Here is a 1,153,433-nt window from a genome sequence, read left to right as displayed (position 1 = left end):
AACTAAGTTGAAATAAGAACCTGTCAACTTGCAGCTATATTCGTATTCTCACTAGAATCTGAATTAGTACATAAACTCATGCTTTCCGACTGTATAGCTGAAATAATTAAACTGCTGACATGGCCTGTGGTGCTGGAATACTCATTTCACTACACTGGCACACACTGAAAATGAGAAAAAAATATTAAGGAAAACCCTCATCTTGAAAATGCAGATCTATTTAATCAGACATTTACAAGAAAAGATTGTTTTGTTTGTTTTGTTTTTTTTCAGTTAAAAGCAATTTCAGCAAAATATCTTCTGTCTTTGCTTCCATCTTTCAATGAAATCCTAATTTCCACTGTGAGTCTTCCAGCTATAGAATGGTGCAGAGCATCAGAATAAAATCAAAGCATAATGATAGTCATGAAATCCTAAAGTCACTGAGTCACGTTTATCATGAGAACCGTTACATCTTAAACAATTCCTCAACAGTTCAGAGTTCACCTTTCAGACAAGAAAACAAAATCATGTGTGGAGCAGAGCTGAATTCAGTGCCCGAATATGTCATATCCATCTCTGAGACTCTGCTGTCAAGTTCAGTGCAAATGAAAAGAACCAGGTCCTAAGCTGACAGGAGTCAGCAAGAGTTCTTCCAAATGTAAATGTATGATGCTGCATTGCAATAGCTAAGGGAGCTACCTGAAAGGTATTTAAATAGCAGTCTGATTTTGGACAAGGTACGGTGAGAAGTGTTTGACTTCATCCCAAGCATAATGCCATGCACAGCTATGTATTTTTTTTTTTTTCTGAGTGCAGACTGGAACATCTTAATCATTTTACTTTGCTCAAAATGGGCTGTATTTGTCTTCAAAAAATTATGAAGACAAATGACATGGATGTCTGATCTGGAAAGCTCCTTAACATAGGAGATCAAAAGGGACTTATAAGAAAGAAGGGAACAAACTTTTTAGCAGCGTCTCTTGTGATAGGACAAGGAGTAATGGCTTTGAACTAAAAGAGGGTAGATTTAGTCTAGACAGAACGAAGAAATGTTTTCCAATGAGGGTGGCGGAACACTGGAATGGGTTGCCCAGAGAGGTGGTAGGTGGCTGCCCCATCCCTGGAAACATCCAAGGCCAGGTTGGACTGGGCTCTGAGCAACCTGATCTGGTTGGAGATGTCCCTGCTCCTTGCAAGGGGGTTGGACTGGATGGCCTTTAAAGGTCCTTTCCAACCCAAACTATTCTGTGATCCTATGATTCTGTTATAAATTGTGCCCAGACAGCACACATCTAATGTGTGGCCACTGTCTGAACCAGACCAGCCATTTTATTAAAAAACCTTGCAGACAGTATATCTCATGTTCTTCTCCTATTTTGCTCTTGTTGATTTACTGCTGTAGCAAACAAGAACTAAGAAAAAAAGTAATTAGGAGAAGAGAAAAGGAATGATCGGATACTTCCTCTAGACTGTACCTTTGTCTGCAAGTGCCTCCACTCCTGCTATCTGTAGTGACATCCAGTCTCTGTTCCCTCTTTCCTGAAGGGAGGACAGTGTAAAGAAAAAGTTTCTGGGAAAATTTTCCCCCAGTTTGCTGCTGGTATACTGGTGGCACCCTGATTTTGCTGTTGAGCTAGGTGATACTGTTTTAAAACATATCTTCTACATTCTATCCTCATTTCAGTTTTAGAATCATAGAATCATAGAATGGTTTGGGTTGGAAGGGACCTTTAAAAGCCATCTAGTCCAACCCCCCTGAAAGAAGCAAGAACATCTCCAACCAGATCAGGTTGCTCAGAGACCCCTCCAACCTAGCCTTGAATGTTTCCAGGGACGGGGCAGCCACCACATCTCTGGGCAACCTGTTCCGAGTTTTCTCTGAGGATTCTTGGTGGGGCCATCTCTGTGGTGATACTGTAAGGTGGAGTATATGCTGTACTATCTTAGGGCAGATCAAAGTGCCCCAAGTGCTCATCATATCGCATTGTAGATCCCCAGAAGTCTTTGCTAATCTGCAAGTGGTCACTGAGCACCACCTCAGACTTCCCAGCTCTTCCTAGCACACCTCCTGCACCCTGCTCTGTGTCCCAGCCAGTACTTGGTTGAGTGGGGCAGGCCATGCAGTACCATGGTAGATCTAAAAGAATTGGGCAACTGCTTGTTTCCAGTGCCCAGCACAAAGCTCCTGCTTCTCAACACAGATTATTTATAGGAGTCAACAGTTAGAACTGACACCATAAGCTGCAGATTTTAAGTATTGAGCAGTCTTTGCCTCTCTCTTCAGGATATCGGCAGCTGTAGTAGGGTGTGAGAAGTAGCTGCCCTGTGATCTGGCTGTCCTGGTGCATGAAGCTTGCTCCACTGCTCCAAGGGTGTAGGGCCAAGTAACACTGCTGTGTATTTTCTGTCCATCTTCCAACTTCAGAGTTACCTGGGGCATGGATTCATTTTCTGAAAGGTAACCAAGAGCATAGCAACCATTCAGGCAAGTAGCAGCCAATGTAACAAAACAGAACACACCCTTCCACCCTCCCACCTCCACCATAACCCCCCAGAATTTTAAGATTGTTCTCACAGCTGCCGAAGCAGCAATGCTTTGTCTGGAACGTTATGATCTTATAAAAAAAGGCCAGCTAGAGAAAGAGTATTTCACTTTTCTGCCTCTTGGGCTAGGTTCTGGGTACAACATGACACACTTTCTTTGACTTTAAGCACTTCCAAATTTATTTTAACAAGGTGTTTTACCAGTGAAAAGGTTGCCTTCTGCTCAGATTGGTGATGTGCAATAAAATGCACAACATCTGAAAACAGAGCAAGATTCGTAACTGCTGCTGGTACAGCAATTCCACAGGCTTCACTGCAACTCATACGTCTTTTTTGTTGACATCATTTCTGTCCCTAGACATATGCATCAGAAGCATTTTAAAGACTGTAGCATCTCCTCTCCAGCATGAATGAGAACTGAAAGCATTCACCTTTGCATCCATTATATTTTCTTTCTCCGAAATGAATTCATCATCATTAGTTGACCATGGCATAAAACCATTCCTATTGCATGAGGCTTTAACAAGATGGAATTTCAATTTTTCAAGTTTCAAAATCTGAGAGATGGAATTAACTGTTTAGAAAGCATTTTTGAACTAATTTAAATTGTTTGGGGGGTGGTGGAGCAGAGGAAGGACCAAAAAGAAAATCTGCATATTTCTAGATATATCCTGTAGAAATGTCTTGTATTCTTCTGTTTTCATGCTCCCTTTTCCAAACAAATGTTTTAAACTTTCTAAAACACAGTGCCTTGGAATCACTTGGCCACTGAATGTTCAGCAAGTTCTCTTGTACCTTTAATCATGGTTCTGGTCAGTAAACTCTCCCATACAGGGAGGGGGACTCTGAACTCTTTGAGTCTGTCTCTGCCTCGTGGCCTGGACTTCATGGGCTTGCAAGTAACTGCAAATATTTGTATGGTTGAGAATATGATGAGGCTGTCTTCTCTCTCTGTATCCTGTAGGAAAATGCAGATTAGTTGAAACCCCAGCTTTTTCAGACAATAAATTCTGTTTCAGTGCATTTCTCATTTTAGAAATGCCTGGAAAGCTTTTGAAATGATGGAAATGTTTCTTCTGAGATCTCAATTTTAATCTCTCTGAAATACCACATTTTCTATTTTCACAGTTAAAATGCTCATGTTTAAGGTGAAACACTGAAACTAAATAACCAATCTGAACGCACTCGTTTTATTCTTTCTGATCTTTGATTAAAAGCAGACATTTTTTTCCTCAATCATATCTTTAATATTTGTACTGGAAATTGTATGATTCCTGCAGCTGTTTTGTTTGGCACTAGACATTGTGAAAATCCAATTCATTCTGTGGGATAATCAGAGATACCAGAGTAGTTGCACTTTAGAATACCAAAGAATTAAATATGAGGAATGATTAAATATTTTGCTGTGTTTGTTTTCTATATTCTGAAGTTTATTGAATGTCTCATGAGTTGAAATCCCATTAAAAGGTAATGGACAGTTTCTAACCTATTGTTCTGGAAATCCTACTCTGAATATCTATTATTTTAGGGTACATGTCACTTGAAAAGACGATGAAAGATGCTGGGAATTACAAGTTTTCTTCTTTCATGTAGAATACTCTTGATCCTATTTTTTGCTGGCCTCTCTTTATGCTCAGAAAAGAAGGTAATAACAAAAAAACAGTGGGATTTTCCCCCTTTCAGTGAAATGTCTGCTTTAGGTCCAGTTTCTACAAACATTTATTTAAGCAGGGTAGCTCTTTATCTCATCAGGAATTAGGTAACTCAGTTGGATTCTCAGGAATAGCAGTTTGGTGTAGCTCCTGTACCCCACACTGGATTTATGGCCATCCACAGTAGCTGTGTGTATATTTAAAGCAGTAAATCAAAAGCACTTTGGACTGTTCTCAGTGTGAAGGCAAATACACCGAATTGTCTGTGTCCATGTCTCTAAACTCTGTTGTCTCCCAAATCAGGTGATCACATCAAAATTTCCTTTGAGAAAGCGGTTATGCTCCAAACAGGTCTAAGAATCAATGTTTATGCCCCAAGCAGGTCATTTAGGGTAAGTATTATTTAGCTGAAGCTAAAATTTAGCTGTAGATAAAAGCATGTAAGGGACTAACAATTTAACAGCAGAGATGTTGTATGGAGTATTCTCTGGCACTGCCTATGGTGCTGGTCTAGGTGGGCACGAGGTTCTTCCCCAAAGGACACATGGCACAAAAAGTGCTGTCCTCTCCCTTATCTGTGATTACACCATTGCACGTGGTACTGGTGGCAGTAGTTTTCCTTTTGGATGGAAATTAATTACAAATGCTTTTCAAATCATCTTGTAAATAGCACTTGTATGATTGGCAGATAGCAGGGCTGACTTACAGAGGGAAAAAGGAAACTGAGGAGTTGTTTCATTTTGTTTGCAGTAAAGAAGTATGTTCTGTTCTGCAACAGTTGAAAATTAAATACTAACTCAAGGGTACATGTAGTTAAATGATCATCATAAATATATCACACCTGGCGCTCCAGCACATAAGAAATGTTAATGTTGACCTCCTCTCATCTCCATCCTCAAAAAACAACTGCACCAGCCCATGTGTGATAGGATACACATTTCTCCACAGCTCCACTTGAAACTTTCATGCATACAGAGTGCTGATTTAACTGGGGGAGAAGGGAAAGGTAACTAGTGTGTACTTTGATGATGTGTGTGCAGCCAGATGCCTTCTGGACACAAATTGATTTGGGGGTGTATGTCGTATCTCATTCATGATGTAGCCTGAGATGTGATGCTTCGTCTTTGTGCCTGTAGGTAGGCCTTTCCCTACACTTCTTTTACTGTCTTAGCTGACATTTTGTGGCAATTGTCTCATGATACCTACTTTTATTTAACACCGCTAATTCTTATTTTACGGGCATTTCTTTCATTGGCCCCAGATTAATAACTTTGCTGGCTTTTACTCTTTCTGTCATTCTGTTATTCATGGCACTGCAGGCTGCAGTTTTGTGATTAAAGGCTAATAATGGTAACTCAAAGACCCAACGAGGACCGGGGGAACAATGACAGGCAGAGGAGCCCTAATAACCTAACCAGTGGAAATGGACAACCCAGCTGCTCCCTAAGACCATCCAAGGGATGGGGGAAGGATTGTCGCTGGAGTGAAACTGATCCAGATGAGTTGGTGGGGAAGGACCAAAGCTGGGGAAAGGGATGGATTAAGGTGGATGGGGGAAGGAACAAAAGTGGAAAAAAAGAAGGCAAAGGGGAAGAGGAGGCCAAGTGAGTGTAAAGGACAGCAGCTTGTCTGACAGAGCCTGTGCTTGATCAGCACAGTCTGTCCTCTATTCTACCTAAATCTGATTTCTGACTGCCTTCTATGCGGTTGTACTCTCTGCTTAGAGTGTATTTGTGCGAACGCTAGCAACCCTTAACCCACACTGTCTGGTGAACGTGAGCGGTCTGTGCACCAGCAGCTGGGATGAGCCGTGAACCTCAGGGGCTCTTGCATGCTGGTGCCCTTAACTGGAGCAGGGCAAGGGCACTGGGGGCTGCTCCTGGAGAACTGACAAGGCCAACAGCAGCAATGACCTGTATAGGAATACATTGAGTCTTACTTATAGACTATTACTTAACTTCTGAACAGCAGGGCTCCTTCCCAGCTGTTCAGAAGCCAAATTCTGGCTCCCCAGGAGCAGTAATGTGTACATTTCATTATAAATCAATTTAAATAGATTTCCTTTGATAGAATAGCAATGTCTGAAGTGGAATGTTAACATCTAACAAGAGTATCTATTGCCTTTAAAGAAAAAGTGAATCCTGGATATAGATCAGCTTTGGTGAGTGGATTTATTCACAGAAATAAAAAAGATAAAAGAGATTAAGAAAAGCATTAAAAAGAAAAATACAGGACTCATGACTAAGTGAAAAAAAAAAAAGGTTATTTGGATATGTTTAGGAAAAACTTGCCTGTGATGAGAACTTTTTTCATGCTTGACCATTTAACCCAGATTCCATATATTCATAGGGAAATGTAAGATTGTTCAGTGGATTTACTGAAAGATGTGGGGTTCACATGAATTAAGTAAAGCATGTCAGATTTCTGTGTAAAGTTCTCAATGAGATATCAGAAAACTTTATTTTCTGCCTGGGAGCTAAATTGCAGCATTTTGCCCCAGTGATCAGTTCCAGTGACTAGACACAGTTAGTTTCACCAGGCTTGGACTATAAGGTCCTGAAGGGAAGAGACAGAAGGGCTTGAAACCCTGCTGGATCTGTGTGAGAAAAAATAATTGTAAGACTCTGGGGCTGCACACCAGGAATTTAATTAAATGCATCAGTTTATCACAGAAAGGATAATAGGAGTCCATAAGAAGATAATGCCTTTCAGATACACCTGTCAGATTTTCTCAAACAGTAAGAGTGTCCCTGGCTGTGATTTACTCTTTATGGGAAAAGGTATATGTATGATTTCTGCTGACTGTTTAAAGTGATTTCAACAAATCCACCCTTATATCTTAGAAAATTCACCATGAGTGAAGCTATCAAAGTCAGAATCAAAAGCAATTCGCTGAGATACTGCATTTCAGTGTGTCCATAAATCATGTCTGTATGATTTGCAGGATGTTGATATTGCGACCCAGGTTTTTTTTAACCTCTTCTGCTTAGAGCAATGGATACATTTTGTTTATTATTTGGGAGTTGTTATTAACTTATTTTTATGTTCCCTGAAAGATTTGTTCCATATGTGATCACATTGAATAATTTGATTGGAAAAATAAACAGGACAAAAAAGAGACAGAAGAGGAAGGCTGAAAATGTGAAAGAGAGGCAGGAGGCATTGGAAGGGGCACAAACTTAGAAGGGGAGAAGGAAAACTAAAATTGAAGAAAAGAAAGAGGTGAAGAAAGAGAAGATCAGATTCCTTAGTAAGAGAGAAGGAAAAAGTGGTCCAAGCAGAATCAGTGGAAAGAAATCAGAGAGCCCAGCAAAAGCACATGGGAAAAGTCTGAAAACAAATGTAAAGGGACAGAAAATTACCAAACATTTATTTAGAACAACTTTCATATGAAAGCAGTAAATGTAAGGTTTCCCAAAAATTCAGCTGAGTGACTTCTAAAGCCAAAAGGTCTAGTTTCATAATCTTGATAATCTCTTTAGTATAAGTTGTTTTTCCTGAATGTGTTCCTGGTTTAATACCTTAATGAAAAAAAAAAAGCCAAATATCTTAATTTAGAATGTTTGTAGTAAAAGCTCCAACAAAAGTCTTGAAATTTTTTTTTCAGAGGTTTATTACACTGGTTTTATATCTATTTCAGTCTAAATTGACCTAACTTCATTTTTAACTCAAAGCCCTGTCAGGCAGATTGGGGAGCCCTCTGTCAGATTTCAATCCTGACAAGGTACTTAGGCTTAGATGAAGTAATTTCTACGATAAGAAAAATGGTTTAAGTTTTCTGACTCTTGGCATAAGGCTTCTTTTACCACCTATTTCATTACTCCCCTCCTGCTCGTGATTTCATTCTGCCTGTTTGTTAATATCCTATTTCAAATAGACACAGTAGTCTGGTAGCAGGCAGAGATGAGAGTCTTGGGGTTTCTACTCAGCAACCCCCAGCTTACACACCTAAGTACAGCACTAACCTTTTAGCCAAGGATTTAGGTGCAGCCCAAATGCTGCTGGAGACAGCACTGGGTCTAGGATTTGGGTTACGATCCTGGGTGACTGTGGCAATGGCTGCGAGTGTGGCTGTTGACTGAGCAAGTTGAGGGAGAAGCCATTCATGTTCATTTACATGTGCACCTGTACACCATGCTGCCTTCCCAAATCCTTTACCTAGATATTAATTTTGAAGTAGCAATGCTTGTCCTGGAAGTATGGCATCTAGACTTTATCCCTGAATAGATGTCTTTTCACTTGGGTCTTCCTTTTTCTTGGTGTCAGGCTGACAAGTAATTTACAGCATTCTATGGCATTAATACTATTCTCTTTGCCAACAAACTTTTGATTTCAGAATCAATTAGTCAAATTAATTTGACTACAGCTTTTTTTTTTTTTTTTCTGTAAGCTGCTGCAAATCTTTAACTGTTACTTTCCTTCAATGTATTTAGCTGATCCGGTTTCAGCAATTCCATTTATCTCTGTCAGAATTGACCAATACCAGTCTGAAAGATGTACAATTATGCATTCACCCTAGTGAGTCTCTAAAAGGGATGCTTCAAATGTCTCATATCTCCAGCGCTTTGGATCCTCCAGAAGGTTCAGAGACATACTGAAGGTTCTTGTTCCTGGCTTAGAAAGCTCACTGGCTGTCACTTCAAAGCTCCTCATATGAGCTCTCATGCCCAGTCTTAGTCATCACTGCTTTGTTATCCTACTGAATTCCTATTAAATTACTGTCTTTATCTTATAGTATTTTTGTCATATCGAATATTTCTGCTTTCTTTCATTTAACTAACAGTTCTATAATTTCTATTTGTTGTGGTCATTAACATTAGCAGAATTTATTTTCTTTCTCTTGAACATAAATATATTCTATTCTTTTTAGCCCTGTTTGCCTTTGATTTTGTCTTTTTTACTTTTTTTTTGAGGGGGGTGAATTCACTACAGCTACAATGCTTGAATAGTTCTAATTTTAATTCCCAGTTAAGTAGATTAAGCAAACTGTTGTCCTGTAAAGTCTGCATATGTTCATATCCTGATAGCCACTGCTATCCTCTTTCTTCATTCTGAAATATATCCTTTGCTTAAGTATGGTTTTGCTGCAAAGAAGTGTTTGTTTTTTTTTTTTTTTTGTAGCGATATTATTGTTATAACTCCCTTGTCATGCATTCCCTTTATAGAAGATCCAGAGCCAATATTTCAGCTGCATTTCATAGGAGAGTAAGGATAGGAAATGGCTCAGGTTTGAGAGATGAACAGCAAAAAAAAACCAATGCCCATGGAAAAAAACCCTATGGATTAGGCATCCTTTTGCACAGCAAAAGCATGAGGCAACTTTCAGGACAGAATAAGGAGAAGAAGGAATAAGGACATTTAGCATTAAAACCTCTCTGACAGAGGTACTCATGTCCTGGGTGGTGAACAAGGGTGTGTCATTATGTCTTGGACTCACATGATAGGGCTCTTAGGCATAGGTAGCCCTCAGGTGAAGATGGGAGCTATCCTTGTCCACTCTCCCTTGAAAACACTGCAGTGTCAGGCTGTTCTTAACATCTCCTGTGAGATACAGAGGATGAGATGCACGATAAGCTTGGAGTTTTTCTTCTTTTTCTTTCCGACATCAGCATCAGAGTCCGTTAATGCTCTAAACTATCATTTTACAGGGGAAACTTATTGATGCTTCTAATAATTTTCTATTTATTTTATTTGTGGTTTTGATCAAAAAACCCACAAAACCATCCCACAAATAAAGAGGTAGACAGTAAATGTAAGGCTCCTGCTACCTGATTTAGCTTATCTACAGAGACAGTTTCCCACTAGTGAATCTCACAGGCAATTACAGAATGTAATTGTGTGTGCAGATGAAGGAATCAAGTACCTAGTACACAGAGAGGGAGTGAAAAGTGCTACGCCTTGCAATCAAGCACTACCAGAGCTTAAACTGTGTAAACTGTTCTTTTATAACAAGTTATCATAAAAAAGCAATTAACGTAATTTCTCATTCTCTTTAAAATGGAAAGACCTGTGTGACATTTACAGTGTGCCCAGTCAAACAGCTGCAATATAATGACTTGGGAAGTGAAATAAGAGTCTTTTTATTACTTTGTGTTAAATATGTCAATTTCAATTTAGAATGAAAAATGTCTGTAATTCACATATGATACTCATACATTTAGTGTTGTAGCAAATAAGTAGGTAGATTTGGCACACGTCTTAGGATGCTAGTGAAAGTGATTTCCAGAGATTTGGTATAAAAAAAAAATTAATTTAATCTCATTATTTTTATCAGAGTGCAGAAAAGTCTTCTTTTTTCCTCTGAAACATGAAATAAGAGTGGATGAGATAAAAATTGCACTGACAGTGAGAAAGAAAGTGGTTTTTGGATGAGTAGAGCATTACTGTTAGCAGTAGACTATCATATCTCAAAGGAAGCAAAGGGTAGTTTCCAAAATACAATGTACTATTTATGAGGGGGCAGCATAACCCATCTGGGAGACGGGACAAAAGGAAAGGTAATTTGGAAAACAGTAGCATACAGCAAATGATCCCTGTTATAACTCTCTGGATTTCACTGGGTAAATTCTAACAATGACTAGTCCCAAAATCCTAAGACCGCTGAAGGTCCACTGTGCAGGAAACATGAGATGGGCTTATAGACTTTGTTTGCTTCTTCAAAATCCAGAAGGTCTGTTGAGTGAGACTGAGGTGGCCCAACCAGACCTTCATGTCTGTGTAGCTATTTCCACCTACACAAAGGGCAGTCTAAGTTCTCACGTAACTAGAAATACTGGTGCCAGTTAAGTCTTGTTTCACGGCATATTTGTCTGCAAAGTGAGATCAACAGAGTATAATGAGCAAACTTCAACCCTGAAAGAGTACACAGCAAAAAACTTACAAATGTATACCACATCAAGTACTCATGGACATCAAAAGACTGACAGTATTCTATCAGTAAGATGACACTGTGAGTCATCCAGATTTGATAAATAAGCAGAACATTCTTAAACAACAGTAGGTGTTGGCCAGGACAAAGCAGTCAGTCAAGGTCAGACTGCTAGAAACAAGGCAGTCTATCACTTGATGAGAAGGCCTTGACCACCTGATGAAGCTGATTAGGCAATCATCTAACAAGGTGATAAAAGAGCCTTTTTCTCCTTCAGTAAACCTATGGTCTAGAACAGCAGGAGCAGCACAGTGAGGCTGATGGAGAGGCTGCAAGTAGCCTTCATCTGGTGAAGTGTCTTCACAGTGGGTGGAAGAGAGACAGGCAGAATGGTCACAGGTGTGTTTAGCTTCTGTTCTGCTATTTACTGTTTCACTATGTAGTCTTTACAGTCTCTCTTAACGAGAGAATAGCTTTTCAGAAATTCTATGCAAAACATATTTGTGTGATGTGCTTTACCTTCTGTGTATCTCCGAGGAGGTAACCTCTGAGACCCTTGGGTCTCATGCCGTGAATTCCCAAGTATCAGTGCTGGAGCTTAGACACCCCATGGGGCTTTGGAGATCAGGCAGGAAGAGCACTCCACCTGTGCAAGATCAGACACTTCCAGGTGGCTATAAGGTCTGATTACTACAATTGAGGGGAAAAAAAAATAAAAATAAAGCAAGATCTATTCTGTGAGAAGGTCCCTAGCATTTGAAAACTTTGCAGCTTTTCATATGCAATTCCAGCTGCTGCTTGCCTACAGTCTAACTCCCACCAATGTCTTCACTCTCATTAGATAAGAAGAATCCAAAAGGATCTCTGGCTTGGGATTCAGACTCGTTTGACTTCATCGGGAGGATGCATTTGCTTTTTAATTGGAAGGAGTGCTTGTTTTGGCTCCCTTTCTGGCAGTCATCTGACTATAAATATAGGACCTCTTTCAGCTGGAAACTAGGAGGCATTTCCCTGAAATGAGAGTGGTTGCAGCAGTTTAAATCCCTTTGTGGAAAGTGAATTGTTTCAGCCCAGATCCCACTTCATATTGACAGTGCTGAGGGCAAAACTGAAGTTTCGTTTAGCTCACTAAGAAGGAAGCACTTGCAACTATCCCTGATTAAAACACTGTTCTGAAACAATACTAGTAACTCGGCAGTCTTGAAAGAGCAAAGCCAAAAATACTGTAGCAGCTGTCCCATTGATCAGCTTATACTTATTCAAATCTCTGCAGATCTGACATTTAGTACAAAAATAACCCTTTCAGAGTTCATTCACAATAACCTAGGGAAGTTGGGTAAACTTGGCAACGTGTGCTTGTAAATAAACCTCCTTACCCCTGTAATGAAGCGTTCCTGATAAGTAATTAGTTAAATATTAAGTTCTACATCTTGAAAATATCACAGCTTTGCCAGGAGCTGAGCATTATCCATATCCTGGGTTACTTCCATGTTTGCTCATTTGCTTAAGCAGTCACTATTTTGAATCTAGATCATGCCATCTATTCTGGGATTGGTACCTTTTCTAACTTTATTATGGAGTGGAAATTACCTTCTTAACTGCCACACAAGGGAAAATAAGTTTCATCTTTAAGCAGAGGGACTGAGTAAAAGTGGCAGGATCTCAGGATTGAAAAATAGTTTTGTTATTACAAATAGACTTTTCATTAACTTTGCTTTCATTTGGTATTTAGGGTATTTGTCAGTTACCAGCCATCTTTCTTGTTCTTTCTGTTTACTGCTCACAACTTTGCTTCTTGTATGTGACTTCTTTTTTGTAAATCTATTTCAAAATAATTCTTTATCTCTCTAGCATGACTGTTTTCTGTTACCTATTAGGCTGCAGTGTGTATTGCTCCGTCCATTGTTTCTGCTCTGTCTCTATTTCTCTTGAAGAAGCATGTTGGTCCATGGTTGAAAGGGGAGGGCATGGCTGCCAAGTACAGCGCTTTTGCTTTCATTTATCTGGTCAGAATTTCTTCTTAAACATTTATCTCTGCCCTATAAGGATCAGTTTGTACAAGAAAAGTACAGGCTGTGTGATGATGAAGACATGAACATGTGCCCAGTGGTCTCCAAGAGCTGTCCAGGAATGTACTTCACCACAGATGCTAAAGGAACAGCCTCTTCTCTACATAATGCCAATGTACTCAGACTTGTGCACTTCCAATTTTCTTCTTTTTTCAAAGTCTATGTTAAAAATGAAGAAGTGTTTTGAGATCTTGAGAATTCTGCTCCTTTTTTTTCAGGCAGCTGTCCCTCAACACAGATACGTTTGTGCAGGAGGCTGTAAATCTGTGTCTGACAGCAGAACCCACAGCTCTTTAGTGCCAGTGATAAGAAGATCTGATTGAAGTCAATAGGCCTGTGGTATTCAGTATCTCAGTTTTTATGCATCTCAGTTTTTATGCACAAATGACTATAAGTACTCTAGCGTTTTATCTAAATATTCTGACTTTACTTAATCTTTTCTGTTTCAGCTGAAGCTCAAAACCATTGAGCTACTCCTTTTATAACCGTCAAGGACCTGTTGAGTTCCAGTAACTCAAGGACAATGATCAGCTGTTTCAAAAACTCTGTGTGCGTTTTTGTGTGTGTGACAGTGCAGAAAATGTTTCTCTTCTATCAATTACAACAGAATCTGCTTATCTGGAAAGTAAAAAAACCAGCGCTCATATGTATTAAGAAATTATGAAAATACTTTGGGGAAAAAAGGATAAAAGATGGATTTGGAGTACAGTCAGATCACAGTGTTTAAGGGCTCTCCTAGTGTCTGAAATCTTAGTCAAAGCTACTGTTACAATTTACGTCCAATGTCAGTGCAATATATGCACTGCAATAATATGAAATAAAGATATATGTGCAACATTATATGACAGATATTCCCCTTTGTTCTTGATAAGTAGGTAAGTTATAGACATTGAGAACCGATTCATAAGTTCTGGGATATATACACATTCCTTAGCTTTTAACTTGGAAGATTGTCTTTGTTTTCTTGTAAAGAATTTTGAAGACTGAAGTTTGTGTGTATCACAATGGAAGACAGCCATACAGAATGAGACAATATGATTAAATGACAGCAAAGATTACTGTGTAATTAGAAAGCCTGTTCTCCTTACTTACATGAAATATTTATTTTGTGGAAAGCCACTTTGGCCTATCTTTTTCAGTCTTTCCAGACTAAACTGTATTACCAGGTATTTATCTCTGCTCATCCAAGGCATTATTTAAAAAAAAAAACTTTATTTTCTCTGTGCAAAACTCCTTCTGTCTTACCCCCTCATCTTATTGTTGACTTGGAGATACTTCTTGCTTTGTATTTTTCATTTACACCTAAAATCCATTTCCTTGTGTCTGTTGTTACGAGTGGCTTTCTTTTTGCTGTTTCTTCAGCATTTCTGCCTTACTTCCACTTGCTTCACCTTTTTTATTCTTAACAGTGGCTAGTTCTTGAATCAAACAATCAAAACCTCTTTTGCTCTCTACCTAGATAGTTGTTTTCTACTTGTTTGGAATTTCTTTAACAGCTTTAGCCTAAATGAATGCACTTGAGACTCCCAGCTTCCTGCTTGCCCCAAATGTATTTCTTTGATGTATCCTTCAGTCTCATTTCTACAACAGTGTAGAGCCTGTATGATGAAATATGGAGAGTGAAGAGCAGCAGTCCAGAGGAACCAGGAAACTATAAACTTGAGCTTTGTCTGAAATTGTTTGTTCCAGCTGCATGTGATGGATTCAGGGCTAGAAAAAAGTAGCACTTGTACTTCACAGCACAGGCCCATGTCCTCAGTCCCTCCTCTGCCTCTGCACAGCAAGCGTGTACACTGATAATATTCTTCAGGCTTATTGCAGAGGTACAGAATAGCTGTGTGTACATGGACAGCGTATCTGTTTGTTTTGAATGTGCATGGAAGGGTTCCCTTGCGTGTGCATTCGATGATGGTGGCCTCTTCATATGTCACCATTTACATGGGATCCAGAGTCAGTGTAAGCCTCCAAAGGCAGCCTGCCTTTAAAGAAATAAATGGTTGTGCCTGTAACTGTTTCCTACAGAGTGCCATAAGAGCACAAGACCAAAATAAAATATCTTTCTCCAAAAAAGTCAAACCACATTTCTCTTGCATGTAGAACAGCCTGTCTGCTGGCTTGGATGAGGACAGAATATGTTTTTCCTTTGAAAGCTCTTTTGGGAACGTGACATTGTTTGAGGCAGAGGGAACAAGGTAATGGAAGACTCTCTGCATCACACTCCTCTGGGAGAGGAGATTTCTAGGTTAGTCCATGCTCTTATTAACATTTCTGTATTTTTATCCATTGACTGAAGAGAAATTCCTTTTGCTTGGCTTTTGTTTGTGCTTTGCTTTTTTACTTTGTTATGGCTAACTACATAGGACTCTTCAATCAGTCTCCATTGTATTAGCCACAGCACCCAAAGGGAGAAATTGCGAGTACTTGAGTCAGGTCAGTGACGCAGAGATAGCCATAACCTAGCAAGTTCACTAAGCAGGAGACCTGCAGGATTCAGCCTTTGGACAATAAAGACAGAACACAGTTTTGCCTGAAGCTTGCAGGTATTTCATAGGATATCCTTGGTGACAGTCCTCAGTGTGAAGACTGCAGATCTGAGGTACCATGGTGCAATTTTCTCCTGGCTCACTTTCTGTGGAAATGAGGGAGAATGATGATGTAGTGGGATTTTAGGATGAGAGGAAATGGCCTCAAGTTGTGGCAGGGGAGGTTTAGATTGGATAAGGAAAAATTTATTTACTGAAATAATGGTCAGGCACTGCAGCAGGCTGCCCAAGGAAGTGGTGGAGTCATCATCTCTGGAGGTGTTCAAAGAACCTATAGACATGGCATTTCAGGACATGGTTTAGTGGACATGGTGGTGTTAGGTTGATGATTGGACTTGATCTTAAAGGTCTTTTCCAACCTTAAAGATTCTATGATTCTATTTTGCCCAAGCATAGGATGAGAGTGCACTCAGGGCGTGCATCCAGGCCCTGAAGCTGGGAGGCCCTCAATGGCCACAGCTAGAAATGAAGGAGAAGGGCAGAGGGCTGCATTCAGTTTAAAAATCCTCATTTTTGACAGAATGTAAATCCCAATACATTTTAGTGCTCAACTTCTCTCATTTGATGACAGATATTTGAAGAGACAACTTGTTCTTGTCTGCTCTGACCCACAGGCCCTGTCTATATTCTCATGTAGGGGTTCAAAGATGTCTGTGCCTGTGATGTTACGCTCCCTGCCTGCTCTGCTTTTCCTTTTCATAGGCTGTGCTGTAAATCGTCATGCAGTTGGGCAGTCTGTGGAAGCCCTCTCTTCTGGGGCTTTCAATATGCTGGTGTGGCAGGCAGTCGAGCAGCTGAGGCTTGGCAGTTTTGGCAGAGGTTTTTGTCTCTCATTACAATAGGACAACGGCAAGTTCAAAAGTTGAGCCTGAGGCTATGCTGAATAAAAGGCCTCATTACTCTCACAGCTGATAATTTTTCTGTATGGTAGTCTGGTGAATTCTCTCACTCTGTCTCCTTTGAGTGCGGATGTTGGAGACACAAAGGCTTACAAATATTTCCAGATCCAACTCAACAGCAGCAAACCTCCCATAAACCTGTTTACTCTCTTAAAAGGAGATGTGCATGTTTCCAAGTTGCTGTAAAGCCGTTTGTCCTTTTTCTCTGTGGATGTGCAAACTGTTGCTCTGACCCTTACAGGTTTTAGCTTCTCTTCTCACAAAATACCAGCACATGTCCAAGCTCATCTGTTCACTTATGCTTATGCTTGATGACTTAGTCATCCCTCTCTCTTCCTGTGAGAAGCAGAAACTTTTAACTGCAGCTTTGCCCTTGTGCCCAGTTACCCTCAGCAGCCTGGAGTATTTGCTGTCCTTCACACCACCTCACCTTGCACTTTATTTGTCAGGATATACACACAAACTTCACACTGAACACAATTTTGGGAGGAGGAGAAATGGTAAACAAAAGAAATCAAACTGAGCTGCAAAAGCTGTTTTTATGTCACTAGCAAAAGTTTATGGGAACAAGGTGAAAGGAAGCACATAACAGCTTTATTTTCAAGATCTACACATGCTGACAATTTTTTTTGAGCCTTAGACAAAGAGCAGTGTAGCCTGTCCTTGAGTTGCAGCCGTAATCACAACTATAAATAACTGTTTAAAAATCAATTCCAGGAAAATCTCACGTATTTGGAAAGGAAGGAAAAATGCTCTTTTGCACTTCTACCTTGCATGGGAGCAAAACTGAACTATGAATAGGCAAGAAATATATAACACTTCATCGTGTTGATCTGAAAATGTCTGAGTTCATGGGGATGCTATGTCACCAAAAATAAAATCTGCTTCCACAAACAACATAAATCAGAGAAATACAAAACTAAAGATAAATAAACAGAGCTTTCTCACCAACATCTCCAAGTGTCCGAGGGAGATGGATGCTTATAATGTGTGATTCTGCCCTAAGAAGAATGAAAAAATCAAGCCACATAAAGCAAGCAAAGCAGGTGTTTTGCAATACCAAAGAGAAGAAATGAAATGTGTTTACAATTTGGCTTCTGAGTCGAGTCAGCAAAGAGCTCCTGGCAATGGTGCATATCGATACTGATGAGAACTTCAGAGGATATCTTAAAGATCATAGCTCCTTTCAGAGAGGAAGAAAGGGTGACATGTAATCTAGATTCACTGAGAAACCCATCCCATTAATGTTTCCTCCTCTTAATAAATAGTATTTATTAACAAAAAAAACATTGGGACTGTGAGTTTCTGGTGCCTCTTAACTATTTATAAAAGAGAAAAACCATAAGAAAATGCGTGCGTGATATTGATTAATGTAAATAAGACACTTTGATGAGTGTAAGGACTGACATAGGTTTACACGTGCTTGTACTTGGAGTGTTGTCTTTTAAGTGATGAAGTAGGACACTCATGCGGTTGCAAACAAGATGAGGTTCCTATCTGACAGGCAATACAACGTGTATGGATTAATTTAATGGTGTAATTAACCCTATAAATACTTTTCATAGCTGTTTCATCTGTGTTGTTTATAAATTAATCACATTTTAAATAAAGACTCTAGACTTCAGGTACTCTATGTTCCCTTCTAAAGAGATTTCAGTAAGAAGTCTGGATCTCAAAAAAAGGAAATTGAAAACCAGCTGAAGTTTCCTATCATGGTCACAATCCAAGGGAAACTGCTTTTCTCCTGTATTTACCAGTCAAATTAACCTTCACTTCAAGTTGGCGCCATACACAAGGCCTGTGAAAGATGCCTTCTCTTTTTCAGTGTTAGATATTTATCTTCTGGGTTGCCAACAATTAAGACAAAGCTAGACTCTTGGAGGTTCTTGTTGGAAGGACGAGAGGCAGTGGATACAACCTGGGACACAGTTGTTTGTTTTGTTTTGTTTTGTTTTGTTTTCCTTTCCGTGAAAGTGAGATGCTCCATGCTTGGAATGATCTTGTGCAACTTGCTTTTACTAGACCCACTATGAGCAGGAGATTGGGTTAAATAAGTGAAGGATGTTCACTTACAAACTGCATAGTTCTGTAATCCCTAATAAATAGTTAAAATATGACAAGGTTACAATAATTTACCTGAATCAAGTGGTGGAACTGCTTGTTTAAATATTCTTTAACATCTGAAAATGCCCTCTTTATTAATGTATTAAAGCTTTCTTTTGGAAATAGCGAGTCATTTATTGCCTTACAGTGTAACTTTCAAGTGTACCAGAAGAGTCAGTGACAGTTCCTTGTGACAGCGATTGGTAATTAAAACATTTGTTTTTGTAGTTAAAGAATCTGAGCTTCACTGTAATGGCTCTGACAAAATGTCTGTATTGCTCTGTGTTGTCATGCTGTAAGTGGTAAATAAGAGAACAAGACTATGAGAACAGGACAAGTGCTTGCTGGAGGCTTGGGAGAGTGTCATGGGTTGATTCAGAAGCATTGTCTTAGAAGTTTTTTGTCTTGTATGTGTTCAGTCACTTTCTGAACTCATATAAAATTTTAGCATTCACAGTTTCCTAGGGTGAGAAGCTCACAGCTTGTTGCACATTATGTAAAGAATTGCCTCCTTTTGAATGTTTTGGACACACACGCTGACATTTAACTTAATGGCCTCTAGTTTTGGTACTGGAAGAGACAGGGAACAATTTACCTTTCACATTGCATGTGTGGTTTTACAGATCTCTGTTTATCAGTAGTCTTTGTTCCAGGTTAAGGTGTTTTAGGCTGTTCTTTATATAAATACATATATATATATGTGTGTGTGTGATGTCTTGGGAAAGATGGTGACCACTGCTATGGGGTGGTGTTGATGTCTACTCAGCAAAGACACTCTGATGGGAGTAGTCTTAATTCCCAGAAGTCAGCAACTGCCAACACTTTAACATTTGTATTTATTTTTTGAAGCCTGGCAGGAGGTATTTCCCAGCCCATGAGCCTCCTAAACTTACTTCATTGAGAGAGTTCTTCCGTATTAATACAATCTACCATCTCTGAGGAACCATTGAATCCTGCCTGTGCTGGTTTCACAGTGGTAGTCTTTGCTCTACTGAACCAGACAGGCTTTCCTATAAGCAAAACAAATGCCTGTTTATCATGAATTAAGGCATCAAAGTGCAAATTTAATCTACAGACTTAGCAAAAAAAAAGTAAACATAAAATGAAGCTTTACTCTATGCTTACAAAAAAGATGCCTTTCTAGCACTTCTAGTGTCTCTGTCAAAATCTGTGACCTTTCCTCCTCCTTTGATCTGCCTTTCTTCCTTTTTTTTCTCCTCCTTTGGTACACCTTTCCCCCTCTCTCCTTTCCTCCTGTGATGTGCCTTAAGTTGCATATCCCTCCACTCATGCAATGGGTAGTGATGACATCTGAACTTAACTTTAAATCTCTTACCCCTGCCTCGGTACTGTCTCTTTTATTTGATACAACAGAGACTTTTTTTTCTAAACATGGTTCTTTTGTAGCAGCCACACTTGGGGACTGGGACTTCAGTTCATATTTTTTTCTTTCTATCCCTGAATGATGAATGTGAGCAGCTGAGTCGTAATAATGAGTTTTGTAAACAATGGGCATGCCAAATCTATTGATCCATTACAGCTTATACTGCAGTAAGCTAAAATGTGAAGCACTATGACTCCTGAAATAAACAGCTTTCTGAAAGTTTTTCTCCTTATAGCAAAATGTAATTAATTCTGTAACAGTAGAGTACATAGAAAATGTGTGTCTTTCTCTGTTGATCATGGGGTTTCTTTTAGGATTAGATGCATGATTAAAAAGCATATCCTTTGGCAGGTAATGGTAAAATCTAGACTTTTTTTCTTTGGTCATTGAGCAAAAAAAAAAAAAACAGTGATGGTCTTCAGGAGCAAAAGAAATATAATTTCTTTTGTTGGCTCAAGCTCAACCAGGAAGTGCCACAGGACAAGATGGATGAGGGGAGCGGTAATGAGATACATAGCTGTTTATTTCTAGGTCACTTACTTGACTCTGATCCAGGTCAATACCGCTTGAAATTTCTTGCAAATTGATAGCTGTTTAGTTAAACATGAAATGAGTTGGCATTGCCCCCGCTACATTATAATTTCTTTATCTTCCTTAATTTTTGAAGCTGAAATGACAGACATTGCACAAATAAAACCAACCGCGTATCAGTTTTGCTGCAAGTGGATGGATGCCAAGGTTTTATCACAGAAGTCATTCCCAGCAAGCACTATCTGCAAGATTGACCCTGCAGCCAGGTCCTAATGTCCCTGCAGAGATGGGAATTTTTTTAATTGCCTAGATAAACAACTCTTAATTGCAGGGTGAGGTACCTGTTGACAGGAAATTCCATTTTGGAAAGGTCCCTAGCAGCTGCAAGTGTATTCTCAGGGTAGATGCCATCTGGACTGCCATTTCATATGAACACTCTTAGAAGTACAAAGCATCTAATTCAAAGCTCTGCAACCTGTTTTCATAGCACAAAGCCTAGTTTTTCTCACAGTCCTCACTCCAACCAGTGTTTTCAGTCCTTAAAGGTATCTGGCTTTTTTGTCTACTAAGAATCTGGGTGGGGTTTCCCTCAAACCCTATTTGCATTCATCAAAGGTTACTAAGCTGGTGATGTTTCGAATGAAATTTTGTTTCACTGGAAAATTTCTGACTAGCTATTCTCCCAGCAACCTCTGTTTCTAATGCTGCCTGTGTGAAGCTCTAATCTCTCTGAAACTGATGATCCCAGGTGATGGATGAATACAAAATAGTGGAACTAATATGGTGCATGCTAATCTTCTTGGCTCAAACACTTTAGTTTTTGATGTATTACATCCTCTAGCCATCATCGGATAGCTGTCTATTTTTGCCATCTATTTCAATTGTGAGCTCTTTCAGGCATAGATGTCTACCTCATTTTTCACGCTCAGCACTTTTTAAAACTGTATGAAATAATAATTGTCCTTGTAACTGTCTTCCATGGAAGCCTTGTGGGTAAAAGGAGAGAATGTTCTGCTCTGGCTTTGTGCTCCAACTCCAGCAGCACTCAGTGCCTTTCATCCAGGTGCATCTCATCTACTCAGCCTTTACGTATGTTAGATTACAATAGAGGTAAGAGAATATTTATAGCAAATAATTAATGTCTAACATGGAATTTACTTGTTCCTGATCTGATATGGGAGAACATTTTCTTTAAGACCTTATTCAGGTGCAATTTGCATTTCTCCACAGAGTTACCATTTGCTTTCTACTGGGATAAGAGTGGAATAAATTTGCTGATGTTGCAGTTCTTTCAGTCTACCAAAAATAAAAAAAAAAAATACAGAGGGAATTATCAGTTTAGAAGTGTTCTACTGGTTAGTGTGGATAAAATAGTGGTCTCCTCTAAAGAATATCTATAATTAAGATCCAGAACCTGGCATTTTTTACAACAGCCCAACCATGTTGATTTTATTATCTTTGCACATAATTTTCCAAATCTTTGTCCTTTCACAAGGCAGGCTATGCAAGCAAGCTCAGGCACTAGCTTTGTGCTCTTGTTTTTCAGTTCACAAGTAATGTGAATCGCAAATGATTCCTCAGAGGGAATTTAGGATGACCAAAATGTTTTTAGTATAGGGCTAACAGGGAGAATGGCTATTAAAGGTGATTTTGTGTGTGCACTGAGAAAAATAAGTTTTGTACTTGATTATTTTATTTTCTGCAAGATCAGAAAAGCTCTGAACTATTTTATTTAGTACAAACACAGCAGAAATCTTAATAATGAAAGAAGACTGCAATACATGACAGATCTCTGTATTAAAAAAGTGGTTTATAGTTTGAAGAATATGTATGAACTTCAAAAGCTGTGTACACCAAGTCTTGTGGGTCAGAGTCCCAGCTGCTAGAGGAACGTACCTATACTGGGGACCATCACTGGACACATAGGCTAGTGCCTATGTTTATCTTCCCCATGATAGAGTTCCAGGACCCTGGAGATAAACATAGTTGAACTTTTAAGAATGTGATGGCCAATGCTAGATGCTCATAATCCCACAGAGGGTATTATAATGTTATTGAAATATAGCATGCAGAGTGTTTTACAATACCTTGCAAGTCCCTTCTTTTCATAAAGAGATGGAACAGGCCATCAAGTATGGAGGATGTTGGAGGGGTATATGTATCATCATAAGGGCTCAACACAGCTGTGAAAGATCTGATCCAAAATTGTTTTTTCTCCATGAGAACTTCTTCAGTAGGAAATTTCATGCTTCGAAATCCAGCAACCTGGAACTGACTGAGAGCAGAAATGCTGCAGAGTCCTCCTGTCTTGTGTGCACGGCTTGTTGCTGGGTCGAAAAGGCCCGGTTTGTATTCATTGGCAAAGATAAGATAAACTTTATTGGTACTGTCAAGCTGTTTGATTAATTTTGTACAAATAAAAGGAGGGTGATGGCCTGGTTTTGGTGAAGAGTTCATGGCATTTTTCAAGGTCTTGGTGTGTTTTCCAGAACAAAAGGTAGCTTAAGAACTCATATGCTGGCCAGTGACCTGTAACAACACAGCTCAGTCTCAACCATGGTCTGGCCTGTCCTCACACAGTGAGGACCCTGTGGGCTAAGCTATATATAAAGATGTTCAAGCTGATCAAAGATCAGAAATTCAGATGTCACTTCTACTCTGGAGTGACTTCCATAATTTCATTAAAAGGCAGATTATTAAGAATTAAATTGCTGAAAAAAAATATGAATCAGAAGAGAGCAAACCAAGTGGTGTTCACCTTTTAGAATCATAGAATCATAGAATGGTTAGGGTTGGAAGGGACCTTCAAAGGTCATCTGGTCCAACCCCCCTGCAAGGAGCAGGGACATCCCCAACCAGATCAGGTTGCTCAGAGCCTCATCCAGCCTGGCCTTGAACGTTTCCAGGGATGGGGCACCCACCACCTTTCTGGGCAACCTGTGCCAGTGTTCTATAACTCGCATCGTAAAAATTTTTTTCCTAATTTCTAATCTAAATCTACCCCCCTCTTTTTTAAAACCATTACCCCTCGTCCTATTGCAACAGGCCCTACTGAACAGCCTCTCCACATCTTTCTTGTAGGCCCCCTTGAGGTACTGGAAGACCGCTATCAGGTCTCCCCGGAGCCTCCTCTTCTCTAGGCTGAACAGCCCCAACTCTCTCAGCCTGTCCTCATAAGAGAGGTGCTCCAGCCCTTTTATCATCTTTGTGGCCCTCCTCTGGAACTTCTCCAACTGGTCCATATCCTTCTTGTGCTGGGGGCTCCAGAACTGGACACAGTACTCCAGGTGGGGTCTCACCAGGGCAGAGTAGAGGGGGAGAATCACCTCCCTCGACCTGCTGGCCATGCTCCTCTTGATGCAGCCCAGGATGCAGTTGGCCTTCTGGGCCGCAAGGGCGCATTGCCTGCTCATGTTAAGCTTCTCATCCACCAGCACTCCTCAGGGCTGCTCTCAATCCATTCCCCGCCCAGCCTGTATTTGTGCCTGGGATTGCCATGACCCAGGTGCAGGACCTTGCACTTGGCCTGGTTGAACTTCATGAGGTTGGCACGGGCCCACCTCTCCAGCCTGTCAAGGTCCCTCTGGATGGCATCCCTCCCTTCCAGCGTGTCGATGGCACCACACAACTTGGTATCGTCGGTGAACTTGCTGAGGGTGCACTCTATCCCACTGTCCATGTCGCCGACAAAGATGTTGAACAGGGCCGGGCCCAGCACGGACCCCTGAGGGATGCCACTCGTGACCGGTCTCCACATGGACATTGAGCCATTGACCACCACTCTCTGAGTGCGGCCATCCAGCCAACTCCTTATCCACTGAGTGGTCCGTCCATCAAACCCATGTCTCTCTAGTTTAGAGAGAAGGATGTCATGCTATAAACTATAAACTGTGCAAATTTTTCAAAATTTATATGTATGTCTTAAGCCAATATCAGAATATTGCCCTGTAGAGTGCCAGACTTATTCAAATATAGGACATGAATTTAATAACTTATTCTCTTCCACCCTCTGTAGGTAATGCAGTTTACTGATTTGAATTTGGTGTAAATCCCAACCTGCATCTATATTCAAACATTTATTGGAAATGCTAAATTGTGACCTTCTTATTGATAAATACTTTAGTTAATAGTCCCATTGAAGTAGAGGACTTCAAAGTACAGCTGTGATTAGAGTGCTTCTGAGTAATTCCAGTGAAACACAAGTCAAGTCAGAAAAATAGATGCAATAAAAAAAAATTCCTATCTTCATTCTCATTTTCTCATTAGCAACTGACCATAATTTACTGTAATATCATATTTTGTTATCTTCCAGAAGAAAATGTGCATATTCTCTGAAGAGTAAAGAAGGGGAATTAATGTTTTGCAGACTTACGTTGTCGAAATCAAAGACAAATTCTTCAAATTATTAGGCCTCTACTTTTTAAAATTAATGAATAAACCATAAAGAGAAGATGAGAAAGAATAACTCAGTCTGCTGAAACCTTGAGAACAAAAGGAAAAGATGCCATAGTGCAATAGGCACTGCTTTTCTTTGAATGTGAGTTGTTGCATTTTCAAACTACTGACGTACCAGAGCATAAGGAAGATGCAATTCTCATCATGTTACTAAAGAGTGTAGCGTAAGTCATGAATACTTTCCTACAAAAGACAGTAATTCTTTTTTTTTTTTTTGCATTATTGAAAATTTATTAACTGCATGCAGCTACTGTGTATTTTTTCTGTTGCTGCTTCTTTACTATCCTGAGGCATTCGCCTTCACAAGAAAGACAGTAGGGAAACTTCAAACAGCCATCCCATTATCATTTTCAGGAGAAGCTCTTCCCCATTTCATAGCCAAATCCTGGAGGAAATAGCTGGGAGCTGATGAATACAGAGGGCTGCTGGTTGGATACAGAGATGCTCAGGATGGTGAGTGAACACCAAGGAAAAGGAAGGGGGGAAGAGGGAAAAAGTCTTGTTACTGGGAATAAAAGAGAAAAGGGAGTTACTGTGAGGGAAGGAGAGCAAATTTGATTGCATCTTTTTAGTACTGTGAAGTTTCACGTCTTTTCCCTATGAAAAGAAAGAACAAAACCTCACTCTAGTAATGATTCACAGTGCATTAAAAAGAATATCTGATTATACATCTCCAAGACAGTGAGCAGCTGTGCTATTGGAATTACTTAAAAAACTGAAAGGTATATCCAAATGGTCCTCTCTAGCCAAGTAATGGTGCTATTTGTATTAAACACAATGTTCCATTGATGTATGCTATTTAATTTTATGTTAAAAGATTTGTACAGTCATGATAAGTAGCCTAGGCATTTGTCTAGACAAGGAAGAAAGGACCTTGTAGCAGGTGAAGAGACAATTGCAACAATGTGCACATTACAGCTCTAAGAATAATTGATTATTCTGTTGCTGACAAAGTAGAAGTAGAAAACTTAAAACATTCCCATTGTGGGGAAAAAAAGAGAAATATTTCCAGAAAAGAAATCCCAAAAGATTGCTCCAATTGAATCTTTCATCCTCTTGTTTTAGTTGAAAATATTCACTCTATCAGTAGCAGCAGCGGAGGTGAGACACCTCAGAGGAGACAGTGAGGCCAAGAGATCACATCGAAAGACAGGTGGGGTGGTCAGTGGTGATTTATGGTGAGGGAGCTTTGGAGAGTCAGTGAGGAGACAGGGGCTAAGGGTATGGAAAGGAAGAGTCACTAAGCTATTTTCAGGGAATTTTAAGGAGTTGTCTTGGATGATTTTCCTATAGACTATTACCCTCCCTTGGTACCTACCTGACCTTAACTGCTGTGAGAAGCCCACCAAACATTTTTTCACGGAAAGAGCCAAGACTGCAGCTGGGTGAGGCTGCCTCTCGCTAGGGAGAGGGCAGGGGGGCCAGAGGGTTCCCTGGGGCTCAGCTGCCCTTGCTGGGGAAGAACAATGTGTGGGAAGGTCCCTGCAGACCTCCAGCCCTTCCCTTGGCAGTGGCAGGGCTGTGGGCCCTGCAAGCACTGCTCGTGCAGGTCCATGACTCTGTTCGCTGCTCCTGTTGGCCCCATCAGCCTGCTTGATATTTTGCATTGGTTATTCTGGCTCTGATGAATCGTAGAATTGTAGACTCATTAAGGTTGGAAAAGACCTCTAAGATCATCAAGTCCAACCATCAACCTAACACCACCATGCCTACTAAACCATGTCCTGAAGTGCCACGTCTACAAATTTTTTTTACCACCTCCAGGGATGGTGACTCCACCACTTCCCTGGGCAGCTGGTTCCAATCCTTGACTGCTCTTTCAGTAAAGAAATTTTTCCTTATATCCAATCTAAACCAGCCCTGACATAACTTAAGGCCATTTCCTCTTGTCCTATCACAAGTTATTTGGGAGAAGAGACGAACACCTGCCTCCTTGCAGCCTCCTTTCAGGTAGCTGTAGAGAGTGATAAGGTCTCCCCTCAGCCTCCTCTTCTCCAGACTAAACAACCCCAGTTTCCTTAGCTATACTCAGTGTAAGGACAGATCAGTCTGGATAACATGCTGATGACTATTTCAACTAGAAAAACATCCTGTACCAATTTCAACCTGTTTAATGCATCATCTTCATTTATTTAAAAAGCATCAAGATTTATTTATTTTGTCTTGTAAAGCTAGAAAGTATTTTAAACTTTCCAATTTGCTATTTTTCCCATCTCACAAAGGAGCAGGAAAGAAAGTCCTAAAGATTTCGTTCCTGTTGCCTATCTACCGCTTACTATTAGTTTAAGAAAATTAATCTAATTTTGCTTGTATGGAATTGTTTTTATTCAGATTCTTCCAATATTTACAGAAATTAATAGGTAACTTTCCAGTTACCTTTCTTTTAAACACGAGGGAATATCCATCTTTTATAGTAACAGAAAATGAGAACCTGTTAAATATTCCTGGAAACGTGTATTGCAGGTGAAAAGAGCACTTCAGTTTGCTGTTTTTCATTGTTGTGTTTTATGTATCAGCTTGCTTAAATCAGTTTATTCTTATTTTTTGACATGTTAATGCTCTACTTTGTCTATGCTATTGAAAATGCAAACACTGTCTTCTGGGTCAAAGTGAAGAGGAAGGACATAGCTCCACTAACTTGTAAGCTGAGATTTCACTCCCAGAGATTTAGACTTATGACTCTTATTGCCTTCCATGCAGGACACAATGCTCACTACAATTACTTTTGAACAGGTAAGCTAAAAAGGCTCTCTGTGGCAGAGCTGGGAATTTTACCTACAGAAGTGTGCATGTCCATATTACACAATATGTACAGACGTCATACATTCACAAATTACTTAAAAGAATACAAAAATGTATTTTTGGCTGCTCATACACATGGTTATCTGATTTGTACTGAAATCATAATTACTATTCTGTACAGATAGGCTTTTTACGTCTCTCAGGTGACATGGTTCTCTGTAACTTGCATCTTTTTCTTTTTTGGTATTGAATGTTTCGTTTTCTTGTCTGTGAAGAAGCTTCCAGGGACAAAATAAAATATGTCACCATTTCTTCTTACACTGTTAGAGTGTATTGATCCTTCCTGAAAGCCATCACATGTAGCAGTGATGTGCTGTCTTTTATTGCTTTCTTACTCCATCCTTATCTTCAATCTGTGCTAATAGAATTGTACCAGGTACTTCTGCAGTGATTATTTTACCATATAACTGAGCAAATAATTACAGGTTTTCTTGCAGAATTTACTGTGTAAGGAAATTACTACTACAGCCTGGCCTGGGGCTAGATGAATCAATGTTGAGGGATATGATTTAGCTGAGAAGTATTGGTGATGGTTGGACTGGATGATCTTTTAGGTCTTTTCCAATCTTGATAATAATTCTGTAATAAGCTTTATCAACTGCTCTATACAGAAATCTTAGTTTGGCTGTCAACAGTTTTTAATCTGAGAATATTTCATAAACGGTAGATGATGTGGACTATCTTCACCCTTACTAAATGAATATGGCATAAAGCAGACCTGGATTGCAAGCTGGAATTCAGTGCCGCTGAAAACCCAGCTACAAGGAAGCAATTTTGCAAATAAATGCTTAGTGATTGCGCGTATGTGAGTTCACACACCAGAGCTTTCTTTCAGTAAAACTTTGAAATTGCCTCCATTCTTGGGTGTAATTGCATCTTTGGCATTTTCCATTTTATCTTCTCAGGGGCATGCAAGAGAAACAGTGCAAACTCAGTTTTAATGCCAGCACAGTGTTTCTGGTTGTAAGAAGTGCTGGCTGGCCATCGCAGCAGAGCTGCAGGGGAAGAGAGGGAGAGGAGTTCAAGTTCAGCTGGGTTTGGAGCTGGCTTTGCTTTGCTGCTGACTGAGGAGGCTGCCTCCGTATCTTCAGAATTGTCCTTTGCAAGGGACCAAAATGCAAAGATCTCAGTGCACAGGTGCATATGCACAGCATATTCCAGTGCTGTATGAAAACTTCCGTCCATCCCAAAACCACAGCAGTGCACCCGGTGAGGCCGGGGAGCACTGCCTCTCAGCTGGCGAAGGGCTGAGGGGATGCACCAGTTGTGTTGTCTGTTCCAGAGCTACCTTGGCTCATGCCGCATGGAGCATTTCTGCACTTCATTATATCTTCACATGATGGGTTACAAATAGAGACAGTTTGAAGTGGAGAGCAATGCTGGGCTGAGTTTTGCAAAGTTGTTAATATTACACTACTTGACTGATTTCAGATAGATTGTATATGTAACTTCCAAGTTCTATTTTGTTTGGGTTTTTTTTGCAAGTCAGCTAAGCTAAAAGAGAAGTGGAATGAAAGTGTAATCACCACAAACAAGGACATATTTACATTTTTTTGGTTCCTGAATAGAAATAAATGAAGCATCCACTGCTAATAGAAGCTAAACAACCTCTTACAGCAAATTAATTAATACACTGGAAAAAAGTTGTGCAATTCTGAAAATTTCCACTGTGATGGCAGAAAAATGCCAACAAAGTAGAAATGCCCAAATCACTGAGCTGTTCAAACATACTATAATGCATGATTTGCTTTCCTGAAGTGTTTAAGTAAATTGTTTTAGGTGCTCATGAGACGTGGTAGTTGCACATGGATCCAGCATGTGGGACATGGAAAACCTTTAACTGAAAGGTGATTCATCACGTAAAGGTAATCCATCACATGAACTAGAATAAGATTTATATTCATATTATTTATATTTATATTTGATGCTTTTCTAGCCATTGCCTTGCTAAGGCAATCTGATGGCATGAGCTTATAAGTTTTTGAAATAGTTTTTGAAATATTTTAGATCTATTTCTTCAGCTGTGAGTTTTGCTTTTCAGGAAAGGGACAAAGAATCATAAAATTTATCCAAATGAATTTTACTAGTGTGGAACGTGGTGCAAAGGACTAGAATCTTAATCCTTAAACATATAACCGGACAGGTTATGTATGGAGACAAGAAGGAAAACTCAAAGTTTCAGACTGAGACTGCAAAACTGATCACTTCCATATGTCAGACAGATCTATGAGCAGCCTACTCTTTCCCAAACCTGTTTATCACAAACCTAATCCGAAGGGGAGATTTCTCAGAAAGTAATTGGCATGCAGCTCTCCTGTTTGGTTTTTTTTTGTTTGGTTGGTTGGTTGTTTGTTTTTTTTTGTTTTGCTGTTTATGTTGAAAGCGAGCAGTCAGGGCTGAGCATAATGGTCTGATCCAGGCACAATGAGTGCTGGAGAAAAGCACAGTGGAAGACATTCTGCCTGAGAGGTCCACAGTTGCCTGAATAATGTGTGGGCTGCATTCTCATGAAAATTAATGGAAATTTCTGATCCAAACCTCCAAACTGTAATTTTTAAAAAATATCCCAATATGTGTTTCTAGAGACCCTTTATAGTCAACGACGGACTGCCTTTACTATCTGCTGGTAGCTGATGGTGGGCCTGAGGTTTGTTATGCCTACCCCGTAGGTCAATCACCCTATTTTAAAAGTGAAGCACAAGTTTCAGAAGAATACACTGATCTGCTTTCAACACAGCAGGGTAAATTTTTAGCAAGGTAACTGTCACTGCTCAGGCATACGACAAAAACACTGAGCCACTTTTGCTATGTGGTGCCATTCAGCAGGAGTTAAAACACAGCTTTTGAGAACGTCAACAGTTCTTTAGAGACTATTTGTTATTTTGCAGAAGTATGCCTATGTGAAGTTACATAAACCCTAATTCTTCAAGATATGCACCCTCAGCTGGGTAACAGTTTCTAAAATGACCGTGTCCCAGTGGCTTTTAACAGGGCTTTTGCTCTTAAATCATCCATATGTTTTTGAAAATATGACCATATGGTGCCTAAATATAACCGTAGGAGTTTAAATTTAGCTCCCTGTTTTTTAAATGTTTGCCTTCACTCTTTTAATCCCTCACTGAGACTACTTTCTCTTTTAGCTTGAAGGTATAGACCCCTAGGATGAGCAGGTTCATTCCCCAGACACCCTCCCAGTTTCACAGCAATAACTGTGCATTTGTTTGTACTCAGCAGTTTCTGTCAAATAGGTTGAGATTGTGTCATACCTTTTCAATGTCTAATTAAATGCTTTACTGTGAATTAATCAGTATCTACTCTCCCAGCTCTTGCATATATATTCTCCATGGCTCTTCCAGTCATTTAAAAAGCCAGGGGCCATGTTGCTGGTAGCCTGCTGTGCAGCAGCATCATGGGAATGGAGGACAGGGAAGGACCTGTGGGTCAGTAGCTCCAGACGCCTGCCAGCACCTCCTAAAATCTCCGTAGAAAAATTTTCAGGCTATATCCTAGAGGCTGGATAGATATTCTTGTCCTTATTCCTTCTATGGGGAAGCTGTTACAAAATGCTCTGTTTGAAAAGTTATCCTTTTAATTGCCAGTTTAAAATTATTTATGTCCAGTTGCTCAGCTGCCAATGTAGTAAATACACATTTGCAGTTCCATTGATTGCTATTTTAAACTGTTTTTTTTTCCCTGTCTGGTTTGTACCTGGACATGTTAGTGGAATAATGAAATGTTTTTGTTTTACCAGACTGAACAAGGTTCTCCTTCAGCTATTCTGTAGCTTATTCCTGGGCCTATTGATTGATTATAGGCCTGTTCTTGGAATGCATAGGCTGTGATTTTCAATACTTATGGCTGTAGAGGGTTTAGAACCCAAGTTGTCTGGCCAGCTGTGGTGCTGCCTGACTGCTGGGCTATCATGGGAAGATGGGAGGCAGCCACTGCTTTTCTAAAGAGTGAAAGGGACCAGTTGTTTGAACAAAAACTTATCAGTGTATAAAAGAATGGTTTTGAATACTGATTTCTCATAGACATCTGGGCATAGACAGCTAAATGGACAGGAGATCATGGGGGTGAATTTCAGGCACATGCATTCTTCCATTCATCATTTTCTATTGAGGCATCCCACGAATTAGCTGGCTGGATGTCAGAATCACATCCAGCTCCTTACCTTTCAATGTACACAGAGTTCAAGCATTTAATGCAGCCTTGTGAATTTGATTTATGGATCTGGGTGTGTAATTTTGTCATTGTATTGAATATCAAAACACATGAATTCCTGTTTGGATGTCACCTTGGTGAGTATGGGCCTGTGCTGTGTTATTTAATCCATCTTTGGTGAAGGCTAGACCCACATCCTTCCTGGTCTCTTCTTATTTGTGTCTGAATAACCTTTTGATAGCTTGTTTTGGGGTTTTTTTTTGGTTTTTTTTTTGTTTTTTTCCATCTCCTCTTCTTGCTTTTCTTTTTCTTTTTTTTTTTCCTAATCTACTGTGACCAACAGTGTTTATTATTTTTAAAGATTTCTATTACTCTTATTTCCCAAAACATTTCCTCAGGGGGCATCCATTTAGGTCAGTCTGTAGCCTTGCTTACATTTTGAATTTTATTATTTGATTGTATGTCCCTGCACAAATTGCTCTGTTTAATGAGAAAATTATCTCTCTCTAAACTGGTTATAGTGATATTTGGGAAATAGGGGGATTCATGAGACTAAATTAATGACTATCCAAAAACTAGCTGAGAATTTGCAAATGCAAAGGACTATATAAAATTACCAAATGTTACTTCTGTGGGATAATTATGGCTAAAATTTGGTTTGCTTGTAACAGAATTTGTTCATATATTTGTTGGCTTTTTTTTTTCATAGTGTTCTGTGCCTTGCTTATGATGAAATTTACATGACATTTGTGTGGTTAATCCAGTTTAGAAAAACCCAGACTAATTTTTACCATCACAGAAAGCACTGCAGCAGTCTTCTGGAGGACTACACCTCCTAATTATGCAGTGCTTATAACTTTGTGATTAAACTAATATCAGTCACAGCATAAAGCAGTTTATTCTAGAACTTTTGAAGTTTCTCTTTCTTCTATAATATCTGTTTTAGTACTGTGGATTGAAATGACATTAAGAAGAAAAAGCTCATATGGAAAACACGTGCTAGAGCACATGAAAAGGCTTGGAAGGGTCTATCATGACTGAGTTACTGGCTTTATGCACTCATAGGTCAAAACAGAATTACTCTGGATTTACACCATGGTAATTGAGTGCAGGATCCATCTCATGAGTGCCTTGAGACCAAATACAAATTTATGTACCATTCACAAGACATTGCAGTGAAGGAGAGGTTGATTAAATGGCAATGAGACAATCATGTGGAACGATGAGAAAACTTGGTTGCTATCTGTTGCTGGTTATAACATTTACTTGTCTATCAGTCATTTTAAGGTAATAAAAACAAACCATTACCATAAAAAATGGAACTTATTGGGACAGTGCTGCTGATGGGAATGAACGATCTTTGTAACAACAAACTTGAGCAAACCCTGAAACAGATCATAACGGGAATTGACATGTAGGCAGAAAAAAATTAATTTACTTCCACTAGGACCACAGATTTCCTATTTGGTGTGTGGAAGTTCAGTAGCTGCTGTACATTGTACATTACCCATGTTGAAGCTGAGAGGCCTCACTCGAACCCAGAGAAGACTTAGTCTAACCTGAACGAGAGCATCTTGATCCAGCCCTACCCCTACAGACAGCGTAATTCATAGGCATGTCTACTCTCTTCAGGGAAATGAGATGGCTTTTGCTTGTTTGTCTGGTTCTTTTAACTCAGACAACCAGAAAAACATCCCTGGGTGAGACTTCTGAACACAGGGATGCTGCTGCTTCCAGACTGGTGCCAGTGTTCCTGTGCAGCACTGTGTTGTGCCATGGTGGATGTATTAGCTCAGTTTGTTTCCTGCTCTGCATTCTCCATTGGTTCCAGTCTTTGTGACGCGATTTGGATACTGTTTATGCTAATTCCTGTTATTTTTCTGCCATCTGCCAATGGCAGTAAAAGGAAGAAAAAACCAATAAAAATGACATTTTTCTTAGTCCATACAAAACCTGTAAATGAAATATTTCCTAGGAAAGTAGGAATTTGAGATAAACTATCTTCAGTGTAGAGTCTTTAACTGTACTGGAGACTAAGATCACTCATGCTTAAGATTATTTCAATATAATGAATTTAAGCACCAAAGTACTACAACATCCAATGTAATTCTATGTCTCCGATGCATTGTATTTAGATTTATTTGCCATTGATGGGAGAAATTGCTTGCTCCCGACATGTTTTTTCACTGTATTACGGGTAATGTGGCTATTTATTGAGACAGTACAATGGTGGAAAAAAAATAAGGGTCTGCTTCATCATTGTCTAGTCCTCTTTAGAGATACTGGCTCTGACTGAAATATGGTGAGGATATCTGTACTTACTTGTAAAGACAGGCATGTTAAATATGAAACGTTTGCTTCTGGCTGCTCACATGTTGTGAAATCCTCTCAATCACTGGACTTTGCAAAGAATTGAGCACTGACACCTCCACTAGCTTTGTTTCAGAAAGTGCTTGCCTGGAGTATCAGGAAATCAGATCAACAGAATAGTTCAGAGATTGAGTGAATATTAAACGAAAATGTTTTGTGGAGTTCATTTATTCTAGAAATCAATGCACTGGAAATAAATTATGAATGAAAACTCAGTGCAAATGTAATTGACTATTATCTTACTACTGTAAAATACTGATGTATTTTAAAAATAAATACAAAAATAGACTTGACAAATCCATTGGTGAATCATGTTGTATGGCTGGGTAAAGCTAAGTATGTCCTTGGAGAGTGGGGATTAAAAAGAGACTTTGGAACAAACAGTGACAGCATTAAATGAGCTATGCACCTAGAATGTGCAGTCCAGATTGCTCCTGTCCCATGGGAAGGAGTGATCAGTGGACATTCACAGAGGCAGATGCCAGAAAAAGCAGACAAAAGTCTTGAGGTAAAAAATTCTGGATTTTAAGTACTTGTGCTGTGAAAAAGTATTTCCTTTTGAATTACTTAAAGTAACTGCCTGTTAATTATATTGGATGCCCTTTTTGCCTTGTGGCATGAAAAACAGTGAATAACTCTGGCTTGTTTATGCTTCATCCTCATGTCATTCATGTTTTTATAGCTTTCTGTCATGTTCCCCACCAGTTTTCTCCCTTCTGTAGGCTGTAGAAGCTGTTTTAAATCTCTACTCATCTGAGCAGTGTCTCTACAGTTTGGTGGGTTTTTTTTTGTTTTTTTTTTTTTTTTTTTTTTCTGAGATACAGAAAACAATACATGTCATAATTTATACCGTGGCAAAATACAGTTTTCCTCTGTTCCTTCCCTAATAAATTACAACATTTTGTTTGCCTAGTGGCACTTGGCACAACACTGACACTTTCAGGGAACAGCCCATGTCCTGCAGGATTTCTTTCTGTCTCTAACAGCTAGTTTGGAGCTCACCACTGCTTAAATTTACAGAGCACTGGTTTTCCACAGTTGTGTTTCTTTGTTATTGATGATTAATATCTTCTGTCATGTGTGTGGCATGGGAAAGGAGCATGGGGAAATGTAGCAGTGATAGGGAGAAACCTGTTAGCATTGGTGGAAGATTTCAGCTGGTCTAGCTGAGCCCCTGAGCTTTACTCCAGCCTGAATTATCCTATGACCTTGGAAACTTTAGAGTGATCTCTGTTGTTCAACTTTGCCGCTTAATCCAAATGCTTATTCCTCCTGTGAGATGCTGGCATGAAGCAATGAAGGCTTTAGTAGAAAGCCCCACGGTATGGAGGACCGGAAAACACAGTTCAAAACTAAAATCCTGGAGATCACCTTTTACTTGGCTGAGAAATTCTAAATGTCCTTGTGTTGTGGTGTTGCAAGCTCACTGCTTGCTTCCTGAGTCCAAGATCAATTTCTAATCTTTTACTTTTAGCATTAACGGTCATTTTATTTTATGTGTTAATGAGTTAGGTGATCTGACCTTTTCAAACTCGTTGGTCTTTTAATCAAAATTGTGTTCATCTTCTCATGTTTAGCATTTCCACTTTATTAATCTTTTCTACTGCCTCTGGAGCTTGTTATGCTCTTTTGTTGTGGTTTAGCCCCAGTCACCATACAGTTGCTTGCTTTTCTTCCCCCTCCCCAGTGGGATGGGGAAGAGAATTGGGAAGAAAGGAAAACTTGTGGGTTGAGATGACAGTTCACGAGAATAGCAAAGGAAAATGACAATAATAACAAAATACAGGGATACTAAAATATACAAAATGAATGATGCAAGATTTCTTACCACCCGATGTTCCAATGTCCAATACAGCCCATCCTGAGCAGCAATCATGGAAATGAAAGTGAGCAGCAAGCAAAGAAGCAAGAGATTAATATCCCCCCAGCCAACCCCCACTTATATACTGAGCATGACCTTTATGGCATAGAATACTTTCTTTGGCCAGTTTGGCTCAACTGTACTGCCTATATCCCTCCCAGCTTCTTGCACCCGCACATTAGCGAGACCTGGAAAGATGGACAGTGTCCTTGGTCTCATTAGCAACAACTCATACCATCAGTGTCTTTATCAACATTCTTCACACACAAAATCCAAAACACATCAGCTACTGAGAGGAAAATTAACTCCATCCCAGCTGAAACCAGGACATCTTTGTTGTGTATTTGAGAGCACAAAATACTTCACATAAATACAGTAGTGCTCTGGTGGAAATAAGCCATTTTAAAAATCACCTCTTGGCGTAAACTAATTTAATGCTCCTTTAACTCTCAACTCTCAAACCCGCGTAACACCTGTACTTTAATTTTGCATACAATTTTTTCCTAAATGCATTTCTGCCAAATCTCTTGTCATTAAATTAATAACATGTGGTGTAACCATTGCTTCTGAGAAGCAGTAAGAAAGATTTTCTTCCTGAAAGAGTAATTATTTCCACATGGTTTGGATACATTAATGTATACAGCTGATTAATATAAATTCCAAAGAACCTGGGAATATAAATTTCACTGAAATTCACGTGGATTTTCCTTTTTATAAAAGTTTTTTTATTGTTTTATCCTGGCCCTTGGGTATTTTGGACCTGAGGCAGATGGGAATGTTAGAATAGTTTGATTTGTCCAGATCAAGGCTTATCTAGCTTCATATGCTGTCTTAGTGGCCCACAGTATGTTCTTGGGAGGAATAAAAGACCAGGGCAAACATTTCACTAAGCGTCCCAGACATAAACTTCCAGTTTCAAGAGACCTCCAATTTAAAGGTTTGTTTTGGTTTAGATTTGTTTTTTTGTTGTGGGTTTTTTTTTTTGTTTGTTTGTTTGTTTGTTTTAACTGGAGCTGGTATCTATGGTTTTCTGTTATACCCTCATCACTTTTAAACCGTACCCTTTTTGGCATGTGTGCAACCTATGGCTATGTGTTACAGAATTTACCATCTCATGTTGTGGAAAAACTTTCCTTTAACTTTACTTTTCATTGTTTTCAGCTACTTCTTGAGCACTGAAGTGGCCCCTAATTCCTGTCCTTGGACGGTGCACAGTCATTTTCTATTTACTTTCTCCAAGCTGTGATTTCATGAGCTCTTGTCACTGGTTTCTTTCCCTCTTGTTTTCAGTGACTTAGGACTGCTGTGAGTTCATTTTCTTTAATGGAAAAAAGTAATAATTTACATTGGAAGGATGTAGAGGAGTGGTGGACTTCAGATTTAACTTGTACCTTTCCAATATCATAACAGTCAAGTCAGCTCAAACAACAAGTTACATTCTGTTCTTTATGGGCTTGTTAACCTCAGGGTCTGTGGTGGGCTATGAGAAATAGCACAGGGGAGATTGCTTTTGTAGTCTGTATGTCGATGAATACCATTTCATTTAGCAAGTTAAAAGTGACATTAGATAAACAATTCCAAGAAACAACGGTTAGTAATTTCTGAGATATCTGCTGGAATATCTTTTGAGGCTTTACAGAGTTTTTAAAATATATTGAGTGTTTGCACAGGAGTTACCAATGCGATAGGGTTTAGATAGAAAAATATTACCTAAATGGCAGTATGACTCTGTACCTGCAATTTTGAATTTAATGGATTGAATGTGTACTCCTCTAGTCACAGGATCATCCTCCAGAAAATACACTTTTGAACTTCAGTTTATAAGATATGGCTAAAATTGACCTGATTAGAAGTTACAAGAATTTACAGTAAATTTTCAGTAAAATGGGCTCCATTCACTGCTTTAATTAGCAAAAAATGTTCTGTTGTGAGAGTGGCAATTTTGATATCAGCTTTCACTTGTGCTAACAGCCCCGAAGTTGGGTTAACACACAAAATGGCCCACTTACATCCATCCAGACCAATACACCATGGATTATCTGCGGTATAACACCTCCTACTTGAAGGAGTTGAAATGTGCTATTTTACTGCTGGCTTCATGCAGCAACCTCTTGGCTGAGTAACACAATAATAATTTACCTTGGCACACCAAGGTAAATAAAATCTTTATAGTCTCATCTTTGCAACAGCTCCATGTCAGGCAAGGCCTATCTTCCCCCAGGAAAGAAAATGCTGGCGAGGTTCTGCAGTGCCACTGTGTTTCTCATTTCTTACCTTTCCCTCAAAGATTGAAAATCCTGCAGCTTTTTTGAGCTTTTTCTTTCACACAGATTTTTCAGTCTTCCAATACTCAGCAACTTATGTAACCAATCCTAGCACAGCTTGAATTTCAAATATCAAATTGTGACTATCTGTCCTAAAATATTTATGAGATACCTTGTTGCAGAAGGGTAAACCCATTTGTGAAATGCTGTTGGCTGCAGCACTTCTCAATGAAGTTTTTTAACCAGGTTTTAGATAAGAGCCCTGCACCGTGACAAGAATAAAAAAGTAACCTGGGAGAAAATGTTGTACACCCAGGTAGTGCCTTTGAACAGATGAGAGACAATGTCAAGTTAATATATAGCTTGCTGTGAGTTATTAATTTAGTTTTAGGATAAAAAAATCATGGACAGTCTATAGAATTCCACAGTATCAAGAAAAAGGGACAGTAAAAGCAGAAACCAGTTCAGTATTTGTTCAATCTCTGTCAAACCAACTGATTTGTCCTGTTTTAATTAGGTACCGAAGGAATAAGGTTAAATCATTAGCTGTTTTTGGCTCATCACAGAGTTGTTTGAAAACTGGTTTTTAAAGTCTCTGTGCTCTGCAGATAGAGGGAAAGTGTTCCATATTTTTATAAGTTATCACTTGCATTCTGAAATTCAAGATAATATTTCATATTTATTGCAGCAAATGTTGCCAGAGTGAAGCAGTTATTGAAACTGTAATTGACAATACAGCTCAGAAGTATTTAAAATTGTTTATATTCACAGATGTTCATGCATATGCTGATTATTAATAAAGAGAAAAACACTATAAGAGTTCTCGTGCTTTCGTTATATTAATTTCTAAGGTAGTGAATCTGAAGTGGTTATATGTACACACAGACAAATGTACAGATGGTAAATAAGCCATCAGTCCAAGCTTCATTCATTCATAGGTGCAACTACTGGGACCTCCTTCTGAGACTGCCTGTTTCTCTCTGGCTTTAAACAGAGCCTAGGGCGAGTGACTCGGGTGTAGACGTGTCCCTGTAGGTATCTGCAGCATGCCATCCCTAGCATCTGTTCAGTGTATGCCATTAGCATCTCTCCTCCCTGAAGACTATTATCTTTGAAAGTTAAAGCTGCCCAACTCCTGTGGTTGTTTTCTCAATAAGTTCAACTCTTTGTTCTGCACTCCAGAGAGAACTGTGATTTCTCCTCCATGATATTTTTCATTCTCCTTGGCCAAACTACCAATTCCTCAGCCCTTCACTTTTAATTTGGAAAAAAAATTTTTTTTGAGATCTACATATAGTCAGCGAGCAATCTGATCTCAGGACTATCCCACCAGTTATAGGTTTTGCTATTAGAAAATAATATTTTGTCTTAGCTCTTTCTGGCTGCAGTTGTAGAGGGATTTTAAATATAACAGTTTCTCGTTGAGGCATGGCTTTATAATGAAAGATAAGAATGACAGATTTGTTTCTTAGGAACAAATACCCAAATTCTGGAATTACATCAAATCCAGAGTGTTTTGATTTTTTTTTTCTTTTTCATTTGCATTGAGAGTCTTTACTGTCTTTACAGCTGGTTCCAACACTGGCTCTTGCAGCATAAATTTATTTTATTAATTTGATTAATTAGTTTTGCCTAACTGTGTCCAGGCTAGTAGTCCTCATAATCTATGGAGTATATCTTCTGAATCCTCAACAAAAGCTCCTGGTACCTTAGTGCTCCCTGAAAATTTCTGGTTTTCTTATAGTAAGCTAACATAGGTGTTTACCATGGGCCTTCTGGAATTTTGTTGGATGAGCTCCCCAGAACTACTTCTGCTGCAGGGCACTGTGATTTTTGTCTTTTTCTTCCTCTTTTTTTTTTTTCCTGATTAGATCTAACACAAAAGGCCAGCCATCAGTTTCTCATGAGCTAACATCAAAAGATCCTATCAGAATGGTTTACATGCCGTGTTTTATTTATAACATATTCCTGCACCTCCTTCACACTCTTCCCCATTTCACGCCAGAATGATTTACATGCTGATTGAGGCCTAGGTTCTTCAGCCATCCATGTGTACTAACTTCTTTCAAAACAAGAAAAAAAAGAGTAGGCTTGGAATGCTTTCTTCTGAGATGACTGAAACTATCTCACTCAAGAGTGAAATGACCTTGGTCTACAGCTGCTTGCTTCATTTTTCTAGCCTAAACCTTGTTTCTGTCATGTTTCTCAGTCCATCACCAGGGCCTCTCTTTCCTACTTTTCAGCAAGCTTTACAGTCTGATCTGTTTAATTGCCTGCATGTTACCTTCTAACCTTTTTGCTCTATGATTTGAGTTTACAAATGAATATTTGCTGCTCCCTAAGCAGGTGTGTCTGCTCTGCTTCTTAATCCCACTGTACAAACAATTCGGGTTTGGCTGTTTCCAACAAGTTGAGCCGAGTTTAAGCAGTAAGTGGTCTGCTAGACCCAGCAATACTTCTTATGGCTCTTCCCTCACTTTCACACTTCCCACAACTCGACCCCGAAATGCTGTCATACCTGTATATTTACCTGTGCTTTTTTTTTTTTGTTGTTGAAGACTGTCTTTTGTGGACATCTTTTCTTAGTGGTATCCTCTGTCTTTGATTCCTAATGCAAGATATTAGTCAAGACATCTCCACTGCAAAGCTTTCCCCAGAGCATCAGGGCACGGATAACAGAAAGGTCCCTCTCTGCTGCCTTATTTTTAAGAAAACAGCCTCACTAAAGGCAAAACGCGATTTCTCTTTAAAGTCAGAAGTCTTTAACCCCTGATGCAGATAGTCATGTTGCTGCCATATTTGCATATACCCAAGACTACTAGGGAGACAACAGCTCACTGAGGAGTTAGCCAATTTAAGTGGATATGAGTATGAGTATTAGCTGGCTCCAACTGTTTACAGCGCAGCTGGAAATAGGCTTGAAAACACCCAGTGGGAAAGATTTCTTTTTCCATGATGGAGGTAGTATCTATACGTGTGGTACCATCTGGATATTACTGAGTGATGTTTGCAGAATACATGCTATTGCTGAGTAATAAAAAATCAGTCTCTTGCTTTCAAGACAATGAAGAATTACCCAATTATTTATTGTAATGGTCTTTTCTTACTTGGAAGCTGAACAAGGCACAGGAAGAAATATTTCAAATTCCAAAAATACGTACCTGAATCTAACACCTAATAGGCATTTCTAGATATTTGAAAGATATCAGCATGTAAATAAGGCTACTCAAGTCCATTTCTAATGATTAAATATTGTTGGCATCTCTAGGTGGCCGTCCTGTGTTCATAATATTACTTTTCTATGAGATATATATGCCTTCTTTTTCTATATTTCTGAGGCAGTAGAAGTGCTAGCCAAAAGACTGGGGCAGTTAAGAGGTTGTCTCTGTTTCCCATGACTGCCCCCTTTGCAGAAGAGCAGACATAACGAGTGGTGGCATCAGGTCTCTTGCTTGAAAGAATGCTGTTCCCAGCATGCTGGTCCAGGTGACCCCATGGGCCAGATGGCTCTTGCTCGTCTTCCCCATGGCACCCTGCCTATGAATGATAGTTTTGCTCAAAGGTCGCCTTCACTAACACTGTGGTATAATCATTGCCAAAGTGCATGCTCTTGTGGGTAGGGGTTATCTGTATATTAACATCCTCCTTGAGGTAAAGTGATGTATTGCTGAAATTAAAAAGAACTGGGAAATAAAAATTACAAGGTTAATCTCCTGGAAAAAAAAAGTATTCACATGTAATTTATCAAGCTGTGGATGCATACCTATAGCCAGTTCTGTCCTGCTTGTTCACCATTATGCTCGTATCATGCCAGAGGCTTTTTTCTTTGTTGAACACAAACATGTCAAGATATCTTCCCTTTCCATTCCTCTCATTGGCAGTCCCAGAGTCTTAAACACTGAGCTTTTTTTCAAATGGAGTTTGTAAATGTTCATGGGAGGTGAACGTTAAAAAATGAAACACTTCTTGTTTCAGTTTTAAAGCTCTTTATATAGCTGTTCTCCTTATTTAGTAATAGTATCTTTATGGTGTCCAGGAACTATGAAACAATCTACAGTTTAGTTCAAATAAATATCAAGTATTCATCAGCAATCTTCCTTGTGGTCCTGCAGTAGTTGAGTTGGAATAAGCTAAGCATTTATTTTTACTCAATTCTATTTATATTCCACTTGTCATTTTGAATTTTCTACCTAATAACCCCCCCATTTTTAAATGATGTGACTCCACATGTGATGCAGATGGTCACTTGCAAACTACTGAGGTTTTAAATTATAATTGCTTCTTAAGAAGAGAGAAGGAGAATGAAATGAAAATTAAGAAAGTAATATGATATGCTTGAGGCTGTTTGCTGGTTCAGTTCCTTCAAAATCCCTTTGAATATTTTGTAGACAAAGAGAACAACTACAATATACAGGTATTATTTATTTTTCGGTGGAAATATGCTACATTTGTCTTTTTTGTTAGAAAATGTAAAAGAAAAATTCTGGGAATATACGTCTTAAAATATGTGCTATGTCTTTAATAGATGCAAAACATGGGCAGCTCTCATATTTTCTATGTCTGAAAAAAGGTAGTAAAGTTCACATCATCCTCTGGAGCCTCAAAGGGCAATTGCTCTGCATGCAATGGAGGGTAGATATTGTTGTCATTATGACTGTAATAATATTGTTGATGAGAACATAATGTGAGCCAGGAGCAACTAAAGCAGAGTTTTAGCTCAGAGAGAAATTTTGGCAGGAATTTGAATAATGGAAGTAAAGCAATTAAATCTCCAGACATATTCTCTGCTTTTACCCCTACAACCTGTGGTTTATTGCCCCCTCCCCTTTCCCTTACAGTAAATCTCCAGAACTCTTCTTTGTGACTTGCCAGAATTTAAGGTCATTTTTACTGAATTTATATTCATTGTTAGGAGAGAAAAGTTTGTCAGAGATGAATTGTGGGCAAGATCTAGGAAGCAAAACCAAAAGCAGCTTAGTGTGCTAGGTTTTATAAGCAACTTTTCTAGCCAAAGCTTATTAGCTTTCTCTTCCCCAATATCTCTCAGTGCCAAGGGAGCAAGAAAGTTTTATATAAAGACACAGTTATACCATTTCTGTGCTGTTCAGGAGTCTCTCTGCATCAGATGAAAAGCCAAAGTGGCTTCACAAAGCCTCTGGGTCTTTTGAGTCTCTGTAGAAGGGAAGATTTCCAAATCTTTAATCTTGCTCCATGTTGGTGGGCCAAACACATCAGAGTTTAAAGGGATTCATCAACAGTGATGCAGCCGAAGCAATGGGAAAATGTACTGCAGAAGAGACATATGGTTTATAGGGTTTTGGGTTTTTTTTTGTGCACAAGGATACAGTTTAGGGGAGTAACTTGTCTATTTTTAATACATACTTTTGCATTCCTTCTGCCAGTAGCATTTATGAGCACATAGGTAAGTAATAACAAAATAAAATCCTGAAGTGTTTTCCCCAGGACTGGCTACCAAGAAGTTCAGTTCTTGCTTCCAGTCCCTTGATGCTCGGTGGTATAACTTCCTACTTCTCAGGACCCTTCAAACAGGAAGCAATCCTTTAAAAGCACTGAAGAAATTTATGCTGTGTTAAATATATAGGGTTATTTTTTCACATTACTCAAAATTCTGCATATGATCTGGTTTTGTAGCATCCGTCATAGACTGAAGTGTTTGAATAGTGCAATCAATGAAACCCCAAAATAAAGAGTTGAAATAATCAATCCCGGAAATCACAAAGACCTTAATCTGCAGCATCCGTAGGACTTATTTGCTGACCACAGTTCTTGGACTAACATCATTTCAGGAAGACAAAAGGCAGATCTTATGACATTTTCAAAGTGTTTGTTAAATAATAATAAACCCAACATACAGCCTGCCAGATTTCTGGAGTTGACAATGGTTTAATAATAGTATTGTAGCATGCATGCCAAAGCGGAAGTATTCTGAATGTGCCCGTCAGCTTACCACTATGGTAGAGTGGTGCCTATTTCTGTTAATGAATATTTAGATTTTTGTGAAAAACAAAGTTGGCATATAAAGCATCTGAGGTTTCAATAGCTTGTGGATGATCAGGAATCCTGTTCTTTCCTGTTTTAAGAGTCTCTGGGACAAAATCCTTTCAGAGTTTTCCACAGTACCAAATGCATGTATGTCCACAGCAACAGCAATCCACATCAGTTTCCTATGCTTCTATCAGCATCCAGCTGACACTCATTATTTTCTCTTCCTTCCCAGTTTGTCAGTTCTCCTTCCTGCCTTGGTTATATACTGGGATGCCAGGACTAGGTCTATACTGAAATTAGATAGCCACTTTGGGAAGTTATATAGTCACTGTGGTTTATTTCTTATTCTGAGAGCAATTAACTCTCAGAACTCCATGGAGGAAACAACATCCTATTGGCTTCTGCAGGAATGGCAATGATATGTCCATTACTGAGGTGTGACTTCTAGCTGGGGACTGCCCAGCTGGAAAGTAGCTTTGTGGAAAAGGGCCTGGGAGTCCTGGTGGACACAGGCCAGCAATGTACCATTTTGGCAAAGAAGGTTAATGGTCTCTTGGGCTGCATTAGGAGAGTTTCAAGCAGGTCAAGGAAGGTGATACTTCCCCTCTACTCAGCACTGGTGAGGCCACACCTGGAGTGCTGTGTCCAGTTCTGGGCTTCACAGTACAAGAGAGACCTGGATATACTGGAGAGAGTGCAATGAAGGGATGCCAAGATGATGAAGGGACTGGAGCACCTCTCAGATGAGGAAAGGCTGAGAGAGCTGGAACTGTTTAGCCTAGAGAAGGGAAGACTCAAGGAGATCTCATCAACGTATATAAATACCTGAAGGGAGGATCCAAAGAAGAGGGAGCCATGTGCTTTTCAGAGGTGCCCAGTGGCAGGATCAGAGGTAATGGATGCAAACTGAAACACGGGAGGTTCCCTCTGAATGCCAGGAAACACTTCTTCATTGTGAGGGTGACTGGGCACTGCCACAGTTGTTTGGAAGGGCTGTGGAGTCTCCATTTTCAGACATATTCAAAAGCTGTCTGTATGCAGTTCTGGGCAACTGGGTCTAGGTGTCCCTGCTTGAACAGGAGGTTGGATCAGATGACTTCCAGAGATCCCTTCCAACCTCAACCATTCTGTGATTCTGTGACTTTCACAGACATTACCACCGACCCACCATTGTCAGCATGGAGCCACCTCCATGACAGCTTTTTGAAGGATCCTGCCCTCTCCTACTTGTTTTGCTGAGCAAATCTTGAGTATTCTTCCATTTTGACAGTGTGGTAATAGAGATGGCATAAACATTTTTTAATGAAGCTATGTTGGTACAGCCTGTTTTCCTGCAGTTTTCCTAGGATTTTTTAAAACCTGTAAAATGCGTTATGTAATTATGTTATCAAGGAAGAAAATATGCTAAAAAAAATTGGTAGGTTAGGCAACTTTCACAGATTATATATAAAGAATAGCCAGGTGAAAAATTTGCTGGAGCAGCTAATTAGTGTTCTTAGTAATGTAACAAATATATGCTATCAGGATCCAAAATCTCATTTTACACTGGTGAAAATGAAATGTTGAGTAAGAAATTGTTCATGTTCGTAATTCTAAACCAGGAGATTAGCATCATGCTTGCTTTTAATTTCTGTGTGTGTAGACAAGAATTGGATTTAAGATAACATACATCTACTTTGCTGATGCAGATGGTGGTCAGTTCTTAATTCATGGGTGAGCCTGCTTTGTCATTACTGGATGAATGCCTGCTATAATACCTTAAGATGGCTTTGCCTAATGAGAAACTGTGAGCTGACTAGGTATTTTTCAACATCTTGTGTGTAATGAACTCATCAAACACTTTTGTCAAAGATAAGCAGTGTCAGCACAGCTTGGGGCATCTGTGACTCCTGGAACCTATATCTGCTGATAAGTAATAAGTAATTATAAACAAAAAAAAACCCCTAAGAAATAAAATTAAGTTGTTCATTCATGGAGAAATTTATCCTTGTACAGCATCTTATACTAAATTCATATGCAAATAACAATGTATTTGGCAGGTTTCAGAGCATTCCAGAATTCTACTGGTTGATCAAATATTTTTAAAAGTAGTTATGGTTCTTTAAAATGTTCTTTGGATTTCCAGAGTAGTTTTTTAAAAACCTTGTTGGTTCCATCTCTGTTGCATGTCATAGGACATGTGTACAAGAATAGAAGCCACTTGTTAAGGGCCTAAGAGGTGTTTAATTGCTTTGAACTTTTATGGGCAAGATGTCTGCATTAAAGTGCAAGGTCCTCTGAAGTCCTGAAAAGCATGACATTACTTACTTTTCTCTACTGTAACTGTCTGCCATTGCACCCATGTTTTAATTCCATGTTAGTTCTCTGTGCTGAAGATGCATATCACAGTAGCTCTTCGTCTTGCTGAAGGAGAACATACTAATAACCTAAACAGAATAAATCCCTTGAGAAAATTATGAGGATTCGTCTCCAGCCTTACAGCTTCTAACACTAGGGTAAAAAATAAATCCCTACCATAATACATTTGGATGTAGTGGGACAGCATGCAGTCAGTCACTAACTCTGTTTATTAGTCCTGCACATATTCCTTTCTATGTTCTAATAAATAATTTTCTTAAATGTGAATATTTTGGAGAAACCTCATATGACTCTATTTCTCCAGTTTTAACAACTAATTCCCTTGACAGATTTCTGTTTCCTTCTTTAGATCCCAAGTCCCTCTTTTACAAATACTCTAATCCAATAACATATTCATTACCATCATGGTGCTTAGCCTTCAGAAGTTAGCAGGTTTCATTTCTTTATATTCAACTAGGATTTTATTAGATGCCTTAAAAAGGCCTGATAAGATATATTACAAGGTTGATACTTTTTTTTTCATTGCTTTCTAAAAAAATGTTTCCTTTGTTTACACATAAACCTTATAAAATTAGTTTCTCTCAACAAGAATGAGACATGAAATACATGTTTACCTCTTTTACAAGTGTCCTCTTTAGTTTTATCAGTGAATTCTTTCTGATTTGATAAAATATGGATTTTTTTTTTTTTACACCCCTTGCAAGGGAAGAATGAGAAAGAGAAGCTTCCTTTCAAATCTTAGATTGATTCTCAAATTTCAATATATCCTGAAGCCTTATATGTGGTTCACATAAGTCAAAGTGGTCATAACAACAAAAATGTATTCATATGAATTTAAAATACAGATTTCAAAAAAGTCTGTTAAATGACTGTCCAAAAGCCTCCAAACATACAATATTTTTTTTTACCACAGAGTTGTCCATTTTCGTCTGTCCTATTTAAAATAATGTATGCTTCTATTAGAGTAGATAATAAATCTTTACTTGGTGGAAAATGTACCATATAAATGTCAACTTCATGCTTCAGGCACCTTTGAATTTTATTTTACTTTCTGGAAAATATATTAAAAAAATTAAAATCGTTACTCAGTTTTGACCTGTGTGCATTTTCTACATGATAAGTTAGTAAAGTGTGGTTTTTAGCAAGACTATGAAGAAGATGATAACTTTCGGACCTACGCAAAGAAAAAATGGATTTGAAGAGAATGAAGGATGTAAAAGAAGAGCCACAACATCTTTCCTTTTCATTTTCTGTCAGAAGTGAAGAGCTAATTCAGATAGAAATGGTACTTTCTCTCTTCAACAGTTTATCTGTCAAGGCTGACCTAAAACACAAAGTCACTGTATTGTACATCTCCATTTTTGTCCCTTTCTGTAATCTCAGGCTATAGGTGAGCTTTGAAAAAAGTGTGGAAAGAAAGCAATGCATATTTTCTTCAATGTTTCTGGATTTTTTCTGCTTTTCTTCAATGACAATTTTGATTCCCATCTATGTCAGACGACCTCTGTTCCTTTCTTCGGTTTCAATCCTTGTCTGAAGTGAAAATAAAACTCTAAACAATTTTTCTAAGTATAGTGATTTATGGTAAATAATTACAAGAATATAATTTACTATATATATATACACACTATATATATATACTATTGTATATTTGGATATGTTAGTTATTGTAGCATTGTATGAAATGTGGTACTGAAAAAGAAATATCTTAGTTCAATATCTTTGTCTTCAGCAGCTTCATTGTTAGATATTCTACCTTACAAATAAGTTGGGGTCTTCTGGTTTTGTTCTTTCCAGTCCTGCCAGCTCAGACAAGATTCTGAAGGCAAGTAGGACAAGTAGGACCTGTGTGTGCACCAACAAGAAATTTTCAGAAAGTCCTACGGAACCACTGTCAGGAAAAAGCCAGAGCATTTCACAGTGGAATCTATTTGATTTCCTTTTATGTGCCATTTATGCAATGGTACTGCAAAATAGTAAAATGCAGAAGAAACCCCACATTATTTTAAATATTGAAGTCAGCAGATCAGGTTCTGAGTATATTCTGCAAATATGCCTACTGAGTCAGAAATTATAATGTTTTCTCATTGTTTTGTGTTCCATTTCTGTACCATAAATGCTTGAAATCTGTATTGTAAAAATTCACCTTTCCTTTATGTGCTTCCATCAGAAATAATCTAATAAAAGAAATAAATGGTGAGTTATTGGTTAGTTGTAAAGAAAAGTGAGCAGGATCTCTCCTGAGCATCCTGCTAGGATTACCTTCTGTAAACAAATATATGTTGATTATAATATATTTATATCTCACAAATAGCTGTTGGATTAGAAGTACATGACAAATGGAAAAATAAAAAAATAATCCAAATAAAATAAAATAATGATCTGTAAGTTTAATTAAAGCTGGTGAGAGTAGCTACTTAGGGAGACTGCCAGTACATTTTGAGGAAGAAAAACAGTGGAATGAAGAATGACCTTCAGATTAGAAAAAATAAAAAATCAGAGACAAGGACAAATTACTTTTTCTGCAAATCTTTAGAGCTGTCTTTAAGCTAAAAAATACTTCTGGACTCTTTGATTCTTTGAGTGATACGTAAAGCACAATAGTCGGATTAGCTCTGCAACCTCCGTTTTTAGATTGTCATGTAGATTTTTGAGCATCTTGCCTTCTTAGAATGGGTACATCTTAAAAAAGCAAGAGTTTGTAGTCAAAATGGCTTTGATATTTGAAAACACTTTTAACCGAGAGTCGTGATCATGCTGTGTTGCTATCAAGACTAGAAGTCTCCTAAGCCCATGAACATATTAGACATTTTTGACACTGAATATTAATTTGTGGATGTTGAATCAAGAATATGAGGAATAGTACACAGAAATTATTTTATATAGTTATCAAAGTCAGAACGGCATGATAATTCAGCTTCAGTAGCTGTGTGTTAGAAGTTGACAAACTGAATGTTTTCTCTTCCAGCAGCAAAGCATTTGGGTACAGCATGAAAGCAGTGTTCTCCTGACCTACTATTAATATTCTGAATTCTTACACTTCCAAGGGATAACAGCAGCTTCAGTTATTTGTCTGGATCAAAACCAGATGAATGAAAGTAACTGTGAAGCTTTTAAACTGGGGTGGTCTACTAAGGAATGCATTTTACTTGCTGTTGCTATGAGAATGTCTGCAAAACTCCATGGAATACTGAAAATAAATTTTTTAATCTCTTACCCAACCCTGCTATAGTAAAGCCTTCCATAGCATTTACAAAAGAGGAAAAAAGTTTGTAGAGGATAAATGGTAGATAAAGATAGAACATAAACATGTGTAAAATAAGAAATAATTGTGCATACAATCTTCTCTTGTGCTTGTATTTTCTCTGCAGTTCAGCTTTCTGCTTCTAATGAGCCTGGGTTTTGCTGTGCACAAAGTGGTTTTATATTTTTTGGCTCATTGCTAATGCATTTCAAAAGGAAAATACACTATGTTGTCTCAAATACATTCCCTTTCTTCCTACCTGCTAGAAGTGTGCTTCTACTTTTGTAACATGAAATACCTCCTTGATCCCTATTGGAAAAGCTAATTTTTGAGGATAGCTATGATGGCACTTCTCTTTCAGACAAATCTTGACTATTTTTAGCCATTCCAGCTGTCAAGCTTGATGGAAAATCCACAAATAATAGCCTCAAAAAATAACAGAAGCTTCCTAGAGGTATCAGACAAGTGAGGCATTTGATAAATAAACACAATATTACTTATTTCTTTACTATTGGAAATGAATAGGGATTTTATTTGATCATATGAGGCATAGTATGGATAGTATTATTAAATTTCATTAATGCAACTGTTTCTATGAAAATATCTCTGTGGGTATTAAAAGGCTGTTGTCAACTGCTCTAAAAAAAAAAACCCCTTGAGATTCATTCTCCTGGGAGAAAAACGTTGTCTTACCATGCTAGAGTTGGCAGACAAGCAGTTAAAGGCAGTAACCCCTACTAGTAGGAGCATCATAGTCCGTGTTTTTTCTGACTTGTTTCCAGCTTTCTCTGGAAATTTTCTCCAGGGACAAAAATAGCGTTCTCTTTAAAGGCAAACTGCTGATGCTCAGATCAAGAAGTAGATGTTAAAATGAGACTTGGAGCAGCAAATGGTTTCACAGACTAGATCACTGCTTTTTAACAAACTGCATCACGCTGATCTACAGAAGATTTTAGAGACAATAATGGCCAACATTTTAACACTGACTGAGGTAAATTGAGAAATGTTTTCAAGTGAAATTAAAATCAAGGTGGCATTTTATTGCCTTGCTTTTAAGTTTATAACAGTTTCAATTCAAGGAAAGAAGATTAATTTTTATGTATGTATTATGTAGAGAGCCTGACCTTTCAAGCAGAGAATACTGTTATGTGAAAGCAATGATCTAGAAAGTAGAGTTTTCTCATTATTATAGTAGTGACTCAGAAAAAGTTAGAAAAGATCACAGATTTCTTTCTCCTAAACATGAAAATTTCATCCACAGCTGGAAGAAAAATAAAATTTACAATGTTGATACTTAACAGTCCCTGCATGTATAGTATAGAGAAAAGGTCAAGGACTTAAAGATGGAATAAATTTAGACAAAGACCTTAGAAACCGTTCTAGGATGACTCAGCTTCCTGTTTTTGTCAAAAACATTTAGTGATGTTTTCCCTAAAGCATCCAACATTGATTGCCTGATTCCTGATAACCCCATTATTGGTCTACTAAATTTCACTGTTAGATGTGATGATGATGAAGACTCTGCCTTTGAGCAATTAGACAATGCCAGACCTATCCCCAGAAGATGCAGCACTCATGGAGGTCCAGCGGGGTGCTCTCAAAAGAGCTTTTCTGCATCTGGATTCGACCTGGCTTTCATAGCCTCATGCTGGTAAACGCCACTCGTAATTTTTATTATAATTTTTAATGAAAGCAAATGAAGGAAAACCCGGGTGGGAAGCCAGTGGCTGTAAAGTGAGGATCGATTAAGGGTTAGTGGGATGTATCCCCACTATTGGCTCAGGGACAGTAACCACCGCAACCATTGACCATTTGGTTAATTTGCTGAAATGCTCCCAGCACGCTTGTCATTGCTGAGCGGAGGAAAGACAGACTATAATTTAAGCAGTAACATTTCTATAATATTTCCATGACTGACTGTTTCATATGGGAGTCCCTTGCGCTCGTTATTACTTTGAACACTCATGACTGATGTTCTTGTGGATTTGCACCTCAAAAAAGTGTCTTCGTGTTATAAGGCACACAAGTAAAATACATCTCAGATTTTTATTGGACGCTCTTGCTCAAAGTTTGGCTTTTGCACATCATTGAGTATCTCTGGTCAGTAACACAGTTCCTGGATGTATGTGAGCCATCTTGCTTTTTGATTCTGAGACTGGGCTTAAAGATTAAAGAAAAATAGCTTTGCTTCTGTACTTGCCTTTGTGAAAGAGCCCTACTTCAGTACTGAAATGCATATTTAAGGAGGCAACCAGCAATGAATTAGGGTGGGTAAGATAACTCTTCTGAAATAAAACAATATTCCGTTAACACCTGGACTACAAAATGCAGATGTGCTTGAGCTAGAATGGCCAGTCGAAGTTACCACATCAGCTAGCAGCAGCATATGCTAACTCTTTATCTTCTTATACTATTCTCTGTCTCTCCTTTGTTTCATTTCTTCTTGTCTTAGGTACTTCTTGTATTACATATAAGATTGCATTGTTGAAAGCAGATGTCTACTCTTTGGGCCTGTTCCTCAAGCTTCAGTTCTTTGTCTGCAGTCACGCATTCTTGCCTCTCAACTGAAGATTTTGCCATCTCCCACCCCTTAAAAGCGGCATACAGAAAATGGGCAAAGTGATACATGCACAGTGATTGCAGAAATTTCTGAAAATAAACACGCAGTCTCCATGGAAAGGAGTACCCTACTCATCAAACTGCTTATAAGCATTCCTTGAGTCCCCATCCAAAATGATGACAACTGTGATTTCTTACTGCAGGATCCAGTGTGGTTAGTTAAGAGCACTGCTGGGTCACCCTGGAAACCGTGATTGTGTCTGTACTGTGCATGGATGTGCTCCTCTGGATGTTTTGTGGGACACCGTGGTGCAGAGTTTTAACTCCATTTTTAATTTCAGAATCTATGAAATTCAGTCCTTGATGGAGGACTTCCGAGGCTGAAAGACAGAAAGTGAACTTGAAAGGCTGGCTGGCCCACCTAGCACTGCTTGCAGTCCCGTGCTTGATATGAAGGAATAGACTTAGGGCAGGGTGCAGAAAGAAAGTTTGAGTGTGGAGGAAAGGCAACCATTTTTTCAAGTGATACATTTGTCCTTCTGTAGGAACTTCATCTGCCTGAAGTATCCACAGCTCAGGCCCTTAGGATTTCTTCCCTTTCTCAAAACAAAAAAAAAGCTGTGTTGTAGGCATTCACAATAAATGAAGAAGTTTTCTTAAAAGAAGTAAGGTGGCAAGTGACTAATCTGTAGGCACAGTTTTCATGCATCCCAGTTGAGTCAGTTTTGTTTTGAATTGGCATAATCAGTCCCAGATAATACATTTTTTTTAGCTAGATTTTATCATACAAGCTCTGAATTTCAGAATATTTACAAACAAGAAAAGCTTGTTCCTACTTTATTATGGTGGTTGTTTATGAACTCACCTAATGTAGAGATTCAGCAGAGCTTCTCTCTCTCTCTCTTGTAAACCAGTCCGATCCTTTCCAGCGGGAGCCCAGCTGGAAGCCATGTCCCCAAGTGCTTGACTGTTTCACATCAGGTTCCAGCATCACGAGGTCCTCCAGGGTGGTACCTTTTTCCCCTTCAGAAAACTCAGAGCTATATATGTAAAGGATATATATATGGCCCAGGAGACCAGATTAAATTTATCCAAAAGCAAACGCTCTGAATCACACACAATGGAGATGAGAGGAAGCCTCAAGAACAACCATGTGGATCTACTGCTCTGCTCTTATAACACCAAATCACTTAGTAATGCAAACATTGCCTATAGCATTAATGATGGTTTTGGGACACAGGCTAATTAAATCCTAACTGCTGCTGTAGTGCTTTCTACTACATTAATGCAAGAAAACCTTGAAGGATGTGTTGAGGTACTGATAAATACCATTGTGAAAATAGAAATAAAAGCAGGGAAATACAGAAAAGCAGAGAGGGTAGATTGAAATTTGGTCCTGTGTCAGAATTATAGTTATTTGTAATGTTATATTTAATTTTAGATTTGGAATGTGTTGTAGTTGTTAATGGAAATAAAATATGAAAGTTGGAAGTTCTTCAAAATAAGTTTTTCAAAATAAAGACCAAGTATTTTACTTTAGAAACGCTGAAATAGGAACTGAGGTTCTGTTGCAAACCTTTTATTGTCTGTATTATTTTTGTACAGGTAAAATAGATGTAATATCTAAAACACATATATAGCGACTGAAATAGCATTTTTGCTTTGCACATACTAAATGGGAAAGGAGTAGATGAATCAAGTGAAAAAGGTAAAGGAATAAAAGATGGAGAGAATATGGGATATAAAGAAAAATCAAAGGAAACCGAAATAAATTAGAAGGGAATTGACTGAAGTGTGTGAGGTGGTCAAAGCAGTAAGGCTGCCAGTATGCATTTGAGAGACATAAAAGACATTAGGACAGCCCTGGTGAGACAGTCATGATGTAGCTGCTTCGAACATGTGTATCTCCAGGCACTGATGGATCACTGAGAGGACATCTGAGGGGCAAATTTGTTAATAAGGATGTCTGGATGGTCCATGAGGCCGTTTGTTGCACTATCTGGCAGAGTTGTATAAGCATCTGTGGAGCTCTAATACCTCAATTGTTTGCTCCCAGATTTCAATTCTGTCATTTCCTACAAAATTAGTCTGGAAAGTGCTGCTACTGGGTAGAACCTTTTCAAATTACTTCAAACTGGAGATGAAGAGGTAGCTAATCAAGAATGATAGAGGAGACACTGGAAATCTGCAGATTACTGGGGGGGAAGGAGTCTTTGACAAAATTGAAGGGAATTTGGAAAATAAAAGTTCTTGGGAAAAACTCTGAGAGGTCACCTGACAGGCCTTGTGGCTCTATGGAGGAATCAATGACATGTATTTCAATCCTAGAGAAGTTTATCTAATGTAGTCTTAGAGGCATCCAGTGATGGAGCCTTCACAGCCACCTGCATAATCTATTCTGATGCTTCACAAATCTTTATGATAAAATCACGGTAAATCTTCCTGACTGCAATTCATGCTCATTATCTCATGGGAAATAGATTATTCTCTCCTTCTTTGTAACAGCATTTCATGTCTTAGAATACCACTACTGTGCCATATTGTCCCCTTAAAATTTTCTTCTTTAGGTTAATCATAGAATCATAGAATGCTTAGGGTTGGAAGGGACCTTTAAAGGCCATCTAGTCCAACCCCCCTGCAAGGAGCAGGGACATCTCCAACCAGATCAGATTGCTCAGAGCCCTGTCCAATCTAGCCTTGAATGTTTCCAGGGATGGGGCATCTACCACCTCTCTGGGCAACCCATTCCAGTGTTCCACCACCCTCACGGTAAAAAAATTCTTCCTTATATCCAGTCTGAATCAACCTCCTTCTAGTTTAAAACCATTAACCTTTGTCCTATCACAACAGAACCTGCTAAAGAGTTTCTCCCCATCTTTCTTGTAAGCCCCCTTTAGGTACTGGAAGGCCACTATAGTGTGTCCCCAGAGCCTTCTCTTCTCCAGGCTGAACAGCTCCAACTCTCTCAGCCTGTCCTCATAGGAGAGGTGCTCCAGCCCTCTGATCATCTTCACGGCCCTCCTCTGGACCCTCTCTAACTGGTCCATGTCCTTCTTATGTTGGGGGCTCCAGAACTGGATGTAGTACTGCAGGTGGGGTCTCACCAGGGCAGAGTAGAGGGGCAGAATCACCTCCCGTGACCTGCTGGCCATGCTGCTTTTGATGCAGCCCGGGATGACGTAGGCTGATCCAAACTCTCCTCATGTGCATTTATTTTCCAATTACTGCCCTTTTTACTGTCTTAGTTGTGCTATAGTTTTCTAAAGACTCCAGTAACTCAGCTGTGAAATTGCAACTAAGTCTTTCCAGTGCTATGGAATGGGGGAATTATTTAATCTGTCTTGTATATACAACTCTCTCTACTTCCTGGAATGAGTTTTGCCTTTTTCGCAAAGGCATGACATTTTTCACTTCTGTACAGTTTACAGTTAACCTCAATTATCAGATTTTGTTATTTTTACTACTCCATTAGCCCATCCTGTATTTTGACAGTTTATTAGTCCTGCCCAATTTGTAAATTAAATAATCTACAATAACTTTCTCCTTGCTCCTATTAAATAACATATTTCTTCCCTGTATTTTTTCCTATTTAAATTTTAATTACATTTTCTGTGAAGCTTATTGTACTCTTCAGCTCCATGTAATCTACAACTTTTGTATCTATACATGTGATCTATTCCTTTGTCTTGATTTCAATTAAAGTACTGAACAAAACTGGATCCAGAATAGACTCTGCAGAGCCCCATTCAGCATCTTTTTACTTGAAAGAGAGCCATTGATTAATATTTTCTTTGGTATAATTATTCAGCTGCTTTGTCACTCACCTTTCATCTGGGCCGTATTTCACTAAACTGCATATAAGAATGTAATCTCCAACTATATTAAAAGTCAAGGTACATGACTGTTACTGTATTTTCTCTATTCACAAGGCATGCTACTCCATGATAGAACCAAATTATTTTGAAGACAACTTATTTTTCAGAGATCCATACTAATTGCTGCTAATTTGTTTTCTTCCATATGCTCTTTTTTCCTCATTTTAAATATGGATGCACCATCTTGTCCCATTCTGTTCTCTGGTACGTCTAGTTCCTCCATGAGTTTACACATATGTAATGGCTTCAAGAGCCATTTGGACAATTTTTCAACTATTTAGAAAGAAATTAAACAAGCTTGGGCAACTTAATTAAATGTATATTTCTATCAAATTCTGCCTGGCATGTTCTTTCCCAATTGTACTATGAGACTTTATGCCTTTTGCACTGATACTAAACTGTACTGCTCCACTAAATTGCAACTGACCTATTAAAAACAGATAGAAAAATGCCCTTAACACTTTGGCCCACCATCATCTGCAGTTAGTTTTCCATCCCTGCTGTACAATGGACTAACTTTTTTTTTTTTTTTTTTTTACTGTTAACACATTCTACTTCTCATATTCTTTGTTTTCTCTTGCAGGTCATGTTTTAGCTTTTCTGACTTTCTGTCTACACAATCTACTCATGTACAAGTCTTTTATAATCTAACCTAATTTCCATTTTTATATACTTCCCTTTCTGTGGCTGAGGTCACGGTTCAGCCATGGTCTCCATGCTTTTGTCTGCATGCATATACCTGCTGTGTCATTTCCTCAAGGAAATGTTAGCTTTCTTTAAGGCTTTTTCCTCTTAGACTTTTCTCCTATGAGATCTTACATACCAAATTTCTAAGTTCAGTCTTTACATTAATTGGTTTTATTTTTCTATTCTTCTTCATTCCCTTTCTCTTAACCAGGCACTTTTCCAGTTCATGGGACATCCTTACTGAAGCTGCTTTCTGCCCTGACATTTTTCCCAGTTGGTAAGACTCAAACCCACAAGAACAACCGTCCTAGCTGCTTTCTCCATTTTTCTATCAAACAACTATCATGAGTGCATCTCAACAGTTAAGCAGACATTCTGGATCTGCTGTTTGCCTTTCTTCTATGTTTTTTAATGCCCAAGTCCTGTGCTTTACATGATTCTTTGGGGTATTTGGGAAAAAAAAATCCAAATATTGCTTCTGGGCAAATGGTCTGTATATACAGTCACCTGAACAGTGTTCCTTCTGCATTTTTTTCACTGTGCAGCAGGTTTAGCTCCTAGATTTTGGCCCTCAACTCATGTGTTTGCATCTTCGATATGTGAGAAAATGCCATCTTCCTTATTCATTTCCTAGCCAACTCTTCGTTGGACAGTATATTAATATTCCAAAACCTGCTACATATCCCATCAAGTCTATGTTATGCCGATTAAATCAGTTTTCCTCAGCTTGTTTATTCCCCATACTGTTTGCAATGTTACACAGACAGTTAAGAAGTTTGGCAAATAAATTAGCACTTTTGAGTGACATATTGCCTCAGTCCCATCCACCAGATGCCATTATTACACAAGATAAAATTATCCATAGCACGAGGGCATTGCAGCATTTGCAGGCATGAAGATAACTTCATAAGGGAGGAAATTCTGCTGCTGCTGTATTCAGGCTTTGCTATTGGTGTTAGGTTCTTGACATACAGGAGTTTCAACAGATTGACTTCTGTTTGTGGTCTTGGAAAGGTAGCCCAAGGTGATGAGTTCACTTAAAGTGACTTGGTGATTTGCTGGAATCAAGAGTCTTGGGGTTTTCTTCACCCTTTTGCCTTGATATCACTGAAGAGCCTTCAGCTTGTCACTGAACAGCACACAGATGTCCTGTCTCTCTTCCTGAAGTATCTCCCATCCTCAAACTAGTTGTCCTGGTTGAGCACTTGATTCCTTTTCAGTAACACACTTTGGATTGTGTTCATGTCCTGTTTACTTCCACAGAAGTCAAGCATATGCTTAGAGTTAATCAGGTAGCCAGGTATCTGCTTGAATAAAGAGGTATTGCAGCCTGATTTCAATAGTGTGCTATTCTTAGGCCTCTCTGGAAGTGTCTTAAACTATTCATTATGTTTTCCAAAACTTCTCTGTCAACTATTTCTGTGAGGGAAACAGCCTGTTTCATAGCCTGCACACAGTGGCCTTTTTTTTCACTAAAGCTGCATCAAATTTCTGTCTAACTATTTCCTTGCCAGGTCACAATGTGTTCACTGACAGTGATCAGAAGCTTGACACCCCTTGTGAAGCATCACTGTGCTTCACTCAGTAGTCGGTACCCATTCTCCCATACCTTTCTTTCTCTCAACACAGTTGAATGGTTACTGGTTTCTGAAGTCATAATACCAAACCACCAGCACAATCAGCTGAATATGAACCTTACAATTTTGTGGTCTGTATTTTTCTGTTTTGGCTGAATACACAATGCATTGTCTTTGTTTTTTAATGGAACTTCCAACATCAAAAAAGATAGTGACCAGTGTAAAACTGATAAATAGATACTGTGTGTACTGAACAAAAATATCAGTGTTGTTAAGTCTGTCCTCCACACTCTCTGTGGCATGCATGTAATTGCTGTTCAGACTAAAAAAAAATGACATCCAAACACTTCCGATCAGACTGTAGAACATCTTTTACTTGACAGGTGGGTTTTTACATCTACCCTCTTCCATGGGATTTAGTGGAAGTCTGTATTTTCAGCTGTGGTGTCACAAACAGCAGACTTTGGGTTATATATCTTTAAGTGGTTAAAAAACTTTAAAATTAAATGTACATTCTCAAAACAAACAAAAATATAATCTGTTAGCATATGTTGAGAATTTTCAGTGAATGGCCACATGAATTTTCCCATCTTGTGCTCTGCCAAACTAGTAATACCTGCAAGCAGTATTTCCTTTCCCAGGTAGTATCTAATACTGATGGTTAGCAGCTACGGATATACATTCATGTACAGAGAACATTTTGTGCATTGTAAAATCATAGAATCATAGAATGATTTGGTTTGGAAGAGTTAAGTATTTCTATGAAGACTTGCAACTTTTTCCTCTGTTGATGGTAAATTTGTAAGAAGTATGAAAAAACTGCTTCTAATTTTCATTATTTTCATTACAGAATGTTTTCAGTGCTGTTATGTAACGCTGCAGTGAGCAAAGATTAACAAAATAAAGGAACGTTTTCTGTTTTTATCTTGTTTAAGTGAAGGTAACAAAGTGGAGTTAATGGGAGAAATTATATTTCTGGTAAAACAAAAATGTCAACAAATCTTTGAGAATGTTGTTTCAATGTTGTTTCTGTGATTCTAAGATTGCTGCAAAATCTATTTTGTGGCTACAAATTTGGTATTGTGATGAAAAATCAAAATCAGTAAATCTCATAGAAAGAAAAAGTATTTTCCTCCTTTCCTATTAAGGAAGAAAACAAGGAATATAAATATAAAAGTTAATATAATTTATATTCCTTTCTTTCTTGTGTTCCTATCTAGGTTCAGTTGGAAAATGTACTTTATTTTTCTGGCAGTTCTGATATATTTTGATATATTCTGACAAATTAAGGAAAGAAGAACTGAGGAACGCTGACAATCCTTTGTAAGAACTCCTTTCAGTCTCCATCTCCCTAATGTTGCAAAAAGTTTCAGTAAAGAGTTTTCCAAGTTTGTGACACTTTACACTCCAATACACACATACAAACACACCCAGAGGAAGGGTCATGTTGAATAAAATTAGAACATCCTATTCCTTTTCCCAGTGCCTGTTCCCATCCAGGACAGATTTTAATCCAGATCTTCCTTTTTCTTCCTCCACTGTATGCATCTCCCATGGTGTCATGACTGTTTCCTATAAAATTCCTGCTTCAGTACGCCTCTCTCTAGTTTATTTTCCCCTAGATAAGCCTGCTCTTTTAATCCCTTTATTTTCTATTAGCCCAGGTTCTCTTTAATTGTGTTTTTGTTGTAAAGAATAAAAATTTAATCATAGGTAGGATGTGATCATTTAATTTATGGGAGCAATTTAATTAAGTGTTTCGTAATGTATCAAAAAATAACTTTGTCTCATCCTGTTGAAATGCAGAAATTCTAAGTATAAATCATTATTTCCAGTGTTCAAAAGAGCTTTCAAATTGGGTACTTAAAAAATTGATACAAATCCCTTGGTCATATTTTAAACTCCTGGTATATTTGCAAATATTTTCATTATTTCCAGAAAACTTTCCTTCCCCCTTATGGAGCTGTCAAAGTCACATAATTTATTTGACTTGAAAGTGCACGTTAGACGGCGCGCAACCTTGACTTGTTTCTCTAGGAGCTCAGCAAGTGTGTTAGTTATTTATGTCTGTACAAACCACTTTTAGCATTGCTTTTACAGCCTGATTAAAGCTACCACTCATTTCCCTTAGATCTTTTTATCATCTTGTGATACAGTGGACGCTACAAGTCCATTTTTCATCAGTAACTTAGCTCAGGTATCAAAATGTTCCACTTAATCACAGTGATAGTTTGTCTTTGCTGAGTAATGTTACTGCCACATCCTCAGTTTACTTCAGTTGATGAAAAATAGTTTGAATCTTTCATGTTTGGGTAAACCCAGAAACAAATTTACAGCTATATATGTGATATATTGAGTCATGAGAAAATGAAATGTTTTTTGGCTGGAAGGTAAAATGCGCACATTTAAGAGTGAGACAACATCATAGTTGTTAAGGGTCATGTTATGTTCCACTTCATAGCAACAAGAAAAAATACAAGCCCTTACTTTTAGTGGTAAACTCACAGCTTTTTGATACATTGGACAGATCAAGAGAAGCAAGAAATGGCCCCAAAAAGTTCATTTCAGCATCTGAAATGGCTAATATGTCCCATAAACCAATATGAAAGAGTTAATCAGCTTCTTCTTTGTATCTTAAGTTTTCCATATTATATGTATTCATGAAATCATAAAATATTTGTTAGGAAAGAAACTTTGGGGTTTCAACTCCTCTTTTTCTCCAGTCTCAAGACAGCATTAACCTCACCTTTTATTGCCTATAGCTATTTACCTAAGTGGCTTTTAAAGATTTTCAATGCTTACAAGTCCACATCACCCATAGCTTATTGACTCAAATGCTCTGTCATTGGCACCATTAGAAAGGTTTCTCTTATGTTTCCTTCTGCCACTTCAGGCTACTATTTTTTTTTTTCTGTAATCACAATGCACAGTGAAAACAGATAATTTTCTTCCTGTTTGCAGCAGCTTTTTACCTTTACTGGTATTTTGTATCCACTCAGAGAATCTCCTTCTCTTGTTTAGATTTACATATTCCTTCTTTCAGCCAGTCTTTCCCACAGTCATAGTTTTTAAGCTTCTGACCATTCTTGTTGCTCTTTTCTGGACAGTTGCCAACTGGTAATTGCTCATAAAGTGCAGAACACGGTTCTCAAGCTGAGACCTTACCAGTACAGAGCCAAGTGAAGGGTTATTGCTTCATGTAATTGTAAATTACATGTCTGTTTGCACTCTGAAATGATATTTACCTTTCTTGCTATGTTATTATTGATGTGTTTAACTTGTGGTCAGATATTACAAAGATTCTTTGCCTCTGAAACACTTACTTCCTTATTTATTTTTCATCTTTTATTTGTGTCTATGACTGTACCTACAAAGATGCTTTACTTGCACTTATCGAAAAGCATAGTATTTGGGTTATTTTTTCACTTTCTCAGGAGCAAATTATTCTCTAATATACCTCTTGTGCTTTCCAGGATCGTGCCATCTGCTAAATCAATATGCATACTATTTATTTTATTCTTTAGGATGCTAGTGAAAATCTTGAAGACACAGACTCCCTATACACAGTCGCTTGATCTGTCCTTCCATTTTGCTAAGGAATTATGTATGACACTTTTTTCAACATCACTGTGAAACCTGTTTTGCATCCTTTTTGTAGTTATGGGAGCTACTGCATGTTATCCTAGCTTGGTATCAGAATAATAAAGATTGTATCAAAGGTATTAAAGACAAAATATATTACATTCCTGTTACTCCTTCCACAAAGGAAGGAGTTATCCTGTTGACAAAACAAATCAAGTTTGTCTGAAGCGATTTCTTTTTGACATTTGTCTTCATTTTTATTCCTCCATTTTTTTTCTAGTTACTCACAATCCTTCTCTTTCATTATTTGTATCTTTCAATGTGTTGAAGTAAATTAACTAATCTGTAATTCTTCAGCTTCTCTTGCCCTGTCCTTTGGCTGCTTGTTACCTGGCCTTTCTTCCATTATTTCTTGAGGGTAACTTTGAACAGCCCTGAGATTTATTCACTCCTCCTTTAATTTTCCTAATATTCACCAAGCCAGTCCGAAACATTTTGCTTCCATCTGAACTCTCCAACCTATGTTCCTTTACCCTAAGCCTAAAATTTTTTTAAGGAATTGTCTTGATTTTAAAGATTCCAGTTTGCATGACACTATTTTTTTATAGACTTTCTTCTGTGTTGGGTAACATTTTCCTCAGTTTATATAACTATTTGTTGATATCTTAATATCACCTGCAAGATGTGCTTCAGTTTGTATCTTGGCCTGTTTGATTTGTCTCTGTATACATACAGTATTTATCTATAGTTTTTATGTAATCTACTGTACTTTCCACTTTCTGTATGCTTCCTTGAGGTTGAAATCATAGAACAAGACATTTGATCTGATTGTGACTATATATCTCAATTCTTCCCCTGAAGTAGGATAGGTTATCTTTCATCCCTGGTTTGTTCCTTGGAGGAACTGCCAGCTTTCCTTAATCTCTTTTGTCATTAGACTTCCCTAACAACTCCCTGAGTTTATTGATGTTTATTTTGCAATAAATGTTCTGTTCCCTTTATTTGTAAGGACTAGGAGCTAAGACATTTTTGGTCACTCTTCATTAAATTGCTTTAATTTTAATACTGTAATTCATGGAGAGGCTTCAGTCTGAAAGAGTCTCCCATCTATTCACTTTCTTCATCTCTGTATCAAAGGGCATCCTAGGACCTCAAGGGATATGCTCTGTCTAGCTCTGCCTACTCCATAAGTACAGCTAAAAATTATCTCTCATTGGTATGTCTTATTTATAGTGTTTCTTCTGGTTATGCATAAAAATTCAAATTTTTATAATCTTGTAGCTGTGGCAGCACTTATGCCTTTCTCGTGCATTCTCATTGCTCTTATAATTCCTGCAGTCTGTAATAGAACAGAGAACTTTTCTTGTTATATACTTCCTCCCTTATTGACCTCTCCTTCTCCTGTGGAGACTTCCTGATCTTTTGTGTTACAACATATGAATAATCTCATGAAGGTGCTGCTATGACAATCAGATATAATTTTCAGATTCTGTTATTCCTTCTAGTCCCTTTCATTCACCTTCTATTTATTTTTAGATATCTACAAATTTATAAGATCTTTGATAGACTGACACACTATCCTATTGATTGTCCTATGAAACTTTTACAAATAATCTAAAATCTCACTCCTAATTTTAATAATCTGTGTGAGATCAACATCTAATATCTCTGTGAAATATGGCATCTTGGTAATGAATTCAGGCTTGTTAGCCTGGTCAATATGATCAAATCACTGTGATACTCTGATATGAAGTTCATAGCATAACTTTAGGTGATACACTTTTCTGAAAGTGAACTTGACTTAGAGTGAAGTCTCCAAACTTGATTTACTATCTTGTTGTGGAACAGGCATGGATTTGGACCATTTCAAATGTAGAAACAGCCTAGAATTTAAAGAAGTCAATGAGCAGGATAATAAGCACCAGACATTTTAATTTCCTAGCACTTTTCAGTGAAATAAAGGCCACAATTTATTTCCTGGGAGGTAAACACAGAAGAAGCATCTTTAAAAAAATCCTTGAATGCAAAATACATTCCCTGTCTGTGACTCAAAACTAATTGGTTTTATAACTGTCAGCTTGATTAAGAACAATGTCATTTGTTTCCAGGAGTTTCTGTAATCTTTTCTTTTTCTTTCTCTCTAAGCCTAACAGTGTTAATGTTATACTTACTGTTTCTTAATTTTACTCACATCTTTGTGACACTGACTAATCCTCCAAACACTATCTGCTACTGTGCCAGAGCCTCCTGGGTAATAACAGTGCCAATGCTTGATAAGTGGCTGCCAGGTAAAGTGTGTGTTGGTTCAGGAGAGGCTGTGCCAACTGTAATGCAAAAAGCAATGAATAAAGACAGCAAAGACCTATAAAAATTACTTTAACTTTCGGTTATTGAAACTCTGCATGTTCAAATATATCAAATGCTTCAAGAGGCAGTGCAGCCTAATTTTATTTCCTATCAAATGACACAGCAACTGAAAGAATGCTATTTTTCTATATATCAAACACTCTGTTGGGACCTGTATCGATTAAGTCTTTGCTATATATGGCTATTTTACTATTTGTAAAAGATGAGTTGGTAATAGAAACCCATTTCTGAGTGAAAGAAAATATATATAATTTAAAAACTTGACACAAAGCCAATAAAGAAAGAAAGACGTGGAGATGGAATAAAAATGTCTACGTGTTCTAGATCAGAGTGTCATGGTTAATCAGAAAGAACTGTGGTGCAGTAAGATTAGAGCACTTTTTTTTAAAAAAAAAAAGTGCTTTGGAGGGAGGTGGGATACGAGGAGGCCATTGAACTGGATTCTGTACATAAGCAGAAGATAACTTCCTCCACATAAGCTTATGAATCGTTTTTTGACAGCTTTGCATGGACTTAATGAGGGGTAAGAACTTAGGAATACTTCCTAATTCAATGTATTTGCCTTTGTAAGAGAAGATCCACGAACTCAAGGAACATGGATCATTCTGTGCGTGAAGGTCACTTAGTTCAGGACATCCATACAGGGCATGTAGAAAATGTCTCCTGTTTTGACAGTTGTATTGGGGCCAGGAAGACAGTCATCCTAGATTCCTTGAATATTGAAATTACTGGGTAGTTGAGCAAATGAAGTACTAGCATGTACTCCAGGTTGTTCCGCCTAGCAAAACTGTGCTCGAAAGGATTGCAGGAGCAATACTTTGAGAACAGGTAGCAAAGACAAGGAATGAGGAATGATATATGTGAAAGAGAAAGTTACTTTTGAAAGATTTACGTTAGACTTATACATTACTCTTCAAACATATCAGGGTAGACTGGTCAGGGGTAACAATGTCCTTTTAATAGCTGCTCTGCTGTCCTATCAGTAAACAAGATGAACAGAGATGGAAGTTTCTGCTGTAAGCAGTGTTACAATTCATTCACAAAAAGACAAAACTGGTTCAAGAACAGCAAAGTTTGCTATGGGAAAGCTGCATGGTCTTTGAGTGAAGGCTTCTGCAGAGTCCATCTATGTTCTTAGCTAGAGGAAAATAGCTACGTTTGTTTTGAAAATGTGTTCTAATATTTTCTCATTTAAGTTTTTATGTCATTTGAGTTTTTAAATCAGATTTTAAAATTAAATCTCATATGAGTTTTTAAATCAGGTGGAGGTGGTGCACTGGGGTGGGTCAGATCCACTTCTATCTTTTTAAGAGCACGGAAAAGTTCCAGAGGCAGCATCTGCTTAACATTTCCCATTGCTTTTGTGGAAAAGGATGATATTTTTTTTGCATCCCCCAGTGTGCTGGGTATTACAAGTGTTATAAATTTAGGTCTCCTAATCCTACTTTTCTGCAAATCAACTACTCTGATATGTATATTACTAGGTAGCTGGGGTAATTGTTATGTTGGACAGACCAGTAAAATGCAGTGAAGCATGCGACAATAGCCACAAATGGCCATCGTTAGATGTTTTATTACTGTTTTAAAGCATTTAATTTGTTTGCCTGTAAGGATAGAATCTCCTCTAGGCTTAGTAGAGTCTTGACTTAAATGCCTCTGGGGTCAAGTATATGTCATGATTAAGTTCAGCAGCCCTATGAAGTCATCCAGCTCCCATCAATCAGTTTGACAGAATGCAGCTCCCTCCACTACCACTTTTCCCTTATAGTCTCTGCACTTAAATTATTAAGTGTTCTCTTTCCTTTTATTGCCCTCATTAATGACTTTTCTTATCTCATCAAAACTGCAGTGTGGTGAACTTTGTATCTGCCTTCTCATTGAGTTCCCTAGGAACAAATCCTGTCAAAAGTGCAGGATGAAGGAGGCCATCATGTCTGTCTGTAACCTGTTTTTTTTTTCCCTTGAAGATTTTGCTATTACAATGACGGAAACTTTCACAAGTCACATACCTGTAATACCACTGAAATCTACTGTCCTCATGCTGCACATCTTTTGTACTCGCTAGGCTAACTTAAGGATGGCAAAAGAGTCCCTTTTCACTCAGTGAGGCCCTCTCTGTGCGCATGTTCATGCTCATGACATACCCTGGTTCTCTTAATGATTGTGCAAAAATATCTTTAAAGCTTTTGGAACTAGAGTACCAAGTGAAGCCAACATCAGGCTATCTCCTGTTCTAGCCATCTCATTATAGGCAGTCTTCACAGTGGTGGGAGGTTACCAGCAGGAGCCCCTAAAATCAATATTAAATCTAATTGTAAGTGTATTTTTAAATTGTTTTGAAATGCAAAAGAAGGGTGGAATGACCTATTTTGTAGATAATATAACATTTTTCAGGTAGTCCATCTAAAGCAGATAATGAAGAGGGGCATACATTTCTTAGAACACTGTCTGATAAAATGGCAGCTGAAGTGCAATGATGACAAATGCAAAGATCGTGGAACACATCCTAGTGGCCTATCTATCTATCTGTCTATGCATACACACACACATTACATTCACAGCGTGCGATCCCAATTTTGCTCTCACTGTAATCACTATCTTGTGCTGATACTGTGGCTATTAGGAAAAATATCAAATTTTTCTGATTTTTTAAGCAATACTAGCTTTTCAACTAACCCTCAGCACATCCTTTCAGAAACTGTTTATATTTAACCATTAAAGGCACAAAATAAAAGTTATTATATTTTCGTTGTGTGGGAAGATCAACATTATTTACTCTGACAAATAAGAATGAGGTGTTTGGGGTTTTTTTGCCTTACAGAGAGAGTAAAACTGAAGCTACCTAATTTACTGCTAACGAGTACTGGTATAATGTTATGCTTATGCCGCTCTTTGTATTGATTCTTTCTGTAAAATTTGAGGACTCTGAACGTTACATTTCTTTTCTTGTTCTAGACTATTAGAACAGACTGAAATATTTTATTTAGATGAACATTAACAAAAAGCAGGTGTTTTTCTCCTCTTTACTGCATTCTTTTGAATGCAAAGCTACTGAAGTCACTGAGTTTGAATACTCTTTCGACTCAGACCAACAGGCATAAAGTTGTTTATTTGCATTTAGGAGAACCTGCATAACCTGGAACTGAAGTTCAGCTTCAGCAGATTGGCTACTGCTCTGCTGTCTACTTTTGGCCACGCTTTTTGAAGCAAACTACTGAATATGCTTCTCAAGTTAGAGAAGGTCTATGTTATGTAAGAAATGACCCAATCATGTTTTTACAGTCATTTCAGTGGTTACACCTTTTGCTCTGAACAAGATCCAGCTGCTGTAGCCACACAGGTGCAATCTGCTCTCCGTAATGTCTACAGGTACCAGATGGAAAGCTGACTATCAGGAATATGGTGGTGTGACTGTGACATATTTTTCCAGTGGCATCTATCCCCGCTGCTCTTAACATGCAATTGTTTACTGCCTTTCCTTTATAATTCATGATAAAGTTTACTTTACTTACAAATAAATTTGTTTGAATGATTTGCATTCTGGGTGAAACCTCTCCTTCTGTTTGTCAGAGCACATAAGACAGTGTCTTCAGAGTCTGAAAAACTGGCACTTGACAAGTTGCTACTGGGTGTCATAAAGTTATATTTTGCTGATTAATCCTCCTATCTGTCAGCACAGAATCATTCAATTTTTTATATCTAATTGTGTGTTAATAATCTAAGATTATTTTTATTATTTCTTTTAGGGCACTTCACTAATTTGTATCTAATGGTACCATTTTTCACTAATACTCTGTCAAAGGTTGGCATTGCTCTTTCCCAGTCTCATTTTTTTTTTCTCAGTCAGTTGCACTTTGTGCTATGGGAACCTTCTTGCTTGATCTTCTAAATGTTCCATATGCTGTGCTGTTTCTTTAAAACTAAGCATTCCTTAAAGAGGAATCATGAGAGGAAAAGAGAAAAAAGCTCTAGAGATAAGGGGAGATGGTAAGTAGATAGCAGCTTTGCAAAATACTTTATTTGTAAAAGTATCTTGTTTGTCAGAGCAAAAAATAATATCTTTCTGTGCTTCTATATTCTTGTTTTTACTCACGTCTGTTGATAATACTTACTGGTTAAGGACCTTTTAAAGAAACAGGCTCTGGAAAATGAACTGGGTAAGATGATGTATAGATTTGTGGTGCCAGAGCATCGGTGTTATAGATTGGAGGTACCTATGGTGCCTTTTCAGAGGGGGCGAAACACTGTCAGCTCAATTTTATTCAGTCCTACGAATTCAGAAAATTATCAATATTTTAAAAAAGTCAAGTAGAGGAATGGAATTGAATGAATTTTTAATTTAAGACAACCACAGATACAGAATATCAAAGGGATTGTTCCCATCCAATTAGTTGCTAGGTAGCAAAAACCTCACTGCAAATCTCTCTGGCAAATCACTGTTAGGTCATGGTCAGCAATACCTCTGACAATATTGAATGCAATGATTAATGTACAACTGTGGAGGTGACATTTTATGTCAAAAGATAAGAGCAATTTTAGTATATCACTGCCTTTTTGGCTCAAATGATGGTGATGGATTCCATTCTCCAGGAATACTTCCAGCTGTCACAAGTCAATGCTTGGCTCTTTCAGGAGGAATACTGAAATAAATCTAAATAAAGTATTTAGCTGAAAAGAGGGAAAATTAATGAGCTCTATTTCAGGTGGGACAATCACAGTGTCTAAAGAAAAAGAGATGATCTTGCCCACTGATTGCTTGTGCCATGAGCTGCATAGCCAGAATTATAACAGGCTTCATTGACATGCAATACACTATTTTACAAATCTGAAGTATAATGATCTGAGGATGTGGCAGTATGTAAAAGAACATGGCATGTGTATGCAATGTAGAATGTGGAAAAGTAGAAATTAGAAAGTCAAAAAAGCATTGCCATAACTGCATAGAAAGCAAGTTGTGATTGTGTCCATGTTAGGCTCCCATGAGAAAGTGACCTTTGTAAGAAAATTACCCACCCAGAGCAAATATAGATGATACTATAATTAAAGAAACACATCAAAAAAGTGCATAACACCAGTTCATGGTCATGCTAATCAGGATGCTATTATTACTGCTGCACTGGAAGCTGCGGTATGACATCTGAGAGACAGAATGAAGGATGTTGGTGAGATGCACAAAGAACACTGCATAAGACTGGCCATGCAAATGAGTTTTCAGATATTTTAAGCAGACTCTATATTTGTCCTGAAGGTGGGTAATGTAGGGAAGTATGCTGTTCTATTACCAGAACCCACAGCCAGCAGGCATTGCTGTGGCATTAGTCAGAGACTGTGCTGTAATAAGATTGACATTAAGTGAACTGAGAGAGAGGTCTTTGTGACAGGATTTAAGTTTCATTACGAAATGCAGTCATTCCTTGGATTTGACCAGAGGCACCACATAGCTAAACTAGTTATAATTCAAGCTTCTAAGATAGAAAAGATTATGAGTTTGCTGGAGAAGAAACATGAGTTTGATAATGAGCCGAGCTTCCTGCCTGCATACATTTCCATCACTTATCAGTCCTATGTGTGTTGTATAAACCCATGTCTGCTACCAAATACATCTCAGTATCTGTGCTAGGAGATTGTACTCTCTATTCCGTATAGATTGGAGGATGTAAGAAGACTGATTTGCTTAAATGTGCTGCAACTCTACAATATTGTCCAGAAATAGTTGTTTATTCATGTCTTTCTTGGTCAGCACAACCTAAAAAACACATGCCCTAGAAAATGAAACGAAACGCAGGAATATGAAATATATGAATTGTTCATATATGTTGTGGTTTTGTTTAGTGAGGGGGGGGCTAAGGTGGTAGCTTCTGTAGGAAGCTGCTAGAAGTCGCTCCCCTTTGTTCAGTGGACTCAGCTAGGCCTAGGGCGGACCTGCTGCTGGCCAAGGCTGAGCCGACTGGTAGCAACACGTTCCATGATAACGCCTCTGCGATAACATATTTAAGAAGGGGAAAAACAGAAAAAAAAAAAAAAAAGAAGAGAAGATATAAAGAAGCTGAGCGGGGGCAGAGGTGGAGAGGGGGAGGCGCAGGCCTCATGGGCCTTGCAGGCCTCACCCTCTGGCCTCTTGCCAGGCGGCCGACTGGGCCCGACTCGGCCCGGTCCAGCTGCAAGAAGTGGACAGGAGATGAGCGGGGTGATGTGAAGAGATTCTGAGAGGGGTCTGCCAGCCTGTTGTGAAGAACTTGTCTTGTGAGGGGAATGGCTGCAGATGCCAAGGTCAGTTCAGAAGGAGGGGGAGGAGTAATGCGGCTCCTGGCCAAGATTCCCCTGCAGCCTGTGGTGATGACCATGGTGGAGCAGGTTGTCCCCCTGCAGCCCATGGAGGTCCACGGAGAAGCGGAGATCCACCTGCAGCCCGTGAAGGACTCCACACCGGGGGAGGCGGATGCCTCAAAGCGGCTGTGGCCCATGGAGGGCCCGCTGGGACAGCCGTTCTGGAGAGACTGCACCCCGTGGAAGAGATGACCCATGCCGGAGCATTTTCATGAAGGACTATGGCGTATGGGTGGGACCCCACAATGGAGCAGGGGAGGAATGTGAGGAGTTCTTCCCCCAGCGATGAAGCAGCAGTGCAAAACAATGCGTGATGAACTGACCGCGACCCCCTTTCCCTCTTCCCCCCTGTGCCACTCGAGAGGGGAAGGTAGTAGAGATAATGTTAAGCTCGGGAAGAGGGAGGGGTGGGGGGAGGTTATAGAATCATAGAATCATAGAATAGTTAGAGTTGGAAGGGACCTTCAACGGTCATCTAGTCCAACCCCCCTGCAAGAAGCAGGGACATCCCTGACTAGATCAGGTTGCTCAGAGCCCCATCCAGCCTGGCCTTGAACGATTCCAGGGATGGGGCATCCACCACCTCTCTGGGCAACCTGTTCCAGTGCTCTACAACTCTCATTGTAAAAAATTTTTTTCTAATATCTAATCTAAACCTACCTCCTTCTAATTTAAACCCATTACCCCTTGTTCTATCACAACAGGCCCTACTGAACAGCTTCTCCCCATCTTTCCTGTAGGCCCCCTTGAGGTACTGGAAGACCGCTATCAGGTCTCCCCGGAGCCTCCTCTTCTCCAGGCTGAACAGCCCCAACTCTCTCAGCCTGTCCTCATAGGAGAGGTGCTCCAGCCCTCTGATCATCTTTGTGGCCCTCCTCTGGACCCTTTCCAACTGGTCCATGTCTTTCTTGTGTTGGGGACTCCAGAACTGGACACAGTACTCCAGGTGGGGTCTCACCAGGGCAGAGTAGAGGGGCAGAATCACCTCCCTCGACCTGCTGGCCACGCTCCTCTTGATGCAGCCCAGGATGCGGTTGGCCTTCTGGGCCGCAAGGGCGCATTGCCCACTCATGTTGAACCTCTCGTCTACCAACACTCCCAGGTCTTTCTCCTCAGGGCTGCTCTCGATCCATTCTCCACCCAGCCTGTATTTGTGCTTGGGATTGCCACGACCCAGATGCAGGACCTTGCACTTGGCCTGGTTGAACTTCATGAGGTTGGCACAGGCCCACCTCTCCAGCCTGTCCAGTTCCCTCTGGATGGCATCCCTCCCTTCCAGCGAGTCGACGGCACCACACAGCTTGGTGTCATCGGCGAACTTGCTGAGGGTGCACTCTATCCCACTGTCCTTGTCGCCGACAAAGATGTTGAACAGGGCCGGGCTGTCTCATTATCCTGGTAGTTTTAGTAATAAATGAATAGTTTTCCCCAAGTTGAGTCTGTTTTGCGCGTAATGGTAACTTTAAGGATTTTCTCCCTGTCCTTATCTCAAACGTCAAGGTGTTTTTTCTTATATTATCTCTCTCTATTCTCTCGGAGGATGGGGGGAGTGAGAGAGAGACTGCGTAGTCTGGTCCCGATCGGGAATGTTGTTACATGCACCAATGGCAAGTCTGCCTGCAAAAAACCAGAGTTTCTTCAACGCCATCTTCTTCACCAACGTGCCCTTTGGTGTCCATGTTACAGTTCAAGGGGTATTTTCTTTAGTAGGAAATGAAGGTTACCAATGTACATAATCTAAACTTCAGAAAATATCCTCCCAATGTCTTACTGTGATTATTTCCCCCTCTCCTGTGTATTTTGCCAATACACAGGGTGGTTTGCAGCCCTAATTTTCACAGTCATTCTAAGGTAATGGCTCCACAGTACAAAATCCTTCATTTATTCATTTCTGCTATATTTTTGTTGACTTATTATATAGAATTGAAAATATTTTTTGAGTAACTGCAGCAGCTAGAGCAAAGCAGTGATTAATTTCTCAGTCAGGTTCACAAACCTGTCCATTAGGTATGTGCATGAGGTATGTTAGGTTTTAGAAGTGCCCAGCCACCACACCTAAATGGGAGAGTACTCGGTTCCATTATGAAAAAAATACTAGGCTAAGATATGGTTTTATTATAAGTTTGTGAAGGTGAACCTGTTTCACATTCCAGCAGTAGAGACTTCTGAGTGTTTCGTTTCTCAGCTGCTGATGCTGAAAGCGCAAGGGAAGATAAACATTGCAGCAGAAAATCTCCTTCCTAATAGAGGGTATTTTGTGGCTTGAAACATTATAATGCTTATACTGTTGTACTAAGCTGTCCTTATTTTGCCAGGATCCAGCCCAAAATACCAGCTGTGCAAACTTATTAACACATCCTTTTGTATATGGTGACTCATTACACAGGGGCAACATATGAACAATTACCTTTGTTAAAGAAAGTGCCATTCTGTTCAGTTTAATTGTGTGAGATTTGATGTAGACTGATCGTTGTTGCAAATGAGGACACAGGGACAGCAAGAGTCTAAAAGCATGAAAGAAATGCATGCACATCCACATAACTTCTACAAATCACTTTGCTGAATGGTAAGAACATTTCCGTATTGTTTTGTGTATGTATTGCCTACTCTACCTAAATGACAATGTAAGTTCTGCTAGTGGTCTGTTGGAGCCATTTGATTGTAACGTACATCATGCACTTTTCTGGCAAACTAACATTAAATACAGCTTAAATTGTGGATTGTCAAGGTAACCACAAGAGATATAGCAATTTCTTTTGAAGAGATGACTAACAGAGTAGGCAAACTATGCTTACAGTGTCAGTCAGCATAATTACAAGAATTCATTGCAGGTTTTGCCATGCCAGAGTAGAACAATTAAGTCTCCCACCATGCTTTTGGCAACAGATAATATCTGATACTTCGGTTGGAGAAGAAAAATCACCCTGTTCTACCTGATCAGTTCAACAATGGTGTACAAACAACCTGAAAGAAATGCCAGGAAGGCTTAGCCCTTCCTGAACAAAATTCAGCATGAATGTCTACTGAATCTTTTTCAGCTGAGATTTTCACCAGATCACCCGAGGTTACTTGTTGATCGGGTTACCGTCGGCTCCTGGCTAGCTAAGTAAGAATTCAATAGGCCCTTCCAACAACATGTTACTAAGGGCTAGGAGGTATCAGGCTTCATTCTTTACTGCCTAGCACTCTTTATGGTTATTCACATCTATCTAAAAGCTTTAATGAACACTTTCTTCAAGTTACCAGTGTTTTATCCCCTACTATGTTAAGAGACAGTAGGATGATGAAGAATGATGTCCTTTGGTTCTAATGTACAGGTAGTTTCATGGTAAGGAATAGGTAATTTTTACTGCAGAGAATTTTTTTTTATACATGAGTAAGCATTCAGACAAAATCTCTATCAGCTTGAAATAAGAGAAATGGAGTTGTACTTTTATATTATTTTTCTGACTTTTTAAAAAGCTGGGCATCAGGAGATTAAAGTTCATTACCACATTCATCCCAAGAATGAATAAAGCTATATAGGATGTCTTTCAGCTTCCAACCATTCAAAGTTTCTTTTGAGTTACTTTGAGGAGTCTCTGTTACTAAGAGACGAGTGGATGACTAATCAGACAGCACATCAGAAAGAACTGAGCTCTTCAGCATATCTTTTCCTCCATACCTCAAATAGAGTAGCAAAATGGGGAAAAGATCAAATATAATAAAACAAAAAAATCTGAGCTATGCTTTGTAAGGAAAATCTTTATATGTGCTTTAGATCCCCCCATAAATTCTGCTCACTGCATTCCTTTCCCTCTGTGCATCATCCTATTGTTACTCTCTGTAAAAGCTTTTTCTCAATTAGGATCTATAAGGCTATATAAGTCCTTTGTCCATACTAAGTCAGTGTGTTCCATTAATTATATCTGATCCTACATCACTGTACTAAAAGCAGAACTTTTGTGTGTAGGACAGTTCAAAGTCCTTGAGCCTAGGGAAATCTTTCTATTAGCTACTGTGACTTACTACTATACAAACTTTACATCATATTGGTGGGATAATCCAATTGAAGCCTTCTGTCTGATAACTCCTTAAATTCCACTATAAGCATAAGTATGTATCCATTTGGCTCAAAATTCAGGAAATGATTGCTGTGATACTTGAGGCAACCCATTTAGTAAGAAGGCTTATATAAATCTAACAGGCTTTTAGGCATTAGGGCTGTCTGTCCTTTCATTTAGGGTCAACTAAATCCCATTAAATTGCTACTCAGGCAGTTTAAACAGCTGTGATAAAATTCCTGTGCTGCTGCAAAAGAAACTATAGTCACGGAGCTATCTGAAACTGTGTCAATGCTTGTCAGTAAGCAAGATAGCTTCTACTGGAATAAAATGATGTGTCAAAGCATGTCATTAAACACTGCACCATATTACACAAATAGAAAAAGAAAATTTCACAGACAGTATAATTCTGGCATTTTCAAACTATGATTCTCTTAGAAATTAATCTCTAAACAAGGTTTGTTTATTTATTCCCCTAGACCTGCAAATGGTTGTTCCATTGGAACATCTGTGTCACATGCAGAGCAAAGACAACATGCAGGTACTTCTAAATGTATATAAGGACTTAGCTGTGTTATACAGGAATAAAACAAAAAAAAAACAAAAACCCAACCAACCAACCAAAAATAAAAAATGCAGTGGAAACATTAAGGGATCAATTAATTTTAATTTGCATGTAATTAAATTATAAATATAGGTTAGAGTGCCAAGTGCTTCCTCTGTCAAGCAAGGAAATGATTTACAGTAGCCATAAAAACAAGTATGGGAGAACCAGTTAGACATGGTGGAATTATTCCCACAAGATTTTGGAAGTGCCAACTACTAACACACTTAATACTATTTTCGTAGGGTATCTGTGAGCACTTGTGAAAGTTTTCCTTGGTTCAGATACAAATGTGTTACTATACATTTCTCACATTATTTTTCATTATTGTTATTTCAGATTTCTGCTTTGAATATTTTAGAGTAAAAACGTGGGTTTTTTCCCCTGCCCCTACAGATCTTTGGTTTTGTATTTAGTTAGGGCCTTTACCTCTCTTAAAAATTTTCTTTCTTTTTTCGTATGTCGTGTCAAACTTCCATGCTGGTTGGGTGGCAAATGCTAATGGAGATGGCTGTGGAAGTGTGATAGCTCTGAGCAGTGGAACTGACAAAGCCTGGCTTCCTACAAATGGACTTTTTGCTGTTTCTGGAGCTGCTAACTCCACATGAAGTTTTTCATGCTGCTGGAGTGCTTGTACTACCTCTCTCTTATGTGGCTCATCAAAGTCTATAACAAAATTAATACCATGCTCTTTTTCTTGTCAGGGCACTAATAGGGTCATTCATCCAGCCTACAGTCATGGCACTTGTAGGTTGTTAATGCATCCAAAGCCACTGTCCATCTGTCAAATTGGCTGAAATTGTACAAAAGGTGTTAAATGGAAAATGTCGATAGAGAGATGTATGTTTGTTTATAAAAATCCGTGAAAAGTATGATTTCATGAGCCTCACTCGTTTTGATAGCTGAACCAAAAACACAATCTAAGGTAAGATACAGAATATATTTTCCAGAGGAATAAACTTTAAGAAAACATTGAAAAATGGGGAGAGGGAGAGATGGAGGGCAGGGTGGGTCTGTTGCCTAAACATAAAAATCAAATGCTATTTTAGAAACCTAAGCGTATCCTACCTGGCCTCCAGCAGTCTCTCCCAAAGTGTCTTATGTAGCTTCTGTTTATAACTGCCTCTGCAGCTTTCTTTGATAGCCAGGTAATCTGAAATAATAATAAATGCCTATGTTTAGGCAATTGGATCAGTCCCTTAGAATTCTGGTTCTTCAAGACAGTGTCTGTCTTCATAGAGATAACTGCAAAGTGCCTGTCTAACTGGTACTGTTATGGAAACAATAGCAGTAGCAGTCAATACAACTTTGCCCCCTGTCATCCCAACAGGGACATGGAATTTGAGGCTTCTGAAAACAAGGATTTACAGATTTTCTAAAACCAGGCAATATAAATGGATGATCCTGTTAATAGCAATTTCCTGCCCCCTTTTGCAGCTCTTAATTTCTTCCCTTCCTGTGAAGGCTTTAATTCAAAACTTAGAGCACTTAAATACAGGAAAGATTGCAAATCCTGTCCCTCAGGCTGAAAGTGGATGGTGCCATCCATATAGGATACTTCCTTATTTATTATCTCTTCAGTTTTCAAGTAACATGACTGGATAGAGGGGACATTAATCAAGTTGTCACCCTCCACTTTTCCCTCAGGTCTGTAAATCGCACTGGCATTGACATGATACACTTTAATTTTGTAGGCTAAGAGCTCTCTTAGGAACTCTCCAGAGACAATGGGTCCTGGAAAGCTGCTTTGCTAACTCTGCTTCTATTTCAATTTCACCTTTAAAAAAAAAAAAAAAAATGAAAACTGTGAGTGTTCAGATGAAAATGGAAACATCTTTTTCAGAAACAAACCAAATCCAAACAAAACCAAACAACAAAACAATTCACCCTTCCTGTTGAAATATTTCTTATTTGGGGAAGAAGATTTCTGAAGATCACTGAGTGAGGAAGAATAAACAAATGAGCTTGACTTTCCAGGCTGAGGGAGTCATCTGGGTGATACATTATATAGATATACATAACTAGAATGCTCTGAATAAAATTTTTAATCCATAACATTTGTCAAAACCCAGGTCTTCTTCTCACCCTCCCAGCAAAGTCCCTTAGCACTGGTAACTTGACCCACTCAACTCTTGGCTTGGATTTGTAGATTCCATAATAAGAATCAGGCAACTAAAAGTTACATGTTATTGTTAGATATGTGAGCCTAGGCACTATCTGAGACCAAAATCTTCTTTAAAACATTCTCACTCACAATATAGTCTCACAAATCATGGTGGGGGTGACACATTCTTCAGACAGTGATAGAAAGTCTTTCTTCACATGACTTATTTTTGAGAAAATACAATCTATGTCTATGAATCCTAGTGAGAGTAGTAAACCTGCAGCCTGCTCTCCCTTTATTTGTGGCACAGAGACATTTCAATAAATCAGCTCTACAAATGCAAGAACATGCTAATATACCTACATACTAATAAAATGTTAAAATAAGAGCAATGAAAAGTTAATTCTTAAGCTATGTTATTGTCGTAGTTCAGCCCCGATCGGAACCAGACTACGCAGTCTCTCTCTCGCTCCCCCCACCCTCCGAGAGAATAGGGGGAGATGATATAAGAAAAACGGCTCAAGGTTTGAGATAAGGACGGGGAGAAATCCTTAAAGTTACCGTCACGGGCAAAACAGACTCGACTTGGGGAAAACTATTCATTTATTTCTAAAATTAGCAGGAGAATGAGACAGGGAACAAGATAACCTCCCCCCACCCCTCCCTCTTCCCGGGCTTAACATTATCTCTACTACCTTCCCCTCAAGAGCGGCACGGTGGGGGGAAAGGGAATGGGAGTCGCGGTCAGTTCATCACGCGTTGTTTTACGCTGCTGTATCATCGTCGGGGGAAGAACTCCTCGCATTCCTCCCCTGCTCCAGCGTGGGGTCCCTCCCACGGGCCACAGTCCTTCGTGAAACTGCTCCGGCGTGGGTCATCTCTTCCACGGGGTGCAGTCCCTCTAGAACAGCTGTCCCAGCGGGCCCTCCACGGGCCACAGCCTCCTTCAGGCCTCCACCTGCTCTGGCGTGGGGTCCTCCACGGGCTGCAGGTGGATCTCTGCCCCTCCGTGGACCTCCATGGGCTGCAGGGGGACAACCTGCTCCACCATGGTCTTCACCACGAGTTGCAGAGGAATCTTGGCCAGAAGCCGTATTACTCCTCCCCCTCCTTCTGAACTGACCTTGGCGTCTGCAGCCGTTCCTCACAACAGACTGGCAGACGCCTCTCAGGATCTTTTTTACATCTTATCCACTTCTCATCTCCTCTCCACTTCTTGCAGCCAGGCCGGGCCGAGTTGGGCCCAGTTGGCCACCCAAGTGGGAGGCCAGAGGGTGAGGCCTGCAAGGCCCATGAGGCTCGCGCCTCCCCCTCTTTGCCCCCCGCTCAGCTGCTTCACATCTTCTCCTCCTTTTTTTCCTGTTTTCCCCTACTTAAATACGTTATCGCAGAGGCGTCATCACGGGACATTCTGCTACCAATTGGCTTGGCCTTGGCCAGCAGCGGGTCCGCCCTAGGCCCGGCCGAGTCCACTGAACAAAGGGGAGCGACTTCTAGCAGTTTCCTACAGAAACTACCGCCTCAGGCCCCCCCTCACTAACAAAACCAGAACAGTTATCTTTGCATTTATGTCAGTAAGATGTATTAGAATGAAAAATATATTGTGTCTGTAGGTCACTGATGTGCGCTGTAACTTCCCCCTCTTCTCATCCAGACAGCGTATATACATGTATTTTATAGCTTGAAAGCATCTCCAGCAATTTATGTGCTCAGCTGAGGAGGGCCACAGGCCTGTCTTCATTGGGTCTGTGAAGAGGCCGTTATTGTACACACTTTCTGAAGCAAACTCAGGCTTACTGCTTCCAACTGCTTTTGACGTTGTTTTTGTAGCAGTAATACTCAGTGATGCTCTTTGGTGCTCCTATCCCCCATTTATATTTGACCTTCATTACAGAGCTTTTTTCTTAATGAAAACCACTGCAACTATATATTTGCAAGCTGTAATCCTCACAACCATTTTCTCATGTTCAGGTGCTTTCGTACAGTCTTTCAGGTTTGCTCATTGTTTCATAATTAGACTATATGCTTTCCTTTCTCGTAATTTTCTTTTTCAGACTTGTTCTGTCCCTTCAGCTACTCTGGAAGGTTTTAATTCTGTGTAGTACTATTGTCTTCTCTAAGACTCAATCTTGGCTTTAAAATCTGTTCTGCTGATATTTGACCATATTACATTATTATTCTTTGTTTATGCTTAAAGCATAACCTACTTCTTCAGTTGCTCAGATGCCCACTGTCAACCAATGGGACTTCCAATGTTTTATTGTAGGCTCTAACAAGAGGCTGAAAGTTCCTGAGTCTTTGCTTGTCTGTAAAGATCACTTGAACTTAAAACTACATCCAGTCATTCAATATCATTTTGAGCTTACATCTCTTGAATAATTCAACATTTTGGCCCAAAACCTACCTGATTAATCAAGATGCTTACTGCTCAACTAAAGTGCAAGAAGAAGACCTACAAGCCATAGAAATAAGAAGATGAAAAAAAGAGAGACATCTAAAAATACTGTTGGGACACTTGGGGCTGAAATCAGGAAGGCCAAAGCCTTTTAGCAGGAGATGTAACTTGTGAGGGATAGAAAAAATAACAGAAAGTTATTCTACAGTCTGTCCAGAAAGACCTCAAGCACTGGACAACTTGGCTAGCAGAAATCACATTCACTTCAAGAAGTGCAAATCTCTGCACCTGGGACAGAGTAACCCCATGCCTCATTGCAGCTGGGAAGGGAATGACTGAGTAGGAGCTTTGCTGAAAAGGACCTGATGGACACTAAGCTGAACATGATCCAACACTGAACTCTCATTGCAAAAAAACCAAACTGTACTCTGGCTTACAATGGAGATATATGGCCAGCAGAATGAGGGAAGCTATTATTTCCCTCTGTTCACTGCTGAAGAGACCACATCTGGATCCTGGGTCCAGTTATAGGCTCTCCAGTTCAAGAAAGAAAGTGAGGATTTGAAGAAGGTTCTGCAGAGAGCTACAAGGATGGTCAGATACAACTTTCCAAGGAGGACATGAGGGTATGGGCCTGATTATTCCTGCAGAGAGGAGGCTAAGGGATCATAGAGTCATAGAATCATAGAGTATCTCAAGTTGGAAGAGACCCATGAGGATCATCAAGTCCAATGCCCTGCTCCTCGCAGGACTGCGTAAAACTAAACCATGTAACTAAGAGCATTGTCCAGATGCTCCTTGAACTGTGACAGCCTTGGTGCCATGATCGCTTCCCTGGGGAGCCTGTTCCAGTGACCAACCACCCTCCCAGTGAAGAACCTTTCTTAGTGTCCAATCTGAACTTTCCCTGACACAGGGATGGGAAATCTTACAACCTACACCTACTAGATTACAAAGACGATGAACCCAAGCTCTTCTGAATGGTGCCAAATGATGTAACAAGGATGGGTCACAAATTGCAGCTTGACAGGTTGTATATCCTCCACCTGTGACAGATTTTGAGATTTGGCTAGACAAAGCCTAGACTGACTTGTCAGCGTTGGCAATACTTCTGCTTTGAGTGGGAGATGGGCATAGACAACCTTCAGCTTTCTCTTCCAACCAGCGTTTCCATATGCTCTATTGCTATATATTGCTTTTCTCTGTGGAATGCTGAACCAAGACCATGGATTTTGATGTGTTTTATCCTGACTGGTTTTTTAAAAATTACCCTTTTCATTGCTTGACAAAATGCTATTTAATGAGAGAAATACACTACTCTGCACAGTTCAAGAATTTTTTTTTTTTGCTAATTAACACAACAAAGCCAGTGCAATGGGGCCGCATATTCTTGTCAAACCCTGAGTGTTGAGTCGTGTTGACTATTTTACACGTGATATTGAATGGTTTCTATCACCTTAAATGTAGTTCCTGATGTGATTGCCAGGAAGGCAGATTAGGTCATTTTTCAGTAGTGGAAATATAATTGGAAGTGTTCTCTTCTGTAGCTCAGACAAATGAGATGTTTGCATATTATTACTTTCTGGGAAATCAGCACAACTGCGTGCCTCTCTGGAGTGCCTGTATACTAATACATGCAGCACAGGGAACACACAGGAGGAATTAGAGGTCTGTGCGCAGTTACAGTCTCACTAGGATCATAGAGGTGTGGTGGGATAGCTCACACAAGCTTTGCGATGGTTGGATACTGGCTCTTAGGAAGGACTATCTGGGATAGTGAGGAGAGAAGTAACCCTGTTTGTGAGACAGCAGCAGGAATGCATGGAGCAGTGCCCTGGGGCAGATGGAGAAACAGTTGAGGGCTTATAGATCAGGATTAACAGGCAGATCAATGTGGTGGGTGTCTGCTACAGACTGCATGATGAGGAAGAAGCAGCAAATGAAGCCTTCCTCAGGCCACTGGAAGAAGCCTCATCTTTGCAAGCCCTGGTCTTCAAGGAGTACTTCAACCACTGCAATATCTGTTGGAGAAGCAACACAACAGAGTATGAGCAACCCAGGATGTTTCTGGAGTGCATCTGTGGTAACTTCCTGACAAAGATGATCAAGGAGCCAATGAAGGAAGTTTCTCAGCTGCACCTCACACTTACAAATGAGGAAGAACTGGCTAGGGATGTGAATGGTGGGGATAGCCTTGGCTGCAGTGACCATCAGATAGTGAAGTTCAGCTCCTGTTCAGGAAGCTGCTTGGAAAAAATTACATGGGAGATTGCAAATGGTTGGTTTTTAAGGATCACATGCTCCAGGTTAAAAAAAAATTGTCCATCTGGACATGCAAGGAATCAAGCAAAGGTGGTCAGAAGCCTGTGTGGATGAACAAGTCCCTTCTGACAAAACTCAGATATGGAAAGCATAGAAGATGTGAAAGGGACAGATGACCTGGGAGGAATATAGAGAGACTGTTGGAGTATGCAGCGATGGGGTTAGGAAAGCCTGGCAAGGGATGTGGTGGCCAATAAGAAGGGCCGCTACAGGTAAATTGATAGCTACAGGAGGATTTGGGAAAATGTGGGGAATGGGACAGGACACCTGGTGACAAAGGACATGGAGAAGGTGGAGGTACTTGGCATCTTCTTTGCCTTGACCTTTACTGGTAAGATTTGTTTTCCATAGGTTGAGGCGCCTGAGGCCCTTGGGAAAAGTCTGGAGCAAGGAAGACTTACCATCGGTGGAGGAGGATCAGGTTAGGGAGCATTTAAACAAACTGGATATATACAAGTCCATGGGTCCTGATGGGACACACCCAGGAGTGCTGAGGGAGCTGGCTGGTGTGAGGCTACTCTCAACAATCTTTGAAAGATTATGGTGACCAGGGGAGATTCCTGAGGACTGGAAGAAAGCAAATGTTGCTCCTGCCTTCAAAAAGGACAAGAAGGTGAGTCTTGGAATCTACAAGGCAGCTGGTTTCACCTTGATCCTTGGGAAGACAATGAAGCAATTAATTCTGGAAACCCTTCGCAAATATATGAAAATCAGGAAGGTAAATGGGAGTAGTCAGCATGGCCTGATGAAGAGGAAAGCATGCTTAACCAACCTGAAAACCTTCTATGATGACATGACTCTATTGATGGATGAGAGGAGAGCAGTGGATATTGTTTATGTTGGCTTTAGCAAGGCTTTCAACACTGTCTCCCATAACATCCGCATAGACAAACTAATAAAGTATTGACTAAATAAGTGAACAGTGAGGTGGACTGAAATGTGCAGCCATGCTCAGGTTGTTGTGATCAGTGACACAAAGTCCAGCTGGAGACAAGGCACTGCTGGTGTTCCTCAAGGCTTGATACTGGAGCCAATACTGGTTAACATCTTTGTTAATAGCCTGGGTGAGGGGTCAGAGAGTATTTTCAGCAAGTTTACAGACAATATAAAATTGGGAGGAGTGGTTGATATGCTGGATGATTTTGCTGCCGTTTGGAGGGACCTTCAACAGGCTGGAGAACTGCACAGAGGAACCTCATGAAGTTCAACAAAGGGAAATGCCAAGTTTTGCTCCTGGGGAGGAATAACGCCATGCATCAGTTCAGACTAGGGGCTGAGTGGCTGGAAAGCAGCTTGGCAGAGAAGGTCCTGGGTGACCTGGTGAAGAGTGAGCTGACCATAAGCCAGCAACGTGCACTCGTGGCAAAGGTGGCCAACAGCCTCCTGGGCTGCATTAGGGGAGGAGCAGGTCCTTGAGGACCTTATGTGCATGAACACCTGAATGAGGGTGGGGGATGCAAATAAGATGGAGCTAGACTCTTCTCAGTGATACCAAGTGAAAGGACAAGGGGCAATGGGCACAAACTAAAATACAGGAGGCTGTGTTTAAGCATAAGAAAGAACTTATGGTGGTCAAACACTGGAACAAGTAACCGAGAGAAGGTGTAGAGTCTCCATCCTTGGAGATGTTTAACACGTAACTGGACACAGTTGTGAGCAAGCTGCTGTAGGTGACTGTGGTGTACAGGGGATCAGACTGGGTGATCTGCGGGGGTCTCTTCCATCTTGACAACTCTGTGACACCCGTGATTACAGGAAGTGAGAGTCTCTTAAGGAAGGCAAAAAAAGATTACTGGCAAGTTTCCATTGATGCAAACCCCGTGCAGACTACTGTTGCGCAGTCTCAGTTTGGATAGTCCCTGTACTGCCATATATTGGTGCCATATTCACCAGAAATAAATGAAAAAGAGAAAAATTAAGCCATGGACTTTGGAGATATTCATACATGAATAACTGACTGAAATGCAAGTTGGTGTCTGAATTTCCAGCATGTTGGAGACTTCGCGGTAGCAGGCAGGGAATATTTTCTCTGCAGCAAACAGGACTGGTTGAACATTTCTAATAATGGGTATGCATACAGGCAACTGCCAAAGAAAAAAACAGTAGAAATCCAAACCCTTGCTTGTCTTATGGTCACTTAATCAAGTAGTTGAAGAATTTTACTGTCGGTATTGCCAGTTTGAGCTCTAGGGCTGGCACTGAGAGGCCCTAAGGACATAATTATATCCTGTAATGGCAATATGTAGTTGCTACAGAGGCATTTTGGACCAAATGCCTGGAATGTTTAAGATCCAAAAAGCATATTTTTGTAAGTCATTTACATGTGTTTGACTGCTTCAAAAATGGTTCTTAAAACTGGAGTGAGCAGGTTGTCTAAGCCAATTTTCTCAATGCCTCTTGAAAGTACTCCTGGGGAGAGGACAAAGCAAATATATTTCAGAGCCAATCAGAAGTTCAGCAATAGCTGCACACATGCTGGGTATCAACCCTTTAGTCACATAGTGGCACTTGCAATTTCAGTAAACATAGAAGAGGAAAATAGAAATTAGGCTGTTATGAGAAAAGCTGAATTCCATTTGCAGTCTGGATAGCCCTGCTGTTTTCAAATAGTCATCTTAACTAAGTAGCTGTTTTGCACTAGGAGATACTGGTCCGTTGTGATCCCAGTAAGAAAGGCACTCAGGCTCTGTAAAGTATCCTTTAAAATTCTACTTATTAGAGCTAACACTGTAAAGAAAGACAGACTACAGATAATCTTGCATCCCTTTAGATACTGGGAGCCCTGAGTTGTGCAGCTTTGAAGAGGCCTCTGATCCATGTGCAGCACACTGTGCAGACCCCAACCATGAGAAGAGTGACCCCATTTTGGTCATTTGAGTTACTACAGGATTTTCTTAAATGAGGATAACTCTCTTCATCATGTCCACTGTCAAACAGAAAGGATGCTCACATAAGAACTTCTTGCTGCCCTTTTGCCAGCATCTTACTAAAGGAAGATGCTATTCTTATATTGTAAGTATGCAAAGTCTCATCCTAAGTTATTGAGCAATTATCAGAAAATAAAGAAACAAAGATTACTGATAGGAAAAAATATTGTGTATTCTGTGAAACATTAAAGCTTCTCAGTGATTTTGAACCTTGGCGATGAAGTACTTCTGAGGTAAACTTTCACAGATGTTTTGTCCTCCCTATGTGAAATATGTATAAAAAACCAAGCTTATTTAAGATTTATTAGCTTGTCACTATTAATTGCAATAGACACAGTTGCTCTTTGATGGACTAAGAGCATCACTCCAGTGTAAGGACAGTTGCTTCTAATGGAAGTCAGTTCAGGTAACTTCATTTTAGCCTTTTTTGAAGATTTTTCTCAAAAGCTGAAGAGAGTAACAAACAAACAAAGAGATCTAAGCAGGTGACAGAAAGACCAGAGAGAGGAGTGAAAGAAATATGACATTCCCCATGTACAGAAAGGACCCTGGGCAATCAGTGAAGATACCTTTTATAAAACTTCTCCAAACACAGAACAAAGCAAGGAAGGCCTGTGTAAGGCAGCAGCCAAACTAGAGACACCAAAAGCGAGGCGAATCAGTATGTCGATTGTCACAGTTGGCCTTTTTTTTTTGCCACTGTGAAAGGTTGCTATAGAACCTGAGCTGTGTTTATTGCTGGTTTAAAATAGGGATCTTTCAGAGGCTAGGGGAGCATGCCAGTTGCTACAGAAATTGAAGTGTTCAAGCTTTTTAAAGGAGGATGAAAGCACAAGATTTTATTTGCTATGAAGGTGAGTGCAGAAGTGGTGAAAACAGATAAAAAGGAAAAGCTCTAAGGGGGAGAGCTGTTGGTGTGTATTAAGCAGGAATGGGTACTGGTGGTTTACAAGTAGAAGTCACTATGAAGAGCCAAGAGTTCATTTCAGGCCAACTTAGAGATTTGTGGAGGACTTGTCACTTTTGAGGCTGCAACTGGCCTCAAAAAAAGGTCTATCTTGTGCAGGAGGTAGTGGTGGAAATATCTGTGTTTGGCTTATTCTTTGACCTTTTCATGTTGCCTGAGGCTGAGCAAAACAACTGGATGGTGCAATATTGAAGGCCTTAATTTTATTATTGTGCTTTGGTATTTTTTTTTTCCTCCCTATGCTGTCCTGGTCTGTAAGAGCTGAGAGGTGCTTGACTGTGGAGATGCTATCTTGGCTGAAGTAGTAAATCTGTTCTTCAGCATCCAGACTGCTGGCACCCAAATAGGAAAGGTATGAAATGATTCTGGCGACTAAATTTAATCAAACATTCACAGTGAACATCTTAGCCCTGAGAGCAGTCCACAGCCAGAGGTACCATTTTTGCTGCTCATGAACAACCTCCTTGAGTGAATGGCCCTGCCCATCTTTTGACAGTTGCTTTACTGGCAGGCAGATGATAATGTATAATCATTCCTTAACACAGCAAATGAAAGAGCATCATGGAGTGGTGAAAGAGTTACGCGTTTGACTTCAGTTAAGAAAACTGAGTGTGCACTACCAACTGGGATTGTGTGCTGTGTTTCTTAGTCCAGGGACCAGTTCTCCTTCAGAAAGCTAGAGATCATGAAAGAGTATTTTTTTATATAGCCATAGTTAAAGGCGATGGTTTACAAAGTTTTTCAATCAACTGAAAAGTTCCACAAGAAGGTGCTTCAAAGAAGAGACAACAGTAAGATTTTTTTTTTCAGGCTTCCACAGTTGTTGTGTTTTAAATGAGCTCTTTCTTGTACCTTCAGAAGGCCTGAAGATGTGCAGCACATCAACATTAAAAAAAAACCAAACAACCAAAACCAAGCTGTGGAGGTAAAATAAGCCTGGTGTTTTATCAGTCTTTGGATCCCCAGTAAGATGAATCATCCATTCTTCACTTTAAAATATGTACATCATGACCAACAAAATAACCCCTTGAAACTAATCCTTTTGTCACCTGAAGCATATTTTTTTCATTAACAAGTCACAACAACAAGAACAAGAGAAAGTGCCATGGTTAGGCGATCATACATTCATCGTGTCTAACCAAGGACTAAAAGCAAGGTACTGATCCTTTTGTCTTTCAGCCAAGCCAGAACTCCATATCTTCAGGATAGCAAGCAGAAATAAAGTTGTTTCTTTAAGACTTCAAAATAGAAGTCTTTGATATATGAATCAAATTCAATAACCAGTGGTCTCCAAATTTCTCCTGGCAGAGAGTAATGAGAAAGCTCATTATTAATCACCAAAAACAATTTCAAAGAATGGCTAGTGGGGAAATTCAACAGCAACTTCAGAGACCTGAGGTTACCATTTAGTCTCACCTAAAAATAATGCAGTTCATGCACTCCTTGACTCACTTCTTGAAGTGAATCAAAGCACGGTAATGCAAGTGAATTTGTTGATTTCTGCAGAGAGGGGGCACTTCTTTCCCTTCAACAGAGCAGCTCCTGTAGCTCTTACACAGCTCAACCCTTCCCTCAGCTGCACAACCACAGTAATGAACAATGGCGGTAGGAATTGAATGTGATAGTTCAGTCTGGAAGAGCCCGTGTCATCTCTTGAAACACTGGCAGTTGTGCAGGTCATTGTCTGCAGCCTGCTGCCTTAGGCAGTTGCTTCCTCATGCTATTCTTCAAGCCAGGACTGCCTGTGTAATTGACTTATTTTATAACTCAGAGTAAATAATTGTCATTCTTAACTCAGTACTGCTGTGGCTGAACTGATAGGAAATGTAATAATCCATATAATTTATAGCATTATATATCATTTTATGAGAGTTTTCCTGTCTTCCTTGCAATTATAAAATCAACAGCCTTGCTGTGATTGTTTCGTCAGATCCAAAGGGCAAAAACATCCTTTCATAGCTGAGATAATTTCTTTTCATCTGTTTCATTAGGACCTCCAGTCATCATTTTCACTTTTAAGTAGCTTACGGTTTTAGCAGTGTTGGTTCCTCAAATTCCAAATTTTCTAAACTTTTACAGATTAAATATTGAATGGCTGGGTTTTGTTTAATATTCATTTGAATCAAAACCTCCATTAAAATATTTGGTCAACATTCTGGTTACCTTTTAAGCTTAAATTTCAGTGCACCTCCAAACATTTAGTTCTTTGTGTGTGTAAGATTATTCGTTATTTTATGCTTCTTTACATATATGTGTTCATGTTTCAGGACCTCAGATAGAAAGATTGAGAGCTTAGGGCTTGAAGGAAATCCTTCATGTTTGGTATAAACTCTTTGTCCAGACTTACTATCCCATCACTGTCTTACTATGAAAATATTTTTTTTTCCCAAAGAACTATAACTTGTCCAGATGTGGGTATTTCTTTTTTTTTTTTAAGCTAGAATCGCAAAAGGCCTATTCCTGGTACAAAGGATGAACCTGACAAATTCTGAAATACAGATCCACTGCCAAAGTCCTGAGGGGGAGGTTATTTTTTAGTGTGGAAAAAACCCATTCTATTTCTCTGGTCTTGAAAATGTCTAGAATTTAACTGGAAAAAGTAAAACTACGGAAAACAGCAAATGAAAAATTGGATCCCAAAGTTTTAAAGTTCAGGTCACAAGTATGCCAAAATTGTAAGGCAATTGAGAACTGCACCTCAAAACCCAGGCTATAATAGCCATAAATATAAACAAGGCTACCAGCCTTGCCTCTTATTCCATTGTATTCGTTGCTCAAAAAATACCAGACTGAAACAGCAAAATGACTGTAGAAAATCGTTAACCTTTTTGCCAGGTCCATTCTTCATGATTAATTAGTCCAAAACATCAGCTAGTTGTTTTAAAATTAGTTACTCCACCATTCTCCTGCTAGATACAGAATTGAAGAAATAATGAAGGGTGGTGGTCAACATTAAGGCCTTTCAGAAATGGTATACAGCTTGATAAAGTGACTTCTTACGTTTAACTCATCTCAGCTCCTGCCGACTGTGCTGCAGTTTGTCCTGAGTTCTTCAAAATCTCTCTTTGAGTGGGAACATGCTTTTTCTGTGGGGAAGTATGCTGGAAGGTAAGAAGACAAAAGTGAAGGTATAGAATCTGGATGATTATTGCCTGTGTCCCAGCAGAGGCTGTAGCTGAGTGAATGAGTTCACTGTACTTCATGCCTGGGAGCGAGAGCTCGTGGCGCTGGTGTACAGAAGCAGCGTTTGCTTTGCTGTGCAGGCATAATTTTTTTTTGTGAACGACAACTGGGGGTGGCATGTTCTGGCTCCCATGCCCTGGAAAATGACACGATCTTGTACAGAGAAGATAATGTCTCCCAGTCTGTCTCTGCAGAGATGGAGAAATAAATATCTGATCTTTAACTATATTAAATCTAAACTTCAGAAATTCATAGGAGCAGACTATGATGCTTCTCATATCTACTTGTCCATAATGATTCCCACACAGTCCAACAATTTTCTTCATTAATGAAATAGCTTGAGTTTTGTGCAAGTAGGCAGGAAAAAGTATAAAGGACTGGAAATAAAAAAGACAGGGAAGAAGAAAGCAGTAATGGAGGTAAAACAGAGGTAAAAAATACCAGTACACAGAGAGAAGAAGAGGAATGATGAAAAGGCAAGGAAAAAGAGACAAGGACAATAATACTGAAAATACATTTTCATTAATGTATGAATATTTTTGTATAATCATTTATAAACATCAAAATATTTTTTTTTCTCTCTAGAACAACACACTGAATATTAAGTAAGGGAAAATAACTTTGGGAAGATTAGAAATTAAGAGAATTTGTAAACAATATTATAAATAAAATGTTTTAAAATGTCAAAATTGAGTGCACAGTGTAACATTTAATTAAGGAACCTGAGCCACAGGTGCTGTGTTTTGGTGGCTTTCAGAGGTCTCAGAACAGTTCTGAATCTCGTGAGGCAAGATTTTGGGGGGGGTGCTCGTCTGGGTGAAACTAGTGATAAAGCTGGAGAAAGCAAAAGAGCTCTTCGACATATAAACACTTCTACAGCTGTAAGTGTTTTCAGACCTCTAAAAATTCAGTAGTTAGTTTCAGTCAAATAAAACTTGAAAATAAGGAAAAATTGAAAAGCTTGAGTTTTTATTTGTGTTTGTACTTGAATTAATTTGATCGGTAGCACTGAAGGGCTCCTTCACAGAGCTAGAAAGGGAAAAAAAAATGCTGTGGCTGCCTAATCCATGCCAAAGCCTGCAGCCTGCCCTCAGCCGGCATCAACAAGAGCATCAGTAGCATCAGCCTCTTCCTAGGACAGGCTTGCAGGTATCACCACAGTGGCTGGGAGCCAGGGGTTTCACGGACATACATTTTTGTGCAGATTGCAGTAGCACCAGAAAGCTTGGAAATCCAGGGGCTTGGCAGTTCAGTGGGGCCATACCAGTGGAAGTGTCAGGGCACCCACTGAAGAAAGGATCTGGTTTTCACTTTAACAAGTGCTTGAACGATAGCACCAGCAGTGAAATAAATCTAGGTGGATTTCCTCTGCTGTTCTTGGCATTTTCATTGCAAGTACAGCCTTTCCAGGCCAAAAGTGTTTGCTTCTGTTTTTATTATGCTGTGCATATGTGTCAAATGCGAAATTTCTCTAGTTCATAGTTGGGAGAAATTTGCTATGCCATTGCACATTTAATTCCTCTTCTTTCAAAAGGCTCTGCATATGTGAAGCCTGTGCTTTTCCCCCACTTCTCCCTCAGTTTATGAACTCAGCTAACTGAAACAATAGGATTCCATTGTCTTAATTTTTGTCACAGAGGCAGAAAATAGTGCTGTCCAAGGGGTGACTCTGTCCTGATATTTTGGCCTGATATTGCCTCTAAGGATCTCCAAGCTTCTTGCAGCTGCTTCTTGCAGCTTCATTTGAGTCTACTTTGAATATCTAGAGGAGCTTCAGATGGAAACAGCAGGTTTTCTGTTGGCAGCACAGAGGCCAATCATTCAACCACGGAAGTGAAAAAGCCATCTGAAAACAAATACCTTAAAGGCAGACAGATAATGTGGCTGAAATTAATCTTTTTTTTTCCAGGCTCTCTGTTAGGTCTGTTCATCACTGTGTTAGCAGGAGTCCTGTTCTGCAGCATTGTGGTTCCCAGCCGAAGCTACAGTACCAGCCTGGGGAGTAGGCTGGCATTCTCACCTTTGCTGATGCTTTCCAGCTCCATCCTTTCTGTGCTGTTTTCTCCTTCTTCCTCTTGTCTCTTGTTGTACCTCACTGTTTTGTCAGCTATCCCCATATCTCCCTCCCTTCATTTATCCAGGATATTTTGATTTATAACTAGTGTTTGAGTACTCTGCTTTTAACTCTGCTCCTTTTGTGTGGTTGGGCTTCTGGAAAAATAGTGCAGAGAAAGAAGATAACTCCTTCAGAGATCTCCAAATTGCCACTTTTCTTTTATTCCTTAATTTATTTCTCCTGTGCAGCTTGAGCAGAAAATTTGTTCATCTATTTAATTTCTAAGACTGCCAGTATATTTTATAAATCACACATCATGAGAAGGATACGTGCCTCAAATCAATCCACACCTGTTGGATCACTGTCAGGTCTTCTGGGAGACCTATACATTGCAGGATAATAATATAAATGATAGCCTTCTAATGTAAACTACTTTTTCTAAATAATCTCTTATCTGCTTTGCCCTCCTCTGCATTTTGCATCAGTTTTAGGGCTGACTGTTACAGTAACCAAAAAAGAAAGACTATTTTTGTTTACCATATCTAAGTCTTACATTCAAGCACTACTTTTTTTTTTTTTTTTTTTTTTTTTCAGATGGGACATAAGCATCAGCTTTAATTGGCAAAAAAAAAAAGAAAAAAGAAAATTGTCCACTAAGATATTTCCACAATGATGTTTTCCAGAGCTGGAGAGTACACTGTGTAAAGGGCCGTTTGATGTGTGCAACATTTTTTTTGTGCATTTCCTAGGAGAATTGACAGCTATCCTCTGTTATAGGTGCAATGCTTTTAAAGGTAACCTAAAACTGGTGCTTAGCAATCTTCCCCTACTTGAAAAATATTCAATCTTTTTAATGAACTACCATGTTAATTGGCTGAACCTTCTGCTGGAATAGCATTTGTGTAATATACCATTACTTTATACTAAGTGAAAAATCAGCTTTTGGCTTATTGACATTTCATTACCATCAAATTAAAAATTTGCCTGAAGCACTGTTTATGAGACTTTATTCGAATCTCATGGTAAACAAGCCACTTACAGTGACTGTGATCAGAACTAGCCAAAGCATTGTGTTACTCACCAGGGCTCGTGTTACCCTGGGTGTTTAAGCTTTGGTTGCTCTGTATCTAATGTTGATTTAGCTTTGGTATTAACAACTCCTCATCAGTTCCACTTGACTATGTAGTTACTTAGCGTCTATGATAGGGATTAAGAGGCTGGTCAGCTTTCACATAGTATGAACCCCCCATTCCTGGATTATTCTCAACTCTATTTTTATGCTGGAATGGTGCCCAGGTACGTGTTATCATGTTCTTTCTTCCTAAGCCCTTACTTCCATGAGAGGAAAACACAAGGAAAGAGACCATAAAACAGTTGTTCAATTATCCGAACAGATAACTGAGCTAGATTTGAATGGCACAGGCACTCTAGGGCATGTGATGCTTTACAGCTCCCTGCAGTTTAGGTATTGCTATTTTGTACAATAAGGCAAATTATGCTTACTAATATGCCTGCTTTCTCTCTGTTCAGTGAGGTCTTGCAGCCCAACATGGTCTGAGAAATTTTTCTTCTCACATTGGAATTAGAATTTCAAAGGAAGACTCAAATTTTCTGCAAACAATTCACTTTTCCTCAATCATCATGAGACACAGTAACAGCTTGTTTTCTCTTTTTTTCTTTTTAAAGTCCCTCTGGCAAATTTCTGAGGTGCTCAATTTACTGAGTAAATGTAACATCCTGAGAAGGAATAAATTTTATATGTTACTTCTGTAACACTGTTTCTGCTAGCTGACTGTCTGATGTCTCATTTTCCATCATTTTATAGTTGGTTTGACTAATATAGCAGAGCAAATTTTTAAAAGTAAGCTTTTAAAACATGCTTTCCTCTCTAGAGAAAAAAACATTTTTTTTTCCCCTCAAAACTTTAATTCCTGAGTTCTCCAGGGTAAATGATGCAAGGGAGCCTTGCCAGTGAAAAAAAATAGTGTTGGTTTATTGCAGAACAATGAGATATTTGCTGCAGCCCAAAAAGAAGTAAGCCACAGTTGCCTTTTCACATTCACAATGTGAAGGGATGTTCAGAGAGAAAAAACCTCTCAGGGTGGTACAATTCCATGCTTGTGGTGATGGTCTTCTCTACTTGTAATCAGAGCTGAACCAAAAGGTCCACCTGGTTTCCTAGAAATTATTTTCTAGTTGAACTGAAACTGTGCAATCTCTATTCACGGCCTTCTAAACATAATTCGGGTTCTTCTAAACATAATTCTATTGCCTATCAGCCTATCAGATGTGTCATGGTGCAGTAAGGAACTGGCAGGAGGTAAAATAAAAGCTTAGTCCACTGACATGCTTGATGTTCCTTATAAATAAGGAAAACAATTCTTCAGGCTTCATTTGAATCTTTGATCTTTTAGAACAACTGAGTTGAAAAACACTGGGGTCTTGCTGAACTTCAGCTACAACAGCATTTCCTGAAAGAATCCTCTGTAAGTCTTTCATAGTCATATGCAATTTTGTGGTTTGATCTCATCTCTTTCTCTGATGGCTGCCTCTGAGAAAAACAAAAACAAAAACAAAAAACAGCCCCCCAAAAAACCTCATCACCATTAAAATCAAATTAAATTCAAATCTTCAGAGTCCTGCAGACAAATTCTTTGTGCTCTGAAAGTATCCAGTCACCATTTCTTTTTCCCATAGAAAGAGCTAGGTCAATGTATTTTGATTGCATTTTTCTTTCATTAACAGGCCCCTCTTTGTCTGTCTCATTTCAAAATTTAGGGGTAATTTTTGTATTCTGTTCCTGGTGCTCTACTTATTTTGATAAAAACTCAGAAAAGTCACAAGGGTTTTTTAGACTAAGCTCTAGGGATCAATAGTGCACTTTTAATTTTTCTGACTGGGGTCTGGAAAAAAATCAATCACTAGTCCATTCCCCTTTAGCAGAAGTTTTTCCTATTTTTTACATGTCCTAACAATATGAATGACAAGGGACACATGAACATTCAAGTGGGTTCCAAGCAATGTTATTTTCATCTGATTAAATGCGTATTTAAGCACCAACTTACAGCTGTTCCATATGTAATTAAACTTTCTTCTATCAGATGTTCCAATATTAAGGCTCAGGTTCATTAGCCAAAGCAGTAAAGTGTATTATAACACTTCAAAACAGCAGTGAACACTGAAATCTTATGGCTATCCATACTGCCCAAAGAAAATAGAGCCCCTTCTGTCCAGATATTCAGATGGTAGATTTACTGAGCACCCAGCCGGGCAATTATCTGTGCTAATGCTCATGAATCTGCATCAAGGTCTGCAGATCATCAAGAGAAATACTTCAGGCTAAAATAAATATGTAGAGGCAGCTTGGTGTAGGAGGATCTCTGAGACACGCGCTAGCGAGACAGCCTGTGGAGTACTGGAAGCCCATTCATTCATACTGAACTATAGAATAATAGAATTATAAAATCATAGAATCATTAGGATTGGAAGGGACCTTCAAAGGTCATCTAGTCCAATCCCCCCTGCAAGGAGCAGGAACATCTCCAACCAGATCAGATTGCTCAGAGCCCCATCCAACCTGGCCTTGAATGTTTTCAGGGATGGGGCCTCCACCACCTCTCTGGGCAACCTGTTTCAGTGTTCCATCACCTTCATTGTAAAAAATGCCCCAGCCATCTCCTCATCCAGATCATCAGCTGCCTTTTGAGAACATGGCTTCTGTGGCATTTCTTATATAATTTTCAAATCAGCTTTGTTTCATCCACAACTAAAGGAAGGAGTGTGCAGAGAGCAAAGTATCTGAGTTTGTGAAGTTAATTTACCTCTCTCCAAAGGATTGTCAAAGACAGACAAATTTGTATCCCCACCCACACCCCCCACACATCCTGCTGAGTTAGTTCATTAGACCATATATTCTTTCAAATTTAAATGCCATGAAGACAATATATATGATCAATGTTTAGTTGAAGGAAGTCCTGCCAGTGCAGCACAACTATGTTTAGATCAACATTCAGTTCAGTCTGAAATAAAACCATATGTTTTAAGTAGCAGAGAAAGATACAATATTGTGGAGAAGGCCTGAAAAAATAAATGTTGACACTTCCTTAATGTTCTGCTCAATAAAGATAAAGAGCCACCACTGTGATATGAAAAAAAAATCTTGAACTGACTATAACACTGTCGCCAAGCATTAAGCAAAATCACCCTAAAATGTAGTAACCCCAAAGATGTAAACAATGTAGAGGTTCCTGAACATGTCCTATTACTCCCATCTTCCACAAGTTTATAACAGAATGAAAATGAATGCTCAGTCATTGTCACATGACTCCTGGGGCTGAAGTTCCCAAAGTAGTCTGGATGTCTGATAAAACTGGGCAAACTATCAGTATGCTGGGCAAAAGAATCAGACTCAGATGTGGAGGTGGTAGGGGACCATCACGTCTCGCATGGCTGGTTGCTCAAGGGAAAGAGCAAGACATTGTACTACAAGAAAGGATATCTGAGGTTCTTCACCAAGCCCCAAATTTCTGCCAACAGAGGCACCTGCTAACCCCTCTGAGCACCTCTGTGGTTCACTGAGCACATTGAACGTGCCAGTCTGCCTGAATTTATCTGTCAGAGAGGTTTCTCCTTATTCAGCTTCTGCATTTTCTTCTTGCAGCTTCTGTCGTCCACACAATAATAATACGAACCCACACTGCTCTTGTCAGAGTTTCTTTTTCCCTTTCTGTTAAATAAGAAATTAAAGTGGGAGCTATATGCCTCTATCAGAGTTATTAAAACCAAGACTAGAGAGAGGAACAACATCAATCTCCAAAAGTTTCAGCGGAGAAGGAGAATGGATGACTGCTACATAAGGATAATACCTGCTGATAACAGACTTGCAGAGTTTGTGCATAGCTGAAAGCTGTTTGTAGCTGCTTTAGCTGATATCTGGAGCCATTCTTTAGCAGGAAGCACACACATAGCAATCATAATAGCCCACATTAGCCCCATCAACCAGCCTGGCTCACATCTGGTGTCAGAAGGGGAAATGATTCATTTTATCTTGCTCTTCAGAGGTGCAGGGGTGGTAGCTGCTCTGAGGCTAGGCGCAGAGGACAACTGTTGGTTTCACAACTGTAATAAAATCTTCCCAAGTTTTCTGCCAGCAGGCAAATCAAAATCCAAAAGTACATTCAGCCTAGAACAGAATACAGATTTTCCCCACAGACATGACAGCAATATCTCTAACATTCGGGTATAACATTTTAAACATGCTGTGCTTGCTTGGTGTTTGAAAGAATATGAAATTAAAGTCTTCATTAAGCTGTGTGTTCAAAACAGTGAACACTTAAACAACACCTGTGCTTCTGCTGCTTGACTTAAATTTAAGAAGTCCATTTGAACATTTCTAATCTTTCATTTTTCTGGTGTTATATCCCATTAACTTTTTCCATGCTCGAGCACTGACATTAGATCATTTTTATGGCACTTGATTTTTCTAACAGCATAGCATTATATCAACTTTTCCTGTAAACTTATGGAGAAAATAGATAAAAGTAAATATTTTTAAAATTTAAATTCTATTTTACATACATCTTTCTATTTTATAGCTCAGAGTAATAATAACTTAACTGGATCTTGGAAAATTTTATAAAGAAATTAATTATTTTTTTTTTTTTAATAAAATCATTGCAATGTCTGAAACTTGTCTCCACAGAGATGATGGTAATATCATCTGTCTGCTGGTTTGTGGGAGACAATAAAAAAAAATAATTTAATTGAAATTGGATCACAGATTTATACAGCAGAAGTAATTTCAGAAGAAATTAGACCTAGCGGGAACTATTCAGGGGAAAACATTCATTTTGTCAGAAAATATCACTTTCTGAAAACTAGGACTTGTAATGAGAAAAAAATATACAGCATACTTTTCACATCAATATTTTTACAGGGCTTCATCTTCCTAACATATCTGTCTTGTATTTCAAGACAAGATATTTTATTTAAATATAAACTAATTACACTTTATTCAAATTTAATTGTAATGGAAATCTTTAAAAGTAAAAATTGAAACAATGCTTTGAAATTCCCTGAATTTTTTTTTTTACATAATTCTTCTTTCATTTGATTTGGTTTTGACTTAGAATAATTTTATGATAAATGGATAAAAGATAAAAGTTATATCCAATGAATTAGCATAAGCATTCAGAGAACACTTTCCAAAGAATAATGAATGTAATGTTATATTAAAAATTATGATTACAGAGGGAATTGGAGTGAAATGCTAACTGCTTTTTTCTTTGTAAGTAAAAGTGCAGTTTTATGATAGCCATTTCTTATTCTCAAAGAAAGATGTCTCTGTGAAGTATAAAATAAAAAAGTCCATTTAAAAGTAGTTATTCTTTGGTGAGAATTCAAAGCAACTGCACATAAAATGATTTACTGGGTCAAGACAAAATTGAAGAAAATGAGGGTATGCCTTATATAATCTTTTTATAATCTTTGGTAAACATCATAAAGTCAGCCCAGTAATCTACTTACTCCTTAGCATCTCTGATTTAATTTCTCTCTAAGGCAAGGTTCTGGGCAGCGCGGACCAAAGAGCAACTGCACGGTTTTGTGGAGCTGAAGAAACTCGTCCTTTCCTAAGGTATCTATTTAAATCATAATGATTTGTACACCTAATCCCAGAGAGAAAATAAAACAGACTTCTCTCTAATGTCTTTGGGAGGTGGGTGTGGAAGGTCTGCCTATTTATCATTTTATCTGAAGGTCTATCTGAACAGGGTAAGAGAGATCACTGCAACATATTTCTCAAAGGGTTTAAAAAATGGTTTGATATCATGTTAGATCCTTTCTCATTTACTGTCAATGCAAGAGGTAGCAGAATAGAAAAACAAAAGCAGTATTTGCCTTTAGAGAAAGCCTCACTTAAGCATCTAGAAGGATGTGTGGGTCAGAAATCAACTCTTCTTTATCTTGAAGAAAGTTGAATATTCACCAGCACAGTCTTTGATCCACCATGCTACGTTTGATCCTGTTCTTATAGGATCCTGTTCATCAGAGGAAACCTTGAAACAAATCAATTCATAAGGGTTAAGAGAGGAAGACCTTCAGTTTGCAGCTGGGCAAACAAACGAACAAAAAATGGTACCATGGATGTGTGTGTGTGTGTATCTATACCTGTGCGTGTGTAGAAACAGAAGAGCCAACATTAACACCCGTACACTTTCCTCCAACTCAAGGCCAGTGAAAAATTATACACCATACCACACTTCTAAGAATAATAAGTGCGTACCACAGCTTTTCAGAAAATAAAGTACAAGCAAATAGATTGCAGAATGGGACTAGGAAATGTTCTCTTAATTTCCAACTGTATAGTATGTGACTAAGCAAAGTATGTTAAAAGCTTACTAGTGTACACTACAGTTGACTTCCAAATAATCTTCCTCTGTCTCTAATCTTCCATTTGTATCTTATATCCCAGGTCTAAATCTCCCTTTCTTATCTAAGATTCTTTCTGTATTTCACAAGGAAATGACTTCCAGCAATTAGCTGCATGAGTAGGTTTGCTTTCTGGCATATACATCCATGGGCCTGCACTTCTAAAAATTCTGAACTGCTGCTCTTTACCAGCTGTGGACCGCATGTAATCATCTGTTGTACAGAAGGGAAATGCAAAGTTTCTAGCATCTTAGCTACATTTTTTTTCCAAAAAGAAGAAAAATAATACTATTAGTGTAATCCATGTCCTACCATCTCAACTGGCCTCCACTGAATTAAAAAGCTTGTTCTGGCTGCTTTTATGTTTTTATCCCAGGTTTTTTTTTCTTTTTTCCTCATTTACTCTGTCCTTGAGTTATTTTCATGTCTATGACACATTGGGCTAAATAAAGTGCTCTGTGCAAAAATAATTAGATTTCCATGTAGCAAGTGCTGCTGCCATTTACAGAGCATAATAAAGAATAAAATGAGTAGAAGTTTTGTATTGAAGAGGAATCTAGTTTTACCATGGTAAATTAGTTTTTCATATTTTGTTGATTACTCAAGAATAAAAGAGATGGGAAAATGTCTGGATTATACAGCTGCGTCACTTACTATAACGAACACAAATGAAAAAAAAACCTCTCTTCTCCCATGCATATATAGTAAAGGAAAACAAGGCTCAGCTCTTGACTGAGCTCTTGGAAATATCACTACATCCGTAAGAATTGTTAAAATTGAGTTTCATGATCATGTTAGATTCAGTCTGGATGTATAAATGGTCTGCCTCATGAATATAGAGTAACTTCTATCTTCATCACAGATATCACTTCTCTTAATTCAAAAGCTGTCACTGCACAAGAACTCACTGTGATTTTTGCATTTTATCCAGTCTACAATATAGGCTGAAAGCCTTTCCTGAAGTAATTTCTAGTTGAATGTTAGATGAGAAAATTATCAAACTAAGAATATTGACAGTATTGATGTGTAGCCAAGAGGAGTCCTTATCTGATGAAGGAAAAGAGCATATGACAGTAACTGTGGCCTTTCTTGTAGATAAAGATGCTTCAGCAGATAAATAGTATTTAGAATTCTAAATATGTTTTTGGCATCTTTCCTCATCATAGAATCATAAGCTGCCTTTGAAGTACTGAAAAGCTGCAGTAAGGTCTCCCTGGAGCCTTCTCTTCTCCAGGCTGAACAGCCCCAACTCTCCCAGCCTGTCCTCACAGGAGAGGTGCTCCAGCCCTCTGATCATCTTTGTGGCCCTCCTCTGGACCCACTCCGACAGGTCCATGTCTTTCCTGCACTGAGGGCTCCAGAGCTGGACGCAGTACTCCAGGTGGGGTATCACCAGAGGAGAGTAAAGAGGCAGAATCCCCTCCCTCAACCTGCTGGCAATGCTTCTTTTAATGCAGCCCAGGATGCAGTTGGCCTTCTGGGCAGTGAGCTCACATAGCCACCTCATGTCCAGCTTTTCATCCACCAGCAGCCCCAAGTCCTTCTCCTCAAGGCTGCTCTCAATCTCTCCATCCTCCAGCCTCTATTGATGCCAGGGGTTGCCTCAATCCATGTACAGGACCTTGCACTTGGCCGTGTTGAACTTCATGAGGTTTGCATTGGCCCACCTGTGTCAAGCCTGTCCAGGTCCCTCTGGATGGCACCCCTTCCCTCCAGCATGTTGACTGCACCACAACAGCTTGCTGAGGGTGCACTCTATCCCACTGTCCATGTCGCCGACAAAGATGTGAAACAGCACCGGTCCCAGTACGGACCCCTGAGGAATGCCACTCATAACCAGTCTCCACTTGGATATCGAGCCATTGACTGCAAATCTTTGAGTGTGGCCATCCAGCCAATTCCTTATCCACCAAGTGGTCCATCCATCAAATCCATGTCTCTCCGATTTAGAGACAAGGATGTCATGCAGATCAGTGTCAAATGCTTTGTACAAGTCCATGTAGATGATGTCAGTTGGTTGTCCTTTGTCCACCAATACAGACCCAACCCATCACAGAAGGCCAACAATTTGGTCAAGCACAATTTGCCCTTAGTGAAGCTATGTTGGCTGTCACCAATCACCTCCTTATTTTCCATGTGCCTTAGTGTAGTTCCAGGAGGATCTGCTCCATGATCTTGCCAGGCAAAGAGGTGAGACTCACCGGCCTGTAGTTCCCCAAGCCTTCCTTATTTTCCCTTTTAAAAAATGAGGGTTATATTTCCCCTTTTTCAGTCAGTGGGACCCTCACTGGATTGTCATGACTTCTCAAATATGATGGATAATGGCTTAGCACTTCATCCACCAGTTCTTTCAGGACCCATGGATGCATCTCATCAGGTCTCATGGACTTGTGCACCTTCAGGTTCCTTAGATGGTCTCAGACCTTCTCTTCTCCTATAGTGGGCAGTTCTTCATTCTGCCAGTCCCTGCCTTTGCCTTCTATGACTTGGGTCATGTGGCCAGAGCCCTCGCTGGTGAAGACTGAAGCAAAGAAGTTGTTGAGTACCTCAGCCTTCTCCATGTCCTGGGTAACCAGGTCTCCCATTTCCTTCCAGAGAGGGCCCACATTTTCCCTAGTCTTCCTAATAAGGAATAATTAGAGATTATTGAACAAATCAAGATGCTACTGGAGAAAGGGAACATAATTTTTGTAGATTCATAATTCATGAAATGATGGGAAGGGAAGAGCAAAATGTCAAGATAACTAATAAAGAGAGGTTGCTAGAAGAATTTCAGAGATCTATGCTTTCAAATGTATATATAACTGATCTAAAAGGATGTAGATAGTGAGAGGACAAAATTCACTGTTAGTATTTTAAAATATTACAACTAAATCTGTCTTTGAAGGGGTGAAGACCATGCCGATTGAGCAGATAATAAAATGATAGAAACCCTGTGTAGTCCACTAGGAAATATCGTAAATGGGAAAAAGTAGTCTAAACTAGACATAAACAATAATGACACTAAAATAACTGTTCTACCAAGGAAGTAAAACTCCTGGTCAGGGCAGATAGTTCTGTGAGAATGTCAGGAGAGCCCTCAGTTATTGCTATAAAATCAGCAAGTAGAGTAATATGAATCATTAGAAAAGAACTAGAGAACAAATACAAAACATCGTTGTATCATTGTAAGTGCCTTTGTTTCAACAGAATATTCTTCATATTCTCTATCTGAATGATGCTGTGGCAAAATAAATGTTCTGGTTCTGTCTAGGACAGAGTTAATTTTCACAGGGATGGGGATAGGAAGGGATGCAGCTGGGATAGCTTACCAATTAGCCAACAGCTGGGATAACTTACTCAAATTAGCCAAAGGGATATTTGATACCATCTGACATCATGCTCAGTATATAAAGTGGAGACAGCAGTAGAAAAGGTTTTTTGCTGCTTGGGTGTGAGCTGGGTGTCTGGGTTGACTGTGAGCTACTGTATAATGAATTGTGTGCTTAGTATATTTTGTTATTGTTTTTATTTTTCCTCTCTGTTTTCTCTTATTTTGCTGTTCTATTAAACCGGTTTTATCTTATTCCATGAGTTTTGTCTTTATTTTTTTCCTCCTGATTTTCCTCCCCATCCTATTGTGGGGGGTGGAGAGGCAGGGCGTGAGTGAGCAGCCATGTGGTATTTTAGCTGCTGAATGTGGCTAAGCCATGAGAGTAGGAAAGCCATGCAGAAGGACAGCAAGGAGATGACTTCTAAACTTCTAAGGAGACTATTTTTATTAAGAACTCTTCAACTTGGTAAAAGACCCCACAACTCAAGGCAGAAATGACAGGAGTCTTTGAAGCAAGAGACTATACTGAGGAGGTGGTGGGGATGCTTCTGTGCTGTTTCTCAAAATACAGGAAGTGGGGGGCACCACAGGAGGTTTATGGAGAAAGGCAGGAAATACTGTTAAATATAGCCTATGTAGCACTTGACAATTTTTTTTTTTGCTTTAGGATGTTTTGGAAGATCAATATATAAAGAGATTGAAAGAAAACGGGCCATTTCATGGAGCATATGTCTAACTTGTCTATACTTCAGTGCAATGGTCCAGATACAGCTTCCACAGCAGAAACTGCTGCTCTGCACTGGTCTTCAATTTTAAATTTTCTGCAGGCAAGCAGTTTGCTGTTGGCAAGGACAGGATACAGACTGACTGACTTCTTGTTTGGGGCAGTGACTCTTCTACTTCTGTATACTATTATCAAAGGCAGTGCAAAATTCTGATCATGTTTTAAATTTATAGTATGACAGCTTGCTATTTCTTTGCTGGTCTGTAAGATTAACTCTAGTTAAGGCACAGAGTATTTGGTGTGAAAGGATACATCGAACTCACAGAGCTGCCCATCAGCATTTTCAAGAACAGGGTATGAAACAGTATTTCACACTGCAAAACAGAGCTCCAGAAATGCTTCCTTATTTTTGCTGCAAATACTTCATACTACCATGGAAAAGCTGAAGGAAATTACAGCGCAGAAAGTCCACCCACTAACATTTGTTCATAAAACTTATGAAATAGTTGGCTGTAACACAAGCAAGATAATAAGTATTTGTTATTTAAAAGATTTTAATAGGAAAGATATACATTGAGGGGTTTTTTTTTTCTTTTGTCCTTCTGCCTTTTCTCTGGCATCTCTGAATTTATAAAAATACTTTTTTTTTTTTTTTTTAATTGGACTCATAGCATCTGCTGACAGCTCCTTTCTCTGGCAGTAGGAAGCAGCTAACAGGTTAGCTCAGAAGTGATAGATTAGAGAAATAAGAGTAAAAGATGTTTCCAATGTCATAGCTACCAATAAGAAAACATACATTGCTAACAATAAAACACTTCTGTAAAAAAGCAAATGCTTTCTAACTTGAGGCCACCTTATACCTCAAAGGACATCCAAGTAAGCATATTTGGATGGAAAGGATGCTGAATGTGCTCGGCAGATGTTGGCTTTAAGGAGTCTGCAGGAGCAGCTTACGGTGAGCAGGAAGATTGCTCCACAAACCAGTTGTGGACAAATGTGAATCTGGACTTTCGGAAGAAGCATATGAAAAGGGTAAATGGCACTCAGAGTGGTCTCCAGGGATGCTTTATGACAAAACATACATAGTTTTCTGCAAGATAAATAACTCTTTCAAAACTAGTAAAAAGTTCAAAATAAGTGCTAATGTGGCCCTGACAAAACTTCTGATGTGAGTGGCACATCCCCTTTCTTCACAAGTTAAGAGAGGATAATAATAGAGAAGAAAGATTGTGGAAATGTTTGAAAAAGCCTTTGTGATCTCTTAGGCTACACATAGCAGTCTGTGTCCTCTTAGGATACTGGTATTGAAGAACAAATGAAATGATGGTTTAGTGCCAGCTACTTTCTTACACGAGCAACTGCGGTATTTCTCTTCTGCGCCCTGCTTCAAGTCCAGTGCAGGCCCAGAACAGTAACCCACTGTTGCTATGTGCACATCATGGAAACATGTGGCCTGAATTACTGAATGTATATATTTCTGCTGAACAGCTTTTTATTTCATTGTAATTTCATTTTATGTTCCATTACCCAACAAAGCTGAGCTCTGATCTTATAGGATCTATCTTAACCACTAATTTTTGGTAGCTAAAAAGTCTTAGAACTAGAAATGAAAAGCTCACTCTCCATCAATTAGCATGTACGTTAACACTTAGGAAAATATTTGAGATTGCAACTCTGTTCTCTGACCTGCGCTGTCCTTATGTTAGCACAGACTTCTCTTCAATGTCATATACTCTGGACAAGTTCTGGCAGGAACCACCAGGATAGCTACCCAGAGAGTTGTACAGAAAATGCTAAAAATTTATATTGCAATATTACCTGTAAACTTGGCCTCACTAACTAGGCAACTGCTCAGGGTTTTCTGATGACTTCATCATAGGAAATTTTACTAACTTACTGCTTGTTAGAGCAAGTATGATAATAGGCAATGGAATAAGTCAGCTAGGGAAGGTGTTAAGAAGCCAGAAAAAAATACACTTTAAAATATCCTGTCAAAGTAGTTTAAAAAAAAATTAAATTAGTTTTCCCATAATACCAGGAATGAATTTGAACTGGTCCATTGAAAGTCAGTCTGCTCTGTGTTTAGGAGTCAATCAGTTTGTTAAACCACATTTCAGATATAACCCTTCATGTGTCATTCAGTTGTCACTAATAATTTGGCCAGCATGAAACATTTTGATCGTATTGCAGGAGAGAGATTGAAAACTAATTGAAGTGGAAAAACATATTCCTTTCACTGGGGAAATAAGGGAGGAAAGGAATATTAGGTTTCTTTGTGCTGTTGTTCTCTGAGCCTTCAATTTTAATAAAACAGACCCTTTAGAAACAATCAAATTTGAAATGTAGCTCAAAGATCAGACATTTTCCATCTTCTCAAAAAAATTAAGGTTAACAGCAATGTTAAATTAGCCACATCTTGAATCCTTAACATAAACAAAAAATGTATTATATTACGGAAACTAGTAAAGTAGAAATAAATTAAATTACAGAAGTACAATCTGATACTTTTCATGTAGAAAAACTAATTTCTGAGAAGCAGCTCCTAACATCCTATGAAAATCATCATTTGTGCCTAATACCAACAGAGATCCAGATTCATATATGCAGGGTAACAGCCTGTGATTTTCTATTAGATGCCTAGGGGCATCTGTGTCATTCCAGACGCACACAGGACTTCTGCTGAAGGAAAGGTCAAGGTTTGAGCCCAATGTGCTGTGCAAGCAGGCACTGCTTCCCAAGGGAAGCAGAGGCAACTGCTTCCCTGGGGGCAGAGGCAACTAAAAGCTGGTAGAGAAATTCTGCCAGAGGAGAAGAGGTCTTCCAAGTTTTAGACAACATTGAGAGAAAGTTTGGGCTGCAGTGCATTTCTGCATAACTTAACAGGAATCAGAGGTTGGGGCAGAATAGAATTAGTCTACTGCATGAAGTCCTGAACCCCACTGAAATCACTGCATTTTGGTATTGATGTACGTATTACACTCAAAATCTTGTTTATGGGCAAAGCAGAAATACGAGTTATACATATGCCTAAAGCCAAGAAATTACCGTTAGTTAAGTGGAAATCTTCAGAATGTACTATTTTTTACTCCAGACCTGGATGTTACAGAAAAAGAAAAAATAATAATACAGTTTTAGAATTTTTATGCACACACTTCTTAGCTTCCACCCTGGTGTTTATGCTAGCCCTTTCCTGCTCGTCTGAGTCCTAACATTGGTGGTTTCAGTCCAGTGATGATAGGGGGGGGGGTGTAATGGTGAGTTGCTAGCACCTGGAGTCCTTTTCTGGGACAAATGTAAAGTTCCTTTTGAAAGTTTCTTTTTCCTCTCTCTAGGATACTCCTGGAGTAATTTCTGTGTTTGCTATCACACTTTTAAGCCCTTTTTTTTTTCTTGTTTGATCTACAGCTCTACATTGCACTTGAATTGTCTGTATATGATGCCGTATATGATGCCTTTTATGTATGCTAGATACAATTTCTTTGTTCTCTTTGTGACATTTAAAACCAATTTTGTCCAGTTCTGCATTTTTAAGTGTCTACAGGTGAGCTATTTATAGCTATGGAATTTCCAGTATCAAGTATGTGCTCAGTCTTTTCTCACCCCATGACTGCCCTCCTCTGTGCGCGTCCTGTGGCTTCACCGCTCAACAACCCTGTTGTTGTACCAGGTCTGTGTTTCTCTATGCTACATCCTTTATGTCAGAGTCATAAATACCTCATTCTACATAGAAAAAAAATTGTAGTTGCTGCTACCTATGTAAAAATATGGTTGTTCCATACAAAGATGACAAAAATAAATAAAATAAATCAGCTATAAACATCAGATCAGTTACAGAATTATTGTCACAGTTAAAACCAGTAACACAAAGCTGCAACAGGTCGACAAAAGTTTGGACTGAGCAAACTTCTCAAGCCTCAGTCCTGAGACCTTGCAAATTCATGACAAAGCTTGTAGCCTGTTACTAGTAATGGCAATATCGTGCTGCAGGGTTGCACAGGGCTAAGATACTGCCCTCTTCAGAGAAACTATCTTCTGAGCAGAGTGAGATTTTTATTTCTGCAATTTTATTTATGTTTTTTATTTCATGGTTTAATTAGCTATGGAAAGACTGCATAGAAAAGAGGTTTTTCATACAAATTAAATGGCTGTTTGGGAACTGTAATAGCTCTGGAGGATGCAACAGGTATCCGATTTTGTGCATTTTTACTGTAGAAGGGAGAAAGAAAGGCAAAGGTCTCTCTCAATGCCATCGTTTGCAGATGATTGGTGAGAGAGCCGAAGCTCTGCAGTGGTGAGCCTTGGTGATGTAGCGTTTCTCCTAAATCTGCAGCACCACTGAGGCCCTGGTCAGCACTGCATGAGCACATCAGGACCTGAAGCAGGAGGAGTCTATCTCTGTACGAAATCAGCTAAATTAATTTACTCTGTCAGGGCTCAGACCACTTCTTGCTGAAGTTAACAGAAAGCCTTTTATTAACTTTAGTTGCATCTGGATAGCTCCCACACTGACACTTGGAGAGACTTGGCGGTAATATTTACTAATCCATTTTGCACTAGCACAATATAAAATAATGAACAGTTATTTGTTCTCCACAGTTGTAAAACTAAATCACATCATAAGCAGATCTTAAAGGACTTCCAGCAGTAACTGATGTGTGGAACAAGCCTGAAAATGTTTTTAAACCTTGAAAATAAAAATCTGACCAAAAGGAGAGTTATAAGGCTATAAGATCTTAACATGCTAGCATCGAATTAGGAAAATAGTATTAATAACTATTAATATTTTTATATTAACAAACAATAAAGAATTATAAGGAAATAATAAAGGTCCATGACACCACCTACTTTAAGTCTTTATTACTCACTTAACACTAAGGAAGTAACACAGCTCAAGAGATGTTCTAAAAGTATAAGTCGCAAAGAAACATCATGCACAAATATTCTATATTACTCCCTAATTCTTTCTGTTCCTTTCTAAGGAGTCTGAAAACCCATTTCTATCATAGCGATTTTTCAAAAGCTTATTTTGATTTCATATAAGGAACATACCATTCATTTTGACTAACTACTCTTTGTCCAATGGATCAGAATTCCTATGCAACTGTAAATCATAGTTAAAATGTGTTGCTGTAAAAAAAAAAAGAAAAAAAACAGTCCAACTTAGGTGTTCCTGTTCTCTTCTTACTCCTCCAGGCATGCAGCAAATTCCAAGTCATCTTTAATTCTCTTTCATTGCTTCATTGGCATTAAGATGATCATATTATTATGTGAGTTGTTTCCCAGAGTGTACTCTATTCCCTGGTGGATGAAAGTTTGGTGAGGTGAGCAGAAATACAAAGTATTTCTGAGTAACATTGACATAGATGATAAATGTATCTTATAGGTTTAGTATTACCGAAGTACAAATACCTCCAAGCAGAGTTATACCTATAGGTAAGAATGTGCCATCTTTACATTGGCTTCTGCCAGAATAAATATGTGAGTGAAGCCCTGAAGTTCAAAACTTTGCCTGTTGAAATGGGAGCAGCAAAAAAATTGGAGTTTCTGATCTGCTGGGATATGTGGTTGCACAGCATCTCTCAAACATCGCCTAGAAATCTTTGAATTGCAGCAATTCCTGAGGCATGGTACCAGGCTCCCTGGCTGCTGAAGTTCTCTCAGAGAAGCATTTTCAACCCTATCAAGAAAAGGCTTGACGTACTTTTGAAGAACAACTTGAGGTTTGTTTTTTTTTTTCTCTTGAAGATACCTCTGCAATGGCAGATAGGATCAAGTGGCTAGGATGGCGGAGACAAGTGAGCCCTGGGAGACTGAAGACACAGAAAGGGTCAGCATAGCAGATGGCAATCACCGAACTGTTACACCTCCCAGCCTAGTTTGGGCTTAGAGTACACACTGCCTATTTCTGACAGCAAAGCAAATGATGTTGACCAGAAGCGAGATGATTTTTTGTTTTGTGGAAGAATACCAATATTAATTTCTGAAAGAGAGAATAAGAAGTAACTGTCCTGTCAGTAAACTTATGAAACCAAAAGCCTGTTAAGATAAGTCTCCATCTCAGAATTTCTCATTAAAAAAAAAAAAAGGAAAACACTGCCTTTCTAGTACTTAAAAACTAAAGAAAGAAAATTTACTGTGATCTTTTTGCTCTTTGTTACCGGAATTTGACCATTTGCTCTGAGATCAGAAGACTATTGAGACACCTCCGTATACCGGCCTCCGTTGTCTGTTTAGTAAAGATGTGAACCTGAGATGACATTATATGGTATCTGAAATGCAAGGAAAAAAAATTAAGGCGTTTTAGACTTATTTTCCTGCAGGTTTCAAATTGGCTGTAAAACAGCCTAATAAAAGTCTGTCCTTATCAGGGAAAAAAAGTCCTACTGTCTTCACTATGTTTTGCAACTAGGCTTTAGGACTCCAAACAGTGATATACCAAACAATTTTTAAATCATGAATATAGATTTCTCTTGCCAGAGTCACTTGAATCTGTGGCACATGGCGATTTAAAAGTGCACAGCCCATTATTTTTCAGACCTTCCAAAGAGAAGCTTCAAAGTGTCATCCTACAAATGGAATTAATTTGGCCATTTGTAAAGCTGCACTTTTAGGGCAAGGAATGGAAATTGAGATTGGGATTGTTTTAAATGCCATAAACCATTCTGTTTGATGGTAACTCCTCCCTCAGTTTCTCTTAACTTGTTTCCAAACAAGGAAGGCTGTAGAAGTTAAATCCCAGATTACTTCCACCAGTAAAAAAATTTTCCATACCATACAGCCCTTTCTTTCTAAAAATAAATTATCTTGCTGGAAAATAATGGGACACTGTGTTGTTAGGCAAACAGTTCTGAATCTTACTCTTTGGGACTCAATTAGGTTCTGTCTGGAATAGGGGAGAATCTTGTTTTCTCCTGTATACCTGTAGTCTGTGGCTCTTCTCTTGTCTTTTTCTTCATGTCTTTCTCAAGTGATAGAGATTCTGGAAGTAGTTGGTCAGGGCTTTCATGTCAATCTGCCTCTCCTGCAGGGGTTTCTAAAGAAAGTCTAAAGGCCTTTAACTATAAAAAGCCAAATTCTGTTGCATGAAGAACACTTTTCAAATAGCAAAAATGCAGAGTAAGGAAGATAAAAAGGAAAATTTAAATTATTAAAATTCATGCATTTCCATCCTAGTCCACAGTGAGTGTCCTTGCTTCTAGGGAGTTACACAGCAGCTTCCACATGGCAGCAAATTACTACCTGGAGAGTTTCTTTCACCCTGTCACCTTTTCCAGTCCCTGAGATTTACCCTACATAAACACATCAAACAGCTCTAGGGAAGACTCCTGGGCACTGGGAGTCATGATTTACATGGCCAAACTGCTGGAGCCGTCACTGATTGTGCTTTGTGTTCACCAAGGCCATCCCTGACAAACCACAAATGTGATTCCAGAGCCAGCATAGCTGAAGACCATTCCCAAAAGATGCACTGGACTCAACCACCCTGTTTCAGAGAGTCAGACAGTCTGATAGTGCAGACAGGAGCTGCTTCATGCCAGCTGCATGCAGTGCCAGAGAATGATATAACAAATATTAACATAGGCTTAATCTCCACAGAGATTCTTAAGTCTCTGCAGAGCCTCTTAGCCTTGGCCACCCCACAGGAGCTGGTGGATCTCAACTCCACATTGTGCTTCCCTGCCCATCACACCTTGCAGTCCCTTCCCCTCCTCAGCAGCCTCCAGGGCAATCTCTGTCTCCAGTCTGGGTGCTTCCAGCTCCAACAGTCTTTTTTTTTTAAATTGACCTGGCAACGTAGTGGACAAAAATCAAATAAGCAATTGCTGTTTCTTTATATATTTTTACGTATATATCTAAAATCAAGGTGAACAGTGAGCACTGCGGGTCAGTTCTGCAACACTGAGAATCTCTGCAGCCCATAGCTCACTTACCCAGGCAAACACTGGGTGCTGGCTTTGCATAAATACGGAGATTTTCTCCCAGGCTTGGTAAACATTGTGTGAGGAAACAAAGAAGGAAGAAGAATTGCTGTGTCAGACACAATTTACCTACTGGGATCATCTCACCGTAACAGTTTTCCAACCATGAAGAGTCCTAAGGTTCTGATTGTACCTTGGTCTGTCTTTACCTACAGCAATTTGAGAACTGAAACATCTGGGTTAAATAAATCTTTAGATACTACGAAGTATTTATGTGAACCTTATTGACCTGTGGTATAAGGGATCAGACTAGATGATATGATTTTGCCATCTGTCTCTTACTTCAGCAAGACTAGAAAAATATGATGTTTTAAAAAAACATTTTGCTTAAGATATATTTGAAGCACAGATGAAATCTCCTTACGATGTAACTCTTCGAGGAGGTCTCCAGGCCAACCTGCAGTTATGCGTTTGTCATAAAACAAGCACCTACTTCCAATGAATATTCAGTTAGGTGACAGCACACAACAAAAGAAAAGGCTAACATACCTCACTTCTCAAATCAGTTCCCCACTGTGAAAGATAAATGACACTTTTTCAGGACTCTGGATTTCTGAATAAGTAAAAAGACGTGAAAGCCTATGATAAATAATTTAGTGTAGAGGATGGAGTCTTAACATGACTTCTGAGCATATGTATATGCATTTTATATTAATTTTTCTTTTACCTTTTCCTCTTTCTTGAATCTTCTCTGACATGTAATGGACATAAAAGAATTTTCATTAAAAATGAACTTTTTGAAAAAAAATGAAAAGGTCTTTTAACAAAAAGTTAAAAGTAGGAAATTGTGCTGCAACTGTAGCAGAGCACAGCTGTACACTGTGTTTTAAATAAGAAGAATTATGTAGGTATAAAGAGAAAATAAGATGAAATGCTGACAGAAGTGTCTGGAAAAAATCTCTTTAAAGGTCAATGTATCTATTCTTTAGGGAAATGGATATTAACTCTATTTTTAAATGGTCTTGCTTGTTTCTTTTGCTTATACACTTGTTTCAGGTTAATGGTTCTCCAATTCTTGAATGAAGTACAACATTTTTTCTTGTATCTAGTCTAGGCTTCCAACCAAACAATAAAAAAACCCACACGTTGTGGTGCAGGGAATGGAAAAAATTCTTCCTATGGTAGAACTTAACCTTAAAAAGAATATAAAGCACAAAGTAGGAGAGCACTTAAAAGGGGAAAAGGAGCTAACTGAAAAGTCAGAAAGGGAGAAAAAGAAAGAAAATATAGAGAAAGCACAGGTAGAGACAATTTTTCAATATAAGAGATTAACATTTCAGCAAAAGAATTGAAGAAAGGAAGATAAAAACTTTATTAGGGATATGAGAGAGCACATTTTGCAGGCCTTGGGCATACTGAAACTGCAGAATTTTAAACAGTGGATAAATTTTCCTCAGTGTAGATCAAATGTTGAAACCTTAAAACTAAGCTGAAAAACAAGATGATGTTTGGACAGGTCTGCAAATAGTCCCAGAAAAGTCATGTGAATTCAGACTGAGGGGCTGGGTTGCATGTTAGGACATATTTTACAGGAGCTATTTTGTATAACTTTGAAAAATAATCATTGAGAGGAAAAAAAAATTAAAACCCTTGGTAAAGAGGATCTTGTGTTTTGGAGGGAAGTTGGAAGAAATTTTCAGGAAGGTAAAATTTGGTGAAAGAAATCCCTGCGCCAAGTGTGGGAGCTGTACAGCAACAAGTCCAGCTGATCAGTAACATCCTCTGTGACTAACGACAGAGGAGTAAGACACATGGCTCAGGGGACCCAAACCCTTGTATGTACTGAGTGACAGTGTTAAGAAAGGAGGCTTAAGGAAGCTCTTGAGGTCTGCTCCCACAGGGATGCTAGGAAGGCTGCGGGCCATTTAGCAGTCAATGCTTTTGTGTTCCTACCTGAAAATGGGCATTGGTGCAGTACTAAGGTGAAAGAAGCCTCTTTGAACAGAAACACTGTGCATTTGGGGAAAGAAAAATTAATGAGATTAAATAGACAACAGGAACAGCAGACTGAATCATACAGTACTTAGAGGCTTATATACACACAATTATCCATATATCCACTGAGTTTGGCTTGGTAAAACTCTACCACCCTTGCCTACTTCCATAACCACCAATGATCTTGTCTTCGCTGAATTAAACTTAAGATGTCTTATTTATTGAATTCTAGGGGATCTTCTTTTGTTGTGAGTGTCTCAGTGGAACATCCTTCAACACTGTGTGGTACTTAATCTTTGATATTTTTAAATGGAGGAAGGAGACAAGATAACAAATAGTTTGTATTGCAACACAGAAGAGAGGACTTATCTTCTCAACCTTCTGAATATGAGGAAAATTTTCAAACTCTCTGGAAAAGATGCAGAGGAAAATTCATGAAGTAGGAGGTAGAATAAAAGGAGAAATTGAGAGAATACAATATAGGATTAATCTAATTTTAACCATAATAGTTACTGTATAAAATTAGTTATAGATTTAATATATGCTTAAGTTTAATATCCGTGAAATTAGAATACTTAGAATCATCGAATCATAGAACAGTTTGAGTTGGAAGGGACCTTTAAAAGTCATCTAGTCCAAACCCCCAGAAAGGAGCAGGGACATCTCCAACCAGATCAGGTTGCTCAGAGTCCCCTCCAACCTGGCCTTGAATGTTTCCAGGGATGGGCATCCACCACCTCTCTGGGCACCCTCAGTGTAGAAATTTTTTCCTTATGTCTAGTCTGAATCTACCTCTCTCTAGTTTAAAACCATTGTCCCTTGTCCTATCACAACAGACCCTGCTAAAGAGTTTCTTTCAGTACCCTTTAGGTACTGGAAGGCCACAAAAAGCTCTCCGCAGAACCTTCTCTTCTCCCAACTCTCCCAGCCTGTCTTGATAGGAGAAGTACTCCAGCCCTCTGGTCATCTTTGTGGCCCTCCTCTGGATTCACTCCAGCAGGTGCATACTTAACTAGGAACAAAAAGGCCTAAAGTTTAAAGACTTTCCTGGTAGACTCATGAGTTATAACTGAAACATGGTACCTGAAACCTAGGACTAAAGACAATTTGTAAGTCACAGAAGCTACAATACTTAAATTAAGTCTATGAAGAAATAAATTGAAATAATTTCTAACAAGATGATTAAAGTGCTTCTACTCTTAAAATTAATGCAATTATGCCTATATCACAAGGTCTGAATGCAGAAGAGCTGGCACTGTATGCCATCTACTGAGGATGCTTATCAAATAACAGCAATGATGCTAAAACGAAAAGTTCTGGCTGCACCTGGTAATATCCCCTAGAGGCAAACAGCAGTGAATTAAACTAACACTGACCAGAAAAGAAAAGTGAAATAACTTTCTCAAGGTGTGAGTAGCATACTCAGAAAATAATTTAAAATAGGCATGTACTCAAGGCTACTTTTATACCATTTTGCTCTCTTTAACTTTTTTATTTGTTTGCTACTATTTTCTTAAAATGCATATGTCTGTGTGTGTTGTTCCATAATGAGAATTTTCCATGCTTACTCACAGTTTTCTTGATTTTAACAAGATATACCATTATGAACTGATTTTAAGCTCACTGCAGAGATTTCTCACTAAAGGCTTTTTAGCACTCTGTGCATAAAAAGACCCTCATTTCCAACAGCCTTGTGAGGTTATTCCTACCTATTTAAACTCTGTGAAAATGCTACTAAATCAAAATAATGCAAAAAACCTAAAAAAGGTACAAGGCTGTGGAGGATCAGACATAACATCTGATGTTTCATTGAGCTTTGTAGTCAAGAAAGATATAGCTGCCATTCCACAGTATCTATAGAAACATCAACCAGATTTCTTCCTGCAGAGTATTGACTAAAAACACACTTACCCAGTGAAACACAATTTAGCAGCAATATGTCATCAGATTTACTCTTACCACTTGATTTCTGATACCAAAGACTAAAATATTAGACTAGAAAGTAGTTAAAGTTGTGAACAATTATACCTTCTGAATCATTCTGATTTACTGTGACCAGAACCAGGGACTTTTCCAAAGTCCTGTACACAATTTTGCTTTAAATTAAGTAGTCCTAAAAAGAAAAAGGTAAAAGGATATAAAATTTTGTTGCTGCCATTTTTCCTGCATGGATGGAAGTAAGAAACAGTCATCAAGTCTTTTGAAAAGCAAAAAGGACAACATTGAAACCATAAGAATCATTATCCAGCTGTGGAATTTTGAAATTTAGTTTTGGGATAAATTTATTTTGAAACTGAAGTCAGTGCTATTCAGTGTCCATTGCTCTGATTTCCTTGTCAACTTTATGTTTAATGAAGAGTATCATTATAATGTAATTAATTTTGATAACTCAAAACTGTCAATCAAGAAAGAGCAGTGCTACTTCTATTATTGATTATTTTTTTTTCTTTAAAATGGTTACACTATATAGCTCTCTTTCAGTTATGGATGTGTTTACGTTTCCTGGTAATTTCAAATGCCAAAATACCCTGCACAAAATCAGGGACTTTTAGACAATTATTGAATGTATTGGATCAAAGCCACATTCTGAGCTTGCTCTGTGCACTGAACACTGTTATTAACGGTACAGACCTTTGACAGTTAGTACAACTCATGTCATTCTTTTTAAATTACTATAATCTAGATTGAGGGATATAATTTATACTGGTCTTCAACACAGAAAATAAATGAAGGCTTCAGGTTTTATTACGTTTTCATTGATAAAAAAATACTTTAAATATTCAACAAGACTGTCTGCATTATACTGAAATTGTACCACTTAAGTCGAACTCTGTCTAATAGTACTCTTCAGCTACAGTAATTCATGATAAAAGGACAGAAATAGTTCTAATGGTTAGGACAGAATAACAGGACATTCTTTTCCTTGCTTCTCTTCCTGGCTATGTTCTTATCCGCTGATCCTGCTTATGTTGCTTAATTTTTCTAGTCTTGAATTTCCTCTGCTGTGTGCAGTGTGTCATCACCCACATCCTTGCGGAGAGGATTTAAGGCAGAACTAATGCAGCCATACTGGACGTGAAAGGTGAGAGCAGAGGCAGGTTAAATACCTGCAGGGCTGACTGACCTTCATGCTATAAAGAAGGTGTATCCTGCCAAGAGCTCCAAATGCAAGGGTAAATCTCACTTACGTTGGAATTCCTGGCCCACATCCAGCACTAACGTTATTCTGTGTGCTCTCTGCTTATCTAACTCCAGACACTATGACAGGCAATTTCTAGCTCTCGAGCCACTAGACTACCTACAGACTTGGCCAACTTAGTCTCTGGCTTCCCCACATGATACAGGACCCCTGCCTCAAGGCTCACAACATGCATCTAACCTCTTCGGTAAGTGAAGCAGACAGGTTTCACAGGGGGATTTCTAAAGTGCAAACATAGTTGTTTTTTAAAACACCAGAGAATTTAGAAATGCATCAGGAAGAAACAACCAAACTAGCAAACTAGCAACAGAAATTAGGTATGTAATTTCTGCTGGTTTGTATCACTGTGACTGCAAGTCCTGGGGTTGGTCAAAAGTTAAAATCTGTGAAGTTCTTTCTGTCTTCTAGATCTGGTCTACTGGCATGCAGCAACTGAAGAGCTTCCACCTCTCAGATGGTGATACAGCTTTTTTTTTTTTTTTCCAGCCAGGTAGCATTTTCCCCAGCCATGGCCTTCAACAAGGTAATATCAACCTTCACTGACAATTACAGGCTATTTTATTTCACTAGAGAAAAGTAAATGATAAATTAAATGCTTTGAAATGTTGTTAATTTGTGGATACCAGCCACAAAATGAGAAGGATGTTCTAACTGAGAAAAAAAAAAAGGTTATTATAGTGAAGACTGCAACAAACAAAGCAGTCTAAATATAGCATGCTGTTCACAAAATAAAATGGTGCTCACAGTTGCATTCAGATTGTTCCCAGCTTGTTGCTGATAGCAAAAAGAGCAATGTCACCATTGATAATGGATTCAGTAGCAAAGAAATGGAGCTGAGTCAAGTTTTATTGGAAAAAAAGGACCGTATATAATTAACTGGAAAAACGATTTTTTTTTCCTTTTTTTTTTTAAATTTTACTGACCAGAGTAAAGGCAACCTTCATCTTCTTACTAAGATGTAGCTCTAATAGCAATGAATCAATCCAAACTGGTCTATCTTTATAACAAACTGTGCAGTTTGCTCCTTTCTAAAATATAAAGTTCTTTTGATCTTAGTTAATCTTAATGTTAGAGCAGGAAAGGAGAATACTAATTATTATTACTAATAAACTATGCAGAATGCTTTTTTTTTTTTTTCTGATCTGGTCACTGTTGAGATGACTCTAGCTGTGTTTATCATTATAGTTGTATTTTAAGGGCTGGAATTCTGCATTTTTTTTTCTGTTCAGAAACTGTTAAAAAAAAAGAAAAAGAAAAAGAGAAATATAAGCAGAAAGATTATCTTTGGTGCAAATAGTTTACAAGTTAAATAAAAGGGGTAAAAAAGGCAGATAATGAGTGTTGGGAAATACTGAGATAACATTCACTAGGTAACTGCTTAAAAGTCTTAGGATGCTGGTAGGTTGATACTTGAATGATACAAAAATCTTGGATGATTCTTGCTCAAGTTTCAGAACTAACTAACTGACAATCTATGTCATCTATGGATGACAGTGGTTATCTTCTGCTATTTACAGGTAAGTATTTCCCTGTTTATATTATTAGGAAAATACAAAACTGTTGCTGTCATTGTCCAGGTATTTTTACTAGTTCACTTTGGACAACATGTGCAAATGTACCTTTGTTGGATTATTCCTTACGGTGAGACATCCAAGGCAGTACTCTTCTCCCAAGGCTGTCAGCCAGTGAGAAGTCACAGCAGGGTCTGCCACCTAGATAATCTCTGCTTTCAATAGTTTTTGTTAAAAAGTTAATTTTGAGCACAGAAATCTGCAATTTGTGTGATTTTGAAGAATACCTTGATCCCAGAAATATTTTCTTAGTCTGTTTCCTTTCAAATCTTATTGCTGTTTCAAATATTATCCATAAGATACATTAATATTTTTCTTCATCTAGCTTCAAATGATGAAATATCTGTCCTGATCATCCCTATGTTATTATGTGGAATGCAAACTACTTTCAGTTCATTCATATATAAATATGTGCAGCTTTACAAACTGTATAAAAGGCAAAACTGTGTCAGGGCTTTACCTGAAAATGCCTATATCTGTGTAGATATAAACCCAGTGGAAAAGAAAATCCATCAAATGGGGTTTTTTTTAGAGACAATGATGTGAGTTGGCTCTTCAGAAACCAGTCTTTCTTGTTTTGCTGCTCTTTCCTGAATATAAAAGACTTTATCACTCCATAGTATTTTACTAGACAAAACCAAGATTACAGTTTTGCCCCAGTACTAAGATAGCCCTTGGGCTGAAGTGCAAATGCAAAAGCTGATCATGTCTTTGAGTGCTTTCCCAAACATATTATTTTTTTCTGAAGGTTTAAAGATATTTTTTTTTCATATTCCTATTTCAAGGACATTGTTCCAATCTGATTTTAGACACAATGAAGTTTAAAGATTTTGGTTACTGTTTAAAAGATTTATATGCCTTCACTGTACAGCTTAAAACATTTCCTCAAGGATATTTCCAAGAATTCTTTTCACAAGGGGTAATTTATGGCTCTGGAGACAGTTTTCAATCTGTCTACATTAACAAGTAAAAGTAAAGATAATAAGTTAGCACTAGCAAGCATTAGTTTTTCACTTTTCATTTCATTTCCCCAAAATACAATTTCACAACTGAATCTTTTTCAATCGTGTTTTATTATAGCCACAAAAGATACTCTTCAGATATCTTTTAGAAGACATTTTCCATGAGTGACAATTGCCAAGTACAAAATGGTGGAACCACAGATATTGCAGAATGTCTGGGCCATCACCCAGTCCAACCCCCCTCCACCAGCCACAGCCAGCTGCAGCAGGTTGCTCACAGCTGTGTCCAGTTGGGCTTATGGATCTTTTGAGGAAAACCAGCTGTGCACAGATCATCTCAAGCCAAAAGTGAAATATTCATGGAGGCAAGACTTGTCATCTAGCTCATTGCTTTTCATACACTTGAGCTGCAGTCTGATTAAATATTTTCTCTCTTTTAATTAAAAGCCTAGCAGGACTCAGGGTTCTGTTAAGTAAGTAGGCCTCTTTCAGGGATTTAAAGTTCTAGCTATGTGAGATTCAGTGGTGTGGTTTTTTTGTAATTCATTCACATGTGCACAAATGAAAATGGCTTAAAACAGTTTTCTTTTTGCAAACACTCTTTCTAACAGGGAAGTGAATTTTCCCTTTGAGAAGTGGATGATAGGGAAACCTGTATGTTCTTTACAGAAGAAGGTAAATTCACACTTTTTTTTAATCTTACTGAGTTATTCTCACTCATATGCAAGTATTTATTTTGTCTGTACTGAATATTGCCCTGATTACTGTGAGAATTGGGCTTTTTGATGCTGAGATAAATTATTAGTGAAGATAATTGGTTTTTACCACGTGGTTGTTTTGAATGTGAATGGATGGATTGAACTCCAAAAGGTTATGTTCTCTGTTCTTGGTATGAATCCAGTCTTCTGCAGAAAAGACTGGCAATGAAGTTACTTGATGCCTTGTCATTCCCATGATGGTTTTGGTTGTACCAATAATCTACGTTACTTGCTGAGGAAAAAGTAAGAGCTGTCTGTATTTAACAGAAATAATCTTTTTGTTTCAGAGGTAACTGGTTGATACCTGGCAATAAGTAAAGCCTTGCACAACATTAAATTGCTACAGACTTGAGAAAAAATATTAAAATAGGAATAAAGTGCAGGAAATATTTGCAATTGTGAAAGGTTCTCAATTAATGAATATGCAAAATGTTTAAAAGAATGGATTGCTCAGAAATGAGAACAATCTCCTTTCATTGTCAAGATTTTACTCTCTTGACAGTTGCTGTAGTCAAGGCTGACAGCACAGTCATGGTGTAGCTCTACAAAATGCACCCTCGGTGGTTCCACCTGGAGATTCCTCTCTCAGTAACATCTGCTCTGCTCACAAATGGATCCCTATATGCAGCATGTGCATCCACCTAGGAGAGCATAAGGCACTGGTGACTAGTAACATTCCTGCAGGCTTTACACAAACTTGCTGAGGAAGCAAACACTGGAAATTACATCGTAAGCTGGGTAAACCAATATTTCTGTACTTGTTATATCATGTTTTCAAATACCAGAAAAAGGGATAAAAAACCCACAAAACCAGAGAGAAAAAAAAAAAGGAAAGAAAAATCCTGTAGACAATTTCTAAAACAAAATATTACTTAATTTGAATAAAGCAGCAGATTACGTACCAGAATCTGGCCACATGAAGAGTTGGGGTTTGAGGTCGGAAGTGTTTGTAGAAAGATAAGAAAGGGGAATCTGTGTCTTTTCTCCTTGTGCAGGGCCATTTCACACTCTGCAAGTGGAAGCTCAGGGAAGTAAGAGAAGATGGAGAATTCCAGCAGAAACAAATTATCACCTTGAGGAAGCAGAGTGAGAAACCATAGCTCCCTGAAGCTCCCCAAAGTGCCTCTTTACTTCCAGGAGAGCAGTGAGCCATGCTCACCTGAGACCTGTCCACTTCTTTTGTGTATAAATATTGAGGCAGTACAAAACTACATTTTCTCCTGTCTTGGGTAGGGAAGTGTAGGTACAGAAAAGCTAGGGTGGAATTAATCTCCTCCAATTTTAGCCACCTAACGGGTATCTAAGCTAAGCTGATTTTACAGGCTTATTTTATTCTAAGAGGTGAAACAGAGAAGGGAGGCCTTGCCCCAGTGTAGAAGTCTCATTACTCATGGAGTGTGACTACAGAATGAATCTGACTTTCAACCATTTACCATCTTTTTACTTTGATTGTTGTGCTATTATTTATGTAGATTTTTTCTTCTCTTTGTTTTTATACATACGCTAAAAGGTACAAATGACAGGATTAGGAAAAACATGTATTAATTTAAAAGTCTAATAAATTTAAGGAAATACTTGAGTTTAGGGGAGCAGTCTCAAAGATGCTCATTGCACAGGACTGTCATTCAAATAAATGGAAATTATATGTTCTTAAAGCTGCAAAAAACCCTGAGGTCTGATTATAGGCAGCTTAATCACTTCTACTAACAGCACTCTGAGAAAAAAAAAATGCAATATTTTCTAGGACTGCAACAATTGATTCAAAAATCCCATTAGAATTTGTTGAAACAAAAAGGCAAACTTTCGGTATTTCTTGGATCAGGAGGCATTTATTAGTGGCAGGTTATGTTACATGGAAATAAAGTTTTCATAGCAATTTTCAGACACTTTCCACTCTCAAAAATTAGAATGTAGCTTTCTGTAAGTGGATTATAACACAAAATACATTAGCAATGGCTTATTTACCACCAACATTTTGCCTACTATGCATTAAGTACTATTCACTATAACAAAATTTAAGAGGTTTATAGAGCTTCCTGGTAGTGACTGGGAAAAAAATTAGCTCCATCTCAGCTGAAACTAGGACAAATGATTTTGTATTTGTAAACAGGAAATATTTTTATTTATTCTGAAGGACAAACACAAGCTATCTCATAGAAGGTTAATATCAGGTTTACAAGAAAAACACTGTGGTATAAATTGATTAGAGAATGAAGCCCTCACTCCTCTTCCTCCCTCTTCCCTCTTCTCTATAAAAAGAAAATACGTTTTGGCAGTAAGAAGTACTCCATTCATTTTCTAGAAGAGTAGAGCAGGGCAGGAACAGGAATTAATATTAAGGGCATAATTCTCTTTTATATCCACAAGAACGTCAGAGGGCTAGGTTCTGCTTTCCTAATGAAAGATACTCCAACTCTTTGTTTTGTTCTTTAAGACTACTCTTACGATTCACCATCATATTTTAACTATGGAAGCAAGTAGGCTCAAAGGGAGTGACTAACCTAGGAGAAACAAATATTTATGCAGGATTCTCTTTTCTTCATTGCTGAGGGGGACAAGTTTTACAATTTTGCTTGACTTCTTCATTTTTTTTCTATTTAGTTCTACATCATACTAAAAAGAATCTCAAATCTAGTTGGTTTTTAGGAACAAAAACACATCAGTAGAGAGTCCTCAATAGGTGTTTATGTCATTAGTTACCTAAATATTTGCAGGAACATCTGTAAGATCATTTTTGAGATGATAAGTAGTTTTGAGTCCATTAATTCAGTTGTAACAGGTTTTCAAAGGTCTATGTTATTATGTAAACTGAATTAATCCAACCAAAGTTATCTTTGTGACAGATCCTGTAAATATGGCAGATGATAGATGTAACCTGACTTCAGTAACACTTGAGACTGTAAGTAAAGTCAATATTACTATATGTAGACACCCACAGTCTAGACATCCATATTCAGTTTAATCATCCTTTTCAGAGTTAATGGTGAAAAATAAGTATTTCTAGAAAGCAACTCACATCATCTTCAGAAAGTTATTTAGAAGAGAGCAGAGGAATTGTGCACTTAAAGTCCCTGCTCTTTGCTAACAGTAAAGGCAACATGTAGTGAAAAGACATTTGTATTGAAGACATTTAAATTGAAACATGTTGAATTGAACCCTGCCTCACATGATAGTCTCATAAGCAAAAGAGAGTGATACAGTACAAATCGAAGAACTGTTGAAGTGTGGAAACTAGGTAGAGAAAAAGGAATACAAAAGTTGTTGGAGAACTGTGTTCTAAGTGTAATTATTAAAGGTTTTCTGTTTAACTGGGCTTATTGAGATTCTGTATATATTTATCATCAAGAGAGTACTATTCAGTACTTTCCCTACTGACTTTGTGATGTGCTACTGGACATTCATTACATTTGCAAAAGACGCCAAGGTGGGAAATACTGCCAGGACAATGGTAGAATTCAAAGTCACCTTAGCAAATTCAGAAGTGGTCTGAAAAAACCATGAGATATTGAGAAAGGACAAATGTGAAGTTGTACACTTAGGTAAGAAAGTACGCACCTACGTGAGCTGGAGAACAATTGATTGGACAGCTCTTCTTCACAACAATATCTGCTGGTGACATGAATTACAAGCTCTAGATGAACCAAAAAGCTGCTACTCTTCCAGTGCAAACACAATGTTGGAATACTTTGACAAGACTTGTATTAGTTTGGTGAATAAATCTCTCCACTTTGTTGGCACCAATAGGGATTTAGCCGGGGTAGTGTACAGTGTGGAACAGTTCTGGGAAGCTTTTCCAGGAAGCACATTGACTGGAGAGAGTGCGAAAGAGAGAAAAAGCTCAAATCTAGAAACTATTATCCTTGAAGGTGGACTGAACGAACTCTGTGTTTAAAGGTAGGTAGTTAACTTATTTATGGAACTTCACCTATCTCCCATGAGTTTTTAGGACAACAGCTAAAGACACTAAGATTGCTTTTGTCAGTTCCAGAGACAACATCTGTTTTGGTGACAAACTTCTCTACTGTGGAAAGTTTCCTGTCAAAACAACTTCTATGTGTAATTTTTCCGTAATTTACAGATTATTTCTGAGCAAAATATCTAGCAAATAACATAACCAGAGTGGGCAGACCTTGACAAATTCCACATGGTGAAAAAATTGTGCTGGTGTTAACTTGCTCTTAGCCATGAAATTTTGAGCTTACTCTTAAAGCAAAGAATTTTCTTCAGAGCACATTAATGTCTCTTCACAGGTACAGAATGAACAGAATGGTCTCCTCATGATCACTGTGTTTCAGGTAGTTTGTTTGATTTGAAGACTGAAAATACAAAAACCAACACGAACTATAGTTGGAAGTCTTCAAAAACTGACAGAAAAATTAAGTAATAAAGCATGTCAGCATGTACCAATATTCACCCCATGAGTCCAGCTACCACCTCTATTTTCTTTTATGGTGAAAAAGATTTCAGCTTGAAAAATATCACATGGTCATAACCAGATGCTCTAAGTCAGATTCCCTGCTGTTGGGAAACAGCTGGGTGCTAACAGAAGCACAGAATAAGCAGTAGATGTTGTTTCATTTTCACCCTATAAAATAGAAGTACTTAGAGAATTTAGAAGTAGAGATGGTCCAAATGTTTCTCATTTTGAAAAAATTTCCATAAAATTGAGGAAATATTTTTGTGAAAATTATTGTAAAATGTCTTGTTTTGTTCTTGGTTTTTTTTTTTTTTATGGGATCTAGACTGCGAGGCCTAGATAATGCCATGGTTATTCATGTTTAAACAAGGAACTTTTTCCAGTGATAGTGGTCCTGGAATAATTTAATTTTTTAGTTGGTTAGAAGATTTTTTTTTCCCCGAGAGTAAAGTAAGGAATTGTCAAAAAGCAAAGAGAATAATTGGATTACATAATTTAGGAAGAAACTTATTTAGAAGTCAGAAGACAACGTTAGTCTCACCTCTGTACCTGGCAAGGTCATGGAGCAGATTCTCCTGGAAACCGTACTACAGCATATGGAAAATAAGGAGGAGATTGGTGACAGCCAACACAGCTTCACTAAGGGCAAATCATGCCTGACCAATTTGGTGGCCTTCTGTGATGGGGTTACAGCATCGATGGACAAGGGACGAGCAACTGATGTCATCTGCCTGGGCTTGGGCAAAGCATTTGGCACTGTCCCCCACGACATCCTTCTCTCTAAACTGGAGAGACATGGATTTGACAGATGGACCACTCAGTGGATAAGGAATTGGCTGGATGGCCACAATCATAGAGTTGTGGTCAACAGCTTGATGTCCAAGTGGGGACTGGTGATGAATGGTATTCCTCAGGGATTTGTACTGGGACCAGCCCTGTTTAACATCTTTGTCGGCAACATGGACAGTGGGATAGAGTGCAACCTCTGCAAGTTTGCTGATGACACCAAGCTGTGTGGTGCAGTCAACATGCTAGAGGGGAAGGATGCCATCCAGAGGGACCCTGACAGGTTGGGGAGGTGGGCCCATGCAAACCTCATGAAGTTCAACACGGCCAAGTGCAAGGTCCTGCACATGGGTCGGGGCAATCCCAAGCACAAATACAGGATGGGAAGAGAATGGATCGAGAGCAGCCCTGAGGAGAAGGACTTGGGAGTGCTGGTGAATGAGAAGCTCAACATGAGCCTGCAATGCATGCTTGCAGCCCAGAAAGCCAATTGCATCCTGGGCTGCATCAAAAGAAGCATGGCCAGCAAGTCGAGGGAGGTGATTCTGTCCCTCTACTCTGCTCTCGTGAGATCCCACCTGCAGTACTACGTCCAGCTCTGGAGCCCCCAACATAAGAAGGACATGGACCTGTTGGAGTGAGTCCGGAGGAGGGCCACGAAGATGATCAGAGGGCTGGAGCACATCTCCTATAAGGACAGGCTAAGAGAGTTGGGGCTGTTCAGCCTGGAGAAGAGAAGGCTTGCGGGAGACCTTATAGTGGCCTTCTAGTACCTAAAGGGGGCTTATAAGAAAGACGGGGAGAAACTCTTTAGCAGGACCTATTGTGATAGGATGAGGGGTAATGGTTTTAAAATAGAGGGAGGTAGATTCAGACTGGATATAAGGAAGAAATTTTTTACAATGAGGATGTTGATACACTGGCACAGGTTGCCTGGAGAGATGGTTGATCCCCCATCCCTGGAACCATTCAAGGCCGGGTTGGATGGGACTCTGAGCAATCTGATCTCATTGGAGATGACCCTTCTCCTTGCAGGGGGTTTGGACTAGATGACCTTTAAACGTCAGTTTCTTCCCAAACTATTCCATGATTCTATGATTCTATATTACATTATGCTTCTATAATTATATTTACAGCTAGAGAAATCCTAAAGTACTCACAGAGGGGAAACAGTTAAGATAATGGCAATTACTTTGTTCCAAATGGAAAAGAATAAAGGGAACTTTAATTTGTTTGTGCTGGACAGCTTGTCTTCCGGTAGACCAAGCCATGTATTTTCCTCCAAACTCTCCAGGTGATACAAAGAAGGAAAAGGCCAACAAGTTAAAGTTCTGATCTCTGAGACTTCTATGTGGAAATGTACCCCAATGACGATGTGGTAAATGTTTCTTTTTATTTCTGCTTCATTTTGCTGGAGAATCTTGCATGGCTTTAACTGTCCTCCCTTCAGTTTGAAAAGCCCTGTTCATTTATTCTCTCAGCTTTATAATTCCTATCTCTCATATTTCTATATGACAGGGATTCAAACAGTACTATCATTGACTGGAGTGAATAAGAATTTCTGAGCTCTAATGGCAGCTTTTATTAAGTTCAGATGCATGTCACTGGTGCTGAAGTGTGTCCTTTGGCAGTTAATCATCTTGACTGGAAAGCTAAACTTCCTTCTGTGATAAATAAAGGGTGTGAAGAAGAAAGCCGTAGCATCTCACATGGACAGCATTTCTAGACTTGTGGGTACAGCTGCTTCTCCAGCAAACCACCTTTAGATCCATAACAGTTTATCTGATTGGTGCTAGAAAAGACATTTCTAGGCACGTCTTGCTCATGGCCCAATAACTACACAAACCAGGGCAGTGTAATCATATCAGCAACTCTGAAGTTAGGAGCAGATCTTTTGGAGTCTTTCCTGGTAAGGAATGAATTTAAGTGAGACATTGACAGGACACTATTTTCTCTAGACAATAGAGATGTTTCCTTTTGTTTCCACCCACCTCACCTATTACATACTGAATATCTTTGGTAATTTCAATTCTCTGTCATTCAACAAGTCTAGCTTGCTGCTCAGTTTTGAAAGTATTTCCAGAAAAAAACTTTCAGATCAACAAATTGCTAGTGCTTTTAAGCAACTTACTTTTCACAGCTTTTTTGACATCTCTAAAAATGACAAGCAAAACAAAACAATTTTTGTTTCTTCTTTTTTATTGTTTTTTTCTTTGTTTTAATGCTGTGAATCTAGGTAGTGAAAGATGTCAGACAAGTGAAAGAATAATTCTGTTTTCATCTGCCTTTAGACACAGCTCTATATTTGAAAATTTTCTCCTAAAACAAAAGAAAATGAAACTGCTTAAAGTAAAGGAAGCTGAATTAACCTAATGGTGAAACATTTCTTGCTGTCATTTTCATGGATTTAGTCACATGATACCTATTATTTTAAGATATTTTAATTTTCATGTGGCGCATCACCCTTAGAGTTGGCATTTAAGGAAAAAAAAAGTCCTAATATTTTAGTCTTTAAAAATAAGATATTGAATGCATAACATCCATTGGATTTAAGGTAATCTGTAGGTGTTCAAAATTTTGTTGAAAGGGAGTTAGGCAGTACAGGATCTGTCTGTCATGGAAACAGGAGAGAAAGAAATGGCAGTTAAGGGAGAAGAGGAATGTTCAATTTAAAAATTCATCAAGAAATACATACAAAATTAAAACGTGCTGCATAAAATTCACAGTGGATGAAGAATAACAGTAATGTTCATGCTAGGTACAGTGGAAATGTCAGAGTGACTAAAAAATGAGTGTGAGAGAAAGAGAACATTGCTTGGCAGTTTCATATGGAGGAAATATTATTCTTAACAGATTATATGATTTTTAAAAATCTTTATTTTAATAAAACACAAAAAGGAGATAGAGAAAGACTGATATAAACAGCTTTCTCAATGAAAAGAAAACTTTGGAGGAACAAGAACAAGGTTTGAGTCAGATGAGTTCTGCGCCTTTGCAAACTACACTTTGTAGTAATTGTAGTACCAATAGATTTAACAATTGCCTATCACCATGTTGAAAAAATGGAAAACATAAGTGAAACACATGTAGTAGAGTGATTGAGATGTGTTGAGGTGCAAAGAAGTAGGGCTTATTCTAGGTAGCAAATGGCAGAAGACCTCTGCCTCATGCTGTGCTCCTGATGGTTCTTTTACACCAGGTAACATCTGTCTGCTCACAGCTGTGGTGCTCCTGGACAGACTCTGCAGCAGACTGAGCAGGACTCTTTCTTCCTCTGACAGCTTTAGAGGATGAGACATGTTTGCAAGTCCTCTTAAAGACAATGCATTGCCTTACAAGTCATTCTTTTTCTTATGGATGGCAGTCTTACCACCTTGTAGGTGTTTCTGGGACTATGGACTGGCACACCTACCCAAAGTCTCCAAGAATACAATTTCCTGCAGTATAATATTTGAGAACATTATTACAATATTTCTCCCAAGAACAACGAGCATCACAACCCAGGATTATTTTAAATTTGCCAGTCTTGCTTCCTTTTTGAGGATTACGATCTTTAGGGAGATCCAACAGTCTTGGTATTCCTCCTAGTGTGGAGAGCACGTGGAAAGATAATCCACTGGGTGACAAGACAAGTTTTTATATTAACTGTAGCATTTATTGAGTTTTCTGGGATATAAGTGAATAATTTTGGTAAAAAAGTGCAAAAATTGAGGTTCTTTGAAAATTGTTATTGGAAAGAATCTGCTCATAAAGTAGAAAACTCTTATTTACAAAACAATGAATTATGTTTAACACATGAAGATCAGATGATAATCATAATGGTCCTTTGTGACAATAACATTTGTGAACGTATTTCTTTTTCCTTGAGGGGAAAGCACATTGATTGATTCCACACATCACTGTAGATTATCATCCTTATGCTATACCTCTTGTTCTTTCTGGACATGTATTTCTTAGATTGCCAGCTTATTTGCAGCTGTTCTGGTTTTGTTTAGTAAGGGAGGGCCTAAAGTGGTAGCTTCTGTAGGAAACTGCTAGAAGTCGCTCCCCTTTGTTCAGTGGACTTGGCCGGGCCTAGGGCAGACCTGCTGCTGGCCAAGGCCGAGCCAATTGGTAGCAGAATGTCCCGTGATAACGCCTCTGCGATAACATATTTAAGAAGGGGAAAATAGGAAAAAAAAAAAGAAGAGAAGAAGTGAAGCAGCTGAGTGGGGGCAGAGAGGAGGAGGCGTGAGTCTTGTGGGCCTTGCAGGCCTCACCCTCTGGCCTCCCACCGGGCAGCTGACTGGGCCCAACTCGGCCCGGCCTGGCTGCAAGAAGTGGAGAGGAGATAAGAAGTGAATAAGATGTAAAAGGATCCTGAGAGGCGTCTGCCAGCCTGTTGTGAGGAACGGCTGCAGACACCAAGGTCGGTGACACCAAGGAGGGGGAGAAGTAATGTGGCTCCTGGCCAAGATTCCCCTGCAGCCTGTGGTGAAGACCATGGTGGAGCAGGTTGTCCCCCTGCAGCCCATGGAGGTCCACAGAGGGGCAGAGATTCACCTGCAGCCTGTGGAGGACCCCACGCCAGAGCAGGTGGAGGCCTGAAGGAGGCTGTGGCCTGTGGAGGGTCCGCTGGGGCAGCCGTTCTGGAGGGACTGCACCCGTGGAAGAGATGACCCACACCGGAGCAGTTTCACGAAGGACTGTGGCCCCCCCACGAAGGAGCAGGGGAGGAGTGTGAGGAGTTCTTCCCCTGACAACGAAGTAGTGGCATAAAACAACGTGTGATGAACTGACCGCGACCCCCATTCCTTCTTCCCCCCTGTGCTGCTTGCGGGGGGAAGTTAGTAGAGATAATGTTAAGCCTGGGAAGAGGGAGGAGTGGGGGGAGGTTATCTTGTTCCCTGTCTCATTCTCCTGCTAGTTTTAGAAATAAATGCTTTTCCCCAAGTCAAGTCTGTTATGCCCGTGACGGTAACTTTAAGGATTTCTCCCCATCCTTATCTCAAACCTCAAGCTGTTTTTCCTTATATTATCTCCCCCTATTCTCTTGGAGGGTGGGGGGAGTGAGAGAGAGACTGCGTAGTCTGATCCCAATCGGGGCTGAACTACAACAGCAGCATTCTCCTAGACCATCATGGTTTTTCCTGACATCCATTTTAACTTGTTTTTCTAGGGGTTTTGTATTTTGCTTTTGATGTCAGTGCTCAGAAATGGGATGAGTCAAGTCTACTCTATTTAAACTTTGCAAGGAAGACATAAGACTGATATCTTGATACTTCATGAGCCATCCCACATAAGTTTTCAAATAATGTCCTTTCTATAATATTATGTGTACGCTTTTGTGTAAAATCTCCAAATTACAAACTTTGTACACATAAAAAAGCCACCTTCAAAAATTTCCTTCCCAAGTTATTTCTCCATTAAATCAATTATTTGTCCCAAATCTTCTACTCTTCATATTCTCTGCCTGAACTCTCATCTGAATATTTGTGGTGTTAACTCAAAAGAGGGGTTTGTTTTCTGAACTATTTTAAACCAGTTTTACATTTTTGATACCTGTAACCACTAGAGACTATTCCTTTTAACTTTCTCTACTTTTTTTTTTTTTCTGAAGGGTAGTTTGGAGCAGATTCTTCTTGGGTTCCTCCAACGTTAGACCTGGATTTTGAGCTGCCTTCTCCTGGAAAGATTTACCCCAGAAAAGAACAGCTATAAATCCTAACCAGGCATTATAAGGAACTGAAGCAACAAAAGCCAGAGGCAGTAGATCTTCTAACAGCCTTTTCCAACAGCCTCATCCTCTGTTACTTTTTCATATCAGTCTTGCTGCCATCAAGATCTTCAGTTCAAGGGAAAATCTTTCTGTTTATCTCTATTGATTTTGCAGAACTTCTCAATTTTTCTGTAAATTTCTTATTTACCTAGTTTTTGGGTCAAAGTATTATTAAATTTAAAACATTCTGCAGTTTCCTTAGCAGTTTTTTTGACCATTCTAAGGTACACAGCAAGCTTCTGGCAAATAGATTGGGAGCTCCCCTATTGAGTGCTCACCTGTTTTCAAGACATCTTGGAGAGCACTTGAACTGTTGTTTTCTAAAAGACAAGTATGCCAGCATTTGTAATTTTCTCCAAATGTCTCCAAAAAAGATACAAAGGCTTTTGGGCGCCTGGCAAAGTTCCTCTAGACAGTAATAATCGGACTAATCAGGCTGTCCAACACTTAACCCCCAGACAGCTGTGGCAAATGGCACAGCTAGTGCCTAGGAAAATCCCTCCCAACCATTTTAATGCAACAGAAGCAATTATCTCCATTAGCATGACTGGATCTGTCTACACTTAGAAATAATCAACCTAATTGTATTCTAAGAGAATGAAACCCTTTTGATGAAAAAAAATGCATCTCAGAGGCACGTGTTGGTTGGCACTTTGGGGAAAAAATAATAACCTGTTGGGTAAAAAATACATTGAGACAGAGCTGAAGTACGCTTGTAGTAACCCTCAAAAGAATGTAAAGCAAAACAAAATTTTCTGAGTTGTTTTAAATCCTAAAGCAAATTATTAATATATATTTAAATTATAATATTAATGTCATTTAAACTACAAGAAAAAGGTTTATTTTCCCTTCATGATTCCACAGTTCTTCAGTTAAAGCAATTCAGAAAGTACTTGGTATCAAACGAGCAAAGGTTCATACTCCCTTTAAAGACACTGCCCAATGTATGGTTTGGCAGATGAAACACAATACCTGAGAGCTCCGTGTCTTTCTTATGTAGCATTCCCTCTGAGACATAGGTGGTTTTATGTACAGTCATATCCAGTGATGTAAGCTGAGCAGCCCTATAAAATGGGAAAGTGGATTTTTAAGTAAGAAGCATCCTCCTGGGGCTGCCTTGTAGATCACTAATACATTTAGCATTGTGTTTTGTGCTATCAAACATGTCAAACATTTACCCTAACACCTTCACATAGATCTTGGAAGAAAGGTCTTTTTAGATAATCTTACAGGCTCCACAGGTACTGCTGAATAAAACAGAGACAGAGCAAACTGTCAGCAAACTTCAGACTGCCTGCTGATTACCCGTACTGTCTAACACAGTTTTGGACCATGTAAACTATCATTCTCTCAGACAGTGCATGGACTTGAGCCAAAGCCAATACCCTGTGTAGGTATACACTGCCAAGACACAACCCAAATGGCCTTTTTCCACCATCTTCCAACACTATACTTTATACTTGCTAATACACAGATTTGTACACATGCCAAATTTGTATACATGCAAATTTGTACACCAAGGCATTTGACACGTACTCCCAGGTTTATGTTAGAAATCTTTACAAGCTACTCACATTATCTCAGACACTCTGAATTGTCAAAGAAGCCATCAAAAAGTGATAGTATATTGCGCCTACAAGGATGACATGTAGAACCCATGGGAGACTCAGTGTTGTTTAGTACGTGCCACTTGGCTTCAAGGCCAAAGAGTGATCCCTGGCTCTATTTTATTTAGTGAAATAGATGCAGCTATGCTTATTTTCCTTCTTTCTCAAAGCTTTGCACATCTGATATCTTCTTTTGTCCAGAACCACGGCTACAAACCTCACCTTTTTACTCATCTTGCATAGAAGAGACAATGTAAGATAAAGATGTCAACTTGATAATCTTGCTGCACTAAAATAAGACATTACAACTTCTCATAAATTATTGTACCCAAAGGATCTGTGTTTGCATACTTACTGAGCTTCATATTAAGACTTTCACTACCAGGTCTCTTGCAGTTCTGCTCCACCACTTCATCTCTCACACATCATCTGAAAGCTAAGGTGACTTGTGAGGATGCTTTCAAGAAAATGGATATTGAGGAACCAATGAATTGACACCTATGGATAAGGACCACTGCAGAATCCACAAAACCGTGAATACAGTGGTCATGTAGAAGAATAAAAAGAAAGTGAAAGTGTTTTTCATAACTGAACACTAAAAAAAGGTATGAACAATTTTGAAATGTTTACTTTTTAATTATAAACTATGGAAAAAAAACAATTAAAAATATTTTGATATATCATTCTTTCCCCCTAACTTTTGTGTCATTTGACTTCATTTTCAAAAGCAAAAATTTTAAGTAAGAAGGTGAAGGGAAGAAAAAAAATAAAAAAGAATATCAGGAAAAAGCCCTAAAAATTAAAATATTCAAATTCAAGAAGTGTTCAAACATGTCATGCTCTCTCAAACCTCAGCTTAGACATGTTCTTTTATTTTCCTTCTTCTGACCAATTAACAGCATCAATTCAAACCACAAGCTGAAAAAAACCTACTCAGTGATTGAGCAAAGCTTTCAGAAATCCCATCTCTAAACCTAACTCAAGCACATATATCAAACAAGACTTAGAGAAGAATTTATTGTTATCTTCTCACTAAATACCTGATTATGCCACCTTTCATCATATCAAAAAGTTCTTCATTTCAGAAACGTCATTAATAACACATTGAATTACCAGCAAGTTAAGACCTCACTCACCATAAGGCAAGGAGGTAAAATGAGGCTGCTAGAAAAGACATAAAGCTGAAGGAACAGCCATCGTATGTTATTGACTCCAATCTTTGTCTCTTCAGGCTATGATATCCTTAATTAGCCTGATGTCAGGAAGCATTATTTTTCCCTTTTCCCCCTTGTATTTTAAATCTTCTACCTCTGCTACCCTTCATTGTTTCATTTAATCAGAATTACAATTTTTAAAAACCTTGTAAAAGTCTTCCTTGCTTCTGGCTTTAATAGTTTGGAATTTTGTAAAGTGGAGAGAAAGAGAGAAACCCTTAGTTAATATATACGAATATGTATCTAATGGAAGAGATACCACTATGATCACTTAAACGGGATTTAGTAAGAGGCAATTTAGATGGGGCAAATCATATGAAAGTACACTACATGCATTTTGAAGTAGCAGTCATCCAAACTCACTATGTCACAACAGACAAATCACATTGAATAAATTAGCAAATATCAAATACAGTTCTCCTCACATCAAAAGAAATGGCTGAATTAACATCAGGCTACTGCAGCAAGGACAAGAAACATCCAGCTGGCTCTTGAATTATACAAAGACACATTATCATCTCATTATGAATGTGAAGTAATAACCGAGAAAAACTAATTTCAAGTGACAATACATAAATATTCAAATTTTATTTGTATGTTCTGAAAATAGTGATGAGTAAGAACTAGAAGAGATTAGACTATAGAGAAAATTATTTTAAAGAATAAAATTTATATTTACCTCTTGAAATTGTCTTGAAGTATAAATCACGTTCTATAAAAAATTGAATGTTTTCATCTTCAAAGAGTATATTTTTAGCCAAAAAATCAGTTAAAAGAGAAAATGGAGAAACTGCTTGTGAACATCTCTTCGAGCAAAACAAGATTTTTCCTAATGTTTTATAGGACTAACTTTATTCACACAACATGAATCATTATTTTTGTTCAGGAAAGTATCTCTTGTAAGAGAAAATGTCACAAATGTTTGGTCAAGACTTAGTTTACATTGGTGTTTGTGTATCTAGTCTTAACCTTTTTGAAAGGTAAAGAGTATTCTAAACAGAGTGCAGAAATAACACAATGTAAATTAAGTACCACGTAGCATAAATAGCAAATTACTAAGTACACTTTTACAAAGTGAAGTATGCGGAAAGTACCATGTGAACAAATCCAAGGCTAAATTCTACAGGCACAAACCCTACCTAGCATCACAGATGATAAACAAATGTGTCATCAAAGCTTAATCACTAATTATTCATGACTGGAAAACGTGATTTTGTTTGTCAAGTTGACTGCTGTGAGTCATTTACTCACTGTGATTGAGTGGAAAAACATAATGAAGGCATTGTTGCTTAACTTAAGCCAGTATTTGCTGAAGTCAGTGAGAAGGATGTGGAAACAGGTCCGTGTGACACTTTACTACAATGTTACCTTAAATTTCTAAGTATGCACCCTCAGTTTGTGTAAATTGATTGGATCTTTGGGACTGTATTTTGGAAAAGGCTCTATTTCATTGTTTTCATAGAAATGGAAACTCATCAAGAAAAAATGAGAGCTGTACGAAGGGCACAGATTAAGCTATACCCCAAGATGCAGCAGTCTGTAAAGTGACCTGGATTCCTTTGTGTTTGAAGACAACAGATGAACCTGGTGGTTCGCTCTCCTGGCGCTGTCCTGGATTGGGGATGTACCTGAGCTCTGAATGCTCTGGTATTCACCCAGGGCATACTGCAATAGGGTTCATCTCTTGTGGCTGAAGGAAGAAAAGAAATCAAGCACAGAGAAGGACTATCATCTGTGAGGCCTGTAGGTCCACAGAAAACCCTGGCAAAATCTTCATATCTGCTGGTGGATCACTGTTTCTGCAGAGCATGGTGGTGCACCGGAGCAAGGTATCAAGTGTATGATCAGTTTTTCACACAGCAGGGTATGCAGCAAGTGACAGCAGTGACGAGGCAGTGCAGAGTGTCCAACCTCAGGTTAGGGACACTGCAGAGTGTAATAAGTGCTGTCAGAATTAGCTATACAGCCATCAGAAGGTGATGGATGCCTTCCTATTTGCAATGGCAAAACACGAAAAGGGCACACTATGGGAAACTGCAGCCCCTTCAGGGGCTAAGCCAAATTCTATAATGCCACAGCACGCTGTCCGGTTGGAAGGCAGTGGTATTTCCCATCAGCCCAAAAGTTTTTGCATGGCTCTTGCTGATGACATAGTGCTTAGACCAATTTCTATGGGTAACTTAAACAATTCATTTAGACTTCCTCAGTCTCAGGTGCATCTTTGGGCATGAACTGTGGTTTTAGCACAAACCATACTTAGAGGAAATTATGTAAATCAGAAATAAAGTTTCTGCATCTTTCAGCTTCTTTGGTACTCTGGGAATGGCTTAACCTTACATTCTCTAACTTACTTTTCAACTACCTGACAGAAAAAGAACAGTTTTAGAGAGTACTGAGATGCTTTTAATGTGCACTCCTCAAGGGAGTTGAAGAAGAGAGGTACTGAAACACACAGCGCAGTCTGTCTCTCATTCTGTTGCAATACTGCAGGGTGTGTATGTCTGCCTGAAGTGGCACATCATTCCCATTGACTCATCAGATTACACAGTCAGTCTTCGATAGAAACAAAGTGAATTAAAACGCAGTAAGTGTCAAGATCATCAAATAGGCCTGCTTCACAGTTGCCATGAAGTCTGGTGGGATCTGTCATTGACAAAATGCACATCTCATGAAAAAAAAAAAAAGGGAAAAAGTTTGACTCAGGATTCTGAACTGAAAATTAAAACTCGACTCTATTCCTCAGGTTAAGAATATTCTCTCCACTAAAGAGAGATAAAAATATCTATTGCAACATAATAATTCACTGTTCATTGATTAGATACTTTTTATGAAGGGAAGATACTTGTATTGATTTATTCATTTTGGAGCAGCCACAGACATACAGTATTCTATTGCAAACAATCCTGACATCTGTTTTTAACCTTTTTACCACACAGTTCCAGCCAGAAGCGGTCAGCAACGTGTAGGATTGCCTAATGGATATTTTCTGATCCGAGAAAAGTTTTGTATTGGAAATATTTTCAAAGTATGATTTTTTGCACAATGCAAGACTCCTCTTTAACAGCATGTGGATACAGGGCCTTACATTTAATAATAAAATAAAAAACATGAATGGAATTATTAATTAGATTTATTTTAATGCTATTTTCTTCCATGAATATGCTTTGTTTCAAAAGGTGTTATTCCAAGCACTGTTATTACATGGGCATTAACTCACTTTGTTTTTATTAAAGTAATTGATTTGTTGATTGAAAAACCTCTGAGGTATCCAGTGGAAAAGAAAAATTAAAATTATTGTAATGTTTAGAGTTATACTGAACAGATTTATAATAGATAAAAGCACCATAATACTTCTCAGAAAAAAAAAAGATAAAGATTCATATTTATTTATGATAACTCATGAAAGCAGAACTCTCATCCTTTTTTTTTTTCTCTCTGAAGACTCCTTGCAAATTTCACGTGTAACTTTGATGTCAAATATCTCTTGACTTTTGGACATTTTCCTCTGCACTACGTCTTCCCGGCCTTGTAAATTCTGTCTGCCATTTGTAACTTCAAACGTTCAAATTACAAAGGTATTTCCTAACTATATGAAAATAATGAAAGAATTACCTATGAAGTCTCTATTGTACATTTCTAAAGATTATTCAAAATTCTGTTCATTAATTTGAACATCATCATGTTTTGGAGCGAATCTCTGTACACACGAAGTTACTCATGTTCATTCAAAATACTAAGTGTATGTGAACCTTAGGATGTAACTGTCCAAACAAGCAAAAATAATCTTGAAAGGAAATAGGAAACTCTCATTGGATATTTTAAGATCCATATCTACTTGCATATGTAATATGTTCCTATAGAATACTCTGTCTTTAAAAAGAGAGGCTGCTCTTCTTTATTTCAGCTTGTTTTAATTTTATATCAGATATCAAGTACTGACTAATTTAATGATGTTTTGGAGATGATGTTCAGCAGCAGCTATCCCATCAGCTGGGCTCAATTAAAAACTAACTGTTATTAGGTTTAGATATTACAGTAGAAAATACGTATGCAGGAAAGCGTAATGTTTAGTCAGTATTATAGACTCCAAACGTTGTCATATTATGCTTGGTAGATAGGGTAAAACCAGCTAAGACACCAAGAATCTTTTTTTTTTTTATAAAATGAACTGAAATAAATAATAATTTTAGCAACTAAGAAAATTAAAACCTGTGCTTAGTCTATAGGTGGGCAGTTTTTAAAAGAAAATGCAGCATCTTCAAAAAGTTTCAATTAATATCTTCTGGAAAAAGGAAGCCATGTGACTACCAGAAGTCCAACTGCCAATGAAATACAGCATCTTTACTGATATTATCAAAGGCAGTCATAAAAGGTCACTAGCAAATATTTATATTCACTGTCATCTTGACAAATCTCTTAATAAGGTTTCTACTGCTGAAGTGCAAATGGTAGACACCTATAGAGATCAAAAATAAAACCAAAATATATATTTTTTGGGGGGAGATTAGAGCCTAAATAAGTTTGAGGCTTAAAGCTTCCTAAAGTTAGATTCAGCTTTAACTCTGTGTGTAAGCATACAGACGTATATAGACACAGATAATAAATTCTTGAAGATAATTTACAGAAACCTTTGACAATTGACATGAGATATCTATGCCTGCATTGGCATCTGTATAATTTCAAATGCAGTTTACGTGCCTTCTTGTTACAGTAAAGGCACGGACTCCGTGGATGGTGTTCTGGAGACCTTTATTGTCCGTCAGCATAAGTCTTTTATATCTTTCCTAAGTTACACACGAAATACACGCGCTTAATCATCTAATTCAATTGGTAGCAATATATTGTTCACGCACCTTAAACTTCATTTGGACTGGTTATAGATTTTTAGTTCTCTTTACTATTTTTGCCTTTGGTATTTACTTATCTTGTTCTAATTGCTGGGTTTTTTTTGTTATTGAGCAAGTCGTGTTCAAGGACAAAGCTCAAATTCTTCAATATCAGACAGCTGTGCTGCACTCTCTGTTCCCACATCTTCTCATTCAATATCAGGAGCTACTATGCAAAAGAAGACTTGCAGAAAAATCAGACCAAGACACTTTGGTGATTGTCTATCTCTTCATTTATAGAATCATAGGATGGTTAGAGTTGGAAGGGACCTTCAAAGGTCATCTGGTCCAACCCCCCTGCAAGGAGCAGGGACATCCCCGACTAGATCAGGTTGCTCAGAGCCTTATCCAGCCTGGCCTTGAACGTTTCCAGGGATGGGCCTTCCACCACCTCTCTGGGCAACCTGTTCCAGTGTTATACAACCCTCACTGTAAAAATTTTTTTCCTAATATCCAATCTAAATCTACCCCCCTCTATTTTAAAACCATTACCCCTTGTCCTATCGCAACAGGCCCTACTGAACAGCCTCTCCACATCTTTCTTGTAGGCCCCCTTGAAGTACTGGAAGACCACTATCAGGTCTCCCCGGAGCCTCCTCTTCTGCAGGCTGAACAGCCCCAACTCTCTCAGCCTGTCCTCATAAGAGAGGTGCTCCAGCCCTTTTATCATCTTTGTGGCCCTCCTCTGGACCTTCTCCAACTGGTCCATGTCCTTCTTATGTTGGGGGCTCCAGAACTGGACACAGTACTCCAGGTGGGGTCTCAGCAGGGCAGAGCAGAGGGGGAGAATCACCTCCCTTGACCTGCTGGCCATGCTTCTCTTGATGCAACCCAGGATGCAGTTGGCCTTCTGGGCTGCAAGGGCGCATTGCCAGCTCATGTTGAGCTTCTCGTCCATCAGCACTCCCAAGTCCTTCTCCTCAGGGCTGCTCTCAATCCATTCTCTTCCCATCCTGTATTTGTGCTTGGGATTGCCCCGACTGACGTGCAGGACCTTGCACTTTGCCTTGTTGAACCTCATGAGGTTTGCATGGGCCCACCTCTCCAGCCTGTCAAGGTCCCTCTAGATGGCATCCTTCCCTTCCAGCGTGTCGACGGCACCACACAACTTGGTGTCATCGGCGAACCTGCTGAGGGTGCACTCTATCATTCATCTTCTGTATAAAGTAAACAGATAACCTACAGCGGTACAACAGTCAGGGAATTAACTTCCAGAGGAAGGACCTGGAGAGGACAGGCATCTCGGAATAAACTGGAGTGACAAGCAATACTGCTATCTAGTGGCGAGATTTGAGTCCTACATTGTACGGTGTGATGGTGACCTGATAAACCATGTCCACAGAGTGCCCCTTGCATTTGACTCACCAAGTCAATACCGCCGTCATCTCCCAAAAATGCACACAAGGCAACTGCTCCCTTCCACTGCCCCACTATGTCTCCTCTTCAGTCTGGGTTGTTTGGCTTTGAGCTTGAAAGCATTTGCCAGCAGAAAAGAGCCTCAAGTGTCCAATGTAATTTATGTGTCACTTTGGGTATATCCAACCTCCTCCATTTTGTCATCTAGAATATAAATGTAATATTTTTTACCAAAAAAAAAAGTGTTGTATGTAAGATATGCTTCATTGATGTCTTAAAATTACTTTGAGGTCCACAGATGGTAAGTGATAAAATGAAATCAAGTATAAATTTGTAACAGTAATTTTTGGGATAATAGTTCTTCAAATCCCATGAAAGCTTTTGACTGATGCTTTACTTTAAAAATAAATGCATAGGTAGTTGTGATTTTCCCCAGTTTCCATCTCCTCCCAAATGTTCTTTCCTTTTAAAAGCACACTAGTTTTTTTTTTTTTTTAAACTCTAATGTGTGAAAGACATGAATTGTCCTATTCCTGTCTATCTATCTGTAGCTGTGCTAAATTAGTTGAGAGCAATTATATTATAGTGCAGTTCTTGTGCATGTTCTTCATGGCTCACATTTGGAAAAAAAAAAGAGGAAAAATAAAACAAAATTACCTTTGAAATATTCACCTACAGTCTTGGCCAATTAGGTTTTCTTCTTTTACATGTTTACATTTCAGGAGAAGACATAGACTTGAAAGACAGTATTTTCTGGCTAAATTAATTCTGTTTCTTCACAAAGTTTGTCTTGGAATTGTGAACAAACCTCTAATTAATTAAAATATATGTTTGTTATTCTGCATGCAAGTAGCTATGGGAATTAAAATACAAATTTCAGACACTGCAAGTCCATACATGAGTTTAAAGTCTTCAGGAAAATTGCAAAATTTTCCTGACATATGCAGGAAAAGCAAATTAGTAGAGGAAAGGAGCAGTAGAAGAGGTAGAGCAGATAAATTTCCATAGCTGGCAGTAGATATACACCTAAAGATTGCGAGAAGATCTGAGAATAAGCACCTGGAGAGGCTAGGTTATTTTATTTTTAAAAAACCCCAACCAATCTCACCCCACAACAACCAAAATAATCGTTAAAAAACTTTTAATTTAGAAGCATAACTTCTAAATGTCACCACACAACAAATAAAGATTATGTTAAGCATGACAGTCAGAACGCCATTCTTCCCACAGGGCACACCACGAGATCACTGAACAGATAAGTACCTTTTCTTCTCTGGTGAATGTGTGGCCCAATTTTCAAAGGGTATTTATATGACTTTGGTGGCTGTTCCTGAGAACCTCACAATCTTCAGTGGTTTTTTTTCCACCACACACCTGGAAGAGATGCTTGGTGCACTTGTGTGAGCAGAGATCTTGCCCTGGAGTGGTGTTACGAGGCATGTATCCAGTATCAGAAGCACTCCTGAGTTCTTCATTTAGACATAACCAGAAGGACTACAGTGAAAAAAAAATGTCCTAATGTCCTGGTTCTGGCCAGGATGGAGTTGGTGTTTGCCTGAGCTGGGTGGAGGGCTGAAGCTGGTGGCCCCTATGGCTGGGATGGTTGACTGGTTGGCTAACAGCTGGGGTTAATTTACCCAAATTAGCCAAAGGGCTATTCCATCCCATCTGACATCATGCTCAGTATATAAGTGAGGAGGGTGCTGAAGGGAGGCCCTCCTAGTTGGAAGAGACTGGATGTGGAGATCTGTTGTGAGCTATTGTACTGTATTTGTGTTCCATCACTCTATTGTTTTCTTCTGTCATTACTGTTAAATTTACTTTTTGTTCAATCTCAACCCGCGTGTTTGGTTTTTTTTTTTTTTCCTGGTTTTCTTTTGTTTGTCAAATCTCCCCCTATTCTCTCGGAGGGTGGGGGGAGCGAGAGACAGACTGTGTAGTCTGGTCCTGATCAGGGCTGAACTACGACACCTAATTGGAAATGCTTTTGCTTTTTCATGCAGTATAGCAACATACAACTGTTCACATCTACAAATCAAACCTGGTATTTGTTAGGGGGCTTAGGTTTGATCAAAACCAGGAAAAATTTCAATTTATGAATAATATGCACAGGTCATATAATTCCAGAAGTTTTTCTGCCTAATTTCAGTTCCTGTCCCAAAGAGTGGGCTTTTCAAATAGAAAAAAAAAAAAAAAAAAAGAAAGAGAAGAAAAACAAAAAAGTATCAGCAGAGATTTTGAGATGGAGATACCTTTTTGTCCCGTATTCCTTTTTGGAAATGCCTGAAGCATATTGGTTGAAATTACAGTCATCAGCACTACTTTACGATAATCACCAATTCATGCTGAGACAGTCTTCTGGCATAGAATATTTCAGCCCAAATGACTCAATTTCAGAAAAGGCCAATCCCGTTGAAAACAGGATCTTGGTGAGTAATGAGAATAGGCAGTGCTAGCAGCCTTGTCAATAATATGATTAAGAGTATTACAACTAAAAGAAGTTTAGAAAAGCGGATTCACTTTACTGAAGTAAATTACATAAACTTGCAATTCTGTTGATTTATTGCAATGGTACCTTGTAATGTTTCTCAATGTTGTAGTTACTTCCTCCAATAAAAAAAGGGCTCAAGAAAGCATTTGGGTTGAAATAGCTGTAAAATAGCTACCCTTTTAAGGAAAATGCTGGAGCCAGGAAGAACAGAACAAGGACAAAAATTGCTCTACTGCTTTAATTTAAAGTAAGTCCATTTCTGTTCAGGTTTACTGCCTGCTATTGGACATTTGACATGACTCATAATTTCTTCCTTTCAACCAAACTTTTTGCAGCAGCAAATCTAATTATACCTTTATAAGGTATAATTAGAACTTTAGAAAGAAATATATGATCTGCCATTTTTAATATAAAAAGTAAGACTTGAAAAGTAAAGATTAGGAAGATGAGAAAAAACATACTCCCAAAACATGAAGATTTTGACAGCTTTTTTTCTTAATACTTATTTCCACATACTCTGGTGCTATCAGAAGGTGAAACCTCTTGACTGCTGAAAAAAATGTTATAAGGGGTAATGGAAACTTGATTTCCCTAGTCTGCTTTGCTACCAAACCTCTTGGGCTAACTCTGAGTCTGATCTAGACCAGGAAATAATTTTTAAAAATTAAGAAAACAGTCTTTTGTCATCCTCAGAGCAATGGTAAAGAATATAAAGCACTTAGCAGACATAACCCCAGAGTTTTATAAAAGACTCTTGCACTCGTAAGTGCCCTGTAGCTGAATGAGGTCAGTTTTTCTGAAGCTCATGACCGGAAGAGTGGAAGTTATTTGCTAATTTGAATTATTTAGTGTTTCACAGGGAAATTTAAGTTGTAACTTCCTGCAGCCTTCCCTGTGGCATACTCATAGCGGCCTCTTCGCATCTGTCATTTCACACAACTGCATCCCAGTGCTGCTGTCTTGGCTTTTGCAAAGCATCAGCTGACTGGGAGTCCAGGATTTGTCATCTCTTTTTCTTCATTGGCAGACATGCAGAATTGTGGCTGAAATAGGTGCAAAAACTCCTGCTGACTTCAATGGGATCAGCATTCATCCTGGTTAAAATGTCGAAACTTGCTTCAGAGCACAAAGGAGCTGAAGAGCTAGCCGCAGATGGTGAGGACAAGCCTGCCTAATCCCAGCTTGATGCAGTTATCAGAAACATTGCATAATGCAAGAGTTTCAGGATAAATTAAGGAGGAATTCATATGAAGTAATTCAGGAAGATTACTATTGTTGTTATTTTTCATGCTAGTGGACATCTTGCTATCTATGAAACATCTGTGCATGATTTTTGCCCAAAAATGTGATCTTATTTATGAGCAAGCACTTACCATAACACTTCTCAGTAGTGAATGCAAAATCAGGGCTGGAGCTCCAAGGGCTTCCTTCTAATCTTTGTGTAGAGCAAATTTCTTGTCTGCCTGGAGCTAGATTGCTATAAAACCAGCACAGGTATCAACCTCACAGGCTGAGGTCAGGCAGGGCTTGTTGCACGCTTTTAAGCTGTGAGGAAAGGCCATCTTCCAATATATGTTGTTCTGCTTCCCTCTTCCGATCTATTTTAGCAGCCATCCTCATCAGAGGTCTACTAGAAAAATCCAGGCAGCCATGACAGTTCAATGGATTAGAGGAAAAGGGTTCAGAAGACTGTAAAAGACTTCAGTTTTTGGCCAGGAACAGTCCTTCCTTCCTGGGTCTGGCTGGAGAAGTCTCCCTTGGCCCAAGTCTCCAATGTGATGGGTGTTGTGCACCTTAAAGATGTCTGAAGGAGCTTCTCACATAAAGGAGGACTTTCCAAAACCCTCAGATGAGAGCAGACTGTCTTCTGGAGCCCACTCTGAGCAGGCACAGTGCCTGGGGAGATCCCACTGGTGCAGGAGGCCTGGTTTGCAGTTGGCCAAGCTGGCACAAGCAGTGACCAAGGCTGCTAGCTGTTGGAGATGGGTGTGCAGGAAAGAGCAGAGAAGAGGGCTTGGGGGCTCTCACAGCTCCTGACATATTTTAAAGGATTAAGTTCATGTCATTCTCAGCTAGTGCAGTGTCATTGCATCCATGCTGCCTTTAAGAAGAGGGTGTGAATTTGAGGCAGGCCACCTCCTGTGTTCAAGTGTCCTTGGGGACCAAGGCAACTGGGGCATTTTAGAGAAGCCAGGATGAGAAGAGCATGAAGGCAGTGCGGGAGCCTGGGACTGATCACAAGCTCTTTCTTCAGGTAATAGAGTGCCCCAGGCACTCCCTGGGAGACTGTCGTAGTTCAGCCCCGATCGGACCAGACTACGCAGTCTCTCTCTCACTCCCCCCACCTTCCGAGAGAACAGGGAGAGAAAATATAAGGAAAAACGGCTCAAGGTTTGAGATAAGGACAGGGAGAAATCCTTAAAGTTACCGTCACGGGCAAAACAGACTCGACTTGGGGAAAACTATTCATTTATTACTACAAACAGCAGGATAATGAGACAGAGAACAAGATAACCTCCCTCCACCCCTCCCTCTTCCCAAGCTTAACATTATCTCTACTACCTTCCCCCCCCCGAGCGGCACAGGGGGGAAGAGGGAATGGGGGTTGCAGTCAGTTCATCACATGTTGTTTCACGCCGCTGCTTCATGGTCGGGGGAAGAACTCCTCACATTCCTCCCCTGCTCCAGCGTGGGGTCCCTCCCACGGGCCACAGTCCTTTGTGGAACTGCTCCGGCGTGGGTCATCTCTTCCACGGAGTTCAGTCTCTCCAGAACAGCTGTCCCAGCGGGCCCTCCACGGGCCACAGCTGCCTTCAGGCATCCACCTCCCCCGGTGCGGGGTCCTTCACGGGCTCCAAGTGGATCTCTGCTCCTCCGTGGACCTCCATGGGCTGCAGGGGGACAGCCTGCTCCACCATGGTCGTCACCACAGGCTGCAGGGGAATCTTGGCCAGGAGCCGCATTACTTCTCCCCCTCCTTCTGAACTGACCTTGGTGTCTGCAGCCGTTCCTCACAACAGGCTGGTAGGTGTCTCTCAGGATCTTTTTTTACATCTTATTCACTTCTCATCTCCTCTCCACTTCTTGCAGCCGGGCTGGACCGAGTCGGGCCCAGTCGGCTGCCTGGCGAGAGGCCAGAGGGTGAGGCCTGCAAGGCCCATGAGGCCTGCGCCTCCCCCTCTGCGCCTCTGCCCCCGCTCAGCTTCTTCACATCTTCTCTCCTCTCTTTTTTTTCTGTTTTCCCATTCTTAAATACGTTATCGCAGAGGCGTTATCACGAGACATTCTGCTACCAATCGGCTCGGCCTTGGCCAGCAGTGGGTCCGCCCTAGGCCTGGCCAAGTCCCCTGAACAAAGGGGAGCGACTTCTAGCAGTTTCCTACAGAAGCTACCACCTTAGGCCCCCCCTCACTAAACAAAACCACGACATTCCACCCCTCGCCTCTGCGAATTACGTATTTAAGAATTCTAATTAAAATACACACACATCAACAGAAAAGAAAAAGAATTCCCCGCACCAAGAATCAAAATAATATCCTCAAAACACCAACAGTGAATATACCATGCAATTTACACACAATTCACCACTTATCCCTTCACCACAATCAAAACATAAATTTCCCCTAATCATTTTGCTCTTTTGTCAAGTTCACTCACTGTTTTGCCCATTACCGCTCCCAATTAAACTCAATCCTTATCTCAAATTCCTCGAGCCCCACGTTGGGCGCCAAAATAACTATCGTAGTTCAGCCCCGATCGGACCAGACTACGCAGTCTCTCTCTCACTCCCCCCACCTTCCGAGAGAACAGGGAGAGAAAATATAAGGAAAAACGGCTCAAGGTTTGAGATAAGGACAGGGAGAAATCCTTAAAGTTACCGTCACGGGCAAAACAGACTCGACTTGGGGAAAACTATTCATTTATTACTACAAACAGCAGGATAATGAGACAGAGAACAAGATAACCTCCATCCACCCCTCCCTCTTCCCAAGCTTAACATTATCTCTACTACCTTCCCCCCCACCCCGAGCGGCACAGGGGGGAAGAGGGAATGGGGGTTGCAGTCAGTTCATCATATGTTGTTTTACGCCGCTGCTTCATGGTCGGGGGAAGAACTCCTCACATTCCTCCCCTGCTCCAGCGTGGGGTCCCTCCCACGGGCCACAGTCCTTTGTGGAACTGCTCCGGCATGGGTCATCTCTTCCACGGAGTTCAGTCTCTCCAGAACAGCTGTCCCAGCGGGCCCTCCACGGGCCACAGCTGCCTTCAGGCATCCACCTCCCCCGGTGCGGGGTCCTTCACGGGCTCCAAGTGGATCTCTGCTCCTCCGTGGACCTCCATGGGCTGCAGGGGGACAACCTGCTCCACCATGGTCGTCACCACAGGCTGCAGGGGAATCTTGGCCAGGAGCCGCATTACTTCTCCCCCTCCTTCTGAACTGACCTTGGTGTCTGCAGCCGTTCCTCACAACAGGCTGGTAGGTGTCTCTCAGGATCTTTTTTTACATCTTATTCACTTCTCATCTCCTCTCCACTTCTTGCAGCCGGGCTGGACCGAGTCGGGCCCAGTCGGCTGCCTGGCGAGAGGCCAGAGGGTGAGGCCTGCAAGGCCCATGAGGCCTGCGCCTCCCCCTCTGCGCCTCTGCCCCCGCTCAGCTTCTTCACATCTTCTCTCCTCTCTTTTTTTTCTGTTTTCCCATTCTTAAATACGTTATCGCAGAGGCGTTATCACGAGACATTCTGCTACCAATCGGCTCGGCCTTGGCCAGCAGCGGGTCCGCCCTAGGCCTGGCCAAGTCCCCTGAACAAAGGGGAGCGACTTCTAGCAGTTTCCTACAGAAGCTACCACCTTAGGCCCCCCCTCACTAAACAAAACCACGACAGAGACCACAGCAGCTGGAGTAATTTAAATAAGCCTTCACTCATTTTCAGGATATTTTTACAGAGTCCATGTGATTGTCAAATTAGTGTTTAAAATTAATAGTTCCTAGGCTCTACCCAAAGTATTGAGCACAGAATTTGCATAGCCAGAGATTCAGACAATAGGAAAATATATGAAAGTTTCCATTTTGCCATTTTCCAGCTGAAGATTAGTAAAAATGAGTAGCAAATTTTGCACCTCTCCCTGTTTTTTACTGATGTTTGTGACTGTTAGGCAATGCAATAACACGTCTGCTGAAGAAATTGAAATATTCAACCACTATCAACTTCCTAAGCAGTACCAGATGGGTTATATTCAGTCAACTGGCTTACACTTGGCTTATCATTGCTATTAAGCATTTTACAGAGAATAAATTATAAAGGTCACTAAGCCTAGTTGGATTTTAATGGCAATGAGTGCAACAACCTTGTATTATCAAATCATAATTCTGTATGTGCGACCAGATACATTTTTTCCAGTTCCTGATAATAGTATTTTGCAAGCACTGATAAAGACACATATTCCACTTACTTTCTTTTCATGTAGACAAGATGTAGAGATTTCCAGCGCCTTCAGGACAATGTGCTGCTGAGTGTGTTATAAGATTGAGAATGTTTGTGGCTCTGATCTGTTACTCATGGATTAGCCCAAAGGAAACAACATTTAATTGATCTGCATACTAAATGCAACATCCATTATTCACACTTCTTCAGAGAAATAAACATAAAACTTCTGACTTCTGGAATAAAATTTTCTTTGAGATAACTTGTGAATTCTGATAGCAGTTTATGGTACAGATACTACTCATCATTCTGTAGGCTTTGACAGGACTTTCTGAATTAGGCAAAAAGAGATGAACAGGCTAACTTAGTGAAGTCCTAAGGTGGGATCTTAGTTAATAAACTTGGAAAAAGAAACTGGCCAATTCATCTAACATGTGCAACTTCAGAATAAAAGCTCACAGGAAAGCTGTGAAACTTTATGTCTAAAAGAAAGAAATAAATTGCTTACATCTAACAGCTTCTTCCAAATATAGACTCATAGAATCATGGAATAGTTTGGGCTGGAAGAGACCTTTACAGGTCATCTAGTCCAACCTCCCTGCAACAAGCAGGGACATCTCCAACCAGATCAGTTGCAATGCACTGCAACAAAATATATAATAAAAAGGAATTCATTATTTAGTGACTTTTAAGACTTTATTTCTAAAAGGACAAACGTTAAGGAGTATTTTTGTTTCTTTTTGAGATGGGATGTTTTGTATTTAGAACATGTAGTGTGATAGCATGCAGGAAAATATTAAAAGGCTTTACAGATAATACAATCTTAAAAAAACCTCAAAGTTTAAAAGTAAAAATCTACAATAAGTTACACAGAATTCTATTAGAATTTTATGTATTTGGTAAGGGAGAATGTTATTTGTTTTTGTTTTTTTTTTTTTCCCGGAGAAAGAAAGAGAAGGATTTTGTACTTAAGGAGAAGAGCTTGGGACTCACTTTGCTTTTCCCAAACAACTGGTGGTTTGAAAGTATTTTAGCTTTATAAAGGAACACCTGGCATTTGAATCAATTGCCCATGCAATGTACCTGGTACCTTCTGAGTGCTCTGGGATATCCCAGCTACCCTCCAACATCTAGCACTCTCTGTCTTTAACTCCAAGGAAGGATCCGTTGCCCAGGTTTGACGTGACACACCTGTGCAACCTGGGCTTACGACTGCTGCAAAAGAGATGTAGAAAGGTAAAAGCTAAGGACAGGATAGGACCATTGAGATGGGAGCATTTGTAGCTCAAGCAGCCAGAGGCACTCACCCACCGAGCACTGAAAGAGAGTAAATAAGAGGAAACAAGAACAACGCAGAACTCTATTTACCTGAATGTTTTCTTAGCAAAATTAATAAGAACTTACATAAGGAAATAAGAACTTTCCATAAGGAAAGTCATCTCCAAATCTCACTCTGTAAGCTGTAATGAATTCTGTGATGACTAGACCACAAGAGAACCAAATCTGCTGTTTTAAGATAAAAATGTAGGCTTGGAAAATGCAGCCAGAATCTTCAATACAAGTTATTTCAGGGATATTTCAGAACTGCAGGGAATGCAGTTCTCCAGAGTGTGGACTTGAGAGCTCAGAAACCCATACATATGCTTCACAGTAGTTAATTTATCTATGAAAATAGTGCACAGTGCAATAAATCCAGAGGCTTTCCTAAATACAGCTTTTTGTAGATTTTGTTTAAGGAAAGCCAATGCCAAACATGGGATATTTTGTCCATTTAACCTTTATAGCAGAAATTTTTAAGGCATTGCCCCCAGTTTGCACATTATAGCAGAAACAGTCAGAATCTGTTAAGAATTTACAAAAGCAAATGTAACATACAGGACACTTAGATAATCAATATGAAGGACAAGCTTGTGAAGCTCTGAAACCAGTCTACAGTTTAATAGATGAATATATCACCTCAACTGAGACCCTAGTCTGCTGTCCTGGAGTCTCAGCTGAAGGGTGCAGGCTCTGCACGATGCTCGGTAGAGACTCTTGAGAGAGTTGTCTGCTCTGTGTATGAGCAATAACTTGAAGTTTTCATTGAGATCTGGGGTTCACATAAACTGAAAATTTAGGAGAAAGATATTAAGAATAAGATATAATGGCAAAAATATTAATATAGTAGCTTTTGGATAGCTAAACAGATATTACAGATAGATAGCTATTTCTATAAAAACAGCATAACTCCAGATTAGAGGATGTATTGTAATACAATTACCTTCAGAATAAAATGCCATCAGCTATTTTTAAATTCTAAAATTTGTATCAGAAACAGTTGTCAGTGTTGCCAGCACAATAAAACTGCTCTGACAACACCGGTCACATCAGTAAAAAACCCCATAGGAAAAAAAAAACAACACAAAGTTAATAAATTAATTAATAGGTCTGCTTCTATTAGAAATTACATTGTATTTTCTTTATCCTTTTTAAACTTCCTAGTGGGTTTTTTTGCATTTCATTAACTGCCAATGTTATTATAAATTTGCCTGAATACTGTAGTCAGTAGAGGAACATTCTTCTGGTGGAAAACACGTATTTAGTTTGATTTTTACTGATGTTCTCATGAGACACCAGCAATGCTCTTTCAACCTAATTATTTGGAGCAATTTTCTGTGTTTTCTTATCTGGGAACAGCTGCTCCTGTTTGTCTTCCAGAGATTCTACCAGAGTTTTTATTCGGTGATAAGAAAAGGACCAATCTGCCAAATGTTATATTTAATAAGGATGCTAACATTTCTGTTGCTGAAGGATTTTTATTTTGTTGTGCTCTAATCTGGTTGAGGATTCCTTCTGCCTTTGCACATGATCTAAGTGCTAAGTAAGTCTGGCAGACAATCAGGTCTTCAAAGACATCTAGACACCTTCCTGGGATTCAGGATCAGGCTCAATTCTGGACACAACAGCAGTACATGCATCAGTTTCTCTACTGTTTTCAACTATTTGTGCGGCTCCTATGTGAAGCAATGGAACCTCTTAATCTGCTCTGACTCCCAGCATTTCTACAAAATTTGTCCTTTCCTGTGACCTGACTTGTTCATTTTAGCTTCAAGTGCTGCTCCAGTTTCAGCATCCATTTACGACTTTCTAATTACCAACAGGATCCAAAATCCTTACTGCCCTTTTTGCATGTTTTCAATTTGCCTTTAGCAAGCCTGGAAGCTTCTTTCTTTTTCAAATTTAGTTCCTTCATTAAGCACAACTACCTTCCCTTCCTCTTAGTTTTCAGTTGTACAGATAAAGATTTGAATTAGTAATCTGGGTAAATAACCAGGCAAAAACTCACAGCAGAAGTCTGTGATTTTGGGATCTCTGTTTTAGCATCTGGGGCTTTCAAAGCAGGAACTACTCTTTGAGAATTTCAAGTTGGACAAAGGGATGAAAAAGATTTATTCACCAAAGATACTAGTGTAGCTAAATAGAGCAATTGAGGTGGAGGAGCTGTTATCACCAGCTCTAATCTCAGAAAACTTGAACAACTGTTGCTTAACTGTTTCTGAGGCCACAGCATTGGAAACGTGACAGACCATGCAAAATATCTATTACCACTCACTCAACATCATATAACAGATTACTAACAAGTATTTAATTTATGTGATCAGTCTGTCCATGATTCAAAAATCCATTTGTATTTACTATTGAAAAGAGAGACCTTAACTCAAGGCTTTCAGAGCACCAGCAGAGGAGCATAGCAGAGTACCTCATCAGCCTGGAGTATGGGTATATTTCATGAAGCACAATGTAGTCATCTGCTATAGGTAGTCTGGTCACAAAATGCTAGGGAAACTTGGGCACCAAAGCAAATAGGAAAACATTCAGATTCTGCCTGTTTCAAGGTTACTTAATACAAAACCAGAACATTTCATGAAAAGAGTTCAAAGCTAAACCAGAAATCCTCAAACCAACTTTTTCCACAACTGTCTTGGCATCATATCAGTTATGTAAGTGTCCATCTTGCCAAATGCCAAAAAATTCTATTTGATCAACCTTGAATAAATAACTCCCCTGGAGGTTTTGTGGGATTTTTTTTTTTTTTTAGAATTTCTTCCTGATCCTAAACTGTGTTATCAGAATGACTTTGAGTGCCTAATCAGAGACATCAGTCAAGCACCTTCAAGCACTGTGCCACTTCGAAGTGGGTACCCCTCACTTAATAGCCAGCTGCAGTCAATTGCCAGTGCTTCAAAAGAAAAGATGCATGTGTAAAGGAAGAGGAGAATTTACAAGTCAAATTATGGCCCTGACTCTTAAAGCTGATCAGCTGAAGCCCTGAAGAATGAGATCTGATTATAATCACAGTCCTGTGCAAAGCTGGAAGTGTTATGAGGGCATACTGAGGGCAACAAAATCTATCCTACTCTATTTGGGCATCGTGGATGAAAAAGGGGACAGAATGACTCAGTTCCCATGTGTTTTTGGATGCAGGCTGAAGAATACCTCCTCAAAGTGAGGTTAAAGAATAACTCTGAACAAAATGTGGCCTTGCTTTAAGGTTCTGAATTTAAAATACACATGTTTCTGAAGATGGAAAAAGAAAGGGGGGTTCCATGCTAATTACATGAGTATTTCTGTTGTTTTCTCATCTTTAATTAGGAATGGGGACAGAGTAACTGAAGGAGGAAAGAGCTATATTCAGAAAATACGTTAGGGTCTTGAGTTTGAAGTTTGAAATCCTTGATATTTTGAAACTGGCTTCTCTGTTTAATTCTGGCTTTAATTGTTGCTTTGACACTGCATGTTTGAGTTGCTACTTGTTTGTGACTGTGCTCTTGACCTGTTCTGTTTGTTAGCGCTATTTAGATGCATCTCTCCAACTGGCACAGTAAAGAGGAAGATTTTCCTCTAAGTAATTATTAATTAGGCTATTATTATTTATGTTAGTGTAGTAAACAAGAGACATCAGGTCTGGACCAGCACCAGGAATTGTTAGCATTGCACTGAGGCATGACGCATAAATCATCCCTGCTCCAGAAACTTTGCAGTCCAGTCATGAGACAAGAAACAGGCAAGGACAGATGAATAACTGAGATAGTTAAATTATTGCTCATGCAGTTCAGTGTGCAGAGAGCACTGTTTATCTGTTGTCAAGAGATTTTTAGGGATTTTTCATGTGTTTCAAGCCTATTTACTATTGAAATTAATTAGACTTGAGAAGAGCTGTTTCTAATGGAGGCCAGATATAAACAGAATATAGTGGATTTTTTTTTCTCTTAAATTGTTTTTTTTCAGAAAATTATGTCCTCCTTTTACCACTCTCCTTTGAGTAACGTTTGTGCCAATATTTATAATAATGAGGGATAATGTATTTTTTGAAAACCCCAACCAGAGATATCTGTTCTTCCTACTATTCGTCGCACCAATTACATTCATCTTTTGTCAGCTTTTGGCCAATCTGTTGTTCAAAACATGCCAGGTGGATTTTAATGCCAACTGGCAGTCATCTTTTGAAACAATTTATCCAGGAAAATGCACTATGACACATGAGCAGATGTACGAGCAGTCATCCAGCCACATATCAAAACCATTAGGAATCAAGAGTCTACCTAATAGCCTTTGCATTGTGCTGCTTGTCTTCAGGAGCTAGAAGTCACTCCCCTTTGTTCAGTGGACTCGGCCGGGCCTAGGGCGGACCTGCTGCTGGCCAAGGCTGAGCCGACTGGTAGCAGAATGTTCCGTGATAACGCCTCTGCGATAACGTATTTAAGAAGGGGAAAACAGAAAAAAAAAAGAGAGAAGAGAAGATGTGAAGAAGCTGAGCGGGGGCAGAGGCGCAGAGGGGGAGGCACAGGCCTCATGGGCCTTGCAGGCCTCACCCTCTGGCCTCCCGCCGGGCAGCCGACTGGGCCCAACTCGGTCCAGCCTGGCTGCAAGAAGTGGAGAGGAGATGAGAAGTGAATAAGATGTAAAAAGGATCCTGAAAGACATCTACCAGCCTGTTGTGAGGAACATCTGCAGATGCCAAGGTCAGTTCAGAAGGAGGGGGAGGAGTAATGCGGCTCCTGGCCAAGATTCCCCTGCAGCCTGTGGTGACGACCATGGTGGAGCAGGTTGTCCCCCTGCAGCCCATGGAGGTCCACGGAGGAGCAGAGATCCACTTGGAGCCCGTGAAGGACCCCACACCGGGGGAGGTGGATGCCTGAAGGCGGCTGTGGCCCGTGGAGGGCCCGCTGGGACAGCTGTTCTGAAGGGACTGCACCCCGTGGAAGAGATGACCCACGCCGGAGCAGTTTCACAAAGGACTGTGGCGTAGGGGTGCGACCCCACAACAGAGCAGGGGAGGAATGCGAGGAGTTCTTCCCCCGACCACGAAGCAGCGGCGTGAAACAACGTATGATGAACTGACCACAACCCCCATTCCCTCTTCCCCCCTGTGCCGCTCTTGAGGGGAAGGTAGTAGAGATAATGTTAAGCCTGAGAAGAGGGAGGGGTGGAGGGAGGTTATCTTGTTCTCTGTCTCATTATCCTGCTGTTTGTAATAATAAATGAATAGTTTTTCCCAAGTCGAGTCTTTTTTGCCCATGATGGTAACTTTAAGGATTTCTCCTTGTCCTTATCTCAAACCTCGAGCCGTTTTTCCTTATATTTTCTCTCCCTGTTCTCTCGGAGGGTGGGGGGAGTGAGAGAAAAACTGCGTAGTCTGGTCCCGATCGGGGCTGAACTACGACAATAACCCAGGACAGTCACAAGCTTGTAAAAATACTAGTCATATTATGCCAAAAGTGGTGGCAGAATAACATTGTCTTTCTTTGAGAAATGTCTTAGTGCGGCCTGGATATCCCAACACAGTGTCAAAATAGGGATCGGTTCCTGTGAGACTTCAAAATCCTTAACCAGCCATTACTTGTCTGCTTATGCTTTATATTCATACTTCAGGGCAAACTCTTTAAAAAGGGAGCTTAAATGCATGAAATAAAGACATAGGTTTTGTTATTAACATGTTAGTGACCCTGTAAGGTTACAGGAGATAGCAATGACCAAATGGAAAAGGGTCCTGGTCCAACCTTCTGCTTGCTTTTTCTCTTGGGATACTGAGTCACAGGTATCACAGAGTGGCTGAGTGGGAAGGCCCCTCTGGAGACCATCTGGTCCAGCCTCCTGCTCAAGAAGGGTCACTTAGAGCAGGTTGATTAGGGCCGTGTCCAGTCTGAGTTTTACTGCCTCCAAGGATGGAGACTCCGTCACCAGTCTGGGAAGCTTCTTCCAGCATTCTACCACCCTCACAGTAAAAAAGGTGTTGTCTTGTGTTCAGACTGAATTTCCTCATTTTTAATTTGCCCCCTTCGCCTCTTGTCCTTTCACTGGGAATTACTGAGATGATTCTGACTCCCTCATCTTCATTCCCTCCCATTAAGTATTTATATACATTGATGAGATCGCCCCCTGAGCCTGCTTTTCTCCGGGCTAAGCAGTCTCTCTGTCAGACTTTCTTCACAGGAGAGGTGCTCCTGTCTCTGTGTGGCCCTTCATTGCACTGTCTCTAGTACGTCCATGTCTCTCTTGTACTGTGGAGCCCAGAACTGGACACAGCACTCCAGATGTGGCCCCACCAGTGCTGAGTACAACACAGCCTAGTCTTTCTCCATACAAGAGCTACTACTACATTCAAAGTACTTTAAGGATCGTGCTTATATAAAAAATGTTTTCCTATTACTTCTTACTTTTTGAAAATAGTAAAATAATTCTATGGTGAGGCGCAGGAAGGTCTGTCTCTACAATAATTACAGTGTACTTTCAAAATAGTAACACCCATTTTTCACAGGGTGTTCTGAGAAAAATAAATGTGTATATTGGTATTTCGGGTACCATCAATACCTCCAGAGCAGTCATATTTCCTGTGTTTATTTTTGCAATAAAATCATAGGTAACGATCCATCTAGGTTTTGTTTCATAAATTACTTACATTCAGGTGTAACAGTTAGTCTGACATTTCCTTCAGGTGATGAGGCCATTGACTTGAAGTTAAAAAGATACCTATGCAGAAGTTCTGGATGTTTTGCAGCAAAGCTTAACCTCATTGCCCACAGGAAGCCACCATTCGAGCAGGAACAATCAATAACTGAGTTTGGACAACTAACCACATTCACAAAGCTCCTTTTCACTGCTGTGCTCAGGGACATCAGGCAACATATCCATGGCCTTCTACAAAAGCCCTACCAAATACCAATAATAGCTGGAGCTGTTGTAAGAACTGGTGAATCACTGATGGAGAGAAGATATTTATCTGTTGTGTTCCCACTCTCGATGCCAAGGCAACCTAATAGAGAAGTGCAGATAAAGTGCATTCATTTCCTCTAAACCAATGGATTTTTATTCAGCTTTTCTTTTTTGCAAGTTTCACCCTGATGTTGCAGATACCGTTCTGACTGTAGCTTTGGCCTGTCTATGATGCTGGGTAGGGAAGGTGCAGAGTGGATTCTGCTGCCCTATTTATCATTGTCTGCTGGTAAAACACTGAAGATTTTTGGAAATTATTTATCAGTCCCTTTGCTGTCAGGAAATATGGGATTTTGCTACGTCAAGTTGTTAAATGTTTACGTATACCCACTATGTCATGGTCTTTGCCTGTCCTTGGTGTGCTGGTTGAGGAAGTGTAGTTGGTCTGCTCCATTAATTTTTAGAAATATTGATTTAAAACACAGTACTATAAAGGTTAGTAGAGACTGCAGTCAAGACCATAGTGTTTTTCAGGCAATAAATACTTTTTAACAAATGCTGAAAGAGTGCTTTATATAAAAGCTTTTGAATTTAGTGAGCCATTGTAAGTACCAAATAAGATTCTGGACTGGGAAAAGCTTGAGAAAGTCCTGTTATTTTGTCTTTTGTTTTTCATACTGAAAGTTCTCCAGAGTGTAAAAAGCCTCTTCATCCAGATGAGGCATAGGACCACAATCTGTGTAACACACTCCTTGGGAGTGGTTTCCTTTTGGAACAGTGCAGTACAGGGGCTATGACTTATTCCTTTTTTATTTACTTTTCAAGTCTCTGAATGCAGAGATTTGCTGTGGTGTAACATTTATTTAATAGACATCCTTTCTACTTAGTGGGAAGAGGAACAAAATATGACTTCAATATCCAGTAATAAAATAGATTCAGATTATTTCACTAGTACATCTGAGTTGTAAAAAAAAAAAAAAGAGAGAGAAAACAAAGTTCTATTTTTATCAAATTTTGAGCATAAATTATTTTGGGATGACTCAATAAAAAGAACGGTGCTTTGATTCACCGCCTTTGCAGAAAGGAGTATAATGCCATTAATCTCAATTTTTTACAGAATAACAGTGTGTTGCTCTATGAAACATACTGTTTCATATTAAAATACGACATTAAATTTCAGACACTTTCATATTAAAATATTACACTAAATTTCAGAAAAATAGCTGTTTGAAAATTAATTAAGATTGCAAAATGTAAGATGGCAAATGACAAACAAAGCCTGTAAAATGTTTAGCTCAACCCTTTGTGCACATCTCAGATAAGCAGTTCAGTAGCAGCGGGATGATGAGCTGACTTTCCACAGCCCTGGGGCAGAGCACACCTGCAGCTGAGCTGCGTATCTGTGGGAAAGCTTGTGCTTGTGACATCCTCACCTACAGTGCTCCTCTTAGCAGAGAAGTATTTAGGGAATTAAACCAATTTCGTAAGAAGACGAAGCATGATCTTAGGATGAAATACTTCAATACTGCCCTAAATTGTATGGCTCTCATAGCTGTACAGCTATGGCACAATCGCAGATTTTGGGCCCAAAGCAGTTTTTAGCAACTCCTCATGAGTCTGTGTCTTTGATTTTCTAAGAATTAGCTAACACATACTTGGATGTTGACAGTGAAATGGCTTTATATTTTGCAAAAATTATTTTGTTAAAGTGTGACTAAATAAATGTTCAATTTGCAGTGAGATGAGAACTCCCTAAACATCACTAAGTTTTAAATATCTCAACTGAAAAGTCATAAATACTCGGTAGCTTTCGAATTTTTAATTGATACTGTAACTGTAATTTCTCTTCTGGAAAATAAGGATAATACCAAAACTTCTCCTCTTTAAGGTGAAGTATGAAGGGTTCTTCAGTTCTTCTGTTTTCTTGGTCAGTCTCATTTAAAGAGAAAAAAAAAGGACAGAGGGGGAAAGGGAATACAGGAAAAAGAAGACTTTAAAATCACTGTAGTAAATAAGGCATGGGAACCTAAGCTGAAGAACAAGTATAAAGCAGAATAATTAAAAGATATTTAGTCACTTACAAGCTTGTCGTAGTTCAGCCCCGATCAAGACCAGACCACGCAGTCTGTCTCTCGCTCCCCCCACCCTCCCTCTTCCCTGGCTTAACATTATCTCTACTACCTTCCCTTCCCGAGCAGCACGGGGCGGGGAAAAGGGAATGGGGGTCGCGGTCAGTTCATCAAGCGTTGTTTTACATCGCTGTATCATCATCGGGGGAAGAACTCCTCGCATTCCTCCTCTGCTCCAGCGTGGGGTCCCTCCCACGGGCCACAGTCCTTCATGAAACTGCTCCGGCATGGGTCATCTCTTCCACGGGTTCAGTCCCTCTAGAACAGCTGTCCCAGCGGGCCCTCCATGGGCCACAGCCTCCTTCAGGCATCCACCTGCTCCGGCGTGGGGTCCTCCACGGGCTGCAGATGGATCTATGCCCCTCTGTGGACCTCCATGGGCTGCAGGGGGACAACCTGCTCCACCATGGTCTTCACCACGAGTTACAGAGGAATCTTGGCCAGGAGCCATGTTACTCCTCCCCCTCCTTCTGAACTGACCTTGGCATCTGCAGCCGTTCCTCACAACAGGCTGGCAGACGTCTCTCAGGATCCTTTTTACATCTTATTCACTTCTCATCTCCTCTCCACTTCTTGCAGCCAGGCAGGGCCGAGTTGGGCCCAGTCGGCTGCCCGGTGGGAGGCCAGAGGGTGAGGCCTGCAAGGCCAATGAGGTTCGCGCCTCCCCCTCTCTGCCCCCCGCTCAGCTGCTTCACATCTTCTCTCTTTTTTTTTCTGTTTTCCCCTACTTAAATACGTTATCGCAGAGGCGTTATCACGGGACATTCTGCTACCAATTGGCTCGGCCTTGGCCAGCAGTGGGTCCGCCCTAGGCCCGGCCGAGTCCACTAAACAAAGGGGAGCAACTTCTAGCAGTTTCCTACAGAAGTTACCACCTTAGGCCTCCCCTCACTAACAAAACTAGAACAAACCTCAAGCCGCGAATAGGCAAACCTGAACAAAGTGAAGCCTAATTCATAATTCTGATAATGCATAATTTATTAAATATCACTATTTCTGTTAGTGCTGCGTTAGAGTCAGTATTATGAGAACCAAAAAAAAAAAAAAAAAGAAAAAAAAAGCATTTTTTTCCAAGACATAATCAACTAAACCTGAAAAGGCATAGAACCATTTCAGACCTGCTTCCTAGTATCTTGGAAGTTATACAAATGCACTGTATTCCAGCAACTTTTATGGCAGTAAAGAAAAAGAAAAAAAACCAACCATATTTATTTAATTTAAATGTTTATTTCATATTACTTTTTCTTTTTTATATGTCAGAGCACATCCAGCATACCAATAGTCTTTTAATGTGGTGCAACACAATTCTTGGATTCTTACTTTGAGACAAAGATGGGGACAAAACTATTTTTGAAGACTTCTTTAAAGAAAAGACCTAGTACAGGAGATAAAACTTCTTCTACTGAACATATTTCTGCATTTCCAGATGAGCCAGTTGGCAGTCATGAGGTTTCCAAATTTGTCTGAACACTTCCCACCAGGTGTGACCATTTCATTAGTTCTTTTGTCATTAGTATTTCTAATAAAAGCCATATGCAGAGTCCATCAGGGAGACATATAATTAGATGATGGAGCCATTACTTTCTCTTAGGCTATTAAATACGGTAGTCTGAGCACTGCCCAGCATTAAGTTTCTTTTTCACCAACATAGTGGTGAAAGTGGGAAAATAAAGTAATGTGAGCCGGGTAGATAGACTTCTCAAGTGAAGCACAGGCTGCTGCACGAGCCTGGTGTTGCCACCTTCCCTTCTTCATCACAAGTCAGTAGTTGTTTTGCAAACTGAGAATGTGTGCTGGAGAACAAAAATGTGGTAGTACCAGCAGTTGCTGCACTCTTTAAAAACTGTACAACTGTGCAGAAGTCTTTAAGTAGTATAAATCCACAAGGTCTCTAAGGTAAGCATGGAGGCGTCATCCCTGTTAAAGGAGATGTTCAAGAAATAGCTTTTCACTTTCATTTTACTGATGATTAGCCACTAGCACATTCTTTCCCTCGACTGGATGTACTGATTTTGTCTGGGAGAGAGTTAAATTTCCTCACAGTAGCTAGTATGATGATAAGTTTTGGATTTGTGACCAAAACAGTGTTGATAACACAGGGATGTTTTAGTTACTGCTGAACAGTGCTTGCACAGTGCCAACATATTTTCAGCTTCTTACACCACACCACCAGAGAATGGGCTGGGGGTGCACAAGGTGTTGGGAGGGGACACAGCCAGGACAGCTGACCCCAACTGACCAAAGGGATATTCCATACTGTGTGACATCATGCTCAGCAATGAAAGCTGGAGAAGGAAGAAGGAAAGGGCGTTTGTCTTTCCAAGTAACCGTTATTTGTGATGGAACCCTGCTTTCCTGGAGATGGCTGAACACCTGCCTGCCGATGGGGACTAGTGAATGAATTCCTTATTTTGCTTTGCTTGTGTGCACAGCTTTTACTTTACCTGTTAAACTGTCTTTTTCTCAACCCATGAGTTTTCTCACTTTCACCGTTCTCATTCTTTCCCCCATCCTGCTGGGGGGAAGTGAGGTTTTGTGGGGCTGAGTTGCCAGTTTGGGTTAACCCACAACACAGGAATCACATTGCCGGGATAATTGCGTTGCTGACATTTCCGGGCAAGATCCAGTCATTAATACTAGTGGTAAAAAAAATTTCAGAATAATTGCATTAACTTGCCCAGGAATATTTAAAACTATGGAACTGAAATCAGATGCTGTCATGGACCAGTGTGGAAGAGCTGCAGGGACTTCACTTCTCCATCCTCCTTTATACAGTACAAGTCCAGCTTGAGTGGTCTCTCCAGCATTGGAGCCCAGCGTCTGTCACCTATCAGATCTATCACTTCCCATTTATCCAAATAATCCAAAACACATCAGCTACTAAGGGGAAAATTAACTCCATCCCTGCCGAAACCAGGACAAATACCAACTTAAAAATTACATTTGATCCTTGGTAGTCTATCTTGAAATATGTTTCTTATTACTTCAAAGCAAAACAGAAAAGCAAACCATTAGGGGTGTAGATTCTTAGTCCACAAGATAATCAAAAGCACATAGATCTGCTGCCCATGCAGAAAAACATTTAAGCATGTACTTTTGAACATGTGCAGAAAAACAACTGATTTAGCTCCTCTGAGCCCAGATTGGGGTACACACCATCATAAGAACATGGATCATCATATGCTATTACCACTTGCAAACGAGACTATTGCAAATAAACCGCTACTAGATAAAATATAACACAAATGCAAGGTAGAAGAATCATAATAAATTAAAGCCAAAGACGAAGTTTAGTGTTTATATGAAAGGAGAAAAGGGAATTCATAAGACAGTATGCAGATTTGCAACTATATGCAGATTATGAAAACAAACATGCAGTTTCGGTGTCAAATCTGGTCACAGATTCTTTAAGATAGAAATTTAAATCTGTAGTTATCCTGCTCTGCAGTACAGCACAGTTCATAGAGGTTCATACATGCAAATTTTCCAGATACATAAGCTCAGTAAAAACATACTTAAATATTGAAGATTCTGTATAGTGATTTGTCTCTCTCTTTTTTTTCCTATTAATTTGTTTTTACCTAATCTATCCTCAACCGATGTAATATATGAGGGATTTAGGTATTCAATGGAAAGAACCATCAGTGGCTTGCAAATGTCTTAGCTTAAGTTGTGTTTTTTTTCTTTTTTTCTTTGGTTAATGTCAAATTTTCTAATCTGACAGAATAAGTCTGTTGACCTTCTTAGTTGATTTAAGAAAACAGTAAGACAAGCAGAAAAATAAATATGTGTACACACTGAGAAAATGTACTAAGCCTATTTAAGAAAACAAAATTTGGCCAGTGGAAAGTTCATGTTATACTTACATTTTGGATTAAATTATTAGATTTAGATGATCAAATTGTTATCTCATTATAGAATAATTAAATAAAATTAGATTGTGAAACTTTAACAGGAATTATTTTGTGTTTATTTTTAATTTTAAAAAATGTACTGAGGAAGACTGAATTTTCTTTCCCTTTGTTCTGGTTTTATTTAGTAAGGGGGGGGGCTAAGGTGGTGGCTTCTGTAGGAAACTGCTAGAAGTCGCTCCCCTTTGTTTAGTGGACTCGGGTGGGCCTAGGGCAGACCTGCTGCTGGCCAAGGCCGAGCCAATTGGTAGCAGAATGTCCTGTGATAATGCCTCTGCGATAACATATTTAAGAAGGGGAAAACAGGAAAAAAAAAAAGAAGGGGATGTGAAGCAGCTGAGTGGGGGCAGAGAGGAGGAGGCGCAGGCCTCATTGGCCTTGCAGGCCTCACCCTCCGGCCTCCTGCCAGGTGGCCGACTGGGCCCAACTCGGCCCTGCCTGGCTGCAAGAAGTGGAGAGGAGACGAGAAGTGAATAAGATGTAAAAAGGATCCTGAAAGACATCTACCAGCCTGTTGTGAGGAACGTCTGCAGATGCCAAGGTCAGTTCAGAAGGAGGGGGAGGAGTAATGCGGCTCCTGGCCAAGATTCCCCTGCAGCCTGTGGTGAAGACCATGGTGGAGCAGGTTGTCCCCCTGCAGCCCATGGAGGTCCACGGAGGGGCAGAGATCCACCTGCAGCCTATGGAGGGCCCCACGCCGGAGCAGGTGGAGGCCTGAAGGAGGCTGTGGCCCATGGAGGGCCCACTGGGGCAGCTGTTCTGAAGGGACTGCACTCCATGGAAGAGATGACCCACACCAGAGCAGTTTCACGAAGGACTGTGGCCCATGGGAGGGACCCCACGCTGGAGCAGAGGAGGAATGTGAGGACTTCTTCCCCTGACAATGACGCAGCGGCGTAAAACAACAAGTGATGAACTGACTGCGACCCCCTTTCCCTCTCCCCACTGTGCCACTCAGGAGGGGAGAAGGTAGTAGAGATAATCATACAATCATAGAATGGTTAGGGTTGGAAGGGACCTTCAAAGGTCATTAAGTCCAACCCCCCTGCAAGGAGCAGGGACATCCCCAACTAGATCGGGTTGCTCAGAGCCTCATCCAGCCTGGCCTTGAATGGTTCCAGGGATGAGGCCTCCACCACCTTTCTGGGCAACCTGTTCCAGTGTTCTATAACTCTCATCGTAAAAATTTTTTTCCTAATTTCTAATCTAAATCTACCCCCCTCTATTTTAAAACCATTACCCCTCGTCCTATTGCAACAGGCCCTGCTGAACAGCCTTTCCCCATCTTTCTTGTAGGCCCCCTTGAGGTACTGGAAGACCACTATCAGGTCTCCCCGGAGCCTCCTCTTCTGCAGGCTGAACAGCCCCAACTCTCTCAGCCTGTCCTCATAAGAGAGGTGCTCCAGCCCTTTTATCATCTTCGTGGCCCTCCTCTGGACCTTCCCCAACTGGTCCATGTCCTTCTTGTGTTGGGGGCTCCAGAACTGGACACAGTACTCCAGGTGGGGTCTCACCAGGGCAGAGTAGAGGGGGAGAATCACCTCCCTCGACCTGCTGGCCACACTTTTCTTGATGCAGCCCAGGATGCGGTTGGCCTTCTGGGCTGCAAGGGCGCATTGCCTGCTCATGCTGAGCTTCTCATCCACCAGCACTCCCAAGTCCTTCTCCTCAGGGCTGCTCTCAATCCATTCCCCGCCCAGCCTGTATTTGTGCCTGGGATTGCCATGACCCAGGTGCAGGACCTTGCACTTGGCCTGGTTGAACTTCATGAGGTTGGCACGGGCCCACCTCTCCAGCCTGTCAAGGTCCCTCTGGATGGCATCCCTCCCTTCCAGCGTGTCGACGGCACCACACAACTTGGTGTCGTCGGCGAACTTGCTGAGGGTGCACTCTATCCCACTGTCCATGTCGCCGACAAAGATGTTGAACAGAGCCGGGCCCAGCATGGACCCCTGAGGGACGCCACTCATGACCGGTCTCCACATGGACATTGAGCTGTTAACCACCACTCTCTGAGTGCGGCCATCCAGCCAACTCCTTATCCACCAAGTGGTCCGTCCATCAAACCCATGTCTCTCTAGTTTAGAGAGAAGGATGTCGTGCGGGACAGTGTCAAAAGCTTTGCACAAGTCCAGGTAGCTGATGTCAGTTGCTTGCCCCTTGTCCACCGATGCCGTCACCCCGTCATAGAAGGCCACCAAATTGGTCAGGCACGATCTGCCCTTGGTGAAGCCCTGTTGGCTGTCACCAACCACCTCCTTGCTCTCCATGTGCCTTAGCATGGTTTCCAGGAGAATCTGCTCCATGACCTTGCCAGGCACAGAGGTGAGGCTGACCGGCCTGTAGTTACCTGGGTCTTCCTTATTCCCCTTTTTAAAAATTGGGGTTATGTTCCCTCTCTTCCAGTCATCGGGGACCTCACCAGACCGCCATGACTTCTCAAATACGATAGCCAGTGGCTTGGCAACTTCATCCGCCAGTTCCCTCAGGACCTGCGGATGGATCTCATCAGGTCCCATGGACTTGTGCACCTTTAGGTTCCTCAGATGATCCTCAACCTGCTCTTCGAGTACAATGGGCAGTTCTTCATTCTCACAGTTCTTCATTCTCCCTGCTTGCACCTGCTACAGCTTGGGTGGTGGGACAATAACTATTGTCGGTGAAGACTGAGGCAAAAAAGTCATTGAGAACCTCAGCCTTCTCCATGTCCTGGGTAACCAGGACACCAGTTCCCTTCTGGAGGGGGCCTACATTTTCCCTGGAATGTAGGGAATAATGTTAAGCCTGGGAAGAGGGAGGGCGGGGGGAGGTTATCTTGTTCCCTGTCTCATTCTTCTGGTAGTTTTAGAAATAAATGAATAGTTTTCCCCAAGTCGAGTCCGTTTTGCCCGTGACGGTAACTTTAAGGATTTTCTCCCTGTCCTTACCTCAGACCTCGAGCCATTTTCCTTATATCATCTCCCCCTAATCTCTCAGAGGGTGGGGGAAGTGAGAGAGAGACTGCGTAGTCTGGTCCCGATCGGGGCTGAACTACAACACCATTGAATACATCAGTCAGAATTCTCTTCAGCAGATTTCATCAAGTTACTTGTGAAAAATCTTGTAAACATAGGCATCTCTAAAATTATTTTGTCTGGCGCATGATGCAGTAGTCCTGCACACATACAGGAACTACCAACCTTTTGAGATTAAAAGGGTTTGATCACACTAGTAACTTCGTCCTGTTCGATTTTTGTAATAAAGAAATACTTGATATTGTTGCATGAAAATGACAACTGCAAGTTGACACAATGTAAAATAATACTATGACAGATTCAAAAATGGTCATCATGCTAGCTAAGAGAAAGTCTTCAAACTTTAAAGTAAAACCAAATTAATTAATTGAGGAAAATGTATTATTTATTTTCACATATATAAAATAAGATTTTTCCAATATATTTAGCTGAGCTTTTGGGAAGTAGAATATTAATATAGAACATTAATATTTTCACTCTTATGAGATAAAGGAACACTACTGAAAAGTTGATCAAATAAGTATACAGTACCTGCATTGCAAACATTCAGACCTACTTGTATTATTCTGAACTTCCAAGACTTCAGTACAAGAAGCTCATTCTGTTCATTAGCCCCAAAGCTGAAATGGAAGCATATAATTTCTTTTGGTTTAGAAGTGATTTTATTTGGTGGTGAGGCAAAGCTCAAGTGTGGAAAGAAACCACTATGTACAGCTGCTGAAATGAAGATTAAACATTCTGTGTGTGAGCCAGATAAAAAACCCTTGCCGTTGGGAAATGAGAGTTTCATGCTTAGTTTTAGCATCAAGTTAAATTAACTTCCATAGAACATATAAAAAGTTTTCCAACCACTGCTAACATGTCTATAGAAAGTCACATGTGCCACAAGCAACTATTGTGACAATCCATATTTGAAAAGAGACCTTGTCAAATAAATTACACTTCAAAACTTTTAACTGTTTTTTAGGGCTTTCTTTATAAAGGTAATAGGCTGAGTATAAATCACTTTGAAAGATTTTCCAATTTTGTAAACAGCCGTATGACTCATTCTGCAAACAAAAGAGTGGTAAATGGAAAAGTCTGAATTTCATTATTTTCTGTTCACGTAATTAAGCAATTCTATATAGTTAAATGTGGCAAACACTGGGAAAAAAAATTACAGATAGTCAACAACAGCATATAATAATTTTTAGAAGTCTGTAATTTTGTAATTTCCTTAAACTCCTAAGATAGCATACACCTGTAAATCATGAAAAAAATATATAGTAGTTCAAAGCCTTTTTGTGGACCAATAAATTCAACAGAACTAGTACATCTGATTTTAAAAGGTTTGAGATCACTCTATGACTTGTTTTCTTCTTCTGTTCTGTGAATGTATGCTATATGTCACAACTCAGCTAGAACTATATATACATCTAACAGTTTGGTGGATATCTCTCAATGTGAATCAATAAACATACATTGCAGAGAGGCTTTTTTTCTAGCAGTTTTCAGGCCATAATGTCAAACAGTGGACCTAATTTTACAGATGTCCACATGCTTTTGTAACTTTATCAGTAAGGCTTTCCTCTGGGTAATATGGTTGCTCAGGAAAATTGCTCACTGAGAAAATCATCTGAGAACTGGGTGAACAATGCTCACTTTACAACACCACGATCATCTCTGCCTGTCAGCTGCTTCCAACCTCTTCCGTAGGTAGACAACATCAAGACAGTAATGTGGACTGTATTAAGCAGATAGGCACGTTGCCCAATCCTACTTTAAATTCTTCACCAAATTTAACTTTTTCTCTACTGAGAACATGAAAGAAATTGTTAGATTTGCAGATTCAGAACAGGAAAATTATTTTAAATGTAAATATATTGTAAATGTAAAATTAAGATGTATGTTAAGAAAAAAATATCACTCTCACTACATTACTTCAGTCATTAATAGACAGCCCCATGAATAAATGCTAAAAGCAAGTGCAGCATTTTAAATATGATCAAAATATAAATAATTTCTTCGAAAAGAGACACATGAGGCAAAAACTCCCAGATATATATGTGGGACATTCATATACAATACATCATAGAATCATAGAATCATAGAATGGTTAGGGTTGGAAGGGACCTTCAAAGGTCATCTAGTCCAACGCCCCTGCAAGGAGCAGGGACATCCCCAACTAGATCAGGTTGCTCAGAGCCTCATCCAGCCTGGCCTTGAATATTTCCAGGGATGGGGCTTCTACCACCTTTCTGGGCAACCTCTTCCAGTGTTCTATAACCCTCAGTGTAAAACTTTTTTTCCTAATATCCAATCTAAATCTACCCCCCACTATTTTAAAACCATTACTCCTTGTCCTATTGCAACAGGCCCTACTGAACAGCCTCTCCCCATCTTTCTTGTAGGCCCCCTTGAGGTACTGGAAGATCACTATCAGGTCTCCCCAGAGCCTTCTCTTCTCCAGGCTGAACAGCCCCAACTCTCTCAGCCTGTCAGATCAAATAGTAAAGCAAAAAATTTTTCATTATGTTAAATATATTTTGATTGTTTGCATCCAGATAAATTGTCAAGTGCAATAACTTGATGACTTTAATGGTAACTCTCAGTTGTTCTCTTTTCCTCCCACTATCCAGATCTACACATATACTCCCACTCTACATTTGATCAAAAAACTTTTTATCTTCCTGGATATCTTTCATATGCATAGAACTTGTACTCTTTCCTTTTTTTTGTCTTGCATGCCCAGATTGTCTATACAGCCTTTAATTATAGCAAACTCCGAACCAAGACAGAATCACAATAGTATTTCAGAACAAAGATCTCAAACAAACAGTCAATTTTGTGTATCACTGGCATAAGCACACTCATCTTCTTCCTACTTACCTTCGCCTTTGGGTTAGTGCAGTGCATGGAGACTGCTGAGTCAATGAGTCAGACTATTTACACTGAGAGTGTATTAGGATGGCCTGGGAGAGAACATTAGGATTTTTTTGGCACATTAGTGGACGAATAGGAACAGGTTAGGGGCAGATCTATGAGGTGACTAGAGACTGGTCAGAGATGATAAAATTTGTACCTGAGAAACACGACAGGAGGAGAAATCAGAGGAAAGTTTTTATTTATTTTAAATCAATTCACAGCAATTTTATCTTGCAGATAAATGGAGCAACTAAAACTTGGCAAGCAGAACTAAACTTCATTTAAAGCAAAATACTTGGCCTAAAAATAAACTATTACCTGATCTTTAAAAACATCTCAGAAGAATATTCAGTATTACAAAATATTGTATTCTTCTAGATCGAAGTAGTATATTGAGGAGCAATATACACAGCACTGAATTTCCGTTGAGGAATTAATTCAAGATATCATACATTTTTACAATCCAAAAGAACACGTCAAATATCAAATGTAAAGTGTTATCTGTGCAGAACAGAACTATGATTTATCTACTGTCTGTACATCGTGCCCTGAAGACAAAATGGCAAAACACAATTATACATAATGTCATCAACCCAAACCCCCAGATCTCTTTCTGCAGGGCTGCTCTCCAGCCTCTTGTGCCCCAGTTTGTATGCATAACAAGGATTAACCCATCCCAAATGAAGAATCTGGCACTTGCTCTTATTAAATTTCATATGGTTGGTGATTACCAAGCTCAGTCTATCAATTCTCTCTGTAAGGTATTTCTACCCTTGAGGGAGTCCGCAGCTCCTACTAGTTTAGTCTTATAGGCAAACTTACTTAATGTACATTGGATTGAATGTACAGGATTCAATGAAGCCAGATTCTTCTCAGTAGTGCCTAGAGACAGGACAATAGGCAATGGGCACAAATTGAAACACAGGAAATTCCATTGAAGCTTAAGAAAACACTTTTTACTGTAAGGGTGACCAAATGCTAGCACAGGTTGCCCAGAGAGGTTGTTGAGTGTCCATTGTTGGAAATATTAAAAATCCAATGGGACATGACTGTGAGCAACCTGCTGTAGGTGATGACACTGGTTTGTGCAAGACTAGGCACTAGGAAAGGGGTCCTTTCCCACTTCAACCATTCTGTTATTTCAAGTTTAAGATCAGAGGTGAAATTAAGAGTTTCAAAGTGTGTTATTATTAATAACTAAAAAAAAATTACAGCTAAGAGTAAAGAAATCCTCTTTGATGTCAAGGAGAATGTTTTACCCTTATGCAGTAAAGGATTTTATTGTGAAGAAGTTTCAAGGCTTGTAGTTAAAATGATGAATGGACTTAATCAATTTAAGATGTAAATTTATTTAGCTGGAGCATTCGAAGTTTTGTAAATGTTCAGAGATCATGATAGTTTTTTTGAATGGGCTTCTGGATGTCATATAGTCCAGCCTCTCACAATCTATCAGTTTTGCATTGATTTAAACATTATGAATGTCACAAATACTTCTATATGCAATAAGAGTTCTCTGAGCAACTAAGAATACATTCATCATTAGCCATCAAGCTCTGCATTAGGTATTAAATTAAAACAATGAAAAGATTCAGAGGAAAAAATTGCTAAAAAAATATATTTTGCTTTGTTGGGCCAAATTGTCTTGAATAATGTCACTTTCTCTTCATGTATGGACTAACAAAAATTTGATGTATATTCTGAAATAATGTTTTTTAAGTAATCTGAACAGAACATCATTTTCTAATGTGGACATTTCTACTGTCTAGGTTTATCATTCTTATTTGATTTGCAAACAGTTAATACAATCTGTGATGAGGATAGGGAAGCTGGTCTGTGCCAGAACCAGTAAGTGAATCCATATCTAGTCAGGTTTGGCAAGCTGGATTTATGACAAAAAAAAAATAAATACTGGAGATGGAGGAGGCAGATTCAGCATTATATGGTAGAAAGTGTAGGAGAAAAGAACAGAGAGCACTAGAAGCACAGCGAATTGAATGGATTGAAATAGGCCAGAGATAGAAAAGGATCAATATTTTCAATGAGCTGCTGAAAGAGAGTTGAAAAAGTCTATGTCTATTAGTAAGCACATGTTGAAGCGTTTTTCCGAGGAGAGATTGTCCTGTCACTAGTTAATAAAAATGCAGAATAATCCCACTCACATTGAGAGAAAGTCACTATGATATTCACCATAAGATAAGAAAATCCATGCACAGCCAAATGCTCTGTGATTAATAACGCTTTTCGTTAAGGTGTTGGAGACAGACAGTTATGTATCTGTGCAACTCTAGGCTGTAATAAGTGAGAAGCTGTATTCAAAGAACAAAGCTTGACATTTATCTTATCTGAAAAATACAAAGATTGAAAGCAAATAGTTTTTTTCTTGACAGCATTGAAACCCCTTCATCATTAGCCGGAGAAAGAAATTAAATATCATTAAAAGGTCATAAGAACTTGGACGGTTTGAGAACTAGGAGGAGCACAAATCTGATAAAAAGCCTTGGTTAAAAATACTGTATAATTAAATATGTTAACAGATAAGATTCTGCTTGGAAAGCAGGCACTGATATAGATGAGGAAGCATAAGTTGCCTTTCATTTTGTTTTGAAAAAATCTTTGTATAGAAAAGAAAGAAAATCTATCATGAATCCTCAAGTACTTTTAAAGTAACGTAAATAGTTGCTATGAATATAAAATCAGCCTTCATTTTGCTACAAACAGTGACATTTCACAAATAATAAATCAATATTTAATAAAACCTCCATCCCCCTGAAATGCCTTAGTCGTCCAGAAATTGCAGAAAGTATTTGTTTTTCAAACTATCTAATGATAATTTCATGGATTTTGCACTACATACTATTTCTTTGTACAAATATAAGCCCAACAACTTATTATTTTGATTGTAGATATAAAGATGTTTTGACACTTTATTCTCTGCAATTTATTTCAGGTTCACCTAAAAAAAAGAAGAATTTTTATTTTTTCAGAGATTCCCAGTCTTTTCTCGTTTAGCCTGGGTAAATATCTTTCTTTTTTGGACTTAGGAGGTAGAAAAATTAACTCTAAGAACTGGCAGTTGCTGGAAATTTAAAACCTTTACATTAAGTACTGGTTTTTTTCCAAACAAAAAAGCGTCGGGCTCTCTCCTCATGAGGTACCTGTTCATGCTCTATTCCCTTCATCATTCTAATTGTGCTTCTCTAACTCACAAATATGTTTCCTGAAATGCATGGAGCAGAACTGCATATGACACCAAGATGCTGACACATGAAAATTTTATATTGCAGCAAAAAGGCCCCCTTCTCCTGGTTTTCAGTACCCTTCCAGATGATGGGCAGCATTGTCATTTTGATTCTGCCATACGTTGATCTTTTGGTTTCTGAAAACTGTCAATGGCTCAAAGACCTATTTCCTGAGTTGCAAGTACCAGTTCCAAGTTAAGCATTACACAAGAATGATTTTTGTTATTTTTCTTTAGTTACACTGCTTTTCATTTATCTATACTGAAACTGTTTTTTCACCTCTTGCCCATTCAGCTTTCCGAGGTTCTTCCAAATTTCTTCTCCAACAGTGCAGCAATCAACTGCCAAATATAGTTTAGCATCATCTGAAAAAGGTGGACCTTTCATTGTTCTCTCCCTTCTCTAGATAACTGAGGAAGAAGTGAAATATGCCCCCACCTCCCCTTCAATGATGCATCCCTAGTGGGTCCTTAGCAGATAACAGAGCTTAACTTTTTAGACCGGATAATAATGGCTAAGGAAAGAAAAAAAAAGAATATGCTAAGATGTGAATTTGAAGAAGTGGTAAAAGATCCTTTCTCAGGCTCTTTATCTTGCAGTTCAGTGCAGTCAAAGCTATAAGTCAGTTGCTATGATTTCAGTTCTACAAGGAATCATGATGAATAGGTTTCCACCGCTACATAGTTTTTTTAATTGGAAAACACCTCTGGAAAGAGTGACAAAAAAGGATCTCAGCAGCTAATCAACACAAATCTGTTTCCTCATTTACTTACTCATTAAAAAAAAAAAAAGAAAGAAAGAAAGAAAGAAAAAGGGAAACTTAAATTTTCAGTCAGGAAAGTTTTCTGAAACAAACTCATTTTAATTTTTGTAACCTCTCTCCTTTTGAAGCCTTAACTGACTGAAAAGATCTGTGTGACTGCTTTTCTTTCCCAAATATTCACTACAACTCTTACTTCTACAGAAGAGTCTGGAATTACTCTGAAATTACATCTGCTCAATTTGAAAGAAGGTTTATAGTTAGTTTACGGTTATACACGCTAATCTACATTTCTGAGTGTCATTTTATTTCTTTGTACTATATGCAGCCTATCAGATTTTCTGCTAGCTGACATGCTTGTGATCTCAGTAAATAAACTGTTGATTTTATTTATTCACCACAGGTGAAAACTCCCCAGCAGTCCATAAAACTGATCATGACTTGAAAATACTGATCCCAGAAGGTTTTAAACTGATCTCCCCACAGACTAAAATCTATTTTGCTAAACAATTTTTATAGAAATACTGATTTTAATTAAATGCTTTGCTTTCGCTTAACATTGCTAAGACATCTGTTGATTCAAAAGACTCCTGCTATGTAAATAGGAAAATGTTATCTCTGTTTTTCAGATGGAAAAATGAAAAAGTTGAAGAAGCCTCCTAAGGCCATAGGGTAAGATAAGGACAGAGCTGGCACTTCAGATCTCCAGCGCTTGGCTTATAGTCGAGAATTATAAATGCCAAATATCCTACATAGTTAACACATAGCTGATAGTTAGAATAATAGTAGATATGTTTTGCTCATTGAGAAAATATAAAATAAATACAAAAATCTAGAAAATTTGATATCAATCAGTTACTATATCTGACATTTTGAACAGATATTCAAGGTGTGGAAAGAGAAGGAGAAAGATAATTTTCATCTTCTTGTCAGCAATAGTCAAATTGCCTTTTTTCACTGTCTGCAGGCTTAGATACTTTACAGAGTTCGGTTCTTAGGGAAATTTTCTTCCTGACTTCTTTCTTCTCATTCATATTAAAAGATTTTCATTCTTTCATTACAGTTCTCAAGTGTGAACTTACATGTTATTGAAAAGTATCAGTTTAACACCCTTGGAGAATAAATTTCTTAGTTATACCGAGACTGGATACTGTGCAGCTTTTTAAAAAGCTGGTTAGCTATATGATTAAAAGTGACCTAGATCAAGAAGTAAAGCAGTGATCAAAAGATTGATTGTGTCTTGGACTTCCTACAGGTACTACCTAGCAAATATTCAAACTTTCTTCTCAGTTTAGAAATGAGATACCGTGGTTTATTTCCCTTGTAATGTTGTTTGACAGTATTAGCTTTTCCAGAAAGACATGAGGGAGCAAAATTTAGCTGAAGCACCCAGAACCACCTTTGCATAGAACACGAGGAAATGCAAGAGTCATTTAGTCAAAGCTCCATCCACAGAAACTAGGTTCACTCTCACACCAGGGATCAGACCTGACCAATATTCCCCTTAGGAAAACCATTAGTAATCTTTATAATAATTAGCCATTATTATAATAGCTATGAACTGATTACTCTAATATGGTAACATGAGCATTATTGTTTGCTGAGATCTAATTAGTTCCAATATTCTGAGGATGAAACAAAAGAAAAAACCACCACCCACGGGAAAAAATACTTGCATAAATGAGCACAAAGAGGTAATGGAATAATCTCTGGAACCAAAAAGAAATTGAAGGACTGTATGTTAAGAATAATATTAAAAATAAATACAAAAGAGTAGATGAAAGAACTTGGAAAAGTAAAAGAAATGAACTCTTTCCACTTTAGATACTGGTCAGCACAAAATGACCACCTAGTTTTTCCACATATTGTGAAAGAGGGAATCTCATTCTAGTATATACAGGGGAACACAGATGATGGCAAAGCATGGTTCTACTTGTCATTCGTAGTTGTAGGCTATTGAAGGGCCATGCTGGAAGAAAGAGAAACATGGACCTCACAGCTCCATGCAAGTATGCTCATGCTTTGGCAGAAATACCGTAGATGTGGGAGTACTGCATACTATTTAACAAGTACTGAAATAGGTGCTGGATGGTATTTCTTTTCTTATTTTTTGAACACCTCAAGGAGGGGGTGCAATTTGAAGTATGTAAGAGAACGGACTTCATGGAAAAGCATCTTAATGTTGCTCTTGAAGCGTCTAAAAAAAACCAGGACTGTTTTGAAACAACCTTTTCAAACTTGTATGCCAATGTTTATCTTTGTAGAGCATCATACAAGTTCTCCACTTGTACAGCACTTCACAAGTGCAACTTGACATATGTCCAGAGTCACGGATAAGTACATTCCTCTAAAGAAACTTATTGTAGATAAAGTGGTCATTATGGTCAAAGTCCAACTACTGAACTGCAGAAAAAGTTTTCACAGTGGCAAGTTGGAGACAGCAGAAAATTCTAAAAACTGCACCACAGGAATTTGCTTCTGTCATTGAATTATGGCCAAGGTATATAATATCACTACAAGTGTCTCATTAAGGACTTGTCTATGAGTGTGAGTGAGACTTGATCTTGCTTATCTGTGGTATTTGATGAGATACTCATTTCTTGTACCAGGATCTGTTAAGAAAGACAGTGTTGAACGTACGGTCTTTGGTAACATTGATAACAGCATCCTCCTAGTGTTTGTCAAGGGTGGCATGTTCTTCCTGAATATAGAATATAAACATTCATAGACTTACTGTGAGTCTCATAATAATGGATCAAGTATGTTTTCCTATTTTTGACTAAAACCTCTTATTTTGTCTTCTTCCAAACCATGGAGTGTGTATACGTTCACATTCTGCACCTGAGGATACTTTCTCCTCCTAATGAAAATTACTGTCATATTCCTGCAATAATATCCTTCACAGTAACAGGAATAACAACTTAATCACCTTACATAGATGTCACTGAGAACAGAATTTAACATGAGCAGAATTTATTTTGTTTTAAGCAGATACTGTTGCATGGAGCGTGTTGCAGAGCATTATAAAACAAACTGAGAGTACTTAATGATAATAAAAAGAGCTACAAAGTTAACTGCACGCAGTCATTGAATGTCTCTTTGTTAAAACTGATGTGCCATTGTAACAACATTTCTGTTTGGGTCGCCAACACTGGAAGGCTTTTGCCCACCATGAACATTTACTTAATGGCATGTAGGTTGGTTCAAAGCAGTATTTGCTCTTTGATTAAGACATAAATTATAAAAGACATAATTCATATCAAGGCCAATTAGAATTTTTTCAGTATGTAGTACATAACATATTCTAATAATATTAGTATTTTCATCTATTTAATCAGAGGCATTAATCTCGGAATTAATTATTCTACTTAAACAGTGTAAAGGGCCTCAAAATCAAAGGATACACCAAAATTCAGAATTATACTCTGCATCAATAGTAAATGTCTGTCTATGTTTAAGATATCTTTTGTAGTACTTCAGTTGGAAATTATTTTGGCATTATGATAGGAATTAGGTGGATAATTACTCTGTTCTGGCATTGAGTTTGACTTTTAAGAAAATCAGTCAAGACACATTAAAATTTAAGAAAGAAATAATGAAATAAAACTTTATAGTAATGTTAACGGGAACAGTAATAATAAAAATGATGTACCAACATGATAAAAGATCATTTTTAAATATATTCTTTCATTTAACTGATATGATAAATAATTGAATTATCCTATTAATACTAGTACAACTTTATAAATTCTAAAATTCTGTATTATGTAAGAGAATGGTCAAAAGGAATTCCCTTCCTGCCTCCTAAAATGTTAGTTAATAGATAACGTGCTTATACAATGTGCAAAAAGGAGATATCTTGGGTTAACTTTTGCATCCTTTGTTAATGCAATGACTTTGAAGAAGGATCCTACAGCGTAAATATAGTCTACTCAACTTCTCGTAACCTCCCAGAATTACTTCTTTTAATAATTTTGGTCATGGTTGGAACTCTTTGACTGGATTTCCTTTGTGATTTAAAAGCAGTATTACTACTTTCCTGGTTTGATTTTACATGCATTTCTTGAAAACTTCCTGTGTTTACTTTCTCTACTGCTATTTACTTTCAAGGTGACACTGGATTTTTTTAAAGATAAAAACTGTTTTAGAAATTCATAAATGTTTTCTGACATAATGCCAGCAACCACTGAATCTCACTGGGGAATCATTAAACACCTTCAAATAGCCTGAAATATTATAAATGTTGTGATGGTTTGCTTTTGGCCATGAAATTGAATTGCTTGGGTTTTACTCACTATTTAAAACTAATAAAATACATCTAATAGGCGTGGATTAACACTTTCTGTGAGTATACTGTAAGCTGGTGTATACAGATAGGCTCTAGAAAAGAGTAAGTGAAGAGCCTTTGTTAGCCCAAAGAATTTTTACTGTACATGCTGTATCGTCACCCTCTGAATGTCAGCATAATTGCTACTACTTTATGAGTAATTAACTTATGCAATATCTATCTTTATTCTCTTCTGTCATCCTTATCTTTCATTTAATTGGAATTCAATTAGTCTCATTTTAGTGCCAAATGAATGATTCATTGGTAAGTTCAGATAAATAAATCTTCATTTCTTAAAATAAAACCAGGAAGTGCCTCAAAATGCTTTAATATGGGGTTAGTCCCTGAGAATAAACACAATCACATAATCTTCATGTTCATAAGACTTTGACTGGATAGAAATCCTTAATCCTATGTAGACATACAGCGGTCATCTGCTGAACTGAATCTTTTTCTGTAGTCATTCCACTTAGGTGCATAGTATTTGGACTTTGTATCATACCAAGGATCTGCACCTATTCTTCAGTCATCATGATGCAGCCCAGAGAAAATTGTATGCTAAATTAGAGCCTTCTGGTTGTCTATGCATATCCTATGATTAGGAGATGAGTGGTCCGTTATTTAAACATTGACTGTTCCTCTTGTTTTAGTGATACAGGAGCTAAAGTCATTAGATACAGTAGACTGTAGTAAATCAGAAATGAAACAGAAGATATAATTTCCTTGGACCTTGGGTTCTGGTCCCAGAATTAAGTCTCTGCCAAGGGATTTGGAGTAGGCTGGAGGACATTTTATACTTGGAGCACTGCACCACACTGCACTGATGACAAACAGCCTGCGTTCCTTCTTACAGAAAACATGCCAAAGGAAGGTAGGAATGAATAGGATCACATTTTCCTTGCCACAGGGGGGGTTTCCCACCTATCTAGAAGTAGTCAGTTAGACAGAAAACTATGTGCTGGCATTTTGTGCTTTCAACTGGATCTCACCTAAAGAAATAGAAGAATAAAGGCACATGATTAGAAAAGCAGCTAAGGGGTAGGTCAGACTAGGGAAGACAACCCCTAGAGAATTTTGTTTGCAGCCCTTGAGATTAAACACTTGTATCAGGCTCCCAATATGTTCATTAAATGGACTTGTCTCCAAACCAAAATCTTTCATGATATTCTTGTATCCAAGTGAATTACTCGGTATAAAAATTAGGCAAGGAAGAATCCCAAGAAGACTGAAACTGAAGAAATTTGCGGATTCCATGCCTTTCTAGTCCTGTGTCATATTGTATTGTGTGGGAAAGATTAAACTTTGATGTCTGGAAATGCACTTTCTCTGCTTTGTTACCTCCCAGATTACTTACTGTGAACAGCCAGTGACAGAAGTATAATTAGCCTTATTTGGAAAGTGGAAGCTACAATGGCAGCTGTCCATGTGTATAATCAAAATGTGTTTTAAGGGAAAACAAAATACTGGTAAAATATCCCAAAAGTGTTTTAGGAAAATAATGGATTACTCATTATATATTATAAACCACCACTAAACTCAAATAATGGAAAATATGGGTTTAGGGCTTTAAAGAGCTGTTTATACTACTAAGTATATAAATATCATATACCATTCTCTTGCTGTAATTGAATTTCAGATTTCTATTATTTTAGAGTTTCTAAGATGGACTTAAATGGAGATGTCAGAAGAAAAAGCAATTTAGCTGATGTTAATACCTTTCCTTTTGTGTTTAAAATATAGTTCTGACAATATTTTCTTCTCTAAGGGTTTTTTTTTTAAACTCTTAGATTATATGGTATAAGATATAGTATAAACAAAATGGGTCTCTTTTGCATTATTTTAATACTGATGTATTGAAAAAGAGTTCAAACTAAATAAGCAGAAAGCCTGTAGTCTTTCAGTATTATAAAACCAAATTGCCCAGACTCACATAATTTATTTCTACGAGGTTTTGTTTTGTCACCCTTCTCTGTCCCAAATATGGCACTATTAATATTATTGGATTAATATTAAATATGTTTGCAGGAAGAGGAGTGATTAACTAGTCAAAATTAAAATTATGAGTAAACTAAAATGTTCACAGAAAGATTCAGAACTAGCATTCAAAAATGAGTATTATATATTGGGCTGAAGTGGTTTAAGATACAGTTTTAAGTAGTTCCAAGAGGTAAAAAATATACAACGTGAGCTCATTTGACATTCAGTACAAATGACACATTTTGGCAGCGCAATAAAGCAGACTTTGGCACTCCTTCTACCCAATCAAACATGTTGCAGCCACAGCAGCTGGTGTTGGTTCAAGGTCACTCAACGGCCAGATCAGTTCATACGATCAAGCTTTTTGCAATGCCAAGTAACATCTGTCCACAACAATGAATCTTTATCAGATCAGGTTTCATATGTCTTCCTACTGCCATATAAAGCCATCATAAACTTTGATTCATGTGCTTTAATATGCGCGAATGCAGTCATATGTATCCACAATTGTTTTATATCCCATTGGCTCTGCAGCAGAGTTATCTGTGACTGCTCAGGTCTCATTTTACAGTTGTGGAACATGGGAGTATGGTAATTTAGAACAGATGACAAAAAAAAAAACCCACTGCAATCAACAAGAAGAAAGATGATGTTGCCATTTCAATCTTGTTTCCTGCTTTCCTATCTACTGGTTTTACCATTTCTTCATATATGACTCTATTACTTGTCCTGGCTTGTACAAGTGTTGTACAACTATGTTGTACTAACATACAACACAGTTCAAGGTCTGAATAATGACGTCCTCTGCAGTTGTATCTCGTCATTATGAAGTTGAATTTTGTCCAAAACGTATATATATAATCAATATGGTTTGAACAAGGACGAGGGGCAATGGTTTTAAAGTAGAGGGAGGTAGATTCAGACTGGACATAAGGAAGAAATTTTTTACACTGAGGGTGTTGGAACACTGGAACCAAATTGCCCAGAGAGGTGATGGATGTCCCATTCCTGGAAACACTCAAGGCCAGGTTGGATGGGGCTCTGAGCAACCTGATGTGGTTGGAGATGTCCCTGCTCCTTGCAGGGGGGTTGGACTAGATTACCTTTGAAGGTCCCTTCCAACCCTAACCATTCTGTGATTCTATGATTCTATAAGTTTTAGTGTTATAGAAAAATACTGTGTCAGTAGAATGGAGTAAAAGACCTTGCACTTCTTGTTAGTGCTGTAACTGTAAATGCCCAGCTGAGCATTATTAAGGACTCACCAGTTGTTCTTGGACTTATAGCATATGCAAAAAGTCAACCATTCTAATCTGTCCCTGCACTTCAACCACATATCTGAACTAATGGAGAGAAAGAAAAGGGTATTTCAAAGTGGAGACTCATTAATTGTAGAAATGGTTAACGGATACATTGAAACTTTGAAGGTCACAGACATGACATCCACATTTTGGTTCTAATGGTGGACAGATTAATGTGGCTGCAACATTTTCAGCTCTCCTAATCCACACTCCTCTCTCTCAACTGGTAGAATAATCTTGCTAGATCTACCAGAGAAATACTTTAGTATGTGTCTTTAATAATGATAGAAATATCCATGTCTGAAAGTTGAAACAGTGGATGTTCACAAAGCAAGTTATACAATGTGCCGTAGTTGCCCTAAATTTACTAATGCTATTTCAGTATGTGAACAATATATCAACTGTTCTACCAAAAATTTGTATGCACTGAACTAGTACTGAAATACCATGGTAATCACCATACTCTGTCTTTGCCATTTCCCAGCCACAAAGTCTAACAATTTTCCAGATACTGTTTTCCTTTTGTACCCAATTACATTTTCACGCTTTGCAGATAAATTAATTTCATCTCTGGTTTTTCTTCTAGAAAGACTATGTCTTCTTGTCTTGCCTATGAGATTCTATTGTCTACATATATATATGTTTGTTGTTTATGGTAAGTCCACTTCAGAGACAGTTTATTTATTTTAATTGTATTTTCAGGAAGAACTTTGGTTCCTTGAAAACACTTACAAGAAAAAAAAAAATGCCTCTTCAGTTTTTAATCTATAGGCTAGCTCATATCAACAATCTAATATGCTGGTAGTCTGTTTTACTGAGAAAACTCAGGAGAAAAAATGAGTCAGGGTTTCCTGAGCCACAAGAACTTGTGGTTATTGAGTTTTCTGTGTCATAATTAATATCAGTACAAAAAAATGCCAAGGTAACTAACTTGATGGAAGTTATATGCTAAGTAACTAACTTGTTGTAAGAATTTACCATCTGATATAATTTTTAGATTGTTATTCATAGTGGGTTAATCTTAGCTGGATGCCAGGTGCCCACCAAAGCTGCTCTGTCACTTCCTTCAGCTGGACTAGGGAGAGAAAACGTAACAAAAAGGTTGTGGGTCAAGATAAGGACAGGGAGAGATCCTTCAGCAATGATCGTCACAGGCAAAACAGACTTGACTCATGGAAATTTAGTTTAATTTATTACCAATCCAATCAGAGTAGGATAATGAGAGCTAAAACCAAATGTCAAAACAACTTCCCTCTACTCCTCCTTTCTTCCCGGGCTCAACTTCACTCCTGGTTTTCTCTACCTTCTCCCCCACAGTGATGCACAAGGATGGGGAATGGGGGTTGTGGTCGATTCATTACATGTTGCCTCTGCCACTCCTTCCTCCTCAGGAGGAGGACTCCTCATGCTCTTCCCCTGCTCCAGCATGGAGTCCCTCCCACGGGCTACAGTCCTTCACAAACTTCTTCAACATGGATCCTTCCCAAGGAGTACAGTTCTTCACGAACTGCTCCAGCATGGGTCCCTTCCATGGGTTGCAGTCCCTCAGGAACAGACGGCTTCAGCGTGGGTCCCCCATGGGGTCACAATCCCTGACAGCCTGGACTCCTCTCTCCACAGAGCCAGAGCTCCTGCCAGGAGCCAGCCCCAGTGTAGGCTTCCCACAGGGCCACAGCCTCCTTTGGGCATCTGCCTGCTCTGGTGTGTAGTCCTCCACAGGCTGCAGGTGGATTTCTGCTCCTCTGTGGGCCTCCATGGGCTGCAGGGGGACAACCTGCTTCACCGTAGGCTGCACCACAGGCTGCAGGAGAATCTCTGCTCTGGTGCCTGGAGCACCTCCTCCCGCTCCTTCTTCACTGACGTCTGCAGAGTTGTTTCTCTCACGTGTTCTCACTTTCTTTGACTGCAGTTTCTCTTATGCCGTTGTTGCATAATGGGCTCAGCTTTGGCCAGCGAAGGGCCTGTCTCAGAGCCAACTGGCATTGGCTTTATAGGGGAAGCTTCTGGCAGCTTCTCACAGAAGCCACCTCTGCAGCCCCTCGGCTACAAAAAAACTTTGCCACGCAAACCCAATACATTACTCTAGTGAACTTCAGGCTGTCTTGATGAAGCAAATTCTCTGTGAATATATATTCCATTAAATGCTTCCATTTAAGCGTAAGAAATCGCTTTCCTACAGTTTACCCAGAGAGGCTGTGAAGTCTCAATCCTTGAAGATATTAAAAATGTGACTTGGATTTTGTAAGTGACTGTGCTTTGTGCATTGGATTAGGTGGTCTCCAGTAGGGCCTTCTCACCTCAGCTACTTTGTGATTCTGTGAACTGCAGATGCTCTGCAAATCCTCTGACTCTGTCACTAAAGGACAAGAGAATATTATGTTGCCTCTCTAGCCAGTTTTGCTGTTAACCAAATTCAAGGGAATCATTGCTTCAAAGCAGCCAGCTTTGTTCAGGAATAAACCACCCGTCCAAAGGGAGAAAAGTTAAAACTAAAAGGGATCTAAAAAAAAAGCCAATAAGTAAGATTTAGACTAACTCTTGATCTTCTTTACCATTTCATACTGAAAAAAAAATCTTCATGAAAAGACTTTGTGTTCTTTTCCCATTAGTTCTTATATTTTTTTCTTTTTCCTAGGAGACAACATTTTTATCATTTAGACATCCTTAATGGAAGAAATCCACAGACCAGAGAGAAAAAACAGGTGACAAAGTAAATTGCATAATTGGAATAAGAGAACACAACCTTTGCCTCTAAATTCTTCTTTTGTCTCCTTATCTCCCTCTTTCAGGCTTTGCATAGTACAAAGCCCACTCCGAATTCTGGCTAAGTCATAGTAGAAAGGCAGAGATAAGAGACAATTGATCATGGGGTTATCCAGAGCTGAAGGATTCCTCTGTATAACAGGATGTGTTAATTTCAAAAATAGTAAGCTTGTGCTATTCAAGTATACTATAACATAAAATGTTTTGGACATTTGCTGAGATTTGGAGGTTCACCTTGCTATAGCTTACAGCTAATGCAGAACAGAAAGAGAAATGAACTAGGAAGCAAAAAGTTGGGAAAATGCAGAAGAAGATATAGAGAAAGGCAATAAATTTTCATCTGCTAAGATCAGAGCATCATGCTAGTGGGAAATCACTCTTGCATTAGAAATTTAGCCTGATCTTCTGTGGTCACATGCTTTACTCTGCTATGATACAGGTGAACAAATTTAACAAAATGCTACCGGAACAGACAGGAAAAATTTGCACTGTCTGCATAGAAGAGGCAGCTGCTGCTGTCCTGTTGCATGCTTGAAAAGAAAAATATTCTGTCCCATTTATTTATCTGTGTAGAGCCCCACGGAAAGCAATCTAGATTACTTTATTAACTTGTGCTCATCTGGTCTAATTCTCCATAGCAGGCTATATAGATTCTTCAGACCCTCCAGGGCACAGTGGGATTCAGCATGGGAATGGAGAAAGGGTAAGCAGAAAGAGGCAGGGCAGCAACGTGAGGCTGCTCTCGCCTATACTAGTATTTTCTTCGGCTCATGGTAGAGGGCTTGAATGTTATTTGCAGTGGCAGCTGACAGGACTCAGGACTGAAACTGGGAAGAGAGGTGAACCTAAGCTGAGCGCAATGTAGGAGAACAGAACAGAGAGAACAAAAACAGTCAGGGGACCGTAAGTAGTAGGAGGAACAGGGGAGCAAGAGAAGGAAAACAAATGCAATTCTGTATCCTTTCTGTAATAGTCAGAGACACTCTTCTTCAGAATTGTGCTGGGACTATTAGACCATCAGAAACAATTCTTTCTACTCAAAATAGAACAAACAAGAAACAACATTTAATCAGCACCTTTAGCCTATATCCAGTTAAGTTACACTTCAGAAAGTTCTTAAGGTAAATAAAAGAACTCTGGTGTAAAACTTCCCATTTAACAATGGATGTTTGAAGAGCAAGTAACTTATAATTAGACACTGAATCAGCTTAGCAACTAACATTATAATATTAACTCTTCTGAGACAACCTTTTTCTAAATCAGACAGAGGGACAAAGGACAATGCAGATGATATCAAGCATTGCAAATGCAACATAGTTACACTTCAAGTCTTTATTCTCAGGTTTTTTCTGAGATCCTTCTCTATAACACATACACATTATTTCAATGTCCATTAGAAGTTGTTGACAGAAATGTTCTCTGCTGAGTTAACAGCATTCTTCCGAAGATAATGAATACTTTGTCGTCTACCTCCAACTTTATTTGTGTCTAACATAACTCTTCTGCCTCCTTTCCACTGCTGTAACTTTTTCAGAAATAAGACACCAGCAAACAGCTGGTTAATAACATAAATACTAATTCCATGCAGTTGGATTTATCATTTTCCTTATAATTCAGTGACCAAACCCTTGTTCCTGTGAATAGCCTTGACAAGCAGTTCCTTTTCTAAGCTCTCAGACACAGTCCCAAAGGCTGCTCGATTGTTGGTGACTTCCACTTCACTTAGGGAAAGGCTTTTCTGGAACCTCCTTTTTTGATGGTTAGAAACATTCTGCTGGTTTTTTGTGTCAATGTTGTCTCTCACATCTCATCTTCCTCCAGAGTCACTCTTAGCATCCTTTTTGCCAGGTTACACGGATCACAATACTTCAGTCTTATCTGTGCCTAGACTGCCCTAGTAGATCTTCTCTGCACCGGCTTCCATTCAAATTGTTTTCTCTCAACATGGCTAAGTAGCACTGCAAAGAATATTTATAATAATATTTTCCCAACAACTTACATGACAGTACTTTTTTTTTTTTTTTTTTTCACTATACTGTTGATGTGAGCAGCCATAAAGGTGGCTTGGTTAGAAAGGGACAATTATTGATCAGAAGAAAATATCTGCTGGAAAATACTGGCAGGGAAACTGCCTGCCAACCTAGGAGCTGGGAGCCTGGGAACCAGGCCTGTGAGCCAGAAACATCCTTGAAAAGTGAAGTTGGCCTCTTTGAAATACAGCTGGGGTACCAAGAATCCAGGGATATCCTGAGGTATCATCAATAAGGGCAAAACGAAGAAACCGTAATAGCAACTTATCATCTGAAAAAGTGGAAATGGTCTGGGAAAATAAAATTAGTCTGAAAGAATAGAAAACATCATCATTTGTTTATTGCCTATTACAGGTGAAAAAATGTGAATTAACAGCATGTATCAGCTGCCTGAAGTAGTGGTGTCCTACACCCTTTTATGTCTCTAGGATATATAGAGACTTAATTTTTATCCAAAATGGAGCTTCTGTCTCTGAGAGCTTCTCATGCTACCTATACTTTTCCTTTCCTAAACAAGTTGAATTCTGCATTAACTTTCTACAAGATCTTGAACTCTCACCAGGGATGCACAGCTGACTCCAGACTCTGTGACACGGACCCTCTTTGAAGTGAGACTCTGTTATCTTATTGGTCCTACTTTGGGCCCACTTTGGGGTCAGCTCAGATTGTACTCCCAGCTCCGGGATGGTTGGGTCCCACTCTGGGACTGATTTGTCCTCCCCTTTGGGATGGTTTGGCCCCTTCTGAAATCTAATTCACCTGATACCAGTATGATATATCCATATAAGTAGTCTATCATAAACATGTCTACTGTTATATTGTTGGTAAATTACTTCACTAATAAGTTTGTAGTAAACAGTAATATACCTACTTGGTTGTTGCTATTACATTGATTGTTACTACAATTGGATGCTGCTGTCATTGATTGTTGCCATGTTATTGATTGATACTATGTTATTGATTGCTGATAGTAATTTGTAATATCTTGATATTTGCTTTATTAATCATAGGTATATTTGCTAGTGGTTATTTGTGTGGTTTTTGTGATAATCTGTAATAAAGTAGAGAAATCTAGAGGAGAAAAGCCTCCACGTCTTTATGTGTTACGGAATCCTATGAACCCAGGGCTGCATCTCTACACATCCACAGTATTGGGTAACCCTTTACGTTATGACAGCTATCTGTATGACTACCCACATCATATATCCATACACTTTATATGACTTTTTTTTGGTGTTTTGTTATGTCTTTCTCTGCTCTTGGTAAAAAGAGATAGGAACTTACAAATCTAAATGGTGAAGCTACACCAGTGAAACTGATGTTTAAACTGCAAATTTGAATTTTGCTGGCTGAGACTTTGATTCAACCTGTTATAGGTAAGCTGTGCATTACAGAGCCAGAATTTGATAAGCTCCTCCATTCTATTCTCTTGTTTGCTCTTGCAAATAGGTGTCTGATTTGGGATCATCCTGTTTCTATCCAGTAATTAAGTGTAATTAAGTGGAAAAAGGAGTGATTGAAAAATGTTTATCTGCAAACCTGGGTTTTGAGCGGACCTGCATGACATTTAAAATACAGTTTCTCTGACCCCTCTATTCTCCAAGCACAGCACCATATTGCAGTGAATACTATTTTGATCAGTGCAACAGACCTCAGGGCAGCTGTAAGAAGTACCTTATTCTATGCCGTCACATTCATCTTTGCAGCAGATTTTTAACTAGGAGTTAAAAAATGAATGCATTAATTGCACAGAGAAACTGGCTTGCAGGCTGTAGGGCTAAAATCATGTAACTATAAAATCGTAATTCTCTATGTGGATTCTTCATTTCACCTTAGTTGTTCCATTTCAGAAGTCTCTTATTCAGAAATTTTGTCAGCAGAAAAATTTTGTCCGTGTTGCTATGCCATAAGGACAAAATTACTTCTACAGCATATTTCTCTTTAAAGACTTTTGGTTTGTCTTTTCAGTAGTAATGCAAGCTTTTGATATGAACCTAGGTAAGTATCTGTTTCACTATTTTACAGGAAAAAAAAAAAGAGAAGAAACAGCTTATCTGAACTGTAGCATATTTAGGAAAATATCTTATATTTGATGTTTATGAAGTTTGTGTTTTGCTGCTATATTAGAAATAACTCTGAAGAGAAAATGACAGTAATTGCATGTTATGATGAAACAGGAAATCCATAAACTAGAAACCAAAGAAAAGGGACTTGTCTACTCCCTTGATGTTACCTTTGAGATCTCAATAAAGTAGCAATGAGTAAAACTGCAAATGTTCAGAACTGGTTTCTTTGTAGCTGCTCTGAACTTTTCCGCCCTTACAGAATCTAAGAAGAAAAAAACTCCAAGATTTTTCTGTACTATATAACAAGTTTGAAATAACCTTGAAGCACCACTTTCCATTTTATATAATTAACTCCATTTCAAGAAGGAAATAATAAGTTTGGGCTTGCTCTAGGGGAATATTTTTTAATCTTTGCAAGCTCTAATGTTTTTTCTGCAGACAAAAAAAAAGACAGTTTCTTCTAGTTGAGGGTAAACTTACAACATATAAATTAGCTGAATCATCTTACAGTTTCTAAATAGAATCCTACATATAATAAATACTATAAATTTACATATGATAAATGAAAGTAATTCTGATTAAAGATGTGGTAGTACAAAAATAACATCAGAGATGTTAATAGAGGTGGCATACTTATTCATGTTTGTACAACATTTCAACAAGCTATTGTTTGTTGCTGTAAGCTGTCTCTTACATGCAAATAAAAATCGCTATAGAGTTCAGTCCAGTGCTGTGACCATCTTCTGTGTGGAATCAGTTTGTGGTTAAAGTTTTCAAACAAGCATCATTTAAATATCAGATACTTAAATCTGTAAAGTAATGACTTAAATATAAGATTGTATGAATTTCATCATATTTTGCAAATTATTTTAGAAGAGTATTAGAAGATCACATACATGATGAGAAAATATATTTATTTATGCACTTCTGTCTTGAAGCACAGTTTTGATGACTGACAGAAAGAAATCTCTGCAGAAGCATGTGTACACTCAGGTCTAAACAAAGCATTTCATGTGTGGAGATCTTCACGTGCTAAACTACCTACAGTGAGTGCTATTACCCACAATAAAAGAAGATCAGTTAGAGAACATTGAAGCAATGGACGTGTAATTACATGCATCTAAGTTGAAGCTGGTCAATGTACTTGTAAGGCTGCACTCTACATTTTTTTCAAAAGGCCATGTAAATAAGAGGAGATTCTGGGATACTGGGAAAAGACAAAACATCAGGTCTGCCTTCAAAGAGTAATGAGATGACTGTGAGGAATTACAGGCTGGTCAGCCTTCTGCCAGTCCCTGGAAAGATTACAAAGCAACTCCTCATGGAAATCATGTCCATGCATATGAAAGAAAATGTCTGAGAACAAGCAGTAATGGTTTAGAAATGGCAAATATTGCCTGATCAACCTTAGTTCTTTCTAATGACATGATTAGGGATAAAATGGTGGTGTTTATCTTGGCTTTAGCAATGCTTTGGCATTGTCGCCCATTTTATCCTTGCAATAAAATTACAAAGATAGCTTGGTGACATGCAGAGTGAGTGGAAAACTGACTGACTGGACCATCAGGCTCAAAAGGCTGTGCTCAATGGTACAAAATCCGTCTGGCAGCTAGTTTTGAGTGACACTCCTAGAGCTGATATCGAGGCCAATATTGTCTAATATAGCCATTAACAATCTGAATGCTGGGACATAATGTGCCCTTATCAGGTCTGAGGATGGATACTAAACTGGGAGGAATGGTAGATGTGCTAGATGGTAGGACTGCCAATCAGAATCATAGAATCATAGAATGGTTTGGGTTGGAAGGAGCCTTTAAAGGTCATCTATCCCAACCCCCCTGCAAGGAACAGGGACATCTTCGACCAGATCAGGTTGCTCAGAGCCTCATCCACCCTGGCCTTGAACGTTTCCAGGGATGGGGAATCCACCACCTCTCTGGGCAACCTGTTCCAGTGTCCTACAACTCTCAGTGTAAAAAATTTTTCCTAATATCCAATCTAATTCTACCTCCCTCTATTTTGAAACCATTACCCCTAGTCCTGTCACAACAGGCCCTACTGAACAGTCTCTCCCTAGGCCCCCTTGAGGTACTGGAAGACCGCTACAAGGTCTCCCCGGAGCCTCCTCTACTCTCAGCCTGTCCTCATAGGAGAGGTGCTTCAACCCTCTTATTATCTTCATGGCCCTCCTCTGGACCATCTCCAGAAGAACTTGTGGAGAAGGCTGGAGAAACCAGTTGACAGGAACTTCACAAAGTTCAAGGAGTACAAATGCAGAGTCTTGCATCTGTCACAGAATACCATGAAGTAGTACAAGAAGGGGACAGACTGGCTAGAAAGCCGCTCTGTAGAAGAGAACTTGGGGGACAAGAAGTTGAACATCAGTGAGCAGTGAGGCCTTGCTGCAGTATAAGTTCACTTCATACTGCCTTGTATTAACCAGCAGACCCAGTTCTTTATTCAGCCATTGTGGAATTGCACTCAGAGTACTGTGTTCAGTTTGGGGCATTCAAGAGTAAATCCAAGAGAGGCCACCAAGCTAAGTAAGGGTCTGGATCACATGGCATGTGAGGAGAGGCTGAGAATTCTGTGCTTTCTTAGCCCAAAGGAAAAAAAAAATGAGGAGAGATGCTATTGCTCTCTACAACTGCCCAGTAATGGATTGTAGAGAAGACTTTTCTTGGAAGTGAATGGTCAAAAGCCAAGAGACAAGGACACGAATTGCAGCACAAGAAGTTCTGGTTACACATTAGTAAAAGAGTGAGGGTTGTCAAACATCAGAACTGGTTTCTTGGAGAAGTTGTGGAATTTCCAGCCCTGGAGATACTCAACTTCATGTGAACCGGAGCAACCTGATCCAACTTTGAATTGATTTTACCTTTGAAGCTGGGCTTGCCTTGACTTGGGGATTGGACTTGGTGATTTCCAGAGATTCCTACCAACCTAAATTATTCTATTATCACATCGTAAATTTGGAGTCAGGTTTTGAGACATAGTTCAAAGGCATACAGCTTGAGACATGGAATTTGAAGCAGAGGGGAACACTAAGCAACCAAGCAGCACTTACTGATATTAAACAAGACAGTGTGTGCAATATTAGAATATTTCTGAAGAAATTGTCTGCTCTCGTTATGGATAAAAGAGTGAATCAGTATTAGAACAGTTGGTGGGTGGAACTGTGGTTAGCAATAAAGTGGTTTCCTCACTTGCTTTGGCACTGAGAAGTTTGTAATAGTTATAGATCCATGTTGTTTCATGCTAAAATAGAGATTTACCTACATATCCTTATGTAAATCTGAATATTATATTGGCACTCTGTTGACATGATTTATAAATGTTTGATTATAGCTGTAGCTGGCTGATGGAAAGAAGTCTTTGCTGAACAACATGTCATCACTTCATCTTTGTGATTTGTGGTAAGAAATAGGTTCAATCTATTTAAATTATTTGACAGTAAACACTATCAGATGTTTGTCCCTGATGGGCTCATTATCTCAAATGACAAATTTAGCCGTTAACCGACAATGCACTCAGAAGGATTTCGAGAAGTCAAGGTAAGGTGAAAAGGTACTTTGTGTAATGAGCAATCTTGCAGGATACGAAGAAGATAGTTTTCAGACCTCTTTGTGTGAGTACTTGTGGGTCACCTATGAACTACAGTGATAGCAAAGAGAAAGATGAAAGCAATTCATTTCCACCTGTTCTTATATATCAGCTTTTTCTATGCTGTTTATCGTCATGATATCTGAAGCATACTGACATGTCAGAGGCAGAAGTTGTTAATGTCATGGCAACTAGTCTAGTGTGGAACAGCCACACTCCTAGCTAAGGTCAGAAATTAATGTAAAGGACCTGAGAGAACAAGATAGGTAACTTTTTTGAAATGTCTGAGGAAAGTTCCTCAGTGGAACTATGAAGACTGATCTTTGCCTAACGTATGTTTGCTTTATCTGTGTTATTGGAAGAGCCCACGAACAATAAAAAGCTTTCACAGAATTCTGGTCGTGTACAGCAAAAAGGCAGGGTATGAGCAGTGGAAACATGAGAAACTCAAACATAAATGTGTTCAGATCTGTGGGAAGGGTTGCAACTTATTTGGTATTTAGGGGGAGTGGTGTCATTGATATTCCATCCCCTCTTGTTCCAAGTCCCACTGAGGATGTCTATCCAACAGCAAACCCAGGGCTACTGTTCTACCCTCCTGAAATAAATATATCTGACAATATCACTATTTATCTGCCTGTAAAGGCCTTAGTCACTTTGACTGAGTTCTCTGCATGAAATTAAATCCATTTAGGATGTGGGCAAAATATTTATCTATATTTTCCATAGGTTTGGTTTTTTTTTATGTTCCTTGAGGGACTATCTGGTTTAAGAGCCCAAATCTGCTTGCTTAGTAGCTTGATAAAAAAGAAGGTGTGAGGACATTTCTCAGCAATATTATACATGCAGTTTAATTTATCAATATTGGAAAAATACCATATGTTCTATTTGATGCTACTGCTAAAAGCAGTAGCATAATATTTACATTATGAGCTATGAAATATTCTGCCAGTTACGAAGGTATCAAAGAAAAGGAATGAATGAGCCAACTACGTTCTGTCAACTGCAGGAAATGGTACCTAGATTGGACAGTGAGTTATCCTAAATTCTTTGAAAGAAGTTTTCTAAAGAATTTATTGAAATGTATAGCTGCCTTACCTGGAATATGTTTCTTCCAGGATAATGTGAATAATATGGACATATATTCATATGATTAACACCGTAAGAAGAGATTGAGAGGCAATATATCTTATATTTCAAATGCTGAGAAAACTTTTTCTTTCCTGTCATTTTCAGGATTACACTTTCTGCAATGGAAATGAGGTAAGCATTATAAAATTATTTTGAGTCCTACTCTGTAGAATCCAGACTAAGCAATCAGTCGAAAGTATTTCAACCCCTTTGATAGACATATTTGGATAACTGAGACATAATCAAGTAACACTGCTGTGCAAGTAGTCTGAGACATCTCTTCTGACGCCTTAAACTTTCTGGTTGCTATGGAGACAGGCCAGGGATACAGGTCAGACTTTTACAGAGACATTTTTGGTTTTGTCTTCTTTCCCTGGCTGTGTGGATAGATGACTTACTTAGACAGCAAACAACTTGCGAAAACCAGTATGTCCTCTCCTTGCCACAGTTGCCTGTTTTACTTTCAGTGTAGCTCCAATTCATTTTGCATCCATCTTTTTTTTTGTCACTCAGCAGAGAAGTTGTGTTGCTAAGTAGTGCATAGCTGTAACACTCAGTCTATGCACAACCAATATATTTCTCCATGAGTGGACATCTCTCCATTTTAATCAAGGGAAAGAAAACCTTACATCAAAAAAATGTCTGGGTTGATAGTGGGGAGGGAAGTATAGTGTATGCACATGCTAGGATGAGCAGTGAGAGGAAGGCTGAAGAAGTGCAAACTCAAGAGTTGGCAAAAAAAGTTATTAAAGTAAAAATGCAATAAATGTGGAAGAAAGGAAAGAACAAAGACAATTTTTTGGGGAAATGGAAATTTGGCAAGAAAACAGTGGAACTAGGTGGTTGAACAGATTTAGGCAACATTTCAGAAATAGCACCAAGTTACAAAAGAATCTCAAGGTTTTGGTTAATAGAATGAGAAATTTACTTACCAGTGTGCAGGCCCTTGGAAATGACAATATTAAAAAAAATTAATATATTATCCATAAATGTAACTTAGGCACTGCTTATCATAGGTTAAAAGTATATAGTCTGAAATTGCTGGGAACTGGGAGAAGTCAGAAACTTTTTATGTGAATGTAGAAGAGAAAAATCTCTTCCACTACCGTAAAGTATCTGTGACGTCAAATGTGCTGATTACTTCGTTTAATGTGACACAGAAAGCTACTAGCATGCTACTGTTAAGAGGATGATACAAGACCAACACAGACTGATTGAAAATGAACTGGTGCTCTTCTTCAAAGTCAAAGTGCAGGATTTGCAGCACAGGAAATCTGTCTGCATAACAACATGCTTCAGTCTGAGATTCAACTCCTCCAAAGAGAAACTGCCAAGAATTAAGCTCACAACTTACTTGCGCTATGCAATTCAAGTAGAAAAATAATGTAACTCTGACTAACAAAGTATTATGTGTACAGACATCCCTAAATCTTTTTCAACACATTAAGTCTTATAGGTCCATAGACAAATATGTTCAGTACCTTTTAAAGAATATGTTAAAATAATCTATCAGAATTTATTATGTATTCAGACTAGAGTAATTCTCCCATTAACAGAATTGCAGATGTCAAACTGTTTCACCTGTCAAAGTTGGCTGTTACTGTACATTATAGAAAAAGAGGACAGCAAGGACAGCTTTATTTACAGAAGATGCTTTACCATATAAAAGTATAAATCTTTGAAAATCCATGTTCTTCTTAACAGACATTTGAATGACCTGTATGACAAGGACAGGGGTTAAGGTCTTGGGAGCCCCACCAGCGCAGACTGTCCCTGCCCAGCCCCCTAGGGCTCCTGCATAGCCCAGGACCCCACATCAGCCCCCGGAGCCATCAGCCCCTACCCCAGTGACACCGCAGCAGGAAGCTCCAGCTCCCATAGCCCTGCCCTGCTCAACCACGGGCTCTGCTGTGGCAGGCCTGCCAGTGGGCCCAAGTCCCAACCTGGCCTCAGTCCAGCCCCATGGAGGTGCCCAATGCCTGGGCTAGGGCTACCCTGGTGTCCTGGCTGCCTGCTCCTGCCTGGTGGTGGGACAGGCCCTGGCTGCCAGGCCCTGGCTGATCATCCCCATGGGGAGCCCTCGGGGAGCTGCTGGCCTTGGCGGTGCCCTGACAGTTGGTTCTGGCAGACCAAGTAGTCATAAATGTTCTTCCTTCTCTAAGAAAGACAGCAGGGTAAATATCTATCTACAGAGGATGTTCAGAGATCTGATGGGAAGTGACGCTCTGGAAACCACATCCCTGTGTTGTGTACTGCTGAAATGGTTTTAAGAGGAACTCTGATCACAGTTTTGTTTATGTTAGGAAAACATAAAACAAGAAAACAGCAGGAATTGTGATTTTGTAAAAGATTTTATTCTAAGAACACTTTAAGTAATAGTGATTGAATGGAAAAAAGTAACTGCTGGTAAGAAAGTTTCTTTGTTCTGTAAAGGTCTTGAAAACCCAGGGCATTTTTGAAGCTATTCTTTGGTAGTTTATGACTATTTCAAGGATGATTTTATGCCTCTATTTTTTTCTCTTTCTATAGAGAGAGGAGAAGATTGCCCTGATCTCCATCCAGTCTGTACCATACTTCTTCCTTGAGTCTCTTCCTTATCTTTCTTCAGCTCTCTGAGCAAGAGCAAGGCTGTCCTCACTTTAGACCAATACAGGAAAGAAATAATGCAGGGGTATTTGGCTAGTGAAGAAGTATTTCCATTACTCTCCTTGTGACTGTAGTTTAGAGTGCATGGTGTTTCTGTGTGTGCAAGGTCTTCAAAAACACCATCATTATTATGACCTAGGGTTTTCCTGCCACTGCAGTGGCCATCAACCATGGAAAGAGCATCTATGTTAGAAAATGCAGAATTATCTGCATTATTCTGGTGTGAAAAAACCAGAAATATGAGGTTTGGTGTACATATTTCTAAACTATACTGGCTTTCTTCGAATGCTAGGTTGGGATTCACACAATTGCCTTTTTTAAGGACATTTTGAATCCTTAACAATACATTTTAATTCCTTGACAATGAGGCCATTATACTATTTTCACAGTTGTCATTCAAATATGATATATTACTGAAAATACAATCATTTTGCATTTCTATAAAATAATACTTTACAGGCCAATATTACTATTGTTCACAGTGTTAACTAAACAAAGAGTTATAATTAACACTCTTGATATTACATAGGTATCTATCATGGAAAATAATTCATTGGGAAATAGAAACTAAAGAATAAAAAATAGCAAGGACTGGATTCTTACCTTCCAAATGAAGGTACTAAAATACATTCTATAAGACAACAAAACAGCACTCCAGAACAGACATTCCAGGAAGGCAACATTCCATGAACTATTTGTCTCTCAGATGCTTTATTTAATTGTTTACAACTAGATTGTTTGAAGCCAAGACTGAAGCACTGAGAAATAAAGGCATGCCCTTCCTTTGGAGTGAATAAAATAGTCCATTCAGGAAAGCAGAACTAGTTACGATCCGGTTTGAGGACACATGCAACTGTTGGAAAATCAGATTACATTTACAAGAACCTCTTCTTCCTAGCTAGCATTTTCCAGGAAGTTATCAGGTGCAATTGACATACATTAATGCAGGTGTAAGAACTCTCTCAAGGTAAGAAATGAGGATTAGTTGTGATCTGGATTCTAAATGTCATTTCTGATTTCTTCATAATTTCTTTTTCTTTTTTTTTTTTTTTTTTTGTGTTTACTTACCACCATTGTCTTCTTCAGGTTATATATGCTGGAAATAGCAAGAACTTTTAAATGAAGATAAAACAGAATGCTATTTCTCTGTCTTTTTGATGTCAAATTTCTCTTGCTTAATGAATCTTCTCCTCATCCACTTGAATAAAAAAAAAAAAATGTTATTTTAATTTTCACTTTCTCTGACAGCAGTGAAAATGCTATAAGCTTTTCTTTTATGTAAGCCAGCATTTTACGATGAATACTTGGACCACTTCTGTCAAAGACAGGATCAACAGAGAAGAAGGAACATAAAATGCTTCTTAAAAACTAGGGCAGTGATGAAAAATTGTTGAAAGATCAATCCATGATGACAATTATTTTTCTAAGGAGCCATTCAAGAAAAGTGGAGTACATATTCTCTTACTCTGAGGCACAGATGAAAGTTATCTCATTAATGGTACCTTAATTTTAATAAATTTCAGTTGAAAGTATTAAATGTTTAAGAGGCCAAAATCAATCCATAGACATAGAATTCAGATGAGTCCTTAGAAAATTTTGATCTATTCAGATCTATTGATTTACTATTAGCTGTTAACTTTAGTACATAATCCTATTTCTATAAACACGTATTAGGAATTTGCTGCATATGTTAGAACTTTAAACAAAGATTAGTTTCAATCAAAGTCATAGATCAGGTGATACTTTTTTTTCTGTTTTTTGAATGAGCATAAAATGTACATTTAAAATTGTAAAATATAGTTTTTCTGGGAATATTCCATTTCCATACAAAGCAGATAGAGCTACTAATTCAGAATTCTCAAAAAAAAAAAACCTCAATGCAGAAAAGATATATAGCTACAGGTAAAATAATGAATGCACATGAATGTCTTTGCAGCTCCTCAGTACAGTGATAAGGAGACATGCAGGCAAGAGTAGAAAAAAATGAAACTGAAATCAAAACCAAAAAGATCTCAGGCTTTTATTTTTTTAAGCTATATCTTAATTGGAAATAAGATGTAGTATACATAATAAATACAGTTACTCTTATATATATTATTGAGTAATTTAGTATTAATGCATTCAAATGTATTTTGCAAAGATAATACAGGAAGAAAATACTTACCTCTTAAAAGTTAGACTATTATACATGTGTTTGTCAGAATATTGCATTTCTAAACACACACATTGTTTGTCTAGTATTGTATTTCCCTCCTAGCTGTTTCTAAGGAGTGTTTACACCTTCTGTTTTTGTAGACAGGCTGAAAAACTCTGACATTCTTGGATTTTCTTTTCTGCAGTCTTACTCTTCAGCTATTACTTTTACCAGCCAAAGTCTAGATATAGCTTTCTTACTTCCTTTCCCTTGAGTAACTACTTGAATAATTTCTGAGCTCTGCTGTCTAAACTGGCACCCAAGGTAAATTAAGGGATAATGTCATGGCTACTTTTCAAGTAAATCTAGCTCAGAGTTTCCTAGCAGTGTAGGCAAAACACTGTAGCCCTAAGGTTACAGGAGCAGGATTAGGTCATGGCCACAAGACTCCAGCCCAGAGTGCCAGTAGACCATGGGAAGAAGCAGAGTTTGGATGCACGGAGCGGTGGGTCTGCTCTACCACTACAGGCAAAGACTTGAGCTGCAAGGGAGGGCCAGCCCAGCTCTTTCTGTGAATGTATGGCTTCTCTTCCCAGTGTGACAGCCAGATAGACTTCCTGAGTTCTGCTACAGGTGAAGTACACAGCAGTTGATAGTTATTTTGCTGTAATACAATCATGAAATTCCCTTGGAAACTGTCCATTTTAGCAATTACTAGGACTGATCCTGGCTATCATTACTTAAAAGCAGTTTTAGCACTGTTACTAAAACCTCAGAGCAATGAGAATCTGCCCAGAGATGGGTACAGCATTCAAATTCATTCTTACTTTAAACTAACCTTTAAAGTAGAAATAATATTTCAACATTTCTAATCATCTTAAAAGACAACTCTTAATCTAGCCCAGCCATGAATGATAGCCACGAGTTTGGTACTATATATCTGTAGAATGGAAGCCATATTTTCTTCTAAAACTTGGTGTCTGAAATAAGCATTAAAGCATGTTTTCCATTTGAAGATAGCTTGATCAGCCACAGCACTTTAGAATTAAAAATTAATAATGCAGAAAATTACTTATCCACCCACTAGACTAAGGAAAAAAAATCAAATCATAGCACAAATTCACCTAAGTACTTTTTGTATTTCATTTCAGTTCCTTAGCAGAAATGAGAAGGAAATATTTGGGAAATGTAGTCTTCCATTTTAATTCCAATTATAACAGAGAACAATTCAAGAACTAGGTTCAATTACCTTAGGCCTGTGTCTACAGGCAGTTTAGAGTATTGCATTATCAATGAATTTAAGGATATCATAATGAGGTTAATAGAATAGGAAGAAATATATTAGTCTGTTACAGTTTATTAAAAAAAAAGACTGAATAAAACCAAAAGCAGACAAATCCCAAAGAGAGGCAGTCTTGGGTTCCCAAAAGCTTCTATTTTTGTTCCAACTCATTTTACTTCACTAAACAGAAGATACTACTTCTTCCTGTAATCCTTGTGCTATTGCAATATGAGAAGGATACCTCAATTACCAAATGCAGGATCACTGTTGCGTCACAGAACCTATGAGCTTGCACGTTATCCTGGCTAGCACTGAGGGTAGTTTGGTTTCACACTGCTATCAAGGAAGTTGTCTCTGAGAAACCTCGGGGAGTATCACACGCTAAAATGCAGCTCGTGGTTCTGTTTCCAGCTCTCCTTGCTCTTCTGTCCTTGTCAGGAAGTGAAGGTGGTCACCTCCTTGGAGAAGCTAAAGCAAATACATACAGTGAAAAGTGAAAATCCTCACAAGTTCTTTGTAACTGTAATAAGCAAAACATTTTATTTTCCAAATAAATTTGTATTTAAGTCAGAATAACAAAATTACATGCTGCCATATCCCTGACTGACTAAAACTTGTAACTTGTGAGCATAGCGTCTGGTTGTTTCTTCAAGTAAGATGTTCATTTGTAATACAGTGCATATGTTTTAAGGCATGTAGCTGGAATCTTACACCTGTGAACTGGTTACTATGAAGAAAATTTTTCAATCAAATTACACTAGCAGATCTAGACAAGAGTGGATAACAGTACCATACAGGTCTGATGGACTTCCTCAGTCTCTACTAATGCCAAATTTACCATCCTATTCTGAAGAAAAATATTACTACTAAAATCAATGGAAATATTGAATATGAATTATTTCTTGGTGAAGATTCTTTATTTTGTCTTTAGGCATGCAGGATAAATGAATTCCCGTGGGACCAAGTTTAATCTCTTACAGCCTGATAAAGTATTTAGAAGTGAAAATGTAGGAGATCAGGGACTGCATGGTATTTTAAAACTAGCCATTCATTTCCAATCAAAGGAAAAAAAGTCTCACAGCTATGGCTGCCTAAACCCCCTAATATAACCCTTACTGGTGAATTAGGAAAAGCTTAGAAAAATTGGTTTGGTTTATTGCTGTATTTACATATTTGTTCTGGTTTTATCCAAGACTTATATGAGACAAATTAGAACAGTGCTACCATTTAGTCTGTTCTAAATAATTCAAGATCCAAGTACACAAATCTGTCCCCTGTAGAGACAGGTTTTGGAACATACATAATTCACCTCCTGTTGGGGGGAATGAACAACCTGTCACTGCATTTACAAATACTTCTTTATTGTCAGGCTCATAAAAAATATGTTGCTTGACATTCTCAGGGAATTATGTGCCACAATAATTCTGAGCTAGTATGAAATAACTTGGCTTTTGTAACTGTTATGAATACATATCTGTAAGGCTGAAAAGGTTGGGGTTTGTGGGTTTGGGTTTTTTTTGGAGTTTTTTTCTTTTTTTAACTTAGTATTTCCTGGTGACTGACAGCACAGTTGCCTCATTTTTGAGCTCTGCTTTTTTTTCATTTAACATAACCAATATTAAATAACTCTGTTAGAACTGAGGCTGTAGGCAGGGCTGAAGGAAACATGAGCTGCCAAAGTCGTCTTCTTGTGAGTGGCTTCTCCTTGATCACTTAGTCAGTTTTCCACCTATCCCAGAAAGCAAACAACACGGGATAAAGATACAACATATCAAACATCTGTGAGCTGTTGTGCAGTTCTACTGACAACAGAAATGTTGGGCAAAAAAAAATACATGAGGACCTGACTCACTTTCTGGCTTTTCTGTCAAGATGTGGCAAAAGAATAAAATATGACTTGTTACCCTTTCACATTCTTTGCCTTCAATCATAAGTAGGGTCAAAAAAATGAGATAAGCATCAGAATGTTATGGACAGCTGCTCAAGTCAGACAGAAAAAAAAAACCCCAAACACAATCAGCTGGAAAAGGATATACTCAGTGATACTGGCAAACCTGTTTACCGTGACTTTAGGTGTAAAGGAATGTGGAGAGGGAGTATCATTGTTATCCTTTGTACATTTCTAAATTATATACTAGTTGGCTGAAAGACGCTACTGGGATCTGGCATCCAGATCATGCAGGAATACAAAGAAAATTGGATTATTGGATTATTAATCTCTAACTCTGAAAATACAGGTTTTCTTGCTATTGTTCATACACACTGTGAGTATTCATGTGTAGGTGTATGAACACTTCAGGGAAGCCCTCTGCTTTCACACAGGTGACTGTGGTGTGTCACTGACACAGACACCATCTTCCATATAGAGGCTCACATGTACAGAAATATTTTATTTCCATTCTTGCTCATTTCTATGGGATACCATACAAAGGCACAGTAGAGCATAAATTACAGACTTCATTCCATGGCTGCAGCAGCTACTGTAGGATGGCAAGTCTCTAGTGAACTGAATAAGCACTACTGGATATACTTTTATCTGAGGGAAAGGATATACTCAAGGACTTTCTTAAAATCATTGTTACTGTGACTGTTTCAGCTCTGGTCAGTTAGAGATTCTGGGCCAGAAAGACAAGATCAGAGTGGTGGGACCACTTCTTCTCAACAGTGAGGCAGCCATCACTGTGAGAGAATCTTTTGGGTACTGAGTAAAATGGACAAGACTATTCGTCATGGGTTAGTTACATAGGTTTAATTCCTGTTGGATGAAACTTCAGAAGCCTACGCATTTATGCAACAGCATGGCTATTGTCCTATGAATCCTTTCAACTCCCAGTTTCTTCCAGTCAGTGACTAATCAATTTGGAATGGGAAAATCCATCACGGGCAAAGTCATGATCAAGGTCTCTAAGGCCATCTTTCACATATACTTTAAAAACCTGTTCCAGGCTTTCTTGGAAAATACAGGTGGTAGGGGTCAACAAACTCATACAATCTTTCACCCTCCACTGGTTCCCAAATTGTTTAAGGACAATTTACAGTGTATGTATTTCCATGCAGTAACCATCCAGTTGCTGCATTATGGGAATCAAAAACCTTAAGGCTAAGACTTCCTGTCATCCTTTAAAAATACACAGATAAATTAAAAGAAAAAAAAAAGTTAAAGCTGTGCTAGGAGTACCTACTATTGCTCTAGAACAAGAGATTGAAATGGATAATGAAATGGAAATGGCATATTGCAGAAATTTTTTTGCTTCACAGACAGCTATCCATGAAGATGGAGAATCCGCCTTTTGAACTGGGAACTCTTAGTTCTGTTCAAATTCATTTGGCTTCGACTTCCAACTATTGGTTCCTTGCCAGAATAAACTGCCTTTCAAGACTTTATAATTTCTCGCTGTGAAGAAAAAATAAATTGTAATTGTGTCTCATTAATCTTCTCTTTGATAATCTGAATTACACCAAGCTCATTAATTCTTTCTGTAATACCTTTTAAGCTATTTCTTCACTTCTTCTTTTCAATGTTCTTTTAAAAATGTGGACATCCATGCTGAATGTAGCATTGCAGAATTAGTCTCATCAACATAATAAGCACAAGTCATGCATACTTTTAATCATAACTTTCCTGTTTGTACAGAGAAGAGTCACATTATTCTTTTTGCATATTTTTATGATCTTGCCTTTATGATCCCAGGACCTCCATCAGAATCACTGTTTTCTGTTTTCTCTTTTCTTTCACTTTTATGATTTATCCTCCTCATTCCTGAATGCAAAATTTTGGGGGTTTTTTTGTGAAACTAAATCAGTTAGTTTTTTGAGTGGGCACAGCTTATGAAGAATGATCTGTGTAACTGAGTCATCATAATCACATTTACTGTTCCGGTAATTTCATGTCACTAATAGTGATATTTCTGCAGCAATTTTGTATAAATTCTTCTCTTCATCCTGCTGTGATAATTATTCTTTATAAGCCAAGAACACAAACCTTCCATTTTGCTCTTTATGTCTTCTAGGCTCATCTTCAATTTTTTTCTCATGTCCTTACCTTTATTCTTTACTTCTTTAGAGTGGGGATTTGGGAACCATAGAAAAATCAAGTGCTGAAAGATCAGAGAAAGAACAATGTTTATTGAAAATGAGATTCATTCATTCTGGTAAATAGAGTGGGTTTTGGGATTGAAGGCCAGGCATTCTAGTTCTAGCTGAGCTCCTTATAACAGCAGATATTACCAAAAGGAAGGTTAAAAGGAGAAGGAGAGTTCTGTTGAAGCTACTAAAGGAAAAAGCTGAGGATGAGAAACTAGTAAATGCAATTTGATGGTTCAGGGATTTACTGAGAGAATTTATCCCTCCACTTCATAAAACAGCCCAATGATATGCTTGTTCTAGTCATCAGTGTGGTCAGCCATGTTGATACTCAACCGTTAAATCTTATTGAAGAGGCATTGGCATGGCTAGTTGTTAAGTTCTAATTACACTCACATTGCAACTGCTACGCTCTATTTCCAGCCGCCTGTGCCCCTTCTGTGGACTCATCATACAAAATAAACCATGTGCAATGGAGCAAAACCTAAGAAAGTACTGAAGCAATTCTGGGGCCAATTTATTTTGCAAATTCTTCCTTTTTCTTCCTCTTTTCATTCTTTTCAAGTGTTCATCTCACTGTGAAGCAATCCCTTTTTCAGATATCTCATTACTTTGTGTTCAGTGCTGATAGATTTTTAAATTGAAAACAGACCCTTATTCTGAACAAATATAAGAATTTAGATCACCAACAAATCAAATATGTGGACCAAAAAAAGTATCTAGTAGTTTAAATATATAACAAAATAAACATAATGAAAGAAAAAGAGAGTTGAAAACTCCTGCACTTCTCCTTTATTTGGATTTTATGGAAGCCCAAATGGAGAAAGCAAAAGAAGGCATGACTCTCCTCTGTTCCACTCTCCAACAGGCAGACACCTAACTGGAGACTTGAGTGTCAAATCACAGCACAAAAGACATGCAACTTTTGGTAATATTTTACTGGACTGGCTTCCCATACATGGATGGAATAAAATAAATGTATTCTCTCATTTTAAAATCTTGCCCAGTGATAAAATCTCTGAATTACCTGACAAACACAGAGGAGTTCATGCTTTCGGGAGTGACATTCACTCACTGGACATACTTAGCAAAGCTCTGTCAACCACATGAACTTACTCCTTCAAAGCTAAGGCATGTGCTTTCCAATGAGCCATGAAAGCTGGGGTCCTAAATGGTGATATCAAATGTCAAAAAGTATCCTGAGGTGTCTCTAAGAGCAAGCCTTAGCAAGAACCTTTCCAGCATACTGTAAGAGTGGAGTGAAGAAGCTTGAAGGAAAATAGTATTCATGCCCATGGAACCCATATTCAGTTTTCACTCTTCTGACTTGTTATAAATCTATACAGGGAAAGTAAGTAAGATATTAACAGATGCTCTGTTTTCACACTGTTGGACCTGTTGAACTCTATTTTTTTACTGTTTTACTCTCCTGATAGCAGTGATTTAGACACAGCATCTGTAGTCACAGAGGCATAGCTTCAGATACGCTCTCTTCTGACCTGCCTGTGTTCCCGAATTCAAATTACCAAAGCAGTACAGGGAATATTTTCTCTGTTATATTCCCTCTGGTTACAGAAAGCAAACAATAATTAGGAATCAGCAACAAGCCCTTGTCTCTCCTACAATACAGCACTGACAGCAAGACAGTAGTTTTCAGGGAGATGTCAGATCAGACAAAAGCAGAGTAATACCCATGTTCCTAAAATGTGATCTTTGCGGCAAGTCCTATACTCCAGCAATCAGAGCACTTAATAACATCCAATTCTAAAGCATGTAAAGTGTGAAAACAGACGTTTGAACTTTCAATGTGAGACCTGATATGTAGCAAAAACTCTAGGGCTAATTACTCAATCCATAGTTATAGGGAGATCTTGTTAATTAATATAAGTAACAAGGTTACCTGGATTCATCTGCTGCCAGTCTTTCAATTTTCCAGAAGCTGTGTTTCTTTCCTTTGACAGCTCTTCAGAGGTGTTGTCTTCTGTTTTTCTGTTTCTGCAGAACACAAGACAATTGCAGCTCTTGCAGCAAGCAGGCAGAGATAACTTCATCCACAAGTCAGAGGAGTTTTGAAGTGAGAGACAGCATATGAAGGGGAGGTCAAGCATTCCAAGTGACTCTTCTGAAAAAAAAATCAGGTGGTGGCTATTAAATGAATTATTAAATTACTGAATCTAAGAAGCTAAAACATATTTTTATGGGTGCTAATAATCATGCATACACACACAATAAAAGCAAAAGTACTTACAGACAAGATGGACTGCATCCTTGGAAAGCAATAATAATAAGGGGAATAGTCTGATGTGCTGGAAGGCAGTTATGCCATTCAGAAAGATTTTAATAGGTTGTAGAATTGGTCTGACAGCAGCCTTATGAAGTTCAAAAAACGCAAATGCAGAACTGAGCACCTGGGACAGAATAATCTCCTGTAGCAGAACAGGCTGGGCACTGAGAAGTGGAAAACAGTTTTGCAGGAAAGGAGCTGCAATGAAGAAAGTTAATTTCATATTGGGCTGTATTAAAGACTGTAGACAGCAAGTCAAAGAAAGTGATCAATCTGCTCTGTTCAGCATTTGTACAACTGCACGTGGAGCCTTTGATCCAGTTTTGGACTTCCTACATTGGAGTAAGTCCAATGGAGCGTCACCAAGGTGAGGGGCATGTGATGTACAAGACGACACAGAGAAAAATGTGATTCTTCACTTTAAAGAGAAGTCTAAGAGGGGATCTTGTTACTGTTTTCTACTATTTATTACGTTATGAACAAGCAAGGGTCAGACTTTTTGGATGTGAACAGTGAAAGTATGAGAGGCAATGGACACAAGATGAAACAACGGAAATTCAGTAGATATTTTTTCACACTTTGAAGATGTTCCTAACCTTGCAATTTGCCCTCTTTTGGATCAAATGGCCCCCAGACTTCCAAACTGTTCTGTTCTACCTGAATTTCTACCCCATTTATTCCATGCTTCTCTTATGTTAAAAAGAAGTATTTTATATTCTGGATGGTATTCTTGGTGCTACAATGAAGGAAACCATATAATATTTTTATCCTTCGTCATGGATACATACAGAGTTGTGTCTTTATTTTGAGCTCAAATAATCCCCGGTTAATGGCTTTGAAAATTTTTCAAAACACAAAAAGGTGAAAGAAAGTTAACAAAAACACATGATTTGAAGGAGGAACCTCTGAAATATTTTATGAAGTTGGTACATGGGAGGGTGAATAGTTCCTAGAACAGGGAGGTTTATTTTGAAAGCTACAACAAAAGAAAGGTTCCTAAAAAAGGAACTGCCAAATGGTTTCTTGGAAAATAGGACCAGAATATAACAATAATTTGTATACCACACAGTCAGAGCTGAATCAGAGAGAGTAAGAATAGTGTATAGAAAGCTGTACCTCTGTCTCTCCAATAGGTCAGACAGTTCTGGAACTCTAAATGGGTGCCTCAAATCACCTTTTGTTCATAGGTAAAACCTCATAACCTAAGGTTTGAGTTCTGCTCAGGAAATGCTGAACCAGAAGTTAACATCAGAGCCCTGGCATCCCCATAGAGGCACGGGAATGTAAAATAAAATTCTCAAGACGCGAGCAATAATATCTCTTGATTGACTTCAGTCATATGAAAATTAGACAGACCAATAGCTACCATGTCACACTTCTCTCAGAGGCAATAAATTAAGCAGCTGGAAAATATCTTCCATTTCTACCCTACTTGCCCCCTTCCAAACCTTAGAATCATCAGAGGCAAAGAATAAACCATTGACAAAGTTGCATCCAGCAGGAGGATGCATCCAGAAAATTCTCCACCTGAATTCTCACCATCTGACAGATTTACTTTAGAGATAGAAAAAAAGGATGAAAAATGGATTATTAACAGAAGAATATTTTGTGCTGTCTGGATGGGCTTAAGATTTAATAAACATGAAGTCTGAACACAAATTCACCATGCTTGATACTTCCATGTTATTGACCTAAGTAATTCAGTGATACATCTGTAAAGACATAATCAGAGTGTTTAAGTGTACAGCCAGAAGATAGCAGCTTATTAGCAGGAAGAAGCACTGAAACATGATGAAAGATTAGCCAATCCATGTTGCAAGATAGAGTTATTCAGTTCTGTGTAGTGCTACAACAGTAAAAGGAAGGGGAGTAATACATTGTGCTAGAAGTATCATAAATAATTTTTCTTAAATACAGTGACAACATGGATAGTTTGTATTTTTTTTTCCTAAGAGAAATACAAGCAATTAAAAGAGTGTTTTTCTCCAGCATTGCTCACAAAAATTTTCTTTCTGTCATGCTGTGCATCAAATACCATGCAGAATTTTTTTCATATGTTCAAGTCATTTTTTAACTGGATAGTAAAGATATGTACCCTGGTTAAGATGCATTTCAGGAATTTCTAGGACTGACATGCAGTCTGGAAAATCTTTTCATGGCAAAATAGATCTTCCCTTCTACCTTATGTAGGAATTAAAGCAGGAGTTTTCACAGAAGAAAGGCCATCCACTATTCTCTGGATTTTTAGGTTAACTAGTCTATGTAATTTTCCTTCTATGTATGAATATTGGTACCTTGCTTCTCTGAAGTCATAGTGTTGGAGATAAGCAAAAAAAAATATGCCACTGATGCATAGTGAACTCACAGATAAATCACAGCACTTTTACAGTACTCAGAAGCACAGGACATGCATTCTGTTACCTCCTATTTTTATGACCTCTACACTGGTGGGATCAAATAGTTCAGTCTCAACACACACAGGCAGTGTGGAAGGGGGTCTTGTGAACCTTCCAAAATATGACACACAGGCAGTTTGGAAGGGGGTCTTTTGCAACCCTCTTGTTTCACAGACCGTTTTCCTTTGAAACCACCTGAACCACTTCTCCTTCTCAGTTCTGTCCAGCCACTGCTCAGGGCTCAGCCAAGGTGCTGGACTCTCCTGAAGGCAGCAGTTCAGAGCAACAGGAAACATTGCAGCACCTGTGGCTACTACTCCACACTCTTTGTTCCAAGCTCATGATACAGCCAGCTGTGTCTGAGGCGGCATGAGCGGGTGCTCTGCCAACCTGTCTTCTGCTGCTGCTGCTGGGCTTGGTTTCAGGAGCCTGTGAACTGAAGGGGTCCATGGCTGTCCCTGCTAATGCCGTATTTTCTTCCCATCTACCCTGTCCTCAAGCCAAGCATCTATCAACCCACGCTGGGCTGATTATCACTCCTAAATCACATATCGCCAGGAACCCATTTCACCATTAACTCTGTGCATTATTAGGCTCATTTCAGACCATCTGCCTTCTCAATACACTGGGAGCCGGTAGCAAAGTTGCCTGATTTGAATTTTACTGTCTCTAAGCACACACATTGCTGAGAGGAATTAACTGGAATTGACCTGGCAGAACAGTGGCTTCCTGTCTCATTGTACATCCTGGTCTTTATCTGCAACCTGCACATGCTAAGCTTAATGAATTATTGGGAGCACGCGCCTGAAATACAAGAGATGTAATGTCTGCTCAGCCCTATTTAGCTCTGCGCTCTCTGGACTTTAACGACTTGGAATAACTGTCGTAGCAGACCTCATGCCTGTTGCTTTTGAAATGAAGCACATCAGTACAGGCTTTAGTTCCCTTACATCCCAATGGGACCATGATTTACCATGAAGTTTACATTGACTAGTTCAAATTTTAACAGCCTTGCAAAAATAACAATAACATTCCATAGCTACTTGAAATATAGACTGGAACTTGTTATGAAATTTGGAAAATATGCTATTTTTTCAATTTAAATTCGTTAACATCCCCTACCTCCCCCAAATCATATTCACAAATGTTCAGATAAGGTCAATCAAAATAGTTTATTCAGAAAAATTTTAAAATCTTTCTGTTGGTTTCTAAATACTTTTGGTAAAATGTCCATTTTACTTACTCACTTACCTTAATGCTAAAGTTCTTTTTAAATAAAAATCTATATATGTTTTTCAAAATTACAATAGGAAAATAAGAGTACTCCAAGAAAACAATCAGTCTAAGTTCCTCATCAGCTTTATTTTCAATACTTCGAACAGTTTTATTTCCCTACCTATTTAGCATGGTAAAAATAAGCCTTTCTCTTCCAGATAGGGATAAATGCTCTGATGTAAGCTTAAAAATGCCATTCTCTTATCAGTTCTGTCCTTGAAGTAACGACATAACGACTATAGGTATTATTTTAATGACATAAGACGTTCTGCTATTAATAAAACTGTCAGATGTTTACAGAATGTTTCATTTTCAAAATTAATTTTAATCAACTCTTTTAGCAGGTAATGTGTAAGAAGCACATAGAGGAAAAAATATCACTTTTCAAGAAACAAATATTTGCAGATTAGCAGACTTCAACTTTGCTTCACTACCTTGTCTTTTCTAGCTGACAGTCTGTTAAATCTCCGTAGCAAAATTATAGGCACTGTCAACAATTTTTGGGGGTTATTTTTTCAAGAAGAGTGACTGAATGATTAGTAACAAAGTAAGAGCAATGTTTGAGCAGAAAGGTTTTTTTAAGATAATAACGTGTCTTATTGTTAAAACACTTTCCTCTTGTAAACCTTTTCAGCTATTTAGTTATTTTTATTTTAAACTTTTCTGACTGTTCTTTCTTTCAGCTTTTTTGGTTTCATTGGTTAGGAAGGAAGGTTGGTTGCCATCCATTCATGTTCTCAAGTCTAAAGGTTTTCTGCACCGTGGTTGCTGCAGTCCATCAGTCTGTCCCTCTGGATGAGCCTGGCTTAAAAAGACCTGCCCATCTCATACAACATATAATTCTGTATAGGGGTCTTTGCCATAAGCTGATGTTTCTAGTGATGAAGACATTGATGACTAAATACAGTTTGTTTGCACGTATAAAAATAGTTACTGCAGCACAAGAAGATGGGAAACGTAATACATAAAAAGGAAGAAGGATTGATGATTTTTATTTGCACATTTCTGATAATAAAGATTTTGTGCTTAGTTTCTGCATGCTTATTGTGAACAGGAAAAAACTTTGTTATCTTATTATCAAAGTGTGGTAAATTGTGCATTAACAAAGTAGAATAACACTGTTTTGTGAGGATAGGCGTCATTAAAATCTTTTCAGACATTTTGAGCACACAATTTTAACTAGACATTGACACGGATAAACCAAGTAACCACTATCAAATCAATCAGAAATATAATTGCCAATTAACATTACTAAATGTTAACAGTTTAAATTTTGATACACAATCTGAGGTGCTGTGTTTTTTAAAGGTAGCTCTTCATGTTTAGCAATTTCATCACATTGCACTTTAAACAAGTCCAGAGAAATCTGTCGTGAAGGGAAGGAACGGGTTTTAAGAAATTTTATTATAGCACAGCGTTACTGTTGATTCTATTGGACACCTGGAAGAATGTGTGAGAGACAGAGAGGGAATTTTCTAAGATGTATTTCCACACAGTAAATCTTAGAATGTATTAAAAAAAATCTAATTAGAAAAGATAACTAGTTAGTTTTATTTAAAATAAAAGAGTACAGCGTCTCCTTGTAATTTGGTGAATGATTAAATTCAGGGCCTAATTATGTTATTTCTTTGCAGTTCCAGTTGCCTCTCTCATTAATGTCTAGATTATGGCTAGCTATTAATTGAACAGTAATGAGATGAAAGGCCTCCAGAAGTCCCTTCCACTAATTCAGGCAATCATCTCAGCGTTGTTTTTCCCTATGAAGTGCCTGCGCTTTGCTAAGAGTCTGTCTGTCTCTCAGTACATTTTTGCAGCCTTGAAGAGCTGACTGCAGCTCTAAATTGTTCAGACCATTAATTTTCTCCCAGTCTTATAAAAGTCAAGGAGCAATAAACTGTACGCCAGCAAAGGGCTGCAGTGCCATCTGACTTGCCAAAATTCTGCATTCAGAACCAGAAACCTGGCCCATCACTGAAATCATGAGAGTCTTACACAAACGGCTGTGTTGGTGTTGTCTTATTTGCCAACTCATGCCTCAGTCTTTTTCATTTACATACACGTGAATAAATCAATATTTAAGAGAGGCCAGGGTGGGTGTTCTGGAACATAGAGGTTATCATAGAATCTCAAAATGGTTTGAGTTGGAAGGGACATTTAAAGATCATCTAGTTCCAACTCTCTTGCTCTGTGTGGGGCCATCTTTCACCAGATGAGGTTGCTCAAAGCTCTGTTCAACTTGGCCTTGAACACTTACAGGGATGGGGCGTCCACAACTTTTCTGGGCAACCCGTTCCAGTATCTCACCACCCTCATCATAAAAATTTCTTCTTTAGAAGAAGTTGTCTACCTGAAAGTCAGATTTCATTTTAGGACTAATCATAAATCATCCTGATGCCCACTTTAGTCATCATACCTGAACGTATATTGTCACACACCTAAAGAACTGGACAAAAAAAAGGAAGTTCAGACAACCCAAAAATTTTCTGGTTTTTACTAAAAGAAATTGCATGGGATAATTGTTCCATGCATTGGTTAACCATTTACTTATTAAATAAGATTGCTTCTAATTGCTTAATGCCACATTAAATCTACTTAGGACCAGTTAAACAGAACTATGTTTACAAGATCAGCTTTAGCAGCATTTCTCAAACTCTCAGACTATGTCTATCTCAGCAAACTTAAATTTGTGGAGGAACGTTCCTGGGCTCTCAAACACAACTTCCCGTATTCTAGGAGGCTTCTGGAATCTAACAGAAAGCCTTAAATACAGAGTGCTTCCTGGTGCCTGTCTCTGGAGATGTACAGAATACAGCATGCCTGAAAGACATATCTTCACAGTGTCCTCTATGCATGGAGAGACATGTTATAAATTAGCAATAAAGCCGCTGCAGAAAGTTCTTTCTTTTGCCAGCTCCCACCCTACAGGACTGTGCAAGGATTCTTCAGATTATAGAGTCTTCCCTGCCTTTTCCTCCCTGTCTTTCTCAGTTATCTTGCTCTCTATTGGCAGTGGGGAGGAGCAAATAATGGCTGGCTTATGCACTTCTCACTTCTTTATAAAGTTGTTGATCTTATGCAAAAAAAAAAAAAAAAAAAAGGCAAAACACTTCAGCAAGCTCTTGAAAGCCAAAGATAAAACACAGTCTACCATGACATAAGTTTAGCAGGGGTTTCACACATTTTAAAAGAGACTAATGTCCCCTGATTTCCCAGTGGCACATTTTACAAGTCTATCTTTTTGGAAAACATTATTTCTACTTTAAAAAAAAAAATGCTTAAACCTTTCCCATTTAGAAACTCTGTCTTTCTCCGCAATAAGCAACAGCACAAATCCTATGCATCATTCATAAGATCCATTTGGCTGTCAGAGTGGAAATACTCATTGACACTAAAATTCATGTTCCAGATTAGAGTCAGTGTCTATCCAGTCATTGATCTAACATAGGCTAGCATCAGATGTATTAAACTAAAGGTACAAGAAACCCTTGTGTAATCAAGACAGGATTCTCTTTTGCTCTGGAAAATCTTTTTTCTTTATTTCTTTTTCTTTTTCTTGTTAAATGAAAATTTAGTGGAGATGCAAATGATCCTTGGAGAATTTTTTTCTGGGCCTAGGTCAGAGCACACATCAAACCAGAGGCTATCTTAAAAAGGATGCAAAAACAGCCAAATATTCTAAATTCCATATGTCCTGTAAATGTGTGCAAAGAAATAAATGGAAAATAAGCTAATGTAAATGCTAATTAAATGGAGACAATATAAGGTTAATATGCATAATTTAAAGAACAAAAACAATGATTCATATATTTTATGCATCAAGATTGACCTACATATTTGGATTAGAAGAAGCAAATCTGTCAGAATAAAAATGAAAATACTCCCCCTGCAAGAATATATTAAGAGTATTTGTATCTCTATATCATTGAGATTGCTTTTTCACTTGTTTAATACAGTGGAAATTTTGTGTCTGTCCTTATGTCTAAGTGATCCTTTCAAGGGAGACTAGATATGTCATAAATTAGGAAAGAACCAACAAAAATTACAGAGATATTTTATTCCTCTCAGTTTTTAATCTAATTTTATTTTTCTGTAAGCTTTAGTTCTATATTTACAATGAAGGATGTTTCCTTATCCACTGTGAAACACAGTGTTCCATATCACACAGTGAAGACTCTGCTGAAAGGCCTCAAATAAAAATTACTATTATACAGGAATAATTTTTTTTTTCATCTTAAAAAAAAACCCAAACCCACAACTTTTCTTTTCCAAATATTTCTTAATTTATTTTAAGGAATTTTTGAAAAAATAAGGCAAAAATCAACATCACTTAATTTGTGGATACTGAGGGTGTTTAAACTCTCAAATTTTTCTAAAAGAATATTGCTAAAATTATTTTAAAGACAATGTGGAGGAAACATAATCTGAGAGAAAGATTTTGGAAGTTTTTATCTGCTTAACTGGAAATTCACATAAAAAAATTAGACAAAGACAATTACAAAGATATAATAAACTTTTACTGTAAGAGAAGTATCTTTAAAGTTATTTCCCATGTCTTCTTAAATCTTAATCTAAATTTCAGATAATAAGCAGTGTGTGTCATATGAAACTATAGGAAAGGAACAGAGAATATTCTACTTAATTTTTGGCTCCTTAGGAAGTAAGTGATGCTTAAAATCTAAATATGATTCTGTATTCTTGTACAAATCCTCAAACAGATACTCTCAATAACAATTAAATGCTTTCGAAACAAATATGCAACTCACTGTCATAACATATTGAGACCAAATATCAAAGTATTTGTTAAATAAGACAAGACTTCCAGAAAGATTAGTGAATTGTATAATGATGGGGTTACTAACATTTATGAACACAAAGAGAAGCTGCCATCATTCTGGCTTTTTACACATTTCTGTATTGATACATTGTATGATACAGCTATCTGTGTTTACTTGTCTCTACTATTCTGGCTAAGAATTATTCTAGATACTCATGCCATAAATATTAAGCTATATGTACCTTCTCCCCATGCACATATTCTAAAAGTTGGTGAGAAGAAAAAAAATTACTTAAGCCCTAAGAAACAATCATGGAGAAAAATATCACACTTTTCAGTAGTCACTATAGAAGATGGTATTGTGGAGAATTGGTTAGATAGAGCTCTGCCTGGGATCTAACACAACCTTAGAATCATAGAATCATAGAACAGTTTGGGTGGGAAGGGACCTTTAAAGGTCATCCAGTCCAACCTCCCTGAAAGACATCTTCCACTAGATCAGGTTGCTCAAAGCCCCATCCAACCTGGCCTTGAATGTTTCCAGGGATGGGGCATCCACTATCTCTCTGGGCAACCTGTTCCCATGTTCCACCACCTTTGTAGTAACTTTGCTCCTCAGTACATGTATACTTACACCTAATAAAGTGCAGACCCATAATTTTTTATCTTCAGCATCCACTTGTGTAAATGATACGCAGCTGACTCATCGCTGCACTGAATTGCCAAGCCATTATGGTACTCCTAGCAGGAAAGATGAGGAAGGACCCAGAGAACAGTGTACATGCAAATACACGTGCCCCCTGGGTTTGTATATCAACTACCATGGAAGGCAAGACACAGATTCCTGAATACTGAGGAAAATTAAGCACTGGAGAACTTTACCAAGGGATATGAATGAATCTACATCACTCTTTATAATTAAATAGAGATTCAATGTCTCTGCAATGCATACATACACTCTATTGCAAACCCAAATCACTGGTTTCAACTCATTGGTTTCAACTACTGATCTTTAGTTAATTTATTCAGTATAAAAAGTTAACATAGTAGACGCTTTCAACCTTAAAATACGTCACTGATTTCTGTATATGTCATAACTGTGTATAACGATTTACTAGAAAAAAAATCATTTTTTCAAAGAAGGCATAGCTTTTTGTAATTTTAGCAATTTATAATATTCGTGCTTATTTTATTTTCAATCAATGTCAGTGTCACCGATGACGAACTGTTTTACAACAAAAAATTGAATTAAATTCCAAGCTATTTCATCAGCCTTTCTTCTCTGTATAATGTAATCAGTAAATTCAGGACCTCAGAGTGTGTTGGCCATAGAAGAAGTCAGACCTACTACACGTTGAGAACTTTGAACCATACTTTTTCCACATTCCTATTGTGTAGAATCCCATTAGAGTTACACTGATCATAGATAAAGCGGTGGAAAAAATTTATGTGGGAGGCAAGTAGTACATGATAATGTAAATCAAGATAATTTCAGATCAATAAATTCTTGTCAAGCTTAATAATATAAACAAGACTAGCAAAAAATAAAACAAATAGACATTTCTTTATACACCTTACTTAGCACTACATCATATTCTAATACAATCCACATAAAATGGATGCAGGAAATATTAAGTGCATATATCAAACATGGAGAAACTGTCATCCGCTGAAGAATATCTAAAAGGATTTCAAATAGATTTATGCCCTAAATTCTCTAAAACAGCTGCAAAATAAATTGAAAGAAGGCATAAGTAAGATTGCAGATTATGTGGCTTGATGGAACACCAAAGACAGGGAAAATATCCATAAATATATGATAAGTATTACTAATCACATAAATTCAATGTGAAACTGCAAAATGTAAGGCAGTATATCTAAGAGTGGGAAATATATAGCTTGTATGTACAAGATAGTAAACTGAATCCTTGAACGGAACAAGTCAAAAATTATTTAGGAGTCATGAGAGATGAATAACTGAATATAAGGTCTGATTGAGATTCCATAATTAAAAGGAAGAATATAATCCTTGGAAAGTTATATTTATCATTATATCTATCATTCATGACATCATTGTTAGAAGTCCGTGTTCTTTCCAATGTCAACACTTAAATAAATGTGATTATGAATATCTGTGGATTCATAAGAATTCTGAATATTGCCAAAATGCTCAGAAGATTGCCTGACAGGAGAAATTTTAAAGTCAATTTGTTCAACAAATCAAAGAAAAACTTAAGAGCTTATACACACCTGCATAAAAGAAGTTTCTGGAGGACAGTGGATGCTTGGATTCAGCAGATGAGCACTAACAAATCTAAAGGGCGAAGATTTAAAAAAAATAGCGATATATACCAGTGTTTGTTTATACAAGTTTTTAGAGTGTATCAGGATGAATTATTTTACTAATTTCCATCACTCTATACATTAAAATGTTTATCATTTTGGAAAATGTTATAGCTCCTCCAAAAAACATAAAAGAAAATTAAAAACAAAATCCCCACAACCCTATAGATTTTTGTAGCAGTCTTCAGGTGAAGTTCCTGAGCAGTACAGAAGTTTAACTGTATGATGATAGAGGTCTGGCATCTCCTTAAAAATTAATGAACTAAATCTATTATAATGTAACAGGTATAGCAAAGCAGTTAGATGGTGCTCTCACTCCATACTATAATAAGTATTAAATATCTAGGTATCATGACTGCATATTGCAATAACATTAACTTTACTGGAAGTCCTAATCTTCACTGCTCTTTTTTTCGTTCACATTTAGAAAATGAAGATATCTGTGAACATTCTCATGTGTCATGAAGTAAACTTTAATTTGAATCTGAATTTTCCTTGTTTTGTTTGTTTTGAACTTGAAACAATAAGCTTATAAAAATGGCAGACAGTATTTGTGGTAAGAATATAGAAAGCAGCATTATCTAAAGTTAATTTACCTATCAAAAAGTATCAATAAATTAGGCAAAATACAAACAATGCAAAAATATGTACAAACATTCTCAGGTCTACAACAAATTTATGATATTATGAAGATTTTATTTTTGTATTCCAGCTAATAACATTAAACCCTGATATCTAATATGTGTAAAAAAATTCATATTAACAATTGTTCTGAAATCTTTTTTAGCCACTTCTCAACTTTTCTTGACATCCCATGCTTTTCTTACGGGTTCATATCTTTTTGCTTGATTCAAGCAGAACATTGCTTAAAAAATCACCCACTCCATTTTTCAGGTAATTTAGAAGACTTCCGTGAGAACTGGAAGATGTATAAATGTACTTCTTTGTTACTGTAGTAAGTTTCCTAGTTACATTCCTCTCATGAAATTCAGTGAAATGATCACATCCTGATTTTTTGAATTAGTGCAAGATTAACTGCATGTCGATGGAATTACTCACACATTTTCTTAGAAGACAGGAAGTTCAAGACTTTTTGTACCAATAAAGTTCTAGTCCACTTCAATTCCTCATGTTCATGAATTATCACAAAAAACATGTGTCAAGGTTTCAAAATATCTAAAAACCACCTTTGAGCTCTAGAATGATATTTTGAGGAGAGTTTATAACAGAGAAAAAAGGCAACCACAAGAGGATGGTTTGCTTAGAATTTAATTTTATTTTCATTTTTTCAGTACATTTCAGAGTAAAGTTATTTCTTTCTGGACTATCTGAGTCTAATTTCAGTTCATCTGAGGTAGTGAGACTTAAGTATAGTGAAAGTAATTTTAACAACCCTAATTTTTTCAGGCTAAATTGTAGACCGTAAGTGCCGATTAAACCTTATTGCATCACAGAGTTCAGTCGATGTATAGTCTTAGAGACACATTCTTTCTTTCCTGGGATACGGTTTAAAATAAGAAAGTGTGTTTTCAGGCTTCTACATAGATACAAGTGGCTACTTAGCCTTCCTGTTTAATCATAAAATTCAGTCTACTACTGAGATGCATTTACGGTTGTCTTTTCTGCTGTCAACAACATATTGGGCATGTCTTAACTAGCGAGAAGGAAATAAACCTGGGCAGCAGAAGTCATCCAGCTACAACAGTAAATCCAGACTATTTTAGTCTCGTTTTGGAGCTGTGCACTCTTCCTTCCAGAGCCTGAGATCTATTACTAAATTGCTATGTGTACTCAGATAAATTCCAACACTCTTTGGTTATCTCTATTTTGTAATGCAGTGATCAGTATAACCACATTAGGAAGGAAATGTTAATTGAAAAAGGCAAAAGTTATTTTTAAGTAGGAACCTGTTTCGTATATGTGTTTCTGAGTGAATCTAATGGTTTTAGACATTTCATTACAAGTATGTTGTGCAGATCATGCTCCTTATTAATCTGAGACATGGCTGCTGGTTTATTGAGAAGTCACCAACTGTCTGAAATCAACTGGAATGATGTGTTTTGAGGCTATGTAGACTTAACTAAGCACCAATTCTTTTATACAATACTTCTTGTCCCATTAAACAGTAACTGTGGGTCATTAAGTGATCATAAAGACTAATTTATAAATATCATAAAATTCTAAACTGCAGCAATCTTAAAAATATTAAAAGCATAACCCTGTCACTCGTGGTACTCGAAGCATTTGACCCATTTGAAACACTGCTGTACTTTAAACTTGTTTTTAGTGCAAACCGAGACATGCTACCTAGAACGTGGAGATCAGTACTTTGACCTCTGAAATGCTTTTCAAGGCACCTCGTGCTGCTGAAGCTTGATGTTGGTTGGTGATAAGCAGAGTGAAAGAAAATACAAATAGTTTTCAATATGGGATCTGGGCTGAAACTTCACAGAATGATTTATAAGAGAGTAAGTGTTTGCTTTGCATTTAAAAAAAAATCTCATATCTAATGTATGACCAGACTGACAAGACCAGCCTGACAAGACCAGGAATTTTATCTGCATCACAGAGGGTGAAAGGAAATTATGTAAAGATCTGTGGCAAATTGCAATATCTCTCTGTTCAGGATATATCTTCATTGGGACCAGCAGAACTTATGTTTATTTTAGTGCTTGTGGCTAAGCTGTTTGGAGCTAAGGCTGCTAAGAGCTGCTCTTTATGGCAGCAGAAAAAAAAAAAAAGCACATTTGGCAATTTGAGTGGTTAACAGAAGCAGAAACAGAAACAAAGTTCTGATCTTTAGCAACAGACAGATAGCAGTGTGTTAACCATCTATCCAGATGTAGACCATACAGATGACAGAGATTATTTACATGATACACTTGTTATACATGATAGACATTTTATAGATATAGAATGAATGAAACAACATTCATTTTGTTTTTATAAATACATGCAAGATTGAGTGCCAGACAAAAGGAGAACAAAAAAAAAAAAGAAAACTGTATTTGGTTTTGATTATTTTTTCAATAAAAGCACATTGATTTTCATTTTCAAATTACTTCATTTATGTATTTCATTCTGGTTTGTTCCTTTGAAAATATTCGGAAATCAAAGGAACATATGATTTATAAACAAGCAAAACACAGATTTGTCTTCTCGAATGATACTTCTGTGCTATGATAGCTATATCTGTTTTCAGCAGTTATATGTAAGGACTCATAACATTTAATAAAGGGATTTTCCAGAGGATTTTCCTTCTCTCTTTAATTTTTAATTCATTGTTCTTCTTGAACAGAAGTAAAGCAGAATAATTACAGGAATGATCAGTGATACTACCAAGCAAGCAGATCAGATAAAAAGAGACATCTAGAATATGTGCTTTGAAAAGGGAGTATTTAGTGTTCATTTGCCCAAATTGTTAACAGAGGTATGTTAAAGACTGGTGTGGTTTAACTATCTCAATTTTCAGATGTCAAATACCTATCATAAGCTAGGAAATTAAACTAATTTAACCTGATTTTGATTCTCTGATACCCAGTTTAGGTCAGGAAGGCTTTACCCCAAATGCTACAATTGCTGAAAGGTCAAGTACAGCAGGGACTGGTGGGAGTGGGTACTTCTCTCACGATTTTGCCTCTGGCAGGGTCCACCACTGAGAAGCTAACGGCTGGTATCTCAGCTCTGCAAGCCTTAAACTGATTTCCCAATAGCAAGACAATTCTCCAGTGCATGCCTCCAGCCTATTTCAATTCATTTTATGCAACTCAGTCTTATCTGGCAAATTGGTGACTGCAATTAATAATTTCACTTATTCCATAATAAGATCAGTACAGTAGCCTTTTTTGGGAAGGTCAGGATTTTTTTCTCACTGTTGTCTTAGATGAAGGATGTTCCTTGTATTGTAGACCTTGGTTATTTTCAACCCTGCTTTTTCTACCTGTATAAATAAGAAAGATCTAATTTCAGTTTATTCATCAGAAAGATGAAGAAGATTTCAGTTTATTCATCTCTGTGGCACAGATTATGTGGTGATGAATACAGCAGGTGCTATATTCTTAATGTGCAAGCCTTTTGCTTCCTTTAGAGGAGGTAAAGACACTGTCATCTTCCAATTCCTCTAACAGTGAACTGAAAAAATTATCTGGGCTACCTGCCTAGTAAGTTTCAGCATAGCCTTTGATAAGATCAACAATTTCTGTGCTTCCAGGCAAATAGCTAGTAAGTTAAACTCTCTGGGAAAATATTATAATTTTAATTTTTTTTTTAGTGGAGAAAAGTAAATTAATCCAAGATTGCTTTCTGACAGTGAGAAAGAAATGGGCTACACAAGCTCTAATGCATCAGTATAAACTGATCTTAAAGAGAGATTGGTCTCTGACAAACTTCAAGGCAAGTAAGAGCATCTCTTTTGCAAACAGACTGTATGTAAACCAGCAGATGATTAGCTGATCCAGCTGGGCAATATGAGTAAGATCCTGGACCAAGGCATTAATCTTACATTTTGACTTATCAACTCCACCTACTTACAAAGGCCACTTCTACCTAGGAAGTTTGAATAGAGCTTATATCAATGCCAATGTCATACTTTTCTAGACAGAACTCATACTGCCAACCCACCAAGGAAATAGCTGTTTATAATGCCCAAGCATCAAGAACAACAAAAAAGCTGTTGACCTAAAACCATTCCTACATACCTGAAACTGCTTTCATATATTGGAGAGAGCCGGTCACCACTTGGTCCTGTAGCATAGACCAGACTGACCAAACTGTCCACCAGTCGTTCTGCTGCTCAGACAATTCTGCAGTGTGCTCTAAGCCCTATTGCACGTCTAACTGTTGGTATCTGAATTGGCTGCTGTTAAACATGTATATGCTACTCTCATCCAATCCTGGGCATTCCTCATGCTAGCAAATACAAAGAAAAGTATTGTCCATACAGGCCTATCCTAGATTTTTATTTTTTTAATAAGGGTTTGATCACACAGCCTGCTGCTTCAGGTATTTCCATGTTGCAAATGTTCTAAAAACAGGGCTTGTTTTCTAAACCTTATTTTTCCTCAGTCTTAGAACATGACCAAAATAATGCTTTCTCAAATATAATGTCTGGGAAATTCTCATTCATTGTAGGTCCCAAGAACTCAATTTTCTTTGTTGAATATGACTACTTCACTCCGATATCCAGTATGAGAATCCACATCAAAAGTTGACCAGCTGAGGTAAGCTCAATGTGAAATTATTCCAGTGCTAAATAATGCCCCTCCTATAAGGAAAAAGAATAAGAGAAAAAAACCAAAAAGATAAAGTAGTATGTCAATGATATATAGAAAATGACCTGTTAAGCCTGGTTTACTGACAGTTGCTATCTAAGCAGCCAGCATCAAAAGCCAAAAAAAGTCTTATCTGACACTGACGAATGTTAAGAATACTTAATATGAGTATTTGTTGAAGTAGTCTAGCTTTCAGTATTTTTTTTAATTTATCAATTAGTGAGTTCAGCTTCTCAGTTCATAGTCCATTCTTGATGAATTAACTTCTGATTGAAATATTATACTTCCTTTGCAAAAGCAAAGATTCCACTCTAGAAGAAGAGACAAAACAGGATAACTTTTCATAACCGATCCTTATTTTACCCAGCTATCTCTAGACTGTGACCAGCAGATGAAAGAAAACATATTAGCTCCGCATTCAGATGAATGTACAGCAAGTGCGTGTGGATTGTTGTGATTCACCATTCATAGAACTGCTCACCCAAATAATAAAAGAAGGGATGTGTTCCTAAACTGGATGACCCCACAACAGCCACACATTGCTATTTGCCTGCACAAGTAAAGGTGACTATTGCGGCATCCAGGATGACTGGGACAACAAAATTGAAACTGCAGCAAAGGGAACTGCAGCTCTGTGGGAAAAGAAGAAAGTTGGTGGACATCCAGGGAGTGCAAAAGAACTGCAAAAAGTTTGATATGTTTTGGAATAAGGTTCTGGCTCTGGGACAAAGCTGTAAGACTTCAAGGACGTTTGGGATGGAAATAGTCTGAGCCCCCATCTCCTGAGGTATATTCCATTTTGGATCTATTCTTCCTCTGCTGCTTTTCTGGTACAAGATCCTCCACAGCCCTGGAACATTTCTTCACCTTACCCACTCAGTGCAACTACCTAACCACAATTACAGCTTCTCTTGCAAGGAGTGTTTTCTGTCTCCAACAACAGCATTTACCAAACCAGTCAGGTTGTGGTAAAGTAGGAGAGAGGTTTAGTGTAGGAGCTGAGTTTGGAGTTTTTTCTTCCTGCTATTTGTCCTCCTTGCAGGACCACCAGCTGGTATGGCATACCATATTACTGCCCCTGGCAGCAGCAACCATACCACCCACAGACAGTTGCCTGTACCACAACCCGTTTTTCTGCCCAGGTAACAGATGCATGGAGAGAGGCTGTTCATACTGGAAGAGATGATCCCCATTTGTGCCAAAATAGAGAATGTGACATTCCCCAGACAACTAGCCATTCAGTGAGCCTGAGCTGTTATTAACTTCCAGTCGAAAAGTAATTTGCTTGCAGAAGAATACGATGTTGAAACTCAGCAGGTGGTCCTATCTCACACCTCAGTGAAAGCAGGTTTTTGACAGAGGCTGAGAATCACCATTAGATTTTGCAGAGTTCAGAGTCCTTGAAAATCCAGTACTGGAAAATCCCTGTGTGTCCTTACTGATCTGAGAGGACTGGAAGGATGCAAATCATAGAGGTTAGCTGCCCATATGGAAATGGTTCTGTTCATTCACAATGGCAGTAATACAATATGAGCATGTTCTTTTGGTATTACTTCTTTGAATTGTACTAAAGTAAGGTGAACATAACTAGAAGCATAGTTATGCTTCTAGTTAAAAAGTAGTGCTTCTAGTATAAAAGATGAAAAAGGTAAAATAATTCCTGTAAGGAGTATTAAATTTCAAAAAGGGGAAATATTGTTAAAATAAATCAAGAAAAAAAATAATGAGCAGCGTAAAAGTAAAATGCTTGCAGGTAGCAAAGACAATGTCTAGATACTCTAAGCAAACATGTACAATGCATAGACACATAGAATAGTTTGGATTGGAAGGGACCCTTAAAGGTCGTCTAGTCCAACCCCCCTGCAAGGAGCAGAGAAATCTCCCACCAGATCAGGTTGCTCAGAGCCCCAATTATGATGGACAATGGCTTGGCAACTTCATCTACCAGTTCCCTCAGGACCCTTGGATGCATCTCATCAGGTCCCATGGACTTGTGCACCTTCAGGTTCCTTAGATGGTCTCAAAACTGCTCCTCTGCTATAGTGGGCAGTTCTTCATTTTCCCAGTCCCTGCTTCTGCCTTCTGTGACTTGGCCAATATGGCTAGAGCCCTTATTGGTGAAGACTGCGGCAAAAAGTCATGGAGTACCTCAGCCTTCTCCATGCATAAAGAGTTCTGTACAATACATGAAAAGGTCTATTCAATGGGCTAAATGCCATTACTAAAACAAGGAAGGATATTCTTCAGAAAGTAGAAACTGTGTCCACCTGAGAGAAATAGAGAAGAATTAAGAATTTTTTTTCAGATTATATGCAAAAGCATAATAAATCAGGAAGAAAGATATCTCAATGACTAATTTTCTAAACTCACAAAGTTTAATAATAATGTATTTTTAAATACTTATATGGCTGAGAGCTTGCCTCTAAGTGAGAGAGTTAAATATTTAATTGTGACATAAAAAGACCACCCAGTGGTGCTAAGGTCACAAGAGAAAAACAAAATTAACTATTTGGATCAGTATTCCTTATTGAGAAACAAAAGAATGTTCCCAGACCAAAGTAATTTTATATTCAGAATGAGTCAGAGGTACCATCTCAAACATGAATGTCATTAGAAAAGGTTTTAGAACATGGTGGCAAAGTGAATAGCAGTGATTTGCCTAAAAGATCTATGTAAATCTAATATAAATTTATCATCTTATGACCTGTGCTATGTAACCTCCTTCTTATATAAATATCAGTATGTGAGTAACAGAGGGTGCCAAATAAAATGCCATTTTCTATAAAGGGCTCCACAAGAAACTATCGTTGAATAAGTTTGATTTACAGACTAGTCAGGTTTCTTTAAACCATGGGAAATAATATAATTAATGAATTAAGCCAGGAAAACATAGCAGAGGACAGTTTCTTCATTTTTTTTTTTTGCAGGAACAAGACACAAATCTATTATAACTTTTTGAGGAATTCGTAGTCATGTAGGAAAGCATGATCCATCCAACACAACAGACTTCAACTACTAAAATCCTTTACCAAAAACTCAAGGAAACAAGATTGGCAAAGAATAAGATAAAATCTCAGAAGTTATAATAATGAGTACAGTTCTTATTGGTCTTTTCTCTCCTTCCTTTCTTCTTAAAAGAAGATAGAATAAAAGTAGAGAATGCATAAAAATAGACTGCAAGAATGAGCAAAATATCACATGGTATCTACTCAAGAAGAGGTTTCTAGAGCTTCCTGGAAAAGCAAGAACTGTGGGAAATGGCAGTGATTTATGAAGTCATGAATGGATGGAAAGTCAGTAATGTGTATTAAGTGAAAGTATTTGACAAGTTTAAACAAGGTTACTATTTCTTTGTACAACGCGTTAAGAGAGGTCATTAGGAATTGCAGATGTCAAAATGATAAATGGGATTAAAAGGGAGTTAGGTAAATTCATGAAGGAAAAGGGGTTATCAATATTGCAAATTCTGGCTTCCAGTCAATGGGTTGCTGGAAAATAGGAGAGGATGCCAGACAAATTAATAGCACATGCTTACCTTGTGTATAATCTTCCATGGATCATGCTCCTTTGAGAGCCCCCTCTGTAGACAAAATTATCTTAGTACCCAAAGACAGACTGTCAGGGTGACAGTCAGCATTTTCCACTTTGAGACTTGGGGAGCTGCGTAGCTGCTGCAAACTATTGCTAGAACTGGGTGAATCATGAAAAATTAATCTGTGAAACTGCTTAGTGCATCAGACTTTAATCCTTGTTTACAGTTCTGTGAGCCTTCAGAGAATTGCATCTTTTTAGAAAAAGAGTTGTGAAGTATCTTTTTGTGTGTATGCAAATATGAGCAGTTGTATTCAAAACTCTATAAAAATACTGAAAACACTCAGAAAGCCACACAAAATATTTGGCAGTGAAGTTGGCATATTACAGTCATGTAATAGATATCAAAATAAAAACAACAAAAAGATTCAACAACCACCAATCCATCTGTTACCCTTAGCTGAGGGAAGAGTAGCTATACTTAGGTCTGACGTACAAGATACATCCTAAATACAGGAAAAGAATAGTTGAAATTTTCAAATGGTCTGCTGACTTCTATGTTCCTGTGGGTTTTTTTTGGTCTTCCTTTGCAGTGTCTATAAAGGGGACCAACTTCCAGAAGAAGCTGAACCTAATTCTGTGAATTAAGTCTGAGTCTGAGCACTCAACTCAGCTTCAACTCAGCAGCTTCTGAAAAGTTATGCTGCTCATCTTTATCATGAAAGCGGGAAAAAAAGATATAAAATTTCCTCAGCTTGTTACCATGTTTTATGCTGTACTCTCAAAAGCTTTTACATTCCTCTGACTATCCTGCAGGAACTGCTCGTAATTTCACCAAGTCACACACCTAATTAACTGACTGCATGCTACAAAGACTAAATAATACATGCTGAATATCAAATACTCAATAACTCTTTCTAAAAATGTGTAGAAAATTAATTCATAGAAACATTTCATTGATAAATTTATGAATAAACAATTTTCACAGGGACTGCAGTCGACAATTTGGCATTTTGAGTATGACCTTACCTCCTGATTACCTCTTGAGGCTAGTTTGAGAGGAAAGACGTGACTAATACAAGTGACAGTATCAGTACAGTAGTATTTTATGAATAGATGAACAGATTATGATTAGAACAACCTGAACAATTTACAGGTCAAATGCATTATTTGCTCCCAGACAAACCAAGTAACAAAAGTAACAAACCAAGAGTCTTCAGCTAAAGAACGGCTGCTATAAACAGGGCTAATCAGTAAACAGCGTTGACCTTCCTTCTAGATATTCTTTAGCTTTTTATTTTAAAAAAGATTCCCTCCAAAACAAAAATTCTTTGTGTAGTTTGTTCTGTTCTGCTTTGGGGGTTTTTTAAGTAGAATTTAGATATTCCTTAGAAGATAGATACTTTCCACATGTAATGCTCTTGTCAAAACCAATTTCCCAAGAAATAATGCTATGCAATTTTTTAACTAGCCATACTTACAGAGCCTCCCCTTGAAGGCCTTAGGTGAAATTAGATTCCCACATATCATCCGCAGTAGGTAAATCAGTGTCTTAGCAAAATTAGCCAAACAAAATTCCCAGGAAAAGAAACTTGAAGTCTCTGGTATAACAGATCTGCCAAGAGTGTCTGCCAAAAGACCAGATGCTCTGGCTGGGAAACAGATATAAATTACAGTACTTGCCAGTATTTTCTGGTTGATTTTTTTTTCCCACCTGACAGTGAAGAGTGAGATTTCAAATATTTATTCCTATTAGAACAGAAAGTTTTAAAGCAGCCATAAAAATATTTAGAACACCACAAGGTTTTCTTCATAGAAAAATCTTAATAGAAGTGTATTTTAACATTCTTGTCAGTGGAAAAGTAAACAACTCAAAATGTTTTCCTAGCAACACTACACATTCCTAGCTAATTAGCTTTACTGTACAGTTAAAATTTTGCAGTATGATATTGAGGACATCCATATTAACAATTAGCAAATTCTTTGTGGTTTATATAGACAGCTGTCAAAAGGACAAAAATGTTTGTGTTTTCAAAGTAGTGATATTTTGATCAAATCCTTTATGAAGCATCAAAAAGTATGCTTATTTGGCTTTCATACGCCAAATACTCTCTATGTTCTGTAATTCTGGCTCCTCATTTAAAAGTAGAAAAGTGTTACTCGAATGTATCTCTTATAAGGCATAACGATTAAATGCAGGGCACAGTTCTGTTATGTTTAATTTTCCTAATTCAAAACTTTAACTGAAGAAAATCCTGTGTAGATATATTCTATGTACAATTCTGTCATAGAGAGAACTTACTCTATGGGAAAATGTGTCTGCATAAAGATTACAGAAACCAGTAGCATAAACAGTGAAAGAATAAATATTTTATTGCATATATTTACTTTGATGTAAATTTTTGACATGGTAAATCAAATGCTATTCAAATTAAGAGCAAAAATTATTACAGTAAGCCCGTAAACAGAAATTGCACAGTATGTCCAATGTGGTAAATTTATCCCACTGCTTTATCAGAAAAATAAATTTTATGGGTAACTCAATCAAAGTTGCCATAACAACACAATAGAATAACTTAGGCTATAGAGTGCCCAATATAATAAATTAGAAACAAATCCTTCAAGTATTTGGAAATGCTTTTGTGTCTTATATGCATTACACTTTAGTATATTTTCCCTTCAAGGGCAGTAAAAAATGCTCAGTAATTTTCCTATTAAACTCAGTAAAGGTATTTCTCCTTAAAGAAAGGCAATGCAATTTCAAATCCAGAAAAAAAAAAAGCCAGAAATTGTTTCACCCTTATTATATTATTTAATATTATCAAGAAATAAGTGGTTCATACTCAGTAGAAAAAAGCTACCTCACATATATTGCTACTCATCCTTGGAAGAGTAAAACATCCTTCTTGTTTTAGAAAGACTGAGAAACAGGAATGGTTAACTAAGGAGAAATACATCAAATTCTAGTGGAACTGCCCAGAATACAACAATCTTTTAGTTCAGACAAAGTTCGTATAGGCTGCCTTTTCTCAAACTATCAATTTAGGTTATTGGAACATTTCTGACAGCTTATGTATATGAGCTTGCAGGACATAATACATCTAAGCTCTTCCTTAAAACTCCACATCCATCATCTCTATTGTGTGGGAGGAGAGAGTGCAGCTGGAGTGGGGGTGTCTCATTGCCTTACTGTGTACAAGGAAGCACAGCCTTGGCTTCCCCAAGATCACTGCATAAAATAAAAACACATGCTGTTATAGTTCTGCCCTTAGCCTAGCTCATTTCTTTCTTCTAAACAGTTATTAACGAGCAGCACCTCCTCCAGGAACCTTCCGGACCTCACCAGGAGTGTGTTGACTTTCATCCCATTCAGACTTTCAAAAAAGTTTTCCTCCAACTTCAAGAGAGCAGACACAACACTGAGTGCCTCACCTGGCCCAGGCCTGTTTGTCTTCCTAGAGAGCAGGAACCCTAGCAGAAGGCTTTCTATGTCTCCACATGCTGGCAGAGGTGCACCTCAGCAATCTGGGGGTAAGGTACAGGATGAGGGGTAATGGTTTTAAAACAGAAGAAGATAGATTCAGACTAGACCTCAGGAAAAAAATTTTTATAATGAGGGTGGTGGAACACTGGCACAGGTTGCCCCATCCCTGGAAATGTTCAAGGCCAGGTTGAATGAGGCTCTGAGCAACCTGATCTGGTTGGAGATGTCCCTGCTCCTTGCAGGGGGGTTCGACTAGATGGCCTTTAAAGGTCCCTTCCAACCCAAACCATTCTATGATTCTATGATTCTATGATTCTATGATATGTGTCTGAGAGCTTAAGGTACATGGCAGCCTCTCTGCATAATCTACCTGTGCCAGAGTGGTGACAAATGCTTTTATTGGTTTCTTTATCAGGAACCCTTCATCCTTACATGAAGCACAAATACCTTACCTGGCTCTTCTGTTACGTGAACCTGGTAAAAACAATAGTAAAGATGACAATAGCAGTGGTGTCATAGAGGATGGTTAAGGTAGTAGCCAGAAAGAAGAGGAGAAGGACAAATAGTGGATAACATCCCTAAATGACCAAATTTTTGCACCTATTTGGAGACTCAACTTAAAAAAATCCTTTAAGCATTTTCTAAGAACAGCAGTTATCAAGATGTAGCCTCTTTCATTTTTTTAAAAATTTATTTCAGTAATTACAGACATTTTTCTTGATCAGAAAATGATTACTGAATTAATAACTCTTTCAAGAAAACAAGCTCTTACGAGTAATTGTACAACTCAGTACTTATGAAGATCTGATCTTCTGAAAGTAAAGAAATACGGTAATCAGCAAAAACATCTGTCACCACTCAACCATGGATGAATTATGAATTTTTTAAGAAGTGGAATATTTTTTGAAATTGAAAGACATCTAGCCATTATACTCTTGAGGAATTTACCTTCCCTCTCTCTTGCTAACAAAAACCCCAAAAGCTCCATAGACAGTCTGCAAATCCTCTTTTGTTGTTGCTGCTTTTGTAGACTGTAACACAAAAACAAAATAAACTGAAATGTAATTAATATAACAACAAAATCTTACTGTTTAATTCTGGATGACAGAAAAAAAAACCTCAGTGGCTGATTTGCAAGTAAAGAATGTTCCTTGCCTAAAGGCATATTTCTGGGTGAAGGACTGTAGGACAACTGTTATTGATGAGAGCTTTACTCTTTAGGAAAAGAACTGATCTGATTATACTAGAGAAGCCTACAACATTTAAATATGAAAACAAGGAAAACCAACAAAGTGACTAAGAAACTAATTTGCGGTCATGATTTCTGCAGCTCCCAAAAGCATAATTGTAGCATGATTGAAGGATCATCATCACTTATATATAATTTCTTTTTTTTTTTTACTAGACAGCTACCTAGCATAAATTTTTCCAGTTGTTATTCCAAATTCTCTAAGTTCATGTTTCAGGCATTGAAGAATTTTACTCTCTTTTTTTTTAAGAAAGAGAAAACTTCACAAATATCTAAAATTGTGGCCTCGAATACCCTCTCTGATTTGTTAAGGTGAACTTTTGACAGTAGTAATCAGGGAATTGTCTGTTAGCTGTGTCTATACTAATAAACTGATCATGCCCAGCAATGTCACTCTCACTGAGGTCAAAGTACATACCAAGTCTGTATCATCTAATCTAAAAAAACCTACAAAACAGAGTGACTTCATGTACTCTTCCTTTTGGATGGATCTCACAGTTCTAATTTCCCTAGAAAAATGCTAGTTGAAATAAACCAAAGTAATGATGTGGACCATTCTAGCAATTTTACTGTACAAGAAATTGAGTTCCTGCACTGGAAGATTTCTCTTGGCATGGTATGTTTTTCTGGCCTGGATGAAGCCCATCAGTCTTTGACCCACAACCCTATTTTGCTGTATGTCCTTTTACTTCTAAATTGGACAAAATGAAAGTAGTTTAGTAGGGCAAGTCATCAAGTTTAAGTAGCTTTGAATTTACTCTCCTGTCATACTCATTTTAAGGAGATTCTCTGCTTCAGACAAGGGAAGCCTTTTAGTGTCTAGTCATTTCTAACAATATTTCTTCATCGTTTGTTGATCACTGATAGAAAGCATGAAGATCTCCTAGTGCTGTGTACTGTGTGTTTTATGATTCATAACTAGTCGTCCTCCTAACAAAGAATCTTTCCCTGCTGTGAACTGGAATGATTAGATAAAAGATAATCACAATTTCTGATGCATTTGAGGGATTGATCTACTCTCTAAGGGTGTCGACAGGCTTCAGAGCTTTCACTGCATTCACCTCCTTTGCCATGAATGGCTTCATCCCCCAGCTTAAAGCATGCCTTACAAATTAGGGACTTTTGGGAGATAATGGCAGAAACTCATATATCTCAAAGGTCCTGACTGACTGACTGATTGTATCCAGCTTCATCGCCTTGTCTAGGTGGAGGCTATTCTAAGCAAGATCAAAGGTAGAATTTGAACTGCTAAAACATTTTCTGGAAGAAACGTTAACATCCACTGAAGCAGAGAACTCCATTCAGTCTCAGTGGGTCAATAAAACTCACATTTGAATTTGGCTATATTTACAGCATTTGATTTTTTTTCTCCCTTGGTGTCACAAAATTTATGCATGTTACTTCAAGAGAAAACTAACCTTTTCCAAAAGCATTAACTCCTATGTACAAAATCACTACTGGTTTCCTGGGTTTTGTTAGTTTGTTTGGTTTTTTTTAATAGAATCATAGCATCATTTAGGTTGGAAAAGACCTTTAAGATCATCAAGTCCAATCATTAGCCTAACACTGCCAAGTCCACCTCTAAACCATGCCCCTAAGCACCACATCTACACATCTTCTAAATATCTCCGGGGATGGTGACTCAACCACTTCCCTGGGCAAGCTGTTCCAATGCTTGATCACTCTTTCGGTGAAGAAATCTTACCTAATATCCCATCTAAACTTCCTCTGGTGCAATTTGAGGCTCTTTCCTTTTGTCCTATCACTTGTTTACCTGGGAGAACAGTCTGACACACTCCTTTCTACAATCTCCTTTCAGGTAGTTGTAGAGAGCTATAAGATCTCTCCTGAGCCTCCTTTTCTTCAGACCAATCAGTCCCAGTTCCCTCAGCTGCTCCTCATAAGACCTGTGTTCTAGACACCTCACCAGTTTGATTACCTTTCTCTGGACACACTCCAGCACCTTAACATCTTTCTTGTAGTGAGTGGTCCAAAACTGAACACGATATCTGAGGTGCAGTCTCACCAGTGCCGAGTGCAGGGGGATGATCGCTTCCCTGCTCCTGCTGGCTATGCTATTTCTGTTACAAACCAGGATGCTGTTGGCCTTCTTGGTCACCTGGGCACACTGCTGGTTCATATTCAGCTGACTGTCAGCCAACACCCTCAGGTCCTTTTCCACCAGGCAAATTTCCAGCCACTCTTCCCCAAGCCTGTAGCATTGCACGGGGTTGTTGTGACCCAAGTGAGGGACCCAGCTCTTGGCCTTTTTGAACCTCATACAGTTGGCCTCAGCCCAGTAATCCAGCCTGTCCAGATCCCTCTGCAGAGCCTTCCTACCCTTGAGCAGATCAACGCTCCCACCCAACTTTGGAGTGAGGCAAAACTTACTGAGGGTGCACTTGGTCTCCTCAACCAGATCATTGAAAAAGATATTAAACAGAACTGGATCCAGTACCGAGGCCTGGAGAATACCACTTGTGACCAGCTGCTAACTGGATTTATCTCCATTCACCACAACTCTTTGGGCTCAGCCATTGTCCTGGTTTTGGCAGGGATGGAGTTAATTTTTCCTCTCAGTAGCTGGTATGTTTTGGATTTTGTGTGTGAAGAATGTTCATAAACACCCTGATGATACCAGTTGTTGTGAATGAGACCAAGGACACCGTCCTGCTTTCCAAGTCTCGCTAATTTGCAGATGCAGGAAGCTGGAAGAAAGGCAGACAGCATAATTGATCCAAACTGGCCAAAGAGAGTATTCCATGCCATAAACGTCATGCTCAGTATATAAGTGGGGGCAGGCGAGGGTGGGTATCTGCCTTCCTGGCATCCATCTTTCCTGCTCGTTTTGCTGGCATCGTTCCCCCTACCTTGCTGGCTCCCTTTTTGCTCCTTTGCTTGCTGCTCGGTTTTGTTTCCGTGATCGCTGCTCGGGACGGGCTGTATCGGTCATTGGGACATCGGGTGGTGAGAAAACACATATTGTTCACTTTGTATATTTTTAATATTCTTATATTCTGTTATTATTGTAGTTTTCCCTTTTATTTTAGTAAATTGTCTTCATCTCAACCCACGAGTTCTCCTTCCTTCCCAATTCTCTCCCCCATCCCCCTGGGGAGGGGGAGAGTGAGCGAGAAACTGTGTGGTGATTTGGGGTAAACCATCACAGCCATCCAGCCATTTTTTTACCCAGCAAAGAGTACACCCATCCACACTATGAGCAGCCAGTTTCTCCAGAAGAATGTTGTGGGAAATGGTGTCAAAGACTTTACTAAAGTCCAGGTAAACAACATCCAGTCTTTCCCTCATCAACTAAGTGGATCATCTTGTCATAGAAGGAAATTAGGTTAGTCAAGCAGGATCTACCTTTCATAAACTCATGCTGACTGGGCCTGATCACCTGGTTGTCCTGTGCGTGCTACAGGATGGCACTCAAAATGATCTGCTCCATAACCTTCCCAGGCACCATGGTCAGACTGACAGGCCTGTAGTTCCCCAGATCCTCCTTCCACCCTTCTTGTAGATGGGTGTCACATTTGCTAACCTCCAGACAACAGGGACCTCCCCAGTTAGCAAGAACTGCTGATAAATGATGGAAAGTGGCTTGGTGAGCACTTCCGCCAGCTCCCTCAATACCCTTGGGTGGATCCCATCTGGCCCCATAGTCTTGTGTGTGTCTAAGTGGTGTAGCAGGTGACTAACCATTTCCCCTTGGATTACGGGGGCTTCATTCTGCTCCTCATCCCTGTCTTCCAGCTCAGGGGTTTGGGTACCCAGAGAACAACAGGTCTTACTATTAAAGACTGAGGCAAAAGCGGCATTAAGTACCTCAGTCTTTTCCCCATCCTTTGTCACTACATTTCCTCCCTCATCCAATAAATGATGGAGATTTTCCTTAGCTCTCCTTTCATTGCTAACATGTTAACAGAGACATTTTAAATTGTCTTTTACAGCAGTAGCCAGATTAAGTTCTAGTTGGGCTCTGGCCCTTCTGATTTTCTCCTTGCGTAACCTCATGACAACCCTGTAGTCCTCCTGAGTTCCCTGCCCCTTCTTTCAAAGGTTGTGAACTCTCTTTTTCCTCCTGAGTTCCAACAAAAACTTTCTTTTCAGCCAGGCTGATCTTCTTCCCAAAAGAAGATATCCTTCAACTCCACCTCAGGAATCTTTTAAAGAATACATAGCAGAGATTATTTGGAATTAAAATTGACAATGTTCTAGAAATTGCATCTGTTTCAATCTTATAGCATTCCCAGTTTAAGACTGAAAATTAAAGGTTGCAGACCCTGTTTGTAGCAATGGTAAGTGGAAATAGAAAAGTACGTGCTGAAAATTAAAATTTAATTGAAAAAATAAATACTAAATCTTCAGACAAATCTAATTTGGACATGTCTATTGTCAACAATAGTTCAGTACAGAGTACATTCTCTTTATCGAGGAACAGCAGCTGCTACTGAAAGCTACCTATAGGAAGGGTTAATAGCCCTTAGAGACAACCTGCATATCAGATAAGTAGTTGTTCATCTTCATGAAGCTCTGGGAATGTTAAAATAAATACACCTACCTCTAAATTCATCAGTCTTTGCAAACTGTACTATACTGCATCTTATTAGACCTTCACTTTGTGCTGTCTTACGTGAATCATGGGAAAAACAGAGATCCTGCAAGACAACTTGCACACTTTTATCACGTCAGTCCTAAACACACAAGAAGAATGAGGACTCAGCTACTTTCTTAGTTTCAATTTTCTGTCTTTGTCTTTCTTAACTCTTCTTTGAGGAAATACGAGTAAGCTTAACAAGGTTCCGAAATTTTGAGGGCAGTAATGTGAGCTGTGAGCTCTATCCCACTCTTGAGAGATTTGCCTTTCATGGTATCAGCTGTTAAAGACATAACAGGTATCCTGTTTGAATCTGATATAATTTCATCTAATCTAAGAAAAAAAAATATTCCTGTGATAAGAAGAATATTGTTCAATAAGAACATTGAGAGTTCTGCTTGTTTTGGCCTGGTAAATTTAATTTTTCTTCATAGTAGCTACTATGGTGCTATGTTTTGGATTTGTGCTGGTACCAGTATTGATAACACAGGGGTGTTTCTGGTACTGCTGAGCAGTTCCTACACAGAGTCAAGGCCTTTTCTGCTCCTCACACCACTCCAGCACCAGGTAGGCTGGAGGTGCAATGCAAAGTTCAGAGGAGACAAAACTGGCACAGGCAACTCCAACTGACCAAAGGGATATTCCATACCATATAACATCATGCTCAGCAATAAAACTAGAGGGAAGGTTGACGGAGAGACTACTGCTCAGGGACTAGCTGAGTGTCCGTTTGTTGGTGGTGAGCAATTGTTTTCGTTTGCATCATTTGCCTTTCTTAGATTTTATTTCCTTCTCTTTGCTATTTTCCTTTTCATTATTACTATTATTATTACTATTATTATTATTTCTTTTTCTTTTCAATTCAATTATTAAACTGTTCTTATCTCAACCTGTGAGTTTTCTCACTTTTACTCTTCCAATTCTCTTCCCACATCCTGCTGGGGTGGGGGTAGGAGTGAGTGAGTGGCTGTCTGGTGCTTACTTGCCAGATGGGGTTAAACAACAACAAAGTTTAGGTAACACTAATGGTTAAAGAGGTACTAAAATTGTCTAAAGTGTAGTTCATTATGACCTATGGAGCATCTTGGATTTGATGGTGGTTCTCTAGGAGGAAATTGAGCTGAATAGTGTAGGAATATTTTTTATATACTGAATCACATATTACTGAGACATTTTTAATGGAACACTTTTACTACTGGTAAGTATTTCAAGTCATCATAACTTTCCTCATCAAAGATAGGATAAGAATAAATTGAGAATCCCAATTAATTTATTTCAAGTGTACTTGGTTTCAAACATATGCTGGACTACAGATGAACTGATGAATTTTTGATCAAACAAATTCCACTATCTTAATTATTTTCAGCACAAAGATTCTCTTTGAATATAAAGAGTGTCTGTTAACTGCCATGATTAGCAGAACATAATTTCAACTGTAAAATTGTTACTTGTCAATATACAACACCTAGAGCTTTAATGAACTGCTTGTGATTTCAGTGGAACCAGGATAATTAATCATGTCTAAGAATCAATATCTCATATCAGCAGAAATAAAAAAAAAATCTAGATATTTCATGAGGTGTCAATACTGCAAAGAAAGTAATTAGTATCTCTCTTCATTAAATCACACTAAGTAGTCAAGTATTCCTTAAAATACTTTATTGATTTGATTACAGCAACAGTGTAAAAATTAAAAATCTAGGGGTTTTTAGAGTATAGCATGACAGTATTATAGGCTGTCTAGACATTTTAATTGTTCAACCCCAACTTACTGTAAGAAGATTACTGTCATAAGGGCCAGGATTTAATGATACCAGCTGGTTATATTGCAAAGGCCATGGTGAAAAGTCAATCTCATGTTGCCTGGGACTGCAAAACTTCTTTAGCCAGAAAAATATTTGCTGTTTTTCCAGCTGGCAGAATCGAACAGACATTGCTTGTCCTAGACTGTTGATTTGCAAGACAATAATTGAATGACATAGCAACCTTATATTCTACAGCAGCACTATCTGATATTTCTTTACATTCTGTGAAGAATGGGAGTTCAAGGGCTGTAACGAGCCAACCTTCAGAATTACAGAGTATATTTTAATTCTTATCAGAAAAAAAAAAAAAAGAAGTAGTTTTTATTAGTCTTGACAGGAAAGCAAAGGTTTTAGTACTATACACTATGAATAATACGCTCAATGAAGATTTGAAATATATATTCTACTTAGGCATTTGAAAACTGTTCCACATCATATCCTGGAGATTCAACTGCTGCGTTTGGTTCCTTACATGCCTCTTGCACGCATTTGTGGAATATACATAAGGCATTTAAAAAGTAGGACGCCTGGTCCTTCAAAGGTACACACGTACAGATCTCAGGCCTGTGCGAATAACTGTTCTATGCTTAAAGTGTTACCGTACACACTTTTTAGATTAAAATTTTTGTACAAATTTTAAAATCTCATTATTTTCCTGGTAACACATTAAGCAGAGTCCATGTGAGTGGAGTTACTTTAGTTTAGTCCTGAGAATAATGTTTTGTATTATTTGTACTGTTCTTAGAAACAGACACTTTGATAAAGCCAGAAATATTTGAGTATGTACATTTGATTGTAAAAGGTCATTTTGTTCTCAAGCAGAAAATTGGCTGAATACTAGTCATCAGCACCTGAATAATCTTTTCAGAAGATTCCAGTGTGTTAATGTTGTGGGACAGAGATTGTTTACCTCATCTTTACATTTTTCAAACTGTGTACAGAACTTCCATCAAACTAATGTTTACATTAAAAATTTTTACATAAAAGTCTGCCAGATGATGTGATCGACCTGTTACTTCCCAATCTGTCTTGATAAAACAGATTAGTTTTGCTGTACATCCCCTGAAGATCAGAGGGCAGCTTAACCCACCAACAACAGAGCAAAGAAGGAAAAGACAGCAAATGCTGAAATCCAGCAAAGAGTGGCAGGCTCTATGAGAATCAGTCAGCCACATTTTCTGCATAATGTGATGGGGAGGAAGAACACCACTAGGTAGATTTTATGTGTGAAAATTGCTAAGAGAGGAAAGGATATTTAAAATGGTTATTACACGTGTAGGAAGAAGAGGGGAGGAACTGCAGAGCAAAACATTCCCTGATGGAAGCTGAGACCAGAGAGAAAAGTCAGAATAGAAAATGTTACAGGATATAGCCTGCTCAAATTTCTAAGCCTTTAAATTTCTTATCACAATAAAGGAAAGAAAGATGTCAGACTGGTGTTTCTTGGACGCTTGGACTGAAGAGAAGTACCTATAGCTGTGGATACAAGAAGTGGGACTCTGTGGATGCTTGATCTAGCTTTTAGAGAGAAAAGGGGATTCTAGGGAAGAATTACTAGAACTACTAAGGAGGTAAGGTGTTGCCAAACATAGTTTAGGGTTGCAACTCCATATTTCCTGATTTTGTAGTCATATTTATAATCCAAAAACTAGAAACTAATTTTATGTCTTTCTAAAGGAAAGATTTGTCTGTTTAGAGCTGGAGGGAAGGCCACTTGAAAAGAACCAATTTAGTGTCCTCTTTCCCTTGCAGGTAACAAATAATCCAAATAAAAAAAAGATTATAATCTCACTAATTTGCATATTTGTTACTAGCTACACATATACAGTATATAGAATACGTGATCCACAATAACCTCAAGGTACTGCAGTCTATTGATTACTCCCACTTCATTAACCCAGCAGAATTGAATCCTGTTTATTTAACCTTAATGCTAACATGTCCTTATTATGAAGGAGTCCTCTTTACCCCATCTGAACTACAAGTTCATAACATCTTATCTATTGAAAAATACAAAGTTCCTTTTATAATCTCAAACAAACTCTGGTGCGACTCACACCAGACTGTAGCCTTACACCCTAAACCCTTTGCTTTCTAGGGTTTCTTATCCTATTTCCTAGCAAACGGGGACAATTCACCTTTCCTATTAATTCCATATAAAAGCTTGATTTTTACTCTCCTGAATAAGCAATCGTTTGTCACTGGTCTTCTTTTAATAAAATCTTATAGAGAAAAGCAACCTAACGGTTCCTTCACAAGCAATTCCTTATCACATAGCTCAGTTTGTAGCAGTATATCCACCTGAGTGGCAATTAAGATAAAAAAAAAAACAAAGGGCCCTGAAGAAGGAATGCTAATACTTTACTTTTCCATATGCCAATATGTGTTCTTTTCATCAGAAAATAGGTTTAAACACGTTTATTTTGTTTCAACATCCTTGTTATTGAATTCTAAGTGAAGACACTCATTTATATTTTCAAAAGGATTTATATAATTAGAGTCACTCATTTCATTTGGGAAAGTGTTCTCATCTACTTTAAAAGTGACATTTGGGTGACATTTAAAGTTACTGAGTCAATAGAATAGATTTTTTTTTTCTTTCCCTCAGAGTGGAATTTTGTAAAACACCTATCTGGAGAAAAAATAAAAATGGAAGAATGATAAAAATAGGCTTTGTCCGGTTCATTTGCAAAAATTCTGCTATTTTTTCTGTCAGAAACTGTAAGTTTGTTCCATTTTCATAACAACTTTAGCTGATAAGACTAGGTCAAAATCCAACCCTGACGTAACAGGGTCTCACTAACACCTACAAATTTGAACAACAACACTTTAAAGCACTTTTAGTTTGATCTACTCAGATTACCTGACGTAATACTCAAAACACTTTTTAATGAGACGGAGATAGGAAATGTTTGCAAACCGGTAGATAGGAGGCAAGTGGCACAATACTTGTGCAGAGGCTATCCTAAAAGGTTGGGGTTTAGTATTTATGACTATCCATGAACTTAAATTCTAGCCAGCTGCCTTCCAGGTGCTCAGGCCTGTACTTCCAAAAGCTCTGTCTTTCCACTTAACCTTGGAAGCACTTAAGTCTTCACCTGTTATTTGAGTATCTACACTCAGTTTTTTGGACACAGTCAAGGCATTGGCAGTTTGAGCACTGAGCAGGCCCTGTTTAGTAAGGAAAAGCCACCCATTGCCTTCCATCTGTGGTGGTAGCCATGCTGGGTCTCATGCAACACATCAGACCAGGTGAAACCTCATGAGGCAGGGATCTCCTTCCTGCCCTACTCTCTGTTACACCTATGACACTGGAGGTCTACCTCACCCCATCTCCTGGGAAGGACTGAAAGCTGTAGCTCCTGCTTCCTCAGGTGTGTTGCAACCACAGGGTATACTGGGGCATGGGGTTGTTCTGCACCTTTTCTTTTAGCTGAATTATTTTCATCTGTTCATAAAGTATGAATCTTCAGCCCATTGTTCATGGCATTCTCTGAAGGGGAGAGGAAACTTCAGGTTTTGCTCCGATGAAAAAGCTCAGGACATATAACACCAGGAACAGAGCTGTCTTAGTCTTCTTCAGTGAGAAAGAACAAAGCAAAAATGTACAGAACACTAAATTAGCATGTCATTACACACAAAAATAAAATCATGCCAGTGTCACTTGGAACATCAGTCTCTGAAATGACTTGTTAACAAACTATTCTTCTAACCTCAAACTTCACATTCAGCTACAGCTTAGGAAAGAAAAAGACTTTCTCATTTTTTTTTCATACCTCTAGTCTCCTTCTGCTTGAGTTTTATTAGGCTGAAATATCTGTATTTTCTAGACTAACGGTTTCTCTTACGTTATTGTGGAAGAAATGCTCTCTCTTCTTTTCTTCTATCTAGTTGCTGCCAAAAATATAAGTTTGCTGAAGAAACACTATTATAATTCAGAAGGATGAGGAATTGCATGCTTTCTTCCCTTTTCCACTTCTACTAAATGCCAGCGAACATCAAGCTGTGGATAGGAAAGTAAGTTACCACTTGCGCAGCTTGGTTTTCGTGCATTTAACAGAATGCTGCTTTTGACATGTCTTCAGATGCTCCTTTCAGTTATTTTAGATTTTAATGTACATTTATATTTAGGCTATTTATAAAGTTTCTTACCTTAATAGATAAGTAATGGTATCTACAGGTGGGTTGCCAAGCTATTGGACTCCCATTAGAAAATAGATTTGTATGCAAAATAAGTTTTGTTATAAATGCCATCAGTGAGATTATGGCACAGATGGGAGGGAGGCAGAACTTCCTTCCCCTGAGAAGTCCCACAGAAGTAGGCCTGATGAAAAGCAAGAGAAGTAGATGGAAGACCATGGGAAAAACTGAGGTTGGAAACTAATGTGGTTACCATAACCTTGTTATTGTCCACAGAAATTTTCTGTATGTCAGCTCAAAGTAAGACTTTAATTTTCCAACAAATTACCTTTACCCACTCTTTCATACATATGTACACACACACACACATTTTACATATATATATTTCCCTAGAATAAGACACACAAGTTTATTCAAAGAGGAAAAAAACTGTGAAGTCCACTGGGTAATAAGACTATTAAGTATCTCCTTTTTTTTTCTTTTCTTTTTTTTTTTTTTTGCTTTAAAACACTTTATTTCAGTTTTGTACCATTTGACATTTCTAAAATGCAGAAAAGTTAAAAAAATAAATCTACTTAAAATTCCACTGTATTTTCAAGCTGCTAACTGGCAATTAGGGAGAAAAAGCTGTATACCGTGGGTAGGACTGAATGATTTATTCATTGACAAGCAATGTAGTGTTAAGAGGCATTCCAAGAAAACAAAAATATCTTCAGAAACTACAATTCCTCCTTTTTCTTTTTTCTTCCCCCAGAGATGGATGAAAATGAGTGAAAGAGAATGGGAAGAAGGTGACAGGCCTGGATAGGTTGTCAGTGCCATTGATATCTTTGTCAAATTCTGACCTAAACAGGATAGACAGGAACAAGATGAGAACCAAACCTGATTCTAATCTCAGAGGCAAAGCAGCAGCCTTGTTCAATAATAAATCTTTCAAACCTTATCAAAACAGTAATACATTTTACCACCGAGGATCATCATTGTTAGAAAAATACACCAGATTTTATACTAAACAAAAAAAAGGTTTTAATGCCTTTATTATTCCATAAAGAGTGGGTAATGGAAATTTAGGAATTATTTGGGATTTAAGAACAGTTACAACTTTCTCTGACTGTAACTTCATAGGTATGTCTAAGCCCGCAGTAGAACTTAGCATCTTTCATAGACTCATAAAATCATAGAATGGTTAGGGTTGGAAGGGACCTTCAAAGGTCATCTAGTCCAACCCCCCTGCAAGAAGCAGGGACATCCCCAACTAGATCAGGTTGCTCAGAGCCTCAGCCAACCTGGCCTTGAACGTTTCCAGGGATGGGGCTTCTACCACCTTTCTGGGCAACCTGTCCCAGTGTTCTATAACCCTTATTCTAAAAAATGTTTTCCTAATATCTAATCTAAATCTCCCTCCCTCTATTTTAAAACCATTACTCCTTGTCCTATCGCAACAGGCCCTACTAAACAGCCTTTCCCCATCTTTCTTGTAGGCCCCCTTGAGGTACTGGAAGACCACTATCAGGTCTCCCCGGAGCCTCCTCTTCTGCAGGCTGAACAGCCCCAACTCTCTCAGCCTGTCCTCATAAGAGAGGTGCTCCAGCCCTTTTATCATCTTCGTGGCCCTCCTCTGGACCTTCTCCAACTGGTCCATGTCCTTCTTGTCCTGGGGGCTCCAGAACTGGACACAGTACTCCAGGTGGGGTCTCACCAGGGCAGAGTAGAGGGGGAGAATCACCTCCCTCGACCTGCTGGCCACGCTTCTCTTGATGAAGCCTTCTGGGCCGCAAGGGCGCATTGCCTGCTCATGTTGAGCTTCTCATCCACCAGCACTCCCAAGTCCTTCTCCTCAGGGCTGCTTTCAATCTATTCCCTGCCCAGCCTGTATTTGTGCCTGGGATTGCCATGACCCAGGTGCAGGACCTTGCACTTGGCCTGGTTGAACTTCATGAGGTTGGCACGGGCCCACCTCTCCAGCCTGTCAAGGTCCCTCTGGATGGCATCCTTCCCTTCCAGCGTGTCGACGGCACCACACAACTTGGTGTCGTCGGTGAACTTGCTGAGGGTGCACTCTATCCCACTGTCCATGTCGCCGACAAAGATGTTGAACAGGGCTGGGCCCAGCACGGACCCCTGAGGGACGCCACTCGTGACCGGTCTCCACATGCACATTGAGCTGTTGACCACCACTCTCTGAGTGCGGCCATCCAGCCAACTCCTTATCCACCAAGTGGTCCGTCCATCAAACCCATGTCTCTCTAGTTTAGAGAGAAGGATGTCGTGCGGGACAGTGTCAAAAGCTTTGCACAAGTCCAGTTTCCGTATAACTGATTTCTGAAGGACAAAAAGCATCTGTAGAGAAGACCAAGTTACGATGCAAATTAAATGAATATTCATTTTGCCTGAGTTTTCCATAAAGAAATTGCAGTAGAGAAAAGAAGACTAGCTTGTAAGGTTGAGTAATGAGAAATTAGTGTACTTTCATGTGAGATACAAGCAGAACAGAGCTCTACAAATTAGGTTAACTAAAAAGCCTCTACCTCAAAGTATTAGTCAAAATTTTTAATAGCATCTGTCCAACAGGGCATGGGACGCTGTGACCATAATTACCCGAAGGTGACCTTAAAACATTACTTATAGTTAGTGACTTAGAAAGACTCTTAATCTCAAATCTTTATTTCTGCCAAGTCTGTTATTTACAGTCCTCTCATTGTTATACATAAACAGCTGATCTCTGGGGTTTTTTTTATAACAACCTTTTCAATATTAGAAAAATATTATGTTCCTTTTCCTAGGCTAACCATGTCTTTTGACTTTTCTTCTTAGGTCAGACATTTTAAAACTTACATATTTGGTTTTATCTGCAGAGATGTCCTCTAGGCAGATTATGGTATTTACCACTATGATGTCTAGTGGACAATGAATGACAATGAGAAATATGAAAGAACTGAGGAAGGGGGATATTTAAAGGACTGAGCGGAAGCCCCTGAACGTTGTCCCAGAAGCAAAAAGTCATCTTTAAGTCTATTAACAAAGACACAGGCAGGTTACTTAACTCTGGAGCATCTTCATAAACGACAGCAAAAACGACCAGACTGATGCTACTACCTAGAGGTGTAGCTTAGTCTAGAAAAGGGAATATGAAGCATAATCATCACAGTGGACTCCAATCTGATATAGGAAGCATTTGTTGACTGTCAGCTAGAGGAAAAAAAAATGATGCAAAATGTAACAGTACAAAGTATAAAGTCATGGCTGTAAGGACTAATAGCATTGTATGGTGTTAGAGGAGGAGAAAGATCTAGATGACTTGAATAGCTGTGGAAAAGAAATGTGATCCTGGGATGTCTCTCTGAAATATATTTAGGAGCAACTGGGAAACATTAATGTCATTGTGTAAAGACATCCTAACTCTGCACCTGCTTAGGTTTACATTACACACCAGCACAGTCTCCACAGGCAGTCGGTTGCCTCCGGTATATCAGTCAAGTACAGACATAATCATTCTTTCTTCAATATGGTTTAGTTCCCCCGTATGTATTATGTACCAATGGTAAGCAGTTGTCTTAGTTCCTTAGCACGTTCCCCTTCTTAAATAATGGTTTTTCACTCTTAAGTGTTCCAAGCTGGTATTTTGTTTCTCCAGTGGTCAGATGGGATCTCCTCCGCAGCAGCAAGGGACCGTTCAGGGATGAACAGATACATATGTCTGTTGGGAATACCATCTTGAGTCTATATGTAGTATACAGGAGAACATCCTGTGACTGAAAGTGTTGGGAAGGCTCAGGTCTAGGATTATCTCCTTGTCCTATCTCTACAGAACAACTAAATCGCAGCTTTTCTTTATCTCTCAGGACATCTATAGGAGTTAATTGGGACATATATTCTAATATGTCCATTAACCTCTTCATTATAAAGGTAAATAGCATTCTTTGTTTCCTTGGTTACTTGATTTGAAATCATAAAAAAGTATTAGATGTCTGTTCTGCAAATTTAGTCTTTTCACATAAAATGTAGAGTGGGTTTATGCAGTAATGGTAAGGTAATTAAAAAATATGGAAATAACTTTATTACAAACTCAGTATCTCTGAGTCAGATGGAAAAAAAAAATGCAACAATTAGATGTATTTGGGCCCTCCAGGGTAAACATTCTGCAAAAATAATTGCTCTCTTTCATCTGCAGCTAAAACTGAGACAAGCAGTAATGTCCATAGTAATTATCAGTGGGTTAGTCATCTGCAAACACCTCTGGCAATCAGAGCTGAAGTTCCTAAGAAACAGTTTGAATCTCTCATGGCTCCCTCCTTCTAGCTGGGGAAACAGCTGCTTCAATTGCTCAAACATCTCTGGAGATCCACTGATAATTGCATAGGAGCTACTGCAGCTTCCAGTTCTAGAAAACTTGATCTTCCCCAAGGATGAACTTGGGAGCTATGTTTATTCACTGCTAACCACTACTTGGGAGCAATTCAGCCCAGGGTCCCTTCCTGCCTCTACCTGCAAATAACAAGGCCCTCCCCAGCCATGGCTCTGCCGGCCTTCCAGAAGACACAAGGCTTGACCTGTACTGAGTTTAGTTTGAGTTCAGTGACCCTTTAAACAAAGTGACCCCTTAAACAAAGTTCATGCTCTAGAGTACTGTGTATTCTTGTCTAGAGTTAAAAATGATTCTTTGTGACAGATTAATAAAACATTTATACTAAGTTGATTGCACTCATCTCCATGCCAAACCCCTACCTCATAAAGCAGCCAAGATTTTTCACACATAAAGTGCATTCCAGCTTCAGCTGCTCAACATCAGGAGGGTTGGTATACAAAACAAAGGATGAGAAAACTCACAAATCACAGGAAAACAAACTTCTGGGAAATCATTACTATTTAAACTACATGTCCTTTTTTTTCTTGTAGCCATGATAAATCCTAAATTAAAAAAAGAACTATTTAAATATTTGAACTGGTGTGGATCCGTAATTTACTACCATGACAATGATTAAAGCTTAAACATCTGATGGAACTGACCAAATCTTTACTGACAGGATTTTTGGTAGAATCAAAATTTTAAACAAGAGCTGACTGTTTCAAAACATTTAATGGGAAGAAATGAAAGCGTTTAATTTTCCTGGTTTACATGCTGACATAAATATTTCACATTAACATATGAATTGCCACACTGAAAGGTCCATGTGAAGGTTTTGCAGAAAAGCTATTGGACAGGAAAAGTTGGCTCCTCATTCTGTTTTGAAATGCCTCACAGAATAAAACTTTCACAAGCTCTTCAGCTACCACTACTTCTAGCTGTAATGAACAACAATCACAGGACCTATTGGCTAGCCATTTATGGAAATGACCCTTTGAAATATTCCACAAATGCTTTTTACACAAATTACATGTATGTAGACCTGGGTATCTGTATGGAACAACTTCATTCAACCAAAGCATATTGTTGAAGACAGCAGCACCGATCACTTGGAACAGGACTATCTTCAGGAAAATGGGTTATACTGACTGGTAGCCTTGACACTGACAGATTCTAAGACTGCTTCAGAGCCCAGTTGAGTAGTAAGCCAAGTAATTTCTCTGTTAGATTTGAACACCTGAGTCCACCTTTACAAGGGCTATGTTTTTATATCTATGGGATATAACTGGAATTTTGGCATCTCAATCCAAATTTATAAATCTCCAATACCACTTGTCATCCAGCACTAGATGTTATTAAGTTCCATCTAAGTCCCTGGATCTGGCTGCAAAAACCCACCTTTTACAGTGGAAGACTGGAATGACAAGAGCAAGTAACGGCTCTTCTCTGGGTACCTGCCTCTCCACTGCTCCTGGAGAGTCTTCTTGCTCACATTCTAACTTTCCCACAGTGTTCCTAGCCTGACCATTGTGATTTATTTTGAGACTGAAAATAACATATTTCTGAAACTGGAATCATCAGTGCTCTTTTGAACACCTTAGATGATTTTACAAAAATTTGCCAACTGTCTTAACTTTTTTCATGTATCGCCTTGAAAATGTATTTGCTTGTCTAGGGGTAGAGAAGGTAGCCTTCACTTTACACAGTAAATTAAAGAAATTATGCCTGGTCTTTTCTGATTTTGTAGTTTGCCTGCAATAACCCTTTTTTTTCTTTTCCTAACAGAGCTATTTTCTAAGCCTTCTTCTCATTTTTCTTCCCTTAATGTAGCTCAGAGGAGGCATGGAACAGTAATTTTTCTTTTGGGAAACTAATTTTTGACTGTTCATGAAAAAAAAAGTTGCATGCTAAAGCTGAGTGTTGAGTAAACTAGGGCAATCAGCTTGCTTCTTGGTTTTAAAGGGAGTTTATTCACCAAGCAGAGAAGGGAAAAAAAACACATAGGACTGCTCTAGTGACAGAGGCAGTCTGTGATACAGGATATCTGCATTTAATTCTGGGTTGTACTACAAATTTCCTCTGTGAACCTGGACAAATCACTTCCCCTTTCTCCCGTTTTTCCTTAATTATAATACCAAGTTACTCCCAGTTAATTATACTGCCAAGTCACTCCAGCTCATTATCGATGTTACCTAGTCAGCCTCTCATGAATTAGAGGCATAATTTGTCCCTTACTATGTACCGGCTTTGCCCCTGTTCAGCACTGGGACGCAGCAATAATCATTATATATTAGTTCCGTGAGATACTAATTTAGAGTTCATTTCTGAAAACAGTTTCAAAAGGCATCCCTGATGACCACAGAAACAGCTCTTACGATTCTGAGAATACAAGACCTTCATCTGAGATAATAAACCTGGATCTTAATCTAAGTTTAATTACATTAGATACCAAAACTTCATCCAGTTTGTTTTCATATATTTTTTCACTGCGTGCAGAGAGCGCTAAGGCTGCATAGACCATCCATATGTTTTCCCCTAAGAACTGTTTAGACTATTAATGCTTCATTAGACAAAAAAAACCCCAACCTTAATCTCTTCTCTGTCATTCACGTGAACACAAGCATTTTGTAAAATGCTTCTTAAAGATGAAAAAACAGGCGACTTGAGTATTTTCAGCGGTATTATCAACTCTCTCTGACATTAAGCAGCTGTGAACAAACATTAAAACAATCTCAGAAGGTTCTTTTATCTACAAAATCAGTAAGCATACATATTTCATACCTACAGGAAAAGTGGGTTGTGCCTCAGTGTTGAGAGAATAAGCTCAGTCATCCATTTAAACATAATGAATATCAAAACAATGGTTTTTTTTTTTAATTTCCAGGAATTTTTAAAAAGGACAGAAAGCTTTGTGCAATTTTAAGTGAATCAATGACCTGAAACTAGCTACCAGCTCAGGTCATGGCATTAAATCGCTGAGACAAATTTTGAGTAATAACTCCAAAGTTATCTTACCAAAAAAAAATTATGGTAGAGTTGTTTTTATTTATTTCTTCTAATTCATCTTCTATGAGTAAAATGCACTTGGTTTTCTTTTTTCAGGAATGAGGTTTAGTCACAGCAGCACATCGCACAACCTTGAGCCCATGTGGCCAACCTATAGTCGATCTCTGTAAACATTTTACAGCAAAACGCAGTATAGCTAATGGATGTTTCATACCTGTTAGCCTTGTAAATTAAAATTCTTAAATTCATTCTTTTTCTCTCCTGAAAATCCTTCTCTCTCAGCAACATAAGTCTCTTCCACACCATATAGCTCCATATTAGAGTCTCCCACTACAATGCCAATGCTCTTTTTTTTTCAAAAAGATATTAAAATAATACTAATACTTGAAAATAAACCTATGGATTCTCAAAGTTTCCTCCTGTCTTCTACAGTCAAATCATGCTGTCAAGAAATGGCATGGGCTTAGTGATTTCTTTTCTGTGCTCATGATGTTTTCCTAAGATTCTGAAATTAGTATCACTAATAAATACTCTTTATTAGCATATTAGTACTAACCACACCCTAGCATGTAAGAATAATTTGAATGCTGTAAGTTCTTTGCTTGACTCGGTGCATGTGTGTCTCTCAGATAGCTGTGGAACATTGTTGTACAGACTGTGATAAATAAAACAAACAGCAACTAGATCCCAAAGTCCTTGTTGGTTCAGATTCAAAGTAACTTTTTGCAACATGTGCAAGAATTAATATTTAGACCAAGACATAAAGAAACCTGAAACATATCAAGAATTGTGTCTAGTAAACTCTCATGATCTTCTGCTGCTGCAAATGACAGCACATCATCATTAAAGTGCCTCTCTTACAGACTCTCCATATTTTGACTGGTTTTATTCTTATTATTCTTGTTTGTATTGCTGATTGCCACAGGAAAAATAATTTTGAGGGGAATGAAGATGATGCAATTTAATGTATTTTGAAATTTAAATTAAAATAGTAAATTGATTTTCCTTTGGTGCTGGTTGTCAGTGGAGACCCATCTGTTTGTTATTGTGTGAGAATATGACATTTGACATTTTTCTCTTAGCTGCCAGGGAATGAAGAAGAAAGAAGCTGCAGTAGCATTGTGTGCTGCCTTCCCAGTGCTCTCCTGTGAAATCAGCTATTTCAAAAATCAATTGTTAGTTAAGGTTTTTCTTCCTCTTGACATTACTCTACCCAGCACGCTCAAAATGCATTCTGGAAATCCTGAAGGGCTTGGAGCTACATGGTGTAGCAGATTTTAAACTTCCAATTGATGCTTTTATGTTCCCACTGTGTCTTTCTTTTACTGCTATGGAATAGTTACCTCCTCACAATGTAGACACTTCTGTGATACTTGGAATCAATACCTCAACACGCAGATGGGAAGAGGGTAATCAAGTTTCATCGTGTAGTAGTTGAGGTAAGACTAGTGCTTAGAGTATAGCACATATTGTGTTTTCTGAGTTAAAACAACATAGCATTTCAAAAGCAGATGAATGCTAATCAAGCATCTGGCCCATAGGCTCTAGAGAGGAGGCAAATCCTCACCAGCTTCCCATGACACTGATATTCTAGTCTCTGCCAGCATAACTGCATTAGCACGATGAGGTTTCCTTTGTCCATGTCAACGCAACTAACAGAAGATCCCTTTTTGCATCATGACGTTTTGAAGCTAAACTTTTCTCAGAAAAAAAAAAACCCTTCAACAGAAGCAGTGTAAGTGTTGCCTTACTTGAGATAAAGCTACATAATATTAGGCAACAGCATTTAGAAAACCAACAACAAAAAACCCCAAAATGCAATCTTCGCCATCTGGAAAGATTTTAAATGAAACTATAATCTAAATTGATTATCTGAATGTGAAACAATTCCTTAAAAATCACAGTAAAAAAAAATATATATATTCTTGTCCTCCAGTAACATCTTTATTCTTTACTGGATCCTGCTCTACAACAGGACACACACCCACTGACAAATTTGAGACTCCATTATCACAGCCCTGAAACACGGCCCCAAAGATACAGTTCACTCTCTCACATATATTAAAACAGTCAATCTGCCACATCTCACCCTTTACAAAACTTTGCCACTATCTGCTTTGACCAAGAGAGATACTTTTCAATCCCATAATCTCTTGACCCTTGTACCAGGAAGCTGAATTAGCCATTGATCAGCTTTTGTGCTTGTAGAACACATAAGTTTAATTTCCCTTATTCTTTCAATAGGACAAAATTTATCTTATCCTTAACCTGCAGTATTCTGGGAGTTGAATAAACATCTTACTACATTAATCTACAGCATCCCTCTAAGATTTTTTTCATGAAGCACAGAAGTAAAGAAACCTTTTTAGGTTGGTGATGTTTGAGTTTGGTTACTCTAAAACTCTTAACTAGAATGAATAAAACTGACTCCCTAGTTCTGGCTTAGTAAATGACAACAAAGTGTTTGAGGTGTTGGTTAAGAAGTGCAACCTTTTTTCTGGCTACCTCCAAATGGGGGTAGAAGCCAGCACTGCCTGGATAAACACCCTCCATAAACATCATGAAAAGGAGAATTCAAAGCTCTGGCAGGGAAAGGACACTTGATTAGGAAAATACAGTTACAGAGCTACACCCTTTTGTTGAGGAAAAGGAGACACAAAGGAACTGTTAGTGAACAAAACTTTGTGAAAGATCAAAAAAGAGTAAAGGAAGCTGCTGACTTGCCACTTCCTGCAATGGGTCAAGTACTATGTTCTGTGAAAACCCAAGTGGTGCCAATAACTGTATTTGTAATATTAAACAACCCACACTAAAGAACTGGGAAAACCCATACCTGTATCACATGTGCTTGAGAAACTAATGAGTTGTGAAAGACTGCAACTCTGAGACACATTATGCTAAGTTTTCTACCTGTTAAGACACGTAAGTATAAAAAGTGTAAGCTGAAATATTTTATGGAGCACTGTATTATGTGAATGCTTGTTTATCAAATTCTGTTCTTTATCTTACCTTGTTAGGTAATTTAAAGTTTATAATAATTTTCTTTTCTGTAATCTGAAGCATGTAAAAAGTCTGTGTGCAAGAGTTCTTGGATTAAACCTCTTAAACTCTAACAAATGGCATGCCAGTGTATATGCTAGAATTAGCCATTTGTTTGTAGGTGTAGTGGAAAAATTATTGCTAACTGTCTTTTCAGTGCTATACATAAAACACAAGGATAGAGGCTGGGGAAGACAGCAGTCTACTCATCCACCTTGCAACACTCTCAGATTTACACAGATGTAATTGAAAGAAGAATTGGTGCTTGGTGCCCTGGGCTCAAGACATAGAATTTAAATAAGTGTCATGTGCTAACTGCAGTAACCTAAAGGCACTCAGTTCTATACATTTGGTAATTTGACCAACTGTTCAAGAAACTAGGAAACCCTGTGAATACTGCACTTGCTATACATGTGACTTTCCCCTGGCTGTCACAGCTGCCTCTCTGATGAAAGGCACACTTGGAGATCTCTTGCATTTTTTACTCATACTACTGAAGCAAAAATTCTACACTAAATGGAATATTTCTTTGTAATGGAGTCCAGATCACTGTCCCAGTCAATCATGTTTCAAAGATGTGCGCAAAAATGTGCAAGCAAAAATGCTTCCAGCACTTTTATGTAACTTGCTGTCATTAAAAAAAGACTCTCTTTTGATAAGCCATCCTGAAGCTCTTTAGCTACATTGATGTGTGCTGACTAGGTTATTGCTCATTAACTTCCTGTGCATCCTAATTTAGTGTCATCAAGCTTAAAATCTCTTCCTGAATATTACCAAACCTACCACTGAAATAGAAAATGGCAAAAAAAAAGTAATGATTCTGGACAAGGTATTTTGAGAGCTTAATGATCAGAGTGAGTGACTAGGGAACACCTATTGCTGTCCACCTGGTCTCAGGCAGTCCCAAAAAAACCCCCATAACACGTTTCAGTCACAGATTTGTTTATTAATTATTTTAGTATTTCTGAACCACAGTTTTCAACAAAGTATGAGGGAAAAAAAAGATTCTAAGGGGACTTCAACTCATTAATGAGTTGAAACCCAATGCTTTTATAGTTCTTGTGTGAAAGACTTAAGTCCCTCATTGAAGGACTTTTCCCTTTTCTTGTGTGTATGTGTTTGTGTGTTCACACATGTGCACCTCACTCTGGGCTTTAGAAGCCTTTGCCATGGTTTTAAAGAAGTGGCTTTGCTGTTCTTCCAAAAACTGATGAATAATTTCTGCTGTGACTTTATCACAATGTATAGTACTCATTGAATTGCTAAAAATATGTCCATTTCTCACAAATGGTTCTTCCCAACAAGTAGAATAAATCTTTTATTACTCAAGCAATTAACCAAACTATAATTATCTCAGCATTTCTTCCCCCACTATTTGAAATTATGAAATTATATTCATCCAGCAACTCTTGCTTCATAAATTAAAACCATTAAATATGGCTTATTGTGTTACACTTTTGACAAGAGCATTATATATGTATAATAGTCTTTAAGGATGTCATTTTAACTGAATGAATTAATGAAATTGTCAGTTAAAATACTAGAACGTAAATGTTATGAATACACAAACATACAAACTAATATGGTTGATTCATTCCGGTGCTCAGTATTGACAACTTACATTTAAACGGGAGCACAGTAAAGTACTCTTTTTAAAATACACCATATATTACTCTGCAGCTTTTTAAAGAGTGATTCTGCAGAAAACAAATGGGACAATACCATAGCTTCGGCTCTACTCCCTTAAATTGTTCTAGTGTTACCAAAGCCCACATTTTTAAAGCTTAGTAGAGAAAGGATGTGTTCTGTCAGCTATTTCTATTTCTTTTTCTATAAAATTACTTTTCAGCTAAAGATTTTTACTATGTTCTTTTCATGCATCAATTGAATAAACTTTAATTGTTTGCTGAAATAGACAAATGTTGACTTTTCTACTGCTAGGACAGATGAAATCAGTGTGCTTACTGCTTTGTCTTGAATTTACTATTTTGCAGCACTGTGCTGTCTTTTCCTGACACAGTTTGTTAACTGTTTGTTTTAATCACTATTTGTTTCATATGAAACTAAGTAAAATTTCACAGCATTATTTGATAAATCTTAATTAAATAAATTACATTACACAGTCATTACATGGTCTATGCACTCTTCTGAACAAGACTTTTACAAAAACTGAAACATTATCATTTTGCTGGAAACCACAGCTTCAGTTTTGGTAAAGAGGGATGTACACACCTTACCAGACAGCCGTTTATAACATGTAGAAATATAGTATAATTTAAAGTCTCCTTAAAGTGAAGTGACTAGAAGTAACTTATGGCAGTCAGAGTCCCAATATCATCCTCCAACATGTAATTAAGCACTTCAGAATAGCAGCTTCAGCTGGGAATAGTGGGTATTTACTTCAGAGCATTTCTTTCCTATAAGTTACAGCCTAAATATGGAGACAGATGCTGGGAGAAAGGATTTGTTGTCACCTCCACTTAAACAACACTAACACCGAGTAAATGTCTCAGTCACGTTATACCAGAAGTCTGATGAAAACTTTGTAGGACAAAGCAGAGCTTCTGAGCCTTGCTTTGGTTCTGGCATCACTACCAAACAGCAAGAAGCATTTCAGAAGTGCTGCATGGAAAGGTGTGTCTTGGAGCCACTGTTTCTTGAAGAGTATTCCTCAGCATTTTGGATTTATCAGTTGTTAGAGTTTGACTATTCTTGACATGTTTGTTTCATAAAGAATTTGCTTCATATTTCTGTATCACCTCACCTCTGGGAGCCTTTTTCTGTAGTATCAAGGAGCATGTATAGTTTAATTAACAATAGCTATATTAATCCTTAACTTCTGTTTTTCCCAGACATTCCCTTGGTAATGCTTTTGTGGTGCTTTAACACTTTATAATTGTTCTCTTTCTAAATCCATCACCTGATCGTTCTGTGTTCTTGAGTTCCTCCCCAAGTACATTTTTGGCAGCTGACTACACTTGCAGCTTCAGACATTCGCTGTCTCAGTTCTCTTTTGTCAAGTCTGTCCAGTCCAGTTTGTTTATCCACCTGGCTTTACCATTGCTTTTCCTCAGATACCAGTTAGGATCATGCTCCATCCTGTTATAAACTAAATATTTTTGATTTCTTCACAACCTGGCAGTCCATCAAGTTGTCTTCCTGTTTGTGTGGAGTGTGAAATTCAGTTTCTTCTTTTTTGTAACTGTCCTCCAGTTTTGCTCCTCCTCCTATGGCTGTGCTCTCCTACAGCAGTTGTTTGATCTCAATTTGGCTGCTATCGTCTGGAGCAGAAATTGTACTGGACAGAATGTTTTTCAGCTAAACATTGAGTTTTCTGTTTGAATGTTGTAACAGACAAATAATTCCTGATGTTCATCAATTTAGGGGGAACCAGGTTCTACTGTCCAAGAAGCAGCTTGCAATACTGCTCTGGGTGCCTTATGCATGAAGGGTGCGTTCTCTACCTGCTTTGGAGTTTCATCAGAAAAACACCAGTTAAGAGTTTGTATTCAGTTCAGCAAAAAATCATTGAACCACGGGCAGGAGTCTGATGGAAATGTCTAGTTTCCTTGCTAAATGCTGGAGACCTTGGGACTTTTACAGTTGCAGCTGTCCTGCCTTTCTTTCCCATATCAAGTGCTACTATACCTTTGAGGCATGAAAACTGGATAGGTCTCCACATTGATACTTCCTTTTTTTTTGTGACTTCACATAAAGCCTGTTTGATGGGGTATTTTAAACACCATACACAAGCATATTGTGAAATATTAGCATTTTCTGCTGATCAGAAATTCCAGGCTTTAGGCAGCTCTAGTTCATGTCTTCCATATCTGACACATTTGTGGCTTATCTAGTGCAAAATGATTGTGTTTTGATGATGAAAGCTTCTCCAAATTATAATCAGTGTGGAAAAGTTTGCTTTCTGATTTCCTTGTTCAGATCAGGAAATCTGATTGTGGAAGCAAACTGGCAGAAAAATGGGAAAGTGTGTGCACTGCCTCAACTTTCTGAAGGACAGTTTTGTTCTACATGGCAAACTTTGGGCAGAATTGTATAGCCAAGAAGTTAAAGCAGAATTTTATTTTATTTTTTTAACATAAACTCATTGTGCCACTGAGCCTTGAATGACAGACGTTGCCTCTCCACCCTGTATCGCTTTATCGTAGATGGGATCCGCATTCTCAGATGCAGAGAGCGTGTTTCTAAGTCTTCTTGCCTGCTGCTGCCATGGCTGAAGGCCGGCTGAGCGGGCCCTCAGCCTGGAACAGCCAATGTCTCCACAAGGGAAACTCTGGGAAAAAAGGAAAAAAAAAAGCTCTGGGCAAGCCTGTCTTGGCTGGTAGAAAGCCAGCAGAATTATCTTTGCCATAGGAATATTTTTGTGTAATTGTCTCCTCAGGGACTTTTACAACTTTTACATCTTCTGAAACATCTGTTAGCAGGCAAGTCTGGCAGTAAGAAGCTGTATGAGATGAGTGGTTACTCTGATCCAATGTGGCAAGGTAGATGTTTGTGTCGCTGTTAAGCTTGTCACATTCCAGCAAATGAGTGGACATGTGTAGCACGATACATGCATACTACGCAATAATTTCACTGTGCTGAGCTGCTGCAGAGCTGACTAGATTTTCATGGAATGAAAGACAAAATGAAAATCACTGCTAGCAATCTGGCAAAGCTGTTTTTACAAAGAAAGAAGTGAAATTACTGTTAATTCTCAAGTTCAGTTCTAAAAAATGAGACTGCATTGAGGCACTCCACAGTAATAAGACACAGATTACCTTCAAGATAATCCCTAATTCCTTGCTGAATGCATCTGGCTCAATTCTACTCTCAGGTATTATGTGTTAAAAAAAAATTGAATTCAAATAAGTTATTTCTGATTTGTGCTGTGATAAAGGAATTTTGACACAGGGCTCAGGAAAATTACCGGTTTTCAAATGCACATTTTCCAGTTGCAGGTGTGCCTGCTGAAGTTACAGCCCCCAGCTGTTCTTCCCGACTCCCTGCTAGAAACAGCCCTTCTTACCAACTGGCCAGTGTACTGGTTTTGGCTGGGGTAGAATTAATTTTCTTCATAGTAGCTGGTATGGGGCTATGTTTTTGATTTGTGCTGGAAACAGTGTTGATAACGCAGGGATGTTTTAGTTTCTGCTGAGCAGTGCTTACGCAGAGTCAAGGCCTTTTCTGCTCCTCACACCACCCCACCAGTAAGTAGACTGGGGGTGTACAAGATGTTGGGAGGGGACACAGCTGGGACAGCTGACCCCAACTGACCAAAGGGATATTCCACACCGTGTGATGTCATACTCAGCATGTAAAGCCGAGGGAAGAAGAAGGAAGGGAGGGGATGGTCAGAGAGATGGCATTTGTCTTCCCAAGTAATCATTACGTATGATGGACCCCTGCTTTCCTGGAGATGGCTGAACACCTGCCTCCTGATGGGAAGCAGTGAATTAATTCCTTGTTTTGCTTTGCTTGCACACACAGCTTTTGCTTTACCTATTACACTGTCTTTATCTCAACCCAAGTGCTGTCTCATTTCTACTCTTCCAATTCTCTCCCACTGGGAGGGACTAAGTGAGTGGCTGGGTGGGGCTTTGTTGCCATGTGGGGTTAAACCATGGCAGCCACCTATGTGATGTTAAACTGAATGTTACTAATCTGTTCACAATAAATTGTTTGCATGTCTAACTCTTCACTGCTGATCTGTCTTGTTTTGATATGTCTTAGGGAGTGTTTCCCATGAGTAGGCCCAGTAGCGGGTCTGAAAGGAAAGCACCCACCAGTCAAGGACGGGAAGGTAATTTCTTTAGCAAGCACAGCTATTGCCAAGCTAGGACACAGGATAATTTTTTTTTAGCATAGTTGCTTCTTTAAATGTTTATGATGATGTCAAGTTGCCCAGGGAGGTGGTAGATGTCCCATCCCTGGAAACATTCAAGGCCAGGTTGGACGGGGCTCTGAGCAACCTGATCTGGTGGGGGTGTCCCTGCTCCTTGCAGGGGGGGTTGGACTATATGACCTTTAAAGGTCCCTTCCAACCCAAACCATTCTATGATTGTATGATTCTATGATGGTTTGTCTATGGCTGTCTAAAAATTAATCCATTTGCCAGTTGCTGAACTGCAGCCACACACTTACTGGGATAGTGTGGCACCTTTCTAAGTGTACACAGCAGCATAGTGCAGGAGTTATGAAAAAATATATGTAATGCCTCATTTCTTCAAGTTGCACTGGAAATGTAATTACCTAAATAGAAATGGTAGTCAGGAGATTAAATTAACCCTGTCTCAGATGATCAATACACTGCAAACAACTGAACTGAAAATCTATTTGTTAGAATTATATATAAAATGAAGACTCGATCAGAAATTCTGAGTGAGTTTCACACAAACCAGTATCATACATGAAGCTGAATGAAAGTAACAAAGCTTTGAGACCCAATCAATACTAATATCTGCTCCAAGACAACACCTTTGCTTTTAACCTTAGTGTGGAACTTTTCAAAGCATGTGTTCGCTGCTTCAGGTCACCAAAGCAGAATATTTGGTGGAGAAAAGCAGCACCTGTGCTTTTTTTTTTTTTTTTACTGTGGATGATTTGCACAGGATTTACGTCACACAGCATATATATATATATTGCACAGCAATGAGCACAACCTCTTAAGCTCAGAGTCCCTTTAGAGACAGCCAGTCTAGTTCCAGCTGCTCACAATAAGCTCAGGTCTCTTATTTCTTCAGGTCTTGTCTTGCTTTCTTAACTTTACAGCCTCCTAGTAACATTTTGAAAAAGCACATAATGTCTCTGGGTGTTGCGCTTGACAGCTGTCAAAGAATTTGACAAAGTATCTGCTTCAGGTTCTCGCTTACTGTGCAGGCAGAGCTGCAGAGATCTCAGCAAGCAAACAGCACTGGATGCTACCCAGGTCCCTGGGTCAGTCCCTCCGCACCAGATCCCTTCTGCGTTGCCGAGGCTCTTTTACTAGACGTAATGAGCTAGAAAGTTTAAAGCTTGTATATGTCAGAATCAATTGCAGTTACTTGTCTGTTTTGAGTCTAGACTAATTGTCAGGCTTCAATTTTGAAGGTGAAGTGGGCTTGGAGATCCTTTAGAACAAATTTCTGAGTTTGCATGTCATTTTTCCCCTGCATCTCAATAGAATTTGCTTTTCTGCTTAGAGTTCCAGTGTCTGTATTTGTCTAATCTTGTGAAATATAATTGTGCAAATCATAGAATGGTTTGGATTGGGAGGGACCTTCAAAGGTCATATAGTCCAACCTCCCTGCAAGGAGCAGGGACATCTCCAACCACATCAGGTTGCTCAGAGCCCCGTCCAACCTGGCCTTGAATGTTTCCAGGGATGGGGCATCCACCATCTCTTGGGCAACCTTCGCCAGTGTTCCACCACCCTCACTGTAAAAAATTTCTTCCTTATGTCCAGTCTGAATCTACATCCCTCTATTTTAAAACCATTACCCCTTGCCCTTTCACGACAGGCCCTGCTGAAGAGTTTCTCCCCAAAATTCTCACTCTGGTTTGAAATTCTCACTCTTTGGTTATCGTCCCTACCAGAAAAGGTTACACACCACATGAATCTGAAGAAAGCTAGAAATTAATCCTAAAACTTCATATCCTGGAAACTAAATGTTTCCCCCTGTTGCATATGACGTTACCTGGGGAAACACAGACACACATCTCTCCGGATTCTCCTTCCTATTGCCACTCTCAAGAATGCTTTTGCATCAATTAGTGAAAGACAGTATGCTTTAAAGATGTAAGGGTATCAAACTTGCAACTTTCTAAACCCCATGACTTGGGACACAAATCTGCTAACAAAACCAGAACTTTTAGAGCAGCTCCTCTCTTCATGTTACCATTGCACAGGTAAAATGTGTGATTTACAGGTGATACTGTTGTGATCCTGTAGCCAGCATCAGTGTTATGGAGCAATTGCGCTCTGTGAGTACGAGTGCAAGAAATTACAGACATCTCATCTCGGAGTATTATGATCTGTGCTCCCCAGGCATTATGCTTCAGTCCATATTTGTAACCCACCTATATACATGCAAACTGAATGGACACCTGAGGTGCATCATCTACTGCCACAAAACAGCTGTGTGCTAGTCCAGTTCTCACTGCAGCACTGGACAGAAAAAAAAAATAGTAAAAAAAAAATGATAAATCAGAATAAGAGTGGGAGAGAATTAGAGAGAAGGAAAAAAAATAATCATTCTGTGCTTAGTTCCTGTGGAGAAAATCTCCTCAATCAGAATGTAAACTCCTTGCAGCTGCGCTATGCTTGTGTATAAAGTAACTGAACATGATCCACTCATAAGACAGTGATGATATTAACTTTTAACTCTTTGATATAGCAGTGAATTTGCAGTGTCAGCAGCACAGAGTTTAGCTTCTAGAGAAAGAGTTTTCTTTATGACGTCTCTGCATCTCTGAAAAACTCCTTACTGATTCTGAGTAAACTCCTTACTGATTCTGGGTTTAGTCGTCTACTAGAGAAAAAGAAACACCCAGAAACACCTGGCTTCTGTATTCCACTAGTAGAGTTTCTTGTCTATATTCTGTTAAAAAAAAATAATTAAAATTTAGAGGTATCTTCACAGGATTTCGCAGGATGGCTGAGGAGGGAAGGCACCTTTGCAGACCAGCTCCCTGGCTCAAAGCTGGGTCAGCTAAAGCGGGGCACTCAGGACTATGTCCAGTTGGATTTTGAACCTTTTGAACCTTTTGAACCTTTGAATCCCTCTGTTGACACACATCCCTGCTGAAGAACTTTTCTCTGAGTCTACAAACTGAGTAAATCTCTAACAAATTCAGATGTCCACAACTTTGGTTTTCTTAGACCCTACATGACTGTCAGCTTATATTTTGCATGAATACCTTTACCCTAAGGTTCAAAATAGCTGCCATAAAATTAATTATAAAGGTAGAATGTAGTCATTTTTTAAATATATCTAAGATTTATCACATCAATTCTAGTTTTGAAGCCAGATAAAACAGCTTCCTATGAGATAAGCTCTGGTTTGTAACAAATGGCAGCTCCTGTGAGTCTATAATGAGGAGTCTGACACTGAGCTGAAGTTGTCTATATTTGTTTTGTGTAAGAAATGGGTTTCCATCTCATTAAAACCAGTGGGAGTCTTTAGAGAGACATCCAGCAGTGGGCTCAGATCAGAGGCTTCAGAAAATTGACATTTGATTAAGCTAGAAATGTCAAGCTATCAAAACTTGGAAGGAACTGGCTTAAGGAGGTGAGAGAGGCTGCCAGCCCAGTTTCTGTACTATGGACTGGCTATGCAACTATAAACGTGGATTAAAACTCAGAATTCTGTATGCGGTAGTTTTAGAGTTAATGCTGAAAAGTGTGGCATATGGTGAGGCACAGGAACCGGTTAACAAAGATGCGACAGAATGCAAAGTGAGGGTCTGTGCTTGATTTTAAGACCATGCATGTTTCTGTTTTGACTTTAATAACTAGACTGACACAGCAGTCTGAAACTGAAACTTTGAGGTACGTGTAAGAGATAACATGTTAGAAATAGCTCTAACAGGCAGAGTGATGCAATGTGATAAATCACATAAAAGCTGAGAGAGAGGGGATTTGTCTTTTTGTACTTGAAATAATTACCTCATTGATTCACCCTTGGCTTTTAACAGTTCTCCTTTTCATAATATGACATGTGTTGAAAAATGCTGTATGATATCCTACAAATAACAGAAAATATAAGAGGATAGGACAGATTTTAAGATTGCTGCAAAAACTAAAGACTTGCTTTAAACCATGAATTATATCCAGTGTCAAATTAAAGATATGTTGTTCTCCACACATAAAATGTATTTTTAAAATATATTTTTAAGCAGAGTAAATAGATAGCCAGTGTCTTATAATACTTTTTTTGTTGGGTTTTTGTTTTTTTTTAAACTTAACAATAAATCTAATGTGGATCTAATTTTTGTGGTTCTAGTGCACAAAGATTTCGTACATTTTTTTAATGCCTAGCAATTTAAAGCAAGAACCAAAAGCCATAGGAAAATTTCTATCTGTGGTACTATCCATTTTGTGACTGAACAATAGGTGCTCAGCCCTTAAAACACTTGACACCAAAACTCCCAGCCTGTTGGAGCAGGTCCAGAGGAGGGCAATAAAAATGATCAGAGGGCTGGAGCATCTCTCCTGTGAAGAAAGGCTGAGAGAGTTGGGGCTGTTCAGTCTGGAGAAGAGAAGGCTCCAGGGAGACCTCATTGCAGCCTTCAAGTTCCTGAAGGGGGCCTACAGGAAGGAACGGGAAAAACTCTTTCGCAGGGCCTTTTGTGATAGTATGAGTGGTAATGGTTTTAAACTAAAAGAGGGTAGATTTAGACCAGACATAAGGAAATATTTTTTTTTTTAACAATGAGGGTGGTGAAACACTGGAACAAGTTGCCCAGAGAGGTGGTGGATGCCCCATCCCTGGAAACATTCAAGGCCAGGTTGGACGGGGCACTGAGTTGATCTGGTTGGAGATGTCCCTGCACCTTGCAGGGGAGTTGGACTAGATGGTCTTTAAAGGTCCCTTCCAACATAAACTATTCTATGATTCTATGAAATATAAGGATAGTTAAGGAAAAGGGAACTGGAAGGGACCTTAGTAAGTAACTCCTTTTCTTTGGGTGAGATGAAGCATGTTTAGATCCCACTTCACAGACAGTAGCAAAGCTTACCCATAAAGACTGCTAGTGACCAGAAACACAGACTTTTCTTGATGATTTGTGTCATTGGTTAACCTTCATTGTAGTTAAAATATTTTCCCTAATATCTCTGTTACTTTAACTTAATTGCATTTCATCCTGCCTTCTCAGGACCTATCCAACAGTTATCTACCAGCAGGGAGAATTAGTGTGATATTTCCACCTCAGCCTCTCCTTTCTAATTACATGAAGCAGTTCTCGCTTTTATTTTAAATAGAATCTATGATCATTTTTATTGCTTTCCCGTTGATTCCTTCCCTTTTTATTTTTTTTCAAATGAGGAGTGGACCACACTACTTAAAACTGGCCACAGTTCAATGCTTGAGGCCACACCATTACTGGAAGAGGAGAATAACTACAGTTTGTGCCTTAGATATTCCCTTGGTGTTTTATGCATTCTAAAAGGACACTTTTTCTGCATTACTAATTCATTACTGATGCATATTCAGGTCACATACTACTATTATAGCTCCAGATGCAGTATTTCTGCTTATTCCTTAATTATACATTTTGCATAGCTGTGTTCAATTTCCCCCGGGCATGGCATTTTCACCTTACCTTTTATATCCACTGAATACTACTGATTGCAGGGTAATTCTTCAGTTTCTTAAACTCAGCTTGAATTATGAATTAGGTGTCACCTCATAGTTCAGTGTCACCCAGGAATTCAGTCTCTGTGTTTTGTCATCCCACTAGTTAACTGTCTAAAATGTCAGTTAGACTTTTGCACATGACCCCATCTGAAATACCCTAAAATATCCTGCACCACTGCTCAATGAATGACTTTTTCAATCAGCACCAACTTTATAATGATTTCATGTAGATTGTTTTTCCCTAGGTCTCTGAAACCACTAAAATTCATCTACAGAGTCTGAAGTTCCCCCTTTTATGCACTAGGGCAGCTATTCCAGCAAAGGAAGAAGTTAGTCATATTGACGTGATTTACCGTGACATCTCCACACTGACTGCTTCTTATCACTTCATCATGTCTGTGGTTTATACCAATAGCTAAATAATTTATTTCATAACCTTTCTGATCTAATGTCCTCACTTAGGACAAGCTCTGCACCTCCCTTCTGTGGTGCCCTGGGGACTCACCCATGCCTTCTCGAATTGCCAGTTCCTGGGGAATTGTTTTGACCAATGCTAGGGTAAGCAAGGACCTGTCATTGTGAGCACACATCCTCCCAAAGCTCCTGTTCTCAATCACTGTGGTGTCACAGAAACTAAAAAGGGATATCAAACATTTTCAATGTGTTCCTTTGACAGCACAAAGGGTAACGGGATGGTTAAGTCCCAAAGCGAATAAAGCTGCACAGATTGACTTCAGTTGAAACCAAGCAGGTAACCATGGCAACAGGAAAACAGAAGTACAAATTATTGCATCCACAAACACTACATAGCCAGGCTCACTGGCATCCTTTGTCCTGACACTAGGTTTAGTACAAAAGTTTCTCCCCTGTTTCTCCTGGACCAACTGAAAGTGAAAAAGGAAGCCTATAGAGGGTGGAAGTGGGGACAGGTAGCCTGGGAGGACTACAAAGAGGCTGCGCGAGTGGCCAGGGATAAGGTAAGGAAGGCCAAAGCCCTGGCAGAACTGAATCTGGCCAGGGATATAAAATGTAACAGGAAGAGCTTTTATAGGTACATAGGGGAAAAAAGAAAGTCCAGGGTAAATGTAGGCCCCCTCCAGAAGGGAACTGGTGTCCTGGTTACCCAGGACATGGAGAAGGCTGAGGTTCTCAATGACTTTTTTGCCTCAGTCTTCACCGACAAGAGTTCCTGTCCCACCTCCCAAGCTGTAGAAGGTGCAAGCAGGAACTGCAAGAATGAAGAACTGCCCATTGTACTCGAAGAGCAGGTTCGGGATCATCTGAGGAACCTGAAGGTGCACAAGTCCATGGGTCCTGATGAGATCCATCCTCAGGTCCTGAGGGAACTGGCGGATGAAGTTGCCAAGCCACTGGCCATCATATTTGAGAAGTCGTGGCGGTCTGGTGAGGTCCCCGATGACTGGAAGAGAGGGAACATAACCCCAATTTTTAAAAAGGGGAACAAGGAAGACCCAGGTAACTACAGGCTGGTCAGCCTCACCTCTGTGCCTGGCAAGGTCATGGAGCAGATTCTCCTGGAAACCATGCTAAGGCACATGGAGAGCAAGGAGGTGGTTGGTGACAGCCAACATGGCTTCACCAAGGGCAGATCGTGCCTGACCAATTTGGTGGCCTTCTATGACGGGGTGACGGCATCGGTGGACAAGGGACGAGCAACTGACATCATCTACCTGGACTTGTGCAAAGCTTTTGACACTGTCCCACACGACATCCTTCTCTCTAAACTAGAGAGGCATGGGTTTGATGGACGGACCACTCGGTAGATAAGGAGTTGGCTGGATGGCCGCACTCAGAGGGTGGTGGTCAACGGCTCAATGTGCATGTGGAGACCGGTCACGAGTGACGTCCCTCAAGGGTCCGTGCTGGGCCCGGCCCTGTTCAACATCTTTGTCAGCGACATGGACAGTGGGATAGAGTGCACCCTCAGCAAGTTCACCGATGACACCAAGTTGTGTGGTGCCATCGACACGCTGGAAGGGAGGGATGCCATCCAGAGGGACCTTGACAGGCTGGAGAGGTGGGCCCGTGCCAACCTCATGAAGTTCAACCAGGCCAAGTGCAAGGTCCTGCACCTGGGTCATGGCAATCCCAGGCACAAATACAGGCTGGGCGGGGAATGGATTGAGAGCAGCCCTGAGGAGAAGGACTTGGGAGTGCTGGTGGATGAGAAGCTCAACATGAGCAGGCAATGCGCCCTTGCGGCCCAGAATGCAAGCCGCATCCTGGGCTGCATCAAGAGAAGCGTGGCCAGCAGGTTGAGGGAGGTGATTCTGCCCCTCTACTCTGCCCTGGTGAGACCCCACCTGGAGTACTGTGTCCAGTTCTGGAGCCCCCAGGACAAGAAGGACATGGACCAGTTGGGGAAGGTCCAGAGGAGGGCCACAAAGATGATAAAAGGGCTGGAGCACCTCTCTTATGAGGACAGGCTGAGAGAGTTGGGGCTGTTCAGTCTGGAGAAGAGAAGGCTCCAGGGAGACCTGATAGCGGTCTTCCAGTACCTCAAGGGGGCCTACAAGAAAGATGGGGATAGGCTGTTTAGTAGGGCCTGTTGTGATTGGACAAGGGGTAATGGTTTTAAAATAGAGGGGGGTAGATTTAGATTAGAAATTAGGAAAAAATTTTTTACGATGCGAGTTATAGAACACTGGAACAGGTTGCCCAGAAAGGTGGTGGAGGCCCCATCCCTGGAACCATTCAAGGCCAGGCTGGATGAGGCTCTGAGCAACCTGATCTAGTTGGGGATGTCCCTGCTCCTTACAGGGGGGTTGGACTAGATGACCTTTGAAGGTCCCTTCCAACCCTAACCATTCTATGATTCTATTCTATGATTCTAAGTCATAGTTTGAAATCTACACGGAGCCAGGCTTGCATTGGTTTATTAGTACCACATTGTAAATGTCACTCTGAAATCTGTTTTCACACATCTACACTCAGCTCCTGTTTTATCTTTCATCCATCTAAGATTTGCTAACCTCTGCTTATGTTATTGTTACTTTTCAGATGAAACTTTCCAGCTAAGGCTTCTATCTCCCTCATCTTTCTGACTCATCTTTGTAAAGTTTCTCTCTCTCCCTAGGTGACAAGTGCTTCTGCATTCAAAAGGAGCTATGACTTCTGCCACTTTGGGAAAAAGAAAAAAAAAGAAAGAAAAAAATAGTTCCTGAAAATAAATTCCTTAGCTGCAGGCTTACATTTTTCTTTTATTCTTAATTGTGCTCCAGATTGCTAGAGGCAGACCAGAAGGAAGGGAATAGAAATGCCTCAGCCAAGGGATTCTCTAGTAATTGTCCCTGGAGATAATTCTGATTATTTTACAATCAACCAGTCTAAAGAAATAAATGAATACAATAACAATCTTTTGTAGCAGGAATAATTTGTCCTTCCCACATCGTCAGACAGTGAAAAAAATCGTCCTCCAAACTTCCTTTAAAAACAGAAGAGTCAGTCCAAGGCAGGTAGTCATCTCCACTGGATCATGCAGCCCACAAAAATATGTTCTGATGTTTCATTAAAAATAGGTCTCTGAAACTTAGTGAAGGAAGATATCTTAACATCAAATATACTGAAATAAAATAATATACAGTTATTTCTTTATTTTTAGGATCCTGTTCTGAAATTAGCCATTCTGGCAACACTATGTAGTTATAGTGAAGCCATTGCAAAGCTTCGTTAATTCTAGCACAATGAGGAGAAGAGGCAAAAAGTACTCCTCATCATGGTCAGTGTTTCTGGGTGTCCTTTGTGTTGAAATATGCTCTATAATCACTGCTCCTGATACTAAGTATTTTGTATGCTTGAACATCCGTCAAAGCCTCCTATGATTTCAGATCTCACCCGTGGGCAAGATTCACCAGCAGCAAGTCTGGGTATGTTCAACGGTAATTTTTCTCCACACGTAGATCATGATAGGATAAAGGGTCAATATCATAAATATCTGTCTCCTTTAATGCAAATTAACCCTTGTTCTTAATTTATTTAGAGCAGAGGAAACCAGGATTCAGCAGCAGTAGGTCTCACACACGAAGTGAGTGCAAAAAAGCACTGTTAGAGTCAATCAGTGATAAGGAGGGCTGCCTTTACAGGAGTTTTTATCTCAAAAACCCTTGCAGTATGACCCCAAATCTGAATCACCGGTCCTATAGCCTCCTGAGAAACAGCACACTCCAAAGTAAGCAAGTATAAACCTTGTGGTTTTTATATGTCTTAGGACAATTTTTTTTTTTTTTTGGTCAGAATTGAGATTATTATCATTAGCTAGAAGAAGCCTGGTTAGTTTTAAAATAGGCATTTTTGTAGGCATCCCTTGGATAGCTACAAAATACAAATGCAGAAAAGGAATTCTCATTACTTAACAAAGAACACATGAATATATTTGCTATGCAGACTATCATCCCAGCTATTGAATTTGCTGCTTCATGCTAGTAAGGAAAAATTTAAAACAATCTTTTTTCCATATGGTCCCTTGGTTGTTTCACCATCTGTGTGACAGCTGTAGCAGTGAGGAACTTTAAGTAAAAATGTGTCTGTCTTCAATGTATCTTTTTCAAGAAAATTTTCTTAAAGCCTTATTGTTTGACTTTGATTAGAATTGCAGTGATCAAGCACAAAATTTAAACTCAGATGGATTATTAAAAGTTACAGATAAAGAGCATATTCCTTAAGGTCATCTAGCATCTTTGACTATAGCACCAAAATGGCATTATGCTACAAGATATTGTACATAAATGCTCCTAAAAGTCAAAATGTTGAGCTTTATATGTGTTTTGAACCAAGATAAATAATGTATTACAGTTCTTTAGCACCAGACAAGTTCTAAAACTTTCGTATGTCTGACCAATACAGATAAATACTGATCTATACTCTGTGTGTGAAGAGGTATAATTTGAAAATTTACAATAATACATAATTTGTCAAAACAGATCACCCAAAGAGATTCTCTTCTGAAAGACCCGTTAGAGTGGGTCCAGGGAAGGGCCACAAAAATGACCAGAGGGCTGGAGCACCTCTCCTGTGAGGACAGGCTGAGAGAGTTGGGGCTGTTCAGCCTGGAGAAGAGAAGGCTGCAGGGAGACCTTATAGTGGCCTTCTAGTAGCTAAAGGGGGCTTATAAGAAAGATGAGGAGGGACTTTGACAAGGGCATGTAGTGAAACGACAAGAGGTACTGGCCTTAAACTGGAAGAGGGTAGGTTTAGATTAGATATAAGGAAGAAATTCTTTCCTGTGAGGGTGATGAGGCACTGGAACAGATTGCCCAAAGAAGCTGTGGATGCCCCATCCCTGGAAATATTCAAGGCCAGGCTGAGTGGGGCTTTGAGCAACCTGGTCTAGTGGAAGATGTCCCTGCCTCTGACAGGGGGTTTGGAACTGGATGTTCTTTAAGGTCCCTTCCAACTCAAACCTTTCTATGATTCTGTGATTCAAATGTGAAGTACTTTTGCCTGTAATCTTTGCTGAATTGCCTCAGAACAACTTTTGTGAAGAATGGCTTACATATTCTTTAGTTTAAATTTCTGGAGCATGTTTTCAGCTGTAATACCTGAATTTTATTTTAAATTAAACCAATGACTTTCAAATATATTCTAACAGACTAGTAATTCTTTGAGGAGCAGGCAACTATTACCTTAGCTTAGGAAAATTTTACAGCCCTACTGTTCCATAGCTGGGATATGTGAGCATGTTTTCTGATTTCCTGAGAAGTCCAGATGGAAGGAATGGATATCCTAGAGTGACATAAGGACATAAGAAATCGTCTACTTTGTGACTGTCTTACTGTGAGCATCACAAGTGCCAGCCTTCAAATATTTCCGGCAGAAATTTTTCAACTCCCTGCTGAGAAGATGCTATTCTTTTTCTGGCTAGAATGCCACAGTGGCAGATGTGACCACAGGAACTCCAGGAAATTTATAGAAATCTGGAGCAACAGTTGGAGGTAAGGCAAGATACCCAAAGGCTAAAAAGAACCCATAAAAACCTAACTTTAAGAGTCCAAATCCCTTTCAAGGTGTCAATATATTATTATTTATTTTTACTTCTGTCCCTACCACCTTGAGAAAAGTAAGAAAAGTCCATGGAAAGCAGTGAAATACATCAATGATATCACTGTATACAAGATTATGCATTTAATGAAGAGTGGTAGATGGGACGATCCTTTCTTAACCATTGTAATACGCATGAGGAGCATCCTTGTAATTGTTCTCTGAGCGGTTACAAGTTCATTTTCTGAGGCTGTATAACAAGCAGCTGAAAAGTTGAGAAAGATGGAAGAAAAATACAGCAAACTTATGTTATAACTTTGTTTTCTGGCCAGTTATGTCTGTAATAATCAATGTCAACAGTAGTCAACAACCAATAATCATACTAATTTTTACCTCCCCTCATTGCTTTGATTAATGAAAAGGAGTCTCTTCTCTGTATTCTAAAACATTAAAAATAGTCTAAAAATTTTATTTATTTATTATATCCCACTTCATATTCTATCCCATTTTTGAATAGTCTGTATTTTCTCATTTCCAAATTTGAAAAAGCAAAAAGAACAGTTTGTGCCTATCAAAAGGGCCAATCTCACTTCCTACCTGATTCAGTTAACTAATTAAAATAAGAATTGCTCATCACTAACACTTTCTTACTGGCCACAAGAGAAACATACAGCCTGTGCACTAGTACCCTGAGTGGGAATGTGTTCAACAAAAGGATCTGTGTCTCATCAAGAGCACTGAAATTTACAGTAGCAATTTGACAGACTTTGTTAGAAAGATTTGCTTCAATGATTTGGTCACAACTACAGCAAAAGCCCTAAAGGGGAAAGGAATGCAAGGCAAAGGAGTTGTTGAACAAGTGAAATGAGTGGCAATCACAATTGCAATGACATTTTGAATAAACGTCACTTTTGTATAATTTTAAAATGCCAGCTTGATTCTAATTTTCTTCAAGTTCTTAGATGGGTGGTGAAACCTGAATATACAAGTCAAGAACTAAGTTCTAAATAGATGTATCGCAGTTTAGTTGCATCATTCAGGTTGTTCCTTTAAAGAGAAACTGTTTCACCTAGAGATGCTGAAACTGTCTTGGAATGAATATGAAGTGCAAAATCTTAGATAGTCACACACGAAAAATCTGAGCTATAAGACTGAAGGGGAAGTCTGTGTTTAAAACTGGAATTTATGCTTGAGTTTTCTTGTTTAGCTGAATACTTTCACTCATGAACAGCTAAGGCCATTCTAAAGTTACACCCCATCTTTAACATTCCTTATCACAGTGTAACTAAATGCAGATTGTTGTAAATTAATATATCACACTACACTGTACCTGAGCTTTGTGCATGAGTCAGTGCAGAAATAACTAAAAATGAATATGCTATTTATTAAATGATCCCTGAACATTTACAAATATGACCTTTGTGGTAAATTCATAATTTCCTAATTTGTTTTACTATTGCCCACTGTTAATGGAAGTGCAGCTTGTGGCACTTTAATCTACCATCAATTTCTTCATCTTTCTGTTAAAACAGATATTTAATTACATGCAATAAAATTGAATTAAAAGAATATTAAGACACTGAAAGATCATGCACTCCAACTTCATGCTTGCATTTCCTACATTTAGCTGTGCAGTCATAACTTGCCCATTTTGTACAAGACACCACTGTTTTGAGGCCATACTTGCTTTTTAGAGAAACCTTGGCTCATTCAGTGTAGCTTGGATACGTTTTCATTGTTTCCCTTTGTTCATCATGCAGCCCCACTGCTTATTTACTGCATGCTACTTAAATACTGTTGTGAATATAGAATTATTAATTTATCCATGGGTTTTTCTTTGAGATTCATCCATGCAGCATTTGCACACTTCAAAAATGAGTTTAACCTTTCTGGGATATGATTGTTGTATTACATGTTCCAATTTTCCAGAGGGGGGACTATAGCAAAACGACACCCATATCACAAGTGCACGTTAACTTAGAATGACCAATTTGAGATGCTGCAGGACTGGTCTTTCAGGCAACTTAACATTTTATATACTCCAATTACAAATCTCACTGACTGAATCTGCAGGCTCCAAGATGTTCTGCAAATTAGCAATGTTCTAGTGACCTGTCAAACCTACCATTCAATAGTGTCATTTATATTTCTTGTTCAATGTCCCTATCAGATTTGCATTGTAGAAACAAGCATGGAAACCACTTTGCAGCACAGCATTTAGCTGTCAAAATTAAGACATGTCTGATAATCTTCTATCTCATTGACAACTACCCTTCCATTTTCTGCATCTGTTGAGACAGAGGTTCGTTAGACAGCGATGGCTTTGCCTATGAAGCATTGGTTCATTCTCTAAACACTGGCTGCATGCATTCTTGAGAAATGGCATTCTAGCTGCTTCTAACTCTTGAAAGTTTGATTTTGCATGTGTTACTGCTAAAAATGTAGGAAATAGTAGACAAAAATTCATTAAACTTTAGTAGACAGAAATTCCAATACATGGAAAATGACTTGATCTTTCACAGCATTTATCAAAAATTTTAAGATCAGTCCTCAATTAACAAAATAACTGCTAGCAAACAGGAGACTACCATTTCTATGAAACAGCACTTCAAGAAGATAAAGTAAACTTTTGCCTATACTTTTTCATTTATTTGCTGACCACAAAGTAATATTAACACTCAAAACCAGAGATAGCCCTCAGGCTGGCACAGTAAAAAGACTACAAGAACTTCAAATAAACAATGACAAAAAATTCCTTATTTTCTGCCCCAAACATCTTTATCCTGAAAGAGTGCTTTTCTCCTGGTTTCCCAAAAACATCAGCTCAGATACTGGGTTTAGGATTTCTTAAACAAATATTTTCTTAAACAAAACCCACTCAGAACAAAATTTACAAAATTGATCAGACTGATTTAAATTCAGATTGATTTAAAAAATAACTTCTTCTCAATTTAATTAAAACTGATGAAGACCTGGTCATGTGCTGTGCCCAATTTAATATGCACGGGAACTTTAAAGTAAAGGGAAGTGATTATAAAAATCAGGATTTCTATGGTCCTTCCAATGACCTTTTGGTAGTGAGATATCTCACTTTCTTTCAAGATATGTGCACTCTCCAAAAATGATTATTTCAGTGTAAAAAAATTAAGAATTGTTCTGCTTCTTCTTTGAAAGCATTAAAGATCTGAATTTGAGGCCAAACCTTTTATTTAACCCAGTATGAATACTTCCCAGTGACAATTTTTCCAACAGTTGCCAAAAAATAAACTTACTTAGTTACTATACAGCTGTAGATAAAAGCACCTGAAAACTATGTCTTAGCGTGGGTATTAATGAACAGTCTGTACTTTAGATGTCATCATTATCCAGGCTGCCCATAGTCTCCAGAAATACAGAAAACTGATGAAGTCACATCTTTAGGGCACTGAAGTACACAATCCATTGTCTTTGATCTTACTGAGGGGCAGCATAATGAACAAAATCAAGAACCCACTGAGCATTTATAAGGCAATGGGTTCTCTGCAGTCTGTCTCAGAATGACAGAAGCAGAATGAAAGCTACTTGCTGTATTAATATCTCAGTTTCTGAGTCTATATTATAGTCAATTATACACTTTTTATCACTGCACCAAGGCATTTCTTTAGATCAGAATTTGCTTCTCCGATTCTCAAGTAACTTTACCCACAGGGCTAAAGCTGTACACCTCCTGAAAATGAGCAATGTAATGTACAGCCTCTGGATACTCCAGGTTGGAAGGTAACCTCGTTCAGTCCCATGCACAAAGCACAACTGGCTTCAAAGTTGAACTCACCTCAATTTCCTCTGCTTCTCCTAAAGTGTTTGGCTCCAGCTGCCTAAGTACGAGAGTTTCAGCACTGCACCCAGTTTAAAAGGCTGTGAGCTCTGTCTTACACTGATAAAGCACTCTTTCAGACCAATACAAATGATCAAAATAAGTGTTTCAAACTGAAACAAATGTATACATGATTAGCAGGTTCTCCAGACAAACAAGAAAGAGAAACAAAACTGCTTCTACTAGCATAGATGTAATCTGCATCCTGAATTCCAGTACGTTTTGGAAACTGTCGAGATGCTTATGAGCAACGATGTTTCTGACAGCATAAGGCTCATTTATTTAGATTATGAATTAAATGCTATGCAGTAATATGTTTGGTTTTTCTAAAAAAAAAAATTACTGCATTGTTCATTGGAAATAAACTGTAACATTGCGTTGTCAATTCATTTTGTGTCTATTCAGTTCTGTATTTAAATGTTATATGTGGAAGTTAGGATAGTTTTTTTTTTTTTTCCCGTTAGCTTTATTTTTTAACACAAAGCATGAGCTATCCTACTCCAATTAGAGATATGGATATCTTTATCACAGAGTAGTTATGTTCACAACATACTGTAAAATGTTTTCCCTTGTACAGTAGTTGTCTGTTGCATACTGCAACATTACATTAACTCAGTCAAGATAATTGATTTATATTTCAAGAATGCTAAGCATACAATTTATATTATAAAATGAAGTAAAAAATGTAAAATGTAGTGAGCATTTCTATTTAAACTCACAGTCATTCATAGAGTTATATTTGGCAAGACCCTTAAAAGGGGGCACTGTATGTATTTCTGTTGAGCATGGATACCACGGAAATGTATATTATGAAATTAAAGTATATAAAGCAGGCAGGGTTTTCACCAGATGCTATCTCCTTCCATTTCCACAACCTCTCATCTTTTGTTTTTTCATCCATGATGTTTTCATCTGTTTCATTAATACTTCTAACTCATCAAAATTTATATATTTGCTTTTCAAGCTATACTCCAGGTTCAGTGGCTAGGTCAGGTCTGTAAGCAAGTGACTATTTACCTGGAACAAGACTCCAGTTCTCCCACATCATCTGGAACTACTTGATACCTTGACAGTGATACTCAATGGAAAGTCCCCTGTAAGCAGGTCCAGAGGCAACTTAACCCCTCATTGAGATCCATGCTTTGGCTGTCCGTATGGAAAATTCCCTAAATCCTACTAGATGGGAGCTCCACAATTTGATCTCATGCTCCTTTGGAAAAACAGGCCAACATCTCAGACCTAAACCCTCATATTCTTACAGTCCATTTGTTTCTCTAAACTACTTAAGTGCTGCTATACATTTAAGCCAGAAATATTTCAGTATCATTGTATGCTATTCCTATATAATATTATTTCCTATATCTCTTGTGCTTCCCTTTAGTCATCAGGAAAGTGTCTCATTTTGTCTCTCAGAAAGGTCCAGTGATAGATGCTTCTTGCAATTAAAATTATGCATTTGATGCACCAAAGAACTGCAAACATATTTGAAGAGAGATTAGGCTTTGATTTGTCCTGTATACAATTTTGTTGGATTATTGACTTAGGTTGTTTCTTTCATTCTTCATCTCTTGTTCCAAGTTATTATTAGCTTCCTGGTCACAATACATAGCTTTGTGTAAAGCCTATCTGTTTGCTACGAAAACCAACTGAAAATCTGTAAGCACAAAAAATATTGATTTCTGGGTATGGTCAGTTCCGCCCAAAAGCCATGGTCTGCTGGCTGTGCACGCCTGCTCTCCTGAATGCTGTAAATTCACCATGTTTGTTCTATATGGCAGTAAAAGCTATACACCAGTACAAATCCTTCAGCAGATCTCAGTTCACTTGGTTTTTTCTTGTAATACAGCTGTCTGTAGCATTATCTTGTTAATATTAATGCCTTGGTGTGCTGACAGCTGATATAAATGAGTTTTTAATGGAACAGTTAATCATCAGATGAATACTTTTCAATTTAAAAATCTCATAAAAGTTAAATGAGACAACAGCTGTTGTGAAATACATGAAATAGGATTGAATCTGTGGCTGAATATTGCCAAAAGTTCTGGTTATCTCAATTTCAAAAAGCTATAGTGAAAAGAGAAAAGTACAGAAAAGCTTAATAAGGATAATCAGAGGTGTAGAATGACTTCTCTGCAAGATGAGATTGAACAAGTTCTTCATCTCAGAAATGAAATAGTCGAGGTGGCATAAGATAACAACATATAAAATTACAATTCACATGAAGAAGGAAAATAATAAATGACTATTGACCTCAAAGAGCTGAGGGAATCAGATTGTAATACAAGGTGAGAGATTTAAACATTCAGGAAATGTTTTTTATGAAGTGTATAATGACACAGCAAAACTGATTTTTCCAGGTTGTTTTGAATGTAAAAAGTATAAATGGGATCAGAAATGGGTTTTACAAAGTCAGGGAAGTCCAAGCCATGGGAGAAGTGTTTACTAACGTCCAGTAAAGTTTGTGGCAGGAGCAAGGCTAAAAATCACGGGGCGTGTTTTGAGAAGCCTGGGCTCCTAGGGGCGGACGGCGTGCACCTAAATGAGAAGGGGAAGAGTGTGCTTGGACAAAGACTTGCCAGGCTCGTCCAGAGGGCTTTAAACTAGTGTTGCTGGGGGAGGGGGAGCACAGTTCAGCCCACTGCTGTCAGCATGGTGCCAGTGCCAGCACCGAGGATACAGAAGCTGAGGAAGGATCGCAGGTAAGTGCAAATGAACCTAAACTGCGGTCCAACAGAACCCCTGTCGCTCCAGCCAGCAAGTTGGCTTTGTCGGAGGCCCAGCTGAAGTGTCTCTACACCAATGCACACGGCATGGGGAATAAACAGGAAGAGCTGGAGATACATGCACATGAGCAGCGCTACGACCTCACTGGTATCACGGAGACGTGGTGGGACGACTCACATGACTGGAGCGTCAACATGGAGGGGCATAGGCTTTTTAGAAAGGACAGGAAGGGAAGACGAGGAGGGGGTGTCACTCTCTACGTCAGCAATTGGCTGGAGTGTGTGGAGCTCCGCCTGGGGATGAAGGAGGAGCTGACAGAGAGCTTATGGTTTAAGATTAGAGGATGGGGACGGACAGGGGACATTACGGTGGGGGTCTGTTACAGGCTGCCTGGCCAGGAAGGCAGAGCAGATAAGGTGCTCTATAGCCAGATAGAAGCAGCCTCACGGTCACAGGCCCTGGTCCTCGTGGGGGACTTTAACCACCCTGACATCTGTTGGAGAGACAACACAGCAGGGCACAGGCAGTCCAGGAGGTTCCTGGAATGCATGGACAATAACTTCCTCCTGCAGGCGATAGAGGAGCCGACAAGGAGGGGTGCCATGCTCAACCTTGTGCTCACCAACAGGGAGGGACTGGTGGGGGATGTGAAACTAAAGGACAGCCTTGGCTGCAGCGACCATGACATGGTGGAGTTCAAGATCCACGGGGCAGCAAGGAAACTACATGGCAAGCTCTCTGCCCTAGACTTCAAGAGGGCAGACTTCGGCTTCTTCAGGGACTTGATGGGCCAAGTGCCATGGGAGGCAGCCCTGGAGGGAAGAGGGGCCCAGGAAAGTTGGTCTATATTCAAGGAGCACCTCCTCCAAGCTCAGCAGAGGTGCATCCCGATGAAGAACAAGTCGTGCAAAAAGGCCAGGAGGCCCACGTGGATGAGCAAGGAGCTTCTGGACCAACTGAAAGTAAAGAAGGAGGCCTATAGAGGGTGGAAACGGAGACAGGTAGCCTGGGAGGTCTACAAAGAGGCTGTGCAAGTGGCCAGGGATCAGGCGAAGAAGGCCAAAGCCCTGACAGAACTGAATCTGGCCAGGGATATAAAATGCAACAAGAAGAGCTTCTATAGGTATGTAGGCGACAAAAGAAAGTCCAAGGAAAATGTAGGCCCCCTCCTGAAGGGAACTGGTGTCCTGGTTACCCAGGACACAGAGAAGGCTGAGGTACTCAATGATTTTTTTTCCTCAGTCTTCACTGATAAGAGCTCTTGTCCCACCACCCAAGCTGTAGAAGGCGCAAACAGGGACTGCGAGGATGAAGAACCGCCCACTGTACTTGAAGAGCAGGTTCGGGATCATCTGAGGAACTTAAAGGTGCACAAGTCCATGGGTCCTGATGAGATCCATCCGTGGGTCCTGAGGGAACTGGTGGATGAAGTTGCCAAGCCACTGGCCATCATATTTGAGAAATCGTGGCGGTCTGGTGAGGTCCCCGATGACTGGAAGAGAGGGAACATAACCCCAATTTTTAAAAAGGGGAGTAAGGAAGACCCAGGTAACTACAGGCCGGTCAGCCTCACCTCTGTGCCTGGCAAGGTCATGGAGCAGATTCTCCTGGAAACCATGCTAAGGCACATGGAGAGCAAGGAGGTGGTTGGTGACAGCCAACATGGCTTTACCAAGGGCAGATCGTGCCTGACCAATTTGGTGGCCTTCTATGATGGGGTGACAGCATCAGTGGACAAGGGACGAGCAATGGATATCATCTACCTGGACTTGCGCAAGGCATTTGACACTGTCCCACACGACATCCTTCTCTCTAAACTAGAGAGGCATGGGTTTGATGGACGGACCACTTGGTGGATAAGGAGTTGGCTGGATGGCCGCACTCAGAGGGCGGTGGTCAACGGCTCAATGTCCATGTGGAGACCGGTCATGACTGGCGTCCCTCAAGGGTCCATGTTGGGCCCGGCCCTGTTCAACATCTTTGTCGGCGACATGGACAGTGGGATAGAGTGCACCCTCAGCAAGTTTGCCGATGACACCAAGCTGTGTGGTGCCGTCGACACGCTGGAAGGGAGGGATGCCATCCAGAGGGACCTTGACAGGCTGGAGAGGTGGGCCCGTGCCAACCTCATGAAGTTCAACCAGGCCAAGTGCAAGGTCCTGCACCTGGGTCATGGCAATCCCAGGCACAAATACAGGCTGGGCGGGGAATGGATTGAGAGCAGCCCTGAGGAGAAGGACTTGGGAGTGCTGGTGGATGAGAAGCTCAACATGAGCAGGCAATGCGCCCTTGCGGCCCAGAATGCAAGCCGCATCCTGGGCTGCATCAAGAGAAGCGTGGCCAGCAGGTCGAGGGAGGTGATTCTGCCCCTCTACTCTGCCCTGGTGAGACCCCACCTGGAGTACTGTGTCCAGTTCTGGAGCCCCCAACACAAGAAGGACATGGACCAGTTGGAGAAGGTCCAGAGGAGGGCCACGAAGATGATAAAAGGGCTGGAGCACCTCTCCTATGAGGACAGGCTGAGAGAGTTGGGGCTGTTCAGCCTGGAGAAAAGGAGGCTCCGGGGAGACCTGATAACAGTCTTCCAGTACCTCAAGGGGGCCTACAAGAAAGATGGGGAGAGGCTTTTCAGTAAGGTCTGTTGCGATAGGACAAGGAGTAATGGTTTTAAAATAGAGGGAGGTAGATTTAGATTAGATATTAGGAAAACATTTTTTAGAATAAGGGTTATAGAACACTGGAACAGGTTTCCCAGAGAGGTGGTGGAAGCCCCATCCCTGGAAACGTTCAAGGCCAGGTTGGCTGAGGCTCTGAGCAACCTGATCTATTTGGGGATGTCCCTGCTCCTTGCAGGGGGGTTGGACTAGATGACCTTTGAAGGTCCCTTCCAACCCTAACCATTCTATGATTCTATGATTCTCTGGAGGCCTTCGGCAGCTTTATGTAATGGTAAAATAAGATCTCAAGGGTCCACAAACAGAGAGATTTGGAAGCTGACAACATTTTTTCAAGTACCTTGAAAAGGTACAACGGGAGAAAATAATTATCCATAATTGCTAACCTAGAGATAAGTTGATTGAACAGAATCAGCAGAGCTGTGAAAATCCTCCACAGCTGAAGAAGATAAATCTTTTTGCATGTGTAGAGAAGATACATGAACAGGGGTGTGATAGAGGCACTGATTTACAAATGGAAGAGAGGGCTCCGGCACCTACTTTCACATGAACACAAGATGTACAGCAGAAGCTTCTACCTGAGCATTCTTTTCTGTCTTTTTATGCTGCACATATTGAGCAGCAAGTCTCAGATTTTGAGCATTGGTCTGATTTTGAAAAAAGACTGAAATCTGAACTCTGATACCCGAATCCTGAGTTGCAAGGACAGTTTCACACACAAATGCAATGCACATTACAGCGTCTTCTGAACTTCAGGAGGAGGTTGGGCTATCTAATCAGACATAAACCCAAATTCTTCAAACTTGTCATTGTATCATCCAGTTATATCAGCAACACTGAGTATGATGTTCTTCACTTAGAGACTGATTGTTTTTTTTTTCTAAAAACAGACTGCAGTAAATGTTGTTTAAAATTAGCTGAGCCAGTGCCACAGTTACTGCAATGGCTACTAGGATAAACTCCTAGTACAAGTCATCAGCCTCTATTACTCTTCTGCTTTTTCTGATAGCTCTTTAATACTTTTGGCAAGATTGTTCCTACAGAAACTTTAATGATTTGTGGTTTGGTAGCTCATATTTAAAAGCTAATGCTCTTTCAAGCATGGGGATGAAATTTATTTCTTTTATCAGGGTCTAGGCTTACATAGATTATACTGGTGTTAAAAAAAAAATCTTTATTTTTTGGCAGTTTATACTTATACAGTGATATGGGTTTGAGAATAATATTTTTATTTGTATTTTAAATTAGGAGACTAGATAAAGGAGGTGTAAAAGGATTAAAGGACTGCTTCAAGGGTTACACAAAACACCTTCTTCAGATTTACTAGCTTACAGTAAAATACTACATTACAGATTAGTGTTCTGAGTTGTTCCATGTCACTCAGCTATGAGAGTGTTTTTTCCAATTCTTTAAGTGAATAAACACTCTTCAGAAAATAATAGATCCTCTGAAGGAGAGCAGGATATAACAGATCAAATTCTGCTCAGACTTAACAGCTTTTCTGAAGTTTAGCTATTTATTGAAAAATTCCCTCTGTCATAGGAAATCCAGTAAGCAGTCTGAGAGTTTATATCTGTGGAAACTGAAGACTTAGCGTATTGATTGCAGTAGCGTTATTCAAGTTCTACTTTAAAAGTAGAAAAAAAAATATTTTCAGGTGATTCCAAATCATTTTTTATTATAATATTCAAAGGAGGAAATTTCCATCGTTTTCCTAAGGCATATAGATAAGCATGACCACCAAATGTAACATACTAAACGAGTAGTGATATTACCAAGAGAAAATTCAATAAACATGCACTTAGAGGCTAGAAGTCATTTAATTTATTTGTATTTATTAATTTTTAAACATCAGTGATGACTCTCTTAACTTGCACTTTCAGATATTATGTGTAGACACATCTTAGTCTTCTTACCAGCCCCAATTTATTTTTATGGGTCCTTTGACTTGCTTTTAAGTGCTATACCTTTTTAGGTATTATGTCTTTCCATGTCAGATCTTCTGTCTTCATTTTTATTCTTAACTTCCACAAGTTTCACTGCTGCTAACAAGCCACATGAGGTAATTAAAAATAAATAAACCAATAAAAACTCCCACAAGGATACAAGAAACAACTAAGTAGCCATGATCAAGCCCTGAAATAACTGTAACAACACACTGAACTATAACCATCTATATAAGCAAATGAAAAAAAAATTATTCAAGCATGAGGAAAAAGTGATCCTTTTATTTACAAAGCCAATGTAATAAGCCAGGATTAAGACGTAAAGCCTGGGAAAGAGAAGGAGGAAGAACCAGAGTGACTGCTAACAGGAAATTAACTCCAGAACATGATAGTACACTTGGACCATAACCCTACTCTTCAGTAACTTTGCAGTTCCAAACTGAGCATCTGTGCAAAGCCTGAAACAGCAAAGTTTTCACTCTGCTTTCAGTGATACCTTACCCTTGAACTGGGGACTCCATAAAATATACTGGTAAGCATGGCATGATCAACATGGAAATAAACATTCTTCATTCTTTTCTTTTTTTTTTTTTTTTTTTTAGATAGTATGATATTAGGAAGAAATTTTTTACACTGAGGGTGGTGAAACACTGGAACAGGTTGCCCAGAGAGGTGGTGGATGCCTCATCCCTGGAGACTTTCAAGGCCAGGTTGGACAGGGCTCTGAGTAACCTGATGTGGTTGGAGATGTCCCTGCTCCTTGCAGGGGGGGTTGGTCTAGTTGAACTTTAAAGGTCCCTTCCAACCCAAACCATTCTATGATTCTATGTTTTAGCTGCCTAGATACTGGATTTTACAGAGTGATAAAGTTGACCACATGCAGGGAACTGACGCAACCTTTTCTCTGACATTTTAAAAGACAGTGTCAAACAGGCATTGAGGATAATGCGAACCAAAGAAATAATGCGCTCAAAAGTGTGTGGATATTTCATATCTTCCCATGGATCAAAATCAACTGTACTTCAAGTATTTAGGGACAGAACTTTACAGGAGTCAATTGTCTTAGGCCCACAGCACTGACACTTGCAGGGGGATACAGAATCAACAAAGATTCTGCTGTGATTTTCCGTCAGCTGAGGGAATGTGGTGTTAATTGTCACTCGCTCAAAGGAATTGAAATTCCATGTAAATTCTTATAGGGCCTTTTTAGTAAAATCAGTTATCTGTAAAAGGTCTAAATCATTATATTTTGCTATACAGGAAATGCAGGCTGTGATACTTTCTCATCTCATGCCCTGGTATTTCCAAATTATTGTTCTTAAGCAGCAGAAAAAAAAAGGAAGAGGCTAAAATTAAATCTTTCTTTAACAGTATCATCCAATTAATATGTACATATATATTTCCAGACTTCCTTCTGTCAGTCTTGCAAATATGGACCTCTTTAATGGGAATATATTTGACACAGTATAAGACCAAAATCCGGAATATCTACATGATCTAAGTAAGTGGGAGATGTCAAACTTAGTTAACTTTTTAGATATGGGGAATTCCCGTTCATATGAAACATCAGAGGCTTGATTCTTTACTTGCTTATTGTGTAGAAACTCATTATGAAAATAAAGCTATTCATTTCAGTGGGATTTCTCATTGTGTAAAACAATAAACTGCACAAATATAGGAGTACAGCCTAGTCTTTGGAGAAATCCTAATTTGTCTAGAAATTAAAAGGCACTCAAAAAAACTCCAACCCAAAACTTAGCTGAAGGTACCCATGCAAGTTTTCAGTACTAGTGACAGTATATCTGCTGAAGCTTTTGAAATAAATTGTTGTATTCATTTTTCCCCAAGAAGAACTTTCCTTTTTCTCTCATTAAATGAAGGCAAGGTTTTAAACTCTAAAACTATGCAGAAAATGATAATTCCATTCCACAAATGGAACTTCAGAATTTGGATTTATTTCAGATTGGAACAAAGCATTAAAAAACTCAAGTTCTCTGACTGTTCCTGGAGGGTATTAAGAGTAGAGTTTCAGAACCCTGTGCCTAGATGTCATCACAGCTGTTTTTATCAGCTGAATTTGTGATCTTATAACAGACGACACAGGAATAGTTCAACAAAGCCTTTTAAAACTTTACAAACTCATGAAGGCTGCTGTTAATTATACAGCATTAATTATCCCTAATTCTGACTTCTTTTTTTATTGAATACAAATTCTCTCAAGACCTTTCACAGAATCACTGTAGGAATAAACAGTCTGACATCACCAGATTTTCCTATTTACTGTCTCAATTAATATGGCTTTTTTTTTCCAGAGCTCTCATGTTTTCATGATGCACAGATAAGTTTCAAAATCAGTACTTATGGTAGAGAGAACTTTTCCAGTTCTTATAATACCATTAGATGCAAGTTATCTGGCACTGTACATTTAGAAATATTTAACTTTAAGAATTGCTGGTTTATATAATCTGTAGTTACTAATGTGCTAGTATATAATTAATGCTATAAAATAGCAATGTATCATCTTTACTGCCAAGTGTACCATTCTACTGCTTTGCAAGAGAAGACAGAGTTTTTAATAGAGAAAATAAATGGGCATTTTTGAAATATCTGTGTTTTTCATAACATCAGTGACAAGATTAAGATTTCAGATACTCCAGGTATGTATAAGAAGAAAAAATGTTTTTCTAGATGTATATTTTTCCAGTGATAGTTCTTAGCAATTGTTTGTTGCTTTCTTGTACTTATTGCTGATTTTTTTTTCTATTTTTATAATTTCTTAGGCCTGTAACTGAATTGGGAGGCTTTTATTCAAAGAAAGGGCATAAGAGTTGTTATAAACATCTGTCCAGTAGTGAGCAGCGGTTTTTATCTATGTTAGTCAATGAAATTACCTGTAATATAGTTGTTCTATTAAACAATTTCTCTTTCTCATTGAACGTATGGATGGGTTATGGTTTTGGACAGCTAAGCTCTGCTGAGACAGAGTACCTCCTGAGAGTGGTTTATACCGAGTCTTTTCTGATGCTGAGAAAGAAACTCCCATCTCCTTGGAGAGGATTTGGATAAGGAGGTCTTTGAACAGACTTTAACAAAGAAAGAGGCCGTGTTTAGAAGATTTGGCAGCTTCTCTGGAGTTTCCTTTCTTCTTCATTCCAGGAGCTCTGCGATGTGCCCGCATCAGACAGAGTCAACCAGAAAGCAGCCCCATGTCTGCTCCCAGATTCAGGCTCTTTCTGAAGCCAGGTTCAAACCAGCTTCAGCCAGTTTGTGAAAATCACTCCAGCACACTCACTGAACAGATTGCTTCAACCCCAAATCTGTGAATCTCTCTACAGGGGGCTTAACTTTTTTTTCCTCCTAAGCCTTCTGATACTTACTTTTCTTTTCATAAATCTGAAAATTAAATGAATTTCAAAGTAAGATGACTAGTAACCATAGCAGGTGAAAAGGTCACCTGAGGAAATGTCCCATTTCTATTGGCTATATCAGCTACATGGCAGTGCAGATGACTACTTCACAGCTAAGAGGCTGTTTTTCATTCCAGAATGAGAAATAATAAGCCACGCTCTTTGATAGGATTTTCTCTGAGTCAGATCCTTTCCACTGAGTTCTTATCTTCCTCCTCCTGGAATAATAAATAATAAATAGCAGTCACCATTCCCTGCTTAGCAAAGATACTATTTTTAATTTTAAAATAGATTTTTTTTTTACTTCCTAATTTTCTTGCTGTCCTTTGCAGATGAAAGTTGTTGTATGAATGCAAATTTCATTCATTTATTCAATCATTTATCCAGCTCCAGCTTTTGATAAATATGATAAGACTCATCTCGGGGACAGAAGAGAGGCTGACTGATTCCATTTCAGATTTAATGGTTACTAAAAGCTTCATGCAAAATTCTGCAGGAGTAAGCTCTTCAATAAAAAGGAAACACACCACTGCCGTTTCCAATTATGCTTTAATACTAGGCAATGATTTTTTTATTGTGGTATATTAAACAAAATCAGATTTTCATAAAATTTCTTTTATGAATACCCAAAAATATGTTTGTTTTTACATCCATAGTGGAACAAAGAGGCTTTTTCTTTCCATGCCTTTTAATAAACAGTCATATAGTAACGATTACCCTTTTCGTTCAAAAAGTCATTGCTTTTTTTCCGGTATCTATTGGTCAGTTTTCACTTTAGATTTAGCATTTTGACATAAAGCATTAGAGGAATGTTCCTTATTTTGAAATTTTCTTGCATGTCTTTATCCAGTCAAATCCTCTTATTAGAGAATTCTTTTACTCCTATTTTTACCCTGATTTTCAAAGATTTAACTTACATAGCTCGTAAATAAGACAACGGCATCCTGACATATGGATGAGTAAAGGACAGAAAGACTGACTGATCTTGCACTACTGTCATGCTGGAGAAGTGTAATTGGCATCGTGCTTCTTTGGAGTTAGCGAAGTATTACTGGAGACTAAGACAATCTCTCATCCACATTTAAGCAGAAGCACAGTACTGTTGCAGCACATCTTTCATGAGAGTGGCCACCAGCTGAAACCTGCATTTCAATTTCCAAGGAGAAAAACAGGAAAGAAACATCTCCAGATCAATCAGAACTCAGACACCCAAGAGAGCACCTTATTCTGAAAGCACATGGGTCTTAATAAGCCATGAAGTTTCTGTACTGATCACCAGGTGAACAATAGCTTCAGGATTTGCAGGGTGTTGCAGAGTGTCTACATCTCTGGTTTTAGGACTCTTATTTTTACCCTTTCTGTAGTGTAAGTCTGCACTTGGTATTTTTTGGTAAAAGAGATTTTGAGCTACAGCACCATGTGAAGCTGTTGATTTTATCCAGGATATGGGAAGGAGTTTGAGCATGTGATTCCTACAGGAGCTGCAATAAGGACCATACAGGGTGATTAGAAATCTCCTTCAAATCTAAGTATTGTTTTAGTTACACAAGGAAACAACGCAAATAACTGTAAATGCCATTGGATCTTACCAGTTGCCTTCTCGTTGCCTAATGTACACTACACACTTCTTCAGATACTCTGTCAGTGCATCCAACTAATTCCTCCAACAATTATTCCTTTATGAAAAAGACCTTTTTACTGATTTTGATCAGTTTAGGTGCCCAGATATTTCACCTAGGTGTGGTTTTGCAGGCAGTATTTTTGTGGTCACAGAAAGGAGGCATACCTCAAGTTATTTTTATAAAGTTCAAGACCCTTTAAAATTAACTCTTAGCTTAATCATATGGACAATGTTTCAGTAACTGTATGAACTTTCAGAAAGTTTTACAAAGAAGCTTAATTTCTGTTGCAGTATCTACATCTGAAACTTGGAGGAAGATGCAGCAGTATCTTCTTTATCTGATTTGTATTCTGGCCTGGGGAGGTCTTATTCTATCTTCAGGGACTGTGCGAGCTCAAGTACAAAATCCTCAAGCTAAACTGCAAGAAGATTTCAGCCACTAGTTCAGTTCACCAGTCTTTTCCACTGGAGAGGTTCATACATTGCAAGTCCACGGGCAATGATTTATCCCAAAAGTTTCTATATCATACTGTCTTCAAATCTCTGCATAATCTCTGCAGCTCTTGTTTCTTTGGCTCAATAATGAGCTTTGCATCTCCAAACCATAAGGTTTTATTATATGGTGATGGTTGTGATAAAGTTTCCTGCAATGTCTTGCTGTCCATTCGATGATTTTAAAACACTTTATTATCACCAACCTACATACTAACATTAAAGTCAAATATCAATATCACTGATTTCAGTGGAATTTAATTGCTTAACTACTTCTAAAAAGTTTATAGATGATCTCAAGTCACTAACAACAACCTCTTACAAAGCAGCTGAGCTTACACTCTAAGTACACTAAGAAATATGGGTATCCAGAAAAGATCTCTATTTGCAGTAGTCTCCATGGGCAAGATTAATGGTTTTGGAAACTCACTGACACCTCTTTATCCCAGTAATAAAAAATTTTCAAATATTTGCACAGAGTTATATTCTTGTTTATTCTAACCACCCTGGTTAACTCAAGCAACTCAGAAACATCATCTGGCCCTAAAAAGCAACTGAGCTGCAAGAGTTCCTTCCATGGACCTGAGTCTGGTCCACGGCAGCACCCCTCCAAATAATTTCTGAGTTGTGTGGCTCTTGCATCAGGAAATGCTTGAAGAAAAGTTCTTTGCCTCTGACACTCTGGTACACTTATTTCGGCATGGTTCTCCTGAAAGTCTCACAGTCTCATGCTACACCTAACACACTCCCATAATCAAAACTCAGCTTCAGAACAGACCTTTTCTTTATATGAGGATGAAACCACAGAATTACCAGAAATAGGTAGGGTAACCTGGGTCCCCCTGGAAGACAGCTGTCTTCCCTGTACTCTAGAGGAGCTGCAGAAGCAAGGAAAGTTTTTTTTCTAGCTATATCCCCTCTTGTATTACATGCTAAAATGCAGGAGGATGAAGAGAGAGCAAGACCCAGTGATGTGGTAAAATGAATATATTTGAGATGACATATGTCAAGAGTATGTATGTCATAAGACTTATGCATGCTGTATGTCAAAACAAGAGACTACAGACAAAAAAAAAGTAGTTCATGCAGTCCTTGACCTTAGACTGGTGTCAGCGGTCTTCAGTTCTGACCATGTCTTTCTTCTATGGCGTCTTCTATGCTGACAGGGCACCAGACAGCTCTGGTATAGCAAAGGAAAGAAGCAATCCTCCCAGCCACCACAGTGTTTTCCCCCATGCCCTGCTGTAGCAGGAGGGGCACATGCCTCATCTGATGAGTAAAAGACAGATTCAGTGTGAATTCAGTGTGATTTCTCCTCTAAGCCACTATCACACTCTATCCACCACTGCAGTTCACAACCAGTATTCTTTAGGGTTGACAATATCCATGTGAGAATACATTTCTTCACACACTTCTCTGCTTTTCAAGGGCCTTGACGGCAAGGGGCAGAAGGCCTGTAGTTGAAATGTCCAACACCACTGGAGTGGTCCAACAGTGCCCTTGCTCAAGCCATGCAAGGCAGAGAAGATGCCCACAGGCACTGGCCATGTTGGCTTCCAGTCTGACAGTCAGGGTTTGCTAGCTTGTGATCTGCACATCCCGCCAAGAACCTGCAGGGCCCTGTGAATGGAACAGGAAGCCTCTGGTGGTCACAAATAGATGCGTGACCCAAAAACGGGCAAGATATTCTGAGGCAAAGAATGGCTTTCAGACCCTACAAAGGCTAATTTCTTTGGAATGGACGATATTGTTATTCCTTCCTTGCTCATGGAGAATGAAGAGTTTGGAAACTCTGGCAGTGGGTAGGCATAGCCACCTTGGTGGGAACGAGTCTTCCCCAGCAGTCCACAAGAGCTGTTAGCACAAGTGAAGGAGAAGCCTTTGCAAGTGAAATACTAGCAGAAGTCTTGCAAAGAACATCAAACAGGAATGGGAAGGGCATGCACAGCTCCAACAGCATTTCCAAAAAGCAAATTAGTTGTGGATGGACAGTTTGGATGATGCCCAGAGAGGTGGTAGATGCCCCATCCCTGGGAACATTCAAGCCCAGGTTGTATGAGGCTCTGAGCAACCTGTGTAAGGCATAAGACACTGCCAGTAAAAAAAATTCTTCTGCTGTGCTCCATTAGTAGATCCTCCTAATGTACCTCTAGTTTGTGGTGCAACAGCTCAGGAATGCCAACCAGATGGAAAGAGAGCAAGAATTGTGACTACAAGTCTAGAGAGTAAGACCAAATGAGAAAGAAGGAAGAAATGGTTATATTGAGTCTTGAAGAAAGAAGAAAGGAGTCTTTTCTACAGGTGCATACGTAGAAGCTAAAAGAAGAAGAAAATGAAAAGGAAACTTTTCATAACACACAAGTAGGCATAGACTTAAATTACAGAAAAGCAGATTAAAAAGACATCAGGATATTTTCAAATAATAAGTATATACAACTCTAGAACAGTTTAATAAGGAATAATTCTGAAGTTCTCGCTTCAGAACTTGTTAAGAACAAGTTGGCAAAACATCTTTGCTGTACACACAAATACACCTGACCTTGCCTTTGCACAGACGGAATGAGCTGAATGAACTCTCAACATCACTTCTGTTCATATTTCTTATGATTTCTGTGGATGTGTCAAAATCATCATTTGTTTATGACCTTAGCCAAGTAATAAAGCATATATTTTAAAATATTTTTCAAATGTGGTAAAATATTTCAAAGTTTTTTAAAAAAATAAATATGACATATACCTACTGTGAGAGACTGTGTCGAATGTTTGTCTCAACATTGTCAAAGAGTCAAACCACCACCTAAACAATGGTACGTCAGTCAAACCATAGGACTGGAGTCTTCCTGTCTTCCTGCAAGCCGACTCCCTTATCTTGCAAGCCAGTTCCCGTTATCTTGCAAGCCAATTCTTGTTGTCCTGTGAACCTGAATGCAGAGCTGACTCTGCAAAATTTAGCCTTACCCCTACATATGCGCCCAGACCCAGGCCAGAAAAACAGAGGGGCCCAGAGACGGTATTGGGCATGCGTATCACTGCCGGGTGAGGGGTGCAGCCAAGCAAACCCACTCTTGGAATATGTGACGTGAATATGACAAATGATAAAAGGACAGAAATGACCAACATCGGACGGAACGTTCCCCCACCGAGTCAACTGGACTGTCAGGACGCCGCAGCTCTGTGGTGGTAGCTATTGCAACTGAAACTGTTTTCCCTCTTTCCTTTCTTTTTCTCTTTTCTCTTGCATTTGCGAACTTCTTGTCGGGTTAATAAAGTTACCTGATGCTTGACTCCGTTTTGAGTCTTAATTCTGTTCCTGAGAATATGAGTAAAACCTCGCTCCAGTGTGTGAGAGGTTGGTCCAGCTGCCCCTACCCTCCCAGACTTGTCTGAGGTCAGCTAGAACACAAGGGGCCTTCTTCTCATCCGAAATCAGAGCGTGACACCTACCCAGTATTTCTTTTACAAAATGACTAAAAATTAATCTCTTCATATTCCCAGCGCAAATGTAGATGAATGAATTTAAATAAATTTCTAGGGTAATATTTATAGAACATCTGAGATAAACACTCAAACAAAAAAGTAAAGTTAGAAGAAAATTCCACATCTTCACAGAAAGTAACATTTAGGTAAACAAAATGTGTAGGAACATAAGTGATTTTCCATAGTGGATGGAAGAAAACAATTGTCCCTTTCAGAAGTTTAAGTCAGGAAACAAAAGTTTTTCTCTTTTCTGATTTATTTCAGCACCATTTAAAAAATAACCTAAAATGAAGTCAGTTTGATTTATCTTGCCTACATAAGCACTGAAATTGTACAAATCATAATAAAATAATATAACATGATGATCTCCAGGATTCTGCTGTGGTTAGGGAAAACGTAAGTGTCAAAAGGAATGGGAAGTTCTTCTTTCTTACCTCTATTGTTTTCAGCTCTCAGCAGACTATGCCTGATATCAACTTTTTAAACTTCTCTTTGCATCCACAAGGGATAAATATTCAGAGAAAATTCTGTTTCTACTCAAATAAAGGGTAATTTGTGTCACCGTGTATACAAACAAGTTCACATATTTTTAAACAACGAAAACTAACATTCTGCCCTCTGTATATGACCTACGGATAGGCACATGTCCATAGTACCTATGCTCTAATTTGTCTTGTAGCTCAAGTATTTCACTTCATTGCCAATGCTTTATTTTTTTATGAACATCACATCTCTATCTAGTTGAACGCGTTCTATTTTATTACAACTTAGATTCTCATGCTTTAAAAGCTTGGACCAGATACTGTTAGTCTGTTGGAATGGCTCATTTTCAGTAAAGCAAAGAGAACAGGCTTTCCTTATGTCATTTCATAAATATTTCATATAACCATTCACAAAAGCAGTGTACATACTGAGGAGGCCTAATTTGGGCAGCGGTGATTTTCTGGCTGTTAATTTCACTGAATTTGATTGCTGAGGATTATTAGCCAATCTTCTTTAAGGGACATGATGTTCCTTACATCTGTTTCATGCAGTTATGCCTGGTTTTGTATATGGAAAAAGCTATTTCCAATGCTAAATATTATAGTAATTTCTTCACAGAAAGCATGTCTGCATTCATTATCATCTCTGGGAATCTTCTCCAAGATAGAATTCCAAAACTTTACTCTAAAACACTAATAGGTGTTAAATCTGTGAAAGAGAAAATAAAAAAAAAAGGCCAACTATTCCTTTTCAGATATTTCTATTAACATCATCTAAAACTATATATATTCACCTGTAGTCCTAAAGCATGCCGTAGACAAAGAACCTATAACTTCAAGTCTCAGAACAGCAGATATTATTTCGAAGTAAGCAAACACCGCTTCCTAATATTTTCTTGGCCCATCTCTACTGAGTAGATACAGAACTTCACCGAGTCTATTGAAGCTAATGGAAGTTGTCACTGATCTATGAGATCCTAGCTAAGCACAACTGCAGGGGAGAAAGAGTTGAAAAGGAAATGGAGTTTTATGAGCTCTTTGTGATTCTGAGCTCCATGCTTGCACACACCTCACTGTTCAGTCTGAGTGCAGTGATCTTCTCTGTCTTTTCTCCCAGCTCTACCTAACAAATTTTTGATGAGGAACACTATTTCCTAGTCTACATATTCATTATGAAGGAGTAAAAATATTTTGTTAGAATCCCTGTAGACCCACCCATGAGCACACCAGTCACTTGTCTTTCCATGGTCATCTTTTAAAAATAAACCATGGCATTCAAGGTGAAGTTGCTTAATCTTACACCTCAGCTACCTCACTGTGAACTGATTCTCTTTGCTTTAAAGAGAAGTTTTACAAACGATATGGATTTCCTTCATCATTCTCTTGACTGATTCTCTCCCCACAAGTTTTTCACTGACAGTCAGTACCACCAGCAGAAATGTGGAGTGCACTGTAGCCTACAGTGCATGCCTTTAAGACCAGCCCTCTTCTCTTGTGTCCCTATCCAAAAGCCAGTCACAGGAGCTCAGGTTAAGGAGAGCAACCTCTGTATCCCGCCTACCATGATGACTGCTAAAACACCAATTTGTCACTAGAAACTACTGACACTTCTGGTCTAGGCTAAGCGGGTAGCTTAAAAGCTTCACAAACCATTGGTAGCTCACAAACAGCTGGAGCTCACAGTGTGAGCCTAGGGATACCAGGCCATTGCTCAAGACAATCTTGACTGTCCATATCACTCTGGTGCAGCCAGAGCAAGTGCTCATAAGCAGCATATCCTTCACATTCATGTTGTGCTCACATATTCTAGGTAAGGCCACTGTGTCAACTCATCCTGCTGCTTTCTGTTTGTGGTGCCAAGCAGTGTGACTGCTTGCAAGCCAAAATCTCTGAGAAGCCAATATAAAATACAATATCCTAGTTGTAACAAGGAATATGAGGAATGGACACATTTTGTGCAAATTAATCTAAAATCACTTAGAAGTAATTGTGAGGAATGGTTAAAGGACCCACCAGAACACTGTAATCATGGAAGGTTTTTATACTTTATTTCGGTTTCAGGACAGCTCAGCATACGCCAAGTAGATGCACAATCATTACTAGCCAGGAAAACAGCTTCTATGGAAATGCGTCTAAGCTGTGATAATTTAGACACAAGATTAAGGTGTTTGAAAACCCAGAAAGCAAGCTTGAAAGTTGAACAGCAAGTCCATACAGAGGTCGCCCCTGTCCACTTGCATAAGCACAAAGCTATCACTTTTTATTTTCTGCTGAAGCTGAAAAGCATAAAATCCTCTGAGAAAACATCTTAGGTTCAGGGTTCACAGCTAGTGTAAGCACAAGAATGAATGCCATTATAAAAGACTGAATTTCTTTGTTAGTTTTGGTCAAATTGAAAGATTTGCTTCTTACCATACTCATTTCCTTTGTTTAATTATCTGTCGATTTCAATTAGGTTCTCACCAGGTTTGCACCTCTAGGTGAGGGTTTGTTTTTTTTTCTCCTAGGCAATCTGGTTTTTAAACTTTTTTTTCCAGGTTTCAAATCCAATGAAAACCCAAGAGAGCAACAGCAGAAAATTGACTGTGTGCTAGGAAACGAACTACCTATAATCTGTCAATGTGAAATTCCTTTAAAGTCGCCTTCTTCACAGATGGGCAATAGTGGATCTAAAAAGCTGGTTAATTATTCTCATTAAACACTTTACATTCAACACTGGTTTTAAAGTTTAATTTAAAAAGGTGTCCTTCTACAGGAAGGTGTCAGAGGGAAAATATGAGCTTATGGCTAAGGAACTGCTCTGCAATATCAGAGATATATACGGGGCTAACTTTTGTCACAGACCCCCTATGAGATCCTGAGCAAGACAACTGCTTGGTCTTTCTCCTATCTATAAAAGTACGATAAGGCTTGTTCTGTTTCCTGTGGCTCAGTACAGGTAAATTTATTGGTGCAATACTGGTGAATGCCAGGAAAGGCCAAAAAACCAGACAGACAGTCGATTGTGGTCATATTACGTAGCTGCCTTGTTTCTAAATAAGCATCAATACTAATAATGACAATAGTGTACAAAATCTTTGCTTACATAATTTACATCTACTTTCAAAAAAAAATATATTTTATTTCAAGAGTTTGCTTTATTGTAAAATTACATAACCTGAAGCATTTATATCACCTCAGAAATCTTGAAAATTGTGATGTTCAATTCAATCAGATATTTATGAAAATCCCATCTTCATACCTACTACTACATCATCTGAATATTTAATTCCAACAACTCTTATGCTGAATGTTAAAGCTAAATAATGTCTTTAATTGGGAGAAGTCTTCTAGAGGGGAGAGCTGAGAAGAGGTCCATTAAAAGGTAAGAAAAGATCAAAAAGAAGGCTATGTGAATAGGCCAGAGGAATGGTCAGGGCAGATTACTTCTTTGATTGGCTAATTCCTCTGCAGTTTGAAGTTAGGAGGAGCTCAAGTGTTGTATGCAAAGTCACACAGAAAGATCAATGTGAATACAATATCAAAGCTGCATACAACTGGACATTTTCCTAACATATTGCCTCTTATGAGCTACAGTCTAGAATACCTGCATGCGCTATTCATGACTACTGTTAACATTTACAAGTACCAAAATGAGAACTCTTTGCAGATTAAAAAAAAATAAATGTTTTTTGTCATATACACCTCTGCCTTTATAAAATGTTAGCTTCTGTAGTGGTTTTCAAATCTGTAACTTCTCCAAATATGAATAGAAAAACTTGTTATGGTAACTTAGATCACTGCAATATTGCTCTTGAAAACGAGCCTGCGAAGGAAATGAGTTTCCAAAGAAAAATAATTTAAATGTAATGAAGACTCTTAAAATAAACCATTTCTTTTTCTCACTCCCTCCAACTCATACTCTCCAAAGGGCAAAGTTTTTTGCCATTTTGAACAACTTATAATTTGTATCTGTGTTCTGCTAGCTGTTGCCCAGGGCGACCATTAGTGGTTTGGTTCTTTTAACTACAGTCTCAAAGGTTTGCACACAGTTTCTGGTGAAAGACTTCAGTGTATAGCACCTCAGCTAAGAGGCTTTGGAAGGCTGCTAAGAACTGGAGGGGGAAAAAAAATGCATTGAACTTCAGAGTTACTGCTATCTCATCAGTATTTTACAGTTTGCCTATGTATAAACCCCAATATTCCCAAGTATCCAGGCGTGAAAACCGCATAAGAAATATTCTCTGAAACTTTCTGAGTTCTGTGAAAGGTGTGCAGCCTATGGCTAACAACCTACTAGTATTTCAGGATTTCCCTTCCTTTTCATTATTCCATCTGAGAGCCTTTGACTGATTTATCACTTTTACCCCTTGCATATGTTCAACGTGAAACCGCATAAAAGTAATTTCATGACTTTATGAAATATTAATGAAAGCAAGAATAGGCAGACAAGAGTCATTGACTTATAGTCAAAACCTGCTGCAGTTTGCAGAAGTGTAACTGCTCCTTTTGAAACCTGAACACCACAGGAATGCTAGATTTCCTAAATTCTATTTTCTCACAGTATAGAAAAGATGTATCTGAGCTATAATCTCACTTTGCTGGAAAAAATACTGTACTGGTGTCAAAGTTTTTTAATACAAAGTACAGGAAAAGAGAAATTAAACAATAATGTGAATCTATGGCCTTGTCAAGTTAAAAATTTGTACTTCTTTTGTAGTTCTGAAATGCTGCATATCTTAAAAGAACTGCTAAGTACTCACTGGAAATTCATGAACTGTAAGTAAATCAGGTGTGGCAGAGCTGACATTTACTTGAAGATAGGAGAATAAGCAGAGAGTAATCATCAACAGATAAGTTTACCAAGAATCATGTAGAAAAAGTACGTTGTCTACCTTAATCACTGTAATTTTTGAAGGAACTGATTTGGTATTTTGTTTCTACTTGATGATCTATTGTTTTTAGATGTCTGCAATTTCTCCTCTTTGCAAATACTAGGCATGTTGTCATCCTGCCTTTTTAACTAGGACTTTGAAAAGCGGTCAAAGTTTGTCTGAGATCCCTTGATTGAAGGAATAGAGTTGCTGATAGCAAATGATAGCAATGAGTTTCTGTCCTAGTATTTTAGCAAGTATTAACAGAACCCTATGAAACGTTTTCATAGAATCATAGAATGGCTTGGGTCAGAAGGGACCTTTAAAGATAACCTAGTTCCAACCCTGCCCTGCCGTGGACAGGGACATCTTTCACCAGATCAGGTCAAAGATGTAAGAGTCCCATCCAGCCTGACCTTGAACGCTTCCCAGGATGGGACATCCACAACTTTTCTGTGCCACCTGTTCCAGTGTGTCACCACTCTCATTGTAAAAAATTCTCCCTTACATCTAGTCTGAATCTAACCTCTTTTAGTTTAAAACCTTTATCCCTTGTCCTATCACTACAGGCTCTGTTAAAAAGTCTTTTTCCATCCTTCTTGTAGGCCCCCTTTAAGTATTGAAAGGCCTCAGTAAGGTCTTCCCGAAGCCTTCTCTTCTCCAAGCGAAACAACCCCAACTCTTTCAGCCTTTCTTCATGAGAGAGGTGTTTCAGCCCTCTGATCACTTTTCTGGCTCTCCTCTGGACTCGCTTTAACATGTCCATGTCTTTCTTGTGCTGGGAACTCAAGAGCTGGACAGTACTCCAGGTGGGGTCTCACCAGAGCGGATTAGAAGGGCAGAATCACATCCCTCGACCTGCTGGCCTCACTTCTTCTGATGCAGCCCAGGGCATGATTGGCTTTCTGGACTGCAAGCACACATTGCTGCTTCATGTGCAATTTTTCATCCACCAATATACCCAAGTCCTTCTCTGCAGGGCTGCTTTCAATCCATTCATCCCTCAGTCTCTATTGATACTGGTGATTTCATCAACCTCGGTGCAGTATCTTGCACTTGCTGTTGCTGAACTTCAAAAGATTCACATTGACCCACTTCTCAAGCCTATCAGGGTCCCTCTGGATGGCATTCCTTCTCTCAAGCATGTCAACTGCACCGCTCAGCTTGGTGTCATCTGCAAACTTCCTGAGGGTACACTCAATCCAACTGCCTATGTCATTACTAAAGGTAGTGAACCGGTTCTAGTACAGACCCCTGAGGGACACCACTTGTTAGTGATCTGCATTTAGATATTGAGCCATTGACTGTAACTCTTTGGATGCTGCCAGCCACCCAATTCCTAATCCATTGAATAGCCCATCCATCAAATCTGTATCTCTCCAATTTAGCAACAAGGATGTTGTGTGAAACTGTATCAAAGGCCTTACAGATATCAGAGTAGATGACATCAGTTGCTCTTCCCACCATAGAAAGCCACCAGCTTAGCCAGGCATGGTTTGCCCTTTATGAAGCCACACTGGCTGTTTTTAATCACCTCCCTGTTATCCATATGCCTTGACATAGCTTCCAGGAGGAGCTGTTCTGTGGTCTTACAGGCACAGTGGGGAGGCTGACTGCTTGGTAGTTCCCAGTTTTGTAGAAATCTCCCTCAAATAACTAAATTTCATTATAATATTGTAACTCCACAAGCTCTCTAATCTTTCAAAAACCTCTTGGAGCGGTGCAATTTTAAGAAACAGTGACAACATTCCGGCATATCCAGATCATGATGTGGAAAAGACAACAGAAATCTGCATCTTTCTTCCTTTGTTAAGTCTCCTTTACATATCTTGGAAACTGACAGTTCTTGACACAGACCACAACCTCCTAGAGGCTTTCATAAAAGAACAAAGCATCATTTAAAATGTCTCACCATTTTTTTTTTCACACAATATGTTAAATTGTAAATTTCAAAGCTTTAAGGGCTCTCTTGTGTGTCCATGTAGGAGATTAAAGTTCTTTCAAGCTGGTTGCTAAGAGAAAAAAAAAAAATAAAAAAAAACCAACCAAAAAAGGGCAGTTTCATTTCTGTTGTAAATCACTAGTTACACTAATAGCCTAGTATCTTCAGAAATCACATTGTTTTATACGCTTATATATATGTGTAATGCATAGAAATTTTGGCTTAATATTTTTTCCAATCATAATTTACTTTGAAATGTAATTATAATATGAAGTTATTGTATCAAAAGACTTTTTTTAAGGCACACTTTGTGTGGAGTGTCTTTACATATAAACGCGAAAACATACAAAGGAACTACCTAAGTACATCAAAAGAGGCTGCATTTATTCCTTTGTTTACATATTTTATTTGTGTTGTAGCCCTAAATGGTTGATTATAAACTATTCACCTCTTCATTTTTATCTTTACTATCTGCCTTTCTTTATATGATTTCAATTTCTGCTTCATTAAGGTCAGTGTGTTTTGTCCACAATAGTCACTTATGTTCTCTGCAAGTCTTCCTCCTCTTAGGACAGTCTGACCTTCAGTGACTGGGAATCAAAAGAGAAAGAAATTAACTCATGTGTTGCCAGACCCTTTATTAGGATTCTGGTAATAAGCTAGTGTCGTAGTTCAGCCCTGATCGGGACCAGACTACACAGTCTCTCTCTCACTCCCCCCACTCTCCGAGAGAATAAGGAGAGATAATATAAGGAAAAACAGCTCAAGGTTTGAGATAAGGACAGGGAGAAAATCCTTAAAGTTACCATTACGGGCAAAACAGACTCAACCTGGGGAAAACTATTCATTTATTATTACAAACAGCAGGATAATGAGACAGAGAACAAGATAACCTCCCTCCACCCCTCCCTCTTCCCAAGCTTGACATTATCTCTACTACTTTCCCCCTCCGAGCGGCACAGGGGGGAAGAGGGAATGGGGGCTGCGGTCAGTTCAGAAGGAGGGGGAGGAGTAACGCGGCTCCTGACCAAGCGCACGCACCAGGGGTCTGAACCCGCGGTTCCTCTCGTACTGAGCAGGCCTACCACCTTAGGCCCCCCCTCGCTAAACAAAACCACAACAGCTAGGAAAGCATGCTAGGAAGCTAAGCAGAACTTAGTCTTTCTACAAACTCAGATGAAACCTACAGGGATTTTGACTGGCTGTGGCAGGAATCAGGTTCAGTGCTAGGAAATTTTACAAGAGCACTGCAACTGAGAGGTAGGATGACCTATCTCCTCTTCTTCAGAGCCTCTCACCTCTGCTCAGGTACCCATTGGCTCACTGCAGGTGTCTAAGTTGCAGAGTGAGATGAAACCAGGCTATTATATATTTTATTTACTCCTTCAGGCATTTATTTTGCCATCACAGTCTCACTGATCAAAAAATCCACCTTTCAAGGCCAAGTTGTACGAGAAGGCACAAAGTCAAAGAGCAAACAAGATTAAACAAGAAGACGTTATTAATGATGTCTAAGAAAAGCTGTTATCTTTCTTCATCTGTTTATTGTTTAGTCCAAGTTGAACAAGGAATGTTTTCAAGTGAGAAAGAACTGGATAAAGCTTCTCTGAAGAACAGCATTATATTTGACAAATCCAAGAAACACCATTCACTTTCCTCCATCCACTGTTAGGTAGTTACACAACTTCTGCTAGCACAAGAGGTGTTAGCTCACATAGCCCTCTCCTAAAAGACCGGGGAAGGATGGCAGGTCTAATGAGCTCTTCAGGAAGTACTTGTCTGCTTCCCGTTGCAGACTTGAGGTCTGAATAAAGCTGTTCATGTACTTGGGAAGAAGACAGGGGCTTAAACAGTCAAAACATTAGGCTGAGGTGTACGTGCTTCCGCAGTGCTCTCAGCCAAGAGATAAAGTGTTCAGGGAAAACCACCAAAGGAAAAGTTTATGTCTGTTAAAATGGCCAGAGGATGCAAAAGACTCCTAAAAGCCCTGGATATACTGCAGGCAGGCAGACACTTTGGGAATAGCTATGATATTGTTTCTAAAGATCCTTGCCTACCCCTAGAAGAAAGTTTTTCAGGTACAGTCCATGGCCTCTTAATTTCTAGAGTCGCCTCAAGGCTGAACTCTGTAAACCTCCCATAACAGAGATCAGAGAGGAGAATGAAAATATCCTTTGATGGTATACAGTGAGAGTGTCTTCTCCCCACTCTGCCATCCTCTTTGGTACACCCAGGTTTCTTATAAATAAATCAAGCTGTCAGAAATGTCAGCATAAACCAAGAAATGCTCTGCCTGTTTTGTTTGAAACTGAGCTGGATGTCTGGTTTCAAATTACTGGAATCAAGGCTTAGGAGTTTCACAGACCTGTGTTTAGTGATCATCCTGAGGTGCCATGGCTTTTGTGTTATGTTAAAATAAAAGGGGGAAATGCATGGTTACAGGAATACAGAGAATGTTGAATTGTTAGCATAAAGAATAGCTGTGTGAGAGCTAAGGTGGCAGCTGTATTCACACTGTATGCTGGGTGAAAACCTAGTTGAGAGCCAGGGAAGTTGCATGCTGTAATTGTTTTCATGCAAGACCTTTGTATTTCAGTCCTTAGATCTCGTTTATGTCTGCAAACAAAACCTACACGAATTAGGTGATTTTAAAGAACACAAGGATCCAGTTAAAATGTTCTGCTGTCTGCTGACACCCCTGTGCCACCGTGTCTTTTAAGATCAAATTCCAAGAAAAGCATTAAATATTGAAACATTCAAGAGCTCTATATGGATATTTTTTGTCTGATTATTAGTGTTTGTGAAATGAGAATCAAACAGTTCCACAATGTAATCTCCAGTCCTGCTGGCTGATTTAGTTTCTCTATTAATTCGTCTTTTAGGCAGGAAGTTGTCCTCTGTAACAGTCACAACTTCTTAAAGGTATTCTGGATTAGAAGAAGGGAAACTTTTCAAAGTTTTGAAATCCATCTGACAGTGGTCAGGGTCAGTAAAAATAACCTTTAAAAGAACTAACATAAAATACTTCCTCTTGGTTCCCTCTTTAACTGGAGCAGGAAGATCAATGGACAAACTCTTGTGAGAGAGAGCAAGATAAAAAGATCGTCTTGATTACGAAAAGATTTTACAACTTCAATCCATTTGCATTATATCCTCCAAAATAACAACTCTGTTATTCATGTTGGCCTGGAGTGGGTCTTTCTGGTCACCTACATCAAATCAAAAAGCTCGAGTACAAATCATAACAATTCACTGGCAAGATACTGCCAGCAAAATAAAGTTATTTGATTTGACAGAATCATTTTGCACCCCTTGAAGAAGAGAACCAAATAGAACCAAGTAACACTTTCCAATTATATACAAGGGGAAAAAAAAAAAAAAAAAAAAAAAAACCTCAAGGCTGGCAGCAAAACTCAAAGCAATTATTTTGTTTTGGAGCTGATCCACTGTATTTTAATAACAGCCTTTACAATTACATAATGACCCTTCCTGGTTAGCAGCAAATGTTGTTGGCTTAATTATATAAAATTTAGTTCACCTCTTCAGAACTGCCCACACGTCTTGAGATAAAGACCTGCAGTATGATAAAGCATGTAGGACAATTACAAATGGGTAAGCAACATGCTCAGCAGATCTGGCAGTACTTGTCCTACATGGAATGCATTTTACCAGAGCAGTTCTTAAGCTGCGTATGTCAAATGTGTTGTTAATGAGCACATGACCCCAAACAGAACGGCAACCTGCAGGAAACAGTCCAAGCCAGCCACAGACACAGATTGGGTGGAGCATGGTGACAAAAGGGGCTGGACTGGTCTTCACCCTCCCATTAGCTGCCACAGCATCAGCAGCTGATGTGGCTGCTTTCCAGCTCCTTCAGTGCACATGTTAGGTCTGGCTGATTGAGCCATCAAGAGAAAGCAGTCACACAACAGAAGCAGCAATAGTGCTTGTGTACCTCGCCTAATGCGACCACCCAACACTCCCTCCTGCTGTGTCTCCTGTCAAAGGACAGGGGAGAGGAAAAGCTCGTTTTTCCCTTGTCTACACCATTTCCCCTGATCCTGCAGTTCCTCCTGTGTGAGTTTTCCCTTTCTGTCTCCCTATAAAAGTCTGTCTTGTGAACAGCAGTCCATGTACTGCAGCTCAGCTCCATGTCAGCTGCTGGCTCATGACAGCAGCTATCATGGTGCCTAGCCAGAGATATAGAGCCCTCCTGCTGTGGGAGCCATCACTGTGCAATCCCTCTCAGAAGGGCCTTGAGCCTCCTCTGTTGTTCCCAGAGGAGGGGTCTCTCTGTGGGGAAGGGCCACACAGCACTAGACCTCAAAAGGAGTGAGGTAAATCCCATGGTGTTTAAAAATCCAACCAGTTTCAAGATGGCTGTTGCACTCTGGCGCTTGTTTCCTGCAAATCTAACAATAGATCAAGCGGCTAGTTCCTCCTACTCTATTTTCTCCATTTTCTCCTGCAAACCCCTCTCACTTCTTCACCTAGGTAGCAGAGAAGTGTATTATCACTTTTCCTCCTGAGAAAAGATGCTGGTAGCTAAGAAGTGCATGCTGTGAAAGCATCTTTAGGTAATTTGCTTTCAATCACCAATTCACTCCTTAAATACTTTTCCAAATGTAGTTATCCAAAACACATCTACTATCCAGTGGCTTTTGCCTGAAATCTTCCATCTCCATGATTACTTGATAATCACAAAAACAAGCACTGATGACCAATTTGCCACTAGCCCAAATGAGTTTTTAATTTAGAGTCACAAAGTCTAAAGAAATCAATTCTCTTTTACTATTTCAGTTCTCTTTCCCTCACCCCCTACCAAGATCTGGAAAACTGAAAATCACTGCAGCAACTTCTGACTTTTTAATAGACGTTTCCTTGGCTTATAGCCCCCATTACTCAGCCTTAGGAACTTCTTTGTCCAACTGTTTTTCATCCTAGTAAAAACAATCGTTTCAATAATTTGAATGAAAAAGGCAATACTGTACATCTAATCGTACCCTGCAGCTCACACAGCAGGTTTGCTCTGTGTAATAGAGACCTAGGCTTGACTCTGCAGTAAAATGGTTAAATCTCCACATTATAGAACTCCTCTCTGTAGCCATTTTAGCCACTAGAAGAATCTAGTGTTTTGGGAGGAAAGTAGTCTGCTGAGAAATAAATTTTCTCTTCTGTTTAATTTTGTAGTTCAGCATTGATAACTTAAGCTTGTTTATAATAAAGAATAGAAACAATACGAATTATTAGGGTTCTTTCACAGAGTTACAATGCTCTTGAGTTACAATGCTCTTGCTAAGCCTGGGGTCTGTTCTTCTTTTTTTAATGGCACATTTTAAATCTTTCTGGGAAAATCTGGATAGATTGTGGACCTGGAAGCGTTTTTCAGTCCCTGCTGGATTCGAGTGCATCACTCAGTCACATCCCAGCAACACACAAAAGTCAGATCTGGCCTCATGCTCTTTGGTCTTATCCTTCCACTTGTTACAATTACTTAAAGTGTTTATTAACTAAAATTGTAGAATTGTTTTCTTGTAAGGAAATAATACATCCTGTAACATAAAGTCTTACTTCTACTTTGACAAAGTACGAATTATTACGGTTTCCTCCTAGAACAGACAGTGAGGAATTTGCTCTAGTATTTGAAGTTGCTGGGGTTATAAGTATGCTCTTCGACTGCCTAAGCAGTGAGTAAAAAGGGATAGCTCAAGTTCAGTCTTACAGTTTCTCAGTTCTCAAGCTCAGTTTCTTACTAATAAAAATTCAGAAACACTTGAAGAGTCTTTTTCATCCATTTGGGAAACTACGTATTTTCCTATTGAATTTATTGTTTACTGAAGTATGCTTCCAGATTCCTTCCACTCACCCTGAACACATATTTTCTATCTATCCTCTTCTTGCAAGTGTTATTCACATAAAGATTCACCAAGCCTGGATTACAGATAAGAGAAGTCGTTGAAGGGCGGCAGGCATTGTAATACCTATCCGTCTATGTACGCATGCCAGTAATGCCCTCATAGCTCTGCCTATACAATACAGAGATAAAGCTAATGCACCTGTAGCTTTCCTAAACAATTTACTTGTGCTTTAAAATTAAAGCGTCTCCATAGCAACTTCGAGGCATCCAAGAAGGGAGAAGGAGGACAGTATTTTGCAGAAAACATGAAGTGGATTTTGATGTTGTATGTGAGGACCAGTGCTCAGACCTCTTGGTAAGAGTATGGACACACGTCCTGAGATTATAACGGTCCAATATCCGTCTCGGAAAAACTATTCTGTAAGAGGCCAGCACCACTTCTGGCTAGCAGGGAGCAGCAGGAAGAGCAGGGCAGCATCATCCCCAAAGCAGCCAAGCGAGGAGAGCAGAGCTGGATCGGTGTGGGTGACTCACTTTTGAGGTAGGCAAGCATCTCTGGAGTTTCTCAAGGCCTGGCAGCTTCATTATTAAAGCTGGCCCTGAGCCCAGGCAGCCAAACCCTGCGGAGGGGAGGGAATGCCCTCAGGGCCCTCAGTGGCCGCTTATGAAGGCTAGGAATGTGTCTGCAGCTACTTAAATCTTATGAGGGTCAGGGGAGAGATTGCAATGTTTTGTACCTTCCAAAGGATGGTGTGATGCTGCCTGCCTGCTGGGGATGGGCAGTGCTGATGGTTTGCAAATAGCACAGTGCCATCTGCTTCAGGGATGCCACACTTGCTCCTCCGTCATCATTTTTCACGAGCTGAAAAATGCCACTCAGTCTGGAAGTCTGTGTGTTGTTCTACATGTGGGAAAAACAGCTAATAATATAAACAATGGCAGGTGCTTCTAAATGAAAAATAATGTCTTTAATACAATCATTCTAATAAAAACTATATTTCTCCCTACGATGCCTACTAGACTGTAAATTACTAAATAGAAAATATTGAATCTAAGTCTATAACTACCCTGAAGGATAGTTTTGCTTCACAACATCTTCCAGGAGTCTGTCATGACTCCTTTGCAGCTCACAAGACCAAGAGTGTCCTTCTCCACAGAAACCCCTACGCGGTAGGGAGGCTGTTTCCCCAAGGTGGAGCTGAGAACTCCTGACACATCCAGCTCTCAGTTCCCAGTTCCCAATGAATACGCAAGGTGTAAATCACTTCTTATTTGAGAAACAGGCTGGATAAATATTCTACAGCAGAAGAGCAAGGGCTACATAAAATTACCTTAATACAGTTAGAATTAATATATTACGTGTGTCAGTTGAGAATGGGTATTATTGTAGGTAATGCAAGAACTGCAGAACAGCTCACCTCCAAACCAGACTATCTGCTTTGTTTCTTATGACTACAGAATTTTCTTTTTAATTCTCCTTTTTCTTAACAAATTAGGGCTCCACGTGTTAGCCTGATGACAATAGAGTGAACACTACACAATCTGCTCTTTTAGAGGCAGCACTGCACCAGCTGTTTTAACTTTCTTTTGAAGGTAACCCTTCATTAGTAAGACTAGCAGTCCTATTCACTGAGTTATATTTTGTCTACCCCTGGAATTCAGTTTCTTTCATGTAAGTAGACTGTTAGCCCAGACGAAAGGTGCAGGAAAAGAACAAGGAATTCTCAGCCAAAAAAATAAACCCTAAAAAGTACCTGTTGTAAAAGTGAACTGTTTGTTCTTCTTACTATGCTGTCTTCTTTTTAGCTACTGCAATTCAGAACAGGAGTGATGCCTTTCAGCAGCACTGCCATTGCACACACGTGCAGCTGATGCTGCCTGCTATTTATGAGAAAGGCACTGGAGTTCTTTTCTGCTCCTAATTTCTTGCTCTGTCTTGAGGTATGACATTGAATAACTCACATTCTTTGTCTCCACAAAAGAAAATAAAAGTAACTTTTGGAAGCACTTGAGAGTCTTCAGTTGGAAGGCAGCATATAATCACAGCAAGTGATTGTAAAATACTTTCAAGGGAGAGACAGCTGTCTGCATGTATGTAAAGTATTGGCAGTCATAGAGAAGTAGCATATACTTTCATACATAATAGCACTACAGCTCTGCCGCATCTAATTTTGTATTGGTTGTTGAAATTTAGTCTTCATGTTATCCTTTACATATTTCATGCAACTTTTGTGCTTTCCCATCGTGATCTGATCTTTTTGGTGACTTTATTCCATCTGAAGTAAAAATAAAAAGCCATTTTTTGTAGGTTTTGCTCAAGGAAAAATAAAAAGCTTACCATTTCGTTTCTCTCACTTTTTTTTTTGTTACTGTTCATTATTATCAGTGCGATCTATTTCCCACAGCTTCAAACAGATCTCAGAAACTTCTATAGTCTGCATTTGACCTAGTATTATGTTCTTCTGTTCTCTTTCCTCCTCAGAGGCCTTACACAATTCCCATAGAGCTTAGTGGGATTTTGAATTGGTCTTCAGAACTAGAAGAACAAAGCAATTAAATATTAGCCTTTCAGATACTTAAAGCTAATTTAGACATAAACATTTTTATATTCACAGTTAAATAAAAACCTTGAAATTCAATTTTTTATTTAAACATGATCTGGAAATATTTCAGTATAAGACATTGTCCATAGCCTGCAAAAGCAGATGGATGCACAGCAGGAGGCACAGACATTGCCCCCGTGCTGGTGAAGAAGGGGCTGATCTGTCATGGGGCCAGGACCACAGAGACACTTGAGGAATGAGGAACAGCCAAAGGGTCAGTGGGTGTATTCCCCAGAGCTGCTGATTTTTGCCAGTCTAAAGAAAAAGGAGGGCTCATATAGGACAAACAAGTCACCACCGGGGGACGGGGTCCAGGAACTGCAAATGAGGCAGAAAACATCTGCAAGAAATACATGAGGGACAGATACCTCCTCTGACAGAAAAGTTAGACATTTAGAAAGCACTGTGGTATTTTGGTGTCCATAATATAAGCTTCCAGTAAAAGCAAGCTATAATTAGGCAGCACTAGAAGTTATGTGTGTGTGTGGCATCTCTAACGTACGGGTCTCATTTCTGCCAGTAGCAGTCTTTGATCCATCTCAGCCTACTCCCTCCACTCCAGTGTGTCTCCTGCCCCTCCCTTCATATTCCGCAAATGCCTCCCTGTCTCCTTTCCCCAGTCACGCCTCTGCTTTTGTACAGCTTATGTGAAGATGTCGACTATCAGAGAGGCAATTTGTACCCGTGGAAACACAATTGTGGGCTGTCTGCTACGCTGCCATATATAACAGATTAAAAGACCCTTTCTGAAGTAGGAGTATCAGGACAAGCACAGGGTGGTAGGGGAAGAAAATAAACAGCAAAACCAACTATGACAGAAATACCTTTTTTTTTTTCTGCAGGAAATGGAAAGAATATTGAGAATATTGAAATCACAGGACCAGCCAGTTAAAGTTCCCATATTCATATATCTGCCTTAATGTTGTTTGTAGACCACAGAATAGTATTCGCTGCAGTTATTTTTCTCTGAATTACAATAATTGAGAATATCAGGACAATAATTTCCTACTGAATAAAACAAAAGGAGGCATTAGGATAAAACGTCCCCTGACAATGTCCATGTGCTATTAGCACTAGATTCACTGAAAAAAAAAAAAGTATAAATTATTAAAGCTGAAAAATACTGTGCAACACTTAAGGTTATTACACAAAGCTAGCACGGCTCAGAAAAAAACATGAAAAAATAAGCCCCTGAACACTGTATACTACTACATTACACACTCACTTTGCATAGCTAGAAATGGACATTTCCATCAGCTGGCACACGGTCTGTGGTCCAACAGTCCTGAAAACATACTGAAGAAACCTCAGGGTTTTCACTCTCCCTTTTGTGATGAACATTTCCTAACGCAGGAGTACAAATACACATGCATTCCACCTGCTTCTCTTTCTGTCATGTGCATATCACCTCTTCTTTAGGCTGATTACAAGTGGGCTGCGCTGCCCTGAACAATAGGTTTGATGGTAAGTGTTCAGAAACAGGGGTGAACAATGAAAGACTGGCATTATTACTTAGCACACCTGTGTCTTCCTTTTGTTAGCAGCTGATTGGGAAGGACAGTGACAGAAACAGAAATGCATTTAACTTTGAGCATGTTGGGAAAGATGAGCTTTAAGCAAGCAAACGGTAACTGGTGCTGCTTGCTATCAGTTAGAAAGTGTTAAAAATAAGCCTATACGGCAAGCATAGGAAGGTGCTGTTTGATCGTTACTTATCATTTATCTCAGTCTGAAGAGTGTATGGTGTGGGCTTGCAAGATGAGAAGGTGTCTCAGCTGGTTCCTTTCCTGCTTTATCTCTTTGTTAGTTCATTGGTTAGTTCATATGTGTTACAGCATATAAAGACAAGCAGAAATGCTATGACTTTCAAAATCACTCTGGCACCAGTGTCAGACATTCTCAAGTAAAATGACACTCATCCTCTCTCTCATCCTTCTAAAATGCTATTCGTTCCTGTTTCTGACAGTTTGTCAGATTTTCAGCCTTAACTGTTGGCTTTTATTCTGCTATGTCTTCTCTGTTGGTCATAAAGATCTGAATAGATATCTCCCTTCTCAAAACAAATATTTCAGAATCAAGAAAATAAAAATTTCCATTTGGAACCATGGGGAACTCTCAAAATTATCATTTTCCATAAAAGACAGAGGACTGGTCCCCAGAAAAGAAAGCACTGAAACCCACCTGGGCTGTGAGATAGTTTATTTCCCAGCTGTGTGTTCCTAGTCTCAAAAACACATGCTATTCTACTGGCTTATGTTGACTTTGGCCAAAACTGCATCCTGTAGCAGCAAAAGCTCTGCCACCAAAGGTCTCATCAGAATGGTACATTCTTTTAAAAAGGTTCCCTATCAACAAATAAACCTTTTCCAGTGGAACACAAAAAGTCATCAGAAAATTCCCTGACCTCTCCCTATGCCTTTATACAATATGAAATCTTTCAGCGCTGCTGTGCATTGTTTTGAAGTTTTCAGTGTAAGAATTGGACCAAAGCGCCTTTTCAGTTCTGACAGAAAAAACAGAGTTTATTGCCAACATGGCTGGCACCATGACATTTTCTTCCATTCCTTTCAACTTTACTTCTGCCAGCTTCCTCAGCCATCCTTGCACAAGTGGGCTTTGCCTTTTTGACCCTTAAAATAATGAAGGACAAATCAGTGGTCTCTGCTTCCATCTCTTCCCTCATATTTGCATCATCTCTCCTCAGGCCTCTCAAATACTTCACAAATACTAAAATTGTCCTTGCTACTAGCCAGTCTTTAAATTTCTCCTTTGGTTTGGTCTTACAAACGACAAATGATTTAAGCTTTCCTCCCTACTTTCGAAACACTTCAAGAATCCATTGACTCTCTGTCTGGCTGCCAAAGCTATTTATTTTTCTCTGAAAACAGGTCAGTGAAATCTGTGTAACTGATAATTCAGAGTAAATTTTGTCCTAGAGCATGACTAATCTGTGTGCCAGGAAATACGGTGATGGGGATTTCGAGTTCTGGCCATATAGATCTGCTGCTCAAATGGTCTCTTCCTCACTCCCATCTCTGGTCTCTCCTGTTGGCAGCAGGAGAGCAGAAATCCTGAAGGAAGTCAAGTTTCCAAGGGACACCAGCAGCCTTGGTCACTTATCCTTAGAACAGCCAGTTTCATTTATAGTTACGCTTCTGAAACATTTGAACCTGGTTCTGGCTTTTTCTCCTGCTTCATGGTGCAAACAAATCAAAATACAGATTAAAAGAAGAGATGACAAATATATGGACAAATTATTAGAACAAATTATTTGATAAACTATTTGAAAAACAGGTTTCTAACACTGAATTTAAAAGCTGATAGAGCTGTTATTATCCCAATGTCCACTAGTTCAAACAGGGTATACCTGGACTAAGAACTAAACTTGATTATCACCATTCCCCTCCCAGTATCAATTTCTCTAGTTACAGACAGCAGTTGATTTCTAGGTTAAGTGAATGCTGTTGTTTGATGTTGTCGTAGTTCAGCCCCGATCAGGACCAGACTACGCAGTCTCTCTCTCACTCCCCCCACTCTCCAAGAGAATAAGGAGAGATAATATAAGGAAAAATGGCTCGAGGTTTGAGATAAGGACAGGGAGAAAATCCTTAAAGTTACCATTACGGGCAAAACAGACTCAACTTGGGGAAAACTATTCATTTATTATTACAAACAGCAGGATAATGAGACAGAGAACAAGATAACCTCCCTCCACCCCTCTCTCTTCCCGGGTTTAACATTTTCTCTACTACCTTCCCCCTCCGAGCGGCACAGGGGGGAAGAGGGAATGGGGGTTGTGGTCAGTTCATCACGCGTTGTTTTACGCCGCTGCTTCATGGTCGGGGGAAGAACTCCTCACATTCCTCCCCTGCTCCATCGTGGGGTCCCACCCATAGGCCACAGTCCTTCATGAAACTGCTCCAGCATGGGGTGCAGTCTCTCCAGAACGGCTGTCCCAGCGGGCCCTCCACGAGCCACAGCCTCCTTCAGGCATCCACCTCCCCTGGGTGTGGGGTCCTTCACGGGCTCCAAGTGGATCTCTGCTCCTCAGTGGACCTCCATGGGCTGCAAGAGGACAACCTGCTCCACCGTGGTCGTCACCACAGGCTGCAGGGGAATCTTGGCCAGGAGCCACATTACTCCTCCCCATCCTTCTGAAAACGGACCTTGGCATCTGCAGCCATTCCTCTCACAAGAAAAGTTCTTCACAACAGGCAGGCAGATGCCTCTCAGAATCTCTTCACATCATCCAGCTCATCTCCTCTCCACTTCTTGCAGCCGGACCGGGCCGAGTAGGGCCCAGTCGGCTGCCTGGCAAGAGGCCAGAGGGTGAGGCCTGCAAGGCCCATGAGGCCTGCGCCTCTCCCTTTCCGCCTCTGCCCCCACTCAGCTTCTCCACATCTTCTCTTCTTTCTTTTTTTTCTGTTTTTCCCCTTCTTAAATACGTTATCGCAGAGGCGTTATCATGGGACATTCTGCTACCAATCAGCTCGGCCTTGGCCAGCAGCGGGTCCACCCTATGCACGTCCGAGTCCACTGAACAAAGGGGAACAACTTCTAGCAGTTTCCTACAGAAGCTGCCACCTTAGCCCCCCCCTTACTAAACAAAAGCACAACAGATGTCAAGCTAAACCTATCTTAAAGCACATGGTTACCACACAAAGAACTTCTTCATCACGTCTTCTTATCCACTCTCAGCAACTGAAGTGAGAAAAATATTTGCAAATCCCTGCAGCTCAATAGGATGAGTATGACTGGTTTGAGCTGTGCCAATGCACTTGCCGATCCTTCTGAGACTTGTTAAAACACACAAGGTCACATAATTCAAGAAGGCAAACAAACACACAAATCAACATGAAGAATGAAAATACCTCCTGCTACTGCATCCAAATAACTGTATTACAATAAGCTAATTTACATGTCATATAAACAAATGTAGTAGTTCATATTATGGCCACAAGTTACAGTAGCGGAGGTTTAGATGGGATATTAGAAAACACTTCTTTACTGAAAGAGTTATCAGGCACTGGGACAGGTTGCCGAAGGAAGTGGTGGAGTCACCACCTACAAAGAACGTGTAGACATGGTACTTCATGGTGGTGTTAGGTTGACAGTTGGACTTGATGATCTTGGCGGTCTCTTCCAACCTTAAGATTTTATGATATTTGTTGTATGCAGGCTTTAACTCTCTGTGACCCACTTCTTATTTGACAGAATCTCTTATCTATCTGATCTCACGGCACCAAAATATTACCCAGTCTGAGTTCATCTTAACTCTTTTCTGGTATTTCAGATTTGGCTGATGTATAGGACAAAGCTGGCAGCAACCTCACCAACAGTCTTAGCAGATTCTGGTTTAAATGGCTGAAATAATATATTAAGTGTGTCTTGGTAATTGACTGGTCCTAGGCAAGTCACTTCTGAGAAGCCATTGTGCCAGATAAAGAAAATCAAACCCTTATGGGACAGAAATGGATGCAAGATGAGGAAGATTTCCTGCAGCCCATTGAAAAGCCACCTTTGATCAATGACAGTACTGTTTGATACCTTTCATAGTCACAGAATTTAGAGAATTCCTAAACACACTAAAGACATTGTAAAATAGAAAAATAACACAGCATACAGGTACATGGTCACATGTCCTAGCCACATGAGTGCTAGCCCAGTATCAGGTTAAGGTTACTTTTTAACGCTTCTTTTTTTTTTAATTATTTTTATCCTTTTTCATTTTTGGGCAGTAGCTTTAATTTTTATTTCAGCAAAAAGCTAGTTTTTACTCTTCTCTATAATTATTGAGCATAATATGTTTTGAAACATTTCAATTAATGCTCAGGGAAATATTCTGATGAAGAGGAAAGAATGCAGTGTACCCTTTCCAGGCTTACAGTACGCCAAGATGCTACAACTCTGTTTATGATGTATCTGTCTGGTGTTACTGAATAACTGATTACCACAAATGCAACAACAAAAGAAGCTACCTACAGTTATAACCATCAATAGATAAAATCACTTCTACAGTCTTTTTTTTTTCCCTTGAAGAAGGGAAAAAGCATATTGGCTGCAATATGAGGGATTGTAGCGTAATTCCTTTTGGTCCTCATTTACTGAAGCAATGAGGAGAAATTTAGTAGCAGGCAGAGGGTCAGAAGCAATAACAGCAGGAACAATTTAACAATCTCCTCCTCTATCATGGTCTTGCAGCCAAGTTAGAAAGGTTGAAAAGCCAGGCCAGTCTTTGAATACCTTGATATAACTGTCTATATCTAGTGGGATAACACTGAAATATCCTTTCAATATCTGTTGTAAGCTAAATAGTAGCAGAAGGACTGACTTTACTTTTAATTTCAGAAGTATGAGATGTCTGTATTTGGTTGCACATTTTTGATTTTTCATTCTGGAAGGAAAAAGACTTGAGATAGGAGAAAGGACAGCAAAAGGGACACACATACCCTGCATGTAGAACGGCCATGTATTCTGAAAGGGTCAAAAACTTCCTACCATGAGGCTGATGTAAAAAACCACAGACTGAACACAAAGACCAAAACTTAATTGTGAAACCCTCCTTCCTTCCTCCCCTCCAACTCACACACTCTCCTCCCCGCCACTTTCTTTGCACAATTTCATCTATTCATCTCCCCCGGTTCTCTGTTCTGGCTCATTGACGCATCCTTGTCATCAGCTGCAGTTGATGTCTCAATATCTGATCCTGGACAGAGTGAGCTGTGTGCCCTCATGTATCCTTTATTGATGCTTCAGGGTGGTAATACAAAAAAAAAATCAAACTGATATTTGCAGACTACAGAAAAGCAGTTAGAAGGTCCAAGATTGCTTCTTACCTAGCTTTGGACTCACTTAGTTTCTCATTTACAAACAAAAATATTTTACAGTTGACAGGATAAAGGAGGGGATGTGTTTCTCTCAGCAATGCAAAGATTGTTTGCTGTTCTTTTATTTCACTAACACATGACAAGATCTAGAAAATTGAGAGACTGTTGACTTACTTCTTTGCTTCCCTACTATCTTCTTCTGTTCCAATATTTCTCTTTGACAACCACTGCTACAAAATATAGGACCTTGATTTCACAGCTTTCAAGTCTGGGATACAATACATAGTATACAACTATGAGGGAAAAAAAAAAAAAAGAAGTAATCTAATAATATTTAGTTCTGCATCATTTTCAATAATAAGATGCATGAAAGAAGTGAAACTAAACTAAAATTAAATAAATATTTTAACTCAAGCAAAAATCTTTTCCACAAAAACATAAGGTACTTTCAGTTTTCCAATAACTGAATATAATGTATATGAACATTATGTATATGAACATTAGTGTGTGGCTGATTAAGATGTTTAAACTTTCTGTGAGTAGTAAAGAAGATATTAAACAGAATTTTCAATTAAGGAAGAAGAAAACTTATTATGATACCAAAGTCTTGGAAATATTATAAAGGTAACATTCTGTGCCTTTCATTAATTATCTGACCTTGATTATGATTTCCTGCTTCTGCCCTCTTTGAACATCCTAAAAGAGTCAGATTTTGAGGATGAACACAGCTGTGATTGTGACCAATGTATGTGGGCACAATAGGCTCTCTATAGCAACACACACAGTAGCTTGTACACCTCTCAATTTTTGTGAACACAGAAATTAGACATGTTCAAAACTGCATGCATGCCAGGTCATAATGCTAAGTTTAACAATTATTTTTTGTTTTATCCCTTAATAAGAAGACAGAAATTCCAGGGAAAAAAAAATATCTGTTTTGTCCTTTGCCCACAATTACAAAATAAACAGTAAAAATCTGCTTTGAAATGTGTTTCAGAAACTAGCTTTAGTGGTACGACACCATCACCAACTCACCAGTGATCATGAAAACACAGTTCATATCTAATAATACTGGGGGAAGTTGTGCTGTCTTTGTATATACAGTGATGGCAAGTGGACAAAGCTTGCATTATTTTTTAATAACCATTTTGCCTTGTCATGGGTGTCTGGATGGAATTTACTTCTTGTTTTGATTTTCTCACTAATTTAGAATTTTGGAGGTTTCAGCTGGATAATCTTGTTATACAAAGATCTTCACCCAAACACTTCACATATCTTCAACGACTTTGTTTATGAGAGTCTTGTGGCTGGAATCAGTATATGACTGCATATTTGACTAAATGTGCAGAGGCAGGCATCTAATTAACTGTAGTGTTTACCAGACATTTATACAGCCAAATCCTTCTCAGAAAGCTATCAAATGATAACACAGGCTTCACTTTGGCTCAGAGCACAGCATTGCTTGGTATTTTTTAAGGCACGGCTAATCTGTGAAATGTAATCTTCCCTGTTAAGAACAAGGATTTTCCCAGTGAGAGCGGCTCCCTCCCTCATGTGGAGCCCATGGCTGGGCAACCCGGCCGACCGATCCGCCTGCCTCTCCTTAGCCTCAGGCCAGAGCTCAGAACTGTCAAAGCACCAGTAAAACTGGTTTTGATCATGGGAAATGGGAATTATCCAAAACAATGATCAAGAGTAGACCTACTGGCTATGATGTCTTAGCAAGCAGAAACCTGGAGAACTATATTTGAGCTATCCAAATTTTCTAAACATTTTCCCTGAATAAAGCTTTGTTATTTTTCATCTTAGCTAGTTGCATAATATGATGACATGACACGTTTCGCTGAGGAGGTGACAGAACTTTGTGAACAAAGTGATTCAAATTCATATAGTTCTGTTTCTGTGCAATTAGCAGAATAAATAAATACACTGTGTATTCCGTTCTTCTTCTTTGACGAAAAACTTTACATAGGATTGTTATTTGGTGTTAAACGCACAGATCATTTTTTTGACAGATGTCAGTAAACCTGAAAAATCTGGAAAGCTGCTGGCCTGTTAGAGAATAACAATGTTATTGTTGTGATAATGCTACAGACATCTTCCTAGAGTTCCTTCAATAAACGTACAGCTGATAGCCAAGCTAACTGTCCTTCAGGTCTTAAACCATTAAAATTGCTGCCCACAGTAAATGATCATAACAAAAGAAAACAGCTGACCTTGAGCTCATCACCTCCTGTGTCACTTACACTACATTATAACAACTTCATTAAATGACCATAATGGTGCCCCTAGTAATATCTATGCATATGCAAGGTTTTGTTTTGAAATAGAAACAACTCCAGAGTGAAATGGACTCTGATTTTAAAAGGTCAGTAAGTACCTTACTGGAATTAAAATCAAGTGACTCTAGAGCTGTCTCAGAAGATGTGTTGTGCCTGGGATGATCAGATCCCATGACTGATTACATAGACATTTGTCATTTTGAAAAAGAGATTAAATGAACCTGGGGAACAGCCACTATCACTGCACAACTAACTCTGTTCTCCCTTTCCTTCCCTTAAGCCAAATTGCTGAAGTAATAGTACATTTCTTAAAATACTTGATTACTCTTTTTCTATCACCTTCACCTGGGAAGAAAATGTCTTATCTATTTTGCCAGAGCTATTGCTAAAGAACATCTGAAGAAATACATGAAGTCAATATGTGCTAAAAAAGTGGTCTGTGTTTCAGTCTCTCTGCTCACACTGGACGCAAGAGACAGCAGTGGCAAGCAGGTCTTTAATCTAACTTCACTCCCTGTATCTGGTGCAGCTTGTTCAGTGACTTGCCTACTGCCCACTCTTAGGAAGAACAAAAAAACTCTAACTTACTTTTAATTTCACAAGGGCCTCTCACCATAAGGCTGACCAGCCCTTTGAGACATTCTGGTTTAAACTCATTTGCATGGAGTGGACTCCAGAGATTGCCTCCAGATTTGACACAACCAGGAGACCTCCTGGGTTCTCGCTGGGCTGCACACCCACTGTTCCTTTTTCAGAGGAGGAGGTGGAGCAAGGGAGCTCAGCCACACCTGGCTGTCCCGTTGGTGTGGTGTTCATGAGACCATAGGATCATGGGACCTTGACCATAGGACCTTGAAAGCGAACCTGGATCTCATATGGCCAGACATGAACGGAGATCCTTTCTTCCCCTGCTTATTCCTCATAATACGGGAATTTAAATGAGATTCATTTTGGTTTCAAAGTGTCTGATTAGAGTTTTCTTCCATTGCAGTGCGAAAAATGTTATAACACTGTGCCAGGTACCATATGTGTGATAACTCACGGGAAAAAGACCTATGTGATTTCCTCTCCTCAGGAAGAATGATACAGGCCTTTCAAATTAACAGCTGTGTAAAATTAGGAAAGCCTTAAATGTCAGTGAAATGCAGGGCTTCCTTGTTGTTCTTGACCTTTTAGCTATCTTCATGCCGTGAAACTTAAATAAAAGACTTCATTAAAAACTAGCACAGCTACGACCTGCAGAAAATTGAGTTACTCTGTTTTGTTCAACAAATGGATCTCACAATCAGCAGCAAAAGCAAAAGTGAATCAATTAAATAATAGGATGTATACGGTAGCTTAGGGGAAAAAAAGTTACTCTGAGAGAAAAGTAAATCGACTGATCAACTGAGAAATCTGGATGTTCTTCAGAAAGCAATTGTAGCTCCTTTACTAACAGCAGTGAACCATGGAAGAAAGGAACCATTTAGCTACCACTTGTGAAGACATTAGGACAAATTGCATCAATAGACAGATCCCTCCCCCTGGGTTTCCACACAGCCCTCTGTGTTTATCAATTATCAGTAGCTAATTGACATGTGCATCACTCTGTAGTCTAAAAAACTTTATAACAGCTCCATCAAACCTCTCCCCTGCTGCTAGATCTCAGATGACTCCCTGTGACTGAACATGTTGCCCTGGAGAAAAGCTAGTTTAGAAAGGACCTAGCACTTAGACTATCACAACTGTAATTATGTTCTCTCTATCTATAAATTGCCAAGATAGCCCCTTTAACTGGAGTGATAATATCTACAAGTCTGCCAAATTTCTACCTTTGTAAAGTAAAGCAAATGAGTATGAAAAACAAAGTGAATTGAATTTATTTTCTTTTACTCCCATACTAACAGCATCAACATAGTTCATCAGAGTCCTTCTGCTTTTAATAGGTTACACACAGCATTTACAGTGAGTTAGTGCATTCAAGTTAGGTCATTTCTCCTCTCTTCCTGGATTAAGCTATTGTCACTCTCCACCTCAAATAGTATTTTATATAATGTGATTCAACTACAAGAGGAAAACTCAGGGAAAGGCATGGCTCAGCTTCAGTGGTGGTTAGCTTGCTCTGCTGAAATATGAGACTAGGATTTACATTCAGGTTTAGAGATGAGCAAAGAATTGGAATCTGTGTTTGTCTTTTTCCAGGCTATTCAAAGGGAGTCCTTTTCCCCTTCTGATTCTATTTGTTTCAGGAAAGTAAATATGTATATTTACTTTTACTTATAAATTTAAATTTACATGTGGAAATTTAGGGTTTTTGCATAGTGAAGCTTGTCTACTGTCCAGTAAGTTTTCCTCTAAATTCCTCTCGAAATTTGTAGTCCAGTAGAAATAGACCAAAATGTTCCCGATGAGAGTTTGTGTAGTGAAAGCAAAGACCCATGCTTCATGATAAATATGTGCCCCTTGAGTCTGTTGAGAGAAGTACATGGAAACTATCCACTGAGAATGCAAAGTAAAATCTAGGAAACTCAGACCCTTAAAAGGATTAATCCTTAACAACGACTTGCAAGTTGAGTAATTCACTTATTAACAGTGCCAGAAATTTGCATTCTAACTACAATACATCTGTTTTCAGTCATCTAGACATTATCCTAAGGCATGCTGGATAAACATTACACCCATTTCTTTTAATTTCAAGTCATCAGACAAGAAGTCCAAAAAATTATTTAAACAAATGACCTCTTAATGTTGTTTTATGGTATCCTCTCCTTTAAACTCATTAGTTGGAGCAAATAGCAGTATTACCTTCTGCTACAGGAACAGGAATCTCCTGACAAAGGCCAGTATGATGGAGGGAGGCAGATTATATTTTAAATGGTTGCCACAGTTCTATTAGTGTGCCTAAAGCCATGAAGCTGCATCAGACTAGTAGTTGTGCTGAGCTGGGATCTGACAGCAAGTTGATCAGGCTAATGTGCTCTGCTCTGTGGAAAGTCTAAGACGGCACTGGCTGAAAGAAAACATTTTAGCATCAATCAGTACGTTCTTGGAGGGCAATCCATACACCTACAGCTTTCAGGCTGAAATTTCCAAATTTCCAAATGCATTATAATTGAGAGATAAAGATGCACAAAAGACAGTCATTGAAAAGCTTGTTCCAAAAGTACATGGCCTGAGAAAAATTGTAACAGAAGGAAAGTTTGAGCAAAAGGAGGAAAAACAGGATGAAAAGACTATTTTTCTTCAGATCTGGGGAAATGTTTTGGATTTATTTTTCAGTATTTTAAATCATCAAATCAATGGCTTTCTATCCCTCATAAAGTAGCTGACTTACTGCTGGTTCGGAACTGGGAGCATGGAATATCATCAGCTGTTTGCAATCTGTCATTCCCTAACCACAGGGGGAACTTCACATGTCATCAAAAGGGAGGTAACATTTAATCTAATCTTTAGCTGTTTGAATCTCTAAGGTTACATATTGCCGTAAAAGCTTATGTTTGAATTGGTTCTCTTCATTTGCTCCTCTCTAATTCGGGGCTGTGGCACACTTTAAAACATCTACTTACTTCTCAATACTTACTGCAGATGTTGTGCAGAGTTCAGCAATGTGGGGAAATAATTACGTTCAGTATATATTTGCATTAATAAGACTGAGCTGCTTTGTCATACTCTTGTGTTTAGAGGAAGAAAGAAAATAAGGTAATTATCTGAATATTTATAGATAATTTGCTATCAGAGGACATACTGGGCTCTCTCTATAAAGAATTTGCAAAACCAAGTGCTGAGTAGAAACTGTGAATTTCATCTTTCTCCGGTACGGTCCCAGGGAACTGGTACTTCCTATTGTATATATTTATACAAAATAGAATCAGATGCATGAGAGACGTTTGGGGAGTGGGGGTTTGAGATACCTTTTGAGGTGCTTTGGAAATCTATAGTTGGGTAATCTGAAACCCTCATGAATAATGTCTGGCTGGGTCACTAAGTTAATAGTGCCAGCAATCAAGTATTTGTCAGCTGGTGATTTAACATATCCCTTTCAGGAGTAAAAAATCAGAAGAGAAAAAAAGAAATATTCTAAGTTGTATTCTTTACTCTTAGCATTTCTTCAGCCAGTTCATAGTCTACAATCTCAGTAGAGGAGGGCAAAGTAAGGCACTTTCCCAGTACTGTCAAAGAACCGGACTAACATAAGGATGCAACAAAAAAATGAAAGCTAGTGTTGAAATTTGAAATAGAGGATCCCTACAAGGGCATCTGTGTTGCTCCAGAAGAGCCTAGTTTTCCTGGAACCTCTGTGCAGACATCTTGAGTATCCAAAGATGTCTCAGATGGCACTTCATATGTCTGTCCATACCTGTGTGTCACACACAAGTTGACTAGTTCTAGATATTTCTGCTTTAAAACAGTGGCAATGATTTGTACGCAAAGGAAAGTACAAAGCTGAGGTTTTGGACCAAAGGGGAAACTAGTTTTTCTCATACATTCACAGTGTTCAGATCCAATATCTATTTTTCTCATAGAACTTTGAGCCCATTTTTTACAAGAGTCTGGTTTATCTCTACTAACTAATAACTGTCTTGTTTCACCACTGATGAATTCCAATTTTAGTTCAATACAGTCATCCATGGAATCTCCAAGGCATATTTTTGATTTGTTTAGTTAAGCAAACAACCAAACCAAAACAAACAAAAAAGTTGTTTTAGAAATAAACCTATCACAGAAAAATATTTTTATCTTCCTTTACATTTTTAAAGCTTCATTAAAGGTGTCATCTTTCAATCTTCTGCCCAATTCTGCTTATCATCACCAGTTGCACTCTGGCAGGAGCTGGATTAGCACGGCTTCACATCCTTTCAGATTACCCTTAAACATCAGCAGTTGCAGCCTTTGTGCCTCGATGGTTCATACCAGTTCATGCCTAATGATTTTTTACTGCCTCAGACCTCAAAGCTTCCCATGCTGATAAATAATGCATTTATTTTCATTTCATATTTTGGGTGCTCTAGCTGATCACAAACCTCTTTGTAACAGAATTGGTTCTTTCTCCATTTCCATGGGTGTGATTTCCATTGCAGAGGCAAGTGAGATGATGTCAGGCTTCAGAGAGCAAAAGAAAAAAAGAAGATGCACACTCTTCTAGACTGAGGAACGGTAGCAAAACAGAAACTATCCAAATAAGACTTCAACTGTGCAATGAGCTTCCTGAAGCTGGACTGTCTTCAGCTTCGGTTGCATGCTTTGGACACTGTTCATTTCTGGGTGTAAGGATATGTGCTAACGTCAGAGCCTAAGCAAGTGAGGTCCTTTGTGGGTGATACATTTAAGCACACACATCAGAGGATTTTGAACCTCAAGAAAAAGAGAAAGAGGTTCTCTAAAACCTCTGTACTTATCTTAAGTCTCCGATACAACCATGAAGGTTGTACCCTTTGGCTGATAACACAAAAACCCTTTCTGTAAAAAAAAAAAAAAACATAAATAGAACAGTAGCTAGTTGATTTGGTTCCAAACTTGGCATCCAGAGACTCTAAACATTCATGCATGTCTTAATGACGGTGCTGATGACTCCATGTTTCAGAGCAACTTTGCATCAAATAATTGTACATCCGAAATACAATATTGTGCTCATCCAGACTGCACAATTAATCAGAATAACAGCACATAAAAGGTTAAAAGTGAGCCAATTCGAAGATACCTGGTTATTCTGATTGTGACAGGAAAGAGAGAATATCGATTTGGTTCCTTCTCCCTGTTCTTTCTGTGTGAAAAGGAACCATGATTGCTACTGGAGCTGCAGCCCCTCTTTAAATGGACTTACTGTTTGATTTTCTGAAGGAAAGAGAGAAAAGAAAGAAAGAAAGACTAGATACCTTTACAGCTTCATACAACCACCATTACTATTCCTTCATTTTGTTTTCATATCATTTAAGATGGCTTATGCTCTCTGCTTGACCCTAATACCACTTGAGATCTCCTTGTCTTTCTTCTAGTACTTCAGATGAAGTACAGACAGCTACACCCTTAAAAAAGGTATGGGATGCCGTTGTTCAATGAACTGGATTTTTCAAATAGGGAAGACTAATGAGTTTTTCCACCCACCTTCTTACACACTGAAAAATAGTATGTGAAGAAGCTTAAACCACCCCTGCCTCCGGTACAGTGAGTCAGTGAGTATAAAGTTTCTCAGTATCACTCCATAGGAAGGATATAGCTTTCTAGAACGAAAAACATTACTGCTGGCTTTTGGATGGTTATTTCAGAAAATAATGTCCTGTATCTGTCAAGTAGGCATAAAAAATAGATCTGAAAGAGAATACTGTACTTGTAGGTCAGGAGTTCAGCTCTCAAGTGACAAAGTGTAAAAGCCCCAGGTCTGAAGGACTATTTGTACATGTAAATTGAGTTTAGACAGAATCTTAACACTAAATTTGCATTTTCAGTGCTCAGAACTCTCACACATCTAGTATCACTACGCTGTGGCACCTTTATAGTGCCAGTGCTGAAGTTCCCAGGCACCCTAAGAACTATATCCTGCCAGAAGTGCTGGAATCTTGGCACCTTTTCAACCCCTCCATCCCACCATGAACTGAGACATTATTCACCCATATTTCCACAGGGTCAGGTTGAGGACAGCACTCTTGGGCAGCATCTCATGGGGCAAGTATGAAACACAACACCAGCATCTTTCTTTCACTGAAGCACTTCAAGGACTGACAGGAGGGTCGTAAGGAAGACTGGCATTCAATTCCCTTCTCAGCTTCAAGGTGACTTTCTGCCAAGGAGAGATGGTCAAGATAGTAGCTTAATGGTGCATTTATTTGAGAGTCTGGGGAGCAAGAAATCCTTCCTTCCAAATATTTCTTCAAATATACAGCGTGCATCAGACCATCACTAGATAAAATATTTGACTGTTGCGATCCCATGAAGTTTCACAGGACGCAGTGCTGAGGTGAGCAATTGGCAGTTGCCCCAATCTGGAGTAAGACATAGAATGGTCCTTGTGGCATTTTCATGGGAGTCAGGCTTCAAGGGCAGCTGAGAAAAGTGAACCCCAGCCTCCCACTGCTCATGCAAAGGGGAGCAAGGGAAGACTCATATTCTCTTCCCCTGTGTTTGAAAACAGAACTGTCTCTTTCCTCCATATATATTGGGTTTAAGGTTTCAGAGTTGGGGTGTTTTGGGTTTGTTTTTTTTTTTTGAATGAACAGGATCAGCATATAGGTGATCTGAATAGCGTGTGTACATCTGAGGATGGATAGGATTGCTATCCACCCCTGCTCCCCAGGGCAGCTGCCAGTTGATTTAGCATCCCCCTCCTCAGACTTCCCGGGTTCCCTGTGGGGACACGTACTTCAATCACTTTGAGTTGAGGGCCCCCCTCGTCACACCTGGCAGCACACGGTGGGGAGGCAGCACTCTCACCATGTAGGTCAGAAAGCTGTTCAGCATCACATCCCCAGTAAGAAAAAGGCCACCTGTGGCTTCTGAAATGCAAAGCATCAAGCCATGTTGCTCTTACAGGCCTAGGCACAGGCATCCTGCATCTGTCCACTCACAAAAAGTAGGCCCTTGGGAAAGGGAGGCCTCAAGACAAAACAGTCATCAAATATGCAGTGTGACATTTTATTTCAGCCACGACTTTTCCTACGAACAACTGTATGAAAGTGATGGTGACATTGGTTTCAAAAGGATTATCAACATGATTATACTGACTAGAGAATTAATTAATCACTGACATTTGTCAAAAAAAAAAGTAATTGAAATTCTATTACTTCATTATTAGCATAATGAAGAGATCATGTTTGCCCTCTCTGGCAATCAATCAAGCATCTAAGATGCGCTCTAGTGTCAAGGAACTGAACTTAAAACCTGAAGGTATTTGATTTTGAAAAGAGGTTATTTTGCTTGTTTGATGGGTGCCACATGCTATTTTTCAACAGTTGAGTATTTATTTGTGTCTTTGAGGTGATAACGGGTAAAAGTCAAAAGATCACAGACGGCAAAGCAAAATGGTTTACCTACATTAAGGGAATAATTTGGACTAGAGATATGTAGGGTAAAACTAGTCATTTCCTCCATGACTTTTTATCAGTAGATCTCAGAGTGTATTATTAAAGAGATCAGGATCATTATTCTTGTTTATCAGTGGTAAAAGTGATAAGAGAAGTGAAACGATGTGCCCTTAGACAGGTAGCAAAGCCAGGACCTGAAGCTGCCGCTCCTGAGTTCGCTGCTCTATTTTCCAGGTAAATTGTGTTCATTAAACTAGTCTTGACTTTAATGTCATTTTCAAAATTAAGGGGTGAGTTTGACCCTCACTCATTACTGAAGCAAAAACGATATTATTAATGACAGCATACAGTAATATAAGCACAGAAAGCAGTATCTGATGAACTTGCTGCTAGACTGCTGGTAAGAAGCAGTCAGAAGCAAGGCAGCATCAGCAGGGTAATCTGCTTGCGGTCTGGATGCAGACACAGTTACCACTTGCTGCTCATAACCTCACATGTACTTAGCGCTCATGCAGTCAGCAAGTCCTACAACCCAACGTCAGGAGTTGCTTCTTCTGCTGAATGGCAAATGGCCCAGTTGAGCCTCTTGAGCAGCATTCCCTGAACATCCAATTGAAACTGGTTTCCAAATATCAAAGTTTCAGCGGGACCTTATATTTTTTCACATAGCAGTAGGATATGCTTTATGTGACATTCTTCTGGTCTCTCAGATGCATGGAAAATCAGTGAAAACTTGAACCGAAAACAACAGCTGGAGCTCCTTTACTAGGAGACTTGGGCTAAGAGCGACCAGTTGTGTTATTTACAGGGCTGTTGGCTCTTTTTTTCAATCTACAGTGACTGTGGTGGTAGAGATTTATAGCCTATATATCTTTTTTCTTCATCTGCTATACTGAGATGTAATTTAGGTGGTGGACAGGCTGATGAACCTCATCTTACCAATAAAATAGGATAAAACAGATTAAATTTTAGACCTGGATCTATTTTGGATTAAAATCAGATAATCTGTGACTCAGCATGCCTGAAAAAGGGAAACTCCCAGGTTTTTTTAGGGCATAGAATAATCAAGTTCTAGTACTGACAGGGTCCACAGGATTCAAATTAAGCTTCCACATATATACATATGTGTATAGGTACACATTCTATGTAAGAGATGTAATACACAGAAAGAGAAAACACTGCTACATCATTAAGAGGATCTTTGTTTCCTTCTTTCTGAGGCATATACAGTGTTTTTTTGATTTTTTTTTTTTTTTAGTGTTTTCTCCTAAGACTTTTGCAATGCTTTCTGGAGCTTTTTGGATATAGGAAAAAAAGTGTATATCTGGCCTTCTAGATGACTTTGAACAAAATTCATGTCTTTATTCCTGCGTTTCCCATTTTCAAATGAGGGAAATAATACTGTCCTTGTTTGCAAAGCATACATGTGTGTGCGCATCTGCTAGGGTAGAAAGTGGGATCACTGGGATAACCACGTTAATGACTCATAGCTTTACCAGCTCTGGGTAGTACATCCATTCTGGTCTCACACTGGCAGAAGCACATCACATTGCGTTAACATATCTGCACATACGCATTCGCATGCCTGCACAAAAATCCATAGGAAGAGATTACTACAATTGCATGACTAAGCAGGCACTAGCCAGGAAAAGCTGGTACAAATCCTGTATGATGGCCATACAAGCATTCAGGCAGAAACAGGGCCCAGGCAGCAATCTTGGGGATTTCAAGCTCCATTTCAGCAGCTGCTGGTAGTAGAGATCTTCAGGCAGATTGGATGGATGTCACAGCTGGCTCTCTCTGAGGAGGGACTGCAGCACCCCTGGCTGAGCATCACCACGGAGCAGGGCCTCAGCCAGCGGTGTAGGCAGCAGGTAAGGCAGCCAGCGCGGTGTGTCCCAGAGCAAGGCTCACAGTTCAGGGCAGACTGGTGAATTATGATTGTCAGCGGGAGTACGGCTACTGTGGAGTGATGTGTTGGATACTCACCAGCCCTCATTTCCTTGTGTGGCCCCTTCTGATCTCTGCTTGTGCTCATTCTGGCTCTTGGTGTGATAGCTGATGCAGGTCATCCCCTCTCCTCACAATCTTTTTGCCCTTCCTCTTCTATGAGCACAGGCACGGCTTAACCCTTGACTGAATTTCCCAAGTTGCTTTAGGATCATTTTCACTTCTGCACTTTCAAGAGAAATACAGGTCATTGTAGCCTGGCAGGGAAGAGTATTTTCTAATACATTTTACCACTGTACAGTCCTGTCAGGAAACATAAGTCTGCAGTGCAGAAGCTGATGTGAGGAAAGGATGAGGTGGAGGCCAAGTACAAACTAATTATAGTGGTAGAGTAAATATTATTGAAGTGTTTTGTATTTCGTTAAACCTTTCCTTTGAACTGAAAATTTGCATTTCAATTTCAAGCCACAGAAAATTAGTTTTTAGTGTATTCAAAAGCAAATAGGTAAAGAAATAAACTTTGGAGGTCAAGTCAGCACAATGAGGGCAGGAAGAAATAGTCTTTTTGAACTTCAAACTCCTCACTGAGAACGGCTCATTTCCTATTTATCAGAGCCCAAGTTTTAGAGCTTTTATTTTTTACAAAATAAAATGCCATTTCGTAAAAAAAAAAATATTCCAAAACTGAGTGAACATAGCAGTGATAAAAGCAAAGGAGGAATGTTCAACACAATACAGGCCAAAATTAACTACCCACTTAATTAGAACCTGAACAAAGTTTTTGAGGGTACACCGTGGATGCTCTGTGGCTGTCATTATCATCGCAATCCTACGTCTTTCTTTAATCCCATGATAAAGTCTTTGGTATAGATAAACTGGAACTATGAAAACCAATGCTATGTTAGGAGGGGATTTTTAATCCGTGCCTGCAGACACTCAAAGGCTCACTTTGTCAGCCACCTCCCTCACTCCTACAAATGGTCATTAAAGATTTTATTTCATACACTGTTTTTTAAAAGTACATGGGTTTGTACTCTTTTTATTTAGTATTAGTGTTATTGATATTAGGCTTCATACTGCAGTGCACCTATTTTAGAAAATCACTGGAAAGACAGTGCTGTCATCAGTATGGGCACGAGACATGGTTTCCTAGGCAAGACTCAACTCTCTGATGGGTCTTCAGCACTGGTCTTCAGTTCCTGTGGAGTTTGGCTGCTTCTCACATAACTCCCCTGAGCCCCCAGTGAAATCCAGCCATCCTCCCACTGCCCTGACTGCAACATCTGCCAGCTCGTCACACAGCTGCCTGCCACATCTAGCAGCTTCTCCCATCATGTTTGGTAGTTTCTCATGTCCAGAGGAGGGCCACGAAGATGATCAGAGTGCTGGAGCACCTCTCCTGTGAGGACAGGCTGAGAGAGTTGAGGCTGTTCCGCCTGGAGAAGAGGAGGCTCCAGGGAGACCTTATAGCAGCCTTCCAGTACCTAAAGGGGGCCTACAGGAAAGATGGGGAGAAACTCTTCAGCAGGGCCTGTTGTGATAGGATAAGGGGTAATGTTTTTAAAATAAAGGGAGGCAGGAGATTCAGACTGGACATAAGGAAGAAATATTTTACACTGAGGGTGGTGAAGCACTGGAATAGGTTGCCCAGAGAGCTGGTGGATGCCCTATCCCTGGAAACATTCAAGGCCATGTTGGACGGGGCTCTGAGCAACCTGATGTGGTTGGAGATGTCCCTGCTCCTTGCAGGGGGGTTGGACTAGATGACCTTTAAAAGTCCCTTCCAACCCAACCCATTCTATGTCCTGCTCACTTAACGCAGCCTCTGGCCAGGGCCTGCAGCCCCAACACACCGTCTCCATTGGCACATTGTCCGTACCATGAGACCCTGTGGTAGTCTGCCTTGCCAGTTGCCACGTATCCCTGTGCTCACCAGCCACCAGTTAGCCCATCAGTTAAAGCTGATTTCTGGAGGAATCCCTTCCATACTTGGCTTTGGAAAACTGGTTCTCACACCCAAATTCCCAGAGACAGAAAAGAGGGAGGTACGAGGGATCAAGGTTGCACTAAACCTTTCTTCTTGCTATTCATTGCTTATGTTGCCTTTCTGCTTAACCCAGTATCTATGCTTCTTTATTCAGAAGTAAGGAAATGTTGTTATCTTTTGTTTTGTATCATCAGTCTTGAAGTAATTTCAGGTTATCCAACTGGTAACACTGGAAAACCTCTAGTGAGATATTCCTCTGAAGATCAGATAGGGTTGCCCTGAAAGCTGGGGGCATTTTCCTTCAAAATCTACACTCTCAGCAAGATGTTCAAACATCCAGCTTTAATAGAGGACATCACCAAAGAAAAATATTTCTGTTTCTTTTTATTTTTGTGCTTGTTATTCCCCTTTTGGTATTTTTCCTTAAGATCATCGTGCATTATTTTCCCACACCTCATTAAACTGTTTCTAAAGCTTTGTTTTGCTTTGTGAGCAATCACAAAGTTGCAAATTCTCAAAGCTGCTTTTCAGAAACCTCTGCTCTTTAGCTTCCTTCAGCTTTTCTTTTTGTTTATGGCTTGTCGGTTTATTCACACCTTTATAGATATTCCAAAAAAAAAAACAGATAACCTGCCATGCTCTAAAAACTGAGACAGCCATATTCATTTTGTATCAATGCAGCTTTTTTCTTACCTCTTAAAATCTGATCTTCTCTCTGGAAAAAAATGAAGCATCCACTCTGTGACGGAAAGATCTGCCAAAAATGAACAGTGACCTAATGACTCCCTTATTTTTTCTGTGTACTCTGAAGGATCACTTGCAAAGTCGCTGTATACCTCCGAGATAGTCTTTACTAAATGGGGCAGACTACTTTAGGGTTTACAAACTCTACTCTTTGACGTATCAGTGACATTTAGGCTTTGTTCATACATGTGATATGCTAACTCTAAGATTCAGAAAATTATCTGCTATTCTAGAGACAAATAGGGATCATTTTACCCATCTCTATCTTTTTACCTTATCTATCTCTTTTTTTCTCCCATGTATAGCATACTCATTGCTAGACAAAGATATGCTACTTTGACTATTTTATGCTGGGGGGGATGGGAGGGGGGAGTTTTTAGATAGGCCAAGAGTAGAGATGGCATTTCATTTTCCCTCATTTTCTTCTGTCAGAGAGTGAAGTACTCGGCTCTTTCTGAGGTAGATATTTTCCCCTAGAAATGCTTAAAAATATCCCACTCTGAGGAGCTTCATGGCTTTGTGAGCCAGGGAACCAAAGTGCTCCTTAGGATTAACATCTCCTTATGTGCCTGTAAAATAAACAGTAGAGATAAAACATCTCAAAAGGCTACACATGCCAATGCAGGCAGCATTACTATGGGTGGAAATACGGAATTCATTGACATGTCTTTATCATGTATGTACCATCTTTTGAGGTATTTTGAGAAAGCTCACACCAAAATCTCATTTCTGTCTGCCATAGGAGAAAAGGCTCTCATTACTTTGGAAAGAAAAATATTTTTTGATCAGCCAAACCAGAAAGGTAAGAACTACAACACAGTGATGCTCTTTAGCGATGTGCCTTGGCAAGGCTGCACTGCCATATTGCAACTGTGTGTAAAGTTTCCATCAGCTCAACACAGAAGCATCTGGCACTTCTGACTCTTTGTCACTGAGCTGTAGCCAAGGGCTGGGCTTTGGGTAGTTAAACTGATTTATCCAATTCACCAGTTTGTGGAGAGGCATGAAAGTCCCAAATCTCCATGCTTCTGTCTGTTTACCCTCCTTAATGAGACAAAGCTTCTTACGGCAAGAATCATTTCACTTTCCTTTTCTCTGTGAAGAATCCAGTGTGGTTTTGGATGTTATAAAGTCTAAAACACAGGAGCCACTTAGAGGTATTTATCTTCTCTTTAGTTTCTTACTAATCTTGTAGAGCCCTCATGTTTCTGAATATTAAGGCCTGATATTTAAATTATCCTCAGTACTTCCAATCTGAAATGTAAATTCTTCTCAGTACTTTTAATCTGGACAGGTCCTGGGGTTGTTAGACTCTCCCGTTGCAAGTTTCTAGATTATCACCTCTTCAGGCTCTATGCAATTACTTTATTTGTTTAACTTGTTATAAGAAGGGACACTCAGACTGATTTCAAGGCAGGAACCAATTGTTCTACAAATGCAATTTCACATTTTCTTTTAACCTTCTTTTCTTCCTTTCTGTTTCTCAACTATGCCTTTTAAAATAAGAACTGGCCTTCAGCTCACAAGCTCCCCAGTGGTGTTCAATGAAATCATAAGCCTGTTTTTCTGCCAGAAGTCTGCTGCTGAGGCAGAAGTTAAATACCACTGTTTGCTGCACAAATGAAAGGCAAGAATATGAGCTTGAAACCAGAGAGTTCAAAGACAATACAAACATCACTGATCTTTATAAAAGGTAAAAGGAGTGAAATCCAAAAATAGACACCTAGTAAAACAATGAAGACATACTATGGATTTAAACTTGACATATCGCTCAAGACAGAAGCATCTGTAAATTACAACAAGGCTTTGTTTCTCAGTCATCCAGTGAAGAAATATCTGTCTAGAAGATGGCAGGTATTAAGTCTCCAGTTGTAACCAACTGTCCCTTTCAGTTTGGCAGAATACATGTTGAGCCAGAAAGAATGAACAGGTTCTGTTTTGTATGTCCTCTTCTCCCTGTAATCCTGTGTAGGATAAATGATCCAGAATTAAAAAAAAAAAAAGTTATTTTCTTGCCTGGTAAAGAATTGTAGAACACAAATGAGCATCTCAAATGTGGTCTTTTTTCTGTACAGTATTTTGATCCTCAGAAATGTATAATTTATAGTAACATATTAGTTCTTAAGAGTATTTTGATCTTTATAGCTTTTTGTGGAGGGAAACCTGTGGTTACTCTTCAATTGCTGGGTAATCTGAATATCAGACTAAAGAAAAGTTGGCATTTGTCAAACACAAACAGGAGCTACATCCAACATTCAAGTTTTCAAGTCCAAAATGTGTTCGTGTCAATTTAGACCTATTTCATGGACTCATTCTTTTTTTTTTTAACAGATCCATTAATACTACATTTCCCTATTCTAATTACAGAAATCTCATTTCTATTCCTATTGAGTTGAACAGTAATTTTCCTGTCAGATTTAATGGTGCAGTACAAGAATACAGTTCCTCATCAGAATTATGTCCCCTGATTCAACAGCTTTTCTAAATTTATGTGGGTTGAGTATGGCAGGCACAACACATAAAAGTTGCTGGAGTCACTTATTTTTTCCCTAATGATGCAGCATTTTGTGTGTGCTACTGCTCAGCGTTGTTTTATATTTTTAATTAAAAAATGCTCTCTGTGACTACTTTGTGTCATCTTTTTGCCATGTGAGTTACTTTAGAAACAAAAAAAAAAAAACCTCAAATATAATCATTTCATTTATAGATAGTTTTCCCCCCAAAAAAATCTCCAGTATGTTAATTTTGGTACTCAGCACACAGATGAGCATTAAATAATGTGCTGGATGTCAGTGAACATACGTTTTAAATGTGTTTAGTGTGAAACAGATATTCCTTCAAGCATTCATATACCTTAGTATTTGGGCCTGGTATACAACAATTTCAAATAAAGTCTACCACATGCATTATATCACTCAGCTGATGGCACTATTGATTTTCACAGAGGTTGGACTAGATGACTAGATGACCTTTAAAGGTCCCTTCAAACCCAAACAATTCTATGAGTCTGTAAATTACATATGTTAATTACATATATTTATCTATCAATAGTCTCAATATTGTTGGTCACTGTCCATGATAAGAAAATCTTGTATATCTACAGGCATTCTTAAAGTCTTCTTTTCAGTCAGAGAGATAAAGTTCTCTCGTGTCTATTTTCATAGACATTCTTACTACTGTTACTTAACAGAAGGCAGAGGAGGAGCAGGCAAGAAAGGCATACATCATCCAGAAAACATGCACGTACCTAGAAATATCTAAAAGACACAATGGCTTGAGAAATTTGCTTCAAGAATTCAGTGTTCAGTAGCTAAAGATTTTCAAGCCTTATTTTGCTAAAACCAAAAGGCAATTGATTAAAAAAATCCTGCTAAAAGCTTTAAAAAATAGTCCTTGAAGGAGAAAGCAGTTGTCTAGGGAGTATGAAATTATCTATATTACAGAAATACAAACAGGACATGTTTTGAGAAAGAAACCCCTGGTATTTCATGCTGATTTCAATGATTTCATTTAAAAACTTCTTTACAATATATAACAAAAGAAACACTGCGTTGTATTCTTTACTGAGGGTCTTTTCCAAGCCCCACTCCATTGCTCTGATTTTCACGGCAGGAGATGTTTTGTTCCTTTTGATCAGATTATCCGACTACTTGTTTGTTCCGTTGGGTAAGGAGCTGCCCACATCAATCTGCATGAAAGACCTGTACTCCCAAACACAGCAACACATGGAGAGATGCATGTACAACTGTAAATGAGAACTAAAAGCATGATGCACTGAATAACAGCTTAAACTACAGTTTGTCATTTGCTGGTGCTGAGTTGTGCAGTGTGTCTTTCTAGAAGAACATCTGAAACGCACATGCCTTTCTGACTGATGGATGAAGAACTGCAGTGTTTTAGTGCCTTCTTGTGCTGATGCTTGGAAGTGCAGGTAAGTGGAACCTCTGAAGACGGATTTCATTTTGCTCAGATATAATAAAGGGAAAAATTCCTGCCGCATTTTTCAGCTCTTCGCTAATAATGTCCAGTAACAATCTAAAATTTCTCAGAGATAAATATTTTTTTCTTCAGAGGCAGAAAAGCATTTTAACGCAGCCAGGGACCACTCTAATAGCTGTGGCTCAAAAAAAAAAAAAAAATTTCTATTAAAAATTTCTGTGCTGGGAAAAGCTGTTACTTGGGAAGATGTGATGCTAGGGGAATTGCTCTTAGTCCCTCAGGCCTCACAAGTGTCTTTCTGACTGGTACCCAAAGTCAGTTACATGGAAAAGTCTCCCTGCCTTGTGCCCAGAATATTCAGGTCAAGCCACGTAGTTCTCAGCTAGGGACACAAGACAGTTTCATGAAGGAGGAAGGCAAAGATTGTGCCTACCACCACCTAGATCCATACTCTGCTTGCCCCCTCTGCTCTCATTACAGTGCTGGTTTTATTGCAAAAGGCAGCGGGCAGGAAAGAACAGCATATGTCGTCTGGCAAGGAAAGACGCTGGTGAGGCTCATGAATGACATTTAGGCAAAGCTCAGGTCCATATAATCATATGAGGGGAGAAAGCTGAAAGTGAGCTACAAGGATTAAGCAAAGGGGAGCTGAACATTGCTTCTAAAAGCAGAGGATAGCACCGTTTTCCCCTCAGTAGGCTCAGGATGCCGCACTTCATCCTCTCCTTTGGGCATGGCCATGGCAACGACCGGCCCAGTTCACCGCTCCCAGAGCAAGAGTGAGAAGGGACAGAAGGGCAAAGGCGCTTTAGATCCATGTTCTTTTTATTTGTCCAGATAACTGGGAAATGTAGAAAAGTTAAGAGTTTCACAAACTTATGTTTTCATTGCAATATGAGACTAATCTTTCCTTTCTTCAAATCTCTGCCTTCTGATTTCACTCCTGGCTGCACAGAAAAGCTTAAAAATAAGGCCAAAAGGTTGAACAAACAGAATGCAAATAAGATTACCAAATTCATTATTTTACTAAGTCATTTTGAAATCTTCAAGCTACACATCAAGACTTTTACCATTTGAGAACTGTTTACAGTTCACAAAAGTCATTTTCTGCCTCTCTTTCTTGTTATGGAAATTTCCATTTTCTCCTGAAATCTCTTGCAGGGAGAAACAGTGGTGTTAAGGTAACATACCTTTCTGAGGTATAAGGCTGCCATGTACTGCATGAAATACAACAGAAAATACAAGGTACTGATATTACAGGAAATAAAATACACACTGGGTCTGGGAACATAGATCAAATGCATGGTCTGTTGATCTATGAAACTTGTTCTCAAGGAAAATCCCAGAGGAAATTCCAGTTCTTGAATCATTTTGAGAGCAGTGGCATTTTGAAAAGTAGTTTGAAAACTCTGATACGTTGAAGATTGCTGTGGCTCAATTCTTTCCACTTCACAGTCCTAAATCCTCAATAAAGATGTTCTCCATAGCTGTCACCCCTGAACACTGAACCTAAGAGCTAAGGTTCAGGCTAGATTATTTCCACTTTACACATTGTCGGCAGCAATAAAGATTATCCCATGTGAATTACGTCCAGAGAGATACCTCTGACCCCTACACAGCGGGGACAGGTGCAGTCGATGGAGGCATTGGAGGTATTTCTTCTGCAGAGCCATGAGACTGAATGGATCCTACAGCTCAACCTCCCTGCATCCAGCCTTCCTGGGCTACAAGAAGTAAAAAGCAGGAAACACAGGGTTGAGGGTTTTTTTATTTCAGTTATTCAAGAAAATATCTATCTTTTCATTAAAATCATTAAAGGAGTGAACTGCAGTTCTGTGTGGTAGAATGAAGCTATTTTTACAGAGCCACCAAAAATGACTCTAAATTAAATATCCTGAATTCAGCACAGGAAACAGTCATCTGTTCACAGACGGCTGACAAAAAGACTTAATATACATTTCCTGACCAAATTACTATTGTTCTGTGAAGTTCTCTACCAGTTTAGGATGAATTTCAGATGATGTTTTTAAAGAAACAACTTTTAAAGGCTGCACATATTTCAATCAAAGTGTTCTGTCACTAGTCTTCCATCAGGCCTCCAGCAAGCTAATCAATTAAGGGCTCTTTGGAACAACAACAACAAAAAAAAAACAATCCATTTGGGTCACTGTGTGAAATAAAAATGTCATTACTATGGGAGGGCCTTTGTCCAAACGCAGAAACACGCTTCCGCCTGGAGCCAGCTTTCCATAGGTCAAGATGTCAGCTGATGTTGGTTTGAAGCAAGTTATTTTATTCTGCAGTAAAACAAACAGAAGAGATGTCAGTCCTCATAACGAGATGATTCTCTTCTTGCTCGAAGTAAAGGCCTAGCTACCAGTGGTGCACTTCACTACTAATATTCTCAGTATTTTCTTCAGTTCTGTTTTGCACCTCAATAATAAGTGGTTTCAAAAATCGGCCTAAATCAATCACAGGGTTGACCAGCTTCAATGGAAGGAGTTAATCTATAGCTTCACATCTCAACACATGTTTAGACTATTTTCAGGTTAACAGCAAGAAGATAAATTAAGTGCATATATTTTTAGATGCATTTCTATGCAAGATTATGGAATAGTTGGGAAGTGAAATAACACATCTTCCGTTGTTTAGTATTGACCAAGCTCAATCTTAGAAACATCTGCAGTAGCTTATAAATAAATAAATAAATAAATAAATATCTCTCTATATATGCGTTGGACTAGCTGTTAACCAGACCGAAGTATGAGTGCCCTGTAAAATCTCACATTCCCACCCAGTAGAGGGCAACAGAAGTATACAATCAAAAGCCAACATATTATCTAAAGCCAGAGATTTCCTACAGCATCATTCAAGTTGCCAATTACCTAGAAAGAACAAGTAATGTTCTCCTTCCCATGCAAGAAACAGGTGGCCTATGGAGAGGAAGGGAATGCACTGTTCTCCCTCTGCCCTTGAGTTAGCACAATAAGTAATGGGTGGAAATCAGAGCAAAGCAAATCATTCTTAGACATAAGAAAAAAACTTCTAATTGCAAGGACAGTTCAGCATCAGAGTAGACTTCCTGGTTGTGGAACCTATCACTAGAGGTCTCTTCTAAGAACAGGGTAGGCAAATGTCTCTAAGGAAGGAGTTAAGGATCCCCCTTGGGGATAGTGGGGAATAAGCAAGCCCTTGAGATCCCTTCCAGCTATATTTCCTACGACTAATTCCAGGACCAAGTGGTTTCTCAGATATACTATAAACAGGTCTTAAAAAAAAAAGTTCTCAAAATCAGAGTACAAAAAGCCCTTATTTAAATAACCTCCACATCTGATTTTGGAAGGTAAATGCTGTTACTTAATAACCGTATGAATACTACATTATAGAGACATTCCTATACAGGTGTAGAATAGTACCAGAATTAGAAATGGCTGTTGATCTATATATTCACTTAGTTCAATAGAGTTAGACCTAAGTTTATGGTGACTTGTAGCAATCAAGAAATGATCTTTAATGAAAATGGAAAAGTATAGAACTAGGAGATGTGTTAAAATTACTTTCATTAAAGGTCTTTTTGTCCAATCCTTTTTCTGTAAAGTTAAAATTACAGCTGATTGCTCAATGAAATTTTCAAAAGAAGGAGAGAAGAAATAAAATCTCTTATTATTACTCTTTCTTTCAATAAAACCATTGTGAATATAGCATCCAGAATAATGTGTGGGCTATTGCTGATCTCATAAAAGTTTTTGAGTTGGCTAATATATATCTAGAATAAAACTCTACCTTTAGAACTGTAGTATATCAGTTATTACTGCTTTATACAAAGCAATTCCCTCTGCAGACTCAAAGTTATAAGTCAGAGTCCTTTATCAACGTGTCCCAAATCTCACGACATCTCTAAAGAAATGAGAATATATGTATTTTAAGAAATAATAAACTGGGAAAAAAAGAGAAATTATATAATACAGTTATTCACAATAAACCTAGGTAGTCGATCAGTCTGAAAAAAAAAGACATACCGTGCAGAATGTTTTGATCTTAAAGATCTTCTGGAAGGCTCACCATGAAACATTAAAAGCCAAAACCTAGCAAGGTGGAATGGCAATCAAAAGACATATAAAACTATATATGCTATACTTGAATCATAAGATGAGTCTACATTCTTACAGAAGAATTAGAAGGGACAGATATAAATTCTATTTTACTGGGTAAAGTCCGTTCTTTTACTTTGTGTTCTTTTTTATTGTTGTTGATATTCAGAGACCACAAATGCAGGCATAGTGGTAAAAAAGGAGAAGGAGACTTGAGGTCTGGAGTAAGAGAAGCTGAGTAAGTGGATAGGAGAAAGCAAAGGTAAAACAAAGAAAGATAAAACAGCAGGAGCTGGAGAGAGTAGGAAAGTATTTGGTCTCCCTTTAATTCACACCATTCTAGAAGGTGTTCAGGCCCCTGAGGGAAATGGTGAAAGGGATTCATTACAACAGGTATAGCTTATTAATCTACCCTTGGAAGATAAATTGATTTTTCTCAAAGAGGAAGAAAAAATGTAGTTTACAGAAATATATCTCCGTGGAATACAATTTACTCATGGAAATTACTGCTGCAGGCTATTCTATTGGAAAATTGTGCATGATAGAAAACAATGTTCTGTAAAAAAGATTAGCTTTGCAGCTTAGTCTGGTATAGAAAACACTGCAATGGTTACCTGTATCAGTCTTCACAATGCAAAGTATATAGTAATCATCAGCTACCTTCTTCTGTGACATCATGGAACACAATTAAACACCAAATATATGTGTTGCACCTATCTGGAGCATTTCTTCATCAAGAGAACAGAATACCAGGCACAGAGGAATCTGGGACAGGAACAGTAGTGGCTTTGGATTTTTTTTAATTGCTTATGGGGGTGTACATTTCAGAAAGTTATGTTCTTCACATATGAAAAGATTAATTACTTGGGTGCTGAGCCTTCATTGTTCAGGTCGTTCAGGGGAATTCACCTCCCTTAATTTTAGACATATATATGTAGACATATAGTCTGAATTAGTTCTGATTCTCACACTAGTCAATGGACATAGGCAGACATGCTCCTTCAGTCCTAAAATTGGTGGCTAACATACAAGCAATGCCTTTCAGCAGATGCCCTAGTTTCTCCACTGATTACAGGGAGCAGTGTAAGTATTTTAGATCAGATCATGGACTTGTAGGCAATTAAAGGGAGATCAACCATACCCATAAGGTCACATCCTCCTCAGTCACTGAATTCACTTTAAGGCATTATATAATGCCAGAATTTTTTGTTGTCAAAGCACTCCAACAATTTTCCTAATATCTGATCAGAAAACTTCTTTTGAAGTTTGAATGAGATTCATTGCTTTTAAAATTGGAAGCATTTTTATTTCCAGCTTAATTATATTTGAGGACAGCGGATATTCGTGTGTCCCTGCACTGAAAGTTATGTTCTGAAAGATATTTGAATGCACAAAGATTCAGCTAAATATCCAGTTGGATTTTCTAGGCATACATGATTTATCCGCAAAGGATGATAGGAGTTATATCAACTGTTTCTCAGATACCAATTGGAAAATCTGGGGTTTTTAATCCAGGAACGTGCTAGCCTATAATTGAGAAAGTGAGTATGGTAAGCATATTACTCTTTGTATACAGAGGTATACTGAGACCAAACTGCCAGTTGGATGTCATTCTGCTGATTACTGTCCAAACACATAATAAAAAACAGATCTACCAAAAAAAAAATCTCAATCTGGATAGACAAGTTAAAAAAAAAGGCAGCCCTGCCAAGACAGACTTGGGGGTACAAGTGGATAAGAAGCTCAACATGAATCAGCAATGCACGCTTGCAGCCCAGAAGACCAATTGTATCCCAGGCTGCATCAAGAGAAGCATGGCCAGCAGGTCCAGGGAGGGGATTCTGCCCCTCTACTCTGCTGTTGAGACCTTACCTGCAGTACCTGTGTCCAGCTCCGGAGGCCCCAACATAAGAAGGACGTGGACCTGTTGGAGAGGGTCCAGAGCAAGGCCATGAAGATGGTAAGAGGGCTGGAGCACCTTTCTTGTGAGGACAGGCTGAGAGAGTTGGGGCTGTTCAGCCTGGAGAAAACAAGGCTCCAGGGAGACCTTATAGTGGCCTTCCAGTACCTAAAGGGGGCTTATAAGAAAGATGGGGAGAAACTCTTTAGCACAACTTAAAAGTTGTTGTGATAGGACAAGGCGTAATGGTTTTAAACTAAAAGAGGGTAGATTTAGATTAGATACATGGAAAAAAATTTTTACAATGAGCGTGGTGAAGCAGTGGAACAGGTTGCTCAGAGAGGGGGTTGATGCTGTGTCCCTGGAAACATTCAAGGCCAGGTTGGATGGGGCTCTGAGCAACCTGATCTGGTTGCTCCTTGCAGGGGAGTTGGAACTAGGTGACCTTTAAATCATAGAACCATAGAATGGTTTGGGTTAGAAGGCACCTTTAAAAGTCATCTAGTACAACCTCCTTCCAACTCAAACCATTCTATGATAAGAGAGAGACATTAGGGCTCAGGTGGGAGGTGGTTTGTATGGGGTTGTGCAGCAGTCTTCCTAGAAAGCCAGATTTACACGCTAGATCTTCTGTGTCACAGGCTGATTATACCTGATTACACCTAAGACTATGCCTCCTTTCATGTACACTAGTCACTTATTTTCTTCACTTGCCGTATTTCTCTTGGTCTTAATATTTGTGTATGTCATTACTTCAGGAGGTTAGGCACGTATCCTTATAAAGCAGGCAGTAGTTTTTGTGACAAAGTGTCCAAGCTGTACATCAAGCAGCTCCTCTAAGAGACAGCTCCAGCACTAGCACAGTGACATCTCACACAGTGTGTAAAAATCAGTGCAGAGAGATTCAGGAATATGGGATTGAAGAAGCTACTCAATGTGTGTGCATTCACATGTGTGCCCAAGTGTGTGTGCACAAACTCCTGCTCAAGTTCTGTGCAGAAAACAAGGTAAGACTAAATCATTTATAGCTGTGTTCTGATCACTCTGATTGCCAATGGGAACTTGAATTTACTTTTATCCTTGCAAGGATACTTAGTCTGAGAAGTTTGTTCCTTGATTTTCACCATGACTCTAACAGCGTGATAATCCTGATTAGGAAGGGGAAAGAAATATTGTCACAGCTATAACTCATAGATTCTCTTCGTTTCCCAAACCATCATGCTAGGTACAGCAACTCAATAAACATTTATGAAATAAATATACATGAAATATTCTTCTGACATTCATTGAACAGAAAAAAAAAAAACCCAACCAAAAAAAAAGCTGGTTTAAAATATAACACCATAAGTAGAGCTCAGTTATAGGAAAACCAGACATAGAATGAGGAGGAATACACAACTACAGATGACCAGGCAATGGTAACTAAGCGTAGTCTTTCTCCCAACAACAATAATTTTCTGTCTGTGATAATAAGATCCCAACATCTGTCATTAAAACTGAAAGAAAAAGAATGCACAACCCCAAAGTTGCAGTCTGTGTGCAAAAAGACCCCTTACAGTAGAGCTTCTTAAGACTAACTAGGTATTGTTATTTTCATTTATTATTTAAGTAAATACACTAAGCCTGATGCTGCTGAGCCATCTGACGTAACTGGTGTTCATGTTAGGTCTCATGCTGCTTACATGTGTAAACCTTATGATCTAATCTAGTCTCTTGTATTTTGACTATCGTTTTGCTGGAGTGAGATCATTTTTTTGACAGCTTTGTCATTTTCCCAGCTAATGCTAGCCAAATGCCCTAACTCATGCTGTCATGGTCTCATTTTGAAGTTGTTGTTTGAGCTCTAACCTTCCTATTTCCTCTGGTACAAGGGAGTATAAACAACTGATCCTGCCTCTATTCCCAGGATCATCTGAAGCCCACGGGCAGTGAAGACAGCTGCCTACAGCAGCAACATTCAAGGAGAGGCAAATCAACAGGGTAGTAACAATGACATGTAAAGGACAGCACAATCCAAGCAATGGCAACTGTTAAAGAGGGTAGGAATATATAAGTGGTTGTGGAGAGGCAGGAAAAATCCACCTGTGTACCTAGGATGTGCTTTGTTCTTGTACCAGTTTTCCTAGCTGTGGTACGGCCTCCCTCTCTCACTTCCCTAGTCACTCTGTCAGAAGGAGAGAAGGGGAAGGATTCACAAGAACAAAGTGAAAACATCTAGTTCTTCCCTGTATTTGATGCCTTTTCATTTAACAATCTCCTTGTTAATAACACAATCTATTAATTAGACCTGTAAAAGAAGGAGTTTCCATGAAATGGGTTTCTATAGCTACTATATACACTTTATTTTCGTTGCCATCACCACTTAGCTGGCTCAGAAAAAAACTAAGATCAAATTGTTCAACATCATCTGAACATAGCTTGAGCAGGATAAAGGTCATGTTTTGAAATGGTTAAAGCAATGTGTGCTCTGGTCCAAACCTTCAATTTCAAACCTGAATCATCTGCTGAAGCCAGATTTTTAAAGGTCAGAATAACTGTGAAAGGTACATGCAATAGAGAACATTTCAGATAATGTCCCCCTAAATGGGTAGTGAGGAATGACAAACAAATGGATGACTTTTCCTTGATGTTATGTCCTAATGCAGGTGGCATCTGAAGCATTCAATAGATACGGTACTTTCAGAAGTTGACCCCACTTCTGCCTGATCCTGAGTGCCTAAATGGGATCATGGTGACATTTTGTTGCATCTGTGAGTACAACTATCTAAAGATAATTATAATCAAGCCTACTGTCCATTCTACAGAGCCAAGTCCCATTTGTCAGAGCACTTACCTAGTCCACTGAAGACATAGTTGATAAATACTTCTGAAAAGTGCTTCCCTGATATTTCAGGTGCTTTAGATGGCCCTTATTCCATCCACCTTTGAACATGATGTCCAACGTGATTAATTATTTAGAAAAAAAGAGAGGGAAGTAGAAAAAGGAGCGAGGGAAAATTTTGAGCTTCAGCTCCTTTGCAATTTGAATGCAGATCCATCCATGGATCGAAAGTGTTAACTTCTTTTTAAAATGAACAACAAAAATTGGAAACCTTATTGAACAGAATAACCACTGTAACCATGCTTCTCTTTCAGGAGAATCAGAAATGCTGTATTGACTGAAGTATTTCACTCTTTCTCAAGGCTATCACAGACAGGAATCTTATAGAATCTTTAAGGTTGGAAAAGAGCTCCAAGATCATCAAGTCCAACCATCAACATAACACCACATGCCTACTAAACCATGTCCTGAAATCTTCATTGCTTTTTAGTTAAGTAACCAAAGACCATCAAGGACTACAAACCAAAAAAAAAAAATGTACTTTGAAATATTTTAGGAATTGGATTTTGTTGTATGAAAGACACAAAGCATGATAAGAACAGCAACACCTAAGAGTGCATTGCACCCTCAGGAAAGGGGTTAGTGCATGTGCAGAATGAGATCTAAAGTGGCTTCCGCTGAGTTTACTTACTACTCCACTCAAAAGATCAGCTTTTAATGCTTGTTGAAGATAACTTTTGCTCAGCTTTAGTTGTAGCTTTGCTCAGCTTTCTAAGACACTTAAGAAATTACAGCTAAAATTTATAAGAGATATGCGCTTGCCTTCCCTGGAAATACGCTGCTGTTAATATTTCCAAGAGCTTCAGTGCACTTAACTCCTAATATTTTGAAAATCCCAGTGGGTACAAATCTTCATATTTTCATACTTTGATAATTGCGTGAACCTGCATCATAACTGAATTTTCCTAAGCTGAAGAAACTTGCTTTTTAAAGGGCAGGCTATTAGTATCAAGTGCTCAGCTTGAATCATTAATTATTTTTATTAGTTATCTAGTTGTGATCCTCCTGTTCCTTTCTATCTTCTAATTTAAGATTTAAAAATTCCTAAGTGACTACTGCTGATTTAGAGGAAACCAAACTAGTACGTTACTCACGATCCTTCAGAAGATTTCATTGTTCATTGCCAGGAAAGCTGTGATGTTATGTGTGTATGTTTATGTAAGTCACTGTTAAACAGAGGTAACTTCTAAGTCCCTACAATAGTTTTTCATCTGACTGAAGAGAAGACCTTTGCAAGTTCCTGTTGTTACAAATACTGATCCAGGAGCCATGTCAGCATCTTGTACTTGTTGAATTAAGCTAGTTTTCATGGTCTAGCATCTAAGAGGTTCTTCCGCGTGACCCAGCAAAAACTTATCCAATATTAAGAACAGCAGAAGGAGATCGCATAAATATCAGTTAGCAATCTCAATGCACCACTGTAGGGTAAACCCAGGCTGGATTTCTGGAGCATCTTCACTGTGTTTATAGTGGAGATTTTCAGAACATTACAAATGACAAACACTCTATGAAATAGTTTTAATTTATGCATTCTGTTATTTAAACATATTCAGTTAGAAGTGATCATAACATAGTGTCTAAGAGATATTTTCTAACTGGACGACTCTTTTCAATGTTATTAGAACCATGATGTACAGCTGATCCTATCTGTCTCAACTCTGGCTAAGAAACTGTAGCTGTAGCCTTAAATATTTCGGTTTTAGATTATGGCAACCTAGACCACTTTACGTTTCTGTGTCAATTGTTAATGCTTGTGAACATGTTGAGATACACAGTTTAGTGTTAAATTCTGCATGAGTTTTGTTAAACAGTTGAGTCAATGTCTTAGTTTTTATTTTCTTTTCCACATGAAATCCAATGTTTTTGGTTTTAAGCACATAAATTTCCACTCATTTCTTTGACTAAATGTTTCAGTTACAGAAATAAGCTATCATTTTTGTAATTCTGGTGGCATTCTTCTTGTGAGAATTAATTTCAAAAAGCAAGTTGAAAGACATTACTTTCCTCTAAACAATTATTTCTCCAGAATTATGAAATAAACTTATTGCGACAATGTCTTTGGTTGCCTGATGATAGCAATTAAGTCAATATGAGTCACATGAGAAAAAAAAATAGTTTCTAATTCTCAAGGATAATGGCCTGAAATTCTGGAGAGAGACTTTTTCCCACTTAGCATCTAGTTACATTTATAATAGTTTTGGATCAGTAGGCTTAAAAAGTTTTTTAAAAGCTGGCCCAAAACCTTGATAATTTTAAATGCTGATTTTTCAGTAAGTCTTAGAAGAAAAGCAAATTCCAAAGATTTGGAAGAAAAACAATGCTGTGCTGATACTTAGAAAGTGTAAATAGAAATTATCCACCTACTTATAGGTCTGTCAGTCTGATTTTGTTCCCAAAGATATAATGGAACACTTCATGTTGGACTCAGTTAATGAAAAAAGGTCAGAAGTTTAATCAATGTGGTTCATTAAAAAAAAACCAACAAAACAAAAAAAAAAAAAAAAAGGGAAAATTACAAGTTTTTATTATACCGGTAGATGGCAATGTAATATATTTCATTTTCTGGAAGACATTCTATTAAACTAAATTAGACTACAAAATAAACACTGCAAACATTAAATTAATTAAATTTGATGGACTTATTGTTATCTGTTAAGATATGTCAATAGGTAGTAGGAAAGGTGCGTTTCTAACAATCTTCTGCAGGGACTGGATCTTGATCTTGATGAAATTAACACTTTTATCTGTCAATTGGTAGAAAACATACAACCATTACTAATAAATTGTGCCAGTGAACTCAATGGTGTAGTGAATCACTAACAAAGAGTGAGCTAGATTGTCTCTGAAAGCAAGCTAAAGATACATATTTAATGTGGCCAAATTAGAATTCATCTATGTGACAAGGAAGAAAATAACCCATACCTGCAGACATGGCAATTCTAAGAAATGATCTGGGGTCTATGAAGGATAATCAAATAAACATGAGCTTTCAGAAGAGCAGGGCTAACACGCTGTGTTAGAGTCATTGGAGTCTGTAAGTTTACCCTTACTGTGAGCACAGCCGTGACAAACACCTCAGCTGATACTAGGATAATGTGTAACAATAAATAATGAGAAAAGGAGTATGGAAAGGAGATGGATTAATTGAATTCATCCTGAAAAAAAAAAACAAACAACAACCAAACCTAAATCAAAACTGGTGCCTGTTAAGCTCAAACACATTACTCATGGACCAGCAAGGGCCCCAATACAAACATTTGTGAAATCTCTCAGCCATCTCCACTTCCTTCCCCCATGCTGAGAAGCGTGGATGCCTCTCCTGGTCCTGCCTGGACAGAGTGGGCTCCTTGGAGAGGCTCTGCCCAACCAGGCAGGAGCCCACCAATGTGGCAGCCTAAAGGGTGAGCCAGGACTGGAGAAGAGCTGTCAGAGCCAGCTGGCTGGCCTCTGGCATCGCACGGACAAAGATGCATTGCTCTCCCCTTGTTAAATTTTCTCCTTCTTCTTCTTCTGCAGACTTGTTCTTTTCCAAGAAAAGTCAAGAGCATTTTCTGAAGCTGTGCTTTATGGAAATTGTTTCTGAACTGTTTCAATCATACTTTTCATATGTGGCACATAGTACATTAAAGATAACACTTTTGGGTTAATTTCCAAGAAAAGAGGATAGAACTAGAAAGGTTATAATATCTCTGTATTTAGCAGTGATGTGGTTGCAATACAGTCACTGTGCTCATTTTCTGGCAGTTGAAGTGCAAGGAGAGAACATTGCTACATTGGTGAAAACTTACAGAAGATCCACAAGGATGATTAAAGGACTGCAAAACAAGCATTTTGATTAAAGATTAAGAAGAGATGGAATTATGACATGTAATATTATCACAGAGTAAAATTACCTATAGGCATATGGTAATAATAGAATGATTATCAAATTATTATTATAATAATGATAATTTTCAAATTATCATTATCATAATAATATCTTATAATTTTTTTTTGCAATAAACATTTATAACAGCAGAACAAGGAATAACAAAGCTTGGTGAATGGGTGAAGAAGAAGCTAGAGAAATTCACAAATGTGCAAAAAAAAGAAGGAATAAAAAACTCTCTGAGCAGTTGTAATCTATTATTTACCACTGAAAATGTTCAAATCAAGACCATTTCTCCATAAAAGAGATGTGTTCTAGTTCAAACTATATTAGTTACAGTATATACTCCGGTTTTCATCTTATGGATGGTAATGTTACGTCGTGGCTTTCTCAACTAAATCAACAAGACTTTCAAAGTATCTCAACTAGTAGTGGTTAGGGTCTATTGGGAAAGTACACTGCGCTGCTGAAGGAAGGATGGAACCAAATAAAATATTTTCATTTTCTATTTATACTACATGTTTAGCCTAACGTCTGTCTTCACATCTACAGCTGTATGATAGCATCTTGTGCTTGCACAGTACTTGAGAGTGAAAGTGCTGATGTTTGCCCCATTTACACTCACCAAATAGTCCTCCGGAGTTAGCAGGTGACTGCTTAGCCTAATCTATTTAATGACTCATTTAGCCCAACGGATTGATACAAGCTGCATTGATAAACCATTCACTTGCACAACAGTCATCATTATTCTGACGTCGTACAGGCCAATTCACTAATTTTTATCTTTGTAAATACATAATAAATATATCTTTATTTTAAATATACTTGGCCATTGTTCTTACCATTGTAGGTCACACCAATTTAGAAGGCTAAATTCTATTTTCAAAAGTTCTTTACATTCTAATTCTCAAAGGAATTTAAATCTCCAATGTTTATTAATATGATAGGGATGTAATGGGGTAATTATCACTAGTTAGTAAATGAAGTACCGTGCATCACTGTTGAGAATAGGGCTTGGCCATCTGAATCACTCAAGCAACACCAAGTATATAGAAACTGTGATATTAAATTATCTTCCACAGCAGTCTGAATCCAGTGAATTGCACGAGGTGCTAAACTGTACAGAATATGGGAATATGACTGGGCTGAGGGTTCTTTGCTTAATCACCAGTACAACACCACCCACTTCTTTCCTTCAACCTTAGGAGGATGCCAGCATTCTCAGACTGAGCCAGTCTTCGCTTTCTTATTTGTGCATTACACTACAGAATCCTCCATTAAATTGTTATTCCCACTAAGTTTTATTTTTGTTTCAAAGGCAAGCATACAATATTTCCTGATCAAACCCTATTAAATACAAATGGAAGATTAACTTGAATAAGATGGTCAAGGGAATTATGTAGTATTAATAACTCATCTTTTACCTCTAATCCTTCGATTAGATCATGAGTGATTTATTTTGCTGAAATCGTGGCAAAATGCACAATCATACTGTAAGGAAAATATAATTAATCACAACAGAAAATACCACTTCACCTAGGAATTAATATCCAACCCTGCATTCCAATGGAAGATTGATGCAAAAAGCAGTGCCAAGTGGCACCTAAGATTAAGGGAAACACAATTTGCTAGTATTTTCCATCAAGAATATTTGGCTAAGTAGAAAAAGCTTCTAGGTGTCTGTGTCAGGAAAAAATCTATAACCCAGATAACCTGATAATCTATGTTTGAATTTCTGTTGCTTGAAAATTCCACGCCAGAAATACTAGGCAAAGTGAGTGACATTTTTCCACAAGAAGATTTTTTTTAACAAAAAAAAAATCAGACTGAATATAGTTGCAGCATTTTTGTGCATTAGTGTTATTTTCAGTAAATTTATATTAAGGGTTAAAAAAAAAAGCTAAAAATTTAGTAAGCTTGATGTCATGGTTCTTTTCTAAGCAAACAGTTTATTTGTATTACATAAAGGATACCTTATTTAAAATTTATTTTTGTTTTTATTTTTAACAAATGTTTACTAAAGCTTGAAATGTTAGTAATGGAACTTTTTCTACTATGTTTTTTAGTTATCAATCTATAAAATAGATACTGATCTCAAATTCTTTCTTTCTACTATTCAGATCTAAAGTAGAGAGAGAAATATTTTCTACTCTTTTTTTTTTCCTTTTAAATTCCTCTAGTTTTCAGACTATTTTTAAGAAAGAAGCTTTTGTCTCAAAAAAGACAAGGAATTTGCCTGCTCTCTCTTCCAGAAGCGAACTTGTTTCTTTTTCATTATAAATATAAACTTCATTCCTCTGTGTTTATCCAGGCAGATGAATAAATTTAGAATATAGTTACTTGTAGTAATTCCTGTATCTTTAACTAGTATTTTCTGATTGCATTGTTTTAATATCTTTCACCACAAATCCAACTGTAAGGTTTTTAGCATAATAACAAATATTTACATATGCATCATTTAATTCTTCAGTAACAGGAGCTTGTTATTAATCTATTTGTCAAACTGTAGAAAAGTTTAGAATTCTATAAAGCTTGTGAACTTTATTTACTAAAACTTTCAGGTACGGTTCAGGTCACCATTTCAAATAAATATCTTTATCTGAAGTGATGCAGAACTATACATTTACTTATCTGCAAGAAACCAGTGTTCATAATAATAAAATCTCCTCTTGGATAGATGTACACTGCAATATTCCTGTTTCTTCCATCTAAGAATTAAACCCACTTGAAGGTAACTTATTGGTCTTCTCAATCCTGCTTCTGAATAATGAAACAGCAAAGGCCACACATTGAAGTTCTTATTAATTAGATTTTCATTTTGAGTATAGTTGACAGCATTGCAGAACAACATGCCTGAAGACCACACAAGTGTCCTTGTCATTGATACCCTAATTAGATTCAGCACTAAAAGACAAATTAATTCAGAAAAGGAACAAATTTTAAAAGTGCTGTTACCGTTGATGGTATTACTATCATTATTAGAAATATTTTCAGAGAGAGAATAACATTGCCAAAATAGAACGTTTCACTGGTGAGTTTATGCTGTTGCCATCACCTTACAGAGCGTATTGTGGGTCTGTTTCACCCATAGCCCTTCACCAGAAGACTCTCTGATAAAGCAGCCATCCAGGGAACAGAGAAAGTAAACCATTATTCATGTGAGGTTGCACATGACTCCACTGCATAGAGAAATTCAGCATGCTTCGGTAACTAGACAGTGTTTCTGTCCTTGTTTCCCTAAACTTCCATACAGGCTTTAGGAATCAGAATTTGTAGGGCGATGATCTTTTGGCATGATGGAATTAATGATTAATGGTGGCCTGAGACCGAAGGCTCACTTATTGAAAAATTTTTGAGGGTTCAGAAGTTTTGTGCATTCCATATTAGCATGAAAGTAAAGCCTTCAGAAGATTTACCAAAAAAAAAAAAGGAATCATAATGATAGCTCCATTTATGATCAAAAAGCTCTCATCTTTCATGCAAGTTTTCCTCTTTCCTCTGGGAACAGACCAGAGACAGTATGCTGAATTGCAAATAAGTTTTCCATTTAATACGTTACCAAAACTAGTATCTCTAAAGACATTTTTGTTTCACTGGAACAGTATTTTATGATAAAAATAAAAAATGATAAAAATAAAAAATTCTGAAAATGTTACACCTGTTCACTCGACAAATCAGACAACAGCCATGGTGCTTTGACAGCACAGAACCCTAGATATGTTGTGACTGTAATTAGCTAAAATACAGTAACATTTGTGGAATTTGGCTCTGAGATTGTTTGCAATGACTTCATAGGCAAAACAGTATCAAATAGATCTCTCTTTTTAGACTATCAGTAGTACTTGAGACTGGCTGTCATTTTCAAAATGCTCAGAAGTAAAAACCTCAAATGGGATCCCCCAAACTCTCAGTCTGGAGAGACCCTTATTCACTTGAAAGGACTTTATTAGAGCCATTAGATTTGCCATCTATGATACAGTTTCTTCTTCCTCATCTCCTTCGCCATCATGAACAGCCTAATTTGCTTGGAAGTGGCTGACGAATAAGCATGAACTGAGTTTGTGGTCCCGAGAGCCAGGTTGTTCTCCCATTGTTCCTAGAAGAGCAGCTATGAACAAAGCAGCCTTTGCAAGATGTCCTATATACTCACTGTTTTGGATTATTTTGTGACATGGACAGCGGGATAGAGTGCACCCTCAGCAAGTTTGCCAACGACACCAAGCTGGGTGGTGCTGTCAACATGCTGGAGGGAAGAGACTGGTGGGCCGGTGCAAACCTCATGAAGTTCAGCCAGGCCAAGTGCAAGGTCCTGCACATCAGTCGGTGCAATCCCAGGCACAAATACAGGCTGGGCGGAGAATGGATCAAGAGCAGCCCTGAGGAGAAGGACTTGGGAGTGCTGGTGGACGAGAAGCTCAACATGAGCCAGCAATGCATTCTTCAAAAGAAGCATGGCCCGCAGGTCGAGGGAGGTGATTCTGCCCCTCTACTCTGCTCTTGTGAGACCCCACCTGCAGTACTGCATCCAGCTCTGGAGCCCCCAACATACGAACGTGGACCTGTCGGAGCAGGTCCAGAGGAGGCCACAAAGATGATCAGAGAGCTGGGGCACCTCTCCTATGAGGACAGGCTGAGAGAGCTGGGGCTGTTCAGCCTGGAGAAGAGAAGGCTCCAAGGAGACTGTATAGTGGTCTTCCAGTACCGAAAGGAGGCTTATAGGAAGCAGGTTCTGTTGTGATAGGATGAGGGGTAATGGTTTTTAAATAGAAGGAGGTAGATTCAGACTGGACATAATGAAAAAATTGTTTACAATGAGGAGTGGTGGAACACAGGTTGCCCAGAGAGGTGGTGGATGCCCCATCCTTGGAAACATTCAAAGCCACGTTGGATGGGGCTCTGAGCAACCTGATCTGGTTGGAGATGTCCCTGTTTTTTGCAGTGGAGTTGGACTAGATGACCTTTAGTGGTGCCTTCCAATCCAAACTATTCTATGATTCCATGATTATACTGCTGTACTTCACACTGCAAGTTAGACTCCTATGAAAATGAAAGGTGGTGAAGACCTCAGCAGGTCCATTTTCAACAGTGTGCTTTATAAGCACACTAACCTGTGCATCAACCCATTCTTTGCTCTGTTTTCGAAAGAATATTTTGTAGATGCATTTAACAAATAAAGCACAGGGTTTGCTTGTGTAAAGTATTTCTTCCTGGCACGTGTTTACCTTTGATACTGCCACAGCTGAGATCAGAAAAAGACATCTGCCTCTTTTGGATTAGAAGGGACTGCCTGTAGTTCTGATGAGATCCTGCTTTTGGAAGGATGGTTTTCCAGTTAGGTGCCAGAAGTACTAGACATATTATGTCTCAAGATATGCTGCTGGGTCTACCTTGTCTCCCTTGTCTGAAGGACACTAGGGTGAAAGGTTGAAGTAAGCAACATGGAAGGGAATTACTCTCAAATTTTTGTTATACTTGTTTTACTTCTGGGGTCTTGACCTCAGCAAGTCAACTGCAGAGTTTGCGATGTACAAGTCATAAGACTTGGTTAAAGATGTCCAGACTCTGGGACACAGTGTTTTATATGTGGGTTGTTTGGTTTTTTTAGAACTTAATACATAAATTCAACATTATGTTTTATAAATTCATTTTACAAATAAAAGTTGTTCACACTGCACTTTTACGTGGAGAGGGGCATATTTTTGGTTTTAGCTACTGAATGATCACTGAGTTAAGTGGGAGTATATAGGAAAAGATTGTCACCCAAACAGAGACTTTAGGCTTTGATCCTTTGTAGGCCCTATCATTCCACTACCATGCACAGATATTTTGAAAATCACTTAGAAATGAAATGGTGGACTGGGAATGGAAATACTCAATAAGAAACCTGACTCTCTGATGAAACAGAGAAAGCTAACAGTGCAGAGGATGCAAGTATGACTTAAAGTCTCTGCCAATGCAAAATTAGCAGACAAATCCAGACAAGCTGTACCTTATTTACCCACATCATTAATTTTTTTAAGTAATATGAGTGGGCAGTCAATTTTAGAGCACATACACATTCAAAATAAACAGATATATTCTTAGATTGTTGAATGTATCTGGCAATATACATATAATAATTTGCAATAATAATTTGGTAAACAGGTAAAATTAAATTTAAAAGGAAGAAATGTGCAAAGGTATTTAGATTGTTTTTGTTAGAACTACTCAATTTTCAGAGAAGCTTGCTCTTTCAGCAACTGAAAAGTAAATTTGTTCTGAAACTTCTGCTTTCACAGAAAAAAAAAATTAATGCCTGCTGACTAAAAATTCTTGTTTCAGATAAGCTTTATTTTCTTTTTCTCATTCTATGCAATGTCTTTACCACAATCTTTTCTATTGCATTGATAAAAACTTAATAGTAAATTGATAATTTTCCACGATACTCTGAACAACTATAAAAGAATGTGTGATCAACATTTGCAGTGAATTGATCAGAAATTCATAATATAAATAATTACGGTTTAATTAGTTCTTTCAGTAGTCTATTTCTGAAATTTGTTACAGATAATCAGTTGCTATACTAATGCAGCCCAGCAATAATTAACATTCAGCTTTCTGGCACTAACCACCGGAACTGTGGCTCGCTTCCTACTATATTTCCTAGGGCAACCCTCGGAAATAATGTGATAAAGCACTCAAGAGCAGTCAACCAATTAGCGTGCTTGGATGAGTGAGCTTTCCAAGCCATCTGATTTTAAAAGTAAGTGCCTCATGCTGTGGAATATTGTCTCTGCTGGATTTCCAAAAGGCTGTGGCATTGAATGGTGGGAATGGGGAGGAAAAATATAATCAGAATGTATGAACCTGAAAGGAAGTTCTACTGGTCAGCCGAAGAAAAGAGATGCTGTTCAAAAATAAAGAAATAAATAAATAATAGAAATGTCTGGGAGAAAAAAGGTCTAGCTGTAGTCGTGAATTTTTCTTTCCATTCTAAATGCCAGGATTACATACTATTAACAAATATGCAATGAGTAGACACTAATATTAGGTTACAGTCAGCATTAATCTTTTAGAATGTTTTCTGGAATCTAGGCATTTTTTAACTATTCTTAATTCATACAGTAATACAGCATTTCCTTTGCGGAGTGGATAGACAACACTCTCTGTCTCCTTTTGTTTACAATTTAAGAGGTTCAGAAGTGTTCTGGTTTTGTTTAGTAAGGGGGGGCCTAAGGTGGCAGCTTCTGTAGGAAACTGCTAGAAGTCGCTCCCCTTTGTTCAGTGGACTCGGCCGGGCCTAGGGCGGACCCGCTGCTGGCCAAGGCCGAGCCAATTGGTAGCAGAATGTCCCATGATAATGCCTCTGCAATAACGTATTTAAGAAGGGGAAAATAAGAAAAAAAAAAACAGGAGAAGATGTGAAGCAGCTGAGTGGGGGCAGAGAGGGGGAGGCGCGAGCCTTGTGGGCCTTGCAGGCCTCACCCTATGGCCTCCCGCCGGGCGGCTGTGTGGGCCCAACTCGGCCTGGCCTGGCTGCAAGAAGTGGAGAGGAGATGAGAAGTGAATAAGATGTAAAAAGGATCCTGAGAGGCGTCTGCCAGCCTGTTGTGAGGAACGGCTGCAGACGCCAAGGTCAGTGAAGACAGAAGGGGAGGAGCTGCAGCTCCTGGCCAAGATTCCCCTGCAGCCTGTGGTGACGACCATGGTGGAGCAGGTTGTCCTCCTGCAGCCCATGGAGGTCCACTGAGGAGCAGAGATCCACTTGGAGCCTGTGAAGGACCCCACACCCAGGGGAGGTGGATGCCTGAAGGAGGCTGTGGCCCGTGGAGGGCCCGCTGGGACAGCTGTTCTGGAGAGACTGCACCCCATGGAAGAGATGACCCACGCTGGAGCAGTTTCATGAAGGACTGTGGCCTATGGGTGGGACCCCACGATGAAGCAGGGGAGGAATGTGAGGAGTTCTTCCCCCGACCATGAAGCAGCGGCGTAAAACAACGCGTGATGAACTGACCACAACCCCCATTCCCTCTTCCCCCCTGTGCCACTCGGAGGGGGAAGGTAGTAGACAAAATGTTAAACCCGGGAAGAGAGAGGGGTGGAGGGAGGTTATCTTGTTCCCTGTCTCATTCTCCTGCTAGTTTTAGAAATAAATGAATACTTTTCCCCAAGTCGAGTCTGTTTTGCCCGTGACAGTAATTTTAAGAATCTCCCTGTCCTTATCTCAAACCTCGAGCCGTTTTTCTTATATCAACTCCCCCTATTCTCTTGGAGGGTGGGGGAGCGAGAGAGAGACTGCGTAGTCTGGTCCTGATAGGGGCTGAACTACAACAAGAAGTTTATAAACTTCATGTTGTTCTGAAAATGTGTTATTAAAGATTCACATTCGTCAAAAAAAAATTTTCCATAAGCTTTAGGGAAAACTTTCAACATCTTCACAAGACCTAAACACAACAGAAAATTCCTGTTGGTTAATGCATACTTTTAAATAAATAAATAAAGCAGCCAGTTTTGTGTGTTATTTAAATTTTCATACAGTACTTTAAAAAAAAAATCTATTCTTCAAAGTTATGCTGCTAAGCAGAACCTGCAAATAATGGCCTGTTTATTTTCAGGCAGATTTTATCTAATGTGGGTAATTAAGTGCCTGATTTACACATTTGCTTATTTTTAAGTAGTCACTGTGTGGGCACAAAATTGATACAGTATAATACTTCACTATTCTACCCAGTTTATAATCGAGTAATAACACAGTACTCACTAGAAAAATCTAGATTAAAAAGTAATTTTAGATTTTTTTCCTAAAGTACTTGAAAATCATTAATTTATGCTCTAATAGAGGGAAAATAGATCTATAGTACATTATTAGAAACAACGGAGTGATTTTAATCTAGATAATGAAACAAATTTATTTATATCGAATTTTTACTTAAAATAATAAGATGTATGCAACTGTGAACAGCTTGGGTTTGTTTTTTTCATTCAAAAAACCAAAATAATAAAAAAAAGCCTTGAAAAATACCTGTGCAATGAAATACTTTATGTGTGCAAAAAATACTGACTCCCTAACTTGTAATATTTCCTAATTATTCCTTCTAACTGATAAGATTTATGTGATTCTTCCATAGTTTCTTTAAGAATTTGGAGATGTTAGGGTCAAAAGGTATAGAAATGTCTACAAGATTAAAGCACATTAATGGATGCAACTGCTTTACATTTACGTGGTCCTGTGCTGTTGAACTGCAACCCAGCCAGATATCATTAATTTCTAGTTCTATATGGCCACATTCATCTTACTTGCTGCCTTCCATTTCCCAGATCCAGATACATTTCTTGGCTTCATCCTGTACTGGAGCAAGGTTGCCCCGAGAGGTGGTGGATGCCCCATCCCTGGAAACATCCAAGGCCAGGTTGGATGGAGCTCTGAGCAACCTGATCTGATTGGAGATTTCCCCAGTCCTTGCAGGGTGGTTGGACTAGATGACCTTTAAAGGTCCCTTCCAACCCAAATCATTCTATGATTCTATGATTCTATCTGGATGTCATTAAGTCCCACCTGTACTCACACACCTTCGTTTTCCTGCAAAGAACATGAGAGTATGCACTAGGGACAGGAGCTGCTGCAGAACAAATTGAAAATTACATCTAAACAGAGCCTATATGTTCACCTGTGGAAAGGTTGTTTTTTTTCTCTATGTCAAGAAGAAACATAAATCAGGAGGAAAAGGCAAAGGGAGACTGATGTCTCTCAGCACATCAACTAAAAATTGTCAGGATCTCTCTGATACTACTGTGGCTAAAAAGCCCCAGTATGCTTGCTCTATTTTCAGTTAACCAGTAAATTAGTCTTAGCTACTTTGACCAGCAGTGTTTTTTTCGGTCTTTCTGCCCTGATACAACATCTGAATTTCAGAAGCCATCTATAAGTTGCACAAGTGTCTGTTGGACTGCCCACGTCTTATGGGAATCACATCATATGTAAGCTCAGAATGCCTCTGTTGGACTCCCCAGTTGCAGACACAAACCTGAGTTCTCGTAGCTCTCACTATGACTGTTGTGTCCACAACTGAATCAAATTAACTTCACATTTTCCTTTAAAGAAAAAGGCAAAATAGATTTGGTATAAATCATTGTAAGGAGCTAGGATGTGAGATGCCTACACACAGCCCTTCCAATAGATCATGCACTTTCAGAGGTAAGCTTAGTGATGGGGAAGGTCACCTTCAGCTCCTAAAAACTTTGTGAGCTACTGTGAAGAACAGCAGAGATTAAAATGTCAAAGAGCTCCCTGACATCTAGAAAAGCAAAGAAAATTTGCAGAACATTTCTTCTGTCCTGATATCAAATATCTCAAGGCGATATCATACAACAAAAGGCAGGCAGCCATGTGGAGAAATATATGAAAAAAAAAAAAAAGAACCTCCTTCCAAGAATTATAGAACACGCACAGTAGGAGATGCATAAAGTTAAAGTTCTCTTCAGTAATTCTAGCTTCCTGAGAGATGCTACAATTGGTCATACACCTCTTCATCAAAGGAATCCAAACCAGGATTCCTACCTGGACGTACCAGCCCAGTCCTCCTGCCTTCATTATGATCCATGTGGCAAGTCTTGTTCTGCATCTGATAAGAGAACTGAATGGTCTAAGGCATATATTCCCTTTCCTGAGCCCCTTCTGTGCTCGCAGTCAGTCCTGCAGACCAAAGCGGGTAGGTGACAAGAGGCTCCCTCAGTTCCTAACATTGTTTTGATTAATTTCTGTCCCTCGTGTGCACTTGTGCAGAAAAGAAACACATGGGTCTGCTTTCCTACTTTAATCATCCAATCAAGGCATTTCTTTGATCAACATCACAAATCACAGTACATTGCGTATTGCTCAGCAAATAAGCACAGGGTGTGCTGTAGATTGATATACAAATGGCACATAAAAGATCCGCAGTACAGATCAAAGAAGAGAATATTGGTTTTTGGCTGGTCAGTAGTCTTGTGTTGTACTATATTACTCCTTTATGTCTTTGGATAACAAGGCTTCTAAAAACAGGCCAGCTCAATGAGCTCCTATGGGAAAACTCACATTTTGCTCCTTATCAAAGTTATCTGCTGGCTATTCAAGAAAGGTATGATGCAAACCTTTTATTGCCTCTGTTTTCTAATTTGATCACAAAACAGTTGAAGAGACATGAAAATAGGTATCACACAAGGAATATCCGAAACCACCACTGTGCTTTGGGTCACAGAACCTCATTTTTCAGCCCATTAAGTGCTTATATACGGTTTCCATTATCATGCTCCCTCTGGTGAGGCAGGGAAGTTCTGTCATTCCCTTTGCAGGTAGGAAACTTGGGTATATAAAGCTTAAGGTCAACACTGAGCTTCTTTTTGCCCTTTCCTCTCTGCAAGACAGGCTGTGCCGTGCAAGGATCCCACATCAGCTCCCACTCGGCACTCTAACCACTCACATATCGGCGAGGCTGTTCCTACCACATTAGCAGTTAGTCTTTTTGTGGCTCTTCTGAAAACAAAAGGCATGGCTCTCCTGTTCAGTTCAGTTCCTTCCAAAGTATTTGAAGCTTCCTTTTATGCTGGTGAGTATTGGGGGTTTTTTTTGTTTTGTTTTGTTTTTTGATTATTACTATTCTTGAGGGTGTGACTTTAGCATTATTTTTCTTGTTTTTCCATAATAATCCTGTGCTTTTTTTCTCTTCTGCACATTTTAAACTTTACAGACACAGATGGTTCGCTCATATAGTAAAATTAAACACATGAAACAGCCCACTTGCAGAAAGCAAAGAATATACATAACTGTTTGCAGAATCACAGAATGATATAACAGTTCGGGTTGGAAGGGACCTTTAAAGGTCATCTAGTCCAACTCCCCTGCAAGGAGCAAGGACATCTCCAACAAGATCAGGTTGCTCAGAGCCCCATCAAACCTGTGCATGTCATCAGTCCAGAGAGGACTTGCCTGTGGCTCCTGTTGGGAAGCCATACAGGTTGGCACATAGGTAGCCACCAGACACTTCTTTCTTGCTTTTCAGGAGCAGTCCACATCCCAAGGCAGGTACTTATTTGGTAAAGGAGAAAAGCAGGCATTTCTTCCTGTGCTTCTCTTTCTTGGATTGAGACTGGGGAATGCCTACAGTGGGACAAGTAGCTCATGCCAAGTCACAGTGGTAATTTGCATTGCGGTCATCCGGGTGCAAGGCAGGACTGGATGGTGGCTCTCAGAATTAAATACTCTCCTTTTCTTGGGGTACTCAGCAGAGAATGAATAGCTAATTAGTAATTTGCCTTGGTGTTGTACGGTCAATGTGACTACCCTTGGATTTGTTGTTCCATTCAGTTGGGAGGAATTAAGCTAAAATAAAGTGCCTGATGTATTTTTTTTTTTTCCTAATCCATTTCAAACCCTTGAGCTCTTACACAGGGCCTGTTGGCACATCTGAATGCCTTTGTCTGTTTAGCTGTGAGAGTATGATTTCATGGGGGCATCCTTTTACTGAGGTTTGCAGAGACCTCGTACACTGGCAGCAAGATGTGTCCTTATTGGGCTCTGTATTTGCTGATGATTTGCTGATGAATAAATGCCTTATGAAGATGAAATACCAGCACGTTCATCACCTTTTACTGAGCATATTTCCACATTTCACCAAGCCTTCATAAGTACTTGGTACAGAAACAGCTCTGTTTATTGGAGGTGCTTGTTCCCCAAGCTCCTGGGACCGTGCCCAGTTGCAATCACAGCAGTGTTATTGCAGTTCCTTCCTGTCCCTTTGATGTAGCATTTGCTTTTTAAATTCCTGCTGCTTTCACTCATTTTTCTCGGTCTGCTTTTTGGCTTGATTTCTGAAGGTACTGGGGCTCTTTCAGGGAGAAGGCTTTAACAGGGAGCGCATGTTTCTCCCACTCTGCTGTTTCACTAATTCATAGTGTTAAAGCCCGACCGATTTACTAGCACCAACAACCCCTAGAAGCACAGCAAGAACTACATCAAATACAGCATCCACTATATAATGCTTAGAAGGAGTCAGCTTTAATAACCAAGAAACCAAACCCTGTTTCTTTCCCAGCTTCTCTCCTTACTTCATGAAATTACTGCAGGAGTTTAAGGAATTCAGGGCCCTGGAGGAGGCAACTGGTGCCTTGCAGGATGAAGTTATTAAATGTCAAATGCCTTGCAGCAAAATAGTGTAGAAACATAACCATTAGCAAAAGTGAAGGGACTCTCGTGTATGCAGTTTCACGGTCCAAGAAGAGCAAGATGTAGATGGCAAGCCTGACATCAACACTGAACCTAAATGGGTTTTAAAACATTCTCAGTTAGATTGTCCAAGGTGCTGTACATAGTCAGAAAGACTTGGGTTTTACAGTTTTTTATTATAAAGTTGGCAAAGGCTGTATGGCGCCACACAGGAGCCTTACCGTGTCAGAGAGCAATTGGCATTTCTCTCTCTGTATAGAGAAGGAGGATGAGGATATAAAACCCAAACTGAAACAAGAAGGCATTGAATCTAGTCTTTTTCTCCTAAAGTTACTGTAGCTAAAATCTAGCAAAATATGTACTCCAGGTATGCCTGGAGGGATTCATTTTGCCTTACACAATTCTCTTAAACCACCATTTCTTTTCTCAAACACTACATACGAGAGCTCAGGATTTCACAAACAAATTAAAATTTACTGTAAATTAATAGTGGGATAGAAGGAAGACTGTAAATGTTGTGGTTTAATGGACTGAGCATACCTATTGATCTTGATGTTAGGAGTGTTACATCTGCATTCCTGGGTAAGTAACTTATCTTAATGTTTGTAAAATGGAAACAGCACTCGTTTCCTTACAACACATCCCATGAAGAATTAAGGTCACAATTCTACTCCAATGAAGTCTAGTAGAAGGAAGATCCAAGTTCATTTTAGGAAATGTCGGACAAATTTTGCCCTCAGTTAGACCCTATGGACTTCTGTGGGAGTGAGAGGGTGGCATGAGAAGCAGAATTACTCTGTTGTCCTTTCCTATTCATGCTGTGCCAATCATCACAGCATCTGAGCACTTTCCCAAATTAAGACTAAACAAAGAAGACTAATGTCTGTCATGTGAAATTTCCTCACTGTTCCTCCCCCACAGAGAGAAGTTATGTGAATGCTGTGTAGGAGGGATGTTGTGATATTCACATAAACAAAAAAGGTAAATGCATATTAAAAAAAAAAACCAGATATGCTTATTTACTGCCTGTTGGGAAAGAAAAGGCTGAATAAATGAGCTTTATAATTGAACTGGAAAGGCTTCTAGTTTGTTGACATATTGTTCTTTGAAACAGATTTTCAAACCCCAGACCCAGTTTTCATTCACCATAAACTTTTGATAATGAACATTGGGGTCGAGATGAGGGAAGGCTAACAATGTGGACTTATCAGTGGAAAGCATCACTATTGTACACTGAGAAGAATAAAATTAATGTGAAGAGCATCTTCTAATAGTCTGAATTATTTACCAACATTTGCAGTGATATTGTTTGTATTTTTTTAGTAAAGAACAAATAATAATCCGTAATTCATAGAAGGGAGAAACTCTGAAGCATTAGTTCATTTTGGGGGCTATCAACAATGCGGATACAAATCACAGCAGTTGTATTTCTAGCTGTTCATCTCAATACTTAGACTTACACATCCTCAGGTCCAAGTCTTCTGCTGATGTTAATTACTACGCATCCCATCATTTCAATGTCCCTGGGAATCCACCAGTTGGCATGGTGCTTGCGTAGACAGCTTAGTTTGCAGACTTGCAGAAGTTTTGTGGGTGCAAGGGCTAACATCACACAATAAGGAGAAGACAATGCAAGACCAGAAAGGCATACTTCTGGCCAATGTACATTACCGTATCATACATACATAACCTCACTGCTGCACTAACGAACAAATTTCTGCCAATAATGACAGAACACTTAAATAGGATCCTTCACACAAAAATGTTAAGCTCTGCCACAGCAAAGCTGAGTTCTCATCTTCCTGTTCCTTTCTTCTGGAGGGGGGGGGAAAAAGTACAACATCAAAATGTTCAAGCAACACCATGATTTATTTGGAAATGTGGTTAAGAAATTGCTCAAGTTTATAAAGTTTAAGCTCTTTTACACATTTTCCTTTTATTTTTTTCCTCTCCTTTTTTCCTTCTCATCACCAAAATTCTCGCGCTCTTACAATTGCATTAGTTGGTGTTGGTCATGTTGTTATTCTCTAAAATTGGATGTTCTCAACCCTTCCCTTTTTATTTACTTTGAAACACAAACCCTATTTCCAATTCCAACACAATAATTCTACAGTAAAACCCAGGGGATGTTTGAGCAGGTAAGGAATAAAATACTGGTTTCACTTAATAGTAAAATTACCTGGAGCCACCATTTTACTTTCCATACATATTTTATGAAGGAATCACATCCAATAGCCTTTGGTTTCACTGTCAGAATTTTCTGACATTCTCCTACATTTGGACTTATCTTTGGCTCACAGCAGATTGATAGAAGGGGCCAGGGCTTAAGAGCTTTGGTAATTAAAAACTTCCCTGCCATTTTCTGTGCGCACGAGCAGATTATCTGATGCTGCAGAGGTTCTTACAAAAAAAATACTCTAACTGTCAGCATCACCAGTAAAGTCAGACACATTTCCTTGTATTAAGTTCCAAAATAGCATATAATCTAACAGCCTCTAAAAGACTCTGTCGAAGAAGACGGTTGCTGACAAGGTCGAGCCTGGTCATAGCTGGGGAGGTGGGGCTTATCAATAAACAGAAGAGGTCTAGAAGGCAGCTCGGCTTCTAACATGAGCAGATCTCAGGCACAAAAGCAGATGGACACAGCGGCTTGCCCAGTCCCAAGGAACTGAACTGCATCTTCATCCACCCTGCTGGGAAGCAGATCTGAATTTGGCACGTGACTTCCAGAATGAGCTTGTATAACTGAAAGCATGACTTTATCTAAGATCTTAATTTATAAAGGGCTATTAAAAGAATGGCCTGGCCGGTTGCTTGAGTCATTTTTTTCATCGAAATATTTTCTCAGAAAGCCCACAGCACCAAAGGCTTTGTGTATCTGCGCACGCATGTGTAATACCATTTGTATTATTTTCTCCTACGGCCAGTGATTATGTATGCCTCTTAGAGGCTGCTTCTGCATGCAACACTGACAAACAGAGCAGAAATTATTTTTAAAATATAGAGGCAATGCTTATAGTCCTCTTTTCTTACTATTGGCAATATCACAAATCCACTACCTGAGAGAAAAGATTTTATTATTTGTTGTTGGTTTTGGCTTTTTTTTTAAGGAAAAAAAAAAAAAAAAAGACTGTACACCAAAGGTCCCTTTCTTGGATTATGTCCTTATCCACTGAGGAATTTATATGAAAAATAAAGGTTTTCATATTTCTGCCTACGGGATTGAAAATGTCCTGTGAATCCTGTCCTTATTTAAATTAACCTAGCACTACTGCGCAATCAATTCTGTTAAATTTGGTGGAGTTCTTTTAATCTACAGCATTATAACGGAGATCAAATTCTGGCCATGATTTTTACAAAATTATAAGTGAGTTAGAGTGAGTGACCAACTAAAGATGTTTCTAGAAGGCCAGCCTTTCAGAAACTCATGAGCAGACCACTCCTCTTCCCTGCCTTCTCTCTCAAAATGAGAGGTTTTGAGGTGTCTCAGGTTGTTGAGCCAAAATAATGAGTCATTTCTGAAACACGATTCTTTTTCATGTTGGCAACATTATCTACCTGCCTCTGACAACACCCTGGCCATGAGAGCTGCCTGGATCTTGTAAATAACAGTTGGTCAGTGTAAAAGAGGCCCTACAGTTTAAGGTGCTTTGATGTTATTTCATTTTATGCCCCTTGATTTGATTCATAAAGTGGTGCTTAGGAATTCTTTGTAGTGTTCCTCAGTACGATTAAATTTCCAGATGCTTTCCGTCTACTTTGGGTCTGATTATATCTTGGGAACAGGCCTTTTTGGTTAGAGGGTGCCATGTTTAAACATTCATTTTTCAGGCTAAGTTTGCTGTTCAAGGTCTGGTCTGTTGCCTCCTGAATTGTGACAGGCATTGAAACGGTCTTAAAAACAATTATATCATTCTTCTCCAAAAGACTTCGTTTCCTTTTGTTTTTTGTGTCTGAAGTGTTTTACTGGGCAATATCAGATGCATGCCATCTATTGAATTATCAGGCTTCAGACAGGTTTAGTAAACAAGTGGTTGATCTTTAAAAGTTGGATTTTTCCATATGAAAACAGTGGTCTTGTTCATAGTGTGTTTATAGTGCTGCCTTTCTCAGTTTTGAGACAAACTAGAGTTGAGAAGATGTTGGGTTTCATGGACGGGAAGAAAATACAAATTTCCTAGCGATTATTAATTATCTTTTATTATAGAGGATACATTCACACCTAATTTACCACACTACCATTCCATATCGCATTCAATTAAATAGTTTCTCAGGATTCACAGCAATATGCCCTAGATTAGATTCTAGCCAACAATTTCAAAAGGGAGAGTGGGTTTTAGCCGATTTCATTTTAGGAACTCACAGTGATTCTTCCTGAAGAAAAAGTGTGAATTCACACGTCTCTGTACAATATTATTGTCATCATGTTTATGGATTAGATCCATCAGACAGTACAATATTAAACAACTGACACAACGGTAAGCTCTTTCCTTTTTTTTTTATAGTACTGTGGGCATAAGCATTAGAAAATAAAGATGGAGTCTCGCTTAAGAGAAATGACATGTTAATTCAAAATAAGAGCACCAGAAGAAGGTAATAAATACGGGACATTTTTTTTGATGGAGGGAGGCTAAAAATGAAATAATGAGCTTATGTGGCTGTCTGGGTATAATTTTGGAATTGCTTTATCATGTTTAAATAAATATAGACTGGTCTAAAAGTCTTTAAGTAAATAAAGACTAATCCAGGAGTCTACTTAGGGAAGCGAGTTTTGACAGGTACATAACAACCATACATGAATAGCAACTACATGCTCCCTGTTAGCTTCCAGTCACGTGCTCAGCTCATTAAACCATGGTGCCTAGGTGAGTGATAAATTTACAGGTCTTCTTACAATTTGGATTGATGTCATAATTATGACATGCTCAAACATAAAAGCTTTCAGCTGTGCAAGTAAGGTAAATACCTTTCTCTTTCGCCCTCTAAATGAACTGTAAGTTTAGGACATGAAATAGTCCTAAAAAAATCAAGAATGAAGACTAAAAGCATAGGATTCAACTGCCACGCTGCTCTGCTCAGCCTTCGTATGGTTGTCACCACTTGTCAGAGGAGTCCCTGAATATGGCTAAATGTGTAGATTTAATATACATATCCTTTAATATGTACATTTAAAATTATAAATAGCTGAAATAAAGGACCACCACCTTCTCTTGTTAGTTAGAGTGCAGTTCCCAGTCTTCCAAAAGGAGTCATAAAGTCAGAGGTCGGTAAGATTGTAAGAGTAATAACAGAAACAAAAAGATAAACAAGTCCAAATGGAGCCATAAAAAAGCTGTTCTGCACAAGCCAGCATATTTTCAAATCAGGTTTTGCAAATCACTGGACCTACACCCATTGGCCTATTTTTCACCTGCTGCAAATCTCTCAAAAGCATCAGTGATATTGCTGGACCAAACTTGATGCAGCCTACAACTGTGATGCTGGGAGAGGAGAGTGTGGTATACGCCACTGCTGCTCAGCTTGGGGTTGCCTTGCAAAATGACTATGGGGACACAGAACACATCCTATGTACCCAAACATCTGCAACTGAGGAAAAAAACTAAACTGGGAAGAAGCAAGCTATAAAACAGCATCCAGAATTTATGTTAATTTTGAGCTGAGTGTAGAAACACTGCACAGGCATTAGGCTGTTTGTAAAAAATTCTAGATGGTCTCTGATAGGAAAGGTTGAGAAGCATCGTCCTCTGATCGGCTGCATATATCCCTCCCAGACCAACATCATTCTGTTGTTCTGTGAGAAGGACATGGAGGTGACAGATGTCCTGATCTCTTGGCATTTGGATCAAACTGTTTGTTTGCAGACTAAAGGCTAAATCGATCATGCGGGAAAATCCAACAGGAAAACTGCCTCTTGATTTTCAGGAGAGTATTTCAGAAGCCAGGAAATTGCCACTAAGTTTCCATTTTGCTGCAGCAAAGTTGAAGCAAAATGGTAATTTCAATGGAGCTTTGACGAAAGTTTGCTTTTTACTGGCTTTACTGGTGATTATTCTCAGTCAAAGCAAAAAGAAGAAAATAAAAAAGTGGGTGAGGAGGAATGACAACCAAAAAAAAATACAGGCCCAAGATTTTTTGGAGGACACCTGCTAAGAAAGCCACGGTACTTGCATATGGCATGTCCCTTCTGTGAGGGGGATTACATTTGCTCAAAATATTCTCTCTCTAGTAGGTGGAAAACAAATTTCTCTTCTACCTCTGAGCCTCTCACAAGGCTAAATCCATGCCCATCTACAAAGTCTGTTGTTGGCTACCTGACCTCACAGTTGCATCTTAAAATCATGAAGTCACTGATCTGAAGGGACTGATGGATTTTGCTTTCATAACTTTTATTAGAAGGTTGTTTTCAAATAGAAAGTATTATTTCTGTATTATGCAAATTTAAGGCTTTCTGACCAGGGCAGTAAACAGTTCATTGTTCTTACATCATATACAAAAGTTGATGTGACACCTTTTTCCAAATATTTAGACAAGTGATCAGATACAGCCAAAAGCAATTAGTTAAGAAAATAACTCATGAAGGGCCTGAAATCTCCTTGTAGGTAATAGAATAAATAATATCTTGCAATACCTTTTGAGGCCATTAGTTCTGATTTTGCAAAAAGTTCCAGTCACTTCTATCAGACTTTATGCACAAGTACTTTAAACACATTAAATTATCTGAAAGTGTTTGTAGAAGAGCTTAGCAGACAAAGAATGAAGTTCACATTTCCATTTATTATTGGTTTGAAGAGGGATACCACAAAAGGATGTATTACAGAAAAGTTGAGGCATCATTCACCAGGACAATGTAGTGAGATCTGCCTATTCTCGTGGTTACATCTGCTAGTGATTACTTACCTCAGTCACTTCATGTGGATTCTTTGTGACCGTATACACCTTCTGCTTCAAAAAGTTTCATCTTATACATCACAAAGAGGAAACCACAAGTACCAACCAGAGAATGGTGTTGTCCATGAGCAAATACAAATACCAATAGAAAGACCAGACATCCTTGAAAGAGGAGCATGTTTGTGAATACTGAGTAATCTACCGTGTTGAATCCTATCATTAAACTATTTCCCCCCTCAAAGGGCTCTAAGTGCAGACAGGCAGAGTGCAGAGAGGGAGGGCTCTGCTTCCATCTCTTGGTGAACGAGAGGAAGGGCAGCCTTCCAAGATGAGAGTTTTTCATCTGGATCCTTCATTGATCCAAAAGCCAGATGAACAGATGCTTCAAGGGGGAGGACAGCTGTGCTATGACAGGGATGGGAGCATAGATAGAGATTGATTCTGGTAAGCTTTTCTTCCAGGGTGTTCCCACCACTGCTCTGGGACCCACCATAACCGCAGCTATGTCTGGAGCATACCAGCTGTGAAGCCTATCCAAGAAGAGAGGGAAAAGGTGTCCAGCTTGACATAAGGAATCTTTTCACATTACTGTCAGATACCACTAAAATCCATACGACTTTGGAAGGACCCTTCAATAAACACTGACAAAGAGGGAAACAAGGACAGAGAAGTGCCTTTGTCACAGGATGTGGTGTTGACTCCTGAAGCCAACGAGGCTGGCAGCAGAAGGACCAATGCCGAATCCCTCTGGGTGGGCTCAGGAATGCAGCTGCAGGTGACAAGCACAGGGCACTTCCCGGCTGCCTGGAACCGAGGACATCGTGCATGTCTGGGGACTGTGGGAGTACACAAACCTCTGGCACCAGCCTCTAACTGACACCAGAGCCAGGCAGGAAAGTTGCCTCTCAGATGCTCAAAACCTCTCAGATGCTCTGGGCTGAGTTCATAAAGTCCTGCCGCATGTAGTGGCAGGAGCCAGATGAATTTCAAGAGCTACAAGTTAAGTAACTTTCAAAGAGATATCATTATCCTTTATTTCCATAACAGAAATCTCTGTTACGGTATCTCATGGGATCTTTTCCCTTGAAAAAAGTTCTTGTTGGTTCTCAGAAACTCCAGGTGGACACTCATGCGTGCTTCTAATCCCAGCTCTGGTTGCTGCTGACAACTCTGGCAGGACAATTATTATATATTTAAAAAAAAATAACAATGAAAAGAAATGGGGTAATTTCATTACTAGACACAAAATTAATTTCTTGACATTATACTGAACACATTGCCTGTACTTACAATAGAGAACAGATACTACCCAAACCCTTCCATGAAACAAAATATCCAGTTTTATTCCAGCACATGTACCTTGTCCTATATTTATGTATAAATCTCCACCTGAAATGTTTGGCTGTTTTAAGCAGTGGGCTTGTATTTGCCAGTATTAGCTGCTTTCAAGTGCCTGGCGGTTTTAAGGCTAACCATAACTGATTTTTCTTTTTAATTTCCACAACCTAAACTCAAACAATCACTGTTGTGTTATGAGGTGGAGGGGCTTTTCCCTAATATTATTTGCACTCTGACCTTTAGTTTCAGCTTAATTGTGATTTTCATGGAAACATGAAGAAGACAAAACAGAGAAAAACAGAAAATATAAAGCACAAATATTTGTGCTTTCGTTTTACCTTCATCAAACTATATGAAATTATAAACTGTGTAAAAAACAACAGAAAATACAAACTCTCATTTGAGAAAACACTCAAGTATGTGTTATCCTTATGCAACTTCTTAAGTATAGAGTTACCTTTACATCTATTTTTAAGTCTCATTTACTGATAGCAAATACTTGTTTAAAGGCTTTCTTAACACAGGATGAAATTTTAAAACTTTTACTCATATTTTTACTGAGACAAAACAAAGTTTTAGGGAAATGGCATTATGATATGTCCTATGACTTCTAAGAGTAATCAGAGATCAGGTCATCATTAAGGAGAAGTATTAATGAGTTTGTGAATCAGCAAGCTGAGTAAAAATCAGTATTTCATTGTTTCAGTATTTCAATGATTTCATTCATTAATCTTGATTATTTATTGTTAATTTATCAACACTCACAACTTTGGGATTATCACTCACTAGAAGCAGACATGTTCAAAATACTATATACTTCTTGCCATCCAAATGTCATTTCTTGGGAGATATAAGTAGCTTTTCTGACTACTAGCCTTAAAAATTTACTTACCATCCACTGGTCCTTTCTGTTCACTTCCACTTAAAGACCAGAAGTGTTTCGCTGCAGAGTGCTCATATCACCTGGTTACTGAAGTGAATCTCCATCTTTCACTTCTGTGCAGCGAAACATTTCCAAATCTATTCACTCTAGCAGCTAGAGAAGGGGGATAAAATATCTGTAACTCTAGGAATAGTGCTAGGAATTTTTGTCTAGCTGGAGATGGAAGAATACATTTGGGGAAATGGTAAAATGATAACACCAGGTTATTACTGAGCTGGGATCAGGAGACCGCCACGGGAGCGCAAGCCCACAGGAAGCTATCCCAAGCGCCAGAGCTGTAGTTCAGTCTGGTTTCTTCAGTTTAGCGCCAGTGACATTTTTCTTCTCATTTGAGTCAGCAGACTTTTGGGTTTTGGTGGCTGTTGGCACATAATGCTAGCCTTTGAAATACTGGTCGCTCAGCCAAAGTTAACAGAAACAGCTGCAAAACAAGATGTCATTATCCCTGGGTCTTGCTCTGAGCGAGCTACAAGTGCACTGCCATCTGCAAAGAGCAGTTCTTTAATAAGGGGAGTTCTGAAGCCTTTCCTTCTGCATATAAACAAGCCAAACTACACATGTTGCTTGGGGAAATCTGAAACTGGACTCTCAGAGATAGACCCTGCCTTTGTTCGATCTGTTGCTACTGCAAAAATAAATCCCTCTAATACTGAGATGCTGTAGTTCTAGTCATGTTTTGCAAGCCAGCTTTCCATCCAAATAGCCAAGGGAAGATGATCACCTCTTCGACTTATTTGCTTTGTCCCAAAGCGGAAGAGTTAGGTTGGAGTTTTGGTGTGGATTTGATTTTTTTTTTTTAATGTTCATGGTTTTTTTGCATAGCAGCATAGAAAAGTCTGTTTTATTCTTTAAACTCTTCCTCATAGCGTCAAACAGCATTAGACAGTCTGATGGTTATCAATAGCCTTGGCTGTAAAAGAAACCATGGTGTTGCACAGACATAGCTAATAAAGATTCAAAGCAGTATTTTGCATAAAGCAGACTGGAAATATACAGTCATCTCTGTAACTGCAGTGCATTTTTCTAACCCATGGCCTAGTTGATGCTACAAAAGTAAGCATCTTTAAGCTGTTGCAATACTTCTGCTTACAGAGAAAAACATATATATGATCAGTGGCTCAGGCACACTTCAAATAATTCCTTTTCTATCACATTGAAGCAATGTTGGGGACACGAAAGAAGATCATGACTTTCTGATCAGTTTGAAGTCTTTGGCTATTGATTTGTTTTAATGATCCCCCAGCTGAAGCAAAATTATTAGATTTATATGGCATCTTTATACAGAAAGCCTTCTCACATACATGGTGTTCCAGATTTTTACAAGCCCTTTTATAATGCATTGGTCCATCCATGCCTCTTTTCTCAAAAGTCAGTGACAACTCATTGGAAAAACAATGACAACATGTTTTAATAAAAAAAAACAATGAATGCATGGTAATAATCAAATTGTTTGGGTTAAGAAATGCAAACAAGCATGGAACAAGATACATGAACTGGGGAAAGATGACAGAAAAGCCTGGAAGATAAAGTCATCGAGCATAATTGCAGGGCTCCAAAATAGGCACAAGGATTAGGCAGTGGTCAGAACAGGGTGGCTGAACAGGAAGGGAAGTGGATTTATAAACAGGACTTCAACAACAACAAGGAACGGCTTCAGTGCAGGAAACGATGATAAATAGCAATAGCTGGGCTTATTCAAAGCTGTGGGAAACACTAACAGAGTCATAGAAAGTTGAAGTCTTTTATTCATTTAAACATTTTAAGCATAGCATTTTCAAACGTATAATTTTTTTTTCTAGTATATGGATAAAATTACTTCCTTTCATTCCTATCCATTACTCAGTCTCCCTTCTAGGTTGAACACCTGCATACACTTCCTATGTACCTACTAAATCTTTAGGAGAAGACACTTGCTTCGAGAAGACACTTGGCTTCGTAGCTTTCATCAGAGTAGAACTGTCTTCCTAATATTAAGCAGGTGACTGAAGGCTTACTGTCTTCATTGTGAAGTCAATAAGCTCCAACACACGAGCTTAAAGTTAAACAAGTCTTAAAAGTATTTCCTTAACATGTAGGCTTTTCTGAATTGAGGCTTTAGAATAGAACTGGTGCTCTTTAAAGCTGTAGGAAGATACCCAAGCCGTGTTTTAAGCATTGCTGTTAACAAATAAAACCACTGTTAACACTTCATAAATATGTTCTACCCTTTTTAACACTCTTTTGAGCACTATTTCTAAAGAAAGGGAATGTATGCTAAATTTCCATAAAGACTTCCAAATCGCCATGCACTCAGATGTTTAACTTGAAGTTACATCTTTATTTAGGTATGTAACTAAAACTGGCCTGATTTTCTGAGGGCAAGACGCTACGTGTAGGCAGAATTTTTATTAGGACACTGGGGACAGTTGGAAAAAAAAACAATTTCTCAGGCTCCCAAGCTCTTCAAGTCTTAAGCAAAAGCTTAGACATCAAGCTCAATATCAGTTGCTCTCAGTTTAATTGTTGTAAATTAGCTGAACAATTCAAGCGAAGTCTGTTGATACACAAGGAGCAGAGGGAGATGTTTGCCAGGGAAAAGGTGGTAAGGTGCGAGCAACTGTAAGAGGTGATAGACTGCAAAAATTTTGTTTGGACAGAACATGATATAAAATCAGTGACACAAGTGTCTTCCATTAGCCAGTAACCTTTGGTATCAAGCAGAGTTATGACTTCCAGTTCTCGGACTTCTCCTCCACGAGGATCAAGATCAGGAGAAAACAGAAGCGGTGGTTTCATGAGGAGGGACTTTCAGGGAGGTTAACACCGCCTTTGGTCCTTGTGGTTCAGAATCTGAAGCTTCTGTCCCACAAGTCAAGAAGTAAGGCATACAGTCACAACTGCTACAGCCACGTTGTTAAATTGGTTATGTTCTGAACGCAGATTCCTGGGAGCTGAGATGGTTTTGATGTGCCTATGTGCCTTACAGCTCTCATGCAAGTTAGCCCTTCTCGACTGCTTCCAGTCCTTCTAATTTCAGCCTTACTAACACATGTGCACTTCTGGCTTCAGTTTTCATAGCGCTCGACTTTGGGATGTAGACGGGATACGCAGGTGCCTAGATCAGTTTTGTGAAGAGAATGAATAGGAGTTGTTGGCAAGGCACAGGAGCACCTTAATCCAGCCTTGTGCCTTTTTGTGCCATCTTGCCAGATTATTTTGGCGGCGTGGCAAATGCAGCAATGTGTTCTCTCTTGAGATATTAAAATTTCTGGACTCATGGCATGATTTGACAGGATCCAGATGCCAAATATGTATTTTTTTCCAGTGCTGTTGCTTCGTGGCGTATCAGGCTCCAGACTTTTAAGGTGCGGTAGGGAAGCTAAATAATGTTCTCTGTTGAGTCAAAATTTGGAAACTGGAGTTTGGAAAGCTGAGACATACTAACTGGCAAGCCCTGGCAGGATTCAGGGTTCAGAGCCAGATTTTCAGACCATCCTTATCTTGATTCTCAGGGCTGCAACCGACAGATCCATGCTGGTTCTTTATTTAGGCACCGGGCTTCAGGTGCCCGGCATCAAAAAGTTACTCGGCCACTAAATCCCTGCTTCTCACTCCTCTGCATGAGGAGAGTACGAGTTGGATAGTGGTTTATACGCTTCTTTTTTAAATAAATAAAAAATTTAAAAAATAAAATTATTTGGACATACCGATTTGGGCAAGGATACAAACAAGCAGGAGTCCAGCACCGCAAGCGTTTCGCTTTTTACCAGCGCGGCGCCTTGCTCCGCCCGTAACGTGCTGCCAGGCCACGGGCTCGGATGCTGCCCCGGCCCCGCCGCTCGCACACTCCCCGGGAGCCCCGTCTCCCGTTGAGGTGGGGAGGCTCCCCCGGAGCCCGGACCGTGACTCACCCGCCGGGGCCGAGCGGGGAAACTCCCGCAGCCGCCGGGTTCCGCCGCCGCTGGCAGAGCGCATGTGCGGGGGCTGCCTGCCTCCGCGCCGCTCCTCGCACCCTCCCTCCCTGCCTCTCCGCCGCCCTCCCGCCCTCTCTCCCTCCCTCCCCGCTTCCCTCCCTCCCTCCCTCCCTCCCCGCCCGCCGCCGTCTCCGGCTGCCGGCTGGGTGCTGAAGTTGGGCGGATGGCAGCGACCCCGCTCTGCTAGGGAGCAGCCGCACCAGCCCTTCCCGGGATCTTCGCTTCAGCGCCAAACCGCACGCAGCCGGGCGGGGGTGGGTAAGGCGCAGCTCCGCTTTTTTTTTTTTTTTTTTTTCTTTTTTTTTAATTTAAGCCCGGACCTTGGTAAACGGCATCAAAATGTCTGCTTTATACTGATGCGCGGGGGGTGGGGGGAAGGAAACCGCCGTCCAAATGGGGGGAGGAAGAAGAGGGAGGGAGGATGGATGGAGGGCGGTGGGGTGCATCCGAAAATGCATTCACCGCGGGGGTGGGGGGGGGGGACCGGCTGTGTGTCAGCGTGCGTGTGTGTGTGTGTGCGTGCGTGTGTAACAACGGGCGGCTGCGGCGGCCAGGCTGCAAGGTGGGGTGCGTGTGTACGCGTGTGTTTCCCTGCCCGCGATGCACAAAGGGGTGGGGGAAGAGGTGCCGCCGGGCTCTGCCCCCCACCCCCAGCCCCGGTTTGTGTCCGAGGTGCCGCGGCTGGGCCAGGCGATGCCGCGGAGCATCCGCCGCGCAGGGCGATGCTGCCCAGCCCGGGGATGGGCGGGGGGTGAGGAGGGACCGGGCCGCCCCCGGGGAAGCCGGGGCCGTGAGGTGAGGCAGCGCTAGTCCTGCCTTTCCCCTTGACCTTCCCCTCCCTGTAACGCGGGTCTGCTCGGAGAGGGGGGTGTGTGTGTATGTGTAATTATTATTATTGTTATTATTATTATTGTTATTTTAATCCGCGGTGCCGGCGGAAGGTGAGGGTGAGCAAATGAGTCGTTGCTCTAAGATCAAGAGTTGCTTTCCTTTCCCTCCCTTCCTCCCCGCCCCCCGCCCAGTTTCTCGGCTGCGCCCACCAGAGCGCGGGTACCGGCCGGGCGGCCCCGGGCGGCCCCCTGCCTCCCCCCCCACCTCTCCGCCCGCCCTGCCCTGCCCTGCGGCACCGCCGCCCCGCGGCCCCGGCCTCCTCCCGTGGAAATGTCGGCGGGCTCCGGGGCGGGGGGAGCAGGTGGTCGGGCGGGGCGGGAGCTGCTCCCGACACCGGCCCCGGTCTCGGTCCCGGCGGGGGGAGCGCAGCGGCGGCCCCGAGCAGCGCGGGGGTTTCCCTGCGGCCGGGGAAACCCCGGTGCCGCCGGTTGCTGGTGCTGCGGCGGGGGATGCTGTGGCGCTGCCCAGCCGCCGGCACCCGCTGCTCCTGCGGCTCCCCGCCTCTCCCGGGGATGAAACCGCCCGCAGCTGCGGGAGCTGAGGTTGCCAGGCCAGCTCGGCTGCCAGCCCTCTGCTCCACGATTTATAGCCACCTCTTCTTCTGGATTGAGAAGGAAACCTCACCCGCCCTGTCAGGCTTAGAGCTGGCAGGGGTAACATTTAGGATTTTCGGCGTTTGGCTTCTTCATTTCCGCATCTGGATTTTCACCAACGTGTGTCATAGGTTTGCAGCCAGACGCTTTTGCAAGATGGTTGAAATCTCAGATACCCTGCTAGGTAAATATAAGTTACATATCCAATGGTGATAGTGTGATGGGTAACAGGTGATAAATAGCTTTCTACAAATGTAATATTCATGCATTACAAAGGTGGGGAGTTCTAGAAAGGAAAATCATTCTTTTGCACATCAGTGGATGCTAGTGTCATCATCCTTACATAAATCACTAGGGTATTTCCCTGTGGCACAAGATGTTTAGGCAAACAAATTACTTAACCTTTATAAAGAAACAGCGTTACACACTGTTATCAGATATGTATTTTTGTTAGAGTTCATACTCAAAATAAGTAAAGTCTTAATAAAAGATACACGTGCCCCACCCCGGTAAGTTTACGGCCTAAGGCTATACATGCAAGTACTTACCTTCCTAAAATACGCAAGCGTTGGACATTTAAATGCCTTTCTCCATTAGGGCCCTAGATCCTTTTAAGTAGCCAAAATAAGAACATAATTTGATTAAAAGCATACGATCAAAAAAATTGCTATAGTGAGTTGGGCATCTAGTCCAATATCCTGGCTCTGACTGTAGTCATTAGCAGATGCTGGAGGGAGAAAAACGTAAGAAAGAGGATTGGTATACTGCAATCTTTTCCTGGTATATCCTTTCAAATTCCAGCAAACCGTAGTACAGGGATTTCTTAAACTGGGGTTTGCTCCCAGACCATCATATTTAATAAGCCCTTGAATTTCTCTACTCCCTGTTTTTCATCCATTTATACTTTGGTCTCAACCACATTCTGTGGCAATGAGCACCACAATTTAATTACGATCTGTGTGAAAATGTACTTCCTTTGGTTTGCTATGAACCTGCTGCCTGATGATTTCATTCAGTGCTCCATAGCTTTCATGTGTGACAAGGAGCGCGCAGAGTGTCTGTACAAGGTGCTAGGAGCGTCCTCTGGCACCAGAGCAGGTACAGCGCTGGCAGTTCAGGTCCCTTCATTTTATCTGTCTCTGAGCCAAGAGGTGTAGGGGCGTACGGCCATATTCAGCCCTCCGTCTCTATGTTGAAATCTACAAATATGAACAGTCATTCTTTTTCTTGTCATGCAACATGGACACTTGTGCACAAAGAATTGCCCTGAACCCACGGACTCATTTCAAGAAGGCTACTGAAGAAAAGTCTGTTGAAAATTAACTCCTTGCACTATTGATTTGAATTGCAATCTGACTGATAGCTTGGTGAAAAATTCCCTGCCCTAATCCAGTTTTCTCCCTACCCTGAAAAGAAGATTAAATGTTTTATTCTCAAACTGCAATTCTTCATTTTTAAGAAGTATACAAAATACAAAAGGCAAGCTATGTGTCAAGGGACATATATCTATGAACTCTGTACATTTGAATTAGCATAACTTCTGATGGTTCTGTGTAACGTTTGTTACAAGGTTGTGCATGTTTGAACAACATGCATAGTTTCAAAAGTAAAGTTTAAATATCCCATAAAATCTAACTGATTTGGAAGGAGTTGTGACACACATTCTTCTCCCCAAGAGTACTACTGAGTTGAAATCACGCTTGAGGAGCGCTAGCGTCGATCAGACCAACATCATAGAAAGCTTCCCTATCTCACTGGTAGCCTTCCTTAGATTAAGAAGAAGGAGGAATAAGAGACCAGGGGCTACAAAAGCACAACCCAGTCCCAAAGACCCAGAAGTTCTCACAGTTTGAAATCAGCAGCAGACACAACTTGGACCAGTACAATCCACAGCAGAGTGTGGACAAGTGGAGAATGGTAGAAATCCACATGAGTTGTGAAATCCCTCACAACAAATAAAATACTGGGAACCTCAGATGCATTAATCCTCATCTCCCGAAAGAGTGAAAGAAGAGACTGAGTGGTATCATTTGGAAGACAGGATAGGAGGGATGTCAGTCTCAGATTTCAACCAGTCTCAAACTAAATGTGAGAATGATTTTCTACTTATAAGAGGCATATATATGTGTGTGTATATGTGTGTATAAACATACGTGGCAAAACATCTATATATAGTATATACATTTCCTTCACAGGAAATATATTAGCCTGAATACCTTTTACAATCCCAGCATCTTTTAAATCGCCCTTTTCTTGCTTGTATGCTTCACATGCATGCCCTTAAGTACAAAACATATGGAAATTCTTATGAATACGCTAGAAGTGTACTGAGTGAAACAGCATTTGCTCTTACGGAGATGTTCATCATTAGCTCCCTCCTGATCATGCACCCATGATGTCAGGTAGGGATTCATTTTGCACTTGTGTCAAGGTCTCAGCTTCAGCTTTTTTAATGAAAAATATATCCTCACCGTACCTGTAGTGCTTATTCTGTGAATACAGAATGAGTTGTCTAAGAATGCAAAATTCATATGCTAATTGGCTTGAGTTAAAATTAGTTAAAAATTAAATCCTTCAACAAATTTAGCATTTCTGTTGACCTATTCTTTGTCCTAAGTAGTCTTAGTAATGAAATAATGCAATAAGACTTTCCATACTGTTAATTAGTTAAAAGCTTGTGCATAGGGTATAAAAAACAAATGACTAGATTAAGTTGTAATTAAGTTGAGCTATTCAGGTTTGTAGCTAATGGCTGTAACTATACCGGCTGTAAGTGGGCTTGTGTCAGTAGCTTTGCTCCTGGGGCGCTATACTTCACCCTCCGAAGGAGCTCAGCCCTTCAGCTGGGCACCCCTGCGGGTCTTGGCTACAGTGGGTCGGAGATAGGGTTCTGCACACATGTCTCACTCCAATCCTCCGGCCAGTTAGCCCATTCAGAGAGATCTTTTCTGCAAAAATTTTGTGTCGCGACCCAACGTCGGGTACCTGCTCTTGAAAGGTTTCCCTTGGTGCTGCTGCTGTCTCTTAACGTGCGCAAAGGGAGCAGCCACGCAGTGTGACTAGAAGAACCCCTAAAGTGCAAAACCAGAGGAACTTGGGGTCTGCGCTGCTTCTCCTGCCCAGCCACCGCATCACCCGGGCCTCAGCTGAACATGGCTCCTCCAAACCAACGCGGGGGCTTGGTTCCCTAGCGTGCTTTCTCTGCTCCGTGCTGCTCCAGTGATGCAAAATACATGTAAACTCAATTTAAGTGATGGATGTGCTTTGAATAATTTGTGCTCTTCTGGTTTATTAATGAATTTGGGCTTAAATTAAAAAAAAAATGAATAAAAGTAATGCAGTCTATTTAAGATTGATTCTATCAAATCTTCATATAAGTTTTGAGTTATAGCTTTGTCTTTAGGTTCCTTGTTTATCCAATAAGAATGAAATGTTTCTTGTCATACAATTGAATTTTTTACACAATATTTACTTTGTAAGCAAGTGGCAGTAAGTTTTTAGAAATCAGTAAATTTCTAGACAGAATGTATATGGGGAATTACAGGTAGGGAGGTGGAACAGAAGTAAAAGGCTAATGAAATCTTAAATCCTAAGGCCAAGCATTAGGTATTGCTTAAAGACACTCAGACACACTACATCTGCGCTGCATAATCTTTCTCCATGCAGAAATACTGTATACCTAGTCTAGTTTCTTCAGTGAGAGAGAGAGTAAATCAGTGAGCGATGCATTAACAGGGCACTGCAGCCTCTGCAACCAAAGCAGCTTCATTTAGAGCAGCTTGGCTCTTCTTGCCAGTAATGCCAGCCCTGTGCCTGCAGAAATATGAGAGAGAGAAGAGACATCACAAGCTGGACCACTCTATATAGTCCTGACTCCATGCGTACAGACTAGCAGAGAGTATACCAGAGAAAATACTGCCTTTAAAGGGAGACTGCCAGGCTGTCGCGGCTCTCTGCTGTAACAGTCAACTGACTGTGCCACCTTGCTCTGTGATTTTAGTCAAGTGCAGGTCCAAGCAGGAAGGCTGAGTAAGATTTGGGGGGGGTTGCTACCTTGTGTTTTGCCGTGCTGTGGTGTGCCATAACGATGTCTTCATTTATCAGCAACTCATGCCAGTTACAGTAAAATAAGCCTATGAGATAAGGCAGTTAAACCACAGGAGTCACGGGTGAAGGCTGTCACGATGTCCTTGGCACAGCACTTTGAGGCCTCCTGTAGCTCAGACAGCTTTAAAATGACAGAGCTCGAGGTGCCGGGTGCTCCAAGAGGCGACATGTCCGAGGCACATCGCAGCCACAGCACAGAGCTTCAGAAAGTCCTTGTCTTTTTCATAGTACTGCTGGCCAGCCAGTCTCACCATGTACACACTCATCTCCTAAAAATCTGAATTAGAGGGAAATTTTTAATACCATGGTTGCTTTTTATCACTTAAGTGATGAGAGCAACCTTCCAAGATACAGAATTTCTTATCCAGTCCATCTTATTATGACAGCGCTGCAGGCAGCACGTGCTTTCTGACATTCACATTGCACCAGACCTTTGGGTGGTGTAGATGCTGCTTCCTTGATGATTTGCATCATAGGAAAATCAAGAACAGTGAGTAATAACTTCCTGTACAAGTGCTTCACAAGTGGCTCTGTTTTAGTGAATGTAGGAGGGAAGTGTGCTCCTAATTATGCAGTGTCCAAAAGGTACTTTTATCTCCAACTTTTATTATTTTCAGAAATTACAAAATCCTAAAATATTAATCAGATACTTCATAGCTTTCAAGATGGATTTGGGAAGAGAGGAGTGAGACGTATAAGTTATTTCTTATCATTCAGATAAATGGTTTAAAAATATATTCACAAATTATTTTGATGCTTAACTCCAAACTACTTTGTTGGAATGCAGTTGTCGTACAATGGTCTGATAACCTAACTGATACAGCTTGCTATATCTGATAATCTGGTAACTGGAGTTTAATTTGTAGTATTTTTTCACTTTTATATGTATTATAGGCGTTCAAAGATTTTTATAAACACTTACTGACCCTCACAGTGTAAAAAAAAAAAGATTATAATAATCAGAGTCTCAGCTGTATGGTAAGCATCATGTTGACCAGAGTACACAAGGATGTTTTCAAATTCTATGTCTGATTTGATATGTGAAATCAAGTCATAGAGCTACCTGAAAAAATCAAATAATTACTTATGTGGCGAGGATCTTGAAAAGGGTAGAAGGAATATCTCTACCCAGTGAATGCAGCAACTTCATAAATGATGAAGTTATGAAAGCGGCAGCTTTGGGCTGATTGCTCAGGTAGGGCTGAGCATTGGTCAGTGATTTGGTATACAGCGATTCACTGTATGGAAATCTGGCTGTTCTGATCTGTCCTGAGCTCTCTCTGCAGAAGAACCGTCCTATATCAAGTATCTGTCTCAAAGCCTGTGTCTGCACTGCAAATTGCAGGGTAGGGTAGAGGTATCTGGCAAAGGTTGGACACTCTAAAAATCTAGTTAAAGCAACACTGAGCCCTGTGCAAGAAAGTGACCTTATTTTACCTCTACTGTCTGTATGTCGTCTTGCATCCTGCAGTATAGACTATTCAGAAACCAAGAAATCCAGTCCTGAAATTTTTCTATTTTTAAGCTAAATGGCTCTTGAGAGCATTTACCATGAAATATGTTCCATAGTCCTTCAAGCTTAGCTCTTCTTAAACCTGCTTCAATTGATCAATAACCCTCTTCATTTAAGGACATCACAACTGTTGTTTCAATAGCAGTCAGTGAAAAATACAGAAGTAATATGGCTTTCACATGGCTGTCTAAGATTTTGGCTTTGTGTAGCTAAGGTAGCACAGCTCTTTCGGCTGCAGGATTGCACTTAGCGCTCAACTTACTTGGCATGACTCTTGGTTCTTTTTAAGAGTCCCAGGTTATGTCTTCATACAATAACAAAAGCCTGAGCTTGTGCACCAGAACTTGATTGTCTATGCACTAAATCATTACAGTGGTCCCAGACCTGGCTGGAAGGTAACCGCAGTTCAGGGACTGTTCCCAATAAAATGATTGTATGAGGCTGTCCTGTTATTCAGAGCAAGTCAGTCTAATTATATGAATATAACTGAATTGGCCATTTGGCCTCAAAGCCATAGAAGAAGCCCTGGAATTGCTTAGCTTTCCAGTACAGACACATCACATCTCTTGAGGACATAACCCCCAGCCTCTGACTTTGGCCTGCATCCTTTCTTCTTAGGCATATCGTATTAGATTCAGCCAAAGTAAATCCATGTTTGCTGTGGTTTACTTACCAATGGATCCAGATCACCTTAAGTCAGTGATTTGTCCTTGTTAGCTTATATTAGTCCCTTGATATTCGTCTACTACAAACAACAGCATTAGCGATTTTTATGGTTCCTTCTGTTCCATTCATAGTAGAGGGGAAGGTTGTCAAGTTGTATAAAATAACATATTCCTGAAGGATCTAGTTAGAAACACACTTGCTTAATAATTATTCCCCATTTTTAATTTCAGACCAAGATTTATTGGGTTTTAATACATTTTATGTTTATCATGTTGATTTTTATCATGTTTATTCTATCATCACAGTGTTGTGTGTGCTAACAGAAGTCAGCATATTTATCTTGACAATATAGCCATCAACTTTAGCTGTCAAATTGGTAATCTTATATAAAATATTAATATAACCACCTCATACCGATCTCAAATATATAGTTTTAAAATTTGTATTTAGCGTAACTCATATTGAATGGTTTTAATTATATTGAGTTCATTCAAGTCCTCCATGTGTTTATTGCTATTAATATTCTGTCAAATCTGTAGGATGAGGTGGGTGTAATTTATGTTCAATATTCACTTATTTTGTACATTACAGGAGAGAGAACTGTTCAAGCACATTCTGCAAAAAAGTGTAAAGTTTAGGAAAGGGGAGTGGCTCATACCTGTATGTGCATGATAGAATAGGAAAATTATATACCTCGTGTGACTTTACTTCTACTGAGCATTTTTCTTGGTCAGGCATATAATGCTGTGACAGACACTGTGACCTTGTTTCATACAATGTGTAAAAGCAGGTGACATTTCAGGATCTTTAAAGAAAATAGAGAATCCAGAAAGCTCAAATCAGTAAGAGAGGAGTGAACTGTCTTTCATATTATTATTATCTTGAGAATCTAGACCATTTAGTAAGCACTGAGAAGAGATGCAGAACGCACTATGAAAAGGGTTTTACTGTCTTTCCAGATTTCGGGGGTTCAGACCTATCGAGTCTTTTAAGATAATTGTTGCATCATGCCATCTTTTCTACAAGCTCACTTTTCAACCAACCACATCACCTCTGCATGCTGGGACAGGGCAAACAGCACTGCTATTTCACAGAAAAGAAACATAGGTATATATTAATTAAGCAGTTACAGGATCACACAGTAAAATAGTGGCAGATGGAGAAATTAAATATAAGGGGCAAAATTATTGTTAATTTCAAGGGTCAAAATTTAACATTAAGGATCTTGCCTCCCTCTCCACTTGACAGCTTCCCTTTTACCAAAGTAATATTCGTATATAAAACATCAGAGAGAGCTTAAGATCCAGAAAATATCCAGATCAAGAAAATCTCCAGGACAAAAATGAGAATTTGCAGTCGAATCAGAAGTCAGTCTTTCTGATCAAATATCCTTAGACATTCTAAAAATGACCAGTGCAAAACCCATCCAGTATAATTAGGTTGTTCCCGTGAACACGTAACCTGAATATCAGTATGAAAAGTATGAGTTATGGCCATGTTAGAAAAAACATTCCTCAATAAGCAGAAGACTTCAAAAACATGAAGATTTTGAATGGTTGAGCAAGGTAGCCCCACATTTAAAAAATCAGAAAGAGAAAATGGAAGCATATAGCAAGTAGCATGATCCCTTCTGCATATACCTCCTGATATTTAGCTCACCGGTTCTTTAAAATAATCTGAGATTTTTGTGATCCATTAAGCCATTACCTGTATATGTGTCAGCCTCATAAAATGAGGTAACTCCAATACAGTTAAGTCAGTCAAAAAAGACCTGTCCTAGTTTTACCAAATTAAATATAAAAAAAAATTTTGTGCACATTTCTTTTGGCTTGATTGTTAGTTTTTTACGATAAAAGATGCTGTAAGATCACAGTTATAACAGACAAAACAGAATGTTTTTACAGGTAATAACAGAGAGTGGACTAGCTAGTCAACGCATGCCTAATTCTAGAGATGAATGCAGCATAGCTTTTCTAGCACCAGATTAGTCTGAATTTTAACAACACTGCATTCTTGGGCTTGATCAGGGCTTGGTCTAGGGGAGATGCTTTAATCAGTCTATGTCAGCATATACTTTATATGCTTATATATATTTTTTTTATAATTTAGCCTAAGATACTTTGAATTAATTGCCTTCTGCTCACCAGAGTAATAGAACATCTCCATAGGCTATGGCATAAGTTACCACCTATCAACTCCTCCCGTAAATTTGCCCTGAAGTATGCTGATGGCCCGAGTAAATGAAATGTAGTTTATTTTTTAAGGAAAAGAAGTTACTGCGTGTCCCTTTAAATATGGGAGGAAGGTCTCTTTGAATTAGAGTAAATATGGTCTAAAAGAACTTTAATGTAAGAAGACTAAATTTGTCTGGAAGTGTAATTTATTGCAGACCCAGCTGTAGATGGGATTCAGTTGGTTTAAGGTTCAGAGGGGTTTTAAGACTCCAAATAATTGAATTGCTATTAATGTGTAAGGCATTTTTCCATTAATTTAAATGGACTTCTATTGCAGAAACTATTCTTACATGCAATGCTAGCCATCAGTCATATTTCAAACATGTGACTGCAAGGCTCTATTTAGGCTCTGTTAAGTGGAAACTGTTCTGCTGGACAGTGAGATCATATGCAACAAGGAGATCGAAAGCCAGAGACACCTTGACTTTGCACCCTGTGCTGTGAGGTACTAACTGGAATAACCTAAACACAGTATTTTATTTTTTAAAACCAAGTTTGTTTGGTTTTGTTTTTTTTTTTTCTTTTCCCACGTTAAACCCCAAGCTATGTAGGTGAGAGAACACAGACTGGAGGGAACACCCTGGCTAATTGCATCCCAATCTCCAGCTGTTTCCAGCAACAAGTTCTTACCTTTTCTTTCTTTTCTGGATCAAGTTAATATTAAAAGCAGGAAGTTTGGGGTTTTTTTTTACATCTCTTCCAATTCCTCCTTCCAGTCACAAAAACCCTCCTTCAGCACTTTCCCCTCATAACTTCATCTGTGGAGCTCCCTGGCGTAGGAATGCAGTAGACTGCATGACTACTCCATGAGCATCCTCTCACTCCCATTTATGTGAAGGAGATCCCTCGCTAAGGAGCATTCAAGGTGCGGCTAATACCTAAAGAAACCTGCCACTTGAGTTTGTGACACAGTGGCATCTTTGTTGTGAATAGTGGCATCAAAACACATGAGATCATGTGTGTAAGAAGAGACTCACCTACATAAACTTGGGGGGCTGAGGCTAAAAATGCCTTTTTTTTTTCTGTATCCGCAAGATATATTTCCACATTGATCCGAATACAAGAAAGCTTCAGTATCAGTATAATCACTCTTCTCAGACAAAATGGCTTTTTCAAGAAACTGTTCTGTAAGTGAATTATAAGTGCTTAATCTTGGCATCTTGTAGAACCAGATAAATAAGCAAAATAATAATGTAGACACTTAGATATTAGTTTAGAAGAGCAGGGTTCCAATAATAACAACTATGTGATGCAAATGCTTTGGGTCACCTATATGATATTGCACAGGACAAGCAAAAATGTCATCTGTCATTTGTTGCTGCATGAGTCGACTTCAAAAGAAAAGTCAAATCACATGAAAAAAACAAACATTTGTCAAAGAAAATGAAGAATATGGGCCACTAGGATGAATTGACTGATGATTATTCTTAGAGTTCAGTTCTGTTATGAACTAGGTATTGTTGACCCACTTGCAGACTTGAATGGAAACAGATCCTGCTGCTTTATAAAGGTTTCACACTCGGGTCTAAAAAGTTGTCTTTACACCCAAGAAGAGGTTTGAACAGACAATAAGCGTGTTCAGTAGGGCCTGTTGTGATAGGACAAGGGGTAATTGTTTTAAAATAGAGGGGGGTAGATTTAGATTAGATATTAGGAAAAAATTTTTTACAATGAGGGTTGTAGAACACTGGAACAGGATGCCCAGAGAGGTGGTGGAAGTCCCATCCCTGGAAATGTTCAAGGCCAGGCTGCACGGGGCTCTGAGCAGCCTGATCTGGCTGGAGATGTTCCTGCTCCTTGCAGGGGGGTTGGATTAGATGACCTTTGAAGGTCCCTTCCAACCCTAACCATTCTATGGTTCTATGATATCCTTTATTCTGCTTGCTATCATCCTACCTGTTACTATGCACTGAGAAATATACTCAGCTCTATCCCAGGAAAGGGACCTCACTAGGAAATGAAATTTGGCTGTGCGCAAACTTAGGGTGCTGAACAATGACCAAACGTCTGATGTGATCAGCAGGCATCTATGCCCCACTGAAAAATGCAATTATAACATGGCCTCAGTTTATTTTTTATATTAAAAAGAGGTATTGATCAAACAAACATAAAGCCATTTGGAATCTGTCTAAATTTGGCATGTGTCACAAATATTACCTGTGTGTGTCAAAAAAAGAGTCCCCTGATCAGAAAAAGCAATTACCCCAAGGTTGTAGGTATGCATACACTGTTTTTCAAAAGGCAGTCTGGAGCTCAGACTCCCCAAACAATTGAGTGTCCAGTGGATGGTTACTCCATCAGGCACTCCGCATCCCACCCAGGCCTGAGTGCCTGAGCCTTCCTGGCCCTGCTGCTATCATGGTGCCACACACCAGCACAAGAAATCTTGTCATCTTGTTCACAAGACAGTGGTGTGGATGGACCAGGGGAACTTTGCCATGCTTACAGCTGGCAGGGACCTGTGGTTTCTGTCCCCTTGCAAGCAAAGCTTCTTAAAGGCAGACAGAAAGTTTTCACAGCACATGTTTATTCTTGCTAGGACTCTAAATTAATCCGCAACAGCCCAAACCAAAAATGTCAGATGTGGATTTAGACAGAATATTGTTGTTAAGAAGATCTTATCTTGTCAGTCTATCTCCAGATGTCATTGGTGATAGCACCATTATAGCAATAAGACTGTAAGTTAGGGTGAAGCCAGAGAGAGAAAATTCAAGAAGTTTTGAGACTTTTAGATTGTCTTTGAGAAGTATCTATAACTTTTTCCAGAATATTAATGAGAATGGGAAGGTTAGAAGTAGATTTGCAGTGGTATAGAGGGTCCGTGGCCAGACATGGTTTCTGAGAGTAAGAGCAGACATATACTTTCTTAAGTTGCTTGGTGCTACTGCATCCCCAAAGATGGAATAAAAAATATTCTCCACGAAAGTGTCATGGTACTCGCCCACAGGTCTACTCTAGAGAGGAAATGTGTTAGTCCAAATCAATAATTGCAAGGCAAAACTTCTTCCTACGTTTCCACACAATGGAATGATGAACATGAACACAGGCCTCCATCCTAGCAGAAAAATCTGCAAAATCTTACTTTGTGACCAAATATGCAGGCGTTTCAATTTAATTCTGACTAGCTCTTTCTACAAAACTACCAAAAATTTCCCTGCAGGAGGAAGTGCTTGAGTCAGCTCCATAGAGAACAGAAGTTCATCCTTTTCACTAAGTGGGATGAATCTTCTATTGAGATGCTAAATATTGTTTCATTGCCTTCCATACAGCCCTTCCAGAAGATCTAAAGTAATTTTTATGCCACATTTATATTAATTGTGAGCCTTTTGCCCCTGGCTCTCCAGCTGTTTCCCTGCTTGCATCCTGAGGCAAGAACTGCTGAACTTGGGAAGCTGGAAAACTGAATTATTGACAGGGATAGTCTACAGAAAATTTTAGGGAGTGTGTACATCTCAGAACCAGCTATCCAGACCTTCCAGGAAAAGGAACAAGTCTGCAAGGGAAGAAGTAGTAAGCAGCAGACTGAGAGAACACAGAGATGTTGAAAGGACATTTGAAGCGTGAAAGGGCAAGAAGCAGGCATAATAGGCATTGAAATTGTAATAGTAGATAGCAGTGAAGGGTACTGAAGTGAGAACATGAGTCTGGATGCTAGTTAGTGAAGAAAAAAAAGGAAAATCAGTGAAGAAAATGTGAATTAAATGGCTACAGTGATACAATCCTGAAAGTGTGGCATAGGGGAGTAGGATGCCGAAAAGTAAAGGTCAGGGGACAGAGGGAAGCTTTTTGCTATAGAAATGGGAAGGAGAGAGGGATTTCAGAGCTCAGAAAAATGAACAACAGTATTTTGCAACAGAGGAGATGATAAAGGAAGGAGAGGAATTGATGGTGACTGAAGTTTAAAAGAGACAAATTTATTTGAAAGATTGTGGTACAGAATAGAGGGGGAAATTTGGAGGGAGATAAAGACATTTTCTCACTCTCCAATGAATTTAAATGCCAGTGCAACATCAAGGAGAAGACAGCCATTCACCGATGGGTGAGAGGCTGAAAAGAGCAAGATCTCACCAACAGTAAACTGACTACATGGGTGCCAGTGTAAGACTTAAGGCAGTAGGGGAAAATGTTGTGGGAAAACAAAATCCAGCATTAAAGAGCTAGAAAAAGAAGCAGGAGATGCTAAATATTTTTTTAGTAAGGACTGAGGGGAAAGGAAGAAATGGATTATGGTCACTTTTTAAAATAAAAGCTGGTTTCTAATAGCTTTTGATTCTTAGAAGATGTTTGTAGCATCTGAGCAATTCAGTGTTTATAAGGAGATATTTGTTCAAATGAATATTAAGAAAGATATTACTCAAGTCTTGCTTTTTAAAAAAAGTGTTAATAATTAAAATAATTCCTTTATGTACAATAAATAATGACACATAGACAACACCAGAACAACAACAACAACAAAAACAACACAAAAAAGCAGGTTCAGTTTTCCTTTGCTATCTGCAACTAGAATTTCCTCCTGAGGCACTGAAAACTATGTGCCGTTCAACTAAATTTCCTTGATCTGGATATAACAAGAGATCAAAACTAACAATTAGATAACATGTCTATTCCCTCCTCTCCTTTCTGATCCTACCCCACACTCAAAATAAGTAAGATACCTCTGGCTAAGTAAGAGCAGACGACCTTCGTGAATAGAAAGGAGATCAGCTTTTCCAAAGCTCTGCTTTGTTTGGATCTGGAGATCTGCACAGGAAGAGAAAGAAGGCAGACCACTTTTCATTGCAATAAAAGCTCATGCCATTCCTAGATTCACTTTATCTGGCAAATCTAGTGAAGGCCTTTCTTATCCACAGCATGCTTTCTATTACAGGACTAAGGTACTAAGGAAAGAGGTACTATTGAGCCAACCGCAAGTCTCCTAAAGATTTTATTGCTGTTAAAGATAATTCAAAATTTCATTGTATCCTGATCAATACCCTTAACATTTAAAAACTGATTTTGTTTCATTGGTTTTTTAAAAAAAAAGCCATTTTCCACCATCCAAAATTTCCCTGATATTGTTTTTAATCAATGCTGTTTATGGAAGATGCATAAATATTACAGTAGCTTAGTTACTGGCGACACTGTTGTCGTGAGTACCAACTCTGCACATGATCCTTTCAGTCATGTCTGAATATACATTCTAGGATCAAATCTAAGATCTCTCTCACAGGAGAGGTGCTCCAGCCTCTGATCATCTTTGTGACTTAAGTCCAAGCCATTGGTCTTTCGACTTCTGCTTTCTGGAGATGTGTTTCCACTACGTGGTAACGCAAATCAAGCAGGTGTTGTGGCAGAAATCTAACTCTGTAGAAATAGAGACACCTGAGTCTCCTTCAGATACAGAGGCTATTTTTATCAAATGCTGGCAATAAATTACTTTGTTTGATGTGATGATCAAAACATAAACCAAAGGAAATCAGAAACTGAAGCAATATATAAACAGTTAATCATTCTTTAGACATGCTTGGCAAATGTTCCTGGTAAGAATGCTATCACTTTGGAAAATAACTTAATAGACAGACAGGACAGGAAAACCAGTTTGCTTCTAATGGCATGGCTATGGTGTAATGGGACTGAGATGGCTATATCCAAGACAGATGCTATTATTTGTTCTAGTTTTACCATAAGTGACACTATGATATTTCCAAAATCAAGCCTGAAAGCCCATTAAAAACATCTTGCTGGCTTGATTCATAACAAAGTGTAGGAATTGGTTTTTTTCAGTCCTGCTGAATGGAGACGCTTTCAGAACACTCAGCCTGATGATCCCTCGCTTTTATGGCAAAGTACAAGGCAAACTTCGCTGCCTGGTGTTATGCTTTTATCACCCTTTCTCTTTTAATAATGTGTCCTCTTCCATCTGTGTTATTGCAGCAATGGATAGAACTGTTGCTTCCCCATTTATTCATTTATTCCTTTTTCTGGGCATTTGTTTCATTTTCATGAGAGGCTTAAAAAAGTTGGTCAGTCTGTTAGCCTCACAGAAAGGTATCTGCATGGTTTTTTAAGTGATGAAATGAGTTCTGTGCTCCAGGTGCAATCCTGATAATTAGAGTTTAATTTAGCATAAAAACCTCTCTCTTACTGCACTTTGATTTTAACAGTGTTCCCTTACAGTAAGTCATTGTATTCCCCTAACACACCACACCGATGCTTATTTGATTTGTCTTTCAGTTTTCATCTTCACTGCTCTCTCATATCCTAAAATCTGACAGCGTATAAGCAAGACATTCCTTTCAGGAAAAAACAGCAGCACAGAGGTAATGTTTACACTGACTAATTAGAAAATCGGAGGATGGAGATGAGGACATTTTCTCAGTGTGTCCAACTCTATACAGAAGGCAGCAGGCAATCCTGCTATGATTCACATCTGACCAAGTGTCAGCAGCTGAGCCATTTTAAGACTAAGTGTTCAGATTCCACTAAAGAACATAAGCGTTAAACTTTCTACAACAGCCATTCACCACAACTTTATTAAATAGTTAATCAAGGAAGCTCCACTTGTGCTTAAGTCAGGCACCATACCCAATTGATCGGAGACAGTCAAGAAACTGGAGAGGAAAGATAATCGAGTAGCTGAGGGCTATTCTAAAATTTAAGATGCCCGTACAAAGGTGACATCAAAAGGGACGTAACTGTTAGCAGACACACAGCAAGGGGATGCAAGAGATGCAGGTCTAAGTCCCTTTTCTGCTCATCATAAACTTAAACCTTGCTTTCTAAATCCAGGTGGAAGAACAAATGATTGACTGTTGGATGAGCAGAAAGGAGTCTTTTCTTTTCAGAACTCATTTCATCATTTAAAAACCATGCAGATACCTTTCTGTGAGGCCAACAGACTGACCAACTTTTTTAAGCCTCTCATGAAAATGAAACAAATGCCCAGAAAAAGGAATAAATGAATAAATGGGGAAGCAACAGTTCTATCCATTGCTGCAATAACACAGATGGAAGAGGACACATTATTAAAAGAGAAAGGGTGATAAAAGCATAACACCAGGCAGCGAAGTTTGCCTTGTACTTTGCCATAAAAGCGAGGGATCATCAGGCTGAGTGTTCTGAAAGCGTCTCCATTCAGCAGGACTGAAAAAAAAACAATTCCTACACTTTGTTATGAATCAAGCCAGCAAGATGTTTTTAATGGGCTTTCAGGCTTGATTTTGGAAATATCATAGTGTCACTTATGGTAAAACTAGAACAAATAATAGCATCTGTCTTGGATATAGCCATCTCAGTCCCATTACACCATAGCCATGCCATTAGAAGCAAACTGGTTTTCCTGTCCTGTCTGTCTATTAAGTTATTTTCCAAAGTGATAGCATTCTTACCAGGAACATTTGCCAAGCATGTCTAAAGAATGATTAACTGTTTATATATTGCTTCAGTTTCTGATTTCCTTTGGTTTATGTTTTGATCATCACATCAAACAAAGTAATTTATTGCCAGCATTTGATAAAAATAGCCTCTGTATCTGAAGGAGACTCAGGTTTAGTTTGCGTCTAGGTTAGTATAATGGTAGTTGGGAGATTATGGATTATTTACTCTGGTTTTAGAGAAATTCAGCTTTTCCAGAAGCTATGATATGTGAAATTGGTTGCTGAATTTGGGTTTGGGTATTTGGTGTTTTGGTTTTTTAAAACATTGTCCTGCTATCTTTCCCAAAGCAAGCATCCCAGTGTAACCCATGTAACCCAAGTGTGCCCACAGGATGATTAATGTCAGCTAGCACTAAGGAAAATGTTTGAGTGAGCAACAGTGTACACCATTTAGTATGGGATGGAAAACTGTGAATCTCTTTCATCTCATTTTGGCAACAGAATCTGACTTGGTGCTGAAGACCACAGTATTATTCTCTTGGCTGCAGCTTAGCCTCCATAAACTGGCTTGAGCTAACAGACTGTCAGAGCTAAGCTACTAGAAAGGCATAGGTACAGCAGGAAACCAGACTGAGATTATTCCTGAAATCTGAGGTCACTCTGTTAAAACTACATGGCTTCTGAACCTCGCTGACACAAATTGCACTTTCCTGACATGATGATAGAGCATAAACCGTCTTTCTTTTTGCCAAGTGGCTACAAACTGCCACTGGAGCCCTACAGTAGATATCTCCGTGACTGAAGCATAAGCACTCACTGAATAACAATGAAGCAGTGTAGGGGAGGATGGAGCACCGAGAAAGGGAGCAGAAAAAGCAGAGACAGCTGACAGAACTGCTTTTGTAAAGGAAAACAAGGTGAGCACCTCCAAACTCCTGCATCATAGCTGTGCTTGCAGCCCAGAAAGCCAGCCGCATCCTGGGCTGCATCAAAAGAAGTGTGGCCAGCAGGTCGAGGGAAGTGATTCTCCCCCTCTTCTCCACTCTCGTGAGACCCCACCTGGAGTCCCTGTATCCAGCTCTGGAGCCCCCAACATAAGAAGGACATGGACCAGTTGGAGAGGGTCCAGAGGAGGGCCGTGAAGATGACGAGAGGGCTGGAGCACCTCTCCTATGAGGACAGGCTGAGAGAGTTGGGGCTGTTCAGCCTGGAGAAGAGGAGGCTCCAGGGAGACCTGATAGCGGTCTTCCAGTACCTCAAGGGGGCCTACAAGAAAGATGGGGAGAGGCTGTTCAGTAGGGCCTGTTGTGATAGGACAAGAGGTAATGGTTTTAAAATAGAGGGAGGTAAATTCAGACTGGATATAAGGAAGAAATTTTTTACACTGAGGGTGGGGGAACACTGGAACAGGTTGCCCAGAGAGGTGGTTCTATGATTCTATATGCCATCCTCCTGAGCAACCAGTAGAGAGTAAACTGTCCTCTAATTTGCCCAGGAGTAATCCTGGCTCATTTAGGAAACACAGTACATCCAAGCTATTGCTTGGCTTTTGATAGAAATAGTCACTTAGCTTCTGCTTGTTCTAGAGCGATTTGACATCTCAGTTCTCAGCATCAAGCTTCTTGACTATGAAGAAAGTAAGGCAAAAGTCTGAGTCCTATACCATTCCGTCATTCTTCATAGCAGTGAAAAACACAAAGGCTATTGATTCTATGTTAAGAACTTTGTCCCTCATTCCTCCCATTATAAAAAGAAAAGAGGAAAAGCAAACAAACAATCAAAAAGTAGCCCTTTAACTCTATCTAATATGAAATATATACAATTCTAACTAGGGACATCTGAGGGATTCATGAAAACCTTGTGCTCTAAATCCTCACTCAGTGGTTTCCTGTATAACTCTTCAAAAAAAATCCCACTAAACCCTTATGCACTTGCTTTTATGTTTATATGACCAGTTACAGGAAACCAAAACTCATCTTCCTTTCAGGGTTAGTTGGGAACCTGATTCATATCTCAGGTGCTTGGAGGCCGATGGAAATTCTATGGAATTATCATCGAATCATAGAACATAAAATGGTTAGGGTTGGAAGGGACCTTCAAAGGTCATCTAGTCCAACCCCCCTGCAAGGAGCAGGGACATCCCCAACTAGATCAGGTTGCTCAGAGCCTCATCCAGCCCGGCCTTGAACGTTTCCAGGTATGGGGCACCCACCACCTTTCTGGGCAACCTGTTACAGTGTTCTATAACTCGCATCGTAAAAAATTTTTCCAAATTTCCAATCTAAATCTACCCCCCTCTATTTTAAAACCATTACTCCTTGTCCTGTCGCAGCAGGCCCTACTGAACAGCCTTTCCCCATCTTTCTTGTAGGCCCCCTTGAGGTACTGGAAGACCGCTATCAGGTCTCCCCGGAGCCTCCTCTTCTGCAGGCTGAACAGCCCCAACTCTCTCAGCCTGTCCTCGTAAGAGAGGTGCTCCAGCCCTTTTATCATCTTCGTGGCCCTCCTCTGGACCTTCTCCAACTGGTCCATGTCCTTCTTGTGTTGGGGGCTCCAGAACTGGACACAGTACTCCAGGTGGGGCCTCACCAGGGCAGAGTAGAGGGAGAGAATCACCTCCCTCGACCTGCTGGCCACGCTTCTCTTGATGCAGCCCAGGATGCGGTTGGCCTTCTGGGCTGCAAGGGCGCATTGCCTGCTCATGTTAAGCTTCTCATCCACCAGCACTCCCAAGTCCTTCTCCTCAGGGCTGCTCTCAATCCATTCCCCGCCCAGCCTGTATTTGTGCCTGGGATTGCCATGACCCACGTGCAGGACCTTGCACTTTGCCTGGTTGAACTTCATGAGGTTGGCACGGGCCCACCTCTCCAGCCTGTCAAGGTCCCTCTGGATGGCATCCCTCCCTTCCAGCGTGTCGACGGCACCACACAACTTGGTGTCATCGGCAAACTTGCTGAGGGTGCACTCTATCCCACTGTCCATGTCGCCAACAAAGATGTTGAACAGGGCCGGGCCCAGCACGGACCCCTGAGGGACACCACTCGTGACCGGTCTCCACATGGACATTGAGCCGTTGACCACCACTCTCTGAGTGCGGCCATCCAGCTGACTCCTTATCCACCAAGTGGTCCGTCCATCAAACCCATGTCTCTCTAGTTTAGAGAGAAGGATGTCGTGCGGGACAGTGTCAAAAGCTTTGCACAAGTCCAGGTAGATGATGTCAGTTGCTCATCCCTTGTCCACCGATGCCGTCACCCCGTCATAGAAGGCCACCAAATTGGTCAGGCACGATCTGCCCTTGGTGAAGCCCTGTTGGCTGTCACCAACCACCTCCTTGCTCTCCATGTGCCTTAGCATGGTTTCTAGGAGAATCTGCTCCATGACCTTGCCAGACACAGAGGTGAGGCTGACCGGCCTGTAGTTACCTGGGTCTTCCTTATTCCCCTTTTTAAAAATTTGGGTTATGTTCCCTCTCTTCCAGTCATCGGGGACCTCACCAGACCGCCACGACTTCTCAAATATGATGGCCAATGGCTTGGCAACTTCATCTGCCAGTTCCCTCAGGACCTGAGGATGGATCTCATCAGGACCCATGGACTTGTGCACCTTCAGGTTCCTTAGATGATCCCGAACCTGCTCTTCGAGTACAATGGGCAGTTCTTCATTCTTGCAGTCCCTGCTTGCACCTTCTACAGCTTGGGCGGTGGGACAGGAACTCTTGTCGGTGAAGACTGAGGCAAAAAAGTCATTGAGAATCTCAGCCTTCTCCATGTCCTGGGTAACCAGGACACCAGTTCCCTTCTGGAGGGGGCCTACATTTACCCTGGACTTTCTTTTGTCCCCTACGTACCTATAAAAGCTCTTCCTGTTACATTTTATATCCCTGGCCGGATTCAGTTCTGCCAGGGCTTTGGCCTTCCTTACCTTATCCCTGGCCACTCGCACAGCCTCTTTGTATTCCTATATGTATTTATGATTCAACACCTCTAGAAAGCAGCTATGCAAATAATAGATACCTGTCTTGTGAAAGACGTACCAGGGAAATTTCTTCATCTTTGAAGCAGAACTTTTTAGGCAGCAGTCACTGTCTGTCACTCAGTTTTGCATCCCTGACCCATTCAGTTGTCCAGACGGAAAACCTTCCAGACAGTTTATGTGCTGAGGTGCAATCAGGACTAAATACCTTATTATAATATTCAGTAAACTTGATTGTGGTCACTTAATCACTATAGGCATGGACAGCAGTAATTATATGACAATTTAGTGTTCTCACATAGAAGACTTCTTTTTGCACACGTTTACCTTAAACCTCAGAGTATTATAATTATTATAATACAGTATCAGATATTATAATATTAGAATTCTCTGCAGATTTCTTGACTATTTGACATGACTTGACTGAGTGAAGCTCTAGCTTTTCTTCCCCATTATGCTCAGAGGATCCCATTCCTTCAGTTCAATCATCTACTTGTCTACTGTTGTATTCAAAAGGGGATGAGCTAATTAGGAGAGGTAGCCTAGATGTCTGTAACTGAAGAGATTAAATTGTCAAAATTTCTAATTTTTTTTTTCTTCCCATTGTGAGATACTCAGAATAACCAACTTGTTTCTAGCTACCATGTATTTGCTTTAGAGAAAAGAGTACAACCCAGTGCCTTTGTACTTACTATTGCCATTCAAGTGTAATTGTCTTATTAAGTGGAAGAGCTTTGGCAACCTAAACAGCTTTTGTTAGTATTTATTTTAAGTTAAATACATAACTTGCTATGAGGGAACACTGTTTTCTGCTGTAAAATAACCACGTATACCCTACTGAATCCGTAGCAATCAGATAATTAGAGCCAAATTTAAGGTATTTGTTCACATCATTAAAAGGAAGCAAACGTGGTTTGGGTACAAGAACTCTAAATGTATTCTCTAAATATTGGTTTGTTTTTTTCCCACCCAACTATTTACAAATTCTATAACTTGAGCTTTGATTTCTCCTCTGAATTGTTTTCCCATTTTTAGCCGTACCACAGCAGTTTTCCCTATTCATGTGGAAGCACACAGGGTTTTTTCAGCACAACTGCTTGAAAACAAGATGAATTGGATTGCAGAGGAGAATACAACTTTTAAATCTAGAAAATTAGTGGTTTATACACAAGTAAGAAATTAATATTATTATAAAGGGATTGTATTCCACTTCTTACTTGCTGGGGTCTCTTGAAACGAGTTGACACAGAGTCTGGAACAGTTCCGGTCTAGAGGCAGAGACAGAAAGATTTGTCCTGTCCTGTGAGCATCTCTAACATTTTCCGGAATATTCCTGCCCTGAATAGTGAAAAAAAGTCTCTCAAACATAACAACTCTTCCTAAATAGAAAATGCAGGAATTTGGTTGGATTAATTAAAACATTCAGGTTTTGGAATTCCTTTATTTCAATTCCCAATATAAATTGATTAATTTAAAATCAAAGCTTTCTTTAAATGAAAATCTGGCCCCCATTAATACAAAACAAAATAAAACAAACCAAAACCACTTCAGTGAGATACTTTGGCAACTTCCAAACTTTCTTTAATTTTTTTTTTTTTTTAAGAGGACATCTGTCAAAAACAATTGCTTCAGCAGTTTCAGTTTTGACAAACATAGACTCTTCTAATTAATGTTAAATTAAAAAATTCCTGACTAGGCCTATTCTAGATTGACATGGGAATTGGCTAGCAGTTGGACACTGTGCAAAAGAAATACGATATTTGCACAGCCCAAGGAAGAAAAGCAAGCTGGAGAGTGAGAGCATAAAATTAAGGTGATGTTATATAAGGCAGCTTCTTTCCCAGAAAAATCTCATAGTGAGCAGAAAGCATTACTGATTTTGTTTGCTGTGACAGCACAGGGAGCTAGCGTGGCCAAATTGGGATTGCTTCATGCCCTGGCTGTGGAAAGCATCTGCATCTTTTAATATGTCCTCTGCAGGACATAGTAGTATATCAAGGTGCACAGTGCCAATGGTTAAAAAGTTGAAATTTCACAGGAAATGGGAGTTATCAGTATCTAATTTTGATGAAAAAAAAAAAAAATCTAGATTTGCCTTTGCTCCATGCAATAGCCTTAGTGACAGTGATGCCCCCTAAACAGCTTATGTTCTGCTAATTGAAGGGCTACAGAAAAACTCACACATTTGCAGAGCTTCATGTTCCTGTTGTAATACCTTAACAAAATAATTACTTTGCCAATTACAAATTAGCCCTGCTTATAAAGCATCTTCACATTTTCAGGATAAATTGTCAAGGAAAAAAAAAAAGGTGTTCTTAGCTACTGCTGCACCTCCCACCACCTTTGTTGCTGCTGCTACTACCACAGCTGCCTGACTAGCAGAGGAGGTGGTGGGGTGCACTGAGACAGCAGCAGTGCTTGGAGCTGGAGCTGTACCCATGGAGGTGGGAAAAGTGCAATGATAAGAGGAGTATCAAGAGAGTCAGGTACATGTAGGATGAGTGGGAATTTCTGTGCTCCTAGGGAAAGGAAATGAGATGCTGGAGAGATTTCAAAATCTTTTTATTCCTCCAGATCGACTCGTCTTTTTTTTTTTTTTTTTTCTTCTGCTAGAGCACAACAGGACAATAGTGATTACAGTCTCCTTGTGCAATTCCAGCTTTCTAGCCACAGCCATTTGGGGGCCAGATATAATTAATCTTTTCCTCATGCACTTGAGAATGCATTGGGATACTCTCCAAGTCTCATCTTCAGCAGACACCTTTGTTCCCCAGGGAGAATTTATTCACTGCTTCAAATCACTCACTTTGAACATCATAATCGATATGTTTCAAGAGAGTTTGAATAAATGATGTTTGGAAGCTGTAGTGAATCATAGAATCATAGAATAGTTTGGGTTGGAAGGGACCTTTAAAGGTCATCTAGTACAACCCGCAATAATATATAATAATTCTTAATTTAGAAGAAAACAAACAGTCCTTTAGAGGGAATGCACCATGTATAATTCTGGAGCAGAACTGACAAAATGGATGGAGACCCCCTAGGCACCTAATTCACTAAAGCAGCCCAGTCTTCAGTGGGAATTTTAGGGAACGTTAAAACAAAAATATAGAAGATATTCAGGTTTTTAGTATAGTGGCAGAAGTTCTTCTTTCGATAGCAACAATAAAAAGTTACCTTTGCATAGGCCTCATTGACATGAAAGCCCCAGACATACCAAGAGGACAACAGATCTCAGGCTCAACAGGTAAATTGAGCACACTGGGTGTTACTAACCTCTTCTCCTGACTTGAGGACAGAAAGAGAACATGAATGTCAATGTTACAGTAATCCCTACAGTAAAGCCCATAAATTGATTAAATTTCTTCTTCACTTCATCGTGTGTACATGTGCCAGTAGGAATGGGGAGGGGAAGGAAGAATACAGGGAATGCAGTGGCTATAAATTACTTGACCCAGGTCCAGCTTCATTTACTTCAGCCAACCAAAAGGCTGACTGAAATGGAAACTGGGGTTTTAAACTGCCAAACGAGAAATAGGGAGGCACAGAGAAGGAGTCTTTAAAAGTGACAGAGCAGCCGGCATTCTTGACTTGTGCAAGAAAACCCAGGATCACCAACACCTCTGCAAAGTAAGAAACCTGTGAGAGAGTCAACGGAGTAGTCGCATTCACCACCAAATAGAATCTGACCTCTTGTTACTAACGTGGCAGTTCATGAATACAAATAATATTTTCAATATAGGCAATTAAAATAACAAGTGATGTAAGTAGAAAAGGACCCACTCCAGCAAAATCTTTCTTCTGGATTAATTTGAAATTGAAAAGACCACAAAGCTGATAGATGTACCAATGGAGTTTTTCAACCCTTCTTCTGGCTCTAAACCAGAAATCAACTTGGGCAAAAATGAGACTATCAACCCAATGGAAATCTGTCTTGTTTTAAATATTTGTGTTCATCTCAAATAATTGAAATAACTCCGCAAAACATTTCAACTTTGATTTAGAAATACCGAAGTATCATTTGAACAACACAGATTAAAGTATTTTGGGCATTAATTGCAGAATAACACCGTTCCATTGCATCAAGATCTTCTCTACCCACCGCTTCCCATGATGCACTTCCAGTAATGGGATTTCGGTGATACCTTATGGGATTTAGGCAGCAAGCAGAAAACAGTGCATCATAGGAGATACATCTACCAAATGCTCCCAGCATTTGGGAAATTGATGAATCATGGCATCAATGGCAGAGACAGTCTAATGTTGAACTGAACAAATCTGAAGGGGGCAGGGGGATTTCCCCAACCAGAAACTTAGAACACAACCAGCAAAATCTTCCCACCACTACCACACCCCTGGAAACCTGTAATGTTGCAAAAATGCCGTTTTCCAATAGTCACAGGGAAAAATCTGGTTAGTCCTTGGCAGAACCAGATTAAATGTTGTCAGTAATTCGCAGCAAGACACAACTGTTGGTTTCTGCAGAATCTTTTTGCATTTTTTAAACTATGTAACTTGAAAATATCTCTGAAAAGGTTTGTCTACTATCTACTATCATCAGCAGCATTTAATTTGAGTCTATTTTTCTGGGAAAAAAAAGTCCAGTCATAGTTGTGAATATTATTCAGCAATTCACAAGTGTTTCAGGATAGCACAGGTTATTTGGAAGTTTTGTTTATGGATAAATAAATCACAAGTAGGGTACTTGGTGACTTCACAAGAGCCTGAAGAGCGGCCAGCTACATTCCCTGCATAATTTTTCATAAACCATTTGGGTCAGCTGAATTAGCTTTCATGTTGGAGCACATGGTATCAATGGAGTACACGACTTCTAGGTTCCCATCACTTTCATTGACTACATCCAGATTATCTGTAATGATTAATCAACTTGAAAAAAATTGCATGGCAATGTGCCTTTAACCACTTCCTGCTTGTGTGCCATTAAAAGCACTGCCTTTACATGGGAGGGAAGGGTGGCAGATGTATTTACGTACAAATAGAAAAAACAAATCTCCCTCATGTTGCCATGGTCCATGTTCCAATTACTTATGGAGTTATCTCAGCCCGTACTGGAGGACTTTATTCCTGCAGTTCACTCTGCAGAACAGCATCCTTGGGAGGGCTGGGGCTGGGGATGTAGCAGCGTGTTTGGTTCAGAGGAGGGAGGTCACAGAATAGCCTCACAAGGGACACCAACCACAGCCAGGGACCACTTCTGAGTGGTCAGAATAGTAATGGAAACTGTTACCCTACTTTTAGGGGAAGAAAGGAGCAGGTCATCCTCCACTGACAGCTGAAACTCTGGAAATGGGGAAGGCTAATGGAGAAGTTTCAGACATTCCATCATTTTGGCAGGAGTCGGTGCTGTCTGAAAAAAGAAGACGGGTAGAAGCATTCATGTTTCTGAAAGTAGACGGTACTGAAGGATCTGTTGGTTTTCGTTATTTTTGCTAACACAACTAGAGGTACTTAGCCAGCAGGCTATGTTCAAAATATGGGCAGTACACAAAAAATGAGTCCCAGAAACAATGTGTTTTTTATCAAGAAATTACATGCAATTAAAAATGGAGTTAATGACTGGTCTAGCTTTCAAAGGTAGTTTTGGGAAGATGAGTTCAGGTACAAAACCAGACTAGGACTGCAATCTGAGGCAAACCCCTTGGCAAGCTGGAAGATCCAGAATTAACTCTTAGCGGTATGTTTATTGATGGGCAAAGAAAGTGCCTCTGCCTGAAGTTTCAAATGATAAGAAGGACTTTGATACTATGGAAAAGGAGGACAAACATAAAACGCATTTAAAATTACACCTGAAGTAGAATGGCATTCAGAACTCAAAGTCTATTATAGGCAGCACCTTGCAAACAACACAAGGATGGCTGCCCAGTGTGGAAAAACTGAAGGAGCTGTGTTGGAATATGTCCTTAGGAAGACTCTGCAAACTTCAGGAAAGTCAATGAATAGAAGAATGCTTCCTAACAGTCCAAGACAGTCCTGGAATAAAAGATGACTGGATTATTAACCAGTGTATGGAATGCTTAGTTATCCAATGTTGAATGCTGATATGCAAGTCAGTGTAGTGCTGGAAGTGCTGACAGTACTTCAGAAGGAAAAGCAACAGATAATAACGGGTGTCCTCTCTTCAGAAGAGGCTTCAGGTGGCCTCCAAGGGAATGGCAGTCCAGAGACCTCAGCCCCCATGTGCTCTGCACGTGAGGCAGGTGCCTGACACATCATCCGCATTTGTTCCACATCTGTGAGCTCCTCTGCACAGCACAGGTCAATTCTTCTCCATCAGTTGTCTCCAAGCATAACTGAGTAACTCTCCTGGGATTTTAAAATTCTTCTTGTCTATCATGTGGAGTGAAGCCACTTCAAGAGATGTTTATTAGAACGAGCAAGGACTGGCAGACTGGCATTAGGCATGCTGACTTGTGTGCTGGGAAGAAATGCTGAGTTTTGCCTTTTCAGTTGTGCATTCACTGAATCTGCCAGAACTTTGCAAGAGGCATGAGTCAAATATAAAACATAAGATGAAAGCATCATTTAGTTTGAGAGCTCTTGAAACAAAGCAGTGGTCTCTTTTATTGAGAAATATTGTGTTTAATGCCCCTCTGTGAAGCCCCTGTTCTTATTTATCATCGTACTTAGTTGCATGCCATTCAGGTATCAACAAGGAAAGACATAGAGTAGATCTCTGAAGTTGCACAGTTGTGTTAAATATTCATCTTTGCCTCAAAGGATAAGGATTTATTTAGCTGTAGCAAATGCAATGTTTTTTGCTTCATGAAAGAGCTAGAATGTTAGAGGAATATCTAATCCACATCATGCAACCGTAGAAATCACCCATATGAAGCAACCTTGTGTCTAATACTTAAAACACAGATAGGTTTGCAGTAAATCAATTTTATTCCCTGCAGTTTTCTGTGATTTATGCATTTTTAAAGGTTCTATCCCCAAGATCTTTTCTACCTAAGAAGGTTTTAAGAGTAAAAATGTTTTAGAGATGTTCACCTTCTTCAGGGTGAGAGCTTCACTTTCACTTTTCTTCAAATTAGAGAAGTTTATAAGAGTTGGTTCAGTGGATAAAGCATGTTACAACCACTGGATATTTTTGAAAGTCCTATCATACAGAACATGTTGTATTTTTGATAATAGGAAAGATGTGTCTTGGTCCATAACAAGCTCTGCTTGCTACTAGTATTATTCCCTAATGTCCAGCTTACTCAGAAAGGCTTCATTATTCTTTTATTGTAAAGGAGTTTGGAGGAAAAGATACTATCAATAAATAGTGTAGAGATTTTAAAGCAATTGATTCAATATTTATTTCTAATAACATATAAATATTATAGAATGACATACTCTACCCTTTGCCTCAATAGAATCAACTGTTGTGGACTAAAAGAAAAAAATCTAAAGAAACCTTCTTTCTAAATTTTGCCTTTTAAAAAATAAAATGATAATTATAATACAAAATAATATATATTAATGTAATACTAAAAAAAATATAATATTGAACTTCCTCCTTAGCCTGCTGTGAAGCTTGGTAGCTTCAAACATGTTTTCTAGTTTTATTACATAACTTTTTCCCCTCCCCAAAGCATGTGCTAAGCTGCACAATTGGTGGCACTAGATCTAGCCTAAATACTGTTGATACACAAAATAAAACCATGGTAGGATCTGGCTCTGCTTTACTCAGTGTGGCTGGGCTAGAGAGAGAGCTCTATTCTTCTCTTCTGCTTCTGCACCCTTCCCAACACCACCCTTCACCCTTTGCCTCCATGACTGAACATAGCTCCTTGATCACAGCTGTGGCTGGATGAATGGGAATTTGTTATTCAGTGGTGGGCTACTCCAGGCCATACTGCTCAAAGCTCTTTACATTCATCTGGTTTTTGACTTTTCACTCCAGTTTCCTAAGCTGATGATGCTTGTGAGACCTTGCTGTATGTGCCTTCCTGTCCCTCTCCACTACCTACATGTATGTCATTCAAGTTCAACCAAACAACAGGTCAAACTTTCAAAGACAGAAAATTCACCCAGGTGCATGGAATAAAAGCCAGCAGCCCAGTGAAGGAGAGAAGTCCTTCTAAAGCTTGTGTGGGGAGATTTGGTCTGCAAGCTTAAACTTTACTGGCCAACACAGACTTCATATAAATCCCTGCTGCTGGAAGAGCTGCTGTGACAGCTCACTGAGAAGGTCCTCAGAGAGAATCGGTGTGTGAGATCTCAGTACAATTTGGCCTTGTTCCCAAGCTTCCCTCATTCCCCAGCCTCTTACAGATCTCACAGCAATGTCCTATTTTCGAAGAGAGTTTGGGACAGCAGGCAATGCCCAAATCATGATACAGTGGAATAGCTGGGAGAGGGCAAATTGTGGGGAAGGTGGAGCTGTGGATAGCTGACGGGGTCAGCTGTGCCGTGCCCATAGTTCTTTTTAATCCACTTAATGCTGTCTTTTAACACACAGTCAACAGGCTGCATGAAGTTCTTATACAGTTCTTTTAAATTAAAATATTACCTTGTCACTACAGACATAATTTTTCTAAAATTCAGCAAAAAAAAAACCCCTGCCTAAGTATATTTCACTGGCTAGAGGAAATACAGCTCTTCATACAAAGCTCTCTATTTTGTTTTTTAACATTATGAAATACTGGATAAAAAGATGCTGATGTACATCCCTCATGGAGCCTATAGTCTGTGTGGCAGTAAATGAGGACATCAGACAGGCTGCCCTTCCAGTGAGCAGAGCTTTTATAGGAAGAGGAGTGATAGACCAGACATGCACATCAAGCTTCACTCAGTAATCCATCAAGACAGTGTTCCAAGAGGTCTCGTCTGCTCATCTTCAGGGATCTATTAATCTAAATTAAATCAGTTCACTCTATCCCATTGCACACTCAAGTGGAAGAGCTACTTTAATGCCTTGCTATACAGTAACATAGCTGGTGCTTCTAAATCTGTGCTACTGCTCAGTGTAAGAGTAGAGAGCTTGCAAATGTACAGATCTGACTAGACACAACACTTTCATCCCAAAATTAGCATGTTTCCAGAGATTTCAAAGGTTTCAAGTTTTCACAGCATGTTTTCAGTCCCTCGTGTCTAAGCCATAGATTTTTTTTTTAATATTGGTACAATAAATAGACTTGGATTATGAAAAATCAGTAAATATACATTATGGGAGAGTAGTCTCAAGTTCCATCTTTTAAACTTTATAAAACAAAGGTGTTAGATGTTTTATGTAAGACTTTTTTTTGTAATTCAGTTGTAAGTGGTCTTCAAAAGGTTTTTCTGCATTTGGATGTATTTTGCTCTTTTTTTGGGCAGCAAATGATTTGCAATTCTATTTCTCTTCTTAAGCTTTGGAATAAATGCAATAGCACCACAGCATTCCCTAAGCACATACTGCTTCAAATGCACCATCATTCAAAGAAAAGGGGGAACAAATTAACTTCTGAATATTACTTACTATTGGTGCTTGTCCTCCAAAGTAAAATATCCTTTCCCTGAAGGAAAAATGGTGTATTCTTTCTATGCAAATTTGTATTTAGCATTTATAGAAATGCTAAAAGAGTTAACTCACATGCTTGATAGGGTTAAAAAGAAAACTAGGAAGAAAACCTGCTGTCTTGTTTTTTTTAATATGTAAGTTTTCCATAGTGCTATATCTGGTGGATTCTGCTGGAAGACGTAATTTATTCTTTTCTGTTGGTAAATATGAAAGAATACATGCACAGCTTGATGTAAAAAATTGTTTACTGGGGTGGTTGGAAATCTGCATTTTTAAAACTGACACATTAAAAAAATGACTATGAGAGGAGAAAGGAGAGGAGAAGAAATTATAATTGGTTTTGTTTTCTTTCTCTGAACCTCCATACATCCCTTCCAACACACAACATGCTAATGAGCTTTAGGGGCTCCTCACACTGGTTTTGAAACATCTCAAGCCCTCTGCCTCAGTGTGGTATTTTGGGAATCTCTATGAACTTAAAGAAACCACTTTGACTGTTTGGCATTTTCGGTATAATTTAGACATTTATGGCTTTCTTTTGCTGCACATTTGCATAATACCTCTATGTTTAGGGAAGAGAGAATGTGCAACAAGTGTCCCATACCTGATGTTATAAAATGCTAACAGCCACATAAATCTGTGGTAGTCAAAAAGTGACCCATGAGCAGCTCTGGAGAAACCCATTCTTCCAGGCAAGCTAACAAACAAGACATTACGGAGGATTCAGGCAGCTGAGGTAGCTGCTCAGGTGATGAGGTACACGAAGGATGCCGCAGCTTCCTACATGGGAATCCTTCCAGCAAGGGAAGGGATGAAACAAGGACCAGGGAAAGGAAAGAAAACCTCCTTTCTCTCACTGATAAGACAGTGAGTAAGTTCTCGAAAGTCCTTGTAATGGCAAGGAGATTTAACCTGGAAGTCTGATTTTTGTTTTTCTGCACAAATCTCTCTTTTATTGCCTGTGCTGCCCAGTGGCTTTGACAGATGAGTGATAGCGAGTCTTGCTGCAGCAGTGTTAGACACGCATCTGCCTGCTGGATTGCTCTGCGGGTCATTGGTTTCACGGCCAGGGAAAGCCCGTGACCTCAGGAGTGGGAAGGAAAGGAGGCCATGGAAAGGGAGCTGAGCTAAGATGCTGGTGCAGATCAGGAGGAGGCAAGTGGTCCCGTGAAAGTCTGTCACTGTGCTATAGGCTGAGCGCATCCTCTACCACTGCACTGGGTTGTTGCAGGTGAATGCAAATCAAAGCTTGAAGAACACAGTGTCATCATTTTTTAAAACTCTGTCATGCTATTTGCTGCCCTCAGGGAGTCTTAGAAGAAAACAGCTTCAGGGTCTAGAACAGTGGCTTCCACTCCCCAGAGATATGTTAGGCATGGGGTGTGCCTTGACTTTTCCATGAGACGTAGGTAGAATTTTTATATTTTTGACCAAAATAAATGTTGTTGCTGAAATGTTTGCTTTGTTAACAAATACGCACACACATACACACACATACAGATTTGTGTGTCTATTCTATATCTCAAAAAAAGCCTCCCATTAAAATTTTGAAGCCTTTCAAGCCATATAGCTTTGACATCCACTCTAATTTCTTGCTTCAAAATGGTTCTAACCCAAGATTTAGTCAAGTAAATCCATGTCTTCTTGTCTTCCATATTTGTTTGTTGTCTTCCCGTTTTCCCACTGTTGTCAGCTGCCCTTTTATTTCATGCCTGGTTTTCCTGGTAACTTGCTGAAGAGCAGAAAGGGATAAAAGCCCTTGACAGCTCCTCCTGATGACCATCCCATGCTTATGGCTGTGACCAGCAGCTCTCACCTCTCTGTGCACTGGTGAAGCCCCAGCCAAAGTCTCAAAACCAGCAGTGAGGGACACGGAACCTGGGGAGGGGACAGGACCAACTACAGGGATGTGAAGAAAAGTGAGAGTGGCTACACAGGACGTGTGACCAACAGGTAGACAAAGCAGCAGTTAACACAGAATCAGCAAGTATGGTGAAAAAGTCAGACTGGTGGAAATGCGGGATTTTGGACAACAAACCTTCTTCCAGCATGGGAACAATAGCTGCGTCTGTGAAAAGAGATGAGGAAGTGAACGTAAAGCTTTGTAATGGTGTGGGGAGGAGAAAGGGGAGATAGAAAGAGACTAAGACATCGACCTGAAGAATAGTGCCTGAAACACAGAAACAGCAGATACTAAGAAACAGGGAAAAAAAAGAAAGAGGTTTCTTTTCTCTTACTTGTTTTTTTTACCTAACATCTAGGAGCACAGAGGGAACAGACTTACATGACAAGAAGACTGGCATGAGAACTTATGAGAACTGTGGTAATTTTGGAAATTGCTCAAGATGCTGTAATTTGAAAACACACAACTTGGGGAACATTTGATTACAATTTGCAGCAAAGATTTAGGTGGGGATAGTAGATTTCATCCTAAAGCTACAGTCTTAAATGTTCATGGCAGCAGAACCATCCAGGGAAATAATTAATATATCTTCCTAATGTGGAAAAAACGATCTGTATAGCCTTGATGAAAACAGCAACTAAATAGAAAGACATGCTAAGGAAGTTGCAGAAAAATGTGGAAGAAGTCAAGAACAAGCCTGTTTGTTTTTAATTACATGAATGACTGTTAGACCACATCCCAAAACTGAGCTGGCAATCTGGAAGATACTTAGACCAAACTGTGATTACAAGTTTGTTCTTTTCAAAGCACTCTATGCAACAGTATTACTGCACCCATGGCGTAGCACCAGTCCTGGTACCAGTGAGCACAAATTATCTTTACTGATAGTCAGGAAACAATGGAAAGATCTTGTCAGCAGTAAAGATAACCAAGAGGGTAAAGAATGGATGGAGAGTGATCCTCCCCTATGTCATGCTGAATCATCCTTTGTACCTTATCAGGTGCTAATTATAACCCTGGACATATTGATAGGTAAAGACCTGCCTGTTAGAGCCAAACACATCAAGTAATGTTTGACCTCAACAGGCTGGATGGGTGGGCCTGTGCCAACCTCATGAAGTTCAGCCAGGCCAAGTGCAAGGTCCTGCACGTGGGTCATGGCAATCCCAGGCACAAATACAGGCTGGGCAGAGAATGGATTGAGAGCAGCCCTGAGGAGAAGGACTTGGGAGTGCAGGTGGATGAGAAGCTCAACATGAGCAGGCAATGCGCTCTCGCGGCCCAGAAGGCCAACTGCATCCTGGGCTGCATCAAGAGAAGCGTGGCCAGCAGGTCGAGGGAGGTGATTCTCTCCCTCTACTCTGCCCTGGTGAGACCCCACCTGGAGTACTGTGTCCAGTTCTGGAGCCCCCAACACAAGAAGGACATGGACCAGTTGGAGAAGGCCCAGAGGAGGACCACGAAGATGATCAGAGGGCTAGAGCACCTCTCCTATGAGGACAGGCTGAGAGAGTTGGGGCTGTTCAGCCTGGAGAAGAGGAGGCTCTGAGGAGACCTGATAGCGGTCTTCCAGTACCTCAAGGGGGCCTACAAGAAAGATGGGGAGAGGCTGTTCAGTAGGGCCTGTTGCAATAGGATGAGGGGTAATGGTTTTAAGATAGAGGGGGGTAGATTTAGATTGGAAATTTGGAAACATTTTTTACGATGCGAGTTATAGAACACTGGCACAGGTTGCCCAGAAAGGTGGTGGATGCCCCATCCCTGGAAACGTTCAAGGCCAGGCTGGATGAGGCTCTGAGCAACCTGATCTGGTTGGGGATGTCCCTGCTCCTTGCAGGAGGGTTGGACTAGATGACCTTTGAAGGTCCCTTCCAACCCATTCTATGATTCTATGATTCTATGATGTGACACAGATATAATTATAGGAATGCTTAGGAATAAAAGCCCCACAAATCTGAACCTGTTACGACGGTGAGCTGATGGCCACCCGCAGCATAGGCAAGAAACCAAAACCCCAATCTGCCATGGACTCCAGGTCACTTAAAGCAGCTACAGACTTGGGGTGAGCATGGAGGAGAAGAAACCAAAGGCAAGTGTGGAGCAGTAGTAGAAAGTGTCATATACGGATGTACAAATCTGGAGGAAACTCTTGAAAACCCTTAGCTAACATCTAAAGAGGAAGTCAGAAGTGGTAAGATAAATGTGTTATCTGGAGACAGCAGCAAGGTAAACGAGCAGAGAAATAGCAAGGTGGAAGCCAGAACCTTGCCAAGAGCACGGTGCCCTAGACAGAGTCAAGGCTTTGAACTAACTGTTCTTGATCCAAATGCCAGCATGGTGGGAAAGAGCAGGTCCCTTGCACAGAGCAGACACTGGTCTCCTCTCCCTTCCTCAGACCAGCAAGCATTAGCGCTAGCTAAAGGAGCACTCTTTACTTTTGAGGGTGGCTGAGGAAAGGAGGGACAGAACATACAGAGATCCTGTCAGAGGATACCTCAGAAGTCAGTCACTGAAGCTAAAATCAGCATGATGACCAAACGTCCAGTTATTTCAAAAAGCCTACATTAAGGAAGCTTTTTTGAGGCTACTTCTGTTCGAATTTGCAATTTCCATTTCCAGAAGGAATTTGAAAAAAATAAAGTGCCTTGGAAGTAGAGGATGCAAATTTTCATTTTACAGTGAAGAATGCAGATTCTGTCACTTCAAAGACTAGAACCATGTCCAAAGTGGTTTCAGAAAAGCTGTTCTCACTAAAACAATTTTCCTAATGCCTGCCTTTGTTTTTCAGCCTGTAGTACCATGTGCACCATAAACAAAAGTTGTGTGCATTTATTGGATTAAATGCTGCTATTTCTGCAGATGAAAATTTGCCAGAATGGTCTTACGTGCAGAAAAAGTAGTTCACCAGCATTAAAGCTTGTTTTGTACTTGCAAATCTTTTTACCCTACCTTAGCTACAAATTCTTGTGCTGGCTCTATGATTTTTTTCTTAAATTTCTACTGAAATTTTTAGAGAATTATGCAGTTTGCACAACCCCCAAATGACATCTGGCTTTTTACACAGAGAAATGACTTTGAGCACAGGGAAACTTATTTAGAAATTACAGTGCTAATGCATGCAGTAAAGCTCTCTCTGCTCTCGAGAGTCTTCTTAGTGTCTTCTTTATGGGGAACATCATGGACTTCAACAAACAGTTCTTTAATTTTCCAGCAATATGTCACGACTTGTATTTCCTCCCTGTGAGGAAAGTATCTTTTCAGCTTTCTAAACTGTAGTGGCTTCATGTGTCTAAGTCAGCTGCAACCATGCTAGCCACAACACATAGGTAGATAGACGTCGTATAAAATGGGATTTTCAGATGTATCTCAAACACATACAAATAAAAACAATACACTTTAAAAAGATAAAAGGTTTCCTGATGAGTTTTACATTTTGCTTTTCATAAAATGTTCCTGTAGAGTGCTCTTAATCATGATTTTAGTACAGCTCCTTAAAAACCACATGCAGGCATCTCAAACTTTTCAATAATACATTACTGTCAGACTTAATGTTTTGTTACTGAGTGGTAACGTCTGATTCAGAAGTACAAATGCATATCTACTCGATGATGCAAAGGTTTAAGCAGTCTTCCTCAAGACACGAAGTTCACCATAAAATAATAAAAAGAAATCTCAGACATCCTTTATGAGCACAGAAGCTGTCTGGCAAAGTCATAAAGAGAATATTACTGTACACGAGGCAAGGATTTTATAATGTTCAGCCAAATTGCATAGTTTCAATTTAAATGAATATTCACATAGCAGTGTTCTATCCTAATAAAACGCTTAATGTCTGAACACTTTCTACCAAGTGTCCACACAATTTCTTTTTCCTCCTGTTCCATTGATGGACAGAATATTCACTTTATGACCTTCTCAGGGCTTGCTCTGAAAGACTTTAGAAAGAGTCAGACATCTCCAGAGTAGAAGACCTAACAGGAGAAAGATGCTTGGATGGTAGAGGCATACGTGCCTTGAAACTCTGCTGAGTTGCAGTAACTAATAGAAGAGCAAGACGTTTTGCTGTAGACACTCAAGTCTTCAGTTCCGCAAAAGAAGAATTCAGTAGGTGTAATATTCTGTTGTCTGAGCCAAAAAGTATTCCAAACCTGCAATTTCAAAAGTTACTACCAAAAGGTGGTCTGCCATTCATACAAGAAGGATGACAGAATGGAGGCTGTGGGGGGTCTTGGGTAGTTCAAGCTACTTTAGAGAACTAAATTCCCTCCATGGTTCTGCCACCTTGGTAATCACCATGAGATCATCAAAATGAAAAGCAATGGTTCATATAGCTGCTTTAAAAGCAGCCAGGCTTTGAAAGTTAAAAGCTGTAATATATACATACTGAACACAGAACATAGAACGCAGTGTGCACTGGTGTGTATGGCACACTAGCATGGGGTATGTATGCAATATGAAGGTCTAGTTACAAATACATGGGTCAGCTTCTGTTTTGATTCAGACTTTCTTACTCTTCATAAGTTTTTAGAACTTAGACATGGTGCAAAATATAGTTTTTGAAGAACCCATAAAAGTAAATCTGTTAAAATTTGGAGTTATAATTCAAATTCTGACATGACTATTGTTAACCAGAATAGTTTTTAGAAATTACCTTTTGCATTGATCTTTCCTACCAAAACACGAATTCTTAAAAATGCAAACATTTCAAACTTTCCATACTGCTGCACTTAACTGAAATTTGCCATGGAGGCTGTATTTAAATCAATTAAGGTGCAATTAAGGTTCCATTGTTGCAAATGGCTTCTAATTGTTCTGCAGTAGACTATAGATAAGTTAAAATAAGTAAATGGATCCCAAGGTAACTGAATTACACTTCTTCTTCTGGTAGACTTATTCCTCTCTATTACTTTACATGAATTTATTTCTGAAATACTGAATGGTTTTCAGGGCTTGGTGGCAAAAGAGAGAATGTACCTGTGTTAAGGTTTCTTTTGGACAGAGTAACTAGTATGAATGCCATTGCTCTAATAAGACAGTATAAGTGGTCAGCAGCACTTAAAAGGGTTCCCCTGGCTTTGCTGTCTCCATTTCGCTACTCACTCAGCATTGTGAAGGGTGTCTGGAAATCTTTATAGCTCACAGACATCTGATAAAATCTCTTGATCCGTCTTCATTTAGCTTGTAGTACCCTTAAGACACTCCTTTAGATGAATGAAGATGGCACCAATAAAAGATCGGTGTTGTGCGAGGGCCGTCTTTGCACTGCAAGAGCAGCACATGCATCTGTGGGATCCTTTAACTGCTAGGTGCATCCAGGCTGTGTTGCATTCTTCTGGTACTCTGGTAAGTCTGTCCTTGAAAAAAATATGGTTTTGAAATAGCATATCACAGGTCATTAGAAGTAATGTATTATGGCATTCTCTGAGGGCTTTTGCTTAGTGTTTGGAGTTTAAAAGGTGTCTTATATATTAACAATTCAATAAGGCACCTAACTCCTCTGAAAAAAAAAAATATTTCAGGGATATCCCTCTCACTTCTCCCATTGACTGTTTTAGGAAACTAAAACTCAAGCAACCAATCAAAACCCTGTAATTGTCCCCAAACAACCAGTTAAAAAATCAAGGAAGTGCTGATGTAACTCTGTTCTTATAAATGTTGAGATTTTCCTAATATGAGGAAAATTTAAGATTACAGTTGGAAGCCTTGAAACCACAGTATAAAAAGCCTTCCTCAGTGTACATTTATTTCTTACAATGTATCCTGAATGAGGTCTTAAATGAGCAGTATTTATCTTAATGCTTAGGGCTTGAAGGCTTTCAGCATCCCTAAATGTCGTGGTTTTGTTAGTGAGGGGGGGCCTAAGGTGGTGGCTTCTGTAGGAAACTGCTAGGAGTCGCTCCCCTTTGTTCAGTGGACTTGGCCAGGCCTAGGGCGGACCTGCTGCTGGCCAAGGCTGAGCCAATTGGTAGCAGAATGTTCTGTGATAACGCCTCTGCGATAACATATTTAAGAAGGGGAAAACAGAAAAAAAAAGAGAGAAGATGTGAAGGAGCTGAGCGGGGGCAGAGGTGGAGAGGGGGAGGCACAGGCCTCATGGGCCTTGCAGGCCTCACCCTCTGGCCTCCTGCCAGGCAGCCGACTGGGCCCAACTCGGTCCGGCCTGGCTGCAAGAAGTGGAGAGGAGATGAGAAGTGAATAAGATGTAAAAAAGATCCTGAGAGACGTCTGCCAGCCTGTTGTGAGGAACGGCTGCAAACGCCAAGGTCAGTTCAGAAGGAGGGGGAGGAGTAATGCGGCTTCTGGCCAAGATTCCCCTGCAGCCTGTGGTGACGACCATGGTGGAGCAGGTTGTCCCCCTGCAGCCCATGGAGGTCCACGGAGGAGCAGAGATCCACTTGGAGCCCGTGAAGGACCCCGTACTGGGGGAGGTGGATGCCTGACAGCGGCTGTGGCCCGTGGAGGGCCCACTGGGACAGCTGTTCTGGAGAGACTGCACTCCGTGGAAGAGATGACCCATGCCGGAGCAGTTTCAAAAAGGACCCTCTTCCCTATTCTCTCGGAGCGTGGGGGGAGTGAGAGAGAGAGACTGCGTAGTCTGGTCCCGATCGGGGCTGAACTACAACACTAAACTTAACAACAGTTCTTGTTAGGAATCCATGTACCAAGTGAACACTAGTTAAAACAGTGAAATAATGAAGTATAGTTAAGAGATCAGTAGTCACATCTGGGGCTGGTATAAACTGGTATAAGGTCTGAATTTATGTAAGCTACACAGTTGAGGTTTGGGTCTTTTATTGGCAAAGTTAAAGGAAGCAAAGCAATACAGAAGAGCTGATGTGATAGATGACCGAAAAACAAAAGTATCTTAAGGGCTAAGTTTCTTGCCTGCAGAGTAAATCACCCTCGATATCGCCAAGTCACTGACTGCTCCTTTCTGATGCAAGGTGATCTTTCTTGCCTATTGCAGAAATTTGGAAAAAAAAAGACAGATTGCTCTAGCTGGTTCTGCTCCAATTCTGTCCTGAAAGCTAAGCTATTATGTGTCCTACCTGCAAGAAAAGACATAATGCCACTTGCCTGCTGTATAAAATGGTGGTGTGTGTTTGTCCACAGCCTTATATGATATCTCTCTTTCAAAACAGCCATTAGGGAATGGCTCCTGAAGATATGATAAAAAATTCTCAATCCCTGGTGGAGTTTCAGGGTGTTTCTATGACTTCCTAGCACATGAGCTTCTCCAGGGAATGCCATCTTGATCCTGAGAGGGGAACAGAAATGTTTACAGGAAGGTCATGTGCAGGGGAAGCTCCCAAATCAGCAGAGGGGGCTGGATGAGACAGTGCCAAAATTTCAGATAATATGTGGGGCTTTTGAGGCTGGGGGCAGGGTGGGGGGAGGGCAGGGGGAGGTTGCTCTTGCTTCATCAGAGGATAGACATCAATGGAACCACTGAAATGACTGAAATGAGGCAGCCTGTGTTTTGTGCCATGTCCAGCACCTTGGAAATTTCTAGGGAAAACACTCTAAAACCTTAGCACAAGTCCTGCAGGAGGTTCAGAGTCAAGGAGGTGCAACTGCTCAGAAATTACCTTATTTTCATCTTCTACAGGCACTCTGTGGAATTTGAAATGACTGTAGTCAGTATTCAGTAGGGCTGGCCAGGTGTAAATGTAATAAACCAAATGATTCTTCCATCAGTTTTTCCTCTTTGAGCTCTCTTCCCAAGACACTGCTCTGTGCACAAGGGGATTTCTGTAAAAATTACCCCTGAGTACCCAGTGGAATAAGTGGTAATTACACTGTCTAAGCATAGAAATAGATCCTTGTGCCATCGGCTCCACAACTGACAGGAAGCCTCACTCCACATTTCTAAGGGTTTTTTTAGTTTTTATATTCCTCCATGTTCTGGTTTTGTTTAGTAAGGGGGGGTCTAAGGTGGTAGCTTCTGTAGGAAACTGCTAGAAGTCGCTCCCCTTTGTTTAGTGGACTCGGCCGGGCCTAGGGCAGACCCGCTGCTGGCCAAGGCCGAACCAATTGGTAGCAGAATGTTCTGTGATAATGCCTCTGTGATAACATATTTAAGAAGGGGAAAATAGGAAAAAAAAAAGGAAGAAGATGTGAAGGAGCTGAGCGGGGGCAGAGAGGGGGAGGCGCGAGCCTTGTGGGCCTTGCAGGCCTCACCCTCTGGCCTCCCACTTGGGTGGCCAACTGGGCCCAACTCGGCCCGGCCTGGTTGCAAGCATTGGAGAGGAGAAGTGAATAAGATGTAAAAAAGGATCCTGAGAGGCATCTGCCAGCCTGTTGTGAGGAATGGCTGCAAACACCAAGGTCAGTTCAGAAGGAGGGGGAGGAGTAATGCGGGTCCTGGCCAAGATTCCCCTGCAGCCTGTGGTAACGACCATGGTGGAGCGGGTTGTCCCCCTGCAGCCCATGGAGGTCCACGGAGGAGCAGAGATTCACCTGCAGAGCGTGGAGGACCCCATGCCAGAGCAGGTGGATGCCTGAAGGAGGCTGTGGCCTGTGGAGGGCCCACTGGGGCAGCTGTTCTGGAGGGACTGCACCCCGTGGAAGAGATGACCCACGCCGGAGCAGTTTCACGAAGGACTGTGGCCTGTGGGGGGGATCCCACAAAGAAGCAGGGGAGGAATGCGAGGAGTTCTTCCCCCGATGATGAAGCAGCGGCATGAAACAACGCGTGATGAACTGACTGCGGCCCCCATTCCCTCTTCCCCCCTGTGCTGCTTGGGAGGGGAAGGTGGTAGAGATAATGTTAAGCCTGGGAAGAGGGAGGCGTGGGGCAAGTTATCTTGTTCCCTGTCTCATTCTCCTGCTAGTTTTAGAAATAAATGAGTATTTTTCCCCAAGTCGAGTCTGTTTTGCCCATGACAGTAACTTTAAGGATTTTCTCCCTGTCCTTATCTCAAACCTCAAGCCGTTTTTTCTTATATCATCTCCCCCTATTCTCTCGGAGGGTGGGGGGAGTGAGAGAGAGACTGTGTAGTCTGGTACTGATCGGGGCTGAACTATGACACTCCAGCACTGCAAGCCTGAAGATACACACAGCGTTGCAGGGACTCTCTTGCTTTGCAGCTTCTATGAACTACCTGTCTGGTAACTTGTATAATAAACAGTTCCTGTACCCTTGGGTTCCTTTCCTCAGCTGCAGAGTAGGGACAGCAGATGTTCTGCAAAATGAAATCCTTTGTGATTATGGGATTGCTCAGAGGGCCATAATACCTGCCCACCCCCAAGAGAATGAGTCAGTCAAGCAAAATAGAATACTATGCCTATTTCCTATCAGCACAAATGGAAATCATAACACACCACCAAACGGAGGCAAAGAACCAGATGCAAAACTGGCAGAAGAAGATTCTACCTGTGTTGTGGTGGTCTGAGAGGTCATATAGAGTACCAAGGAGAAATAATTGTTCCTATTGGACAAAGGCCCACTTTCACCACCTGGCATTTTACTAAGCTAGAAGGTCTCAGGAAGAATTAAAATGTTGAAAAAGCTAAAAGGCAAACTGAGATCTTGGAGACAGTATGTGCAATTTGTACCTCTATCTTAGAAGGTCTGCTCAATATCAGTTCACAATATTCTACTCCTTCACAGTTATGTACTAACTTTCACACTTAATTACAGAAAAATAATTTATCTCATCACACTGACTTGCTGAATTAAAGATTCTAAATATCTTTTTCATGCCTTGGACCAAGGCACCAAATATAAACCCTCCATCTACATTCAGTCTCTAAATATAGCCAAGAATTAAGATATTCCTGCTTCTGCATCCTAAATAATCTAATGGAATCAATTATGGTTTTGCGTAGCTGACATCTGGTATTTGCAAATACAACATGGAACATGAAATCCAACCAAAATAAGCACGGAAGTAAAGTTTCCACCCATCCTACTTCATCCTCAGTAAACATGTTGTTGTTTTGCATCATGGGGTGGCTTTTTCATATTTATTCTAGACTTCATCTTAGGAGCTCTCCTAACACTTGCAAAAGAAAAGGGCTGATAACTTCGACTTCAGCCAGTGGCTGAACTAGATGAGTGAATATAGTTCATATGTTCACTGAGAACGCTGTCTCATTGCCTGATTTTCAGCCTTGCACTGTTGTTGATCAGCATGCCAGTCACATCAGGCAGAATAACAGTTTGCATTGTCAGATACAGCAAGGTTCAGAGTGAACACCAACATCAGCTGTGGAAAGGACAGAATCTGAAATGGATCAAATACAACTCTGTCCCACTGTGCCAGTAAGAGCTTTGCCCATTGTAAGTGGAAGCTAAGGGCAGTCGCACTACACAGTATCCATGTTATCAACTCATTTAAAAATATAGCCCCTTGCAGCACTCTCCTAGCATCATAATTAATGCTTTAGCCTCAAGTAGCAAAACATACTGTATGAGGACTAGAATGCAAACTATCCGTGGATGTAAGTACACAGAGTTTTGGGAGGGGTTGTTGTTTTGTTTTTTTTTCTTCTTTCAAATACAGCCTAAACAGATAAATGTAACTGTACCTGCAATCATGGACTGCACTCTTCCTCCTCCAGATAGTGCATGGTCAAGAAAGGGATGGATCGTGTCCTTCCCCATGCTCCAGAGCAGAGTCAGAGCACAGGAAAGCAAGCAGTCCCTCTGGAAAGACTGGCAGCCTTGGAGGAAACTGCGTTTCCTCACAACTCTTGTTGCTACCATATACCGCCAGACTTGCAAATCTCTGAAACAGTTGGCCAGGCCAGTCCATAACGAAAGGTGGATGCTGGAGAATTTCAGTGGTAGAAGTTGCTGGGCAGGGCTGAGGACATGGACCATTCCTGTGAAACCACGCTTCTGACTCTGCCTCCCGGCCATGCCATGTGCTGTGTGCTGGGAATTACAGTCACAGATTTTACCTTTCCACAGCTGAGCAACTCCCATCCGTTTCACCATCAGCTCCTGCCAGCACGAGTAGGGACTGAAGGAATTGGTCCCCACGCTCCCTCTCCTTCCTGATGTTTATGGTGCAGTGCTCTGTTTCCTCCCTTGCTCTGGCCCAAGTGCTCGCATCTTCCCAAGGTGAAATAAACTCGGACTTGAACGAAGTTAAAATTAATTTTATTTTTTTATTTCCCCTCTGGATTGATTTTAAATCATGCCTGCTCTTTTATCCAGTTCACCAAGTACCTGCACAAGTGGTGCCAGCAGAGAGAAGGGGACAGCTCAGGTGAAGGAATGAGCTCTGCAGGAGGAAAGGGAGACATTTATTTTGGTGGCACGGCAGCTTGTGCTGTGTTAAAGTTATTGTGAAACTATGGCAAAGTCACCAACTGTCATAATCATGTCTGAATGGATAACCTTCATCCTGCCCCCTTGTATTTATAGCGCAACAGATTCTAGCCATAATACATTTTTTATATATAGCTAATATTGTGTAAGAAATGCATAATTTTAGGTACACGGATGGAATGCATGGGATGTTTTCATTCCAAGATTACAGCCCTACAAATACCTAAGTATGGGTCATTTCACCAGTTTCTGAAATTAATAAATTTTGTGATTTTGTACAAATGTTTCTAGAATCTCTATCTTACTTACAAGAAACAAACATTCCCCGTGAAAATACCTGGCTCTAATTTCTTTAACCCTAGTCATTGCACTTGCTGAAGCAAGTACCATTCACAGCATGACACAGCTATCTGTGAAAAAATTTGACTGCATCATGCGTGGTCAGCAGAAGTTCGGCACTGTGATTTGGAGACGGTGACTCCATACTGTCACTCACTGTCTGAGCTATGTATTAGGCTGCAACACTTTTCCTTTCCTTCCTATCTATCATAAAAATATGGGCATTTTTTCATTATGTCAAAGTTAACAACGTGTTTACAATTGATTTTTAAAAAGGTGGGTTTTTTTTAATTTTAGTCTTCAAGAGCTCAGCAACTACAAACCATAAGAAGTAATATCAATAGCATAAGCAGGTGCCCTCAGCACAGGTAGTTAAATGGTTCTTCGTTGTTTGATTTGACCAAACACTTCAGAAATGACTTGATCCTGTCCAGTGACAGTGTACATGGAAAAGTTAGCTATGCAAGAAACTGAAATAACCATCACCCTTGAGTTTTGCCGTGTGAGTTCCCGTTCTGAAGCTTAGTATCCTTGCTGCATGTTGTTGTGTGTAAACTGTCTGTGAGGATGCTCCTACAGAAGAAGGAGTTTTAGCAGTCATGTAAATACAAACTCTCACAGCTGCTGCTTGGATGCATGTAGACGGCGTAGCACATCTCTTGGTTGTCTGCGCACGATGTATCCATGGGACAAATCAAGCAGAGTCTGCCTTTCCCCAGCACTCCTGGCTGCAGCAGGATGCCCTGGGGCTGCGGAGCACAGCGTGGGTGGCTCACGCCAGGTTATCTTCTATGCACTTCTGTTTTAAACTGGGCTCCTCCACACACTAATCTGTACTTTTTCAAAGCCAAAATGTGTTCTAATTTATATATGCTTGTAATAGCCATTACTCTGGGAAACTTATAGTTGTTTTACAAAGATATGAACCATTAGAAGGATCCTGACATCTAAACCTTCCTAAATAACATAATTTAGCAATAAATGTTTTAACTTCTTTTTAAAACTAAGTAATGTGTGGAATATTACTTCCAGCTGCATATTGCAAGTCACTGGAAAGAAAAATATCTTGGCCTAATAAAACCTAGGAAAGACTGGCAATGAGCAAGAGAAAAACTTTTGTAACCAGAAAATAATCCCCAAGTTGGAAAGGTATTTTGGAAATACATATTTAGCAATCATTTTATTTACAGAGAATCAGTCTTTAGTAGCAAACCTCCCAGTTATGACACTTGTAATAATCTTGGCTCTTAACAGACAGCTATTAGTGCTCGTGATATAGTGTCACTTAGATCAACTTCATTGGCCCAGCATAGACCAGAGAAGTCAAAAATAGAAAAAAAAAAAGATCAGTTTCCAGCTCATGTTTAAAGTGAATAACCATCCCGTTGTATTTTTAGTACAATGGAAAGAGCTGTGATAGTCATATGGTAAGGACAACTCAGTCTCTACCGAGTGCTACACAAGCTGTGTAGCTTGCTGTTCAAAAGGGTAATAAACAGTCCTTTTAGTCCACCCAAAGCCATAAGAATAGATGTGATTCAACGGCACGGTAGCGTAAGCGTGTCACTAAAATGTGGTCTTCTGGAAACTGCTTTTGACACAATAGAACTATTACTCGGCCAGCACAGTTGATGCCACATGCTTTTGTTGCCACAAGCGGTAAGACTCAGTAGAGTTGGAGATTGCTGTAGAAATGTGAATGTGCTTTATGAGGGTCTGTAGTAATTCTTTACATCTCTTGTGTCTGTGTTCTTATAGCCACTTGGGCACTGAAGTAGCTGAAATGAGAAAGAGGCAGCAGTCACAAAATGAAGGAACATCAGCTGTGTCTCAAGCACCTGGAAGCCAAAGGCCCAACAACACATGTTGCTTTTGTTGGTGCTGTTGCTGCAGCTGTTCATGGTACGTCCTGTAGTCTGTTCGGTTCCATATCCACCACAGGTAAACTATGAGAATGGGAAGTGACAAGCACTGGGAACATGCAGACTTCTGGGAGAAGATTGCTACCAAGAGGCACAATTTAACATTTCACTTAAAAATTTGATTAAACAATTCCCTGATTTGGTGGGACATCTTGTGAGGGGGAAGAGGAGAGAGTAGAAAATCCAAGCTATATTTACCCTATTTAAACCGTAACTAAATAAGGAAATTTCAGTTGTAAAACTAGTATGTGTGAATGAGAGACTTGATACTGAACATTTTATAATTTGCATTCAAAACATTTTTAGTTCTGCTTGTACTTTTGATATTGCAGTTCTCTGCATTCAGGAGGGTAAAAGGGAGATGGTCATAAATGTGAATAAATGATGACCTGCTTTACTACTTAGTTGCTGAATATGTATTCTGTAGATCTGAAAAAACAAGCCTTGAATTCCACTTCATCTTTTAAGTAGTGTGGTGCAATGTTAGTGGAAAAAAGGCTCAAAAATTGTGTCTGCTTGTCTCTTCCTAAACAAAGAGTTCACTTGGAAAGTCAAAGAATTAAAGCTAGTTTCAGAAACAGCTTTAAATTCTCAGTATGTTGAGATGCATCAGGTCTTTATTTCTTATTGTCATGAACACAGTGTTGAAATAAAGAGTAATCGACACACAGCACTGTTTGATGCCTCTGCATCCTGTTATGTAAACAGTTCAGTCTTTTTGGAGTGACCATTCCTCTGTGTATCTGTGTTATTTTCACTTGAATCAGTCATCTGCCCCCAGTCTAAAACATGAGGCTCTTTGCCCCCAGTATATTTAAAAATACATATCAGCATGTACGCACGGGCATCAAATGGGACAGCTTTTTCCAAGATGCCACATCCTGAAGGCAGTACCAGGGTGGACCTACTTTGGCCATTACTTCCAGTTCCACCTGGAGGCAGAGGATATTTGGAGCAACGACGAGCGAGAGCTCATGCTTTTACAATCTGTTCAATCCATACAGCAAAGAGAGGGAGTTGTATTAATTGGGAAGAAAAGGGAGGATGTTTTGCCACTGTTATCTCTGTTTTATGACAAGGGCACAATGTGAGAATAGCTATACTGTTACAGGCCAGAGGTTCATTTAGCTCAGTATCCTATTCCAGGAAGTGACCTGTAGCAGATGCCACAAGGAAAGGATAAAACAAGTGGACATGCACCTCCTCAACCGACCCACAGCAAAACTCCTCACAAACTTCTGGCAAGCTGCAACTTAGGGACTTCCCGGCCCAGAGATTATTTCTGTGTGCTTTATAGCCTTGAATAGAATTTTGTTTCATTAAGTTGTCAAACCATTTTCTGAAGCAACTTCTTGAACTCATCTAAACTTTTGGAATCCAGAGTTTCCCATAGCAGTAAATTCTACAATGGATCTGTGCACTCTGTGAACTATTACTCACTTTTATTTGTTTTAACCTACTAGATGTTAATTTGATTTGACGCCTCCTTGTTCTTGTGATTGTGAAGAACAGTGAGTAATTGTTCCCAGGATGATGAAAATTTTAGAGACTTCTCTCATATCCCCCTTCAACTGTTTCTTCTTCCATAGTCTTCTCTATTTTAATCTCTGTGATACAGAAACTGACCTAGACCATGGTTTATCCTTGTATCTCTTCTATCTATCCACTTACCTTGTGTCTCTCTATCTACCTTTCCTGTTCTGCTGTCTCCTGCTTGAGATATGTGACCAGATCTGTTAGATCTGTTGCAGTAGACAAGACATGGGTGCACCATGTTTTGTGTTTGCACACAAATAAATAATCAAGATTTTTTTATTATTATTAATTCCTAGTACTGAGGAATGATAGGAATTAATGAACACATCCCTGAGATGATGTGTTCATAGAATTATCCACCATGACTACAACATGTCTTTACTGAATGTAAATAAAGTCCATCATTGTGCATATACAGCTGGAGTTGGCATTTGCTTTGCATACTGGAATGTGAATGGCCATAAAAGTATCAGTCTAATTTCTGAAATTTAAAGACAACTGATTTTTTAAGCATGCCATAGCTCAAGAAGTCTTACATGACAACTATACTCTGTTTTGAAGCTCTCATGACCCTTGGAGTGCCTCCATTCCTTAGAGTGCAATACCATTATATACTTGAACAGCTTATGCATATTAAATCTAAATTAAAGCAATTATTGCTTTAAAATGTAGGATGTCCCTTCAGCTGCTTTAGTAATTGTTTAGTAATATCCTGTCTTTCAGGGGTTTTCAGCAGTTGAGGAGAGGCATTTTGGTAAAGTAGATTAGACTAAGCATGGAGAAATCCTGTCAATTTAAGTTAGTTTTCAGGATTAAGTCAAAGAATGGGTCAGAGGGGATAGTGACATCACGTGTCTTTCCTAAAATCAAAAAGGTAGAACAGATGATGTAATAAGTCTTTTCCAGCTCTATCTTCTGTGATGGAGTGGAAACTCCGTTACAGGAGAGATGGTACAAAACTTTGAAAAAGGCAATACAAAATGTTTCAGAATCTCATTTTAAATGAAGTAATTTGTTCTCATGCCAATTTTTTTTTTTGTAAATTTGAACTGTCCAGGTAAAGTATGGATTACTGTTCTTGCCTCAATTGTGTACCCTAAAAACACTATAAAAAAAAAAGTAACAAACTTTACTAGTCACTCATTATATAGGGGATTCTAGGTAGGTAATTCTCTAGGGTAGTTCTCTGTAATAGGAGAGCCTAATCGATAATTGTAACAGGTTCTCAGGACCTAATGTAATTACAGGCTTTCCCTTGTTCCACAGGTCTTTGTATTTGAGTAACATGAATTTCTCAAAAGATATCTTTCTGGAAATGTTGCTGGATTCATTAATGCTGATGACAGTGCTTTAACTGTCAATATCAAGATTCGGAGACTTTTATTCTGTTTTTGCACCAGCCGATGTGACTGAGGACAGCTCTCCTATCACTACCCTCTTAGTGCCTCAACTTCCTCATCATTCATAGGAGTGGAGGGGGGCGGATGTGCAGCTTTTAGTAAGAAGCTTTCACTTGTATCTGTTTGAAGACTTAGTTCAACAGTTCATATATCCAAACAAATCATTAGAATTCTAAAATTATGTTTTGTGAATCATATGATGTTTGTTTTCTTCTGTTCCACCCTGTGTTAAAATCGGAGTAGGCATTAAGTCTTCTGTTTGCATAACAGCATAGGCAAATATTCACACCTTTGTTTGGGGCAATAGTACCTTGCCAACAGAGACTTGTTAACAGCAAAAAGTTAGATCCAAAAATTATTCAGTACATCTTATAACAAACTCTTTTTTTCCTCTAATAATTAATTATTAAAGGTAACAAATATTTGGCACATTCCTCCACTGTTGTGGGATAACCCTGGTAGGCAGCTCAGCCCCACGCAGCTGCTTGCTCAGTCCTGCCCAGCGGGATGGGGAAAGAGAACTGGAAGGGTGAAAGTGAGAAAACTCATGGGTTGAGACAAAGACAGTTTAATAGATAAAGCAAAGCTGTGTGCACAAGCAGAGCAAAATAAGGAATTCATTCACTGCTTCCCATTGACAGGCAGGTGTTCAGCCATTTCCAGGAAAACAGGGCTCCATCATGCACAACAGTTACTTGGAAAGACACATGCTACAGCTCTGAACCTTCCCCCTCCCTCCTTCCTCAGTTTTTGTTGCTGAGCACAATGTCATATGTTATGGAATATCGCTTCAGTCAGTTGGGGTCAGCTGTCCCTGCCCAACTTCTTGTGCATCTCCCATCTTGCTCCCTGACAGGGCAGTATGAGAAACAGAGAAATCCTCTTGGATTTCTCCTTCCGTTGTATGGGCTGCTTCAAAGAAAATTTAACTCCATCCCAGGCAGACATGGTACTGATAATTGTCAGGGCAGTAAATTGCTCAGTTTACAAGGACAAAGCAGGGCTGATCACCAAGGTTTGTTCAGCTTGGAAAAGGTGGAGATAAACAGACTCCTTAAGTTGGCCATTTTAGTGTAATAGCTTGTGATCAGCACATTGCCCACCTGGCTTAAGCCCTGAATGGGTGCCTGAGCATCAGTAGTGAAGGAAGCAGTCCTCCTCTAGTGGAGAAAATAAAGTGTTTCTGAAGTCCCCAACCAGAAAAGCTTGTCCACTTACCACAGAGGTAGATGATATATCCCTCTGGAGATCTTCTGTAGGACCTTCCTTTCTCCACTGAGCAGGTGTACTTACTTCAGGACGATCACCTCACTAAATCATCTAACAGATAAATAGCACTCAGGTACCGAAGGTGCTGGACTGAATCTCATCCTATGTCTTAAGCCTCCACAAAACACCATTCCCATAGAGGACAGAAGAACAGGCTTCCTTACTAGGTGTAATTTCAGTCTCTCAGGTAGACTGAGAGTTGCAAAATTTGCAGTAAGACTCCTCATATGACAGTCTATAATTTCCCCAATTACACTTTCTCTGTGCATTTAGTATTTAGTGCTATGGCTTTACAGTTTTGAGCTCAGCCTGGCGAGATAAGGGTAGAAGCCTGCTATTTCACCTCCCCAACCTAATTTATCAATCTGTTACTCCAGCTTCCTGAGCAGACATAAAGCCAGTCATGTTATTCCAAACACTTGTAAATCACATTCTTAAAAAAAAAAAATCTTAAGATGCTAGCACAGGCAGGTTGGCTATTCTGCTGATTTTATTTTGCTTCCTCTTTTGTCTCCCACCCAGTGCAGGAGTCACATTTTTTTATTCTCTCTTCCTTTCATAAGGTGCTCGGTGAATTTTAAAGCTGTGGGAAACTTTGATGCCTGATAATCCCTCTCTTTTTACCAGACACAGAAGGCTCAGAAGGCCTCTAACATCTGCCCTGCAAGAGACCTTAGCAGTGTGGGAGCCTGGGGGACATGAAAAGGCTTCCAGGGGATAAGCAAAGATGATCACACAACTTCACTTGGCTGTGTACGAACATGCGAGCTGGAAGGCCTTTACCTTAGAGGGAACCATTAAAACAACTGCTGAAGACTCTTGTGGAAGAGGAAGAGGGACTGACATGTCCAGCAGCTCCGAGTTGTGCCCTGCACAAAAGCTATGCCTGCCACTTGATTTCTTGTGACTCTTCCATGACTAGTTTCCCACACCCAAGAGATGCCAAGGGAGATAGGGTATCTGCCAGCTTGGCAGTAAACATGAGTTGCTCTTGGCAAGAAACTTCTCTCTTCTAGTTCTTAAAACTTGCCTATGACTGCTGTGAGTTACATCTGAAACTTCTTCCCGGTGGCCTTGTTGCACGAATATTTCTCTCTATTAAAGGGAACTTTTTCTTTGCATGGGTTTAGCAGTAGACTTGGGCCTACAAGAAGACATTTCTGTCACTTGTGCCATGAATATGAGATGATCAATACAGTTCTAAGGACAATTTTAAATTATATTATTATTTTTTCTCTATGGGGTTCAATGTTTTCCTCCTCCTAACAAACAGATAGTGTGCATGGTACTCTAAATGAAAACAAAACAAAACAAAACAAAACAATTATTTTTGCACTTCCCACCTCTGTAGTACTTTGAGATGAATATCTTTTTTCTGGCATATTCAGTGTTAATTTGCCATTGAAAAATTGTGTCTAAGCTTTGCGTGACTCTACACAAGATAATCCCCGAAGATCATAGTCATGGCTGCTTTATCTTATTTAACTATGGTAGAAAGTTTGGAGGCAAGGCAAGCAAAGAAAGGATGGAAACAAAAACCAATTTAATCTAATAAATTATAGCCACATGTTCTGAAATGGTACAAAAAGAGTCACACAGGCTCCAGGATTTTGTTAAAGCTTTCAGCAAGAAAAGAAAATCTTTGTCTTTGAAACAAAAGCTCTCATTTTTAAAAATATTTTAGGCTTTCAATTATTTTTTTTTTACAAACCTAATTTTTTAGTTCTTCTTTTCTTCCCTGAACACATAGGACAACACATCTGAAACAGACGTACTCAACTCTCTGCATTTTACCTTTTCAAAACATCACACCTGAGAAAAGCAAATATGGGAAAGCGGTTCGGGAATTATTTTACTGCATTGCAGAATACAGAAGTGCAGGCTACTGTACTGTATTTTACTGAAACAGAACGTGATATTCTAAAAAATATTTATTGGGAAAAAATGTTCAATTCTGAGCCTTTTTATATTTTAAAACATCACAGGACTTCCTTACATTTTATCATTTGCTATTGCAGAGGTCAAAGATGACAACATTCCCTCTTTTTCCTGGAAAATAATTTCTTCTGAGGGATAGTAGGATAGCTATCATGGGAACTTGTGCTTTGTGCACCTATGGGACAGTGTCATCCGCATCACCACAGTGCAATGGGCAGCACTGGTACTTTCTTAGGAAAGGAGCACCAGTTCTTCTGACAGGTAGAATTTAAAGCTGGATAAAATCCATTATATGACCCGTCACACAAGCTACCAGATGTAATATTCTAGAAAATCAGTCTTAAGTAACCTTGTCTTTACGTCCATGTGTCCTCAGTGCTGAGGCCATGAGAGAAAGCTGCCCGGCAGACATTCTTGTTGTCACTGGAATGCACCATGGGGTGAGGGTGAGGTGAGGATTTAAATACTTAGTCCTCAGAAATAGGCCTTTCAGGGTTTCCTGAGCTACTTAAAACAAGAAATTTAAATTCTCAGGGTTTGGAAAAACAAGCAGAAGATACTCTAAAAATAAATAGCTTATCAGGTATTTTTTGATAGTTTTGTAAGTTATGTTAATGGTAGCTATTAAATAATAGCCAAGTAAAGCGTTTCTTTTTCACTTTAAAGCAAAAGAAAGGGATGATCTCTAAAGTTAAAAAAAAAATCAGAGGTGAGAAGCATGTCTTCTTAATTAGTATGATATTTAATAGGCTCAGTCTCCTTTATAACTCAGACAGGACAAGTGATTTTGCTGGAGTGCTATGGATGTGTAGGTCCTCGGGGCAGGCTGGGGACAGGTGGCTCTATGCCTGCTTGCCTACACGACTCTCTTGACTTGCCCACAACACAGTCTTACTTGCCCACCTCTGGGCTTGCGCCCTTCTGTGATGCTTGTCAGTCTTCGCCTAATAATTCCGGGAAGTCTGCTCTCTCCTTGAGCCAGAACACAAATACGCCTCAGATGTGAGTCAATATGCAGCTTATCCCAGCACTCCAAAGGTGGCGAGTAAAGGCAGTTTTGACCACTTCCTGCACCTCCCTGGGAAGCAGATGTGAAACACTACTGTTCCAAAGAGGGGAGCACATTTCTCCTACATAAATGATGCCACGAGGTGCAAAGGTATGCAAGATGAGGTCTCAGGTATACTAACTGCAGTGAAATACTTCTCCGTAACTTTTCCTGCATCTACTTCTAAAGGCTAAGATGCGAATGCAGGAAATCAAAATGTTGCGGGCAAACCAAAAGGACTACAGAAACAAAATTTACAAAAAGCTAAAATTAATGTAGAATCAACTAAAGGAAGCTTAAAGATAACCTGTTAAATCTCAGGAGAGCCTGCCTTGGTCACTGTGGAGCCCTGTTATAAATTAATCAAATACATCTCATCTCCCCTCGTCAAAAAGCAGCCCAGAAATCCCTATTTCCAAGCTCATCTGCCACCTTTTATCTTCCTCCTTTCTTCTTCTCAATCCCTACCACCTACCTCCACTGCTGGCCTACCATGAAATCATGGTGGAAGTGCAAAGATACACGAGACATCACACAGATGTTCAGCATAGATAAACAATTTTAAGTGAATTTTCAACCAAGAACTCTGGTTTGAAAAAATCCCTTAACACTCTAAACTGAGTCTAACAATATGTAAACTGATAAATGTTTCTGTTTTCGAAGGTATGAGGTAAACTTGTTCCTCCCCATAATAAAATAGAAGTCTACTGCAAAGAGTGGAGCAGTAGCTTCTTATGGAGCTGGTCTGTTAACTTTGATCACAAGCCAGTGGTAGAAATCTCATCAACACCAAAACCAGCCCTGGGATCTCTGGGCCAAGCTTTCCTGTTATCAGGATATTATCCTTAATGTTGTAAATTTTGATAGTTCATTTCATTTTGAGGAACAGGTGGAGGCTCATGTATTTACTGACATTGTTACCCGTCTATGACAAGAGAAGCAGGTTAGAGAATGGGTAGAACATAAACATAATATATTAGCAAATTTTTAATACATGTTTCTGAAGCTTCACAAACCAAACGCGGAGATTCCTATGTGCATAATAGTGCTAAGATAAGAAACCATCATCTGTCTAGCTGCAGAAAATAGTCCTATTTCGAGCAAACAATTCTGTAAAGAAAATTGGAATTCAGAAAAAGAAAAGAACCACAATCCTCCTAAATTGAAGAATAAATACGTGCTCAGAGGGGATTTGGGATTACACAAGGCTCATTCTAATTCAGCCACGCATAAGATGCTGACAGTAGCCCCTTAGAAAGAGATAGCGGACTAAATCCAGTTAACTTTAGAAAATGATCTTGATTCTGCCCTGGCACAGCACACAGAGTGTATTTGGGGACAGCTGCTCTTGAGGAGACTAGAGGGAGAGAAAGCAATGGCAGGATCACCTCCACCAGAGTAAAGCAGCTTGATATCTCCTCAGAGGCTGTTTAAGAGATGGATTGCTTCAGAGCATCAGCATCTTGGCTCTCCCTCGCCACTCATGCCTGTTTCCCACCTGCCTGTGCCAAAACGCTATTCAGCTTGATGTCTGCTAAACAGTGGCTAAAGGAAGATTCGGAATGTCATGACAGATTTTCTGTCACCAGCGCACAGTTTGACTGTTGCTGTGGAAAAAAAAAGAAAAAAAAACAACAAACCAAGAGTGCTGAGGATGCCTGAGTCCAGCTTACGCTGTGATTTTCAGCTGTTAGGAGTTTGGAGCCTTTGAAATCTCCCCTGACAGGGTTTGGGCTGCTTTTTTTTTTTGTTGTTTCCTTATTGCAAATTTGACAATTATGTATTTACACAAAGTGCATTAACTCAGGAGTCTGTGGGAAACCACAGAAATGGAGAAGTGTGTGAAAGGTCAAAATAGGTCTGAGATCAAGATCTAAGTGGAAGAAAGGCATGTTTATAGATGGTGTCATTTTAAAGGCACCAAGGTGGCCTTGTAAATCCTCTGAACTTTATTCATCATGGATTATAATAAAAACTTAAATATTTAACATGCAGAAACAACAACAACAAAATCTTACAGAAATTAAACACACTAGCTATGTGTATCCTAGTAAACGAAGCAGGGCCAGAGTCTAATGTGGGCTCAAGCAGTCAGCCGTGCAGTTAAATTGTTAGCCAGTGTTAACTCCCTGGCAGAGTTTTGGCCAGTGTCAGAGTGCACAGTCTCAGGCAATGACCTGTTGCAGGTGCAGAAACCCTGTTTCGGGTATGAGCTCTGTGGACGGGGGTTACGTGGTGCCAGTCAGCCTCAGGGCCAGAGCACTCTCCCAGTCCATTTTATCTGCAAGAATAAATGCAATCTGTAGTTCCAAGCAGAAAGGGGAAAAAAAATTAGGCTACTTAAATCTGTTGGCAGCAAAATTTCCATCTTACAAAGGTTTGTTTTTTTTTTTTAACCATGTATCATTCCAAATTGGTTTGAAATGTCAGTTAAAACAGGAATAAATGTCTAGCTCTGTTAGGAGAAAAAAAAAAATGAGAGAATGTATCATGGAAATGAGTCTGAACCTCTAGTAGATAACACTTATAAGATGGAGATCCTCTCACTAGAAAAGTGGGTCAGATATTCATTATGCGAGGCAGAAAGGCAAAGGAGATGGAAATTTTGTCTAGTCACCCTTAATAATTCCATTGCACATCTATGTGTTTGGATGGCAACTCTGGCTCTTCTGAAGTAAATGATACCAGCAGATGCTGAGCACGTTTTATGGAGCAATGGACGTCTTCAGCTCCTGCTGACATACGTGTTGAAAGAGCTCCCCACCTCAGGGCCTTGTCTAACAGAAAATCTGGAAACCAGCAGTTGACATGGTTGAAACCTGTCTGTAATACACACAGACTGGCATGGCGGTTCTCAATCTTGTTTGTCAGTTGGACAGGTATTAAGTGGAAGATCCTCCATCTTAATTGATTTTGATGTGGATAAGCATGAACTAGTTTGGTCTGTGCTAATTTCATAGAATATGGTGTTCATAAACATCATGGTAGGAATCACACTTTACAAATACATATAGCCCTCTTTAATTGAAGACCTTTGCAACACCTTATGAGAAGAAAAAAAGTGAATTTAGTATGAATGTTCCCAGGCATCTCTTCCCTTTTGGAAACTGCAACTAAGTCTATGGAAGCAAAGAAGTGACTCTAGTCAGGCTCAATTCTTTAGTCTTGCTGCTATTTTCATCTTTGCAAACCAATAATAATAATAACAAAAAAAAACCATTACAGAAACTGAGACAAGGACCATTTATCAGAATTAATTGAGGCCATTAGGCTTGCTTGCTAGTGGATTGAAGGGCTTTTATTCCTCCAGATACCCTTCTAAAGAATACAATTTCTGTTTCTTTGAACACTAGACAACTGCCACTTTTAATTGTCTCAAATATATGAAGGAGTTGCTTGCAAAATAGCTGTAGCCAAGAGTAAGGACGCTGCAGATTGTCTAGTAATTAGATGTATCCATTGTACAAGATGGAATATGAACGGTAATATTATTCTGAAGGAAGGAATGAAGCTGACAGCCAGGCTCGTGATCTGTTGGGTGACCTGACAAGAGAAATAAACCCTTTAGTTGAATCTTGCCTAAAGCAGAAACCAGCTCTACGGTAATGAAACAAAGCTAGAATAACTCCATTAGGAATCATTGGCAAGCAGACTTTGGCAAGCCATGGATTTCTTACCCATGCAGAAATTACATTCCACATCTGAGGACAAAAATCTCAAAAATTTATCCTAGAAGGGACTAAAAGTTTCCAAAAGTTGTAATAGCTGCTGGTGTGGCTATCATTATGTAAAAGTAATATAATCTCTTTAAAGTAGAATCCAGCAGAAAGCACATTTTCTTACAGGTTTTCAGAAGAAGAAAATACATCTGAGAAAAAGGAGGGTTTAGGAAAATCAGATTGCTTTAAATCACTAGTTCTTTCCTCTCTTGCACAGTTACAACTTTTGCTCAGTGCTAGTCTAATTTTGAGGGAGATACTGTCCTTTTTTTCAGAAGTTCAGGTACAGTGCACACTGGTAGTTTCCACTTGCCTTTGGATGTCTGCTGAGCTGCAATATCTGTAGCTAGGTTGTTTAAATCAGTCACACAAGAACAGAGGAAGAAAGCACCTTCAGCAAGACTGTCCATTAAAAGGACCAGTCTCCTTTCATGAACCTTTTAGCCTGCATTGACCTTGAGAGCATTTCCCTCCTTCACCCTGAAGTCATCCTGAAGTCTACATAGCATTACAGTTTGTTAAACAGCCTCCAAAGAATTTAAGATTCTTAAATTGCGGTCTTTCTTTAAGTATGATTCTAGTAAATGTGTTGGTTGTGGCACTTTTGGCCACACCTGGTGTGTCTAGTTCTGGGCTCTTCATTGCATGAGAGGTGACATACTGGAGAGAGTCCAGTATGGACCACAAGGATGATGAAGGGACTGGTGCATCCCTCCCATTAGAAGAGGCTGAGAGAGCTGGGACTGTTCCACCTGGAGAAGAGAAGGGTCAGGAGGGTCTTATCAATGTGTGTAAATACCTGAAGGGAGGGTGCACAGAGGATGGAGCCAGGCTCTGCTCAGTGGTACCCAGTGACAGGACCAAAGGCAATGGGCACAAACTGAAACACAGGAGGATACCTCTGAACATCAGAAAATATTTTCTTCCTAAGAAGGTGACTGAGCACTGGCGCAGGTTGCGCAGAGAGGCTGTGGAGTCTCCATCCTTGGAGCTATTCAGAATCCATCTGGACATGATCCTAGGCAGCCTGCTCTAGATGGCTCTGCTTGAGCAGGGGAGGTGGACAAGATGACCTCCAGAGTTCTGTCTCTTCCAACCTCAGCCATTCTGTGATGCTGTGATTCTGTGTTTGACTTGGCAAAGACTAAACTCAGATCTTGAATGTCTGCAAAACATTTCTGGATATATTTGTGGATCCCTTTTGTCTGGGGGTTTTCAGCAGGTTAGTTTTTCCACTACCAATCCACTTCTGAACGTTTTCTAAAAAAAAATAAAGAAATCAGTAGAAAAAATTACATCAAAGATCACACTGCAAATAGCAATTTTTGATGGAAGATATATTGACATATGGATTTTCGATTCTATAAGGCTTTGCTTTCAAATTCTTCATGGGATCCAAAACAAAAATGCAGAGTTTGGACAAATTTGAAGACTTGTCTGCCAAATGTATACTGAATTCAACTTTTATGGAAAATACAGCAGGAGAATATAACTTATGGCTTTAAAAAGAGACTGTTAGCCTGACTGTCCCTTATGACCAGAAAAGGTTACCAGATTTTAGATCTATTCCATTTTAAATTATTGAATATACAGGAAAGGGAATAGAGTGGAACACTGCAGATTTGCTAAAACCTTTTTAGGTACTTGCTTTACTGAGCACATCCCTCTATGACTTGCTTTAGCTTAGCATTCATATTTCAGTAAGGATGATCTACCTTCACAGTGGCATGTGGGATGCAATTTAATAACCTTATATAATGATCTTACATAAACTCCAAAATCTTGGCCAAGACTTCTCATTAATGAAGAGATGATTATACTCTTAAGCACTAGATCACTTGGGTTCAATTTTGATTTTACTCAAGCTGTGAAGTAGCCCAACATAAGTAAGACTATCAGGACAGAGCTAAATGTCTTAACTGACTAGACCTTAATAGCCTGAGATGCTCCAGATATCTTAAACCTTAATTTCCACCAATCTCTTTTTTCTTCTACGGTTTATAGTTGAATCTGTAATGACTTTGACCAATTACGCTGAAACCAGCACAGTATTAAGAAAGCACTGCTATTGAAAAGCAGTAAGAAATTCAGCCTGCTCTCCCCCACCTTCAGAATACGGCAAAAACATACAAACTCAGATAAACTGAGAAGCGTCTTATTTTTTACGGGGAAGTTCACAATTCTGAACAACGATGAGCCAGCCTTACTGTAAGCCTTTGAACAAAGGCATTCACGGACCTTAGTCTGGGTTTTCACAAGGAAGAAAGGTGAGACCCTCTTCATCCGTAGTGTTTTTAAGCGTATTTCCTTCTAAACTCTCAAATATCTCACAGGACTAAAAGCTTCACACAGAAAAGTCTACATAGCACTGCAAGAGTAGCACCTACAGCGTAGGTGTCAGAAATACAGCAGTGAACAGGCCAAGATGCTTGTGTGTAGGCACAGGGGATTTTGACTACATCTCTTTATTCCTGTACCACACACTCCACAGCCGTACTGTCAATGTCACTCTTCTAGAACTCTCAAGATTGGTTTAGGGAAGTGAGGATACTTCAAAATAATCCAAAAAACAAATGCAAGTTTTGCCATGCTTCAGGATTTTGATGCTGTAAGGCATTGCTCTTCCAGGCTTCTCTCCACAGTTCTTAGTATAAACGTGATGCTGAGTTGAATGTGGGGCTGCTAACAGTTTGCAGGACTCTGAGAGATGAGGTTCTCCAGGTATCATGAAGTTAAGAGTTATAGCTGCTAGATTTCCTATTGAACTGTTTCCTAATTAGAAAAATTATTTTCTTGTAATCAGAAAGCTTACTGGGAAAAGTATCTACTATGACAGAAGTTAATTTTTCTAAGAACAGTATTTCATTTAATCCATTATTTGATTACATTAACTAGAATTACTTATGAAAACCTAGTTAGAATAACATCTACTAATAATTAATGAAACCAAGACAACTGATTATTTCATTTTAAAATGTAATGATAATTATTTTTAAAACCATCCAAACAATTTATGAAATTTAATTAATCTTAAACTTTTCCAAAAACAGTATTCCTAGCTCCTTGTGAAAATTAACTCTATCCCAGCTGGAACCAGGACAGTGGAAAATCCAATTCAGAAATAAATTATCTTTAAGTGTCAAATTTGTGGGGAACACAAACTCAGTTCGTCTGCTGGATTCGCTATAAAACCCCAGTGGAAGGGCCTGTGAAAATGGCTTCTGCACCCATCCTGGCAGCGAAATTCAAACCAGAAAATTTCCACCTTGAGCTCCCCTTGTCCCACAGGATTTATGGTATGCAGAAAGGTGCATATGGGAGCCAGAAGTCTGCCTGCATTTACTATTACTGGATCCTGAGCAGACACTAAGCTTTTCAGTTGAAAGCACATTCATGGCACACGCAAGTGCCCAACCGTCTGTTACAGACTGTTTCTCAGTTGTATGCTCTTCAAACAAAGAGATGGAAAAAAAGGGAAAAAATCTGAAGTACACCACACTACAACTCAGCAAGTTGAATTGAGGGCAAAAAATACCAAGGAAAATGGGAAAGGAAGAAATAGGATGTTTCCTACCCACTGAAAAAGGCAAGGCATCTATTTTCACCATTTATTTCCTTTTTATTTTACCTTTAGTGACCTATGAGAAGGGAAAAAAAGGCTAGTTATATCTGTGGCTTTTATGGTTACAGGTCAAAATGATGGGACCACAGTGTAAGCTGAACAAAAGGGCTGGGGAGTTTGTGACTACATAGAATAGAATCATAGAATGGTTTGGGTTGGAAGGGACCTTTAAAGGTCATCTAGTCCAACCCCCATGCAAGAAGCAGGGACATCTCCAACCAGATCAGATTGCTCACGTCCCTTCCTCCATCTGAAACTTTGAAATACCGGAGGGTTTCTAGCTGTAATACAAAATCTCCAGGATGCTAACCTTGCACATACTTGCATCATTTTAAAAAACATAACCCAAGATATTTGGGGTTTTTTCTTACAGGAGGTAAAGCTTGCAGAATCAGACCTCAAGTTTATAAATTCTCCTTGCAATCACCTATTTTTTTCACTCTAAAACAGCTGAGTCCAAGGTAGAGTCTATGTGTGTTTCTTTTCAAAACAATTTGAATTATACATGTCTCTTGCACCATCTTCTCACCTAAGGCAAATGTAACTCTGGCTTTCAGGGAACTTCACACCACAGGTACCTGGACTTCGTGAAAGAAGTTTATAGTTTCAGTGGACACTGCCAAGTAGGCTGATTACAGCCTTATGGTAATTGTTGGCTTTTCCCCAACGGGCTGCTTTCCTGTGTCAGTCTGCTCAACACAATCTCCATCATTTAGCTTTAAGCACAAGACAATTAATTTCCTCAGAGAAGATGTAGCTATTTTTCTCTAAAATTCTAACTTATATTCAGGATAAACTTTTATATCCTACTTTTCTGTACTGAATTCAGTAAAGATCTGGAAATCTTATTTCATTAAAGAAATAGGATGGACATTAATTAAAAAAAAAAATCCTTCACAGCTTTTTCATCTGTTTCTTCTTTGGAACAAAACATACCATGTTCTGCTGATTCAGTTAAGACCAGATTCTGATCAGTTTAAGTAAATGTTTCCACAAGCTTCTAACCACCATTGCTCTCCAAAGTTTCTCACAGTCAACCAATTCAGACATAAGGAAATACCAAGTTCACATTTTTTACTGTTTCATGTCTTACTGTGGATGAACTGCACATCACTAACCTGGCCTTGCAGATCTCCAGAGGTCCACGCAAGCCTCTGCTCTAGAATTCATTTAGTGCCACTAATTTGGCTGAAGTTTGCCCTGCACTTCCATGCTTTGCATATACTGGTATTACTACAACAGTCTAGTCTGTCAAGCTGCTCTTACAAGGAGTTAAATTCTCAGAGGTCAGAGATAAAAGACCAAAAGGCTTGGCTTTGATGGCTGATGTATTCCCTTTCCAATACAGCCAGGGGCATGAAGGATATAATGCATCTTCACCTGAGCCTATGAAAATATCTAGTGCAAGGCATCACGCCTTCATAAAAATCAAGACTCTAGCTTTAGTTTTTCTCAGAATAATTATTCTGGATGTTATTTATTTATTGTAACAAAAAGTGAACTCTTTTCCTAACTTTGATAGAAGCATTTTTTTTTATCCTTTACTCATTTAAAAAAAAAAAAAAAGGATAATATTGTTCATGTAAAATTTCATTCTCTTGGATGCCTATTTTTGTGCCATTAAAAGGGAGACAGAATATAGCATTACTGAATAGACTCTAAGTGATTTTGAGATTAACATAGCTATATTGTTCTTTATGAATGGATCATGATAATATTGCAGTTATTTTTCATTATTATTGCTTTGTACAACATAGCAAAATCATAATGTGCCTCTGTTCATAAACAAACACATCCCTGAGTAGTTTTCACTGCCATCAGGCTTAACTCTTCCAGCTGTCAGAAAAACAACATGTCAGAAAATAATTTTATCTTCAGTTTCATAAAAGAAATGAAATATTGCCAGTGTAGTTGTCTGTTGCATTGCCATACAGCATGAGGGGACCACATCCATCTCTGACTTCTGCCAGAGCCTGCCTCAGCATGTAGGAGTGGACTTGCGAACAGAGAAGTGAAAAAAAATTGATTTTTCAATGACTGACTGTTGAACCATAGTAAGGAAGACACTCTGACCAGACTGAAACACAGTCAAAAATGAAAAAGATACTGGCATGCACTTTTCCTGCATGCAAGTTAAAACCAGGAAAAATACATTTCTGTTCATATTGAATGTTTTGTGACAAACACTTATAATAAAATTCAAGGAATCAAAGAGCTTGGAGACAGGCAGGGGCACAACCACTTTGCGTGGAAGAGTGAAGGTATTTACCCAGCTGGTGAAAGATCTAGGGTTGGTGCCCATCTTTGTCTCAGAGTTATCAAAACCTCCTTTCCCTCACTTCATGAAAATGCACTAATCCCACTACAGTCTACCCCACCACAGTCCCACATGAAGGGTATTTTAAATCCTGAATGAGTGCACTCACCCACTTGTTTAAAGGAGGGCATTTCCTCCTCCAAATGACCCTCAAAAATATTTCCTAACTGAATCTATTTGGTAAATTCAAGTTGTGTTTGTCAACATTTTAGATGAATGGTCGTTCTACATCATTTACCAGTGGATTTTTAAAATCACAATTAAATCTTGATCTCTTGTGCTTTTTTGGAGGGAGGGAGTTGTAGGGTTTTTGTTTGTTTGTTTGGTTTTTTTTGTAAGAAAGATTCCATTTAATCTATATCTACTAAATCACCATTATTTAAGTCACAGCGGTCCTGCCTGTAGCTTGTTTGTCCTGGCAGCTGGACTCAAGCATCAACTGGATAAGGAATTGGCTAGATGGCCGAACTGAGACAGTGGTGGTCAACAGCTCAATGTCCATGTGGAGATTGGTGACAAGTGGTGTCCCTCAGGGGTCCATGTTGGGCCCGGCCCTGTTCAACATCTTTGTCGATGACATGGACAGTGGGATAGAGTGCATCCTCAGCAAGTTTGCCAAAGACACCAAGTTGTGTGTGCCGTCAACACGCTGGAAGGGAGGGATGCCATCCAGAGGGACCTTGACAGGCTGGAGAGGTGGGCCCGTGCCAACCTCATGAAGTTCAACCAGGCAAAGTGCAAGGTCCTGCACCTGGGTCATGGCAATCCCAGGCACAAATTTAAGCTGGGCAGAGAATGGATTGAGACCAGCCCTGAGAAGAAGGTCTTGGGGGTACTGGTAGACGAGAAGCTCAACGTGAGCAGGCAGTGCGCCCTTGTGGCCCAGAAGGCCAACCGCATCCTGGGCTGCATCAAGAGAAGTGTGGCCAGCAGGTCAAGGGATGTGATTCTCCCCCTCTACTCTGCCCTGGTGAGACCCCACCTGGAGTACTGTGTCCAGTTCTGGAGCCCCCAACATAAGAAGGACATGGACCAGTTGGAGAGGGTCGAGAGGAGGGCCACGAAGATGATAAGAGGGCTGGAGCACCTCTCCTATGAGGGCAGGCTGAGAGAGTTGGGGCTGTTCAGCTTGGAGAAGAGAAGGCTCCAGGGAGATCTTATAGCAGTCTTCCAGTACCTCAAGGGGGCCTACAAGAAAGATGGCGAGAGGCTGTTCAGCAGGGCCTGTTGTGATAGGACAAGGGGTAATGGTTTTAAAATAGAGTGAGGTAGATTTAGATCGGATATGAGGAAAAAATTTTTTACACTAAGGGTTGTAGAACACTGGAACAGGTTTCCCAGAGAGGTGGTGGAAGCCCCATCCCTGGAAACATTCAAGGCCAGGTTGGATGAGGCTCTGAGCAACCTGATCTAGTCGAAGGTGTCCCTGCTCCTTGCAGAGAGGTTGGACTAGATGACCTTTGAAGGTCCCTTCCAACCCTAACCATTCTATGATTCTATGATTCTATGATCAAAACAATCCTTCTTGGCTTTTGGACCTATGATCTAAAAATATCTTGTCTTTTTATCTGATGATAATAAAATTTCCTAGGAGTAGGATAGGGTGAAGAGTAGGGCCAGTGAGATATACTCTTTGAAAGGGTAAATCCCTGAAAGAAGCATGTCAGAACATGTCAGCCAGAGGCTCTTAACTGAATATTGATTTTCATCTTTAAACCAAATTCTGCCTTTAGATTATGTATGTGCAGCTGACTTCATGTGGCCTTTGGGTTGGAGTAAGGAGGATTTTTGTGTTACAGCGGTGGCTAGAAGGCTCGTGGCCCTCCTGTATGACATACACAGGTTCAGCCCAAAATGTAATCATTGCCCTGCAGGGCTGAGCATCCACAAACTTCTACATACTTCTACATCTACTGCCAAGAAGTAGGAATTGAGCACTGATCTCTTGAATGGCAACCCAATAGACTACCAACTAATTCACAGTGTCCCAGTTTGATTTCTACTCCTTATCTTCATGGCAGCACAAAATAAACCACTACTAAGGCAAGAGGCTCAAATTGTCACATTGTCTTCAATGACAGACATAATTGCAAAATACTGTGGTGATATACTGCATATGATGCACATAATGGAAAAAATAGCTGAGTGAATAGTAACTGGTGTTAGCAATGTATGGGCAGAATATTCATCTTAGCACCCGTCACAATGCCATCATCTTCTTGCCATAGTGGTAACAGTAATTCACTAGTTCGCCAGATTTAGCATACTGCTACATCAGAATCTGACCCTGGGAAGTAATTAAAGTCTCTCTGCATACTTGATATACAGAAAATGAAAGATCAGGTCCAAGCTCTAAATTATTTTCAGTTTCTTAATGGCAGTAGAAGGTAAGTGCAGCATTAGGGATGCTAAGCAGCTTTTTAAAAAGGCTGAAATTACCGGCTGGAAACACCTGGAAGAAGAGTCAGTGGGATTTTGCTCTTAAATTAGTCCAGCTCTCTTGATTATTTTATCCAATTTGCTTGGCTTTTTTATTATACCATGCACCAGTGGCCTGCAATGCTGATGTAGCAAAGTAATTGCTCAACAGAAAAACTATTTAATTGATGAACATGAATATTAACAGCTGAATAATAGTAGCTAAATAAATAAAGATTGGTCTTTTGAATCCCAGTAGTTCTTCTGTAAACACATCAGCAAGGAACCTGGACCAGTTTAACCATATACGTGGTAATTTGTTCAATATGTATGCTTCTTCAGGTAGTCCCCGGTCATTGACATTTTTACTTGTGAAGTTTTTGAGAATGCAAAATAGAAATGGACTTGCTCCAAACACAAATTACTCATGTAATACTGTTGCAGTAGTTAAAGAGATTATTGTTTTTGTAGAAGTCAGGAACCTGAGATAGATTTGAAAGATACATGGAGGTCAGGACACTTGGGCTTACTGACTACTTTTTACCATACCCTCCCGAGCCATAAAATCAGCATAGGAATGGGCAGAACAAACCTTCCACAGGAACAGAAACAAAGCAGCGCTTGTGCTTTCCACTTAAGTTCTGCCTTTAAACACCCCAGACTCTCTCTTTCTATGGCATGAGTAGTTTCATTGTCCTTTTATCATGGGTAATTTAAATCTCTAAATTTTAAAGATATCTGCTGGATGCACTCCAACTAATAAACAATAATGGCACCATATATGTTAATTTGTATCAGATGTCTCTCTAGAACACCTCCCTTTTATTTAACTATGTTTTGATAAGGCGTAACAGCGATTTCCTCTTCTTAAAGCCTTAACAAAGATCATTTTGTTAATCTTTATCCTGTTACTTTTACTCTGTTTGGTTTTACGCTATACAGCATAATTTTTCTGACATAATCAGTTAGCTTCCATGATAAAATAATGTATCAAGGACACCAACTCAAGGTATGCAGGGTGCCTCTGCTGCTGAGGACTGCTTGAATTCCACAGAGAAATGTGAACAGATAGGGTGTTTTCAGCTGAAGGTAGCAACATAGCAAACAGCAATGCAGTGTTGTCATTTTGAGGTAAAAGGTAGCAATCTGTTACTACGATCAGAGTTATTTAAAGGCCGCTTTCAAATTAGCTTTGCAGTCACAAATGTGTAAATATTTAATTTTTTTTCTAAGCGAACATGAACCAGTTCCTTGAGTGAAAACAGAACATGTCTGAATTGAATGTACTTCTGTATAAAAATGACGGTTTCTTTCACAGGAAAAACATAGCAAAAGTAATGTATCCGATGGAACCGCAGCCTTGACAGATGGAGATAAATAAAAGCTGAAATGTAGTGCTAGTGTTTGTCACTGGAAATGTAATGCAGAATTTAGGCCAAGATGTATTAAAAATTTAGCACAGCTTTAAATACAATGCCCAAACTTGAGAAATTGTTCCAACCAAGTGTAACACGTCTTTCTTTAGAGTCTTCCCTGTTTTGCAACACTGACTAACTTCAGCCATTGCACTCCAGCTATGAATGGTGAGATGAAGGAATTAGGGCCACGTGTCTACCTTGCATTGTCACTCTGGTATAGATACCAGAAAACCGCACACTGCATTCTGGGCCCACCATCTGAACTTTTTACCGAGATATAGTCTTGTAGAAAATCAAAATGCATAGGGCCTATCCACTACTCCTGACAGCAATGAAGTCAACATGGCTTTCTTGTCTGTTTTCCTATTTCTCTTTCTTACTCACCACTCACTACTTGTATTGCACCTTCATCAGCCCATGTTGGTTCTCCTAAGTTTAGCAGAGATTTTGCATGAGCAAAACAACAGTTTTTGATCCCAGATATGAAATTAAATGAGCAGTGTTGATTAATGGGTCTCAGATGAGTCACCTTCTACTTCCAGTAAGACTCTGCATCCAAACATTGGAATAAGCCTGCTGCCCAACAAGTAAATTACCTCAGTGTAGCTTAGCTGCTGCTCATGTGATGGAGGAGAGAAAACAGGCAACCTCGTTCTCTTTTGGATGGACTTGGGTGAACACCCTGTTGCATTCCCAGCCTACACAAGCTGTTTCCTCCTGCCATGGTGTTACTCTTCCATGGAACTGAAGGGGGCTCACTTCTCTGCACCTAGCAGAGAAGATAAATGCTGCTCTACCTACGGACTGCAAAGGAGGGAAGGCGGGAGGGAGGGAGAGGGAGAAGCCCTGTGCCTTCCCTGCTTCTCCCTCACCCCAGCTTTGTGCTCTAGCCAGACACAAGGTGACCCTAAGCAGTTACATGTGTGGACTTAAAGATTACAAGACAGAAAGTGGATGGTCCCTTTTTTTTTCTCCTCCTACATACGGAACTCTCATTGGCTTTCCTGGGTGCTCCCTCTATAGACTGACAAGCAACAGGTCAGAGGAGATGGAAAGGCTTTTTACCTGCCAACCCCAGAGTTCAGGATGTGTTGTTTCTCCTGCAGCAGTTGATGACACCCTAACACCTTAGCAGCACTGGAGCTGCATTCCTACGCTGTAACAGGGGAAGCAGGACCAAGGGCCTGAACTAAGGTCTTGGCAGGTAAGTGAAGGAGCAACCAGTATCAAACAGCTTCATTTGAAAGTGTACGTCTTTGTAATGTTTAAGTCTTAATATGTGCTCTGCTTTACCTGGGAGCTTAAACTTCCACTTTTCAGAAGAGAATTTGAAATCACCTACTAACTTTGCCAAGCGCTTGAAAAAATATTGATGAAACTCATAAATGCAGAGGGGCTAGAAAGAAAGGTTATTGGTGCTAAAAATGTCTTAAAGCTGGGATTTCTTCTTAGAGCTGTGCAGAAGTTATTCAGATTAGTGGGGGAGGGAGAAGCTTTATGCTACCAACACATTTTTCTGTATTGCCACTTAGGATGACTGAGAGCATCATTGTATGGTGAATACTAAATATTCAAATATGAGCTCTGTTGGGATTGGGAGGGGGAATTTTTTGCTTGGTTGCTTGTTTTCTCTCAGCTGGACATGTAGGGAACACCTGATGAAGGGACATCTCCATCTCCTTACTTACATTCCACTTCTTAAGCTTAATTATTGGAATTAGGTTTCCTATATGAATACTTATGTTTTTCAAAACATGCTTTATTTCAGTAGTTATCAGGAATTCTGTTTTCAGTGGCAATACTATGTTCCAGAACATTCATACAGAGCACACACAGAGGAAGTCGCTACCACTAAAGCAAATTCAATTAAAAAGATATTTACAGAAAAAAAAATATGTGATGCTAGTTACCAGTTCGAAAGAGAAAAAAAAAAAGAAATTAAAAACATCCTTACATAAAGGAAGTCTTTCTTTTCCTTACTTCCAGTGATATGAGGGTAATGGATGCCTTTCTGTTGAGAGGCCAGTAAGTTTTGCTTTCTGGAATTAAAAACAAATTTGGGTCAGAGAAGGAAATCATAAGGAGGTGCCACACACTAAGTTCTGTACCCAAGCCGTCTACTGCCACCACATCCTGGAGAGATAAAAGGGAACGTTCATAAAGAATGAACAACCATCCAGAACTGGTGGGGCACCAAAGCTTCATCAATGTTCAGATATTCTCATCCCCCCCCTACCCATATTGTTACTAATATTCTCAATTTACTATGACAAATCACTCAAAAAGTTACCTCTAAGTTTATGTCCATCTTTCAGTGGATTAACTGTGAGCTTGTAAAAAATTACACATGCTAATAGCAACTGTTAATAACATTCATCAGAATTAAGGGGAAAAAAGGACATATAAAAATTTCTCTTCAAACTGTGGGTGTAAATTTTAGGAGCAAGAATGAAAAATTACACTTTACATAGGTTTATATCTTTTAAAAGTTTACATTACTATAGTCACTGTTTTAAAATAACTTTCTCTAGACAAAATAAAGTGTTGTACTACATTGCAGCCTCACTGTTAGGAATGAAGATAGAGGAGACAATGCAGGAAGGCCAACACATACGACCAAAATGGAGAGTATCCAAGTCATAGAAGAATGGTAAGTTGGTCAAACTGTTGTCTAGTAAATGTTTTTAATTTGCCTTGTTTTTTATACTTTGCGAATGTCCCTCTAATTACTTTTCTTGCAAAAATTTCTATTTTCTTGCAAAATCTGTCCTGACAATGAAATGCCAACAGAGACATTCATAAGATGTTCATTCACTTACAGTTTCTTATTTGTGGGAAAAGAATGATGGGGAGGAATGGGAGGTGCATGCACAGTTCCATAGATCTATGGTCTCTATAAGAAGCCTCTGCTGCCTGAAGGATTATTTTCTTCTCTTTACCCAGACAAGAAGCAAAACTAATGGGCAAAGGCGTACTTCACAGTCAGATTTTTAACATGGCTTTCATAAAACAGCTTGGACTATGGTTTCATCTGAATTAACCAGGAAACACGTATCTTGAAAAAAGGCTAACACCACTGAAAGTCTGAGCTTCTATGTCTGTCTAAAGCTTGGGCCCATATTTATTGTGTTGGGAAAAATGCTAACCTATCAGTGGCCTTGAGTTCTCTAATCCCATAAAAAGTAAATTGAAACTTAACTCTAGAGGATATGATTGATAGTAAAAGCAACCCAAACAACTCAGTGTCTTCATTACTCGTGGTCATTTATGAGAGGACAATGTTGGAAATTTCCACAAAATACTATAGTGAAGAGACCTTCCCAAGAGACAATGAGGGAGCACAGGTTGCTTGTCAGCTCCATACACCTCAGCAGGTTCTCTTCACTCTCCTCAGAGAGAGGACTTTTCACCTTCAAATCTGTATGTTTATACTTTTTGGTTCAGATTACAATTTTTTTTTGCTGGATAGTTTAAATCTTAAATACTTTATCATTTATTATCAGAGATAGCTTCCCATCATCCAGTCTGCCTTGCATACAGACTAGGAGTTGATAAATGGACTTGAAGAGAAATCATATGGACAAATGTCACTTACCGTGATTACAGAGAAGCTATTAACAACAGCTAGTAAAGCTCTTGTGTTGGATTCTACCAGGAAGGAGAGAGTGAGCGCTCAGAATTAAGTTTGAAGCCATATTTAATTGTTGTTAAGGAGCCTGGAGTATTACCTTCTCAAGCCATTCATTTGTGCATTAATGGATTAGTGATGCAGGTTACATTTCCAGTCACTTATCCAGTACGTCCACTGTTACAAGCTATTAATATTTTCCTTCAGAAAATGGGAATAAGGACTTTTTCCCCATTCCTTCTCTGTCCAGTTTTGCCAGCAACGTCCATCACATCTCATGCCAATAGATCATCATTCAGGTCAATAGCACCAAACAGAGGGACACTTAGCAACCCTTAGGTACAAGCACAGAGAAATATGCTAATTTAAAAGCTCTCTGAATTACTGTTTTGTTGGGCCTCATTAGTATGCTCTTGGCTGCCAAGAGCCTTTTTTTTTTCTTGTCCTTCCTCAACCAAATTGTGTGGCAGCCAGTGACTGGCCGAACACCAGCAGAAGCAGGCAGGGACATCAGGTGTCATCCAAACCCCTCATGAAAGAGAGTCTATTACCAGCTCCCTGAAATCACATCTCCTTTAACTGCAGAGGCAGGAATTCAGAGCAGTTGTGGGATTTTGTCTTTGAGTCTGATGGCTAACAACACCAGTAGAAAACTTGTAGAAAGCCAAGTGAATGTCTCATAACATTAAACATGTTTAGTGGGCTACTGAGATAATGAAAAGCAAAGAGCGAACAAAATTCCCCTGTCACAGCTGAAGCCTTGTTTCTTCCAGTTTTCGCTCTGGACTAAAGTGCAATTGAAAGGAGAATTTTTGGACAAATGTATGAAAACACTGCTACAAAAATAGAAGCATATTTGTAATGATACTTTGCTTTTGCAGCCAAAACCCTACTGCAGATGAAATTTTGTCTTGGGCTCAGAATTTTGACAAGATGATGAAAACACCAGCTGGGAGGAACCTTTTCAGAGAGTTTCTTCGAACAGAGTATAGTGAGGAGAACCTACTTTTCTGGCTTGCATGTGAAGATCTAAAGAAGGAACAGAACAAGAAAGTTATTGAAGAAAAAGCAAGACTTATATATGAAGATTACATTTCTATACTATCACCAAAAGAGGTAAAGCTGTAAATGTTACATTTGCATTTTCTGTTATTCCAGAGCAGAAATATTATATCCTGGATTGTCAGATCGGGGTCTGAAAGTCTGCCTGATCTGTCAGATGAAAGTCTTAGTATGAACGTTAAATCAGGAAAGGGAGGGACAGAAAAAGTAAAGATACAGGTGCCGAGCCACTTAGCATCACTGGACGCAACACCTCAAAGCTCTCTATTAGAAGGGAATAAAAGAGAAACTCCAGAAACAGAAGGGTGAGAAATGGGTATGTTTCTTTAATAATGCCACATGCCTGCCAGAGAGAGGAAGTTAGACATGCAGACTTCTGGAAAAAAAAAGGCACCAAAATTAAGGAATTGAAATCAGAATTGTTATAGATTTATTTGCTGCAACAGCTGTCTGGGAGAAAAATCCAAATTTGCACTGAAGTGAGATCAACTCATCCAGGAATGGAGATCACATATTTTCTCCAATTAAAGGTACGATAATATCTAGGAAATTATATAAAATTTTCTTAAATCATCAAACTGAAATAGATAAAATCTGAAATTACTTCACCTGGAGTAAAGAAAAAGCATCCCCTATCAAACCATGTTTTGGAATAGAGAGATATATAAAGATATAGCACTGTAGAAGAGTCTTTCTTAGGCCACGTCATGTACCTTTACCTCCTTTGCCTTGTCTCTGCGCATTACATCTGACTTTCTGCTCAATGGCTTTATGATAATTTATGCTCACTGTGGACTCTGCTTGCTGCATTTCACTTTTGCGCTCCTTGCAGTAGCAATCTGCAACTTCATTCATATGAATGAAGCCAACAGCAATTTATAGCTCCATTATCTTCTCTTGTGCCGTGGTGTATGCATTTGCTTTGGAGTGAGATAACTGCCAGTTCAGCAATCTAAAAATGCGCATTTCTTACAGTGTATCTGTATCTCTAGTACACATATATGTACTGAATGCTCCATGGTCTTTCTAAGCCAACATGCACCAGCAGTTAGAATTCAAATACTAATGAAGTGTTGTTGCACTCAGGGTTTAACAAAACTGCTCACAAATTTGATGTGCTGGATGTGCGCAGGTGTCACATTGCTCCTGCACCTACTGGAAAACTTGAGGCAAACAAGGACGGTCTGCAACGCTTTGATCAACACAGGAGCTGAAAAGTTCTTGTTCATCTCAGCACCCCATTCCAGATACTACCTTTGGCACAGGAGCTGAAATATTTAGCATCACTTGTCCAGTGATGGAGTTATTGAGGCAGAAGGTTTTTGTGTTTTAAACAAATACCTTGTATACATCTGTTTAATAAGGAAATTAATAAGGAAATACCTTTAGTAACTCCATCTAGTTTTGCCATCTGACTTTAGTGAGTCACTGAAAAACTACAATGTCAATTAATAGAACAAATTTTTTTTCATTCTATAACTGCTATTAATTTTTACTATATTCAGTGGCCAAAAAACTCCCCCACCATCCTACCAAATTTGAGCATTTTATCCCAGACGTTACATTTGATAATGAAGAATCAATTAGCTACCTGCATAAACTGGTTTTGCCAAAATACATGCCTGTGTGTATGCATGTGCATGTCTGTCGGGGAGAACTGCCTGAATCTTTAGTGTGTTGTGTGGTTTAGCCTCAGTAGGCAATCAAGTACCACACAGCTGCTCAAGCACCTTCCCCCTCCCCAGGGGACGGGGGAGAGAATCGGGAAGAAAAGAAAACTCGTGGGTTGAGGTAAAGACAGTTTACTAGGATAGCAAAGGAAAAGATAATTTTATATATATAATTATAGTGATAATAATAATAGAAAAACAGTAATAATAATAATAATAAAACCAAACAAAAACCCAATGAATTATACACAATTTCTCACCACCCGACGACCTGATGACCGATATAGCCTGTCCCAAGCAGCAATCATGAAACAAAAAAAAACCCTGTAAATGATCCCGGAACAATTCCAAACACTGACAATAAAAAAAAAGAGGCAGCTCACCAGCCCACTCCCCACTTAAGTGCTGAGCGGGACATTTATGGCATGGGATACTCTCTTTGGCCAGTTTGGGTCAGCTGTTCTGTCTGTATCCCTCCCAGCTTCCTGTACCTGCACATTAGCAAAACCTGGGAAGCCAGACAGTGCCCTTGGTCTCATTAGCAACAACTCATACCATCAGTGTCTTTATCAACATTCTTCACACACAAAATCCAAAACACATCAGCTACTGAGAGGAAAATTAACTCCATCCCAGCTGAAACCAGGGCAGTGTTCTTTCTGTACTACAGAAATGCAGTGGTCTAAGATTGAAATCTATTCAAATAAATTCCAAAGACGCATGGCTGCAACATTGCTTCTCAAAACTACCACAACACGACATCCCTGGATGCTTTTTTGTCTGAAAGCGGGTAGTCAGTGCCCAAGCAGCCTCACCGGTCTGTTCATTCCTGCTGTGCAGTCCGATCTGCTTGCGCAGCCCAGCTGTAAGGGAGGCACACGGGATGGATGTCTTCTGCGCCCAGGGTGCTGTGTGCAGGCGTAGCCTTGAGCACTCAGATGGAGAGCGTGCATGAAGCAAGTGTAATGGATGCTTGGCAGAGATAGCTCACTTGAGTCATAGGTACAGTTTGCCACCATCAACAGGCAACAGTTTTACTCACAGTTAGGCTGCATCATAGTTGAGCCTTGTGACCCATAACCAAGTAACAGCAAATCTTGGAGGAGAAAGAGCTCACCTGCAGGTGCAGGAACATACTCCTATGTGCCAACAAACCAAAAAATGCCAGACTCTATAGTTGGTACTGAAGATGAAATGACAATGTATATTTACTCTTCACATCATACCATGCCATGCCATACCACTGCATCTCAAAGACTTTGTTTCACAAAGCTCCCACATCCATACATGTTCTGAGTTTGCATGTCTGCTAGCATCCTTCACATATCAAGCTAGCTCAGTACGTGCAGCTTTCCAGGGTTGAACTCAGTCCTTCAGACAATATGAATATCTACTTACCTGGTTGCAGAGTCATGGCATCAGACTGCAACCTGGTATAAATGACAGTAGCTTAACTGCTCTACACTTGGTATTTCTCTGTTTGGTGTTTTAGCCTTTTTCTTCTTAGCTGAGTAAACCCTTGCTGGCCCCAGTGGGCTTCCCTGCTGCTGCCATTTCGTTTAATCCCGAAGGCATTAATCTTACTGTTTTTAGAGCATTTTGTAGATAAGCTGTACGTTCATTCAGACTTCTAAATGATATTCGAAAATCATCTGTGCATTCATCCCAAGCATAATACACCCTTTTCTGCCTAGGCGTGGGAGTTCATTACAAATGGGAAGTAAATGAGAAGCTAAAATTGAAACTTGCTAACAACTTCAATATGGACATATAGAATCATGATATCCTGAAAATCACCAGCTGTTAAAGGGTCTTGAAAAGAAGAACAAATTGGAAATAGTTAATATCAATGGGGAAATTAACATGATAAAAATGACAAAAAAAAACTCTGGGTAGTTTGTGAATAACAAGTGTAGTGTCTGAAAAAAAAAATTGGGAAAAAAAATCTGTAGGGCAGCCAGATGAGAATACTGAATAGAAAGCTTCTAAAGATTTAACCACAAATGGTCAGAAAAAAAAAAAACAACATTTCAGCTCTCTGAATAAGAGTAATTCAACATTAATTTGAGAGAAATAATTTTACATAAGTAAAAACTATTTTTAAGGTAAAATAACGTATTTTGGGAAACCCAGGTTACTGCAGCGCTTTATTTAGTTGCATTGTATTTATTCTGTTATACAGCTGCACTTCACCTTACAGATCTTGAGATGGATGCAAAGATCAAGTCAAAAGTGAAACAGAGTTGATGGTCTCAGTCTGCAATTGTGTGGTGCCTCTGAAAGAGGCACAGAGCATTACTTGAATAAACTGATAAACTCGGTGCGTTTTTTGTGGAGCCCCGTGAAATAAAGATACACACAACAGCCTTTCCGATATTACTGTTTAATGTTGGTCTGTTCTCATCTTCTTCAGGTTAGCCTTGATTCCCGGGTGAGAGAAGTGATCAACAGAAACTTGCTGGATCCCAGCCCTCACATGTATGAAGATGCCCAGCTCCAGATATACACCCTAATGCACAGAGACTCTTTTCCAAGGTTTTTGAACTCTCAGATTTATAAGTCTCTCGTTGAAAGTATTACAGGCTCTACTTCTGAAACTTAGTTTTAATTTTCAAACAAATTAACTTGATTTTTTTGGGGGTGGGTGGGATGGAAGAAAAGTAGTTTAATAACATCTGGAGCTGGGTTCCTGGAGAACTACAGTTTAGCACTACTCAGGCTACTGTGAAGAAAACAAATACATATTATGGTCTCTGTCTACATTTTTACCAAGGTCCTCCTTGCTCGAGATGGCATGGGAGGGGAACAATGGATTTGCCAAAATACATTTGTTTCACACTCCTTTCACCCCACTGCAGTCAAGATTGCAATGATGTATTTGTAGTTTTATGAACAGTCTCCTTGTGTATCCTCACACTGCATGTGCAAGGTAAAACTGCTTCACTTACCACTTAGTTGTTGCAATATTTAATCCAATAACATAAATTATATCTGTATTTAAGAACTTTTTTTTTGTGCAATACAGTCTTAAGGTACATAGAAACAATTGCAGCAAACCAGAAAGAGGCTTGCATTTTTTAACATCACTAACTGAAAAAAAAAGCCAATTTTTAAGGTGTAGCATTACTCAACATGCTCTACTGAGTACAATACACTGACTTTTTGAAGCCAATATTTCTGTACAGAAAAAAAAAAAAAAAAGAGCTATTTATCACTGTTTATTTAAAATAAATCAAGCGGAGGATTCCTCTGGTTGTTCACTGCCAAAACTGTGGCATTTTCATTACAGAGTTTGCAATGTCAAAAAAAAAAAAAAAAAAAAAAAAGGAAGAAAAAAAAAGCACAAACCACTTAAAGGGATCCGTATCTGGGTGACACAGTCTATGCGCTGATATTGTTTGATTGTTACAAGAACAAAGATTTTCAATGTACATTTCAGATGTCAGATACTGTAATTGATTTATTAAAGACTGGCTATCCAGTTCTAACACTGTTGTATAATGTTATGTACTTCAGAAAAAAAAAAAAACAAAAAAAACAAACAAAAAAAACAAACAAAAAGCTTGATAATTTAGTTTTTTGAATAAAGAAATTTAATAAAAGATTGCCTACATGTAGCATTTTAGAGCATTTTAGAACATTTTGATGAATTGCATCTGTCCTGTAAGAGTTTTTTTTGAAAGCTAGATCTGGTAAAAAAATGTTTTTAAACAAAGTAATGTTTTACGAGGTGGCAAGTTAAAGAAGACCTATCTTAGCTTCTAGCCTCATTGATTTTGAGTAACTCCTTGAAAACAAGGGGTTTGGAGAGTAATATTAAACCAAACCTCAAGGGCTCCTAAACCTATGGTCCTTACCCAAGCAAAATGCCTCCAGAAGTGCAACGGGTGTCTTTCCTGGGTAAAGAATCCTGTACTGAGCCCTTAATCAGAGCTAAGGCAGCACAGTATTCCCATCACTTGGCTGCCATGGTGTTTTTAATAGGTGTTTGCTTGGCCTTTTTATCAAAAAATGTCCAATTTTAGGATGCATTTTGATGTTTAAAGAGACAGTGACTTGGAACTTAAAAAACCCCATCGTCATATCAACCATGTACAAGCAAAATGAGCATTAGCATCCCTCACAAACTGCTAAAGATAACCAAGAAATGGTTTTGAATACTTGTTAAATATATATATGCATGTATGTATATATATATATTTAACACTGACAACTCTGGTCTTATACTAAGACTTAAGAGGCAAGGTTCTTCTCACTTACAGAGGACTAAACATGGCATAAGCCCGTTGCTTTTGATGGGACTGGAAGGTCTGGCAGTTGTGTCCTTGAGTGGAATCTAGCCCCAGCACCCTTGGCTCCAACCGCCCAGTTACCCCTTGCAGGCAGCCTCCGGTGCCAGCTCCCACCGGAGCCTCCGCTGCCGAGGCGAGTCTGCCGTGACATAGTAACTGGTAGGATGCAGGTCTTAGTTTCTTTTCTGGGGCTTATTTTTTTCTTTCCTTTGTTTTACTACCTCTCATTTTTTTAATTTATTGAACATGCTTCAAATAGCAAGTCTGGGGAATTTTTTAACCATTCTTTTTACTTGAAACCTGTGTGCTTTTTTTGGATATATATACGAACAATTTAACGAACTGTTTCTTAAACTCATTTGGTTTTGTAATTTATATAGAATTCAGGAGATGATTAAAAGGGCTATTCTCTATTCCCTATGCAAATATTTTAACTGTTGTAGTGTTTGACAAAATGGGATCTAAAAAAATCTGCAAAGTGGAAAACAAATCTGTTTACAGTGGCGTTGCTGACTATCCTACCATATTCAGCACTTTTAAATATTGTTATTTATGAAAATGTAGTTTAAAATGCAAGACAAAATATTTATAAATGTTTCTTTTAATAAATACCTGTTTTGTCTGAAAGTGTTATTGTGTTATGACAACTTTATTCATGTTGGTTAGCTACTTACCATTATGAATAAAATATTCAATTATTATACTGATAGAATAATAGCTATGATGTTTACAGATCCTGAGGGGGTTAAATTCAGTGAGAAAGGACTGCCTCCTTCTACTGTGAAATACTGTTAGAAAAATGAATTTTTCTAGCTTTTTTTCTTAATCACAATTTAACTATGGTCCTACATATGTCTAGTATCCTTTGATTACAGTTATATTTACTGTGGTACTAAACATATACAGCATCATATATGTATATACTTACGTAGGATAATTTCAAGGTTGTTGGTGTTTGAGGCACAGTACATTTAGTCCACACATCTAAACAATGTGTAAGAGACAAAACTGCATGCATAAGTCTTTACAAATGTAGACTTGAATATTATTAATGTTACTATTTGACGGTGACCTGGTAGTCATAAGCTATCTTTATAAGATATTTCACACAGGTAGAAGTTCTTGTCAACACGGACAAGTCATCCTTTCAAGGACAGTTTTAAAGCTAACAGTGCGGGCCCTAAAATATTATCTTGATTTCAGCATAAGATTCCAAAATCTGTGTTTGGAAACTGTTACATCATTTTGAAAAAATATTACACCACTCTTCAGTGTAATACTGCAATGAAATCACGTTCAAAATTTCTTGTCTTAAATCCTCTATTTGGAGGGATTTCAAAACTGAACATAACATATGGAGTTTCTTTCTTGGAGCAAATGCTCATATTGAAATGATTATTATACATTTCATCTATCAGTTTGGGTTTCCCAAATTTTTAATTAAAAAATGGATATGGTCCAAATGGACAACAAATCATGCCATGACATGATCTCATTGCCTATCATACAATTCTTTGAACACAAATTGTAAAACAGCTGAGCTATTAAACTGATTTATTGTGCATGCAGTGTACAATACACTTTGAAAAACTGCCTAAATACACTTATTCTATAGCCTGGAATAAAATAAGTATGTATTTAACTTGTATTTCAGTTTTTCATGAAAATGTATATAGCAAGTGCACTACAAAAAGTGAGTTATGTTTTTGTCATTTTTGCCCAGTGTTTAATCTTTTCTGTCAAATGCAGCCTAATGCTGAATAGCCACAAATAAACAGAGCACTTGAGTACACTCCTAAGACCTTCAGGTTTCAAAGAAATTGAATATATATTGTATTATGCATGTGTTCAACTTGGCTGTTTGCAGTCAACTTTCAAATAACTGAGCTGAAAGTTTGGGATACCCAGGGTAAAACAAAACCAGAGGCAACACTGAAAGCGTTTAAATTAGGTTGAAGGCATACACGGTACGAAGGAGACTGAAGGTATGATGGAGAGAAGATAGGTCAGTGAGACAGGTGGCTGGGCTGCATGTTAACCAGCTGAGTCCAGGCAGCACGGTGCCATGGAAGTGTGGCCGTAGCGCGTCCAGGTCCACAGCCCGTCCGCTGCTTGCCTGAGCACCTGCGGAGTCCACGTAATCCATTCGCAGGACAACACAGGATGGGCACAAACCAGACTTAAGCTGGTAACAGCTCTGTTTTAAATTAAAAGCATGCTAAAGTGTCTGCTAGGCTGTGGTCTAAACAAGCAAATAGAGGAGACCTACACATACAGTCAGGGTTTAAGCTGTCACCCGATGCCAAACCTGCTCCCCTGGACAGCAAATTCAGTCACAAGGAGCATCTGTCTGTGAAAAGTATCTAAAAAAGGAGGGAGGCTCTGTTGGTGAGAGCAGCTTGCTGGACTGACCACATGTGAGCCCGCTCAGGCATGGGCAGCTTCTATATGCAGTGCTTGTGAAAGCCATTTAGCGTAAGTATTCCACAACGCCAATTCAAAAGCAATCAAAGTCTCTCTAACTTCAGCGACTCTCTGCACCACAGAAGTAAAGCTCACACCTCTACAATGTCTGTGAGCCTGCTCCCTGCGGCGTTAGCCCAGCCAACAACAGCCTGAGTCCTTATCAAATCCAACAAAGCAAAAAATTAAAGTTGCACATAGAGAGACAACTGCAATGTCTGCTCCAAGTTGATCTGAACCTCATCTACCTACCAGCTTCAAAACAGAGTTCTTCTCAGGCCATAATGGTGTTATTTTTGGAGAGACCCAAGAGTAACACTGCAGCACATCCTGGGACATGGCTGCAGTGACAAAGGTCCAGACCTGTTCACCTACAGCCTGAGTAAATTTGCAGTGACAAAACATCAGCACCATTCATATAGGTGCTGAATACTCCTGCCAGCAGTAGAAGTGACGTTTGTGGGACGAAAGAACAAAGGAATGATGGTGCCAAAATCAGCCTGGAGAAAATCTGACCTAAATGTTGTATGCGAATTACTTCAACGTTTTACCAAAAGCCAGATTTTACCCCTTCCTCTATCCATAAACTCACTCTGGAAATCTATCCTTCGATTTAGAACAGGGATACAATTCAGCTGATTCAAAGTTTGACCATCATTCATTGACTTAGCCACCTTTTTTCTTCTCAAAAGCTTTACTTTAAAGCCCCCTTACTCTAAATTTCCTGAGTTCTGCACACTTCTCTCACAAGCAGGGTTCACAGAGCCACTAAGATTCTCATAATTTCTTTCACTGTTACAGAACACCAAAATATTTGGTGAATGCATAAATTTGATAATTTTTCCTTTACCCTTCTGAGAGAAGGCTTCAGGGAGCTTCATGGGCAGGCAGCACTAAGCGCAAGGGAAGTTTTTGGTGTGTGAGATTTCATAAGCAAGAGCCTGGGCTTATTTATCAGCACCAGACTAGTCACACAGACTGTACGTTCTCCACAACGCTCTTTGAGTGTGATTTTACTTGTAAATTACTGCTACAGCGTATTTTGCCAGTGAACCTTACTCAAAGTGGTGCATTTAAAATCACAACAAAATGGTTTTATCCAACCATTCATTTTAATGTTTAATATTGGAAATAAATTCTCCCATTGAGCCTTTAGATTTCCACAATGAAACAAAACTTCCAAGTTTTCATTCGTGACTACCAAAACTACGTAGTTGCAGAAGCATTACTCTTGCTTTTGACAGTACACGCACGAAAAGAACAATTTGCTCATGTATCATATGGAAGTTACTGTTATTCCATCAGTGTAATTTGGTTGTAAAGTATGATTACCTAGTTCTGTTTAGACATGAACAAGGACAGAAGAACAGCAAAGACCTGACTTTGACTCCTCCAATGATTGTAATCTAAAATACTGCCTAATAAACTTTTATGGGTAGTTGGACAGTTTTATATTAAAGTATATTTTTCAAACTGTTTTGAGTTCGGCCAAGAATCTCATTTATGATATTATCTAAAACAAGGTTACTGTGCCACCCTGTCTGCATACTGGAGGGGATTTGTCAAGATCATCCCACAACATCCATCACATCACATTTACTAAGTGATTGCATCTTCATTGTGTTCCAGTTTAAAACTTTGACGTAAGGCAGTGTACTCAGATCTGTATTTTATAAATGGGCATTCTGTCAGTCTCACCACTGATCTCTGACATAATGACTCTTTCAATTGACATTTTTTCTTCTTCTGACAATGCATTTCTTTTCCTCTAAATGTTTAATTTTGCAGCTGCTCTTACTGTGGAGGAATCCTTCCACAAGTATTTGCAGCTTCCTCCTGCTCACAGTATTTTAATTCTGAAAATTTCTTCTGGAGTGAGAGGAAAAGACTGGTAGGAGTGACCTGGATATCAAAACATAAAGCTGGAGAGGGACTTCGACAAGGGCATGTAGCGAGAGGACAGGGGTGACGGCTTTATCTGGAAGAGGGTAGATTTAGATTAGATATAAGGAGGAAATTCTTTCCTGTGAGGGTGGTGAGGCACTGGAACAGGTTGCTCCGAGAAGCTGTGGATGCCCCATCCCTGGAAGTGTCCAGTGCCAGGCCGGATGGGGCTTTGGGCAACCTGGTCTAGGGGAAGGTGTCCCTGCCCAGGGCAGGAGGATTGGAACTGGATGAAATTTAAGGCCCCTTTCATCCCAAACCATTCTATGATTCTACGAAACCTTCGATGGAACATTCCCGCCTCCCCTCCCACACCAGGAGGCTGGCTGCAGCGTATGGGGGCCCCAAACTGCCCCGGTGACACCCTCAGCACCCCCGCGGGCTCTCATCCCCAGGAGCCCGGCCTTAAACTTGTAGTATGGAGGATCTGGAGAGGTCTGGGGGCATTTTTTTGTTAGAAGGAACAAAAAAAATCCCACACAACCACCGACGTCAGCCCCGATGAGACATCCTGCCAGGCGCATCGGGGTATCCCCGCCACTGCCAAGCCCCGCCCCTTGGCCCGCCCTGCCCTGCCGGCACCGGCCAATCAGAGCGCGCCTCCCACGGGGCACAGCCCCGCGAAACGAAGGGAGCCGAACCCCTTCGCCCGTTTCCGCCGGGGGAGCCCCGATAATTTCCGAAGTCAGCGCCGAGCCTCTTCGGCAACTTCCGGAGACCCGAAGGGAGGCGGCCGAGCGCGTTCCGGTGTCTCCGGCGGGGCAGGGGAAGGGCAGGGTGCCCGAGCGCCCGCCCCAGCCGGGCATGCGGCTGCTCTGGCGGGCTTTCCGCGCGGCGCAAAGCCGCCAGGCCGCCGTCCTGCCCCCTCGGAGCCCCCGAGCAGCGGCGGCCGGGGGCAGGGCGGCGGCGGCGGCGGCAGGGCCGCGGCGCGGGCTGAGCGCCCGGCCGTGCCTCGACCAGCTGTTCGCCGCCCCCGCCTTGCGCCGCCTGCTGGACGCGCGGGCGCGGGGCGGGGCGGGGCCGGAGCTGGCGGCGCGGGCCCAGCGGCTGCTCGAGAAGGAGCAGGAGCTGCGCGACACGCGGGAGCTGGCGCGGCAAGGTGCAGAGCGGCGCGCGGCCGCGAGGGGCGGGGCGGGCCGGGGCGGGGCGGGTTAACAAACCGGTCAGGTGGGGCGGGGCGCGGTGGGCTCCTCGCGGCTTCCGTTGCCGGAAGTGACCCAAGCCCCCGAGGGGTGGCGAGGGCACGGGCGGTGTCGGTTGGGGTGAGCGGGAGGGGCCGGTCTGCGGGCTCGCGAAGCAAGAGCGGCGTGGTTGCACCTATTTCGTATAAAGTAAAGGCAGTTAATCAGGGATGGAAAACTTACAATTTTTTCCCTTTTCGGATTTTTTTTTTTTCTTGCTGTAAAGACGTGTGTGGCTGCCCGCGTGCGGCCATTTCAGCAGCCGTAGGCCTTGGTATCTGCGCTGCCTCCACGCCGTGGTTTAACTCCGTGACGTGTTACTAGCTGTGCACTTCGTGTAGCCAAATAGCAAATAATTTTTAACCTGAGTCAAACCTGATGTCCCTGCTCCTTGCAGGGGGGTTGGACCAGATGACCTTTAAAGGTCCTTTCCAACCCAAACTATCCTATGATTCTAAACTTCGTTTTGATAGCAGTTAGAAACCAAAATGCAGAAAACAGTACTTCAAGATCAATAAACATTCACTAGATCATTAAATGTCCCCTAGGTCATTTAATACTCATTGCTTTTCTAAATACTGCTTAAATAAGAGTTTTAACAGTGGCTGCTGATTCCAGCTGGTGGAGATGACAAACACTACCAAGAAGCAGGTGATCTCTCTCTCTTTTTTTTTTTTTTTTTTTTTTTTTCTTTCTACTCATTCCCTCCAACCTGAGATTGAAAAAGGCAAACTGTTCCTTTGAATAAATTAAGCAATGACCCAAACTAACTGAATTAAATGGAGGATTTCCCCCCCCCCCCCTTTCAGAACCTGCTGAAAAAGCCAGTATTATCAAAAGTAGGTTTAGAACTTCAACAAAGTGATTACAAGGGTTTAGTCAGTAACTCTGAGCACCTCTCTAGCTCATAGTTAAAAATATTTGTATCTATTATTTTTAATTGATTTTCGGGCTTATATTACATTTGCATTTTAAAGTATTCAGCTGCTATTAAATAGATTATTTCTCAATTTTATCGTAATTGCATTATGAATAGCTGGTTTGATTGCAATCGATTTGCAGTTCTTTAATTCTTATCATTCCATCTGCTGGCCTTAATGACTAGCCCTTGATTAGTCAGTAGTTATTGTAAAGAAATGTAGGTAGTTGAAGATTATCAAATTTATATCAGGTTTAAAGAATTACAGTTGGTCAGCTAGTCAACCGTGACTGCTCTTAGCCAGCTGTAGGTGAAGCATGCTTGTTGTTTGAAGCAGTTTACGCATGACTATCTTTTTTATTTCCTTCTTATAGAAGTGTTTGGGGGCAGGGGTTAATTCACCAATGTTAAACCTAAATTGTAAAGTCAAAAAGTTCCATTTAAAATTGTGCTAGTGAGTAAATACAGTTACAGTGCTGAAAAGGTATAGCTTTTTTTGTAAGAGTGCACCTCCCATCTCAGCTGAGTGCATTTAAAAGCTTGCTGTACACAGAAAAAAGAAGTCTAGCATCTTTCTTTTTCTTCTGACTGTGCAGTTATATGTCTCTGTGCCTGCCCCAGTTCCCCATTTTTCATTGTGTAGCGTTTTCTCTTTTGATTTTTTTTTTCTTTTTTTTTCTTTTTTTTTTCTGGTGAAGTGAGCTGAATCAGTGCAGATCAGAGGCTGCTTGAGGTGTTGGTTTTTTTAATTTGTTTTTTTTTTTTGAGGCAGGTGTGAGTGAAGTTTAATATAGACTATAAAAAAAAAAAGGAACACTTTAACATATTGAAACTGTAGTACAGAAAAACAGGTCTTAATTGTAAAGCATTAGTGTTGATCAGTCAAGTAACCCTTTAAAATTACAAGTTCCTGTTACTATGCAAGAATTCTTCCATACCTTTGTTTTTAGTGATGTCTCAGAAGTTTTGCAGCTGTTCTGGAATAAATTGACAGAGATAAAATACTTGAAATTGCTGCTACTGTCTTCAGATTTTTGCATATGATGATAGGGGTAATAGTCCTTTTCATGAAGAGTGTCAGTTGTGGGGCTGCTGCGCTCTTTAAATCCTTGATGTTCCTGTCACAGTGAAATACAGAAAGTAATTTCTTAGAATCACAGAATGGCTGAGGTGGGAAGGGACCTCTGGAGATCATCCAGTCCAACCCGCTGCTCAAGCAGGGTCACCTACAGCAGGTCACTCAGGATTATGTCCAGCTAGGCTTTGAATATCTCCAGGAATGGAGCCCACAAACTTTCTGGGCAACCTGTGCCGCTATTTGACCACTAGCACAGCAACTGTTGGATTTTTGGTTGGGTTGAGGTTTTGTGGTTTGATGTTTTGTTTTTTCTTTTTTTTAATGTTTAAGTGGAACTTCTTGTGTTTCAGATTTTCCCATGTCTTATACCTGAACGATATCAGAAAACAATGTGTACTCTTCACCTCTGTTACAGACAGTATTATTAATCTCATTTTCTGACAGGTTTACTGTGTTGGGGGCATTTTGTGTGGTGTTTTGGTCGGTTTGTTTGTGGTTTTCTTTTTTTTAATTTGTGGAGTAAATTCTTCATGTGGTTATTTTTCAGAAGGTTTTCTGAGAGTGGCACTGGTATAAGTCTGAGGATTAACCATACTCAAATATTCCAGATGAGAGTGAAGATTTCCGGAAGCTTGCAGAAAGGGAAATCGCCTCCTGTGAAGAAGAGATAGCTGAACTGAAAAACCAGGTTAGATCTCCTTTAGAAGCCTCTGTTTCCTTACCATTCCTAAATTAACAGAGCCATATTGTCTTCTCATCCAAATAAGATGTATACAATAAACTCATCTCCCCATCCCTGCCAATTATATGCCTCAACTAGTGTTTGTTATCTAAGGAAAATGAAAAATGCAGATGGTATAGAGACAGCCTGGAAGTGCGTGCCTACTTGTTTCTGAAATTCTTTGAATCAATAAATTTTTATCAATAGGTGCTGTAGTTTGTCTTCTCTGGATGTACTTTTATGGATGTCCAGTTTTTTATCTCTTGGAAACATTAAACTTGTATAGTATCACACAGAGGAGTGGTCTTTAAAAAAAAAAGTAGTTTAATACTATGTAACTACTTTAGACTGCTACCTTATATAGGTTCTACATAGTATCCATCTCATTTAACATAAAAATAATTATCTTTACATAAACAAACTGTTACATATTCTTGATGTTACTGGCGAAGTAGAAGCTGGTATTGTTACATTCTTTATTCCTTTGACAATGATGTGGTAGTCATTTTATATATATATTTTTGTAAATTCTCATGATTTTACCAAAAGAAGTCATTGTCTGTGGAAAGACACATCACCTAATGCTAGTAAAGGAAGATGGTTTAAAAGCATTTGCTAATCACCCCGGGTTTTGATCTAGCCTGCAAAATTGTGATACAGTTGTTTTGGTTCTAGTGTATCTTTCTTCTGCAGTTCAATATAGGGCTGGCTCTTCCTTTTTAAATAAATAAATGAATAATACAGCTGAGTTGTTGTTGTAGTACTGTCCTCCTGAACATCCATACCTTCTTACCTCTGCAGTTGAGACTAGGTTACAAGGGAATCTGATGGGAAGGAAGATGCTTTGTTGTCTTGCAAGAACTGACATGTATCCTGTGGTGTACAAATGTCGCAGTGCTCCTAATGGGTGAAAATTTCTGTGAAGTTTTGTAGGTCCTGAGAGAGACCTATGTAGCTCCTGCCACTGTGAACAGACACAGGGAGCCTTCCTGCAATGCAGCATCCCCTTCCACCTCTTCCTGACCGCTGCTGTTTCACTGCAAGAGTCGTGAGAAGCCTGTCCTCTGGGCAACCAACGAGTTAGTGCAGGAGAACACAGCCTAGATCGATTACAAACTTGTCTGGCATTTTATAGTATGCCAGTTGTGGATAGCAGTATCAGAGGGAAGTCTTAGCTGGGTGTTTTTGTATTTGCAGATAGTGTTGCTTTTGATTCCTTCAGAAGAAACAGACGAGAGTGATCTTGTCATGGAAGTAACTGCTGGAGTTGGAGGGCAGGAAGCCATGCTGTTCACCTCGGAGATATTTGATATGTATCAACGATACGCTGCCTATAAAAAGTGGAAATTTGAAATATTAGAATACTTTCCCAGTGAAATAGGTCAGTAATGAAAATACTTAATTTTTGTAACTTTTTAAGTTGAGACATTCATATGACACTTGAATTTCCTGACTACCGGACGCTAATTTGCACTAACTTAATTTTAGAAATGGAAGATTGTTTGAATGTCGGAGTACAATTTTCCTCAGCTTCTGTATTTGAGAGTGAAACTCCATTTCAGAAGCACTACTAAAATACTGAAGTGCTAAAAGATAAAACTTGACTTTCAGTAGTTTCAGAAAGTAGAAATGAAACTAAGTACTTGGCAGAAGAAAATTCAGAGAGTGATGCAGATATGTTGGTTTAGCTTTATTTTTTTTACAAATACAGTTTACACATACCCTTTATTTGAATATGCTGTTCTACTTAGTTACTTCATGTTCCTAGTGTTCATAGATCAGTTTGGTGGCAGGTTGAAAGTTTGTTTATTATTATGGATCTCTTGGCAGAGAGAGATCAGTATAATCAAAACTATTCTTGAGATTTAATCTAAAACATCTTGAATTTGTCTGAAATAATCTCAACTGAGGATTTATGTAAGGAAATAGGATCTTTGGACATAGCTCATCTGTAACAGCTAATGGATGAGCAAAGTGGGGGAATTGTTGGTACTTTGAGAGGAAATATAAGAGAACCAGTTATTTATTAAAGTCTTCAGCTAAAATTTCACAGGTAATCAGTTTAACAGCTTGATGCCAATAAAAGCAGATGTTTCTCCTTTCTGCCTCTCTGCTTGTCTGAGCAGTCCAACCTTTTTTGTTTCTTTTTTTTTTTTTTTTCCTCTTTTGATATCCTTTCACTTAAACTAGCAAAGACTTTGCTTTTTATGACTGGGATAGGTTTTTTTTGCCTAGTTAATGTGTTACTTCCCTTCTCATGAGCATTAGGACTAGCATAAGGTAAGCAGCAACATGGGGCTGAATGCAAGGAGCTGGAAAAACTGGATCTTCTGGTGATGATGAGCTGTGAAGTGTGGAACAGCATCTGAAAAGATGAAGATTAGTAGGTTTATACAACAAACTGAGGCAGTGGCACACGTTAGTGTGTAAAGTTGTTTCACAAAGATCAGGCTTTTCATTGCTGCTGACTTCTTTGCATTGGCCATTGTGATTATGTGTCTTTACAGAGTCTCATCACCAAGTTAATTCAACTGGTTGATCCAGCATACCTCCACCCCCCCCACCACCACCTACCCCCCTCCTCCCTTCAATTAGTTTTCAGGTAATCCAGCTCAAGAGAAGAGAAGAAATGCTTGTGGGAGTGGTTGAGGCAGAAGCATGTGGCTACTGCTGGTGGCAGTGAGAAAACCAGGACCTCCTTCCAGGAGTGAGAGGTTCAGTCAACTTAAGCCACCCGTGAAACTGCATTCCAAAACATGAAGGCATGCCCAGACGGTGGCAGGGATTTTGGTTTTTGACTGACAGATTGCTAGCCATGGTTCTCAGCAGGCTGGATTTGCTAAGTCTGTCTGTGTCAACAGATCTGCAGGCTTACTGTCATCCATGCTGTTGTCAGTGAAAGTAGCACACTCACCTAGATTTTGGTGTGGAGGTAATTTATATGTTATAGTGGGTATGGATCGGTAGATGGACACTTGTGCAGTTTGCTGCTTCTAGCTCAGACTGGTTGTGAAATCTCACCCGTATTCATAGTTTCATCAGTATTTTTTTCTTTTTTAGTAAAAATTTGAAGTGGAACTGGGAAAAGCTAGGATGTTAGGATATGCAATCTGGCAGAAAAACTCTAATCTCTTTTTGATCAACAATATAATTGCAGAGAGAATTTTAGCAAGCTTTGAGAAACGTGAAGCATCTTCCAATGCTACTTCTGTTTACTTACCTGAAAATATAATTGAATGTAAAATATGGTGTATCTTGAACATTTTTCAGTTTCAACTGTGTAGAAATTCACAAAAAATAAATATCCACAACTCTTATGTCATTGAGATACTTTACCCTTCTAGTGAGGGTCTTTCTGCGCGCTCAGACACTTTTTGCATAAGTACAGTTTTTGATTCACTGTTATGTAGTGAAGAATTAAAAGAAGGTTCAAAACTTGGACTCCATGGAGGAATACAGTTGGACATCTGTTCTGGTTTTGTTTAGGAGGGGGGGGCAGTGCTAAGGTGGTAGCTTCTGTAGGAAACTGCTAGAAGAACATCATCACAAACTGGGAACTTAAAAATCTAGGTACAGGCTTGATTTGCACCTCAAAAAAACGGAGGTCCATGTCTTCACCTTGTCAGATATGCAGATACAATTTAATTTATTATGGATTTTACTTACATTTCTGAGGTCTTCAAATCTTTCATAGAATTTGATTTTTAAAGTGCTATATTGGTAACATGTTCAAACAAGAACTTTCTTTAGAGTTCTTAGCAGGTAACTAATTTCAAGTTGAACATGAATTCATGTTTTCACAGTATCACAATCTCCTAGAGTGGCTGCTGTTGATTCAGTTAATATAATTTTTAAAATTTCATGAGGTTTGAATTCAGTATTGTATTATCTAAATTTGTTATTAATAATAAACTTTTTTTTTTATCATCAAGAGGTCATTTGTCAAGTTCAAGTGAAGGTAGGGAGAAGAAACAGCATCATGTTACATCGCAGCTTGTTGCTGAAAGAGGAAAGTCATGTTCATCCCTGTTCATCCCCAGGCAAATGTTTTACCTGTTCAGCATTTGAAGCTGACAGAAATCTACTAACTTTTTTTTTTTTTTTTTTTTTAAAGTAAGTTGAATAAATATGATGCAGATTAGATGAGTGTAAACAGTATGAGAGAAGAGTCTGGCTCTTTTTTATTTCATGTACTAGAGGAAGAGGAGAGTTGCCCTTTCCATTGAGACAAGACTTTGGTGGAGTGAACCCCAGCAGTCACATACAACTCCACCTTCAGAGCACAGTTTCACAGTCAGCTAAACAAGGGCTGTCCTGCCTTCCAGCCAGCTGCTAGCTGTATGTTCCTTCGCTCTCTCAGCTGTAGCAGTTTTGAGGCCACAGTGCTAATTGAATCAATCCACTGATTTGGCTTAAAAACTGTCTGTTGTTGAGTAGTTTTAAATCAAGTCTGACTCAACTTGCAGTCCTGTGATTGGAAGAGAAATGGAGTTGTGCTTGACTACCCTTTTTGTGAAAGCTCAGTCCTTGGACAAGGAGCCCACACCCTCAGAGACATTGTCTTTAATGCCTTAAATGGGAAATTGAAGTAGTATGTTAACCTAGTATATACCCAGACGTATTTTCTCTTTGAAACTGATAGGTTTTTAATGAAGATATATTTATTTTAAACTCTTTGTCTTGCTGAAGACCTGCCTGTGCACTGAAATGAATGTTTAAGAAGGTAGGATGTAATTTTGGAGAAAAATAAAGGCAGCGTTAGACTTTGTCAGCCTCTTGCAGTGTGTTTTCTGATCTTGCTTGCGTGACCGCGTATTATCAAAACTGAGAAGCTAGAAATAGGTTGGGAGGTAAGGGTGCTATAGATGGCACTGCCGCTGAAAGGTATGTTTGGACCCTCAGGTTCAAAGTGTCTGTGCTGAGCTGAGTAAGAATGGAGGTAAGAACACTGGGCTGTTGGATCCCATCCGCGCTCCATTTTTATGGAGCACATGAGCAAAAGCAAGGTCCTGCATTAAAACGTCAAACTCCCTTATTTCAGAGAGCTCCAGAATTTGGCTGAAACATGAATGTGAGCATGTGTGAACAAGGTGAATGTTAAACAAAGCTGCAATTAAGAATTGGTTTCAGTCCACTCTTAACTGACTTTATTGACCTACCGCAGGGGATGCCACTGTGCAAAAATAGCACATTCAAGATTTAGTGTGCACATTAAAACAACCCCCCATGTAACTATTTATCCACTGCCTCTCGCCCTGTAGTGGCAGGCAGAGACACAGATATGGGACTTTGTCTCCATCTGGGTATGAGATGCCACATAAAAAATGAGTGCAAGCTCACACCCTTGTTCTATGCACATCAGCTTGCAGAATACAGAGGGATATTTTAATTGAGAGGGGCAAGCATATAGTTAGCAAGAGCTATCTATATTTGATAGGCCTATGACATCTTTGCCAGGGTAAAGGGTTTGTTGAAATTTCATTGGATTTGGCTGCATTTCGTATTAAATTTGTGTTGGTAATAGTTGACCTGAAGCAACAGGATCTAAACACTTGTCTTTTGAGCCAGTTTTTTGGTCATCTCTTGCTAAACACTATGGTGCCACAGGCACACTGTTATCACTACAAACTTAAACTCTCCTGAATGTGTCACAAATGTGGCTGCAGCTCAAATAGACAGACTGTACACATGGTATATATATATTGATGCCAGGAGAAGTCGAGGAGGAAAGACAGACCATTAGCTTTTGCAATGAACTGCTTGTCACATGATTAATACTTGTCAGTAGTGCTGTAGCCTTGTGGACGTTCACATAATTTTTACTTCTGATGTAGCCTGGCTTCTTCCTCGTGTGCAAAGGTTGCTTATAATTTTCTTCAGTACATGCTTTTATATGTAAAGGAGTAAGTAAGTTTTATTACTCAAGTACATTAATTATTCTAGGTGATATAAGATTATTTTAAAGTAAAGAAGAAATATTTTGTTCACTTGAATAGCATTTGCATAGCAGTAAAAAGATTTAACACTACCTGTTAGAATTAAACTTACTAATCTAAACTGAAGGTTTTGATAGATATTCTTATTTGTTAAACTACATGTTTTATAGTCAGATTTGTTCTAAACATGACAGATTTATCTTACAGAATTTATAGTAGATAATGTCTGTAAATGAAATCAGTGAAGCACAGGTACGTTGAACAGTGCATTTGAATCAGTCGTACAGATCTGTACAAGTAGAATCATAGAATGGTTTGGGTTAGAAGGGACCTTTAAAGGCCATCAAGTTCAACCCCCCTGCAAGGAGCAGGGGCATCTCCAACCAGATCAGGTTGCTCAGAGCCTCGTCCAACCTGGCCTTGAATGTTTCCAGGGATGGGACATTCACCACCTCTCTGGGCAACCTGTTCCAGTGTTCTACCACCCTCATTGTCAAATTTTTTTTCCTGATGTCTAATCCGAATCTACCTCCTTCTATTTTAAAACCATTACCCCTCGTCCTATCACAACAGGCCCTGCTAAAGAGTTTCTCCCCATCTTTCCTATAAGCCCCTTTTAGGTACTGGAAGGCCACTATAAGGTCTCCCTGGAGCCTTCTCCAGGCCCCAACTGTCTCAGCCTGTCCTCACAGGAGAGGTGCTGCAGCCCTCTGATCATCTTCATGGCTTCCTTTGGACTCGCTCCAACAGGTCCACATCCTGGACACAGTACTCCAGCTGGGATCTCACAAGAGCAGAGTAGAGGCGCAGAATCACCTCCCTCGACCTGCTGGCCACGCTTCTTTTGATGCAGCCCAGGATGCAGTTGGCTTTCTGGGCTTCAGGCTTTCTTTGCCGGCTCATGTTGAGCTTCTTATCCACTAGCATACCCAAGTCCTTCTCCTCAGGGCTGCTCTCGCCCAGCCTGGTGTTCCCCCAACTCATGTGCAGGTCCTTCATTTGGCCTTTTTGAACTTCGTGAGGTTTGCATGGGCCCACCTCTCCAGCCTGTCCAGGTCCCTCTGGATGGCATCCCTTCCCTCCAGCGAATTGACCACACCACACAGCTTGGTGTCATCGGCGAACTTGACGAAAGTGCACTCTATCCCACTGTCCATGTCGCCGACAAAGATGTTAAACAGGGCTGGGCCCAATACCAACCCATGAGGAATGCCACTCATCACCGGTCTCCACTTGGACATTGAGCCATGGACCACCACTCTCTGAGTGTGGCTATCCAGGCAATTCCTTATCCACTGAGTGGTCTGTCCATCAAATCCATGTCTCTCCAGTTTAGAGAGAAGGATGTCATGTAGGACAGTGTCAAATGCCTTGCACAAGTCCAGGTAGATGACATCAGTTGGTCATCCCTTGTCCACCAATGCTGTAACCCCATCACAGAAGGCCACCAAATTGGTCAGGCACGATCTGCCCTTGGTGAAGCCATGTTGGCTGTCAGCAGTCACCTCCTTGTTCTCCATGTGCCTTAGCATGGTTTCCAGGAGGATCTGCTCCATGACCTGGCTAGGCACAGGGATGAGGCTGACCGGCCTGTAGTTCCCTGGGTCTTCCTTGTTCCCCTTTTTAAAAATGGGGGTTATGTTACCCCTTTTCCAGTCATCAGGAACCTCACCAAACTGCCACAACTTCTCAAATACAATGGGCAGTGGCTTGGCAACTCCGTCCACCATTTCCCTCAGGACCTGCAGATGCATCTCATCAGGTCCCATAGACTTGTGCACCTTCAAGTTCCTTAGATGTTCCGGAACCTGCTCTTCTGCTACAGTGGGCAGTTCTTCATTCTCCCAGTCCCTGCTTTTCCCTTCCCCAACTTGAGTGATGTGGCTAGAGCCCTTATTGGTGAAGAGTGAGGCAAAAAAAGTCATTGAGTACCTCAGCACTCTCCCTGTCCCAGGTAACCAGGTCACCTGTTTCCTTTCGGAAAGGGCCTACATTCTTCCTGGACTTCTTTTTATCCCCAAAGTAGGAGAAAAATTTTAAAAGTCAGAAGGACAAAAGTGAAATGAAAGAGAAAGGAAGAGGCAGTTTAGGCTATTTTCCACAAATGTGACTGTAGAAGGTACTGTATTTTATTAAAGTTACAGAATGTTACGTTTCTGTAGAATAAAAACGTTTGCAAACTTTGTCCATGGAGGTGAAAAACCCAGCCTACATTCTGGCTGATGGTTTTTTTTTCCTGCTCTGTGGGGCATTTTCAGATTCTACGTTGTCTTCATTTTCCTTTTTTAAAAAGCTGCTATCTTGTCCCTGTGGTTGATTTCCTTAGCGTAGAGATAGCCTAAAACAGTATTTCTGAGAAGTATGTGCCTCTTCTTTTCCTCGGCTGTGGTTTCATGTTGCAAGACTTGAACAGCAATACTCTTTCAAGGCCACCTATCTCCTCTTTAATCGTTCCCTTGGCAGACCACCCACCGTGCTGAGAATGGGATCTGGGAACTGAGCTGGATTAAAAACCAAAACGAGTGAAAAATTACATTCATTTATAGTGCCATAACTCCTCTGATCCTTCAGTTATACTGGCGTGACTGAAGGGTTTGCGCAGAGGCAACCAAGGAAGAGCAAGAATGTCATAAACTAGTATTGCAACAAACTTTTCTGTCACGAAACCTTGATGGTATTGGGCTTTACTTCCAAATTCTAAGCTGTTCAATGCTACTTATAGTACATTGCTGTCAAGTGTTTTGCTGGAATTACTGGTATGAGGGGCAGGAGTTGGGAGTTCTGCTCACTCCAAGGGAGCAAAAGATTAAAATGACATGAAATAGCAAAGATGAGACCAGGGGTAGGATGCATAGAGAAGAATGGATAAGAAGAAGAGTTTGAATAATACTCATCCTTTAGTTAAAGAATTGGGTTTTTTTTCCCATTGAATGATAAGGTCCTGAACTAATAATAAAAAAAAATGATGTAATTTCTGAAGATGACTTTCAAAATTTGATCTTTATGTAAACTTACTGCCTGTGTTAGACTTCTACTATGGTTTGTGATTGTATGAGTACATGTATGTACATGGTTCATAGAAAATGTTTGTATAAAAATTGGACTATATAAAAAAGAATTTGACAGTCCTTTACTTGAGATAGTGTGTGAGTATGTATGTCTGGATTTGTTTTTAAGAGTTTTCTTGCGTTTTCGGTATAATTCTGCCTAAGTATTTAAATGGTAAATTCATAATTTTAAGAAACAAATGACAATGATGTCTAAATACACTGCTCGAAATGTAACAGCATAATACCAACAGCTTTTCTTACAGCTTCACAACTGTTCTTCTTCTGTATTTAAGGTGGCCTAAGACATGCAGTTGCCAGTATAGCAGGTCTTGAGGCTTACAAGTGCATGAAATTTGAAGGAGGAGTGCATCGTGTTCAGCGGGTGCCAAAGACAGAAAAACAAGGACGCATTCACACCAGCACAATGACTGTTGCAATATTACCCCAACCCACTGAGGTAATATTTATCTTGTAGTATAACAGACTTTACCGTTACAAATGGTTTTGGATGCCGTATTGCTGATACGCGAGTGTTTTCTGTCTCTCTTGTTTATTCTCTCTTAATTATTTTTTTTAATCTTAGTTTTAAACTAAGTGGTATTTGTTTGTTTATTTTTATTTTTGTCTAGAGGGGTGAAATAAAGAATTTCTGTATTTCCTCATAATCCTAATCTCAAGAAAGACGCTGGCACTTCACTGTAACTTGAAAATTCACTCTGTCTTGCATGTTTTATGGAAAGCTTTACATTTTTACAAAGTAACAAAAGACTGAATTAGTTTACACAGCTCATAGAGATTTTTTTAGCACCTCCTCATTTTTGTAGTGTCCTCGCTTTCCCCTTCCAAAGTACACAGATGATAATTCCTTTTTGCCATATTTGCTTGCTTAAAAACAACTGGCTAAGAATTAAAGCTTTGTTTTGATCTTTGTTTCATGTTGACCTAGGAACTTATCACAGATGTTACTCCTTCCTGTTCTCTCCCAAAGTTTTCTCACTCCTTCCTCCCAGAGACCATCGCCCCATTCCAGAGCCAGCCAAGGGAATATGTTCCATTTTATCTAAAAACCATCTGGTCAAGTTCAAATATTGGTTAACTTTGCTGGAAGAGGGTGCAGAGCTTGCAGAAGAGGAGGAGGATTAATACTAAGGGATGGTTGTGCCTTAAGCTACTATTTGATTTCCTGGCTTCCATCAGGTTGCATTTCAATCTGGCTATAAGGATTTATTAATATGTGAATAAGTGAATGCAAGCTACCACTTACAAACTTTAAGAAGTTTGATCTTGCCTGAGTGTGGCTTATAAAATAAACCAACTATGCATATTTGACATCTGTCTAGAAAGAAACAACATACCTATGTTTGTTTGTTTGTTTGTTTTCTGTCTCCCATGACAGATGAGGCTGCAAATTAATCCAAAAGATCTACGGATAGAAACAAAGCGAGCCAGTGGAGCTGGAGGCCAGCATGTCAATACCACAGACAGTGCTGTACGGATAGTTCATATTCCAACAGGTGCTTAATTTTCTCCTTAGTATAAGATCTGCATTGCAAAACTGCTGTCAGAATTTCTTTTTAAACAATTGTTTTATTTTCAAACCTGGACAACAGTATAGCAGAGTTTTCATATAGTTTCTGTGTGTGTTTATCGTACTGTAAATGCACTATCTTGTGCCCACTCCAATTTGTAGTAGTGAAGACTACTGGCTTCAGTAGGTAAACTATCAATTTTGCCATTGAGCATGATGCTCTAAAAGCATCCAGATCAGTTCCTCTGAAAAAGATTTATTTAAGCTTTCAAACTTCAAGCTTTCAAAATGGAAAAGAAATTGAAAAATAGAATAGGTTACAATCTGATGATTTGCCTTTTCTTGACTAGTCTCTGAAAGAGAGATTGCTCTATTTCCCTATTAAAATGTTGCTTTTAATTGCAGAGTCTACTCAGGATGCCAGCTTCCATTTGTCTGCTGGCTCCTTTCCCATAGGTTACAGGCATAATTAGGAGACCCATCCCCAGGGCTCAGGTTAGGAAATGTAGGAGGGAAAGGATACACCCTCAAATGCCACCTGATTTTAACTATCGTATCTTTTTTTTTTATTGCCATTCCTAAGCTTTTAACTTCCCTTTGAGCAATCCACAACAGCTGCCTTGACTTTCATTGCTTTTTAACTTTTCCTCGTCTCTATCACAAACATTAGTCAGGCTTTACAGCCTCAGGATAATCTTAAGTGCTCTTTATCTTGATGTAGTCAATTTTTGCCACCCATTTATTCATATTTATTGAAGACATTAATCCATTCTACATTTGTTATATCACCTTGGTAAAGCAGAAGGTAAACAGTGGAGAGGATAGAATTCTGTTCAAGATAAGGTGACAAAAAGGTACTCCAGATTCAAAAAATTTTGGATTGCCTGCATGTTTGGGAAAAACCGCACAAACTAAAACCGGCAAATGATCTTGGACAGTTATTAGTGTTTGTTATAGAAATCTTAAAATATGTTGCAGATTTTTTTGTGGTTATGCACTAGAGGTGGTTCATAGAGGGTTTTATATCTCACAACTTTTTCTTATTCTGCCTTTCCCTTCTTCATTCCTCTTGATCTCTCTTCCTTTGCAATTGTCCTGTTAGTTCTTCTAGTTCTCTCATCCTGTTGACAAACCTTCATCAGAACCCAAAAAGTTGTTTGTAAACAAGTCTTTCATAAACTAATACTGTGTAATCTCATAAAAGCATACTGTAATCTTACCAGACTTACTTTAAATAAATCCAAATAACTTAGCTTGTATTGTCTTCTTCTGTATTTCTTCTCCCTACTCCTTTCTTAGGCTGTTCACTTCTCATCTTAACTTGAATTTTATGTTTTGGGGGGACAAACCACACTTTTTTTAAAAACAAAATAGTATCCACTTTTGTATATTCTGATAATTTTTTATATACTCACTATCTCATATGTTTTAGTGCTCCTTAAATCCTAAATTTCCTGGAACTGTGGTGAAAAATTAAAAATATGAAAGGTGTTTTCTGTCAGTCAGATCAGGTGGCTTTTATTTCATTACCTACCTGTTGTTCAATATATCACATTAAATTTCTTGTCTTGTGGCTTAAAGCACCTGTACAACTCGGCCTGCACTTCTCTCCTGTAATGTATCATTAGACGTTAATAGGCCTGGACTTTTACATTCCCAGTCCAAAATACTTATTGAAGAAAGAAACAGCTTATTGTAAAATAATAGAAATCTAGAAATTGCAAAACCCTTTTAGTATGTGTTACTGTTAGGTGTTAAATGTCATGATATTTTTGGCAGGCATCGTGTCTGAATGTCAGCAAGAAAGATCTCAAATTAGAAACAAAGAGAAGGCTATGCAAATGCTATGTGCTAAACTATACAACGCCAAACTGGAAGAAGAAACCAAAAAGAGAAACAGTGTTCGAAAGATTCAAGTAAGTTTCACTCAGTAAAGTTATAATTCTGTACAAGCACGTGTTCTTGGGGTAACTCTAATGTTGAACTGCAGATAGTAAATGGAAATACAGAGAAACAGGAGCCCAGGAAGGAGTTACACGAGGCAAAAAAAAAAATCATATTCTAGTTGAGCAATAAAGGTAATATATTAGCCAGACTTAAAATGTCATTAGTATTTAAATTCTAGAGATCTAGTGAAACAAACTGGATTACTACTGGAAGAACTAGAATAGTATTAGAAAAAGAGACAGTACAATTACTCTTCTACATGCTTGAGAACAATTGCTGCAACTGCTGAACTGGTCTGAGTACTATGTAACTTTAACAAATTTTGGATAATCATGGGAGGAAGAGAAAGCTTTCACTTTAGATGCTTAATCAATATTTCATCCTTTTTATAAAAAGACAATTATGATAAACTGATTCTTTTTGTGTGATAGATTGGGACTAAAGGAAGATCAGAGAAGATCAGAACATACAACTTTCCACAGGACCGGATTACCGACCACAGGATAAGCAGATCAGTGCATCATATTGAGTGTTTCATGCTAGGGGAAGAAATGCTAGATGAAATGATACAAACTCTGAGAGAATATGCTGATTATGAATCTTTAATGGAAATTATTTCAGAAAATGAAAACAAGAATCTGTCCTGAACGTTGCTCTTTGTCAGCCCATTACAAGAGATGCAGACATTTGTCTGCAAAGGAGCTTCCTGGAGCACCACCCAGAAAATGCAGCTGCTTTTCAGATCATGAAAGACACCACAACTTGTTTCTTCATGACTGATACTTTTCTTACTTGCTGAGTAAAAGACTTTATTACCTTCATATGAGAGATTATTGCTGCAGCAGTCCACTTTAAAAGTAAATTTGACTGGGCCAGAAGTAACTGCAGTTTTTAACTTTCTCCACTAAGAAGATACCGATACACCACTCTCAAAAGGTACGCAGTAAAAAATTAGCTATTTCTAGTTGCAGTTTTCATTTAAACAATAGTTTAAACATCAGTACTGCATCAAATAGCTTACTAGAGAGAACAAAAAAGTCCTATTTTGTCTGAGTGATTGGAAGAAAGTGATAAATAAATTACCCCACTACTAATCTGCGTATTTCTTAATCGCTTATACGTGGCATGGGAGAGGGAGTCAAAGTGTATCTCCCTCATGTTTTCATGGCCTTCTGGCCCTTATTAATAAACACAAAAAATTGTTAAGGAATATCCTTTGTTCAAAAAAAACCAAAACAAAACAAAACCAAACCTGTGGAAGCCAAGTGGCAAGTTATATGAATTGTTTTTGAAAAGGATGTTTCTGTTCTCGAGTCAGAAGTGAAAAGAATTGTTACAATATTGTCTGGCTGATATTTCAATCTCCATTTGGCTTCTGTTCAGTTTCTCCTTTATGTTTTTAATTGACTCTTCAGTTTATTGATTTTCTAAATGTTTCATGGTATGAACAACATCTTACTGTTTTTGTCTATTTACCAGCATGTTAAAACATTGGATCTATGAAAGCAAAGTAAAACCTTTGCCTTTCTAATCTACTGATACATGTGCACGGTTGTACCTGTGGGTAAAGACAACTATTAACCTTTATTTTAGACTACATTTTACAATCCCAAATGCATACGGCAATACGGAACCTGCGGCTTCCATGCCACATTATCCCATCATGCATTGTACTTAGGCATATGTGTATGCACACACAGAATGTATGTGAAATATAAATAGTGGGAAATACGAAATTGGAACCCAAGGAAAAATGTTACCAAGAATATAGGGGTGTTTACTTTCAGACGTCTAATTAAAATTAGTGTAAGAAATTAGAATAGGAACAAAGCAAGTTTGCTACAGATAGCTTATAGAAATGCATTATTTAAACACTCTATATAAAAATCAACTGATTGTTATTAGTTTATTACCTTCTTTTATTACATTTGAGACTGCAGTTTGAACCAATGCATGTCAAAAAACCGCATAGAATCATTCAATACCTTTATCAGCTTTGTTTTCTAGGAAATACTACATGGTAACTATGATTAACTTCCAAATCTTTTTAATTAAAAGATGCATACATTAACTTCTGATGTAGGAGTGCCTGAATGCATAAGGTGAGGCACACATATTCCCTGTTGGGAATAGGTAAGACATATTCTCATAACATTCTCCCTAAGCGTGAGACCTGGGTCTAGATTTACTACCAGATTTAAAACTCCCAACTGGCACCTAAGAAAGTAAAAATAAATATTGATGCATTTTGTGCTTAAAATAATCAGATATTGCTTGGAGCAGAAACTAGGACTGAAGTCTTATGTTCCTACCAGATCAGTACTGAAAATGGAAGACTGTAGAGTACATGTGAAAGTCGTCTTGATTTCACCTAAAGCCAGGCTATCTTACGCCATGTGATGGATAGAGTTTGCGATTCCTTCTCTCTAACTTCCGTTCCATATTCCTCCAAACAAATGAGGGCCATTAGCCGGGTGTCAGCACTGTGGACTGCTGCCTGAAACTTATAGAAGCGTTTAGGTCATTGTCACCCTAGACCTTCCCTGCTGGTCCAGCTGGTGGCCTGGCTGGCCAGATCTTGCCTGGCTCGCAGCCTCCCTGTTCCCATCCGTCTCCTGAACGGACACTAGATGTATGGTTCTGGCAGGAGGCTGGCGGTGGTATCCCAAGACTGGCACCTGACAGCCTCATACAAGGTGGACTCCACTTCTTGAGTGGTACCTCCTTGGCCTGTCACGGCAAGCTTTACTGCGTAGAGACTCAAAGTCCCTTTCTTGCTCCATGTTCATTTTAATGCAAGGTCTATTGTCTCGCTGCACCTGCAGCCTCCCTGAGCTGCGAGAACGTCCTCTGGACATCTTAGGAGCTGGGGGGGGATTGCTGGTGCCCAGTCTGTTCCACTCCCAGCAGCATTGCTCCTCAGCAAAGCCCGCTGCAGGTAACGTTGACCACGCTTTAAAGGGCATTTCTTCCACGGGAGGAGCCCGGGCGCAAGATCCCTCCCCGCTGCAGGACCTGGGCGCGCCGTGAGCCCGCACGGATGGCGGGGAGATCCCAGGCGCACCCGTTCCTAAGAGCAAAAGCGGATGCAGGTGGGCGCCCAGAAGCGCTTAGGCCTGTGTCACACCCCCCCCGCCCCCGCCCGGTACCGCGGGAGCCGTTTGTTCGCTGAGGGGAGCGCGCTGAGACCGTTCAGCCGCCGGAGGAACGAACGAGCGGGTGCGCGGGAGGCCACGCCCCGCCCCGGAGCGCGCGCGCGCCACCTCCCCACCACTCGCCTCGCTGCTCGCCGGCCGAGGAGGGAAAATGTGAACGGAGCCGGCTCCGCCCGCGCCGCCTCGGATTGGTCCCCGCCTTCTGCCCGCCTCCCATTGGCCTCGCCGCCCCGGCCGGCGGCGCCCGATTGGCTGGCGCGGTTTTGGATACCAAATTCAAAGTTTTTAAAAGTACCCGGCGAGAGCGGCGGCGCACTCACTGCCCGCGGGCCGCGGTGGAGCAGCTCTGCAGGTGAGTGCGGGCGACTGGGGCTCTCTCGTGGTGCCGGTTCGGAGCAGCGGAGCTCCGCGGTGAGGGCTCAGCGGCGGGCCCGGTGCGGGGCAGCGGGGCTCCGCTGCTCCGCGACCTGGGCTCCGCGGCTGGGACGGTGCGGGGCGGCGCGGGCTGCCGGCATACGTTGCGGCGGGACCGGGGGGCGCTGGAGGTGCTGGCCGCGCTGCGAGGGGCTGCAGGTGGGACCGGGGATGGGGATTCCCAGCGGCCCCCCGGCCCTGCTGCCCTCCGCAGCCTCGCCCCGCAGTTATCCCGCCGGCGGGACGGGACGGGACAGGGGCGCATGGGCGGCCGTGCAGCCCCCCTGTCTCGCCACTCAGCAGCTTGTGGGGTGCGCCCCGCCGGCCACACCGCACCAGCGGGGCCGGGCCAGGGTCCGGGTCCGAGCCGGGTGGGGTGGGGAGCACAGCTCCCGCCGGCGGGCAGCGGCGGACGGGGAGGGGCCGCGCTGCGCTGTCTCCCGCCCGCTGGGCCACGCCGGCGGAGGAGGGGGGGAGGGGGGTATCCCACCGGCGCGCCCCTGCCCGCCCCGCCGCCGCTATTTTCGGAGGGAATCCTCCAACGCGCGGGAAAGCGGAGACCCCCATCCCGCCATCGAAGGCGCAGAGTGCGGTTCGCGGGACCCCGCAGGGCCGGGACCCCTCCTACCTGCCGCCGACCCGGGCCATCTTGAGCGCTGGGCGGGAGCAGCCTGACAGCGCCGTGGGGTCCGCGGCCCAGCCCGCTCCACGGGAGGGGGTCGGGGCCTGCCGGGGTGCCCCGAAACGGGAGCCAAGGGATATTTCCCAATTCTGCAGAGTTTCAGGCCAAAAGCTCCTCTGCTCCCCCGCGGGGCCCCAAGCGAAGGGGGGCAGGGGAGGAGGGGGCTTGGTGGGGGGCCTGCACGCTCCCCCAGCTCACACTATACCAAGCCATAAGCGTTTTGCTCCTTTCTTCCACCAAACGTAGGGAAGAGAAGTAGGAAAAGTAGGGAGTTTTTCTCTGAAACGTTCACAAAACCCATTAATACTTTTTCTTTCCCAAAACTGCTGGAAGTGCTTAAATCCCTTAAAATACTCCCTCAAATGAGGGAGCTTATTTTTCACACGGATTGCAAAGCATGTTGAAAATTATTTTCCCCTTAGATTTAGGACGGCAGAGATGGCTTCCTTTTCCCCTGCGGCCCTTGCCCATCCCCCCGCAATTGTTAATATAGATAGCACCACACTTTGGGGGGAGGGGAAAGAAACAGGGCAAGAAAAGCTCCATTTCCCTATAACGTCTACCGATCTCCCACCCTCTGAAAATCATGCTTGCAAGTAACATTTATTTCACTTGGACCATTGTTTAAGAATCGATGCTTTTCATTGTAATTTACGCACGCATGTGAATGCTTGGACTTTTCCTGTGCCACCCAGCCTCCTCCCCCTTGAAAAATGCCAGATACCTGGCTGCATCAGCAGCATTGCCTCTGGCCTTGGATGCAAACTTCAGGCTGCTCTGGCCTGGCTATACCCCCCTGCATGGGCCTGCTGTCACTCATGGACCCTCTGCCACTGGTGTCCCTTGCAGGGACTGCAAGCCTCCTGAATACATCACTCCATTTAGGGTAGGAAGTGGAGGCACTGGTGTGTCTGAAAGTTATCTGTGCTGGTGGAACAGCGACTAACTAAATCATCCAGTCAATTTTCTCTCCCCAGTTATATGCAGCGTAAAGCTCTAATTTTGAGAAGATCTTGCATAGATTTAATGTGTGACTGATCAAATCCTTAGTTCCACTGTTCCAACTAACTGTTGCGAGCCAGTTAAACATTTACAATTATAATGCAGAAGGCAGGCATGATTGGTTCTTTGTGAGAAAAAGAATTTGTGATGCAGTTTGTACTGTGTTGTCATACTTTCCTTGTTGTTCCTTGCAGGATACAAATAAAGTAATGAAATCAAACCTTAACCACTGTCTCAAAATGAAGTGTGATTTTGATTGTACGTCTCTTCATGCTGGGTTTGTGCCATTGAAGTCTGCTGTGGAGAAAAGAAGACTGGAAGAATCCTGCCCCTCAAATTACAAGGAAAGCTTTTGTAAAAGCTGTGCTGAAGAGCATCAGAAAATACTCCTTAGCAACTCATACCACGAGGCTACTAGAAATCTAGATTTTGAAGATGAAGTACGACCTGTACATAACAAAGAAAACAAACAAGTAACCCAGAGACTTGATGAAGGTATCTATGAAATGGAGGCACTGGAAAACAGTAAATTGAATGAGGACAGTGGTTACTCTTCTATGTTAAGTAATCAATATGCTGATGCAATAGAACATGAGGATAGTATACCTTTGGCTGGGAATCTCTGTGGCACACCAAAGCATTGTCTCATGAAGAACCAAAACCAAGCACAGTTTTCAAAGAAAACTTTGTTGCCAGTAATCCATTATGAAGAAATGGTTTGTTCAACTTTGAAAAAAAGTGGTAAAAGAAATCTCAAGTCTTGGGCTGCAGTAGACAGAATTGTTTATAGGGGAAAGATTGAACTTTGTAACCTAATTGGAAAGAAAATGGGATTAGATAGAATAGACATTCTTGCCGAACTCTTCCAAAAGAACCTGAAGCATATATTAGCAAACATTTTAAGGCATCTCAGTGAGATGGATTTAATAAAGTAAGTATATTGATCTCATTGTATTTCATGGGAAAGTAAACAACCTAATTAGTTGGCTTAAGAATGTTTTAGATGTGGGGCTTGGGACATTTACTCAGTGGTTAGTGTTATGTATCAATATATTAAAACTATCAATGTAAGCCGTGATATACACGGAGAACATGTCTTTCCCCTAGAAGGCCAATTAAAGACTACAACTGTGAACGTATCCCATCTTCTGCATGAAAGAAAGCATGACATAGTTATTCTCGCTATTAAATAAAAAAAAAATTCCCTTTCTTATGAGGTAACCGGTATTGTTTGTGTTGTCGTTGCAGTTTTGCCAAAGTCAGCACAATGTGGCAGAAGATTCTACAGGAAGATAAATGGATTTTCCAATTGTATAGTAAAGCTGTGAAAAACCTTTCTGTAAGTTTCTGCACTTACTAGATATTTCAAGCCTAAACGAGCAGTGTCTTTCTGCTATTTCAGGACTCCTCCCAGCCTTAAAAGATTGTGGAAGAGTTTCTTAGATTGAAAACATGGAGTGCCTGAGTTTGTCCTGTTAGGCTGCCCTGTCTCAAGTGTTGCTAGTCACTTCACTGTCTTTGGAGCCCCAGGAAGGCTGACTGAGAACGTTACCCAAGGAGAGATGCAGATGTTCTTAAGAGCTTCCACATGTTCTGTGTCACAGAGCAAGGCAGGAAGCAGAGGGTCAGCTCCAGCATGGCCCGCTGGCCAAGCTCTAGGGGCTTTCAGCAGAGGTTTGCTTTCTTTAACCTCCCCACTGATTTGGAAGGGAGAGACTGAGAGAAACCATTCAGCTGTGCGACTCGGGTTCTCTGCTTGTACTTTCTAGCAACAGTCTCTGAAGTGCAATGTGTTGGCTACAGCAAACTGAAAAGCTTTTTGCACTGAGCTACTCCTAACGCCTAACTTGTCCCATGAAATAAAATATACACGATCCAACCACACTAGCGTTGTACTTTACCAAGGCAGGACTCTCTTAAAACACTAGAGGTGTTTTTCTTCCTTGAGAGACAATGAAACAGGGCTTATGATCTACCACCGAAGAAGATAGTAAACTAATTTTAATTTTGTGTAGTATTTTATGGTTTGATTTCCTCCCTGCCATTGTATGCTTTTTCTAAGCTGAATTGCAAACTTAGAAAATTGGTGGGAGAAATTTCCCTCTTACAAAGAAAACTTCAAGCATCCCTGTTCACCATAAAGAATTAGAAATATCGCTTTACACTTTAAACATTGCGGTGAGTAGGTTATGTGCTCTGCCTAAATAATGATGATGCATTAAAGTAAGTTGCACTACATAATGGAAGGTGGTTGGTTTTGATGATCTGAGCTAGGAGTCTTTTCTGTGCATTTATAACAGTAGTGACTGAGAAAGCTAGGGTAAAATTAAAATACTACTTAGTATGATGCTTTATTATTGGAAAACTTCTAGCCTGGAGGACAGATCAAAAATAAGTTGTTGACTTCTATTGAACAAAAAGTCAATATTGGATAAGTCTCTTCTCAAATGTTATTCTTTTTTTTTTTTCTTTCCATTAGAGTGGCACTAAGGCATCAGAACATGCTGCAACAAGGCAGTATGTTCTCTACCGAGCGGCTTTAGCTTCCATTCAGAAAGCAACCCCACCAAAAAACTTCAGTAAAAAAGGGACCGGATCCAAAGCGTCTAAGAATCACAGCAGGCTCATGGAGTTTTCTGAGGTAACTGGTGATTTCCATTCATCTTTAGTTTCTCATATAGTGTCTGGCACTTGATCAGCTTGTAAAGAATATTTCTAAAACTAGTATTTCCAATTTGAAGTGCTTGTAACTTTTATTAGTATGGCTGCCAGATTTTGCTTATTGAGCCTATTTTAAGACAAAATCAAAAACTAAGTGGAGAATATTGATAAACTGAGATGCTCTACATATTTTTTTTCTTTTATTTTTTTCCCCTAGGTGTCTAGGTACCCTCACAATGGCTTTGTGGGGTTCTTTTGGCTTAAATTTTGGCTTGGATCAAACATGAAAATGTTTAGTAATTTCCTCTTAGTTTTCATGGGCTTATAATGAATCACATGTTTTCCACATGAGTAATCTCACAAAAACGATCCATTTTGCTTCAACACTGATGGGCTTTTTTTTTTTTTAAAGACCAAAGACAAAGTAGTTCTTTATTTCTTATTTTTAAAAAATGAAACAAATTAATACCTTTCCTGTTCATTCTATGCTTCTTTTTCAACTAATTATCTGACATTGAAATGGCTTTTTCTAACTACATATTTGTAATGTGTCACACATTTGGAGTTGTCAAAAACTAACAGCCTAAGTTTCCCTTCACCTTGTTATTTTTCTTAAGCTTTTGTTTTTCCACATGTAAGTGCAGGTCTATATTGCAAGGGTTTTATAAGACTTTTAAAATGCTTATTGAAAGTCATTGTTCATAAGCAATGGATTTTCCTAATTAGAAAAAGTTTTTACACTTGAACTTAAAAGTTTTATTCTGCAAATTGATGCGATAAGGGAAGAAGACACAATCACACTGGAAAGGATGATCACGCTGCTCTAATATGACTATATAACACTTTGTAGCATTAGGAATCTAAAAGTTCAACTGTATACCGAAGTAGCAGTCTAAAAGTTTTTTTCCTTTATAACATATAAATGTATGTGCACACACATTTAGATTCTAAAAAACAGTTTACTAATTTCCAATTGGCTACCTCTCTTCCAGTCTGAAGTACCTGCAGTTATAAGCTAATTGTTCCTGTTCAATCTCCAGCAGAATTTGATACAACCAGACTAGGGTAAATTTGTAATTTATCTCTCTAGAGTAGGAGAAGTTGTAATATGTTTTGTGGCACTTAAATAGCATCAGTGAATGTTTGGGTGTGTGTATTTACTCTCCACTCATTATTTTCTTTATATGGTTTTTCCAACAGGCTGCCAAGACCTTGAAAAACACTGAAAGCTTTAAAGTCTGCCATCGCTGTGGCTCACCTGCAAAGTATGACTCCTATCTACAAAGAGCGACGTGCAATCGTGAGAGTTGTGGCTTTGACTTTTGCACAAAGTGCATGTGCAGCTACCACAGCTCCAGTGACTGTATGAGTGGCAAACCAGTGAAATCCAGCTCTAAGCTAGGGCCGCTTCCTGGGACTAAGAAAAGCAAACAGAATCTACGACGATTGTGATCCATCCATTCCAATACAGATTGTCAGATGCCCCGTAAAAGTTTTTGTTAGGATATGAAGTTTTCCACAAAGAAAAACAAACAAAAAATGCTTTCTACTATTCCATATTTTTAAAAAAAGTCAATTTTATTATTCCTGTGTACAATTTAGCTGTGTTCATATTCCTAGGAATCACCAGAAATACCCATTTTAAAAAGTCTTTCTAATCTATAACTTCAAAGAAAACTCTGCATATGGATTCCAATAACATTTTAAATATTGTCCTGACAATTTGTCTATTCTGTTCCAGTCTTCAAAACATTCCACACTAATATTGAACAAAACAAAAAAAAGTTTTGGCAAGTAGCCTTCTATGTGTAACCCTAGCAATTCTTGAATGCCAGAAGAGGGAAGCATGAACTGTATTTTACTTAAATGTTTGCTCTTGTTCAAAAGTCTTTTAAAAGCATTTATAGTAAGAATGTCAAGTGAGGTGAGTGATATCCCTTTTACAATAAAATTATGAGGGAGTCTAGATTTTATTCTTTTTTTTCCAAGGCTTTGCCTTCATTTTAAAATATGAAAGTTCATAATGCCATTTTCTCTGGTGGATTACCGTATGGGAATCTTAAATTGTTGCTATTTATTCATTCAGAACCTGCAAATTTTCCTTGAACTGAGGTGATATCCTTTCCAACTTTAAAAAAAAAAAAGTACTGTATCTTGGCTACACTGCTAAAAAAACTTTGCCAGTTTTTCCAAATCATAAGAAATTTTTAATATTTGTATATATTTGTAAATACTACTATAAATATTATTCATGTTTGTCTTGTGAATGTGAAAATAAATTACTGTTCTCAACAACTTGGTTGTCAAATCTGAATTGCCTATTTATCATCTTAAAAGGTTACTTTTCATGCTCATTTCTCATGTTTTCCAGTATGTGCTTCTTAAAAAGGTTGATTTAACAAGGAGCAAATCTCCTGGTTTTGTGTAAAACTTAGTGATCTGTTCTTCTGCTGCATTCCTGCAGCTTACCTAAAGGCTCTTAGCAGTAATTGCCAATAGTTTCTGAACTCATGCATTTAATGGAAAAATTTTTATTAGCTGAATTTACGCTGCTGTTGCGCAACTGGCTCATGGTCAGTGAAGTTCTTGTGATTCTGCAGCAAAGACAGGCAAGCTTTCAAGAAAAGAACTGATCATTTTCTGGAAGCGTGGGGTTTGAGTGGTTGTTTTTCCAGTTACTAAGTAGGTACAGATTGGGAAGAGAGCATTGTAGGTCCTGCTCCTTGAACTGGGACAGCAGCATGGCAGCTTTTCCTGCACTTGTTAATTTTCCATTTGTGAACAGCTGACCATGACCTCTGGTGTTATGTTTTTATGTGGTGAACTTAAGCTCCCAGCCTAAACCTGAGACTTAAAATAAGAGGCTGGCTGAGTTATATAGAGAACTTCGATTCTATAAAATTTTTGTCTGTTTAAGTCTATATATGGATATGCTCAATGAAAGGTAGAAGTATTCCACCATGTTAAAATTTACGCTGACCGTACCACCTTTACCAACCAGTCCTATACTGCAGGCCAGAAGAAGAATGGTGTTTGTATGGGAAGGAACAGCCCTCAACTACTGGATATCGGTGTCTCCAGTATTGTTTGTGAGATGTGGAAAAGGCAATGGTCAGCGGCATGATATGCATGCAACATCAGTGAGACTGTTGGTAGGCTGTAGGCTGAGCACAGATGGGCAAGAAGTGTTATAAGCAAAAGTTTGTTATAAAATTTTCATCTGAGTCTAATGGAATTCCTGTGTCCTGAAGAGCATAGATATCTTAGTATGATCTGGACAAAACTGCCCTTTTGTACATTGATTTTGAGAAATGTGCCACAGGCACCCACGCTTAGTCTGGTGTTGCAGGATATGATACATCTTGAATTAAAATTTGTCTGGTTTGGAGCTGAATGTGGACATTACAAACTTAATAGGTTTCTTTCAAGTTCTGAGCTTACTAAGAGGATCTATCCACTCTCTAATGGGCCTAAATTTGTACACAGAGTGAGCAGGAGCTGCTTTTTTTGTTTGTTTTCTGTAGTAATTGATAAGCTCACACAGAGTTTTGAGGAAAATCCCTTGTTACCTGCAGATAAGGGGGAAGAATTTGACTACATGGCTTCAGTGGTCACAACTGGAGACGAAAAATATGAAGAAACAGGCATTTTTCACTGACTTCTGAGTGATAAGAGGCAACTACCTTCTACTAGAAACCTTGTTGGATAGGTCAGATTACTTGACTTCTAATGAAGCTTTGGCCAAGCTATAATGGGTCAGCTGCAAACCGTTGTGGCCGTTTCTTTCCTCTTGCCCAACCATTTTTGTCTTATTCTGAGCCTCAGATCCTCGCCTACCAGCTTTAATGTTAATTATTAGAACAGACATCCAAAATTGTGGCCTTCAACAGGTGGATGACAGCTCCTTAAATACCTTAACTTCTTACCAATGCTTGCAATTTTCTTATGCAAAACTTCTTAAGAGAAGCATGGGGATCTGTGGTGGCCACACAACTATTTCTTCCTCTATGGTAATCTTGCTCAGCTGTTGAAAATTTGCTCAACAACGCTGAGCATTGGATCTGTGTACCTATATTAGCACTAACTGGTGCTCGACCAGTGTGCTGAGGGGAGCGATGTATGTGCCAAATGTGGGAACAAAGTAGTAGATGCAGATTATTGTTAATGTCTGTGCTGAGCCTATCTTGAACCTGCCTTTGATATGTAATCAACGTGAGAGTCCTACATATCCCAAGAGAAAGGCATGTGGAGATGCGTCCCCAAACACTGCAGCTGTGCTGTCAAAACCACTTTCAGGCTCGACAATTGGCAGGCCCAGTCACATTGCAGGAATGAGATAAGCTTCTTACCCACACTGCATACACCTTTCACATCTACAGAGGGTGATAAATACCTGACAGTCCCCTGCCTGGCTGCTGCAGCAGAATACGGATTTCTCCCAGTTACTTGCTTATCTCCAGGCAGGCCTCTGCATGGTGAGGAAGGGTGGGACATTTCTCTGCTCTGTAAATTGCGGTGGCTAGCGGCTGTTCCCCCTGGCCCGAACAACTCTGGAACCAGACTATTCCTTAACTTCATCCTGATCCTAGCTGCAAGGCAAGCAGAAACAGGGATTCAGGACTTCTGAAATCAATATTGAATATCCACATTTTGCGGCTCTTCTCTCTTACACTTACGATGCTGTCCTGAAAAACCCAGGTTGCTGCTCATTTCCTAACTGAGCAGTTTGAAGAGGTACCTTCATATTTTTGAAAAACGTTAAAGGCAATCTCTCTTGTCCCACCACAGCAGCCAAAGAAGCTGGAGAGAAGTGTCAGATAATGATTAATCTGATGACATCATCACTTGTAAAAACAAGGATGAAAGTGTATGCACTTATCAGTGTAATTTACCCTCCAGCAGCAGCCTTTGTGTTATGAGGACTGGGAGACAGGGAAGAAACAAAACAGAAAAAAAAAAAAAACCCACAACAAAAAAAACCACCCCTTCAACTCTGCAACTCTTGGTGCTTTAGCATAGGACACAACCTAGCTGTTCGCCTTGGAGGATGATTTCTAACAAGTGGCAAAACTGCAGCATGTGTCAGATGTGCTGTCACTAGCCAAAGGCTCCACCGCAAAGAAGCTATGTTTTAGCATGTTGAATGTTTTTTTTTTTTTTTTGAAAAAATGTTTAGAACTCAAAGTTCTGGCAGTGATCACTCTCAAAAAAAAAAGGTCAGAATATTTAATAGTAAAAATATAAAGTCTGCCCTGACTCACAGAGTTTAAAAAAAGGAATCTAGATGAAGATTGTGATAAGAATTCCCTCCCTGCCTCCTCAAATATCTACTCCTAAAGCCAAGGTCTGACAACCCTCTTGAGGAAATTGTGCTGAAGTATAGCAATTTTAAAATATAAAATATGTTATGGAAAGGGAAAACCATAAGATGGTGCTCTTGAAACACCGCATGAAGGCAGCCGGATTCATTGCCTTCTTGCTGTTCATGGAGAGTCTATTTCCCCCACTTCGGCTTACCATAGTTATCCATCTAGTTACTGCTGTCACAGGTAATTGCATTAACCCAAACCTTGAATTTGGTTACTGATTGTAACTTCTGCTTCAGAAATATTTCTGTAGGATATGTATATGTTTGCTAAACTTAAAAAAAAAATGCAAGTGCCTTCCGTAAAAGCTTTATCCTGTTGGTAGATACACATGCCTTCTTCAAGCTGTGACTGGATGTCCTAAAAACATAACTTACTTTGCCTGCCTTGTGCCCCTGTAGTGACAGGTGGAGAGCAAAGCCACCACTCCAAAGCAGCAAGTGCAACCCATCCCACCAAGCCCTCAGCACAGGTCCGGAGATTGCAGTGAACAGAGCTTTGCATGGGATCAGATGTTGTGTTCCTGATGGACTGAGGTTTGGTGAACCCCTCAGCGACGCAACTGCTATGTGCCTCCACTGTGGTTAGGAGGAGCTGGTGTCTTGAGCTGAAATGCCATTACCTGTGTGCAAGGATGGAATGTAAGTCTTCACCTGAGGATGAACAAGTTGTGTCAGGTCCACGCAATTTTAATGTTGCCTTGTCAGAGTGGTTTGTTCTCTGAAGGAGCCCAGGGAACCCAAGAGGACAGGGAAAAACATAGTGTTGATATTCCTAATATAAAATAAAAGCAGCAAGGGTCTACTTGAGCCTGCTGGCACATACAGAAATAGTTGTGAGGTTCAGATGCATGGCACCTTGTAGCCAAATCGGGATAATAATAGTGAATGCTGCCGATGGCCTAGTTCTCTGGCTTCGTCAGCCCACACAGGGCCCACACTGAGAGCATCGCGAAAGTCAGGGTTTGCTCCAACCAAAAGTATTTACTGTGGGCATATAAAGCTCAGGTGGTCCTCAGCTGCGGAGCAGAAGGACCAGGCTCAGAAGACACCCCCCACTTCTGGCCTATGTCTGGCACAGTGCCCCTTCCCGAAACCGGGGAGGGCCCTGTCCAGGGGGTGACTCACCCTGCAAACCTGGTGACACTGGGCCTCTGGGATTTACCTCTTACCTCCAGTGTCATTTTGTGAGGGTCTGCCTCAGCTTGGTTAATTGCATCACGCCGCAGATTTTTCGTTAGTCATATCTGGATCTAATTTTCAAGATTGTTCCTAGATACCTAACGAGGAGAGAAGACACCAATTGCAATTTGCTTACAAACATACTATAAACACCAGTTCACGTAAAAATACACACAATGTTTTCAAAATAAAAAGCTCTGTGTTGCCTTAAAAATACTCGCAACAGGCAGCTCAATAATATATTTACTCTCTGTGATACAGTTACTTACTGTATCCCTAGGTAAAAAATACGGGTGCCAGCACTAAAGCCAGAAAGTTTGTGAGTTGCTCCATGTCCCCGTCGTTCTTTATGGCACATTGTGGTTGTGTAGTAAGTCGTGATGTTAAAGTGCAGTAGGAAAAGCCCAAAGAAGTACAGCAAAAAAAACCCCATGTAAGGTATCATATGTGAAAGGCAAGTAAATCAGTAAGAATACGGCAGGACTTCCAGTCTCACTGTATGCATTTTAGTAACTTTTGGAAAAGCAGCAGTTCATATTTGTTCTGGTCTCCTCACCTCTGCTAAAGAAGTTATGTTCTCATTATTTGTAGATGATATACAAATGTCCCACCACTCTGCAATGAATTAGCCATGAAGCAGATACGGAGCACACTTTTTAATATTTCTTTTTATACTCTCAGCGAGTTAATAGTCACAGTAGTTATTTTTTTGTCAGCACTCATAATATTTTTCAGCGTTGTCAGCACTCTTGTAAATAGATTATACCCTGAAGGGTGACTTTCTTAACAAGACAAAGACAACTCTTTTGCTGTGTTTTGTATACCACAACAGAAGAAAGGTTCTCTTCCCTCGGAGTTTCAACCAAAAGCAAGGTTTTCATTCTTCATACGGAATAGCTTTATCCTCACTGCAGCTAGGTTTTCACAAAGTTTCTGGAATAGCCAGTAATTCAGTATCTTGTTTTATGTTTACATGCCAGCCTTGCATATGATTAAAATGCTTTCAGTTTTCCTGTCCATACATATTGACACTGAGGAAAATTAAATGTCTGTATTTATTCTTTTCCATATCAATTTCTTAAATTCTGGTGACTAAAATCAGAAGTACTGGTTGTGTACATTTTAAGAAGTTAGAGCACATGCACTCCTTCCTCTGGAAATACTATGTCCTGGTTCTGGCTAGGACAGAGTTGATTTTCACCTGAGCTGGAAGAGGAGCTGGAGCTGGTGGCCCTTATGGCTGGGGACACAACTGGGATAGGTTACTAACTAGCCAACAGCTGGGATAGGTTGCCCAAAGAGCTGTTCCACCCCATGGGACACCATGCTCAGTGTATAAAGTGGGGATGGTGCAAAGGGGAGGCTCCTGCTATTTGGGAGGAAGCTGGGCATCAGGATCCACTGTGAGATACTGTGCTGTAAGTTACATCCTTCAGTGTTTTCTGTTACTGGGGTTTGTTTCTATCTCTGTTTTGTTTTCTTCTGTTATTCTCTCAAACTTTATTTTTATTTTTTTATCTCAACCCAAGAGTTTGGCCTTCTTTTCTTTACTAATTCTCCTCCCTGTCCCACTGGAGGGTGGGGGGAGTCAGTGAGAGACTGCACAGCTTGGTCCTGAGCGTGGCTAACTGTGACACATTGAAAGAAAAAGAAACTGTTACAATATATTAAGTAACAATTATATTATTGAAAAACACTGAGTTGTAGGGCAGCTAATGGCAACTCTTGCACCAAGAACTTGATTTCTGGGAGATGTATTTCTTTGACCTGCAGGCTCATTTTTTATTTTGCCAATGCATGACATGAGAAAAACACTATTCAGGGACTCCATGATCTTATCTTGAAGGTGATAGCTGGATCTTCATGGAATGTTTTCCTCCTTAGCATTCACACTAAGCAAAATGAATCTGTGAACAACACAACATTTTTCAGAAACAGTTTTTCAGAATTATCTTAGATTGTTGTAGCATAAAAAAGGCATAGAATCACACATAGCAATACCTAAATCTCATGTCACTTTCTTATATTTAAGTTTTAAAGAAATTCATAAGTGAGATAAATGTTGTTATTCTCTTTTAAATGTAAAGCAATGAAGTTATAGAATGCTTGATCCATGGTCTTGCAGCGGTTCAGTTACAAATACAGCCTGGAGTTTCTAACTGCAAATTCTGCAACTGTCTTCTCCTATCCATACTGCTTTTTGTAGTAATAAAAGTGGTAAATCAAGAAATGCTTTGTATTTTATGATACTTGGTGCTCAAGCAAGCAATGAAACTTTTTAGGATTGTGATGGTTTTTCTACTTAATGAAGATTAGTGTTTAATTTCATTGCTTACGTTGATTAAAAAAAAGACAAAGCAAAGATACACAAACGAGGTGGTCTGAAGTTATAAAACTAGGCACAGCTCATGCCTGAAACACTTAAGACCAAGAGAAGAACAGAGCCAGCAAATATCCTTGTTTTTCCTTCTGAGACAGGATTAACCATTTAAAGCAACTTCTCACTGCAGGTCAGTGATGTCTACCTGCACAGCCCTCCTAAGTCTACATCATGTATTTGTTGCCTATGCAGCTGATTTCTGAAAACAGAAATTTATGCTTCTCTATAAAACAAGGACAAACTTTTAGCACTGCTAACTAGACAGAAACGGTTGTCACTCAAAGTGAAAAAACTGAAATAAATGGAAGAAATACCTAAGACTTGACCTGTGGATTTGGCTTCTAGAAGGTAAAACATGCTAATTGCAAAGAGGATTGTAGAGGGTAACTGCAGCTTTTCCTCTTCTATGTGTCTTAATAAATTAAGTATATAACTTGGTATGAGTTCACAAGGCTTATAAGCTGGAAAGAAAACGCCATCAACCATATTACTATTTATTTCTGTTGCCTTGGTTTGAAATTAATTGGTTTTTTTTCAGAGAAATCAACTCATCATTAAATAGGTTGTAAAGTTTAAAAATACTTCTAAATATTTTCATTGTCTTATTAACAGAAATTCTTTCTTATAAGCCAGCTAAATTTGTATTCAGGGAGTAATTTTAAAGAATCCTCCTATCCCAGGGTTTTGTGTATATGTGACTATTATATTTATCTACGAACAATGTAGTCAATCTTAATGCAAAATATGTTAGACATAAGATATTACATTTTTTAAAAACCCCTATGATTATTGTCAACTATAGTGATAGAAGCTAGTCAAAAGTAGGGAGATCATACCAAAATATTTGAAGCTGTGAGTTTATTATTAATTTGCATAGTTTTAAACAGACTTTTTAACTCCAATTTCTATATTTTGAAGTTTAATATAGTAAACATTTTAAAATATATAATATTATCAAAATATAATTTTCAAAGATTTGACTTGCTAACTTTTAAAATACATGAAAAACATGACTGACAACTACAAATATAACTTTTTATTTGAGAAGTTGCATTTTTTGAAAACTATTTTAGCCTCTTTCTTGCCTTTGCCTTACCTCAGACTCATTCAGAGAAAGGGAGAGGAGAAACATTATACCAGCCCTGTGTTCAATTTTACTTCCATTTTTATTAGAATTCAATGGAAACTATGTTGAAAATATATCTATTGTATAACCTTGTGGCCAGAAAATGGAGAAAGAATAAAAAATTAAATATGTATGACGTGTCTTTGTTTCTAGTGAAGAAAATACGAACTAGAAATAATGTGATTTGAATGAAATTCAGTAAGGCCAAGTGCAAGGTCCTGCACATGGGTCAGGGCAATCCCAGGCACAAATACAGGCTGGGAGGAGAATGGATTGAGAGCAGCCTTGAGGAGAAGGACTTGAGGGTGCTGGTGGGTGAGAAGCTTAATGTGAGCAGGCAATGCGCCCTTGCAGCCCAGAAAGCCAACCACCTCCTGGGCTGCATCAAAAGGAGCGTGGCCAGCAGGTCGAGGGAGGGGATTCTTCCTCTCTGCTCTTGTAACAGGGCTTACAGGAAAGCTAAAGAGGGACTTCTGACAAGGGTATGTAGTGACAGGACAAAGAGTAATGGCTTTAAACTGAAAGATGGTAGATTTAGACTAGATATAAGAGAGAAATTTTTTTTTTTTCCTGTGAGGGTGGTGAGGCATTGGAACAGGTTGCTCTGAGAAGCTGTGGATGCCCCATCCCTGGAGTTGTTCAAGGCCAGGCTGGATGGGACTCTGAGTGACCTGATTTAGTGGAAGATGTCTCTGCCCAGGGCAAGAAAGTTGGAACTAGATGATCTTTAAGGTCCCTTCCAACCCAAATAATCCTACAATTTGGCTTTCAGTTTGTAATATGAGCTCCTAGTGTTATAGGGGAAATACATAGTTATTTATCAGGCAGCTTGAAATAATTAAGGAAATGTTTAATCCAATAAGATAAAAAGTAGCTATTTAAAATATTCATCTTTTAAAATGGTGTGTAAATTAAAGCAGAGTGTTCTCTTTTAGGGCACTACAACTATCACAATTTGCTGTAGCAAGCCATATACCTAGTAGTAAAAGTTTGGAGGATTAGAAATTAAAGTAAGTTGTTATCTGTTTTGGTTACCATTTTTAAGACTTGTTCAAAGCAACAAGTGAGCTGGTCATTTCAAAAATTAACATGGCAGGAAACACAATCCAAAAGGCTTCTCCTTAAGCTTGCCCTTAAGGGCATGAAAGAAGCTCGATACAGGACTGTGATACACAGCTTGTGGGCAAGAAATTGATCCATAAATCTTTGTAAATTAAGCCAGCGTTTGTGTTACTGAAAAATGGATTTCATCTGCTGCTGAACTCGGAACACTCAATAACATTACATATCTTGCGTATGAATTTGGTTTAGAGTTGCTGCCGTATTGCCATAGCAGCTGCTGCAGAATTGCTATGAAGAAATACACCTCCCTGGTTATATTTTCAATGTTCTTCTAGTCTGGATGTGTTTTGCAGGAATAAATGTTAACCCTGAAGGAAGATGAAAAGCCATCATCATCATTTTTGTATTAAACCCCAGTTAGTATCAGTTCATTTTGAATTCAGAGTAGGAGTAGCATGTAGCTTTATTTATGCTAAAATTGAAACAATGTGAAAAGAACATAGAATGTATAATTTAGTAGATCTGAGAAATCATAAAATTTAGTTCAGGGAGTGGAGAACACACTTTTAATGAGACTTCCTTGTCTCCTTTCTGTGCTCTGTGTAATTTTAAATTTGTTGATTTAAAACATTGTGCGATTTTAATAAAGTCATTTGCTTAATAATTCTTGATTTCCATCACGTTATTCCTGCAATACTAATAACAGATTTAAATACTTTCAAGAATATTTCACTATGTTTCATGCTAAGGCTCTCTGAGTCAGCAGACTTGACCTCTCACAAAGTAAAAACAGTGCTTTTCAACAGCACAGAAAAGATTTAGTAAACCTTTCCGCACCCCAGAGAATGCGGAAAAGATGATGAAATGGAATCAAAATTGCAATCAAGAAGTTTGGTATTTGCTGCTGTGCGTCTTCAGTGTAATTTGCACATCATGCACGCTGGTGATGTTAAACACGGTATGACTCAAAAGAGGCCTGAGTCAAGGTATGATTCCTCCTTAGCCAGTAAGTGACTGTTCAAGAGATTCTTTTTGATTGTAACAACAGTTCTCGGGTAGCTCTTGCTTTCAGTGTGAGTATGTGATGAGGGCATGTCAGCACAGTCCTGAGAGCATGTGGTTGAGTTCAGCACTGCTTCTCAGGTTTACTGGTTATATTGGTGAGACTGCAGTGACGTTCATGAACACATCCCCTGTTATGTGCACTCCCTGTTTTGCTTCTGTCCCATCATTCACACAGGCATTGAATTTGCACATCTCCTGCTCTTGTATCACAGCACTCGACCACACAAAGTTCACAGGAGGAACACTGAACATCCCTTCTTGCTAGTCTCCTTAAAGACAAAGGGTGATAAAAGACTTGGTTCCCCTCTCAGACTGGATCATGTTTATAGCAAACAAAAGCCAAGCTTAAAAAGAAAATTTTAAGTAGCTTTGTATTCCCCTATTTCTGGCAACCCTGAGGCAGACAGGAGCAGGCTGGCAGGGAACGGTGCTGCTCACTGTCACTGGCAGCACGGTAGAAACAGAGCTGCAGCTGCACTTCCGCACTCCAGCCACTTTGTCCCCAGCAGCGAGGGAAGTGCAACCACCCACCTTTGCACCACTGGAACCATGGTGCCCACCCCACTTTCTGAGGCAGCTGGAAACTACTCTTTTTGAAAGGCTTTTCATTTTGAAATACTTATTTGGGAAAATTTAATGCACACTTTTTTTAAAAAAGCCCTGTCAGCAGTTTAACATCAGAGCAGAGAAGACAGAGCTGTCTTCTTACCTGCTGTCTGAAGGGATTGGAAACAAGCAGGTGAAAGCACATGCACATACAGTTCCTGATTTTTGACCAGGGTGGAGTTTGAACTTGGTGATTTCAGCTGATGCCTGTGTAGACCTTCCTTGTGGAAACTCTCACTGACACCACCCTGCAGAAACCGTTACACTAACTCAGTGATACTAGAGCTGTTCCTTTCCTGCTGCAAGATTTGCTGTAAAAATCATTATAGTTCATGTCATCGGTGCCATCCCACATCCTTGGTACTAAACTTGGCCCTGATTTCAAGTTTGCTATCATATTAGTTTAACAATCCAACTTTTGGCTATCTTTATATGTATGCTCTTTTCTTTGCACTGTTCTCAGTGCATATAAAATCAGATCTAATCTCAGAAACACTGACAGTTTCCGTGATGCCAACAACAATACCAGCACCCACGCATGCACCTAAAGTAAGGGTCTTCTGCTGAAGAGGAGGAAGGCAAAGAAAAGGTCTTGAAATAAAGTAAGTACCAAAGATTTCTACCTTTCATTAAATATTTGTCATGCATAAAGATTTCAACTCTATTTTGCACTAAATTACAGCACAGTGCTCCTATATTTTGATTATCATTAATCAAAAGTTATTTGAGAAAGATATCAGAGTTCAACATGAGAAAATATAATTGAATTTATCTGTTTATTAATATATTCATGAGTGCTTTTTAAAACACACAGATTTCTTTGATTACTACCTTGTTTTACAGCCAGCACTGGTTAGTTTTATACATCACTTCACTGAAGTTATTTTCCACAATCTTTCAGTTTCTAGTGCTTCCTGTCTTATTAAGAATGTAAAGTCATTGCACAGTACACAGTCTTGCAGGCATGATGAGCTGGATTCAAAGTTAATGAATCTTCCTCTTAATTTTAACCCCTGAATGTAGCCGTGACCTCCTCCTCCTCCAGTGCTGAATTACAACGAGGTTGGGGGTGGTTTAATCTATTGATGCAGTTGTCCATGATGGCATTGCTGTATTACTAATTGCAGACACAGACTACATGTGCATACTCATCCCTTTACTTAAAAAAAGGTAAACTTTTCAAGCTTTATGTAACAGAGACATGCTCTTAGCTTCTAACTGTCCCAGCTTAAGCTTTCTAACTAGAGTATGTGTTTATTTTGTCATGAAATAATAGTCACTGTAGCAGTAATATAATTACACTACAAGGCATTCATAACACAGGCTATATCTTAGGCATCAAGTGTATGAATATGTTACAGAGGTTTAAGAAAGTATTGGATATCTGCTGAGCGTGGTAACAGTCCTGGGACTCAGTCTTAGCCTTGGTCTTCAAGATGCACCTTAGTTTAACAGCCATCCAGAAGTGTCTAGAGTAAATTTTTCTGCTTTGCAATATGAGTGGGTGTCGTAGTTCAGCCCCGATCAGGACCAGACTACGCAGTCTCTCTCTCACTCCCCCCACCCTCCGAGAGAACAGGGAGAGAAAATATAAGAAAAATGGCTAGAGGTTTGAGATAAGGACAGGGAGAAATCCTTAAAGTTACCGTCACGGGCAAAACAGACTCGACTTGGGGAAAACTATTCATTTATTACTACAAACAGCAGGATAATGAGACAGAGAACAAGATAACCTCCCTCCACCCCTCCCTCTTCCCAAGCTTAACATTATCTCTACTACCTTCCCCCCCGCCCCGAGCGGCACAGGGGGTAAGAGGGAATGGGGGTTGCAGTCAGTTCATCATACGTTGTTTTACACCGCTTCTTCATGGTCGGGGGAAGAGCTCCTCACATTCCTCCCCTGCTCCATCATGGGGTCCCTCCCATGGGCCACAGTCCTTTGTGGAACTGCTCCGGCGTGGGTCATCTCTTCCACGGGTGCAGTCTCTCTAGAACAGCTGTCCCAGCGGGCCCTCCACAGGCCACAGCCGCTTTCAGGCATCCACCTCCCCCGGTGTGGGGTCCTTCACGGGCTCCAAGTGGATCTCTGCTCCTCTGTGGACCTCCATGGGCTGCAGGGGAACAACCTGCTCCACCATGGTCGTCACCACAGGCTGCAGGGGAATCTTGGCCAGGAGCTGCATTACTCCTCCCCCTCCTTCTGAACTGACCTTGGTGTCTGCAGCCGTTCCTCACAACAGGCTGGCAGATGTCTCTCAGGATCTTTTTACATCTTATTCACTTCTCATCTCCTCTCCACTTCTTGCAGCCAGGCTGGACCGAGTTGGGCCCAGTCGCCTGCCTGGCGAGAGGCCAGAGGGTGAGGCCTGCAAGGCCCATGAGGCCTGTGCCTCCCCCTCTGTGCCTCTGCCCCCGCTCAGCTTCTTCACATCTTCTCTTCTCTCTTTTTTCCTGTTTTCCCCTTCTTAAATACGTTATCGCAGAGGCGTTATCACGGAACATTCTGCTACTGATCGGCTTGGCCTTGGCCAGCAGTGGGTCCGCCCTAGGCCTGGCCAAGCCCACTGAACAAAGGGGAGCGACTTCTAGCAGTTTCCTACAGAAGCTGCCACCTTAGGCCCCCCCTCACTAAACAAAACCACGACAGTGGGCTAAGAGCATACACACAGTTATAAGCCATGTTTACACTGGCAAAATAAATGTCCAGAAATATTTACAGTAATTGAGGCTGACTAGTATAGAACAGCCCACGTCTCTGCTGACAAAACCCCTGAGTCTCCAAAAGAGGTTGGGTTTGTGCACATGACCTCTTCGTGATGATCTCCATATAGTGTTAGCTTTTGAACAGCACCCAGGAATTATGTGGGAAAAAGTTGGTTGATACAGGCTAATGACACAACTCTTAACACTACAAGACAGTGTTCGAGTGCCCAGGTAACTTCTCGAGTAACTTTCAATTTGCTTTTATAGGGGCGGCCACAATGGACCAGCCAAGCTGCTTTAACACCATCAGTTGATATTTTAGAGACTGAGCTTTAATGAAACTACGACATTTTACAAGTGGTTGGAGTTTGGCCCATGCTCTAAATTAAATGTATGATAGAGACAGAATTTGTTGGATAACAATCAGTTCACATTCAGATCTTTAACCAACGGAGTACACTTTAGGGAAAGAGCTGGAACCCAAGAAAGACAATGGAGAGAACGCTAGACTAGAGTGTTGAGACATCTCCTGGCAGTCTGTGGCCGGCTGTCTCATCTCATTCCTGTTTTAAGAAAGAAGTAAAAGTGTATTATGCACACTCCTAATATTGTAAGCAATGTATGTAACTTCTGTAGTTTCCCAAGGGGGTAGTATACCTACTTGCTAGATGGGTGTACTGCAGAAACTGAAAAAGCAATTATAGTGAATAAATATGTATAGATCTGACCCACCTTTCAGGAAAGATCCCTAACAGTGCTGTGGAAGAAAAGTACTGGAATGATACACATCCTCAGATAACTGAGCTGAGTGGAAGGGACTCTGTTCTGCTTTGCCCCAGGCACATGGAAAGAAAGGGTTTTGTTCTGTTCTTGAAGAAGGAAACAGAGACATGAAAAGGGTTGTGTACTGTGGTGGGAAGGCAGGGGGAAGGCAGGCTTCCAGTCCTGAGCAATGTCAAGAAAGTGGAAAGAAAGCTTCTTTTCTGAAATCCCTGTTGCAGGTTAGGAAGAAAAGGAGATGGCTGAGAGCTGAAAGTATGGCTCTCTAGGGGTTGGACTAGATGACCCTTTAAAGGTCCCTTCCAACCCTAACTGTTCTATGATTCTATACTTACTGAACTTCTTGCATTAGCTATGCCTGAGTATAACTGCAATATTCAACAACTAAGGGTTTAGACTGATAATACATGTGAAATTTCACGTCTGCATGTGAAAACAGCACATAGATTCCGCATCAGCTGAAGCTTCCCAGGGATTTACCTCTCAGATGATGCCAGTAATTTATGTTTGGTGGGATAGATTTTTTTTCAACTGTTGTAAATCAAAACATCTACATGATTCACAGCATCTGAGGATCCAATCCAAATTGTGTATAGATAATTTTTTACGTGAGAAGGATTCTGAGGCCTGTTTTTCTTGTGATTTCTACCAGCATAACTCCAGAATAATCACCAGACTAACTGTAGTGAACCTTAAAATATTTAACCAGGGAGTGAAAGGTGAATTAGCTTCAACATGTGCTTTGCAAAGCTGTAAATGCCAGGTCTGCTAATGCTGTGTCTCTTGCTATTGTTGTCAAGTTTAAAACCTGGCATGTATAGGTCCATAATAGTCATGTTAAATTGAGCCCATCATAGTGTTGTTAATCATGTAATGAATTTGTGGCTAAATCACAAGAGATTATGTTGATTCTGTCTTTTCGGTACTCTCCAGAAGAAAACACTGATTATTCAGTTTAATTTATGATGCTGAAATATTGATAATATTAAAAGCAACAGGCCTTTTTCAAGCACAAAAGAAAAGCAAGTGAACACATGTAATACTCTTAAAAATATGCTGAGATGTTAACGCTTTTAATAATTCGGCAAGGAGTTGTCATCAGATCTGTGGAAGACTTTTATGAGATGGTTCCTTAATTACAGTGTGTTTAGAACTGGTGTTCCCCTGCAGAGTATTTTTTTTGCAACTATTGTACTGCTAACAGTTAACGTTTCCGTCTGTGCAAGGAGAAAAAATTTTCTAGAGCAGCACAGTCCAGCTGGTGACATGTAAAATGGATTTAGACTCCAGGATATTCCTGCCTGGCTCTTCAGCTTGTCCTCAAGGGGTGGTTATTCAAGTAATGCAGGTAGTCCTAGCAATGCACCTAGAAGTGCCCCGGCACAGCACAGTAAGAGGGCTGTCACTGTGTGGGGACAGGTGTTGTCCTGCATCTCCATGTGCTTCACCATGTAGATGTGCTTCTGGAGCGAGCCAGCCCAGAGAGATGTCTCTCAGCTGGGATGTGGCCCTGGTGCTGATGAATATTAGGCTACTGTCTAAAATTTAATTCCCCTTAATATGAGAGTCTGGGAGAAGATGCTTTGGAAGTTGCTTTTCAAGATGCTTGTGTGTGGGTTTGAGAAATCAGACCCAATAGAAAGAAGAGGGAAAGGGTAAAATAGAATTAATAGCCATTTATCAGCTATTCATGAAAGGTGTTGGTCATCATGGTGACTCAAAGCTGACTCTTCTCAAAAGGCTGCAGCTGGCTGCTGTGCTTCCAGCTGTACTCTTTCCCACTGCTCCAGGGAACTGCACAGCTGGAGAAGCAACCAATTTGCCTGTTCTGCCCAAAATAGAAGCCTGGAGGCTGGGGAAGAAAAGCAGGCTGTCAGGACTGCCTTCTTATTCATTCCTCTTTTCCCCTCATGGCAGTAACTCCCTCCAGTGACTAGAAGAACAAAGGTAGTGGGGACATTTCTGTAAGAGGCCACCTTTGGTATTAGAGTTTCACCTGGAGCACCTGTAGGAAATGGTCACCCTTCCCTCACCTGCGACCCAGCAGCTGGTATCTTGGCTGAGTTGCTCACCCTTCCACTGCAGGCAAACCGCAGAGGTCTCAGGAGCCTCAGGGGTTCATGGCCAGCAGTAAGATTTGGTGCCCTAGGATTTTATTAGATGCTTGTATTCACCATAAGGTGTGGACTGCTTTAAAATTTGACAGGCAGCTCTTTCAAAACACCCAGAGGTGGAGAGGAAGGTGGGAGAGTACAGGATGCGCTTCTTTCTCCAACAGGGGGAGAGAGGGAATGAGGAGGTGTGTGACACTGAATCATATCTATGCTTTTTTTTTATAGTGAAAAATAGGCTGAGGAGAGGCCCTGGTCCTGTCATGGGCCTTCTGCCAGTGAGTGCCTGCAGCTGCTCAGAGCCTGTGAAACCACCTCACACAGCTCACTGCCATTAGGGCCCTCATGTGAAGTGCTTCTTGCTAGGTATGTTTGTGTTATGTTTTTATTACTGACTTGTTTCAATTTTAGAAACTGAGGACAGCGAATAGCAGCTGCAATTTAATAGGCCTGGGGTACACAGGGCTGCTGCGTGGCTTCAGCATGTGGCACCTCTGAATGGCAGTGGATCTAGAGCAGCTCTCTTCCCCACTCTTCTTCACAAAGCTTTTTTATTTGGTCACACTTTCTATCCTTCATAATTCTTTTCTGTAGAAATAGTTATATGGCTATTCAATGCTATACCTAATGTTGCTAACTTGCCATTGTCCATCTTGTTTCTGTCCTCATCCTCCCTCCCCAGACTGACCTCGAGCTTTGCTGCTGCTGCAGGTGTTGTTCACTTTCTGTTTATGAAGTACTTGGCACATTTTGGGCTGCCGGGGGAAAATCTTTAACACTGGGACATGGTTTAGTACGCATGGTGGTGTTGGGTTGACAGTTGGACTTGATGATCTTAGAGGTCTTTCACAACCTCAATGATTCTTTGATTCTATTCTATGATCCTCTTGCAAGTTGTTTTTTGACGGTGAAACAGACGTATTGCTGAAAGGAGTGATGGTTCAGTTTCAATCACCCAGCCACATCTGACCGAGGACTGTATGTGTTCATACTTTTCACAGCATGTTGATAAATGATGTCAGCCTTTGTGAGGACACAAGTCTTTCTGTCGATAGTATTTAGTACTAGGCTAGTAGATTTTCATTGTCACTAGAGTTTCATTGTCATCATTTCTGCTGGGGGAGATCTTTACATTTACTAATCTAATTATTTGGTACAGAAATTTTCATTTAAAAAAAACCCCAAGCAACCCCAAAAGAAATGGTTTGTGTATTGTGGACTAATACATACTGAAAAGTATCTTTCTGAGTGAAGTGCTGCAGTCACTAGTTTGGGGATTATGGCAACTGAGTTCAAACTACATGCAAAATTATATTGTACAAAAACAATAGGAGAAAACTCAGAAGTAAAGCTCAGAAGACTTACATACAAAGCTTGAATCGAGACACAATAAACAAAACAGCTTCTAATCTTGGAAAAGAGTTCTTCAACATGCCCACTAACTCTAGCAAAGGTTTCAGTCATTTTAATAATTTAAAGGCTTAAAAATTGCTCGGTCAATTTTGGATTTTTAGTAAGAAAGTAGAAACTATGGCAATCTGCAAGAAACTACACCATTTCCTACTTTGAAACCTCCTGTTTCTGAGTTACTTTACTGACTCTGCTTCAGATTTCCTGAGGAAAGTTTTATTCATTACATAAGCTGAAATTTCAGGTAGGTAGGTTTGTGCAGAGAGAGTTAAATTTAGGGAAAGCTTATTTATATCTGCATTACAAGGAAACTAGAACAATGCATCTGTGAATAAAGAACACTCATCCAAATATTTAAAACGAATTGAGGGGTAAAATGTAATTTCTCTTTTTTTTTTTTTTTTTTTTTTCCCCCCCAGCATAATTCTGCTGACTTCAGTGGAATTATTCTAGCTTCCAGTTACCTAAAAGTGGAAAGAAACAGATGTCCCTTTCTAATTCTTCTTTCTTTCTTTTCTGATACTTGATTCTCGTACTATTTTTTCAGTGTATACTGAGGATGAGGGAGTTCTGTTGCAGTGTTTGAAAAATTCTGTCCAACCTCTGCTGTTTGTCTGAGAGCATGTTGAGTACAGCTCTGCAATGTCAAATGTCTTTGATTTGATTTGGACTGGACCAGATGTCAACAAATTGGAATTTAATGTTATTGAGACAGATGACAATGTAGGAAGCATAAAGGGACTCATTACAAATTATAATTAAAGAAAACATTCAGATGCAGTTGTGCAATTTTTATTCACCACAACTTAGATCAATTAGAAAAAAAATCAGCAATTCTATTTTTCTCACATTCCTTATGAAGAAGTGAATGGGAATTTAGGATTTACATCATAAGGCATCAGCATGGTTTTTGGTTTTTTTTGTTTTTTTTTTTTTTTTTTCATATGAACTGGTATTTTTCAAATAACAGTTCATGGTATATATGGTGACGTTCTTCCTTGGCCCTGTGAAAATACACACATTCTGATTTGCCTGGCAGAAGATTTAGACAGGATCTCAACAAAAGCTCAGTGTTAAGGAGAAAAATCTAAGACTCTAAAATTGTGTTTATCTACACTAGTACAGGTACAGGAACCTGGCAAGGATCTTTGCTAGACCCCAGCAAATATGCAAACAATAGTGTACAAGTGATTGCAAAGCAAGTTCTAAAGTCAGAAATGCGCAGAATTTAACTGTTAAAGCTGCCTGTGTGAGCATTTGTTGAATGATGATGAACTGTTGCTTAACCATCTAGCAGAAAATACAGATGAACAATTAAGAGACTCTCCCTGCGACAGGAGAGCGTCCTCTACAGCACAGCATCTCTCCCTGCAGGACAAAGCTCATTTTCTACAGGATCTCAGTGATGGCAGAGAGGTTTCTTTCTCCAACCTTGGCTTATAAATTGGGACCTCAGAGATGCCTTTCCTCTACCCGCCAGCTCTGCCCTCAGTTTTTCTTTAGGAGAGCAGGCAGTCTGGCTTCCAGTGGAATGGTTGTAATGGGCTGTGGTATTGACCAGTAAAGCTCGGGAAATTCAAAGGAGTCAGAAAGGGACTGGGAGCAGTTTTCCTCAGTCCTGAGCAGAATCATATCCCCCTCCTGATGCAGGCAGCAGTGGGAATTGGCAGATCTGGATGAACGACAAAAAAAAGCCAGATAAAGCACAGGTATATAATTTCCCTTTAGGTAGTGCTCAGGTGAGGGCTAGCTGAAAAAAATAAAGGATCTGGTTCCACCTAACCCTGATTTCCATCCTGGGCAAACCTGATGCAGAATAGGATAGACTTACTTGGGGTGTACAAAAATCTGGGGTTGCCCTGGTTTTAGACATGCAGGTGTGGCAGCCTTGTCTAAGTAAAGACTGAATGAAACCTGATCAGCAGCTGAGCGTTTGACTTGAGGCCTACCTGAAAGATTTTCATTCTTCCACACATGGCACAGAATTGCATTTATTTTCTTTTTTTTTTTTAATAATGAAGGAAAGGAATTTGTCTCTTATGGCCATTTTCTCTATAAAGACTGAAATAGGGGTCCCATGAAAAGGCCCATCACTTTTTCTCTCTTGATGCAGTATGTCGCTCAATGAAAAATTATGATTCTTCTTCTGAAGAATGTTATTGGACTTACATACAGTGTACATATACACAACTTATTTAAAAATATGCATTGATCTTTGCAGAATGGGGATTCCATGTAGAAGCTGGTTTAAAAAATGTCATAGTGATAGGTTAAAAGGAGTAATTGTTAAAAATTATTTTTGATTTTCTATCCCTTCCCTCTTATGAAAAGCATATATAATTTTTCTTTCTTGGTCTCAGTTTCATATGCAACTGTATAAATATTTCCAGAGCTTGTTTTTTTTTCCTGTAAGGCTGTACACAACTCAGACTGCATTAGCTCTACACACTGTGTTAGATGTCCAAGGTTCAATGTGTATTTTTGCTGAATTCAGACTTGAACCTTTCTGAAGTCTAATCTGAGAAAAATCAGGAATTCACAGGATTATCCACACTGTTCCCCATTTTTACTGTCAAGGTTATAAGAAATACTGCTGCTTGATTTTGGAGAGGTCTCTGTAGAAATACTTCCTGGTATGTCTTCAAGAAAATCATGTTACTGAAAAAACACTTGATCCTTTGCCTTTTTTCTTTCAGACAACCGAAAAAAAAAGACATTGGTCAATTATATTCTTGAGCTTCTCTCACATTCTACTTTTAACTAAAGGTTGCAAAGTGGGTGATAAACTCTAAGAATTTTGTCAAGAACACAAAAGTGTGTCTAAGAGTGGTGTCCATCAAGTTTTTACATGAAGTAAAGGATAAGTAAGATTAATAAGTACAAATCTCCCTCATTTCCATAGAATGCCCATTTAGCTTGAGCAGGTGTTTCTCTACAGGCATTCTAGCAAGCTTTTCTATTATATAGAAATACAAATCTGGCTTGAGAATGATCTCAAAAGTTAATTAGACTAGTAAAAGCACCTATTAAATGTCTCTGTTCTCATAGAATCCAATAAAGATTTACTTCATATCAAACGTAAGTGACAAAATCAGCATTTCTTAGATTAAACCTATTGAAGTGCATGAGACTTTTTCAGTGACTGTAATCCTGAGACTAGGATCTGCAATGCTTATACCTGCTTTTGCAAGAAAGAACAGTTCTTGTGATGATCCACAGCTAATTTTCTTCCTCTTCCTTTTTTTTTCTGTATTATGTTAAATATAATAGAAGTGTCTATCTTGTCGTAACTAATTTTATAGGCTTTTTTGAAATTACTTAAAGCATACTCTGTCAGTACCAAGGTACAACAGCACCACAGTTTTCCATGCCAAGAAAAAGTATAACTTTGTCATAGTTCAGCCCCGATCGGGACCAGACTATGCAGTCTCTCTCACTCGCCCCACCCTCCGAGAGAATAGGGGGAGGTGATATAAGGAAAAACGGCTCGAGGTTTGAGATAAGGACAGGGAGAAATCCTTAAAGTTACCGTCATGGGCAAAACAGACTCGATTTGGGGAAAAGTATTCATTTATTTCTAAAACTAGCAGGAGAATGAGACAGGGAACAAGATAACCTCCCCCGACGCCTCCCTCTTCCTTGGCTTAACATTATCTCTACTACCTTCCCCTCCTGAGCGGCACAGGGGGGAAGAGGGAATGGGGGTTGCAGTCAGTTCATCATGCGTTGTTTTACTTCGCTACTTTGTTGTCGGGGGAAGAACTCCTCACATTCCTCCTCTGCTCCAGCGTGGGGTCCCTCCCATGGGCCACAGTCCTTTGTGAAACTGCTCCGGCGTGGGTGATCTCTTCCACGGGGTGCAGTCCCTCCAGAACAGCTGCCCCAGCGGGCCCTCCATGGGCCACAGCCTCCTTCAGGCCTCCACCTGCTCTGGCGTGGGGTCCTCCACGGGCTGCAGGTGAGTCTCTGCCCCTCTGTGGACCTCCATGGGCTGCAGGGGGGGTCAAGGCAGTGTCAGCTCTCAGCTGTGTGCTCAAACAAGGTTGCTCAGCTCTATCTCTGCCCACTGTATCTTATCCTTCTAGTGTGCCTTACTGTGACCATCCCAGTTCTGTCTTAGTGATCTTCCCAGAGGTGCTGGGGAGCTGCTGATAAGTATCCCAAAAGCCATCTCTGCCCCAGGCTGGACCAGCCCTAGTTTCTCAGTTTCCCCTTGCAAGATGAGTGCTCTGCTCCCTGACCATATTGGTAGCCGTCCACTAAACCCACTCCAGTTTATTGATCCCTTTCCTGTATTAGGGAACCCAAAATGAAATGCAACACTTTGCTCCATCTCTGGCTTTTCTTCTGGTCACACAGCCAAGGATGCTGCTGCCTTTCTTTGCTGCCAGGGCAATCTACTGGCTCATGCTCACTCCCTGTCTGCCAGCACCTCGACTATCTTTTCAGCAAAGCTGTTCCCACCAGTGCCTCATCCCTGGAAACGTTCAAGGCCAGGTTGGACGGGGCTCTGAGCAACCAGATCTGGTTTGAGATGTCCCTGCTCCTTGCAGGGGGGTTGGACTAGAAGACCTTTAAAGGTCCTTTCCAACGCTAACTATTCTATGATTCAGTCAAGGCCAGCACCACTGCAGGGAGCTCTCCGTCCCAGGTACAGGACCTTGCACTTGCCCTGTTGTGTCAATAAGTTCAAGCTTTGCTAAATTCCGAGGTGTTTGTAAAACACATCTGTGTGACTCAGGAAGCAAAACCTCCTCCAAACTACGGAGCCTTGGTAGAACTGAACTTTTCAAAGCATTTTCCAAGTGAAAGCCGTGCTTTTTAAAAAATCTCTCTAAGGAACAAAAACCTATTGTGATGTTTGGAGAAACAGAAATACAGCTTCAGGGAGCTAGGCATATATCGTTCAATTAGTAGAAAAAATGTCTTTCTGTTATCTTCCTCAGAACAAAATCTATGAGGCAGTAAAAATATGCAAAGGAAAATTGTTGAATCTTAGAAGAACAGTTCTCAACTGAGAGAACTTTTTCTTTCTGTGACTGAGTAACAGACTACTTCATCAAAATACACACTGAGCATTGCCTACAATCACAGCTAAGAAATGGGATCTTGCAAAAAAAGATAGGACAAACCCACATGACCATCTTTCCTTCTGTTGTAGAAGTCGTCATTGACTCCAAAATGTAATGCAAGCCTATAATGCCCTACTAGATGTAAATTCAGTTCTCTGATGGATGCACGGCTTCCTTAACAGCACCTTGAAGTTATTCACAAGCTAGCAGGTACATTGTGATAATGTGAACTCCCCTTAAATTCCTCTTTGCCTCTTTGTGCCTACAGTTTTGCTGTGGTTTGGAAGCTGAAATTTACCAAATTGTCTAGGGTATTCATCTCTTTGTACCGTGTTCATCACTATGGTTTCTGAACGTTTCTCTGATTATTAAAGCTTTATTGTGTTTCACCAGCATATGATAGGAAGAAAACAAGAGTTATTTCTTACTATCCGAGCTTTAATCTTCAAACAGGATACTAAAACAGGCTAACTGCCTATTACCCATCATCTCAACAATGAGAACTATATGATGGTACTTCAGCTCTCACACCTTTATGCAGTGTAATTATAATTATATTGCTGGAACCTGCACAAGTGCATTCTGATCTGCCCAAGGTAACAAAAGCTTTAATCTTCAATTATTACTTCCTGTGCTTGTTGCCTTCATGTTCCTTCTACAGAGTACATTGGATCATTGCAGCACAAAATTAATCTCTTGAAGATAAATCACTTTTTATTTTCTACTTAAAATATGTTCTTGCTTTGCTATTCATAAACACTTTATTTTAAAGAGGTATATTTTTGTAAAATGACCACAAGGCTTGAACATTTTCAAATAGCTGCCCTTTATACAGACATGTTGGATTAAACCTGCGTTCACTGGAGCTGCTTTGAATAAGAAATTGGAGTAGATGAGCTCTGGAGGTCCCTTGTAACCTACATGATTCTGTGGCTAACCTACACATCCTTGTTTCCTGTAATCTCAACTTTCTCCTGCATTTGTAGGAGATTTCATTTTATTTTCAACTTCCAGTGATCTAAAAAAGCTCTGGAATAGCAGAGGAATAATTTTGATTATGTAATGTCAGGATCAGCTCCTTGTTAAATTTCTAAAATCTTCAGGAGAGTTTCAGAAAATACTGGAAAACATTTGAAAAAGGAGATAAAAATTTAATCTAGGAGCTGCAATTTTTTTAACTTAATATTTTCAAACTGTCACTTAAGATGTAGAAGTTGTTTCTTCTGACTGATAAAAAAAGTAAAAATATTTCTGGATACAGAACTTCAGATTTGTTCTTTTATAGACAACTTAACTGATTTTTTGTTTCATGGGTTTTTTTTTTTTGTCAGCCAGGGCCAGGTAATTATGAAAAAAAAAAAAACCTACTGGCATGTTTGGTTTTTTTTTTTGTCTTGTTGTTAATCAGTAATATAACAAACAGTGCCAAAAGAAGCCAGCGGGAGCTGGAGAATTATCTCTACTCTTATTCTGGAAGTTACAGGAATCTAAAAGCTATTATGTTGAAGATTTTCCTGTTAATTAATAAAAGTGCCTTTGTTTTTTTTTAAAAAAAAAAAAGTTTCCAGTCTTCATGGCTAGCTTCTGGGAACAAATAAATTTTTAAATTTTGATTTAAAATGCAAGAGAAAGATAAAACATTAATATTTAATGTTAGTGGGTTAAATCTGTGTTAACCTTAGTAGGCAGTGACCTGTAAGTTCAAATGTTATAACAAAAAGTAAAGAAAGTTTTAATATATTTGTTTCAGAGTATGCCCCTCTCATCTCTCCTTTGACTAGCAGATAGGCTTCTGAATACTGATAGGTGTAGCAGCTCAAAATATATGGTTTCCTACAGAAATTACAGCTGATTTTTTTTTTATTTTCTGTGTATGTTCTATGTTTGCTTCAGCATATCACTATTAAGCTTTAATAATTTACCACTGGTTTTATAGTTTTAAAAGCTATTTTTCAACCAAATATTTCCTAATGATGTATTGTGCAAACAAAAGTCTATCAGAAAGGAAATTAAAACCGCTAAAAAGCTGTGATGGTAGGGGCACAGAAGTTGCGAAAATCATATACAAATTGTTTTAAAACAGAGTTGGTCATTATTTGAAGTATAATTTGTTGCATGTTTCCAGAGGAGGTTACAATAGCATTATTTCAAAATATGTTGTATGTAGCAAGAGGTATCAGGCAGCATTTTAGAACTCCAGTCTTGCAATAAACACTAGGAGTTCAATTAATTTGCCTGGTTGTACACCCGTGAGGCTCCAGGTTATCTCACCCAGGGCCTTGAGGAGACCCACATCCTTCTCACGTGGCAGCTGGAGGGATGGGAGGATGTGCCAGGCCATGCCAAAGGGTACGAGCTGCCTCTCTGTGGGTACCTGCATGGAGCTGTGCTGGCTCTCAACTTATTCCCCGCAGGGGAGTCACTCTGAGATGCTGTCACTTGTCCCACATGTGTGTGGGGCTGGCAGGTCCCTGGGAGAGATGTCTTGCTCTGGAGCAGCAGCTAGGCAGCAAGTAGGGTATGGTGGAGTAGCTGAAAAGGCACTAAATTGCTATGTCTGAACAGCTGGGTCCTGCCCCAAATGCATGTGTAGACAGATAAAACCTACTCCTTAATTTAATCTGCTCTTTAATGTAGAAAAACCTGTGTAAGTCACTGATTATACCTCTGCGTTAATTTAGGATTCCCATAAACTAATTTCTTTTCTGAGAATTCAGAGGTGTTTTGACAATGGCTTTTTTGCAGTACGGAATTAAAAAAAATAGTGGTGACAGAAATTCACGTGGTTTATTTCCATGTTCCCAAAGCAGACTCACCTGCACTTAAACTGCTCCTGATGGGTGCTTAATCTTGTAATCCTTTAAATGATGGAGATGCTGCAGTTCCCATAGACTACCTATTCTATAAGAAAGCTAAGTATCTCCTGCTACAATTTAAACCCTTACTTATGCTAATAAGAGCAAATAAAAAAAAAAAAACCACCAGCAATTTATTTCTTTCTTCTTTGAACCAATGGTCTAAATGCTTGAAAACCTTTCCTCATAAATGGCATCTTCCAGATGTTTTATTCTCTTCAGCTGGTCACATCTTTCAACACAGGAAAAACATTCACTGCACAAAAGCTTTTCTCCCCTGGTCCCCTACCCCACTAAAGAAAGACCTTTATCATGGTCATGGTGAGCATTGAAATAATCTACATTTGAGAAACATGCTTTTTGTCTGCCTTTGCTTTTGAGGAATATTAACTTCTGAGGTTCATTTCTGAGACCCCTTCAAACTTCTTACAGCAATAACTTCTGCTGTGCTGGGCTTGGGTTGTCTAAGATGCTGTCGGAGTTTTAATTTTGTGTCTTGCTTATGATTTAAGTAGGACTGGGTGATATTTTGTTTAAAACTGTCAGTTCTGGAGGTGCTCTATGTCATAGTGCAGTAAGGGAGCAGCAGACTGAAGCACAAGACCTTTGCAAATCCTAAGTAGGTCATAAACAATTTATTGAGTTTAGCCTGGCTCTCTTCATCGTATGTAAAATATAACTTGAGTTGCCTATGCTGTTGCTGACTTGCCTATACTGTTGTTAGACAACAAATGAGTTAGGAATTTATTTAATTTGAAGAGTATTTTTATTAAAGACCTCATCAAATTCAGAAATATGCCAGATAACTGCCAGTCCACCATCCACACAAATGTGAGGCAGCAAGGGATCTTGGAAGCCAAAGGCTGCTGCATTTTATCAGATCCCGCAGAAAATTATTCTGCTTGTGCTTTGCTAGAGGTGCAAGAGCTTTGGCGTGGATGAGTGTCAGCAATGCACTGTAGCACTGTAACCCACAGAGACTGGGTTATGTGCTCACTAATGGGAGGAGCTTCCCATTACTGGACATACACTGATTTACGCCAGCCAACTGCCTGTCTCTTGATGCCTAGAAAATGATTTTTGAGTTGTGCACAAAACTTTCACAGTTACTTTTAAAAATATATCTCTTCTTATTTCAGTCACTGGACCTTAATGCAGACAGTAGAAGAAAATAGTAGTAGACCACGAGTTGAGGAGCACAGAAACTCGGGGGATTTCAACTGCAGGAGTATGTTTGTCACTACTTTTAAAGTGATCAGATTTTGTCACTACTTCTAAACGGGCCGGGTTTCAGCTTATGGTGTCACGTTAACAGTTAAACAACAAAGTGTGACTGGTGATCGGGTGAAATATTGAACTAATTTGGTGAGCCTGAAATATATAAATCAAAAGGAAAATAGACACTTAAAAATAGTTTGTCAAATTATGGATGAAGATCAGATGAAAGAAATAAAAAATAGAACAGCCTTTGGGATGTCAGTGGGATCCATCAAAGTCTAATCATTATACAGTGCTGGCATTTTGCTTCAGTGTAGGGGGTGCCCCAAGCACTTTTGGTTGGTGGCTTGCTGAGTAAATGTCAGTTTAATGCTGTTCTCCTGTTTTTGTGAAAAATTCCTGTAGGGTATCTCATCAGCTAACCAGTTTTATTACGTCCCCACTGCCTCTAGTCAAGCATAAATGTTAGTTCTAGATGTAGCTGCTTCCTTACCTTGTTTCTTTTCACTCAATGACGTCAAGTTTTTTTAGCAATTGAAGGTCTAAAACCAAGTATTTTTGAACCATGAACTATGGGTATCTTTGATGCTTCTTACAAATTACCTTCCACTTGTGACTGTTGTTGTGTTACATATAGTGAGGGTAGGGGAGGACACACACTTCTCACTTTTCTGAATTTGCAGGGTATATATCTGACCCCGATTGCATGCTATATTTTAAGCTTATCTCTTCTTTTAAATGTGCTTCACACAAAATAGGGAGCAAATATTTTGCATGAGTATCAGTTAGTTTAGAAAAACATTGTCACCTAAGAATAAACTGGTGAAAGTAATGCAGTTCATTATTCTGTTCTAAACCCTGTAAGTGTCCATAGTAACTTAAAATGTGCCATACAGAGAACATAATCACAGTATAGTGAACTTCCCTTGTACATCTATTTCACTGATGCTTAATTACCAGTGTATATATTTAAAACAATAGAATAAATAATTGCATTAAAGATGGACAAAATCAGGGGAGGGAGCTAATTTACTGACCTTTCTTTATAATTACTATTTCATTTGGGGTCAGAATAGGAAGTTTTTCATGAGGTAGAGCAACTTTGTGCCTGGAATGTGGCACAAAGAGCAGAGTTTCAGCAATGCTGCCAGATCTGGTTGGAGAAGTTATGGGCCAACCTTCATCATTCCTTTTTTTTAATTTTTTTTTTTTAAAGGCCCTTGCTAAGGCAAGGTGCAGACATGGCCATGCTTCGGCACACCTGACCTCTGCATAGGTGCTCTGCAGGGTGCTGTGAAAGGTTGAACAGTAAAGCTCTGGGGCTTTGCCCATCTGTGAGTCACAATGGGAGAAGAGGTTCTGTATTTAGACAAACACCAGCTTAGAAGTTTGCTTTTTTCACAGGAAGTCAGTCAACAGAAGCTAAGGTGAAGTTGCCAGAAAATCTCTCCCTATGCCAAAGCATGAATCCATGATAGTGTGATGTGTGTTTTAGTTTGTAGTCTTGTACTCTCACCTGTAGATAATACTTTCTTAGCATTAGAGAGTAAGTTTTTAAAAAATGAGAAAGCAGCATTTCTTTGAATAACTTTGATTTAGCTAAAGTCAGGTTCTTATCATTTTTTTTTATGCTGGAGTTTTTGCACATAAAATATAAATGAAAGCAGCTATTAAGATTCCGCCTTTTTTCTGCATCATAAAGTGCTGCTATTTTTAAATAATCATTTCTTAATGCATCACATGGTTCATTTTCATTAAATAAACATTTTAAATGTGTAAAAGCCATATTCATTAATATTTTTGAAAAAATTCTAAGCCAATAGATATAGCTCCCTATGAATTATTGATATTTGTTTTATCTCCTGTTTCGTATAAAAAATTAGTTAAATTAAAATGATGTTTTTTCTCATTTGTTTAATTCTTCTTCTCTTTAATCTTCCATTTATGTTAAAGTAATTCAAATACACTTAGTCTTTATCCCATTCCCTCTGTTTCTTCTTGACTCTAAGGCTCCAGCTCCAAAGAGCTGACAAGCTACAACCATCTACATATATTTTCAGTCACCACTCAGTGTATATTCCACTTACAACTTTGCCTAGTATCCATCCTTTGCACTTTTCTTTATGGCATCAGGACTCCTCAAACCAGGGCTCCTTGTCAGCCTCTGCAGTTCTGTAAGACCCACACATAGCCAGCGTGCTGCCCTCGGGTCTGAGCCAGACGCCACTGTAGTTGGCAGAAAGGCAGCAGGAGTTGTACAAAACCCCTCCAAGTCAAGTTTTACATGTTTGCCCTCACTGTGTTGCTAGACACCCATTTGTCCTCACTGTGCACAGCTCCTTTCACTGGCTTTGTGCCCGTTTGTGTCATGGGAATCCTCCCCCAGGACCTTCACCTCTCAGCATTTGTTTCTCATCTCTGAAATTCCAGGAAAATTTTAATTTCTTCAGTTTTCTTCTTTTTCTTAGTCGGCCTCTACTGTATGTAACTTGTGGTTTGCAAATCACTCGCTGTCTCTCCTCAAATCCCACCTTATTATCCTGACAAGAGTGCTCTTTTCTATTTGGCCTGTGACCCCAATCCTCTTTGTAATATAACAATCAAATCCTATTCTCTAAATTTCATCATTTTTCTACTTTCAGTCATTCTGCATGAAATCAATCCATTATAATAGCATTCAACTTTACAGTGATTTACTGCGCATTACTTAAGTTGCACACACATAGGCTTTAATCAGCTCTCTTCTGTTGATAAGTTCTGTTCCAGACACAGAAAGACAGAATGTTTTGTTAAGAAGACATATGGTTTGTTAATCAGAAAAGGTACATATTCATTGTGGAGAGACTGAACCATACTTTTTATCAAGCTGAAAGTGAGTCTACTAAGGAATAGCTCTGTTACTTATTCTTCTGGAGTTGTATAGTTATGTTTGTAGTTCTGAACTAAAAAAAAAAGGTTTATTTTTGGACACGGTAGCAGTTGGGATGCTTAATACCTGAATTCTTATCCCTACCCTGCCACCAGTCCTGCAGTGTCCTTAAGCCGTTGTCTTCCTATATGCTTGGATTTAGTCTCTCTAAAAGGAAATCAGTCATTTCAAACTGCTTGAGATCTTCTGGGAAGATCAGCTGCCTAAGAGCAAAACACTGTTGGACCAGTTTTTTCAGTCATCATCCTGGTAACGCAGTTATGTCATTCCTATCGTCCTCACCAAATGAAATCACTTTAACTGCGCTTCACAACGGTTTGTTCTTCAGAGGCAGCGTACCAAACTGAAGATGCATGAAAGTCAGCTCTTGCCTGCATTTTGTTTGAATTCCAATGTAATTAAACAGCAATTTATCAAGTGAAGAAAATAAAGTAAGTGACAGGTGTATTTGTGACACAACACAACCAATGGAAATGCTACTCCTGGACTGCAGAGCTCTTAATGCATGGCCAGTGGTAATGACTATTTTAGCAGTGGCAGTAGGTAGAAAAGAAGAGGATGGAAGATTTCAAGGTCTCAGGCAAAGATTAATGTATTGAAGCAAGTATATTTATTTTCTGAAAAGAAAAAAAAAATAGATTTCATATGTAAAAGACCAAGTTGGAAAATATAGAATTCTATTTTTGAAATGCCTATGTTGAGAACTACGAACAGCTTTCTCTTGTTTTACTTTTGTCTTCCACCCACTATTAACTTCTTGTCAGGAAGAAGTTTCCTCAGCCCACACAGGCACATCAGTTACTGCCATCAGCAAATGATAATTCTTCAGACAAGGAATAGGTTAGAGATCTGGGTTTCTCAAATGGGAATATGGTGGGTTTGGTGGCTGTGGAGCTGAATTTCCACTGAGTCTTGATTGCTATCAGATAATCACTGGTGTTCAACACCCCAATGAATTAGATGGCTTAGGACAGGGTATTTGCAGAATGACCATAGGTGAGGAAGGAGGGATAGCGGTGCTAGATGTTGCTGCAGGGAATGCCTCTTAATAGATCTTTTTTTGAACTGAGGCTCCTGCCATGTAGCAATGTTGCCTTTGCTGGAAGAAAATTTCAAAACGTCAGCATGATATACCAGAGGCAAAAGTATGAGATAGAGTCTCAGTAACACAAACTTATGAAACAGAAGCCTGCTGTTTGAACCTCTTTTTTGAGCACATGAGATATCAGACATAATGGTTTATATCTTCTATAAAAAGGATTTTAAAATAATAGCTAATGGGAAAGCCTTAGCCATCATATTCAGGCTGATCATATACAAATGTCTTTTTAAGCTACTTTGTTGTGGAGATCGGGTAATTCTCCTTTTTCCTTTCTCCCGGTCTCTAAGCAGCCTGGCAGGCTCAGATTCTACCCCACCAAAGTGTTAAACACTGGGTATGGTTTGCAGTGATATGCTTTTTATATACATGTCTGAATTTGCTTTCTCAGGTATTACAGCCTGGCTGCAACCAGGGATTTCAGCTATTAATTGAGCCTTGTGTCTTCTACATGCTAACTTTTCATCTTTCCTCTGACAATCTGACACAAATTGTCAAACATTGTTGTTGTCTCATTAAAGTAAATGCTTAAATCACCAGAGATCATAATACTTTCCATATTCATTTTCTTGTGAGAGAGCTATGCTTATTAATTGTCTTTTACAAAGAATTACAGAATGGCTGAGGTGGGAAGGGACCTCTGGAGATTGTCCAGTTGAACCCCCTGCTCAAGCAAAGTCACCTACACCATGTTGCTCAGGGTTATGTCCAGTCGAGGTTTGAATATCTCCAAGAATGGAGACTCCACAACCTCTCTGGGAAACTGGTGCCACTGTTTGAGCACGATCACAATACATTGAGGGTTTTTTGCATGTTTGTAGAGTATATCCTGTGTTTCAGCTTGTGTCCATTACCTCTGGTTCTGCCACTGGGCATCACTGAAAAGAGTATAGCTCCCTCCTCTTTATACCTTTCCTTCAAGTATTTCTATATATTGATAAGATCCCCCTTGAGCCTTCTCTTCTTCAGGCTGAACAGTCCCAGCTCTCTCAACCTGTCCTTACAAGAGAGGTGGTCCAGTCCCTTCATCATCTTTGTGGCCCATCAACGGACTCTCTCCATTATGCTTATGTCTCTCTCATACTGAAGAGCCCATCATTGGACCCAGTAATCCAGGTGTGACTTCACCAGGACTGAGTAGAGAAGAATGATCACCTCCCTTGACCTGCTCCCAGCATTCCTCCTAATGCAGCCCAGGAGGCTGTTGGCCTCCTTTGCTGCAAGAGTGCATTGTTGGCTCGTGATCAGCTTGTTGTCCAACAGCACCCCATTGGCCCTCTCAACAGAGTTGCTTTCCACTCAATCATCCCCATGCATATACTGGTGCACAGAATTACTCCTCCCCTTATGCAGGGCTTTGCATTTCTCCTTTCTGAACTTCATAAGGTTCCCGTCAGCTCATTTTTCCAGCTTGCTGAGATCCCTTTGAATCGTAGCACAACCCTCGAGTGTACCAGACACTGCACCCTTTTTGCGTCATCTGCAGACTTGCTGAAGCTGTACCTTGTCCCATCATCCAGGTTATTAATGTTAAACACTATGGGATCTAATATTGGCTCCTAGAGGTCCTTTCTCTCAGGATCTTGAAGTTCTCATTTTATGGTCACTGCAGCTAAGGCTGCCCTGACCTTCATATCTCTGACCAGTTCTTCCTGGTTTATTAGTATCAGATCCAGCAAAGCAACTCCCCTCAATGACCTGGTCACCTGATCAGCTCTCAGGCTGTTTCATGTGAAAATTAGTGGATACATGAAAAGTAGATGAGTGGGTGAATTTTCAGTAGCAGGAGATGTAAGGTCTTATCACAGGCTCACAATGCATTCTTAGACATGTTTCTTGTCTATTCTACATTTCGAGAGGTCCAGATACACAATGGAAACTATGGATGTCATTAGAGTTTGTTGGAGTTTTGATTTTAAATTCTTTTCATAAAAATAAATATTTCATTTTCTTAATGTTTTAGATTACTTTAAAAGTTCTCAGTTTTTGAAACACAAACTGATAGAGATTCTTCCTGTCGTTCTATCCTGTATTAATAGCAAAACTGAAGAAGGAAAAGAAGAGAGAGGAAAAAGGAAAAGACCCGGGAACAGCCTTCATATCTATATATTGTGCTTGTTTTTTTTTTAAAGCTATATTTCAAAGAAACATATTTTTCAATATTTGTTTTCTTAGTTCAGTTCTGATATTCATCTTCCTGTGTAATGTACAGATGGAAGTTACCAAATCACAAGAAAGTCAGCAGCAGACTGGAGAAACAGTAAGAAATGCAATATTGTGCTTTCCAATATCCTTGCAATAAATAAGTGAGACTATTTTGAAAGGCAGAATAAACACCATCTGGATTTAAATGTCTGAGGACATAAACGGATCTTCTAGAAATCAGTGACAGACAAGGTACCATGACAGAATTTGTGTCTACGTGCACATACCAAATGATTCCAAATTATTACTACTACTACTATGTTGGAGTCTCATGGTTTCCACACTAACACTACTTCCATGGCTTCTCCATCATCCTAGACAGGGGTGGAAGTGGTCTTATTTTGCCTCCACTCTTTTTAAAAGTGAAGTCTATCCCTTCTGCTTTGAGAAGTGCTGGAGCAGATCTGAGATGCAGTGTTCAAATTCAGGGCAATCCTGTGAAAAGAGTGGTTGTGCTGGGATGGGACTCAGCACGGAGGAGCAGGTCTCGGAGCCCCCAGTGCAACCCTCTGTTTACTCCTCCAGCATGAGATGAAGAACTCCTGGGACACATGCCAGCTCTCCAGTGATGTTGTTTTGGCTGGAGAACAGAGATTTACAAAGGAAGAGAAAGAGAAAACCCCAGCAGCAGCCTCTGCTAACTCCTTGCTCAAAAATATTTAATAGATGCTTTTAATATCTTCATGGAGAAAGACTGAAATGGTAACACATCTCTGGCACTAGGACAGGTTTTCATAGACAAATTTAAACAAATATGGCAGTGTGACAGTGGCCTTTCAGAGACACAGTTAGACAAAAAATATGCCTATATTCCATTTACTTGCAAAATATATAGTTGTTGCAACTGGTGGAATGGTGAAGAAATACAGCTTAAAACACAAGCAAGTTGAAGGCAAGCCCTCTAATGAAAAAAGGATCAGACCTTACAAATGTTCTGATTTAATTTGTTCTTGCCATAGTACCGCTTTTCTTCAGTGTTTTAGGAAACTTAATTACTGAGTAAAAAGAAATGTAATTAATATGTTTAACAGTGGATTAAATCAGAGACTGAATTTTGGCTACTTCTGAATAATTATGAGACGTGATACATATGTGTGTTCTCATACATTCTTATCTCAGTACACCTGTCCAAAAAGTGGATATCTCAGTACGCCTATCCACAGTGTCCTAAAATAATGAAAACCTAATTCTGTGATCACACCTGCCAGGGAGTTAAAAACCCAGTTGTAGACCAGGCTTCACAGATTTCTTGCAAGTAATTTGCTAGTGTAGATAACAAAGCAACTGGCAGTCATGGGGACTAGGGTAGTTTCAGCTCACAAGTTTTCCACAGAAGCGATGGAGGACACATTCTGCAGGGTTCAGGGGTGATTTAGGGTAACAAAACTTTGCTGTTTAGAAGCTAAACGTGAAGTGAACATTTTCTGTAGTCATAGGTATGGGACTGGGTTGGTAGATTCTCATATAAGCCAATAGCAACCTGAGGAAAAAAAAAACAGGAATTGCAGTATCATAGAATCATAGAATGGTTAGGGTTGGAAGGGACCTTCAAGGGTCATCTGGTCCTCATCTGGTCCAACCCCCCCCCCCCGCAAGGGTGAGGGACATCTCCAACCAGATCTGGTTGTTCAGAGCCCCATCCAACCTGGCCTTGAATGTTTCCAGGGATGGGGCATCCACCACCTCTCTGGGCAATCTGTTTTGGTGTTCTACCACCCTCAGTGTAAAAAAAGTAGACAGTGGTTATAGCCTGTGCATGAAAGGAAAGCACTTTCATTCACTCAGTAGGTAAACATGTCCAATCAATTCCCTGTATAATGTTTCCATCATTGTGTGAAAGATTATTACTACTGTATTTTTTCTGTTCTAAAGTGAACCCTAGCATTATACATTGTTCTTTTTCCTCCTCAGATTTGCTTCTATTGTGTATATGAGGTTTTTGAAACTATTATTTTTTTCTCCTGGGGACAGAGAGACACTTACCCAAATCTCTCTGAAATGAGAATAGTGACTCTCAAAGGAAAAGTGACTGAGAATTAGACTAGGAGATTAAAAGCACTGGGCTTTAAGATCACTTGCTTTTTAATTTCTGCTTTGCTTTGAGCAACTCACTTCACTTCTCTATATTCTAATTTTTCCATCAAGTGTTCAGTTATATTTAACTATTACTGTATACTGCCTTCCATTAGGGTAGTGGCTATAATAAATTAATCATGACTTGTTATGCTTTTATGCTTTTTTTTCTTTTGCATAATTGAAATAATTTTTATTTGTGTGACCTTATACATAGTAATACAAGAAAACTCCTATATTGTCCTATTGAATTCTGTAGAAAATAACACATAAACAAACAAACAGTTGTTTCTGATCCCATTCCAAATACTTAAAGGAAGGAAATTGTTTATACAAATGTTTCAAACTCTGAAAAAAAATATTTTTCCAGTTCATAGGAACATTTTTAAAATCCAGTTAGACAACAGACTCACTTTGTGCCAGATCCAGTCTGTGATAATTGCAAGTCCCCATCAGCTGTTTAGAAACAATGTCCTTTATATTCCTGAGTAGCCTTGGTTGAACATCTTGTAATCTTTTTTATTGCATTACTTCGTTTTGAAACCTCTTCTATTTCCAGTCAAACTGGAATAATTCTGTATGTAACATCTATGATGTAGAAAACATTTCTGCTCTCTTCCATAAGGAACATCTTTGCAAAGATGCATGTAGCTTTTCTGCTGTTATCCCTCTTAAGTTCTCCTTTTGCATTTTGATTACTGACCCTGATTAGCTCATTGCTTCTCGTGCTCCTGACAAAGTCTTATTACTATTTTTTATTCATTCAGCTAGATGCTTCTCAGAAATGTTTCTGTATGCCTTATTATGGTGGGGTTTTTTTTAATTAATTAACTAGATTTGATGCTTGTTTTGATTTGATGTAACTTCTCCTTGTTGACAGATTCCATATCAAAACTGGGAGGAGATTCAGATCACAAACCGCAGAAGTTCTCAAAGAATTGCATTCAGAACTGACATATCCTGAAAGTTCACTGTAACTCTCTCTGGCGTAACATTAATTGTGATGCTCAGTTACCCTGATCTATTTCTGTCTTATGTAGAGACTACGTGTTTTAACATTGTCTCTGCAATTTTTAAGTATTTTGGATTTTTCTGCATTAAAAAAATTAAATATGAAGATAGACCATAAACATGAAATGTTAAAGAATTTAAGATTAACTTTCAGCTCTAGGCTCTGAAATTAAGCTTTGTAAAGCCAGACTAGCAGATTATTGACTATTTCAGACTTTAAAGTACAATTGGATTTAAAGCTTGTTGAGAATGAAAAATTACTGCATTTGCCTTGATTTTTTTTTTCCATGTGTAAAAGTGTGTGGCAGGTTGTCCTTGTCAGCTGAGTTCATAGTCCTCACTTTCCAGTAATGCCTACGGAGAACTTCACCTTCTCAGGCATTTACTCCATGCAGAGTAGTGATGAAGTCAATACTAGTAAACTAGAGATTCTGGACCTTAACACAAGACTGCAAGTACATAGGTATATATACTCCTGTACCAAACACTACTACTAAAGACTTTACAGATATTATATGCTCTGGGCAAGTGTAGAACTTTCACTGGTGTCAAAAATGGTAGGTTAAGAATCAGAAATTTTAACAATTAGCACCTGTGGATACTCCCCTTTCATATTTTCTATCTGAAAACTCATAGAAGGATTTCACCAAACATCATACTTATTATGGAGCATATCAACTTTACTGCTGACTGTTGAAATAAAATATAAAGCCCTCATCTGATCGATCTGTCTGAATAGTGCCTCACACAGTAATCTTATATTTCCAAATGGTTCAACTTCTGTAACCGCTGGACCCTGATCTTGTTTTGCTGGCAGCTGCTACTCTGTGCTGGCTCTTGCTGTGCTGGCATAGCATTATTTGCAGGTTCATTTTCTGCTTTCTAAGTGGAAGTGGTGGCAACAACAGCTTATGTTCTTCAAAGCCATGGGTAAGGTGTATGCTGCCAAAATCTGGTTTCCTGAGTTTGCTGGAGAAAATTTCACAGACTGGATCCAATTTGCAGGCCACCAGCTGGACAACCCTTTAAATTAATCAGTGGGAAATGATATGTTTAAAATCAGGCTATATTAACTAATCTATTATTAATTACAATAATTTGGTTAGGGCGATGTTTGTTTGGCTCTGTCATTCTAGTTGTTTCCTTTGTTTCCCATATTTTGTTGCACCACAGGAAATAAACACTTGCTTTAGTTGTTGTTTATCCCGTCCTGAAACAGGAAAGAGAGGAGGAAACCTCTCAGCAGTCATTTCCTCTCTGTTTTCCAGTTCTTTTAGTAGTAACAGCAAGATTTCCCATATGGATGATAGAGAAATCAAGGTAGATACATAATATGTTTTGATGAAATTCCACATGGAAAAGTATAAATTGTTAATACTACCTGAATGCTGCAAAAATTAATTAAGAAGTCTGTGAGACATTCAGGTACTGTTAAATGTGATGTAAGATCTTATTTAGAAGAGAACCTGAATAAGCTCAGACTGTAAATCTATATAAAATGTCCATTGCTCAGCATCATGGGACTCTAAAATGGTTTCTGTTGCAGAAAGGAACAAAACAGAGTTGTATCCTTGTGCAAATTTGTTGAATTGAGTTTTATTTCTATGCACAGATCCCAAGTGGCTCTATCATGAACAGATGTTACTGATCAGGAGAAAGTGATTGTAACAACTCAGTGTTTAATTTTTGATTATCTGCTTATTTTGATTTGGTTTGGTTTGGGTTTTTTTTAGGAAAACCCTGTCACTTTATTTGTTCTGTTGTTTCAGCAGTGAGTGGAACATCTTTCGTCTGACTTTATCTAAAAGTTAGGCATCTTATTTGAGCTCTTCATTTAGTCAAAGTTCAAGCTATCCATCTAGCCAACCCCCTTTAACAAAAAAAGAAAGTCATCTTCTGTAGAGAGCAAATATTCATCTCATAGCGGAATCAAAGTCAAGTCAGATAAATCTTCTTTTCAGTATCCCTGTGTCTCTTCATTGACTCTAGATGTAGTCTTAATTGCTTACCTTAGTCCTTAACTTTTATTTGACTAAAATCAGGAGGAAGAAGGCCAATCTAAAACTCTGCCCATCGTATGAGATGTCCAGAGGATATCCCTAACTATTTTCTAGTTTAATTTTTCCCCCCTCTCTCTCATTTTTGTGACACTATGTACAGCAGTGATACACAGTGGTCCTTTTCCTGTTCCCTGCTTTCTAGGCCCCCATCTTCTTAATCTTTCTGCTATTTTTCATGCAGCTAAAGGACAAAACTGCAGATTTTTAGTATTGGCTTTTTTTTAAAAAAAAAAATCCAATAACTACCTCAAGTAATAGTTTATTTCTCAAAATCTAAGTTTGGCTGCTTTTTGAAACAAAAAGATCTAAAATATTTCTCCAGAAAAGGTTCAGTAGCATAACCTAGCTCTCCAGGAGTTAAAGAAAAAACCTTTGGGCTGGTTATAAAAGTCCACTATTTTATATAAACTTGTCTCAGAGCGTATATTTTGCTCATACTGCCAGTTGTGAAATAAGTACCTGTTGATTTAGAATCACAGAATCATATAATAGTTTGGGTTGGAAGGGAATTTCTTTAATTGCTAAAAGTGAACATCTAATTAGAAAGAGGTAAGGGGATTCTGTATATTAAAATCTATCATGCACTGCATCATATCAGTAATGCTTCATTTGAAAAGTATTTTATTATACTGTGATTAATAACACATCTACTTTAGTTTAGAGAAGTATATATCTTAACTATTTATAGTTGACATACACATCTTATACTTCCATTCTATTTTTTTTTTAAAAATAAATGGAATTCTTTATTTCAATATGTTCATAAACATACAGAGTATCTTTAGAGTGAGATTTGCTGAAAAATAGGAATGCTAGTGAAGGTCTTTTCCTTTCTAACTTCTATAAAGTTAAAGAAGTTACGAAAAGCTACAGAAGGAGAAAGAGGAAAACTTGAAAAGCAGTGGATATTTTTGCCATTACAGAGATGAATCTTAGTTAGAAGTGCTTTGGAAAGAGCTGGTAAAAGTTACCTAAATCTTTGCTTGCAAATGTGCATTTGGGAACTATCCCTGGCAAGACACACAGATAAATTGTATTCTGTTACACCCAGCTGTTTCTTTCGTTGTGTTTATTTGGCCATAGCCAAGGCAACACTGGTCACACTGAAACTGGCCTGTACATTTCTGCTTATGTTTTCTTTGAATCTGCCATGTACACGGTCTTTTCACTCTGCCTACAGGAACTGCTGAACTGGTGAAAGCATTTATCTTCCAGAGAGGGCAGCCAGCTTTCTGGTAAGGCTGCTAATAGAAGGAATTGATTTCATAGTCAGAGCTAAATGGCACCTTTCTGGCAACAGACACGTTGAGTCACATCTGCTATGCATGTAACTCTCTGCTGTTCTCTTGGAAACTCTCCTGTATGGGGTCCGTCTGCCTCTCGGAGCCTAGGCAGAAAAATGACCTTTTCGAACAGTTCATTTCAGGCAGGTTTTCCAGCTACCGAATGTCTGCAGTGCTTACCCTGACGCTTATTTTTGATGCTTTCTGCAATACCCTGCCTTGAAATCAGTATCTTCACTATATCCCACAGGCTGAGCAGGATGTCATAAACCACTATAAACTCCAAAATGTAAATAAATTAACACAAGAAGAACCCTTTTACTTCCTATGCAGCTTTGTGACTCACTGCAGGTACCGTGTGATTTCCCCAGACTTTTTGGAACAACTTTCTGTAATCGAGAGACTGCTTGTGCAAGGTGAGGCAATAGCTGCTTTCAAAATCTAATGGGTACAGGCACATAAAAAAGAGTGAAATTAGTCAGCCAATGAGGTTAAAACAGCAATTAGTTGAAAAGAATCCTATGAGCTGACCTGAAGAGGCAAATCACCCCTCATACGTATTTCTACCTGAAAGGTAAAAAATCACAGAATTTTCTCACTTAACATAATTTCTCCTCTAGACAGTAGAAAATTAATCATCCTCTTGCCCTTTATTAGGTAGATGGAGCTGTGAATGAAATTACACGCTCATTAAAGTAATCAGTTCTTGAAAAAATGCCACTTAACAAATTATGTGGATCATTACATAGCTTTACTTTTCAGATACAAAATGAAGTGTAGTCTAAGAAACTGCAGAGTAATTAGCACCTGTCTTTTCTTTCTCTTCACTCAGTAACTCTGGTCTTTGCCTTATTTCTGTTTTCTTCATGTAATGGAGCTTCTCTGATCTTCCCAGAGAAATCTGTCAAATTATTCCCTGTTCATTTCTTGACATGAATGTCAAATTATTTTTCCCAGGAGTACAAATAGTGATACCAAAGGAAGAAAAAAAAGATAGACTGTCATTAAAAGAATCAAAAGTAGCCCTCTAGAATCGTCAGCGATGAATAATAAAAAGTTACTTCATGTAGTATAAGGTAGATTCCAAGTGGTATGGGAAATTATTTTGAGGTTTAAAAACAGCACTGCAGAATTTCCTGTTATTCCTGTATTATTTCCTATCTTCTTCAAATGTAATATTACTTAAATGATAGCTTGTTTTTTCATTATGTTCAGGAAATACGATTCAACATTTCTACAATGTTTCTTGTAAATGGAAGTAACTGCATGCTTGTAGAAATTATAATGTTAGATATTAATCTCTGTAAGTAACAATTCACATGGAAAAATAAACACAAATGTGAATGGAAAATACTTTCCACTGATTAGACAAAATAAGAAATCAAAAGTATAAAGCAATTCTTTCAGAATACAGAGCTATGTTTGCTTTGACAGAAAAATTAAAGAAAAAAAAATTCTGCAAAAGAAACCAAGAGCTCATCTTGATTTTAAGCACAACATAATCCCTAGAATACTATTAAATTTTGTTTGTTGAGATCAGTTATTTCTTGACAAAATCACGCCTTCACAATAGTATTCAGACATTAAGAGGTGGAAAAAAAATCTAAGTTTGGCTAGTTCAATATCACTGTTTAAAATATGTTATTTGTTTCTCATGTGAATTTAATTAGCTCAAAGCAGGTCTAGTCAGAGCAGGTTGCTTGGGCTCTGTTCCACCGAGTTCAGTCTGAACATCTCCAAGTCCAGTCTGAACTTCTTCAAGGACAGAGAGTCCACAGGCTCCCTGGGCAACCTGTTCCAGTGTTTGACCACCACCACACCCTCATGGTCTCTGATGCCTCCGGAAAACTTTTTGAAAATGTTCTATAAACAGCTATTTCAGATTACTTTTGAGTACTTTAGAAGTATTTATCACATACAGAATTATTATGAACAACACCTGGTGCTACAGAGAATTTTTCAGAGATCAGAGTAGAAGTTTTTTTCATTGCAGTTGTTAAGATACCACCATTCCATGACTAGTAAAGAGACTACTGTGTTATAATTACCCTAAATGACAAAACTTATTTCATTTATAAAAAGAATGGACTGAGTCAAATTTATTTTGGTTGAAAAAGAGTCACCGTGGACCTTATATATCCTACTATAGAGTGACTTGGGTGTGAATATTCACTAAGTTTATGCTGCCTTTCAGGATGAATTAAAATCAATCCATAGTGTATATAAACATATTTCTTTCAAATGACCAACGACCAGGACCTTGTTACACATTATAAAATGGAAAATCTTCCTTTACATAACCTATATGTGGTTTCGTGTAGAGACCTCTGGTAAAGGGGCAAAAAGTCAGAGACCAGAAGAGAAGAACTGGGGAGAGACTACTGAATTAAGTTAAACTTTTAAAAATTTTCTGGAGCTAATAAAAATTATTCTCCAGTCCTTAGTGGTGGGGGTCATCTAGTAATCTTCAGACAAGACTGACATTATCACTTTTTATTTTCATAGAATCATAGAATGGTTAGAGTTGGAAGGGACCTTCAAAGGTCATCTAGTCCAACCCCCTTGCAAGGAGCAGGGACATCCCCAACCAGATCAGGTTGCTCAGAGCCTCATCCAACCTGGCCTTGAATGTTTCCAGGGATGGGGCATCCACCACCTCTCTGGGCAACTTGGGCCAGTGTTCTATAACTCGCATCGTAAAAAATTTTTTCTTAATTTCCAATCTAAATCTACCCCACTCTATTTTAAAACCCCTCATCCTATTGCAACAGGCCCTACTAAACAGCCTATAGCATTTTCATGCTATATGCCTCCACATCAGGGCAAAATCTGGACACAGACGAAAAGTTTATTTTCTATTTTTCTCCTCAGTGTCTGTTTCCATAAGAGGGAGGCTAGAAAGGCTACTCAGACAAATAGTGCTGCTTAATCTAGAGCAAGCCTCTGAAGGAAACAAGACAAGGATAAAGTTTGTCTTTAAGAGGGCTGTGAGAGAAGTTGGAAATTATGGACCAGTTATCTTTAGTTTTTGCAATAATAAAAATATGAAAATATGTATATTTGTAAATACCCCCAAAATAGAAAGAGGATGAGTAATAACTAACACACATTTGTCAAGAACGTATCATACCCCCTGAATTTCCTTCTTTGTTGATAAGAAGTACAAAAGTATATGGAACAGTATATATTGTATATCTTGACCTGAAGTTTTTTAACTGATTAGTGTGACACTTTCATAAACAAAATGGGGAACTGAGGTCTTCATGAAATTATTATTAGGCAGATACACAAATGGTTAGAAAACCATGTTTAGTATTTATTAATGGTTCTTGTTGACCAGCATTACATATTGAGCAGTGTTCTGCAGAGATCAGTCTTGTGCCCGGTTCTCATCAATGTTCTCATTAGGGACTTGAATCACTGAGTAGGTAGTCAATGATTAAATAGTGTAGTGTGCTTATTAGATTTCCAATGACATCAAGCTGTGAGGGTCTGTAAACATATATGAGGACAGACTTTAAAAGATCTTGACAAATTAGGGGAATCATTTAAATAAATTGGATGCAATTCAGTAGAGAGAAATGCAGAACACTAAGCTTAAAAGATCAAACATTTCAAGATAAGCCATAATATGTGAAGCAGCAATTTTACAGATAAGAATCTGAGGGAGACTGAGTGGACTTTTTCCTTAACATTAGATATCCAAAATGCAGTCATCTGTGTCTGATTTATTTGATTTATTATACTTTTATAGTCATCAGGAAGAAATACCTTTTCAGGGAACTTGACTTGTTTTAAAAATCTGCTTAAGATGCCTCAGAAATGCATATATTACTCCAATAATTATCTAAGAAGCCCAGGACAGAAGCTCAGGTGTAGATGTCCATACTGTAGATAGACAAAATTGTATCAAGTATCCGAGCTGGAAAGATTTCTCTTAAACTAAATAAGAATAATATTTTTTTTAATATGTTATTACTATAAAGGATTCAAAGCCAGTTACAGAATAGGAAGTCCTAGATGTAGATTTACCAGTCACTCCTGTTCATTAGCTAGCTCCTCTTTGCCTACTCCCCAACACTGTTTGAATGCAGAATTAACAGAAGTTTTGTATCCCCAAAATCTCACAATCCAGGAAAAAATATTCAAATAGCAGATGTTTGAAACATTATGGGTCAACACAAAACTCAAACATTATAGTGTTGCTGCTACATCTCTGAAGTCTGGCCCAATTTACCCAAGAACTTTAGAGCTCTCCTATCCAGAGCTTATGGCTCTAGATAGGAATCAGTGTGATTGTTCAGAGCCTTAGAGTCACGAAAATGTCATGCTGGCTGCTTTACAAGCTTTGACAAAGCTCCTTGGACACTGTCATAAGCTGTAATAGGTCAGGATGCTTGAACATGTGCAGCCCAAATTTTATTCAAAATGTGTTCCATTTTGGTTCTGATCTATGGAATTGTTTCTGTTGCCCTCCTCCAAAACGTTATGATACCTTCACATCCTGTAGGTTATTATGATGAACAAGAGTTAGTGGTATCTGCATGCTAAAGACAGACTTTTCATCCATAAATACTAATCAGGTGTTTGACAATCTAGTGAAATACATGAATTATCTTCCTTGCTAGCATTGGGACTTTGGGGTAAATTACAGTGGCTTATAGAGGACTATGGATGTGTAAACTGACAAATCCAAAGGTATAAAACCCAGGAATAACTGATAAAGCACTGAAAATCTTCAGCTGCACATCAGATGTAACCAGATTGATTTGGGTTGACTGAAAATGTTTCAGAACTTTTCTGCTGTAGGATTTTGTAGGAAGAATATGACAGCCACTGCTGGATCCCAACAGAGAGATTTTTTTTTTTTTTTAACACAATGTCAAAGGAATTTTCTGCAGCTTAGAGAAGTCTTTATATAGAGTCCTAGGACTCATTGTATTGTTTAGTACCCAGAAGCCCTAGTGACAGTTTGGTACTCACAGAAGTTTAATTCTTCCTTGTTATATCCAAAATAAAATTAGTAATGCTTTAGAGCTACAACTGAAATGCCCAAATCTTCATGGTTTTTTTTTTTCACACTACCGGTGGAGCTAGACAGATGGAATCTGTCAGGAGGAGATTGCATATATTATTTAGTTCCAGCAATAAATTGTTTTTAAAAAGAAAACACAGACTCAACTGAAATGAACAGTAAAAACAGTCAAAAACACGGGATTTCTTTCTTTAATCTGATAGTACTTAGCTTTTGAGGATCTGAGCTTACACTAAGCAGTCGTATGGACCATAAATCTGATATTTGTTGTCACTGTCTTCGTCAATCAAGTGGCAGTGTTATTTCCATCGAATTTATGAGAGTTGTGTGTCCCTGGACACTGGCTCTGAGAGCTGAACTGCCAGCAGCCTAAACCAGGAGAAGTTCAGTGACATTTGGATGAGAATGATTCAGTGCCTGTTTCTTTTAAGGAAGGGGATAGGAACAAATACGTTTATGCATGCAAGAAGCTCTGTGCTCAAGGTCTGTAAACAACGAGAGTCTCTATTTCATAAATGTTGTGTGACACTTTTATTATGAAGTAGAAAGCATGAGGCTGTCCTTAAGCTGATAGACATAGATGTGGACAAACATGCCTCCCAGGGGTGTGATGAGACCAGCAATAAGCAGAGACAGTAGATTCCTTGTGCCCTGTCACAGCCAAAGAAGGTCTCAGCCAGCTGCTGTGGGACTGGTTCCTCTCTGTTGTCCTCCTCTTGCCTCATGCCCTAACACATCCTGGGTCCTAGTCTCTGTCACCTCAGTTGTCTTTTCCGTACCCTCCGGTCACAACTCTGGCGCCTGCTGTGCCCCGTCAGCCCATGGCCAGGTGCTGTTATTGCCCTTGTGCTCAGCCATGTTCTAGATGGACTTGCTTTCCTCCCTGGAGTGAGTTTTCACCTGCTTATTCTCACTCTTCCATAGTTTCTTGGAAATAGTTCGTTACAGCTGCAGATCACAATAAGGTGGTAGAAGCACGGATTTTGCTGACCTTAGTGAGGAGAGCTGCCACAGTGTTGGCAAATGATCTTTGCAAATGTTAAAAAGCTCCTCTTTTTTTTTTTTTTTTTTCTTTAAACTGCCAATGGAATGCTTCTTGAAATATGTCCTTTCAGCTCACAGAAAATATTTCATTTTGATAACATCAAGCTGTTTTGTTCCAAGTTTGACTTCTTATGTGCACAAGTCCAAGTAAAAATCAGAATTGTTTTCCAGAAGGAAAAAGGAAAGTATTTATACTTTATACATAATGAGTTTATTGCCAAAATCTGGGGAGGAAAATAGCTGGGCAGCTACCTTAGTACTTAAATTTGAGGTCACAAAACTAAAGCAAATACATCACTATTATAAGAAGAGAGAGTGAAATACATTAGCTAGCTATAGAGGTGAACTGCATTGACCCTGCCTCAAAAAGGTAATTTACTGCGTAGTTAGCTGAGGAGAGCTGTCTAAACCACAGAAATTATTATGCTTGTGGCAGAATCTCAGAATGGGACATAAGCAAGCTCTTAATCTGCCTACTTTATATCCTTACTTGCAAAAAGGAAATAAAATCAGCCTCAGTTTGCTTTGCTATATGTGTTCCTCTTTGGAAGCATTTGCATTTGTGTACGAATGACAGTGACTGCAGAGGGTTTTCGTAGCTGTTGTCTGCATTGAAAAGCACTTAAAAACTCTTCCTGTAGATCTGATTGTCATCTAATGTGATCCATCCTGAGAAGTCTAACTGCTTAGTTTATATGTGCAAGCCCTATTTTCTCATGCATCTCCAGCCTTATTCTTCCATGTCTCCATGGAACATTATTTCAAGCAACTGTAGGTCTCTGTCACAGGTAAAACATCCTCTGATGTTTATTCAGGAATAACATTCTCTGCTAACTTGCACAGCTGCAGTATAAATATGCCCTCAGAAGAGAACCGTCACAGCTCAGGCCCTTGATCTCAGATTCTCATTATGCAGTCCACCCTCTAATTCACTTGAGGACTTCCTTGATGTTAATTTGCACAATACTTCATTTTGTTAGCTGAACACACAGCATATCTCCCATCATTGAAGAGAGGCAGATACATGAAACAAGTTTTCCATGGAAAGAATCTTGTTTTAATAAGAATATTAACTTGGGCAAAACAAGGGCTAATTTAAAATTAGATCTGTTTCTCTATGGGAGCAAGTATCCTGCTGATTCGGGTATACAAAGGCCTCACTTTTGTTAATTTGGATAAGTGATAAGGTGAGACAATTTTAAGGTGTCCAACAATGTTTTATGCCCCAGACTTTGGAAGATCATCCTCAGCATCAAAACTGTGGTTTTCCAGGGGTCCTAAAATATTGCTATTTCATAAAGGAACAGATGTTTATTCCAAAATTAGAAGCCATAATAGACAGTGTTTAATTGATGGAACAAAATGGCCCTGCAGCTCATAGATGTTGAGTGAGTTCTTCCATGACATAGTCCATCATCAAATATGACAAAACCTTCACAGTCTACTTCCAAAGCCAAAAGACGTATATAAGAGATGAACTGTTTTATTAATCACTACTCACATCAGAAATAGCCTAATTTTTTATCACCAGAGCTTTCAGAATGAGCATAAATATATAACCCGCATGACGATACTGCATTTACAGCGTTCATTTTGCCAGCATGGTACTTGGTAGATTTTTGATAATTCTGGTCTAAACATGGAAATATATATTTTCGCAAGGAAAAAAAGAAATATTGAGATCTTTTGTAAGGGAAATAACAAAAGGGAGTCTTTTATTATAGCTAGCTACATCTCAACATAATTTAGCTTGTAGAAAATGTTTTATGATTCTTCCTAAAATTGATTCCCTTCCTTGAGACTTATGGTTGTTGAAAACTGATTGGTAATAATTATGCACTGAAGTTACATAAAATTAGCTGCCACTGTAACTGATAATTCAATATACGAAGTGCTTATTTGAACTGTTAGTTCTGATTTCTTGGTGCATTGTTTTTGCATAACAATGCATAGTGTGCACTGGAGTGCACTGAAAACCTTCTCCATCTTTATGAATTGGGACTAAGGAGCTGTCACGATAGCCTTGGCTCATCCATTCCCCATCCCTGGGCTGCTCACTCCTTTCTGGGGTACTTTTAAGAAGTAGGTCTGTCTGAGTTCAGTTGTAATGCAGAGACATTTTCTAAATATAATGGTGTAGTGGTTTAGAGATGGGCTAGCTACTTCACTGAAAAATCCTGCTTATTCACTTTGAAGAACCACATTTCCATGTCATTCTTTCTTTACTCACAGTGGATTTCTAAACTAAGAGGTCTCAGATCTAACAACACTTTGCCTTGGATTAAATGTTGTTACAGGAAATAAGAAACTGAGTTTTCTGTCAACTTGCCATTTTACTCTTTTGTCTTTGCCCTACTTTTTAACTACCTTGTTCACTTAGTAACCCTTGTATACTTGTCTCTTTCCGCTATAAATTACGCAAGATACCACACTGAGTGCTCAATAAGATGCTGGGCAGAGCTGTGTGAATGAATGGTGCTCCTGCCTCCAGCTGAGAAGAGCAAAAAGGAGATCTGCATCTCAACACTGCTGTACCCCAAGATAGCAACAAAACAACGTGCATTGTCAAATAACCATGGACAGATCATACAAATGATTTTGCAGGCATCTGTCATATTAGCCTGTGGGTCAGATGTGAAAGGTTTTTGTTTGATTTTTGTATTCTGCACAAAAAGTAGTGGCTCTGTAGACAGCAAGCATGTTCGTTGGCAAGATTTTAAACAGTGCAGCCAGAAGCTTGTCTTCTATCTTTAATACTGCAAGGATATGACATTAATCAATTTTTAGCAAATCTCTGTTTCATGTCTGAGCATGAAAGTTTTACTCTTCCTGGTAGCTGTTCTAATTGCCTTGCTGAATGCAGCAAATCTATAGCCCCGGGATCAGTAACCCTTCAACTCTCTTTCCACAGCTTTGAATTACTCAGTGGCTGAACATACTAAATTCAGATGGCCAGAAACTGTTCTCATTTACTCTGGCTTCCTAAGGAAATTAGGTTTATATGAACGTACTTTTTCACTGGCAGTCAGCCCCCCTCTTTCCCTAATAACTTTTAAATACATTTTGGGTCATTTTCAGGTATACTTGACAATGTCTAGATATCTCAAAGCCGTTCAATTCTCTTCCATCTGACTGCCTAAAAAGAGGATCTAAAGCTGAACAGAAACTCACATGAGACAACCAGGCGACCCCTACAACAGCAAGCTTTGCTGCTGCCCTTCTGGCAGACCAAGTACAGACAGAGAACGCAGGAGGGACAGTTGTTTTGGGAGTGCCATGGCTGAAAAGAGAAAAGTTTCAGAGAGGGCTGAAAAGTGCTAGGACCCAGAGAAAATTGAGCATGCTTGTGAAAAGGCAAGGGTAGAGCTTGAACAGGTAGAGAAAATCTAAGAATACTGCAGAGACTTAAGGGTGATACCCTTACTCCAGCAGAAGACATGGGATGTATCAAGATATTGGAGTGGAGGAAGAAAACAAGGAATAGGGGAGGAACCTGCATCCTGAGGTCCATGACTTTATTGGTCCTGCTGCTTACAAAAAAAGAACATGAGAGTTTGTCTACTGCAATGTAAAATTTTGAAACAGCTCCAAGAAGGTACTTTGCAAAATCCAGTAAAAGTGATTTGTATCTTCAGTTATGGAAATTTGTGTCACTTTCTACAGATCAGAATGTTTCCTTAACTGGAAAATCACATGCGTTTTCTTTTGCTCTTATATCAGGCTGGAAGCGAAAGTTGGATTGTTTTCTGTCTCCTCTCAGAAAAAGTAACAAATTTAACTTCTGCAGCCATCTAAGCATATGCTCCTAAATTAATCTGTACTCATGTTGCTTTCCTCTTCTTCAGTTCTGTTGGCACAGTTCCCTTTTGCACTGACATTAAATCACTCATTGAGTTCTGGACAGGGAGCAAAGCGTTCAAATTCACCCGTTTTTAAAATTCTCTGGTCATTTGGAATGACAAATGGCATAATAAATCAAAGTACCAAACTATCCTTTTCCTCTTACTACTTCTTATATTCTTTTTAATTTCCGTAGTTTCTGCAGTTTCCTTTGGGACAGAAAGGGTCTTCTTAATTTTGCATTAGTGTCATAAACTTGACTGAGGACTGTGCAGAGTTAATCAAACACTCAAAAAGGTAATGCAAGATCCTTCACAGATGGCTCTATTTAATCATTGAAATGCCTCTTCTGAATTGTGTAGACAGTTACTAATTTTTTTCTTTTGATCTACTATTGACACAAAAAATCAGCAACAATTAGTTTGTGTTTTTCCAGCACACACCTACCCCCTGCCAAAACAGCACACAGTAGGGAGTTCATTCTTCCTGAAAAGAAATATTACCTATTCTTTGAAGTTTTTTGATCCTGCTTTATTTATTAGACTTGTTCATCTTTGAAAAGAAAATACACTAATTAAATATTTATTGTATTTATTTAATGTATTTATCAATATCTATTTATGCAAAAATGTGAAATTTTTGCTCTAAACTCTTCCCTAATTTCAACCCAGGATTTTCCAATAATTTCTGTTCTCACAGATGTACATATTTTGATAGGCTAAATTAAGAAAAAGGATCATAGTTTTAAATTCATTTCTATTTTCGTTTTCGCACTGAAATATCATTAGCTTTAAAGCTAATGTTACTCCATCCTTTCTCCTCTCTTGTAACTGGAACTATGTAAAAAACGTGTAGGAGATTGTCACACATGCTACAAAGTTAATGATTTGTGAAAAGAGATAAAAAGACATAGCATTTTCACATGGTTGTTTTCCAAGTTATTCTAAGTTGTCTCCTTTTCTCCTGCTTGTTACTGACGGCTGCCGTTTTGTGACATGCTGCTGAGCGTGCTGGCTGCTCTTAAAGGGCAGGTGAGCCAAAAGCTTGGGTGACCCCAGGTCAGGCTATGCCCTCACCCATGGGCACTATCCCACAGATCCCAAACACAAAAGCTGGGAAACGGGGTCCTTCAACAATTCTAGACATGCAAGGAGGTGAACCTGGGCCTGGGCCCAGCCAGGGGCTCCAGCCCCCGAAATGGTACCAGAGGAAGGACTGTAGACAAGGCCACAGCACATGTCCAGGAGGTTCATCCAGGACACCAGTTACCTGCAGTGTCAGGCCAAGGCCCATCCAGAAGGCAGGGCCAGAGACAGGGTTTGAGACCAGAGAGCCCTTAGTTTGGCTGAAAACCTGAAATTTGCTGAGTGCTGTCCATCCCATCATCTAGGTCGTTAATAAAAATACTGATGAGTATTTGCTCCCTGAGGGATTCTCCTGGTAACCGGCTGTCGGTTGACCTTGTACTGCTGATCACTGCCTGTGAGTGCAGCCATATTTACAACCATTTTGTTGTTCATGTCTTCAGCCCATATCTCACCCATCTGGATAGAGAAACACTATAGGTGAGTGTCAAAGACCTTGCTAGAGTCAAGGAGCACAGCATCCAATGCCATCTTCACCAACTCAATCCTCTCAGCCCAGAAGGCTGTCACTTTGTGACAGAAACTACCACATGAATATGAAACAGCATAATTATTTATTTGGTCTGACCAGCCATTTCACTGGATGTTGGATCAGAGCTTTGGCTACACAAACATTTGTCCTGTGATATCTCAACTAAAAACTACTTTGTCTTGTCCCATATTGTTATTTTTCCGTCATATCAGTCACCTCCCTCACAGAATATGGTTGCATTATACACTTAATATGCTGCACAAAGAACATCAAGGTCCCCTTCCCCAAGTGTTTCAGGTCATCAGTTTTCAGTTACTGTCAGTAATTTGCTGAGGGTATTATCTTGAAAATTCTTTTTTCCCAACAAGTTATGACACTCACCAGCTTCTCTTTGTTGTCTGAAATTCAGTAAAGCATTTTCATGACTGTATTTTCATACATAGTTCATGATCTCTACAAATATTCATTTTAATTTCTTTGTTCCTTCTTCTTCCCTGGTTGATAACCTAGGGATCTGATATGATTTCTACTTACTCTTTTGATGACTGAAAATAATATAAAGAAAAAAAAACCTGGAGATTAAACACTTTACCTGCATATGTTCTCACAAGAAATTGTCACAGCACAGCCTTATGCAGGAAACTTTCTGTTTAAGCTTCTGCAAATCACATCATAATACTGGTATCCATTATGTAGCCATGGTAGCTATTGGAAACCCCCGGGAAGGTAACTTTGAGTTTTGAACCAGAAAAGACCTCTTTTGTTGATTGTATTTTGATGTTGCTGCAGTCATGTGAAACAAAAGGAATCTCAAAATTGCAGAAATTGAATGAAAAAAAAAAGTAATTTTGAGAATTTAATTGTGTAGATAATTATAGAAGATTTTACATTTTGAAAGAAAGAAATGCTTTAAATATTTTTCTTCTCAGGTTGTGAAATATTAACTTTTTATTTTAAACAAATGGATAAATTAAAGCAAAACATGTTGACCTGAAGCCACAGAGGCCATCCAGTCAGATGCCATCTCAGCCTAACTCCAGTTTCAAGTATTTTGGCCTGGAGGGTCAATATGTGTCTAATCAAGAAATTCTGTTTGGTGATTCTTCCTTTTATAGTTAGATTGGAAAATAAGTTATATTTATTACCTCTGTTAGTTTCTCATTTACTTTAGAAGTGCCTCGCTCACTATTCTAAGGTTCTTTCCAGTTGCTTTTTGAGCACTAGCTACACAATTAATGTTGATTTTTTTGGTGATCAGTTAGGTATTTCACTGATTACTACAATCCAAATCTGATTTTAATAGCACTTCCACGAGGCTGAAAAATAGTTAATGTGAAATAAGATTAAATTAATATTATTTGCTCTAGAATAGGTAGTAAAATGTGAATCCGAATCCAAGGTTGTTCCAGCTTTCTTTCTATAACATATATTTGTATTCATATAATAAACCTTGTTTAAATAGCAGCTTCTAGCCACAGTTTTAAAGACTACTGAGCTACAAACTTATGAGAAAGTAGATGATAAGCTTAGGGAACTGGGGATTCTGGTGCCATTTTAGCAGTCCCGAAGACTGAGAGCAGGTGGGTTGAGTCTGATTCCAACTTTCTCTGATTATGCAGGAATGACTCGCTGGTGCTTTTTCTTTCTCTTGAGTAACTGCATGCTCTTTAAGGAGTTTCTAAATTCACCTCCAGCTAATGAAAACACATTCATCATATTATATCTTATTAAAACTTACACTGGACTCCCTGCTATATTTAGTTCTCGGAGGTATTCATAAAATAAGAGAAAATGGTTACATTTTTAAGTTAATTTTTAAATGAAAAAGCAAATCAACAATTTAAAAAGTACTTTAAAATGTCCAAGCCAAACCATTTTATTTCTGAAGTATTTGCACAAAACCACTGGACCCTCACACCAATTTACCAACTTCAACAGCTCCAAATCAGGACCCATCAAAACTGATAATGTTTGTTGCAAACAACAGCCAGAGACCAATTTTTTGAAATCAGCTTACGGTATTTGATTGTATAGAGTAACACATTTGCATTAAAGTATTATTTGTTTGCTTATGCTATTTTCATGAATTTATTTTATCATGGTTCTATTGCTTTTGTATAAAATTAAGATAGTTAACTAATTAGTAGTCCTTGCCAGTGTTGTCGTGACTCATAACAACAATGTGAGTCAGAGCTTCTCAAGCTATCTCTATAAAGGGCATCCACCCAGTCCCAAGACCTACACCCCCAAATGATTAACTAAGTAAAATTAGAATTGGATTAACTTTGGACTGTTTCCCACTGATTGTTGTATTTCTTTCTCCTCTTCTCTCCCCTCCTCGCAGCTACGAGAAATCTATATCAAAATGTCAGCTGTGGAAAACTGTCACTATGAAACAACAAAGCAATTTCCAAACAGTTCTTACTTTTGGTTACTTGACAACTGTCATGCTTAGTAAAACTCAAAGTCCTTTTAATCTATAGTTTTTAACAGAAGGCTATTCTAGATATTTTGGAAGAATAATCAGCCCCCCCCCACGTTAAGTTTCACTGCGTTATTTATTAGTGAGATATTGATTTGAGCCCCAAAGCATGTTTTAATATCTCTTCCAGAATATATTTTTAGCAATAACATTTGTAACTCTGGAATTTTTGCTCTCTGTGTAAATCTACGATTTCTTTTTACTTCTCACTATTACTATTTTTCCTCCAGTGCTTCCTTTGGCAATACGTCCTGCAGTCCAATTATTGGTATGATGAAAATGTGTTCACTTTTATTGGTTTTGAATATGCTACCTCTTCATTGCATAGTGCAATTGTCTGGTTTTGTGTTATGATTCAGGATGAACAGTAATTCCCAAAATATATTCTTTATAATATACAGTATCTTATTCTCTTGTACAAATATTTTAAACCAATTAATATATTCTTAGACTGATGATCACTACCTAAACTAAATGTGTTTGAACCTTTCCCTCTCCTTTTTAATTTTCTGAACTGATTTGGAGATAAAAGTGGCAAAATAACTGGTAGGTAATTCTGTACAGACATGTTATTGCTGCAAGATTTTAAAGTGCTGAAAAAACAGATAAAAACCAGAGACTCTTTTAATAAAAATCCAAAATCAATGGATCTCTGGTCAAACACTGGGCTTGATCCATACCATCATAAGAGTAAGCAAAAGATTTTTATTTCACTGAGTTTTACAGAAAATGGGACGAGCTCCTTGTCAAAATTGCCCATTACTATTTTGTAGCACCATGGCCACAGGCCACCCCTATTACTGATCACTTTTCCTTGACTTTATAACATGTTCTCACAGCCAAAGATAAGAGTCCTATGTGCCTTTGCCAAATAGGATATTTAAAGATTAGATCATTCCATGAACTAAAGACCTTTTTGTTTACTGTTCTGGCTGACTGATGAGCTGTTTATCCTACTTTTTATGACGACATTTAAAAATACACCTGTACTACAATCCATGTACCTAAGGAGTATTTTAAGAAGTTTGTGGGTAGAAAGTACCATATGTGCAAACCACTGCAGAGAGTTAAGAAGATTCTTATTGAAGATTCAGTTGGGTCTTTTGAACTGAGAAAATATTTGTGGGCTTTGTTCTGAAACTTACTAAATTGCCTTCATTATATTTCTGCAGCTTACACAGATGTCTTTTGATATTGTGCTATTCATCTTTTATTAATTATCTACTTAGACATATGAACAGACCATTTGAAAACTATAAGCATTAGCAAGCTGAACTCTTCTGCATTGGATATACTAATAATCTTCCTCTTAGCAAAAATGTCCCTCATTAAAAGAAAATATTCAGGTATTGGGACAATATCCGCTGTATTCATAAACAGCCTAGAGTTGAACTTAAAAACTAACTAATTTTTCTAGTGGAAATCTATGTGTGTGTTGTTTGCATATATTGATGTTTCAAATTTATTCGTCTTTCATTGAGAAATTAATTGACTGCTCTAAGTAGCAGCAAAATTTGTATCATACATATAACGTTTTATATATACAGCACAATAGATCTTAGCCTGGTGTTTTCACCTTAGGTGGGTTCTTAGACATTAAGTTAGATACATTACATCAGTAAGTCATCTCTATATCATCCAGATTTGATATAACATTTTGGGAGATTTACAGTGCAATTTAACAAGCCCAATAAGCATTTGAATCCATGGTGCTTTCACTCCCTTGGAACTGCTAAAGCTGGTTAATAAAACTTTTGAAACATCCATGCACTTACTTTGGCAGGAAAAAAAAAGAGAAAAAAATCTCTACTTTGGGTCCAGCCAATGAAAAAGAAGATCACACTGCTGTAAACCTGTCTTTATAGAATAAAAAAAAAAAAAAAAAGAGAAAAAAACCACCACTCTTAAGAATGACAGTGGTGTACCTCAGATTTGGCTCAGACAGAGTTAAATTTCTTTGCAGTAGCTCATATGGGGCTATGTTTTAGATTTGTGACCAAAACGGTGTTGATAACATAGGGGTGTTTTAGCTATTGCTGTACAGTGCCAAGGCCTTTTCTTTTTCTCATTCTGTTCCGCCAGTGAGTAGGCTGTGGGTGCACAAGAGGTTGGGAGGGGGCAGAGCTTGGACAGTTGACCCCAGCTGACCAAAGGGATATCCCATACCATTGTGCTCAGCAACAGGGAAGGAGGAAAAGGAGGTGGAATTTCACAGTTTAGCCATCTGTCTTCCCAAGTAACCATTATGCACGGCGAACTGTTGATGGGAAGTAGCGAGTAAATTCCTTATTTTGCTTTGCTTGCATGCACAGCTTTTGTTTTATCTATTAAACTGTCTTTATATCAACCCATGAGTTTCCTCACTTTCTCCCTTCCACTTCTCCCCTCCAATCTCACTGAAGAGGAGTGAGTGAGTGGTTGCGTGGAACTGAGCTTCCTCAACCCACAGCATCCCTGCATAAGTACCTTAGGAAATGTTGTCAGATATATTCTGTAAAGAAGGAATTCTGTCCATAATGGCTTTTTAGATTGTTATCCAATTTTTTAAGCCTTGACCTCTACTCCCTAAACACACGCTATTTACTTTGTCTGAAATTGTATTTCGCCAAAGACAGTCCTTAAAACATATTTTGATAGGGAGGAGGAGGATCAAAGCTAGTGAGCTTGGTGGGACCTTTAAATCACATGACTCTACACAAGAAAGCAAGCTGTGTATGAGAGAAAGCCAAGGCTACCAAATTATTCTCTTTACTGTTATGTTTTCAGATAAGAGATTTAAGTTGCTGTGTTGATTCATGTGTTTTTAAATACCTATAAAGTATTTTAAGTTAACAAAGAGTAGACTGTTTTTATTTTTTTCTTCCTGCTTGCTCACTTAAGCCATTGTCCTATACCAGTGAATTTTGTTACAAAACATGAGTGCCAATTATGAGCTTTGCAAAAAAAAAATCAGGAGACAAAACCCACTCATTTCACTTTTTTTTTATGGCCTCTAGGTTTCTGAGTCCTTTTAAAGATTTTTTTTTCCCAATCACCACAACTTACAGTTAAAAAAAGCAAACATAAAATTTTCAAAAGTTGGGTTTCCAAGAAAAAAAAATCCCAAGTATTTTATATGACTATAAGAAAATAAGAATGCCCATACAGAGTTAGATCAAAGGTCCACCTAGTCCAATATCCTTTCTCTGACACTGGCTAATAATAACTTTTTTTAATTATAAGACCAGGGTAACCATACAGTTATTATTCTCCAGACTGTCTCCTTCTCTCCTGCAGCTCAGGTGATGCCTTTGCATTTCATAGTCTTGATAGTTTTTATTCCATTAATTTGGCCAGTTGTGTATTTAATCCATGTAAGATTTTAGCCTCCAAAACACCTCATGGGAAAGAGTTTGACACTTTGCTTGCACATTGTGTAGCAAATTCTCTCTTTCTGATTGTCTGGAATTGCTGTGTCCCAAGGCTGTCTTATGAATTCATGGTAATTGGCAATGTAGCACTCGTGCAGCACCTGAGGGCAACTGCACTCAAGACTGGTGAATAGCATGAAGTGATACAGTGATTTAGAGTGGCAGGTGATACCAGATAAGATTATTAAATGACAGAGCTGCTGAGATCATGGTGATATGATGGGGGAAGAAAAGAGAGCTCCAGTGCCACCTTCTATGGCAGCCTCCACCAGTGGCTGAAGTTACTGGGGAAAAGCTCCCAGCCTCCCAGGAAGATCAGATGAATTACAGATGAGTGGCATGCAGAGGGCACAAGGTGAGAAGACTGGCAAGGGGAGAGGGAGAAAGCACTTCAGATAACCCATATCTCACTGAACCTATCCCAGTTCAGAAAAACAGTTTGGTAATGTCCAAATGTCTGTTAGTAGACTGACACTTCTTGTGAAGATAACATGTATGAACGAGAGAACTGAGGTTCATTATCACTAGAAGAACAGGTCTGTAGAAGTGAAAGACTGGAGCAATTAAACACATTTACTAAGGCTCCAGAAGAAACAAGATAGTGGGAGCTGGACAAGGAATAAAGTTAAGGCTTCCGTGCATAGACAGAAAGAAGAAGAAAAAGAAAAGATACAACAAGAAACAATGATAGAATATGATGTATCCGTTTATGATAGCATCTGAGCTATTTCTTCCTACATGTCTATCCAGAAGAGACCAGAAATCTGAGGGTCTCTTCTGTCCCTCAATTGGAAAATCCATCTTTTTCAGTGTCATTTTTTAGCGTCTTTGTGTAGGTACTAGTAACCCATGTAGCCCTAGTCAAGCAACAGTATATAATGAGAATTTGTTATTTGATGGATCAATAAGGATTTCGGAACACTGAGATGTAGCTCTTGTATCTTTCACAACTGGACGGCATTTGGTTCCTTAGCCTAGTCCTTTACAACCAGATGTGTACCAAGGTATTTAGGAGATGCTATTTTTTGCTTGCAAACAGTCCACTTTTCACATCTATTGGTCCTTGATGAACTACAACTACAGCTCAATGAACTACTACATCAAATGATGTTGTGATAGGACGAAGGGTAACAGTTTTAAACTAAAAGATGATAGATTTAGTTTAGATACAAGGAAGAATTTTTTTTCCAATGAGAGTGGTGGAACACTGGCACAGGTTGCCCAGAGAGGTGGTGGATGCCCCATCCCTGGAAACACTCAAGGCCAGATTGGACGAGGCTCTGAGCAACCTGATCTGGTTGGAGATGTCCCTGCTCCTTGCAGCAGGTCCCTTCCAACCCGAACTATTCTATGATTCTATGCAGTTTCTTAATATGCTTTCACTATTACAGCTTTCCTCTTCGTGCTGCTCCTGTTTCAAACTAGGCAAGGAGAGAACACTCCCTACAAACAGTGGTTGAAGGTAACACCCTGCCTTTCCCGAAATTCTCCTATTTGGTCATGAAAAGGGGCACCAGGCCCTTCTTCATGTCGTGTATTCTGCTGCCATCATGTGGCCGTGTCTTTTCATTCACATCAGGATTTACCAAAAAAACCCTGTAGCTTTTGCACCTCGCGTTAATTGTAGGTACCACACTCTGTCCTCAGATATCTATAAAACTTTGCTCTAAAAATATATTCCTTATTTTTTAATATTTTTCGTATTTATTGATAAATGAAGCATCTGATCCACACTTGCATAACAAATACTGTTGGATGGCAAAAGTTACTGGGCCAAAATACACAAAATTTTGCACAGTCAATAATAATAATAATGAGTGCGCATATCATTTTACAATTCGATAAGCAACTTTTCTCACATGATACTTTCCAGTGAGCTAACACAAATGGACCTACTCATAATGTTTGCTCCATGGCTTAGCACCTTGAGTTGTCTCAAGCAAATTCTACTTTTTTTCCATATACTCCATTTGACTTTGATTTCCAGCCATTGAAGAAGCCCCTTGGATTTATTTTTATCCTATTACATTTGGAGGTGGGAAAGATTTTTTCTATTAGCCTTTTTCCTCTGGTTTTAGTCTTGAAGGTCTTATACAAAAGTGAAGAAGGTGTGCTCAAGGTAGAAAACCCTTTCTGGCCTCTAGATCATGTAACTTGTAATATAATCAGTCTTACCATGTTTGACAAAACTACATTTATTGGTTCAATCTGGAATCACATTTCTGGTGAATAGTCTCCTCATCTGACCAGTCTAAACAGGAAGTATCTACTGCATCTATAAAGCCTTTAAAACACTTTTTTTTTGGTGTGTCTATTGCTCTCTGACCACTGCACCCTCATTAGGTCAGCCATGTAGTCTGAAAAACTGTATGGAACATGAGTATGTGGCTGACTTTTTGGATAAAAGACTTCAATGTATTATTTCTATTTAAAGAGAGGATGGGGGAGGGAATTGTCTATACTTCTGTGGTTGTCAGATTTTTAGCTTAAGCATCAAATGCAATTTTGTGTTAACAAACTTTTCCTGAAACTTGCTGCTTGTATTACCTAACAAGTCAGTTTTAAAGAGATAAATGATAGTAGTTTAAGCAAATGTTAAGAATATAGTGCTATTAAGAACAATAGTGCACGTTAACAGAATTAATAGAACTCCAACTTTCTGCCTAGCATGCTTGGGGTTGCTGTAGTGCCTAAGTTTTAACTTATAAATATGCATAAAAGCTGAAAACTCTGCTGTTCTTTCTGCCTAGGAGCATTACTATCTTGCTGAAGTTGAGCACTACAGCACCTACCTCATGCCTAACACCATCTGGGATTTACAATTTGCCTGATGCTCCCCAAGAGCATTGAATTCAGTACAGATCTAGAGGGGGGAAGATGCTTTTCATAATATGGTAAGCAGAACTTTATAATCCTTACACATTTGCATTTCCCATATTAAGATGTACTTGCCTGTTGCTTTACTCCGTTTGAGACCTCTGCAGTGATAAGCATAGTGAATGTTGTATGTTAAAGTCGTGACGCCTTTTTCCGCTGTTCCAGCGCAACTCTTTTCCTCCTAATTGGTTGAAACTGTATCAAATTAGTTAGGGGTAGAAATTTTCCACACTATATCTTAGTTTAGGTGGGAACCGATTTTTAAAAGTTAGTCTTGCACACCTGTGTGTATACGTCCATGTGCATGAGCCACATGGCTGAAGAGGATTTGTCCATTTATCATCAGTTAGAAACTGTAATTTGACAACATCTGAACTAAATTTCGATAAACTGATATCTTCATGGTGTCAGCTTGGAATCTAAACCTGAGCATGAGGGACAAAAGTTAAGCTGACAGAGTGAATATTAAAACTATTTGTATGCATGTACAGCAGGATTTTTCTCGTTACACTTGAGAATGAGCACGCTGGTGCTCACTGATGTGGGAGAGTTTTAGGCTTTTTTCTGTTCAGTTTAAAGCACCTGCAAGTATTGACTGCACTGGGAAACATTTCAACTTCTAAGAGCTTCAGAGCAGAGAGTAAACAGGAGCAAGAAAGGTGAATAAATATCCTCCCAATATGTGAATCATAGGTCTCCACAACATTTAGACACCCTTAGTAAGACTTGTACAAAGTAGAGGTTATCCCATCTATTTAACATCGTGATGTTGAATTCTCTCTGCATAGTGACCTGGCTTTAATAAGAGGAGAGTGGTCCGCATGGCCAGCATAGGCTTTTGGAGTCTGCTAAGGCATCATGTTTGGTTACCTGTGTATTTTGCCTCAGGATATCCAGATTCCTGTGCTTTGGCCAGAATAAGTGCATGCTAAGCAAGCATGATACAGCAAGCCAACATGTCAGAGTTTTCCTGTGACACTATAAAAAATGTGGACAGCATTACGGAGAGGTGGGAAACGAAGCTGTTAGTTTTTCAAACATCTGTTTAGGAACAGATATCTTAAATTATTATTAGGTTTAATCCTGTTTTGTTTTGTTTGCAAGTGCATAATTTGCAGTGATGAATCTCTTGATAGTTGGAATCCACCAGTCAAAGAAAATGAGATCTTAGCATCCTGGAGATCACTGCAAATTGATTAATCTGGAGGGATGAGTATGTATCATCCAGCTTTTCTTTGCTGAAAAGAAAACTAAAAAAAAACTCCATGGTGTAAATTATTTAGCTTTCTACTAGGAATCAAATTGGAGGAGGAATAAGAAGATGGGAATTTTCCAGACAGCAGCTTTTTATAATCACTGTGTCTTGATAGATCACACACAGATGCTGTAATTACCTCAACTGTGGTATATTAATTTTCTAGCAAGATACCAACACAGGCAACACAGCATTATGATGTTTTTCTGTCTTGATCACAACTCCTTGGGCGTATTTATTTCTAGGATAACTCACATAACCACAAATTTTCCCTCCTATTCTTTCTATTGATAAGCAACTAGGGAAGGCTAATGTTTGTGAAGATGAAAGGTTCTCATTATTATGATTGCAGTTAAACAGAAAAAATGTGAAAAGCATTTTAAAACAAAACTGAGAAGGGGAAGATGAAGTATCGATTATTACTGTATTTCAGTACCAAAAAAAAGTAATTCTCATATCAGTAGTAAAGATACTTAAAAGCTGCATAGAAAAAAAAGTTTGGCTAAGTTTAACATCTTTACATACGAGCTGTGTACAGCGTGGGGAAGGCAGTATGCCTAATTCTCAGAAAGGAGAACTCATCCTTTCCTCATCAGCTGAGACACTAATTTACAGGGTAGGAGGCTGAGAAGAATTCCTCCAACGAAGAATGCTTTTGCAGAGGAGAACATGAGTTTTACCCAAATGCCTTACCATAGAGAGAAGTTCAAATACTAATTGAACCAGAGTACAACACTGCTTTGCCGCAGTCCTTGCTGTCTTCATTCATAGATAATGAATGGGAGCAGAGGGAACCAGGTTGCCTAACTTTAGCACAGCAAAAAGGGCCAGAAAACCTCAGAATTAAGGCACATCAGCTATAGTTTCTATGAGATGATGTCTTTATGTGCCCAAGCTCCAACTGCAGCCAATGCAGACCCGGTCTATGGCTGGTGGAGTGCAGAGAGCGATCCAGCTGTCCACTAGCTGTCCAGCTTAGTACGAGCTGCGTCACTCCATAGCCTCCTTTAAATTGCATGACCAGGGGCAAAATTCAGTTGCCTAAGTGCTTTTTATCATTTTATACACTCTTGCAATGACACCTATACGCTTTTGACAAATGAAGAATTGAGGCTTCAGGCTACTCAGTAATACTGTAGCATCCTGAGTATTGAGCTTAAATTGCTGAGTCCTCAGCACAAAACTCTCCTTCCCTCCTATTTCAGTTTGGGCTTAAAGTGCTCTTTTTCCCCAAAAAAAAAAAAAGAAATAGTTCTTCTCTTCTCCATGCGTACCAGAAAAAAAAAGGTGTTATGCAAACATTATGACCAAGTATACATTGGTCTTGGAACTACAAATATGAACTTAAAAGAGCTCCATAAGATTATTAGACCTATTCCTGTCTGCACAGAAAAGAAAGCCAGCCTGACATGGCTGAGACAGCATAACGTCTCTGCAAATGCTTGTGAAACAGAGTTCTTTGAGGAGTGCACTGAAGCCCACAAGAAAAACCTGTCCTCATTGCACTCTTTGCAGAGTTCTCAAAGTTCACGTTGCTAATGATGAGCCACCACGTCTGAATTAGCATATTACATAAATCATGCTCGATTAGAAGGGTATATTCCCACTCCTTAGCCAGCACAATGAAAATAGAACAGGAAAAAAGAACTGTATGACTGTTTTATTTACGTAAAGAAATGTCATTAAAATTCTTTTGATTTTCCTGAAGGCAATTTTTTTACATTAGTAGGAATACAGATCTGGCCTAATTTCCTCACTGCAAATTAATGAGGATTGGAGATATTTAAAATATAGTCAGTGAACTCAGATGTTTAGAAAAGGAAGTATCTTTGGTAAAAGAGTTGTATGAGGAAAAATACTGCAGTGAAGTTGGAAAAAAGAACTTTTTGTGCATAGGTTGTACAACAATTTTCTATATATAGTGTTAAGATATTTATTTGGAGCAGCAAGTTAAAAGAGGTATTGCAATAGAAACATAAATGGATGTTTGTCAAAGCTGGGAAGAGTTGGATTTTTCTTAATAGTAAGAAGCTATTTTATTTTTTCTCCTCTTTCACATTTACTTCTATATCTGGTTTTCAGCTGAGGTTACATACCCACCCTAACCTGAACTGTCACAGACATTAAGTGACACACTTTATTTCTCCAGTAGTGTACTGGACCTAATTTGGCAGAGCTGCGCAGAGGGAAGTGAACTGGTTCCTGGAGGCAGTGTGCTGTGCAGGCTAGGAGGTGGCGGGCAGCCGAAGAACCTGTGTAACAGCTGCGGCAAGTGCAGCCTCACGCAAATGCAGACCCCCTGTCTATTAGCATCAATGTCTGCAACTTCTCTGTGCTCTGTGGGGAGGCCCTGCGGACATGTGCTGCACAAGCACGCTGCTGTATAGGGTGCTGCTGCTACGCTCTTCCGTTAGAACATGCTTTTGAACCTGCTGGAATCCCAGGCATTTTTTTCTTGTTTTTAAAAATTGAAATTATTCTGGTTTTTTCCTTTCTTCTTTATTGCTTTCTTTGAAATGTATATGGAGGCAGGTTTCTTGAAACACTGATAATTTAAAGCCTACAAATCTGTGAAGTTAGAAAGCTGTGACTTTCGAAGAAAATTCCCATTTTTTTATGATGCAAATTTGCAATTGGATAAAGAAAGCTTAAATCCTTGACAAAAAAAAAAATGGCTGTAATATTGATTTTGATTACCCCTTTCAGTTGTTAATTCTATTAATTTAATTTCTAAATCATATCTACTGTGTGGGTATGTATGTTCCCTTGATATTTTTGTCTCTAGTGTTTCAGAGCAGTACCTTGCTGGCAGCCTATTTCACACAGTCCAGTATTCTACCATTACATACATCTTGCAAAATAATTACTACAGTCTTAGAAACAGATTGCAGAGAAATGAATGATCAAGTGAAACTTGAGGACTAGGTTGGAAAGCAGCGGGGTGATGACAGAAGAAGAAAGTGGGTAAGTTAACTTTTATTGTGTGTACAAGAAATAAACCTAATTGAAATTTTTCAAACTCTGTTTACTCTCATTTAACTTTGATTTAACTTTGATTTTGCCACTACACTTCTGTGCACAGAAGTCTTTTCATGCTCTGAATGCTCTTCAGTAGGCCTAAAGATTTCTTAGTTTTGAGCAAAAAGCATAAATAATCACTTTTCTGAATGTCCAGTATGCCCCCAGCATAAAGACCAAATATTCAGGCTGTATACAGAGATGTGGCAAAGTGGCTTCACTCTCCCTGTACCTATGTGTCCTTTACCTGTTAGTCTGGAGAGAAGCTTTCTCTGCTCCCACTTCTGGGTGACTAAGGGAAGAACAAACTTAGGTACAAGAGCTATTTACCCAGAGAGATTCTGCTTAAGCTTGGGAAATCACTAAAATGAAACACCAACTCAGAACTGTGGAGGTTGACTATTTCCCTGAGAGCTAGAAGTCAGCCCCCAGTGTGGGAGTTTCTGCCCAAGGATCATGCAGATGGCTGATCCTGTTTCCCACCCTGTGCTGTCAGGTAGTTCCTCAACCAATCACTTACTGAAAACAGGGAGGATGGTTGTAAAGCTGAATTAATTCAACCGGAAACCTAAAACTCCTCTGGGTTAAGTGAGGTGAGTCTCTGGCAAGACACTTCCAGACCACGTCTTCTAAGGACTTAATGGAAGTCCTACCATTGACAGCAAGGCATGTGTGGACACTTACTGGTTGCACACTCTGAATTAGTGACTTCTACCAACGTTGCCACCAAGCACTGTATTAGTTATAATGTCTGTGGAGATACAATGTTTCCTCAGTGCACAGGGCTGGAGTAGATGTCTGAGGTCTAAATTTCTTTTATTCCAGTACATTGTTGTGATGTTTATCTCTATACAGGTTTTGTTTACCTGGCCCCTAAAAAAGCGTAGTACAGCATCTCAGTATTGGCAGGTGAGAAGGCATTTTTATTGAAAGCATGCAAGCAAGCTGGCAGTGTTTCTCAGCCTTTAGGAGTGAACTCTCACTAATTAACGATGACCTCTGCTGCTGATGACACATGGCAGAAAGATTATGTGTACATAGTAAGATGAGTAGAAACATTGGCTGGCAAGGATTTTTTGATCTACACATACTCAACCTGCAAATGCCAGCCTACTAGCATCAAAAGAAAATGGAACCCTTGCAAAGACCATCCCTTTCCAAATTTGATCTTCAATCCCGATTGGTTCTTACAACTCTTTGCATGTGTCAGACTGGTGTAACACCCATACCTGGCATCCTCTATAAGAGAATAAATTTGAAAACTACCTGAGTAATAATACTGTGTAGTTATTGCATAATGCAAATGTTAATAGAAGATAAAAAAATAATTAAATCAGTTTAAGGTGTATGATAGGGCTTGATATCTTTGTCACTTTTTGCTATGGAAAAGTTATTTTTTTTACTAAGTGTTGAACCAGTAAGACAGCAGGGAGAACAGAAAAGGGGAAAAACACTCTGTCATATTCATGAAGAATTCACCATGAAGATCTTCAATTTTCTGTAGAGATCAGTTGAACCAGCAAGCACACTTTTACAGATGAGATAAGATTTTATATCTTTCAGGAAAAAACCCATAAATAATTATCAAATGAAAACTGAATGCTGAGAAGCTCACTAAGATTTTGAGAACAACTTGTTAATTGTCTATTTATATAACCTCAAAATGGCAACAAAATATTAAGCACTGCTGTAGTCACAATTCCCAGATATTGAATTAGTTATATGTATTTGTTTATTTAATTTTAAGAATAAACTTATTCATAGTCTGATTCCCAAAGTGTTTAAAGTCATGTCTTCTACATCCATCTTCACCTGGGGAAATTCCCTACAACATATACTGAAGTTCTACTGTTTCAAGAAAACACATGCTTAAGTCCTGAAATGATGACTTAGAGATTTTTACCTCAGGACTTTGTACAATAATTATTAGAGGAGCTGTATAAATAAAAATTAATTAGTTGAAGGAATTTACCTATAAGTCTGTACCAAATGTGAGAGCATTTTCTATAACAAAAAAGAAGTGTCGCAGCCCAGCACAGCCAAGCTCATTCTCCTGTCCTCTTCCTCCCTTGCCTAGTCCATGCTTCTGACTGCTCTCCCAGCAATTGCCCTTTCATCTTCAAAATGGAGGATTTCAAATCTTCTATTTTATCTCTTGCCACCTTTGTAGGGGAGAAGGGCTATCCTGGTTGAGGAACAAATAGACGAAACACGCCCAGGTCCTGGGTGGGCAGAACAAGTCCCACCCATAGACCCAGTAAGGCTTGGGCCAGAGAAGCTGATTTCTGCTGCTCTGGGATTCACAGGTCCCAGTATGGAACAGGGTGAATGCAAAGGAGTCCCAGATCCCTTCTCCCCCAGTACATTTATCTCCCCTGAGCCGAAGGAACAGTTTCGATTTGGCTGAAAAAAGCATGTGGTACAGGAAGGAAAAGAAAATTACAAAATTGGTTACTTTTGTAGTATTTAAGATAAGAAGGATCTGAAGACTAGAAAATCTAATTCATTCTTTCATTTGCGAAGTCATTTATAAAACAGCACACACACATATATATTTTTACATTGTCGTGGTTTTCTTTAGTAGGGGGGGGGGGGCTAAGGTGGTAGCTTCTGTAGGAAACTGCTAGAAGTCGCTCCCCTTTGTTCAGGGGACTTGGCCAGGCCTAGGGCGGACCCACTGCTGGCCAAGGCCGAGCCGATTGGTAGCAGAATGTCCCGTGATAACGCCTCTGCGATAACGTATTTAAGAATGGGAAAACAGAAAAAAAGAGAGAGAAGAGAAGATGTGAAGAAGCTGAGCAGGGGCAGAGGCGCAGAGGGGGAGGCGCAGGCCTCATGGGCCTTGCAGGCCTCACCCTCTGGCCTCTCGCCAGGCAGCCGACTGGGCCGGACTCGGTCCAGCCCAGCTGCAAGAAGTGGAAAGGAGATAAGAAGTGAATAAGATGTAAAAAAGATCCTGAGAGACATCTGCCAGCCTGTTGTGAGGAACGGCTGCAGACGCCAAGGTCAGTTCAGAAGGAGGGGGAGGAGTAATGCGGCTCCTGGCCAAGATTCCCCTGCAGCCTGTGGTGACGACCGTGGTGGAGCAGGTTGTCCCCCTGCAGCCCATGGAGGTCCACGGAGGAGCAGAGATCCACTTGGAGCCCATGAAGGACCCCGTACCTGGGGAGGTGGACGCCTGAAGGCAGCTGTGGCCCGTGGAGGGCCCGCTGGGACAGCTGTTCTAGAGGGACTGCACCCGTGGAAGAGATGACCCATGCCGGAGCAGTTTCACGAAGGACTGTGGCCCGTGGGAGGGACCCCACAATGGAGCAGGGGAGGAATGTGAGGAGTTCTTCCCCTGACCATGAAGAAGCGGCGTGAAACAACGTATGATGAACTGACCACAACCCCCATTCCCTCTTCCCGCCCTGCGCCGCTCTTGAGGGGAAGGTAGTAGAGATAATGTTAAGCTTGCGAAGAGGGAGGGGTGGGGGGAGGTTATCTTGTTCTCTGTCTCATTATCCTGCTGTTTGTAGTAATAAATGAATAGTTTTCCCCAAGTTGAGTCTGTTTTGCCCGTGACGGTAACTTTAAGGATTTCTCCCTGTCCTTATCTCAAACCTTGAGCCGTTTTTCCTTATATTTTCTCTCCCTATTCTCTCGGAGTGTGGGGGGAGTGAGAGAGAGACTGCGTAGTCTGGTCCGATCGGGGCTGAACTACGACATACATGTATGAACACCATTGCCCCATTGGCTGCATTTTGATCTTGCCTATGGTCTCACAAACTTGAGCTGAGTTCCAGGTTCAAAGTCAGAGTGTAAAGTCATCCAACCCATTCAGTTACAGACACTTATAACACGTCAGTTTATTCTGGTGATAAAGCATCACTAATCGTTTGAAAAAAAGCAAAAACTGACTTTTGAGTGTCCTGGGAAATAGCAATGCATGGAACTGCAAATACTGGTAAGTGGAGACAGTAACATGTATAAAGGGTTCCAGAAGAATCAAGATATTGGGAAGACAGAATAAGCTTGGCCCTTCAAATTGCTTTGTTGTGCAGCAACTCTGAGCCCACTGCAACGAAAGCTATGCAGAACAAAATCTGATAGGGGAGAAGCTGGGAGACACATCTCATCCTGCCCATGAAGGCGGCTAAGCACAGAGCTAAGAGGGGTTGCCACTGCCCCCACTCTCTAAGTGAGGCACCTGAGCAAAGTGTATTTGGGAAGTGCTGACCCAGAGCTTCAAGAGAAAGAAAACTGCAACTTCTATGAACCTATGGATCTTGTTAGTCCTGGGCCTTAGTCTCCCAACTTCTCTGTCTCATAATAGACCCTTTTCATCTAACCATGGACAGCAGAAGATAGGGACAGTGCCTATCCGTGGCTGCAACCAGCTGGATGCTAGCAGAGCTTCAGCACATATATTTGAAGATACTGGTCTTAATATAAACAACTTAATTCCTCCTGGATAAAATGGGATGGATACTAAAACATACTTTAGAAAAGCTGGGAAACTGATGCTTTATTTTTAGATATAAATCCTACTGTTGTTAAAGGGATTTACTATAAGAGGTCAACTTGTACTTAGTATTCATAGCTGTTGAGTCACTTACTGAGGTAGAAGGTAGAGTTAGAGCTTGGGTGCTTATTCTTCACCAGCAGCTGGTCTCCCTTACCAGCTGATATTTCATATTAAATTGTAGTCCTCGTGTTTCACCAAAATGAGTTGCAGTTTATATCCTACGTTTACCTCATGTCCTTTAGTCAGCTCATTGTGAAACTGCATAAAAGGAGAGTGAGGGAAGCAGCTGGGATATCTGTGCTCTTCAATGCAGGCAACATATTTGCAAGCAATTACTTTTCAGCATCTTTTCTGAGTTCATATCCTCTCTGCCCATCAGAGATGGCAAATTGATTAATATAATAGGTAGTATAACGTAATAAGAAAACCAAGTATCTTCAAATCTAGAGGTCAGTTTTGGGGATTTTCTGTTTTCCCAAAGGAAAAAGAACAAAGTTTTAAAAGTTATTTCTTTCTTTTTAAGAAGCCCTTCCCAAACAAGCTACATTTTCTTTTTGCTTTTTTTTTTCATTTCTAAGAGATGGAGAGGCCAGATGTGCATCCTGGGACAGATGTTGCCACTTGCCGAATCACCAAAGAATCACAAAAGCAAGCATTAATCTAGCTGTCCAAAATTTAGCACTTCCTTTCATAACTAGTTCTAAAGTTCATAAGTCCTCCCCGAAAGCTTTCATGGCAGGTTTTCCCATTCTTACTTCCTTCCTTTTCATCTTACCAGCTGAGGCTTGCCATGCTGGAAAATAGAGGTGATACGGAGAAGGGAGGGTACACAGAAGTATATGGGAAGTCATAGCTTCCCATACCATGCAGTTGACAGATTATAGGTCTCATCATCCAAGTCTTGTGGAGAAAACTATGTCAAGGTTGCCAGTTTGGAATTTGCCTGGAGAAGGGTATGTTAACACTGCATGAAGCAGCAAGTCTCGAACAATTTCATCAAGCTACATTTCTCTACATTTTGATATAGCCAAGCCTTGAATATCTCAATTTTGATTCCTTTGTATTCACAGAGAGTTTGCATTTTTGTAAGCAGATACCAGCTGTGCCCCAAAATGAAGTTGTTTCTAGGAAGCTTTACTATATACACAGCTTAACTATGTTTCTCTTTATTTTAATCCATCAAAAGAAGATCCAAACTCTCTCTCTCTCTCGCTCTCTTTCAATAACCAAATAACTTTAAACCTCAAAAACATTTGGTTTTATCAGAAAACTTGCAGGAAACAATTTGAAGTAGGACTTTACAAAGGCCATTTGTTTTCTGAAGACAAAAAGCAGGTCAGATATTCACCAGGCATAAATTCATATACATTCACTGACTTAAGATAACCTCAATTATATTGCTGAAGGAATCTGGTTAGTTTGAACCCATATTTACTTCAATAGAAATTAGAAAGAACTCCTCTGAAATCACTCCAGTTACAGCAGTGTATGGCTAGGGTTATGAACAGTGGCGTTTAGAGTTTTGTTTCTGTTCCTGTGGCAATTGATCTCTTTATTATCTCCAAGGATTTTAGGTATAATACGGTTAACCCAAAGAAAAAGCAGACTAGATACTATCTGCCAAGGCAGAGTTTAATGTTAAATAATAGGTCTGAGATCTAGGCAAGAAATACAACTATGGAAATGTCCTATAGATCAACTCTTTCCTGGGGCAGATGTCCAGTCTGTCTTTAGGTGACTGAACATCACAAGCTGCCTTGTTACTGCAGCTTAGGCAACTTCAAAAATCTTGGCTTGTGGTTGATTGATTACTTAAAATCCTTCCCAATTGCTACAATTTGTTACGTATGTTTCTATGTAATTTACATTCTACAACCCAAGAAAACTCATCCTTCAATATCTTATTGCACATTCTAACAGACAAAAGCAACATATATGTCTTTATGCATACAGGTAACTTTTCTGCAAGCTCTCTCAGCATCCAAGATTTGTCAACTAAGACAGAAAATCATGCCAATAGTCTAGGGTTTGGTCTTTGCTTTGAAGTTCATATCATTTTGTCAAGGTGTTGTGTCAGATCAGTCATGAGAGAAGTTTCAGATGCAGTTTATAAGAAAGGCACAATAGGAATTTACCAACTTTGGACTTGTTTATGTCAGATTTAATACCAAAAGGCTCTTTCTCATGTGAATGCTGCTTCTCAGCTAGGCTGTTAGCACATTTTCATAAGATCTTTTTATTGACAACTTTATTATTTGTTTACCAGAAGAATAGTTGCAGTAATCAAAGCAATGGTTCCCTCCTTGCTAGAGAATAAAAATAATTGAAGTGATTTTTTTCTTACTTTAGCTATTTTATTTTATTTCATAGTTCCTCCTTAGTAGCATTGTTGAGAAAATGTGAGACTTAATCCCTAAAAAAAATACTGACAAAGCTTCTAAAAAGAAAACAGGGTACACAATTCCATGGATGTTGGGTGGGTTTTTAATGAAAGAGTTTCTTTCATTTATGTGTAACATCAGTAGGAGAGAGCAGAGTATGTAGGTCCTTTTCTCCCTAAGCTCTGCCCTCAGGGGAAGAATTTGAATTACAAAAAACTGAGGAGATGTGATTTCATTTCCTTTTCACATCTGAAGAACAGTGTGGGGTCAAGAGTCTTTATTTTATTTGCTTAGTGAGTATACAGAAAATGTGCTTTCTGAAGAACATGAACATTTCGGCAAAACAGAGATCCATACAAACTGAATGAACTCTCTTTTCAAAATGAATCTCCATTCGGTGTTTTCCTCCTACTTGGATAAAAATATAAGCCACACTAAAGGTTGGAAACTCAAGAAACCATTAGGCATTTATGAGTTATTTGCCTTGTTATATATTCTGCAGAATGAAGAAAATACTTGTTTTATTTCCCATAAATACGCAGACTTCAGAATGTCTCACTTTTATCCTACCTGAATGCACAGAGTTAGATCAGAGGAAGCTGTTAGTGCAAAAATAACAGGAAATAAAACCTCTGCAAACACCAGGTCCTTCAAAGAACAAAGGTGAGCTGCTATTCATCCTCAAGTGGCACTGGAGAAAAGTGGGAACCAGAAGCAGAATAATCTACATCCAAACAAGACAGTGGCCTGCAGCATCATCATCCCTGAATTTAGGATCAAAGCAAATTTGAAAACCTTATAGATGCTGAGGTTGGCAGAAGGGAGAGCAAATGGGTTGAAAACATGCTAACAGATACTGAGAGCAAGCGAATGGCTGCAGCAATTTGCAGCCAGATTCACAAAGGCAAGGAAGAAGGTAGTTGGCTGGACAAAGCTTAGAGAATCTGGCCAGGAAAGATTGGAGTGCAGGCTGAGTATGAAGCCCATGGCTGTTTTAATCCTTTATGTACTGCATGCATAGAGTGACATAATAAACAACATTTTTGCTTTACAAAGACTGTTTTTGAGTCTCTGAAATAAAATGTTATTGGGTTTATTACACATTTCTGTGATTGCCACATGTTTTTTCTGTGTTACAGTGCTGGAAGGAGAAGTCAGAAGAAGAGCTAGCTGCACACAGCTCCTCTCCTGCAGTGACTGGGCAGTGTCATCTGCGACAAGGAGACTGAAATTGCACCTCTCACTTAATACGTGCTCTTGAGATAAACAAAAGATGTAAAAAACCCACATAACCACAACTGTGACGCTTCCCCATGTGATCCTTCAGAAAAGGAGTGGCTGAGTTCCAGTCCTGGATTTTCTCAGGTAGCAATACCCTCCTTCAACCACAATTAGGGATGTTTAACATTTCATCAGGCATTCGATGAAAGAAAATGCTACACTTCAACACCTGGAAAAGCCTAGGTGAACCTTGGTTCCTAAAGGGTGCTCTTTTTTAACTTGCCATTGTGTTGGTAGTAGTGTGTTGTTATCATACATATGTTCTAGACTCAATGCTTTCATATCAAAGGTAAACTCTCAGCATTGTTAATGGGATTGTTCAAACGAATTTTGAACCCTTCAAAGGCCTTTAATTGTTAAATGCTGCTTCTGTTTCTTAATTTTTCTGTTGCAAGCCAAAAAGTTATGCTATCTATCCAAAATCAGAAAAACTGAGCTAGTTCACAAATTGCATTTAATACTGTAGTGTCGCAGTAAATATATGCTGTGCTACTTTCATCTAGGAAAACGTAGAGTACAACACTCCACATGCCATTCTTTTAACTGTTTATACACAGGATCCTCTGGAGGAATTTGACGTATTTGTTTCACTTAACCCAGTCATGATTCAATTTCTTGCATTCTGAACAGCAGGCACAGATCTATATTTTTTCTTTATTGCATTACTAGCTGATAATTTCATTGTATTTCATTTTGAGATTCATCTCATGAACACAGTATGTGTTTTGCATTCAGCTAGATCTTTCTTATTTTTAGATCTTGCCTGATTCATAGTAAGCTTTAAAAAAAAAATCCAACCACCAAGTACCTTTTGTTCTTGGAATCATTTAAAACCAATTTGTGATCCTCTCCCCTCAATCTTTTTCTTCAAAACTGATAATATTTTCTGCATGAAAATTTGCTGACTTGAAGACAATAATATATGCTAAAACCATAAATGGATTTTTCTTTTTAATTGGTTTTATTATATCTATACATTTTCTTATCACCTTCTTTGAAGATGGGATTCTATCATTAAAAACTCTGTACGAAAGAGCAAATAAAGGGCCCAGTTACTCCCTCTGCAACTGCACTTGCTGGAAAAGAGATCTCAGCTTGGGTAGTCATGTGGAAAAACTCTCCATCTTCCCTTTCTCAGGCTAAGGTAAAAGTCAGATTTTGCTCTCCAAGATTCTGGGAGGAAGAAAGACGATAAGTGTTTTCTTCTTGTGATCTATAACTTCACGAGAAAGCCTCTGTCTTCCAACACATGCAAACTTCTCAGTCTTGTCTAGAGCAAAGCACTCCAAAAGGCGAGGCCAGTGAGTGTCCTTGAATAATTCCTAAATTGAAGCATAAACACTGGGTATCCTATCTGTAACATGCTAATGACAGCCCGGATTCTGGTTTGGGGGTAGCCCAAGACTCACGTCTGCAGCAGCCAGAGCAGCAAAGTACGTGATCCGTGGTGAAGTTTAGTTTCACAAAGACTACCACCAGACTACCTCTGAACTTGTCTCAATTTGCTGCTCATTCAACTCCCCAAAGCTCAGAAGCTTTTACTGTTACAATGGAGGAAAAACAAGATACAAGTTTAGGAGATGCCATGGTGTTTTTTGTTTTTTCTCATCTATAAAGTATGAATGTTTGGAACTGGAAAAGAAAATGAACTAGAAATGGAACCACAAAATTCTACACTCATTCTAATGCGTGAAAGTCACATTGCAGATAAGTGCCACAGGAAAGTAATAATTCAATTAAATATTTGAAATATTGAATATCAAAATATTTTAAGCATAATTCATTTTTTTCAGTCCAGATGTTCTCATTGTAACATATTATGTCATTATAATTTATTAATTTATGGAAGTATTTTAATATTTAATAGTCTTTGACAGCCTAGCAATGATAAAATTTCTCTATATTTTCTATATAGGTTGATATATAGAAGCAATACTGCAGAAAGTATAGCTTGGTTTTCAGGATTCTCACCAGTAGTTAAGATTACTGTTCAGAATATATATATTCATTCATTCTTATACTAGAGGTCAAGCTGCTATAACAATGAAAAAAAAGAAATGAATATAGAGACATTTTCTGAAATGCATTATCTTTACCTATAAATTGATTTACCAGTTGTTCCTTGCAATCCCCAAAATGTTAACCATGTTAAGCTCTCTTTATAAATGGTGCCGCACACACCTCTAGGAGGTTGCATGTGCATACAGCCCCATGAGGTTGTAACGCTCTGTTTTGACACCTCACAGAGCGGTCATGAGGTTTTTCTTGCATCTAGCACTTGAAAGACTGCACTGGGAAATTTAAAAAGTTTACACAAGGTTTTGAGATCCAGAGTACCATTGTTCAGCCCTTCCTTACCATGCAGGCACACTGACAGTGTTTGAATTCTTTGGCACATAAGTACATCCTGAAGAGAAAAATTCTGCAGAATAATTTAAGAATAATTAAGCCATATGGATAGAGATCTGATGCTTAAACCTTTCTCCAGCTCTATTTTATTTAGCAATATGGACAAAACCTATACCTACTGGAGGGTCTGACAGGTGATCTCAAAGAATCACTGTTCTGTGACTTAACTCCTTCCTTCAGCTCACTTGTGGCAAGAGATGCTAAGTACATCCTTTAGAGTTTACGATCCTCTTTGATTTTCTTTTCTCAAAAGATGAATCTTTCATTTTTCATTTACGTAAAAGGACCAAAATGAGTATTCTTTGCAGAGATCTTTCTCTGGTCAACCAACTGACAAGCCAGTTGATGCTTTTATTGTAGAAAATGTAACTTTTGATGGAAAAACCAGAATACACCGAACTACAGAATGCAAGTTGTCACTTCCTTTTCAGGCCTTTGTCTCTATCAAGAGATGTCAGTGGCACTGCTCAGTTAGAACACTGGCAAGCATTTGAAGATGCAACTAATGTAGTCAGTTGTGTCCAAAAAAAGAAACACACACGTGGCTATTGCTAGGGTCAGGCTGTGTATCTTGACTAATTACACCTCATGTGCTATTCATGTTTGCTGTATGCTTATAATCATTTGGCCTCCTGCATGGAGAAGGAGATGTTTAAGAGAATGTTTGAACAGCAAGTTGAGTGGAATAACATTGCTATATAGCATTCAACCATGTAAGGTTACATAGTTATTGATATGCTGAAAACTAGGAGTATAGATCATGTTCCATATATGTGATTGACCTGATCAGTAACAAAGCAAACAGAAATCACATACTCCGAACTGCAACTGTGTCAATTTTAGTGTTTTTACAAAATTCTTGTTACTGTATTATCAGCGCACCTCTTATAGTTTCCTATCAGGTATCAAGGAAATTTTAAATAAAAAAAATCTTCATTGAAAGAAAGCTCTGGGACAGATTCATGTTACAGGACTTCCATACATTAATTGTACTTTATTGGACTTCTTAATGTTAGTGCAAGACCTCAGTAGAAAGAATTTAAAACTAAAGATCATGGCAAGGGGAAAAATATTAGAAATACAGAAGTAAAGATTACAACTGACAAAGAGAGGAAGTTCTCTGAGAGAAGGAGTGTTGGGAGCTCTCACGTCCCCAGTGCAATCTCCTAGTGAATGACCTCTGTCCAAAGCTCCTCTGGAGTCACTGCAGTATGAAGGTACTAGGATTTGTTTCTTTACAGGCATCATCAGTGTGCTTTGCTAGGCGTGCAGTGCTGGGAGAGGGAGCTGTCATTTCGTGAGATCATGAGCAGGGAACAGGAGGGATGGCGAAATCATATCTCCCTCAAATACTATTTAAGAATATAATATATTCAGATGGACTATCATTCTCTGGAGTTTTTATTGCTTTCTGGTTTCATCAATATTTCCCATTGGCACAAAAGGTACAAAGTTGACACATCTAAAATGGGGCACGGACATATGGATTCTGACCACGAACTGCCAACACTGACTTTTAATAAGAATCTTAGCCCAGCCTACATCACGTCTTCAAGTATATTATCCTAGGCCAGTAATTACAGTCTCTTATACAAGACCTATTTTATGGTACTATTTTTATACAATGTATATTTTTATCTTGACTTTGAAAGATCAAATCCTGTTTGTCATGTAAATTCTGCCTTGTGAATGTTTCAGTGACTTAAAGGAACATTGCAGCTCCCAAGAAATTGAAGCAGCAGTATTTTTTTATGATTGCCATGTATAGACAGTTTTCTTCCAAATCCCATTGGTTGAAAAAAAAGGCAAGGGGCAGGGATAGAGAAGAACATGTCATGGCAAACTTACAATAAAGGCCATTCAGAAATGAAACAACTTAAATAGACTATATTTGGCTCTATTTGGAGGAAAAAAAAAAAAAGCAGAGATTTGTGTTTGCAATATACAGGCTGAATGCTCAGTTCAGATGCAGAATTTAATTGAGGTCCTTCTCCCTTTTCTTGTTGTGCCTAGTCTTCCATCTGGGTAAACTCAAACACAAGTATCTTGCCCGAGGGATCCTGTGGTGAGCCACTGATACAAGTATCGCTGCCCATGATCCTTTTGGCTTTTAGGCATACTGCTTCAGTCCTGTTGGGATTGCCCAGGTCTGTGAGCAGTAGCTGATACAAAAAAAAAAAAGTAGTATTTAAAACAGTTGTTTAAGAAATCAAGCAAACAGACAGTCCAAATATCACGTACAAAGCAGTTGTTCAAGACAGATGAATTCTCATCGGTTATGCCAGTTTTCACCAACTGCAAATCTAGGCGGATGGCATTTTTTTACACTGGTACAGATGCTCGGTATAATAGAGCTTTCGCACATGCTCCAGTAACTTAATCTGCTTTACTTCTACTCTGCGTACAGTATCTGCTTGGAATGAAAAGATGCTACAATTGTAGTAGCCCTGGTCTTTGTAAGTTCAGCAGCTGTTCTGAGATGTATACACACTGCTTATTTTTAAATATGCAAAACAACTGGGAGGAGAGCAAAGGAAAATGCAGAATTCAAATTGACTACCAGAGTACGTTATAAATAATATGTAAAACAATGATATGTAAATATACCATGGTATCACATAGTTATAATACATTGCAACAAAAAACTTTATTTAATTACAGAGCTTTGAAAATGCATCTCCAAAGCCAGGCAGAATTTCAGTCAAAGTTAAATGATGTTTTAATGTTTCACAGAAGGGGCAACTGCATTCTCACATATTTCCTCTTCTGAAGGCAAGCTTAAGGCTAATAGAGATATTAGAGTAACAAAACTCTTTCACTTTTGAACAAAGCAATGCGTCTGGGCAAAAATCACATCATTTCCTCTGCACTGTCAGGATTTAAGAGCTATCTCTCAGGTTTAGGAAGACTGCCCAGTTCCACAAGTAAATTACTACCTGTCACACAAGCCTATGGGATTCTGTATATGTTTCAGGCTGATGGTAATGTCTTTGTACTGATCCTGCAGCTGCAACTGTACTGTTGAAAGTGATCTACTTCCAACAGTAAAGATTCAAGATAACAGCAGCTTGGCTATTACATTTACATGATATAGGCTGAACTACGCACACATCCAAAATTCTATAGCCAGGTATATACTCTATAAAAGCAGCTTTCACTGGTATCATCTATGTAAACCCAAAAATTTTGGAAAAAAAACTTTAAATGTATGTATGAATGAACGTACAATTGTTTTTACCTTGTCAAATATAACTCAACAAGCATGTACTTCTTATTCCATACAAGCCTGTGATTTCTTTTCCAGTTTAGGAAAAAGTGATTTGAAATATGGGGTGTACTACTTGGACAGTTGGGTATGTCTATGGATTCACTGTTTGAGTTCCTATTTATGGTATTTTTCATTGCAAAACAGTCACAGTGGATTAGATTTTTCAGAAGATGAAATCCACATGTTGGTAAATTAGGCTGTTACATTTCCTACTTCTTCAGAATTAATTAGCAGTTAAATCATATAGTAAAATTAAAACTAATATTGAAGTTGACAAACTGGTTCCTCAACTACTATGAATCAGTAAATTTGAAATTTAAGTTGCATTTTATAGAAGTCTGTGCAAACAGGCATTGTGCTGAGAACTTTTGATATTATTAATATCACTCACTAATTTGTTTTGATGGCTATCTTTTTTTTAAAATGTGTTTAATGTTGTGGTCAGACGTGAAGAAGACTCAAACAGAAAAGTCTATCTTGGTATGAAAGAGAGGAATCCTTTCCACCAGCTGTTTTAAGTATGGCCTTAAACGTAGCAGTGAGATCACTCCTCTGCCACACTTGAACCTGGACAGAATTTGAAAGAGCATTTAAGATATGCTAACACAATATTTTTACAGCTTTTTAAAAGAAGATTTTCTTGCTACGGTCCATTTTATCTTTGCCAGTTACAAGCTATTTCAGATTGGGGTTACTGTCTTTAGCTCCCGAGGCATGCCAGCTGCCATGCTGCAGTGGAGCACTGACCTCTGGATTCTGGATGGCTCTGACAGAACCGTTCAAGTCATTTGACATTAAAATAATGTTCAGTGACTCTGTCATTTTCAAGCAATTTCCTGCATAATTTCAAATCTATTAATATACAGGAAACTGCTGCTTAACAAAGGTTGGATTCAGTGAATCCAGGAGCACTAGCTAATTATTAACTTCCCTTATTATCTGAAATGAAACCTGCTACGACACAGACTCATTTTCAATACCAGATAGTGAGGAAGATGGAAGCAATGCACATAACTGACATCCTTGTCTGAAAAAAAAATGCAGTGATCTTACACCTTCCTTGTAGTCTGATGTTTTACATGGAAAAAGAAAGTTAGGCTAAATACATAATACTACATCAGACTTAGGAGACTTTGCTCCAAAACCTCATGGAAATACAGAGGGGAATAAAAGCCAAATTGTAGCCCAAGCCTGTACAAATCAGAAAAAGAAATATCTATTTGAGTTTAAATAGGAATTTCTTCTTTACACTTGCAGCTTGACATGTTAATTGATCCTGTTGATTACAGTCACAAAAAGCTCAGTTAACATTTTCTTTCTTTGGCAGTCTTCTTGACCTGAATAAAAACAGAAGAGCTAACTGATCTATAATAGGCACAATCTAGACCTTGTGACTGCTTCCTTCAATGCTACCCTGGTTTTGGTCTCTTCATCTTACTTAGAGACAATATTAAATAACAAAAATAAGCCAACACATATTCTGACTCTGAACTCCCTTAAAAATTATGCCAAATTAATTTTTAACTCACCTATTACATTTTAGATAGCTAACAATTCCAGCTGTGAAGTGTATACTTACTTTTTCCACGGCATCTTAAAGTATATGCACTAAAAGATGTCTGCACCAAGCTACTTTAAGCTTGGTGAAAAGATCATTGCTTCACTGAAGTGACTGACTATATATTGTGAGCCAGTAAGAACTGGATCATTAAAGAGTTTATTTTCAGCAGCTGGAACAAATAATGGTGCTGGTGGATTGAAAGATATGACATATTGTTGTACCTTGATGAATATTGAAGATGGTCTCTTCAAGAAAAATTGAAGACCACAGATATTCCCACGTCAAAAAATAGATAAGCCCAAGGGGAAAAAGGAAAGGGAACCACAGAATAAAAATTCAACTGTTGAAATGTGGTGAGTGAAATGTGATGATTATTGTAGTCATTATAGTGTTGTCAATTAGATTAGAAAGTAGCTCTGGAAATCATACTGGATGAAGAAGTAATGGAAAACTTCTTTTAACTGCAACCAATTGGCTTACAGTAATTACATAACAAATTACTTGGCTCAAAGGTGGTTTTGTTAAACTCTGAGCTTCTGGATAAATACCTAAAATAAGCTGGATCATTCTCTTCTTACAAACAATATCTCTGGAAGGAAGCAAAAAACAAAACAAAACAAAACCAACAAAAAACAACAAACCTCTCAATGAATTTTTCCCAAATAGTTCTCCTGGAGAAATAGAAAATGTGCATTTATCTCCTTCTTTGAAATAGGCAGACTTTGAATGCTCCTTTTGTAGGAACCCCCAGCACTCCCAGAGGAACTCAGAGAAAGGCATCAGGCTTCTGCTCAGGAGACCACCTTTAGCATTTGGTGTAGGGAAAGGGAAAACAATAGAGCAGGACAACTTAAGGTCAAGTGCCTTGAGAAAGGCTGGTCTGAGTCCTCAGTTCAACATACGCAGGCCCAGGACCACATAACAAGAATGTGACCATGTGTAAGGACATGGAAAATTACTTTGTAGTCTTCAAAGCACGGCGCATCTCCTTCTTCACTAGCTGTCCATGCTGGGTGCCATTTGGCTTCTGGCAGGAGCTAGAAATCATGTTTGTAGCTTACATTTGACACCGCTCTACAGAATCTGCCAGTTCTTCAGTATATGTAGTTAATGTTAGGTCTGCAAGGAGCAGGAAAATGTGTCAGAGATGTAGAACAGCTATTAAAACATAACTTCCACTCCTCATTTCCATCTGAAGTTGAGTCAATCTAAATGAAGTTTTGACATTATGCCACGACTTCAAACAAGATAGTACTCCCAGGGATATTCTTAATCTAGTCACATCATGATAGATACGAAGGTCCTTTAGCTCAGTTTTTTAATTTAAAATTAATTAATATAAGCTAGTCAGAAATTTAAATCCATGTATCCGTACAGGCTTTGCATGTGCATAGCTAAGTTATTTTTTAAGTAATGTTAAGTTAAACTGGTACATCTTTTAATACATCTTCTTAACTACTTACTTTGTAGTTTAAAATAAGGCATAGAAAGGTAGAATTTCTGTTGTGTCTGTCTCACATAGAGCAGGAAAGGAAAGCAGTAATGATAGCCATGAGTCAAAGCTGTGGTAGCAGGTTTCAAACTGGAGCATCTGTATATGTTCACTAAAAATATGGCTCTAATAATTACAACATCATTCTGTCCAGTATTTATTACTTTTATTTATTAGTGATGATGTACTGATGACACAGTACAGTTGTGTAAAACTCGGAATCTTTAATTCATTTTTGTTGTCTCTATAGACAGTGGCTACACTTCAACTGCATTACACTACTGACAAATGAGTGAAGAATGCAGAATGCTTTTTCTGTTAGTAGCTTCACAGCAGGGTTTTCTATTCTTACTCTAGCTAAAAAATCTTCACAGCCACGATGGAGACAGGGAAACTGAAATGCTTGCCTATAGCTTCAAGGGTAATTCAATCAGCTGATAATTTTGCATTTCATTCATCTCGCCTTTGGTGATTCCACATATTATTTCAAAATGTAAGTCTTACCAACATTGTACTGAAAATGGAGAAGCACAATGGAAACAGAAGAGTTTGAGTAGAATATAAGCGCATTTCAGCCGTAAATTCTCACCCATTCTTTTGAGGAACCATAAATTGGAGCTTGTTTTGAGTTCATTAAATGCATTTTCCTACAGTTCATTTCAGTTCCTTAGTTCTTGTGGAAGAAATATAAAGTTCTAGAAGACCATCCACTAGTCAGAAAATAGCGCACTGTAGAATAAAGATATTTCTTAGGCCTACCTTAGCAAGCAATTTGGCACAGTAGAAGTAAATCAGTTACAATTTATGTCTAGCATAGTTTGAGAAGGGATGTTCTTTTATAAGTAGACTTAGCCACATTCTTTAGATTAAATGTTCATCGAGCACAAGATGCAAAGGAGATGGTTTAGGCTTTTGTGTTTCCACTAGGGATGGGGATGGAGCTGGAATAAATCTTCCCATGTAGTTTCTCTTTGGTGAGTGCTGGTGGACAAGAAGCTCAACATAAGCCAGCAAAGGGCCCTTGCGGCCAAGAAAGCCAACCGCATCCTGGGCTGCATCAAAAGGAGCGTGGCCAGCAGGTCGAGGGAGGTGATTCTGCCCCTCTACTCCGCTCTGGTGAGACCCCACCTGGAGTACTGTGTCCAGTTTTGGAGCCCCCAACAGAAGAAGGACACGGACCAGTTGGAGAAGGTCCAGAGGAGGGCCACGAAGATGATAAAAGGGCTGGAGCACCTTTCCTATGAGGACAGGCTGAGAGAGTTGGGGCTGTTCAGCCTGCAGAAGAGGAGGCTCCGGGGAGACCTGATAGCGGTCTTCCAGTACCTCAAGGGGGCCTACAAGAAAGATGGGGAAAGGCTGTTTAGTAGGGCCTGTTGTGATAGGACAAGGGGTAATGGTTTTAAAATAGAGGGGGGTAGATTTAGATTAGATACTAGGAAAAAATTTTTTACAATGAGAGTTGTAGAACACTGGAACAGGTTGCCCAGAGAGGTGGTGGAGGCCCCATCCCTGGAAACGTTCAAGGTCAGGCTGGATGAGGCTCTGAGCAACCTGACCTAGTCAGGGATGTCCCTGCTCCTTGCAGGGGGGTTGGACTAGATGACCTTTGAAGGTCCCTTCCAACTCTAACCATTCTATGATTCTATGAGTAGATGGCATGACTCTTCACGTGTCGGTTTCACAAAAGGAATTTCGTTTGTGTGCACCAAAGCTGGTCTTCAAACTGAACCATTAAGTCAGTTCAAAGACCAGCCCATTAAGTCAGGATGACGGGACAACTTGCTTCAGAATTGCACTACTGCTCCAAAGCAAAATCTTAACATAGATGCAGCCAGTGAGCACTGCTCTAATGGAAAAATATAGTAGGCCCAGTATTTGATTTAATTACATGGCAGCATGACTAGTCTATATTTTATTGAGTTTTTATAATCACTTTTTCTGCATCTTAATTCACCTTTTTGTGTGTGTGTGTTACCATTTTTGTTTATTTATGTAGAAAACAAAAATAATGTATTTATGTAGAAAACAATAAGAAAATATACCTTATAGCACACCCTATCTTAACGAATCCCCAGATCCTCAGTAGGCAAGAATTAGGTGCACTGAGATCACTACCAGTCTTGCTGACTAGCTGATCAATTTATCTGTGTTGCCTGAGATTGAGAAGTGTGTTTTTATTCTATATATCTGAACAACACTTAGTACACTCACTGTCAGCACCTAGGAGAACAGTCCTATAAAACATAAAAACTACTAATGTATCATTTTGTAGAAGACAGCAATGTTGCAATCATCTGTAAGAAAAATATATGAATTTTTATTAGATACAATGAATATCTACACTTGTGTCTTGATTATCTGTACAAATAAAAAAGATTATAGTAATTATGTTTGCATTGGAAAGGCTGATAAAGGACACAGTCTTCTTTTTCATCTTTGATTGTTACTGAATGAAAAATATGCAATCACTTCTGTCAAGTAAAAAGGACCTTCGTAGGAGAACAGTAGTTGCTCTTCAGGAATAAGTCAATGGGAGAACATTACCCTTTATCCTTTATCCTGTATTAAAATTAGTTTTTATTGCTGAATTCGTAGGAGTTAATACCGATCATATACATTCCTCAAAATAATATTAACATATTAACAAGAAGGCAATAAACTATGTAACCTAACATATGACCCAATCCCAACTGAAAGGATTAGAAAGACTCCCACTTACTTAAAAAAGATTAATTCAAGTCATTAGGGACGCAGGCTTTTGAAGTTCAAGTGATTTGTTATTAGAAAGAAATTTTCAAACTATCCCTAAATTTAAAAAAAATAATAATAACTTTAAAAAGCAGCATTTAAGTAAACAGCAGAAAACCCGCAGCAAAGACTGGTAATCTGAGTGTAGTTTTTAAATCAAATTTTACTGCAACAAATAACACAATTGATGATACACAGCTCATGGTATAATTGTCTCAAATTACTGATATGGTTGAAACAGAGCAGTAGCTATATACTTCTGCTGCTTCTCTGTCCAAACGCTGCTTCTAAAGTACTACGCACTTCTAACATAACACAGGACAGACTGCTGTCTTTTTGCCAGCCAGGCTGTAGAAATGCTGGAGCTGCCAAAACAGAGCAGTTTATCTATCCAGCCACTAATGACGGCATGTGATACATACTGCTAGGGGAAGACAGGCTGCCTCCACTGCTTTGTGGTGCTTCTGGTCTGGATTGAGTGAATACTCTTCAGAGGAGGAAAAGATGTTTTTTATCTATTTCCTGAAAGCCATCACCAGCTGAAAACAGCACCAGAAACTTGCTTGAAGTATCCAGAGCATTAATGTCAGGATCTTTTCAAATATTTCTCTTAATACAGAGTTTGTTTTACCAAACTGCAGTTCTACAAAGTTATTATCCAGCAGGTAGCGCATGAAAAATAGATGTCTGTGCAAAACCACATTGCAAAGTCCATGGTGAAATGATTAATTTCTTAAACTATCAAATATTACAATGATAGTGATGATGATGTATACCATAACTAGCCAGTCACTAAAGTGAAGTGTAAATAGGACTACCACCACCCACAAAAATATTCATTGATTAAACTTCTTTAGACTGTGGGAGGCTTTCAGCAACATGTAATAAATAGTATTTGCCTGAATCTAAAAGGTTATATGCTATTCCAGTTGCTCATTCTGCAAAGAGTGAGGAAGAGGAAAACTGCATCACAGAAAGAAGAAAAATATTCAATTGCCCTGGATTTATACAGAGCTAAAATTTGAAAAAGTGTAGAAAATCGAACTCTTGCTGAAGGTCGTAACAGAAATTTGTCTAATAGCACCACTTGGTAGGAACTTCAAGCGTGTTTAGTGCGCAATCAGACAAATTAGATAAACAGTTCTGTTAATGACTTTGTACTCAGTTAAGGTTCAGCTAGTTTCAGGTATGCTACATATTTGGTTTGTAATGTAAAAATAGTAAGTGAACTCTGCATTGCTTAGCACTGTTCCACGGATGAAAAAATTACACAGGCTTGGCATACATATCTTGACCTATAGCAGTTTTTCCATCACCTAAGTAATACATGGAAAGTGGGAGGGGTTGGGGAGGAAGAGGTGAGTAAGTTTAAGGTATTGAGAACTTGGTTTGTTGTTTAATAATTAAGGATTCAAATCTAGTAGGCATCACTACAGTGTTTCCTCAGAAGAAGTGTTATGAATATATCTGTATACCACCATCCGCTCAGTACTTCTGTCCTCTCTTTGCCAAGTCCCATTTGTGTGCTCAGCACTGTAAACTGATTATTCCCCAAATCAAGCTAATTGACCAATTAGCTGAAAGTAAAGGTAAATTAGACATTGTAAGTACTGCATAACTAGATTTACTGTCAGTTAATCAACTACTGCAGATACAACACATCCACAAAGGAATATCAGGAAGAGGAATAAAATGGACCTATCTCAAAGTTTAAATTGTTAAACGTTTTCTGCTAAAAAGGATTGTTTTCATTCCTCTTTCTTTTGATTGTTATCAATATTGCTATACTATTATCAATAGCAACCCAGTATACAGGTAAAAACATTATTGTCTTTTCTAAAACATTGAGCACAGGCTGTCTTGCTGAGCAGCAGATCTGTACTACTGATAACTTCAGGTATAATAACTGTACTCTGTTGACACTGTTAGATCTATCTAGCAGTCAACAATCATTTTGAAGTTCAAAGAGGAAAATAAGAATTGCCAAAAACAGGAATTTCAAGGTATATCTAAGCAGCTTTGGATATTTTTTGCAAATAAACAAAAAATCCTGAATACTTGCTCAAAGGTTACAAAAAATGTTTGAGATCATAATCCCTTCCTTTCATCCCTTTGTCTTCTCCACCCTCATTCCTCACAGCTTTTAGCAATAAGCCCATCAAATATCCTTGTTCTCCCCTACTTCTTTTGAAAACATTGCCCACTTACTAGATCAAGATCTTGGATCCCATCTTGGGTGGGATTCGATAAACACAGGGATGCTGGCATCATTGGAGATACCCTAGTGTCATTTGAATTGAATCATCACTGGCAGGTAGAAGCTATGCAAGGCAACTCATAGTGCCTAAAATGGACGTTTCTGTGGTTCCTACATGGGAGCTGACAGCCAGCATGGGCATCTCAGGTGGACCAGAGCACATGGCTCTAGACCCCTCTGTGGGGGGAAATGAGTCATGGAGTATCTCACGTCTAACACTGAGCAGGCAGCAGGACACACATACATAAGCAGTGTCTGAGTTTGGTAGAAGGTCCAAAACTGACAGGGATCTGTGGGAAGCAGGTTCAGGCCCCATTGTCAAGGTGCTTCCCCAGCTGATCAGCATTTTCAGCTGTGAATGGTAAGAAGGAAGGGTGTGATCAAGAAAAATCAATCCTGATTTAGCAGGCCAAAATTATCTATGCATTGTTATACATGTTCAGTGTTTGACCAATTGTATAAAGAATTTGAGTGGATTTTGTTTAATTTTAGTCTCACTTAAAAAATTGTGAATTGTGCCATTCAAGAAGCCTTCAAGTCCTGCTGACTCAGTTTTCTATTGATATGGGGGCATAACTATACTTTTCTCATTACGAGGTGTCTTTTGTGGATAAATGCATTAAAGATTGTGAAGTTATGCAGTAATGTATGTCTTATCATAGTTACTGACTGAAAGCAAATCCATTTCCTATAGAAACTCTGATTATCAGAGGACAGGAAAGGAACCCTACCATTCAGTATCCAGATATTCTGATACTACTACACTGCATCAGAACTGTTTCTTGCTGGCTTTAGTGGCATCTACCTGTTCAACAGTTAACATATTTCCCAGTCATCTTAGAAATTCTCGTTAACTGTCATGGTACTATTTTAAAGTGTACTGTATGGCTTTATAAATTACAGTATTTGCAGAGCTGAGTCTCATACCTATATTCTGTTAATGTAAAGCACTTTTATTAGGTATGTTCTGGGAGTCAGAAGTAAATTCTAAAAGCAATGCTATGTCAGTGTAAAAGCCCCTTTCCCCAAAGGCAAACTCTTGCCTATATTTAGTATTATCTGGAGATATCTGCAAATGTCATATACAGACCTTCTGTTTTCACTTGACCACTCTGAGCTGCATACAAGGTAAATATTTAGCTAAATGCTTTTCCGTTTTTATGAATCCAAACCATTTCCTGCCCAAAGCCCACCTTGTAGCCTCTGCAAATATTTCCCTGTCTGGCTGTGCAAAGAACTTTACCTGACTGCAGTTTAATAACTTTTTACTCACCTCTTTCAAAACATAAAGGTCATTAGTGTGCTCTTTCTTCTTCTCCCTCGTGAGAGAAAAATTATTCTGAGGACAAATTTAAAATAAAAGACCAAAAGAATAACATGACTTAGGGTTCTAATATTTAACTAAGGCTATTAAACTCCTTTTGTCCCATCTATCTCAGAATTTTAGATACAGAGCAGATTCTGCATAGCAGCTGGTGGACTCTGTTGTTGTTCTCTAAAACCGAGATGAGATTTAGGACCACAGGAAAATTAAGGCCAGAAAAGATCTCAGGAGATAGTCCAATATCCTGCTCAGAATAGGGTCAGATGTGAGGTCAAACTAAGTTGTTCAGGGATTTATCCAGTGGGATCTTGAAAACCTCCAAGTCAGCAAAACAGTTTTGGGCAACCTGGTCCAGTGTCTGACTCTCCTTGTGGGGAAAAGGATTTTTTTTCATATACAGTTTTGAACCTTTCATTTCAGCTTCTGCCCATCATCTCATCCTCTTACCATGCCCTGCTTTGAAGAGCCTGGCTCCATCTTCTTACTGATCTTCCCAGAGGTGCTGGGGAGCTGCTGATAGGTATCCAAAAAGCCATCTCTGCCCCAGGCTGGACCAGCCCTGGTTTCTCAGTTTCCCCTCACAAGATGAGTGCTCCAACTCAATGTCTCTCTTGTAGTGAGGAGCCCAAAACTGACCAGAGCATTTGAGATGCGGCCCCACCAGTGCCAAATAAAGGGGTCAATCACTTCCCTAGTCCTGCTGGCCACACTATTTCTGATAAAACATTCAAGGTAAATAACATTACCTGTGTTCCCCTTGTCCACAAATCCAATGATTCTACCATGGAAGACAGGTTGGTCAGGCATGATTTACTTTTGACAAATCCATGCTGATTGTTCCAAATCACTCATTTCTTTCTTGTGTACCCAGAAATGGCTTCCAACAGGACTCGGTCCATGATGTTCCAAGACTGACCAACCTTATTTCCCCGGATTGTCCTTCTGGCTTTTTTTTTAATATGGGTGCAACACTTTCCTTCTTCCACTCATCAAGGTTTCTCCTCTTCCCATTGTCTCCGTGACCTTTCTAAGATGACAGTCATTGTAGAGATAGCGGTCAGATCACTCGGCAACCTTGGATAAAACCCATTTCCTATCATAGACTTGTATGGATCAAATTCTTGCAAGTAAAATTGTGACTCAATCCACATTCATTACTGGTAGTTCTCTTCCTTCAGTAAGCACAAAAGTTTAGTCAGAGAAGACTGAGGCAAAGACAGCATTGAGTACCTCAGCCTCATGTGTCTACTGTCACTAAATCAACCACCCTGTAGGCCCACATTTTCCTTGTTCAGCCTCTCTTCGTGATACTGAACTTCACTGTTGCACGGCCACTACAGACAGGGCTTTTATAGATTACCACATCTCCAATTGATTCTTCCTTATCAGTGGCTAGTGGAGCCAGATGTCTATCAGTCCAATCAGTACCTGTATCAAGAATTTATTCCCAGTCACTGTCCGGAAATCTTGCTAACTGCTCTCGTACTGTGATGTTTCTCTTTTAGCAGATATCAGGGTGTTAAAATTCTCTATGAGAACCAGGATCTGTGATGCACAGACCTTCTTGAGTTGATTAAAAAAAGGTTTTTACCCACTTCCTTTACCTTGATCAGGTGGTCTGCAGCACTAGAGCAATGACAGTTTCCCCCTCGTGAGGGCCGTCTGCTCTGGACCATAGCTGACCAGTTCAACAAGGGCTCAGCCCTCTGAAGTTCCAAGCTTCCCAAATTCCTTTTGAAACAAATGGGTGCTGAAGAACTTTTAGTAGCCCCCACAGATTTCAATAGGGAATTAAAGGTCCTCGGCAGTTCACAGGCTCAACTCAGATAACAGAATAAAACATACGATTCATACATGAGAGGTTTCCTTACAAGGAAATTCTTCCTTTTTTTTTTGTCCTTTTTTTTTAGTACACTCACCAATTAGACAGGTCTCCTCTGGGCTACCAGAAGCACTGAAAATCTTGTGAGACTGTATCCTTTTAGCAAATTAAGAAATACATGGGGGGCTTTCAACTTGCTCCAGAAAGCCCAGTCAATTTCAAAGTTAGTGACTCATGAGCCTTTGCTGAATTTAGTGCAAGTATAAACAGTTGTTTCAAGGAAATAAACAGCATGACAGAAAGTACAAGATTTAAATAGTTTCCTGGAGGGAGCCTGCATACAGATGCTTAAAAAAAAATAATGTGTGCACAGTATAGTTATCTTTCTTTTTTGTATCTTTAAAATCACAACATAACAGTTAAGGGAATGGTAATGTCAGGCTGTGCCTCCTTGAGTTGTGTAAGTTCCAAAAATCTACACAACTCCTCATTTAGTCCTCAGCTAGAGCTATCCAAGGCCTTTTGACTTCACTGAAACTAACACTAGAAAAAGATAGTTATACTGGCAAAGATACCACCCTTTCAGACCAGGTACCTCTACCTCAGTAAGGTAGCTGAACAGAATAGTCCCTGAGTAGTCATTTTCACTTTATAATGTAAAGAGGACCTGGTTTTGTAGTCATTAACAAATTTTACTAGAAAATAAAGAAATTGTAATAACTGTTATATAAATATGTATAATACCATTGAAAATTCCCTTCCTTAGAATAAAAAAACCCTTCCCTTATGCCTTCCAGAATTCCATAAAATATTCATTGATGTTGAAAAGGTGGAAGGGAAAAAAATCTCATCACTTATTTTTGCTCTTTTTCCTTAACTTTTACCTCTCATACTCATTTCTCAAAGATAAAGGTGTTGTATACTGATTCTTCTATTTAATTTCATCTTTAAAAAATTAATTTATTTGCCATTTATAAGAAATATATTAGCTGAATTCCTACTGTTTTCGCTCTGTGGAAGACAGTTATGTCTTTGTACCCACTGGTTGCAGATGAAAGACCCCAGGATAGCTTTAGAAAAAAGCAGTGGAGAGTAGTTGAATGGGTAATTAGACCTATGGCTAAGCTATGACTGTGGCGAGATGTGGTCCTAGACAACTTTTTGACAACATGATGTAATAGAATCATATGAATGCCTCCAAAAGCAAAACTAAACTGGTTTTATCTGTAGTGGACTTGGAAGAAAATATTATCTCTGGCTGAAAAGTTAGCACCCTCTCATCTGAAGAGCAGCATAGTAGCCCTTCATCTCTAATCTGACATCTAATTTGTTCAGTTGTTCCCATAAATTAATTTTGGATTTATTCAGATCTCCCTTGAAATAGGGTGCCTGTATCTAGACACTTTACTTTAGCTGAGCAGACAACCAACACTAGTGCTGTGATATTTGTATCTCCTCATGATCCATATTACATCAAATATGTCTCATGACTGAACCTGTGTGGGTAGATTCCTTCTATCTAGATGTAGCCCAACTGGCCTAATTCATCAAACAAAGGCAGCTGTAACCAAGAAAAGTAGTAGCATCTGAATCAGATTTGTATGGGTTTTAGTGAGATAGGACACATCCTTTATTCTGGAAAGCATTCCTTTCCCTGACTGAACTGACTTGAATTTATGTACTTGTTTTAAAACAACATTCTGGTTTCTTACACTGCTGCTTTAATTTTAATTCCATGTTAGATTTTAGTATAGAATAGTACCAAAATGATAGAGGGAAACATAAGTGTCAGAAGGTTTGAATGGACTAATTTAGTGGTTTTGCTCTGAAAATTATGTCCAGATAAAATTCCCAAGATAAAAAATTCTGGAACTTTTACAGCTAGCCAACATATTTGCAAAGTAAATATGCTCTGTTTATGCTTCTGTAGAATACTTGCAACTCTACCAGTTTTACTCTCTGTCCTTCACCACACAGCCATATAAAAATCTGAATTTACCCCCAGGAAAACTCATGGAATTTTCACATTAGTTTCCATGATAAATTTATCAAACAATTTATGAGAAAATCTGAAAGACATTTACCTGGTTTGGATTTCTAGAATTAATATTTTTAGACAGCCTTTTTAAAAGGCAGAATATTTTGAACCTAATGAAACAGTCTCATCGCTATTAAGGATGAAATCCCATTAAAAGAGTGCTTGCAATGTACACAGAAGGTGGGAAAAGAAATTGAATCTTTAAAAATTAAAAATTAGAAAGAAATAACTTGTTAAATTTAGTTAACATGATAATAATAATAATGCATTATTACTATTAAAAGTTCATAGAATTAAGTAAGTACTTTTCAAACATACTGTGGAAAGAAAATAATTGACAATTTACTGTGTTTTGATCTGTACACTGACAGCACAACAACCTCTTGCGTGTAACTTCTGTTTTAGTTTGGCTGTTGAGATCGTCCAGTCTACTCTGAATAAGGCTGATTCCGTGGTTACCTGATATACCTATCATAAAGTGGAAATCCACTTTTCAGGGGAACTAATCTGTGATAATACCTGGCTTAATATCAAATGCTTTTCCCATTTTTTAGGATCTTTATAACATTTCACTGTTGTCTGAAGGGGAAATTATTTCTAATGTTATTTTACATTAAACAGATTAATATTAAGTGTGGAACACTACAATCTACTCCTCTCATACAAGGCATTACAGAGGGTAAAAGTTTATGTTTATCCACCAAAGCACTCAAAAGCTCTGACAGAATTTAGTCTCCAAGAGCACTGGTACAGATATAACTCAGCTATAGCCCCATGGTATAGCTCATTACATCCTGAGGTTGTATTAACTGTACTTATAATTCTCTACAAATGTTCATATTGCAAGGCCATTTTTTTCATGATCTCTCTTGCGCTTTATGTGGTGAATACTGGTGACCTTTCCCCTCATGTTAATGGAATAGCACAATGGTCTCAAGTTTTATCTATTTACAAATGTATCAAATTTATTCCACTTGCTAGAGACATCAGAAAATATTTACAACCTTATATTAAGTATGAAAAACTGTCTTAATATTCGAAGCAAAGCTTATGTTTGCAGCTTTTGTGTTTCTATATATCTTTAAAGCTACCACTTTTATCTGTGATCTCTCTGTGGATGTTTACAATATTCCCATTAATGTGTCATCAGAATATTAGTTGTGTGAGAATATATCTCTTATGATCCACTGGAATACTTAAAGGAGTGTTCTCTTAGGCTCTAGATGGCTGGTAAGTATTTCTGTTTATTACTGGTTTAATTTATTGTATAAATAAACTGATCTTTGTATTTTTCTTCTCTGGGAAGAAATGATAAATGAAATTCTTCTATTTTAATAAAGATATTTTTGTTAAGCATTTTCACAAGTCAGTGGTGCGTCCTTTTTCAGTGTGAATCCTTCAGACAATTCCAATTCCTCAGTCTTCTCTGTGTAAACAAGAACTAAATGTGGTATCTGCTCTACTAAACGGGCAGCAACAACCCTCTTAAAACAAGGATAGAAACTACTGAATGTGTAACTTGTCTCAAATTGTTAGATATTTATTGTGTGAAATCAGCAACTCCTAAACCTAGTCCATAATATCTCATGGTTCGAGTGCACACAGCTGGATATGATGATTTGAGGGAAAGATGTGTCATAAGAATGGGAAAAACAAAAAGTGCAAACAGCATGAATTACAAAGAGGTTTAAACTCTGTCTTCCCATAAAGATACCCTTGAGAAGGAGTATTTCTGGAGGATACTGAGGGATGAAGTAACTCTGGAAGGCTCAGATGTGTTTACACATTGAAGTAGGAAAAAAAATTAGTTAATCTTATAGTTCCAAAACCACTATTCATTTTGAGTTGAAAATATCATAATTTCCCAGATAGAGACTTTTTAGCAGGAAAGGGTCTTTCCACCTCTCATAGCATCTAGTTAGCTGCCCATGGTTTGACTTCAGATCTCTTGCAATTGCTGACATACAACTTCCCCTAACCTCTTGATCTGAGAAACAATCTCAGATTGTTCTCCATTTTTTATCTCCGTTACAAAAATCATTTAAACAAAATTGTTTAATTTTACATCACAGAAGCGGACCTTCCTGCCTACCAAAGCATTCACATCCTCATGTGACATTGCCTGGATGCTCAGGGAAACTCACCCAAGGTATCACTTCCACACACGACTGAGATCTGCCCTTCCCATAGTGGTTGTAGGAGTCTCTTTCTGAGCAGCACAGTATAAAATTCACCTGTAGCATGTTTTGTTCTGAAGGCGAGGATATTAATATGGCTCTGGGCAGGCTCTTCACATTACTATGATGTAACAAGTGTTTGGAGTGTGCTTAAATTAGAAAATTTTCTAAATTTCTTTCTGCATTAAACTGTTAGCATCCTGTCAACTGCCCACAGAGCAACTGTCCCCCACAGGTCAGTCAGCTGAAAAGTATTTTCAGTGGTGGAACATTGGTATTGAAGAGTGAAGAACAGCGTAACTAGAAAACAAAGAAACGACTCAAAAGAAGATAATGGTTTCCAATTAATATTCCAGCCACACTTCACCCATTGTGCTCTTACTGACAACACCTGATGAAGTACATATTTACTCTTGTTCAGCTGTTGATAATTGCAAGATATCTGAAGTCAAATCATAGGCAGTTAACTAAACGTTTAGAGAAATTAAAAGACTGTTTCCACTTAAAAAGGCTCTGTCTGAGAAATTATGGCATTTTCAAATCTAAATGAACACTTTGACAAATTTCTGGAATGCTTTAGGACTGTAAGATGAACTGCAATGACCTAATGGAAATCGAGTAAAACACAGGCACACAGGCTGAAGGCTCTCATTAGCACAGCTGGGAACACAAAGTGAAATAAAATGTAGAAGCTAGCATTTTATATCAGCATTTTCCCTGTGAGAAATCCCTGTGATATAACCTACATTGCAGTTGTCTGCACACCCCGCAGTGGAGGGGATGACAAAAGAAATTCCCTCTTTCTTTTACTTCACATATATATTTATAATCTGTCCTTAAGCGCAAATCTTTGTTATGTATCATTACAATATTGCCTTTTCAAGTGACATAATCACAAGTCTGAAGAGTGATATAGAAGGTAAAGAAAAACAACAAATAATTTATAATAATAATTATTAGTAGTAGCAATCATTTTCATGATTTGAAACCTCACCTAACAAACTATTCTTTGCTAGGCTGAGCTTTGTAAGCGATGATGACTACTAACAACTGAAGGTTTACAGCTTTTAAATCATATTAAATGAAAAGTGGAAAGTGTCATGTTAATACTTCATTAGAAATAACTGTTGTAGTGAATAGTCAAAACTTCAGGAAGGACACGCCTCTGAGCATAATTAATGGCTGCATTAAGATATGTATCCTGCGCAACTGGGATGTGTGACTGCAGCGCAAGAAGGGATATCAGCCATCTTCAGTCTAGTTAGTGCGTGTGTGAAATAGAACAGCACCATGGCATGCAGACTTTAGTGGAAGCTAGTAAAAAGTATACAGATGCAAGTTCTCCAAAGCCATCCTGAGAGTGGTGCCACTGCATTTGCGCCGCTGTTACCTGTGTGGTTAGTGTGGCAGTGCTCTTCTCGTGCCGCAGCCATGCCCTCAGCTGCAGTGCAGACGTAACTCTTACGATAAGCCTTCTCACACCTATTGCGGTCGCACCTCGCAACTGCACAGCAGGCATACCTTGTTGCTGTAGTTCAGCGCGCTCAGTGAGACTGACTTACGCGCCAGGAGGTTTTTGTTTGCTGGGAAGAAACTCCCTGCCGTGGGTGTTGCTCTGAACTTGATCCTTCCAGGCATCCATCTCTTTTTCTGCAGCTCCATGCTTCCACTTAGAGTTAGCAAATCCTAATGTTACAATATGATCTCTTCTCACAAGGGCAGATAGTCTCTTTAGGTATTTTATTTGTACCATCTGGCTTTGTAGCTTTATCTAAAGAAGCAACATATGGGAAACTTCAGAACAAGTGAAAATGAAACATTATGTGCAACAGGCTGAGGAAAAAAATCCCCCACTTCAATCTCTTACTTGGCAGATCCCTTCCACAAGTCAATGTCATTCAGGAGTGTAGCTGTCAAGTCGAAAGGCTGTCCATGCAGTCCCAGGTGCTGCGCTGCTGGAGCAGCTTGTTTTTCCCAACTGGGCACTGCGAAATGCAGGGCTGGCTCTACTGCTGGAGAGCATCAGGGAAGGGGAGAAAACAAGCTCTGGTAGCATAACTCAGCTTCCAGAAAAATTCCTCTGAACTGATACAAAAATGTTATCTGGGTTTATGCCCTGAAGTTTCTGTTATTGAACCTGCTGTGAAAAGTAAGTTTTGTGGCAACAGATAAACATTCAGCATAGTCCTGAGTTCGGTTTCTGAAAATTTTCATAGAGGCAGAAACAAAGGTGGAAACTCTCAGCGTGGTTCTCCTCTCTCAGAAAGCTTTAAAGGCAAAAAAAAAATGGTTCCAGATTCATATGTATTTTCGTATATGTATTCATATACATGCACTAATTAAATTTGTATAAAGGTACAAATGATTGCAAAGCCAGATGAGGAAACTATGGTAAAAATAGAGTCCTTCTCCCTTTCTTTGGAAAAAGACTGTGGCTAGTAGGATTTGAAGACACTTTGTAGACTTTCGCTTTCTAGCTAAGATTTTGCAGCGGTTCCCCTTGGGGCAGTAGTGGTGAAGCTGGGCAGCGCTGACCTCTTTTCTTCCTTTCCTAGGACAAGACAACGCTTGGAATCCCTTTGCTTTGAATTCAGGGCACCACATCTCAAGTATTGTTAATTCTTTCTCTTGGTCTCAGGGACAGCAGCAATGCCTAAATTTCTTGCACTTCCTCGTGAGCCTCTGGCACTTCAATGTTTATTCAGAGTTTGGTTGACCTCTGCTGCCTTTATGTATCTTTAAAGTTCATTCCTGTGCAACTGTCAATACATCTATTTTGCAGCGTTGAAATAAGAAGCTTTAGGGTGACTAAAATAACGCTTGTAACTATTCAGTCAAGTGTGGTTATGATTTTAAAGATCTTGCTGTTTTCGGTTGACTTTTTACTAATATTGCATCTATTTTAATCTACATCTCTGGAAAACACGTTACATTTTCTAACCACTTTACCTTATGATTCATGAAGCAAACTATAAGGTAGAAATAGAAGTAGTTTCAGGGGACAAAAATTACCTCAAAAAATATTTTCAGGACCAATGTTTTGTTTATGCTTCAATCATTTGTAATTATACAACCAGGCTTTTCCAGAATGATTGAAGGGGTATCATCAGAAAGCAGAAAGTAGAGCTTAAGTAGTGAAGAACAGCTTTAATATGATACTGGAACAGAAGTAAGGCCCTCAGTGCAGACTCTATAAAATGCACAAGTAAATAAACACTGAGACTGAGGTTGAGTTCTAGGAGAGCTCCCAATGAAACCAGGGAATACCATGGCTCAGTTTAATTCTCTGCTGAAAGGAGACAAAACTCTTATCTTATTTGTCACATTATATGTGACATTCCCATCTGAATACAGATGCAGGGTTTCTAGCACCAGCTCTGTTCCTGCTTTTGCCATTATACGTCACTCAAAAGCATGGTGAGTCTAATACAAAGATTTTCAGGTGTCTTTTCCAGCTTAGAACCACAAGAATAAAAGTCTGTGCTGTGCTTTACCTTCGTCAGCCCCATGCAAGGAGTAAGCTGAGAGGGGTGCAAAGTCAATTGACAGCCTCGGGTGGGGTGCAGTAAACTCAGCAGTTGTAGCTCAAAACGAGTCCCATTCTGTTCTCTAGCCTATGGCATGGGATACATTCAGGCTGCACAGATAGCACAAAAAGAGCTGATAAAGGGCATATTTATTGCAAAAAATGTCTATTTTATCCTCAGAAGGCCTTGCTTTTCAAAATTGAGTTTGCAATGTAAAGCTGCCTTGTTTTCTGTCTCCTTGGGGTGTCTTTCAGACTGTCAGGGGAGGCAAAGGACCAAATATAGCCTAACTGGTTTTCTCACACAGATATTTTTTGCCAGTATGGAAACATAGCTCAGCTGTGGACAGCTGTGCTCTGCAGCAGCAGGAGATGGCTAGTGAGCATCTCATAGGATACTTCAAGATAATCAAACCTGGAGACGGTGTAGTCACAAACTCATTCCTAATCAGAGAGCCACAATCTTCCCTCTGAAATGAAAAAAAAAAATCTGCTATTCTTAATGACTCATGCCAGCTGGCTGCCTGCAAGCCCAGGGAACCGAGCAGGCATCTCAGCAGGTTCACCTCACCAGCACCAGGCCAGCCAGCTCCTCCTCTCAGCAAGGCACAATTCAGGGACATTTCCCATTCTGCCAGGCTGTGCAGAGCACAAGCACCTCAGCTACCTGCCTTCCACATTCATCTTGTTTAAATCACAATACCTCTACTGACATTCTCATGCAAATATTTGGTTAGGTATATGGCTTTTCCATCTCATTTGGCTGTTCATGTTATCTGATGCCTCTGTTTTTTACCAAACTAAATAATTTTCTGGAACAGACAACTTCCTTTGGTCTTTTGTCTTTCTTCCTGGTATTTAATCTGATTTTGGTCTTTTAATTTTTTGCTTAGATTCACATTTTTTTTCCCTGTTGTGATATTTCCATTCTCCTCTTTTCGTATTTCTATCTCCGTGCTCTCACAATTCTCTTTTCTCCCTTCTCTTTCCTGCTTCTTTTCATTTCTCTTATTTCTCCTGCAGAGGAACCAACAGATTTTATGAACCTTGGTATTTACAATTTCTTGCGATCAGATTGATAGCACTACATCGTGGTGTTGGATTAATCTATTTTTCAGTGACATTTCCAAGCTGAGAATTTAAATCAAACTAATTCATCTACTATGAATGTAACTCTCTGATACGAATACTTCTGTATGTAGTTCTGACAAAAGACAATCTTCAAATCCAACTTCTTTAGCTAAAGCCAAATGCTGAATTTACAATTAATCCCCTCCCACTCATACATCCCATTTCATTAAACACCTTTCCTCTGCTTAAGGTCATCACAATAGTTTTGTCTCTTAACTTCACAGTGCCGAGTCTAGAATTATTACCTTTTAGATTTTTTATTCTGCTCCTGAGGAGTTTAGTTTGCAGGCAATATCTTTTTTTAAGGCTGATTGAAGGTTATTGTCTGGTGTCCTGTGGTAGATGCACAATCTCTCATTCAGATCCCTGAAACAAACCAGAAATTTAAAGACTTTCTTAAGTTCATTGAAATGCTCTCCACTTTTGTAGCTCCTTTACCAAAAGCAATAGCTAGAATACTAATTTTCCAAGGAATGCTTTTTTCTGTCTCTTGAAAGAAAACAGAACAATAACACCAATCAGGTAGATGTCAGAGTTTAATGCTTGTCCTTCAGTTTCCTGATACCAATGATTTAAAGAGGACATAGCATTTCTGTAGAGTTAGTACGATCTCTAAAGGACTTAACAAATAGACAGTGGTCAAAAAAGCTGCATAATACAGCCTAAGCTCATGTGAATGTCAAATCTGGGTGTCTGTGTCCGTTTGGAAACCCTCAGAGCCCCCATCTGACAGGAGTGAGATTAGCTGTCATCTTTAAATCATCGAAGCCTAAGATCAAACAAGGCTCCTAATCTCAACAATTCCTTTCCTGCATATCTCGGTGCAGTCGTCAAGGTCAGAACCTGCAGCTCTAGTGCTTTTGCTTAACTGCTAAGACAGTAAAGAAGGAAGCTGCAAATGGATGAGAAGCACAGATGGGGCCATGCAGAGAGAAACCAGAGTCCTGAAGGACAAAGGAACACAAATCTTCACATACTCTGTGTACGTTGCATGTGGAAAACAGAATTTTAGCATCTTCTGAGCCTTTTCCTTCCATGAATATTTCTTAACACTTCCTCTGCCCTACACTGGCCTATACCTGCTTACGTTAGCCATGGATGTTCTCTCATCTTATTCTCTTTTACTGGATCGCATTTTATTACAAAAGACACAGCAAAATAAGTGTCAGCTGCAATTAAATACAATTACTACCAAGGACTACTAGGTACCATAAAGATTATTTTCTGATAGCCCTGATCCATACACGTCTCTTCTAGAGAGCTCTGCCCCCGACTCTGAGCAAAGGCCTGAGCCAGACACGTAGGGCACACAGCTGCGGAGGAACAGAAGAAAATGCATTTATAGTTAACAACAGGCTGAAACAGCTCCTCAGGAGTCAATATTCATCTGCAAATCAATATTTCCAGTTTTGAAGTCTCATCTGGAAAAGCCTTTGCTCACATTGAGGGTGAAGGGCTGGGCCAGCCTGTACACTTCTGAGTGGTGGATTTCAGGTAGAATAAATGCTTAAAATATAACGGTTGGGCCAATAAGCCACTCTTTGAGCAAAGCCTAACCATTTCCTTGCGTGTGCACGTAATTCACTTTTTTCATTCTTTTCGTAGAGACAAGCAATGAATTAGTAAGATAACAAAAGCGCATTTCCTGCTGCAGGGGCCAGGCCTGGCACAGATTTATTGTAACTCTGCTGTTGAACAAATAGTGCACTGAATGTTTTTAGATTCCTGTGGCTGGAATTCATAATAGTCCTTCAGTACAGTGGTCTCCAAACTTCTTTCATCGAGGAAAAAGCTTTTGAGTATGCACTCCCAACATATCTACATTCACTTATTTATAGATTATATACATGTACTACTGTACTATATATGATGCACATCATAAATCGTACACAAAAATATAAATTCTAAAAGGAAAGAGATTAAGACAAAATAAAAACTATTTTTAATTTTAAAAATTTTCTATGTTATTCATTAATGGCACAAAAAATATTTTCTTCCTGTTCCCCAGTAGATTGTCTTGCACACATCCTGGGGTTACGCATCCCACACATTTTGGAGACCACTACTTTAATGGATACGTTATAGTGGATTGTCCACCTTCTCAGCAGCAGTAGTAACAGCAGCAGTAACCAAGTGCAACCAAGACCAGGCACTTGAATTTAACATCAGATTCACAAGAATTTTTCAATCTTTCAAGTCTAATTCATCTTCTGATTTGAGTCTTCTAAAATATCTGCAGCTGGTTTGAGTTAAAAACATTGTTATTATGGTATTAGGAAGTGATGAAGACATGACCATAGCTCTCTGCTCACTTCCTTTTGAATAGAATCACAGAAATTAAATAAGATAGTGTTTGTCATGTATTTAATTGTTTGGAAATGACTGTTGATTAAAAAATACTGGAAGAAGGCTGGTATATTTCCAGTATTGACTTCAGTACATGAATCAACATTGTAATCTGAAACACTCTTGCATTTAGACCTGAATGACTGGTATCTCATATATCTTTAAGCATACCACAAACATTACCATTAATTCAAACCTACCATTTAAATTCTGAAAATATTTTAAAATTTTCTTTGGACTTCCTTCTTAAAATATTTGTGTAAATCCTAAAAAGCATTGTTGCTTTTTTTTTTTTTTTATAATATCCAAACATTTGAACTCCCCAGTTTTTGCCAGTAACAGACAGCTACCATCTTTAGAACCGTTCTTCCCCAAACCAAGACTTTGATGTGCAGACAGAGCACCACAGGAAAGGGTGACCTGGGCTGGACTGAACTGCCGTTGCGAAGAACGGACTTCAGCCCTCTGATCTGCTGTCTCTGATGCACAGGCCATTTCGAATCCCACAGAAAATCAGGTGTGGTGCTCAGCTTCTTATTTTTCTCACTGTAATAGCTCCAGTTCCATTTACTACTTTGCCAAGTTGCAACAGTCTGGAGAGAGTCGCAGCTGTCCATAGGTGTTACAAAGGAGCTGCTGAACCCCCAAAACATGGGAAAAAAATGAATAGCAGAAAGTTCATTGAAAATCTTTCCTTGTTTGAGCCAAGTAACATGTAAGCCATGTAAACTTACATGTAACAGTTTTGATTATGTCAAATTTCTGCCACTTTTTTTTTTCTTCTGCAATTTAAAATCATTAAAGGAGTAACCATACTTTATCTCTGCCTTGCAATAACAATACTATCCCTCATTTAAAAGCTAGAAACTATTATCTTGCCAGATGAAGGCAGTCTTCTAATGATATCAGTGATGAGACTGACACTTATTCATTCCTCTTTTGATTTTTGTCAGTGCACAGGTATTCACATTTCTCTCAAGCCATTTAAACACCAGAGGGCCCAATCCTGCTCATGCTTAGGTAAAATAAAGTTCCCACAGAATTAACTGGAAATGGAGAGCAGACCGTGGTCAAAAGCACTGTTGTGTACAGTCATCACAGCAGAGCACCTAGCTGTCAAGATGATTAGCAAGCACATCTGTTCTGAACCATTAAAATTATATAAAGAAATTGCCTTTAAACCACCTGCAGGACAATAATTTCATACAATCATTACAGAGTCATTAAGAAAAGTTAATGTAGAAAAAAAAACTGCTATGGGAAATGTGATCTTTTTCTGTTTTTACTAGATACTCTAAAGATGTGAGCAGAGAACAGTCTGAAAACTATTGTGTCAGATGATTACGCCTTGTCTGCAGAGCATATTGGCTCACATATTTCTTATGTCACAGGTTAGACTACTTTTGACACTTTCAGTCCATACTGGGAATTTCCATGTTGAACATGTAAATATGGCCAAAAACATGTACAAGCCAGCAGGATTTGAGAAGATAAGCCCTGTTCAGAAGATATTCTTGAATTCTGAAAGTGGTGAAGGCCTTTGAATGTCCGGTTTCAAAATTCTTTTATTTACAGTAGAAACAACATCAAGCTGGATATAAGCAATATGGATGTAAAGAAAGATGTACTAAAACTGTGGAGGGTACATAATTATTTGTAGTAGGTTCAATGCAAGAATGAAGGGGAAAAAGTGATGGAGGGCATATAAGAGGGCATAATTGATCATAAGGATTATGTCTAAAATTACACAACAACTGTGTGATTCAACACTGGAATATTTGCTTATAATCCTTTATTTTGTAGATAACATTTATGTGAAGGAAATATAAGTGGAGAAAAGAAAAAATGTTTCTTATGGATGTGTTCATCTGCTCTGAGGTGTAGAAAGCTCTGGATGATAGGCAAGCTGGAGGAGGTATATGGAAAGCACCAGTTGTTGACTTTAGTAAGACTTTGACATCATCTCCATGAAAATCTTGTAAACAAACAATGGAAACACAAGTTTGGACAAAAACATTAGGAGCAGGGAAGTTCCATGCACACAAGGAAAAACTGTATCTGATGTAACACTGTCAATATGCCACTGTTAATTGGAGAGCTACATTGAATGGGATACTTTCCTTAATGACAGAAAGGACAGAATAGAAAAATCTTCTTATTAATTGCAAATAGGATGAGAGGTGAAGGGGCTGCAAGCACATTGGAAGTTAAAAAAAAAATAGAGTGAAAAATGAGCTTGGCAAATTGGAGGAAAGATGTGAAATTAAGAGTGTGTAATTTAAGAAGTACGAGTACAAATACTATATTAAATAAGATAGTCAGCTCCAGTAACTTCACTAGGGTCAACAGATTAAGCAGCAATTATACAGAAAAAGCTCAAGATATTATAATGATTTAATTTTAAAAACACATGATATTGAGATGTATAAGAGGGAGTAAATTATAAGTGTAAAAATATACAATATGAAAAATGTATGAAGTAGTCTTTCCGATCTACCAAAATTCATGTGGATTTTTTTTTTCTGTACTTCAAGAAAGACACATTGAAGTTGTAATCTTCACAAAACAAAATGCAGAGCAAAAAGAATCGTCTAAGATACTGAAAATACAATTGATACAGAAAACCAGGGAGATCTGGTATGGAGAAAACTGAAGGGTGATATACTAGCCATTTACAAAATACTATCTGTAAGATATAAATGTTGATTTTGAAAAAGTAAAATATTGCTGCAATAAGTTGCTCTCCACATCCACTGGGAAGGTTATGAGAAAGTACACTTCAGTTGCAGCAGAGGATGCTTACGTTGGATATCAGGGAAACAAACCATGAGGACAGTTGAGTACCAGTGGACGTTGCCCAAGGAAACTGTGGAATCCCCACCACTGGAACTTTTAAAGTACTGGTTAGTCAAATATTGGTCAGTGATAGTATTGATGTAATTGACAACTCCTTCAGTCAGAATCACGACTGATGTCTCAGGACCCTTCCCCTACCATCCTACAGTGTAGCTACTGCCTGGACTTTTAGAAGAAAGTAATTTATCCAATCCTGACTGACCAAGCCAAAAAGTGAAACATAAAGGAGGGAAAACTGTTGGGGCATCTTAAGACAAAAAAAAAATGACGTCTTTCTCCCATGGGCCAATTCTCATGGATAGCGCAGAAAGAGCTACACATGCCTGCAGACCTGGGAAAGAGTGAAAGGACTTCTTGCTTTCCTGTGCCTAAATCAGACATATCACAGTATTTTGTGGAAGGACACACTAGTGCCATGGTGACAGGTTCATTAAAATAGTAAAATACAGAAGCCAGCCATAGGAGGTGAGCTACTAGAAAGTTCATAGAAACAAAAATGGAAAAAGACTAAAATTGTCTGCAACAGGGAGACAGTTCATAGTATGTGGTGTGAAACTGAGGCCAGTTGCCATTGCAGAGACACCACCGTAGAAATTACCACTGCTGTTTGTCAGCCTCTGTGAAGTGACTTAGAAGGTTTCATTTCAACTCTCTGAGTTCATACTTCCCAAAATTGCTACTTACATTGGCACAGAAAATATCTTCAGAAGACACTACAGCACTTGGGGTCACAATATCTCTGGGAAACCTAGTAATGATACTGCTGGGAAGCCAAAGGACACAACAGATGGGTGAATGACATAGCTTCTCAGAGGTGACAATTTCAGGTGAGGCACCTTCTCAAAGCCCTGTAAGGCACCTTCCTGATGCTGTTAATAGCAGTAGCCAAAGCTCACACTAATTTCAGGGGGACACAATTTTGCCACAGCTGCTGAAGAGGAAGGAGAACTGGACTGGAAGGAGAAGTGGAAGGAGGACTGGAAACGGTCTATACTGGTCTGGAAAGCAGAGTGCCAGGTAAACAAAAGTGCTCTTAAAAAATTGCCATGTAAAATATGTCAGCAAAATGTAAAGCTACAAATGCAATAAAATCATCAAAGGGAATAGATATTCAACAGTAAAAATCTAGTCTTATGTCATTTAAATATACAAGCAAAAAGCCAATCAAGTATTCTGTGAAGCCACTGAGGGATATGCAGAAAGTGGGAAGTTAGTTAATGACATTAGTATTGCTTTAAGCCTGAATAAATTCTCTCCTTTCGTCTTCATGAAAAAAGCCAAAGGTCAGATTCTGAGGATTGGGATATTTTCCCAAGTGGGAGGGAAGGGAATGGAAACGTTGAAAGACTTTGTGAGTACATCAAAGCAAAAAGGCAATTAAAGCTGATAAAAGTTCACATAGAACCAGATACAGATAAATCGCATCCCAGATTTTCTTTTTTTAAACCTAACAAAACGTAGAAAGATGTAGAGATTTCCAGCTCCTAAGAACTAAGAAAGTATAGTATATTTGAGATTCAAGAGCAGATATTCAGTAACCAAATCGGGTCAGCCGTGATAATGAATTTTATTTTTCTGATTATTTATTTGTTTGTTTATTTATTGTTTCAGTGGGACATAAGGGAAAGCGTTTGTTATGAGGCTTAGTGAGGCGAGTTATACATTGACGAAGGAATGAGATAACAGTAAGCATTGATCTGAAATCATCTGTGGTGTTTTCCAAAGTCATTTGCACTTTGTACAGTCTCAGTTGCTACCCTTAAAGTTGATTTGCTAGTATCTTATATTTTGAAGAAATGTATCATCTGAGTCATTTGTGGTAGAATTATGACAAATATAATTTACTGATATTCTATTATGATGATTTCAAATATAATTTGTTTATATCTTATAAGCTCTCTCGAGTGAATGAGTTTAATATTATTTGCTGTCTTCTTCAGCCTATTCTTGCTTTGCTTAGTTGGCCCATTCTACGGAGAATATGACTTTTTTCTTTATAAACCAAAACCACGAAGAACAGCTAAGGAGAGAGTTAAAAGAAGTGTGTGGTTTCCCAGATAAGATGAGTTAGTACACTACCCAATGCCTTCAGTGAGGGGAACTACACTGACTTACAGAAGGAAACTGTGGGATACCTACCATCTACTGACGACTTCACGTTAGCATGTCCAGATACAGTGTCATGCTCTAACCTTTTCGTGATGCAGAGGTTTTCTGTATCGCTCACAAATATGTATTTTATTTCCAATATTATTCAGAATCTTTTAATGTTTTTGCTCCCTCATCTGTGGTACACCATAATTTACTGGAAACAACTTTTCTGAAGAAAGTTCTAAAGTGGTTTTTTTAGTAAAAAGTCAAGGTTCACCAGATGAACCAGTTATATTTTTTAACATAAAATACTAGCACAGAAGTAATTCATTAAAAGATTTATGTTATGAACTGATCTCGTGAATATATAAAAAAACCCAACCATACACTGTGTCGTAGTTCAGCCCCAATCAGGACCAGACTACGCAGTCTCTCTCTCACTCCCCCCATCCTCCAAGAGAATAGGGGCAGATGATATAAGAAAAAACGGCTCGAGGTTTGAGATAAGGACAGGGAGAAAATCCTTAAAGTTACCATCACGGGCAAAACAGAGTCAACTTGGGGAAAACTATTCATTTATTACTAAATCTAGCAGGATAATGAGACAGAGAATGAGATAACCTCCCCCCACCCCTCCCTCTTCCCGAGCTTAACATTATCTCTACTACCTTCGCCCCCCGAGCGGCACAGGGTGGAAGAGGGAATGAGGGTTGTGATCAGTTCATCATGCGTTGTTTTACGCTGCTGCTTCATCGCCGGGGAAGAACTCCTCACATTCCTCCCCTGCTCCATCGTGGGGTCCCTCCCACGGGCCACAGTCCTTCGTGAAACTGCTCCGGCGTGGGTCATCTCTTCCATGGGGTGCAGTCTCTCCAGAATGGCTGCCCCCGTAAGCCCTCCATGGGCCACAGCCGCCTTCAGGCATCCACCTCCCCTGGGTGTGGGGCCCTTCACGGGCTTCAGGTGAATCTCTGCTCCTCCATGGACCTCCATGGGCTGCAGGGGGACAACCTGCTCCACCATGGTCATCACCACAGGCTGCAGGGGAATCTTGGCCAGGAGCTGCATTACTCCTCCCCCTCCTTCTGAACTGACCTTGGCATCTACAGCTGTTCCTCTCACAAGAAAAGTTCTTCACAACAGTCTGGCAGACGCCTCTCAGAATCTCTTCACATCATCCATCTCATCTCCTCTCCACTTCTTGCAGCTGGGCTGGGCCGAGTAGGGCCCAGTCGGCTGCCTGGCAAGAGGCCAGAGGGTGAGGCCAGGAAGGCCCATGAGGCCTGCTCCTCCCCCTCTGCACCTCTGCCCCACTCAGCTTCTTCACTTTTTCTCTTCTTTTTTTTTTTTCTGTTTTCCCCTTCTTAAATATGTTATCGCAGAGGCGTTATCATGGAACATTCTGCTACCAATCAGCTTGGCCTTGGCCAGCAGCAGGTCCGCCCTAGGCCTGGCCGAGTCCACTAAACAAAGGGAAAACGACTTCTAGCAGTTTCCTACAGAAACTACCACCTTAGGCCCCTCCTCACTAAACAAAACCACAATACACTGGCATTTCAGTCAACAAAAATAAAAATGAAAATCTGATTGTTAAATCTGGCTTGTAATGCACAATCACTTAGCTCCATTTTTATTTAGTAACAGACAAAAAGGTGAAAAAATCTGCACAGGAGGTCCCTTTTCCACAAAACTGTTGCACCAGAAACCAGTTCCAAGTGAAAATGGCAAAGGGAAAGACAGAATTCAAGGAAAACCTGAATATCTCTATTACAAATAGCTTGAGACTTTCTTACACGTGTACGGATGGTTTCAATTAGAACTGCCTGAATTTGGCCTGCTTTTCTGTCTTCAGAAATGCTAGTAAAATTTCCTAATTGAGAAAAAAAAAATATTTCTGTTTAAACATTGTATTTTTCAAGAAAAAAAGTAAAAAAATATTTAAAATTTTATAAATAAGTCTTTTTGAAAAGCATTATGGAATATGATATATTAGATTATGAAAAATCTGTGTTAAAAAGATGTGTTTTAAAAGATTGAAATACTGTGTAGCTCTTTGTGTGTGGTTTACTGGAAAAACATTCTCATCTAAAATGCAACAATTAGACAAACCAAAATAATGATTTTATTTGGAATACTGTTCTGTAATGGCATAAATCTGGTTTTAGTTTTTAAAAGACATTTCCGGTAAACTTTTAATCGCTTCTGATTGCAGGCATTTGTACCTAGTTTATTAAAACAGTAATTTTGAACAGAAAACATAAGCAAGATTTTCTATTTTTCAAGGAAATTGAGATATGCAAAACTTAGTGTTGAGGAATTCCATTTTTCATCGTGAATATCATGTACACTTTGCATTTTAATTTATTGAGCTTTGATTAGTAGACTGTGCAATCCTTTCTGCTCAGGGTTTATCAGTGTCAGGGGTTTTCTACAACAGTTGTAACATGAAATGTAGTCTATGTTCCTTTAACATACACCTAGGTATGTGAGCATTAAGCGGACTGTCCTTACAGATTAGTTGCTAAATTCAGTATTTCAATAAGAGCACGATGCCTTGCATTTCAAACCATGCTGCAGCCATCAGCTCTGAGGAGTCGGCATTTTGCAGCTTATTTTTATCTTTTGTTCCAGCTAGAGGAGTGGAGTCGGTCACTGGATGGCTTTCCGTCCTGTTGACACCACGTACTGCTCTGCAGGAACTGCTCACTTGTATCCCTAGTTTAAGCAGTAAGGAGGCTGGATTTTTCAGTGGACGTTTTTGGTCTTTTTTACATGTTTTAAATGTAGAAGACTGGTCCCCAGCTTTCTGGCTTTGTGGGATGTTAGATATGTCACGTGTATTCTCTACTGCTTACTTCCTCCTCCTCTGTCAGATGATTTTAATGATTCTAGCTCTGCTTCCCAGGAGCGTTGTGGAGGAGCTTTAATTAATATCTTTAAAGTGTTCTGAGCTCCTTACCTCACTGTACTATCAACATGAAATATGATTAGATTTGAGAAACAATGAATATCCAAAAGGTTAATAATAACAAGATTAATAGTGTACAGAATTTTATGTCTCCTGTTAGCAGCTTACATGTCAGATAATATGGTTTTGTACCCATACCAGCCTAGAGGAAGTGAGGTTTTGGCTGAAGGTTTTTTCTACTCTATTTTTATTTATCATGTCTAAACCAGTTCTGATAAAAACCTGTCTGTTCCTTTCAGGGATCTCAATAGTCATCAGAGATTTTCTTTTTAATAAGTAACATATTATTCATCACTGAGGTAGTGACCAAAAAAAAGTCCAACACCCACACAAGCAAGTTTTATGAAAAGGGAATTTCATGCTTCTCACAAAATCTCACGTCAATTAAGGCCTTCTTACTGCTTTCTCAGGCAAGGCTGTTCAGTATAGTTTTCACTGCTTCCAGATTTAAAATGTAACTAATTGTGCCGTTTCCCATGGATTCGCAGTTTGAGACTCACTGACATTCAGATTGGCCAAAAGTCCTTGTCATCTAATGGCCAGCCAATGGAGTGCTGAAAATGTTTTTGAATGCCACGATCTTGGCCTTCAGACTTCAGAGAAGTACCTGTCACTCTTGTGTTAAATACTCGCTCCTAGTAGACTTTCAGAAGAAGTGCTAGAGTTACAAGCAGTCACGGAAAGAAAACTGATGTCACACTTTAAATAAAGCCTTCCTATGGGAGGCACACTGGTGGATGGGTACTGAAAGACCTCTGCCTCCACTATCACTCTTTGGTTGAAAAAAAAAGGCTAACAGCACCTTTACATGGAAATGGTCATTCAAAAATTGCCACCAGTAAGCACTGGTGCTACCTGTACACAGCAGGACTCTCAACAGGGCGCCTACAAAACCTGCATGTGCCAAGCAAGGCATTTACTGATCTAGGCCATCCTGATTCAGGGGGATATCTCAAGGACTAGAGCACTTTTCTGAACAATATCAGGATTTATTTTCATTCACTTATATTCATAGAATCATAGAATCATAGAATCATAGAACGGTTAGGGTTGGAAGGGACCTCCAAAGGTCATCTAGTCCAACCCCTCTGCAAGGAGCAGGGACATCTTCAACTAGATCAGGTTGCTCAGAGCCTCATCCAGCCTGGCCTTGAACGTTTCCAGAGATGGGGCCTCCACCACCTGTCTGGGCAACCTGTTCCAGTGTTCTATAACTCGCATTGTAAAAAATTTTTTCCTAATTTCTAATCTAAATCTACCCCCCTCTATTTTAAAACCATTACCTCTCGTCCTATCGCAACAGGCCCTACTAAACAGCCTTTCCCCATCTTTCTTGTAGGCCCCCTTGAGGTACTGGAAGACCGCTATCAGGTCTCCCCGGAGCCTCCTCTCTGCAGGCTGAACAGCCCCAACTCTCTCAGCCTGTCCTCGTAAGAGAGGTGCTCCAGCCCTTTTATCATCTTCGTGGCCCTCCTCTGGACCTTCTCCAACTGGTCCATGTCCTTCTTGTGTTGGGGGCTCCAGAACTGGACACAGTACTCCAGGTGGGGTCTCACCAGAGCAGAGTAGAGGGGGAGAATCACCTCCCTCGACCTGCTGGCCACGCTTCTCTTGATGCAGCCCAGGATGCGGTTGGCCTTCTGGGCCGCAAGGGCGCATTGCCTGCTCATGTTGAGCTTCTCATCCACCAGCACTCCCAAGTCCTTCTCCTCAGGGCTGCTCTCAATCCATTCCCCGTCCAGCCTGTATTTGTGCCTGGGATTGCCATGACCCAGGTGCAGGACCTTGCACTTGGCCTGGTTGAACTTCATGAGGTTGGCACGGGCCCACCTCTCCAGCCTGTCAAGGTCCCTCTGGAGGGCATCCCTCCCTTCCAGCGTGTGGACAGCACCACACAGCTTGGTGTCGTCGGCGAACTTGCTGAGGGTGCACTCTATCCCACTGTTCATGTCGCCGACAAAGATGTTGAACAGGGCCGGGCCCAGCACGGACCCCTGAGGGACGCCACTCGTGACTGGTCTCCACATGGACATTGAGCCATTGACCACCACTCTCTGAGTGCGGCCATCCAGCCAACTCCTTATCCACCGAGTGGTCCGTCCATCAAACCCATGTCTCTAGTTTAGAGAGAAGGATGTCGTGCGGGACAGTGTCAAAAGCTTTGCACAAGTCCAGGTAGATGATGTCAGTTGCTCGTCCCTTGTCCACCAATGCCGTCACTCCGTCATAGAAGGCCACCAAATTGGTCAGGTACGATCTGCCCTTGGTGAAGCCATGTTGGCTGTCACCAACCACCTCCTTGCTCTCCATGTGCCTTAGCATGGTTTCCAGGAGAATCTGCTTCATGACCTTGCCAGGCACAGAGGTGAGGCTGACCGGCCTGTAGTTGCCCGGGTCCTCCTTATTCCCCTTTTTAAAAATTGGGGTTATGTTCCCTCTCTTCCAGTCATCGGGGACCTCACCAGACTGCCACGACTTCTCAAATACGATAGCCAGTGGCTTGGCAACTTCTTCCGCCAGTTCCCTCAGGACCCGTGGATGGATCTCATCAGGACCCATGGACTTGTGCACCTTCAGGTTCCTTAGATGATCCCGAACCTGCTCTTCGAGTACAATGGGCAGTTCTTCATTCTCGCAGTCCCTGCTTGCACCTTCTACAGCTTGGGCGGTGGGACAGGAACTCTTGTCGGTGAAGACTGAGGCAAAAAAGTCATTGAGAACCTCAGCCTTCTCCATGTCCTGGGTAACCAGGACACCAGTTCCCTTCTGGAGGGGGCCTACATTTACCCTGGACTTTCTTTTGTCCCCTACGTACCTATAAAAGCTCTTCTTGTTGTATTTTATATCCCTGGCCAGATTCAGTTCTGCCAGGGCTTTGGCCTTCCTTACCTTATCCCTGGCCACTCGCGCAGCCTCTTTGTAGTCCTCCCAGGCTACCTGTCCCCACTTCCACCCTCTATAGGCTTCCTTTTTGACTTTCAGTTGGTCCAGGAGCTCCTTGCTCATCCACGCCGGCCTCCTGGCCTTTTTGCCCGACTTGTTTTTCATCGGGATGCACCTCTGCTGAGCTTGGAGGAGGTGCTCCTTGAATATGGACCAACTTTCCTGGGCCCCTCTTCCCTCCAGGGCCGCCTCCCATGGCACTTGGCCCATCAGGTCCCTGAAGAGGCCGAAGTCTGCCTTCCTGAAGTCTAGGGCAGAGAGCTTGCCATGTAGTTTCCTTGCTGCCCCGTGGATCTTGAACTCATGTCATGGTCACTGCAGCCAAGGCTGTCCTTTAGTTTCACATACCCCACCAGCGGCTCCCTGATGGTGAGCACAAGGTCGAGCATGGCACCCCTCCTTGTCGGCTCCTCTATCGCCTGCAGGAGGAAGTTGTCATCCACGCATTCCAGGAACCTCCTGGACTGCCTGTGCCCTGCTGTGTTGTCTCTCCAACAGATGTCAGGGTGGTTGAAGTCCCCCATGAGGACCAGGGCCTGTGACCGTGAGGCTGCTCCTATCTGCCTGTAGAGCACTTCATCTGCTCTGTCCTCCTGGCCAGGCAGCCTGTAACAGACCTCCACTGTAACGTCCCCTGTTCGTCCCCATCCTCTAATCTTGACCCATAAGGTCTCTGTCAGCTCCTCCTCCATCCCCAGGTGGAGCTCCACACACTCCAGCCGGTTGCTGACGTAGAGAGCGACAGCCCCTCCTCATCTCCCCTTCCTGTCTTTTCTAAAAAGCCTATACCCCTCCATGTTGACACTCCAGTCGTATGTGTCATCCCACCACGTCTCCGTGATGCCAATGAGGTCGTAGCCTTGCTTGCGTGCACACATCTCCAGCACTTCCTGTTTATTCCCCATGCTGCGTGCATTGGTATAGAGACACTTCAGCTGGGCCCCTGACAAAGCCGACTTGCTGGCTGGAGTGACAGGGGTGCTATTGGACCGCAGTTTAGGTTTATTTGCACTTTTCTGCGATCCTTCCTCAGCTTCTGGACCCTCGGTGCTGGCACTGGCGCCATGCTGACAGCAGTGGGCTGAACTGTGCTCCCCCTCCCCCAGCAACACTAGTTTAAAGCCCTCCGGACGAGCCTGGCAAGTCTTTGTCCAAGCACACTCTTCCCCCTCTTGGTTAGGTGCACGCCATCCGCCCCTAGAAGCCTGGGCTTCTCAAAGCATGCCCCATGATCTAGATACCCAAAGCCCTGGCTGTAGCACCACTCCCTGAGCCAAGAGTTAACCTGCCAGATACGTCTGGCCCTTTCAGGTCCCTGCCCTTCGACCGGGAGGATTGATGAGAAGACCACCTGTGCCCCAGAGCCTTTGACTGTTGTACCCAGAGCCCTGAAATCCCTTTTGATGTTTTTCAGACTGCTGCCAGCTGTGTCACTGGCCCCCACATGAAACACCAGCAGTGGATAATAGTCTGTGGGCCGTATGAGGCTAGGTAGTCTCTCGGTGACATCCCTGATACGAGCCCCCAGGAGACAGCACACCTCCCGAGAGACCGCATCGGGGCGGCAGATGGGTGCCTCTGTACCTGTCAGGAGGGAGTCACCCACTACTACCACTCGTCTCTTTTTCTTGGTAGCGCTAGTTATTACACGAGCTGGGCGCGCTACCTCGCACGGCTCCCATGCCTCCCCCGAGGTGCTGGGTCTTACTTCCTCAGTCTGCAGAGCAGCAGAATATAGATACCGGCACAATTCCCTTTCTCACAAAACTGAATGAGTCTGTATTTTAATACAAAACACTTGAAATAAATACAAAGTCTTTGTAGTGGTACCCAGAATCCATGTTTCTCCCATCTTCATGCATTTTTGCTGTTTCTCTGGCATCAGGAAGGTTTTATTAGCCCGTTTATAACAAAGCATTTTCAACAAGAGAGTCCAAGAGCATTCCTTTTTCCTGGCCATTGTCTGAACACATACATCCTTTTAGCTTGCACAATTTACTAGAAAGCTGAGCTTTAATTTGCTCCGTCATTAGCTGAGGACCCTTAAGTGCTCACACCCCTAGGTTGTTAGAAAAGGGTTAATTTCACTGTTTCTTGGGGATGTGGCAATAAAACTTGGACACTGGTGTGTAGCTGAGTTCAGAGAAGAGCCCTGGCTCAGCACACCCAGGTGCAATAGGCAGCAGCACATCTGCTCTGTGGATACTGATGAGACACAAGCATCAAATCTGTGGTGACTTAAGGGGCTTATGGATTCTTCCAGCAGCAGAACTTAAGACATCTAAGGAAATGTAAAAACTTGAATTACTATAGGTGTCTTAAGCTTTCATCCAGGTTAGGTAAGACCAGAAATAGCTTTTTCTCTTTTTCCTTTTTCTTATTGCTTTTAAGGACTACTGTCTTAAACATGCTTTCTGGCCCAGATATCAATGAAGTTTTGGGACTTAGATCTAAATTTAAAAACTAAGGAATTAATACAGTGAGCTCAGTATTTACCAGCATTGTTTCACTTTCATCTATTGTTAACTACCTTATGATTTCAAGGTCAGGTTGGATGAGGCTCTGAGAAACCTGATCTGGTTGGAGATGGCCCTGCTCCTTGCAGGGGAGTTGGACTAGATGACCTTTGAAGGTCCCTTCCAACACAAACTATTCTATGATTCAGTGATTCTATGATTCTATGATTAGTCTTTTAAATACTTACATAAGATTTTAAGAAATATTTCCTCATTTTACTTTTACTTCCTATATTTTATATATAATTATATGTAATATGTAATTACTATACATTCTATATGTATATAATTATTCTTGCTGCTGACTATTTTAAACTTCAAGTATTTTACCCTCACTGTATTGAGCCCCTTGCTTATTTTTCCCTGATGGAAAACATAAGATGCTATTTATTTTAGCTTGTTTTCAGCAAAAGCATCGCCTTGCATCAGACTTTCAGTGTCTATCAATAATTTTCTTGTTTGTTTTTAATTAAAATATCAGTCATTCAGCATATGACACTCAAAGTAAATGTTAAATCTCTGGCAGAAAAAAATACAATTGGCACTTTATATGCCGCAATAAAATGGCGTGCAACAGTTCGTGTTGTTCAGGAAAAGGAGTGCTTTGCTGGGAAAATGAAGCATGATTATCAGGTATCTGACATTGCAAGCCACTTGGGAGTCACTGGGCTTATAACACTGACCTCAGAGAACTGAAAAGAAAGTGCCTCCAACACACTTGTGGAGAGAGCAGCCTCATCCATGGCTCCCAACAAACCTCTGCACTCGCCACCCTTTTCCATCCTCCCCCAGTGAGGAATCCTGTTGTCCTGCAGCTCCCTCACCACAGCTTCTTCCCCGTGAGAAACCAAAGTGCAGGACTCAGGCTGTTACTGTTCAGGAGCTGCAGATGAGTTACGAGCTATACTTTGGCCTCTCCTGAAACAGATGTCAGTTTTTTTAATAGAACCTTTTAAATAGAACTTTATTTTTTATTGAGAATCTATCAGTATTATTACTTTAGTTTTATTGAGAATCTATCAGTATTACTATCTATCATTGTTACTAGTCAATGTAACTATATGTTGGAAAGTGAACTCAATGATTATGAGCTATCATTTTAGGTTATACAGTTAATAATGAGGAGTATCTACCATGAAGATGCAAGAGAAGGACCTAGGAAACATAGATTTATTGTACGGCTAACCCAGACTGCCTTTGTGTCTTGACTTTGTGGTTGTACCACACTTATCCATTTTTCAAAAGCATATGTAAATATCCATAGAAAATAATAAAATCACACCCTGCCAAACACACTTACCAGGGTTACAGGTTGTTGAGATACCGTACTGCTGTGGATAGGACGTTAGTAATCCTACACACATGCAGCCCTGGCAGGTCCTATAAAAGATGCGTTATCCTCACGACTGCCCCTGCCTCAGCAGTGAGCACGTCTCCTTGCAACGTGTCCGAGAACCAGTTTATATCAAGCTCACTAATCTTTTGTAGTAAGTGTCACCAGTCACCACAAACAATAGTGTTTGATTGAGATTTCTTCTCTTTTGAAGGAATAAAATTGCAGTTTTGTCTTCCATGAAATAAGGCTCACTGGTTTGTGATTAAGACACGTTATACATCATAATTCGTTTCCTTGTTTATATGCCTATATATATGATGTGCTCAGCCAACATTCTGATAAACAGATTTCTTTCAAGAAAAATCTCTCATGCTTTGAGTTAATAGCTTCTTACATTGTTTTCTGGCAACTGAAATTAACAATACCTCTTGCATAAAGTTTAATAAGATTCACTTCCAAACCATTAATGACTAGCAGGTAACACTTGCTTAGAAGGAAAACTTATTTCCATGCAAATAAGTCTTCCAGCTTTTCTGTGCAAGCACAGCTCATGACAGAGAAGATACTAGAGGGTGTACAATTACAAAATGGAGGTCTAATGTTGTGAAAGAGGATTACAATGGGCTGTTTCTCATTTTGCATTCCAACTGACTGTGACTCAGAGCAAAATAGTTTTGCATATCTTGCAATATATGTAAGACGGTACAGTAACAGTTCTTCAGGATTCTGCTATGGTATAGACATCAACCATTTTCAAACCATTCTTCATTTTATAAATAAGCAAAAAATTGACCTTACAAAACCTTTTATTCTAGGAATAAATAGGCAGGGCCATTGAAATAGATGATCTTTAAAGGTCTCTTCCAACACAAAATCATTCTATCAATTTATGACTCTATGATTCTGTGAATGGAATTTACAGTAAGGTAATAAACATATTTATATTAAAACACAAAAACTCCACCCATCCAAAACATATACTCAAAAAAGTGTGTCAAATATAAATTCCAGGAGGGATTTATACGCTTAACTTTATCTCCACTTATGTGAAAGTGAGAGTAAAGTATATTTCGATGTATTAAAATACATTCTTTTTTTCCCAATTGAAACTGACACAGATTTCCCACATCAAATAAAATATGAGAGTTCAGATTTCAATAGTGCTGCTCCTATTTGGTCTTTGACTTTTTATTCTACCTTCCACTTACAGTGTAAACACCAGCAGCATGCTGAATATATAAAAACAATTACTTATGAACAATGTAATCACAATTTTTACATTTTGTATTTACTTATTCCAAACTCTGGGACAGAAGCTGGAGAGGTAGAAAGTGTCATGGTTCCTTCCCCAGCTGACTGTGCATTAAAATGTTGAATCACTGAATCATAGAATAGTCTGAGTTGGAAGGGACCTTTAAAGCCCATCCACTCCAACCCCCCTGCAAGGAGCAGGGACATCTCCAACCAGATCAGGTTGCTCAGAGTCCCATCCGACCTGGCCTTGAACATTTCCAGGGACAGGGCATCCACCGCCTCTCTGGGCAACCTGTTCCAGTGCTTCACCATCCCCATTGTAAATCTCATTATATGTCTAAAACTCCATTTTTTTTTTTATTTGTGATACCAGAAAGATGTATATCATGGTCATTATTTCATGTATATTTATATTAGTATTGTGTCCTTTAAAACGGGACTCTTTTCACTGTAATTTGTTGCCTTGCCCTGGAAAAAAAAAACCAACATACAGTATAAGACAGTTAGGAAAAGGAGCTGAAATTTTCCATCAACCCGTTGATACCTATAATTCTTAAAGTAAGACTAATAAAAACTTATTTCAAGTTTTATAAGAGATGGATTAGCTAAAAAATCCTGAAGCTGTGGAAGATATGTCAGGGGTGTAACCCATTACTCCTGGTCATGAAGTGCATATAGCATAAATTCAAAACTTGCCTGTGGTATGCTTAGCTCACTGGTGCAAAACAGGTATAGTTCCTGTGAAATCTTTGATGTTAAACTAGCATAAAATAAATAAAATGAGTGCTAGGAAGCCTCCTGTTGGAAGGCAACAGTTGGAAAGAAAACTAATCTGACACAGTCAGAAACAGTTGGTTTTGATAGACTGTAAACAGAAAAAGTCATGATTTCTCTCTAAGTCACCTGACACCTTCATTACTGCGATCGCTTATTTAATCCCCCTCACATCAAGAAGCAAATGCAGCTTTATTGAGCAGGTAGTCCAAACTTACTTTTTTCTCTGTATTCTTCACCAGTACTTACCAATTAACACTGTGCATCAACAACCTGCATTTGCAGCAGCTGCTGAGCTGAAAATGTATTCAGTTAGTAGAATAGTATTCAGAAATGTCGTACTCCTTCTAGGAACATGACCAAGTGAAGTTACTATAATAAAATACATTTGGAACTACAGCTATATGGTACCTGAAAGGGAAATATTTATTTGTAGATTTTCCATAGCTGTCTGGCTTCATGAACATTAAACTATATATTTCATTCTGTAAGTTCCTGGTTCTCTTTGCATAAGTTTAACTAAGTAAATATCTCAGGTTTAGTCCACAGGCATCTTACAAAATATTTAATTTTAAATCTTGACTTCTTATGCCACATTGGTTAAGTCATCTGAAGAATCTTGGTGGCAAAGCTGTTGCAACCATAGCAGACAGAGAAAGTAAGAGAAGCCAGGTTTGTAAGGAGAAACAATATCTTTTAATAGATCAACTGTTACACTTTAAATGGAAAGGCAGTCAGACTCAAGCTTTTTTAAAAGTATGAATCAGAAGTATCTAAGAAACTTCTGGGAAACTGCATTTTGTGAAAATACAAAATTCCTGGATTCTGGCCACAGAGATTTGACAATTTTCAAAGACATCATTTTCACAGAGTTTTTATACCAGCTGTAGTTGTGGCTTTATTTAGCTGTATTTCTATAATACATGTTTATTTCCTCTCCAGCACTGAGCCAGATGTCAAGTGGAAGGCTTGGAGAGATTTTTTTCTGTTTCTTGGTTGATTGTAACTTTTTTCTGTCTTTCATCTTCCAATATGCTGGTGCAGGTAAGAACACATTTGCATTACATTTGAGGTACGGTGAAATGTGAATAAAAGACTACAGCCAGAAAGCATGGTTCATGCTTTTCAAAGGAAAATATCATCAGTGCATTGGAACATCATAATATATTTTAATCTTTTAAACAAAGATTTTCATTGACAACATTATACATTTCCTTCAAATTATATGCTATATGTTGTAAGAGAAAATGAATGTGATTTATGTGATTTTTTTTTGTTTTGTTAATTCCCCTTCTTTCTAGGCTGAGTGAAGCAAAAGTAAATATATTCTCTATAGAAATGAAATATGTTCTTTAATCTGTCTTTGCACTCTATAAAAATCATTGACCTACACTTTGAGACTAAATGGGAAGTCTCAGATGGAGGTAAAGGCTCAAATAGAGGCTTTAGAAAAGTGAACATCCACATTCTACTTTTTATCTGAACACAATCTCAAATGTAAAGAATATAGAGCAGGTTGTAAAATGCAAGATCTGAGTCTATCACATGCTGCTCCATTTTTTTTTTCACTTTCCACATTCCAGATTAACAAAAACCTTCTTGTACTGAAATTTTAGTAGAAGAGTTTATACACTAAAAGCTATTTCTGCAAAGAATTATCATGGAGTAGATAATTTTGTATGTGCAAACTGAGCTGTAGTAATTTCTTCTGAACCTTGAAAGATTACAACTCTTGTATTTTATGATCTCAAAGCAGGCAAGCAGCCCTTGTGATCCGAGTCAGTCTCCATTAAACTCTTGTAATGCACACTAATGCAATGTTCCTAAGGGAATGCCGTGGTGATATTTATCCTTGGCCCGCCTGCTAAAAAAATCCCTGCCAAGAAGGAGAGGAGGCATCTGTATGCATGGTTGAGCAGCATTTTTATGTTAGCAGATATTGGAGGGCTCTGAAAAGAATCAGATTCAGTAGGAATCGAGTTTGAGAGGAATACCTGAGGAAAGGATATTTGGATCTTGTTCTTTAGTTTCGGGGCTTAACTTATAGAATCATAGAATCATAGAATAGTTAGGGTTGAAAGGGACCTTTAAAGGCCATCTACTCCAACCCCCCTGCAAGGAGCAGGGACATCCCCAACTAGATCAGGTTGCTCAGAGCCTCATCCAGCCTGGCCTTGAACGTTTCCAGAGATGGGGCCTCCACCACCTTTCTGGGCAACCTGTTCCAGTGCTTTATAACTCGCATCGTAAAAAATTTTTTCCTAATTTCTAATCTAAATCTACCCCCCTCTATTTTAAAACCATTACCTCTCGTCCTATCGCAACAGGCCCTACTAAACAGCCTTTCCCCATCTTTCTTGTAGGCCCCCTTGAGGTACTGGAAGACCGCTATCAGGTCTCCCCGGAGCCTCCTCTCTGCAGGCTGAACAGCCCCAACTCTCTCAGCCTGTCCTCATAGGAGAGGTGCTCCAGCCCTTTTATCATCTTCGTGGCCCTCCTCTGGACCTTCTCCAACTGGTCCATGTCCTTCTTGTGTTGGGGGCTCCAGAACTGGACACAGTACTCCAGGTGGGGTCTCACCAGAGCAGAGTAGAGGGGGAGAATCACATCCCTCGGCCTGCTGGCCACGCTTCTCTTGATGCAGCCCAGGATGCGGTTGGCCTTCTGGGCCGCAAGGGCGCATTGCCTGCTCATGTTGAGCTTCTCATCCACCAGCACTCCCAAGTCCTTCTCCTCAGGGCTGCTCTCAATCCATTCCCCGCCCAGCCTGTATTTGTGCCTGGGATTGCCATGACCCAGGTGCAGGACCTTGCACTTGGCCTGATTGAACTTCATGAGGTTGGCACGGGCCCACCTCTCCAGCCTGTCAAGGTCCCTCTGGATGGCATCCCTCCCTTCCAGCGTGTCGACGGCACCACACAGCTTGGTGTCATCGGCAAACTTGCTGAGGGTGCACTCTATCCCACTGTCCATGTCGCCGACAAAGATGTTGAACAGGGCCGGGCCCAGCACGGACCCCTGAGGGACGCCACTCGTGACTGGTCTCCACATGGACATTGAGCCATTGACCACCACCCTCTGAGTGCGGCCATCCAGCCAACTCCTTATCCACCGAGTGGTCCGTCCATCAAACCCATGTCTCTCTAGTTTAGAGAGAAGGATGTCGTGCGGGACAGTGTCAAAAGCTTTGCACAAGTCCAGGTAGATGATGTCAGTTGCTCGTCCCTTGTCCACCGATGCCGTCACCCTGTCATAGAAGGCCACCAAATTGGTCAGGCACGATCTGCCCTTGGTGAAGCCATGTTGGCTGTCACCAACCACCTCCTTGCTCTCCATGTGCCTTAGCATGGTTTCCAGGAGAATCTGCTCCATGACCTTGCCAGGCACAGAGGTGAGGCTGACCGGCCTGTAGTTACCTGGGTCTTCCTTACTCCCCTTTTTAAAAATTGGGGTTATGTTCCCTCTCTTCCAGTCATCGGGGACCTCACCAGACCGCCACGACTTCTCAAATATGATGGCCAGTGGCTTGGCAACTTCATCCGCCAGTTCCCTCAGGACCCGTGGATGGATCTCATCAGGACCCATGGACTTGTGCACCTTCAGGTTCCTTAGATGATCCCGAACCTGCTCTTCAAGTACAATGGGCAGTTCTTCATTCTCGCAGTCCCTGCTTGCACCTTCTGCAGCTTGGGCAGTGGGACAGGAACTCTTGTCGGTGAAGACTGAGGCAAAAAAGTCATTGAGAACCTCAGCCTTCTCCATGTCCTGGGTAACCAGGACACCAGTTCCCTTCTGGAGGGGGCCTACATTTACCCTGGACTTTCTTTTGTCCCCTACGTACCTATAAAAGCTCTTCTTGTTGTATTTTATATCCCTGGCCAGATTCAGTTCTGCCAGGGCTTTGGCCTTCCTTACCTTATCCCTGGCCACTCGCGCAGCCTCTTTGTAGTCCTCCCAGGCTACCTGTCCCCACTTCCACCCTCTATAGGCTTCCTTTTTCACTTTCCGTTGGTCCAGGAGCTCCTTGCTCATCCACGCCGGCCTCCTGGCCTTTTTGCCCTACTTGTTTTTCATCGGGATGACAACTTGACATTTAAAGTAATAAAACCATCTGTAAAATCATGCCTTGTCCAGGAGTGCCATTATAACAAGATGAACTCTTCCAGATCAGACGAAATAACAAGTTAATTGTGATCTTAATAGATTTCCCAGGTGCTTGCTGCAATCAGACCTACCTTTTTAACAGTCCTCATTTCTCATTAATTACATTTCCTCTCTTAATTTCTCTATTTCTTTCCTATTCCTTGAGGAGTATGGAAACCAGTACAACTAATCACTTCTGAATTATGCATGTGAATCATCCCAGAAACACATGGCTGGAATCTTTCTCTAGGTCAAGAGGCCATTTTAGATATAGAATAATTTCTCATCTTACAATAGGGACTTATTGTGAACTTCAGTACAGCCAGAGGCTGTGTGTACAACTAGCTCTTAGGCAGGAATTTTCTTTCTAAACTAATTAACATGTCCTAAATCCTAAACTACTGTAAATGAGAAATTATTTGAAATGACTGACTCACCTGATAATTCTTTTATTTCCTATTAAACATATTGAAAGTCTCTCACAGCTCTATCAGATGGATTTCAATTAACCTAACACCCTGACTGCTCTGATTAAATATTATTTGGATATTATTTTCTTGTACCATGCCATATTATGACATAAGTTTCAAGTTTAAAGATATTACTTGGTGCAATGTATCGTTTATATATGGTATGATTGCAATGGAGTTGCGATATGTAAATGGGAATACAAATAGGAGCAGATTTGTCTAAAACTGGTGTCTGTTTTCTTTAATATACTAATTCAACACAATTGTTTAGCAAATGATTCATGAAAAGCACTCTACAGAAGACTTCAACATACTGAAATGGCACATTTGGATCCTGATCCACAGTATTTTTTGTTGTCTTTAACGGGATTCAGTTCGGTTTTTTACCTTATGTGAGCCTTTCTTTGGTTTACCTGTGGTCTGTTCCATCTTCATATCTATTCCCATTTCCTAAGCACCAGGGTTTTTTTGGGTTCACAAGAACAATAACATATGTGACCCCGCTCCTTGCACGGCAGGGGGGCAGGACTGGATGACCTTTGAAGGTCCCTTCCAACCCTAACCATTCTATGATTCTATGACCAGAATATAACTTCAGGTTTTGTAGATCAATAGAGTGAGTTATGTATTCTTTATTTACACCTAACTGTGACCTTGCAAGGACTTAGGAAGTCTACAGAGGATCCAAACCTGGACTGTTGCATTCCTCCCTGTGAAACCCAATACCTAAAAATAAATTTAAAAAAAAATGTGCATTTCTTTTTAAGGAATTTTCTAAAGCATAATGAAAGGTGAACTTCAATGATACAGTGACCCACTTCAGTGATGCAGTGAACCTGAAGGTAGCAGGGAACAAAGTGTAGGTTAACCACATTTATGGTTTACACTGCAGGGTTTTCATCTGACTGGCATTTCCACTGGAAAGTCCAAGACCTGCCACGAGTTAGAAAAACAGCTACGTAGGCAAGTGTATGTGGGAATAGACATGCATGTATTGTTAGGTACATTGAGTGAGTTAATAAACATGCAGCAAAGAACATTTTCCCAATGGTATTTGATTCATCATGCAACACTGAAAATGGTAATATGTGTTACATTTGTCTACCTAAAAATGTAGGCTTCCTTACTTTTGATTGATATTTTTATATGTACAAGATTTCACTTTCTCTGGAAGTATTTTGTGACCAAAGACATTGATTATTCTCTACATCTTTGCTTTTACTGATACTTTTAGAAAAGTAAAATCAGTACATGTGCAAATCTATGCAACAAAACAGCCAAAATGAAGCTCAGTTAGGGACTGCCAAATAACAGACATTTATGATGAAAAGCCTTGCTATCTGTTGATATGTGACTCCCTTATATGTTGAATCGAAACAGCACTCAGATCCCTTGGATGTCCAAGACCTAGTCTTTACTTTCATGTGAAAACCCTCCAAAATTATCAAATTCATGAATTTATGAAGTACCAGTTTAAAATTCTGTTTGGAATATCCTTCCAGAATTTCAGCTCTGTGATAGCTAGAAACTTCCTCTCATTTCTCATCTAAATTTATTTTTTGCTAATTTACACAAACTTGATCTCCCACAAGCATGATCCTTTTTGTTTAAATAGCTTTCCTTCTCCTATATGTTTATTCCTGATTAATTTGTGGAGGGAAATTATATCAACTTTATATCAACTTTAAGATGTCCTTTTAATTTGAAGTTGTACCTGAAAAAAAAAAAGAAAAAGAAAATTCGAATTCACCAAAGTACTGTTTTTTTTAATATATATATATATATATTGTACTTAATATAAGACCCCACAAACAAACACAAAAGCAGTGGTTTTGAATACAGCATTCAGTTATAGGAAATCTTCTCTATAACTAAAAGAAACTTAAGTAGGAATATGAAGTATCAGGAAATGTGTGAAATTATTATTTTCATAATAATTACGTGCACCTCCACACAATTATTTTTGACGTAAGTAATAACAGCGTCCCCCACCCAAGATGTGGCCACACCTATTGTACGACTGGAGAAGGAATCCCATTTTTTTCAACATCAGAGAAGTACTGCATGCCTTTGACAGGCTGTGAATGCAGCATTTACTCCTGTAGGCCACAATAATTCAGAGAAGTCATAGATGTGCTGGGTCCTTCAGCGAAGTAGAAAGACAACAGTGTTTCTGGAAAACACTTGGCTTGCAACACATTCTCCAAATATTTTCCAGACTGGAAATGAGTGGTTCATTAACTAAACAAATTGTCTTCTAACCAAATCAAGTTGTTTGAGGCACTTTTCAAAATCCAGTCTCTGGAAGTTCTTGCTTACTGGCGGTCAATACTAGCAAAAGGCAACAAGATTAGAAACATTCATTGGCCTGGATTACAGTGCAACCAGCTCTAGGAAGTCTAAATAAATTGTTGTATGTGTGTTTGAATGGTTCAGCTTAAAACTTTCTACCACTACCAAGTTCCAACAGAGCATAAGCTTTTTTTCCATTTACTTTTATTTGTTTTTATTTTGTTTCCTTGTGCAAAACATCAGCAATATGTTCCAGTTTAAGCTTATGCCTAAGCTGCAGAACGCAAGGGAAAAATGACAGCTAGACAAACTGTCCTTGGTAACTTAATATTTGTATAATTTACTTAAAATTATTGTCTGAATTAAATTTTTTAATCAATACATTTCTGAAAAGTCATAATAGAAGAAACACCTCAAAAAGCAAAAATAAAATTATGAATTAATTTCTCCTATTAGTTATGCCATATCTGGATAATTACTCACAGAGTTTTTTTAGTGAGTCTCTAGTGTATCTAAGCATTAAAAACAGAAGCTTTTTTACGAAATTTGAGCTTAAAATCTCAGGAAATTAGATCTGGCCAAGCCTCTGTTTCTGTAGAAAATGGAAAAAAAAATCTAAATATTTAACAATTCTTAAATTAAGTATCAAATTTGATTTAAAAATGACTAAGGACTTAGATTGCTGTTATTTTTTTCAGCAGCAGATTATTCCACAACGAATTCTACTCCACAAAGTTGTCTCTCTCTTGTAGTGTCACACTTGCATTGTCATTTTATGCAGATAAGCTACAATGAGATGCTCTTTCAAATTCCTTTGTTTATGTCCAGTAATACAAAGCCTAAAATAACAGTGGGTAGTCAGGGAAATCCATAGTATAAAGAAGTGCTCAGCCAGTGCAGAGCTAGCTAAAAAGAAAGCTCTTCAAGCTGTATGTATGTTGTGGGCTGAATTTGGAAGACTGTAGTTCCTGAGCCTGTCAGAGCTCCTCTATCGATGCACTGCTCTTAAAAAAGTGTAATCAAGCAGCCTAGATTACAGTAGCCTAAAATCTTCTTTAAATTTGTCAGAGCCAATGTAGAAGTCCCTGAAACCATAATCTTTTCCACTGTGGTCTACCGTTGCAGCTACAGAGTAAAGCTGGAGCAGGAGTGATTCTCCTTCATTGATTTCTTCACTTTTTAGTAGAAAATAATTTAATAATCTGTATGCATTGTAATTATGTAGCTTGCTTTTTTTTTATGCTGAAGTTTATAATTCAGCAAACATAAAATTAGTATAAAACAGTATGTCTTTGAAGCAGAATTTCTGAAAGATTTCTCTCAGGAATTGTTAAGTGGTAATGTAATTAGAAATATAAAATAGAACATTTGTATGGATTAGTCCCTATTACAGAGATAAATTGTCTATTGGTCATGCACTTATTTATTAATCAGATCTAGCAAACATGTTTATAAAGAATAGCCAAGAAAAAGTCCCATTGAAATGTCATTCTGTCTTTACCAGGTGGAGTTCTGTTTGTTCCATCACCGAAAAGCAATGTAATTATCTCACATATTATTCCAGAACCCTTCAGAGTACTGTAAACGCGCAAAAGCTATTCAGCTGGGCTAAGGCCAGGGAAATGAAATTTTGAATTAGCCATTCTTTGGGAAAATATATTTAAATGGGCCTGAAAGTTACAGAATGGGCAATGCCTAATTAAATGTGATCTTTACAGAATCAAGCCCCTTCTCTATGAAAGAAGGGTACATTAAGCACTTGTATTCTCACCTGTGCTGAACAGAGAATGAATCATAAATCAAAGAGCGATGACCCAAGTAGACCACTCAGCTGGATTTCTTTATTCCTGCACAGCAGTAGACTAATGATCCAGAAGGTAATCCCTGTTGTAATCCTTTAGCTGTGGATGAAAGGAGACCCTCAGCCCCTCGTCGTCACTGGCATTACACTTCAGTGTAATATTTTAATATACATGACATAAATACACAAGTGAGTGCTTGCATGGCTCTCTTCCTTCTTCCTTTTGAACTGTTACTGCTGGTGACAGGCCAGTGTGTAAGCTGTACCACAGGTCCATAGAGCAAGTCAAAAGACATGCAGCTTTCTTTATCCTAATTTCCTCGATAACCTGCTAGGATTTTGCTGTGAATTGACCTCCATTTCCTATTCCTTAAGCTGGCAGAAACCAGCAAAGGACCAGGGGTGCTGCTACTGTCACCTGTTTGCTCAGGATTGCATATTTCAGGAGGGCAGCATGAAGAGTGCATTTGTCGTGTCCCTCAGCTGCAGGATTAAGAAAGCTGTGTTAAAAAATACAAGCTATAGCCATGTAAAAGGATGCATTCAGAAATCTAGGTGAAACTACAGAATGAGTTTAAGAATCTAGTTTTCCTTTATGTACATTTTAGACCAGATTGAGTGGCTTCTATTCCACCCACCCCCCAAAAAAAAAGCTATCATATTTCAAGTGTTTTGTGATTCTGTTTCCTCAGATTTTGGAAACTTGGAAATGTTTGAGAAGCAACAAAAAAAAAATTATCCAGACTGAAATATCAGCTCTTCCAAGGCCCTTGAAATAGAGACCCTCAAAATCGCTAGCCATTTTTTCCAAAATGACTACAATAAAGAAGAAACATTCAGAGTCATTTAGTAATTTTGGGCATGAAGCTGCATCTGGTAAACTGTAATTTAGGAGTGTTCAACTCACTCTGGAACATGACCCCACTGGGCACAGGGCTTCAGCAGAGTCTTGGAAACAGCAAGTCATTTACAAGATGAGACAAGACACAGTTTAGCTTAACAAAGCAAAGGCTGGGAAGGAAATGCAGTCCATAAATACATCTAGGAATACAACTCCCTGAGAAGAGTTATGGTACTCTTACAATGAGGACATTAGGATGGTAACAAATGGTTGGTAAGTTGTCTGTCAACCATTCAGGCAGCCAGTTACAAGAAGCTTCCCAACGAGTACAGCTACTAGATTCAGAAGCTGCTGTGCAGCAGCAGAATTAGGGGACAAACAACCCAGCTCTGCTCCTGATGGAGTTTGTTAAGTTAATGAATGGACTTGCATGATGTGAGGTCCTCTGACAGCAAGAGATGACTCTTTCATTCTTCTTAAAGCAAGAGTCTAAATGTACAGGGAACAAAAAGCCATATATAAACAAGGTTTAACACCAGGTACTTTTTTGAAGACACAGTCTTCATCTGCTCTGTCTCAACATTCACCAGTTTCTTCTTTCTTACCACATCCTTGACTTCTTGAGATTGGTGCTCTGGCACCAGCTTTGTAGTGCCAAGCGCAATGCACTGCTGTAGAAGGGATCATCAGATGGGACTGAAACCATCAGTGCTAAGTCTAGAATTTTTCAAACTCCTCTTACTTTTTAACCAAGATTCAGTCTTTCTGCATAAATTATAAATCCCTAGCTTTGTCATGAAGAGTCTTCCTAGAATACAGCAGTTCGCTTTCCATACCCCCTAATAAGACACAAAATTGCTTGCTTAAAACAGTGTGCAGATGTTCTGGCTGTGATAACGGGAAGAGGGATTGGCTGAAAGACAAAGATGAAAAGCTGTGTTAGAATAGCAACTAATGGTGATAAGGCATCTGTCAAACATACTTGTGACCACTTCCAGTAAAAAGCCGTTCAATAGTACACAAAATAAGCAAACAACTAGGAGCCACCCAGACTCCATGTAAGTGATTTCTTCTCTATCAAAGAGCTGATGTGCAAGAACTTGACACCTCCTACCATTTGGCCAAGTGGCAGCACCATGAGGTTACTTTTCAAGAAAAACTAGAGATGGTTCTGTCTTTGTCCTACCCAGTCTGGCTATTTCTTATGCTACGGGCAAAAATTGCTGCTCTGTGTACATTTCCCAAGTAGAAAGGTCTTCACCCACCCATCTCATCTATACAATAGGAGACAGTGCCTCATTTCAGTTTCTCTTCTGCTTTCCCCCCATGCCAAAAAGAGGGTACGTATTGGATAGGAGCAAATTTTGACTTGACAACTATTAAGTCATAGGATCAACATATGAAAGGCATTTATATCCCATGTTTGGAAATAACTTTGGCTATAAATGCTGTGGTGTCATTGAAATGTGAAATAGAGCTTCTAAATGCCCAGGATAGTTCCAGAAAAGATCCAGAAAATTGATCTTATGCACCAACCTCATGTACACACTTTTAAGTGCATTACCCTATGCAAAACTCTTATCTAGTATTAAATAATTCACCCAGTGGGGAAGGACAAGATCATTTTTCTCCTTTTTTTCCCCCCTCATTATTGAAACAACCCCCATTCTTTCCCAAAAATATGCTTTCTTGAAAATATTGTTCTCACCATGCCAATATTGGTATTTAGATAAGAGAATTTTCTTTTTTTCACTGTACCATTATGATTTATGTAACTTTCAGCTTAATCTTTGAATCATATTTTTATTTACAAATATCAATCAATTAAGTTATTGAAAGTACTTATCCTCGTAAGGGAAAGTTATTTTTGTTCCCTTCCTACTAAGTGGTCTGCATGTGTCTGTGTACAAAACTGAAGTAAAACTTTTCCTGTTTGTTTACCTCAGAAGCAGAATATGCATCAAATCATTCTTTGGACTTTTTAAAAGGTTGACATAAAAGACCAATGTCTAGTTTCCTACCTCCAATCCTAAACCAGCTTATCAACCTGGCAAGCCATTTGTCTGTGACTGTTCCGAAGCAGAAAGGAGAAAAGCTGAAAATATTGTAGTTGCCCGAGCCAGCGCGAGCCCCGGGAGGCCACGTGTTCTGTTTGATGTTTCCAAGGAAAGGTCAGCCTTCTGCGCCAGTCGTAAACCAAATGGGAAATCTCCAGTGGGAAGCCAGGGGCTGTTCGTGAGCAGGACAGGTTGCTCCTGCAAATCTGGTTATGCCAGATTCTCTGCAAAACTCATTTCCATAACCAAAGCTGGCAGTTATTAGATTGCTGCACCGTAAATTTAAGGTCTGGTGTAATTGTTCCTTTCAAAAATGTAGGTAAACATTCATCCGCTAGCTTTGCAAGCCAAAGGTGAGAGCATTAACAAAAAATGGGGAAGCCTGTGGTTAGCAGAGGATGGAGAGAGAAAATAAGGAAAAATAAAAGACGCAGTGGAAAGCACAGGTAGTATCACAAGCAGCAGTGGACAGCCTTTCCACCTACTTTTCCCTAACGCCTTACAAGCAAATAAATTTTTCCTCTATACATACATATCTTCCCAAAAGGTCCTTGGGGAGAATTCAATATTCCTATATAGGAAGTTGTGTCTATACTTTGGATCCAAGACACTCATTTTCATATTTTTAAACAGAAAATTTGTCTCAGACTCTCAGGTGGAACAAATAGTCATAGCCTCTCAAGCACATTTAAAATATCAGAGGAGTTGTTAGTGTTTTATTAATTTTTAATGCATTTTTACCAGCTGTTATTTTAAAATGTTTTGTCAACTTTTGTAATTCTCATGGTTTTATACACAATTCTGAGGGTTGCCTGTGAATGGCTGATGACTGTATAGATGCACACAAGCATGCAAATCCTCTCTGTAGATTCAGGACCAGAAAATATCCCCTTCCAGTGCTGGTAAAGATGCACTTAAAGAGGATTCTGACCCTTTTCTTTAGGAGCAAAATGGGGTATGTCCAAAAAGCAAACCCCACTCAATAAAACAAAAGATAACTAGTTCTGTCCTCTCGTAGATATTCCTACCCTGTTTTAGACATGAAAGTCTGGAGAAACATGGTGAGAAGTTTCTTTAACATATACCCCAATAACCCTTCACTGTTTTGTTCCTTCCTCCAGAGTGGTTGCATTCTCTCTGCCAGTGATGCTCCTCTAAATCTCCTGGGTGTTTGTTTTCCTCCTGGCAGTCCTCTCAACGCTCTTTGGAGCTGCCCCTTTCATTCTCCTAATGAAAGCAACACTTTGATTCCACTCTTATGACATTTTGCAAATGGGTTGTAAGGCTGGTGACATGTCAAGACTCACTGAAAGACTGAAAATTGATCTCATTCGGTGAAATGTTGCAATTTTCTCTTCAATTTTATCATTTAACCTTACCATAACCACTGTGGAGTTGAGGTGAACAATGTTACATCTTCCACAATTAACTAGTCTAAAAGAATTAATTGGGCCTTACATCTCCTATAGAATGCCAAAACTTGCTATGATAAGTTAAAAGCCATCCTTTAACATAAATATCAAGTCAGGCATATTATTCTGGAGGTTAGTATCCCTCCTCTCAGTGCTAGGTTTTGCTAAAATGGACATAAAATTTAGCATGCCTCTCAGAATGTCTCTATTTCCTAACCGTCTGATAAGGCTATGACAGTACTATTTCAGTTATTACAATGAGAGTATTAATTTTGTATTTTATAATATATATATGATTTCCCTACTAAGTGCCCCTTTTTCCTGTAACCCACTCTCCATTGTAACAGAGAAAACACATGTTCTAAGGTCTAAGGTTCTGCAGTTTTCTGTGAGGAATAAAATATTGTGGACATTAAACATTAGACATGGAAGACAAGCCCTTCCATCTGATGCTTTAGTGATAAATTGGAAATAAATTTAACAATGCAAATTTAGGCAAAAAAATAATCTGGAATTGTGGAGTCAAAAGTCTGATCACTCCAATTTTTGTTACTTTAAATTGAGTGAATGTACATTATGTGTATTTAAACAAAAAGTTCTGTGCATGAAGATCATAAACAGCTTTGCTTCTGTTTAATTTTTTTCACTTCCTTTTTTAAAAGATTACTTATCACAGAAATCCTAACAAAGTCCAAACTACACTGAAGAAAATTTCCAATTAGGTACTTCAGCATCAGTCTGTTAGTATCCTTCAAATATTTCCAAAGCCATTTTTGCACTCAAATTTTCAATAAGATAGGGATTGGGAGTGGATCGCCATTAGTACATCACTGTTCAAGAGAAGACTTCAAAATTACATGTAACTTTTCTGAATCATTCGTTGGCTTAGGCAGAAATAAATTCTTTTAAGGCTAGATAGAAACAGCAATAATAGCATCTGATCTGTGCAAGATGGTTTTCTTTTGACATGCAGTTGTCAATACTCAAAAAACCTGCAAATCAGAAGGCTGCATATTTATGAGAACCAGTCTCCATAAATCTCAATTTTATCATGTTTGAAGCTTCCTTTTAAACGGGAACAGTAAACTTGTAAGTGAAAATTGTAAATCAGTTTTATCGCTGTCTATGTGTGCATATGTATGATATATAAATACACTTGAAATTCCAGACTGAACTTGTAAGTAGGTCTGATAAGTTTTTCTACTTCAAATTTCATCTCTTTCTAGGAGGTGGGAGGGGAATCATGAGAGCACTATGGCTGGTATCATGCATGAATACACATTTCACATGTTATGCATGTGGTACCACGCACTTCCCTTACTGCAGTGGAACTATCGGTCCTTAAAACAATATAATTCTTTAGAAAATTATCCAATTCATTAAATCTACGATTTTAATAAAATATTCACAGCAACAGTGAATCAGCTGCAAATTTCAAGTTCCATACTAAGCTACAGTGATCTTAAGGTGAACAAATAGGGACTGGAGGCTTACTTGCATGTTTTTTCTAATATAACATGGTATGCCTTAGCTAAAAAATCTTCCTGTACTACAGTAGATACAGCACTTACTGGGACCTCTGCTGTTTCAGGTACCTGTAGCACTGATTCAAACCAGTAATAGTTTGCTATGATAATAAAATTAGTTATTGTCTGCATATTCTGTAAATGACATTCATTGTGAAAAAATAGTAAAGTGTCTTCAGATCTATTTTATATGTAAGGAATAGTTTCATCATCAAAGCTAGAGACCATTAAATGTAGAATAACCGGTGACTTTAGGCATCAGACAAATCAAGGGATAGCATTTTTGCGTGCTTTGTCAGCTAAAAAGGATCCAAAACACGTCTGGAAAATAAAGGATACATTTCTGGTCTTAATTTAGTTTTTATATTGTGAAATATTGAAAATGTGAACAGGAAGGAAAGATGCCGTCAGAGGTCAAATAATTTGTAATGCTTTTTCATTTTCTCTAGCTGCTTGGTAAGCTGCTAGAAAAGCATTCCCTTTTTCTCAGCTGTAACCTTCAGAGATCTTTGTAAGGCATTTTTACACACTTGGCACACTCTTTTCCTCACTTTTTTACACTTCTTTATGAAGCTATCTGGAAATGTATCCCTATTATCATACAGGCTTATCTGAACTTGTACCCCACCTAAAATAAGCCAATTAATTGGCAATGACGGGCTCTTTTCAGCTGAAAACTCATTTTCAAATGAATTTATTGAAGTAAAGGATTTACAGCATATGGACTCACAGACTTCTCATGAGTTAAACTGGCATCCATATGTACAGCTTTCAGTAGAGAACTCTAGAGTAATATTTACAATGTAAATATCAACTTTTATTACATAAGAAACAAATATATCACAACTTTCACTTCACAACATATTTGTTCTGGTTTGATGACAAAAGTCATCTCTTTGAAATACTATGTGGAACTCAAAAATAACTTGTTCTTGTCACAGACTTTACCAGGTGTCCTTCAGAGGTCCTGAAAAGCAAAGGAGAAACATGTTTTAAAAGCCATTCTCATAAGCAGTTGCATCGTGCTGGAGATGAGAGACAAGAAGTAACATTTAATATAATACAATTGCTGTGCTTGGGGCTGAGATGGAGCTATTCGCAGGAGCTCGGCGAACATTACAGCCAGCAGACAGGGCTGTAGGGCCAGGAAGAAAGGTTGAAGAATCAGGCAAAAATTACAGCTCACTTGGAAAACTGTATCCTTGGAATGGGATACAGGAGTTCAGGTTGCTTGACACAGACTAACTACCTCAGCAACCAGGCACTGCGATAAAGCCACCAGTAACAGTCAATACTGAGTAAGCGATTCACCTATAGGCAGATCTGGATCATCCCTACGGACCATAAAAAAGCACCAAAAATATTTCCAGGAAGACACTCACGACCTGCCGCACCACTATTCGCTCTCACTTAGTCAGTGCCAGAAGTTTTAAAAGGCACAAAATCCAGGAGCAGGTATTTTTGAAATAATCTTCTCTAGAAAGAACATTTCTTTCCTGAATCTCATCACTTGGAAATTGTTTTGTTCTTTGACACATAAGCAGTTTATGTTCTTTCTAATCTTTGGGAACTTTAGAGGAACTGCCACATTTGTGGAAAGGAAAAGAACATTTTCGTTCGGTCTTGGAAGGAAACAACAGTTTGGAGAAATGTCTTTTCTGTCCCCCTGCTCCACCGCAAAAAATGTTATCTTCAGGGGCACTCTTTTTTCTAATTTGTAGTTCAGACACAGCTGAATGCCAAAAACCATCTGTCATCAATGTCATAATACACTTTCGAGCATACCAAGCCCGATTAACTTCAACCCTTTCAATTTGATGTCCCTGTGAGTGCTGTGATGTAGAAGGGTTTACAGCTCAGTAAACCAAAGAAACATATTTTTCAATGACTTATACAAATAGCAATAGCTAAACAGAAAACAGTAACTGCAATATCTGCGTGTCAGACGATCCGTGCAGCATGCCTTAGACGGGAGTCAAGTGCTTTCTTAGTGCTTAGGGTTCGTGTTGCTGATCCTCTTAGTTCTAGGGACAACTGCCTTCTAATGAAATGTATGTTAAACAAAATGTGCAGCTTTTCTCTTTTTTTTTTTTTAATTAAAGGAAATATCCTTGAGGTTGCTCTCTGAAGAAATAATAATCTTTGTAATTAAAAATGAGTCAATTCTGGTTTTATGCCGCAGCGCACACAAGCTGAAACACCCAAGTGAGTTAGGTGCATTATTAACGGTGCCATTTAATTAGGAATTTTCAATAACAGCAATCATGGGATAACTTAATTATTGTTATTGAAATGATTACTATATTCAGACACAATCCCTACAGAAACACGTGGCATTTCATGGAACATGGCTCTGTTTTGCTGATAGGCCGTACTTCACATATGACTAAGCTCATTTTACGAGTCAAGCCAGCCGACAGATAGCAAGAGGGAAGGAAATCTGGGCATACCAGTGGGAGGTGGCTCAGCAGCTCGTCTACGGAATCATAGTTTTCTGAAAAGGAAGGTTCAAGAATTTCTGCTTCATCTCGAAGTTTAGCGGGGTTTAGCTCTTCCTGGCTGTTGGAAATCAGAAACAAGTTTTACTCCTCTCAGAATGAAAAGCAAAAAAGCAAGCGAGTAAGGCCACCTTCTAACTGTAGCTATTGCATGTTTTGTTACACTTACACCAAAGTGTTATAAATCACATGAAACAGCATGTTTAAGAGGTGAAGAGACATTATATTTAAAGCAGTTATCTAAATGAGTGAATATATAAGCAGAATACAAGCTCTACAAAAACATATGCTGGCACTTCTCACCTATACTGATTAGGTCTTCCTGGAACTTCTAAATTTTTGGTTTATGTGCTTACTTAAAGGCAAATTTTCAACAAATAGTGCATTTTCTTTATAAAATTGTTGTTCATGTTCCATAGCTCTGCAGATTTTTCTTTAAGAGGCTTTTTTAATAAATAAAACCATTTTAGGAATCTGTCTGAAGCTGTTTAAAATTGCCAGATGCTGTCTCCTCTTTATTCTTTTATTCTAATCTGATTGTAATGTCTGTTCCAGTCTGGAAGAAAACGCTGTCTGTATTTGAAAACCACGTTATAAACTACATTATAAAGACATTAATGTTTATTGCCTTTTGTTTGTCCTCTCTGTATACATACATGAGTATAAATCTTTTCTGTCTTAATACCATACAAGTATGGAAACATTATATATTTGTTTTCTTGTCGTACCTTCTTTTTCCAGTTAAAACTGAATTTAAGTATTTCTTCACAGCCATCTGCTTTCGAAAGCGGCTGTAGTTGTCAGTGAAGACAGCGTCAGAGTGGCGTTTGACAGGACTGTCCTGGGAGCTGGTAATACAACAATGACAAAGGAAAAATTAATAGATTATATCCATTTAAAAGAAGATACCATTAAATGAGTGCAACAAACTTTACAATGTTGACTAGCTAAATAAAACCAAATTTTCATTTCAGCTTTCACTTCCAGCTATGACTTTGGGTCTTTATTCTGTTGAAAAGCAGCCAATGCTTCCATTGCTTACTACAGATTTTAGTGACAAGGATCAGATCCTAAGGATCGGTATTCGGTCTTTTGGGGCACACCTTCCACTGATTCCTTCTGCTCAACTCTTGGCTAACCCACATAGTTAGGATCCATACTCAATGATTTCTAGAGTCCCTGAGCCAGGAATTCTGCCAGATCAAATGGCTGAGTGTGAATTTCATTACTCCCTCCCGCCTGATGTCACAACCCAGGTTATTCTTTTTAATAAACTGACTTTATTCTGATTTCTATCATTTGTGTGTATTTTAGTACAATGCCAAGGTGCAGAGTGGTTTAAGTCACAGTAAGCTCTTAAAGGTCACTGTTCACATTGAACTCAGCGAGGACAGAGCCTGCCTCTGAGGAAAGTAAGAGTGTAGCATCACATAGCTGCAAATGTTTGTTTTAAGGAGGCATTAGAAGACAAAATACACCTTGTGAAATCCAGACTTGGAGGCCTATGTTTCCTGCACAATCTTGGGAAGCCTCAGTGTGTTCTGATTTAAATGACCTGTGTCAGTTTACAGCACATGAGAAAGTGGCACTCTATGTTCTGAAACAAAGGCAGCATTGACATAAACGCAGGACCTAATTTTTACTCAGCTTTTGAGCATGTGAAGTAGGCACTCAAAGGAACTGTCATATCGGGTCAGATCAAAGTACTCTACTATTCCATTCCCAGGAGTGCCCTTTAGCTGCTGTTTAGGGATAAGAAAAGAAGGGAAGTACACAGCGATCCTTCCCGGCATCCTGCGACCATTAATTTATGAATGTCCTGGTCTGGAAGTTGCATACAGATCCCCTGTCTACGTACTTGACTCATTCTTTTTCAAATCTTTCTATAATACAGCTCTCCCAAACATCCTACTGTTCTACAGTAAGAAAAAAAAAGCATTCCTTTTTTGTTGTCACTGTAAACTAATAATTTCTTAATTTCATTGAGCATCCCCCTGTTGTTGTGTAAGTACCGAGTAATCAATCGGTTTGTATTTACGTTTGCCATTCATCCACCAAGCTAGCAAAAACACTATCAGATAAAAAACTAGCAAATTAGCATGATAACCATTATGATATTGCCAGTATTTAACATCAGTGCTATGTGCAGTGTCAGTTTCTCGACCCCTCACAGCTGTATCAGGAGTAAATAGTAACATACTCATTTAGTAACTAACACCACCATGTTGTTACACAGGATTTTCAGCTCCCCCATTATTATACTGTTTTTTCTTTCATTATCTCTACATCATAAAAATGAGAACTTAGGTACAGAAGGGTAAAAAATTGCTAATGAAGCCAGCTAGCAAAAAAACTCTACCTAATGTAAGTGTCACCTCACCTAACTCGTTTTCTAATAAGCGAATGTAGATATCTCTTCACAGCAAGTTTAGCCAAAAGATGGCTGTAGACAGTGGTGAAAATTCCATCAGCATGCCTTGCATTTCTGAAATGGACAATAAATAAACTCCACAATACAACCTGGGTTCATATCATTTCGATAACGTTCATTTTGCAAACATCCTGCTTTCCTTAAGTTATCTATTGTACATATTAAGTTAAGCTAATTTCATAAAACAACTTCCAGATTCTCACAATACACTTTTCAGCCCTTGCTGGGAAGTGAATGAATTCATCATGCCAGAATGGCAACACAATCAACATTTCTGCAGACATTCCTACTGCTACCAGTATTGAGCCAGAGGCCATGTGACTTTTTTCTGTAATCGATTCTTCCTTTCCTGTTTCTCAGTTTGAAAATGTGACCAATCTTTCGGCATAATTCAAGCAGCACATCATCATTTGCATTTAGGATAACAAAGAAACTCACCTGTCAATAATTCTGGACAGATCGAAATAGAATTTCTCATTTTCAGGTAATGTGTTCTGCAAAATGTCTGATTCAGACTTTAACGACCCGTGGGCACGGTCAGGTTCACTGGCTCCATCAAATGGCATTCTGTTTCCCAGTCTGTTGGAGAAGGAAACCGTGTGAAGTACAGTTAGCTGAGGACACTCAACACTTCACCACAACTTATGTTCTGGTTTGTGTCCAAACGCACATCCACTTACTTTCATCTGTAAGGCATTTTACAGTAGTCTGGATAGAAGAAAAATCACTTCCAGGTATAATACATGCTCGGTGACAGAGTAATCAACGTAACAGATCCTTCTCTCTAATGTGCATTTTCTAGATACACGTTGTCATTGCGCGCAATTTATTCCAGCAAATAGTGCGTAATGTATGGCAATTACAGCTCAAGCGACAACCGTGAGGCTTTTCACAACAGGCATACTTTATATAAACGACGGATGGAATTACCAGCCTCCACCCATGCAAAGTGAAAACAGTTTCCGTGAAGTACTTACCTTCCAATTAAGGCCTAAAATGTGCATTGAAATGCAGTATGAAATGCTTCTTAGGAATTCTCTAAAGAAAGTAAATACACCCTCAGGAACTTCAGAGGAAATATGAATTGCAGCCGTGTATCTCGACGTGACTTTGTTTTCTCATGTTTAAATTCATTTGCCAATTGCAAGTTTAAAAAGTTTCACACTTCACCTTTTAAAATGTATCATGGCAATTGCTCCATATAAACCGATTTATAGTTACTTCATATTTTCGTAAACTGCTGATCCTTACTATGCGTCATGTTTTGTCACGGGCAGCCTGACTGCACAGCAGTCCTTCCTCCTAGCTGCTCTGAGGTTCTGCGGCTGACAGCAGGCTCCCATCGCTATCGGAACCCCCTGCCTACCACCACGCGCAAAAAAACACGTACTAAAATTAGGATAGGCTGCTGTCCTTGTGATTTTACAGGTGGTGTAACTATTAGTACTACTTATTCATCTGAGTCATGTAAGACTTCTGTCTGGTTAAAAAAAGTAAAGTTGTTGTCTAAAATAAGCCAACTCGTCACGTCTTTGGAAAATCTGTCGCTCTGCTGGTTTGCTATACCGCTTTTCACGGGTCTTTTTACTCTTTGCCTTCCCCTTCCCTAAATGCCAAACATACCTTTCTTTAATCTAGTTAGACAACTAATAACAACTTTGACAGTTCAGAGGGTGCTGCAGTGCAACCACCACACCTCAATCTGCCCAGACCGCTTCCCCTCGTTCGCGACGAAGGGATTTTTAATCGGTCGGATTGTGCTGCTGCACATCTCTGCTTTTTGGCAGACACCCCCCCCCCCCCAACTCTGGACTTCGGAGATACTGGAGTTCTGCCCCGAGAAAAACCGGGGCTGTGTCGCGGATGGACGGGCGTCCCGTCCCACAGCTGGCTGGCACGCACACCCTTCCGCGACATCTACACGCAGTGGGGTCACCACTCCCCAGACCGTGGGGCTGCCTCGGAGTGGGGGTGCGTGCTTTGGGGAGGGGGGATTTAAAGGGCAAGGTGTCCCGACCGAAGCCTCGGCGCGGAAGGGAGCGGAGCGCGGGGAGGAGCGCGGCCCTTACCGCGGGACGGGGGGGAAGGCGGGACCCCGCGGGGGCAGCGCCCGCGCCCGCCAGCAGAGGGCGCTGAGGAGGGCGAGGGCGAGAAGGAGCGGGGAGGCGCCGCGGAGCTCCATGGCCGCACCTGCGGAGGGAAGAGCGCAGCCGTCACCCACCGACCCCCACCAGCCACCGACCGCCACCGTCACCCCGGCCCCGAGAGATGCCGCCGGCAGCGGGGCCGCCGTGGCGGGGGAGCTGCCGGCGGGTGGGGAGAGCTGGCACCCCTCCTCTACCCCTCCCGAAGGAGACCCCTGGCGCCGTTCGAGGGGCAGCAGCTCCCCAAGTTTAGCGACCTAAAAAAAAAAATTAAAAAAAATACCCCAAACAAACAAACAACAAAAAAAACCCACATACATTTTTTTTTGTGCAGCGGTAAAAAAGATGGGTCCCTCCCCGGCTGCCCTGGGCGGTCAGACTCGCCACCCGACGGCCTTCCCTGCGTGTTTGGGAGGGAGAAGGAGGAAGAGGAGGAAGAGGACCCTGGGACACCCTCATCATCCCCCTGTGAAGCGGCCGCTGCCGCGGACGGAAAGTTACTCACGGAGCGGCGGATCCGTCGGTGGGGCTGGCGAGGCGGGCGCGGAGCGGAGCGCAGCGGAGCAGAGGGGAGCGGAGCGCTGCTGCTGAGGGGCCTGCGCCCTGCCCCGCTGCCCGGCTACCGGGGCGGCGGCTGAGGAGGAAAAGGAGGGTGAGGAAGAAGAGGAGGGTGAGGAAGAAGAGAAGAGCTCCGTCCCGCCGCACGCTCTGAGCTGCCCGCCGCGCCGCCGCGTTTTATAGCGTTTACACGTTTCTGCTTCCGAAGGAGCAATCACGTTACTGGGGAGACGTCACCCTTCCCAAGGGGACGGCCGCTTTGGTCAGGACAGTCAGAGACTTATATTTAATTCATGAGCAGCCGCGCACCCTACCTCCCTCTCCCCATCCCCCTCTTCCTGCCCCCCCCCCCGTCATTATTTGATTTATATTAATGAGTTGGTTTTGCGGGGAGCAGCGCCCCGTCGGCAGTCTGGTTGGAGAGCAGGCGGGGGTTGCAGGGGACACACCACACCACTCCCCCCCTGCCCGCACCCGGGACGCCCGGGAGGGGAGGCGGCTGCACCCCTACACCACGGGGACCCCCCGCTCCCGCCCCGAGTGCTTCCCCGCGGAGCCCCCTCCCCGGCCCCAGGGCTACCCCATTCCCCAGCTCTTGGCCGGCGCTCGCGGGCTGAACAGGTCCCTCTCTGCTCCCAGCCCTCTCTGCCGGGGGTCCCGGCCCGGGCCGCGCCGTCGGATGGGGCTGCGCGGCGGGGAGCTGCTCTCAAAAACCCAAATCTTTCTACGGGATTTAGCTTGGGTTTAGCGGGCGGCAAGGTGTTGGCCAGCCTTTGCTTTTTCGTTTGAACCGCGTGTGTTCGCGGGGAACGGATCAGCCCCCCACATCCAGGCACCGTCGGTGCTCTGTAACCAGCAGAATCTCAGCGCAGGTACCCGCTGCGCTGGCGCGCAGGAAGCGCGGCCGGCGCGCATGTTAAACTCCTTTGCGCGGAAGGGGGCTCAGCTCCTCCTGCCAACGTGTCTCAAGCCCAGACCTCCGGGGCTGGAGGCACTTGCCACAGCAAGGGAGAATCGAGTAATTTTCAAGCCTTCGATATTCTCCGTCGAGTTTTCCCTGCCTCAACGAGATCTGGGGGCAGCAGGGAAAAGAAACACGGGGGAAGCGGGCGTGGGGCCCGCGGGCAGGGCTGCTCTGCAAACACCTCTTCAGTGTCGCAGGGTGTCTTCAGTGCCTGCCCTGCCCTGGAATATCTGCCAAAGGATCGCGGCAAGAATCTCAGCTGAAGAGGTCATTATCCTCCTTTTTTTTTTTTTTTTTTCCTTCTCCCCTCCTTTGGGTTTTCTTGTGCCTCTAATCCTCCTACTCAGTAAGTAACGATCGTACCAAATCCGTACAGCTGATTTCACCATTTCTTCTTACTTCTAATAAGTTTCTCTGTTTCATGTTTCACTAAAGGTTAGGCAGGCTCAACGCCAAAGATTCTGCGATTCTTAATCACATTTTCTAATTCAGTTACATAAAAATTAAGTTAATTAGATTAAAAATGCCTGGAAATTTGTTTCTCAGATGACAGCTGTGACTAAAACCAGAGTTCCTGCAGTAGTCTAATTTCAGGAAATTTTCCCCTTGTTACTACATAACTAGAGGTCGAAGAAGCAATTCCGCTGTGGAATGGTGAGATGAGCATCAATAGCACCCTACCGCCTTCACCCCTCTGAACATCCCAGCTAAGGGCATGTAGACATTGTGCTGGATGCACGACCTGGGGAAAAATTCAATGAACTTCACCCAAATGCTTGAAAGAAGAGAGAGGAGGAGAAACACCCTCCACCCCCTCAATCTCTTGGCTGCTGTAAAAGCAAACCCTGCTCCCCAGCCCCACTCCCACCAAGAGTACTGCTGCAGGAAAAGCCCAAATCCTGCCTGGCAGAAGGAACTGGAGAAAAGATGAGAAGTTTCCGTTCAGCACGCCCAGGGTAGCGCCGCCTGGAGAGGGGGGGTCTCACAGGAGTCCTGCGGTGAGGAGGGGAGCCACCAACTAAATCTGAGGGATCTGTGATTAAACAAGGCTGTTGTCGGTTGCTATGTGTGAGCTATATGGGTGGCTGCATGCTGTGAGGAAATGTATGTAGACTGCACTGCCAAAAAAAAAAAAGTGAGACTCACTGGTAAATCAGTACTTTTTTACCACACTGTACCATACCACACCACACCGCATCATACCGTACTGTGCTGTACCATACCGTACCATACCATACCCCACCCACTGATTTACCATACCCGGTAAATCTGGTTCGCTGGAACTTTGTTCCCCTTTTCACAGGTAGCACAGTAGACTGGACAAGGGAGTAACATGCTGTAAGGCCAGCTAAAATGGCCTCAGAACCTCTCTAGGGGTGGTGATATTACTGAAAAAAAAAGCCTCCCTATAGCCCCTTTAATGATCTGAGCAATCTTTAGGGCATCTAGTCTTACAATACCATCTATTTTCCATATTCTATAGACGAGAAACTGAGGCATAGAGAGATCAAGTGAATTCCCCTTGTTTACCCAGGAAATTTCCGGTGGAGCTTTGAGTTGAGCCCAGATGTCTCAAGCACTCTTCAATTGCACTAATAATTGTCTGCATTTCCCTTTGACACCCTGCTGCACCCACCGTCTCCTCCTTTTGAATCAAGATAAACTGAAGAAGAGATGCTACCTCCCCCTTTCTCCTTAGTCCTTCCTCTCATTTCTCAGGAGGATTTTCATTGAGGGAGGTTGTTTTGGGATAACGGAGAAGGGCTTAGGGTGGCAATCAAAATTTTCTCTTTTCCATTTTTTTTTTTTTAATTCCTGAAGCTTACATATAGTATTATTTCCACATCATTTGGAGAAGTTTTGATAAGAGAAAGTTGTTCTTTATAAACAGACAGATGGAGAAAAGCCCCTTTTCTGTAGGAGTCCTAAGTAGGTCCTCTAGGCAGATGGACTTTTTCTGGATGGTAACTCCTATTGTCTTCTACTGACAGAAACTTTACCCTTTTAGAAAAGCATGACTTGGAAAAAAAGTAGCGCTTGGAAGCTTCTCCAGGATAACAATTAAACACAGGCAACTCTTGGGAAGTCAAGTATTTTGCAGTGGCTGTTGCAGGAATCCTGCTGCATAGCAGCCCCACATTTACTGAGCTGTTTATCTTTGGTCTATATGTTATCAAATATTTTTCGTTACCTTTCACTCTTGCTATATTTTTGTTAATGTTTCACTTAACAAAAAAAAAACGGTTATAATCATAAAATGGCAATATTTGGGAATGATGGAAAACCAATTAGACAAGATTGAGCAAAGAGCAGAAGCTTGTCTGAAAGTTTCTCCTACCACTCATGTACAAACTTGTGTGATGTATATATAAATCAAGTATTACCTAAAATAGCTACATCGTCTGGGGGAAAGAGATTTGGGAGATTTTAGGTTTGTTAGTTAGATTTGATTACTATTTTTAGCATGTAAAACTGTGCTGGAATTGATGGACTAAAAAAACTCTTAATGCCAAATCCTTAGATGAGAGAAATCTGCTTAGTTCCACAGTGGACCTGCTTAGCATTTACCAGATTTATCATGTAATTGTATTTTAAAAAGAGAAATTACATCAGCAATAGAAATACAGTTTTACTTCAGGAAAAAAAAAAAGAAAAATAATAAAGGAGTTGTTTCAGGACTTGCATATTATATCAGAAAAGGAAACTTCTACTGACTCATGAGCTCTGCCTCACGAATCTTTGGGTCTGCAGAATCTCCCTTGTGCATTACAGCTCATGTTCCTTTAGATGAGTTCAGAAACTCTGCCTTTGATCCCATAGTCGTATCACATTGATCCATGAGTTTTTAGAGCTTATAGAGCAGATTGATGAAGCACTATCATTCAACAGATAGCAAAACAGCTTTTCCAGCTTCCACAAAACAGAGAACAGAAGAAATATCAAGAAACTGTATATGAAGAGTAAAAAATGCAAATAAAAAGTGATAAACTAACCTGTACTTCTCTAATCCTTTAGTGGCATGATTAGCATAATCTGCAGCTTCTGCTCTCAGCACCCTATTGCATTGGTGGGTCCCACTCTCCCATAAATGTTCATATTCCTCAATATCACCTGGTTGGAAAAAATGGATGGGGTCACTTGTTGAAACTTGTCTCAGCTTCACTCTCTTTGCAGCTATCTCTGAATGCTTCTTGGGAGAAATAAGGAGAAAAGCATCAGTTCATTCTTTTAGGTTAGTTTTATTTCAAAAGCACAGTCCCTGTTCCATCATACCTTTAGCTTGCAGACTCAGAAATGTGATAGTAAACAGGATAAAGCACAGACAAATATTTTGCAATTGAAAACTCATTAATTGCCTCCTACAGCAGAAACGTTCAGCAGGCTGTCCAGGGGTCACACAGGTGGAACAGAGGAGCCTTCATTTCCCCTCTCACCCTTCTTGAGCCCTGCTTTCAGGTCACAAGTGTGGATCCTCAGAGCAGAGTCATTAACTGCAGTAAACTCCTGCATCAAGTAAGTTATATTAACAAACACACCTATCACGTACAACACCTGTACAAGTCCCTCCTGTTCCAGGTGGTACCTTGGCATTATGACTCTGTGTGGGCTAACAATTTTCAGAATCAGTTTTCCAAATCACCGGAACATTTGGATTATGCCCATTACTCCCAGCCACCCTTCCACCTCTTGCATTTGTATGTCCTGACGTGTCATTAACACAGACACGCTTGATTAAAACTTCCCGGTAGATACCACCATGAGCAAAAGGCATGCAGGAGAGCTACTGACTCCAGTGGTTCTCCCAGAGGTCTTCTCCACTGGTCTACGTAGGAATACATTTCCATACCCCCTGCTCCCTCACCCCAAAGTGCAATCTCAGCTTCTCAAAGCAGTTGGGACAGACATTTTATTCTCCAGGTGTTTTTGCTGTTTGCTATGTGCTTGAACTACTGTTTCATGTCCATCTGGTTCATGGTATGCAGCTGTCCTAGAAATGTCAGTCCAAATTCCTTCTCATTATTTAGCATGGACTTGATGCTTTTGCCATCCCACTCTCAATGTCACACACATATATTCTGCACTCATTCCTCAGGAAGATCCATGACTACACAAGCTTTAACAGAAGCTTTCGTATTTCTTGTTTTCTTTCAGAGCAATCTCATTTTAAAGCTTCACTTGTTTAAATGATTTCATTCACCTTAAAACCCAGAAAATCATATAATAATACAAAGCTTGTCAGGAGGCAGAGTACTTTCTGGTTTGGTCATGTTGAGTATTCTTTTTTTTTAACAAGCTATCTGAAATATGTCCTATTCCTACCAGGACTGTTATGATCTTCAACCTTCAGCAAAGGATCAGATAATACTTTCATCACCAGAAATGTGTGCCTTCTCCTGCAGCTGTCCCAGCCCATTCTTCTTCTCTGCAAATCTAAAATAACCTCTGTATGTGTCAAGAATGTAGGTCTTTAAGATGCCACAGCATTCAGAATCAACTTCCCACCCATTTTCAGCCGATTGCTTTGCTTCACAGTGTTTCGAGGTTTCCTACGTAAATAAACTTGTCTATACAAAATCAGATTTTCTATGGTGAACCTTTGATGAATGGCTTTATTTTTCATGATATGCCATCATACATAAGTTTTTCTAAGCTTATACCTAATTATCTAAACAGATATTAAGAACAATCTTTCAAACCTCTGTCTCCCTACATTTTCCCCATGCTTTCAGGCCTGTCACCTGTACTATATGACACTTTATGGATGTTCTTTTCCCTCTACCTCTACAAAAGGAACATAAAATGGAAATAACCTCCAGAATCCCTTCAGATTACCAGTTAAAAGCAAAACCAATAAAACAGCATCACAGAAGGAAAAGCCTGGGAGCCTTAGAAGAAAAGCCCAAGAGCAAACATGCCTGGGCCACCTTATCTTACTCTGATTCACTGTTGACACTCACCTTATGGAGTTTGGGTGCAATTTTATCGGAAGCTTGGGGAATCCAATAAATTAATGATGCTAATGACTAGGAGCACATCTCCAGATACAGCTGAGCTGCTAGAATTCCCTTTGCCTTCCAACCTACCTCCTATACTGACTGCAGAAAACTCATAAAGTATCACAGAATTTAGTCCATTTATACATTTCGAACTGTATGACTGGAATGTTTCACAGGATATATACCGTAACATCTATGCTGAAAGGACTGGCATATTTCTCCAATTTTACATAGATCCTTTTCCCTGTGTATAGTACAAGATCCTGGCTCTAGACTGCATGGCCAAATTCTTTTTGTGTTTCCCAGTGAACATTGCTACTATTGCACTGTCTGGAAGCTTGTGAGAGCAGACATATCATCTCAGGATACAGAAAAACCCACGTCACTTGGGCTGGAAGGCACATCTTAAGATGCTAATTATGCCAGGATAACTTTATCCCTTGAACTGACCTAATCATCACAAGTTCTTTATTTACCAAGCTGAAAAAAGCAGCCGTCTAAAAGCTATGGCAGAAACAAGCTAAAAATGCTTCGGTCTCAAGCAATTACCACTATTGTCTTCACAGAAAAAGAGCTGAGGGAGATTTTCTAAAACTGTCCATGTGTATAAAGGGCATAGTGTAACGTGCTGTCTCTTAGCTCTACTCTAAGCCTAATGTAAGTTATTATGGCTGTGAAAATCTGTATTCGCATTTAGTTTCCATGAAGAAGCCACATAGAAGAAAGTATCAACCTATTAGTTTACCATCCTTAATAAATTATATAATTTGGATTTAACAGTTTTCAATATTAGTTATGGAAGAATTTTTGTAGTGTTCATGGAGAAGAGAGACAAGTTCTAACCTAGTTTATCATTTAGTTCAACTCCACAGGTCACTGGAGCAAACAGTAAACTTCTACATCTTGTTTAATTGGTTTCTTGGCCAATACATCAATGGCTCATTATCCTTTTTATCCTGCATGAAGCATTAAGAATGTTCCAGGGAACATAGCACCGCAGTCAATATATTCCTCTTTATTAAGTAGACATAAATAGATCCAATACCAGTAGAATTCTAGGGGATCCTCACTAAGATAAAAGATTAATAGGTACAGCAACACCTTTAATAGCCATCATATGTGCTGTCATCATGTATGTGTATAGTTATAGTCTGCATTTTGGGGGGTTTTTTGACATGATGAATGAAAGTGCTTTCTGCAGAAACAAGCGAAACATTCAGCGCTGGTGCTAAAACAACTAATGCAGTATTTTCATTTCTATTGATTGTTAATATTAAAATGTTGCTAACTGTTGAACCTAAGCCATGGACCTTAACACCTTGAAATTTGCTAAACTTTGTGCTCAAATCATAACAAAGCATGAATTTTTAAGTGATTGATCTGTATTTGAATCTTGCTTCTGGTGATTCTGTGTCAATCATGCAGTTACATTGACAGCTGCACAGTCAAAATAACTGTATAACTCTTTTCCAGCATGTAACCAGAGGATTTTTTATTATTATTTCATAGTAGTAGGTAATTATTTCGTACAAGCTTTAAGTACAGTTCCATCTCTCTGAGTCACAGATAGTTTTTTTTCTTACCTCACAAATTTTCTGGTTTAATAGAAAAATATTCCATAGATGTGGAATTACACAATGGCTCTATAGAAAATTATGTCACACAATGCTGTGTGTGGAAAGCAGAGCAAAGTTCATCTGTCATAGGTATTCTTCCTTGCTCTTGTTTTGAGACATGCTCTCTGGTTGCTTCTAGGTGCATCAGCTCAGGTGGGAGCATTGCCACACAGAGTTTTTCAGAAAGGTTAGAAGTTCATATCCAAAGGGGACTTTTTTGTCTATTGACATTACACAATGAGTGTTGCCATTTTGAACACTGGATTCAAAGGCCTTCAGAGTGAGGAGGCAACAACAATTGACTCAAGGAGGTTTACCCTTCTCTCAGATCTTGGAACAAGTACATTGAATAGTATAACTACGCTTTTTGAGAGAGTGGGTAGCATAAATCCATAGCCCTGTCTTGGCCTCTGTTCCCTTACGCACAATGTTCCATCCAGAGTTTTATGGCTTAGAAAGCTCATCCTCAGCCCAGCTTGTGGCCCAGGTGTCTGTGATCGAGCAAGGTCAAGGATCAGCTCCTCCCAAGCAACAACAAGGGCTGCATCTCCCAACTTGACTGACAACTGTCCGACTAGGAAAAACTTACTGATTATCAACTTGGAAGCTGATGAGATTATTAATTTTCAGTGTAGTCATATTTTACTCCTAGCTACCTACTGTGGACACTACCCAGTAAATAACTGTGTGTACTCATAATGTTGCACACAACTCTGCTTGCAGAGTTTGAGCACACAGTAAAAGATACTCAGATAAAAGTGTCCTAATAGTGAAAAGGATACAAGGTCACTCAGCAATGCATATCATGTACAAATTTAAGAATACGAAAATAATCCATGAGCAGGAGTCACTAAAACAATTCCAGATTCCTTTCTGCCTTGTCCTCCAGACAGCTCCAGACGAAGCTGAACTCAAAGCAAGATCTCTCAGGATCTATCAGAATATAATACATTTTATCAATTCCTCGTGCTGTCTAGAGGCAGTAGAGATTAGAGACAATCTTTCTATAAGTCTGTAGGAGATTGTCCTGCTGGGGACAGTTTGTCTTCAGACAGTTTTGATTAGAAGCAGGATCACTGTAATGTTGGCCTCAACAGCCAGAGGAGAGATTGGCTCTCTGATGCTAGAACTGTCTTTGCTGAGCTTTGCTTTCCAAACCCACCCCTAAAATGTCCCCCCAAATGGTGCCCAGAAGTGATATTTAGCAGAGTGAGACTCTAGAAAAACTTGTCTTTAGTCTTTCTTGCTGTCATCCCGTCTCATAGGCACATCATCCAGAGAGATGAGATGATGCAAAAAACCACCTCTGTTGAGCAACAGAAGTGCCAAGACACGAACAAATCTGTGATTAAGGAGTTTCTAACTCTGCTTTCACATCAAATAATAGAAAGGAATGGCCAAGCACTGATTTACCATGACCTCCATTGTCAGCCCCTCTTGTGTCTGCGTAAGGACGTAAGGATCACAGAACATTTTACATGCTCAAAGAGTGACTGGGCAGCTGAGATGAGCAGAGTAGTCTTTTCACAGAGAGGAAACTTTTAACAAACAGAAATCACTTGGCAGATACAAATTTTGGTTTTAAATTGGGTTTAAACTAGTTCTTAAACTAGAATTATGTGGTTTATGGCATTATATTCTAATTCAGCAGTTATTAAATATATGAGTAATCTCACTGCAGTCAATAATACAGCAATATAGATTAAATAGTCGGTGGTCAGCCAGAGCATTTGGAGGGTTAAGGGTTAAGTGTGAACAACCTGTTTCGATGGATTGGGCCTATGTAGCAAGGACCTCAGTTGTGTGTCTAGCATGCCTCATTTGCAAGTCTACTCCTAAAGAACAGCAATATATACTACACTATATTTCTTACCTTTTTTTTTATTCACTGTTCTCTTGCACCGATAAACGAACAGTTAGCCTTGAAAGTTTTTGACCACTAATGACTGAGATTTTGAGTACAATGTCAAGCTCAAGAAGATTGTCTGAAACACAGGCTGAGAGAGTTGGGGCTGTTCAGCCTGCAGAAGAGGAGGCTCCGGAGATATCTTATAGTGGTCTTCCAGTACCTCAACGGGGCCTACAGGAAAGACAGGGAGAGACTGTTCAGTAGGGCCTGTTGTGACAGAACAAGGGCTAATGGTTTTAAAATAGAGGAAGGTAGATTTAGATTAGATACTAGGAAAAAAAAATTTACAATGAGGGTTGTAGAACACTGGCACAGGTTGTCCAGAGAGGTGGTGGATGCCCCATCCCTGGAAACATTCAAGGCCAGGTTGGGTGAGGCTCTGAGCAACGTGATCTGGTTGGGGATGTCCCTGCTCCTTGCAGGGGGGTTGGACTAGATGACCTTTGAAGGTCCCTTCCAACCCAAACCATTCTATGATTCTATGATTCTATGATTCTTGGTTTGTTTTTAAATCTTTGTTATGCCCAACACTGGAATAAGCTTTTAAATCATCTAGGCATTCAGTGTCTTACAGGCGCCTTGAAAGAAGCAGGATCGTAGTATGCATGCCTCCATGAACGTAGTAAATGCATTTAAACATATGTGATGATATCTAGCCTTCAGCACCCATAAAATGTCTTTGAGAAGGCATGCAGATGCACATGCTTTGTTATGGATTAAGGATGATCAAATCATGAGAAACCCTTTCAGGCATCTTTCTGGAACACTGTCAGGACATTAAACACAGTCACACTTCACTGACTTTGCAAAGCCATGGTAAATCTGCCATTCTCCAACTTACTTGGATTAGTTGAAGCCTTTCTTAGCCTACACTGAGCTTTCTCAGTCCCTGTTTCTCTCCTCTATATTTTTGGGTTTACTGGGGACATTCCTGATGTAGAGCAGGTTTCCTGAGTTGGTGGAAGAGATGAAAATCTGCAAATGCTTAACTTCGATGTCTCAGAGAGAGTTTGATTTTTTTTTAAAGCTAATACATTTCAAACGTGGTTACATGATGTGGCAACATATTTAATGTTCAGTTTCCTTTCCAGAAGTGATTCCGTGCCTCAAAGCATTTAGACACTTCAGAAGACTTTATTTAGTGAATGTGCAAGCACCAAAAAAACCATGGGTTTGAGTATATAGGAATTTTTACAAGAGTCAGTTTTATGTTACCCAAAATGTTCAAAAATATCTGCATTGTGGATTAGTGCATTGTAGAGTTGTAAGAATTTTGCAAGGCAATTCAAAGTTTTACTGAATGGCATCTGTCATTTAGTACTGACAAAAAGGTGTCTGTTTTTTTCCATTACATCTGCCCAAGGGATTACAGAAAAAAAAAAAAAATCAGTGCTTTGATGCTGGCAAACTAGTGCTGGAGAGCTTATTACAGGCAACCCAATCAATTCCTCAAAGTGATGCTCTGGATAACAAAGTCTTCTTTGTTATTTGGCAGAACAACAAAAGAATGGGCTAGAGTGAAGACCTGTATATTTTTATCATCGTATTTATCCATAGAGAGAGATATGGAACTAAATAGAGAAGCACTAAATGAGGAAAAAAAATAAAATTCTACAATCCCTCTAGAAAAGGTTTAAAGGGAATTCTTCCCTCCTACAAAAATAACTTTAAAAGATCACCAGGGTATACAGCACAGGAGCAGAGCATGGGCAAAGAATGAGACTCCTCCTTGCCTCTCCAGCGTGCTGCAACTCCAGCCCTAGCCTGGTCGGTCTAGAGGCTGAAGATTCACCCCATTCCAGTCCACAGCCAGTCATTGGCAACTTTTCCATACATGTCCAAAGAAATGCAGAGTACTTCCAGTTGTGATTTGTTCTCTTGTCAAGCTGGAACAAGAAAGCAGCATCACCTTTCCTGTGTAGTCATCAACGTGCTGCCATAAAATAAAGCAGATCGATACGGATGCAGGTCCGCCCTGAGCTAGATAAGAATAATTTTGCATTCCAGTGCCTTTCCATACTGTCCCTAGTCATAGGCACATCAGACAGTTATGTCCTAAATCAGCAATCCAATTTCCTGCTCTCTCGGTCCCATCACTCTGCATAATCCCTTTCATGATTAAGCTACTCTTGTTTAAAAGAACTCCTTGCTTTAAAATAGTGCAACTGCTCTTTCACAGCCATCAGCACACAATTGATTATGCTGTTAAATAGATGAAAATATGTCTCTGAGGCAGAATGTCACCGGGAAAGCAGACAGGAAACATGTTTACTGAAATAGCTCCGTGATCCAGTCCACGTCTATCAGACACTGCCGCCCTCGTGCAGTAATGGCATCAGAAATCTGATGGGAGCCAAAAAGCTTCTGTAGAAGTTTAAAGCAGAAATGAGACACACAAACCAGACTTCTCTCTCACGTTGCTTCCTCAGGCTGCAAACTGTCTGGGGGCAAAAGCACGGGATAACCCCCAGCCCTCCCCTAGCAGAGCGAGGGCAGAGATCCTCAGTGGTGTCACTGGCACTGCTGCTACAGTGCGAGGCAGAAAATCAAGCTGGAAAAGTTCCCTCTTTCTTGCCCTGCATGCTCCTAAAAGAGCTGCTGGCAGCAGAAGTTCACCTGTTGACTGCTGCAGCAGTTTTCTCAAAACTCTCCAGCCCAGCTGGATGAAAAATACCGAGTCAATTATAGCCACTATGAATAGTCTGCTGAAAAAAATATTAGGGTCTTGTTATCCTTTTCAGCATTCAGAAAGGTAAATAAATCATTCCTCAGAAAGTTATACAGAAAATCCAAACACTCAACTCCTTTGAAAACTCACTTTTATTAAGAGATCCAAATGAAGATACAGGTATTTTACCTGAGTTTTAAAACACTTCGTAAGGCCGGTTTCTGTTCTCTGCTTTGTGAAGTTATATCAACGCTGTTGTCCTTAATCTGCTCGGGACTTGGCAGAGGTAAATTTCCAATTAGTGTTTTCTTTCTTTCTTTTTTTTTTTTTTTTTTCCAGAAGCTCTACTGCATCATAGACATTACCTAATTTTATCAAATGCCTATAGGTCAGGGATCTGGCATGTGTCATGTCACCTCTGAGAGGATATTTCCAGTAAATGAGGTTTTCAGTTTATACTTAAGAATGGATGTTGAGATGACTCAAAACCTTTGTAGTAAATTATAAGCAAACTTTGAAAATTTGATTTGGCAAAGATACTGCGTGTTCGGTGTGCTACAGTGTGATAACCGGTAGCTGCCTGAAGAGTTGAGCAGCAGTTCTTCAGCAGGGAAAGGCCAAGGAATACAGCACAAGCTACTTTTGTACACATGCTGGAACATAACTATTCCCAGACAGAGGGCTGTCAAATTTCATCTTCTGTATGAAACCGGAACTGGAACATTTTTTTTTTCTGCACATGGACAATGATAGAATATTGTTTCTCTTTATGAACAGGAGAAGTAGCTCTGCCCACTGCAGGACAAGGTGTCAGGACATCTGGAGGTTGATCAAAGCTCTGCCTATTACTTCCCGTGTGATTCTGGGAGCACCCTTTCAATCACTGCCTCTCACTGTGAAAATGTATTACATGCGGAATTATTGTGAGGCTTAATTTGTTGCTTGTGAATGCTTTGAAATCTTGAAATCTCCAGTAACACTTTTTTTTTTTTTAATTCAGCTCTTTTTTTCCAGTATTTTAAATTTAAATAAAAGGGTAGAAAAGACCATTACAATATGCAAGTATAATCTTTTGCTTATCAAATAGCTGACGATTCCTGAATCCCGCAGTTCGATTTAGGGGTTGATCCTGTGCGATATGATTTGGTCTTAATGCAATAAAATGTGCATGAGTCCATTTAAGCATGAACCTTACAGTGATTGCCCATCTGCTTAAAGCAAGCATTTGCTCAAACGCTTTGTGGATTGAAGCCTAAGTACTTGGAAACCAGTGGATTTAAAAATCTGTAAGCACTGTTATTTGTGAGAGAAGTTCTCGCTTGTAATCCTTGGAATGTGTTCTCATATGGCAAATTCTGGCTCTGACTTCATGTAACATCTTCAGCTTTGGAGTGTTTCCCCACAGAAGCACAGGAAGGACCAAGTCCTTGTTCACCCTTCCAACTATATCTGTCTGCATAACTAAAGATGATTGATACCCTTCCCTTTAAAGGATCTTTTATGCAAGTCAACACATTTCCCTTTGAGGAAAAACATGAGTTTGAGATTACAACATTTAACTTTATTTCACATTATGAAGCTTCCAGAGTGTTTGCAAAACATTCATTTCAAACATTGTTTGAACTAGTAGTTAGGTATCTGACAGTCATACTGCTTATGCACAAAAAAAAATCTGCGGTTTTAATCTCGCTAATCCAGGAGACATAAAAAAAATGAATCCAGTACAGATGTCAGGAGGAAAAAAATACAGTACATTTAAGCTTCCCTTTCTACATTGTTTACTAAATATAGTGTTATACAAGTAATAATATGCTGTGGAAAGTTCTACTGTAATGTAATGTGCATTTACAATCCAGGAGTAAAAATTTACTCATCTTAAATGATTTCACTCTCAAGGAACAAGCAGTTTTGGCCAGCTGGGTACACACTGTAGGCCCAGTTGTCTCTTCAAACAGTCCACCAAACTCAATAAGCAAAGGGAACGGGCTTGAATTCTGCTTTTCATAGGCACGTTAGAATAGGTGGCATCACCAACCTACAGCCAGGATGCTATGAACACGCTTGTGCATGCAATGAAGTTCACCAGACTCAATAAGACTCTAAATTAAAAAAAAAAAGTATTATTAATGAATGAAGTAACACAACTCCCTTTCTCCAGAGGACTATCATTTTAAGTCCACAGCCTGCGACCGGCCAAATGCCCCTTTGCAGTCTTATCAGCAAGTCCTCAGTGTCCTAGAACCCATAGCATCTGCAGTGAGATGCTCTGTAAACTCTGTAAACGGTTGTTCTTCTAGCAATGACATGTATCTCTCCAGAAGGGAAAATGTTGCACACTAAAAATAAACCCATGAAAGCCAGTCAGTATATACATGCAAAATAATTTGCCTTTACATTAAGGAGTACTTGTGGTTTACAGTAAGTAATGCTTGTAAGCTCAACGTAGTAATATTTGCAAACGGGGTGATAATGGGCTGGAAGATTGCAGTTCAGAGAACAATACCAGCGCTTCCTGAAGGATGCTGAGCTCAGCAAAGGGATGGGATGCATGCTGCCAGTCTCCAAAAGCCTGGAAAGAAAGATGTTAAGCATTTTGCCCATTCTCAAAAGCTGCTGAACCTTTGTGCCTCCCAGAAGACAGATGAGGACTTGTTCTCTCTACAGAGGCACAGGAGCGGCCCCCTCGGGATCAGGAATCCTGCGGCTGGTAGTTGCCCAGCCCTTTGAGGAACAACAGGCTTATTTGTAAGTGAGGAGTAGGACTGCTCCTCTACTTGTGGGAATTCTTTACCTTTCATTTGAACATGAAATATTTAATGGGAAAAAGATACAGTAAGACTTAAATCAGGCCCCATTTGTGCTATTTGCAAACTCTTTACTTCTCTCATGTCAGTGCAATTAGTCTCTCCTAAGCCAGGGGTTAGCTTGGCATGATATACGTATAAGAGTTGACAATATATGTTAACCTCAACTAAATATTCCGTCTTTATCTTCATATTCCAACTAATTGTACAATCCCTGTACTCAGCCACAGATGTCTAAAATCTTGCTTTAGCAAAAGACAAGATTTCAGTGAATAATTTGCCAGGAAGAATGAAGCGTTGGTACAATTTGAGAGAAACAATTTGAAATAAGGAAATGAGTAATCCCATAGCAAAACAGGAAACTTAATTAAAAAAAAAATAGTTGTCAGTCATGCTGCTTATCTTGATAACCAGAACTAGAAAAATGAAACAGGTGGAGTTCTGCTCCCATACAGCCTTACTGGGTATTAAAATGTGACTACCTCTTCTGCTGGCTCCTTATAATTGTTGCCATGCATTTGGTATGTTGTTTGAAACTTCTCTCTATGTGAAGCTTCATATACTTCAACATATTTCCCACACTGTGGGGAATTTTATACAAGCAGCCCTAACATGGAGTCTTTTAAGATCCTCTGCAATCAGCAGAACAGGATACCTATGGCCACAGCCAGGACTGTGACATTAAAACCTCTACAAGGTCTGCATCTAAGGTTCCTCCAACAGAAGCTATTCTCTGGTTATAGGAAGAAGGTGGGTAATGGGAGGTGTTTCCTGGAAATTTGACATCCTTGGGAGAATAATTAAAACCAGATTTTTTTTTAATTTTTTTTTTTAAACCAGAATAGTGAAATTTTCAGAAATATGTATATCAGTAATCCCTAACATGATCTGTGCCTTCAAGAAATGAATTTATTTTGATGTGGCAGTGTTTTCTTTCCTCTAAAGTAGAGACACAATGGTTACTATTAAAGATAAAACACTATAAATATGCAAGCATATGGCAGAGCAGTAAATTAGCGCCAGCAGTGCAAAAAGAAGTGATCCCTTGGACAGCGGGATATTGCTCTCTAAGAAACCACCACTACCTGCCTCTTGGCAATGTATGTCCCCTCTGCAGTGGCAGCTGGAGACCTCTCAGAGATCTTCGTCATGCACAGAAAATTGTTGAGATGACTGAGGTTCCTCTGAAAACACAGGTGCGTGTTTCCAGCAAGGACCTAGCTCAGGAGTCTGGGAAAGCTTTTATGATGGTTTCATAGGCAGGAGGGGGCGTTTGTGTGGAATGGCAGGTGCGGAGGCTGTTGTTAGACCAGTGGAATTCAGGCCGAGTTAAGCTGTTGGTGGTGCTTCCCACAAGGGTTGTGGTGGTATTTGTGGGAGTGAGGGTGATCAGCTGACTGTTCGTCTCCACAGGGAGGGGAGGGCACTGCAGGAAAGGGTGGAAGGTGGACGCACGGAAGCTTGACTTCCTGGGGAAAGAGTTGGCTTGCTCCAAGGAGGCTTGCCGCTGGAAGGTGAGGCTGGCCAGGCTGAGGTTGCTCCGACGTTCACAGCTGCTGTTGCGGTAAAATCCAGTCCTGCTGGCAGAGTGGCCATGGGAGGAGGGTCTAGACCGACGACTGAAGGCTGAGGAGCTCCCCTGGGAAATGTGGGCGCTAGCTCTGCGACGGGACAAGCAAGTGAACAATGCCCAGATGATCCCTCCAATCACCAGTCCGATCCCCATGGACACTGTGAAGGCTATTGTTATCTGCTCTGAAATACAGCAAAAAATATACAGCAAAGTTATTTCCTTAACTCTGAAGGATTTTCCTACCAGAAAAAGAATTGAAGATGGCAGTCTTCTTAAAAAGTGACAAACTCTCAGATCTTTGTTTGTAAGACATGAACTTTACAACACAAACACAGCAGTTCAGATTGCTTTCACTATATGGTGTTTTTTCTTTCATTTGCGTAATTCTACAACATCCAGAAAGTAGCTTGTGTTTAATACCAGTTTCTGTACAAATGCAAGGGAAAAATCTTAAGTCTTTCCCAGAATCAGCCACTGACCAGCCCCAAGGTGTGTTATAAAACTGCCAAGCATTCGCTTCTGTGGGCAAAATGAGCTGTGGATTTAGGCAGATTTGTCATCCTGTTTATAAACATTTATGTTCTGAGCATACACGTTTGCAAACTCACTTATTACAACAGTGATGTAGCTTCTGCCATGTTCTTAATGGAGTAAGCCTTGTACTCATTACAACATGAGAACATGACCCAGCCTTTTGCTGCTGAGTAACAGGTACTTTAAATCCTCTTAGTAATTAATGTAAATGACTATATCCTAAATGATTATGGTCAGAGATAACCATTAGTAAAACTAAGTCTCTTGAATATTTCCCATCTCCAATGTCCAATTTAAAGATGCATTAATCTGCCATTAAGGAAAGCAAATTTCTAGCTCTTTTATAAATGCTTTCAAGAATTAAGAGATCTAAAACCAAAAAAGAGCATGGCTAGGGTTGTTTTCTCCCCCATATGGTTTCACAGTGTGGAGGAATAAGATTTTTTCATTGTCTATTTCTAAGAAGAGGACAGTTACTTCAGAAAACTTTTCTTACTTTTGGAACTGAGCACCAGCTTTATTGCTGTTCTAAAAAGTTCAGAGATAAATTTGTAACCCTGGATAAGGCCTGAAATGAATGCAAAACCTTTATAGATCCCCTCAAAATTCAAGAAGAGATTGGATCTCAAAGAAGAAGGAACACCATGTTGACTACTGGTGGAGCAAAGGGAAAATAAGTGAAAAAGAGCCATGGGACAGCTTGAAACATGTTTGTTCTGTCTGTGCTGCATTATCCTGTTTGTGAAGCAATTCTGTTACAGAGGAAATTGTATTAATAAGAAAGATGAGCAACTTCTACAGCGTACAGAAGCGCAGCCCAGCTAACGCTGTGCCTGCCTGATCACCCTAGCAGAAAGTCACAACTCCAGGACTGGGATGCAGATGTTAGAGCCCCAAAACAGCAAAATAAGACGAGGTTAAAAAATCTTGTTGCAAGTAAAAGCTGTTAAAGAGTTTCCTCTCCATTTATGGTGCAGCACAACCATTCGTCTCTAGAACACAAAACAATGACACAGAGTCCAAGCTGTGGGAATTAGCCAAAGCGGGTGCTGGGGAGGTAAAAAGAGTGAGCAGCCTGAGGGATGGCAACAGAGAGAAGCCAGCACACAGCAGAGGGAGAGGAGAGGTCCAGGCATGGCCAGTGGGACCGGCTTGCAGGCGGAGGCACCCCAGTACACACCAACAGATACCTTGGCTTGAGTCAGGCAAGGCTTAAACGTAGGGCAGGTGACTGCAGGAGTGGGAAAGCAGACATTTGCTTTCCTTCCAGCAGGGGAGATGTAAATGATTATTGGTATAATTGGTAAGAATTAGTTATTATTACCTTCTTTATCTACCTTCTTACTTTTCTGCCTTCAGTGAAAAATGGTTAGCTATGTGATTCATACTCGCAACTGGGGAAAATTAGCTCCTTGAGCACCAGAAAGCTTAGCATAAAGTTTTCTCAGGTTTCTGGGTTGAGACACCAAGCAGAATTAAATCTGAACCCAGCCCTTGCTGGTGCCCATCAAACCCTGTCAGAGGGGCAGTATATTCACCCTACGTGCCTTCGCAGGTGTGGTTCTAGACCGGACCATTATCACGAATTACTGACATCACCATGAATGTCCTACCCATGTCTCTTCACCTTGCATTTTTCAGGATAGACATGAAGTTCCATGAGGCCCAGAAAATTCAAGCTCTAATTAAGCCCCTCATATTTTGGATGGCTATACAATCCTAATGTTGCTTGCTTGCAACCTCGGCTTTCAGATAGGCTTCAGACCTGGAGCAAAGTCTGGAGAGGATAAAGCATAGGATATTGTTGCAGAGCACTACTCCCTTTTGGGAATGCTTTGTTGTCCTTTTATTCAGAGGTGGACTAGAATTGACCCTAAAATGTAAGTTTTCTTTAAGCTCTCATTTTTACAACTAAGAAACTCTTGACGGGGCTTGCTAAAGTGAAAGGGTGATTGTCTGGTCTGCTTTTTGCAAGGACCCACAGGCAGCATCCTGTGTTGCAACTCATGGCTGCAGATCAGAGCTGTCATCATCATAAGCAGACTTCTGACCAGCTCATCATGATTCTGCCCTTTATGAAACGTCTTCAGAGACCCAGCAGGCCTTATTGTGCCCCTTTTGGTCAGGAACAGCCTATTATGCCGTTTCAATTAATTTAATGCATTCTGTTACTGCCAGTTCCTATTCATAGTCCCGAGGGTGGGAAGGGAGAGCCAGGACTTGGCCACCTCCAGCTGAGTAAATCCCAGAGAGTGTCCTAAAAGACACCACTTCCCAAGCTCTGGAGCAGCAGTCGGAGTACCCCGACTTCCATCCTTGTGCGGCTATGGAAAAGTGGAGCAAGAACCAACCCTTTCTCAGGCTGATTTCTCTTGCACCTCAGCTGGAGTGCTAGTTATGTTATTGCATTTTAAGACTGCTAAGGCATCCCCCAGGCACAGGGCTCTGCGCTGGTACCTGAATCCTTGCTCCTGTTTGGGCTCTCGGCTCCAGCGAGGAGCAGGAGAAGGGGATCTCGGCAGGGCCGGAGTGCGAGCAGAAGCACAGCAAGCCCCACAAGCGTACCCGGCTCTGGGGTTGCCATGCGCCATGGTGAGGATTTGTCCCTGCATCCCTCTAGCCATAATTTGCACCACCTGCACAATCAAATCAGCGTTTCAAACTGTTAAAAGCAGATGGCGGAATTGACAAAAGGATCGAGTTGCAGCTCTTCAGTCCTTCCCACGTGCTGTTCCCCTGTGCTGGAGGTACAGCACAAACAATTATCCCTTTGGATAATGTCTTCATTTTCTTTAACTTACTTGATCCTTTTCTTTTTCTACCTCTATACATGAATGCAAAAATAACGGGTCAAATTATTCGCTGGGGAAACTCATCTGGGTTTACACTGACTATTGCAATTGCCATCTACCCCAAATCCTCTCATTTCAATTTGGACATCCATTTAATTCTTCTGGTTCTTATTATAGAAATATCACTAGACTCATTGGTTACAGACACTTTATTCTTTCTATTCCCAGACTCTCCCTGACTTCAGTGGGAACTGTGGGTCACACTAATAGGCCAAACTCACGTTTTGTCTACTCGCTACGGAAGATGAATTTCACTGAAATGTAATTCAGTTCTAAAAACTTACAGTGAAGAATTGTAAATCTATGCCCATTGATTTCCTCTTTAGAATGTCCAGCAATCACAGCCCTGAGGTACATTGGAGAAAATACTACCAAACAGAGGGAAAGATCAAAGGCAGAGTGGGACTTGCTGCACCTGGGATTTTGAGGGGAACAGCTGGTTTTCACGGAGTTGTTTTTCTCTTCCTTAATCTGGGCAGTGCCAGGGCAGAACAAGCCTTTCAGGAGAGTCAAAGCAATACTGACACAAATTGTCTCCCAAGGAGCTCTTATAATATCTTAAGGTTTCCTAAGAGCTGCACATGTAATTCTCTCCTCTGCTTTTAAGGAAAAAAAAAAAAAGGAGATAATGTAGGGATGCTGACAATAACAATACCCCACCCCCCAGGTGCCAGTCTCCTAAATATGTTTTGATCTGTATGTTTCTCAGGCTGCTCACACTGCCCACTTTATTTGATTATGCCACAGCTGATAAGATTTGGTACCCCGTCTCAGTCAATTTTCTCCACTCTCACCTCTAACACCAGCTGAGGTGAAGGACAAAGGTTTTTTTTTTTCAACAATGTAGGACAGACTTTGAGGTACAAAGCCAGAAATAAAGGGATATAAGGAAACAAAGCAACTAAATATCTTAGCTACATTACCTTTCTTATCTATGGTACTTCCAATGTGACCATGCCAAAAAAAGTTGGAGCTTCAGAACCCACAGTAACACCTATGACTTCTGGATGTTACACCCAGATGTGAATACCAAGCTGGCACGTGTCTGTCAGCCCAACATCTATCCAGATCAGATAATTCCTCCCAAAGTCTTTCTGTTCCCTCCTGTCTGATTTCTCCATGCAGTGTTAAGCAAATGCAGTGCTGCAGGTTTGCACAGGGGAGTGTTGCCTCTGCTATGCAATTATTTTTCTTGGTTATTGCAGCTTTCTTTAAGGCTTTTATAACTTTCCATAAACTGTATATATGAAGTGTTAGTATGTATCCTATCAAGTTAATAACCTTTTGCAAGTCCTTAATGCTCTATAGAATCCACAAAGGAGAAATTTGGACATATGATGATAGACTGGCTGATCAGGTGGGTGCTTTTCATAGTTATGGCCCTGAAACAAGCTCTTCCCACCCAGCCTGGACGTCAGTAGCTGGACCAACAAAAGGGGGCTCATGTCAATCTGTAAGTCTTCTGAGAAGAGGACTACATTCTCTCCTTCATCACCTTGGGGTATACTTAAAAATTAGCAATACAGTACCTACCTCGACTTGTTAGTCCCTGAGTCAACCAAACTCTTCATAAAATAGATTTTGTTTTTATGATGGAGGATCCTCCCCCTCACGGAACTTAGCAGGATCCTTGCAGACATACTCCAGTCAATCTCTTATTTTTGCAAGGCTTTCATTTTCCTTTTATGTGCATGGACCGCATCAGATAGCAAGACATCCCTTTGCATTGAGTATTCATTTGAATTTCACTCTGGATTTTGTTCCACTAGAATGTAAGAGTTTCCTGAAGGAATGTCCCTCTTGCTCTCAGCTCTGGCTGTGACAGGCTAGAACAGCATTTTTCTCTCCGAATTCGGGAAATCCTTGGGACTTGCATCTTTCCCTTGGCCTTATGATAAATTCCCCAAAGTGTAAGGTTAAGGTGGGCCCCATGCTCACAAATATGTACATTTGTAAACTTTTCAGCTGGCCAAGTGTATGAAGGGACAGTAGTACCTTTCATGTGAACAGCAGCTTCAATGAGAGCATCTCAGAGCAAGAATCAGGGCGAGGTGGGGGAAGAAGGCAAAAAGTACTGAATACAAAGGAAAGAGAAATGAAGAAGCATCTTTTAGTCAGGCTGTGTACACATGACTTGAATTTGAACTACATCTTTGCCAATAGTAGCTAATGAAACTAATAAAGAGCCAGTTACCTTTCCAAGCATCTATTCTGCCCGTGCTATTGCTAAGCACAAGGAGGCAGAGAACACTCATAGGGTGAGATGATACCTAGATATTTTATTTGATTTTTAGTGTGTGACTTTCAAATATTACAGTCTTCTTTATGTTTTTGACCTCTTAAATTTTTTTGTCATTGTTTTATTAAACTAAGTAGTTTCATCTAAAAGTTATTAGAAGTGGTAAGATATCTTGTCAGTCAAGAATTACATTGTTCAGCATTCAAACTCAGCTTGCTATAGAGACGTTTTACTCATATTATGTTAGAGCAAGATTCTGTTAATTTACTTCAGGAACTGAGAGTAATTTTCCCATTTTTCTTTTCTTCCACCTGCCCAAAACTAGCATGAAGCATTGCACACTTGACATGCAAACTTTAATCCATATGGGCTCCAGCAAGCTTGTATGCAGAATGTACAAGCTCATTGATTTCTGCTCTGTTAGCAAGGAGAAGTATCAGAACATACCACCATGATGTATGGTGGAAAAAAGCTAGTTTTATAATTTCCATCCAAATTTCAGAATTGTAAATTTATTTCCATTTTAAGTCTTTCCTTCTCACATTTTCTGAGAAGGAAAGAATTAATTTCCTTTATATCATGTCATATGCCAGTGACTCAAAACTTGTACAAGTAAACATTCCTCCCCCTACATGCACATGCGCTTACACACACAAACACACATTGCCTTATCCCAAAGCTGAAAAACCTTGATGACTGGTAGAAGGTTTGATCTCAGACACAGAGAAATCCAGCTCAGCCCCTGTCTCACTCTGTATTTTTTTCCAGAAATGAAAGCTCAGTGACAAAAGCTGGTACAAAAAACATACAAACCAGTATGGGAATCGTATCTGAACATCATACAGCTTAGTGTAGAGCACCAGCTAGTGTATTAAAGCATGAATTGCATTTACAAATGACAAATCTAGTAACCTGACTAGTAAGAATGGTTCAGATACTGTTTTACAGGAGTCTCAGTGTCCCAGATTTCAAGTGAGGTTCAGGTAAGTCAGCAGCAGATATTCGTAACACAGCCTCGTTTGTGCAAAACTAGGCAAGAGCAGCCAGGGTCCATCAAAGTTTGAGCAAATTCATAGCATCTTCCTATAGCTGTAGAAAATGTACATCTCAAAGCCAGACAGGCTGCAGCTACTCCTCCTCAAGCATCTCAGGCAGCAAGTTTGGAAAGGAAGAACACCCTGGCCCCAGAGAGCTACCACTTTTTCCTACCACAGAAGGTTTGAAGTGATTTGAACTACTTGAAATGTTATGCCGGTTCTATCACCTCCAAGAAAACTCAGTTTAACGGGGCTGGTATCAGTAGCCAAATCCTGCACTGCTGTTGTCATGTTGAGTCCAAAAAAGCAATTTATCTATATCTGACAAGTGTTGACATTACTATCTTCCCCATTTTTGTCACTAATTGTATTAGCAAAACAGCCTCTCATTAATCATTTATGGGCAGTCCATGATTCAGTTGGGTGGGTGAATCAGTTGCTGTGTAATACCAACCAGCTGTGATCTTAGTCATGGCAAATGTTTGAGAAAGGTCACCCAAGACTCTTGTGGAAAGAGTGAGAGCGACAGGCTACAGAACAAGGTGGTTCAGGTAGTTGTGACGTCCAGAAAACAGACGAGGATGGTGGCATCTGGAAAACAGAATCTGGGGGAAAAAAAGGTGAAGGAAAAGAAGACTGTGCAGGACATGAGAGCTAATAGACAAGTAAGACAGCTAGGCTGGCAGAAATGTCAGTGCTCTGCATTCAGACACAGCTTGCTAGAGTGATGTTTTATTTGACCTGTGCTACTGCGAGATTCTTTTCTGCAGCAACAGAGAGTAATTCTCTCACTTCACCTAATAACTAAACAGTTAGGTTTGTGTTTGCTACAGATAAAAAAAAAAAAGAAGTACTGGGTTTAAAATAGAGTATTGGAAATTTTAAAAATGTGTTTCTATCTGTGAGGACAGGTAAGAACTAGAATAGATAGTCTGGGTAGGTGGTGCATCTACCCCCACGAAAGATTTTAAAAACCAATATCAGTCAAGAGTTGTTGTAATATAGTTAATCCTGTCTTGAAAAAAGAAGGTAGAACACATGACAGCTCAAGGTCCACGCTGATGTTATTTTGTGCAGTTTCTAAGACTTTCTTTGGTCAAGTAAGCAAATAGGTTCCGGAAGTGTCTGAAAAATTATTGAGTAAATTACAAGGGAAAAAAAAAAAGATGTAGTCTGTGTCCTTGGATTAATTCTCCATTTGAAATGCAGAGAGGGGATGGCTGTTTATTAGAGAGTTAACCTCACAAATGAGCAACCTACCTAGGAACAAGATTGCCCTCTGCTGGAAATTTATGCTGAAAATCTAAACAATATATAAAACACATCAATTATAATAAAATAGGGTGTCAGAAAAAGCTAAGGGAAACATTCCAACGAAAGATTACAGAGACATTAACAGTACCTCCAAACTCAGAAAAACTCTGAATTACATTGCCATAGACTCTTAGGACTAGCATTTTGCAGAGACTTTGAAAGTAAGGTAGACTGAGGCACAGCATAAGTGTTCAGAAGCTTAGTGAAGTAAAGCTTGTGCAGTTCTTTGGCTTTGTGCAAATATCTTTGCTGATGGAGAAGCATGAGGCTAAGTCTGTTCTTAAATTCATCTTTTTCTCCATCCACAGTGATGTCCAGAATGATCTCCATGCAGCAGAGTACATTTGCTTTGTTTGCTAATACTGTAATTCGTTGTGATAGAAAGCCAGAAGAGCGGAATATGCCATCTCAATATCCCACAAGCCAACTCAGAGTTAATTATGTTCCCTAGATATTACTGGCAGTTGATTTTTACTGGAATGATAAATAAGGAGTAATTGTAATAATCAGAAGGAAACATCTAAGATAGAGATGTCAGCATGCTTAATTTAATGCCTTTGGCATAACTATGTAAAACAAAGCAAAGATTCCTTTATGCAGACAGAGATAGAAACTTTGTTACCGCATGGTTTCATTATGATTCCTAATGCATTACACAGACAGTAATATAATTTTGATCTTTTCCGCATGTTCAGCAAACAATCCTCTGGCAAGGCATTCTTACCAGCCTCACAAAGCCAGAGCATAGACCTAAGCTCTATGGCCTCTGCATGAACCTAAATCAAACAGTAAATCACAATTTGCCACAGTGCAATATGGCATTATAGCTATTACTCAATTGATAAGATTATTTTACAGGGCCTGAGAATAAAATAATTTCCTATATGAACAGAATATGAGTGACTGGGCTGAAATCTTAAAAACAAGTAGTATTTCCTAAAAGTCTTAAAATTAAGGAGGAAATACCAAAATACATTTGCTACATTTAAGAAAACAGAAGACATCCAGGGTTAGAACAAAGCACAAGATTTTCAGGTTACTGGGAAGAGTGTGGGGTGAGGAATAGATTGAAACCATCCTCAGTTCCACCACAGCAATTCTGTTGTCTGAGGTCTGAGAAGAGCCTGCCCAACCCAGACACAGGCCCTCAAAAAGTCAAAAGGTATTTGTACTGAAAGTCTGAGTTTTATCAGAATATGAAGAAGAACATTTTAAAAGAGACAAATCTCAGTGACAGGGCACACTCTGAGTACCTCGAGACGCTAGGTATACTGGAAATAAAGACAGCATTTCAACCTGCCCAGTACATCCTATGAGTGGTTCCCAACGCAGTGCTTTTCAGATGTGCTGCAACCTCTGCACATTTGCCTCTGGGTCTCAAATGTCTTTTTCCGTCACCCGAGAGGCAGGACTTTGTTTCTGCTCCTTGCTCTTAGCTGTGCAATCTCTCTCCCTCTCCCACTACAACCTGGTCAGCTGCTTCCCAGGAGAGGAGCAATCTCCCCTTCCCAATTCCATCCCCCTTACTCTCCATTTTCAAATGTACATCATGTATGAACATCATATCAACTATCGAAACAGATAGGTACAATGCAGTGTCTTGACAGAAGCTGAAGGAAATATACTGGGGCCTAAAACTTCAAAGTTTCTCAAAAGCAGTCTCTTCTCACTCAGCAATCTACTGCCATTGAAATACTGCCAGAGAGTATTCTGCCAACAGGCCTAACTTAGATATTACTTGCTCAAAAATAGCCACCGATAAAAACAGTGTTTAATGTTCTGTTTTATAGTCTCATTATTTTTTGAGGTTGCTAAAACTAGAGCCTTCCTCAGGAGAAAATTACGAAAGTTGTACAAAGTTGAAGAATGGGAGGAAGAGGAGCTCTTTGTGAACTTTGCTGAACGCTGATCTAATGTGTCCAATAAACAAATAATCAAGGAGCAGGAAGAGATTCTGTATTTAAATCAGATTTTCCTATTTTTTTTCACTTTATTAATAGAGATACATCCAATAATGCAAAAAATCTCCTGCTACATTTTCCTTCTTCGAGGAACAGGTATAATAATGAACATTTTGAGAATACAGAAATATGTAGTACTGTACTCTTCAACTACTTCTCTGCAGTTTAGAAATTTGATCTTTCTTTCTCCCAGTGCTTCCTGTGTGAAGGTCAATCTGCTTCTCTAGTACCAAATATGTTTATGAATATCTACTTCAGTGTGGTCTAGGAGACCTCACTAAGCAGTACTCACAAGAATCTGTGCAACCACAAGCTAATAAATGCTGGTATAAGTTCTAAGTGAGACAATTACTGATCTGGAGGATTAGTCAACTCTTGATGACCCAGGACAGATGATCCAGCCTGGAGACTCAGCATGAAGTGGGACATTGGTGCTTGTCCCACACAAGACAGTGGTGTCTGGGAGGCTGTGTTTGCACCAGGCTGGTCCAGGTCCTGCTTGCTTAGAGACTCCTGCTCCAATCAACGGAGCCATCAGCGGTCTCCTTCTTCTCCTTTATACTTTGCCTGCGTAACTTATGTACCTTGCACAGAAGCCATGTGACTGCTTGGTGGACTCATCCTTCTGTTAACGTGAATAACTGAGAGATGGCATCAATAATTTTTTAAAGCAGTAGGTTTAAAATTAACAGATGTCAGTTAAATGGTCAAATATGCCGTAAGTGTGTGTTAAGATGCTGGACTGTGAATGCAAACGTCTGAAATGGGGAATTAATTTTCTTCTGCAAATAAGATGCCAGAGATGGAAGGCAGAGGTCTCTGCTGAGAAGCAGAAACTGCCCTGGCTATTTGCATCAGCAAGCATGTGTCAGAGCCCAAAAAAGTTTTTGCATTGCATTGAACCAACTATTTTTTTCTTTCCCAATTATTTTGCTGAAAATTTCCTACACATTATTTCATAACAATGCTGTATATATTTTTATTGTTGATGAAGTTTTGGTTGAGGTTATTTAACAGGTAAATCTTAAGTTACCATTGTCTCATTTTCCATACATGAAAATCAAACTCACATAAGTCTCTTTCCCATCTTGTCAAGTAGAAGGGGAATAAATCATATTAGGAGAATAACTTGGGATTGCTTGTTGCAAACATAACTACTGTATAGTAGGTTTCAAAATCTGAATAAGCACCTTTTATTAAGTTTGTATAGGAAGTGAAGCTTCTACCTTGAAAAGCAGGAAAAAACACAGTTGTCTGTACTAACTGCTATTGATAGTCTTTTCTGATTTTCTTTTTTTTTTTCCCTAGACAAAAAGGATAGGGTTATGAAATGAAGATAATCTTACAAAGACAAAAGGGTCAGTCTTGAGTCTTGATTTTACTTAGTGCTTTTCTTTTGTGATTGTGGACATCTCATTCCATCTCCATGCTTCAGATGAATCTTCTGTATAAGGGAGATGGCAACACTCACAGCTCTTCATTTGGCTTACAAAGATTTTTGATTCCTGGTTTAATGAATTACAATGGTAAAATGGGAAGTTGTGTATAAATACAGAGCATTTTCCTTCAATAAGTTCTACAAGAAGAACTGAGGCAGAACCATTGCATCCACAATGTGCTGAGACTAACTGGTCTGAATATGAATCCTGTGAGGCTCTAGCAGCTGAGCATGCAGCTACAGGGGGTTTGTCTTGGGGAGAAAGCACAGCACTAAGCTCCTTTCATTATGTGACACATTCACAGGCCAACATATTCACTGGCGTGGTGCTTGGAAGAAGAAATATACTTTGTTTCCTCAAGACACAATCTCTGTATTTGGTGGATAAATAAAGAACGATGCTTCTGGCAGCTCATGTGACAACGAGCAGCACCACATGCAAAGTTAACAGAGTAGGTGTAATTGCCAAAATGTGTATGTGCTGTGTTTGATTAATATTTAAATAATACTCTGAAGAAACTTTGCCTCTTCCTTCTGCTACCTCAGATCTGTGTCCTTCCTGCTAACTATGGTTAAGCATTAGATAAATCAATGGCTGTATAGCGGGGTGGGGAAAGCAGGAAAGAAGCAGTAATTAGGATGCAACAAAACACAGCCTGAGGATGACAGATTCACTTTAAAAGAATAATTTATATACAAGGAAAAAAATTGTGCTCTGAATAGACAGCATGCAAGAATAAGACGGGTCTCTTCTCTTCATGACATAGCTCATTGCTTTCATCCAGCTACAGTAATACTGTCTTCTTTGAGCTTGACAGAATAAAAGGAAGGAAAAAACCAAGTCCCTCATTAATATTTACTTTTATCTTTCTGACAGACCTGCGCATAAGATCTTGGAATGGATTTACATATTATCTTCCTAAATGTAAGTTCTAACTGTTGATATATTGTGTACAAATACAGAGCATTTATATGTAATCCCCTTTCCTTCAGCAACGGAAGCGATGACTTTCACATGCTTGCCAAATCTTTTACCTAAGTGATAGCAAAATAAGCATAATCATATTAAATTTGGAATAGTTTTATCATTCTGCCCCTTGAGAAGACAGTATATGATTTATCTGATAAATTTTTATGTAAGGTTTATACAAAACAATAGTAGTCCAGTAGTTGATAGAAAATGGTACGTCCAAAAACTAGCTGGAAAATAAAATACAGTGTAAGGCTAAGACACACTTATGTCTCCTGGAGAAATCGGCGTGGGCAGATTATGTTTAGATTTGACGTGTGACCTTAACTCCTGTCCCTAATGAGGCGCAGGGGAAGTGCTGGTTTCTGACCATAGTTTGGCACCAGCATCAGTAGCATTAGAAGATGCAGCGCAGCATCTCTTGCCTTGCTGATTCAGGCTCTCTGCAGCAATTCCGGAAGACAATGAAGCACATGGACACAGCCACTCCAGCACACAGGACTGCCACGTCCACCAGAAACCCAACTGGAAAGCTGCATACAAGTCAGCCCTTCTCAAACACAGCTGAGGGGGAGCAGAGCTGTGGAATATCCTGAAGCTGAGACGGGAAACATGAGCGATGCCTTCCTTTTCAAGTACATCACAAGTCATTGTTTTATGTCTCATTTGGTATAAGAATATTTCTGGAGGACTTCAGAGGAGGAGCCTGGGAGCCTGGGTGTTACAGAGGAATGAGATTCAGTGCTGTCGTGTTGGCACTGAAGGGCTCATGTTCAAACAGAGTTGCTGCTGTTGCTAATGCCTCACCATCACATGCTTTTATCTTCCTTCAGTCAAACCCACACCCTCGTTGCCATTTCTCTCCGTATTAGCACTATTTATATGAAAACTGTGTCCTATTTGAGTCACTAGCCCAGCTGCTCTGTTTCTGCTTTGTGACACATCCCAAGTCAGCTCAAGCTGTGGTCAGGGGAGCTGGAAACAGGAAGATCTTCTGGTGACCTTGGCTGGTAGATGGGACAACATCCCTCTTCCTTGTAGAGATCTAAAGAGGTTCAGGCAGAGGAAAGGTGGTGTGTGTGAATCTCCCTTGCCTCAGCAGTCTTCTAACTACCATGATCAAAATTGTGTGAAATCCTTAAATCAGCTTCTGACCACTTGAGCACTTGAGAAGTGCAAGGGGATTTAGTTATGCAACATTTTTACACCTCTCTCACAGGATTTTCATGTGGATCAGTATCTGATCATATCAAGCACACTGAAGGGGAAAAAATTTTGTCATTAGTCAAGGGAAATCTCTGTTGGTCCAGAAGCCACAAAGCAAAATTTACTCTGATGCTGCTGTGCCTGGGAGGATGCACAACCCTACAGCCCTCTCCAAGCAGTAAAAAAAAAAAAGTCTGTCTTGATACCTATATGGGCAAAGCTGAGTTTTACTGGTGTTACCATTATTTATCTCTGTTTGCGTACTATGTGTTCCAAGGGTCTAGCTGAGATCCCTCTGTGTGGCATTTGTGACAGACAAAACCAAAACTGGTCCCTGTCTTAAAAACTCCGCTGAGCTGTACAGGATTTTTACGGTCCTGATTTCTTCACATCCGCCATGCAGATACATTGCAATAATTCATCATCAATATGAAAACAGTTACCCATTGAAGTTGCTCCTTTGCTTAAGTAATCTGGAAATATGGCATAAGTATTAAATTTGTGGCATCACGTAATATTTCACTGAGGAGCAGGAGGGAAAACCTGTAGGTACACTAGGTTTAAGACTGGTAATAAAAAGGGAAACATTCCAAGGATGTAACATTACCATAAAGATCTCATTGTCTTTCACACTTCTGTTTAAACACATCATATTTTATATCTATGTTGTACATCTACTCCTCAGATAAATGTACTTGGAAAAAAATCAATGTGTTAACAGATTTGCAAAACCAGGACTGGTTTTCTGTCTGATTGTGTCACATTTTACCTCATTGTTTTTCCTTTCACAACATTTCTGTGAAAAAGCACCGGGAAGTTTTATCTATTTTTCAAATTGGGACTTGAAATGTGGAAGAGCCACCTGTGTCATCTTCTAGCAGCCCTACTAAAAATCTGCTTCCCAATATGCTTATTTCCACAAACATCTTGTGGGGGAGCCAGCCTGCTCTAAGGTCTGTAGGAAAATGAAACAGTTCTAGTTTCTCAGTGAATTTGGGAAGTATTGATGTATTTCACTCCATGTTAGGATCTCTACCTCAGGAGTCCAAACACATTTTGAAGTTGATAACAATTTTGTGTGGTGTTGGCAGTTGTCTTGTAGGAGGAGTGGGAGGAGGCTTTATGTCACCATTGCCACTCAACACTGTTACACGGATGCTAAGCCAGGTGTGCTTGCAGGTGTGTTACTTGATAGAATCGGGGAAATCTGCAGCCCCAAGGATGTGGTCTGTCCATACCAGACTGTCACAAAGAGGCGTAAGCATGCTCTACTTCTTTCTGCGCTATACTTTATGTTATGCAGTCACAGCATTTATACAACCAGAAATTTCTAGTACAGAAAACATTTTGCATGTATTTTAGGGGAAAAACTCTCTAATCAGTCCATCTGATCAATATCTTCTGGGCTAACAGAGAAAAACACTCCAAGGCTATATTTTTCTACCAGTTCTCCTAGCCACTTCATGCAGTGAATTCTGAGAGCTTTCTGACTAAACTAGGAAACATATCACTCCTTCCTCATTATTTTATGTGTTAGATTATTTTTATATTGGGTTGTTCAAATTCACATGCCACTGACATATACTAGAACCAATCAATGGAGACATTTGGATTAGATGTTCTTCAAAACAAGCTGGTTTTCTACCATCAGTAAGTGTATGTGTCTGTGAAATGGGAATGAAAAACAAGCTGCTCTTTGTTATTAGAGGTCTTATGGGTATGTCTATGGAAAGGTAGCTTTGGAGATGTACAACTTCTGGGGTTTTTTTTAGGGTTTCAGTTTGAATTAGTAAAGGAGAAAATATTACTCAGAAGATGGAAGGTTAGGCAAGTAATAAAGAAACAGCAGGGCTCTAGAAAATCTATAATAACAAACCTGGAAGTACGAGCCATTTATTTGATTGGAAAAGATAGGTGGGGAGCTGAAAGGAGCGTTTATTCATATGTGATTGGCTCTCCTATTTACTCCATCACAATGGAGACAGAAGTCTGCTCAATTATTTGAGTCTTTTAATATCACACACCATGAGGTAAAGCCCTGACTTGCAAGTCCTGAGCGATGGATCAGTATCCCTGCTAAGCCAGAAGCCAGACTCTGAAATTCAAGTGTTAAGCAAACAGACTTGTAGGTAGTGCATAATAAGGCACTCTGGGAAGTCTGAGCAGGAAAATTGTCTCTGTAGGGATAGCCTATGTAGGCCAGATGGAGACATGCAGAGGCAGTGTGAAGATTGCATTTTATATGTGTGCATATATATATATATATTAAAAAAAATTAAATATATATATATGTACATATGGCCATCTGTGACATGGTGGAAGTATTAGTACAGGCTTCTGGCTGAAGAACTCAGATATATTCTTTCAGATATGGTTGTCTTCACTGAGTAAATATGGATCATCCTTTCCTCTGATAACATTTGTTGGGACCATTCTGCCCTTTTCCCTCTCACTGACCATGTATTGATGAGTTTGGCTTGCTTTTAATTTTAATTCTTGTAAGTTAATTTTATCTATAATTTATATAGTGTTTTAACTAAATTCAAAAAGGCGACGAGGTTAAAGAAATTCAAAATTCACAGTCAGAGTCAGTTGTCACTGGAATACAATTTGTCCCCAGTAGTACTATGACTGGAGAACTACTTAGTCATTAAAAAAAACAGTGTGGTGTTTTGAGTCATGGCAATACTCATATTTGTGCACTAAGAGGCTCTATCCTCAGTTCTAGTCTCAATTTTCCAAAGAGGACAATGCCCTACTGCTTTGGATAAGCACTGGAAGGAATTATTCCCTAAAACACAGGACTGCATCATGTGGTTGGAAGAAAGCATTTTACCTCTCCCTCTCTATATTCTCCCACCTGGCTGCTTCCAGCCACAGGAGCCTGTAAAATCTGAAGACGTTTTACTCCAGCAGAGTGCTTTCAAAAGAAAGAAGCTCATTTCTTCACCTCCCATTTCCAAACTTTTGCAGGCATCAGTGATCTAACCACTGCAGAAAGGCATTATATCTTCTGTGAAGACATTTATTCTGTGTGCTATGAGCACCTTATGATGTGTGACATGCTGCCGAGTATTGCACTTTTAAAACAAACAGAGAGAAGTGACAAAAAAAAAGAGACCAACTGCAAGAAAAAAAAATTGCAGTTGGTGTAGTTAACAGCCTGTCTTCAGTCACCTTGCTCTGTTTTGGCTGATTGCCACTAATTAAAATACCAGGAAGAATATGCATGCTAGGGTGAAACTGCGAAGAGGGAGAAACGGGAACAGAAGGGGAGGGGAGAAGAAAAATAGCAATTCAGGAAATACATCCTTGAGGTTGAATCTGCACCTGAATCCAAGGCTCTGATTTTGCTGAGTCTTCTTCCTACTTTATTCTGCTTTAACTCTGAGGGTTGTCTCTACTAAGAAAACAGTCTTCAGTGGCGTAAAGCATCTGTAAGTGCCTCTACATCATGCCTTCATTCCCTCCTATCTGCCAGCAAAGGAACTGCATCTTCAGCTGACTGAAGTCCTCTGTCCTATTAGGAATGCCCAGTCCAGTGGGGTAAAGACCCTCTGGGGTACTCTGGCTTATGCTGGTCTTTTCCAGCTATTAAGCTAGGAAGAGAATGGCCTGGTAGAAGCTACCACTGCCACATCTGCTGCCAAGTGCTCCACAACTGGCTCCAAATTGTAGCCTTTTTGTGTCAACATCTCCATCAGGGCAGCCGAGGCGGCTCCCAGCGTCTTTATTTGGTGGTGCCAAGGCTAGACTGGAGGGGTACAAAGTGTGTGGAGGGGAGCAAAGGGAATGAGGAGAGATCACTCAGGGGGTATGCTGGAAATGTGCTGACACAGTGATCAGAGTGGAAGCCAACAGGCTTAACCTGGTCACCACACAACTATACAAATGCTGCTTTTCTCACTTGCAAAGATCTGGATGGGATTTGCTGCTGTGGCTGCTTCTCTGCCTGTGAAGGATCCCAGAAGAGTAATCAGGTCCCTTGGCTGTCTAGCTTGGACTTTCCCACGTTTGAAAGCTGTCAGTGTGTCAGTGCTGCCCTTCTCAAGGAGTATTCCAGTTCATAAAGAGAATGACACAAAGTCCTTCACCACCATGATCGCTACACCAGTAGCATGGTATCACCACACAGTGTCAGATGTTAGAATACGCTCATCCGTCATGATCGCCTTTTCCAGCACAGTACATAGTGTGACTTCTTTCAAGCAAACACATTTTACTGAGGAGAAGTCCAGCAGGTTGAGGGAGAGACAAGGCAAAATTTGACATTGCATTTAAAACCATGAGTACATTTGTAGTTTATAAAGTTAAGTGATAATGCTTTAAGTGTTAGCGCAAGGCAGTTCTCCATCTTAAAATGCTGGAAGCCAGCTGATACATGACATTGTTTCCAAATACACTTGGACATAACAAATACTGGACATTGTTTCCAAACATCCTGGATTCTGATGCAAGTAAAAAAAAAAGTTTTTAAGTTATTAAATTGGAATGCTGTATTTTAAAACAGATACTTGTGCAAAACTAGACTGAAGGATTGTCTAGGGATCTATGTTTTTGTTGATTAATATCTGCTTACACTTTTTCTCTCTCCTGCTGTCATATCGATCAAATGTACTATTTAAATTAAATTTCCTGTACTGAAAGTATATTACTATCTATATTGGAGAAATAGGATTGTCTTGAAGCCATTTATTGTATTTAATTGTCTGTAACTGAAAATGCTTTTAGGAATTACAAGAAATGCACTCCTGGTTAAAATGGAAACATCTTTTCTTCCACTGTTAACTTACAAATCAAAATGAACTCGATAATGACTATCTTAAAACAGTAAAAAATGAGATTAGTAGTTGATGGATGGCTACAGAACCCTGAATTTTTCACTCAGCTATTGCTAAACCTCCCTTTGAAACTACTAATAAAATAAAATAGCCCAGATTCTCTGTCTACAGTGCCATGTCATACCAAAGGTGCTGAAGTTCAGCAGCAGATGACTTTAAGTGCTTCTCTCCTACCTCTGCCAAGTACCACACTATGAATTCCCACTGCCAAGTAGGGTGACCAGACGTTACTTAGCTTCACAGAAGCTGGCACCTGAAGGAGATGAGCTCCAGCATCCTCACAGTAGCTCAGACAACTTGTTTGAAACGTGCACGTAGGTCCAAAAAGACTCCATGCAACATCTGTAGTAGGGAGCAGCTCTAGCAAAGTGAGAAGCAGAATCCCAATTTTGTGCTTGTGACACATAACACAGAGGATATTTGCTGACAGGGCCAGGAGATCTATCATCAAACTCATGAATTTGAACTAAAGAGGAGGTTAATACTCCCTTTTTATTTTTCTTTTCTGGCAGATTTTATTTTAGGCAAGCAAAAATACTCTTCTGTTTCTTGTGTTCTACTCTACTGCATAATTTAGCATTTCAGAAATACTGCAGAATGATGACAGTGCAGCCTGAAACCAAAAGAAGAATTAAGATGAGGTACAGCATCAGCTCATTGTCCTGGAACATCTGCAGCTAAGCATGTTATCAGCTCTCCAGGCTGCCACTGACTCTGTACTGATCTTGCAAAAAAGTGTGCTCATCTATTATTATTATTATAATTATTTGTTAAGGGCTTTGCATGAATATAGAGAGAGGATTTAGACTGCTTAGGCAATTCACACGGCATGACTTACATCAAGTTGTATGTATATCTTGTTCTTATGTACACATCTTTATTCATGCACGCTTCCACTGGCCTGGAGCAGTTGTAAAAAGATTTATATGTGCTCACACATAAATAAGTGGAAGACAATTTAATTTGTTCATTGTTTTAAAATTCTTAGAGTCACTTTTAAGATGCTATTGTGTGAAGTTACCATTGGAAACTGGACTGCTTTAGAAAAGAGGATGCCTGTGTATTTTCCAGAGTAGGGAACCAGCTGTTAGACAATAGATGGTTTATAAAATTGTAACAGATTAAATATCATTATGAATAGTTGCTCTAGCAATTTTTACAGCATTGATTTTTTTTTTTCTCACAAAGTTACTCCCTCTCAGCAAACTTTTACACGCATGCTGAAGTTGACACTTTGGCTGGGTCCATGGGAGCTGCTGAGAAATCACAGATGCGTGGAAAAGGATCTGCCTCTTGGTAATGTATTCACACGGACAGCATTATGTGGTGGCTGGCTTAGAAAAGCAGTGACACAGACTGTATGCTGTATCTTGAAAAATCACAGTTTCAAATACTGCATTCCATTTAATAAAGAACTCAATTATATTTATATCTATTACATGCAGTTCTATTTTTACCTCAGGTCATGTATCTCCAAGGATGTCAGAAAATGCACTTCTACCATTTTAAGTGAAGTTTCCTCACAGTGAGCTTGTGTTGGTCGTTGTCTTCTGACACAGACTATATAGCGTCCCTCCCTAGTCTAACACATACAATATTCCTAAAGAAGAGGAAATGCTATTAACTCTTCTAAAATCTATCAGAAAAATAAGAAAAACCTAAGAGGCATCTTCCCTTCTCAGGACCATACAAGCTCCTCACAAAACCCCAATCTGTGAGGCTGATCTGCTGTCAGAGTGTAAGCAAATGGGAGGTGATCAGGGCTGGGGACAGTACCAGTTCCTGCTGGGCCGTCTGGACAATGCTGGTGAACAAGGAGACGCTGGCCCTTTTGGCAGTAGGACAGCTCATGCATGCCCTGCTCTGGGTTGTCAAGTGCAGCTCTTGGTATTGAAGGCCTGGGGCTTGGCACACATCGAGAAGTATCTTAAATGGAACGACAAGAGTAACAGCAGTACCGGCGGGGCCAGCTGCATGCAAAAAAATATGCTGTGGAAATTAAATCTTCACTTCTCAAGTCCCTCTTGTGTGCTTTTTCTGACTCTTTATGAACATGGAGAACACCTTGCCTGCAGTCTGAGCATTACGGTTAATGAAGTCTTAGAGTTTCATATAACTTTGCCATTTCTTGTGTATGTTTTGATGACAGTGAAGGAATTATTTACCTCAGAATAAAAGCAAATCTGTGGTAACAAGTGGCAGCACCATTTACACAAGGATTCTTAAAGTACACGTTGATGAAAGCACTTTCATTTTTGTTCTGAAAGAGCCGTTTTAGAATTACATGTAGTTCCATTCTACAAAAATGATAGTTATTCTCCAGAGTCCAGCAGACAACCTCCAAACAAGAGAGTCTGAAACAGTAATAACAGTATTTTTTCCTCAGTTAATCTGTAAGTATTTCTCAAAGACGTCCAGTATCATTATCCTACATTTTCACCCAAGACACAAAAATGGTCTCCCAGTAGGAAAATATATATGTCTCTGCAGGAAATATGTGAATGGCATTCGACAGCTTCTCATTTCTTATGCTAAGGAAATGAAGGAACTTATTTAAATCTTCTTTTATATTTATTTTCCACTCTTTTCCCAGGGCACTTCTATGCAACAAAAGTCCTGTTTTGCTAATGCATATTTTTTTGTTTGTTTGTTTTAGGTAGTGCACAGATTTTTGGAGGGGTCATTGCTCAATATGAACAGTAAAAGAGACAAAACTAGGTTGTATGATTCACTCTAATGCTAAATGCTAATACATGTTAATGTTAAGCACAGCAAGCAATAGAGCCTTTTGGAGGAAAAGGTTCTCCACAGTGGTTGCACAAAATCCTTTAGTATCAAGCCACTGAATCTAATTACCTCAAATGAATTTCAGTATAACATATACTTCCACCTCACAGTCTATACAATTCAGTTGATGAACTATTCCTGGGTTTGGGTGAAGGAAAACAGTCTTAATGGATAATAATCAAAATACACATTGAGGAAAAAGCAAGGAAAATCTGACTATGAAACAGCACAACAAATTACAAATAATTTTTCATTCTGGAGGAGTAAGAGTTTATTCCAAAGGTTGCAGCATGTTTAGGTTTTGCTATCTCTTTTTCATCAGAAGATGACACAGATCATGTCTGCCTTGTAGGTACATCCATTAAACAGTTGAGAATGTCCACCTGGTCTGAAACGAGCTGAAGTCAATAGGCACCTTTTCAACTGACTCCAGTAATGAACTTTGTCAACAATCAATTCTGCCTTGGCAGTTCCTGCTGTCTTGATTACTTTAAAAACATGATAAAACTTTGTCAAAGAAACATTTGGGAAAAAATCTTTTACACTTCAAGAAATACAACATCTATTCATTACTTCTTTTTTCTGACATAAGACTTTAAAGTATCTAGATTTATTTTTTAAGGCAATCACTGGTAAATCTCAGCATCTACTTTAACAATATTTTAGAAAAAGAAAAAAAATCCTTACCCCAAAACTTCGGTGGCCATGTGATTGGAGAGTAAGTACTGTTTCTATCCATAACATCCAAATAATAAATACGGAATGGTATGTCCACAGAGGAGCAATGGGTTTCTGACCGTTTGAGATTTAGCAGTAGAAGCAATGCTTTTGTGCTACCGGGGAACTGTGTTGTTTGCCTGAAAGGAAATGAATGTATCACATTTCCTGCTTGTGGACTCGAATTAGCAAGTGCTTGCCTTATCTTCGAACACCACATGGTTCCCGAGACAGGGGAATAGTTTCCTTCTCGTCATTTCCTCAACCAGCGCAAACCGACTCAGAACAATATCAAATCTCCTCCTTCTCTGAAACTTTTTGAACCCCAAAATGTCCAGAGATAGAGAAATGAAAATTCCTTTCTCTTTCCTTTAATGGTTCTCTATGTAGAATGCCTTACTTGAACATTCAAAAGCCCTTGTATTCAGTGGGAATTTTCAATAAGGAAGAAAGATGTCAAGAGGCTTTTAATAAGCACCATTTCAGTACATTGACATTTTCGTACATTAATTTAGGGCATGAGGATTGTTAAGTACTCACCATTGTTTCTTGGCTAGTTTGAGGAACTAGCCGGGCCTGACAGCGCAACTGGAGGTATTAACATTTTAATGAGTGAACTTCAAATTTCCTTTGCCACTACTTTTCCTTTCCACACCCCATTCTAAAATATGAGCTCCCTGGAACACAAACAGGCTTTGAGCTAATTGTTTGAACAGTTTTAATACAATGCAATGTTAATTCCCTGTTGGAATTTGCAGATACTGCTGCTAAATATAACAAAGAGCAATAATAACAACCTGACAAAAGAAAATAGCAGAGATATTTAATGACACAGATGCAGAATTAATGGAGAATGTATGGGAACCAATAAAATATATAATTTTGTATTTACGTGATACATTCAGTAGGACTTGATTTTAACTATTTTCCTCTGAAATATATCACAGATAATGGATGTTCATAAAGATTCTGCTGTGAATGTCAAACCTCTATTCTCTGAAGAGTTATAGAGGTTTTGTTTTGCCCATTGTTAAAAAAAAAAAAAAACCAGAACCAGCTACCTCTACTTTTCACAATAAATATCAGGAATGCCCAAAATTTAGGAATATTCAAATCTTAAGATTTGTATCTGGCATAATTTTAATATAGGGTCTTTTGTTTCTTTGTTTTGCTTCGGACTTTTTTTCATGAAACAGTTTTTAAAAAATACTGAGTAAAGATACTGTGGTGGTTGATGGAAGAATGACAGCTTTCAAAGCTGGTGCTTAAAATGACATATCCAAATACTGAGTCAAGCACCTGGCTGAAAAAGATCTGATTTTCAAATGTCTGCAAACAAGATACTACTTGATAAGAAAAGCTGGGATTATTTAGTTTGGTCGGGACACAGATACTAGAGCAGATGATAAAAATGTACAAATTAAACAATTCTATGACTGAAGTTTGTTTTGTGCTCTGAGAGTAGGTGGAAATGCAACAAAACTGAACTATGGTAAACTATAAAATGAAGAAATTTAGTGGGTTTAGTTTACTGAAAACATCTGTTGAGATGATAATTGTAAAACAGAATAAACACTAATCTTAACCTAGTTGAAAAGTAGCTGAGTTCAGACATGGACACTTTTGCAGATAATTAAATCTTCCATATCATCAAGTGTATGAAATATCAGCCTTAATGCTTTGTGAGAAAGTCAACAGCAATGAGAAGCAACATGACAATTTCTCTCTGGACAAGGTATCCCAAGATGGGAGTTGACTCATTTTCCTCAGAAATAAACATCTGATATGGGTAACTGTTAGCAGCAGAAGACCAGAGCAGGCAGACCACCAAAAGTGTTATGTAGGCCATACACTCTGAATGCTTATCAGCAAGTTGTAGCAAATAAAGTTTTAAATGAATCAAGGTGATGTGGGTTTACAGTGACTTGCTAAATAACTTGCTAAGTAACTTGCTAAGTACGAGGTTTCATATTCTCTTTCCACTGTTTACTCTTGCACGAAAAAGAAAGAATTGCAAGTTTGTGAAACAGAACTTATCTAAAATAGATACAATGTATTATATCCTGAGATGTCATAATTAAAATGGAACCTTCTTCACCAAAAAGCTAAAGCAGGTTGATACATCCTAAACCTTGTCTTAATTTATTATTTCAAATATTAGCTTAATTTTGGTTTTGCTCATTTTGTTTCTGAGTATTACAAGAATTTATTTTCTTGGTAACCCCAACAGTTCTTTCATTTTTCTCTACTGAGATGTACCCCTTCCTGAAAAAAAAAATCATCATAACTTGAGGTGCCCTCGTGGATATTTTATCACCACTCATTATACTGGCAAGTATACCACACTGCCACTTCTGACTAGATGGGATGTTAAATACATTGCTAGAGCAAGCTGTTAAATACGTTGCTGATGGTAGTGAGTTCAATCCCAATGAAATGAGCAATCTTCCACTCCTTGAAAAGAGGACTGACTCCCACCCTTAGAGTTTTGGAATGTATTGATTAAATGAGGGGAGGTGCTTTGAATTTACAACAGCACAAGCCCTAATCCCTGAAGAAAAAGAACTTTCAGGGGAAATAAATTTGATGGGTATCGTCACATATTAGAAAAATCATGGGCAACAAAACTGTATGTACACAAGGCAGTACCGGCAGATGAAGGGTTTTCTGCTTCCTTGGCCATGTACAGCTGCAGGATGGGAGGATTTGGCACCATTGCCAGCCTGCTCTGGGGGCTGCAATTGCCTTCTCTGAGACACTTATACTTTCACCGTTGATATATTATGATTCTCCTTCTCTTTGCCCCCCTCAGTAGCCCCTTGAATGGCTAGATGTTTTCTGTTTAACAAAACACTTATAATGGAGAGATACTTTACTGGGTGCATAGGGATTAATTCACTTGAAACCATTTCTTCAGCTGGCCAGGGCTCATGGGGATGATGTTTGAGTATGACCAGTAAGCCCTACAAATTGAACCCAGATCTTAGCTACTGTCAATCACTACCAACAGAAGGGTCATACCACTGTTACTAGAAGCAAAAAAGGAACACTGTGACAGAACTTTAAGGAAAACTACTTTTCAATTTTCCAGTTACTAACTGTTACTGGCACTTCTTGAGGAAACATAGGTATATGTAGAACACTTCTGTGTGAACCCACAAAATATTTTTTTTTCAAATGTAAGGGGAGTTTGTTGAAAAAAAAACAAAAAAGAGTAAAATGAGCATCCACTTAAACTTTTTTTTTCTTTTTTTTTTTACACTTTCCATCTGGAGATTATGATTTAGACTGGGATTTCCTTTAATTGTTTCATATTTCAGCAGCCTCATATTTGTCCTTGGGTTAGTTTTACAGCTCTCCGGATGCATGAAGTAAAACTCAGGAATTTTTGTTCTTTGACCAGTGACAAAAAAATGTTCCTGTCTCCCATCAAAATACTCATTTTAAAGGCTGCTCATAATGTTACAGAAGATAGAGAAACTACAGCTTGAATTTACTGCCTTTAATGACTCACTTCAATCCTCTTCACGATTAAAGAGCAGAATTCTTCAGTTTACCTGTTACAGGTTAAATAGCCCGCTTCCGCCTGCTGGCTTTATCAGAGTACACCTCTCGATATGATATGCCTGCTATGAATGAAAAGAAATATGGCTGCAGTAACATCATCGTTTCAGAAAAGAACTTGGTTTCCAGAAGTGTATTAGCTGTTACTATTTTTTCTCCAGATTTTTCAGAGAAAGAATCGTGTGTAGGAAATGCATGAGAATTTCAGACATTCACTGTCTTTGCAAGGTGTGAAATCCTAGGGACATAATAGAAAAAGAAGGTCCCTCATTGCTAGTTATGTACCATTACATGTTTGGGAAGATAATGTCACTGTGCAGAACGTGACCACACTGGAATATGTACACAATTTTTAGATCACATGCTCAACTCAAAACCCTGAAACCATATTTTTTTCCCTAACATGGAAGTCTTACATAGTCTAGTGAAAGGTGACTCAGAGACATAAAAAGAGAGAGAGGAGAGCCCTCCCCTTCTGCCAGCCAGGCACTTTCAGACTACTGATCTTTTTTATTATATTTGTGATATTGAAGACTGTGTTTGCGTATCTATATATGTGTGGGAAAGCAAGGGGGAAGGAATTTAAAAAGGGTACACAGCAATATGTATTTTATGTTAATGCATTTCAGCACTGGTTAAACTTAAGGCCAGAGAGAGAAAAAATTTGTTTGAGCTAGGTTTATCCATTTCAAATATCTAATGTTAAAAGGGTCAATGGGTGCTGCTGGGAGCAATAGTGGTAAGTTGTGTGGGCAAAAGCCAGTTTTAGGATCTCTGCACTGTATTCCCACAGCCAAGTAATAGCTAGGGAGTACAGTGCTGGGAGTTGGCATTACAAGGTTTGTGTGGGTCCAGCTGCACACCGGGGTAACGGTCCCTTGGGGACACAAGAAGGTAAACGATTCTATGATTCTATAAAAGAGGGAAGGGGCGAAGATGAGCTTTTTGGGGCTAACAGAAAGTCAAGAACTTCCTCTCTCACTGTTTTGTATCTAACAGCTTGCATGATATTTTGTGGTGGCTCATGTGGAGCTAGCAGTTTGGACTCTAACTGAAAAGCCCCAAACTCAAACTTTTGTTTTATCAGAAGACTAAATTGTGAGTAACCATCCCAGAACAGAAGAAGAAAAAGGTACTGTCATTATCTAAGATTTCTTTCCTCACAAGGAATTAATTAGGTAAAATGGAGTCACCTACTTTCAATCTTCAAGTTGAAGTTTGACAAGTTGCTGAAGAAGATTATATGACATGATTGCTCACAGAGGCAAAGAACTGGAGTCAGCAAGCCAAAAAATCCCTCTTGGTTCTCTGTTCTCTTACAAATGCATGCTGTGAACCACATCCATTCAGTAGATGAAAATGAAAACCACCTATATGCTTTCCAAAGGGCAGAAAGTTTTTATCTAATGACCAAATTTGCCAGTTTTGTGCAAATGTACAATCTAGGAAAGAGATTTGCCATTCTGTTCTCAAGGTATGGCATTGCCTTGTTTTCAGCTATGATGCTAGAGGTAAAAGGACAGGGCAATAGACCTCAGAGTCCTTCTATCCAGTTCTGCTCCTGAGACCTGCAGTGCTGAAGCATGACATTTAGTAGACTCATTACCATAATTTGGATCACCATCCTATTCTTTCTACTGCCCATTAAGAAAGGGACCAAGTAAGGGGAGGGGAAGAAACAACACCCAAATACAATTCAGCATGGCAACAAAACTGTATTTTAACACTTTTATAGTAACTGATATAGCTCTACAGTTGAGTTGCAAATTTTGCATCCAGCTGGATAAAATAAAATCATCTCTTACTGTTGTATTCTATCCTACCTGCTGTTAAAAAGATGGAATGAAATGGAATTCATTTCTCCCACTCCATAGGGTGGTGTGAAATTTTTAATTTCATTGAGAAATAATGTTCACAGATATATCTATATTTGTTCACATTGAGAGACACTTCTCTTTCATAGACATCAGTTAGCTGGTGCGAGCAGCAGGTGTCTCATTTACCTTTACAATGCATGAACTGCTAAGGAGCAGAATTGTATTTGTCCCAGGTTGTCACATAGAATTTAATGGACTTGACTCATCAGGTGGCATTGCCTTAGAACAGGAAAAAATATTCCTGCATGCTACTGTTTACACGTGGGCTTGTGCATCAGTAGATCTGTCGTTGAGCACTTCTGCAGTGTTACTGTCCCTAGGTGGGCAGAGACTGTTATCTGTAATCCTTTTGCTGAGATGTAAACCAGGACTTACCATTAACATGGTGTCCTGGTTTCAGCTAGGATGGAACTAATTTTCTTCACAGTAGCTGCTTTGTTTTGAATTTAGTATGGGATTTGGTATGTGAAAAATGTTAACAATACATTGATGTTATCAGTTGTAGCTAAAGAGACCAAGGACCTTTTTTTCAGCTTTCCAGGTCTCGCTAATGTGCAGGTGCAAGAAGCTGGGAGGGGTATAGCCAGTAGAGTTGACTCAAACTGGCCAAAGAAACTATTCCATACCATAAATGTCATGGTCAGTATGTAAGTGGAGGCTGACCAGTGGCCATCTCTCTTGCTCTTTCTCTGGCTGATCGGGATCACTTCTGGTTTCATCCTGTGACTGCTGCTTGGGACGGGCTGTATTGGTCATCAGGTCATCCGGTGGTGAGAAATTGTGCATAATTAATTTTTTATATTTTATTATCCCTATATTTTATTATTATTATAATTACTAATATATGTATCTATCACTATATCTTCTTTTGCTGTGCTAGTAAACTTTCTTTATTTCAACCTATGAGTTTTCTTTTCTTCCTGATTCTCTTACCCAACCTTCTGGGGTGCAGGAGGGGGAGTGAGCGGCTGCATGGTACTAGATCGTTGACTAGGGTTAAACCACGACACATGGTCTTCATTTTATCACACAGTTAGGCATACCAAGAAACATAGCATACTGGACTCAAGGTGTGTTTCTGTAACTCATTTTTATATTCATTTTAGCAGAAAGAGTTCCCTGCCGTCATTTCATTATGTATGTTAGATAAGAGCTTAATCCAAGCACACTGTTGCTAATGAAAATATCGCTACACATGCTGAGAAATCATAATAGGTGTGGAATGGGCAGATAAGCATTTAGAGGGTATTAATATCTCCTGTGTATCTGAAACATCTTCCAAAAATGAGATGAGAAGGATAAGGACAAAATCTTTACTATCCATATGTTTTTAGTAAGTCTGTTTCCAAAGCTAATTCTTCTATAGATTCCAATGCTAAAAAAAAATTCAGAACCACTTTATAACAGGATTTTTCCCAGTCTAATGCATTACACCTGGATTACTTCATTATTTTTTTCCAGATCTATATCTGGTCTACCAGGCTAGTCACGAAAAAATAGTCTTTATGGAATCATATTTCACTGTAGATACCATATTTGTTTGATTTAGGTAGGTTTACTGTGGATATACTGCTTAATTTTCATGACTGCATTTGTTTGATAGATGAACAGATTGAGAATTCTTCTTTCTTTTTTCTAGGCAAATGGTTTATGACAGTAAAAATCTGCTTTCTGAGTCACACCATAGGTAAATGAATAATGTGAAGCAAAACAACAAATACTTGATTATTATGGCTCACTTCATCAGTTTGTTAGTACCATAAAAAATTTTAGAACAACAAAATCTTTTCTGAAGTTCAGAGCAAGAGGAAATCCTATGGGGAAGGTTAAGAATGGGGGCGTGATGAACAATTGAAGGAAATCGCCTTTCAGTAGTCATGAATGTTTAATCTTCTCTTCCTCTGATTGACAGGGTCACACCATAGTCACGGAGTATCCATTTATTCCTATAAATCCAACAAGCTTGGAATGCAATCCATGAGGAAATTAGCTGGACTTGTACTTCTCTGTTACAATACTTCTGATTTGCCTACGGAAAATTAAAACGTACATGATGTCAGAATGTTCTGAAGTATACAAATCCAAGATTAATCACCTGGGAAAGTACAAAGAGTACCACAATACCTCATAACACTGCAAGTAAAGGTTTTGAGGACTATAGAGTCCACGGGCAATGCCCTATATGCCAACTTAGCTTGCTTGGTTTTGTTATTACTTATTATTCTTATTATCGACTCCCCAAGGCATCCCATACCGCAATCACAGCTCTGTTGTATTTAAGTACCGTACAAACAGATTACCGTGAGACTAGGCGATTTGCATTTCTTTGTTGTGCAAATGATTGTTTCCTGTACTCTGCAGGAAAACATCATATTGAAAAGCAAAAGTCTAAGCCTCCACTCATCAATATTTTTTGTTTCAAAGATTTTCTTTGCCCTCCCCCTGAGAGCAGTATTAGAGGTTTAAAGGCATTTCTCAGGGTGTGTATTGTCACGTCTGCCATCCTCGCCTTGCATGTCAAGCTGCAGTTCATTCGAGCAGGCCCACTACTGATTGGTGTGAAGACAAGAGATGCTGGCAGCAAGCTGTTTGTCTCTCTCACCTCAGCTTAAGCAGACAAGTAGCCAAAAGCAAAAGCAAGTACTTGATCAGTTTTTCCTGTCAAGGAATTTCCCTCACCATACCCACAGATCCCAGAGAATTTCTCTCCTAAACTAATGACAGCAATTTTGCTCTAATGAAAGATCGCAGTAGCCATTCCTTCCACACAGCCATTCCTTCTTCCTGCAGCAAATCTACACATCTCAGCACTCTTCAGAGCCACAAAATGTCCAAACCTTTGCCCTCACCCATATCGTAGCCACTCTTGACAATCCCCACCAGTCCCTCTCGCTCAAGCACCCACACAAACATCTGCACTTGTAATTTCCATGCCACTGAGCACCTTAAGTCCCTCAGCAAGCTTATTGGAGAGCTCCACAGAGAATGGAAATGCCATTATGATCCTTTTGAAATTGGGGAATAATTAATATTACCATTTTCTATTGCAAGGCAATTTTTACTGCTCTCAGATGGTTTGCTATTATGGAGAGTAAGTTTAATAGATCTTGAGCTGTAAGGGCCAGGAGTTGTGAATACAGGCATCCAAGCACTGGATGACTGCAGAAAACTCCAGACATAGAAAATCACTCAGCAGTAAGTACAAGGAGCTTGATAGCAGCTTCATGCACACTTTCATGCGTGCTTTCAGTTTTACACCGATGAAACTTTCAGTAGAGAAACTCCTGATTAATTCTGGGAAAGACTTAGGGGATGAGCACTTCTAAGATATAAGGCTTCTGAAGCAGATGTTTAGCATACAGAAACCTGCATCAGTAAATTGAATTACATTGACTTACAATGACGATCTGAACAATTTAGAAGTTCAGGAAAGAAAATTATGACAGATTATGAAAATGTAAGGAACAGACAGCATACAAAAGTGACACATATCACTTACAAAAGTAAAGCACTCAACAGTAAGGCTATTTGGCATAGGCCAGTCAAACTTAAGAAAGCAAGCATTCTCTAAGACTAAAATGTGGAATTAAGGGGCATACACCAGAAATGACTGCTGACCCTTTCAATTAAGACCATCTGATCTTAACCAAAAAGCTCTGGACTGATCAGGGAAAAATCCTAAGGCATAAATAAGACTTTCATGACAGGGCATGGATTGAGATTAAGAAAACAGGCAATATTGTGGAGATTTCATTAACTAGACAACCATCAGAAATAGTAAGGGGAAGCAGTAATAAGGGAATTAATGTCAGCAAGAATGCTTCCACTTTCCACTTTTGAAGACAAAGATAGTAGAGAAAGACAGTCACATGTCTTTTGAAACAATGAGTGTTGCCAGATCTCAGGAATATATTATAAAATATTCTGGTTTGGTGAGGACAACCTACATCTGATCTTCAGATAATGTCAGAGAAAATACCCTCTGACTGGCTTATTAATCACTTACTGCTGCCTTCTTTAGAAGAACAGTCAATAAACTAAGCAGGCAGACTTTATATTACTACTCTTCAGCAACAGAAATAAATCTGTTCAGATTTTTCTTGGGATGGGTTGAGCTGACTGGAGTTGGGCTGGGAATTTTGAGATGAGAGAAGAGGGATTGGAAGTATCTAAGATGATTTTCATCAGAAGACAATAGAAAACAGAAAAATCACAAGGATTCAGAAAGGATCGACTCTTGAGTCCTCCCTAGTCTACTCGGAAAATTATCTATTGTCTCATTTCTAAAGCTGCAAGATAAGGCATAGATTGATGGACAGAAGAATGAGGCAGGCTCTGCCTTACATTCAGGACCTAGAGTTCAGGTTCAGCTGGATCAACAGAGGTTTTTTTTGGGACTACAGAGTAGAAGATCGTTGGACTACCAGATATATTATCTAGTTTGTGATTAAAGATATAGTATTGTTTCAGAGCCTTGTATTCAACCCCATGTTCTGCCACCAAATGGCAAAACAAAAATGCGTTGGACCTGGGCAAGGGAGCTCATGAATGAGAATACAGACCCTAAAAATTAATTTTAAAAGTCTCAGTGTCATTTGGTTCCTCATCATTATCATCTTCATCCACATTCTTCTTATGTTGGGGGCTCCAGAACTGGACACAGTACTCCAGATGGGGTCTCACCAGAGTGGAGTAGAGGGGGAGAATCACCTCCCTCGGCCTGCTGGCCACACTCCTCTTGATGCAGCCCAGGATGTGGTTGGCCTTCTGGGCTGCAAGTGTGCATTGCCAGCTCATGTTGAGCTTCTCATCCACCAGCACTCCCAAGTCCTTCTTCTCAGGGCTGCTCTCAATCCATTCTCCACCCAGCCTGTATTTGTGCCTGGGATTGCCCTGACCCATGTCCAGGATCTTGCATTTGGCCTGGTTGAACTTCATGAGGTTGGCACGGGCCCACCTCTCCAGCCTGTCAAGGTCCCTCTGGATGGCATCCCTCCCCTCCAGCGTGTCGACGGCACCACACAGCTTGGTGTCATCAGCGAACTTGCTGAGGGCGCACTCTATCCCACTGTCCATGTTGCCAATAAAGATGTTCAACAGGGCTGGGCCCAACATGGACCCCTGAGGGATGCCACTCATGACCGGTCTCCACATGGACATTGAGCCGTTGACCACCACTCTCTGGGTGCAGCCATCCAGCCAACTCCTTATCCACCGAGTGGTCCGTCCATCAAACCCATGCCTCTCTAGTTTAGAGAGAAGGATGTCGTGCGGGACAGTGTCAAATGGAATGGAAAGTCAAAGACTGGCCTGGAGTTGTCAAAGCCTGGGCAGAAACAAAACGACCAAAAAGAATTCAGTGAAAAAGGCAGATATGGTCAGCTCTACATAGCTCTTACACTCCCAGTTCTGTAAGCCACCACTGACTGTATCGCTGACTCTTTTCTGTGTCCAGAGGATATGAGTCTGTAGCAAGTCTGCGCTGCAGAGTATTGGTGGCCCAGGTAAATCTGTAGCAGGTTGCCCTTTTATTTCTGGAGTGCTCCACTTCAGAGTCAGAGGTGCTAGTCAAAGCAGTGGCTAGTACAGTCATCCTCATCCCTACCAACATAAAATCAGGCCTAATCTGGTAGTACCTGCTCTGAACTCCCTTTGTACTGATGAAACAGTGTAAACAAAAAAATGTCTCTGTAGGACTCACAATTTATGAAACGTCCAGAGATAAGCACAGAGGAGCTAGAAGCATCCGGGCTTTAATTCCATAGATTTGACTCTGACTCTGACAAGCATCTGCAAATAGCACTAGCAGAACCAAAGTGCGCAGCACTCCCCATAATATGGAGAACAGGTTTTAGAAAAAGTGCTACTGGCAGTTTAAAGGAAAATACTGTAAGGGTGTATATCATCAGTGGGCTGTTTGGGCTTCTCTTGCAGTTGTAAATCTTAACATTTGGAGGTCAGAAAAACAGTTAGGAGAGATTTTTGTCAAGAGAAGCACTTTTCAAAAAACTTGTTTGTCCTCCCAAGCACGTCATATAGCAACAATTTGCTCTAGACAGGAAAAAATACTCAGTCAAAGCACTGAGGTAGCGAGAAAGACTTCCCCTGCGAACTTCATGTCCTAGTGGTGAAAGATACTTACTGAATAATTATTCTGATGAATTTTAACTGCGTTCTGTATTGCTGTATTGTAGCACAGTATTTTCCTGAAATAAATGTTGCAGTGGAGAAGAGTTGTAGTCTTGAAACTACAGCTACTAATTTACTCCTAGTCACAGCGGAATATGGGAGACATGCAGTGAAAAAAATACTCGGACATTGTAGGGATGAATGACTCACATGAAACACAGCCGCCTTCAGGATAAGGCACAACACTGTGACACAGTGGATAGAAACAGTGAAAGCCAAGAGATGCGTAACATACAATTTTGGAAAGCAAAGAAAGACATTTTGTAGGCATGCTAACTTATTCTTTTGATGTTGCTTGGCCTTTCTACAGGCCAATTAGAAATCTTACAATTTCATTCTTAGATTGGATCTATCAATTAAAAAAGTGTTTGTTCTTATTGAAATTCTTGTCTGTTTCTGTATATGAGAGATTTGTGTACCATTATTTTTCACTCTTTCTGTATTCTGTTATACTCTTACTTCTTAAAACTCTTCTTCTAAATAAGTATTTTTTAACAAAAGTTGTAATATTGTTTTAAACAACACCATCTAATAAAAAAGTCTCTCTATGCTTCTGTTTTTCATAGAAAACACCAAGCTTCCTATTCGTTATGTGTTACTTGACAAGCCATAGACTTTCATGCTCTCAAATGAAAACGATTGTGATGAAAAGCAAGGATGTCTCATAGAAGAATCCTGACACTGTTTAGAAGAACTTCTGGTGCTACCTGTCAAGATCAAAAGGTAGGAAATAACATCTGATAAGACTAATTGCACAGAGATGACAGATTTTTGCCCATGGAATTTTCTCATGAATACTGAGATGCTTCGCTTACCTAATAAATTTAAGATATATTCAAAATAAGGTCAGGAAAGACTTTGGATAAATTCTTTCACTCACACTGAATGTGTGCAGTGGCTCAGATACATGCCTTGTCATTTGAAATATTGAATATATTTTAAATAGTTATTTTTAAAATAGTTTCCTGATACATTTTGTATCAAGACCAGTAGAGAAGTCAGAAAATATAGATTTGGAACTGTAAGAATAATGACAGTGACAGAGAATAGTCACTGGCTACCAGTCAGTTGATAGTCAAGTAATGATAGTGATGGATAAGAATCCTAAATGTGTTGATTTCAGGTTGTGAAAAATCATGAGACCAGGGTTTCCTCCAGGTGGATATTGTGTGATCAGGGAGCATATATTGCTTGGAACAACTAAAGTAAACAAAAGAGGATGAAAAAACAATTCTTCTTAAAAAAAAAAAAAAAAAAAAAAAGCTTTCCCAAGGGGTACTGACTGAGTTCATCTTCCCTCTCATGTCTTGGCAACATCAGGTTTAATTCCTGTCAGGTGCTGTAGCTGCCTCAGGTGGCACATCAAGCTTCTCACCCCTTATTAAACACCCTCCTCTTCCTTTCTGTTTAGATGTCCTTTCAGGTCAGACCTTGCAAGGCATTTCTAATGTCCCTGATATTCCTGTGAGCCCTCTCTTCCTACCAGGTTAGTCTTTTACTTTAGTCTCCAAACCATCATTTTATTGTGATCGCTGACATACATAAATGCAGTAAAGAAATGCAATTATTTTGTTTATTGTTACATAACAGGAAGACAATTCACCAAGTTTTTATGACTTTTCCCAATAGAATATTTGTGTGTTTGCTTTAGATGGGTGTCAGCTGAAATTCTGCCCAGCGCTGTTCGAAGGTGCAGTTGACAAAGATGTCTTGCCTCTATCAGAAGGTAAGGAAATGCAAAATAACTTCACTTTTGGTAGTTGAGAGTTTCTTGGGCTGTTCCTACAGCATCTTTTTAGCCCAGCACTAAAGGAAAGAACTTTTTGACGCAGACCACATGGTGGCACCATCCGATCACGTTTGGTCTGAATTACTGCCTCAAGGCAAAAAAAAAAAAGTTACTTTCATCATAGAATAATAGTTTGAGTTGGAAGGGACATTTAAAGGTCATCTAGTCCAACTCCCCTGCAAGGAGCAAGGACATCTTCGACTAGATCAGGTTGCTCAGAGCCTCATCCAACCTGGCCTTGAATGTTTCCAGGGCCAGACATATCTGGCAGGCCAACTCGTGGCTCAGGGAGTGGTGCTACAGCCAGGGCTTTGGGTATGTCGACCACGGGGCGTGCTTTGAGAAGCCCAGGCTGCTAGGGGCGGATGGCATGCACCTAAATGAAAAGGGGAAGAGTGTGTTTGGACGAAGACTTGCCAGACTCATCAAGAGGGCTTTAAACTAGTGTTGCTCTGGGAGAGGGAGCACAGTTCAGCTCACTGCTCACTGTCAGCATGGTGCCAGTGCACTGAGGGTCCAGAAGCTGAGGAAGGATCGCAGGTGTGTGCAAATGAACTTAAACTGCGGTCCAAAAGAATTCCTGTCGCTCCAGCCAGCAAGCCGGCTTTGTCGAGGGGCCAGCTGAAGTGTCTCTATACCAATGCACACAGCATGGGAAATAAACAGGAAGAGCTGGAGATGCTTGCACACGAGCAGGACTATGACCTTGTTGGCATCACGGAGATGTGGTGGGATGACTCGTATGACTGGAGCGTCAACATGGAGGGGTACAGGCTTTTTAGAAAGGACAGGAAGGGGAGATGAGGAGTGGGTGTTGCTCTCCACGTCAGCAACCGGCTGGAGTGCGTGGAGCTCCACCTGGGGATGGAGGAGGAGCTGCAGACAGCTTATGGGTCAAGATCAGAGGACGGGGATGGACAGGGTATGTTATGGTGGGGGTCTGTTACAGGCTGCCTGGCCAGGAGGACAGACCAGACGAAGCGCTCTATAGCCAGATAGGAGTAGCCTTACGGTCACAAGCCCTGGTCCTCATGGGGGACTTCAACCACCCTGACATCTGTTGGAGAGACAACACAGCAGGGCACAGGCAGTCCAGGAGGTTCCTGGAATGCATGGACAATAACTTCCTCCTGCAGGCGATAGAGGAGCCGACAAGGAGGGGTGCCATGCTCGACCTTGTGCTCACCAATAGAGACAGACTGGTGGGGGATGTGAAACTAAAGGACAGCCTTGGCTGCAGCGACCATGACACGGTGGAGTTCAAGATCCACAGAGCAGTGAGGAAACCATGCGGCAAGCTCTCAGCACTAGACTTCAAGAAGGTGGACTTCGGCCTCTTCAGGGACCTGATGGGAAAAGTGCCATGGGAGGCAGCCCAGGACGGAAGAGGGGCCCAGGAAAGTTGGTCCACATTCGAGGAGCACCTCCTCCGAGCTCAGCAGAGATGCATCCCAACAAAGAACAAGTTGGCCAAAAAGGCCAGGAGGCCCACGTGGATAAGCAAGGAGCTCCTGGACCAACTGAAAGTGAAGAGGAAAGCCGATAGAGGGTGGAAGCGGAGGCAGGTAACCTGGCAGGACTACAAAGAGGCTGTGCGAGTGACCAGGGATCGGGTGAGGAAGGCTAAAGCCCTGACGGAATTGAATCTGGCCAGGGATATAAAAAGCAACAAGAAAAGCTTCTATAGGTATGTAGGGGACAGAAGTCCAAGGAAAATGTAGGCCTCCTCCAGAAGGAAACCGGTGTCCTGGAGAAGGCTGAGGTACTCAATGACTTTTTTTCCTCAGTCTTCACAGATAAGGGCTCTTGTCTCACCACCCAAGCTGTAGAAGGCACAAGCAGGGACTGTGAGGATGAAGAACCGCCCACTGTACTCGAAGAGCAGGTTCGGGATCATCTGAGGAACTTAAAGGTGCACAAGTCCATGGGACCTGATGAGATCCATCCGCGGGTCCTGAGGGAACTGGCGGATGAAGTTGCCAAGCCACTGGCCATCATATTTGAGCAGTCGTGGCGGTCTGGTGAGGTCCCCGATGACTGGAAGAGAGGGAACATAACCCCAATTTTTAAAAAGGGGAACAAGGAGGACCTGGGCAACTACAGGCCGGTCAGCCTCACCTCTGTGCCTGGCAAGGTCATGGAGCAGATTCTCCTGGAAACCATGCTAAGGCACATGGAGAGCAAGGAGGTGGTTGGTGACAGCCAGCAGGGCTTCACCAAGGGCAGATCGTGCCTGACCAATTTGGTGGCCTTCTATGATGGGGCGACAGCATCGGTGGACAAGGGATGAGCAACGGATATCATCTACCTGGACTTGTGCAAAGCTTTTGACACTGTCCCGCATGACATCCTTCTCTCTAAACTAGAGAGACATGGGTTTGATGGACGGACCACTCGGTGGATAAGGAGTTGGCTGGATGGCCGCACTCAGAGAGTGGTGGTCAATGGCTCAATGTCCATGTGGAGACCAGTCACGAGTGGCGTCCCTCAGGGGTCCGTGCTGGGCCCGGCCCTGTTCAACATCTTTGTCGGTGACATGGACAGTGGGATAGAGTGCACCCTCAGCAAGTTCGCTGATGACACCAAGCTGTGTGGTGTCGTCGACACACAGGAGGGGAGGGATGCCATCCAGAGGGACCTTGACAGGCTGGAGAGGTGGGCCCGTGCCAACCTCATGAAGTTCAACCAGGCCAAGTGCAAGGTCCTGCACCTGGGTCATGGCAATCCCAGGCACAAATACAGGCTGGGCGGGGAATGGATTGAGAGCAGCCCTGAGGAGAAGGACTTGGGAGTGCTGGTGGATGAGAAGCTCAACATGAGCTGGCAATGCACACTTGCAGCCCAGAAGGCCAACCACATCCTGGGCTGCATCAAAAGGAGCGTGGCCAGCAGGTCGAGGGAGGTGATTCTGCCCTTCTACTCTGCCCTGATGAGACCCCACCTGGAGTACTGTGTCCAGTTCTGGAGCCCCCAGCATAAGAAGGACATGGACCTGTTGGAGAGGGTCCAGAGGAGGGCCATGAAGGTGATCAGAGGGCTGGAGCACCTCTCTTATGAGGGCAGGCTGAGAGAGTTGGGGCTGTTCAGCCTGGAGAAGAGAAGGCTCCAGGGAGACCTTATAGCAGCCTTCCAGTACCTTGAGGGGGCCTACAAGAAAGATGGGGAAAGGCTGTTCAGTAGGGCCTGTTGTGATAGGACGAGAGGTAATGGTTTTAAAATAGAGGTAGGTAGATTTAGATTGGATATTAGGAAAAAATTTTTTACAATGATAGTTGTAGAACACTGGAACAGGTTGCCCAGAGAGGTGGTGGAAGCCTCATCCCTGGAAACATTCAAGGCCAGGCTGGATGAGGCCCTGAGCAACGTGATCTGGTTGGGGATGTCCCTGCTCCTTGCAGGGGGGTTGGACTAGATGACCTTTGAAGGTCCTTTCCAACTCTAACCATTCTATGATTCTATGTTTGATCTGAATTTTTAAAGGCTTGTGTTTTTTGAGCTGAAGCATTATTTAAAAAAAAAAAAAGTTAGGTTATGTTTAAATTCTCATCTCTGCAACACACAGGTGGCTGGAGGCACAGGGGCAGGTGGATCAACCCAAACAATCCACCCAAAGCCAATGGGCAGCCTGCCCCAGCCCTTCCCAGGGCAGTCCCAGTAGGAGATCAGCCCAATGGGTTGGGGGAGCAGTAAATGGGGGAGACTCTCCCCAGCTCACCTTACAGGTGGAGAGGGCTTACTGTCTTTGTAGGACTCATTATGGGATGCAGAGGAAGAGCATCTTGGGGTTGCACAAGACTTGTAGGACCTTAGGGGAGTAAGAAAATGTGGGGAAAGGGAGGGATCATGGTAGATCGATGGGAGGAACAAGGGTGGGAAAACAGAGGGATAAAGGAATAAAATAAGTCCTGTAAACAGGCTGCTGGTCAGTTCACAGGAGCTGCACCTGATCAGTGCAGTTGGCCCAGACTTCTCATTAAACTCATTTTCTAGCTGTTTTCCTGAGTGAGTGCTCCACATGCACGGATGGCACCAACTGGAGTGGGACCAGGGGCTGTAGGGGCCCACGCATCTCAGCTGCCAGCACTTGGAGACTGGACAACGTGCAGAGTGTGCATGGGTGTGAATGCCAATGTATGTGATTGCTAACAAACATCAAACTCTGTCAGCCAGAAAGTAGGATGAGAAGGGGAGAAGCCAAATACTGGAGGGTCTATAATACTGAGAAGACCAGAGGTCTGAGAGTTGTCTACTGGAGGGACCAGGAGATCCAGATCAACTACTGGGAAGAACCTGAGATCCAGTAAGGCCACAGGTCTGGCCCAGCTTCAGGAGAGACCTTCTCGCAGGAGAGTGTGTATGTGTGAGGGACAAGTAGGAGAAGAGCCTGGGGTCAGTGGTTGGAGAGATCAAATGGCTAAAGCCAGCCCTTCGAGGTGAGCATGGGTGTCTGTGTCCGTGTGTCCATGCCCGTGTGTGCAAGGTGGTCCATACCAGCAGGCTGAGTGGGGCTCTGGCCTCAGGAGCTGGCATCAATCCAGTGCCGGCAGCTGGGAAGACTGGGATCCAGGGGCCAGGCCCTGTCATTAGTGTCCACACAAGCACTGTACAGGGTTTTGGTCCCTGTTGAATGGTGCATGCTGTGTGTGTATGTGTAAGTGCGTGTATACAGTGAGTACGTACACCTATTGGGAGCAGGTCCCAGGTCCCCCCCACATGGCAACATGGAGCTGTGGCAGCCTTTCTGCTACTCAACTACTGGATTTGGCAGCTCCTAACAATGTATGTAATTTTCTGCTCGCTTATAACCTTTAAATAACAACCTTTTAGTCCTCTCTTAAACAGTACTGGAGTGTCCACTTTTCAATCCTGTTTAGGCATTTGAGTTTTTAGAAAACTTTTTCAATTTAGTGTAACTTATGAAGCATCAATGAGGAAAAATGGGCACAACAATAAATTCCAAATAGATATGAGTTTCTTGACAATAATGAAGTGACTAATGTTGGTAATAAATGCTATTTGTTTTAGCTCGACTCTTGCCATATGTTAGACTGAGCTCACTCCGTGTATTTACAGAGCTTTAAATCCTAATTAGGCATCTCTAAGCTGTTAGAAATTTGATAACTTCACTTAGAAGAACATGCCATTTACCAAAGTATTATATACTAGTTCAGTAGATTATTTTTTTTTGTTTCCTAAATTTTTTTTCTACTCGCACTTCACTTTTGTGTAATCTCATCCCATTAGTTTCATTCATTTCAGCACAATGCAAGGAAAGTTAAATGGTCTGCTGCTATGCTTTGTGTAATTTAGTTTAACTCATGTTAGAAGGAATATATCCTGTGACTTCTAATTCTGTCTTTAAGTTATTGTCAAAGTTTGTTCACTCAAGTTTTGTTACATTTAAATATAAAATAAACATACAAATATGTTTACTTACAATATACAAACCCTTTATTTAGAAATATTCATACAGTTATACACCTTATACATTTATACTTGATAGAGAACATGAAAGAGATGTCCTGCACACATCTCTCGGGACATGTGTGGCAATGCTTTAACGTTGCACATCGATAACATGTGGCAGTTTAGGACAGGAAGGAAGTGACAACTACTGCTTGCTGCAAAACGTGCAGAAAGAAGGGTATGCTCTGCTGCTCGAACCAGTCTCAGCATTCCCAGAGTTGCACCAAATGGACTCAGAAGAGATCAAGATACCTAAGAAGATACTCTGTTCTGCACCCCGACAAAGTATCAAAAAAAAAAAAAAAAAAAGCTTTCCAGGAAGATGCTTGTCTAGTCTGTACTTCACAATCTCCTGAGATTAAAATTTCACTTCCTCCTTACAGTATGTGGTGCAAAGCTTTACTTCCTCCTGAATTTTTCAGTTCTGATATGGCAATCTCACCTGCTGCAAGGTAGGCATGTTTCTTCTTGCCCTACACACTGTGGGCACTGAGAAGGGATTATTCCCTTCCTTTTGTAGTGCTCCCTTGTAGTTTTGAGTGCTTTTATAAATTCCATTACTTTTTAATCTCTAGAGTAAATACCTATTTCAGTCTTTTCTTTTGGATTGTGCCTTCTAGACCTTCCCCTGTTCTCACGGCTGTCCCCTGGATTGTCTCTACTTGGTTTAGATCTCTCTTGAAGCCTGGTGACCAGAATTAGACCAAGCACACAGTGATACAACAGTGAGGCAAACTCAAACACTTCTTCACCTGCTTTAAAGGCAGTATTTCTCTTCTGAGGGAGAGCTCTCTGAATTCCTCAGTGCCAAAGACCTCACTCATGTCTCAGCTAAAAGCAGCAGCCCTCAGTGGTGCTATGTCATCCATTACACAGAGGCAACGTTGGCATTACTGGCTGTATTTCCTTGTGGTTCATAATGCTTTCCCAGAGTACTTTGAAGAGGAGTTTCTTAGAGGAGGGATGCTGTCCTTCAGCGCCTGGCTAGGCTTGTTCCACCAGGGCTGTGGTGGGACACTGGAACATAGTGGAACAGGTTGCCCAGAGAGGTGGTGGATGCCCCATCCCTGGAAACATTCAAGGCCAGGTTGGATGAGGCTCTGAGCAACCTGATCTGGTTGGAGATGTCCCTGCTCCTTGCAGGGGGGGTTGGACTAGCTGCCCTTTAAAGGTCCCTTCCAACCCAAACCATTCTATGATTCATCTGGCTGCCACCTGCCCTTAGCTGAGGCCTTCTCAACAGAGTGCTCTTGGAAAGTGCGCTGCACGCTAAATAATCTGCTTTGGACACAGTAAGAGGCCTCTAATTATCTATGTTACTGTACTACTTTTTCTTTTTTCTCTTTTCTTTCTTTTCTCTACAGTGGAAGTAAAATTTATTTCTTGCCTTTATCGATGCCAACATATAGCAAAGAATCTGCATTTAATATGACCATTTAACATTAAGCATATTTAAAATCAGAGTGGAATCAAATATATGCTTAGCGTCATTAATGTAAAATGAATAAAAATATCTGAATATGTTTGCAGCTTTTCCTTTCCAAAAATCCCCAGGCATGATGACAGCGCATGCATGGAAAGTGAGGTGGGTGACCCCTTGCAATATATAGCAAATATCATCCCCTTTCCTTCCAGAAGGGCTATCTGCAAACACCTTATTGGCAACAGCTTCAGTTTCTAATTTTTTAACAACTACAAGCAAAATAAGGAAAGCAACAGTGATAAACTGTAGTGCATTTTCCCTAGGATTGTGAAGACTCTTTTCTTTTTTTTTTTTTTTTTTTTTTTTTACTAACAACAACAACAAAAAAATCTATGTAAGTGCAGTCAAGCTTCCAATGGCTATCACCTTAGCTTGGAATATATTTTTCACACAAGGTGTGTGGAAAAAAAAAATCCAGCTTTGTCTGCAGCTGATTATTTAATATAAGAACAACTAGGATGAACTACAGTGACTTTATATTCTCATGTAATATGCAAAGAGCAAAGACTGAAATAAGCCACATCTTTTCTGCATGTTAAGCTCAAAATAGATCTCCAGAAATCAGTAAGGTTTCTGTGGGTTTCCTGCTATAACTGATAGGCAGGATATATGTCAATCATTTTACCTGAGCATTTAAAGCATACAGTGCAGCACACAGCGCTGCAATTTAGAGAATGAAGGAAGCTTACACTAGCAAGTACTCTTCCTGGCTGAATTGCTTCAAATGATAGTAGTATTATTATATGAAGTCTAAGCTTTTATAGTGAAGATGTTCTCTCTCATGTTAATACTCCTACTCTTAACCTAGGAAGGAAGAAAAAAAATTGGCATTTTCTGAAAAAGACAGCAAAGTGAGGAATTTATTCAGCAAAAAGATGTATGTGGAAAGGGGAAAAACAGAAGCACGTCAGCATCCACCTCCTTTCCCATCTTTGATGCTGCAACTGGCATGGGGTAAGACAAAGAAGCAGGATAAACAACAGAGGTAAGAAAGCATCAGATGAAAAAGGCTTTGTGGTTCCCCTCCTGCACAAAAAAAAAAAAACACACCCAAAAAACGAACAAATGAAACCAAAAAACCCACAACCTTCAAGAGGAGGAAAATTTCATGTCCAATATGCCTGGCTACACTCACTATCAGGAAGAGGGAATTTTCGTGGATGGCTTGAGGTGACCTAGATACATATACCCTAGTTTCACAAGAATCCTTGCTGTAGCTCCTGCTACATTGGCTTCTTCCACGCAGCATCCTGGCTCCAGGTGTGTGATTCATAACTGTGTATTGTGTTGGGGCAGGCGCCACAAGTGTAAGGGTTCATATCACAAGGGTAGCACCAGTGTCGACATGACTAGCGCTCAAGGAAGGGACGATGCTGAGTAATCTCTGCTGCCAAACTCAGATTTCATCCATCCACTCAGTGAACACCCTGCATGCTAATATTGTAGAATCACTGCAGCGCTGTCAGAAAAGATGAACACGAAGAGGTATGTTGGCACTATTTCTTGCAACTTCTCCATTTCAGCTCTGCATGAGTGTTTTCCTTTCCTAGTGACACAGAACAGAGACAATCCGTCTCTTTAGCAGAAAGACATTCTCCTGTCTCCCGCATGAAGCTAGCTTTAAGCGTAACAACGAAAATGCAGGCGGGGAAAGAGCATAACCGAGTCTCAGGGTTTGCACAGCGTCTTTCGAAGAGGCAGACCCACGTTTTACACCAGCGGCACAAACACTCTTGCGTGGGTTTGAGCTGGAGGGTGGCAGACCGCCTCGCTGGCTCCTTCGGGTGTTTCTGTCCCGCTGCTGTTACGCAAGTGCCGATGCCCCAGTTTGCTTGCGCAGCTTCCCCGCCTTACGCGCGATGATGCTCTGGAGCCTACGCCAAAGGTAATGCCCTGCAGAACCCTATGTAACGCCAACAATAATCATAGTAATACGACTTGTAATAGTAATTAGCGGCGACAGCTCTACGCAGTCATCCCGGGAAGAATTTTGGCTGATCGGGACTGAGACCGCTCCCTCATCCCCTGGTTCCCAGCAGCAACCTGTCCCGGCCTCCCTGCAGCCGCGGCGGGGCGGGGCGCGGCCCCTTCCGCGATGCGCGCAGGAACCGCGGAGACCGAAGAGGGGGGGGGAGACAGGGAGGGAGTGCAGCCACAGCACGGCCCCGGAGCGAGGAACGCAGCAAGGCCACTGCCCACGCAACGCCCGCCCACGCAGCCCCGCTCACCGCCCTCTTCCCACCTCCCTACCCCCCCCGCCCCCCCGCACCTGCTTCCCCGCCGGCGGGGCGGGGCGCGGCGCATTGGGCTCGGTAACCACGGAGCCGCGCCGGGCGCACCGAGAGGCGCGGAGCGGCGGGCGGAGGTAGGGCGGCGGCGGCGGGGGCCGGTGCGTGGGGCTCCCCGGGGGCTCGCCCTTCCTGAGTAGGGGGGTAGGAGATCCCGGAGGAGGGCTGCGGGTCGCCTGCTGAAGCGCACACGCGTGGGTTGCGGAGATAAAACCCCGTTTTATGCTCCGTCACACGCTGCAGGCCGACATGTAGAGGGTGGGGGAAGGTGGGGACTGTCCGTGTGCGCTCCCACGGAGTCGGTTTTAGACTGGGCTGCGTGCTGTGATGGTGCAAAAAAAGGCAAGTGCGCTGCGAGGAGGATGCACAGGGTCCATACGCGCCCCGCTACCCGTGGCAGCTCCCCAGGGGTAAGACCTGCAGAGATACCGACAGAGAAGGTCGTTACCAGGGTCTTGACAAGCGTATTTTTCAGCCGGGTTCATGCTGAGGGCCAGCGCTTGGAAGGACTACCAGTAATCTGCTGTCACGGAGCAGATTTTGCAAACTGATGAGGAATTACTTACGTAAACCCCTCTACCTGACGCTGAGGGAAACTCCAGGGCTTGTAACTATTACGAGGGATTTACACCTAATGTGGCTTCTAGGGAAATAGGATGCGGGGTTTCTGGCCACTTGCCGGCACTTTTCAAGTGCACTTTCCTGTAGTGGTACTAGTGATGGACTCGCTGCTTTCTATGATCTCTGATAATTATTTTTGTGATTCTTGTGCGTGCTTTCGCACTTAAACAGACCCCAAACTATGAATGCTGATGAGCTATGTTAAAATAGTCTCTGTCCAGTGGCAAGATCAGCATTTTTGTAAACAGAAATGCTTTTTTTTTGTTTGTTGTGCTGTTTCACGTGCTGAGTGGAATGACAAAACCGGTTTATGATGTACAGTGTTAAGATTTGTAGGGTTGCTCACTTTTTTTTTTTCTGGTAGGAGTCTGTATCCATTGTCATATGGGATGTTTCACATATTCCTGAAAGCCCTGAAGTTTCCCCTGGAAAAAGCAGTTCTCCAGAATGAGCACGGTGCTGCACCTTGGAGTGATTGAATTCTCATCTTTGCAAACTCTGCTAGATGTGAAAGTAGAAGTAATAATCTCTCCACTTCCCTCCTGTTCTTTTAATTCCTGTTCCTAGTGACTGGGTTGGTTTGTTTGTTTAAAATTACCTTTTAGTAGTTATCTATGTTAGTGGCAATTCTATGTTGCTGAGTATAAAATACCAATGGATAGGTATTAACCACTGATGAACCCAGATACGTTTGTGACCTCTTAAAAAATATTTATTTTTACTTTAAGTAATTCTGGTACGTGCTAGTAGTGATTTGAGCTGCTGCATTTAATACAAACACAAGAATCTCATCATGACTTTACACCTTCGTGCAGCATTACTTTATTAAAATATGAGAACCTTCAAAGGATTTTTTTTTTATATTTTTGGACCTTAGCAGCATCTTCCTGTCTGCTTCACTAGAGCTAAGCTGACTTACACAGCCTGCCAGCGTGCACACTGCTCAAAGAAAGTAACAGACTGGTACTGGGTCAGGGAGAGCAGAGGTACACAGGGAAGGAGGGGCAGCACCCTGTCAGTATTGAAACATGTATGGGGAGAAGGTAAGAGGAGGATCTTGCTGAGTGAGGTGTGAACCCTTGGAGAACTTCCACGCTTAGTGCAGTGAGAGTGATTGCTGCAGGTCTATGGGGCTCCAGTGAGTCAGGCTCTAAGAGGCATACGCGTACCCTCACCCTTTGAATAGACACCATGATAATCCATCTCACCTACGCTTTGTTAAAGGAAGTCAGTTGTGGCTTTTTTTTTTTTTTTTTCCTTCTGTTTTCAAGTAGTGGCTCTGGTTATTGGGAAAGTACATAAATCAAACCTAAACAATTATTTCCATACTTCCTCGTTACCATGGCTAGTGACAAAACTTTAGAGCTCTTGTGTCTCCTTAGACGTCACAAAAATAACAGCAGCAGTGTACCTCTGAAGCAACTGAACTTTTGCCTTTGTTTCACTCAAAGGCACAGAATTAATGGGGAAAACAGAGGTGTTTCTGCTTTTCCATTCATATGTCAGTTATATCTGCCCCTTGCTCACAAATTATACTTAAGCTGAGCTTTTTTCCTTGGGAGATGTGCAGAAATACCAAAGAACTGGTGCTTTCTTGCTTATCTCAAACTGGGTTTGACCCACCCTTTCCTGAGTCCTGAGATGTTTTAGTGTTTTCTACTGTAGTGGTCTTTTTTTTTTTTGTCTTTTTTTTTTTTTTTTTCCTTCTTCTTCTTCTGCTACAGATGTAACTCTGCAAGAGGCCTCTGCTGTAGGTCATATTATGCCACAGAAGTCCTAGGTGTCATACAAGTATTATAACAGAAAAATCAGAACCGCTCTCCTGCCGTTAATCAGCTTACATCCGAACTTCACTCTGTCCCATTTGCTTGTGCATTGTGACCTCTGATCTTAATCTTGGCCTGTCTTTGTCTGCACAGACAGTAAGCTCTTTGAGGCAAGGATTATATCCTGTGTTTGTAGAAGGTAATGAGCTACTGATCCCAGGCTCCTGCTATTACCAACATCTATATAAACTATAATATATTCCTGCAGAATGTCAATAGCAGGATTACTAAGCTGTAGTATACACTGTATTTAACTTTTCATATCAGAAAGACAGTGAATGGCCTTTCTTTGACTATATCTAACAATGTATGTTCTGCCAATTTTTCTAAAAAATAGCAAGTCTCTGCCTTCTGTTTTCTCCTAGAACGCTTTGCATTTTCTGTTCAAATTGAATTAGAGCTTTAAAGACATGAATCAGAGTTTCACAGTACTGGAATTTTGCTCATGCCCCAAAAAACTTAATAGAAAGTAGAAAATAAAGTGCTCAATTGCTGAAGTGTAAATACATACATAGGCGTGTGCATGACTAGAGTCCTAAAAATAATTTTTAAATACTAGAGTACAATTATAGGTAAAGCATAGAAAAATTGTGTGCCATATATGATATAGATTTAATGTCAGATGTGCAAATTACCTTGAATCTTCCAAATTATTGATTGCTTGACCTTATGAAAAAGTGTTGTTTTTTTTTCAGCTCTAAACAATGCTGAAGCATAACTAGATGAACCAAAATAATCTGGAGCTCTAGAAAGGATTCAAACTTCTCTCTCTTTTCCTCCCCACACTCCCCAAGGAAAAAAAAAAAATCAGTGCCTCCAGGTAACTACTGGACATCAAGTCAGTGTGGGGTCGGATGGTCAGTAAGAACATCTTGTTTCACTGTTCCTGTTTCAGTGTGTTCTTTATTGAAGGTCGTAATCTGTCTCTTTTTCCACCTGTTCTCTTCAAAAGCAATCTGTGCAGTAGGGAAAGGAAGCACAGAGTGACAGTGTTGGGATTCAACTATCAAAAACACCTTTCAGAGCCAAAATTGCGTTTTCCATGATCTTATGTGGTGCGCAGTTATGTCCCGTTGGACTTGGGAAAGTTCCAGCGTGCACTGACTTGCGCTAGGTTGCTGAAACGAACAACCACAGATGTGCACTTCAACCACCTTTAACAATTACCGAAGGAACTCTTCTGTTGGCCTGGATTTTGGAAGACCAGTGAAGAGGTACTGCGTTTTCTTTGAAGATGGTATAAGAACAATTTTGGATCACTCTACCCCACTTCTTCATCCTAGCTCCTAATTTTAATATCTCCAGTAGGCATTACCTGCAGCGTGACAGATTTATTCAAATAAGTTTACAAATGGATTCTCAATTCATCAGCTACAAGTTTTCAGTGTTCTGGGATGCATTTTATCAAGTTTTTCCACTTTTAACTTTGATTTTATTTCAGATGGTGCTGTTTCCATTTCTCTTGTGCCTTTGGCTTTCCGAATTGTCTTCAGTGGAAGAATCGGTATAATACTGAGGCAAATTAATCTTCACTTGATCTTATTTTCTACTTTCCTTTTACTTATCTGACTAAGAACCATTTGCTTGCTGTCTTTACTTCCTTAGTCTAACTCAACTGGTCTTTCAGCAAGTCTCTCTTCGTCCCTGTAGGCAGCACACTCTGTGGCAGAGCTCTTCACTTCTCATCCTTTATTTCCACCCGCTTACTTCTGCGTGATGGCTTTTCTTATTATGTCTGGAGCAGTTTTATTCTGCCCTGCATAGGTGTACAGTTACTCGACCTTGGACTTAAAGAAATCCCCAGCCTGCTTCACAGGGGAGACACTGTGCTCTGCAGTCAGTGACTTCTGTAACTGATTTCTTTTATTTTTAAGCACTGTCTTTTTAAATAATCTCCTGACCTGCTTATATGCTTTGAGTTATTCTTCTAATAGTTTGGACTACATCAATCACTTCTTTGAGCTATTTTCTAAGACTAGCTTTTTTTTTTCTTTTCTCCCCACTGCTGAAACCCAATCTAAAATAGCTGGTTCTGTGATTATTTGATGTTGAAAAATGCAGTTAGGACCTCCAGAAAATTTTGTTCCCTACCTTTATGGGAATCATTTGTTCCTGATTGACAGGAGAGTCACCGCTGTCTCACAGAATTGTGTCCGTTCCAATTGTGTTTTATCACTCTGGTGGCATTTCAAAGGCCTCTTATGGTTCAGGAACAGATCCTGTGGACCAAAGTGGACCTCTAGCACTACAGCAGTACACCGTGCTTGGAAATACTTTCCTGGAAATGTTTTTTTTTTTTACTTGATCAGTTCTGTGCTGCTGTTTCTTACCAGGGAGGTCTGCCTCTTTGTTAATATACAATGGCGCTCCAGCACTTGGCCTTATTTCTGTCGTTTCTGAGATCTTCAGTTCATGTGCTATAGTTATTTTAGTTATTCTTCTGTATTTCCTATATCTAGGTAACATTTGAAAATGACTTCTGGCTGCAGGAGTTCCTTGAATTTATTACTCTGGTTTTTTTGTCCTTTCAAGTATCTTTTTGATATATCTCAGATTAGAAACGGTCCTTTCACTGCCCCCCACCTCTCTGATTCTTGCTCTCATCTATATCTTTACTTATTTATCTGTGTTTTTCCTTGTTTTTCTGGAGTTTTTTTATCCATTGCTGCTATAATTGGAGATTATGGAAGCCTAAAACTCTAGTTGCAGGTACAGCCATGCTTTCACATCAGTAGCGATCTTCTCCAGGCTGCTGTGTGTGGCATCAACCCCGTGTAGTGGAAATCTGCAACAGCAAGGACAGTCAGATAAATTTTTGCCTTTTTTTTTTTCAGTCAGGTTTATCTCCAGCTGTTGTTCCACACCTTCTATGTTGTCTGCACCTAGCAGACATCTCTTTGGTTTTCTGGAGCCACGCTGCTGATAGGGCTGTCTGTTTTCCTTTAACATGTTTTATAAACTTCAAGAACTAAAAGATAAAATACAACCTGGTCTTACCAATGACACTCTAGGTTTATCAATAAAAGGAAAATAGATTCTCTTTTTAAATTGCAGATAATTCAAAGCACTCCTGAGCACAATGAAAAAATGAGAATTACCCTGGGGACTCAGAAAAGTTAACCCATAACAGATCCAGTGTTTTTCTTATCTCTTCCGTAGAAGAGACGTCCTACTTTTCTGGCATTTGAAGAGAGAAACAATACAGTACAGAGAACTGTAAACTGCATATTATGATAGCAGATTGGTAGGCCTAATGGTTTTTATATGAGAGAAGTTAGTGTTTCCTCTTTTAATCTAAAACCAGAGTACCAGGATATTAATATAAGAAAATGGTGTCAGCAGAACTTTATCCATTAAATCCAGATAAATGACAAATGTAATAAAAAAATTATCTCATTTATATGCAAAACCATTTCGTTTCACTCTTGTGTATTCATTCCCTGTATGTTCAGACAAAAAAATATTAATAATTAATAATGAATAATCACTTGTTGAATGCTAAAGCAAGGAATAGCTTGTGTCCTTCAGTTTTAGTTCAGGATAAGATTTGTGAGATTTAAGCTGTACACTTTTCTTAAAACCTGTGCATTTTGAAAACATATCTGTCTCAAGATGCATCTTTGTGTCTGGCACTGAAACGAAAAAGTCATTGCATTTATTATGAATTTGTTTAACAGCTATGAGAATATTTAATTAAGATCTTAATGTTTACAAATCTGAAAAATATAATCTTTCAGATATTTTGTTGCAGGCTTTAGCTAGGTATGGAAGTCAGGATAAGTTTCCCCTCTTCATTCTGTTGAAGGGCTGACTGTGCCTGCAGGTTTCTTGTCCTGCGGAGCGTTACACGTTGGTTGAGGACAGGCGAGGAGGGTGCGTGAAGCTTTGTTTCATCTGTCCCACCAACGTCTCTGCTGCCTGGGCTGTGGTTGTCTGCCTCTGGAGGTGACTGCAATGACATATGAGACATTTCCTTCTCACCTGTAGTAACTTAGTGTCTTCTTTAAATGGGTTAATTCCCACTGCTTGCAAAGGAGCTTTTGAATGAGGAGCCGTATTTAGAACCGTGGTTTCTTCTTATGCAGCATATAATTTAATATCAGCTAGATAAATTATTAATTGCAACTCTGCCATTTACCACTGCACAGTGACTCAGCCTGCTGTATGAGTAGATTGAACATGTATCTCCATTACAATTTCCCAGACACTTTTAACTTGCAGTTGGATCAGCATCTTCCGCAGCTCCCCTAAATCTGCTCATGTACAGCTGATTTGCACTAGCTCTGTCACGGTGTGAGTGGGCTGGTGTTCTGATAGTGTTACTGCTGTTAGGCAAAAACCAGTCAGATGAGGTATTTTTGATACTCCTTGTCGCTGCCCAACAATTAGTCTAGCAGCTTGCTGTTAAAGTTGCTGTACCTTGCTTACAGTACTGCTCAAAATCTTAGCAGGGTTAGTTCGGATGGGGTTAGCCAACCTGATGTTTCATTTAAATATTGCAAAGGAGGCGAAGTTCTCCAAGCTGATGTAGGTAGGCATGAGCAATAGAAAACTTCCTTCTCCTTCTCTTCCTGGTCCACCAAGTTGGGCGCTCTTTAGTGTTGGCTGTGGAAGAGAGCTCTGGTTGCTGATGCCCGGCACGGCGGTTCAGCCATGCTGGAGGATCGCCAGCCCCAGATGGTGCTGCAGCCAAGAGGTGCAATGGTGGCACCTTCCCATGCCTCGCTGTCACAAGGGTGGGACTTTCTAGCTGCCAGGGTGCCTTTCGGTGTTTGGGAGATGGTGGCTGATACGCACTGTCTCTGTGCATCCCAAGAAAGGTGCAGGGCGAAGCCTGGAAGGGAGGAGACGTCTGCAGGAGAGAGCAGGGATATGAATATCCAGATGTCTTACGCAAAAATAGTGATAACATGACTGGAGTGGGTATGGGTACCAGTCTGGCCACAGCTTGCAAGAGCACAGCCTGTGCACATGGATGGACTTCACAGTCCGTTCTACATCTTGATCCATCAGAAGGGTGCTTCCATCAGCTCCTCTAGTTTAAAGCCAGCTGGGGTCTGCTGACCTGAGCAGCACTTATGTATCCAAAATACAGAGCCAACACGCAATAAAAACAGCAGTAAGAGGGAAAGCAGGGGGTTCCTTAGGTCAGGCAAGGTTTGAAGGGTCATAAAGGGAAATGTTGAAATATGATTTCCTCTGGCAGCCCTTACATGTTGACAAAGCTCCTTTGGGACAGCTCAGCATGCCTAAGGCTTGTCTGCCTGATACCAGAGGGCTCTGTGCTCTGACGGGCCTTGGGGCCAGGGAGAGAGGAAAGCAGATGACGCCAGTAAACCCGCTCATACTCATGATATTGTTCAGCTACATGTCATCTGGAGCTGGGGATGCACCCAGTGTGTGTAGTATGAGTACGATTATTCTTGGAGTCTGTACACTCAGTTCTTTCTTAAAGAGGAAGCAGATCTGTACACAACATGTACTTGTTCCTCAGAAGATAAGACGTTATTGATAACATTATCTAAAGAATCTAATTTGACTTTTTTTTTTTTGACCAGATTTATGGTCACATAGATCTTGTTATAGTTACAAGTGTTAAGTTCATGTAGTAGTTGTAGTTCACAGGTTTTGATGTTAAATGACCCAAAATACATCATCATCATCATACACTAGAAAAGTGATTGTAAATACCATTTTATTTAATGATAAAGTCTGTGAATCTCAGTATTTCAGATTAGAGCGCACAGTCCAGTGGTGTTAAGGATTATTCTGATCAATGAGTTATTAGCACATGCTCCTTTCTAGCACGGTGAAATAGAATGAGAGTTGTACAGCTTTTGGATTTTACAAGTAGTTTCATTTTTCATCCCTTATGCCTAATATTATTTACATTAAGAAGTATTACAGAATTACTTTTAATGTGTATAACATTGTTGTAATTTCTAAAACAACACCCACAAGCAACCCCAGGAAAGCATTGATGTCTGGTGCGTTGCCAGTTGTTTTTAATGATTTGTTTTTGCAGCTTCGTTCCGCTGATGATTGCCAAGCCAGCTTTCAGCATTAATTGTGTCTCTGGCTGGAGCATACCGCTCTTTATGTGTTTAAAATAGCCATTAAGAGTCAGACTTCTTAGTCTTGCAGAGCTGGTAAAAGTTTCCTCTAAGCCGTGGTTTTGTCTTTCTCAGGTGCTGAGGTTGCTCGCCGGCACAGTTCCCCGGCCCTGCGAGGGCTGGTGTTGGACTGGAGGCATCTAACTGCCCTGGGCATGCTATGCCAGGACTGAGGGTTGTGCGCTAAAAGGACGCTGTCCAAGACCCTCGTCTCACCGAGGTCAGCAGCTTGGAGGAAGACTTCTGTCAAGGGAAGTGGACTCGCTGCAAGGAGATCATGGCTTCATCCCGACTCGTGGCGAGATCGAGAGATATTGCCAATGTCATGCAACGGCTTCAAGGTAAGAGACTGACTGGGGCTGGCATTCTCTGCTATCCATTCATAAATGGACGTTCCTGGTTTTTACCATAGCACACAGTCAGGACACTATTTTGGAAGTTTGATAACTGTTCTAAACTCATCTACTGGAAAATGTTTGTAGTATCTGGAGGGCTCTGATTATACGAGTCCTTTGGTATAGAATTAATAGTGATGTTTAAAGCTTCTGATATCATGAACATGAATCCATGGGACAGGTCACTGAATTGATGATTGAGACTTGTTCTGTTTCTGCCACGTGACCTGATGATTGTGCGTCAGTTTTCTCATAGAAAATAATAGAAATTTTATCTATCCTCTTCTCAGCTATGGAGTCTACAGGTAGATCTGCTCTGATAAACTAGTATTTTTCAATTTAGCAATACTTGCTGCCTTCAAACAAGAACTGTACCTCATATTGTTAAGCACTGAAGAATTCATAGATCAGTGAGCTAATTATTAGTGCTGAAGTTGGTGACCTTTCAGATAACATATCACAGGATGTTGTTGCAGTATTCATTGGGTATTCTTTTTTTTTTAAGTTCTTACAATAAAGGATTATTAAATAAAGTTACAGTCTTATTATTTTAGAAGTTATACACCTAAATGCTGCAGCTAAAAGCTTGCATTGAGAATGTATGTTTTTGTTGAAATGATACTATAGAATATATATGAAACAAATTGTCAGTGTGGCTGTAGGTTTCACTTCTGTTAACTTTTAAACTTGATCATAAATCCCTGACCTTTTCCTTTCTTGACTCGCTGGCTTCCGCTGACTTCAACAAAAACTCATATGCATGGAACCCTTGATACCCCTTTTGCATCTTCTAAATCTGGAAACTTTATCATCCCATGGTTTTTTCCTTCCATTTATTGTTTTTCAGTTTAAGATATCGGAACTCAGCTTCTCAGCCACTAGATACAGCTAGCATGCATAATTTCCATGTAGCCTCAGTAGATCAATACAAGAATAAATAAAGATGCAGAGTCTGCCCACTTAGGCCTGCTGCAGCACTTTTCGAACCCCAAAATGCTCCTGCTTATGTCCTGCAGACTTCTTTGTACAGTTACTGTCTTTTTCTTTGCTATTTGTATTTGCGTCTGCTAATTCTTAGGCCACAATCTTAAACAGTGGTTGTTCAAAGTGCCCACAAACATAAAGTTAGGAAATATTCCCTGCCCAGAGAATTTGTGGTTTAAACGTTAGGGTAAGAGTGCAAGGGCACAGCGGAGCAACATTGCTTGCAGAACAGGCAGGGATCTTAGTGCATTATCTATGTATCTCAATGTACCATATATTTCAAAGAAGTCAAGTTCTTAATAGGGATCTTAGAGAAAAAAAAAAAAGAGATTTTTGAAGCAAGAAATGAAATAATTATGAAACTGAGTGCCCTACTGAAGAATATGAAGAATTGCACGTGAGAAATGGCAGAGGGGCTTGAAGGTTATGAAGGCACATTGTGAAGGAAGGGATCAGGGAAGATTACCCAGGCTGGTACTCTGAAGCAATGAGTAAGGAGGATGCTACAGGACCTATTTACATGTGGACTATTAATTATCAAACTGTTATTTGCTTATTTTCTAAACATCTATTAAGCTGTTGCTGACAAAATCGCTGTTCTGTTTATTTGCACTTTGGTTTTTTTAACGTAATTGTTTTTCATTTGTATGTATTTTGCTCCATTGAAATCTGATATATAGTTCAGTTAGGTGTATGTGTGTTTTTTTTCTTTTTGGAAATAATTAAGCGACCTCTTAAGCCGTTTTAGAAGAAAATGTCTGAACTAAATGCAAATTTGGCATTATGTGTTAGTTCGAAGTTGTATCTATAGCTGGATTCTTTGCTTCTCAGATAAAATCAATTCAGCTTGGTATTGCTGGGATCTAAGTTTTGCTGCAGAAGCACTATTTCAATAAATACTTCACCTGTGCCAAGACTGGAGTGCTTGGAGCCTAAGCCTTTTCTTAGTCTGTAGTTCTGCATTATGGATGAGCAGGCAGTCTGTGCTGCGGCTACCTTAGCCCTTGTGAATTAAGGTTGCTCTACCATTCTGAAATTGTAGTCAACTGGAATACATACAGAGCAGGTATGAACTTAGGAAAACAGATATTTCTTGGGATGTTTGCATGGCAGCCTAGAATCAGTGCACAGTGCAGTTGGAGCTTGCTGTGTAGCTCAAGGTGAGAATGAAGTTAAGAATATTCATGGTGTAATAGGAACAGAGATGGTTTGGGGGATCCTTGGTCAGTGGCGAGCAGCGGTTGTGCTGTACAACGCCTGCTTTTGTACCTGGCTGTAAGCTGAAGCAGGAGAGGTCGTCTTGTGTGATGCTGTCAGAGTGCTGGAAGTTGTCAGTGCTGGGAATTGGTTGGGGTTGAGGGAGAAAAGTAAAGCAAGCTGTGCTTCCTCCTCCACATCATTGTCTCATACTCGCCTCACAGGTATTTGTGCTTTTGGTTTGTTTTGGTTTGTTTTTCTTAACAAAAAAAGAATTCCAGCCACTTCCCTCTGGTGATCATGACACTTGCAGTACACTCTGTAAATATTACAGAGTTTTGGAGTAAGACTGCATATCATTGCCTTGGAAATCTGCTTGGGACAAACAATCATAAAGATTTGCAGCGTGCTGGGCTGTGGGTTTGTGTGGAACCTGTCTTCTCCTGTGGTGCCCAGGCAAAGGCTTGTTGCAGTATTGCTCTCTCTGCTTGAAAGAATGGAGGATCTACTCCTTTAGTCCAGGCCAAGAAGGGTATGGGAAAGAGGCAGGCACTGAGAATAAGATTTATCATCTCTAACGTAATCATCCCTGTCATCCTAATAAAAATTGAGACGTAGGGCTATTCATTGTAGCTCAGTCTGCATGTAAGGGAGAGAGACACGTCTCTCCAGAAAGAGTATGAACCCTTGTCACTTGAATTTTAATTAATAAGAGTATGATTTTTTAAGAAAAAAATCCTTTCTGTTATGTTTTAATTCTGGGAATTTTATAAGCAGTTCCAGAAAAGAGTGGCATCATCACTTTAAATGGAGGTGGGGGGCATCTCTGAGAAAAGATGAGTTGTGAGCAGGAAGGCAGGTGTAAATACACAGAAGCCATAGTTGCCCTCCATCTCACTCTTTTGCTAAATGCATACCCTGAGCTGCAAGTGGCATCTTTCCACTGGCTTCTGCTACTGCTCATCCTTCCCTCAGCACATGTGTGCGCGCTCGGATGCTACTCCCCTGCTCGGGGGCTGCCAGGTCTGTCCCACCTGGGCTTTCGGGGACATAAATGGTGGCATGACTGCCGCAGGGGATGATGCAACCTGAGGCACGTGCTTAAGAAGGGTGTATTTGATTTTCTTGAAGTGCCTCTCTCTCCTCATTGCCTGCCGGGAGAGATGAGAAAATAAAGAGACGACACTGTTTGGTTTGTGTTGGGTTTTTTTTTTGTTTTTTTTTTTTTTTTTTTGTGGTGCTGAATTTAAGCATGAGGAACCCATCTTCATGGTCCTACAGAATGAACTGATGACATCCTGTCGTGTCATTGGTTTTGCATAATTTATTCCTTGCTAGCACAGTTCAAGGTTTTCTACAGTACCTCATGCCTCCTATTTCACTTGTTTCTGTTATAAACGCACTCACAAAACCTGAGGAGAACTGGTGTACACCACCAATTTGAGTTATGTTCCCAGGAATTAAATGCCAATTGGCACAAAGGCACTGCTCCTTAGCCCATAGACAGTACAAGTTTCACAAGCATTGTAGCTGGTCGTACACTAAAGATTCTTGTAGCATTTTTTTTTAAAAGCTGCAAAAATCAAAGCAAGGAGTGCTAGAAAATAAGCCAGTAAAACCCTTATGTCTTTGTAATCTCTGCTATCATGAAATTCAGTCTTTTCCATAACTACTACCCTGTTGCAGGCAAACTGCAGTCATGCTTATGGTGTTCTGAAAAAATAATCAGTGTCCCATTCTTCTGGACCTTGTCACTCCTCTATGCTGACTTGCCTTTACTGGCTTGTAAGGTGACACCAAAAGTATCATACTGCTACTGCAGGCTTTTCTCGTTCCCACTGGTTCCTCCCTCTAGTTGTTTCCTCCAGTTTTTCATTTAGTAGTCTGTGCTGGTTAGAGATTTTTTTTTTGAGTGGCATTGTGTTCCTTATTGGGCAGTCCATTTAGACAAGCAGGACATTTTTGTTCTTATCTATAGTGAATCACAAAAATTCAGTCTGCGCTACAGTCCTAACGTATATACCGTCCCAATTAATTTGCTCTGGTATCACTGATGTTTTGGAATTTGTTACCCATTTTAACCCTGTTCAATAAAACCAGTTCTAGGGTGTACAAAGTAGGGCAATTTAAAAAGACAATAATTTTGTGGTCTTAAAAAAACTCTGCAAGTGATACGAAAGCATAAGAAAAATTCTTCTCCATCTTCTGTTAGATTCAGAGTTGCACCACTGTTCTTATAAGACTCTTAAACTCATTTTGGCTTGTGGGTATCGTGGCCTTTTGTAAACTTCTGTGGAGAGGCTTCACAGTGCAGGAAGAGCTCTGGTGGGAAAGCAATCAACTTGGCCATTTGTGAAAACTCAGTATGGTGGAAAGGAGCCATACTTGTTGAAGTGACCTTCATACATGCCTGACAAGCCTCAATACACACAGGTCAAATTAGCTTAAAGTCCAGTCCTTGTTTTATGTAAAGTAACCTCCAACTGAGTATCATCTGCAATTTTAATGCCTTCATTACATTAGCACTATCTACATTAGCACTCTATCAAAGAGTGCTGTGGGTTGGTTTTCTTCTGGATTGTCTTTCCTTCCCCCCCTTAAGTTTTGGCTCTTCTTTTCCTTCCTTTTACATCCTAGCATTTCTTTTTCATGCCATGCTAGCAGTAGCCATTAATCAACCAGTAGGGTTTGTTGTGTTTTTTTTTTCTGTTTAAGTGATAGACACTTTGTTAATAAGTACCTTCATTGGCCATTCTTTGGTTGTTTTCCCTCTAAGTCAACAGTGCCAAGAGCCACAGTTTAATATTAAGCTAAGCTCATTTAACAGGTACCCACTACTGAAAGCTACCTTGCTTTACTGCCTGCTTGTTCCCAACTTTCTTTCCACCAGTGCTCTTTCTCCTCGTACCTTAGACCTGAAGCAGCTGAAAACTGATTTGTAGAGGTTGGGTGAGCTCCTGGCAAAAAGGCAAATGGCAGGGTCTCCCCTTTCAGTGCCATTTACTCTTTCATTATCTGCAAAATCAAACTGCAAACTCACGTTTGTAAATGTGAGCGAAATTGAAAAGGTGTGGTTGGTCAGGAGGGGCAACCTTGCACAGTTGAGTTTTACCCCCATGTCATAAATACTGCGGGTTAAGGTTTCCTTCTGTCCAGTTTGCTGGTGTATACTACTTTTATGTAGCCCTGCTGCTGCTGCCTTTTCTTTGCAATCTTTCACTCTCCAGAATGTCCCAGCTTGATTCCTGCAGCTTTCTTGGATTTAGAAGATTCTTGAGTTGCTAAAGACGCTGCTGTACATTAGTAATCTCTGAGGTGAGCAAGTCTTGTCACTTAGGCAATTCATTACACATTGGCAGGACGTTAAGGGAAAATAGACTCTTGTGACTCTGACTCTGTAGCCTGTATGACCTGAAGGCCAAGTAAATCTAAATGATGACTTGGGAATCTGAATAGCATTGTAGCCCATATGTTACTTAACAGGAGGAATTTGAGCAGTGTGAGGAAGTTGAAGTTAATATTACTTCAGAACAAAATACTGAGATAGAGGATTTATGTGTAAAGGTTAAAACAGCTGGAAAAACATCGTAGCTGAAAAGGAAATCATTAAAGAGTAAAAAAAAAAGAAGAAGAGAGATCAAGTGTTTTCATTTACTAGAACAAAAACATATGAAAAGGCTAGGCTGTAGCCAGGGGTATTCAGGTTAAATATTAGTTAACATTGGATGAGAAAAGTTGCTAAGGCTAGCTGTGAAATCATCGTTGCCAGAAGTTTTTAATTCTGGTTTACGCATATGGAAACACGTCCTGCAATAATCCCCTTTGGGGCTTTTCTGACCCAGGTATCTGATATTAATAATCTGATGTATTGCTAGCGGAGGCAAGTTCGGAGCTACCTGTAGATGTTGCAGAAACATAGGGGAAAGGATAACAAAACATTTAACTAGTAGCACAGATGACTAAAGTATGCACTGAATTCCAGGTATCACATTGTATTAGAATGTTTTATTATATAGAGAGGAATAAGTAGCTCTGTGAAAAGAACCATATGATTATCTTTTTTTTTTTTACTTCAGTTAGCTTTCATTTTGTGTTCTCCTCAATGAGAACAGAGTCCTCGGGCAGTCTATGCAATGCAGCATTTGCTTTCATTTTTTAATGCAGCATGGTTCTATTTTTTGATTTTTAGAGTTTTTCCTTTGTTAACAAATTCCAAGTTAGTGATTTAAAATACTTTTTTTTTTGAAGTTAATATTATGATCTCATTGCTTACACTTTTCTACTGCTTTTTCTCCCAAAATTAATAATGTAATGTAAATCAACGTATTCCTACTTACTTTTTTTTCCTTGCTTGCACTTTTGATGATTCCAGCACAGTTCTTACAGGTTGGTAACCTAATCTGTGCTCCTCTCCCCACTTGATTGGTGGTCAGCCAGGGTACAAAGCACTAAAGATCACGTAGGTGATATAAATGGCAAACATATATTATCATTTGAGTTGCTACTTAAGAAAAATCAAGATCAAGATTTTTTTTTTCAGTTTTTGTCTGGGATAAAGTACATATTTAGGGCAGAAAGTGGTTGGCATGGTAGTGTCTCACACTGAGATTGCTTTAATTTAGTTCTGGAGGAACAAAGTTCAAAACCTGAAATTCTTCTCATATGCTACTGTTAAAACACGGAAGACAGGATTCATTAGACAAAATGCAGGGGGCAAAATGCAAGAGGAAAACCCTCCTTAGATCGCTTTATAGGCAGCGGTTAAAAATGATGCTTCTGAAATATAGTGGATACCCAAAATATGTCAGGTGAATTGTGTTTTATACGAACCTGTCTTCAGCAGCTCCACTCGGCTCTGTCTGATTTGACAAGTGTATATGTGGGCATCTACACCACAGCTGTTTAATGTCGGTTGTGATAAAACCCTATTTGAGGCTCAAAAACTGTTTTCAGTTAAGACTTTGTCTTAAAATAACATCTGCCGTATTTGTTACTGGTATGAAAAAGGTGATATTTCAAGAAGTCTAAATAGGAACAATTAAGTGTCAATTTTGAGAGTTTAGTGAAGATAAAGACTTTGAGAAGGAAAATATTTCAGTGATGAGTATTTTTGAGAGTACTCTCTCTGTTCTGGCAGGCTGCTAGACAGACTATTATTTTAGTAATAGTGTGGGGTTGGGGATATCAGGAAGCAGAACTATGATGTCAAATTTTTCTGTGCAGATTGACATTTCTCATTTGTCTGTTTTGTGACTTCTAATTCATTTTCTGTTTATATTAGCACATGCTGCAGGCTTGAAAAATTAAACTTTATCTTCTCACAGCTGTGCTGATTATCTTCCTATAATACATCTTGTACGTTTTGGTGTATTGTTAAATTTTAACATAGCAAATTGTCATAATCATAAATAATCTTCCCTTTTGGAATGCCACCTATGTTGTTTTTTAATACTGGAGGAACAGAAAATTGCAGAAGGACATGTCTCTTATCCTTAGTTACTGATTAATAAGCATTAAAACAATTTTGTAGAGGAAATATTGCTGGCCATGTTTGTATACTGCTGTAGAGACTTCTGTAATGTAAAGGCAAAATATTTCAGTGAGAAAGTTCTAGTATTTTCCTGTAATCCTGTTTTGCCCTTTTGTGGAAGTCAGAAGCTACACCGTCTTTTATTATTATTATTATTATTATTATACTTCAGAGAGTATACTTAAATATAGATAAAAAACACAGGTGAAAAATAACACCTAACAATTATTAGTTTATTCCATAGACCATTTCTAGAATGCCATTTTTGTTTTGTACTTTAGACTTCATTTGCTTAAAAATATCCTGGTTTCTGGCACAAAGCTGCTCCTTGTGAGTCATATCACAGAATTCTAATTTTAGACTCACACTGAGGTTTTTTTAGATGGTAGTTGTATGTATCCTAGTGAATCGTCTATTATTGTGTGCAAGAAAACAGGCTACTTGTTCTGTCTTTCATCTAAGATGAGAAGGAGCTTTATGAGGGAAGTGTCAACAACCTATTAAAAATCCAGTAGTCTATTTAAAAGAGAATAAAGGAAAAAAAAACCACCAACCTCCAAAACCATCAAATAAACCCCATAGTTCTTTGGAATTTATTTCTCCACAGTAAACTAAGAAGAGATGTTTGTAATGTATTAAATGTTGTAGGAAGTTCTAACTGATTACTTAATCACATGGCTAATGTTTGTCGTCAAATTCTGGTTGCTTGTTTTTGGAGGTGTATGTTTTATTTTTCTCATTTGTTAGAAGACTTTTATTTGAGGCCGATCCACATGTATGTTATTTTCAGAAGATGTCGGAAGCAACTAGGGCTAACTGTAAAAGCTAGCCTCCATCCTGTCCATTGAAACAGATCCTGGTTTATTTTGGGTTCTCGGTGATTATTTTAATTCAGTGTCAGAACTGTTAGAGAACTAGTAGAAAAGCATCCCAATGTTTTAGGATGAGTAATCTCCAGGTGAGCGTGGAAGAAGGAGTAATGCCGAGTTACTACATGGTGAAGATAGTTTCTCTTGGCTTCTAGCCCAGCCTGCCAGCAGGCCAAGACCCCACACCTGGGCCTGTTCTCCCCTCTCTCTTGTGCTTTCTCTGCTTGAAGAGTCATCATTGCTAACATATAACATTGTGAAATGCTTTTTCAAGTTCCATTATGTGGAACATAAACATTAAGATATTAAGAGACAGAATTTGCAAAGCTTCTTTTACTGTAATTTCACTAGATTTTATGTAACTACATCTCAGTATTTGTTACATAGTCTTCAGTACTTTTAAGAGGATTATACCCTCACTGATGCACGTTGGTTTAAGTGTCTATGGAGAATGTATGTAGTCTTTTTATAACACTGTTAGGCTTGTGACACAAACCTGCAAAACGTAGGAATCTCTAAGCTAAAGACTATCACCTTATTCACCCTGATGTGAGGTAGAGCTGGAACATTCAATAATGTCTTGTATCTACATAGCCATTGCTGTGGAATGAGAGTTACAATTTAATTTACCCAAATCACTGAGTTTCTTTTTAGCTATACCAGTTTAATTCCCAGGTAAAAATTCATCATCCCCTTACAGAGATGCTGAAGGCCTGTACAAATGTGGTATACTGTTTCTGTGCTTTCTATACATTACTCATACAGGACAGCTGGTGTAGCTTGTCATAACTGCATAGGCTGTCATGCCTCCACCAGCTTCTTTGGAGGTTATCGTTGGCGTACCTGGAGAGGTACGGCTTCTTCACCATGCAGTGCCAAGGACCGTGTGTCGATGTGGACTTTCTGTAGGTTTTTGCTCAAGGCGCAATTGCGAGAAAGCCTCTCACTTCCAGACCTTGTGAATGCAGCAGCTGTTCTGTAAAGGCTTTATCTTAAGCTCATTAAAACAAAGGAAAAATCTTCTTTCTGTAAGGTGAACGGAATGGACTATAACATCAATAGTAGGCAAAGAGTATTACTGTTAGCTTTCCGGTCTTGGAGGGAGAAGAAAACCTTACATATGAGATCACAACATTCAAAAAGAGATGAGGCCAAGCCAGTGTAGCAAAGCAAAGCAAAGCAAAATATTTACTTGCTTATAGTGCCTAATAGATGAAAAAATAAAAAAAAAAAAAGTTCACTTAGGAATGGAGATTGTAGTCTTCAAATTTGACTGTTGGTAAGAAATTATGGTTATTTGTGGTAAATTCAGTTTTTGGACTGTACTTTCATTCTCCCTAGTAAATTTAAGTAAATTATTATTCCAGTTGAGCTCACGTAACGGCCCATCTCTTCATTCTGTTTGTTTTGGCTGGGGTTCCTGTTTATTGTTTCATTTGCTAAGATATCCTTAGGCATTTCCAGGTTCAAGTGGTGCAGCCATTCCTGGTACTGAGTCAGAACTGAGACTGCAAACTGACGCTTGCTTAGTAGACAGTTGCAGATTAATTTTATCTCTTACTTGACTAGTGTTACACAACAAAGATGATGAAAAACCCCACCTGTTTAGCTCCACTGGGTGGTTCAGAAACTCTATGTGGTTTTCCAGGAGAGAATCGAGAATTAGCATCACTAGTTACGAAAGTTATGAGCTACTAAGCCAGTCACTGTACCAGCCCAATCATTCTCTGTTGTACACTTGTTGGAGCAGGTCCAGAGGAAGGCCACAAAGATGATCCAGAGGGCTGGAGCACCTCTCCTAGGAGGACAGGCTGAGAGAGTTGTGGTTTTTCATCCTGGAGAAGAGAAGGCTCCAGGGAGACCTTTTGGTGGCTTTCCAATACTTAAAGGGGGCCTACAGGAAAGACAGGGAAAAACTCTTCGGTAGGGCCTGTTGTGATAGGACGAGGGATAATAGTTTTAAAATAGAAGGAGGTAGATTTAGACTAGATATAAGGAAGCAGTTTTTTCCAATGAGAGCGGTGGAAGACTGGCACAGGTTGCCCGGAGAGGTCGTGGATGCCTCATCCCTGGAAACATTCAAGGTCAGGTTGGAGGGGGCTCTGAGCAACCTGATCTGGTTGGAGATGTCCCTGCTTCTTGCTGGGGATTAGGACTAGATGACCTTTAAAGGTCCCTTCCAACCCAAACCATTCTGGGATTCTATGACTAGTTGGACTGTCAGCACACGAATGCTGTTTTGCAGCCTGGATGCTGCTTTTCTGTTCACACATGGGTGAAGCTGATGTGCCCTGTTACAGCAAGAAGGACAAGAATTAATGGAAGTCACAAAGCTTGTGCTGTCATCCAAATGAGAAGATAAATGTTTGGGAATGGACCTTTTGCTGAGATTTGCAGCCCAGCTGGCATTTTTCCCCCAATGGAGTGCATTGTCACAAAAACTCAGGCCGCGGTGGGGTGGTATTTAAGGAAGCCAAAAGTCAAGCTTGTGGACAGGAGAGACAGAGGTGAGACCGTCCAATGAGCAATCACAAATCCATGGAAAAGCAAACGTGATCAAGCCGCCATGTTAGCCAGAATCTTCTGGGCAAAAAGCTTTGTTAGCAGATGTGAGTTGCAGTAATGAAACATGGGTAATCATACCCTGATTTGAGACTGATTAGACAGGACATAAGGCTAATTAACCTGGATTTCTGGCTGCTTTGCATTACTGAAGTTGTGCAATGCAGGAAGAATAAGATTTGAAAAGGCATTTGGGCACCTAGAGATAGATATTGCCATAGAAAGGTGTGACATACATTTTTTGTACCTCTTTAGATGCCTTTCTTCAACTTCAAAGACTTAAGTACTTTATAATCTGATCTGTAAACATACAAATAAAGTGGATTAAAAATTTTCAATGGTATTAGCATTCAGAAATGATAAATTCATTACTTGTAAATGTATTTAGTACCTCCAACATAAATAAGTGTTTAGGTTTAGAAATACTAGCTTTCAGCAGTTGTGAGCTAAAGTCAGTGGGCTATCCTGGCACTACCCTTTTTGTTCTTCAGTGCCATGTCCATTATGTAAAAATGAAGCCATGTGACAATCTTATTTATATTTCTAAAGTACATATCCATCCTACCAAAAAAAAAAGTAGCCATAATGACAGATTGTATTGCTGCTGTCATTCAAATTAAACCTTTTTTGTTTGTTTTTAATACAAAACTCTGAATCTTGCTGTGAAGCTTCTACTTTCTACTTCCTAAAGAGGCAGAAGTTCATTTCTGTTTTGTGGGTTTTTGTTTGTTTGGGTTTTTTTTTTTGTTTTTGTTGGGTTTTTGGTTTTTTGGTTTTTTTGTTTTTTTGTTTTGTTTTTTTTTTTTCTGACTGGCTGTCTCAGGAGCAGAAAATCTGCTGCTTCTTCATCACAATGTGTTGTGGAATGGGGAAGACTTCAGTTGTATAATCTGCTTTCTTGGTCTTGCTTTCCAGAATCGCCTTTTGTTTGGACACTTCGGAGAGCTTGTACACAGTCTCATTGCATAATTCTTCTTTCGTATTCCTGAGCCTGCCTTTTCATTTGTGTGGTTACTAAGAAAGCTGGAGGTGTGACCAACTGCCAGAAGTTATTTGAATAAATAAAAGGAATCATGAACAGTTAATTGTTGTGTTTACATCTAGTTTCTAAGAGACTAATAGTTCATGTTCACTGTCTGTGTTTGTATTTGAGATCTTGGGCACATTCAAATCCTGTGTTCCCTGGGGAAACTTGTCTGCACAAAAAATTACACTTTGTATTTATATTTGTCAGTAAGAAGTCTTCAGGTTTGAATAGGAAAATACATGCATTTATGAATGAGATTAGATAATAATATGCCATTGTGCTAATTCTTATGTAGTCAGAGTTGAGTTTTTTTCAATTTTTTTTTTTGTTGAATTTCAAAAGAGGTATGCAAGTATGTAATTAAGTAGCACACTTTTGACCTGTGAGGGTGGTAAGGATAGTTAATATCACTTTCCAGATGGGAATTGAAACAGAGGAAGGTCTCATTCTCACCCACTCCTGTGAAAGTGTAGTATGCAACATGACCTTTACTGCAGTCAGGATGAAGAAATCAGTTCCTAAAAGTCTACTGAGCTGGTTAAGTACCGGCTTGGATCTATAAATTGGGTGCAGATCTATCTACCGATAGAAATCAGGTGCACAGGTACCTACCAGTAGCTACTAATGGCTATTTTAGTTAATTATTAATAGCTGGTTGTTCCTAGTGAAGGCCCAGAAGAATAGGAAATGTGTCATTAGGAATAGGAAGAAGCTTGAAATGTGGCTTAAAAATTTTAAGTTACTCATTCAGCAGCATGTTTGAAGAGTCACGCTGTAATTTTCAACAGTATATTTTCTTCACATTTTCTACATTATTATATGTTAGTAACCAAACATTTTGGAAATTGTACTGGCTGCAGTGCTTTTAAAAAAATTAATTTATTCTTGGCATAGTTAAAATGGCAAACCTCATAGTCACAAATATGCAGCTCTTTAAAACAACAGGCATGACAATACAGTGATTGTTCTCTGACTGAAACGCAAACTGCCAGTAGATTTGTATTTTGAGTGAGACGAAATCTGGAAACTATGCCGTTTCTCTTACAGGCTTCAGTGATGTAGTTAATTAATATAACATTAGTGCCAGTGGTTAAGGAGCTGGGGTTATTCTCACAGGCTTATGATGAAGTTTAAAAGTATCAATCTAAGTTACGGTAATATCACAGGTAATGCAAAAGAAAGAGATAAATAGACTTACATGAAAATGTGCATTGAACTTTCTTTGTAGAGAAAGAAAATATTGGAGTCGATTGATCAAAATTCTGGACACTTAGCTACTTCTTGTTGCCAAAGGAGAAAGTGTAAAGCACAGAAATCAGAGCTGAATGGAAGATTAAATGGTCTTAAAGAGAAAAAGCCCATTTCACACACAAAAAAAAATAAAGTAAAAAAACCCCCAACTTTTAATGCTTTCTTTACATCTACCAGGCAAGATAAATTTCAAAGTTAGGTTAAAAGTTCTGGATAATGTTTTCAAGGAAACAGAACAAACTAACACATGGATATATACATAGAAGTGAAATGAAAGCAAAAGGAACTCATGTAGCTTTCTGATAGGTAGAAATGTTGAAAAAAAAATAAGTGAGGAAAGGAGATTAAATATTGAGAACAGAAATAAGATTGCCTTGAAAAATGTAAATGGAGAGAGAAGCTGCTTTACATCTGTAAACACAAAAAATATCGTGGCAAGGGTTTCAACTGTGTTACTGGCTTTGAACTGTCTCAGTCTCAATCAACATCTAAGAGCATGTTTGCCCTGAAGTTTGGTTTTGCTCTAGTAGTTTGTTGTGGAGGCACTGTACAATGCCTGCTAGCAAAAGACGTATCTGTGTTCCTCTGAGGACTTACCTCAGTGAGAAAGCAAACCTCGGTTTCCGACTGTGGTCTCAGTATGCTGTTTCAAAATCCTTACACTCAAAAAGGAGAACTCTTTAATCGGAATTAATCATTTCAGTTCTGAGTACAATCAAAATGTCTATACCATCATTACTTGCCTGCTCTCTATCAGGATTTGACTGTTTGCTAATTACTGGGTGATGGGTGGATGCTGGGTCGCACTTCCCAGATCCTGCAACATTCTCTTGTGCTTGCTCTGGCAATGAGTTCTGAATTATCCAGCAAGAGCTGTTCATTAGTCTGTTATAAAGAAGTACCTCTGTTTCATCGCTCTTCCTGATAAAGGGACCTTGTTTTCTAGGTCATTACTTCAGTTTCCAAATAATTTGAAGCCCTGAGTCCATGTAATTAGACTAGTTTCAGACTAAGCAGTCATTACCTTCTGGTTTTCTTTGGCCTCTTTTACTGAAAATTATTGCTTGGATTCCTTTACACTTTCAAAACTGCCAATTTCATTATGTCTTTTACTAATAAATGACTTGGATGAGAGCAAGTTATTTTAACATTATCTGAACTTCAACATTTTTTACCTTTTTGCTGCAGAACCAGAAGCGAAAAGAATTAAAAGCTTGTAATAGCTGGTGTTTGCATATGATGAAGAATGGTCAGTGGTTATTGGTTCAGATTTATTTTTAGGCATTGTCATTTAGATCTGTATTCTGGCATAGAAACATTTAACCTGAGATGCTGAGATCTAAGGATACAACTCAATAGCTTGTCACTGAAAGCCATATGCTGCATTTACATGACCTCTTTCATTGTGTCTCAAACCAGTGCTACAGGATGCTGATCATCTGTTCTCCTGAAATCTTTTTTCCACAGTGACTGGACAGAATTTGTGGCTGATTGCCAGCACTGCTGGACATAAGCTGCTTTGGCAGATTTACCCTTTTAAAGCTGTGCTTTATTTGGAGGGAAAATTGTCTGCTTTCCCACACACACACACACAAAAGCAAAACAAACAAAAAAAAAACCACCCCTTCAGAATGAGACTGAGATAAACCTAGTGCTAAATAGAAAAAATCACTATAGCAAATGAATTGTAAGCTTAATATTTTTAAGTTCAGTAGGTCTCTGTAACCGCAGTGAGGACTGACTGTGCTTTGCTGTTCACCAATAAAGACGGAATCAGATTAAGTTGTTGGCTAGTGTTAGAATGATAATCTAATAATTGAATTTCTCTAGTTTCCCTTTTTCCTCCCATTTTAGCATCAAAATTAAGAGAATGTATACATCTATACTTTTTACTGCAACTGAGACTCAGATATAGATTGAAAATATAGTTTATATACTAGTATAAGCTTCTTACTGCTGTATAGAAAACATGTAGGGCTTGCAGCTGATGTCTTGTCCTTGAGGTAGTCTGGTGAAGGCTGAGATGGATATTTTGGAGAAGCTAGCACAAGATGCACCAGATAAGACTGTGACCTAACCTGAAATAATTCATGATTGTGAAGCCAGGTTAGTCTGTAATCACCTTGTCCTGAACTCTTACGTAATTTCAGAGTTCAGTCCTGCGTGATGGTGTCTATTTGTGTGCATGGAAAAGTGAGAAGTGGGGTGGAAAAGGCCACAAGGAATCTTTTCTCCATTTGGCAGGTGATACCAGGTTGATTAAAGTAAATGTGTGTGTGTGTGTGTGTGTGTGTGTGTGTGTGTGTTCATAGCTGTGAAAGACTGGATGCCTCTGAAGGGACAGACCTCAAACTCTCAACTGAGCAGTGCACAGTGCATTTCGCTGTTTTTTTTCTTATGCTCGATAGTAGTTGCAGGTTGGGCACAGGCTGCCTCAGGTCATCTAGACAAAAAGTATGCAAGACTGTGCTTGGAAAAATGAAAAAAAAACCCAGCACATAAGGACATAAAAAGGAGGAAGTCGTCCAAATGAACAAGTTCCTCTTACCTCTTTTGATAAGCGGCTTTCATTTTGCAAGTCAAGATTACCTAACATAGGAAATTTAGAGAAATAGCAGAAGTTGCTCTGTTCAAAGGCAACACCTCTCAACACGGACTTAGTGGAGTCTAGATGTAATGAAGCCATACTGGAGGGGAAAGTATTTGGCAGTATCTAACTTCATGCTGTGGAGTTCAGTGTTTTAAGAGCTGCATGCACTCCTGCTCGTTGGCAGGAGTTTGTATGGATGGGAATCAGGGAGAGATCTCTTCCCTGGTTCACCTCTTCTAATCAGGTTTTGGGACAGCTTGAATACTGAAGTTTGAAGATGATATTCAACGTGGTACACACAACTTTTGAACTGATTTTTTGTTAGTATGAATACTGTTCTCCTGCATAGTTCTTTCTTAGGTTCCTGGTGGCCCCTTTCAGATCTTCAGTCTGGAATTAAGATCTCAAGCAGTGTAAAGCTGGAGATTTGATCTAACAAATTCATGTGTAAATCTATGTATCTGTACGTACATACACATGCGTAAGAAGCAACAGACAGATATTTCAAGTCCAGTTGATCAAATTATTAGCTAAACAAAGTGTTTAATACATCCCAAACAAAATAAGAGTACTTAATGGAGTACATAGTTCATTATCTAATTGGCAAAGCCTGAAGACAACAAATGTAAAAATGCTGTGATATTATGTTTAAATTAAGTACTAAAACTGATTGAAAAGTCCTTTTATTCTTTTTTTTTATGAAGTAGAGCTCTGCTGAAAAGAAACAGCAACATATTCCTAGCAAACTCATAGCATTTTATTGCAATTGTGTGATCCTCACTACCGTGTTATTTACGTTTCTCTGTGTTTTTAAGGCATTTATCTTTGCAATATCCCTGTTTGGAAGGCAAACCACCTTTTCTTACATTTGTGGTGTAAGACAGTAAAGACCTGCTTATGAGTAGATCAAATACAAGAGATGCAGGCAGAAGCTGAGAACGTGTAGCTGCAGATTTCCATGCTTTTTATAGTTATGATGTAATAATTATGACCTGTAAATAAACATGATAAACACATTTCTATATTCTTCCTGCATCTCTGTCATGTAGAAATGTGCAGTGACATTTCATGTTTGGGGGGGAAAAAAAAAAGCTATAATGGGAAGTGACATCCCATAAAGAGACTCACAGATCGTAAACACTTAATTGTGGAAAAGGCACTGACCCTTCTCCTGCTTTAAAGAGACTCGTTGCTGAGGTCATAGCTGTCTTTTCCAGTCCATGCGGTACTCCACCCATACGTTGTTTTCATGAAGAACTTGAAATCGTGAAAACATCAGAAGGAAATAATACTTGTGTTGAATTTATGTTTTGGATTTTTGTTTGTTTTCTTGAAAGGAGGGTCTTCAGATGCTGGTTATTTTTAGTGCTTATGAAACCAAAAGACAATGAATGCTGGATGGAGCCAGGAAAGCTGTAAGCAAATATAGTGTTGGTGAAAACTTGCAGGCATAGAATAACTCAGTTGCTTTGTCCTAAGCACCACCAATTCTGGATATTGGCTTCTTTTAAAACAAAACGATCCTGTTGTTGGGAGATTGTGATGTGGGTGGGTGGCCTTTTTTCAGGAGATCATAAATTACTGTCTTCTCTGACCTAAGGCAAATGTAACTATGCCTCTCTCCTCCTGTGTTTAAAAATACCAAGTTCTGTTCTGTTGCAGAACCTTATTTTCTATATGCATTGGGAAAATTAAGCCTCATGAGAATTTAATAGGGCTACAGATTTTTTTATACTATTTTAAAAACAGTTTATGGCATGCTATGCAGTTTTAAATTGCATATTTTTTATACTAAACTGATATAATTTAGGTTTCATAGCTGCTTTAAAGTTCTCAGTATAAAACTCTTCTCTGAAACCTGAAAAGAGCAGAAAATACTATTAGAGCATTACAAAAATGCTGCCACCTCTGATGGTAATGTTGAATTCCTCAAATCAGTACCAACTGGTGAAAAAAAAAATTAAAAATAGAGGAACTGGTAAGGTATCACAAGTTCTTTTGGACAAATTTTGACATGGAGGAGTCTGAATGTAGTGACAACCTGCTCCAGCATCAGTTAGCCACTGGGTCCAGTGACTGCGGTAAAATTTCTGTGAGCATTATTTACCCTCAAATGATATTCAGAGTTCGTCTTAACTAAATTGCAAAGTCTGCATGTACGGGTTCATGTTTTTGTGATTTTTTTTTTGCTAGAGATGATCTGGAAGCATCTTCATCAAATTCTTTGTGCTGTCAACTCTGTAGTTATGAGCTGTGGATGAAAAAATAAGTTTTCATTCAAAGAATCTAATCTGAATTCACAAACTATATGTAGGCACACCAGGTGACTTTGGAGATATAGGAGAATATACTGTCTTGCAAAATTTTTATTGAACCAATGAATGTCATAGATTCTTCGTATTTGTGAGCTTTGGGGAAAGGTAATTTCAAAAGACATTTCAAAGCTAAGAGCCAACTGCTTGATGCTGTTTGAGTCAACCATTTGAGATAGGGAGAGCAGTCTGAAAGCAAAGCAAGAGAAAGAAACTATGTGGAAGATGAGATTGCCGTAAATGGCAGTGTAGGAATCAATGACAATTGAAAAGATTTATGGAGAGCCTTGATTTTTTTTTTTAAATATATTTTTATTTGAAATGGCAGAATGGTATCAGTTAGGAAAATCACATTGTCAAGGTTGCTGAAGAATATTTTAGTAGCTGGATGCCACATCTGTTAGAGAGCACAATGGACCATAGAAGCAAAATGTGAAAAGGAAGATGGAGTTGGGTAGGTGAATAGAGAGACCAAACATGGGCGCATGTATTGGCTCTAGGGGAAGAAAGTCTTTGATATTTCAAGATGATGTGTAGAAAAGGGTGATACTGCAGAATGAAGAAAAGAAAAATCTGTACTGTAACCAGCTGACTAGAGTTAAATATCTCTCCTGAGAAGCTTTGTTGTAGCCATGAGGGACTAATATGCTTTCTTCATTTTACTGCAGCTAGAACACTGTAGAACTTCCTTCAAAGAACTTTGCTCTTTCGACCCTGAAAGCTTTGGAAATGCTGAAAGTGCAGAATGTACACTTCCTCCACAATTTTGAATGATAGTTACTTTTTTCACCTCTGTACCTCTTTTGTGCTTCAGTGTAGCTTATTTTATTGCAGTAGTTTCATTGCCATGGTTCCTCAGGCTGCTTGAAGCAGTCTCTGCTCAATCAGCAGTTATTTATAAAGGTGACCACTTGACCTGCATGGCTCTGCCAAATCATCCTGCCATGGTGCACTACTGGTCTGCCCTGAAATAGAAAGACTGGCTTAGTCTTCAGGATGCTTCCAGTGCATGGCTTTATCATCCAGCTGGTGAGAAGACCAATGCACACGCTTTATCCATCAAAATTCAGCACACTGTTTATCCACAAAAGTGAAAATATAAATATCACTGGGGTTTTTTGGGGGAATTTGTGTTGTTTGGGTTTTTTTTTGGTGTTTGTTTGGTTTTTATAAATAAGATATACACTATTAGAAAATAATGCCTGGGATCTGACAGCACTTTCACTGACACTCTTGGCCACATCTCCGTGTGTATGGATCTCCTTCTGGTAAAGGCCTCTCCTAGGGAAAACTTTTTGAGGCTGTCCTACAAGTCCTTCCCAACTACTAGTCCTGGCCCATGTGAGAATTTAGGAGCTGCTCTTTTAGGGTACCTGTGAGGTCTCTGAAAGATTTCTGGAGGATAGGATGGGTGGGTGGTTTGGCAGCTGCTGCCAAGAGCTGGAGGTGAGGCACCCTATAGGTGAGTCCTACCACCCAGACCAAGTCACAGCCAATTACTTAATAGCTATTTAAGCTCAGAAGCTATAAGTCTGATCCTACATAATATCCAAAGAGGGTTTATTTTAAGTAGTAACATAATGATAAAAAGTTAGACTCTTACTCTGATGAACAGTATTCTTTACTGTGAATTAGATATGAATGGTAGTGTTTCTGCATATTTACATTTTTTAAAACGTGAATATCAACAAAGTGTTTAATAAAAAACATCTGAAGAAGGTAATGTCAGTAATTTATGGTCCCAAATGTGTGCATTGCTACTTGTACAGTACTGATCCTTGGTTACAATCTTCTAATATTCTATGGTTTTTAACTTATTACCGAGAGTCGTTTATGTTTCCCCAGATTTTCTTTATAGTACTGTCAACACAGTGTGTGGTTTGTTCAGGGGAATTTGAAAACTGAGTTATTTCCTGTAGGAAGAAAGCTGTTATTAATGAATCAAAATCTTTAATTAAAATTATCATTTGTAAATTATTTTTTACAAATTTTAAATTCTTGTCGGTAGATTTTGAAGGGGAAGATTCTTTCATACAAAGCAATATTTAAGTTTGTGTTTTTCCCATATTCTGCTTCGGTACTGTTGGAGGCATGTTTTTCTACCTCAGTATCTAGAAACTGATGCAAAGAAGTATTTGTATTAGTCAAGGAGAGAACACAAAGAATTATTTGTATCATCAGGACAAAAGGGGATGTTTCAGCTGAAAATTTTAGTTCATCTGTGTCCACATTAAGTTACAGATAAAAAATGTTTATAATATGCAGGTTCAATGACACAAGACTCACCAAGCCAGCCATATACAAATGTAATTGTATCACAATATGATAACCATAATTGAAACTCTGTCTCAGGGAAGCCTTCTAAGATGATTGGTGGAGAAATTGCTACTGTATGAAAAAGCAGTGACAGAGTAGATGGCCAAGAAAGACAATTAAGAGACATGCACTTAGTTCCAGGGGGAAGTATTTGAAAACAGGACCCCAGAATTGTGGTCAGGAATTAAAGACACACGGAGATGCCTTGCCACTGACAAGATGCTGGCCAGTTTCTGAGATTCAGAAGCCACACTGGGAATCAGAAAAGAAGTACGTATAGTAGGGCAAGGCCCTAAAGAAAATGCAGGTCAAGCTGGAGAAACTTCAGGTGGGTTAAGTGGGTGCAGGGGCCAGATCTAGGTTGACAGAAGTAAGCAACAAAGAAAGGAGAAGCATTAAAACCAAGTGGCAAATTGAACATCTGTGAACATCTGGTGGGATGACTCAGCTGAGGCTTGGGGAAGCCCTCTATTCAGGCTTACAGCCCAGGCGTTGGCTTATAAGGCTTATCCCAGCATTCAGATCGCATTTGTTGATAGAATTTGATTGCTGAGGCAGAGCCTGACAAAGCCTGAAGAATCACCATTACACATTTATCTGTTTCCCTGTTTATTCTTTGTGCAGAAAGCATTTTCAAATGGAAATTTAGGGTGGCTTTTTTTTTTCCCCCTCCGCACTAGAATTCTGTCTATGAAGTATTGTTAACACCGAAATGGTCACTAAAGTAGTTATATCTTTCCCAAATTAACATGTGCTTGTGAACACATATTTATGTTGTATATTCGCGTATACATGCATGAACATATGCATATAAGCTGAAGGATATTACCCAGGAGCACTGGCAGAGACACTGTCATATTTTATTATTCTTGTCTAAAATTTGCTGTGGGGGATGAAGAGGAACTGTAATCAGTTTATTTTGTAGGGACACATACAGCTCTGTTAATTGTATTTTTTTTTCAGTAGAGGATAATTTCAAGGTTACTTAGCCTAGCTGCAATACTTTCAATTTGTTACACATCTAGCTGCTTGTTTTTTAAAGGCTACATTTTTAACTTGGATCTCTAGAGCTGTATCTGTATTTCTGTACCTAAATACAAGTGGCCTCATTTTCAGAAATTAAGAGCACCTTCAGCCCCATTAGACATCACTGAGATTCCTGTGCTTCTCTGATAATAAAAACTGAAAGTACCTGCAAAATGTCCCATCATGCACTCCACAGTAGCATTGAAATAGTGAAGTTTTAATATCCTCTGCCTCTCAGATTGTCTTCATGCAGTGTTATATTGATTCATCAAGAAGGCAGACCAGTTTTGACCTTGGCAGGATGTGACAGCATGTTAGATCTCTTCTTGCTTTTGCATTTGGAAACTACTAAAACCCACCATTTTGCATTCCCTGTTTCTGTGTGAAAGCTTAAGTACTTTTAATTGCCATAGCAATTGTCTATCTGTTTGTTTATTCTTTTGCTGTTTTTTGTACGAGTACACACCCAAAATCTGTGGATATCATCCAGCTTGGCTGCGACTTAGCACAAGATAACTTTTCACATTCAGTTGTTCATATTTCCCAGTTTAGAATTTTTTTTTTTTTAATACACTTCAAAGTTGTGAAGCTCTACTATTTTTTGGCCCAGTGTTGTGATTTAACCCCAGCTGGCAAATAAGCACAACTCAGCTGCTTGCTCGCTCTCTGCAACTGGGATGGGGCAGAGAATTGGAAGAGTAAAAGTGGGAAAACTCGTGGGTTGAGACAGAGACAGTTTAATATGTAAAACAAAAGCCACACGCACAAGCAAAGCAAACCAAGAAATTCATTCACTGCTTCCCATCAGCAGGCAGGTGTTCAGCCATCTCCAAGAAAGCAGGGCTCCATCATGCATAATCGTTATTTGGGAAGACAAATGTCATCACTCCAACCATCTCCTCCCTTCCTTCTTCTTTGCCCAGCTTTACATGCTGAGCATGATGTCACAACGGTATGGGATGTCCCTTTGGTCAGCTGGGGTCAGCTGTCCTGGCTGTGTCCCCTCCCAGCTTCTCGTGCACCCCCAGCCTACTCACTGGTGGGATGGTGTGAGGAGCAGAAAAGGCCTTGACTCTGTGTTTACTTCCTACCCTCCTCATTTTCTGGCTGGTTTTCCAATGTTTGATTGCATTCTATTTTACCTAATGCAATATAAGGATGGAGATAACCTCAGTCAGGGTAAATCAGCATTGCTTGATTTCACTTGAGCAGGGCACTGAGGAGCTGGCCTTTATCATTATGCACGTGCAGCTAATAATATCAGAGGGACTGCTCATGTGTTAAAGTTCAAGGCAGTCCTTTTGAGCAGGCCCTGTGTGTTTTGTCTGTGTCCATATGGCACCTACCAAATGTTTGTATTGCTAGGGAATAATGCTAATATGCATCCTAAAAATATAAATATGCTTGACCAGAAAACTCCCATTTCTAATTCTATAGGCACTCTACTAAGCTAAACATACTGTATTAAGGGCACTAAAGAGAACAATACAGTATGTTGGTGTCCTAGAAATGACTGGGCTTGAATCAATCAGTAATGACGCCTGGTTGAGCCCATGCTCTGGGAAGGTCTCTGTGGAGCACTCAGGAAAAGTTACAGAATTAAACACTTCCTCTCTGAAGCCCTCAGCCATGCTGCTCTCCCAGTCCCTACCCTGCCCCTGTCCCTATGGTGCTGCGTTTGGGGAGAGGGAAGAATAATGTATCATTATCTGATTGACAACTTCTGATTTTGCATTTCATGCAGAGCACTTCCTTGCAGGTCTGCCAGTATAGAAAACCTAATTTAATGATTCTTAAAGGGTTTATGTTATGGGACATGTCCAAGTGAAAACCAGCATGCACACCATATAAGTGTGTAAATCTGTAGACATTCCTGTTTTTTTTTTTTTTTTTTTAATATGTGAAGTACTGAAAACACATTTGCATTTACACTTAATTGTCTAGGTTCAGAACACCTAAATCTGTGGTATGTATTTTTGGTAGATGTCTCTTTTTCTGAGATGTGGATATAGTCCAAAAATCCTGAATTTGGTTATTTCTCTGTGGCTTGATTGCTTACATTTCCTAAGGCAAAGAGAGGTCACTTGCTTAAAACCAGAATTAAATTGACATGAAACTAGATTATAGACCTCAAAAGTCAAACTTTAGAATAATTACATTAATTATTTTTGTACTAATTTTGTTAATACTTTAATAGAAGTTACCCGTAAAAGTACTGGTGCAGTAGTTTTAGTTTACACTATGAAGGTGACAGAGTTATCCTTCATCTGCTGAGAGCCTGAAGGTCCTACTCCTGTCTCTTAACCCTACTAAAAGGTAATCTGCAGGATATCTGCAGATGTTTGCCTTCAGAATTACTCTTTAGTACTCTGCTCATTAGCGTAGAAACCTTACCAGTAAGTTTGGGCTAGTCTGGAGTAGCACTGGGGAACTGAATTTTCACAGCATTTCACTGTTAAGTTTTCTCCAGATTAGGATGCAGGCTTGTACCTACTGAAGTTAATAAAAGCTTCTTGGATTTGGATCAAGGACTTTAAATCTTCAATGTCCTTCAGGAAGTATAACTCCTTTGCCAAAACAATTAGAAAATACTGTGGTATGCAGCTATCTGTTTTTTGAGGGGTAGATCAAGATACTAGGTTGTAGCACGTAATCATTTCCGTCTCTGTTTTACTAGTTTCCTAGTATGAAATAATATCAGTAGTCAAACATCTGTGCCAAGGATATAAAAGCAGAGTGAGCTGAAAACTCATGAAGCAGTTTGTTGTAATGCGGTGAACGTTACGTCCCATTAAGCAGCTGAATGAAGTATTTGAGCTCTGTATGCCATGGCAGACATGTTTGGGCTTGTTTGTTGACCAGACAGTGTTTTTAATTTCTCTCCTGTGTCACAGATAAGAAATACAGCTTTCCCAGACTGCAGGACTAGTTCAAAATTAAGAGGTACACTCTCCGAATGCAAACATTGTCATCATGAGAAGAATTGTAACCCATTGATACAGCAAGAGTTTGTATCGGCACAGTGTGAAACATAGCACTGAATTGGTTGGAAGGAATTCAGGTCTGGCAGTTATTTCAGCGCCAGAGCTCCCTTTAGGAGGCTGAAGGGGTTTGATCCCCTCTCAAGGCTGGCTTCCACCTCCCTCTGATGCCCAGCGCCTGTGCCAGCTCTGGTGCCAAGCCCAGCCACTCGTGCACTGTTGGCTGCTCTCTCCGTGCTGTGCTCCCTGGCCTCCCTGCTCAGGGTGCTGCTACAAATTTGTTGCTTCTAGGAGGATTTACTAGAGGTCACTCAAAGTTACTTGAGCTACGTGTTTCTTCTGGAGTATGGCTTCCCTTCACGAGTGTTCCACCACCTTCACATCTGTTCCACCACGTGGAAACCTCAGCAGTAATTAAAAAGCAAGTGGCAAAGGGCTGAGTTCTCACAAAAGTGTAGAGGTGAGAGGAATTCACCCAGTAATAAATACTTTTCTTTGTGAATAGGATGATTTTTTTTTGTATGGTTTCATGCTGGTCATTTACACCTAAATATTATAATAATAGCTTGTTTATCTTGGCAAAAAATCACACAAGGAATCAAAATTTTACACTGAAGTTAGGAAAACACATGACATGAATACTAGATACTAGATAACATGAATTACCATAAGCAAATATTTTATTTTTCTAACACCATGTAGCTGTTTAGGTATTTAGTTCAAAATGGCCTGAGGCCTCTTCTTCATCTCCAGTAGACATGCACAAAGCAGAATGAGCAGGTGACCCCTAAGGGCAGCACAGACCTTGCTTTGCTTCTGAAACAAACCGGTTGTTATCTTCAGTACAGATGGTTGATAGGCCAGGTACACATTCTTACCACAAACCGCAGAGGAGCTGAACAAATTCATTTTCTTTTGTTTGAATAAGTGTTAACAGAGAAATGCCAGCTATTTGTCCCATTCTTATCATAAGAACAGTAAGAGGCAAATGTCATTTCTGTGTTGCAAGGTCATGTTTAATATGGGTTTTATCGGTTGCCACAGCCTGGTAGGAAATACCTGTTGGTGTTGTAAATCAGATTCGCTTGTTGTGTTCATGAGCCAGCACCACAGTTGCATCTCAGTTACAGCATATGGCCATGCAGTTATATTTTGAAACAGGAAACAAAATTCGGCTCTTGTACCATCCTTCCTGTTGCCGTTGCATGCGTCTGCACCAGCAGTGTGCACGGTGCTTCTGTTGACACCTCTTGAGAAAGTCATACAGTTAACAGGAGTGCCCTTGGCATACGTTAAGAAAAGGCATCATGTTGCTAGAACAGAACAAGGTCACCACCGTGCTGCCTACTTGACCCGTGCCAGAGCCTTGCGAGGCCAGGCCGGAGCCGCCGCTTCCCCTGTGGAGTCAGGGTAGTAGCTACGGCTGGGGGAACAGAAGGGACCTGACTCTTTGGAAGCAGCAGTTGCTACTCCGGCTGCTTACACAGTCCAAGCTTCACAGCGAAGAGGCTGCTTTACTATAATATAGCTGAACTGTTAGATGCTTTGCCCAATAAGCCAGATCTTTTAAAAGTTAATTTGAAACTAAAAGTAAGCAAATGGTTGGGGGATAGTAAATTGTGGTGAACTGTAAGTTACCATTCACATCATCATGATCATGATATTCTGATCTACAGCACAGTCCTAACATTTTGCTTTTCAGTATTCTGTTACCTTTAGACAAAACCGACAAGGGCTCTTATGAATCCTGAAGGACATCAAGGGTTTTGTATACTGATTAGGAAGTTCAGATACCTTGTATCTGTGTGGGTTCTCATTATAATTTTGTTTTGCTATTTTGGGAATACAACAGGAGTATCCTAGGGAGTAACAAAAGGAAAAATACTGATTAAAACAGGTAAATTTTATGTCTGTGTGGCCTGTTTTTCCCTTTCATTTAGTGTGACTTCAGACTCCAAGCACAGTAAGCTCAGCTCACTGTGGTTTTCATCGTGCTCTAATTTACTCTCGTGCAACTCTAATGATGTGAGTGGAATGGCTCAGTGTGAAATCAGAATCACGCCTAGAACTTTTCAGCTTTCTAGGAGGTGGTCTCAGGTATGTCATGAAACAGTGCCACAGAAAAGGAAGAGATATGTGCTAAATATAATGAATAAAACAATAGCTGTAAAAAAAAAAAAAAGGCAAAATATGTGGGTTAGATTTACAGCTTGTTTAAAATTATTTTTTTTTCATATATGATAGCTTAAAACAAAAGGAAGAAACATATCCTAGATACAGTGAAAAACCCACAGCAAAACAAAATATTGTTTTCTCAGAAACTGGTTTAACAAAGATTTACTCAGATGTTTTTAGCCTATGTTTCTGTAATATGTACAAATTTTAGGGAAGATGTTATGCTGCTAACCATAGGCTACTATTTAATCTTCATAATTTACAGCATTTACTTTTAAATAAGAAGTTTGTTATAAATTGCATAAAGTTAGTATCAGTGGATCTGTCCATGTTTTTATTTTGACTTCATTGAATGCTTCTGGCTATTTCTTAGAAGATATATGCTCCTAACAAAACATTGCATTTTTGGTGATTCAGCAACAATATTTTTCATGTTAAGTGACTGTGATGAAGTATGATATTACAGAGTAATAAAGACTTTTTGTTGACTCTACTGAGCATGGAGTAAAACTTGTAAAGAGGACAAGAAGCTTGGAGTCTGCAGTAATGTTTGTAGCTAAGTTGAACATACATGTCCCACACTCGTGGAGTCTTGATCACCCAGAAAATAAGCTAGCTGGGTGGTGTCCTATGTCTTCTCTGATCCTTGCCATTTCCTAATGAAACCAGGCTTAGGATAGTATGGAGTTAATACAGACAAGTTGTCATCCCCTTATGAATTGAGATATGTGCTTACATCTGATGTATTTGAGGACCACCAGGTCCACTAGATTAAATATATTCAATGAGTTTCTGTAACTTTGTTCCTATGAAAGGCAACAATTTAGGTAGAAGTGAAAGAGCTTCTAATTCAGTTCACAGTTAGAGAGCCCACAGGAAATTTGGGAAGAAATTTTGCCTCCACAATGAAAATTCATGCACCCTGCTCTTTTCTGGTCCCACAGATATATGGAAATCCTACAGCATGTGGCTTCTACCATATTCTATCTTAGTTCATGAGTTTACTGTCTCTGTGGTTATGGATACAAGCAGTATGTTGTGTCCATTGGAACACATATGGGTGTTGTTATACCAATTGCTAATGTCTTCTGAACCTAGTTATTGCCATTGATAGCAACCAGCATGTACTTGCACAGTAGGAGTATTATAAAGGTGTTTGAAAAAATAACAAACACAAACTAGAACCATAGAATGGTTAGGGTTGGAAGGGACCTTTAAAGGTCATCTACTCCAACTCCTTTGGAAGAAGCAGGGACAAACTATGCCAGCATTGATTCATCTTTGGATAAGGTCCTTGGTTCAAGGGAACCTACTGTCATACTGCTCCAGCAGAGTAAAATGGATTTAGAGCCTTGAGGATCTGTTAGGGTTTTTCTTTCAGTAAAGAAAAATGCAGTAAATTCAATCCTACTCTACCTTCCCATTCTACAGAGGAGTTGCATCAGGGTAGACCAAAGGCTGGAATAAATACAGCCAGAACAGTATGATATTCAGTGTAACTGTTCAACAAAATAAGAAACATTTCAATAAATTGTTATGGTTATGGTGTTGTAGGCTTTATTGTTTCCCTCACTTGGTTGGACATAGCTACATAGAGTGCCTTATAAAATGCATGTACAAGTGCGTATTTAGCTTGCAGAGCTTCTCTTGAAGCTTGTTATCTGGTCTCAGGTATGAATGAGCTGAAGGAAAATGTTTTGTTTTGTTTGTTTGGTTTTTTGTTCTTGAAAATGTATTCTTATTATATTTTTCTGCTTGAGTATGAATTGGACCAAGACAAAGATTTTTTTTTTTTTTCCCCCCTGACAATTTGTGGCAAATTAAAGTGTGTGCACCTTGCAGGTGCTCCTTGAGACTGATGTCACTTCCTTAACTACTAGCAGTGAAATGTCTAAAATTTACCTGTCAGGTTTGTCTATTCTAGGGCTGGAGATCAAGCATGAGCGTTCCTGGCAGTGGGGAGTATTCATTAGGATTATTTTGGAACCTTACATTAGGTGAAAATTAGATGGACCTGAGAAATGTCAAACTTCCGAGATTCAATAAAATAGCACATTCAACAAAAACTTCTTCAATGTTTGTAGTTGTCAGTACTCTCCTTTTCTGTATGGATGAGTGAACAATCTCGTAACTGTTTTCTGTTGTGCACGTGTGTGCCAGTATGGGATGAACAAGCTTCTGTAAAGCTGCATGTTTGTATGTGTTTTCATAGTTATTGTGCAGCTGTCTGATCTACTGAATGACCTTCACTGGTTTTTGCTTTTATTAGTTGTTTGCAAAATGTGATTTTCATATCTGTTTGTCAGGAGAATGCGAGCCATACGATGACAGGAAAATTTGGGCTGGGAGGAGGTCTGTAGTCCAACTTCCATCTTACAGCTGTGTCAGACCAGGTTGGTCAGGGCTTTGTCTGCATGGGCAGAGACTACACAGCCTCTCTGGGTGGCCTGGTCCACATCTTGACATTCCTCTGGGTGAGAAAGTGTTTCCTTTCTTGAAACATTTCTTGTTTCAGCTTCTGCCCATTGTTTACCATCCTCCTACTATGCCACTGAAGAACCCAATTCCGTCTTCTTAATGACCTCCTCATAGGTACAGGAGGGTTGCAACTAGGTCCCCCTGAAGCAATGTCTGCCCCAGGCTGAACCAGACCCCATCCCTTAGCTTCTCCTTACGGGGCAGATGATGCAAGACATGGATTCCATATGCATCAAGTCCCCTTCCTGGGGTAAATTATTCAGGTTGTGCGTTGTTGTCTGTGTGCTAGTGCCTTAGTTTTAGAATTTTTATGAAAAGCTCCAGATAAAGTTCTGGCACTATTACTATCATCAGCAAGACATCGTGTTACTTCAGTGGAGTGTTTTCCTCCACTGTGTTTCAGATGGCCGTGTAGATAGTCTGCAATCATTCACTTATATAAAAGCTGAAGAATTTTTCTAATTAAAAATATGAATAAGAACTGCTGGGTTTGACAAGGAATATATTAAATGTGAACAGTGCTTAGTCACAGCATAGTTCCTGGGGAAATTTGATATGCCATTGTCTTTACGCATTTTGTGGGATGTTTCTTTTCATTGTGATGATTGTTGTTTTTGTTTTGTTTTGTTTATTGGACAACCTGCTCTGAATATGCTTATCATCTCTTCTTTTTCATACTTTTAAAATATATTTTTGGATGTCCAGTACGTGTGAAATGCCCTGGGAGGAAATATCTTTTTCTGCTCATTTTTATACAGAACAACACATCTGTCAACATCAAGATGCAGTCAGTTTAATTAGAATCGCGTTACCACAGGAGAACAGAAAGAAATTCTTCCTGAGTAGTTGAGGACTTGATGAACCCAGTATATCTTCTGATTTTCAGGCTTCTTGCAAAAATATTATTTCTGGGAAAAATTGATGCTAGGAGGTGGTTAAGTGCAGGAGTTTATTCAGCAGGGCCCAGTAATAGCAAAACTTCTTGTGTGACAGGGAAATACTTTCTCTTTACAAATGCATATGCTATAACAATAATATGAAAGAAGCTTTGTATTTCACATGAGAAATGGTTGCCAATCTGAGTGTATTGGTTTTGTTTAGTGCAGGGGGGCTATGGTGGCAACTTCTGCAATAAGCTGCTAGAAGTTTCCCCTTTGTCCAGTGGACTCAACCGGGCCTAGGGCAGACCCGCTGCTGGCAGGGCTGAGCCAGTTGGTGATGGAATGTTCAATGATAATACCTCTGTGATAACGTATTTTAAAAAGGGAAAAATAAAAAAAAAAAAAAAAAAGAAGATGTGAAGAAGTTGAGCGGGGACAGAGAGGGCGACACGCGAGACCTGTGGGCCTTGCGGCCCTCACCCTCTGGCCTCCCGCCGGGCAGCCGACTGGGCCCAACTTGGCTGCAAGAAGTGGAGAGGAGATGAGATGTTGAAGAGATCCTGAGAGGCATTTGCCTGCCTGTTGTGAAGAATTTCTTGTGAGAGGAACAGCTGCAGACACCAAGGTCAAGAAGGAGGGGGAGGAGTAATGCGGCTCCTGGCCAAGATTCCCCTGCACCATGGTGCAGCCCATGGTGAAACAGGTTGTCCTCCTGCAGCCCATGGAGGTCCATAGAGGAGCAGAGATCCACCTTCAGCCCATGGAGGACCCCACGCCGGGGGAGGCAGATGCCTGAAGGAGGCTGTGACCCTTGAAGGGCTCATGCTCCATGGGGGAGCTGGTTCCTGATGGACTGCACCCCATGGAAAAACGACCCATGCCAGAGCAGTTCATGAAGGACTGTAGCCTGTGGGAGGGACTCCATGATGGAGCAGGGGAGGAATGTCAGGAGTTCTTCCCCTGAGGAGGAAGGAGCAGCGTAAAGCGACAGGTGATGAACTGACCATAACTGGCTGCTCGGGGTGACAGGAATGAGGTAGAGATAATTAAAATTAAGTTAAGCCTGGGAAGAGGGAGGGGTAGGGGGAAGTTGTTTTTGGTTCTCTTCCTTATTATCCTAGTTTGATTTTATTAATAATAATAAATAGATAGTTTTCTCCAAGTCAAGTCTGTTTTGCCCATAATGGTAACTTTAATGATCTCTCCCTGGGCTTATCTCAAACCTTAAGCCTTTTTGTTATATTATCTCTCCCCTGTTCCCTCGGAGTGTGAGCGGAGTGAGTGAGAGGCTGCGTAGCTTGGTCCGGAGTGGAACTAAACTACGACACTGAGGTATAATATCAATGACTTGTTTCATTCACGGGCAAAATTCTCATTAGTTTGCATGGTGCAGGATTAGGCCATGAATGATGACTAAGATCATGGTTATGATTAACTGATTAAGAAAATCATTTATTGCTACCAAAAAAGCCTGGTAGTCCTCTTAAAAAATAACCATCACCATGCAAAATTAGCATCTCACTGCTGTCTAAAGGGCAGTCCTCATGTACCATAAGTGCTTGAAGTGAAGCCTTGCTTGCCCCTGGCTATTAGGGATGGGGAGGATTATTTGCTTGCAGGCCACTGCTGCCTTTCTCTTCACAGCAGCATTATACAGAAGCCCCATACTTTGCTGCGCCGTCTCTCCCGCTGAATGTTTTAAGCTCAGTTCCTGCTGAGCTGGAGAGGGGACTACTGCTGCTACCCTACAACAAGACCAGGGACTTCATCGTTCTAACATGATGGCTGAATTTTGCTTCTTGTGTTTTCAAGTGACGTGGTTGCTACAAATATTCTGCATGGTGGTGCCTGTGACATGCTACTACAGAAAGGACTGTTTAAGGCAAACAAAGTAGTGACAATACTATTTTAATCTACATTTTATATCAAATTGCTTACTGTGGTGTTTCAGAAGAGCATGCCGAATCACATTTAAAAATACTAATCAATGCCTGGACAAGTCCATTTTGATTTGAGCGATATCCAGTTTTATGCCGCAGTCATTCTGTTCAGATCAGTGCTGTTCCAGTGAATAAACTGTCATAGTATACAAATGAATGAACCTTGTGGGTGAAGATGCATAGTTGTTGATTATCAACTTGCATCCTAGGATTTGGGGGTAGAATGATATTCAAAGAACAGTTAATTTTGATGCATGATCAAGTCCATCATACCAAAGATTTGTTTTCAGCTCATTAAATTGTTTTAATGAAAATTAGTAGCCATTTTTACTTTTACAATTTTCTCTTCAAAAGAGTTGGACTTTAGGGATTTTCTTTTTTTGTGCATTTTTTTTCATGAACTTAATTACCCCGCTGTGTTGTATTTAATAGAATTTTCATATCGTAGAGAAGCAGTGTTACAGAAATAGTACAAGGACTGCAAATTCACATGCTTAATCATTAGATCTGGTGAGGAGTGCAAAATTCTAAGCACGAAAACAAAAATTGTTTATTGAACGTTTTCCATTTATGCACCAAAAATGGTAGAGATCATTTGGATAAAACCTATGTGGTTGCGCAATTGAAGACTGATCTTATCACATGTGTAGAAGGGAAGAAAATAAAGTTTGAACAGACACAGTTACATCTGGCATATGTAACTTCTCTGACTTGTCTTGGCAATGACAGTATTATCATATGTTCCAAGACAGATGTTCCGTAGCATAAGCAGATTCTGCCTGTTTCTTTCACTTTTCTGGTTGCCAGTCAGAGGTTTTTCTCATCATAAGGGTACCTGCTCTCTAAGCAATTTACACCTCTCTCCTTTCCTCCTCAGATTCCTCCCTTTAAACTAGCTTTTATCCCTTCTGTGTCTGAAACAGAGAGCTAAATCTAGCTGCCATCACGGGAGTGGGAAGGAAAGTGGGGATAGATATTGAGCATGCAGAAGAGTTTCTTTCTGGGATTACTTGGAGCTGAAGCAATTATGGGTAGTAAAGATTACTTTTTGCTCTGTATTCCCCAAGCTGAAGCATGTTCAGCCGCTCAGTGGGAACAGTCTATGTAAAGTCTGCTTAGTGCTTCGTCAAGGTTATGAAGGTGAGTTGTCAGAGAGTGTAAGTGCTAAAATCCAAGGGTATGTGAGAATTTGAAAAGGCTTGTAATTTGAACAAATTGGGATAGATTTTTGGAGGGATAGCCAGAGCTCTGCTTCCTGCCAAATGTATAACTCTGAAGTTCCTGTTTTTTTCACTCATGCATTGAGAAAAAAGTGAAGAAGCAGCCAATCTAAAATTGAGACCCTTTTCATCACAAATAGCTTGTAGTTAGATAGACAAAAAAAAATTTTATTTCCATTGGCTTGCGAAAGCATTGCTTGCAGTAAATTATAAGCTTGTTTATATTTCTTCACTGTTTGTAACTCTTTATCAGATAGTTTCTTTACTCGTTCCTTTTGTCTTGCCATGGTTGAGCAATTAGACAGCCTTCCAGGCCTTGACAGCCCTTGGTTACCGTAATAGAATTGTCTATAGGAATCAAGTTTTCACTGAAACAAATGCTAATCGAATTGCACTTTGTAGGTCACCAGTTTGTCTTCAAGTTTCAGCAGCCTCTTTTACAGTTGGCTGGATGAATTGAAAACACAGACCAGGCTGTGATTCTTACCACTTTGGGAACTCCTTGAATGTTTAAGCAATTCCATGTTTTCAGTAAGGTATTTGGATGTTTAACTTGAGAGTCATTGTCAGTGAGCATGACAGTGGTCGAAGTTCAAAATGGTTGATCCTATGCAGCTTTCATGACAACAACTCACTGATGGTGAATGGACTTTATCAGACAAGGCGGTCAAAAGAGTGCATTTTTTTTTTTAAGATGTACATGTTTCATGTTACACTGAGAGCACCGAGGCTGCAAGAATGAGGATCACAAAAGTAACTGTCGCTGCAGGGAAATCTTAGTTCCCATTCAGGACATTGCCTAATTTGACATTCTTGAAAATCCTTCAGTTGCAGATAGCTAGTAACTCGCTTTACTGCCTGGGGTTTGTTGGGCGGATATCTGGCTTTCTATATGGTGTGCTATTTTTCATCGTATGCCGTAGCAGGATATATTATTTGGTGCCAGAAAGTTAGTATTACGTTAGCCTTATTACCATGTCTATGTTTCTTTCTTACTGAATTTGAGCTGGGTTTTTTTTTTTTTGTTCTACTCTTTTTATTAATAATAGGATTATTACTAGATTTGTTACTATAAGCAGAAATGTTTATTGTCATTATTGGTGAATACTTTGAATTTATAAATAGCCTACTAAAAGCCCACTAAAATAAAGAAATTGATTATGAGATCACATGTAGAACCCTCAAAAGAAACTGATATTTAGTCCCCATTTCGTCATGTTTATGGAAGCCTTGGAGTACTAAATAACAACATGAGACAGCAATGTGCCCTTGCTGCAAAGAAGGCTGATGATATCCTGGACTGCATTACACAAAGGATTGCCAGCAGGTTGAGGGAGGTGATCCTTCCCCTCAGCACTGGTGAGTCCACCCCTGAAGCACTGTGTCCAGTTCTGGACAGAGAGCAATTACAGTATTTCTGAGAGTAAGCAATCTACACAGTTTTAGTTTTCTCAATATCTTTTCCAGGTGCTCACATTTTTTTGAACATGAGTTGCCAGAGCTCTGTATAATACTCCACGTGTGTGCTTATTGTGTTTGGTACAATAATTTTTATTCTCCAGTTCAGCTGATTATATCTTACCTGATAACATCATGAGATTCCATTTGTCTTTTGTCACGCTAGTGGCTGACATATTTCCTGTAGCACAACTAGAACAGTGTGTCTTCTTCTGTTTTGGTTTCTCTATAATGAGTATAATCTCACAGGAGAAATTTGTGTTACTCCCCGAGTATGTAGCCTTGCATTTTGGGCTTCTTAGTAATAGTAATCTAACTGTTTCAAATCTTCGGTCAACTCAATTTCTTTATTTTTTAAGATATTCTGATTCCATTGTAATGGTGTTTCCCAAATATGAGTAATTGGTAAGCTTTATAAGCATGGTGTAATTTTCCTGCCAAAATAACGTCTGAAAATATTGAAGACTTAGTCTTTGAGGGACTCCAACCTTTGTTCCTACTTATATCAGCGTTTAAGGAAGCTCCTTGATCAAAGTAGCCGTGGTTTTGACTTTTCTACCTGTACATAACTTGCTTCATGAGTAGTTTCAGTGGTAGATAGTGGGACAACTCTCTGAGTTAGGTACTGCTTAGTGCAAAAGTGGCGGAATTTGTCATGTATTACTTGGTAGAGAAGTAGCACATTTGAAATACCAGTGACATAATTTTTTAAGCTAGGGTTTGTCTCTTTGGAAGACAAAGGAAATCAGATAAAGGTATGAAACCATTGTGAACATGCTGAAGTATATTCAAGTCTTTTGTGAAGGCTGGCATTCAGAAACAGCAGATGGTTGTGGCTCTGAGAGGACTAACCACATGATCTAAGGCCATGTTATATTTGTACAAGACTTCTGTTGGAAAGATGGATGCATATACAGCTTGCACTCAGTTCTTCACTCCTAATATCTCTTCAGCACCTGCATCATCCTGTTTCTGGACTGTTTTAAGTGTTAATTTGTTTCAACAGGGTATACTAGATTTCTCTTATTATTATTTTTGTTCAAGGAACAAAAAAAACCATAGGAGTTAGCATTTCCCCCAGAAATGAGCTCATATATATTTTTGTTTTAGTACAGTTCACACTTGGAGGAGTAATTAATTTGTGAGGTCCTGATTTGAACCTGAGTTGAAAGATCTTTGAGCATGTATATAATTTTAGAAATATAGTGAGAAATTCTTATGACTGTTTTAAATAGCATAGCACATTTCTTCCTAAGAACATAGAACAATTTTTCATAAAATTGTAGAGCCAAAGAAGAGGCCAGGCTAGAAGGGTCCTTGAAATATCGTCTGGTCTAACATTTTGTGGGAAAGGGAGCCTAGATGAGATTATCTAGTATCCTGTCCAATGACATCTTGAAAACCTTCAGTAATGGGCACTTTACCACCCTATGGAGCAATCAGTGAATGATTGTTCTCACTGTAAAAGATTTGTTTTTCATATCAAGATGAAACCTCTCCCGGTGCAACTTTTACCCCTTGTCTTCTCCATGTGGCTTCTTTTGAAGACAGAGTCTGCATCCTCATTGTAGCTACCTTTTAAGTGCTTACGCCTTTCATTTACTTCTAATATTGAACCTATTGAGTTGACAATAACTGAATATGTGAGTAAAGAATTCATAATTTAAATGTATTTAAAAGTATCATACATCCAAGCATTCAAATATAGTAATTGCATTCTTTCCCTTAGGTAGATGTTCATAGAGCTTCACATCTAAAACATGTGGAACTACCTTAAAAATTATCTCAAAACTTCTCAGACTTTCTACAGAATAAACAGAGGATTCTACATTTTTTGTAAACCTTTAGTAAACCATCATCATTTCACTGAGCTTAGGCATAAACAGAGCTGAGATATGACTGTAGCACGTCTTTTCTGTAAGACAAGAATAGTTATATATGTTTTGGTTTTCTGCACAGATTTCTGTATAAGTTACAGATACTGCACCCCCACATCCTGATTTAATCTCTTTGACAGTATATGCCTAGTATGTCTCTATTAGTTTTGATTTTTTTTTTAGTAGATTCTGAACTCTTCCATGTCCAAGTCGATTTTTCTCCACTGCTTTTAGGCTCTTGAACTTACTGTAGACATAGAAGAATATTCATCTTGCCATTGGTGGTAGACATTTTCTCCATGCAGTGCATTTGGTGCAGTGAATGTAAGTTTCTGTGCCTTATTAAATAGAAACATTAAACATTCAAATTCAAACATTTTTGCACAAAATCTCTCCAGGTTGTAGTGCTTACTGTTGTGAACAGTCCTATTAATGTCATATAATATTAGCAAATCTACTGAAAATCAGTGACAATTGTTACAGTAATTTGCCTACCTGACGTGGTTGGCTTCAGGAAAACAAAACTTTCCATTGTTTTAGGAGGTCCTGGAAGTGCCATACAGTCAGTAAAAGATGGGATTGGAGCCTGTGCTTTCAATTTTCAAACATATGCTACCATCAATCTGATCTCATTGGTATTTTTTTATAACTGCATTTGAGTACCCTTCTTGACTGTAGAATGACTTCTTAAAGCCCTAACTAACAAAGACGCTTGTACTGCATTTACTGGTACTGATCTGGATTGATTTCAACATTTTTAAAGACCTTCTTTAAATTATTTGATATGAGTATTGCTTGTCTTTAAGATTTCTGTTGAAGATTTCTTTTCTATAAGACATGTTTTGGTCAGTCCAGCTTTATGAAAATCTCTAGGGGAGCGGACCAACAACACACAAAGATTATTACAGACAAGCTTTTCATGTCAATGGAAAGAATTGCTGCAAAATGTGTAAACCGTAATATGATACCAGCAGCAGAACTGCAGTGAATGGAAAAAAAAACCCACAAATATTTGTTTAGACCATTTTTTTTTTTGTTATGGTAGTTGCAGATGCTACTGTAGTAGATAGAGAGTTTATAGGCAAGAGAATGATTTTTCATCAGAGTCTTTAAGTTTTAAGATTTTATGAAAAATTCATTCTTAAACTTGTATACCTGTTTATTAGCATGGATGGATTGAAATTTGAGTGTAATGTAGAATAGTTATTCTTATTAATGAAGTTCACTGGATTTTCTAGGTTTCTAGCTGATTTGTCACCATCCAAAACATCTCTTTTAAGTATACAATTAAGGAAAATAAGTAATTAAAAGAACAAATGCCAAGTTGATTGTGATCAGTTGCATCAAAATATTTTCACCTTGTGTATTGGTCTAGGAAAAGGTAAGATGAGACTAAGTTCACTGTCATCCACACCAGACTGGTGAATAAACAGATACCTGTAGAGCAGCGAATCCTGAATCTTTCAGAAGTCACTAAAGCCATTGCACGTAATCATCTCAAGTGTTGAGTATCCTCATTTTAGTTAATATCTTTGTCAGAGTACTGCTTTTATAGATTAATTAAATGAGTTCATAATAGTTTTCTAATAGGTGTCCTTTTCATTTCTGAGTGTATTCAGTTGAGTGCAGATACTATGAAGGTGAGTAATGTATTTACAGCCACGTGGATATTAAGAAAAAAGTTAATGGAGATGATGAGAATAACAGTAGTGCAGCAACACAGGCAGAAATGCAGTAAATGTAAAATGCAAATGCATTCATTGATTAGTTCTGAATACATTCTGCTTCTACACGTGGAGAACAAAACACAGCCCATCCAGGCAAAATATGGAGCAGAACAATTTAATTATAGTTCTAGTTACTCAAAACACAGAATAGGAGCAACTGTGCTGCAAGGACTGGGCACGGGAAAGATGCACGAAGTCATAAAAATTACATTTTGGGCCTATCTTCTAATCCACTGCAGAAGTCATGCTGTTTTCATTAGTTTTCTCCAAATGCCAAGGGAAGCATTCTGATCAACATGAAGAGCAGTTACGGGCAGTGTGGTTATGTCTGGACTATGTCCTGGCTCCTAAGGATCAAGATTACGTCAGCACACCGTGCTCTGTTCATGCTCTACTGCTTCCCATGAAAACCAGAGTAGAGGAAAGTGGGAGATAATGTGTGTCTGGATGGAGCAGGAACACTTGACACGTGCATGTGGGGATATGGGCACAACAGGGCATGACCTTAGATTTAAGGACTGGAAATCTCCCAAGTCCGACAGGATAAATGTATTTTGTGACAGCCTAAGTGCTGCTGTGAGATGGAGCCAACAGCTGGAGTTAAAGCACATGCTCTGTGGCACTGGCTAAACTTCTGGGTTTCCAGGTTTCAAAAATTTTAATCGCTTGCACAGCAAGTGCTTCTAGAGAGGCTGATAGGCGTGTGTGCTTGTGTAAGAATAAATTGACTAAGAACAAAAGAAGATACATTGATTTGCTTGGTTTATATTTGGCTATACACAGATATTTTTAAAATGCAAGCTTCTTTGTGTGATAAATTGATTCATTCTGTATATCTTTCTAACTGGTGACTGGATAGACACCTTCTCTGTCTTAGAAGTGAAAGGAAAAAATAAGAAATGTGTAAAATCAAAACAGATATTTTGGAAATATGTTTCAGACAGACAGAAACAGCAGAAAGTTCTCAGCAGCCTGCCAGCTGCTGTCCAGCAGCATGCTGCGCAGCAGGCGATGTTTCTGCAGCTGTGAAGCTGCTTCTTCACACTTCAGTTTCCTGTAACTATTCCACTAGTACACGGAGGATTTTTCTCTACTTCTACTCCTCTAAATTACATAAAACCTTTGGCCCCCAAACCACCGATCTAAGGTTGCCTCTAGATTGAGCAATGGTATATACTGGTGCAAATCCCAGAGAGCTGATTCCCATCATTTTCCCTAGTAGAGGTTTGGCCAGGGATGGCTAGTTGCCTTCTAGCCCTTGTGCATGGATTTCCTTTCTGCAGAAACTGATGGAGAGCAGACTGGTGCTCAGTGGTGGAGCAGGCTACAGCTGATGTGTGCACCTGGATCTCAAAGCCTGGAAATTTAGATAACAGATCTGTTAGTGGGGTTGTCTCACTGTCTCTGATGAAGAGATATGCCTTCGAGAGAGGCATGTATCCAAAAGCCACACTTTGACAAATCCTGTCTTTCTCCTCAAAACAGAAAAAATAGAAAAGTCCTAAATGAATGAGGCATTTAAAAATATATTCCCATTCTTTATATCAGTACTGCTGAGTCTTTTTATATTGATAGCAGTGACTGCTAAAATAAATTTTTCCCTCTCTCTTACTTTGTTCCCACTGCCCACAGCTCCCTCATCCTTTTTTCTTCCTGAAGTGTATCGTATTACTGTTAAACTTAGCAACTGACAAACAATATGTTAGCTTTAGAGCTATCACCAAAGTTTTTTGTTTGTTTGTTATTTTTTAAAAAGCAAAACTGTCCTGTTATTGTCCCATAAAAAACGTTAACTGGAGACTTAAAGGAAAGAAAATGAGCCTGTGTTGCCTCTATGCCCGAGTGGGATAATCCGTCTGTTATGGAGGTGTTAATTAAACTATGGAGCTTAAAATATTGCTGCTTTTCATTAGTAGAGTCTCCATATTATTGCTTTGACTCTGCAAGCTTTTCTGTGGCTGCTTTAAGTTAAGAATATCCTTAATAAAGATGGGAATGGCTATATAACATACCTTACTGAAAGCTTTAGAAAATTTATGCTTTACTGCTGACCAAGTAAACTTCCCCAGCAGGGTGCTGTTTGCAGCTTTCTGTGCTGTGTTGTGTTCTCAAGTGACATCTTGGAGCATTGCAGGTGGTTTGGCATGCTTTTCTGCACTTCCAGGTTGTTTTAGCAGTATTCCTAAAGGTGCCAAAGACCTGGAAAACAAAACAAAATGAAACGAGCTCCTTGGTCTTTTTAGGACAGAACTATCAAAACCAAAGTAAACAAAAAAGGGTGCTGAAAACCAGGAGATGTGAGCAACTTGAGTAATAAACAAATCTCCGCAATATTAGGTCAGAAAGTCAATCAAGATGCTTTTGTTAGACATGCGTGAACTCAACTCTGTCGTGTCTCTCACTCTGTGCATGAGACTCCTCCTTGTGTTACCTTGCAGCAGAACCTTGTATTTGCAACCCCACACTGCAGCCGCCTTCTCACCATCTGATCCCCAAGCTCTTGGGGCGAGAGGTGCTTGATGGGCTGTCTGGTGCTGCACACCACAGACCTGTGGCACGTGGAGCTCTACAGCTGAGGAGGGGCTGCTGGGACTGTGCTGCTCTGGGAGCCTGTCTCTAGAAAAGCTCTGCTAGAAAGCGTGCCTCTGCTCTGTCTCTGGATGTATATATATATATATATGATATGCATGATACTAGCAAATACATTATGCATGCGTGGTGAATATTTCATCAGCATATTCGTAACTGACTGAAGGTGCATGGTTGGTTTTGTTCGTCTCTCAAAAGAATTTGTTCTAAATGTTTTTAAGTAATTATATGCAATTACATTTGTCTTTTTTTCTAATCAACCTAAAAATGCAGTCTGTTGCCGGTGCTTTAGCAGAGAAAAGGTTTGGAAAAATATGAAGATACTTCCAGCCAATTGAAGGAAGGCATTTGATTAAGTAGAACCAAACTTTCTTGCAATGTTTCTTTCAGATGCAGAATGATCTTGTCAGAGTCATTGTGTTTCACAAAACCAGGAATTTTAATTTGACCTCTATAACAATACGTTTACTGTCATGGCATACTAAAAGTGGGCCTTTTATACTCATTTCAATATTGTGTACTACTCTGTTAGTCCCTGTGGGTGAACAACATATGAATCTCCACAGTTTCATAACTGCCTTAATTTTACTGGACCAAAACAAGGTCTGCTTAAATGCTCTGGTGCTCTGATTTAATGAAATAGAAAGTCCTGCATATTATCAGAAATCTGAGTATGTTTCAGGCTGATCTAGGTGCACTCCAGAAATTCTCTGCATCCTTACATACGTTTCATCCTCCTTTTACAACAGTTCAAATATATTATTTAAAGCTAAGTGGCCTAGATGTCTGTTCAGATCCATTGCTTCCTATTTTTTCCACTTCACTGTTTCAGTTGCAAAGCTGAAGGACCTCCATGTCTAAACAGAGTACGCAGTGATGAACCGAAGTGGTTGCTTTTGAAAGCTGCTTTCCTTTATATATATGATAACCCAAAAAAGGGCTATGCCATTCAGCCATTTTTATGTTTACTGAGCAGTATATTGTTACAAATGCACTGGTGAGAAGACTGCATCACTTTTTGCAGCCATGCATCTTGCTGCTTTAGGGTATCGGCAGTGTAGCTGGGTTGTCCCGGTCCCTGGATGAATTATTCAGGCTCTTGACATCAGAGGTTTCCGCTAGCGGATTGGCTGGTGCTCGGATAATAAAATCTTTCTGCAGGAAAACAGTGGAGAAGGATGATGGCAGTGAGACCAGCAGAACTGCTACTTCCAAAACAGCTGGCTTTGTCTGGCTGTAGCATCTCTGCAAGAATATTTAAAGATGTTTTTAAGGTCTGGCTTCATTTAAATTCTCCAATAAGAGCAGATGGAGGGGTTTGTGTAAGAGGCCTGCATTTCCAGTGAAGAAAAACAATCAGATTGTTCTTGAAAAATTACTTCTGGCTGTATTCTAAAGAAACGCAGCACACTACCCGCAGCAGCAGCAGCTGCAGCAGCAGCAGCAGTACTTATGGCTCACTACAAAGGTGCTGGTGGCAGAAATGTTACATCGTTAAATCTGCGTCCTGGGTCCTTTCAGTACTGGCAAGGTAAGTGGTGCAAATGGGGAGCTGGCAGTCCTTACAAGTGGGGAGAGTGTAAGAAACTGTATGACACATGCGTCTCGTTGGCATAGATCAACAGTATCTCTGTGAAGACTTTACATCAGTTCGGTTTCCAGGGAAATTTGTAAAAAGCATATTTATCATGGAATTTGTAGAATTGGTTCACTACTTGTATTATGTTCAGACATGGGTTTTACACTGGTAAAATCTGTTCCTTTTAAACCTATACAAAATAAGCGCTATAAAAAGCGAAACTTTGTTATTAATAGTATGCTCTTTATGAGCCCTATTAGTAGCTATTAATAGGGCTCGTAAAGAATATATTACTCACATAGATACTTTTGAAAGGGATTGTTTTGAAAGGCTATTTCTGCTATTTGTTGATATGATTGGAACTGAGTATTTCTTCTGCTGGTAAATGTTTAGAAGCCAGGAGCTGATTCTCTGATTTCCAGGTGGTGTCAGAAGTCTGCTGCTTAAATCATCAGGATGCACTGGAACTGCAAATTAGGGAATCGTTTTCACTTTCTTTGATCAGAAGTTTGAGTTCTAAAGACACACTTCTTTTCTTTTGGCATGCTGTTGTATTGGGGTTGCTGGGGATTTTTAAGTTACAGAGGTGTGAATGAAGCCAGAGCTGGACTGATTCTGTGCATGCTCAATCTCCGTTCCCACACAACCCAATTCAAGTGTACGAGTACTTCTGTTGAAATTAGTTGGGCTACCTGTATATATAATTGCTTGTCAGAGCAGAGCTGACATTTACTGTATGTTACAAGGGAAACATCTTGTTCATGGTTAGAAGCCATACAGTGAGAAATCTGGTTTCCAGATTGTAGAAACGATTGTCACATATAAAGACACCCTTTGCCAAAAATAGTCGGTACTGGATGAAGCACAACACAGTATTTTGAATGATATTTTCCTAACTTGCCTGTCAGTGTAACAAGTAGATTCTGAGAATGTAATCAATGTTTTTAAAATTATGTAAGGCACCCTATCCAATGAAATCAAAGAAGAAGATAAAGAATGAAAAATTATTTTCTTAGACAGGAAGTGTGCTAACCAAATAATAGATTAGCTGAAAATATATGTATCTTTTTTTCCTCTGGTATTTCTTATATTTGAGATATTGTTTATATGTAAAGAAAATATAAAAACCCTAAGACATAAAGCACAAACACTTTTTGGGAGCTCGTACATGGTCAGGGAGCCATTGTTGTCCTGTTTAAGATAACGAATTTTGTGTCGCAGTGTGTATCTTTATGTACCCTCATTGTGGGGCAGCATTATGTGAGCGTAAATCAGGGAGCTTATCAGTAGTAGTACATCAAATTTATTAGTTATCTATTCCAGAGCTTTAAAGGGGATTAAATAATATTCCCTTTCAATTTTACAGATATGGAAGAGATCAAATCACTATTCAGTGCTGCACAAGTCAGTAGCAAAGGCAGTATCTAAAATTAGATTTTCCATCTGTGAGTTTTGGGATGTGCATGTGTTCTTATAAGAAGTAAATACTCAACAGCAGTTTTATTTATTTGAATTTTCTGTAGGGGAAGCAAGGTGCTCATTCAGAACTGGTGATGGAAATAATGTGATTTTTCAGTGAAATAGATATTTGTGTTTATTCTTGAAAGAAGAATCACCCAAATAAATGTTTGACTGCCACTGGTGTGAAATTACTTCATGTATCAAACTCAGTTCCCCACAAGCAAGGGACAGAACTTGGTGGATTGGTTATGGCGCTGTGATTCTCTTCCCTCCGCAGCCATGACCCTGGCTGCTGAAGTTGAAGGAGCTCATTCAGGAGCTATTTTTGTCTATGCAGCTGGCAACAGTCCCTGAGGGTCTATCTGAGAATCAGTTAAATTCGCAATAAATCAGACAAGTGCTTCAAGACAGGACTAAGGGAGGTAGTAAATAGCAGTATAGAAACTGCCTGAGCTACCTGGTGGCTCCTCCCTGTCTTGTTCTTCTAGAGGACAAATAAGCTTAATAATGCAATTTCAAATTTTTAATTCAGTATTATAAACATTTTCAAATATACATGCTAAGAGTATTTTTTCTAAGCCTCTAGTTGATGTTCTAAACAAAAGCAACTTGACCTGCTCATTGCAGGGGGGTTGGACTAGATGATCTTTAAAGGTCCCTTCCAACCCAAACTGTTCTATCATTCCATGGCTGTCAGAGCCATGGATTCTAGTTTAAAAGTATAGAGAGGTTCTAGGTGCTCAGACTTTGGGTAAATATAATATGGACTTAGATGTCAAATTTATCTTGGCATTCAGAATTGAAATGGTATCTTACTGTTCATTCACTCATTAAGACTTGAACTTTGCTATGAAACAATGCAAATAGTCAAGTGTCAGAGCATTATTATAAGAATATGAAATATTTGTTATGACAGGCAAAATTAACTGTCTCAGTGAAACATAGTGGCATTCTTGGCAAATGCAGAATGCATTCTTCCGTCATGTAAATCCAAAAGGATTCAGCAATGTCTAATCAAACGGATTTCCTTTTTTTTTCTCAGATGAGCAAGAGTCAGTGCAGAAAAGGACTTTCACAAAATGGATCAATACTCACCTGGCTAAGGTAATACATGGCTTTGAATGTTGTTTTGTTTTGTTTTTTTTAATCAAACCTTTTTATCTATGCCTGTACAGACCCTGGAGTGTAGAATATGTAAGATTTAGCTGAGCAGAATGGCATAAAGTTAAAAAAGGTTCCCGATTATTTGTACACCAGAGAGGATGAATCCATTTCAGCATGATAGAGGTCAGCTACAGCATTGTGATTGGCGTCTATGGGCAATCGCCCAGCTCCTTTGACCAAAATGGAAAGGTAGCACAATAGCTGCTATTTCAGCCAGAGGAAATGTTTGAAGCTTCTGTCTATGAAACAGAAATGTTACCCTTTTTACATACAGTGTATTTGAATAAAACTCAAGTCAGTTGTTTAGATTGGTAGAGGCATCCTGAACTGGTTAAAAACAGAAATAGTGCGTCATTAATCTAATGCCAAATTATCTGATGCATCTCAAAATTTATAATGAAAGTATTGTTGCTACTTACTACAATCTAAAAATCTTTTTTAGGTTTTAGCAGAATAAAGACAGTGATGTACACACAATTTTAAAAGTGTTAAGTTACAACTGGTAGCAATTTTATATGACAGCATAAGCAGGGAGATTTAATTTGGCATTTCCCAGAGTTTTCACACCGCACAGCTCTAACTGTAGTTATCAATTAGTCCAGTAAATGAAAATATTTAAACACCAGAGGTGCTCTTTCAAATGCATATTTTTAAATAATGAAGATTAATGAACTTGAAAATTAGGCAAGGAATAGCTGCAAAAGCACTGATTTACCTTCTGTGTAAGTAATTGGCTAATAGTGCTCTCAAAAATGAACAGAGCAAAGCAGGAAGCCCATATAATGCTGTATCATGTGATTTGGTCTAATGAGACTCTATGGTAGAGCAACAGCACTTACTTACATTACTGAGTAATGTGATTGAAGAATTTACTGTGAAATGAACTGCACTGACCTTGTAAAATTCAATTGCAAGAACAAGGCTTTCTTCAGGAGTTCTTGACAGTGGATCCTCACTAGGAATGAGGTCTGTCTCTGCATTCTCTTTGGGTTATTTGAAAAAGGTGCCCATGCATCAGAGAACTTAAACGCTCAACATATGTTCCATTTACTTCAACTGAGATGGAAAGAAATTCAGTATTTTCTTAAGTGTTAGGAAAGCAGGCCGTGAACATGTGTCAGAGGAGAAAAAGAACTTTTATTTCTTGTTTTCTACTTCCTAATTGTGTTGTGTCATTAGTAATTGATCAATAATATCTGATAATAATTGACAATTAGATATATGTATATATTGCTAGGTATATATGTGTGTGTGTGTAATGAAAATCTGCTGGTAATAACTGACTAATCCTTGGGAAGAGACAAAGTCGTGGTGATAGCTCAGTTAAGCTGTTTTGCTCTGGATTGAGAGTTGTGAACTCTGCCTTTGCTGTACTGGTCCCTTTGGGCTGTGAGGGCTCAGGTAGACCTTTTCACTTGTGTGATCTAGGCATATTTTTTTTAACAGGTCTGATATTGTAAAGGCTGATCAAATACTCAAGTTCAAACCAAGCAGTTAACCAGCCATGGCCCTCACTTTTAGCTTCCTGAGCTACCTTGCAGCAATTGGTCTGTGTTAATTCACCTTTTGGCAGGAAAGTTGTTTCTATGATACTTTTATTGGTGGCTGTCAACAAGTTTGCCTCACTGCCCAAGTCAGATGCAATAGATTAGCTGGCCTTGCTTCCCATTTACGCTGTTACGCTGCCACAGGAGAAACACTGTTTATAGAGCTTAGATTCAACAGAAGAGAGTGACCTGTGCTGTTAAAATTTTTAAGTCTTTAAAGCTTAAGCTGTTCAATCTTTGTTAGTCATATTTTTGGAAAGTGTGGAAATATGTTTTCTGAGTTCATCACAGCTGTAGGAAATAATGATGGGTCTGTGAAATGCGCAGGACTCCCCTTGCAACCATGTTCCAAATTGTAGCCCAGAAATTTGATAATTAGGTTACTTGATTCTTCTAAAAGACTGTTGCAGTTTTTATTGCCTCAAAAGTACTGTGTCCAGTTCTGGAGCCCCCAGCACAAGAAGGACATGGACCAGTTGGAGAAGGTCCAGAGGAGGGCCACGAAGATGATAAAAGGGCTGGAGCACCTCTCTTATGAGGACAGGCTGAGAGAGTTGGGGTTGTTCAGCCTGCAGAAGAGGAGGCTCCGGGGAGACCTGATAGCGGTCTTCCAGTACCTCAAGGGGGCCTACAAGAAAGATGGGGAAAGGCTGTTTAGTAGGGCCTGTTGCGATAGGACGAGAGGTAATAGTTTTAAAATAGAGGGGGGTAGATTTAGATTAGAAATTAGGAAAAAAATTTTTACGATGCGGGTTATAGAACACTGGAACAGGTTGCCCAGAAAGGTGGTGGAGGCCCCATCTCTGGAAACGTTCAAGGTCAGGCTGGATGAGGCTCTGAGCAACCTGACCTAGTCAGGGATGTCCCTGCTCCTTGCAGGGGGGTTGGACTAGATGACCTTTGAAGGTCCCTTCCAACCCTAACCATTCTATGATTCTATGATTCTAAAAGAAATTGGAAAGTTGTAACATCTCCATGGTCTGGAGGCCTCTGAAATGTGATAAGGAAAAATCCTGGAAGGAGACCCACTTTTAGGCAGCGTTATCTGCATTCTGCTCTTATCTTTTAACCCAAGAAAATGTGGACTGCCTGCCAAAATGGTACCTAGCAAGGAATAACATGAAGCACTGGAGTCAAACTAAAAGCAGAGAAACAGCAACACACGCTTCTGCATTTGGGCCTGTGTCTGTTAAAGCCAGCGATGGCTTTAAAGCTGGTGGCACCTCTGGGAAAGCATGTTTAAGAAAGGGTGAAATGCTGCACAGGCAGTGAGAAGTGAGGGAGAAAGTGTGAGAAACAGCCCTGCAGACACCAAGGTGAGAGCAGAAGGAGGGGAGGAGTTGCCCTAGGCCCCCCAAGCAGGGATTGCCCTGAGGGCCCTGGAGAGCCCACGCTGGAGCAGGCTCATGACAGGATCTGTAGCCTCTTCCAGAGAGGAGCCTGTGCAGGAGCAGGGGAAAAGTGTGAGGAGGGAACAGCAGAAAGAAGCTGCTATGGACTGACCACAACCCCATTCCTCAACCTCCTGCGCCTCTGTCCCCCATTCCCCATCCTCCTGTGCCTCTGGGGGACAGAGGAGCTGGGAGTGAAGGAGTGAAGTTGAGACTACGGGAAAAAAGGGGTCGGTGGGGAGAAGGTGTTTTCAATTTTGTCTTTGTGTGTGTGTGTGTGTGTGTGTTACTGTACTGAGTTTGACTCCAATATATACAGGCTTCAAAATTAACAGTAACTTCACTTCAAATGGACTTTCTGTTTCTTGGCTACTCTTGTAAAAATTGTGGTTTCTCTCCTTTCATTTTGGAGGAAAGTGTAATAGTTGCCGTTTTTACTAATCCAGTAAAATTAGTAATGGAAAAATTTATAGGAGGAAATAAGAAAAAAAACTTAAAAACTTTAACTGAAATATCTGTAACTAACACTATGGCTATCTGAAGAAATGTTCCATCGTGAATGAGTTTGCCTGCTTTTTGAAAAGTACTGGTGAGTAACTGCATGAAACCTCAAAACTAGGAAAAGTTAGTGTTTTCTAAACAAAAATTGGTAGGGTTTCACTACAGCAATTTGAAAAATGGGTTCACTGATGGCAAAGGAAAGGAAATTCTACTAAGGCAGAGTTTTCATCCTTGTACTCTGTTGATGGAGTAGAGCAAAGGAGGATTAAAAAAAGAGCCGTTTCTGACATTGTGAAGGGTAGTGATTTGAAAGAAATGGAAATGCAGAACTGATCTGATTGTATTAGGTAGAACCAAGAACAGTTAATAGCTTGAGAAGGTAAAGCAAGATGTGATAGTTTGTCAGGCTTTGCTATGAGTAAAAGATTCTTCATGGCTAGTCTTTAAAATTTTAGTGTATGCTTTTCTTTTTAAAAGTCATGCTCTAATTGAAACCAAAACTAATTCAATAACTCAGTTAAGTCCATCAAGTAGACTGCAAAAAACCCTTTTTTTTTTTTTTTTTTTGCTTTTTAACTATAAGGTTAAGAATTAGTTTGAGAATATGGATACAAATAAGAATGAACAAAACAGGTAAATTAACTGAGAATACTGATTAATTGAACTTTGTGAAAGAGAGTAGGAGGGAGGAATGATTTTTTTTATCCTGTCTTGTTTTTACAATAGAATGCTACCATTTTAAAATTATGTTTCCTGATTCAAAAGTATATTCTTCCATAAGCAGAGGACAGGTAAAGGACTTGACATCAGCTAATTATGTGACACCTTGAAGAAAGGCTGAGGTAAAACAGCCCTAGCGCAAGCTGTGCCCTCACCCACAGGGTAATGTCCCACAGGGGACAAACACAGAGGAAAAGCTGCAAGTATGATAACTGACAGGTAGTATAAAGCAGCTTCATTTTGGGTCAGCTGTTGGCACTAGGCTGCATCTGTCCCTCTGCTGTCTGTCCCCCAAACCCCGGCTGAATCCATTCTGTAATTCTGACTCAGGAATCTGATGAGACTCAGCAATTGGAAATTGTCTCTTCTCTCCCACTCGCAGAAATCAGAGCGCAAGCTACTAAATGAATGTGATCTGTCTTCTCACTATCCAATTTAATTTTTATGCATCTGTGCAGTTCTGCTAATAATAAATGAGATATACATGGGTAACAGGACAAGAAGTTTTCTAATTGCATGTTATTTATTCATATTTCTCTAAGGTTCTAGAACTGGAGCACTCTCAGTCTCAGCCTTCAAAGACAGAAGTAATTTGAGTATGCTTCTGAGTAGCAGAAGGCATATTTTCAAAGTCTTAAGTTTAAAATACAGAACAATGTTACACCAAATATGTCAAAAAGGAGTCACTAGATGCATTCAGAACAGCAATTACTTAAATGTTCTTCATTTCATTGCTTATGCTGATTTATTAGAGAGTGCATTAAATGAGTAAAGAAGATGAAGAATGTGCCTCTTTGTAAAACAACAGAGGCATATGCCTTTTATTGCCTTTATCATCTTTGGTGAAAGCGTTGGGAAACAGTAGCGTCAAAGCTTTTGAACACAGACTGTAAATTGGTTTAACCCAATCAAATAATGTCTTTGTTCCCAGGTGTAGGGAATAACTTCGGTATTTGCACTCTCCAAATTGGTGGTGTAAACTCACCAAACAGAGTGAACAAAAATACATACTGAAAGAAATTATTATTCATTTTGAATTTCCATTAAAAGGATGCACACACCAACAACTAAAAGCAGAGGATGGGTATGAAATAAAAATAAAACTAAGAATGGGTGAGCACTTTAAAATTATACTTACCCAATGTTTTCATAATACTGAATTAAACCTAGGTGTTAAACCTTACTATAAGGCTTTTGATATTGCAAAGCAATATGTTTTATAGCAAAGAAAGGGAGAAAAAGAAATGGGCATATCAAGATTTACAGCTCTCACACACAATGCTGTCAGCAAGGGTAGTTTGTTCTTAGAATGTAACTTGGTCTTCATACAAGAACCTTATCAGTTTTCATTAATGAACTAAGTAATTGTGTCTTGCCTTCTTTTTCAAATGGGAAAACAGAGGCTCCCAGTATCTTGGTCACTGATACAGAAAAGATTTAAGCTGATATCCATCCTGCCTGCATGATGAGGAAAATCTGACTGGCAGTTTTCTGCTCCAACAGTCTCTGTATGTTTTCATTAGTATTGCATATAATCTCGAATGTTAAACAGTGAATACTAAATTAATTTGTGTGATGAAACTAATAATGTAAAACTTAGGGCTGAGTCCCTCAAACTTTAGTTGTAGAAACAGTCATTGACAGCAAGGAGCATGAAAAACTGTGTGCTTAAGGATTTAGGAGTTAAATTGGGCCTGAGGGGTCAGTCAGCTATTACAGAGTAATATTTCACATTCTCCTTACTATTCTGGTGTGTATTTCCCTGCAGAGACAAATTCAGCAGTTACACAGATTTGTTCCTGTTTGTGCATGTTGATAGGTTTTCATACATTTTTTCATCAGTTTTTGAAACATGAAAATTAGTGTAGGAAAGGTAGTTTCAAAGAATCATAGGATCATATAATGGTTTGGGTTGAAAGGGACCTTTAAAGGTCATCTAGTCTAGACCTTTAAAGGTCCATCTATCCCCTTGCAAGGAGTGGGGACGTCTCCAACCAAATCAGGTTGCTCAGAGCCCCGTCCGACCTGGCCTTGAATGTTTCCAGGGATCGGGCATCTACCACCTCTCTTGGCAACCTCTTCCAGTGTTCCACCACCTTCACTGTGAAAAATTTCTTCCTTCTGTCTAATCTAAATCTACCTCCTTCTATTTTAAAACCATTACTCCTTGTCCTATCCCAACAGGCCCTGCTAAAGCGTTTCTCCCCATCTTCCCTGTGGGCCCCTTTTAAGTACTGGAAGACTGCTGTAAGATCTCCCCAGAGCCTTCTCTTCTCCAGGCTGAACAGCCCCAACTCTCTCAGCCTGTCCTCATAAGAGAGGTGGTCCAGCCCTCTTATCATCTTCATGGCCCTCCTCTGGACCCTCTGGGGGCTCCAGAGCTGGACGCAGTACTCCAGATGGAGTCTCATGAGAGCAGAGTAGAGGGGCACAATCACCTGCCTCGATCTGCTGGCCATGCTTCTCTTGATGCAGCCAAGGAAATGGTACGCCTTCTGGGCTGCAAGTGCACATTTTCGGCTCCTGTTAATCTTCTCATCCACCAGCACTCCCAAGTCCTTCTTCCCAGGGCTGCTGTCGATCCGTACATCCCCCACCTTGTATTTGTGCTTGGGATTGCCCTGCCCCATGTGCAGGAGCTTACACTTGGCCTTGTTGAACTTCATGAGGTTTGCACAGGCCCACCTCTCCAGCCTGTCACGGTCCACTGTTTGCATTGGCATTCATTATGATGCAGATACTGTTGTTTGTGTAATATGATTTAGAGAAGTTAAGTACAGGGTGTGAGGAAAAGATTCATGTAGCAAAGATGCAAATGAGAAATGAAATGCAAGAAAAAGTGTTGGAATAGAAGAGTGAAGCTTAGCAAATATATGTTGATTCCATATCTGAGGTTTGGATTTTACAAAGCTTACTTTACTGCATCAGAAGAGGAATGCCTAGAGATTGTAGGTCTATTATAAATCTCTTCTTTTTTTTTTTGAGACCCGTCAGTCAAATACTTTTCGTATGTACTGATGTTCAGTTCTTTAAATAATTTAGAATATTTCCTAAACACTACAGCAAATTAGATAAGTTTGTAAGAACAAGTTTAAGCAAAGTGTTTCCTCATCAGTTCCCATTTGTGATCAATTCTAAATACAGTTATTTAAATAAATCTTTAATATGGGAAAAATCTGATTCATCAGCCTTTAAGATTCATTCCCAATTAATTAATCTTCCTCCTACAGAGCACATGAATTTACTTGTACTGAGTGTGCCTCCCTCTTTGTGACATGACTCTTCCTAAATATCATTGTTACTACAAACTACACTGCTGTGATTGCATATACTTCAATAAATGTGTGTTTAATAGAATATATGCAATGCGTATGTAGCATATCATTAGTATTATCTTGCTATTTTGCTTTTTTGAAGAAGTTTGTGAAAAAACAAAATCAAATATGAAATCGTAGTGTAGACCTGCAGAGCTGTAGATTTAATGTCCAGTTGTTCATTGACGTATATTCTGAGTTCTCCCAAAGAATTTTGTTTGAGAAGTTTATAAATAACAACTTTTCTTTAATATTATAGGATTTTGAGAGGTTGCTTCATATACTTTTAAATGTTCTTTTTTCCTGGTTTAAAAATGATTTCATTAAATTCTTTGCACAGGCTTTCCAACATTCAAAATACCATGTATTAAGATCATTGCAGTTGGTTGCATTGCTAGAGCTGTATATTTGCATGCAAAAAGCCAAAATCTGGAGCACATTCAGCATTACAAAATTTTAAGTTAATTTTCTTTCCCTTCTTTTGCTCATTTACAGTTAGTATTTTGGCAGTGCATTAAGACTACTAAGTGAATAGATGTTAAGTCCTGTGGAGTATCTAGAACAAAAAGTATTCAATAGGTTTTAACTGAATACAACTTTAAAAAAAAAAACCTTTTTTTTTTTCTCTGAAGGCTAATAAGTAAGCAGGGTACAGCTTCACTTTCTCCTTTTGTTTTGTTTGACATTATGTATGCAGACATGGAACAGGTATTTATCCACTCCAACAGAAGATGTTGTTAATCTCAGTAGAGGATCTGTATGGAAAAGCAGTCAAGTAGCTTGAGCCATCCTGTGCAATGGACCGTATAGAATAAATAAGGGTATATGAACTCCTCAGTATCAGCTAGTTTGTGTATGTCTTCCAGGTTTGTATCCTTGTGGAGAATAAGATTGGTATCTATGGAATCTTTATGTAAAAGAGAATGGATTCCTCTATGTATACCACTAAAAATATAACTCATTCCTCACTTCTGAGAGAGATTGGAGTCATAATAATAGGTTAAATTCTGTGCTGTGTTCCCAGAGTAGTAAAAAAAAAAAAAAAAAAAGGTAGAGTGAGCTTCAAGAGACAAACCTCACTACTGGGGCATTTAGATAGGTGGTGAGACTTTTTAGGCCTTCACCTCCTCTTGGATTAGGATGTCAGCTGCTATAATCCTCTTTCTTTATTGCTGAATTATTTTAGCACAAAATTCTTCAGTATTGTATCGTGCAGTAATACTGGTAAAACCAACGCTGCTCCAAACTTCAAACAAGGGAAGGTGTGAATTGCATTCATATCAACTGCCTGTGATGCAAGACTGGGATGAATTACTCTTCAGCGACCTGTTTGCTCCATTGATTTCTTAGGTGTTATATTAAGGAAGAACATGATTCATTATCTATCACATTGCTAAGAAATAAAAAAGAACTATGATTAAATATACCTTCATAATGAGTTGTAATATTGCTTTATTTAATATACGTGAGAAAATAGATTCTATTATTGTGGCTATTTGAGCACATCAAATCTCAGATGGAGTCTGCTTTCAGCAGAAGAGTTCTTTTTTCACCTCATGCCTAAATTATGTCTTATTGAAGTATTAGTTCATCCAAGCTGAACAATGAAGACAGAGTGTTTTGATTTTGGGAACTAGAAACCTTTGCTTTCTCCTGATTTTTTAATAGCATTTCTCCCTTTTCAACAGCAGTGTTTCATTTCTTAGGTTCAGCTTTTCAAATCTCTGTTTCTACAGAAGTCGTAGATACAGTTATTGTACATTTGTCTCTCTTCAGAAGTAACCTGAAAGTGAATTATTAAACCTACACTAATTAATAATTAAACCTACACTAAGATTTTTGTAGTCTGATTGTCATTTTAGTGGTTTAGCAAGTATAAATATTAGTGTTATGTGAATGTTCACGAACTCATGGAAGCTACAGGGTGTTTATTTAATTTATTTCGCTGGACCAAGTTTAAACTTTTTGTTTCTAAGAGATATTTTGTGATCATTAAAGTACTGACCGGATGAGAGCCATAGCTTCACAAACTGGGATGTATTTAAGAAGATAGAGTTTAATTATGTGACCTTGTTATTAAAAATTCCTAAAACATCATCTGTTTACAGATTTTTCAGTGTTATCATTGTTATGTTTGCAAAGTGTGAAGACATATGTTAAGCCATTTGTCTGAAGTGGAAGCTGACACAGCGCTAACAGCACTGGAAGCCTGCAAGGCCTGGAGGAGAGGAGGGAAAATAGAGCGATGTAGCGTAACAACTGTCAGCTGTGAGATAGTAGCAGCGTTGCTCAATCAGCCACACTGCTTCAGGGATCTTTCCTTCATACAGCTCCTTGTATTTCTCAGACTGAGAGAGTGAAATTTCTGTGACATGCTTAACGCTAGGCAAAATGTGCCGATAGATTGGAACGTGACTGTAATAGTACATCCGTAAGTTGTGCATATTTTGTAGACTCGGTTATTGGTGTTTCTTTGCTTGTTTTAGGGAACAGGAGATTACTCCATTGTATCATTAGAGGCAGAAAGCATCTAATGTTCTGTGCCAGAAATATTAAATATTTAAACAATATGGTGGCAAAGCAATGGTTAAACGCTACATTGATGTTAAACATTATAAAACGTAGAGAAGGGGATCAGCCACTCTTTGTGCTTCTGTGTGAAGGGGATGGAGGTAGGATGTACTGCTGGTGAGCCTTTATGATATCTGAAGTCTTCTTCCTTTTCAGCGCAATCCGCCCATGCTGGTGAATGATCTGTTTGAAGATATCAAAGATGGGGTAATGCTAATTGCCCTTTTGGAGGTTCTTTCAGGGCAGAAGCTGGTAAGAACTTCCTTCCTTCTGATAGTTGCATAACTTCTCTAGGATGTAATTTTCTGGTGTTTCTGTATTTGAATACTGTAAAAAACCTGACTGCTACATAGCAAAATGAGTTTATTCACAGAGTGGGCTATCTGGTTACAAAACAACAACAAAAAAAGTTTTTACAGACTGGCTTCTTGATTTTATGCGTTTCCTATTAATTTTGTGTTACAAGTTCATAAAAATTGCTTATTTATGTGAGTCTCTGCAGTTCATCTGAATGTTACCACCATGACACAAACAAGGTCTAAACTGCAAGCTACCTCTATACATCTTGAGGAAATCATGACAGTCTTTTCTTGTTAAATTTATGGCTTCCTCTCTGAAAAAAAGTTATGAGTCCCTCAAATTTCATGGGATCTTATGTCGATTTACCTTGACAGCTGCTTTGCTACTGTAAAGAACCTTAACTGATACCAAATGGCTTTTTCACTGCCAAGAGGCCACGGTGTGTACATGGAAAACAGTCTGTCTCTTGGGAGCCAGGCTAGTTTTGTGCATGTAGTGTCGGAGAAAGATGAAAGGGTTTTAGGCCAAGGGCTCTCACTTTTTCCAAACCAGCTCACAGATCGGGTGGCAGCATCTGAAAGAGCAGAGCAACATTCGGCTTGCTGTAGGGTTCAGATGTTACCTGTTCCCTCAGATGCAGGCAATTTGCGAGGGCCACACTTTTGCCCCTTTTTCATATTTCACCTCTGTTTTGGTTGCAGGTGACACCCAAAATTAGGTCGCAATTCAGACAGCAAGAATGATTTTATGTAAGAGGGGAGAAAAGCTATACTTTCAAGTGTGTTTCTGCTCTGTTGAAATACACCGATTTCTGTTTCTGTTCGTCTTAAGACAGAAAGTCTCCCTCTTGTGGGAAAAAAGTAGTAAAACAGGAAAAAAAAAATTAATGACTGCACCTGTTACTATGAGCGTCGTTGGATTGTATCCTGCCTACTTTAATTAGTGAAAGATGAGATATCACAGGACTAGAACAATGTCTGGTTAATTTAAAGGTCATGTATAGCAGAATATGGTATTCTGTGGTAACTGCAAGAGGAATTTCAGAATCTCTAGCAGACCTTTATTAAATCCATTCGTAACTTTATGAACATGAGTTTAAATAACAGTAGTGGTATATTTGCGTTACAGTATAAGGTTCAGTGGGAAATTGAATTCCACTGTAGGGTATTAGAAGCCTAGGATGTATTTTTTATTTAATTCAAAGAATTCTGTCTTTTTTTTAGCCTACATGTCTGAAGTTCAGCAAAAGTCATTGTTCAGTGAGAGTTTGTGATAGATGAGGTTTTTTATCACCAATGAGGTATTAAAGAGAATGCATAAAAATCCTCTAGGTAAAATGTCTTCACTGCAGACTGATTTATAAAAATAATAACCACCGTGACATCTCCTTTGCAAGCAAAAATATTTTACTGAATGTTGCTTTCTCTCAAATATACGTATACACATATGTGTGTGCGCTATAAAAAGAGAAGTAGTTTATTTTACATAAGAAAAATGGTTCTCTGATTTGATGAAGTATATGGGCCGAGGCCAGCAGCTTGCATCCTGAGGTTATTAAGATGTCTTATAACTTTTTTATAATAGGACGTTCACAGTTACGTCCTCTCTGTCTGTCGATCCTCCCGTTAGCATATGCAAAAATAGAATTTGTCTATTCAGAGGAACATTTTAACTTGTAAGTCAGACTAAATTATGTACATAGACATTTATAGTAATCTGGAACTTCATTTTTTGCAGCAAGTTGGCATTAATCTAATTGGAGTTTACCCTGTTCTTTCTCTTTAAGCCTTGTGAGCAGGGACGTCAGCTGAAGAGAATTCACTGGGTTGCCAACATTGGCACAGCTCTTAAGTTTCTAGAAGGAAGACGGGTAGGTTTGGTAGCACTTAGTCTTGTTTTTTCCTTATTTCTTTCTTTGCTTAAGTGTATGATTTGTATCCACCTACCTGTTCTTGTTCTCCAGAACTGGAGCTACGTAGGCAGTCTTCAGTTTCTGTACAGTGCCTAAAAGTTGCTTTAAAGTAAAAATGTCAAGTTCCAACACTAATATGTAGCAATCTATAGGGTAAAACTTACTTTTTTTTTTTTTTTGTTAGAATCACCTTGGATGATCTCCTTCCTTCTTTTTTTTTTTTTTTTTTTTAAATATACTCTTCAGCTCCTCGTGTTCCCTACTTTCCTGTTGCGATTCTCAGCAAAGAACAATGATCTTCAGTTGAGTAGAGGCATTCATTTATAATTAAAATAATAGATTTATGGACTTCACTAGGTTGAACATGCTGAACTCTACTCCCTGAAAGTACAGACATGAAAATTTGGAACATTGTGACCATTTATTAGCTTGGCAGAACTTCAGACTAATTCCTGGGTTGATTCTGGTAAAGTCAGTATTGTGGCCATTTTAGAAATGAAACAAATTTTTTAATAAATTTAACAAAAGACAGAAAATGTAAAAGCTCATTGTGAGGTATGAATATCAGATAAATGCAATCTATTTCTACATTTTTTCCTCACTTTTCACCTTATGTTATAATGACTTGTATCTAGTTTTTTTTAATTATGTTACAGATACTTTGTTCTTCTAATTTCAGCATTTTAGTTCATTTTTTCTCAATGCAGATGTAACACTTGATGATTTATATATCTCCTTCCCAGAATTTTTTTTGTTTTGGCATTCTTTCACTCTTTTTAACCCTATGGCATCTTGACCTAGTTGTGTTTCTCTTACAGGGGAAACAATCTTAGCAGATGCCTATATAAAGACATTTATAAGATAACTTTCTAAAATTGAAAAATATATAACAAAAGCAAAGACAAATACGTTTCCAAAGCAATGTTCAGCTTTAGCTCACAATTTCACTAGTTTATGTAGTACAGGTTGTTAATACAAACAATCAGTCATATGCAGCCTGAGAGTGGAGGCTTAGATACAAAGAAAGCTACTTTCTGGTGAGACCTGTGTAAGAGAAGACAAAGCTGGGATGAAGAGAAGAAACCCATTCTTCCCTAGTCTACATGTCACAACATAGTGGGTAACCCAAACTTTGAATGACCCAGCTTAGATCCCAGGAATAGCAGTGAGTCTAGATAACAGACTCTGCTGAGGATCAGGATAGATTGCCAGAAATGGACTACCATGGGTTTGTTTGCAATATCTGAGTGGTTTTGTCTGGACTTTTCTTGGTTATTTTTGTATGTACTTCCTATTAATATGCCAGGGTTTTTTCTAGAGGAAGTTGGAAATATGCAGTGTGTCAGCTAGACTGGTGTGCATTAGCAGGTGGTCTCTAGGTTGAATCCAGCCTAAAGGATGCATCTATCCAGTCTGTCACCCTTTTTCTCCCAGAGGAGATGAGGATGCTGTTCAGACAACAAATGCCTCTTCAGTAGCTGAGTGCAGTCCCTGATCTGTACTGAAAGGTGAAGAAAGGGAGACGTGTGGCTGTGCACAGGGCTTTGCAGAGTGCTGACAGGGTCTCCTTCCTCTATGGGCTCTCCCATAAGTAAAGTTTAGTACAGGTTTAACCAATTTCCTATTTTCATTGTCCAGCCTTCTGCAAATACTCCCGTTACACTGTAAAATGCATCTGGCAATTAACAGATACCATTTTGGACCAAACTTCTTGGTTGTTTTGTTGTTTTGGGGTTTTTTTTTTGTGGTTCTGAAAAGCTTATTTTATAGTCTTAGATCTGCTTTACTGGAGTATAAGACAAAGGTAACACAATAACTAGACTAGATAGGCTATGCTTTCTGTCAACAGTAGGCTAATCAAAAGCTTTAGCTGAGTCTCTGTAAATTTTTTGATCTGTAACACATATTAAAAACCCCTTTCTTTCTAGAAAAATGAAAGCTTTTTTTTTTTTTTTTTTTGGAATTGGTCCAGCTGAGAGAATGAAACTCTTGGTATATTTTTCTTTAGGTAGGTAATAGAAAATTTTCCTTATTGACTGGTAGAGAAGCAGGTAGTGTCAATTTTCCCTGAGTTTTGTCAGATTTCTTGGTGGAGAGGATTGAAAATATAACCTGTGGGGATTTCTCCTCTGCCTCTTCCCATGCAGCCTGTGGAGTTTTAAGTCTGAAAAGAGCTTCACAGCTCTGAACAACTTTTTTTGTTGTTGTTGTTGTTTCCTCTTGATATTATCTAGTGTATTTCCAGCTGCTGATTCAGAGAATTAAGTAATTCTCTGAAGTCTTCTGTGTTTTGGGGAGACAAATGAGGTCACCTCAAGTCATTCTCCTTCTTTTCTCTAACCTGTTCTCCAAGGTTTTTCCATAACCTCTGTCCGTGAACAAGATAGCAGTGCATGAACACTTTCGCAGCCTTTCATATTTAGATCATGATTAATGGCAGTATCTTAGTTTTCCTGACGAAATCAGTATTAACATCTTAGTTTCCTGACAAAACAAGTATTAACATCTTAGTTTTCCAATACTACCTGGTTTATTCCATTTCCTTGAGCATTATCTACCTGTTAATCACTTTGTGATATACTCTTTATCCCCTCTTTTACTACCTTTTGTATGAGAAGCTTATTTTAGGGTGATACTTCATTCAGACTACACTTAATTCAGATACACATTCAGACAAATTAGCATTTTGGAGTTAAGAATCATGAAATCTGATCCCATTTCTGTTAAAAAACTTCATGTGACCTTGGACAGCTCATTTTTTCTGACTGTTTTTTTATTTTGAGTGAACTATAGTCAGGTTTGTCTTGCAAGGGAGCCTTCATCAGTGGTGGTAATGCCTTTATAATAAAAGACTCTACTGGAGAACTGTAGCATTCTTTTTTCCCTTCTCTTTCTTTTATGCCTTCTATTCCTCTTTTGCTTTTCTTATTTATTCTTAAACTTGCTTTTCTCTTTCCATTCCAAGTCTATTAGAACTATAGGAAGAAACCCCTGCGTAATTTAAAATCTGTTACAGAGTATTTAATTTGTTTTCCTTATTAATTTTGGTTTAGGATGTGCCAAAAAAAAAAGTGCTTTCTTTGCATTATAAATAATTAATCATTTAAAACTTAATTTTATATAATCTTTTTCCCTTTGCTTTTCATGCTAGTCCATATACAGAGGATCTCCGGTTTGTGCAATGGTTCTATGTAATTTCTATTGTTCTTTCTGCTTGAATTTAAATACTTCTTCTACAAATAATAGCAAACAATGGTCTTAAAAATCTTTCATTATCTACAGCTATACGTGTCTAAAAAGTGAAATTCAATGATTTTTTAAATTAAGAAACTTGTTATTTTATTGCAAAAATGCATTAAAAATTTAAAAACTATTTGAAATACTTTTCAAAATTTTTATCATTCCTTGTGTGTAGTAATAACACATTTTCTTTCTTATATAGATTAAGCTTGTCAACATAAACTCAACTGATATTGCTGATGGCAGGCCTTCTATTGTGCTGGGCTTGGTGTGGACCATAATTTTATATTTTCAGGTACTATATTTTTTTATACTTCAGTGTAGCTTGCTCAAATAATGGGTCAGATCATCATTTCATATGGACTGGTGTAATTTCAGTCTTTCACAATAGCTAGTCACTTTATGATTAGCTGAGGAGCTGATCCTGAATAAAGCAGCAGTTGATGGTAGGGGTGCTTCACATTGAATAAAATATGATACTTGTCTTTTGAATAGATTGATGTGGGCCTAGAAGGGAGTTCCCTCATCACTAGAAACATATTCTTCCACTTTCTCTGAAGAGTACAATAGAGCAACAGAAGAATAGGATAGAATTGTGGATTCTTGGTACAAGTACATCACGCACAGTGATGATTGTGCTGTATGTCCAATTCCAGTGCGCTTGTTGTCAGACAGTAATTTTTTTTTCAAAGGATCTTTTTAAGCATGCTAGTTTTGCTGGGAGGTGTAGATATTTGCAAGGACAAAATTTAGCTATGAATGTTGTAGAGTGAGAGGAGTTTGACTTTGTAGAGGAGAAAACATTTGCATTCTGTTGAAGTTAGGTGGGAGGGAAAAATGATTTTCTAAGTCTTGTCCATATGATTTAGGAAAATGAGTCACTGCTCAACAGTTTAAAAAAATAACTGATTTTGTTGCTCTTCTTTATGGAGTTCTTTGGCTTTGGGTCTCTTGTGATTTATCTTTCATGTCTCAGGGATGCTCTTCTCCTAAGCACCAACCAGCGCAATGCCTAAATGGTTCAGATCTCCTTCTCAAGAAGAAAATTTAGACAGAATTATATTGACTTTTTTTTTTTTAGTTTATAGCTCATTTAGATGAATGGGAAAAATAATGCTTCTCAGAGTTACTGAAACTCTAGTTATCTGCATCGGTTTTACTTGGGTCATTTTTTTGAGCTTTTCTTTAGAAGTCACAGACACAACATTTTAACATGAATGAAAGCAGAAATACATGAGCTGTGGTTCTCATTGTGGGAGACTCATTCTGTGATATGACAAAACTTTTTTTTTTTTAAAGTAGGCAGCATAGACAATCTTGCAACATCCTCTGGATATAATTTTTTCATGTTAAAGAACCAAATTGTTAGTCAATAATGTTCTTAAGAGTCAAGTTAGTGATTTTTCATTTGATGAAGAGCATGATGCAAACAACTGTCATACGCCCTTGGCAAGCACTACTAATGCGCTTTGCCTGCAGTACGTTCACTGTTCCTTCACAAGGTACCTCTAAGCAGAGCCACAATTGAATTTGTGCCAAAACAGTACAATGGTAAAGAAAGAACTATCCAGATGAGATCGTTGAAGTCACTTCCATTCTTTAACTGAATGAGCCTCCTCTGAAATTAGTGGATTGTTTTGTAATTTGAATTTAAGCTAAATGTAAGCCATTGTCTCCTATTTAAATGGTAATTTGTTGTAATATATAACATGACACATTTGCATATTGTTCTAGGTGTAGAGTGTCAAGAAAGTCAATGATTGCTAGATGTCTTGTACTTCTAAAATTAAGACCATCCTCTGGGCATGTACATTAGCATTTTTGAAGCTATTTTAATGTGCAGTTAAATAAAACACAGCATGTTAACCATAGCTTCTGCCCAACTTTATTTTGTCAGTTGTATTAGGAAATTATTTAAGAAAGTGGTGAGAATTAAGAGGATTCTCTACAGAATCAGTTTCTCTACAGAAACAGTTCATTAACAATTTTTTTTCCCCACAGATTGAAGAGCTTACCAGCAACCTCCCACAGCTGCAGTCATTGTCTAGCAGCGCTTCTTCTGTGGAGAGTGTTGTCAGTTCTGAAACTGCAAGTCCTCCAAGCAAACGGAAGGTGGTAACCAAGGTCCAAGGAAGTGCCAGGAAGGCTTTGTTAAAATGGATACAGTACACTGCAGCAAAGTAAGCAAGCTACAAATGAACTGAGTATATATCTTAAGTGCCATTTTTTTCTTCACATTCTGAACTCATTTGGTCAGGGATTGTCCTTTTGCTCTGTGTTTATGTAGCACCTCCCTGTGATCGTATTCTTTTTGATAACTGAGGCTGCTAAGTATTACCACCAAACAACAAGCAAGTAGTAAATAACAATTTGCAATAATTTTACAAGCAATCATGTTTCATAGTTTCTGAATAATGAATGGGATTATCTTTGACAGAATGAGGAACTGAAAGGGGAATTAGATGTTTGAATGACAATGTATTAGTCCTGCTGCCAAAACACTTGATGTGACAATGCAAGTCCCACACTGACTTAGCATTCCTTGGTGACAGAGCTTGTAGGAGCACTGAACTCTGGCACTTGCTTTTGAAAGGCAGGTGATGAAAAATTATGAATATCCTTCTGCAGTTTTGTGATACAAGGAGACTGTTACTACAAAAGTTTCCCTGAATTTTTATTGGTTTTAATCCAAGGAGTTATTTCTTGCTATCTCTTGTCAACTTAAGAATTTTCTCCTTTATTTTGTATAATTATTATGTTTGCTCTGTTTCCAGAGAGATATTTAAAGAATGCATAAATTAGATCAAAGATACAATGGTAGTTTGATGACTTCCACAATAAAAAAATAAAACTCAAAGGTGTAAAATAATAAAATGTGTTTGTTCAAATTAAGGAATCACTCCTATTTGAAGAGATCATTTGCGCAAAATATGGCGGGGAAATGGCCAGTTATGGAATGGTGCCTCAGAAAAAAATAAATATAATTGTAAAGATGCAGACTTTCTAAAGGTCTCCAATAAATAGGTAGAATACAGTAATTTATAGTGCAGTACAGTCTAATTTAGTATTCTTCCTATTGCACTACTGTCATTAAGAGAAAGGCAGCTGAAAGTGGTCAGCTGCAATTTCCATACATGTAAACAAACAAAATAAAAACAAACCAAGAAATTAATAGATTGAACTGTCAACATTATGGGGAAAAATAGGTGAAATTTGTTGTAATATGCCTAGAGAAAAGGATAGTACACTTTCCCTAGCCCTGCTTCATATGGTAGTTTGCAAGAGCTAGCTCATTGAAGTCAGTGAAAGTGTTTCACTGATCACAGTGAGTTTTGGTTGAAGCCTTCATTCAGAGTTACTGTTGCTGTGAACCTCCCAATAGTAAGACTGCCTTAGTGTCTAAGTGTGTCCTCAAAGGAAGTTTGCACGCTCAAAGTAAAAAACAGTCTTGCAATATGTGGATCAGCGTACCTCTCAGAATTACTTTTAAAAGAAGCAGTCAGAATTGTGATTCAGTTCTCAATAATTTCTCATTGTATATTGCTGTTTCTTGATAATTTCTGTTTAGTTTTTAGTAGATATGTAAACATTTTGAATGTTTGAAGTTATAGTATCACTCATGGTTTTCGTAAAAATATAAAGAAATTTGTGTGTTACATTTTCACTTGAGCAGCAGTGATGTCACACTTTCACCTGGACAGCAGTGATATCACTGTTCATGCTTTCATTGTAAAAGATAACAGATTAATTCAGGGTTGGTTTTGTTGTTGTTGTTGTTGTGTTGTTTTGTTTTGTGTTTTGTGTGATGCTGATGTTCCTAACTGAACTGCAGTAGTTAAAATGGTGGAAGATATTAAGTGCTTTATAGTGAGGGAGAGAATAGTGAATGGAGCTGCGTACATCCACAGCCTCTGTGTGTGTCATAAGAGAACTTTGAGAACCTTGGTGCACTTAATTTGTTTGAAATACCATTGACTTATTGCCACTAGCAAGCCCACTGGAGACAAATACAGTACGTGTATGACAAAAAACTCTTGTAACTTTATAGGCAGAAATAAAAAAAAGAATTACAATGAGGGTGGTGAAACAGTGGAACAGGTTGTCATCCACAGGTGGTGGATGCCCCATCCCTGGAAACGTTCCAAGCCAGGCTGGATGGGGCTCTGAGCAGCCTGATCTGGTTGGAGATGTCCCTGTCCCTTGCAAGGGGGGTGAACTAGATGACCTTTAAAGGTCCCTTTCAACCCAAACCATTCTATGATTCTGTGAATTTATGCAGTGGATGGATGGAGCTGTAGTTGACCTGATTAGCATTGCAGGAACAACAGGTGGTTTAGAGCATTCTGTCTCCTCTCTTGTTTCATCTAGTCCTGATGTTGTTGCAAGTCACTTTTTTTTTTTTCTTTCATTGTATTTAGGCAAGTTGGAATCGAAATCAAAGATTTTGGACAAAGTTGGAGGAGTGGTGTTGCATTTCATTCCGTTATTCATGCTATCCGCCCAGATTTAGTGGACATGGAGAAAGTGAGGGGAAGGTCAAATAGAGAAAACCTGGAAGAAGCCTTCACACTTGCAGAAGCAGAACTAGGAATTCCAAGGCTGCTTGATCCAGAAGGTACCTAATGCATAGTTGAAACAAGCTTGAACTGCTTGCATGGGTTAAATCAGATGTGCCATTTCATTGTGTTTAGACATTTAAGCAGCATTTTGTGCCATTCAGTTAAAAATTAATTTACTGTGTTCTATACTTGTCTAGATGTGGATGTTGACAAGCCTGATGAAAAGTCTGTCATGACCTACGTAGCCCAGTTTTTGAAGTACTATCCTGATCCTCATCATACAGTGACTGATGTGCAGGACAATGATGTAAGTTTCTCTGTTATAACTATACAAATCTGTTTATAATGAATGGGGCTTTATAAATACATTTTATAATTCTCTTATAGTTTATTATGTTTCTTTTTGATGAGCAGTTCAAGTGAAAAGCAAACACGATAAAAAAAAACTGGGAAAAATTAGGTGAGAATAAAGGAACTGGTGTTGCAGATATTTACTGGAAAAAATAGAATGGTGATCCTGCAGAGATTTTCCTATTTTCAGCAGTAAGAGCCAAAAAACCACAAACAATTATTGTGGATAGCAGCAAACCAACAGATCCTGAAGTTCCTTAAGAGGTTTTCAAGCGTAACACCAATGAGATTGCAATCATTTGTTACCTGAAGCAATGTGTCACTTTTGTTTCTATCACACAAGGTTTCTGGACAGGAACAGGAATAGTCCGAGAGATTGCTTAGGTGTAGTCTTTGGGCTTTTGGGCTCAAGAGACAGTTACAATTTTGACATAGGTTTTTCTCTTGCACAGTGATCACTATTGACTCTCAGGAATTGTTTTGAGTCTTTTTTTTTCTTGGTGGTTTTTTTTTGTTTTGTGTATGCTCTAGTGCATTGGCTTTTCACTAGCATGGCTATACTCAGTAATGCCAAGCGATCGTGACTCACTTCCTAATCCTGATCATTTTCTTTCTGCGTGGCAAACACAGGAAACACTGCTGAGACCATCTGCTCAGCCCCAGCAAGAGAGAAAGAGGAAGCACTTTTTATTTGTGTGTCTTTGCATTCTCTACAGAGCTATAGAAGAGATTTGAAAGGAGTGAATCTCCTTCCTTATGGCTATGTGTGGCTAAGGCAGCTGTAGCTTTGCTGTCTGATTCCAGTGCCTCAGCACTGGAATTTCTCATTTTTCTTCCTGCAGCATTGATCTGAGGGACATACATGTGCCGATGCCACAGCATTCCACTGAGCCATGAGGCTGCTGGAGCTGGGGGAGGGAGCACTGAAGCCTCATGCTGTGGCCTGTGGCCACCTAAGACAGTCCCATCATCTCCATACCGTAGCACACAATGCAGTTTCTGCTGCCAATAGCCTCAGCCAATTCTTTAGCCTGTGCTGGGGTTGGATTTTGAGGAACAGCCTCACCACCTTCTCCTGAGCTTTATGCAGAGATAATGCAGGACTCAGCCCCACCATGCTCTGCCTACCTCTGGCTATACCAACAGAGACGATAGCACATGAGCTGTAAAAAGGAATCTACTGAGTTGCGTCCAGAATTCCCACTGGATTACTAGGCAGTGAAACAACACAAATTCATCAGTTTGACATGCTAAGCTGAAGACCACTTCCTATTCCTAGACATTGCTAAGATATTCTAGCAGGTGAATTTTGGTGGAACCCCTGTATGTCACACTGCAGAAATCAGTCACTCCCAGACTTTGAGAAGAAAGTAAGAGTTTAACATTGCACTAAATTTCTAATGTCATCATCCTTTGTTTCCTTGAGGAAGAACTATATTTGTTCTCACACCCCTGATGGAGTGCCTGGCAGTTTGAGACAAACTCCACCTCTCCAGTGGAGTCTTCAGTCAAGAATTGCAACGGGGCCCTCAATTTTTTCTAACACAAGTTCTGATAATTCATCTCTGGATAAATTCTTATCCTGTCAGGCAACTATGTCCACTCTATACCTCGCTCCCTAGTCCTGTCCACTATAACTTCCAATTCCCTCACCTCTGGTCATGGTACAAAATTATGACCACGTGGCATGGTTGAAGGGAAAGCGATCTGGATGGTTTCAGGCCAGTAAGCAATGCACAGAAAGTCCAGGACCCCGAGTATTCACTAGCCCTGAAGCAGTGAAGAACAGAAAAAACAGCACAATGCTTTCATCTATTTGGGACTGGATAGATATAAGCTCTCAAATGGCTAAACTTGTGGTACACTTTGGTCTTTTATTACTATGAACTTTGGTATTTCTGTCATATATCATGGAAAGAAGCTTATTTTGCGCTCGACTACTTTACTTATGACTTTTCAGGGAGAATCTGTCAACAGATAATCAAATTTATCATACTCAGAACTTGCATTTTAAGATATTTGATCTGTTCCCGAGAAAATCATAGTGATAGATTTGGCAGACAATCATATATTCCAGCAAATGTTAGTACCTTAGTTCTGGAAGGGAGAGTGAAAGAAGCCAGGAGTTACCGCAGTTGATCCTGTTGACTGCAGGATATCTAGATGAAACAAGATATCCAGATAATCCTTGGCAAAATAAGAGTGTCATTCATATCGCAGGATACTTGTGGAGAGACTCTGGTGCTGCAAATCCAACAATGTTGTTTAAAAATATACAGACATAAGTGTAACATTCCATATTTACACAACATTTGAAGGGAAAATTGAAAAAAAAAATCTCAATCAAATGTTTCATAATCAACTATCTCGTGGAGTTTTCTTTCACCAAGTGCTTTCACATCTTTTAGTCCAAATTCTCAGTTATGTATAGGTTGGTAAAAATGGCAAAGGATCATTTGAATTACCAAGTTAAGTAAGGCTATTGTAACAGCAGATCCAAATTGATAGTGTTGCCAGCTGGTGAGGACACACTTGGAGCACTGTGTCCAGTTCTGAGGTCCTCAGTACAAGAGAACTGGAATTATTGGAGAGAGTCCAATGAAGGGCCGCAAGGACTACAAAGGGACTGGAGCACCTCTCATGTGAGGAGAGGCTGAGAGAGCTGAGACTGTTCAGCCTGGAGAAGAGAAGGCTCAAGGGGATCTTACCATGTTATAAATACAGGAAGGGAGGGTGCAAAGAGGATGGAGTCACGCTTTTTTCAGTGACAGCATGAGAGGGACGCAATCTGAAACACAGGAGGTTCCCTCTGAACATCAGGAAAGGCTTTTTCACTGTGAGGGTGACTTAGCACTGGCACAGGTTGCCCAGAGGGGTGTTTTCATTGTTGGAGGTATTCAAAAGCCATCAGGATGTGTCCCTGGGCAACTGGCTCTAGATGTCCCTGTTTGGACCAGATGACCTCCAGACATCCCTTTCAACCCCAACTATTCTGTGATTCTGCAATTCTGTGATAATATTTAAGAGCATACTTGATGTATTTAGGATACTTTTTAACGAAATGACAGTAGATGTCTTCTTCCAATGCAAGAGGATTGCTCTTTTCTAAATGGCATCATACAAGAATGGAGATTTAAAATCCTTAAAAAAAAAAAACCAGAAGAGTGATTCTGTTTATAAAAGCAAGAACTATTTTCTTTAGTACTTAAGGAAACATTTGTGAACTTATCCCTTTGCAAATTTAAGGGAAATCTTCTTTGATAGAAGTAACCGCGTAGAATGATAGTATGTCAACTAACTTTCTTGACCACACAAGCCATTTAAGTGCCTTTTTTTAACACCTTTCTGCACCCATGGTTATTCTGATATTCACCTTGCTAAATTAATTGACTGGAAAAAATGTAAAGGAGAGAGTACTTCCTTTCTCAGTGCACAGAGTTGGCAGTGAATCAGATAGCCACACAAATATCTCCTATGTAATCCATTTAGATTGAAAATTCATTTATTCTTCTTCAAGACATGTTGTTCGCAGGTTCTGTTCTAGGTATGCAAACAGATGCAAGATCAGACCAAACATGTAAGATTGATTCATTTTAAAGTAGTCCTTTTATGTTTTGTGGAAACCATGTAAGTTAATTAAATGCCTTTGTGATCACTGTAGCTAACAATACAAGGTGGAACAGTATCTATTGCCCCTTTCTTCCCTTTTACTGACCTGGAGTATCTATGTCCCTCCTAAAGCTTTCCTTAGGAATTTTGCGGTATTTGGTTAGTTCAGTTATTTAGGACAGGATTTATCCATCTTTAGGAATCTAAAAGCTAGGTACTTACACTCCACCTGTAATCAATAAGAGGTAGACACTTTTCCAGATGGCTTCTTTTTTAAGATGGTGTGCTAAATAAACTCCCTTCTGGAAGTTCATGTTGCGTAGCATTTCTACAGAGTTAAAACTGCCTCAGATGAATCCTTCCCTTAGGTAATGATAGATAAAATGTTGGTGGCAGTTTATTAAAAAGAAATCCTGACATGCTTTATATTTTTGTTACTGGTACAATCTCTTTATTCCTAGCCTGTCTGTCTTCCCCCTGAAGTCCAATATAAGGAAATATGTATCACAGAATGGTAGAATTCAGGTACCTGGGAGAGAGAACCTTGCAAGACTCTTATCCTTTAAATTTCTGGAGTACTCTTTATTTCTTGTTTTCCAAAATTAAGCACTTTTAGGGTACATTCCATCCGACCTGTGCTAAGTGCCTGCTGTAGAATGAGATGAGTTGGGCAGTAGATGCTACATGCAGCTGTTTTTTTTCTCTCTATCAGAAAGAACTGAAAGTGACCATCTATCTCAGCTGCAGATGCCAACGATTAGTTAGGAGAATCCTCCTTTAGAGTGGAGTGTGGCTGAGTGGTTTTTTATGGGGGAGGGAGAATTTCTAACCCTCCCCTCTGGCCCTCCAGCCAACTCAGCTGCCACTGTGTTTCCTCAAGATGTGCTGTCCACACAAATTCCTATTCCTCTTCCCTCCTGATGCAACGTTCAGTTTATAAGGAATTGGCACTGGAAGAAGTGGAGTAATGATTGAAGCTTAGCCCTTATTTATGGTCAGAGGGAACAGCTATTTGCATGTGAATTTCTAGAATTAAAAGGGATCTAATATCTCATGCATGAATCAGCTATGCACATATGTGAATTTGTGTAGTCAACACATCTCAAAGAATCACAGTTACTGTAAGGTAAGTAACTAGTTTTCCAGATAATATAAATCATGTATTGACTAGCAATAGGGAAATCAAATCTAATATGAAAACTACTTCATTAGATATGATACAGACACATGAACTTGATAGTATTGTAAATGCATCTTGTATTCTTACACTTGTGGCTCTTTGTTTGTTCTCTCTGGACTTTCTGCCTGCTTTGCTTTATTTTGTTGGCTTTTTTTTTCTTTCTTCTTTTTGTTTTCCCACTTGTTTCATATTGCTAGGAACTTCAAGCAATCCCAACTTTTGTAATTTCTTTTATGAAATTTAAGGTAAGAGTAATATGCTCCAGAATAATTGCTTGAATTGAACCTTTCATGCTTATTATCTGTTTGTATCCTGCACTTACTTGACTTAAGATTTTGAGTGTTTTTATGTACATTTTTTGTTTGTTAATCTTTCCAAGAAAAGGAAATAGATTAACATAACAAGTTAAAGTCTCCTTTCTTATGTGAGCTGATCCTAACAGCCTAATGCTTAATTTTGCAAGTAATTTCACAGAAATATTATAGAAAAGCAAATAAACTTTCCTATAATAAATCTCAGACTATACTTTTGGTTTTTTAAAGTATAGATATAAACATGAAAAAATAGGTTATAGATTGATGTTTCTACTCATCTAATCTCTTTTTAGATGGGTATTTTTGTATATCTTTAGATTTATAGAGTAGATGCTAGATGGTATATATGATTGTGCAAGTGATGTATGTGAACTGTGTGTTGGAAGGAGAGAGCATTCATGTGTAATTGCATGATATGCACTGCTCTTTTTCACATAAAATACGATATTTTTAAAAATATACTTTTAAAATCATCTAGGACATTTAGATACTTACACTCCTCTAGTATTAACTGAGAGTTCAGAAATTTAACATGGAGTATTTGAAATGAACACTCAGAGGTGGAAGATTGCAGAAGTTAATATATTATGAAACAAATAACACGTGTCACTGCAGTCAGTCAATAGTATTTATAGTTTGACCTGATACAGTTAATTACGTGGGTTCCACACTCGTTTTTATGTGGGTGATTTTTTTTTTTTAATATATAAGCAATAGGTTATTTTCAAGTAAGTATGATCAAGGGTTCACCTTATATTAGGTATATCTAGCTAGTGATATGTGTTGAAGTGAAAACTAATACTGATAGCAGAATTATTCCTATCTTCTTAATCCATTCAAGTAAATTTGGACAGCTTTAATGGGAGCTTGTTGTAGATTCTTAGCTTTACACAGCCCCACTGCATTGCTGCTTAAGCTAGTGAAGATTTGAAGTGGTAAAAGCTCTGTCAATTTATTTGTAGAGGAAGCACTCTCCTTCAAAGTATTTCTGATGTAAATTCTTTCTCTTCTTGTGCTCTGATGAGCAAGTAATTCAGAAGATAATCCTGTCACCTCCAGCATCTTTATGCCAGTGGTGTTCCCCAATGTCAGAGGAATTTCTTGAGCAACAACTGCAAAAATAACTTTCTGAGCTGTTCCAGTGATTTGCTGCCTACTCTTACAGACAGGCATTAATATCTCATCCCTGAAGATGATTCTTGGCTCAGCATTCATCATGCATCTGTGATACTGTTGTCAGTGAACGTGTTTCTGTAATACATAGACACATATACATCCAGTAACATATATACAAGCCGGTTTTCCAAAGGAATAGAATAATGAATTGAATGTCTGTATAAACATTTTTAAAGGGACTTGATTTTCTCAGCACATAGGCAGTACAATAGTTCAACTTCCCTGAAAAACAGATGACTCAATTTTTTTAGATTTAAAAGTTCATATTTGAAAATTCTATCCTGCCTATGCCTTATAAGTTGAACAGTTCACCTGGTGTATAATTACATATTAGAGAACCCAACAAAGTACTCCTTTTCCAGTCCATAATTAAATTTCTCCTGAAGCACAGATATGTATTTTTAGCCCTTCAAACACAGAAGTAATTCTGCATTATGTTATTTTCAAATTAACTCTGGCATATCAGTTAATAAAATAATGTTTTGACTTTGAGTCTGGGCTGAAAACTTTCTTTATAAATTTAAATTGTACCCCCTTATCATGTTGGAACTAATAAACACTTTTCTCTAGTTACCTTCTTTGATGTTCTTTGTCAGTTCCAGAGTGTTCCAGTTCTGTTCATCTCTGCAAATCAGTGAATATTCATAGACTGGTGTCAAGATAATTTAATACTTTAAAGTGCTGTTTGGAAGTAGCATGCAGAAAATAAGTCATAATGGCGTAGATAAACTGAAATAAATGTGATCAGAGATCAATGATTCTCATACTGGGGAAAACACAAATAGTTATAATTATCCTAGAGAATTTTTTTGACGGTTTATGTTCTGATCTGTATGCTACTTCAGATGTGCAGGCTTCAGAAAATAGAAAATACATAGCTGTAAGAATATCCTTTTGATATTTTTTTTTACTGGGACTAAGAAGCACTAGGCACTAATTAAAGACTTATTTTAAGAATGATAGCTCATTAAATCTGGAGTGTGTTGGTTACAGGTGCCTTGGTGTCAAGGAAAGTGAATCTTCTGTGTCAGTTACCCAAACTGAGACTTTCAAATGCTTTTATATCAGGCAAGGACCACAGAACCAAGTTTGCAGGTGATAAGTGATGCACTGAACTGGAAACTGTGAAAATGTGGGAATAAATAAATAACATGCTTATCCTGCATTGTTGCACAATGTCTTTAACAGCATTCACTTAAACAGTTACCGAAACACCTAACTCTTCTGCAATTAAACAAAGGAAACAAATAATTGTCTAACTAAATACTTAAAAAAAAAAATCACAGAAGACTCAATGCCATCTGTTGACTTTCTCTTTTCACTTAATGTCTGAAAAATGGTATGTGATTTAAGAGAGCTGTGACTGTTCCTGTGTCCTTTATCTTCAAATACCATAGAGATATTCTTAATTCTAGTGATATTCAGTTTCAAAAAGATTTGGTCAGACCCAGTTTTAGCCATTATTAAATTTTTAAGCTGTGTTGACAGAAATCTTGCAAAATACCTATTTTGTTCATATTGCTATATAAACAGTTGCAGCCATATAGATGCTCTTCTTGCAAAGACTTACTTTAAGGAGATGCTCGTCAACAATAAGAACGTGAGCCACAGAGGAATAAAAGCCAGTGTTTTACAAAACTGAATTTATAGTATGAACTTAAAGTAATATACGCAACGTTGTGACACAATTATTCTCTTCCTGTCTTCAAGAATATCTTACTTGAAGTTTGAGTTAATAGGATTGTTATAGGACTTTCAATTCATTGAGATGCATAGTTTAGTATTGCAGTTATGGAGCTGACAGCTAAATACTAATACAGATCTCAGTCTCGCTAAAGTAAAATCTTTGAATTAATGGAGTGCATGTAGTATCAAAGTTCTGGGATGTTTTTGATGGCCAAATTAGTTAAGAATTCTCTCTTCCTGTGTTCTTTTACTCATAGGGGAGTAGTCCTGGCTTTGCTGTTTATCTCAAGAATCTCGGTGCTATTTTTACACACACACAGACAGCTATTCTCCTTCTCTATACTTAAATGATTTGAGAAGTTGAAAGCGTTAGGCATTTTGGCTTTTTGGGACACTATATACAGTCAAGGAAATCCAGCATTGCAAATAGCTGGAGCAGGGAAGTGTCTCGTGTCCTGTACTGTTTCTCAGGTAGCAACTTTTGGCAAGCGTCAGAAGACAGGAGCGTGAGCTATAATGAACTTTGTTCCAGCCTAGCTGCTCTAATATCATTTTGACCTCGCTGCAACTATGCAGCTAAGAATTTACCTAGCAAGTTAACAGATATAATACCTGTGATATTTGCACAATCTGTTGCGCAAATTCTGTCCAACCAAATACCGCTGTTTTGAGTAGAGGATCAGTAAGAAAATTAGAAGAAATATATCCAAGAAGAATTTATTTCCTATCTGAGGATATTGTCCTTTCCTCAGCTGAAATGAATCAATAGCTCTACACTTTTAAAAGTATTAAGAAAAGTTATATTTTACATATTTGAGGGAGCTTTCTAAGAAAGAAACCATAATTGACTCCTTTCCAGGTTAGGATCTTTTCTTAAAAGACAGTATATTGTTTCTTAAATACAGTCAGTGGCTATTCTTTTTTTTGTCCCATGGTCCAGTTTTTCTTCTCTCATGTAATGCTTGAAACTTAATCATTCATTTTAGGTGATTAACTCATATAATGTGGTGTTTTATTTGTTCTCTGTAATAGATCTGTTTCTGACAAATTACATCAGATGAGAACTGCAAGTAATAGCTCTGACACTGCAGTGTCCCAAATTGTTGTGATTTCACCACTGTAAGACTCATGTCTAGATGCTTCACTTGCCAGAGAGATGTTAATTTCTGGAGTACATCTGACACCTCTACTAATAGACTCCAATGTTTTTTTTTTCTGTGTGTGTATGTGGTTGTACTAAATCATAGAAGGAAGACAGGCTGATGCTGAGAGACCTAAAAGTGTGGGCAGAACAATTTGAAAGAGACTTAGCCCGAGCACAGATGACAGAAACAAGCTTACAGGAGAAATACCAGGTAAGCAGTAGGGAAAATTTTGTATGATAATTTTTGTATGTTATTGTCATCGTTATGTGTAACGTGTACTGCAGTATTTTCTGCAGTCTCTCTCTATATATGCAAGTCAATATACTGTACTTTAAAGGAATAAGGACACAAACTCTCTTGCCTTTTATTGGTGGAGGAATTTTAATGTCAGCTCCAGCTTTGCTACGTAGATCAGTGCACAGATGGTTTGCCTAACACGGAGCTTTTTCTAGCTGTGTGAAGAAGGACTGTCCTAGTTAGAAGTGAGCATGTGTCTGTAGAGTCCTTCCAGATCCTGCATGATATAGCTCAGATGGGAGGTATGACTGAAGTCTGGGTGAGGTGACAGGTGGAGAGGACAGGGCTTAGAGCTTCATCTTTAACCCCTCTCTCTAAGGTTAATATCTAAATCGGCAATATAAATTTTGGCCTAGATTTTCTCCTGAAGCTTGGCTGCTCTCTGAAAGCAGCCACTGTCTGCTACAGGTAGCATTTAATTCTTGCTATTTTATCTGATTACTTATCATTTCCTTTCATGTAGGGTTCAGGCACCTGATATCTGAAGAAAATATAAAAATCCTACCTATATTTCCCTGAAGGATTCTACAGTCTATTAAATCCTTTAATAAAATGCATTTCAGTGTAAATATGCAAGTTTATTGTTGCTCCTCTTTGGGAAGGATTAGGACTTCTGTCAGTATAAAATTGTCATAAGTTGTAGTACTCCATAAATGTTGAAGAATTTCAGTCTTCGTGGTAAGTTGATTTGATTTTCTCTTTGTGCAGTCATTTAAGCATTTCAGAGTACAATATGAGCTAAAAAGGAAACAGATTGAACTTGTAACCCAGTCATTAAGGAAAGATGGTAAATTATCACTTGATCAAGCTATGGTGAAGCAAGCATGGGACAGAGTTTCTTCCAGGGTAAGTTGAAAATTATTTTGCTATATATTTTATTAAATTAAATATGAGAATTTAAAATCGTTTGGACACCTGTTTGCTGTTGGTTTTATTAGGCATTAAGAAACTAAAAATGGACCAAACTTCTGGCACTATTCAATTATTTTGCATTTGTTTTGAGAACACTGACTGCATTATCATCTTTAATATTGCTCGAAGATAGAATATGAACTTTAAGAAAAGGACTATACTTTGGGGTTTCTCTTTATTTGAAAGTGTGTTGACAGGGCTTAGCAAAGTTCAAAACACTGTTGATAAAAAGGATGCATAATGCCCCTCAAAATATATTTGTTTAATGTAAATTGCTAGTTCTCTGAGAAATTCTAATATAATGTTTTTTAAATATAACTAAAAAAAGTTTCTGTGTAATACTGAGTACTTTATCAATAAATGAGGATTTAATGCTATTTTTGACCTGATTGCAGTAATAATAAATTAATATTAGTATTTGTGATAGTAATTTTGTAGTAATTGAATGAAAAATCCCATGCAAGTTATATTGTTTGTCCTAAATAATTTTATTATATCATTATTACGTAATGTATGTTCATAGATTTTCCAATATCATATATTTAACAGAGGATCTGTTTAAAAGTATTCTGGAGTTTTGACAAAATTTTCATTATTTTTTCACTCCCATGACTGAGATTGCCAGTAAGACATGGTATTTTGCTGCTGTATTCTCGACACCACAGTCCTTTGAGACTCATTTGCACTTTACACATAGAAAATATGTTCAAAACAGAGATAAAAAAAGATTTTATGCAAGAGCATGAAATAAATTACATACAATGGAAGAAGGTCTCACATGCCTTGCTGTGCCTATTAACTGATGAAATTCCAGATCTTTATCTTGTCAGTTGTTCCAGTTTATATGTAGTAAGTTCTGTAATTCTGTTACCATTCTGGAAGGGAAATAGATGAATCAACAAATCCTTATAGGAATTTTGTTGCCTGTGAGAATGCTGTAATTTCAGAACTAATGTGAAGTAATATACCTAAGTTTGTCTCGAACATACTCTGTTGCTCAAACGTACTCCGGTATTTTGGTCTTACAGTATAAAGTCTGATTTTTCTCAAGATGCTTGTTTGTGTAATCAAGGAAGGAAGTTCAGTCCTCTTACTTTTATTTCCTAGCTACTTGATTGGCACATACACCTCGATAAATCTCTTCCTGCACCTTTGGGCACCATAGGTGCTTGGCTTTATAGAGCAGAGGCTGCTCTGAGGGAAGAAGTAACCGTTCAGCAAACTCATGAGGAAACAGCGAATATAATACACCGGAAGCTTGAACAACATAAGGTAGATCTACATGCATTCATTCTGTGTGTTATATTTAATTGTTTCAAAAGCTGTAAATGATCCATACCATACAAAGAAAGATGATTATTTTTAGTTTCTGTGGGTGGCATCATCTTGATGATAGCTAAAGCTAGGTGTCTTTAAATGATGACTTGAACTGTGATATCTGTGTGTCTTACAAGCAATATTCAAAATTGCTTTTGAATGTTCCTGCTGCTTCTATCTGAAGGATATCAGGTATTAATATTGTTCCCCTATTCTAGGATTTTGGTTCCCCTATTGTAGGGAGCTCATAAGTTGGGTACATTGTTCAACCAATATGAACTTACTAAGTGAAACAGGAGAGAAATAGCTGACATACTAAGTGTGCTAATAGTCAGTCCAGGTGATATGCACTGGGGGAAAAAATAGAATTAAGTGAATTTTCATAGTGTTGTGATGACAAGTAGGATGAGAAGTCCCCTCTGCTGTTTTAAACAGGAAACATTTCCAGATGAATTTTAATCCCTTTTGTCATTTTCTGAGTCCAAGTTTTCATTTAAAATAAAAACTGTGAGGTTTATCTATACATTTATGTAATACATATGAGAAAAAAAAAGACAGAGATTGTTGGTGAGATGCTAAAAGAAACTGAACCGGTGAATACGATAGAGAAAGCGGAAAGATGGTGTAGAGAAAGGCTTCCATTGTGGTAGTAAGGCTGTATTTTGTATTGCTTTTTTTCTCTATCACTACTATTTTAAAACTTGGTTGTAGTTTTGTTATCTTTTGTGATTTGGATATGGGTGAGATTTTTTTTATTATAGAGTAATGACATATAATGAAAAGCTGATAAGTTTCATGGTCATCTTGGAACAACTGTGACAGACAATGGTAGTTTATCTGGAAGATCTGTTGAGTCTTCTGATTACTCTTTATTAGAATGGTGGCAGCTCTTCTAACTTAAGTGGTGGCTAATAAAATGTAACCAAAACAATATTAAAATCTATGAGGAAGGTATTGTTTTCCTTCTAGGTCTCTTGTAATGCTAGATCTCATTAGCTTTCTTGCTAACATCAAATGTTTTAGGATGCATAAGGTTTGACATTTATTTAAAAAAGCAAGTCAAACGCTTTTTTTGTTCTTATAATGTGAACACTATAGACCTCCTTTGATACATTCATAAAAGACCCAAAAAGTGTCTCCTAAACTGTGTTTTCTTTGCATAAGAAATGCTACAGTGAGGGACTTCTATGCCAATAAATAAACTTTGATTTAGGCTAGTCTGTGCCAGGAAAGTTTTCCCATGGGAGTCAGTTGGGGAAATCTTCAAGAGAAGCATGTGTAATTGTATCTGTTCCTGGAGTTTTTGTTACTCAAATTTGCATTGATGAATCCTGATATGCTATTGGATAGTACCAGAAATGCATTACTGGTGGTTTTTTTTTTTTTTTTTTTCCAGTCCTTGTTTCCTGGGAAGTTGCTAGGGTTTGTTTGTTATGATTTTGTTCAGATTACATCATCACTTTCTCTATATCTTTGTCTCATCTGACAATGGGTTATTTTAGTGAACTTTATAGCTTATGGCCATTTTGAAGCTAATACAAAATGTACCAGCTTATTTGGACAAGCCTTCATAGAGTCAGGCAAGCACTTAAGTTTATTTTATTTAGTACTGCCACCAAGATCCAGAAATTAAGGACAATGTCTACGCTTGTTGAGGGTTATTTTGCAGAGCAGGATTTCACTTCATGGGAACACTGTACAAAAGTTTTCATGGGCTTCCAGTTGCCGTTGGATTAAACTACTGCGTTTTCTTTTGACTTACCAATGCATGTTAGGGGCGTCCCTTTTTGTCTAGCAGGGTCTCAAACACAGCTAGCTGAAATACTTATTCAAAGTCTAGTCCTTCGTGTGAGAGTATGTGAGTCATAGGATACCCCCAGTGGAGTTTTTGCCATAGTGAGATCAGTGCATCACTTGCATCTGAGAAAGCCTGGTTCATTCCTCTTCACAAAAAGGTGCTGGCTGAAATGGAAAACAATGAAAATACAGATGGGTTGGTGGGGATGGTGGGACCATTTGGTGAGATGAGCCAGTGAATTACTGTTAATTTCTGCTGTGCAAGCAGTGGGGAGAAACCCTTAATCGGCACATAGGAATAAATAGATGTCTGTGAGCAATACACAAGCCTGCAGTTTGTTCCCCCAGGTGAGAAAGGGGGACCTTTGTATTATTTCCTCTGCTAACAGGCTTCTGAGAGCACTTTGCGCCAGAAGCTGTCTGTATGCAGTAAAATACCCACTGTTCTGTGTCCTCTTTGCTGCTGGGGACTTGACGCGTTATTGTTATGGTATCTGTTCAAAGACTACTGCCAGTCATTCATTTTAATATGTAATCTCCAGGAAGCCGTTTGAAGCGGTGTTGCTTAGTTACAGTTGAAATGTGCTCTGCTGTAAGGTTTTTGCTGGTACAATTCTTACCACAGGAATACAGGTCGGGTACCACATTCTGCATTCATTCGTGTAATATAGAGAGAGCAATCCTGCAATTTTTTGATGCTGAGAGAGTGAAAAGTTCAGTAAATATTGAATATGTACTTACATAAGGAGCTACGGATCTTCTGCCTATATATAGCGGAGTAGATTAGTTGCTGAAAATTTGAATCTGTACTTAAGAAAGGTTAGTATCTATTGTAAAGATGTAAAGAGTAAATTTAGCAAGATTATGCTGTTGTTATGTTAGAGTATTCGCAGACTGCATTTCAGGGATTATTTAATACAGTTAAGAGTTCTTGTTTTGTTAAACCTTTGCAATATATCCTCTGTTTTAAAATCTTCCATAATTGTTAGACACAGCTTCAGCAGAGCATCTTCTAAGGGAGCTCCCTATGTAAATGTTCAAGTTGATGTAAATGCTTTTTTGGTATGCATAACCTTGCATGCAAATGTGAGAGCATGATCAAATAGTTAAATACATTGAGTCATCAGTGCAGGCTGAAATTTGTGCTTATTAGTTAGATAGCCTACTGTGAGCCTTCTTTCTTCTTTCTCTCTCTATCTCCTTCTCTCCCCCTTCCTCCCTCCCTCTCTCAATCTCCCTCTCTTTCTTAAAATCAAATCAGGATCTGCTCAAAAACATAGATGGTCACAAAAAGGCATTCCATGAGATCCACGGGGCCAGGTCTGTTAACGGCGTGCCTGTTCCACCTGACCAATTAGAGGATATGGCAGAGAGGTAAGGCTTTCAATCTGAAATAAACCCCCTCTGTGAATAAAAAGGAACCTGTTTGCTTTTTAATCTGTCCATGTAGAAATCACTGTCTAATTATGTTTCTCAGTGGCAAGCATGAAAAAAATTGGAAGGAAGAACCTCCTAGAATATACATACAAATATAAGGGAAAGCCTGATGCATTAAAGATTGATGAGAATCTAAATAAGCTATAGGTTTTGGAAGGGAATACTTCTTTTACATTGATCCTGTTATTACTTGTCCCTGGAAGAAATATTATGTAATAACAGCCAGAATGCATGTGAAAAAAAGAAAAGAAAAATGACTTTGCAAAACTTAGTAACAAATGCAAACTGATGATTTCTATGAATAAACAGAAATGTAATTAATTCGCTATTCAAGAGCAGTCATCAGAATGATCATCATGCATAATTAAATGTTTGTAGACTTTGAATTAGGTGAAAGATTAGAAAAATATCTGAACTGTAACTAAAGCTTTCAGTCTGTCCTGAAAAAAAAAAAAAAGAGTATTGCTGTATTTTACTATAGTGTGATTCATTTTATAGGTTTAATTTTGTTGTCTCTTCATCTGAGCTCCATCTGTTGAAGATGGAGTTTCTGGAACTGAAGTACCGTCTGCTGTCACTCTTAGTCCTTGCAGAATCAAAGTTAAAATCATGGATTATCAAATATGGAAGGCGGGAGTCGGTGGAGCTACTTCTTCAAAATTATATTGTAAGTTGCGGTTGTCTTCTTTTTATAATTGTTTTTGAAATTTTCATAGTTAAGATTGCTGGACATGAATACAAGAACAGAAACAGAAATGATGCTTGCCAGTCAACCCCTTTATGACTGCATTCTTATGGAGTATCTTTACAGAGGTGAATCTGTCTTCCCCATGAAGGAACTTCAGTCAAAAAGCTAAAAAGGAAACCATCTCTTCATTATCACAGATAATGTCATAGCTGCTAACTGTCCAACCATCAACTTACCAAGCATATCTGGAAGTTCCAAATACTGTATTTTTACTTACCTTAGATAGGAATATTAAATAACTTAATTTCATCATCTTTTGCTACTGTGTAGATGCACTTTATAGTGACTATATACAGATTAAGTGTAGAGATAGAAGAGGCTTTTGGCATGCAGTCCTCCACAGTACTTTCTTTTAAAGTCATCCAAATGAAGAAAAAAAAAAAAAAGAAAAAAAAAGAAGTTATGCTGCCTCTATGTACTTGTTCAATAGACTATACTGATAGGCGTGTCATTTTATTCTTTTAAAGAATGATTTTTCTTCTCCTGCTCAGCATTAGTTTATTAAACTCATTACTTCATCTCTGTTCTGGAAAGAGATTGCTCCAGCTCTGCATCATTGGTATATCATGTTAAGAAACAGAGGTTATTGACTTAGAAATGCTCATTCGTGTGTTCTCTTCAGTCTTATGCTGCCCTAACTTGTTAAATGGACACTTGCAGTGTGGAGTGGCTGGTAGAATGGTACCACTGCTGCACTTCTACATTAGGATGTGAGGGATTCTTTCAAAAGTGGGGCTGGCTAAGTACTTTTTTCCCCTTCTGTCTAATCCCTACGAGGAAAATTGCACAGGAAAGTTCAGTTTTGAAAGAATTCATACAGTTATAGAACCATTCAGAGCCAGGACACTGCAGAGAAAGTTATTGGTGCCTCCACAGCCTGATAGTTTTTAGTGCTTTGGAGGAAAACTTCAAATTCAGGAAAGTTCCTCTACAAAGTGAGAATTGAAGACCTGTTCACACTTTTCCCTTTTTATGTTTAAACTTCAGCAGTTAGGGACACATAAAAATTCAGGAGTTAAGCCTTGTTTTAGAAAAGCTTTGCAGAATTCAGGTGGTTATTTAAAATAACGTAGTTTGCTAGAGTGATGTGCAATAGCTAGGAGTTATAGTCCATTTGTGTACTCTGTAAGACTGTCTCAAAAACTACTGAAAGGTGACATGGAAATAATGAGGAACTGGATAGCATGATTTCTGGATTAATATTTTATATCACTTCCTTATTTTTTGCTTTAAAATGAACATTACGTGGTAGATTTTTGTGTTATTTTGCGATTGCCTCAGTTATTCTTGTGCTTTAGATCACTAATGCTGAGATGGTCGTTAGGGGAACGAAAATGCTTCCTTGCGTCATTTATGAAACTGCATCACATAAAAATGAGGAAATTGGGACAAGAAGATAAATGGAGCTTAGTTTCATTCCTGATGGCCTTGACTTCTGGCTCCTCCCAGGTGTCCAGTAATGGAAAGAGATTTTATTTGCTTTGACTTCCCTTGGGAGCAATTTTCTAAGACCAAGAGCCAAGTGTTGTTCTTCCAGTAAATTAAGAATTTTATGTAGGAAAGCTCTAGTCAGTACCTTATAGTCAGTGACTATATTTGTAAGAGATAAAAATGTACATTTGTTTGTCTGCCAAAGCAGATTGAGCAACGTCAGCATTCTAGGAACACGCATAGTTAGGATCTGGATAGAACATATGCTTGGGAAATATTTGTGTACTGTAGCTGAAAAATAAAAGCAGTGGTTGTTACTTTATCCCATCTTCTTTTCACTTGTCTGTCATCTACCAGAAGTAAGGATCAGCATAAATTGTACACCATCAACCTGAGGAATGTACTGAACCAAAGTCTCAGCTGTAATGGAGATACTGGGGGGTACAGTTATCCATGGATTTTAACCCACGGAACTGTGTTTTGGCATTGTTGTATAAAACTTTTTTTAGCACTGTATGCAATACGGATTTGGGAAAAGCTACATATTTTCTTTAAGGGATCTTGTCAGATGGGAGACAATATTAATTAGTAAACTGTCTAATTTTTGAAAATATTTCCAATTGCTCTTGAGATCAGTATTATATAAGTGATTTGATACATTATTTTACATTCTCACATGAAGTCTTGCAGTTTTTGGTTCAGGGTAACATGTCTGTGTATATGGGTTGGAAAAAAGTGAAAGTCAGAAGTTTGTCACATAATTCATGGTAAAACACATAGATCTTTACACATGTCAGGGGTATATTTTTTTAACAGTAGAGCAAAGTAAAATTCCTATTGTCCTTGACTTCTGGTTTCCTTGGTTATAAGCACATTTCTAAAATACGTACTAGATAACTGTGGTGATTTGACATAGCAACTGTAAAAGGTTTCAAAATAGAAGACCTTTAGATATATATACTGGCAGGCAGATTAATTTTTAAAACTATTTTTCAAGTTTATGTAGCGTGAGTTGATGCATACACAAAATCTAATTCTCCTTTTCAAAGTACATTGAACTTTGACTTCATTTGAAACCGTTTTACCCAAATCACAGCAGTACACATAGTATTTTGTCTATTCTGACTTTCCAAAGCTTGTGCAGATATATGTGAGATGTAGTTGCCCTAATTTTATAGATCTGTAACTGAAGAGGCATGAGAGGTTAGTACAAGTTACAAAACCATTCCAAAACTCCACGCAATATAAAAAAGCCTTATAAAAAAGCAGGTTTTTCTCCCTTTCTTAACTTTGGTAATGCAAGATATAATGTGCTTGCATAATATAGAGATAGAATTATATATCACACTTAAAGGAAGTAACGTTTCTGAAAGACATTTTTTAAAAAGTCAATGTCATTTACCATAAGGGATAAAGAGGCATAAATGATAAAGAGACAGAACTTTGTCACCAGAATATTTCCAGATAAATAATTCATCGCTCTATAGCACATTACACAGCGAAAACATCATTCACAAAGGAAAAGCGCTGTCACACTTTGGAAAAGTAGCATTTCTTTGTGCAGTATTTCCTTAATCTTATTTCTACCAGTTACAAAGGAGGTAAAGGAAAACTGAAGGATAAGTCAGATGTTTTTCATCTCTTAAAGTGAAAAGTGCCTTTCTGCAAAGGCTTAGTACAGCACAAATTTTTAAAGATGAACTGCATTTTATTTTCGTGGTGACCTATATGGATGAAATTTTCTCTTTTGCTAAAATCATTCCACTTAGATTTCAATGTAAAGCAGTTTTCATCAAATAACTTCTAAGTTAATTGCTCTGTTTCTGCACATTCAAAGTATCATACGCTAGTGAGTTTCAGCAAGTCAGCACCTAGCAGACTGGCTAAGAACATACTAAATAATCTTTCCATGTGCAAAGTAAATGAACTGTATTTGTAAAGGGAGACTCTGCTGTACCATTAATTTGAGCAGGTGAAACTTATCATTTTATAATGATGGTAATTTAAATATTATTTTGTAATCATGAAAAAAATGCATGGAGGAATAATGAAGTTAAAAATTGTCATTACTGTCCTGATGTAATTTCATGGAAATTATCCTTATTCTTAATATCTGTCTTCATTTTCTTCATTTTGTCTGTTGTATTTTTTTTTCCTTTTCAGTCTGTTATTGAAAGTAGTAAATTCTTTGAGCAGTTTGAAGTTACTTACCAGATCTTGAAAAGAGCAGCCGAAATGTATGCCAAAGCAAATGGCTCAGGTAAATGCTTATGTTTCTTTCATCATGGGGACACCATTTTAATCACTTTAGACATAAGTGTCCTTTAAAAAGATCTCTGAGTGTTTTTTTCTTTCATTCATCAGAACTGTACAGCAACTGGAGTTCACCAGAGAGGCTACAGCCTCTGGTAGCAAATTCACATATTCTCTAGCATGAAGCCAGCTGGTACAGAGCAGCCTGCCCTCCTGTTATTAAGATTTCTAAGTCTCCAGAAGAGGGTGGTCATGTTCAGATTTCCTAAAGGGAGAAGTCCATGGTCCATACTAACTTCTGCGTTGTTTCAGTTTTGTTGATCTGGGACAAAAATGTGCCAAGTGAGACCAAATTAGGAGTAGGGAAGATCATGTTCTGGTGCCTGGCGATGCTCCCTGGCTTGGTTTCATTTACTAGAAAAAGACAAATAGAGAGTTGGTCACAGTATTGTTGTAGTAGCAAAAGTACAGCCTGATTTATTGAAGATTCTTCGGTAACTGTGAAGATCTGCAAGAGGAACCCAAATGATCATTTAAGTATGGATATACATGAGAAAAATGTGTAGCTGATGTAACAGCTGCCTCCTGTAATTCCTAAACAATGCTGAGTTCAGTGAGAATGCATGAGGACAATATTTGACCTAGATAGTCACGGACTATCTATCACTTTAATCTATGCTGAGGAGATAACACAATAATGTTGGTGGAGGATTGCTGTAGCTGCTAAAATGGTTAGGAAATGTGGAGAGAAAATAGGTTGGTTTTTTTTTTTTTTTTTTGGTTTTTTTTTTTGTGATGGTGATGCTCAAATTTTACAAAACTAAACATTTTTTTACCAGGTGTTATTGCAAAGAATAAAATTAATAGATGTATTCAATGCTATTAAAAATCCAATAATGAATTCTTTTCTAAAGAGCAAATACTCACTTAGATGAATTCAGAAGCAGTAGTACAAATTAGAGGACATTAAAAATAATTTTTACATTATCTATATTCTGCATGTTTTATGAAGTCTCAGGATTTGCCTGCATCCTTTTTCTTCACTCTATTTTTTTCTTCTGGAATGAGAACACACTTGTTCCTTTATTGCCGTGAGAAAAATACTAAAAATTAAATGTCAAAAATTAGCAGCAGTTTGGTTTTAAACTCACTGGGAGGAAGATCATAATTTAATTCGGTATGCAGACGTAATATGTGTTTGTACATTATATGTCTGTATTATTTGATTTTTTAATGGAAATTTTATCTTTTGATTTCATTACAGATTAACACCGCACTGAATATGCAGTGTGACTATTTTAATATACCACTCATTTTATGTACTTTTCTTAGTCTTTAATTCACAGGTTTAATTTCTCAGTCATAATTTTGCATTAGAACTGGGCTGTGAACTGAGCATATGTATATAAAAGCTTACTGAAATAGAAGTTTCAGTAAAATATAATTCCATTATGAGAATGGATAAGCATAACATAAAATTAAGCTTTACAGAAATAAACATGAACTAAAATAATCAATGTCTTTCCTGTATCTCAGTGGAAGAAGTTGAGAATGTGATGAAATTCATGAGTGAAACAACAGCACAGTGGAGGAACCTCTCGGTAGAGGTGAGAAGTGTAAGAAGCATGTTGGAAGAAGTAATTGCTAATTGGGACAGATACAGCAGCACTGTAGCAGGTCTGCAAGCTTGGCTTGAAGATGCTGAAAAAATGCTGAATCAGCCTGAACATTCTAAAAAGGTACGCACTAATAGCACGTGTATCTGGCTGTTTTGTAAATTATTAAATGTGAGATATGTTTTTCCATTTGCTTAGGTTATTTTACAAAATATCATGTAAGAGGGAGCGATCTTTCAGTTTCTGGCATACTGTCTACATTCAGTATAGGTGTTTCAATGTTTGCACGTGTAGCATGTACACACTTACATATATACACACAATAAAGGAAGGCATCATCCATGATGACATGGTTAGACACATCTTTGACATGGAATAGAGGGCAGCAGTGTTGCTCAGAGATAGGAATGTTACACGATTCAGTCCAAGGCAAATAGGACTCAACACCAAAGTGCATAGTCATGTGCTGCCTCTAAAGACACTTAAAGAAAATTATTTTTTTCCACTGATTTTTCTACCATATAGATGACAGCTGTCAGTATTAGTTGCCTTCACAAGAAAACATTATTACTGTGTGTTGTTATGTTTGATGGGTAAGTAATGAATCAATTTCCCTGCTGTTTTAGAAATCTTTTAGACAGTTCCTTTTGGGGGCTTGCAGTCCTAAAGAGAGTACTGCTGTCTTTTTTTTTTTCTGTTCTAATAGTAGGGTACTGAACCACTAAGATTTATATCTGTGAAACTTCAGTGATGACCCAGATTGACTTGAGTAATACTGCATTTAATAGGAACTACATTTTCACCCAATCCCAACGTAGCAGCTGTACAGCTCTTAACACCAAAGTCTGGCTTCCATAGGTAGTAAGATGACAAACTGACATCAGGTCAGGAATGAGCGTTTCATTTTGCATGACGGAACAGTGTAATTTTTGTAAAAGTTTGTTAATTTAAGTTAATGTAAAAGTGTGGAATACACTTTTTAAATAAAAATAAACCTGTGAAAAAAATTAAATAATCTGGCATGTTATAAATATCAACAGTTGTTATTACTGAGCAGGATCAGGTTGATCTTAGCTTCTTGTGTATGTTTTATGTAAGTAACTTGGCAGTGTTTGAAATGAAATACTCTTATATCTATATATTAATAAAATCAAAATATTTACCTTTCTGACATAACATAATCTGTCTGTAGACTGAGATATGTATTTTAAAAGTTACTTGTACTATTAATCTTGAATCTAGCACTCCACAGCAGTAATGTTAACTTAGATAGTTTTGGGGAAAGTTCTGATTTAGCAGTTTTTAATATTTGGTTATTAAAACCAAAAGCAATGCTTATATTGTTTTGTACAATTAATAGTCACACATCCATCAGCACAAGCATCTGGAATCCCAGGTGAAAGATGATAACTGTTGTTTGGAATATGGCATGAAGTTCTTTAAACATTTCCAAATGTTTGTTCTCTAGAACAGTCATTGCCATGTGCCTTCCATCGAATTGTGCATTGTTTGGGAGAAGGATTAGCAGGGACAATCTAAAACCATGTCAGAGAACATGCAGACAATCATGGGACACTGATTGAGTCCAATTTTGTTTACTGGTATAATTGTAGTCATAGTGCCTTGAGATACCTGCGTTAGGAACAATTGCCCATCCTCTTGAAGAGCAAAAAGGAAAGGAGGGAGCTGGTCTGTGTCTTCTCTACCAGTTCATGCGTGTGTACGTGCCTACAAGATGCACAAAAGCATTTGGGACTATGTCTGGACTATTTAGGCTGTCTCACTGGAACAGGGAAAAAAAATCAGTGACAACCATCCCTTTCCCCTCACTACTCATCTGCTCTGAGACAGGAGGAAGCGGTGATAAAGAATCAATCTTGTCAGGTCTTCTGGGATGCCAGGTCCTGGAAAGCTGCATATGGTTCACAGAAGGGGAAGAATCTCTCTACAGGCTGTATATGGCCTGGGTTACTGTCAGCCCGTACTGTTTGAAGACCAGACAGAAGTTAGATGAGCCCTAACAGTGTTTTCAGTTATGAAGCTTTCTCTTCAGGAGGAGTTCCATTAGTTTAACTGAAGCTACTCAATGGATTAAAATGAGCTGTAAGTAAACTGGTATAAATTTTAAGTTCCATAGGTTTTGTTCACAGACTTTAAAATCCTATTATGGCATATCCGATATGAGGAGCTTCAGAAGATAATTGTTCAAAGAGTTTTATCAAGCCATTAGCTCGTTATTAAATTTTAGTTTCATCATTTAAGGTAAAGTCTGTTTGAAAAGGTGTTTTCATTTTCTTCTTGAGGATTTCTTCCGGCACTTGCCTCATTGGATCCAACAGCACACAGCCATGAATGATGCTGGTAATTTTCTAATTGAAACATGTGATGAGACCATTTCCAGAGACCTTAAACAGCAGCTTCTGTTACTAAATGGAAGATGGAGAGAATTGTTTATGCAAGTTAAGCAGGTATGTGTTTCTGCTGTTCTTACTTTTAAATATTTACTTTGTCATTTCCAAGCAAGCAACACACATTTGCCCCGCTAGCAAGAATATAGGACAACTTACTTAAGTGCCTAAATGTTCATCATCTTTTAAATTGGTAATTAATCCCTGACAGCAGTTTATTTTATTGAGGCTTTTCCTTTGTTTGTCTTTTTGGTTATACAGGTTTTTATTTTTATTTTTTGGGCATTTCCAGTTCTTATAAGCTGTAGTTTTTCTTTATTGTCTCTTATCTTGATACAGTGAGTATTATTTATGCATATGCTCTACTGTTCTTCGACAAAAATGATTGCCTTTAAGTAGCTATCATTATTGTAAGCTCTATAAACCTAAACAGTGAAAATGGTGAAAGGGAATATTTTTATTGCTCTAATGAAAGTTTCGCTCAATTATTATACTGCAACCATAAGCAGGTACAATGCAAGTTAATTAACTAAATGTTTTCCCCAAATTAGTCAGACATTACTTCTAACTTGTGCCAAGGAGGCACTGAGGTTCAACTGGTTGTTGTTTCTATATTTGCTCTTTAAAAAGCAAAGTGAAGATGTGAGATAAAATTACACAGAAGTATTTCACACCTCATAAACACATTAGAAAATCTCTTTGCTATAGTCAGTGTACATCTAATGATATTTTCCCCTTTCAGTGATTTTAAATAGCAGTTGCCTATTTAAAGATGCTGAATCTATTTTCTTTACTTGCATGATTATTTCTATTGTAGTCAAGTTTAATGGAAAAGCAAATAATGATAGCACCTTTTTTGTTGTAACTTTGCCAAACTGTTGACTACAATGTTCTCAAGCTTTATTTATTGATGATATTTAGGGTGATTCACTCTGGAAGCAGTAATTTCCAGGATGTAAATGTCTCTTCCCCTACTTATGCAGCTTTTTTTCATGTGCTGACAATACGGTTTTTCTCACTGGCTTTTCACCACTTCTATCCTACAGCTCTTTCCACATGCTAAGACCTGTGTTTCCCCTTCCCCCAGCCATTAGGTCTTTTAGTGAAATCTCCATTATCCTTCAGCTTTTCTAGGCTTTTCATGTTCTATTCTCTCTGTTGAATTTTGCAAATTGATACTGTAGATAATGAGAAATTGAGATGTTGATTCTAGGTTAGAAATAAATGAGAGTCTGGCATCCTCTAATTGGTCTAAAACTTTGAAAAGGCTGACCTCTTGTATTAATGTTGGTCTTTTTGGTATCAGCACTTGTTGAAACTAATGCAGACTATTAGTGTCTAACTAATTTAGAAGATTAGTTTCCATTATTTTGTATTTTGTTGAATAGAATTTTTCCTGCAAACAATTGCACTGAATCCTGCTAATTCTCTTAAGTCATTACATAATTGCCACATATCTCATTTTGGGTAGTTATTTTTTTGTTTCTTTCTTTCTTTTTACTTTACATTTTTTTAGTATGCTCGAGCAGATGAACTGGACAAAATGAGGAAGGAATACTTGGATGGTGTTGCCCATTTGACAGCTTTTATTGATGAAAGCAATAGGAAATTTTCAGTCCCTGTAGAAGTGTCCTTCCTTGATGTCAAAATGTTTGTACAAGATCTAGAAGTAAGTGTTTTCTTTCCATTCCTTTCTTTCACCTTATTAAGAGAGAAAATTGTAACTATTTAATTCTGAGAGCATAAAATTAATTTACTACATGTTTCCATTATTGCTACTTTTTTAACCAATGGTGCTCTTTTTTATCATTTCTGCTATAGCTAATATAAATAATTGTATTCGATGAGTGACATTTCTAGAGTACATTCCCAACACACTGTCTCACTAGGTATTTTTTTCTATGTAGTTTCAAATGACATTCAGGTGAACTGACTGATACTCTTTGGCACAGTTTTCATGAATTTGAAATATAATCCATTATTCAGTAAAATCAGCAATGAAAACAATTGATACTTGGAATATATATCTTTTATTTCTTGAGAACAGATTTGTATCTCCCATGGATGCGTAAATGCTGTTGCTGAAATATTTTTTGAAACATGTGTTTCAGAATATTAAGCAGAAATTGCCTGTGATGGAAGCTCAGTACAAAGTGGTTACAAGAACGGCACAACTTGTTATGAAAGAAGTTTCCCAAGAGGAAGTGAACGAAATGCTTGGAACTTTGACAAGGATCAAAGAGCAGCTGAGCAAGGTTGCAGAATACTTTTTCTGCCACACATGTTGTTGTCTGTTGAACTAATAAATAGTAAACTCCCTAACATAAATGGTCAAATATGTGCATTTGAACAAATATATAGTTATAGTAACAATAGATTGAATTCAGGGTGGAGAAGACTTGAAGACTACCATCCTTAAATTTAATACTATTTTATTTAGGAAGTAATACAGAATCAGAATTGGTCTGTCTTAAAAGAGGCAGGTAGCAACTATATAAACCCACATGCAGAGGAAGCAGCTATTTATTGAATTTTACAAATTTTTTAATAATTATTTTTCTTTTTAATGGTCAAAAGGTTAAGGAGTACTCCTGTGCCCTGCTGTATGAATGCCAGCATCTGCTATCTCCACTGGAAGAACTGGAGAAACAAATCACACATTTTTATGAATCTCTTGAAAAAGTCAACGAAATAATTTCTATCCTGGATCCTGAATCACAACCTACGACTGTTCTTAAACAAAAAGCCCAAGTAAGTTCCAAAAACATATTACAAAGATCTGCTGTCTCTGAGTATTTACCATTAGCTTTCTAGGAATTTGGATTGCAACTCAGTAAACTGAGCAAATGTTTCATCATATTCAGGCAACAAACATAGCCCATCCTAAAGTCAGCTAGGCATAAACATGCAAAGATTGAAACTTGTCTTCTCTCCTAGTGCACGTGGTTTCAATCCAAGAAGTAAATACATGATTTTTTTTTCTTCCTGTCTAGTGGAATTATAGTGAAATATCAGAAATACATTGGTTATTTTATTAAGCACACAAAATAACATGATCAAAAACTTCCCTAGGTTTTCTTGGGCAGTTATGGAATTTTCTTAGAAGTCTGCAAGTGATTTCTTTGAAGTGTGTTGTAGTAGAACATACCTGACTAATGAACATTTGATTCTGGAGGAATCCAGAGCTAGACAGAACTCATATGAAAATATGAGGATCTTGCGTAGGAATTGGCATTTATCCTTGTGTGTGTGCGGTATATAGCCTAGAAATAGTCCCTCAAAATTGATATACACATTTCATTAGAATCGGATTTGAAACATAGTATAATTAAGTGGACTTTTTTATGGAAAGCTGAAGTCTTTCAAAGCTGTTTAGAGTCCCTTGCAAAAAAAAAAAAACAAAAAAAAAACAAAAAAAAACCATTGTAACAAAGAGATTTAATTTCCTCTGTGTGTGTATGTATATATGAATTAATTCAAGCCTATAATGACTCTGGAGATTGGCCCAATAATTCAATAAGAATAGTCTTCTCTTCCAGTCACTGCAAGCTTTGGTTGTATTTGGGTAAAAAAAAATATCTGATGAGCTTGACTCAAGCCAATTCATTTATCTTCCCAAATAAATCCTCTTTATGTTTATGAACACCAGCTGAGTCATGTGTCTAACCTGCAGCTTAGGGAGCAGCTCCTAAGAGTCGTTCTTTCCTCTGCTTCTGAAGGTGAACCTGCCTCAGAATGCCACAATAAAAAGACATATTTCTTCTGTAGTTATCTGCCAACCAAGGAACCTAAATCTCCTCAGTTACCTGGAGGGTGCTGGTTTCTGCTGATCAGAGAGTAAACAGAGATTTGTGCAGAGTACAGTGTTCCTTCAATGGAAGAACAGTTTCCTCACCACAGGATTTTTTAAACATCTTTTTCAGCCTGTGCAACTTTGTGTGTGTTTTATTTTCTTTTCTCTCTCTCTCTCTCTTTTCTTTTTTAAGTATAGTTCTCATTACTTAATGCCAATTGTGATGAAATATGAATTCCAGTCGCTGACAAGAAAGGTTAATTTTTTTGAAAGGCAAGAAAGGTTAACATCTCAACCTGCTACTGAGAGTTGTCATTCTTATGTCTGTTGTTTTCACTACTGACCCCTTACAATTATACAATAAATATAGACAACCCATAAAATTGAATCACAGAATAATATATTGACCTGCATTCTCTAAAACTACCCAGAAGGCTTGGGTACATGTCTGTGTCTTTTTTTTTTTATATATAGCTAGAGCTGTATTTGGGTACAGGACTCCACATACAAGGACAAAGCTGTGTGATCTGTGTTCTTCCGTACAACATTTTGTGTAGTCTGTTTGTCATGGTGGTCATGCTTTGACCATGTCCCTTTTGTTCTTATTGTCAAACAATATCTTCCTGTTATTTTGCCAAACTTTTCTCTCATTTGTTCCTGGCCAGGGTGGATATATGTTTTTTTCTTTCAGGATTTGGTAGCTTATCAAGAAAACTGCAAGAAAGATTTGTCCCTGATTGAGAGAAATAGTCAGAGTATCCTGCAGTGTGTGACTTCAAGTGAAGTGCTAAAGCATTTCCATCAGTCAACATTTCAGAAGAAAGTTACACAAGTTCAGATTACTTTTCAGGTAATTATTTCATACCTTGGTGCATATTTGCTGTCTTTCTTTTAGGCAGCTTTCTACCTGGTTGCTTATCTGGCCTTCTGGTGTGATAATTGTACAAACCTCCTCCAGGTCACAAGACTTGCATGGATCTGGCTGGATCTGTATATCAAATCACCTTCTTGTAGAGTCATGTAGGAGGAGATAGTCTGCTACTAGGAAAAATGGAATGGCAAGCTTTTAGCCATACCAGATGCTTTACATTTGAAAGCAAGCTTAGGAAAGAAACACTGGCCAAATGGCAGAGGCATCCTGAAGGTATCAGAGTATTAAATAGCTACCCATTTTTATTTGAATGAAGGATGACTTAGTATAAGTGTTAAAATTTGGGAAAATGAGAGCATGAAAGGGAGAAGCATTTGTGAACGGCATATATTTGAAAGAGTGGCACCAATCAAATGCGTTTTTGGTGAGATTGTGGTAAAAGAGAGAGAATAAAAATCTGTGACAAAGTGCCAGTTCATTTTCTTTGCTTTTAACCCAGAATATGGTCAGGAAAGCTGGTGAGTGGAGAAAAAACATAGAAGCAAATAGCCGTTTGATGAAGAAATTTGAGGAGTCTAGAGCTGAACTGGAGAAAGTAATACAGATTGCCAATTGTTGCTTAAAAGAAAAAGGAAATCCTGAAGAACTTCTCAGGAAACATAGTGTAAGTAAATTCTCTAACCTTCCTCATGGAAACCTTCAAGTGCATGACATACAAGAGAAAAGCCTACTTAATTTTAAAATTGTGGATTTCTTTCACATGTAGAAGTTACACAGATCAGGTCAAATTAATGTTAAGACTGAAAAACAAAAAAAGAGAAAAGGTCACCCCTTTTATAGATGAATGTAAGTAACCACAAGGTGAAGAGAGAAGACTCTCTAGAAATTAGGGTCAATTTTGCCAGTAGAACCATTGGGAGTGAGGAGACTACAGTTTGCCAGTCTCACGCATCCACTGCTTTTTTTTTCAGATTAGTATCTGTGTCCATATTATAACCATTACTTTAAAAGGTATTCCTGTTAAAATACCATCTCAGTGTACTGGATGACAATAAATTAATTTGCTGGACTTTAAATAGCTAGAAACACTTATTTCCTTTACTCAAACTTGAATTCTTCAGTGCAGCAGAAGTAACCTTGAAACTTACAGAGCGCTAGGGAACTTCATATTAGCAAGTTACCAGATCAATAACCAGCTTCATTTTCCCACCTTCTCACTTTCTGCCTCACCTTCAGGAATTCTTTAACCAGTTGGATCAGAGAGTCCTAAACGCCTTTCTGAAAGCGTGTGATGAACTTACTGACATCCTCCCAGAACAAGAGCAACACAGTCTGCAGGAAGCTGTGAGAAAACTCCACAGACAGTGGAAGGTTAGTGACATTGAATGATGTCTCTGGAAATTGTAAGTCTTAACTACAGAATGTTTCTGCATGACCTATATGTTGAAAAAAAATAAAATAAAATTGAACAAAAAAAGTTGTATTATTTGGCTTGCTGTAGAATTGGAGAAAAAGAATGTATTTTACAACATTAAATACAGTAACACCTACAAATAACCTCTTGGAAAAGCCTCATTAAGTAGAGTGGTCAAAGGTCAAGAAACGTGAGAAATTAATTATGAAACCCTGATTGCTACCCCTACATACAGTCATAATGATACCTGTGTTAAGAACATTTGTTGAGAATAGGTGCTACCTTTTCTTACTTTATGCTGCTGTTGGATGATGGCAATTACTTTCCCATCCTTAGTAAAATACATTTGTAAGAGATCAGGCTATTGGTTTAATTGTGTCTTCTGCCAAAGGCTCTAACTGAACACACATTGCTTATGAGCTATGGAATTTTTTGCCTGCTACAGCATGTTGCAGGTCAAAGCTGGAGTGATGGATGAGTGGTTTCTCACTAGAACGCAACCAGGAACCTCTGGAAGTAGTTGTGAATACAGCTTCACTATTATTGTTTGCTTTATTATTTTATACAGGAAATATTTGGTATATCTTCCTAAGAATTAAGATGCCCCTGTAATGTGCAATAAATATTCTCCCCCACAAAACCTTATGACCTTATGATATATCTAAGGGATGTTGGTAAAAGAGTTGCTTTATTTACTTAAATAAATAAAAAGAAACTCCATCTGTTCATGTATATATATACTTTATTTTCTATATTAGCAGTTTTTAGATAATTTATTTGTAGTAGCTTCACACTGAGGTAATGGGAGTAGTGTTTTATATGTCTGCTTGTCTTTTGCACCTGTGGGTGTGTAGGATCTTCAAACAGAAGCCCCATATCATTTGATCCACTTGAAGATTGACGTACAGAAAAGCAAGTTACTGGTCACAGTGGAGGAGTGCAAAGCTGAACTAGCTCGACAGAACAAGGTGTTATCAAGAGAAGGCAATGAAAGGATGCTTGAGGAGCACAGGGTATGAATTATATGCCACCACGTGGGCACTTACAGAAATACATTTCAATGTCAATAATAAACAGAAGATCTGACCAACTCTTAAGTCTCCAAACACTTTGTGCACAACTAAATGAATTCAATCCTTGAGGCCTTTAACAAAAATTTTGATTTGCGCTTAGTACAGTTTATAACAAATAAATAGATATGCTTTGTGATTTCTACCAATTTGTATTTTTGTTGAATTTTCTGCTTTGTCTCCCATCAGTTGTTCTTCGGTGACAAGGGATCTTATAAGCTGTGTGAGAAAAGGCTACAACGGATTGAAGAACTCTGCCAAAAACTGCCAGTTTCTGATCCAGTGAGGGCTACATTGGAAAGCAGCCAACGAATCCTGAAGGAGCTCAAATCCCAGATAGACAGCACTTACATAAAGCTAACAGAGCACTCGGACACCTGGAAAGGATATAAGAACAGGTGTTGACTCAATTGCTAGCTGGGTCTCATAAAGCCTTATGGGTGGTCACTCCTCTAAATATCATCACAGATCAGTACCACGTAAAGAGTAATACTGTGTTGTTAGATTCATATAGAAAACTATACTTTTATGTAGTAATTGCATAAATTATAGTGGGTTATTGAGTGGATTTTATAAATTTTGGCTTAATTTAAGAGGTTACTGTTTGTGGTGACAATTTTTGTCTAACTCTTTTCCTTTCTTTGCATTATGTGATGTTTTATTTTAGGTTTTCTGAATTGGCAAATTGGATTTCGTCAACAGAAAAAGAGCTAAAAAAGATAAAGGAAAGTGTCAATGATACTTCCAAATACAAGCAATTTAAAGCATCTGTGGGGGTAAGCCCTTGGCTTATATTCTAACAAAGCTACAGTCTTTGCTACTGGGACTCTGGATAAAACTGTATTCCGAAGTAGTACAACTGTTTTACTATGGAGACTATAGTAGCTCTGCTGATTCCTGGTATTCTTAAAAATGTTTCCAGGAGAAAGTTCCACACACAGCAAAGTGTGGCAGAAGTTCCTACTTTTAATAATTTAGAGAATGGCAGGTCCCTTTACCTGTATATTCAGAACATCCAAAATACTTGTTCCTCATCCTGCTGCGTGCACAGTTAAAAGTGCTGTGCAAAGAAAAGCCAAAATTTCTAGACTGGGTGTTTTTGAAGGATCAAGTTACTGTCTTACATTTAGGGAAAGCTTCTGTAATAAAAATTCTCTTCTACAATAGTATAACAGAGGAGGCAAAGATATTCTGCCACTCGCTTTTGCACTGATGACTGGTAACAGAAGTGGTAGAACAGTGGAATATTGAGTTGTTTTGTTAAATTAGGTTTAGACAATAATTTGTTGTGTCACTTAGGACCTACCTTGACCCTTATTTCTTTTTTTTATTCACATACTAGGAGAAAAAATAGGAATGTCACATACTGTAGGAGTTTGTGTGAAAGTCAGGAGCAGGTTTTAAGGCTAACTGTGCAGAGAAACATAATTAGGATGGCCTTGTTAAAGCAGATAGACCTTTAGGTTAATGGGTGCTTCTGCTCCAAAAAGTCTGATTTACTTATGCAGTTTCACTGCTGGCAACTTCTCATCAGCACTGTATACAATGCTATAGGTGAACTGCTGGGTGAAAAAAAAAGGAAAAAAAGAGCTATTTAAATAGGAAAAATACACAAAACCTTATACTACATGAAATTTTATGATTGGGAAAGTCAAGATTTAAGATTTGAATGGTAACTAAGACATTTAGTCAATATACGGAAAATATATACATGGTATCTACCATCTATCTATCTGTAGGTAAAAGTGTTAGTTTGTGAGGAAAAAGTACTCCACTGCTACTTATTAAAGAACAGTCTAATCAGTAGTAGTGGAGGAAATGCAAAAATCTAGACATTGACTGGAACAGAATCAGATAGAGCATGCAAATAGAAAAATACCACATTTCTAGTGTTTCAAGACAGGACAAAGGTATATCTACTAATCTTTGAACTGATGCCAGGAATGTCACTCATTCATATATTTTGTTTATTTGAATAAAATATGTTTTGATTCTTCCATAGGAAATTAGGAAGCATATTAACAAGCAAAGAGAGAATCACAGCTGGCTGAAATCTAGACTTGCTGTTCTGACCACAGTATGTCCTGATTTGGAGGCCAAAAAGACAGAAGATGAGCTTTGTAAACTTTCCAGTGACTTCAAGGGACTCCTAGATTTGCTGGCTGAGGTACAGTATGAGGGACACAAGAACTTCACGTTTACAGTGTCACATGAAATGACATCAATCATGGCTTCACAAGCATAAGTTCCCTGCTGTGTTTTTTTAATTAAACTGCAAGCATTCAGCAACAAAAAACTCATTTGTAGTCTCTGGGTGGCAAAGCTTTGAGAGTAGCAGGCAAAAAAATACTGGCATTATTATAATGGATCTTTTCCCTTTGCAGGATTGGAAAGCATCATAGTAAATGTTTCTGGAATCAAAATGTCAGTATTTGTAAAGGCAAAAGATAGTTTTCTAAAATCAGCTCTTAGTGAACATTGACAAAACCACTCTGTACTTCAGCTAGTGGATATAGAATGTTACTTTAATCTTCATTTATATATATTTTATGCTGAAATAATAAAGGAAATACCGTGAGGTAGTTTCAGATCATTAAGGATGTCTGTCACGCACTGAATTTGCAGGAGAAGGCTGCAGTTCTCTGAGGTCTGAATTATAATGAGATACTGTAACTGCTGAAATTGTGGGAAGTTTCTAACTGATAAGAAGCAAAACCTCTTAGAATGCACTGAACCCTTGAGTTCTGTGGGATATCGGGGAACTTACTGCTTCACAGTTTTCACAGTAAAACAAAAGATCAGGAGAAACTTAGAACATCTAACACTTAAAAGATGAAACAAATCCATTTGATAAAAAAGAGTTCAGAGTAGAGAAAGAGTTCAGGCTTCAAATTCCATTGTTCGTGTTGATTCTTGCGGAGGCCTTACAGGTGTTCCAAATGTATAAAAGTTCCATGCATTTATTAAAACTCTAAACTTCAGTGGTGTGAAAACCATGTTTGGAAAGTTGCAGGAACCAATGTTCTGGTTTCCAAGTGATGGCAAAAAATGGAAGAGACGGGTTTGGGTTTTTGTTTTTGTATTAAAGTGTTTTTGCTTTTTCTTTCCTCCAAAAGTCAGAACTAAGGGGAGCACAAGTTCATGAAGGTAAAAAAAGAAACCAAGAACCAGACTCTAAACTTGTTTTGAATTTAAAAGCATGATCTAAATGGCACTTTATACTAGAGAGAGTGCTGATTCTTGAAAGTCTGAATACTCTTTACAGCTAAATTTACAGCTTGTTACTCAGATGGATGAGACTGTTTATACAAAGACTGATACTGGTATTTCCAGAGTTCAGCGATGTTTTTTGGAGAGTAAAGACTAAACATTTATGTAACAGGGAAGAGAATGATTTGAACCTGAGTGGCCCTCCAAAGTTCACATGGACTGGAAAGAAGGAAAGGAAAGGAGGAAGAGAATAAAGGAGTTGTTTAGTTGTAGAATACTTTGTGATTAGAACCTTAAAACATAGGAACTGTCTGAAGAACAGAGCTTGTACTGAAAATCATCTAGAAGTAGTTCGATGAATCATGAAAAGAGAGAAGAACTTTCTGATATGTTGGATAGAAATATCTTTTTCTTTATAAAATTCCACAAACTGAGACTGGGTATTGCGCCACATTCATATTGTGGTCCATAAAACCAGGATATCAGGGCATTTTAATATATTTGTGATTCACTAGGGTTTTGCTCTAGAAGGTCTAAAAGGCAGCAAGATTTTTTGTGAGTTGAGTAGCGCAGGTGTTTCAGAATCTGGGTCAGCTTGCAAGAGTGAGGACAGCATGTTTCTCCTAAGTGATCATCAAAAAGTGGCTGTCAGAGGCAGCTATTTACCATATGGCAATGTAATAGGGAGTGTGTCTAAACAAGACATAGGTCTCCTTGGGCACATTTTAAGTCTACAGTCAGTTTTTCAATGTAGAGTTAAAGGTATCTGCTATGAATGTTAGAGACAAAAATTATTTTAATTTAGACAATTTGTGACATTTTTTGAAAAAAAAATCCAAATATAAATCTGCTCTGAAAATATACATGTGCCTTTCAACATGAAATACTTAAAGTTATCCATACTTGTAGACTGAAAAAACATTAGGTACTGTTGGAGACTGTGTCCAGTACAAAGAAGAAGTTAAAAGTGCGATTGAAGAGTTAATCAACAACTCTAAAGAAGCCCAAGCGGAGGCCGAAAAGATCCTGGATACAGAAAGTTTATTACAAGCTCAGCAACTGCTACTTCATCATCAGGTAGGGCAATTACTCGTGTCTATATTCATTTTTTCTTTAAGGTAGAATGTATGTAATTACTAGATTTTGTTATGTCTATTAGCGTAACTCTTTATATTTAAACTTGAAAGAGTTATAAAGGAAATTATCTCATATGGCCTAGTATTCATTTCTTACAATGAAAAAAGCACTCTGGGTTTTTTTAAGTGTTAATCCCCAAAGATGAGCTTGTTTTTCAGCTTTTATTGAATATCCTTTTATTTCACCTGGGATTTTGGGGCACAGAACACCTGAAAAACAGCCTTCATTTACTTAAAATTTTGGATAAGTGTATTCTGAAAATAGGTAGTCTCTCTCTTTTTACCTTTTTAAAGGTAGTGCCTGGTCAGACAATAAGTCATGTCTGACCTTAAAGAAATAGATGCTAACATAAAATACTTATATAATGCCCAAACATGGGCAGTAAATTATCCTTATTAGCTTTGAGCTGGCCTTATTATTACTGTAGCCTGCAGATCCTCTAGTTCCAAGGTCCCTGCCTTGGTCACTAGACCATGGTTGCTCAAAGCCCCGTCCAACCTGGCCTTGAACACTTCCAGGGATGGGGCATCTACCACCTCTCTGGGCAACCTCTTCCAGTGTTCCACGACCCTTGCCGTAAAGAATTTCCTCCTTATGTCTGATCTAAATCTATCCTCTTCCAGTTTAAAGCCGTTACCCCTTGGTCCTATCACTACATGCCCTTGTCAAAAATCCCTCCACAGCTTTATTGTAGGCCCCCTTTGGGTGCTGGAAGGCTGCTACAAGGTCTCCCTGGAACCTTCTCTTCTCCAGACTGAACAGCCCCAACTCTCTCAACCTATCTTCATGGGATTAGTTAACTTCTCTTTCAGTTCCCACTCTTCCTCTTCTTTTAATATGGAGTCTGTTAAGGTAAAAATAGATTTTGACACAGACCTGAAGGCACCCAGAGTAGCATCAAGGAGGGAGCTGTGAGTTTACCTAGCAAGGCTGACAACGGGTCAAGCATGTTAGGAAAGGAGAGGGGATGTAGTCCTAGGAGTTTCTGACAGTGCTACAAAGCAAAATGCATTGAGGAAAGAGTTATCCAACTTGGCCAACCCCATACTGCTCTCTAATGAGGGCTGATATTGCTTTGACCAATCTGAGGCTCCAACATGGGCTTCAAGTAGCGCAGAGCAGACCTGGATGCTTCTAGGCAGTCATGAGGAATACGTGCATCTGTGCTACAGTTGCTGAATTGTTGTGGCTTCTGCTTTCTAAAATACTGCTTTGGCTAAATGGCCATCCTGTCACTGTTTCTCTCACATTTGTACACCAGAAAAAGTGGATACGTATTTTGGGACCTGAGGCATACACTTGATGAGTAAATGAGACTCTCAAGAATACTTGCCACAGTTTATCCCTTTGTCTGTTATTCTCATTGTATACCCCTGCAAAAGCAGAAAGTGCTTTCATTGTGCCAGTTTCCCAAAGGAGCTAGAAAGTCTTACCATTCCTGTTGGATGAATCATTTTAGCAAAGGACAAGGAGACTCCGTGCAAAGAGGCAAGATGTGCAACAGCAGATTTCCCAAGCTAAACAGTTGCAGTTTGAAGGTGGACTGCCCAGCACAATGCAAGAGGATTTACAAAAGCTGGAGGGAACATTAGAGAACATGCAACAAACTATGGAGAAACGTGAAGAGCAACTGCAGGTGGGTCCTTTGCAAGTCGAAAGAAAGACCTGTACGTTGTTCTTTTTTTTTAAACTTAGTAAAAAGCCAGGTTTTTAAAGGTAAAAAGTCTGAGGTCACTTTCTTACCTTTAAATCTTGGTCCTTGGGGTTTTCATGATCAGAACATCCATGAAGTCTTCTTGAAGCTGCTGGATACCTCTTAATTAGTAAAGAAAGCATTTTTAAAAGTGTTTGAGTCCCAACTGTTCAGTCATAATAGATATTTTAAATTATCTATGAATTAATTTTTAGATGGGTTGTCTACACTGGTTACTAAAGATGACATTACCCTTTAATGGAGAGTCCTTAGGCTGAGTATTAGATTAAGAACACCTGATGTGCAAATATAATCCTCACAGCTATTGTGTGAAATACATGCTATCATCTTAAATTTAAAGAAGGAAGAAAAAAAGTCACAGAGAAATCAAATGGATTGCTCCAGCTTGTGTAACTAATGACTGACTGAACTGGGATTAGAATTTATAGCTTCCTGTGCCCATAACTGGGCCTTTACATTTCTTTAAGCAGAATGGTAATCCAGCTGTTCTCTATTCCATGCAAATGTTTAAAGTCGCCAAAAGTATTTACCATCATAAAACATAAGATGAAAAACATAATCACAAGAGCTCAAATAACTTCTTAATGTAAAAATTTATTTTTAAAACCAATTTTTTTTTTCCTAAGGAATCCCATATATAAAGTCTTAACTCAGGCCTTGCTTTACTTCAGAATCAATAAAATATTTGTTTATGCTGTCATAATTCTTCTGGCTAGTAGTTGAATGCTGTATGTTAATCAAAATTCTACATTATCAGAAAAGAATAAAAAGATTCCTAAGAGTGAGGATTTTCTTCTACTATTTTACTGTAATTGATTTCATTAGAGAACTTGAAAATCCTTTTAGATATTGTTGACTACCTGTCAACATAAGCGTGTCAGGTCTTTCTTTTTTTGCCTTTTTCAGTAACTTACAATGATGCTTCTTTTATCTCCCCTTTGATCTTTTTGTCTTTGTGTTCCTGTTTTGAGTTGGTTTGTTTGTTTTTGTAGGTTACAATAAATAAATGGGAGCAGTTTGAAAGGGACAAAGAAACAGTAGTAAAATATCTCAATCAAGCAAGCTCTGCACTTGAACGTATCTTAAACTTCAGCAGTTTAGAGAGCCTTTCCTCAGAACTGGATCAGACAAAGGTATTCACGGTGTGAAATACAGGAACTGAGATCTCTTTCTTCCTTGCTTGTTAACATGTAGTGAACATTGTCTTCAGTCTTGGCGTGGTTTCCCATTAACGCCAGTGCGAATTGTATATACAGATCAGAGACTGCATAAACTGTTTAGAGGTAAAAAGTTATTTTATTAAAAGATCATGAAGAATTACTCAAAGAAGGTAAAATGATTTGAGGACTTCCCATTTTATACTCTGTAATCGTGTATATTAGTAAGCTAAAGAGTGTCAAGCACTGGCTTGACAATCATTATCATCAATATCAATAGTGTGCTCTTTGGCAAGGTTATGTGAACTGTGCAAAGTAGCACTCTTTTAGCCCTGAGGAGAAAAAGGAGAGACTTCTATAACATGAACATAAGCCATAGCATGCCACTTGTCCTTAGTAACACAGAATTATCCCAGCCCATTTTATTTACTAATACAGAAGTAATAGTGATTGGCTTTTCTAAGTGCCATACTTTTCACATTGTTTTTACCCTTTGATGAATCTGATACTAAATTATATATACCTTGGTTATGCTCAGCATTCATTGTTCTGGTGTATGGGTTTACCGTTTGTGATGGAAAGTAGTTGCTAAACAAAGTGTGATTACAAGCGACGAGATACTGCAAAATGCCCTCTCTAAAGGGTAGGATCTAAAGTTTAACTAAAGATGCATATAATCTTCCACAATTCACAAATAAATTTATTGAAGAGCCATAGAATCAATTTTGATTGATTAAGTTAAAAACTTTCAGACCTGTAGTTTCCCTTGATAAATTATATTTAAGACAGGTTAAATGAGCATTTCTTAAATGCAACATGAAAATACTTGTCTTCAGAGATTATATTTATGTATTTACACTTTCAAAATATACATGTAGGACACAGATACATTTTCCAACCACAAACATTGAGGACAAATACTTCTTCTGTAAATATATGAAACTGTTTATAGTTGTATTAATGCATCTTGCATTCTTACAGGAACTCTCTAAACAGGCTGAAGCAATGGCAGTGCAGGCTGAGAATCTGGTGAAGAATTCTTCTGAGATACAGCTTGGTTCAAAGAACAAGCAGTCCCTTCAGCAGCAGGCAAAATCAATCCAAGAACAAGTGAAAAAAGTGGAAGTTACTCTTGAAGAAGAGTATGTTCTTAACAAGTCCTAATATTTATTCTCCACTATAAGATTGTATGAGATTTCTAGAATACCTTGTCAGCATTTCATGTTGTCTCATCAGCTCCGTCGTTTACAGCTTACTGTGGCATAATAACCAGGTTATAGCACCAAATATGTCAAAAGAATGTGTGCAAATAAACAAAATCTTTTTTTAATAATATGTAGTTTATAAAACCACTGTTAATTACATTTAACCTGTCACTTATCTTTAAGCCCCAGTCTTGTGAAAACCTCATTCTTGAGGTACTAGATTCTTTTAGAAAGAAAAATCTCAGTGCAAGTATAAGAACAGTGCATTTGCCATATTTTCCTCAGTTTTCAGTATTCCACTTTCTCCATAGGAATGTCAAGAAGTGCCTTCATCTTAGCTGAATGCCCAGATTTTATTTCATAGGAAATATCACAAGCTGCTTCTGCTGCTGCAAATAACAAAGGCATCATTTGCCAAATTTTCTTTAAAAATTGGAAGTTCAAACTCCAAGAAAATGTTGTAAAACCCTGTAAATATTTCTAGCTTTTTGTGTTTGTAAAAATGTCATTCCCTTTCTCAAGTGAGTAACTCAGTTTCTCAACTCAAGTTACTCAACTTCAACTTCTGCTGTTGCTGTTCACATTTCATCTATATACACATACATTATGTGTGTGTATGAAATTAGTATTTTTGCACATATTAGATCTGACACGCAAGTAATGGATATATGTGCCAATTCTATGTTGTCTTATTGGAATTACTATGTAGAATAATTTGCTGTCTAAGTTTAAGCAGGTACCACCACCTCTATCTGAATATGAGCGAAGGGCAGTGCCCACATTTTTCCACTTTTTTTCCCCTTTTGACCATTGTCATACTAATCTGACTTTAATATGGTGCCATTTTCTTCCCAATGTAAAAGAACAGTTGTAAAACACAATAACTGGCCTCTGCAGCAGATGTAGCTTTTTTACTATGGTGGTCTAATTTTTTTTACGTGCCACTTTCTCCAATATGAAGTATTACAGTGATTTGCAGTCAAATTATACTATATCTTACTGAATACTTTACTTTATACATAGTTTTCTCCAATATTAGAGAGAAAACTAGTGTAATTTTTCAATTCAAGAAATGAATCCTTTCAACAATGAATATTCACCTTTTTTGCATAATGTCATCTATTTTTAAATGAAAATCATCATTTATATCCCCTTTCAATGTAGATATGAAATAACAGGTTTTATTTGAATGTATGGATTATACAGAATGTCTGTGGTACTGTGATAGATAATAAAAAAATAAATCCCTTCTGCAAAACATGCAAATATATGCAACTCTCGATAGTGAATCTACAGAACATATAATCAGTATGTAAGGGTTATGTTATAACTCGTATCATCAATAAAAATCCTGGCCGAGTAATTTAAAGTGAAGGTATCCCAAATACATATGCTACATACTAAGACAATGAAGACGAAAGGGAACTAAAGTTTTAGTATCTCTCCACAGTCAGCTACAGAGCGAACAGCACATCTGTTTTCCAGGGAGATCATGCATAGCTGTGCACTGTGTTTGGGACTATATTCTTTGCAGTCTGCTGCTTTCTTAGAACTTGTAAGGAAGGCAGATAGAAAGGTGAAGGATTTTTAGCTGTTGTGTCACTGATATGATCCCTTGATTCTGATTTCCAGCTGTATTTTCTTGGGCTGGAGTTGAGTGAAATTTTTTTGCAATTTATTTTCCTACAAATAACTTGAATTTGAATACAGTCTTATCAGTAAATAGCTGTTGACTATTAAAAAATTCTAATTTTTTGTCAATTTGAAAACAAATTTTTTAAAAGGCCAATTTTTACATTTTTAGACTACATCTTTTTTTTTTTTTAAAGCTTCCTCTGGCTTTAATGAGGGATGGGGGGAAGAAATTAAAACAAAATCTTTTTAACATGGAATGGTTTTTAAGGATATATTTAAAAGGAAAATGTATTTTAGAATTTTGTAATATTCAGAGTTTTCTGATGAAATTTTAATATTTTAAGTGAAACAGAAAATGCATGTTTTGCAAGCTGTGTGTAGGGCCTACATTAGTAGTGGTTTCTTTACAATGATTTGAAAGGAGCAGAAACTTGTATACTGGAAGTTAATGCTGTTAGGCCTTTTAAGGGCCTTAGGCTTCTTACTTGTGGCAAAAACAGGGATGCTTCGTTTGCTATCCAAGATATACAAGAATCAGTCATAATCTCTCTCTAACATATCTATAATGTATGTCTCAAAGAATATAAATCTATTAACTTTGAGTAGCTGAGTCATATCTGTTGTTGATTCTTTGGCTTGATATGAAATCATCGCCTCAGAAAAGACCAGCTTCCTATAAGATGGGCAGATTGCTGTTTTAGTAAAATTTTAATAAAGCGGTCAAGCACTAGTGAATATATGTACATCCACAATACACTGGTTTTAATCATTCTGTCCTAACGATGAAATGACTAACATCTATGCACTTAGTTATCTCAGTTTTTAGATATCTGATATGATTTCATAGAAATCATATTTATGTTACTTTTCCTTTCTCTTCCTGCTACGATGAGATTCTCAATGTACAACTGATGAATGAAGCTGTACTCTTACCTCATGGTGTCCCCACTATGGCTAACATAATTGACTTTCTGGGTGCACAGTCTAAGAGAGAACCAAGTTTGAATTTAGGCACACAACTTGGTCCTCTAAACCCAGGAGTTTTTAAAATTACTCTCCTGTAGATTGAATAAGTTACACTTTTATTCTAGCAAGAATATGGGCAGCTTCATTATATTAAACTGTTTATTCTCTCTAATTAATTTGGTTAATTTTAGTATTAAAAGCATGGAAATGGTGAAAATCAAGTGGGATCATTTTGGCAATAATTTTGAAGCTCTGTCCACCTGGATAGCTGAACAAGCAAAAGAATTGGAAACTTTGGAAGCATCCTCATCTCCTTTGGACATACAGATCAGCCAAATCAAGGTGATTAGAGTTCTTGTTATGTTTAGCATTAAAAGCCCATTTGTCTGTCGTTTTACTAGCGGCAAATGAAAGAACAGACATTTTACACATTTCAGAACTACCATGATGTAGCAATGGCACACTGCCAATGGCACACAAATATAACAAGCAGCAAAGTTTTACATGAACTAAAGGAAAATTCTTACAAGCTGCCTTCTCTGTCAGTGTTTAGTTTACATATATGGAGCCTTTGTGTGTATGGTTAAAAATATTATTTAATTTATTCTCTTCTTATTTTTTGAGTAATCTCAATTGGTGTACAAAATAGCTACATAAATACATGTGTATAAAGCTTTTTTTATTTTAAAACATGCATAAGCTAGTGGATATAGAACTTGATTTTAGTATTGCAAGCTAAAGTTATAACTTGATCTATGTATCTTTTATGCTGAAATAATAAACTATTGCTCTTGGTAGCTTGCAAACCTACATCCCATTTATTGCTGTTACGTTTACATTGTCTCAAATTCTGTGTACGTTCCTGTGGATATCTAGCGGTTTAGTTTCTTATTGCTGACTAAGGTGCGTTTTGTCTCCAAGCATTGCATTTCAAGGGCTGACTTCATATCATCTCACAAATGAAAACATACCTTCTCTGAAACTGCATGTTTCTAAAGGGGCAGAGTTTTTTCGGTATGCAGTGCACACTGCCAGTTTCTTTATTCTGTGACCTACTTGCTCTTCAGAAAGTGCACAGGTGTGCAGCTGCTTGCAGTCGTGGACCAGATTGACACTAAGTGTTTCTAAAGGATCCTGTAAGGCATTTGTTTCATGTGACAGAAACAGTTTATCAACAGATTTTCCTGTTCTTAATTTGATCACAAAATCACATACACCGAATAAATAAAATCTCTTTATTTCATTATTCAAAAATAAAACAATGCTTGAATTCTTGCTTCATCACCACAGCAATTAAAAATCAGTTTCCTTGTGAAATAATGTAGATGCATTTATTCCACTGACATACCTGGCATTGAGCTGTACTTTTCAGTACAAAATATTTAAGACAGAAAATAAGTGCATCAAATGATATTAATATTGCATTACAGTGTGGTCATAGCTCTTGTCTGTCTACATGGAGCCTGGTTAAGCCCTACTAGTCCATTCAAGCCATTTTCCCAGAAAGCCTGTTCCTTGCTATATATGCAGATAAACAGTAATTTTTACGCTGCATTGCAAGTTTTTGAAAATGCCAACGTAAGTCTTCTTCATTTAAACATCATGACAGGGAGAATATGGTCAGCAGGTACTTTTTATAAATGTCTGAGCGAACAGACATAAAGCAGAGAAAATCCTCCAGGTAAAGCCTAGGCTACATCATTGTAACTCAGGTGAACAAACGAGCTTTATGAACTGTGATAGGTGCAATGAGTCATCTAACCTTTGATACATGGACATAGCTGGAGGTCTTCAGCAGCATTAGAATTTTGTGCCTGATTTTGAAGAATTTGTTGTATTTTGTTGTAAGTTTCCTGATGAGTTAGTCTGTGTCACAACGCTAATCAGCACACACTAGTTTCTAATTTCTAGTACAACATATTAGTAAGGAATATTGCAATATCACCAGATAAAAAAAACCTGGGGTCAGCTGAATGTGTATATCATACATCATGGTAATAGTCTACTTTTGGTGGCGTTGGTTGCAAAACCCAATGACTTCAGCAGAACCAGATTTTCACCTACGCCTTTTTCCAAAATTCCTGGTAGACAAAATGACAGTTATCACAAGTAGTTGCCATTGGTGGCAGACTCAGTGAGAGTTTGAAGGCCTCAATTATCCACCTTCTTTTATGTAACTGAGTGAATTTAACAGAATAGCGTGGGAGTAGAAAAACGTTGCCTCATTTCTATCTGCTGCATTGTTAGATAATTTCAGCTTCAGGGTGGCAAATCCGGTATTTATTCTCAGCACCATATTCTCATGCAAAAAACCGATATTTTATAATCCAAATTAATTCAGAATAAATTTTGTAAAGAAACACTATAAATGCTTACAGTGCCACATTTTTTTTTTCTGTACTGTCACCCTGCTAATTCTAGACTGTTGCAGTAAGCGACTTCTGAGCTTTATAATGGCAAGCAAGATACTGTATTTTTATCACAACTATGGGAAAAGGTGGGCACTTTCTATGCTTTTGAGAGTGCATTTTCAGGAAAGTTTGTCGTTGATGTCATATACATACTTATCTTTAACATTTTTATGTGTGAGAATGTTACTGCCTATTTCAATTATTAACAGCACTCTTGGCTTTTTCAGTTCCCTCCCAATGAGTGTTTTTCACTGCTTTTGAGAACAACTCCATGGTCATGCTTCATCAGCAGAAATTAAAAGAATTCTGTTGTGAAAAAAAATCTTATTTCCAAGTTCGCTAATGCTTTGAGTAAATAGCCACTGAATGTGAAACACCATAAGTTTCTGTCTTGGATGTTGTAGCTTTCAGGCTTGCCTCTAGTTTGCAATTAAAACAAGCAAAATAATAGACAATTGCTGTCATGCAGCTGATTAAATGTAAAGCCAGTGTTCATTTGTCTTTGTCCATTTACTAATTGATGTAGAAAACAGCTGAAAAGTACCAAAGGCCATTTTCACCCTTGTTTCATGGTTTCCTATTTATACTGTAATATGGTTCTTTATTTAATCGTCTGCCTGAGGATACACTCACTCTACCTCATAATCTAATTTAATTTATTCTTTATTCTACTGTATGAATGTAAAATTAGAAAATGAAAACAATCTCTATTGGTTTTCAAATCATAGCGTGTTTTATTTTGTAAGCAAGTGTTTGAAAACTTATTAAACACAGGTAATCGACTGTTAGGGTTCAGCTCCTTAACAATATGGTTTTCAGTTATACACTTACTTTTTTTCATCTTATATTTATTTATCTTTAAGAGAATTGTGTATTAATTTGCTGTGAAATAAGAGATGCTGAAATATGAACTATCTTGTCTGCTTATGAAAATATTCACCTCAGCCAACTCTTAATTCTTCTTCATAGACACTGAAGGCAGGCTGTCTTTTTAACCTTTTCCCCAAGAAAAAGGGAATTTACAGGGCATATTAAAGACTTTTGTAGCTAGTTATTTTACATCATCAATGAACTCTCCTCTTATTTACCTTTATAATGAAGAACATTAGTAGGTCAGGTAAAAGAAAGAAGTAGAAAATATTATTCTGATAACTAAAAACCTATTGTGCTTCTTTACTTACTATTACTTTACATTTTAGGTTATTAATGCAGAAATAAATGGCAAAATAATTGGAATCTCAAGACTAGAAGAGGAAGCTGAGTCTTTTTCCCAGTCTGTTACCTCTGGAGAACGTGCACATATTAAAGCCAAATTGACTCAGGTCAAAAGGTATTGGGAAGAGCTAAGAGATCATGCACAGAGACTGGAAGGAACAATCATAGGGAATGCATCAGCACAGCAGAAATATGAAGGAAGTCTTAAACAGGTAGACAATGCAAAAATCTAATGGATTGTTTGCAGCAATTTATAGAATTACACTTTATTTTTCAAAAATTGAATATAAAGTGCATATTATAATAGGATGGATTAGAATATATGAGTAGATTTGTAAGGTAATTGAAAGACCTCTATGAATAAATTTGTGCTTTGAATGACTTAAAAGGCAAATTCAGGAAGACACTGAAATATACACACCCAAAAAGTTATGCTGTCTTTTAGAAAACCAAAGTGATTCCAATAAGTGAACCACAACCATACTTCTTATAAACACTTTCATTTCAATCTTGGTTTGTTAGTAGGTCATAAGGAAAATAATGTAAATATTATTATTGCCCCAGTCGCAAGGAGCTGAACACAGTTAGCATCCTTTAACTTCAAAAGGCACTCAGCACTACAAAAGCTTAGGATATAATATTATCTTAGCACTAAATATTTGAAAGTTGTTATTTAAAGCATCATTTATGTATCTCCTGCTGGTTTCAGACTCTCTGGTTTGCCTTTTCTTCGTAGGTGCAGCAGACAGTGTCTGAATTCGAAGCTAAGCTAGCTGAGCCTCTCACATCATGCTCTTCATCATCAGCAACGTACACAGCCCTTCAGGATTGCACGGTGAGCATATGGCCAGTGATTCCTGCCACCAAGTTCCAGGAAATGGCTCCATATTGACCTCCTCACAGAAATGCCAGTTACCCCCAGACCAGGGCCTGTTCGATGCCACACAGCCCAGGGTGGAGGCAGGGGCTTCTTGTCGGGATGGGCAATTCCAGGAAAGGCTTACACAGGCCTCCTCACCTATTTCTCACCATTTCAGACAGGCTTGGCGAGGCTTTTTGCCCACTCTAGAGAAAGGAAAGCGTAAAAGTATGAATTAATCCTTCAGGTTCTTGTTTTTAATGTTATACATCTAAAACTTTATGAAAAATAGAAGACGTATCTGTTAGATATTTTTTTCTCTAAGATTTTCTTTAAAATTGGGTCTTAGTATAGAGAACTCTGTTATTTAAAAAAAAAAAACCCAACTCATTGGAAATAGTTTTTGTCAGACAATGCAGAGACTGGACAGAGTTTCAACTGACAAACTTTTATTTGTAATGCCAGTAATCCATCGGTGTTTGGATATGTGTTTCAGTCCATTACAAAAGGAAAATGAACATTGATTGGTATTCAAACTATGAAAAATCTCAAATCTCAGGGAATTTCATGTAGCATTTTTGTCTATGTCTGTAAGTTTGGAATGTATTCTTACCACAATACTCATTATCTTCCTTTCTAAGAAAATATTGTAAAAACTTTTAGTCACATTGTTCTTGCAGTAAAATACATATAATTTATTCTGAGCTTAGTGGTAACTACTTGCAAAGGCTGTATGCAAAGAAGATGTGGTCTGTCTGCTTCAAAAAAGCCTGATACTTGTTGGCGGAAAAATATTTTGCATATGGAGAATTTATTCAGACACAACATGTAATCATTATTGTTACTGGATTTTAAACATAATGGATATGCTAAGTACACTATCGTAAACTCTTGTGCTGCCTACAGGATCATGATGATTCAATGCCTTAATGTGGAATTATGTTTTATTATTTCGTTCAAACTTCAGCAGCTTGTTGCTGTACAATACATATTTCTTCCTCTATATAATTTCTTTCATGACTGTAATTATAACCATTGCTACTGTTGTTATTATTGCACACCTGTGAGCTGGAATTTTAGTGGCCTTAAATGTATTTCATTTTGTACTTTTCTAACTCATTGTATTACACTTCAGTCATTTCCATGTGAGTAAGTTTTCCAGCTCTCTAGAAATGGCAACACTGGAAAGTCTAGACAACATCAGATGGCATTTCTATGAAGAAGACCTTTAGCTAATGCTGACAGAAGTTCACAGTAACTGTTGCCGACCTCTCCCATGTCATGACATGGGCTGCAAGTCTGGCAGTCCTCACATATTGGAGTGAGCTTTTGTATTTCCTAAATATATGTAAATTAGAGCAACTCTTAGACAGATGTTAGGGAATTTAAAGCTTTTTCCTAGATGGTCATATGCCCTTTCAGAAGATCTAACTCTTTTGTTTCTGGCTGGTTTTTAACGCTGTTCTTAGGAAAGTCTTTCCCCACTGCAAGTTAGTTGATTGATATGCTTGGGACGTGTATCTAGGATAGATTTGAGTGAAATGTAAGCTTTGCAGTGACTTCATGATCTGGTTGCTTCAAACTTTGAGTAGAAGTATAGAATTTTTCCAACCATCATTACTATAGCTCTATTGTTTATGTATGTGACTTCTGTTTCTTTTACATGTTCATTAGGACCTTTATCATAGTGTGGAAAAACTGAGCAACACTCTGGCCTCTCTCTCAGCCTGTGCCCGAAAGGTGGTCAACAAAGAAAAAGCTGCTCAGGAGGTTACAGCATTACAGCAGAAATATGAAAAGATGCTGGAAAATGCTAAAGAGAAACAGACCTTATTAGAGACTCTTCTGGCTCAATGGCAGAAGTGAGTAGACTGTCACATCTGTTATGATGGACACAGAGATGTTGCTGCAGTCAATGTGTGAGACCAGGGGCATGAGTTCAGTTCATAAGTCTACGTTGTGATTTTGCTAGGCAGGAGAAGGAGCTGTCTGCCTTCCTGATGTGGTTGGAGGGGTGTGAAGCTATAGCCAGTCCTTCAGAGCAGTATGTTTCTGCTAACAGAGTTAAACTGGAAGGTGAACTGCAGTCACTGCAGGTATGTTTCAACTGAAAGATTGTCCCCCTACATGACCTGGTTTGTTTCTGTATCTTTTAAAGGATGGACTTGCTCAATCATAGTTGATTTTGGGCTTTGGAAATGTCCTAGGGAAGTATTATATTATTGCTGTTGTTACTTATCAAAGACAAGAAAATGACAGGAAGAATGCTATTTGCAAATGTAATATGCCAGCTCAAGAAAAAGAATAACTTGGTATATCCTATTATCTATTAAGGAAGGACATTCATCTGCTTGCCAGAGGATCCTTTCTCTAGAGAAATTCCTTTGTTAGACAATGTTACTTTCCTTTTTTTTTGCATGTGAGCAAAGTTGCTCAGATGAGAAAATGCTCAAAGGTTTTGAATTTATAATGAAAGTCGGATTGCCCTTTTTTTTTAACACAAGACTTTGATCCTATTCTAAAGTATGCCTCCCCTTGGAACTTTTACCATTTGTGTTTAGATTAATATGAAGCAGTTGGCCAAATGTAGCATATTTTACATCCCTCTATGAAGCCAATGAGTCCATCATTTCAGTTTTATTAAGTATTACTGAAGAGAAGGAAAATTATTTTGGGTCTTGATTTTTTGTTTGGGCCTGTTTGCAACATTTCTTCACAATCCTCTTGCCACAGACAAATATGTTGCAAAACTTAGTCTTGATTTTTAGCCACTTTTCATCATACAGTAGAGTTGTGTGGAAAGATTGCACTTTGTCCTAAAGGAGGAAGAAAAGCTTTGATGAATCCTTACTGAAGTACAGTTGCAAATTTAGCTGTCTGAGAGCTGTTGAGTATCTGCTTGTCCCAATAGACCTTAATTCCTCCAAGGATTTGACTGTGCTCATTCACTTGTCTCAAAGTGGTGTGCTGGAAATCCCTAGCTAATTTTTAAATTATTTTTTGTTATTTTGCATAATATGGTGCCATTTTTAATCTAAAAGCTGTACATTCCATTGTTTTCCCAGGATTTACGAGCAGATATTGAGTCCCGTGCTTCAGTTTATGTGAGCCTATTGCAGTTAAATGAGTCACTGTTCCCAACAGCTTCCAAAGAGTGTGTGAAAACAACAAAAGAAAAATTTGAAGAGCTGGATGAGAGATGGAAAGCTTTACCACAAGCTGTTGATAAAAGGTTTGCACTTGAGAATGTTTTTCACATGTTAAATGAGAGTAGCAAATGTCCAGATGAGGAATCTCAATCCTGAAACATTATTTTTTACAGTATTACTATTAGGAAAACAAACATTTAAGATTCAAATTGAACCCCGAGTTCCCAGGAATGGGATGTGGGGAATCCCACAGATTTAGCATACTGTCTTTTTGGCATAATCTCTCCCTATTTTTTTGATAGAAGAGTTCTTTTTGAAGGAGTGTGGGGCAGGAAATGAAGTTAATGTTGCATTTCCTCAGTTACTATTTCCCAAGTAACTTCCTAAGTTACTTTCAAAATCTGTTATATCTGCTCTTCATTTTTTCAGTTATATGCTTTATCTTGTGCAAAGCCACACTATTATATTTTTAAACCCACTTTGAAGTTTTCATTTATCATAAATACTGTAAATGCTCAATTTTTAGACTGCTGGCTCAAGTTAGGCACAGGAACACTGCCCTTTTTTTTGAAACCGTATGTCATCATATATTTAGATTTCAGTTGTTTTGGTGATGAACATATACATTTTACTATTTGTAAAAGAGCTTAAATAATAGACCCCAGTCAATGAAATAATCTTCTAGGTACTTTATCAATATGATTTTTTTACAATATAATGATCTTCTACATAGCATTTCATGTCAAAAATATGTAAAGAAGTTTCTAAGGGAAATGGGAAAATAAATTACAAGATCCTTTTTAAGGTCAAGGTTTAGAAGCTTAGTTTTGCTGGGTGTTGAGTACTTCTCTGGACATATTCCTCCTTTGAATTGTGTTTCTGTGAGCAGACTTGACCTTCACTTAATTCAGTGTGAACTGGGCATACAGTTACTCACCTCCTGCCTAAATTCATGGGACTCTCACCTTACAGGCAGTGTTGCAGATGATAGGGCAAACAGAATTGCTGTGTCTGAAAATTAAAGTTTAGCTTCCATCAGTATCATTCTCTTTGCTGGGACTACCCTGTAAAGGTGTTGATTGTTTGGGGCACTTCTAACATCTGATATTAATAAAACAGTGGAAACAGGAAAGAGCCAAACAGGTGCTTTCAAGTGTTATGTTACTCCCCAGTTAAGAAATCAACACGGCAGTCATCACATTTGTAACATAAATTAACGTTTCCTTCTTTCCTCTGACCTGGCGTTGATTTTAGTGCTGTTCAGTCAGCTGTAGTTTTGATTATGAGAAGTGATTAATTTACATCAAGTGCTTTTATATTTACATCTGACATCCTATAGGATCAACTTCCTTCAATCTCTTGTTGCTGAGCATGGGCAGTTTGATGAGCTCCTGCTCAGTTTTTCAGACTGGATTAAGCAGTTTCTTGCTGAACTACAAGCCACTTCAGAGATAAACACAGCTGAACAACAGCTAGCTGCGTCTCACAATAAGGTAAACTTTTGGATATAAATATTAAAGACAGATAAATTGTAGAGTGCAGTCAGCTAAATATTAATCTAAAGCTAGCACGAGATCATTTATTTGTTTGAAAACCGATACACTGTTGCAGTCACATACAGATTTCTGATATTTTACCAGTTTAAAGCAAAATTTTGACACTGAACTCTTCTTACTGAAAGCCCCTCAGTAGTACTTGTAAGTTTAGTACTAAAATGTTTTCTGAGCTTTTGATTGGAAGAAGAAACCCAGCCCTATTTTATTTCTTTCCCACAGAACCACTCAATGGAAGTAGAAAGCAAGGAACAGCAATTACGAAGCCTGAAGGAACATGTAAATAAATTATGTTCTTTCAGCTGCCCAGAGGACCAGCAGACATTGCAGGGAAAGACGGAAGATTGCTTTCAGATCTTCCAGGAGGCAAGTCAAATAACTAGGCAAAGACAAGAGGCTCTGGATCAGCTGCAGGTGTTCCTGGAGCTCCATAGTGCTGCATCAGGAGGGCTCCACCATCTGAGGCAGACAGTGGAGAAAACAGGAAATATGGATAAAACTAAATCTGAATTACTGGAGAAGGAACTCAATGATGTTATTAAAGATCTTAACAAGCTGGAATCCGTTGCCATCAGTTTGGATGGTTCCCTTACTAAGGCCCAGTATCATCTAAAACACGGCATTTCTGAGCAGAGGACCTCCTGCAGGGCTGTGGTGGATAATCTGTGCTTGGAACTGGATGCAGTTCAGAATCTGCTGGGAGCCAAGCAGAGTGAGGCAGAAGCTCTTGGAGCCTTGCGAAGATCTTTCATGGAACGTAGAGAACAGCTACTGAAGAGTATTGAGGATACTGAGGAAAAGGCTGACAAGGAGGGCCTGAAGGAGGCAACACTACAAGCCCTCCAGCAAAGGTAGAAACAATATTGACGCTTGAGATTGGCACTTTTTTTTGTTTATTTGCAGTCTCTAGTCTTTTAATGATGCATTGGAGGCATGTGTGAGTTTTCTGCCTGGGTACCTTTTTTCTTACCAGGCATATATGAGTCCATATATCTACTCAATAACATTTTGTAATTGAACGAGCTGTTTGGATGGAGGGAGAATGCAAGCAGAACACTTAGCAAGTCCTGCTCAACTTTTATATTGAAAGAACAGTCAAGAAAATCTTTGTCTCAGAAATTTATTTTGTCTGAATGAATCCAAGCTCCAGCTATTAGAAATCCCATATAATGTAACTATCTCTACTCTTACAGAATTGGAGACTGTAAATGTGCTGAAGGAATTGGAAACACTTACTATAATAAAATATTAGTCTAAATATTTGAGTATGTTTCCAACTCACTGTGTGAGGTGAAGGCGTATGTATATCTATATAACAGTATAGCTGCATATGTATCAGGAGAATCACACTCTGAGATCAGATGCAGCAGAAGAAAATCCAGATAACACTTTGTTTTCTGAGGATATTGTAGGAAATGTTAGAAAAAGGGAACATTATGCACAGTAACTCTAACAGCAACTGTTTGTTTCTTCCTTTCTCCTCTTTTCTCTTGCATAAAAGTGAAGATAAGTAAATTTGAAACCTGCCTTTTAACTTGCAGATTGAGGATCTTTAACCAGTTAGATGAAGAACTGAATTCTTACCAGCATGAGCTCCAGTGGCTCATGGACAAAGCAAAACAAATAGCCCAAAAAGATATCACACTTGCTCCTGAGATTGACAAAGAGATAAATCGCCTAGAATCTCTGTGGGAGGATACCAAGAAAGTTATACATGAAAAGTAAGTAGATCTTAGACTTGAGGTGAGAAAGGAAAGGATTCTTTTAGAGGGAGAAATAAACCTATTTATTTACATGTAAGATCTTCTTGCCATATTAATCCCAATAAAAAACAGGGTTCGTATGTTAAATAGTGAGTAGAAGATAAAACGCAGTATAAACCAGGATATTTGTACCAGTTGTACTTATACGATTAATAAAGCCACAGATGGGTCCTCAGGACAGTACTTACAGATACGCTGGGCTTTTAGTTGCATGTTATTGTTTATTCTCCTGAAAGATAAGAAATCTCCATTGAGATTTCACTGTCACTCCAACTAGCACATACTCTTCTCCTAGCATGTGTTTTCCTTCCCTATTGAATACGTGTTTTTGACAACCCTGTATTCAGTGGTCCTAAATCATTCTTAGATTTAAGTCTTTCTGTCTGCCCAAGGGATCAAGCTTATAACAATCATTAGTGTATAGTTAGTGATATGAGACAGTTTTGTATATCAAAAAAGGTTGATAAAGAAAGGAACTAAAGAAACTAAAGAAAGTTTAATCCTACTCTTTTCTTTGTCTTAGCTGCCTCTTTGTCATCTTTCAAGAAAACTTCTTGAAATTTTCTTTTTTTTTAAAAAAATTTGCATGGTAAAATTAAGTGCTAGATTCATTCCGTACTACATTATCCTCAATATACATAAATTTTGTCTAAGAGCAGGAGCAAAACTGTTCTTAGCGTGGCTAATGCTTCAATGGGATTATGCAATTTGGTGATCCCCATGTAACTGCTGGGCTGGTGTACTGGAACAATTATTTCAAAAATTCCATTTGTACTGAAAAATTATTTGTCTTCCTTTGGTTTAGATATACTATTATTCTAATTTCTTGATTGACACTATACAGTTATTTGTTATTATGCAGTCCCTTAACCAGATCTGTATATTATTTTCCTCTTGAAAATATGCACAGCTACATGAATTGCGTTTCTGGTGGGTTTTTTTCCAGCTGAATTCAGTCTGTTGTTCTAGTGCATTGTTAAGAGATGTATATATCTGAACTAAGTGAAAGGAAAGGATAGTTTTGTATAAAAATGTCCACCACTCCTTTTTCTGCAGCACTGCTGCTAATTTGTATTTCACATTGCATGTTGCTGCAACCAATTTTTCTTACCTCTAGAAGTCCTAATAATAGTAAACCAAGTAATTTCCACATACATGTACCATAAGCTAGACAGTACCAGCCTGGTAGTGAAGAAAACATAAAATAGCATAAATGAGTTGCCCAGTTTTCACACACTGGACTAGTTGCTGCCATCTTTATACCTAAAACTGAAAGATACTCAGGTCCTTTGTGATTCCTTTTAATACAAAAATAATGTTAATTTTTGTTTAAATTATTGATTTAATTTAATTATTTGGAATTGTTTTCTCTCTCATGTAGTCGCAATTTTAGACCCTCCTGAACCTGATTATTTTGCAAGCTCTTTGGAGCATCCAGAGAAGAGCCAGTTCCTAAAGCGATCACCTCTCTTTCTTGGCAATGTCGTGTTTCCCAAATTTCTTTCATTGACAAACACTGTTCTACAACTAAACACATCCAAAGTATTAGTCTTCCTTCTCTCTCTTTGGTACAAACACTAGGAATGGATAGAATAGGTTTTTTCTTCTAGCCATTGCCTGAGCAGACATAGGCTTTTTTGGAGAGGGGGTGGAAAAAAAATATTAGGCCTGTTCTTAGCAGCAGATTATTCTGTTCTCGGTGGAATGACAGGTAAGTTGAATGTAAGATTTTAGACTCAAAGTATGTCTGAGAATTGGAGGACAAAATAATCAGACTTAACTTGCATTGCTTTAGTTGTTTCTTTTTAGCTCCAAAAGTACTCCATGTTAAAGGAACAAGTTTTAAAAAAATGAGCGGCAAGTGCCAGCATCATTGTAGCATGGTTTCCAGTCAATAAGATGCTAAACTTAGAAAGTGAGAGGCTTGAATTCCAGTTTCAGTCTTTCTTTTGCTCATTTGTTTCAATGTCTGATATATATGAGATGGTGATTCATACACTGTCTCTTCAGTGAGATGTTTTGTGATGTATGGGCCCACTGTGATTCCTAAAACCTAAATATTAATATTTCCTTGGCTGCCCAAAACATGTTTAGCACTGCATCCTGATTTTCCCATAGTGAATCACTATGTCGCATTCTCTTTCTTTCAAAAATATGGCAGAAAATGGTGCTAACACAGCCTTTTCACATTCCAGAAAGGAGCATTCCTGCATTCTTATTGATCTGATGAAGGAATATCAGAGCTTGAAGTCAACACTAATGAAAGTAATTGACAATGCTGATAGTGTTTCTGTGATCAAATACATTTGGAAGGATCATGAGGATGTCAGACGAACCTTATTAAAGGTAATTACATATATTTTCATTTAAGGGATTTAAATGATCATTGATTTAGATGGATTTTTCTGTTTGAAAGGTGAACTTGAGCTGGGTTTAAAGTTCGTTGAATTTACTGTCAGATCTTGTCACAGAGACATACAGGGTTTAAACTGTACTGATTCTAGTGATGAAAGAAGATAGTCCTTTCAGCATTTCTAATGTATATTTCGTTGTTGCTATTTATAAATTTAACAGCTAGAAATGCAAAATGTTAATTTATGTGGAAAGCATAAGTTATCTACTCTTCATATAAAATATCATGAGAATATGTTTCTATCATAGTATGTCAGGGTATTTTCAGTCGACATACTTTAATGTCTTTCGATATTGAGTAATTTTTTTAATTGCTGAAAATCAACAAAAGAAAATTAATTGCACACATTTCTGACATGTGCAATTCTTATGTCTATCTCTTTCCCTACGACAGCATATTCTATGGGGAACAATGTTGATACTGTCCATTGAGCAGAGATAAGGAATTTGGATCCCTATATTCCATTCATTTCACTGGATCATATTTCTAAAATTCTGATTTTTTGCTATCCATCAGCCTGTCGGAAAAACAGTTCCAAGTTAAATTCTTTCTGTTCATTCGGACAGTGATTTCATTTGGAAGCCTATTGAGCTCTTCATTAAAAATTCTTCAGTCAGATCTGTGTAAACCTCATTCTAAAGTGTGCATATTTTTGACCTCTTTTTAATAGACATTTTAACTAGATCTGAAAGCCAGAGCCGAGCTTGCCAGTCTAACAAAGAAATGCATGGAACTTCCATGTGATTCCTTTCCTTAATGTGAACCTTGGGCTGTGGAGAATTCTCTCTACAAAGCGGCCACATCTAGGCTTGAAGGAGTGAAGCGCAATGAATATTTTGCACAGCACCTACCATAATAAAGTAGGTGTGGCCACAGGGGCATACTGCATCCAGATTAGCAGCCTATCTGTAATGCTGGTCTGTAGCACTTGTTAAAGAAAAAAGTGGGAGATGCTTACTTTGATCCTTTCTCAGTATATTGTCACCTCTTCAGTGACAGTTTTCCTATGTGATGTCGTGTTTTCCTACGTGATTTCCAGTGTTTTCTAGTGATTTCCCTACACCTAGAATTGCAAACTTAGTAACCCTGAAGATTTTGGTTAATTTCTTTCTGAACACATTTGTACTTTTGTTTTCCAGAGTATCTAGGAGTGACGATTTTACCATTTTAAATTTTGTTTGCAACACTCTCTGTTTACCCTGCTTAAATTCCATTTTTGATTTTTTGATACTAGTTAGTCAATGATGAGTCTTATTATTCAATTTTAGACATTTAGAATCTGAAAAATAAAAATAATAATAATTAAAAAATCACCTTAAGTCTCAAAGATATCTGGTTGTCAAGTGGGGAAAATTTGGAATGTATTTTTCCCACTTATGTACTTTATTTAGAAGAACAATCATACTATTTTGTTATGTTCATAGAAAAACCATGTCAGTTGCTCTGTATTTTCTGGCATAGTTAAATACTAGATGGCATGCTGGATGAGAATTATTAAATGGATAACATCTACCACAGGGCCAGGGATGGGTGCCTGGAGAACTGGATTTTTCTTTCTTTCTTTAAGGCTTCATTAAACAAGCAAATATTTATGTCCACAGCATGAAGCTGCCAAGAATGATCTGAGTGATAAACAAAAAGACCTGGATACTTTCACCAATAAAGGAAAACATTTGTTAGCGGAATTGAAGAGAGTGCATAACTGCAACTCCACTGCGGTACAAACAGATATGAACTGTACGGTGGACAAATGGCTAGATGTAAGAGTCTGCTGTTTTTAAACTGAATACAGTTTTTAAGTTGGGCTAAGGTTACAGTATTAGTGTTTTCTTAGGATCTTAGAGCACAATTGTTCAGTAAAGTTTACTTTGAACTGTATCTCAAAGGGCTAATCATAGGGATTTGGCATCCCTTGTGGCCACAAAGTTGTGACATCCTTTTGATGGATTTAAAATGATGTCTTAGAACAATGTATGGATGTTACTAGTATAAATTTGCTCAGTGGACACTTCTGAGTATAAATTTCAATTGGTTTCTCAGCTAGTTTATGTCAGTATTACTTTATGAAACTAAATAGGTCTAAATAGATTAGGCAGTAAATTGTATTGAGCTACACCATAAAAGAGGTGAATGTGTTAAGAAAGACAGCATTCTAGCAGGGAAACATATTCTAAAATCTAATATTTTACATTTTCATATTTATAGTGCTTTATTAGCAAATTCATATGTTATATAAGTAAGATAAATGTAGCTGGTTTTAAAGATAAAGTTTATTTGAACATAAAACTCTTTCCCAGTAAAAAATACACAAATTTTTAGAAACATTCACATTATTTTTGTTCATTTTATCGTCTGGGTAACTAAATTGAAATTAGAATTCAGAACTTAGATCTAACTTTAAGAAAATTATTTTGCCTAATCTTTCTAATTATTTCTGATGCACTTGTCTTAACAACTGTCTGTAAATAAAGAAATCTAAAATTAATTTGTGAATGGTACTGATACATTCTCCTCTCCTAAAAGGTGTCTGAAAGGATTGAAGACAACATTGACCGACTGCGTGTAAGTGTGTCTCTATGGGATGATATCCTGAAAACTGGAGATGAAGTGGATGGATGGTGCAGTAAGTGCATTTCTCAACTGAATGAAGGCATCGGCAACTTGAGTAACAGTCAGAGAATGGAGGTCCTCCTGAAAGACTTCCAGGTGCTTACCCATAAATCAGTGATAAAAATGTTCTGAACCAAAGTTTCAAGAGATATCAGGCACATGGATAAGGCTGTGCTGCTGTAGACCACCATGTTCCTTGTTCAAGCAGTGGTACCACTAATCCAATGGCTAGCTGACAGCATTCCAGTCCCTTTTTGAACCCGTTTGCTTCTGGCAGAAACAAGAACGGCACCTCTCTTACTAAAGCTAAGCTCCATAGTTATTTTGGCTCTAGCAATACATTACAATGTGCTGTTACAAGCACAAAAATTTCAAAAAGCATGGCATTGGATTGAACTATTCCAGTAGAAACTGATGGAAATCTTAGACAACTTCAGCTAAGTTAAGGAAAAAAAATGAATAGTTTCTAAACTCTCCTCTAAGAAGGTAGATTCTTCAGACAATAAAAAAGATATGCTGGACTGGAGGGCAAATTTTAATGTCAGATTCTAACAATTTCAGTAAGAGGATTCTATGATTCTACTTCTTTATTTTCTGGAGGATGTTAAACTGTTTTAGACATCTAGCCAGTGTTCAGGATGCATCCTATCTCTATTGGCTTAAAAGATACAGCAGATTAACTGTAGAATGAGCCATATTCTACTTCATTTGAAATAAATTTTGTCCTTAAGAAGATGCACAGCGAACATATACGGGTAGTATGATAGAATATGAAATGGTGCCAATTTCGTATTTTGTTCAGGATGAACTTTTTCTAATGTCTTTCTGATTAGTATAGCAATAAGACCACCTAAATTCATCACTGCCAAAACTGATCTGGAGTAACGGCAGCCAGTGCCCAAACCACAGGTGAACCGGATTCACAAGAGGGCCAGAACAGCAGAAGATGTGACCACTGTGCATACATTTGCAGTCGCAGAATGCGTAGTCCATAATTCTTTTTTTTTTTATTTCCTTTTGCAAAAGCAAGAGGAAAGGCAGTTCACTGACAGAAGGGTCCTGCCATTTCAGCAGTCAAAAATAGAGAAGCATGGACAGAAATAATCAGTGTGCCTTTTATATGGTCCATAGCAGTGGTCCCTTTCTTGATCAGTCACCTAATATTATATCCTCCCGTGCACAGAATACCCCCTGGAGAGTCTTCTGGGGGCCAGCTGAACTTGTACCATGCAGGGCAGATGTTAAGTGCAGCAATTTAATCCTGAAATGCCCTGTCCAATCTTTTAATTGGAGTGACCTGATGATATTTTTTTTTTATAAAAGAAAGTTTGGATAATAGGATACACACACCAATTACTTGTCTAATACTTCAGAATTACCATTATACAAATTCTTATTTTCTCTTTCACTTTGCTATTTCTTTCTTTAGTAAGCAGAATATTTCTTTATAGCATGAATCTATATGAACACAATAAATATGAAGTCTAGATACGTCAGTGCACATATAGCAGCATTTTTTAATTCCCTTTGGAGGTTAAAATTTATTTCTGTGTCTAATTTTTTTCCAAGTGCTCACTTCCTTGTAATAAAAACCAGAGAGCACATGTATTATACTCTGTGTGCCGTTAAGTGGAACCTAACAACCACAGTAGATTTTTCCAGTAGAATAAACAATGGCATTCCCATCTTTTTCCAGCCAGTTTTAAGAAACTGAAGCTGTTAGTGCATTTTAAATGCTAAAAATGTGTGTGGTTATTTTTAATGGAGGGCTAAAAAAAAATCTCTAAACTGAGTCTAATAAAGGAAAAGAGATGGGAGATTTTTAGAGAAGAAAACTTATAGGTCAACAGTGTTTTCCCTCTAGTTGCTAAACCTTGTTTACATCTTCTTTCATTTTATCTGTTGATGGAGCATCCTTCTTGAAAGTCTAAAACCTTCTTGTAGTTTCATGTGAAACTTTGACCACAACTTTTTTACAGTCCGAAGTCAAGGATAAAGAACTGAAGTTGGAGGAGCTTAGTTCCAAAATTTCAAATCTCAAAGAACTGACTCATAGTCAAGAGCCTCCTGCAGATCTCCAGGTAAAATAAAGATATTGATAACCACAGACTGTGTTTAAATTACTTAGAAGAAACTCCTTCTGAAATTTCCATCTCTTCTGTACTGCCTTTTTCTTTCAAGGTGACAGATACAGCATTATTTCTAGTTATGTATCATAACTATTCTTTGTTTATATTCCATAAAGTAATTGAACATTAGAGTTATAAATACAAATAGAGTAAATAGTTTATAAGGTAGATGATCTGGTATGAGACAGATTACATTTTGTAAACTGCACATTAGGCCACGTCATATGTGAGTACATATACAGTTTGCCTCTTTGAAGGAATAATAATGCAGTAAAATCTATTCATTTGCTTTATCAAACCAAAAATATTTTTCAGTGGACTGGAAGTAGTGCCCTGAACTAGCTGTTGCAAGAGCAGGGTAAAATAGGAACAGTGAAGGTGAGCTGTTGAACTTTTATTATTGGCTAAGTCCTTATTTTTTATGTTGGTAGGGCAAATGCAAAACCAAAGTATGACTATTTCAAATGTTTGTTTTCAAATGGAAATTGGTATGTGAGATTATTCACTTCAGTGTCAGGAGTTTTAAAAGATAAGCTGACTTCTGTGATTTCCACAGGCACGGAAATATCTCTGTAGATATTTTTTTCAAAACCATTTATCAAATTTTAACAGAAATTAATATAACACTCTAGCCTTGTCCACATTTCACCATGACCATAAACATAAGCCTAAATTACTGATCAGATACGGGTCAAGAACCCTATGGTATGTGCAAATATATGGAAGTGCTTATGTTCTCCCAAATTATTTCCTTTACATGAGAGGTTCAGAAAATTCAGGTTTAATCATATGTTTCATAATAAATATCTGTCCACTTACAGAGCAAAACTTAGAGCAAATTATTTTGCAGAATTATCACTGTTAACCAACACACACCTATTTCCATCTACTAAATATGATAAATACAATAAAAAGTAAATAATAACTACAATAAAATAATTATGGTTGGCATATAAATAAAAATTTGAAAATGAAGCTTCACAAACTAAACTCAAATCTCCAAATTATTTGCCAACTTTCAAATGCTAAATAAGTAAACTAGACTATGATCAGATCATATCCTGAGAACATAAGCAATTCCTTAATAGAATTTTCAGTAATTGCACATTTATAAATATTATCCTATTATGACTGATTTTATCTACTTTTTTGTCAGTAAAATGTGCACAGCTAACATCCACTATAATTTCACATGTTGCTGTCTTTGAACAGGTTAATGGGCAATATTCTAATTTATTTTGTGTTGTCTTCAGTTTTAATCTGCCTTACACTGAGATGCTTTAAGCCTCAGTGCTTTTAAGTCTCACCAACTTATATTTCTTTTTCTGGAGCTAATTGTGTTTAGGTAATATTCTGTACATATGGCAAATTAGTAAAGGAAAAAGATCAACTGTTTAATTTTTCAGAAGTGGATAATAATTTCAACAGTTTGCAGTCTGGGTTTTTAGAAGTTATTATCCCTTTTTTGGATTACTGTCTATCTAAGATTTGATCCTGAATGGTTGGCATTTTTCATTTATGTAAGTATCTTTAGTTACGGATGTCAAGAGAGCAAAATTATCATCATTGGTCACTTTCCTACCTTCCTTTTTTTTTTTTTTTTCAATAAACATTCACTGTAATAAGTGTTTTATTTAAATGCTTTAATACTTAAATAACATTTTGCTTTTAGTTTATAGAATCAGATTTGAGGCAGAAGTTGGAACACGCCAAAGAAATGTCAGAGACAGCAAAAGAGACACTGAAAGACTTCAGTACTCAGAAGATGCAATTACAGAAGTTTATTGACCAGATGACAGACTGGTTAACAAAAGTGGAAGAGACACTGTTAAGCTGTGCACATAGCCTGGATCCTGAAGCTCTAAATAAAGTGAAGGTTGGTGCTGAAGAAAATGAAGGTGTTTTTGCTTAGGGAGTGATCTTTGTTTTTTTATCAGAGTTTTTGCTAAACATTATACTTAATTTTAATTTGATAAAAAATATGTATCTCCTGCACAGCTGCTAGAGTATTAGAAAATAGTACAATGATAGTCTTTAAGAAGTTCCACCAAAGAACCAAAGTTCTATTAACTTTATACAAGCCTTTTAGAAATTTATAATGAATAATATAGTCTTTGTTGTAACAAGAACTGATTTTGTAACGTTCAACTGTTCAGTCATTACTCCATCATGTTTACAAGTCCATTAACTCCCTTGCAATATAAGTTATGAACTTAAAACTCATCAAAGTAAAAGACCCTGGACTGAATTCAGTTTAACAGGAGCTTCTACCTCAGAAGTCCTCCTCAGTCCTCATACATAGCAATTCTTTTGTCTACCTCCTAGAGCTCTTGTGATCACGTACTATTATGCCCATCATAATACGACAAACTACATTTTTTTTTCCATTTTAAGCACATATTAATGTTGACATACTAGCCAATTCAAATTTAATTTTCAAACAAATGTTCTTCTTTAGTTAGATGAAAACTCCCTTTCATTCAGAAGTCCCACCAAATACCAGTGTTGTAGTGGATTTAATATTTACCTTCAGACTTTGCTGAAAGTAACTATTGCTATTCAATATGCCTTGAAATTTTTTTTTTTTGATAGAGTAGTAAACCATGAGAAATAGCAATTTTCACGTTTCTGTGATGGCTATTTAGCGTCAAGGATTCATCTCACTTGGAAAATTCAGGAAACATGATCTAGTACTACTTCCCTTCATTGTGTCTAGGACTTGCAATAGATCATAGGAGGAAGGAGCACATGAGAGGAGCAGGAATGCTTGAGGAAAAGAGGGGACTCTCTTGTTTCTTTAAAAATGTTGTATTTGTGTTGCAACTTCATTTTCAGGAGACACAAAAAGACCTTCAGCTTCAGCAGAGCAGCATTGACTTGACCCGTGAGAACCTCAACAGCCTGTGTCGCAAATACCATTCTGTAGAGCTGGAAACTCTTGGTGGCACTGTCACTTCATTAGTAAAGAAGTATGAAGCTTTGAATCAGCTTTGTTCCAGAACACAGGCCAGCATGCAAGAGTCCTTGGAAAAACATTTCCTTCGTGAGTCTTCAGACTTGTTAATATGAGCTGTTAGCCCACAGCCATGAATCATACCAGAGTTTCCAGTGATGTCACTTGCAATTATAACTTTATTTTTGTCTGGAGCCTTTCAAAAAGTCATCGTTCATTGAATAACTGCTACATAACAAAGCATTTTACAAAACCAGAATGCAACTTTAAACATGTAATATGCATGAAAGGCAGGCTCAGCTCCACCTTTCTTCGTTCTTAGTATACATCTCTATTGCATACATACACTTTACATATTTACTGTTCAGAGATGTAGATAACCAAAGGGAGATGTTTATAATGTATAAGTCCCCATCTGAACTATTTTCTGGACTCCCTGGATAGTCAGTGGACACAAGTAAGCAATTTTTAATCTTAGATATTAAGATATTAATCTAAATATTATCTAACGTTAAATTGGGACATACCATAGACTGAAAATGCCTGTCTTTTTTTCACTGACTGTAAAGGAGAGCTTAGTGTGGCTATTCGAATTTGGAGGTTTAGAGTGGATGCATCTAATTTTTTGTGGAATGAATCCCACCCCCCAAGGTCACTGAATGCAATGAGACTCATCCTGTTAGCTTTTACGCACTGTTCCTTAAGGATAAAAGAATTGTGGAAGACACCTGTTATCATATTGTGGATAATGCTACTTCTTAAAAAAATATTATTTTCTCTGTACTTTTTTATTAAATAAGATTCTATGCAAGAATTCCAGGAATGGTTTTCTCATGTGAAGGCTGCAGTAAAAGAATCATCTTACAGATCTGGAGACAGCAAAGCCATTGAGGCAAAGCTACATGACCTGCAGGTATAGTGAACAAATTTTTTAAAATAGTAGCTAGCAATTCAACCATATGTATCCAATTATATCTCTAAAATTATTTGTAGATGCTGTCATATTCATTGGGTTTGTTTCCAAAAAGGTAATGTAAGAATGGTTCAAGACAACAATATGTACTGCAGAGGGAATACAGTGGAAACTGTATTTGCTTTTCTGAGAGATCAGAATTTAACTTCTGGAAGGTTTATGCGTAACTAAACTATTCTTGTTTCTGATTTTTAATCTTTTTTTCCTTTTTCTGGCCTTCTTTCTCTTCCTTTTCCTATTTTTCTTACACAATTGCTTGTTCAGTCTTTTAGATGAACACTGATATATCAAAGCTTATCTGTGTAGGCTTTTGATGAGACAGAACACAAACAGCAGGCACCTGCTGCAAACAGCCCTAATTCCTGAAATGCGTAACATCTTCAGGACACGACTAAACTATCAGAGAAGGGCAGGACTGCCTTGGGACCGAATAGGAAAATTGAGCTCTGTAAATGGTAGCACCACTTAATAAAATTTTATTTGAACTATCCGCTTTGAATTTTTTTCCATAGCTAGACATGGCTCTCATCTTGTTGGGGAAATCTGACCACTTCTATTAGAAATATTGCTTATCTTTAGTTACTAAATCTTACATGTTTAAACTGTACTCTTTCATTACACAGAGAGTGCTGGATTCTGTTAGCGAGGGACAGAACAAGTTAGATGCTGCCTGCAAGGAAGGAGAAAGCTTGTGTGCTTGCTTACCCAAACCAGTTGTGAGCCATATTCAGGAGCAAATAGCAAAGTCTAACCAGAACTTCCAGGAATTCCTCAACCAATGTCTTATTGATAAGCAGGCCCTGGAAGCTTGTGCCTCAAACCTGGGAAGGTGAGTAATACCAGTAGTCACAGATGGACTGTATGGAATTTTCAGGCTGCAGAAATACACGGTGCAATTTAAAATTATTTCCAGTTATTCTAGTCCTGTTTGCTTTTTCCTTTGGAAATATTTAAGAGAAAATGAAATTTTTTTCTAAAAACAAAGTGGCAGGTCTTGCTCCAAGGATACTGATTTGGTTAAAGAATAGCAGGTCAGGATCATGTATGTGAAAGATCCATGTAGCTCATGCAATCCCAAATCAGCAGTTGGGATCTCAGTAGTTTAAATGACATTTCCTGGAAGGAAAAGATGTGATGAATTTCCAAGTTCTGCCCTAGGGTTTGAAGACAATGTGCTTTTTACACAGCATGCATCTGTCCTGTCGCGTTCCAGATGGACATATTTCCTAAGGAGCTAATAAGAAAACACTCTTGAATTATTACTTAGGGCTGGAATCTTGTGAGTTCAAATATTTTTAGGTAAAACGACATTCAAAACTGTTGCTAATTGAAAGTGAAGCTAGTGTAGCAGTAACAGCTAGAACAGTAAGATGAAATGGTGTGCTTTCATGTAAGGAAAAGGTTTTCAAACTTTGGGCCAAAACTTGTTTTGCTGAGTTCTGAGCGCTCCAGATTCCGGTTACATTCTGTTGGAGAAACTGAAAGCACAACACTTTGGGTCTTTTAAGTGTCAATACTGAGTAAAAACCCATTTTTACCCACTTTTTAATCTTAGGTCAAGTCCTTATAAGGATTTGGAAAAAACTTTCTTTTCATCTGCCTTTAATGAATCTAGTAATAAATAAAAGCACTGTCACTTTAAATTTTGGAGGCTTCTTTTCTCACTGTAGTTCCCATGATTTTGCTGAATGTTTTTAGAGAGTTGCTGAATATTTTTAGATTAGTAGTCACTGTGGAATTATGTTTTGTGTACAACTCTTTCTCAAAGCATGAAATTGATACCTAGCTTTATTTTTCTGGTCTTGTGGATATAGAAAGAACTGAGTTAACTTCTTATTAACTTCACGCCACCTGAGAAATATTTTTAAAGGAGTATTTATCTATTCTGTAGCTTTGAAGATCAGCACAAAAAACTTGCCCTGTGGATACGTGACATGGAAGAAAGAATGAGCACAGAAGCATTAGGAGAGAGCAAACAGCTTATTCCTGAGAAGAAAAAGGAGGTGCAGAAAGTTGAAAAGTTCCTGGAAGAGTTACTGAATTCAAGGTAGTATGAAATACATTTCCTAAAATATTCTCACTTTTTCCTCTGCTAAAGCCACAGTGAAACTAAACTGTTGGGGTAAAGAGTGTTTGTGAAAGGTAGAGCAAGGTGTTGCAACATACTCTGTGAAAAGAGACTGAATCCAGATGTTTCCACTTTTAAGGAAATTAGAATCTGAAGCCAACTCCAAAATTTAATGTTTAAACATTTCTCATTAAGAAAAGCTTATTTTACTCCATTAATAAATGGAAACTCAAAAATATAATCTTAAAGATATTGCTTGTAAAGATAAATCTTTAAAACGTTGCTTGTAATAGCAATAGTAAAAATTATACTTGGCATTATATCAATTTTGAAATTTTCTTTCTGTCCTACAACGCTCAGATCCGACTAGGTTAGCAGAATCCACTTTCACATATAGCTGACTTCATTATAAAGAGCTCAAATAACATCCACGTTGGCTGTGAAATCTTTCTAGAATTCAAACTCAGCCAATAGATGATGAAGTAATTGCCTTTTTTTAGTGCACTGTGGTTTTTCACATTCTTTTTTATTATTAGGTTGGTGAAGATAGAGCAGAAATAGCAGTCAGTTGTTCAAGCCTCACAGCGCGCTAAAAAAGCGCTCTACCTATCCCCTTGAGACTGATGCAAGCCATTCTGGTCTGATGTAAATTCCCTGTAATCACAGGGTATCAGGAAGGGTGAACCAGTAGATTGAGATTAATTGAGGCTGTATAAATGCAGAGTTTTAATCCCTTTTACTGACTTGTACTGAGCCCCAGAGTCAGTGCCTAATCCTGGACAAATGGTCTGACCTTGCCATACCTTCTTACCTGTCAAAGACTATAAACTTCTTAAAGCAATGCAAAGATTCCAGTGTGATCATTTTGAGCACCAAAATCTGCAAGAAATTGTTCCGTACACAAGTAAAGATGTTAATCAATATACACAGCTTCTATTTCCTTTCAGTCTCTCCGAGCTAATTTTTCTGTTAACTATGAACTCTGGTGGAGTAGGTGATTATGTCAGCAACCTTCATCGTTTCTGATAGTTACTATAATATCATATGCTGTCTGAAACTGATTTTCAGTGTCAATATTTTGTTTCAGGGAATCTTTTGATAAGCTGTCCCAGATGGCACAGAATTTAAATGAAGAAGGCCATGGTTCTGGGAAGGAAGCGCGTCTTGCATCTGAACATCTCACCAGTTATCAAAACATGGTCAAAACTGTCAAGGAGAAGCTACGAACATGTCAGCTTGCACTCCAAGAGCATCTCACTTTGGAGGAGGCATTGCAGAGTATGTGGTCATGGGTGAAAGAGGTTCAAGATAAACTGGCATTGTCGGAGAGCACTGTTGGTAGCAAAGCCACACTAGAGAGACGTCTGACACAAATTCAGGTAAACAAGGATACAGCTAGGGATTACTCATCAAGGTTAATATTGAGTGTGGGCCACATCAGTGGAAAAGGAATATTTTTATATTTTATTCTTTCTGCAGTTATGAAGAGGATTATAATTTAAGGTTTTTTTGACAAATTAGGAGGTGCACTGTGAAAAACAGGATGAAGTTTAGTGGAGACAGGTTCCAGGTATTACATTGACTTATAATGAACTATTAAAATGTGTGTTCAGGTCTAAGAAAGCTTTCTAATGGAGGGGAAGCCTTGGAGTAATTCACAGAGAGGCTACGATGTATCTGTCACAAGAGGTCTTCAGGAGCAGGTTAGATAGGAAGGTCATCAGCGTGGGAGATATCGACAAGGGCTTTCTTGAGAGTTCTTCTAGTTATATGGTGCTGTCTTTCTGTGCAGTGCTTGACCTACTCATTATATAGTGCAATGTGAACAATATTTTAAGATGATGAATCCAGTGAAATACTTGTATGCCTGTGGAAGAAACTGCTGTACCACTTGCACATAGTAAGGGACTGGCACTTACAAGAAAAAAAAAGTGCCTGGGAATTTCTACTGGGCATGGCTGTCAAGGATAAATGAGCTCAGGGAACATGGTGTCCACTGTTGAAACAATAACTGCTTTCACCTCTCAGCAGGGTTGTGTTTGATATTTTGATTTATTTTGCCTCATAGGAGATCCTCTTACTCAAAGGTGATGGGGAAGTTAAGCTGAACATGGCCATTGGCAAAGGAGAACAAGCACTTAGGAGCAGCAGTGAGGAAGGACAAAAGGTGATACAAACCGAGCTACAGACACTGAAGGATGTATGGAATGACATCATCAGCACCTCAGTGAACTGGCAGAGGTAAAACTCCATGGAAAACACAGGTCAGACCGTATCATCTTTGCTTACAAACAGTGATACCTTACAGCACACAGGAGTCCATCCATTCATTACTGGTATGTGAGGGGAAAGTTGCATTACCAGAGGGAATCTAAATTGCCTGGAAAAAAATACATCCTTCTATAAAAAAGATGAGTTGACCTTATCAGATGAATCAAATTTCGTATGAGATGGTTCTTGATGGTAATTTAAAAATAAATACAAATCATACAAATTCATACAGAGAAAAAGCTAAAAAGGGCTTTCTGAGTTATTTAACCTGTACTTGGGCAGGACCAAGAACATCTGATGGATATTTATCTACCTTTTCCTTACAAAACTCTAGGAAAGTTTCTCAATTCTTTCACTATGTTTTTTAATTAAAAAAAAAAAAATCCTGGTATCCACTCCAAATAATCTTTCTCACAAATTAAGCTGATTTCTTCTTGTCCTAACCTCAGTAGAAACTGAAAGGTTTTCTTATTGCCTGTGTGAGACTATTTTATATATTTGAAGGCCTCCATCACCTCTGTTCTAGACAGACTGATGTTTCTCAGTACTCATACTTTCTGGACCTCGTCCAGCCTTGTTTCTTTTTCAATAGATTGGAGACTATCCCTAGTTTGTCTAAATTTTTCTTAAAAGTTAATAATTGAAAGTGGGCTAACCTCTTAGTGTATTTGAGACTTTATTAATTCTGAATAGAGTATCAGTACTTTCCATTTTCTTCATACAACACTATCCTTAATCCACTCCAGAATGAGATTTTCCTTTCTTTGCAGTAGTATCATATTGTTGAATTTTATTTACAGTGCTAAGCCTAGGCAGTTATCCCAAATTTTGTATTTGTATATCCAATTTCCTCTTCCTAAGTAAAGCATTATTTTCATCATCAAATTCCATCTTTTTAAAATTTAATTTAAGAGCATCTGACATTTAAATCCTGTCATCTGAACTAGCTGCAGCTGCTCTCTGGTTGCTTTCCACTGTGGGTTTTACAAGCACTCTCTGTTCCATCATCTCAGTCATTACTGCACAGAAATGGGCCCTTGGCAAACTTCTACACGATCCTACTTCCTTAATTCTCCAATGAAAACAAAGTTTTCTCTGTGCCAGAAAACTCATAGACCTGCATCAGAAAGGTGATAGACCTGTATTTTAGATAATCTGAGTGCTAGGGTATCTGAGTCCTAAATATTAGCTGTCAATGGTAGGAGCCATGCTATAGGTAAATTGGAGTTTTTCAGTTGAAAGTAGTGACACTTTCTTATTTATTCCAAAATTGTAATACAGTTGTATGTAGAAAATTATAATGGGCTGCCTTTAAGATTTCACACTCATTTTACATAATTTTTGTCATAAAATGTTGTTTAGATTAGGCTAAACCATTATGTTTTGAATGAAATCCTTACCACTCTCCTGTCTATCGTTAAGTCCAGTGGAATGAGAATTACATTCCTCAGCACAAATCCCAGGGAAATCTGGTGATCTGCTAGGAGGAACAATATATAACAGAAGAGAGTATTTCTTATGATTTGTAAATAAGACTATATATAATTGATTTGTTCTTCCAAAATGTGCCAGAATCTCTCTTAATTGTCAATAAATTCATAGGCTCCTCTACATTTTATTACTCTGATCGTAAAGAACTCCAGTAATGCTCTGTATTTCACTTTGCTGGTCAGACACAGAAATGTGCTTTTCGTTAATCCGAGACAGACAAATTGCTCGTGTAACCTGTGATAGGGAAGTGGTTGTATCAGGTTGTATGTAGTAGCCCAGAGAACGCAGAAAAACACAGAAATTCTAGAATAGCTTGGATGTAAGTTGACATAGCAAGCTAACACAAGATGGAGGAAAAAGCATATTCTAAACATATTATACATGGCTACAGACAGTGTAACAATTAAGGTATAAGCAGGCTCTTTTTTTCTCAAACCTTTCAAAAGTTTTCATCTGTACTATGTATGTTGTTTTGTTTTTTTTAATGTAAGCTGCCTAGAGTCTCTCATTAGCCAGTGGAATGAGTATCTGGAAAGGAAAAACCAGCTGGAGCAGTGGTTAGAGAAACTGGATCATGAAGTGGAACAGCCTTTAGAGCCACAGACTGGACTGAAGGAGAAGTTTGCTCAGCTGGACCACTTCCAGGCTATTGTTTCTGAGATAGAGGATCACTCTGGTGATTTACAGCAACTCATTGAAAAAGCTGTGGAACTGTATGAAAAAACAGGGGATGAGTCTTTTGGAGAAGCAGCACAAGAAGAATTAAAAACACAGTTTAATGACATCACAACTGTAGCCAAGGTAAGATAAAGGCAAAGGTCTTCATTTCAAGTAAAATGTTTAGATATCTGTGTATAAGGCTAAAATTTTGATTTTCATAAATTTTTTTAGTAACTAAAGGATTGACTGTGTTTGAATAGTCTTGCATTTTGTTATAGTTGAGTCTAACAAAAAAGTTGGATGTAGTTTCCTGGAATGCAAAAAAAAAGTTGTTGGGAATTGAAATTGGTATTGTGATTTTTGAAAATTGAAGGGCATATATTTTATTCCTGGTTTCCTATATTTCTGACATTATTCCAGATTTATTTTAATCTAATTCTTTTTTACTCATTCCTAGCATTTTATTTTTTTTTCACCTATAAAGGGAAGAATGAAATGTCTCCCTGAGCAGATAACATTGTCAGAAAGAGAAATCCTGTTGGCAGAAAAAAATATATGCCTGTATTTTGTGGTCTTTCAAGCCACTAAGCAGTGCACATGCTGAAGAGATATTCTGTTTGGTTTCTAAGGAAAGATACATGAGATCACTGAGACCTTCTGCCAACCAGATTATGGCAGTGACACCAGCTCTGAGTTACAATCTCCACCTTCTCAGCTAATGGGAAAGTTTGGATCAGGAAGAAGTCACATAATAACAGGCTAATGTGAGATTGAAGTAAATACTCTGTATAAATTCAGTAATCTGATGGAAGTCTGATTTTAGTTTTCATGTACTGAGAACAGATGGTCTGTAGGTAATTAGTCAATAGTCTATATAAAAAAAAAAGAGTACCAGAGTAAAAAAAGTAAGTGGAAGATCTAACAAATTATCTGTTAGGAAAACTGTTAAATCTAGGGCATCTGAATTTACTTCTTTAGTCAAAATCTGCATTTTTCTCACTAAACTTGATAAAGTTATTATGTAGAATCATGCAGTTTGGGTTTGGATTTTTTTTTTTTATTTGTGAGATAAAATATACTGTTATTGTCATTGCTTTAGTACAATGTTGAATTAGTCAAAGCTGAAAATAACTGGGGTTTAATTCATAAGCAGTTTAGTTTGAAACTGGTTTAAGGACACTTAGGTCTAGGTTACAGTATCCACACAGGAGTAAAAAGCTATTTGATTAGCTCAGTTCACGTTTGGTTGGTTTTGGTAAACATTCCAGAGTGTTAGCTCACAAGAAGGTAACAAGCCTACTCAGTCAGACCAAAGGCAAACCTAAACCAGTATACTACTTCATCTTTTTTAGTATGCTAAGCTGTCCCCACTGTAAGCTTACATTTAAAAGCTGAGAGGGAGCTGTGAAGCTGTGTCAGGGAAAGCATCCTCCAGGGCTGCAAGGTTGATGGCTGGGGACAGCCACCATTTCTGATCTGATGGCTAAAATGGGACTCAGCACCATAAGAACCTTTTGCACTTTTGAACAGCGTAAGTTCTGCTTTGTGGTCTTTGTATGGGACATCTCTCTGACTCTGCTCAGCTTTTCTAGAGACTTGGTGCGTCTCAGTAAGAGCTGTGTTTCTGTCTGCATGCTGCTCCCTGGGAGGACTCAGGGGTGATTTGTAATACCCTCTCCAGGGCTATTGGAAAAAGCATGTCAGAGTTGCACAGCTGCAGCTTTGACATCTAATAAACCATACATTTTGTGTTAAAGAGTGTGTTCAAGTACATTTTTGCATAGGTTTTCAGAAGTCATCTTCATCTTTTGCTCCAGCAGAACATGTCTGTCCAGATCAACCTAAACCAAACCTTGTGCAGTGTAGCACTGTGTTCTGCTGCTATAAGCTGTCCTCTATTCAGCATTCAACTGGATGCTGTAGTATCAGACCAGCACTCTATACCACTGCATGCTTAAAGCCAGGACAGTATTTAAGCACTTTAACGGTCTTTTTTTTTTTTCTTTTTTTTTTTTAAATCTCAATGATAGGAGAAAATGAGGAAAGTGGAAGATATTGTGAAGGATCATTTGCTATACCTTGATGCTGTGCATGAATTCACAGACTGGCTCCATTCTGCAAAGGAAGAGCTACAACGCTGGTCAGATGCATCTGGAGATACACCAACCATACAGAAAAAGCTGGCCAAAATCAATGTAAGATAAGTTAGCTTTCACAATTTCATCTGCAATTCAGACCCTATGCTCTAAAATAGAACCACAGAATAGTTTTGGTTGGAAGGAACCTTTAAAGGTCACCTGGTCCCCTGCAAGAAGCAGGGACATCAAATAGATCAGGTTACTCAGTTCCCTGTCAAACCTGACCTTGAGTGTTTCCGGGGACGGGGCACCTACTGCCTCTCCAGCCAACCTATTCCAGTGTTTCACCACCCTCATTGTAAAACAAAAAATAGGCCAGAGCTAAAAAGTTGTGGGATCTTGCTCTTTATGTATTTGAAATGGTGATTACATTTCAGTGAGCTGAAGGCAAGCTTTCTAAGCTATGTTTTGTTTTCAACCTCCCTTCCCATATTTAACTGATGCAGTAAAACTACAATCAGATCTGCATGAGCCACAGCACACATGGGAACAATTTGCAAGAGTGGAAGCCCAGTGCCATCACAGAAGAATCTAGCTTAGCTGGTTAATGAATACTGCTCTGTCCTCATCCCCGAATATGCTCTCTCCATGAGCAAAGTTGTCTGGAATCAAAGTCAGAAACAACCTTTCCTGATTTGTACGAAATGGAGCTGTGTAAAGCAGTGCAAGGCTTGTTCTCCCCAAATACAGTAGAAATGTATGAGCTGCCTCCCTGCGTATACTCTCCTTACCCTGGTGTCCGTTCCTAGGCATCTGAGTGCCTAAACAAGTTACATATTCCTGAATGCAGCATTAAAGCAGACTGCATGTTTCGCTTGTGCCTGATGTTTATGTTCAGGTGCTCACGCTAGCAATGTTTTACTCTGCTCCTAAACATGAGAGAGTGGGGACATTGAACAGACTACCAGATGGGGATTCAGGATGCCCGAGATCAACTTGCAGATTTGTTGTACGCTCTTGGATGGTTTTCAGAGCCCTTTGTGCTCAGACTCCTCGTGTATAAAACAGGGAAGGGAGGAGATAGTGGTTTCTAGGTCATAAGACTAACAAGAAAATATATGATGTTGCTCTGGCATGCAGTGTTGGGGATGATATTTATATTCTCCAGCTTCTTAAGCTGAAAACTGCCCAGATTCCCTTGTAGAATCATAGAATAGTTTGAGTTGGAAGGGACCTTTAAAGGCCATCTAGTCCGACCTCTCTGCAGGGAGCAGGGACATCTCCAACCAGATCAGGTTGCTCAGAGCCCCGTCCAACCCTGCGTTGAATGTTTCCAGGGATGGGGCATCCACCACCTCTCTGGGCAACCTGTGCCGGTGTTTCACCACCCTCAGTGTGAAAAAAATTCCTTCCTTACATCCAGTCTGAATCTGCCTCCCTCCGTTAAAATGCTAACATTGTAGCATGTGTAAGATTGAAATGGGACGCTGTAGAAAGAATTCACTTCGGGGGGGAGGCGGGGGGAGAGAGACATGTGTAACCAATTATGGCACATCACAGATCATGGGTAGGCTGTAAAATGCTTTTTCTGAGCAGCACGGTTGTGCTTTTAAAACTGCTGTGAGCAGCTGTGTACCAGTGCTTCTTATGTAAAAGATCACCACGAAGTTGTCATTCTCTGCACCTTAGCCTGGACAGTATTTTGGGAATCTAAAAGTTTTCCCCCCTAAGCTTGCCAAGGGTTCAGAACCGCCCTTTACCCGTGTAAAGCCCGCAGCCCCTCCGGCCTCAGTTTATTCTACGGCCGCGTTCTCCCGCCCTGCCCGCAGCCCCTCGCCCCCCGCCCACCACCCTCCCCTCCCCGGCCTTGGCCGCCCCCCTTTTCCCGGCTTGGGCGGGTGACCACGGCCGTGTCGCCTTGCAGGAGCTGGTCGAATCCCGCCAAACCGGCGCGGCCCGCCTCGGCCGAGCGGAGGCGCTGGCAGCCGCCGCCCAACGCAGCACGGCCGCCGGCGGCGGGCAGCTGCTGGCGGCCGAGGTGGAGGCCCTGCGCTCGGACTGGAGGCGGTGGGAAGAGAGCGCCGTCCGGAGCCAAAGCGGCCTGCGGGACGCGCTGAGCCAGGCGGCCCTCTCGGAGCAGGAGTTCGCGGGGCGAGAGGCGGAGCTGGAGGAGGCCGCCCGGCGGTTCGAGGGGCTGCTGGCCGCCTGGTCGCGGAGCCTGGCTCCCCCCGACAGCCACCACACCGACGCCGAGGTCGCGGAAAGCTGGCGCAAGGAGAAAGTAAGGCCGAGTCTCTTTTTTTTTTTTTTCCTAGCAGTCTTTCGGTTGTGCATGTACGGTTACTGTGGACGGACAACTCCCCGCGAGCGGGACGGTCGAGTAGAAAAAAAAAGCAAAACGCGTTTGTGAAAGACATCCCTGCGAAATCCCAACTTTCCGAACTGTAGTCGTAGCAGGCAGTGTTTACAGAAGACATTTCTCTGCTTGGCTAACGCCGCCCGGACCTCAGATGTTAAAGGCAGGGCTTGCCTCTGAGAAAGCAAAGGAGCTGGCGCACCAGCTCAGGACCTCGCTGCCGAGTTGCTGCTCGGGTTTGAAACGCACCAAGCACCAACACGAGGGGTTTCCTAAAAGCCAAGCAGCAGCTGGAGCCATTTCTTACTTACGATTTGTCAGGAGTGTGTTATTGAGCTTATGCTTTCCGTTTCTTGAAATATTCCTCATATTATGCACATTGAGATCATGTCCGATATTTGAAGAAGTTATACTGGAAACCGGTATATTGCTGATTCCTTTGCTATGGAATGCGGTGGAATTTAGAAAACAGAGAGTTTGTTTCTCTTCCTGATTGTCTTCTAGGAAAACATTCCGTGTGTATTTATCACACACCAGAGGTTATATATAAATAGGAATGTATTCACAACAACCGAGATACAGGTTTGTATGTGTCTTGACTACTGTGAATCACGGATGTTGAGAAAAGATACTGAGTATTTCCCTTACAGGGTAGTGTTGCGATTAAGCAGTTTCAGTAAAGGAAGAGAGGTGTGTGATGCCTGCTTTCTGACCCCTTGACTGAAGAAATACTCAAAAACTCCAGAACACCTTCCCTCTGAACTGAGATCATAAATCTCCTCCTCCAATGTCTGTGCCAAGTTATTTCTGTGGATTCCCCTTTCACGGAATTCCCTGACACAGATTTAGAGAACCTGCTTGCTTGAGTGCCAATACATATCTGTAGGAGTAAGAAAGCTGACATTATGCTGGAGCAGATAATGGTACAAATATGCAGCCTTCCATGTTTGTATGTTTGTATGAAAGGAAGACATGGAGTTATCGTCAACACACAGTAACAATTACCAGACATTGTTTATTTTATAAATGGAGAAGTATTAAATTCAAAGGCTATTGCCTTTACCAGTAGTATATATACTGTGTATGTACTGTAGCTCTGTGTAAAAACACTTTATTTAGACAGTTGTAAACTTTGGCTAACCAGGAAAACGCAGAGGAATCTCAAGACTTACTATGCACAGCCCTACTATGTAATTTTGCTTATAGTTACAGCAAATGTGACAGTAATCCTTCCATTTCTGGACCCCAGGGATAGGTCCTGTTGTGAATATAAAATAGCACTGCAGCTTTCCATTTCCACTTTCTGACAGCGATTCTGTTGCCATGTTAGCCAAAGCCACGAATTAAGAATGCATTTCCTAATTCTCAGAAATCAGCAAGCTTGTTCCGTTACTCTGTTATACTCAAGCTCTGTTCCTTTAGTGCACTTGGAATTGAGCAAATTATCTCCGTAATTGTCAGATTCAAAATTAAATCCAAGTGGCTGCAGCAGTGCCGTCAGTGTTTCTGTATGGAAATATGTCGTAGTTAAATGTACTCTGTTTTGCAAATTAATGTTCCTGTTTGCTAGCAAGTTATGCCTAAGGCTTTATGTAATCAGAGTAATCTTTTAGTAGTTATTGAACTAGGTCATTTGAAAGTGGAAACTTTAGTTGAAAATAGGCAATTCTAACCCTGTGCTACTCTTAGCACAGTGTTTTCTTTACCAAAAAAAAAAAAGCTGTTAGTATTTCATTATGGTGATTCCTGCCCTACACAATTTGTGACATCCTGTGTTTAAGTAGCGGCCATTGTATTGCTATTCCGAATGCTTTCAAAAAAAGTCCTGTGTGTAGTTTAACATAAAGTAAGATAAACAAAAAGTAGTTAGTTTACTTTTTTTTTTTCCTAAGGGTCATTGCTGTTACATAATTAACTAATTCAAATGCTACTTTGTATGGCATGGAAACAAACTGGCAGTGTGGCTGTTTCAAGTATCTTTTAATTACGGGTGAGCACATTTTTGTGTATGAGTGACTCAAAGCAGATAAGGTCCATAATATGAACATGAATGACATAAATCAGGAGAGGAGTCCTGAAAATCTGCTCTAGCAAAATATTTTTTCGTACTTACAAGAACACATGAAAGTTTGTACACATAATACAACTGAAATGTCTCTAGACTTGATTTTACAGAGCTTCCCTGTGATATATAAATGGAAAGAGATTATGGTCTGAACCACTCTTATTTGTAGCCAACGCATGCTTGTAGCGTTATTTTTCTCAAAACGGATTGTGGTTTTTTTCCTTCCTGGCAGTTCAGGTACTACAAAGAAGCAAAATATATATCTATATATATTTTTTTTAACTTACTCAAAAATGCATAATATAGACCTTAAAAAATTCATTTCACAGATCTGCAGACTTTTTAGGACAAAGGATGTGAAGCCAGCACAAAGTTGCTTGTAGGCAGCAGGCACATGAGCTGAATCCCTGGCTGTTGTCCATTTGCTGTCCTTGCTACGTCTGTTGATTCGCTTGCTAGACCCTTCCTAACGTTTCTTTTTATTTTGTATTTACATGAAGGTATATCTGTTTATTGCAGAGTTAGTTAGTTTACAGTGAAAAAGCTATTCAGTGAGCGTTTTTATCTCTGTAATGTAGGTTGTGATATTTTGAAAACCTTCTGCATGTATTTCCATGTACATCATTTGGACCTTTCCTGAACATTGAATTTTGTGCTGATAGGTTATTAGAAACTGTTTACTAAGCATATTTTCAGTCACCTTTATATATATATATGTATATATATATATTCAGAAACACAGTTTGGGGACTTTTTGCCCCACTTCCATGTCCCCATTCGAATCTGTCTTCACTTTTCTATGATCTGTTTCTTCAGTTTATATTGTATGTTTCTTCCAGACTGGCGCTTTGATTTAGCCAAACTATGTGCCAAACACGCTGGCCTGCCTGTGCTGCAGAACCTCTGCCGTGGTGAATGTAACTAGCTAGAATGTTATCTTTTCTCCCTCGTAGTTTAAGAGGAATGCCTGAAGAATTTAGTTTCTAGTGACATGAGGAGCCAAAATATGCGCTGCTTGTTTTGCTGGAGTTGCTGGTGGGATCCTGCGGTGGAGATGCCATGGACGTCAACAAGGACTGTTTTTGTTGGAGTGGTTATCACACCTCTCCTAGTGACGTAAGCTAAGCCCACAAAATCATTTTTTTGTTGGCTTAGCTGTCTCCAAAGCGAGAGTCTTTCCAGTGCAGCAATGACAGTCAGTAACCCATTTACTCTCGCAGGATTGTGAGCAGCTGTACTTCTACATTTTAAAGCCCTCTGTGAAAGAGTTGATACTGTTAAAAGCTTTGTGCGTAAATTTTTTGGATACTGCTCAAAATGGTTTTTATTGAATATGCTAAACTCAAGCAAACAGACTAATTATGTTTCTATAAACATATATTATTTGCTATTCCCTAATATGTGTATTTTTATATGCATACAGCTAACTGACAGTACCATAGCTCATTTATTAAAATGAAGTTTACATCTCAAACTGTTTTTTGAGAACATTTTAAGCTAGAGAGTTGAGGCTTCTAGAAATTTGGTCTCTAGAAGCTCATAATTTCAAATAAGCTTCTGTAGGTTTGGCTACTAAAATACTCTTGAAAGTGAATGTGCATAGATCACAAATAAAGTTCAATTTAAATTCTACTAAGTTTATAGTCAAATATTTTCATTTTTTTTTTTTTAATTTACTCACCAATATTGTTAATTTGTTTTGTTTTAACAGGAAACACTGGATGCTCTGGTAAAGTCTGAACATATGACAGATGAGATCAAAACTCAGTTAAATGATCTCTGTAGATTTTCCAGAGATTTGAGTACTCATTCTTCAAAAGTTTCAGGGTTGATTAAAGAGTATAACAGGTACATGTTCATCTTGATTATAGTTAATCAATCCCATGTATGTCTGTGTGAGTGTGAACTGTCTTTTAGGAAACCATTAATTAGAATTTTAGAGTTAGAAGCAGAGGTATACAATGATCAGAATCATTATTTTGATTTTGGTGTCAATAGAGGTTGTGAAAAGTAGCAATTTGTGGGTTTTTTTTTTGTTTTTGGTTTTTTTTTTTTTTTTTTTCTAAAAGCCAGGCTATGCCACTAAACTCAGCTGAAGCTAATGTATATCCACACCTGACCTGTTGCAGGAGGAATCCTTCCAAGAAACTGTGGAGTAGCACTAGGACTTATTTGTCTGAAGGAGGAACAAGCCATACCAGCTGTTTAAGATCTTTTTCTTAGTTTTGTTCCTCAGTTTACTCTTCTTTGGCTAGCCGGTTCCTTGAAACAGATGAGCAGCATTTACTTGCTTGCTTTCTTTCTCTCCAGCTGATTTACTTGGGAGTGACACACCTGCATTTCAGAGACAAGATTCTGTTGTTTCTTGCAGGCAGTTATAGCTTTTGGCTTTTGTAGCTGCAGAAGAAGGGTGTGATGACCCAGACTGATCCCTTCAAACGTTACGAACTTAGCTGGGCCACAGAAGTTAGAACTGTAATTGCTGTAGTTCTGCATCCTCTCCCTAGAGAGAGGAAGGGGCTTGCAGAAGCTGTTCATACTTAGGTGCACTGAGTCACTCTCTGGAAACACTTATACCTGTTGTATCTGTGACAGTTATGTCCTCATTTCCATGCTTCACTTTTAAGGAGCTGAAAGCTTCTAATGGATTTCCTGGTGCCTCAGTTAAGTGCTTAAAGTTGGTAGGAGGAATCCAGGTTAACCTAACCTTACCGTTGTATTTCAGAGAACTAAGTAATAGCATTGTCACCTAACAGACTCCTGCCTTTCCTTCCTCCCTCCCTCACTCGCTTCTGCTTCCCTGATGTGATCAATCCAGCCTCTGCCTGCAAGCTTCAAAAGGATGTCAGAGCAAAGAGCAGATCTTGCAGCAAAGATTTCGGACGGCATTCAGGGACTTCCAGCAGTGGCTGGTGAATGCAAAAGTCACCACAGCCAAATGCTTTGATGTGCCTCAAAATATCAGTGAAGCTTCAGCAAGTCTGCAGAAAATACAGGTAACTCTATAGCAGTAAAATATTAGTCTGAGGGATACCCAGTCAGTTTCATATAAAGCTCAGATTGAATTGCTTTGGTTAATTACTATTTTTTGTTACTGTTGTTATTGTCAACACTTGAAGGTGACTAATTGCAAGGAAATAAAAACTTTTTTTTTTTATTTTTAAATCTAATTTGTTTAGGTTAGTTGTTGGGCTACAGTTTGAGTGTAGGTGTTGTCTCTCATAGTAGTTTTCCTTGTTTGTTTCTTTTTTACAATAGGAAATAAATATGTTTTTAAAGTAGAAGAGTATTGTAAAATCAGAATGATATCAGAATCGAGACTTAGTACCTGTAATTATTTCAAAGTTATGTAAATATTTTTCCTCATATATGAAAGCAGAGCTCTTATAGTGTAAGAACAGAGTTAAAATGTATGCAGTGAGAGCACACATTTTTAAAGTTTATTTTTCACATAAAGCTAAAACAAGCCCCTACTACTCTGTGGAAAGGAATGCCAATTAAATGTTTATTTTAATAAAGTAAGTGAAAGAAGTGCTTTTATGAATAGAATATAACTATGATTTAATCTGAAAACAGCAAAATGACAATTACATAATGATATTGTTAAACCTTCAGTTATATGAATTTCTTCTGTTATGCTATCACAGTTTATCAGCAAACAGCAAAACCCAAATCACTTTCTCCTCCTTTTTTTTTTAAATTCACTTTCCCTTGCTTAAGTAGTTTACCTAAAAGCATAAACAATACTGTATTAATATATAAAATCTTTGACTACCCCAAAATGAGAATATGTTTAGAGGAAATATCAGGGGAAAAAAATCCTAATAGTTTTTGACATTAAAGAAAGGGTTTTAGCAAGACTTTTTTTTTTTCCAACAATGGTGAGGTTTTTTTTCTTTATCACTGCAGCCCCTTCATAGCATAAGACCTCCTCCTTGAAAACTGCTTTAGATGAAATAAACTTCTTTTGACATACAGTAACTGCTTTAGAACTTCTAGAGATGTCTTGGTAACCTGAATAAAATAAAAATTTTGTTTTTGTTAAAAGTTAATGTTCTGTCTGGTAGCACATTTGATGTCATTAAGTCACAAGACAATTAGATCTTTGGTTTTAATATAGCCAGAACTTGAACCAAGTATTTCAAAGCTGACAGATCCTTTGCATTCTCTACTAAGACCTCCAATGTAGCACAGAATCAGAACCTGACATGGTGATTTTTGTATCAAGCCTGCTACTTCTGAACGTGGATGTAACTTTATGATTATGGGTATAAAACTGTGTATCACATAGTCATTATAGTAACAGTTTAAAATATTGATATTTAAAACTGCTAAGTACCTTTGAGTCCTAAATGCCTACAAAAGCTTTTAATAATTACAGGTTATAAGAAAATTATCCCAGTACATTGGAATTTAAAAATCTGTCTGTTGCCTTACATTTCTGTATAATTCTTGCACATGCATATTTTCATACACTTCTTGCATGCCAGCATTGTGCATGATTTCTGTAAGGAAAAATGTTTTCAAACAGGGGCGGGAAATTAAAGATGCGGGGGGATAAATCACACAGCTTAGACATCACTGAGGGTCCAAGTGTCAGCCCACACCCCTACACGCTCACTGGAAGTCCAGTGTGGCTGTCACCCGTGGGCTTCAGTCCTGTGTATGCCTCGGAGCGGGCTCTGGCTCCTGCTGTTCCCCGTCCCAGGATACTGGTTCCCTGAAATGAAACTGTTACCACTTTCTATATGATGGAGACCTAAAGTATAATATCCATCTGAATGACCAGTAATTGTCTCATGAAACACAGAAGATACAGGCAATCCTAGAGTCTTAATATATACATTATTTTAGACAGATGTCACTTTTAGATTAAGTAACTGTTGTCCCTAAATCCCATAAATATGAATGATATTAAAATGGAATGTATCAAAAGATGAGTTAGCGTGTTAATAAGCAGAAACAATAAACTCTTATATCTTAAAATTTTTGTGAGCTTGCCATTGACCTTTACTGGGACCCGAAGTTCACCAATTAGCTTCTTTTATTACTATTTTTAGGAATTCTTATCAGAAAGTGAGAATGGACAACAAAAACTAAACCTGGTAACATGCAAAGGAGAACTGCTGTGCTCTGTTTTACCAAAGGAAAAGGCTAAAGTTATCCGGGACAAATCTGCTACTGCTAAAGAAGACTGGAAAAATTTTATCACCACCCTCCACTGGAAGGAATCTGCATTGGAGGTATTGAACCAGTCACAGTGACCGGATCTAAGTTTTTTTCTCTTTGCTTTTGTTTCAAACAGCACAGTTTAGATTTCATATATAGCTGTAAGTGTTTATGATGTGACAGAACTAATAAATAGCTGCTTTCAAGAAGTCTCATTCTTCTGCTTATATTTTGTTTACTTGACTCCTTATGTCCTGATTCCACTTTAAGTGGGATGTTTCATGCAGAGAGGTGTTCTTCAGAGTAACTGAAGGTATCAATCAATGACAGCAGTTGCTGACATTCAGTAACGTGAGTCTTATCAAATGTACTGGATTACTAAAACACATTTTCTTTTTTAAGGACTGTTTTAGCACAGACTTCTGAGACTGTTACTGATTGAACAGTCCCAGTACAGTGGGTAAATGTTGTCTCTCTTATTGCAAACTGTCATTTAAAATAAACTCCAGTGCCTTTCTCTATTCAGAACTCACAATTCAACCAGCACAGAAGGTGAATATCTTAAAAACATAATCTTTTTTTAAGGTCATAGATTTTGAGGTCAAAAGGTCTTAGCTGGAATTCCCTGCATAGCGTAGGAGAATTAAAGTTCCTAGGCATACCTATTTCAAACCAGTGCTGTCTAACCAGCTGAGAAAAAGTGTAAACGCATTTAATGCATTGTGTGGGAAAGCCTTTCTACCTCGAGTAGCAATGACTTACTTTTCTTCACCTCAGCCATGGAAAGAACATGTCCTTAGAGGTTAATCTTTATAGCCAAGCACTTTTCAGTTTCATAGGCTTAATCTTTCACACTGATGTTTAATTTAAGTGATAAGGCTATCGCTAAAAAGAAAACTAAATCAGTCTGGAGAAAAAAAATAGCTAGGGCACAGGAGCTATGCTGCCCGGGTTTCTATTCTGTACGAGTTATTTCACATGCTCTTTTTTCCAATCATGCAGAATAAGCCCATAAGAAAAATATGCAGGCACTAAAGGAATGCTTACCTATGCCTTTCCACATACATTTTCAGAACAAAAATTTTACACTAAGAAATAATATAATCAGAAATTATTGAACTTAGTCATACATCACCTAGGAATAGTGGCAGCCCATTTAAGGAGGAATCAGTATGAATGACTGCAGTCAGATGTTAGGTAACTCATATCCCAGATTAGCCTTTCTTCAGACTCTCTTAGCTGTGTGAGTTAGACTCACATTGAGTTAAAGCTCGTAGGATCTGTAAAGCTTTCAGTTCAGAGGAAATTTGCTTCAGTCTCCCCTCCACTGTGTAGACATATCTTACATTGTTGCCTCTATTTTGCCTCTTAATGAGGTGCACTCTCATACTTTTCTTTTAGTGTCTGTTTGTGAGATGGGAAGGAGCAGAGCTGGTGTAATTTATTTTGAAGAGTTGCGTGGTATTTGGCTGCTGTTTTATATCCTTTTTGTGTGCTTGATGCGTGTGTTGTACATTAGTTATGCACAGTGCGGTTGGACTGTTGATAAAACTGTGCATGTATTCCCAGAACTTAAAGATCCAGATGAAGGACTTTGAAGCAACTGCTGAGCCTCTGCAGGATTGGCTGACCACAACTGAGAAGATGGTACAAGGAAGTAGCAGTCGGCTCCATGACCTTCCTTCCAAGAGGAGAGAACAGCAGAAGTTGCAGGTGACTTCTTATGAGCCCTTTTAACACAGACGGACTTTCCTGTCTCATCGATTCCTTACAAAAGCTTGATCATTATGGCATCCTGACCTCTAAGTAAGATGAGAACTGGTTTCAAGGATTGCTGTTGATGATTCTCTCCCGTCATCAGGTCTTGCATCTCCACATTTCTTATATGACATGCTGCTTCATTGCTGTAGCTGTATGGTGTGCCTTTCTCAGCAAGCTTGCCATATTTCACTTCTGTTTTTCATGGGGCTTTCATGTGTTCTCTGTTTTCTGCTTTCTTGCACCCACTCTTAATATTAATGTGCTTGTGCTTTACAGTCTGTCCTTGAGGAAATAAGCTGCCACGAGCATCAGCTCAACAGGCTAAAAGAGAAAGCTCAGCAGCTGTGGGAAGAGCAAGCTGTCAGCAAAAGCTTTATGCGCAGAGTGTCTCAGTTGTCTTCTCAATATCTTACTCTAAGCAATCTGACAAAGGTAATGCACCTAGTGTATATGCTTTTAAGCAGTTCATTTGATGTAGGTGGGGAAAAAGAAAGACTCAAATGTAGAACGCTGCAGTTGTCTTGCTTGTCTGCTCTGTGGTATGTCTGAGCTATCTTTTGCACTGGCTTTAAAGAGCAGGAAGTAAGGACCTGGGTAATTCTATGGATTGTCAACAAAATGGAACTGCGACTTTTTTTTTTATTATTATTATTTTTCTTGAAACGTGTTGTGATTAAAAAATAAACCCCACCTGATTACACAATATTTTTTGTTCAGATTCAAAACGAGGTGGGTTTGGTTTTGATTATTTCAAGCATTGAAGACATTTTAGTTGTGTAGTAAGTGGCATCTGAAAGAAGTATTTTTCAAAACTTAAGAGAGTTCTTTTTTTTTTAGAAAATACAGAATACAGAAAAATTATTACTTCATTGCATCCTTTAATGATGATTAATTATTTGCATTGTAAATGTCTTAATCTATATCTAATACATTGATCTTCTGAAAAAAAAATTACCTTGTAGGCTGCTTTAGAACGTTCAGTGGGAGACACAGGTCAAACCTAAAGCATCAGGCTGGGAACTGAGAGTTTAAACTAACTTTGTTTTGCTGAGTGGTGCTTGACAAAACATTTCACCATTTAATAGTCCTACTGTCTCTATTGTGTAAGCAGATAAGAAGGTCTTCCTATCAGGACTGTTACTTTTCACAAATTTCCAGTCATGAAGGAGGCTTAATATTGAATTAGGCTTACAGTTACTACAGTAAGGAGAATAATTAAGGATATACGAAGTGTGTTATGGGATAAAAATTCAATTCAGAAAGTGTTTATGATTGGACAATTGCTGGATTGTTAATTTCTATCTTTTCTGTGGAAATAAAAATTATAAAGTGTATCTAGAGCTGTTTGACATCCCGAAAATGATTGTATATATGGCCATAATAAATTTTAATTACTACAAAATGAGAAAGGGAAAGATGTATGAGTTGCTAACATTGGCTTATGTGGACAGAACCTGTAGGAGATGTCAGGATGAGAAGGAGTCTGACGCAGAGGATACCTACAATCCAGCCTATGAGAGAACTGAAATTATTTGGATAGCCATGGATGCTTGAGAAAGATCCCTCTGTAACTTCCTAAGCCTGTTTTACTGACTTGACTTTAGTTCTCTGTCACCATGTGAAATATGCTGTGCTGTGTATTCCTGTTCACCTCAAGCCTTTTAGCAATGTAACTTGAGCATTTTTTTAATTCATATGAGTGTCTGTGATTTTTCAGAATAATGATTATAGCAGTGGGAGTTATTGAGGAAAATGAAAGAGGTCTGTCTTTTCAAAGTATCAACAAAGTAATGTTGCTGCAGTGATACAGCTTGCCCAGCTTCAGTGTCTTGTGCAGTGACAGATTTCACAAGTTATCTTCAGTTGCAATACTGAAATGGAGCTTAGGTGTATTTTACCAGATTTTTTAGGAAAAAGTGAAACTGGAAAGCTCTTGTCTACTTTGGATGAGAGGAGACAGTTAGATGAAGCTTTACATTTATAAAACAAAAAAAAAAGGACGTTTCTGAGATTTTAATTTGTATGTTATGTTTGGACAACTCGTGTGTGTGTGTACGCAAAATTCATTCCATGCTCAAGTAAGGGTGCTTGTAATTATCAGTTTGTGAAGAGAATTTCTGGTATAGCTTATGAAGCTCGTTCTAAATCTGGAAGTAGGTATGGAGAACAAGTAATCCTTTGAATAGCTGCAGGTGCTAATTGTTATGTGAATTGCAGGAAAAAGTTTCCAGAATGGACAGGGTTGTAGCAGAGCACCAGCAGTTCACACACAGTGTCAAGGACCTCCAGGACTGGGTGGCTGATGCAGTTCACATGCTCGATTCCTACTGTCATCCTACTGCAGACAAGAGTGTTCTGGACAGCCGGATGTTAAAGTTAGAGGTATGGAAATAGTAGACTCCAAAACCTGCTCTTTTTAGATCTATATATATCTGCAAATATAGGATACATTACGTTAGGTGTTGCGTATCAGTGTAATGACTGTTGTCATTCAGACACTGGTTTTCAATTTACTCAAAAATAACTCTTTTTATAGAAGAAAGAGCTCATTATTAGAAGTTTTCTCATGGTGACCTTTATGACATGGAAAACTGCATGTATGCAAATTCTTACAAAACTCAAAAGATGTTGTGTGGCTGCCGGAGGTTAGATGGAAGAAGTAGGATATTTACTTCTGTTAGTTTAATGTATTGCTTCCCATGGGTGATTTGGAACAGTTTTTCCTGTGATTATTTGCCTTAAAAACAGTGACTACAGTTAAGAAAATAGCATCTATTGATACTACTGCACAAAAGATGTTAAAGAACAGTACTCAGAAAACAATACTTCTCATATTAGTGATGTCTCAGATTTTGAGCTGTGGCCAAAATATGGACAAGTCCTCAAAATTATAAGGATACACCAAAAAGTGAGAGATTGTAGCAAAATACAAAAATTTGTTTGTAGAAGCTGCTAAATTTGATCAGCTCATTTTCCAGTAAAGCCAGTTAGTGTATTTATGCCCAGTTAGTGATAAAAGTAGAATAATATCCACCCACTTTTTAGGGACTGCTAGCAGTGAAACAAGAAAAAGAGATCCAAATGAAAATGGTTTTGACAAGAGGAGAATCTGTTCTGCAAAATACTTCTCTGGAGGGAGTACCAGTGATTGAACAGCAGTTACAAACCCTGAAGGACAACTGGGCTTCTCTTCTGTCTGCTTGTATCCAGTGCAAGAGGTAAAAAGGGTATGAGCTGCGGAATGATGCTTAGCAATAAAGCTAAGTTAATTCCCAGAGTTTTATTATTAGGGGAGTCAAATTCATGTAAAATGACTGTATGTGCCTAACATTGCAGGTCTAGAGGCAGTAAGTAACATACTCATTTAAAGTAGAAAAGTGGAGGGGGAACTGTGAGGGATCTAAGCTTTGTTAATGCTTATTGTCAACATGCTCTTAAAAGTGGATTTCGTGTTCGTGATCTTGTTGTAAGTCTTCCTTTGAGTTGCACTTGATGCCTTGCATTTTCTCAGAAATTAGAAGATCTTGTCATGGACATTAATAGTTGCTCTGTCAAGATCCTGTCTGATTTTCCACTTGCTAGCATTTCACAGAAGGTGCTGTAATTACAGTCTCCAATAGTGATGCTCAAAGTAATAGAATAAAGAGCTATAGGGGGAAAAAAATGCAGCCTTCTGTGGTGGAGCATCACTAATTGCAAATATTTCAGTTTAAAACAAGAAAGGTAATTAAACATCAGAATGCAGCAACCTTTGAATGCATGCAAAGGGATAGAAAATTTCTGATTCTTGATCTTATGCTTTCAGTTGCATTTATTTACTAAAGCTAGAACATGTCAGCTAGCTACGTATTAAGTTTGGAAAACTTAATTTCTCTTTATCAGCCAAACAGTGCTCGTGGTTAAAACCTGTAGGGATTTTAACAGCTCTGTCTCAGACTGCTTAGGTTGTGATGCATTTTTCTTATAAATATAGTCTAGAATAACTGTATGTGACTATATCTCACTGCTTAAACAGCATGAGACCCTCCACTACCACAACAAATACATATTTTTAAATTACAGTCAGCTGGAAGGAGCTCTCTCCAAATGGACAAGTTACCAGGATGATGTTCGTCAGTTTTCCAGCTGGATGGATAAAGTAGAAGCAAGTATGAATGCTTCTGAAAGGCAGTATGCTGAACTGAGGGAAAAAACAGCTGCCCTCAGCAAAGCAAAGGTATGTTTGCTTTATGACAAACCAGCAACAAGCCCATATCACCTTATAGGCAACAAAAAAAGGCTGAATAACTGGAAGATTAATCTGTGGTGTTGTTTTAATGCTGCCCATTCATAAATGTGTTCTCTTTCTGTTTTGCAGCTACTCAGTGAAGAGGTGTTGAGTCACAGCAGCCTGTTGGAGACAATTGAAGTGAAAGGAAGTGGGATGGCTGAGCATTATGTCACTCAGCTTGAACTCCAGGACCTTCAGGAGCGCTATAAGTTCCTCAAGGACAGAACGAGGGTACAGTTTTTCTTGATAGCACTCCCTCTTGTTTTGTTGGCAACAAGGAAAAAGAGAAAGTCTTCATTTATTTTACAGTTAAATGAGGAGTAAAAGTTTGAGGACAACTGTAACTTAATGTAACAGAAAGTTATTGGAGTGGTTTATCAATCTGTCATGCTGTACCACTAAGCTTCAGGTCTCTTCAGAAAGGTTCTAAAAATCTGAATCTGAAAAAATCAATTGAGTAGTCTGAGGAAGTCCATGCCAAAAGACTTCTGTACAGATATGATTTTACCCATTGTGACTGAAAAGTTGGAAGCATCTTTGAATCTATGATTTGCGTAAATGTATGTTTTGCAATAAATGCAACCAGTCAGTCAGAAAATTCAAAAATGGTTGATGACTATACAAGCTTACTGTTAAACACAAACCTTATTAGCAAGTAAACTGACTCTAATGTCGAAAGACTCAGCATGATAAGTACAACATTTACTGATAAGTGTTAATATTGTAGAACTGGAAAAGATTAGGGCATAGACAGATAAAGACCAAGATGGCTATAAGATATAAGATAAAAAAGAAATAATAAAAGACTTGATGATAGATTTAAAGCTAGGTGATTATCTTAAGAATTTAGTTTGGTCGCCTGAGAAACCTGACAAGCTTCCCCAGGGGTCTGTGCAAGCCTGAGCAGACCGAGAGCTGTAATTCCCTGCAGCCACTGTCAAGAGGCAAGAGAACTAGTCTCTCTTTCCTTCTTCCCACTACTGGAAGTGGACAGGCCTTGTAAAACATTTATAACACTCCTTTCTTCCTTCCTGCTACTACCCAGACCTGTTAGATAAAGGAGACAGTAGGTTCACGGTTGCTGTTTATGAAAGTGTTTTTCTCCTTATGTAGCCTGCTGCCTTGGGATGCAGCCTGTACTGCCTCCATCCGAACTCGATTCCCCATTTCTGTGATTTCTTAGAGGGTGTGATTTGCATGTAGTATACTTTTCTTGTGCTTAGAAAGACTAGTCTTGTGCTAATACATGACGTCTTTCCTGCTGTACCCCAGATATGGTAATATTTTAGTGCTAGATTGTGAAATTATTGTAACTTGCTCACCCACATACAGAGAAGACTTGCAGTCTGTTTCTCACTATGCTCTGTAGGAACTGCCCGCAAAGGACTTGAGTAGTCTCCAAACCTAAAGATACTAGATAATCTTATTACTCCATTGGCAAAAAAAAATCATATGAAGAAAAAAATATGCAATTTCTAAGCTCATACTGTTACTAATCACTTCAGTAAAATGAATTTAAGTTAGTATAAAAGTTAAGAAGGTCTTTTTTTGTTAGATACTAAGGTGTTATTTAAAAGTGATCACAGATCAAAACTTCAAACCCCAGAAGTCACGAACTTACATGACTAATCTTTTAGGGTCAATATCTGTGTCCTCACATTTTCCCCCTCTTTCCCTGTAATTGATCAAACCGTCCTCAGAATCCAAGTACTCTTGAGTTCTAGGAAAGCTCAGCATCAGATACAAACTTTTCACCTTGATGGAAACTTGGGTTTTATGTTTTCTTGGTTTGATGATACACTAAGATATATGTAAATATTTTAACAAGCAGGAGGCAGTAACAAAAGCTGAAGGACTGCTTAACTTACATCAGGAGTACCAAAGAAACCTGAAGGCCTTTGAGGTATGGCTGGAGAAGGAACAGGAAAAACTTGACTGCTTATCACATCTTGATGGTGATGCCCAGAAACAGGAGGCAACACTCCAAGACTTACAGGTATATTTTAAAAAAAAATCCTACTTGTAAAATAATAGAATAATATTCATTACCAGACACAAATTGTGTATCTTTTTTTTTTTTTCTCGAGATCAGCTTGGAATCACATCATAAATAAGTATTTTGCTGCTCAAAAGTGGTTCCAGTAAAGTCCGTGTAAACATTGCTACTTATTTCCAGAAAGATGTATCAAGCTTTGGATGAAGTCTCCAGGCATACTAATGTTTTCTTTCAAGTTCTGAATTTGTTTTAGATATTGGTTTACCTCTTGTTTTCCCTGTGTTATCAAATATCAAAAGTATTATTTTTGTTGGATTTTCATCTTTTATTGATTACAGTGCAGATGCACCTACTTTCAGGCAGTTCCAGTCATGTAGGCTAGCTCCCGTGGTGAGGTGGGAAGACTATTACTGAATCACTTAAGTGATAGTGAGGGGTGTACCTTCAGTAATTTCACAGTTATGGTCTTAAGATGACTTAAAATACTTTCATACCTGTAGTTGAATTAACAAAAGGTCTATACTTGCATTATTAAATATTTATTCCTTTATTCAAGATAATGAGAAGGTCTTTGTTGCATCAGGGACTCTGTATATATGTCTTGTTATAACAGGTTGCTCTACAAAATCTGAATCCATTTTGAAAATCTAAATATATATCTCAAATACAAACTAAGAAGACACACAACTGTATTTTCTTACCGTAATTTCCTGGTTATGTTTTCTAATCAGGTTGAATCCCTTTGTGGTTTGTAGTCAAGTTCTAGTAAGTGTGAAAATTCCATGCACGTCCAGAAGAGGATATTAACAATTATTTTGGAATGATATCTGAAACATATGTAAAAATAAATTGATTTGTCTATTTTAAAAGATTGAAGCTGCACCTTGTTCCTTGTTTTTAAACAAGTTCAATTTTATAACCAATAATAAAAGTTTTGAATTTAAGGCTGTGCTGATTGTGTAGCATCCATCGCATGCCAGCTCAGGCAGCTAATGTTTCAGAACTAATGATAAACTTAGCAGGAGGGGAAAGCATTTAATGCACACTTTTATCAATAATTTTCTCCGATTCACTTAGCAATAATAGTGATATTCGGTTTGCTTTCTAAGTCCGCATGCCGTCGTAGATGTTCTAGGTCATAGCTCATAGAGATAGCGTAGTATGTGTTCAACCATAGATAACTTAAGGGAATATCTAGATAACATGAGGTAACTGCTTTTGTCTTAACTAGAACCGGGGCTTTGTTTGTCATGTGTGAAAGCAAGCTGTTAATGTAGGGTGTGTATCCGTAACTCTGCCTTTACAGGAGTTGCAGGTCCGCTGTGCAGAAGGACAAGCATTACTGAATGCTGCTGTTCATGCCAGAGAGGAGGTGATTCCCTGGGGCATTCCCCAGATAGAAGACCGAGCCCTGGAGTCCTTGCGGCAGGATTGGCAAGTTTATCAGCACAGGCTTTCTGAAGCAAGAAGCCAGTTAAATGCCACTGTCAGCAGACTGAGGTTAATGGAGAAAAAATTTCAGAAGGTTAATGACTGGCTAACAGATCTGGAGAAGAAAGTTGCTATCAGGACTGGGAGGCAGTCTGGTAGAGCAACAAAGGAGGTGCAGCTTCAACAAATGAAGGTAAAGAATATAGTTAAGGCATTCCTGAAACAAAATACCATATGAGGTTTGCACATCAGTTCCTGGTTGCGCTGTGAAAATGACAGGAAGCATTGCAGTTCATTCTAAGGTGGTGCCTAGAATGATGGGTACCTTCTGGGTCCAGATTCCTGCCATGTTACTGGTAAAGGTATGGCTATACTAATGTTGAGATCTGGAATTCGTATGCTCTGTGGTATGTGAAGGCATAACTGAGGACAAAGATTGGTCCTGGAGTGGGAAAATGTTAATGAAGCAAGAGTGAAATATGATCAACTGTGTTGTGAAGTCTCTGCTGTGTTGATGTAATAATTCTCCTTTAGTCACTGCAAGGAGAAGACATGGTTTTGAATAAACACAGGAAGTGGATTTGAGGAGATTCAAAGTTACACTTTACAGTCACCTTTAAAACTTTGACCAAATTCTATAGGAAGTCCAGGTTCCATTTCTGTTGTTATTTGGGGATTGCGGGGGGGAAGTATTAAATCTGTTGTGATGGAATGCAGTCCATTATGCAGGTATGATAAAACTTCTAGCATATTTGTTACATTAAAAGTCATTAGATTCTGGTTTATTTTCCTGTTGGAAACCCATGCTTACAACCATATATTTCTTTTCCTTTTCAATGATTTCCTGACACAGTTAAAAATAAGTTCCTGTTGTGTTTAAGATGTCTGAATGAATTGTAGAAGCTGAATAATGTCTTTGTTTTAGAAGTGGCATGAAGAAATTACAGTCTACAAAGATGATGTGGAGGAAGTTGGGGCATTGGCTCAGCAAATACTGGAGGAAAGTCTTGCTGTAAGTAGAATGGGAAGCCAGGCTACACAGCTTACCTCTCGTTACCAAACTCTTCTTCTTCATGTCTTGGTAAGTAATGAAAGTTAATTAATTGTAACATCTTAAATTGTCAGTTAAGAAGCAAGTATAAACAGACTTTCTTAATTAGATTTTATCAGACTTTTTTCATTACTGTAGACTCAGTGATATAATATTCACATATATATTCATGTATATACACACACATACATGTAGATTTAATTCAACTAAATGTATTAGAGAACTATAATAGGGATAATGCCTTTCAGTAGATTTCAGTATGTTTGAATGCTGAACGACCTCTAGAGAAATGTTTTCAGGTTATCACTGAAACACACAGATACAGGGAAAATTTGAATTGATAAGGTAGAGTCTTCAGGTCACTTTAGTAAGTGTTCCGTAGTACCATAATCACAAGTCACAATTCAAATTTCAAAATATAAGTACCTTTTCAGTGTCTAGTATTAACTCAGTTTTAACATTAGTGATTGCTATTATGTGCACTCTCATAAGACTCCAGTGAGAATTATCCACTAGATATGAAACAACTCAAAACCTATGTGTATAATCTTAGCATATCAGGTTTCATCAGTAAACAGTGATCTACTGCTATCTTTAGACAGTAACAATGATAAAGATCTGGGTGTTTTGTTTTTTTTTTTTTTCCTGCCCCTATCCCCCATATTTGTTTGAAGGAGCAAATAAAGTTTCTGGAAGAAGAAATACGCTGTATGGAGGAGTCAGAATTGGCTTTTAGTGCTTACACAAATTGGTACAAAGCTACTAACAAGAACTTCGGAAATGTGAGCACCAAGTTTGACGTGGTTGATAAAACAGCAATGGAGAAAAAAGTGCAGAAACTAGAGGTACAGCTTTCTTGAATGCAATTTTTGTTTCTGTTCACCAAAAAGAGGCTGTATTTTAACATGCATCTTAGCTGCTCAAAATTCTGACTTCACCTTGCCCAGAGAAGCTAATAGGTAAAGACCATTCAATATAAAACTTTCTATTCTCTTGTCATATACACATTAGATCACAGTTTGGCTGTTGAGGTTATGCACAGTCCTAAATAATATAATGCTGTCCTTCCATGAGGTGTGTTTATTTGTGCTTTTGTTTTAGGTTAAAACTTAAAATACATTCCCCTTGCAAGGCATCCTGTCATGCATATTTCACACCAGTATGCACTATGGCAAGAAGTGCTTCCTATTTCTCATCATTGAAATAACCGAGTAGTAAAACTCACTTTTTGTCTCAGAGTTGTAAATGAAGTTTTTTTATGTCCTGCAGCTTAAACATAAGACACTAAGGGAAAACTTTAATCTATTCCAGAATTTGGAGTATGAATCCTCTCCTAATAGCCCTGAGTTTCTGTGTTTATCTTCACAAGCCCAGTGCAGAATAGAAGTATTTGCTTTTTTTGCTTCCTTCTAGTTTACCACACCTTAACTCCAGGCAATTTTGTATTGAAAAGTCCATTCAGTTTCCCTGGCAATTCCTTCTGTGTCCTTAGCAAAACTTAAAAAAAAAAAAAAATCAGTTAGCGTTTCAATGATGACAGAACTACAATGAATAAAAAAAAGCAAGAGCTTGCCAATGTTTTCTGTTAACTAACACTTCCTTCACAGCTGCTATTGAGTGATATGGACATAGGCCATAGTTTACTGAAATCTGCCCGTGAGAAGGGGCAGCAAGCTATAAAGTACATGGAAGAAAATGAAGTTGACCAGTTAAGAAAGGAAATTGAGGATCATGTGGAACAACTTGAAGAGCTGGCTGGCTCCATCAGGAAAGAGCACATGACTTCAGAGAAGTGCCTTCAGCTGGCAAAGGAGTTCTCAGACAAGTACAAGGCACAGACTCAGTGGCTCACAGAGTACCAAGCCATGTTACAAGCTCCAGTGGAGCCAAAGAGTGAACTCTATGAGAAGAAGGCCCAGCTGTCCAAATACAAGGTAAAATGGGTTTATGTCGTTGTACTATTGAAGCGATTTTGACTTAGTGACTCACAATAAATCCTCTGATCCAAATCTCTGTTCAAGTTTCCTCAATGGATGTATGAGATGTCTCTGATCTGGATGTCCAAATCAGCATCAAAATGAAAAGATGCATCATACCTGCATCTATGAACCAGAGTGTGCACCTAGATTTGAAATGTGAATGTCCTGATAAGGCTTCCACATCGGAAAGTTTCCTGTTACGTAGCAAAATTCTTTTATGACTAAACATATGAGAACTTCTTTTGATATTAACAGAGTTGACTGCAAGGATAAGAATCAATTGATCTTTCTTCACTGCAGACATTGCCTCTGTCTACATTGGCTTAATCAACTTTCTGGTTAAAGCAGAACGTCTCAGCTCTACTGACATCTAAGATAGTCAGCTGCTGTGGCCTCCTTTGCTTTTAGTTAGGATTTCAGTGAAGTGGGTTGTTTTGTTGTTTGTTTTTTTTTTTTTCCAGTCATAAAAATGAGTAGAAAAAAAACAACAAGAAACCCCATTGTTTCACCTAATTATGTTTCTGTGAAATACTCCAGGATTACAGATGTTTCATAAGATGTGTGCTGAATCTGGCTGGGATGGAGCTAACTCTCCTCAAAGCAGCCCATATAGTGCTGTGCTTTACGTTTGTGGCTAAAATACGGTTGCTAACAAATTAATGTTTTGGCTGTTGCTGATCAGTACCTGCTTCAGGGCTTTCTCTCTGAAACTGCCCACTATCCCCCACTTGATTCAGTGCTGAAAGTCATATGTTGTAGCTGTCTGCTCACTTTCTACACATCTGGGGAACTGGTATCTTCCTGTCATTTCATAGATGCTGCCATGTGCCTTGCTGTCTGAGCCAGTGGCACAATGACATAACAGATCAGGTGGCATACTCTTGAGAGTACAGTGTTATACCATCATAGAATCATAGAATAATAGTTTGAGTTGGAAGGGACCCTTAAAGGTCATCTAGTCCAACACCCCTGCAATGAGCAGGGACACCTTCAACTAGATCAGGTTGCTCAGAGCCCCGTCCAACCTGGTCTTGCTGTCCAATCTGGTCATGTGCATAATGTCTCATTAAGGGGATGGCATTGGTGATACTTCCCCTCTTATCTGCAGAATTTGTTCCTCTGGTGAAGTGTTATCTTTAGCACTTGCCTCTTCACACATACTAATCCCATTCCCTTCACCAGCTCCACACTATCAGCCACGCTACTAGCCACTCACAAAAGGAGCAATTGCTTTTAGATGCCTGCAAAGTTCATAGAATCATAGATTTATTTGGGTTAGAAGAGACCTTAAAGGTCACCTAGTTCCAACCACACTGCCCTGGGCAGGGACATCTTCCACCAGACCAGGTCACTCAAAGCCCCATCCAACCTGGCCTTGAACACTTCCAGGGATGGGGCATCTACCACCTCTCTGGGCAACCTCTTCCAGTGTTCCGCGACCCTTGCCGTAAATAATTTCCTCCTTATGTCTGATTTAAACCTACCTTCTTCCAGTTTAAAGCTATTACCCCTTCGTCCTATCATTACATGCCCTTGTCAAAAGTCCCTCCTTAGTTTTCTTGTAGGCCCCCTTGAGGTACTGGAAGGCCACTATAAGGTCTCCCCAGAGCCTCCTCTTCTCCAGGCTGAACAGCCCCAACTCTCTCAGCCTGTCCTCATAGGAGAGGTGCTCCAGCCCTTTTATCATCTTCATGGCCCTGCTCTGGACCCTCTCCAACAGGTCCTTGTCCTTCTTATGTTGGGGGCTCCAGAACTGGACACAGTACTCCGGGTGAGGTCTCACGAGAGCGGAGTAGAGGGGCAGAATCACCTCCCTCGACCTGGTGGCCACGCTTCTGTTGTTGTTTTAGTTGTTGTCTCAGGACATGGCTGAGAAATATGGTCCTGTACTGGTAGCAAAGCTCTTCTCATCTGGAAAGGATGATATATGCAACGATAGAAGACTGTGCTTCAAATTAAATGGAAGTTAGTGAAATAGATCTTTGGTGTTCCATGTCTATATTTTAATTCTTGCTTGCATTGTAGTCTATACAGCAGACTGTTCTGTCCCATGAGCCTTCAATAAAATCAGTGACTGAAAAGGGAGAAGCACTTTTTGATCTAGTGAATGACAGGACTCTAAAGAACAAGATTCAAGACCTTCAGAGGAGTTACAAGGAACTCTGCAGCACAATAAAGGTCAGGAATAAAACTCTAGATTCTTTCAGTTTGCTAGATTTCCCCCCCCCCCCCCCCCCTTCCTTAAGAAGCATTTGTTTCATGTGGTCATGTCACACCCTGTAGACCCTGCCAGTTAGATTAAATTATATTTTTGGGGGAGGGAGAGGGGGGAGTGGAGTGGATTCTTGACTATAGAAATAACTTCTACCTAGATAAGTCTAATAAGAGTAGCTGAAATGAATTTTGAATGTGGCAGGTGAAGTCTTCGTAGCTCTGAGGGGAAGTATTTCTGTGACTAGTTTGTTCTACTGTTACTATTTTTAATTGCTTTGAATAGATTTCTAAATACATTATTTCTTGAAGGTACAGGTGCCCTTAAATTATTCCATTTTGTCTCTTGTTTCTGCTAGATCTCACACAAACTCTGTTTAATCTAGCTTAGTTATTGACTAGAAGTCACTGGAGAAAATGAACTGCAAGATGGGTATAATTTAGTTCAGTAAGAGCATTATTAACTAACATTGATTCATTAGTCCACATGCGTGTAGTACTTTGAAAGATCTAATACTTCTAAATATGTCCTGAAGTATGATTATTCCTAAAGCTTTTAATAGGTTATACTCCTAACAAGGATAAGCCCTGCAAACCATGTGAATACTTATGTTTGACCTAAGTACCTTTAATTGCCAATCCATCCACCAGTAGCAGATGATTTTACTTTTTTCGCAGTTGATTCTTACAGACATTCCTCTGATCTCTACCACAAAACTGATACCTGTTGCATTGGTTGTAACATTGGTGACTTAAGTGTAGAGAAGCTTAGGAAAACTCTTTCTCGAAAGGAGTAAATACATTTTAACTCAATGTGTATGTTCTTAGTTTGCCTACCACAATCACAGGCACTAGGTGCAAGCAAAGGCTGTAAGCAGCAGGGACCCAGCTCTAACATTTGCTAGGTCACGTGCAGGCTCTTGAAGGTGTGTAATAATTGTTTCTAAGTGAACTTAATGCCAAGTTGACTATGTTCCTTTTCTTCAAGTAATGAGATCCTCAGTTTTTTCCTCAAAAGTATGGTATTTCATCTGGAGTGAAAATACTACTCAGTACCACAGAGTTTATGCACACAAGTAATCCCTTTGATGTCTTCCTTAATAGTCTAATCATGTGAGAGTCCCTCACAGGAACAGAACTCTCTTGCTGTGCTTTCAGACTCTTGGTGCTTTTTGGTTTGGGTGGGTTTTTTAATTCTTCTAAATACCTGAATATTGAATTTTGGTTATTGTGGACCTGCAGGCATACGTCGAAACCTTAGAGATGAGAGTAAAAGAACATGAAGATTACAATAGTGATTTGCAAGAAGGGGAGAAATGGTTATTACACATGTCCAGCAGGCTGGTCAGCCCTGACCTCATGGAGAATAACAGTCTTGAAATAATCACTCAGCAACTAGCTAACCACAAGGTGGGTTTGCTATTGGGTAAACTTCCTTTGTCCAGCAAAACAGATTTTTTCTTCTTTGCTTCTCTGTCTCTGCTCCAGAGCTCTAGTTATTTGTCATTCAGCTGTGTTATTCCTCTTACTGCTAACTCTGTAAATAAGCATCAGTGTCAGGCTGCCGAAGGAAGTGGTGGAGTTACCATCCCTGGAGGTGTTCAAAGAATCATAGAATTAAAATTCTATGATTCCAATGTAGTTAATAAATCTACCTTGTTGTTAGCACAGTTTCTTGGAGGAGACTGCATGTGCACAAGAGCTTTGTTGTACACTAGTCTGAATATCAGATTTTTTTCCTGAGATGTCCCAGGAAATAAAAATCAGTATTTGGGTTGTTTTATTCCGAAGATGATTTTTACTCTGGCACTTTTAAGAATATAAAAATATTTTAAATTTTCAAATTTTTTTTCCCCATCTCTTAGGTTGTAACATTTCCTACATTGCTTTTATTGAAGGTATTGTTATGGTTGCTATTAATGATATCCATTTGCTATATTGATAGCTGATGCTTTCTAGAAGATAAAAGAAAGCAAAATCCAACACTCCCCACCACTCCCTGAAATTGAGATTCTAATGGCGGATATTGAAATCTTTTAACTCGTTGTGATTACTGTGTTGTTCTTTAAGTAACGTTAGATGAAAATTTGGCTCCACCAAAGTCATGGAAAAAAACTTTCTACAGTGGAAGAGCTTATGGAATAAGATATTATTCAGCATTGGATTTAGTCCTCATTACTAGACACGAGAGAAGTTGGAGGAACCCCGGAGAACATGCAACAAAAGATTAAGGGTAGTCTTGGGGCATGAGCATATAGTGTTTACACGTTATGACAGTGTTACTGATGTTTCTGTGAGATACCAATGTACAGACTTTTGACAATGATTTATGAAGAGTATACACTCTAATAGCTTAACTATGACAAAACGTATTGTCTGAAAACTTTTTTCCAGATCTAAAGACAAAGTGAGGAGGAAAAAAAAAAATCTCATTTAAAAAGCTGTGATGCAGAACATATTTTTAAGTTTAAAATATTCCTTCAGAAGTATTTTATCTGTTTCTTAGGCTATCATGGAAGAAATTGCTGGATTTGAAGATCGTTTGGACAACCTTAAGAGTAAAGGTGACTACTTGATCAGTCAATGCACGGAACATCTTCAAGCAAAATTTAAGCAAAACATAGAAAGCCATCTTCAAGGGACAAAGGACAGCTATTCTGCCATATGTAGCACAGCCCAAAGAGTAAGCCTTGCTTCAAAAATGGTTTTAGGCCATTTAAGAGTAACGTGTATTATTATTTGTATAAGTACTTGTTTCTTTAAATCCTGTAAACTCTCTCTACTGTTTCCATTTAAATTGAGCCTACAGGTTACTAATTTAGTATTTCATTACTGTCCTACAGTTGAATTCCTTATGATCCAAATGTTGCCTTGCCGCCAGCAAACCTAGCCGCCTATCAGTTCTTACTTTAATCTCTCCACACCCTCACTACCCTATTGTTACACTAGTTTCTGAGCCGCTGCAGCAAAAAAAAAAAAAAAGAACTATTCCTACTTCAAAAACTAGGGAGCAAACTGCACTCAGTGTCTGCAGTTTGTATACAGATATAACAGGTCTTAATTATGTGCTAGGAAATTCTGTCTCTCTTAGTAAAACGAGAATATTCAGTTAAGAAGGGCTAGCTGGGTCATTCTGTTAATCCAATTAGGAGATCAAGCCAGCATAGACCAAAAAAAAAAAACAAAAGCCAACAACCAAACAACAAACCCCAAACAAAACAAAACCCCTAAAAGTAGACTTATAGTCAGTAAGATTTATAGAGGTAGGTGAAATTTCATACTAGGTCGATGGCAAAATTGAACAAGAATACAGAAACAAGACACAATGCGTTTCATTTGCGTCTCTGTTTTTTGTTTTCAGAGCCATTCCTTAGATATTGTCCATCTAATCCACAAATTAGTAAGATGCAGTGAGATCTTAAGGACGTTTCATCCCTTGGTACTTTCATGTACAAGGGCTAAAATAACCACAGTCTTAATAATTCTGCTTTATCTGCAGTTTTCAGGGTGGGAGAAGAAAGCCAATACTGGTGCTTGAAAATGTAATGACTTTACAAAATGTTTATTTTAGGTGTACCAGAGTTTGGAACATGAACTCCAGAAGCACGTTAATCATCAGGATACCCTACAACAGTGCCAGACTTGGCTGTCTACAGTGCAGTCAGAGCTAAAGCCAACTACCTGGCCACCTTTCAGCCTGGCAGATGCAGTTAAACAGGTAAAAGTTCTGCACTTGAAAATGCTCAGTTATCCTTAACAAGGTGAGTTCAGGTAAGAGCTTTATATTAATAGGAATTAGATATTCTCTCTGGCCTTCTCAGAGGGCTATGTTGCCTCATTGTTTCTTCCCAGCTCCAAAAGGAATACTTAGAGTGAGAAATAACTGTAGCTGAGACATCACACAGGACTTTTGCTAGCTCTGCTTAATGCTTAGAAACATCTGAAAAAAAGCTGGCTAATTAGATGAACCTCCTCAGATTCTCCATAGATGTGTTTAGCAGATAGGTGGTGTCTTTCTGCTTGTCCAGTTGCCAGTCTGTCTATTAGTGTTCCTATATGAGACCGGGCTTCATAGTCCCATGGACAGAGTCTGCTGTCAGGCAATTAAAATAATTTTTCAGCCCAAGAGCATAGTACTGCCTCTATGCCATAGTAGCCTTTAAGAATGGTTTCTTTGCTTCTTGATTATTCTTAGTAACTTAATGTATTTTACATTGAACTTTCACCTTGTTTTCAAAACAAACTGGTATGGTACTGAAAATGCTGGAATTCAGGGCTGTCTCATCCACCATGTGGCTTGATACAGACCTTGAAATACTACAGATGGCAGCTCCGCAAGGGCAGGGGGAGCAGGGGATGACAGTGGGGCCGGGGGGAGCTGGGCGTGACAGTGGGACCAGCAGGGCAGCACCTCCCCAATGATGTGCAGAACTGCAGCACACAGGTGAGGAGAGCAGGGTCCCCTTGGTGTCAGCCACCATCTGGCAATCACCAGGCGACTCTGTAGGGATGGGGCCAGTGCCAGGGGGAGGCAGTAGGTCAGGGCAGCAAGGCAATGCCAGGAGGATCAGTCAGGCCCAGATGCCTATCTATACTGTAGCTCAGGTGAGATCCAAAGGTGAGTGAGCACCTGAGCTTGCATGCAGCTCTTGAGCAAGAGGAAAGGCTTCTGAATGCTTTTCCATTGGCAGGATCCCAGCTGGGCTGAGATGCGGCTGGCCCTGAGCAGAGGCAGCCAAACCCCAAGGAGAGGGAGATTTTAAACAATGGCAGACCGCAATTAGCCTCTCCTCTCCAGGCCAAACAAACCCCGTTCCTTCAGACCTGCCCAAATGCCGTATACTACATCCCCTTATCCCCCCAGCCCTTTGCTGAGCTTGTACCAGTTTGCCAATATCTCTTCTATGGGAGAAGAGGGAAACTGGGCCAAATGCACCAAGGACGGTTTGACAAGTGTTAGGCACAGGAGAAGAATCACTTCCCACATCTTGCTCTCTGCGTTCTTGCTAATACAGTAATTTGGGACACACTGCTGTGGTGTTAAACTTTTTGCCCACAAGGACCCACCGCTGGCCCTGTGTTAGGTGGTCACTTGCCTCTCCTCCCTGGGACTCTGGGAGGTATGTTATTGCCTTGCTTGTCAACACTAATATCCTAGTTTTCTTTTGGCATGAGGAAGCCCTTCATAGGGAGGGAGAAGTGAGCTCCTACAGGCAATGTCAAGAGCAAGAACCCTTAACAGCATCATGTTGTCTTATCTTGGCAATTGTAGATACTGTGGGGACATTGGGAGGGTTTCAAAGGTGTGGGAAAGTGTGTTGTGCCACTGGGCTGGATTCCCCATGATCTCTCAGGCACTGGAGAATTTTATGGGTATAGGCAACATAACACTTTAGTATTCCCATTCACGTTGTTGAAACTGTATGTATCTATCCAACACTTTATTTATAAAGAAATAAGCTAGGTAATGCATCACCAAGCGCTTTGATAATTGGATGATAATCAAGTTTTTAGGAGTTACGCTTTTCCATAATTGTGACAGAGCAGCCTTACCTAATAAAATAGTGTATGTCTACATTTCGTCTTTTGGAAGTAATAAGCTAAAGTTAAAATACTACAATGCTTGATTGTGATAAAATAAGAGATTACTTCCACAGTCTCAGAGTTTATTCGAGGATTGTCTTTCCTCAGGTGAAACATTTCCGGGCTCTGCAGGAGCAGGCCAATACATACTTGGATCTCCTGTGCTCCATGTGTGATCTGTCAGATGCCACAGTGAAGAGTACAGCAACAGATATTCAACAAACAAAACAAACGGTACAAGATAACCACAACAACCTGCTTTTAATCCTATTTAGAGCTTTAACTGCCTTGATCTATCCTCTTTTAAAAAGGTCGTTTTGGGTAATGGTTTAAAGAAATGTCTTCTTACTTTCATATTAAGTATTTATTTTAGAAATAGTCTTCTCTTTCTTTTTCTGCTTTATTTTTTTTTTAGTTAAATCCACACATTGCCATCCTGGTAGTAATGCAAAGACACATAACAAAGGTTGCTAAAGGTACTTAGGAAATGTTATAAAATGTTGGTCTGAAGCCATGCAAATAACTTTCTGTGGAAGATTATTTGTTTTTGTAAAACATAATTCAATCTATTCTTCACTGTATTTTATTAAAGCTTAGACATATTTTACTGTTATTATTTATTCAACAATAGATTGATGTTCTTATTAGCATATACTAATATGTCAATTATAATAAAAATTATGATGATTAAATTCATAAATCAGAGTGCATCTATCTCAGCATATGAATTTGTAGAAATGTACCTCAATTTTAAATTTTAAAGTAACTTGGTTTTAGAATAAAATTATAAACACAAGTTATTAGAAAATAAACGTTATGAGCTTTCCCATTGTTGTAAACATGAAAAATATAGTTTCACATACACACACAACCAAACTTTTGCAACTAATTCTACCAAGAGTAAAAGTCTAATATATACAGTAGCAGTATTCCATACCAGAGAAGCAAATTGTACAAATCCTAGTAATCCATAAAAAAAAAAAAGTGGCAGTCCAAATATTGAATAGCTAAAAAGCATCCCAAACATCAGGATAAGATAAAGCAGTGAAACATTTTTAAGAAATCACAGATGGTACAGTGTTGAGATATATTAAGCTGGTTTGGTGTCTGAACCTTAAAGGAGCCCGGCTGCTGAATTTAGAAGGAAGAAGCTCTGTGACTACTGGACTATTGGTTTAAGGTGATTGATGGGCTTAGACCCAGTAAGCATTCTTCTTATTGGTATTTTACAAAAGGCATATAGGCAAAATCACTGGGCTGAGCAAATAAATGAAAATGTGTAGTTTAAGCTTTTATTTGGTCATTGTGAAGGCATGTAGGACACAGTCCAGCAGTATTCTTGGCGTGCAATAGACCAAATCATACAGTTAATGTAAGCTTTAACAGAAGATTGAGAACACTTTGAAATACATGCACTCTTAAATATACTTATTTCTCTCAAGGGTGAATGATAATTTTTTTTCCACAGCTTTCCTTTGATAGGTCTGATTTTTATAACTTTTGAAGATTAAGACTCCTTTTGTGGATAATATTAGCCTCTTCAGAATCAAGTGCAGAAATTTGCAGTTAGTACAGTATTGTGCTCAGTCAAAGAATGGTATTCATCCTCCATTCTCCAAAAATAGCTAACTTAAAGCATTCCTACTGCTTTTCATTTCTTTTCTTCTAGATTGAGCAACAGATAATGCACTCACAGTATTTGGCACAAGGTTGGGAAGAGATCAAACAAATGAAGGCTGAGCTCTGGGTATATTTCCAGGATGCAGATCAACAACTACAGAATTTGAAAAGGAGACGGGCAGAGTTGGAGCTAAACATTGCCCAGAATATGGTACTCCAGGTTAAGGTAAGGAGACTTCGGATTAAGAATAGAAGGCAAGGAAGAAGTGCATCCTGTGGCTGGTATTATTATAATTCATGTTACATGCACGTATTGCATTGAATTGCTAATATGTTCTAAGCAAGAGCAGAGGAGACAGAGGAAAGAGGGTTTCCTTATTGATGCTACAGAAAGCAAAACACTGTACTTCAGTATTTTGGGTTGTTTTGGTTTTTTAACAGTAAACAATTTTCAGCCTACTGTTCTGATTTGCCATCACTTTCAATGGGCTAATTGCTGATCACAGTGGACTTGAAGATAAGATCTGTAGCTTGTGCTTGCTGAGTGCTTTGATACCAATACTTCTCAATTATTTAGATCTACTTCAAACTTAGTCAAGGAAACCATTCAATGTTGCTAGACTCTGAAAAACCACTGGAGAATAGGTGGGATAGAAACCCAGTTTAACTTACCCTGAATAGGGAGACAAATGCCTTCAGATCTTCACTCATTCTTATTAATTTGCAGGTGAGAGAATTTTTATGGCCGTTCTTCACACATCACAAACATCAGTAAAGTAACAAGAAGAAACAGGACAAGAGATTATTTCTTTGATGAATTATTAAATGCTTAGGTTTTGCATTTTTGGTCTTTGGACTTTGCTTGTATTCTTTTTCTGATATGCCAGGAGTTAGGTGAAGAGTAAACGGCACTTCTTCATGTCTGTTCTACCCGAGTGTTTGACCAAAGTCATAGCCCTTGAAGATATCTTGGCACAATGTGTGCTGAAAGATGTTACACTAGCTATCATTAGAGTCCAGGAAGAAGCAGGATTCTGTATTTCTTCACTGTTTCAATAAGGAACTTTGTATTATTATGAAAGGAAGGCACCTACTGTACTGTCAGTTGTGGCACAATTTTTATTTTTTCCTGGAATTTGCCCTGGTAATTGAAGATGCCTAGATCCATTTGAAGCAGTCACAAAAAGGAATGAGGCAGAACTGAGCAGGAGCATCTCTCCTCCTGAACCCCTACCAGCCCTCAGTGAAAACACATCATCGCAGCAAAGAGCTGAAGCTGGGCATGGTTATTTAGTTACAGTTACTGGAACTAGAATTTGAGAAAATATTGTATTTAGCCTAGACAGTGTGTAAGTGCTGAAAAATATTTGTTTAGTTTTAGTTATGGTATATTGCATATTCTTTTTTCGGGTTCTCTGTGACTTCTTATTCAGTAAGAAATGTGTGTGCTGATGGACTCTTTTATTTGCTGGAATTTATTAGCTGAAATAGCAGTCATACCTAGATAATCATTGCCTTTGTTTCAATAATCACAGCGATAATGGTCGCTATTATAGAAGTAGGAACAAAGCAAAGTATGGATGTGGGGGCTCACTGACTCGTGAACTCTGCTTCCTATTTTACTTTCTAATGAAAAAGGAAAAGGGGAAAAAAATTACCTAGAAACAGTACTGGTAAAATGAATTCTTGTGAGACCCAGACTATCTTGCATGTTTTAGTGTGTGGTGGGAGCTCTGCTATTCCAGAAGCCTGGACAACAAGATGTGACTTGATCATGATTTCTGTTGATCACTGGCACTTGGAAGCTTCTCTGGTTTGCCTTCACATTTGTAACCAACCTGGCCTCACCTGAGAAGATGAGGAGAAAGGTTAGGGGAAGGGAGAAGACACTTCTTCCCATTTGCATCTGCACAGCATTTGCCTGGGCAAATAATTAGCCCTTACACAATTTATTTATTTCAGAGTTTTCTTTAAATTCCATCTTATAATTTTGAATAGATGTCACTGTATTGGTTTTGACTTGTATGTTTTTCAGGAATTCAGTCAGAAGTTGCAGTCTAAGCAGTCAGCTCTTACCTCTGTGACTGAGAAGATGAACAAACTAACCCAAGGACAGGAATCAGCTGAATGCAAGGAAATAGGAGAGCTGAGCAACCAGTGGCTGGACCTCTGCTTTCAGGCACATAGTTTGCTCGTACAGAGGGAGAAGGATCTGCAGAGGACGAGGGATTACCATGATCGCATGAATGTAGTTGAAGTTTTCTTGGAAAAGCTCACAAAAGAGTGGGACAACCTGGCTAGGTAAAAAAGGAGTAGCACGCACAAAGCTGACTTAGTGTATATACGCTGAAAGGGCTGTTTACAGAGTGTCTCTAAGTTGCATCCATGCTTAATTAAAAGCGAACCTCCCTTATTAATTATAGGACAATTTCTTCTATTGAAATAAAGAGAGTTTGAGAAGCCAGATCTTCAGTGTTTGTCTTTAAGGCAAGTACTGATTGATCCCATCTCAAGAGTATAGCTTTTTCTGATATTTCAAGCATTTTGACTATTTTGTTTGAACTCTTTCATTTGCATTTACTGTGTTTCATGTGTGTTTTTCATTGTGATATTGTGTTTTATCTGTTAGACTATTATATTAAAGTTTAGTTGCTCTTGCTAAATGATTGCAGCTTCTTTGTGTAGCATAAACACACCAGCTTCTGTGTAAAATTGTGAGAGTTTATTACTGCTGCTGTCACTGTCATGGAACAAGATTCACTTCAACCGCAGTACTTGTTCTTCATATGCGTGACATAACCAGTATGCTCTGTAGTATTCGTGTTAATTTTGTATGGTCAGCCTGATGACCACATTGTAGATGAAAGGGAGATGTATAAAAATGTTAAACCTTTTAGTTTATATTCAAGACTGGTACCTTCAAAATAATCTGAAAACTGTAGGTATTTATATCATATTGATTTCAGTATACAGTGAGCTTATAATTCATCCTGATCTCTTTTAAAAAAATATGTCCTGAGATAGGATCTAATAATCATTTCTATCCTGTCCATTTTGATAACAGATCTGATGCTGAAAGTACAAACATACACCTTGAAGCTTTGCAAAAATTGGCACTGGCACTACGGGAAAGGAGATTTGCTCTGGAAGATTTGAAAGATCAGAAACAGAAGATGATAGAACATCTGAATGTTGATGACAAAGAATTAGTAAAGGAGCAATTTGGTCATTTTGAGCAACGCTGGACTCAGCTGGAGGACCTTGTCAAAAGGAAAATTCAAGTTTCTGTTTCAACCTTAGAAGAGCTCAGTTTGGTGCATTCCAAATTTCAGGAACTAATGGAATGGGCAGAGGAGCAGCAACCTGGTATCTCAGAAGCTCTTAAACAGAGCCCTCCTCCAGACTTGGCTCAGAGTCTTCTCATGGATCATCTTACCATTTGCAGTGAGCTTGAAGCCAAGCAGCTTGTTCTGAAGATGCTTGTGAAGGATGCTGACAGGGTGATGACCAACCTAGGGCTCAATGAAAGGCAGGAGCTGCAGAAAGCACTTTCTGATGCCCAGCACCATGTAGGTTGTCTCAGCGATCTGGTTGGCCAGAGGAGAAAGCACCTGAATAAAGCACTGTCTGAAAAGACCCAGTTTCTTATGGCAGTCTTTCAGGCTACAAACCAAATTCACCAGGATGAGAAGAAGGTAACATTTCCAGAACACATTTGTCTGTTGCCAGAAGATGTGAACAAACAGATCAGGACTTGTAAGAATGCTCAGGCTAACCTGAAGGCCTATCAAAGTGACGTCACGGCGTTGTGGGCTCAAGGAAGGGATTTAATGAAAGAAGCAACAGAACAAGAAAAGAGTGAAGTGTTAGGTAAACTGCAAGAACTACAGAATGTGTATGACACTGTTTTACAGAAGTGTAACCAGAGATTGTTAGAGCTGGAGAAAAATATAGTTTCCAGGAAATATTTCAAAGAAGACTTGGATAAAGCATGCCATTGGCTAAAACAAGCTGATATTGTCACATTCCCAGAAGTCAATGTAATGAATAGTAACTCTGAACTATGCATGCAGTTGGAAAAGTACCAGCAGATTCTTGAGCAATCTCCAGAGTATGAAAATCTGTTGCTTGCACTGCAAAGAGATGGCCAAGAAATCCTACCATCACTTAATGAAGTGGATCATTCTTATCTGGATGAAAAACTTAACATTATTCCTCAGCAATTCAATATTGTCACTGGTCTGGCAAAAGAAAAATTATATAAGGTTCAGGAAGCAATTTATGCTAGAAAAGATTATGCCTCTTTGATTGAGTTGACAAGTAAAGCTCTGACTGAGCTAGAAGATCAGTTTGTTAACATGGGCAAAGCTCCAGCTTCTGTTTTAGCCAAAGAAGCAGTGTCACTCCAGCAGGCCTACAGAGATCTCTTAGGTGAAGTGGTGAGCCTTGGTGCGGCAGTGGATGAACTAAATCAGAAGAAGGAGGCCTTTCGAAGCACTGGCCAGCCATGGCAACCAGATGAGATGTTAAAACTTGTCACGCTGTATCACAAGTTGAAGAGGGAAATAGAACAGAAAATCAACCTGTTGGAAGACACAATAGAGGCGTGCCAGCAACATGAGAAAATGTGTGTGCAATTTGAGGCACAGCTAGAGGCAGTGAAGAAGGAGCAGATTAAGGTGAATGAAGAAACGCTCCCAGTAGAAGAAAAGTTGAAAATATATCACTCTCTAGTGGGCAGCTTGCAAGACTTGGGGAGTCTTTTGAAGCGAATAACTGAAAATCTAGAAGTTCTTTCTCCTCAGCTTGACTTATCTGCATGTGAGACAGCAAATCACCAAGTAGAGTCTTGGCAAGAGAAACTAAAGTCTTTGCATGCTGCCATTGGTGACACTGTGATGGAGTGCGAGAACAGACTTGTGCAAAGCATAGACTTCCAGACAGAAATCTGCCGCTCACTGGAGTGGTTGAGATGGGTGAAAACAGAACTTAATGGAACATTAAGTTTGGACCTCAAACTGCAAAGCATCCAAGAAGAAATCCGAAAGGTTCAGATACATCAGGAAGAAGTGCAGTCAAGCCTGAGAATAATGAATGCATTGAGTGATAAAGAGAAAGAGAGATACATGAAAGCAAAAGAGCTGATACCTGCTGAGTTGGAGAACACTCTTGCTGAGCTGACGGAGCTAGACAGTGAAGTTCAAGAAGCTATACACGTGAGACAGGTTAGTGCACCCAAAGTGTCATTAGTTTCTTGCTCATGAAGCTGAAAAATATGGCTCTGTGGCTTGACGTTTGTAATAATCATGAAAAGACTGATTTTCATTTATATCTGCGTATAGAAGTGCAAACTCACTGAGAACCTACTTCCATGTAGTCTCTCTGGACCTGTATTTTAGATATAATAAAGGGAAAAGAAAACAAGTGTGGGCAAAATCCAGCCTCTCACTAGAGGATATTTTTGTTGCTGCTGTGAATTTTATGTCTGTGACCCTCTGTATAACTTATGCTTTTATTTCAGGCTACCTTGAATAAATTATATAGCCTCTGCCAAAGATACTACCAAGTGATGCAGATAGCAAATGACTGGCTTGAAGATGCTCAGGAATTTCTGCATTTAGCAAGAAATGGTCTTGATGTTGAGAACTGTGAGGAGAACCTAAGGAACCACACTGAATTTTTCAGCACAGAAAGTCAGTTCAGTAATCATTTGAAGGAGTTGCAGGGCCTTGTGTCTGAGATAGAGCCCTTTATCCAAGCCACAGCAAGAGAGCAACTGATGCAGAGCATAGCTGGATTGGAGGAAAAGGGCAAAGGGACAAAGCAAGAAGCCAAAACTCAGCAAGAGTGCTTGCAAAGGTATTTTCATCTAATTTTTTTCTTTCATTTTAAGATCACCTTGTTGGTGATGAAAGAAAGAGATCACAACAGTAATTGGAGCTTTGTAAAATGTTTGTGCTACTGATGAGAGAGGTGAGCATTGGGATTCAGAGCTCTTGACCTTTGTTGTCTCCTCTGCCACTGACTGACTAGATGTATGATCCTGAGGAAGCTGTGATAAAATGGTATAAAGCTTGGAACAGTACTGAAAAGAAGAGTAGGAAATGTCTGTCCCTTATTTCATCTGGCACAAGACCTATGCAGAAACAAATTAGGCTGAAGCAGACATTTTGAACCAAAAGGAAATACCTTTTTAACAAGCATATCTGTTACTTGTAATTCTTGAATGTTCTGGATTCCAAAAGTTTGGATGGTTTTAAAACACAACCTAGACAAAGTCATTGAGGAAAAGTCAGTGAAGGGCTATTCTACACCAAGCTGTGTCTATAAGGCATAGCTAAAAATCAGGAGCACGTGCTTCTATGCATGTTCTTTCCCACTAATCTTTCTTTCTTCTTGGAAAATACTGCGTAGCAGCAAAACTAAGCAGTTACCTTGAAAATTGGGTGCAACAATATTCCTGATTTTCATATGGTTTTGTATTGCATTAAATTGTTCTTTCTGGAACTATATTTGTTCAAGGTGTGCTTCTGAGTGGCAGGAATACCAGACAGCAAGGCAGAAGGTTATTGAAGTGATGAACGAGGCTGAGAAAAAATTATCTGAATTCTCAGTAGCTAAAGCTACGTCTTCTCATGAAGCAGAAGAGAAGTTGCTAACACATAAGGTAAGGTACTGAAAATTATATGAAACTCTCTTCCTTCAGTGAAAATATATGTATGTTATGTGTGTCCCTACCTGTGGTAACTTGAATATGAGGTTTTAGATCTTTTTCTGTAGCACTTAACTGTGTCATAGCACACCAAAAGGTATTTTGTGTAGTGCAGAACACACATGACCTTTGTAGGGTGACTGGGACAGATATGTTTAATTGCTTTTCAGCTTAATATCTGTTTATGTGCCGTGGAAGGAACCATGAAGTTCCTAAAAGCCTTGGAGGCATAAGTCCCAAAATTATGTAACCTACAAGAAGTTCAGGTCAGCAGAAACGTCCATCTACTTTGGATCATGTGGAATAGTTTTACTAGAACAAGTAGGGCTGGGATTTAGTATTAACTCTTGTTTAATCTAAAATAAAGAAATGCAATATAAAATAATTACTTTCCCCTCTAGCATTTAGGGTGCTGATCAGTTGCCTTCATATAGGTAGTTATGGACACTTCAGATGTCCTGCCTGGTTTCCAGCTGTGTCTCTGTGAAGCCAGGCATCTCCCATAAGAGTAATGTCATGTCTGCCGGCTTCATGGGAATATCCTGATACCCTCAGGCATTGAAAATGACTTTAGCAATAAACATGACATAAGTGTATGCTTAACACCTGAATTACTTCTTTCGTTCTTAGACTATAATAGAAGTTATCCTTTATTATGAGAAGAGTCCTGAACGCTAATTTCTGTCCCTTTCGAGAAGTTAGCAAGGAAGAGAAAACATGACTACACCAGATTTCTGCTCCTTCCAGAGAGTTGCATTTTAAACCAGATCCCTCAAGTAGCTGTAGCTGTAGCTAATATATTGTGTATGAAAAATAAAATGAGACCTAACCATCTCACTCGGCATAGAGTACCTCCTCTTTGTAGTGGATGAAGGCGGCTCATCTGCCTGTAAGTGTGTTGAATAGTTACGAGTTGTGTTGTTAAAAAGGAACACATTGCTTATTTTTGGCTTTTTCAGACTCTTGTGTCTGTGGTGAATTCTTTCCATGAGAAGATCACAGCCCTAGAAGAAAAGGCTTCGCAGCTGGAAAAAGTTAGCAATGATGCCAGTAAGGCAACTATAAGTAGATCCATGACAACAGTTTGGCAGCGCTGGACGCGACTCCGGAATGTAGCCCAAGAGCAAGAGAAAATTTTGGAAGATGCAGTGCAGGAATGGAAGGTCTTTAATGATAAGGTAACTTCTGGTCTTGATAACTTCACCTTCTTTTAATTGTACATAATTTTCACACATTATACAACCTTATTAATCATCTTAAGGCAGAGAATGCTGATAGCAGGAATCACAGTGACTTTTCTCAGGTCACAGAAAAAAAAAAAAAGGGAAGACCTAGGTTTAGAACCATTACCTCCAAGACTTGCGTTACTGTTCTGTATGCAGACATATATACTAAATACAGAATTGTTTTGGTTGCTGGTGGGTCTTCAGAATCTTCTCCTCTATGTTTCCATTCCCATGGTGTATTCTAGATTAGGTCAACCTCTTTTTTTTTTTTTTTTTTTTTTTTTTTTTTTTTTTTTTTTTTAACCTGAAGAGTATGAGTTGCTATTTCTAAGTTTGTGCAGTGATATTATTGCCTGTCACTGCTGACTGATCATGTATCTTTTTTCTTTATATCCTACCTGACTCTTTATCCATCATTGTCCATTACTTTATGCTCAGGTTGCAGGTTCTCTGGGAATAGGGATAATCTTTTTGTTAAATATATGACTTGTGCCAAATAGGAGTCTGCTGTGGGGTAGAGCTTTAGGTCCTATGGCAATAAAGATAATAAATACTAAAAACTATGAGAAGCCACTCACATTTGACTTGCTAAGGGAGTTTTTTGTCTGGTGTGAAGAGCTAGGGCTAGCTAGGTAGATCTAGCAGCATTAGGGCATAGATTTGTATCTGTGTCATAGTTCAGCCCTGATCGGGACCAGACTATGCAGTCTCTCTCTCTCACTCCCCCCACCCTCCAAGAGAATAGGGGGAGATGATATGAAGAAAAATGGCTCGAGGTTTGAGATAAGGACGGGGAGAAATCCTTAGAGTTACTGTCACTGGCAAAACAGACTCAACTTGGGGAAAAGTATTCATTTATTTCTAAAACTAGCAGGAGAATGAGACAGGGAATAAGATAACCTCCCCCCACCCCTCCCTCTTCCCGGGCTTAACATTATCTCTACTACCTTCCCCCCGCCCCGAGCGGCACAGGGGGGAAGAGGGAATGGGGGTTGCGGTCAGTTCATCACACATTGTTTCATTACAATGCTTCATCGTCGGGGGAAGAACTCCTCACGTTCCTCCCCTGCTCCATCATGGGGTCCCTCCCACGGGCCACAGTCCTTCGTGAAACTGCTCTGGCAGACCAGAGCAGCCTGATCATCTCTTCCACGGGGTGCAGTCCCTCCAGAACAGCTGCCCCAGCAGGCCCTCCACAGGCCACAGCCTCCTTCAGGCATCCACCTGCTCCGGTGTGGGGTCCTCCACAGGCTGCAGGTAAATCTCTGCCCCTCTGTGGACCTCCATGGGCTGCAGGGGGACAGCCTGCTCCACCATGGCCGTCACCACAGGCTGCAGGGGAATCTTGGCCAGAAGCTGCATTACTCCTCCCCCTCCTTCTGAACTGACCTTGGCGTCTGCAGCCGTTCCTCAGAACAGGCTGGCAGATGCCTCTCAGGATCCTTTTTACATCTTATTCACTTCTCATCTCCTCTCCACTTCTTGCAGCCAGGCCGGGCCGAGTTGGGCCCAGTCGGCTGCCCGGTGGGAGGCCAGAGGGTGAGGCCTGCAAGGCCTGCGCCTCCCCCTCTCTGCTCCACATGTTCTCTCTTTTTTTTTTTTTTTTTGTTTGTTTTTCCCCTTCTTAAATACGTTATCGCAGAGGCGTTATCATGGGACATTCTGCTACCAATTGGCTTGGCCTTGGCCAGCAGCGGGCCCACCCTAGGCTCGGCTGAGTCCACTAAACGAACGGGAGCGACTTCTAGCAATTTCCTACAGAAGCTACCACCTTAGGCCCCCCCTCACTAAACAAAACCAGAACAATCTGCTATAGAGACTGTTGCACAAGCCCTATACCATGAGTGTTTTACAGCATCTAAATGTACAGCACTGAGTTTAGCACCTTTTGGTATCCATTGTGCTAGCTTCTTTTTAATTTCATTATTGCCAAGACTACATTTCTTTCCATAGATTCAGAAAGCCACCATAGCAATAGATCAGCTTCAAGGTCGCTTACCAGAAAGCTCAGTAGAAAAAGCATCCAAAACAGAGCTCCTGGAACTCCTGGATTACCACAGCAGTTTCCTTCTGGAGGTAGAGCACCAGCTATCGTCTTTGGGCCTGCTCAAACAGCATGCTGTCAGCATGCTTCAGGATGTGGAAATAAAGCCTCTGTCTCAGGAGGAACTACCAGTCATGCAAGAGATCAGAGCAATGCAAGATCGATGCCACAAGTAAGGCAATGTTTTAAAAGGTGCTCTAGAAAAATTATACCTTACAATTAATTCAGTAATAAAAGTTCCTGTGTCATTTTTGCTACCATTAACAATTACCATGCTTAAAATAAATATTCATTATTGTATTTAAAGTAAACATCAGTTTAATTTAAAATTATCTTTGATCAACTTTGAAATACATTCTTACCATTATTTTTTATTTCCATCCACAGGAGTATGCATTTTACAATATATACTCCTGCTTTGCATAATAATACTAACTTACATAAGAGTTGTATAAGCTACATTAAAGTTACAGCTGATTTTGATTCATGCCTTATCCTATGTTTTCTGCCAATGCAAATCCCATCAATAAGGGTGGAATTCATCTCACATTGGTTTAGATTATAGATATCCGTATCTGAACTGGTTAGTTCTCATTCTCTAATTACTGGAGAGAAATAGACAGGTCTAAGATGCAGTTTTTCTGATCTATTTTAGGAGTGTCTTTTAGAATGATGATGAATCATCCTAAGTCATGCCCTAAAATTGCCTGCTTCCTCCACTGACAATAAGGGCAGTCTGTGATGATGAGCTCAGATGTAGGTGTCCGTATTGTAAACATTTGCGTTTCTTCAATTGTGCACATGATGTCAAAATACATAAAACTGCGAATTAAAAGGAATGAACTGAAGAATGAACATCAGAAATTTAAGTGTGCTGCTTTAGTAGTCTGTTGCAACACTGCCCCGCCTTTTATTACTCTGGATGTGGCGCTATCAATCATAATCTTTATTATTCAATATTTTTGACAAAGCAATGTTTTTAGACATTGCTTAATTCTTCACAAATAGTTATTGTTTCTTTGTTTCTGAAGTATGCAACAGAAAGTGAAAAAAGGTGTGAAGATGGTCAAACAGGAGCTGAAGGAGCGTGAGGAGGTTGAGGCAAAGCTTAATATTGTAAAGTTCTGGATCCAAGAAACAAAAGAATATTTATTAAGCCCTAATGTGGAAGTGGATACTCAGCTTCAGGAGTTGCAGGTATATTAAATCTGTCAGTTTCTAATCTGCTACTGAGTTAATAAGTTCAAAAAGCACCACTAATTCAAATTAGACAGTATTCATTAGTTTTTGAGTAAACCACCAGACAAATTCATAAAGCATGAAGTAGCTGCTGGGCTGTAATACCTTATTTTAAAGATATTTAAGATATATTTCAGTATTTGCATTTATGAATTTTAAGGAACCTAGCATATCGTTTAGTGATTTTTATTTTTTTTCTTCTCTCATCTGAAATGTGGGGAACAATAGAATGTCAGTGGACAGAATATGGCGTTTCTTTTCTATCCTAACAGTTTGGGCAGAGAGGGAGGGAAGCAACAAAATAAAATAAACTAACTTCACTGGAGGTGCTGAAAACTTGACATTTTCTATATACGTGTGGCCACACGGCAACAGAGGGCTGGGGACACAGTCATAAATGAGAATCCAGTGAATCCCAAGATACATTTCTTTTTAGTGAACTAATTAAAGAAAAATTTGAAAGCAATGTTGCAAGCTGCATGATGTCTGCATTTCCTAAGTTTACACAGGCATGTATTTTTCCGTTGTTCTTAACAAAACTGTTTTTTTACTGTCATTAGTCTCTCCTTGGTGAAGTAACTACTCATCGCCAGACTGTTGAAAAAATGGCTGAACAGCAGCAGAATAAGTACTTGGGGCTTTATACCATTTTGCCTTCTGAACTCTCCCTTCATTTAGCAGAAGTTGGACTGGCCCTTGTAACTGTACAAGATCAGGTAAAGCATAGAGTAGAGTGGGTTTATTACCTTCTTCCTTTACATTAAAGTAAGTTAAATGAAAGTTAATTTCCTTTCAGGAGGAGAGATTTCTGGTTACTGAATTTAATTTTTATTGTTGGCAGATTCAAACTAAAGAAAAAGAAATTCAGCGGATCAAAACATTGAATCAAGAGTTTGATGAGAAAATCCAGGGGATAGCAAATGAACTAAATGCCATTCTTTCCAAACTGAAAAAGAAAACAAATGATATAGAACAAGCTAAACTTGAACAAAAGGTAAGACAAGGCTTCCCTTATTTGGATACACCGTAACTTCTTCTGAATTGGGACATTCACTTCATATCAAAGTTTTATTTGTGAAGACTTGCATGGGGCATTTGTTAATGGGGTCCAACAGAAGAATGGAGAGATGAGATTGTTAAAAATTATATTCTTTGCAAACTAGCCTATACAGGGACTTGAGTGAGCAGCTGAGAGTGAAAGCAAGTCAGATGGACAAAGTTATGCTCTTGCCTCTAAATGAGTATGATTGCAATCTGGGAAAGCCCAAGAGGCTTCCAGATTGCTCCTTGTCCCAGTCGGTACTGAAAAGACCACTCTTTACAGTGCAGCTTTACTTGTGATAAATAGAATTTTACTTCGTAGTAGTAGTAGTTGGTGCAATAATGATGTAAAGAACTACTGATGCAGTTAAGGGTAATGCAAAGGACTCTTCATTGGTTTTGTAGGTTTTCTTAATCTTAGGTATCTACCGTACTCAGAAAAGCTTACCTGTACTGAGGTGTAATGGCCAACTTAAGATTATCATATGAGAGTAGGGAATTTTTTGAGGGGGAGGGATGGATTGAGTTGGTTGAGGGTGGGCTTTGTTTGGTTTGGATGGTTTTTTACCTAGTCAAAGATAAACTTGACCAAGTTGCTGTCTGAAAGTAAGCAAAGCATACCAAATAGGAGAAAATTTGGCATGTCTGGCATGTCAAAAATTACCTGTTTATTTTCATGAGTTGCTCTCAATATGTTCCAAAGTACCATTTGCTTTGCTGAAGATGTTACTGAAATATATCCCATTAAAACTGGTGCATCTCTTTGATCCCAATAATTAAGCAGAAAGCCAGTGAAATGTCCTTTCCCCTTGTTGCATAGACGAAATCTCTCTGTCAGTGGAGATTTAGTAAAGTTCCCTCAACTGCATTTATGTCAGTGTTCAGCTGATACTGCTGAGATTGGGTTGGCTTTGATTATAGCAGTAAATATTTTTATAATAATCTTGAAACGGATTGTGAAAAATAAAGATCTGTTTTAAAACCATGTGACTCAAGTCAAATGGATCCTTCCCTCACTTTTAAACAGCATATAAATTCTGCTTTGTTTCTATAGTAGAGATTTTATGCCTGCCTGAAATATGTGTGTCTTTGTATTTGGATGAGTAGTTCAATATCTGTGTTTGTGTCTACATGTGAACAGTTATGTCACTAAGTCATGCTACTGTTCATTGAATAATATTTGTTTATCACAACAGTTGATCGTAACTTACACTCTGTCTGCAAGGACAGCCCTAGCTGGAAGAGCTTGAAGTAATTTCTTGAAGCCCCTGTAGCTGGAGCAGTGTTCTGAATCAATTTTTGTCTGATGATTGCAATTTCAGTTTCTAAAAATAATTGGAAAGGGGCTAGAGTGTTTGATGAGACTTATTTATATTACAAAAACAATGAATCGTTAACACTTTAGGTATAAAAACCAAATACGAAAAAAAAAACCCATGTCCCTTTCCCAAGAAACTGTAGTCCGTAAGTGTGTTATCAATCTATGAGAAACATGGAAAACCTTTTAGGTTTCCTTTTTAAACTTTTTGGAAACTTTGCAACTACAGCAAGAAAAATCTGTTTTAAAATCTGTTTCCATTGAGACAGTCTAGCATGATCCAGACTGCTTCTGTGTCAAGATCAAGCTATGAGAATGCAATTTTCATATGAAAATGAAAGTTTTTCTAATGCACTAGAGAGTAATTGCATATCTCTGAGTTTTTAAGGTTATATTCTAAGACAGGAACAAAATGAAACTCATTTCCAATAAGTAAAAATCCTTGTTGTGGCAATGCATGCTGACTATTCATTTCAAAAACAAGCACAGAAAGGTGGCCAGGAACAGTTAATGTCACTCTGAAGTGACTCAGTCTTTTGCTGTCAGGAAGTCAGAGAAGAAAGAATAACCGCACACATTCAAGAGATGACCAAACATCCTGCTGTTCTGCCTTCCTGCTTTGACAAATATTGTAGGTTTCCAGCCAGAATAAAAATAGAAGAAACTATAGAGACTTTGGATAGGGTATAAAAATTGCAAGTTGGACTAGAAATAATCAACCAGAAAGCTAACACTTCGTGGATCACTGATTTTCTTGTTTTTCTGTCTAGATCCTCGGTGAAGAGTTGGACAGCTGCAATATAAAGCTGTTGGAATTAGATGCATCAGTCCAGGACTTTGCAGAGCAGAATGTACTGCTGGCTAAGCAGCTGGCTAACAGGATAGGGAAGCTCACTGCATTGCACCAACAGACTATACGGCAGGCTGAGAACAGAGCAGCCAGGCTCAGTCAGGTATGATCTCAAATCCTTTCTGCTGCTTCCTTTCGGAAGCAGAAGGAGCATGCAAACTTGTCATTTATTTTCCTGTAGTTATACAAGAGGGGGCATCCCTTGGCACATCTGCCTATTACTAGTCAGGGCTTGCATCATACCTCAGAGAGAAGCACAGCAGATCAGATCAGGAGAGTGGAATAATTCTGTGATGCTGCTTTAACATCCTGTTCCATGAATCATCTGCTAGTCAGTTCCTTTGGTGCCCCGAGAAGATTATAGACCTTCCCACAAACAATAGCATGCTAGGAAAAATTATCTCATTGTACTTTTCGGGGTCTCTGTTTTATCACCATTACCTATATCTGCAGCTTTACTGAAAAAAAAAAAAAAAAATAATTGTTTTCCTGTAGTCACAATCTATAGAGGGTGGATATGCTTTGTAGATTCAATAGAAAACCCCAGACATGATGACTCTGATGATGCATAACATTTATGCAACATTTCAGCTTCATAAAGATGCTTCCCCTGCAGTTCAAAGTCCCTGTAACTTTCTTATGTATTTTTGCTAATTATTGTTATCCCCCAAAAGTGTAGCTGAAAACAAAGTAATGGATTTTCAATGGTTCTGCCATCAATACCCTCATAAATTGAGTTATCTTTTCTGCATGCATACAGAAGCTTCTGTAAGGCTTGGAAAAGATAACTGTTTCATGATGTTCGTTTCAGTTTCCTCTCAGAAATTTTTTTTTAAAAAGAGATAGAAAATTACTGTCAAAGTAAGAGTTCAGTCAAAGGCACTTGGTGAAGGGATTTAACCATTAGGATATTTTTGTTCAGCACCAAGAAATCCACTTCCTATTATACCAAATGATAGGTAAGGAAAATTGCATGCAAATACAGTTCAGTTGCCTAGGATTTGATCCATCCTTCATACAGGACAAATGCAAGAAAATCAGTGAAATTACTCCTGCTAAGTGAGAAGAAAATTGGAACTAAAGAGTACTTTGCTAAATAGAAATTGGATGAATGAAAAGCAGAGCTTTTGTCCTGTATTTTGAAAAGAGTGCAACACCTCTCATTTTGGAAATATGACAGACTGAGTGAACAAAGCAGGTTTTAAAAAAAAAAAAAAGGTGATTTGGGGGATGATATGGAAATACATGAAGAAAAATAAGAAATGACGTCAAGGAGGCTTGCAGTGAGCCACAAACTGAGCAAGAAGATATTTTGGAACTTACGTGTGAGACTGAAATATCTTCAGGAAGCATACCCACTAGGGATATATTTGAGCATCAGTGCACTCTCCCGGTGTGACCTACATTCTTATAGTGCCTTTTTTCCCCTGAAATAGATACGCTTGTTGCTGGAAGCAGACCTATTTTAACTCCATAAATACAGAAGTAATTAAATTATGTTCAACATAGTAAGGAAAAGTTGTTAAAACAATCCCCGAGTTAAAAAGAGTAAATGAAATAAAATTAATTTTATCATTCTCTAAGAGCTATACAGAATTACATCTTAGGCTTAAGTGGATTTTTCCTTTATATCCAGGCTGCTTCACACTTGGAAGAATACAATGAGATGCTGGAGTTCATATTGAAATGGATTGAGAAAGCAAATATCCTAGTGCACGGTAGTATAACGTGGAATTCTTCCTTTCAGCTTCGTGATCAGTTTAAAGCCTACCAGGTGATTATATGAGCTATGAAATTTAAAAGGAGTGTATAAACGAAGTTATTTTCTAAGCAGTGAATTTTTATTTTCTACACCTTTTTTGCCTCTTTTCCTTGAAGAAAAAAAGTCTTAAAATGATAGGTTTCTTTGACTATTCTTCCAAGTCTTAAATAGGATTGATTTGTTTTGGACAATTGTTTTGAAGGCTGGAATTAAGAGATATTGTTGAATAAAACCTACATGATTCAAAGTTGATCTCCGTTTTTACTCAAGTACATTGGCTTCAGAGTAGCTTTTGACTGAATAGTGTGTCCGTACACTGTGATTCTACCACACTGAGTGCCTCGTTGCAGCTGATATTCCTCTGAAGTTTTAGTTAACCAAACACAATTTTCAGTTTGTTGGGTTTGGTTTTTTTTTTCCTTTCCCCTTTACACTGAACTGGAATAGTCTTTGTTCACATCTGATGAGTTTCACACCAAATGTTCTCAGACTGATACGCAATGGATGAGTTTCTTCCCGTTGCTTCCTGAACATCTCTCATCAGAGTGTTTTGCTGTCCCTGTGACGGTGCAATTTGTTCTATGTGTGTCTGTGTGGAGTGTGCAAGTGTGCAATTGGTGGAGCAGTTTGATAAGGTTCAGGCTTGCCCAGTGTTACATGACCATGTGAAACAATTCAAAGGATCATAAAATGATCGTGTCTTACTAATGCTCAGATAAGACTGCATTAATTATGTATGTAACGTTAGTTAATTGTCAGCTGCATTTACTTACATTGGGGCAATGCAGTATGTCATAGTTTCTTATTCTGAATAGGAACCTCTAGGCAATTTATCTTGAGGATAGCTGGGAGATAGCATTTCTGGTTTGTTTTTGCTATGGCTTTTTCCCTGCTTCAAGTCAATGAGGATACAGGCTTAACCAATGCTGTCCCACAGAATACTTCAGTAGATATATTTTAGGCAGCATTAATGACTGCTGCCCTGCTATAATACTGCATCCAAGTGCTTCCTCATGCTTCCTGTTAGGAACAACAGGCTTCCAGAATAAATCCTATCCATAGATTGTGTATTTTATATTTCTACAGGCAAGTGTATATAGCAAAACACTAAAATGCATGTGTTGGTAAGTACAGTTGCTGAGGCTTCGTGACTTACTCTGTTTCCATTCTCCATAAGCTGAAGCACTTCAGCATACGCTCAGAATTAAGCATATTGCCAAAGCCTTACAGGAAGTCAGTAGAACTTAATCATATGCTTACACGTGTGTAAAAATTTAGGAGTTTGCAGAACAGGAATGTATTTAAAGATATGTTTAACTTGAAGCTCAACTCTGGCATTCAGTTTCTTCATATCTCCATCTAGACTATGCTTGATGAGTCCGGAGAGATTCATGGTGATCTTGAGGCCATGAGTGAGAGGATTGAGTATCTGGCAAGTGTGTACTGTACTGAAGGAATGTCACAGCAAGTGCTGGAACTGGGGCGGCGGACAGAGGAGTTACAGCAAGTTATCAAAATGCGGCTACCAAATCTCCAAGATGCTGCCAAGGTATATGAAAGCAGTTTTTCTAATGCTATCTGTCAGCTAGGGCAGTGTGTGTATCATGTTGCTGAGGCTATTAGCAGTGCAGATTATCTGTGGTCTATAAAGGACATGATTGTGTTGTCTAAAGTCTGATGTCTTGTGCTGTTTTAGATACTGAATTCAGGTGCTGTTCCAGATGGAGACAGGATTCCTGCAAGTCCTGTCATATCTGCCCATTCTGGGTGGATGTATTGGGGACCATGGTGTGTCTCAAATGATGCTGAGCACCTGTGTTTAGATACTTGAAAAGTGTTTGTGTTGGCACTTACAGTGTGCTATTTCCTTTTATTTTTCTCTTAAAAGATATCTAAAGCCTGTTATCTATTAATTCAGATCAGTACTGGACCAGACCAGGATTCCGTAATGTAAGACCTACCTCTACAAGGGAGTGCAATTAAAAGAATGAACATGCTTTTTCAAGTCCCTGGCATTCTTGTGTGGCTATTCCGTATGCGCTTATTGTTAATGTAAATGCGTGTTATGCCTACGTAATGCCCCAGGGCATGGTAAACTGGTGCAAGACACAGGGAGATGTATGGAAGTCTTTTCTACTTGCTCTTACCTTCAGGGCAAGAAAACTTACTTTCTTTTTTCTTCTTTTTTTTTTTTAATTGATACAATAATTCAGGAAAAAAAAGGAATATTGGACTGGTATAATTAGTATATTTATTGGGGTTCTTCTGCTGTCACCTGCTACAGTTACACAGTACTAAATAGGAAAATACCTAAAGGTAACTTAAGAGAATAGACTGTCACCAATTGTTAGGACAATCACAGCAAAGGTTAAAAATGGTCCTTCTGCACATATGACTGTTATTTCACAAGATTTATAAGACACAGCAGAAATTCTGCAGCCCTAACAGTGTAACAGAGAGGTTACGCTCTGAAGGCTTTTATTATTTTTATTTATTTATTTTTCATGGAACTAACCAGAGCTTTGCATACAAGTAAGCGTAGTAGAAGTGAAACTTACTAGCTTCAGTTCTCAGAGAAACACTGGAACAATTAAATAAACTATTTGTAAATTATTACAAGAAAACATGAAGATAAATAGAAGGCAACATAGATTTGTGAAGAAAGAAAATATCAGAAGTGTCTAATTTAATGTGAAAGTAATAGGCTTTGTAGATAAATGTACAGTATGTCATACATCTTGACTTTATTAATATTTCACATGATATTAACAAAGTTAATAAGCTTATCTAGTTGAAAATACAATAGATAGATGTAAAGCTGGCTAGAAATTCTACCTGGTGTATAATTATCAGTGGTTCACAGCCCAAAAGAAGGGATACATCAAGTAGGGTTTTGCAGGGTTCTCCCTTGGATCTGGTACTATTCAGTATTTTCATTAATGAGCTGGATGGTGGTTTAGAGATTTTGGCTTTAGGGATGCTTTGACACAACACCAAATGTACAGGGACTACCTGAGAAAAAATTAGGCTACTCTTCAATAGGGACAGGGACAAATATTACGCTTTAACAGGAAGAACCAGAGATGTATCTGAATGAGGAACTACTGACTTGAGGCACCGTGTTGAAAGAACTTAAGTTTAATAATGCAAATCATGGAAAAATGAGTGAATAATGTCACATCATCATAAAAAATCCCAACACTATGCAGAAAATATACTATATAATTCTAAGTTATGTGAAGTAGTCCTTTTGTTCTACTGGTGAGGTTTTAGCTGTGTCCAGTTTTGCACTTGAAGAAAGATGTGGACCAACTGGAGAGAGAAGAGAGTGATATTTGTGATATATATATAAATTTGTAGAAAATAACCTAATGTATGATGTCTTCAGTGAGAATAAAACAATTTTTTCTTCATGTCTGTTTTACTGGGATAGTAAGTAGAGGATTGAAATTGCAACAAAAGATAGCTTCATGTCAGACAATCAGAAAAAACTTTCTGCCAAAAAAAAGAGCGCTGAAACAATGAAATATGTTGTCTGTAGGTCTTTAAGAAAAATCTGTAAAGAGAAGACAGTTATATCCTGTCTTATTGCAGGAAGGTGACCGGAGGACATCTTGAGTTCCTTTCTAGGCCTCGAACTTTATGAAATTAGCTTTATAAAGTAGATGCTGTATTTGAGATTGAGGAAATACTTAAAAATAATAACTCTGGCTTTGAGATATCTTTTTCTAGACTTGTTATGTTACTGATGTTTTTATCCAATATTATAAACATTTAGAATTCATTGTTAAAACTGTGAATTAGTTTTGATGCTGTATGTAAGAGCCATAGCTACAACATCCAGACAGATATATTTATAGTGATTTTTTTTTTTTTTCCTTTTTATTCATCCCTGAATCCAATCTGTTGTGTTACAGGACATGAAGAAATTTGAAGTTGAGCTGAGAGCCCTGCAGGCTGCTCTGGAGCAAGCCCAGGCCACACTGACCTCTCCAGAGCTTGGGCATTTGAGCTTGAAAGAGCAACTTTCTCATAGACAGGTAAAAGGCCAGGACCTCACACTTGAGTAGTTCGAGCTTGCACAAAGAACAATGAATGTTGGTGAGACCAATTGTGGTGTTTCTTAAGTTGGTCATTATTTCAGAGTCTAGCTGCAAGTTACTGCCAAGGGAATAAGGGATGGAATAGGAAAAATCATTCTCTCAAAGGGAATTGTTGAAGCATATTCTTGTTCTTAGGTTGATGCAATTCTGAGATATGTGCATTCAATCAAAGTTTATTTCATATTATTATTATTAATAATAATAAAGCTCATTTCTTATGCAGTACTTTTCATCAACAGATTCTTAAAGTACTTAAAAGGAAGTCAGGATTGTTGTCACCGTTTTACAGATAGAAACGCAATGGGATAGTCAGTGGAAATCTAAGAGAAAGTTGGGCTTTCCTTAAGCCCTGTCACTTGTATGTTTAGCTGAATTACTTCCATAAGATATTGCTGCTTTCTATATTGCACTTGGCCTACTACAGAGATTTGTCAATTTGTTATTTTTGATTTCTATCTCATTGTCATGATTTAAACCCAGCTAGCATCTAAGCACCACACAGCTGCTGCTCACACCACCCTGGTGGGGTGAGGAAGAGAATCAAAAGAGTAAAAATGAGAAAACTCATGGGTTGAGATAAAGATGGCTTAATAAATAAAGGAAAAGCCACGCACACAAGCAAAGCAAACTAAGGAATTAATTCTGTATTCCCATCAGCAGGCAGGTGTTCAGCTATCTCCGGAAAAGCAGGGCTCCATCAGGTGTAACAGTTACTTCTGAGGACAAACACCATCACTTCAACTGTCCCCCCTTTCCTTCTTCTTCCCCCAGCTTTACATGCTGAGAATGATGTCAAACAGTATGGTCAGTTGGGGTCAGCTGTCCTGGCTGTGTCCCCTCCCAACATCTTGTACACCCCCAGCCTACTCGCTGGTGGGGTGGTGTATGAAGCAGAAATACCTTGATACTGTGTAAGCACTGCTCAGCAGTAATTAAAATATCGCTGTGTTATCAACAGTTTCCAGCACAAACCCAAAACATAGCCCCATACTAGCTACTATGAAGAAAATTCACTCTGCCCCAGCCAAAACCTACACACTCACAAGAAGAAAAATAACCCAAGTTATAGCTTTCTGAGATGCTTAAGAAATGTTTGTTTTTTTTTTTTTTCTGCAAGCTAATACTAAGATTTAACTGTCCTAGTCTGACAGTGAAAACTAAATGTCAGCAGGTCCACTTTAGGATTAAAATCTGCAGCAAAACATATGGATAAAAGGTAAATGTGCAGAGCTTTCTCTCTTGAGTAAAATATGCAGTCTTTATTCTAGGAACTTGCAGCCAGATTTCAGAATATGGCATTGAAGATTGTAAGTGAAACTCACAACCCAGAGTAAGAGTAAAGGAATATAGAGCTTACACTATTGTTGATGTGTGCTCTTGGTCCTGGCTCTAGCAGGTCTCACAGTATGACTTTCTTTTGTACAGAAACATGCCCACATGTTTCGCCAGACCAGCGAAGGGGTCTCAGAGAGTGCCTGGCTGGCATGCAGCCCCCGGGGTACCCCAGGTGCTGGTTCCACAATAAAGGCACCCTTTGCCAGCAGCGTGGGGCCTGCTAGAGGGAGAGAGGCCTCACCAGTGATGTCCGAGGAATAGATCATTGTACTAAATCTTTGGTTAGATTATCCGCCATATGTTATGAAGGCACAGAAATAAAGAGCAAACCGCCATCCTCTCATCAGTATGCTTCTTCGTACCCACTGAGCCATCTTTCTACATATGGTATAAAAGGCAGACACCAGTCTCTCTATCCCTGTTTGCCACGTACATTTTCTAGCTGACTTTTATCTATTGAACTTACCATCTTTTTCTGATGTGCTAAGGCCTTTTTCATCATTGCCTTTTTCTTTTTTTTTTTTCAAATTGTTTTTCTGTTGTTGAATACATTAAAATTCCCAGTGAAGATGAAAAGAATGCTGATCAAATCTATCCTTCAGTCATTGCATTTAGACCCTTCTCGTACGTATGAACAGACAGTTTGAGACACTTCATTCATTGTGAATGAAGTGGAGACTATTAACAAAGGCATCCAGTGCGTGATTATTCAAAGGAAAAGATGTCTATGTAGCTGTGTGTTTTTTCTGATTGTGTTTTGAATTTTAAGCGACATTTTCAGCCATGGTTTGTATTTTCAGAGGAAGGCTGTGAGCACAACAGGATTCATTTGGTGGTTTGAAAATGTGCTTCTGTGTCTCAGCAGGGAGTTCCACTGGCATTTTAACATTAAAATGTTTGTATACATAAATGACTCTTATGCTACTGACTTGTGGATTTTTTTAAAGTTTTTTTTTTTTGTTTTTCTCAAATAGATTAAAACAAATATTTTTGTACTTAGACACTTAGAAATACATACTATGCTTCTTAATGAATTATTTTTATTCCTGTTATATGAGATTTTGCTTAACTAATATTTAAAAGAGTGCTCATTTCAGAATGAACAAATCCAGACAAAGTGTGTCCTGATTATATTCAATTTAGAAAACATAATCAAATTTGTTGTTTGTTTTTGTGCTTGAACTCATCGTTATTTTTCTTCTGCTGCATCAAATACTTTGGGAGTTTTGCAAAACTGGCTTATTGTGGCATTGACTTTGTTTCTAGCATCTGTTGTCTGAAATGGAGTCACTGAAGCCAAAGGTTCACGCAGTACAAGTCTGTCAGAGTGCCTTGAGGATTCCTGAAGAGGTAATAACCAGCCTGCCAATGTGCCACAGTGCCCTCCGGCTCCAGGAGGAGGCCAGCCGCCTGCAGCACACTGCCATTCAGCAGTGCAACATCATGCAGGCAAGTGCAACTCCATCCCATGAATTACTCTGAGTAAATTGAACAATGCCGTATTAATTGTGATGGAAACAGAGAATTTCTTACCCCTGTGCATCCCTCTCTTCTGTGTAGTGCAATTAGGAAGTTCCCCACTATGGTTCAGTCATTTCTGACTCCGTGTGTTAGTTGATTTACTCATCAGACTGTCATCTCAGTTCTTGATCTTGATCTTGCTATGTTTTGTGTAACGCTGCTAGGATTACCTAGACAAATAGCTAATATACAACTGTATGCAGGTTAATTTTATAGGTATGTAATCACTTAATGAAATTAATATAGCATTATAATATCAATTGCTTGTAAAAATATGTATGTAGAATCATAGAATAGTTTGGGACAGTGTCAAATGCTTTGCACAAGTCCAGGTAGATGATGTCAGTTGGTCGTCCCTTGTCCACCAGTACTGTAACCCTGTCACAGAAGGCCACCAAATTGGTCAGGCATGATTTGTCCTTAGCGAAGCCATGTAAGCTGTCACCAATCACCTCCTCATTTTCCATGTGCCTTACCATGGTTTCCAGGAGGATCTGCTCCACGACCTTGCCAGGCACAGAGGTGAGACTGACCAGCTGACCAGCCTGTAGTTCCCTGGGTCTTCCTTGTTCCCCTTCTTAAAAATGGAGGTTGTGTTACACCTTTTCCAGTCATCAGGAACCACACCAGACTGCCATTGTTTATTCAAATATGATGGACAGTGGCTTGGCAACTTCACCTGAATTCCCTCAGGACCTGCGGATGCATCTCATCAGGTCCCATGAACTCGTGCACCTTCAGGTTCTTTAGATGTTCTTGAACCTGCTCTTCTGCTACAGTGGGCAGTTCTTCATTCTCCCAGTCTATGCTTTTGCCTTCCGCAACTTGGGTGACTAGAGCTCTCACCAGTGAAGAATGAGGCAAAAAAGTCATTGAGTACCTCAGCCTCCTCCATGTCCTGGGTAACCAGGTGTCCTGTCCCTTTTGGAGAGGGCCCACATTCTCCCTGGTCTTCCTTTTGTTCCCGACATACCTAAAGAAGTTTTTTTTTTTGTTGCTCTTGACCTCCCTGGATGGATTTAATTCTGTTAGGGCTTTAGCATTCCTTACCTGAGCTCTGGTTGCTTGGACAGTCTCTCTGTATTCTTCCCAGGCTCCCTGTCCTTGCTTCCACCCTCTGTAGGCTTCTTTCTTTGTTTTCAGTTGGTCCAGGAGCTCCTTGTTCATCCATGCAGGCCTCCTGGCATTTTTGTCTGACTTTCTCTTTGTTAGGATGCATCGCTCCTGAGCTTGAAGGAGGTGCTTCTTGAATATCAACCAACTTTCCTGGGCTCCTCTTCCCTCCAGCACTATATCCAATGGTACTTTGCCCAGCAGATCCCTGAAGAGGCCAATGAAGACATCTCTGCTCCTTGCAGGGGGGTTGGACTGGATGATCTTTAAAGGTCCCTTCCAGCCCAGACCATGACTCTATGATGTATTTGCTTTCTGATTTTGGAACTATTCAGTGTGTATTAAATTAGCATTTTCAAGTTTTGCTAAATACAAGAAAGCTAGGTTTTGTTTAATTGTTTTAATTCATACCTAAACATGTAAAAGGTATTTTCAAAGAAGATAATAAGCTTTTCTTTCCTGCTGTTTAGTGACAGAACACATAGTGACCTTGAGTGTAAGTACAGAGACTCAAGTTAGATTGCAGAAGAGACTTTCAGTCATTAAGGATACTTAATGATACTCAAGTACAAGGAAGGATACAGTGTCACACTGAAAAATTTAAAAAACAGGTTAGACAAATTGCTAGTTAATCTCTGATAGAAAGAACTGATACCACACTGGTAGGATAATGGTCTGACTCAGTCTTCAGAATCCTCTCCCAGTTGTATTTTCAGTAAAATCTAACTTTTTCATATAGTCTTTCCATTTCAAAAATAGAGGGTTGAAGTGAAACAAGCAGATGAAAATGCTTTATAGTAAAATCGTGAGTTTAGGCAATGCTTTCTTTTGGTGGGTTTGTTTGGTGCAGGTACTTGTTGGAAGCAGAAGTTCTAGCCCTCATATTGGATAGCTTAAAAATCATATGAACTGGGTTTTGGAAATAGTTAAATAAAGGAAACCATTGAATTCATTACAGTTGACAATATTTCTGAACAGATTTTTCCTGACTGTATCCTAGTTTGCTTATCCAGATGAGAGTCCCAGATAGATGTAAGTTTGCTCCACTTCAGAAGGGAGATCAGTCATGTTTGGACTAAGTAAATATTTATTTTCATGTAGATAACTCAATATTCTTTTTCCCTCTCTAGGAAGCAGTGGTTCAGTATGAGCAATATGAGCAAGAAATGAAACATTTACAGCAAATGATAGAGAGCGCCCATCGTGAGATCCAAGACAAGCCAGTAGCAACCACTAACATCCAGGAACTCCAGGTCCAGATTTCACATCATGAGGTAGGAGAGCCAAAATGCAACATGGACTCAATGGCAGCTCATTGACCAAAAAAAAACTTCTCATAAGCAGCTGTCAGAAATTAGCTTTTCAGACTTGCTTGAGGCTAGCTGAGCAGACAAACTTAATACCAGATAGGAGACTCATGCTATTGATAGTGTGTGCCATATGCATTTGTTTATTCACTTAAATGTGTCTTAATCTCCAGGCAATGTTAAAACAAACAAAATGGCATTGTTAAGGGACAGTTATTTCTTGGGATAGAAGATGCACCGTTGATGTCTGTGGCACCAGATGGCACCATTTCTTTATCTTTGAATTAAAAGCTATCTGTGCTATTATGTAGTATAACCTAATGTTATGTGTTGCTCATTTTCTATCCATTTTTTATGAAAGTTACTTCATATAAATGCAGAGAAGTTTGCTTAAACAAATGCTTCTGTCCTTTTTAGTAGTGAATTAAAAATGCTACTATTCTCTACTTAAATGTTCTGGAGCAGCAAATGCAGGAGAATGACTACGATACAGGGTAATATGGCTAGAGGAAGGACTGAGGCTGCAGGGAGGAAGGAATTAAAAATGAGGCAGATGGATGTTTCATCTGCATTTGAACAATTTCTGTAGCTAGGAGACCTTTAAACATTTGCAGGAAGACAGCAGCTTTACCCTATAGCACATATTGGGATCAACCAGACCATACTTGCAAGCTTTCCATCTTTACGGGTAAGGAGTTTTGAAAGACTGAGATATGCATATTTTTTGGCTTATATTTTGGCTGCTAAATATCATAAAGCATAGCATAAAGGGGGTGTATCTGTCAAGATGCTTGTTATGTGTGTTATTAATTTAAGAAGACATCAGTTACCAGATTCCCTGTTGAAGCCTGCATGAACAATAATGTAAAGGGATATTTGTGGCAGCTATATTTAGAATTAAAATAAGAGGAAGAAAGTAGAAGGAAAGTGCGCCCTAATTTGTAGGAAGCTTGTGATACTTTGCATGTATGTAATTAGTTATATTCTGGAACTGTGTTTAGTGAACCGTGTTTCTTTTTAAATTTTCAGCTAAGAATGTAGGCAGGTATCTCCGTACTTGTGAATTAATTTAATGGATAATACAGTACCTCATAGGACATTGCTTTTTTAAGTTGCTTTATTTTTTTCACAATCACGTTTTTGCCTGGTTTTCATTGTATTTCTTTTCAGATGAGAGATATGTTACATTCAAAGTGGATTGGACATTAGTGCCACAAATGTTATTGCATCTTGGTAATATTCATGAAGTTGAGTATATTGAATGATAATAATTTCTCACTGAGCCCCAGAGATGTCATTCATTGAGTATTAGTGAATGACTGCTACTTGTCAAACAGAACAGATAACTGCTAGACATTAAAGCTATGGCTTGATTTGATTGCAGTTTGGTTTTTTGTGACTGATCTAGTTGATTGTTTTATACTCTACACTTTGCTTAGTCTCCACGATAAGCCTTGGAGCTCCAAGAGAACTCTCTTTTTGCTGACATGATAAATAGTGACTAGGTATCATTGAAACCCAGGCAGTAAAGCGTCATCCTAGGTCGTTGTGCTGTTTCCATTTCTAAGTCTGTATTTCTTGCTATGACTTTTCTGCACTCTGATTTTGAGGAAATGATTTCCTGAAAATGTTATACAGCCAAAAAAATCTTTTAATTTTACCAGCCTAAAGTAGTAAGCTTATGTACTTTAAAAAAGATATTGCAGTTATTTATTATTATACCTACTAGATCTTGCAACTTCTGTTGCTATTTAGCCTTGAAAACTTGTGTTTGCTGAAGAAATAAAAGCAAATGTAAAAATAAAGCAGAAATATGTATTTGAATGAATAATCACTGATTTAGCAGGCAAGCTTATACAGTCTTGTTTTCACTTTATAAATCAAAATTCTGTCATGTTACTGAGCCTCTAGGGAGATAGGAACCATAACTTTGTCAGAAATGTTAAAATCTTCCACCATTTTTTATTTCAAATATATGAACTGAATGCTTTGAAGCTGGACACTAAACTAGGCAGCAGTACAGGGCAGGAGGGAAGACAAGTCAGTTTCTAAGATTATTAATTTCTGTCTACCTTCTCTGACTAAACTTGACCTTATGATGGTGTTTGGCCATGCAAATAGACCATTTCATAGCCAATAGAACCAATATTTTAAGACATACTCTGCTTTAGGCTAGATTCTCCAGCTCTTTTTAAAGAAAGGTTAGTACTGTGTGCAGCTCAGCTTTTAACTCTGAAGACTTACACAAAACTAAAACAAGATTAAAATACTTAAGCTTATTTAAACACTGCCAGAAAGCGATACAGTCAGCATTTAATCTTATTATGTGACTGATTGTTCATATCACATTTGATCTTGTTAGAGCCTGTGAGTTATTGTTTGAAAAATTCATTCTTTCTGGCGAGAGCTGAATGGGGCATTTTTTACAGCTGTGGTTACCACATGACCTCATTTCCATGGCACGCAGTATACAGAGAAGCTTCATCTTCCTCAGAAAAAATGGAAATAGCACAGGAGAAAAAAAAATAGGACGGGAAGAGGGAGAGACGTTCCCCTTTGCTGCAGTCTGGAGCTTAATAGACTTCATGTTAGGTTCAGGCTGAACGTGAACGTGAGATGTCGCTCCCTCACTCCCTTCCGCGATTATCACACACAGAGCCTTTCACAGCACTTTTTCCGGTTTTGCTTCAAAGCTCTCGGCTCTGCGGTTTAGCTGTGCAGCCAGACGCAGCCTGACTTGTTCCCTCCACTATCAACATCCTGCTTGTCAGCTAGCGCGGCGGCTTATGCAGGGTTTCTGAGGAGCAGCACTGTGATGTTATTGGCTGGGCTTGGAGGGGAGAGCTTGCCTTCGCCACGGAAGCTGAAATGCTGCTGGTCCTGCGGCCTTTATTGGCTGCCTCTGCATTAGGGAAAATTCATGTTTCCTTAGGAGCTGGCACAGAAGATCAAAGGATACCAGGAGCAAATTGCTTCTTTGAATTCAAAGTGCAAGATGGTGACAATGAAAGCAAAACATGCCACCATGCTGCTGACAGTGACAGAAGTGGAGGGGCTTTCTGAAGGGATGGAGGAGCTGGATTCAGACTTGCTCCCAGCACACCCTGCTCATCCCTCCGTGGTTATGGTAAGAAATGCATTGGTCTCGGTACTGTTTATCTGAGCTGCTTGCTTTTGCATCATTGCAACACTCCTGTGTAGCAAGTTGCCGCAGCTCGCATCTACATTTTGCTTTTGAAATGACTGCAGTGTGGCAAACCAAACAAGCTACAGCTTCCCCTTGCTGTATCTTGCTTTATATGTGTTATTAAGACTTGTTGATAAAGTTATTTAACAGACAAATGCCAGTGGAAGCTGTCTGTAATAAGATGCAAATATAGTCCTTTTTTCAGAGCTGTTAGCATGCAAGAGTAAATGCTAAGAAAATACTGAATTGTGGGAATAACAAAACCAGAATAAATATTATTTCATAACATGCTGCAGTGTGTAGGTTTTACAGACCATATTTTTAAAGCTCTTGTATTAAAATGTTGATGTGATAATTGACAGGATGCTGCTGTATTCTCAGATTAGTGTCTTGGAAATTAAAGTCAGCTAAGTACTGCCAAAGGCCTCGTGTTTGAATTACTCTACTTTTGTTTGTTTCTAATTGGGTCTCATTACAAACATACTGCTGATGCTGTTGGGATTTTTGCCTGAGTGAAAGTAGAGTGTAGATTTCAGGATTTATCACTGTATAACAGCATTGAGGGAGCAAGAAGAATATGTTGCTACTGGATTGTGTGTATTTTATATTTTAAGTCTATTCCTTGTTTTTCTGACCAGGCCTGGGTACTGAGGCCAGTACTGCATTATTCTGTAGCTCTCCATAGTATTTCCATATGCAACACTGATTTTATTAGAAGACATTTAGACAAACCCTAATTTGTTATTGTTGAGTTGCTAGCTATACATTTTCTTTTAAATTCATTAGGGTACAGGAGAGCATGTTCAACTAGATTTTTAGACTGGTAAATGTAAGAGCATGAAGTATGACTAAATAACATCATGGTAATTCTGGCCATCTTTTGTTTTTCTTGTTTTGGTCTCAATCTAAGTCAAACCTAAGTTGAACTAACTGATTTTATTCCTGTGCTCTGGGATTGCTTTTCCTGTGGCAGATGACTGCTGGTCGCTGTCACACGCTGCTCTCCCCTGTCACTGAGGAGTCTGGGGAGGAGGGAACCAACAGTGAGATTTCTTCTCCACCTGCCTGTCGCTCTCCCTCACCTGTGGCTAATACAGATGCTTCTGTTAACCAGGTACCTTCCTCTTGGCATTCATTCAGCTTTTGTCTCAGACATGCGTGGTTCCATTCTGCAGGTGGTTTATTTAATCCTTTGAAATAATATTTACCTATAGCTCAAAGGAGCTGAGGCTTAACCTCTAACCTAACTTAACCGTTCAGGTTCCAGTTCAAAATGGAGACAAATATTGACTTCTGAGTTTAAAATGTATAAATCTGGTGTTACAGTTATTCACTATTTCAAAAATGAATTTTAAGTGACAATTACAAGGCTCCTCCATGCCACTACTATTTCCTATTTACAACCTAATTTTTGTTTTCTCGGTAGTACTCAATGGAATCTTGCATCCTGAGAAGAAATGCAATTTTGTACTCCCCATAATAAAACATTGCATTATGTCCATATACATCTTATCTTACTGTACCATTGGCATTGTAGCATTGAAGTCACAGTCTGATATCTTCCACTTAATATCGTTTCAAGTATTAACTTTCATGTATTTTTCTCATGTATTGGTGATTCCATACTTTCTATGTCAGTCTATTTTAAGTGCTAATGAGGCAGATCAGTGAAATCACTGAAGTTAGAATTTAAATGAAAACTGAGGGCTCTGGCATTTCTAATAGGAACAAGTGTACATCAGCATTGATTAAAATGCGAGCAATGAACCAGCAGGTTGAGCATCGCGCACATGAACGCACACATGTTAAGCTTTAGAAGTTTAGAAATGAGCCTTAGCAGCAGTCAGCACGTCACTGAATTCATCAGGTTGTGGGTTTGGGGTTGTTTGTTTGGTTTTGCATTTGTGACTGCTTCCAAAATTGAGCACTGCAGACTTAAAGGGTGGAGTCTGCTGTGTGGCATTACTGAGTGAATTAGAGAAGCTTCAGCAAGATGCCCATTGATTCTTTCCACTTATTTCAAAGATGTGTGTGGTGCTATAGAAGTTACAAAATATCAATGATTCATTTTCACAAACTGACATAAGAAAGAATGCTAAGGTAAGATAGTGAGAAGGATGACAGAATCTTCAACAGTGTAATTTAAAAGTTATATAATGAATGATAAGGGTTTTTTCTAGTGCTCTGTCATTTCTGATAATGAGAAATGTCCCAATAAAGTTCACTTACAGTAGAAAGACGGCTATGTATTTCAGCACAAAAAAATTAGGACAATGTTAATCAGTGAAAGAGTTAAAGGACCAAGAGCAACTTGCTTCCTAATAAAAAATCCAATGTCAGTTCATTATATTTCTCTGAAAATGTAAAACTGGACTAACAGTTTCAGTAACTCAAATACTAAGGAAAACCCAGTGTAGATACTGTTGCACCATGAGCTGACACCAAAATGCAAGTTTTAGAACCTGTGATTTACTAGGGCAAAAACGAACAAAAATATGGTGTCCTTCATTTAGCAGAAGATCTTTGAAAGAGACTAATTTAAAAAACTTACAGATGAAGGTTTCTTCAGTGTGGTTAATGTTGAAATTAACTGCATGTACTAAACAATAAGCGGAAGAACATTCCAAAATGCAGTGGTTTACTTACAAAATGCTTAGGTTCACACTCACGTGAGATTAAAACTAAAGAAGCTATGAAACTGTCAGTGCTGATCATGACAAATGCCCAGAGAGACTTCAGGAAAAACAGGTTGGTTAAAAAAAAATAATAATTCTGGAGATTAGTAAGTTAGGAGCTTAAATGTAGTTAAAAATGTTTTGTATTGAGTAAGACTCAGCAAAACTAATTTGGAAATGTTTTGTTTTAAAAAGTAGCCAGTCTTAAGAGAGATAATTTCTCACAGGAAGATTACCTGCTAAGTACCAGAAAAACATGTGAACAGGAACTCTAGAAAGTAAAGAATTAATTTAATTTAGTCTTTGGAAAAAAAATTAAAAGCTCTTATCAAGTGAGGGTTAGAAAGGGGAAGGTTAGGTGTCAAGACTGGTTTTAAATTAGTCCCTAAGTATCTATGTACAGTCTTCCATTAGGGTTTCCTAGCACCTCTTAATGGTGAAATGTAGGTAATCTGAATTCAGATATCTATGCACTATTTTTACTTTACTAACAAGTAATCAAAATGTAAAGCAAGTGCCACCCTCATATTAGTGGAAATACTGATTCTACTTATTGAAATAGATTAAAACAAGGCCGTAAATACAGGAAACTGACAGTTCTAGCACTGTTATGAGTTAACAGTTGCCCAGGTTGTTTGTTTTGTACTAAAACTCCGCTAAAAACAACAAGGTAAGGAGGAAATATGAAAATTTTAACTTTTAAAAAGGCTGAGGAATACATAGCATAAAATATTTCAGCCATAGATAACAGTCCTTCAATGCAGTTCATTTTGATGTATAGCAAAATCAGACACTTCATCTGTGCTGCAGTACTGAATGAGAATCCTTTGGGGCTAAAACTTCTCACAGTTACCCAAAGATACAGCTGATTAAAATTTTGCACATTTAAAAAAAAAAAGTTTTCTAGATAAACAATGCAGAACAATTTAATTGAAAAAGCTGAAGTTTTGGCACAAAGCCTCAGAGGCCACAGCTGATCCTATGAGTCAAGTCTTTAGCACTGGGTCACTGCTAAATGTCCATCTACTTGTACGTAGCCTACTCTTATCATTCTTTCTCCTGCTCTTATGAAAACTCATCTAGAGTGCAACAGCTCTTGTTAAATATCTTTTGAAATCTAAACACATCCTTTGCCCCTACATCCTGATGACAAAACTTGAGTACTGGTCGTTTGCTAATTTGGGTAAAAGCGGGCATAAGATGTTAGGGCCTTTATAGGGGCTACAAAATCCATGACTTATAACATCTACCATCATGTGAAAGCTCTGCCAAAAAGAAACTGCCGTGTTGCATACTCCAGAAAGTCGCTGAAAAGATGGGGAAAGCAGTTGCTTTTTCCCTCTCTGTAAAAGCAAGCCTTTTATTCTGGAAACCTGATTAAGAAGTTCCAGAAGCACAGCTTTTCTGTTGGCCTTAAGAGATGACTAGCTATGGGCAGGAGAGTAGCTGCAGACAAGGCAAAAGGAGAAGTTGTCTGCACTGGTGAAATTTCTCAGTGTGACTTGGAAAGATCACTTGTGGTCAGAGTGAAAAATTCTGAAATCGCAGTACTGAAAGCTGTGTTCATCTGTTACCTGTTGGCTCCTGGACATCATAGACACTTTTATCATAATTTTTTTTTTCAAGTTTCCCAGTTATTGCCTGTGAAAAAGCACCACCTAATGTGACACTTTTGGACAGTTTGATGTGCTGTCCATTCTTGGGTCTTTTGTTTCTCTGGAGAGAGTGGCTTTTTCAGGCATCCTCAGTAAAGATTTGTGATTGAACTATTTGTAAAATGCAGTCCTGGTTGCTGCTTCCCCTTAAAAATATTGGTGGTGATCTGTGGGCAGCACCTTAATTGTTAAAATATCCATCAAGGAAGCAGATAACCTGATAAGTCTCTTCATTCTTGGAGGACGGAATGAAGAACCATATCTGTGCAGCTGCTGCGTGATGGGAGTGTTTTCTGGGACAGATAGGCAATCTGTGCTCCCTAGGTTTGGTTAGAAAGAGAGCCCAAGAAGGTGACTGTGCCTGGGTAGTGACTTGGTTTCTATGCTCTTCCAGAGCTTGTTTGGTTTTGTTGATGTGGTGTTAGATAACATTGAAGTAACATTGGGAAATAAAGATTCTGCACCAAATTAGGATCCTGATTATCTTTTGAGTTCTGGTACCAAGGATGGAGACTCCACAACCTCCCTGGGCAGACGGTGCCAGTCCTCAATCACCCTCACAGTAAAAAAGGGTTTCCCATTGTTCAGAGGGACCCTCCAGTGTTTCAGTTTGTGTCCATTGCCTCTGGTCCTGTCACTGGGCGCCACTGAAAAGAGTGTGGCTCTGTATTCTTTGCACCCTGCCTTCAGGTATTTATAGAAATGTATATGCTTGCATTTGCAGTTTGGCAAATGGTCTGTGGTCTATTTGGTAGACACAGCTCTGTAAGTTGCCAAGCAAAAGGCTCTTAGTTTTCTCTCAGTCTCAACTGAACCTCAACAGTTCTCTCATGGCACAACATGATTAATTTTCCTCCCCATCATATAGAGTCAAGAAAGAAGAAATTTGAGAAATTTGCAGTCATTGGAGGGGGATTTTTCGAAGTACACTTTCCAGTAGATTTTGAGCAACTTTTTATGCAAATACTGTGATAAACTCCAAGACCTGCCTGAAAGATTTGATCCAACCTAATAGAAATCAGTGGCAAATCTCTTACTGGTTTCACTGGCAGCAAAACTGTACCTTAAAGTTTTCCCAAGGGGCATTTACAAATTCAAAATGATTGAGGAAACAACAGCTGCCACCATCACGTGATCTGGAGCATAGTTTGCTAAGTGGGGCTACTAAGTGAGACGAAGGAAGATTGCACCATTTTTCACCTTCCAAATAGATATAGTGTTAACTGTCATACATGGTTTCAGTTTTAAATAATCCTTACTATCAAGTCTGCTTTCCTGACTGAAATATAGATACCATGCATGTTTCCTTAATTTTATGTTTTCTGTAGATCTTTTTAATTGTCACCTGCAATAGTTGAAGAAATCCCCGTACAGTAAGTGTAGAAGTTGTTATGAGAAACAGTTGCACCTTGGATTTTCAATGGTAATTTGAACATTTGCCCATTTTCCGTAGTGTTTTTGGTCCCTTTTCACACTATCTTTTAGAAGCTAATTGACAGTACCTGTTTGTTTGAATACTTGCTCTAAACTAGTGCTTAATACTCTTTCTTACCTGATTGACTTCAGCATATTCGTGGTTCTTCTGTTGTCTTCTCTGTACTAGTGTTCATTAGGATGATATTCTTTGCCACCTACCATACTGTAAACCCACTGTTGTGGTGCATTTTCCCTGTGTATAGTTGTGATGATGCTGGAACAACGCTTCCTATTGTAGCATTCCCCTCTCGGCCTTTCCATGGCTCTCCACAGTTGCCTCTTGAGCCTCCTTGCTGATAAGAACATGAAAAAAAGGCACCCACAGTCTTCATCATAGTGAAGCTCCAAACCATACTCAGTGTACTGGTATTAAATATCTATTAACTGTGTTGCTCAGAGGTTTCTTGGTGGTTTTGGCTTTGTGAATTTTATTTTAATGGACATATGCAATAAGGCAGTATGTGGGGGGATATTCTTATGCAGTATCTTTTGTTTTGAAAGTGCAATAATGTACTTCATGCTTGTAGGACATTGCTTATTACCAAGCCTTATCTGCTGAACAGTTGCAGACAGAAGCTGCTAAAATTCAACCCAGCACTTCAGCCACCCAGGAGTTTTACGAACCAGGCTTAGAATCAGCTGCTAGTGCCAAACTGGATGATTTGCAGCGTTCTTGGGAAACATTGAAAAATGTGGTAAGTCTTCATCTGGAAGGTTCAAAATAATCCGCTAGCTTGTAAGGATTCAAATTCAAACAAGAGCTCAGCTAATATACTTCTCTGCAGTTCTTGGTTTTCAGGTGGTAACAAGAATTCTTAGTTGTGATATTATATTACGCTGGCTTTGTTCTTTGTTTGAAAACGTGTGCAGGATGGACCTCCATTAAGAAAAAATAAAAGCCATGAAGGCTAATACTTGCCTTAGGACGTGATAGAAGCATAGAATAGTTTGGGTTGGAAGGGACCTCTAAAGATCATCTAGTCCAATCCCCCTGCAAGGAGCAGGGACATATCCAACCAGATCAGGTTGCTCAGAGCCCCGTCCAACCTGGCCTTGAATGTTTCCAGGGATGGGGCATCCACCACCTCTCTGGGCAACCTGTTCCAGTGTTTCACCACTGTCACTGTAAAAAATTTCTTCCTTATGTCTAGTCTGAATCTGCCCTCTTGTAGTTTAAAACCATTACCCCTCATGCTATCGCAACAGGCCCTACTAAATCGTTTGTCCCAATGTTTTCTTATAGGCCCCCTCTAAGTACTGAAAGGCCACAGTAAGGCCTCCCCAGAGCCTTCTCCAGGCTGAACAGGCCCAACTCTCTCAGCCTCTGATAATTTTTATGGCCCTCCTCTGGACCAACTCCAACAGGTCCATGTTGACTATTACCAGACTATATTCTATAACCTAACAGGGAAGCCCAGTCATACTGGATGAGTTTGCAAAAAAAGGCCCAAGGATCCAGTTTCTCCAAAAACTCAATCAACTTAACACATTGCTGCATAGTTGTGCAGCATAATCATTTGGTGATGTATGAAAATGGTCTAAGTTTTGATGACATGCTATAAATTTTAATTCTTTACAGAGACATAGTAGCTATTATGGAGTATTAAGAACCATGTGTCTAGCATATTGTTCACATCCACATGTTTGAGTGCATAAAATCTAAAATAAGGCATGAGAATGTGCCTAGGTTTTCCCTGCTTGTTGAAGTGCGTTTTTTTCAGTCACATAACCTAGAATTTTATGATATTTAAACAGATACGTATTTTTAATATGGATTTTTTGCTTTATAATTTATAGTTTTGAAAACTGTTGTTGCAAGTTTTTTGTTTTAGTCTTGTAAGCTTAGAGACGAAGCAGAAGAAAGACCAAATCCTGTGTCTGAGGTCAGAATTTATACCTTGCATTCTTCTTCAGATCAGTGAAAAGCAGCGCACCCTCTACGAAGCTCTTGAGCGTCAACAAAAATATCAGGACACACTCCAATCTATATCCACAAAAATGGAGACCATTGAGATCAAACTAAATGAAAGTCTGGAACCAGCCAAAAGCCCGGAGAGCCAGATGGCTGAACATCAGGTAAAAGTCTATATGTGAGAAATACAAGGAGAGCATGTATCTCTAGTTCCCCTTTTTTAGACAGTGGCATTCTTCATGGCTAGATAGCTCAAAAATATGCAGTAGCTGTATGAACCTTCTCTATTAACTGTGTGTCTTGCCGTTCTGGACTTCACACTATTCTAAAGGTAGTGGGGATTCTTTTAACAAGGAGTCTTTTAAAACAGTAGAATAAATTGTAATAGCTTGTCCAGTCAGTATTTTCAGCAAAATCTTTTGCTGATCGTGTTCAGTGACTCATACACATACTGTTCTTCAGCATTAGTGCTAGCAGCATATATCAAACTATTTGTAATGTTCTCAGATTTGCTAAGATCATAACCAATACTCATGCATTGTAAAGTGATCTAAATAAAAGCTTTGCCTTGTTGAACAAAACAAGCAAACTAAACCACACAAAAAAATTCCACCCAAGGGAAATCTTGAGAAATTATGCTCTGAATAATAAGAGAATACTGTATCAAGTAACCGATCTGACATATGTCCAAATTGTAATCATCTAAGCCTTCTATTTGATAGCTTGAAGCTATCTGGTGAGGCTGGTTCTCATTTCAGTAGGAAGTCTGTGACCTGAAAAGGATGACATTTGGCTTTTGTAGCACTGTGCAATGTCCTGTGCATCCAGTGCGTATGTACTGTCAGACATAAAAGTAAAGTATCTGCTCTAACATACTGGTAATGCAGCATCCTTTTGTAGATATCTTGTAAAGTGATTTATAGGATAAGAATGATAGTAGGAACTTCTTTTACACCATGGAGTTGATCTCTGTATGTTTACATATATTGCTGGAAGTTCTTTGTCCAGTTAGTAAGTTTCAGACTGGAAGCTAACCCATGCACCTATTTCTGTCATGAACGCACAGTCACTTGTTCATTATCTTCACCATATTTACTAGAATACCCTCCAGAAATTTTTTGGGAAAAATAGATCTGTATAATACTAATATATAATACTTCCAAAAGAATTCCTTCTTGTGATATGTTTGAAATTCAAGATAAGTAATTGAATCCATATTTCAGTTATCAGATGCGTGATCCTAGCTTAAACATTTAAAAGCAGGACTCAGTCCTTCTGAATTCTGACTCTGCCAAACCAGCAGAGATACACTGCATGATTCTGTGTTCCTAATGCTCCCCTGGGACACTCATCTTGGCTTTTATATTAAGCTTATGCCTTCTGAGATACTTACCTTTCACTGACAAGTGAAGCAAATGCTTTCTCTGCTCTCATTTCTAAATAGGCTTTGATGGATGAGATTTTAATGTTACAAGAAGAAATCACTGAGCTTCAGACATTGTTAGCACAGGAGCTGGTTTCAGAACCGCTGGATGCAGAAGCAGCTGATCAGCTGGCATTGCAGTCCACTCTCACGGTCTTGGCAGAACGAATGGCTACGATTCGAATGAAGGCATCAGGAAAACGACAACTATTAGAGGTACAGAAACAAACCTCTAGGATTGGGTCTTTTGGACCACATTCTACATTTTGAGAGCCACTTTTGGCGGAGCTGTACTTTCACCAAAGTCCTTAGTCACCATTGAATGCTAATAATTGAAAAAGTAATTTTCAGTTCTGCTCATTTCTCACAATTCCTTTCACTAATAAATTATTGTTCTTTTTTAGCAAGCCCCTCATCTTAATGCTAGGATATAAGTAACTGGAAGGAACTTAGAAACACACTGCAGGAGTCGTATTTTATATATGTATATTTTTAAATATCCTAATTGACATTTTCTCAATTGGTTTCCTTGGTATTCCTTGTCTTCCCACAGGAGAAATAGTGGAGTGCAGGTGTTAAAAATCATATCATCTAGAGTAACCTTTTGAGGAGGCACCTGTCCAAACTGTGAGACAAGATAAGGGGGAAAGCTTAAAACAAGAAATAACACCTCTTCCAAACCATTGCATTGTTATCTATGCTCATCTTCCCAGTGGTTTGCATGCAAACTTTTATCATGGAAGATGCACCCCTTTATTTCTTTGTCTACCAGCTTTACCAAAAATCCTTTAATACCAAGCTGACTTTTTAAAAAATCCTTTACATACAGGAAAGTTGCCGTGTATATTATACAGACGAGAAAACCCAGTCATGCTAAAGCTGGCTGCAGTTTGACTACTTTGAACACTGCAGGGCAGCTTTACTGCTATAATGCTAAGAACTGCAGCAGTGAACTCATAAACACAGCAGCTGCTGCCTTCGTAATTTCCAGCATCAACCGATTCTGAGAGACTGAGTAAGAATTGGCTCTGTGAGTCGAACTGGGTTACAAGGGAGTCCTGGGCTGCATCAGCTGCATTAGTCCTGTGCAGTCAGCTGAGACAGTGAACAGATCCTTAGAAAATGTCTTTGTTATTCTTTAAAAATTGCACTTTTTCTTCTCAGAAGAAAAATGGCTTTTACATAAAAATAAGGAACTGGAAGTAGAATAGGGATCTTACTGTTTATAGCTTGCACCTTGTACAGCATCTTACAAACTTCTTGATAGTACTTAGGAGGAGTTGCTAACTAATAATTTCAAGATAAAGCATGAGTCAATTACTGCTCTGAGCTATGGTTAGGATTCTGACAGTTACTTTGGTACAATGGCACAAGCATCCCCCAGTAATCTTGGCTAAGAAATATGTATGGTATATAGACAATATTCAGTAATTTGACCTGTGCGCTTTATAGTTCTGATTTCGCAGATAAAATCTTCCGGAACACTGCAGGGATGTAAATGTAGAAATACAGATAGAAAAGACAATAAAAACATTTTACTGCTGAGGATGTGGATTGACAATATTGTTCTTTCTGTAGACCTGATTTAAATAACTAGAACTTGAGAACTGTTTGGCTCTGGATTATTTGAGACATTTAACAACTGTCATTATTCTTTAACACGTAATTATTAATTTTCCTATTAAAATTAAGCATTCTGAAAAGCTATGCAAACACTTTCCTGTGTGAGGGATTTGCCCTGCACACACGGACCTGAATTTCCATACTGCACGTGTTTTGGCTCAGGATGCCAAGTGTGCTTTTAAAAGCAGCATGTCTTAGCTCACACCTGTAAGGTGTGTTGTGAACAGAAGTGTGGTAGGTTGACCTGGGCCAGCAGCCAAACACCCACCCTGCCTCTTACTCCCCATCTACCGTAGGATGAGTTAAAAATAGAAGGCAGACAAAAAGGCTCATGGATCGAGATAATGACAGCTTAATAGGTAAGGAGAAGCTGTGCATGCAAGCAAGGGAAAATAAGGTACTTATTCACTACTTTCCCATCAGCAGGCAGATGTTTAGCCACTGTCCTGGAAAGCAGGGTCTCAGCATGTGTTACAGTTCCTTGGGAAGGCAAACACCATAACCACAAATGCTCTTCGCACCTTTCCCTGAGCTTTTATTGCTAAGCGTGATCGTGTATGGTATGGAATATCCCTTTAGTCAGTTCATTTCAGCTGTCCTGGCTATGTCCTCTTCTAACCTTTTGCCCACCCCGAGGCTACTGGCCTTTGTGAGGGCCAGTTAGAAAGAAAGCCGCACTGTTCAGCAATAGCCAAAACATTACTGCATTATCAACACAGTTTTAGCCACAGTTGCAAAGCATAGCACTGTACAGGCTGCAATGAAGTTAACTCCATCCAAGCCAGATCCAGTGGCTGGATTTCCTCCTCTTGTTCCATACCCTTTGCAGCATGCTTAGGTTTTACATTAACTGATACATCTAAGTATTCTCTGACCATCCTGTTCTGTCTGTTTCTTACTCCCAAAATCCCCTCTACTCTCTCCAGAGCTCTGGATACAGAGCTCTTGTACTCAGAAGCCTGGAACTGGAGACAGTACTCCAGCTGTGGACTCAGTAGTGTTAAGCACAGGCAAAAGATCACCTCCCTCAGTCTGCAGCAACTCTCCTCTTAATGCAGCCCAGACCATTAGCCTTCTTTGCCACAAGGGCATGTTGCTGTGTCATGTTCAAATTGATGTCCACCAGGACACCCAGATCCTTTTCTGCCAAGCTGCTTTCCAGCTGGTCAGCCTCCAGCATATACTGGTGCCTGGGGTTGTTCCTCCTCAGGCACAGGGCTTTGCACTTCCCTTTGTTCACCTTCATGAGGTTCCTATCAGCCCATTTCTTCAGCCTGTCAAGGTCCATCTGGTTGGCAGCACAACCCTCTGGTGTATCAGCCACTCCTCCCAGTTTTGTTTCATCAGTGAACTAGCTGAGGCTCATTACTGGCCTCTCACTAGACTTTGTGCCACTGATCACCACCCTCTGGGCCCACTTCATATGGGGCTACTAAAGGGTGAGAGAGTCTGGTTGATCACTCCTTGTCTGTCCAATGGATGGACCAGCTGATGGATGGAGCCAGGCAGCCTGCATTGCTGAGATGCTGTTGCTGCAGCAGCCATTGGAGCTTAATGTCCTTCTACACCCCAGAGGGATCCTCTGAGAGGCCAGAGAAGGTAGCTCTTTGGTCTTCTCTTTACCCATGGCAGCTGCTCCAAAGGCCCACCAGTATCCTGTCGGGTCCCTGAAGTACCCCTCTCATGCTTCTCTTGAGAGATAATAAGGCTAGCTAACAGCCTGCTGCTGCCAAAAAAAGGCAAGGCTGCTTTCCTTTCCCTGCAGCCCACTCCCAGCTTTGTGTCCCTGTGCATCTTTCTCCCTAAGCAAACAGTGCTCTGCTAGTTGAGCAAACTGAATCAATGTGGAGGAAGCCCAAATGAGCAGCAAGAGGAGGCAGAAAAGATCTCACCTTTAGAAGGCTGTAATAGCAGAGATCCACTGAAGGAAGTAAAAATACAGTGACTTAACTGAAACAGAACTTCCATCACCAGAAAAGTAATTTAATCAATTAAAAGCAATAATATTTTGTAAAGGTTTCTAACTTATAAAAGAAAGGGCTTATTATGGTTTAAAAATACTATATGGAAGTTGTGAGAGGCAGAGGGGAAAAATATTTTAAGTGATTATTGTGTTTTGTTTGTTTTTTTTAAATTAAAATATAGTTACAATTTGTATCTCTAGGAAAAACTGAATGAGCAACTGGAAGAACAGCGGCAAGAGCAGGCTCTTCAAAGATACCGTTGTGAAGCTGATGAGCTTGACCACTGGCTGCTCAATACCCGAGCAACACTGGACACTGCTTTGGTTACTGCTGAGGAACCTATGGACATGGAAGCACAGCTGGTAGACTGTCAGGTAAAACTACCAGTCCTGTAATGTTTACATGAACAGGATGGACATACCTTTATCTGAATGAAGAGGCAAATATGGACTATTAATATTAAGATTGTTATTGAGTGGAGCGAGCCAGCATATTAGTGGGGAAGAATTTCCAAGCTCCTTAGTACCTCATATGTGCTCAGTTAGCTTCGCAGATGATTTGTGAAAGAAAATATAGCCTGTTCTTCATTTCTTGTTAGATTGCGAACAGTGCTTTAGAAATTGCCTGTAAACCTAGCAGAAGGAAAAGATGATCTCCTGAGTGCAAGAACATTTAGAGCTCTGTAACTTCAGGAGGGGATTTTGGTCTTGCTTTAAAGACCTTGTATTCACTTCACTTACTGTTTTTGCTCCACTCAAGCTAGAGCTGTTGAACAGCTCACTTGATAGATATGAAAACACCTGCAGTGTACTTTCCTACTCCTCCTTTTTCAGCTGAAGAGCACACTCCCACTAGCAGTGGTGACTGGGACAGTGTTGCGTTTTCTTCAGGAGTAATCCCTACCCACATTTAAAAGTAAAGTATAATAATCAGTAGTTACTATTTTTATGAATTTAATATTAATCAACCAAGAACACCAAAGTACCTGAGGAAAAAACATTTTGCTGCAATAAGAGTAATTGCATATACTTTTATTAACAAGACTTGGATCAGTCATAACATCCAGGTTCTCAAATTAGTGGGAGTTTTCCATTTCTCAATTAGAGTTTAGGACTGTGTGATCATTATAATTAAAATTACAAGATAGAGAAGAGACAGATGGACAAAAGATTCCTTTCATATTGAAGAACGAGGATCTTGACTATTTCAGGATAAATGGGAGTTAAATTTTGTGTAAGTCTGATGAATTAAACATACAGTTAAATTTCCACCGCATTATTGGAATTTTAAGTCTGCTTAGTGTCAAGGTTCTTTCATCACCCTTTCTTGGGAGCTGTTTGATGTGTATAGACAAACCCTGTGAGTTTAAACAGAGCCGTAGTTTTCTTTTTAATACGATCTGAAGGAAATTCAAAATTACAAAGAACATCCAACTTTGTGGAAAAGTTAATACTGCTGTTCTTTTGCTGGTTCTTAAAATCTTAATACAGTAAGTTTAAAAAAGAAGTACTTAATTTTTTCCCCTTTTTAGAAACTCTGCCCATCTTATGCTGCACACGTTCATTTGGGAGCAGTATTTGTAAGTTTATAATGGATGGTTGCTATGGAAAGAAAAACGTTTGATTTCAGGTTATTTTTTTGAGCAAGAATTGTATGTGCCTTGAGTTTGGAAATCAAAATATGCAGTATGACTTTAATACATGAATGGTTAATGGAATGTCAGGAAAGTAGCTTTTGAGAATAAACATGCCAGAGATTTGTCAGTTTAAGTCTCTCTTTAGACTAAAGAGGATTATATGGAAATCCTTAAGTCCATCATGCACCAATCAGAAAGAGCAAATAGTGAGAAGAGAAGCTTATCAACGTAGCCAGAGCAACACATAGGAGGAGGTAGGAAGCATTTAACTAAATATACGTGAAAGAAGAGGAAGGAAGTAACTCTAGCTGTGCGCTCTTTCTTGTCGTTACGCATGTCAGTCTAGCTTCTTAGCCATCGTTACCTTTAGTGTGCAAATAAAGAGCATCTCCTCTACAACAAATCCTTTGTTTCAAATGACTTTTTAATTTCCTATTTTGAAAGAGGTTGTGAATAGAAATGGCAAATACAACCATTTGCAAGCATATTCCTAAGGACTCTGAAAGGGACTGGAAGGCAAAGCAGTGACAATCTGACTTGCCCTTAGCTTGGCAACGGGTGAGGTAGGCCACAGGTCGTCTTGACGGAAAGCGTGACAGATGCTGGAAAATGTATGAATTCGGTTCTCTGTTTTTGCTGCTGCAGAACATGCTGGTTGAAATAGAGCAGAAGGTGGTAGCCTTGTCAGAGTTGTCTGTGCACAACGAGAATTTGCTTATGGAGGGGAAGGCTCACACCAAGGACGAGGCAGAGCAGCTGGCTGTGAAGCTCAGGACGCTGAAGGGCAGCCTTCTGGAGCTGCAGAGAGTGCTCCACGACAAACAGACCAACATTCGGGTAAGTGGCTCTTTCCGATGGCTTCGCGGTGGGCGGGAGTTTGGGGGATTTCATGGCAGTTTTATGCAACTGGGAAAAGGAGTGGAAGTATTTTGCTGATTTAGTTTGAGCTATTCTTCTTTAGTTGGTAGATGGAATTACACTCCAAAATAAAGAACTGCCTAGCAAGCTGTACCTTGTAGTTTTCAAGTTAACAGCACCACTTCATGGTGAAACTATTGTAACATCACTGTCTTCACTGAAAGAATAGTAATAAAGTAGATAGATTATCAGTTTCGTCTGGATATACAGTTCCTGTTCCCAGTCCCTTTAGATTGCATGTGCTCTGGGGCAGAATCCCTCCTGCAGCAAAAGAGCAATCTTAAATACATGCTTTCCTCCATACGGTGTGCACGACGCAATGAACAGGTAACATCAAGATAATGAGAAATTTTAAAATATGCCTAGTACTTACTGGTGTCATTACACCAAACAAAATATTATATAAACAAAGATATGTTTAACCTCATTCTTGTCTGTTCCTAGCAGCATTGGTCTGCTTATTGCCACCTGTTCATTTTATTTAACAGTTGGTTTTGGTCATTCTTTAGGTTAAGCTAGCATGCGGAGAACCGAATACGTACAAGAAACCCAACCATGTAATGTGACTGACTGGTTTTGAATTTGCTTGCCCTGCTGTGACTCCCTGCCCCTCCTCTTTTCTTTTACTTCTTTTCTGGGCTTTGCTGTGCAAATTAAACACGATAAGCTTCAAAGATTTCTAGCTTGTAATGCAGATTAAAGTCTACTGAGAGGTTAGCTTGAAAAGTCACTTGACATGCTAAGAACTATTTTTAGTTCAAAGCAACTGGATAACTATAAAACTTAACATAGCTTCACAAAAAAAAAACCCAACAAACAAACAAAAGGAAGGGAAAAAACCCAGGTATTTATTCCTGTTGCATCTAAGATGAAGTGACTTGAATGTTATTCTTGCATATTCTTTCATAAACCTAATGATTAGGCAAATGAAAAGTGTCATCAACAGCACGTAGGTATATAATACCATATTCTGATATATTACTTGTGAAGTGAAAAGGCATCACAGATTTTTTTTTTTTTGCTTCGTTTTAAAATATGCATGCTGCATTTTAAAATGTGCTGCATTTAAAAATACAATGGTGTCATTTATTTTACTTAAACTTTTAAAACAGATTTTTGGATGCTTTTCTAATATCAAAAATAACAAGATAATTTCCAGATGTAGAATATGAATTATTTGAGATGCTACATGTGTGCAAGACTTAAGTTTTTTTATGAATTGCAAGCATTTCTTGAACTTCACTTATCGATCAGGGAAGAAAATACATATAGGCAGTATAACATCTTCAAATTTTTGTTGAGCAATTTTTTTTTTTCAAATGATAAATTCTATAATGTCTTTTTCCAAACAATCCAAAGCCATAAAGTATTTCTTATGGACTGAGGCTCAGAGCATCAGATGCCCAAAAATGTACTAACTTTATCTGCTCCCACTATTAACCCTGAGAAACACAACATGCTAACAGCACTGTTGCTCATGCACGTAAGAAATTCAGACTTACACACGTCTTTAGGTGTACTGATAACCTTGTAATTGCCCAGGGGCATAGAGCAGCCTGCACCCAGAAAAGGAATGATCCTCCCAAGTTGCACTGCAAGACCAAGAGCATTGTAAAGGCTGAGCTATTTTTTCCTTAAAGCAATATTTCAGCATATCTGTTATTCCTGTGGCACAAGGCTTTTTAGGAGCCAGTGTGACATTTTTTAACTTCCTTGCAGCAATTTCAAGTTTCCTTCTAATTTGATTAATTAATACCACTAATGATATGGGAAAAGTGGTTTGAAGATCAACTCCTTTAGTTTCAGTACTTTATTTTATGAATAATCAGAAACATGCTGAATCAGGAGAGTTACAGAATAAATTGATTCTAAATGTAGCACTTTGAAAAATTTACAAAACATTGCCTTATTACTGTTACCTACTAAATTCTGTGACTTGGAGGCAATAAAAATAAATTGACGCCTTATAAAACAAAGAAGTAGAATGGATTCTTCTGTAAAAAAAAAGCAGATAGTGTTTCTTTACTTTTTATTTCGTAGTATGTGTGTGGGAGGGATGGCTTCAGTTCCAGAAGACAAGTATGCCTGATAGAAGTTTGTACAATTCTGAACTCCTTTGAAAGATCAGTTTTATCACCATGTTCTTCAAGGATTTTCTGAATATTTCTGTGCTGGAGTGGATAGTCACCAGGAATAACAGCTTCAAGCATTCATTTCCCTGGCTGTTGAAAGGAAATGTAATACAATTCCTTCAGACAGAATTCAAATGAAAATGCAAGTGTATTTTTTCAGATTTATATTTGTGATTTAGGAATGATAAAATCTAGTTCACAAATAATTTTGATCTTAAAAGTATGCAGAATAGCATATTTGCAAAACCTCATTGCATCCACAAATGGCATGATCTGTTTTATGCTCTTTGCCCTTGCAGGAACTGTGGGACTACTGTTTATTTGTCTTAGTATAATTTCAAAATTGTAGCTTCTTCAACCCTCTTCCCAGAGAAGAGAAGGCTCAAAATCTAAGTGAAATCAATCATCCTGCCCAAATGCAATGAAGAACTAGATACTGTTCTCTGAAGGAATTTACAAGTTGAACAGCTGTTGTCCCTTAAGCATATAAAATGAAGCAGATTTTTTTTAAACAATTTACAGAAAGATTGTCTTTTTTTTTTCTCATTTTTAACAGAAAAAAATAAATTTCCAGACACTCCTTATCCCTCACATATTTTCTTTGCTTGATCTGATATCCTGTGACGACATTGTTCATACTCCAACCATGTCAGCATTTCTAGAAACTTATTCCTGCAAAATAAAGTATCACAGTTTACTTGCAAAGTGAATGCTTAGTGAAACAAAGCTATTTCATAGAGCGAGGGCTAATGATTCTTTCCAGCTCTAGATATCTGCTTGCTTGTTTTGCACCTCTTACAGTTTATATTCTCTAACACTAATCAGTCCTTTCAACTCCAGTATACTCCTCGTCCCCCAAAATTGAAGCCTTACACCTAATTTTTACTGTTTAGCAAAACCATGCTGTTTCAGTGCTTGATGCCAGGGACACTGGTGGCAGAGGTCCATCCCAGTTGTTAGCATAAGGAGCACCAGGTGAAGTAGAGGGGCTTCCTCAGCCACCTTCAGTCATGCTGGTCCCTGCCTGATTTGAGACAAAGGAAGGTGGAACTTGTTTTTTGTTTTGGAGAGCCTGCTGTAATGTCTGAATGCCTGAATGTCTGCTGCTCTTACTCTGTTTAGAATAAGAGCTGAATAATGAGCAAAATATGAATCCTACAAGAATGAGATACAGTCAAAATGAGAGAGGAAATAAGCCCCAGCTTTAGCTCTTGAAATTATTTTTTTAAAAAAAAAACAACATCATTTGTGCCTGCAAGTAATATTAAATAAATCCAGAAAGGTGTGTAGATCTGAGTAGCTAGAACTGCAAGTCTGTCTTTAACATTAGGCGTAGTGTGTCCTAAAATAATTTAAAATTACAGCTGACATGGATTTCAAAAGTCAAGAAGTTGCTAAAGTAGTTTTTGAACTGCTAAGGCATTTGCTGTTTTTGCTTGGCTTACACCGAAAGCCTGTCTAATTACTCATGTTGGAAAAACATAATAATAGAAGTATGAAGTGAAGTTACTGTTGCTTTTACTGTTCTATTATAACATTCTGTGGTTTGGTGTCTCTTATTGTCTTTACTGTTGATATCATTTAACCTGCTGTTAACTGACTGTGTTTCTGACAACCACGGATAGAGGTATGTACTTACTGTTAAATAAATTTTGACCAGAATGACAACCAGCATTCTCTACTTTTTAGTTAGACAAAAAAAAAAAAGGCTTTAATTAGACTAAAAACCTGGCAGAAACAATCCACTGATTCCCTGCATTGCCAGTTAAAGCTGCACCCTCAATTACAGATCAGTGCTGTGTTTTAGGAGAAGCAGAAGAGTTTTCAGAAACAAATCAATCCATAGTCTCTGATTCTGCTGAGTGCCGTGGTGCATGTTTATTTTTATATTTTTATGGATGCTTTCTTGGTAGTAACTGATAACCAGTAGGAGTCAGAAATCTAAAGTCATTGTTCACTTCAGAATTTATGTCAGCCAGCAGCTTCGGAGGTGGAAGGTGGCACTGCATTTGCTTTTGAGTTGAAGAGCTGGACCTGCCAGCTGTCTAGCAATAGATTTTACAAAATCTTTATTTCTTTCTCTTAAAGCAGGGATCATTACAAGAAAGGGAGGAGAGCGATCTGGACTTTGTTTCCTCACAAAGCCCCAGTGTCCAAGAATGGCTGGCACAAGCAAGAACCACTCGCTCACAGCAACAGCAGAGCACCCTGCAGCAAAAGAAAGTTAGTGTTTTACATTTCTTTTACTCCTGTCTTCAGATTGTGCTTAACACTGTGGCTGAGCCATTCTGGTTAATATTTCCACTGAAATCTTAATTTTCACATTGTTTCTTACTCAGTGCTTTTTTATAATGATGCATCTAGCTTAATATTTTATATCTGTAACAGCCAGGCGGGCTAGACTTCCTCGGTGACCATGGTCAACTCACTTAATCACTCTGTACTTCCATTGTCCATTATTAGTTAAATTGAATCAAGTCTTAAAGTTACTCTAAGGATGGTATGATGGCATTTGCTCAAAAAAAGTAATCAACATTATCTTTATAGAAGCAAAGATACATGCGTTCCAAGGTATATTGTGTTGCATGATACACAGACATCTTCAGTATGTTAGGTTTCAGAAACTACATTGCATTAGTCAATTAGTTCAACAGTCCAGTCTATGTACCCATTTCTGCTGTGTCCCCTGGGTGGAGATTTTACACTGCTTTTGGTGCTCAAGCAAGCCATATCAAAAATAGCTTAGCTATCTTTCCATGACAGTTATGCAATGGAGACATATCCTTCAAGGCAAAAACAATCTGTTTGAGGTCTGTTTTGGCTTTTTTAACTTGCTATGCTAGGAGCTGGAACAAGAGCTAGAAGAGCAGAAGAATCTGCTTCGGTCAGTGGCATGCCGTGGAGAAGAAATCCTAACACAGCAAGGTGCTCCAGAAGGCCTGAGTATAAGGTGTGCTTTTATGTATTCTTCTGCAAAGTAAATTTCTATGACTGTGCTTTGTCATACTTATGTTTATGCATATAATCCTCTAATTTTTGTTTTAGCTTATTTATGGAGCACCTAGGATACTGGAGTCCTGGTTTATAATTCAGGGGTCTGATAATATAGTTACACATACTGTTTTGTGCTAATAGATCACCTTCAGTATTTAGAAATTCTTTTTATCAAGTGTCACACTAAAATTATAAACTAGCAGGATTTGTTAGACAAGCAGTGGATCAGTCACTATAGCTTTATGGTCCAACATCAGTGTGTAAATCATAGCTGATCTCTAAAACACGGTAGTCTGCTGTTGTAACCAGATCTTCTTAGATGAGGTACTCATTGCTTAAGTTTCTTTTTCCTGCAGTGAGTAAATATTTTCCTTTTTGAAGCCTTGTATATTTCAAATTTCACCTCTGGTCTATATTTTCTTGCACACTAGCCCATTTAGGGGGCAAGCAGATGTCTATAAAAGCCTCAGCTCTGAATGGGAAAGACTTCTGCCCTAGAGAAGGCAGGAGAAAACTGCTGCTTACTGCCAATGCAGACCTTCAGGGAGCAGGAAGGGCATGGTCTTGGGAAGAGGAAACCAAGGTGAACATTATCAGATTAAGAATCAAGGAGCAGTCAACCCTTCAGTTGAAGTACTTCCTTGATGTATCTCAGTAGTTGTAGTTTAGCCCCGCTTAGGACCAAGCTACGCATTCTGTCTCTCACTCCCCCCATCCTCCAAGGGAATAGGGAGAGATAGTAAAGAAAAAAAAGGCTCGAGGTTTGAGATGAGGACAGGGAGAGATTCTTAAAGTTACTGTTACGGGCAAAACAGACTTGACTTGGGGAAAACTATTTGTTTATTATTAAAACCAAAGCAGGATAATGTGGAAGAGAACAAAACAACTTCCCCCCACCTCTCCCTCTTCCCAGGCTTAACCTAATTTCAGTTATCTCTACCTCCTTCCCCCCACCCCGAGCAGCACAGGGGAGAAGAGGGAATGGGGGTTACAGTCAGTTCATCACACGTTGTTTTATGCCACTCCTTCCTCATCAGGGGAGGAACTCCTCACATTCCTCCCCTGCTCCATCATGGGGTCCCTTCCACGGGCTGCAGTCCTTCATGAACTGCCCTGGCACAGGTCATCTCTTCCACGGGGTGCAGTCCCTCCAGAACAGCTGCCCCAGCAGGCCCTCCACAGGCCACGGCCTCCTTCAGGCATCCACCTGCCCTGATCTGGGGTCCTCCACGGGCTGCAGGTGGATCTATGCTCCTCCATGGACCTCCATGGGCTGCAGGGGGACAACCTGCTCCACCATGGTCGTCACCACAGGCTGCAGGGGAATCTTGGCCAGGAACTGCATTACTCCTCCCCTCCTTCTTCACTGACCTTGGCGTCTGCAGCTGTTCCTCTCACAAGAAATTCTTCACAATCGACTCAGGCAGATGCCTCTCAGGTTCTCTTCACATCTCCTTTTTTCACTTTCTTGCAGCTGGGCTGGGCCAAGTCTGGCCCAGGCAGGAGGCCAGAGGGTGAGGCCTGCAAGGCCCACAAGGCTCGTGCCTCCCACTCTGCCCTTCGCTTCTGCTTCTTCACTTCTCTCCCCCCACTTCTATTTGAGGCTTCCTTCTGTCACGTGAAGTTATACTACAGAAACAAACAAAAAAAAAAAGAACAGAAAATGCTGAACTCCTTTCACTGTTTACCAAAGCTAAACTGATGTGCTTGTCCTGCATTAAAATAGCAGGGTATGTCTGGCATTTTGAGAGAGGAGGTGAGGAAGGAGTCAGATAAGATACTTTTTCTTTTTTTTTTTTTCTCATGCTTTGAAGTAAAGCTTGTTTAGAGGTTACGTTTCAGTGTAGTGCATATTCACTCTGCTTGGGGTTTTTTTTACTTAATATGAGTATTTGCAACTCTAAACGGTTTCTTAGAAAGTACATTTTATTTCATCAGGCAAGAACTTCTTTCTGTTACAAACCAGCCTTTGTCTTACTATCTGAAAAAAAAAAAAAAAAACAAGTTAAAGCTTTAAAAAGTAGCACTTAATTTAATTGTAGAATTTCCCAATTGAAAGAGGAAATACACACCTTACACAGTTACAACTTCTGTATTTTTTAAACCTTTATGCATCTTCCCATTCAGTGAGAAGCCTGATAGACTCTCTGAGGAATTAGACTTGGAAGGTGAGAAGCCATCATCTGAAGAACAGATGAAGGTGAAATGGGAAAGCCTGAACCAGGAATTCAATGCCAAGCAGAGACTGGTCCAGAAAGCTTTGGAACAAGAACAGCTGGTAGCTATTTTTAATTTCTCTTTACATTTTCTCTATGAAAGCAGTTGTCACAACACTACATGTTGTAGCAGATGCATTAAGGTGATGCAGTTAATGCAAAGAACATGGAACAATTAATATTTGTGATATCTTTAAAAACTATTAAATATTACCGTTAGCTCTGTGATTGAATTGCACTACAATTCAGGTGAATAAACTAGAAAGGAAGAAAGGGCTCAGACAAAATTTTGATGTACTTATCTAACACAGGATAATTCTGTAACAAATCATCCCTCTGGAATTGACCAGTACTCTGGTAACAACACAGAAGTAAAACAAGTATTTTCTTTTTTAATTTATTGGTTACATTAGTTTCTTTCTTAGTGGGTATGTGACAAAGAAGCAAGTGATTTCAGCCACAGAATTTTTACTGCAAGAAACAGGGATTAATAAACTAAACCAGGGATAATCAAAGTTCTGTATTAACATACATCCTCCATCCAGACACATTATTCTTTATGTAACACTACATTAAAATCAGCTTCCAGAGTTCTAAATATCTTATATTCATTCAACAGTAATTAATTATTTGTTTGCTAAAAACAAGGTACTGCTAATTCTGGCCACAAGTAATCTTGCTCAATGTGAGCCGACAATGCACGCTTGAAGTCCAGAAAGCAGGCTGCATCAAAAGAAGTGTCATCAGCAGGTCGAGGGAGGTGATTCTGCCCTTCTACTCTGCTCTCGTGAGACCCCACCGGCAGTTCTGCATCCAGCTCTGGAGCCCCCAACATAAGCAGGACATGATGGACCTGTTGGAGCAGGTCCAGAGGAGGCCACGAAGATGATCAGAGGGCTGGAGCACCTCTCCTATGAGGACAGGCTGAGAGAGTTGGGGCTGTTCAGCCTGGAGAAGAGAAGGCTCTGGGGAGGCCTTATAGCGGCCTTCCAGTACCTAAAAGGGGCCTACAGGGAAGATGGGGAGAAACTCTTCAGCAGGGCCTGTTGTGATAGGACGAGGGGTAATTGTTTCAAAATAGAGGGAGGTAGATTCAGATTAGATATAAGGAGGAAATTTTTTACAATGAGGGTGGTGGAACACTGGAACAGGTTGCCCAGAGAGTGGTGGATGCCCCATCCCTGGACACATTCAAGGCAGGGTTGGACGGGGCTCTGAGCAACCTGATCTGGTTGGAGATGTCCCTACTTCTTGCAGGGGGGCTGGACTAGGTGACCTTTAAAGGTCCCTTCCAACCCAAACTATTCTATGATTCTATGATCTTGCACTGCTAGCAAACCTCCTGTTGAGAAATCTTCTATTCAAGGTATTGACAACACAGAACAGTCATAGCAGGACCCTGAGCATTATTTGGTTATATCCTCAGTAGTTAGCAGTAGAATCTCTATAGCTATATCCCTAAATATGGAGAAGCATCCTAATTAGTACTTCTCTCTCAGCAGCTCTATAGTAGACCAAACAGATTGAGATCTGGAATGCCTTTGTGTAAGGAGGAAGGACAGCATGAAGATAAATTCTCAGTGTCACCAGCATTGGTTGAATTGAATCAGGCCTTTAAAGATGCATCACCTGAGGTAACATTTCAATTGTCTTTATACCTGTCCTCCAGCAGAGCCACATTTACAATGAAACTCCTCTGCCTGCCATCTGGATATCCAACCCTTTCCCAAATGTTAGAAAGAATATCTTGTACTTCTGCTCTAGACTTCTTTGGTTCCTTTTGCCCAGGCTGGACGAGTGGAGGAGAGCCTGCATCTTGAACAGAAGCTGTATGATGGTGTTACAGCCACCTCCTTGTGGCTAGATGGAATGGAACAACAGGTCTTTGTTGCTACAGCTCTGTTGCCAGAGGAAGAAACAGAAACATACCTCTGCAAGCAAGAGGTGAGAAATCCATGAATAGGACTTTTTTTTTGAATTGCCAATAAGAATGCATTTTATGTAGTGTTTAGAAATAAAATACTAGAATCCTGGATAAGTGACATGTCACTGTCATAATGTTTATGTAGTTGCAGTATTCTGCTACTGATAGAAATCACTTTATTGACCACGTAGGGAATGTTGCAGAAAGCAGCACCTAACCCAGATTCCACCTGGTCAGAAGAGAATTAAACCTGGAGTCTTTCTTCTGTTTAACTACTTTATTGAGTATTAGCAAACACTACATTGTTGAAACTGAAGTGAAAATGAGGGGGGAATGATCTGGTATATAGAAACAGTACAAATTCATCAACAAGAGATGGGAGGTTGGGGAGAAGAGGGGGAAGGGAAGGGAAGGGAGGGAGCCAGTGCAGGGAAAGAGGGAGGTAACAGGACAAGGGTTAATGGTTTTAAAATAGGAGGAGGTAGATGCAGACTAAATATAAGGAAAAAAATTTTTATAGTGAGGGTGGTGAAACACTGGAGCAGGTTGCCCAGAGAGGTGGTGGATGCCCCATCCCTGGAAACATTCAAGGCCAAATTGGATGAGGCTCTGAGCAACCTGATCTGGTTGGAGATGTCCCTGCTCCTTGCAGGGGGATTGGACTAGATGGCCTTTAAAGGTCTGTTCCAGCCCTAACTATTCTGTGATTCTGCATCATTTTATTTTGACACTTGTTCTCCTCAGAGCAAGCTGGGGTGTCTTTACTATCACAGATACTGCAGCTGCATAGTTTTGTCTAGTGTTTGTATATTAGCAATGTAAAAAAGTCACTGCATCACTGCAAAATTGACAATGGTTATGGCAGTACGTTTGTCTGCTTTCCAGAATGTCTGATTGTTACTTTGTTTTGTTTTCTGCAAAATCAGTCTCTTGCCAAAGAAATCAAAGACATAACAGAAGAAATGGAGAAGAACAAGAATTTATTTGCTCAGATATTTCCTGATAATGGTGATAATAGGGATATTATAGAAGACACTTTGGATTGTCTCCTGAGAAGACTGATCTTACTGGAGTCAGTAGTAAACCAGAGATGCCATCAGATGAAAGAACGACTCCAGCAAATAGTGACTTTCAAGGTATGATGCCCATCTGAAGGAATTAACAGGGATACATGTCAAATGGGGATATAAAGGGTGTGATTCACAAAACAATGAAAATTTTTGGTACCAAATCAAAAGAAGAAGGTTGTCACAGGTTTTTACTGAAAAATCAAACTACTTAGGCTATGCAAAACTTTGCACCCAAATCATGATCCAAAATTTAAACTGTCTGCTAGAAGCCTTTTGCAACTCATGCAATTATTGTAAAGTGATCATTCATCCCACGGTTGCTCACCCCGCTGTCATTACATAAAAGGAAGTTGTTGACTACTGTTCTCAAAGGAGAAAAAGCAACTTTAGGATTCTACTCTATCATTTATGAAATTATAAAATGTATAGAGTACACTGTTTTTATTAACTGAGATAGAGTAGAAAACATAATACTGACCGTCTTTACGCCATCCCATTACTTTGTAAAAGCTTGTATCTCAAGCCGTCTGTATTGAGCAAAGCAGAAAAAGTGATGGTAGGTGGAGAAATGCGTGCTTTTAGAAATCTTTTCAAACGGAGTTCAGAAATGCTTTCAGATCTTAGTTGGTCTCTACCTTCTCTCCTATTGTTATCATATTAAGCCTCCAATGTGGTTTAGTTTTAGTGAAAAAAAATAAATTATAACCAAAAAAATGGAAAATAGATTCCTAGTATCTTTAGATTAGGGTCATCATTTCATAGGATATTATTACTGGATTTCTTTCCGATCTTCATAACCTTTCCTCTGCAGTCGATAGGGGGGAAAAAAAAAAATCAACATTTTTCATTTAAAGGCCTGAGAAAGCAGACAAGTTGCTTAGAATCCTGTGCATCATTGTTATACCGTAGATGTTTAGTATTTAAAAGAATTACTGCATGAAAAAAAAAAAAAGCAATGGTGCATCACTTATATAATGCTGAAAGTCTTAGAAAAATGTGGTGATAACTTTCTGTTGGGATAAATGCATTAAAAAAACCCAGAATATTTGATTATAGTTTGGCAAAATTGTTAAGTAATATTTATGTGTCTAGTCTGATGAAGTGCTCTGAATGTTGTAATGTGTAGTTAGCCCTGTAATATGTTGAAGCCTTGTTTACTTCTTTGTTATATTTGCTCAAGTTTGTAATTAAAAAAGCTTGCCTTGAGAAGTAAAACCTAGCTTGTTTACAAGTATAAAACCTAGCTTGCTTACAAGTATATGTGGTTGAATAAACTACACAAGAATAATCTGTTTTTGTAAAATGAAGCTAATGATGCTTGCTAATTAATTAGCTAATTGGCAGGCAAAAGCAGAAGTGTGTTCACAGGTTTTGTTATGACTAGTAGTTGCTTTAGCTTTTAACTCATATATCCAGTTACAGATACTCAGCAATGTTAAATGTTTTGCATTGATTATGATGCTTCCAATTTTGAGTAGATTTTTTGCCTTAGTGCTGACATTGTAACACTGTAGTGCTTTAAACTTTATGGAACATGAAATATTTTTCAGTTGGTTTGTGCTGTGATTGGCTATAATGTGGTGTTATTTCCTGCAGGATGATCTGAAGCTCCTGTTTATATCGGTGGCTGATAACAAATACTTAGTTCTACAGAAACTAGCAGAGGCGGTTGACAGACCAGAAACAGAACAAATGCAGGTATTCCCAAATGTCTATTACTTGGGGAGGAGGGAAGAAGTAAAGTTTCTGTTCAAAGTATGAGTGGATTCTAGAGAACAGTTGCTTTTTATGGGAGAATGTATGTGTTCATATAAAGTATGTGAAAATGAGTACTTCGGAGAGTGTACTACACATGTTTATAAATTAAAAAAAAAACCCAAACAAAAAAACCCAAAGCGTCTTTCTTATCTCTCCAGCTGACCTAGTTATGCATACACTGGACAGTATTTGAAAGAAAGAAAATGTCAATGAACCAAAAAAAGTCTAAAGTTTGGCTAAATTATTTTGCTGTTCCACTTGATTAAAAATCAAAGGCACTTTCTTCTGCACTGATTTATGGTTGTATCTTGACTACTATTCATCTTAATTTAAGACAATAATTGTTTTTTCTTTATCAATAATTGCTTGATGAATAATTAATTATTAATATGACAAAATATATCCTATTTCCTTGTTTCTGTTTTGCCAATGAGAAAAGTGAATTAAGTATGCTAAGGACTACTTTCCAGTGATGTTTCTTGTTACCCAAGAACTACTTATGTCTGTACCAGCACATGACTGAGAGGAAGAGACTTATCCTTTAACTAAACAGAAATACTGGGCTTTATATACCTGATAATCAAATTTTGAAGGAATTTTAAGTCTCCTGTATGAAAAAGAGAACTAGTACTCCATGTTTTTCTTTTCTGTCTTCCGTGTTGCACAAGATTGGCAAAAATGTATCTCCTGTATGATTAGTTTAACTACCAAGTAAGAAAACAATATGGTAACAAAAGCAACTGAATTGATTTGTTTCTGAACATCTACCTTTGTTGATAAAGCATTTAAATTTAAGAGCATTGCTATTTGTTCAAGATGTGATTGGGAAAGTAGAAAAAAGGCCCTTAGTCAGCCGGATAACTGCATGAAGTGTAAGTTTAGTGACTGTATTGTGCATACTGCGTGTTACTGAGAGTCAGGAGTTCTACTGACTTATATAGTTCATGCATATTTGGATAGGCAGTTTCCAAGAAAGAGCCTTAACAAAGGACTTTGAAGCTACAGGATATGGTTTAGTAGCTGTGGCAGCAATGGTAGTGGGAAGATGGTTGGACTAGATGATCTTATAGGTCCCATCCAACCATGTGATTCTATGATTCTATGACTTCAAGTAAAGGAGTCTACCTTGTGCTTTTAACTTTGGTATAGCTTACGTGTACCACTTCAGCAGAGACTCCTACATGGAAAGACCTAGGCAAGCTTGTAGCTTCCATTGAAAAAAGTCAAGATATCACCTGCATATACTTGCAAATACCAACCTATGTGCTTAAATTGTAGTTTTCCACATATGAAAGGGGATATAGCAGTCCTTTTCCTTGACAGTAGTTTTGTCCCTGTCCTTGTCCTGAAAGGGACCTATGCACAGCTCTTTGCTATCATGCGTGTCATCTGCTGAGATGGTTATTTTCTTGGTGCTCAGATATGACATGAATGAGTGTTAATAAAAAGAATGCTTTAAAAGAAGGTGTTAGAACAGCTAATAATCCTTTGGTGCCTGCACTATATGATTAAAAGCATGGAACTTCACAGCAAAGTTTGGTATAAGATAGTGTATGATACTAAAATAGCTTGTTATTAAAAATATAGTAATGCTATGTTGTATTTAACTTTAAGAAACAAGTTAAACTCTTCTGAGTTTGAATTAATACTTTTTCTTTACAGTATCCTTTAAAATTTCAGCAGATTGAAAGACTGATTAGTGCTTCAGGCAGAAAACAGAAAAGAACATTACCACATAGCAGCTACAGTACTGTTATTAAACCTTCAAAGTAAATGATGTAATTTTCAAATACAGGTCATACTGCAGGCAGAAGAAGGTTTGAAGGAACTAGATGCTGGAATCCATGAATTAAAAAAGCGCGTAGACAAGCTACAAATTGACCAGCCTTCTGTGCAAGAGCTGTCTAAGATCCAGGTATGGTTTTTAAGTTCCATCCTAGACCTGTCTGGTTATATCAAAGGTATTAGTAGGCTCCTTTTTAGTGTTCATAGGGCATTTATGAAAGCATATTTAAAAGCATTTAAGTGTGTATAAAAGATTGTTTTCTCTCTAATTCACCTAGTTTTTCTACTTTTGCATTTTCAAATTTTCTAGCATCTCTATTGTTAGTGGTATTAATCGTCAAACTACACAAAAACATATTTTCTTTCAGCTCTTGTTGACTCCCTATTCAAATAGATAAAGGTAAGCATGTAAACATAAATGTCAGCTGAAGGTTCTGCTGCTTCTTGCTGAAGCCGCCTATTTTTTTTTTGCTGACAGATTATGTAAAATGTCCCCCCTTCTCTTGATTTCAGTTTTCAGAAAACCCTTCCTTTTGCTTTTTTTTTGACTGTTGTGCTTCTCACAATTGTCTCTTTAAAGCTAGGAGAGCCAGCTACAGTCTGAGGGTGGATACTTTGCTGTAGCACTGGATGGTTGTAGAGATATTTTTGTTTATTAATTTCTGAATGTCTTGTCTTGATCAAAAGTATGAGCTTATCCTCATATCCTCAGAGTCAGACATATGTTCTGAGGATAGAGTTCTCCAAACCAAAACAAGAAAGTAATCCTGTTCAGGTGAAGAAAAGCATCTGTAGGTTGTTCTCACTTTTTATGGTTGCAAAGAGTAATAGCACACGGGAACTAATGAGATTCTTCCTTTGGCTCTTTTTGTAATTTGGCAGTATGGGTACGCTGTGAAATACACACTGCACTTCTTCTACACTTTATTGTTCTATATAAAGTATATTGCTTGTCTAGGACTGGTTTTTTGTTTTCACTATGGATTGTACGTATCTTGCTTGCTACCAGGAAGCTGCTGGGGCAAGAGAGCAAGACAAATCTGGCTTAGAGATGCCTGTAGTCTGTGGCAATGATGGAGTCCATCCAACCCTCTGCAGTGTAAGAAGCAAAATGTAAACAGTATCTACAGTGTGCAGTAGCCACACAGTAGTCTGTTTTTTGATTACTTTAACCTAATCACTCTACTCCTTTGTTACTTGAAGTAAGCCTTTGGGATTCTGCTAACTTTGTTCTCGAATACGTGCACTTGAAAGAGCTGCAGATCTTGCTTATTTTTTCTCTCTGAATGGTGAGTTGTTAATTTGTCAATGAAGTCAGTATATCCACACAGTCTTTTTGAGCTGGGAATAGATGTTATTCTGCTACTGTTCACAGAGGAATGCAGAGACAGTAAGGTTACTTCTAGAAACACATGTAAGGTATGAAATGAAAATCACCATTGCTTTTTGCCCCCAAGGATAAGTATGATGAGCTGCTGATGATCATTGGATCCAGGCGGAGTGACCTGAACCAGAATCTAGCTCTGAAGAGGCAGTATGAACGGGCTTTGCAGGACCTGGCTGACCTGGTAGAAACAGGCCAAGAAAAGATGGCTAGTGACCAGAAAATGATTGTTGCTTCTAAGGAAGAGGTTCGGTCACTACTTGACAAACATAAGGTAAGAAACTGTGACATATTTCAGGACTAATCACAACTGTAAGCTTGTACACAGCAGATTGCTAACTTTCTGTTCCTGACGGTTCAGGACCCTTTCAGAATGGTGGGCCAGTATTAAATCAGAATATTAAAACTTACTGTGTTTTAAATTAGAATCAATGAACTATTCTGACTGAGTGACTTTCAAATGCTCTGTCGAAGGTGAACTCAGGCAGGTCTCTTTTTCTTCCTTATTCTAATAACAAGTTCCTATTCTTGTCCTGTCATGCTACATAGCAGTTTTGTCTACCATTCCATTTTTTTACAACAGAAATTTACATTTGCTAATAGCCCCCATGAAATGTAACAAGACTATCCCACATTTTTTTATTAGGCAGAGTTTTTCGATGGTATATATCTGATTTAAGCTATTTTTTTAAATGGAATTAGACTTGGGGTGGAATTTGCATTGAAAGGATGACCTCTTTCTTTCTTCAAAAAGGCCATTGTCCTTTTTAAATTATGTGTTGGATTTTGTGAAATATTGGTGGAGTGAAATGTTTACCTAATTCTGTGTCTACAGATACTTGATTGTACTGTTGTTGTCTTAAAATGTTGGTATAGTGATAATGAATTGAGTAACAACTTTCTCATTTCTGTTCTCTTTATACTCTCTACCTCACACCCAAATTTCTCAGGAATATTTTCAGGGGTTGGAGTCTCACATGATCCTGACAGAAACGCTCTTCAGAAAGATGAGTAGCTTTGCTCTCTTGAAGGAAACTCGATCACGTTCAGAGCTAATGACACAAGCTTCAGCTGTATTAAAGCTGGCTCATAAACGAGGTGTGGAGCTGGAATACATTCTAGAGGTGAGAATTTCTGTGGTCTTTTCTGTACTGGCATTGTAATCAACCACCAGGATATTCTGTAGTGTTGATTTCCTATGCTTGAACAGAACTGATGTACATCAGTCCCTTTTGTCATACACACAAGGATAGACACTGATAAACCACATGTAATCTTTGCTATTTAACTGTTGTGACTTTCAGATGACACAAGCTGTGTTCCTCTAAGTTTAAGAGAACTCCTTAGCTTTAGCTGACAAGGAGACCAGGACAGCTTTATCCATGTGTTCTAACCACAACTTGAGCTTGACACAGACATGATATCTTATTATAGGTTCAGTGGACATTTGTACTGTTATTTCTGTACATTCACAGCCATGCAGCTGTAGGATGTCAGATCAAGAAAGCAACTAATAAAAATTCTAGAAACTCAGATTCAGTATTCACCATATACATGGATAATTTGTGCTTGCAGACCTGGATGCATCTGGATGAAGATTACCAGGAACTTACCAGACAGCTAGAGTCTATTGAAGGTAGCATCCCCACTGTTGGTTTGGTGGAAGAGACGGAGGACAGGCTTACGGACCGAATTACACTTTTTCAGGTTGGTGCTTTTTGGACATTCTTTATGGAAAAGTTGGATGAAAGGGACCTCTGAAGGTCATCCAGCCTCCCACTTGAAGCAGGGCAGTTGCCATGGGCTGGATCAGCAAAGGCTTTGGAAACCTCAAAATATGGAGATCCCACAGCTGAGCTGGGGACCAATTGCAGTGCTGCACCACCTCCTACTGAAAAGGTTTTCTGTAATGCCTGGCCTAAACTTTCAACTTTCATTGTCCTTTTTTTATTGTGTGGCACTACTGAGGAGCATTTATATCTATCATCTTAATTCTACTCCAAATGCTTATAGGCCTTTGTTAGACTGGCCTTTAGCCTCGTGTTTGTCAATCTAAAACAAGTAAACCTCCCTCAGCCTCTTTTTAAAGGACATGTGCTCTAGGTCCCTAAACATCTTAATAGCACTATGCCAGACCCTGACTACTTCTTTGTAAACTCGGGGGGTGGTGGGGCCAGAGCAGAATCAGATGCACTAGATTTGGCCTCATCAGCACATGTAGACGTGTATAAAAAAAATAACTTAAATTGTTTTTTCACAGTCTTAATGTAGGCCAGTGACTTACTTTATCCACGATGTCTTGGTTATGGAGGATATCAGGTTAAGTACGGTAGCCATTGCCTTCATAGCCTGTACTGAGAAACAGGATCAATCTGCCCAATATGCAGAATTTGCACTTCTTGTTGAGCCTCTGACAGTTTCTGCCTCCAACCTCAAGTTTATCAAAGTGTCTCTGGACTAAATCAGCCATTTTTTGTCTCAACCACTCAACACCGGGTTAGTGTCATCCACAGATTTACTGAGGGACCACTCTCTGTCATCATCCATGCCATTAATGATGATGTTGATGATGTGTGGTCTCAAATACCAACAATTTCTGGAGTACTCAGCCCATTACAGTGTGCCAGCCAGACATCAAGCCTTTGATCACTAGTGTTTGAGACTGGTAATGCAGCTAGTTTTCAACACATGTGACAGTGCATTTCTCCAGCCCGCATTCTCTCTGCATTCAGAGGAGACTCTTGTGGGAGATGGTGTCAAAGGCCTTACTGAAGACAGTCTCATCCATAGAGACAGTAATTTTGTCATAAGACAAAATCCAAGCTGAATATTCTTGATTACCTTTTGGTCTTTTTGTCCTTGAAAGTGGATTCCAAGGCAACATGCTCCATGATCTTTCCAAAGAGCAAGGTGAGGCTGAACAACCTGTAGTTCCCCGAGTTGCCATCCTCCTCAAATGCAACAAGAACTAGTAGTTTAAATATAGATTTCCTACCACATCCTATTTTTTCAGTCTGTTCTCGAAATGAGAATTCTGGTCTAATGTTTTGTCTTTGTGTCATCATACAGCTGGCACTTTGGTAGGGTTTTTTTTTCTTTTTTTTTCTTGTTTTGTTTTACAGAAAAATGTCTGCCAAGTTTTTCTTGCAAAATGACTTCTTATCTACTCTGAATTTATTATGTATCTTGTTCTTTTATGAGACAGCCTTCTGCTTTTGCAATGGTATGAGGAGAACTTAAGCAATCTAATGTGTGTGGGTTTTACTTTGGTTTTGTTTAATGCTAGGCATTGTTTGTGTTGGTCCTGACCCTAAGTTAGTTTTCCTTTTTTATTTCTCTTGTCAGTTACCTAAATTAGGTTATTCAAATACAGATTCTTGGATTCTGCTGTGACATAAATTTTAATACTTTTTTTTCATCTCCCTGTGGCCACATTTAGGCTAACAATCCATCATAATCAATTTATGACTTAGAACTTTTTGTGCTACTCTCTAGGAGTTATACATTAATTTATGTGAAAAGGTTTTCTGTAATGCCTGGTCTAAACTTTCAACTTTCAGCTTGTCACCAGTGTCCTTTTTATATAATGTAAGTACATTTTTATATTTATGTAAGTACACACATAGACACAGACATATGTAAGTATAAAATTCTGTTATGTTATTAGAGCTCTACTTATGTGAAAGAGAAAATAAGAAGAGTGATTGAAAGTTTATGTACTCACCATGAGACTGGTAGTTTTGTATACTTTATCTTCAGATTAGTTTCAGTAGAACTGAAAAATGGGAATGGATGTACATTTTGTGCTCAAGCTTAGTCAAATATACAGATTTTTTAAAAATCTATACTAGTTATGTAATGATAGTGGAATTTGGCAGGTATATTTGCCCACATATATTAATTCTTTACCCATTCACAAGTCACCAGTTAAATTAAATCTGTCTCTGCTCCAGATTGAATTCATGGTAAAAGTATTAACAGCCTTTCCTTTTTCAGTACCTTTTTTGCCTTCAATAACAATTGGCTTCCGCGTTCAGGGATTTGGAGGGGTGGGTTCTTCTCTTTTGTAGGCGTGGATAGCAGGAGGGTAGATGAGTAAAAGATGAGTTAGGTGACCAGAGAGCTGAAGATAGGCATTGAAAGGGTTGAAGAATAGCTACTGTTAATAACTTGATATTGAACACTTTTAACTTTCATTGCATAGAGTTTTCCAACATTTTAATCAATTTATCTCAGAAATGGTGCTGGTCCATGAAGATTCTTTTGAAATTGTTCTTTTCAGGTGTAAAATATCTACACTGAGGAGGAGTTCATCATAAGAAGGTGTCAATAGACATATTGAAGTTGAGGGGTTTTGTGACAGCATGTTCAGATTTTGAGAAGGTTCTCTGCATGATGGTTCTCAGGGAGTTCTAGAGCTGGAGTAGAGGGACAAAAAGATGATGTGCCGTGGTGACATTGGATATGCTACAAAGTGCAATAAAAGAAAACTAAATGTTGAGAAAGTGTGGTAGCAGAGACCGGCAGAGCTATCTAACCACCTCCTCTGTCATTACAGCATCTGAGATCTAGCTTGTCTGAATACCAACCTAAATTATACCAAGTGCTAGATGATGGGAAAAGGCTCCTTTTCTCTGTCAGCTGCTCAGATCTCGAAAGTCAACTGAACCAGCTGGGAGAACACTGGTTAAATAACACCAGCAAGGTTACCAAGGAGCTTCACAGGCTGGAGACAATACTGAAGCACTGGACAAGGTAATGCTGATGGAATGGACAGTGTAAATTTCTTTACCTGCACTGGTCAGGTCAAAGTAATTCTGAACCCAGAATTATTAGATTTGACATTTGAAAGCAAGTACTTTGAGATGTATGTGATAGTTTGACTACTCTATGGTATCCTGCTTCTATTCCGTAGAAGTGCTATCATACTTTCTCATTTTCAGTAAAACATGTGCCAGATAACAACTGCTGGGAGGAAGTCAGAAGATGTCTTATTTAAGTGACTAAGTTAGAAGCTCCATGCACATGCAGGTTGATGAGAAAGGGTGTGTGCTTTGCTAGGTAGCGTGAGTAGCCTCAGCACGTTCTAGCAGGGCCATTGCCACTGCTGGGTTCTTGTGGGTCTGTGACATTGCATATGTGGAAGGGAGCTTTTAGCTGCCTTTACTAGTGTTCCTATGCTGCTTTTGAAATGAATTCTCTAAGTGATACATCAGCTTTGTCTATTACTCATAATATCCTGGGCTTGTTGGCTCACTAGCCTTTCAAGAGAGATACATAAAGGGTTTGTATGTGTAAAGGTCATGTGGAGACACATAACCTGACATCTGACATCTCATTAGTTGCTTGGCACATGCAATGATATGGATATAGTTTCTGGGAAAAAAAAAAATCTGCTGTGAGATACCTTGTGGTAAAGGTTTTGGAAGATTTGAGCCTTCTTGTGGAAAGCAAAAATCTGTTCTATGTGTGTGGGGTGGGGTGCTGTTACAGTTTGCCCAAACAGGTTTGTAACCGAGTCCTTCATTAAACTTAGGTTTTCCTAAGAGGCAAAACAAAGGCACTGTTAGTAATTGTGGGTGTAATGGCTAAAATAAGAGCTTCTTACACCATGCCTGTCTCTAAATCATGTTTTTTTTCTGAAATTTGGTAAAGGAAATTAAATATTTTTATTTTAAATCTGGCATACAGTATATTCCTTCACATGGAGGGGAGACTGCTCTGTTGGATACAAGAAGTGACAATGACTGTTTTGGTGTTCGTTAAACATCTTTACAGGTATCAGAGTGAATCAAGTGAACTGACACATTGGTTACAGTCTGCAAAGGAGCGACTTGAGTTTTGGAGCCAGCAGTCTTTGACAGTTCCTCAGGAACTGGAAACAGTCCGAGACCACCTGAACGCCTTTTTGGTAAGTCATTCATGGACCTAGGACACTTTTTTTCTCTCTAATTACCAATGAACAGTTAAGCAATCATATAATTATATTTTCTTTCTCATCGTTGTAGTAGTGAATATGCAAAAAAAAAAATTCTGCTTCTGTAGATGAGCTGTCCTTCAAAAAACCGGTGTGTATGCACTTTAAGCACTCCTTTGCTGTATGCAGTGGTTGTAAAGCTTGATGATTCTGAAAACAGAAGATGGTTTTATGACTGAAAACAATTTTTGTTTTCACTTGGTCTGAAGCATAGCTGGTAAACTCTGATAGAAAGTACATATTTGTAAAGAGAAGTCAGGATATTCTTAGCTTTCTAAGGTAAAGCTTTACATACAATAAACAAGTAGTTGATTATTTCAACAAAAATGCTTCTGCTTACAGGAGTTTTCAAAAGAAGTGGATGCTAAGTCATCACAGAAATCTTCTGTCCTGAGTACTGGGAACCAACTCCTAAGGCTGAAGAAGATGGATACAGCAGCATTGCGTGCGGGATTGTCCCACATTGACAGTCAGTGGACAGAGCTACTCACACAAATCCCAGCAGTACAAGAGAAATTGCACCAGGTTAGGAAGGCCAGTGATGGCTTTTGATATTCCAGAAAATTCAGACCATACAGTTGGGACTGCCTTTGAGAGATAGTTCCTCCCTTCCTCACTTTATGCATGTGAGGCAAGATATGAACAATGTTACACCTGTTTTAATGTGGGAAAGCTTTACACTTATGTCCAAATCCTGACTACCCATACTGTATAACACCAGTTGGTGTTAGTTTCAGACTTTCACAGTTACATTTGGTAAATTTTAACCAAAGAACAGATGAGATTTTTTTTTTTTTCAAAATGTTGGTACGGTTTTTGGAAACAGGGAGTTCGCATCCCTGCGCCCAGTCAGGTTTGGATAGTGACTTTGTTCAAATTTAATAGACTGCGCTCAAGTCTGTGCAAGACAAAATAAAACTAAAAACATTATGCAAAGTTCCTGCTAGAGTATGTAGGAGCAGGAGGGTTTTGCTTGTGTAGTTTTGTTTTTTAATGCTATAATACTGAAATTAAGGAAGTATACTGGTCTATAAGTTAGTTTAGTATTTAGTTGTTAGGAGGTTATCAGTGTAAGCCATTCCTTCAGTTTGTAATTTGAAATGGTCTCAGAGTTAGTAATATCATTGTGATGTAGGGGGAGAGAGGAAGGGTAACAAATGTTAAGTGAGTCTAGTATATTATATGAAATTATGTCATTCAGTAGTTCTCTGAACTGTCTTGCAATGCAAAATACATGTCTACCTAAAAATGTCATAGAACCCATTTCTGAGTAACTAAATGTATGCAAGCACTACTGTATCAAATGTTGAAAGTGAGTCTTTTAAGAAAAAAAAAAAACGGGTACTATTCAAAATCAGGCCATTTAGAAATCACCACAGAAGAACAGTAATATAAAATTATTTTCCATGAGTCTGTTCCTTAGCTGTTTACAAGGACAGGAAAAGCATAGCTTAATCTTCTATGTATAGCAAATACAGAATTATGGAATGAGAATGCAGAACCATTAGAAAGTCAGAAATTTAATCTCAGAGTTTGTCTAGTTTGTTGTACAATGAAGAATGGAAATAAGAAGCCTTAATATAATATTCTCTAATTAGGATGCATGCAGTTATACAATATATCTCCTATTAAAACCTCTCTTTTTTACTTCTTTTTATAAACTTCAGTGATATGTTAGGAATGTAGAATAATATAAGAGCAGATAAAGGAAATGTACTATGGTAATGCAAAGCAAGGAATTCTTAACCATTTTCTTCACAACGTGCATTTTAAGTCTATTATCTCTACAGCTTCAGATGGACAAAATTCCTTCTCGCCATGCTATCACTGAAGTTATGAGCTGGATATCCCTGATGGAAAATGTCATTCAGCAGGATGAAGAGAATATAAAAAATGTAGTAGGACAGAAAGTCATCCAGGATTATGTCCAGAAGTACAAGGTACTGAGTGGAAATGTTATTGATTTCTCTTTTAACTTGTCCCCATTAAATATATATCTATATGTGAAGTATAAGTGATGTAAGGAAAAAAAACCCTTTACATTGTGGAGTGATTAGAATTGTACACAAGTTAAATTGGGTAATATTTGATATTGTGGAAAAGAAGCCAAAATCACTTTTACTCTGCTGTTTAGTTATGGCAAGAACATAATTTTTAATATGCTTACCTTAGTTTCCAGGTAGATCCAAAGCAATATGCACATGATTAAAATTTATTATTAGAACTGTCTTTCACTCCAAATCACAAAGTACTTGACAAATTATGTAAGTTGTTTTATGATTTTTTTTCATAGTATCACCTTCTCAAAGTGTAGCCTGTTCTTGAATGGAAGGTGGCCAGTGGTTTACAGATCAATATAATTTTGACCAGTATCTGAAGCAAAAAGTAAAGATACTACATCTTGAGATAACTATTGAGGAGTAGAGATACAACACAATTTCACTTTTTTAACTAGATCAGTAGCGTTTTTGTAATAGATCTGCACACAGTGACTTTTTTCTCAGTATCAAATTTGTTTCACTCAAAAATCACTTTACATCTTGGCTGTTATTCTTCTGTGTATGTAAGAATATTTTCCATCTTACCTTTTTTTGCATTAAAATTTTTGAGACTAAATAAAGTGGAAAAATTAATATATACCCAGTTTTTCTTTCATCTGATCCTTCAGACCAATATCAATATGTTTATAGGGTTTTTTTTGTTTGGGTTTTTTTTTTTTTTGGCAGCGGAGAGGCAGACAGATTCTTTATTCCAAAGGCAATGTTATTGCTGCTTTATTTCTCAGTATTTATGAAAAAGTATCAATACTTTTAGTTGCCATGCCATTGCTGAAAAATCTTTTAGCTGAATTGTTGTTAAGTTGTAATTTGTGAGCATTTTTCCTCTGTTTTGCAGGAAGGTGAGAAATTGTGGTACTTATGTTTTGGATTTTTTATTCCCTTCTTTTCAACTAGGGTTTCAAGATAGATTTAAATTGCAAACAATTGACAGTAGACTTTGTGAACCAATCAGTGCTACAGATTAGCAGCCAGGATGTTGAAAGTAAACGTAGCGACAAAACTGATTTTGCAGAACAGCTTGGAGCAATGAACAGACGTTGGCAGATCCTGCAAGGCCTTATAACAGAAAAGGTAAAGACAAAAAAACTAGCTGCTCTATAGCAAACTTTCAAAATACATAGAACTATAAGATTGTAATGGTTGTGAGCACCTGCAGGTCATCTAGTCCAACCTCCTGCTCAAACAGAGCTAACTTTAAAGTTGCATCAGATTACACAGGGGCTTGCTTACCTGACTTTTGAAACCCTCTAACGGCAGATTCAACAGCCTCTCTGTGCAGCTCATTCCTCTGCTTAACCGCTCTTCTGGGGGACAAGTTTTTGCCTTGTTCCCAATCAAAATTTCCCTTGTTGCAACTTGCGGCTGTTACCTCTTCTCTTTTTACCCTGCATCTCCAAGAACAGTCTGCCTCCATCTTCCTTGTATCTCCGCATAAGGAGTGGACAGCACTATGAGATACTTCCTTTGTCTTCTTTTCCCCAGGCTGAATGAAGCCAACCTCTCCATGTATATCATGCACTTCAACCCCCTAATGACCTTAATAGCCATTCACCAGTTTGGCAGTCTCTCCCTTGCAGTGGAGGGCCCTTTTGAATTTGAATGCATATGCTGTTTCTGAATTCTGAAAGCATTGAATTCTGAGAAGGTACTGGTCAGCATCGGTCTTCACTGATTTATTTAATTGACCCAAAAATAAAGGTAATTGTATGAGAAAGTATATATTCATATTTCTTTGCAGATCCAGCTGTTGGAAAGTCTGCAGGAATCCTGGACAGAATATGAAAATAATGTACAGTCCCTAAAAATTTGGTTTGAAACTCAAGAGAAGAAGCTGAAACAGCAACAGAAAATTGGAGACCAGGCTTCAGTACAGAATGCTTTGAAAGACTGTCAGGTAATGTCCCTTTATAAATAACAATATTCTTTTTCCAACAGTTAGAAATAACACTTGATAAAGCCATGTGAAATCTTCATATCAGTGAAGTGAGTGACAACTTCTCTTTACTTCAGTGGGGGAGAGATTTCATTCCTAAAGTGCAAGCAATAAGAAAGGACGAAGGAGCAATAATGTCCCAAAGATGTTTAAAAGCAAACAAAGTCATTATTCTTTTTGCACTGTGTGTTAAAGCATGGACATTTCCAAGCATGTCAGACATACTGAGCTAGAAAGCTGCCAAAAGAATTCTTTCCCGTTCCTGTTTAGCCAGTCTTATGGAACATGATGCCATGCTTGACTATTTGGAAACTTGTTTTTTCTGCCTTATCACTACCTTTCCTCCACCTCCTTTTTTTTTTTCCATTCTTTTTCCACCTGATTTATTCCACTTGACTATTCAAAGAAAAAGGCTAGAATCCAAGGAGCTTTTATGATTTTGTTCAAAATGTGTTAGGAATCAAATATTTTCAAATATTCAACTATCCAGAGAAGGAAATAGTGCTGAATTCTCTTTTGCTTTCAGAAGACCGAAGGAGAGTCATGATTATGCTGGGCAAGACAGGATGAGGCAAAGCTCAGCTATACAGAATGCACAAAAGTTCAGAACTACCTCAGTTTTTCATGTGAAATTCATACAGGGACTACACAGCAGTGAATAGGCTATCACAGTTGACTCTGAACATCTTACTCAGAGTAGCACATATCATAATATTTAGAAGCTTGCATCTGGGGCTGTCAGGCTAGCGTTTAAGCTTATAGGCGTATAGGCAAAACAGATTTTTCTGAATTAACATATGTGGCCTCTACATGGTATCAGGCGTCAGAAAATTTTTGCTCAAAAGAATTTTGCTTTACCAGACACCAAATAATAAATTTCGCACCTGAACAAATGTGTAATTAAACTCTATCAGGAAAATTGTATGCCCAAAATCTTGGTGTTCTCATCCCCTTAAAAGAATCATAGAATCATAGGATAGTTTGGGTTGGAAGGAACCTTTAAAGCCCATCTAGTCCAACCCTCATGCACGGAGCAGGGACATCTCCAACCAGACGGGGCTCTGAGCAACTCGATCCAACTTGGCCTTGAATGTTTCCAGGGATGGGGCATCTACCACCACCTCTTGGCAACCTATTCCAGTGTTCCACCACTTGTATTGTAAAAAAAAGTCTTCATTATATCTAGTCTAAATTGACCCTCGTCTAGTTAAAAACTATTACCCCTTGTCCTATCACAACAGGCCCTGCTTCTCCCCATCTTTCCTGTAGGCCCCTTTAGGTACTGGAAGACTGCTTAAAGGTCTCCCTGGAGCCTTCTCTTCTCCAGGCTGAACAGACCCAACTCTCTCAGCCTGTCCTCATAGGAGAGGTGCTCCAGCACTCTGATCATCTTTGTGGCCCTCCTCTGGACTCGCTCCAACAAGTCTATGCCCTTCTTATGTTGGGGGCTGCTGTGACTGTCTTTTCTGCATGCATTTAACGAATGGGATGAGTACAATCTCACTTTTAAGTCTTCACAAACAGAACAACTGAAAATCAATTCAAATGAAATGCATAGAAGAATTTAATCTATATTAAATGGTATTAAAACCATGTTTATTTCTGTAAAGACAAATAGTTGGTTCGGCCAGATATATTAAAAGTCAATTTTTTTTTTCCAAAATTATTGACCTAAATTTTCAGACCAGTTGCAGTGTTTAGTTTCAATTCAGGTATCTTTATGGTTTCAGCACAATAAGCCCATATGACTGAAGCACGGGTAATTTAGCGTAGCCTGACATAAGCGACAGGCTGTGCTTGGCTGGAGTTCAAAGCTGAATCTGATTTATCACCTCTATGGTTCCTTTTGGTCAAGGAAGTTAGCAAATACACTTGGGGAGTCAGTTATGAATGGCAAGACTTTGATCAGCAGAGAAACAAATTGTTTAATAAATAACTGTATCAGACACTCCCAGGTATCCGGTTCAACTAGTACAAAAGCTGCAGTTTATTTATTAACAAATGCTAATTGCTGCTAGTGTCATATGAATAAGTGAAGGCAACCATTTTTTCCCATTGGAGATCAGAAACAGTAGTGTGTCTTTTAATTCAATTATGAGTTTAAAGTGATGAATACAAAATGCCTTTTCACAGGGAACCAGAAATATTTGCTATTCCTAGTGTTTGAAACTTTACCTGTTTTACATTCTAAATTTTGAAGCAACCTTGTACAAATGTAAATGCCTTTTTAGTGTTAAAATCCACTTTTTGGAAAGTCACATTTACCATGTACAATTTAGAAGTGTTTGCTTTGTTTTCAGCTTTGTTTCAAAAAAAAAAGATAAGTTACTTCACGGCTGTAGTCTGGAACAAGGTCATGGCTAGAAGTTTGAAGAAATGTGAAATAATAGAGAAGGAAAGGCCAAGAGTAAATAGTGCAGCAAAAATGCTCTCACATATCTGTATATAGACAAAAGTGTTTTATATGTGTGCAGGGATAATTCTGTTAATAGCAAGTGTTCACAAGACTGGGCAGAATTTGGTTTGAAATACTCTCCCCGCTATCTAAAATGTAAAGTCTGTTATGGCAATGGTTCGCTGCTTCTTGTTGTTGTTTGGATTCATAGGGAGAGTAGTTTATTGAGAGATACGGGTTTTCAGTTTGCCCAGAGTTTTGTTGTGTTGTTTTTTCTTTCCCTGATGATCCATCTCTTTCAGTAAGGAAAGGTTTGCAGAAAATTAAAATATGACCTGAGATCACAAGATGTACTAATTAATGTAGGGGCATCACAAGATTGCTCTCACCTCACAGTCTGCTTTCCGTGTCACACTGACTACTTTATCTCCAGACAGGTAAACACAAGTTTGTGCTGGCCTGAGGCCTACAAGCCATACTTCCCCCCTCTGCTCAGACTCAGTGTTTGCACTACCTGAAGCTACACAGCTTTCATATGAGTTAGAGCATTGCAGGACTTTCTTGGATCTCCCTGCACTCTGCTAGGAAATCATAGAGGTAGTTTCCTGGCTAGGAATGATCTTATGGGAGCATGCTATATGACTCACAGTTGCTCACCGAGTCTTCTTGTCCCCTTTCCATCATTTTCTAACTTCATTCTCATGCTGTTGAGGCATGAGGAAGATAACAGGCTTTGTGACTAGTGAATGTTACATATCAGAGCTTCTGCACTTCACTTATTGATAAAATGTGATAAAACCAGCCAACTTTGAATCAGCATTTCCATGACCAGTCTAGGGTGATCTTAACAACACAGTCAGCACTTGCCTGAAGCAGCAAAACAAGCCACTAACGAGTTGTCATGGCCTCAGTGCTTGTGTACTCAGCCCTGTTTTCTTTACTTGTTTTCATGTCAACTGTTCATTTTCTTCCCATTCTCTTGGGTTCATGTGTGGGAACGCTGAGCAGAACAAAATGCTGTCAAGCTCATTAATGCTTCCCAACAGCATACAACCTTGAGGAAGCAATAAAGAAAATTCTTGTAGTCTTTTGCTTGTTGTCATTGGCTGAACTTCAATGAACTTGTCATCTAGAAAAGGGGAAGGCTCGCTGTCTTCAGGAAAGGGGCTTTGTTGGGGCCTGGCAAAGGAATAAAGACTCCACTTCATGTGGGGAGGCATGGCAAATTGACATCTTTCCCTAGAAAGTCATTCTGTCCTTTTCGTTGGGTGGCAAAATTTATTTTTTTCCAGAGGCTTGAGCCAGCTTTGGACTAATTAAAAAGCCCTCCCAGTGTTCTAGGACAAACTAAGACACACAACAGTTTTCCCATGTACTCAAACTGCTGTCCTATTTTTAATGAGTTTTGGACTCTTAGATGAGAGCAGAAGATTACACAGAAGTTTAATGTAGAGGGCATGCTTCTATTTAAATTAAAGACAAACAACTATGCTTTAAAGGGAACATAAAATATTAAATAAAATTGCTGATGAATTATGATTCTCTTGAGAACAAGCAGCCAAACTATGCAAGCATGACTTTTCTATTTTTTAAACTAAGGAGCTTATAGGCATCTTTTCTGTCTCAAGGCATTATCTAGCCAAATAAACAAACAAAAATACTCAGGTATCTTCTTTTTCTTTTCAGGAATTAGAAGAATCAATAAGAACAAAGGAAAAAGAAGTAGAAAATGTAGAACAGATTGGTCTTTCTTTGATACAGAACAAGAAGGAAGAAGTCTCTTCTGCCGTTATGAATACACTGCAAGAAATTAACCATTCCTGGGCCAATCTGGATCACATGGTAAAAGAATCATCAAGGGGAAAATTATAGCTCCAGGGCATGGAGGAGAAGGAGATGTAGCAATTTGCAGCTAGTGGGTTTCTTCTGTATTGTAGGCGAAGAGCTTCTGAATTGTGTCCCTGTTTCCATCCATCCCTGATTTTGTGTTTATACTCCACATAAAATGGGTATAATATTTTCTATTTCAAGGATGCTTTTAATTGAAGCTTTTTAGATGTTTTTTTCCTGCTATTTAGTGGAAAGGTACCAGATCATCTGTAAGAAACAACTTTTTCAAGCACACGAGTCTCACAGAATAAGGGAGAGATCAACATAAATTGTCATCATCCAAATATTGATCAACATCAGCCCGCCTTCTCAGGAGGAATGCAGTGTGTTAGAGCTAGCCTCTCTGCTGACTTTCCTAGGCTGATTGCATGCCTTTGGCATATATGTTTCACAGTCTTAAGCAATTTCTCTTGGTCCGGCTTTGGACCAAAGTAGAATGAATTTGATACCTTCTCAGTTCCTGCCATCCTAGGTTTATAAAATCAAGCAGAACTTTATGCTGTACTCAGTGTAAGCCCAGCTGACGGTTGTGCATATCTTCCTTTTCCAACAAGTTTAAGATCAGGCATGTAGAACATTTGAGATCAAAAGGAAGGAAATAATTTAAACAAAACTCAAATATCTTGAATACTTTTAGTTTACTTTTTTTTTTTTCTTCCTTCCTCCTCCTAGGTTAGCCAACTGAAGATATCGTTGCAATCTGTTCTTGATCAGTGGAGCATTTACAAAGTGGCTTATGAAGAACTGAATAGTTACCTGACAGAGGCCAGATATTCTTTGTCTCGTTTTTATCTCCTTACTGGTTCTTTGGAAGCTGTGAAAGTTCAAGTTGATAACCTTCAGGTGAAAAGAATACCATGCCTCTTGATACACTAAGGATGAATTCAAGAATTAATCTTGTCCTCCTTCCATGACTGCACATAACTATACATTTTGGTTCATAAGAAGTGGAAGTACAGACGTACTGGCACATTAAAATCACATGGCATTAAGAGAACACATTGTCAAATAGCCATTGCATTTTTCATTTTGCAGAAAAAGAAAATGGTGATAGTTGTTTTCTTTGGGGATTTTTTTTATGCTTTTCTTTAAATTTTGAGCTGGACTGTCAAATTGTTAAAAGTTTTTCAATCATGGTAATGACTATTAAAACTAAAGTTTCTGACTCGGCTTCATCAGACTTCTGAGCCACTGGTGCATGTTGAGAGCATGTTTTAACCCCACTCCTCAACCTGCAACCCTGTGGTTGCAGTAGATTGAAGATCAAAGAAAATAATGGTTCAGAAGCTGAGATATTCCCATGTTCAAGTGATTTTTCCATAGTAAGAAAAGCATAAAAAACAGAGAGACTTCTGTTTTAAAATTATAAATGAATATTACTTGAAATAAATTAATTTAAATAATTAAATTAAAAATATTAGCATTATTGTTCTATTACATAGATTAACCTTTTATTTCAAAGAAAGTTGGTTTTGGAATAAAAAATAACTATGCAAACATTTCCAGATGTTTAAACTAATAAGAACCTTGTGTTGGTAGTATTTGCCAGCAAATTTAAGTTTACATTATCAGTGAAATATTTTGTGTGATTTGAAGCCCAGACATATAAAAACCAAATGTCCTAAGCATGAACAGCACTTTTCAAACAAAGATTTAAACAGCATCCGTTAGTGTGCTTTACAGCCACTCTCCTAGGTTTTCATTTTCTACATGTCAGATAGGAGGAGTCACTAAGACAACAGGTACTGAAAATTACTTTTTTTGCTTATTAAGATTTTGATTATACTGTTTAATCAGCTTGAGATTTGCTGGGCTGTTCAAATTGTAGTAAAATGCATAAAATATTTAAGGTTAAAAAAAAATGAGCATTTTCCCTGCCAGCAGCACTTCAGACAGATAAGTGAAAGAGCAAGAACCTTATTTTCAGAATAAAGCTTTTTTATGCTGTTATTTTTTTCATCTTATTCTAAACAGGAGAAATGTTATTTAATTTATTTTATTCTGAAGCAGTTCCATGCACGTACTCCTTCTGTACAGGCGTACTTGTTTAGAATCATTTATTTTACAAGATGTTTACATTTTGAGAAAATATTAGGTTAAAATTTACTTTTTGCTATACCTTGATATTGAATCAAATGAATCTAACAACAATTTTTGTATTAAACAACCTTCTATTTAGATTAAACACACATAAAGTGAAGTTTTGTATTCATAACCTGTATGATATAATTGTTACATACTATTTTGAAATGTTTCTACATCGTGCAATTGTAATACCTCTAATATCTCATATATCTTCTTTCGGTTTTTGTTTTTTTAATTCTTCTATCTGTTTTAGAGCTTACAAGATGAATTGGAAAAGCAAGAAAGTAGCTTACAGGAATTTGGTTCAGTGACCAATCAATTGTTGAAAGAATGTCACCCACCAGTGACTGAAACACTTACCAGCGCTTTGAAAGAAATGAATATGAGGTAGAAAATGTCTGTGTGTTGGAACTTTACTTTCAGCTGTAAATCTGCATTTATACATTGACTCAGGTTTTCTTTTTTTTTTTTTTTTTGTTATAGTTTATTTTTTATGGTTTAGGGGCTTGGGGGTGTGGGTGGGATTATTCCTTTTGCCAAGGGCTGGAGCAGGACTGTCTCATTTACTACTAATAATAAATGAAACATTATTTTCTCTAGCAAAGCATTTGGACATTACTGTCAGTAGCTTTGCTCCATGCATGGCTGACAACGAAGATTCATAAATACCATGCTGGAAAATAATACTGCACTTAAAATGTGAGAATCTTGTCAGAAAATTTTGTTTACTATGCATGCACCAGGTTCCACAGATTTCAGGTTCCTATTCCTAGTTGTAGGAAGGGCATCATAGGGAAGAAGGTTTAAGCCTTCACCAGTAGCTTGGCAAATGGCTTCCCCAGCTTTGAATCCAGGCCAGAACCAGTGTAAGGGTTTACTCAGAGAAGCCACAGAAAGGTGGGATCCAAGAGCAAAAACTAGTTTGGTGGAAAGTTGAGGGTTTTTTTGAAAACACAGTCATGCCAAATTTATTTTAATATGTGCCCCATCATGTCCTAGAATCTGGAAGCAGAAGGAGGGATTATTCACCCCATTTCATAAAAGATACTGTAGGATTTAACAGTTTCAGTGAAGGCTGACAGAATTTTCACTTCATCATTTTTATCCTGTAATAATTGAAAAATACTGTGATTTCCTTTAGTGAGGAAATTATGAAGCAATTTGATAAATACTAGCACATTTGAAAAAGTACATGTTTCTGGTTGCCATTAGAGCCAATAATTTAAAGGAGTATTAGATAGGTAATTGAATAATAAAAATACAAAGAGTTTTAATAGCTGTGGGAGTATTTTAGAAGGGAGTTACACAGAGCTTTATGACTTCGAATTTTCTGTCAAAGTTTGGGAGGAAATTGCAGCAGAAGAAATGGTTTCATATTTACACCTGGTTTTGGCCCTCTTAGGCCCTTGGCAGTTCACAGTTTGTCGTGGATGCTCTATGCAATGAACCAAAGTGTGCTAAGTGGAAATAGCAGGAGGTTTGCTTCAAAAAGTGCACTCCAGTACTGATCTCAAGCATTTATATACAGCATCCAAGATGCAGAACAAACTAGACCTGCTGTGACAGGTCAGAACAGCCTGACAACATATTTCTTGGATTATTCTCCCCCACCCCCAAATGTCTAGATCTTTATTATTACCAAATTTAAAAGCCAAAGACCATGGGAAATAGTAGAGAGGAAGAGGGACAGTGATAGTTCTTGTGGACTCACAGGCTTTGATCATTTATCTAATCTCTTCACCAGGTGGGACAACCTTCTCCAGGAGATTACAGAGCGGCTGCGTGCCAGTAAGAGCCTCCTTCAGCTGTGGCAGAGGTACAAGGACTGTTACCAGCAGTGCTCTTCCACAGTCCATCAACGGGAAGACCAGACCAATGAACTCCTGAAGACTGCCACCAGCAAACACATTGCTGATGATGAAGTTACTACTTGGATTCAAGACTGTAATGTATGTTCAGTTAAGCTTTTTCACAGCAGTGTGTGCTAAAAATCACAACAGGCTCTCCATTACTAAACTATATACTTGGTGTATTGGAAACTTGCATACAAACACATTTCTTTTTACTGATGCGTCTGTCAGGTGCAGTAGAGAAAGCTTTACGTCTGCTACCCAAATCGCAGGAGTTAGTCAGACCTTTCATGTAATCCCTCCATTACTTCTTGTGGTGCTGTTTCAGAAGCTTGTATCTGAAGTCACCTCTCTGGAGAAGGTGGATAAATTATATAATTTGATTCAGTCCTGAGTCGCTGTTTGTTGAAGGGATTCTTCCTTAGGAAAATATCTCTACCAAATCCATCGAGTTCCTTGTAATAGAAAGCAACACAATATTCCTTAACTATATTCCCACCTGTCAAGGCTGTTCACATTTTCTGAATGAAAAGAGACTCTGTATGTTCTGGGAATGCCTTTATCCTTCCTTATAGAAGAGCATAATTCACTCTGAAAGCTTGAGATTCTTCCTTTTTCCAAGACTATTTCAAGGCAGCAGGACAGTTTATCTCCTATCTGTGGTTGCATTTTGGTGCTTTTGAGTTTAAGTTAATGCAAAGTGTCATTGACAAATTAAAATGTTAATAGTCTTATTGTAAGAAAAAAAATTGCAAGGACAAAAAAGGAAAAAAATAATGAGCTTTTTCAGCATTTGCTGCCATAGTCATCTGAACTGGCAATTCAGATTGTTCAGTCTGAATAATTTCTTCCTTTTCTAATGTCCCATGATTTAGCCATTATGTTAGGCCACTTACAAAAGTTATTTTTTCATCTTCCCTGGTGATTTGTAGTGGGAAAAAAAGGGAGGTCTAGTCAGACCTGAATCAATCCACAGTGAGGGCTGCCACTGCATAGGACCAGCATGTCAGTGAATTTCAAGTGCTTTTTTCAACAAGTATTGCCTCATGAGTACCTGGGGCTTGCTGAGAGACAGCTGAACAGTCACTTCTTTCTGTTGCTCTGTGCACAGGTAGTTCAACATAATTTTTTTTTTCTGCGTATCATTTCCTTTGCATACAGAGTGTGAGTGGACACTTTGGCATTGAAATACAGTAGTAAATAGAAGCTTTTCATAGAGTGGTAGAGTTTGTTTATGTCATTCCTACTTTAAATCAGGGGAGGATGACATCAGCAGAGTGCCAGGTTAACTCTTGGTAACTTTATTCAATGTGTTGCCACAGGATGTACTCATGGATTTGAAGACAGCACAGGAGTCGCTGGTTGTACTTCAAGAATTGGGAGAGGAGCTAAAAAGCCAGGTGGAGGCTTCAGCAGCAGCAGCTATAGAGTCTGATCAGCTTTCTCTAAACCAGAATCTGTCAACCCTAGAACAGGCTCTCCGCAAGCAGCAGGCTGTACTTCAGGTATGCAGAGTGTTTTCAGTCCTTGAATCTGATCAGCCTGTGGTACCTAAGAATGCATAGAATAGCTAAAAGTACATGGGAGAAGAGGTTGTTGTTACCTGTTCATCAGCATTTTCTGGACTTTCCCTGGAAGCCAAAGCTGAGAGTAGAAAATACGCTCAAGTCCAGCATGGAGACCTTGTAAGAAGGTCCAAATTCTGGGAAAAGGATAGCAAACCTCGTGGAGGACAGTGTCCATCTGGAATGCCAAGGGCGTCGTGCTTTCTGCAGACAGTAGTACTATTTACAGCTGAATCCACAGCTACTGCTCCCCTGAAGACAACCTCGCTTCCCAGCAAGTTCTTTAGCAGTAAAACAAGTGAAAGATTCTGAGTAATTTTGTAGAATATATTTTTACAGTTCCTGTCAGTGACCAGAGTGACACTTACCATTTGTGTCAAAGCCTACACAGTAGATGTTGCTAATTCCTTGTGTCACCAGGGACTAAAGAACAAAAGAGGAATGGCAGAATGTGTTCCACAGGAAAGTATATGGGTAAGAAAGCAACAAAGGCAGTGGCTTCTGTTTTGACTGACAAGAAGATTTACCCAAGAAATCCAGCATTGTCTAGAATGTGCTTATATCGCTGTGCTGTGAAGAGACAAAACATAAGAGAAATTTTTAATCTCAAATTGCCGTACTAGCAACTAGTGGTTCTTTCTGCTGACAATAAATTAAGTAAAGGAGTTAGTTTCATAAAAGGAAGTTAGAGAAGGTTGTCTATTTTAAGGCAAGGAGATATTTATTCACTTAGTTGAAGTGTTGCCTTTTTGCTATGATCAAAAATTCTGTGTTCTAACCTAAAGAAAAAACAGTAATTCCACAGTCTGTGAGCAAAGCAACAGTTACAATTGCTCCTAGCCTATATAGCTGTTGTCAAACCTATAATGAGAATAAACAGGAGTGTCATGTCAATATGGATGCTACGTAGCTGGAGTTCTTAAACTCTTGGTCCTTTTCTGTTGAAGGCTGGAGTGCTGGACTATCAAACCTTTGCCAAGAACCTGCAAGTCCTTGAGGCTTGGATAACAGAAGCAGAAGAAATGTTGAAAGGACAGGATCCCAGTCATTCATCTGATCTCTCAGCAATACAGAGTAGGATGGAGGAACTCAAGGTGACTAATAAACACAGAAAGTGTTGCTTTTTTTTTTTTTTTTATATTAGCCTGGTTATTTGTAATACAGGATATGCCCAAATATCGTCCGTACATTCTATACCTATTAAAGGACTGTCACTCATGCAAAGTGTAAGATGGAGAACTTAGAAGTTTGATGGCAGTCAAGGATTGTCAATCACTGTTGTCCAAGTTACTTTGCTCCTGAGTAAAGAAGAAAAAGAAAGGCAAATTGTTTAGAGTAAAATTGATATCAAATAAAAATGGGAATGGAAATTTTAGCAGATTTTGGAGATTTCCTTCATCTTGTTTTCTCTTGACATTTTTTGAATTTATGCAATTCCTGTCTCAGTGGTATTTAATTTAGGGATTAAATCATCTATTCATTTGGGATATTTTGATGTACTGAAGAAATATTCATACTGTGTAGCATGTGATATCCATTTGAGCTCTTTCACTCTTTCTTTTTGTGGGGCTTTTTTTTCCCCACCTCTTCTTTCAGAAGCCCTAATAGAAAGCTGATCAATTTTGCAGCCTAGGCTAGTTTTGTCATTTTAGTCTTCCATTGTTTTTCTGGCAGGATTAAAACCAGGACATTTTCCTGACGTAGTGAATTGTATATTTCTGTACTAAAAATGTAAAATAAAAACTTGATTAAGTTCAATGGGAACTTGCCAGCCTAGCATTCAGGCTAAGAAAAAAGGAAAAAGGCTCACTTTTTGACAATATGAACATATGGCTTTAAGCACTAGCCTACTTTTACAGCTCTGAGTGTTAAATCCCCAGTTTAGCAAAACACTTCGGTACAATTTGAGTTTACTTCTCTGTGTGCATTTAAATACGAACTTAAGTCTCCTGGGCTGGGACCAGAGGCTGAAAACTGGAAATACAATCTTTCCCTGGCATAGGGGTTACTTGCCACTTGGTGGCAACCAAGGACGTTCCAAATTTAACTGAGTGCTAGTTCATAATTTTGCAGTCTGTAATAGTGCAATTACTGAACTTCCTAGTTATCACTTTTATTGTTTATTGCAGAGTCAGATGTTGAAGTTCAGCAGCATGGCCCCAGATTTGGACCGTCTTAATGAGCTGGGTTACAGGCTTCCTCTGAATGATAAAGAAATCAAAAGGATGCAGAACCTGAACAGACATTGGTCTCTGATCTCCTCTCAGACTACTGAGAGATTCAGGTGGGGACACTTAAAGATTGTTGTATAGTTTTCTTAGATTACAACAGCTAGAAAGTGTATCTTTTGCAGAGTATAGAAAATGTTACAGATATTTCATTAACCAAAGCTCCTTTCCTTTGGTGTCCTTATAAGTAAAGAATGAAGCCAGTAAGCTGAGATGTTGGTTTTGCCATAACTTAACAGATTTTGAAATGAGGAAGACTGCTACTTTTCAAAGTGTTGACTAAATAAAATGAATTGAGGCAGCTGAGTGGGAAAAGCAATACTGTCTGATTTGTATTTCTGCTGGAAAAGTTATTGCAAGGCACTCTTAACACTGTATGTCAGAGGAGGAGACCTTACCTGAATCCATTTGTCTGTCTTTCAGTAAGCTGCAGTCCTTCTTGCTGCAGCAGCAGACCTTCTTGGAGAAATGTGAGACTTGGATGGATTTATTAGTTCAGACTGAGCAGAAGCTGGCAGCAGAGATTTCAGGAAACTACCAGAGCCTTTTAGAGCAACAGAGGGCACATGAGGCAAGTCATCGTGTGTATTTGTACATAACTACAAGACATACTATTTATACATAGATGGAACACACATTCTTTTGTGGAGTAAGATAATAGTATGCCTGGAACTGAATTACATTTGCCTGCACCGTCTGAGAATGTCTTAACTTAAAAACAGAAGCATGCAAATATGTCAATAATACCCACTTTGTGGGAGGACTTGACTGCATTTGTCTATAACCAATCAGTATGCCTCTGAGTGCTTGTCCCCTACATTTAGTCTACTTTAGATTGGTTTGTACCAAGGAAATCAAAGGTTTTCTTGGTCTTCCCATAGAACCTAATTATCCTCATGCAATTTGGTCATTTGTCTTCAGTCCTAACTGGAGAAAATCTGTATTTTTTGAGTTTATTCTGGTTTTGTTTATTTGTTATTAAATTGTCTACACATACAGCATCTGAAGAGCATGTTAATGGAAGACTTTTCTGTCAAATACTGTGTTGTATAACTCATCATGGGGCCTCCACTTAGTAACATTTTCTTGGAGAACAGACTGATTTGATCTTTGCTGTGTGCTAGAGTAATTTGTCTGTTTGTAACAAATCAAGAACTAGCCCAGCTTTTGCTGCAGGGAAAAACTGATTCAGAGTTTTTACTAGAGGATGCCTTTATGATTCTTCACTGAAGTCAAGTGATGCACATTTTTTCTCCACCCATGTTGTTACTGCCAAGAATCCTGGTAAAGATCAAGTGAGACAAGTCCATTTTCATACCAAAGCTCCCATGTGGCCACACCAGTTTCAGTTCCCACAACTTTTTCAGTTGACCTACTCAGTCCGGATCATAAGGGGAGTCATGTCCTTCCCCTCATCTTGCCTTATCTCCAGCATAGTATTTGGGTGAATGTCTGATAGCAGAAAGTACTTCACAACCATTTTTGCTTGCTTTAGCATACATTTGCTTTAGCATTTAACTACCTTTTCTTTCACAAATGCCATCCATTTAATTTCCTCTTGGTGCTGCCAGCATTAACGGGACAGACTGTGTAAGTTGAGACATCTCAGCTCTTTGAGATTTGAATCCAGAAATCATTACTGTCTAAGTGGTTAATTTGCTAATGTTGTTGTATCCAGTCATAGCTATAATTTTTTAAAGGCGTTAACGACAATCTTCTTGCATTCAGTTGTGAAATCTCAGCTTAATTCTCTCCTGAAACACTGATCTGAGCAGTTAGCTCAGATGAGTGTTACTCAGGCACCTGTTGAAGCTTTTTTTACTACAACTATAAAGTCACTTCTCAGAATTTAAAGAACTAATATCTAATTTTCTAAATACTGTAATTCATCCTAAGAAAATCCTGTAAACTGTATCTTTTCATTTACCTAAAGCTTTTTGGCATTTTATATAGTCTAAATGTATAGACTATATTTTCTTTGCAGTGCTTCCTAATACTCATGAAGGATTTTCTTTCCACTCCTTGCAGCTGAAAGGGTCAAATCTAAACTTCTTGAGATGAATTTCCAGATTGTTTTGCTTTGTATTTTTGAAGCTAATGAGAAAATATTCCATTTCCACATGCATTCCCAGAATGGATATTGAAATGCCTCCAGCTCTGTTACCAGCTTTCCAGTGCTTACTCATAACTTTGCTGATGTTTGTTCAAAGAGGACCCCAGCTACCTCAGTGGCCTGGTTTAAAAATAAATTCCCACTGAATTTTACAAACCAGCAATGTGGACGCAATGCCTTTTTCAAATATCATGCACTTACACTGGCATCTGCATCAGATAAGTCTGTCAGGATCATCTTGTAGTCATTCTTATGCAATTTTCCAGATGTCCATTTGCAAGCCTGGTACATTGCTTGGATCTCCTGCGCAGTGGGAATGCACGGAGACAAGCATTTGAGGAAGTGCTGGCAGGGGAAGTCAAAGTTCCTTGCCAACTCAATTACTGATTTTTTTTTTCCAGTGTGCTGGTATTGTTCATTCCAACACCTGCCCTCCTTTCCTCCTCCTTTGAATTCCTATTCCTGTGATTCATAGTGATCTACATATGAAAAGAAATCGGGGTGGCAAGTGATCCCACATAATGGAGTATCCCTCTTAGGTACAGAGGCGGTTAGTGTAGATGCAGAGAGCAAGTGGATGTTAACAGAAATGCCTCTGCTTTTGGGTAGGGTTGGATGCCTCCACTCTAAGCAGAGTTCCTTGTACTTGATAAGCTTTTGGTTCACCTGTCCTTTAAAAAAAAAACTTAAGCTTTGGGGGAGAGGGGGTTGGTTTTGTTGTTGGGTTTTTTTTGTTTTTTTGTTTTTTAACCAGTTGTGTTCTGTTTAGTCTCAATCTGTCAACAGTGCTAGTAGATGCCATTGCCTCCTGTGCTTCATCCATGCCCCCTAACTTGACAGAAATAGATATGACAGGAAGTAAAATTTCTACCTTCTTACTCAGCTTTCTGACATTCTCAACCCCACAGTATTGTGATTTTGTTCATGAGATAAAAGCAGTTAGTTTCCCTCTGGTTCAGGCTCATTCCTAAGAGCCAAGGTATTCAAAGAACACTATCAAATACTTCTGCAAGGAAATCAGACAACACAGTTTCTTTCTATGGGAAAATTTATGGCCTGGGTAACATTTTCAAAATTAACTCAGTGATTCACAGAGACAAAATCTCATTTTGAAAAATTACTCCATCGTCTAGAAGTCTTAAGGTATATACAATGTGCTTGAGGGATTTAATTGTGCAGATGCCAGCGAGTGTGTTGCTGGCAGCTGCAGATGCAGGGACTGGTACATCACAATTGGAGCTGGTGGGAAGCCATATAACAGGAGTGTAATCTGGATTTGGGGAATAGTGTCTCTCAGTTCAGGCAAGGGTGAACTTCTGTCAACTGTAAACACCATCATCACAGAAGATAAAAATCTCAAGCTTCATAGCAGTATAGTTTCTCATTTAATCTCTGTGAAAACCTTTTGAACATGGAGTGGGTTCAGTCCTGAGTTGATGCCTGAGTGTACCTCTATGAACATAACAATATTTCTGAACAGCCTTATCTAGAGACATGATCCATTGCTAAAAGAAAATATGTTTTTATAATTAAATTTTATTATATATTTAAGTCATTTTTTCTTAAATAGTGCTTAGGTAATTTTTAATCTTAAGTAATATTTAAGTAATAAGGGAGTTTTAAAAGTGTTATGGAAGTTTATTGTGAGTGATGGGGAAAATTGGAAAAGAAATTGGAAAAATTAGAAGAAGTAGAAAATTGATTTCTAGCACCTACACATGGCTGACTATTTCTTTTAAAGTTCTATTGGCAGTGTAAAATTGTATTAAAAGTTTGTATAACACTGTCACAGACAGTCTATGCATAAATTCAGTTTAACAAGGCAGAGGACTGTAATATTCTTCAAGATGACAGAAAACAGAAAGTGCCTTTGCTGTCCCTGCAATAAATACCCTGTCTGTATTTTGTTGTAAATTATAGTGCCAATCACACAATTGTAATCAGAGCTATGAAACCTAGCTTCTGTTGATATTATTTAGCTTTTTAAGATTTTATTTTTTTTTTAAATCTCAAGGAACTAATAGTAATTACTAGAAGTAGCAAATAACTCCAGCAATGAGATTTTTAAATGTGTTTCTATTTAAGTTTAATTCAATGGGAGATTTGTCACAATTTGAAATGAGATTAAATAAATCAAAATTCATTTTTTTAGCAGTGCATACAGATAGACTTAAAATGTAGGATCTTGTTTTAACATTCTTGTCTCCTGCACAACAGCTATTCCAGGCAGAGATGTTCAGCCGCCAGCAGATTTTGCATTCGATTATCTCTGATGGGCAGCACCTCCTAGAACAAGGCCAGGTGGATGACAGGTAGACATTCCTGTATTGTGGCTGCTGCTGGTTATGTGAAGTAATGCTTATACTGGTGTGGGACTTCTAGATAGAGAATGTAGCAGATGTCAGAGTTCAGATCATGTTCTTCTGAGGTGGAAGTTACTATCGCTGTGGTTAAGCTATTAATTAGCCAGTTCTTAAATAAGATCTGAATGTGTGAATGCCTTTGGGAATACAACAGCCTTGATGCTGCTTCTCTGACAAAGATTTGTCTTGGATTATCAAGCGTGTTACATATATGTCTATTTTGATGAATTTTTAAAATGTCACTTTCACTGAAGGAGCCTGCAGTGACAGATCCAAGAGGATCCCCTACTGCCATTTAAGAACACCTGCAGTCTAAATGCAATGGAATACATTGCTGTCTGAGATTTTATTTTAAACACTTGTGATCAAATGAATGAAAATCAGTAAACACTCAGTGGCTTCACACTTGTATGTATGCTTTGACTTTGCTAAAGGTGTCATAGTCCTAATATAAGATGAACTGTTTATTGGGATGTGAGAATTTTGTTGATGCTATGTATATCTTATGCCTGATTTGAACTCTGTAGTAAATCTGGGGATGAATTGTGACATCTCCATATTTTATGATGAATTTGTCTAATCCAAACAGGAAAAACCTGTGGATTTTCTTTGTATAGTTCTGGGAAAAAGATAGAAGAGGGTTTTTTTTTGTGTTAAAGGTTTGGAGTTTTAAAGTCTTAATATTTGAAGCCCTTTGATTCTCCCAGTACATGAAGTGTGAAGTTCTCATCCTCAGTCAGCTATCATGAGACTTCAGTGTTTTTCTCCTAGTGTTTCAGAATTGACAGCCAGAAAACATCCTCGCTTTCCCTTCGTTTCATTTCATTAAACAAATAGATTCAAGTATGAAGCTTGCTGTTTATTTTTATTTATTTATTTGTTTATAATAGGGATGAATTCAATCTGAAGCTGACTCTTCTAAGTAATCAATGGCAAGGAGTAATTCGCCGGGCACAGCAGAGGAGAGGGATCATTGACAGCCAGATTCACCAGTGGCAACGCTATAGGGAGATGGCAGAGAAGCTGCGCAAGTGGCTGGTGGAAGTATCCTGTCAGCCAGTGAGTGGGCTGGGTAATGTTCCTATCCCATTGCCGCAAGCCAGAGCGCTACTGGATGAAGTGCAGGTACGCTGGAGAAGGAATTGGGGGTTTTGGTTGACAAGAAGCTCAACATGAGCCAGCAATGCACGCTTGCAGCCCAGAAAACCAAACGCATCCTGGGCTGCCTCAAAAGCAGCGTGGCCAGCAGGGAGAGGGAAGTGATTCTGCCCCTCTACTCCTCTCTTGTGAGACCCCACCTGAAGTCCAGCTCTAGAGCCCCCAACATAAGCAGGACATGGACCAGTTAGAGAGAGTCCAGAGGAGGGCCACAAAGATGATCAGAGGGCTGGAGCACCTTTCCTATGAGGACAGGCTGAGAGAGTTGGGGCTGTTCAGCCTAGAGAAGAGAAGGTTCCGGGGAGACCTTATAGCGGTCTTCCAGTACCTACAGGGGCCTTATAGGAAAGATGGGGAGAAACTCTTTGGCAGGGCCTGTTGTGATAGGACAAGGGGCAATGGTTTTAAAATAGAGGGAGGTGGAGAGGAGCTATTTCTCTTTAACAGCAATTGAGATACTGATATTAATGGGGAGAGATAAGTCTTTCATGTCTCTAATTTTCTAAAGGTCAGGTGCAGTAAATCATTGTGAAAAGGTTGGGTAAAGCATTTGGGCAGTAGCTCATCCTTAAGCAAGGTATACAATCAATTAGAAGTTAATTGGTAAAGTATGGGCTTGAGAAGTAATTATACTGAAATGCGAATTGTAATTTAAAAGACAAAGCTGACAGAAAGCTGTTAATATTTTCAGCTTAAAGAGAAGGTTCTACTAAGGCAACAAGGGAGTTATATCCTCACTGTGGAAGCTGGGAAGCAACTGCTGCTCTCTGCTGACAGTGGAGCTGAGGCAGCCCTGCAAACAGAACTTACCGAAATTCAGGAGCACTGGAATATAGCTAGCACACAACTGGAGCAACAAAAGAAACAGCTTGTTTTACTGCTGAAAGTAAGTGTGTGATTTCTTCTGTACTTCTTTAGCAAGTTCATGGTTTCTCACTGTGATCCCTGTTGAAGAAAAGCATTCTCAGTGGATAAGCAGAAATACAGGAATTGTGTATACGCTACATGAACTTGTGATTTCATGTCATCAGCTCTGAAAGTAGGAGTGGTAATACTTCACAGTAGGCTTGTATGTTATTTAATATCTTTTAACTCACATTTCCAGAACACTGCCAATAAAGGATATTCCTGCCAGTCCTATTTTCAACAGAGAGAAAAAAAAAATAGTATTTTAATGCTGGTTAGTTATTATACATACTGTATTGAAAATTAGACCTGCTTTGTTCCCCTTTCATGCCAATGTCAAGATTCGTCTAGCCATATAGTAATCTGTGTTTCCTTCCAGTGTCTTGAGTATTTGCTAGTTTAGATGAACTTCTGTGATCTTGGAGGAGGGAGCCCTGAATTTTATTTTGATGTAAGCAATGTCCAGAATGGCTGCTAACCGCACATTGAGTACTATTCTGAGAGAACAGAATTTTCTTCCTCTTTTGAGCCTTGTTCCTCCTACCTTGGCTTCTAGTGGGGGAATTAATGTCGGGAAATTTTTGTCATGAAAGCTATTATCTAGGGAGACTAAAGGTTCTGTGGTATTTTTGACCTCAATGAAAATACGGAACTTAATGCTTGAAGGTGAGGAAGCAGGGAAATTACCATACAAATTGCATAAATGGTCTCATAGATATCAAGCCTTCGTTACATTATACTGTCTTGGTCTTAAATATATGACTTTTTAGTGGTCTTCTGACAAAATGGGAAGCACAGGTGTATATTCTATAAGGGTATGTGTGGCATTAAGAACATCACAGACTATCATCATGTAAACTCATATTACGTACTAAGGAGAGAAGAAAGAAGACACTAAAGATAGGGGGGTTTTGCAAGACCTGTTATTCTCCATCCTTAAGACGATCATGAAATACTAGCATAGATTGGAAAAAAAAATGGAAGGAGAAATACAAAGGCAGTGGTAGAAGGAGAATATCTTGAAACAGAAGGCTAAGAAAAACAAGTTCTGTATCACACAACCGATATTCTTTATGGGTTGACTGGCTTATTAGAGTCTTTCTGTCTGTGAGTACCTTTTTAATAAATTTTAACAAGCAGGTGATGGAGGTAAAGCCATACTGTCACAGGACGATTGGTGTGGTTTGATTGCATCAGACACACTTAAAATTTTAGAAAATACACAAACACTAAAGCTGGTTGTAGCTGCTAGAATCGTAATTTAGAGAAGGTTAGGCAAATCAACTAACATAAGTATAATCCATATCTGAACTGAAGTCTAAATCAGATTTCATATTATGAAGAAATTTTTTACAATGAGAGTGGTGGAACACTGGAACAGGTTGCCCAGAGAGGTAGTGGATGCCCCATCCCTGGAATCGTTCAAGGCCAGGTTGGACGGGGCTCTGAGCAACCTGATCTGGTTGGAGAAGTCCCTGCTCCTTGCAGGGGGGTTGGACTAGATGACCTTTTAAAGGTCCCTTCCAACTGTAACTAACAACCTCATGCAGTGCTACAGGCTTGGGGAAGAGTGGCTGGAAAGCTGCCCTGCAGAAAGAGGCCTGGGGGTGCTGGTAGACAGCTGGCTGAACATGAGCCAGCAGTGTGCCCAGGTGGACAAGAAAGCCAACAGCATTCTGGCTTGCATCAGAAACAGTGTGGCCAGCAGGAGTAGGGAAGTGATTGTGCCCCTGTACTCAGCACTGGTGAGGCTGCACCTCAAATACTGTGTGCAGTTTTGGGCCCCTCAGTACAAGGACGTTGAGTTGCTGGAGCGCATCCAGAGAAGGACAACGAAGCTGGTGAGGGGTCTGGAGAACAAGTCTCACGAGGAGTGGCTGAGGGAACTGGGATTGTTTAGTCGAGGTGGGTGTTGGTCTCTTCTCCCAAATAACTTGTGACAGGACAAGAGGAAATGGCCTCAAGTTGCATCAGGGGAGGTTTAGGTTGGATATTAGGAAAAAATTATTTACTGTAAGAGTGATCAGGCACTGGAACAGGCTGCCCAAGGAAGTGGTGGAGTCACCGTCTCTGGAGGTGTTCGAAAAACATGTAGACGTGGCACTTCGGGACATGGTTTAGTAGACATGGTGATATTCTCTTGACGGTTGGCCTTGATAATCTTTGAACTCTCTTCTAACCTTGAAGATTGTATTATTCTAATAAAAATTCTGCCTTCAGGACTGGGAAAAATCTGAAAAGGGCATAGGAGACTCCCTGGAGAAGCTAAGATCATTCAAGAAAAAGCTTTCCCAGCCTTTGCCGGAACACCATGATGAATTGCATGCAGAGCAGATACGTTGCAAGGTAAAGCAGTTGTCCTCTGTTGACTGTTGTCTCATCTTTGCAAGCCTTTGAGCTGTAACCTCTTCCATTGTTAATAGGCTGCATATTACTGACTGTGCAAACCAGTCAGCCATCCGTGTGACAAGAAACTATCCATGTAACATTTGGACAGCGTAGTACCTGAGTGATCTCATTATAATCAAACCCTGCAGGGGAAATATAGATCTGATCAAAGTGAGATCAGAACAGGGTCTGAAAAGCACTAAATACTGGTGTATTTTTTATTATAGAAATTCAGGCTTCAACTTTAAACTCATGGTATCTAAACTGCTGGTTTAGTGTTTTTTTTTATTTGAGGTGAGATTACTGGGGGGAGCTCTTAGATAACAGTTTTATGCTATATTCTTTGCAGTTTAGAAATGAGTTACAACCTGAAAGTATTTTCAACACAGAGAATTCAAAACCAGTACTTGTAATTCTCAAATACCTTTGAACTTCAGAGATATTTGAGTAGCATATAAGTTTGTGACTACTTGTTACAAGGCTGATGTATCATTCTCTACTGGGAAGTTACCTCTCATAATTCTGAAAATATTGGTACATATGGGGGCTTGTGTTTTCTTTTTCTTTTAAACAAGGCTGAAACAGCCTGCTTGAAATGATGAGTCTGCTCAGGTACGGCTTTAATTCAGTGGGATAACAATGCTTGTCTTCATGCTTCATCAACACATTCGGTTTTTTATTTGATAGCAAACTGGTCCTTTTTCCTTGTGTACTTATTTTAAGGAGTTAGAGAATGCGGTTGAAGGGTGGACAGACGACCTTGCACACCTCTCTCTGCTGAAGGAGACCCTGTCTTTATATATCAGCGCAGATGATATTTCAATCCTCAGTGAGCGCATAGAGCTTCTGCACAGACAATGGGAGGAACTGTGCCACCAGGCAAGTACAGTACTGAGCACTGATGGGAGTGTGCAGGCTACGAAACTGTTGGGAGAAAAACTGAATGCGAGTGGCTGCTTTTAGAAAAGATAGATGTAGGCACATACAGATTAAAAACAGCAAGCTTACTTCATCAGGGAAACTATCTGCCTAAATTCTGCCTTTGCTTACTGCTTATGTTTCTAGATTTCTTTAACTTTATCCTAGCTGTGAGGTCATATTTCAGCAGCCTTGAAAAACCAACAGAAAGTCACAGTGTGCTGTGGGGCTGTGGCATGGTTGGCTAGGGAAAATACAGAAGTAATACAGTGTACTGTGCTTTGGTAGGGGAGCTGTGCTCAGGAAGGATCTTCCGCCCACACTCAATGTTACTGGGTTGTACTTCAGTTCTACTGGTAGCTTCTGCTTCTTCAGACATTGGTGTCTGCGTTTCTTAGTCTAAGGGTGACTTGCTTGGCTGTGAAATGAGCTGAGGAGTATTGTTTGATTTTTTTATTCAGGTACATCATGCTATTAGTGTGTCTCTTCCCTCCATTTTGCATTTAGAAATCCAAGCAGTAGAGTCTCTTTCACCCAGCTTTTCAGATTACTTAATATTATTTCTGTAGTTCAGCAGAGATTGCAGTGCAGATAAACTAGGACTTACTTCGAGATAGTTACCTCATGTAAGGTACCTGTGAAGGCTTCAAAAACACCCTCAAAGTAGGAAAAATGCTCCTAGTTAACAGCACAGAACTCATTATAGTTGCACTGTAACAAGCCAATGTAGCTACATCTGAACTACAGTGTAGTCACTGAACATACGGTAAAGAAGTTTTATCTTAGTTCTGTGCATACTGTTTCAGGTTGTCACCTAGTACAACACTTTGTTCAACCGCTGCTTATTTCCGGAAAGCTGCCATCAAGTTTAGAACCACAAAAAGGAAATGTGAGATCATGTGTGTGGCCTGTTAAACCTAACACGGTAGTTAAAGAACACATCACTTCTGTCTATGAAAGAGCAGACGCAGTCTTCATCTTCTCAGCTAAAATGCTGAAAGAAAGTCAGAAACAGGACAGATTACAATGAGGAGGAGGTAGTCGTACAAATGTCTGAAACTGGAGAGATTAGTTTGCTGTTCACCCTCTGCTGCTATTCTGATTTCAATGTCTGTCCTTGTCTATCTGTTACTATTCATAGTCTGAGATGCTGCCACTGCTGTAGCAGTTTCTTAAACATAGCAATGTTTTTTTTCTTTCTCCTGTATTGACTTCAGCATTTGCCTGTTTAGAATGTTTTTGCCTATTCGTTCCTGTCAGGGCACACCTTAATTCTTTGGAATCTCTCAAGGTGTCATGCCTATTCAGGAGAAATGGTGATCTATAAAATTAGTGTTTTGGGACTCAAGTAGAGAATTGCTTATGCAAAATATAGTGTATTTTTTGATTCAGCTTTGTACTTAGAAATCATGCTCATGCACAAATTACACAGTCTTTTGGAGTTTGACCTATGCTATGTATATATGTATTTTTTTTGCTTTGGTCAAGCATTTATGTCTTCCTTTTTTATTTAATCTCTTAGACTAAAAAGAAACTAGTAATAGACTTTATAACACTTTATAAGTGAGCAAAAATGGTAAGATTTTTTTTTTTATCTTCTAATGAAACCTTTTGGTTAGAGACACAAGATATTGACAGGCTTGGATGCCTCTCTATGCAATAGGATGTAGTTAAAGGAAACCTGAGATTAATACTTACCTCTAAACTCACAGTCACATTAAGTTTTTGCTGTACAGCTCCAGTTTTATAGGCAGGTAAGTGGGTGGAACACTTTTGCAGGGCCAGAGGAGTTCACATTGAGGCATGAAGTGTTTCAAGCATCTCTTAAATGCATTTACTATTTTGTTTTTGTTTACTCTCTGCAAATGTTTTAAGGTCTCCTTACGTCGACAGCAAGTTAGTGAGAGACTGAATGAGTGGGCTGTCTTCAGTGAGAAGAACAAGGAGCTCTGTGAGTGGCTGACGCAAATGGAAAGTAAGGTTTCTCAAAATGGTGACATCCTCATAGAAGAAATGATTGAGAAACTTAAAAAGGTATAGTGCAGTGTATGTACACTTACATAATGTTCTTCAACTGCTTGCTTGGTTTATATTGCAAAGAGGGTACTGAATTAGCTAAAATTGAGGTTTTACCTTACATTGATGTTTACGTGTTCCAGGCTGTGTGTGTGTGGTGTTCTCTCGCTATACAGCATTTTCCTGTCTTTCTTGAGATGACTTCTCAGAGAACAGCAGAATATGAAGTGAATGCAAAGTCAAAAGCATCTGAATGCTTTACTAAATGTCCAACCAGAATTGCCTTTAATGAGTTTAACTACAGCAGATATGTTTATAGAAGGCATTGTATTTTGTTTTGAGGTTATTTTCTTTCATTCTTCTGATAAAGTTGTTCACGGTTATACATCTGATATTTAAGAGGTTGTCTCTCCGCTGTACCTATCACCAAAAACCCAACTTTCACTTCTATTTTTGTATGGTTCCTTTAGTAGTGTAGAGCAGAGTGTATTCAGAATAAGTACCCTGACTTCTAATTGCTCTTTATGGTCCAGGATTATCAAGAGGAAGTTGCTGTAGCCGAGAAGAACAAAATCCAGCTCCAGCAAATGGGAGAGCGACTTGCTAAAGCCAGCCACGAAAGTAAGGCATCAGAGATAGAATACAAACTTGGCAAGATAAATGACAGGTGGCAGCATCTTCAAGATCTTATGGCAGCCAGGTAAAACAGGGTTTTTTTGTTTCTAAATGCTATGTGGGACAGGTTAATATGCTGGATGTCATGAATTTAAAATCTTTTTATTGTCTGCCTTTTCATCATTAGCTGTGAATGAGTTTATTCTTAACTATCAATAAATTTCTGTGAAATTCACCTTTCTGTTTTACTTTAGAGTACCTGACATAATTTTTTCACGAAGAGTGAAACTGCTAGAACAACATAGGATTGGTTACAGTCGTGTTTAGTAAGCCTTGCTCTAGTACCATCGTACTCCAGATGAGTGCTTAAACTACATTTGCCTGTAGTTTTTTCTTAAAAATTCTTGGCAGAAGAATCAAAACAGTGCATTTGTAGTTTTGGATTTTGAGAAGAGCAAATCTTAGTTTTCTGCCTGATTGTTTTTTCACTGATGGAGGAGAGTAACCACAGATAGACAAATGCACAATGAGCTTAAAGATTCTTTTTACTCAAGGTCAAAAATATAAAATCCATTTTCATAACTTAAAGAAATACAAGATTGTTGTTTGATATATATGAAAAAAAATGTTTATTTGTTGCAGTACTTCCTGTTGAGTCATGCTACAGCCTCCCTCCCATTACTGACAATGATTTTGTCACAATTTTGCACTTCATAAAGTGTACATATATTTTAGATTTTACACTTCTGTGATGTAAGAACATATGAATTAGTAATACTTGAGCCCTGTTAGCAGAAAAAAAGGCTTGTTTCGTTTTGCCATATTTTTCATCCATTCTTTTTTCATATGGTTTTACTGCGTTCCTCCTCTGAAATCTGTAAGCATGGGAGCAGTAAATTTCATGTAAGCAGAAGCATTTTAGTGGCTCCAGCCTCTTTTATAGTGGTTCTTTTTAAAGCAATGAACACTGTGTATTTCTTACAGAACAGTTGAGTCAGGAAGTAGTGCTTTACGGTCAAGAAGCCTCCTGGTTTCAGAGGATGTGATACGTCACCAGTTGTTGAACATAAAGTACATTTGCTGTATTTTTGTGTTTGTCTTTTGAAACACCTATTCAGACAAGTGTTCAAATAATACCTTCAGGAAGTTTCTAGTGAAAAGTTATTGCATTCAGAAACTGCAAAACACAACTTCAAAAGATCTGTATTGTCTGTTCAGTATTAGAGATTAGTGTCCTCCATAGGTACAGGTAAGGGTTCAGGATTCTGTGTCATTCTTAGGGCAAAGAGATATAAACACTTCTACTTTCTCATTCTGTTATCAGGGTGAAGCAGAGTGTTAAGTCCTAGTTCTAAACTAGTTTATGTAAAATATTTACTTACTTCTGTTTCCAGATAATTTCAACTTAGCCTTCTCAATTAGCGTGCTCAGCACTATTGTATGCAGTTAATCACATAACCCTTTCCATTCCAGTGGTTACTGAAGAGATAAAAAAAGCACTGCGAAGTCTGAATGCTGCATTGCTGAACTTGGGAAGTAAATAGTGGTGAGGTTTGATGCTAGATTATGGAAATTTTGCTAGTTCAGCTGCAGCTTAGGTTGATAGCAGTTAAAGCCCATAGCTGTAGATCAACGTATGTACAATGTGCTTTTATTGATGTCTAATTCCCACTGGACAAAAGGGTTTGCATCCCCCAAGATAATTTTTAGAAGGCTCTAGAGGCTCTCTAGGATATATTGTTATGTATTGGAGTGTGTTCCTGTTATGATATGTTGGAGTTTGGAATGGATCATATAACATGAATTTTGGCTGCACTCAGCTAGTAAATGCCAATAAAAAACATTTTTTCATATTCTGGATCCTTGACAACATTAATAAATTCTTATAGCCTGCATTCTTTCCTGCAAAGCTACAGTCATCCCTTGCCTGGAGCATTTTTCTTGGCGGTTCTTAGCTGTGACCTAATAGAAAGTGTTCTATGACAATGCTTTAGTAGTATAGTATGGCAATAGGCGTCTACACTGAATCTTTACCTGTTGATTTTATACTGCGTGGTGGAACTTCTCTGTTCAAAAGCCTCTTTCTTTCTTTCTTTCTCACATTCTGTTTCCTTACTCACTTTTTTAAATTGCCTCTCCATTCTGAGGAGGTCTGTAACTGCAGAAGAGACAGCTACAGAAAGGTGGTTGTGTCTCTGCATCACGGATTTCTGTTTCTATACTTCTAGAAGATTTTCATCCTTTCAGATGGATTTTTCTGATATTTCAGCCTGGTGCAAAAAAGGTTCCATATGTTTACAGCTAGGAAGCAGTGCTATTGTTCAGGCTTTGCAAAGAGGGCTTTGTTGTATGTGTTTTCATCCCTTCCCCTAGCAGTCACAGTCCGCATTCCTGGAGATCAAGTCAAGCACATGTTGATGAATGCAAGTTTTATTTAGAAACATGACCACTTGTCACCATTCAGTCTCATGTTATCAAGCAACGGCTGGTAACATTTGTTTGGCGTGCAGCATTTTCTGTACAGTACTCACCAGCAAAGAGAAGTGTGTCTCCTTTCCTCCCCCCTGCCCAAAGCACAGTGTGTGCAGGCTTTTGGAGTTGAAGTTCTTCTTTTTAATGCTGGAAAATTTCATGGTGGTGGCGGAGGACTTGCGTGCTGTGAGGATGGCGGAGGACAGCAGTGTGGATTCAGATCTCCCAGACTGTAATTGTGATATCACAAGGCAGGCAGCTATTTTTGTTTCCTTTTGATTGATACAGTTCTTTCTGAAATCTTGGCTTTCTGGGAAACTAACTGAAATATTAATATGTAGAAATTATTACCTTAGCTAGAAATTACTATTTTGTGCTCAGTTTAAAAATAGTTGACAGCAATAACAGCATACTTTGTTTTACAGCTAGTACTTTTGGATCCCAGAATTTTTTTTTTGTTACTGATGCAGACTTAGAACTAATAAAATCTCTTAGCTGTCTGAAGGCAACTGTAGGCTAGTTTTACTGCTGTTTGTAAATACAAGAGCATGTACACACATGAGAGAAAGCAGACTTTGTATTTGTCTGCTCACTATTTCTGTCATCAAAGGGGCATGGCTACAAGTAAAAGGCAGAGAAGGAGAGAGGCTATAGAGAAAGTATTTCAAACTTAACTTACCAAAGCTGGGCAGTCCTGTACGTATTAATGACTGTTGTGTAACTGCATGTAATACTTGAACTCAGCCTGCATCACCTTGGATTTTTGATTCAGCTTCTCTTTTTCCCCTCTTCACATTATCTTTTCCAGAAGTTTTGCTGTTGCTATTCGGAGTTCTAGAAATTTACTCTTTGAAAGGGGAAACTGTGATCTGAAGAGGAAACACAGTTGACAGTAGTAGTGTCCTGGCATGCAGTAGTACTATACTTTGGACAATAAATCTTTTTTAATCATAAAAAGATTATTTTTAACTGAATTTTTAAAACTTATTTTAATAGTGTAGTATTTTTCTGTTTCTTAGAATAAGTATTTATTGAAACATTGTCTCCTGTTCCAAGTAGATTTATTTTTTTAAACTTTACTGCTTTCTACAGGCTTTGTACAGACTTAGCTAACATGCTTTTACTGACTTTTTTCACGTTGCTTTTAAAGTTTAATATTAGTAACCAGCTGTCTAAATGACTAATGGAGTAGCTATGAGTTCTATATGATGCATTGTTATGTATTTAAAGGGTTGTTCCTGTTTAGTTTGAAGTGGAATCTAAGGCTGTGTAATTTAGGACTAGTTGAATTGAAGTTATATGTGCTTAATTTCAGCTCCAAGTTGCTCTCCAACTGCCTTTTAAAGGCATTTTAAAGTTATTAATTTCTTGGGGAAACTGAAGCATAGTATTTGGAACATGGAAACATAAACATCATAAACCTATTCAGACTTTCAGATGAGTTTTTGTCAGTAAGCCATAAAAACAAACAATTGAATTCTGCAGTATTTTCCATTCTGAGAGTCTTAAGTACTTGTGAAATGTAGCAAGAGTGATATATGTGTATGTTATATAAAAAACAATCTTAAAAACAACTGTGTCATAAGTCCAACCCTTTGTTTTGAATGTGGAATCTTCTTTATCGAGCAAAGGAGTTATCTCAAGTCTCTTGCAGTAACATGCACAGTGCTGCAACAGAAACATTATTGGAATATGATAACAGATGGTTATTGGATAATTAACTGTTTAACCATAGTATTGTAAATGAAATCTCAAAAGACGAAAATTACAGTTGGCTAGGTATCCCACATACTTGAATGGTTTATAATTTGACTTTTTTCTCTAAGCAGAGCTTTTAGTTTCATTAGCTTTCAGGCCCTGCCATTAACACGGAAATATGAGATTTTGAGCTGTTACATTTTTAAGGAAAAGACATTTTTGTTGCGCACACATTATGTTGTTATTTGTACACAGGCACAACATTCAGTGAGATGAAGAGCATAGGCATCTTGCCTGCTAAAATTCAGAAGGAAAACTCTGGATGGATTGCATGACGGATTCCATCTACTATTTGTTTGCAGATATGTTTTCAGGGTAGCTAGAGGTACAACACTGTATTGCAGTTCAGTCAAAAAAAAAGTAAGCCCAACAGACTCCAAGAAGCGCTTGTTTATTTACTTCTATTTGTACCATGGGCAAGGAATGTGTTATGTTAGACTCAGTATAAAAAAAAGAAAAGTTATTAACAGTAAATGTAGCAGGGGGCAGGAAGGGAGGTGTCCTTTGTTTTTCTTTTTTCTTTTTTTTTTTTTTGACATTTAGAATTTAGGTGCAGGGAATTGCAACAGTTTGGCAGGAGGACAGGTTTAGCAATAGGGTTTGGTTGAAGGGTTCTTTTTATGTGTCACTTATCTTCCTTTTTCTCTCTTGAGTAACTTAGGTCATGTGATTGAAAATAGCTCTATTGGGGCTGGAGTTGTTTTTCACTCTGGCAGGGATGTATTTCCATGCAGTCTGCTGGAGGCAAAGAGGGTACTTTCTAAATGATGGGCCCTTTATCAGGGTTGCAGGCAAAATGTAAATAAAATCTGGCACAGAGGTTAGGGTACTATACAAATGCAAACAAGAAAAGCCTGGTCCACAGCTTGGGCTTGCAAATTATAGAGTGCCATTCCTTCTGCACGCACACGGTTGACCTGACTCATTGTTCCCTTTCCCACTCCAGCATGCCTGTAAAGGATCAGCAGCATCCAGCCTTGAAACTCTAAACAGAAAATGGGCAGGATTTCACTCTTCTTAATTAATGTCAGAAACTGAAAAGCTGTACGTGAGTTCCAGAAGAATGATAACCAACCTTCTTGCTTACCCTATAAGCAAGTTTCAATTGGTCCAAGCCCACAAAGTGCTGTATGAACAACCATAGGTGACGAGGAGATGGTACCTCCAGACGTTGGTTGTTCTCCTAGTATCTGTCCAAGGCTAAACACACAGCTGTGGTACTATCAGTACTGGGTACTATCTTTTAGCATGATTGTGTTGACTTCTGTCCCTTCATAGCCAGATTTTCAGATTATCCAGATTTTTCCCAATTGCCAAGATTTTTGTTTTAGATCACAGTCCTGCAGCTGTTGGTCATGAGACTCTGGCAAGGAAGATGCATTCAAATTGTTCTTAAGTGTGTTTGGTGCTGAAAAGCCACAGTTTGACCATTTGTGATCTAAAGAGAGGGCTAGAAAGAGGCAAAAATTTGAAATATTTAACTTTTAAGTTTTTTGAGTGGGTGTTAAGATCTTTGCATTTTCCTTTGTTAACAAAAGGACACCCATGTTAGACTCTTAATGGTCAGCTACAACCACTTTTTTAAATATGGAAACACTTGATAAATTTGCTAGTTAGTATTATGGAATAAATGTGAATTGCTCTGTTTGAATTATAGGATAGTCAGGTGGTATTTTGTCTGTTTGACAAATCTGGTAATTTTGTATTTTTCAACCCAATTTGGTCAGTCTATTCCCAGCTGCACTCATCTCTTAAAGCTTTCTGATATTGAAACGCTTATGTGGAAGAGCAATAGAAGCATAAAATGGAATGTTACTCAAAATTGTTTGTGGTACTACATAAACATAAAAAAAAAAAGCAAGCTTAGAAATAATTTCAGAATCCACTAATATATGTTATATAACATGGGAGTAGGAAGGAGGGAATTACTGACATATATTTTTGCAGTTGAAACAGGATGAAGGAAATAATATCAAGATAGGATGAAGGTTTAGTCGGACTATCCTCACTCTCTAAACTTAATGTTCCCTTGAATAAACAACCCCTACTATTTACTTTTGCCTGGCCATCGCTTAGAAATCGCCACGCAGTTACATTCCAATTTCATCTGTTTAAATCTGAAGTAGTCCATTAAGATCAGTAACAACTTAAAGCAGGCCTTGGGATTCGGGAATTCTCACTAAGTTCTTGGCTGTATTTCTCTTTCTAAAACGTGTTTATTCAAGGATAAATCTTCACACTAGAACAGGTTACCCAGAGAGGTGGTAGAGGCCCCATCCCTGGAAGCATTCAAGGCCAGGTTGGATGAGGCTCTGAGCAACCTGATCTGGTTGGAGATGTCCCTGCTCCTTGCAGAGGGTTGGTCTAGATGACCTTTTAAAGGTCCCTTCCAACCCAAACCATTTTATAATTCTGTGATTCTTTCCATAACAGTAGTGCAATGTTTAGAAATTGTTGGGGTGAATAAGGCCTGTTCACTCAGTGCACTAAACCACCAATACTGGTTAAGTCAAGTTATTTGTAGTCTAAGAAGAACTTTTATTGTCTGTTGGTCAAATACACAACTAAATTACTTAGATTGTTCTGGGGTTTTGGTATGTGCAAGTTCATTAAAAAAAAAAATCTTCCTTTCTTAACAAGTATTTAACTCAACTGATAAAGGTACAGAATCTTTGAAAATGTTGTCTGGCATTAGTAAGCTCTTAATTTTTCTTAACCTATGAATGCAGGACTATTTGCACCTCTAATAAACTTCTGTTATATAATAAAGAAAGTCTTCAGAACAGAACTTGCCACCTAAGTTAAGTTTCTCTGAAAACCTCCTGAAACACAAGCTGTAGAAATTCTCCCTCAGGGCGTACTTATGCTGCCATTTCTTTTTCTTTACAGAGTAAAAAAGTTGAAGGAGACCCTTGTGGCAGTGCAACAGCTGGATAAAAACATGAGTAGCCTGAGATCTTGGCTTGCCCACATTGAGTCAGAGCTATCCAAACCTATCGTCTATGAAACTTGTGACTCTGAGGAGATACAAAGGAAGCTAAATGAACAGCAGGTAAAATACAACACACTTATCAGGTGCACATGATGAGACATGGGGAGAACCAAAGTAGAGTGTCGTTGGGCTGCCTGTACCTGGCTCAATGCTCAGAGGGCATGAGGCAAAGAAGTGTTTAAATATCAAGGCAAGTGGTACTTAACTGTGTCACTTATAGAGCCTTCTGCTGGCTTTGACATCGAATCCACCAGGAGCTGATTGAATTTCCAAGAAAGGTAAGGCACCAAGAGATGTAACCTGAACGAGTTATTGTTTTTCCTTTGGGATTTGTGGTTTTTGTTTGTTTGAATTGTCTGTTCCCTGAGGCAAAACTGACACCTATTAGACCTTGCAAATTTTGCACATGCTTGAAAATTACTATTTTTAGCAACTTTTCTAACTCATTTTTATTTTGCAGCTTGTTTGAGAATCACTTTGCACGCAAAGATGCATGAACTATACATGTGAAGTTAAAATTGATTGGTTTAGAGCACACAAAGCATTTATGCAGTGCTAGACCAAAATAGTCAACACCGGAACGAGCAGAAAAAAATGTTAAGTCAACCAGGTTTTGGCATTAAAACTAATGTTACTCCTAAGAAGATTTACTATACTTTCTCTTTCCTGTTCCACTTCACTGCCCAGTGTAGTTTTACCTAGAGACACATTGCTGGGGAGGACTGTTGTTCTGTTGCGTTCCTGTTGGTTATTTATTGGCAAAAATACAAAATACCATTTTGGTGCCTCGCTGGAGATGAATTAGATGCTCTCCTGAGTTCTTTCTCCAGAGGAGAAAGAAATGCTTGGGAAGAGGAGTGCTAGAATGTTTTGTGGATAATTAATTTATGAATTGTACAAATTGGCATTTTGCTCTTATAATCTGAGTGTTGGAATTAGACCCAAGAACCCCCTCAGAGTTTTTGCCGGCTCCAGAACTGATTTGCTACATGGCTGTACAGAACTGCTTATTAATACTCTATATGTAATTTATATAGAGATAATACTTTATAACACACAAGCATCACTAACGAGTGATGTTTCTGAGACAATAAAGTCCTGGGCAGGGCTAAACATTGCTATCACAAAGTAGATACTTGAGATTTTTTACTAGCATCCCTATGCAGATATCCCACAGTTTGTTACAACCACTTCTTACAGGAGTTATTCTGGGCACAGAGACTAACGTGTCGCTGCCTTCTGCTATTTTCTTATGGTGATCCCCGTGCAGTGATAGCATGCAGTGATATTCTGTAGAAGTGGGAGGGGTTTCATTTTAATTCCAAAGGGGAGAAATAGTAGTGAATCTCACCCTGGGAGGATGCCGTGTTTGGAAACTAGATGATTATTTGATCTGATAACATCGCAAGCCATTGTCGTAATAGTAATTTTAAAAAATCCACTCACTTTCAATGTGTGACAACCAGCATTTTTATTATTATTTGGAGGCTATACCGCTGTCCACTGCATCTCAGAAGGCCAGCACGTTGGCCATCTTCTCAAGTATTTCATCACTCTTTCTTCTTCCATTAGTCATCTTATGATCTATGTTTGATCTTCTACTGAGGTCCTGTTATCTTCCCTGCTCGTATTGCTACCAGTTGTTTATATACCACATTATGTTAGAAATTTTATGCTGTGAAAGAGAAGGGACAAATTCCATTTCTGTAACACCATTATCTACTTCTCCGCATCTACGTAAGCCAAGGATCAGCTTTGCAGGTTGCTGGTCTCTGTAGTGAAATCAAACATGCAATTAAAGCTGGATATCCTGGGAAAGGTAGGGTAACTTCACTGCAGTATTTTCCTAGGGTTGCAAACTGCATTTCAAGGATTACTTGCTTGTTTACTCTCTCAATCTGCTGCCACTTGAGATGTGGAAAAAATAGTGTTTGCTTTTTGGTTGATAAAGGAAAAAAAAGCTGTATGTGGGTGACAGCAGTGCATAAAAGTGATGCTCCTTTGTGAACTCACCAAAAGGATAAATGTTCTCTAATAAACATAGAAAATTTTAAAATCTGGGGAAGAAATATAAGGCTATGGAGAAAAAAACAGTAGACATTGCTTGTAGAAAGGTTCTGTAGGTGAGTAAAAAAGTTTAAACCTTAGGAATCCTCAGGACCACCCACTGGCAGTTTTCCCTACTGCTCTACTCCAAAACAGCAGAGAGGAGATTGTGTTACCTGAACTTGCTTGACCTCAAGTCTCATAGCTGTCTGGAGTACGTGTTTCAGAGAGTATTGCATCTATTTATATTATCCGCCCTTATATAACATTTCAAGATGGGCAGAAAGAAGAATAAGCACTTGGATGTCACGATGAAAGAGTATTTTCCAAGCAAATGAAAGTGAAAGGGACAGTGCTCAAGAAGAAAACATTGTAATTTTCCACTTGGTAGTCTCATGTAGATGTTCGTAAAATAGTCTTCTATTTCATAGATGAGAAGAGGAAATAGATCACTGGAGTCATTGAGTCCAACCTCATTTATCACAAACAACCAAATCAGATGGTTGATACAAGTTGACCTTGCTCCATTTCAAATTTGCTGAGGTTTTTAGATTCGACATTTAGGTCTAATTTCTTGCTGGAAGGTATTTTCAGAACATCATATTGCTGGTTGTAAGAAAAGTTCCTCTAGTTAGACCTTACATGTATGTAGGTACAATATGTTGATACTGTATTTCCCTTTGTGTGTTATAGTTTATTTCATTAGCAAAATCATAGTGAGCAGTTTATCTCTACTCATCCTCAAGCTGCCAAGTTCTTGTTCTCCTAAATAAAATTCCACATCTCTAGTTGTCCTAGTAGTTCTTTTCTTCATCTGTATCAGAAGTGAATGTAGTATTCTAGATGCTGTATATCACTTTTTGGTGTAGTCACATTAGTACTTCACGGTGACTATTGGAATCATGTTGTCTCATCTTTGTTACTGTCTATCCTAATTTTTCTAATATTATGATGAATCATTGCAAATATAGGCAGAAGTCAAGCAGAGTTTCTTTTCCTTGCACTGATCCAACAGAAATAGCCATTTACTTTTGTGGCTTGTCTTAACTTGAACCTGTAGTTCAAAACTGAAGCTGAAACATTGCTTTGAGATGAAACATTACCATCAGTGCAGAACAAGCCATTGCAACCAAGAAACTTATAGTAGAAATAATGTCACACGTAGTAAGTGCTAAGACAACATAAGTGTGTTTTCTTTAGCTGTCCTGAATTTGCTTTTTCCATTTCCGATGAAAATGCTATAGAATTGGAAAGCTAAAGGAAGAAAAACCTCCTACTAGATATGCACCGTTCAACATGTGGTGCTGCTGATGTCCGTGTCAAACATGCCACTTTGCAGCTAGCTCACATGGGGAAGAGTAGGTTCACGAAGGACATCTCCACCAAACCCTGACAGTAGATAAGAACATACTTTCTTACCACACTTCTCATACTAACTTCTGCTTTTCATTATCTGTGATAATTGGAAAGGGCTGGGCATAATTCCACCATTTATTGGTGATGTTGATTAAATGTATGTGAAAGATGCTCAGCTGAGCATGCAGAGCTCCAGCAGTTTGTCCCAGGTGATGGTCTGGTGTTCGTAGTCCCTGGGAGAGCTGTGCATGCTGCCAGGTTCTGGCCTCACTGATGATATTGCAACACCACTTGCGCAGATGTAGTCTCTTAATAGGTATTCATTGGATGCTTTTCCCCTGTTTGCAAGCTTACTAAATTTTGTTTTGCCTAAGCAGTCAATAAATGCATTTGTATTTATTCATGTTTTGCAATTTCTCTTAAGAATTAATTTCTTTATCTGCAGGAACTTCAGAGGGACATAGAGAAACACAGCACTGGAGTAGCATCTGTTCTCAATCTGTGTGAAGTGCTTCTTCATGACTGTGATGCCTGTGCCACAGAAGCAGAGTGTGACTCTATCCAGCAGGCTACGCGCAGTCTGGACAGAAAGTGGAGGAACATTTGTGCAATGTCAATGGAAAGGCGACTTAAGTAAGTCTAATATGCCTACAAATTAGTATTTCCTTCCACGGGCACAAATACAGGTTGGAATGTATGTGCTAGGGTTGCAGTACTGAAGGAAAGAGTGAAGGAGTCAGAAAAAGGTCATACACTGCATAAAAGCTAATAGCTGTTATGCTGTGGGGAAAAAAAGAGAGAAATTTCAGGTTGCATTCATATGTGCCTTATACAAGGCACAGATATCAATTATCAGATTTCGCTCACAAAGCCTTTGATGGAGTGATGTCTTATTTCCCATACTTCATAGAAATGATGAGAGAGAAACTAGAGAAAGCTTGTTTGATAGCAGTGACTCCAAGAGATTTAGAAAATATGACCTAAGAGGGCGCGTTGTAACGCTTAACTTTACCCTAGAACTACTGAGACTGATTAGGAAAATAGTTATCAAATGGGTGGAATGTTATTCCAGGTGTTAGGGTTTTCATGCACCAAATGTTCCTCAGCAGTTTCTTTTAGGTCTGATTTTTCTTGTTTGGAAGAATTTTAGGACGGAACATGTCTAGAATTTCCTCATCTGCCCACCTTAGCTTTGCTGAGCAAGTGTGGGCTGTAGCACCTGTATATCTTGGGTGTGATCTGGTTTACTGCACATGCTTAGACCATCTGTACACTGCATGCCCATGATGAGAAGATTCTTTGTTTTCTGTTCCCATCTAGGATAGCATGGGTGATTTTGATAGCCAGAATGATGTAGGCTAGATTGGGCCGACGCTATATACTCTGTCCAGACCAGTAAAAATACATGTTTAACTGTTTCAACTCCTGTATTTATGAAGATCTTTTCTGTATCTTTTTAAATTATGAATCTGATTTCTGTGGTTTACACAGTCATATCAAGAACTTTAGGTAAAGCTTACAACTTTTCAAAATGCTGAATTGAACTTTATATGATCTTTGGTTTTGTGGGATAGTCTTAATGTATTTAGTAAAGATTTTATTTATTTTATGCAAAAAAAAAATTTGCTTTTAAGTTGTGCTGCTCCATATCCACTGATTGGATATAGAGTAAGTAATTTTATACTATTGCTAAGGTAATTATTGTATAGTGCATATATATATAAATACAGCTTATAAATTTTATCTTTGACACAATGTGTCTTGAAAATATACAGGTTCTTCATACCTTTGTGTCCAGCAAATCAATTCAGAACTATTTTAAGTTAGTGTGGAACAATGCATTGAACTCTATTTTACTTTCTTGCAATGTACACATTTTGCTGTTAGTAGATTTGTACCAGTAAGTTAGCTGAGCTATCAGTATTTAGGATCTTTGTTGTACTAGAAAGTTATTCATATTAAAAAGCAACTTTCCAGATATCAAACTTCAGGTTAAGCAACGTATCATCAACAAAGCATAAATCTAGCATGGATCAGGTCCTTTTCAGACCTGCATATCTAGGATTTGGGAAAGATGTATTCTTTATGTAAAAACAAACAAAGTTCTGCTGTAATAAAACCTGTCCCAAAGAAGATCTGGTTATTTTGAATCAAGTGAAGTTCTTGGGATTTTACAGTCTCAGTATTAAGCCAATTTGGTTTCAGGATCAAGAGTCAGCCACTATTTTTACATATTCAATTGAAGTCAAATTGTTCTTTTAAGTGTTGGAATAACTTCTAACTTTTTTTTTTAATAAAAATATGTTTACAGTGTTTTACCACTTGTTGGTGAATGCAAAAAAAAAAAAAATGTTGCTGTCCCTTTGCAATGCAGGCTAATGACTGAGAACTTTAAAATATATGCTGCAACACCTTTAGCATTCCGTAAGAAGATGTATGGTTGAAAGTAGTGTCGAATTTCTAATCTTGAGAATACTGGCTTAGGTACCTCCAGTGGACTGTATTTCAGGAGTTATTTAGCATGTGCTCAGATTTTCAGAGCTCCTATTGCATGCTTATAACTTACTTTTTATATTGATTCCAAAATTAGATGCATTAAAAAAAAAAGTTGCCATCCTCTTATTCTAGTTCAGTCTGGAATGAGCCAGCCTTCCCTGTGGTCTGTTGATCAGCCTGGCTGGCTGAGTTAGATTAAGAGCCAGTTATTGTTTGGTGCGGCACTTGTTTGCTGTTGTAGACAATTAGTTAAAGTACTGTAGGTCAGCTGGCCTTCAGTCCGAGCATTCCCTAATTTTCCATTATCTGTTGCAGAATTGAAGAGACGTGGCGGCTATGGCAAAAGTTTTTGGATGACTACTCTAGATTTGAAGACTGGCTAAAACACTCTGAGAGGACAGCTGCTTTCCCAAGCTCCTCTGGTGTGCTTTACACGGTTGCTAAGGAAGAACTGAAGAAATTTGAGGTGATTTATAGTAGTTGAAATTTAATATCTACTGATCGCATTACAGCAGCCAGCTGGTGTTCTTTCTTCCCATGCACAAGTCACTCAGCAGAGACACTGTATTAATATACTGGAGTTGATGATTTCACAGCTGCCCTCACTGGCAGGTTTCTAGGACAAAAAAAAACAGTGGAAGGTGACAACTGAAAATGCTAATAAATCAATCCACTCTCACTTTGCTGTTTGTTCACTGAAATTAGACTTCTGACCTTTTTTATTTCTGCAGCTTTTTAGTATATCAAATCAGTAGGTGCTCCAGAGCATTCATAAATCTCACTTCAACAAGTACCTCTTCAAATGCATACTGCATGTTTTAGCTTTTCCTTTGGTTTTATCTCTCCTTTCTGTAACTCTCTGAAAACCAGCCCTCTGAACTCTTCACCTGTTTTGTACAATGTACAATATCCCCATTTGAGATCCTTATACCTGAAATTCGTGTCCATGCAAGTGTTGTAATATGTCCACATGGTGTCCTCCGTGACTTAAAAGTTAAGTGCATGCTTAAAAATTGACAAACTGTCACTTCAGTCAATGCTTAAGAGCTTGGTATGTAACTCCATTGTGTCTACTACAGTGTGATGGCTTGTCTGCAGTTACAATGGAGTGTATACTTGTGCGTAAAGCACACATACGCACACGTCATGTGCCTAGTCACAGGTGAAAATGTTCTACTCTGTTTCATATTTTCAAGGAGTATTATCAAGATGAGAGAAAAAAATAATTTTGAAGAAAGAAAACAAATTGTTTACGCAATTCTGTAAACAATCAGGTGCTTTAAAGTATTTTCCTCGAAGAAGAAATGCAAATTTTAAACAACATCTAAGACCAGTTAATACTTTTTGGTTTAACAGTTAATTCAAAAACATAAACTGTGAAGTGCTGATCCAAGTTTTATTATTGTTGTTACTATTTCTGAATGTACTGACCAAGTTCTATTGTTAAACACTGCCAGACTTCTTCATTAGAGTGAGTAGGTTTTTTTTGCTTTTTGGTTTGGTTTTTTTTTTTTTTTTTTTTTTTGGTAGTATGTTTGCTTCCTAGACACAAGTACTCTCTCAGATCTCCTTCCCATTATCCTTTTATTCATTTGTTGGGTTCTAAATCTCTTGTTAAGTGAGTCTCTGTATGAGAAACAGTACCAAAAATATGTTGACTGTCTTTGATATTCACAGCTGATCTGACTTTGCCCAAAGTCTGTTTCACTGAACCTCAGCCTTTATCATGACCTTCCCTCTCCTGCAGACTTGTGGAATTTTTACTGTCTGCAGTGTCAGCAAGAACTAGCTGCGAAGAGAACAGTCTAGTAGCCTCTCCAGAAGCCTGCTTTCCCCGCAGTTTGGTTCTTTCTCTTTTTTTCCTTCTTTTTTTTCCTAAGCATGTAGTTTCTATAACTACCCAAAAACAGGAATGCAAATGACAGAAGTTGTGTTCAAATTCTTCCGAATTCAGCAACTTCAGAGTGAAGTCAGTATAAAGTCAGCCACATATACATACTAACTGAAGCAATTTTCTACTTTAACTAGACATTTTTTTTTCTAATTTTATTTTCCCATCCATATCTGCAGTTGAATTTAAAAAAAAAAGCAACAGCAACAAAAAAAAAAAAAACCTGACAAAAAAAAAAGAACCCAGCAGGCCATATAAGAACCTTTCACTTCCTTAGCACAGAGGTCAGAGATGGCTTTCACTGAGTTCACTGTACAAAATCAAACTCTTTCCTCTCCAGTACTTTATGGAGAAATGAAAAGAGGTTACAGGAAGGAACCCAACAGATGAAGTCTTGTGTAGCTGAGCTGAAAAAATGGAAGACAAGTAAGCAGCTGTTCTTTTGCTGGACAAGGCTTAGTAACAGGTGAAACAGCAACTGCACACTCTTAGATTCATGATCGTAGTAAATATAGTCAGATTTGTGCCTCTGACATGAGAATTGCCTCCTTGTGCAATTTTAAGTGAATTCAGCTCTGCTGAGCATTTCACTCTGGTTGCAAAGCCATTTGCTCCTTGTTGGTTGACCCCTATCCAATTTGATGGCCACTTAATTAAGGGAATCATTGTATTTAGAGGACTCTACAGATTTTGATCTTTTTTCTTTTTTCCAACCACCTTCTTTACCTTTGTCTCTGGTATTACAGCAGAAATGTGCTTATTTCATTTTTAGCTTTGACTAGTACAATATGAAGAGTATATATTGTTTATGTAGAAATCTTGTGTGTTAGCTGGTTTTAATGAAAATTTCTATACAGAAATGTATTACTTATCACACTTCTCCAGTCCTTAGTAAGGGTGGTGTCTAGTTTTAGGAGAGATTGTCTGTTTATTTGCATTGTGAGGAGTAACAGAAAGCAAGTTTGTAGAACTACAGTGGGAGCCAAATTTGCCCTTCTGTCTCTGGGACAACATGAAAACAAGTAGTTTTTTGAAAAATTATTCATCTTTCTTTTAATCTTTCTTAAGGAATTAGTTCATTCAGCTCCTTACAAGGTGCTTTCTCCAACTTGCTTTGTGATTGCTAGTCACAACATGAAACTCAGGGGCTGTCACCTACTGTTTCTGCTCCCCAGCTGGGTGACTGAGGCTTTTGTGACAGTAGAGGAAGCACTGAAAGTACATGGCACAGACACTTGCCCAGGCATAAGTTGGTATGGATGTTTGTGAAATTTTCTTTCTAGGAACATTTTAAAATAAAACTTACTTGTATACTGCAAGTATAAGATAAATAGATGATTCCTTCAGTACCATTTTTCACTATTTTTGGTAAAACTCAGAATAAACAATTTCTCAAATCTCCTCAATGTTTGCATTTCAGCAAATTCAGCATGTGTGAGGAAATCCAATGAAGCCACAGGAATCTTAGATATCTGTTCTTTTTTTTAAGTGTTTCATATTTATTGTTTGTGTTTCTGTTCTCAAATACAAAGATGTATGAGTAGAAAGGGGAGTCTTTTTATTTTTGTAAAGGATATTCATGTTGCAATTTCTTGTTCAGTGAACTACATCAGTTTTGTAAACTTTTTTCTTTTTTCTCAATAGGGTAGCCCTTGGGACGTGTCTGCACCCGTAGTGAAATCTATCAGCTGACACAGATCAGACTGTAGAAGTAGGGTCAAGATAAAGGGAAAGACTTGTATAAGTATTCTGATTTCAATAATTGAAAATCTGATGGTGTCTTTTGTTCGTATTGCTTTAGGCCTTCCAGAGACAAGTGCATGAAAGTCTGACTCAGCTGGAACTGATCAATAAACAATATCGCCGCCTGGCCCGAGAGAACCGCACTGACTCTGACGGCAGCCTCAAGCAGATGGTCCATGAGGGGAACCAGAGATGGGACAACTTACAAAAGCGAGTCACCTCCATCCTGCGCAGGCTAAAAGTACTTTTCCAGTTTTAAGCCCTTTGGTTTCACTCCTATACTTACGAATCAGGGATACTCCAGAAGCTTCCAATTTAATGCATTTGCACAGTGTTTTTAAGGGAATTTTTATCTTTGGAAGAGGAAGGGAGCTTATCGGTTCAGTTTGTCCAAGGTAACCAAAGCATGAAGTCTGTAGGGAAATGCTTGGTGACCTCAAACACCACCTCCTTCGTAGAAGATAACTTTCATAGGTCAGCTAATTGAAGCTGAAGGTGATGCTACTGAAAAGGGAACCTTAGAAGAGCATGTAGGAAATAAAAGAATGTGTACTGAGTTTAGGTTAGGTTTGAATGGCATGAAAGCCCTTTCTTCAGAGAACCACTATTGCTGGGTTTTTTTGGCTTGTTTGGTCGTTTCATGCCACTCCATTTTCCACCCCACAGCATTTTATTGGCCAACGTGAGGAGTTTGAGACAGCACGTGATAGCATCCTGGTATGGCTAACAGAGATGGACCTGCAGCTGACCAACATTGAGCATTTCTCAGAATGTGATGTCCAAGCAAAGATAAAGCAACTTAAGGTAAAAAAAAAAATGATTGAATGGAAACAGGAGGAGGCATGAGAGAAGGGATAAAAAGGTTCATGGTAGGAAAAGAATTTAAGCAACTTGATGCAAAAAGGCAGCCTGATACAGTCCCTTACTTGCAGGAAACCTCAGAATTTATGAGCTATGTCACATTTCAATACATACTTCTGTACCAGAGTGGAAGATCTTTGTACTGTGAAAAATTATCAAAGAAAAAAGAAGTTATAGTCTCCATTCCCAAATCAAAAGAGGAAGTGCCTGTAAAAATTATTAATGTCAAGTCTCTGTTATTGCTGACACCAAAGAATTATTACATTTGTCAACCACTTCTGCATCAGAAAAATCATTATTTGGAGAGAAGAATATCAGATGTCATGTTATCCAAAATTCCAGCCTGTTAGCTTTAGCATCTGTGTTCATTCTAGACATTTGGTCATGGGCATGGCTTGTTTAGAGAAGAGCGTTCTTTCCAAATACAACAAGTGAGGAATGAGATGGTAAACCATGAAGTATCACTGGTTTTGGCTAGAAAGACTGGGGACTGCTAAATTTAATTGCTCATTGTTGCTCATGCCAGAATATTTGGAACGATCCCTATTTGTTACCCACACCATTCCTGCTGAAGTACTCTTAAGACTTGCATCCTTAGTAACTTAGGTTGTTGTAATGTTGATTTTGTTGATAAAGCATGGGCTTTTGTTTTTTTGCAGGCTTTCCAGCAAGAAATTTCACTAAACAACAACAAAATTGAGCAGATAATTACGCAGGGTGAGCAACTCATTGAGAAAAGTGAGCCTATGGATGCAGCTGTCATTGAAGAAGAACTAGACGAGCTGCGTCGTTACTGTCAAGAGGTCTTTGGACGTGTGGAACGCTATCACAAGAAACTCATCCGCCTTCCTGTGTGTATACTTACATACATATGTATTTGTTTGGCTTGTTGCCGTTTTACAAGTGTGAGAATGAGGAGAGAGAAAAATGTTGAACTGAACTCACGTGAAACTTCTGTAACTTTCGAAAAATCCCATGGCTTAATTTTTTACAAGCCTGACCATCTGCCTCCCTTTATTATAAGCTATTTGTCCCGTTCAGAGAGCAGACTCATCAGATCTGGAATTTTTGTAAATCATCATGAAAATCCATGCAAATTGAAGGTTTATAAAACTTCATTAATGAGGGTAGCAGTGTGGTACTGGTAATAAGAACATCTCCCTGCTCTGTCAGACAGTTTCATTGGCAGCTTGTTGAGTTCTGTTTTGTTCAAAAACAGTGATAAGATTATTCTTTCCATCAGAAGAGACAGAAAGTTGTCTCTGGAACTGAACACACAGCTGAGTAAGTGAGAGCAAAATGTTTTTTGGTAGCTTAAGTCCTACTGAAGGAGAGCAACAGAACTCAGAGTTTTCAAAATATGAAAGAACATAATGAAAGCAGTGAGCACGATAAAGGTCACTTACACTTCCTAAGACTTGATTCCAGATATCTGCGTTGCTGTGGCATCAGTAAAAACTCTGGAGACATTTGCTTGATATGAGACTTTGAGCCTTAAGTAATTAAAATGAGCTGGCATTATGAACTTTTTTGTTGCTTTGTTTTTTGTAGTGCACCTTAAAATAATGAAGGGGAAGTACAAAATAATGGAAAATGGAAACCTTATCAGTGTGACTGTTGCCTAATGCTACTTTATTTCACTGACACAGGCTGACCATACAGTGCCTCTGTACATTTCATTCATTGATTCTGTTTGCATTATGCTTCCAGCTGACAGATGACGAACACGACCTCTCTGACAGAGAGGTGGATCTGGATGAATCAGGAGATCTCTCCGACATACACTGGCATGACAAATCTGCAGACAGCATTCTCTCCCCACACCCCTCTTCCAACCTTTCGTTGCCTCTTTCCCAACCGGTGAGAAGCGAGCGATCAGGGCGAGATACTCCTGCAAGCGTGGACTCCATTCCACTGGAGTGGGATCATGACTACGACCTTAGCAGAGACCTGGAGACAGCTGTTTCACGGGCACTGCACTCTGAGGAAGAAGACGGAGGACAAGAGAAGGACTTTTATCTGAGAGGAGCAGCTGGTATAGCAGGTATGGTGGCAAATTGTATGTCCTGTTCTGTCCTTGTAAAAAGAAGCAAATGTTACATATGTGATTGCTTGGCCAAGATGCTTATGGAAAAATATTTTAAATAGCCCCTTAAGCTTTTAAATAGCTTTCCCTAAGTGATTCCAGTGGCTTTCTGGCATTAGACACAGTGTTGGAGATTCCTGGATGACACAGCCTTGGAAAATCGCAAAGGCATGTATGATATGACAGGGAATTGGCTGTGCCTCTATGCCTGTGGCCTGCCAGGTGGGATATGTCATCTGTAAGAGCAGTGCATCATAAGTTATTCTGACTAGAAGAAACTATACTGGATATGGCAAGAAGTGCAGAAGAAACTGATTAAGAAATGCTGGGGAAGAGATCTGCAGACAAAATCATCAAGTACTTGAGTAAATCTTAACTCAGTCCCTACCCGGGCAAGGTGCCAGCAACTGAGTGTTTAGCCTGAGGTGGGATCTTGGGTCTTGCTCTCCAGCAAAGCTGGAAATCCTTTCTAAGTGTGTGTGCTTTGTGTAATAAATCTTAATGAGTCAAAGTGCCCAAATGTAGCCAGTTTTTTGGGAAGGCTTACTGGTATATTATACTCTGATCTTGTGGCTGTCTTTTGCTTTCCAGATCATTGCTCTGAAAAGAGTCAGGCTTGCCTGGATATTAAGAGACTCTGTTACAGGCTCCCTGTGTTTCAGTCTTCATCCTTTTTCCTTCTCCAGAAAGGATGTTTGCTATTGGAACCGTTTATATATTCCATCCCAGGAAAAGGACTCCTACTGTAAGGAGACAGCCATTGTTGAGCTGTCAATTTAGACTGTGCTTTTATTTTTTCAGATGTAGAGATCCCTGAAACTCTTGAGGCCTATGTAACACTCACAGAAAACGCACTCAAAAATACCTCTGGTAGGCATCAAAAAAGACTAAGCTTAGCCAGATGCAAATACCACAGTGCGCAAGCATAACTTCTTTCTCTTCTCTTAGCACCTGCTATAGTTTTCACAACTTACAAAATAAATATTTCTTATGTGGCAGCATTGGCATGTTGATGTAGAAGTATCCTGCTTTACTACTACGCTTAAAGGTATTATTAGGTGCATGGATGAAACAATGATGTTTAAAGTATTGGTCCTCCCACCTCAGCTAACTAGACTAAACTGATCAGTAGGTTACTCTGGTCTTTATTTTCCATAGTCCCTCAACAGAACTTAGTACTTTGCTACGTCTCTGGGAGAAGAGAAGTTTCTACAAGGCTTAAGGCACAAAGAAAAGATATAGAGAAAAGCCTAATTGTGCAGTTTTGCACTTAATTTTTTAACACAACCACAGTTTGGATTACTACTTAGAAATAATCTTTTAGGTTAGTTGTTGTTTCATGTGACAACAATGCCAAGGTGAGGTACTGTAGTCCAATGTTTTTATCTTAGTCTTTTATATTGGAAGATGATTTTTTTTTCCAAGTTGCATTTTTACACAAGATTAAACCTATTGTTTCATTTGTTAGATGACTCTCGGAGGGATTAGATGCACTTACAAATACCTTCTGTCATGATTTCACAGTTTTTCTCTTTTGAAATAATTACTTCATTGCAAATTTGAAATAGCAAACATTTAAAATCTCAGCATCCGTAGCACAGACCTCAGGTTCACTGTCCATTTTTATTTTTTCCCCAAATTAGTGAAATAATATGATGATTGATTGAGAGTGTACAAAATAGCTGTACATATAGTAAAATGTATGCAGGTTTCTGACCTGTGAAAATTTTGAAAGGAGTAAGGGAAAAGCAATACTGAGCACTTTGTTCTGTCCATCTGGGGAGAGCTGGTGTTTTGTATAAAAAGATTAGCCATCCAAGAGGCTTCATTTTCTGTAATTAGGTGGACAGAAGGCATCGTTTCTCTATGCATGTTTTTAATTGTGTCTTTATGAATAAATTCAAACTGTCTTTGTAAACAGATGGAAATCAGGCACGGTGATAGAATATGGATAAGAGGTATCTCATGTGGTCCTCTACACTGCAGCCTGCTTCAGATTAGAACTGGCTGTAGCTAATTCATATCACGGAGCTTATCTGACCTCTATAAGGAAAATACAAGTTAGTCCTGCTTCAAAAACGATACGAGTTCCAAACGACTTGGATGAATAATACTATCTTGCAGATATGTTAAGCATAATTTTTGTTAAACGCCTAATTGGAAAAATACTATACATTTTGCTGCTTAGTGTAGTTGCCTAAATCAGTTGTAGACTACTTGCTGTGGGTCTTGAAGATGTCCAGTCATCTAAGGACCTTGAGAATAATATCGTAACAGTGTCACTTAGCATTTGTATACTGCTTTTAATCTTCGGAATTGTACATAAATAGGATCCTTTCATGTAGATCAAAATCCCACTATATTTTAGTGGAGAGAAGTAATACAAAGGGAAATGAGGATAAATCAAATTTTATCTTGGATTTGAATCAGGAGTTTGAGATACAAGGTTTTATTTGAGAGTGTTTGTGAAGGGAGCAAGGCATTCTCCAAATCAGTGACATTGGAGCATGCTTTGACAAAAACTTTCCCCTTTGGAGAGGTGAGGAATTCTCTGAGGGAAAAAGTCACTTCAGAATAGTTTGCAAGCCTGCTTTAAACTGTGGACTCTTTCATAGTATGCTTTTGGCAAGCATGTTCATTGGTATAGTCATCTGTCCTCTGAAGTTTGCTAACACCCTCTGATGTAACTAGTTATCAGTTCGCTTTGACTTTGTACCACTCACACTGCTGCGATCACACTTCTCCTTTACTCTCTAATCTAGATAGTATTCCTGATATTTATTCTACCTGGGCAAAAGATAAAAAAAATACTTTGTGAAAACTTGGGTGACAGTCACTTTTTTTGGTTTTGGTACAGGAGAACCTGGTGCCCTGGAAGCACATATCCGACAGCTGGACAAGGCCTTAGACACCAGTCGTTTCCGAATACAGCAAACTGAAAACATCATCCGCAGCAAAACACCTACAGGACCAGAGCTGGATTCCAGTTACAAAGGATATGTGCGTGTATTTTGGAGCACGAGTCGAATAAGCCCTCCAAGCTTAGATTTGCTATGGAAAGAAATACAGCTGTTTCAGCAGAGCAATTAGATATTACTGCTTCTCAGACTTACTCATATGCCTGATACTCTTAACCGCATGCTATTGTTGTTTGTGTTATTAGTGTGTTTACAATAGCATAAGATTACAGGAACATGACTCCAAGGAATTTATTTTCCTATTACATTTTTGCAGATGTCCAAAAGTACTTTTTCACATGTGTTTTTATCCATCTAATAATGATATCCTTGTTTAAAATTGCTCTGCGTTTAAAAGCAGGTTTTATAGCTTCATGCACAGTATTCAACTTACTGATGAATTATAAACATGCATCATGTAAGCAAGGTTGTATATATGGAATCTGTGATTAAAAAGCTTTCTCAGAGAGGTTTTCTGGAAGAAAAATCTCTCTCTAAATCATTCAAATAATTTTATTACTGACAGAATTTAAAGATTAGCTGCTTGGATGCGTAGTAATATTTCCACACTCACGTTTATTTTCTTTATCATTTGTTCTAGTGTTTTTGCCATAGTGTCTTAATGTTTAGAACAGGTGGCACCTAAAGTCATCCAGCTCTATTTGGCACAGTGGCACCGAGTTATTTCTGTTTAGTCTGAACTTACGCTTTAACTTTTATTGTCTCCATATACATTTCTTTGATAGTATCAGGACAGATTGTTAAAGTAATAGGTTTTTATCTTTGCACTTAGACCTACTTTTGGAAGATTTTGGAAGTTGCATTGTAATTTGAATTTTCCATGCAATTAATCTTGTACAGTGCATATTGAGATGGGATTTTTTGTTTAACACAGATGAAGCTACTAGGTGAGTGCAGTGGAAGCATAGACGCAGTAAAAAGGCTTGCATATAAACTGAAGGAGGAAGAAGAAAAGTTATCTGGACTTATTAACCTCAACAGTACTGAAACACAAACAGCTGGTAAGTAACATTTAGTTCTTTGATGGAAAACAATTATGAAAATTAGCAAACATGCAAAGTTTTTCTGAATAAACACGTGGTATTATTTATTGACATATATATGTACATGACTGTCTGTACCGCATTCTGTTTAAAACCTTTTAATAGGAATAGTAAAGAATAGTAAATATTCCTTATATATGCCCTATAAGGGGATTAGACATACAAGTGCATTTTAAAAACCCCCTCATATCATGAGACATAACCCTAAGCCTTTCGGAAAGTTCCTGTGAATGCAATGCATTTTTGCTGAATGTTTTCTGTGAAAATGTTGCTTATATTGCTGTACAAAACATGTGAGTCAGCTGGATTCAACTGGTGCAGTTATATGTGTGACTCATGTTTTTCTGCTTTTGTTGAATTTGGTGTTTATTGTTTCAGGTGTAATTGACCGCTGGGAGTTAATCCAGGCACAAGCTCTAAGCAAGGAGCTGAGGATGAAGCAGAACCTTCAGCAATGGCAGCAGTTTAACTCGGACCTTAATAGCATTTGGGTTTGGTTGGGAGAAACTGAAGAGGAGCTGGAGAAGCTCCGCCGCCTTGATCTCAGCACTGACATACAAACTATTGAGCTCAGAATTAAAAAACTGAAAGTGAGTTTTATTTCTCTTCTCCATGAGTTACCTTGTAAACAGACCTGAGTAAAACAGGGACATTGAAGAGGTTACCAATAGTTGCAGGTGGTTTGCTCCATTTTGCGCATAGCAGGCTACTCCTGATAACTGAAGTAACTGGGAAAGTGATTTTATGAATCACCTTTTGGCAGAAAAATGTGCTACTGACTTTTACTATATAATCCAAATGAATTTTTGAAATAGTAATTCTATGGCGATTCTGTAATTCCAGGATGTACAGGTAATTCCTGATCTGTTAAGCTGATCAAAGCCGGTGGAGGGGGTTAAAGTCAAATTAAATCAATTCTCTTGTAGTCAAACTGGTAACAAAATAGCTGCTTTAAAAGAAATGCCTCACTGGGACATGTTAATTTGTGTGGAGGAAGGAGAGAGTGCCCAAAGGAGTTGTGGCCTATCCACTGGTGTCACCAGTACCACACAGGAAAAATTTGGTGTCACTTTGCAACATTGCAGTTTCTTCTTCTGTCATGTCAGATGCATCAGGATCTGAATGCGACCTTTGTGATCTCTCCTGGATATTTTACAGCTGTAAAGATTTGCAATTGTGCACAACTTCCCATTCAGTTATAAGCATCTTACAAGCTCGGGCACAAGTGGGAGCCAATGTCAAAATGCACTGTGCTCCATGCTAGGAATGAGGTGGACAGATAGTAAAGACTGTTTCCGGCAGTGATCCATCTAAAGCATATTAATGCTGATCTTCACTGGAATCCAAATATAGCTGTCATGAGCGCTACAAAGGTCACTGTGACATGGGGCTTTTAAGTAAACGCTGTAAAGTAGGTGGAAAAGGGGACATTTCATAAGAATCATGTTATCCCACCCACTCTTGGAAAGCCCATTAGTACCTTCCAAATCAGAAGAGGAGGGGTTTCTTTTGTGGCTTCCAATGTAAACAAATCAGAGGTTTTATACACGTCCTGCTTCTACAAATTGGAGTAAGTTGTTTATACTATTTGTATGTTTTGTTTTCCCTCAGTACAAGCTTTTATCTTAAAATACTGTTGACAGCAGTTTCCACTTGAAATTGAAATGTTGGTTCTTATATTTATCAGCAAAACTGAGAAGTGAGAGCAAAAGTTTTATTGTGAGTCAAAGTACAATTGTCCTACATCTCTTTAAATTTTGTTCGGCCTGCTCTGTCTTTAAAATACTTGAAACATGAGCCAGATCTTTAAAATTCAACTATGACTTCAGGCTTTTAAGACTTTACAAGTTTAATTGGCTTGTTCTAGTTTATGCTTACGGTAAAATTTTAGGAGATGTTAAAGAGTGGACATTTGCAGAGTCACGGAGTGAGCATAGAAATCTCATATCCAGAGCAAAGAGACTTTTACAGTAAGGTACCATTCTACAGTTGCTGACGACAAATCATTGCATTCTCGTGATGCCTTCTCTACTTGATTCTTCTAAAAGTTGCATGTTTTACCAATTTCCATCCTTTCTTCCCCTGTCCCACTTTGTCTTATCATCAAGGAGCTGCAGAAGGCAATTGATAACCGCAAAGCGATCATCTTATCCATCAATCTGTGCAGCTCAGAGTTCACTCAGTCTGACACTGAAGACAGCAAGAAGCTTCAAGAGCGCCTGTCGCAGATGAATGTGCGCTGGGACCACGTATGCAATATGATCGAAGAGTGGCGCTGCACATTGCAGGATGCATTAATGCAGTGCCAGGTCTGTATTGTGCTTTTTTAAAATTGTCAGCATCCCACATATCAAAAATATAAACGATATCGTTGTCTGATATGCTTATTATCCAGTCTGAAACTTGCCCATGCAAACCAAAGTACAGCTTTGGCATGTGTTCTCTGAAAGATACACCTGCACTACCTAGGGTGTTATTTCCAGCCCAAGATTTTCTAAATTTGTCATCTATGGAATAGCGTTCTGATGTACTGTTCTATACTTCCTTTTAAGTTATGTTATTTAGCCAGTAGGACCTATCATAGGATAAATTAAAAACCTGAATTTGAGTGGAATTTTCTGCTACACTATTAAATTCATCACTCATCACTTGCAGGATTTCCATGAAATGAGCCACGGTTTGCTGCTTTGGTTAGAGAATATTGACAGAAGAAAAAATGAGATTGTGCCCATTAATCCAAACCTGGACTCAGACACGCTGCAGGATCATCGCAGACTTTTAATGGTAGGGTTATAATCATCACTTTCTCTCCCAAAACGCATCATCAGAAAAACACCTCATCAAATTTATCTTTCTCTTGAGGGTTAGCGTTGTGCATTGCATGCTAACGCAAAACTGTGGGACCAGTGTCAGAAACTAACTGTACTGTGTTGGGGAGCACTACTCACTTTTATTCGTGGCATAACTCATTATTTAAAATCTCAGGCAACTGCTAGACTGCTGCCTATCTTCCTGTCGTTTTATTGTGTTTTGATAGGTCTGTCCTCAGTGGGAAATTGCCGCAAATATTGGGAATATTAAACAGTCATAGAATGAAGTACAAGCTATTACTCGAATTTTAAGTGAAAAATTAGCGATTCTGATTACAGCTTCTCAAGATCAGGGATTTTTACTGCTTCTTTTCTGTTTCCATTTCATTAATTTCAAATGTCCAGTTTTATGAGTTCTAGCTTTTTTCCTTTTTTGTTTGGGGTTTGTTTTTTTTTTTTAACTTCAATTAAAAATATGTGGTTCTTGCCTTGGCAACAGCAAATCAGACGTGAACTCTTGGACTCTCAGCTGAAGGTGGCATCACTGCAAGACATGTCCTACCAATTGCTAGTCAATGCTGAAGGCAAGGACTGCCTTGAAGCGAAAGAGAAGGTGCATGTCATTGGAAATAGACTGAAGCTTCTCTTGAAAGAGGTCACACGTCATATCAAAGAGCTAGAGAAAATTCTAGACATTTCAAGTAGTCAACTGGTAAGTGATGTCTTCTTATTCCTTGCTTTTTGGGAAGACATTTCCAACTGTTTTGATTGTCTGTCTTCGATCAGTGCTGTTGGCTACATTATTTCTGTTGTTTGCAATACTTACCAAGACGATACACATGTAATCTTGAATGTCATAAAGTAATCTTACACTTCGTAATGTAAATGTTTCTTTTGTGATATGATGGGGTGTTTTGAATCCAGTGATTTTTTGCTATTTGTTATAGGAGTAAGTGTTGAACATCTTGATTTGTTTATCCTGCCATTACTGATTCAGCCAACTGCAAAGTATATGAAATAATTATTCTATTTGCAGTATTGAAAATTATAGTGTGTCAGTTGTCACTGGAAAGGAAGATAACGCTCGTTCTGTTGAAAGAAAAAAAAAAGCATAAAATCAATTCTGTAGAAGGCTAACAGATCTTATAGTGCCTTCTGAGCTTTGAGCTATACTACAAATCTTTTCAAATTATATTATATCTCAGGGTATTTGAGAGGGAGTTGTGCATACATCTTCACCAACAGTGGCAGGTATAAAGACAAGATTTCAAGATTCTCCGTTAGTTAACTTTTTTTAAAAGTATTGGATTAGCCAAGTGCATCAGGCATGAGAACTCAGCTCTTCACTCCTTCAGTGAATTTCTGTCTAAGTAAAATCTTGGTGATATCAACCTCTTCTTGTAATTAAAGGCCAACAAAGAGCAACTGGTTTTGACTTTGGCGAAAAATGTGTCACCTAAAGCAATTAAGTTTTAACTACCTGTTTGCTTTTCTTTTCTTTCAAGGCTAAGAGAGAAAATACGTAATGCCTTAGACTTTTAAAATTTGGTAGCTAAATTTAACTGCTGCATTTGATTTGCTTTGGAAATAAGTCTTCTGGGATTTCACTCAGGTTTTTTTTTAGTTTGCTTACTTGAACAGCTAGTTGCTGTGTTTCTGAGCTGCATTCCTTCTGAACTTTAGGAATTGTCCTCATGGTCCTCTGCTGAAGAATTAGACACATCAGGCTCAGTGAGTCCTGTATCTGGAAGAAGCACTCCAAGCAGACAGAGAACGGTAATTTTATGTATACTTTCTTCCACTTCCTGAGTGGGAGTTCTAGATCTCTGCAGTAGCTCTAGCCAGCTGGAAGGCTCCCCTTCTCACTTGATAGGAAAGGAAATGGCATAAACCAAGAACAACACACAGCTGCTTTCCCCAACCCTGCTGCATATCCCATCCTGCATGAAATCAGAATTGGTAAATACTATCTAAAACCAGGGCTGTCAGTGTGGTTGGTTTACCATGGTATGGCATGTCGTGTCTCTTGTATTTTGCTCTAGTGATGGCAGCACCCCAAAGTCTGGTCTTGTCTGGTATAATCAGTCCTCCATTTCTGTTTGACCTTCTCTTCAGAGCTGCTTCATCGAGAATCTCAATAAGGTTTTTTTGTCAGTTCTGATGAAGGTTGCAGATGGCCTCATTGAGACTTTGGATGAATGGCTAAGTAGAGGTGAAGGACATGAAACATTATTCAAAACAGCTAGTTACACAGGACCTAATCAATGGCTACGATGGCAACCCTGGAGTTGTCCATTTACATCGCTGGCACAAAATTCAAGAAATATAGCAATACATGCCTAGTACTTAACACTTCCATACTCTGAGCCCAAAATGGAACTGCAATTATTTTGCCTTTTTCTGCAATTTTATTGGTTGATTACTTTGCTTTTTTTCCTTAGTTCTTCAAACAATCAGGTTGATTTTGTTTGTTTGTTTGTTTTTTTCCCATTTGCACTTTTTGTAAAGGCTCTGAGTTCTGTCTTGATAAATTTTATGGCTCTTGAAATGGTTTTGTGTTTTTTTTTTTTTTTTTTTTATTTATACATTCACTAGTTTCCTTTATATGCTAGTATAAGAATGTAAAGGAATACTGGCTTTTCAAAAGGAGAAAGAATATAAACCTTAACATTTTATTTCAGAGGTCAAGGCTTGTGTCTTTTAAATTTAAACTTAAATAACTAAGAAAAGCTCTGATATCACAGATGTAACTGGAGGATGCCTGACCATTACAGGAAATGGAGAAGTATTTTACAATAAAATCTTTGTCTAAAGAGTATGTAGAGAATTATACTGGATTTCATCTTAACGTTTTAATAAGTATTTATCTATCTCTACTTTGTTGATGTTTATGTATGTGACTACTTTTTTTCATTTTTGTCCATAATGTATATCTAAGTTGTATGATTCCTTGGGATCTGGATATCAAACTTCTGTTTTTTGCACCCACAATTTTGGAGACTGAAGTGATGTTGCTTAGAATGTCAATGCCAAATATACTGATGCTAAATAAATAAAAACTAATACAAAAAATACAATCAGAATTATAATCATCTGACTGCATTAAATACTCCAGCAAATAGTTGTGAGTGCAGGAATGCACCTACAGTTATTTGGTCTTCAAAATTGTGGAGGAGTTAGGGGTGGAGAAGAGGCCAGACTCATCAAATGAGGCCCTTGGACCTTTTTTCCTTGATAATATAATTTTGCTGCATTTGCATTTTGAAATAGCTATATTTGCCCATATTGAACCCAATAATTTTTTTCTATTTCGTATTACAAATTATTTGAGCTAAATTTCTTGTGATTTTTTTTAAATCCAGTTAAATACTGTTCATAAATGTAATGACTAAACTGTTATTTTTGAGTTCACTGTGTACGTTCCAATGATTTCCATACTCAACTAGGTACAAAGAAAAGCCAGTTTCCTTGGTTCGTGGGTATTGATCACTTCATTTGATTTTTTTTTTTAATGTTTCCTTTGCTGCACTTTTAATTTAGTTTCATTAGTAGCTTGTCTTTATTTGCCTGGACTGAACATTCTTCTTTCTTTACCCCCTGTTCATTGCAAACAGCCACGGGGCAAATGTAGTCTCTCACAGCCTGGACCCTCTGTCAGCAGTCCACATAGCAGGTACCTTATTCTCCTGGTTTCTGCACTCTGTTCTAGAACCCTAAGAGGATGATGGAAATTGGCCGTGATTCCTCTCTGTCTGCACCAGCTCCATCAGGTGGCCAGGATTTAAACAAGTGGAAACGTCCCTTTTGCTAGTAGTTTGACGAAAGGGGCTGTCAATTACCTCAAATTCTTTGTGAAACAGAAATACTGGCTAATCCTTGAACATCTACAGCTTTTGCTTCCCAGGAATTCTGTGAAATCAACATTTATTTTTCATATGACCGGTTAGGGTGAGCATGTGTTCACACTCATGATATTTAATCATTATTTTATTTTGGCATGATTTAACAGAAATGCCAGTAGGTTCATGGCAAACACTTTTTATCATCCTCTTTACCTCTAGATATTAAATTAAGGCAGGTAATAGGCCGATACCATATTCTAGAATTCACAAAACCCACAGATCTGGATAAGACATACTAACATGTTTTCCTTTCTTTCTATTTTTTTTTCCTCTGAAGTGTTTTGTTCAGTTTGTGGGTTTTAGTACTTAAGACTCAAAATTGAAAGTCAGAATTTGAGGATTTAGAGATTTGGAATCACTTTCTCTCCCCTCCTAAGACGACTGCAATATAACGTGCTAGCATTGCCATGACTCTCGCCAAGTGCTTGCATCCATGTATTGCTCTGGGAGCAGCACTGCCCCATCTCTGTCTGACCAGTAGAGAGCAGGCTTGCAGCTACAGCTTTTTGCTTTCCACCTTGTCTCCAGCAACCTGTCATCTCTGCAGCTAACAGTGCTTCTGCATTCTTTGTTGTTGTCAGTGTGATGTGTGTACCTTCACTCTTTCACTGATCAGTTCACTATAGCCTCTAGAGTTACAAAGTTTAAACTAAAGAGGAAGTGTTTTGCTATTTCAGCATCTTACACGTTCCGACACCTACACTAATCAGAAACTATCACAAAAATATATTTGTTTGTCTTGTTAAGTACTGAATTTCATTTATTCTCTATATATTGAAAATGAACTAATTCATTTTTAAAATAACTCCTGTTAAATTGAAAGAATTGATGTTGGAAAGAAAGCAACACAATTTAATACAGTGATTGAGCAATAACCAAGTAGACACAAAAATACATTAGGAGTATTATTTTTTTAATGAGCAAAATCAAGGCTTTGTTCAGGCAGACTATTCTCAAATATAAATGAAGTATAGAGTAAAACTACTTACCGTGTAGATATTTACATAAACATCTCAAAAAACTTTGCTCTATATGTGTAGTTAGTGAGTAAAGTGGCATAGTTGCAAAACCACATAATGTAGCAGATAAAACAGGTAGAGTGTCTTTCACTACTTCCACTGGCGCTGAGAAGCTACCTTATTTTTAGGAATTTATTTTTTTTCCTTTGAAACATAAGGAAAGCACATAGAAAATAGGTAACATATGTACGCTCTGTCTTTCTGTCTGATGGAGAAAGAGAAGTATTTTTTCCAACTCCAGTCTGCTATGAAGCTTGGCATTTTGTCTCTCATAGGGAGTGGAAAAAGGGAGGAGTGGGGCTTTACTCTGCAGCCATTAACAGCTGGGAGGAACAGAGGATGTCTTCAGCAGATCAGCATGCTTGCACTAGCAACCTTGTACTCAAGAAACACATTGTGTGCACTCTTCTGCTCTCCTCTACAGTCAGACCACTTCTGCCAACCTTTTGAAAAGTTTTCTGGTTGTAGGTGTGAGCAGCAGGCTCAAAGAGCAGCTAGCAGTGCTTTGCAGCTTTGAGATCAACCTCTATTCTAGCAGTGGCATTGGTGCGGCACCTTTCAGATCAAGTCTTTCCAGCACTGTTTATTAACACATCTTGTAGCAGTACAACACAATGTTCAATTTGTCATTCAGACAAGCATGGAATACGAATGAGTCACTGCTGAATAGGAAACTTAATCAAATGCGCAAGCCAGACAGGTTGTGGTTGATGTATAATGTGGTTTTAACTGATAAAGTGGTACAAGCTGTCACTGTGTTCTTTAATATTTTGACATGCCTCTGATCAGAGTACTTTGTGTTTGATCTTGCACTGGATCAGCAAACCCTGTTCGAGTTTAGTATGCAGGAGAACTGAAGTCAATTTTAAAAGGTTTATCACATGGGAGGTTGTGAAGGAAAGTTCATTTAAAAATTAGAAGGGTGACGTTTTGTGTGTAACGTGTGATATCACTTTGCCTTCCCCATTATCACAGCAAAAAGACAAGAATACACAGTGTGATGCTAAGCAAGGTACAAGCTTAAACTAGACATTACATTGTAGATTTAACTAAAGGCTCTTTCAAGAGGTATTAGTAATGGTGTGCTAAGTAGGAAAAGCAAATTAAGAAGCAGCTCCTCATTGTTCATCAGTTTAATAGAGCTGTCATAAATGCATACCTGGATCTATGCCTGTGGATTTTTTTTAAGCTAATAAAATGTTAAAAAGATTAAAATAGTGGTTCAACTTGCTCAAGGGTGTTTACATTGTCTCTCTTGAGCAGCTCTATTCAAGTCTTGGTGCCACAGAGCCAACCTCCATTTCCTGCTCTCCCCAAGCCTCCCCAAATGACTAGTGGATCTTTAAAGGTCACTTGCTATTTGTTCCTAGAGCAGACCAGGCCATAGCACACTCTGTGCCTTTGGCCCCAAAATGTCAGTCATTACACACAGTAGCTCAAACATGAGGTTTGGCCTTGGCTTGCCATAGTTCTTCTCCCAGTTGTCTCCCAGACTCTTATTTAGAGCTTGTTACTTAAATTTCATATTTAACTACCTTTGAAATGGACACATTCATCTTCTTTACAGGGTAAGTCAAATCTGAGGTTGGGGTGATGTAGTGCTAAGAGCTAGGGAGAGAATTGAAGTCAGAATACAGCCAAACAAGGTTGCTCCTAGAGAGTCTCTTAGGACACCAAGAGGAGTCATTGCTTGCTCTTGTGGGCAGAGCATCATACCTTCTCCTTTATAACTCTAGCAACCTCAATCTTAAAAAATTAGAATCAGTGGGAAGAAAAAGTCTTATTGGGAGATCATTACCAAATGTAATTTCTCTGGTTATTTGGAATAATAATTTCCAAGAATTTCCACCTTGAAGAAATCCATGGTTTGATGTAGTAATTTGGGTTTGTGCCAACATTATCCCTTCCTTTACTTTAACAACTGTTCACCCTTCTTTCTCTCTATTCTGCACTGTTTTATAGAGGGTAGTTTTAGTATCTATCAGATTTTATACTGGTGACCTCAGCTCTTTGTTTCCTTCACAGGAGAAATACTACTTCTTTTAAACTCCTTTAAGCTTGTGTAAGTTTAAATTAATCTTTCAGAAGTATGTTAACTGAAATGATATAAAATTATCCAAGTGAGAGCTCACTAGTGCCTACAGATCATTAAAACAACCCCTTTTCTCTTCTGGAAATCTTGAACTGAAATACATTTAAACATTTCTGTTGTCCTTTTTCACAGCTATTTACAAGCCATAGTATCGGTTTGTGGCTATCGTGTGTCAAACAGCTCTAGATTCTCTTCATTATCTTCAGAGTGTGAACTTCCAGATTTACAGCAGAAGTTTTTATTGCTACCTTACATGTTCTAATCTTGAACTCCATGAGCTACTTCTTAAACCTGTTGGATTCACCCACTTTTTTTTTTCTGTGCAAGAAGCCAGTCCTATTTGGTATTTGCAAAGAGTTCCAGCTTCTGTCATCATACAGATGAAATTTGCTGTTCTTATATGTTGTGCCGTAGTCTTTTCATAAAGATATTAAATCAAGACTCATCCTTGATTAACTCGAATAATAACATCCTACTAGCACAGCAGTGCCTCTTTCTATGTAAGCCTGTTGTCTGCATTCCATTAGGCACTTCCCCATTAAATTCACTTTATTTATTCCTATCAGCTTTGCTTGAATGATGAATTCTTCTATTACAATCTTTCAGATGTTTACTGGAATACAGGTAGATTACTTCAACCATATTTTCCTTGAGAAGAAGAAAAAAAAAAAATCAGTCATCTTTAAAGGTACTCGTCTGAGCTGAAATTAAAGTTCACTTTGCCCGTTCGATCTATAGCCTGGTAAATTAGCTTCTCCTCTCTTGAAATGCTTATGAAATACTTCCAATTTCTGTGACATTACAAACTCCCCAAGTGAGGGTAACTATTGCTTGCACTTTTTAGATTAATTTATGAGATTTCTTGACATGAAGAAGCTTACTGTTGGCTGGGTCTGCAGCTGTGCCTCCCACTTTTATCTAGTTAGTAGGAATTGTGTATGGAGTGAGTAGCAGATGGCCCTACTTCCCTCCTGAAACTGGGGCCGGTGTGACAAATGGTGGAGCAGTCAGAAGAGAGACAGCCAAAGATGCAAGCTCAAGAAAAAGAAACTACATTTTTCTCCAAAGTGGCATACAGTACTTCAGCTTTCCCTTTTCCTGCTGGAGTAAATAGGAGTTCTGTCTCTTACGAACAGTGAGCCTTTTTTATGAACAAGGTATATTTTTAACCTTCTCTCCTTACCAAATCCATTAAACACTCCAAGCTGAGCCATTCCATTTTTCAGCCAATTATATAGATTACAGAGGCGTACCTGCAATAAACACAGGCAGTGCAACACTTGAACTTTTTAGAACTCCCCCTCTGAAGATGTTTTCGTAATGTTTCATTATTTGCTTGTTTGTTCCCATGCAGTGTTAGAAACTATTCAACACCCTACTTCACTGCAGAAGAAGTGTTTTGAAAAACTTTGCCATGAAGTGTTTTAATTTTTGAAAGAAAGTTTATGTTCTTTGTTGAGATCAGACATGGATCTTACACAACTCTTTTTCTTTTTTCTTTTTTCTTTTTTTTTTTTTTTTTTTTAATAAAACACAAAGCAAAAAGTGCTGGATTGTGCTAGTAAAGCCATAAGAAAAGGTGCCAAGTTTGCCTGTTCCCTTTTGATTCCACTCTTTGGAAATTCCCCTTCTGACACCCTGTGTTGTCCCATAGTAACTCTGAGTCAATGAAGAAGATTCAGACTTTACTCATTATCAAACAGCAGTTACCAACTGCAGAAATGCGGCCTTTTTTGATTGGGATTAACAACATTTGTACAATGAGAGCCTTGTGAATAAGTTAGACTGTGTAATCAAATGCTTGGAAGGTAATTAAGCACTGCTTGTTCCCTTTGTTCCTACCTCAGTCCATTAACTTTGTCTTGGCATTGTCGGACAGTAGAAGTCCTGATCTAATTGAACTTTAATATGGAATGTTCTGATGCTGTTAAATGTGCCATATCCTTTCAATATGTTCTTTATAATATGTGATCTTGCTTTCCATCCGGGCTACAATAACGTGGATTCAAGCAACGCAATCTGATGTTTTGATCATCACTTCTTCCTGGGATATTTAGGTCAAGTTAATCATTTAGCATACCTGAGTGTTTATGTATCTGTTAATCATTTAAACTTTACCAAATCTGTCTGACTTTCTTGAAGTCTTTGTAGTGGGATGATACACATATATGAACAAGACAATAAAAATAATCTCAAGCATAGAAAGAATTATTTTCTGAACATGTGGGAAAGCGAACTCTTGCCAAGCCTGGCATAGTTTTGAAGATGATGTTTTGATTTTTGCATGCTTTCTCTCACAGATTCAGATTTATCTGGGAGACAGGATCAAAAGGACAAGGGGAAGGCAAGGAAACATTAAGGAACCATTGCCCCCTACTTACTTTACTGAGGAGCCTTCAAGCTAAGACTAAATCCATCCTTATGATTATTTTTATCTCTCAAACCCTAGCAAACCATAGATTTTTGGGGCTTCATAATCATAGCAGCCACATAGATGTTTTATAGCAACATGCCTAAGACAAAATTAATGACCTGATGTCTTAATGGAAGAGTTCTTGAAGCAAATTATTCGAAGGCTCTAAGTTCTTTCATTTTTAGCTGGTGCTAAAATACAATACTTTCCAATGTCCTTTAATTAGCACACTGACACCATCACTTCCATAATCACTCTTTTCGGTCATCCACTTACCTCAAAACCTGTCATCCGTATATTAGAGCTCTGATAGTTTCAGTCAGAAAGGAAAATGTGAAATCTGTGTCTTTATCCTTCATTAAAAAATAGATTGGATTTTTGTGCTTCATTTGAAGTGTCCCTTTGGAAACATTTGCGTTAGGTCTCTCCTCTCCCATAGACATGTGATAGGTAAGTGCCATTTCAAGTCAGATCCATAGACACAAGGGAGGAAAATCACTCAGGTGATGGCGTGAAGTCAGTTGAGCAGATAGATTTTAACTGCTGATTCAGTGCAAGATCCAAAATACAGCGTGCTTTGTAGAAAATGAATCCCCGTTGCTTGCATATTGGTGTATTAATTTATTGAAGATTGATGTAACTTAGTGTGTTATACTCTTGCGGATACAATATACAGAAATGAATGTAGAAACTTCTGCAAACCAAATGTAACTGCCATTTTAAATGAGGAGGCTTCCTTTTTAGACAGTGTGCATGGAACACGTGACAGGTACAGCCCACCTTTCATTTCCCCCTTCTCTAGAGCACAGTGCTTTAAATGGAGAGTCTTCCCCATAATTGATGAAGGGGCTGTGGGGTCACAAAGCCCATTCTGTTGTGATCATTCGGTGTTTTCCCACCCAGTGTAGAAATATGGAGTCTCTTAGGAGTGCTGGGGAAATAATATGTTCGGTGAAAAATACCTCTGCAATTGTCAGGCAAAGTCTGTAGGAAATGTAAAGCAGCCTTTAGGAAGGGCTGAGTGCTTGAGGGCAGCCTCTGCTGCAGTAATGTTTTAGTGCATTCACCTGTCCATCCTCTTTTCTCAGGTCCACAAGAGGTGGCTCAGGTTCCTCCCCTTCTGAGGCTGGGCCAGCATCGCGGCGCCAGTCCTTCTTCCTCAGAGTCCTCAGAGCTGCTCTGCCACTTCAGCTCCTCTTGCTGCTCCTGATCGGGCTGGCTTGCCTGGTGCCAATGACCGAGGAGGACTACAGCTGTACTATGGCCAACAACTTTGCCCGCTCTTTCCACCCCATGCTAAAATACATTAATGGTCCACCTCCATTATGAAGAAGACCCATGAGACCTTGCTGGAGTGCTAGCTGGGAGGCAGGATGGTTTTAGAGGGTGACAGCTTTACCTGTCTGCTGTAGCCACCGCTCTGTCTGTATCATTCTGTGCTGGCGCTCGGCTAATAACGCATCAGTACATCAGTATCAAACTGCATCAGTATTACCTGAGTAGCATCATTTCAATACTCGCATCCTGGGTACCGAGGAGGATGTGAGGTGTGTGAGGGAAATGTCCTTCTGTCCAGCATTCTGGATCTTTTAGCCACTTTATATCCAGGTCATTGCCCTGTACTATGCATAGCCAAGGACTTGATACTGTAGATCCTTTCCTGTGTGCTACTCTAAACGAGCCGTTAGCCAGTCTTTGTTAAATACCCTCTCAGTATCTACAGTATACAAAATAACCAATGCTAAAGAAATTTTAGAGCATTTGTAACATACAGTTTTCAAGGATCTTGTATGGCAGTGTATTATTTCCCGTGGTTTCTGTTTCGGGCATGGCGTTCTAACTTTTGCTTTGGATGCACAAGGTGTAAATCTGAGAAGCACTTTTTTAAGGTTTAAAAAAATGGATGTAATAAATAAGATCGTAGAAGGCTCTATGAGGAAAAATGTTGAATGTTAAGTTGAAAAAAAAAGAACATATTTATGTATGTACAGTTTGCTAAGCCAAGTTTTGTTTGTATTGATCTCTTGCATTTATTATAGATACCATAAAATATTTTGTCTACGTGCTTTTTAATGACGACTATGGAAACCTCTAAGTTTAGAATGAGTTATGTATGGTATAAAAAATTAGAAGATGTACGTATGCTGCACTTCTAAAAAGAATTAAAAAATGCTGTAACAAATTGACGGCATTAGGTATATGTTTGAATGAGAAGATCTGGAAAACTTGACAAATGGTAAAATACATGGGAAAATGTCATGTTAGAAGTTGAGCTAATATTGAAAGCTGTCCTTATTTTGAATTAATGATTAGTCATTTCAGGTTTTTTTTTTTTCTCAAGCAGCTTCTTGAAGTTCATTCTCACCCATGTGTTGTTCCTCTGTGTGTATATGTGTGTGAGTGTATGTGTTTATGTATGCTCTCATGTGCAACCTTTGGCAATTCAGGTTGTACCAGTACACACTGAAGCAGATTTTTTTCCTGTGCATGTACTGGAAACTTCTTAATACACCTTAATAGTTCTTAATTCTCTCTATCTTAATACACCAAGATAGATGTTTATTCATTACCAATACTTAGTCTAATGGAATATGCCCAAAATGTAAGCATAAATAGCACTAAAACAGAACAAATTGAAAACTCATACATTTTCCAGAAATATTGAAGAAAAGTTGCAGTCTGAGCAGCGGCAGACGCTTTGCCCAGCTTCTGAGTCAGAACTCGGCTAAAACAGGATTATTTTAAATTTAAAAAATAAAAATATAGAAAATAGGAAAAATATAGAGGGTGGCTCTGTGTTACTGCTCTTTAATAAGTTTAGCTTTTTTAAGCTATGACACACAATGTGTGGTAAATGTTTTTACTTAGAATATGTTGGCCTGTGTAACAGAAATAAAAAAGCTAGAAGAGAATACAAGCACATTAACTGCTGTTACGTAGGATTACTTTTCTGGGATGTCATTATTTGAGCTGATATGAGGAGAGGGTTGTCAGAGGTAGAGTACCACAAGCTGAACTCCAGTATTTGGAGGAGCCAAAATAAAGCTTCCTTTTCAGATAAGTGCAATGTTAACACTTTCTTGAAAATTATTTTGTATGCCAACAACCTTGAAATATTCAGTCTAGGGAGTATGAGAAAGTGATGAACTGCCAACGGAGTGGAGGTTAAGCTGGTTAAACAGGCAGGGGAAAACTGATGTAAGATCACAGGAACTTTTCGTAATTAATTCCTTAAATAGAGTTAGGGCTAATGGGGAAAAGAAGTTATGATAATTAAAGGAAGTAAAGAATTTGGAAGGTCACATCATCAAGTGCTGCTATCTCTGCCTTACCTCTGTCTTGTTGAAATGCTGTCACAGAGGACTTGGGTGTGGACAAACTTTTTAAGAAATGCACAAGTTAGAGTCTGAGATACCCCGTCTCTGTGCTAAGCCTGCAACCCATCACATACCCTCTTTCTGAAGCAGCTCGCCTGCCTGGACTCTGCAAATTGGAAAGAAATTTCTGGTGATGTGCCTTGAGCCTTGGCTGCAGGGCATGAGGAGAGACACTACAGGAGCTGCAGAGCTCCGGGTCTGTGTCGCAGGCATGTGTTCAAGCATAGGGAGAGCAGACTTTGCATCTTGGGGATCTCCAGTCATTACTCCATTATATTTTTTTCCCCATTTTATACCTAGGTAGATGCAGTAGCTGCTGTAGAGGTGTAATGGTCCCTGCAGCTTGACACATTGTGCAACTGTGAACCCTGCTTGCTGGCCTGTAGTCACCCCATAACTAGTGGGTGCTAAAAGGCGTGATGGAAACAGGTTGCTCGGTGACTCCAGACTGTGTGGGAATATCAAGGTGCTGTCTCATTATGCTTGTAATGATAACAGTGCAAAATAATGAGCACAATTGGCCCTGAAATTGCTGCTTCTGTTTGTGGACTTTCGTTTATGGACTGTGCTTTACAAAATCTGAAGGCAGACTGAGAAGTAGTATTTAGAGATGTCTGACAGGGTTGGGAGTACTGATCTGAAGTTGACAGAAACGGTGTGCCCTTCCTCCTCACAGCTGCAAGCATGATGATACTTATCGCCTATCCCCTACCCTGTTCCAGCAGCAATAACAGCTCCAGTCTGCAACAAATCGATAGTTTCTCACCACTGGTTTGCCACCCTTCCAGCTCCGCTGCGAATGCTGTGGACACCTGCAGTCTTGCTTTCTCCTTCATTAGAACTTTCTCCTGCAGGACAAAGCTGCTGGGATTGTCTTGCTTGGGTCAGCCCTGGCCCTCAGAGTCTTGTGATATTTGTGGTTAAGAAATCTGTTTACAACTGATAGCATCTCTCGACGTGCTCATCATGTGCATCTGAGTGTGTGTTCAAAGGCATAGCAGAAACGGGTTGCTCACAGTCTGCAGACTACTGATGCTATCAGGATTCTGCAAATGTAGGAGAATTCTGGGAAACAAGAGCAGAGTTGAGGAGACAAAATGCAGATTTTTAAGCAAGAGAAGAAAAAAAAAACCACTAAAATTGAACACAGAAGAGAAGGTAGGAAAGAATAAAACAAGAGCCTTGATCTTCTCACTTAGTTGCACTTCCCGTATTTTATTTGGTGTTTAAAGCAATGGATTGTGGAAAGGAAGAAAAGTGGGAGATACCATACTCAGGTTTGCGTTTAAGCTGAGTGGTCTGGCTGTAAAATTGTTCGACTCCTACAGCAGTCGGTTGCAGAACTCATCTAAACCAGTGTTTGCCTAAGTTGGGGTCGGGGAGGGGGGTTGGAGGCCGAGGGTTATTTGTCTTTTGGCTTTGGGGGAAGAGTGCGTGTCTTAGATTCACAGAGTTCTCCATGCAAGGGAACTACCGTAGGCACTGGCCGGCTGTTCTACCCTCGGCAGCAGTGTTGTGAAATGCGCGATAGCCAACTGAATTCTACTGTTGTCGCGCTATTGGCTGTAATTAGACCTAGAAGGATGTAGATGTGAAACCTACATTTGGGAGCTGTTATGCTTGTTTTAATAATATTAAGAACATTGACACATTCTAATAATATTCCACTATAAAGAAATAAATAGGAATAATTTAGAGAATTACTTTGTCTTCCCAAAAAGCTGTAGATAAAATTCTGTGAAACAAGATGAAAGGAAATTAATAACTGCAAGCTTAAGCACTCAAGACTTGTCATAGACCAAGGCCTGGTTAAATGGTACAAGTCTGAATTATATTAAATGATTGCTCTAATAGCAGACAGGAACCGAAAGCTGTGATTTCTATTGTTTGGTGCTGCTTAATATTCAGAAAATGAGCTGGTCAAAAATGCTTTGTTCAGTCAAAATCTGTTTAAAGACCTGAGACGTAGCAAATGGATTTGACCGCAATGAAGTCTGAATAAAACAATGGGGCATTTAGTTTTTGGAAGAGAGAGAAGGCCTTAGGAAGGTACTGTCCATTTCTTGTATCAGAGGTGGCCTTGGGGGACGAGAGGTGAGCCACTGAGCTCCCCTGTGTCAGGGGTGATGCAGATGTGGATGTAGTTTGCACAAAGGTTACTCAGGTCAGACTGCATTTTCAAGCGCGTAGTAATTCCTAGATACTGCTATTATCGATGTTGTAATTGTGAGGGTTTTATTCCTTTTTTTTTTTTTTTTTTTTTTTTTTTGAAAGGATGTTTATAAAAATAGCTGGAAGGAAAGGTCACGGAGTCCCCTTTTTTTATGTAATTGCCTACAAGCCCATCCAAGAAGTGGGGCATTCATGTTTGTTGTAATTTCTTTATAAAGGGAGAGACTCTTCAGCAGGGCCTGTTGTGACAGGACTAGGGGTAACAGTTTTAAAATAGAGGGAGGTAGATTTAGATTAGATATTAGGAAAAAATTTTTTACACTGAGGGTGGTGGGACACTGGAACAGGTTGCCCAGAGAGGTGGTGGATGCCCCATCCCTGGAAACATTCAAGGCCAGGTTGGACGGGGCCCTGAGCAACCTGATCTGGTTGAAGATGTCCCTCTCCTTGCCCTTGCAGGGGGGTTGGACCAGATGACCTTTGAAGGTCCCTTCCAACCCAAACCATTCTATGACTCTATAAATAATTCAGACATTGTCTGAGAGGCTGTCCTTGAGCTGCAGCCTAAAACACTCAGCTGCAATTCTGACTCCTTTGCTAAACTTGAAGCATTGTGCAGACCGTCGGGGCAAGGGGAAGTAAAAGTACTGGAAGAAAGCAGGATCCTTTAGCATTTGGGTTGAGATAGATACAAAGAAGGCATTTTGGAGCTGAAGCTTCTCTTGCTATTTTCAGATTTAACATAAGCAAAAAATAATCCTGCAAGGGCAGACTGGAACTCAAACTTTTCTGCTTTCATACAAATTCTCTAAATTTTTAAGCTTTCATGTGCTGTATTGTGACTCTTGCAAAGTGGGTAGCACTTTTTGCTTACCTCTACAGTATAACACACTTATTTCACCTTTCCATGGATGACACAGGTTCTAAGAGGTGAGTGGAAAACAAGACAGACATCTGACAAGAAAAAATCTTTCTGTCTTTGAAAGGAGCACTCAGTCTTTGTGTGTAGAGGAGCTAAATATCTTACAGTCCCAAGCATGTGTTGCAAAATCTGGCTAAAAAAAAAAAAAAGCCTGAAAGGACAGCCTTTATTTAGCATATTTTTAGCTGTTTAAAATGGTAACATACTGGAGTGGTGCACAAATGTGTAGGAATGGAAAACAACAGGAGATAAATTTTACATCACCTGTATGCCTGCAGAAAGGAGGGCTTTAGCAGCGTGACACTTAAACACTGCAACACAGAGATCTTGCAGGGAGGTGAGAGCTAGTTAGCCTTGCTCCTGCTGAGATAACTGCCAAGTGTTGTTATTTTGCTGGTCGGTATGGTCAATATCCTGAAAACTTCATGAACATTTTTACACTTGAGCCTCTGTGTCTGCAGGATGCCGTGGTGAATGGTAGTAATTGGAGCCTGGCTGGGCGTAAGAAGGACCATGCACACAGTGCCCTTCTGTGGGCATTCTTCCTCTGTGAGCACGCGGATGGGTATTATTTTACATGTTTGGATTTTCTTCTCCACTGCCTGAGTGGTGGAGATAAGTAGTGTAATCCAGAGGAAAGAGATTTAAGGAGCACAGCTGCTTCATGGAACAGTTAATGGGGCAGTATCTGGATTTTAAAAAAAAAAAAAAAAAGTCCATCATTTAATTTTGAAGAATAAGAATGGCCACAAGGCTTTTGAAGAGAGAGTGTGCCCCGCTGACTAAGAACAGCAAGTTGTAGCCCATGAAGAAACCGTTGTCATTGCAAATAAAGGGGATCGCCTTAATTAACAGAAAAGTAAAAGCTGTCAAATAAATAGATACATTCTTCGATGATGCCTTAACTATTTCATACCTTTCTAACCAATTAAATAGAATAAAATATTCTGGAACAAGACATTCATCACTTAAATATTAGGAAAGAGAGAAAGCGGGGGATGGAGTGCGGGGATCCCAATGGATGTGACTGTGCGCATGTACATGGGCTCCTCAAGGGAGCAGGCAGCTGCAGGGGGGGAAGCGAGAGGGATGGGCCCAGTCCAGCTGAGCCAGGAGTTTCAGCTGCAAGAGCTCTGCTGCAAAACAGAAAGGTAAGTCCTTGCTGTATGACTTCTCAAGTTACTTCAACCAACAAATCCAAGAAATTGGGACTGAGCTTGGAGTCCCAGCTGGCTCCTTGCTGTGGAAATGTGTCCAGTGCCTGGCTGCAGGGAGCCTTTTCCTGGTGGGTTCCTCCTCTGGGGGTCTGAGCAAAGTGACATCTCATCCACCTTCTCCCATCAAGAAGATACATGATGGGAAGGAACAAAGAAGAGGGAGCTAGACTCTTTTCAGTTGTGCCCACTGACAGAGTAAGAGGCAATACGCAGAAATTAAACCACATGCAATTCCATCTGAGCACAGGAAAACATTTTTTTAACACGAGGGTGGTCAAACACTGGGACAGGTTGCCCAGAGCAGTGGTAGAGGCTCCTTTTGTGGCTGTTCAGAACTCTCACGTACATGACCCTGAGCAATGCTCTGTAGGTGACCCAGCGCTGAGCCAGGAACTGGTCTAGAAAATCAGCTGTCCGGTGGTACTCTGCGGGCACGGCGTGCTCTGCAAAGAGACGGGCAAAAGAGTGCCCAATCTCAGGTACTGGGCAATCCTTTGCTTATTCAAATTGTTACAATTTGTGCAGACGTAAGTATGCTCAGGCTTTAGCCATTCAGGTTTTAATTTAGGATTGTCAGGTCTTTTGATTTTTGCAGGTGTATTCTGCTGCCTAGCTGCTTTTTTGGATTAAGCCTGTGAGTTCGGTGTCCTGTAGCAGCTGTCAGCTTAAGCCAGTTCTCCACGAACCATTAAGAGCATTTAACCTCAGTGCTCATTTGGTCCCATGGATAAAAAAAAAATGTGCAAAACCACTGAATGGTGTTAGATTTTTGAGTCAGCTTTGAAAAGGATTGTATTATTTTGAGCACATGTACACGTGCAATTAGTTCAAATTATTCTGGCCCACTCTTTGTGGCCAAAGTAGCAACTCTCAGTCAAGCTCTTTGTCATGAAAGTATGTTGCAAAAGTCGTATGATTTTGAACCATTGCACAGTTCTACTCAGCCCTTAAAAATCCCAGAAGTGCCCAGCTTTCTTTTGGAGTCTAAACAGACTGTTTGGTTTCATGTTTGCCAAGCTATAGGGTGAGGTTTCACATGGACAAAGTATATTGCCTGTCTTGTCTTAATCATAGAATTAAGGTAATAATAATTTTTTTTTCCTGATGAGTTATGTACAGTGAAGCGCCAAACCAAACCAGAGAGGTTTTATGTGTATATTCATGTAGGAAAAGAGAAGAACCTATGAGCCAATCGTCCCGCTCAGAACAGCACAGCACAGCAAAGAGATGAAAAAAATCAATATAAAGGCTGTATACTCTCTCTAGATTACTGATAGGTCTATATCTACAAGTACTGAAATACCTCCATATGTACGTAAATGCTATATATTACTGGTTTGATTCTTTGAAAAGACCAAATATAATTTTTGGAGTACTTTACAGGATACAGTTAGGTTCAAAGTGTTTTTATTTCAATAAAATGTCTTTCATTTCTGTTCATCTCCTTCCTGACAGCTTGGTCAAGACTTTTTTTTTTTCCCTGAGGACTAGCTTTCACTTGGGAAAGAAGTGCAGTTTCACTTGATACTAACTCACTCGTGGTAAGTGGCAGTCAGCTACAGCAGGCTCAATTCACACAATTTGTCTCTTCCACCATGATCTGTTTTACAAGCCAAAATAAGGAACATAATTTATTTTATTTTTAAAAAAGATGCAAAAGATAACAAATGAAAGAAAACGCTTTGGGTAATTCTTTATTTTCAACATCAAATACATTGATAAAAATCTTGCACCAATCAAGTAGCCTACCAGATTTTTCATTTAGACTTTTTTAGAACTTTTTAAGGTGCAAAACAAAGGAATACAAACCTCACCAAAACAAAGACATCAATAATTTTATATGCATCAGTGAAAGAACAGAATACTTCAACAAATACATTATGGCAGCCAAAGCTATATCAAAGAAAGGACTTTCCATTGACAGACTACGTAGTGCAGACAAAAGCATGACTTCTGTAGTATGTACAAGAAGGTGATACATAAAGTGGCTTGTTAATGCAAGTCTCATGACCAGCAGTCTATCCCTTCATTTTCATGGGCACTTGCTGAAGAAACAGACTTCTAATTATAGGCACACAGGAGTACAGAGCATACTAATTTGCAAAATGGCAGCATTTTTTTAAATTGTTTTTGTTTGTTTGTTTCTTTAGGCACATTTGAATGCAAAACATATTTTTTTAGATTTTTTTTTTTTTTAAACACAGTGCAAAACCGAATACCCTTATGGGCAACAATCACTTTGAAAACAACATTCAGGATATAAGGCTATAGACATTCGAAAGGTGAAAGAGAATTGCAAGTAGAAAGGGTAGGACATTAATATTAGAGAAATATTAATTTAAAATTCTCAGATCAATTTCAGATTATGCTATAGTTGCAGGTGACAGCAGAAACTGGTTTGTATTACAATACCATTGTTAACAAGACCTTTCTTTTACATATGTTGAATTTCTATCTGTAAAGCTATGTTATGGTTGTAGCTAGCATTGCAAATAGCCACTTCTTTATTCAAAGTAAGAAATGCACTTCACATAAGTTCAGCTGAGAATACCCTATATACAAAATCCCATCAGCTTTAGGTTGGATTGCATTCCAATTTTAAAGCAGGATATTATATACACAAGAGAGGCTTACCATGTTCCTGCCAAAGCCTGTGATAAGACTAAGGACCTAGTGAGGCAGAATTTTCACTTTGCTGGTAGTTTGTTTCATTTTAAACATTTGGCACAACGCTTAAGGAATCAGCCGACATCAGCTGGAATGGATGGAGGCTTCAATACAAACCCTGGCTTGGAAGGCAGAGGGGTGATTTGGATTTTCTTATTTCTATTTTTTTTTTTTTTCAATTTGAAGTCCAGTGACATGATAACAGTCCTTGCAATATTCTTGGGAAATCAGTTCAGATTTTTGTTTAAATTATTAAACCCCTCTGTGTACAGAAGGAGAAAAATCATCAAGAGATGTCACTGAAACATAATAGTAGATTTACCACAAACACACACCAAGAAACTCTTATTAAATTATTTTACCCCGCTACAAATCCTACTGCCCCAACTGGGAATTTTACCTGAGACAAAGTCTGCAACATCGAGACACGGCTCGAACAACCACAAACTGGAGCAGCTTTCACGTATTGTTGGGAACTCAGACACCACCAAGTGCATCACTCGCTTTCCTCTCCTGCCTCCCAAGCTTTCTGTGGTACCTCACTAACAACCATATTCTCAAGCAAAGCAAATTCATCTCATCTATTTCTGTTTGGCTTGTGCTGGCATTCCATTGCCTATGTTTCTAGGGGGTTTTTTTTTTTTTGTTTTGGTTTTTTTTGTTGTGTTTTTTTTTTCTAAAAATCCACATATAAACATTATAAAACAATTCTTTCATTAGCTGTCCAGAGACATGACTATGAATGTTTTGGTAAAAGCATAATTAGCTGCCTTGAATAGTTTTATTTCGATTGTTGTTTTTTTTTTTTCACTTGCTATATATTTTTGTTTAATATCCAGCACCAGGTATTCAGGTAGTACTGGTTTGTCAGCTGCAAATATAAAGTATATATGTATATATACAGACACACATACAGAAAAACAGCATCCTGTGAAATAACAATTACCAAATGTCAGGCACAATTGTTTGCATACACGAGAGCATAATTCAGAATTACATATGAAAAAAGTTGCCATTTTTGTATCATAGACTTTGTTTAATCAATTGGATAGCTACATTCAGCTGTCTGATATGTGGACAATCATCTTTACAGATAACTACGGGAAGATTACTATATTCATTAAGGTGCTACTTCAGTTTAAATATCATGGACAAGTTACTGACACAGATCCTGAAACTGCCCCAAGGTAAACGAATGTATTACTGGGAACCACTGTTTTTCTTTCCTGGATGCCCCTCACTGTTGTCACCAAAAACATGGAGGAGTGGTTGAATCCAAAGTACTTCCTTGCAAGGTCTGAGCCTAGGAAAGTGTTCATAATTTAGATTGTGACCTGCCTGATTATTCCTTGTGTTCCAAGACACATTATGATACCCTTTTGTCCAGTGCGTACCACTTCAAATGACGCTTATCCAGCTTCACAGGGAAAATCTGTAGAGTGTAGTGGTACTCGGCCTACATAAGTACCATCAGAATCTGACCCTCTGTTGTGAATCACTGTCCATGAACTACTTTTTTTTTTTTTTTTTTTTTTTTTTTTTTTTCTTTTTTCCCCTCTAGGCCAAATTTACACTTGAATCACTGTAATGAACTCTTCTGAGATCTAGGAAGGGAGGCATTCATTTAAACCAATTTGCCTTGCGGCTTATGAGCTTGATCTGTGTGTTCTGTCCTGGAGAACACCAATGTGCAGGTACAGTATCTAAAGAGCAGCTCTAACGCACGCTGGGCTACAAGTGGATGATGATGGTGTAAGCACGTAAGTGTAACTGCAGGGATTCCTGTGCTCCATCAGATCTTAGCCCGCACCCATTTCAGGGATTTTTCTAAGACATTTGAAAACCAGCTACTAAACAAAACAAAATGTGCATTTTCTTCCAAGGCATTTAGGAGCCCTCCAAAAGCCCTTAGGTACCAAATTTGCACGCACGCACACGCACTCTTACTGAATACAGAAAAATACATTCTTCAGCACATTCAGAAAAAAAAAGACACTATAATATGGAGCAATACAAGGCCTATTAACTTACAGTGACTGCTTCACATGTTTAGGCTTGCACAGTTTTCAAGGAAACTGCTCAGACATAGGTAGCATCTAGCTTTAGACTTCTAAGTGGCGCGTATCCTTGGATACATACATGGAACTGTTACAGACATCGTTATGTACATTCACTAAGGAATCGAATCCTTGACTTGGAGCACAAACTTGTCCTATGCCTTGCTGCCTTCACAACTGCTCTGTAACTCCAGCTCACCGCAGACAGAGTCTGCTTGTGTAACAGGGAGCACAATTAGACACAGGCGCTCCTCTATGGCATGAGTTGCACTATTTCCTATATTCAGCTACTACAGGATATTCCAGCCAACATAATCTAACATAAAGGTTTCAACTGTAGCAGTAAAAGAAGCATCCCTGGACCTTTCTCTAGCACTGGGGCCTGCTGCTGTGGAGGAGCCTACACAGTGCTATGAAACGTCCTTCCTGGCAGGGTGGTCGCTTCCAACCAGCTCTTGGGATAGTGGGATAGTCCCTGGTCCGCGCTAACGCCCTAACTGCACCCACAAACCTGAAGCGCAGATAGCACAGGCAAAGTTTATCGTTAGACTAATAAAATATCCCTGGCACATGTAGTAATCACATTCCAGTACCCAGCAACTTTCCCTGACATGTTGAATTTCCTAGAGTAAAGGCAGTCAAACAGCAGCACCAGCTCCTACTTTGAACAGCACATAGTGTGGATTTCTTCAGTTTCTCTCCTTCACGTCTTGCTGAAACTCTTGATGGCAGTGGGCCTTTTGTACATTTACAGTTGGTCTGAAGAAGCTGACCAATCCTTATGAAAAGGAGTTACACACATGCATGGAGAAAGCCAGATTTAGCTTCCTGGACATGCAGTCCTGGAGCTTTCACCATGTGTGAGGCTCATTGCCCAGTTCTGGTGTCACAGCTGAGCTGGCTATTAACAGTGACGTCTGAGCATGCCCCACGGAGAGATAAAGCAAGCTGAGGCAACACGAAGCCCACCGCTCTGGCCGTGCTGCCAGCCCTCCCATATGTGGCTAGGCCACGCTCTACTGAATGGGATGGGACCTCGCCAGCCTTGCACTGGCACCCTCACCCCTTGGTTCGTCACACAGCCAAGTGAAGGACAGGGGGAGGGGGGTTTCTATAAAATACTGCTGGATCATGTATGTGTGTGAAGAATTTTTTTTTTTTTTTTTTTAAGACCTGACGATTTTTGTAATCATCCGGTCTGATTTAACAGTAATCACCAATGTTATCACTCTTTGCTGTGTTGCCTTTGATTTACACACTACCAAGCAGCAGAACAATTTAGCTTTGTAGGATCAGAAAAGACAGGATGCATGCAATGCAATTTGGCGGCTAGAGGATATGGTAAGGGGACCTAAAAGTTTGGTCCGTATGATCTTGAGAGGGTGTTATCTGCTGATGTGAGCCAGCAAGGCAAAACAGTATTATTCTTAGAAAAGGGTTCCTTTCTACTGTAGGAATAAGAGAGGTGGGAATCCACCTGAACTACCAAAGCAGTGCAGTTTCACTATGGCACACTAAGATGTCAATCAACTTTCCAATTACCACCCCCCTCAAAAAGTCATCCAGAGTGTTTACCAAACTGCTTCAGAGTTTCAAGCAAGTAAAGCATTAAGCGAGCTCAGAATTTGGGGTGGCTATCAACACAGGCTACCACTGATGAAGATGCCAAGACACATGGGTGGTATGGCCTATTAATTTATAGTAAAATGACTGTTCGGTTTAGATCAGGGCTTACATAACTTACATGCAAAATTAAATAAGAACACTGCAAATTCTAAACCAAGTTAGCCTGACAATCCTTGCTGGCTGTCCATAGCAATGAAATGTCTTCCATGTAGGCTAAGCAATCAATTTAGGCAAGCACGTGACAAACACTCAAATGGGAAACGCAGGTGACTGTTGTCACTGGAGTGTTTACGTAAGTGGCACTATAGATGAAATGAAGCATGAGCTAGGTAGTACGCTGCTGGGTTTCTCATACCATGATAGATGCTGACTTTCATTTATATTGTATTCTGCATATTCTCCTCTTCTTTGCTGTTTATATAAAAAGACTGCAAGGAATGAGATGAAGCTGATGCCGTTGTCAGCTGGCTCCGGTTCTCCTCCTCCATCGGTGCGGCACTCCTGGATGCTGGGGCATGCAGTCGGTGAGCGTCCAGCATCTCCAACAGGAGATCATAGAATGGAACCACATTTTTACACTTCATGTTGTACAGGTGCTCCATTCCTTTGTTGCTGTGGGTTGTAATGAAACAATAGTTACTTTGCAGATACGCTATGGGGAACAAAAAAACCCAAACTATTAATCAGATAATAATATTTGTTAGGTTAATATAAATTCCACCTTGTACAAAATAACTAACTTAACAGTGCAGTTGCTGTATGCTCCTGTGAGCAGAAAGCGACACCTTCAAAGACCATTTCAGACTGCACATGAGCAAGCTGCTTTGTAAAGGTGACTCTTTTCCTCTCCTTTGCCTAAAAGGTAGCCTAGATGGACTGCTCCTCCATGGCCTCCTAATTTAGGCACTGTGACTAAGTGGATGGGATGAATCTTATATAAAGGTTATAATTTTATATAAAGATAAATCCACAATAAAACCTAAAATATCAGATTTTTTTTTGTCCTAGAAAAATAACCTCAGCCAATTTGTTAGCAAATGCTCACTTGTAATAGTCTCCATTCACAAAACTATGGAAATAATAATTAACCTCACTGTGCATCTTGAACTTCCTTAATTATACAAATTCTTGTTAAGGGGGAAAAAAAAAAAAAAGGATGATTAACATGAAGACAAAGAAACTCCACAAAAAGACAAAATGAAAAAAAACCCACATACACACACACACCCCACTTGACTATTCCCTGGAGACCTGTATATCAGTCCAGGAGGTAAAATCTCCATGTTTTTGCTTTAGTAGCTATGAGGTGGTGCTTTAGTTTTAATTTTATTAACTTAAGTCATGAAAATTAAAATCTAACAACGTCTCTTGTCCCTTCATAAAAACAAAATCTGTACTATATCTTTGTATAGACTTGTCTTTTTGTTAACACTCCAGCCACTGAGCAGCTACATTAAGCGGTAATTACATTTGGGAGAAAAAGCACTAGAGGTAGATCCTGCTTATGGCACTATCAGAACAAGCAGCAAAGGAAAAGAAGACTCAGAGAAACCTCCCTTGCACGGGACCGGCGCAGCGCAGGCGGGCTGCCCGCGCGTTTGTTCTCACCTCATGTGCCTGATATGAGAGAGGATGAGGAGGAGCTGAGCCAGTCGTCTGTGTTGCTGCTGCTGTGAAAGCCCCGACTTCGCCATTAAGTGTATCAGCGTGTCTGTGATTTTGTCCAGAACACGGTGAATATAGTCTCTCTCTTCCAGAGATTTCAAGGTGCTGGAAAGAAAAGTGTACACACCTGGAGTAGGAAGGAAAAAGAAAAACAAACAAACCACAGACAAAAATTACTTTGACGGAGTCGGACGTGCCCGAGGTTTGCCTCGTGGCTGGCCTCTTCGACTGTGTCCAACCATGGGAGCTGACTGCATGCGAACCCTCCGGCTTGCCAGCCAGGTCGCTGCTCCGAATAACCCTGGAGCTTGGATTTGGTCACTGTGGGCAAAGCAGGAGTAGGAACACGGTGCCTCTTCCTTGCCCAGGTCCATCCGAGGTCTGGGCCAGGCCACGGGAGACACCTGCAGCCTACAGTCAGACCTAACCCTGGGCTGCAGTCTTCTCTTGGTCACTCTGCTCCGAGACCTTGAGGAGATGCTGTTGCCCCTTGAGAGCTCTGCAATACCTACTGAGCAGCCCAGGCCGTGGGCAGCTTTTGCCATTTTCTCTGCTATTTAATTCTGATTTCTGGTGATTTGCTAGTCAATCTAGAAATGAATAATATGTTACCACAAAATATGTAAAGAAAATCAGGATATGTTTATGCACACCTGCCTCAACAAAACCCTCCCAACCAAGTGAGAGCCTTGAAAGATGTGCTCCTTCACCTGCAAACCAGAGTCTCCTTTAAAAACCATGTCCAAAGCAACCTGTGTAAATTCAGCCAGCTTGCGTTGCTTACTGCTGAAAGTGAGCAGTCTGAAGATTTGGACCAGAAGGAAATGTTCCCATCCCTTGAATGTTCCTATCCCTGGCGCTCTGAGCAACCTGATCTCGTTGGAGATGTCCCTGCTCCCTGCAGGGGGGTTGGACTAGATGACCTCTAAAGGTCCCTTCCAACCCAAACCATTCTATGATTCTATGAAATTTTTCCAGAGATCAAAACACCTTCAGACTCCCCCTGCAACAGCCCCTCGGCATCTCCTATATAACACTCTAACCCAGGCATAAGAGCTTTTGCCAGTAGCAATTCTTGGGTGCATGAAGCGCATCAGGTTTGTAAATGGGAAATTGTAAACTCTTTTGCACTTTTTTTATCTTGAATTTCTTCTGGACAACAGCACACAGCCAGCGTGAATCGGGTCACAATGGCGCCGTGCTGTCAAAGGGCAGCTGTTGCATTCGGCATCAGTTTTTTAATCTTCTGGATTGAGCCAATAACTCTAAACAGGTGCTGTAACTGCAATCCAGTCCTGAGGCAGCAAAAGCTTCAGATATATGTATGGGAGTACAGTCAAACTAGCTTGGTCCCGGTGCGTTCACTGCCCTGTGTCTATAATGCCCTTGACAAATCCTTCGGTTTAGCCCTTCTGCATCAGCTCACAAAGCCAAGAAGAAACCTGGATTTTGTCCTTGGAAAAAAGTTGGTTTCTGGAATTACTTTTCATGTTGCTTTTCTTTAAAGCCTTATGTATAGCACAATATTTAATGCACTTAGCAATACTAAGAAAAAAAAAAGACACACACACTAACATGCACACAGACACAAACAGACATATATATTCTAGCTTGTTTGTATTGTTTGTAGCCTGGGGGTTATACCATGGGATCTGAAGAGAAGAATATTTTGTCATGCACCCAAACACAGCACAACTTCTGAAACCCAGCAGTCAGAGCTCTTAATTTAGTGAATATTACTTCAAATTTGATATAGATACATAGTACAATGGCCTCTTTTCTCACAAAGCTTATAAAAATTTTACTGAAATGAATTCACCAGGAGAAACAGCTCCTGGGGCTTTTCTCAGCTGAATGCCTCACCATCACCCTGACATATGCCTACTGACAATACTGGGCTTTATAGCTTAGCAGATACCTAGGGGGGTAAGGTTCTTAACTATTTCTGACAAAACATAGTCCAGTGGAAGGAAACAGTCTCATAAACCCACAGTGCCTCCAGAGCAGCTCACTCCAGCCAGAGGATGCTCTTGCGCCCTTGCAGCAATACTCCTTAGTTTCATAGCTTTGAAACAGGAAAAAAAAAAAAAAAAATAAAAAATCTGTCAGGAGGAATTGTTTCTCACCTAGGTCTAATCCAGAAGCTATTAAAAAGTATAAATCAAAAAATGCACTCCCCCAAAGATGCAGAGACTCCAGGCAATCGCCAGTCAATAGCTGCCAAGAAAAATGACATTTGGTTTGCCTTTCTGCCCCCCTGGTGATTGATCCTGCTCCAGGCCAATGACCAGAAATTTCCCCAAACAAAATGCCAGCTATCCATCACACACACACACGCACAGAGTTTTGGAACAAGAGTGCAGAAAATTGTCTTAGCAAGGTGAAATTTAACAGTCTCAAAGGTCCTTCCAAGCTCTGAAGCTGAAAGCAAGCCTAAATTGAAAAGCTACCAGGTGGTTTTCCAGCTCTCTCTGTAGGTCAGTGCTGTAAAACGTAATAGGAGCGAGAACAGAGAAAGCACCATCCTGCTATGAGCAAATTCATCTCTGTGCCATGCACTCATGCAATCCTCCAGCCCCCAGAATAAAGAAATAAATACAAAGCACATTTTAACAGGAGCTGGAAAAATCAGGAGAAAAGAATAAGAGTCAGTCACATGGAACGATGTATCAGGAGGTCTACAGGATGCATAAAATCAGCTAAATCTTTCCCTCTCTATGGACTAACCAGCTAACTAATTAGGTAAATCAGATGCTAAGGCAGACGTGACCTACAACTTCATCTCCAAAATGAGAGCCTGTTGCTTTGCCACATAGCACCACTCCTCTTCTCAGACACACTCCAAACCATCTAGCGTCATGTTGCCCTTTCATGTTTCTAATACTTATTTTCCAGCGTTAAGAAACAGCCCTTTATTACTGAGCAGAGCATGTTTTTCAAAAGTCCAATTTTGCTTTTTAGTGAAAGATTTACTGCTGCAGCTTTAGAGGGGCACCTTCTGGTTCGTTATTTAGCTAGAGACGATGCTGTCCTGACAGACATGCTGCTGCGCTGAAATCTCACAAAAAAATTTGGAAGTAGCATAAATGTATATTTTGCTTTATGATCAAAACCTTCCATCTTTTCCACATGCACTGAGTAAAACTAAAAAAAAAATCACTTGCATTTTACCCAAGATCACATGGAAAAGGAGTGTAAAGATATTAAACAACCTTGAAAGATGTTGCAAAAAAAAAATATATATATAAATGTGCAGCAACAGCAGTAAACAGCACTACCTCATGTTAAGAGACTAACAGATGTCCAAAGATTTAATAAAGAAATGTTTGTGTACACTCAGTGAACTAAATCCACACAAAGCTTTAGAATGCTAATGCAGACTGCCTTTGAACAAAATGCAGTATAATTAGTCCCATTTGTTTAATTGGTCCAGTTGTTTAAATAATTTTGAGATCAGCTGGTTTAATCGTATGCATATATAGTACAGAGAGCATAAGGGCCAAAAATTCATTGTGCATTTATCTGCTGTTTCTTTAGTAGAAGATTTGTGCATATTTACATCTGCAATCATAGGAAAAATTCAGGTTCAGGGAGGCTTGGAGGTTATCTAGTCCAACCTCCTGTTCAAAGAGCAGTAACTTCAGGGTTAGGTCAACTGCCCAGAGCTTTGTCCAGATGAGCTTTGTGTATCTGAGGATTGGTATCCTACCATCACTCTGGCCAGCCTGTTCCAGTACTTAACCTCTCACTGGGAAGATTTTTTTTGTTCTGCTCATCTAGTCAGGATCTCCCTTCCTATGGCTTGTCTCCATCGCAGCTTGTCGTTCCTCTTGCACCTCTGAGAAGACTCTGGCCCTGGCTTCTCCGTAACCTGCTCATCAGCTGTCTGGGGACAGTTAGACCTTCCCTTAGCTCTCCTTTTGCCAAGGTGAAGAAACCCAGCTGTCTCAGCTTCTCCTCATACATCACGTACGTCGTGTGCTTCAGAGCACATAATATTTCACGTGTGCCCAACAGTCTGTGAAGAAAAGCATCTCCAGAAGACATTTTAGAGCATCCGTGCCAAACAACACTTACACAGCTATTACACATACCCCAAATTATGCTATTTAGTTATCTCTGTGATGCAGTCTAGCCTCCTAATTTGGGCATCTAAAGGATCTGACAGTCAGAAACTCATATTCACATTCCCACTCAGACAGTCACACACGCTCCTCAGACAGTTACAACATTAGTTGGCTATCGGAATGCAAGAGCTGAAATGTAAAATTAATTACCTTTGTGCATAAAGGCAATTACAAGCCATACAGGCATACATTCTGTGGCCATGTATAGGTTCAGCTTATGGTATACTCAGACACACTGCAATGAGTGCAGTATGCAAGCCAGAGTAATACAAGACGCTCTGCATAACAACGGTATAAATTGCTTTCATCATGAACTCGTAACAGCTCAACCCGAACCACACCCTCTGCTCTATCGCTGCCAAGACTCTTGTAAAAATGCCAGCCTTCTGAGCACCTATAAGCTTTCATGTAATGTAAAAAAAAAAAAAACCACACTCAAGATCAGGTCACTTATCAGATAGTAAGATCAGCTCTGAGCTTCTACCACACAGAGCAGCACTGATGGGCGCCTGCTGAATATGAACCTTGAAGGAATTAAATTCTAGTATCTCCTAGCCCCATTCAGTGGTCCCACCTCTTTTAAATGCAAAAGGAAATCTGCCTCTGATTATGACTGACTTCACTTGCTATATATTTATTTTTACGTTTTTTCCTTGGGGGAATCTTGAAACAAAAAAAGCCCATTAACAAGTGAGATGTGCTTATGAAGGATAGCTGGTGATGTCTGGCAGAGCTTTGTTTAAATAACAAATTAAGTTTTCTGGATCAATATTAATTACAGCAGTGGGACAAAAAACAGAAAAGGATGCTCTGGTGTGCAACAGAAATTTTCTGTCACATACCTCAACTGGAATTTGCTTATTTCAATCTTCTCATGCAGAATTCAAGCGAGGTATAACCTTACATATTTATATCTATACCTACACTTGTTATCGAGTCACCTATTTTTGAAGTGTACTTCAGAATGAGATTTACAGCCCAAAAACACTTATATCATCAACTATAAAAGAAGTGGAAAGTGATGACATTGGTTTTAGATGCCTGTATTTTAATATAAACAAAACCATTATAAGCTCAGCCACATTTTTTCCATTATTTCCCTTTATTTTGGCATCACCAAAAAAGGAAGGTGCAGATTTACACACAAGCATTGCCTTTGGATGCCCTAAGTGGGGCTCCAGCTACTTCAGCATCTTGTAATCAGAGCTTTGCGACCTGCCAGCACCTGGTTCAAAACACTGCTCTGATTGCCCTTCCCATCAGCTGTATGCAGCATATCAACTCCTCACAGCATTCATCTGATGGGTCCCATCCACACCACTGAAGAGGCTCGCCCACTTCCATCCCTGCCTGCATCTCTGCTGGCAGCTCCGTTTTGATGGCTGCTGTCTCAAAATGGAAATGTCATCAGCAGCAACAAACATCATTCAACCCCATGCAGCAGCAACCACAATTTACCCAAGTGACAGCAACACACACCACTTACCAGAATTGAGCAGGATGATGGACTTAAGGCACACAAATTCCTCCCCTTGAATGTTCATCATGCGAAATCGAGCAGAAGTAGCCAGCAGCATGTCAAAGATTTCCACCATACCCTCTACACACTTCCCGTGATTCCTGCGTGAAGACCATCAAAGGTGAGATTTTCACAGCTTTAACCTGGTGGCAGCAAGACCTTTTCATCACCCTGGACCACTCCCCTCCAACCTGATTTCATCAGTATCTACTCTATGCTCAGCTGGTGTATGTGTGATTACAAAAGCATAGTTCCCAGTATCCCTCATAAAACAAATAAATAATAAATTACTATATTCCCCTCAAAAATGCTGATTTCAAAAACTCAGCACCAAGAGGCATTACTGTGGTGGAACATACAAGATTGACTCAACCAAGCCTTTACACTGAGGAAAAAAATATGTTTAAAACTACATTTTTATTTGTGTGTGTGTGTTCTGTTTGTGTTTTGTGCTTTGTTTCCTCTTTCTTTCTTTTTTTCCTTTAATTGGAATAGCCCCAATTCTTTGTATTTCTCCCTTCATAATGTTTAGCACTTGTTTCTACCTGATCTTGCAACCTGTAATGTTCCAACAAACACACTTCTCCTATTTTTCTGATATCAGCATAATGCCTCCTTAAAGAATAAGCTTATCAACGAGCTCAGGAAGGACTTAAGAGGCCAAAATCTTGTCTGTATGACTGAGTCTGTTTAAAACAACCACTTCACTGAACAAACCACATCTCTTTTCACATTACAGCATTAAACAAAGCTACAATCTTAAGCTGCTGGGAAATCTTCAAGCGTTCATTGAAAATGGCGATTAACCACCTCCCTCTGCTCATAATAGTAGGAATGTTCATTCACTAATTTTCATCTTGCGTACCCAACTTGCAGTTCAAGAATTAATGCAGACTGTACTTATTTTTTAATGAAAACTTTGCCTGCAGATTTTCTGGTCATGGAATTTTAGATCATTTACATATTGCTACTTTTTAGCAAAGAGTGCCTACATTTACTTTTATTACAACTTCCTGAGGGAAATTTTAACATTTAAGACTGAATGAATTATCAGATCTGTTGATTAAAATATAATATTTTTAGATACAGCTTTTATGAATAAAATTTTGAAGATTATTGCTATAGAAAATGCAAGAGAGATTTCAAATGATGAGATGGCTATTCTGCTATTGTTTGTAATGTGAACACAAATTGAGCATCTCCTAATCTCATTGTGACAAAAAAACGCCAGCTACCAGCATAGACACATCTGCCCAAGTCCTCATAGAGTTGGGCTCATGAGACCCTATAGCTAATGTCCAAACCTACACCAGACCCTCGGACAAAGCAGTCACCTTTCATTTTGACTACAGCCTCCTAGGGGATGGATTGGTACAAACTGTCTGACCAAGACAATAAAGTGGCTAAGTCCTTCTACAAATTACTCACAGAAGTCTCCCAGTGATCAGTCTACAGTCTTGTGGAGGATTTCTACATGGATAGACTGCAATAATCAGCTGGAAGGTCACTACAACTTTGTGCAAGCAATCTAGAGTTTCTGGACTGTGTTGATAATAACTTCCTAACACAAACAGCAGAGTGGCCAAGCAAGGGCAATGCTCTATTGACCCACTCCTCACAAACAATGAGAAATTACTGCTGAACATGGACACAGACAGATTTGGCTGCAGCAACCATGACATGGGATTGAGCTCAGGATCCAGAGGTAAGCTGGGAATACAAACAAAACTATCACTCTAGGTTTCAGAAGAACAGACTACAGCTTATTTAGGGAATTGCTAAGCAGAATACGCTTGAGACTGGATGGGGAAAAGCATTGAGGGAGCTAGACAATATTTTAAGGAAAACCTATTGGTAGCTTAGGAGGAAACCCATCCCATCATAGAGGAAGACCAGGTATTTCAACAGCAGATCCACTTGACTAAGGAAAGAGATCCTTAATGAACTAAAAGGCAAAAGAATATGTAAGAAATAGAATAAAAGCAGGCAGCAAAGGAGGAATACCAAAGCACTGTTTGAGCATTTACACTGAAACTCATTTTGAGCTAAAACTAGTGAGGGACATGGAGTGTAACAAGAAGGGATTTTACAAGTATGGCAGCAACAAATGAAATTTCAGTGATAAAGAAAAGTTGATGAATGGGGGATAAAAATCTAGTGACTGACTACATGGAATCGACTGAAACACTCAACACTATTTCTCTTTTTGTGTGTATAAGATTTCCCTTTCAAAGCTAACAGAAGCATACTGACAGGTTAGAGAATTACTTAGAGAATTAGTAATTACTCTGAAGACTAATTCCAATCTGTGAAGCCACATGAGGTTCATTTCGGGATGCTGAAATGGTTGGTCAATGTATTCATTAGGCCACTATCATTTAGAAAAAATCATGGAGACTGAAAGAGGTCGCTGACAAATAGTAGAAGGATAACTGAACTTTGACAAAATCAAGGAGGATCCAGGAAACCAGACTGCACTTGACCAAGCTGATTAACTTTTATGATGAAAGGATTAGTTAAATAAACAAAAGGAAGGTGGTGGGTGCAATATACTTCAACTGTAGTAAGGCTTTTTATTTACAGCATTCTTATCGGTAAGCCAGGGAAGTACAGGCTGAGCAGACACACACATACATGGGTTGAAAATAGGCTGGATCAGCAGACTCAAAGCATAGCAGTAAGAGCTCAACACCTATTTTGGGGTAAGCAGTAAGTACTCCAGAGGCTGACTCTGGCGCCAATGGTGTTTAATATCTTCATCAATAATCTGGATGATCACAAAAAGTTCATCTTCAAATTTGTGGATAATACTAAATTGGTGTTGGAGGGAGGTTGATACACTATGTAGCACAACCTCAGTGCTAAGGGGACCCTGGAGGAGTGAATCAACAGAAACCTCACTAAGTTTAACAAGGAGAAGTACAAAATTCTGAACTCAGGGTCAAATAAGCCCATGCACCAATATAGTTTGGAAAAACACTGGGCTGAGTAGCAGCTTTCATGGAAAATGGAAATCAAATAAAATACTAGCCAACAGCACGCTCTCTTTGTGGATAAGGCAAATTGCATGCTAATTATCCTAGGAAGAATGTAGCCAGAAGAAAAATAAATTATTTTCTCCCCCTCTACTTGGTCCTGCTGATGCTGTACCTTCAGCCAGTCTCAGGCCACTCGGCTCAAGAAGGACGCTGGATGTTTCCTGTTGGATAATCAGACACATGCAGCATGGGCCTACAAGGAGAGGTTGAGTGACTGGATCTGTTCAGTTTGGTGAGAAGGAAGCAAAGTATGTAGAGGAGAGGACAGACAAAACTGCAGCCTACAACTGCTTGAAGGGGCATTACAAACAGGATGTAACCAAGGTCTTCTCAGGAGCAGTGAATGTTAAATTAAAGGCAACTAACTGTTATAAGCTGCAGCCTGGAAGATTTGGGCTGGATTGTAGGAGGGTTGTGCAACTCTGAAACAGCTACCCCGAGAGGCTGTGTGTTCTCCATCCTTCGAGACTTCCAAGAAAGCTAGACAAAGTCACAGCTGGCCTAAGTCTTGCTTCAAGGACCAGGTTGGACAAAATAATCTGCAACCAAAATTTTTGTTTCTAAAGTAAATTGTTGGAGAAGTTCCTGAAAGAGTTTAGTCTCAGAGGGTACCATTAGAAGAAAGGATTTATTACTCATGTTGAGCTTTTTAACCAAGAATCAAAAAATGCATCCAGCACCTGAGTAAAGAATAAAAGCAATCCTTAAATCATAAAATAAGATTTGACGTACTAATGTAGTGGTAAAAAAAAAACTCCCTGACCATATTACAGCCTTTTGGCTTCAGTTTATGCATAAATCTGGCACAGTATATAAAATAGAGAAGAAAAAAAAATTAAAAGTTAACTCAACTTTCTCATACTTCAAAATCTCTTCATCAGTTTAAACTTGGATTGTATTTTGGAGAAAGGTTTGGAAGGAGTACAATCCCTTCTAGTCATTATAGTCTATTCATTCTCAATTCATATCTTCACAGCATTTTTTCCTCCTTACATTTCATTCTCATACTTCTCTTATATTTGGCTAGGATTTATTTCTAATTCATTAACTTCTTCAGTCATGGCATAGGCAAGGAAGAACGTCTATCTGTCCAGAGGCAAGGACACAAAGTCAGAGGAAGGAAATCTAAAGTAAGAGCACGTACATTTTTCAGAAAATTACCTTCAAGTATTAGTTTTGCTTGCTTTTTTTTTTCCTTCTTTTTTTGGGGGTGGGGAGTAGTTCACTAAAATCTTCTTCAGATAATTTACAACACTGTTGCTGTAATTATTTCTTGTTGTCTAAACAAACACAATATTTTTGGCTACTTACTTAAAAATATGTGCCATTACTGTGAATGCATGAATCACAGTCTGAGAATCACTCACAGCTGGGAAATTGGAGAAGTACTGGACTAGAATTAGCATAATTCAACATGGAATCAAGGTTTTTTTCCTCTTCAAGAGTTTCTTGAAACAAAAATTTGCCAAGTAAGAAATAAAACTGAAATATAAGTTCCAAACATAATTTTGAGGGCGGAGAAGAGGCAGGAGCAGAAGGGCCCCCTAAGAGCAAGGCTCTTTTCCTCCCCTGAGCTGGGCGGTTGTGCTTATACCTTTTCACAGAACTCACCCTTTGAGTTACTCCTGTTGGCATCATCACTTCCCAAAAATGGTTGAAAAAAGTGGTTGCCCACGCACAGCAGTAGTTTTCACCCAGCACAGCCTGCTCTCTTCTATAGCAACAAAGCAACAACTAGGATTGAGCCTGAGGCACAAATTCTATCCATTAGAATATTATTCCAGGCTTTATGCATAGGTGGTGCCTGTCTTCAGGACAAGAGATGATTTTTATATACATTAATGTGTTCTATATGCATTAGTTCTATTAATAGACATTGATAAACACTTTCTTCTCCTATGTAAAGTGACAACTAAAACAGTTTAAGGAAGCCTGGTGTCAGGAAAGCTTTATCTCCAAGGTTTTAAGACCAAATCAAGAACATCCATCGGGATGCCTTAAAAACTGCCAGATCAGCATTGGAGGGCTACTTACCTAATTGAGGATGCCCCCTTTTCTACAATGCTATGCTTTATCAATAATTAAAGGATGAGGAAAACGTTACCAGCAGTGAAATTTCACTTCAGACCATCCTGCATTTAACCAGCAACTCTGGAGACTGTGGAAAAGGTTAGGGAAAAAGTAAGCAGGAAAAAAGCAAAATTGAAAAAAAATTAACCCCCAAAGCTCTAGAACAAAACAGCAGTCTCCAAAGAACAGGAGGCAAAAAGAAAAGCAGAAACTGCCTCGAGTAAACTAAACCACAGGATCAAACACAAAGCTTGCTGATGAAGAGAAATGTCTAGCTTATTTATTGTTCTGTGTCAGTACTCGTGAGGTTAAACAGCATTTTGCTTTAAAAAATGGCTGGTTTGATCACAACAATTAGGCTTGTTAGGTTTTTCTCAAAATCAGCTTGGTCATGAGCCTGTTACTAAATGTGATAGCAAAGTAATTCAGGGGTAGCAACACCTTTTACTTGTCCCTGAACACTGGCTTTCAAACAACACACCCTGAAGAACTTTGTAGACCGCAGTCGATGGGTGGTATTACATCCTGCTCTTCCTGGAGTGTACTATTAAGAGCCCTTTGTTTCTTCTTCGATATAAGCTTATCAGAACAGAAGTTTGGATCAATTGCTGGGTAAAATGTATTCAAAAGTTTTAAAGTCCAAGATTTAAAAGTCATCATTGACAAATATTTCCAACAAATATGGTGTGGCACATTTACAAATTAAAAAAGAAACAAAAATGTAGTTGAAAGTGGTTTTCACCTACAATTAGTCACAGAATACCAGAATTGCTGAAGTTGGGAAGGCTGTCTGGAGATTATCTAGTTCAATGCCCCTGCTCAGAGCAGGGTCACATACAGCAGGTTGCTCAGGACCATATCTTGTTGGGTTTTCAGTATCTCCAAGGACAGAGACTCCACAACCTGTTGTCCTGTGACCGAAAAGATTCTTGCTCTGTCTTCTTTACTTCTCTCTCCCCATCAGGTATTTACACACATTGATTAGATCCCAGTCTTCTCAGCCTCTCCTTGTATGAGAGATGTTCCAGTCCATTAATTGTCTTTGTGGCCCTTCACTGGATGCATTCCAGTATGTACATGTCCATCTTGTACCAGAGTGCTCAGAACTAGACACGGTACTCCATATTTGTCTCAGCTGGCCTGAGCAGTGAGGAAGGATCACCTACCTCTAGTTGATGGCAATGCTTTTCCTACTCCAGCCCAGGATATTGGTCATCTTTGCCATGAGGGAGCATTGCTGGTCAGAGTGCAGTCAGTTGTGCTCATTACCTAGAAAATGTACGGAGCTTCCCCCATCATGCTGTCCTGTAGGCACTTCCATATTTGTGTGCATATAGGGGAAGTCTCCTACTACTCTGTTTTGTCAATTACATCTCTCCTGTCCACATCACCCTGAACTCATTTCTTGACAGCCCAGTCTACCATTTCCCTCACTTGATTGTTGGTCATCATCTCCTGCCCATGTCGTTCCTGGTTTAAAGCTCCCTCTCTAAGTTGGCCAGCCTGTGGAAATTATGCTTTTGCCCAACTTGACGAGGTGGATCCCATTTCTTCCTAGCCATCCTCAATCCTCAGAGCAGGATCCACAATCATAGAAGTTGAATTCCTGTTGTTGACACGAAATATGCAACTAGTTGTTGACCTGCAGGATCTGTCCACTCTTCATTAAGCCCTTTCTCCTCAGCCACCCTGGTGGATTGACCACCTGGGCTGCCGTGCCCTTGATACTTGCCCTCAGAGCCATGTAGTCATGACTAAGTGTCTTTTCTGACTAATCAACAGAGGACCATCTACCTAGGAAGATAAAGTAAGAGTACACTATACATTTCAGCAGTGGGGACTCAGGACTGAAACATATATACAATTAACTACTATGTATCTTTTAAATTATTTTTTTCTTTGTAAGATGTGAAAGGGATCCAAAAATATGTCTGATAGATAGGAAAAAAAGTCTCTAAAATGTTGCTATAATAATTCTAAGAAAACTGATAATTTTTTTGGTCACATTTGATGACATTTAAATTAGAAAATTATTATGAAGGCTTTCCATTTGGGAATAATAAAGTTACACTAATTGGCTGAAAAATGTTATACTGGTTGACAGGAAGGTATTTTTCAGTTTAATTTACATTCAATTTGAAGCACCTTAAAGCCAAAAATATTTCAAAATTCTCTTCATATCAGAAATGCAAATAAAGTTTAATTTTTGAAAGATCATCTTCACAATTCAACTTGACCTAGAACTGGGGCCTGAGCTTCCAAGGTCAGAGTGACTAGATGAACAAGTAATCTTAGAATTTGTGTAGGGGCTATCTTGAATCCAGAAACGATTTCATTCTCTCTGACAACTTCTGTTCTATGCCTACAAACCCACCCAAGGAACTTCTTTTTCTACCAGCTGAAAACTGGGTAGACCATAATGAGAGGGATTTTTCTTTTTTTTTATTTTTTTAAGAGTTCATAACTTTGAGTATTACCCAGCACCTCCCAAAACTCTGGAAGAGTCCTCCTGATTTATGCTTATGTAGTTTGAATTACAAAATCAAGTAGTTTTTGAATTTTATGCCAAGGCACAGTAAAGACTGTTTTACAATAAATAGAAATTATTCCTTCTGCATTATTTTAAATTTATAATTCTGTCTTTTGTAATATTTTTTTTCATTCTCTAGAGTCCGCAATATAATAATACAGCTCAAAAACCAACAATAAACTGAAAGATGAAAGACAAATTTAATTATTTCAAGAGTTTCCTTAACTCTTTACAAGTTGTTCCATTCAGCTCTATCAGGTAAGTAGCCTGATGACGGGAATGATTGTTTGAGTTGGGTTTCCAGTACAGAATTTATTGCTACTAAAGATGGGATGAAAATGAAATGTACCATTGTTTTTCAAATTTATTTTGAAGTGCAAATTTGAATATACTTGTAGCCTATGGGCTTTTTCCCTTTGAAATAAAGTCAGCAGACCACTAATGAAACACCCTGGATCAAGCATTTGTGACTACTTTGCTTCCATTTTTCTAGTAAGTCAATTGTAATTAATGCATCCACAATTACACAGTGCCAAAACAACCGGTTGTGCATTTACTCAAGCGACAGACAAGTGTGATGTCCTCAGGCATTTGGAACATTTTACAAAGTGAGGGACTAGCAGAACATACTCTGACTTCATCCTGATGCTTTTCTATTGCATCTAATCTAGCTACATCCAAAACATTGAGAAGCGCTATCTGCACAGAAAACTTGAGATTCTTTTCAGATGTGGTGAGAAAGTTTCAGATCAAAGTCATGAAATAGTAAATTATTCAGGTGCCCAGCCATGCAGTGAATGCTGTAAGTCTTTATGCTATTTGTGCTAGCCTCCTGCCATTGCTCAGTATGAAGGTCACTAAAGGGAAAATGCTTCCATTTCTTCTGAGAGAATGAAAAAGCTCCATCAAGAAGAGGAAATGAACAAGATTTTCCAAATAAAAAAAAAAAAAACCAGAACAGCAGACTAGATTTCTCCATAGAAAGAAGGAAATAACCTCGTAGAAACATGGAAATACTGACTACATTTAACTTAAATTTTATAGGTCCCCAGGCTGATTTTTTTTGCTGCTAGAAATTTTTTACAATCATTATAAGAAAATAACATCAGAACGTAATACGAGAAGAGGCATGCTGGCTCATATCTAAGGTATATTTAGCTCTGGGCTAAGCGCATAGACATTTGGATCTGATGATTTCAAGTGATTACCTCTAGTGCTAGAATAGAAGAGATAATAACTTGTGGATTAGCATACATCTTCTCAACGTGCTCATGACTTTATGAACTTCCTATCATCTCTGTTTTGTTTCCCTTCTTCTATTGAGCATCACAGGCAGAGAAGACAGTCTACTTAGTTATTCTTTGTACCAAAGCTCATCTCTCTCTTTGATTGCAACCCTCTGGGTACCTTTCCTGTTTTTTCAAGATTCCTGTTAAAATAAGGAAAATCTGAAAGGCACAGTTTTCCAATCACAGATGCAGCACAGATTTAAGCAGCGGAATAACAATGTTCTGTACTATTTCTATTTCCTGTTGTAATGATTCCTGTGGGAAAGCTGCATTATGGTTACTTTTTGACTGCTGGCAAGCAAAGAACTGCTGGTTCCATAGAAGTGACTACTGTTAGCACTGAGATGGAAGGATCAACTCAGAATGCAGTTTATGAAGATTAGGATTAATCTTCTCCTATATGCATCAGTTCACATTTGTCTACATAAAATTTGGATCTTGTTTAACACTTTTTGGAAGTCAAACAAGATCTTCCTCATCTGCTTACTTGTTAATCTATTCAAAGAATTCCAATGTATTCATGACACATTGCTTCCCCTTACAAAATGCATGGTGACTCTTTACCACTGTGCCATGTTTATTCACATCTCAGCCAATTCTCTTCTTTAGATGGTATCTCATCACCTTTCCTTACAATGGTCACCAGGCTTACGGGGCAGAAGTTCCACCCACCTTTTGAAAACGCAGCAGTGCATTTCCCATTTTGATGATACTGAGGATGTTTCAGCTGAGAAGTCATTCACCACAGTCAGCAATTCAGCTATTTCTACTCTTAGTTTCCTTACAATTATGTTTCAAACCTTTAGGTAACCTCTGATCAGCGTATTTAAATGCAAAAAAAAAAAAAATCCTTTAAAAATATAATAAAATATTACTTTATTGTTCCTGAAGAAACATTACATTTTCTTCAAAATTATAAACAGTCTATTGTCAGGCCTGACAAATTTCAGCCCTGGTCTAATGACATTTTTAAAGTCTAGTTTCTTGGGAATCCTCCAGACAGGAAACATCTGGTTTGTCCCATTATAAAACTAAGCCTTTACTTCTAGATTCGCCTTATACAAGACACTAATTTTCAAAAACAGACTATAAAAGATTTGCATTTATCCTGGCCTTTCTTTGATTGTATCAGGTACTGTATATTAATTACAAGCACTGTGAGTGTGCCACTGTATTTCTTGATTAGGTCTATTTTTCCAATCTATAATTATTGTCATTTGAGATTTTTTTTAATAGCATCAGTTGTACACTGTAAAAAAAGTACCAGTTATGTGTAACTGGCAGACTGCTAAAAGTTCTGATTTTGAACCAAGACTCAAGGGTTTAGGTTTAACAGAATAAGAAAGGGTGCATCGCCCCACAGAAGACCCTATCTCATTACAAGGCAGAGTAGGAACAGGAAGGGGTAGTGTGATGATATTCATCCAGACAGACAGCAGTACACATACTGGAAGCTTAATTGTTGTATAATTTTTTTTATAGGCAAAGCAAAACTTTCAGAAGGAACTTAAAATTAATAACAAAGAGCTGCTTTACAGGTATTTTTAAGGAGTCTTCCAAGTCTGAATTGTTACACAGGAAAATTATAGAGGCATCTATTTGAAAACATAACAAGTAACTCTCACAGAATGAGAAAAGACAGACTCTGAAAGATCTTCAGATACAAGACAAGCCTACGTTTAATATGACTCAAGTAGGAGGAGTGAGCTGGAAGAAGAAAAATCAGATTTGTTCCAAAAAAAAAAGGCAAAGTTGGAATGTTATTTTTATGGCATTTCAGACAGATATGAACAAGACAAGACTGTATTTATTCTGCCAAAAGGTTAAAAATTTGCATAATAAAACTTGATGTGACCTGAGCTTTATGTACAGATGTATACAAACAACTATCCATCTCCGAGATTCTAGACAGAAAGAATCTGTTAGAGAGAGGATAGGCCTGAATATGAAAAATGAAAGGGTGTGCAAATCAGAGAGGATGTCTGACACAGAATGATCAGAGAGAGCTAGAGACATAGGCAGAACATGGTAAAGCTCCATATTAACAAGACTGAATTTGTACTAAGTCCAGAAAAACACAGGTTACAGACAGATCCAGGTTTTACCATCCATAGCTGGTGACTCTGAATTACAGACAGTAGATAAATTAATATTTGCAAATGCTGTTGACACCATAGTTCAGGTAAGAGAGAAAGTGTGATGGGGATTCAGGACAGAATGCCATGAATGAAAATATTGAACAGGAGTATTCTGTGAAGAACATACTTAAGGATAAGGAGAGAAGAACAGATGAAAGAAAATTGTATTACAGCATCCATCTTTTCCATTATTTTAGCCATTTAATCAGATTATTTCACTATTTAGATTAACAACAATAATGCATCAAACAATATTTGCACTCTTGTGGTATTTATTTCCAAATACTTGACGCAGCAGGACTCCACTGACTTAAACAGGCTTTCAATTAGTCTCTATCCTGCCCTCTCAAATCTGACAAATATGCTTTTGCCCTATAACATTCTCAAGAGGCAACTTGTCTAAATAAAATTAACACATCAAACTATTGTTAGCACTAATTAACTAGTAAATCAACAGTTAGTTAATTAATTAGCATAGTAGTGCTCCCAGATTCAAGTAATTTATTATTTTAATTTCAGCAAATATCCCTACCAAGTAGAGTGAGGCAAGTACATGATGCTTTAGAAACATGTTTCTTATTACTTGAAAATGAGAGGATGTAATAGACCTACATTTTTAGAAACAGTCTTGTTTGAAAGTCAGAAAACAAACAGCTTGTTTTGATTACAAAGTTAATTGATTTTCGAGCCCTAAAGTAACATGTGGTTCCAGTTGCATGCAATTGTTTTCTTTAATCCAACAGAGCTGACTTAAACTGTGTGAATCCATTCCTCAGACTCCTTTTTATCCAGAGCATGGGCATTTTCAGTTGGGGAAGACAAAAGTTTCAAATGTTTCCCTGGTTGGTTTTCTTAGCTAAGAGAAGGAAAAATGGTACTCTGGCTCTGCTCTCCAGTTTTCAATTTTTTTCTGACAACTTGTATTATGAAATGTCGAATAGATGGGTTGGTCTTTGGAAGCTATATTGCAATTTATAATAGTTTTCAATAATATACTATAATTACTTTCATATAGTAGTAAATTTTACTCCTTATGTGCACTAAGAAATTAATTTAAAACTGTTATGTTTTCTTGATATTTTCCGTAGTCTGAGAAGATGATACTTACATTTAAGCAAGCAGACATTTTCTGTACACAAAATAAGAATGTGTTTTATATATATCTAGTTCCATAGCTCAAGTGGAACAGGGTTTTTCCTAAAGCAATAAATACTTCTCTATTCATATGTTATGTTTCACATTGTTAGGCATTACCATTTATATTTTACTGAAATACAAAAAGTAAACCTTCTTTTCTTTGCAAATAGAAGGGAGAAAAATTCAAAGGATTAACACTGCACAAACACAGACAGGAAAACTCAGTACCCCACAATTAACAGAGCAAGATATTTTTCTACTAATAAGAGTTTTGATTCATTCACCCAGCTAACAGTTGCAGTAGCTGAAGGCACTGCCCTGGACTTTTTGTTGCCACCCCTCTGCTGTAGCTCACTGTCCCTGCAGCTGTGGAATGAGATGAGAAGCATGCCCAGCTCTAACTTAGCTTCCTCACTACATACTCCTCATCTCAGCTCTTCCTCCACCTTCAGTTTACACCAGGATGCCAAACTCTGCACTGAAGTTACCAGTGCACACACATCAGCTCTCTCCTGCCAGCTCTGCTGTGCGGGCACTACTCTTCAACCAAAGACGATGCCCAGTAGCTAGGATGCCTCTATCCTAACTCACTTTTTCTAGATTTGCCACTCTTTCGCCAAAACCCCTGCCCGCTGGTTATTCTCTTTTAACACTCTTTCCCAAGGCTGAAATTTTTCATAACTGGGAAAAAGATAACTTTAGTTTGTATTAAGATCACTGAAATACATGTTGAAAATCTATCAATCTATCTTCCTGATTTTAGTTGTGAAGACCACCAGCTAAAATCCGGGATATCATTGTATGGCAGAGACGCATATGTTTCTCTCTCACTTAGAAACACCTACAGCATATTAGCAAGACTAGCTAAAAAAGGCTTAGGGCAGGAAGCAGGTTTGTGTTTTACATATTTACCTCCAGTTTTCAGGAGAAAAACCTCAAACCCTTAATGTATTCTCTGCAAATAAACGAGATTGCATTTGAGAGACTATCAGGATTTTCTTCCAAAATTAACTAATAAACTAATTCTAATTATTACTAACTATGAGGATTTTAGGTAAACAGAAATAATTATAAAGTGATAAATATAATAAAGTGATTAGGGTTCAGGATTTAACTTTAATTTAATTTATTTTTGCAACACACTGTACAGATTATAAAATAAATTTTCTACCACTTCTGAAAGAAAGTACTTCCCGCAGCAGGTGACTTTCAGATGTGTTACTTGTCTAATAAATGACCAGCATCACATTCCAGAACATTTCTAGAGTTTTTAAAGTTTTTTTTTCCAGTCCCATCTACCATAACCCTGCTTAACATACAACATATACTGTCAAATTGCAGTACCAGTGAGATAACTACAAGCTAAAAATTAATCTGATTGCAGTAGAAATACATTAACTTAAATAATACACAGCAAGATGTAGACTGACCTGTCCAGTAATAGGTTAGGTGCAAAGAAAAGCTTTCCTGGGTGTTCCATAGAGCGCCAGACTAAGCCAATCATCAGTATCTCTAACCAGGCACATTCCAGTAGATGGACCTGATCATGGAGTGTTAAATCCACAAATCCTGAAAGAATAAACAGGAGACAGTAAAAACACTCCAGTTTTGTAAGCGGAACAACATTATTCAGAGAATCTGGTTAAAAAGTGCATTGGAGCTGGATAACCAAAAAGAAAAAAGCAATAAAATATACATTTGTCCCCTTTACATTTCGGGCTGGGTTTTGTCTATTATTGGGTCCGCTATGGCTCCATCCCACAGAACAGTCAGCACTTTCCAGACCTTGGTTATGTCCTGGCTGTACCCTGCCCCAAGAGCAGGGCAAGAGCCAAGTGAGCCTCTCCATCCCCACGCCTGTTGCTGAGGGAGGGAAAATGGAAAAATGCCTCTTATAAAATGAAATTATAGGTTTAATCACCTAATCCCACACCACTTCTCCTGGTGGAACGCTGTCTTAAAGACTTGTGAACAATTCACCGTACTGCAGGTGCCATACCAGCATGGAAGAGGGCCCAGTGCAGCATTTCAAATACTAGCAAGCAAGGGCTGATCAGTGCACGATCAGAATTCACTGATGAATCACTTGCTTGTATTTCTATTGGAGTATAGCACCTGGAGGAAGGAGGTGACCTCTCTTATTCTGTATTTTAAAAATGCTACAAACAACAAACGCAAAATTGCTTAAAGCAATACTAGATTATGAATACAAAAGAATGACAATGCATGTAGAGACGAAAGCACAATGACAGTGGGCATGCCTGCATTCATTTCACGGAACATATTATATCATTCTGTATTTGAGATTGTCACTTTTCAAGAATGCTACTTTCAATTCAAAGACTAGCAAAGAGGAGATTGCATAACACAATTTATTAGATCCTAGCATAAGTTATTCTTTAAAATCAGCATGAACTCACTAAAATGAAATGTGTAGAAGTTCCCTTAAAGTAGATCTTATTTATCTTTTACTCCGCGTTATGAGTGAAACTTATTACTGAAGTTTACCTTTTTTTTTTTTGCAATTGTAATTGATTCATATTACTCCAAAACACAAGTTACAGGGTAAACTACCTCACCCGCCCAGTAAACAGCAGTGATTTTGCTTCTGTGTTGTGTCCTCACTACAGATACATACTGAGTCAGTTCTGGTAAATACACCTGACACACTCTCCAGTACTATCTTGAGAGAAAAAAAAAAAACAAAACACATATTTTGAAAGTTAAATCTTGTACTAAATGTTGTGCTCTGAAATATATTTTTCAAATAACAAAGAGGAAGGGAAGGAACAAAACACAGTTCACAATAACTTGGAAAATACTGTTATGTTCTGCAAACCAGTTGTTGACATAATTATTTTTAATAAAAACATGTGAGAGAGCTAATCAGTCTATTCATAAAGAATCATTAAAAAAAATTGAACGGCTTTGACACATCTGACATCTGAAATAAAACTCATCTATCAATCATTAGGAGTGAATTTAGACAGTTGCAGTACCTGTTATTTTTACAAAAGTGGTAACTATTGGGGTAGGGGGAGTTGTCTTTTCCTGTATTTTTCCTTTATTAGCAAATGCAAAAATGACTTGCAGACTTCACAGACTGATGGAATGGCATTTGCCTGAGTCACCAAACAGGCTGAAACAATAGAGCTGAAACTGTAAAGGGCAACATTCTTAACTGCAAAGGATTGATTACAGCACTCAGAATGAAATTTGCAGAAAGAAATTGCTTTATATATGGAGAACAACCAATAAACACCACGTTTCCTATTAAATATTGCCTTAGCAGGACAACACATAATAATATAGTGGTTTTATCTATGCTTGAGGAGTACCACAGCAACACAGGGACACAAGTCCCCACCTGGTGTCTGAAGTTTGCAATCAGTGCATCACAAGTCAGTTATGTTGCCATCATTTCACATGGCTGCACGCTACTTGGCAGCACATTGCTTTGATTGTTGCAGAAAAACTGAGCTCGTAACAGCTGCGGCAATTCACTTTCCTGTAAAACTCTGCTCATTCCACAATATTCTACAGGCCAAAAGCATCTGCCACACTGTCTCGTTCTTTATTTTTACTACACGTATTCTCAAACCCCTTCTAGGCCCCACCTCTTTGTTAGCTCTATTTTTCCCCATCCTCTCATATGAAATTTCAGATTGGATTGAGGCTAAGTGATCTGCACAAAAAACAAAGAGTGAAAGTAAAAAAGAAAGCTAATAAATTACCACACTAGTATTGTAGAGGAGGAAAATTTTGTTAGCCTGCTTTGAGGATAGAAATAAGCTGCCCAACAATGCTAACATCTTTTAAGGCACCTGAATGTGAATACTTTGCATTAAAATGATTGGCCAATAATATTATTGCTGCCTGGAATATTAAACTGATTTCAGTGAAGCTAAGGAAGTTTCAAAAAACTGGGATGAAAAAGAAAACTGACTGTGAGTCCATACTTTAAAGCATTAAATGATCTGTCAGCCTGCCATCTACTTTGGCTTCTATAACAAAATAGCTAACACAAACCTTGTTTAATGCAGGTAAAAATACACATCAATCCATAAAAAAACCTAATCAAATTACCTTGATGGCTTTTTAGATGACATTATGGGTTTGGTTGACAAAAGTAATAGTTTTGATGAAACAGACTTCTATGAGACATTTGATTTCATAAAAATATGTAACAGATTAACTGAATTAAAATATTTTAAATGACACGTCTCATTATGTAATGGTAAAAGGGTAATGAACTGAACTGAAGTGTTTCTAAAGGAACGCCATGCAGTTTACTTCTTTACCCTAGGCAATTTTTTTTAATGATGGCATGCAAAAAACAGAAATCATGATTCAGATGTCATGATGGTATGTGGGAAATAATGCAAAAAGCAGGTGGATAACATAAACAATCTAAATCATTCACTAGCTTCATCATAAAAAAATAGACATAAGTTTAAAACCAAGAGCATTAAGGATGCATACAAGATGGAAACTGAAGCAGCAATGAAAATGACTTGGAAATTATGGAGAAAAATCAGCCCAGTGTGAGGTTCCAGTGGAAGCTACATCAAATAAAGACGAACTTTATAAAAAGCCAGGGAAACTCTGAGAGAGTCAGGAAGTTTAATTACCTCTGTGCTACCTCAATCTGGTAACCATTCTACAGATGTGATGAGAAGCTGGACAGAATGATAGAGAAATGCCAAAATTAATAAAGCATTGAAAAACATGCCCTCTAGTGAGGAATAAGAGGAATTTAGTTACTCCTTGTGAAGCTAAACAGGCAAAAGAGGTGAAAGGACTCCAAAGGCTAACTATCTAAAGAACAAGAGAATGGCATTACAAAAGAGAATGGCATAAGGTACAGAAGCCCATGCTGGAAGTGAACCCTACTCCAACTCAGACTACAAATGAGGAGCCATTGCTAACAAAAAACCCAGTTATTATCTAAGCAACATACTAAGTTTTCATGAATTTGCTATCATCAGAAACATTAACCAAGATTTAATTATTCTTTTTAAGACATACTCTTGTTCAAGTAAGCTAATTCAGAACAATGTTACAAAAGGTTAAATTAAATGATGAATAAATCATTAGTCAGTTCATCACTCAGAGCACGCTGCACTTTAATGTCACTAAAATTATGTGTAGATGTGCACTGCATTCTCAAATATCAGCATTCTCCTAATGCTGGCAAGTTTTGAAAGAAAAAGTACTTTTGAATTCTAAATTTTTGGTTATTGTGTTTTAGGGGAAAAGAAAGACCTTCATTGTTGATAAATTAATTAACTGCTAATTATGGATATAACCTATATCTGACTCCATATCCCAGACTGACAAAGTGCATGACCTTATGAGACATGTCAAAATCCTTGTGGCCAAAACCCACAAGAGCTAAACTGCCACTAAGCCACTCATGTATTGTATGCTTGGCAGGAGAAAGACACTTACAAAATAAAAGCCATGGCTAGACTGTTCTTTTTCACATACGGATAAATTAACAGTATTTTTGAGTGATTGCCAACACAGAACACAATCATTATTCCATGAACTCTTCTATGAATATGGAAATCTGAACTTCTGAAAAGCCAGAAAGGTCTTCTGACCACTCAGCTAAGAGTAGGCGGCAATTAAATTTATGTTACGTGTAGAACACAAAATGTTAATGTACAAACTAAACTGATTATCCTTCCCAATATCAAGCAGCAGTATGTTCCACACCAGTGACAATATGATACAGATCAATCTCTTCCAGACAACAAGACACCTTGAAGCAGCAGTGGGTCCATGGAAGAAAAGCTATTAAAAGCTCTACTTAGGCAAGTGGTGACATTAGACTTGGGAATCCAAAGTTGTATGACCCTATCATCGTAAAAAAGGAAGGCAGCAACCACCTACAACAGGTATGAGTAAATCTCTGTAAACTGGAATTTGGGCAATTGTCCAAGGGGAAGGGTTGCCATGCAAGAACACAAGTTCTGCTGGAAGCAGGATTAGGTAAAGCATATATCCCTGTCATCAAGAGAGAAGTGGCTTATGCACTATCTTGTTTTGCTGCAGTAAGGAACATCGTAAAGCTCAGATGGTTTTCATTTATTGCTACTGTGACATACATTGTGAACCCTACAGTCCTCTGAAATAAGCACCACCAACGTATATACACATGTCAAATTTTACCAATCAGATATTTTGAAACTAATAAATTCATCATTTGCCTTGGTGACTTCTGACCTAATAAGTAGCTATTTTATCAGAAACAATTTCTCTAGCAATTAGCATTCTCTGAGACCCAATATCCAGTGTCATTGCAGATTTAATACTGTAACAGCAAGTCCTCCAGTGGGTACTTACTATCATTTGGGGATCATTTAATTGTCATCATTTTGCAGCTTCTACTCATATTCTTAAGACATAAGTAGAAGATGTCCAGACTATTTCTCTTCCCACAACAAATGATAAAGTAATCTTCTTTTTTCATTTGATCCTACCTAATTGTTTATATCATCTAGCAAAGTATCCTATTTACAACAGCAATTGATACCAGATGCTTATGGCAAAATGTGCAACAGGACAATCAAACAAACATATGCTTCTACAGAAACCTTTCTCAGGCGACAGTGGTATGCAGCTCAGGGACTTCCAAAGCCAAAGACAGTCTTTTTGTGCTTCATGTCCCTTAACGCTTTTTCTTCCAAGTTTGTCCAGATGCTTTTTAAATGCACTTAAGCATTTAATCCACTTCAGCTTTTTCATCTACTCTGGAAACAGTACTCTCCAGTAAGAAGTTTCACACTCTAAGTTAACAGTAGGAAAATAATAATCTCCTGTTGTTCCTAAAAAAAAAACCCCTCTTAGCTTTATTTGATGCATCTAATTATTTTATTGGAAGATATCATAATTCCCTAGATCATCATGTCACTGCTAATATTCTCTTTTGCACACATTTTTAGTATATTCAGTCATTCCTCACACGGAAGTTACCCTGTTCACCTTTGAACTTACCTTGTCCTCAGAGCATTTTCCAGTTCAACCACAGTCTTTCAGAAACAGTGAGACTGGGGCTGCACAGTTTTGCAGTCTGCCCTTGCCTTCATCACCTTAGTCAACCTACTGTCACCCACAGTTTTTAGCACTGATATTCATGCCTTTTTCTCCGGCTAACTTATGAATATGCTGACCAACACAGGTCTAAGTATTGAACTCCAAAGGTTATCTCTCCTGAATGTCCTGCCTGCTTGTTTGGAAAGTCTTTAACTTGATAGCAACAGGAATTTTTATTATATCTACTATAGCAAAAAATACAGAATGTCCCACTATACAAACATATTACATGAAATCACAACATCCCTACATCGTGCGTCTTAAATTTGCACAGATGAACCACTACTTGCTTCTATCTTAACGCTGTATTTTGAAACATGGCAACAACCACAGAAAAAAAAAGCTGTTACTTAAAACTCAACACAGTATTTCAGCTATGGAACCACCACATAATAGGCCATATTTGGAACAAAACACTAATTAGATCTGCAAAGACAGCAGGAAAGTAGTGGTGAGTGCTGCCACCTAATAGCTAGCAACCATTCAATAAAGCAACCAAATTGAGAGGTTTATACAGACAAAAATATCTAAGTAGATGAAACAGACAAACAGAAAAATAATTCTCATAGCAATTTCTGTTCTCAAGAAACAGCCAGGAAGAGGAAAAACAGCATCTGTTTCTCCTAAATTAAAGCACATTGGAAGACCAATAGCTGAGTCACCATTGACCAAGGTACAAAATCTGTGCTTGCTGTACCACCATGAGCTCAGTGCCCCACCTCTCCACTTCAAGCGGAGAGGTAAGACTGCATCTACGTGTTTATATCTAGCACGTAAGATGGCATTTGGGTCTGAACAAGACCTATTTTGAAGACTGAAGATAAAAAACATCTAAAATCCAATATTTTTAATCCAAATATTTTGCTAAAAAAAAAAGTAATCTCCTTGTTTCTTTTTTTTTTTTAAAGGGACATTACTTTTGTTTCTGTAAATGGGGTCAGAAAAAATTAACTACAATTTGCTGAGCTCCAGGAAGGAAAGTCTAAAAGACAAAAATAGAGCAAGTGGCACAATTGTAAGAGCCTCTAAATACTTTGTCTGCTCTTTCAGAAGTCTCTATTTTCACTGCCTGTAGAATTATAATACAGCAGAATACCAATCCGAACTTATACACTATCTCCTCTAAGCCTAAACAGTCTGTCAGAAACAAAATGAGATCACAGAGAACAGCATCTGCTCTTAATTACTGTTAATTCTTTTTAAAAATTTTACTTCACATTTGCCATTTTCAGCTCGAATGGTTCTAAACCTCCTTCTGAATAATAACAATTACCATTTACAGGAGTAAACATAATATGAGTTAGAGATGTTTGGGGTTTTGGGCAAAACCCAGAAAGTCAGAAGGATCATGAGGCCTTGTTTTCACAGTCTGTATTTGTATTGAAAGTCACGATCAAGCCCTTCTCCTCCGCAGGAGGTTTCTGTCCTCCCTGAGCTCACCTTAGGAGATCTGCCTTATGGTTTGACAGGCGTACTGCCCCAGCCAAACTCCCCACCCGATGCTGTCCCCGGATCGGGATGCTGCAGGGATGTCGCATTTGTCGCTTTTATTTCAGATCCCATTTTTAGGAGCTGGTCTGTTCTGCTTCCACCTGAAAGCTGCACTGTGATGATTCCAAAAGGCATTTTTCAGGTAAATGAGAACCCTTTTAACTGTTTTCCATGAATGTGTAAAGTTATCATGACTTGACTCAATGTTTTCTGCTTCCACAAAAAGTGCCTACTTTTCCAGGCCTGCTGAGTCCATATCTTTTTGGGAGGAGTTCTCAAGGCCATTCCTGGTGCAAATTGCCAATGCCTCGTTCCAGACAGGAAACTCTCCTTCCCTCTTCAGGTACAGAACAGTCTAAACTATGATTGAACATACCCTGGGTACATCAGATCTAATAAATACTGACCTATTTCAAATTTCCTATGCCAAAGCAAGCTTGTAATGAAGTTAGCCAAGTGGAAGCTGATCTACTCAAAGTCTGTTCTCATAGGATGAGGGGTAATGATTTTTAAATAGAGGGAGGTAAATTCAGACTGGACATCAGGAAAAAAATTTTTACACTGAGGGTGGCGGAACACTAGCACAGGTTACCCAGAGAGGTGGTGGATGCCCCATCCCTGGAAACATCCAAGGCCAGGTTGGATGGGGCTCTGAGCAACCTGATCTGGTTGGAGATGTCCCTGCTCCTTGCAGAGAGGTTGGGAGTTTAAAGATCCCTTCCAATCCAAACCACTCTATGATTCTACGATTCAATACTTTGCACCAAGCACAATCTGGATTTAGGGCCGTGGAAACACTTCAAGGGTAGTGACAAATAATCATCACTGGTCAGGCATACATTCTCTGCTCCTGACAAACCCTTGCCACATTTTTAATGAAACACTGCTGTCTTGCCTGAGAGAAACACCAGAAGTCCACAGCACAGCACCAGCTTGGCTGGCATTGCTCCGGGGCAGATGAGCCACGCACTGTCCCAGTGAGGTTGTGGGAACACCCCACTGGGAGCCAGCCCCTCACTTTGGAGTCCTCCTGTGAGTTTTAGGGACAGCGAGTTCTCACTGAACAGCAGCCCAAGGAAATTATTCTGCAGGATTTCACTGCCTGGGAAAATCTGTCCTATACTGGTGGATGGCCAGGCCGTGTGGCCACAGCTTGAGGTTTCCCACTCACTGTGCTCTCCCTGGCACAGGCAGCCTGAAGAGAAGACAAGCTGGGCTGCGTTGTAGCTCAAGCCCATGGCTGAAACACAGCACAGACAGACCCGGTGAAGCTAAGTGCTTTCATGTCCTGACTCTCCTCGCCTACATCCCTGTGTCTGCCTTGACTAAAACACAGTGTTTATTTTGCAACTGCTTTACTTTGTTAACCAAAGATTATTCCAGAAAGTGCATTAGCAGTACCAGTTAACACAAATACGCTGAGGCCTTCTATCAGGGAACATAATAAAAGTAATCGGCACTCACACAGCACTTTACATTTTCAAACGGCACTAAAGCCATTAAGTATTATTAAATGTATTTTATAGATGGAACACAGAGAGGTTAAGTGCCTCATCCAGGAGGAAGCAGGACCAGGACAGAGGTGTGGCAGGCTCTCAGCACACTCGCTAAACTTTTCAGCCACAAAAATCTTTGGGATGGAGAAGCCACCTTGAACTCAAGTGCAAGTTCTGTTGCTTGCAAATCAGAAAAAAAGTGAAAAAAAAAAACCAATCAAAAAAAAAAACCAGAAGCAATTGACATTTTCTCAAAGAGAAAGAGGAAAGAAAGCCTTAGCAAGTTAGAGTTCGAGAGGAAATCAGGAGTGTGAGCAGAAAATGTGGATGCCCTGCAATAAGCAAGCATTAATTCTTAATTGGTTTTAAAACACTCACTAATCTAAGCAAGGTAATTGCCTATATAAAAAAAATCCTAGGTCTAAGCTTTCTTCCCCCTCTAAACAAGCAGTTTTGAAAGTTACTAAAATAACAACAAATCCTAATAATTATAACAACAACAACTGTGTAAGATTACTGATAGTGAAGGCCTCCTGCCAGTTTGCTAGTGAAAGTTTATCATACTGTTTTTATAAAACAAGAAGGGAGACATAGATATATTTTCTGCACAAAAGCCGAGCACTTCAAATGATTACCAAAAAGTGATAGTCATTATTACACGACAAATTCCTGCAGCACGATGTGGCAGTTATTTAAAGCATGTTAATTATCATTTATCTCCGTCTGTAGCCCAGACATCCGAGACACAGGCTATGCTTCGACAACAGTAAGATGCTACTTTAAGGTTCTTTCACCACAGAGAGCTGTGCTATTTCTCAGGGAGTTCAAGCTTGCAAATAAAATCCACAGGATGTATCTGCATACTGAGAATGGGACAATGGCAGCGGTTCCCAGTGATTTTAAAGGTAGGAACAGACCATCCGCTGCATGTGAAGGCTTTTCTTCTGAAGGATATTCTCTGAAGCTTTCCCCGTGCAGGTGAAGAAGGATACTACACAAAATTTATAAGCTGCTGACTAAAATATGTAGTACAAAGTAACACATCTTTATTGTCTCTGCAACAGTTAAATACATTACTCTAAATTGGTATCAATACTCAAGTCACTTGCAAGAGGTTTGAGGCATTTTTCTGACTTTGTCATTTTTGTTAAGAGGCCACTGCTATGCAAAATGTTTTCCATCAAAAGCAGATCCAGCTAAAATCATTCATGGGGCTGGTTATGCATTCTTGCCTGACTTTTACAAATCCAAAAGACACACTCATAAATACAAGCTGTACTCTCTACCTCATTCTTTCCCCTCCTTCTCCTCCTCCCCCTCCCTGCCCCACAAGGGCCGCTACTCTCCTGGTCTGCTCTGCTGCTTTAACTATTCAGCCAACTGACGAAATAACCCAGCAAGAAGGTGGAGCGTGAAAGTTGAGCAACGGGCAGCCACGGAGCATCAGCCACCTCAGATGGTTTACGCTTTGTGTAAACCTGCCCCGAGATTTGAGGTCATGTCCAGCATGACTTGGATTTTTTTTTGTATGTTCAGCTGCATCCAAGAGAGCATGAGGTTTTCAGCGTCTGTTTGACCTCCTTACTAAAGTACAAGGCTGTGCTCCAATCACAACCTCAATCAAATGTAAATACTTGATGGTTCTGCGGCTGTAGAGAAAAATCATTTGAGGTAAAAGGTCTCTTTAAGCAATCACTCATCAAGTTTTTAAGCAAACATATAGTCACTGGCATGGGGGGAAAAAGGAAGCAGACAGAAGTAGGCTCTTTCACAGCTCTTTAAATGACCCCAGCATGCCCCTGTGAGGTTTCAAATGGTCGCTTCGATACACAGCAGGGGAGAATTTTAAAACCAAAGATCATCCTCTGAGACTTCCCAGTTGTTTTCCTCTTTTACAGAGTGTGCCTACATGCTGTTGCTGAACCCTCTTACTAATTTCACAAGCACTAGAGTTGGCAGAGGCGCGCAGGACGGGGCAGTACGTTAACAGCATCAGCGAGAGCAGCACGGTGGTGTTTCGTGTGGGGCTCTGCAGGCTTGCTCGGAGCTGGCTTGGGCAGGATCACACACCGGGCATTCACTGCAGCTCAGGGAGATGGGCCTTGCTGGAGGAAGAGGGCTCTGGAAAACCTCAGGGTGGACACAGGCAATGCAGATAACGTCACACAGTCTAAAGGCCGTATGGGTGGCAGCGTAGGGGTGGCAAGTGACCAAGAGTTGGTTAAAGTAAGCCTGACAACCTACTCTACCACGGGCAGCTCACTTCTACCTCTCTCCACCAATTTTTTTTCCACAAATGCTAGGGTATAAAAATATCTCCCTTGTTTAATTTTTTATCCTTTTTGTTACAGTAATTATAAGAGCTATATGAAAGACCTGAAGGCCATCAATGATACAATCAAGAACATTTTGGAAAAGAGACAAAATTACTTTTGCAAAGTAACACTAACAGTGATCAGCTTCAGTCACCCTTTTAAACTAACATTATTTATTTATTAAAGGAATTAGAAGCTGAAATTAACTACTATCAACCCTATTCTTTCTGAATGTCCCTAAAATTCTGGGTTTATACTTTTGATTTTTTCCAATAATTTTGTTTAAGAATTAAATTTTCATCACTTCAATTTATATCTCCATTTGTGCCTGGAAGCTTGAGAAACGTCAGTTTGGAATTTAACACCTTTTTTGACTATAACAACTTTCACGTGATGAAATTGGCAGGGCTACCCTCTCTCCTCCTTCATTCACAAAATCCAGCAAACAAAGCCCTACAGTGCCCTACAAAGCTTTCTGCTCCACAGTCTATTCCATCCCAGGATCTACTGTACTCACCACTGAACTGATTAACAATCATTGCGGCAGCATCTGGAACTAGCAGAAAAGAGGATTATTTTGCAACCCAAGGAGAAGAGGGAAAAACTGTCAGATTTGCAGTGAACTTCAAGATTAAAACTTCTTCAAGACTACAAATAGAAATTGCTCAGAACATAACGTGCTGTAACCAAGAAATGAAGCATAACCTCAGAGTTCATGGTCTGGTCATTCTTTATAGGCACTGGGAAATAAAACGAGCTGGATGAGGCACCTGCATCCATTTTATTTCTTCAGATTGTTCACTTTCAGAGCAATCTTATTTTCATCTGTTGCACTTGTATATGAGTAACAGAAACTATGTGTGTATGCGTATTGTTTCATGTTCATTACATTGGCTGGTACCTACACCAAAATACAAACACAAGAATATATATAAATAAGGATCAAATGTTTCTTTTCCCTCCTATTCTTTTCCCCCCTACATGGCTGGTTTTGAACAGAACCCAATCTCTGAAAAATTATCCAAGAAATTGTAACGACACATCAAAGAGAAGAAAGACAGCAAAATTAATTGCAGCAATTTCCTTTAACTACTACAACAAGAGCATTTTAGCAGCTGTGTGGGAGTGTCATCATCTGACAGAGCAAAGGAATACATTACAGGGAAAGCAAGACACTGGAATGCAGCTGGCCATTTATATTCATTTTCTTGTCCAGGGGAACCTTATAAGTTAGCAAGCAGTATGTTTCCAGAAAACACATCATTCACTTAAGCCTCTTTGTGTTGCACGCTCTCCTTCAATGGACAACAAATCCAAAGCACATTTCAGCATCTGCAAAGCCTTGGGCAACCTCAGGCTTTGTTGAAACTGCTGCATGTTGCATGAACCAGGCTCAGGTGTTTATACAAAACAGGGGTGCTGCACTTGGAGAACCACCACCTTGCACTCCAGCTCGTGCTGAGACACGTGCTGAAGCTCCAGCTGGTTGCAAGCACTCTGACCGAGCGTTTTACGCTGGAAAGAGACAGGCTGGTGCATTTAAATGACTCTGGGGAACATGTCAGATTTCACAAAATAAAAATAAACAAATAAAACCAGGCTGGTTTCTACCAGGGAACACAGAGTGTCTCTCTCAGCTGCTTCATCTTAGTTTCCAGCACTCCACCAGGCACCTATTTCTACTCAGCACTGCGAAAGGTACCTCAACTCTTATGAAATCTAAGACCTTTTTTCCCCCAAATTCTCTTCTTTTCATTTTAAACAGGTGACAAAAATATTTGAAATCTTAATGAAGTGTATTCTTTCATATTGAATAAAATGTTTCATTTCAGCTCAAACAGTTATTATCTAGCAAAAAGGTCAAAAAAGGTCATTTTGTATTAAGTGAAAATTCTTTTTCATTGTTTGGATCTGCCAGGAAATAAAGAAATTAATTATTAACAAAACGTTGATGGAGACATCTGGAAAAGATTTGGAACAATGTACAAGCTCATCCAAAGTAACTGGACCTATAAAACCGTATTTGTCATTCTCTGCCAGGACTGGAAAGGTGCATGGAATTCTATTACCTTAAAAAAGTCACAGTAGTATCTTCTAATAAGTACACAGCAGAAATTAAAGATTAGAAGAAAAACGTGTAACTTAAAATTCAGCAAGCTTCTCCTGGAATTATAATCTGATTCTTTTTTTCAAGCTGTTAAAGAAGTGATAGTTTTCATCTTTCTCTTTTATAGAGAAAATTGGATCTTTTTTGTTTTTCTTGTTTCTTTCACATTCTTACAGAATGTGAGTTTGACAGATTCCTCACGGATGAAAAGAAAACCTTTAGCTTGGATCAGGAAATAGATCTGCTTCACACAGTTCAGACCCAAACTAGGAGATTGTCTGATGAACAGCATCAGCATAACGACTCTCAAGGCACATTTTGGTTCATATGTAGAAGAGTTTTCCCAGTGGAAGGCTCCTATCCTCAGAGGCAGAACAACTGTGGTATAGAAACCCTGAGGTAGCAAATATCATCTGATTGCTCCCAAAATAATGTTGCCCACATTTGATGATATCTAGAAGATTTCTCGGGTTCTTGTTATGTATTTCTACAGCTCATATATGTTTATAAGCATCTACACAAATACAGTCCTGCCCCTAATAAAGACCAGTTATTCTCAACCTGCCCAGAGACTCAGAAGCCAAGAGACACAGTGCCAGGCTGGCAGCTTGTTAAGGAGGGGAAACCCAGCTCATCAGCACTATACCGAACTCCTTCTGACATCCCATTATTGATTTATTTCAGAGCAGTTTCTGGCAAGGTGATACCTCTGTCTCCCACCAACCTGAAATCAGCACTGAAACGTTATTCCACAACATTACTTGTAAAGAAAATATCTTCTAGGAAAGCTCGTAGCAATTATTCACTGTCAGCTGAAGAAGACCAAATTTGAATTCATCAGACTCCAACGATGGACTTTTACCAAAATCTCTCAGAAGCCCTACTACTGATAAAGAAGGGGGAAAAAAAAGCCTCATCTGGAGTTTAAAGAAAAGAGCACTCTGACTGAACTGTCTACTGAAATAAGACAGTAAGAGAAATGTATTTATATTGTCTGGCAGTCTCTCATTCAAATCTCAGGATTTTTCTTGAACACTTGATTAGAAGTGGCCCCTTCAAAAAAAAAAAATGCATAGAATGGAACAAAGGTAAAAAAAAAAAGAGAAGAAAGAGAGCCACGAAACATAACTGATTTCACATAAATGGCATATTTTAATATACTACATTATTTCAGACTTAGATACAATTAATTTTCCCTTAGACATACTTAGCAGTATGAAAGAACGCTTCTCAAGATAGTGACAAAGTGGCATGTAAAACTCCTGCAAGCTATAAGCCACTCTGGAAGAGAGGCGTGCCGGTGAGGCATAAAGCAGGAGCATAATGAGCATTATAAAAATAATAGCAGAATTCATTTATATTTATACCTGTAGGCTGAGAATCTTCAAATTAGGAGGGGTTTTGTTTCTCAACAGGGATATTTAGCATACTTCACAGCTTTCCCATGCAGTAGATAAAGTCCTGCGATAGCAATTTAGGGATGGATACACTACGGCACATTGTAGGAGAGTTACACAAAACTAACACAGGGAGGCATTGGCAGCGCCAGGAGCAAAATACTGTTTCCCAGTGGTAAGGAAACATTCTTCTCAAAAGGCCCAGTGTAAAAGAACATAACCCTACATGTATGCTTGGGAAAAAAAGGAAAAAAGAAAAGTACATTAGGTATTCATATCAGAGTCAACGACACTCCATAGATGTGTTTATATGAATACCAAGTTGGAGGGGGGGGGTGGGAAGTCGCAGACAGCATTGATGAATATGCCATGTTTTCACAGGCAGCTCTTCTCTGTCAGCTGAGAACCTGACTATGCTTTTCAAATGTGTGAGACACTAACCAATTAATACCAGTGGTTTATTCCACCATCACTGAGTAAAATACACTGGAGTTTTCCTTTTCCACAGACCTTGCAAAATCCTGCCCTGCAGAAGAAGAACAGAAATCAGCTGCTGATTCCAAAAAGTTTGCCCTATGCTTCTGTTGCTTCAGGTCACTATTTACTACCAGTACAGAACAAATGTAGCTCAAAGAACTTCCAGAAGAATCTACTGCCATCATGGAAGACGAAGATAGAAGAACAACTTCCGAAAAAATATGGTCTAGAATGGGAAACCAACCACAAGGTAAATCAGCAAAAAGAAAGCCCCTGCGTTCCTCTGTCTTCCAAACAGCACAGCTAAATGAACAGCCAGCCTTTGCCTCCTGGGAAGTAAAGTCTCTTATATTCCAAGGACGGAAGCAAACTTAGGAACTATGACACTCTCTGAACTAGGATGCATCTTGATGTAACTGTCTGGGGTCTTCCCTAACCTTTCAAAGCAGGGAGTGAGGGGGAAATTGCCACGCTTCCTCTTCCCTTTGAGTCTCCATCCCTTCACCGCTCTAGCACAGCATTGCAGAACATATTACGGATAAAGCAGAAATGTGCTAAGTTACACAACATCTACTTCAGCAATCAAAAAAGCCTGTAAATGGTGCCAGTAACTAGAAGATTCTTGCCTTCTGTACAAGAGAGGGTGGAAAAGACCTCTCTGTTGGAATAGAAATAAAGACAAATTAAATTAGAAAAAGGCTTGAGTTAGAGCTGTATGTTGCTATTGACAGTACAGATACACAAATATTCCTGTCTAGCACCCTCATATTAATACTTGCCTGTTCATTCGTGGTATACTGTCACCCTCACATTTCAACTGGCTCAACTACTTTGCAGGGAACTGGAGTGGGGAGCACACACAAGTAACAGGCAACCCAAAACACACATGAAAAAACGGTTTATTTTTAACCCAGATCAATCCTGACCTGCAGTAATACTACATTCATTTCTATCAGTACGGCAATCTTATGATTTTAGCTCTATTCTGGTCAGTTGTTTCTAATACAATGACCATACCCAGTTAGAGACTGCTCAGTGTCTTACTAAACACTCAGCTCACTCTTCAGCAGCCCGAGTAGCCACTTCTCTGTTTGCAGCCATGCTTCCTGAGAGACAGCAGCTGTTGCAGAAGATGCTTCATTATTAGGCTATTGATAAGACTGAATATTCTCTGGAAAATTTCTAATTAACTTAGTACGTCACAGTCCCTAGCTTTGTGAATGAGGTAACATGAGGTTTCTTGAATTTTAATTTTCTACATCACCTCAAATGCTCCAGACGGCAATTTAACAGGGAACACATCACAGTCGGACTAGAGTCTGAGTGAGTTTTTGAACCATACTTTTCCCCTTGTCTATATACTAACCTTGCTTCTGGCTCTCATGATTTCCTAATAGATTAACTGAAAAAACTCCAATCCAAAAATCTCAAGCTGCAGAGACAAAAATCACAGAAATCTCTGCCAAATTTCTTTTTCTGAGGCCAGCCTGCTCACAGGGAATACCAGATACCCAGGAGAATCACTGGGTAACACCCGACATCCTCAGCAGTGCCCCTCTCAGGTGGGGAAAGAGAGCAGGACTCCTCTTTGCAAGAGGCTTAGGAAGCTTTAGGTCTAGACCCAGACTCCAGCTGCAATGATAAATAATTCAACTTCATCTCCGTGCTCAGGAGCCTGATGGAGAGCTACATTTCTTAGAAGGCACAGAAAGGAAGAGGAAGGCATAAGGAAGAGGAAGGCAATATTTTCTTGTGGCCACTCTCAGCTGAGAACAAACTCTTGGAGGAACAAGGCAATCACAGATTTCTCATTCCCCATTCCACTGTGGGATATGCCTTAACTTGCTTTCCCTAGCTTAAATTCGCAGCAGTCCATAACTAACACACAGACAAAACAACACACTCTTTACACACAGAGTTCATTTCCGGCAGAGATAATCAAAGAAAATAAATGAGCTGTGTAACAGATGTGTCATATAATGCACCATTGCAGTGATACAGACAGAGTAAGAGCCTATCCAGAAGAAGTCTGCAATAAATCTTTCCTAATTACTTCTATCTATCTTAAAAACTCCTATATATCTAATGTGAGGTTTTAGTGAATGACTCACTTGAATGGAAAACTAATACAGATGATACTAAAATAACCTCTAAACTGAAATTACAGCTGATTGTGCTCAGAGATGTAGTACTAGAGAGAAACTAAAAGAATTAGGCCAAAGTTATCAAACATCAAGTAAAATGGGCCAATTTATGTGAATTATGTGAACAGGGAACAATGGCTGTGTGCGCATGCACATACATATCGCATCAGCGCTTTCCAACAATCGCATATTCTTTTTGTAAATTATTTTAAGAAATAAATCAATCAGGAAGGATCATTACTTACTGTTTACTTAGAGTGGAAATTAACGAGCGTTTCTTGGAAAGCTCCAAGGTTCAGCATAGCTGAAGACTCTAAGACAGATATGTTCATCCAAGAGTGTAAATTACTTATCAACTAAAGAAAAATAGCAGGAAATGTTTTTATAAAATGATAATTTCTTTTTAGAAATAAAATACTACAGTTTAAGTATTTAATTTCCTTAAGTTTTGGCTAAAATATAAAAAATATTACTGTGGACGCTCATTTTTGCCTCTTTGTTTGCCAAGCCCAATAGAATTTAATCTTCAAACATTTATTATCAAATGAACTTGTATGTTACTGAATGCCCAATGAACTCCAATATGTAAGGAGTTCTTAAAGAATGCTAGCTCCTTACCCGTTGGCTGTTATTTCTCATGTGTCACTATATGAAAAAAAAAGTAAACAAGATTACTTACAGTAAGTCAGTTTTGGTTACTGAAGATATTTGTTCTTTGGAACAGCTTGTTGTGAAGCCTCAAAATTCAAAACTTTGGAATTCAAATATTTCTTACTCTGGAAAGCTGTGAACAGAGTCAGCCTTGTAATAGCACTTTGGTGGACAAGAAGCTCAACATGAGCCGGCAATGCTCGCTTGCAGCCCAGAAAGCCAACCACATCGTGGGCTGCATCTAAAGAAGCGTGGCCAGCAGGTTGAGGGAGGTGATTTGCCCCTTTACTCTGCTCTCGTGAGACCCCACCTGGAGTACTGCATCCAGCTCTGGAGCCCACAACATAAGCAGGACATGGACCTGTGGGAGAGAGTCCAGAGGAGGCCATGAAGATGATCAGAGGGCTGGAGCACCTCTCCTGTGAGGACAGGCTGAGAGAGTTGGGGCTGTTCAGCCTGGAGAAGAGGAGGCTCCGGGGACACCTCATAGGGGCCTTCCAGTACCTAAAGGGGGCCTACAGGGAGAAACTCTTTAACAGGGCCTCTTGTGAAAGGATGGGGGGTAATGGTTTTAAAACAGAAGGAAGTAGATTCAGACTGGATATAAGGAAGAAATTTTTTACACTGAGGGTGGTGGAACACTGGCACATGTTGCCCAGAGAGGTGGTGGATGCCCCATCCCTGGAAACATTCAAGGCCAAGTTGGACGAGGCTCTGAGCAACCTGATCTGGTTGAAGATGTCTCTGCTTCTTGCAGGGGGGTTGGACTAGATGACCTTTGAAGGTCCCTTCCAACCCAAACTGTTCTATGATTCACCAAGTGAATTTTCACAGCATGTTACATATTCACATCCATCTTAACAGAAATTCATTTACTCAAAAGGCCACAGCCATTTTTTTGTCCTTCGCACACAGAACAACTACAATTATGCAATGTAAGTAAAAGACAGTCACTTTAATTCTATATTTGTTTCAAAATTTGTATCTTATTACAGCTTTCCTAAATTCAAGGAGGCTAGAAGTTTGGACAACAGACTTGATTCAACAGCTTTGGGCAGTCACCTCTCTACATCAAGTAACTACCTCTGTGAATGAGAGGGCAATACAGCACTTTCTATGAATTACTCTAAGACTGGATTTTCATAATTAAAAATAATTCCTGACATTTATCATGCTTTTGAATAAAATATCACCTCACACATGAAGTAGAGCTTTTGTGGCCCCAGAACTTTGCTAAAAGGGATACAAGCTGATGCACTCCCATAACGGCATCAACACAGGACTTATTCTTCAGAATCTTTTTCTTCTTTTGGACAAAGAAATAAAATCTAGAAATCCACAGAATTAGCTTTAGAAGTTTATTTTTAAAAACTAGTAAAACAAAAAAAAATATGAAATGTTGCAAGATATGTTTCAGAAAACCCTCAAGGATATACTTCTGAGCTTATTCAAAGATTCTATTTCTTTCTGGTCAGGAGCATCACCTAACCAGCTGAACTGCGCTGCACTCCAGCAGTGTCCAGGTACAGGCCTGGCTGTGGCTTAAATGCAGTGCACACAGCATTCCCCTTAATAAACCTGGTGGGTAACAACAGCAGGTTTTAAAAGTCATTTCAGAATCTCAGACTAAAGGTAATTCCATGTGAAATATTTTGAGGTGAGAATGATGTGATGTGATGATAGAAAATAGAGATACTTGATATTGTTAACAGGCCTCAACCTAGCTATAGAAACATTGATGATGAGAAGCCAAACTAGGGCAGTGGTTCCCGAACTGCTTTTCCTCTCCTCACTGTTTCCCTTGATTGAAAATTTATGCAAATTAAGTGCCCCAGATTGAATATATTCTTGTCATCCCCACTGCCAGGAAACTTCTAGTGGAAAAGTGGGGCATGAAGCTCAAAGACTACGGCTTGGAAGAGGAAATGAGACAGGGATAGCGAGTAGACAACATCCCAAGGCTCTTCCTGTGGCAGGGAGAACAGGCAACAGCCAGACCCTTCAGCTCCAAATAACCCCTGCGCAAACCACCATCCTCCGGCAGGAGCCCTAGGAATCTGCAAGAGACCTGAGACTCAGCTGCTGACCTTACTGTTGGCTCATCTGACTGACCCCCAGTATCTTCTTCCTGTGGTCCACTTGCATGTCCTCTCTACTTTTTCTCCCAGTTGGAGTCTCCCTGATGTTGGTCAGCTTGCTAACTCTTGTCCTGGCACATTTATTTCCCCTTCTATGTTCCCAACTCCAGGGAATCCCTAGAGTTTGCAAACCACTGCATTAGGATACCTCTAAAATTTCCAGTTATCACAGTTGTTATTCAAACCCTGATCCTTTTTTCTCTTGCTATCATTTTCTTCCAGTTTCTTACTGCATCAGCTGGTGAAAGCACTACTTATGGTTTTGATCCCACACATAGCTGCAGCCAAATCTATGATCCTTTCCAAGCACTTCTGCTGAACTGTTCTTTCTGGGCTTTGGTTTCTCCCCATTTGACACAAGCTCCCAGTGTATACAACTCTGCCAGACTTCTCCTCGTCCTTTAAAATCACCGTCTTCCCCTTGGTCTCTCACTAGCAAACAATTGTGCTACATGTCCTCATCCTTTTCTCTAATTTAAATTTCTCTACAGGAAGATAGACACCTCATTGTGTTTCAAAAGCACTAAAAGACAATTCTATAGATAATAAAAATAAAATCTACTTGCAAGACTGGCTTTGTCTCATACAGCACCCAGAAGCTGGGGAGGAGGATGGAAAAGTGCGTTTGTTTGGTTTTACACAATATAGACATGAAAGACTACAGATGCTTCCCAGACTAAGAAAACACAGGGATGGAAAACTTTTATTTCATATTCAACAATTTTAACTCTGCTACCCTGCATGGTGCTATGGCATGGTACCTCTCAGCCTGACGTTCAAATGGCAATTACCTTATTCCACTATAAGGATTGACTCTTATCTCTTACAGTCATAGTAATGAATTAAACCCTCACAGAAATTAAATTAGCAAAAGCAGCCATAAAGTAAGATTGCAGTGCTTGTTGTCATTTCTCTTTTGCTTACAGATCTACTCACTTCCTCTGTTTTTCCCCTGTGAAGCCAGGGGAGCAGTCAGAGTATCACTTCCAACAGATTAAACACATAAGCAGAGGGGCGGGGTTTTTTAATAAGATTTTACAAATCTCCACAGCAACCCCATTAGTCAAAGGAGAAGAGGCTATAAAGCACGTATTTTGGAAGTTTTATTAAAAATTATTACAGGAATTGCAAGCCATCCCTTCTTTAAGCTAAGTGTAAATTATTGCCAGGAGGATCACTACACTCAGGAGCTCTGTAAACTGTCCTGCCCCTAAAGACATCTGGGGTTATTAACACACATTGTTCTTGTATAAGATTTCTTTCCTTCCACTGCAAGCTGGCTTTTTTTTCCCCCAAAGTTTGGTGTCACTGAAGTGCAGTGCAAAATTGTGGCTATTGTTGGCTTCTTTACACACTGTTCCTAATATAACAAACAGAGCAGTTTAGAAGGTCAAATAGGAAAACAATATCTTAAGAAAATAGCAACGTCTGCGGCTTTGAAATAAAAAAAAAAAAAAATCAGTGCCAAAATGTTTATCTCCTCGGTTCAAGAAGCCGTAAAATAAGTACAGCACTGTGAATCATCTCAAAACTTCAAAGCTTGTATGCCCAGCATACCATTTTAGGGCTATTAAGTTGTACAGCTACTGTACCTGTAGTAAATAGTTATACAAGATTGTAGCAGCAGTGCCAAAGATTTCACCCTAGCAACAGAATTTCCTTAAAGTGACACTCTTTACCACGAGCTCATGGTATAAGCTCGTAATGTCTCTTACCATCTCAAGAGCGTCTGCACAAAAAAAAATAATTATTGACCATTACACTGAAAATACCAGCTTCCTTTAGAAAATGCAAGTACAGATATTAAATTACATACACAGTTAGTGAATAACAAAATACAAAAAGTTAATTCCTTTGACATATCAGCATTTCTGTAGAAAAGCAAAGTAATGGTTTTGCTTGTTGCATCAAAGACCATGAAGAAAATTCACTGAACTAAAACACCTCATTCTATGAGATCAAAGGTGGTCTTATATCCCAAGATGTTATGTAAACACAGGAGAAAATAGAAAGTCATACCTTTCAGGAATATATGATTCCGAAAGAAGCAGAACATTTATCTATGCTCATACCTTGCCTACGCATGATTTTTAGTGATTTGTCCCAATTAAATGGTAAAAGGCTCAATTGGCCTGCGTATGTAAAGTCTAGCCCATCACAATCTATTTGCACTCATCTTATGTGCAGCTGCTTGCTCTTCCAGCTGGCTGGGGTAACCAGCAGACACCACTGGTGTCTTACAGAGGCCATCTGGGAGGATTTCAGCCAGAAGACCCATGAGGCCATGTAAGGAACAAGTGCTGTGGGGTATTCTGAATTTTTTGTATATGCCATAGGACACTCTACAAGATTTTTGTACATGTAATCTGGCAAACCCACTTGTATCTGTGGCCAAGGTTTCAAATGAAAATTAAAACAAGCGTTTATGTACTTGGCATATTATGAATTGCATTGTCATGGGAGAACTGTCTTAGGACCTCAGTTAAGTCGTGCTATACTTAAACGCTGAAGATCATTTTTAAAGGTTATGCACAAGAAGCTGCCACAAGTTCCCTTTTCCCCAGCAATTTGTTAACACCACCAAAATTGCAGAGTCAATTTAAGCAAGTTCGAACTAATGCTGAACAAGTTGCAATAAAGATTTAGACCGGTTCTCACCTTCCCAATCAGGACATGTCTGCACACATTCCTCATTTTGGAGATTGTCTTCACCATGGCTTTGTAACAGATCTCTGCCTACATTATACTACGCAGTCCATCATAAATTAAGATTCATTACTCCTTTCTGTAGAATAGATTCCTTTCTATCCAGTACATCTTCTAATTAGCTCTTTCTTCTTCCATGCCCACCCATTTACATCACCAGAAAGACCGGCTGACCAAAACAACATCTCCACTAATCGCTTTGACATGCTTCCTCTTCTTCAAAGCCTACACAGCAAAATAAACTCTAAACATGTCCCTGAAAATCCTTACGCTTATTAGTAAGCTGTAGCTTCATTACATTTCTGCTCTGTTAATATCGGTTTCTTCCTTCCTCAACAAATATGCTTTCAACCCAGCCACTTTTGTTGACTTTGTCCCTTCTTTTCTGTCACCTAAGTGTCTGCATTTAGCTAAATAAACTTATGTAATGCTTCCAAGGCTTGAGAGGTGTGCATACGTGAGGCTGTTTCCTGCAACTGTTTTTTACTACTGATAAAAAGCACATTTGCTTTTTAGAAAAAGATGTTTTTATCCTTGATTCTGAAACTTGAAACTGTAGTAAATTAACTGAGAAAATAACTGAGCGGAATCCCACAACGTTGTTGCACAAAATACTTCACCTAACAGAAAAAAAAAAAAAAGGCTATTTAGTTCCTCTGTTTATGTATGAAGCATACAAAAATCTTCTCTAATTAAGCAGTATTACAGAATTCCTAGTAATAATGGAGTATTCAACAGCAACATACTGTGGGGGTTAAAATAGGACTTATATTGCCAGACATTTATTGCCAGTACATTCCAGCAGAAGGAAACTTAGGAAAACAGTCCAAGCAAAGGCCCTGTCTTTGAAAGGTGATCAGTACTTCTAAGATTTAACATCAGGAACTAAGGACTCGACCTTTTCTAGGGTTGAAATGAGAGATCCAAAAAAAAAGATTTAAGCACCTAGCTCCAAAATTCCTACTCTCAAAACCTTGTAAAGAATCCAAGTTTAGAGGCAGGTAAACAACTGGGCCTGAATTATTTTAAATCAACTTTCTGAAAGACTTTAATTTCTGCTTTTGGTCACGCATACAGTCCTCCAAGCCACAACACCAAGAACCAGTTCGGTGTCCAGCACTTTGAGAAACCCCGAGTTACTCATATTCTATCTCTCCTGCTTTAGAACTTTCCTGTGGTATGATTGTTTGTATAGCATCTAATAGATCAAACAATGACCAGGAAGGGATTTTTTGTTGGTTTGTTTTTTTTTTTAACCAAAGTTCAACAGTTTTATACCAAATCTCACCTGTTAGAGTACTTATTAACGTGTACACATAGAGTCATTTAGCTTAGTTTTTCCTTAGGAGCTATTCTGGCAATTAACAGGCACATTTACTTAAATGTAAAATATACTGGATATACACAAATAGTTCATAACCTTATAGATTTTATTTTCCAATTTCAGTAGCTTGCTTAGGAAATAAATGATATATTTGGTAAACCTGGCAGGTTTTTGATCTTCACGAGATGTAGTCACCTTGTGACAAGCAGTTTTAGAGAGATTTCGTAATAAAAAACAAATCTGAGTTCCCTAATAGTGTTGCTTTGTATCTAAACATATTTGCATTAATTGCATCAACTATCAAAATCAAATGTCATAGAAGACAAATGTTTCCAGTGGACAAATTAACTTAGAATGTGGTATATTCATGTTGAATGCAAACTAATTGACTTTAACAGACTTAGACTAATTACATCTCTAAAATCAGTAGAAAAGTCATTTGAATTTAGCTGTTTTGATAGTGAATAGTTTTAACACTATGGACATACCTTCATTTTTCAAAAGCATTTTGTAAAGGCATGATCCAAAGCATACCTAAATTAAGAGTAGAACCCGCCCTTGACTTAAACAGACTGTGAGACAGGCCTTAACCACCGTGACTTTGTCAAGAACAAAATTCTCAGGTGATTTCTTATAAGATACGATGAGAAATGAAACGCTCACAGGTTCTCATTGATCATAGCTGGAGCCCACAAAGTGACATGTGAAAAGTGGTAAAAAGGGAACCCATGAGGACTGGAAAAGACTCAGATTTTATGGGTTATTGATTTACCAGGAAGAGTCCTGCCAAGTTTAAATGAAGGAAAACAGAAAAATGGCATAACCAGGGTGTAAAGCTGTTGAGGTAATGCACTATGTGAATGAGAGTTGTGGTAGTAGTCTCTGACATCCCTTCAAAAAGCAGCTACATAATTTTAATGAAATAAATGGCTACAATAAAAACTTAAGAGATCAGTGACTTATAAAGCATAAATTACCGTGTTTTTACAAAGCTAAAATACAGCATATGCAATAAATTCCTAATAAAGATTTAAATGCTAACTCATGAAAGGTTGTCTTGTAGACTGAAATTTTAAAAGATTATGAACTTTAATTCAAAACTATTCTCTCATTTCATTGATCTAAATTAATTAAACAACATGAATGCATGTGTAACATACCTCCAACCTAAAATATTTCATACTTCCCACAATTCTGTAATTCCCTTCCCAAAAAGAGGACTCATAGCTCAGCAACCATAATGCACCAAAATGATAAAGATAAAAAAATCTAGTTCCTGTAAGAAAAAATTTTCATACAAAAATTGCTATGCCGGCTCTGGTTTTCAGACCCAAAACTCATGGAAGATCTGTAATTCATGGTCAAAAAGGTAAATGAGCAATTAAACAAATAATACTAATATTTATGGGCTCAGTAGCGATACTTAATTTACAGCTTACACTATAGACATGAGAGTAACCTTTTTCTCAAAAGGGATCTAAATAACTAACACAATTTTATTAGTTCAAATAGACTAGATTTGGCTCTTAATAACCTGATTTTACCTTTAATTTCGCTGGTTTTTAGCCAAAAGAAGGATTTGCAATCTAAATCTGTCCAACACTCTATATCGTTGGGAAATACCTTTTCTTGAATAAACATTTCTTCAAGTCACTTACATTGCACTGTAGTTTTTTATCAACCAATATAACATAAAATTTTTAATTTTTAATGTATTTATACTTAAGTGAACAATTTGCAAGAAATTAGCATACATAGTGTGAAAACTGGTATGTCTTTTTTCTATTGGTTTGTCATGTAAAGGCTTTTATAGTCCACTGGGGCTTTTTTTTCCTTACCTGGAACTCTCTTTGCCCAGTTGATCATGTGCACTAATTCTCTGTCTGCAAGGTTGGTCAACAGGGTCATCATAGAGGCTTCGCTGAATGGTCTATTTGGGTCATATTCAGAATAAACTACGGGTGGCTCAGCTTCCAGCAAGGCACTGACCATCTGTTCTGCTGTCAGGGACAGGGCTGGACTGTTCTTCTTGTTATGTTTAATGACCAGTGGACTTGTCCAAAGGGTGGGAGCTCGCAGCTCCGTAGAAGCCTCCCCGTTCCTGGAATCCTGCTCCTCTCTTTGACGTTTTTGTTTCATCATTCGTCCACCTCTGCGGTCTTTCCGGATTCCTAGGGACACACAAGAATATAATGAACTCCTTTCCTTGAACATATGTATTGCATGGCTTCAGCCAATCAGCAGCTGCCTTTGAAAGATCCAGGTAGCATTAACTCTTGGTTTATTTTCTGAAGACTTCTTCCTATATATGGAATCTTACATAAGCAGCTGGAGAGAAAAAAAAAAATGTTTTAAAAAGTATAGTGTCAGGAATAGTGCACTCCTTCCTAAAATTCAGATCAGTTGGGCTTACACAGAGCTCTAAACCAGCAATACTGTATAGCTGCCACAAAAGGAAGTCAGTAATTTGAAATAAATAAATATTTCTTTACAGCACAAAATTCAAAGTATGTCCCAAACTCTAGCAGACAACTATCCTATGTATCATCAATGACAATGTAATCATCTGGGTCAGCCAGATGGATCACAGAAGCAGCTCTCAAAAACTAGCCAAGAAAGTTTTGCTCAAGTTCACCAATTATTTTAATTAAACATCATCCTATTACTGAGCCTATGTTATTCACAATTACATAAAAAATAGCCATAAAAGTTCCCATTCTCATCATAAGATGAGCTTATACAGCAATAAAGAATGCCATATAAGTAGATAAACAGACATAAGAAAAGGAAAGATAATTGCAACCTCAGAATCTAATGTGGGAGACCTGCTGTCAAAGGGCTGTAATAACTGCAGCAGAAACCCTCTTTGTCATTACTGCACAGTTCTGCAATGTGCTTAGCACTGTTTGACCCTGAACCTTGGGATATTATCAAGTCAGCCATACCAATTAGAACAACAACGTAAGACCTTACAGTGGAACAAAATCTCCCTCTGTGGAAAAGTTACAAGAAAAAATATAATGATAAAGCCCACGTGGACTCCAACCATAAAGGGAAGATTAAGTCTGGCTCTGAATGGAGGAGGCACAGGCATTTTGAGGTTGGGTTAAAAACGTAAATCAATCATCAAATGGGGGCGAGGGACAAGCAACTTAGAAGGAAAGCACACAAGGAACAGAGCTATGAGAAGGCAGCTTATGATGGGGTTTTACCGGCTTTCTCATGCAATATGGAAAAGCAGCAACTAGTCCCAGTTTGAAAATCAAAAGAAGTATCTCTAGAGAAGGAGGAGGCAAACTATTCAAATAACAGAGAAGAGAGAACAATTTAAAAAAAAATCAAACAAAACAAACAAAAAAACAAAACCAAAACCAGCTTTGAGAACAGCTGGCATTTGCAAGCAACCAATACAGGTATTTCTGATAGGTGGGGGAGTGGGAAACACGTTTGCTCAGCTTTTTTCACACCACAAAAAGACTAGGAATCTGAAGGTATAAATTTGTTAGCAGCATCTTCATCTCACATCCAGTATTCCTTCATATAAATGTTGGGTCATATCAGCAGATGTCCTGCAGATGTCCTTTCCCAATCTCAAAGGAACAGAGAGGATCTTTAGATCTGTTTGCCTCTTTCTTTGAATATGATGATATTTTCACTGAATTAGTACTTGAAGATTAAGCATTTTATGTCTAATTTATTAAAAATCTAGTAGGGCTCCTGATTTTATTCTATTAATCTTTCCAGACAAAGCAAGCTCAATAAATCTTTCATCACTCCTGCTACTTAACCTCTCTACATTTTCCCATTTGTTAAACTAGTTGCAAGCCAAAAGTCTCCAGTGCATTACTGCCTCCATTTTTCATTTAGCAATACCAATTTTTTCCTATCGCTAAACTGTTTCTGTTTAGGAGAAGAGGGGGAGATTCTTGCTGTTAAGAAAAAATGCAAGATTTATTTCGGTAAAACGTCATCCTAGAGTTCTCATTGGCAGCTTACTTCATTGGAATGCTCAACAAAACACACGCTCTATCTGTAACAGAAATTTTAGTTGTATGCTTTATAGCAATGTAATGTTTTTGAATTAAAATTGCCCTTTGAAACATGCAGACATAACCATGTGAACAAAATCATATGGTCCATACATACTAAAGCATTTAACTTTCTCACATCACAAACTCTACAGCTGCTCATCTAGCAATTTCCTTTTGGAGAGTTAAAAGTATCCTTGGGGCCTCTACTGTACAGACTCCTAAATAGGTGGACTCAGAACTGACATAACTCAGAAACAAGATCTTGGGGTTAGAAAAATACTATAAAAACATCAGATAAGTTAGTTTAGAAAGTAAATAGAAGGCTAGAAATTACTAGGAGAGGAAGGGAGGACACAGCATCTTCATAAATCACAGATTTTATTAACTCATAAGGCACACTACGACGAACACAGTGTGCAGTTCTGTTCTTCCCATTTTAAAAAGAGATATAAAAGATAAGAAAAAGCGGAAAAAGAAAGACAAGCAAAATGATTCAAAGAGTGAAACAAGTTAGGTGCAAGAAACAGCTAAACTGACTAGGTCTGCTCAGCCTGCAAGCCAGATACAGGACTACAAAATCAGGACTAGGAAGAAGATGAATAACGTTCGAACACCGACACTTCTCTTCTAATAGAAGATAGTATCAAATGAAACTACCCCATGCAAGGGTCAGGACAGACAAGAAGTGGTTCTCTTTCACACCATGCAGAAAAAAAAAGCTGAAAGTGTGAATACATTAAAAGTTGTTATATGACAGAAAGCGGTAGACCAAATTTCATGAAGAAAATAATCCATTAAGGGTTAATAAATACAAATAGGGCACTTTTGGCTTAGGTCTCTATGGCACCGATTACAGGAAGATCAGAGAGGATTTTTTTTTGTTTTGCTTTTTACTTATTCCAGGCCTGCCTTGTTAAGAAAAACAAGGATGTGATGAGAACTTGACATAACAGAGGGAAGGTGGCAACTGTAAGCTCATTTAGCTGCTTACAAATCAACTAGATTCTAAATAAGAACAACAGTTTTATTTTTCATTTGACTGCAAGCTTCCTATCGACTTTTCTTCACTTTGAAATGACTTCAATTTGAAGAAAAGTGGTGCATTAAGCAAAGGTGAACATAACCAGCTTGGAGGAGATGCCTCATGCAAATCTATTTTTACTTTTTTTTTTCCAAGATTTAAAAAAAAAAAAACAGCTAACCAACTAAACATAGTAAGGCTACACTGGGTTTTGTAGGGTCTACATGTGAAAAAAAAAAAAAAAGTCTGCAAGAGTATGCATTCCTTCCGCATCACATCAGCAGCTTTTATTATCACAGACAGAAAGGTCTTTGAATCTGCATAAGCAAATTCATAAGTGACTTTATTGTTCATTTTCTTGGACCAAATAGTAGTGAGTATTTTTCTGAAAAATGCAAGTGCCTCCAAATCTCCTTCAGCTTAATCAAATTTTATCTCTGTTAAAAAGAGATAATAGTGATGCACAGTCACTAATTCAAAAAAAAGACAGCATTAGCCAGCTATGGTTGCATTGCCAGAGTGCAGTGATCCTGTAAGGATTTTTAAATATATGAATGCATTAATTTTGATTCCACAGTTCAGCCAATAAAGGAATCTGAATTGCCAAATGTTGTGAAAAACAATAATCTAACAAAAATGGAAGTACTATGTATTTTGCAAAAGCTCTAAAACAATTTCCACTTGAGTTTTAAAGCTACAAAAGCCAAGATTTTTAAAGGCAGTTTTATAAAGGTTTGTATGTAAATTCAGTCAGTCTTTTAGATGTGGAAGCAGGTTTCAAAACTGCTGGGTAATTCACGTGTGGAGTCCAGCCTCATGAACATAAACTCTCCTTGATCTGCCATCTCTCGGATCACCTCAGAAAAGGTGAGATGTCAGCCCTAAGCAATGCCCACAACCCAAAAACCTTTGGACATTCTTTAGGTTTCTGTTTCAAATACGTCTCTGTATCAGTTACTAGCAAGACAGATATTTAACAGTGGCAACAGAACAAAAGTTTTGCAATTTTCTGGAGGACAGAAGATACTAATAAGATCATGCTATAAGGTGGTTCATTATACGTCACACTGATAAGCTCTGTATTTTCTAACACTGGAGAATTTCACTTTGCAACTTTAACAAACCATTAATATATTTATTAATATACATCATGACTGTACATATCATACACACAAACTGATTTTCCATCAATTTAATCGCAACTGTCATTGTGTGACACACACAAGTCACCTGACAGCACTGTTCTAGTTTGGGAGAGGACATAACTATTTTACTTTAAAGAAAAATGTATGTAGGCAGAATGCAATTACACAAACTGTGAATTTATACAGGAACAACATCTCTTGTCTTGTGGTAAGTGATAAGGATGTTGCAGCTGGGGTATTTTTTCTCAGAATATCCCATTCAGTAAAACTGGGTTAGTCCAGTCTTATCTTAGAAAAATCTTACAGCAGCATGAAAGTAAGATAATTTAAAATCACCAACTTCTTTCAAGAAATCTACGAGTTCCTTATCATTGTTTAGCTAGGAAAAAAAAATAAAAAACCACAAAAACCTCTTCTTTGCTACTTTTCCTTATTTTAATATTCAGATTTCAAGGAACTGCTCTGTCACTTCTCCTTCTAGCCCTGGAATATAGGGCTGTGGCACATAAGAATTCACAGGAAAAGCAGACCAGATAGAAAGGGAAACTGAAACAGCCAGAAAGAGAATTGATGGAGATGTGAAGGGGGGAAGACAACTGAACTGATGCGGGGAATAGGATCACTTAATGCTTCTAGGAGATATTTAATTACCAAGACATAATTACTGGATCGGGAAGTAATTCTAATTGCTGCCTGCCTAATTTTTCATTATTTTATACACTTGCAGAGTACATCACCACTTGCAGAGGTGATGTACTCCATTCAGGTTAATTACTAATATCTTTTTTTTTTCCCAGCATATCTTTCTTGTTTCAGAAGAAAGACATGATATTATCTTTTCATTTTATGCAATGACTGAAACCAGTAAGTCTACCTTCATAAAATACTTGCTTTAGGATACAGTACTCAGTACATCCATGTGTCTTTTCCCTCCAAAAATTTTAACTGCATCCTCTCCTTGCACTTGCTGAGTTTATGCTACATGACAGATTTTTAAACTACTAAAAGAATAACTTTCTAATCCTTCTGTCCTTTTATGTGCAATGCCTTGACAGAAAGAACTAGTCAATTTTTGGTCTTTAAAGAAACAGAGATTAGGGGTGTATTGTTTATTTGAGGCTCTTTTCTTTCATACAATCTACATTAAAATTTGCATCATTTTTCATTGATCTACTGTAAAATTCAGCTTTTAGTAGATTCTGTAGTTGTCATAACATATATCATCAAAAACATCAATAGAAAAGTAATGTAACTGGTCATAGGTTGTAGCTATGATAAAGTTGTGAAATCTCAGGTACTCTGTTATCAGAACACATTTTAATTTTAGTATCTTTCGCCTGAAGATCTCAGGGGTAATTTATTCATAACTCTTTTAACTTCTCAAAAATTCAAAATGTTAAAATAAATGTACAATAACTCAAAATTACACAGTGAGCAAGCAAGAAAATTAAAAGCAACACTTTAATCACCAGTGGTAAACCTTACCCATCTCATGTGGATAAGCATGTGTGTATTATTTAACAAACACTTCAACCTAAAACTTTAGGCACACAAAAAGTTTTCTTTTTCTAGCATTTGCTAGCCCTGGTGTCTGCAAACTGGGATGCCTGTAGATACACTCTTGGCTTCCACATTGTGATACAGCAACGACAGAAAGACTTTTTAACAAAATAGCAGAATATGGTTTTAATATTGGTGTTTACATATAGTCACAATTTAAGTAATGGCACAGTAGTTTTCTACTGCTGCAAGGAAAACTTACAGTCACTCCAACTGCATTTTAGATTCTCTCCTTCCTTAGGCGACCAGAAGATAGCAGGTTTAGGGAGTAAGTCCAGGGAAATAACAAATCCATGAACTGCTAAATCCTGTACCCCCTTTTTGACAAAGTACCATCAGAGAAGCAGCACGCCGTTGGACTAAATATTGATTAATCAGAATATTTAAAATAATAGACAAAAATAATCTCTATCACAGTATCTGACTTTTTTTGTCCCCTATCTGCTCAGAAATCCCATAAATGGCATGGAAAATGTTTCACTACTGTTCACTACCTTTCCATTACTAGCAGTGCCATGCCATCCTAGAGTGGCATCACACACTCAGTCCACCCAGGTGGTGATTATAGCACCAGTCACCACCACCCCAGCCATGGGCACAGGAAGGCAATTGCTGCTCTGAAGTCCCTGGCACAAAACTTTGAGCACTACCACTAATGGTGCATGGGCAGCACTCTGCGAATCCTCGCAGCAGTCGGTGCTCCACAAATTAACCTTCACTTTATAACTGACAGACATTCAGGTGGCATTTCAAGTATTTAGACTAGTGGGAACAAAATAGATTTGGAAACTTGACAAGTCAAAACATAAAGGCAAGCGAACTGCAGGAACTGGAGAACCAGCATTCATTTTCTAGGCAGTAAGCGTATGAGCAATAGCTTCTCATTCGTATCAGCGTTGATTCATGTCTTACTGGAAGTATTTTTCAAAATAAGTAACTTTTAACCCAGGGAAGAAGTTCCTACTTAAAAACTGTCTGCTCAGAAATGACTTTTTATCTTTGAAGATTTTCTTCCTTATTTGTGGCTTCCTGGTAACGCAGACTTTTCCTTCTGCTGCTTCCTTCCCATATCAGCAACACGGCTGCTGCGGCTCCCAGGAAAAACAGGTGCAGAACAGGGCTGGTGGAAATGTTACGGGAAAGGACAGCCTTATGCACAGGAAAAGACCACAACACCTAGGTTAAACAGGATCACAAATTTAAGAGATTTGGCTCATAAATAAATTGGTGGAAAAAAAGTCAGAGTGGGGATAGTGACTGTGAGGATGGCATGGGAACTGGGCAGAAACCCCCTGTAGCAATGCTGATTCCTAATAGTTTGTGGCCACAAAAAAAAAAGGGAAGAAGAGAAGAAAATCATGGAAGGAAAGAAAAGGCAAGATACCTGCTTTTTTTTTCCTAAAAGGACAATAAAAAGATGGATCTATGATTATTTTTGGAAACAGCGATCAGTAAATGGTTTACCAGCCAACCTCTCAGTCTGGAGCAACCTTTGAACCTGACACTCTTTGTCCACAGTTCTGCTCCTCATCAGCAGACTGCAGATGGTAAGAGACATTTGACACTTCTATACACACTTGCAGCATTAACAGACTATAATTTTGTCAGTTTGTCAAAGGAATATTTAAAAAGTGCTTTAAAACACCTTCTCTTCTAAACAATTTTGCAATTCTTCGAGGCTGATCTACCTCATCAGAATTATGCTGAAAATTGCCAGAGAGAAGGAATATCTGGCGTTTTGTGAAACAAATCCTATGCTTGAGAATAAGACAAAATGTAAGTGGTAAATAAAAGAGATTATAAATAAGGAGGCATCCTTCGGAAAGCCAGAGAGTCTTTAGCCCAGCTGATGATCAGAGCAGTAAAGGAGCACTTGGAGAACAGGCTGTGACAGAGAAGACAGATGAATCCTTTACACCAGTGTTCACAAAGGGAGAAACCAGATTTTTCTATGCCAGAAACCCTTTATATGTGTTCTAGGGGAACGTCTCTGAAGCTGAAGTGAGAACTGAATAGGCTAAAGATCCAAAGCCCTCTCTCAAATGTCCTAATACAGGATGGATTTACTAAACTGCTGGAGAAGAGGTCTGGAACTAGTCTGGACTCAATTTGCTGCCATTGCTGCCCCTTGCAAAAGCGAGTGACCGCAAAAGGAAAACAGTGCGAACAAGCCAACAGTTCCCTTACGGGCACCAACCTGGGTGACATCTAAGCACAACTGATTTTAAAGTCTGAAAGAGTCTAAAAGGTGGATGCAAGCAAGGTAGCTGTCTCCCAATGATCTCTTACAGCAATTCTGCTTTGCAGACAGACTTCATTAGGCATGTCTCCGCTGAATTCAATAGTTTTTTAAGGCTTCATTGGAAATAAAATAAAACCCTACAGCTTCCTCTAAAACATAAGGTCACTGTAGGTGCTGTACATAAGCAGACGTCAGGAATACAATTACATTCCTGATAGATTTATAACAGACGGGGATTGCTGAAGCTATGACTGCAATGTAGGTCCTAATATTGTCATGTATCTCAGCACAATGGTGCTTCCAATGTGATTCTGAGAGCTTTGAGATTTTGAGAGTTTTTCTGCTTGGTTCTCTCTGCATAAATACATTATTTGGTCACAGGAAAGTAACATCACTTTCCAAATTCAGGTTTTATAGGCTTAATAAATTACTTCTTCTGAATATGATTCAGATAATCAACCTCTTCATTTCATACCCATTTCTCTTTTAGAAAATCAAGCAGAAATGTAAATTGTGCTGAAAACCCAGGTGGGTTGACAATTACTTTAAATGAGAAACATTTACTAAAATCATCTAAAAAAATTAATGAGAATTTAATGTCTAATCTTGAACAGGCCTGCCTCAAGTGACACTGCTTAATAGCTTGGTTTCTGACAAGGCTATCTAGACACTCAGTAGTATCAATAAATAATGGATTCAAGTTTGGTCTGTGCACCTGGATGTTGCCATTTTTTCTGCTCCTGAATAGTTGATGAATGCTGTATGTCTCTTTATGTGGGTAGAGGGGTTTTTTTTTAAAAAAAAAAATTTATCTCATCCTTTTCGAAATTGGTTTTTTTTCCTCCTCTATAATTAGGACTACCTTCTATTAGAAGAGAGAAAAAGGGATAGAGAAAACGCAGCGGGGGGACGGAGGGCACAGGACTTGCATTCAGATGTTCTGGTTCAGCTCCCGGCTTTGCCACCAGTTTGCTCAGTGACCAAGTCACATTACGTATCGCAGAGCCCCAGCATTCCATCAGCTACACTGCAGATCATAAAACTGGTCTTCCACGTAAAGTTTTTAAAGGCCTACTGAGAAAAATGCTGTTAACAAGCAGACAAATGTAATTTGAGGTCTCTAGTGACTATTCGTAACTCACAGTTTGAGAACCAATGATCTACTAATTACAGATGAAGGTGCAAGACATACTTCATCCTAATCTGTATTTTGGCATTCAGTCTTTGGTATTCATAACACATGTTTTAAAGAGCACCAGAGAAGATGATGTAGAAGAGAAGTAAGAGAAGTTCAATCAATTCATTATTCAACTGCACCCCTTCAGTGCTGACACTCCTGCACAAATCATACTAAGCTTTGGCTACAGTAAGTATGGCAACAGCCCCATTTCTAGGCAATATTTACAGTGAAGCCAAAAACATTTCAGGGGTCACAATAAAGCCTTTACAGGAACCATATGTCAACCATGATTTGGACAAGCAAAGTAGTTTTAGGAGCATGAGTCCATTAGTATAATTCTCAAAGAGAGTGAGACATTGTAACTGCTACATTTTTAGAAATTAGATAAATGAATTAGGATATTGAAGCTATCTGGCCTGATATATCAGGACTGACAAAGCTAGAATGGACCTGTAAATGCCTAACCAAGTGAAGAACCAGAAGCTCTAGTACTGCAGGAATTTCTCCAGCTCAACAAGGAGAAGACACCAGCTGTTCTGACCTGCACAGGCTCTCTCAAAAGTAGTAAATGCACAGTGACACCCTGAGGTACTTCTAGAAGGAACACGTGGCAGACAGAGGTGGAGACACAGCAAGGATCCTGGACTTCATTCAAAATCAATCAGCAATTTCGATGGGGGCTGTCTCATTGCTGTATCTATTCCCAAGTAATAGCACAACTAAAATAATTTCTAATCATGAATTTTTAAGTACATAAATGGCCAAAACACAAATATAAACAAATATACAGATATAATTAGCTTTCAAATCTCAAAAAAGTATTCAGAAGTAAAACATTAAAAATTCTGCAGTATTAAAACTTCTTCTATAACTAGCTATAGCATATAAATAAGCAGAAGACAGGTTGTCCCATTTCCACCCGATTGTAAAAAGTCTTAAATAACCTCATCTAAATTCAGTGTTGAACCTGCTTTGAGGAGGTGGCCTGACAAGAGACCTCCTAGAGTTCCTTCCATCCTGGATCATTCTGTGAAGTGGAATGGGAAGATAAAGTATTTTCGAAAAAAAGTGTTCACAACAATGGTCTCTCCTTTATATTTTATGGGCAGAACAGTGGAATATTATATTTGGAGAAAACTCAATTGCAACAGTTCACTTTGCCTGTGTACAAAAGGCAAAAAGAAACACTTCATTTAAAAGTCTGGTTTCAATTCCATCATCTTTTCCAGGAGGCTGTTTTAAACTCACAAAACTTTGCTTCAAATGCTGGTTGAGTACCTGCTTTCAGCCCATCAATTACATCTTAAAAATGTCCATTGCCTCAAACATTTATCAGGTCCCGCCTACAGAGTTATTTGGCTGAGTAGAGAACAGCATGTCTAATAAATATCATAAAGGTTCTCCTCAGACAAATCAAAATAGTTTTACACTGTTAATCCATTTTCATTCATTCACTAATTTCTATTTTTAATATAAGATTTCACTAAAAGATAATTACATGGAAAACTACAAAGTCTGGAGCCCTTCCAGCAGTTGCATCAGACATTGATTTACCTCTGCTTTTGAGAATGATTTTAATAACGCTCTAGCCTTTTAGCATGAACAAAGATAGCATTCAGCAAGGAAGCTTAGCTCTCTCCATTTAAAGACAAAAATCAGCAAGGTTTTTCCTCTGAGAGGATGGCAAATTTGCCAAATGTTTTTCCCTGTAAAAATTTGTCTTAAACTTCAGCAACATTGTTACACTCAACCAGACTGAATTCCCATGTAGTTACAGGTGGGTAACTAGTTCAAGACAATCTAAGAGAAAATCTGGAAGCCTCCAGTCTCTAGACTCCAATCTCTAGAAGTTAATGAATGTTTCTACAGGTACCTGCCATGTGGTTACAACACGCTGTTATGGCAAACGCAGACTTGTCATCCCTGAGCTGTATGACACTCATCTCTGAAGGGTTCTCAGATACTTTGTGAGGGCAACACTGAAGAATGCAAGCTTCAAATACACTGTGATGCTGTAATTTCATTGTCACAAGAAACAACACTCAGAATCTTCTCTCTACAACATGAAATTTCAGGCTCTTCAAAGACAGTAAACACCCCTGATCATATACATGATCACCATCGGGATTTAGCACATGAGCGCTCAAATGCTTGATTGCCATATTTCGTACAACTTGAGGTTGGGAAGCCATCAATGTTCAACAATCTATAGAATTATGTAGGCCTTAAGGTGTCTAAAAATGGACTACCAGGCAAATAACTGATTTTTCATTAAGGATCTAGCATTTAATGTTATAGCAAACTTTTGCCATAGACACTGATTCCACTAGCACTCCGTTGCTCTGATCCTGCAGAGCACTTGTTAAATCTGACTTGTCACAAGTGAAAGGAGAGGAAGAATATAGCATGCTAATTAATAAATAACAATAAAAACAAGCTGCTTTTGATTTCAGAGGATGAGGTCCCTTGGAGCCAAGTCATGAAAAAAACATTAAAACAATGAAGAAATGAAAAACTAGATCTGTATTGGAGCAGAGGTCACCTGGACCATACATGTGGTTGGAGCTTCAGGATTGCAATTGCTGTGAAAAATCCCATTTGGAAGCTGGGATCCCCCATGGCGTGAAATAGCAAGTTGGAATATACTTCTCCAAATCAGAACAGAAATGCATCAGTGGATCATAAACAAAAACGAAGGTATTCTTCCCTCTCCCCAACCAGAAGAAAGAGGGACATGACAAGGAGCTTATCCTCATGTATTAACAGGGGTGCACAGACCAAATAATATTATGTAATTTTAAGGTCTTTTTGGCTTATCCAGAAAGAGAGAGTGAAACATTTGGACAAAACATAACTTCTATAAATTCTGCCTCAACTACATCAGCAGAGATTCTGGAAGTCTAATTGTCTCTCAAAGCAGCACAGTAACAGCTGATGCAGAAGGAAACACTTGCAAACACAAGAAGGAAGAAAGAAAATAACTCTTTAGCACTGAAATAAGTTTTTAAAAGATGAAAGAATAGTGAGATAAAACATTATAAAATTTTGACAGAAACTCATAAATAAATGTTCCTCCAGCTTAGCTCAAGAGCCACTTGAAGCCTGTGTTTATTTCTGAATGAAGCCTAAAAAACGTATTTCAGTTGTGTCCACTCTATTAAAAATAATATATATGAACTTTTTTATGTTGCGTTATGTGGCCTTCTAGGAGAAAAACATCAGCAACCATAGCTTACAACCTATGTTTAAAACCAACCAGAGACATTTAATCCAGATTTTATCTAGCTTCCCTCATATTTACTGAAACTCAATAATGAATACCAGCATTGCTCAGAAATTAAATCATAAATAAAAGTCATGAGTTAGCAGCTTTGACAATTTATTAAGAAACCTCAGCTAATTCAGTGCAGAAGGAAAATTGAGATTACATTAAGAGAAAAAAAAAATTACAGCTGTTTTCCACTATGTCTAAAAGGTATATCATCATAAGAAAACTGCAGATAGATATAGAAGTGAGATATGATACAACTGAATATTTTTCAAATGCATGATATAATTTCTGCCTTTAAACAGGGCAAATCCTTCAGTATGAATAAAAGGAGATCATTTAAACTAAAAAATTCGCTCAAGAGAACTATGAATTACTAGAAAAAAAATGTGGACCTTGAGTATAACCACAGCACTACATAATTCAAGTGTGTTGAAGGAAAGTGTTTTAAGACATCTATTAAAAGAGAAAAGCTTAAGAGATCTCCTCAGGGAAAATAAAAAACAATCAAAAATATTTTAAAATATTTAAAAGTTAACACTTTAAAAGTTAACCAGGTGACATACCAAGAATATTCATTTAACCTTTGTCTTCATCTGAGAGAAACACGACGAGTATGAAGTACTACCTGAAGAAAATTATTTCTTTCTCCCACAGTACATGGACAATACAGGATCACTAATTACTCTAGCAGAACCTTGAATGCTTTACTTCATTCTACATTAACTTTACATTTCTTGAATACTTCATCTGCAGGCATGCCAGATTTATAACCTGAAACTGAGGGATCTTGAGAAATTTTTTCTGAGACTTCACAAAATAAATATTCTTAAATTCTCATCTATGAATCGGTGATGGACTTCAGTGCATTATTAGTGGTCCTATAGGAGCAGGCAGAATTTATGCACCTGATCTCCTTGTTTGTAGATTGTGAGCTTAGTTTTTGGGTTTGGTTTTCTTTAAAAAAAAAAAAAACCAAAATAAAACAAAACACCAAGAAACCACAACATTTACTATTTTTGAATTGCTAGTTGCTGTAGTGACTACAGAACTCTTACAGCATTGTAAAAGGAAAGGATGAAATCCAAAGGACTTTACTCAAGTGAGGGTGACTGTATGAAATAAAAATTCTAGAACATCTGTATTAGAAAGAAAATTTTGACAAAATTACAGTCTTTTGTTGGACTTCTTTAATCTACAGAATACTAGTGGAGAATTCTGTGCCATTTTCATGTGATTGAAACAATTATGTATGGAACAGTGAAAAAACTATTTTAACATGTATCTTAGAGAAGAGATATGAAAAACATCAAACTGGTACAGCGAATCATTAAATACATGAGTATAAATGGAAGGAAATGTGCCAAGTGAAAGATGTAATACCATCAACATAAAACATAATCATAAAATAGTCTGGGTTGGAAGGGATTTTTAAAGATTATCTAGACCAATTCCTCTGCAAGGAGCAGGGACATATTTACTATGATCTGGCATATGTACAAGGGTCAAAGCTAAAGCTGCATGGCAAATTTATGTATGGGATTTTCTAATTGTAGTTTGCCTTATCTGAAACTTTAACTTCTCTGGACCATAGCATAATACTAATATAATATACCTTTTACTTTAAAGATTTCTAGCCATATACACCAGGATGTTAAGACAGAACTGAAAAAGTCTGGATCCATAAACTAAATCTTACCAAAAAAAATTAGCTACTGTCTTAAGTGTTAGAACTAAAATGTTTTGATACCTTCCTCCTGCTTGCATCCTAAAACTGAGATTAACAAAATCAGTCACAGCTCCTGCCTAATCACTGAGTTGAGAAAAACGCAAATTCAACCTCAAAGCACAGCAACTGACTGGTTCTCTTTTACTCTTTCCCCTTTATTCTTTCTCCCAAGATTCCCAGACTTGGCCTACCTTGACCACACAAACTGGACTTACAATCCTTTGCCATGGGAAGGCAAAATATGATGAGCTACTCCCCTATCTTGCCTCAGTTGTTTTTTTTTTTAATAAGTTAAGCATTAGATGTGCCAGAGAACAGGAAAACCAATGTGTAATTTAACAATTAGCTCCTTTCACACATAAGACATGGGTTTTAATCCTTTCTATTCTAAGCACTTCCTAGTTTTTTTAAATTTTCCTATAGACATAGGTAGTGATCTATAGATAGATAAAGCTAGTGATTATTCTTCATTAATAAAAGCATGCTGAAATTCTTAGCAGGATATAATGAGGTTTTCTTCTGCTCTAAAGAGAATATGAAACTTTACGATTTCCTGTTCCTAAATATTCTTAATTTTGAGGGGCATGGCTTTTTAAAAAAGATTTAAAATAGCTAATTTCTGTACATAAGGTACTGTAAGACAGAGGAGAAAGGTAAGTTTCAAGATCAAACCAAAACTATTTTACAAAATAACTCTTCCATCTAAGAACACACCATAGCAATTGTTCTGTATTCTCACAGATTTCTAATTTTGCCTCCAAAAGGTAAACACTGTGTATATAAATCATAGAATCATAGAATCATATTCCTAGGCATTGCCTAGCCTAGGCATTCAGTGTCTGATTCTTCTTCTCTGACATCATTATTACATAAGTATGTTTGAACAAAGTAGCATTTACCTCAGTTTGTATAAAATTAGTGAGCCTTTAATATTGCTGTGTGAAATTAATTCACGTATAAAATATTCATTCAGCACTGGAATAGAGGAATTGACTTTCTGGTTCTAGAATTCACAGAACAAGTATTACATATTCACAAGTTTATTTTAATGAATCTGGACTGATCTGAGACTACCAGTGCTTTTATTACTGAACTGCAAAATGCTACAAAATCTCAGGTTAAGTTTCATTCATCATGGTCTGAAGTCTACCATGAGACATCAAAAAAAAAAAAAAAAAGCATAAAAAATATTAACAGAAGAGTCCTAGCTCCATCAAAGTCAATGTTCCTATTAATTTTGACACAAATTTGGGGAAGAATAAAAACATGGTATTTGGGAGTTTTTTATTTAATCATTCCTTCATTTAATACATTTCAGCTCAATAAAATTAGTTCCTTCCTCCTTTAGGAACCATATCAACTGTCCAATGAAGTTAAAAGACAGGAAGGCAGACACCAATGCTGAAGATTTGTTGATTGCTGTGTACATACCACCTTTCATCATTCCCACTTCATAGCATTTTCTTAGTCGGCAAGCCTGGCAACTTTTTCTTCTGTTCTTGTCAATGGTGCACTGGTTAGTAGCGGGACACATGTAGTCATTGTGCCCTGTGAAAACAGAGGGAAAGTAAGGACACAGTTATACGCAGACGTAACAAAACTGCCTATAACAGTCTCTTATTTTTCACTGAGTATTTAGCATAGCATCTAACACCTTGGGAAGAAGGTAGGGTTACCATCACAATCTATCATTAAAGTATTGATACGGATAGCGAAACTAACATCTATTCACAATATATTTATTCACAAGTTCTTTAAAAGTACTATTAAAAATACAAATTACAACTTCTGTAGAATAATTAACATAATTAAAATAATGAATCAGTCACAAAAGAGGACAGATTAATATAAACAAATCACTTGACTGCCTTGACTCTTGACTTAAGAAATACAATGCCATCTGGTCCACGTGCCTGCGTTGATGTTTAAGCAACAGACTGCACAAATTGGTTAGAGGTTTATAGAAGGAAAAAGGCCTACGCACAGAACATGTTTTTGTATCTACCACAATCTGGGACAGTTAAGAAACAAACAATAACAACATAAAATAGAAATAACAACCATTAATTAATTGTATCTCAGGGCTAAATCAGTCTCTAATTCCTATTGCATGCCTATTGATATATGCAAAAAGTTTCTGTCACAACAAATTCTTAAATTACCCTGTGCTGCAACCAGTTTTGGTACTGGTACCTTTTCCTTCAGAGCTCCAATTCCTTATTTATTGACCTGTACATCTCAATTCTTCTTACAAACATTTTCAGCATACCATAATTTGTTACTGACAACAATCCTCTATTCCAATTTTTTCTTTAAAAATGTGTGCTTAAACTTGTTACATAATTACATATATAATTATTACTATTTTATCTATAATATAGAATTGTTTTCCAACCATAGATAAAGATCAGCAAGGATAAAAAAAAAAAGACTATCCAAAATGTTCTTATTGGTGCTCTTGTATTCATCTAAACACAACTAAGGTACAGGACAAAATGAAACAATTTTACAGCAGAACTGTTTGTTCTTTCTCTCAGGTCAAGGGATCAGCTTGAGGTAGAGTATGGTGGAGATTTGAGAGAGGCCTTGGTCTGATCAAATCATCTATCCTTGAGTAGAAATTAGAAAATAGAGTAAAAATTACTATCAGATTACACCAGGAACATCTGCTCTCTAAGGCTACCGCACCAGGATCCAATCAAAACAAGCAGCCAAACTGTAAACTTGTTAACATGGTGACAGTTGACTGCACACTGTCTCCAATAGACAGATTTATTATTTTTTAGCTCTACTAGACAGAATGGTATAATACTGGAAAAATCTGAATCCATAGGCTTTGCTCCAGGACTGAGGTAAAGAGGTAGAACAGAAACACTACCTCCATCTCAGCACAGAAGACACTTTTAATATTCAGTTCCTCTTCTAGGATACAGACTGTTCTATATCTGATTCAAAACATTTCATATGTATGGGAAAAAAAAAAAAAACTGAATCAGAAAGAAACAGCCTCAACCACACAAAAATGCAGTATGTACAGGGAAAAGGAGCAAAAAGGGAAAGCCATGTTTGTAAGAAAATGCACTTTTATTAGGTCACACTGAACAGTGGCAAAAGATTGCAGCACCTGACCTCAATTGCGAGCTGTGTTTTGTAAGCCAAGCTCTGAAACAGTATGAAAGTCAGAAAACTTTAACTACTCTTTTTAAAAACAAAGAAAGATTTTGACAGATTATCTGATCTTCACAGAATAAAACCTGTAAAATTTAGTATGCAAAAAAAGAGAAAGATTTGTGTGTGAGGCATAATTCCTTAGATTATGAGTGCTATAATAATGTCATTGTTTTGCAGTCATATTTGCTGTAAATCTAGGAAGAAGATACTGCATTTCATATTTCTCATAATTTTTGGTTTAGTTTAACCAACATACCTTCAGGAAAATATGTTAGCAACCAGAAGAAAATGTTTGAATATACAGCAGAAATTATTATCAGTATAGTAGAGTATACAGTAGAAATTATTATCAAATGAATCAGGGAAGAAGAAAGAAACAAAGGGAATAAGGAAGGCAGGAACCTTTTCTACTTCTCCACAATACCATATGATTTCAAATATTGAGTCACAGGAAGTAAGGAAGGAAGTTTCCTTTGCCAGGCACAGACACAAAAACTGGGCTGTCTAGCTTGGGGTGGCATGGAAGGGGAAAAGGTAGAAGAACATGATCAAGGAACTGCTAACACACAAGACAAGTTTTATTTTAAAGTGAAAAAGTATAACACAATAACTCCACTGTAAAGTGAATTGCATTTTAACTATTCTGCCTTTTCTTTTATCCTTTAAGCTCGTCTCTCAGTAAGGCTGATTCTGAACAATCTGACTGCTTAGAAGGGATTGCTCACCAGTGGGAATCATCACTGTGAAAGTGGGACACATCAACAGGTGCCCAGCTGCCCTGCACTTCATTTTTATGGTATCCAAAGAGTAACACATGCTAGAAGAGAGGTTAATTAGGTGACTTGGATAGTTGGTATCACAGGAATACCAAAAGGAAGAAAAGTCTTCAGTGATCACTGGTACTCGTAAAGGGCAGCATATGCCACTTGGACTCTGTGGTCTTACTGGCTTTTCTTAAAACAAATTATCAGACAACCTGCACAAAAATACAGGCAGTGAATTTAACAGGGTAGAGCCCCTAGTTTTAATCCCCTATATGTATGACTTGCGCTATCACAAGCTACAAAGGAAGAGTTTCAGGAACATATTGGAGGAGCTCAAAGAGAGGTGGTCTGTTTTTCTTCATCTCACACATTGTACATTTTAAAACAGAAAAAAAATAACATTAAATATTTTTATAGCATTTTATTATATGCTAAAGTCTTTCCAGAACAGAGTGCAAGATATGTCTCTTTTCTCAAATCACTAATTTCAGATGTGACAATCTATACAGTAATGATCAACAATGGAAGATGGTAAGGAAGATGAGGAAGCAAAGCATCAACAAGAAGATAATGGCTGGAATTAGGATTATTTTTAGTTTATTCTAACCCAGTCTGTCATAACCAGAGTTTTTTCTTACTGCACATGCATTCTGACTTTCTCTCATCACCATGAGTCATGTAGCTAGTATTTATGTTCAGAAACTCATCGCTGTCAGTCCAAGGGTTCTCAAGATAGCTGTGGCGTATGCAACAGCAGCACATGTTTGAATTGGAGTGGGTGGATGTGAGGGCTTCAGTCAGCAAAACACTAAATATTTCTTTCAATTTAAGTGTTACTACGTCCAGCAGAACATTTAAGCATCTGTGTACTTCTGGCAAGTAGTCCCAGCACAGTATATATGGTTAAGGTTAAGTATATGCTTGCGTGTTTACTGAATTACAGCTTTGAAAAGCTGAGGTCATCTTATCCTTGACCAGCAAGGAGTCATATTGGGTCATATTAATATATTAATGGCAATTAGCATAACACAGAAATATTTTTTTCTTAAATGTATAAACAGTTGCCATATTATATTCCTTAAACCACCAAGATTAGCCTGAGGAAATTATTAGCTTAAGTAGTACGAAAGTTGTACAAAAAAAACTAAGGAAACAGACATGTTGGCATGCCAGCTTAAGAATGCTTGATGGCAATTCTACAAAGCCAATAAAGGAACATTTTTGTCAGGTGAATTTTGTATGACACCTAAACTGATACAGTTGAATCGACTCATCATACATTTCAAACAAAGCCAGTAATAACTATTATCATTTACTAATTAGTGCTTTTCCTTTAATTATTATTTTCAATCATCAGGTCACACAAATTTCTTAAACTAATCTTTATCTATCTGCATAAGGCACCTGCCAGGTTAGCCGTTACCTGTGGAAGCACCCATTCCTTTTACGACCTTATTGCAACAGTGAAATTAGCAGAATTCCATACATGTCAGTGAAGGGAAGGCTACAGCATAGATCTTAGCCACATCTAAGGTGCCAGGCAGGTGATGAGTGGTAAGACTGCAGAGAAAAGCAAAACCTTGGAAAGAATAGCCTTAACAGCAAGTGGATGGTTTCTACGAACAATTAAAAAAATAGCACCTGGACACTGCATATGCTAATCCAGTATGAACAAATGCTGGATGTAAAATAAGAAGTTATACCAATTTTAAATTAAAGTTCCTCAATAAAACTGCACTGATTGATTTCAAAATCCCACTCGTTCCTAACAGGTTCCACAAAAGAACAGAAGGTTATGTCTAATTCCTTTATAAGCACAGACACTCAAAGTCACAGATTAATTACCCTCAGACAAGGTCTGTGGATTTGGAACTTGGGTTCTCTTAGCAACTACCCAGCCCCGCTGAGAAGATGAATTTTCTGTTCTTAAACCAGTAAGACATTACTACACGTAACAGTAAGGAAAAGGGCCTAGAAGACTGTAAAACAATATTTGCACCTAGTGAGGAAGGCCTCCTTCTATGCATACCTTGGAAAGAAAGATCACAGGACCACTGAAGAATGAGAAAGGAGGAAAGGTTAAAATCCATATACTCTGTATTACGTCCTTCAACCGTGTCATGCAGCTCCCACACTGAGCGTTTACCTTCTAGGGGAATCTTCTTGCCTTCACGCATGTACAGCACTGTTCACATGAGCAGTTAATTCAAGCCAAGTGAGTATGATAATGACCTGTCCTTTAACCTTTCCATATACTATTTCAGCTAACAGGAAAAATGAAGAAAGAAGAATAAGAATGAACATTGCATGAGGATACCAAATCTGCTGCCATCTCACCAGTTCAATAACACATGAATATATACATTGAGAAAGGGTGACAAATAAAAACTAAAACACTATTTAACTTTATAAACATATAAATATAAAATTGTATTTTCTACTCCAGCAGATCATTTCAAAATTTTTATTATTGGCCTTAGTCCTAAAATTTCAACTGATGTGTCATCTGCTATTTCAGGATTACGATTCCATGTGCAAAGTCTACTTCTACCCTAACTCCATTCCCATCTTTTTTAATCTTAGATAAGGTAACAAAATAGGAAGTGTATTTTTCCCTCATGACAAATTAAAAAAAAAAGATGCAAATCCAGATCCCAATCTCTACAAAATCCGGCAAGGAGCGTGACATCAAGTTTCTGTTTCCCTATCTGATAAATCACAATTGTTTTAAATCCTTGGCACATGATTAAACCAACAGCTGTGTTAAAGGAAAAACTCCCACAATGTGTTACTCACAACCATCTCAATATGATCCCTCCAGAGACAAAAAGCATCTTCAGAGAGAGTCTTAGGCAAGCCACAGCCATCTGATTCCCATAGACTTTGAATGAAATCTCCTGTATTTTTAGCTTCTCAGTTTATTTGAGTTAAAACAGAAAATGCTGGAATTCTACAACAGAAACTCCCACAATTACTATAAAGAGGCCAAAAAGTTAAAAATATTGCAAATTACTCTCATGCACGTAAAATTCAATCAATTGTTAGCAACAGGAAAATTAACATAACTCTATTTTTATTCCAGGTATAACATCAGGGCTTTTATTGTGATGGGACCTATTGAATAAGTTTAGCTAGTCTTATTTTATATTTGGATCTTTGGTACCTGAATGGTTCCTGGTATCATAAAGTTTGCAAGGAGCTGTAATGTACCTTACAGTATCTCTGCAAAGGAAGTGCTGGTATTTGTATTTTACTGGGCGTGGAGCAGGATTCTCACTGCACAGAGCATGCAGTGGACATCAGCATTTCTGAGCACAGTCAGTTTTCTGTATTTAAGTCTGTGAAACTGAAACTGTGGTACAGTCAACTCCTAGTTGGTTAAATTATTATATTAATCTTTAACATCAGTATTTTGACAAAAAAAAAGATGCTTTTCTGCCTATAGAATCATAGAATCATAGAATGGTTAGGGTTGGAAGGGACCTTCAAAGGTCATCTAGTCCAACCCCCCTGCAAGGAGCAGGGACATCTCCAACCAGATCAGGTTGCTCAGAGCCTCATCCAGTCTGGCCTTGAATGTTTCCAGGGATGGGGCATCCACCACCTCTCTGGGCAACCTGTTCCAGTGTTCTATAACTCGCATTGTAAAAAATTTTTTCCTAATATCTAATCTAAATCTATCCCCCTCTATTTCTATATCTATGTACAACTTTCTACGCAAAGTAAAACCTAGTTACGCTCTTCTTTCTTTTTGCTGAAATATATCTGTGCTCCTTGGTTTGCTGCCTTATGCTCTAACATCATCCATGCCTTAAAGAAAATTCATCCATTTTACACTCAGAAGGGTCAACAAAGATAACTTAGTCTGTTGTCCTGCATATGTCTAGCCACATTTTAGAGTGGGGAATAACTGCAGTATCTATAACAAAGGAAGTCCAACTATTTCAATAATTTGTTACTAAATTAAATAAAATACTTGAGATAAATATATAATCTTATTCAAACAATTCAGACGAGTTATTTACTACATCTGTTACTAAATTATATCAACAGTTAATTGCCATGCTAGCTCTTTTACAGTAACTGAACTAGTACATATAGTCTGGAGAAAAGGAGGCTCGGGGAAGATCTTATCGCTCACTACAACTACCTGAAAGGAGGTTGTAGCAAGGTGGGTGTTGGTCTCTTCTCCCAAGTAGCAAGTGATAGCATGAGAGGAAATGGCCTCAAGTTGCACTAGAGGAGGTTTAGACTGGATATTGGGAAAAATTTCTTCACCGAAAGCATTGTCAAGCATTGGAACAGCTGCCCAGGGAAATGGTGGAGTCACCATCTCTGGATATATTTAAAAGACGTGTAGATGTGGTGCTTACGGACAAGGTTTAGTGGTGGACTTGGTAGTGCTAGGTTAATGGTTATACTCTATGATATTAAAGGTCTTTTCCAACCTTAATGATTCTATGATTCTACTTCAATAAAGTTTGTTAATAGTCTCCTTTTGGAAATAAATTATGTCAAAGATCATTTCATGCACTTCCAGTACATTTATCATTTAAGCAATCTTACACAGGTCTCTCTAGTTTGATTTCCACTTTTCAAAAGTGACTGAAAAGGACAACTTAACCTACAGAAAGTCTGAAAGTTTGTGGGTAGCGAAACTTACGGAGCCAGTTTAAAAATCAGTAAAGCAACCTGATTAAATGAAGTTACAAAAACTTATTTCCCTTCACACTCTCTAAAACCAAGTGGAACAGTTAAGCACTTTCCTGCTGGACAAACATGTATGTTCATTTATAATTTGTAAATGTAAAGCGCTTTTTTTTTTCTTGTGAATATTTTGAACTGCTGACAGGCTCAGCCCCAAGCTAAGAATAATGTGAGCTTCCAAATGAAATATCCATTAAATACTTGCAACATGAAATACTGCTTAACTTTTTTTGTTGTTTGATAAAGCACAACAATCATATTCCAGAGGAAGTAAAACACCATTAAAGCTAATAATACAGGATACATTAAGTATGGCTTCTAAGGGCTAGGAATTTTGTCTAGGAGGTGGGAAAAGCTTTGGACTTGGCAGAGGAAGAATCAGTGACCATTTATAAGATCAGATAACAATTAGTGAGTGTACTCTACTTTCTGGTAAAGTATATTGTTCAACTTTAGAAAGGCTTTCAACATTGCCTCGGGTGACATTTCATATGTCAGCTAGGAAAATACAGTTTAAATTATTTCAGAAAATCAGTCTCAAGGAGGAACTATCAGAGTGCATATAGTGGAAGTTGATATTGGATGAGGCTCCATAGTGTCTGTACTGGATCCAGTTCTGTACGGTATTTTCCTCACTGATGGGTAATGGACTGGAGTATTTATTTTATTAGATGTTCTTCATTTGTAGATGACATTTATATGTGTTAGAAGAACAAAGAAAAGACCAGACTACTCTGCTAGTCAGACATAAATAAATCTGAAAGCAATGGCAGGAGTCTACAGGATAAGAATTCTAAATTATTTTGGCAAACTGGAGATAGCACATGGGAAAAAAACAGTGCAAAAGTAAGGACCAGTACAAATCACTGCAGAAAACCAGGAATAATCAGATGAACAAAACAAGATGGTAAAGAACTGGTTTCTTCCCTAGAAAAGTATGCTTGAGTTTATTCTGCATCACACACTGATTATGACTGAACAGTATCAGGTTTTTCTAAATAAGGTAAACATTACAGTGTGATGGATGTAGACAAATACCACCATGTGGGGTTGTAAGGTCATCCTATTGCTCTGTTCAGTACTCATAAAGCACCATACAGAAGGAAATCACACTTCAAGAAAAAAAAAAGAAAACAGGACAAACTGGAGAATCTTCAAAGTAGAGCAACTAGAAGATCAGAAGTCTAGAAAACAAAACCTATGAGAAAAGCTTCAATAAAGTGTGTTTCTTCAGTTTAGGTAAAACAGAAGAATTTCTTTTTTAAAGAAGTGTGACAGCAATCTTCTGTGCTTTAAAGGCTACTGCAGAAGGAAAGAGAACAATTTGTTTTCTATGGCATGACAGATGGTAAAATTAGTGATAAGCTTAACCTGCAGGAAGGAAGATTAAAATTTTGTAGTAGCCTTCAAAGATAAGGAGAATAAAACATTGGATCAGGCTACAGCTTTTTAAGAAGCAGGTCAGTAAATAAAGGTAAAGAATTGGCAAGAGTTGATCCTATCACAGGACAGAAAGACAGACGAGGCCTCGAAGTCCACTGAAGCCCTATGATTTGCTTAGACTGTGAAAAATAAGGAAGTATCTTGGATGCAAACATCTTAAGTCACTGCCATATCCATGCTGAATGCAGTACTTAAAACTCGCTGGAAACGTACAACATTCAAAATTGCCTCATTAGGAAAAAAAGAGGTATTGACTCTTGCCTTCCACAACAGCCAAGTTTCAAAAACAAGACCACCATCAATTACACTGCTGATATTCAAAATGCACATTAGAGGACAATGATCAGAGCATGTGATTAACTCAAGGGGCTCTAGCATAAAAATACTAAAACCACAAAAATAAATCAAAAGAAGTTTCAGAAGAACCTGGCTGAGCATAGGCTGTTAGAGCAGTCCAATGATGGCGAAACCCTGGTGGACTTACTAAAGACACATTTTCTAGTCTTCAAACTTCCAACAGTCACCTACCTCTCAAACTGGAATGGTGTGTTTTCTACCCTGAGACTAGATACCAGTCTGCAGTCTCCTGTTTATTGGCTGTGATTACCTCTGCTAGTCTCACTTGGGTTCATATTTTGTAGTTTTGCTCCTTCCGGTGACAACTCATAGAATCAGTGTGTAAGCAGTCCTATGAGGGAGTTTTTGTCTTCTTGGCTGCAGGATCTGTGCAGCATTTGCAGCTGTTATCAAATAGATTACAAAAATATCATGAAAACAGAAGACAATAATGGGAAGTTAAAGGGAAGCTCTCAGAAACCTCCCAGATTTACAATATTGCAATTGCTGCACTGCAGCATTACCTAACCATCCACTTATTAGGCATGTTTTACAGTAAAATCCTCTCCAACTCAGAAGAAAAAATGTATGTATTTCCACCACTCCTAGCATTAATGTTTGAACCACATACTTTCAACAATGTACAGCTCTATCCCTGTAAAGTTAAAACAATTAATAACACTCAAAATCTACTGCCAAAACTCTCCTATGTGATGGTCAGAATACATAGCTGTTAAATAAATTCCATGTTCAAGCCACACAAATGAAATACTTCCCAGCTTCAAGAATTCTTGCACTTTGGAGACCACTGTATCTCTGTGATCAAGACATTAATGGCAGGCCTCTGGAATACCTCAGCACAGTTATTCATCTGTTCTCAGATCCCAACCTATTCTTGCTGGGCTGGTACTGCCCTCAATCATGTAGTAATTCTTAACTGAATACTTGTGAAATATCCCAGATTTTTGTCTGAGTATACAGCTGGGAGAAAAGTCAGAGAAGGTGCACCTGAAAAACATCAGAAGGTCATATGAAGGAGGCAGGGAAATAGAACTGGGGACTTCTAAAATACTTTGGCAATTCTGAGATCAAGACACCCTCCAGTGTAAGGAGTAACCCCTCATTTGTTCTGAATCCCTTGTGCTCCCTCTGAGGGTTCTCAGCCTCACATAGGTAGGAATTTGTTGGATGCTTGTCAGAGATGGTAAGAGTAATTCCTTCCTGTGCCATACCCTTTGGTGGCTATCCAAAAAACAAGAGAATTAGAAGGAGAGGAACAGAATATGTGAGTCACAAGGGGATCTTTAATTTGTAAATGGCATTTGTAAGACTGATGCTGAAATACTTCATCCAATTCTGATATCCAAATATTAAAGATGCTATTATCAGTGTGGGGAGATAGAAAAGGTGTGAAGACAAAGGACTCAGAAGGCAGAAATATATAAAGAGGGAGACTGAAACACTTCAGTTCACTTAAGATATCAAGGTGATTTGATATTGTAACTACTCGTAACAACGTCCCACAGGGGAGAGATATTAGAGATACTAACTCTGGTTCGTGGACGTGATGTAAAAGCCAAAGTAATTTATATTAGAAAGGTAATTTTCTAGCAGATGGGAGGACAAGTTATTAGAATAAACAATCATTGTAAGAAAGCTCTTGAGCCCACAGATCAAGGCTGAGCATCTTCTTAAAGATTTATCTCCGTCAAGTTGCCAGGCTTTGCACATGGATAGCATATAAAGTTTATATTGAGAGAAGACCAGATTTAATGATCTAACAGTCCTTCCTGGTCCTAAAATCCATAAATATTATTGTAGAGAAGTACAGTGTGCTGTGATGTGGCTGCTTGTTATGCTTCTGGATTTAACTCAGTTGGCCAAGTACACTCCTGAAGGCTATGTATGCTGGGCAAAGAGTAAAGCACTCTTCTTGCACCAAGCAACACAGTGTTCTTGGTGTCATATGATTTTTGTCTCCCATGAAACATTACACATTAATATCAGCCTGCACAGAGTTTTCTCAAAACAAGATCCCGAGTCGCTTTTGGGGTATTAAACTAACAAAATGGACTGACATGGGCAGTTTCAGGAGGCAGCTGAGATTTTCCACCAACCATCTGTTGTTTAAACAAAATTAAGCAGTTGCACATATTGAGAGATAGTTACTAATTCAGGTTGCCTTTTAAGCTTTAACTGTTTGACAGCAAAGAAAAACAACTTAACATTTAAAACTCACAAAATATTTCCAGAACTATTTCAACCCGCCTGGATAAACATGAAGCTATTCATCTGCACCTCGGGTAAGGTCCAATGCAGACATGAGTTTTCACAAGATTTAAGTATATACTTATGCAAGTAAGTATAAATACCTCAGATATCACTGAGGACAACAAATAAATGCTGAAGAAAACATTACCCCATACAGCTTGTTCATTGTTCATGTTCGTAGTCACTTTTCCCTGTGGTTCTATTAAGAACCATGCAGAATGTTTGACTATGGTGTTTTAAGAACATCAAACTTCAATATAGCAATTTTCCTATGAAATCTCTGATAAGAAGCATAAAAATGACCAGTCATCTCTGTATCTATATATATATATCAAGAAATACAGGACAGCAAAGCACAAAAATAGCCTGAGTGTCTTGCATTTAAAGAAAGACACACATTAAACAGCAACAAAAATCTTAGCTGAAAACATTCTGTTACTTTTGTTTAAACAAGCAAGCCCTGTGTACCTCAATACCATTTAATCATATGATTCCCAGGAAATTTTTATCCCTTTTTTAGGAATGCATATCATATATACAACACAGGTAGAATAATATTTAGTCCACATATTCTACACATATACCTACACATTAGCAGTATTCATTCCTAGATATCCAGTCACAACCTGTTTAAAATTATTTCCATCTGCAAGTTACATGGCATGTTCTCTCACATATTCTCAATCTAAAAATTACTGTCATTTTCATAAATTGGACACATGCCCAATTGCTGAGGTAGAGATCGCTTCCAAATCCAGTAGGAAACGTTAAAAATCCCTTAGTTCATCAAGATTGGGTACCTATGACTTTAAAAGTCCATTAGAGGACTTTTCATACCATCTGTGATCAAAATTCTCTCATAAGTACTGATATTCTTGATTTAATTTATTTATACTAATGGATGTAATTTTTTACAACACAAAAGAGGTGGATCAAATGGAGAAAGTATAGAGGAGTTTAACAAACTGGATCAGAAGTCTAGAAAGCATGTTCTACTGAAAGAAGTGGGTTTGTTTAGTCTGAAAAATAGAAGACTGAGGAAAGATATGATAAGAGTCTTGATCTATGCAAAAGGTTGTTGTAATAAGCCTTCTTCATGCCCACAAGGGATAGGGCAAGAAGCAATGGGCTTAAATTAGAGCAAACATAATTTAAAGATCAAGAAAGGTATTTTACAGGACACTGAAAACTTTAAATTTTGAAAGCTTAACTACTTTAAAATTATGTTAAGTATTTAAATGTAGCAAGAACTAAACTTACTAATTAGCATGTACTGTTGCACAAATAGATAACAGATCCCTTGTGGAGGACAACAACACTGGTCCACATGGAGATTAGGGAAAAATCACCCACATGCTGACATAGAACATGGAACTCAATGAAACAGAATCATGTTAGCCATAATGGCTAAAAGCTGAAGATCTGTGCTGTACAATTACTTGATAACTAACTCTTACCTTTGCTTAAGAATATTTCAATTTTCACTTTGTTGCTGACTTACTTCAGTTTGAGTACAAGCACAGAATTTCAAAATTCTAAGAATAATTCTCTTTCTGTCAGGGGAACTCAAAATGAAAAACACTTAATAAGAGAGCTGTTCTCCCTACGTCACAAGTTTAAGCAAATCGTTCTGGTGTTAAGAGAAAAGCATTTCACCCTTTCTCCCTCCAGTGTTGCTTATTATTGACCTCTGGCAATAATGGTGGTAACCACTCTCTTTTCTAAAAAATCATTTCAATGACTCTGGAAAAGAAGAAATACAAGTAACTATTAACTAATCACTGACATTCAAATAATTTTATCCATTTCTACCCTGCAGACAATCTTTCACTTTTTTCTTTAAGGCAGGGAAAATTCTGAGCCGAACGCTGGAAGTCTTATTTAACTCACCTCAGTGGTAGTCACGCAACAAAGCAGGCAATAATAACACCTTGTGTTATGAGGTAAAAACTTTTCCTCACTATGTTTACTTCAAAAAAGGAGTGACAGGAATTTTTGTGCCTATATATCACCTGGACATTTAAAAAACTATAGAAACCTAACTAAAGCATAGCACTTTGCTAGCTTTGCCTTTGGAAAGGAAGAAATCTGTTTCATTTTCTTCTCCAAAGTAAGACTTAGATACAGAACAGTACCCGTCTTTTCTGTAGCATCATACTTGCTTCTTAGTCAGTTTAAGAGCTGTTGAACAAAGCAAAAATGTATCCATTCCACAGAGTCACAGACATTTAAATCAAGAATTATCTCGGTCACAGTAATGAACACTGGCTCTGTTAGATGCCCTTTACTCCACCGGGCACCTTGCACAGTCTACTTTTAGCCATGACAAGACTGTGAACTAAACCATTCCGCATAGAGTTCAAAGCCCTGCTTTGCTGACAGATACAAATGCTGTTTCATCAAGGAAACATTCCTTGTCATTACTGGTTCTCAGAAGACATCTCAGGTCTTCAAGAAGTTGAGACTTGGATTGAACCATCTTGCTAATGGAGCACTAAAGATTCATAAATCAATCCACATGAATTAATATTCACCTGACAACGAATTCTCAAAAAAAAAAAAAAAAAAAGAACCGTTTTGGATAAGAACTTAATTACAGAAAATAGATATACATAGCTTGAAAGAGTGGTCATCTTGGCCTAGTACGGATTTTTAAATTCAATTGCCCCCTGCCTCCATGGTCAGATGTACCTAAACCAAAGAGAACACAGAGAAGCTTTTTTCCCTTATTAATCTTGGAATAAATAACAACATATTATATACTTGCTAGAAGCATTCACCAAACACAGACCTAAAAATATATAGGACAGCACAGCAGGTGCTAAGAAAAACCCAGTAAATGTCATTGTCCTGGGCTCAAGCTGCAATCTCAAGTAGCTTCACAGTTTCCTCAAGAGTAAAGAGTAAAGGTGATTCACTTGAACAGCTTATTACCTTGAATACTCCTTTTGAAAAAAGCTTTGCAGCCCTCACAAGACCAGACCCCATAATGGTAGCCTGAAGCATAGTCGTTGCAGACAGCACAGTACCGCGTCTCCTTGGTGGACTCCATGGGCAGGCTCCCCTTCTCGTTGCTACTGGACATCCTCTCCCGAATGCTATGCCGCCTGTTATCAGAGCTTGGCCTGTTAACAGCAAAAAAAAAACAAGCACAATTCTTTCAGTGATGTTAAGTCTCATCCAATCCTGCAGATTGTAAGAAAGAAGAGCAGATCTACTTTTGAAATGACAGATGGACAAAAAAAATAATCTTTTATCACCCTCTGCCCTCTTCTAGTTGGAAAAGTGTAGAATCAGTAAGATACAGGGGAATTTCTCACAAATCAATCTGATGTTATTAGGCATTGTACCTTGAAAAACTATAAAGCTATTTGATAAATTAATCAATTTTTCTCTAGACACTACAAAGGAATAAAAAAAACCAAAAACACCAGCAGCATTTTTTTTATGCACCTGCTCCTGTCCAAAGGGTTCAGGATGACTGCAGTATCAGTAGGTAGCTTGAGAATCTGAGGTAAAAATCACTTAATATTTGCAACTGAATTTGCAAGCACTTAAGCTATTAACCAGGCTATTTTCAAGTATTTGCCCAATTAGAGATGTAAACTTTCCTTCCATTGACAAAGATATAACACTGCATAAAATAGTCCCTATTCTCATTACAATACTACTCGCAAAAAAATTAAGAAGTTGTTTTAAAACAATAAGAAAAGTCAGAAGGTATTAAAAATTGTGTTCTAGTACCACACATGTTACTAGACATGCACTAGACATTACTAGACATGCACACGACCCACATGTCCAGTGTGCTGCTGAATGAAAACCACACAAATCTGTAGTGTAAATGGCAATTAATTTATATCTGGTGAATCTTGTAAGAGGTGATTATGGGTAGTTGCTGCAAGCATGATAAACAATATTCAAAAAGATGAGAGGATGTGAAATTACCAAGGGAACTGGCAACGAACTCTGGGATTGCTCCTGGAAGGCAAACATCTCTTGCAAAACATGCGTTCCAGGAAGAGTCTGCACTATGAATTGTCCAGGAGACAAATACGATTGGGTGTGACAGCATCACACAAGCTGAAGTATGAAGAATTCTACTGTTGAAAGTAATTACCGACTTACTCTGCATATTTTAATTGCTGATTAGTAAACAGGTGGCTCTTATCTTCCCAGAGTCCCAACATTTTCTCAAACATATTCTGGTTTTGAACCTAGGAAACTGCGTGCTTGCTCTTTCAGATTTCTTCCTGCATGCCTAATTTTGCATTACTCCCTTCTTCAGTGCAGTAAAACTTCCTGTGTTTTGATGAACTGAGGTATCTGACACCAACAGCACCTTCCTGCTCCAAAGCAGGATTCCTCAGCAGCTCTCTGATTACTTGTACGCTCAACTATCCTCTTTCATCTAGCCAAAGTTCCCGAACATCTCCCGCTGCTGTGCATCTCAATGCCCAAAAACTTTCTGCCAGCCAAAGCCACCTGGATGCTCTCACACGTACTGCCAGCCACCCCCTTGAGACCTTTTACATATAATTTATGTCTCCAAATATGATATATTTTCATCAAACACCTTTGAATTAATCTAAGTTACTAGACAAACATAAGGCTTTGCCATGTTAGATAGCAGAAACCACTACTGGCATCATGCAGGAACACTGCATTTTTTTAAACGCAAAGTTCCTTACCAAGCCTTATATACCAACTGATTTTGAACACTCATTGAAATATTTTTGTTTCCTTGGGGCTTGTGCAAGACAGAAGACACTGCAAATGGTAAGGTGGTGGCATAGCACAAGTCCAGAAAACTGGAGAATGTTACAGTTCGGACAACATGAGTTCAACAAACTAGGCGGTGGGGGGGGAACCCTTGCATATTTCAGATGTTAAAATGTGAAAACGTGAAAACAATATCATTGACAAACTGTTATGGATACAGCACATACATGGTTCATGTAACTACCTTTTCCAACCTACTAACTCTACATATTTTTTTTTATTCTTCTCCAGGTCCTGAATCTTCCTTTGAATTTGCTTTATCTCAGTGCGTCATTTAATTGACCTTTTTTTTTCTACTGCGCCCTGATCAAAGCTGTTGTTTCTTATCTTCTCTACTCCACTCTCTCCTGCCAGCAGCTAGATCACCTAATCCATCCTCTCAGAATAACTTTCAATTAACTACAATGTGGCTTTTTTAAAAAACATACTTTTAGGTGTATATAACTACAAGAATGTTGAAGTATTTAAATTAAATCAGCAAGCAAGCAAATAACCATTATTATAATCTTAACAGCAACAGACTAGTCTGTTAGGTGTACATGACCATTTGATATTCATAATTTTGGACCTTTTTTTTCCAGAACTGCTACAAATATGGATGTTATACCAGATGAAGTTAATAAAATTATTTTCATATTAATAAGAAATAAAAATAAATCACAGTTTTGTAAAATTTTATTTTTTAAAAAAGGCACATTAAAAACAGTAAAAGGAAGAACATGTCAGGTTCCAAAACAATTACATATTTTTGCAGGTGTGTAGTAATTTTCTAGCACCAAACACACACATTTACTGAAGCAGTCCTAGTTTCCTAGTTGGATATAAAAGAAAACACTTCAACCAATAGGTAAAAACAAAAGAGAGTAAAGAAATACCAAACAGTATCAGCCATCATTCAGTCCAGATAATTTAAATTCTCATCTTTTCAGAATATTTATCTTCCCTTAGACCCAGACCAGGCTCACAAATACATTTTTATTAAAATTATATTTGACAATAATAAAAATTACTGAAAAATATTCTGAAACAACAAAAAATGCTTTTTCTATCTAAAAAAAGAGATAAATCTCATGAAAAATGTATGCCTCGAATTAAAAACATGCATAAATATTAACAAGGAAGATGCCATAAAGACCAGGGGTATTTCGCCATGCTGGTCGTGGGGAGTCTGTCCCACAAAGTTCTGTCTGTCTGTCCCCAGTCACGGAGCAAGGGCCATGTTTTCAGAGGCAGGCTGCAGGCAGGAGCAACGAGACAACCTGTTCCCTGTACACACACACAGGTTCCCTGGTACAAAGGATCGCGGACAGACAGACACGGGTAATTCCACCGCTCATGTCTGCCCGTCATGCCCCTGCATTTCATGTTTGACTCAGACGTCCGCTGCCTTCCTGCACAAAAACTCCCTATATTGAAAAAGTGTTATAAATCTGTTAACGGAGACCTTCATGAAGCAAAATGAATCCCAACATGGCCTTGCTGGCTTCCCATCCCCTCCCAAAATGAGCACCACTTTGAGCAAGATTTTGCAAACTGGCCTTGCAGAGTCATCACATTCAGGCTCTCGTGAACCACAGCGGGAAGCACACTGAAATACCCCATACCCCCCCCACCCTCCCCAGAAATAACATCCTGTGCCGCCACTTTCCATTTATACAATGGAAATGAAAGCTGGTAATAAATAAACTTTGGATTATCACAACTCTAGTACTTATCAGAGGAGGTGAGGAGGAAATCTTTTGGGGAAAAGAGTAACCCAACAACACAGAGCTTGCTAAAACAAAATAACTTCTCAAATTTCATCCAGCAATCAACTGCTAGTTACTGCCCATCACAGACCACTGATACTGTGTCCTGGCAAAAAAAAAAAATAACAGTCTGCCCTTCGTCCAGTTTTCAGTTAGGTTTCAAGGGTTAGCCTTCTGGAGAACACAGTGCAACAACCTAACCCAAGTTTAATAACTTTGGCAAGACTGTTGTTCCCAAAATACAATAGCAGAACCTTTTCAACAATTTCCTTTGTAATCCATGCAAACAATAACAAAAAAAAAAGACCAAAAGTTCTTGTCAAGTGTGTTTACCAAAGACAAACACAAATCCAAAAGAAAGAAAACCCCAGATAAAACCCTCCTTCCAAGGCGCCCAGCAAAACAGAACAGATTAGAAAGCAAAAAAAAAAACCCCTCAGGATTTACTGCTCGTTTCCAAATGTAATAACACAGCAGACATAAAGTGTTTTGGAACCTGCAGAGCAGGAGAAACTTGTCTTCCATGCTCACTTCCACGTTTTTCCAGCTCTGTCGCGCTGAGTCTGCTCTTCAACAACTGTGGTAGCAAACAAAGACACCTCCGCTTTAAACATTCACTCATCACCTGCAACTCTGCATCAGCCAAGAGATCATTAACCCCATGTTGACGGTAACGTAAAAAGAACGTGTACATGAGGGAATAGACTTCTGTAATGTAAACTCTATTTTTTATATCATGGTTATTTGACTGGCAGGCACAGTAGACAATCCACACAACAGCAAGGTAAGGCCAAATTTATTCACAACCCCAGCTTTATCAGCAATAAAGAGATTTCACAGGTAGGAGGGTTTAAGGTGTAAGTTACTTAAGCAGTTAAGAGACATCTTGTTAAATTCTAGTTTTCTGAACTTCATTTAATATAAGAAACTTTAAGCTATGGCTGCTAAGTTTTTCTTACCAGAAGGGATGGAAGTTCTCAGTGTAAAAAGCCTCAAAACCAATGCCCATTTCAAATGCAGCCAAGGTCCAGCAGGAATGTTTTTCCACACATTAGGCTTATTATGACCCCATTCGACTATTCAATATGAAATTAATTAACTGGATGTTAGAATGTGAATTTCCACATGGGGCAAAATATTTACAGAAGATTATTTGAACAGAATGAAGTGCTTCAAAATGCTTAAAAGACATCTCAAGGAGAAGTACTGCAATAGGAATGACTAAGTACACAAATAAACAGAAAATTGCCAAGTACATTAAGTGCCTCAAAACTGTACTCTCATAAAGTAGCTCCAATGAATGTGGAAAAAAAAAAAAACATATGCTATCCAAATCTGGCTTAAAACAAATATCCCAAAATGCCTAGGGTTGTAATTAAGCTAAATACAACTTGTTGATGAAGAGAGAAAGTCTTATGCGGAGTTGTTCATGAAGCAGACAGAATCACAGGGTATTTTAGCGTAGATGGGACCTCAGGAGGTGGCCCCATGCTGAGCCAGCAGTGGCACAATTTGAACTACAGGAGTAAGGGTGGGTTCTAGCAACGGGACCATAAGCCAGCATCCCTCCTTGGCTGATCCTCCACCCGTAACAGAGATCAGCTGGGGCTTGCCCAGAGGCCTGATGGGGAGGGATTCCTGGTGTACAGCTCTGGGCATGTTTCACTCCCACAGCTGAACTCTCTTCCTCCCCAAAAGAGGATGGTTTCACCAACGCTACCAAAGTGCAGGGACACCTAAACAGAACTACCCAAGTAGAAGACCCTAAGCTAGTGTAGTGAATGGATGAGGTCAAGAAATAATTGACATAAAGGAATGAGGAGAGGCAATATGAAGAACTACTTTAAAAATAACAGAAGGTATATGTGAAGGCCAGCTAAGGAAAATAAACTGAAAACGAGATAGGGCTCAGTGCAGGAACAAGAAAAAAAAAAGACAATGGACAGGAGAGGAATTTAAGAAAAAAATGAAAATAAATTAAGTTATATGAAAGTTGAATAATAATCTTAAAATATTAACAGTATTTCACCATGTACCAGAAAATGTATTTTACAGTCAGAAGACACTGAAATGTTTTCCTTAGAACTTGAATAAAGTACAATTTTATATGGTAACTAAAGTAAAATAACTTAGGAAAAATAGCTCAGTATTGACCAAGAGATGGTAGTGTTGAGGACAGGCTCTGACAAGATGAAAACAAAAGCTTATCTTCTTAGGTCATCAAAACTTCTTATTCAACATGAAATTAAACATTTCCTTTGGCATTAGTTTTATCATCTTCCTTTATCCTTAACTCTGGTTAATTTTAAAATGAGTGATTGAAATACTAAATCTGGATATGCCAAAATTAAGCCATGACGTGGGTAAAGAAAAATCTCCTCTAAAGCTATCTGGCAAAGTCAGTATAAATTTGCGTATCCTCTTCATCACTTAAAACTTCATTTTTGACAAATTTAATTTTTTTCTCAGATCTGTCGCTAATATTTGTAGACTAGATTAAAGATTAGAGAGCTGTGTCAATGCACAATCACTGTGCAGTCCGCGGCATCTCCAGCCCCATTTCCTGGAGGTTCTATTGATGGGAGGGGAAGGGAGCCCAAGCTCCTCATTCACATGCTTGATACCTTAATTTTGATGTTTTCATTATTTCCCTCTCCCATATTCCACTCCTGGGATCAGTTTTCTATCGTTTATAAATGTGAGCTAATCATTTTATAGTTGATCCCCTTGACAATGTAGAAGTTTGCCCAACTTTCTAAAAAATGTGGAAGCCTTTCTTGGGGATGGCAGAGGGCATGGCGGGTGGGTTTAAAAGAGGAAAGATCTCAATCTATTTGTCAGTTCAACAAGTCTGAAATTTAAATTCATACCAAAAATAATCTTTGGAATAAATACTAAGAAATTGGTTCTGTTTCATTCTGTTCCTCAGTGCTGCTGGAATTTAAACTACAACTCATTTACAGGGTCATTTTCATTAGTGTTAAGTGAAGAGTGGTGGTGTAACTGTACCTGACAGAGTAGCTCAGAATTCAAACAGTTCTGATGCAATGGCAATTTTCTGGTGGTTTTTTTTTTTCTTATGCACAGAAGGTTAATCATTTCTTTCTGTACATAAGGTGAATGCCGAAACACCCACATATATGCTTTATATGAATATAGATTAAAAGAAGATTGAGATTTTAAATATAGCATACGGCTGAACTGCACCTTGCAAGTGCAACTGAAACCTCCATTTATCCCTCCTGCGCATATGTATGTTATCTTTAATTATACGACCATACTTTTCACAGGGCAACAGTTCATCAGTGCACAGAATAAAAAGAATTTATTAAATGAGCTGCTATTCTGTCTTTGGTGGGTTTTTTTTTACTTTCCCTGACTGTTCAGTGTCTGGTGCCTTACTATCAGCACACTATCTGAATTCAGCTATAACATCAGAATTAATTTCCTTCCAGTATTTCCATGCCACTATAGCATTTTAGTGCTTGACAGGTGCTAATGAATGTATTTTTGCAATACTCCTGTGAGTAGAAAGGCTGAAAAATAAGGCTGAGAGAGATTAAGGTCAAAAGTATACACTGAGTTATGTGCAACCTGAGTTTTTTAAGTACCCATCATTAAATAGCATTTTGAATGTTCAGAGTGCTCCTTCCCTTGTCTGCAACTGCAAGGGTAAATGTTCAACACTTACAGAAATCAGACTGTAGGATTTCCATTCAGCACAAAGAAAATCACGGTACAACCCAAAACTACTTGTAAGGAGTTTGATTTAAAAGATTTCTGAACTTCCCAGAAGCATTTGGGCAGAATTAGAGAATTTAGTTCTTTGGGTCAGCAATCAGCTGCCTTCACATGATGGTTCTTGAAATTTTTGCCTCATTCCTTTTTTTAATTATCTCTTTGTGAGAAATGAGAATTTACAAACAGTGACATATTCCACTACATGAGCATGACTGGTTCCACAGTTGATCTTTTTTATATATTGAAACAGCAGTCCACTTATGATTAACTCATAAGTGTGAAATTAATTGTTATAATAATAATCACAGAGGCCCAAAGAAAACAAATAAGATTTGCACAGGTCACCTTAATTTGGGCTTATTAAAAATACAAGTTTGCAAATAACATTTTTTCTGCGTGCAGCTTCTCACCTTCTGAAGAAGGTATCTAGAAAAACACAAACGTTATCCTTCTGCCTCATCTTTATAGTCACAGACAGCAGGGCTGGGACGTGTCGGTGCACCTCTCACTTGCCTTAACACAGCAGGCAACAGCAGGAGATCACTCTCATTCCCAAGCAGCAGAGGATGTCAATGATACCTGCTAACAGCCGTAAATAGTGACACTACAGGTCCTTTTTTCTACTCCAGCTGAGGAGAAGTAAAAGCTAGTAATTACACAGAGGTTGCTGCCACTGGTGTCAGTGGAAATATCTGCTTTGTCCTCCCACCACTGTTCTTTGCCAAGTACCCTCGCCTGACGCCTGCAGCTCTCATTCTTACACTTACACCACTTACACCTTTGGGGTTTTCCTTTCAGCCTCAGTCTCTCTGTCCAGAAAGGACAAACTCCCTTCCTCCAGTGCCTGGACTGACTGCCTGGCCACTTCTCCCACGCCCAGACTCCTCGCAGACCCCTCATCCAAAGCTCTCCATCTCCCTCCATCGCCACTCATTTTCCCCATGTCCTGAGCAGGAAGGTTCCACTCTTCTGCCTCTCTCTGTACCCTTGTAACCCAGTCTGCCATGATTCCTTAGCTCCTGTTAATCTTAATGTACAATCCTACTTTCCTTTGATCTGCCCCACAAGTTCCACAAGCACATACCAAGATTCGTAGATAAAGAAGGCTTGAGCGACCTTAGTATTGCCATTTTTTGACCACATATAATTCATTAATCATAAACAGACAAAATTCTGTATTTTTTACCAAGGCTGAACTTAAAATTTCTGAAATTTCTGAAATTCTGTGGTGAGCAGCTCATTGTAAGTGCTATGAACTATCAATAAGAAAAACTATGATGTTTCAAGTCAACTTTCTTTATAATACCTTTAAAACTATGACATTTCATTTACATATTCGGCCTTGCCTTATACGATCTGTACTTCTGTCTTTTCTCCTCTAGACCGAGACTGCAGCTCTTATAAGACAAGCCCTCATCACAGTAACTTCTCACATTTAGCCCTGAGATTCTGTGTGCCAGGACACTGCCCATGGGATAAAATGAGGACACATATCTGAAGAACCAAGAAGTCACGCAAGTCATAATACATGACAAATGCCATAATATTTCTTGCACACTTGTCACTGTTTGTAAATTCTCTACTCATTTCTCGCAAAGAATTTAACTTCTGAAATAAGAAAAAATATTGTCCTCGTATTAATGTTTTGAAACTATTGAAATCAGCAAAGAAATCTAGTTTTCTGCAAAGAAAAAGTTCAGACCAGAAAATTCCTCTTTTTTAATTTTCAAGGAAAAAATATTTTCTGTGGGATTTTCATTTTGCAGAAATACAGATTTTAAAGTTTTAACAGAAAGACCTTCAAACATCGAAACTTTTCATGCAATACACATTTACAAAGAAATAAACATGTAAATAATAAGTAAAAAGAATCTACAGACACATCCAGAGCTACAGTTCTGCAGGGTTAACCTGGTGCAGAAGTTGCTGCTAACTCTACCAGTAGTCAAACTGCCCTTACAACATTTCAATGGTCAAGCCTCTCTCTGTGGACTATTTGCTGCTTCGCTACTTAATGTCCAGCCTAAGTCCTCTCTGCTGGAAATTAAGCTCATTTGTCCTCAGCTATTTCCAGTTATCCTGGAGAACAATTCAGCTGCTGCCCTCTTGGTACACATTTTCCCTTTGTAAGGTTTCTCCTATGTCACCTCTCAGCCTCAAACCCTCCTTTCACAGTCTCCTCTGTAATTTTCCCACCCTCTTGCTGCTCTCACAAGGCCTTTTCTTGCCCCTTAGTGGGCATAAAAGTCTGAAAGAGGCCATACCAGTCTCTCCTAAACAGCATATTGACCTGTTCATTTGGTTTTCTGTTCACAGAATAAAATTTGCCTTTTCTGCAAAAGATTCATCTGTTGACTTGTATTTAGCTTATGATCTTTTCTAACCCCTAGATTATTTTTTTTTATTCTGCAGTCCTTTTCCCTACTTAGTATTCCCTGGTTATTGTACTTGTGCATTAGATTTCTCCTTCCCAAAGGCTGGGCACTGCACTGACCCTTTGTGAATCTGAGAAGAAATGTTTCGGATTCTGTTGTGGTAAGCAGCACTAGAAAAACATTCTCTTACATACTGACATTTCAAGTGGCCCATTTACAGATCTCTGCTGCTTTTAACAACTGGCAGATACCATTTGCTTATTTAAAAAATAATGGTATTATTTTATCTGTGGAGTAAAGTCTCTGCAAATTACTGTTTTGATGTATCTTTTGAATCCCTGATCACTGGATGATCCTCCTACTCTTTAAGAAACACCACCAGTGAAATAAATGTTTTTGATCCACTTCCCCAGGATCCAGAATAAAGACCAGCCAACTTGTTCAGGGTTTCTTTGCCCATTTCTACCTCCTGTCAGGCACAGTTTTTCCCAGGCACGATCTGCCCCTGACACCATCTCTCTCACTCAGTTAGGCAATCCCATGGACTCTGGTGTACACAGAGTCACATAATCCGAGGAAATGCCGTAATCCACTGTCTAAAAGCATGCCAAATTTGATGAAAAAGCTGCTGACAGACAAAGTGCTTCTGGGTACTGCATAGATATGATTTTCCGGCAGCAATACCAAGCTGGTGTGTGGCTGTGTGGCTCTGGGGACAGAAGTAACAGGGGCCTGAGTGTGGCAATCAGCTGTGCCCACAAGTGTGTCAAAGTGGAGGGCCCAGCGGGCAAACACTCTGGAGGCATGGACACAGGACATCTCACTTCAGTGTAAACAATCTGAAGAATAACATGTTCAAAAAGCTGGAAGCATGAAAAAAAAAACAAAAGGTCAGCTTCAGTTGACAATCTCTGGTGCGTATCCTCTACAGCTTTCACACTTTTAGAAATATCTAGTCACCCTTGTCTCCATTAAAGTTAAACTAAACCTCAAAGACTAAGCTGAAAAGTTGTACCACTGTGTTTCTTCTACCAGTCTTAAAATTAAAGCATGGCTTTTGTGAAAAAGCTGAAGTTCAGCCTTTCGTATAAGAATATTACACATCCAGAAGTCGTCTTTTCTCCAGATTTCACTGTTCCTAGCAAACTTTCTTCAGAATTACCCAGTCACTAGTCTATTTTTTTTTCTTCTCTAACGTTCAGATAAACTAGCACAATCCTACCAGCTGAAAGGAAAAGGTTAAATGCACTCAATAGATTGGAAAAGGGTGTTTCAGGAAGTGCTGTCAGATTCTTTCACTTACCTCCAGACTATTTCAAAGGTAAATGCCAGCAAAAACACAGGAATCAGTTATAAATCTTCCTTCATCATGTGTTTATAGGAGTTTTATGGGGTCACGTGTTCCTTTTATTCTTGGACAAGCCCTCTTTCCCAATATTTCAGATGCACACATTAAGACTGCATTTTAACCAGCTACCCAAAGCTTCATTTAATTCCTAGGAATATCTTTCAATGATTAAACAAGACATTTTTAAAGAAAATGCTTGAAAGAAAGAAATGTTCTCCTTTACACCAACCTCAAAAGATATGTTAAATTGGAATGCAGATTGTATAACACAACATTACTGTTTAGATAATGTTGTTTCAAAAATTCCAATCTAAAACAATCTATCACTTCAAATGGCTATTTTTCTTTAAACTGAAAATGTAACTTTAAGTGGGAGTCTGTGTTTGAAATGAACTTGTGAAACAAAACACTGGTACAGCCACATATGGTCCCAACAAAGACATCAGAGGGCACTAGGCCACAGGAAAATAAACCCTGTGGAAATAAAAGACTACTTAAAGTAGTGCTTTTAAGTTCATCAAAGTGCATGCAGACCTCTTGAACCAACTGATACAAAGCACAGAGGAGAGATAAAAATCTTTTCGCAAAGATTTTACCACCCAGGCCATGTACAAGCCACTCTAAGCTAGCTCCTAGCAAGAATATGGGAAAAAGATGAGGCAGAGGTGCCAACCCCAAAGACACGATATGGGCAGCAGGGAAGGAGCTAGGCACTCAGGAAAATCTGACACCTGTGTGTGAAAATGGTTGTGTACCTGCCCCAGAAGATGTGGTTTATCTGCAGCTCCTTGTTCTCGCTCCAAAAGAGCAAAACCTAGGAATGGAGCCTTTGCAGTCCTTGGATTAACAGTGCACATCTAGAGCTCAGTGAAAGAAAAAATGAGTTCCTAAACATACGGACCCATTCGTGGTTAAGCCAGGTTCATCAAACCAAACTACCAGTATGCGAGACCCACACAGTCCCAGCAATACAGGCAGACTAACTTCCTTGCAGGCCACAGCTAGCCTGCAGTATTAGCAACAGAGGAAGGCCAGTCCAAGACTGGTACACTGCATGTCATGGTGTGACACTTGATTGACAGCTGAAAAGACAGAGGCACCCATCCTAGCTGATGCCCACGTACACAGAATATGCACCCCATAAATTCAAATATGACTTGAAAGCATAACAAATATAACAGATGGGACAAAAGCACATGGCTGAGTGTTACTGATTGAAGGACAAGTGACAAAAGCATGACAGAAGGCAAACAAATAGCTGGTCTGAAAACACGTCATACCGAAGAGTCATCGCATGTAAGAAGGGCTCCATGTCACCTGCAGAGTTGGGCTGCTAAAAGTGTTCACAGCACTCTAGTGCTGCCAGGCCAGCAGAGTACCTGTGCTCTGCAGCTCGTTATATATTCATCCTCTCTTAAGAAAAATTAATAAAAAATTACGTCAAGTTTCAGTCTTGAGAGGTCTGGACTCTAGTAGTGAAGACACAGACCTCAAATTAGCATGCTGTAGTTTGTCCTTTCAGACAAAATGGAGGCAAGATGGAGACACAGAAATATGACGCCTCACAAAATCTGTGTCGTTTGTGGGGAAACATTGCCCCAGCTGAGGTACTTGACTCATACTTGTCCTCTGGAAAGTGCTGAATCCAACTTTGCATGCCAATTCACTCTTTGAATTTTAATGAACAGTAAACCACGTGATAAACACCTTAGAGTTTGAAACAGAGCAGTGAAGTCTGGCAATGCCACGCAGCCTACTTGTTAGGTGTGTGCTAGCTCTATAAGGCCAGGCCCTGTTGACGAACTGTGGAATAAAATATAAATTACCTATCACATTTGTCACAGAGGATCTCCAGAAACAGAAAATTACATATGCTGAAAATATAGTTTAAAGTGTAAGAAACAGAAAATCAAATTAATAAGAAATAGAACTTGAACAATTTGAGACATCCTCATCAAACTCATTTTCAAATTGATTTTAAATTTCTTAGATCCTACAGCTCTCCTTCCCTTCAAGGAGAACCCTAAGTGTCCAGCACCTCTCTAAGTAACCCCTAGACAACACTTCTGAAAATTTAGTATTAAAAGCTACAAATGCTGTCATTTTTCTTTATGTTCAAGTAATAATAACTACAAACTTCTGCCAGAGATGTCAATCTTGCTCTCCCTTCATTTCTGGCCATAGACACTTAGGCCCAGAGGAACAAACTAATGCTATTTAGCACATAGTCACACAACTTGAGGCAAGAGAGGAGGTGAGAAAATGCAGGGTGAAGAAGGAAGGATCCCAACTGTGGGGTGGCACTGACTTACTAATGCAGCCATAGCAATCGTGACCAGAAATGTGACAGGTGAAAAACTCTTTCAGGGGCACCTTTCAGTTGATCAGACTAATGGTTACACTACAATGGTATAAAGTGTTAAAATAGCAGATTGAAAAACTGGACTATGTTCCTTTCCTCATTCCTCTGTATCTTCTCTTTCCAGCTTGCACGCTGCAGATCTTTCTGTCTTCTTTATGTGCAGGTGTCTCAATCATCAGTACTAACCAAACAGTAAACAGCAAGTTTTACACACCTACATTATCTAAATTATCCCAAAGTAGCTACATTATTCATTCAGATAATGTCCACTGACAAATCTGCATATGCTGCCTACACATTCAATAATAAGCAAAGAGAACATGGCTCATGAAAGCCAGGAAATACATTCCTGTAGCCAACTGCATGTAATACATGTTTCCAAAACTGCTATTTTTGGAGTAGCTTATGCAGCGATGTGTGAGAAATTATGTCTGTGAGAAGTCCATGCACTTGTCTTCTGTGCTGGTGATAATTTTGTTTTGAGACAATAGGAAGTAGCATTTTGTTTTGGCAAATCCACGTCATCTATTTGTGTCATTTCTTATTCCTCATAGTAACAGAGAATAAGCTCAAATGCTTCAGAGGTGCCACAACATAGCACCTCATTAATCTTCTCCCTTTTTATTGTTGGTAGACAGCAATTGCTCCCTGCCCTATCAATTACAAAGGAAGGAAAAAGTCTATTAGATAGACAAATTAATGCAGAATTAAATGTACAGTATTACAGACACAGCAACCACACTTCTGTCATGACTTTAAAAAACATATTATTACCTGTTCACGTGGGACACAGATAATACCAGTGTACTAGACACAAGGAACCCCTTGTACGTTTCTTATAAATGAAAGGGGAAAAAAACACCTAGGTTTCAACTTTTGTTTGTTGCATAATATTTAATGGCTATCTATGGCAGAAAAAAAAAAATCTATTTACTCATTTCTTGTCAAAACATTCTCTGTTGCATACAGCTGAATGTTGGAAGTGGATGTTGCATTCAGCTCATCACGGCAAACCTATGAACCCACCACCGTCCAGCCCAAGCCTCCACAGCAAAGCAGCAGCTCCGTGTAGCTGAGGCTGGTGGCTGACGGCAGCACACCCCTCCTCACCTCTGCTCTGGGAAGGTCGGCAGGATCCAACCACAACCACTCAGCCCCTCATGGCACTGGAACTGAACAGTAGCTAGCAGCTATGACTCACCTTTCTTCCAAACAACCTAACAGATTTTGTACTTCCCCGCAGCAAAACGGTCCCAAAAGTTTCCAATACTCTGTATTTCAGACATTACTCTTCCAGAAAATTATCTGAATGAGCAGCAATTAGGACAACATCAGGCTCCTGTCTAGGCTTACGATTGTATAAATATGACCAAAGTTAATGCTTGGTTTTCAAATAGTCCACATATTCAAAAGTGTATCAAAAGCATCCTATAAGATAAAGAGGTCGATACCTGAATTATTGCCCAAAGGCCTCTGTTCTTTGATTTACTTCCAGTTTGGTTTCAATTGTGTTCTATCCTTAATAAAAATATTTTGAAACATCAATAACACTTTTAAAATTGTAGTGTCTTTCTTCACATGGCTCCATCTAGCATCTCAGGTACTTATTTTTTTAATTCAAGCATGTAGTGTTAGATATCCAAGCTTGAAACCATAGTCACTTGATTTCATACACATATCTATATAGATTTACAGATCACCAAGCTAAATAATTCTAACCAACAACAGTCTGTTGCCAAATCTAGAATCCAAAACCAGTTTCAATCAGGTTATCTTGGAGAGTATAATATGCAAAATGGAAAGATAGGACAATGCAGCTCTGCAGACCCACAAAAATCCACCAAACACAACAGGCATCAACTCTTAGTTGAACTTATAATGTATGAATAGGTACCTGCAGGTAGGTAAAAACAATTGCTTCAGCTCTCAGGACAAAATTTGAGCCAGTTCAATTTCTTGTCTGAGAACACATCCCTTTCCTTTTTGCATCTGCACATATATATCAAAGGGTTTAGCAGAATTCCATCTGATAAGTTCAGAAAAATATCTCCTGTCTCCCTAAATCAAACAGAACCAAACCATTTGCTAGAAGGTGCTTCAAACAAGAACGAAAGCTAAACCACCTCCAGGCTCCATTCATTGTAGGCTGCTACATGACTTAAACATGCCTCTCAGCAGAAGTCGTGAAGTGGAGCTGTTGGAGACCTGTTCTCGCTTTTTTCTTACCGTATCTCCCTGTAATAAATAAGACAACTCATTTTGCTCTGCTCTCCTGGGTTTTAGTTCTGGAAGAACCTGGAGGGACAGTGCAGAAGCAGGGCCAGTCTCTTAGGCAATGCCGTCTTCAGGTTGCTTGGCATTTCCAGACAGATCCACATTTGTTGACAATAAAGTAAATCAGAGAGAGAGGAAACAAGGCAGGTATGAGTCAGAAAATGGATGAAAACATGAAAACAGCTTGAAGCTATTAATACCTAATGTTGCCATTTAATAAATAATAAAGAAGTTGGTGCTAGCCATGCAGCGATGTTTTAGATCTCCTTGAAAAGGCAGTCTTGGCCTAGGTAATTTTCTGAAATGTTTTTGAAAAAAAAAAGGAGTACAGACAGCATTTAGTATTTGCTTATGTACTAATTTTTGTACTGAAATGCATCTCTCTCTCTGAAGAGTAAGATCTTCAGTGCTTTGCTGAAATTAAACCAGCAAAATCCTTCATCTTAAGTAAGGAATACAATAAACTGAGGGTCAATTCTCAGAGTTCATGTCAGAAGCAAATTAGAGAACATGAAAAACTGGTACATTAACTCCTTGCTTCTGTGCAGTCATCCCTTACCTTCCTGTGAAATAAATAAATGCAAAGTAATTGAACATAAAATTCCATATAAGGATTGAATTGGAAATATATTTATGCTGTATTTTTTCCAAGAAAAATGACAGGTATGGGTGTTTAACGAGCCTGCAAACTATTTTTGTTCCATTTCAGGTAGTGTCTTTAGTAATACCATTGTTAGTTTCCAAAATCATACTCACTGACTGAGCACCTACTCAATATTTTAGATGTTTTCACCCTTGCTCATATGTAACCTCATGTCTTCTTTCTTTTTCAAGCCTGCTCTGAAAACAGTCTTGTCGATTCTCCTTATGTGATTTTCCACAGCACTCTTCATTGTAGCAGTTGGGCACCTCACAGACCCCAATGAATGTTTATTCATGGGGGTCCTGCGCAGCAGTATTTTCATTTCACTTATTAGGACATTAGGCAGAGAGAGAGGAAGACAGATGGACATAAATTTAGTTCTGGCATGTTTCAGCTTTGGGAAGGCTGATGTTAAGATCTTACTGATGTAACTTTTATATATTTTCTATGCACATGAGAAATACCAAGACTTTAAAGAAATTAAAGAATCAACACCCAAAACAGGGTTCCATTCAGTTCCTGAGTGGCAGCTGGCGTTTCAGGAGTGATGGAAGCTCCTATCTACAGCACTGACCTCTGCCACTCAGGCTACTGTGCGAACCAACAGCCAGGCTACTCCATTACCTTCTGGGTTAATCTGTAACAGACAGGAATAAAACACAAGAGTTGCACCTATCTGTTGGGAGGAAGATTGTTCTACATAGGCCTGACTCCATATTCCCTGTTTCTCCCTCTCAGCCTTTTTATTTCCCCATGCTCTGCCACATGCACTTGCTCTGCTTCAGTCCTGTTTATAGTCCCTCTTCCCACTCCAAGTCTCAGTTCCTAAGTACCTTTAAATTCCACTCTTTATCTCCAGCTCAGTCTCCTGACAGAGTTTATCCTTCAACTTTATTTTTCAGGTCCACCCCAAACTCTTCCAAGTCCTTACACAGTAGCTACTTTCTCCTGCTAGAGCACTCCTCCTTTTCTTCATCTGTCTTCTGTCTGCCAGTTCACAACAGCCCGCTGCAGCACCTCACCAGAGATTCAAAGTTTCTACCTTACCAGACCCAGCAGATTTCTTCACTGGCCCCAGACTGTTCTTAAACGAGACCACCCTTATTTACTCCTTGTCTCATCTTCCTATCCTGCAATTTTAATTTGTTACTGCATTTTCCTGGCGTGACTTTTCCCAAACTCTTTTGGCCAGGTACTAGTAGCATTCCTGTGCAATCAATACTGAGATGGATATTTAATTAACAACAGGGATGAAGGGACAAATTGTACCCCTAGCAAGTTAATGAACAATACCCAACTGGGGAAGATGGGGATGCACAGAGTGGTGGATATGGTGCAAAGAAAAGCTGCCCATCAGAGGGACCTCAACACGCTGAAGAAATGGCCCAACAGGAACCTCGTTAAGTTCGACACCAGAAAACACAGAGCCACACACTTCGGATGGAATAATGCCCTGCAGAAACATGGACAGGACTGGAAAGCAGCTCTGCAGAGAGTGACTTGCCGCAGCAATGAAAGCCAAACACATCCTGGGCTGTACTAACATAAATATAGACAGCAGGCTGAGAGCAGAGCGTGTTCCCCTCTCCTTGCCACTTGCAAGACTGCTTCCAGTTTTGGGCTTCAAAGCTGAAGAAAATCTTTGACAAACTAGAGGAAGCCCAGTGGACAGCCACCAAGACAAGGAGGGAGCTGGAACAAATGACATATGAGGAGATGCTGAGAGAACTGAATTTGTTTAGTCTTCAGAAGAGAAGGCTAAAGCACAATTTTATGCTGTGTTCAACTATATAATGGGAGACTTTAAAGGAGACAGAGCCACACTCTTCTTGGAGGCACACAGTGAAAGGACAAGAGACATCTGACACAACTTTGGGCAAAAAATATTGTCATTATACATTAGAAAAAAGTTTTTCACAGTAAGAGTGGTTCAGTACTGAAACAGATTGTCCTGAGTGGACATAGAGTTTCCATTTCTCAACAGCTACAAAACTCAACTGGGTAAGGGCCTGAGCAACCTGATCTAACTTTGAAGTTAGCCCTGCTTTGAGCAGGATGTTGACCAGATAATCTCCAGAGGCCCCTTCAAACTTAGATTACTCTGTGATTCTCATCTTTCAGTAACTTGCCTCAGCTCACAGTATTGCAGAGAAAGTCCTGTTCAAAAGCCACGCAGCTGTGTGATGAAGCAACCTCACAGGTTTTGTCAGAGAAGGATGATTTTGCAATCAAGTCAATCTGTAATCACTGAGAGAGGATGCAGCATGCATGAGACATTAAATTTCATATCATTTAGCTATCAAATACAAGCTAATTCCCACTGTGAATAGTCAGATGCTTCAAGAGTTTGTAGCTTAAATTTGAGTAGGTTTTTTGAGGAGAAACCAAGCAAAAATGAATCAGATTTGACAGTATCTCCACACTACCAAATATCAGAGCTATATCTATAATACAAAGGTGTCTAGGCTGTCCAATGAAAAAGGGGGAGTTTTTTGTATAAGTACAGAAAAATTTTCTTTTCTTTTCCAGATACTTAGAAAGTCGAGTCCTTTTTTGTCAAAATGTTAAAAAAATTACCCGAGACAATCATCGAACACTGAAAATATGAGCAAAAGTTGGACAACATAAGTAACCAAACAAGAGAGGAACGTAGGTAGACTTAATTATAAACAGTGTTACTAGAACTGTCTGTAGATAAAGTGGAGTTTTGCTCCAGGATATTTAAAAATTTCTCTGCAGAATCAGATTTATTTCCACTTTGTTGTGTTTATTGTTTGGGTTTTTTTTATTGCTTGGATCAAGAAGAAATAGTTATAGTAACTTATCTATGTGCAACCTGTTTTAGAATCATATAATAGTTTGGGTTGGAAGGCAATGTTTGACTTCTTAAGCTGCAATATGCCTGGCAGATATTCTTAATAATGGCTCTTACAATTGTACTGGTTCTGATATTGCTGCCAGTAAAACTTCCAACAATGTTATTTTATATGGGTTTCTATCTCAACACCTTTCTCCATGAACCTAACTAGAATGCTCTCAGACTTTTAACATCCTGCTGAACCACCATTTCCAGGATTTGCATGCTTTATCTCTTATTGGAACCCTTGTAGATGAAAATTAGGATTACATTTCTCATAGCATGGCAAGACAAAGCTACAAATACTTCTCAATCCATATGTTCTAAACAATCCAAACCATGCAAAACTATCACAGGGTAATAAATGTGCTTCAGTGGCTCATATGTTGGCAACATACACATTTTTCCTTGCTTGTGTTCATCAATTTGGCTGAAGGAGGAGTATCGTTTTACTGCAGACTGGAAGCAAACAGACAAAGCTGGTTTTTGACATATTAGCCCCCGAAAGATATCTAGATTTGGCACACACTCTCAGCTATACTCTTTGCCTCCACTACAGTTTCCTGGATAAAAGGATTCTGTGATACATAATTTGAAGCAGGGATCTTACTGTCAAGTTCAAGTTGTAACTAATAAGCGAAGCAGGGAACACTTATTTTAATTGATTTTCTTTAGACACCAGCTGATACAAGTTACTGAATAATAACTACATACCACTTCATCAAGATAGCTCAGCAAAACAAATGTTTTAAGAATGCTTACTAGCTTTATAAACTGAAAACACAGGTGACAAGGTATTATGTGACATTTAAGTTTTGCCAAAGATTCAATAGTAAAATTAAATTCTGATTTTCAGAGATAGCACCTTCTGAGCTTCCATCTGTTTACAGATAACCTTGAAGAGGAAAAAAAATTACATTTCTAAAAACTAGAATATTTTAATGGATTTATGAATGAATAGATTTTGTCTCACAAACCTGAACTACATTTAAAGTGAAAAAATTAAAAAAAAAAATGGAAATAGAAAGAAAACACTTGGTATTACACATTCCAGTTTTAACAGGGCTGTATGTAAAAACTGCAGTGGATGCTATCTGGAAAGCATATTATGAGTTTCCCAGTCTTGTGATTTAAGATTTGGAGCCTAAATTTTACACTACATCTTCTTCTGCAGCTGGGCTTTCTGCACAGCATCTTCCCAAGTATTTTTATTTAGCATGAGCTAAGACTTTTCCCATGTTGCAGTAAACTTCCCTTCCCCTTTCTTCCTAGCTTTGATGCTTCCTTTGTAGCATCCTAAAAAGCTTTCCAGAGTTATGTCTTAGCAGCACAAATCAGTACTGAAGCGGGCTGTGGTGATCAAAGCAGTGTTTCTGCATGATAGCAGATAATAAAATAAGGGGGAGGGAAGATGAAGTAGCAATCAAATTGGATATTTGCACTGTAAATTGATGGGAGACAAAAAATCTTCAAAGAAGAAACACAGCTTTTCCATAGAAAATCAGTTAACAGCAATTTTCCTGTTTGGATGCAATGATCAAGATGAAAAAATGCACCACTTATTTACATAGGTTATGAATGGGAAGGAAAACGCATGGGCATTAAACACAGCCCAGCGCTGCGTAGATGCTCACTGGTGTGTCATCCTCAAAAGGAGAGGAAGGCTCTCCCCTGTAGCATTCAACAGCTACTCTACACAGATGCTGCTGCCTGGCTCCTAGGGAGGTAGATTTCGACAGGTGGTAGCCATTGTGAGACAGCAGCACATGGAAACAGAGCACAACGTATTCCACTCGTGTCGTCTGATTCGAGATGGACCGCGCTCTACAGCAGTCATTGCAGACTGAGATTCCACCCACTGCACATGAAGTGGTTACATGCACAGCTGTTCACTGTTAGTCACCAACTGCTTGTTTACAAAGTCATCTTAGTCACTTCTGACTTTCAACCTTTACTGTTATTTTTTACTTTTTCCAATGGCTTCCATGCAGTGAGGAAAATGGAGGCATCTTTTCTTATTTATATAGACGTTGGCTGTTGTGTCATTAGTTAAGAGTGTCACTGCAATGGCTGGAAGACCACTACAATTGTTATGTACATCTATCAACTAGGATTTATGTTTAGAACTATCATATTTAAGCTCCATGTTTTCTGAGGACGATATTTCCTTTTTCTAGTAAGAGGTTAAAATAATATGTCCAGATCACTCCCAAATCCAATATTGTTCCCCATATCTTGCCAAGGAATATTATCCTGCAGATTTATTATCTTCTTACCTCTAACAGGTATCCCTGTAAGTATGTGGTAGGTTAAATCTGGCAAGCATTATTTCCCCATGTTCACAGTCTTGCACCAGAAGAAGAAATACCTTGAGTCAGATGATGTAAGAATCCTCCCTGCAACTGGAATCTGAGGTTGGCAGAAAAGCAGAAATGCCTTGCCTTGCCCAGTGTCACATTGATCAGGGCTCCTAATGAGCTGTGGCAAATTATGACCTTTTGCAGTTCACTGGATATGCCACCCAAATACATAGGGATAGTGTACAACCTCAGATGTGACTTCTCTCTGTACAGCAAATTTTAAAAACAGCCCCCATAATAAATGCAATGAAAGCAACACTTTAAATGAGAGTGTTGAAGCACAGCATCTTTGCTCTAATCTCAGTTCTGATGCCTGAAGAGATAACAGAAAACTCCCTGCAGACACACCAGAGAGCTCATGATTAGTTTCAGTGTTTTACTGTCAACAATATCAAATTAAGAAAATTACCAAAAACCTCAGTTAGTTGGAAGAAGTGGATGCACTTCAGTTGCAGGACTCCTCTCCTCTTCATTTGTTTGGAGCTACGCCTTAGCTCAGGTTGGCCTTTCTTGTTGGTTTAATAAAAAATGCTGGCATTTGATGCTCACTCTGCAATTGTTGAAGGAACTGGTGCCAGCAACTAATGCTTTCCCTATCAGAGGAGATATGGCCAGCAGTGTTTGTTGTTTCAATAGCCTCAGAGCAAGAGTGATCAAGGCCAATGACACAGAGTCAATGGCCCGTCTTCCTCTCAATGGACATATTGCAGTGTCTGTCTGAAGGGAGATTACAGACGGTGACTGCTTTGACTTTTTAGACAGGAGACATAGGGGTGGGATTACTTTCACATAACTTTGGACATCACTGGGCATCCATCTTCATCCAGTAGATATCTGTACCAGAATGAGTCACTTCAGCCATTTTTTACAGTATAGAAAGAGAAACTTGCATTTTTAGAGCCTAATGCACCTGGTCTATTTTAATCAGGTACCTTAGAAAGAGACAATGTGTGTGTTCACAGCACCTTTCCCTCTGGTCTCCACAGGCTAAGAAGGGAGTCCATGTGAAGGTTTGATGCTGTTGTCCATGCCGCATGCCATTTGGGGTTTTCTAGGTGTTGACTCTCACTGACACCCACCTCCTACTCCAAAAAGGTATAGCCACACAGTAGGTCCTGCATCATATCTGCTAGACTCACCTGAGCTTCCGGCCTCTCAAGTGGCACCAAATGACTAAGGAGTGGAAAACTGAATAAAGACTTAGATGCCTACATTGAATCAGATGAACCCCATCCACACAGGCTGCCTGAACAACCATGTTTTTAGTCACAAGTTTTAAATCCACGTGGAAAGGACTTGCTACATGGAGCACTTCCTGGGTCTGTGGTTTATGCAAAAAATACATCTGCTAAAGGAGCGAAGAAAGTTTTCTTCAGTAAGAAAAAAAACTTCAAAAAGGAAGCTCAGAGAGAGCAGGTAGATCCATGTCTCTGCCTTGGCAGAAAGAAGGATAATGAAGAAGAGCTCCTTTACCCCTTTCCACTGCCTTATTCAGAAGGACAGCACATGTGCTCCTCAACAATATGAGCTGGTGACTTTATGATGCAAGCTCACTTGCAGCAGGATCCACATCAGCACATTCTCTAAGAAGAGCAGCACAAACAGCAAAGTTGGTTTGTACAAGGCCCTCGTAACTGTAAAGTGTGAGTATCTCAGAACATTTAACAGGTTTATCTTTACAGCGTTTCCATGAGATAGGATAACTCTGTGCTTTCCTCTCTCTTTCATTACAGCCATCTATTGCTGTAAAATTGTTACAGATATCAGTACCAGCTCTGAAAACAGGAACACTCCCTTTGTTCAAGAAACTGCCTGAACACTCAAACTGTTGAGAGCACCTCAGAACAGACTGATGCTTTAGAGAAAAATAAGCAAAAAACCACCCCAAAACAAAACACTACACTACCTAGTACTCCTTCATGTTACGGAATACCTCACACTACATAAAAAAAAAAAAAAGAGAAAAATTTTGCATTCATTGTAACATTCTTTTAATTTTAAAATTTGGAAAAATCCTCTTTGTTTAGAACTCAGAATGAACAGCTAGAAAGATTCATAATGAATGAGACAAAAAAAACATATATTAGGGTAAGTAACTATTTTTCAGACTGATTGATTTATTAATCACAGCAGAAGAGGGATCAATCTACATTTATAATCTTTCTCAATTTGAGCAAGCATTAAAAATTAAAGCTGTGATCATGTTGATGGGAACAGCAGGTTAATGATGTTTCAGTGGCAATTTCAGTATGATAACTGGGACTAAAGCAAAATACTGTATTATATTAACCTAAACCCAGAGCCCAAGGTGCTAGAAGAGACTCACAAACTAGCCACTATAAGTGAGGGAGCAGTGAATGATTTTTCATCTGATATTCCTGTTTGTACAATGCTTTGCCTTGCCTCTGTCACTCACTGCGGACTAACAGCCCACTCCACCATCAGGTAGATGGTAGATGCAGTTCGTTTTTACATGGGTTTTGGCCAAATTTGGAAGCAGCACTAAGCGCAGGCTACAGAGAGCCTGAAACACAGGCACGATTTTCCTTCAGATCTGAGAAGTGCAAACTCTACGGATGACACGGCAACATCACACACTGGCAAACAAAACAGAACAAAAAGGATTCATCTTTGCTGATGCTTATAGGAATTTACTGAGGTAAATGAGGTACTGAAAGGCTGCTTGGTTTTTCCCTGAATGAACAAAAACCTGCCAAAAAGCACAAAGAAATAACCAGAAATGGCCAGAACTCAAATTTAATAGTTAAGAACAAAAGAAATCTTTCCATTAGTTTACACTAATATCCATTAGTACAGGATTTCCTGTAATAATAAACTACTAGCAGCATTTAATTAAAAAGCCTACTATGAAAGTGATCAAAAAAAGACAATATACACTACACTTGAAGATAATTAAAAACCTAACTAGCAGTATGCCTTCTCCCTCTTACTGGAAGATACTGACACTGTAAGATAAGGGAAAGGTATTTTAGTTTGGCTCTCTATAAAAACAGCCACAAGGTCAGACATAGAAGGTCCCAAGTTAGAGACAGCACAATTTGCATTAATTAAGCCCATTCTCTTTTCTGCAATTCTGATATCTCATGACGTAGAAACTCCAGAAAGGAGGCAAATGGTATATTTTTGTATGCTTTACAAAATTGTTCTCTTCTCCATGTATTGTTGTGTTCTTCAGCTAGATACAGAAATCTGTCATTGTCCTGCAATAAGAAACAAAGCCTTTTTGAAAAGGAAGCACGATTTGAAAGAAATAAAATATAACTTCAGAATTAATACGTAGCTACACATGTCGCTATAGTCAGCACGACTTTGAATACTTACTAACAAAATCAAATGACATTAGACACTTTGCTTATCACTTATGGTAAATTCGGAGTTTTGTGACTGAAGATTTTTAATATTTTATCCAAGTATTAACAGAACATAACTTCAGCTCCAATCCACAATGGTTATTTATTGTCCTAGCCACTTGTATCACAGAATGCATTATTTGCATCTCAAATCTTTAGTATAATAGGATGATACAATGCAAATATTTCAGTCTTGCAAGTGAAACAGCACAATTCTGTTGCACAGAAAGGTAAATAAGAACTGCAGAGAAGTCCTTCTGGGTCTTAGGTTACATTACTTATTATAGAAGCAGGCAACCATATCGTAAACTGATCATGATTCATTTTAAACTTTGTTAGGGCTTTCAGTTTGAGAATTTTTGCCTTTACCACTCCTACTGGCAGGCTGTTCCAGCAACTTAACATTTTGGTAGTTAGACGTCTTCCAGCCTTCAGCATCAGTTTATTCATTGCTAGATTACACTGCCCTATGCTCTCTCTTCTCCCACAATCCAGTTGAAATCAATGAGATTAGTCAAATGAATAAAGGAAACTGGAAATTCATGCATTAAATACGTTTTATAGAACTTGTTCTTAAACCCTATGATTAGATATTTAATTACTTCCCAAACACTGAACATCTATTCAAATTAGTTTCGCAGACTAGTAGTGATTGGATTTGTGCCAAAACACAAGAATAAAGACCTAATATTTAATGTCGTGAGGCTCATAACTTTCTAAATACAATCTTACAAAAATAAAAAGAAAAATAAGCAATGCTTTCATCAATTTAATTCCAACAGTACTATGCCTGTTAACAAAAGATTATCATAACTACCGCTTTGATACATATTTCTTACTATCACATAAGATGCACTTCACAGAATTATGGCTGGAGGGGCCATTAAATCATTTATATAACACTATGCAGATAAACCACCTGCATATCCAAGATCATAAATTCACCCAATTACGGCTGCACTAATATGCATCAATTGCATATAGCTAAAACATATCTCCAAGGGAGATATCCATGCTTGATTAGAAATGTCAGGAAATGAGGAATCCAGCACTGGCCTTACACGTTTGCTCCAGTAATTTAACTGAAAATGTAAGTTAATTTTATTCTGAAGTGTCTCATCTCAATTCACTGTTTAAAAATAAAAGGACATTATTGCCATAGTTCAACTTCTATTTCCTAGTGACTCTTGATTTTGATTCCTCCTGAAGTAAAACACCCTGACTATAGCACCTTTTCTGCCTGTGTATTGCAACTTCACAAACTCACCCCTCCACTGTTTACGTATCTAAGGTCACTTATACGCTTTTCCCCTCAGGTTTGCACTGGCTGTTCATGTGAAAAAAAAAACTCCTTTAATCTCGCACAAAGTGCAGTTTCACTCTCGAGTCACTGGTAATCATTCAAGACCTTTATGCTCTGACATGTATTCGCTCTTCCTAGAGGTGCTGTACTTGCTTGCACCAAAACGCATTTTGTTTGAACCAATTCAGTTAACAGATGTTGGACAGTCTGACATAACCGTTATCTGTCATTTCACCAGTCTTTATTCCATTTCCTTACCAAAACTATCATTTCAAAAAGTGCAATCACATCACCTGGCTTTTTAGAGCAGATACTGCTACCAGATTCTCACCCAGGCTGAGTTAGACTGTCTTCCAGGACATAGGCTGCCGTTTCCAGCAACATGTTACATTGTGCAAATAAGTCTGGCAGAGTCTGGCCCTCGCCAGGGAAAGAATAACTTGCTTTTATTTTTTCAGAGTCCATTTCTAGCAAACTCACCTGTATCTCCAAAAAAAAAAAATACAGATACAGAGTTTAGTAAAAAAAATAAACCCATTTAACTGTTCACTTTGATTCACTGAAGCCCAGTATAATATGCTGATGCAAAACTATGCTATTAATGCTGCACAAACATCAACAGTGTGGGTATTAGTGTGCATGACTACATTTTCTTGGAAGCTACAGTTCTACCAATTTCTAACACTTACTTCAGAATATACAGAAACGTTTTCACAACTGACAACAAATATGTAAACCAAGGAAAATTATTCCCCCCCCCCCTTAAAAGATACTCTATCCTTCTATTCCAGACAAAACAAACAACCCTTCTATTGTGGGATAAAAATAATTAAAAAAAAAAAAACAAAATTGTATTTTTTTATATGTAGCATGCCAGATTCACGGTTAGTGTATATCACTCTCCAATGAAAAATGCAGGTTAATAGGCACACAGCTCTTAGGAGAGCTCATGAAGGTGGTTACTGACTGACAGACTGTCACTGAGTCAGCTCTACCAGTTTGATTAGGAAGGATATTGTGCTTCTGAACTACTCCCTATGGAAGCCAATTCTCACACTGTAAAGGAAATCAGAAGAGAAAAAATGCTCTTACTACCAGCTAAGAGCTGAACAAACAACTACTCACACCCAGAAATGTGTGATGGTGGAAGTCTTTTTAGTGTACTTCAGACAGTAATTCGGACATGTTACAACAGGGAGGTTGTTTGCCATTCTTTAATCAATTACAATTTCATGTTTTCCCAGGAAATATTTATATTCATTATCCAATTTGTCTCTCATTTATGTATAGTTTTCAAAATTTACAGCTTACAGTCACAGTGAGCTGTGAATTACAGTTTCATTTTATTCCACAATATTTTTACGGTCTAGATATCATCAACGATTAAATTAAATCACATGGTCCTTTACACAAAAAGAAAAGATTACGGTATACATATTTTCACATTCTAATTCTCTCCATTCATTTGCTTAAAGAAGAAAGAAAAAAATATCTGCAACATTTACCTGTAGAAGGCTGGAGGAGCAGCTTCCCTCATCCCAAAGCTGCCTTGCTCATTTTCAAGGTAGTAGGGTACCTGTTGGCTGTGATGATGGATGAAGGGTGAGAGCTGGGGTGCCGTTTGCAAGAACACCACCGGGCTTGGTGGGACATTGTTCAGCGTGTGAAATCCTGCCAGGCTGCTGGACCCGAAAGATTCCGAAGTAGTGGCATAACTGAGAGTAGTAGAGCTGTACACCGGAGCCGTAGTACCAAAATCATAAGTGGTCCCTTCTGGGTAGTTAAAAACGCCCGTCTTGTTGCTCTCCACGTACATGTCGCTGAGCGATCGTTCCAGGGGAATCTTCAGCTGAGGTCTGCTCAGCGTCTCCAGTTCAGTGCCTTGAATCTGGTGCAGGAGGGTAACTCCAGAGGTTTTGGTGTGAAGGGTCATGGTCAGTGCTAATGGCAGTGAGCAAGGAACATATCTGCTTTTACTGTCAACAGCGAGATCGGCAGCTGGCAGCCCACCTAAAAAAAACACCAGAACCTATTCTGAGGCTCAGCAGAAATCATAATAAAGCAGCGCTACACAGGTATTCCTCTAATCTCAGCAAGGAGGAGGACACAAACAAATGCAGAGTGAGCACTGAAAACGCGCATTCTCTCTCCCTCTCCCTCTCTCTAACTTTTAGGAACTCCTCATCTGTGCTAATATGCATTACAAGGTGCTGGCTGCGGGCCAGGAACCCTTGCCTTGTGCCGCCGTTGGTTTAAACATCACTTCAGAAACAATTAGCTTTGGAGTTATACCAAATAATTACCCCAGTAAACGTTACTTCATCCTTCCTAGTCGTTTAATTTTTCGCTTCGGGGTAGCCAGCGCTCTGCAGCAACTAACGGTAAAGAAGACATAAATCCAAGCAGGAAGAGTAGTCCAGTGGCCAGGCAGATTTCCTCAGCAGGCTCCAATCTATCTCTGCTTATCTCGCCTCCTGTTTGATTCATTTTTGTGTTTGCTAGAAATATGTAATGTGTACATTGTCATGACCCTGGGTAGGACTATGCTGTAACTGAGATAGAGCAAAGCAGAATCTGTGTGTGCAAGCGCATGCATCTCTGTCAGTCTGTGTGTGTCTGTGTGTAACGAGTATCAGTCAATAAAAAATAGCTAACAAAATTAAAAGGTCTACGATATCTATGTAGAAGAAAAGGTTTATAATGCACTTTCATCAGTACTAGCAACTTGAAGTTAACAGAGTGTAAAAGTAACATTTAAAAGTGAGGAAAATATTTAGATTTGTCTAGAAGTTTCTATCTACTCCTTTTAAGGCTGTAAAATGATGAAACAAAGCATCATTCAGACTTTTTCACGAGAAGACCCTAAAAGTTAGGAAAAAAGGATTGCATGACACATGAATTGAATACAAGAAGTTCTTTTCCCTGTGAACAAAAGCTCAGTAAACCTGAATTTTTAAATCAGACTGGAAAATCAAGTAATCTAAAATAATCACATGGTATTGCTTTTAAAATAAACTGAAATGCCTCTCAAAGTTATATTTAGAAGAAAAAAAAAAGGAGAAGAGAGAGAACATAATGAAAAGGTGGGGCATGCATGCTTCATCTTGCAATCTCATTCCATATAATTTTAACTTTGCACAAACCAGTTCTCCTGAACCAGCTAAATGAAAACCTCCAGAAACTGTTTCAAGCTCCCTAGCTTTATTGCTGTGGTCTGCGGTTCAGTCCATGAAATAGGTTAATGCCAACCCTAAATGCATTAATATATGGGCTCCCGTTAGTATGCTTTGAATACCAGCAAAGTCTATGCTATACTTAAACAACTCCACAGTTATCCAGCTCAACCTTCAAAAAAGCCAAGATAACGAAAAACTGAATATGCAGGTCACTAATAGTTTCAACAAAAGTTTACTAAAAGTGGTTTTATTTTAGTAATAATGCTATGTTTTCAGAACTTCTACTAAAATAGACAAAGTTATTTATATTTGCAAGACTATTCTGAAGCAATCTACATTTGCACGTCAGCAGGCACACAGCTAAGACAGCAGCACACACATAAATACGGACTTGATAGATTTCCTCACCCACCCGGCCACCCTCTCTACCCTGTTCAAATTTCAGGTTGTAGACTTTGATCAAAGAGATAAGCTTGTTTAAATAACGCTGGACTAAACATGTTCCCGGTTAAAAAAAAAAAAAAAAAAAATCAGACAATCATACCCAGCAGTTCAGAAAGTCTTCGAAGAGTTATTCTGAAAATATGCCAGACAGTGTGAGAGAAAAAAAAGAGAGCCTGTGCATGTTTGCATAGAGTGGGCGAATGTGCATCTGCAGAGACTCGCAAAACAGCAAGCAAGCACAGCTCTCAACAGCCAGGCTGCTGGGCTACACAGACCGAAATGAATGGCAGTTACGAGTTTAAGGTCAGCCACTCTTATATAGATTTCATTTCATGCTTCAGTAATACATTGAAAAAGCATTACCTCGTATTAAACAGCATAATCTGAGAATTAATGTGAATCTGCCTGCCATAAGAAGTACTCACTTATATAGTGTGCTACAAAATGGACTTGAAATTTTTATTTAAAGCATTATCCAATGTGTAACTATTTTGGAATTACTACATTGACATGCAATAAAATGCTCCAGGCAGAATATCTACACAAAAAACAGAAGTGTAAGTGTGCACACAGAATTGACTTCTGAGTGCATCTTATGCAACCTCAGTGCTCCTTACATGCGGTTTTTCAAAATCTCATTAAATATTTTGGGAGGGTTATGTGTTCTCAGGGAGACAACTACTTAAAATTTCCACCATAGGCAACTGGCATTAAAACGCACAGTAGGGTTAAGCAAAAGCACCATCGCTTCTGCTCCGTACCAGTTAAACTAGGGAACCTCGGAGCAGCTTTCCACAAGCCAGTGTGGAAAGTTACAGTCCTACCCCCTAAAAGGGCTCCGCAATAGACAGCTGCAGCATCCCAGCAGCACACAGCCTGGTACACATCTTGGAAGAAAAAAATGTGAGTGCCACCACCAAGGTGTTAGGGGCCGGCTGGGAATCCCTGTGATAGCATCCTGTAATGTCTGGGAAACTTTATTTGTGGGGAAAAAAGAGCAAGAAAGGGCAAGGGTGAGGTGCAGGGGTTAGTCAAGCCCAGTCCCAGGAAGAAGGTGAATTTTTCATTTGCGCACACTGCATAAAATCAATTTTTCATTCTGCAAACTACATGTGGGATTTTTAGATAAAAAAAAAAAGGTGTGAAATGCAACAGACTATCGGGGGGGGGGGGGGGGGGGAGGTATTTTTCTTCTCCTGCATGGTGATGACTATCCTGCTTGCTCCAAATTAACAAGTGTTGCAAATTCACCCTGCTTTAGAGATGGCATTAGATGTGTCTGCCTGTGGGCTTGTCCTCCAGAAAAATGAGACCAACGTTTCTAAAACCATGTCTTTCTGCTTAAAGGCCAGGACTTACTGCACCACTCAGTTTAATCACTTTGGTCTATTAGATGTCAGTTTTTACATGTTATGAGCTCAATATGGAAATATGCACAGGATATAGCAATAATATTTGGTACTTTTTACCAGTGGACAAAAAGTCTATGCAAAAACTTGTTTTCGCTAAATCCCATTTCATGTGTGCCTTTAAAAATACGCAGGTCTAATACAGAAGGGGTTGCCTCATTCACTGTGTATTTTTCAAAAAAACACATGTAGTAACGACAGAGTAAATAAAAACATGATTTGGCTGCTTCATTTCCAGTGCTAGACAGAAGTGTTCAAAAAATACCTAGTCAATAGGAAATCTACCTTTTCAGATTTTGTAATTTCTCCACTAATGTGTATTCAACTGCAGCCAAGCCACCCTATCTATTTCTTTCACCTTAATAAAGGCCTAACACTGCTTTGGAGTTACCAAGCACATACTACAGGAGAAAGTTGTCTATCCCACTCTTCCTCAGACACCCATAAAAACCAGGAAAGCTGGTTCTACAAAGTCTGAAGATTTGCTAAATTTATATCAGGTATAGATTTGGTTTTTGCTATATTTCTGAAGTTTGGGAAGATACAAATAAAATTTATGCTGGTTTTGACCCATCTAGATTTACGGATATGTGATATGTATGCATATGTTAAAATAGGGAAGAAACACGAGCGGACAAGGCCACTGTGACTGAGGATCACTACAGACATGTTGGCAAGGAAGGTCAAAGCAGAAACTGCTTCTTCATACACAGCGATTTTTAGTGAGGCTGAGTCAAGGAAACAGGTTTTTTTCAATTTCTGAAACAGCGAGGATTTAGACACAATCCTTCTTATGGAAATAAGAAATGAATTGATTAAATGAATGAAAGTGATTGATTAAATACCGTGTTCCCCTTTTTTAAAATCTCAACCTTTCTATTTTCTTTTTCTAGATATGCCAGAGTTCCAGTGCCCAACTCAGATTTTTCCAGAGTGAGGAATTTACTCTAAATTACACTAATAAAATACTAAATGCAGTAACATTAAAATTGAATCACATTTCTGTGGCTTTGTGGTTAAATTAGCATCATTTAGAGCTAAAGAAAATTTAGGTATGTTTCTAAAGGCAAATTTTGCTCATTTCAATTCATTGATGAACAATTTGCTTCTAGTTTTTACATTTCTGTCTTTTTTATTTTTCTTTTGTTGTTGTTGACAAACAACTAGAGTGATTAGATTCCACTAGCAGAGTCTTGCATAGTGCAGTCTGGCTCAGCTGGCCCATTAGTCCAACATCCTTACCAGACACAAACATGAGGGTATTGAATCAAAATCAGGATTCTTACCATAACAGAGAACATGAACATATTTTCTCTTCAAAACTGGAACATAGGTTAAAAAAAAAAAAAAAAAAAGAGAGAAGTAGCCTCCTTCCACTGATTGCAAATAATGTGGCCCCAGCAAGATGGACTCAGGAAAAAAGAAAAGAATAGACAACAAAAATTACAGAAAATAGTACTCTAATTTATCAAAATAACCAAAAGAAGGTTTGGGAATTTCCAGTGCCATGAGCAATTTTATAAAGACTTCACTAAAAGTCCTGAAAGCCAGTCAAGTAAAGGTAACAAAATAAGTTCAGCTTACAGGGAGAAAAACAAGGGAAAGAAAAGGAGGAAGAAACAGCCTGAACAGAATCTTGATTCTGGACAAGATAAAATAGCAGCTTGAGGAAAAAGGAGATGAAAGTAAAAACACTACACAAAGACTATTCAAATCATAGGACTCTTTAAAGATAGTAAAACTCCTCATCCTATAGCGGGCTTTTTTCAGCACTAAGTTTTAGTAAACATTCCAACAAGAAATGGTAAACTCAGAACTTAGAACATATACTATAAATTTTCCACAAACCTGCTGACAGCGAGAGACCATAAACTTCATTGCTTTGGTTCCACAGCTATAAAGATAGAAGCTTTTTTTAGCTGCTGCAATTAAAGAAGAATCTATTGCACATAACAGGAGGAACATTATGTTTTTCCAAGATTCCACTGTAACATTACAGAGAAATTATGTTGTGTTTAGTCCAGTGAGGAAACTCCTCAAGATAGACAGCTGGAGAACAGCACCATCTACCCAAATGCTTTATAAATCTTCTCCGCGGGAAAAAAAAAAAAAAAATAAAGCCCTTAATACAACTAGGCAAAGCAAGAGGTATGCTTAAAAATTCCTTAGGCTTTTAGTAGAGATTACTGCTTTACCCTGGTATTGGGAGCTTTTAACATTTAAAGTTTTAGAAGTTGATACAAAGATGTATATCTGTTTTTTCCCCCCACTCTCAAATAACATAGCAAAACCAGGCACTGCACCAAAAAGTTGGACCCAAGATTTTTCATTCTAAATTTATGTTTTAAGTTGGTTTTACTCTTAAAAGAGGAGCTTCTGCTTTCATATGTCAAATGTAAGTAGAGAGTTTGATACATTTGCTTAAAGCAGTTGTTATTCCAAACAGGGAACTATGGAATACAAATATTCCACATACATGTGTATTGATTTACAACATCTAAATATACCTTCAGTTTTACCCATATTTTGGGTGAAAAGATCTATTATCTACTTTGAAATTATCTATGTAATCAAGGGAAAAATTAGGTTGAGCTGTTAGTATAAGTTTTTGGTAAAGTATTCTGATGCTTTACATTTTAAGACTTTGTTTACAGCTATTGATGATACTATCAGATTTTAACCATTCAGGCAGAAATTTTACATGTCAATGAGGAGATCAGAGAGGATAACTTGGAAGCATCTGAACCAACTGGAAAGAATTTTTTTGCTTTTCCTTCATTAAAGATTTCTAGGAACCCTTTTTTGAAATGAGAAATCCTTTTTGCTGTAGCAAATGAGGGTTTGGAGCAGGAACTTTGAATCTGGCAGGGAGCTGAAACTGCATATCACAAAACTGCCTTTTGCTATTTCTCTGAAACTCCATCCACATTTGCCCAATTTTTCAACCCCTGAAAAATTGCAGGTTTTTAAGAGTTAAGATTTCTAAAAGCTCTCTTCTGACTAAGCCGGCTCTCTCCTCTCTCAGATTCTCATCCTGACTAGACTGGGCACAGAACTTCCCAAAAGAGTGAACGACATCCTACTGTCCAGATTATTATAGATACAGAAAGTTTTCCCCTTTCATTATTCTTCTAGGGCAGATAAGAGTCTGAGCTTAAATGCAGATTATTGTGTCAGTTATTACACTGAATTTCAGTCCCCAGATGTACAGACCGAATTTCCTGACACCAAAATGCGGCACCACCTGCCCTTTCAATTCAGCATTAGAAAACATGTAGAAACGCACCCTTTCCTAAAGAGGAGTAAAAGACATGCTGTAATGTAACTAGGTTGTGGATTTCTTCTTTTTTTTTTTTTGTACCTAAGATGGATGGGAAAGGATAAGACTAAATAACTGTGCCCAACTCATGCAGAATAAATGACTTACTGCACACATAAAATGGGCCAAAACACCTGAGTACTCTGGATAAACTCAAAAGATACTAGCAAATACCAATGTTTCACAGAGTTAGCAAATGTTTTCACGGACGCAGAAAAACATTTTAAAAAGACATTTATCTGCTTTCCTACAAAAAAATGTTAACCACTTGTGAACAAAGGTGTTCACTGGTAGAAACGCAACAATAATGGGATTCAACATTAAGCAATAGTCCTTGCGTAAACACAAACACAACATCTTAATACACCATTTCTCATGGATCTAGCGTCACCTGAAAACAAGAATGAACTCTGAAATGCAAACGTGGAGCTAATTAGTATCCCACGTTCATATTCATTTGTTGTGTTTATATCAAAGACAAATCAAATGAAGTGACTAATCATCATGAGTTAGCATTCTGAAAACAGCCTAGCAAGAAACTTTGGAAGTCTTCAGAAGGAAGACAGCTTTGTATCTATTAAGACTGGCTTAAGGGTGAGACACCTTCAAAATGATCAAACATTACCATGTCTGGGCTCCCAAAAATAGTCATAAATGAGCCATGTGCTTAATTCCATTTATATGGTGATATTGACAAGTTTTGTTTATGAGATTCAAGACATGAAGCTGAGCACAAAAATTCACCATTGCTCAGTCAGGGAAGACAACTGCTGTACGACTTCTTTCTAGCTGACAGAGCACAGTTTGAGGAAACAAGTGCTGAAAACAAGCTCCTTAAATCTAGGAGTGAGATATCTTGGAAGAAAGATGTGGGAATGATGTGGGTAGAGGGAGAGATTTGTATCTGAACAAACTCTTAGGAAACTCCTAAAAAAAACTGCTTGCACAAGCAAACCTGCTTCCCCAGCCTGACAGCACAGGCTTTGCACAAGGACTGATCCTCTAGGCCTGGATTAAGTGCGTGTCTTAACTAGAAGACAGCATGAAGGAGCCTCTCAGATAGCATTATAATTTTGTAACTGTGCTATCGGTATTACGCATTTGTAAATTCTTTATTTAGTTTAAACTTAAAGTACCCTGGGGCGATTCCAGGCTCAGTGGCACACACCATCCCTATATAAGAGTACATCTTCAAAGTGATGAAGTACCATTAGTGTAACAGGTAGTAGAACACAGTTCTTCAGATCACTTGAAAGATAGCTCTCTCTTCTGTTGAACTATACAGACCAATTTGAACATTCGTAATACAGCAATCTATGTGGAAAAACCTTGCATCTTCCAGATATCAGGATTAGTCCACAAAATCACCGTTTTGACATGGAAGAATGGTGTTGCATGCAAAACACCCAGAAGCATTTATCTTCCCCCTGCCTTTGCCCCCATCCCTTCTCCCAGGATCTTCCATTGCTTCATCACCTTTGCTTAGTGGATGTCACCTCCATTTGATAATCAGTCATATTTCATCATTAATTGGTCTCATTCACAACATTATTTCTCCAGACTCATTTTCCTGCCAAATGCTTGACTGTGTACTGAGCAACACGAGCCTCTCAGACTTCAGGCTTAAACATGTGCAAGCAAGAGCTCTCCTGCATGTCCCCCATGGGCATACAAAATACGCATGATGATGATCTTCTCATGTAAACTGTCTCAGCTCTCTTCTCTCAAATGCTGCACTATTAGACTACTTTTTCCATATTTCTTCTTGTAGTTTCAAGTTACACTGCAACTGATACCTAAAACAGGTCCAGTTCTTTTTTTCAAAAGACACGTGCTAACAGATGAAGAACTAAGAGAAACACAAGTGCTTGCTCATTTTATAATCTCCACGCTTAAAGAAGCGGTCTCAAATTAGGCCTATCAGTGGGAGACTTCCTGTTACCCTTACTCCGTTTTGGGTCTCCCATTACAAGAAGCAAGTCCAGAGGCCCCAAGCCGGTCAGGATATGGAAGGACAGCCTCAGGTAGCAGGGCCTGCTCAAACTGTAGGAAAAAGGGCTCAGGAAGACCTTATTGCTATCTACAGCCACCTGACCAGAGAATACAGAAAATACAGAGCCAGACTCTTCTTAGAGGTGCACAGCGACAGTCCAAGAAGCACCAGGACACAAGCTGGACTATGACAAATTCCAATTCGATATGAAGTAAAATTTTTTTTGCCATGAGAGTGGTCAAATACTGGAATAGGCTGTGCAGAGATGCTGGGAACTCCCTGTCCTTTGAGGATGAGACTCAACTTTGAGTTCAAGACTCAACTGGACAAATCCCTGAGTAATCTGATCGAAAAATATCTTCCTTGAGTATAGGTTTGGTCTAAATGACATCTTGCTATCCCTTCCAATTTATTCTATGATTCTATGCATCTGATACACAGATCTGCAACAAAATATTCAAACAGAAGATATTAATTACTTTTATGATGGTCCGTTTCCCCGTACTCCACAGGTGCCTTGTTTCAGGATCCCATTTCATAGTTTCAATCCTTCTGCTGCTCTTTCAGCGAGAAATCTGCCTTTTTAAATTGGTCTTCTATTTTCCCTAAATTAGATGGGAATTAAGGAAGCGCCATGGGCAAACTCATCCTTCCCACAATTCATCTGCTAACTGGCCTGATCCATATATTAGTGTCGCAGTTCCCTATCATAATCTGAGTTAGGGGAAAAAAAAGAAAAAAAAAATCTATTGGCCTCACTGTACCTTCTCATTATTTCTGTAAACTGCTCTAGTCCTTATCCAAAACACCTTTGCTGCCCATTGCCCTGGTCTCAGTAGTCAATGGCACACATATGTTTGAACATCCATCAAGACTGAGGAGGTAAGCAGTCAGCCATCTTTTATGGTCTTCACAAAACAAAACCAGCTGCCTTTTTTAATGGAGATGACCGTCTTCATCCAAAGACTCATTCTGAAGTGTCTTTCCATGGGTCTAGCTCCCTCTGCCAATGATTTTCCATACATATGATGCAGGGATGTGTACAGTAAAGTGACTAGAGTGTCCAAGTGTTTAGAAGGTAGAGCCTAACTCCAAACCAGAAAACAGCATAGAATCATTCTTTTGGCATGTCCTACTTTCTTTACTTTCTTTCTCTCCAGTAATGGTATTTAAATGTATCACATTTGGTTTTAACATCTCACACATTCACATTTCTTTCCTAGAAGCTGATCCTCCAATTGAAAGGTGCTTGTGGTGAGGCTAATCCTATCACCTCAAGAAGTTATACTTATTGTGACCATGAGGACAAGATAACTCTTCACCTAAATGGCCTGGAAAAGTCTTGGTGCTCCAGCATCCCATTCTTGTCTACCAGGAGTATTTGACTTCAGCTACTGGTAGCAGAAGTCCCTCATTTTCTGAGCATCTTCAGAGAACTGGATTTGCTTCAGTTAATGCCGCTAATCATTGTCAATCAATCTTCTTTGTACATGTACCTGTGAATAACCTGCAGCCAGCACATCAAGTCTTCTCATGTACCTTAGCTTCTCTCTATCCAATTAAGAGATTATCACAGAGTCATTGGGCTCTTGCCAGCGCCACACAAGGAAGGTGTGTAAATTCACCTCTGCGTCTATTCTCATAAATCTCAAGCCTAAAATAGAAAGTCCACACAGGGTATCAGTTATTGAACTAATCGGTGTGGCTATACATTTTTCTGTATTCTCTCCCTGATGTCAAGAACTGGCTTGCTATTGCCACCACCAGCCCAGCAACAACTACAGCCACATCTGAGTGGCTCGTTGCTGCCACTGTCCATCCATCTGGCACATACTCTAGAAAAGCATGGTCAGACAGCAAATGTTCATTAAAAATGGTCATGTCCAGCAGGGAAGGTACTGTCTACTGTCTGCAGTCATCCTGTGCAGATCCCAAGTGAAAGAGCAAATTCAATATTCTAGATAGAGAAAGTGTGGTCGATGTTGTAGGGAAATTCGTCATGAGTTAATAACTCATCAGGCCTTTGTAACTGGGAGCTGTGACTTCTGTCTGGTGCACATTTTAAAAATCTCACTCACCAATTAATGAAGTATTTCTTAATTCTAAGAAAATTCAGCCCTTCTAGAAGAGAAGTCTCAGTAAGAGGTTCCCTCTGTTCTGTGTAAGTAGCAGAAATGTACCATCTATATTAAAAGATGCATTTTGGAGCTAATTAGCATTCTTCTGCAACAGTTACAGTGAAGACATGCAGGACAAGGAAGATCTTGAAATTAATCCTTATAAGACATTTTCTGATACCTTTACATTTTTTATTTTTAAAAATTTATAGGGATTGTATTAAATATATAATCCTAAATAAGGCTTTGCTATGATAATATGAATCAGTCACTGTCTTCTGTAGAACTGATAATGATGAGCTAAGTTAAAAATGAGTTTAAGTGCTTTGCTGGATCAGGGCCTAAGTCTCTGATCCTCACACACACATCATCTCCAACCATCAGAAAAGTCCAAAATTAACAGCCAGAGAGGTTATATCTCATTCTTTTGGAATAACTTGCAAGCTTTCCAAAATTCTGTTTCTGTGATATAATGTATACTCCTTAGTCCAGAGAAGAAGTCCAATTTTAAAACTGGCTTAACAAGTCTACAAGCATGGCCAACAGAATTTGAACCAAAAAGCAACGCGAAACACTCAGTTCTATAGTGATTGTTATTTGTACTCAGGAACACCTAAGATCACCATCAGAAATTAGGTTCTTGTTGTGCTAAGTACAATGTATACTTAGAACAAAGAATGTTTACTTAATAGCCGAGATTTAAATATCCATGCTTATACTAGCGACTGAAAACAGCACCCTTAAAGAAAGCGTTTCTCCATTTCTTCACAAAATTCAAGTCGACCTGATTAAGTATCTCCTGCTTCCATTACGATGTTCCATTGTTTAATGAAACTGAAGTCTGTTTTCTAAACTCTAAATATAACATCTTTTGATCAAGCTATCAAACAATTCAAAAACTGCAAATACAGAATTAAAGAACTAACATTAACAACAATTGTTGAAAAAATCAGGGAGTTACAAAGTAGGCAATTGCAAAGAACAGTCACAAACCAGCCGTAATGTAACTGAAGCAGGAATTTGTGTTACAGCTCCTGAAGACTTCAGTTCTCACCAGAACGACCATGAGCAACAACAAAATCATACAACTTCAGTGTTGTCTAACCAGCATCTGCAGTACACTCTGTCTCAAGGAGATAAGAAACAAAACCCACCCAAAAAAAAAAGAAAGGAAAAGCAGGGTAGGAAAAAACCTAGGCTTCTGGCTGGTGAAAGCTTCCCAAGTCACTTCTGTGCTTCTGCAGAAAGACAAAAATGCATTGTCATCTGTCAAGCGGAACAAATAGGACCTTAGTGATTCAGTAACAGTTGCACTCTCTTGGCAGATATTAGCTTGTTTAAGGCAGGGAAGATCAAAGGAAGTAACTGGATGCCAACAGGAGGAAAAAAAAAGTAAAAAAGAAGAAAAAAGGTCAAAGTTATTTATTATTTCGGCATTCCCCTATCTTTATTTGCTCTTCTACCATTTTCATTGTTTTGTGCAACAAGATGGAGGTCTTCCTGAAACAGAGCAGTCGATAATTTAATGCAATGGTTCTTGTGCAATACAGGCTCTCCTGTAAGTCCAGAGACACATCAGGGCAATAGGTTTTCCATTCCTAAGGGTGTGTGAAATATCCACAGACTTATTTAGCACAATGATCTACCACAGAGCTATGAGTATTGAATTAGAAAAACAGAAAGAATGCACAACATTGGCATTACAGAAGCTGAATATAAGAATAGAGATATTTGATTTGAAACTACAGGAAAACCAGAGTTAATATTAACTAGTTGCCATTTTTCCAAGGAGGTGAGGTTACAGCTGCAAAACCTTTAAAAGTTGCAAATACTGGTATCACAGACTTCTTACACTTGTGGTTAATTAATTTAAATTTTTTAAGTACTTTTTTTTTGCCTGGAGAAATATAAAGAAATTTAAGTTCTTATAGTGTAGGGTTATTCCTAATCATTTCTAAATGAGATCTTGCCATAATCAAAACCTCATCAATGCATCACTTGTGCAGCGTAACAGAGAGAAAGGGCGGATCCGTACTATACAAAGACAACAGACACATCGATTCCCAATCCATCTTTATGTGTCTCAGCTCTGGAATATGCACAGAAAGACTGCTCCTAGCACAGTGCCATGCTCTGGATGATTAACCCCTGTCTCACAGACGGCGTAGTCCTCATACAGTTATATTGCTTTGTATACCAAGTCACTATCTCTATACTGTGTAATATGTGAACTGATTCAGGCAGTAACGCTGCACGATTCTTTCTACCATACTTCTTCAAATAGGATAAGTATGCCTAAGAAAGGCCTCTTGACAGGCTATAAAACTCATCCCTGGGTACAAATAGTTGCAGTATCATAAGAGCTATATGGACTGGTGGCACATTACAGCCCAGAACCAACGCGGTGACACTGTGAACGGCACCAGGAAGGCAGGAGCCCCTGAGAGGAGGTGGTTAGCAAGCCGAAGACAGTGTCGGCTGCCCTCATCAGATGTGGCTGAGTAATGACGAGGTGACAACAAAGACGCTGACAGCATCTTCCCCAGGGAAGTACTGTCTCTATTAAGGTACAGGTAGATGCACCTCCAGGCTGCTTCTGTTCTAGTGAAAACATGACATACCTGCAGACTCTGCAATTGCATTATTAACTGTCGCAATATTCCCTGGGATAATTTTGGCATGTCCCAAACAGCCCTATCATTCCTGAGCTTGTTTGAGGCATTAAAAAAAACTACATGACCATTTTTATAATTTAGCTTGCATCCATCCACCACTTCGTGGAAACTATTAGCACAGATGCAAGCTATTCCAGGACATTTGGTCCAGCTGCCTGGCTGTATTTGATTTATGTTTACAGCTAAAGCCCCTGGCTTTTAAGTTTGATCCAAAAGATTGGTTTGCAACCTGCTTGTTAGGTGCCAAAGTTCAAGAGAAACGCAGACTGTTAAAGCCCGGGCATGCCTCACTCCCAGCAGCTTCAGCGTGACTTCAGCTTGCACAGTGCATCGCTGGGCACTTCTGACCTGGAATGGTCAAGGGAGCATTTGCAAGGCACAGAGGAAACACATCTCTGTCTCACTGTTCAGGGAATTCAGCTTCCTGAAAGCCAGACTGGAAAGTCACTCCTTCATGCTTGTCAGGCTTTTAAAAAGAATAATTTTGCAACACAGCTCGAGTGATTTAGCAGTGAACTGTTGACAAAAGTGGTGGTATCCCTCGTCCTGCCTTTGCATTCCCACCTCTTTCCATGCTCCCAATCTGGAGACTGACACTAGCAAAAAGCTTCAGTTGTCTTCTGAAAGGTGTAGCTCTCGAGCCAGCTTGGGAGCAGCTGCAGGAGCACATGGCCAAAGTGAAGAGGGAGACAACACTCTTCAGCAGCGGCCAGCCCTCAGGTTGATGTAAAAGCACACACCGAGAGAACAAGCCAAAGCAGAAAGGATGAAAACTGCCAAAGGGACATTTGTCCACCACACACTCACATTGGTCATGATGAAACTGAATCAAACACAGCATGGATTACATATACCTATTACATGGCTTATTTCTTTTCTATTATCTGTATTATACTCTCTTCTCCTTAACAAATAATTTTGTTTTATCTAAAGAGTTGCAAAAAGAAAAATGGTCCCTGCTTAAGATCAAGAAGTATTTTGCTTTTCACAAGTTTTTATGAGGATATTCAGTTCATTTTTTTCCACATCTCTGTGCAAAAAAAAAAAAAAAAACAAGCAGCAAGATAAACCACTTTTAAGAGGAACATCTAAATATTTGTACTTAGCCAATGTTGACAAAGAATAATATACATAATTACTACTAAAATTACTTGACTTAATTCCACAGTGACGGAGTCCTGAATTTTTTTACTAGAAGAGAAATATTTATCTAGAATATATACTGTTCAATTTTTTTAAAGTGAAATATACTGTAAATTTTAATAACTAAAAATTACAAGTTGAGTGACAGAAAGATCAAAAACTGTTCATCCATAATGTTAAGAATTTTAAGGCACTTTTTTCTTCACATTTCTTCACTTTAAATCATCGCATATGATTTAAAAGGCTGTTGGAGGCAAAATACTACGGCTGATGGATCAACCTTTTGCTCTAATATAGCAGCTATTCCTGTATGCCTGTGTTTCTGGTTTTCAGAGAAAGATTGAGTATGAGTAGATCAAATTACAGTCACTATTATACTATAATTGAAAGCCTTCATCTGCTACTGAAGGAGAAAAATACTTGTCCTTGCTTTCCACCATCATATGGTCACTGCTTATTAACCAAAAGAACTCGAAAGCTGTACTATGAACTCCAGTCTGCAAAATCTGCACCACCCAGAAAGAACATACCTAAGACCCATGACTGCTCACTGAGGACCACATCTGTACTTTTACCAGCAAGCACTGCAATATCTTTGAGTACTCCAGATAATAGAACGAGTATTACACAGCATTCCACCTAAATAACAGCTTGTGCACTAAAATGTACCCCAACAAAAAATCCCTGCATTTCACTCTTCAGGTATAAAAAACTGCTAGAATGTTTTTTTCTTATATAGTCTGGGTCCTGAAACATATCAATAAATCATTTCGAAGTAGATGTAAAAGTTACTCTTGCAAAATTTTATTCTACAATATTCACAGTTCTAGTTTGGGTGAAAATTTGTTTGTTTTCTTTTACAAAGGTTTCAATGAACCATTTTTGAGAGACCGATCCACTGCATGTCTGTTTGTGGTTCTGAAATATATTTACTGAGATAGGGATTTTAGGGCAAGTACCTGGAATTTACTTGAACAGGAGGTTTTTTTCAGCTTACACCATAAACGAGTTATATCAGTTTTAGACATGAGACATGAGCTAAATTCATTCTTATTAAGTACTTTCATTTTTAAGTACATTCATATTAAGTACTCCTTAACAACATTACAGCAGTTTCAAGTCAAGTGCAGATGCTGTCCGTGCTCAGAGATTGCAAAGGTTGTCAGGTTGTATTTTGGGCTGTATACAAAAATGGTTCTTATCAGTTCGCAATATATGTTGAACACTGATGACACTGATACCTCCAACTTCACTGTGTGAGATCCATGCTCAAAAATTTCCAGCATATAATTTTACCAGTGGAAATTCTTGTTTCATGACTTCAGACACAGCTTATTTTTCCAGGCAGTTCAACCCACTATTCCCCATATAGGATTCTTAACTTGCTGTTCCTTGTTCATGATCAAATAACATAAAACATATTTTTACACAAAAAAAAAACCAAAAGCACTATTAAAAATCTACATCTGCTTTGTGACAAAACAGAAATATATGCTGAATGCAAATGGCTACTTATTTTATCTGAGGTATCCAAACCACATAAAACCACCCTTGATAAAACTGAATGGACTTTATCTAAACTTAAGAAGTAACTGACAAATGCGCATGACTGTGTCCTCACTTAAATCAATGAATAAATTACCCCTGTAAAATTGACAGGATTATCCACAAATAAATTTTCAGCAATGCTATGTTAAAATAATATGACCCTTATAACAGAAAAAAATCCACTGCTAGGTACTTTACCCTCTTTCTGCTTCGAAACCTTGATTCTGAGGAAATACAAGAGCAAATGCTATTACAGCCTCACAGACAGTTGATTTCGTGACAAGAATCTCTCACTGGTTGCTTATATTCTACAAAATGAAGCAAAAAATACCATAAAAGATACTGCAGCAGCAGTGTCTGAACTCCAGAAAAGCTGAATGATTTTTATTTTTTCAAGTGCTCAGTTTTTCCACTTTGAAGGAATAAACTGAAATTTCTTTTCATCTTCCACACATTGTCAGTAATGGCTAGGAATATACTATACAGCACCTCCATCCAAGAACATTGAACTTCTTTCGCCCTCATGGGTGGAAATCCTTGAAGGAAAACAGAATAACCTTACCATTTAAAATACACTCTAGATACACTTGTTCATATTACAAAGCAGTGACAAAATGTATGCATTTGCACTTCATGCTGTCTTCCTTTAATATATACAGTGACTTTAAATCATAGTTGCTAAAAATAAAAGAGGCTTTATATCAAAAGGCATGATATTTCAAGAAAAGATTTAGAGGCAAAAACTGCCTTATCCTGTAGTATTTTATTTATTTCTACCTAAATATGTTTAAAAGTATCAACACGCAGTTGAGTGCTTAAAATTATTTATAGCTACAAACATCGTAATAAATAAAACAGGGCTTGAAGGTCAATTAGGACTCTACGAAAATCCTGAAAATTTCCAAAGCCTTCTAACATACTACTAAAGAGAAACACAAGTGCTTGCTCATTTTATAATCTCCATGCTTAAAGAAGAGGCCTCAAAGTAGGCCCATCAATGTGAGACTCCCTGTTATCCTTACTCCCTTTTGCATCTCCCATTACAAGAAGCAAGTCCAGAGGCCCCAAGCCAGTCAGGATATGGAAGGACAGCCTCAGGCAGCAGAGCTTGCTCAAACTGTAGGAAAAAGGGCTCAGGCAGACCTTATTGCTATCTACAGCCACCTGACCAGAGAATACAGAAAATACAGAGCCAGACTCTTCCTGGAGGTGTCCAAGAGGCACCAGGACACAAGCTGGACTATGGGAAATTCCAATTCGATATGAAGTATAATTTTTTTTGCCTTTAGAGTGGTCAAATACTGGAACAGGCTGTGCAGAGATGCTGGGAACTCCCTGTCCTTTGAGGATGAGACTCAGCTTTGAGTTCAAGACTCAACTGGACAAGTCTCTGAGCAACCCAATCTGACATAGGCAGCATAGATTGGGTTTCCAGTTGGCACTCAGATCTTTCTTCTAGTACGTGCTTTACTACTACTACCTGTATGAAACTACAAATAATTGCAAATACATTATTTATATTTAACTTCTACCCCATATCAATTAAAGACAGCTTTTATAAACATATATTGATCATAGTGCCTATCCACCCTCAAAAAAAAAAATAGTAACACTTCAGTATTTTCAAAAATGTTTTGGTTTCTGAAATAAGATATATTATTACCTTCAGCATTATTAGCTTTCCAAATTGAATTTGTTTTCTTTTTGTATTATCAACACATTTCACTTTAAAAAATATAAAATTTTTATAATGTTCAAATTTAAATTTGGTATAGAATTCTCTTCTATAGTCTTTTAATTTTATGAATCAAGGAAGAAGAGCAGCATTAATTTTCCTTTTCCAGGCTACTGTCAATGTTTTGCATTGAATTATTCACATTGATTCATATTTCCTTTGGAGACTTACTGACCATCTACAACTGACTGAAAGATATGCTATTCCAAGCAAACTGCAAGAAAATTTAATCACACTACTAGTTCTCCAAAATGAATAAAAGCATAGTGTTGGAGAAATCAAGGAGACTAAGATCTACGAACCTTACATGATTTGAATTCAGTATACTGAGACATGCGAATACCTGTTACACAAAAGTAGCGCTTTGTGGAAAAGTAAAACACTGACTAGTTGAAATCTGATACCTAAATTTGAAACCTTTACTTAATAATGTTGTTTAAATGGGTTTGCAGAACTAATTACAAGAGCACAACTAGCTAGAAACAGAAGAGACCAACGTGACTGGTTGTGGACTGGAAGATACGTGAAATATCTAACAGCTACACTGGTTCAGATCCAGGATCCCTACAGCCCTGTAATCCTGTCTTCAGCAATCGTGGCTAAACATGGATGCTCAGTGAAGAGAAAGAACAGGACAAAGATACGCAATGTGTCTCCTATATATTCTCCTAGCTTCTATTTTCTGTGCACAGTATTTGCTGAGCCTAATCCAATTATCTATTCAACAATCCTCAATGGAACTATCAACAACAAGTTGTTTTCATTCTTCCTTCAATCTGTACAAACTCTTTGCATCCATAACAATCTTCCATCAGGGAATCTCAGAAATCCCTACGGTGTGGGAAATTACCTCCTTTTCCTTCTTCTGAACCAAGTTTCTTGAAGCTTCACTGCATGGTCTAATGGTCGTTCTCTTTTTGGAAAAACTACTTAAGACTCAGTCCCTATCCATTCTCTCTGTTAAATCCAAAACTAAGATCCAAAAAGACCCATCAAACTAACTCTGAAGACCCCTGGAGGAACCTAAAGTCCTTAAACATCTCCGTGCTTTATGTGAAAGTCCTGGAGATTATTGCTTTTCTGCTATGGTACAGCACTGAAGCTGTTCTCCCTTAGCCGCTGGGTGCCTAGTTTCATGACTAAGGCAGGCTAGGAAAAAGAGGCAAAACAGCATTAAAATTCTCTATGGACAATTTGGAAGGAGTGCTCTGAGTATGTCTAACACTTACAGCAATATACTAAAAGAAAGCTTAAAAAAAAAAGCTTAGCTGCTTATTTGATTTTATTTTTAAGTGATGGAAGTATGAGTAGAAAAGCAGGACTGTGGCCTGGTGGTTAGAAATTTCACTGGGGAAAAGGAAAACTTGCATTTCAGCCCTGCTCCCAGAAGTATGTGCAATTTATTCAAAGTTTGCTTTCATATAAAACTCACAAAATAAGTTTTAAATTAACACTGTAACGTGCAACCTCAAAAATACAGGAAGGCTAAAGATTTCTCTTGGGCTCTATTCAAGCTCAACCAGCTTTAGGCAAAGTACACATGCTACGGAGAGTCCATAGCACCAAGAGAGAAAAGCACGCTCAGAAACCTACTGGGGACAGGGTACGTAGCCATCCCTCGCCACCATTAAGGCAAAGTTTCTGCCTGTGAAAGAGACAGAATATAGAAAATGCTCATTAGATCACTAGATCAAAATTGTTAGATACAAAACAAGAGTTACACTTCTGATTGCCGTCTCTAGACTCATCCTTCCTTGAACACATACCCAAGTGTGACGTCAAAGAAACAAAGAGTTTCCACATTCTCATTATGGTTCTAGATGACAATGATACTGACACACGCAACTCTTCCATTTAAAACGTAAGAAGGCAATTACAAGGTGTGCTCGTATTTTCTCGGCAGAGGGGTTAAGGTATTACATTTACATGAATTATCATTTTCCAACTAAAAAGCAGAAACTATTTTTCACCAGAATATTTATCCTCACTAACGACTAGTTTTCTGCCAGATTTTCAACTAATGGTTATTTTTATGCCTAAACTACCAGCATAACTTTAATATTTTGGAGAGTGATAAAAACAAAGGAATTCTCAAGTGAATCTGCCACATCACTCAGATCTTAGCTTTATTTTGTATTTGTACCTGTAACTGCAGACCTCGATTGATATATCATAAAAGCAGTACTCCAGTGCTATAATACCATGAAAAACAATGGCTAGCTTGCTGACAGTTTGTTTACTTATCCTCACTAAAGCAGGCTGCAGCAATTCATAAAAAAACATTCATCCATGACCCTTTTGTGCATGACACATCCAAAATTTTTCACTTCCCTATGTCCCAATCTCATATGCATCCTGTATGTGCGTACTACCCCACCCAATCTTGCAGTACGATGTATAGGCTAGCACTAAACAGGGTTCTCTGAACTGTTTATAAACATCAAATGGCAGGAATATTTTTCTTTACACAACACAGCTAAATTGCAGGGCTTGATCAACACATACCAATTAAGTAATGGAGCGAGCTGAAACCTAGAAAAGAGATAATGGTTTCTAGTTTCTTGATCTATGAGTGTTTCCTCAATGAATATCATCCATCAATAAAGTGTATGACTCTAAGGCTACTACCACTAATTTTGCAGGACCTGAAATTCTGACAAAACTAAGAGATCTGGAGCTGAAATAAGGCAACTTTTGAAAACAAAAACCTATTCAACTTATATTCCTGCCAGCCAACTGCACACTCTATTCTTTGCTGCTCAAAGGTGGTAAATATCAATGGAAATGCTTCCCATTAAACAGAGATTAACGCACAGGAGAAGATGCCACCGTACTGCAATCCAGACATCTGTCTCAGCATTTCACTGGAGGATCTGCAGCTGAGCCATATGAAACTGCACTGGGAAGTGGTAGGATTATTCAAAACAGTCTGAGAGTTACTCTAAGTGGTTTAATAAATAAATTAAAAATATTTTCCCCTAAGACATATTTTCCAATTGTGCAATTTTCTTCTTGTGGCTACTTAGCAACAGCAGTCATTTTCCATACAGGAATCCTCCTGGTACATTGAAAGAGCCCCAGGCAAGTTACCATATACAACATTCATTATTCTGAATGCACAAGTGGAAAGAAGGAAAAAAAAAAAAAGTACTCAGTTCAAAATACCACTTTATTGTTTGGCAGTTCTTACTAAATAACTTTCGCCTATATTCTAGACACAATTTTACATTATTAATCATAATTTGCTTTTCTTAATATAAAAAAAAAAGAAATTCTAAAAATCTGAAAATCACTGACATCAGTCCGTTGCCACAGTGTTCAGCCACACTGGGAGCCACTCTGCAGTTCAACAGCTCTGCAACCATTTCAAATAACATTTTCCATAATCCTAGTTGGAGTAAGTGATTCAGCATCAAAAATGTTGGACATTCACTTTCCCTAGTGTCTCTAGGGACACTCAGTAGCAATGGTACTTTGGGAGCAAAAAAATGGAATGTTTGGAAAACTTAATGCAGACAGAAACATACCACTTCATCATCAAAATATACCTACTGCAAGATCAAATCTATTTCTAGTTTATTATAATTTAGTAGCATAGTAGATACTCAAAGGTGCTAATTAAAATCTGGCTGTACTGTTTAAGCTCCATCTGTTCTCTCTTCTTCTCTTACCCTGTTGGGAGATTGGCTGGAATATTCATATCTACAAGAGTAAATCATGTCCTGTAAAGATGAGTATCTGATTAATACAAGAAGGGGGTGCAGAAAAATAGAAATATGTATTGCTAGTGTGTAATGACTATGAACACAGTTCTGCAAAATCGTTAAGTATGTGCTTAAGCTTCTGTGAAAATTCTTTAAAGCTACTATCAAAGTTTGAAACTTTGATAAAACAGAGATCCTGCACTCTCTTAAACTTTCTAGATTTCAAGTAATTTTTGTCTCTGTTTTTCAACTTTTCAACATCCTTCTAAAATCACAGACAAACAAAGTAGTATTTTCTCTTCTGGTATACTTAGAGCACTCTTCTCAATCCTTCCTGCAGTCTCCTTGTTTCAGCATCCAAAGATTATTAGCTCCTTTTGGCGCAGGCAGATGACAGTTGCTTGGTTCCCTCAATACTCTTTCCAGAACCACTTTTTCTTGAGCCACAGAAGATTATCTACAATAAATGTGCAAATAAAACATTCGCTTGGCTCATTCTATGGTTCATGCTCAAGATCCTGCTTCCCTGACCGGCTGCAGTGTCGTACTTCTAATCTCATTCCTGGGATTGCTGCTGGAGTGATCCAGCCAGCCCAGGGCAAGGAGTGCAAATTCAGCTGAATTTCCCAGGAAGCACAAGCACAGCTGACAGCCCCATTCGTTGTAGGGTTCTCTTCAGATAGACAGTATGCATACTGTTTACAGTTTACATACAGGCTGGAGAGGTAGGCCCATGCAAACCTCATGAAGTTCAAGTGCAAGGTCCTGCACATAGGTTGGGGCAATCCCAGGCACAACTACAGGATGGGAGGAGAATGGATTGAGAGCAGCCCTGAGGAGAAGGACTTGAGGGTGCTGGTAGATGAGAAGCTCAACATGAGCCAGCAATGTGTGCCTGCAGCCCAGAAAGCCAACTGCAGCCTGGGCTGCATCAAAAGGAGCGTGGTCAGCAGGTTGAGGGAGGTGATTCTGCCCCTCTACTCTGCTCTGGTCAGACCTCACCTGCAGTAGTGTCCAGCTCTGAAGCCCCGAACATAAGACATGCACCTGGCGAGTCTAGAGGACGGCCATGAAGATGATGAGAGGGCTGGAGCACCTCTCCTATGAGGACAGGCTGAGAGAGCTGGGGCTGTTCAGCCTGGAGAAGAGAAGGCTCCGGGGAGACCTTACAGCAGTCTTCCAGTACCTCAAGGGGCCTTATAGGAAAGACGAGGAGAAACTCTTTAGTAGGGTCTGTTGTGATAGGATGAGGGGTAATGGTTTTAAACTATAAGGAGACAGATTCAGACTTGATATAAGGAAAAAATAATTATCATGAGGGTGGTGGAACACTGGAGCAGGTTGCCCAGAGAGGTGGTAGATGTCCCATTCCTGGAAACATTCAAGGCCAGGTTGGACGGGGCTCTGAGCAACCTGATCTAGTTGGAGATGTCTCTGCTCCTTGCAGGGGGGGTGGACTAGATGGCCTTTAAAGGTCCCTTCCAACCCAAACCATTCTATGATTCTATGATTCTACTCAGCTTAGTTTTCCCCTTCCGGAGTAGCTCTGTTCCCTTGAACCCAGATGGACTTGCATCTTCTTCACCTGTAACCAGGAATAAAAATGCACTTCTTATCACTCAGGTGCACTGGTACAACCCTCTCATTATCCAGGACATAAAATATTTTAAGAATTGTGCTTCAGTGCCACATGAGTGACATGAATCTCAGTATTATGCAGCAGTATGGATGCGATCAGCCATTCTAGGTCTAACTTTGAGTTGGTTCATTGGTGTGGTCTATAAAGACAATATGAGAACAATGTTACTGCTTATTTACTTTGCAGCAGGTGGATCATTGTACAGTCCAGCACAAATAAACAAAGTCACAGGAATACTGCTGCTACTACAAAACATCAAGATAAATGAAAACTTTCTTGCATGCTAATTAAAGCCTACTGAAAAAGGGATAAAAGTGGCATCTGCAATCAGGTTGAACAAACTTTTCTACAACTATGTGTGCCTCCACTTGATTATGAGTCACTGCAGGTAGCCAAAGTGATTATCATGCTCCTTTCCTGGCTTAACTCACTCTCTGAAGCCTTTGCAGGTTTTTACTTTGAAGAAAAAAACTGAAGTATTCTTGTCATGATGATACCTCAGTGACTAGGAGAGAATTAACTGAAACACACAAAAAAATGCCCAGAATTAATGCTTCCAGCAGAGAAAGTAGTGTCTCACTGCTACAATGCCTCTGCAATCAGCACGTGTGATAAAGAGCATTATGACTACTGGTAAAAGTCCATGTTGACAATGGAAAGCACATGTGAAACAGCACATTGCTGTTAAGTTGATTCATTTTGATCCCTTTGAAGACACTAATACTTTGGCTTCTAACTTAAATTAGAACTTTTTAAGACCTTAAAAACAAAAAAAAAACTAGGAAACAACTCTGGAGCTAGCAATTTTAGTTATAAAAGTAGTCCACTTGAACTAGAAAAACTGCAAAAAAGAGGAATTTGTGTAACAGCAGATAAAAGCTGGCACTCACTGAAAATACATCATAATCACTACAATTTGAAATACAAATTTGGAGGAGGTGGAACAAAACAAAAAAAAACCAAACAAACAAATAAAAACCCCTCACACACATTTAATTATTTTAATTATCCACTCAGAATAACTGTGGAACAGTTGTTCTAAGATGAAATCTCATGTTATTTAAGCCAAATCAGAATAAGGTAATTTTACTAGGGCGGAGAGGAATTAAGTGGGGAAGATCACCCATGGAAAAGCTTTAATGAAATGACCAAAGACAATAACAACAACAATTATTTCAGTTAGATTTTCTAGTACAGACAAATTTGCCAAAATTATAACGTAGCAGATTGTTCTCTGGGTGATCCACTATAGGAAAGCAATGAAGCAGAAAGTGGTATGCTCTAGAGCAGCAGCGTTATTAAAAAAAAAAAATAAAAATAAAAAAAAACCAAACCCCAAACAATAAGCTGAGCTATTCTGTATAGGAGAATGGGCAGCTGTCCAAATTAGGAACTGGTAGATGTAAATCACCTGTGCTGACCCTTGATTTCACCACTGGAAAAGCTACCTTGGAGTATTTAGTTTTAGGATATTCTTATCACAGTGTACTGCAGGAAATCTGAATGTCATAAAGGTGTATTTTAAAATCAATATAAGGACAGAAAATGTTATAAAATTTGAGAAATCATTTCCGGACTTATCTATCAAACTGTAATTGGTATCGCTCTGCTAGTTGTATATTCTAACAACACAGGATGTTAGCCTTCATTTGGACAGGGCAGGGAGGGGCTAGGTGATCGATAACCACTTATTAATCAGAAGTCTAGTTTGTCAAAGGAACCTCCTACATGCAGAATAAATGGATTTCAACCTCTGAGAATATGGGTCTGAAGAGACAGCAACTTTGAAGTAGAAAACCCTATACATTATACAACGTACCCTTTCCCAGTGCTTCCAAAAGAGAAAGCAAACATGAACAAGCATAAAAACACAGACTTCATAGAGGTGGGTAGCCAGAGAGTGTATTTGGGTATGTGCCAAGAGTCTGAGATGAGAAAAGGAATGAAGAGGACGAATTTGTACAGATTCAGAGCTGTTGAGGGAGCAATGAAATCAGAAAGCTTTATGTTTTCTGCATTAGACGATTGTCAGTCCAAAATTGACTGAAGCCTATGCTTTTCTCTCACTGAACACTCTCCATGGGTTTTGGCAGGTCCTTCTGCCCAATTACAATGTTGAATTAACATAATGTGTAATATCACTTGGAAGAGTGTCTTTTACCAGTGAACACCATTTTGAAACTGCCTCTTTAATGGAAATACATGTCTGGATACTGGAGCACAGTAGTAATACAACTGTTAGCAGAAATGTCGACATTATGGATTACAGGGAAATACAGTAGCCATCCATGGTTCTTAAGAGAATGATAATTGGCACACGTGTACCTGCCTAACTGGCCTCTGACAAATAAGATCTCTCAGGTGGAAACTGCCATGATTGACCCTGGAACTTTCCTCCTCTGAAAAGAGATGCCACCTTCGTTCTCCCAGTTCTTGAGTGTTGTTCTTTAAGGCAGGAGGGGAAAAAAACAATAAATAAATAAAAACATGTACTCCGCTAGCAGATATCTGTATATAGCAGCCTTTCCACAACAATACCATTATTTGCAAAGCTCTAGCATTTCAAAGTGTTTTAAGAACAGTATTATGAAGCTTACACAGAGAGAGGTCTGGTCTGGCAGCACAACTTGTTTCTCTTGCAACCATGTTTTGGGCAGCAGAGTGTACTGACGTATTTTCCTTCATTTCAAAATTAGGCAGGTCTGCCATCTTCTACGTTCCTTGACTGCCAGTCACTGAAACTTCGCATTCAGCTTTTCATTACCCTATTTGTCTTCCAGGCTACCCTTTATTCAGATGGCTAGTAATACATTGGAAAATAAAGATACTGCCACTGACTCAGGAAGCCTCTGAGCTGCACACTTCTCAATACTGGAGGAGTACTCTTGGGGAAATATTATAATGAATTTATTTTATTCTTATATCCTTAAATAATCATCCACTTTTACCACTGCTGGAGACAGGACATTGTGCTACATAAACATTTGATCTGACCCAGCATAGACATTCTTTTGTTCTTGGAGTTCATTCAAATCAAAGTGTTTGCTTAGCCTAATATACTACTTAACTTCTGTTTCAGAGATTAAATTGAATGTCTTTGATCTCATGGATTATAGCACAGCAAGGTATAAGCAGACTGCACATTACGTATGTGAGAAAAGTAGCTTAGTAGTGTTCTACATCCTTTGATGAAAACACATGGCAGAATAGCATTTTTGAGACACGAAGTATATGGGCAAGAATTAACAAGCCTATATGATGTATTTTTAATTACTTTATCAAAAGCAGAGAAATCTCAAACTAGAGGAAAACATGCCATAAAGCTTCTGTATCATCCACAGGATTCAGTCTTGCCACTGTAGCCTTGTAACCACTGTTCTCCTTGGAGAAACCAGACAGGTTTGCACAAGGTCCTGAGCCATTTCCTAGAGAGAAGCTTCTCTAAAGGAACCATAAAGAAATTCTTCTGGAAACCTTTGAAAGCTGCAAACTACTTCCAAGTGATTATTACCAGGATCTAAAAAGTTTTGCAAAACTTCTGTGCAATCATAAAGGGCAGAAACAATGCCACAAAAGCCAAGGTGTCACTCAATACAGACTCAATTTCTGAGGGCCCAGCTAAGCCCAATCTTGACCATAGTAACTCATTTCCACACCTACAGGTGACAGGCAGCCCAAAGTGACCCGCGGTCATACTGACATTCTCACATTCAAGAGGACAGAAGACATAACTGCTCCGTGTTTGCAAACAGTGCTGAACACCATGATTAAAACTAAACAAGGGCAAGTGCTAAGTTAAGAGAAGTGAAATCAGGGGCATAACAATACAAAGCTATACGAGCCCTTGAGCACAGAAAAGCAAAATGGCAACCCATTATAAGAGTTCCCTTTATACAGCTAACAGGCCAGGTCCAAACTGGGGTATGCTCAGCCATGAACATACTGTGGGACAGGAGCACAAACCTCTCACAACTAACAGGGCTGATCTAGCCCACAAAAGCCCCTGAAAAATCCACACCAACTTGTCCTTTTGGACTTACCTAAATAACTTTTAATGTTATATTCACTACCATAATGTCTGGACATCTTTTAAAATGTCCGTGCTGACCACAGACCTTTACTTCTCTCTCACCTAGTCTCTGTCCTGAATTTCTCTTCCTATGTCTGATAACTCTGTCTTCCACATTACTTTTTTTCCCCCAAGTGTTCAGCAGTATGATCTTCACCCACAACTAAAAAAAAAAGGGGGAATGAGTCAAAGGATAAGAGTTAGTAGAAGAGTTCAACCTTCTCCCTGGAAAATAGGAAGTAAACTACATCACTTAAATGAAAGTAAAGAAGAGGGATTGGATTGAGAAAAATGACAGCCCACAGATACCCCTTCCAGGGGATAACTCCTCAGGGCATCTAGCAGCACACAGCAAACTGTCCATTATCCCATAGGTTCTTAGAAGATCAACCCACATGGATTCCTCCCTATTACTCAAGGAGTCCCACCAATTACTGTAAAACCAAGAATGCACACATGTTATTTGCATTGTTTTAAAACTATGACTAAGCCACTGTAGTGGAAATGGAGCTAAAAATATATAGAATCATAGAATAGTTTGGGTTGGAAGGCACTTTTAAAGGCCATCCAGTCCAACCTCCCTGCAAGGAGCAGGGACATCTCATTGTAAAAAAAAAATTCTTCTTTTTATCCAGTCTGAATCTACCTCCTTAAAACCATTACCCCTTGTCCTATCACTACAGGCCCTGTTAAAAAGCCTGTCACCATCTTTCCTAAAAGGCCCCTTTAGGTACTGGAAGACCGCTATAAGGTGTCCCCAGAGTCTTCTCTTCTCCAGGCTGAACAGCCCCAACTCCCTCAGCCTGTCCTCACTGGAGAGGTGGCTCCAGCCCTCTGATCATCTTTGTGGCCCTCTTCTGGACTCACTCCAACAGATCCATGTCATATCCATCTTTCTGTTTATCAGTGCAGAATATCTAATTGTATAACTGTCTGCAATGCAGAAACAAGCTTGGACAAATTATTTTCACATGTGAGATCTAAAAGTCGTAATAAAATAAGACAGTTGCTGTGTATTAGAAGGTATTGAAGTGTTAAGATGAATACACTGTAGGCAGTACTGGTAATATTGGGAAGAAACTTGATAGGATTATGGTCACCATTTGGTTACTAAAGCTTATCAAAGGAAAGAGACAGTTGTATTTTTATTTCTTTATATTAAATGGATCAATATTAATTAAAGAAATAAGAAAAGTTAAATAGGAATCAAGTTAGCTTTTGGAGATGTAATTCCATTTTCTCTCTGTAGGTGTTCTGACCTTGTTTGCCTAAGTAGCAAGCTTTCCTCATCTTTCAGGCCCTTTGCCAGCTTCTTCTCCTTCCTAAGTTATCATAATCCTTTGTGAACTGTAAATCTCAGACATTAGTGCAGGAATAGGATGATGTTACTAACATGAAGTTCCTAAGAGTATACATGTAGTAAAAGAAGATATTTCAGAATGAGAAGACCTGTGTTGAATAGCATGTTATCGCTTTCCCACAAGATGCAAAAAGGTGACTCTAACATGCTATCCCTGCATGTTAGAAAACCATAGGAAGAAAAAGAGGTGGGAGCATGTCTTAAAACATCCCTCCTTTTTTCTTAAAAAATACCTCTTAAGCTAGGGATCCATGGAAAACCAGAGCAGTGTTTTTGAGACACAAGGTGGTTAGGAAACACTCACATATATTTTTATGCCCTTAAATATTGCTCTCCTGAAATGTATGAAAGTTTCCCTATAAATTAATAGGGTTTGATCCTTTCTTTTTCCCCTTATGATTTTCCACAAGCAAGATGATGAATGCCATTTCACCAGATCACAGTGCCCAAGATCATAGAGTCATGGAATGGTTAGAGTTGGAAGGGACTTTCAAAGGTCATCTAGTCCAACCCCCCTGCAAGGAGCAGGGACATCCCCGACTAGATCAGGTTGCGCAGAGCCTCATCCAGCCTGGCCTTGAACGTTTCCAGGGATGGGACTTCCACCACCTCTCTGGGCAACCTGTTCCAGTGTTCTACAACCCTCAGTGTAAAAAATTTTTTCCTAATATCCAATCTAGATCTACCTCCCTCTATTTTAAAACCATTACCTCTCGTCCTATCACAACAGGCCCTACTGAAAAGTCTCTCCCCATCTTTCTTGTGGGCCCCCTTGAGGTACTGGAAGACCGCTATCAGGTCTTCCCGGAGCCTCCTCTTCTCCAGGCTGAACAGCCCCAACTCTCTCAGCCTGGCCTCATAGGAAAGGTGCTCCAGCCCTTTTATCATCTTTGTGGCCCTCCTCTGGACCTTCTCCAACTGGTCCATGTCCTTCTTATGCTGGGAGCTCCAGAACTGGACACAGTACTCCAGGTGGGGTCTCACCAGGGCAGAGTAGAGGGGGAGAATCACCTCCCTCGACCTGCTGGCCACGCTCCTCTTGATGCAGCCCAGGATGCGGTTGGCCTTCTGGGCCGCAAGGGCGCATTGCCTGCTCATGTTAAGCTTCTCGTCCACCAGCACTCCCAAGTCCTTCTCCTCAGGGCTGCTCTCAATCCATTCCCCGCCCAGCCTGTATTTGTGCCTGGGATTGCCATGACCCAGGTGCAGGACCTTGCACTTGGCCTGGTTGAACTTCATGAGCTTGGCACGGGCCCACCTCTCCAGCCTGTCAAGGTCCCTCTGGATGGCATCCCTCCCCTCCAGTGTGTCAATGGTACCACACAACTTGGTGTCATCAGCGAACTTGCTGAGGGTGCACTCTATCCCACTGTCCATGTTGCTGACAAAGATGTTGAACAGCGCCGGGCCCAACACGGACACCACTCGTGACTGGTCTCCACATGGACATTGAGCCATTAACTACCACTCTCTGAGTGCGGCCATCCAGCCAACTCCTTATCCACCGAGTGGTCCATCCATCAAACCCATGTCTCTCCACTTTAGAGAGAAGGATGTCATGTGGGATAGTGTCAAAAGCTTTGCACAATTCCAGGTAGATGATATCCATTGCTCGTCCCTTGTCCACCGATGCCGTCACCCCATCATAGAAGGCCACCAAATTGGTCAGGCACGATCTGCCCTTGGTGAAGCCATGTTGGCTGTCACCAACCACCTCCTTGCTCTCCATGTGCCTTAGCATGGTTTCCAGGAGAATCTGCTCCATGACCTTGCCAGGCACAGAGGTGAGGCTGACCAGCCTGTAGTTGCCCGGGTCCTCCTTGTTCCCCTTTTTAAAAATGGGGGTTATGTTCCCTCTCTTCCAGTCATCGGGGACCTCACCAGACCACCACGATTTCTCAAATATGATGGCCAGTGGCTTGGCAACTTCATCCGCCAGTTCCCTCAGGACCCGCAGATGGATCTCATCAGGTCCCATGGACTTGTGCACCTTTAAGTTCCTCAGATGATCCCAAACCTGCTCTTCGAGTACAGCGGGCGGTTTTTCATCCTCGTAGTCCCTGCTTGCGCCTTCTACAGCTTGGATGGCAGGACAAGAGTCCTTACCGGTGAAGACTGAGGCAAAAAAGTCATTGAGTACCTCAGCCTTCTCCATGTCCCAGGTAACCAGGATACCAGTTTCCTTCCGGAGGGGGCCTACATTTTCCTTTGACTTTCTTTTTTCCCCTACATACCTATAGAAGCTCTTCTTGTTGCTTTTTATATCCCTGGCCAGATTCAGTTTCGTCAGGGTTTTAGCCTTCCTCACCCGATCCCTGGCCACTCGCACAGCCTCTCTGTTGTCCTCCCAGGCTACCTATCTCCGCTTCCACCCTCTATAGGCTTTAATAATACCAGCTTTAAGAGTCAATGAACTTTTCTTCACATTTTGCCCCATTTTTAATCTCTGAGCTGACTGAATTCACTCAATGACATATATATATTGTCATATTGTCTGAACAATGCAGATAATGCATGATCCTAAGAAAGAGGAATAGCTGAACTGAAACAAAGGGAAAATAAAAGTTCCTGTGAAACAAGTTGAGGACCAGGATTTCAATGGTGGCATTCCCTGAATGCTGGCAGCATTCTGCACAGAACCAGAAAGAGAGGTGGAACACCAAGATTTAATAACTACTTCAGAACATGGCAAAAAGAACAGAGATTCAGATTCACTGGGAATTAGGGCTGCTTCCTCCTAAAAAGGAGTCTTCAGCTGGAGAAAACAGGAACCAATCTGCTGCTGCTTAAAACTGAGAAAGACGATTATGAGTAAACTTTCAAATAAAAAAAAAAAAGTAAGAAAAGACCAATGCGGAAAAAGAGACCATCCCATACAAGGTAACACCTCAGTTACAAATGAAGACAAGAAAATTCAGCACAATCAGTATCAGAGGATGGAAGCAGTCAAACAGGCAAGAGCAAACAGGCTGCGATTTTAAATAAAGTGCCAAGAGAACAAAAAAGTTGGCACATGTGCCAACTTTTGGCACATGAATGCTGGAAGGCATAAGAAATCTAACAACAGAACTGCAATGTCCAGCCCTAAATGAAGGCATGGACATTCTAGGAGTATCAGAAACTTAGTGACACATCTGTGATGCTAGCATACAAAACACACAGGAAAAGGTAGAGCAATCAACTCTATCAGAAACAGATAGAGTACCTCTGATGTTGAAGACAGTATAACCAAAACAAATAGATGAGCTAAGCACCTCAAAAAGTAGCATAGACCCTGCAGGGACTGAAATATCAGGCCTAAGCAGAAAGGGATGAATGTGAGTCTACCAACTGGAATGATGACGTAATTTCTGATGCGCTTAGGGACATGAGGTACATATGCAGACAATGCAATAATCATGTCAGACTTTAGCTATCTCTAATTAGGTAAAAAAAATATCTATCAAGATATAATACAATGATCAAATAAAAGACACCATTATTTATTGTTTCATAGAGCAAATTGCTAGTCCATAATAACAATGTAGTCCATGACTTGGTTCAAAAATCTTGCATAGTGGAAGAGCCCTTCTGTAACAGCAACCATAACATGCCTAGATTGATCGTCTCTGCAGAGGTACAAAACTCTAAATAACCCCTACAAGTGTCCTCAGCCTCAAAAGGACATAAAAATAAAGTGTCATATTAAAAACCCACAGGAAGAGCTGAGAGAATTAAATCCTTAGAAGTGGCGACTTGAGGCCAGCATCACAGGAACACAGAGCCACTCAGGAAAGGCTTGAGAAAGGGCAATGGGAAGTCAGCAGGGAAGGGGAGGCAGATTAGAAGCAAGAAGGCAACCTTCCAAAAGCTGAAGTTGTGTCTAAAGGAAGAAAACAGAAAGTCTGATGGGCTCTGGGAGATTAAGTGTAAGCACACAATAAGACAGGCCAAAAAAAAGTGTTTGAGGAATAAGTAAAGAAGCAAAACTAATGCTACATTTTTTCTTGAAACACATTGGGAGCAGAAGCCTACCAAGGTGTCTGCAGGGCCAGCTGAAGATCAGGGCACAAAAACAGCAAGCAGAGCAAAAAGAGCCATCCTTTGCAGTATTATGTAGAAGTATCTGCAGTGTTTTTAAAGGAAACCTGAACTTGCTTTGTGAAAGAACAGAAAAAGGTCTGTCTGAAATTCAAGTGAGTGTAGATAGGCTATAGAAAGATTTGACCAAGTGAATACAAATTGCCAGAACTGGGTGATATTCACTCAAGATACCTAAAGGAACTCAATAATTAAATAAGTAAATTATAATAATGAGTGGTGCACTCTCAAATCTGCCTTTTTACATTATGACTGGCGAGTGACAAATGGCAACACTTAAAAAACCCTGCAGAATAGGTCTGTGAAGCTGCACGCTGTACTGGCAAATGTAATAGAACATATGAAAATAAAATTAAAAGCGACATCTGCATAAACATGATGTAGTCAGGAAAAGTCAATACGGTTTTTGCTAAAGAAGACCTGCCTTATTACCTTCTTGGTATTCTTGGATACAGCTGACACAAGCTACATCAGTTTTCAAAAGCCTTTCACTGAGATTTCTTGCCAAAACTGGGAGGAACTGCTGAAGGCCGTTACAAACCTGTACGTTTTGCCACTAATTAGCAGATGAAGTTCAAAGTAAGTAAAGGTGAAGGCATACGAGGAAAAATGGCCCTAAATTTATATGTACAATGCCACAATGACACACACTGAGCTGAACATTACCATAGGTCATGATGGATGTTCCACGAAAATATCAACCCAGTGCTCAGTTTAGGTCAAAAAAGGGCAAATTATATGTTGGAATTCCCTGGGAAGGGACAGAGAGCAGAACAGAGAATGGCCATAAATCTATGTATAAATCTACGGTTTGTCTATACCTGGAATTCTAGTTGTAGTTTTGGTCACTTCCTCCTAAGCAGGATATGAAAGGACACGAAAGGTTCAAGACAACCATGGATGACCAAAGGTCTGGAATATATGCAGAACGTTCCCTTTGTATGAGGGATGAAGGATCAAGTAAACTGGGATTCCACTCCGAAAAAGAGGTAACTTGGAGTAAGGTAGAGGTCAATCACATCATAAATAACATGGAAAAAATGGGTGAGCTTTGACTATTTACTGTCTACCAGTACAAGAACCACAGGGCATCAAATGAAGCCATAGGAGCCAGGTTCAAAACAAGCAGAGATAATTCTTCATGTGATAGAGAGCTCATTGCTAAAGGACTTTGCAGACGCTGTAAGTTCACTTGGATTCAAAGGGACACAGAGCAAACAAAATCAATCCGCTGAAGTTCACTAAATACTCAGAAGCTCCATCTGGCTCAGGAAATCCCTAAACTGACTGAAGGCAGGGACAATATAAAAGGGAACATGTGCATTTACTTTCCGCTCTTGCATACTTCTTACTTTTCTCCCTGCTAGCAAGAGTTGGGCTAAAGGGAAGGGGAAGTGCATTCTCATCATTAGTCTCTGAGCTTTTTCAGAACTATAACCTCCCTACCGTGCCTGAAGCAGGGGTGCCAGCAGATGTGTAGAAAGAAGGTGTTGCAACACATCTTCCACCTATTCACTAAGTCTTATCCCACAGGCCTTCGATTACTGCTATGTGTCCTAATTAGGCTGTGCTGTTAATAATGTGCAAATAGCCGAGGTCTTGTCCAGATGCTGCAGTCTCAGTAGAAAATGAGAAAGGAGAAAGAGAGTTTAAGTGCCTTTTTCTTTCCAGCAGCATGAGTGCACCAGAATGGACCCTAGCTTCAGCACGCTGTCTTTGAATATTAACATGCAAATACTATCATGGGCAGAGAACCATTCTAAATCCATATCTGTTTATGCAAATCCTGCCAAACGCAAGTGTTTAGATAATGAGAAGTCCTTCTAATAAATCTTATTATTTTCCTTAAGTGCTCTGAACAGCAGTGATGAAACATAAATAGTTCCATCCTGCTGTGTACTGTAATTCTTACCACTTCAGGCATTTATGCGTCTAGCTCTAAGAAAACTTTATTATTTCATTTATGATACATTATAGGACTGCAATAAAGGAAGTCTAGTGACACTACCAGTAATTAAGGCAGTGCAACAGTTCTTTTCATATTTTCAGCTTCTTACAACAGATTGGCTCAAATTTATTGCAGTGATTTGCTGCGCTGTACACAGGCTATTTTTTTTCCACAGATAATCTGCAGTGTTCCCAAGGTCAACACTAAGGCAAGTGCATCATTTTGCCTGCATTAAAAAAAAGTCATTGTCCCTTTACTGACCATCTCACACACGTCTATACTTTGAAGCAGAGATAAAAAACATAGCAAGTCCAACCTGTATGTCAGGAGGGTCTTCAGCTTCTCTGCGAAATTCTACTTCAGTTTGGCCAAATTAGATAGTTCTTATAATCTAAAATCTCTCAATCTAAGAGGAAAATTATTCTCGAATCTTGTTCCACGTGTTTTAAGAACATCATCTACTTTCATATCAACTTTCAGCCCAGTTATCCTAGTATTGCCTGTTAGCTTAATCCATTACCTGAAGATTATGGTCCTTGACTCACAGAATTCTGTCATATCTCTCAGACCTCTTCCAGACCTCTTCCTTTCAAATTACAGTTTATACATTTTTTGCTCATCTTTAGTTCAAACCAATTTTCTAGTACACATGCGACTTGAACAAAGCTAACTAGGATTACAGAAAATATAATACAGAAGCTTATACAATTGCATAGATATTTCCCTGTATGACAGGATACAAGAATCACTGGGGTGGAAAGGGACCTCTAGAGATTGCTTAGTCCAACCTCCCTGCTCAAGCAGGGTCAGCCAAAGCATGTTGCTCAGGACTGTGCCCAGTCAGATTTTGAATCCACAGGTGCAGACTTCACAACCTATCTGGGAAGCCTGTTGCGGTGTTTGACCACCCTCACAGTAAAGGTCTCTTCTATGTTTATGCAGAATTTTCAGTGTTTCAGTTTGTGCCCAGTGCCTCTTGTCCTCTCACTGGGCGCCACTGAGTGTGGCTGCCTCTCCTTCACTCCCTCCCATCAGGCATTTATACACATTGGTAAGATGCTCCTGAGCCTTCTCTCCTCCAGGTTGAACAGTCCCAGCTCTTTCTGCCCCTTAGATGCTCCAGTCCCTTAATCCTCTTTGTGGCCCATTGCTGGATCAACTCCAGTATGTCCACATCTTGTTTGTACGCTGAAATACCCACTGAAACACCTGAGCATCTTGCCTTGATGACAGCTGCATTAATAGTATCAGCTCATAACCATCTGATTAACAACTAACATACTGATGTATATCCACATACATCTAAACATACCGAAGTACAGCTGAGTCAAAGTCCACTTTAGTTGCTTTCAGGCAGGGAGATCTCAGTTTATAGGACAATTAACATTTCATGCTAAGAACACAATCCTTCAGTTTACACCCATTACAATTCAGTTTTACAGTTCAGTAAACTGTACAGTTCAGTTACTACAGACCTTATGCTTTGGGGAATTTAATCTTCTCCAATTTAGGTAATACTTTTGCCTGTGATTTCTCCCCAGATGCTTCAATTAATGTTGATTAAACCAATTGGGATTTCTTTGTCTGGAAAATCTGTTACCAAAGAAATAATCAGATTATTGTGGCATGATCAACTTCTGGTATATCAGTGTTTCATTTTAATTAATTTTCTCTTTACCACCTAGTTTTTAATCCCTCTTTCCTTCCAAGTGTGGTCTAAAGCTTAGCATATAACTGAAATCAGACTGTAGTTAAGCCCTCACCATCTTCCTTTTCAAATAACAGATACTGTCTTGTCCAGTATATAATCAAAGTATTTACAACTTGATAGATGATTAAAATATCAGGTTTGGAATCTCAAGAATAATTTCTCTCAAATTATTTCATCATCCTAATTTAAATACACTCAACTGTAATTTTTAATTTCACCTTTGTTTGGTCATTCCCATGTCCATACACTTATTCTTTTCAGCTATCCTGCCCGTGTCATAAATCAGTATTGAAAACACAGGCAAAGAAAGTTTTTTCAATCATTATCTAAACTATTTCCAGCAACGTCTTCACCTTCAGAATCTTAACCCTGTTTGAGTTACAGAGGAACTTATGCCTCAGGTTTAGATATTAATATTTGAAGTGCTTTATAATGCTAAGTCCTGAGAAAAATAAGGTCTCAAAAGTCTCTAAAGTCTACTAATCTAATTTTTATCCCATCTGAGAAATAAAACTGCCCTCTTGGCCTTAGTTGTTTTTAAATGGTTTCTTATATTAAACCACCGGAAGACTCATCAAGAAATTAATAAACTTAATAGAAGCCTCCGTAGTATTTACATAGCAACATTTAAAATAAGGACTTTACCATACAATACACAATGATGACAAAACATGGAATAGTTGTCCATCAGTTATACATCTTGTACTTTGTGCCTGAATAAGAGGTTTTATAAGAAATAACACAGAATTGTGTAATTCCATCATATACTATACATACATAATAAAGCTGAAATAAGAATGCAAAATTTGTAAAAACTGCAATTTCAATCTTCATATTTTTCCTTTGCTCTTCAGTATTTATCTGGTGAACATATCACTGAAAAAGTAATTCAAAGCGTCTTTCTCATTAACAGTAAGACATCAAGTATAAGCATCTATGCATACTTTGCCTTTGTGTTTCCTAAAATACAGTTACATAGCTGACAGAATACTTTAATGTTAGTGGAGAAAACATATTGTTTCCCAGGCAACATGCTGGAACATATGCCAACAGACATTGTCTGACACACTAAGGAGTGTTGTGATATCTGCCATTAAATATCAATAAATGACCTAGGAAAAAAAAAAAAAAAAAACACAAACTTTCCTTATTCTTGTACGAAACACCATTCCAAAACTAAAGGGAAAGCGGATGGCAAACAGTATTTATAGAATAAACACAACACACACACTATTCTTTTAAAAATTTCTTCAAAACTCCCTCTTGACTTGCAGTTGACAAAAACCTACAGTCACCAAGAATTTATTTCAAATCCCTCTGTCTAGTTTCCCTCTTCTCTTCCTGGGTCAAATCAGAACCAAAAAAAAAAAAAAAAAAAAAAAAAGCCCCCAAAACACTAAGATACCACATGATGCTGTTCAGTTCTACAGGAAAGCACTGCATTTGTGCTGGGTTCAGATACATACACTAACCAGTAACATAAGATAGCAGTTTTAGATACTCTGGTGATGACTTAAAGTTGACCCTTCAAAGAAAAATCATTTTGGATATAATAGCAATAACATATTTTGTCCAACAGAAGATCTGTAAGAAGTAATTTGCCTTCAGACTGAAGACCGTTAAATTGTGGCACTGAATGTACCTAACACTGATTGCCTTCAGGGGAAAAGGACACGCATAATCATCACAGGTCAGAGTTTGCACACTAGAAACCCCTGTTATGTCAATACGACCAGAAAATCAGACACAAGTCATTTCTGTACAGATCAACAGAGAAAATCTCCCTAATCCTAGTTAATGGTTTCATGTGAAAACCCTTCCATAACCATTTCTACAGTCATTTCCAGTCATCAGCCTGGGACCCTTTGTTTTTCCTTTGAAAAGGTTGAAGAAGCAGCAAGGAGACCAAGTGAAGAATGCATGTTAGACTTACACATCCAGCGTGCAACACTGACCATATTCCTCTTGCTGCCTATTTTGAACCTGCAACACCATAGTCAGCACCTTCCAATGCACTAAAAGGCCTGCTGTTTTCAATGGCACTGTAGGTTGTCCATCTGACGCGGAGCACAAAGTGGGATTTCGACAACGTGTTTCCTTATTTTCTGACTTACAGAGTTCTTGACCTTCTGTTTGCTGGTAGCTCCTTCCTAAACCTAAGTTATTCGTTCAGTGGGACCAGAAGAACTGTTGGCGAGTTGCATGGTTTTCTAATCCAAGATTAAAACAAACGCGCACACACACTTCACACGCTTTAACTCATTTTTTTTAGATCTGTTCCCTGATCTGGATTACAGTATAGTTCATCAGCCAGCAGAGCCTGCTCTGCTGAAGAGGTGACACAGTAACTCTGTGAGAATCACTGGTAGAATATCTCAAGTCAGCATTGGTAACAAACTCTTCGTAAAGAGAGATCACTGTCTTACTTCCTTTCATGCAATGTCAATATTCATGTATTGCGCCCATAGCCTCTTTGGGTTTAGTCAATCTATTTTTTAAAAGTATTAATAAATTTCAGTGTGTGGGAGGATATTCTTAGTAGCAAATAATTTGTATTATTTTTTTTAAATATAAAGTCAACTCCAAACACCTTCAGACCTTAAATGCTTTTTAATTGCATGCAAAAGACATGCAAGGCTGTCAAGATCCCTTGGAAACAAACCAAAACACTGCCAAAACCTCTGTGCAACTGCACACATATGCACACAACTGTACACATACAAAACTAGCAGGCATTATCCATGTCTGCAGAACATGCTCATGTGCTGCCTTGAAGACAGGAATGATATATGCATGTAATCCTGCACTGTTGGCAGAGGGAAACAAATAAATTATTATTTTAATGGCCACTTTTTCAAATCAGATGCATTGCTTTCCAACAGTCAGTAAAATAACGTAGGACATTAATTAGCATATTAAAACCTAGAGGCCCAGGATTTAATTTGCGGAGTTTCAAATAACCACTTCTGGGAAAATACTGTGGTTCTGGAAAAAACGTGGCCCAGGGCTTACTACCCACATACCACCTGTTTAATCAATTATTAGTTCATCAGAGTCTCTAACACACAAATGAAAATAGATACGACATGCTCTGTGTGAATCTACTGATACCTCCTTTGCACTCAGGCTATATGAACAGCCATATATGCTATATTATCACTTTTTGAAAAACTGATTAGACTCATACACTTCCTCGCTGCTTACACACACATCTGAATGGTTCAAACAAGAGAAAAGGAGTGACAGGTTTTTGATTAACTATACTGCTTCTGAGAAGATGTAATTCAAATAATTTAGTCTTGCCTAATATTTAAATGCAATAAAATTTATTTTCAAACAGTAAAGATTTTATTAAGGAAATTATTTTTTTCAACATCTCCCCACTGTAAAAACAATGTAAAAACACACATAAGTATATATTTTTTGTTACCTACATATTTTTATATATGTGGGGTTTATCTGGGAAATAAAGTATTTCTCTCCCATTACATTCCATGCAATGATTTCTCTCCCTTTAACAAAATAAATTGTATTATCAGTGTAAGGTTCATCATTTCCCAGGGCTGAGACTGATTTATCCATTCCCTCACTCAGGTAAGATACATATACATACCAATTGTAATAGAAATCCAAGGACCTGCCTAAAACCAAATCAGGGCATGCACACATATACATCCCTTCTGCCTTTGAAGTAATTTCTTTAAGAAATGAAACACTCATAATTCAGAAGAGCAAGGAATTTAAAAATACAACAGGTTTCATAAGCCCTCTATTCTGAGCCCTCTAAACCTACATAGATTATAATGCCTATACCTATAGCACCCCCTGGCCTCCAGAATTAAGGGAGTTGATGCAAAAATTAGACTGCAATTCTTACAGAGAATTCCTCGGGAAGAAAATGAGAGAACAACAAATTTTCATTTTGTGACACGTTTGTCTCTATAGAGGAACTCTGTAAAGTGATTTATCTGGAGACTGGAATCCATAATACGCAATTATACAAAATATAAGGGGAAAGACTTACTTCACCCGAGACAGAGATCCTACTATGCACAGTTGACTATTTTTCCACTTCTTAATTCCAGGTAAGTTTGCAATAACAACTATGAAAAAGATAAATTATGAATCTGCAGATCTCCCTGATACACAATATTAAATGTTCAGGATGACAGAAGGAACGGTGGGACTGAAAACCTAAATCCTGTATCAAGTAAATTCTGTTTCTGATTCAATTACAATGAGACTACAGAAAGCAGTGCTATTTTTCCATTAGTAGAAGATGTTGCTAAGAGTACCCAGAAAAACCAATAGGTAAGAGAAGAGAGGAAGAAAAAAAAAAACCAAGCAAGGATGGCTGGCAATTAAAAAAAATCACAACGTGTACAGAGAGTGCTTTCATCTGAGGACAAGTTTGATACAGGAGCAGCTTTCCAAACAACTATGAATCTTCTTAAAAGTAGGCAGCCTTTAAAAGATAAAAATAAACTGAAGACATAACGTCACAACATTCAAGGTTGCATCTGTGCCTAGATCAACGGTGCACAGTAATACACCAACAACATCTCACATTACGATAGCACTACCAGCAAGAAGTTTTAAGAAATCTGGTGATAGCCATTAATTAATGGGATATTACAGCCATCCAGCACTACCCCTGCCTAAGTAAGAAATGGCAAAGGGGAAGGCTTCCAGCAGTGACACCAGAGATTATCAGCAAGCCAGGATTAGTGAGGGGGCAACGGGTAAGCAGTAATAAAGAACAAGACCTAGGTGCAACCTGTGCATGTGAAATGGACCCAGGAAAATTCACTTCCGAGTCCTGTACCAGACAATTGATCTTCTTCCCATAAGATGCTCACTTTCATAAATTATAATCTAGTCCAATGACTTGTGTATCTGAATGGATTTTCTAAAATATAATCTCTGCCTTGAAAATTACTTAGAGAATTGTATATTTTCCAGTAGTTAATTATCCCCTTCTTAAATATATGCACCTTTTTTTCCAAGCTTTTGACCTTAATATATTTTCACCTCCTATCTCAAGGAGATTTCTGTTATGAAACTATTATTCATATACAGAAGTTAATAAACCACCACCATTTATAAGCTGATTGCCTTTGGTTGAAACTAAGCCAGATGTTCTCCTGGAGATCTCCTACAATTTAAGGGTTGGTTTAGTCCCTAGCACCAGACTACAGCTTTTCCAAAGCAAAATCCCCTGAACCACCTACATAGTGCGGAGGTGAGGTTCCTCAGCACCAGTTGTCTTACTTTCTGGGCCTGTTGCTATCCTGCTGCACTACCTGCTCATGTGGGTACGTCCACAACACGTCAGAACAAAAGCATGGTGTGCAATCTGTATTTCCAGACCAATCGCTCTTTATGAGGCCAACATAAAACATGAATTATTTGTTTGAACTAAACTAACCAAACTGTCCAGATCACTCTAGACTGGGGTCCTCCTTTTAACCAGTATTTTGTCCTCTGCAAACTCTGCGTGATGTTTCAGTATTCCTTCCCAAATACAACTTTTATTTTGTTCCCTTGTTGAAATACTTCCTCTACACTCCATACTGAAAGAAATGGTTCTTCCATTTCTTTACTTTTGTATTCTCATTATTTCCTATTTTCCAGCTGTGGCAGGCTCACTTTGAAATAAGAAACACATAAAGACAGAGTGTGTTTCTCTTGCTGGATTTTAGAAATACTTCAGCTCTTTATACCGAACAGCACTCAGCCTCCAATCACCTTTACAAGAAACAAGTTATTATGAAAGTAATTTAGGTAAAATACAAAACCCTCTTCTCTGTCCATACAAAAGAATAATCTGAAAAAGCTCACATGGGCATCAATCCAACTCTCTTTACTGTTTGCCTAACTCATATGGCTTTACAGGACAAGCTATATTGAAATGTGCCAGGACATTTAATAACCTAAGTAAAACACACAGAAATCTCAACGCACATTTAAGAAATATGATAATTCGAGTAGAGCAATACTTTTCAGAGCAATAGCAAAATATACATTGAGGTCCGACAAGAAGGATGCTGAGGGGACATCAGGAGAGGAAGGGCCAAGCAGTATCTTCCAAAATGAACTTCTTGATACAGGACATTAACTCAGTGCTGACAGCATATTTGTCATAGAAAGGAATATTTAAATATACATGTGTGGGGGTGTGTATAAACACACACACACAGAGGTATATTCATTATAGAACGAAGCCAAAGTCTTTCACATACTTGTTCAGACTCAGAGAAGGAAGCAGAAAGAAAGGAAACAGAGAGTTGCTTCAAAGGTAATTACAAAAATTGCAGCTTTGTGACTCACTCCTTTCACACAGATTTTGTGGCAGTTTGACTTAACTTTGAAGTGAGAATAAGCTGCAAAAATTGAAGACTGTTAAATTTAGCTAAATTTTCCTTTTGACTTCTTTCTTTGTGCTGTCTGAAAACACTTTTGAAACCAAAACAGTCTTTGAACCATGAAATTAATCAAAGTTTCCTAATCCATTCAAGACTGAGAAAAAAAAGTCAGGTACTTCTTCAACATCTAAGCCATCTGAACACATCACTCTTCCAGCTATGCTTTTCCTCCCTGCACAAGACAACATGTGTGAACCTTCCTGCTGCTCACATCAGTTGTGGAGGGGATGGAGCTGGTAGCTGCAGGCCCTAAGGAGGCCTCCTAACAATCTCTGCCTTCAGGAGACCCTGTCATCAGGAGGCGCGAGGGCCACCCATGAAGGAAGAGCGTGTACCACGAGGAGATCCTTACCTCAGTTTTGGGAGCAGTTCAGCTGAGCTGGTGGTGACTTCTTCCTTCACTTCTCCCTGCTTCCAGGAGAAAGAAGGCTACAAACACAGGCAACAGCACTTCAAGTTTTCTTCACAAGCCTTTGCTATGTTACATTCTGCAGAAAGGGCAGGCTCGCCAGCAAACTGCAAGAAATCCTTCACCAGGATGGAGGAGGCCCACATGTCTTGTTTAGGCCGCGCATCACTAACTTACAAACTGACTCACAGGTCAAAATCAAAACATAACACTGACAGATTGAAACATCTGGATCAACTAAGACAATAAAAGTTGTTCGTTCAAATACAGACCATCAACAGAATGGAAAATCAACTTTCCTCTCCTGATTGACAAGCAAAAGTGAAGAAAATTGCTGAATTCAAACCACCATGTTATTTTCTAACTATTTTATTTTAATTAAGGACTCCCAGAACTGGCTAACATCCTCCAAAGTTCGCAGGCAACTTCAAGAGGTGACTTATTTTGCTATTTCAATTTGACAGCCATTCCAGTATGAACTGAACAGCACAGTTACAAGAGAGGAAGGGAAGAAGAAGGGATGAGGGAGTAAGAGAAACGAGGAAGAAGAGAAGGTGAAATAGAAGGAAGAGAAACTGTCATCAAGTAGAAAATAATGTCACTGTTCTCATTTACCAAATGGGGGTAAGGTTCATGGCTTAAAGTTAATGACTTTCAATGATTTTGCATCTCTAGGATCTAGGAACCCTGACAATGCAGAAGACTGACTGCATGTTGTATTAGCTCTTCATTTCACCCACAGTGTTTCTTCACGTCCCCACTGACTGCTTTTTTAGGATAGCAGCATCAACGGTTCCATGAAGGGAAAGGGAACAGGTCACAAAAACATTATCAATCACTTTATCCACAGTTTTCTTAATTCCCATATTATAACCCAGAAGTTATACTAGAAATAAGAACAAGAAAGAAAAAAAAAAACAACTGGATGTTAACAACTGCATTCCTAATATTTCTAGATGTAGACATCGCTTCAAAAATGCAGATATTTTCTCAAGGTAGGCTGTTCTAATACTAATATGACATTGTAAATTAATATAGTGCCAAGAATAGTAACTTCGATAACACAAGTCATTCTTCAGAGCCATGAACTGTGGGGAGAGACGGAAAATACTCAGAAAGAAGGCCTAGGTAGGAAAGAAGCCAAGAAAGGAAATTGCATGAGAGATGTGGGATGTGTAGACAAGGTAAGGAAATAATATAAAAAGAAGAATGATTAATAAGAAAGTGAAAAGCAAGATAAAAGTGGTCATAAAAAAAGAAAGCAACAGATACTAGGGCCTAGGTCCAGAAAAGCTCTTATGTTCTTAACTTCAAGTATGTTATTAAATATATGAAGCACACTACAAATAAATTAAATGATATGTTTTGCAAGACAGGGGAATTAACAATCAAGGAAAGACAAGTAACAAATCAAAGAGCAATAATATCTAAAGAAAGAAGAAAAAAGGTCATCAGAAGACTAGAGTGAAATAAAACACCAAATGTGAGCCATTCTTGCCATAGCAGGCTTTCTTATGAGTTTTCAATATTAAAGAATCTTCGGATAGCCTAAAAATCATACACAGTCATTTCTCAAATCAAAAAACGCTGGATCAAATATGGGGAAATTACGTATCATTTGACAAAAGAAGAAGAGATAATCATGAACACAAAAGTTTACTATCACATAGACGCATCTGATAACAACTTGACTGCAACAAGTTGTAAATAGTATCAAGTCCAAATCAGTCACATATACAAACACAAACCCCCTTACACAGATATGAAAGTAAGAAGGATTAACATCTGTTGAGAGCAAACATAAGCCTAGAAAATACAAATGGTATTTTAAAACTTTTTAAGTATACTTTACTGGCCGCTGGGGAAGGCTATAATTTATCAAAAGATCATGGTTCAAAAAATAAAAAAGAAAATCAAATTTGCTTCACCTTTGGTTTAGAAGATGAGCAACAAGTCAAAAATTAGAAATTTAATAATAGTCTGGAATAATGAAACTTTGGGTTCTCAAACCATAATTGCAAGCTTAAATAAGTGCAGAGAATATATGTGTAAAGTGAAAACAGCTATAAGACAGCATTTCAGGAATTGTAGGAAATTAATAATTGAAACAAAGAGACACAAAAATAAGGCAATAGCGCAGGTAAGGAAGGTAGTTTTCTAAAATATTTAGGAAACAAAAAGGAATCCTAATATTAGCATCAGACAATTCTTAGAATGAAACATTGATATTCTCCACAACAGTAATGCAAAAAAAAAAAAAAAAAAAAAAAAAAACAAACAAAAAAAAACCCCACAGCAGCATTCAGTAAGTAAGTCTGTTCTGGTTTGGGGGAAGAAGCTAAATGATGCTGTATGACTCCCCTTCCATGTAACAATTCACAAGAATGTTAAACTGCAGTTACTGGCATGGTATTTTTTAGCTAGTATGTCTGAAAAAAATTGCTAGAAGACTTAAAAGAGCCAGCCAATGATTTCACTGCACATGAGCTATCATTTTCAAAAAATCCTGAAACACTGAAATTTTGTAAGACTCAGGAGAAAAAAAAAAGCTAGTATTATACTAAAATTTTAAAGAGATAAACAGGATGACCCAATTAACTTAGGCACAATATCTGATTCTAGTCTCAAGGGAAATCAAGGTTTTAATTACTAATTCAGAGCCTAATATAATAATATCAACCAATAAGGTTATATTATATACAGTATACTCTCAAACTAACTGAATAACTATTAATTCAAGACACCCGGCCCATGAGAGAAATAGCATTGTGTAACGTATTTTGCCTACTGTAAGGCATTTGATACAATAGACTCAATTTGATTATGGTAAAAGTATGAAACAGAACAAATTGTCATATATTAAAACAAATTACAACTATTTATTAGACTTTTGAAAAAATGCAATTGTGAATGGAGAAACATCAACAACCAAACATGTCCTACTGCAATTCGCAGGCTGTGTTTGGCAGCTATACTAATTTGTATTTTCCTCAGGGTCATGAACACAAGAATAATAGCATTGCTCACCAGATGTGCAGAAAAATACTTGGAAGAATAATAAATAAATAAATAAATATAATACTACTTTTAATTATGAAAAAGAATCTGGAATGTTTTATAACCTTTCTTCAGGGAAACAATGTAATTTCCATTATAGCTAAATACAAAAGCATGTAACGGGGCAAGGAGGGAAGCAAGACATTTGCTAGACACTGTGCTCTGTCCTGAGGAGAAGCGACTGGCAAAGACTTGGGGCATCGGCAGGCAGCTGAATGGAAACTACCAGTATTACCTTGTGCCCATAGGGTTAGAGTAATCCTCACGTAATACAGCTCTGTAGGGAAAACATCATAGCAAGAAGAGCCACATTTGCCTATCAGCAATTAATAAAGTCAGTAGGGCACATTTAGCTGGTATATTTTAGAACATAGAGGATTAAAAAGAAGATAGCACAGAGGATGCCTGACGCAGCACAACCTACGAAGATTCGTTTAGAATGAACAGCAAGAAACAAAATGTAGCTGACAAAAAATATCCTTAGCAGTGGAAGGTATTCAGTGGCATGACACTATTTTAAGGAGGGGGGGAAGAGGGAAATCTCACTAATGGTACTTGTAAAAAACTAGAAAATTAAAATAAACCAGCACTGAGAGGAACATGAAAGAGAATACTCAGTACGCTTCTACTATTTCTGATTTCTCCAACTATGCTCTAGCCAGTGACTGGCTATATATTCCAGAACCCTCAAAGACAAGACAAACTATGTTGGTAGACAGAAAATGCTCTCATACAATCAAGTAAATATGAAGTTTATGCATGACTGCAAAACAAAACCTTAGACAATATTAAGGAATGCTTCAGGGAGCAGCTAAACACACAACCCACAAGAAAAGCAAATATTAATCTGACAGGGCCCAAGTACATAGGTATTTTGCTACCAAGGAGCCAATCTGTAATACCAGTCATAAAGCTCTTAAATCAAGCGTCTACATAGGAACAAGCAAAGCCAACAAATCCCTTAAAACACTACTTGATTGGAAAAACAGGAATTGCATAGAAATAAAGAAGTTGCTATAAAGGAACTAACAAGTGGACAAATAGAAGAACAAAATGTTTTTAGCTGGTACACAGAATTGAGTGATGCTGAGCAAATATATGGAAAACCAACACAGCTAAGAGGTTATTTGAAGCAGCTCTTCAAAAAACTAAAGTTGGTATCTTAATGAGGACAATAAAAGAGAAGATACAACTCCGGCAGACTACATGTAAAAAATGCAATTAGACAAGCCAAAAAGGTTTCAGATAGAACTTGTTCAGATATAACTTGCAAGGGGGGTTTTGTGTTGGTTTTTGTTGTTTTTTTTTTTTTTAAGTACATCAAGATCAGGAAGGTTGCCAGAGTGTCTAGAGATCTGAAACATAAAGATGTAAAAGGAGCACTGAGGGAAAATAAGGCTATAACAGAAAAACTAAATGAAGGTTTTGCATCCATGCACACAGCAATGACCTTAAGAGGAATTCAGATAACAGAACCTTTCTTAAGGAGGGTTGTTGAAGGATCTGTCTGAAAGTTAAAGTCTCAGCAAAAGAGGGTCTAGAAAATTTCACAAAGAGAACAATAAGAAGTCACTAAGACCAGTTGATGAGTTTTAAAGGAATTCAAGGGTGAAGTTCTCAGTATCAAAGGACAGAAAAACGACAGAATGGGATGATTCCAAATCTTAAAAGGATTTAGGAAAGGAGGAAGAGAGAGGTAAACCTAAGGTAGTTGTGAACAGGTGGCCAGACATCTCTACTGGGTAAATTAACAGAAACTGCTACAAGGAACACAATTAGAGCATCCATACACAGAATATTGGTAGAAGTGTCATCGTGGGAGCTTCCCTAAAAGGCTTCTCATTCCAGAGTAAATACAAATGTGAAAAGATATTAAATTAAGTAATTCAACAAAGTCTGTCTCCAAGAGCTCTCAGAGAAACTGAGATGCCACAGACAGGCCCCACGGGGCTAAATAATTGGTTAAAAGATAGGACACAAAACCAAATACTAATAGTTGGGATTTTTTCAATGGAGGGAATTCACAAAGGAAGTATTCTATTAGTGCCTCTGTTATTTAATATTTTAATAAAAGACCTGGAAAAGAGAGTGAATAGTGATATAACTGAGTCTGATGATGATACCATGTTAGCGTAGTAGGGGTGAGGGCCAACTGTGATGAGTTGGAAAAGGATTTCACAGCATAAAGTGAGTAAGTGATGAAATGGCAGCAGGAATTCAATAAAGATCTGAAGACTGAAGAGTATATTAAACAAATGATGGCTAAAAATTTGGCTTATTTAGACAAAAAAAAAACAAAACAAACCAAAGATAGAGGAAATCTAACTACTGTCTATAAATACAACATTGGGCATAAACATCAAGACCTAAAAGGTATTTCAGCCAAAGAAAGAAAGCTGGCACTGCAAACAAATTTAGTATGGAAATTACAAGCTTCTCAGCTGCCAGAGGGGTGAAGCTCTAGATCAGCCTGTCCACAAGAGGAAAAACAGCTTAACCAGGCTTTAAGGTAAATGTGGATAAGCACTGTGAACAAATTACACGATCTGGTTGCTATGACAGCTCAGTACTGGGTTAGCTGCCCAACTTAGGCTGGATGCAATAAATGAAACTAAGGCAAAAACTTACCAGCACATAGTAGATGCACTATGACTTGTGTCTTTGTACAAGCAAGTCCTTGTGCATTACCTATATGGAAGTTAGTTTCTGCTTAATGCCATTGTATGTTTCTGCTTCTCTTTAAATCAAGAAAAGCGAGTTGCTTTGCGTCCAAGAAGCCTTGGAGATAACTAACAGTAACTCAGTCACATGCACAAGACTTCAATCACTAGAGACAAAATTAGATTTCAAGTGTTTTTGAGAGAGAAAGAATGTTTCACTTTTATCCCAAATGTCTACTTTTCCCTTTGATTAGGTTTCTAGGACACCAGAGGTAGCTTTAAGAGTGAAAGTTCAGTCTGTTGGAAGCAGTTTTTTGACTTGCCACAGCAGATCCAGTGCTGAGACAAATTAGTGATAGGGTAGTTAGCTAGCACAGGGAAGGCAATTAGTTTAATAAAAATAAGCTGTCTCTATTATTGGTTTTGTTCATACCAACAGCAAGGTTTTGAAGTCATTTCTCCAAATCTTGCATTGGCTTGGCTTGCAGAGCAGCTGAGGTGTGCCTAAAACTGATTCCTCTTGGGATAAACTAAACCTAAATCTCTGCTCCAGAAGCGTGCCAAACACAACCCAGCCCCTCATGGGGACATGCGCGTCTGAACACAAGACTGGTTCTTTGGGCAGTCTCAAGCCATGTGTCTGGCATTATATAACCACCTAGGACATCAGGCCCTCACTGTCCCACCACAGCACTGCCAGGTATTCCCAGTGATGGACACCAATGGCCGGAAAGGTGCCAGGAAGGCCATGGGAGAGTAGGGCACAACGGGCATTGCCCTACGCCAACCCTGACACCCAAGTGGGAGGACCTAAATCAGCCCGGCATGTACTAGAAGACCCTGGTTGTTTTACAATGGCAACAGGTTGGGTTGAAGGATTCTGTAACACCAGGCAGCTGATAGGGGCTCATTTCACAATGTATACAGTTCCCAAGCATAAAAATCTTAACTTGACTATAAGGAGTTGTCCAATGTCTCACTTAGTTTTCAGTCGCTTAAGTTGAGATAAAATTTGCTGAATGGTTTTCTCTTATGTGCCTCAGTTTAACCCCTGAGGGAAGAAAGATTAGTCACTTCTGCATATCTCTTGTTTAAAAAAAAAACAACCATAACTGACTCACCATCTAATTCATAAAGTTTCTTGAGTTTCTCAGCTTTTTTTTTTAAAGGCATTTCTACAAGTACATCCTTCATGTTGCTATGTTTCGAGAGAAAAGAAATAAAAGATGAAAACAAAACAATATTTTTTAAAAGACAGCTCTTTGTCAAAAGTCCAAAAGGAAGTATGAACGTAATCTTCTGTTACGTATGTGACAATCTCCCTTTTTCCTTAAATTTACTTTTTCATTGTTTGTGATGGATGCTTTGCATACAAAACTGTGCCAGTAAGCAACAGAAAATGCTTTGTTAAGAGGAAGACTACCCAAGAAAATGAGGCGTTAAAGAAATCACCATGAGCTCATATGATTCATACGTCATAAAAATATAACATTTCCTTTAAGCGGTGCCTTTGATGTCCTCCTGCTTTAATGCGTGCGCATGTGTATGCACATGCACTCTCCTGTGCGTCTAGTACACCAACACATACAGAAATGTCACTGAAATGCAGTCATGTTTGTTGTAAAGCAGTCGCTCAACAGGAAATAGCAACATACACGACAGATTAGGACAAGAAACAAATCCATGAGAAATGTACCCATGTAGGAGTTTAGGTTGACAAAGCAGAACAATCAGATTGGCTGGGACAGGAATATTATCACTCCATACACTTGTGAAATGTGCCATCAGCTCTCTAATGACCACATGAAATCAAGACTTCAGGGTTGCTTTCATATCCTGAAGCGTCCAGACAAGATATCAATTCCTGCACAGAAAGTGTCCTTCAGACAAAGCTGGAGGAAGTCAACACAAGCAGAAATTTAATGATTTCTTGGGATGGTAGGGACACAGCGTGGCAGCAGTTGTGGATGTATTTGCATGCTGGGCAGCAGCACAGTCTGAGATTAACGGTATTTTGGAATGAATAGGCTAGTTGTTGATTTAGAAAAATACAGCAAGATGAGCCCCCCCCAAAAAATCATTCAGGGCCATTACCTCAAAATTGGGGATGCCAATAAAATGAGTCCCAGCTATGAAATGCTTCCTACTGTAGCACTGCAAAACAAAATCTCAGTGATCTTATTTGTAAAGACACAACCGTTTTATCTCCACTTGAAGAATATACAAGGCAAAACTGTAAGCAGTTACACTAGTTATCTGTAAACTTTCAGAGAACAAACAAAATCTAAAGAAGATTTTATTTCTCTGTTGATCTGGATTTCAAACCAAGTGCTTTGAAAAAAATTGCCAAAATTCAAATCTGACCAATTTTGGCTTCACAGTGTTTATGTTTAGCTGCCATAGGCAATATAAAGACTGAACAGACAGTTACGATAGCCCACAGGCTGTCTTTGCAGATCTAACCTGTGACTGCTGTGCTATTGAAAGACATAGAAATTGTGACTGAAAGCTATTTAGGACTGAATAGACACAAAACTAGTAGCTCTATATAGAAATGTAATTGGACACTTAAAAACCAAAATATTTGAAACATATCCGCATAATTCCAGACTTATTTCTTTGTAGATTATTCTTTAACTATTCAACTTTTTAGGACAATCAAACACAAGTTAATTTTTTTTTTTACTACTCACAGGACTTTGCACTAATACAATTAGTTACATTTGTACATTAAT

At 39.0% G+C, this 1,153,433-nt stretch overlaps 7 protein-coding genes and 1 non-coding gene across 10 annotated transcripts; 5 read left to right on the top strand and 3 right to left on the bottom strand.

Annotated features, from left to right (window-relative positions):
* Nucleotides 1-366,674: 366,674 nt before the first annotated feature.
* On the top strand, nt 366,675-444,829 carry RGS17 (regulator of G protein signaling 17). 3 transcript variants are annotated; one of them, XM_086744255.1, is made up of 5 exons: nt 366,675-366,799; nt 412,669-412,812; nt 436,078-436,167; nt 438,027-438,261; nt 442,291-444,829. In XM_086744255.1, the coding sequence occupies exons 2-5, from the start codon at nt 412,694-412,696 to the stop codon at nt 442,477-442,479; spliced, it is 633 nt and encodes a 210-aa protein (XP_086600381.1). In that variant the 5' UTR covers nt 366,675-366,799; nt 412,669-412,693; the 3' UTR covers nt 442,480-444,829. The 3 variants fall into 3 exon arrangements, with proteins under 3 accessions (XP_086600381.1, XP_086600382.1, XP_086600380.1); XM_086744256.1 differs by having other exon boundaries at nt 366,675-366,803; nt 436,090-436,167; XM_086744254.1 differs by having other exon boundaries at nt 366,675-366,803.
* A 4,462-nt stretch (nt 444,830-449,291) lies between these two features.
* On the top strand, nt 449,292-466,845 carry MTRF1L (mitochondrial translation release factor 1 like). The gene is made up of 7 exons (XM_086745307.1): nt 449,292-449,675; nt 452,363-452,442; nt 453,673-453,856; nt 461,755-461,918; nt 462,858-462,975; nt 464,769-464,905; nt 465,368-466,845. Exons 1-7 carry the CDS (start codon nt 449,381-449,383, stop codon nt 465,581-465,583), a joined length of 1,194 nt encoding a protein of 397 aa, XP_086601433.1. The 5' UTR covers nt 449,292-449,380; the 3' UTR covers nt 465,584-466,845.
* Nucleotides 465,738-475,123, top strand: FBXO5 (F-box protein 5). Its single transcript, XM_086745306.1, has 5 exons — nt 465,738-465,872; nt 470,384-471,120; nt 471,438-471,528; nt 472,669-472,830; nt 474,051-475,123. The coding sequence occupies exons 2-5, from the start codon at nt 470,399-470,401 to the stop codon at nt 474,300-474,302; spliced, it is 1,227 nt and encodes a 408-aa protein (XP_086601432.1). The 5' UTR covers nt 465,738-465,872; nt 470,384-470,398; the 3' UTR covers nt 474,303-475,123.
* A 132,126-nt stretch (nt 475,124-607,249) lies between these two features.
* Nucleotides 607,250-614,361, bottom strand: VIP (vasoactive intestinal peptide). The gene is made up of 6 exons (XM_086744962.1): nt 614,150-614,361; nt 613,570-613,690; nt 611,939-612,079; nt 609,798-609,917; nt 609,022-609,130; nt 607,250-607,538 (listed from the first exon to the last, which is right to left on the bottom strand). Exons 2-6 carry the CDS (start codon nt 613,680-613,682, stop codon nt 607,530-607,532), a joined length of 492 nt encoding a protein of 163 aa, XP_086601088.1. The 5' UTR covers nt 613,683-613,690; nt 614,150-614,361; the 3' UTR covers nt 607,250-607,529.
* A 13,534-nt stretch (nt 614,362-627,895) lies between these two features.
* On the bottom strand, nt 627,896-652,849 carry MYCT1 (MYC target 1). Its single transcript, XM_086745433.1, has 2 exons — nt 652,600-652,849; nt 627,896-630,915 (listed from the first exon to the last, which is right to left on the bottom strand). Exons 1-2 carry the CDS (start codon nt 652,847-652,849, stop codon nt 630,383-630,385), a joined length of 783 nt encoding a protein of 260 aa, XP_086601559.1. The 3' UTR covers nt 627,896-630,382.
* Nucleotides 652,850-675,341: 22,492 nt separating this feature from the next.
* On the top strand, nt 675,342-985,419 carry SYNE1 (spectrin repeat containing nuclear envelope protein 1). Its single transcript, XM_086745962.1, has 146 exons — nt 675,342-675,362; nt 683,921-684,186; nt 729,313-729,374; nt 739,635-739,730; nt 741,565-741,648; nt 744,842-744,862; nt 745,133-745,225; nt 746,932-747,110; nt 749,349-749,545; nt 749,687-749,796; nt 759,053-759,160; nt 759,956-760,093; nt 761,267-761,431; nt 764,535-764,647; nt 765,209-765,377; nt 769,053-769,149; nt 770,679-770,881; nt 773,062-773,226; nt 774,683-774,835; nt 775,278-775,421; nt 775,744-775,917; nt 777,651-777,809; nt 778,330-778,494; nt 779,067-779,201; nt 780,099-780,257; nt 780,504-780,712; nt 780,982-781,090; nt 782,317-782,481; nt 784,434-784,601; nt 786,121-786,297; nt 787,368-787,508; nt 788,514-788,674; nt 791,530-791,680; nt 794,949-795,176; nt 795,701-795,799; nt 797,498-797,685; nt 797,796-797,919; nt 798,889-799,055; nt 800,312-800,465; nt 800,748-801,376; nt 802,067-802,246; nt 804,484-804,634; nt 806,303-806,461; nt 807,225-807,407; nt 809,291-809,392; nt 811,113-811,316; nt 812,276-812,483; nt 813,194-813,306; nt 813,990-814,195; nt 815,258-815,413; nt 816,522-816,813; nt 817,503-817,675; nt 819,688-819,997; nt 821,887-822,051; nt 823,859-824,215; nt 828,067-828,203; nt 829,174-829,351; nt 831,416-831,598; nt 833,094-833,237; nt 833,562-833,717; nt 835,503-835,667; nt 836,331-836,503; nt 837,348-837,501; nt 837,643-837,786; nt 839,387-839,551; nt 840,858-841,175; nt 841,908-842,063; nt 842,708-842,878; nt 843,641-843,967; nt 846,038-846,190; nt 847,466-847,633; nt 848,730-848,906; nt 849,795-849,941; nt 851,915-852,040; nt 853,476-853,652; nt 855,462-855,727; nt 856,491-858,651; nt 858,948-859,285; nt 859,949-860,093; nt 861,098-861,316; nt 863,318-863,580; nt 864,440-864,605; nt 865,208-865,363; nt 865,489-865,641; nt 867,777-867,959; nt 869,493-869,630; nt 870,982-871,167; nt 873,536-873,658; nt 876,323-876,505; nt 878,821-878,964; nt 881,930-882,124; nt 883,158-883,298; nt 888,518-888,685; nt 889,905-890,066; nt 891,347-891,541; nt 895,113-895,286; nt 897,194-897,385; nt 901,687-901,821; nt 902,442-902,548; nt 904,720-904,870; nt 906,311-906,442; nt 906,597-906,752; nt 907,659-907,868; nt 909,399-909,500; nt 911,356-911,475; nt 912,803-913,003; nt 913,680-913,853; nt 914,305-914,436; nt 917,288-917,484; nt 918,508-918,640; nt 919,049-919,231; nt 920,497-920,646; nt 921,661-921,837; nt 922,505-922,660; nt 926,781-926,936; nt 927,657-927,827; nt 929,323-929,456; nt 930,814-931,018; nt 932,242-932,424; nt 933,432-933,578; nt 934,614-934,768; nt 935,136-935,283; nt 939,043-939,137; nt 940,079-940,313; nt 941,038-941,232; nt 943,473-943,598; nt 944,364-944,519; nt 946,434-946,592; nt 947,108-947,274; nt 954,309-954,471; nt 958,259-958,446; nt 960,625-960,775; nt 964,002-964,184; nt 964,610-964,747; nt 965,464-965,655; nt 966,515-966,848; nt 967,692-967,760; nt 969,748-969,890; nt 970,743-970,869; nt 971,290-971,501; nt 973,020-973,220; nt 973,567-973,695; nt 974,221-974,433; nt 975,405-975,497; nt 977,336-977,394; nt 984,236-985,419. The coding sequence occupies exons 2-146, from the start codon at nt 684,123-684,125 to the stop codon at nt 984,474-984,476; spliced, it is 26,436 nt and encodes an 8,811-aa protein (XP_086602088.1). The 5' UTR covers nt 675,342-675,362; nt 683,921-684,122; the 3' UTR covers nt 984,477-985,419.
* A 12,138-nt stretch (nt 985,420-997,557) lies between these two features.
* Nucleotides 997,558-1,151,874, bottom strand: ESR1 (estrogen receptor 1). Its single transcript, XM_086743373.1, has 9 exons — nt 1,151,820-1,151,874; nt 1,101,583-1,102,087; nt 1,073,848-1,074,038; nt 1,059,653-1,059,769; nt 1,043,884-1,044,216; nt 1,018,129-1,018,267; nt 1,004,464-1,004,597; nt 998,794-998,977; nt 997,558-997,797 (listed from the first exon to the last, which is right to left on the bottom strand). The coding sequence occupies exons 1-9, from the start codon at nt 1,151,869-1,151,871 to the stop codon at nt 997,563-997,565; spliced, it is 1,890 nt and encodes a 629-aa protein (XP_086599499.1). The 5' UTR covers nt 1,151,872-1,151,874; the 3' UTR covers nt 997,558-997,562.
* Nucleotides 1,045,681-1,045,743, top strand: LOC147601396 (small nucleolar RNA SNORD36). The gene has a single exon (XR_015258339.1). It is a non-coding gene; the product is annotated as a small nucleolar RNA SNORD36 (small nucleolar RNA).
* Nucleotides 1,151,875-1,153,433: the final 1,559 nt, after the last annotated feature.

The sequence above is a fragment of the Chlamydotis macqueenii genome, chromosome 3, assembly GCF_036417535.1.
Source record: "Chlamydotis macqueenii isolate bChlMac1 chromosome 3, bChlMac1.mat, whole genome shotgun sequence".
Classification (NCBI taxonomy): Eukaryota; Metazoa; Chordata; class Aves; order Otidiformes; family Otididae; genus Chlamydotis; species Chlamydotis macqueenii.
The sequence above is the reverse complement of the archived record's forward strand: the minus strand, read 5'-3'. Positions and strand labels throughout refer to the sequence as shown.

What these genes read in the sequence shown, in the direction of transcription:
- ESR1 (XM_086743373.1), bottom strand. Translation starts at nt 1,151,871, where the DNA reads ATGCCTTTAAAAAAAAAAGCTGAGAAACTCAAGAAACTTTATGAATTA. An exon ending in TTTCAAAAGGAGTATTCAAG is followed by an intron (nt 1,059,770 to 1,073,847) that starts GTAATAAGCTGT and finishes CTGTTTTCACAG; the next exon opens with GGCACAATGACTACATGTGT. An exon ending in TCTCATATCAGGCACATGAG is followed by an intron (nt 997,798 to 998,793) that starts GTGAGAACAAAC and finishes TACAACCCACAG; the next exon opens with CAACAAAGGAATGGAGCACC.
- VIP (XM_086744962.1), bottom strand. Translation starts at nt 613,682, where the DNA reads ATGGAGCTCCGCGGCGCCTCCCCGCTCCTTCTCGCCCTCGCCCTCCTC. An exon ending in GCCTTCCCCCCCGTCCCGCG is followed by an intron (nt 612,080 to 613,569) that starts GTAAGGGCCGCG and finishes CTTCTCCAACAG; the next exon opens with ACTGGGAAACAGAATGCCAT. An exon ending in GTTTTAACTGGAAAAAGAAG is followed by an intron (nt 609,131 to 609,797) that starts GTACGACAAGAA and finishes GATTTCCAACAG; the next exon opens with CCAGGAAGAGCTAAACCCCG.
- RGS17 (XM_086744255.1), top strand. Translation starts at nt 412,694, where the DNA reads ATGAGAAAGAGGCAGCAGTCACAAAATGAAGGAACATCAGCTGTGTCT. An exon ending in TGTTGCTGCAGCTGTTCATG is followed by an intron (nt 412,813 to 436,077) that starts GTACGTCCTGTA and finishes ACTACATTGCAG; the next exon opens with CCTCACTGTTAGGAATGAAG. An exon ending in CTATACTATCACCAAAAGAG is followed by an intron (nt 438,262 to 442,290) that starts GTAAAGCTGTAA and finishes CATCTTCTTCAG; the next exon opens with GTTAGCCTTGATTCCCGGGT.
- FBXO5 (XM_086745306.1), top strand. Translation starts at nt 470,399, where the DNA reads ATGAAATCAAACCTTAACCACTGTCTCAAAATGAAGTGTGATTTTGAT. An exon ending in AGTGAGATGGATTTAATAAA is followed by an intron (nt 471,121 to 471,437) that starts GTAAGTATATTG and finishes TTGTCGTTGCAG; the next exon opens with TTTTGCCAAAGTCAGCACAA. An exon ending in GGCTCATGGAGTTTTCTGAG is followed by an intron (nt 472,831 to 474,050) that starts GTAACTGGTGAT and finishes TTTTTCCAACAG; the next exon opens with GCTGCCAAGACCTTGAAAAA.
- MTRF1L (XM_086745307.1), top strand. Translation starts at nt 449,381, where the DNA reads ATGCGGCTGCTCTGGCGGGCTTTCCGCGCGGCGCAAAGCCGCCAGGCC. An exon ending in TAGCTGAACTGAAAAACCAG is followed by an intron (nt 452,443 to 453,672) that starts GTTAGATCTCCT and finishes TTGTATTTGCAG; the next exon opens with ATAGTGTTGCTTTTGATTCC. An exon ending in GATAGTTCATATTCCAACAG is followed by an intron (nt 462,976 to 464,768) that starts GTGCTTAATTTT and finishes TATTTTTGGCAG; the next exon opens with GCATCGTGTCTGAATGTCAG.
- MYCT1 (XM_086745433.1), bottom strand. Translation starts at nt 652,849, where the DNA reads ATGTGGTGTTCGAAGATAAGGCAAGCACTTGCTAATTCGAGTCCACAA. An exon ending in ATGGCCACCGAAGTTTTGGG is followed by an intron (nt 630,916 to 652,599) that starts GTAAGGATTTTT and finishes GCTGTATTTCAG; the next exon opens with AGCAGATAACAATAGCCTTC.
- SYNE1 (XM_086745962.1), top strand. Translation starts at nt 684,123, where the DNA reads ATGGCTTCATCCCGACTCGTGGCGAGATCGAGAGATATTGCCAATGTC. An exon ending in GGAAGCTTGAACAACATAAG is followed by an intron (nt 761,432 to 764,534) that starts GTAGATCTACAT and finishes AAATCAAATCAG; the next exon opens with GATCTGCTCAAAAACATAGA. An exon ending in CTCCAAGCAGACAGAGAACG is followed by an intron (nt 975,498 to 977,335) that starts GTAATTTTATGT and finishes CATTGCAAACAG; the next exon opens with CCACGGGGCAAATGTAGTCT.